This window comes from Phacochoerus africanus, chromosome 5 (genome assembly GCF_016906955.1).
Source record: "Phacochoerus africanus isolate WHEZ1 chromosome 5, ROS_Pafr_v1, whole genome shotgun sequence".
Taxonomy (NCBI): Eukaryota; Metazoa; Chordata; class Mammalia; order Artiodactyla; family Suidae; genus Phacochoerus; species Phacochoerus africanus.
This window is the reverse complement of record NC_062548.1, coordinates 35,322,388-36,473,384: the sequence shown is the minus strand read 5'-3', so window position 1 is coordinate 36,473,384 and position 1,150,997 is coordinate 35,322,388. Positions and strand designations below refer to the sequence as shown.

General features: G+C 48.4%; 9 protein-coding genes, 5 long non-coding RNA genes and 2 pseudogenes across 26 annotated transcripts; 8 read left to right on the top strand and 8 right to left on the bottom strand.

Moving 5' to 3' along the window:
* Nucleotides 1–12,401: 12,401 nt before the first annotated feature.
* LOC125127465 (uncharacterized) lies at nt 12,402–50,519 on the bottom strand. 2 transcript variants are annotated; one of them, XR_007134940.1, is made up of 5 exons: nt 50,416–50,519; nt 41,906–42,163; nt 26,794–26,857; nt 23,801–24,270; nt 12,402–12,661 (listed from the first exon to the last, which is right to left on the bottom strand). It is a non-coding gene; the product is annotated as an uncharacterized LOC125127465 (long non-coding RNA). The 2 variants fall into 2 exon arrangements; XR_007134939.1 differs by lacking the exons at nt 12,402–12,661; nt 23,801–24,270; nt 26,794–26,857 and adding an exon at nt 40,554–41,194.
* Nucleotides 50,520–50,716: 197 nt separating this feature from the next.
* Nucleotides 50,717–60,527, top strand: SNN (stannin). The gene is made up of 2 exons (XM_047780490.1): nt 50,717–50,826; nt 57,410–60,527. Exon 2 carries the CDS (start codon nt 57,497–57,499, stop codon nt 57,758–57,760), a length of 264 nt encoding a protein of 87 aa, XP_047636446.1. The 5' UTR covers nt 50,717–50,826; nt 57,410–57,496; the 3' UTR covers nt 57,761–60,527.
* Nucleotides 60,450–129,838, bottom strand: TXNDC11 (thioredoxin domain containing 11). 2 transcript variants are annotated; one of them, XM_047780487.1, is made up of 12 exons: nt 129,456–129,838; nt 121,487–121,703; nt 117,485–117,582; nt 112,803–112,932; nt 100,449–100,542; nt 80,483–80,595; nt 78,190–78,390; nt 71,589–72,381; nt 69,187–69,329; nt 68,762–68,871; nt 65,121–65,201; nt 60,450–61,206 (listed from the first exon to the last, which is right to left on the bottom strand). In XM_047780487.1, exons 1-12 carry the CDS (start codon nt 129,698–129,700, stop codon nt 60,576–60,578), a joined length of 2,856 nt encoding a protein of 951 aa, XP_047636443.1. In that variant the 5' UTR covers nt 129,701–129,838; the 3' UTR covers nt 60,450–60,575. The 2 variants fall into 2 exon arrangements, with proteins under 2 accessions (XP_047636443.1, XP_047636444.1); XM_047780488.1 differs by lacking the exons at nt 112,803–112,932; nt 129,456–129,838 and having other exon boundaries at nt 121,487–121,624.
* A 3,725-nt stretch (nt 129,839–133,563) lies between these two features.
* Nucleotides 133,564–175,153, bottom strand: ZC3H7A (zinc finger CCCH-type containing 7A). 4 transcript variants are annotated; one of them, XM_047780483.1, is made up of 23 exons: nt 175,042–175,153; nt 163,499–163,600; nt 162,679–162,718; nt 160,388–160,585; nt 159,278–159,436; nt 158,936–159,040; nt 158,586–158,624; nt 157,899–157,932; nt 157,098–157,381; nt 154,444–154,648; nt 153,307–153,371; nt 152,290–152,476; nt 151,374–151,535; nt 149,832–150,028; nt 149,300–149,400; nt 146,155–146,336; nt 145,674–145,750; nt 143,998–144,131; nt 143,477–143,582; nt 140,828–140,936; nt 138,150–138,283; nt 136,235–136,398; nt 133,564–134,486 (listed from the first exon to the last, which is right to left on the bottom strand). In XM_047780483.1, exons 2-23 carry the CDS (start codon nt 163,564–163,566, stop codon nt 134,297–134,299), a joined length of 2,940 nt encoding a protein of 979 aa, XP_047636439.1. In that variant the 5' UTR covers nt 163,567–163,600; nt 175,042–175,153; the 3' UTR covers nt 133,564–134,296. The 4 variants fall into 4 exon arrangements, with proteins under 4 accessions (XP_047636439.1, XP_047636441.1, XP_047636440.1 ...); XM_047780485.1 differs by having other exon boundaries at nt 158,960–159,040; XM_047780484.1 differs by lacking the exon at nt 175,042–175,153 and adding an exon at nt 166,560–166,598.
* A 109-nt stretch (nt 175,154–175,262) lies between these two features.
* LOC125127462 (uncharacterized) lies at nt 175,263–182,561 on the top strand. Its single transcript, XR_007134938.1, has 3 exons — nt 175,263–175,537; nt 176,680–176,790; nt 181,547–182,561. It is a non-coding gene; the product is annotated as an uncharacterized LOC125127462 (long non-coding RNA).
* Nucleotides 182,562–211,075: 28,514 nt separating this feature from the next.
* Nucleotides 211,076–223,496, bottom strand: RSL1D1 (ribosomal L1 domain containing 1). Its single transcript, XM_047780482.1, has 9 exons — nt 223,322–223,496; nt 222,465–222,604; nt 220,162–220,300; nt 219,023–219,171; nt 218,834–218,935; nt 216,806–216,899; nt 216,597–216,722; nt 213,736–214,008; nt 211,076–211,667 (listed from the first exon to the last, which is right to left on the bottom strand). Exons 1-9 carry the CDS (start codon nt 223,421–223,423, stop codon nt 211,311–211,313), a joined length of 1,482 nt encoding a protein of 493 aa, XP_047636438.1. The 5' UTR covers nt 223,424–223,496; the 3' UTR covers nt 211,076–211,310.
* Nucleotides 223,497–228,160: 4,664 nt separating this feature from the next.
* Nucleotides 228,161–264,638, bottom strand: GSPT1 (G1 to S phase transition 1). Of its 2 annotated transcripts, none has more exons than XM_047780479.1 (15): nt 264,014–264,638; nt 252,615–252,659; nt 252,473–252,514; nt 250,717–250,944; nt 249,562–249,595; nt 248,003–248,080; nt 245,853–246,033; nt 245,109–245,263; nt 244,798–244,938; nt 242,834–242,927; nt 241,020–241,100; nt 236,119–236,292; nt 235,225–235,314; nt 234,901–235,069; nt 228,161–232,793 (listed from the first exon to the last, which is right to left on the bottom strand). In XM_047780479.1, the coding sequence occupies exons 1-15, from the start codon at nt 264,369–264,371 to the stop codon at nt 232,741–232,743; spliced, it is 1,923 nt and encodes a 640-aa protein (XP_047636435.1). In that variant the 5' UTR covers nt 264,372–264,638; the 3' UTR covers nt 228,161–232,740. The 2 variants fall into 2 exon arrangements, with proteins under 2 accessions (XP_047636435.1, XP_047636436.1); XM_047780480.1 differs by having other exon boundaries at nt 250,717–250,941; nt 264,014–264,602.
* LOC125127460 (uncharacterized) lies at nt 264,624–267,197 on the top strand. The gene is made up of 2 exons (XR_007134937.1): nt 264,624–265,064; nt 266,626–267,197. It is a non-coding gene; the product is annotated as an uncharacterized LOC125127460 (long non-coding RNA).
* A 1,715-nt stretch (nt 267,198–268,912) lies between these two features.
* Nucleotides 268,913–270,313, top strand: LOC125127457 (60S ribosomal protein L4-like). The gene is given in 2 exon segments (XM_047780478.1): nt 268,913–269,884; nt 269,886–270,313. Coding segments are annotated over 2 exon segments (1,272 nt in total). The 5' UTR covers nt 268,913–268,967; the 3' UTR covers nt 270,241–270,313.
* Nucleotides 270,314–352,305: 81,992 nt separating this feature from the next.
* Nucleotides 352,306–356,781, top strand: TNFRSF17 (TNF receptor superfamily member 17). Of its 3 annotated transcripts, XM_047780476.1 has the most exons (4): nt 352,306–352,427; nt 352,611–352,833; nt 353,808–353,939; nt 356,274–356,781. In XM_047780476.1, exons 2-4 carry the CDS (start codon nt 352,716–352,718, stop codon nt 356,558–356,560), a joined length of 537 nt encoding a protein of 178 aa, XP_047636432.1. In that variant the 5' UTR covers nt 352,306–352,427; nt 352,611–352,715; the 3' UTR covers nt 356,561–356,781. The 3 variants fall into 3 exon arrangements, with proteins under 3 accessions (XP_047636432.1, XP_047636433.1, XP_047636431.1); XM_047780477.1 differs by lacking the exon at nt 352,306–352,427 and having other exon boundaries at nt 352,458–352,833; nt 353,871–353,939; XM_047780475.1 differs by lacking the exon at nt 352,306–352,427 and having other exon boundaries at nt 352,459–352,833.
* Nucleotides 355,243–361,332, bottom strand: LOC125127456 (uncharacterized). Its single transcript, XR_007134936.1, has 2 exons — nt 360,912–361,332; nt 355,243–356,921 (listed from the first exon to the last, which is right to left on the bottom strand). It is a non-coding gene; the product is annotated as an uncharacterized LOC125127456 (long non-coding RNA).
* Nucleotides 361,333–361,402: 70 nt separating this feature from the next.
* On the top strand, nt 361,403–912,946 carry SNX29 (sorting nexin 29). Of its 5 annotated transcripts, none has more exons than XM_047780471.1 (21): nt 361,403–361,512; nt 383,555–383,619; nt 388,110–388,162; nt 412,466–412,590; nt 432,933–433,113; nt 436,164–436,234; nt 437,921–438,169; nt 440,552–440,930; nt 446,153–446,271; nt 452,321–452,396; nt 454,323–454,405; nt 496,339–496,402; nt 498,953–499,081; nt 567,048–567,130; nt 640,416–640,522; nt 705,711–705,827; nt 734,970–735,025; nt 738,778–738,859; nt 813,129–813,269; nt 857,327–857,466; nt 907,469–912,946. In XM_047780471.1, exons 1-21 carry the CDS (start codon nt 361,506–361,508, stop codon nt 907,596–907,598), a joined length of 2,457 nt encoding a protein of 818 aa, XP_047636427.1. In that variant the 5' UTR covers nt 361,403–361,505; the 3' UTR covers nt 907,599–912,946. The 5 variants fall into 5 exon arrangements, 4 of the variants coding, with proteins under 4 accessions (XP_047636427.1, XP_047636426.1, XP_047636428.1 ...); XM_047780470.1 differs by lacking the exon at nt 907,469–912,946 and adding an exon at nt 858,051–858,606; XM_047780472.1 differs by lacking the exons at nt 813,129–813,269; nt 857,327–857,466; nt 907,469–912,946 and adding an exon at nt 795,251–796,541.
* Nucleotides 769,536–780,645, bottom strand: LOC125127454 (uncharacterized). Its single transcript, XR_007134935.1, has 4 exons — nt 780,524–780,645; nt 772,341–772,475; nt 771,797–771,982; nt 769,536–770,156 (listed from the first exon to the last, which is right to left on the bottom strand). It is a non-coding gene; the product is annotated as an uncharacterized LOC125127454 (long non-coding RNA).
* A 45,186-nt stretch (nt 912,947–958,132) lies between the features above and the next one.
* LOC125128515 (uncharacterized) lies at nt 958,133–958,228 on the top strand (annotated as a pseudogene).
* Nucleotides 958,229–1,016,865: 58,637 nt separating this feature from the next.
* CPPED1 (calcineurin like phosphoesterase domain containing 1) lies at nt 1,016,866–1,138,838 on the bottom strand. Its single transcript, XM_047780469.1, has 4 exons — nt 1,138,645–1,138,838; nt 1,114,147–1,114,365; nt 1,056,894–1,057,316; nt 1,016,866–1,017,200 (listed from the first exon to the last, which is right to left on the bottom strand). The coding sequence occupies exons 1-4, from the start codon at nt 1,138,712–1,138,714 to the stop codon at nt 1,016,971–1,016,973; spliced, it is 942 nt and encodes a 313-aa protein (XP_047636425.1). The 5' UTR covers nt 1,138,715–1,138,838; the 3' UTR covers nt 1,016,866–1,016,970.
* A 4,134-nt stretch (nt 1,138,839–1,142,972) lies between these two features.
* LOC125128538 (uncharacterized) lies at nt 1,142,973–1,143,080 on the top strand (annotated as a pseudogene).
* The last annotated feature ends 7,917 nt before the right edge of the window (nt 1,143,081–1,150,997 follow it).

Genomic DNA, 1,150,997 nt, shown 5'->3' with positions numbered 1-1,150,997 from the left:
TCCAGCCAATGAGCAACTGAAACAACTCAGCCAATGAAAAAGCACTAGACATCAAACTCCCAGTTTCCTCCAATGGGCTCTTTGTTCATAACAGCCTCACCCAACTCTCTCTTCTCCTCTATAAAAGAAAGTTCTCCTTTGTTTCTCTGGACTTGCCCATGGTTTTTGCTGTAGCTTTCTTATCCTAAGTTGCCATTCTCTGCTTTTTCCCAGTAAATTCATAGCTCTTTATTTTTAGAGTCAACCACCTCTGTCCCCCAGCCCCTGGCTACCACTAATCTGCTTTCAGTCTCTCTGGATTTTCCTGTTCTAGACACCCCGCAGAGCCTTCCGCGGCTCCTTCATGCCATGGATGCCTGGCTTCCAGGACTTCTTAGACTGCTTCAACTTGGGGCTAGGCACAAAATCCCCAGAGCTGGAGTCCAGGCATTTTCTCCAGCACCCAGCTCAGCCCTGGCACAAAGTAGATGCTCAGTAAACATGTGGGGGAAGGAAGGAAGGAACAGGGATCCCAGAAAGGGAACCAGCTCTGAGAGTCCTATCTGCCCTGTGGTCTGAACGGCCTCGGCAGTGGAAAAGTGTGAGATGTGTGTGCTTGGGTGTGTGTGTGTGTGTGTGTGTGTGTGTGTGTGTGTGTGTGAGAGAGAGAGAGAGACAGATAATAAAATATATATATATATTTGGTCTTTGCCCCTCCCCCCTAACCCCACCGCCAAAATCCTTGGAATTTCCTGAATGATAAGAGTGTCCTTTGCATGCTAATGAGAACTCCAGGGGTGGAGGCTAGAAAGCGCCAGGATAGGAGCTGGTAGTCACAAAAAACAGGCAAAAGATTAGAGGGTGGGAACTTTCAGCCCACCCTGGGAAAAGTCTCCTGGGAAAATTCTCCTGGGAAGAGGATGGAGATTGAATGCTTTCAGCAATGGCCAATGATTTAATCACTCGTGCCTTCGTAATCAAGCCTCAATAAAAACCCTAAATAATGGGGTTCAAGGGGCTTCTGGGTTGGTAAACACATCCACGTGCCAGGAGGGTGGTACACCCCCAACTCCAAGAGGACAGAAGCCACTGTGCTCAGCACCCTTCAGACCTCACATCTGTCTTCATCTGGACGTTCCTCTGTCTCTCTCTCTGTTGTTCTTTGTTTTTTGCCTTTTTAGGGCGCACCCACGGAAGTTCCCAGGCTAGGGGTGGAATCAGGGCTGCAGCTGCCAGCCTACACCTCAGGCACAGCAACACCGGATCCAAGCCACATCTACAACCTACACCACACCTTGCAGCAACACAGGATCCTTAACCCCCTGAGCGAGGCCAGGGATCGAACCTACACCTTCATGGATACTAGTCAGGTTCTTAACCAGCTGAGCCACAACAGGAACACCTCATCCGTCTCTATAATAAACAGTAATAGTAAGGACAGCACTTTTCCTGTGATCTCTGAGTCCCAGCAAGTAATCAAACATAAACGAGGGTGTTGTGGGAACCCTCAAACCTACAGTCAGCGGGCAAAGGTGCAGGTAGCCCGGGGACCCCATCTGGGGCTGGTGTCTGAAGTGGGGGCCACCCTGAGTGACTGAGCCTTTAACCTGTGGGGTCTGCGCTCAACTCTAATTGGTGTCAGAATTGAACTGGACACCCAGCTGGAGTGAGAGAATCAGAGTGGAGGGGGGGGTTGCTCTGAGCTTCACTGTGTGGACGGGCTAAGAGCAAGATGACTTTCTTGCTGGTAATGGAAGCAGGTAAAGGCCTGGCTTCCTGCTGGATGGAGTGTTTCTGGGGGGTGGGGGTGGGGGCGCTGCCCAGGGCTGTCGTGAGGACAGGTGAGAGGCTGCGGGCCGAGAGCCAGCCACCACCCTGGGCTACCAGAGGAAAGCCAGTTCCCCGAGGGCCCGACACATCACGGGAACGATGGGCCCTGTTCTCTGTGGGCGAGAGGCTGCCAGTGCAGCTCCTTCAGGAGCCCAGCCAGCAAGGGAAATGGAAGAAATGAGCAGAGCGCCACTGTAGCCACGGGGCCCACTTCGCTAATATTTCTCTTTCCCACTTTTGAAGGTGATACAGGCAGAGGGACGTTTCTCCATCAGCAGCACAAGTATGAGGACCTAAGGACCAACCCTCAGCCTCCTGTCTGGGAGACAGACCCCCGGAGCGGAGGGACTGCGGCAAACTGGAGGGCGAGGCCTGAGGAGCGCAGCGGGTGTGGGCATCGATCAGCACGGAAGGGGCTTCTCCATCCAAAACTTTCTTTTTTTTTTCCTTTTCTTTTTAGGGCCACACCCGAGGCATATGGAAGTTCCCAGGCGAGGGGTCGAATCAGAGCTGCAGCTGCCGGCCTACCCCAGAGCCACAGCCTCCTGAGATCTGAGGTACATTTTTGATGTACGCCGCAGCTTGTGGCAACGCTGGCTCTGTAACCCACTGATCAAGGCCAGGGATCAAACCCGCATCCTCATGGATACTAGTCGGTATGGGACTTCAAGGTTTCTCCAAGAAGATAAAACTTTAAAAGCCTCTGGCTGAGATAAGACCTGCCAGACCCTTATCATCCTGCCTGTCTCACTGTAATTGCTACCCTGAGACCTAAGGATCTCCCCACCCCAGCCACCTGGCCTACTTACTCCTTCCTACACCGAACTAGGAAAGGTATGTAGCCCACTCCTTACCCCGCCCCCATAGGTGACATAGGCGCCCAACCAACCAGAAAGTGTACCCCTTCCTTCCCCAACAACCGGCAGGTCAACAGGTGACAGTAAGACCCTCTATCTCCTTTGTCTCTGGGCTATAAACACAGACATGTATCTGGGGTCGGGCTCTGCTCTCCCTGATTATCAGGAAGTCGGAACAGTGACTCTGGCCTCAATAAACTTGTCTTTTCTTCACCTTCCTTTGAATCTGGAAAATTCTTTTTCTACCCGCGTGCAGAGGCCACAAGAGTTGTGTTCTTAACCCCCTGAGCCACAACAGGAGCCCCTCCATCCCTGACTTTCTCCCTGAGGTTTTTCTCTTGGGCCAGCCTGCAGTGGCAGGGAGCCAACGCCCCAGGCACGGCCTCCACCAAGGACAGACAGGCAGGAAACCTCTGTTCCCTTGCCCTCGGGCAGCCCGACTCCTGGCCAGCTGTCTCCAGAGGGACTGAGCCCCGGCTGCCCACAGCCAGCATCTCTTCCCAGCCTCTCTCCCGGACTCCCCCCAGGGCTTCCTGGGACCCCCTCCCTACTGAATCCTTGCACTCACATCCCCCAGCCTCAGAGCCTGCTTCTGGGGCAACCAGAAATTAAGAGACCAAGGAAAGGACCCACCGTTGTTTGCTGCAGCCAATGTTTGCTGGATGGGAAGGCAGGCCCCGTATTGCCAGAACTTCCCTTTTTTTTTTTTTTTTTTCAGAGAAACCAGGATCCAGACTTGCCTGTGAAACCTTCCTTGCCAGCTCACATTAAACAATATAAAACAAAACGGAACAGAATGAAACAAGACATGTCTGTGGGCCAGCCCTGGCCCTCAACCTACCAGGTTAAAGCTGTTGGCAGCGGGCAGAGATGGGGGGCGGGGGGCACAGCTGTAAGCGAGGGGGGCTTGGGCAGAGGGGCTTTTTGGCAACCCATTCTGGCGGCCACCGTGGGGACAGGGGGAGGAGGCCTGTAGTGGGCCAGACAGCGTGGCCCGTTTACAGAACCCCAGCTGGAAGCATCTGGAGAGGGCCCTGCGTGGCCGCCCGTGGGCCGGCAGTAGACCCAGAATAAACAATCAGCCTAAATGCTTTTCTAAACACGCAGACCTTGAGCCGCCTGCAGCCTCCCCAGGCTCGCCAGGGTGGGGAGAAATCCCAGGACCCCTGGGCCCGCCTGACATCTCAGCTCAGGCCCAGGAAAAACAAGCTCCAGGCAGCTGGAGCGCCCCGAGGAGAAGGCAGTCAGCAGAGAGCCGCTTCTAGACCCCACGCCTGTGAACGTCTTTATAATTCTGTGCAGATGGAGAAGGCTGTCTTTACAGATTTCCGTCTCCCTACACTGCCCCCTTCTTTCCTCTTGCAGAGAAAACAAAATGGGTGTCTCTTGAGATTGTTTTTGCCCCATTTCACACGGTTATTTAAAGCCATCATTTCTCTGCTGTCTTCTCAGAATTTAAATGAAGAATACAGGGTGTCAGAGCTCCTGTTGGGGCTTGGCCGTAATGAACCCCGCTAGTCTCCATGAGGATACGGATTCAATCCCTGGCCTTGTTCACTGGGTTAAGGAACCAGCATGGTCATGAGCTGTGGTATAGTTTGCGGATGAGGCTTGGATCTGGCGTTGCTGTGGTTGTGGTGTCGGCCGGCACCTGTAGCTCCAATTAGACCCCTAGCCTGGGACCCTCCATATGCTGTGGGTGTGACCCTAGGAAAAAAATTAAGAATACAGGCTGTAAAGAGTACAGGCGGGTGAGAAAAAATTTTCGTCCTAGGTGTTTATTGTTCTACAACCAGCCAAATCCATCCATGCCTGTTCTAAATTGTTTAATATTTTAGTAGATTTTAAGTTGGAACTATATTCTCTTGTGGGAGGAGAAGAGAAATTCCTGAAAGTTGACCTTTAATGGGCCCCCACTGAGCCATCTAGTTCATATTTCATTAATTCATGTAATCTTCGTCATGATCCAAATAGCTATTTGATGTATAGCATTGTATCATTAAGATATTTTTAGGTTACAGGGAACAGAAAGTTACATCAAAGGGAATTTACATAATTGGAAAGTCCATGGTAAGGACTTCAGGCATGGCTAGATCCAAGAGCTCAAATGCTGTCATAGGACTCTCACTCTCCACCTCTTGGCTCAGCTCTCCTCTGTGACTCTTTCATTCTCTGTCAGGCCTTTCTATTAGGGTCACAAAGTTGGTCCCCAACAGTTCCAAGTTTCCAATCAGCCAAGCAACTCTAGTGGAAAGAGAATAGCTCTTTCCCAAGAGTTTCAGCAAAAGTCCCATGACTGAATCTCATTGGTCCAGCTTGGGTCACATGCCCATCCTGTGACCAATCACTATGATTATGGCGATAGAATTCCTGACCACAGTCCCATCCTGGGAGTTTGAGAGGGTCAGTCCCACTAAAATATAGGTAAGGATAGATAATTACTGCCCCCAGAAGGGGTGCTGGACACTGGACATTCGAAAATAACAGAAGCCAACAACAGTGAAGTGTGTGAGAGCAACAGGTGAATCCTGTGGCATCAGCAGGACTGTCGTTGACAGTAGCACAGATTGTGCATTGTACAGCTCTCAGGGGCTCCATTTATATTCGCTGCCAGCATACCTTTCTATACTTATCATAACAAATTTTCAACAATGGCAGTTAACTGTCTCATGAGTAGAACAATTGATTGAAAAGAAAAACAGGGCCACGGTATGCTGCAACTTTTACCTCCAAGAGGTGGGATCTGTGTTCTCACCCCTCAAGTCTGGGCTGGCCTTGTGACTTGCTTTGACCAATAGAGGGCAGCCAAAGTGACACAGTGAATTTTAGGCTTACGCCTAATACCCTCTTGGAAGGGGAGATCCTATGCAAGGATGAGGTCATGTGAGGGACAGCCAGCTCTGGACTGGAGGACTTCGGGAGGCAGGACAGACGGCTGGGGTGAACGGTGTGGTATCAACTCATTCAAGCTGGGAACTCAGTTTCCCAGAATCCCCTCACCATTCACTTCCGGGTTGGAGTTAGCCAACAGGGGAGCGCGGCAGAGAGCAGTGGATGAGCCCCTCTGAGGGTCACCATGGTCAGATGCAACGACAGGGTCTCCCGGGATGACTTAAAGAAATCACACCTCATTTTATTACCCTTTGCTTTATTGGGTGTCACAGATATGGTGATGTTTGGTTGTTTTTTTTTTTTTTTTTTCCTTTAACAAATTAAAGGTTTGCATCAAGCAAGTCTATTGGCATCATTTTATAACAGCATTGGCTCACTTCATGTCGGTGCCACATTTCTGTAATTCTCATAATATTTCATACATTTTCATTATGATTATATTTGTTGTGGTAACCTGCAGACAGTGACCTTCGATGTTATTCTTCGCTGAAGGCTCAGATGTTGGTCAGCATTTTCTAGCAATAAAGCCCTTTTTTTCTTTTCTTCTCTTTTTTTTTGTTTTTTTGTTTTTTTGTTTTTTTGTTTTTTGCTTTTTGGGGTCGTACCTGCTATGGAAGTTCCCAGGCTAGGGGTCGAATCACAGCTGCAGCTGCCGGCCTACACTATAGCCACAGCAACCTGGAATCTGAGCCACATCTGCAACCTACACCACAGCTTGTGGCAACACCAGATCCTTAACCCACTGAGCGAGGCCAGGGATCAAGCCCACATCCTCATGGATGCTAGTTGAGTCCTTAACTTGCTGAGCCACTTTTACATTAAGGTATGCATATATTTTTAAGACAAAATGCTATTGCACAGTATAGTGTAAACAGAACTTTCATATGTGCTGGGAAATTTTAAAATGTGTGACTCGCTTTATTGTGATATTTGCTTTGTTGTGATGGTCTGAAACTGAACCCACAATATCTCTGAGGGACATCTGTACTTGCAGCCAAATGCTCGATTCAGGAGTTCCCATCGTGGCTCAGTGGTTAATGAGCCAGACTAGTAACCATGAGGTTTTGGGTTCGATCCCTGGCCTCACTCAGTGGGTTAAGGATCCAGCGTTGCCGTAAGCTGTGGTGTAGGTCACCGACGCGGCTCTGATCCCGCATTGCTATGGCGCTGGCATAAGCCAGAGGCTACAGCTCAATTCAACCCCTAGCCTGGGAACCTCCATACACCTTGCCTTGGGGTGCGACCCTAAAAAGAAAAAAGAAAAAAAAATTTCGATTCAGAGTCTTCTGGAGAACCGAGTCTAAGGCTTCTTGGGAGACCCAAGTACCCCTGTGTTGTGGGCTGAACAAACCCAGTGACAGGGCTCCGAGCAGAGAGAGAAAACTTTCCTTTTAAACTTTCGTTCATTCATTCATTCAACAAACATACAACAGGCTCCTGCTATGTGCCACCACCAGAGGCAGTAAGAAGCCAGAACTTGGCGTCAGCTGAACTGCTGCAAACCGTAACTCCAAGACTAGCAGGTCACCCAACCTCTCAGAGCTTCATTTAATCCTCACGGTGGTTCTTTAAGGCAGGAAATGTCATGGTCCCCGTTTTTCAGATGAGGAAACAGAGAGGCTGAGTGACTTGCCTGAGGTCACACAGTCAGAAGCAGAGCCCGAGTTCAAGCCTAGGAGTCAACTCCAGATCCCATGTTCTTAGCCACTTCCTCAGGAGATCTGGAAACTGGGCTGCTTGAAGAAAGTTCCAGAATTTAGGACTCACTCCCCAAAATGGTATGAATTAGTTCCATAATACATGTTCCTTTTCTTTTTTTTTTTTTTTTTTTGCCTTTTCTAGGGCCACACCCACAGCATATGGAGGATCCCAGGCTAGGGGTCTAATCGAAACTGTAGCCGCTGGCCTACACCACAGCCACAGCGACGAGGTATCTGAGCCAAATCTGCGACCTACACCACAACTCATAGCAACGCCAGATCCTCAACCACTGAACAAAGCCAGGGATCGAACCCGCAACCTCATGGTTCCTGGTGGGATTCGTTAACCACTGCGCCACGACGGGAACTCCTAGTTCCATAATACTTGTGAGAAAAATCTCATTACTTTACTTTCCTAAATCTGATGAATTGGGACATGATCCCCCTTGCCAGGGGGGCTGGCCTTTGCCACTCAGAAGCTAGTTTCCCCAGAGAGTTCCCACAAGCCTCTCCCAGACAGCCCAGTTCCATTCCCCTAAGTGCCCAGGTGTAGACAGCATCTCTTACGTTGCTGCCAAACCTTCCCTTCTTCTTAGCCCCACCCCAGGCTCTGGAGCTGAGTTGTGTGCTTGGCCAAGGCTGGCCTTAGTGATGGCTTCGGTCATGGGCATGTGAGCCAGTGAAACTCAACACTTGCTGGGGCTATTCCACAAGAGGAAATCTCCACTAGGCTGAGGATATGGAAGCCTGGGGCTTTGAGGCACCATCTTGGCCAGCAGGTGGAGAGAGGCCAGCTAAGAATTAAGCCAACACAAAGCAAAGCAGAGCCAAGAGACAGAGACAGATCCCCAGTAACCTGTCTGAGTCCCCAGACCCAGCCACACCTGAAGCTGTCGCCCTCCTGATTTTTCCAGGGACACAAAACCACCTGTTTTGCTTTGGTATGAGCTCATTTCAGCAGGATTCTGTTATCTGCAGCTAGATGAGTCCTGACTCATGTACCAGACTTCAAAAAAAAAAAACAAACAAACAAAGACCCCAAGGCTTGTTGATTCTCCACAGGCCCAAGGCAAACACAGCCCTTCAGATCACAAAGACACAGTTGGTCTTCGAGGGGGAGGAGGGAGGGAAAATGTTTCTCATTCTTTTGTGATGTATCAGTAGCTAAAATGAGCTCTGGTTCATTTCTCAAGAAGGTTATTCTGCCCAACAGCCATTACTCATCCCAGCCCCAGCCTGCCCTGAGGTCGGTGTGGCCCCAGAGAACTTGTAACACACTGAGCCACCCTGGATTTTCCACGTTCATTCGTGTGAAGAGAATGTCCGTGTCATGGCACCTTTCTCCTCCAGCTCAGAGTCCTGGGAACTGGGTTTTCTAGAGCGCCAAGAAACCATGTCATAGGGTGTCCAGCCGAATCAACACCCAACATGTGCTCCCAGTAAACAGGAGGCCGCTGGAAACCTCGCCCCTCCAGAAAGTGCCCAAAGAATTTCCTGTCCCTCTTTTTTGTTTGGTTGGTTGGTTTTGTTTGTTGGTTTAGGGCCACACCCAAGGCCAAGGGTCGAATCAGAGCTACAGCTGCCCACAGCCACGCCAGACCTACACCACAGCTCACCGAAACACTGGATCCTTAACCCTCTAAGCGAGGCCAGGGATCGAACCTGCATCCTCATGGATCCTCGTCCGGTTTGTTACCGCTGAGCCACAAGCGGACCTGCTGTTCTTGCCCCTTCTTACTGCTGAGTGGTGGGCCAGCCCAGGGCTTCAGGAGCCAGGCGAGGGGTCAGCAGAGGCCTTATGAAGAACTTTTGATGAGACTCTTTCTAGAAGGACTGAGGAGAAAAGGGAAGATTCTAAGCTGGGGAATCAGACATGACCTCGTCTTAGGTCAGGAGTCTGAGATGGGGATTTGGGTGCTCGAGGCTTTTCGAGGGGGAGGCTCGGGGGGGGGGCGGTTGAGCATCCCTCTGGGCTGCCCAGCTGGGTACGGAGGTGGGGGAGATGGCAGTGAGTCACCGGCCGCCAACTCCCACAGCGGCTGGCACACGGCAGCCTGGCAAAGAGGACCTGGGCAGCCCCTCCCTTCCTCCTCAGGACCACACGCCGCCGCCTCTCAGGGAAGCCACTCACCGCCTGGTTGCAGCGGGGGGGCGGGCAGGGCAGGCGTGCACCCCTGACGGCATAGCTGCCCAGGGCTCTGGGGCTGGGCAGAGCTGGGTTCGAATCCTGGCTCCGGGATGCCTGGGCGCCCACCTGGAGCTGGAGGCGCACAGCCCCCAGGACAAGGGCGGATGAAACACAATCGTGTGTTAGGGGCCCGTCCATCCAGAGCCCAGCGTGTGGCAGGTGGCTTTGTACACATCCCTGAGTGCCCCAGGACTGAGTGCCCCAGGAGGGCCGTGCTGGAAGTTCATGTGTCTGTGTGTGTGTGTCTTCCTCTGCCTTCCCAACACCTGCAGGCACTGAATGACCTTCCATGTGTGCCCAAGATCCCTGGCCCTTGGGGTGTGCGAACCTTCAGTGTTGGGGAGTCCTGGCTCCCCACTGCCGCTCCCACTCTCAGTCCCTCTGGGGAAAAAAATACCCCATTAGCCTGAAAATCAGGTCTGTTACACGAAGCTGCAGGAAGGTGCAGGGTGGGCATGGGGGCGTGATCCCAACAGAGGAGAGACTGTAAGAGATGAAGCACATCTGGCCTTGGCCTTGAACCAGAATTGCTTCAAACCCTCCAGTGACCCCAAGGCCCTGAGGACAATTCCTATCCCTCGCAGGCCACACTCTGGGGGGGAGGCCGCTTGGGCCTCCTTGCTCATCATAACCCACCCCCTGCACCCTGGCTGCTCAAAATACCCCTGAATCCCTGTGGTTCCACATGCTCCTGCCCCTGGGCCTTTGCACATGCTGTTCTCGCTGCCTGAAACGCCTCCCCCTACCTTCTCGCAGCCCACTCGTCCTTCTGCTCTGGTCTCAGGCCTCCTCGGACCCCAGGAAGCCCTCCATGGCCCTGGCCCCTGTGGGTGGGCCCCTCTTTCCTGTCCCCCTCCACCACCTCCAACCCTGTGCCCCCTCTCTCCTTAATCATTTGCCTCCCCAGAGGGCAGCCCTTGGCCTTGACTGACTCGGTGTTGGCTGTACCAGAACACAGCGTAGCTGCTTGGGAAATGGGTGTGGCACGGATGAATGAACGCCAGTGAGGGGGGCGGGTGGCCCCCCTTGGCCAGTGACTAATCCGCTGCACCACAAATTATATTATATCCATTTCCGGTGCACCAAGCACCACCCTAACCAGTGACACGGTCCCTTAAGCTGATTTTGACCCTGGTTTGTGACAGCCAGACATTCCCAGGTACATTCATCTACAGGGCACACAGCCTCCCCACTGAACTCAAACTGGCCACTGCCTTGGCTACACGGATGACAGGAACCATCCCCCGAGTAGCAACAGCCGTGACCATTATGTGCCGTGACCCCTGCATGTCTGTGTCTCAGGTCACCCCTTCCTTTCTCTTACAGAAACACCGGCCACTGGATTTGGAGCCCCTCCTAAATCCAGGAGGATCTCATCTCAAGAGTCTTATTTTTTTATTATTATTAAAGTATAGTTGATTTACGGAGTTTCCGTTGTGGCTCTGCAGTTAACAAATCCGACTAGGAACCATGAGGTTGCAGGTTCGATCCCTGGCCTTGTTCAGTGGGTTAACGATCCGGCGTTGCCGTGAGCTGTGGTGTAGATTGCAGACGTAGCTTGGATCCCGAGTTGCTGTGGCTGTGGTGCAGGCCGGCAGCTACAGCTCCGATTCGACCCCTAGCTTGGGAACCTCCACGTGCCACGGGTGCGGCCCTAGAAAATACAAAAAAAAAGACAAAAAATAAATAAATAAAGTATTTATTTCTATTGCACAGCAAAGTGGCTTAGTTTTGCTCTGGTTTTCTCTGGCTGCTCCCTCGTTATGTGTAAGTTCCCAGGCCAGGGATTGACCCCATGCCACATAGCAACCTGAGTTCCTGCACTGGCAATAAGAGACCCCCAGCCCACAGCGCCACAGAACTCCACAAAGTGGCTTACCTTTTTAAAAATATTTCTTTCTTTTTTTTTTTGTCTTTTTGTCTTTTTTTATGGCTGCACCGCGGCATATAGAGGTTCTCAGGCTAGGGGTCAAATTGCAGCTGTAGCTACTGGCCTACACCACAGCCACAGCAACGCCAGATCCTTAACCCATTGAGCGAGGCCAGGGATTGAACCTGCATCCTCATGGATACGAGTCAGGTTTGTTAACTGCTGAGCCACACGGCAACTCCTAAAAATATTTCTTTTAAGGATCCGGCCGGCATTGCCATGAGCTGCAGTGTAGCTTGTAGACGTGGCTTGGATCCCATGTTGCTGTGGCTGTGAGGTAAGCCAGTAGCTATAGCTCCGATTCGATCCCTAGCCTGGAACCTTCATGTGCCGTGGGTGCAGCCCTAAAAAGACAAAAGGCAAAAAAAAATTTTTTTCTTTCAATTACGGTTTATCCCAGGAGATTGAACACAGTTCCCTGTGCTGCACAGCAGGACCTCACTGCTTCTCATTCTAAATATCACAGTTGGCAACTACTAACCCCAAACGCCCCGCCCATCCCACTCCCTCCGCCTCCCCCTTAGCAACCACAAGTCCATTCTCCTTGTCCATGGGCCTGTTTCTGTTCTGTAGGTAAGTTTATTTGTGTCATATTCTAGATTCCAAATAGGAGAGCTATCCTATGGTATTTGTCCTTCTCCTGCTGACTTAACATCACTTAGTATGAGAATCTCTATTTCATTCTTTTTATGGCTGAGTAGTATTCCATTGTGTATATGTACCACATCTTTTTTTTAATGATTTTTATTTTTTCCATTACAGCTGCTTCCCAGTGTTCTGTCCGTTTTCTACTGCACAGCAAAGTGACCCAGTCACACGTACATGTATCCATCCTTTTTCTCACGTTATCCTCCATCAGGCTCCATCATAAGTGACTGGATAGAGTCCCCAGCACTCTACAGCAGGGTCTCATTGCTGTATCATGTCTTCGTAATCCATTCATCTGTCGATAGACATTTAGGTGGTTTCTGTGTCTTGGCTATTGTGAATCGTGCTGCGATGAACACAGGGGTGCATGCATCTTTTTTAATTAGTTTTGTCCCGATATGCAGCCAGGGGTGAGATTGCGGCATCATATGGTCATTTTATATTTCGTTTTCTGAGGACTCTCCATACTGTTCTCCGTAGCGGTTGCAGTAACTTAGATTCCCCCACCAGTGCAGGAGGGTGCCCCTTTCTCTGCACTCTCTCCAGCATTTGTCATTTGTAGACTTTCTATGATGGCCAGTCTGACCCGTGTGAAGTGGTACCTCGAGATCCTTAATTTGATGACATCTGCAAAGATCTAAATAAGGTCACATCCACAGGTGCCTGGGTTAGGACTTGGACATATCTTTGGGGGGGGGTGTCTATCAACCCATTATAGGTGCAGTGAGAGAGCAGGAGTAAGCAACCAGCTGCCCCCCACCCGTGGGGCCGAGAAAGAAAGGAGGTGGCTGCTCCCGGGAGAGGAGAAGCCACAGAGGCACAGAGACCAGCGGGCTTGGAGAGGGCTACCCGGCTTCGCTCCCGCTGGAAACCCTGCTGACAGAGGAGGAGGAACCAGGGAGCCTGCGAGACCACGCAGGTCCCACTCCAAACAAACAGCTGCGTCTGCCTCCGTGAGCCCTGGAGCCTCTGGGGTCCCCGCCCGCCTCTCTGGACCTCTGGCCCAGCATTCTGGTGTGTAGAGTCCCTTGGGACAGCCTGGAGGAGGCCTCTCGGAGCCAGGCCAGGGCTGCTGGCCGGACTCCAGGTCCAAGGCAGGCGCCACCCAGGGCCTGCTTTTGGTTGGTTCTGCAAAGGCCACGAGTCCTGCTCCCTTGAGGCTTGAGTCCAGCGCCCCTACCCCGCGTGACCACCCTGTGCCCTCAGCCGCCACCAGCGGTCAGAGTTTTCCATGTGCCTCCCGCGCCCCTGAAAGGCTGAAAGCCGGGGATTCTGGAGGAATTCCTGCAGCGGCCGCCCCCTCTCCTCTGGGTCCCCAGTAAAGGCAACAAAGGCCCTCTGGGGCCTGGGGAGGGTGGGGAGAAGGCCCAGGACAGTCTCTGGGGCTGCCATTCCTGGCAATTTGCTCTTAGACAGGAAAGGATGGCCTGTCCTGGCGCCATGGGCCTTCTTGGAGCCTGAGGCAGGCCGTCGGCCCCCATCACACCTGTGCACACATTTGCGTATCTCCCCCCCCCCACGTGCACATGGGAACCAGACACACCCACACCCCTGCCCGACCACACAGGCGGGGTGCGGGCACCCTTCCCCGATGCTGGGATGGGACATAAGTGGACCCGCTCCCTGAGGGCACCTATCCATACAGACATGGCAAGCATGTGAGCAGGAGGCGGACTTCGAGCAAACCAGCCCAGGTTCAAATCCCACCAGGGCACCCTCGGGCAAGTTGCTCAACCCCTCTGTGTCTCAGTTTCCTCATCTGAAAATCGAGATCCTAAGAGCACCCACCTTGGTGAAAGGATTAGGCTCATGGAACCTCTGTGCACCCGGAAGCCTGGTGGACAGAAGGGCCATACAGGTGTTTGCTCTGATTACCACATAAACACACAGATATAATGAGACTATGTACCTACACACAGAGACAGGTGTAGACAGACAAGCATAACCCTGAATAAAAAAACTCACATGCCAGGAGTTCCCGTCATGGCTCAGTGGAAACGAATCTGACTTGCATCCATGAGGACGCAGGTTCGATCCCTGGCCTTGCTCAGTGGGTTAAGGATCGGGCATTGTTGAGCTGTGGTGGTTGCAGATGCAGCTCAGATCTGGTGTTGCTGTGGCTCTGGTGTAGCCCAGCAGCTACAGCTCCGATTTGACCCCTAGCCTGGGAACCTCCATATGCCATGGGAGCAGCTCTAGAAATGGCAAAAAGACAAAAAACGAAAACAAAAACAAAAAAACCCTCGAATGCAGGGAGACACATGGACATACAGCTAACTGTGTGAACACACACAGAGAAGCACTCCTAGACACACAGACACACACTCACAATATGAAACCGGATGCACATACACCACAGGCAGGTGTGCAGCCACAGTGACGGGCACACACACACCCACGTGTGGGCACACGGACACCAACCCATGCAGGGGAACCGGGTCCCAGCTTGCCCTGTGGCCGGTTCACTTCCTTCTCGGTGCTTCCCTCCCCCACGGGCCATTGCCCCGCTGTGTACAGCACATATCTGGGCATGACCAGTGTCCTTCCCTGTCCCTGGGGAGGCGCCTGTGTCACCTCTCAGGTTACAACACACCTTCGAGCGCCGTCTGGTTTCTGTCTGACCAGACACCCCACTGCTCCCTCCCCAGCCTGGGGTTTGGGATCAGGACTCCCAGCTACACAGCCTGGGACCCCTCTCCCCCATCTCCCCGCCTCTCCCCTGTCTGGGGGACTGAGCCCTAAACCTGTGGGATCTGAGACCTAAATCCAGGTTGTTAGCATCAGAATTAAATTATAGGACCCACAGCTGGTGTCTGGAGAATTGGAGAACTAGCTGGTGTGGGGGAAAAACCCACATATTTGGTGTCAGAAGCGTTGCGAGTAGGTAGTTTTCTTTTTCTTTTTTGGCCGCCCTGCAGCGTATGGAATTCCTGGGCCAGGGATCAGATCTGAGGCACAGTTGTGACCTATGCTGCAGCTGTGGCAACGCCGGATCATTTAACCCACTGTACCCAGTGGGGGATCGAACCTGTGTCCTGGCGCTGCAGAGATACGACTGATCCCTTTGTGCCACAGAGGGTATTCCGGGCAGTTTTCTTTTATCCTCCTGGAGACATTGTGAGGATTAAATGAGACAACGCAGATAACAAGCACGCAGGAAGAATTTGCCATTGGAAGTATTTGCCTTAACACGGTAACTGCATGATTCACTGGGATGTTATGAAATAAGAACAAAGATCCTCAAATTCAGAGAAACTGTAGATTTGGTTACATTTCTTTTCACGAGCCTGTAACTGCAACTTACTGTCTAACTTCAATTTCTGACGTAGCAACATTTATGGACCCGTGACGCTGTCACCAACAAGAATCACAAGGGTTGTTATATCCCATGACTGTCATACATATAGGACCCAGCTGGCTTCTTTTGTAACCTGTGTCAGATTTTTTTTTTTTTTTGCATTGGAAAAGATTATTCTGAATATTAAACTCTGGTTATTAGAATACATGCCAAAAATGCCAAAGTGTTTAAAGGGATGAATATTGATACCAAAAAATGGCTAGAGTTATAGATGGATGGAGAGACAGAGAGACAGAGAGAGGGATGGAAGAATGAATGGATGGATGGATGGATTTAACAAAGTGTTATCCAGGGGATTGGTATGGAGTGCTCATTGCACAAGTCTTTTGACTTTTCTTTATGTTTGAACATTTTCACAATAAAAGGTTGGGGCAAAGATTTTTAAGAGAGAAAAGAAACGGAGAAAGAAAAAGACATTCAAAGTCTGAGCAAAGAAAGAAGATGCATCATAAAGATCACTTTTATCAGGGAGTCCTTATCAAAGTTAGATTATACAAAGAAGAAGATGAACAGAAGTAGCACAAAATGCAGGTCTCAAGTAATTATAACCTTCGGAGGGAAAACAATCACGTTTTCCCTACCAGGAAAGTTCAGTGCCTAGGGCTGTAGTATCACAGGGATGCCCCCTGGCCCCCGAGCAGCTGACACACAGCTGGTCAGATCTGGGATGTGCCGCAAAACACATGCGGGCTTTGGAAGACTTGGTACCAAAAAGAGAATGGAAAATAGGTCCGGAGTATTTAAAAATACTGATCACACGCTGAAATGTTAATATTTTGGATGTATTAGATGAAATACAATTAATCGTTACAATTAATTTCCCTTGTTTCATTTTACTTTCTTAAAATGCAGCTGCAGGAAAATTCAAATGACCTTTCTGGCTCACATTAATTACATTTCTTCTGTGTAACACTGGCCCACAGGAAGTACCCACTGTGGAAATTCTGTTTACCAGGGTGCATGCATTTCTCTTATGCTTCTAGGATTATTCTTGGTTTTTCGGTGGCCCGCCAGAAATGGATGTGTCAGGAAGGACCTACGGTGTAGGCCGGAAGCTGCAGCTCCTAGTTGACCCCTAGCCTGGGAACTTCCATATGCTCCAGGTGCAGCCTTTAAAAAAAAGACAACAGGAGTTCTTGTCGTGGCGCAGTGGTTAACGAATCCGACTAGGAACCATGAGGTTGCAGGTTCGATCCCTGGCCTTGTTCAGTGGGTTAAGGATCTGGCGTTGCCATGAGCTGTGGTGTAGGTCGCAGATGCAGCTCGGATCCCGCATTGCTGTGGCTCTGGCGTAGGCCGGCGGCTACAGCTCCGATTAGACCCCTAGCCTGGGGACCTCCATAGGCCAAGGGAGTGGCCCTAGAAAAGGCAAAAAGACAAAAATAAATAAATAATTTAAAAAAGACAACAAAAAGACTAGCTATTTCTTCTAAAAATATTTTTATTATGTAAAGATTTTATCGTATTTCCAAACACTAGTTTGACGTTGTCTCTTCCGGGGGTATCGACCACAAGGAAAATGGGAAAAGCAAGTGTTTCTCCAAAGGTAAGCGGAGGGCAAACATTTTGCCCTTCCTGACACATCCATTTCTGGCGGGCCACCGAAAAACCAAGAATAATCCTAGAAGCATAAGAGAAATGCATGCACCCTGGTAAACAGAATTTCCACAGTGGGTACTTCCTGTGGGCCAGTGTTACACAGAAGAAATGTAATTAATGTGAGCCAGAAAGGTCATTTGAATTTTCCTGCAGCTGCATTTTAAGAAAGTAAAATGAAACAAGGGAAATTAATTGTAACGATTAATTGTATTTCATCTAATACATCCAAAATATTAACATTTCAGCGTGTGATCAGTATTTTTAAATACTCCGGACCTATTTTCCATTCTCTTTTTGGTACCAAGTCTTCCAAAGCCCGCATGTGTTTTGCGGCACATCCCAGATCTGACCAGCTGTGTGTCAGCTGCTCGGGGGCCAGGGGGCATCCCTGTGATACTACAGCCCTAGGCACTGAACTTTCCTGGTAGGGAAAACGTGATTGTTTTCCCTCCGAAGGTTATAATTACTTGAGACCTGCATTTTGTGCTACTTCTGTTCGTCTTCTTCTTTGTATAATCTAACTTTGATAAGGACTCCCTGATAAAAGTGATCTTTATGATGCATCTTCTTTCTTTGCTCAGACTTTTCTTTTTTTTTCTTTTTTTTTTTGTCTTTTTGCCTTTTCTAGGGCCACTCCCAGGGCATATGGAGGTTCCCAGGCTAGGGGTCCAATCGGAGCTGTAGCCGCCGGCCTACGCCAGAGCCACAGCAACTCGGGATCTGAGCCGCATCTTCGACCTACACCACAGTTCATGGCAACGCCGGATCCTTAACCCACTGAGCAAGGTCAGGGATCGAACCTGCAACCTCATGGTTCCTAGTCAGATTCGTTGACCACTGTGCCATGACGGGAACTCCCTTTGCTCAGACTTTGAATGTCTTTTTCTTTCTCAGTTTCATTCCAATGCAAGATCCTTAACCCACTGAGCGAGGCCAGGGATCAACCCCACATCCTCACAGATACTAGTCAGGTTCTTAACCCATGGAGTCACTATAGGAACTCCAAAATATCCAGTCTTAAATCAACAGATGTAAATCCAGATACATCTTTAAAATCAAAACATAATTTTGGGGGAGTTCCCGTTGTGGCTCAGCGGGTTAAGAATTCAACTAGTATCCATGAAGATGCAGGTTCAATCCCTGACCTCACTCAGTGGGTTAAGGATTCGGCATTGCCATGGGCTGTGGTGTAGACTGGCAGCTGCAGTTCTGGTTCAACCCCTAGCCTGGGAAGTTCCCCATGCCACAGGTGTGGCCCTAAAAAAATTTTTTTAAATAATTTTGGGGGGGCTGGGCTTTGCCAGGATGCCAGAGTAGTCCTCAGGAATCGGGGTTCCCCAGCCAGGTTCCCTGCCCTCCAGCCCTTTGAGGATCATGTGGTTTCTGACCGTGATTTTCCTGTTTTAAGATGACTCTGCCACAAAAAGCAGGTCATCACAGTAACAGGGGGCACCATGCGACAGTCGCCAGGCCCTTCTGCGTGGGCCATGGTCCCGGGCCGGAATGCGGCAGACACGAGGTTTGGTCCCTCTCCGTCCTGCTCCAGAGTTAAGAAGACCTTGGCAGGAATCTGGTCAAAGGGACCGTCACTCCATCCTCCTGCCAGAATGTGGCACGGAGCTAAGTCAGGGTCCGTGTGCCCTGGATATTAATCCAGAGGCAGCCTGGAAGCGGGGATACCTGCCGGGGAGGTGGGGCCAGGCCGGCCAGCTGTCACTATTTTATCAACTTCCAGCGAGGCATTTTCTGGACTGGGGCTCTTGCGCTGCTCACCTCTCCAGGCCTGAGGCTTTCCCTTCCTTATTAATGTGTTGTGAGTGCGTTCCAGGTCCTGGCACCAGACAAACATCATCTCCTTTCATTCCTACACATCCTTGTGGGAGGAGCTATCATCATATTTCCTATATCACTGATCAGGAAACTGGAGCACAGAGAGGTTAAGTGATTGGCCCAAAGTCACACAGCTCAGGATCCATATTCTTTTTCTTTTTTTTTTGGCCACGCCCCTGGCATGTGGAAGTTCCCTGGTCAGAGATGGAACCAACACCACAGCAGTGACAATGCCTGATCCCTAACTACTAGGCCACCAGGGAACTCTAGGACCTATGTTCTTTTTTTTCTGTTTGGGTTTTTTTGTGAGGGTTTTGTTGTTGTTGTTGTCTGCCTTTTTTAGGGCCAAACCCAAGGCGTGTGAAGTTCCCAGGCTAAGGGTCGAATCGGAGATGCAGCTGCCAGCCTACACAGCAACTCAGGATCTGAGCCGCGTCTGGGATGCTGGATCCTTAACCCACTGAGCGAGGCCAGTGATCTAACCAGCATCCTCATGGATACTAGAAAGGTTCATTTCTGCTGTGCCACAACAGAAATTCCAGGACCTATCTTGACAAGCACTCTGTGCTGTCTCTTTTTTTTTTCTTTTTAGGACCGCACCAGCGGCATAGGGAGGTACTAGGCTAGGTCTAATTGGAGCTGTAGCCGCCCGCCTACACCACAGCCACAGCAACGCCAGATCTGAGCCACGTCTGCGACCTACGTCACAGCTCACAGCAATGCCAGATCCTTAACCCACTGGGCGAGGCCAGGGATCAAACCCGCAACCTCATGGTTCCTAGTCAGATTCGTTTCTGCTGCGCCACGACGGGAACTCCTGTGCTGTCTCTTTGAGGAAGGGCCAGAAACCCACGTGCTCCATTCCAGTAAAAAAATTCCTAGCAGGGAGGATACCAGGCTGCTCACCAGCATCTCTACCCAGCTGAGCTCCTCCTCCCCCAGGTGCCCCAAATCCTCAGGGCATCACCACCCACCAGTCACCCAGCCAGACACTCAAGCCTGACAAGGCTTCCTCCGCACTCATAACGCCTTTCTCTCCAACCCCTCCCCTCACGACTGACTGTGTGATCTGGGACAAGTTCCTTGGCCTCTCTGTGCCTCAGTTTCCTCATCTGTAAAATGGGGATAATGACAGGCCTATCTCATAGAATCGTCATGGGGTCAAAATGAATTTTTAATCAAAATACACACACATTAACATATATATATATCAGGGTTTACCACGGCCGCTGACACAGAGTAAGAGTTCCGCACTATTTAATTGTCATAATTACCGCCTGCACCCAGAGCCCAGCACAGTGGATGGGACACCAGAGGCCCCACAGCAGATGTCTCAGAACCAGAGATGGTTTCCTGGGTAGATCCGATCACATCCCTCCCTAGCCGGGGTCCTGGGGAGGGGGGTGTTGTCCCAGGAGCTCCGAGTGTGACGCACGAACTTCTCAGGCTGTCTCGGGAACCCAGACGAGGTACCACCCCCTCCTGCCCCAGGGTTGCCTCGCCCCCCAGAGAGCCCCACCCCGCCTCAGGCTCTTTGCACGTGCGGCTCCCCAGGCCCCAGAGCCTTCTTCCCAGCCTGCTCCACACAGCGCCTCCTCCTGCTTCAGGGTTCAGCTCACATCAACGGCCCTCCACCCGGACTCCCTCCCCAGGTCCCAGAACATGGCTCTTCTCCTTCCTGGCCCCACAATTTGTCAATTTACTTTTTTTTGTCGGGGGGGGGAGTGGATGTATGTGTGGCCTATGGAGGTTCCCAGGCTAGGGGTCGAATCAGAGCTGCAGCTGTCAGCCTTAACCCACTGGGCAAGGCCAGGGATGGAACTCACATCGTCATGGTTACTAGGCGGGTTCGTTACTGCTGAGCCACAGTGGGAACTCCCAATTTGTCGATTTAGATCTATTTGTCTCCTGACTGCCCCCACACTGGAATGTCCCAGTTGTGAGGGTGGGGACCTCATCAGGAGCTCATGGTTGGGTCACAGCAGGTACACCAGCAGGTGTTCAACCCGGGTTTGTGGAATGACCGAACGCAGAGTCAGTGGAGGACAAATGAGCAAATGGGGAGGGGGAATCTCTTCCTGATGCTGTTTTGCCACCTGGGAAACCGAAGGGGAGATGAGGTGATGTCACGACTCACGTACACGGGGGCAGCCGTGCTGGACTGAGGTTATTGTTATGAAAGATTTCATAAGGACAAAGGGACACATGCCATGCAGACAGAACTCTGGATGACTCTTCCTCTTTGATGCGCCACCAGCCCCAGGGGCACAAGCAGCCGAAGGCGCCTCGAATCACAACGCTTCATCACGACCACATTCACCCCTGTTTGCCAGGCGAGGGATCGGCTGCGAGGTCTTTTCATCTGATGCTGGGATGGGGGGGTCGGGACGGCCCCTTTAGCTGGTCCCAAGGACACCCACCCGCGGGAAACTGCATCCTAATGGCAAGTCACGGCCAGGGGCTGGAACGGCATCGCTGTAACCATGACACCATGAGGTTTATTCCAAACTCACCCCGGCCCAGTTGTCCACGCAGCTCAGCTGGACTCAAGCCCCCCTCACAGGTAAGATACCGCGGGGAGGGAGGAGGCAAGGCCAGAGAGAGCCCGTTTGGAGGGGGGGCCGGTGTGGAGGGCGAGAGCCAGGTCACAAGGCCCCGAGCGGCCAGGCCCACCGGGTGCCTGTTGTGCCGAGTCCCGAGTCCCGCTTAATGCTCGCCTGCGCTCCTGTGAAACGGGCAGAACTGCTCTCTCCATTTCACAGATGTAGCTACAGGGCTCAGAGAGGTTGAGGGCTTTGCCCAGGGTCACACAGCCTGCCAGAATTACCTCGGGGCTGAACGCCAGAGCCTCACACGCAGCTGATCCCAATCCACACTCCAGCACAGGCCAAGTATTTCTAGAACACGTCACTGCCTTGGTTTTTTTTAACCACAAACTTACAAGCGACATGGTGCTGTTAGCCCCGCTTTACAGATGGGGGAGCTGAGGCTTGGGTAAGGGAGACCACATGCTTAGAGTCCGTAGTCGGGGGCTGGCAGAGGTGGGACTCAAACCCATGCATCTCCAGGGCCCAGGAACCTCCCTCTGCACCCAGCTGCCACCTCCATTATCTCAAATTGGTCTTGAGACTTTTTTTTTTTTTTTAGGGCCGCACTTGAGGCAGCATATGGAGATTCCCAAGCTAGGGGTCAAATCAGAGCTACAGTTACTGGCCTACACCACAGCCACAGCAACACCAGATCCGAGCCACATCTGCAACCTACACCACAGCTCATGGTAACACCAGATCCTTAACCCACTGAGCAAGGGCAGGGATCGAACCCGCAACCTCATGGTTCCTAGTCATTTCCGCTGGGCCACAACGGGAACTCTGGTCTCGAGACTCTTGGCTTCTGCACAATTGGTCAGGAGCAGGTGAGCAGACCTACCGTGTGACCTCCAGGTCAAGGGCACCAGGTTGCAGCCACCCTCCTGCCCCAGGTTCCCAGGCCTCTGACAATCCCAGCAGCTGTGTAGCTGGTCCCCGCATTAAAACCCTTCTATTCATGGTACAGCCTCTTGCTTGCCCTGATCCCCCACCCCCAGGAGGCCTTTTTTTTTTTTTTTTTTTTTTTGCTTTTTAGGGCCGCACCCATGGCATATGGAGGTTCCCAAGCTAGGAGTCGAATCAGAACTACAGCTGATGGTCTACACCACAGCCACAGCAACATGGGATCCAAGCCATGTCTGTGACTTACACAGCTTGCCTCAGGCAATGCTGGATTCTTAACCCACTGAGCGAGGCCAGGGATCAAATCCGCATCCTGATGGATACCAGTTAGGTTCTTAATCCACTGAGCCACAACGGACACTCCCCCCGGAGGCTCCTCGCAAGAGTAACCGCAGCCGGAGTGAAAGACTGATGCTAAGGGAATGGACGGCCTGGAGGAGGATGGGGACACAGCCGAGGCACCCTGGCAACTACAGTGATCACGTGATATCTTGGTGCCGGATGGGAGCCTGGCAGATGAAGGAATCTAGGTAACTGCAAGCAGCACAGAAGGAAAAATGTCGATGTCTCACCAGCCGAACACGGCCCCCTGGAGGCCAAACGTGTGGCTTTTAAGGAAATACCCTGAATACAACCTGGCTCAGCTAAGCACCTTGGAATCCACTTTTAATTTTTTTCTAACAGATGCATTGAGATATAATTCACACACCCTACAATCAACCCATTTAAAATGTACATTTCAATGATTTTTAGTACATTCAGAGCTGTGCAACCATCATACAGTCATTGGTAGTTGACTGACGTATGAGGCGGGGGCGGGAAACAGACAATACACCACATGCTAATAGCTCTATCCGGTCCCCCACGGCCAGCGGGTCCCTCCCAGCAGCTGATCCATGCACCCCTCCTGTGTCACTGAACACAGGACCCTGTCCCCTCCCCACAGAGGACAATACAGCAATGAGGCTGGCCAGGCGCCCCGTGACACATGCACACACTTAAGCCAGACAAACGTGCACACGTTGGGCCTGAAACAGGAACAAGGTCCCCACATGAGGCTTTGAGGCTGAGGGGCCTCTTTGCTTCCTGGTGAGGAAGTGTCCCAGGCCTGAGGTCCAGTCTATGGGGCCACGTCCGGGTTGAAAGCCTGGATGCTCCAGACCCCTCCCAGCACAAGGCAACACAGACCCAACCCAAACTTCCTCTACTGCGAGGGAAACGCAGAGATGAGCTTAATCCAGGGTTTCTTAATACAGGCTATGTGGACATTTGGGGCTGGACAATCCCCCGCTGTGCGTGGCTGTCCCGCACCCTGTCAGACGTTGGCAGCATCTCCGACGCCACCTGATGCCAGCAGCGCCCCTTGCCCCACAGCTGGAGGGTAAAATCACCCCCAACTGAGAACCACTGATCTAGATAAGCCCTGTCCAAACCCAGCTGGGGAAACGGAGGCCGAGAGGTGAGGAATCACAACAGCTGCCACTGACTGGGCACCTACCTGGAGCTGACCCCACGCCAAGGGCCCTAGACGTTTTCATTTCGAATCGTCACCGCCGTCCTGGGAGGTGAGCGTTACCACTTCTCCTTCACACATGCAGCATCTCTGGCTCAGAGAGGTCAAGTGACTGTCCTTGGGGGCTAGAGCAAGGGGCCACCTGAGCTAGGCATCCCTAACTTGGGGCCCCAGCGGCGGCGGCGGTGGTCACCATGAGCTGAAGGTGAACTTCACGGGGGGAGCGTTGGTAAACAGGCAGCAGGTGCCGGCAAATTCTTTAAGGACATCTGCTGATGGGTCTGTTGTCAATTGCAAACATCTGTGGGTTTCCGCTGGCGTCTGCTCGGCTCCTTCCGGTCCCTGTGGATGGTCGGGCATGTGCGGAATTACAGGTTTCTGAGCTGATGGGCCACCTTTGGCCTCTATTATCCCAGGTCTCTGTGGGCAGGTGGCTCTGGTGAAAACGTAACCATCTGTCAAAACAAAATCATAAGCTCTTGGCGCTGCATGCAGCCTCAGAATGTACCTGATTCAACACCTGCATCCTCCAGGTGGGAAATTGGGGGGGGGGCGGACCCCTGTGCTCAGGGCTGCCCAGGGAGCCGAGCTGGCGCAGGGCTGGAAAGAGGAGCAGCCAAGAGAGACATCACACACAATTCCCAGTGTACAATCCCACGGCTTTTTGTATATTTCTAGAACAGTGCAACCATCGCCACAATCCACTCTACAACACTGTCATCACCCTGCCTCAAAGCCCAGACCCCCTCGCAATGGCCCCCCACTGCTGTTTTCCCCCAATTCATCCCGGCCCCGGCAACCACGAACTAATGTCCCTCTTGATGAATTTGCCTGTTCTGAATGTTTCATGTAAATGGAATCGTACAATCTGCGGTCTCTGGCGACCAGCTTCTCTCACTCAGCGTGTTTTCAAGATTCATCTGTGTTGGAGTTCCCATCGTGGCGCAGTGGTTAACGAGTCCGACTAGGAACCATGGGGTTGCGGGTTCGATCCCTGCCCTTGCTCAGTGGGTTAAGGATCTGGCGTTGCCATGAGCTGTGGTGTAGGTTGCAGACGTGGCTCGGATCCCGAGTTGCTGTGGCTCTGATGTAGGCTGGTGGCTACAGCTCCGATTGGACCCCTAGCCTGGGAACCTCCATATGCCTCGGGAGCGGCCCAAGAAATGGCAAAAAGACAAAAAAAAAAAAAAAAGATTCATCTGTGTTGTAACACGTAGCCAGGCTGCATTCCTCTTTAAGGGTGAATGATACTCCACTGTAATAATAGACCACATGCTATGTCTATTCATTCATTGATGGACATATCCCTTGCTGCCACTTGAGTGTTTGCCTTTTTTTTCTGGCCATGCCTGCGACATGTGGAAGTTCCCAGGCCCTGGATCGAGCCCAGGCCACAGCAGCAACGCCTGATCCTTAACCACTGCTAGATCACCAGGGAACTCCAAGTTGGAGGTTTTCTTGCTGTTACAAACCTCTTTTCTTTTATGAAACAGTGGGGGGGGGGCAGTCCCTTGTGGGGCTTAAGGATCCAGCATTGTCACTGTAGCAGCTTGGGTCGCTGCCGTGGTGCAGGTTAGATCTCTGGCCCACCCAGGAACTTCCGCAGGCTTCAAGGTGTGGCCAAAAAAAAAACTTACAAAACATCAACGACAACAACAAAAGGAAAGACTGGGGCGGAGAGGTGGTTTTTAATGGCTTTACTAGTCAAAATAAGAGGTTAGCAATCTCTATGTCCACCCTCAAATTTTTTTAAAGAAGCTTTAAATTTTAGAATGGTTTTTGATTTAGAGAAAGATGGTGAACGTAGGGTTGAGAATTCCATGCGCTCGCATCCAGCTTCCTCTATTAGTAACAGTGAGACATTATTATTTACTAAAGTCTGGGCTTTATTCAGATTTCCCCAGGTTTTTGGTTTTTTTTTCCCCAAAAAAGTCTTTTTTTCTGTTCCAGGATCCCTTCCAGGACACCACATTACGCGGAATCCGACTGCAGGCTCCTCCGGGCTGTGACAGTTTCTCAGACTGTCCTGATTTTTATCACCTTGACACTTTTCGGGAAGAGCTGTCACATCCCTCAATTGGGATTTGTCCTGTGGTTTTCTCATGATTAGAATGGGGTGCTGTGTTTGGGGAGGAAGCCCACAGAGGTGAAAGGCATTTTTCATCAAAAACATATCAAGGGCACATGGCCTCAAGGTGACCTGTCACTGTCAGTGGTGACCTGTATGACCTGGCTGATTGAGGTGAATTATTTGGAATTCTTCTGTGTGGGAAATTCATCCCTCCCCCATATTAAAAGGCTATATGTATTTATTATATATATTTTATATATTTATTTTATTTTATTTATTTATTTGTCTTTTTGCCATTTCCTGGGCCGTTCCCGCGGCATATGGAGGTTCCCAGGCTAGGGGTCTAATCGGAGCTGTAGCTGCCGGCCTACGCCACAGCCACAGCCATGTGGGATCCGAGCCACGTCTGCGGCCTACACCACAGCTCACAGAAACACCAGATCCTTAGCCCTCTCAGTAAGGCCAGGGATTGAACCCACATCCTCATGGATACTAGTTGGGTTAGTTAACCACTGAGCCACGACAGGAACTCCTATTTTTTAAAAATTTCTATCAGCAATGCCTTAAATCCTGGCTGTCACCACTGCAGGCTCCTGTTGGTCAAATGGGATCTGCCACGGAGACAGAGAGAGAGACCCCCATTTGCGTGCCAGGCCCAGATGGGGCATTTCATTTCACACAAGAGGCCATTTTCTGGCAAAATGGGGCTAGGCCTCCCCAATTTACAGATGAGGCTCAGAGTGGCCAATGCAATCCCAGGTCACAAGGTGTGAGTGGCAGCTGCAGAACCTGAACCCACTGGCTTCTCACCTCCCTCCCCACCCACCCACCTGCTAAAGTTAACTGCTGGCGAGCAGGAAGAACCCAGGCCACGGGGGAGGAGTTGTAGGGGACGGATTATACCAACCTTGGGGCGCCAGCACTTGCAGGGAGACATCCCACTGCTCCGACCTTCAGCTGCTGTTGCTCCTCTAGTTAGAAAATGGAAAAGGTCAGGAGATGAACCGCGGGACGCCCCGGCCTGAAGGGCGCCACTTTGCATCACCGGACCCCCACATACACCACCCTTTATACTGGGCCTGATGGATGCCCACCCACTGGGAGAAGCCCGGCTGGTCCTTTCAAGGACTTTTGGCTCACTCCCTGGACCACATCTGGAAGCGCGCCTCCATCATCCTCCTGCCTCCTAGCAGGGCTGTGCTGGGCATCGCTGAAACCTCGGAGGCCGACTCCTATGGGACAATCCGTGGGGCGCGGGGGAGGGGGGCAGACCTGGACTCCACGCTTGACCTCTAGTGGCCCCCTCCCACCTGGGAAAGGCAACTCAGTTTCCTGGGCGGGAGCGCATGACTAGGGGAATCCTGAGATGCTGGTTCACCCTTGGAGAGAGCCCTTCCAGCTCTCTGGGCCTCAGGTCCTCCTCTGTAAAAACGGAGGTAAGAGCTGAGTCCCTGGGGGCGGCCCAGCCCCTCCCTCCAACCAAAACTCCGCTGTCCCAGCCGCCCCGTCGGCCGCCGCCTGTGACAGCAGCGCCCCCTTCTGATCGGGGTGCCTCTTGGCCTCCGTGGCGCGTCCCTTGCTCTCTGTCTCCCTCTGCAGGTCATTCTTGGAAGGGCAACTTCTTATTTATTTATTTATTTATCTATTCATCTTTTTATCTATTTATTGTCTTTTTGTCTTTTCTAGGGCCGCTTCCGGCGGCATATGGAGGTTCCCAGGCTAGGGGTCGAATCAGAGCTGTAGCTGCCAGCCTACACCAGAGCCACAGCAACGCGGGATCCGAGCTGCATCTGCAACCTACACCACAGCTCATGGCAACGCCAGATCCTTAACCCACTGAACAAGGCCAGGGATCGAACCTCCAACCTCATGGTTCCTAGTCGGATTTGTTAACCACTGTGCCACGACGGAAACTCCGAAGGGCAGCTTTTTAAAAAAGCCACTCAAAGGAGTTCCTGCTGTGGCTCAGCAGGTTAAGAACGGGACATAGTCCCCATGAGGATGAGGGTTCCATTCCTGGCCTCATTCAGTGGGTTAAGGATCTGGCATTGCCACAAGCTGAAGCCTCTGTCAAAGATATGGCTCAGATCCAGCATCCCTGTGACTGTGGCAAGCTGGCAGTTGCAGCTCCTGTTTGATCCCTAGCCTGGGAACGTCCATATGCCACAGGTGCAGCCCTAAAAGGGAAGAAAAGGAAAAAAGCACACCCAGGAGACCAGAACTAGGTTTCTAGACAAGCACTCCTGGGTGCCCATCTCGGCTCTACCATCTGCTAATGCACCCTAAGGATGCCAATGAACGCCCCAAAACCCAATGCTCTGTCATTTATAAAATGCATATAAAATTATACATATAAATATATATATAATTTTTTGGTTGAGCCATAAAAATCTTACCAAAAAAAAAAAAAGGCTTACATCTTAAGTGCACAGCTCAACAAATCCTCACAGAGAAACACTTGTGAATTAACCACATTATTAGCGTCCCAGAAAATCCCATACTGCTTACCCTCTAGTCACTGCTCCCTTCCTTGTCCCCATAGGCAGCCACTGGCCTAAATTCTAACACTGCAGGCCGGCTGGGTATAACACTGATGCCTTTCTCATAGGGTTGAGATGAGGACTGGATGGGGGCAGTGCAACAACTACTTCGCACCGAGGAAAGTGCTCCCGTCCTGGGCTCTGCCCTCTTCTCTCCCACTGTCCCCACTGTCCCACTGTCGGCAGTGGCAGGGTCTCCTCCCTCAGAGCTGTATGTGCAGCCCACAGCAAGCAGGGCAGAGCAACGGGCTAAATAAACAAGTAAGGTGGGCATCTTTGCCTCTGTGGTAACATCTGCCCAGGAAACGACTGCCTCCACCCTTGTCCACTCAGCATCCTCAATGCTGCCATGTCTGAGCCGCCATCCCTGCCCGCGCTGGGCCCTCAGCCTCTCCTGCATCATCACCTACCCCTTCAAGCAGCCTCCAGTTTTCACTTTCTTTTCTTTTCTTTTCTTTTTTTTGCAAGCAAGCAAGCAAAGTTTTTGTTAAAGGAGAGCAGATAGCTCCCAGGGTTCCTGGAAGTGGGGGAGAAGGGCCCCCTAGCCTCCAGGCTTCACTTTAATCCACCCTCCCAACTGCAGCCAGGATTCTCTTTCTAAAAACCACAGATCTCATGCATCACTCTCCAGCTTGCAATTCTCAGCGGTCCTCCATGGACCTCGGGAACCCTCCTACACTCTTGGTGGGAAGGTAAGTTGGCGCAGCCACTACAGAAAACAGCATGGAGGTCCCTCAAAAAATTAAAAAGAGAGCTACCAGACAATCCAGCAATCGCATGTTGGGTACTTATCCTAGGGAAGAAACCACTGCCTCAAAAAGATATCTGCAAAAACAAGAAAGAGAAGAAGCGATATCTGCACCCCCACGTTCACTGAAGCACTATTTACAATCACCAATACAGGGAAACAACCTAAATGTCCATCGACGGATGAATGGATAAAGACAGTGTAGTACACACACACACACACACACACACACACACACACGAATATTACTCAACCACTAAAAACGAATGAAATGCTACCATTTATAGAAACATGGGTGGATGGAGAGAATACCATACTAAAAAGACAACTAGGATATGATATCATTTATATATCCAAAAGATAATATGAATGAATCCATTTACAAAACAGAAACAGACTCAATGCCGGCCCCCCACCCAGTCCTCTGTGTCCATCAGGCTGCTTGTCCAGCTGAGCTCCAGGAAGGCTCTTTCAGGTTCTCCCTTTGCCCTCGGACCCTCTGGTCCTCCCTGCATCCCTGCATCTCTGGTCCCCTGTGACATCCATCAGTGTCTGGCCAACTGGCGTCCAGAGCCGCCACTTCCTCCACCAAGCAGCCCCCATCCATCACCGAGGCCCAGGGGACCTCAGCCCAGCTGCAGCCATTGGCCCCGGCAGCCCTTCTGGGGCTGGGGTTCCCGGCAGCCTCTCTGCTTAATCCCAGCTCTGGGAATTGACAGCAGCTGCCTGGGGGTGCATCTGGGGCAGTCAAAGAGCCAAGGAGACACCCCCCCAACCACCCCAGCTGTTCGAAGGTGACCCCTACCCACTAACCTATGGAAGGAGTGCTTTTGCAGCCAGCCAGTGGATTAGTAGCTATTTTCACAGCAGCAAGGCCTGCCCTCTACTGAGCACTTAGAATGTGTAGACCCTCTGCCAAGAGCATTCCCTGCCTCTGCTAATTGAGCTTTAAAAACAGAACAAAATAACCCAGAGGTTGGTCCTCTTATTATCCCATTTCCTAAGCAGGGAGACTGAGGTTCAGAGAGATGCTGTGATCTGCCCAAGGTCACACAGCAGGGAAGTACCACAGCTGGGACTCAAACCCAGACTGAATGACTCCGGAGTTTCCCTTGTGGCTTACAGGTTAAGGATCCCGCATTGTCACTTCAGCGGCTTGGGTTGCTGCTGTGGCACAGGTTCCATCCTTGGCCTGGGAGCTTCCACATGCTGGGGGCAAGGCCAAAGCCAAACAAAAACGGACTGAACAGACTCTGAAATCCACACTCCTCCTCCATGCAGATGCCAGAGTGGAAGCATGAGGAAGACGGAGGGAAATAAGGATGGGGGTGGAGGGCTAAGAGGAATTCCTGCTCAGAGGGGCATTCAGCAGGGGCTTTGCAAGACGGCCAAGAGGTTGGTGGATGGAGGCTGGATGGGGGCGTGTGCTTGGCAGGGGAGCAGCAGGAGCAAAGGCGCAGAGGTGGGAGCTTGAATCACCATCTGCAGGAGAGAGAGAGAGTCAAGGAGACACACACACACACACACACACACACACAGTGTGAGGCTCGTGCCTGTGACGTGGGTGGGTGTGAATGGCTGCCTTTGTCAGTGACCGTGACTCTGTGTGTGTGTCTGTGTGTGTAAAAATTATGAAAAGTTCTGAAATGGGCGAAAAGACGAGGCGGCGTCTTGCCTAGTGCAGCCTTCTGGGTTATTTTGGCCTTTCTTCGTCTTCAAGGGATTTTACACGGTGTAGAAAACTGATTGTAATGCAAATTTTTCTCCCCACAGAAATGCAAATAACTTGAGTTGGTAGAGATGCATTGACTACTGCCCTGTGCGCTGGGACCAGCTTGCACCTATTTGTAAATTCCTTTCAGCACTCCTAACTGCCTGCCTCTGTGTGTGTGTGTGTGTGTGTGTGTGTGTGTGTGTGTGTGTGTGTGTGTGGTTTAGATATTTAATCCACCTTTGAATTGGCTGTAACATCTTACTAGTTCCCTCATAAGTTCACGAGGCAAAGAAAATCTTTGACATATGTTCAAAGATTTAATATTTGTATGAGCGTCCTGACTTTGCCTTCTCAAAAAAGATGATCCTTGGAGTTCCTTGGTGGCCTAGTGGTTGAAGGATCCAGCGTTGTCCCTTCTAGGGGGTGGGTTCCTCCACTATCCGAGAGTGAGTGGGTCTTGGGGGGACCCCTGGCTCAAGCTGACATCCAGTAGCAAAGGGTCCAGTCTGCAGTTAGTGATTTTCCTGTCAACATGTGTGAAAGGGCACTTGGGGTCACCCTGGGTGGTGGCAAGTGCTCAGGGTGGGACTGATGGCAGAGGGACAGCAGTGGGTGACGGCTAGAAGCGAGATCTTAATTCTCTGCTCAGGAATTGAACCCAGGCCACCCGGGTGAAAACCAGGAATCCTGGCCATGAGACTAGCTAAAGGCTATGAGCCAAATCGCCCTGATTCTTGCCCCCTGTTGAAAGCAAGACTGTTTGTTAGCGTGAGTGCTGGGGAGAGAGAGAGAGACTTGACCAGAGCAGGGGCATCTCAAGCAAGGTTTAGGGACCCGCAGAGTGGCCAGGAGCCCTGAGCAAGGAGACTCAGAGCCCCCGCCGTTGGGAGAGAATCAGGTGTTATAGGTGGGGGGTCGCGTGCTGAGCGCTTCAGGGCCGGAGTGGCAGTTGAGATCATGGTATAAAAATGCAACTATTTCCTTGGGGCTGTCTTTGTCCTTGGGAGGCCACCTGCTTTTTGGGCTTGGTTGTGTTACCTGGGGAGCTCCAATAAAGTGGAGCCTGCAGGTCTGGGCCTGGGTGGGTCGATGATTCATTCGGACTTACTCTTTCTTAGGCCTTCCTTTTCATTTCCACCTAAGAGCTTCAAGGAGGCCAAGACTGTAAAAAACAGGCATACAGTTGACCGAGAGGTAGTCTGTTTGAGGAAGAAGCAGGGCAGCGATACACACCCAAAGGAGAGGCGAGGGTGCGGGCGCCCCCCCTGAATGAGGAGCGCTCGGGAGAGGTGACTTAAACCACTTACGCGGGGCAGTTCTTCTGGGTCTTTATGTCCTTTAGCCGATTATCTTGTTTGATCTTTCCCATCTGACCAGACCCAGGACCCTCCCCCGAGCTGCATCAGCATCTTGTAGCCAAGATGGATTCCAGAGCAAAGCATGGCGGGAAGCTTAGCTAGACTCATTACGGTCCTGCGCCCCCTCCCTTCCTGACCCAGAGGGGTCTCGCTGCACATGTGCCATTGGGGGTCTCCCTGACCCTGAAAATGGGGACTATGTGACTTCTTGGTCTTTTGTCCAAGCAGGGCTCAGCCCCTCTTCTGCTCCTGTCATCACCATTGTTTGACGAGTTCACAGAGGACAAGAGCCAGTTCTTTGCCTCCTGCCTGTTGTCATGTCTGTCTTGGAGTGTAGATCGGAGGCTGGTTGTGCATGTGTGTCCCCCATCTCCTGCCTCAGGGAGTGTAAACCAGAGGCTGGCTGTAATCGTCTCTCCTGGAGTCCACCTGCCTCAGGACCAGAGGGCGACCACCGCCTCTGCAGCCACCCTTCCCCTCCGACGTGACCCTGTGCCTCAGGTCAGGGCACCCAGCTGCTCCAGCTCAGGAAGGGACCCGGGCTTCCAACAGCTGAGTCCCGATTCTGCCATGGAGCCATGGGGCAGGGAGCACCTGCTCCGCGCCAGGTCCCGATCAGACACTTCGCGTGTATCCTCCCACAGTGTGCTCATCTCCACCGGACAGAGGACGAGACTGAGGCTCAGAGACATTAAGCCATTTGCTCAAGGTCATGGAGCGGAGCTGAGATTCGAACCTGGGTCTCCCAGATCGGGGCCAGGCTCGGGCTATCTTTCCCTGAACTTCAGGGGTGTCCCTTATGCCAGTCGGGGTTCAGAGGGGACTGCAGTCAGCAGTGGTGGAGACACTGGCCCCCTCCCCCACCTGCTTCCTGCCTGTGAGATGCTGGCTGTCCCTTCTGAAGGAGCTGGGGTGGAGAGTGTCGGGTGTGCCAGACCCAGCTTGCCCCCTTCTCCAGGAACAGACTGGAGCCACCCTGTGCTCCCCTTCGGTGGAAACTGGAGCACTGCTGCATCCTCCACCCCACCTCAACCTCCGTCCCCACACCCAAGTCCCGCTCCCCCCCCCAGGCACAAAGGCCAGCTTACTTGTCAAACCACATCACACAAGGGTAGAGAGAGCCTCTCAGTGCTTCCTGCCTCAGCAGGTGGCACCTCCACCCACGCAAGCGCACAGCTGTTTTGCACACCCAGAGCCTCGAGAACCCCTGGGTAATATCTATTTCAGTTACGACTAACAAAAAAAAAAATCCCACGAGCGCCTCTCAATGTTGCTGGGAACCTAAAACTGCTCTAAAAAACTAAAGTCTTAAGAGAAAGTTTTGTTTTTTTTTCTAGGGCTACGCCGAATCCTTAACCCACCAAGTGAGGCCAGGGATCAAACCCGCATCCTCACAGACACAATGTCAGGTTCTTAACCTGCTGAACCACAACGAGAACTCAAACTTCAAGAAAGTTTTTTTTTTTAATCCCATGAGAGTACTTAGGAATCTCCCCCCAAAATACACCGTCCAAAATACAAATTCACAAAGACACCAAGTTTGTTGTTGTTGCAGCACTAAGAGGAACAGCAGACTAAAAACAACACAAGCATCCACAAAGAGGAAACTGGCTGAATGCAGTGGACGGCACAGCCGGCTATGAAAAGGAATGACGACGCTCTCTCAACAGTGTACTGGCGTGATCTCCAGGTTATACGATCAAGTGAAAAAAACAAAGCCCAAATCCAAGGAGCAGCACTGTGTCTGCAAAGCAGCCCATCTTCTGAATATGTGTGGGGTATACATACATTCGCTTATATTTTCAAAAAGAATGGAAGGATAGGCGTTCCTGCTGTGGCTCAGTAGGTTAAGCACCTAACTAGTATCCACGAGGATGCAGGTTCAATCCCTGGCCTTGCTTAGTGGGTTGCGGATCCAGTGTTGCCACAAGCCGCAGCATAGGTTGCAGAAGTGGCTCGGGTCCTGAGTTGCTGAGGCTGTGGTGTACGCCTACAGGTGCAGCTCTGATTTGACCCCTAGCCTGGGAGCTTCCATATGCCGCAGGTGGGGCCCTAAAATAAAAAAGAAAGAAAGAATGGAAGCATAAAGCAGAAACTAACAAGGCAGTTACCTACGGGGAGCAAGGTAACTAGCAAAAAGGACAGAAGCAGAAGCTAGGCTTCTCTGGGTGTATCTGGTTTTAGAGTTTGTATTTTGTAAATGTAAAGAGTTTACAAAATTATAAAGTAAAGACAAAAAAAGCAATCCCTTCAAGTAAAAATACCCAACAGACGTGAAGAAACCTAACTGGAAGTCACCTCGGCAACCACACTAAGAAGGATTATTGGAAGTAAATTTAAAATAGCATTTTGGGAGTTCCCCAGTGGCTCAGCAGGTTAAGGATCTGGCATTGTCACTGCTGTGGCTTGGGTCACTGCTGTGGCTCAGGTCGGATCCTTGAACCAGAGATTTCGGCATGCTGCAGGCATGTCCCCCCAAAAAAGCAGCATTTTGGTTGAACATCCATAACGGGCTTTATCCTAAGGACCACAGCATCACAAAGAAACAAAAGCACAACAAAATCTTCAACTGCACTCAATCATTTTATAGGTAGTGATTATGTTGGGATTGCTAGGTTGAACCTGTTAGCTTTGTCATATAGGATAAAGAGGAGAAGAAATTGTCTTAATGTTGTCAGGAACCAAGATTTTCTGGGTGAAAATAAAAAAGATAGGTAAAACCGGAGTTCCCGTCATGGCTCAGGTGAAACAAACCTGACTAGCATCCATGAGGACGCAGGTGCAATCCCTGGCCTTGCTCCATGGGTTAAGGATCTGGTGTTGCCATGAGCTGTGGTGTAGGTCACAGATGCAGCTCGGACTCCACGTTGCTGTCACTCTGGTGTAGACTGGCATCTGCAGCTCCGATTGGACCCCTAGCCTGGGGACTTCCACATGCCGAGGGTGCCGCCTTAAAAAGACAGGGGGGGGGGGAAAGGATACGTAAAGCCAAAGAAGTTCAATGATAACCTTGTAATCTTTTTCCCCCTATTTATTTTTGTATCGATGACTTACAATGTTTTTGTTTTTGTTTGTCTTTTTTTTGCTATTTCTCGGGCCGCTCACGCAGCATATGGAGGTTCCCAGGCCAGGGGTCGAATCTCCTGCCGGCCTACGCCAAAGCCACAGCAACGCTGGATCCGAGCCGCGTCTGCAACCTACACCACAGCTCACGGCAACGCCGGATCGTTAACCCACTGAGCAAGGGCAGGGACTGAACCCGCAATTTCATGGTTCCTAGTCGGATTCGTTAACCACTGCACCACCACAGGAACTCCTGACTTACAATGTTTTGCCAGAAAAACCTTGTCATCCTCAATGTGAATGAAAGTGACCCATGATCCAGCTGTAAGCCTAGTTGCAATGATAACCTGGTAGCCATGAGCCCCCCGAATGTGCAGATGGTGGACTCTAAATCCCATATATCCCCAAAAGGAACAGGGCTCCTCCGAGAAATGGCTGATCCCAGGTAGAAAATGTCGAAGATGAAGCTAGGACCTCTCTGCTAGAAATTAGGAAAAGTGTCAAAAGGAAGCAGGACTCAGGAGAAGCAGGACAGTTTATTTACTTGTGCTGGGCATGTTTCTAGGCACTTTACAAATACCGACTCGCCCTTCGGAAAATTACTTAACCCCATTTAATCCTCCTAGAGAGCCTATTAAGAGGTTTGTACGGTTATGCTCATGTTATAGATGAGGAAACTTGAGTCCCAGAGGATGGAGTAAATTGCCTGAGGTCAGGCAGCAGGTAGGCAGCTGAGTGAGGTTGGAATCACACCCTTCGTCATCTTCTAGCTGCCTCTTCATTCAGGCAGGATGGTCAGCATCAAAGCGGAAGGGGAAAAAGAAAAGGGCATTTCCTTGTGGCTCAGCGAGGTCATTGTCACTGCTGTGGCTCAGGTCGCGGCTGTGGCATAGGTTCCATCCCTGGCCTGGGAACTTCCACATGGACCAAAAGGAGAGAAAGGAGTTTCCGTTGTGGCTCCATGGGTTAAGAGCCCGACACAGTGTCCATGAAGATGTGGGTCTGATCTCTGGCCTCGCTCATGGGATTAAGGATCTGGTGTTTTCTTTGGAAGGCTTGGGGTGCTGGCCGTCCATGCTGAACAGTGAGTTGCCCTCATTTTGGGGCGTGTCATCTCCCCTGGGAGGGGCGATCAGTGTACAGGAGCCCGAGGCTCGGTGAGAAAGGACACCTGGACGTCTTTCCCCCCTGGGTCATGTGGCCCCTGCACCCAACCAATTACCCCTCCAGAATACTCCTGGAACCTGTTCCCTCTTTGCCTAAAACCCAGGCCACTATCAGCTCTTTCCTGGACTGTGGGAGACGCCTGTCTACTGCAAGAAAGGGAAGGTTTCTTTCTGCACAGCAAAGGAAACCCTAAACAACACAAAAAGACAACCCACAGAATGGGAGAAAATCTTTGCAAGTGAATCAACTGACAAGGGATTAACCTCCAAAACTTATAAACACCTTCTGCAGCTCCATACCAAAAAAACAAACCACCCCATCAAAAAATGGCCAGAAGATCTAAACAGACAGTTCTCCAAAGAAGACATACAGATGGCCAAAAAACACATGAAAAGATGTTCAACATCACTCATCATTAGAGAAATGCAAATCAAAACCACGATGAGGTACCGCCTTACACCAGCCAGAATGGCCAGCATCAAAAAGCCTACAAATGATAAATGCTGGAGAGGGTGTGGAGAAAAAAGAACCCTAGTACAATGTTGGTGGGATTGTAAATTGGTGCAACCACTGTGGAAAGCAGTATGGAGATTCCTCAGAAAACTCAAAATAGAACTACCATTTGATCCAGCAATCCCACTCCTGGGCATCTAACCAGAGAAAACCACGACTCGCAAAGACACACGTACTCTAATGTTTATTGCAGCACTATTTACAATAGCCAAGACATGGAAACAACCTAAATATCCATCAACAGAGGAGTGGATCAAGAAGATGTGGTACATATACACAATGGAATATTACTCAGCCATTAAAAAGAACAAAATACTGGCATTTTTAGCAACATGGATGAACCTAGAAACTATCTTGCTAAGTGAAGTCAGCCATACAGTGAGACACCAACATCAAATGCTTCCACTGACATGCGGAATCTGAGAAAAGGATAGACTGAAATTTTTTGCAGAACAGATGCTGGCTCACAGGCTTTGAAAAACTTATGGTCTCCGGAGGAGACAGTTTGGGGGGTGGGGGGATGTGCCTGGGCTGTGGGATGGAAATCCTGTGAAATCAGATTGTTATGATCATTATACAACTACAGATGTGATAAATTCATTTGAGTAATAAAAAAAAAAAGGGAAGGTTTCAGAGATGGTTTTTTTTCTTTTCATCTTTTTTGTCTTTTTAGGACCGCACCTGCAACATGTGGAGGTTCCCAGGCTAGGGGTCGAATCAGAGCTACAGCTGCCGGCCACAGCCACAGCCACAGCAATGCCCAATCTGAGCCATGTCTGCCACTTACACCATAGCTCACAGCGTTGCCGGATCCTCAACCCACTGAGCGAGGCCAGGAATCAAACCTGCAATCTCATGGATTCCCAGTCGGATTTGTTTCTGCTGCGCCATGACGGGAACTCCCAGATATGCTTTGAAAGGTAGTATTGACAGCATTTGTGACAAAACGGACAAATGCATGTATTTAGCTGCTGCCAACATCAATGTGCGGCTCCTTTCCGCCAAGGCCCAGTTTTATCTCTTTCCAGATGACCAGCAAGGTGGAAATACCAGACTCTCCACCAGGCCCGGAGGCTGGGCCAGGCTCCCATCACCCGCTACCCCCTCCACCCACCACCCTTCCCGTTTTTGCTGGAGGGCGTTTAAGAGGCAGCAAATCAATGCCAAAGAGCCAGGATCTCACACTTTCTGCACGACTAAACGTCAAGGAAATAAAAAGAATCCTTCTAGCGTACAAGGGATTTAAGAGCTATCCCAGCCAAATGCAATGTATGGACATCGTCTCTTGATTTGGCCCAAGTTCTCATTAATACATTTCGGAAACAACGGGGGTGGGGGTCGACTTGGGAGGATGTTACTGAATCATTAACCTCTCGTGGGTATGAAAGTGGTAATTAAACGAAAATGTGATTGTGGAGAAGAGGTCTTATCACAGAGATGCATTCTGCAGAATTTATGAATGAAATGATAGGACAGTAAGATGTGCAATAGAAGAATCCAGCAGGGGTATGTGGGGAAGTGGGGGGGGGGGGGCAGGGGGGGGCAGAGGAAGGGGTAGAGCTGAAACAAGATGATTTAGAGGAAGTTGCATCTTTCTCAAAAGATATGCTTCACATGATTCCAGTTAAAAAAAAAAAAGGGGGGGGTGTTGTCTGAAACTAGACCAGCCTGTGGGTCACTGATGCTGATAGGAACATGGAGGAACCACTAGTGGGGACACTTGTTGATATTATATGGGTATCTTCCTTACCGCTGTCTCTGTCTGGGGTTGATGAGAGGGTACTGGAGCTAGACGGTGGGGCTGAAATCTTTTTTTTTCTTCTTTTTAGGGCCACACCCACAGCACATGGAGGTTCCCAGCCTAGGGATCTAATTGGAGCCACAGCTGCCAGCCTACACCACAGCCACAGCAACACGGGATCTGAGCTACGTCTGAAACCACCACCACAGCTCAGGGCAACGCCGGATCCGTAACCCACTGAGTGAGGCCAGGGATGGAACCTGCATCCTCACAGATACTATGTTGGGTTCTTAACCCGCTGAGCCACAACAGGAACTCCTGGGGCTTAAATCTTGCCCTGACATGTCTTTTCATGTGAACTTGGCAAGTCGTATTACCCACCGTGTGCCTCAGTTTCCCCATCTGTCAAGGGGGAACATAATAAGGTCTGCCTGACAGAGCTGGGGTGAGAGTCATAGCAGTTAACAGCATGTCACCAGCACTAAAGATGTGTTAGCCCAGAGAGTTCCCTGGCGGCACCGTGGGTTAAGGATCCAGCGTTGTCACCACTGTGGCTCTGGTTACTGCTGTAGCACAGGTTCTATCCCTGGCCTGGGAATTTCTGCATGCTGCTGGCACAGCCAAAAAAGAAAAAGAAATTGTTAGCTTTGATTGTCCCTATCAGGTAATATTTGAGTGTTGTCATGATTTTTTTCCCCACATTTCATTTGTCTGGCCTCCCTGGGGAAGACACAGGACACTTAGATTAAGGGTGTGTGTGGTTTTTTTTCTCCTGGGGGGCACACCCACAGCATGCAAAAGTTCAGGGCCAGAGATCAAACCCGCACCACGGCAGCAACCCATGCCTTAGCAGTGAGAACACCGGGTCCTTAACCATTAGGCCACCGGGGAACTGCGTTGTGTGTGTTTTCAAATAGATACATGGAGCTATAATTCACCCACTCTGCAATTCCCCCATTTAAAGAGTGTAAGTCAGTGGTTTCTGGTGCCTTCATGGGGTTACGCACCCATCACCACAGGCAGTTTTAGAACATGGCCTCCCCAGGAGGACACTGCTTCAAGGAAGGCAGGGTAGTGGCAGTGAGCCCCTCATGGCGTCTCTTATGGCTGAAGGGGTGGGCTGTGGGGGCCGCCACCTCCCTAGGCGGCTCTAGGGTGGGAGTAGCTGGCCCGCCCTGTGATATTCTATGAGGACACCAGGGACCGGCCAGCTGGCCTGGCCTCCAGCGCCCCCTTATCCACTGTAACCATGTGAGGTGCATCTTCAAAGAAAGGTGCCCACAGACCTCAGTGCGGCTTTCTCGAGATCGATGATAACTCGCCACAATTTAATTTCGTCCTTTTTTTCTCAAGAGGGAGGAAGAGGGAGAGGGGGTGCCTGCCGTGGTTCAGCAGGCTACGAACCCGACTAGTATCCATGAGGATGTGGGTTCCATCCCTGGCCTCGATCAGTGGGTTAAGAACCCGGTGTTGCTGTGGCTGCGGCGTAGGCTGGCAGCTGCAGCTTCAATGTGACCCCTAGCCTGGGAATTTCACTTCAATATGGTGCAGGTGCAGCCCTAAAAAGAAAAAAAAAAAAAAGAAGGGAGTTCCCAACGTGGCTCAACGGAAATGAATCTGACTAGCATCCATGAGGACACAGGTTTGATCCCTGGCCTCACTCAGTGGGTTAAGGATCTGGCATTGCCGTGAGCTGTGGTGTAGGTTACAGACACAGCTTGGATCTGGCATTGCTGTGGCTGTGGTGTAGCCCAGCAGCGACAACTCTGATTTGACCCTTAGCCTGGGAACCTCCATATGCTGCAGGTGCAGCCCTAAAAAAAAAAAGAGGAAAAAGAAGCCCTTTGTCTGGTCCCTCACAAGAGGCCCTATCTTCAAAAAAAAGGTGGCAGGGGGGCGGGGGGAGGAGATGGGAGAGAGAACCCCTAGCCAGATACACTGGGTAGCGAAGCTGCAACAAGGCCTATCAGAGTGGCACTTCAGGACTGGCCCCTGAAAGAGGGGGCAGCCAAGGAGAGGGGGCAGCTTGGTTCTGGAGCATCAGGCTCAGCAACCAGGGAGCTGGCGGCGACCTTTACCAAAGTGGGGGTGGGGGGAGTGAAGGGAGGCAAGTGGGAAAGAGGCAGAAGAATCTGGAACTCCCGCTTGTACAAAACTGTCCCCAGGCTCCAGTAGGATTTGACAAGCCTTTAGGATACGCCTGAGCTGGGTTCCAGTCTTGGCTCCTGCCTTTGGGCACATGGCCGTGAGCAAGTCACTCTGCATCCAGGTCTCGTGGCCTGCACAACGGGGCAGGAAAACCTGAAGGGTCCTAGTGAGGGGCTGAGGGGCCAGGTCACAGTGTCCAGCATGAGGCGGGGCACAGGGTCGGCGGTCCACGCACCGTGGCCTTGACAATGATGGTCACCAGTGTTCGTTCCCCTCCCAGACGGCAGATCTTGGGAAATTCCAGCCCAGGGAGTACCTGTAACGGGGGTGAGGGAGGCAGCTAGGCTGGAAAGGGCTGAAATAGGGAACTGGGGCTGAGGGGGTTTCCAGAATGAGCGAGAAGGGAGATTCTGGCAGGTCAGGGGGAATGGAGCCCATCACTCCTGCCTGAAACCCCCCAGGCCTCCCCAGGGTTAAGCTCCCCAGGGCCGTCCAGGCCTGTTCCACCCCCAGGGCCCCTCTCCCACCACGACTTCCCCTTCCAGCCCCCTGGTCTCTCGTCCAACCTCAAGACTTTGCCTTGACTGTTCCCCCCAGCTGCAATGCTTTTCCACTACCTCTTTGCATCCTCAGAGGTTGCATGACCCTGACCCCCGCCCCCTGCAGCCCCCAGCCCACCCTCCCCCTTGGTTCCATCGCATCACTCCTTGGAGCATTTATCCCTCTCTGAAATTCAACTTCATGATTTTTTTTGGGGGGGGGTCTTTTTTAGGGCCACATCCATGGCCCTAAAAAACCCATGGAGCCACAACGGGAGCTCCCTGGGTAGTTGTTCCTGCTCAGCTTTTAGATCAGGCCTCAAACACGGCTTCTTTCAGGAAACCTCAAACCCTGGTCAAGGTCACATCCCGCTCCACATACTGTCACTTATTTGCCTTCAGGAACTGTTCAGGGTGGTCATATATATTTGTTTAGCCTCTGCCTCCCCTTAGAAGGAAACGTGCTGGGAGGCGGAACCTTCTCTTACCTGCCTCTCCTAGCACCGCACCTGGCAGATGTAGTCTGCATGCAGGGGAGCCAGGTTCCAGCCCTCATGTCTTTGCTCTCAGGAAGCGTTTACTGAGAATCCACTGTCTCCGGGCTGCAAAGTCGGCACAGACCTGATCCTGAGCCTCAGGGGGCTCAGCCTGCTGGGGACCAGACGCTATGGTGAGACCTGGGCTGGGCAGTGGCCACAGAGCAGGGAGGGCTCCCCAGGGCAGGGTCTTGAACAGTGTGGAGAAGTCTGAAACGAGAGAGAAGGGAACAGCCATGGGAACAGCCTGTGCAAAGGAAGAAGGGAGAAGACAGGAGGTGTCAGGGAACCGCGGTGGCCGAATGTGGCTGCAGTGCAAGGAAGGAGGAAGGGGGCAGAGGATACAGGAGCAGGTGGAGATGCTCAGGACCCAGAGCTGCCTTCCTGCCTCGCTCCCCTCCCGTCTCCCCACCATGACAAGTCAGGACCTGCGGGAGACACCATCCAACCCTTTCCCCCAGGGGGGCCAGCGCAGTGGGGCTGGGGCTTGGCAGGGGGCCCAGGGCAGTGTGGGTGGTTTTTCCTTGGCGCATCAGGAACCAGGGAGCCCTAGCAGGCACCTTTGTAGGCGTCTCATCTACAGGCATGACTTGGGGAGGGACCCACTTCCAAGTTCACTTAGTACATGTTGGCAGCATTCAGTTCCTTGCCTCATGGGCCCCTCCAATGGAACAGCTCAACACAGCAACCTGTGTCATCAAAGTGAGTCTCAGACTCATGTGTGCACCAGACTTGCCTGGAGGAGCTGCTGAAACACAGCTCCACCTCCAGAGTTCCTGATCCAGCCCGCCTGGCCGGGGGCCCGAGGACGTGCATTTCCAACAAGCTCCCAGGCGATGCTGGAGACCACATGTTGACAACTGGAGAATTACAGGGATCCCGTCCCTAATTTTTTATTTCTTCATTGCATTGTATCTGTTAGAGGGTCACTCTTTTTTTTTTTCTTCTTTTTTTGGGCTGTACCCACAGCATATGGAGGTTCCAGGCTAGGGGCTGAATCGGAGCTACAACTGCCGGTCTACACCACAGTCACAACAACTCACGATCTGTGACCTACACCACAGTTCACAGCAACGCCGGATCCTTAACCCGATGAGTGAGGCCAGGGATGAGCCATAACCTCATGGCTCTTAGCTGGATTCCTTTCTGCTGCGCCACGACAGGAACTCCTAAAGAGTCACTCTTAAGAATTCCGAGGTGGAGTTCCTGCTGTGGCTCAGCAGGTTCAGAACCCAACATAGTGTCTGCAAGGACCTGGCTTGGATCGCTGGCCTCGCCCAGTGGGTTAAGGATCTGGCGTTGCCATGAGCTGTGATGTAGGTCAAAGCTTGGATCTGGTGTTGCTGTGGCTGTGACGCAGGCTGGCGGCTGTAGCTCTGATTGCACCCCTACCCTGGGAACCTCCATATGCTGCACCTGCGGCCCTAAAAAGAAAAAACACTTAAAAATTTTTAGTAGGAATTACAGGTAAACATAATACGATGAAACGATGCTCTACTAGGGACGTAAATGTCAAAAACAAAGCTTCAGAACATGTAGTAGAAAATATAGATGAAGGAGCGTTCCAGCTGTGGCACAGCAGGTTAAGGATCTGGCATTGCTGCAGCTGTTGCATAAACTGTAGATGCAGCTCGGATTTAATCCCTGGCCCAGGATTTTCCCTATGTCATGGGTACAGCTGAGAAAGGAAACAAAAATTTCAGCATGGAAATAAAAAAACTACCCCCAAATTTGTATGGAACCACAAAAGATCCTGTGTATTCAAAGCAACCTTGAGAAAGAACATAGTGTGGAAATCACACTTCCTGATTTCAAGCTACATTGCAAAGCTACAGTAAAACATGTTGGTATAAAAACAGGCCCAGAGATGAGTGAGAAAGAATAGAGAGCCTAGGCATAAACCCACACACACAGTCACCTGATTTTTGACAGGGTGACGAGACTGCACAATGGAGAAAGGACATTCTCGCCAATAAACAGAGCTGAGAACTGGACAACCACCTGCCCAATGGTGAAACTGGACCCCTGCCTTACACCACTCGCAAAAATTAACTCGAAATAGATCAAACCTGAAACCTAGAAGAAAACACAGGGATCACGCTCTTTGACATTAATCTTGGCAATGATTTCCTGGATAAAACACCAAAAGCAACAGAAGCTAGAATAAACAAGCGAAACTACATCAAACATCAAACGAAAGAGCTGCTGCTTAGCAAAGCGAACAACCCACAAAATGAGAAGGGCATTTACAAAATGGGAGAAAATACTTGCAAACCAGATATCTGATAAGGTGGGTTAGTACCCTAAAATATATAAAGAACTCACACAACTCAGTAGCAAAAAAGGAAAAAAGAATAAATAGGAGTTCCCTTGTGGCTCAGTGGGTTAAGGGTCTGGAGTTGTTACTGCAGTGGCTCTGGCTACTGCAGTGGCTCTGGCTACTGCAGTGGCACGGGTTTGATCCCTGAACCTGGAACTTACATATGCCGTGGATGCTGCCAACAACAACAAAGAAAAGGGCAAAGGACTTGAATAGACATTTTTCCAAAGAAGACATTCGAATGGCCAGCAGGTACCTGAAGAAGTACTCAACATTGCTAATCATCAGGGAAATGCAAATTAAAATCCCAGACACCACCTCACATCCATTAAGATGGATATCATCAAAAAGACGAGACAAGGGTTGGTGAGAACGTGGATAAAAGGGGATCCTTGTGTATTTCGGTGGGATGTACATTGGAGCAGCCACTATGAAAACAGGATGGAGGTTCCTCCAAGAATTAAAAATAGAACTAGCATTATGATCCAGAAATCTCACTCCTGGGTATATATGCAAAGGAAATGAAATCTTGACAAGATATTAGCATTCTCATGTTTCTGGCAGCATCACCCACGAGAGCCAAGATATGGAACGCCCTAAATAAATGATAAAGTAAATGTGGCAGAAATATAGAGAGATACCTAGAAATATCGATAGAAATATAATATAATGTTATTCCACTATATGTTAAGTGAAATAAGCCAGACAGAGGAAGACAAATTCTGTACACTTAACACTTTTATGGGGAAGAGAAAGAAATCAAGCTGATTTCATAGAAGGAGAAAAGAGAATGCTGGTGGCGGCGGGCGGGGGGGGGGAATGGGGAGACGTGGGTCAAAGGGTACAAACTTTCAGTTACAAGTTCTGAGGATCTAATGTACAGCATGGTGACTATTAATCATCTGTTATACACTTGAAAGTTTCTGAGAATATATCTTTAAAAAAATTTTTTTTTTCTGTCTTTGGCTGCCTCATGGCATATGGAATTCCCAGGCCAGGGATCAAATCCAGCCGCAGTTGCAACCTACACTGCAGTTGTGGCAATGCCAGATCCTTAACCCACGGTGCCAGGCCAGGGATTGCACCTGCGTCCTGGTGCTGTGGAGATGAAGCTGATCCTGTTGCACCACAGCGGGGACTCCTGAGACTACATCTTAAACAGGGATTAGGGTGAGGCACCTACAAGCCAAGGATGGCCAAGTATGGCTGGCACCCACCCAAAGCCAGGAGAGAACAGATCCTTCCCTCCAGCCTAGAGGGAACCTTGATTTTGAACTTGTAACCTCCAGAACTGCAAGAGAATACATTTCTATTGTTCTAAGCCACCCAATTTGTGGTCATTTCTTCCATCAGCCCTGGGAAGCTAATATATCCTTTTAATAACATCAGTTAGAAGAAACTACCGTAAAAAATATACTTCGAGGATGTCGGTATAATAAAAACCGTTCAAGAAGAAAAGCAGGGAGAAATGAAGACAGGATCCAAGATGATGGAGACCACGGTGGGGGTGCGAAGGGGAGACCTCACGACTGGATGCTGGACATTGTTCGGGTCCCAGCTGTTGATCGATGGGTTCGCTGGTGTGTATCACGTGGTTACAAGAACCATGGAAGATTTTAAGGCAAGCAAGTCATGCAAGGACCAAAGAAGAGACTACCCACGATCTGGGTTATGATCAGTCCACCATTCTCTGCACTGGAAGCTCCCTAACAAATTCTCTAACCATCGAAATAAAAGGGATCCCTGCACGACGCATCATCTCCCCACTTCCACGTTTGTGAGTTTGTCTGGGGCCAAGAAGAGGCTGCAAGCATCCCAGCTCAGGAAGCACCTTCCGCGAGCCCCCTACCCACACTCTCCTCTCACCTTACTCTCTGGCCGCTTTCCCACAGCACACAGAGCACCTGACAAGCCCTACGGTGTACGCATTTCTGTGTTTATCATCTGTCTTCCCCCCAGGAGAATGTAGAGCCCAGAAGGGCTGAGATAGCCCTGGCCGATCCATGGCTGTCTCCCCAGGGCACAGCACAGTGCTTGGCGCACAGCAGGTGCTCCATAAAGACGGGTGGAATGAAGGTAAAACTGAGTGAGTACAAGAACGATTCAGTGAGGGGGAAGGGGCTCCAGGGCTCAGGTGTATGTGTGTGTGTGTGTGTGTGTGTGTCGGGGGGGGGGGGGGGGTCAGGACTGCACGTGGAAAGGCAGGCAGCCTTCAGGCAGGGAGCGGCCCCGCGAGTCTGCCCTTCATCAGGCTTCTAACACAAATCCCAGGAATGAAGCCAGAGTCAGCCCAGGCTCCCTTCAACATGACAACTCAGGTGGACTTTTCTGGGGTTGTTTTTTTTTTTTTTGGTTTTGCTTTTGGGGGCCACACCCACAGTACATGGAACTTCTCAGGCTAGAGGGTCGAACAGGAGCTCCAGCTGCCAGCCCAGGCCACAGCCACAGCAACCCAGGAGCCAAGCTGCGTCTGTGACCTACACCGCAGCTCACGGCAACACCGGATGCTTAACCCACTGAGGGAGGCCAGGGATCCAACCCGAATCATCACGGATACTCGTTAGATTTGTTTCCGCTGGGCACGATGGGAACTCCAAATTGGACTTTTCTGATACCTAACACCTGACAACCCACCTGGACTTTCCCACTGGACACAGAAGCGCAGCGGATATCTCTGTCCCCGCAATCCAGGGCTCTGTTTGGCCCTGCAGTGAGAGGACTGGGCTGTGGGCTGCTGTCTGGTTCACCTCCGGCAGGTTCCCACTCATCTGCCACTGTCCTCGCTGCTCCAATTCCTCAGACCGTCTCTAGTTACTTCAGTTACACTTGTTTTTTTCTTTTTCGGCCATGGTAGAGTTCCCAGGCCAGGGATCAGATCTGAGCCGCACTTGCAACCTTGGCTGCAGCTGCAGCAATGCTGGATCCTTTAACCCACTGTGCCAGGACGGGGATAGCACCTATGTTCTTGGCGCTGCAGAGACACCGCCGAGCCCACTGCACCATAGCAGGGACTCCACTTCTGTTGCATTTTGCTTTTAAGTTAACTCACTAATGTTTTTGCCCCCCTAAATAGACTGATTTAAAAAGGAATGGGGAGTTCCCTGGTGGTCTAGTGGTTAAGGATCCAGCATCATCACTGCTCTGACGCAGGTTCAATCCCTGGCTCGGGACCTTCCACATGCCACAGATGAGGCGAAAAAAAAATGTTTAAACTTTTTTAAATTACAAAAATAAAAAATAAATAAAAAGGAATGGGTATGTCAGTATCATACATGGAAAAGCAGTATCTGTGCCAAAAATAGGAAGTAACATCAACTGCAGAAAAACAACATCATCTAAATGCCAGCTCGAGTGTGCACTGCCCAAGACCGTGGGCCGGAGGTCTGCTCCCTCCCAATCATAAGGGGGCCAAGCCAGTACGAGAGAGAGAGAGAGAGAGAGAGAGAGAGAGAGAGAGAGAGAGAGACAGAGACAGAGACAGAGACAGAGACAGAGAGACAGAGAGAGACAGAGACAGAGACAGAGACAGAGAGACAGAGAGAGACAGAGAGAGATGGTAAAGCCGCCTACCAGTAAGGCAGGATTTCTCCCTTTGACCAGGATTGCTGTGTGATTCAGAGCCCTCTCTGTGTCCCACCTAACCTCACCCCGGCAGAACTCACCAGTGGCTCACCTCTCACCTTTGGGGAACCTCCCTCTGGCCAAGCAGTTTTCATTTCATTTTTGGGCCTGGAACCCTAAGAGCCATGGGCTGGGCAGGGAGGCCCAGCTGGAGTCTCCCCAAGGATGGGTGAGGCCTCTCCACTCTCTAGTAGGCCCCTCCCTGTGCCAGCCCCCCCCCCCCCGGCGCCCCAAGGGAAGCAGGCACGGGGCCAGGCTGACACAGGGCAGGCCCAGCTGGGCCCTAGCAAGCCCCGGGGAGCCAGGGTGAGCTCATCCCTTGCCCTTAATTATCTTCTTGGCTAATGAGCATCTGAAAATCTTCATGTTGTGGACAAGGAGGACCCCTGGGACGCTGGGGGCAGGGAGGTTCTATGGGCCAGATGTCACCCATGGAGGGAGGTGGTAGGGGCCCCTAGAGAGGAAACGGGCTTGGGGAGGGGAGCTGCACTTCCTGCCTCTTTGCAGGGGAGAAAGTGGGGGCTGGGGCAGGCAGCCTGGGGAGAGCTTAAGTGCAGGGCTTGAACCCGGGTTTGGTGCTCACCACCTGTGATCTCTAGCAAATACCTTAGCCCCTTGCTGCTCAAAGTGTGGTCCCCAAACCATCAGTACCACCTGAGAGCTTGTGAGAAACGCAAAACCTCAGGCCCAGACCGGCAGAGTCAGAATCTACGTTTTAACAAGACCCTGCCCCCGCCTACCGCTACCACCACCACCATCTCCCCCAGGTGATTTCTGTGCACATGGGCCACTCGGTGCCTCAGTTTCCCCATCTGTAACATGGGGGTTAAAATGCATTTATGCACATATAGTGCCCAGAATGGGGTTTGTCGCTGTTACTCTTTATTCATTGCTATTGATGGTACCGAAGCAACTCTGGGCAAAGTGAATGGCTGGGCTCAGGTGACCTATTCCCAGCCCCCCAGAGGTGGGCTGTCCCTGTGAAAACCAGGAGCCCGAGGCTCACAGAAATACAGTCAGTTGCCCAAGATCCAAAGTCAGTTGTCTTTTTATAGATGACAAAACTGTGGGACAGAGAGGTTTGGCTGCTTTTCTAAAGCCAGCCAGTAGGAAAGGCCGCATGGAACCTGGCAGTCTGACTCTCGCCTTCTATGCTATGCTGCGTTCCCCCCTCACCATTTTTTCCTTCCAGAATCTTTTCCCCCAAAGTGTCCCTGCTTCTCCTGTCATCTCTTTGTCAGCTCTGGCTCTGGGGCTCCAAGCCTGCCCCTCCCATGTCCTCACCACTAATGAGGTCTTTGGCCACTTGAGGCTGAGACCACAGCGGCCACCGAAACTGGCTCTGTGGGAAGACCCTGCCACCTTTCACCCTGGGCTCCCAGGTGTGGCTGGCGGGGCAGGAGGCCTGGAGGCCCTGAGGGCAGCGCTGAGCAGACTCGGGAGCTGTTCTGTGCTGTTTGGCTCTGGCCTCTGGGGAGCCAGCCTGGAACCGGAGAGCCCTCTGCCTCTCTGTCCACTCTTAACCCTCAACTCATCTCCTGGTCCTGGCCACGTGGCTAGGGTGCAGTCTGCCCATTCATTCATTCATTCAATACCCACACATCACAGGCACTTGCAAGTGTACAATTCAAAGGGGACTGTGCTGGGTGGAGATGAGGGAGGGAACAGCACAGGCAAAGGCCCAGGGATGGGAAACAGCTTCGTGCCTTGGAAAGAGGATGGCGAAACCCGCGAAGCTAGAGCGGAGGGAGTAAGGTGAGCCTGGCCTCCAGGGCCTGGAGAGCTGGGCCCTCCACCTTCTCCCAGAAGGTTTTGCTTGAGGCTGGCGAAGACATTCCCACCCAAGACTCCCAGCTCCCAGGATGAGGGGCTCCACCTGCACACTCCTGCCTTCCAGGCAGCCTGGGCCACAGAGGCCTTGAAGGAACGCCCCCCCCCCCCGCCCCTCTTATGGGCCCCCATCGGGCCACCAGGGGGAGTGTCCTCCTGCTGGACTGGCTTCTTGAGTGAACAAGTGGACTAACCGTCTGTAATTGCCTGAATCCTGCCTTCACTACATGTGGGCTGGGGCACTTCAGCCCTTTGAAGCCTCAACTGCAAAACGAACAGCTCTTCCTTTCTCAGCTATCTCGTGGAAATGCGCTGGGAGGTCAGTACAGGGCGTGGCACTTGGTGAGGGTCCTACTCGCGGGGTTATTACGTTCATAGCCACGACTGTAAGAGGCCAAGGGGCTGCAAATTGCCCACAGCTTCAGCCTGCAGCAGAATGAGAGCTCCCTGAGGGCAGGCTCCTTGTCTGTCTCGTTCGTGGTCATTCCCGTGAGCACTGGGGCACGCAGCGCATGGTCAGTGTTTTATCAATGTTGAATGGATGGATGGATGATGAATTAAAAACTAAGAAGCGAGTGAATGACCCGCTCTCTCCCCAAGGAAGGACGTTTAACTCAGAGGTCCTCCTCTCTTTTGCTCCTGCCCAGGATTCTGCCGCTCCCTGCTTCCGGGCACCACGCCACACTCTTACCTGCTGAGCGCCCCGGTTTTCCCCTCTGTAAGCGGGCGGCAGTACGAGCAGCCTACGAGGGGACGGAAGGAGGGCTCCCGGCCCGGGGCCCCGCACCCACCCAATCCGCGCGCGCTGCGGCCGAACCCGCCCCCCGCCCCCAGTTATGCCAGCTGCGCTCAGCCCCCGCCCCGCGCGCACGTGACCCCATCCCGGCCCGGCCCGCCCAGCCGTCCCAGCGCGAGCTCCTATTGGCTTCGCCAGGAGGGCCACGCCCCCGTCCGGGGCGGAGCCGGAGACGCCCCGCCCGCCGCAGAGCGGGGCTTCTGCGTCCGGACCGTGAGAGGCGGCGGGACCTGGCTAGCTGGCGGGCGGAGCCGGGCCCGCCGGGCTGCTGCGGGGCGATCGGGCCGGGCTGCGGACGGCGCCATGGTGAGCGGGGCGCCGGGTGGACAGTGCGCTCAAGCTGGGCGGGAGGCTGTAGGAGGGGAAGGGAGAGCCCCGGATGGGGTGGGGGCGCGCGTGGGGCGGCTCGGCCGCGGGCGAGGGGTCTCTGAGGCGGGGGAGGGGCAGCTCGGGCGGGGGCGCGGCTTGGGGGGGAGGGTCTGTTCCGGGGGGCCGCGCCCGCGGGCGGGGGTTCTTTGTCCGCTGAGCTGCGGCGAGGTCGGGACAAAGGAGGCGTCGGGGGGCGGCGACGGCTTTGCGGGGGAGCGGGTGTCTTCCCCTGCACGATGCATGTCCCCCATCGCGGCCCACAGTTCCGCGCCCCAGACCGGCCTCAGGGCTCCCCGGTACACTTAGGGATTTTTAAAAATAACTGGAGGCGGGTTCCTGGCAGCCCCCGGGGTGGTCAGGAGGACTCCATGGGGTACGGGTGGGGGTCCTGGCAACGTCTGGCGCCCAATTCGCTGGTGGAGAAACTGAGGACGGGTTGCGGTGTTTGGTGCCCAGTTCCGTCGGCAGTGACTGCGCGGCGTGGGCATGACTGGGTCTCGTGGTGCCCCGTTCCCCCAACCCCCCCTCTCCAGTCGAGCATACTGGAGTTGCCTCTCCAGCTGTCTTTTCCCCTCCAGCTGTCGCCCCCTGGGCCAACCCCTTCCTCCCTCCAGCCTCGCTTAGCTCTTTGGTAGTGTCGAGGAGACGAGGAGACGACGGAAGCGCCTGGCCAGGTTAAATGAGACGTGCGTGGAGCGCGCCTGGCACCTTTCCTGCACGTCGCTCGCGCTTGGCACTCGGGAGCTGTGCGGGCGCTTGTCATCTCAGTGTCCCCAGCATAGAGTTCTGGGTCCCAGTCACCCAGCCTGCTCCAATGGAGGGGAACTGGGGTTCATCTGTCCCCCTTGACCCCTCAGGCACGGGAGTGAGAAGAGGGAGGGTTGTCAATAACATGAGGTTTTAGTATCCGTATTGAAGTCCGGGATTCTGGATCCAGGCTGCCTGGGTTTGAATCCCTGCGCAGTTACTTTTGAGCTGTGTGACCTTGGGCAATCGACTTAACTTGTCTGAGCCACAGATTCTTTATCTGCCGAGTGGCATAGTAATGACTCTAGGGTTGTTTTGAGCCTGAAAGAAGGTGATCTGTGAGAAGTGTTTAGTCCAGTGTCTGGCACATAGTAATCATTGCCAACTTTTGTCGGTCATCTGCGGATATTACCAAAGTTGTTGGGCAAATGAGCTGACCCTGGGGCATTCTGTGAGAACGACCCATGGCTGATTCACAGGGTGGGGGCACAGGAGACCCGGACTGACCTTGGGGCAGTCCCTGGGGTTTTGCCTGTGCCAGCTTCCTCTTTTGCACAGGGGAATCTAGGGGGTCACCATGCCGGTTTCCTCTTCAAGAGGACCGGGTGTAATGGGTGGGTGGTGGAGGGTCAGATGACAGTGGCTGCAGAGCTGGGCACAGCCCAGTCACTGTTGATCTCCCATCTGTGTCCCCACGTCTCTTGCCCTGGCTTTTGGAGAATGGGGCCTGTGTGATGTGTCCTTGGGTCCCAGGGCCTGCTCAGGCCTGGCACGGACAGATGCTCCACCTGCAGCCTTGTGCCCCACCCGCCCTACAATCGTAGGTTTCTAATCAGAAATCGGGCAGGAAGTGTTTCTGGTTAGTGAACTGGGGTCCCTCAAAGAGACTGAGCCTGGTTTGTTGGCATAACTGACAGATGGCTTTGTTGGTGGAAGGGGCATGGCTTAACCCTGAGGGGCAGCCCCTGCAGGGGTGGTTGGTCCCCTGTAAGAAGGACAGCCCCAGAAGGTAAAGGCAAGGGCAGGGTGAGGGTGGTAAGCAGGTGTCCAGCTGGGCAGGGCGACACTCGTGATGTGCCCAGTTAAGTGAGAAGAAGGTGGCAGCATGTTGCTGAGGAAGGGGCTGTTTGTGGCACTGGGCCTGGACCAGGCTCTGTACCCTCATGGGAGCAGGTCCTTGGCAGGGGATGAGGGGTGCCCCTAAGGGCTCACTGTCTGTCTTCTGTCCTCCCTCCCTGTGGCACCCAGGAAGGTAGATGCCTGATGACACACAAACCTGGTGGCCCCATAGCCCTTCTGTTTTCACATTTCTTATTGCTTCTCAGCTTCTCCACAGCCTGGCAAGACCTTGTCCCCGCTTTGCAGGCTGTGAAACTGAGGCCATTAAGGGCAGCTTGCTTGATGGAGTCGGAACCACTCATGACAGTGAGTGGAGGGATGGGGATGGGGCAAAGGAGGGGACCCTGCTCTGCTGCTGGCTGGGGCCCCGCTGGGCTTCCCAACCTTGCACTGGAGAAGACCTTACGCTGTGGCAGTGGGACAGTGGGAGATGCCTGCCCTCAGCTCACTGGTGGCTGAGGCAAGGACTGTCCTTTCGAACCCATTGATGGGCAGAGGGTGGGGAGCTCAGAGAGCTGGTGTCTGCAGACTGCGAGGCTGGGCTTTGGAGCTTGTTTCTCCAGGAGCACTGAGATCCAAGGGAGGCAGGAGGGCAGAGGGAGGGTGGAGGATGGGCACTCTATGTTTGAGGGGGTCCAAATGGCCTTGGGCTTCCAGTGCCAGCCTTTGTCCTCACTGAAGGAGCTGGCGAGGAGCTGCTACAGAGGTCAAGGGGAGTGTGGCCCATCACCGTCCACCCCCAGAGACCACAAGCGCTGCTGTGCTCCGCCCCCAGGCTGATCCGGCCCTCTGTGCTTGGAGATTCCCCCCCCCCCGCCCCAACTTTGTTCTGCTGGGTCCCACTTCCGGGGGCCCATCTTCCTTCCTTCCGTCTTGGACAGTCCATCATGCTTCCCCCACATCAGCTTCCCCATCTGTGAAACGCGGGTGGTGAGAGTGAGCAGCGCCAGCCTAGGCTCACCGGGAGGCAGAGGTGACAGTACGGGCTGTGTGTTAATGACCTTGATGATTGTCCTGAGGGGGCCCAGGTGACCCACCTGCCATCCTGGGTATCTTCCCAGCCCCAGCTGTGGTCCTCCCGGTCCTGCACAGTGGGCTTTCCTGAATCAGGATGCAGGGTCAGCCGACTGGCAGGAGACACCTTAGCTCTGAGGGGGAGAAGGGGGGCCCTGAAGAGATGAGGCAGGGGTGGGGTCAGCCCAGGCCAGGGGGGTTCTCAGCTTCGGCTTCCTCTGGGATCTGCATCTCAGTGGCCTCTTCCCTCCTCTCCCCTCCCCATGGCACATGTGGGGACAGCCGCCCCTTCACAGGCTGAGCCAGGCCCACCCAGGACCCACGTGCACACCCAGGCCTGTCCTCCCACACAGGCCTTCAGCTCCCTTGAGTGTTAGGGCGGGCATGGAGACTCGGGGTGGCTTCAGAATTTGGGGGCTGGCTCAGGGCTGCAGACTCCCCACTCGAGCAGGCTCTCCTCTGACTCACTGCTACCTCTCAGGGCTTGGAGCAGTTGGCGTTTATTGAGCACCTGCTGTGTGCCGGTGACAGGACTGGAGACCCAGCAGTGGGCAGCATGGCCAGTGCCCTCCTCTTCCCCAGGCTCAGACGGCCCTGCGGGAAGGGGACGCCAGCCAGGGAAACACCTTCCCGAACCCAAGAAAATTTCAAGGAGCTTCGAAGGAAGAGGACAAGGCCATGGCCAGTGCGGGGCGGGGGCCTCTGGAGCCTGGGGGTTCTGGGCAGGAGCCCCCCAAGAGGCACCATCCAGGAAAGCCCCAGATGACAGGAAGGAGCCTGTCACGGGACACTCAGGGAAGGACACTCAGGCAGAAGGAACAGAAAGTGCAGAGGCCTTGAGGCGGAGGCGGGGTTGGGGGGAGGTGAAGAAGCTGGCGAGGCAGGGAATTTGGATTCTCCCTGGTGCCGGTGCCAGGGCGCCTTCCGAGCAGGGGAGCAGGGGGCGATGGCATCAGGTTTTTAAAAGCTCCATTTGCAGAAAATACTTGCCGAGTGAATGAAGGAACAAATACACACATGGGGTGGAGGGGGCAGGGACCACAGGTGGCCTGGTCACCTGGCTCCACCCCTCCTCCTGGCCTGGGGTGGGGCGCAGACTCCTCGCAGAGGGTCCCTTGGAGCTGGGCTGCCTCCGCTTCAGCTTGCTCATTGGTCTGCTGGTTTCCCCCAGGACTCGGGGGCACTTCCTAGGCTCAGCTGGTTTGGCCCCTGGGGTCCCCCCTCCCCAGGTCATGCAGCTATTGTTTGCCTACTTCCTGTCCCCGACCCCCCTCCCCAAACAGACACACTTCCCCTTCCGAACTGATAGTGACTTGCCTTCCTGTCCTGGAGCCCAGCCGGAGGGCAGGCCCTGGATGGGGCGCCAGTGGAGAGGGGGAGGTGGGGAGGCACTTGGGCAGTTGGGCATGCTCCCTAGAGGGACAAGAGCCTGGGGTTCAGGACAGGTTCACCCAACTGCAGTCCTCAGGCTTTGGGTTGGGGGAGGTCACCTGTCCCATCTGGAGGCCCGAGAGGACAGGCTGAGCAGGGTTGTAGGAGCTGAGGGCAGCCCTGCCGGGTGGCAGGGGAGAAGCCAGGAGGATCGGTGCACACAGCCCAATCGGGAGGCAGGTTCCAGCCCGATGGCCCCAACACAAAAGCAGACTGATGCTGGTGCCCTGGAGGAGGGAGGGCGTGCAGTGCAGAAGGAAGAGGGCTTTCTGGAGCTCGGGGTCAGGAAGGCTCCCCCTGAGCTGGAGTTAGCTAGGGCAGGGTTCTCAGCCTCCACACTGTCGATGTTGGGAGCTGTCCTGTGCAGTGTGGGAGGTTCAGCAGTATCCCCTGGTCTCTATCCACTTTATACCAGTAGCACCTCCCCCCGACCAATTATTATAACCAAAAATGTCCCCAGAGTTGCCAGATGTCTGGGGGGGGGGGGTGGGGGGAGGCACAGTTGCTCCCACTTGAGAACCACTGAATGAGGAAGGTTAAGAGGAAAAGCGTGTTTGGGCAGGGGGACCTGGCTGGGCAGAGGCCTGGAGGGAGTGTGGGGTCAGTGGGAGAGGAGTGGGGGGTGGGGTCACTTCACATCAGGTCCTGTGGGTCAGCCGAAGCACTTGGGGCCTTTGCTCTGTGTGACAGGCCCTGGCTGCAGTGGGCCCTCACAGGTGGACCAGGGAGTCTGTTGAGAGCGACAGCAGCAGCTTGACCCTGGAGGTGGTCAGAAGGGGGCAGACTCCAGAGATGTCGCCCCCTCCTGCCTGGGACCCCCTCTGCAGGTGTAGGCATGGGTGGCGGGGCCATACTTGGGGGTCTGCAGGGTTCTCCCAGGGCCTGGTCCCCGGCCAGACTCAAGGGCGTTGACTTGGCTGCCTTTGACTTTCAGGCAAATCTGGCCTTGGGCTGGGGATGCGGGGGACTCCCTGGTGTGGATGAGAATCATTTGTAATTAAGGCTGTCCTTGCTCAAGGACAGCAGAGTCCATCCTGTTTGGAGGGAGATCTTCCCCTTCCAGCGCTGTCTACCTGCATCGATGTCAGTCTTCTCCCACAAAGGGGTTCAGACAGCTGAGCCCCACTCTGTGCCCGTCCTAGGCTCTCCTGCAGCCTCATACCCACCTGGTGTTAGTTACTATTATTCGCTCCGTTTATGGCGAGGCAGGAGAGATAAGGTGCAAAGTCTTGGGACCCAGCACCTCCAACCTCAGTGGGCTGTAGCTGTCAGCCTTGGGGCACGAACCCCCCTCCACACCCAGACGCAAACCAGCTCATCTCCAGCAGCAGCCACCAGCTGCTGCGCTTGACTCCTTGCACTTGCTAGCGGCCCTCTTGCCTTCAGAGCCCTAGCAGATGGTGTTCCTCTGCCAGACACGCTCTTCCTCAGGGGCTGGCCATTCCTCCCTGAGCATTGCCTGCCCCACCCCGTTCGGCATCATCCCCGCTGCTCCCAGCATCACATGTCAGCATTTGTAGCGACAGGTGTTTGGTGTGTTGACCCGTTTGTGGTCTGGCTCCTGTACCAGAAGCTGAGCCTGGGGAAGGCAGGGCCCGTCGGTCCCGCTCCTTGCTGCCCTCCTCAGAGCTCTCCCGTGCCGGGCCCGCTACAGCTCCTTTGTGGGCCAAGGCCGTCGTCGTCATCGTCGGCTGCACCCTCACAGGTGTTCCAGAAGACTGTACATGTCGCCTGTTCGAGAGGGGGGCTGATGTCATTTCCCTGCTTTGAGTCTCTCATCTCTGGCCATTGTGAAGCCCTGGCTCCTTTCAATCTGTGAACAGTTACTGAACACCGAGTGGTGCTGGGCTTCTAGAACACACACCGTAAACAGACCCTCTTTCAGCCTCCGCTGCAGCAGGGTCGCAGGTCTCAGGTGCCCTCTGGCGCCTCTCAGGTTCGTGGCTGAGCGCGGGTGACTGTCTCTTGGTGGCAGAGGCTCTGAGGGTATCGGAGGTAATAAAGGGAAGCGGCTGGGGTGAGCGGAGAGAACGCGGGTGGCATCATGACAAAGGCACAGCCAAGGCCGACCAACTTGTTTTTCACAGGGATGAGGGCAGGACGGTCAGGCTTAAGAGCTGATGAAAAAGTAGACCCTGTGGAAGAGCCACCCAGGGCCTGGGAGTGGTCCCGCTGCCCACGGTAGCTCTCATCTTGTCTTGCCTTTCAGGGCTCTGGTGTCCAGCCTGGGTTCCAGCCTCGCTGAGCCGCCCCCGCGTAACGCCTTCCTGCGAGGCGCGCTCGCCAGGCGCTGACCATGTCTATCATGGACCACAGCCCCACCACCGGGGTGGTCACGGTCATCGTCATCCTCATCGCCATCGCGGCCCTGGGGGCGCTCATCCTGGGCTGCTGGTGCTACCTGCGGCTGCAGCGCATCAGCCAGTCAGAGGACGAGGAGAGCATCGTCGGGGATGGCGAGACCAAGGAGCCCTTCCTGCTGGTGCAGTACTCGGCCAAGGGGCCGTGCGTGGAGAGGAAGGCCAAGCTGACCCCCACCGGCCCGGAAGTCCATGGCTGAGCCGCGACGTGGAGGCTCCCGGGCCCGTTCGCAGCCAACCGAGAGGCATGGAGGGGCGAGACCACAGACACGCTGCCGTCTGAGAGGAAGGGTTGACACTTGCTGGCATGGCCTTGCCGGGCTTCGTCATCGCATGCACTGACTCCCAGGGTCCCGGCTGTCCCGAGCCAGGGCTCGGTGGCCGTGGGCGACCCCTTGGCCTCCTGGCAGGGCTGCCCATTGCAGGCAGTGGGCAGGCCTGACCTTGCTGGGGCTCATGGCCCTGCAGCGCTTTTGTTACTTGAATGTTGAGCTGAGCCTGTTTTCGATGGAGCTACTACTGTATAACGCGTCAACTCACAAGCCTGTGAACTGTAAATAGGCCCCAGAAGCACGTGCTTAAGCCTCTTTTGCTGATTTTTAAAAATAGCGTATAGAGCACATGGGACTGGCCATACCGACGTTGAGCTGAGTCGGGGCTCTAGGGGAGGGTCTTAGACGTGTAAGGCCCACGTTGCACTTGGCCGGGGCCTCTAATATACGTGTGTGTGTGTGTGTGTGTGTGTGTGTAGCGGACGTGACATGTTGGTTTTAGGTCTCGCAGCTGACCCATTGGGGTGGTTGGTGAGCAGGGGATGGAGCAGCAGCACACCCCTCCCCCTTTTGGTAGGTTAGGTCGTTCAATGCCAGTTCCTGTTGCTCGTGGAGTCATTGCAAGGAAGCTACTGCAGCCGCTTGGGAGCCGGTGAAGGACGAGTCAGGGTACGAGTCCTGAGGCTGCCAGGTGTCCTGGTGGCAGAGCAGTTTCTGGCCCCCGCAGTCCTGAGCATGCTAAACACCCCACCCCCACCCACCGTCCCCAGCCAGTTTTCTGTGTACGTGGCGCGCAGGCTTCGCTAGAAAACACCAGACCCGCCATGGCTACCTGTCTGTATCCAAAACCCAGCTGGCCCAGCACAGAGAAAATTGTGGCTTTTGTTTGTTGTATTTAGTATTTTCTGCACTGGAGGGGAGTGGGGGGAGGGGGCTCGGTTCCTTCCCCCTGCCCTTTTCTCAGATTCTCCCCCACCTGCTGGGGACTGGGTTCAGTTTCCTCACCCAAGAGGGTCCCCTGACCCTGTTGTCAGAGCGCCAAGTGCGGGGGACAGTCATTTCTCATGTGCACGTGGACACAGGAAGCCCCCAGCAGCCAGTGGCACTGTGGGTGCCCAGAGGAGGGGGCTGCAGAGAGTTTCAGGTTGGCAAAGGCGAGGAATTGGGGGGCTCTCGGGCCAGTGACCCCGAGCCCGCATCTCTATCCTTGTGTCTGCTTGGGTGAACTCACTTAGTTCTTAATCCCACCACTGACAGCACATGCTACCCTATTGTGATTAAAATGTGGTTTGTGTCCACATCCCTGGGAGTCAGCTGGAGGCCAGCCCTGGCTGGGCCCGAAGGCTGACTCTGGCCTGCCAGGAGTGCGGGCAGGAAGCTCCCAGGTGGCCCGGGGCTGCCCCCCCAACCCTACCCCTTACCCTCACCCCCCAAGCTCTGGCCTTCTGGTCAGACTGAAGGCAGCTCGTCTGGCCTCATCCAAATCTCTAAAAAGATGTTGAACCAATCTACTTTCTAGAACCCCTAGGAGGGAGCTTAGAGAACACTTTAGCAGCATACCCCGAAATTAAGGGTTGACATTAAGTGATCGCTTGGGGGAAGGGGGAGCTAGTTAGGCAATCTGAGCTGAAGGCAGGCTTGAGGCCCAGGTGGGCTGCTAAGGCATCCGTGGGAGGCAGCCAGGTTTTAGTGCAGGGGAGGAAATGCCTCTGGTCCCCACCTGGGGGCCTCCGGGACCAGCAGAGGCCCAGTGGGCTGGGGTGCCCAGGACCAGGGTGTGGGTGGGAGGAGGGACAGGGGTTTTAAAGGTGCCAACTGGAAGGCAGAGAGAAAGGGTGCTTTCGAATGAAGGGCGCCCGGAAAACAGGGAAGATGTAGGCCGCCTGCTCCAGTGCCCTCGCGTTTCAGAACCTCAGGCGTTCTACCTCTCCTTTCTGCAGCTGGCAGCCTACACCTGAGGCTGGCTGTCCTTCACCCGAGGGACTGAGGAGCTCCCGGGACTGGCGTTTGCAGTCCCCGTGAGTGTGACTCTGAGTTGCCTGCCAGACCCGCCTTGAACTTCTGACCGTGCCAGGGCAGTTTCGGTTTTGAGAAGACGAAGCGTCACTTTCTCCTTAGTTTCACTCCTGGAGGGTCTTCATCCCACGCCACCTGTGCCACTTGCATCAGGCCCATCGACACAGCGGCAGTGCGGGCGAGGGTCATGGGCACGGTGGGGGTCTCTGGGGAAAAGAGAAAGTGCCTGCAGAACTGGTGAACCATACATAATAGCTCTCACTGTTCTTATTTCTCAATAGCTACTTTTTTTAGCTTAGACACCAGAGCCACACACTCCAATGGCTTAGTTAAGTTATGACCTCTCATGGAATTCTTTCTGAATAGCCCGACTGTTGCATCCCAGTTTTCTGACTCGTCAATCAAGTTAACCTTTCATCCTGCCTGTCACCGCAGAAGCAACAGGAGGGGGGTGGGGAGGGAACTCGACACTGAGCCACTAAAATACGGACTAATTTTTCAGACACATCTTCAAATGGACTGTGCTACTGTTTTTGCCTCAAAGCTACCAAGTTTGTGCAATAAGTGGAAGGGATGTCATCCCTGTTCAATAAAGGCTGAATGACATTCAAGGTGATTTTCTAGACCACTGAGAAAATCTTTATTTACAATAAATTTCAATAAAATTTGCATAAATATATTCCCAATGTACAGTTTTCGCCTCTGATTTCGTCATGTCATTTCAAAGTTAGTCTGTCCTGTTCTCCTGGCTCCTTTCGGAGGCCAGCGTGGCGCTGACGTTAGAAGGCGGAGGGGTGCCGGCGGGCAGTCGCGGGGTACCCGCGGGCTCAGGGTGGGCCGAGGGCGCGCGGTCCTGCGGCCGGTCCCGGCCCTCCAGCTTCCGCTCCATGGTGGCCACCAGGATCTTGAGCCACGTGTTCTCGGTGAGCAGGTTTTCCGAGGCGTCGGCCAGCTCCTGAAGCTTGCGGGCCACCTCCTCGAGCTCCCGGGTCTTGTGCTCGTACAGGCTCTGCAGCTGCTGGCTGTGCAGCCGGAGCAGCCCGTGCTGCCGCTCCAGCGCCTGCTGCTGCTGCCGCAGCCGGTGCTCGTCCCTGCGCGCACTCGCGAGCCGGGCCTCCACCTGCGCCTGGGCGCGCTGCAGGGTGCCGATCTCCGCCCGCAGCTTCTGGATCTCCCGCTCCAGGTGGGAGATGTGGCCCTGCTGCAGGACGGCCTCGCTCTGAAGACACTCTTTGGTAGGAGGGTGAGCCGGGTTCCGGGGCGCAGAGGAAGCAGGGTCCGAGTGATGCAGAATGAACCTCAGCAGGTTTGGAAGGGTGATGGGAAGGTCTTCGGGGTATTTCACGCTCAGATCCTTTCTGGAGAGAAAGGGAAAGGAGTCTAAGGTGAGAGTCACAGGGACATCCTTGGTCCAAAGCCAGACTGCCACCGAAGGTCAGGCTGCTCGTTTCCTGCCAAGAGAAAGGCAGCACAGAAAACAGCTTCTGACAAAAAATGCTCTACCAGGCTGAGGATGTCCCGTATGCTGGTTCTGCAGTGAAGGTGACTGATCTCAATCAAAGCTGTGTCTCTTCCCGAGGACAAAGCTTGGTTTCTGTTCACAACCTTCCAAGAAAGATAAGAGCTCCCGGCTGGCCGGGCCTAAAGCCAGGGATGCAGGGTGCTGGGAGTGCGGGCGGAGGGGCCTCCGTGTGCTCTTGAGGCCCAGGGGCTTGCCAGGAAGGGTGTCCTGGAGCAGGGCTGCCACCCGTCACTGCAGCGGCCATCCACCGTGCATGGGGAGATGGGAAAAACCTCACACACTCAGCCCGGTTCTTCAGCAAGCACTTCTGACAGGTTATCCAAGACAGGCGCTCTCAACTGGGGTGACTGCACCCCCTCCCCTCTGGGGACACTGAGCAACATCTGGAGACACATTTTATTGTCACAATGGGGAAGGTGTTACTGGAACCCCGAGCCTTGACAAACAGACCACCCAAGGGTCTCTGAGGAACTAAGGCTGCCTGGCCCTGAGAGCAGAGAGAAAGGAAGGAACAGGGGGTGGGGGTGGGGTTATTCCCTAAAGCTTTGCTGCAAATCCTCATGGAGAAAACTCCTTTTTGGCACTTGTCATTCATTCGATGACCAAAATGTCTACCGCAGATACATCCCCCTGCAAGCACACGCCACCAGCCGCAACAAATCAAAACCGCCAGCTTTGTGCGTGAGCGGGGCGACCGCGTCAAGCGTTAGAGTGGATCCGTGAAGGGCACGGGCTCTCGGGGCCTCCAGGGTCCTGCTCCGTCACAAGAACACCTGGACGCATGGCTCCTCTGTGGCCCTGCACTGCCTTGTCTGTAAAGGGCGTCATAAGAATCTCACCTACCTCACAGGACGCCTGCGAGGACTGCACCAGTTACCTGAGGGCTCAGTGACTGGAGCTTTAAAAAAATCACACTGTTCCTTAGAGAAACTAACCAGAAACCCCTCATGAAAAGCTTGCCCATGCTCTCCACACATACATCCAGTGACCAAATACCCAAGAAAAGACAAAAGGGGTACTAGCAAAGGGTAGCCCTTTCCCTATGGAAAAAAAAATCACAGGGAAAAAAATTAAAACCAGATATGCCCCATTTTATGTTTATGGAAACTTTCAGGTAAATGGAAAAACTTTTAAATTGTTGGGGTAACTGTATAATCACATCTTCCTTTAAAGCCTAGTTTTCTCAGCACGGAAGCCTTCAAGTGGGGCCTCCCAGCCATTCAATTGACAGCTAAGAACAGCGCGGCCCTTTGAAGAGCGGGCGAGGACAAACACGCAGAGGCCGGATCTGCCACCAAGCTCTGCGGCACAAACTGGTCGTCAAGGACAGTCGGTGGGAAGCATGGCCGCACAGAGCTGCCAAGACCCCTCAGTGTGTGGAGCCATTACTGGGCAGAAAAGGACCCTGGTGAGCATCATCTGCGAATCTCTGGAGCAGCCTCCATGAACCTACCCGACGGCTGTGCTAAAATGCCTCCCCACCTCTCAGGAGTGGCGAGGACATGGAGCATCGATAAACTGCTTCCAGAACAGTAAGCTTTTGGGAAGTGCAGGGGGTGCGAGGGCCCACTGTTGACTCTTCTCTAAATTCACCAGGGGCTTCCTTATGCACTCGAGCATGTAAAGGGCCAAATACAAGATGACAAAGAAGGAGACAAAAGGGACCTGCTCCAAAGAAGGGGCTGTAACACTGAGGGAGGAGTTAGGTCCTTCCCAGGGGACACATTGGGGTGATTCTCCCACCCCCTTTCTGATCTCCCGGCCAGGCTGGCCCAGGCACCTGCATTCTGCAGTATCACAGAGTGGTTCTCAGATGCACCTGCACAGGAAGGCCGGCCCTGCCAGGAGCAGGAGGCCCAGGCTGTGCACTGAGGCAGAAGACAAGTTCTTTCGGATAGTTTTTCTCTTTTATGATTATAAAATACCATGTGCTCTCCTCGGACAATGTGCAAAGGACATAAAAAACATACAAGAGGCACCCCCCTCACCGCCTGTAACCCTCACTCCTCCAACACCATTGTCAACATTTGGACACCTTCCCTCTGCACACATTTTAACCCAGTGTGTGTGTAAACTTATATTTTACCGAAACACATGTACACTTTTATATCTTTTCACTAAAAATAACATAAGCATGTGCGCTGTGAAAAATGCCTTGCTGCAAGTTATCAGTCTTTCCATTTCCTCTCCTACGAGCCGTCAGCTCACGTCCTTTGCCGCTTTCTTTACCTTCTGAGTGAACTGAGTGCTTGCTTTGGACCAGCTACAGAGGTGCTTACTCCACTTGTGACTGCCATTCATTTTTAGGAAATAAGAAAAATTCCTTTCCAAAGCAGTAAGGCTTTGGTCTACTAAGCTCTCTCCAAACAGAACTGGACAGTTTCCTATTCAGTATTTACATTCTCGACTTTTCTGATCAAGGGAAACAGGAAGGGGTGGCAGTGACCTTCCTGCAGGGTACAGAGAGTGAGCTCATCTCGGAGCTGACCGACCCCATCAGGCACACTGAGAATGAAAGGCACTCGACCCAAGCATGAAACAATTCTAGTTGCTGAGAACTTCATGCAAAAGCATGTGCGTGCGGGGTGTTGTGACTTCGACGCTTTTGCAAACTATGTTTGGAATTTGAAAATTATGCTGCATTCAAGTTCATGCCCCACCCCCGTCCACACAGATGCAACTGCTTGTGTTACTGTCCATGGTTCCTTGACTGTGTGGCACTTGAGACACTTCTTAGGAAAAAAAAAAAGGCTCATCATGGCACACTCAGTGGTGAAACTGGGTAAGCTCTGCTTTTGGTGCAGGGTTAGACAAAACCCTACTACCACTTAAATATTTCAGCCAAAATTCTTTGAGATAGAGAGGAAACGCCAAGGAAATGATTCAGTACACATAAAGGAAGCACCATCCCAGAGAAACACACGGCAGTGGCTGCAATAAGTGCTAACCGTGACCGCAGGAGGGACGTCACTGAAAACCATCCTGCCAATGCTCTTCCCCTGTAAAGATACTGCCGGAGCCACGTGACCAGGTCCCTGAGGACCCATCCCTTTAAAAACAAAAGGGAATCTGTACAAAGAGAACAGCTGGTTTGCCAGACTTTAAAAGGCCAATGGTTAATTTCCCTTCTACCAAAACATCCGGATCCGCATTTATTAGCCACCAGGTCAGCGTCCCCTTGCTAAGAGCCCGTCCCTGCTCACTGGGCTTTCACGGGAGTTGATGGGAGCACTGGCCTCAGACAGATGTGGGGAGGTCACAGAAGTCTGCACCCTAAGGAGAAGGCTCCCTGAGGCCCCACAATCCAGGTGCAGCCGGCAGGAGAGCCATCGGCAGAGCTCAATGAGAAAAGGCTCTCGGGAAAGGGGACAGGCCGGGCCCGACCCCCTGGGAGCTCAACGAATGAGCTGCTGTTCTGTCCCACGGGGCTCTCTGCTGCCAAGCCCAGCGTCCACTAGGCGCTCATGAGGCCAAGAGTGTGCCTGTGCCTGTGGCCACGTTCACATCCATGTAAAACCCACATTGCAGAAGGGGCCACACCTGACAGGGTGACACTGCACCCGACAGGGTGATGACACCAAAGCCCTTTTACTCTCGGTGCCTAATGGCACTTTTTTGGAATATTTTATTCAAAATAGTTTAGCAATGACTAATGATTTATATTTCACTTCCATAAAGTACTTTATAAACTCTTTTTTTTTTCAGCAAAAGAACCCCACCTGCCCAAATATTGAAAACATTCAGCATTACCTGTTACAGGGAAAAAATAAGACAGTAGGAAGACGGTCAACCATAAATTCCCAAGGAAGATCATTCTGCGACACATCGATCCTGGCAAAGGAAAAACGGGAAAAGTAAAGGATCAGCCCAAGACACTCCAGCACGAAAGGATCTTCTCCGACAGTGAAGAATGCAGCGTGCCCACTGTCTGTCCATGCGGCCCAGGCTACTGCCTTGCGGGAGCGTGCACTGGGGCAGCAGGCGCGGCGCCGGCCGGAAGCACCGGTACTTTCAGGCCTTGGGTTGGTCCCCCTAACTCACCCAGCGAGACGTCACATCCTGAGAGTAAACATGAAATTCCAAAAAAACCCCAAAAAACAAACAAACCCTCACTGACTCTTCAGGAGTCATCTACCCACCTGACAGGACCTGGGCAAGGACTGTAATCCCTGAATCCGCTCTGGAAAGAGGAAATCGTTGCGCAAGATCCATTAAGCTGGGAGTTCCTGCTGTGGCTCAGTGGTAATGAACCCAACTAGTATCCATGAGGACTCAGGATTGATCCCTGGCCTTGCTCAGTGGGTTAAGGATCTGGTGTTGCTGTGAGCTGTGGTGTAGGCTGGTGGCTACAGCTCTGATTCGACCCCTAGCCTGGGAACCTCCCCATGCCATGGGTGCAGCCCTAAAAAAGCAAAATAAAATAAAATAAAATAAAAATGATATAACCTGAGTTCCCACTGCGGTGCAACAGGATCAGAGGTGTCTTGGAAGTGCTGGGACACAGGTTCAATCCCTGACCCGGCACAGTGGGTTAAGGATCCAGCACTGCCACAGCTGTGGCTTAGGTGGCAACTGTGGCTTGGATCTGATCCTTGGCCTGGGAACTCCATGTGCCCCTGGAGGCCCAAAAAAGAAAAAAAAAATTTTAACTTAAAAAAAAAAATGACATAACCAAATCATAATGGTTTTAAATAGCTTTACTAACAAAAGAGCATTCCTGCCTCTGCCTCTGCCTGCGAAAGCCCACCTAAAACATCAGAGTCCTATTTTTTTTTTATTATTCTTTTTTTGCTTTTAAAAAATCAGCTTCATTGAGTTAGAGGTTATATGCATGACAATGTACCAATTTTAAATACACATTCCTCTGAGTTTCTGAAATTGTTATACAGCACGTGACCACTCTCAGTACAGACACAGCACTGTCATGGCCCCACATGTTCTCTTTTGCCCCTTCCAAGTCAACCCCCCCCCCACGAGGTGTATCATTAGAGCTCTATTTTTAAAACAAGTGGTATGGAACAGTTTATTCTACAGTCAAATGTGTTTTCCCTCCTGGTTTTTACTTCAAAGAAAAGACAAACTGTAAGAACTGAAAAATACATATATGTAAACATCCCCTCGGAATTCCACCGGGCTACCTGGGACCTTCTTTCTGGGCATCTCATTCAGCCCGTGGGGTACATGCCTACATCCTGTTAAGAAGAGCGACCATGTTTCCGTCATATTTCATCCTCTCTTCCTGTCAGTCAACTGCATGAAGAGCACTGTTCCAATGAAGGGGTAAATATCCCATCATACGCCCACCGACCCATAATTTACTGACTTGACCATTTCCCTACTGTGGGATATAAATAAGGCACAGTGATGGTCACGTGCTTCTCTGGAAGTCCCATTTCCTTAGTTCCCCAAAGTGAAATCAACTGGCTCAAAAATATATACCCATTTTTGTGACGTCTTGCAAATGCCGCTTTCCGCAAAGTTTATGCCCATTTATTTATCCTATTAGCTCTATCTGACTGTGCTGGTTTCATTTTATTTGATCAACACAAGATTCTGCCATGTAAGAGTACTGGTTAGTTTAATGAGTGTACATGACCCTGTTATTGTTTTAATTTTCGTTTACTGGTTATAATTTCCCCCAGGCTTTATTTACTGTCTCTTCTCACTCGACAGGCTGTTCCTGTCCTGTCTTCACATTGCAGTCCCTCTCAGCAGCTTGGCCCCACCTAATCTCCATGTAAAAAAATTGTGGTATAATATATATAAGATAAAATTCTCCATCTTAACCATTTCTTTCTTTCTTTTTTTTTTTTTTGGCTGAGCCCACAGCATGCAGAAGTTCCTGGGCCAGAGACTGAATCCAAACCACAGCAGTGACGATGCCAGATCTTTAACCGCCAGGGTACCAGGGAACGCCTATCATTTCCAAGTATATATGCATCCAGTGGTCTGAAGTACATTCACAATGCTGTGAAACCATCACCACCACCCGTTTCCAGAGCTCTTTCATCTTGCAAAACAGAAACTCTGTCCCCGTCAGAGAACAGCTCCCGACTCTCCCCTGTCCCCAGTCCCTGGCAACCAGCCCTCTGCGTTTGTCTCTGTGAATCTGACCGCGCCCGGGGCCTCATGTAAGCGGACCCATACAGCATCTCTGTCCTTCTGTGTCGCATTTCACTTGCAGGAACATCCTTGAGGGTCACTCATGTTGTAGCCTGTGTCAGGATTTTCTTCCTAAATGTTTAATTAAGGCTGAATAATATTCTGTTACATGTACAAACCACAATGTCTTCTCAGCAGTTTCTTAAACCACTTTCGTTTCTCAGGGTCTGGAGTATGAACACTTGATTCTGAATCCTGGTCCCTGTCTGGGCAAACTGCTTGATCTTTTTTTGGGCCGAAACAGTTTCTTCCTCAGTAGAAAGAGAGTGAGTCAGATAACACGTATATGTAAAAATCTCTCAGCATAGGAACTCGTCAAATTTGGCTTTAGTTATTACTCATGTTGTAATAGCTTACAACAGGTAAGCTATCTATGCTGTAAAGATATAGCTGTTGTTCTTTTCTGAGTCTATTTTCTTTATTTCATTGCACATTTTTCTAGGGGAATCTATTCGTCTTTTCCTTATTCTTTCAACTGTTTCGTTTTGGGAAGTTTCCATCTCTCAACGGAACTAGCAAATCCAATATTCTCTATTCTGCTATTTTTTCTATGATTTGATCTCATACTTAAGCATATCAATCTGAAGGGATTTCTTTGGAGGGGAAATGAAGATACAGCTTACTTCTAAATAATTTCCCCCTCAAACCGCCTACTACCTTATCCAAAAACTTGGAGCCTCGCAGATTTTTTTTTTTTTTTAAACAATGGCTTAAAAAAATTTTGTTCACTAAAGAGCCCACGGATGTACCACAGAATCACAAAACTGGAAGGCGTGGACATCAGCCAATCACTCCTCTTACTTTTAGGCGTGAGGAGGGAAATGAGGCCTGGTGGAGAGATTTGCTTTGGGTCCCAGGGCCAGGTGGCAGCACACCAGAGACTGGCCCCCTTCTGCTGCACTGAGGCCCTAGTGTCACATATGCCAGAAAGCTGACCACTTGGGGGGCCATCTGACCAACAGGTCGGCACTGCTCCCTCAGAACGACACCCGCCCTTCTAGGAACTCAATTGGGACTAAACATACTCAATACCATGGAAGGGACACTCAGGGTTCATCAGGAAAACTTTGGCTCCAATGAGGTTTGGCTCGGGGCTTTAAGCTGACAACCAACCAAGTCTTACCGAAGGTCAACAGTAAACAGGCAGACCCTTGCAAACTAGTGGCTATGCCATAAGGCGCGTGAAGACAGGCGCCCGGCCCGGCGTGCCGCAGCCCAGCTTTCCTTACCTGGCCACGGTGAATGTATCCGCGGGCAGGAGCCGGGCCAGCTGGATGAAGACGTGATTGAGGGATGGACAGAAGCCGCACCACTGCGCATAGTACAGCAGCAGCACATCCTGTGGGAAGAGGAAGACGCGGTTACTGGGCTCCTCAGGGCTTCGCCGTGCTTGAAACCCGGCAGGCGTGCAGCACATCCTGCTCGTGCGCGAACTGCAGTGAGAACGCGCTCCTTAGATATTTCCAATTGTGTGCTTGCTTAAGGACACTCTGCAATCACAAAACCACCATGTCATCCACGCATGCTCTGCAACAAGACTGCCGTGTGGTCCGTCTCTTGTACAGACCAACCACACCCCCCGACGGCGGCAGCTCTGGAGATAGTTTTCAGAGGGGCAGGTGGCGTGATTTCTGCCCTGCTCACCAATCCGTACCTGCTTTTGAAGTACCACTTCCCAAAAGGAGTCAGTCGTCACTTCGGTGATGAAACGCTGAGACGAGAACTGGGCAGAGTCACTTCCAATAAGATGCCTTTTCAAGGGACTGTAGAGAGCGCTGAAGTTCTGAATGAAGGACTCTACAAAGAAAGGGGACGGGAGATCAGCGCTTCCCTCCGCACACGCACACGGAGAGCAGTGGGCCTGCTTTAAACCCTCGCGTGAGGAATGGGGCTGGCTTCCCAGGCCCACATTTTCAGCATATTTCACCTCCAGGCAAAGCCTTGAACAAAGCCGTGCAGCGGGGCAGAGCCTGAGAGTTCAGATGACGATGCTCTACTAGGTGCGCGTGCGGGCTAGGAGTCCGCGCTCTGTTTCTCTAACAGCACGGGTCCCCGAAGAGACACCTGAGCCTGTCTAAGTCATGGACGTGCCACCACGGGGACTCCGCCGTCACCACAGCAAGACCTTTCAGCTTAACTACCGAGGCGGTAATCACACCAGCTGCTGAAAGGTGGAAGGTGTGTGACCACGCATTCATCTGAGGACAAGGAGCTGCGGTGTTGGTTTCCATTACTGGCGTTCTTCAAGTCCCTTTCTTAAAGGGTAAGACAAATAATTCATAATAAGTGGGAAAACACATAAGGAAAACCTGTAAATAATCCAAAACTCTAAGGTGAACCAACAAGCTCTACCCTCCCCACCAGCTCCACTGTCTTCAGATGCCTTTGTATCACCTGAAGCTACATGAATCAAGTTTCACTTCTTTTTCTTTCTTCTAACTCTCTCCATTTTGAGGACATGCTCCCCAGAGGGAGGAGGAGGGAATACTAGAGTCCTGTGACTCCTGAAGAGAACCCATCAGCAGCATCTGGATGTCACTTAGTTGGTGACCTTTTTGACACATGAAACCAAGAATTATTTCCTAATCTGAAGGAAGCCTAAATTCTGAAACTGCCTCAGAGACTAATGACTTAAGAGTCAACTCTCCAAACTAAAAATGACATGTGATAATGTTTGTTTTTTTTTTTTTACAAGGACCCTGACAAATGCTGACACCAACCACAGGACAAAAACATGGAGCTAGATGCTTCAGAGCAGATACAGAAGGGCTGAAAAGAAACATGAAGAAGGCTCCTCTCCAATTACCCGTCAATTCGGAGAGCACAGAGCACCAGCTCACGGCATGCTTGAGCCTTACTCAACAAAATGAAGGAAAATCCAATAAATACTTTAAAAATACAGGCTTGTTTCACTTTAAGAAAGCTTAGGACACCAAAATGTAACTTTAGGAAACATAGATTAGGAGCAATTTGCAATATCAACAGAGTGAGCACTTCATAAAGTGACTGGTCACAGGGTTCCTCGAAACACTCAGGAGGCTTCGTGCTTTTAACGTATAATTTGATGTAGGGAAAAAATATATAAGCCTCTTCAAACGTGTCTAATGTTAGAACAAGCTTCACCTGGACTTAAAAAGACCGCAGCTACAATGATCATTATTTAGGGGCTTTGGGTTTACTCTTGCTTTCAATACTCTCCAAACTTACAAATAAATAAAAGGCTTCCTTCCCCACCAAATTCTTCCTGTCTCCATGTGGCAAACACCGACTTTCCCCCATGCTTCCAACGAGGCTGCGCTAACATGGTCTGGAAACCTCGCTTCCCTGGGTGCACATCAAGGAAGCTGGCGAAGCCCTGGGAACAGGACAGTGTGGGTCAGAGCAGCGCTGCTGCCAAGCCCTAAGGGCAGGCTCTCGGGAGCGATCCTATGATGGGACCTTGCTCGCCCCTCGCCTCACAAAGTGGGTTTGGCTACTTTGCAACATGTCGCTTGTTGACTGCACTTGACCCTCCTTTGCGACAATCTAGGCACCCAAGGTCAGAGCGGCCTTCCTCAACTTGTCATAAAACAGCCGCAGGACAAACTGGGTCTGGCAGCCGCCTCAACACATCTACAGTTAAACCTGTGAGACAAAAAAGGGGGGACAGGAGGGCCTATCATTTCACTGCTTTCTGTTTAGGTTCTGTCAGAATGAAGCTGCTGTCAGGGCTCACATTCACGGGCCCCAGGGAAGTTACCACCAGAGGGGCTCTCCGCCCCCCTGTCCGTCTCAGTGGCCAGGTTCCCACCGCCTGGGGCTTGCGCCACCTCAGAGATGTGGCAGCCCTGACAATCTGGAACACTGGTCACTTAGCCCCCAGGGCTCAGGGACAAGCTCAGCCAAGAAGTGGACTGTGAAAGTTTCTGTTCCATTTAAGAGACAAATTAGCTTCTTGTAAAATTCTGACCAGCTACATTCGAAGGATTTCACAGGTGCTAAGAGCCAGTCATAATGAGATGCCCGCATAACAGCTACCTAGTTAAGTGAGGGAGAACCCTGTGCTGCCCACGGTACCTAGGGTGAACTTCATCAGAGCGAGTTTTGGATCCAAGATGTAGTGAGACTCTTCCTTCACATCAACGATGGTGGCGAATTCTTTCACCTGAGCGGTGCTTGGAGCACCCAGCCTCTCAGCATATAACCAAAATAAATTGGAATCCAAAAGGTACATGTTCAGGGTCTTGTTGGTTCTGCAGCTCAGGCCGGTGAAGCTTGTGCTAGTCACGTCCAGTTCGGGAAAAAGATACCTGTTCTCCTCAATGTGAGGAACAGAGCTGGGGGGATCGACCTCGCATTTCTTCTCGAGGGAAGAAAACGCAGTGGTCGGGGACTCAAAGGCGTCTTGTTCAGAATCAATGAGGCCTGTCCCGCCCCTGCTGATGGTCCTGCAACATGCAGAGTAGTAGCTGAAAGGGCTATAGAAACTTAGAAAATTGCTGCATTCTATGCTATCTGATGCCACATGATAAAAGGTCTGCTCCTTGAGGTAGAAGGAATCCAGAGCTGCTGCCATCTCGAAAAAGCTGCACTGGGGCACGCTGACCGAGCTCAGCCTGACGCTGCCGGCCGTCTGGTTGACACACAGTTCACAGACATTGTGGGTCCTGGAGATGGAGTGCCACTGGGGCAGCACCACGGTGTTGCAGCAGGGGGACGCCGACCCCAGTGGCGGGTCCAGCAGCCGGGCGGGGGGCTCAGGGGCCAGAGACTTGAACACAGGGGCGTCCACTCGCCGCAGGTGCTGAAGGAGCCGCTCCACCACCTGGTCCCCGTGACAGTTGTTGTACTCCAAGGCCACTTCGGTGATCTGAAACACAGGACGGAGCTGGTCAGAGGCATGGGGGGCGGTGGGGGGGGGCTGGCTGGGGGAGAGACCCCGGGGCGGTCAGGCCTGGAAAGAAGGAACCACGGCCGGGAAGCACAGCACCAAACAGGAAGCTGTCATGCCCAAAGCCGCTGCTGATAAAGAGGTCTGGGTTGTTTTTCAGACGGTGTCGGTGTCGACGAGCACTGAACCACCTGCTCGGGCACATGGGGCCTGAGAGGGAGCTGTCCTGGTCGACCACGTGACCGGGGAAGCAGCTCCCCCCACGACGCACGAGCAGGTCGTCGAAGAACCGGGAACAGAATTGAAATCTCAACTCCCAGTGGGGTGCGCTTTCCTCGACATCTTTCCAACTCCTCCAGATGAGGCCTTCTCTCTTCATCGCACCACGAGTGTAAAAACTTCCTAAGCACCCAACTAGTGGATCAAAATATTGCACAACACGTTTCCAAATAAATGTAAGCCTCACAGGAGGCGACGCGTTCAACCTGTTCCGACCCATACTCATCCATCCGGCGCCCCTCTCTGAGCCCCCCCCCCCCTCTCTGAGTGGCAACATCGACCTGGAAATTCAGCTGATCCTCCGTTTCCTCTGCATCTCCACAAGCCTCCCAGCCCGTCAGCTCTGACTTCAGCCTCCCCAGGCAGCCCCTCCTTTGCACCCTCTCAGCCACAGCCTCCGCTCGGGCCCTCGCTATCACAGATCTCCTCCATCTGCTCTCCCTGCTCTTAATGGAGCCTCTCTGCTACCACCACTTATTTTTAAAAATACAACTCGAAGCACAAGACTCTGCTACCAAATGACATTCGATGGCTCCCTATTACCTAGGGGGTCAAACCTACCACAATCTGACCTGCTGCTGCCTTTTTGGTGTCACGCCCCCATCTTTAGACCAGACCAGGCCCTCTCCCGATGCCATCCATGCCTAGCTGGTCAGATGGAGGAGGCCTGGCCAGGACCTTCTCCATCGCAAAAACCTCAACCCCTCTCCCCAAGACCAAGCACCAGGATGGCTGCTCCAGTAAAGCTAGCCCCACCCCCACCCGAGAAGAGGTAGGTTCTGCATCTTCAGGGTCCCAGAGGCCCTTCCCAGAGTCTCACGACTGTCTGTCGAGACACCCCTCTTCCCTACAGGCTCATGGATCCTCACAAGCAGGCACGTTTGATCTACCCTGTTCTCCCTGGAGTCTTACACAGAGCCAGGCACAGAACAAATGCTCAATAAACACCCGGTGAACGACGGGCACCTCTGGGTGACGGCCACTGCTCAGTGAGATGAACCGCTTTACTGTCAGAGCCGCGTTAGCCACTTAGATTCACATTTCATTCCAAGACGCTTCCAGTTCCAAACTGAGACTCTTTACCTTTCACCACCCAACACCCACACCAGTCTTCTGACAAAGACGAGCAAGTCATTATAATCCAAAGGCATGCATGCTCCCTAAAATAGAACTGTGTGCTGACTTAAATCAAATCCCGCAAGGTTAGCTAAAAGGTGTTAAATCGCTTAGAACTTTGTTCCATTAAAGAGAGTGTGTGTGTAGAAAACCATTTAATAGATGCTTTTGCAATTTAAAACTCAAACATATGAGTTTTAACATATGAGTTATAACATATGATACGAACAGAAAGTTAATTTACGACATTAAGGGTTACTTGAGATAATGATAAACCAGTATTTTGTGTTTTTCTCATTAATAGCCAGCTGCCCTTCTGCTCCATCTTGCTACTGTTTTATACTCAAAGATATAATAGATTACACTCCCTCCTGACCCCCCAAACCCACGAAAATCCAAGTACTATCGGCTTTCCAATATCTTGCATATCTGTAATTCAGTAACCATGGATTGAAAATATTTGGGGGGGGTGGGATTCCAGAAAGTTTCAGAAAACAAAACTTGAAACTGCTGCACAAGGGCAACTATTTATACAGCATCTACACTGCATTAGGTATTGTAAGAATCTTAGATACAATTTAAGTATATGGGCGGATGTGCACAGGTTAGCTGCAGACACCAGTCCATTTCATTTAGGAGACTGGAGCATGGTCCAGATTTTGGTATCTGTGAGGGTCCCAGAACTAATTCCCTGGGGAGGACTGTATTAACTGCAGGTTTTTATGAAAAGTCTAAGTAAAAGTACATTAAAGACAGCAAAATAACTTCAAAGGTCTTCTCCCCACATCTCTTTAATTGTCTTCTTAGGGCCATGGCATATGGAAGTTTCCAGGCTAGGGGTTGAATCAGAGCTGCAGCCACAGGCCTATGCCATAGCCACAGCCACGTGGGATCCGAGCAGCATCTGTGACCTACACCACAGCTCATGGCAAGGACAGATCCTTAACCCACTGAGCAGGGCCAGTGAACCGCATCCTCATGGAAACTAGTCAGGTTCTTAACCCGCTGAGCCACAATGGGAATTCCACCTTTCATTCTTAATCTCTCACAAACAAAACAGCCATCTAAAGGTTATTCCTAACTGAAGAAAATATTTTGTACAGTAATGCTGCTGAAGAGTGAGGAAGTCCTATTTTTCTCATATAAATTGAACCAGTTTTTACTTTTGTATTCCTTCTTCATAACAGGCAGTTTTTTGGTTTTCTTTTTGGGCTACACCCATGGCATGTGCGACTTTGAGGGCCAGGATCAAATCAGCACAGCTGCAGAGACAAGCTGGATTCTTTTTGTTGTTGTTGTTGCTATTTCCCGGGCCGCTCCCGCGGCATATGGAGGTTCCCAGGCTAGGGGTTGAATCGGAGCTGTAGCCACCGGCCCATGCCAGAGCCACAGCAACGCGGGATCCAAGCCGCGTCTGCAACCTACACCACAGCTCACGGCAACGCCGGATCGTTAACCCACTGAGCAAGGGCAGGGACTGAACCCGCAACCTCATGGTTCCTAGTCGGATTCGTCAACCACTGCGCCACGACGGGAACTCCGCAAGCTGGATTCTTAACCCACTGCGCCACAGCGGGACTGCTCAGGACGGAAAATGCACCCCAGTTACATCCATGTGTGAATCATTTGATGTCATATTTAATTTCATGTGAACTAATAAAGCAAATCTGGCAAATAACTTTGCACTATAAATGGTTCCTTCCATTTCTTTAATCAGAAAATCTGTAAGTCTGGACAAGATAACCACACCTCTGTCCACCAGACTCACACACAGGGAGCGCCCCGAGCAGCCCCGGGAAAGCTAAGAACTCAGGTGGACTCTTGGCTGGCTGCGCTGAGACTTCTCTTGATAAGCACACTGAGAGGTCTCACCATCTCTCGAGGACTCTCTAGGGACGCCGGGGGTCAGTGGCCTGAGGCCGTGCCTGCCTGCGGGGGGAGCGTGCACTTGTGGGAGAGCAGCTGCCAGTCTGGGACTGGGCCTCGTGACATGGCCCCCGACGTGGCCGTCCCTCACGGACGGATCGCCACCACGTTCCCCACCAGAGCTGCCCCAAACTCCCCCACCCTCACTCTACAATCACCCCTCTTTTCTCGACAACGCTGGCCTCAACTGCCTTCCCAAAGGTGGACCGAAAAGCATAATGGAAAAATAAGGCTTAAGACTTCAGCTCTTCCATAGTCAAAGAAGGCTTTGACTTTAGAATTCACCCCACATAAGTAAGGTGTTCACTCCTGCGACCCTGGCCAACCCGATGACTTGCTCACCACTCGTCACTGTGTCACCACTTCCCTGGTCACAAGCCCCACTTTCCATCCCGCCCCCCATCCAAGGTCAGGATCTTACTACTCTCACGGCTCCGGAACACGGCTACTAGGAAAACTTGAATAACGCTAACTCAGCTCTGCTGACATCTCTCCACCGTCAATGAGACTTCGAGGCAAGGATTAATCCTGAAGTCCTCCAAGCAGCACCCAAGGGCCTCTCCCTCAAAGGCTTTTCTCTGGACCTTCTCCCATCAGTCCTTTATGAGACCATACAACCTACAGCACTTCCTAATATCTAAACCAGCTGCACCTCCCCAACCCTGGGCCTCTGCTCAGGCCATTCCCCTCAGTAAGCTGCTTTCAAGCCATCACGAGCCTGGCCACCCCGAAGGTCTGTCTCCAGTACACGCCTCTCCCACAGCCTTGCCTGCCTCCCTCCTGCCCAGCCCCCCACCTCCCAGGACAGTGCCCATTCTCCTCCAGTCCCTCCAGGGGCAGACCTTCCTGTGCCTTGAATTATAAGGAGGCTCTTGCTCCCCTACTGGACGAGCCTCCTAGACCATGAGACCAAGGCTGAGCCTTCCCCGTCTTTCTCCCCCACAGCTCCCTGGCAGAGCGCTCAATAAGCAGTTGCTAAATGGACCTGAAACAAACAGGGGAATACACTGCACTTGGCTAAGTAATCCATACACTGCTAAGATGCCACCTGATTTTTAGCAGTCTTAAATAGAGGCTGAGGTTAGGGGAGTCTCTGAAGCTTGCAGGAATGCCATGAGCCCTGAGGAAAGAGCCTCTGGCAAAACCTTGATGAAAAAGAAGGCCTGGCCATAGATGACGGAGTTAGGGGCCATGGGGGAAGACGTCCATCCAGGAACAAAGGCGTGGAAACCAAGGGCCCCCTCGCCAGGTGCCTAAACCCAAGCCCAGCCCCCAGAACAGAGGAAATGGGAGTCCAGTCACCAAACACCACCCAGCCCAGGCCCCCCGACACGCTCAAGCCAGACAAGACGGAATTCTCCAGGAGGAAACTCGAGACGCTGAAGTAAAAATCTGCACACAGAGCTAACACCTTGGTTGAAAAGCCCATCTTCCCTACAAAGACCTTTAAGGGCTCTGATGCAGTAAAGAAGAGTGTCTTAGTTCATAAAAAAACTGTGTAGTGCAGATTTTCTAAAGAAATGAAGTCTTATTACTTCAGGTTCTCCCTAACCAGAGAAGAAACACAGCTATTTCATCTCTCTCCTTTGCTCCTCTAGGCCAGGGCAGCAGCATTCATTCAGAAGGCCCAGCAGGGACAATAACTTCAACAAAGAGCCTCCAGAGCAGCGAAGGGAGGGGCCTGGCCTGGCAAGAACCCTCAGGCTGGTATGGAGGCTCAAGAGCGGCAGCGTCTGGTTAGCCCGGCCTGGTACGCTGGCTGCCTGAAATTGGTTTTGGCCAATTAAGGGATCCTTGAGGGAAGGAAAAAACTAAAACCCCTAGTAAATCCAATTTAGCAATCCCAGGCGCTCTCTGCTGATTTTTACTGCTCTAAGTGCCTCCAAACGATCCATGTATAAAATAAACTCACATCCAGAGAGAGTGAACGCACCAGAGGAAGCAGAAAAGGCTGGAGGGAGGGCCTGGCTCCTGGTGGCTGTTTTCTCCAAAAACTGCTCGATGAGACAAGGAACGCTGAGAAAAGCACGAGATCCCGAGGTCACCACGGCCGCTGCTGGCTGCCGGGCTGAGGATGCCCAGGGCAACAGTCTGGCCAGACCCCCGTGACAACGGCATCCCCGAGGCCACACGAACCGCTGCCTGTGCTGCCCTTTGCCTGACATCAGTCGCCACAGGAGGAGGGCCCTCGCTCGGGGCCTTCTCTGCAGAGGCGTGGCGTGGCTTCCCTGCCCCCGACTCTCCGGGACCTGAGTGCTCGGCCCTAAGTGTGGCCAGAGAGGCTGGGGTGGGTGCTACCCGGGGCCCCTTTGGAGGGAAGGGAGTAAGGCCCCAGAAATGCAGCTGCGGCTCCTGGCGGCCGCTCAGCTACTGGGGGACACCGCTCTGAAGGTGCAATGGGAAACGTCCAAGTTCATGAGGTTCTCCCAGGCCTCACGAGACGCCTTCTATCAGGATGCCGCTTACCTCATCTATCAGGGGATGACTCTCGGCCAGGGGATTAAAAGGTATAAATAAAAAAAGCGCTGGTCCTTTCTTCAGCTCGTTTTGCAGCAGGAGACTCTTGCCGCCGTGTGGCCGCAGCCACCGAAGGAGCGTCTCTCGGTTTTCGAGGGCCCACTTGTAGACGTTCTCTGCCGTGTAGTTGATGACCTCCCTGGGAAAGACCTGGGAGGACAAAGGCACAGAGGATAAAAGGCAGGGCAGGACCAAGGTGCGGCGGCGCCCTCCACCCCCGGCCCGTCAAAGGGGAGGAGGCCGAGCGGCACCGTGGCCGCCCGTGCTCTGCTCAGCTAGACCCCGGCTCGGCGCCTCCCCACGGCGCTGCCTCGCGAGCAGCTGGAAAAAGCCAGAGCAGCTGCACGAGGTGCCTTTCACAGCGTGTGATTCATCTTCTCCCCTGCAGACACATGAGCCTGCCTGCCGGCCCGCCTGCCCGCCTGCCTGCCTGCGGCTGGCGACAATGACCCCGACCGCCCGCGTGCGCGAGGGGAGCGACCGAAGGTATGGGGTCTTTTAGGAGACGTTCAAGGAAGCTCGAAGGGAACAGAAATGCTGGAGTCAAGGATCATGTTGAGGTTGACCTTGGTCCCCCTGGACCCTCTTTCAGGGCACACGCTGTCTCTGCTATCTCACCTGTATCCCCAGTGACTAGACACCTGGCACAGAGCGGGACCTCAACAAATACCCGACTGAATCCACAGGTGACCTAGAACTTGTCCACGGCCATGGACCACACGTTGCGTGTACAGAATGGACAGATACACCTGGATTGTTTTTGCTTTGATCTTCTCTATCAAAGTTTGTCAAGCTAAAACTATTTTCTAAATTCCAATGATCGAAATCACCAGGTTTTAAACAAAATTCCCCCCAGTGCTTTGGAGAGGTCCATACAATGAGATTATTTTATGCTCCTCAAGACAGAGGTTTAAACTGGCTCATAACAAAGATGTCCACGGCTTTTTTTTTTTTTAAACAGTGGTACCCCAATAATATTTCATTTGATAAAAGGAACTCTGCTGCGACACCAACTGGCCCTAAAAAGGACGGAACTGAGGCAGGGAGCCCTGCATCTGTTTCAGCCTCGCTCTCACAGTCCTAACCTCCTTCCCCTCTATTTAAAATTTCTTCCTCAGTAAGCTTTACCATCCATACATGAACATGACACACGGTGGTGGCACAGCATGCTATAAAACAAAGGATGAAGGAAAATGAGAGACAGCAAAAGCGGATGAGGTCACAAGAAGCTCAGACAGAGGCACAAGGAGAGTGGGTGTGCGGCGGGAGAAACCATCGAGCAGTGAATCCCAAAGCGGGCTGGGGGAGCTGGGAGAAACATACTCAACCATCATAATAAACATGTCTATTTGGAAAACACAAAAACATATTTGATTTCTGGAATATAAACTGTGAGAAGGAAAGCCATCTGGGCCACAAGAGATATGTAAACGTTAGGGGGACCGGCAACCGAGCATTGCCTCTGCAGGCAGGAGGCCTGCATGCTGATCGGAGGGGCGCGTGGGTTTAGGGGGCCGGGCACACTGGGGACAGGGACACCGCTCTTCATTCAACCTGAAAGTAAGTCACTGACACTGCCAATGAAGTCAGAGGCCAAACAAACTCTCAGCGCTGGGACTGAGGAAGTAGCAATAAATAGAGCAGAAGCACAGGACTAGGCAGGATTGAGGCCGAAAGCTCAGAGACAGCTGAGTTGGGCTTGATTCACCAAAAAGCAAATAAAATCAAGGAACAAGGACAACAATGGAAAACCGAGCCTCTCTGGGGTGGGAAGCCATCAACTTCTCCCTGTGGCTTCACGAGAAACTTCAAAACCCACTGTGTCAGCAAAAGGAGAAGCATGTCCCATGACTCTTCTTGATAAATGGAACAAATGAACAAAGAACATCGCCCACTGGAAGCGTAACCCTGGAGAATGGGGGCCCAGACTAACACTTCCCCAGCAGAAGGATCCTGCAGTTTCATCCAAGAAGGAAAACTAACAAGGCTGTGCCAAAATCTAAGACTATAAATACAGACTTTCCCAGATGTTCAATTCTAGAGCCCACTAAGGCACGGGTTCTCAAGTGGGGGTGTGGGCTCCAGAGTGGGGTTGTAGGGACTCTCAGTTGGCATATAAAATCATTCGCATTCTTCTAGAGAGGGTGCCCCGAGAGATGTTATCCAATTCTCAGAGAAGGCCATGACCTAAGCAAGATTAAGAACCACTGCGCTAATATAAACGTGATTTCAAAATACTTACAAGAGATGTGTTGAAATGTCTATGTAAATACACACTTCCAGAGTGTGCTAAGGATACCAGTTTCGCAAGATGTTTATTTGTGATAACCCCAAATCGTACTGTTCCTAGGTAATCTGAAACAGAAAATTGTCCTTTATTAAAAAGAAAAGGCCTCTGCCTTCAAACAGCCACAAAACCCACTGACCAAATCGTGATGCACAAGTTCCCCGGAGCCAAGCTCTCTTTGGTCACCTGGCCTGGACACAAGAGGAGGAGCTGAAGAAACCAACTCCAGAAACAGACCTCACCTCGGCCCTGACGACCACCTGGGCTGTGCCCGTCCACGGCCCCCCACTCACCAGCCCCATCTCGGAGCCCAGGTACGTGCTGCCCTCTGTCTGGACACTTCCGCGGCCAGTTCCTTCTCATTCAGATCTAGGCTCCAACCCCACCGCCTCGGAGGGTCAGGGCCTTCCCTGACCACCTACCTGCCTTGGCATGGTCTGTAAGGGGAAAACGGGGCTCCCTCCCACTCAGGCCCTCTCTCCACAATCACTCTCTTTTCTTTTATAGCAATTATTAACATTTACACAGTCTTACTGATTTACTTCAATTTTCTTTGGTCCAACTTCCTCGTGAGTTCTGTGAAATTAGAAACCTGTTCACTGCTGTTACCCCAGCAAGGAAAGCAGGGCCTGGGTACATGCATATTCACCTCCCCATCGATACATTTTAGCTAAGTTTTAGTCTAGCATGTAGGAGGAACTCACATAAATTAGTAAGAAAAAGAAAGCAGTTACAAGTGGGCAAATCATAGAAAAGGAAATGCAAAAGCCTAATACCACACATGACCTACTTCAGAGGAAAGCAAACGACAATGTCACTTTTCACCTCAAAATGCCCAAAGCTTGAGACACAGGAAATATCAAATATTGATAAGCAGCAGAGAAATGGGTATCTGATGCAATGCTGGTGGAAAAGGCAAAGTGGCTGCTTCTCGGGAGAGCAATTTGTTACACCGACGACGACGGTGAAACAGATGCAGCCCGCAGCCCCCCGAGTCCACGTCTCAGGGTCCACACAAGTGCAAGGAGAGTCACACACATGAGGCCGGCCACCAAGAAATACCCTGCAGACGTTCAAGACAGTGAGGAGGGGCTATCTCTGAATCACGAACAGCTTTTCCACGACAGATGTGAGTGAAAAGCAAGCTGAACAAAGGTAAAGTACATCATTTGGGTGGAAGAGAACCTCATGCTCACAAAACATTTTTTTCCCTGCAGGCATGTATGTTTAGAAATGTATACACAACCTGAAAGGATCGTAAAAATGGTTTTACGTTCGGGGGAGGAAATCAAAGGGGGCTTTATCCTAATGTGCGAAGTTTTCTTCCTCCCCCCCGCCCCGCCAGGAATGTATTTACTGTAATATCTGTGTGATTAAAAACGGACTAAAATGTCTAGCATTAAAAAAGGGTGGATAGATAAGACAGTATAGGAAAAGGTACACTCTTTCCTATGCCCTTTCTGCTTTATTAGTAGACATTAAATACACTAAGAGTTAAACTGCAAATGTTACCAAGTGATATCTAAGCAGCTAAAATATTACGGTACTAAACTCACGAAGCTTCTTCTTTTTTTTTTTTTTTTGTCTTTTTGCCTTTACGTGAGCCACTCCCGCGGCATATGGAGGTTCCCAGGCTAGGGGTCAAATCGGAAGCTGTAGCTGCCAGCCTACGCCAGAGCCACAGCAACTCAGGATCCGAGCCGCGTCTGCAATCTACACCACAGTTCACGGCAACGCTGGATCGTTAACCCACTGAGCAAGGGCAGGGACTGAACCCGCCACCTCATGGTTCCTAGTCGGATTTGTTAACCACTGCGCCACGAAGGGCACTCCTAAACTCACGAAGCTTCTAGCGTGCTCACACAAGCCCCACCTTCCAGCAGGGGCGGCCTCTTCCTCTCAGAGGCGTGGCTGCTGAGGATGGGGTAGGGGTTACCGTGTCCTCCAAAGCCAGGCTGGACAATCTACCACCACCTGGATGAGTTTTAAATGGTACAAAACCAAAGAAACACAGGAAGAATAAGCCAGAAATGACAGCAATGGGTGACGAGGGGGGGGGCGCGGGGGGGCAGAGTGGGGGCAGGGAAGGAAGGGGAAGCAGAGAACAGGTGTGAAGCAGCCGCCCTTCTTTCTTCCAGGTATCAGAGGAGAGCCACAGCAAAGCTTCCCACACGCAGACCCTAAGATCACCAAACCCACCAACCTGCTCGGGGATCCGGTGTGGAATACATGCGCTAACAAATAACCCTGACTGTCCTGCGAAGGCATCACACCACCGTGAATGCGGGTGGCTGGTGGGGAGGAAGAACGGAACCAGAAAAGAACTGCAAGCAGTCTCCTGACTGGATACTGGAAGACCAAAGACGATGAGAGGCAGGCTTCTCAGGGCAGGAATAAGAAGAGGGGAACGCTAAAGAGACCTCTGCCGCATTCGACTGGGATCAGAGAGAATTAGTGTAAGCTCAAGACTTTTGATAGACACAGAGATAACAGGCATAGAACTACAAAGGCACACGTACGTGTGGGTAGAAACACATATACATCCTAGCTCCATCTGCTGAAAGGGCCTGAAGTCACCACACCCGAGACCAAAGAGCATAGCTTGGGCCCAGATATGGGTTTCTTTTTTTCTTCCTTTTTTTTTTTGCTTTTTAGGGTTGCACCTGTGGCATATGGAGATTTCCAGGCTAGAGGTCTAATTGGAGCTACAGCCCCGGCCCACACCATAGACACAGCAACGCTGGATCTGAGCCATGTCTGCGACCTACACCACAGCTCATGGCAACACGGATCCTTAACCCACTGAGCGAGGCCAGGGATTGAAGCCGCAACCTCATGGTTTCTAGTCGGGTTTGTTTCCACTGCACCACAACAGGAACTCCCAGACCTGGGTTTCTAAATGCCATTTTTCTTTTCTTTTTTTTTTTTTTTTGTCTTTTTGCCATTTCTTGGGCCGCTCCCGTGGCATATGGAGGTTCCCAGGCTAGGGGTCCAATCCGAGCTGTAGCCACCTGGCCTACACCAGAGCCACAGCAACGCAGGATCCAAGCCGTGTCTGCAACCTACACCACAGCTCACGGCCACACCGGATCGTCAGTCCACCGAGCAAGGCCAGGGACCAAACCCGCAACCTCATGGTTCCTAGTCGGATTCGTTAACCACTGAGCCACGACAGGAACTCCTAAACGCCATTTTTCAATGAAGGAAACCATGCGATCCCTGGCCAGGGACCTCTCACATGCCAGGGGTGCAGCCAGAAGAAATCACAGCTCCTTGGAGACGAGGCTAACCCCAGAGCTGGGGCACAAGGAAGCCCAAGATAAGCCTAAAACATCTTGTGTCAGAAGTAAAGAAGTCCTCATAAAAGCGAGGGGAGATTTGTTCAAAGGACACAGGCGCCTAATGGCCAAAGCCGGAACGATTTAAACAACAAAAGAAGCCACGACCAGTGCTTTTCGAAAGTGTCAATGTCTTGAAGACAAGGAAAGAGTGAGGGACTGTCATAGGAGGAGACTAAGGAGAGAAAAGCCATTAAATATGATGTGGGACCCCAAGCTGGATCCTGGAACAGAAAACAAACGTGAGCGCAAACCACTGGCAAGAGTCAAATAAGGCCTACAGCTTAGTTAATAACACTGTACCAATGCCAATTTCTTTGTTCTGACAAAAGCACCATAACAAATGGTGAAATAATACATTAACACCAGGCAAAGCTAGCTGAAGGTGGAGCTTAGGGAACCCTCGGTCCTATTTCTATAAGTTTCCTGCAAGTATATAAAGTTAGTTCAAAATTTAAATGTAGGGAGTTCCCGTCGTGGCGCAGTGGTTAACAAATCCGACTAGGAACCATGAGGTTGCGGGTTCGGTCCCTGCCCTTGCTCAGTGGGTTAGCAATCCGGCGTTGCCGTGAGCTGGGGTGTAGGTTGCAGACTCGGCTCGGATCCCAAGTTGCTGTGGCTCTGGCGTAGGCCGGTGGCTACAGCTCCGATTCAACCCCTAGCCTGGGAACCTCCATATGCCGCGGGAGCGGCCCAAGAAATAGCAACAACAACAACAACAACAATAACAACAACAAAGACAAAAAAAAAAAAAAAGAGAGAGAAGTGAAGGAAAACCAGCCAGTAGGAAGCTCGCTTGAGAGTCCGCCAAAGTGACCACCGTGATTTCCTGGAGGAGCGGAATAAGTAACGACGGCCTGACTCCGAGGGTGCAAGGGGCCACTCGAAAGCCTGCTGAACTGCTCTAATGAGAACAGGCAGCACGGCTGCACAGGACAGGGTCTCACACGCCCAAACATACTCCAGTTTCAAAACTTGATTTTTCACAAGGAGAAATTCACAGAAGTCCCACATTTTAAAAGTTCCTGCACATAACGGACACCCTGCGGGAAGAAGCAGTTAAATCCGCCGTGTCCTCTGTACAAGGAGTACTTGAATCAGCAGAGGAAGTTTATGGTGTAAGAGTGACACGAGAAAATAACACGTCTCATGTTCACATCTAGCACATTCTCCGTTAAGCAGGGCTCCAGGGCTTTCTACAATAGGGGTCTTTGTCATTTATAAAATGAATAACTCTGTCCTAAAATTAATGAAGCTTCGATATTTTAATTAAGGACTGTGAATGTGTTGAATGATTCAAACATAAATTCAGAATAATGATCTCCCCTCCCCCACCAATGGTCCAACAATGGCATGATTCTACTTAGTGAATAATAATGATGATGATGATGATTAAAAAACACAGTAAGGTCTGTTGGCCAGGCCACTGGCCAGTTTATAGTCTCTATTAACCATCCAGGGCAAGGTGTCAGGAAGACGGCTGCAAGATGAAACGAGACCTTGAAAGGACATCTGGGTGAAAGCAGGTGTTACGGAGCAGTTTCTGCAGCTTGTCACAGACACCAAGTAGGTCAAGGTGACCACAGCATGAAGATTGGCTTGTCTGCTGCCTGCTACAAAAGGTGCTGAGTCCTTGGCCCTGTGTCCCTCAGCTACAAGGCAACCCACGGCATACAGAGGCCCCACCCAGGCCCATGCATCACGCACCCTTCACCACACCCCCTCACGGCATGGGGTGAGCAGAAACCAACACTATCAGGCCCATGAGGTTTTGTCTGCTTGAGGAACAAACAGCCTTCTCTGCTCCATTGCATTTCTTTTTGCACTTATTGCAGATTGACCCCTGCAATAAGTCAACTATCTTGTACAAGGTTGGGGTTCTTTTCCATCACTAGAAGAATGCTCCACCCCAGCTCCCCACACCCCCACAGGCGGAACTTCCCTTGTCCTTCCCGTGCCTTCCACACACCACTGTCACCATTTATCTTGTGGCCGCCACCAAGGACACACTGGGAATGCAAAGAGATGAAATCCCATCTGGTTTCCATTCGGACTCATCTGGCTCACTTGTGATCTTTCGGGTTTGCACCAAGGTTTTTTGGTTTTGGCCTTTTGCATAATGTTTTAATATCAGACTACTTTATTTCGCTTTTAATCACTGTCTTAAATTCCACTTTTAACAGTAAAACCTCGGTTCAGTATTAAGGTAAAGCACATACATTCTAAGGTGGGACCTCAGTGGGACAAGATATTACAATCCTCAAACATTCCAGAAAGAATAATAAATAGTTTCTTTTGTTAGCAAAAGAGAACATTTTTTTTTTCTTTTTAACTGAAGTATAGTTGATTTACCGTACTGTTTTAGTTTCAGGTGTACAACAAAGTAATTCAGTTACATACATTTTTTTTCAGATTTTCCATTAATAGATTTTTTTAAATTGTGTTTTAAAATTAATAATGAAGGGTCTTGCCAGAAGCAAAGCCACACAATTCACACTCCCCAACTAAGAGCTACCAGGAGCACACTCTGAAGCATTAACTCAAGGATATGCCTGCAGGAGACTCGGTATCTTAGAAAATAATTGCTTTTTTTTGGATAATGAGGCCCAGGTCCCGAGCTGCACCATCTGATGTGGTAGCCACTGACAATATGTGAACACTCGAAATATGAACAATTGAGGGACTAAATTTTTAACTTTGATTTTAATTAATGTAAAAGTGATAACTCAGTTATTGGAAAACATTTAAGCATGTTTAAAACAACTTGGGTTTGTAACCTGAAAGTAATATAATACTGTAAGTCAATTATAGTACCATTAAAACAACATAAAACAATATTTGGTAGGTAAATCACTTTTTTCAACTGAAAATTTTATGAACTCTAAATACAAATCAAGTATTTCCAGTGAAAGTTCAGCATCTGAATTGAGATATGCTGTGAGATATAAAAGACTTGGTTCAATAAAAAATGTAAAATATCTCAAATTAGGAATTCCCATTGAGGCTCAGCAGTAATGAACCCAACTAGTAGCCAGGAGGCCACAGGTTCTATCCCTGGCTCAGTGGGTTATGGATCTGACATTGCTGTGGACTGTGTTTAAGTCGCAGACACGGCTCAGATCTGGTGTTGCTGTGGCTGTGGTGTAGGCCAGGGGCTACAGCTCCAATTGGACCCCTAGCCTGGGAACCTCCATAGGCCGTGGGTGTGACCCTAAAAAAAAAGGAAAAAAAATCTCAAATTCTCCTACTACTTCTTAAATTTTAATGCAGCCACCAGGAAATTTTAAAATACCTACATGGTTCCTGTGATAGTTCTACTGCACTGTGGCACTGAGGAAAAAGCAAGATTTATGTAACTCAGGAAGATTAGGCTAAAATAGTGAGTCTTAATACTGGACAAGTTATCAGGGAAGGATACAGAAGATGACATTTCTTCAGTTTTTTTCGTGAAAGTCCCCCAATAGCAGCGCGTGATTACTTTTAGGACTGTGTCCCACCCTCTCCTCGTGACTCTAGGGCTAAACTGCTGAGCTTCTGCAATCAATTCTCTTGGAGGCCTAAAGAGCACGGGGTGTTCCACAATAAGGTACCTGAGGCGACCCAAAGAACAAACAGAAATGCCAGAGCCGAACAACGTGGACACTTTTACATCGGGACTGGCCATCTGCTCTCTGGGCGGCTTCTGCGTGAGCTCATCTCTCAGGGACCACAGAACACAACAGAGCATCAGGTCAGGAAAAACACTGATAAATCTGGAGTTCCCGTTGTGGCTCAGTGGTTAACGAATCCGACTAGGAACCATGAGGTTGTGGGTTCGATCCCTGGCCTGGCTCAGTGGGTTGAGGATCCGGTATTGCCATGAGCCGTGGGGTAGGTCGAAGACGTGGTTCAGATCCCATGTTGCTGTGGGTGTGATGTAGGCCGGTGACTACAGCTCCAATCAGACCCCTAGCCTGGGAATCTCCATATGTGGCCTTAGAAAAAGACAAAAAAAAAGAAAAAGAAAAACACTGACAAAGATAACTGCTAACAAATATATCATGATACACTTCAAAACTAAATACCACTGGACTAAATCACATGGCTTTTTAATCAGCATAGCTAACAAGTTATTTACCCCCTGGGAAAGTTTCTCTCACTTCCTTACTCTGGGCAGTAGTGACATTCCAAAAGGCAAACCTGGGAGTTCCCTTCATGACTCAGCGGAAACGTATCTGACTGGCATCCATGAGGACACAGGTTCCATCCCTGGCCTCACACCCAGTGGGTTAAGGATCCTGAGTTGCTGTGGCTGTGGTATAGGCCAGCAGCTACAGCTCCGATTTGACCCCTAACCTGGGAACTTCCATGGGCCGCTGGTGCAGCCCTAAAAAGCAAAAAACAAAACAAAACAAAACAAACCCCAAAGGCAAACCTGTACCTTGGTACCTTCCATCCTAGAAACAAGTCTCATTTTACTCTATACTCTGCCATTTTTATTAACTTCTGCTTTCCCAGTCTTCTTCCCAAGGCTTTAGACAAGGAAGAAAAAAGAAAAAGGTAGGATTATATACACAGGGATAACAATAGCCCCTCCAGAGCTCCTCAGCACTGACAGTGATTCACAGTCATTCACTGGATGATGACGTCACACATTTCCAGTGCTGAATGCATTCATCAAAAGGAAAAACTCTTCCAAGAAATTCAATAGATTACAGAAATGTTTATTTTCAAAGTATGAACTGTAGCTGTTGCTTACATTTTTTCCCGGAATGTGACTCTGAGATTTGTGTATTTTCAAAATTCCTAATATAAAGCACAAAGCAATTATCTAGGAAAACATCTGGCATTTGGGCACCAAAGATACAATATGCAAATGCTGGTGCTTGCCAAAACACTGAAACTCTAAATAAACATGGAACTATCCTTAGCCATGATTTTTTTTTTTCTTTTTCGTGAGTTAGGGAGGAAGGGAAAAAAAAAATGTAGTTCCAAATACATTATTCTAGGGGAATATAAACTACAGAGCTAAATATGCACTGTCCTATATACTAACATGACAGTAAACTAAACACGCTCACACCAGTGGTCTCATTTAAACCAAAGCCTAATATGAAAACGATCAACTCAATACTTCTCTTGTGTGTATTTCAATTTAAATTTCTTTTCTTCTTTTTTTTAACAGCCTCAGGGAAGGAAAGACTTTACAAAAGAAACATATCTGCTTAGAAGGCCTTCCTCCATCCCCTTTTATGCTGTTCTCAGGGCCTAGCATAGGTGTCACATGTTCTCTCTTTTTTTTAAAACAACCCTTCACAAATACAAAAACAATTCTTAGCTCCCAGGCCTAAAAAACAGGCCAAGGGCCAACACATTTTCAAGCTGAAGCTTCCTTTGGAGGCAAGCAGGGCAAAGCTCCCTCACTTTGCAGAGGGGAAACCTGAAGGCCAGTGAGAAGAGGTGACTGGGTGAGCTTTGACCACACAGGACACCTGCCACTAACAGGACTGATTAGGAGAGTTGGTCCCTGCTGACTTCTTGTTAGGAAGATACCACAAACTCTAAGGGAAGCTTAGAAAACAATGGTAGCTGCTAAGTACACAGGCAACTAGTGTAACAGGAGTTCCAAGAAGGGAGCCTGAGGGTGGAAATCTCCATCCCATGTCTCCCTCTTGCTGGCTGGACCACAGTTATAAATCCCACAGGCCTTCAGCTGGGCCTTGAAAAAGCAGGAAGGCAGGTTTGTTTGTTTGTTTGTCTTTTTGTCTTTTTTAGGGCTGTACCCACGGAATATGGAGGTACCCAGGCTAGTGGTCGAATTGGAGCTGTTGCTGCCAGCCTATGCCAGAGCCACGGCAACACCAGATCCGAGCCACATCTGAGACCTACACCACAGCTCACGGCAATGCCAGATCCTTAACCCACTGAGCAAGGCCAGAGATCAAACCCACAAGCTCATGGTTCCTCATTGGATTCGTTTCCCCTGCACCACGACGGGAACTCCAGGAAGGCAGGTATTAACTAGGGCAAGGCACTGCATTTTAAGCAGTTATCGTGGGCAATCACGGCCCCAGGCCACCTGCCCCACATCCCAGGAGAGCAGAGGCAGCTAGAGTAACGGGGTCCTGGGTCCCTAGCTCACACTCCACTTACTGGAACCTGACTGTATCAGGTTGCTATTTCTGCTCTAACAAATTACCACAAAGTTAGTGGCTTAAAAAATAAATTTATCTTACTGTTCTAGATGCCGAAGTTCAGAATGGGCCTCAGTGAGCTAAAATCCAGGTGTCAGCAGGGAATGTTCCTTCTGGAGGCTCTTGGGGAGAATCTTTCCTTGCCTTCCCTGCCTTGGCTCGTGGCCCCCTCCATCCTCAAAGCCAGTGACGGCTGCACAAGTCCTTCTCACACCGTATCTCTCTGACAGTGCCCTTTGCCTCTCGATTCCACTTTTAACAATCATCCTGATTACACCAGGCTCGCTCAGATAATCCAGCATAATCTCACTTTCTCGATGCCAACAGACCAAGCAACTCAATTCCATGTGCAACCTCAATTTACTCTTGCCATGTAACGTGGCTTGTTCACAGGTCCAGGGGTTTAGAATGGGGGCCTCTCTAGGGAGCCACTGTTCTGCCTATCACAGTGACCTGGAGCCTTCCTCACCTGGGACAGTGACACTGAGATGATAACATTTTCTACTTCAAAGAGTGGTGGTGAGGACTGGATCATCCAGGCAAAGTGCTCCGTCCAGTATCAGCTTATCATGCTCAGTGTTACACAGAAAGCAGTCACGGGGAGACAGGAACTGGGTTTGTCTGCACTGAGTTTTTTGGTTTTTTTTCGTTTGTTTTTGTTTTTGTCTTTTCTGGGGCCTCTCCTGCAGCATATGGAGGTTCCCAGGCTAGGGGTCTAATCGGAGCTGTAGCCGCCGACCTATGCCACAGCCACAGCAACTCGCGTCTGTAACCTACACCACAGCTCACGGCAACGCCGGATTCTAAACCCACTGAGCAAGGCCAGGGATCGAACCTGACACCTCTTGGTTCCTAGTCGGATTCGTTAACCACTGAGCCACGACGGGCACTCCCTGCACTGAGTTGTTTTACTATCAACTTGCGACTGTACTACAGGTGATCCCTGAGAGGTTTTCAAGATCTAAATGTTTTTGGTTCTTGGTCTAGGAGTCTTCTTTCAGCTTCAAAAGACCCAAAACAAAACGAAACACCACCAAAAGAAACCTGACGACCCTGGCAAACGATAGAAAGATCAACACGCACATGTGCATATTCCTAAACGGGACACCTTTAAAAAGGCAGAAAATATCCCACAACAATCGGAAGTAAAGATGGAATCAAATAGCTACAAACGACCATTCAATGTGGTTCCAGCACACCTTCTGCCTTTCTCAACCCCGTCCACCCGCACACGCCTACCTGAAGGCCGACCCCGAATCCCCCCGGGAGACCCTCCCCACCTCCAGTCTTCCCTGACGTGACCTCAACACTCCCCCTCCTCCATGTTCCAGTGACGCCTGTCACAGACTTGCCACTGCATTCACACCGGGGGCAGGCCCACCTGTTGGCCACACTGGCTGGTGGCACGACTGCTGGTGAGGAACGAGTTTCCCTCATCTTTACAGAGTAGCACATGGTGGATCCCGACATGCTCACTGAATTGATAAAAAGCCACGCTCTGAATCTAACTCAAAGCACAGGGATGTCTGGTTTGGGCCTTAGTTCTCATCCAGCAGCACTTACAAGGTTTCAGAGATATCATAATGGTAATAAAAGCAGTTTCCTATGAAATATGATCACATCCTTGCTAAAAATAACATAATCGAAAAGATCAGTTTGGGAGTTCCTGTCATGGCGCAGCAGAAATGAATCCGAAAAGGAACCTCGAGGTTGCGGGTTCGATCCCTGGCCTCGCTCAATGGGTTAGGGATCCAGCGTCACCATGAGCTGTGGTGTAGGCTACAGATGTGGCTTGGATCTGGAGTAGCTGTGGCTATGGTGCAGGCCGGCAGCTGTAGCTCCAACTGGACCCTAGCCTGGGAACCTCCATAGGCCACGGGTGCAGCCCTAAAAAAAAAAAAAAAAAAAAGATCAGTTTTAGGTATGGAAACAAAAAGCATGGACTTTCTGAGGTGTTTAATGGATACTAATCAGTACTCAGAGGGCCTCAGAACACAGGCAATTAGTTAGAAAAAGATTTCCCTGAGAGAGAATAGTGACAACAAATCAGATTGTCTGAGAAAACCAAGTGATCCATAACCTGTTTCATTCACAGAGAACTGTTAAACCCAATGCCTGATCCAAACTCCCAAGAGTTAGACCAGGAACCTGAGAAAATAAAGCAATCTCAGAGCCAGCCTTGCCTACGAAGCCACCCCTTGTCTGTTCAACGCCTTTAAGAGTGTCACTTACACAGTAAGAAAATCCTCCTTCGGACTTCTTGATGTTGTATAAAATTTCACAGTCTAACAAAAAGTGCTCCCCAAGAGCTGTATTCATGAATGAGGATATGAAGAAGGGAGCTTTTTCTGGGCCTGACTCAATTCCACCAGCCAATCACAGCACCACCAGACGCCACCGGGTGGAGTGAAAGGACCCTCCAGTGGAATGACTTTTTCCTCTAATAAATTCCTATTTTAAAAACTCATTATAGGAGTTCCAGTTGTGGTGCAGCGGAAACAAATCTGACTGGTATCTATGAGGACACGGGTCTGATCCCTGGCCTCGCTCAGTGGGTCAAGGATCTGGCGCTGCCGTGAGCTGTGGTGTAGGTCGCAGATGCATGTCAATCTGGTGGTGCTGTGGCTGTGGTGTAGGCCAGCGGCTGTAGCTCCAACTGGAACCCTCTCCTGGGAACGTCCATATGCTGCGGGTATGGCCCTAAGGAACAAAAAGAAAAAAAAAAAAATCACTGAAACAGTATTTTCCAAAGGTGTTCCTTAGAAAACTAATGCTACAAGGTTCCTTTTCAACGATGTTTAAGAATTCCTAAGGGTGACAGAAGGGAGTGGAAATGGTAACTTCAGTTAACAGTTTAGTGTATTTTCACCCATAGGTCAGTTGAACCATTTTTTTGACTTCGAGATACTTACATCCTTAAAGTTACTCTGAAAGGGTAAAAAGAAAGGAAACAGTTAAGTGTATTTTCAAGATGACATTTAAGTTGTCATGGCAACGTGAGTTCTATTCAGCAGGATTCTAGTGGCAGGGGACGGTGAGAAGCCAAGAAGAAAGAGCCAGGAGAATGAACCAGGCAGGCCCACCGGCTCCTGCCGCGTGGTTCCCACACACTGACCTATGGAACCCGAAAGGCCAGGCCTGAGGGGACGTGGGGGGGGGGTTCAAAATGACTTGTCCTCCCACCACCAAAATCATTCCCTCTGGAGCAATTTCAAGGTAAAGTGTCCTTTACTAGTTACTCACACAAACTTTTAGCTAAACTGGCCAAGTAGGGAGTTAGAACTGTAGGATTAAGAAAACAAAACCCTGGAGTTCCTGTTGTGGTGCAGCGGAAACAAATCCGAGTATGAGCCATGAGGTTGCAGGTTCGATCCCTGGCCTCGCTCAGTGGGTTGAGGATTCGGCGTTGCCATGACCTGTGGTGTAGGTCGCAGACACGGCTTGGATCTGGCGTGGCTGTGGCTGTGGTGTAGGCTGGCGGCTACAGCTCCGATTTGACCCCTAGCCTGGGAACCTCCATATGCCGTGGGTGTGGCCCTAAAAAAGACAAAACCTTGGCCTCAAGACACTCAATAAATAGGATCTGAACAAACCAGCTCCAATTCTGGTGGGAAAGAAATGCAGTCAGGTCCACAGTGAGAACACCGTACAGCACAGCCATGCCTTGGTACCCAGAGGGAAGTGGTTCCAGAAGCCATTTCCCCAACCCCACCAAATACCAAAATCCATGGATGCTCAAGTCCCTTCTGTGAAACGGCACAATATTTGCATATAATCTACACACATCCTCTGGTGTACTTTAAATCATCTCTACATTACTTATAATATCTAACATAGGGAAAATGCTACGTAAACACTTGTAAATATAACATAATGCTGTGCAAGCAATTGCCAGGTGCTCAATAAATGCAATTTTGGCTTTCTGCAACTTTCAGGAATTTTTTTTCTTGATATTTTCAGTCCCAGGTTGGCTGAATCCACAGCTGCAGAACCTATGGATACGGCAGGCCAACTACCCAAAGAGAAGCAGGTAGGGAATGCTCCAGGGAAAGGGAAGAGGCAGGCCTGCATCTGCGCCGTCATTCAGGGGCCATGATACCTGGTGTAGACGCTGTTAGGAAACAGACACGGTTCTTCCTTCCGGAGCATCTGGCTAATGGCTTTCTCATTAAACTACCACAGGTTTTCAGAGTATGACTTTGCTCACACACAACAAACTTCACACATGACGTGGCCTTGAAAAGCATTTACCCCGACCTCTCCCCTCTCCATTTTACAAAGACAAACTCAAACACAGAAAAGTTAAATGTTGTATTCAAGTTTATACACCCTGCTAGGGGCAGACCAAGGTTAGCGACCAGACCCTGCCAGCTCCCAGGCCTCTGCTCTTCCCCGCAGGCGGCTTTGCACCCCTTTTGAAAGTTGAGTGAAAAACAGGATCAAAATTGGGTGCAAAGTTTCTCTTTTAAGAAAAGTCACTGCGTCACAGCAGAATATAACATTTTACCAGAACACATTTTCATAGCAAAGAGTGAAAGAGTCTGATTTTCTACAGGCAAAAGAAGAAAAAGCCTGTTTGCCAAGATCAAAAGGTGGCAATGCTCCAAGAAGACCAGGCTCTCGGCCTGGGCAGAGTGGAGAAGTACAAGAGACGGCTTCCGAGGGATTCCAAACCACACACAAGACCGCCGGCCCACAGTTAATCATTCAGCCCTTTGAAAGGATTAACCAAGAACGAGGGAGGTGCCTCATTATAAAAAGGCCTATTATAAAAACCGAAAGGAAGGTTTGAATAAATGAATAATCGTGCTGTGATCCAAGAAAGGGAAGCTACATTTTATGAATATGTCAATTACGCGAAGTCAAACCTAAACATTTGATAAAATTCCAACCAAAATTTAGCCAAATACATGAATGGATATAAAAGAATATTCCATAAAACACAAGAACTAGAGGAAGCGAAGCCCAGACTACACCAGGTAATTATTTATAAAGCAAGAAATGAAATATTTACTCATACAAAAAGAGGTATCTAGACCAAGAGAAAACACAGAAATAGACCCAATTACATGTAAGAAAATATTTTGTGATAAAGCAGCCATCATCAAATTGAGGGATAAAGGAAGCATTATCGGCTAACTGATTAGCCAATAAGAAGGGAGGGAAGTCAGCTGTGCTCTGTATTTAAGCCAAAGTAAATTGAGGTAGTATAAAGTGCCAATTAACTTGAAACTCAAAAAAAGAAAGGGTTTTCCAGGAGTTCCTGCTGTGACATAGCAGAAACAAATCTGATAAGGATCCATGAGGACGCAGGTTTGATCCCTGGCCTCACTCAATGAGTTAAGGATCCAGCATTTCTGTGAGCTGTGGTGTGGGTCACAGATGCAGCTTGGATCTGGTGTTGCTGTGGATGCGGTGTAGGCCGGTGGCTGCAGCCCTAATTCCAACCCCTAGCCTGGGAACCTCCACATGCTGCAAGCGTGGGCTTAAAAAAAACAAAACAAAAAAACAAACAAAAAAAGGGGTGTTCCCATGTGGCACAGCAGGTTAAGGATCCAGCGTTGTCACTGCTGTGGCTTAGGGTTGCTGCTGTGGGGCAGTTTCCACCCCTGGTCTGGGAACTTCTGCATGTTGTGGGTGTGGCCAAAAAAAAAAAAAAAGGTAAATTTATAAAGAAGAAAGTGAACTAATGAGTGATCAAAGTTTATAGAAAATGACAAATCAAGAAAAAGACCTACAGGAGTTCCCGTCGTGGCGCAGTGGTTAACGAATCCGACTAGGAACCATGAGGTTGCGGGTTCGGTCCCTGCCCTTGCTCAGTGGGTTAATGATCCGGTGTTGCCGTGAGCTGTGGTGTAGGTTGCAGACGCGGCTCAGATCCCGCGTTGCTGTGGCTCTGGCGTAGGCCGGTGGCTACAGCTCCGATTCAACCCCTAGCCTGGGAACCTCCATATACCGTGGGAGCGGCCCAAGAAATAGCAACAACAACAACAATAACAACAACAACAAAAGACAAAAAAAAAAAAAGAAAGAAAGAAAAAGACCTACAGATTTAATCACATAAAAACATAGAACTGATATATAAGAAATGACTAAAAGTGAGATGGTGTGGGAAAACAACCAAGGTCACCGCCCACGGTGCCTAACAGAGGGGGGTGAGAACTGATAATTAGCACCGGGCCTGGGATCAGTACAGGAGACAGGCCACAGAGAGGAAAGGAAACAGTTAAAGCAACTAAAGGAGGGATCCGCTAAATGTGAAGGTGGTAAATGAATTTTCGCTAAGTTCCTTTATTATAATGTGTAAACATATCAAACATTAGACACACAGCCTAAAGGGAGTGTCACAGCATCAGGGAACCAGATCCTACAGCTAAAGCCTCGAATGCTCGAGGGCAGCAGTGCACTCCCCTCTGTGCAGGCCCAGCGCCCTGCATGATGCTTCATATATGGTACATTTGCAAAATATTTGCAGGCTGATGGCCGGCTAGCTTCAAGAAACGGATGTCAGGAGCTCCTCTTGTGGCTCATCAGGTTAAGAACCCACCTAGAACTCATAAGGATGCGGGTTCAATCCCTGACCTTGCTCAGTGGGTTAAGGATCCGGTACTGCTGTGGCTGTGGTGTAGGCCTGCAGCTCCGACACGAACCCTAGCCTGGGAGCTTTTATATGTCGTAGGTGCGGCCCTAAAAAGAGGAAAAGAAAAAGAAAAGAAACCGCTATCAGAGAGTGTCCTGGCTATTTCTAAGGCAACCAAAATAGGGAGTTCCTGCTGTGGCTCGGTGGAAACGAATTCCACTGGATTATCCATGAGGATGTAGGTTCAATCCCTGTCCTCACTCAGTGGGTCGGGATCCAGCATTGCCGTGAGCTGTGGTGCAGGTGGCAGAGGTGGCTCCAATCTGGTGTTGCTGTGGCTGTGGTGTAGGCCAGCAGCTGCAGCAGCTCTGATTCAACCCCTAGCCTGGGAACCTCCATATGCCACAGGTGCAGCCCTAAAAAGCAAACAAAACAAAACAAAACAAAAACAAAAACAAACAAACCAAAAAAAACACACAATGGAAAGACTTTTTTTTTTTTTTTGGCTTTTTGCCTTTTCTAGGGCCGCTCCTGCAGCATATGGAGGTTCCCAGGCTAGGGGTCTAATCAGAGCTGTAGCCACCAGCCTACGCCACAGCCATAGCAACTCGGGATCCAAGCTGCATCTGCAACCTACACCACAGCTCACAGCAACGCGGGATCCTTAACCCACTAAGCAAGGCCAGGGATCAAACCCGCAACCTCATGCTTCCTAGTCGGATTCGTTAACCACTGCGCCATGATGGGAACTCCATCATGTTCATTTTATATATGCTTGGGGCTTGTTGAACCAGGACACCTGCTTTCTACAGTAGTCTAAACACTTCTTCAGTTAAGCTCTCTATAACCAAATGCCAAGTGTGTCAAACACTCCTCAGGCCCCAATTTGTGCACCCAGTCGAAACACAGCAATGACCTAGAATGTACATTTCACACTGTCCTATTAAAAAAAAGTGTGCACGTGTTTCTCTTACTGAACACTGGCTATTAATAAATAAAATACCATCTGACTGCAGGGGAGAAGAAAGCAAAGGGGAAAAAACCCAGATGCCGAAGGCGAGATTTATTTTAGGTCATCCTTCATAGCGCACATTTTATGGAAACGCATCCTTCCAAATTTGCCTTTTCTTCTAAAAGTGGTTCATTAGTGGGAGCTTACCCACAAAAGTAGGATAAAAAATTATTAATTAGAATGAACTCAGTTCTTGCGAAATTCATATGCATTAGAATCACTACAATCATAAGACAGGGAAGAAATGGAGAAAAGGGAAATTGAACTAGATTTAGTCCAAGAAGAAATTTCATATAATCATTTGTCAAAATTAGTAATCTGACCAGGAGATTTGTTTTGTACCTTCAAGTATTTTTTATCCATTTCTTACCTTCCTTGCTTAAAAAAAAAAGGGAAAAAAGAAAAAAACAGGAGTAAGTCAACCACACTTTAAAAAAAAAAAAGGCTACCATCTTGTACTTAAAAAAGTTTTTCCAGGAGTTCCCATCGTGGCTCAGTGGTTAATGAATCCGACTAGGAACCATGAGGTTGTGGGTTCAATCCCTGGCCTTGTTCAGTGGGTTAAGGATCCGGCGTTGCCGTGAGCTATAGCGTAGGTTGAAGATGCAGCTCGGATCCCGTGTTGCTGTGGCTCTGGTGTAGGCCGGTGGCTACAGCTCCAATGAGACCCCTAGCCTGGGAACCTCCATATGCCACGAGAGTGGCCCAAGAAATGGCAAAAAGATAAGAAAACAAAAAACAAACAAACAAAAAAGTTTTTCCAAAAAAAAGCAATATTTTGGAAACCTCTGAATGAAAAAATAATTTAAAATGAGCCATTAACACACAATATAAGTTGGTGGGAGTAACAACATCCTTCTAGGAGTTCCCTTGTGGCTCAGTGGGTTAAGGATCCAGCATTGTCACTACTGTGGCTCTGGTTACAGCTGTGGCAAGGGTTGAATCCCTGACTCAGGAACTTCCATATGACCTAAGGACGGCAAAAACAAAAACAGAAACAAAGCAGGAGTTCCCACTGTGGCACAATGGGATCAGGGGCGCCTCTGCAGCTCCAGGATGCAGGTTGGATCCCTGGCCTGGCAGTAGGTCGCAACTATGGCTTGGATTTGATCCCTGGCGGGGTAACTCCATATACCGCAAAAAGAAAAAGAAAAAAACAAAACAAGACATCCTTCCAAATCTTGAGACAGCTTCTTCAAGGACTTGAATACTACCATCATTTTCCTGAATGACTCTAGGTTACCCTTTTATACATAAACGTCAGTTGAGATCTTCGAAAGACTTTATTTAGTTTTCTAAGAAGATTTTTGAATGTCTACTGAAGGCTGTTTAAATTGGTGGTATTTTGTTTTCAAAACTCATCCTCTGACTCACTGAGCCTTCTTAGTCACCTGATGCTGTGAACTCAGTCTTTCAAGTGGACAGAAGGCACAGACACCTCCTGGACAGCCGTTTCTCCTCCCAATGTCTCCCATGTGAAAAACATGAATACAGTAGAGTCTCTACGCAGAAAATCTTAAGACAAAGTGTATACTACAATGGCCAGTCATATAACTGATGTATTAATCGTATACTCTGAAGCAATCTAATATCCAGTGACAGGAGGATGGTTATGTATTTTTGGTTGACCTACTGGGAGAAAGATCTGATCACTCGCTTGGCACATAGTGATGAGCCCTTGCCATATGCCAGATGCTGGAGAAAGAGCACTGAACTGCAGACACACAGTCCCCACCCTCAGAAAGCTCACAGTCCAGGAAAGACAGACAGTGAACAAATTGTCTCATAACTACACACAGAAATACAAACTATGCGAAGGGCTACGACAGAAAACAAGGAGTCTCTCCCCGAGGGGGGAAAGTGTGGAAGGACTACTTGAGCAGGAATCTCAAGGATGAAGAGGGGTTGGACCGATGGCGGGCTGAGGAGGTCGAAGGCGCAGTCCAGGCAGAAGGACCAGCATGTGCAAAGGCCCTGATGTGAGGAAGAAGGGGTGAGACTGGATACCAGTTAAGTGTCTACTGGTCTGGTCTAGGGGTGGAGAGGGGCTTGGACCAGAGGGGTGACAAGTGAGGGGAAGACAAGTGAGCAGATGAAAGTACCTGACAGAAAACTGAGGTCGTGGCTGATGTGCAGAAAGAACATGGAGCAATGAGAAAAAAACAGGCAGGATACAGTGTTTAATTTAACTAGGACTTCGGGAGCTCCCCTGTGGCACAGCGGGTTAAGGATCTGGCACTGGCACTGCAGCACCTTGGGTCACTGCTGTGGTGAGGGTCCAGTCCCTGGTCTGGGATCTTCCACATGCCAGGGGTGCAGCCCAAATTAATTTATTAATTACAATAAAATAAAATAAAAAATAGGACTTCAAATAATGTATGTGATTTAGCTAAGTAAAAAAATACATGAACTTGAGAATAGTGAACGTGGCAAAAGGCTTATGCTGTAATATGACATGACTTTCACACATAAAGAAATACTTCTTGAAGGAAATGTGTTCCTAAATTATGGTACAAACTTATCACTCCACACACAAAAAGAGAGTATAATACAGGACAATTTAAAGTGCAAAATACATCACTGCAGACACTGATCAAGCTACATTTTAAAAAATAATAGCCTCTAAACATTTAAGAGACTAGAAACAGCACAAAATTTTGCTTGCCAACAGGAGATAAAACAATGTAATTATCTCATACAGAGAAAAGGAACCAAGAAAATTAAAATATAATCATCAAGATAACATCTGCCAAAGAAGATACCAATATAATATACACTGCTGTTAAAGTACTAATGTCTTAATACGAATCATGTTTACCTTTCTTCAGCGAATGCAATGCTGATGTGAAGAAGGTCAAATAACCAGGAGGCTGGGGTGAACCATTGAACTCAAAGTACCCGAGGACTCCAGGCTGCAGAACAAGAGCAGAAGTTGGTGACTGGGGTATCAATGGTCACTGTGTAATAGGAAATATTTCAAAACAAGAAAGACAGGCCATCATAATTGAACAATTGCAATTGGCTGCATTTCACTTTTCACAAAGCTGAATTAACCACATGAAAAAAAAGTGCCGATTAGGGCTGACCTTTCCCTCTACTCAGACAAGAGTAAAGCATGGGGCTGCAGCAGCTTTTCCAGGGGCAATTCAGAGCTGAAACGTCCCACCCTCTCCCTAAGCAAGTCCTTCCACCCTCTGCAGACACTTCTCCTAGGGCTCTGGTTTGAAACCTCACCACCAAGTTCAAGTACTCACTTGCTTTTGTTCAGTAACTCCAGGCAAACGAGATTCTAACTTTTCTCCCATTTCCTCCTCATCCGCTTCTTCCCCTCACTCCAAACACCTTCACAGTTACTGGAACTCAGGTTACCTGACTGGCTCCACCAATGTCTTTGGAGGGGCTCCTTCCTCCCCCGACACCCAGAGCCCAGCATTCCACAATGCCAGCCCTCCCCTCTCGTCAGGGCAGTCTGCTGAGAGCCCTCTGGCTCCTCCACCCCAATTTCCACCTGCTCCTTCCTTTTCCCCAAGCTAAGCATAGAATGAGCCCACATTCTGCCAAACCCATCAACTGTCCCCTAGTGGACATACTCTGCCTTCCTGTTCAGAATAATTTCTTCTTTCTTAGAAGGCCCTGTGGCACTCCTTCTCTCTGGTTTTGATCTTTAAGTATGTCTTAAAAGCCAAACGGTGAGATCCTTGAGGAAAGAGTGCTGAGCTTAAGAGTCAGAAAACCTGAGCTCCAGTCCGACAGCTCAGTTCACACAGATCTTGAGTGAACCCTTCAACAGGAAGCCTGTTTCCTTATCTGGCAAATGAGGACCATTCATCTTGAGGTTACTGAAAAGAATGAGCTTGATGAACTATAAAGCATCAGGCAAATGTTAAAAAGTCCTTTCCAGCCCCTAGAGCATATGTATGAGGAAAAACACCATGTTCCCAAGACATATTTGTGGAGCTGATTTGATCATTGGTACAAAAGTCAGATCCAAATTACACAGAAATTTAACATGCTGGTAAAGTTTTAAATCAGTATGTTGTATAAAAGAGGAAATTGCTGATTGGTAGTGGATCATACTATCCTTCAAAAAGAAATCACTTGTTTATTCTAATAAGATTTTTTTTTCTTTTTCCTTTTTAGGGCCACACCCACAGCATATGGAAGTTTCCAGGCTATGGGGTCAAATCAGAGCTGCAGCTGCCAGCTTACACCACAGCCACAGCAACGCAGGATCCAAGCTGCACCTATGACATATGCCACAGCTTGTGGCAATGTCAGATCCTTAACTGTGTGAGGCCAGGGACCAAACCTGCATCCTCCTCATGGATCCTAGTCAGGTTTTAACCCACTTAGCTATAATGGGAACTCTAAGATTCTTTTTTTTTTTTTTTTTTCCTGTCCTTTTGTCTTTTCTAGGACCGTACCCACGGCATATGGAGGTTCCCAGGCTAGGGGTCCAACCAGAGCTGTGGCTGCTGGCCTACGCCAGAGCCACAGAAATGCGGGATCTAAGCCTCGTCTGAGACCTACACCATAGCTCACGGCCACGCCGGATCCTATACCCACTGAGCGAGGCCAAGGATCCAACCCGCAACCTCATGGTTCCTAGTCAGATTCGTTAACCACTGCGCCACGATGGCAACTCCCTAAGATTCCATTTTAAATAAATCAATTGGTTTTCATTCTGATGGAAACCGAGATGGTCTAAATGTTTAATCTTAATATCTGGAAAAAATCCAGCAAATAACTAATTTCTCAAACAACTAAGGAAATCAGAAAGTAAAGTTCCTGACAGAGGATTTTCTTTCGCTAAATTCCTTAAAATGTTTTTAACAAGCCAATTCAGAAATGGCTCAAAGTAGACTTACACAGTGTTTGGGTTCTTAAGGTTTCAAACCCAGCTATGATGGTGTAATAAGCCTTTCTACCACAAACAAAGGAAGACAAGATCTTTAGAAATTTTAATCACTTAGTACTGGATACAAGATAAAAACGAGAAGTAATGGAAAGAAAATAGACTCACTTAAGTTTGTTTCAATTCTGACCAATCTCCTGAACCAAAATTAAACGGATTAAATTTGTTCTAAACATTAAGAAATGTTTCATGGCTAAATATTAAATGAGGTGAATTTAAACTCTCTTCTCGGAGTTCCCGTCGTGGCGCAGTGGTTACTGAATCCAAGTAGGAACCATGAGGCTGCGGGTTCCACCCCTGGCCTTGCTCAGTGGGTTAAGGATCCAGCGTTGCCGTGAGCTGTGGTGTAGGTTGCAGACGTGGCTCGGATCCCGAGTTGCTGTGGCTCCGGCGTAGGCCAACGGCTACAGCTCCGATGAGACCCCTAGCCTGGGAACCTCCATATGCCATGAGTGCGGCCATAAAAAGGACAAAAAAAAAAACCTCCCTTCTCCCTTCATGTTGTCTCAGGTGGCCACATAAGCGACATGGCCCGTGAACATGTATCTACATGCATGTATGCAACTACATACGTGTTCATGTAACCACACATTAATGGAAGCGCAAACAAATGAATTACATGTCTTCCTAGGAAACCCAAATTAAACCTTTAAAAATGAATAAAGGTTAGACCACCTGCAGGGGTCCTTTGTGGACCTTTCTACAGAGCAAGGGTTTCTTCTTGTTGATGGTACCACTGTTTGAGCTTTCCAAGTGGCTATGTAGCTCAGGTGAAGAAGCCTGGCTCCTTAGAAGACCCAGTATTGAAATTTCCAAGTAGTCTGACAAAAGAAATTTCACAAATAATGCAAACAACCCCATAAGCAAAATTATTTTTACTTTTCATTGCCAAAGCAATGAAGACCATAAGATTCAGCAACTATATCAGAGAATTAAAGGTTGTTTATAAAATACTAGCTACCTAAAACACAAAAAAACAAAGTATATTTTAGGTACTATTTTTCAAATGTTCACAATACTGTGACAATCTACTCAATTTTAACAGTGGCATGTTTAAGAATATAACAAAATTAACATTTCAAAATAATAAAAAGAGGAAATAAAATGAAGTGATAGTTATTTCCATTGCAAATTATCATTTAGGAATACGAAACTGGCTCTGGTTATGCTTTAAGTAAAACAAATTTTGAAACCATTTCTCCAGAGTTTCACTGTCTCCCCAACCGAAGCTACATTTGAGAAATAATTATATACGCCACAGTTTCCTCCACAGTTCTTTCTTAAATCGGGAAGAAGGGAAGTGCAGGGAACAAAACGCATGCACATCCACACACACACACACACACACACGGACTGTTCTAGGTCTATACTCCTTGTTTGCTGGGCTGCCAATAAACGCCGGGGCTGGCTCAAAGCAGACACCTTGGCCCCTGACTCATTTCCTTCTGAGGCTCTTTTGGGTCTGCTGGCCGAGCACACGGGCCAGCAGGACACAGGGCTGGGGCTGGTGCTGGGCTGGGAGCCTGCTGGCACACGGGCTGTCTCTATTCACTCTGATGCTCACCAGCGTGTGGAGATGGTCCACCCATGGCTCCAGCCACAGAGCTTCCATCATCTCCTCCCAGATGCCTGCCAGGATGGCTGCCAGGTGAAGAGCCACAGGGACCCAGCTGCCAGGGTCCCTCTTCCCTGCACTCGCCCCGCTCATCAAAGGTTTAATCAGGACACACAACGGTCCCAAGACACCTCATCTCCACCGGCTCCCGCTCTGCTCCAGCCCCACCAGCCTGGTCCTCCCTCGGGATCTTTGCACTTAATGCTCTCGCCACCTGGCGCACTTTCCCCCCAGTTCCTCAGGGAAGGAGCACATCCCTGAGGGTCCACTTGGAGTTTCCTCAGAGAGGTCTGCTCGGTGTTCCAAAACAGTAACGCCCCCTCCCTGCCCTCACATCTCATCACCCGTCTTTCTCTTTGTAGCACTCATTACCTGAGATTACCTTGTATGTTAAGTTTCCTAGAACTGCCAAAACAAATGACCACCAACTTTGTGGCTTAAAAAAACAGAAATTCATTCTCACAGTTCTGGAAGCCAGAAGCCCAAATCCACTGTTAGTAGGACCACGCTCGCACTGGAGGATCCAGGAAAGAACACTTCCTTGCCTCTCCCCTAACTTTTGATGGCTCCAGGCGTCCCTTGGTTTGGGGCTGCATCACTCCAGGCCCGGCCTTCGTCTTCGCATGGCCCTCACCCTGTTCCCTCCTCTTGTAAAGACACCAGTCACCAGATTTAGGACCTACCCTAAATCCAGATTTCACCTTGAGATCCATAACTAATGACATCTGTAAAGACCCTATTCCCAAATGACGCCACATTCTAAGCTTCTGCGTGAACGCAAATTTGGAAATGAGATAGGGAGTTCCTATTGTGGTTCAGCAGTTAATGAACCCAACTAGCATCCATGAGGACTCAGGTTCCATCCCAGAACTTGCTCAGTGGGTTAAGGATTCGGCGCTGCCATGAGCTGTGGTGTAGGTTGCAGATGTGGCCCAGATCTGGTGCTGCTGTGGCTGTGGCCTAGGCCAGCAGCTGCAGCTCCGATTTGGACCCCTAGCCTGGGAATGTCCATGTGCTGCAGGTGCGACCCTAAAAAGACAAAAAAAAAAAAAGATAAAAGAGACAAAGCTCTTCCATCAAGTTGACAATTTAGTGAAGAACAAAACACACGGTAACTTGACCCAGCTTGTGTGTTTTCTTTTTTTTTTTTGTCTTCTTGTTGTTGTTGTTGTTATTGTTGTTTGTTTGTTGTTGTTGTTGTTGCTATTTCTTGGGCCACTCCTGCGGCATATGGAGGTTCCCGGGCTAGGGGTTGAATCGGAGCTGTAGCCACCGGCCTACGCCAGAGCCACAGCAATGCGGGATCCGAGCCGCGTCTGCGACCTACACCACAGCTCACGGCAACGCCAGATCGTTAACCCACTGAGCAAGGGCAGGGACCGAACCCGCAACCTCATGGTTCCTAGTCAGATTCGTTAACCACTGCGCCACGACGGGAACTCCCTTGTGTGTTTTCAATTCCACTGCATGATGTACAGTATATTCAACACCTGCTCTAAGGAGGAGGCTGGAAACAGGCCATTTATAGGAGGCTAGCACATCCTCATCAGCATAAAATATTTCTTTGCCAGCAGCATAAATGTCAACAGATGGTGTACACGCCCCCTAGTGGCCCTGAGAGTAGTTACCTCAGTGTGGTTTTTTTACTCAACAGCAATTGAACTATTTCTGCTCTAATGTTAACTCACATTTAAAAAATTTAAAACTACTTAGTTTACAGTCGCATAGAACTATGAATTGACAGAAACAGTATCTATTTATCTGCACAACATTCAGAGCAGACTTTTGCTAACAAACACAGGATAACAATAGGTACCAGGCATCCTACTAGATTTTTTTCCCCAAAGGGCTCAGGTTTCTGTCACCTGGCAATTTACCCCACCCCACGCCCTGCTTCTCCCTCCAAATGATTCCCAAGCCTTCTCTTACCCCACTTAAATTGAAAACGATTTGGTTTACCAAAAGTGCTAAGAACAAATGAATGGATGTGTGCTAAATCACTGCTCTTAAATGGATAGATTACAGAAATTCATGAAAAGATTTCAAAAATAACTGGGCCACAGATAACGAGAGTTCTAAATAATACTGCTGGTATTCGGTGGTAGATGGTAAGGAACAAATCAGATGATTCTGTCACATGCTTTAAAATATAAAAAGGAAAGGAAAGCACTGTTGATGTAGAAGCCACCGATACTGAAGACACATGTCTGAAAAATACCTACAAAGAGCCCTGAAACTAGTGACTGTGGAAGTGATATCACCATACTCAGTCCTGTTTCCTTTCCAATCGCCTCACAGTTCACTAAACTAAAAATGGCACTGGGTTATGTTTGACTATGTTATCCACAAGCAATAGATTAAATTGTCCTCTGTATCATCAATGGGCAGGAAGAGGAATCCCACAATTGGAGTAAATGAAGAAGGCAGACTTTCTTTACTTGGTTTGCCGCAGACGACTTAAAGCTCTTGATCTCCCTCTGCAGGGTCCATCAGTAGATTCACTAAGTTTTAGCTACAGTCGTTATTCGTAAGGCAGGTATGATTTTAGTGCATACCTGGGAAGAAAATTCTAGACTTTCCCCTGCCTAAATATTGTATGCCTTATCATACATAGAATATCCCAATTCTGTAGAACAAATGCTAATGACCCCATTAATAATAGGAAATGGTAAAACTCTGCTGCTTTAACAGTAAGTCAATAGCCATGGCCCATCCTTTATCGCTAACTATTCTTAGAACCATTCCTAAAAATGAAGGGAAAAAAGTTACAGTCAAATTAAGGGCCCAACTTTTAACCTTCTTCTTTCATGAAAAAGAAAGGTTTAAGATACTGACTCACAGACTTTGAAAAACTTATGGTTTCCAAATGAGACAGGTTGAGGGGTGGGGGGATGCACTGAGGGTTTGGGATGGAAATGCTATAAAATCTGGTTGTGATGGTTGTTGTACGACTACAAATGTAATAAAATGTACTGAGTAATTAAAAAACAATTTAAAAAAAGAATTCGGCATTGCCGTGAGCTATAGTGTAGGTCGCAGATGTAGCTTGGATCCAGCATTGCTGTGGCTCTGGCATAGGCCAGTAGCTGTAGCTCCGATTAGACCCCTAGTCTGGGAACCTTCATATGCCTCAGGTGCAGCCTTGAAAAGACAAAAGACATAAAAAAATAAATAAAATAATAAAATAAAATGGTTCAAAAATGACATAAAATAATTAAATATTCAAAGTTTTAACTCCTAGATACACAGTGAAGTTTCAACTCAGAGACCTTAAACATTCCTTTGTGTACAAGGAAGAATGTGGGGAGCTAGAAGACTAGGGCTATAGTCCAGGCTCCACTTAGGGTAAATCATACCCTCCCTACCTCATCTTTTTAATCTGTTGAAAGATCTACAATTTCCAGAGTTCCCATCATGACTCAGAGGAAACAAATCTAACTAGCATCCACAAGGACACAAGTTCAATCCCAGGCCTCGCTCAGTGGGTTAAGGATCCAGCATTGCTGTGGCTGTGGCGTAGGCCGGTAGCTGCAGCTCCAATTTGACCCTTAGCTTAGGAACTTCCATATACCATGGATGTGGCCCTAAAAAGCAAAAAAAAAACCCCAAAAAACAAAACAAAAACCACATCTAGAGATATAAGCAAAAACCACTGCCATCCTAACACACCTTAATAGTACCACAGAAACATTAAATCATTATTTTGACCCAATTTTGATACACCCAAATTTAAATATACTTGATATTGATATCTATATTTATAAAAAATATAAATAAGGAAGTTCCTGCTGTGGCACAACGGGATCAGTGGCATCTCTACATCACCAGGAGGTAGGTTAGATCCCCACCCAGCCCAGAACAGTGGGTTAAAGGATCAGGTGTTGCAGCAGCTGCATGTAGGTCGCAATTGCAGCTCAGGTCGGATACCTGGCCTGGGAACTCTATATGCTGCAGGGCATCCAAAAAAGCAAAAAAAAAATTTTTTAGGAGTTGCCGTTGCAGCACACACAGCAGAAATGAATCTGACTAATATCCATGAGGATGTGGGTTCAATCCCTGGCCTCACTCAGTAGGTTAAGGATCCCGCATCGCCGTGAGCTGTGTTGTAGGTCGAAGCCCCAGCTCGGATCTGGTGTTGCTGTGGCTGTTGCTGTAGCTGTGGCGTAGGCCAGTAGCGGTAGCTCCGATTGGACCCCTAGCCTGGGATTCGACCCTAGCACCTCCATATGCTGCAGGTGCAACCCCAAAAAAGCAAAAATAAATAAATAATTTTTTTTATATTAGGAGATAAGACTTTTGATCAAAACAATTATCTTTCATACTGAGACTTATTTTTATTTTTTTGGCCACACACATGGCATAGTGGACCCCCCCCCTCCACCCCCGCAAAAAGCATGCATCCTAAGGCCATGGACTGATCCTGTGCCAAGGCTGTAGCTGTGTCACAGTGCAGCAACACTGGATCCTGAACCAGCTACACCACAAGGGAATTTCCTAAGACTTCTTTAAATTATCAATATTTTTAACATATTTAGGATGCATGCTTTTGGGGGGGGTACAGATAAATATTTTGAGTAAAAAGTTGAGTATTGGGGTCAGCTCCATTGATGACAACGTAACTCTCTCCTGGCTCTGGTTCCCCATAGATAACACTCCAGAATTTTCTAGTTAAGGAACCACTTAATTTTCATCTTTTCTCCACTGCCACTGTTATAAGCAGATACACTTGCAACAATTAGACTATGGCACTTGGTGTTCTCCACGAAAAAACATGCGTTTGTACTGAAACCACTGAGGCACAGTTAAGGCTTTATTTGGGGAAATAATAATTTAGTGCAGTGGTTCTCAACTGGGGTGATTCTGCTCCCCCAAGGGACATTTGACAATGCCTGGATATGTTTGGTTGTCACATGTAAAGGGGAGAAGGTGCTCCACTGGTATCTGGTAGATGGAGGCCAAGGATGCTGCTACACATATGGCAACGCACAAGACAGCCCCCCGCAAGACAGAATTATCTGATTCCAAATGTCAACAATGCTGAGGCTGAAAAACTTTAATTTTAGAGGAATGCCTGAAACTACATTACTCTGTTCAGAGTGGGGCCTCCAAAAATAATCCCTTTGGGAGTTCCTGTCATGGCTCAGTGGTTAACGAATCTGACTAGGAACCATGAGGTTGCAGGTTTGATCCCTGGCCTTGCTCAGTGGGTTAAGGATCCGGCGTTGCCATGAGCTGTGGGGTAGGTCGCAGATGTGGCTTGGATCCCAAGTTGCTGTGGCTCTGGCGTAGGCTGGTGGCTACAGCTCCGATTTGACCCCTAACCTGGGAACCTCCATATGCCATGGAAATAGCCCCAAAAAATGGCAGAAAGACAAAAATAATAATAATAATAAAAATAATCCCTTTACCTTTCCTATTTATTCAACTGTCAAAACCATGACAGTGGTTTCATTTCTGGATCTGGAATTTTGTCATACAGAGAGTGAATGAAATTGCTATCACTTCTCTCTAGGCAGCATTTGGTAGGTTTCACAAGATAAACAGTTCCACACTTGAAACCCTGCTGAGCTTGACTCCCGGGTTCTTTCACAATTAACCAAATATTGTCTCTTGCCAACCTAACAACCTCAGTGAAGAGAAGCCCAGCCAAGAGATGACTCTAACACAATAAAAGCTACCTGTAGCTTTCCGGAGGCAGCCATGTGAAAGGCCGAGAGAAGCTACATAGGGTCCCATCTTGGCAGCCCTCTCTTGGGTCCATCTTCCAGGCAGTCTGATCACTGCTCTCCATCTTCTAATTAAGTGGGCTGCCAAAAGAAGCCTGAGTAATGCCACTGGCACCAGAGCCAGTGTGATGTGAATTCAGTGTCAGACCTGGAGCACCTCTGAAAGCGCTGCTGAAAAGCAGGCTCAAAGAAGGCAGAGGCTCAAGGTCAGGAGTCGTCCTTGCTGCTCAGTCATAACCATATGCGCACTTGTCTCTCTCCTGCAGATCCAAATAGAGGGACACTACAAACAGAAGAATCAGGAAGATCTCCAACATGCATGTTCAAAGGCTTTGACCTTTTCCAACCAAAAGCTGATGAACTTTCTCCTGCCTGCCTCTTTCCAACATCTAAACTTCCTCAAAGCCCAAACAGTCAGGAGAGATGATCTGAGCCAACTCTCCTTACTCCAGAGATAAGAAATCTGCAATTTCTTATCTCCAGAGATTCAGAAATCAGAGCCTTGCTCCTGTCAGAGCTAAAACCCAGGCCTCCAGAGCCCTAGCTGAGGCCTTCTTACTACACGACCTCGGCTCACAACTCTCTGAAGACAAATCTCTGATGGAGCTGGAAACAAGAAGAAAGCCGCTCTCTGTACTCTTTTTAGAGAGCTAAACAATCTCAGTTTTCCCCCTACTTTTGGGGGGAAGGGTAAGCGCATGAGAAGTGCTGTCTGGTGATGTTCCACAGCTCTTCTCCCATTTCCCCTCTTCACCTTCTAGAAGACACTGCGTGAAAATTTCAAGAAAGACAGAGGGTACCCATCCAGGCATGGTGTTCTACAAGAATCTCAACGAAGCCTAACAGCAGCAAGATCTCTCGGTCCCTACAGGACAATTGTTTTCACCTTAATTACAAAATAAACAAATAGTGTTTTTATATAGGCAGGGAATTCCAACAGGTGTTACGCACATTTTAAGTTCTCTGAATAGTGCGCAAATCCAGGATTTTTCCACAGCGTCATTTTTACCGATACATTTTCATTTATCAGGACTACATTCTAGTAGGCATTTTCTTTTTTTTTTTTTTTCTTCAATCTCATTTAATCTCTGTTGTACAGATGAGGAAATGGAGGATTAAAGAGATTAAGTACTAGCAGGAGGCCACACAGCTAATCAGTGATGGAGGTGAGTTTGAATTCAAGCCTGTCGGAATCCTGATTCTTTACCATTTTGCTGTACCAGCTCCAGGGACTCTGTCTGTCACTTACTGCAAATCTTCGTGAAAACACACATCACTCGGAGTTCCTGTCGTGGCTCAGTGGTAATGAACCTGACTAGTATCCATGAAGATGCAGGTTCCATCTCTGGCCCCGCTCAGTGGATTAAGGATCCGGTGTTGCCATGAGCTGTGGTATACAGGTCGCAGACGTGGCTTAGATCCAGCATAGCTGTGGCTGTGGAGGAGGCTGGCAGCTGCAGCTCTGATTCGACCCCTAGCCTGGGAATTTCCATATGACTCGGATGTGGCCTTAAAAATGACAGAAAAAAAAAAAATCAAAATTATTGCACCTAAAAGTTAAAAGGAGTCTCAAGAAAACCCTGTTTCGGGCCATGACACCTGGCAAGTGAGTGACCTGCCTCAAGTCACAGTCCCAGTTAGCTCTGCCAAAGGACTTGGCCCAGGATCCCTGCCTCTCACTGTATCTCCTGCCCACCAGCCTCCCAGACAAGATGAGAGGAAGCCCATGAGGGGCGCGGAAACCCACCCTTCATCCGCCTAAGAGTCAGGAAGCACTCGCTCTCACGCACATCTGAGAGCTACAGGCAGAGGAACTAGACGGGAACACTGCTGCTTGGGGGTCTGCTCATCGTTAACACATACACAGGGCTTCTAATACAAATGGAAAAAAAAAAAAAAAAGCTGTAACTGATGTTCTGGGGAAAGAAATTCACATCCCGCTTAGAAAGAGTAAATGAAGAGAAACTCAGTAGAAGAGTTTTACAGCCTATAGTTTTATAATTAGAGAACCAAAAATTTTTGTTGTTTTTAATGTAATTTAAATGGAAATCTTTTCAAAATATATTTAAATATACATAAAATATTCATATCCCATCTACATAAAATATATATATAATGCCAAAGGTACACTTCACCCAAACAACAATTACTAAATTTTCAGTTAGTGAGGTCTGGATTCATGCAGTTTTTACCTCTAGCTGGTACTTATGGTCTTGATTTGGTTGTAGCTAAGGACCACTTTCACTTGTGCCCCTAAGTGTGATTTTACACGGGATCGAATGAATCTTTTTGTGGAACTATTTTTATCATTTACTGAGATTATTTTAAGCTTTACACTGGCCTCTCAACAGGAAGCATGCCCAGAACATGCATTGAAGACTCCAGCAAAATAATTCATCAGGGGTTGAAGCTGGCAATGGGAACGCAGTACAGAAGCCACACCTGGAAACTCTGTTAATGACCTTGACACCGTTATGCACTCATAATAAAACAGAAAGGAACATATTCCTGTTTGTTTGGTTTTTTTAATCTAAACAACAACTGACAAGAAACACCAGATATCTCATAGTAAAATGCTGCAAAGCATCAAATAAAATTTTTAGAAATCGGTTGCTGCATATGAATTGTCAGTTAATTCTTACATATTCTAAGTTAATTGTGAGACCAACTTAGCTTGTTAAAAATTCCTGAATAAAAAAACAGACAGGGTTTTCTAAATATTCTGTTCTCTAAAAACTCACTTGGCCAAACCATCCCTATAATCAAGGATCTCAAAAAGCATTTAATTGGGGCTTCTCTCTAGTGTGAGCTTTTCATTGCTGCAAATCAGAAAGTATAAAAACTGTTCTAATACGAACGACCCAGTGCAACCCAGTGAAGCCTGGGGGAACAGGAGAAGATAGGAAAGATAGGTACCTCGTAGTTTGAGAGAAAATCTAGTAATTCTGATTGAGATGGGATGTAGAGAAGTGGTTTCATCACACGGCGGACAAACTTCTCAATGTAAACAGCACTCATGGGGCCTTTGTATTCGATTGGTCCAAAACTAGTGCCAAAAAAATAAAAATAAAAAAATAAAAATAATACACCATGCATTAAACCTGCAATATATAACTGAAATCATCAACACCATAAAATGAAAAATGTCTTGCTTTAAGATCTCAACGGATTCATAAGTAAGTAGCCTTCGTTGTCTCAGGAGGTGACTTGGGGGGGGCATTAAGAACAAGCATTTTATGTGAGGGGAGATACAAGTGCTTATTTTTATATGAGCTTAACTCTGCAAACTGAATTTCACAGCAAAGAACATTCATTCTAGCCTTCGAAAACAAAATTCCCACTATAATATTTCTTTTTTTATTTTATTTTTTATTACTCAATGAATTTATTACATTTATAGTTGTACAATGATCATTACAATTTTATAGGATTTCCTATAAATTAAAAAAAAAAGAAAAGAAAGGTAACCCTGGGAACTGGCCAAATGCAAAAGGATTCCAAGATCTTAATTATACAAGTCAATGTAGGGGGAAAGACTTTCCTTTTCAAGTCACTCTGAAATAAGGAACAAGTTGAGCAGTTGGTTCTTGGCTTACTAACAAGCAGTTATAAAATATTCTGAAAGGCACTTACACAAAGGCCCACTAAATGAACTCTAAACCTACTTAAAGCTTTACTACAAAAGAGAAAATTAGGCAGTTCCTGTTGTGGCTCAGTGGTTAACGAATCCGACTAGGAACCATGAGGTTGCGGGTTCAATCCCTGGCCTTGCTCAGTGGGTTAAGGATCCGGCGTTGCCGTGAGCTGTGGTGTAGGTTGCAGACGCGGCTCGGATCCTGCGTTGCTGTGGCCCTGGTGTAGGCCGGTGGCTACAGCTCCAATTTGACCACTAGCCTGGGAACCTCCATATGCTGCAGGAGCGGCCCTAGAAAAGGCAAAAAGCCAAAAAAAAAAAAAAGAGAGAGAGAGAGAGAGAGAAAGAAAATTATGTGAAGGTATGAAGTCAGGAAACTGAACACAGGATCTTCCTTATTTTCCCCTTCAATTGTGTGTGGGGACGTGCAGGAGTTTGATTTAGCATTGATCAGCAATATTTCCAACATTCAGTTACCCTCCTAAGCTAATCAGAAGCCTCACATTGCTTTCTTCAATCCCGCACAACAGAGACATTGCTCTAACACAAGTGGACGGTACATGGCAGGAGCAGGGGAGAACGGTCAAATCCTGCAACTCCACAACCACTGTTCTCTCTAAACAGAAACGGACATTAAGCTTACTGTTAAGAGCAACACAACAGAGCACAGTAAAGGAGTTAGGTAAGTGCTGTGACCACAACACTATGACATACGGTTACAGAAATTAACACACGACACATACAATATGATGAGATAAACACAATTCTTCAGTATGCACTGCAGAATACGATGCCAGACAGAGGACTATCAGCATGAAAAAAATAAAAACGGCATCCTACACACACAGCTGGGAGACTGGGTAAACAATTCTATCAATTCAAGACTTACTACAACTAAGCTGTTAACTAATTCAAGTTTAAAAATTACCACCATCACCAACCTCATCAACCAATTTTTAATTTAAAGGAAGAAATCAAAAAATCATCTGAGGAGTTCCCGTTGTGGTGCAGAGGAAACAAATCCGACTAGGAACCATGAGGTTGCGGGTTAGATCCCTGGCCTCGCTCAGTGGGCTGAGGATCAGTGGGCTGAGGATCTGGCATTGCTGTGAGCTGTGGTGTAGGTTGCAGACATGGCTCGGACCTGGTGTTGCTGTGGCCGTGGCGTAGGGCCAGCAGCTACAGCTCGGATTAGACCCCTAGCCTGGGAACCTCCACATGCCGCAGGTGCAGCCCTAAAAAGACAAAAGACAAAAGACAAAAAAAAAATTCTGATATCTTATTTTGTTCAGCAAAAAGGAGCTAACTGATCTGGAAACCTCATCCACCCAAGCAAACAGGCTCTGCTGAGGTTCTCTGATGCGAGGTTACAAGGGTCTTTGGGACCTGATGAGACAATCTCAAGATGCAGGATGTGCAGCATGTTTTACCAACACACTCCAGCCATCGCCTTAGGACAAGCTAACTTAGGGCAGGTGAACTTTGCAGAGAGTTTTGAGAACTACTTCCTGCTTCTGGATCCTTATGAACCTCCTTTGTAACTGGTATCACACAAGCCAAAAAAACACAAAAACAAAAACAAAAAAATGGAATCTACTCACAAAACAGAAAAGTTTATTAATTTCTATAAGCAGCTACTACTAGTGAAGCCATTATACAAGCAGCAGCCACAACACACACAAACACAGCAGTCTGCCCAGTGATGAGCCGTAAGAGCCACATTTGCAAGCACCGTTAACCAAGAGAACCTCAAGATCACCTATTGGTCACAGAGAGTTTAGCTACAGGAACACGCTCATTCACGTGTGTATGCATAAAACACAGGGCTTGATAAATTTTTTTGTTGCTCGCTTTTTAGAGCCACACCTGCAGCATATGGAGGTTCCCAGGCTAGGGGTCGAATCAGAGCTGCTGCTGGGAGCCTACACCACAGGTACAGCAACTCGGGATCCAAGCCATGTATACTACCTATACCTGCAGTTCATGGCAACGCTGGATCCATGAACAAGGCCAGGGATCGAACCCACATCCTCATGAATACTAGTCAGGTTCGTTACTGCTGAGCCACAACAGGAACTGAAAATTCTTAAAGAGAATATGAGCAGGCTACCTTTGGGGTATGTCTTGCCTGTTGTTGGTACCCTGGGAAGGGTAGCTGCTGAAGTATTACAGGGTCTAAACCTTAAGGGGCAAAGAGGAGGAGGCAAGCACTTCAAGGTAAGCACCAACCTCAAATGCCTCATCTCTAAAATGAGAGGGCTGGACTAGGTATTGCTCAAGTTCCTTTTGCATCCTTTCAATCTTTCTATAAAACTAAGAAAACAAATAGTATGAGACAATGTTGCAACCCATGTATCCCAAAATGACATCTGTACCCCAATTCAAGGAAACTCTTGTGACTTTATGACTTCATATCAAGTTAACCCTAGCTCTGGGCAGCTGACTTGGTTACATATACTGGTAAGGCCTACACTCCCTGCCAGCCTTCTGTGCCCTGTTTCCTCTTTCCAAAGAAAGGAAACACAGAGATCTCTCCAGGGCCAGCTCACCACCCATTACAGTGCACTGAGTTTTAGAACTTACAAGTGTAACACTTTACAGTTATCTTTGAATAAAAATTAAAAGGAGTTCCCGTTGTAGCGCAGTGGTTAACGAATCCGACTAGGAACCATGAGGTTGTGGGTTTGATCCCTGGCCTTGCTCAGTGGGTTAAGGATCCGGTGTTCCCGTGAGCTGTGGTGTAGGTCGGAGCCCACGTTGCTGTGGCTCTGGTGTAGGCGGGTAGCAACAGTTCCGATTGGATCCCTAGCCTGGGAACCTCCATATGCCTCGGGAGCAGCCCTAGAAAAGGCAAAAAGACTCAAAAAAAAAAAAATTTAAAAGGAATCAGCAAAAAGTTACTCTGAGAAACTGTCCTTATACCCAGAGGAAAATGTGAGGGTGGGTGGAGATGGGGCAGGAAAACGTGGTTTTGCCCAAATACCAGTTAATAGCTCCTGAGAATCAACACTCTGTGCAGCACAAACTGTATGAGAGAGATGGGGGTGGGGTAGGAGGTGACATAAAATCCACACCTCGGAGTTTGGTGATGTTTCCTATGGATCCCCACTGAGTCAGGCCCAGAAATTTTAAAGGGAGGAAATAATGCCTGAAAAGTAAAGCTCTTAGGGATCAACTCTTCTTAACCCACTGAACAAGCAACAAGCTTCAAGTCCATCTCAAAGAACAGAGTCCAAAATCCCCATCTCCCGTCTCCAAAGCCCGTCAGGCCAGATTTGGGCCACGACTCCTCACCCACAGCAAGGCACAGGCGGTGCTCCAAAACCAAACACCGGCACTCCTGCAGCAGGATGAGGACAGCCGCACCCGACGTGGTGGAAAGAGCACCGGCGGCCCCGAGGGACCTCAGGCCAGGTGAATACACCTGGGAACAATGTTTACGACAGTGCTCGGGGTGTGCAGAGCTCTGTGGATTTCAGAATGCTAGATCACAGGATGGCAGAGTTGCAGGCATTTTCTTCCCAACTGAAAAGACGTTAAGATACCCTCTTGACTATGTTATGCTGCCAGGTAACGGGATAAGGACTTCTGTGTATTTTTATACCATAAAATGCTTTTAGAATAGCTGAAGTGGACAGCCACACAATGGAGTCACTGGTACTATTAAAAACAATGCTATACATAAGGACATGAAAAAATGTTCACAAAAGAAAGAAGCAGCAGTTTAGGTGACAGTCTTATTACATGATCCCATTTTTTAATTTAAAAAAGGGGGGGGTGGATATGTAAAGTCAGAGGAGGGTATTAAAACACACAGTGATTACAAACGGCTGATAAAATCAAAGATGTGCTTGTCTGTATTTTCTCAATTTTCTACAGTGGATACTTTTTAACAGAAAAAAAAAAATCATGACGAAACTGACAATCTTACTTGAAATTAGAAACACAACTTAAAAGTTCTTACCTCCGATGATACAGATATATCACAGGAAAATAAAAGAAGTGTTTCTGTTTTCTGCATTTCCCCTGGTTCCACCAACAGTTAATGGCCACAAACAACACCTGCAAGCCAAAGAAGGTTTCACATGACTATAAATACCAACTGAAAAATTGCCAAGACTTAAAAGATAAAATTTATAGAAATGGAACTATGCCTCTCTGAAACAGAAAGTATGAAAAAAATTGTTTTGAGCGTTCACAGAAGGTCACCATTTACCACGACGATGACAAAGAAAGACTCAATATTTTGGAGTTTGGCCCAAGAGGAAAATCATCCACTTTGAGTTCTAAAGCGAATGAACACCACCAAACTCTTCCTAAGCATGAGAACACCAAAACAGAAGCATACATCTTTGCCCATCGAACTGAGCATCTGAGAATGAAAAACTCTTATCTACAAATGAAACAGCACAAATTTCAAAGGGCCATTTTTAATGACTATATTAAAAACTCAAAAAGATAATAGATGACTAAAGTTATGCTCTAAAATGTACTATTAGAATGTGTATGTGTGTGTATATGTATATATATATGTATAACTGGGCCACTTTGCTGTATAGCAGAAATTGGCACAATGTTGTAAATCAACTATAATTTAAAAAATACAAAAAAAGTACTACTAGATAGCAAAAATATGGATTAAATATACATTTATAGGTAGATGCTGAAATATTTAAGGGGAAGTGTTCCAATGTCTGCAATTTATTTTGAAAGGTGCCCAAAATAAGATAAATAGTTAGACTGCAGCAGAGTTTCTCAATTTTGGCACTCCCGACATTTGGGGCTTGAACTGTTACAGAGTCTTTGTTGTTCTTGTTTATTTTCATGGTAGGGGGGGGCTGTCCCACATGCCTGATGCAGGGATGCAATGTGCAAGATCCCTGGCCTCTGCACATTAGAAGTCAGTAGCAGCTGCCTCTCAAGAAGGATATCAAAAACATCCCCAGACAGCACCAAAGGGCCCAGGAGACTAAACTGCCTCTAGGTGAGAACCACTGACTACAGGGAGTGTAAGATGAATAAGTACATGGAAAACAAGCATAATAAAAGTTAATAGAATTTAAGTGGCAGGTTTATGTAAAATTCCTTCACCTCTGCTATATGTTTAAAATTTGCTATGATAAAATACTGAAGGGAGTTCCTGTTGTGACTCAGTGGTAACAAACCCAACTAGTATCCATGAGGATGCTGGTTTGATTTCTGGCCTCCCTCAGTGGGTTAAGGATCTGAGGTTGCCATGACCTGTGGTGCAGGTTGAAGATATAGCTCAGATCTGGTGTTGCTGTGGCTGTGGTGTAGGCTGGCAGCTACAGCTTTGATTTGACCCCCTAGCCTGGGAACCTCCATATGCCACAGGATCGGCCCAAGAAATGGCCAAAAGACAAACAAACAAACAAACAAAAAAAACTTAGTGGAAACTCTCAAGAGCTCCTTTTTTTTTTTTTTTTTTTTATGGCTGCACCTGTGGCATATGCAAGTTCCCTGGCCAAAGGCTGAATCTGAGCCACAGCTATGACCTACACTGCAGTTGCAGCAATGCCGGATCCTTTAAGCCACTGTGCCGGGCCAGGTATGGAACCCTCGTGGACCGGGGCCACTACAGTTGGATTCTTAACCCACTGTGCCATAGCAGGAACTCCCCAAGAGCTCCTTTTATGGTCTATTTAAGAGAAGAGAGCAACAGTATCTTTACTAAAGTTTACTCAAAAATAGAGCACAATCTATCATGTTTGCTAATTTTAGTTATTTTTGCCTGTTTCCAAAAACAAATCCACTCCTTTTCCCTACTGAGAACAAGAACAATAAGCTCTTAATTTAGAAGGAGCTGAGGAAAATGTTTGAAAAAAGCAGGGCCCATCAGTTGCGGATGGCACTGTAACCTCTTCCACCTGTCCTGTGACTTTTCACAAACTGCTTCGCCCTCTGAGCCCAAGGCCCAGCTTCGGGAGAAGAGGACTACCTGCAGCGACTTGCAGCCCATCCCCCGGCACACCGTCCAGACAGCCACCCTGAAAGATTCCTGTGCTTGAGGTAAGGAAACAAGTAACTGACACTTTGTCTAAAACACAAGGGATTCTCCCCTTGTTCCCCTCATGTTCTCTACTTCAGAAAACCTGGGGAATGATTGACATGGCAGTTCCTTTCACGCTTGCCTCCCCCCTGCAAGCATGGGCTTGGTTACTAACAGCCCTTTTTAAGGGAGTTGGGGGTGGGGGTAAAGGAAAGACAGGGTCAGAAGCTGGGACACAAAATTACAACCCCCTTGATAACAATGTTATAATGGAGAGCTCTATTTAAACAGGAGGGTACCACATTCAAGGGTATATTGAAAAGGCTTTGCTGTTCTTAAAAGAAAAAAGGCTTTGCTGGAGTTCCCTGATGGCCTAGGAGTTAAGGATCCAGCATTGTTGCCACTATGCCTCTGGGTTGATCCCTGGCCTGGGAACTTATGAATGCAGCAGGCATGGCCAAATAAATAAATAAGTTTTGCTACCAGTGGGCAGGAAGCCTAGCCACCATTTATAACACTGTGTCTAAGAAAAAAAACCACTTGGGAGTTCCAAAGGAAATTCCGGAACTCATCTGCCCTGGCAAGTTCCCTCAGATCAGGGGTTCTCAGCAGCCTCCTAGAAGCCTGAGATGCTTTTTTGCCAGCTGCAAGGAGAGGGGAAGCCATAGGACACGTGGTGAGCAGGGGCCGTGATGCTCAGAGCTGCTCTGCACAGGGAGCAGTCAACCCCATCATGCTGAGGGCTTTTCAATGTCCTGCCAAACACTGACGCTGGGGAGACCTGTCTGTTATCATTCAAGGTCAGAACCTAACTCCATTTAATATGTGAATCCAAAAGGAATGGCTTTTATGTTCACTGAATTTTTTTCTTTATTTTTTTACAGCCGCACCTGAGGCATATGGAGGTTCCCAGGATAGGGGTCGAATCAGAGCTACAGCTGCCGGCCTACACCACAGCCACAGCTCACGGCCATGCCGGATCTTTAACCCACTGAGCGAGGCCAGGGATTGAACCCGTATCCTCATGGACACCGGTTGGGTTCGTTACCGCTGAGCCACAATGGGAACTCCTGGCAACTTGTATTTAATTGAGGGCAGAAAGCTTTGTTTGGTTTGCTTCAGAATTTCACCAAGAGCTGTTCATCATTTAGAAAAATCAGATCACTGAGAGCAATCCCCCCCACGGCTCCTGAGCTGCCGCGACAACATACCTTTGCGGGCTTGCATTTGTGACTGTCCCATTCACAGCACACCTATATAAAGGTACAGGGACATAACTGGCCCAAGCACTTACATACTGAAGCACAGATGATTTAACTAGGTACCACTTTTGTTTTTCCTCCATCTCTCTGTTATGATTAGTGCATTAGATTGGTTATTTTGAAACTGTATGTACAGGGAAGCTTTATCATCTATGAATTTCCTTTGAGGATAGAAAAACGGACATCAAAAAATACTTGAGTTATAAAGGACAACTGGGATCCACTGGAGTGAAAAACCACTGCCAGACAGAAGGCCCATCTATATATTTAACTGCCTTAGATCCCTCTTATCTAGCACAGAGGTGGATTCATTAAACACCCCTTCAGCATAGTTCTGGTCCAGGTATTTAAGAGGTCTGTGACGTTGCAGTCGTGACACATAAATTACTCTTACGTAAAATAACTCAGCAGCAATTATCGAATATATACTCAAGAAGGATTTTCAGTTTTCCTGCCTCCGTCAAACAGCAGGGCAACCCAAGATGAGCACTGGCCCGAATCACCTCTCTGCCTCTCACCAACCATGACCACCTCGATCTCAAGGCCTGTTTCCTGGCTTTACAGTTTACCAAGTCAGTCTCCTGGCCCTCGCCCTGGCCACATCAGCCATCAGGGTATGGTGCCTGGATGGGGACAAGCAGCCCTGCCCATGGACCGACAGTCATTTGACTCATCAGCTGATTGTCGGCATTACCTGGTCTGAAAGCTGCCTCGCTGCTTGTTCAATTTCGGCCCTGGCGGCGATGGACTGTCCGCACCATGGCGCGTAGAAAAACAGCAGCACCACCTCCGAGTCCCTGCGGACATGCTCTGCGTAGTCCAGCTGCCCCTGGAAGAGGTCAAGAACCGGAGACCTCGAGGAGAAAAAGCTGACAGGCGGCTTTGCTGGTATTATCACATCTTTTGCTCGACTAAAAAAAGAGCAAACACAAATACGATTGCTTAGTTTATCTTCCTTTCACACCAGCTTTGTGTGGAAGGAGAATGAAACTTCGGTCTTCTTTGGAATAATGTTGTTACTATGAACACCATGCTGTGGTGTTGCCCCAACAGTGTCCTGGAGTAGAAAAGTCATCATCTGTGCTAGGTGAAGGCAACACGTGCTGAGAGAACCGCAAGGCATGAGTAACACGTTAAAAACTGTGTTAAGAACAACTCTCTACAATGTAGGAGTCCACTGATATAAAATGTCCCCAAATGGCACACGTACAAAGACAGAAACCAGATGAGTGTTCACTTAGGGCAGAAGTGGGAATGGACAGTGATTGTAAATGATTACATTTCTTTTCAGAATGATGGAAAATGTTTCTAAAATAAAATTGTAGCTCTGGTTGTAAAACTGTAAATATACTAAGAACCAATGAATTAAACATTAAAAAGTCAATTTTATGGTCTATGCAAAAACAAAACAAAACAATTCTCTAACCTTGTCTGCCCAGGTGTGGGCTGGGAGGCAGTGGAGAGCAGGAGAGAAGGGTGTCTTTGAATAATCCAGATTCGTGCCTTCCCCACTCAAAAGACTCCAACCTCGTCTCTGCAGCCTTACTCTCCACAGGAGCCCCTCCTCCTCTCCAGGGCTTCAGAGACATCAGTGAGCTCACTCAGCATTAAGGGGTGGGGAGGTCCCACTGCAGCACAGTGGGTTAAGAATCTGACTTCAAGAGTTCCCGTCATGGCTCAGTGGAAACAAATCTGATTAGTATCCATGAGGACACAGGTTCGATCCCTGGCCTCGCTCAGTGGGTTAAGCATCCAGCGTAGCTGTGAGCTGCGGCATAGCTCGCAGACTCAGCTTGGATCTGGTGGTGTTGTGGCTGTGGCATAGGCCAGGGGCTATAGCTCGGATTTGACCCCTAGCCTGGGAACCTCCATATGCCGCAGGTATGGCCCTAAAAAAAAAGAATCTGACTGCAGCTTCTCAGGTCGCTTCAGAGGTGCAGGTTTGATATGTGGACCGGCACAGTGGGTTAAAGGATCAGGTGTTGCCTCAGGTGCAGCTCAGATTCCTGACCCAAACATCCATAGCCGCAGGTGAGGCCATTAAAAAAGAAAAGAATTAAGGAGCGGGGGGCATATGTGGCACCAGGAAGCACAGGAAATAATTACAGTCAACTCACATTAAGGTTATTAGCTGGAGTTGGCCTGTACTTCTCTAGGGCAACTTAGGCAAAAGTAATAATGAAATAATCATGTAGATTTCTCCAGCTTTATCAAAGATGAGTAACATAGCAACACCCTATTTTAACTGGAAAACACGCTTCCTAAGTATGTGCTTGAGGTTCCCAGAAGGAAGCAGTCAGGAGGAGAAAGAAGACTAAACAAGCAGTCAGAAGTCACAGGGCCTGCCATTACTCCCCCATCAAGACAAAAAGGTCTTGGCTGAGGCTGCATCCTAGCAAGGTAAAGGGTCTTAATAAATACCTTGAGCTGTCCACCTATCTGCATTCACATGGTCTAAAACCATGTCAGCAGCTCAGCTAAGAAACCAACAAGGAAATAAAAACAGAACCCTAAAAAGTATTCAATCAACCCAAAAGAAAACAGACAAGGACCAAGAAAGGAACAAAAATGAGAAAGAATGGAAAATAAATAGCCAGAAGATAGATGTAAACCCAACCGTAACAATAATTACGCTAAATATAAAAAGACCTGGAGTTCCCTGGTGGCTCAGGGGGTTAAGGATGCAGTGTTATTACTGCTGTGGTATGGGTTCAATCCCTGGCCCAGGAATTTCTGCATGCAGCAAACGCCAACAACAACAAAAAGACTGGACTTCCTGTCGTGGCTCAGCGGATTTAGAATCCAACTAGTATCCACGAGGAGGCGGGTTCAATCCCTGGCCTCACTCAGTGAGTTAAGGATCTGGCGTTGCCATGAGCCATCGTGTAGGTCACAGACTTGGCTTGGACGTCTGTGGCTGCGGCAAAAGCCAGCAGCTGCAGCTCCGATTCAACCCCTACCCTGGGAACTTCATAGGCGGTGGGTGCGGCCCCTAAAAAGCAAAAAAAAACACAAAAAACAAAAACAAGACTAAACCACCTAATTAAGAGGAAGAGATTGCCAGGCTGGATAATGAAGCAAAACCCAACCATATGTTATCTAAAAGAGACACATTTTAAAAGTAAAGACAGGATGAAAGCATAAAGATGAGAAAAGATAAACCACATGTCATGGTAGGGTGCAGCCAAAAAAAAAAAAAAAAAAGCTAAGCATAAAAAAGTAGAGTAACTCATTAGATGAAAGGATAAATAAGCTAGTGTATTCTTACAATTAAATGTTACTCAGCAATTAAAAAAAAAAAACTGATACATACTATAACTGGATGAGTTTCAAAATAATCATACTGTGGAGTTCCCGCTGTGGCACAGTGGAAATGACTCCAACCAGGAACCATGAGGACTTGGGTTTGATCCCTGGCCCCGCTCGGTGGGTTAAGGATCCAGCGTTGCCGTCAGCTGTGGTGTAGGTCGAAGCCGCAGCTCTGATTCGACCCCTAGCCTGGGAACCTCCATATGCCGAAGGTGCGGCCCTGAAAAGACAAAAATAATAATAATTATATTGAAAGAAGCCAGACACTAAATAATACATATAATATGAACGCATTTATATGAAATTCCACAACAGGCAAAACTAACCTATACTACAACAAATCACACCCGTGGTTGTCCAGCGTTGGGAATGGGGTGGGAAGGCAGACTGCAGAGGGGTACTGAGGAAATTTTCTGGGGACAAGGAAACGTCCTATATCTTGATTGAGAGGATGGAGGTTGTCACCTTTGCCAAAAGTCACTGACCTATATACGTAAAATGTGTGAACACTACTGAATGCCAATTATACTATAAAGAAGCTGATGAGGGAAAAGCCTGGCTGATGTGTTACCTCCTCAGTGAGGACTCCTCCGGTGACACCATCTGCAGCAGGCAGACCTCGAACTTCTCTCACTCAGCTTCCTGTTAGTCGCCTTCACAGCCCTCACCATAATCTGTAATTACTTATTTTACCAGTTTATTATCTGTCGACTCTACCAGATCATTAACTCCTTGAGGCCAGGGACCTTGGTTCTCTTTTTCACTGTGAAATCCCCACTGTTTGGCAGTTCCTGGGAGTCTGCCTTACTAGGGATGATCCTAAGGACCAGCTACTTGGGTTCTATCTTTGTATGTGTCCAAATGAACTTGATAATCTGGTTTCTCAGCACACAGAGAAGTAGCAGGAAGGAATGTGCTGTCAGCTCTGAGATATGAAGGAGACATCAGATATTCAGAACCAAAAAAAAAAAAAAAAGGAATCATACAAATACCCAAGATCTAAGCTTCTCTAAGAGTCTTGGGTCTTTCAGTGTGAAGAAGAGTCCATACGCTTCTCTACTTCTAGAAGCTGTCAGGTTCCTGAATTAAGACAGTTTTAAATATACTTCCCCATTTTAATCAGAAATCATTAACACCATAAAATAATGCTGTTAAAAGTTGGAGCAGGAGTTCCCTGGTGGCTCGAAGGTTAAGGATCCAGTGTTATCACTGCGGTGGTTCGATACCTGGCCCAGGAACTTCTGTATGTCATGGGAATGGGGGAAAAAAAAGTGGAGCAAATCTCTTATTTATTCACTCAAATGAATATTTTAACCCTGCAATTAGGGAGCTTTGTCTAGAAAAAATATCATCATAAGGTGAAAAACTCAGTAGCTTAATAATTCCAAAAAAAAAAAAAAAGGCACTGAGCAAATGTCAGCGTGGGTCAGGCATGCTCTGAAGGCACCAAGGCCATAGGAGCCAGCGTGTGCTCTCAAGAGGCTTTACTTTCTCAGGGAGGAAGACAGGCAAACAACCAAGCCTATAAACAAACAAAACTATACAAAAGGATCACGCCCTGTGGAGAACTTAACAAGGTGATGTGACAGGGACCTGGAAGCTCCTGGATGGGTGGGGTCCAGGGGTTATTGTTTAAGCTGAGAGCTGAGTGACAAGGCAGGTGTGCAGAGGGAAGGGAGGCCCTGACAGATTTTCAACAGGTGCAAAATGCTGCTCTTTGGAGATCTTACTTTTCTACTATTCAAATGTTGTGTTAAGAGTTAAAGATTGCAGGAGTTCCCGTCGTGGCGCAGTGGTTAATGAATCCGACTAGGAACCATGAGGTTGCGGGTTCCATCCCTGCCCTTGCTCAGTGGGTTAAGGATCCAGTGTTGCCGTGAGCTGTGGTGTAGGTTGCAGACATGGCTCAGATGCTGAGTTGTTGTGGCTCTGGCGTAGGCTGGTGGCTGCAGCTCCAATTCAACCCCTAGCCTGGGAACCTCCATATGCTGTGGGAGCGGCCCAAGAAATGGCAAAAAGACAAAAAAAAAACCAAAGAGTTAAAGATTGCAATCAGAGGGAAAATGTAGGTCTGTGAGGAGTTCCCTTGGCCCAGCGGAAACGAATCCGACTAGGAACCATGAGGTTGTGGCCTGGCCTCACTCAGTGGGTTAAGGATCCTGCGTTGCCATGAGCTGTGGTGTAGGTCACAGATGCAACTTTGATCCAGCATTGCCGTGGCTGTGGTGTAGGCTGCCAGCAACAGCTCCAATTACACCACTAGCCTGGGAACCTCCATATGCTGTGGGCATGGCCCTAAAAAGACCAAAAAAAAAAATGTAGGTCTGTGAGAGCCAAAGGCTAACCATCAACTTAGGACTCTTGCTCTGCCCATTCAAAGCAGCTCCTCAAGTAAAACGAGCCAGATAAGCAAAAAGCAAACATTAACCAGGGAAGAGAAACACAGGCCTCAGCTCTGTAAGAAACATTCGCAAGTTTCCATTTAACTCCTAAATTTGCTATCATTTTTGAAAAAAATATACCTAGATCAAAGATTTCCTGCAGCTTTGAAGTGTGAGTCTCAGGTACCAAAAAAATCAAGCGTCAGCTGCAAACAAGGAAGGCCTAATTTTTTCCTTTTTTTTTTGCCATGCCCATGGCATGCCAAGTTCCCGATAGGGACAGAACCCAAGCCACAGCAGCTACCTGAACCATGCAGTGTCAACAACAGATCCCTATCCAGCTGTGCCACAAGGGGACTCCTGCAACTCCCAATTTTTGTACCAGAATCATACTCTCCAAATCCTTTTGTCTTGAGCTACAAAATGACATAGAGCAAAACGAACACATACACACACAGAGATAGATACACACACGCATGCAATTTTTTCCCCTCCTAATCAGGGTGAAAGGAAAGTGAGGATCATGGAGATTCAATGCATAGAAAAGCCAGGAGGACAGAGATTGAGAGCCCAGAAATGCAAAATTATTCATCAGATTTCAACTCCAAATCAACCTTTTCTTAATCGGATCTGATGTGAACTCAGCTAAGATACTAAAGAGGGCTGCCACTTATTTTAGGCCTGAAACTATTAATAAAAATTTAATTTAAAAGAATTCTACTCTCCTTGAAGCCTCTGTCCTCATTAACGCAAAGATCTTAGAAGTAAAATAGGGTGAGTCAAGAATGTTAGACTCAGTTGCAGAGCAATAAAATAGTACCATGACACCACTCAAAGGAGACTCTAAAAAAAAAAATCAATCTGAATCTATTAAAAGATTGCCAAATTTGGAGTTCCCTTCGTGGTTGAGCGGTTAACAAACCTGACTAGGATCCATGAGGATTCAGGTTCTATCCCAGGGCCTCCCTCAGTGGGTTAAGGATCTGGCGTTGCTATGAGCTGTGGTGCGGGTCGAAGACGCGGCTCAGATCCCGTGTAGCTGTGGTGTAGGCCAGTGGCTATAGGTCCGATTAGACCCCTAGCCTGGGAACCTCCATATGCTGAGGGTTCAGCGCTAAAAAGAAAAAAAAAAAAAAAAGATTGTCAAATTTGCCATCGGCACAGAAAGGATCTGGACAGACGAGCACCCTCATCACTGAATCACTCTCCTTGCCTGAAGCAGGTGGGAAACTTGCTTAGTCGGCTCTAGTAACTGGATTTACACTGAAATCTCAAAGGATTTTCATTATCTATCAAGTCGCAGTTCCCTCAGAACAAACCTTATTACCCTACTGATTCAAGTAAGCTCCCAACCCTTTAAAGGAGGAAACCTTACTTCCTAATTTGAACCCAAATCCCCCCCTTGCAATATTCTACCTTGAAAAATACTTGATCTAATTTCCTTGGGCAGGACATGATAAAGAACAAGGTGAAGAGTCTAGTTCCTGGCAAGAAAGGAGTCAAATTTCAGCGCAGCCGCTTAACAGGTGGATGTGATTTGGGGCTCGCTTTGCAAAAGGACCAAAGTTCCCCTCCTTCCTGAATAAGGAGCATCCAGACTTTGCTGAGGATTGAGATGTTAAGTGATCCACACTAGGCGCCCAGATTATGTGTTCAATGAAGAAATGCATTCATGTAATCCGTAGTTCCCAAACAGGTGATTCCATTTCCCAGGGGACATCTGGTATTGCCTGGAGACATTGTGGGCTGTCACATCTGGGGTGGGGGGGTGGGTGCTGGTAGTAGGTAGAGAACTGGCATCTAGTAGGTAGAAGCCAGGGATGCTGCTAAACATCCCACAATGTACCCAACAGCCCCCCACAACAAAGAACTATCTGACCCAAGGTAAGAAACCCAGCTGGTAGTACAGCACCTGGCATGTGGCGAATGCTCAGTGACAATTACTCTAATTTGTTCCCTTTCCACTAAAATCCCCAAGCCTCTGACATCTCTTTGACAACACGGGCCACATACTATGTTTTAACAGACTCAGTAAAAATGTTCCAAGTTGAAATCTTCCTCTCGGCTAATATGCCATAGATTTATACATTGGAGTCCCAGGAGATACACTGTGGACTGAAGAGGCCAAAAGCACTCCTGAAATTTAAAGTAAATTTTCTATTTGTGTACTTTCCCAAAGACAGACAGATTAACTTTCTTTTTTCCTGCTCATGAGGCTCCAGCCTCCTCAGGCCTTCCTACCAGCGCCAGGAAAAGAGCAGTCTTGTCCAGCCTCAGGACCTTTGCACCTGCTGTTCCTCAATCTCCCCCATGCTGGCTCCCTTTCCCTTCTTGGGTGAGTTTCCTAGGTAGCTCCTTTAGGAAGGCATCTCTGCCCCACCCTCATGGCTTCCATTCCCTGCACAGCACTTAGTGAAGTCCTTTAGAATTATATAGTTTACTTGTTTACTGCCTGTACCACCCCCAGGAATGGAGATCAGGGACTTTTACCGTCATTGTTCACCTGAATGAGCGCTCCGCACCTGGCAGGTGCGGATAAATAATCGTTAGACCGATGAGTGCATGAATTCTCAACGTCCGGGACGCTAAAGGGTGTCTGTGCCTACCAAAGGGAGATAAAACTGGCAACGAAAGAGGGTCCTAGAGCCAGGGCAGGAGTGACAGGTGCACCCCCAAGAAACCCCAACAGGTGACAAGCAGCTCAGAGCCTGGCCCACCTTCCTCGGTACTAAAATGGGGCGCCAGGCAGCAGCCCCACACCTCGCCAAAGCGCTGGCTGCCCGTGGAGAAGGGAAAGCGGCGGGCATGACCTCATGCTTCAGGAAGGTCAAGTCCATTCCTCCAGGCAAAGTCAGGCTCTACTTCCCCGGAGGCCGCTACGATCCACGACCCTGAGGCCCCAAGGCGGCCACGCGCCGTAGGACAGGCCGAGGGGGCGCCGGGCCGGGGACCGGGGGTTGTGAGCCGCCTTACCTGCAGGTAAACTTGAGAGCGAGGAGTAGCGCGCAGCCGAGTGCCACGGCCCCGCAGAGCAGCTCGGGCCGCCGGCGCGCCATGAGGGAGGCGCCGTGCAGCCCGCGACGGAGCCTGCCCTCCGAGGACGAAGCCGGGGCCGGGCTGAGGAAGCCGGAGCCCGCGGGGCCGCCGCCACCGCCACCCTCGTCCGCGGCGTCGTCGCTGCTGCTGCTGCCGCTGCCGCGGCCTCCGCATTCCGACATTACATGCTCCCCGTCGCCGGCTTTATACCGTCGCCACCAATGCCGCCTCGGGCCGGAGGACCCGGCCCGGCCCGTCGCTCCCCAATCCCGCAGCTCGCAGCGCCAGCTAACCCTGAACCTCCACGTCAGCCCCGTTGCCGCGGCGCTGCCCGCCCCAGCGCAGGCGGCTCCGCCCCCGCCCGCGGAGTCTGCGCGGCCATCACCCAAGCCCCGCCCCCGGAGAGCCACGCCCCTCGCTCACGGAGTCTGCGCCCATACCCTCCCACCCTCCCCCGCGGGCACCCTCGCCGACGTAAGCTCGTCCCATAGGCCCCGCCCCCGTCCCTGGAGTCTGCGAGGGCTCTCGGGTGTCGTGAGCTCAGGCCCTTTTTACCCCCACCCCTCCCCCCAGCCCCGGGCCACTGAGTCTGAGCCTAGCCTCGGGGCTGCTCCCACGCCAGGTCCAACCCTAATAAAAGCAGCCCAGCGCTCCCGGGGTCACCCGTTTGGCGCTGTGATTTTTAAGAGCCCTGATGGTGACAGCAGGCGTGCTTGTGGTGTCACTACAGGCACCAGAGGACGGAGGTGCCATTTATTCTCCCCGCTTAACGGAAGGAAAACGCGTTCAGGATGGAGAAGTGCCCTGGGATCCAGGAGTGAGGCTGGAGAGGTCGTGACCTCGGTTTACACATCTGTGAAATGGGTGATATCAGAACCGCCCGCACAGAGCTGCCTTGAGGGTTAAGTGAATTGATGGAAACTGCCAGGCCTATAGTGCGTGCTCAATAAATCTCAGTGCCTGTTGTCTCCCAGTGTCCATTTCCTGCACCAGAGAAGTGCCCTGCACCTGAGCACCATCTCCCCACACCACAGCTCTGGGAGCAGAAGCTCTGGGCACCTACTCACTTGACAGCTGGGAAAACCAAGGCTTGAAAGAGCCACTTGGCTGTGGCCACAAAGCTAGTAGGCCAGGAATTCAGACCCAACGGCAATTTGGTTAACAAACCCCTTCAGCGACCCACTGCTGTCCACAAATCCTCTAACTCTAAAAGTTCCTTTCTAAATAAGTTTTTGGAGTTCCCATTGTGGCCCAGCAGAAAGGAACCTGGCTAATATCCATGAGGATGTGGGTTCGATCCCTGGCCTTGCTCAGTGGGTTAAGGATCCAGCGTTGACATGAGCTGTGGTGTAGGTCAGAGGCAGCTTGGATCCCACTTTACTGTGGCTATAGTGTAGGCTGGTGGCTATAGCTCCAATTCCACCCCTATGCTGGAATTCCATATGCTGCACCTGCAGCCCTAAAAAGCAAATAAATGTTTTTGATTAAAAATGACAAGTCGGGGAAGGATGAATTAATTGTGATTTGAGAGTGACAGGAAGGGATTGCTTCCTTGAGTGAGACAGGTGTACCTGGAGCTAAGAGAATGTCCATAATTACCCAGTTGTTGGGGCCGCAGAGCTAGACTTCACTTCTGCTGTCAACAACTGCAAAACCGGCAAATAAAACTCAGATGCAACTAAGGCAATAAGAAGCAAAACAAAAAACCCCAAAACCCAGAAATTGAGATGGTGCAGCCAGCCATATGACCCCGATGCAAGGTTTCCAAGGGTTTAAAAGGCACTTTTTTTTTTTTTTTCCTTTTTCTGGCCACTTGAGGCATATGGCGTTCCCTGGCCAGGGATCAGATCCACACCTTAGTGGCGACCTAAGCCACAGCTACAGCACCACCGATCCTTAGCGCCTGTCAGGTTCCACTGCTCCACAGCAGGAACTACAAAATGCGCTTTTTGGGGGAGGGGGACCCCGCACCCACAGCATGTGGAAGTTCCCAGGCTAGGGGTTGAATCGGAGCTGTAGCCTCTGGCCTACACCACAGCCACAGCAACATCTGCAATCTACGCACAGATAACAGCAACACTGGATCCTTAATCCACTGAGTGAACACAGGCATCGAAAAACCTTCATCCTCATGGATGCTACTCAGATTCGTTTCCGATGAGCCCTGACGGGAACTCCCAAAATGCACTCTTAAAGGCCACCTTGCTAGTGGCCCACAGCATTCAGGGTGTTAACCACGGAGACCCAACATGGCAGTAGCTCACACTTGCCTACCGTTTTGCTATTTGGTTTCTGTATAGCTCACGTCATTTTTTTACTTCCTTCTTCTGTATTAAGTAAGTATTTTCTAAAAGGCTGTTGATTCCTTTCATGATTTAAAACTTTTTTTTTTGGCCATGCCCGCAGCATGCCTAAGTTCCCAGGCCAAGGATCCAACCCAAGCTGGTTATAGCTAGAGCCACAGCAGTGACAACTCAGGGTCTGTACCCCACTGAACCAGGAGGGGACTCAATAAAATCTTTTTTTGAGTTTATATTCTTAATGGCTGCTCTAGGGATACAATATACATTGTTTCCAAATCTACTTCAGATTTATAGTAACAATTCTAGCAAGATATAGAAACTGTTCCAATATAGCTCCTTTTTTTATGCTATGATTACTTTTTATAGTCTACTACAAACCCAATAACACAGTGTTATGTTATTGTTTTATTTATTTATTGTGTTTTTAGGGCTGCACCCGAGGCATACGGAAGTTCCCAGGCTCGGGGTCCAATCGGAGCTGCACCTGCTTGCATAAGCCATAGCCACAGCCACGTGGGATCCGAGCTTCGTCTGCGACCCACACCACAGCTCACTGCAATGCCGAGCCCTGTTATTTTATATACATTTCTAGTTCTCTTGACTTCTTTGTATTGATTTGAGTTACATGGTATGGTATTTACAAGAACGCTCCAAAGTCACTGCACATGGCTAGGACAGAACCCACCCTCCATGTCCACAGGACACGTTGTTTGCACAGGCCTTTATAAGGTTCAGAGTGCTTTTGCTGCCTCTGCGTTATCTCATGAGACCCAAAATATCTTATGGCAATGCAGGGTGGGGTCTTTCAGGCCAGGAAACCTCCCTGGATTAACAAAAGGACGGTTCCTTTACTCTTCCTGGACAACTGGCTGCTGCTCAGGCACCAGATGCTCTCCTGAAACAATGATAAATTCATTTCAGAATACATGAGATCATCTGGGTCAGGTGGCACTGCTCTTCAAGGCCAGGTTGGCTGTTCCTTGTCCACACTGACCACTTTTATGGCCACTTTTTCTACAATGACCAAGGTGGTGGCTTTTGAGTAGGGGCTGGGGGAACGATTAGATCTTTTTCTCTGAGATATTCTTTCTTAGAACCACAGAGAAATAATGCTTGTTAATTTTAATCTGAGGGGAGGGGGAAAAATCAGAGCTCTTCCTGTTTTTTATGAATAATCATTTCCCCCCACCCAACATTTTAAAATTCTTTTTAACTGTTTCATTACTATTGTTTCTAAGCCAAATCTGGTTTGGGTGTTTGTTTTGGTGGTTGTTTTTGTTGTTTTGGCTGCAACCATGGCATATGTAAATTCTCAAGCCCCAGGGACTGAACCCAAGCAGTAGCTATGACCTGTATCACATCTGCAGCAACATCGGAACTCCAGGTCTGTCTATTTTTTAGAGTTACTATGGTAAACCAGAAAGCAATGATACCCACCTGTTTCAAATATTTATTCTACTTAAACCCTTCACCAGTTTCCTTAAATCTGAGTCTCTGGTTTGGTATTTTGTGTTTCTTACACAAGAAAACCCATATTTAACATTCCGTAGTGTCAACTACAATTTTTTAAAATTGTAGTTGGTTTACAGTGTTGTATTAGTGTCAGGTGCACAGCATGATTTGGTTGTTCTGCAGATTGTATTTTCCATTACAATTTATTACAAGATACTAGGTATAATTCCCTGTGCTACAGAGTACCTGATATTAACAATTCTTTGTGGGGCAAGAACCACGTGAAAAAATGAAAGACATCTATATATAAAATCTTTATTACAGGCAATATTGGTCCATACACGACACAATACCAACAGTACAAGTTTAATCGTTCAAAATCATTATTTAAACAGCAAAAGACCAAGAAATAAAATTTGAGTCAACCTGATTATTTTTCAAAATATTCTCAATACGCATCATCTTCGGTTCCCTTATTATAGTGAAACATACAAATACAGAAAAATACCCCATTTAACATATACTAGTGTTAAATGGTTATTTGGCTTAAAATCTGAGTTAAGAAAATCCTTTTTAGCAACCTACGTACAGATTAAGTAGCAAACTTTATTATATTAGACAAATTTCCTTCGGCTTAAAACGTGTGAAGCATTTCATCCGCCACATGTTCTGATCCCAGCACAGTGTTTCTCTCTCACCATCACGGATCTGTCTTGAAGGACCAACTCGAGGAGTTGCCCTCAACATCACCGTATCCTCCTCCCCAACATAATTCATCCAAAAGTCTGTTCAAGAGATGGCAACCGGTAGCGGTCACTTGGCCATCTGATGCCACGGGTGCCGTGAGAGCCTGGCCAGACCCATCAGACAGCCCGTTTTCCTATCTACTGTGGGTTGCTGCTCAGGAGGGAAGAGAAACGCCAATAGAAGCAGAAAATCTGCAGCTCCTCTGCCACGTGCCGTAGAACCTGCAATTTCTCTGGTCAATGCTCTGATTAGGTAACATACATAAAAGCCAGCATGTTAGTTTAAATCTTTAAACAAAAAACTATATTTTCCAAAGTCATTATCGTTGGGGGCAATTAAGTGATCTTTTCGGGCTTTGTTGAGCTTCATCTTAAGGGCATCTCTTCTTTCTTCCCATTCTTGAAGTTCAGCGTTGCCGTGTGCGAACTTACAGCTGCTTCCTTCCGTGCAGGTGCCATTTATATACCTGTCAGGACAAGTCAGCTTAGTAAGCATCCGCAAGTTGTTTCTAAAAATCGTTAAAGGAGTTCCCGCTGTAGCCCAGTGGGTTAAGAATCTGACGGCAGTGGCTCGGGTAGCTGAGAGAGGGCAGGTTCATTCCCTAGCCCAGCACAGCGGGTTAAAGGATCTGGCATTTCTGTCACTTCAGCTCGGGTTCAGTCCCTGGCCTGGGAACTTCCATACGCCACAGGTGTAGCCATAAAAAATAATAAAAAATTTAAAAACTGAAAAAAAAACATTAAAATGTGCCCTTTATGATTTGCATGAAACTTTTTTTTTGTCTTTTTGTCTTTTTTGTTGTTGTTGTTGTTGTTGCTATTTCTTGGGCCGCTCCGGCGGCATATGGAGGTTCCCAGGCTAGGGGTTGAATTGGAGCTGTAGCCACCAGCCTACGCCAGAGCCACAGCAACGCGGGATCCGAGCCACGTCTGCAACCTACACCACAGCTCACGGCAACGCCGGATCGTTAACCCACTGAGCAAGGGCAGGGACCGAACCCGCAACCTCATGGTTCCTAGTCAGATTCGTTAACCACTGCGCCACGACGGGAACTCCTGCATGAAACTTTTAATTCAAAAATTTTAATCCTAGGAAGATCTAGCACCTTGACATCTACAACAGAGAAATTAGTACTTTAAACTGTTTAGGAGTTCCCGTCGTGACACATCGGAAATGAATCCAACTAGGAACCATGAGGCTGCAGGTTCGATCCCTGGCCTTGCTCAGTGGATTAAGGATGCGGCGTTGCCATGAGCTGTGGTGTACGTTGCAGACGCAGCTCAGATCTGGCACTGCTGTGGCTGTGGTGTAGGCCGGCAGCAACAGCTATGATCCGACCCCTAGCCTGGGAACCTCCTTATGCCACAGGTTCAGCCGTAAAAAAAAAAAGATACAAAGGAATTGTCTGTGTGAGAGGCTGGCAGAAAAAGACAAAAGACAAAAAAATAAAATAAAAATAAAAATAAATTGTTTAAATGCACTATTTAGTGGAAAAGTATTGATCGCTGGGGAAAAAAGACCACACTCCTTCCTGATGCAGTAGAAAGAAGTCAGAAATGGCAGCAAGAGGAGTTCCCTGGCGGCCTTGAGTGTTAAGGACGTGGCATTGTCACTCTGTGGCTCAAGTTATATCCCTGGCCCAGGAGCTTCTGCATAACATGGGCACAGCCACAAAAAAAAAAAAAAAAGTGTCAGGAAGTAAAAAAAGTCTTCAATAGTTCTTCGTATTACATGGATCTAAATTTGGAAATCACATATAAACAGGTAATAACAAAATGGGGGCAATTCAAAATTATCTAGTTTCTCACTGAACAGTTTTCTAACTAAACTTAAAGGAGTGATAGCCATATTTTCCTTTGACCTGAGAAAGTGCCAGATGTACAGGTGAACTAGAATTCAAAGGCGGTTTCAAAGCTGATCGGCCCCACCACGGGAAAGGTTGTGGCAAAGGGGCAGAGATAGAGGGGAATCTCGAATGAACTCGAATGAGAACTCAAGTCATCATAAGACGTCTCACGCCCGTCTAGGCAGACTGGCGAACCTTTTCACGTCACGCGGAAGAGTCGGGGAATGTTCAAGGAGCAACTAACACTTTCAGCCCAAATCCAAGCATCCCAGATCCGAAGACGTTATCACCCAGGTGCTCTGCCTACCGACACTACGACAGTGCAATCCACGCGAGATCATCTCGGGAGAGTAAAAAGGCCTGCGTACCTATCACAAATACTAAAATATCCTGTTGGGAAGCGGTGCTGCCAGCAGTACTGGTCACTTTCGGTGTAGAAAACCTTCTCCTTGTGCTTCTCGGAGGAGATGTGGCCCTGCCACTGCTTCTCGCTGTTACAGTTCTTCCTGCACATCCAACAGTGGAAGTCCACCTAAACGGCACAGAGACACACAGCCGTCAGCAGGTACTGTCTGCGTCCCCCATCCCCCGATGGTGCACATCTGTTCAGGGAGCCAGGGCGCCTAGAAGCGACTCCTCCCGAGACCCAGGCTCTACTCTCAGCGAGCCCCGTGCTGTGGAAGGGGAAGCTGGGGGAGAACACACAAGTCAGAGAGATGGTCCCGACAGTGGGAGGCAGGCCAGCTCCCCGGCATCAGAGAGCAGGGGCAACGGGCTGGGCCGGGGGTGCAGGCAGGCTCTGGCAAGGAGGGGGACAGACGGTGTGCAAACAGGGCTGACCCTGCTCTGGAAACCCAAGCAGCACTTCAGAAAAAGCAGTGAGAGGAGTTCCCGTCGTGGCGCAGTGGTTAATGAGTCTGATTAGGAACCATAAGGTTGCGGGTTTGATCCCTGGCCTTGCTCAGTGGGTTAAGGATCCGGCGCTGCTGTGAGCTGTGGTGTAGGTTGCAGACACAGCTCGGATCCTGCGTTGCTGTGGCTGTGGTATAGGCTGGTGGCTACAGCTCCAATTAGACCCCTAGGCTGGGAACCTCCGTATGCCACATGAAGCGGCCCTAGAAAAGCCAAAAAAGAAAAGAAAAAGCAGTGAGGGCATCAGTGCTGAGCCTTGGCACAAAGGGCAGAGTTCACAGGGCATGCTGTGGGCAGAGACAGTAGGCAAGGCCAGGTCATGTACCCGACCTGGACCTGAATGGCTTACTAGGGAGGGGCCACAAAAACAAAACAGGAAACAAGCAGCAGAATAACACATATGCCTGTGTTGGTTTAAAAAACACGCCAGGCAGAGTGAGAGATTAGGAAGGAAGAGTCAAAGGTGTGTAAAGCTGGCTTGGAAACACACACACTGGCTCTGGTTCCTCTGGCAAGGGGGACAACCGGGGTTCCAACTTCTACCTGTGAGATTTACTTTACAGAAGCAAATACAATCAACTGTTAACATAGGTTCACTTGGGATGGTGGGCTCAAGACTGCCATTAGATGAGCCCCTTCACTTTTTTTGAAAAACTTAACAGAAAGCCAAAACAGGAGCTTCCCCTTGTGGCTCAGCAGGTTAAGAACCTGACTAGCATCCTTGAGGATGTGCGTTCCACCCCTTTGTTCAGTGGGTTAAGAATCCAGCGTTGCCATCAACTGTAGTGTAGGCCGTGGTGTAGGCCGGCAGCTGCAGCTCGGATTTAACCCCTAGCCTGGGAACTTCCATATGCTACAGGTGTGGCAAGAAAGGAAGACAAAGATAGGAAGGGTGGAAAGAAGGAAGGAGGGAGGGAGGAAGGAAGGAGGGAGGAAGGAAGGAGGGAGGAAGTCGAAACAGGAAAAGACCACAGATGGCTCCATGCCTAGAACCCTGAGGCTGAGGCCACTGCAAGAGAGTGAGTGGAAACAAGAGGACTTGCGGGCGGAGGGCACGTTTCCTAAGCCCCGGGACAGACGTGCAGGCTTGGGACACTTCCCAACGCCACCACAACCGCCCCCGCTGAGTAAGCTGCCCAGGACACGGGCTCCGAAGGAGAGGAAGCAGGACTCAGACTCGCAATTCTGGCTCCAGAGTCGAGAAAGGATCTGGGAGAGGAGTCTGTGGGGCAGAGAGACTTACACTCACAGCAGTGCCCAGCGTGTAAGAAGCTGCCAGGCTAAGAGCGAGGGTGCCAGGCTGTGGGGAAGGTGGGAGAGGACAGAAAGGCCTTGGAAGCACAGGTGAGGCACCCCAGCCACGGTACTTACGGTGACTTCCGCGTAATCCGTAGGCATGTGAATCTGCTTCCCGTTGTCTTTGTTGGACTGACTGGCTACGTCGTCGCTTTTTTCATTTTTTTGGCTCTTTAGCCAGAGTTCATAAAACTGCTCCATATCTTGTACTAAAGAAAAATGAATTCCCTTCAGCAGCAAATATTTAAATACACCATTGAAATACTGCAAAAACATTTTTTTTTGCACTCTTTTCCCTTTTTTTGCACTCTATCAGTCGACATAATTTTCAAAAGAAACTCAAAAGGGCTGAGCGGAAGCTGATCGTGTGAGATGTGGGGCGGATGGTCCACTTCTAAGCAGTGGGGAAGCTCTCGGGGGTAAGAACCAAGTTCGGGGCTGTCAGGGCACAAGCATTAGTTTTCAAGTTTAATTCCTCCCTGTATCTGCAAGACACTTCGAGGTGTTGAAAATTCAGAAGCCAGGAGTTCCCGTCGTGGCGCAGTGGTTAACGAATCCGACTAGGAACTATGAGGTTGCAGGTTCGATCCCTGCCCTTGCTCAGTGGGTCAAGGTTCCGGCGTTGCCGTGAGCTGTGGTGTAGGTCGCAGACTCGGCTTGGATCCTGCGTTGCTGTGGCTCTGGCGTAGGCTGGCGGCTACAGCTCTGATTCGACCCCTAGCCTGGGAACCTCCATATGCTGCAGGAGCGGCCCTAGAAAAGGCAAAAAGACAAAAAAAAAAAAAAGAAAATTCAGAAGCCAGAAGTTCCCGTTGTGGCTCAGTGGTAATGAACCCAACTAGGATCCATGAGGACACGGTTTCAATCCCTGGCCTCGCTCAGTGGGTTGAGGATCCGGCGTTGCTGTGGCTGTGGTGGAGGCCAGCAGCTGTAGCTCCAATGCGACCCTTAGCCTGGGAACTTCCACATGCTCCAGGTCCGGCCCTAAAAAGAAAAAAAAAAAAATCCGAAGGCACTTTAAGGGCACTGCTGGAAAGGAAGGTCTCGGGGTGGGGGCTTCACACCACCCCATGTCACACACTATCACTGCCTTAACTACAGAGGCTGCTCACATGGCTCAGGGGACCTGAAGTTAACCCTATCCTGTTTACTGAGAAAAATGAGAAACATGCTACTGCTGGGGCTGAGACTCTGACCCTGAGGGGCATCCGTCAGTCCAGCTGCAGACTCCGAGGACCGACACACAGGAGTGCAATTTCTTATACCACGGCTGCGACCAGGTCCTGGGTAGGGGCGGCTAGCATCTTCCTATGGTTAGAACAAGTGTATTTGGCTTTCCAGTCAAGTTTCTCAGCCTCACAACCGTCACCGTCCCGGGCTGGTTAACTGTGCGCGGCTGGAGGCCATCCTGTGCCCTGGAGGATGGCGAACAACATCCCTGGACTCTACCCACGAGAGGCTGGTTGCACAGCCCCACAAGTCCTGACAATAAAAATGTGCAGGAGTTCCCTGGTGGCCTAGCAGTTAAGGATCTGGCATGGTCACTGCTGTGGCGCAGGTTTGATCCCTGGCCCCGGAACTTCTGCATGCTGCAAATGCAGCCAAAGTGGTTCCGGCATTGCCAGGCATCCCCAAGGGGAGAAGGCTGTGTGCACCAAAAGTTCATCCCCAGCTGAGAAAGAAAACCATCTGGCCATGAGGCTCTGGCCGAAACTCCGCTTTCCTGTCAGCACAGGTGTTTCTAACAACGTACCATCAGGCTAAGGTTTTAGAGAGAAATTAGAAAATTCTTCCTTCAGACAAGTGATAGCAGGAATCACTGCAGGAGCCCTGATATGCAGGTACCTCTTCAGAATGTCCCCACTCCAAGCCAGCCAGCCAGGAGTCCCATCCACACAAAGCATTGAATCTTTACATGGCTGAAGGGACATGCCTAAATCCAGCTGGTTCTTGCAATCCGAGAGCACGGATCTTCAGTAGTTTTCCCATCAGTTTACTTAGGAATTTAAACAATGACGGAGTTCCCGTTGTGGCTCAGGAGGTTAAGAACACAGCACGGTGTCAGGGAGGACACAGGTTCGATCCCTGGCCTCACTCAGAGGGTAAGGATCCAGTGTTGCCGTGAGCTGTGGTGTGGGTCGGAGACGGGGCTCAGGTCCTGCATTGCTGTGGCTGGGGCATAGGCCGGCAGCTGCAGCTCTGACTTGACCCCTAGCCTGAGAATTTCCATACGCCACAGGTGTGGCCGTTAAAAAAAGAAGAAGAAGAATGACGAACAATGACATTTGTAGAAAAACCTTTTCTCATCAAAAGTGAAAGGATGTCTGAGGCTCTATAACAATAAACCTCAAGTCTGACTGAGATAAAGAGTCTCTCCTTGGGCCTCTTCTCCAATAAGGGCTCCCTGAAGACACCTCCAATTCTAAGCTGATTACTCCCGGGCTGACTCTCGGCACGGGAGCAGATGCTCTGATTTAAGCGGTCGTGAAGGCCTGAGCTTGCCCAGGCCGTGGACTCAGGCACACGCCCAAGACATCACAGGGCGCTGCCTGCGTGCTCGCAGCCAAGTCTGGCCTGAGCACCCAGGATCAGGAGTCCGATTCTGCCTCCCTGACAAGACGGTGTAACTGCTGAGAAGGCGGGCTGCTTTCTGGGCGCGCGGGCGGGAAGGGGGCATGTTTACAGAGAGGAGAGAAACCCGCAGGGGAGCCGGATGGGCCCGATGTCCAGGCCGCGGTTAATCATCAACTTACTCCCATTCTCCTTCATGTACGTCCACACGTCTCGCTCCTCGGGACTGTGAGCGAAGGAACAGTTCCCAACATACTGACATTTTTTTCCAGAGGCAATATGATTGCACAGCTGTATAGAAAAAGAAATAGCATCTGCTTTAAGATAGAGCACGCTTCATAGAACTGCCTAATTTTTATACTTCAGCAAAATAAATATTATCATCCACACTAATGCTCAGTAATACAATTTTTCAACGAGATTAACTTGGTTCTATTCAAATCGACTCTAAGCCCCAAAGACATGAGATGCTACTCAGCCTTCTGCCTCAAAATTTTTCAAAAGAACATTTCCGAAAGACAGTACACATGGAACTCAAACATGAAACATTTTCTTACAAGATGTCACCAAACTCAGTTATTCAGAGTCTCCGCTTTGAACACAACAGAGCATTTTCATCTCCACAATACATGTCTCCGGCCCCCTCCGTCTGACGGCTCCTACTGTTCCCTCCCTGACCCCAGGAGGCCTCCTTGTCAGCACCCGGGCAGCAGTGGAGGAACTGCAGGATCTCAGACACTTCTTTACTTGCAGCCCATCCTGGCAGCTCAGCTCAGCGCTCACTCACTAGCTGTGCACTGTCCAAAGATAGCTATTCCACCAACCAGGCCAGCCAGTTACACAGCGTTCAAATGATACCTCTTCTGGTCATTTGCATGATTACTTTACCAAGTAGATACAATGAGAGTTGGTAAGAAAATAAAGTGACAGCACTCAGCAGAACTCGGACTCCCCTAAGACGCATGACCATTCAGAACTAGGAAAACCACGCTCACCGAGAGTCATTCTTAAACATCATCAATGTACCCGTCTTTGAAGAGCATCAATCCTAGGACAATTAATTGTTAGCTTATTCGTGTTCCAGCAGGAGCTGGCTCTACATAGTAGTTGACCGCACAGTACATGCTGAGCATTTGGCTTTTGCTAAAAATCAAAAGCAATCGACCCTTCGCCCTGCTTCTTCCCTCCCGTGGCCCTTGGTCAGGGACCCTGCCCTTGAAGTTGTCTGCGTGAGGTCAGTGATCAGTGAAACAGTCTTGTGATGGACTTTATCATATTCCCTCCCCAGTCAATCCCCAGGAAGTACTTGGGAATTATTACTTCGGAGACACTGACCATCATCTCACAAAGCTCACTGACAAGGAGCAGGGAGCAGAGACGAAAGGGGAGGCCGCTCTGCGCTGCGTTTTTACATGACACCATCTCAGGTCCTCCCTGGGGTGGGCTTATTCCCATTTACAGATGCGCAGACTGAGGCTGAGCAACTGGACCCTTCGGGCAGACTCTGAAGCCCATCGTCTTTCCACCTCCCCACACAAACACACACACACATTATTTCTTCTTTTAGAAAAAAGAATCCCTCAATAATACCTAGTATGGCAGAAAAAAAGGGGACGTAAGCTCCTGTGACACTGCAGATAGATCAGCATGTCTGAGATGAGAGAATAATCAGCAGCCCTAGGCAGCGGCCCCAGCTGTCTTTATTTCAGCAAAGTTTTGAGGAATATACCCATAATCTCTGCTATCTTTTAAAGCACAAGAGATCAGTGGTTCCAGCAAACCTCCCCTCCTACATAACCTACTGATCAAATCACCCAAATCTGAGTCTGAAACCACTGTGGAGAAACACAAACACACCACCGCCTTCAAAGACTGGCCTCGTGACCTGTGTCAGTTTCATCCAACGAAGGTGCCCTGGGTGGTGGAGATGAACCCATCAACTCCGGCGATTCAGAGAGGGAGTCTCATTCACGGGCTGGGGCGGGGGCACGGGGTGTGTGGAGGTGGGGGGTGTTGTGGGGGTGGGACAACACCCCGCAACCCCTCTGCACCGCTTCTCTGGGCAAAGGTACTCTCCCTACTTCCTCCATTGGGGCAGGTTTCTCAACTGCCACTGCTCTGAGGGTCCCTGTCTGTTAGGTCACACGGTCGAGTTGACTTCCTCGAGACCCTCTCTCTTTCAAAGAGGAAAGTCGGGCCAGCGCCAGGGCTTTGCCAGAACAATGGTCTTTAAGACCAGGCAAGGCCCTAGAGGGACCCATAGGAAACGTGCCCCTCATGAGTGAGATGCCACACAGTAAGGGGTCTGGTGTTTTCATTCTGAGGGCTTTTGAGAGACGTGTCCCTCTCACACGGACCATATTTCCTTTGGCTCACATCAAGAAAATGCTAGAAAGTTGGGTACTCCTTAGCGAGCGCCTACGGCTTTAGTGAAAGAAAGAGGCGCGCTAAGCACAACTCATCCACAGCATCCGTGGTAATGCCAGGCCTTGGGTTTGACACCCATGCTGAGGAATCAGATTAAATGAAATTCTCTCCTATCTGCTCCCAGAGTCATTCATCTGGAGAATAAGCTGAGTCGTAGCCATCACTGTCCTCAAGTCCACTGTCTACTGATTCATTCTAAGGAACTCATACAACTCCCATCCATCTAGAAACTGTCCCAGAACCACACATCTACAGAGGGAAGGAAAACGAGAGGACCCCTGCAATGTCATTATTCCGATGAGCATTACTTAAAGGGCTCCAATTTCCACCTGCATTACTACTAGTTTCTAATGATTTGAAACGCCTAATTAAAAAAAAAAGTGGCTTAAAAATTACGTATGTACATCAAACTGTAAAGGCATTTGTTTCTTTGTGGGGAGAGGACGGATGTTCATCCACTTCTTACGTTCAATAGACATCACTCTCATGGCCCGCCGATCTTTGGTCCACCTAAGAAAAATGGAGTTCAGAAAAAACAAAACACACTGGCAAAGACACGACATAAAGGGGCAGGTACGAGCTCTGTACCTAAAGGACCAGAGGTTTTTTTCTTTTTTTCTCAACCCTTCTAAAAGCAGTGCCTGATGATTGTTATTTCATCGCCTGTTGGGACTTATGAACAGACACTCTCTACCAATCCCAAACACAGAAATGCAAAATACAGGAAAGACACTACTGAATTCTGTCGAATTCTTAGCTATGAAATGCCTAAGAACCTCTTCCCTTTCGCTCTGCAATCACTCCTACATTGCTGACTTGCCTCCGCTCTCTTCAGTCTTAATCTTTCTTTCTCCTGAGTGAGACTTTACACCCATGAGACAGAGCATGATGAAAGAGGCACCACTTCCACACACCCGCTACTTACGAATGCCTTGCTTTTGCACTACAATATTTTCTGTTTTTGTCTGGTTCAATGACTTGACCATTTCTCAGACACTGAGCACATACAAATTTTATCTTCATATTAAGAGATCCAGGCATTATTTGATCGCCAAGTACCTTGAACAATGAAAAAGATTAGATTTAATTGAACAGTAAACTAGTCTTCTGAAAACACAATTGCTCAATCGCCTTTTTCCATAATAACATACAATTTATATTTTGGTCTAGTTTGATGATTTGACCGTTATACAATCGGATAACTAAATTTCCAATTCTCTATCTAAATGCATGAGAACATGACAAAAGCAGATTATAGACAGAAGCCAAACCTCAAGTTATGTAAACGGGCCGTGGAGTTAATGGCCAGGCTTTGGGGGGGTGGGTGGCAGAGAGGAAGGAGTGTTGGATAAAGCAGTTTTGTCGGATGGTAAGCAAAACTACAGACACAACCCACCCCCCTCACTCCAAGAATTCCCATAGCCCAAGACCCCCGACTGTTTTGCCAATTAAGCGGAATAAGAAAACTATATCCTACATTCTTGGTGGATGTTACGGATTTTTTTTTCCTTGTCTTTTGTCTTTTTAGGGCCGCACCCTAGGCATATGGAGGTTCCCAGGCTAGGGGTTGAAACGGAGCTGTAGCTGCCAGCCTACGACACAGCCACAGTAACACGGGATCCGAGCCGCCTCTGTGACTCACACCACAGCTCTCGGCAACGCCAGATCCTTAACCCACTGAGCAAGGCCAGGGATCAAATCCGCATCCTGATAGATACTGGTCGAGTTCGTTAATCCCTAAACCACGACGGGAACTCCAGGATTTCTGGGGTTTTTTTTATTTTAATGATGAACAATTAAAATGCAGAAAAAAAATTTTCACATTAAGAATTACTCAACACGGGAGTTTCCCATGATGCAGTGGAAACAAATCCAACTAGTATCCATGAGCATTCAGGTTCAATCCCTGGCCTCGCTCAGTGGGTTGGGGACCTGGTAGTGCTGTGAGCTGTGGTGTAGGTCGCAGACGCGGCTCAGATCCCACACTGCTGTGGCTGGGGGATAGGCCGTCAGCTGTAGCTCAGATTCAACGCCTTGCCTGGGAACTTCCATATGCCACGGGTGCAGCCCTAAAAAGAATTACTCAACTCAATAAACCATAAGAAAGTAACTGGGGGTAAGTTTCTGCTATACACAGTGGGTTAAGAATCTGACTGCAGTACTTCAGGTTGCTGCAGAGATCTGGGTTCCATCTCCAGCCTGGTGCAGTAGGTTAAAGGATCCGGCGTTGTTGCACCAGTGGCTCAGATTCAATCCCTGTCCCAGGAACTTTCATATGCCATGGGAGTGGCCATTTAAAAAAAAACAAAAAAAACCAAAAAAACAAAAAAACCAAGGTAACTGGAGGAGTTCCCTGGTGGTCTTGTGGTTAGAATCCGGCACTTGCACCACAGCGGCCTGGGTTCAATCCCTGATCTGGGAACTGAGATCCCACATCAAACTGTTGCCTGCCTCAGTCCTCCCCCCAAAAAAACAAGAAAGAAAGTCATTGGATTGTATGTAAGTGTAGTGTAAACTCTATCTGCCAACAACTCACATCCATTGGAACGTTTCAGAAAGGATACCAAATGCAGAAAGTACCCCCGGCCCCGCCAAAAATACCTGTGCTCCAGGTACATTTGCTTCCAAGTTTTGCCAATAGCGTTTAGATTCCTCGGCAATAGCGTCATGTGAGATTCCTGGGAAATGCAGAAGCCTGTTTTAGATTCGCTGCACAATAAATGTGCACCAATCCAGGCACAGTTGCAATCAACTCTTTAACCACCCCCACGCAGCATAATCTATTGCCAAGGATCAGTAGCACATTATTCTTTCAAAGTGGAAGATTTACAAATAAGACGCCTGGTGCCTGCTGAGGAATCTTTCTTCCTCACACACGCACATGACAGGCATAAACCTGCACAAGCAATGGCTTCCCTGAGAGCACCCTCAAAACAGGCCTGAAGATGAAGCCCCACACAGTCGAAAGCTCAGGAGGAAATCAACAGTGCTGCCACTGCAGGTGGATGGATAAAGGTCCCCCATTCTGCTGCATCAAACCCTGGCTGCTCTCGAGACGTTTCTCAAGCCCGCGCAAACCTACCTGTTTCACTCTGCAACATCCAGACTTTCAATTCCACGAGGCTATGTGCATAAAAGCACTCGTCTTCCCGCAGACAGCCATAGCGAACCTCGTGTCGGCATAGGTCAAGCTGACACTGGCCATGAAAAGAGCGGATTTTGGAGTATTTTACTGTTGTCTCTCGCAAAATGTGGACAAGGCACCTCAGAGGAAAACAGAGTGACATGTTACTAGTGTTCTGCCAAAGCGTCAAAAAATGTACACACACACATAAAGTGTAAAGTTCTAGACAGAAAGCATTTTATTTTGGGGGGGTCACACACATGGCACATGAAAGTTCCTGGGCCAGATTCAAACCTATGCCACAGCAGTGACAACACCAGATCCTTAACCCACTAGGTCACCAGGGAACTCGAGCATTTAAAATCTTTATTAGAAAAAATAAATCACTGTACATATATAATTGTTGGATTAATTGGAGAGGGAAGAGGATAATTTCATGTTAAGCAATAAAACACCTAAATCTACCTCGTGAGAAGCTATAAATCAGTATTCCTTTTCTATATTAAATACCAATTGAGTAAGTTATTTATTTTTTTAATGATTTTTATTTTTTCCATTGTAGCTGGTTTACAGTGTTCTGTCAATTTTCTACTGTACAGCAAGGTGACCCAGTTACACATACATGTATAGATTTTTTTTCTCACATTATCATGCTCCATCATAAGTGACTAGACATAATTCCCAGTGCTATTGAGCAGGATGAATAAGTCGTTTTTTAATTCCCAGCAAAAACCTATTAGTCATTTAAAAATCGTCATCTTTTTTTTTTTTTTCAATATGATCAGTGCCACCCTGAAATGGTCTCTATAAGAAAAACATGTGTTTTTAGAAATTATAAAGGAGAGTCCATGGTTGCTTTAGAAAAGTAGAATGAGTGTGTTTTCAATATAGAAGAAATGAGGAATGGAATTGGCATCTTATTAAGGCAAAAGAAAGATAGTCTGTCTTCAGCTGATTGCTTTACTTGGAAAATAAGGGACAGACTAATATGGATACAGAAAGTGATACAAGGTGTGTGACAAGTGGACATTGAGAAGAGAATTTTGAACATGGTGGGGACCGTTTAGAATACATTTGACTAAGTTAACTTTAAGGTGATGCCATAAATCATACTGTTCAAAAGGACATAAGGTAGCTTTTCATTGCATGCTGACCAAGGCATACAAATGTTTCATAACCAGCCAGAGAAATCAGAAGAATCATGAGTTACCTGTGCTATTATAAAATCTAAATGTTGTATTCCTGATTGTTCACAGAATGTGTCTAATTCCCTGCTAGATCATCATCAATAGATTCATGAGCTGTCAATTCAGCTCCAGTTTTTGGAGCTGCCCTGTGGAACCAGCTGACCTCCTCTTCCTGGTGAAAATATTTCTTTGAGGTATCCAAAGCAATGTATCAAAGCCCACTTGACCATTCCATGAGTGGAGACCTAACTGCTTTCCCTAATGACGCCCCTTTTCAGCAGGAAGAAGTTAGAGCGGTCGTCGCCCCTTTTCCCACAGTTAGAGTCTCCAACTCAAAGGGGGGGAATTAAGGTAGATTTTTAACTCAGGTAGTCAGTGTAGGGATATGGGCTTTGATACATTCTTTGTGGCTATTTATTAACATTTGTAAACTGAGGGTCGCATAGCAAGCCCAACTGCTATAAAGGTTGCGGGTATTGCCCCATGGATCCATCACATCAGAGTGAAGAGGTTGCATCCACTGCTGACATGGACACCGGGGAGGCTGTACAGCACCTCGAGAATCTTCATGGTCAAGTTTCAGAGACTCCTTTTGCTATCATCAGAGTGCTAAGCCCTGCTCTGGCCACCCCTGGAAGCTGGTCAGTCTATGCACAGCAGAAGCCTGAGGAGTTCCACGTGAGACTTAACTTGAACTCTGAGACTTAACTTGGACTGTGTTCTGTCTAAGCGAATAATTCAAGAAGAAATGAAAAAAGTTGCAAGACCTAGTTTTGTCTTCCCACAAAAACAAAAAGGGGGAGATGTTGCAAGACATGTTTCCTTGAAAACTCCATCTTGTCCTTCTTTACTTTATCCCATCTTCCTGCTTTGAAAAACAGTCACAGTGCTGGTAAATGACTTAAGTTTAAGAGCAAAGACCTAAAGGCATAAGTGACTTAAGCTTAAGAACTGTTATGTGCCTAGAGGTCAGAGTAAGAGCTTAACCCTTTACCACCTAAGTGGCTTTCTAAATAGTAAAAGAACTTATATAATAGTAAACAAACCCTGTATCATCCACCCATAGCCACTCCTCACTTGATCTCACAATAAAAGCAGTATGGTTTCTTGAGGCAGGGCGCTCTTGGTCCCTGAGACCTTGAGTCCCCCCGGCTCCCACCTTTACTTAAGATAAATGTCTCTGTCTTGTTTTATGTTAACTATTTTTCCTTAAGTTCCACAGCACCCGTTCTTCAGCCCCATCCTGCTGAGCTGGCCCCGGCAAGTCTTTTGTCTTTTTAGGGACACACAGGAGGCGGCGGCATATGGAGGTTGAATCAGGGCTACAGCTGCTGGCCTACACCATCGCCACAGCAATGGCAGATCTGAGCCACGTCTGCGACCTATACCACAGCACACAGCAACGCCAGATCCTTAACCCACTGAGTGAGGACAGGGATTGAACCGACAACCTCATGGTTCCTAGTCGGATTTGTTTCTGCAGCACCATGAAGGGAACTCCAGAATCATCATCATCTTTCAAAACAACAACAAAAGGAGAGGGAGAGTGTCTGGGTGAATAGGACTCTGATTTTATTTGGATCTAAAAAGAAGAACCTGGAGTTCCCCTTGTGGCTCAGTGGAAATGAACCCACTAGTATCCATGAGGATGTGGGTTCAATCCTTGGCATCGCTCAGTGGGTTAAGGATCTAGCATTGCTTGTGAGCTGTGGTGTAGGTCAAAGACTCGACTCAGACCTGGCATTGCTGTGGCTGTGGTGTAGGCCCATAGCTGGAGTTCTGATTCAAACCTCAGCCTGGGAACTTCCGTGTGCTCTACCTTCAGCCGTAAAAATAAATAAATAAATAAATAAATAAATAAATAGCAAAAAAATAATCTATTCTGGCACTATAAAAATTAGAAACTACCAACATACTTATTGTCTTCAAACTCGTGCTTTGTAACAGGATGAGAACAAGAAGTAGAATTATCTTTGTTTCTTTTACTTATCATTCTAGGCTTATGATCAAAACATTTCTGCAACAGAGAAAAAGAATTACCATTAAAACCATAGTACGATATAACTTTTGTGCCATACATACTTATACCTTACATCCTTAAACCAATTAACATTCAGAAGGAAGTCCTTTTGGCGGGGGGGGGGGGGGGGGGGCACCCCCACAGCATGCAGAATTTCCCTGGGCCAGGGACTGAACCTGTGCCACAGCAGTGACCAGAACCACAGTGTGACAATGCCAGATTCTTAACCACAAGGCGGCCAGGGGACTCCCAACATTCGGTATGAAGTCTTAACATTATTCTTCTGGACAGCAGTAGTAGCTTCCATTGCTGAGTGAATGTTTTTTTATCAGCCAGCAGGACCAGGGCTAAGTGCTTGATACTTCTGGCCTTATGGGCCAGAGATGACCACTTATTTTAGAGCAGAAAATAAGGTTTAGAGAAAGTACCTCACACAGGAATATAAATTCTCCAAGATGCTCTTGGAGAAGTTTGAATACGGTAAGGTGGATCTTTCCATTGCCGCCGAAGAAAGCCTCCCTACTAAACGCCCCCTTTCGCTCCAGGGTCCAGACGTCTATCTCTTCTTGGCAATAAGCAAATGTGCAGTGGCCTGAGTATCTACATTCCTCCTCGGCAGCAACATCTAGAAAAACAGGGGATTGACAGACGATTAAGAAGGAAGCCTTTGTTTTCCCAAAGCCAATAATCATTGAACACGCTTAGGGCATCATTTGAATTCTTTCCTTTCTTTGCTTTTTAGGGCTGCGCTTGCAGCATATGGAGGTTCCCAGGCTAGGGGTCCAATCAGAGCTACAGGTGCCAGCCCACACCAAAGCCACAGTAATGCCAGATTCGAGCCAGGTCTGCAACATACATCACAGCTCAGGGCAACACCAGATCCTTAACCCACTGAGTGAGGCCAGGGATTGAACCTGCATCCTCATGGATATTAGTCGGATTCGTTTCTGCTGAGCCACAATGGGAATTCCCTGTTTGAATTCTTTTAACAAGTTATGGGTAGCTTCATACCATGACACGCATATAACTATGCAGGAATAATATTAACTCTTAAAAAAAAATGGCACCAAAATTCTAAATTATTTTTCTTTCAGACAGGGGAAAAGCCTTGATACCCTGACAAAAATGAAAATACTAAGTTCTCCTGAAAACAACTTAAAAGAACATTTATTTTTCTTTTTTTAAATTTTATAGTGATTTTTATTTTTTCCATTATAGCTGGTTTACAGTGTTTTGTCAATTTTCTACTGTACAGCAAGGTGACCTAGTCACATATACAGGTAAAGCAACATTTTCAAACCTTAGTTCAGTGTCCTGATTCTGTTTAGACTAAATCAGAGAATCTAAAGTTTGAGAGTTTCCTATTTAAAATCTGGCCAAATCCCTATTTCCATAAGTATAAAACATCAACTAGACAGGAATTTAAAAACAAAAGTAAAAATAATATAAAAAATACTAATGTCTCCATCAAAGAACTTGCTATGAACTCCGTCGAAACATTTTCAGTAACATTAGTACTGGAAGCATAATGAATGCAGTAGAGCTCCTGCTGAGGTGCAGTGGGTTAAGGATCTGGCACTGCTGTAGCTGTGGCTGGGATTTGATCCCTGGCCCAGGAACTTCCACATGCTAAGGGTTGGGCCAAAACAGAAACAAAAACACAAATGTAGCAAATTTTTTTTGTCCTTTTAGGGCCGAACCTGTGACATACAGAAATTCCCAGGCTAGGGGTCGATTTGGAGCCGTAGCTGCCGGCCTACAACACGGGATCCCAGCCATGTCTGCGACCTACACCACAGCTCATGGCAACGCCGGATCCTTAACTCACTGAGTGAGGCCAGGGATCCTTCCTGCCAGCTCATGGATACTAGTTAGGTTCATTAACCAGGGAGCCACGACCAGAATGCCACGTAGCACATAAATTTTTCACTTATGTAAAAGGGCACTGATTAAGCAATTATAGCATATACCTTTACATATATAATAAGGTCCTTCATAATTTGTTTTTGTTGGTCTTGGACGTATTTTTTTCCATGATTTATCTTCAACATTCTTTATCCTACCAATTAAAATATCTTTCTTACATTTATGATCTATATTAGCAAGGTAAGTGAAATCCATTAACTTAGGGCCTGAAAAAGATATAAAAAGGACTGGTCATACATGCAAAAAGTACCATTTCATTTTACAGGCACAGTTAGAAGCAGATGGATAATGATTATTAAATTCCCATTAAAAAAAATCCCTTTTTCATACCCCCCCAAATGTAAACAAGCTACCGAAGTCACTGCTGCTGTTCGTCAGACAATACGAAGTTCACCCAACCCGTCCTCCCCAAACACAACCCTCAGTTAACTATTAGAATAAGAATCCTGATGGCTTCAAAAGGTAAAGAACACAGTTAAATAAACTAAGAAGAAAAATGAATGTGAGTCCACTTTAGAGTAAACTGTGTTCATATCACCTGACTTAGTGGTGAAGATATGAAACAATCCAACAGAATGGACGGTAATGTTTTCACAGCCATTACATCACATACTAGTCTTAAAATGCTTTCTTCTAGGTCTTGAACTTGAATGTGATCAAGTTCTTAAACATGTATTTGAAATACAAAGGATTTCACAGATAGTTCAAAAAGCTTTCAGAAGCAGGTAAACATTCTACTCCGTATGATTCTACACATAAAGGTATGTTAAATAAGAGCAGAGACTTATCCTATTAGACTCCAAAGGCCCTTAATCAATAACTGCTGCTTCTTTAGAAAGAACTCAAACAGAGATTGAAGAGTCACAACAGCTGGTGTTTTCCACATGTATTTACAAATTCCTAAGAACTCTCAGATTATGGACTAGTTTAACACTGTCTGCTCCTTTGTTTGGTCCTGACCTGATTTTACAAAACAGATCTGGCAAGCTTGTCTCAGTTCATGGGTTCCTTCGAGGGGATGTCTTGGGGTCACTGAAGAAGGTGGCTTAGGTACTGCACTTGCGAAAATGTTTCCAAACTCATTCCTGGCGGGAGTTGAAAGGCCCAGGAAACTCTCCGAAGCAAACAAACTGCTCGGTCCATTCATCTGCAAGAAGAATGAGAAAACAAAAAAACAAAACAAAAAAACAAAAAACAGCCAACAAATATTGCACTATCACTAAAGAAGGAAATGAATTCATCTCAAAAAATAAGACGTTCTGCACAGACTGAAGTTGGGACTGTTCTGCCCTTGCTGCTTTTCTATTTATTTATTTAGCTATGTTTGTCTTTTTAGGGCTGCACCCGCGGCAAATGGAGGTTCCCAGGCTAGGGGTCCAATCAGCGCTGTAGCTGCCGGCCTACACCAGAGCCACAGCAACGCAGGAGCCCAGCCCTGCCTGCAACCTACACCGCAGCTCCCAGCAACACTGGATCCTTAACCCACTGAACAAGGCCAGGGATCAAACCCGAGTCCTCATCGATACTAGTCGGGATCATTGCTGCTGAGCCACTGGGAACTCCCCAAATTTCTACTTAAAAACAGTTTCCTGCTATGGTTTTCTCTCTTCAGGTCTCTGAGCCCCTCCCCCACTCTTCCGGATGCACCAGGAGTTGTTTACAAGTGATGGGCAATTGTTCTGCTTCATCGGCCAACACGCTGTTCATGCCCTGATCTTGGATTCCCTTGTTGTTCACGCTGTGCTAAAGCCTCTTACACTGCCTGTGAACGTGATGAACTGACAGGACAGATCCAGCCTTTGAACAAAGAGCATTTATTCCTGGACGTTCCAGAAGGGTCTTATTTTAGCACCCTTTCCCACAGCACACACAAAACTTCAGGGAGCCGTCCCGTTCACTCAAATAATTCAGTTACTCAAGTAAAAGACCTATTTGCAATTTAAGCAACGTATTTACAAAAGAGGAAGTGGCACTTACAAGTAAAAGGGAAGAATTACTGCTGTTAAGCGATGTTCCCTCTCTAGAAGTTGAGGTGGACAGATCTAAAATAATAAAAACACTTCAACAGACCTTTTCACTCTAATCATGGAATAAGAACATCAGGGCTCAGTAGCGGACGGCGGCTTCCCACGCTATCTCCCCATCCCGATTCCTAGCACCTTTCTTGCTCATTCCTGACCCTCGAAGAGGGCGACGGGCGAGCTCCTCTCTTCCAAAAACCAAGGGCGTACATATCCCTTAGACCAACACATTTAAAGAAAAGGTGACTTTCAGAGATTCAAGCTAAGGCAGGGACTACCAAGGGGGATGGTTTGGAAAAAGACGAAGGAAATCACTCCTATGCAAAATGGGGAAAACACCCTCTCCTTCCGAAAATGTGAAGGAGGAACTCGCCGTAACATTCAGAAAATGAGCGCGGTTCCAGTGCTTTTCTTTTTCTTAGCCTAGCTACTCGATTCTTTTTCTCTCTGCCCTTCTGTCTCCCACAAATTTTACTTTCTTCAGTTGTCCATCTTTAAATCACTTATTTTCATTTTTGTCCTTTTAACCATAGCGATGCTTCAAAACACATGAAGATTTTTCTTGTTAGAGTTGGAGGTATACAGAATTACGGCAACAGGAGTAAGGCCAAAGCCTCAGCAATCCCTAAGAGCACCAGGCAGAGTCTGCTGAGCTCAATGGATGAAGCCTGAAATAGACGGATCTGTCATTCTAAAAACTGATCTTAAGTTAGTCTTAACTACGTGTTTGCCTAGTTCAGAATTTCAAAGGACCACCTCTCTTTAAGACCATTTAGGATGGGGTACCCCTTTTTGAGAAAATATCTTGAAAGCCATCTTGCCCTTCAAAACAAGAGGCACTCAGCTTAACAAACTATCCTATGAAAAAAACCCCAGTGCCACACACATTCCTGCTCTCACACCTGGCCTCCTGACCTCCACACAGGCCCAGTTAGGTCCAGATGAATTCTAAGCAGAAGGTTTCATTTTTACATCTTCAGATACAATGAAAAGAATTCAAGGACCAAACTACCTAGAGTAAGTGAAACACGTGTCAAACCAAACTGTCTGCTTTTAGAAAATTAACTGTTCACGTAAGTGGCTCGCTTCTTACCTCGTTTGGATTCGCTCATTGAAAACGACTTTAGAGAAGAACAGAAATCTTCCAAGGATGAAGCCAGAGGTGGGAAGAGCTCCGAGAAGGAGGGTGCAGGCGCGTATCTTGCACCAATGGGCAGGGTGCCCAGGAGAGACGCCGAGAAGGGGATGTTTGGGGTGACAGTGGCCGTTGACAGGGGGCCTCTGACTAAGGCTGATGGCTGCAGAGGAAACACCAGATTAAAATCCAGGAAACTCAGTTCCAAGGTGGCCAAGCCGCTTTTAACATCCGCATATAAAACAAATGACTCCACTGTGTGACTTTGTTCCGTAACAAGGTTGAAATCAAAATCAAGACTCGGTAGCAGAATCCAAGCTACAGAGCTTATTTCTTCTCAAGCCTACTTTTTAAGGAGACAGAGGTGTGATGCCTGGTATTGCTATAATCCACATGCAGCATTCACAGTTCCTTTTCAAAATAAGATTCCCTGTATTCCTTACCCATTGTAAGGATGTGTGAGGGGCTGGGGCAGAGGAAGGGTGCTCAAGGAGTTCCCTTAAGGATCTCTTCGTGTTAAGGAGCCAGCACTGTCACTGCAGCAGCTCGGGTCACTACTGTGGTGCAAGTTCAGTCCTTGGCCCGGGAACTTCCACATACAGCAGGCGCAGACAAAAAAAAAAAGAAGAAGAAGAAGAAGAAGAAGAATGCTCAGAAGCAAGCTGTGGGGTTCCTGCTATGGCTCAGTGGGTTAAGAATCTGACTACAGGAGATCCCACAGCGGATCAGAGGAAACGAATCTGACTAGCATCCATAAGGACACAGGTTTGATCCCCGGCCTCGCTCAGTGGGTTAAGGATCTGGTGTTGCCGTGAGCTGTGGTATAGGCCGAAGATGTGGCTTGGACCTGGCATGGCTGTTGCTGTGGTTTAGGCCAGCGGCTACAGCTACATTTGATCCCTAGCTTGGGAACTTCCACATGCCGGGGGAAGGCCCTAAAAAGACTAAAAAAAAAAAAAAAGAATCCGACGGCAGCAGCTTGGGTCACTGCAGAGGCGTGGGTTCAATCCCCAGCCTGGTGCAGTGAGTTAAAGAACTGAGCATTGCCACAGCTGCAGCTCAGATTCAATCCCTGGTGCAGAAACTTCCACATGACACAGGTGTGGCCATAAAAATTAAAAAAAAAAAAAGAGAGAGAGAGAGAGAAGGGAGCTGGAAGAGCCTGTACAAGTGGGGCCCATCTTCTGAAGATGTGATTGTACAGCCTCACGAGAACAAAGAGAACACCACCTACCCCCAGCCAAGCAACAATTTATCAAGAGCTTCCATGTACCTGACACTATGATAAATCATATGCCATCTACTTACCTCGCCTGACTCTGAGATGTAGGCTACTGTGAGCGCCATTATACGGATGCAGAAACCCAGGGACTGCAGGTGAAATACCCTGCCCAAGATCAGAGGGGCAGGAACCAAGCCCAGGCCTGCCTGCCCTCCGCTTCACCTCCCATCGGCTCCACAGGGACATCACCAAGGTCAACCGCCCTGGAAACCAGCTCTGAGTTTCTCCCCCATCATCACCCTACTCTTGGTGCTGCCACTATTTCAATATATTTTCCGGCTGGGGCCCGTGGACTTTCCACAAAGGGCTGGATGTTAATGAGGGAAGTGTGGGTAACATGGTCCCTGCTGCAACCACTCAACTCTTGCTGTAGTGTCGTAAGGTATTTATTTCCATGTGCCTTAAAATAGTATTCTTTTTTTTTTCTTCCAACCATGTAAAAATCTAGAAACCATTCTTAGTCTGCAGGCCATATACAGGCAGTGGGAGTTCCCACTGTGGCACAATGGGACGGCAGCATCTCTGCAGCACTGGGATGCAGGCTGGATCCCTGGCCCAGCACACTGGGTTAAGGATCGGAAGGTGTGGAACTGCGGCTCAGTTCAGATCTGATCCCTGGCCCAGTAAGTTCCATATGCCAGGGGGTGGCCCCACCAAAAAAAGAAAGACAAAAGGAAAAAAACCAAACCAAAAAATAGGCAGTGGCCAGACTGGGCCTGTGAGCCAAAATGTGCTGACACTTGCTTTATGGTTACAAGAGAATTATCCTTAGGGGATGAGAAATCCTTAATCCATAAACTAATTTTTCCTTAAATATCAAATGTCTTTTTTTTTTTTTTGTCTTTTTAGGGCTGCACCTGTAGCATATGGAAGTTTCCAGGCTGGGGAACCTACACCACAGCCAGAGCAACTTGGGACCCAAGCCGCCTCTGCAACTTACACCACAGCTCACGGCAATGCCAGATCCTTAACCCACTAAGCAAGGCCGGGGATCGAACCCGAGTCCTCGTGGATACTAGTTGGGTTCATAACCCACTGAGCCATGATGGGAACTCCTATTTTTGGTCAGAATGTTAACTGCTCTTCCCCATAATGTGATTCTTAGCATGTTCCTTTTTCTTTTAATTAACAAAAAGAACCAAATCAGCCAGTTACCAGAAGGAAATTTCAAGAAACCCAAAGTTTAGTCAATGGATAATTTTTAAAAATTAAAATTCAATTTTTAAATTCACTTCTAAAAATTAAATTAGAAAATGAGTTTAAATTACATCAATTACAATTTAAAAAATGAACCCTGCCTTCAGAAGAAAAGCGTCCCGCTGAAATTTACCATAACATTTTCATTAGTTTCAGGCGCAGAGTCAAGGAGCTCATCTATCTCATCTCCCAGGACCATGTCGCCATCATCTAAAAACGGTTCCGGCATAACGAAGGGGATCTTCCCTCCATTTGCCAACACGGTCGACGGCAGAGAACTCTCTTCCACCGGCAGCGGCAACACAGAAGCTATGGGCATAACAGGAACTGAGGCCAGCTCACTTCCAACTTGGTGAGAAAAACTGGAAGTAGGTATAGAGACAACAGGAACTGCTTCTTGCCTCGGAGTTAATAAATCTGTAACATGGACAGACATGTACTCACTCACTCGCCACGCGTTTATAAAATACTACTGTTTAGTAACAGCCAACAACAGAGAAAACCAAGAGCTAGGTGAAAACATGAAAGCAATTACAAAGCTAAATAGATACATCAATAAAAGCAATTCCAATAAAAGAGTTTATAACAGTAATTCTAAAAATGCTTTGTTCTGCCCAGGAATAGATATACTCAGTTGTGAGAAGTTCTCCTTCTTTCTCAAAATGCCTGGGCCCCTTCTGGGTGGAGCTCCCAGGGGTCGGGGGCGGGGGGGGGGGGGGGGGGCGGGGAAGACCACCTCGCGGGCATCGACTGCTCCCTGACATCTAGGATCATGAATCACGCACCGCACATCCAGAGGCACAAAGGTGGTTCTAAAACTCTTGCTTTACTACCAGTAATCACAGAAGAATCTTATTTGACAGCTTTCTAAGATGCATGACGTCTATAGCTGGCGTGTCTAAGATTAACATGTTACGTGTGTGTGAAAACATACCTGGCTCAATATCTTCCACAGAACAGTTCAAAGCCTAGAAATGAAACCAAATAATAGATAAAAATATTTCCAGGATTCTAAACTATAAAGCAAGCTTATAAAACTCACTCTGAGGGAACAATGCAGGCTCTCACACTTGACTTCCTTCCAGTTAAGATCCAGGAAACCAACAAAATATGTAAACCTTTGTGACGTGTGGAGTGTCCCGGGGCTGGCCTATCAGGGCTTGTTTCTTGCAGACCAATATTTCTCTCTAAGGGTATTCAGGAGCCTCCCAGTTGCAGAGGGTCTAGTCGAGACACCACTCCCTCCCCAGCTCATGGCAACATCCTAACAGCTTTAAGAAGACCTACCTGTAGAAAAACAACTCGTTCATTATGTTTAACCCAGCGGCTCCTAAAATTAGTACACGGTCCTCACCCACTTTTTCTAATAAAACCTAACATCTACCAACATCCTGTAAGATGCTTCACTGGACTTCAGGAAACGCTGATTGAGAATAAAAGATATTACTGAGTTGTTTATTTTCTTTTTGTAGGACAGGAAGCTCTGGCCACTTATGTATTTTAGGAATAAAAAGGTCTCAAAAATAGACACAAACCAAAAATATTAAAAGCAGAACTGCTAATGCCTCTCTCTTCTTTTTTTTTTCTTTTATTATGATTCTTACAGAAGTTATAACCTTACCTTGGCAGCCCCATCCCCAGGAACTGATTTTAGTGAGAGCTGAAAGAAAATTAAGATGCTAATTTAAAACCAGAACTTACGCTAAGTTAGAAAACAAACTGAGGAGTTCCCATTTGGCTCAGCGGAGTGAGCTGTTGTGTCCGTCAGAGATGCGGCTTCAATCTGGCGTGGCTGCAGCTGTGGTGTAGGCCGGCAGCTGTAGCTCCAATTCGACCCCTAGCCTGGGAACTTCCACGTGCTGCAGGTGTGGCCCTAAAAAGCAGAAAGAAAAGAAGGGAAGGATGAAAGGAAGAAAGAAAAAGAGGAAAAGAAGAAAGGAAGGAAGAAAAAGGGAAACAAAATGGAAATACCTTACAGAGAGAACTTCGGCTCACCTCGGCTCTGACATATGCTTTTCTTATTTTAAATCCCAATTTCTGAGCTAGTTCTTGTGTGAGTTTTATTACATGTTCATCCTGGAAAAAATGGAGGGTGTGGTTAATGGAGGGTTTTATTTACTAACTGGAAAGACAAAGAGGCAAAACAGTTCTAAGTTACACTCTGTCAGGACACTTGTTTTACGGTAAATGATTCCCAATGAAAGCAGGTGGACAGTTGGCTGGAAAACCTAACTCCTTGAGAGCCATTTCTCCACGTAGAAGCAGTAAAATGATTATGATGTGAACAAACGAACTAAAACAGAAATTCCATACCTGAGGCACTGCCAAGGAGCACTTCGCCACAGCGTCGTAAGCCTCTTTGTATCTTCCCAAATCGCTGAGAGCCTTAGATTTCCGATACAGAGCTTTGCAGTTACTGGCATTGAGACTGAGAACTGTCTCGCAGTCTTCTAAGACTTTATCATGGAAGCCCTAGCGGGTAAGACCAAATAAAGGTAACAATCAAACAATCTGTGCCTTAAAACACTATCTCCCTGTAAATGCAAACAAATTTAGACCCTCCCTTCATTTATTTATTTATTATTTTTTATGGCCACACACATGGCATATGGAAGTTCCTGGGCAGGGATGGAACCCAAGCCTCTGCAGAGAACCAAGCCACTGTGGTTGGATTTTTTTTTTAAGGCCACACCTGTGGGATACGGAAGTTCCCAGGCTGGGGGTTTAGTCAGAGCTGCAACTACCGGCCTCCACCACAGCCACGGTCATAGTGGATCCCACCCGCATCTGGACTTACATTGTAGCTTATGGCAATGCCAGACTCCTAACTCACTGAGTAAGGCCAAGGATCGAACCAGCACCCTCAGTTAGAAGAGAGGAATGTATATAGACGCATGACTGGATCACTTTGCTATACAGCAGAAATTGGCCCCACATTGTAACATAACTAGACTGTAATAAAAAAAATTTTTAAATCCCTAATCAGTTGTCCTACGCTGATTTTTCAAAGCTTCAGGACACTCTAAAAGCAGTCACTACATTTTTCTTATGAAGTAAAACTAGAAAATGGACTTCACTAATATATGGTCATTGAAAATCTTTTTTCTCTCTAGAAACATTGTTTTAACAATCACAACTCAGAGTGCCCATTGTGCCGCAATGGAAACAAATCTGACTAGTATCCGTGAGGTTGCAGGTTCAATCCCTGGCCTCGCTCAGTGGGTTAAGCATCCAGTGTTGCCATGAGCTGTGGTGTAGGTCACAGATGCAGCTGGGATTCCGGGAGTGGCTGTGGCTGTGGTGTAGGCCGGCAGCTGTAGCTCCGGTTAGACCCCTAGCCTGGGAACTTCCATATGCTGTGGGTATGGCCCTAAAACGCAAAAAAAAAATTTTAATAAAAAACAAATACAAATCACCACTCACCATAATAGAATAGCAAGCAATACGATTTATATGTAGTTTTTCAATGATTTCTTTAGGGATTAAAATTTCTTCAGACTTTGCATAATCAGCTATACTCAAAGCTTCTGAATACTGGCTTACGGAGCTGTTCCAGTCACGCTCCCGATAAACATCATTCCCTTCGTTAAAAAGATTTCTCACGAGAGCACCTAAATACACCTTAAAAGAGAAAAGAAAAGAAAGTTACTGCTTGAAACCCTTTAAGAAACAAGTCAGAGTGTAAGCAAATTTTGACTTTTGTACCCAAGGCTTCGGAAGATATAATTTGCCAGAGCAACATGCATTATTATAAGAAATCATGAAATCCAGGCCAAGTCACGGCTACCTCAGCTGGGGTTCCTTCCTCTTTGCATTTTCCAAGAGAAAATCCAAGGTATGATCAATAAAAATGCTGCTGGAGTTCCCACTGTGGATCAGTGGGTTAAGAACCCAACACGGCATCCATGAGGATGCGGGTCCAAGTGAGTTAAGAATCTGGCGTTGGAGTCCCCATTGTGGCTCAGCGGAAACAAATGTGGCTAGCATCCATGAGGACGCAAGTTGGATCCCTGGCCTCGCTCCATGGGTTAAGGATCCGGCGTTGCCGTGAGCTGGGGTGTAGGTCTCAGATGCAGCTCGGATCTGCTGTTGCTGTGCCTGTGGTGTGGGCCGTGAGCTACAACTCTGATCAACCCCTAGCCTGGGAACCTCCATACGCTGCTGAGGGCAAGCCCCTAAAAGACAAATTAATTAATTAATTAATTAAACTGCCTCCAAAAAATGCAGTAACAATGAATACTTAGAGTGGCCCGCTTCACAGCCACACCCAGCAACACAGGTACGTGCACACGTAACAGCTGCCAATTTCTGGGTGCAAATGGTACCCTGTTTTACCCGCGTATCGGATGACCAGGGAAGCTGAACTTCCGCACGTTTTTATGGACATTTGTATTTCTTCTGCAAACACTGGCTCAGGTCATTAACTGATGTAGGGGGAGGATCGTCAAACCTTTTTCTTACTGTGTAGGAACACACATTCTTTTCGGAGGGACAAAGGCTCTTAAGTCTCCTTCATGATTTCTACCGATGCTTTAAGATTTTAACAGTTCTCTCCCAGCAACGGATCCGATAAACTTTCAGCTCTGTTTTGTCTCATTTTACCCAGTCCCGTCTAAGCGGACGAAACTAATAAAGACAGCTGTCCAGGTCAACCGTGAGCAACTGAGGGGACCGGAGACAGGCCACTTCACCTCTCTGGACCCCAGATGCACGTCTGAAAAATAAAAGGGCTGTCCCAGGTGATTTTGAGCTCTCGTACTTTACGGTTCTACATCCGTGTGGAGAAAAGGCAGGCAGGCAGGCAGGGTGAAGCGACGGGGAAGGAGGGGGAGGCAGAGAGAAAGAAGTGACCTTTAGAAGCGCCAAAGCCCGCAGAGAAACCAACAGTCTGCAGAGATGAGGGCCTTTCGTGCAAGACCCCGCCGACTGGGCTCTGACTAGGCTCTCGCTGTTTCTAACTCACTAGAGTCTCCTCTAGCTCTTCCCTCTTATTACCCAGTCAGCCCTTTACCACCGGCAGAACTTCTACAGGAAAACAGAGGATGCTCTGCACCCTCCCTCTCAACATACTCTGTCCCACTCACTCTCGATGAAAGGCAAGGGACCCCAAAGAAATGAATGCAAAACCGCATGAAGAGGAGTTCCCGTCATGGCTCGGCAGGTTAAGAACCTGACCAGTATCCACGAGGACACAGGTTCAACCCCTGGCCTCACTCTGGGTTAAGGATCTGGCGCTGCCATGAGCTGCAGTGTAGGTCGCAGACACGGCTTGGATCTGGTGTTGCTGTGGCTGTGGTGTAGGCCAGCAGCTGTAGCTCAGATTTGACCCCTAGCCTGGGAACCGCCACATGCCGCAGGTGCAGCCCTAAAAAGAAAAAAACACCTGCACTTACAGAGAAAAAAAAATATGAGACAACAGTACAAGCAGGCTGAAAAAACAGTCTCATATATATATATGTATATGCGCAAACTTTTTCTAAAAGTGCCCAGAAAGTAAGTATTTCAGGCTTATGTGGGCCATATGGTCTCTGCCTCGACTACCACTTCCTGAAAGCAGCCACAGGTAACATATCGACAAACGGGCGTGGCTGTAAATAAAACTTGATTTACAAAACAGACAGGGGGCCGCATGCGGCTTTGCCTCTGGGGCGACACAGCATACTGTCCACAGGCTACGTGCAGAGCTTTCAGGCAGATCTTCCCAGAGTCCTTACCGCATATTGTTCCTGGGTTCCTGGATACGACAGCGGTGACCTAAGAACAAGAAATTCATTTTCACAATCAGGTTCTCAACAGGACTTGTTTAGCCAGGGGTCACCTTAAACCCGAGGTTCTGTGAGCTCCCCACTGGCTCAAAGCACATCTTAAAGACCTTCGCCTCCTCTTACCACCACCACCGCTCTCCTCTAACCAGACTCACGGGGGACAAAATCTAAAACTAGTCCTTTGCGTTTTCTTTAGTAAGTACAGCATTCTCCTTTCACGTCTACATCTATTAAAAGAGGGCCTGATTCTTCAAATGCCAAAGAAGCTTAAAAATAGTACAGAACCACTAGTCCTGCTGGGTCCAACTCACTGTAGCACCCAGGGGAAGAATGTGTCCCTCCCAGGAGGGACAAAGAGGCCTTTCTGCCTGAACACGTCCCCTCGAGCCGTGGTCCCGTCGGTGACCTGCTTCATGAAGCCAGCTAGAGACGGGCTTCCTGCCACGGAGCGGACCACAAAAGCCGTGTGTGCGGACGGACGCTGACCCCCACCCGCCGGAACTGTTCTCACGAGAGATGAGGTTCCCACTCCTTGGTCTGACATGCGGGGGGATACGAAAGGGCTTTAGCCCCCCAAAATCAGCGACAGCCAGATCCACTTCAGAGCACAGAGAAATCAAAGACAAGGGCAGCAAGTGCGGCTGGAACAAAAGTATCTAGTGTCCAACCCAAACGAAGGGGACTGCGGAAACAGGACTAACGGCTGCTTCATCTCTGCAAAACGCAGAGCCACACAAAGCCTTTACTGTGGGATGCACGAAGCCCTTACTGTATAAACTGCAGGCCTTCCTGAATGTTCTGCTGCCTTTTTCTTCTCTCCTCGGACACACTGGACATGTTACCCCACACATCCACTTTCTAAATGGGAAACCTGGAAAGAAACAGGCACAAAATTCCATAAGGCACGGGGCTCCTGGATCCCAGCTGCAACACCCACAACCTAGGTCTTGTCACACAATGAGCTGCAGCCACATCCATCCCCGACGACCTGACTAGGGTCCTCTACGCCAAGGACACCGTGTGAGGGATGTCCGTGGTCCCTACCGTCCGGGGCCCCGGGAGCAGAGGGCTTCCTCCTCCTCAAGCCTGCACAGCTGTGCAGGTTCCGCCCGCCCCTCCTAAGCCCCTCCTGAACCATCCCCCTGGAAAAGCCACTGCTCTCTCCCCTGTCGTCATCCTCGCCTCCTTCAGCCACGGGTGTTGGTTCTGGCCTGTCTCCGTGCACGCGCAAGCAGCCCCTCGAACAGCCCTGGCCTTGTGTTGCTTCTGGAAGCTCTCCAGAAGTGAAAAGGTTTCACATCCGCTTGCCTCCGAGGGATTTTGACTTCCTTGTGAGCAGAGCCTAACCCTTAATATGGATTTGGTTCCACCGGACTTTTGAAATCATCCTTGGTGATACAACTGATAACGAGTGAGGATGGAAATGAAGTCACTCGAATGGGAATTTTCTGGGAGGTAAGGGTTTGCCTTCAGTGTAACACTGGCAGATGCCGACACCGTTGGCACGCACCCCAGCTAGTCAATGTTCGTTAGGCAGTTCCCAGAAAGCAGCCGGGGACCCACAGAGAAGAGATCTGGGGTAAAACAAGATCTGCCAACGTCCTAAACCAGGGCTTCTCGACCTCGGCCATTCGGCCAGAGCCGTCTCCATGACGGACGGGGAGGGCTGGCCTGTGCCCTGCAGGAGGTTGGCAGTACTGCTGGCTCCACCCACTAGATGCCAGCAGCACCGAAGTGTCTCAGAAGCCCGTTAAATGCCTTCTGGCGGGCAGGGACGGGGGGGGGGGGCACAGAGCCCCCCCCGGATGAGAACTACAGAGCGCTAATCCCAGGAGGGCATCCTGTCACATCAAGCACGTATGTGGATCCACGTGACGTACGGGGACCGGCACCCCTGTTTCGGGTACACGGCTGCGATGTTTCCATCTCATTACTGCTTACCATCTGCAGGCAAGCTTTATTTTGAAGTCTACCTTTTTTCAAAAAAATAAAGTGCCGGTGGAAGGGAAGGCCCCAGAGGCTGATCACTACTAATTCTCACTGGTTTTTAAAGCCTGTCGTTGTAAATATTTTGACCTTGTATCTAAAAGTGGATTACTTTCCTGAATCTTTTTTTTTTTTTTTTTTGCTTTTTAGGGCTGAACCCGAGGCATATGGAGGTTCCCAGGCTAGGGGTTGAATCGGAGCTACAGCTGCCGGCCTACACCACAGCCACAGCCACAGCCACGCCAGATCTGAGCCGCATCTGCGACCTACACCACAGCTCAAGGTAATGCCGGATCCTTAACCCACTGAGCAAGGAGGCCAGAGATCGAACCCATAACCTCATGGTTCCTGGTCGGATTCGTTTCTGCTGTGCCACGACGGGAACGCCTCCTGAGTATTTATATGTGAAAGGACATGGGCTCTGGGATTTGCTTTAAACACTATGTTTGAAATTTTCCAAAATAAAAAGCTTAAAAAGCCCTTGACACTGGAGTAAAATGGCATTATTTCTGGAATTTGTTTAGAGATAATCGAGCTTAACGGGATGGGGGTGGCAAGCGGGCGTGAAACACGAGGAGCAAAAACATGGGAAACGCTCAGCTGAATGAGGAGGAGGAAGAGGTACGTGGGCCTCCTTCTGCTCGTGGACAAGTCTGGCCATTTCCATAATGAAAAAAGTTTAAATTCAGACTTCTAGTTACAAACTTCTTTAAGGAGGCACTATGTCTCAGAGAAAAAGAAGGGTAATTAACTCAATGCCTGTCAAAAAGGACATGGTTGAATAAACTGTGCTGGGGGCAGGAGATGAGTGTCTTTTCACTGTAAACCTTTAAAACTTTTTTTATTTTAACCCTGTAAATAAATGACCTCTGAGAAAAGAAAGTATTAAAAGAAGTCTGTGTACCTTTTGAGGCCTTCCTCAGAAAGGTGACTCATGGAGCCACCCAGCCTTTTTTCTCTTTGACTTAAAGTGGAGTCAGAACCTTAGAGGTCAAAGGTACCTGGAGCCACACTTGAGGGTCCAGGGCCATCAGGCCGGAGGGACTGGGACAAAAGAAAAGAAGCCAAAGGCAAGAAGCCTCTTCTCGCCGTCAGTATCTGGCAAGGTAGGGAATGAGTTTGAGGTTCACTCAAAAAACCCATCTGTTGGCTCAGAAGGGACACCTGAGTAATGATAACCCACCAAGTGAAGAGTCCTAGAGCTGCTTCCTCAGAAAGTGCTCAAAAACCTTGAACCTTGGCCCTTAAGGACAAAGGGCAGGAGGCAAAGAGCTGACAACTCGAGTAGGTGATTAAAAGAAAATAAGATGCAGGCCTTTTTTTTTTTTTTTTTTTTCCTGGCCATGCCCTGGCATGCGGAAGTTCCTGGGCCAGGGATTGAAACTGTGACTCAAGTCATAGCAGTAACAATGCTGGATCCTTAACCTGATGAGCCACCAGGGAACTCCAAGATGCAGATTCTTAAGGGCATAAAATACCATGCCTCCCTCACAAGTTAGAAGATTTGGGAACATAACCTCAGGTGATATTTAAATATAATGTGACAGTGTTTCAGAAGTTTCTGTTGTAGCTCAGCAGGTTAAGAACCCTATATAATGTCTGTGAGGATGTGGGTTTGACTCCTGGCCTCCTGCAGTGGGTTAAGGATCTGGCGTTGCTGTGGCTATGGCTGTGGCGTAGGCCGGCAGCTACAGCTCTGATTCAACCCCTAGCCTGGGAACTTCCACATACCGTGGGTGTGACCCCAAAAAAAAAAAAAAGATGGTCCCCACTTTTCTAGGATGTTCCAGTTCCCTTTTCTTTTTTTTATTTATTTTTAATTTTTTTATTTTTTATGGCCACACCTGTGCCACATGGAAGTTCCAGGCCGGGAAATGAATCCAAGCTGCAACTGTGGCAGTGCCCAATCCTTTAACTCACTGTGCCAGCCTGGGGATTGAACCCACGCCTTAAGGCTAGGCGGCCTTAAAAAGAAAAGAAAAAAACATAATGACAGTATTTCATGCTCTGTAGTTTTTCCCCTTAAATTTTATTAAAAAAATTTTACACACAGTAAATCTTCTTTTACAGTGAACACCATATACCTATAGAATATCTATATCCTACAGTTAATATTTTGCTCTAATTATTACATCTCCCCATCTTTATCCATCTATCAACCCAATTTTGGTAAACTGCAAAGTAAGTTGCAGACATCAACTTGGATCCACTAATAGACACTTCAGCATACATATGGTTCTGGGGTCTAACATTTGTTACCAGTTTTTTTAAGGTAAAATGCACACATTTTAAAGCAAACCTTGACAAATGATCTACTCAGAAAACCCAGACCCAGAAAGTTCCCTCAGCCCCCTTCTCCAGCCAGTGTGACTGCCCACCCAAGGAAATCACTGTTCTGATTTTTTTCTACCAGAGATTAGTTTTATCGGTGAAGTAAGTCTCCCGCCACCTTTCACTTTGAAAGAAAGAAAAAGTAATAAATGCTGGAGTTCCCATCATGGTTCAGCGGTTAACGAACCCGACTAGCATCCATGAGGACGCGGATTTGATCCCTGGCCTCGCTCAGTGGGTTAAGGATCCAGCTTGCTGTGAGCTGTGGTGTAGGTCACAGATGCGGCTTCCGATCCCCCACTGCTGTGGCTGTGGTGTAGGCCGCGACTACAGCTCCGATTAGACCCCTAGCCTGGGAACCTCCACATGCTGCAGGTACGGCCCTAAAGAGACAAATAGTAATAATAATAAATGCTTAATACACCATCTCTTTTTGGATCTAGTCAAAATCTGGCCTCAATTATTATTATTTTTTTACGGCCATTCCTGCGGCATACGGAAGCTCCCAGATGTGCACCACGGCTTGTGGCAATGCCGGATTCTTAACCCACTGAACAAGTCAAGGGATCAAACCCACATTCTTAGGGATACTAGTTGGGCTCTTAACCTGCAGAGCCACAATGCAAACTCGTGGTCTCAATTTTAAAGTAAGGAAGAATTTGATAATGTTAGTCCAACAGCTTTTCTTCTTCAAACTCAGCAGCATAGGACAGGAGTCAACTCCTTCCAGGAAATGGGGGCTTTGTCTCCAGTTGACTTCTAAGTGGGACCCCCCACTCCACAGCCACCTACACTTCTGGGACCTCTTGAGCTGCCCAGATGTTACCCTCGGATAAACCCCGGCTCCCCACGCCCACCCCCTCTACTTGAAGGTTCTCCCTGGATGTCGCAGACCCTGCACACTGTTGGGAAAGGAGGATTTTAATATTACGACTGCAAAAAGGAATGTCACCTTCCCAACCCTAACACTCAGCCCCCCTTCTGACCTTCTGAGGACAATCAATCCATCATTGTTACCCATCTGTTATGCATCCTGACAAAGACAGTCTGTGAACAATATTGCATCTTTTTTTTTTAAGGGCCGCACCTGCAGCACATGGAAGTTCCCAGGTTAAGGGTCCAATCAGAGCTGCAGCTGCCAGTCTACACCATAGCCACAGCAAGTACGCAACCTACACTGCAGGTGGCAGCCACACCGGATCCTTAACCCAACGAGCAGAGGCCAGGGACTGAACCCACATTCTCATGAATATCAGTCAGGTTCTTAACCCGCGGAGCCACAACAGGCACTCCAACAATACTGTATCTTGACTGTAGTAGTGGTTACATGACTCTATACATGGTATAAACGTGTATCCATACATATACACACACAAACAAATGAGTGTAAAACTGAGTCAGGTGCGAAGTTTGGGTCAACAGTATCCAGTATCATACGAATGCCTGTCTCCTGGCAGTGCCAGTGCACTAGTTAGTTAAGATGGCTCCACTAGGGAAGATGATGAGGGGTCATGGGATCCCACTTTCGCAATATCCTGTGAGTCTATAACTATTGCAAAATAAAAGTTAAAAATATCCTATGCATATGTTATTTTTTATACAGACCGGGGCTCCTAACACGTTCTGCACCTGACTTTTCTTCAGTCCACAGCTGCACACATCCAGCTGCTTTCCAGGTAACAGCCACGCAGCGTGTTCCACGACACGGCCGCAGCATCACCTCAGCAGGCCTCCAGGAGGGACATTTTGGTTGTTGCCAACCTTTAAGGGCATTTCATATACGCATGATGCCAAAGAACTTCCCGAGGATGAAGCGTACGTAGGTTTCTTAATTTTGCCAGCTCTTGCCAAGTCTCGCCAAGCGACCCTGCCCACCACCAGAGCACAAGGGTTCCTATTTCACCACTTGACCAAACATCGTCAAACGCTTCCATTGCTGGCAACCAGGGAGGTGAGAAACAACAACGTGACAACTGTGGTTGGGGTTTTATTTGTTTTAGTCTTTCTATCACCAACAAGGCTGAGCATCTCTTCAGATTACCAGCCCGCTGTACTTCCTTTTCTGTGAACTGTCGCCTCAGTTCCTGCACCCCCTTTCCCTTCCAGGCTGGGCCTTTCTGATGTATGGGAGCTCTTCATGAATCGAGGAAAGCAGTCCTCTGTGATGGCATGACTATTTCCCCCAAAGTGGTGTCAATCTTTTGACATCGGTTATGGCACTTTGGACAGCACAAGTTTGATTTTTAAGTAACTGAATTTATCAATACTTTCTCTTGTGGCTTCTGGATTTTGACATACTCAGAAGTGCCTGCACCACTCTGAGATCAGAAAATCACGCTCCATGTCTTCCCCTATGCTCGTGGTTTCATTAATTTTTTTTTCTTAACTGGATCCACCAGTTTACTGTAAGGAGTAATGTAAGGGTATGTACACACACACATACACACACACTCACACTCACACACTCTCACACATTTCCCTCCCAAAGAGCTACCCATTGCCCAAACACCATTTATAAAAGGGCTCTCGATTCTACACTGACATGTTTAAGCCCCATTCAAAATTCTGGGTCTGTTTGTGACTTTTTTTTTTTTTTTTTTGCTTTGTAAGGGCCGTACCCATGGCTTATGGAAGTTCCCAGGCTAGGGGTCGAATCAGGGCTGCAGCTGCTGGCCTACACCACAGCCACAGCAACACCAGATCCGAGCCGCGTCTGCAACCTACACCACAGCTCCCGGCAACACCGGATCCTTAACCCACTGAGCAGGGCCAGGGATTGAACCCGCATCCCTGTGGATACTAGTTGGGTTTGTAACCAGCTGAGCCACAACAGGAACTCCCTGTTTGTGACCTTTACTCAGCATTTCTTTCTTTTTTTTTTTTTTTGTCTTTTTGCTATTTCTTGGGCCACTCCCTCAGCATATGGAGGTTCCCAGGCTAGGGGTTGAATCGCAGCTGTAGCCGCCGGCCTATAACAGAGCCACAGCAATGCGGGATCCGAGCCGCGTCTGCAACCTACACCACAGCTCACGGCAACGCCGGATTGTTAACCCACTGAGCAAGGGCAGGGACCGAACCCGCAACCTCATGGTTCCTAGTCGGATTCGTTAACCACTGCACCACTACGGGAACTCCTACTCAGCATTTCTATCTGGAATGCCCCCCAATCTTTTACCCTCCTCCCAAGCCTAACCCTTTGACCAATACCTTTTCTGAATGAAATCACCTTCTGGCCATTTGCTCAAACCAGTCACCTTCTTTCTCTTAACCACATCCAACCAATCCACTGGCAAAGCCTCTACGGGTGATACTGTCAAAGGCATGCCGGGCACCCCAAGCCTGACAGCTCTAGAACCCCCTCTGCAGGAGTCGCACGTGGACGTCCCCAGAGCCTCCTCTCTGCTCTCCCCTTAGCTTCCATCCCTTCCCCCATCTGTTTCCCACACGGAACTGAAAGGAATGCTCTCTACAAACACAAATCGGTTTTCACAGCCCTGCTGAAAATCCTCCAAAGCTGGGGCGGCAACGAGTGCCACTGACCCCACCAGGGGAAAAGCAACTCAGACACACCCTCTAGGCCTTAAAGGAAAAGGAAATGGGCGGGGGGGGGGGGGTGCAGCTCTGAACAGTACTTTTTAAAGCAAGACACTCAGATCGGAATTTCATTCAGTTAACTACTCTTGCCGGCGGCGGGAACACACGTCACCTTTCTGGAATCAGCTGTTACTCACTGAAGTTTTACAGAAGGAAAGGTACGCAGAGCTCTGGTCTACACAATCCCTTAACTACTGGTTCAGCACCTGTTCGGCGAAACCCATTAGCGCCAAGTCTAGTCCGATGCTGAACCACGGAATGCAAAACCATGAAAGTTTGGCCTTTCATGGTAACTTGAGAATCCAGCTCCCATTAGCAGAGGACAACAAGGCAAAGAAATGTGACTACAACACACGGTAGGGACGGAAGGAACGGCAAACACGGCCAGCTCGGCCTGCACTCCAGACACTCTTCTAAGTGCTTTACGTGGGTCAAAGCATCTGATCCTCCCTAGGAGCCTAGGAGGTGGGTGTAGGAGGAAGCTGAAGCACAGAGGGGTGACGCAGTCACAGAGGTCACACAGCTTGGGAGTGGCCGAGCTGGCGCCCAGCCTGCCTTCTTATCCACGGAGCTATTTTGCCCTGCATGTGCCAGTGCTGCCTGGAGCGGGGCGAGCTCATCCGAGTTGGCCCTGGGCTGGGCTGGGCAAGACAAATACAGCTCTGGCAGACAGGTGGGCACTTGACAGCCACTCAGGAGGAACAGAATAAACACAGGCCTCCGCACACGCAGGCAGACACGATGACATGTGCAAGGGACGTAATTTAAGACAATCTGGACAAGTGGAAGGGACACGGGGAGTTAGGACAGCAGTCCAGGGATGATCTCCATGTGGAATCCACCCACGACGTCACGGGTGTAGACGTGAGGAATGAATATTCAACAGCCTTCGGGCCAAGACAGCCTCGCACAGGACCAGAGAGGAGGCCCCAGGGCATGGGGCCCAGGGCTTGTATTTTTCCCTAAGAAGCTAGTCCTAAATTTCAGGTGAGACATTATTATGAGTACCCACGTGTAGTAAATGTGGCCCTCAGCCTCCAGCCTCTCTTGGAAATGGCAGAAACAAACAAACAAACAAACGCGCTTGAAGTAACAGCTGGGTCCAGGCCAGCTTGCAACAGTGTGAGCTCATTGTGGGAACTCTTCCGGCAGCAGCAGGATACACTTCACCCCTCAGAGACCACACGCCCAGGGAGCGAACCCGCATTACCTGGTTCTCCCTACAACGTTCCACTGCCCTCTTGAAACTTGGACTCTCCCGCTGGATACTTGATGAGACACTTTTTCCCTTTGATGGAGAAAGAAGCCCTCCGGATGAAGGCTGTGCGAAACACCTTCAGGAAGCATGTTCCTACTTTCTGTCACCCCCCCTCCGCCCGCCCCCGGGGCTTTGCTCTTTGAACTTGCCCTCAGATGTGTGCAGGGTGCCTCTTAAGGAGCCCAGCCCCCTGAAGGCCCGGGAAAGAGCTCACCGCACACATGAACTCTGCTTGGGAGGGAGGATGAACAGGAAAGACGTGAAATTTTCCAGACCGTCCGCCCAGGGGCCCCAGACCCTGGGTAGGTGACTACAGAGGAGGTTCTGCAGTGCCAGATAAATATCCTGCTCCAGACTCCGGGAGTCTAATAACATGCAAAGGTTCCACTTTCTTATTTGTGAAACACAAAACTTTCAGCCTCTCTCTGACTGCCTCCATCACATGGTTCCTAAGGCTTCACAAGGTATGGGAAATTCATATGCACCGATGAACAAAACAACACATCGCTAAACTCCCAACGAAATTAAATCCCAAATTTCTTGTTGGGGCAAAACCTAATAAGGATGAGTAGCCTGGTTTCTTTACATCAGAGGAAATTTTCACCTCACTTAATATGCTTCTGTCGTGTGTGTGTGTGTGTGTGTGTGTGAATTAAAATAGATGTATTGTCACAAGCATACATTTTTTAACTTCTGGATCAATGTTTTACTATTTCTCCCAACTAAAACTACTATCTAAAGTTTTTCTCCCCCCCTAGAAATACTATCTAAAGTTTTGCCTTCTGAGATGTAAACACTTCACACTTTGGAGAAAACAAATTTAACTTCCGATCCTAAGATCCCAGAGAAAAAGCATTTTCATTAAAAAAAAAAAAAATTCGAGATATTATTTGGGAATCAAGTCTCCACACATCACACTTTCTCTAAAAAGCCCTTCTAGAACACCCCCGGCAACAGGATACAGACATTCATTGGAATGTTCATATCTTTCCAACAGTCACCCTCCCTAGAGTTGACATTCTATAGTAATTGATTCTCTCTCACTTAACATTGATTTCATCCTCCCAAACTGGCAGGATTTACAGTCAATCAAGAATTGGGGACAATATGGTGCCGACCACCATTTTTACTGGCAAAAAAACCTGACAGTTATCTAAGGGCTGGAAAGGGAAATGGGTGTAGGGACGTCAGGGCATGACAGGGGCCCCCAAGCAAAAGTCAGAGTAACTTGGAGAAAGGCTTTCAGATGGCAGAGGCCCTGAACATGAGCAGGCTCGCTGTATCACACACACACAAATATTGCAAACACGCAGCTTCAATAACTTATGATCCGACTGAGTCCAACCCTCTGCAACTATTTCCACCGTGTACTCCAGTGCACAGGAGATGACATTTTTTCACCAAAGAAAATTCTGTCCATGAACTTGAATTATACTGCAAATGAGGACAAAATCCTCCTTAAGCCATGGGCTCGACAGTTGAGCGGAGGGTGAGAAGGAAGAGTGTCTAGGAGAGAGGAGGCCACATGCCATCAGAGAAACAGGCAAAGAGAAAACAGATGGCAGAAGCTCCTACTACCCCTGCCCTCATTTCAATGCTCCAGCTGAACGCTGTCCAACAGAAATATGCCAGTCGTACATTTAATTTTCAATGTTCAAGTAACTGTGTTAAAAAGTAAAAAGAAACCAATGACAATAATATATTTGAGTCAACCCACTATGTTCAAAACAGTATCATCTCAACCGCTATTATTTAACTTGGAAAGAATTTTTTTTTTTTCCGATGTGGTTTTAAGTGACTTTTATTTTTTTATTTATTTATTTTTTATTTTATTTTATTTTATTTTTTGGTCTTTTTGCTATTTCTTGGTTTTGGGCCGCTCCCGCGGCACATGGAGGTTCCCAAGCCAGGGGTTGAATCGGAGCTGTAGCCACCGGCCTACACCAGAGCCACAGCAACGCGGGATCTGAGCCGCGTCTGCAACCTACACCACAGCTCACGGCAATGCCGGATCGTTAACCCACTGAGCAAGGGCAGGGACCGAACCCGAAACCTCATGGTTCCTAGTCGGATTCGTTAACCACTGCGCCACGACGGGAACTCCTAACTTGGAAAGAATTTTGAATGAGATATCTTTACTTTTTTTCCTTACTAAGCCTTCAAAACCAGGTGTGTCTTTTTCACTGGGAGCACATCTCAACTCGGTCTAGCCACATTCCAAGTGTTCAACAGCTCCTTGCGGCCAGTGGCCACCTTCCCGGGCAGGGCACCTCGAGTCTGGGCAGACCCTCGGTCCTTAAATACCAAACACGGCACCTCCTTTCAGGCCTACATTTCGGGGGACGGGGAAAATACTCAACTCCCGATAAATTCACCCGATCAGGGTGCAGACGCGACCTCTCGGGGACCAGCCGGAGCTTTCCAGCTGGACCACACCCCGGCAATGACCGTCCCCAACAGGAAATTCACGCTAATGGGAACTGACAGGTCCTCATTCTTTAAGGGTGGGGAAAGAAACCTAAAGCCTGGCAGTCTCCAGATCCACAAAAAAGATAGGAAACAATTCGCCGCGCGTCCTAGACGTGCACCCCGCGCAAAAACAGCCCGAAATAAACGAGCCAAGAGCACTGGGCTCATCCTTCCCGCCCCCAAATCTACGGTACTGAATTAGGGGTCCCCGATCACAGAAACAGAGAGAAACAATGAAAACAAAAAAATCCTTTTTTTTTTTTTTTTAGTTAAATAACCAGAGAGGAGGTATTTTGCCAACGGAAATGCACGCAAGCACGGGATGGAGGGAGCGGGAGCCCTCCACGCCCCGCTAGGGGGACACGCGCCCCCAGGGTGAGACCCCCGCCGCCCCCATCGGAGGGAGAGGACAAGGACCCGCCCGCCCGCGGGGCCCCGCGGCGGCGCGCGCTCGGACCGCCCCTCCGCAGGGGCCGCGCGCCCTTTGTGGCCGAGCCCTCCGCCCCCTCGGCTGCCGCGGGGCGGCCGTGCGCACCGCCCCTCCCCCGCCCGGCGTCCGTTACCGGCGCGCGCGAGCACGAGGCGGCGGCGGGGGCGCGCCGGGCGGGGGCGCCGGCGGGGGAGGGGCGGCGCGCGGGCCGGGAGGGCTGCGGGGCCCGGCGAGACCCACCTACCTGCGGGGACGGCCGCGCCGGGGGACGGACAGCGGCGCGCGGTGAGCGGGCGGCGGCGGCGGCGGCGGCGGCCTGGGCGCTCGCTCTCACCTTCCCTCCGCGACCGGCGGCGGCGGCGGCTCCGCTGCGCCCGCCCGGCGCCCTCTAGTGGCCGGAGGCCGCGCCCGCCGCCCGGGAGACGCGGCCATTGGCTGCGCCCGCGAGCGTCGGCGCCGGGGGAGGTGGCGGCGGCGGCGCCACGTCGGGCCGGGCTGCAGAGATCCTCCGCCGTGGGTTCCGGGGCCGCCTCCCGAGCGGGAGCGCGGTCCGCAGCGGGCTGGGACCGCGGGAGGGAGTGAGTAGGGCCAAGGGATGCTCGGACGCGCCGGTGCTGAGAACTGATTCTGGGTGGACGTGCAATTCACATGCGCCGTGGGTGTTTTTTCTGGGCAGCGGCCCTGGAGCCGAAGAGCAGGGAGTTAGAACAGCGTCTACCAGGGAGCTGACCTAGTTTCGGGTATGGGGAGGCCTCCCCGGAGAGACTTTATTTAGCAAATCCTAAGCCGGTGTTTCGTACTTTGCCAATTGTAACCCTTCGGAGCCTCAGAACAAGCATCGTTGTCCCCATTCCTACACCCCTACAGCAGAGGAAGGGGGGCAGAGCTCAGGAGCAGCTCTGGGTTGGACCCTGAGCGGGCCTGGCTCCCTGCCTTTCAGGTCTCCGCCCAAATGCCACCTCATCCACCTGTATTTTCAACAGCCCACTGTGCTCCAGGGCTCAGCAGTGGGCAAGGCAGGGTCTCTGTCCCATAGCGGGATGGGGAGTAGCGTGGGGACCCTCCGAGACGCGAAGGAGACCGACGGTGTAAACCGAGATTACAGCAGGGGAATGAGACTGTGATGGGCGGGCTTCACTTACGGTGGAGGGATGACTCTGGGAAGGTTCTGAGAAGGTGATGGCCAGGGAGATGGGGAATGTTCTCCAGGCAGAGGGAAGGGCGAGTGCAAAGGCCTTGAGACTGGAACTTGAACAGGAGAGTCCTATTTGGCTGGTGGCAGGGAGGGAGGGTGGGCGGGTGATGGGGGACTTTGGAGTTTATTCTGTGTGGCACTAATGGGTCTGATTTGGGAGTGAGAGGATGTGATTTGCGCCCGAGAAAAGCTCTCTGGCTACTGTGCAGAGACTGAGCCATAGGAGGGGTGAGAAAAAGGGAGAAACTAGCCGGGTGACTCTGACAGTGGTCTGAGTAGATTTACAAACCAGATGTATTCATTAGCTCAGGCTGCTGTAACAAAATATGGCAGGTTTGGAGGCTTTTTTTTTTTAATTGAATTATGGTAATGTGTTAATTTCTGCTGTACAGCTAAGTGACTCAGATATATCCACACAGGCACACCCACATCTACATAACACACATTCTTTTTCATATTCTTCTCCATTATGGTTTATCACAAGATACTGAATATAGTTCCTTCCCTGTATTATCCAGTAGAACCTTGTTATTCAGCTTGTACATACTAGCTTGGATCTGTTCAACCCAAACTCCCAGTCCTCCCTTCTCCCCGCCCCCCAAGGTTAAGTCCGTTTCACCTGCTTAAGTCTGTTTTCTATGCACAGACCTGGAGGCTTAAATTAGAATTCATTTTTTCATGTTCTAGAGGTTGGAAGTCCAAGATCAAGGTGTTGGCAGGGATGGTTTGTGAAGAGAACTCTCCCCTTGGCCTGCAGAGGGCAGCCTTCTTGCCGTGTCTTCACGGGGCCTTTGCCGGGTATGTAAGCATTTCTCTTCCTGTAAGGACACCTGTCATGTTGGCTTGCCCCCCCCACCTCATGACTTCACTTAATTACCTCCAGGGAAGCCCTATCTTCTTGTTAGGGGTTAGGGCTTCACCATGTGAGTTTCGATGGACCCAGTTCAGTCCATGACACAAGGTATGTGCTGTGACAGAAACATTCAAGTAGAACTGACAGGGGCTGGCTTTAGGGGAAGCCCCTCTGAGGAAGGGGTTCTTCTGGTCACTTCAGGTCTCAAACATCTTCTCTTGGAGAGGCCTTCCCTGTCTGCCACCTAATAAAATTGCTGGAGTTCCCATTGTGGCGCAGCAGAAACGAATCCAACCAGGAACCATGAGGTTGCGGGTTTGATCCCTGGCCTTGCTCAGTGGGTCGAGGATCCGGTGTTGCCATGAGCTGTGGTGTAGGTCGCAGACACGGCTCAGATCTGGTGTTGCTGTGGCTGTGGTATAGGCCGGTGGTCACAGCTCTGATTAGACCCCTAGCCTGGGAACCTCCGTATGCCGTGGGTGCGGCCCTAAAAGGACAAAAGACAAAAAAGTAAAATAATTGCTCATTATCCCTGCCCCCTCTTGGCTTCTTTAGAGCAGCCATCGCTGACTGGAATGACCTTGTTTAATCGTTTGGGTGCCTGTGTGGGGTCTGCCTTCCCCCCAACCCCCCCACCCAGGACAACAGAGACCCTTCCCGTTTTGTTCTCTATTCCAAGCCCCCAGAATTGTACCCCAGACACCATAAACACTTCTCAAACAGGTGCCCCGGGAACCTTGGAGCTAAGATCTGCCGATGAACGAGAGGTGCCAAGCGGCACGGGTGCATGGAGAGTTGGAACCATTTTAAGTCAGACGATGCTGAAAGGCCAGAGCGGCTGGACCACCAAGAGCTGGGTGGGGTCTCAGGGAGGTGAGGTAGGAGATGAGCCAAGGCCAGGCCCTAAAGGGTGTTACGAAGCTGCATGAAGGTGAACCTTATTCTGCACGGGGAGAACTTCATGGGATTCTGTGAGTTCCCTATGCAGCTGTAGCAGAGCACCGTGAACGTAGTGGCTTAGGACAACACATTATCTTACCGTCCTGGAGGTCTGAAGTCTGAACTTGACCTGGCTCAAGTCACAGTGTGGGCAGGGCTGGTTCCTTCGGGAGGCTCCAGAAAAGAATCTGTTCTCTCGCCTTTCCCAGCTTTTGGGGCTGCCTGCCTTCTCCAAAGGCAGCAATGGCTAGTCAAGCCTTTATATGCTGTGCCTCTCCCACCCTGCTTCTGATGGCACATCTGACCCTCCTGCTTTCTCATTTCCCTTATAAATAGCCTTGTGATGATACGGAGCCAATCCAGGTAATCCAGGATGCTCTCCATCTGTCCCTACAGAAGAGTTCTTAGGACCAGAACATTTGTATTCTAAAGATGAGAACGCAAACAAAGCCTTTATTTATTTTTTTGGCTGCCCCGCAGCACGTGGAGTTTCTGGGCCAGGGATCAGATCAGAGCCACAACGGCGACCTAAGCTGCAGCTGGGGCAACACCAGATCCCTAACCCACCGTGCAGGGCTGGGGATTGAACCTGTGTCCTGGTGCTCCCAAGACACCACTGATGCATTGTGCCACAGCGAGAACTCCAAGCCTGGTTTTTGGTTTTTTGTTTGTTTTTGTTTATCTTTATCAGGGCCGCACCCGCAGCATACAGAGGTTCCCAGGCTAGGGGGTCGGATCAGAGCTGTAGCCACTGGGCTACACCACAGTCACAGAACCACCAGGGCAACCTACACCACAGCTCACAGCAACAATGGATCCTTAACCCACTGAGCGAGGCCAGGGATCGAACGGGCGTCCTCATGGATACCAGTCAGATTTTGTTTCTGCTGAGCCACGAAGGGAACTCCCCAAGCCTGTTTTTTTTTTGTTGTTTTTTTTTGTTTTTTTTTTTGAGATAGATTTCGTTTTTCCCTAACAAGGTATGTTGTGTGTGAGCTTGTGATTCCCACCTTCTTACTGGTCTTGGATTCTCCACACCTCTGCACATCGTCCTGTCACTTCGCAAATGTGTAAGGACTCAGTGATTGGGTCTCTTTTTCGGTCGCCTTGGTTTTCTTTTTAGCTGGACACCAAACTAGGCATCTTAGTGAAAGAACCCCACCTCCTAGCACACACCTGGGAATTTGGAAGGGAGTTCTGGGGCCCTGGGCATCTCTGGACGGCGGCTCCTGCACCCAGGCAGAAACTGCAGTGGCAGTCCTGTTTCATGTATAAAGTTCTCCAAGATTCTCAGCCAACGTTGGCATGCACACATGACAAAAGTGGTTTTAGTCTTATGTATTCACATCCTAAGTCCTCTCCGAAGAAAAAGGTGTTCTAAGAGTTCCTGTTATGGCTCAGCGGTAACAAACCCCACCAGCATCCATGAGGACATGGGTTTGCTCCCTGGCCTTGCTCAGTGGGTTAAGGATCTGGTGTTGCCATGAGCTGCAGTGTAGGTCACAGATGTGGCTCCGATCTGGCGTTGCTGTGGCAGCAGCGTAGGCTGGCAGCTGCAGCTCTGATTCTCGACCCCTAGCCTGGGAACTTCCCTATGCTTTGGGTGTGGCCCTAAAAAGACAAGAAAAAAAAGAAAAAGGTGTTCTGTGTCCTTATAAACACCATACACTCTCACCTAAACTCCCCCGGATAAAGCAAAGGTTATGGAATGAATGTTTGTGTGCCCCCCACTAAAATTCATGTATTAGAAATCTTAGCTCCCAACGTGATAATACTAGAAGGTGGGGCCTTTGGGGGTGATTAGGTCATGAGGGTGGGGCCCTCACAAAGGGGATTAGTGCCCTTATGACAGAGGCCCAGGAAATGATTTCCCTCCCCGTTGGGTGAGGACACGATGAGAAGACAGCCATCTGCAGTCCTGGAAGAGGATCTCACTGGACACCATGATCTTGGACTTCCTCAGATCTGTGGGACATAAATGCCTGCTGTTTACACCCCCCGGTCTATGGTATTTTGTGAGAGCAGCAGGAACAGACTGAGACAGGGAACATCCAAGATGCAAGTCCGTAGGAGGCAGCACAGTGGTGGAAAGAGACAGACTGGGAAAAAGGGTTAAACCCCAACTCACTCCTTACCCATCTGGATAGCTCTGAACCAGCTTCTTACATCTCAGTCTTGCGCTCATCATCTTTAAATGTGGCGAAAACTCCCTCCGCCATGGGGAGGATTAAATAATGCTGATATAGGAGTTCCCACTGTGGCTCAGGGGGTTAAGAACCCAACGCATCTCCATGAGGATTCGGGTTTGATCCCTGGCCTCACGCGTGGGGTTAAGGACCCAGCTTTGCCACAAGCTGCAGCATAGGTCACAGGTGGGGCTTGGATCCCGAGTTGCGATGGCTGTGGTGTAAGCCGGCAACTACAGCTCCAATTCAGCCCCTAACCTGGAAACTTCCATATGCCAAGGGTGTGGGCCTAAAAAGAAAGAAAAAAAAATTTTTAAATAATGTGGCTGTGAGGCACCTGGCACAGAGGATGTTCAATGACTAGAAGTTACATTTCCCTGGAGGTGCTGACTACTGAATGGAGTAAGCTTTCCAGCCTAGCCTTGGGGGTAGGAAGGGACACCTGCACCCCACCGCACCCCCAGAAACTGTGAGGCATGCTCCCCAGTCCCCCTGGAGTTACTGCCTCTGGAGGAGCTGTTTCTGGGGTGGAAAAATACTTGAGAGTCACTGGCTTAAAAATGAAACCTTAGAGATAAACCCACCATCCTGAGGCCATTGTCACATCATCTACAGAAATGAATTGACCACAGAGCCAACCTCAATAAGAATGAAAATAAAAAATGAGCTGTTTGCAAACATGACATACCTGTTGCAGAAGAAGAAAACCCTCAATTTTAAAGCCACTCAGATCATGAAAGGCACGTGCTAAATGTTTGCCACATGACCCTATGAGATGCTGACGAGCCACACGCGCTGAATTTTGTTGGTGCTCATGTGGAAATCTGTGCCGGAATCCGAATCTGCAGCATATAAAGGGTTAATATTACCACATTCCTTCTTGAATAATCAAGTAAATTGAGTGATCACTGTGAATCACCTGGACTATACTTCCAAATTCTGCTTTGATGAAATTCTAAAGTAGAAGAAAGATACCCCAAATATTGACTGGATTCCTTTTTTTTTTTTTTTTTTTAATCTCTTTTTAGGGCCGAATATTCGGCATATGGAAGTTCCCAAGCTAGGGGTCAATTTGGAGCTGTAGCCGCCCGCCACAGCCACAGCCACAGCCACAGCCACACAGGATCCGAGCCATGTCTGCGACCTACAGCAGAGCTCATGGCAACGCCGGATCCTAAACCCACTGAGCAAGGCCAGGGATCGAACCTGCATCCTCATGGATGCTACTCAGATTCGTTTCTGCTGCGCCACGATGGGAACCCCTGACTGAAGTCCTTTATTTAGCTAGGAAAATATTGTATGGAAGAAACACTTGCTGCCTCTCCACTTTCTCTTGTATTTCTCTCTTGTTATTCAGCTTTGAAGATGGCTTGTTAAAAACTCTGCCCATGGGCTGCCTGCCTGGACATCAGCTTAAATGTGTAACTAATTGCAAGCGAGTTCCTAAACATTGCATGAGGCAAGAAAGCTCTAATTATCCCAGAGGGGGAAAAAAGGGAGCAGATACATAAATAACTGGCGGAATAATGAGACAGACTTTGTTTTACTTTATCAGCTTTTTTTTTTTTTTTCCCAGGAATTCTTTGGCGATGCTCCAAAGGATACTCTGCAGGGCGGTGGAAAACCAAATCTTCAATTCAATTCTGAAGTGCGGCTCCCTTGGTTTTCAGCCCGAGCTCGATATGAAGTTTAGCGCTGCAATGTATCACTTTGTTCCTTGCTTGTATTGGGGGAGACACGTTTAATATTTAGAAGAAGAATGAAGCCAATTGCAAGTAGCTTCTGGAAATGGAAGAATGGGAGAAATCAGGACTACTCCCTTCCCAAGCCCAGGTCCAAGTCTTTCCCCTACTTTTTTTTGGGGGGGGGGGAGTAGGGGGGATGCCCTTGGCATGAGGAAATGCCCAGGCCAGGGATCAAACTTGCATGACAGCAGTGACTTGAGCCACAGCACCGACAATGCCAGATCCTTAACCTGCTGAGCCACCAGGGAACTCGTCCCCTACTTCTTTCCGCCCCAAAGTTGGGATTACAAGAATCCCTTTTCCATGTGTTGTATATTCCACTCCATACCCATTCCCAGCTGATTTGCCTCTCCATCCTCTGATGAATCCTTGCCCATAATTTCTATTGTTTCCAGCCTCTGGAACACAAGCCACTTGGCACTGGTCCTTCTAGATGGGATCCAGGGAGCTCTATTCTTCCGTTCAACAAATATAAATGCCAATGACATTCTGGACAGTTTGCTGAATTCCAAAATCTACAGTCAGGGTTCCTATGCTCAAGATACCTATCATTCACCTTGGTGTTTGAGGATTCCCCAAGATGTGGGTTTGGGAAATAGACGAAAGAAGAGGCACACGATCCCTGCGATGGACCAAAACCAAAACCAAATTAATGAAACTTGATCTGTAGATGTGGGATCTTTGTCTTTTAATATGTGAGCCTGTCCAGACACTTGTAAATGAGAATTAACATGGAATCAGAAGAAAACTTGGGAGTTCTCTAATCGCCTAGTGGGTAAAGGCTCTTGCCTTTTCACTGCTGTGGCTCTGATTGCTCCTGTGGCACAGGTTTGAGCCCTGGCCCAGAAACCTCCACATGCTGTGGGTTCAGCAGAAGAGAAAAATAAATAAGAGCAAACCTGAACTTTGCAATTCTCATTTAAAAAAAAAAGAGAGAGAGAGAGGAAAAGTCACCATTGACACTGCAGTTTAAAAAATACTGCCTCAATTAAAGGAAACTGCTGTCAGCCTCCTTTAATCCAAGTAATCTACAATAGGGTGCTTGTTTTTCGTTCTTAAACATGCTCAAGGATCATAAATTTTACTGTCTTTTATAGCTTTGGCAAAGCTTATTAGGATCTTGCAGAAACCAGGGAGTTCCCATCGCGGCTCAGCAGTAACAAACCTGACTAGCGTCCATGAGGGTTTGATCCCTGGCCTTGCTCAGTGGGTTAAGGATCCGGTGTTGCCGTGAGCTGTGGTGTAGATGGCAGACACGGTTTGGATCCTGCGTTGCTGTGGCTGTGACGCAGGCTGGCAGCTACAGCTCCCATTCAACCCCTAGCCTGGGAACCTCCGTATGCCGCAGGTGTGGCCCTAAAAAAGCAAGAACAAAATTTTTAAAAATAATTAAGAAAAAAGGAAATTGCAGAAACCATAATATGAAAAGTGCATAAGTTCTCCCTTGAGTAACCACAGCAATGTTTTCAAAAACATGGCCAAAGCCATTTTTACCTTCTGTGAAGTTGTTATAAAATGTACTTAGCACAAACCTACATCTGCTGCTCTAGACTGATTTATAGCAAAAATGTAAATGAACGTATTGTAAAGACATTTGCAAAAAAGGAATAAATGTGAATAAATCCTAAATCTAAATCATGCTTGTCTGGTTGTGCTGTAAATTTTAAATATCAATTTAAAAAAAAAAAGCCCCGAACCAACTCTTCTCCCTAACATTCAGCATCCATCCTTCAAGCATGATCTTTAAGGCATGTGTCTTCATTAGAAGAGATGTTTCCAGAAGCACGCACTGGAGTTCCCGTTGTGGCACAGTGGAAGTGAATCAGACTAGTATCCATGAGGATGCAGGTTCGATTCCTGGCCTTGCTCAATGAATTAAGGATCCGGTTTTGCTGTGGCTGCGGTGTAGCTCCGATTTGACCCCTCGCCTGGGAACTTCCATGTGCCACGGGTGCGGCCCTAAAAAGCAAAAAAAAAGAAGGAAAAAGAAAAAAAGGCATGCACTGCTACAGGTGCATATACACAGAGAAACGAATGTGTGCGTGGCGTGTGTGTGCGTGTGTGTGTGTCTGTGTGTGTGTCTGTGTGTGTGTATTCACGTGCATTCAACCCCCAATGGCAACACCAGATCCTTGACCCACCCGAGCCACAGGAGAACGCCTGCTTGCATGTTATTTGATTCATGTTTTTCCCCCTCACTAGACTGCTGACTGCACGAGGGTGGAGACTATATTTTCTTTCCTCCACATTGAAACCCACAGAGACTGGAACACAGATATTTAATACATATATCATTGACCACAGTGCTATTTACTTAGCTTTTCGCAAAGAAATGTGTCCCGCTACTATATAAATACCCTTTTTTTTTTCCTTTGTCTTTTTACCTTTTCTAGGGCTGCACCCACAGCATATGGAGGTTCCCAGGCTAGGGGTCGAATCGGAGCTGTAGCCGCTGGCCTACACCAGAGCCACAGCCACACGGGATCTGAGCCATGTCTGTGACCTACAGCACAGCTCACGGCAACTGCCAGATCCTTAACCCACTGAGCAAGGCCAGGAATCGAACCTGCAACCTCATGGTTCCTAGTCAGATTCGTTAACCACTGACCCACGATGGGAACTCCTTTTCTCTTTTTTTTTTTTAAGGGCCAAACATGTGGCATATGGAAGTTTCCAGGCTAGGGGTCGAATCAGAGCTGTAGCTGCTGGCCTACTCCACAGCTCACAGCAACGCCGGATTCTTAACCTACAAATCAAGGTCAGGGATCAAAACTGCATCCTTCTGGATACTAGTCAGATTTGTTTCCGCTGAGCCACGATGGGAACTCCTCAAGGCATATCTGTTTATTCAATTCCACATTTTGTTTCCTCTAAAGTGTATATGGCATTAACATTTTTGTCTAAGGTTTTATGTAGAGTTTTTGTTACAATTAAGTCTATAACATTTCGCTAAATTTTCTAAACAATTAAAATTTTTTATTGAATGCAAAATTCTTTCAATTCTATCATGCTTTACGATTTCAGAAGTTTCACACCCATGATTTCATATAATCCCATAATAACCTTTTTTATCCCCCATCCCTATAATGCCCTTCCCCATCCCATCTCCCCACTGGTAACCGCTAGTTTGTTCTGTATATCTGAGTCTGCCTCTTTTTTGTTTTATTCACTACTCTGTTGTATTTTTTTAGATTCCACGAATAAGCGATATCATAAACTTTTTGTCCTTAGTCTGACTTGTTTCACTTCGTATAATGCCTTCCAAGTTCATCCGTGTTACCGTGAATGGCAAAATTTCATTCTTTTTTTATGGCTGAGTAATATTCCTCTGTGTGTGTGTGTGTGTGTGTGTGTGTGTGTGTGTGTGTGTGATCTTCTTTATCCATTCATCTCTTGATGGACACTTAGGTTGCTTCCATACCTGGGCAATAATGTTGCTATGAATATTGGTGTGCATGTACCTTTTCAAATTAGTATTTCGTAACATTTTATACTTAGTAACGAAAATCAAGCTATTATTAGATGACATCCTCTTGTGATTGAGTTATCCCTGTGATAGCAGTGATCCTCTCAGGAGGAAACAAAGCAGAGACTGATAAGATCAGAGAAAAGTTCAGGGAATGAAATGCAAAAAGACAAGGAAGGAAAAGTCAACAATAAGAGGTGACCAGTCAGGGAGCAAACTGTCCTCTAAGGAAGTCAATTCTGTGACAAAGGTCAACATGTTTACCAACAAAAGTAGCAGTAGTTTCTGGTGGTAAAATTCTGTGATGTGCTTTTCAACACTTTTTTTTTTTTTTTTAGTAGCAGCTCTGGAAATTATTTATCTCTTAAAACCAATTCAGTAAGTTCCTTTTTTTTTGTCTTTTTTTTTTGCTATTTCTTGGGCTGCTCCCTCGGCATATGGAGGTTCCCAGGCTAGGGATCTAATGGGAGCTGTAGCCACCAGCCTATGCCAGAGCCACAGCAACGCAGGATCCGAGCCGCGTCTGCAACCTACACCACAGCTCACGGCAACGCCGGATCGTTAACCCACTGAGCAAGGGCAGGGACTGAACCCGAAACCTCATGGTTCCTAGTCGGATTCATTAACCACTGCGCCACGACGGGAACTCCAGGTTCCTAAAAGGTTGTGAAGTAAGATAGCTTTAAAACAGTGAGAAACTGTATAACTGAATCATGTTGCTGTAGAGCAGAAATTAACACAATACTGCTAACCAACTAAACTTCAATAAAATAAAAAATTTCTTAAATGTCCTCTGCTGATGGGCACAGATGCGCCTGTGCACACACAGAGTGAGGAACTGTTAATTTTATAGACAAAAGCCATTCATACTAATCAATTTTTTTGGTCTTTTTAGGGCTGCACCCATGGCACATGGAGGTTCCCAGGCTAGGGGTCAAACTGGAGCTGTAGCTGCCAGCCTACATCACAGCCACAGCAATGTCAGATTCACGCCTCGTCTGCCATTTACACCACAGATCATGGCAATGCCGGATCCTTAACCCACTGAAGGAGGCCAGGGATCGCATCCACGTCCTCACAGATGCTAGTCAGGTTCGTTAACCGCTGAGCCAGTACGGGAAATCTGAATAAGGCAGAATAGTCCTTATTCTTTAAGATGGCCAAGTCCTTTCTTCCTGAATGACAACTCTTTAGAGAGGGAGAGAGGAAAAAAAAAAAAAAAAAAATCAAAGAGCTTTGGCAGACCACTATTGCCACCTTGTGGCCAATTCTTATAATTACAATAGAATTTTGGGGGTTCCTTTCCAATGTAAAATTGGAAAAATGGACAATGATTCTTATAAAACTCATAAAATTTTATAAAATTTTACAAAATTCTATGTTTTAATATCACTTAACTTTTTAATTGATTATTTTGAAATAATTATAGATTCCCAGGAGGTCGCTAAGAAATATATAGGAAAGTTCCATGTGCCCTTCCCCCAGCCTCTCCCAGAGTTGTGCCTATTATACTATCAAAACCAAGAAATTGTCATTGACTAGATTTCGCAGTTACACATGGGCTCCTTTGTGACAACAGCATATGTTGGAGCTTAAATAATATTAAGTTCATTGACGTACTGGAAATTCCATCCTAGTGTTGCGACAATGTCAAATAAAACTTGCCTTCTAAAACACAATTTTACTAAATTAAATATTACAAAAGGTGTGACATGGTGAAGTAAGCGCTGGGCTGAGAACTGGAAAGCTCAGGTTCAAGGCCTTAGTTTGATTCAAGTTTGGGCTTGTCTTTTGCTGAAGGACCTTGGGTAGATTGTGTGATCTCCCCGGGCCTTACTTTCTTCACCTGTAAAATGGGGGGATTGGGCCAGTTGATTTCTAAGATTTTTTTCAAAGCGAATGGATTAATATGTTCTTCTGTCTTTCATTCAACAACTATTTGAAGCCTTATTATAAGCTGAGTTATAAGCCATAAAAAAAAGGTAAACTCAAAATGGCTTAAAGACTTAAATATAACACGTGAAACACCAAAATACTCCTAGAAGAGAACATAGGCAAAACATTCTCTGACATCGACCATGCAAATGTTTTCTTAGGTCAGTCTCCCAAGGCAATAGAAATAAAAATGAAAATAAACAAATCAAACTTATCAGCTTTTGCACAGCAAAGGAAACCATAAAAAAACAAAAAAGGAAAGAAAGAAAGAAAGAAGGAGGAGTTTCCATCATGGCTCAGTGGAGGTGAATCTGACCAGAATCCATGAGGATGCAGGTTCGACCCCCGGCTTCACTCAGTGGGTTAAGGATCCAGCATTGCTGTGAGCTGTCGGCTTCACTCAGTGGGTTAAGGATCCCACTGTGAGCTGTGGTATAGGTTACAGACGAGGCTCAGATCTGGTGTTGCTGTGGCTGTGGTATAGGCCAGCAGCTATAGCTCCACTTCAATTCCTAGCCTGGGAACCTCCATATACCATGGGTGTGGTCTTTAAAAGGCAAAATAAGAAAAAAGAAAAGAAAGACAACCTGCAGAAGGGGAGAAAATAGTAGCAAATGATGCAACTGACAAGGGCTTAATCTCCAAAATATACAAATACCTCATACAACCCAACAACAACAACAAAAAACCAATCGAAAAATTGGAAGGGGAACTAAATAAGTTTAAAAATAAACACCTAAATAGACATTTCTCCAAAGAGGATATACAAATGGCTAGTAGGCACAAGAAAAGATGCTCGCCATCAGTAATTATTAAAGAAACGCAAATCACAACTACAATGAAGTACCACCCCAGAGTGGTCAGAATGGCCATCAGGAGTAAGTCTACAAATAAATGCTGGAGAAGTTGTGGAGAAAAGGCAACCCTCTTGGTGGGAATGTAAATTGGTACAACCACTATGGAAAACAGTACGGAGGTCCCTCAGAAAACTAAATATAGAACCACCATATGACCCAGCAATCCCATTCCTGGGCATATATCCCAACGAAATTATAATTCAAAAAGATACATGCACCCCTATGTTCATAGCAGCACTAGTCATTATAGCCAAGACATGGAAACAACCTAAATGTCCATTGGCAGATGAATGGATTAAGAAAATGTGGTACATAGATACAATGGAATACTACTCAGCCATAAAAAGAATGAAATGGAGCTCCTGTTATGGCTCAGCCATAATGAACCCGAATAATATCCATGAGAATGTGGGTTTGATCCTTGGCCTCACTCACTGTGGGTTAAGGATCTGGCATTGCCATGAGCTGTGGTGTAGGTCACTGATGTGGCTTGGATCTGGCATTGCTCTGGCCATGGCATAGGCCAGCAGCTATAGCTCCGATTTGACCCCTAGCCTGGGAACTTCCATATGCCCCAAGAGCAGCCATAAAAATCAAGAGGGAAAAAAAAGAAAGAAAGAAAGAATGCTATTTGTAGCAACATGGGTACAACTAGAGATTCTCATACTAGGTGAAGTCAGAAAGAGAAAGACAAATATCCTATGATATCATTTATATGTGGAATCTAAAATATGGCACAAATGAACCTCCAATCAAAACAGAAACAGACTCACAGACAAGGAGAAGAGACTTGTGGTTGCCAAGGGGGAGGTGGGAGGGAGTGGGATGGACGGGGTGTTTGGGGTTACTAGATGCAAACTATTCCATTTCGAATGGAGAAGCAATGAGGCCCTACTGTACAGCACAGGGAACTCTATCCAGTCTCCCAGGATAGACCATGATGGGAGATAATATAAGAAAGGGAGTGGATATACGTGTATGACTGCGTCACTTTGCTGTGCAGCAGAAATTGGCACAACATTGTAAACCAACTGTACTTTGCCTTTAGAAATAGCCTACCAAAACAAACAAAGAAAAAAAGCTGGGTGCTACGAATGCATTGATGAAGAGAAGTTTTCTTCAGGGAGCTTGCAGCCTCGCATGGGGAGAAAAAATACGTAAAAGAATACATCCAATATGCTCTGATGAGACTCAGAATTTGTGCTGTCCAGTGCATAAGCCACTGCCACATGTGACTATTTACATTTAAATTTGATTAAATCAAGACTTCTGCTTTGAGTTAGGATGGTATAATGGGGACCAGTAACACCCATCTGCATACAACATAACATAATGAGGAGAACAGATGAGGCGTTCCCCTGTGGCTCAACAGGTTAAGGACCCAGCAACATTGCGGCTGTGGCTCAGGTTCGATCCCTAGCCTGGGAACTTCTGCATGCAGCAGGCACAGCCCAAAACTGAAAAGAACAGATGAAATACAGGAAACACTGGCTTTGCTATTGGACATCTGATCATGTGGGACAGATCCTTGGGGGGACAGGAAGTGAATTAGCAAGAAGCACCTGCTATGGACTAAATGTGTCCCCTCTGAATGTCTATGTTGAAGCCTTAACCTCCCCAGTAGGATGACTCAGCAGGGAGCCTTTGGGAGGCAGGAGGTCATGAGGGTGGAGCCCACATGAAGGGGGTTAGTGCCCTTATCAAAGGTGCCTCCACTCTCACCCTCTCTCCGCCGTGCGAGGAGACAGAAGAGGTGAGCGGTCTGCAAAGACCCCACGGGCACCAGAGCATGTTGGCACCGTGACCGCAGGCTTCCATCATCCAGAGCTGCGAGAGAGAAACTTCTGCTGTTTCTGAGATCCTCGCTCTGCAGTGTTCTGGAAGAGCAGCCTCAACAGACCAGGACAGAGCCCTCCAGCCGTCCCCAGCTCACTGCCTGGAGAGTGTTTCAGGCTGCAGTGGCAGGGAAGAGGACCCCGACAGAGCCCAGCCGGCTCCCCAAATTGGAGAGACGGGACCAAGAAGGAGGGGAGGTCAGGCAAAGAGACTTCTCAGGGCAGAGGATCAGAGAAGAGGGGGCTGCAGAGAGAGAACCCTGAGACCTCTGCAGAGATCAGCACGGAAATGAACGGACCAAGGCAGTCACGAATGGATACAGAAAATGTCGTCTATCCATACACTGGAATATTATTTGGCAATAAAAAGGACTGCTCTCTGCCATACATGGATGACCCTAGAAACCTAAGTGAAAGAAGCCAGTTGCAGAAACCCATAGAGCATACAGTTCCGTGTACGCGGAATGCCCCAAACAGGCACATCTACAGAGAGAGAAAGCAGATTCCTAGTTGCCCATGTCTGGGTTTAAATAGGAATCAACTGCTAATGGTTATGATGTTTGGTGGGCGGAGGGTGGTTGGGCAAGGTCCTACAGTTGACTTGGTGCTGATGGCATAGTGGTGAATCTGCTCGAAAACATTGAACTGCACACTTTCAATGGATGGACTGAATGGTAGGTGAATGTGTCTCAACACAAGTCATGATAAAAAAATACCAACAAGAACTAAGCAGCTCCTGTACAAATGACCATCTCTTCATGGTAAAGTCACCAAGATTAAGAGATGTGAGGAGTTCCCACTGTGGCGCAACAGGCTCAGCGCCGTCTTGGGAGCCCTGCGACGCAGGTTCGATTCCAGGCCTGGCACAGTGGTTTAAAGATACACTGTTGCTGCAACTGTGGTGTATGTTACAACTGAGGCTCCAATCTGATCCCTGGCTTGGGAGCTCCTTGTGCCTCGGGGCAGCCAAAAAAGGAAAAAATAAGAGGCATAATAGGAGTCCATAATAAGACTGTGGGAATCAAGGAGATGGGACTCAAGGGACTCAAGGGGGCGAGGGCATGGTGGTGGCACAGGAACAAAGGACTCCTGAGAAAACAGCCCCAGGACGTGGATGGTGAGCGCTTAGAAGGGGGAGGGCTTCTGTAGGGAGAAAAAACTGGCTCAAAGTAAGACGGGGACCTTGAAAATTTCAGTGCAGTTTTCAGCCTTTTATTTCCAGTTTGAAAATGGTACATAAAACCACGTCGGAGCGCTAGAGATGTTCGGGTTAAATATGAGATTATAAGCAGGTACTGGCTGAGGGTTCAGGTCCTTGAGGTAGAACTTGACACCAGACAAGGTGAATGTTCTCGGCTGCTTCTTGGGCTCCCAAGGATCTCTGGAAGGAGGACTAGGTGATACCCGTGTTTCACCTCCAAAAATACTGAGAAGGACACCCAGGCAAACAAGCCTCATTCCAAGGAGGACAACCACGTTGTCAAAAGCTCTGACTGTGACCGCAATGCCGATCGACAAAGTCACGAATCCCAGGCCGGTGACGAGTGTGGGATCCCAGGAGCGAACCTAAGGAGGTGTTTGCCACGTGCTTTTCGGTAAGCTTGCCCTCCAGGTTCGAGGCTGTAGATCGTCACACATGGTGAGCCTTGCTGTGATGGTTGCAACTTAAAAAAATAAAAAATTAAAAAATAAAGTGGAGTTCCCGTTGTGGCCCAGCAATAACAAGCCGGACTAGGACCCATGAGGATATGGGTTCGATCCCTGGCCTCGCTCAGTGGGTTAAGGATCCAGCGTCGCCATGAGCTGTGGTGTAGGTCGCAGATGTGGCTCGGATCCAGAGCTGCTGCGGCTGTGGTGTAGGCCGGCAGCTGCAGCTCTGATTAGACTCAGAAACTTCCATATGCCTCAGGTGTGGCCCTAAAAAGACAGAAAATGAAAAAAAGTAATGGGATAGATATGCAAAAGCTTAGTACTCCTTTCCATTTGGAATAATATTTAGATATGATCCAAAATCTACTCTCTAAGAATATGACCGGATAGACCGTCAGTTTATTTAGTCTAATACGCGAAGATGGCAAAGTAAAGGCTAGGTTTTATTCAGGAGTTTTGTCCTCCATGAAGAATTTTCAAACGCTGCAGTCTGATACACCCTTTTACGTAACCTCAAGAAGCCGTCGGTCATAAACTTTTTTGCCTGAATCTGCAAAAAGTTAACACTAGTATGAAAGACAGTCTAGCTCTACTTACCCAGCAGCATGTAAACAAAAACAAGGAGCAGTTCCAAGAAAGCAGCTAGCAGGCTTTCCAGCCAAACGGCACAGCCATCAGAGCAGAGTTGAAGCCCTTTCTTTGTCTTCTGAGTGGGAGGGGAGCTTGATGAGATCATGACGATAAGGTGGGTTTTCCAGGGATGCTATTATCAAACCTCGGACGAAGGTTTTTTTCCTCCTCAGCACAGTGATCGGGGCTCCCCGCCAGGCCGTGAAGGACCTTCGAGAACAGGACTGGCAATGAGCACCCTCTTGATCATGTGGAAGCAGAGAGCATCCAAGTAGCTCTGCAGAAAATCAGGACAGCATGGATCTATCTTATGCCGATCATATCTTCCAGCCAGGAGCTAAAGCTGGTCCTTCGATTGTCGTTTCATCTTCTGCTATTTTCTTAACGACAAAGTTAGTGGTTTTCTGCCCTTGATACACATGTGAATCACCTTGGGAACTTTAAGAAAAACAAAAAGCCCACGGGCCTCATTTCAGCCAATAGGTCAGAATCCTTGAGGATGGGGTTTGGGCCTTGGGAGGCCCCCAGCTGACTCTAATGTGCAGCCAGGGCTGGGCTGCAGGGTGAGAAAGTGACACACTCTTTATAAGAATGGTCATCAGGGAGTTCCCAGTGTGGCTCATCGGAAACCAATCCAACTAGGCACCCTGGATTTGATCCCTGGCCTCGGTCAGTGGATTAAGGATCTGGCATTGCCATGAGCTGCGGCGTAGGCCGGCAGCTGCAGTTCCGATTCAACCCCTAGCCTGGGAACCTCCATATGTCGCAGGTATGGCCCTAAAAAGCAAAAAGTAAAAATAAAAAAATGGTCATCGGGGAGTTCCCATCAGATTAAGACCCCAACTAGTATCCGTATAAAAAAAAAAAAAAGAAAAACTGTAGAAAAACACAAAGGATAGCAAAACAAACAAAAACCAAACCCATATCTAGGAAAATGCAATGGTGGGTGAAACTGAAAAGACACCCCTGACCTCACTTAGAAATAAAAAAAAAAAAAGAACAGCTTTCATGACTTCCAAACACATCACTCCTTTTATATATAAATATGGCTTGTAGCATGCTTTAGCTGGTATTACATGCAGCTCCTGGAGTTCCCATAGTGGCTCAGCAGTAATGAACCCAACTGGGTATCCATGAGGATGCAGGTTCAATTCCTGGCCTCACTCAGTGGGTTAAGGATCCAGCGTTGCCATGAGCTGTGGTGTAGGTCGCAGACAGAACTCGGATCCAGAGGCTGTGTAGGCTGACAGCTGCTGCTCTGTTTCGACCCCTAGCCGGGGAAATTCTATGTGCTGCAGGTGCATTAAAAAAAAAAAAAAAAAAACTCCTTCACAACAGAAGCAGGCAAATATCCTTCTAGATGAAATGGTAAGCACAGCTCTTTGTTTCTTTTATCAGAGACAGGATCTCTTGGTTAGGTATTTGCAATAACATGGATTCACATGGAGACCCTTTTTCACCCATCGGCTTGTTTTCTCCCAGTTCATCCAATGGTATAAGATGCTGGGGAGCTGAGAAAGCTCCTTAAAGGAGGGACTGGTAACAAATACTCGTTATATGGTGGTTAAAGATCCTGTGCCATGGAGGAAACCTACGAAATTATCATTTGTTTTTCCCCTGGCTGTTAAGGGGGATCATTTCATTGGGCTTCACCTGATGATGGTTTGGTCAAGTTGAGGGAAGTTTCCTTCTCACTCACCACCCAGTTTGTACCAGTGTTTCCCAACCCCCCCTGGGCTGGACAAATCTTGGGGCTCTTGCTGAAACACAGTTCTCCAGAGCCAGGCTTCCGCAAGCATCTCTGGGGAATCTTCATCCTTTTGCCCAGCCAGGTCCTTTGGCCCAACACACAGCAAGCCGTGTGCTGAGACACAGGTTTGCCGCTGGGAAAGAAATGATCCACCAGGCTGGCAAGCAAAGAGACACAGGCAAATAAACCTCAGCTCTGCCTCCCCAGAGCCGAGGGGACTGGGATGCTTAAATGACAGGCAGGACAGTCTTAGGCAGGAGGAAAGGGGAGTGGAGGTTGGAGATGTGAGGTAATAGCTCTGCTCTGGCATGTCTGGGCTGCAGGCTTCTGCGTATCCAAAAAAGGAGGCACTTAGCAAGATCTGAGGGTGGAGTTTTCCTCTGACGTCACGCACCATTCATCAGACACCTGTGCGGGCCCAGTTTTAGCTTTTTTTTTTTTTTTAAGGGCCGCACCCTTGGCATATGGAAGTTGCCAGGCTAGGTGAGGGAATCAGAGCTACAGCTGCCGGCCTACACCCCAGCCACAGCAACGCAGGATCTGAGCCCCGTCTGCCACCTACACCCCAGCTCATGGCAATGCTGGACCTCAACACACTGAGCGAGGCCAGGCAGCAAACGTGCATCCTCATGGATCCTAGTCGGGTTCCTTACCCGCTGAGCCATGAAGGGAATTCCGGGGCCCAGGTTTAGGATCCGTGGTCCCAACCAGCCTTAGCTGGTTCGCACCAGATAAGAGCTAACTCCAAGTTCCTATGAAATAACCAGGCTCACAGTGTTGGGACGGTGTGCAGCTAAAGAGGAGGAAAAAGAAAGCAAGAAAAATTATAACTAAAGCGAGCATAACAAGTGAACAGAGTTTACAAGCAGAGAGGTTTTTATAAGCTGTTCTCCTATCTGTGGCTCTATAAGACAAACTCAAGAATTCCTATTAATCAGAAGTTCCCTAGTGGCTCAGCAGGTTAAGGACCTGGCATTGTCACTGCTGCCTCTCAGGTCACTGCTATGGTGAGTGTTCTATCCCTCACCCCCGGAACTTCCATATGCTGCAGGCAGAGCCAAAATAAATACAGTTAAATAAAATAGATTCTTCTGTGTCTGGCTTTTTTCATTGCACTCAGCATAAATATTCTGAATTCACCCATTTTTCTTTTTTCTCTTTTTCTGGCTGGTACCAGCTATGTTGGCTTGATTGATTGATTGATTCACTTTCTTTTTAGGGCCACACCTGTGGCATATGGAAGTTCCCAGGCCAGGGGTCCAATTGGAGCTGCAGCTGCCAGCCTAAACCACAGCCACAGCAATGTGGGATCCAAGCTGCCTCAGCGACCTGCACAGCAGCTCTCAGCAAATGCCAGATCCTTAACCCATTGAGCGGGGCCAGGGATTGAACCCATATCCTCATGGATACTAGTAGGGTTCCTTACCACTGAGCCACAGTGGGAACTCCAATGACCCATTTTCTTTTATGCATTACTAGTGAGTCCTCTTCCCCCTCTCCCCAGGTTTATTGAGGTATAATTGACACATCGAAATTGTATAAAATCCCTTTGTATCTGCCCTTTGTATCCATGGGGTCTCCACCCAGGGCTGCAACCAACCATGGATCCAAAATACTTGAAAAAGGAGTTCCCATTGTGGCTCAGTGGTTAACGAATCCGACTAGGAACCATGAGGTTTCAGGTTTGATCCCTGGCCTCGCTCAGTGGCTCAGTGGGTTAAGGATCTGGGGTTGCCATGTGCTGTGGTGTAGGTCGAAGACGCGGCTTGGATCCCGCATTGCTGTGGCCGGCACTCTGGGACAGCTCCGATTAGACCCCTAGCCTGGGAACCTCCACATGCCACGGGTGCAACCTTAGAAAAGACCAAAAAAAAAAAAAAAAAAGACAGGAAGGAATTGTTGGTGTGAGAGGCTGGCAGAATGGCTGGAACCCCAAATAGCCTTTTAGGTCCTTGCTGAGAATGGACAGAAGAAGTCTCTTTTTGGGAATGGATTTTCATTTCCTGTAACATTTCATCAAGTTACTGTCACAAGGCAAAATATAAAGGCAGGAGTTCCCGTCGTGGCGCAGTGGTTAACGAATCCGACTAGGAACCATGAGGTTGTGGGTTCGGTCCCTGCCCTTGCTCAGTGGGTTAACGATCCGGTGTTGCCGTGAGCTGTGGTGTAGGTTGCAAACGTGGCTCGGATCCAGCGTTGCTGTGGCTCTGGCGTAGGCCGGTGGCTACAGCTCCGATTCAACCCCTAGCCTGGGAACCTCCATATGCCACAGGAGCAGCCCAAGAAATAGCAAAAAAAAAAAATATATATATATATATATATATAAAGGCAACATATTTATTTTTTTCTTTTTTGGCTGCGCCCTCAGCAGATGGAAGTTCCCAGGGCCAGGGATTGAATCAAGCTCCAGCTGCACCTACATCCCAGCCACAGCAATGCTGGATTCTTAATCAGCTGTACCATACTGAGAACTCCTATGTATTTATTTTTTAAATTCAATATTTATTGAGAACCTCATGTGTTCCAGGCACTGTTTGATCTCCAGGGACACAGTAGTGAACAAAATTGTCCAAAAAAATCCCTGCCTTCCTGAATCTTCCAATCTAGTAGGATGGTATATATAACATCAAACATTAATAAGCCACCTCTTCCTGGGGACAAGGAATGACTCCTCTTTTGCCAATTCCCTTACAAAAGAATCTTCCATTCTCCAGTCAGAGTTGACTGCATGGCAGGACAGCAGGGGTAGGGGGTAGGGAGAGTGCATTTTGGGGTTAATGATCATGTTTTGTTTGTTTTTTTGTCTTTTTGTCTTTTTTAGGGCCACTTCTGTGGCTTATGGAGATTCCTAGGCTAGGGGTCTAGTCGGAGCTGTAGCCACCAGCCTACACCACAGCCACAGCAACGCGGGATCCGAGCCACGTCTGCAACCTACACCACAGCTTACGGCAACGCCGGATCCTTAACCCACTGAGCATGGCCAGGGATTGAACCCTCAACCTCATGGTTCCTAGTGGGATTCGTCAATCATTGAGCCATGATGGGAATTCCTATGATCATGGTTTTGAAGGCAGCCGGTCAACCTTTCTGCATGATTTCCTCTAAGACATGTGTCTCTCTGATCTCTTGTATCCAGGTGGTGGTTGAAATAAGTCCATATGTGACCATGCACGGAGAATTGTAACACAATGAGAAGTTATAGGAAGCAGGAACGTAACCAGAAGAAAGGCAGAAGAGGGATGCCAGAGAAACTGACCAAGAATGATAGAGGCTGTGTAGTGAGAGGATGGGCTGTCTAAAAAAGGATGTTCTAGGGGCTCGCAAAGGGCAGTGATGAAAGGACAGGACACCACCAAGGAAGTGGTAGCAGAGATGAGATGGGGACATCGCAAGGGAGGGTGGCCGAGAGCCGGGAACCCAGAGTCTTGGACGGGTCCCTGCTGTGCACGTTAAAATCTACAGGAGTTGATGCAACGGGCCAGAGAAAGAGGCAGATCATGGATGCTGGAAGGAAGAGAACAACAAGGTAGGTAGATGCAGAAACAGGGAGGAGAGATCTGGTACATCTGCCATATAATTGAGAGAAAAAGGCTTTTCCCAGGAAGCGATTTCACAGAGGCAATGGGGGATGAGAACATTCCAAAATCAGATAAGCTCTTTGGAGTTCCCGTCGTGGTGCAGTGGTTAATGAATCCGACTAGGAACCATGAGGTTGCGGGTTCGGTCCCTGCCCTTGCTCAGTGGGTTAACGATCCGGCGTTGCCGTGAGCTGTGGTGTAGGTTGCAGACTCGGCTCGGATCCCGCGTTGCTGTGGCTGTGGCTCTGGCGTAGGCCGGTGGCTACAGCTGCGATTCAACCCCTAGCCTGGGAACCTCCATATGCCGCGGGAGCAGCCCAGGAAATAGCAACAACAACAACAACAAAAAAGACAAAAGACAAAAAAAAAAAGATAAGCTCTTTAAAAGTCAATGTTTATTCCATTAAAAAATGCTCAAGAACCTTTAAAAAGGTCCAAAGACCTAAGGAGATCCAGGTTTCGGAGAAGATCAAAGAGGCAGCTGCTCACTCTTGGTAGGTCCATTGCTTCCGCCTAAACATCAACGTGTTCAATTCTGTACCCCCAAGATTCTTCCGCCCGGGGAGCAGCAGGTTCCTCCGGCTTCCCGCACACCTCATCAGAAACCACCACTCCCAGAGCGACGAGAAAAACAAGGGCAGTGGACACAATAGTCATTGCCAGGGTTAACAGTAGACGGTCCTGAGAGACAGCGGCCATCGCGATTCCAAAAGTCAGTACGAGTAATCCAGCAAAGAATAAAAAGAACACTTTGCAGAATCGATAGGAACACTTGACTTGGGTTATTCTTGGCAACCAGGTCAGTTGTCTGTCAACTCGAGGTGAAGAGATCATGACGAGTCTTTTCTGCAGGATTTTGAGGAAGAGAGAAGGTGAGAGAAATCAGCAGCTTGACTGGGAACCTATCTTCCCAGTTTGAAGTGACATCGCTTTTATTTTTCATCTTTAAATTATGGTAGAGTTGATTTACAATGTTGTCAGTTTCTACTCTATAGCAAAGTGACCCACTTATACATACATGTATATTCTTTTTCGCATATTTTCTATCATGTTCTATCACAAGTGACTGAATGTATTTCCCTGTGCCATACAGCAGGACCTCATTGCTTATCCATTCTATTTATTTTTATTTTTTAATTTAATTAATCAATTTTTTTCCCGCTTTTTAGGGCCACACCAGCGGCATATGGAGGTTCCCAGGCTAGGGGTCCAAAAGGAGCTATAGCTGCTGACCTACACCACAGCTCACCGCAATTCAGGATCCGAGCCGTGTCTGCGACCTACACCACAACTCATGGCGACGCTGGATCCTTAACCCACTGAACGAGGGCAGTGGGTTAACCTAGTGGGATTTGTTTCTGCTGCGCCACAATGGGAACTCCTGCTCATCCATTCTAAATTCTATCTTTTGCACCTACCAACCCCAAACTCCAGTCCACACCACTCCCTCCCACCTCCCCCCTTGGCAACCACAGGTCTTTTCTCCATGGGAGTGACATTGCTTTTAGATGTTTTGAATTCTATGAATTACTTGCTAACTTGAGTTAGCAAGTGTCCTGGTTGTGTAACAAAAAGGGCTAGTTATTAAGATAATCTGGGAGTTGCTAGAAAATCAGGGATGATTAGTATGTAATCCTAAATTACTTTAAATATTTTGATAATCTACACGAAGATATCTATTACAAACTTCTGGATCCTTTTCAGAGAGAGTTTTTTTTTTTGTGTGTGTGTGTGTGTGTTTTGTCTTTTTAGGGCCGCACCCACGGATATGGGAGTTCCCAGGCTAGGGGTCGAATCAGAACTACAGCTGCAGGCCACAGCCACAACAACGCAGGAGGGATCCGAGCCGCTTCTGCGACCTACACTACAGCTTTGGACAACCAAGTCCACTGAGTGAGGCTAGGGATCAAACCCGCCACCTCATGGTTCCTAGTCAGATGCATTTCTGCTGTGCCACAACGGGAACTCCAGAGAGACCGCTTCTGAATTGAGTACATCATGTAGCCCTGGGGTTTGCTAGGGGACAGGTCAAGACTCAGGACACGCATTGCATTTTGTGAGAATATCAGTATTACTTGGTGGTGTATGTAAGACTGACTCATTCAGATGTAGATGAAATGGAACACAAACAAGAGCCCCGTTATTTGATTGTGACACAGATGTCAGGGAATACATGCTAAAAGCAACATGCACTCCAGACACAACATAAGGGAACTCTGACCTGCAGCACAGGGACTTCTTTTTCCCCCCTGCTTTTCTTTATTAATATGACAGAGTTCATCAGTTTTCCTAATTTGGAGCTATCCTTGTCTTCCCAAAATATTCATATTGATCAAACTATACAAGAAGGAGTTCCATCGTGACTCACCAGGAACAAACCCGACTAGTATCCATGAGGACATGGGTTCAATCCACGGCCTTGCTCAGGGGGTTAAGGATCCGGCATTGCCATGAGCTGTGGTGTAGGTCAAAGACATGGCTCGGATCCTACATGGCTGTGGCTGTGGTGTAGACCAGCGGCTGCAGCTCTGATTCTACCCCAAGCCCGGAAACTTTCATATGCCACTTTGTACCAGGTACGGCCCTAAAAAGACACACACAAAAAAAATCTCTCGGATAACCTAAGACACCACAAAGTTATGGTAAGTGACCAATTAAGAGAATATGTTTTATATACATAGAAGATAGAGGGTTAATTAGCCTCGTGAACAAAGAATATTGACAAAAGAAAGGAAAACAAAAGGCATAGCAGGAAACGCACACATGAGGAATTTCAATGTTCAGGAAATCCAAAAATATGCGCCTGATCTCATCTAGTAATGATAAGAATGCCTGCAGTGGTTTCCAAAGGCACAACTACGATTATAGGGACAAAAAAGGAGATTTCTTTACCTCCTATTAAATGCAGCTCTTGAACAGCCAAAAGACTCAAACGCCTTTCAAGACGAAACACCCAGCACAGCTCTTTGTGTTTCTTTTATAAGAGCAGGATCTTGATTGGATAACTGCAGTAACATGCAGTCACAGGACAAGCCATTTCACCCATCTGCTTAGCTTGCTCCCAATTAATCCATTAGTAGAAGATGCTGGGGGTGCTGAGAAAGCTCCTTAAGGGAGATCCTGGTGATCAAACCCCTGCTATGCAGTGGCTAAGGAGCCTGCGCTTATGTGAAACACCAGAATATCATAGGTCTGCTGTCCCCTGGCTCTTGATGGTGGTGGTTTCATTTGGCTTCATCTGAGGATGCTTTGGTCAAGGTGGGGGAAGGCAGGCTGCTTCTCACCCAGTTTTATCAGGGTTTCTCAACTGCCCTGAGCCTGAGAATCCCCAAGGCTCTTACTGAAAACTCAGTTCACCTGGTGCTTCACGGAGGCCTGAGCAGAGGGACCAGGAGTGAGGGTTTTCCACAGCACCAGGGGATTCTTTTTTTTCCTGCTTTTTGGGCCGCACCTGCAGCATATGGGAACTCCAACTTTTTCCTTTCATTTGAAAAGTCTCACTAGGAAAAAGTTGAATATTACAGATAGAATGAAGAAGGAAAAAGAGGGATTTCCCCCTGCAGAACAGTGGGTTAAGAATCCAGCTCCATCGTGGCTCAGTGGTTAACAAATCCGACTAGGAACCATAAGGTTGCAGGTTCGATCCCTGGCCTCGCTCACTGGGTTAAGGATCTGGAGTTGCCATGAGCTGTGGTGTAGGTCGCAGACGCGGCTTGGATCCCGCGTTGCTGTGGCTCTGGTGTGGGTGGGTGGCTACAGCTCCGGTTAGACCCCTAGCCTGGGAAGCTCCATATGCCGTGGGAGCAGCCCTAGAAAAGGCAAAAAGACCAAAAAAAAAAAAAAAAAAGAATCCAACTGCAGTGGCTCCAGTCACTGCAGCGTTGGGGGTTTGATTCCTCTCCCAAAGCAGTGGGTTAAAGGGTCTGGTGTTGCCAGAGCTGTGGCTTGGGTCAAGGGATTCAATCTGGGCCCCAGAAACTTCCATATACTGCAGGCACAGCCATAGAAAGAAAAAAAAGGAAAAGGAACAGGAACACCCTATGCATATGGAGAAAAAGACTGTCAGAAAACACACCATCCTTATTTTTTGGAGGTGGGACTTAATATTAGTTTCTTACAGACTTTCAGTCTCAAAATTATAAGATACTTCAAAAATATCTAGGGGACAAATGCATACTTCAATGGTGGAAAAGTCAAGGCAAAAAATTACAGCTATTTGGAGTTCCCGTCATGGCGCAGTGGTTAACGAATCTGACTAGGAACCATGAGGTTTCGGGTTCGGTCCCTGCCCTTGCTCAGTGGGTTAACGATCCAGCATTGCTGTGAGCTGTGGTGTAGGTCGCAGACCCGGCTCGGATCCCGCATTGCTGTGGCTCTGGTGTGGGCCGGTGGCTAGAGCTCCGATTAGACCCCTAGCCTGGGAACCTCCTTATGCCGCAGGAGCAGCCCAAGAAATGGCAAAAAGACAAAAAAAAAAAAAAAAAGCAAGAGTTTATTTTCTTTTTCTTTTTTTCTTTTTTTGCTATTTCTTGGGCTGCTCCCATGGCATATGGAGGTTCCCAGGCTAGGGGTCGAATCGGAGCTGTAGCTGCCAGCCCACGCCAGAGCCACAGCAACGTGGGATCTGAGCCGTCTGTGACCTACACCACAGCTCACGACAACGCCGGATCGTTAACCCACTGAGCAAGGGCAGGGACCGAACCCGCAACCTCATGGTTCCTAGTCGGATTCGTTAACCACTGCGCCACGATGGGAACTCCAAGAGTTTATTTTCTACTTAAAACTGCTCAAACATCTTTTAAAAGATTTAACGTCCCAAAGATTTCCAGGCTTAGGATGCTATGACAGTAACGGTTGGTTTCTCCATTTCTAAAGCCTTGAAAGGATCCTGGGAAATTCCATTCCTTGAAAATTTTTCTTGCATGAACGCTAACACCTTTTTGCTTCTTGCAAGTACATCAATCCAGTGAGGCAGAAAAACACGAGGCTGCTAACGTTCATTGTCTTCACAAGGGAGAAAGAAGTGTGACCGGAGAACAAAGCTATCAAAACGCTGCCGAGAAACAATATTAAAATGGCAGCATAGAACAAATAGAAGCATATCCAGAATCTTCGTGAAAACGCCTCTTGCATTATTCTTTGAAACCATGTCCACTGATTATTGGCTTGAAAAGCCAGGATCATGATGAGTTTTAGCTGCAGGGGTTAGAGGAAGAAAAAAGATCAGATAAATCCAAAGGGAGAATGAGGAACCCGTCCTCCCACTTAATGTGGGGGTGCTTTTAAATGAATTTTTTTCTTTTCTCTTTTTGTTTTTTAGGGCCACACCCACCGCATATGGAGGTTCCCAAGCTAGGGGTTGAATGGGAGCTACAGCTGCTGGCCTACACCACAGCCACAGTAACTCAGGATCCAAGCTGCGTCTGCCGCCTACACCACAGCCACAGCAACTCAGGATCCAAGCTGCATCTGCCACCTACACCACAGCTCACGGCAACACCGGATCCTTAAACCACTGAGCGAGGCCAGGGATCGAACCTGCGTCCTCGTGGGTTCATAACCCCTGAGCCACAGTGGGAACTCCTCACATCTATACTTTTACATAAATATAAAAAAAATTGCAGCATGTTTTACCTGGCACTAAATGCAGCTCTTTCACAGTAAAACCCAGAAAATATCCATCAACGTGAAATGCTGAACACTGCTCTTCGTGTTTCTTTTATAAGAAAAGGGTCTTGATTGCGTAATTGCAGTAACGTGGAGTCCCAGGACGAGACCACCCATCAGCTTCGCTTTTTCCCAACGAATCCAATGATAGAAGATGCTGGGGGCAGAGAAACCTCCTTAAAGAAGAACCTGGTGACAAACCCCTGCCATGCGGTGGTTGAGGAACCTACACTCACGTGAAACACTAGGAAATCACAGATCTGTTGTCCCCTGGCTGTTGACGATGGTGGTTTCATTTGCTTCACCTGAGGATGCTTTTGTCTCGATGAGGGAGCTGCCTTCTTAGCTACTTTGTGCTGGGGTTTCCCAACTGCCCTGAGCCTGCGAGTCCCGGGACCCTTGCTGAAAGCACATCACCTGGTTCATGGGATTCATGGAGGACTCAGCAGCGGAACCAGGTGTGTGGACTTCACACAGCATGAGAGGCTTCTTAATATCGGCAAAGGGTGCCAAAACCCAGCTTAAACATATTCACTCTATGCTGCTCTATTCACAGCTTTACGGAGATACAAAGAAGCACACATTTAAAGCGTGCAGCTCAAGGAGTTCTTTTGTGGGGCAATGGGTTAAGGAGCAGTGATTTGACTCTTGTGGCACGGGTTTGATCCCTGGCCTGGGCACTTCTGCATGATGCTGACACAGCCCAAACATAAAAATAAGGTGTGCCATTCACTAGGTTTGGACAGAGATGTCTGTTGAGAAATGTATCAGCCCAGATAAGATCATAAACCTATCCATTGCCCCCAATGTTTCCTATGGCCCCTTGTAGCCCACGCCCCCCTCCTTCCTGTCCTCAGGCCCTCCCTGCTATGCCTTCTGGTACTAAAGATTTCTTTGCATGTTATGTAGATAGTATCAGGTATGTAATCTTTTCTATTTTGCTTCTTTCACTTAGGATAATTATTTTGCATTCATCCTGTTGTTTTGAGTCTCTCTAGTTTGTTCCTTTTTATTTCGAGTAACAAGTTGCTCAGTAAGGATCAATCACCTGTTGGTTTGGCCAATCCCTCATTTGCCAGCATTTAGATTCTTTCCAGTTTGGGACCATTCCTAATAGTACAGGAAGTTAAAGAGATAGAATAAAGGCCAAATTGCTTTTTTCTCCTTCCTTCCTTCCTTCCTTCCTTCCTTCCTTCCTCCCTCCCTCCCTCCCTCCCTCTTTCTCTCTTTCTCTCTCTCTCTCTCTGTCATTTTGTCTTTTTAGGGCCGCACCCACAGCATATGGAGGTTCCCAGGCTATGGGTCGAATTGGAGCTGTAGCTGCCAGCCTACGCCACAGCGACAGCAACCTCAGATCTGAGCCACGTCTGCAGTCTACACCACAGCTCACTGAGAGAGGCCAGGGATCGAACCTGCATCCTCTCTCTTTTTTTAGAGCATCGCCGGATCCTTAACCTACTGAGCAGGGCCCAGGATCAAACCCCCATCCTCATGGATACTAGTCAGGTTTGTTACTGCTAAGCCACAATGGGAACTCCCAGTTTACTATTTTTTGTTGAAAAGGAAATGTTATTGACAAAAACTTGAAAACATTTAGACGGGAAATACAGATTAAAAATTAAAAACCTGGAGTTTCCGTCATGGCGCAGCAGAAACAAATCCAACTAGGAACCATGAGGTTGCAGGTTCAATCCCTGGCCTCGCTCAGTAGGTTAAGGATCTGGTGTTGCCGTGAGCTGTGGTGTAGGTTGCAGATGCAGCTCAGAGCTAATGTTGCTGTGGTTGTGGTGTAGGCCAGTGGCTACGGCACTAACTGGACCCCTAGCCTGGGAACCCCCATATGCTGTGGGTGGGGCCCTAAAAAGACACACACACAACAGAAGAATAAGAAGCCCAAGTGGGATAAGAAAGTGAAGGCAACATGGGAATGTATGGAGACAGCAGCGTCCAAAGTTTGGAGAACTGCATCCCCGATCCAAGAACTGTCACATGAGGGACAGGAGAGAATGAGAGGTGACGATATCAAGGATCGGTGAGGAGTGGCTGTTGTGGCTCAGCGGGCCAAGAACCCAACTAGTGTCCATGGGGATGCAGGTTCGATCCCTGGCCTCACTCAGGAGATTAAGGATCTGGCGTACCTGTGGCTGTGGTGTAGGCTAGCAACTGCAGCTCTGATTCGACCCCTAGCCCAGAAACTTCCATATGCCGGGTGTGGTCCCAAAAAGAAAAGAAAGAAAGAAAAAAAAAAAAGGAATGACAGGTGAGAACGCCAAGCTGAAACAGAACACAACATGGGAGTTCCCATCGTGGCTCAGTGGTTAACCAAATCCAACTAGGAACCATGAGGTTCCCAGGCTAGGGGTCTAATGGGAGCTGTAGCCGCCAGCCTACACCAGAGCCACAGCAACGCCAGAATCCGAGCCACATCTGTGACCTACACCACAGCCACAGCAACGCTGGATCCTTAACCCACTCAGCAAGACCAGGGATCAAACCCGCAACCTCATGGTTCCTAGTCGTATTTGTTAACCACTGAGCTACAACGGGAACTCCCTCATTTATTCATTTACTTATTTATCTTTTTTGGCTTTTTAGGGCCGAACATGTGGCATATGGAAGTTCCCAGGCTAGGGGTCCAATCAGAGCTACAGCTGCCAGCCTACACCACAGCCACAGCAACATCAGATCCGAGCCACAACTTCAACCTACACCACAGATCACAGCAATGCCAGATCCTTAACCGACTGAGTGAGGCTAGGGATTGAACCTGCGTCCTCATGGATGCTAGTCAGATTCGTTTCCGCTGAGCCACCAGGGTAGCTCCAGGAACTCTCTAATTTATGTTTCTTTATTCACAGCTTCTTGGAAGTACAAAGGCGGTAAAAAAGGTCACATATTTAACGTGTGCAGTTCAAGAGTTTCCGTCATGGTGCAGCAGAAACGAATCCAACTAGGAACCATGAGGTTGCAGGTTTGATTCCTGGCCTCGCCCTCAGTGGGTGAAGGATCTGGTGGTTTGCCATGAGCTGTGGTGTAAGTCGCAGACATGGCTTGGATCCCTCGATGCTGTGGCTGTGGTCTAGGACAGCAGCTGTAGCTCCAGTTTGACCCCTAGCCTGGTAACCTCCATATGTTGTGGGTGTGGCCCTAAAATGCGGTGGGGGGGGAAGTGTGCATTTCAATAGGTTTTGACATATGTGTATAACAGTGAAAGCATCAGCACAAATAAGATCATAAGTACATCCACTGTCCCCCACAGTTTCATTGTGCCCCTTTGTAATCCACACCTGCCTCCTCCCACTCCCAGACAACCACCGATATGCTTGTTACTATGGATTACTTAGCGTTTTCTATATATAGTGTTTATTCTTGCTTTTTAGGGCTGCACCTGCAGCATATGGAAGTTCACAGGCTAGGGGTCAAATCGAAGCTACAGTTGCCAGCCTACACCACAGCCACAGCAACACACGATCCGAGCCACGTCTGTGACCTCCACCACAGCTCATGGCAACTCCAGATCCTTAACCCACTGAGCGAGGCCAGGGATCAAACCTGCAACCTCATGGTTCCTAGTCAGATTCGTTTCTGCTGCACCACGAGAGAAACTCCTAGAGCATTGTTACGTATTCTGTGCTTTTTTTTTTTTTCACTTAATTTTTTTTATATTCATCCATTTGCTTTGTTTATCAATAATCTCTTCCTCTTATGTAGTATTCCACTCTTGGGTAAAGTCTATCTCAGTGTATTCATTCCCCCACTGATGGATATTGAGGTTATTTTCAGTTTGGGGACTATTCCAAATAATTGTAGATAAAGAAGTACAATTAAGAAGAGGTAACTTTTTTTTTCATTGTAATAGAAATTTTATTAACAAAATACAAAAAAATATAAATGGTAAGAAGGAGTTCCTGTTGTGGCTCAGTGGTAATGAACCTGACTAGAATCCATGAGGACATGAGTTCGATTCCTGGCTTCGTTCCGTGGGTTAAGGATCGAGCGTTGCTGTGAGCTGTGGTATAGGTTGCAGACTTGGCTCGGATCCCAAGTTGCTGTGGCTGTGGTGTAGGAAAAAAAAGAAAGAAAGAAAAGGAAAAGAAAAAAGGTAAAAAAAGAAGGGAACTCCTGGAATACACGTTTAGAAATAACTGAAACTTTTTTTTTTCTTTTTAGGGCTGCACTTTCGGTGTCTGGAAGTTCCCAGGCTAGGGGTTGAATTGGAGAGAAAGAGACTGCTGGGCATTTTCTGAACACACCAGAACGCATGTGAGAAGGCCTGGCGTCTAATGAATGGGGTTATCAGCCAACACACAGATCAATCGTCTTTCTTATCATATACAAACAAAAGCCATTTACTGAGTGAAAATCTGAACACATCTTGCTGTGAAATCACCACTCTTCATCACTTCAGGAACGTTAAAAAAGACACTGTCCGAGACAAAATGATCAAATCCTAGGTTTTCCAGAATTTGTACAATGCCTGAAATATGGGTTTTTCTCCAAAAGAATAACCAAGAATTCCTACATTATAGCACAAGCTTCATTGCTTTCTTCCTTCCCTCTTTTTTTTTTTAAATGTCCACACCCACGGCATATGGAAGTTCCCAGGCTAGGGTTTGAATAGGAGCTACAGCTGCTGGCCTACACCACAGCCACAGCAACTCGGGATCTGAGCCACGTCTATGACCTATACCACAGCTTACAGCAACACTGGATCCTTCATTCACTTAGGAAAGCCAGGGATCAAACCTGCGTCCTCATGGATACTAGTTGGGTTCGTAAACCTCTGAGCCACAGTGGAACTCCCATGTTCCTTTTAATTTGAAAAACAACTATTACGATATTAAATTTCATGGCAATGCCGGATCCTTAACCCACTGGGCAAGGCCAGGGAATGAACCTGCAACCTCATGGTTCCTAGTTGGATTCGTTAACCAGAGTCACAACGGAACCCCGACACAGGAATTTTAAATTGAGGGCTTCCCAGAGTCCCTGCTGTGGTGTAATGGGATTGGCTGCGTCTTGGGAGTGCTGGGATGTAGGTTCAACCCCCAGCTGGGCACAGTGGGCTAAGGATCCGGGTCTGCTGTAGCTGAAGCTTAGGTTGCAACTGTGGCTCAGGTTGCAACGGTGGCTCGGATCTGATCCCTGGCCCAGGAAATTCATACGCTGTGAGTTAGTCAAAAAATAAAATAAAAAAATAATAAAAAAATTGAAGGGGTTCCTGCTGTCATGTGACAGGATCAACGTCTTTGGAGCAGGTTCAATCCCTAGCCCAGCACAGTGTAGGTTGCAGCTGTGGCTTGGATCTGATTCCTGGCCTGGGAGCTTCATATGCCTTTTTGTGGTACAGTGATAGGATCAAGTAGTCAATAAGAGAGTTAAGCATACATTAATATATATAAATAGAAATTATTTTATATACGTTACAGTAATGTGATTAACATAAAATCCTGGGGGAAAACAGAAAGGAAATAGTTAAGGAGAAAAAGTGTTGGGAGTTTCTGTTGTGGCTTACAAACTCGAATAGTATCCATGGAGGATGCAGGTTCAGTCTCCGGCCTCACTGAGTGGGTTAAGGATCTGGCATTGCCACGAGCTGTGGTGTAGGCCGCAGACGAGGCTTGGATCCCGTGTCACTGTGGCTGTGGTGTAGGCCGGCAGCTGCTGCTCTGATTCCACCCCTAGCCTGGGACCCTCCCTATGCCACAAGTGTGGCCCTAAAAATATTTCTTCAGAATAAAATTGTTGCAAATTTCTCCCACCAGTTCTGGTTTTGCTCATTAAATCTCTACGCATGATGAATCCAGAAAACCTAGCACTGACTTCCAATGAGACGTAAGCCATGTACTCGACCTCTTAACCCACAAGAGTGTACACTATTGCATAGGTGTGCAGTGTTACCCTTGGCCCCTGGGGGGGTCCATTATTGGCTCATAGCCCTTTGAGCCACCGGGTAAGGTGTCCTCCATACTTAAACCTTGGAAATTAGTGCCATGTTTTGCACGTTTTCATTGCAATTCAGAATTATCTCTAACTGCTCAACTGTGGCCTTCCATTGTCAAATTAGCACGCTGCTCAAGAAACTTAAATGAATCTGCTCTTTGCAATACACAGAACTATGACAATTTATTAGAGTGAAACTAGGTACATAATGGACCAGGAAGGAACATCTGCATATATAACAGGAACTCAACTACAGGCCAAATGACCACTTGGTGTAGCAAAACCTTTAGTTGGCTGGAGGATGGGATTAAAAACCATACGCCAGAGTTCCCATTGTGGCGCCTCGGAAACGAATCCGACTAGGAACCATGAGATTGTTGGTTTGATCCCTGGCCTTACTCAGTGGGTTAAGGATCTGATGTTGCCGGGAGCTGTGATGTAGGTCATCAGAGGCGGCTTGGATCCTGGAGTTGCTGTGACTGTGGCGTAGGCCAGTGGCTGTAGCTCCAATTAGACCCGTAGCCTGGGAACCTCCATATGCTGTGGGTGTGGCCCTGAAAAAAACAACCCAAAAAACCCCAAAAAAATGAATACAGCTATCCCCAGAAGATCCATGGAGATCACGTGGGAGAGTCCACCTCATGCAAGGCAGTGGACTTTATCTTCGAGTAAGTCTCTCTGACTACTTTTCTGGAGAACCTAGTTTCTACAAAGAACACATCAATCACGCTAACCCCTACTACACATTAGATGTAGCAGACGCGCTTTTAAAAACCTGACAGTGGAATTACAATCAAATGGTTTTATACTTCAGGGACTTCCATGATTTAAAAAGCTGCCTCTGAGTTCCTGTCGTGGCTCAGTGGTTAACGAATCCGACTAGGAACCACGAGGTTGCAGGTTCGATCTCTGGCCTTGCACAGTGGGTTAAGGATCCAGCGTTGCTGTGAGTTGTGGTGTAGGCTACAGATGTAGCTGGGACCCTGTGTTGCTGTGGCTCTGGCGTAGGCTGGTGGCTACAGCTCCAATTTGACCCCTAGCCTGGGAACCCCCATATGCCGCAGGAGCGGCCCAAGAAATGGCAAAAAGACAAAAAAAAAAGCTGCCTCGACTCACCTTGCTGGCGAACCATCTAAAGCTTGTATTCAGTCATTATGTACATGACTCACATGTACCTTTCCTAGGACCCTGATTCAAATCCAGTCAAAGGCCAGGTAACTGAAAAGTCATTTTCTGCCTCAGGACCTATTTGACAAGGACCCAGAGTTTAAAAGTCTACTCTCCCTAGCATCCTGCCCTAGAGCTGTCCCCTCTAAGTAACTCCATGTAAGATGAGGAGCGATCCGATCTGGAGGGAGATGGGAAAGGCTTAAGGACGATAAATACTTCTGGCCTCCAGCATGCAGAATTCAATTAGGTGTCTCTCTGAACAACTCCATGTTAACCCCCCAACAAATGTATGCGGATTCAGTGATCTGCAACCTTGGCTGATCACCACCAGGGCCCTGGAATCAATTATTTTAGTTGTGACTCAAAGGCCTTTTCCAAGACCCACCAAGATGGACCATTTCAGCATGAGGCCAAGAAACTGGAGCTGGTCATTAGTTCCACGGCTGATTCGAGGGTAGCGAGCCCACCAGTGACCTGCAGACAAGCTTTGGCTCGGTCTGCACAAATTACTATCGTGGAGCTGTAGTATGAACAAATGATTTAAAGCAGAGGAGGAAAGGCTCACACCACAGGCATTCAAGTAAAACCAAGAAGATATGGAATGCCAATAGTATACTGAGGAGCAAATGTCATACTTTAATAATAAAATCACAGGCCTTCCCTTCATGGCTCTGTGGTAACGAACCTGACTAATATCCATAATGATCGGGTTTGATCCCTGGCCTCGATCAGTGGGCTATGGATCTGGTGTTGCATGAGCTGTGCTGTAGGTTGAAGGTACGGTTCCAATTGGACCCCTAGCCTGGGAATTTCCATATGCTGCAGGTGTGGCCTTAAAAAGACAAAATTAAAAAAAAAAAAAACACAACCACGGAGAAGCACTGTGTTTTCCTTCTATTACATTAGTAAACACACAGAAAAGCAATGAACTCCATTTACTGCAAACTATTGGTTCTTACACCCATGAACATGTAGCACAATTAATTATGGAGGTTTTAAAAAACATTTAAGTCTAGGTCTCACTCAGAGGTTGCAACGGGGGTCAGGACCCAGGTATTTTTAAAAAGCTCTTTGGATAGCTCTGATGAGTTTCCTGCTGGTTAAGTCTCTGAGTTTATGTTGACTGGGGTACTTTGGGTTTTTTTGGCCACTGTTTGGGGGTACGGGGAGCTTTCTTCGCAGATTTACTGGCGGTAGTGAAGAACTTGGCCTCTGGCTTTTTGGGAGTCTGCCGTGGGTCTTTTTTCCCCAGCAAAGAGTTTCTTTCTTTCTCCACCTCTTCTTTGACTCTTGCCTTCTTTCCTGGGCCTTTAGCTGGGGTCTTGGGTTCTGCAGCTGCTGGGGTCTCTGAAGCTGCTGGGGTCTCTGAAGCTGGGGGGGCCTTTCTTTTCTTCCCACGAGATGTGTTGGGACCAGGACTCTGACTAGGTCTCTTTTTTGGAGACTTCTTTCTGGTGGCATCTTTGGGTATCTAACAAAAAGAAGAAAGTTAAGGAGTGACTGTCGTGGCCCGGTGGTTAACGAATCCTATTAGGAACCATGAGGTTGTGGGTTCGATCCCTGCCCTCGCTCAGTGGGTCAAGGATCCGGCATTGCCGTGAACTGTGGTGTTAGTCGCAGACACAGTTCGGATCCTGTGTTGCTGTGGCTGTGGTGTAGCCAGCAGCTACAACTCCGATTAGACCCCTAGCCTGAGAACTTCCATATGTCAAGGGTACGGCCCTAAAAAGACCCCCCCCCCCAAAAAAAGGCAAGTTAAGTCAGCGGTGGAGAGTAAAGTGGAACAGGAGACACAACTGACAGTGTAACTCTAAGAGTTACTGTTCTTCAAATTTAGGGAACCCCCAAAAAGGACACTGCAGCACAATGAATGAGGAATGGCTTTTCCCTTTTGCCTTGTAAACATTATTAACAATTATAAAAAGGACCCTGGTGTCTCCCTGGTCCCATCAGAGGAAAAGCGCCCCTCCTTGTGGCTGCAGCTGAGGGTTCTTGGAAGCACAGCGGTGAGGCGTGGGACCTAACCTGACTCTTCACCTACAGTTGAAAATTCCTTGCATTCACAGGCAATTCCCAAACAGTGCGTGGGGAAAACCAACTGAGACACCTGTTAGAAAAATCCACTGTCTTTTTGTCTTTTTAGGGCCACACCCGAAGCATACGGAAGTTCCCAGGCTAGGAGTTCAACTGGAGCTACAGCTGCCGGCCTACACCAGTCACAGCAACACAGGATCCGAGCCACACCTGCGACCTACCCCAGAGCACATGGCAACGTCAGATCCTTAACCCACTGAGCAAGGCCAGGCACTGAACATACATCCTCATGGATACCAGTCCAGTTAACCCTCTGGATCACAACGGGAAGTCCCCACTTCCACGATTTTTTTAAAATTTATTTTTGTCTTTTTAGGGCTGTACCTGGGCATATGGAGATTCCCAGGCCAGGGGTTGAATCGGAGCTGTAGCTGCCAGCCTACACCACAGCAACGCCCACTGAGCGGTGCCAGGGATCGAACCCACGTCCTCATGAATACTAGTCGCATTCGTTAACCACTGAGCCACTACAGGAACTCCCCATTTCCACACTCTTAAATGTCACCCAGGCAGGTATGCTTTTCACTTTTTTTTTGCCTTTTCTTGAGCTGCTCCTGCAGCATATGGAGAGTCTCAGGCTAGGGGTCTAATTGGACCTTAGCCACCGGCCTACGCCAGAGACACAGCAACATGGGATCCAAGCCATGTCTGCGATCCACACCACAGCTCACGGCAACGCCGGATCCTTAACCCACTGAGCAAGGCCAGGGACCAAACCCACAACCTCATGGTTCCTAGTCAGATTCGTTAGCCACTGTGCCATGATGGGAACTCCGCTTTCCACTCTTTAATTTCCAACATTTTACCCGCCAGTCTCATTTTAACAACAGCAGCTTATCTCTTCTAAAATCAATTATACCACCTACAGTCAATACAATAATACAGTCATTTACAATAATTTCAAGTATAGTAAAAAATGTAGTAGCGCTTTGGGGACACTCTAAAAGGAATCTTTTCACTGGTAGATGAAATGTATACCACCACTGAAGAGTTTAAGGATGACTGCTGGGGAAAAACACATGGCAGGTAACGTGCAGTGACAGCCCTGGCCTGACCTGTGCCCACAGGGGCTGCAAGTCTCTTGCACACAGTGAGGATGGCCCTCCAGCCCTCTTATTTTCAAGTGGTCTCCCCCAGTAACGATGGGGTTTTTGTTGTTGTTTTTTGTCTTTTTAGGGCCACTCCCGAAGCATATGGAAGTTCCCAGGCTAGGGGTCTATTCGGAGCTCTGTGGTGGCTCAGGAGGTTATGAACCCAACTGGTATGTATCCAGGAGGATGTGGGTTCGATCCCTGGCCTCACACCGTGGGTTAAGGATCTGGCACTGCTGCGAGCTGTGGTGTAGGTTGGTAGCTGCGGCTCCGAGTTGACCCCTAGCCCAGGAACTTCCAAGTGCTGCAGGTGTGGCCCGGAAAAGAAAAAAGGAAAAAAGGAAAAGAAAATACCTCCACGCTTCCTGCAGCTGGAGTTTCCTTCAGTGGGACCAGCAGCGGGATTTCCTCTTCGGATTCGTCTTGCGCTTTAGGTGGGGCGCTCACCCTACTGGCCTTCTTCTGGGGGCCAGGGCCTTTGGCTGGAGCACCGCCAGTTTTAGCAGCAGCATCATCTACACTTGGGGCTGATGCAGCCTTCCCAGCCTTTTTCCTCAGCTTTGTGGTTTCCTTTTTCTCCTGTTGTGTTTTAAGATGTTCTTTCTTCTTTTGGCTTTTCTTTCCTTCCTATATATAAAGAAACACCCAAGCATAATTTTAGTGGGGAAATTTTGTTGGTAAGTAAATGGCCGAGAGTTACTAGCACGTGAAGTCAGGTTGTTCCTATGTTCCGTGAAAGGGCCTTGACCTGTATGAGATCCAAGCAAACAAGGCCCACCGCCAGCACGTGAACTTCCAACTCCACTCTGCCTGAGTCACAGCTGAAGAGGTATCTTATGTGGCAAAGCATATTCAGATCCAGGATCTGAAGTGTGCAGTCATAGACCGTGTGGGAGCCAACCTCACTTACAGGCCAGGTGCGAGTGATCTGGAATTGCGCAGGATGTGATAAGTTAGGTGGTTTCCGCATCTGCAGGGTCCACCAACCCTGAATCAACAACATTCAGGGGGAAAAAAATTCCAAACAGTTCCAAAAACCAAAGCTTGGAGTTCCCGTCGTGGCGCAGTGGTTAACGAATCCGACTAGGAACCATGGGGTTGCGGGTTCGATTCCTGGCCTCGCTCAGTGGGTTAAGGATCCAGTGTTGCTGTGAGCTGTGGTGTAGGTTGCAGACGTGGCTCGGATCCCGCATTGCTGTGGCTCTGGCGTAGGCCAGCGGCTATAGCTCCGATTCGACTCCTAGCCTGGGAACCTCCATATGCTGTGGGAGCGGCCCAAGAAATAGCAAAAAAGAAAAAAAAAAAACAACAACAACAACAAAACCCCACAGAAAACAAAGCTTGAATGTGCTGCACTATGGCAACTATTTACATTGTACATACATTGCATTTGGTATTTTAAATAATCTGAAGAGACTTAAAGAACATGGAAGGATGTGTGTAGATGATATGCAAATTCCACACCACCTTCCAGAAGGGACTTTAGCACCTGCCAATTTTGGCAACTGTGGGGCCTGGAACTAATCCCACCATGGACAGAGACGGTCCGTTATCCTGACCACAGAGTACTGCTAAATAACATCTATAAGAGCATCCAAATTCCATCTTAACCAGCAATTCCAACACCTTCACAAAGGCCTCAAGTGAATCCGCTGAAAAAAGAGCAAAAAATTCAGACTTCCTGCTTCCAGTAACAGCGGTTTATGTTATTTTCAAATATCCTCCCAAAGAAAACAAGTTGAAAAAAAGAGAGGTAAAATTTAAACCATTTTTTTCCCCATAAAAGCATTGATGAGCTGATCACACAGTAAGAAATGTTTGCCCTGAGACTCTGCTGATCTCTCTCTTTTCTTTTGCTTTTTAGGGCTGCATCCTTGGCTTATGAAAGTTCCCAGGTTAGGGGTCAAATTGGAACTACAGCTGCTGGCCTACGCTGCAGCGACAGCAACACCAGATCCTTAACCCACTGAGCAAGCCAGGGATCGAACCCGCATCCTCATGGATACTAGCCGGGTTCATAACCCGCTAAGCCACAACAGCAACTCCCTGATCTCTTATTTTTAACAGCCACGAAGATTGGGGACAAGAGGGCAGGAGTGTCAGGTGGAGAGAGCAAATCCTTGCATCCACTCAGGCAAGGATTCGAAGAAGAAACCCCCATCTCAATAAACTGGGGCCCCAGTGAGTCAGACCCTCAGGACAGAGATGAAGAGGAGGCAGAGCCGGTGGGTCTGAGTCACTCAGGGGACCTCAAGCCCTGAACATGGTTCTAGGTGGTTCTGGGCTGAGAGTGTCCTCGAGGCGCCTGGCGGAGATGACCTAGATATCAATTCTCGGGGGAAAGATCTTCAGCCCAGCCTTCAAATGAGTTCTACAAATCATTTTCCAAACGGAACGAGCATCCACAGTCCACAATAACCAAGAACCAGCAGGTAGAGACAACCGGTTGCACTGCCGAGATGCCTGCTGTCCGAGTATCAGACAAAAGAACAACTGTGCTTAATGTGTTCCAAGAATTAAGACACACTGGGAGACTATTTATAGACAACGAAACCTAAAAAGAGAACGCCAAGCTGAAAAAGAACACAACATGGAACTTCTGGGGAAAAAAAAAATTAAAAGACCGCGTCTAGAAACTCATTGGGCACATGGGTTAACATGGCAGGAGAGGCTGAATAAACCAGACTGGTCCAACCAAAAGCAAAACGGTTCATTTCCTCCCCTGCGGCTCCTCATGCAACAGTGCTGGTAGCACTGAAAGCCTACAAACCAACACCAAGAGCTATGTGTCAGCCTCAAAAATCTGAAATTCTGCCCTTAAATATCAGGTACTCACTCAATAGCCTAAGGTTTGGTTTTCTTTTCTTTTTTTTTTTTAGGCTGCACCCATGGCGGCATACAAAGCTCTCAGGCTAGGGGACAAATTGGAACCACAGCGATGCCAGATCCAACCAAGTCTGAACTATACCACAGCTCGTGGAAGCACAGGATCCTTAACCCACTGAGTGAGGCCAGGGATCGAACCTGCATCCTCATGGATACTGGGTGGATTCCTGTCTGCTGAACTACAACGGGAACTCCTGGTTTTCCTCTTAATCCCGGCAGCTCTGGCCACTGCACAGGCTCCTTTGAGCCTCATCTGTGCTCTTGTTCCCTCTGCTTGGCTGCGCTCACATCCCTGATTAAGCCTCCCCAGGACCTGAACTTCGACTAACCTTTTTCTTCTGATTTGCGGCGCGCAGTTCCTTCGCTTCGCCCCGACTGCTGACAAACGACGAGAAGACAGGCAGGGAGACCGACCTCTCCGTCTTCACGTACAAGAGCTTCACGCTCTCCCACTTCTGCAACAAGAGGACAAGGACATCACCCGGACGTGTTCCGCCTCCTGCACAGCAACGACCGCGAGGCGCACACAAGACCGTACCTCTGGCAGGGCCTGGGAGAGCCTTTTTGCCACGGCAAGGACGTTCTCAACGATGTGCTGAACCTGCATCCCTGTGTGCCCGATGCGGATGGTGCTGAGAGGTCACGACACAAAGAGTTTAGAGGACGACTTGTGTTTCAAAACAAGCACAGGCAGGTATGTGAGAAATACAAACACACAATCCTCCCCCAACTATTAAAAGGCAGAAACATTCACATCCTTAGGGTCTCTATTTGAAAGACAGACATCATCTTCCACATTCTAGAAATGCCCTCCTCCTGCGATCTGCCCACCATCACGAAGTGACTGAGGAGCTGGCACCTAACCGTGTGAGGCTGGGAGGGTTAGCAGCAGGACCGCAGGGAGTTTCGCCTTCGTTCTAGGAAACGCAGGTCACCGAGTCAGTCCTCGAGCTTTTCAGAGGGCCATTACCCCCTGGAGAGGCTGTTCTGAGAGGAACTACCCCCAAAAGCAAAAGCATCTCCTCAGCCGCAGCCATCAGGGGCGGCCCGAGGTGCCCAATGTCCAGGCACTGGGGCTGCCAGTCCCTGCCAGCCCCCATCCTCTTCCCCACCAGAGTCGAAAGACCGGCTGGCTGTGGGCAGGGCATCGGCAGGAGGAGGATGAGAGGACCTGGTGCTCCTCCCTCCTTCCAGCCAGACGGGGCCCTGCCCACTGTGTCCCCGCTGCCCTGATCTGCAAGTACACCCTGAACCAGGCCTCTGACCTTCGAGTTAACCGCTTCCTATGAGCCACTACCATGACGTCAGCCTAAAAGCAAAGAGCGGAGTGGTCAGGTGTGACCATCGACTCTTCTCAGCCGATCAATTAGACCCAATTAGGGGGGTGCCCACCTGCAGGCGGAAGGCCACACCAGAGTCCACCAGTCTCCCTCAGCCATACCCTGCCCTACCCTACCTGAGGGCACTAAGGGCTGCCATCCCTGGTGAGCAGAGACAAGGTATCTTAGTGTCCTGGTTTTCTTTCAGCCGTGCCCGGGGGACGCAGAAGTTCCCAGGCCAGGGATGAAACCCAAACCACAGCAGGGACCTGAGCTAAATTCTTAACCCCTAGGTCACCAGGGAACTCCTTGCTGGTCCTATTTTGGGATCAATGTGACCACCGGGTACACAGGCGCTCCTAGGGTAGCCCAGGGAGGAAGGGCTGCACCCTACACCCCTGCCCACCCCCTCCCCACAGACGTCCCAGTCATCAGATTAATTATTTTATGACATGATTTTGAACATGTTTAAAACTCCCCTTCCTCCCCACCAACTTTACCCTCCCCTGGGCCCTCAAACTGAAACTGCTCCTCAGCCTAATAAGAAGGCTGAGCTGCCTTCTGTCCACCTGGCGGCCAGGAGGCGATCACTGCCCTAAAAAGTCTTTGCTGGTATCAAGGTCTGGGCGTGGGGAGTCCACCCACCCCAGCTTAGCAACCCCCTCCCACCCAGCGAGAGAAGAGGAGTGTGCCAACCACCACAAAGACACGAGGCGGGCTGGTCCAACAGGAGGGACACGAACTCTCTTCAAAAGCAGCTCGAGCAAGGCTGACGTGGACCTTTGCTTGGAAGGATAAACGGTGCTGGTCCACACGGAAGCCCAGAAAGAACCACTCAGGTCCCCTAAGCATCCGTTTCATTCTCCTGCTTCCCTCAAGTATTCCCAGAGGGGGCCTGTCCGATACGGCACATGACAGCACACGTGCCTTTTTTATAATTTAAATTAATCACAATCAAATAAAGTGAGAAAGTCAGTTCCTTGGTTGCAGCAGTGACATTTCAAGTGCCCTATGGGCCATGCGGCTCGTTCTCCTGTGGGACCACAGAGCCACAGACACTCTCCATCACTGTGGAACCTTCTAGGGGGCAGCGCCATTCCAGAAAACCGAATACTGCTAAAGGATGATTTTGAGTTTTAACAGAAGAATCTGGTTTCACTAACACTTCCTTGCAGTAAAAAAAAACTTTGTGCGGTCATCCTTACATACAAGAATAAAGAGAAGCACATCTTAGGGCCTGTACCTACCTGCAAGAACCACTTTTCGAGATGTTTAGGACAGTTCCCCCAACACAGTCACTGATCTCTCTGGACAAATTCTTGGCCTGAAGGTTCACAGATACCGGAACTCTACAACAACACACAGGCAGTCAGAGCAGCGCACAGACACCAATACACCCCATGCGGCTAGAGTCTGGTCACTGCTGAGAAACTTACTTCTTTCTGTTGTAGAAATGCCTCCCGAGGTGTGAGGGTAAGAGCCGCCTGATTCTGGAGTCCGTAATGAAGAAGTCGAAACTGCCCAAGAGGCGGAGCTTGGCTTCATAGGCTTTATATTCCTTTTTTAGAGTTCGGAAGGGGATAATCTAGGAAATGTAAGAAAACGTAAAAACATGCATCTATAAACCAAACAGAAAGACTCACAGACACAAAACAGACTTACAGTTACCAAAGCAGAGAGGGGAGGACAAATTAGGAGCGTGGGATCAGCAGATACAACCTATTATATGTTAAGCAGATAAGGAACAAGGATTTGCCATATAGCGCAGGAAATTATAACCAATATCCTGCAATAACCTATAAAGGAATATAATCTGTTAAAAAAACCCCAACACAAAACAAAAACCTGAATCAATGGAGCTCCTGTTGTGGCTCAGCAGTAACAAACCCAACTAGTATCCATGAGGACGAGGGTTTGATCCTTGGCCTCGCTCAGTGGGTCAAGGATCCAGCATTGCCATGAGCTGTGGTGTAGCACAGCAGTTACAACTCTGATTCGACCAAATGCCAAGGGTGCGGGTCCCTCCCACCCCCCAAAACGCTGAATCACTGTGCTGCACACCTCAACTTAAGAACTTGAACAAGAAGAAGAAGAAGAAACATTGGGGCAATTTGTATTCGGATTTTAAAATGCCCTGGAGTCACCGTTTAGCGCCTTGAAATGGCACAGGCACCAGGCTAAGTGCTGGGAACATAGAGGCAAATGAGCCAGGACCCTTAGCTAGACAAATGCACCAACACCTACAAAAAGGGTGAGAAATGTCAATTCAGAGGCAAATCCAGGATGCCCTGGAAGCAGAGAGAAGCAATACAATGGAGAAACCTTCAAGATATAAAAGCCACTGACAGAGTTCTTGTGAAGCTCGTTGGGTTACAGCTCCAGCGTTGTCACTGCAGCACTGCGGGTTGCTGCTGTGGCAAAGTTTTGATCTTCTGGCCCAGGAACTTCCGCATGCCAAGGGCACGGTCAAAAAAAATCCAAGGAGAGAAAGACATACTAGGTAATATAGGAATACATTACTTGTAACTTCAATTGAATCCAATCTTTTGTCTTGAAAATAATAACCTGCTCCTACCTGAGAAATGTTTTTAACCCCATGCTTGTTCAAAAGCTTCTTATAAAAACGTTCTGTCTGTTCAGGAGTTAAATTGGGTTCATCTTTGGTGAATAAACAGATATCTGTTAAATCTGATCGAATACCATGAGGCAAGGACCTGCAAAATACATGAGAAGGAACCAAGGAATAAAGCTTTATAACTGAGGACATGCACGTTTATATGCTACAAAACAAAATAAATTGACTGTCATTTCAATAAACCACATTCACACTTTTTTTGGGTCCTTCTAGGACAACACTTTTGGCCTATGGAGGTTCCCAGGCTAGGGGTTGAATCGGAGCTACAGCTGCGAGCCTATGCCACAGCCACAGCCACAGCAACGCAGGATCCAAGCCACGTCTGTGACCTACACTACAGCTTGTGGCAACACTGCATCCTTAACCCACTGATCCGACTGAGGCCAGGGATCGAACCCCCAGTGGGGTTCCTTGCTGCTGATCCAAAAAGGGAACTCCTTCATTCACACTTTTTAAGCAAATGTGCTACTGAGAGCATTTTAAAATATATCTAGTTTCCCGGAGTTCTCTGGTGGTCTAGTGGTTGAGACTTGATGCTCTCACACAGTTACAGCTGGGATTCAATCCCTGGTCTGGGAACTGAGATGACCACATCAAGCCAAAAAACAAAAAACCACTAGTTTTCAAAGGTACAAAGGAGAGTTTTAAGATTCAAAGACTAATTCCCATAAATAGCCAAAGGTCAAAATTTAATTTCAATTCATATTTGGGATACAGTTAAGAGTTATGTTGCTATATGTGCATATGCACTGTGATGTGCTTGACTAATCTAGTTTCCTCAGGACAGGTTTTTGTTTTTTGTGTTTTTTTAAAAAAATTTTACTTTAGGATAGCTCTGATTCAGAACTTGACCTTGCAGAAAGCCCTGGGCTCCATACACAACGTAACTCGTAGGAACTGAAACAGAAACCTGTACAAACCTACAGGTACCAGCAAACATGCATCATGCAGAGTCTCAAAAAGGAAAAAAGACTCAGAACATGTGAGCTAGGAAGTGAGCTGAGGTAACACTGCCTTAGTTTAAGAAGAGAGCATCATTTTGTTGTACAGGAGAAACCAGCAAAACATTGTAAATCAACCATACTTCAATAAGATTGTAAAGTATAGTAGCTGATTTATGCTACCATTAAAAAAAAAAAAAGGAAACAACCTAAATGTCCATCAACAGATGACTGGATTAAGAAGATGTGGTACATATACACAATGGAATGAATACTACTCAGCTATAAAAAAGAATAATGCCATTTGCAGCGACATCAATGGAACTAGAGACTCTCATACTAAGTGAAGCAAGATAGAAAAAGAAAGACAAATACCATATGATCTCACTTATATCTGGAATCTAATATATGGCACAAATGAACCTTTCCACAGAAAAGAAACTCATGGACTTGTGGTTGCCAAGGTGGAGGGGGAGGGAGTGGGATGGACTGGGAGTCTGAGGTTACTAGATGCAAACTATTGCCTCTGGAATGGAAAAGCAATGAGATCCTGCTGTATAGGATTGGGAACTATATCTAGTCACTTACGATGGAGCATGATAATGTGAGAAAAAAGACTGTATATATATATATATATATATATATATATATATGCCAGTGGCTACAGCTCCCATTTGACCCCCAGCCTGGACCTTCATATGCTGCCGGTGCAGCACGAGAAAGAGAAATACTACTACTAAAATAAAATTACATTTATGCTCCCAAAATTACATGTGTCCTACTTATACTAAAAAATTGCTTGTATTATCTGTTTGCTAAGTCTGGCAACTCTGCACAGAGAGCATCTCTGACCCAAGAGTCCAAGCAATAAGAATGTGTAATCGCCATGGGTTTCTTTCCCGCAAAGAGTTCACTGCCAAGTTTTTAATAGTCTCTGTATAAAGGAGGCTGGGACCTTGGGAATTTTAGCTTGGAACTAGCTTGACGTGGAAAGATGACAGAATCTTTGAAGATACAAAGCATGTTTCATTTGTTCCAACCTTTGTTCTCTAAACACTAACTTTTCAAATTCAACAGAACTGCTTAGGTCCAATTATCCTCCAAGCAGCCAGGAAACTGATGAACTCTCTAGAAAATAAAAGCACATCTGCACGTCTATGGTTTTTAAAGGCATAACTACTTCAACTCGGATATCTGAGTCTGCAAAGTTCCCACTAGAAATAAAGCTGCCAATCAACTGTTAAAAGTTCCACGGAATGGCCAAGTAGATAAAAACAGCAAAGGTAGAAAATCAAAACTTACAATCTGACCCTCAGTTCTTTACTTGGAATTTTCCATAATACCACCATTAAAAAGAAATTTTCATTCTCATTCAAAAGCAATCCATTCGCGTTCTTCCTGGATTTGGAATGTGCCAAGAGAGTTTCCACAGCCTTTTTAATCTGCAAAGTGGAGATACACAAAGGAGTTAAATCACAATCGAACTTGGCAGTCACCCCCTCCCCAGAATTTGCCTCTGCTCAAATTCTATTTTAGTAGGTAACCTCCACAACCATATCAATTAGGATCCTGCAACGTGTAATCAGAGGAATGTAGCCATTTAAGTATCCGCTAACAGCATCGTCTACAGAAAAGCGCCTCTCCTACATAAAACAGAGTCAGCTGGGAAACAGATTCCCCTGCACTCGATCAAGAAAGCAATAATTCCAGAAAAAGCGCAGTACACCTGCATCGAGCATTTCCTGAGCGATTATCATGTGCCAGACCCTTGGCTACGGTGCTTTACGTGGATCACCTCCTCTGACTCTGGAGAGAAGGGAGGAGGGCAGCAGAGCCTATTTTAAATACGAAGTAACCGAGGCTTGTAAAATCAGGCGACTTGGCCAAAGTCAAAAGGCGGGGAAGCAGAGCCGGGTGGGCCTCATCCCAGACCCTAAATTGTAACTGCAACCCACTCAAGAGAGCCAGCCGCTGGGCTGGGCGAGGCAGACGCCTACCAGCGTGTACAAAGGAGCCGGCAAGCCGAGGGCACAGCGACAGAGAGACCCTCCCAAAGACCCAGAGCCGTCCACCAAGGCGGGGAGCAAGCACTCGGCACCCCACGCCTCAAAGGCCACGGCCACTCTGCTTCGAAATCCCCCTCCCCAGGGAACGCTTACCTGCTCTTCATTCAGCTGCTCGAGTGAGGCGGGGGTCGCTACAGTCGAAGACGATGTTGCGGTTGAGGCAGCGGACGCCGGGGTAGAAGCCGAGCCCTCCATTGCGCCTTCACCTCGTGCGGTCTAGCGCGCGTTATCTCAGCAGCGGCTCCCCGTGCGCACGCGCGAATCCAAGCCCGTAGCCGGAAGCCGGGGGGCAGAGACGGGGTCATTGCGTCACTTCCGGGGGCGAGTGGGCCGTGCCCTCCGTCGTCGCAGCGTGAGGGTTTGGCGGGCGCCTGCAAATTGGCGAGGTCGCTCAGTCTGCGGTATGAGTTTTATTCTGAGGAGCTACCTCTCCTCACCTTGGCTCCCGGTTTTCGTGAGGTGCTGGGAGCAGCCTGGCGACACTTCGCTCTCGCTCTTCCGAGTGAGAAGTCGAGCGAGCGCCCGGAGGCGGGAGAGGAGGCCTGTCTACCCAGCCAGTGGAGACAACCGCTTTCCGTGGACCTCGACTTTGGGCAGGCGGCGTGGGGTATGGGGAGCGCGGGGAGTCTTGGCCCCACCACCCACCTGCTGCTGCCCAGCCAGCGTCCACTGCAAGAGTGGTGGGCACTTCCCCACCGGCTAGTGACGATTCCGTGGACTCGTGCACAGGAAACACCTGACGCACGGTTAAGCGGTGGAGGCCCAAACGATGGGCAGGAGCCAGTCTCTTGAGCTTTGGGGCTCCCAGAGGCGGGAGCTAAGAACATGTACATATAAAACTGCAGGCTGGAGAACTGGAGGTCTCCCTCCGTCCCCGCATCCCCAGAGGTAATCACTGTTACCTGTGTGTCCCGGAACCTTCCAGGGATGTTCCAGGTATGTTTAGGAAATACTTACATTTTTTTCTCTTTGCGAATGGCTGAGTTTCAATTTAATTTAATTTTTTTTTTTGTAAACATAAGTGGTAGCCTATATACCCATTGTTCTGTGCATTGCCCTTTCCTCTTTGTAAATCTTGGAAGTTGTTAAAGTCAGTACTTAATGCTCTGCCTCTTTTTTTTTAAGGGCTGTATGGCCGTTCACTACTAGATAAAAGTTTATTTAGGAGCTTTTTGATGGATGTCCAGGGTGGTTCTTTTTGCAAGTAGCTACGAATATCCCAGGTGAAAGACTGGAAGTAGGAGGCTTTCTGTGTCAGTTGCTTTCAAAGAAATGCTCCTGGAAGTTCCATTCGCATCTCAGAGGTAATGAACCTAGCTAGTATCCATGAGGATGCAGGTTCCATCCCAGGCCTCGCTCAGTGTGTTAAGGATCTGGTGTTGCCCTGAGCTGTGATGTAGGTCAGATGTGGCTTGGATCCCGGGTTGCTGTGGCACAGGCAGGTGGCTACAGTTCCAATTCGACCCCTAGCCTGGGAACTTCCATATGCCACCACAGGCTGCCCTAAAAAGACAAAAAAAAAAAAAAAAAAAAGCTCCTTCCATATTGCCAAAGCTGGAGGAAGGGGTGTTCTGCTGCTAATCTCTAATTACTGACTCTGTCTTTAACCAAAAACTTGTGGGAGAAATGTTCTTAAATCTTTGGCATCTACTCCCACTTGTCTTTTCTAGAATTTAGCGCAAGATGGAATTCCTTTCAGCACAATGCTGTGGATGGTTACATGAGCCTTCATGTAGCATGTTTCCTAGGATTCTGAAAAGAGCATCAGGGCTGTCAGATGTTGTGTCGCCTGAATTCAAATTTGAGAACCACACTTCCAGGGCAGGGGAATGGCATGGATTCAGGTGAAAGAAGATGGTGTTGTTTGGAAGTAGTAAGTGGCTGGGGTAGAGTTCTGCAGAGGGGAGAAGTGTGAGATGAAGCTAGAGTGGTAGGTTAAGAAATTGATTATCAAGCTGAAGGTTTATACTATGGAGAAATCATACAGACACAAGGTTTTTAAACTGGTAGAGAAGAAGAGTAGGCAGTTAGTGATGAATTATTCTTAGGAAAGTTAATCTGGCTGTGGTGTCATAGTAGTTAAAAAACAATGTCATTGCCCATAAATTCTTTTTTTTTTTTCCTTAGGGCCACACATGTTACATATGGAAGTTCCCAGGCTAGGGGTCGAATCGGAGCTGCAGCTACCAGCCCAAGCCACAGCAACTCAGGATCTGAGGCACATCTGCAACCTGCACTGCAGCTCCAGATCCTTAACCCACTGAGCAAGGTCAGAGATGAAACCTACATCCTCATGGATACTAGTTGGGTTCTTAACCTGCTGAGCCACAAGGGGAACTCCACCTTTGGTCATCTTTTATCATGGAAGACAAGCAGCTGACAACTTCTTGGAGGACTGTGTTTTTTAACCAGTACCAGTGTATAACTGGTGAATGTCATTGACAGTTCATGGATACTAGTCAGATTCGTTTCTGTTGAGCCATGATGGAAACTCCCATCATTGACAGTTCAAATTGCATCTTTACTCAAATTAGGAAGGTTTTTTTCTTTTTTCTTTCTTTTTTTTTTTTTTTTTTTTGCAGCCCTGAGGCACATGGAGCTCCCAGGCCAGGGATCAGATTCTAGCTGCAGCAATGCCGGATCCTTCAACCACTGTGCTGGGCCAGGGATTGAACTGGCGTCCCAGTGCTCCCGAGACACTATCAATCCCGTTGTGCAACAGTGAGAGCTCCTGGAAGGTTTTCAGTAGCCACTGTAAAGTATTATGCTGGATCATCAGTAAGGGATCAATAAAAGAACTTATTCATGCACGTAATTTAATAAATTTACCAATAAAGAAAACAAGGACTTAGCTGTGAGATTTAAAAGAGTTAATCAGTAGAGATACAAAGGTGAATTTGCCTCTAGTATCCTGAAAGTCAGGCCAATCCAGTTTTATAACTGACAGGGCACATCACAGGACCACAGTGAAGCAAGCACTCAGGACTAATAGGTTAGAAGGGAGCTTATGTTATTTTACCACCTTTGGGGAGACTAAATGGTCTGTTTCTTTGTAAAAGCAAGTAAAAGAGAAAAGAGGCAAAGCTTTTCTCTCTGCTTTATTTACTCATTTGCATTTCTAATGATAATGCAAAGAGGACTGTTTGTATTTGTAACCAACATGACAAAGAATCCTAATTGGAAAACAAGTCTCCCTTCAGGTAGTGATTAAAAAAAATTTTGTGGGATACTCATCAAATAAAATATTACTCAGCAGTAAAGAGAGTAATACTGATAGACACAGCATGGGTAAATCTCTCAAACATGATGGAATTCAGAAACAGGCAAAGCTAATCTATGGCAGAACTGTGATTGCATTGGCAGAGAGGGTGGATTGGAAAGGGTAGCAGAGAGGAACTTTTATTTATTTATTTTTAATTTTTAGGGCTGCTCCCTTGGCATATAGAAGTTCCCAGGCTAGGGGTCAAACCTGAGCTGCAGCTGCCGGCCTACACCATAGGCATAGCAACAGCAGATGCGAGCCACACCTTGCAACCTACACAACTCACGGCAACGCTGGATCCTTAACCCACTGAGTGAGGCCAGGGATCGAATGCGCAACCTCATGGTTCCCAGTCGGATTCGTTACCGCTGAGTCATGACAGGAACTCCCTCCCCGAGAGGAACTTTCTGTAGTGATGAGCATGTTTTATTATGTTGATGGGGGTGTTTACATAGTTGAATACACTTGACAAACTCATTGTAAACCTAAGGTCTGTGCGTTTTATTGTTTGCAAATTTTAAATTAATTTAAAAATGCTTCCCCTGTGTACAAGATCTGTCTGTTGGAACTTCTTTACAAATAATACTCTTTGGAATCTAATTATTTCACAATTTCTTTCTTATTCCCCAAACTTAAGTGTGTCTACCAGGTGGGAAATAGCAAAGATGATGCTGGAGATCTAAGATCTCCTTCTGTCTTAAGTAACTTGTGCAGCTCCTAAGCGCCTTAGGAGGATGGCACTACTGCTCAATTCAGAGGGGTGAAATCTCAGCCCAAATGATAATCACAATTAAGGGTGCAAAGCAGGTTCAATAATTTTTTCTTGTTATGCCTTCTCTAGCTAAATTATTTTGCCAGTAGACATATTATCAGTAGCCTCCTTTTTAACTAAACTCAAACCAAAAAATTCTGGCCTTTTACTGCTTATTCTTAATGTATTTGGGCATATTCATCATTTCCATTGAAGTGAGATGTTTAAGAGATCAAATACAGGCAATGGGATGAGTTAAAACATGCAACTAATATTTCCCCCAGTGCACACTGAGAGGGAAAATTTTTGCCTCATTTCTAACAGAAGGATCAAATCACAAATAATAGTAATTAAGTTATTAAAAGGACACTTGTCAACTATAGGATTTTTGGTTTTTTGTTTTAAGTAACCTTATTTCTAGTAGAAAACAGTAAAATATTTCATGCAAGTAATTTAATGAGATTTTAAAGGAAAGATATATTCACTGTAACAAAAGTTTCACTTTTAAGGCTAAAATGTTGAATTTAGAGGATAAAAAACCAAAAAAGATGCCATGACAGTACGTGACTTTTCAGACTGAGTTTTCGTTCTTTTAGATTTGGAGAACTTTTAAAGTTCATTTCATTGTAATTTGTCCTTTTATTCTAGGTTGGGAGATACAGTTCTTCAGGACAAAACTACAGCATCCAAGGTACTGATTTTCCTGCTTTAAGATGCACTCTTGGTAGAGAGAACTTGTTTATCTGAAACTGGTTCCATGTGCCGTGGAGTCTCAAATCCTCTATGGTTGGTTCTTCTACACACGGCAGTGCAGTGCCTGTGTAGTCTGATGCCCAGACTTGACACCGAGGACCAGAGAGAAAACAGACATACACTCAAGGACATGATGCCACACGGGTGATAATCAACAAACAAACCCTTCAAAAGGGAAGATGACAGTTTTTATTGTTATTACAAAAGCAAATTAACTTGTCATTTGAATAATTGCAAGAGCAAACTAAGGGCTTAATCCTCACACAGGCACCAAGTCAGGCACAGTAGGTAGCTACAAATCAGAAGAAAGGTTTCTTTCTCTTGGATTCCCGTAATTCCTACCTAGAGCATTCTGCCATGCTTTGCAATTAGGTTAAAAACCCAGCAAACCTAATCAGTTCCCTTTAATTCTGCTTAAAAAAAAAAAAAAAAGAGAGCTGGGTATTAACCTGCTGTCTAGAGAGAATCAGTCATTAAATCCTGGCCTGAGAGAGATCCACATTTCTTTTAGAAAAGAGAAGAAACTAGTTAACTATGGTGTGTCGACTTCTGAGCATCCCAGGTTAAGTCCTTAAAATTCAGACCCCTTGGGCTGAGACCTCAGTTTCACCTAATGCATGTGGATGATCACCTGAGGAGCACAGGAGCAACAGCTCCAGCACAAACACTTCCCAGGCAGCAGGAAAGGAGGTAGGTAGCAGGGACTTGGGCTGACATCAGAAGCGCTAAGCTAATGTGCCTGGCCGAGGGGAGCCTCAGGAAGCACAAAATGCCCTTCTACTGTTGTTCACCAACCTGAGATTGCCATTTTAAGTATTACAGGGCACAGTGGCATGTGGGACAGGGCAGAAAAGATAATACCCATTCGCTTAAGAAATCCTGCCTAATCAGACATGGTACCTGTTTACGTCTCCCTCATTTTGGAGAACACTGCCACACCTCCAGGCCCCTAACAACATTTCTTAGTAAACAACTCTGCACATTAGTGTTTCAAGGAAGCATAGGATTAGAGGTACGTGGAAGTGTATTTACTGAAGGGAAGACTTAGTTATGTTCTAGGATATTGAAAATCGAGGCTATCCTAGAGCCACAACCATCACAAGCTGAACCAAATCTAACCTACCTGAAATTTGGCAGTAAATTAGTTCAGATGGAATCCACTGAACTACAAGATCAAAACACTTCCTATTCCATTTACCATGAACTCTAATACAACCAACTGACTGCCAAATTTAAACCTACGAAGTCTTTGAGTTGTGCATGTGTAACTACATTTATTAAGTTGCTGCCATGGCAGATCTCTAGAGAAAAGGAACAAGAATCATAAATGTATTAGATGGCATTTGCTAGACTCAAAATGGCAATATCTGGAGGAAATATATGCCATATTATTTGGAGACGGAAAGTCATCTGCTAAATTCTGTTGATTGCGATCTACCTTACGTATGTCTGTGAGAGGATTAATGGCACAGTTTATTCTGGTGAGATAGGCCAACACTGAACATTTAATCATCCTACAATCAGAGATATAGTACTGTTACCAGGATTTTCACAAAGGATTTTTTAAAGTTAAAAGTTAAGTTGCCTGACGTTAAGAGCTGTACTAAAAACTGTCCCTTGACTATCTAAATCCCTACCCAAAGCAATGAAGCTGTCATCCATGAAGCAGCGGTCCATGAGGAAGTCCATGCCAGAGTGCTGTCATGTGGCACAGCCATCAAAGACCATAGAGTAATTGCAGTCATAACTAGTGTTTCAGAAGATTGCCAGGGAGATGAGTTGATTTTCAAAAGTTCATCATGAAAGCAGTTTTTGACCATAAGTTCACCTTTTTCTTGGGTTGCAAAATTGCAGCTGGTTGAAAATGAGTCAAAACATTGCAGCACTTCAGCTGAGGATGCCAGTCACTGATCAACTGCATTACGTTCAAAGTCCATCCCATATTGTAAAAGCAATTCTTGTAGTTTATGTAACTAGCAGACAAGTATGAATTACCCCCGTTGCAGTGAACAATCTATTCTTTTACAATTTACAGTTTTTACATTCAGTTATCACATATTTCAAGACTTTCAATTTGAAACAAATATACATGGGCTTAATTATTCAAGAATACTTTACTATTTGTCACAATTTCATGGCATTATATACTCAGTCCATCTCTTCTGGTTTGATTTTACCTAGATTTCCACTGAGTAAATTGTTTGCAGAGTAAAAACAACTAGATTATTTCCCCCTCCCACAGCAAGAAATTGGGGCTTAAAATGGCAATTACTTAGATGTTGATTTCAATATCGTTCTTAAATTCACTTCATTAATTTAAAAAGCTATAATTAAATAATCTAGCAGGAAAGCTGTATAATAAAGATCATTAATGTAAAAAGATGCAAAGAAAAATGTGATTCTAACTTATCTATGCTAAAAACAAAAGAATGTTTAGGTCTTTAATAGCCTATATCTGCAAGCCAATTTTACCCTATTTTTGCATTGTCAGTAATAGAGACATACTTGTACCTAACAGAAGACAAAATGACAACGTAGGAATCTGTACTGCTCTTTTTAAAGGTCCAACAACTCCACACACTGCCAGTTCACTTCAGACATTTCATTTCCCCAGACAAGTAAGTAGGCAGTGTGACGAGTTTAAAATGCATCAACTTTTAAGTGAGCTTTCTTCCCAAAGAACTTCAAAGCCCACCAAAAAATGTATTGTGTTGGCTAATTTAACAAGTTTCCTCTAAATAATCTTAGTTGCATAAATGTGCAAGAATCAATTGAAATTTTTATTTCATAAGTATATTTATTCTATTTTTGAGAGGTAGGCCCTTCACAGTTGATATCCCTGTTTTACTTGAGTCTTGGCAACATGCACATATTCTAAAAGTGTAAATATTTTAATAGCAAACATTAACTGGTTTTTAAAAATGTGTTCAATTTAAAAATGGAAATCTATCTCTGGAAATAACTTCAATGATTTTTGAGCTTTTAAAGACTCATTAAAATATAAGCAATTGCTAGTATTTTGCTTATTCATGTGGAAGTACAAAAAGAATTGTATGTACTAACTAAAGCTCCCACATATCCCAGAAAATTAAAAGCCCAGAGATTTGCAGACAGAATAAAATGTAAATTTCACGCAATTTTAATAGCTATGAGTATAGTTACAGGAAGCTGCAGGACAATAACTGTGGTTCTGTCCATAAGGTGTACCCTCATTCATGAAATGAATGGGAATTCTATAGTTAAGGTAACAGGATTAAACTAATTCTTGTTTTGTTATTAGAAATAAGTCTGACTAGGCTTTTCTTTTCTGAGGCAGAGGATTACAAGGAAGGGACATGTCATTTAGAGATACACTGATTCTTAAAAAAAGCCAAGTCTTTGAAAAATGGCAACACTCAAAACTGGGGGGGGGGGGGCTTTCCAATACACCCAGAAATTCTCCCTTCCATTTTTCATTTACTCTCATGAAAAATTTCAAAGTGAAGACAGTAATACCAGAAAGTTAGCCTTCAATCTAAAAACCACCACAATGCTGCATGGTGGTTCATCCAAATCATAATTTAGCAATTTCAGCCTTATATTTAAGAAAACAGTCAATTTCAAATAATTGAGAGAAACACACTGTGCTTGATTCTGCTTATCACTGTTAACTTTAGTCTGTGCAGATTCTGATGGTTCGAAATATGTGTTCATTTGGTTGCTGGATGAGGTTTAGCTTTAATCAGCAAGGATCATCCAACCTTTAAAAGTATGAATAGTAAATAAACTGTGTAATCTGTAAAACTGGCACTTGCAGTTGATATGGTTTTCATACTAGATGCATGCAGCTCTTATAAATACTAAAGGAGGCATTTTTGCCAGGTCTCAGCATGCTTTCTTTATTGTAAATTCCACTAATTTAACAAGTTAATGGAATTTTTTGTAGGGGTATGATTTCATTATGCTTTATACTTATAAAAACTATAGTATGCAGTTCATGTATTTTAAAAACACTTACTGTTTAAGAAATCATGTTAAAATATAAATTGGCAGGAAATAACTGGTAGACCTAGTAAAGCAGTGTCACAGTTGCATAAAGGTACTGTATGTATGCATTAACCATCAAAACAAGGGGTCAAACTAGTTCTTTCTTTTTATACAAACTTGAACATTGTAAATGCCTCATTTAAAGGAATGGATAGGGAGAGCTTAGAAAAGTCCAAGTAATAAAATGTATTCAATTACTTGGTAAAGTTAAAAAGCTAATGCAACAGTGTTCTATCCAGATAAAAAACATTATTCAAAAGCAATTCAAATACCGAAAAGGGTTTCAAATTGAATATTTTATTAACATGGTAGTTGTCTTTGTAACATGTGCACACACACTCGCACACTCAGAATGATCTGCCTAGGGGAAAAAAGAGACTAAGTATGCCTAAGGGGAAAGTGGAAAAATAAAAAAATTCCTAATAGGTTTTCATTATTGTAGGCAATTATGTCCACATCACTTACAAAGCTATTGCCAAATCTGTCCAAGGAAGCAGAGTTTGAAAGGGAAGAAAAAAATCTTGGGAAAAATTCAACAGTGGCATAGCAGAGCTCTCAATATGAGAAAGCTGACATAATGTGGACTTTTGCTGTGGATTTTGTCTTTGCAAAATACGGGGAGAGGTTTGTCAATGGGCAGAAAATAAGAGAAGGCGGTGTGAAGTAGGCTTTTGCAGTCAATTTTCCTCACAGTATTGTGCAGGGTCATCAAGACAATGCTTAGTCTTTCTCTGGAACCAGTTTCAGAACTTTCCCAATTGCAATGGTCTTACCTAGAAATAAAATTTTTAAAAAATCTTTTCAGTAGTTAACAGCAAGGCTATGACAGATATTAAAACTTATTAAAACTATTATTTTACAATATAAATTACCAATTAACTAGCTTTACCATCAAAGGCATGATTTCTGACTAGCAGAGGGGAACTGAAGATGATCTTTATAAAACTGTGCCTGGACAAGTAAAATGTAGATATCATACAACAGAATAGTATTTGACAATAAAAAGGAATGGATTACGTACAGTACATGCCACCACGTGGCTGAACCTCAAAAACATGCCGAGTAAAATAAACCAGACACTCAAGGCCACAAACTTTATGATTCTATTTATATGGCACAGCCTCGAAGGGCAAACAGAGAACAAGTAGATTTGTGGCTGCTTAGGGCTGGGGGTGGCAACAGGCAGCAGACTTTGTAAACAGGTAGGTGTGAGGGTTCCTTTTTTAGATGTACTAAATGTTATGAAAATTAGAATGTGATGACTGCACAACTCTGTAAACATACTAAAGGTCACTGAATTGTACACTTAAAAGGGGTCAATTTCATGGTATATAAATTATCTCAATACTGTTAAAAAGGGTTCACAAAGAGATATAGAACCTATTAAGTCTTGTGAAAAACCTAAAGGCCAAGCTACTATTTTTTAGTTAAAAACAAAACAAAACAAAGCAAAATAAAAAACACACAGTAACCCTGGGGTTAAAAATTTTGCTTCATTATTTTCCTTTGTCTGCCCAATTTTATCAGGTTCTAATTGGTAACTAAAATTCTCATTTTGTTATATTAACAGTAAAACTGGTTATTGGGTTTAATCTTATCACCAAGAAGAGTTTTAAAATAATGACTTTAAGTGGATACCATCTTTATATAGACTTCTCTGAAATAAGGCTCAAGGATCATACTCATCATATTCCCAGTGCTTTGCACAGCTCCTGCCATGCAGTAGATACAGTAAAGTTTTTGCTGAATGAAACTGGAACTAATAATGTGAACTGACCATTCTATATATTTTTTTTAATGGCCCCACCCACAGCATGTGGAAGTTCTGGGCCAGGGACTGAATCTGAACTGCAGCTGCAACAGTGGCAGTGCCAGAACCGCAACCCACTGCACCAAGTTGCCTTTTTATTTTTTATTCTTATTTTTTGCTTTTTAGGGCTGCACCTGTGGCATATGGAGGTTCCCAGGCTAAGGGTCTAATAGGAGCTGTAGCTGCCTGGTATATGCCACAGCCACAGCCACACGAGATCTGAGCCTCCTCTGCAACCTACACCACAGCTCATGGCAACGCCAGATCCTTAACCCATGGAGCAAGGCCAGGGATCGAACCCAAAACTTCAAGGTTCCTAGTCGGATTTCTTTCCCCTGCACCACAATGGGAAATCCTGAAGTAGGATTCTTAATCCACTGCATCACAGCAGGAACTCTTGACTATTCTACATTTATATTGAAAGTTTTCTATTGTCTTAAAAATAGTTATTTATGATAACAATCTATAGAGAAATGTTTAATAAAAGTGATTTTGTTTCCATGATACCACAGAGTTTCATGCCTGTGAGACAGGAAAATTATAGCTATTCCAGTTCACTCAGATTGGCAGAAATGGTGATATATACAAAACAACATGACTATTAAACCTTTGAAAACATGAGGGGTTAAGTACCCCTTTTATCCTTTTATCTCTCATTTCAGTGTGGTTAATGTTTATCAAATTTGATTTTAAAATAATAAAGATAAAATAACTACTTCAGAGGCTTGCTCAGCAAAAAATTGCTCTACAAGACATAAAGCCCTTCAAGATGAGCTTTAATCACACATATTACAAAGAATTTCATCACAAAAATGTCTCATTATATAAATAAAACAACTCTCAAAACCCAGTGCCTGCAAGATATCAAAATTAAGATCCTTCATCTAGAGCATTACTACTAAAATGAATTGTCAATTCTATCTGCTATTCAATTCATTCAACATTTATCATATGAATATATTACAGAACAAAGAATCAGGTTTTCTACAAACTTGTACTGTGCACTAAGATGAAGGTTACCAACACTCAGCCAATTAGATGCACTGCTAGACATCAATTTAAAGGCTTACCCTCATCTCTTAAGGTAAAACGGCCCATCTGAGGGAAGTCTTTAAAGGTCTCAAGGCAGATGGTTCCTGCTGTCCTTAAGCGAGCAATGCATACTTGATCTTGTTTCACAAAACGGGGTCGAGTCTTACTTTTTTCTCCTGATTTTTTGTCTACCAAGCAGATTAAGGCCTATACAAGAAAAAAGGAAGCAATCAGAACAATGCCAAATAAAAGACTGAAATAAAGACTAGGTGTGCAAATAAGAATACTGTCACTGAAATTATCCAGATGAAATGGTCTTAAACATGCAAACAAAAACCCTAATTACTTATTTTAAAACTTACTGTTATTTCGACTTCTTCAATACAGGTATGGATATGCAGCACCGCGTTATAGCCTGGGCAGATGATGGACTTGTGCTCTATAATCACTATCTGTCAAACAAAAATAGTCACGTCTTATCCCTAGGCCAAAAATAACTGAATGTGTAACCCCTAAACTCAGTAGGGCACCAACTTAATTTACACTCCACCTTCAAGCATGAACTCTGATATCCTTACACTACTCATCTTGGCAAGCGCCCAAACGTTAAAAACACAAGTAGACTTTTTCTTTTCCGGGAAGCTTTCCTCTACACACCCCACCAGGGAATTAAGTTAATCATAGCTGCTCACATGCCAGGTTTTTTTCTCCTAGATGTGAAATTAACAGTTTTATCCAGTTCCCAATATCCAAGGTCCAAAGCTAAAAATCTTTTATCTGATGTCAAATTCTAACTTGACTAGTCATCATATAACAGAACTCAAAAATTCTGTGAGCTATACCAATCACTTACTCTCTTCTCTTGGGGAGGTCATTTTGCTAATTAATAACATGGAGAAATTATGTGTATTTTCCTGTCTGGAAAGTTATTTGCTCCAAATGAGCAGAAAAACCATGATTTCCAAGGCAACTACACTCAACTACACTTTGAGCAAAATATTAATATATATTATCAACAGGAAATAAAAGGCAACTTAAAATATTATCTACCCAGTACTTGTCCCATGTTAAAGACTGTACATGATATACATCACAGCTATTTTGAGATATATATATGTATATATATAGTTCATTCAATTTCACTTCCCTTTCTGCCCCAAATGGCATGTCACCAACAATCAAGACAAAGGACATTTAATTTCTAGTTTCATTTAGACAGTTAAAGATCATCACAGTCACTAAAATAACTAGTTTACCTGGGCATCAAATGTGCGACCAGAATGACAAAGATTATTAGGATCACAAAGTATGAACCCTGGAAGAATCTCCTCCTCTTCAATTCCTTTCAGTCTGATTTTGAGGTTTTCACCTGGGGCTACAGAATCAGTTTCTACATCATCGGAAAGGATTCCAAGAACTTCCACATTGTGCTTAAAAAGAAACCAAGAATGGAGATTTTTCTGACACACACACTGCATTATAGAACAGAAAATGATGTTTGCTGAAGATTTCTGAGACAAGTCACATTTTTATGCGGTTGTTTGATTAGCCAAAATACTTCCCTAAATATAAAACTATTACATTTGCATGACATGAACTTAATGAAAATCATATCCTTGAAGTACAAACTGCCAATTAAGAGATTATCCTGTCAACTTTTTAATATCACATCCTAACAATTTTCCAAATAGAACAAGTATAAACATCTTTATCTTTTCAAAATTGAAACATTAAATCCAATATTTAGATTTTAAATTTGCAAAAATTTTTATTAAGTTCTAGCAGTTAACAGATACAGCTAACATTTCTTATCAATCCCCAAACATCCAAGGTGTACTTCTCTAAAGTTATTTGAACAACTGAGCTGTAAAAGCATACTGACTGGAGTTCCCATCATGGCTCAGTGGTTAACGACTAGGAACCACGAGGTTGCGGGTTTAATCCCTGGCCTTGCTCAGTGGGTTAAGGATCCAGCGGAGCTGTGGTGTAGGTTGAAGATGTGGTTCGGACCCCATGCTGCTGTGGCTCTGGCATAGGCTACAGCTCCAATTAATTAGACCCCTAGCCTGGGAACCTCCATATGCCACAGGAAAAGGCAAAAAAGACAAAAAAAGCATACTGATTGTTCAGCAGATACAGGGCTTCCTTTTGATGTGATGAAAATACCCTGGAGCTAGATAACAGTGATGGCTGCACAACACTGAAGTACTAAGTGTAACTAATGATAAAATTTGCCTGTCTTTTTTTACGATTTTAATTTTTTCTATTATAGTTGATTTACAAAAATGTACCTGTCTTTTTTGTTTTGTTTTGTCTTTTTACGTTTTCTAGGGCTGCTCTAGTGGCATATGGAGGTTCCCAGGCTAGAGGTCGAATTGGAGCTGTAGCCACCAGCCTATGCCAGAGCCACAGCAACGCGGGATCCGAGCCTTGTCTGCAACCTACACCACAGCTCACGGCAATGCCGGATCCTTAACCCACTGAGCAAGGCCAGGGATTGAACCCACAACCTCATGGTTCCTAGTCAGATTCCTTAACCACTGTGCTACGACGGGAACTCCAAAAAATGTACCTGTCTTTTAACCACAATAAATTTTTTTAAATAAAAGCATACAGATGGGGGGAAATGTTAAAAACAGTATGCATTAAGTATTCCTTTATCTTACTCCATTTCTTCCCTTAGAAATAATTCATATTTTTAAAACACATGCTAGAAAACAAAGTAACAGCTTTCTAGACAAAAACATACTTTCTCATGATGGTAGATAAGCAGTGGAGAATCCAGAATCACTATATTCCATACCAGAATTCTACCAATTGTCACTTGCTAAACTAGAAGCTCCCCACTGACTTCGACCTCCACCAAAAATGGCTTTCTTTCTCAAAAGGCAGCTTATACCTTAATGATGTCTATCTGTTGAAATTCATTCCAAGGACTGATAATACAGCCATATTTGTGAGCAAATTCTTTAAAGTAAATAATCTCTCCCCAGATATGGGCTTTTATAGCTAAACACAAAAGATCAAGTCTAATCTCTAATCCGTATTTTAAAACTACAATTAGTTTATAAAAAGTTATTAAGGATTTTGCCTACTCTGAGAACCTCATGTAAGTGGAGTCATACATGATTTATCTTTTTGTGATTGGCTTATTTCACTAGTATAATGTCTTCCAGGTTTACATAGCATTTTAGGATTTTCTGGAGTTCTCTTGTGGCTCAAGGATCCAGTGCTGTCACTGCAGTGGCTTGGGTTCGCTGGTACTTCATGTCATAGCTTGGCCAAAAACAAATGAGGATTTCCCTCCTTTTTGTCTTTTTGGAGCTGCGCCGTTGGCATATGGAGGTTCCCAGGCTAGGGATTGAATTTGAGCTTCAGCTGCTGGCCTAGACCACAAGCCACAGCAACACTGCATCTGGGCCACATCTGCAATCTACACACACCACCATTCACAGCAACACTGGATCCTTAACCCACTGAGCTAGGCCAGGGATAGAACCTAACCTCATGGATACTAGTCAATTTGTTTCTGCTGAGCCATGAAGAAACTCCGGATTTCCTTTTTAAGCTTAATAATATTCCATTTTATGTATGCACCACATTTTATTTGCCCATTCATCCATCTGTGGATACTATAGGTTGCTTCCATTTTTATTTTTTATTTTTTGGAGGAAATACCATTATGTTTTCCACAGCAGCTGCATAATTTTACTTTTCTGCCAACAGCGCACGGGGGTTCCAATTTCTCCACAGCCTCACCATCATTTGTTATTTTCTGAGGTTTTTTGGCTTGTTTTGTTTTTTAAGAGAGCCACACCTGCAGCATATTCAAGTTTCCAGGCTAGGGGGTTGAATTGGAGCTGCAACTACAGGTCTACACCATTGCCACAGCAAGGCCAGATCCGATCCGCATCTCTGACATACACCACAGCTCATGGCAACAACGCCAGATCCTTAACCCACTGATAGAGACGAAGGATCAAACCCACATCCTCATGGACACTAGTTGGGTTCGCTACCACTGAGCCACCACAAGAACGCCTGTTGTTTTGTTTTGTTTTGTTTTTAAGATAGTAGCCGTCGAGCTAGGTGTGAGGTATTATCTCATTGTGTTTGTTGGCCATTTATAGATCTTCTACTTAAGTCCTTTGTTTATTTTTTAGTCAGGTTGCTTCTTTTTGTTGTTGAGTTGTAGGACTCCTTGATATATTATGGGTAGCAACCCCTACCAGATTTATGATATATAATTATTTACCCCCATTCTGTAGATTGCCTACCTACTAATTTTTTAATGCAAAATTAGTTTGGCATCTATATCTTTTAAAATATTTAATTCTAGAGAGTTCCTGTCGTGGCTCCAGTGGTTAACGAATATGACTAGGAACCATGAGGTTGTGGGTTCGATCTTGGCCTTACTCAGTGGGTTAAGGATCCGGCGTTGCTGTGAGTTGTGGTGTAGGTTGCAGGTGTGGCTCGGATCCCGCATTGCTGTGGCTCTGGCGTAGGCCGGTGGCTACAGCTCCGATTCAACCCCTAGCCTGGGAACCTCCATATGCCGCAGGAAGCGGCCCTAGAAAAGGCAAAAAGACCAAAAAAAAAAAAAAAAAAATTCTATTCCACTAAAACTCAAGAGACTGAAGTGAACTGAGTTTTTAAGGCCTGATTAATAACTGTATGATATGCTACACTGACCTGCTTAGTTAGTAGTATAAATGACAGCTTCTCTAGAGCACTATTACACTGAGGCCCTTCACCAGTAGCCCAGCACTGAGTTCTCATGCCTATACTAAGCACTTTTCTTTCTATTGTGATAAAATACTCATAAAATTTACCTTTTTAAATCATTTTGCCTTGTACAATTCAGTGGCATCTAGGACATTCCCAGTGTTGTACAACCACCACCAATATCTGGTTCCAAAACGTCTTCATCACCCCCCAAAGAGCAGCTATTCCCCATTCATCCCCCCCCCCACCAGCCCCGTATAAGCACAAATGTGCCTTCCATCTCCACAAGCAAACTGGATTTCTGTGACCACTCTGCATACAAAATAGAGCAAGGATTCAAATTGCCCATAATTTTCATTTATTTGTCAGTGACTCGCAAGTTGCAGAGATAACTACCTCAGAAAAAAATATACTATGATAGGATACTCTGGTCTCCAAAGTATAAGGCATCAAGAAACCCCAAATTATAATTTGTAAGGTTCCAGTTATATCTGAATAGTACACTGACAATGAATACCCTTTGTAATTCACTCTGCATGGTAAAGAAATTCTCAGTTAAATCTAACAAAATCTGTTTGGAGGTTCTGATAGTTCAGGCTTATTTTCCTAAATAAACAACACCTTTGGATTATTAGCAAAGTCCTCTGGAAAACAGCTAACAGTTTCTTAAATAACGTCATCTGCAGGACTTCCTATTGTGGCTCAGGGGAAACAAATCTGACTAGCATCCATGAGGACACAGGTTTGAGCCCTGGCCTTGCTCAGTGGGTTAAGGATCCGGGGCTGCCGAGAGCTGTGGTGTAGGTCGGCTACAGCTCCAATTTGACCGCTAGCCTGGGAACCTCCATATTGCCAAGGGTGCGGCCCTAAAAAGACAAAACAACAACAACAAAAGTTCATGTCATCTGCAACTGAACAGTCAGAAATAACACAAAGGAATAGTTTATGGATATTTTTTGCCTATTACTGAAACACTCTCCAATAACAAAGAAATTACAATAAGGTAGAAAGAGAACCCTTTATGATAAAGGCAGGTCCTCTTTTCAAAACAAATTAGGAGCATAGCTTGGACACATTATTTTATAGTATCCAACATAACTATGTACAAAAACTAAGAAAGCTGATTATATCATGATTAAACCTGAGTTTTCATCCCGGCTCACTACTAATCCAGTGTGTTAACAAAAGTCAATCACTTGACCACTGTAACCATTTTACCTCCAACATGGTGCAAGCAGAGTCCCTTCTCCTTCCACATTAACAAACACCACATACTCTTGATGAAGTTTTGTATTAACATTAATGAATTGGAATCCTGCATTTAAAAAGTTGTTTCTTTTAATGAAATCCCTAAGATTTTGAGAAGTTCTGGCTCCTTGCTCAATATTTTCAAGAAAAAACCTAAATGAGAAAGAGCATTACCAATCCTTACCTTGTTTGGCATCATCACAAGCTGCTGGCCTTTACAAATAGATCCTGATTCCAGCTTTCCCAGGACCACAGTGCCCATATCCTGTTCAAATTTAAAATTAAAAAAAAAAAAATCAAGTCTCAGACTTCTATTACTACTCTACAGCTGTTCAACAACCCAAAGTGAAATCTTGCAGGGCTTACTCATCTTTAGCTCAAATAGTAGAATGCTTGGGATTAATCCTAAACACAGGTTAACAAATATTCTATAGTGTCGTAAGTATACATATAATTATAATACTAATTAATAAGCATGCCTAGGATTTTTAAAAAAACAATAGTGCAGGAAACAATGTAGGACTTTATGTATGAAGATAGGAATTTTTTGTTCAAATTCAGATTCTTCCAAAAAATTGAGACTTTCCTCTCTTGTATAAGACTGGAAAAAAAATACCTGTTCAAGAAATTTAGCTAATGAAAGAATGAAGTATTTGAGAAGAGCAAAACATTACATACTGATATTGCAGTACTTAAAAAATTAAGTTGAGGAGTTCCCCTTGTGGTGCAGTGGAAACGAATCTGACTAGGAACCATGAGGGCACAGGTTGGACCCCTGGCTTCACTCAGCGGGTTAAGGATCAAGCATTGCATTGAGCTGGGGTGTAGTTTGCAGACTTGGCTCAGATCCCGAGTTGCTGTGGCTGTGGTATATAGGTCAGCAGCTGTAGCTCCAAGGAGACCCCTAGCCTGAGAACTTCCATATGCTGCAGGTGCAACCTTTACAAAAAGCAAAAAAAAAAAAAAAAAAAAAAAGTTGAATATCTAGTTAAAACAATGAGTCATCCAATGTCCACATGCTGCAGGCATGGCCAAAAAAAAAAAAAAATATATATCACTTGCTCACTTGAAAACAGCAGAAATAAACTAAGCTTGTTGATTAAATTATGGTCTGTCTATCACTGAATACATAACCACTAAAAAGAGACATGCATGTTATACTGTTAATTAAAAGTTATTTCAGGAGTCCCTGCTGTGGCACATAGGGTTAAGAATTCCAACTGCAGCTCCAGTTGCTGTGGGGGCCTGGGTTTGATCCCCACCCCAGCGCAGTAGGTTAAAGGATCCGGGCATTGCCTGTGGTGTAGTTTGTAACTGTGACTCAGATTCAGTCCCTGGCCTGGGAGCTTCCAAGTGTCACGGATGCATCCATTAAAAAAAATTATTTCAGGAGTTCCCATCGTGGCGCAGTGGTTAACGAATCCGACTAGGGACCATGGGGTTGCGGGTTCAGTCCCTGCCCCTGCTCAGTGGGTTGACGATCCGGCGTTGCCGTGAGCTGTGTGGTGTGGGTTGCGGTCGTGGCTCGGATCCTGCGTTGCTGTGGCTCTGGCTCTGGCGTAGGCTGGTGGCTACAGCTCCGATTCGACCCCTGGCCTGGGAGCCTCCATGTGCCACGGGAGCGGCCCAAGAAATAGCTAAAAAGACAAGGAAAAAAAATTATTTCATAATTTAAACAAAATAATTCATCACCCCCCATAAACCCCAACTGAATAGGAGTTCCCATTGTGATGCAGTGAAAACAAATCCAACTAGGGACCATGAGGTTGTGGGTTTGATCCCTGGCCTCCCTCAGGGGGTTAAGGATCCAGTGTTGCCGAGAGCTATGGTGTAGGTCCCAGACGTGGCTCGGATCTGACATTGCTGTGGCTGTGGTGTAGGCCGGCAGCTACAGCTCTGATTAGACCCCAAGCCTGGGAACCTCCATATGCTGAGGGTGCGGCCCTATAAAGCAAAAAAACGAAACAAAACAAAACAAAACAAAAATATTCTAATTACCTTGTACTTGTCCACAATTGGCAGCCTGATTGGTCCATCAACTGATCTATTGAAGTTTGGCAAATTATCCAGATATGGAATAAATGGTAATCCACTGAGAACATAATGATATCCAAAGAGTCAACATAAATGTTAAAGTTTCAAATTATATGATTCTATACAAAAAATATGGTTATAACAATATTTTCATTCTACCCATATACTCCTCATTCAACAAATTCATCTCATTACACAGAAATTTCTAAAAAAAAACCCCAAAATAGCTCAATATAATGAAAAAGCTTCCTCATAAACTTAAAGCTTCCCCATAAACACAAAGATTCAGAAAAATTTTTATAGCAAATAGCCCACATTCTATAACAAAATGACTCTATTACTTAATTTTTATGGAGTTTTCAAGCTCTGAAATCAGGCTTCTATAAAATACCTTCCCCTTTAAAATTGCAGTATCTGGACTAGGATGGCAGTGGTTCCTCCAAAATGACCTATAGATTCAATGCAATCCCTATTCAAATCCCAGCTGCCTGGTGTTCCCGTTGTGGCCCAACGGAAACAAATTCAACTAGGAACCATGAGGTTGCGAGTCTGATCCCTGGCCTCACTCAGTGGGTTAAGGATCTGGTATTGCTGTGAGCTGTTGGTGTAGGCCGGCAGCTATAGCTCTGATTGGACCGCTAGCCTAGGAACCTCCACATACCGTGGGTGCAGCCCTAAAGAAACAAAAAAAATCCCAGCTGCCTTTTTGTGGAAATTGTCAAGCTGGTCTTAATGTTCATATGGAAATTCAAGTGACCCAGAATAGCAAAAATAATCTTGGGGACAAAATAACAAAATTCAAAAAGAATTTAAACACCCACAAAGCTACAGTCATCAAGACTTTTGTCTTAGGAGTTCCCGTCATGGCTCAGTGGTTAATGAATCCGATTGGGAAGCATGAGGTTGCAGGTTCGATCCCTGGCCTTGCTCAGTGGGTTAAGGATCGGGCATTGCTGTGATCTGTGGTGTAGGTTGCAGATGTGGCTCAGATCTGGTGTTGCTGTGGCTCTGGCGTAGGCTGGCGGCTGTAGCTCCGAATTGACCCCTATCCTGGGAAGCTCCATATGCTGAAGGAAACGGCTCTAGAAAAGACAAAAAAAAAAAAAAAAGACTTTTGTCTTAAAAATATATAATCCAAAATGAAACACCCATCTAAATCTAAGAGCTTCAGTAGGTGCAGAAGAAGAAAATAATAACATGGCGAACTCTTTATAACTGGATTAGGCAACATTTTCCCAGGCATGATACTAAAAGCTCAATTAAGAGAAAAAAAAAAATAGGAGTTCCCTGGTGGCTCAGTGGATTACTGGTCCAGTGTTATGGCTGTGGCCTGAGTGACTGCTATGGCACAGGTACAATTCCTGCTCTGGGAACCTCAGCATGCCGAAGAGGTGGGGGAAAAAAAAAAAAGAGAAGGAGAAATAAACTAGACTTCATCAGTATTAAGACACCATCAAGAGAGTTCCCATTGTGGCTCCCGACTAGTATCCATGAGGATGTAGGTTCCATCCCTGGCTTCACTTGGTGGGTTAAGTATCTGGCATTGTTGTAAGCTGTGGTGTAGGTCACAGACACAGTTTGGATCCTACATTGCTGTAGCTGTGGTATAGGCCAGCAGCTACCACTCTGATTTGACTCTAGCCTGGGAACCTCCATATGCCGCCGGAGTGGCCCTAGAAATGGCAAACTCCAAAAAAACAAACAAACAAACAAACAAAAAAAACAAACAAAAAAACAACGCGCACAGAATGGGAGACAATACTTGCAAACAGTGTATCTGATAAGGGACTTGTATCCAGTGCATAAAGAACTCTTAGCTCAGTAACAAAAAGACAACTCAATTAAAAGATGGCCAAAGTCACAGTCAGTATTTTCTTTAATTACTTCTTCAGACACATTTTTTTTAGAAGGAAGAAAAGGTTACTTACATGTACCAAGGACAGAAATCTGATTGCTCTTTAAGATTTGCTCCAGTGAGTCCTGAGCAGGGCATGAAGTGAATGTCCTTTTTGGGATTGAAGCCAACTTTTTTCAAAAATGGCACTAGTTTCTCTTTACATTCTTCATATCTATTAATATTTATAAATATAAATAACTGAATTTTAAGGTAAACCAACTGAAATGCCATCATTAAACAAAGGTTTAGCAAAACCCCAAGGCAAAAAAGCATAGAGTAACCATACCATCCTTCATCCCAGTAACATGTCTGTAAAAAAACACTCAAGGCATCCAAGCTTACCTCTCATTGCTCCAATTTACTGTTGGATCATCCATTTTATTAATAAGCACAATTAAGTGTTTTACGCCTGCTGTTTTTGCCAACATTGCATGTTCTCTTGTTTGTCCTCCTTTTTCAAATCCAGTTTCAAACTCTCCTTTCCTGGCAGAGATTACCTATTCCAAAAAATCAAATATTCATCCTTATACATTCTGGTACACTCTTCTAGCAATAAAATATCTTTTAGTTTATCAGACACTTCTTTCAAAAAAATAGAAGTAAATGCATAACAAATACTTTTGAATGTCACAATGTCTTAATGCTTTAAGATTTTGGTAAATCTTCAGATTCCCAATTTTCCAAAATCTAGGATGCCTTGGTATTTTATAATTCAAACATATATGTGATTTAGTGTGAATGTACCTACCCCTCCCACTCCAAATTGCAAAATGACTAAGGACCTTTAAACAGATATTTCTTATTCATTACTGTACCTACAGTACATTTATTGGGTACAAATTAGATTAGGCTTGGCATTCAGTGGACACTAATTTCCGACACAACAGTAAGTAATAGCAGTGATGGAGAAAAGCTAAAACGTTTTCATGACTAAATCAAATTATGAAGATTTCTTGGACAGATTAGTGAGAAAAAAGTGAAAATTATGACTCTATATATTACAGTTGCTTTTAGAAGGTAAAATATTTAAATTTTAAGTTGGGCTGCTAACAAATACACGGATGAATTGGAAATGTCTTTCCTTACCAGTACAGCCAAATCAGCTTGAGAAGCACCACCAATCATATTTGGGACAAAACTCTTGTGGCCAGGGGCATCAAGAATTGTAAAATGCTTCTTTTCTGTTTCAAAATAGGCACGACCCACTTCTACTGTTTTACCCTTGTCTCGTTCTTCCTGATTTGTGTCTAGGGCCCAAGACAGGTACCTGAAATAATTTTAAAATAAGAATTTTATTTCATGGTAAGAACATCCAAGTTTCAAAAATATTCTTCTACCATTAAAGGTTTAATTGATGACATCAGCTTTATGTCCAACATACAGCAGTTTCTTTTCTTTTTTCTTTAGGGCCACAGTGTGGCAAATGGAAGGGGCTAGAGGTCGAATCGGAGCTGCAGCTGCTGGCCTCTGCCACAGCCACAGCCACAGCAATGCCAGATCCGAGGCACATCTGTGATCTACACCACAACTCACAGCAATGCTGGATCTTTAAGCCATTGAGCGAGGCCAGGGATCAAACCACTTCATGGATACTAGACAAGTTCATTTTTGAGAGCCACGATGGGAATTCCCAGCTAAATCATGAACAGCACTGGGTAGAAATAAAAATTAAATGACTAAAACTTGTATTATTTTGATTTAAACACTTGAAGCTTTTACATATACCACTGTCAATTATATATTCTATAAGGAAACATTTTTTATGAGAACTGTAAACAGAGAAAAACTACTTAGTACCAATGCCAGGATCACTCTGAGTTATGTAACAAGTTCCTTTACATTTCATTGTTACAATCATCAAGCACAAAGTATAATACAAATAATGGCTGTCTAAGGGTATTTTTCAAAACTAAAGGCCACTAAGAATTCCCTTGTGGTGCAATGGGTGAAGGATCCAGTGTAGTTGCTGCTGTGGCTTGGGTTTGATACCTGGCCTGGGAACCATACATGCCATGGGTGCAGCCAAAAAAAACAAAATGAAACAAAACCAAAACCCTGGAGTTCCCGTCGAGGCGCAGTGGTTAACGAATCCGACTAGGAACCATGAGGTTGCGGGTTCGGTCCCTGCCCTTGCTCAGTGGGTTAACGATCCGGCGTTGCCGTGAGCTGTGGTGTAGGTTGCAGACGCGGCTCGGATCCTGCGTTGCTGTGGCTTTGGTGTAGGTCGGCGGCTACAGCTCCGATTCAACCCCTAGCCTGGGAATCTCCATATGCCGCGGGAGCGGCCCAAGAAATAGCAACAACAACAACAACAACAACAGACAAAAGACAAAAAGACCCCAAAACCCTTAGTAATTTAAATTACCTCATCCTCTGTATTTCATAGCAGGTAATCTATCTTTTAGTATTACACTGATTAGTATTTTTCCCCTTAATGCAAAATTTAAAAAACAACAACCAAAAAACCCATCAATGTCTTATTTATTTATTTATTTTGGGGTTTTTTTTTTTTTTTTTTGGTTATTTCTTGGGGCCGCTCCCGCAGCATATGGAAGTTCCCAGGCTAGGTAGGGGTCTAATCGAAGCTGTAGCCGCCGGCCTACACCAGAGCCACAGCAACGCAGGATCCGAGCCGAGTCTGTAACCTACACCACAGCTCACGGCAACGCCGGATCGTTAACCCACTGAGCAAGGGCAGGGACCGAACCCGCAACCTCATGGTTCCTAGTTGGATTCGTTAACCACTGTGCCACGACGGGAACTCCCCATCAATGTCTTATTTAGATAAAGCTTAGCTTAGAAAGAAGAAAAAGTTGGCCCTTTCTCTCACCATGCAAAGGCAACAACTGTCAATAATTCTTTTTTCTTTCAAATGTTTATCCACATAGTTAATGATCATATCCTAAAGTACTATTATGTTACCTGCTTTCACCCCCAAATTCCACTGTAACATCCATTCTTTTCCTGGTTACTATACTATAAATGAAATTTTATTGGCTAGGTAAAGACTCAATTAAATGGTATTTTATAATTTATTCCACAAGTCTCCTATTGTTATCCTGGATGTTTGGCTGTTTCCACATTTTCTCTGCTTTAAGTTATATAGTTATCAGGAACTGATCTACTGGGTAGTAATGAGGGGAATTGGAGACTTTTCCTGTTATTAATAAACCTTTAGACCTCATGAAGTAGGCAGAGTTTCCTTAAAAGTAATTTATAATGTCATAAAAGTTTACCAAGTTTCTCTGTTTTTTTCTTTAGCTTCTCTTTCGTATTTTTCAAGTGTCCTTTTGTCAACCATTCCAGTCAAATACCTGAAAATGTTTAAAGAAAAGAAAAATAAACATTTAATTACAAAATATTCAGTTGTGAAGTTAGGAAATCTTTAAAAGCTCTTGGAATTTCAAACTCCATAAAACAGCTACCTTAAAGTAAAGGTACCACTGGGGTAGATGCTGAAACGATCACAAGTTTCAACGGAAAAGATATTTATAGTATCAAATTATCTCCCCCCCAAAATGGGGAAAAATAATGACTTTACAGTGACCAATTCTGGCAGACAACACCTTAACCAGGTAATCATGACTATCACCAGAAGTGAACAAAACATACTGAATACTATTGCTATCATGTGCCCTGTAACAGGATACTCTGATAAGAGCACAACCTATCTTCTGATATTCCTGTCAAAATGTATAACCTCATATTGTTAATATCAGTCAAACCCAAATCGAAGAATATCCCATAAGTTAACTGAATAACAAACACTCTTCAAATTATGAAGATAATGAAAGACAAAACTGAGGTAGAGGGAATGTCATAAGGTGGAAAAGACCAAGGAGTCATAGCAACTAAATGCAATCTGTAGTGCATACTCTTAACCATTCTGAGTGTAGAATCTTAGTGAAATACCAAAGAAAATTCCCAAATATACACTCTCCTAAAACACAACATCCAACGGGCCTGTCACTTCCTTCCACAGAGCCTTAGTTAAGGATTCCCACGTAATAGCCCATTTTATTAGGGTTTGTTGTGGAAATTTTCAGAAGTAAATGACAAGATCAAGACTACTGAACAAGGCAAAACAATGAAGACAGGCCCTCTAGATCCTCTAATGATACAGCTTAAAGAAATGGGCCTAATTTAAGAGAGAATAAAAGGATGTTTGGAGTTCCCATTGTGGCTCAGTGGTTAACAAATCTGACTAGGAACCATGAGGTGGCAGGTTCGATCCCTGGCCTTGCTCAGTGGGTTAAGGAGCCAGCGTTGCCATGAGCTGTGGTGTAGGTTGCAGACGCAGCTCAGATCCCACATTGCTGTGGCTCTGTTGTAGGCTGGTGGCTACAGCTCTGATTGGACCCCTAGCCTGGGAACCTCCATATGCCGTGGGAGCGGCCCAAGAAATGGCAAAAAGACACTAAATAAATAAATAAAAGGATGTTTTAACTTAAAATATTTTTCCATTTTAGAACACACCACTAGAAGTCAACAATGGTATTTTCATACCTAGAAGCCTTCCAGATATGATAAAAAATTATTTAGCACTTTAGCCAGGCTACCTATCTTTGAATAAGTCCACAAACATTTAAGGAGTTGATGAAGAAAAAACCAGTTCCCCCAGATTCATTATTCCCTAGAAAATTATATTTAAGGCAAACTAAGATTTCTTATAATCTACGGTTCTACATTAGTTTTTATTAACAAATCTAAAAGATAACTTTTAGAAATACATTTAATTAATGTTCCATGAGAGACTTAGAGTGGTAACAAGACATTTACCCAAAAATATACTTACATTATTTGTCCTCCTATGGTTGACTTGCCAGCATCTAAAAGTAACAACATCATCAAAAATATGCACACCATAGGTGTGGAAAAACAAAACAAAACAACCAAAACACAATCACAAAACAACAAACACAACTAAAAGGTCCATTTAACATATGTAACTACAGCTTGCAAAAGCAACTGCAATGATAGGAATTTGGGTCATAAATTCTGGTCATGAGTTCCCTTTGAAGGTAAGACACCTTAAAACTACTTTAATGATAAATTAAGAATTCTTGAACAGATTGCTCCTTGGCTTTCTGGAGCAAAAGAATATAAATTACTCAAGGGGAGACTCAAAGAAGAGCAAAAGAGGTCAAAGACCTGTAAACTACATTTCAATAGTCTGCTTTCACTCTTAGCCAATGTAGGTACTCCTTTACAAATTTCAAAGGAGTTCTTGCTACTAAAAGAACAGTTCTCATGTGATGCAACATGTTAAGGATCCAGCAGAGGCCCAGATTCAATCCCTGGTGGGTTGGATCCCTGACCTGGGGAACTTCTGCACGCCATGGGTACAGTAAAAAAAAATAGCAAAAAAAAAAAAAGCAAAAGGATTTATCATCAAATCCAGGTGAAGGCAGAGAGAAGATAAAGAAAATGGGGCACATAATTCTCTATTCTCACAATTTTGGGCTTAAGTCAGATTGTCAGAAAATATCTTAAGTAAATTAGATATGGCTTTGTTTTGTGTGCTAAGCCAGCAATGTGATAACATCCAGAAATTACTCCAAATTATCAATTCCTTAAACATGGGAAACTAAAATACCTAGTCAAGTTAATACCAAAACTTAACTGAATTCAGGCAAAAAATACAGGCACATTTTCTATAATAATAGGTCCCGTAAGATGCTAAGTCATCAGCAGCAGCCTACAGACCAATTAAGCAATATATGCAAACGTTCTGAAGCTTTTTCTTCTAGCTTCCACGCTATCACAACCTTGAAGAACAAAGAGCTGGCAATCTGGGGCCAGCTAAAAAAACCTATTGAGTTAAAAAAATCAAGACATTTTAGATCAATTTAGTTCAGTTTTATTACATCTTCAAGTAGCTAAGATGTTCTACGTTTGCTGTACCTGACGACTTTGGTCCTTTCTTATCACTGCTATGAATAAAACTTACCTACGTGCCCAATGAACACGACATTTACATGTTCTTTCTTAGGAGCACCTGGCGGTGCAACCACAGACTTGGGTTTTGGTATTTCTTCTTCCTCCTCCATCATTTCCTGGGCACCTTCCTCTGTGGGCCTTCCATCTCCCAAGGGACCAACCCCTGTCTCTGCTTCACTTATTTCTTCTTTGTGCTCCCATGATTCTTCTGGGGACATTTCTGTCTCCCCATTTTCTACTGAAATAAGACACTTTTAGTATTCCAAAAGAAGTTTGTTATAAAACTTATTATAAAACAGATAGTTTCAAGAAGCAAATAGAACTTTATATATATATTCAGTTCTATTTCCTGACATCAAGAGACACAGAGGAGATCCTGTCGTGGTGCAGTGGTTAACGAATCCCATGAGGTTGCGGGTTCAGTCCCTGCCCTTGCTCAGTGGGTTAAAGGATCTGGCGTTGCCGTGAGCTGTGGTGTAGGTTGCAGACGCGGCTCGGATCCCACGTTGCTGTGAGTCTGGCGTAGGCTGGTGGCTACAGCTCCGATTAGACCCCTAGCCTGGGAATCTCCATATGCCGCAGGAGCGGCCCAAGAAATGGCAAAAAGACACACACACACAAAAAAAAAAAAAGAGAGAGAGAGACACACAGAAAATCTCTTTCATGACAGAAACAGGCAAGATGGCCTCACTGCTGACATCACAGCTCTGATTCAGAGATTATGAGAGATTGCTACTTTAATGAAGCTTCAGCTTCATAAGGAAAAATAAAGCAGGAACAGATCTAAGATTCCTAAGAGCCCAGTTACTCCAGTGTCAAGATGTCCTAAAAAAGGGGGGAGTGAGTTCCCATCGTGGCTCAGCAGTTAACAAACACGACTAGTATCTATGAGGACGTGGGTTTGATCCCTGGCCTAGCTTAGTGGGTTAAGGATCCAGCATTGCCGTGAGATGCGGCTCAGATCCTGAGTTGCTGTGGCTGTGGTGTAGGCTGGCAGTTATAGCTCTGATTCGACCTCTAGCCTGGGAACCTCCATGTGCCATGGGTGCAGCCCTAAAAAAAAAAAAACAAAAAACAAAGACGTAAAAGAGAGTTCAAAATCAGAAGACAGGAGTTCCCATCGTGGCACAGTGGTTAACGAATCCGACTAGGAACCATGAGGTTGCGGGTTCGGTCCCCGCCCTTGCTCAGTGGGTTAACGATCCGGCGTTGCCGTGAGCTGTGGTGTAGGTTGCAGACGCGGCTCAGATCCCGCATTGCTGTGGCTCTGGCGTAGGCCGGTGGCTACAGCTCCGATTCAACCCCTAGCCTGGGAACCTCCATATGCCGTGGGAGCGGCCCAAGAAATAGCAACAACAACAAAAAAGACAAAAGACAAAAAAAAAATCAGAAGACAAAAAAGTGTGAAAAGATTTAGGAGACCTTTTATTTTTCCTCTGCAAGTTATATAACTTTAGCATCAACCTTATTAATCACCTTGGGAATTATGGGGAAGAAAGAAAGAGGAAGGAAAATTTTCACAGAATGGCTCAAACTGACTTTAGCATTCTTCCACCTGGTTCTGTTCTTTTCTATTTGCCGTCATAGATTTATCATGGCAGCATTAATGCTCAACAGGTTCTGCTTTCTCAATCCTAACAGCAAATACTCCATGTCAGTTTTAAATAGAGGCATTGTAATAATCATAACACTTACATTTGCACCTTAAATCTTGAGAGTGAAAGAGTTTCATATTACTGTATTAATATGGTCAGAAATTTTCTTACCAACAGGTTCTGAAAGTTCCATGCTAACAGCTGAATTTGAACCTAGACAAGAAATTGAGATATAATATATATTTACAAAACAATATCTAGACAACTTAATGTTTTCCCAATTAGGTAGTCAAAGAGTCACATAGAAAATTACCTTCACACAACAATGACTGCTCCTCTTGAGAAGGTTCCACAGGTGCTGTTTAATAGAAATAAGTTTTATTAAAAATGAGACCTATACATCCATTTTATTTTTTTAAAATACAGTAAAAATAGAGTTCAATAACAAAACAAAAACCTTAATAATTCAGACCAATGGTAAATTCAAGCTTTCAAAGAGTCTCTTTAATATACCAAAAAAATCTACCTGGGTTCAATCCCTGGCTTGGGAACTTCCACATGCAGCAGGAATGTTTAAAAAACTACCAATTACAGCCAATTAAAATATTTTCAGTAACTGAAATGTATTCGGAAAGCATGCTTATTCTCTGAATTTGCTTCATAAACTTTTCCTTCACAGATACTGTAAAAGTAATCTGCAGCCGAGTACATTCACATCAAGTCAGTGAGACTTTGCTCAATAAATACACATTACTTCTCTCTTGGTAGGTCTAGCCCAAGAAGGCAACGATTGGGCCTTTTTAAGATTCTATAATCATACATGTTATCATCAAGATCCCTGAATAGTCTATTTGGTAACAATAAAATAAAAGGACATTCATACACAGTCTCTGAAATGCATGTAAGCCCTTACATCATCTCAGGAAAAGTGATTACAATGATGCCAATTTTGTCTTATATTAGAATCTAAGGTCGAAGTTCCCCTTGCGGCTCAGCAGTTAACGAACCCAACTAGCATCCATGAGGATGAGGGTTTGTTTGATCCCTGGCTTTGCTCAGTGGTTAAGGATCTGGCGTTGCTCTGAGCTGTGCTGCAGCACAGATGCAGCACAGATCCTGCGTGGCTGTGGCTGTGGCATAGGCCGGTAGTTGCTGTTCTGATTCAATCCCTAGGCTGGGAACCTCCATTTGCTGCAGGTGTGGCCGTAAAAAGCAAAAAAAAAAAAAAAAAAGGCACCTAGGGTCAAGCAACAATCGTTTCCACAACTGTCACACTGCACATCTTCCTATGACATCACTAGAAGAGATGTATGATATACTGATGCCCCAGAATATAAACTTATTTTCAGAGCTGATAAACTTAAATGATACTCTAATATCTAAGTACTCTTGCATTAAAGAATCTACAAGATGCAAAAAGGCATCAAAGAATCTGAAGTCACATGAATCCTGCACACCAAGTAATAAAGAACAGTGAATTCATAACCTGCAAAATTCCTATTTATTTATTTTTGTCTTTTTTTTTTGCTATTTCTTGGGCCGCTCCCACGGCATATGGAGGTTCCCAGGCTAGGGGTCTAATTGGAGCCGGATCCTTAACCCACTGAGCAAGGGCAGGGATCGAACCCGCAACCTCATGGTTCCTAGTCGGATTCGTTAACCACTGCGCCACGACGGGAACTCCCTATTTATTTTTTATTTATTTTTTTGGTTGTGCCCATGGCAAGTGGAAGTTCCTGGGCCAAAGACTGAACTTGCACCACAGCAGCGACAATGCTGGATCTTTATAACCAGCTGTGCCACAAGGGAACTTCCAAAACTCTTATTTAAAATCAGTACTCAGAAAGTATTAACACCAATAAGGCAACAAAAAATGTTGGGCCCAATCTTCAATAACACAAAATGCTGAAGAAAGTAATTCCTGTCTCTGAAGGGTAAAAGGCAACCAATTTTTTTGAGGAAAGATACGACATGTCAAGTGTCACTTAAGATCATTCTCTAGATGAACTAGAGAGGTAAGGATACTACAGGCAGAAAGACCAACATCACTACTTATTGATTAGATCTAAGATGATCTATGTGATTGACAGAAACTTGGGGTGGGGAGGAGTTCCCTTGTGGCACAGCAGGTTAAGGATCTGGTGTTGTCACTGCATCAGCCTGGGTTGCCGCTGTGGCACAGGTTCAATCCCTGGCCAGGAACATTCACATGCTGTGGGCATAGCCAAAGAAAAAGAAAAACTAGGGGAAAAAAATCTTTTGAACTCAGTTTGGAGGGTTAACAGGCATTATACTTGACATAATATAGATAAATGTTTTTTGTTTCCCTATTTCAAAGTTTATAGATAAGGCAAGGAAAAATCACTCAATTTTTAGAAAAAGCCAGGCAGTGCTAAATGAATTAAGTTCATGCCACACTAGGCATGGAGGAGGTGGCACAAGTGGCAAGAAGATAGAACTGAGCTGACTCGGGCTTTAAACCCTAGCTTGTCATCTACAAGTAACAAACCCAACCAGTATCCATGAGGATGCGGGGTCGATCCCTGGCCTCACTCAGTGGGTTAAGGATCTGGCATTGCTGTGGCTGTGGTGTAGGCTGGCAATTGCAGCTCCAATTCGACCCCTGGCCTGGGAACTTCCATAAGCCGCAGGTGTGGCCCTAAAAAGAAAAAATAATAGTGAAGTAAAATAGCCGTCCTAGGACTTCTTTGATGGCTCAGCGGGTTAAGGATCTGGTGGTGTCACTGCTGTGGCTCAAGGTGCTGCTGTGGTGTGGGTTTAACTCCTGGCCCAGAACTTTTGCATGCCATGGGCATGGCCAAATAAATAAATGAGTAAAATAGCTATCCTAACTAAAATACCTTACTCCTGTTAGCTAAATGGCATGTTCATTAAAGAAAAAAAAAATTAAAACTTCAGTGCTGTCACACAAGTCACAAGAGTACTACACTGAATGGAAGTGAGATACAGTGTGACAATTCTGCCTGATACAAGTTTCTGCAATGATGGAAATGTTCTATTACTGTGCTGTGATGACAGTCACTAGTCACTTGTGGCTATTAAGCACTTGAAAGGTAGCTACTGTGAACAAGGAATTGAACTGTAATTTTAAAATTAAATAGCCACATGTACCCAGTTCTAGTTCCTCTTAAGGATTCTCCTCAATTACGGTACAAACTTGTCTCATCTGATTTTCTACTTCCATCCCACTCCCCATCAACCCCACCCCCGAAGGGCTAAGGAGCTCTCTTCAACTCCTCTAAGATATGACCCTTCTTTCAGTTATAGATACCCACACATACACATAGCTTGTTCATGTTTCCTAGGAGATAATGCACTTCTAGAATGACTGGTTTTCCAAAACACGGAGACTTTTCTATATTCTTGTAACCTCCACAGGCTGCCACAGTATACTGCATAAACATATAGTTAGTCTTCACTGAAGTAACTTCCGCAGTTTTTATTTCTATTAGGGTTGAATAGAGTCAACACAATTTTATATGAGCCAATTTTCTAAGAAGGGGGTTAAAGAAGCAATATTCAAGAGACATTAAAGTATAACTTGAGTAAGGAACTACAAATTCCTTTTTTTTTTTTGTCTTTTTGCCTTTTCTAGGGCTGCTCCTGTGGCATATGGAGGTTCTAGGCTGGGTGTCTAATCAGAGCTGTAGCCACCGGCCTACGCCAGAGCCACAGCAGCACGGGATCCGAGCCGCATCTGTGACCCACACCACAGCTCACGGCAACGCCAGATCCTTAACCCACTGAGCAAGGGCAGGGATGGAACCCGCAACTGCATGCTTCCTAGTCGGATTCGTTAACCACTGCGCCATGATGGGAACTCCAGGAACTACAAATTCTTTAGCAAACAGGTGACCATACGAAGTCATCAAAATTGCAGACTGAGGTATTTTTCTCCCACAACCATCACTGGAAAATAGTAAAGGCGGACATCAGAAAGAAAAGGCCACAGAACATATACAGGTATCCATGGTTTTGCCTTAATTATCTAACACTCTAAAAATAAAAAGGCACAACGTTATAGAGAGTGGTGATCACAGCTGTTTAAAAAATATTACATCAGGAGTTCCCATTGTTGCACAGCAGAAATAAATTGGATTAGGAACCATGAGGTTGTGGGTTCAATCCCTGGCCTCACTCAGTGGGTTAAGGATCCGGCGTTGCAGCTCAGATCCCACATTGCTGTTGCTGTGGCGTAGGCTGGTGGCTACAGCTCTGATTAGACCCCGACCCTGGGATCCTCCATGTGCCTCGGGTTCGGCCCTAAAAGGACGAAAAGACAAAAAGAAAAAAAAATTGCTTCAAATTAGAGCACTGCCTACTTATGACAGTGTCACCCAGCTACTACTGAGTGAGAAAGGGCATGGAGATTGTGCCATAGTGCACAAACTCGTAAGCCAAATTTCTGAAAAGCAGCTCAGGGGAAAAAGATCTTTTACTATCCAATCACAAGGAAAGGACTAGTAGAGTTACTATTACTGGAATAAGCTCTGAAATCAGACCTAGATTCTAATCCTAACTCCTCCATTTTTTCACAGATGTCACCACATCTATTTGCTTAGCTTCTCTGAACCCTAATTTTTTTTTTTCTTTTTGGCTGTGCCCAAAGCATGGGAAAGTTTCCAGGCCAGGGACTGAACCCATGCCACAGCAGTGACCTGAGCCATCACAACACTGGATCCTCACCCCACTAAGCCACGAGGTATATTAATCATGCAGTAAGTGCTTAACAAACTTATTACAACAAGCAATTCAAAACCCCATAATTACAAAAACTCTTAAGAATGAAATATAAGAAAGGCAAATTCCAGGGCCACTCTCTCAGAAAATCCATGTTGGTTGTAGTAATTAGCTCTAGCCTTGCCTTTTTCCCCCCCCCACATTAAACAGCACGGTGTCGCAGAGGGAGCACTAAACTGGCAGCTGGCAAATTTGGAATTCTAAACTCGACTGTGTCCTTAAGTCTGTGAATGACCTTAGGCATTCACTCAGCATCTCTAGGCTTCAGTTTCTTCATCTGAAAATGAGGAGACTGTATTACTGCCAGGGTCATTTCTAGCCCTAACATTCTAAGAACCTATTTATTCACTCACAAAAGCAATGCCACGTATCAACCTGATTAGACTTTTCTGTAGTGTAACTAAAATTCCACTCTATTTTTCAAACAACCCTAAAAGTCTTATTTATGATTTATATCCTATCTACTGCAAAAACAATGAGGTATTTTAAAATACACAAACCAAAACAATTTCAGATATCACAATAAGGCACAAAGACAACAGAAAAACACCTCTGTGCAACCAAACTACACAAAGGAGATGGACAGACTGCTCAAGAGTATGGTAACCCACTGGAATTCTATAGAAATAGCTAACCAGGAAATTGCACCAGTGACATTCTACGGGACACTTTTTATTTTTAATTGAAGTATGTTTTTTTTGGTTAAATTGAAGTACAGTTGATGTACCCTGTTATGTAAGTTTCAGATGTACAACAGTGAGTCACAGTTTTTTAAGTTTATACTCCATTTATAGTTATTGTAAATTTTTGGCTGTATTCCCTGCAGCTGTAAATATATCCTTGGAGTTTATTTACTTTATACACAGGAATTTGCTAAGGTATGCACTTTTTCTGTCAAGTGAAGTGACATACAGTTACCTGCTCAGAATGTGGTCTGGAATTTGGTATGATCACTCTTAGGCTAGGCTAGTGAAAGAAACTCAAAAAAATCCTTGCTAAGTGTTTCCCTCACCTAGAAAGCAGAGTATGTTGGGGAACTCGTTTAACCTGGAGTACTTTATCAACTAGGTTTCTCTAGAACAAAGTCATTTATGAGAAAGACCAACTACATCCATAGCCCAGACAATGCTTTGTTAAAATCTACGGAAAAGGAGGACACAATTTTAAGAAGCTTTGGTATGAATCAGCAACTGACAGCTAAAAAAGGAGTCTGAGGACCTCAGAATAATCAAGAACCTTCGACTAGAAGTCAAATTCTTGCTTTACCCACATTTTTAAGAACTGTGACTAGAATAATGAAATTCTAAATTAATATGCCCAATAGCTAGAATCATAGTAATTGACTGCTATTTGATATGAAATAAGTAAGTCTCTATCTACAAGTAGAACAAAGATAACTGATGCAGGTTTCTAGCAAACTTAAAGTATAGAAGCACAAGAAGGGTGAATTTTACATGTTAATTATATTTTTTAAAAAAAGAAACAAACAGGAGTTCCCCTTGTGGTGCAGCAGAAACAAATCCGACTAGTAACCATGAGGTTGCGGGTTTGATCCCTGGCCTCGCTCGGTGGATTAAGAATCCGGAGTTGCTGTGGTATAGGTTGCAGACACAGCTTGGATCCTGCATTACTGTGGCTGTGGTGTAGACTGGCAGCTATAGCTCTGATTTGACCCATAGCCTGGGAATCCTCCATATGTCCTAAGTGTGGCCCTAGAAAGCAAGCAAACAAACCACCCCCAATCTTATGGTATTCACAAAGAACACTTGGTTGAAAATTGATCTTTAGTTTTATAATTAGGATGACATGACTGAAATTATTTATATAAGGGCACCTGTGAACAATTCTCAGCTTTGAAAGTCCTCTAGACCCTGTGTACAGCCCTCTTACTAAGTGTCTTCCCTTAAGAGTATATTGGGTATCTGATCCCTTTCTAGACTCTTTGAGAACCAGTTGTTCCTCTTGGTGGTGTCACTTCAAGTGTCTAGCACAGAAAATTCCTCATTCTGTAGGCAGGCATATGTCTATTCACTAATTGCAATATATCTATCTGAGCAAAACCAGAGATTAACATTCCATTCTAATACTGCTAACTCATTGCAAAAGGTTATCTAGTCTCTTTTTCATTCCTTTCTCTCTAATCAGAAAGACAACACTGGAGTTCCCATTGTGGTGCAGAAGAAACAAATCCAACTAGTATCCATGAGGATGCGGTTTTGATCCCTGGCCTCATTCAGTGGGGCTGCTGTAGCTGTGGTGTAGGTGGCAGCTGTAGCTCTGATTGAGCCCTAGCCTGGGATCTTCCTTATGCCACAGGTGAGGTCCTAAAAAGCAAAAAGAACCAGTCAAGAACCTTATCTATCATCTATCTAGACTTATTGGTCAGCTGGTATCTTTTCACATAACAATAAAATGTAGGAGCCCTTCAGGACCAAACAGCCATTACTTTGATTCGGGAATCTTCTCTGGTGGCCTGAGGAGGTCACCTTTGGGAAAATTCAGTGATTCACAAGCATTCAACAAGTGGGGATGGGGCATAATTTCGTGAATATACTAAAAAAACACTAAACTTTTCAGATGAACTTCTATGGCATGTGAATCATACCAATTACTAAAAAAAAGTCCCTCCCCCACCACAAGGAATATCAGCAAGACCCAAACACTACAAAACAGAACATTCTGGAGCTAATGCCCCTCGAAGGACTTACTGAGGGCTGGTAGTTTGTGGGGTTTGGGGTTTTTTTTGTTTGTTTTTTGTTTTTTTGCTTTTTAGGGTCACATCCATGGCATATGGAGGTTCCCATGCTAGGGGTCCAAAGAGAGCTATGCCATAGCCACAGCAACATAGGACCCTAGCCTCGTCCTGCATCTGCAACCTAACACCACAGCTTACAGCAACACTGGATACTTAACCCACTGAGCAAGGCCAGGGATCAAACCTGCAACCTCATGGTTCCTAGTCGGATTTGTTTCCGCTGCCATGATGGGAACTCCAGGGACTGGTAGTTTTTATTCTACATTCATTTTACAATGGCAGAGTTTTGAGAGGTGTTGAGATGGAGATAACAGAACTCTACACCATTACTTTATAAGCCGTGGCTGTGTCTACAAGTCCAAGGTCTATGGCCTCAAGGTTTTGTATTCCTCCCAAAATTCCTATGTAGAAGTGCTAATGCCCAAGGCAGTGGTATTAGGTGGGGCCTTTGGGAGGCCTTAGGTCCTGAGGACAGAGCCCTCCTGAATGGGATTAGTGCCTGATAAAGAGAGGTCCCAGGGAGCCCTGTCCTGGCTCAGTGGTTAAGGAATCTGACTAGGAACTATGAGATTGTGGATTTGATCTCTGATCTCGCTCAGTGGGTTAAGGATCTAGTGTTGCCATAAGCTGTGGTCCCAGACTTGGCTCAGATCCTGCGTTGCTGTGGCTCTGGCGTAGGCCGGCGGCTATAGCTCTGATTAGACCCCTAGCCTGGGAACCTCCATATGCCACAGGAATGGCCCTAAAAAGCAAAAAAAAAAAAAAAAAAAAGAGAGAGAGAGAGAGACACAGAGAGAGAGAGGCCCCAGAGACCTCCCTTGCCTCTGTAGCCCTGTGAGGACACAAGTCAGCAGACTGCTATCCAGAAGAAGAAAGAGACATCACCGGCCTAGCACCCTGATCTGACTTCAGGCTCCAGAACTGTGAGCAATAAATTTCTAAGCTACCAGGTAACCTTGAATAACACCGGTGAACCTGTTTCTCACTGAAGAATAAAAAAACTAAGTGGAACTAAAAAAGTATATTCTATCATAGAAAATGTTCTAGGAGTTCCCATTACAGCTCAGTGGGTTAAGCAGACACAGTATCCATGAAGCTGTGGGTTTGATCCCTGGCCTTGCTCAGTGGGTTAAGGATCCAATGTTGCCACAAGCTGTGGTGTAGGCTGAAGATGCAGCTTGGATCCTGTGTGGCTGTGGCATAGGATGGCAGCTGCAGCTCCAATCTGACCCCTACCCCGGGGCCTCCCATGGCACAGATGCAGCCCTAAAAAAGAAAGAAAAAGAGAAAGAGTGGAAGGAAAGAAGGGAGGGAGGAAGGAATGAAGGGAAGGAGAAAATGTATGTTCTAGTACATACAACGCCTGTCATCTACATTTGCATTCATTCTAGCTCCGCAGTCTCAAAGACCATCACTTGGCCAGTTTACTTGGCTCTGTAGAGGACTGCACCGAGGTCAACAATGAATCCCAGGTTCTGACTCGGGACAGCTGGAAACAGGCATTAACCAGCAGCCTGCCAGTGAGAGTGAATGACTCTTTGTGCAAATGCATCTTCCTCTACTGGTTGCTCAAAGCACCACTGAAATTATTTCAAAAGAAAGAGGGAAAGACAGAAAAAGATATGGAAGAATCAAAGAAAAAGATAAAACTATCCTTCTCTCAGGAATGAGAGATATTTATCCCAGACATTTTATTTTATTATTATTTTTTTCTTTTAGGGCTGCATCTGTGGCATATGGAAGTTCCCAGGCTAGGGGTGGAATCAGAGCTGCAGCTGCCAGCCACAGCAACACTCTGGGATCTGAACCTTGACTGCGACCTATACCACAGCTCACAGCAAAGCTGGGATCCATCCTTAGGCCAGGGATCAAACCCACATCCTCATGGATACTAGGGTTCTTAACCCTGAGCCACAATGGAAACTCCATTTCAGACATATTTTAAAAGTCATTCATTGCAGTGTTCTCTCTAGACTTTCTCAAGAGCTCTCCTGGTATCTGGTTCAACATACACCCACCATCAATTTCAGCTATGGTTTAACAACAACAAAACACCCTAGCCACTGACAGAACACTGTAAATCAACTACAAAAAAAAAAAAAAAAAGCTAGACTTACGTGTATTTCCTCACTGTAAAAACAAAAAACAAAAAAACCCCAAAAACTTGCAAACTTTATGGCTTTCCCTTGGTAAATCAACCTAATTGCTATTTCCAACTTTTTCCCTGCTTCTTCCAAGCATAGATCTCTCCTCTGATGGTGCTAATTTATGGACCTTTCAAGGGCTAGAACACGTAATCCAGCAGTGCCACATACCTCTGGACCTCAATTTAGAAAATCCGTATTTTCCCAAACAGGCATAGGTGGGTTTTGTGTTTTTGTTTTTGTTTTGCTTTTTTTTTTAACATTAACTGACATTTTGTAGAAGCAGCTGATAGTTATATCAAAATAGCCTTCTGATAAAAAAGAAAAGAAGACCATAAGGTAGGGACAACCACTTCCCTACAGATTTGTATCTCTCCAACTTCTAGTAGTGTCACAGAGGAAAGGATTAAAACTGCAAACTGACAAATATCAGGAAGAGAAAAGATAGTCCTCTGTAAAAGAGGCAATGTCTACTCAACAGTGACACCGTTCCAGACCACTTCTCTCAGGAGGTCTAAGGATGGCCGTCCCTGGATGACTGGCTGAGGGCTAAATAGGCTGGAAATGGAGTCCTAGGTCTAGTCCGAGTGGGACTGGTGATTCCTCCAGAGTTAGGAGGGAGGGCCAAAAAAGAAAATGGCTGGATGAAAGCAATCCACACGCTAAGGTTCAGGGAAAGAAGCACTTTTAGGAGTTAGTAAGTTTACGTGGCCCAAAGGACTTGATCTAAGCAAAGCTAAGCTTCCTTGTTCAAAGGGCAAACATCAGCTGCTACTCACACAATTAAAAATACCAGTCAATCAAACAACCAAATCCAAACCGTGTGTTCACATACATACTTCCCAAAAGCATTTCCCCAAACTCTCTTTTTGCCTCTAGAGAGGAAACTGTAGCCAAAGTTTCTGAAAAAAACAAAACTCCTAGAGCACTTTTAAGATGTCTTACTTGTATAAGAAATATTACAATATAGGACTTTAAAGAGAAATAAAATTCACTCAATTGACATTCCTACAAAATCCCTGCTTGAAAGCATGCTACCACTTAAGCAGCGCCTAAATACAGGAAGATTTTTGAAGACTTAACTGGAAACCACAGAAAGTCTACTAGCTATGGTCAAAACGGCACGCGACAGCTATGAAGTTCTAACAAATGCTCAGGTGTCTGAATAGACTAATTCCTGACACATGAACACGGAGAGCGAGTTATATATACCAAGTAACCTGAATAAGGTAAAAGATTTTAACGCAGTAAAAATGCTAAACCTATCACCAACTAAGGAGAAAAGTCAGTCCCACATGAGAAAAAGGGCACATGATCAACGTACACACTTTAATGTTAAGTGAGAAACGAACTCTGTGACATCTGTGAACTCCACAAGCTTACAAAATGCTAAGAGTGAAAAAAGATCTATTGATAGCCAACTGTTTCTGCCGGATCGCAAGACTGCAATGCATCCTGGGATTCCTTCAGGATGGTTCCGTGCCATAGATATTTAAAACGTAATTAGTTTCAATAATAGAAATCGCGGCGAGACGCTCTCTCGTCTAGACCGAGGAGAAGGGAAAACTCCAGCATTCGTCCTCCCCAAGCCCTCAGCGCTCTCGACAACCACCCGACCGACCCTAGGCTCCATCTGTCCTCACTTCTAGGCCTCGTGGCACTGTCCAGCGGCGGTCCCCCTCCGTCCCATACGGTCCCCACTTCCAGCGGGGAAGTGGGGCCCCAGGGAAAAAGAGGCCGGCCGCGGGTCTCGGGCCTTCGGCCCCAGTGGTGTGCCCCGCACGCTGCTCCCACCCTCCCGGCCCTCCACCGCCGCCACCCTGCGCAGGCCGCCACCCTGGCCCCGGGGCGCCCCACCCAGGACAGCCGGCGCCGCTGTCAGCGCCCCACGTGCCGCCTGGCCCCACGACCACGCGCCTCTGGCCTGGCGCACTCCCGACCCCACTCCGATCCCCATCCCAGGTGGGCTCAGGCTCCCAGGCCGGCTGCTCCTGTCCTCCCAGCCCGGCTTCCTCCCGCAACCCAGGAAAGAGAGGCGTCCCGGCCTTTTACCCGAAGGGCCTCCCGCGCCGCTGCCGGCTCCGTGGTTGTTGGCGGCGGCGCCAGCTGGGGGTGCTGACGGCTGGGCCGGGCCCCGCAGGAAGGACGGCACGAACTCCGCGGCGTGGACGTTGGGCACGAAGGGCTTGGCGTTGACGTTGAGTTGCCGGCTGAAGGCCGCGCTGAGGTGCTCACGCTGGGCCTCGGCCGCCGCCGCTGCCAAAGGGCCGCCGGCGCCGCCGCACGGTACCGGTCCGGGGGCTTCCATGTCCGCCTGGTCCCAGCAATCCGGTGCCGAGTCGCTGCTGCTGCTGCCGCTGCTGCTCCCACCTCCTCCGCCACCGCCGCCGCCACCACTGCCCGGATCCATGATCGGGGGGGCCGTGTGTGTGGTGAAGAGAGGGCGGGAAATGGAGGCGGGGGCGATGGGCCGGGGTGGAGCAGGCCGCGCTGAGCCCGGGAAGCTGCGAGGCAGAGAGGCTGGGGGAGCTAACTACACAATCTCCGGCGTCGTCGCGGCAGCACCTTTAGTCCCGGCTTCGCACTCCCAACGACGACCGCGGCGGCAGCAACGGCTCAACCCTCCTCGTGTGTGCTAGCAGACCTCCTCCCACCCAACCCCAACCACCTCCAACCACCTCCGACCGCCTCAGCGCCAACCCCACGCCTGGTGCGAATTGACCCTTCGCCGCCACCCGTACCTTCGCCTCGGTAGTTTTCGGCTCCGGCCGGCCCCGTTTCCGGCTACGAGTCGCGGCGAAGGCGGAACTACGAGTTCCGGCAGCACCCGCGCGACCCCGCTGCGGTTTTCCCGGGGGCCGACGGGAGTCGGAGTTCGGGGCCGGGAGCAACCGGAAGCGGCGCCGTCTCCCGGCAGGCAGCGCGAGAAGGCGGAGGTTTGGTCACCTCTCAGCGGCCCCACCTGTCACCGGGTGGGGGCCGGGGTAGGAGCGAGCCCTGGCGCGACTTCTCGCGGGGCCGCGGACTGCAGATCTCTCAGCCCAAGGGGGTGTCCGCTCTGTCCTTCCGCACTGGACGCGGGAAAACGGACAGCAGATCTAAGGTGGAAAGAAAAGATTTCAACTCCTGAAAATTCCTTCTCTTTTCACCAGCCCTCTGTGTTCCCTGCCTCATAGCCTCCCTACCTTGTTCTCTTTCTTTCCACCTTCCTCCTCCCCGCCCCCAGCCAGAATTTGCCCCACATTTCAAAGGCGACGCGGGGCGTCTTTCATTTTTTGTATTCACTTGGTGGACGAGACCATAAAACCGTGAGACATGACAACTTGAACTGCAGAGTGGCTTGTAAAGCGCTCGGGCCCAGGCTCTGCCTCGGCAGAGGGGATTATTAACTGGAAACTTACAATGACTCACTGCCTGTATGACTAGTCATAAAGCCTTCACCCAAACTTTTCCATCCCTTCCTCCTCCCTGCCAAGGGCTTTGCAAACCAAACAGAGGATTGCCGTATTCCATGATGTAGCCAACTAACAGGGTTATTTTTGTGCGTCCAACTTCGTTTGCACCCTTAGGTGAAGTGGTTTTCTTTTGAAGGGTAGGATTTGCTCAGGTTTTGCCTTAGTACTTTATTGACTGCGTCTCATGCGGCCAGGTCGCGGTTCGGTAAACCCGGGAAAAGAGAAAAAGTGAAAGATAAAAACCTAGACCCAACTGCTTGAAGTGGGAAAATAGCCTTGTTCTTAATACCTGTTAAGTTCTCCTGTAATTCACCGTTACGGAGCCCAAAACAGAGAAAAACATATTGTTGATATTTTCCTGCTAGAAGTCTAGACAGAGGGCCAGTCTAGCAGAGTGTCGTTTATCTGCTAGAAATTACAGAGTACAGTCTGTACAGAGTACAGAGAACACACAAAGATATTTCTTAAAAACCTTATGTTAAGCTCCAAAACCTAAATCTAGGTATTAATTTTAAACATCTATTTTAAAGATAAAAGAACTCAGCCTAATGAGACAAATCACAACAGAGCTGTCAGTTACCTTTGAAAACATAATCATATTCTAAAGTGGTTTGAAATTGGGTTTAATATTAAATTAATATTAAACTGGAGACATCCATTATAACAAGGCTGACTTTAAGTTTCTAGATGGGTCTGTGGTTCATTGCTCTGGAAATATTCTGGACATTGATTCCACCCCCCCCCACACACACAAAAGATGTATACCTCTCATTAATACAAAGTTCTGGTTACAGCCAATTAATAGGGTTCTCCAAAGACCTCGCTGCATCTTTAAGAATGTCCCACTTTAAAGTTAATATTGGAGTTTCCGAGGTGGCTCAGTGGTTAATGAATCCGAGTAGGAACCATGAGGTTGTGGGTTCTATCCCTGGCCCCGCTCAGTGGGTTTTGTGGTGTAGGTCACAGACGCAGGTTGCAGACACTGCTTGGATCCCGAGTTGCTGTGGCTCTGGCATGGGCCAGCAGCTACAGCTCCAATTAGACCTCTAGCCTGGGAACCTCCATGTGCTGTGGGTGTGGCCCTAAAAAAGACCAAAAAATAAATAAAAATAAGGGAAAAAAATAATGTTGATATTAAATGATTGTCCTCAAATTGAGAGAGAATATCCCAATGATTGATATAAAAATCAGACTTTTTTTCCTATACAGGAGAACTGCATTGCTATTGAATGAGATTCACAAGAAGCAAACACATGTCTGAAAGTGCTTCAAGTGCCTTCTCGCTCAAGATTTGCTCTCCCCAATCTGCTCCCAATAAAGTGCCAAGGCGAGCCGCTGACTCAAATAGCGAACCTTGCTGCCCTTTGTCATTGGATCCCCAACTTCAAGACTTTTCGCCTGGATGGAGGGCAATGGGTGATCACCCCGATAGGTTAGTTCTTCACATCTAATTAAATTAGTCGAGTTTCTTTGTGCCTGGTGCTTCTAGGGACAAAGAAACTGCTAAAACTGCAGCTTAGAAAAGTTGATGTCGTTAACTTCCCTGTCCCTGAATAGGATGGTTATGGATGTTCAGGAAAGCATCCACTCTATTGGTTTTTGAAAGCCTTGACCTGCCAGGGTTGAGACACAGCTGCAAGCAGGAAATAAGCTCTTCTTGTTAATTACTGTTGTGCTAAGTTTGAGCACTTGAGGTCAGAATCTTTTATTCATCTTTATATCCCCATTGCCTGGTATAATGCCTGGCAGAGAAACCATGCTTAATAAATTGTGAATGGGAATTCCCATCGTGTCTCAGTGGTTGACGAATCCAACTAGGAATCATGAGGTTGCGGGTTTGATCCCTGGCCTTGCTCAGTGGGTTAAGGATCTGGTGTTGCCCTGAGCTGTGGTGTAGGTCACTGACGCAGCTCGGATCTGGCATGGCTGTGGCTCTGGCATAGGCCGGCAGCTACAGCTCTGATTCGACCCCTAGCCTGGGAACCTCCATATGCCATGGGTGTGGCCCTAGAAAAGACAAAAACAAAAACTCTTGAATGAATGAATGAGTGAATCAGTAGGGAGTTTGGGACGATACTGCCCTTTTATACTCATTTGGGGTGGTTTAGATGCAGGACTATCAACGTTAAGAAATAGTTTTCCAAGGACATTGTGCTATTCTGTGTGATGGAAGCACAAGGTTAGCTTGACAACAGCTTTACTTTGCAAAGCTATTCTTGTTCAAGGTCTGAGCCACTTCACTGCAGATAATGTCTATCTTCCAAAGCAAATCCCCCTGCTGGCATTCCTTTTCTCTCTCTTTCTCTGTGGTCTTCCCACCCTTAATTATTCTGCCTTTAAATCAGTCTCAGCATTTGCACCTGTTGAACAAGTACACCGTCTTTGTTTTTTTAACCTCAGAGTTTATCTTTTAGGCTTCTGAACATGAGACTGATAGAATAACTCACAGCTGTTCCAGGCTTTTGGTGGGTGAAAATGTGTGGTCACGCGTGGACACTGATGCAACAGTCCCACTCCTCGAGTTGTTTTCTACAGAAATTTGAGCACAAGTGGGAAAAGCTCTTCTTTCCAGCTTTTTTTTGCAGCAGCTCCAAACTGGAAACAACCTAAATGTCCATCATCAGGGAAGTGGTTAAATAAGTGATGGTGTATCAATAATATGTGATAACATTAAAAAGAATGAAACAGACTAGATGCCAACATGGAAATACGTGCGTAATACATGGTAAAGGAGAAATACCTGGTGACTCAGTGTACCGAGTATAGTCTTATTTCTAGTAACTTGTTTTCCTCTCCCTTGGCTGCTCTTTCCCTAGATCTTCACCTCTCCAGCTTGTTGTTATTTAGTTCAGATGTTGTGTCTTCAGCTCAGAGACCTCTCCCAGCCACCTTGGCCCTCCACCAGCCCCCGTCACTCTCTACTGTTGTGTCTGCTTTTATTTCGCTCATGCTCCCTGCCCATCTCTTACTAGAAAATTAATTCCGTGCATCTCTCTTATTCACCATCGAGTTTCCCATCCCCTATAACACTGCTTGGCTGAGATGGATAAAGTACTAAGGAAAGATTCAGGAGAGAAGGAAACATATGTATCTCTCTGGATATTCTAAAGCTTTTAAAAATGTGGACAGTTACATATTAAACAGTCAGCCAAAGATGTATTTGTAGGGTGGAACTGGATGTGGAGAGAAGAGCAGATGGGAGAAGAAATCATAAGTTTTCGTATATATTATATATATATATATATATATTATATATATATATATATTTTATATATATATATATATATATATATATATATATTTTTTTTTTTTTTTTGGCTCTCGACCCACCTCATGTAGAAGTGGAAGTTCCCTGAGCCAGGGATGGAACCCATGCCACAGCAGTGACAATGTTGGATCCTTAACCCTACAACAAGGAAATTGCTTAAAAAAATTTTTTTTATTGAGATAAAACTCATATGACAAGAAATTAGTCATTTTAATGTGAACAATTCGCTTTTCCTGTGGGAGCCGCCGGGTTGAGAGGAGCATGGCCTTCTCCTCTCCCCACCATGGCGTGTGCTCTTCCACTGATATCAGTGTACTCCGAAAAAGGGGAGTCATCTGGCAAAAATGTCACTTTGCCTGCTGTGTTCAAGGCTCCCATTCAACCAGACATCGTGAACTTTGTTCACACCAACCTGCGCAAAAACAACAGACAGCCATATGCTGTCAGTGAATTAGCAGGTCATCAAACCAGTGCTGAGTCTTGGGGTACTGGCAGAGCTGTGGCTCGAATCCCCAGGGTTCGAGGTGGTGGGACTCACCGTTCTGGCCAGGGTGCTTTTGGAAATATGTGTCGTGGGGGCCGCATGTTTGCGCCAACCAAGACCTGGCGACGTTGGCATCGCAGAGTGAACACAACACAGAAGCGATATGCCATCTGCTCTGCACTGGCTGCCTCAGCCTTACCAGCGCTGGTCATGTCTAAAGGTCATCAGATTGAGGAAGTTCCTGAACTTCCTTTGGTGGTTGAAGATAAAGTTGAAAGCTACAAAAAGACCAAGGAGGCTGTTCTGCTTCTGAAGAAGCTTAAGGCCTGGAATGATATCAAGAAGGTTTATGCCTCTCAGAGAATGAGAGCTGGTAAAGGCAAAATGAGAAACCGTCGCCGTATCCAGCGCAGGGGACCCTGCATCATCTATAATGAGGACAATGGTATCATCAAGGCCTTCAGAAACATCCCTGGAATTACTCTGCTTAACGTAAGCAAACTGAACATTTTGAAACTTGCTCCTGGTGGGCATGTGGGACGTTTCTGCATTTGGACTGAAAGTGCTTTCCGCAAGTTAGATGAGCTCTATGGCACTTGGCGTAAAGCTGCTACCCTCAAGAGTAACTACAACCTTCCCATGCATAAGATGCTCAATACAGACCTTAGCAGAATCTTGAAAAGCCCAGAGATCCAAAGAGCCCTCCGCGCACCACGCAAGAAGAGTTCTGAAGAAGAATCCACTGAAAAACCTGAGAATCATGTTGAAGCTAAACCCGTATGCAAAGACAATGCGCCGAAACACCATTCTTCGCCAGGCCAGGAATCGCAAAATCCGGATGGATAAGGCAGCAGCAGCACTGAAAGCCAAATCAGGTGAGAAGGGGGTTCCAGACAAGAAGCCTGTGGTAGAGAAGAAAGGAAAGAAGGCTATTGGCAAGAAGGCTGTTGGCGTTAAAAAGCAGAAGAAGCCTTTGGTGGGGAAAAAGGCTGTAGTGACCAAGAAACCAGCAGCTGAAAAGAAGCCTGCAGAAAAGAAGCCCGCCACAGAAGAAAAGAAGGCTGTTGCATAAACTTAAATTTGTTTATTCCATAAAAGTCAAATCACTTGGACAGCTAATTTTGAATAAAGACCTGATCAAAGCAGCAGTGTGAAAAAAAAAATAAAGTGAACAATTCAGTGGTAGTTAGTGCCTTTATGATGTTGTGCAACCAGTACCTTTATCTATTTCCAAAACATTTTCATCAGGCCGTAAGGAAACACAGAACTTGTAGGAACGATTCCTGTTCCCATGGGAACATGCTCGCCCCCTCCTCTCCCCACTGCCCTGAAAACCCCAATCTCCTTTTCTATCTCTAAGAGTCACTTGGTCTGGTCCTTTCATGTAAATGGAGTCATACAACATATAACCTTTTGTGTCTGGCTTCTTTCACTTAGCAAAAGGTTTTCAAAGTTCATCCATGTTGTAGTATGTATTGGTACTTCATTCTTTTTTTTTTCCAGATAAAATATTATAGGTTTATTTAAAACTTAATTCTCACCTTGGTGCTTCATTCTTTTTATGATGGAGTACTAGTCCACTGTATGGATATACCACTTTTTGTTTATCCTTTAATTCCTTGATAAGCAAATTGCTTTTAGTCACCAAAAGACATCAAAAATAAAAGGAAGGAGCTCTCAGAGTTCCCACTGTGGTATAATGGGATCAGCAGCATCTTAGGAGCACTGGGACGCAGGTTCACCCTTACCCCTGGCCTGGGAACTCCACATGCCTTGGAGCAGCCAAAAAAACAAGGAGTTTTCTTGTGGTACAGCAGGTTAAGGATCTGGCATTGTCGCTGTAGTGGCTGGGGTCACTGCTGTGGGGTGGTTTCAGTCCCTGGCCCAGGAACCTCTACATGGCATAGGCATGGCCAAAAATAAATAAATATATAAAAAAAGAGAGAGAGGAGTTCCTATAATGGCGCAGCAGAAATGAACCTGACTAGTATCCATGAGGTTGTGGGTGGATTCCTGGCCTCGATCATTGAGTCAGGGATCCTGCGTTGCTGTGGCTGTGGTATAGGCCAAAAGGTGTAGCTCCAACTCAAGTTCCAACGTGGGAACTTCCATGTACCAAGGGGGCAACCCTAAAAAGCGAAAAGAAGTTAAATAGATAAATAAAAGCTATCTACACTGTGTCTTAAAAAATGATACTAATAAAATAGATTAAATAGGGAGTTCCCTGGTGGTCTAGTGGTTAGGACTTGGCACTTTCACTCAGACCAGGTTCAATCCCTGGTCTGAGATCCCACATCAAGCTGCTGCATGCCATGCCCCCCCCCCAAAAAATTTTTAAATTAAAAATATTATACAGGTGGAGTTCCAGTAAAGTGTAGTCTACTTAATTGTATCGTAGTCATCTCAGGGTCTTGATTCTGCTTAGTTATGTAAGATGTTAGCATTTTTGCAAATTCGTATGATCCTATGATTACTTCAAAATAAAAAATTAAAAGGTTAAAAACTCTCATACTAACAAAAAGCCATATTTCTGAACCCTTAGAGCCCACTTATAATTATACAGATATTAGTGTCAGCTGCCAAGTTTTTACCAAAAAAATTTTTTTCTACCTTCTTTAATTCAATTTGTTTGGGCCGGAGTTCCTGTTGTGGCGCAGTGGTTAACGAATCTGACTAGGAACCATGAGGTTGCGGTTCCATCCCTTGCCTTGCTCAGTGGGTTAAGGATTCGGTGTTGCCGTGAGCTGTGGTGTGAGTCACAGATGTGGCTCAGATCCCGCGTTGCTGTGGGTGTGGTGTAGGCCAGTGGCTACAGCTCCGATTGGACCCCTAGCCTGGGAAACTCCATATGCCGAGGCAGTGGCCCAAGAAATAGCAAAAAGACCAAAAACAAACAAACAAAAATTTCTTTGGGCCAAGGGTAGCATTGAGGAAGAGGGATTTTTTTTCCACCTTTGATGATTTTATAAACATAGAATTGTACCAAAAAATCACAAACACTCATATACCTACATAGAATCCCTGGATTGTCTGTTGTTAACATCTCAAAATTTTGTTTGCTGTTTTAAGATAAAAAATACAACAGTTCCAGTGTACATGCCACCTCTCTCTTTTACCCCCATCCCTGTCCCATTCTACCCTCTCAATAAAGGCAACCACTATTACATATTTAATGTGATCCATCTAATCTATTTAAAGACATATTTGTATACATATAACATATAAATCAAGAAAGATACACTGTATTGTTTTAAAATTTATATACAATATACAAAACCTGCTTTGACTTCTTGTGTTTGTGCTCTAGAGTACCTCCATCTATGGGGTTTTTTGTTTGTGTGTTTGTTTTGATGGAACCTGCTGCATGTGGGAGTTCCTGAGCCAGGGACTGAACCCGAACCACCCAGTACCCCAAGCCATGGCAGTGACAATGCTAGATCCTTAACCCACTGTGCCTCAGGAGAACTTCTCCTTCTATGTTTATATATCTTTTTTGTTTGTTTACCCATTTCCGTACTGATAGACTTTTAGGTTATTTCCAATTTTTTGTTGAGCCAACGGTACTTGTACAAATGTCAGGATCCTTTCAGCAGCGAGTTACAGAAATTCAATTCAAGCTAAACTTCACCATAATGTATTATCGTACGTAACTATAAACCATAGGATAGGACTGACTTCTTAGTCCATTGGTTTGGTGGCTGGATGACATCATCAATGACCTACATCTTTCTGCTTTTGTCTTTCTGCTTTTGTCTGCTGCGCTGGGTGTTGGCTTCATTCTCAGGCAGCATTCCAGATGAGAGAGAAGGTTCCAGATGCCATATCCAGAGAAACAAGACAGAGCATCTCATCCTGCATGCAGCTCCCTTCTAGGAATGAGGAACCCTTTTTTTTTTTTGGCTTTTTAGGGCCACACCCACGGTATATGGAGGTTCCCAGGTTAGGGGTCTAATGAGAGCTACAGCTGCCAGCCTATGCCACAGCCACAGCCACTGCAGTGCAGGATCCGAGCCGAATCTGCAACCTACCCCACAGCTCACAGCAACGCCAGATCCTTAACCCACTGAGGGAGGCCAGGGGATAGAATCCCCAACCTCATGGTTACTAGTCGGATTCATTGCCACTGCGCCACAATGGAAACTCCCTAGGAATGAGGAAGCTTTTCCCAGAAGCCTTGTATGAAGTATCTCCTCCCATGTCATTGGCCTGAATTGATTCACCTACCCATTCTTCAAAAGGAGAACTCTCTCTTTTTACCGTGGTGAAATTAATGTAACATAAGATTTACCACTTGAAGGAGTCCCCCTTGTGGCTCAGTAGTTAACAAACCTGACTAGGAACGATGAGGTTATGGGTTCCACCCCTGGCCTCGCCCAGTGGGTTAAGGATCCGGCAACGTGCCATGAACTGTGGTGTAGGGCACAGACACGGCTCGGATTCCGAGTTGCTATGGCTGTGGTGTAGGCCGGGACCTGCACCTGTAGCTCCAATTCTACCCCTAGCCTGGGAGATTCCATATGCCACAGGTGTGGTCCTAAAAAGAAAAAAAAAAAAATTAAAAACCCACAAACAGACAAAAGGTGCCACTTGAGCGTTTTTAAGCATGCAGTTCAGTTCCTTAAGTGTGTTCACGCTGTTGGGCAACCATCACCACCATCCGTCTTCACAACTATATCTTCCCTCCCTGAGACTCCGTACTCATCAAATACTAACTCCATTTCCTCCCTGTGAATCCCCCTCCTCCAGCCCTTGGCACCCACCCTTCTTTCTGTCTCTGTGGCTTTGACTATTCTTGGTGTCTCATAGACGTGGAATCCCATTGTGATAAATAATGTATTTAACTTGGCACACCGTCCTCCGGTTTCATGCATGTCGTAGTATATGTCAGAATTTCCTTCCTTTTTAAGGCTGAATAATATTTCATTGTCTACATAGGCTACACTTTATCTATTCATCAGTCAGCAGACACTGGGTGGCTCCCATCTTCTGGCTACTCTGAATAATACTGTGACAAATATGAGTGTACAAATATTCTGCTCAAGTCCCTGCTTTCAGTGGAATTGCAGAATCATATAGTAATTCTGTGTTTAATTTTTTTTTTTCTTTTTTGGTAGCCCCTTGGCATATGGAGTGCCTGCGCCAGGGATCAGATCTGAGACGCCATTGCAACCTAAGTCGCAGCCGTGGCAGTGCCGGATCCTTAACCGACTGTGCTGGGCTGGGAATGAAACCTGTGCTCCAGCGCTCCCCAGATGCTGCTGATCCCATGGCCACAGCAGGAACTCTTGTGTTTAATTTTTTGAGCAACCACCATACTTTTTCCCACATTCGCTCTACCATTTGACAGTTTCACTGCAGTGCACAATTTCTCCACATCCTTACCAGCTTGTAATTTTCTTTCTTCTTTCTTTTTTTAAATTTTTAAATAATAACCATAACCATTCTAATGGACGTGAAGTGATATTGTTGGCTGTAGGGGTAGAGTGCTGAACCCTAACCACTGGACCTCGAGGGCCAGCAGGCTTGCTATAGATGCCCAGTCCCAGTGCCTCTGGGGAAAAAAAAAACGGCAGAGACTGAGAGTAGTGAGGCAAATAAAGTGTGTATTAAGAGATAAGATATATGCAGAGAAAGCGCAGGCAGGCCTGGGTTGGGGAGGCAGGGATGAATGAGGGGAGGGAGAGAGAGAGAGAGCCACAGGCCTTGGGGGTGGTTTAAGTCGCTTGTATGGGGGCAGTCCTTCCAGGCCTCCTCTGGCTAATCATCTTGCTTTGTCTGGCCTTGAGTCCACATTTGGCCTGACTCAGGGCCCTCCCCTGTGTGCACAATCGTCTTTTAGCCAAGAGAGATTCTAGTGCAAGGGATTCTGGGATGTTGACAGAACCTGTGCTATGGTTTGTCGGCCCTCCCTTCTCTGATCCCTGAAGCACCTCTCCGCACATATGTAGTTTGGGGGGTCTCCTTGACCTCAAGGATGAGAAATATGTGATCTCTTTATCCTTTTGTGTGTGTGTGCAGACTTTTTTAGGGCTGCACCTGTGGCCCATGGAGGTTCTGAGGCTAGGGATTGAATCAGAACTGCAGCCACTAGCCTATACCACAGCCAGGGCCACACCAGATCGGAGCCTTGTCTGTCAACTACACCACAGCTCACGGCAACACCAGATCCTTAACCTGCTGAGCGAGGCCAGGGAGTGAACCTGCGTCCTCATAGATAATAGTCAGATTCATTTCTGCTGAGCCTTGAGGGGAACGCCCGATCTCTTTATCTTTTCTCCAAGTAATGCCCAGCTGCTCCTTGCTCTTGCCATCATCTTTATCTTGAAGTATCTGTCCACAGGGGACGAATTCCAGTTGCTCAGCCTGGGACCATCTATCTCCTGCTTCAGTATCTTATTGTGGAAATTAGATCTCTTAAACTAGTGGTTTGCCTTGTTGGTTGAACATTGAAATCACCTGGGGGGTGGGCTTTAAACCCAGCCCATCTCTAGATTCTCATTTATTTGGTCCTGGGTAGAACTGTGGGCATTGATGCATTTTAAATACATCCCACATGAGGCCTGTGAAGCCAAGCTTGAGAACCACTGGTCCAGATATAAATCATTTATCCAAAGCAAAAAAGTGGTTGTTGGGAAATCAATTACAGCGTTCAGTACTACTCAGTTGTGAAAGTACTGAGTCCTCAACAGGGTTTTTGTCCTTTAAAAAAGCTTTTTTAGGAGTTCCCGTCGTGGCGCAGTGGAAATGAATCTGACTAGCACCCATGAGGATGTGGGTTCAATCCCTGTGGGTTCAGATCCCGTGCTGCTATGGTGTAGGCCAGCAGCTGCAGCTCTGATTCCACCCTTAGCCTGGGAACCTCCATATGCCACAGGTGCCATCCTAAAAAGACAAAAAAAAAAAAAAAAGCTTTTTTATTGAAGGATAATTGAGTTACAATATTCTGTTTCAGATGTACAGCACAGTGATTCAGATGTATATCTACTTTTTCAGATTCTTTTCCCTTATAGGTTATTATAAAATATTGGGTATAGTTCCCTGTGCAACAAATAGGTCTTGTTGGTTACCTGTTTTATTTATGGTAGTGTGTCTGGGTTCACCTCAAACCCCCAATTTATCCCTTCTGAGGGTTTTGTTCTTGCTGAGCAGAGCTAACTCTGAATTATTCATAGGCTTGGGAACCCGAGGAGCACGCCAGCCCAGATAGTAATACAGAGAATACGCTGCTTGCTGCTTGATTTCCTCACCCAGCAAACATGTTGTCTGAATTGGAACCAACACTGTGGTGAACTGACTGGCTCTGCACTTTGGCTAGACTTTCTCGTTCAGGTGGTGTGTTTGTTTTTAACAGCTTGTTGAGATTTAATTCTCATGCCATACCCTTCACCCAGTTAACGTGTACAACTCAGTGGTTTTCAGTACATTCACAGTTGTGACCGAGTCACCAAATTTCATGGTGAAAGAGGAGGGAAGGGGGCGGGGCACAACCTTAAAGAATGACAGAGCTAGGAGTTCTCAGCGGTTAACGCATCCGACTAGGAACCATGAGGTTGCGGGTTCGATCCCTAGTCTTCCACAGTGGGTAAAGGATCCGGCATTGCCACGAGCTATGGTATAGGTCGCAGACATGGCTCGGATCTGGCGTGGCTGTGGCTGTGGTGCAGGCCAGTGGCTACAGCTCCAATTGGACCCCTAGCCTGGGAACCTCCATGTGCCGTGGGTGCGGCCCTGGAATAAGACAAAAAAAAAAAAAAAAAAAAGCTGCTGAAGATGCATCCAGAACTGGTTAGAACCAATTAGGCCCAAGACGGGGAAGGTTTGACTTCCAGTGGACCTTGAGCCTCATTGTACGCAGGGTATTACATCAGCATCTAAACAACACACCCACAGGCACCATGACCATAAAAGGCCAAAAAGTGGGTGGTGGCCCACTTCCTAGAAATCTCTGCCCCTTCATCCCCCCAACACTCACTAGCCTAGGAAATAACCCAGCCCTTAAAAACTCACCACCCCATATTTCAGAGCCCCTCGCCTTCTGGGAGTGTGTTTCTCCCAGGGCTGCTCTCTCGCCTTTTAAGATGGCCAGTATTCTGTCTCTGGAATGTGTATCTTCCAGGCCGCTCTCACCTTCTGAGATGGTCCACACCACCTCGCTCAATAAATCTACCTTTTTTTTTTTTTTTTTTTTTGTCTTTCTAGGGCTGCACCTGCAGCATATGGAGGTTCCCAGGCTTGGGGTCTAGTTAGAGCTGTAGCTTCTGGCCTACACCACAGCCACAGCAACGACAGATCTGAGCCGTGTCTGCAACCTACACCGCAGCTCATGGCAACGCAGCTCATGGCAATGCCAGATCCTCAACCCACTGAGCAAGGCCAGGGATTGAACCTGCAATCTCATGGTTCCTGGTGGGATTCGTCCCCGCTGCGCCACGACAGGAACTCCAATAAATCTACTTCTTACCTATCACTGAATTCTCTAGGTCTCGCTGAAGTCCTTCTATGCTGAGACCTAGAGAACCTGAACTTCAGTAAGTCATGAGACTCAGTGTGATTTTACTTAAAAGACAGTGGGTTCAAGTCCCAGTCGGGGTTTGGCTGGGTTCAAGTCCCAGCCCGTGGGTTCAAGTCCCAATCTGAGTTGTGCAGTTTTGAGGGTATTTGGTTTTTTTTGTTGTTGTTGTTTTTTTGTCTTTTGTTGTTGTTGTTGTTGTTGTTGTTGTTGCTATTTCTTGGGCCGCTCCCACGGTATATGGAGGTTCCCAGGCTAGGGGTTGAATCGGAGCTGTAGCCACCGGCCTACGCCAGAGCCACAGCAACGCAGGATCTGAGCCACGTCTGCAACCTACACCACAGCTCACGGCAACGCCGGATCGTTAACCCACTGAGCAAGGGCAGGGACCGAACCCGCAACCTCATGGTTCCTAGTCGGACTCGTTAACCACTGCGCCACGGGCAGGAACTCCTATTTGTTTGTTTTTTTAAAGTCTAGATTAACAGAAATTAAGTTTGGAATGAAATGACCTAAGAGCTGATATCGAGCAGAAAAGAAGCAGGGGAAAAGGTGTTGCAGTGAGTCAAAAAGAAGACGGAACAGTGGGAGATTTAAAAAGATAAGGAAAGGCTGCATTGATAGCAGCTGATGATGGTGACAACAATATTGTTGCGTGAAAAACAGGGTTCACCTCTGGGTGGGTGTTGAGCCAAAAGACACAACCAAGCCAAAGAGTGGGGAAGGAAGGATTTAATACTTGGAGCAAGTCAGGAGAATCCTGGGGAGTCTTCCCCAAAGCAGTGTCTCCCCAAACAGCAAAACTGGGGACGTTTTAAGCGAAGGGTACATGCATGGTCATGAAGGGGCTTGAGCACAGGAGAGTCAGTGTGGAATTGGGGCCAAGGTCGACAGGGTCCGAGCTTTACCTGATTGAAAGTAAAGGTGCTACTTCATTGTAGTTTTGATTTGCATTTCTGTAATAATTAGTGATGTTGACATTTTTTCCTGTGCCAGTTCTCTGGTGGTTCAGTGAGTTAAGGATCTGGCATTGTCCCTGCTCTGGCTCTGGTTACAGTGGTGGCACTGGTTCGATCCCTGGCCCAGGGATCCATTTCTTCTACAAGCCGTGGGTGGGGCCAAAAAAGAAGAAAAATGTTACCAAGGTCAACATCATCCTTCTGTCCTCCACCTGGGAGGGGCCTTATTTCTTGCAGAACTCAAAGGCTGTATCAGATTGTGATGTATATCCCTTGAGGTGGGTCCCAGGCTTCTGTTTTATCGAGGAACCACTGTTTCTTGACTGCTTTTCCTTTGTTCCTGCACTCCTTATTTCCTTTAAGATCATCACCTACTGAGCCCCGTTCAAGGGCAAGCCACATTTTGTGTTTAGATCACAAAATGGCCTCGGCAGAAACGGCCTCTCTCCTGTCAAGAAAGCCATGCCTGGGAACCCCCTACCCTATCTAATAATGTTGTTAAAGCTTGTTGATGCCATCGTGATCACAGCAACTTTCAGACTGAGACGTAGTGCTGAGATTGGCTTCCTCACCAGCTCCTGTGTGTTCACCACCTCCCCAGTGAGCTGTTAGGAAAGCCTGATGTTCTGGAGTCCTCAGGAGTCAGAGATGCTTCTGTGAGTGCATCTCTGACGTCACTGCCCCTTCATCTGAAGGAAATTCTTGTATCCAGAGCTCTTAGCCAGTATAATCCCGGATACCCTCGATACCCTCCCTCCGTGACCAAAATCCAGGCGGTTTAATGAGCGCTGACCCCTGGGGTTCCCTATAAATGGGTTTGTCTCCCTCAAGCGGAATGAAACTACCAGGACCACCCTCAGAGCCACCTGTTTCTTCAGCCAGCATGCCCCAACCCTCTTCCTGTGCCAGCAGAGCCTGGCCTTGAAAAGGTGTCTAAATAGCCGCCCTCCCAGGTTCAACCGGCTTATTGATTTACATTTGAAATAGCTGTCTCAGTGCTACGGATAATCTCATTACACCCCCTTTGTGAACATAAAAGACCCATAATGGAAAGCACAGAGTGGGTCTGATAGTCATCAGTCGACTCAGATAAAAAGCCGATTCTTTCTGCAGTCATCAGGGTTCATTATTCCTGCGGTATTAACGTAGTGCTTGCGGTGTTTTACACCTAAGAGCCTGGCACCTTTCCTTCCAGGGTCCCTGCAGGTTTCTACAGACCCCTTGGCTGGAAAAGGTGTGTTACAAGTGGGAAGAGAAGAAATTCCAACTAGCTTCAGTCCTTTTAATCTCTTCCATAATGTATGTATTATACGAATAAGTAATATTAGCAATTATAATGAACAAAATAACTATATTATCTGTAATTTTTTAATTTTCAAAAATTGTGGGAGTTCCCATTGTGGATCTGCAGAAATAACCTGACTAGTATCCATGAAGACTCAGGTTCAGTCCCTGGCACTGCTCGGTGGGTTAAGGATCCAGCATTGCCATGAGCTGTGGTGTAGGTCAAAGATGAAGAAACAGTCTGTGAGTCTGTTTGTTTTGCAGATAGGTTCATCTGTGCCATATTTTAGGTTCCAAACATATGATATCATATTGTTGGAAATTAAGATAACTCTGGCTTGGGTTGTCAGTGTGGGAAAGTGAGACACGTGGACAAGGAGAAGTCTCGACAAGGCTTTTTACTTCTGCAGAAGGGCGAGGGCACTCCACAAAGCGCATGCGCAGAACAAAGGACCCTCCCTATTTATCCCTAACGCAGATGATTTATGTGTCTCCTTCCCATTGGTCAGGTCAGGGTGCACATTCTTCCTGGTTGGCTAATTGAAACAAATTTTTGCTGGGAAAAGAGGTAAGGAGGAGCAGGGTCCCAGGGTTGATTCAGCTGAAACCGGACCAAAATGAAGTCACCAAGATTTCCTTTGATAGAAAAGACATTATGTTACTTTCCACAATATGATATTTGTCTTTCTCTTTCTGCCTAACTTCACTGATGAGAATCTCTTGTTGCATCCACGTTGCTGCTAATGGCATTATTGCATTCTTTTTTATGGCTGAGTAGTATTCCATTTTGTAAATGTACCACATCTTTGTTTTTTTGACTTTTTGTCTTTTTAGGGCCACACCCACAGCATATGGAGGTTCCCAGGGTAGGGGTCTAATGGGAGATGCGGTTGTCAGTCTACACCATAGCCACAGCAAGGCCAGACCCGAGATGTGTCTGCAGCCTACCCCACAGCTCACAGCAATGCCAGATCCTCAACCCACTGAGTGAGGCCAGGGTTCGCACCCACAACTTCATGGTTCTTAGTCGGATTCGTTTCCGCTTTGCCACAAGAGGAACTCTTACCACATCATCTTAATCCATTCATCTGTCGATGGACATTTAGGTTGTTTCCATGTCTTGGCTATTGTGAATAATGCTGCTATAAACATAGGGGTGCATGTATCTTTTCAAATTAGTTTTTCTGGATTTACACCCAGGAATGTGATTGCTAGATCATTTTGTAGGTTTATATTTCGTTTTCTGCAGTATCTCCTTACTGTTTTCCATGGTGGCTGTACCAATTTACATTCCCACCAACAGTGTAGGAGGGTTCCCTTTTCTCCACACCCTCTCCAGCATTTGTTATTCGTAGACTTATTAATGATGGCCATTCTGACTGCTGTGAGGTGGTACCTCAGAGTAGTTTTGATTTGCATTTGTCTTTTTTTTTTTGGTCTTTTTTTTGTCTTTTTACGGCCACATTTGTGGCATATGGAGGTTCCCAGGCTAGGGGTCCAATTGGAGCTGTAGCCGCTGGCCTACGCCAGAGCCACAGCAACGCCAGATCTGAACCATGTCTTCGACCTACACCACAGCTCATGGCAATGCCAGATTCTTAACCCACTGAGTGAGGCCAGGGATTGAACCTGCAACCTCATGGTTCCTTGTCGGATTCATTTCCACTGTGCCAAGATGAGTACTCCTGCATTTCTCTAATAATTAGTGATGTTGAGCATTTTTTTCATGTACCGGCTGGCCATCTGTATGTCTTCTTCTGAGAAATGTCTATTTAGGTCTTCTGCCCATTTTTCAATTTTTTTTTTGGTATGAATTATTTGCATATTTTGGAGATTAAGTTCTTGCTGGTTACATCATTTGCAACTATTTTCTCCCATTCCGTAGGTTGTCTTTTGTTGTTGTTGTTGTTGTTGTTTCTTTTGCTGGACAAAAGCTTGTAAGTTTGATTCGGTCGCATTTGTTTATTTCTGTTGCCTTGGGAGACTGACCTAAGAAAATACTCACACGGTTTCTGTCAAAGAATATTTTGCCTATGTTCTTTTCTAGGAGTTTTACGGTGTCATGTCTCATGAGGACACGAGTGATTTTAAAGACTATCCTCAGTTTTCCTCACTGTCATTATTCTTGCTTCATTGGTTCATCAACAGCCATCTAGTTCTCTTACACCTTTTGTAATGGGACTTCTTCCTCCAGGGAACGTCAGAATTGCTGATTGCCTTTCTGAGCTTGATTCCCAGCCTGCTTTTTTTTTCCCCCCTTGATTCTTTACTCTGGAAGAGGGAGGGAAAGAAATGGAGTGAGGACATGGCTTTAGCCATATATGTAACTAGTTAATTAGTTGTTATTTCAAAAAGAAGTCTGATGGAAATATTGGTTTTTTTTTTTTTTTTTTTAGGCAAGAAATTGATTTACTAGGATAGGACGCTTGGGAGAGGTGCAAGCAGGCAGGCAAGCAGGTTCTGCCAGGAAATGTTTTCATTTCACTGTCAATGATATGTGTGCAAAGGTTTTGCCCTGTAGCTCTTGGTGTTAGAAATACTTTATAATTTTTAAAAATATGATTTGTGGAACAATAGAGATCTATGCAAGGTGCTTTTTTAGCTGCTTAATTTTCTTTTTTTGAGCTTTACTAAGGTATAATTGACGAATAAAACTGTAATACATTTAAAACAATTTTTTGCATGGCCATGTCTGCAGCATATGGAAGTTCCTGGGCCAGGGGTTAAATCCAAGCTGCAGCTACAGCCTACACCACAGCTACAGCAATGCCAGATCCTTAACCCACTGCACCAGGCCAAGGATCAAACCTATGCCTCTGCAGCATCCTGAGTCAGATTCTTTTTTTATTTTTAGGGCTGTACCTGCAGCCTATGGAAGTTCCCAGGCTAGGGGTTGAATTGGGGCTACATATGCTGGCCACAGCCACAGCAACTTGGGATCCAAGGCTTGTCTGTGACCTACACCACAGCTCACAGCAACATCAAATCCTTAACCCACTGATGGAGGCCAGCGATCAAACCCACATCTTCATGGTTACTCGTCGGATTCATTTCTGCTGCACTACCATGGCAGTTCCCCACAAGTCGGATTCTTTAAAATCCACTGTGCCACAGTGGGAACTCTAAAACTGTAATACATTTAAAGTTCAGAATGACCCGATACACATACACATTTTGAAATGATTAGTACAGTTAACACATCAATTGCCTCTTATAGTTATTCTTTTTTTTTTGGATGAGAATGTTTTCTGCAAGGTTTAAGAGGAGGAGGGCAAAGCAGGGAACAGTTACTTTCATTAGGGAAATATCCAGCCGCCTTCTCTGAGGAGGTGACCCCTCCGCTGAGTTCCAAAAGATGGATAGGAGTTCACCCGAGGGAATGATCCTCACCGTAATTTCTGTATGATATGCATCCTTCAATTACTAGAGATCTTGGGGAAGAGTATGGCCCAATAATTCTATAACAGAATAAGTTTTTATTTATTTCAAATGTCCTAATTATTGAAGAGTAGCAGAATATGCCACCCTAACATATGCTTCTTTGGCACAAGGGCTATTTTCTTTCTTTCTTTTTTTTTTTATTAAAGTATAGTTGATTAGCAATGTTCTGTCAATTTCTGCTGTTCAGCAAAGTGACCCGGTCTCATGTATATACGTATGTATATATACATACACATTCAGGACTATTTTCAGTTGAAGACATTTGAGAAGAGTAAGATAGAGAAAAAGCTCTCTGGCCTCCCCCCAGTTGCCAATATGCAAATCGCAAATGTGTTCCCTGTCCCTCTGTCTACCTGAAGGACAGGTTAGGTACTCTCTGCCGAGAGGAATCTACACAACGGATCTGCCTAGTACTAGCCCTTCTCTACCTTAATTTCCCTTCCCACCACAATTTACTGCTCCTAGAAGCTCCAAGCCCTTTTCCTTTGTCTTGTCACTTCTCTCAGAATGCATTGTCCTTTGGTCGAGATGCTGCATAAACCCAAGTTGTAAGCAGCCCTTTGAGCTCCTCATCTCAGGGCTCCCGCCTGCAGCCCGAGGCAGGTGCTCATGCGCATGTGTGTTCTTCTCTTGTCCATCTGTCTTTGATCATTGACAGATCCTCAGCCAGAAACCTAAGATTTTTTCCTCCTTTATGTTATTAAACAGCAGTCAGTCAGAGGGTCTAGGATGATGTGAGTGGATGAAGGTGGAGATTGGAAGAAAACGAGAGAGTCATCCTGTGAATTACGAAGCAGCAGTCTCATCTTCTTAAATACGTAATTCCTCACTCTTGCAACCCTTGGGACAGAGTTCCCCTCTTTGGTACTCAAGGCCTCTGTTTGCAACATACCTAAGGACAGTGGTTCTCAGATTTTCACACCATCAGGTTTACCTGCAGGCTTGTCGGGAATTCAGATTCACCCAGATTCATGCTGGTGTGAGGCAGCTCATTCTAGGAACAGAAAGGATGTCAGGGAGTTCCCATCGTGGCTCAGTGGTTTATGTATCCGACTAGGAACCATGAGGTTGTGGGATCGATCCCTGGCCTCGCTCAGTGGGTTAAGGATCTGGCGTTGCCGTGAACTGTGGTATAGGTTGCAGACGAGGCTCATATCCCACATTGCTGTGGCTCTGGTGTAGGCTGGTGGCTACAGCTCCAATTCGTCTCCTAGCTTGGGAACCTCCACATGCCGTGGGAGTGGCTCTAGAAAAGACCAAAAAAAAAAAAAAAAAGAAAGAAAGAAAGAAAAAGAAAAAATGTCAGGAAGGGAGTGAGGCAGGAGAAGGAGAAGAATGGGGTGTGGAATACAAAGGCCTTCTATCGGAGCTGGCCACTCCTGCCTTGCCTCCATCGTCTGCTCTCTGCCCAGGAGCTGTCTTCATCCCCCATCGTTTTCCTGCTCAGAAGGCTCTGTGAGATGATCCTGCCTCTCATGATGAGTGTCTTCCTCAAGGCCCACAAGGCCCTGTCCTACCTGCCTTCCTACCACCTCTCTGATTACTCTGCTCAGCCTCCTGACCTTAAACCTGCTCAGAACACACCCACCTCAGGGCCTTTGTGCCTGATCTTTTCTCTGCTGGGAGGGCTGACATCCTCTCCTGCTGCAGATCTCAACCTAAGTGGTGACCCAGCATGGGCTTCTCCGTAGTATTTATTACTGCCTAAGATATGACTTTATAGGTTTATTTGTTCATTGTCTACTCCGATGGCAGGGACATTGTGGCCCAGTTGCGTATCATAATAGAGTACTTTCCTGAGAAAACAGGTTAGATAAGGAATTGCTTGCTTGCTTATTTATTTATTTATTTTCTTTGTAGGGCCACACCCACAGCATATGGAAGTTCCCGGGCTAGGGATCGAATTGAAGCTGCAGCTGCGGGCCTACGCCACAGCCACAGCAATGCCAGGTCGAAGCCGTGTCTGCAGCCTACACCATAGCTCATGGCAATGCTGGATTGTTAACCCACTGAGCAAGGCCAGGGACCGAACCCGCAACCTCATGCTTAACTCCCTGAGCAGAGCCGGGGATCCAACCCGCATGCTCATGGATACTAGTTGGATTTGTTACCCTTGAGCCACAATGGGAACTTCAGGAATTGCTTTTTTAAATGACACACATAGACTTAAACTCTGTAACTGTGCATTCATTTGCCAGTCTCTTGAGGTAGGACCAGATTTTTTCTTCTGTGACTGTTTTAGCGGTTGGACCACTTCTGCCTGACTTGTCAGGGGACATGTGCCGGAAGGCTCTGTGCTGGTTGCTGAGTTGAGAGCGGCCTGGAGACCTAGTTTGAGACTGGGAATGGTAGCGGGCCAAGACCCAGAAAATGCCAAGGACAGCCCCTCGCCACTAGCAAAGTCTGGTCAATGTATCACCTCTTTTCAAGACTCAGAATCCAAATGGACCAGGTTAGAAAAAAAAGACTCAGAATCCAGGCAGAGAGCTGCTGATTGGTCAAGGTCCTGTCCCATCCTTCCTCTGGGTGACGTGGATGTGGAAGGTACTCCTACGGGACTGCTTCCCAGAAGGAGAAAGATGACCCACCAAAGTATTTCCGAACCAGAAATCTATCTTTCATGGGAAAGAGGGAACAAATGTGGGGTGGCCAAAAACAGCAAACTGTGACAGGCACTCCTGACAGGGATATAGCATGAGCACCCTGTGCCCACACACCCTCTGTCACGGCACCCTGATGTATCCATCCTCATTATTTGCAGATTCACTATTTGCCAGTTTTGCCTACTCGCTAGAATTTATTTGTACCCTCCAAATCAATACTCAAAGCATTTTCCTGGATGGTTGTGGACGTGTACAGACAGAGCAGCAGAAAATGTCAGTCGTCTGACTTGCACCTGCCCCGCTGAGTTGGAGCAAGGCCATCTTCTGCCTTCCTGTTTCTGCTCTCATATTGCGAGCAAGTGCCCTTTATGGGAGGAGATTGGGCACAAACTACCTGAACCTGTTCCATGTCTGCGTGCGTCTGCAGTGGAGGTGCTCTGAGGGCTGTGGCGTCGGCTTACACATTCGGTGCTGTCTCTCCTGTGCCGAGCAGATGCTTAATAAGTATATGTGCCATTAATGAAGATGTGAATGAAAAGCTGTTGGCGCTCAGGAGGGAGGATGGAGAGCGGGGCGAGTCCACTGATGGATCACCCAGGAGCAGATGAAGGCAGAGAGCATCCAGTCATGTCAGGGTGGGACGCGTCCAGAAATAACGATGTTGCTTCTGCGGCCAGGGATGGACCCTTGCGGGGGCCTACTTCTCAGAATTTACCTGGCACCCTAAGTGTGGTCTGGAGGTAGTCAGGGCAGTAGTCATATCAATAGCATCCATTGCGGGGGCTGCTTTTTTTTTTTTTTTTTTGGTCTTTTTTAGGGCTGTACCTACGACATATGGAGGTTCCCAGGCTAGGGGTCTAATCGGAGCTACAGCTGCCGGCCTACGCCATAGCCACAGCAATGTGGGATCTGAGCCGCATCTGTGACCTACACCACAGCTCACGGCAATGCCGGCAACACCGGATCCTTCACCCACTGAGTGAGGCCAAGGATAGAACCCTCATCCTCATGGATACTAGTCATGTTCAAGCCACAACAGGAACTCCCATGTTTTTTCTTTAAATGGACAATTTTCTACCACCAAAATTATTTTAGAAGGAAAGTTTGTTTACTACAGCATGTAGAAAACAGGTGTCCCTTACCATGAAATAATTTTCATTTTTAGTTTTAAAAATACATACACATGAAACAAAATGTTATCATATTTTGGCTCAGTACTGCCACCTACTCGAGGCCCAGTCTTTGTTCGAAATGGAGGTTAGCCTTCTACACTGTTGGTGGAAATGTGACCTGGTGCAACCACTAGGGAGGTTCTTTAAAAAATTAAATGTGGAACTACCATATGCTCCAGCAATCCCACTGCTGGCCATATATCTGGAGAAAACTACACCTGGAAAAGATGCATACACCCCAGTGTTCACTGCAGCACTATTTGCAACAGCCAAGACATGGCAGCAACCTACATGTCCCTCAACGGAGGAGTGGAAAAAGATGTAGTACATATATACAAGGGAATATTACTCAACCATAAAAAGAATGAAATAATGCCATGTTCGGCAATGTGGATGGACCTAGAAATTATCATGTTAAGTGAAGTAAGTCAGACAGAGAAAGACAAACACATGAGATCACTAATATGTGGACTCTAATAAAAAATGATATAAAAGAACTTACAAAACAGAAATGGACTCAAAAGATTTTGAAATCAAACTTATGGTTACCAAAGGGGAAACGTTAGGATGAAGGAGGGATAAGTTAGGGGATTCAGACTGACATATACACCCAGCTGTATATACAAGAGATAGGTAGCCAGGACCTGCTGTGTAGCACAGGGAAATGTACTCAATACTCCGTGATGGCCTATATGGAAAAAAAAAAAAATCTAAGAAATGGTTAATATATGCATATGTATAACTGACTTATCTTGCTGTAACACCTGACACTAACACAACTTTATAAGTCGACTCTACTCCAATAAAATTTTTTTTGAAAAATGGAGGTTAGCAGGCCTTGGAAATGTGTTTAAAGACAGAGTAGAATTCATCTGGGACGGTCCTTTAGGACTAATCCATGGGTAATTGAATGGAGAATCATTGTCTCACCGTGTGACTCAGTGTTATTTCATGCCATGCCTCTTTACCATACACCATCTTCCTGTATTCCTCTTAAAATCATCTCACGTACTGCCCCAGGCTTTGGGAAACAGCTGCTGACCTGCGCAGCCTTAGCCCCTCACAAGCTTCACTCCCGAACAGCGTAAGGAGGCAGAGTTTATGGTATGGAAAGTTGCAGAGGGACTTGAAGGAGCGAGAAATGCAGCTCCGTGAGCTGACACCTGATCTCCTTCCAGAGAGTAGCCAAGGGCTCAGTCGCCCCAGACAAGGAGTGCTCCGCCTATGGCTTTGAGAAGGTCAATAAAGGTCATCAGAGGACATCAGAACTCATACTAAGGGCACAGTGGGGGACTGGTGATTGTGATGTGGCACAAGGTCCGTCTGTAATGGGGGGGAGCCAACCTGGACGGTCTACACAATATTTCTGTCTCCCTCTCTGAGTCCTCCTCTGCAGACCTGGAAAACAAGTTAATTACTTGATGAGCAAAGAGGAAGTGAAGGCACACCCCAGTGAACAAGAGCAGAGGGGAGGGAGCATCAAGAGAAGCTGGAGAGGCAATAGGATCCCTCTTGGAGTCTGAAGTTACAGAGCCTGATGCAAGTCGCACTATCAGAAGATTAAGAGGTGTTGTAATACATATGAGACGGCCTGGGCTTTAAATCAAGTGCCGTCTTGTGACGTCTCAGCACCGGCAGGTGGCTTGGATGGTGGAAGGAGAGGATGCTAGAACAGCTTTAGGGAGAGAAGAAGCGGTCTGCTTGTCTTCCACTTCCTTCCCTCTGTATACTTCACCCTTAGTTCTTTTAGAATGAGCATAACTTCAGTTAAATGATGAGATAAGGAGGTCCAAGGGCTTTCCATCTAGGTTCCATTAATTTAATTATTCAGCACATAATACTCATCCCTTGCCAGTCACTGTGCTGGACACCAGGCAGCCATAGATGGATGAGCCAAGTCCATGCTCCCAAGGGCTTCATGATCTTGGCAGAGATGTGCTAATCGTGACGAGTAGGAAGTTTCTGCTGTGGTGCAGTGGGTTAATGATCTGGCTTGTCTCTGTGGAGGCACTGGTTCGATCCCCGCCTGCCACAGTGGGTTAGGAAGCCGATATTGCTGCAGCTGTGGTGTAAGTCAAAGCTGTAGCTCAGATTCCATCCCTGACCTGGGAACTTCCATATGCCATGGGGGTGGCCAAAAAAGAAAAAGAAAAAAATAGTAACAAGTACACGAACCTACAATGTAATGTAATAATTAAGACAAAAATCCTTTTTTTTTTTGTCTTTTTGCTATTTCTAGGGCTGCTCCCGTGGCATATGGAGGTTCCCAGGCGAGGGGTCTCATCGGAGCTGTAGCCACCGGCCTACGCCAGAGCCACAGCAACGCGGGATCCGAGCTGTGTCTGCAACCCACACCACAGCTCATGGCAACACCGATCCTTAACCCACTGAGCAAGGCCATGGGTCGAACTCATATCTTCATGGGTCCTAGTTCGGTTCGTTAATCGCTGAGCCATGAAGGGAACTCCTGTAGTTGGATTCTTAACTCACTGCACGATGGCACGAACTCCTTGATATTTTAATCAACAGAGAAAGTGAAAGGTGAAGTAGCATTGAGGAGGGAATAATTAACTGTATGGGTAGCAGGGAGTCTTCCTGGAAGAGGTGGTGGTTTCCAAGGTGAGCTTTAAAGGATAGCTGAGAGTGCTACAGGGCAGACACACAGCAAGTGTGCAAATGCACATACCCTTATTAGGAGGCAGGGAGAGCACATAAAGCAGTGATGCAGAGGTATGAGGTAGGTTTTGCTTAAATTGGTTCACATAACCTGCTGTTTTTCATAATTACAGCTCTGTGGAAGCGTATAGTTTCTTCGGCTTTCCAGCACCCAGTTTTTAAGCTGTGTTTGCGAATGTCTGTCCATAAGAGAATCACTTAAGGAGTGAATGAAAACTGCAGTTTCCTGGGTTCCCATCCCAGAGATGCTGGCTCTGCATCCCTGGTGAGATGCCCAGGGTTCTGCTTTTCTAATAAAGGTCCATATGCCTGCCATGAGTGAGACCTAAAAGGAAAAAAAAAAAATAGTCACCCAAACTCTTCTCTTTTCCTAAATCCTGTTGGCAGTGGTCAACCCCTCACACTTTGAGGAACTCTATATAGGGTCCTGGCTCTCAATTTGAGTAATACTTGGAGTTCCCGTTGTGGCACAGTGGTTAACGAATCCGACTAGGAACCATGAGGTTGCGGGTTCGATCCCTGACCTTGCTCAGGGGGTTAAGGATCTGGCATTGCCGTGAGCTGTGGTGTAGGTTGCAGACACGGCTCAGATACCGAGTTGCTGTGGCTCTGGTGTAGGCCGGAGGCTACAGCTCCAATTTGACCCCTAGCCCAGGAACCTCCATATGCCGAGGGAAGCGGCCCTAAAAAAGGCAAAAAGAAAAAAAAAGAAAAAAGAAAAATACTCATCTGGATCTGTAAGGTTAGATAGAGATCACAGCCAAGTCCATGCGTGAGGAGAAAATGGAATAGAGTCCAAAGTGGTTTTGAGGAGTTCCCGTCTCAGCCCAGTAGTTAATGACTAGGATCCATGAGGACTCGGGTTCGATCCCTGGCCTGGCTCAGTGGGTTAAGGATCCAGTGTTGCCATGAGCTATGGTGTAGGTCACAGACGTGGCTTGGATCCCTCGATGCTGTGGCTGTGGTGTAGGCCAGCAGCTGTAGCTCCTATTTCACCCCTAGCCTGGGAACTTCCATATGCCTTGGGTGTGGCCCTAAAAAGCCAAAAAAAAAAAAAAAGTGGCTTTGTCATCTATTGAGGAGCACCCTTTGAGGACCTATATACCCGGCCTCTTAGCCCATTTTTCCTTCAATGTTGGAAGTGCTTGCTGTTTCTTTAGTTCTGTAACCTGGCTTATGTTAGGGGCCCATGATGTCCAAAAAAAAAATGCATATTTTGGAGTTTTGTTGTGGTACAGTGGGTTAAGTATCTGGTATGGTCACTGTAGTGGCTCAGGTTGCTGTTGTGATGTGGGTTTGATCCCTGGCCTGGGAACTTCTGCATGCCATGGGTGTCGCCAAAACAGATGCATATCTCTAAACCAGTGCAGTCCACCAGAACCTTCTGCAATGACGGGAATGTTCTGTACCTGTACCATGGCTGTCGAGTGCTTGAAATGTGGCCGGAGAAACCAAGTTACTGAAATTTTAGTTTAAATGAATTTAAATAGTTCCATTGTGGCTTCTGCACTGGACAGTTGGATTCTGAACACCAGAACTGTGCTGAGCACAGAGGAGGCTCCCTGTGTGACAGGCCTGGGGACTGAGACAGCCTCAGGGACCAGCAGGTGCATGTCCCTCCTCCCGGCTCACCCTGTGGGTTCTGTGCTTTTTGAAGAGGATGGAAGGCAGAAACACCTGCATTACTGCAGTGGCGATTCTCTTTCTTTCTCTTTCTCTCTCACATATTCAGTTGGATTTACCAGGTTGAACACATGTATAATATGACTGCACTGTTTAGTTTTTCAAAATATCTCCCTCATGCCTCATGATCTATTTTTTGTGACTTATTACAAAAATTTTTCTTGGAGTTCCTGCTATAGCACAACAGGATTGGTGGTGTCTTAGGAGAGCTGGGGCATAGGTTCAACCTGGCCCAGCACAGTGGGTTAAGGATCTGGTGTTGCTACAGCTGTGGCCTAGTTGGCAGCTGTGGCTCAGATCTGATCCCTGGCCCGGGAACTCCATGTGCCACAAGGAGGCCAAAAAAGAAAGAAAAATTGTGTGTGTCGGGGCATACCTTCAGCATGCAGAAGTTCCTGGGCCAGGGATCAAACCTGCATCACAGCAACAGCTTGAGCCACAGCAGTGACAACACAGATCCTTAACCCACTAGGCCACCAGGGAACTCATATAAAAAAACTAAAACCCCACAGAATGGGAGAAAAATATTAGCAAATCGTGTATCTGATAAGGGATTATATCCAGAATATATAAAGAATTCCTATAATTCAACAGCAGCAACAGCAAAAATGACCTGATCAAAAAATGGGCAAAGAAACTTGAATAGGTATTTTTTTCAAAGAAGATAAACCAATGGCCAGTATGCACTTGACATTTGCTCAACATCAGTACTCATTAGGGAAAAGGAAATCAAAATCACAGTGAGGAGTTCCTGTCGTGGCGCAGTGGTTAACGAATCCGACTAGGAACCATGAGGTTGCAGGTTCGGTCCCTGCCCTTGCTCAGTGGGTTAACGATCTGGCGTTGCCATGAGCTGTGGTGTAGGTTGCAGATGCGGCTCGGCTCCCATGTTGCTGTGGCTCTGGCATAGGCCGGTGGCTATAGCTCCAATTAGACCCCTAGCCTGGGAACCTCCATATGCCACCAGGAGCGGCCCAAGAAATAGCAAAAAGACAAAAAAAAAAAATCACAGTGAGAAACTACCTCACACAGTTGGTTACTGTCAAACAAACATGCAAAGCCAGAAAAATAACAAATGTTAGTGAGCAGGTGGGGGGATTAGAACCCTTGTGCATCGCTGGGGGGCATGTAAAGTGGCGTAGTGGAGAATCCCTCTAAGAATCCCTCCGACTTGATGTCCAGGCAGGTCACCTGTCCTAGATGCTGTCCATGGTGGACACTACTGAGTTTCCTCTTAGGCAGAGTGTATCACTGAAGTGGAAACTCCTTGGAAATAATATTGTTTAGAGTGGTTGCTGTTGATACAGTAAACTGCTTCTTGAAGTACAGTTCACAGTTACAATGTAATCACCTTGGAGTTCCCCTTGTGGCTCAGGGGTTAACGAATCCAACTAGCATTCATGAGGACTCAGGTTTGATCCCTGGCCTCACTCAGTGGCTTAAGGATCCAGCATTGCCGTGAGCTGTGGTGTAGGCCATTGGCTACAGCTCTGATTGGACCCCTAGCCTGGGAACCTCCATATGCTGCAGGTGCAGCCCTAAAAAGACAAAAAAAAAAGTAGCCACCTTATAAATACTTTGTAGTATCAGATCCCTCTTATGGCAGTAACCTCACGACCTTGTTATCATTCAGCTCCACAGTTAGCCTGAAACTTTGATCCATTTGCTGCATACACTTAGCTCCTATGCAGTGCCCCGGTTTTTCTAGATTTTTTTCTAAATCTGTCTTTACATATGCTTATAGTAACTGTAAAGAGTACATATGAAATACCCTACTTTCTACAAAAAGTTTATCGATATTTGTAAGAAAGAAAGACAGCTTGGACCGAGGAAGTAAAAATTGGCCTGGCTTTTCATCAGGCTGGTATAAGAGAGGTAGGGAAAAAAAAACCATTGCACGGAGTTCCCGTGGTGGCGCAGTGGTTAACAAATCCGACTAGGAACCATGAGGTTGCAGGTTCAATCCCTGGCCTCGCTCAGTGGGTTAAGGATCCCGCATTGCCGTGAACTGTGGCATAGGTCGCAGACACGGCTCAGATCCTGCGTTGCTGTGGCTCTGGCGTAGGCCAATGACTACAGCTCTGATTAAACCCCTAGCCTGGGAACCTCCATATGCCACAGGAGCGGCCCTAGAAAAGACCAAAAAAAAAAAAAAAAAAGAAAAAAGAAAAAAAAACCATTGCAAAGTGTTAATGACTACCTACTTCTTTGAGGAGGTATTGCCTTTTCACTCATTGAGAAAATTTTTTTTATAAAATCAGTGAAAATCAGAAACTTTGTTGTCTAAAGCTCTAGCGCCACTCTTTTTTTTTGGCTGCCCCATGGCATATGGAGTTCCTGGACTAGGGATCAGATCCAAGCTGCAGTTGGCAGCAACGCAGGATTTTTAACCCACTGTGTTGGCCTGGGGATGGAACCTGCGTCTCAGCACTCCAGAGGCACCAACAATCCCATTCTTCCACAGTGGAAACTCCAGGGCTTTTTGATTTTTTGATTTTTGTTTGTTTGTTTTTCAGGGCCACACCTCTGGCATATGGAGGTTCCCAGGCTAGGGCTCCAGTTGGAGCTATAGCCACGGGCCTACACCACAGCCACAGCAATGTGGGATCTGAGCCCCATCTGTGACCTACACCACAGCTCACAGCAACGCCCGATCCTTAACCCACTGAGTGAGGCCAGGGATGCTAGTCAGGTTCATTAACCGCTGAGCCATGACAGAAACTCCTTGATTTTTGTTTTTTTGGGGGTTTTTTGGCTTCGCCTGCAGCAACCTGGGCTGCTGCAGTGACCACACCAGATCCTTAACCCACTGCACCACAAGGGAACTCCAGAACATTCCACGCTTATGGCGAGGATCTAAGTAGCTTTGACACAGAGAAGTTGCTTCAATTTTCAGTTCAGGCAGAGCATCAATAAGAGGTTTCCGAATATAAGTCTACATCAATTATAATTGCGGTTTCGACGACAACAGGACCTGGGTCCCCTTTGACATCCAGACCCGACTTTGACCTCTTGACTTATAGCCTTGCTTTGCTCTGACCCTGTCCAAACCCTGTTTCAATTAAATTTCACTCAGAAGTTCCCGTTGTGGCTCAGGGAGTTAAGAACCTGACTAGTATCCGTGAGGATGCGGGTTCGATCTCTGACCCGGCTCAGTGGTTTAAGGACCTGGCACATTGCCGCAAGCTACAGTATAGGTCACAGATGTGGCTTGGATCCAGCATTGCTGTGGCTGTGGTGTAGGCTAGCTGTTAGACCCCTAGCCTGGGAACTTCCATATGCTGTGGGTGAGGCCCTAAAAAAAAAAAAAAAAAAATTCAACCCAACTCTTCTCTTTCCGTATATCCTCTTGGCAGTAGTCCACCCCTCACACTTTGAGAAACTCTCTGCATGCTTCCTCCAGGGTATGGTCTTCCTTGCTGTAAGCATTCAGTGATTCTGATATTATGAGATTACAGATTTGTTCCATATGACCCTGAGCTAATTGGGCTGAGATGATAAAAACCTCAGTTGAAAAAAAAAAAGAGGGAAGGGGAAACAAATTAGGAGCTTGGGTGAACATATATACACTACTGTATCTCAAATAAACAACAAGGACCAACTGTATGCACATGGAACTATATTCGGTATCTTGTAAGAACCTATAAGGGAAAATAATCTGAAAAAATATATGTGTATAATTGAATCACTTTGCTGTACACTTGAAACTAACACAATGTTGTAAATTAACTATATTTCAATTAAAAAAAGAAAAAATTAAGGTTAATTTTTATGTGCGTGTGACCACAGGTAGTTACTATACAGTTTCTTTAAGTTCCCTGCATTTTTCTTTCTTTGTTTTTCTTTTCTTTTTCTTTTCTTTTTTTTTTTTGTCTTTTTGTCATTTTAGGGCCACACCTTCGGCATATGGAGGTTCCCAGGCTAGAGGGTCTAATTGGAGCTGTAGCCACCGTCCTACACCACAGCCACAGCAACGTGGGATCCAAGCCGTGTGTGCAAGCTGCACCACAGCTCACGGCTACAGAGGATCCTTAACCCACTGAGTGAGGCCAGGGATCGAACCCCCGTCCTCATCGATGCTAGTCAGATTCACTAACTGTTGAGCCACGACGGGAACTTCTATTTTTCTTTCTTTATGATTGAAGGAGAGTTGACACACAATATTCTCTTAGTTTCAGGTGTAGTACACAGTGATTTGACATTTGCTTACACTGTGAAATGACCACCACAGTAAGTGTAGTAGCCATCTGTCCCCATACAGAGTTATTACCATATTACTGACCACATTCCCCGAGCTGTATGTTACATGTACTTATTACACCCTGTGGAAAGTAACATAATGTCTTTTCTATCAAAGGAAATCTTGGTGACTCCATTTTGCTCCTGTTCGCCTTCCTGCAACCCCCCCTCCTCTTTCCCTCTTCTCCTGGTAACAATTTGTTTCAAATTAGCCAACCAGGAAGAATGTGCTCCCTGACCTGACCAATGGGAAGGGGACATGTAGATCACCTGCGATAGGGGTAAATAGGGGAGGGTCCTTTGTTTTGCGCCTGTGCTTTTTAGAGTGCCTGTGCCCTTCTGCAGAAGTAAGGAGCCTTGTCGAGATCTCCCCGTGTTCATGTGTCTCGTTTTTCAACACTGACATCCGAGCCATGTCCCCAACAAACCCCTGGCTTATTTAGTTTATAGCTGGAGGTTTGTACCTCTTCATCCCCTTACATATTTCTCCCAACCACATACCCCCTATCTTTTAGGCAACCACCATAGATACAGAGTTCTTTCTCTGTATCTATGAGTCTGTTTCTGTTTTGTTTTGTTTTTGTGGGTTTTTTGCCTTTTTTTTTTTTTTTTTTTTTTTTTTTTTTACTGTGCCTGTGGCATGAGGAAGTTCCCAGACCAGTGATCAAACCTGTGCCACAGCAGTAGCCCAAGCCACAACAGTGACAACTCTGGATCCTCCATAACCCACTGAGCCACCAGGGAACTCCATGTTTTTTTGTTTTGTTTTGTTTTTTTGTCTTTTTGCCTTTTCTAGCGCCACTCCCGTGGCATATGGAGGTTCCGGGCTAGGGGTGGAATCGGAGCTGTAGCTTCCGGCCTACGCCACAGCCACAGCAACTCGGGATCCGAGCTGCGTCTGCAAACCTACACCACAGCTCATGGCAACGCCGGATTGTTAACCCACTGAGCAAGTTGGGTTGCTCCTGCTTCAGGATCGAACCTGCAACCTCATGATTCCTAGTCAGATTCGTTAACCACTGTGCCACAACGGGAACTCCTCCATGTTTTGTTTTTTAGATTCCATATGTAAATGAAATCATATGGTATTTGTCTTCGTCTGTCTTCATACATTTTAAATTACAGCTTTGGATTTACTTGCAGCATTTCAGCTCAGCATTATTTATGGACAAGCAAGAGACAGTGGTACTCGTGCTGAGACCTGTTTGCCTTTCTCATAACACAGTTTTTATTGAATTCCAGGGCGACCCCAGCAGACTGAGCCTCAAAGGGTAGCTGTGCTTCATGTGGTCCTAGGGGTCCAGGGTCTGGTGAGTTGGCTTTGTGTATTTTTGTCAAATCATTCAGAGGTTATCAGACTCAAAGACTGATTCATGATTATGAAAATCTCCAGAACCTACTATGGAAAGAAAAAAGGTCATTTATGTACCTAGACAAATGTTAAGATGACTAGAATCCTGTGCCAGCTTGGTCAACATATCTCTGCCACGCACGAAAGTGTACAATGGAGTCATAAAGTAGTTGCCTTTTCATGTGTGTGTGTTTGGCTTATTTCATTTAGCAAAATGTCCTCAAGGTTCATCCATGTCGCAGCATGGGTCAGAATGTCCTTCCTTTTTAAGGCTGAATAATGTTCCACTATAGATAGATAGATAGACAGGCAGATAGATGTAAATATATATAGATATACCACATTTTGCTTATCTGTTCATCCATCAACGGACATTTGTGTTGTTTCCACCTTTGGCTGTTATGAACGAACATTTGGCTTTTGCTCTTAGCATTGGTGTATAAATATCTGTTCCAGTCCCTGCTTGCTTTCGTTCCTTTTTTTTCCCTTTTTTTTTTTTTTTTTTTTTAGGGCTACACCTGTAGCATATGAAAGTTCCCAGGCTAGGGGTCAGACTGGAGCACAGCAGTGCAGGATCTGAGCCATGTCTGTGACCTACACTACAGCTCATGGCAACTCTGGATCCTTAACCCACTGAACAAGGCCAGGGATGGAACCCGCATTCTCATGGATACTAGTCAGGTTCATAACCTGCTGAGCTGCAATGGGAACTCCACCAGTCCCTGCTTTTGATTCTCTTGTGTATATACTCAGAAGTGGAACTGCTGAATCAGACAGTACTTATTAGTTTAATTTTTTGAGGAATCACCATATTGTTTTCCACAGTGGCTGCATTATTTTATATTCCCACCAGTAGTGAATAAAAGTTCTAATTTTTCCATATCCTCATCAACACTTGCTGTTTTCTAGTTGTTTTTTTTTTTTTTTGTCTTTTGTTGTTGTTGTTATTGTTGTTGTTGTTGTTGTTGCTATTTCTTGGGCCGCTCCTGCGGCATATGGAGGTTCCCAGGCTAGGGGTTGAATTGGAGCAGTAGCCACCGGCCTACGCCAGAGCCACAGCAACTCGGGATCCGAGCCGCGTCTGCAACCTACACCACAGCTCACGGAAATGCCGGATCGTTAACCCACTGAGCAAGGGCAGGGACTGAACCTGCAACCTCATGGTTCCTAGTCGGATTCGTTAACCACTGCGCCACGACGGGAACTCCCTGTTTTTTTTTTTAATAGTAGCCATCCTAATAGGTGTGAAGTGGTATGTCATTGCAGTTTTGATTTGCATTTCCCTAATGATCAGTGATGTTGAACATTTTTAAAGTGTTTCTTGGCCATTTGCATATCTTTGGAAAAAATGTCTCTTCCTTATGCATCACGGTAATTAGTCGGGTGGCATTTTTTCATAGCTGTGTACACAGTACTTCATTGTCTAGATACTCTATGGTTGATTAAATCAATTTGTCATGGTAGGGCTTTTTTTTTTTTTTTTCACTATTTTAAGCAATATGATGATGAGCATTCTTGTAACCAAATCTTTGAAGGCTTCCTTAATTCCATAAGTTAAATTCCTGAATGTGAATTTCCAGGTCCAAGAATAGGTACATTTTCAGAGCCTTTCACTCCCACATTCTGTAATGCCTCTTGGAGCAGAAGGGCTGCCTATACTACCCACCACATTCTAAGAGAGAGATGCATTGTAGTAGTTTAGTGTTCAGAAAGTACTTTAAGCCTTTATCTCTTGTAAAATGTAATTATGTCCTGTTTCTTTGGGGTTTCAATTGCCTTTGTCAGATTCCCCAGGCTGATGGGTCCTAATCCTCCTGGCTGTTACTAAACACTGTTAATGTCACTAAGCTAATAACAGAAGCAGCATTCGACTCAGCAAGCTTGTGTCTCCTTTCTAGCCAGGCAATTAGAGCCTGTCTATAATTGCTTGGGTGGAAAGACTGGCTGATTTCCAATTAGCAAACCAGACAAATAGTGTTCATTTGAAATGTTTGTTTTTTGTATAATAAACTGAGTGTTTCCATAATTCAATTTCTAATTAAACATTAAATCAGAGAATTATGCTTTGCCTGATATTTTCTGATACTTTGTGGATAAATATTTGCACCCTTCTTATTAAATATTTGTTTCTGAGGATGCATTTGGTTTTTCTCTCCACTTGCCCATAGTTTTTCAGCCTTGAAGTGTTAGATGTGGCAGGGACACAAAAGACTTGTGCTGATCTGGGCAAGGATATTCAAGTGAAAATGATTTTATCTTTGTCACAGTGAACCAGCTCTCACTGATCTCATGTCTACTTGACATTTATGCTGTTCTGTTGGCATCGCCTGTCATGAATTAATGGTCCAGTTTTAAGAAGATAACACAAAAATAGTGGTCCACAGGGTGTTCCCTGGAGGCAAGGTGGGTTAAGGACCTGGTGTTGTCACTGCTGTACCTTGGGTCACTCTTGTGTTGTGGCCTGGCAACTTTTGCATGCCGCAGGTGCAACCAAAAAGAAAAAGAAACTGTCCACAATCAATTCAGATTCTGATTGAATTTTGATGTTGAACCAAAACTTTAGTTTGTGCCTAATATATATTTATTATATAACATGTCCTATGGCACTAATATAATATGTACATTATGAAACATACACAAAAATTAAAAAATTAAAGCATAAGATAGAAAAAAAAATAGTGGTTTTAAAGCCCTAGACTCAGGGAGATTTCATTCCCCCATGTACCAGCTTGGATAAGTAGTCAAATTTCTCTGTGCATCAGGTTCATCTATAAAGAGGCATGATAATAGTAATAATAATTACCATAATCAGAGCCTCCTTTTTTTTAGTTTTTAAAAAATGGCTGAATATCATAATCAGAGCCTCTCTTTTTATTAGTTTTTTAAAAATGGCTGGAGTTCTGTGGCGCAGCAGAAACAAATCTAAGAACCATGAGGTGGCAGGTTCTATCCCTGGCCTCACTCAGTGGGTTAAGGATTTGGCATTGCCACGAGCTGTGGTGTAGGTTGCAGACATGGCTCAGATCTGGTGTTGCTGCAGCTGTGGTGCAGGCTGGAAGCTGTAGCTCCAATTGGACCCCTAGCCTGGAACCTCTGTGTGCCGCAGGTGTGGCCCTAAAAGGCAAATAAAATAAATAAATAAATAAAGTAAAGCTTTAAAATAAAATAAAATAGGAGTTCCTGTCGTGGCGCAGCAGAAACGAATCTGACTAGGAATCATGAGGCTGCTGGTTCGATCCCTGGCCTCGCTCAGTGGGTTAAGGATCCCGGGCTGTGATGCCAGCTCTGTGTGTGTGTGTGTGTGAGCGTGCACACGTGCATGCTCCCCCACTGGGTGGGGCTCCAAGGTGTGGGAGGAGGAACATAGAGGCCCAACCACAAAGGTGAGAGGAAGCCAGGTGAAATGCTTTCTGGTCATGAGCTACTCTTAGCTGTAAGGCCTCTGAAATCTTTATATCCATGATGGTTAATGTTATGTGTCCACTTGAGAGGGCCCAGGGTGCCCAGATATTTGGTTCAACATTGTTCCAAACGTGGGAGAGCATTTCTGTGTGAGACTCACATTCGAATCCATAGACTGAGTCAACTGGGTTACCCTTCGCCAGTGAGTGTGTGTGTGAAGAGGGGCTCATTCAATCCCTTGGAGAACTGAGTAGAACAAAACGGAGACGTACGGGAGAGTTGGTGCCGCCTGCCTGTGTTCAAGCCAGGACAGCTGTCCTGCTGCCCTGGGACTCCAGACTCCGCTGGAACTTACACCATCGGCTCTCCTGGGCCTCCAGCTCACAGCTGCACACATTGGGACTTCTCAGCCTCACAATCACATGAGCCAATAAACCTTTTTTTTTTGGGGGGGGGGTCTCTTTTTGGTTCTGTTTTTTTTCTGGAGAAGCTGATTGATGCAATCACTTTCCCATACTTGAGGCTTTTTTTCCTTTCTCCTTGTCACGATCCATAGAAAAATCTTCCAAATGAAATGAGTCTGTGGCTGGTTTGGTTTGGGGACTGGAGCTCATTCATTCATCCGTTTATTCGGCAGATCTGTATTGACGGAGGGCCTCCTGACACAGTTCCCCACTTCTTGGGGGATGGAGTGCAATTCACAGAAGATACAAAGTACACGGTGTCCCTGGAGTTGTACAGCGTGGCAGCCTCGTGCCATGTGCTGGGTTGGGGACACATCAGTGAGCAAAACTGACCACTTCCTGCCTTCCTGAGCTCACCTTGACCTGTTATAAAGTGCTGGAAACCAGACCAGTTTACCAGCCCCAGATGCTTCTGGATAAACATATGGAAAATTACTAGTTTTTTTTTTTTTAGGGCCACACCCAGGGCATATGGAAGTTCCCAAGGGTCGAATCAGAGCTACAGCTGCCGCCCTACGCCACAGACACAGCAACGCAGGATCCAAGCTTTGTCTATAGCCTACGCCACAGCTCACGGCAATGCTGGATCCAACCCACATCCTCATGGATACTGGTCAGATTCGTTTCCATTGCTCCACAGTGGGAACTTCTGAAAATTGCTAGTGTTGATTACAGGCAGAAGGCTTGCAATTTCAGGAGCTAGTAGGGAAATGCTTTCTGACCCTCTTTCTCCCCCTCGTCTGGGTTGAAAGCCCCTTCTCTTTGTTCCCATCTCTGTGTCTGATCACAGCACTTATCTTCTTGTTTGAATCTGGAAACAGAGACCAGTTACCAAAGCCCAGAGAAAGGAGCTATAGATGTAGCAGAGGGCTGCCTGGCCAGAGCTGTGGCCTCTGGTAGAGGAATGCAGCCAGCAGGCTGTGTCTTGGCAGGGAGGGAGCTGAGGATATTAATACCCCAGCCTCTTTCCTCCTCCTGGGCACTCTTGTCCTGCCAGTGTCTTCAATTGGCTGAACCCAGCTGTAAGCAAGAAGGCAAGGATTAACTACTCTTGATGTGGTCCACACCCATCAGCCTCCTGGAGCAGAAAGCAGGCTAGAGGAGGTAGAGGGTGGATTTGGATGGGTGAATGGAAAACATTCGCATAGGCAGCAACTCCAAATGTCCTTTGCAATAAGATTGAACTTTCCAAAAGTCCACTAGATGGAATGGGCCACCTGCTGGAAGAGAAGGGTGTCACAGACAACCTGGTGGGATCAGACATCAGCTGGGAGATTGAACTACATGTCAAAGTCCTGATCAAGGACTTTAAGAGATTAAATGATTTGGTGAAAGCTGTTGCCACCAGCTGCCCTTCCCCTTTATCCTTGGATGGGCCAATGGTAATAGCAAGTAACAACAACAACAGTAACAGTAACAGCTAACACGTAATTAGCACGTAATGGGTGCATCGTATGCCAGGCACTGTGCATGCATCACCATATTTATTCCTCATGACAAGCCTAAGAGGTAGCTATTTTTACTGATTCCCTTTATGGATGAGTAAACTGAAGCTTTAGAAGATCAGCAACTCTCTGGAGGCCACACAACTAGTAACTGTCAGAAGTGGGATTTGAACCCAGATTTCCACAATGGGTAGATATAGCATGAAAGCCAGAAAACAGTAGTGGTCAGCAAGAATGAGGAGGACGTAGGGAGTGCCTCTGAAAGGAATGAACCCCCAGGGGAGTTCCCATTGTGGCGCCTTGGAAACGAATCCAACTAGTATCCATGAAGATGCGGGTTCGATCCCTGGCCTGGCTCAGTGCGTTAAGGATCTGGTGTTGCCCTGGGCTGTGGTGTAGGTCACAGACTTGGCTTGGATCCCACGTTGCTGTGGCTGTGGTGTAGGCAGGCAGCTGTAGCTCTGATTCCACCTCTACCATGGGAACTTCCATGTGCTGTGGGTGCGGACCTAAAAAAGCAAAGAAGAAAAGAAAAGAAAAAAGAAAAGAAAAGAAAAGAATACCCCCCACCTCCACGGGATGAACCCCCAGGAATAGGCATCTCTAAGAGTGCGACCCAGAGTCTGCTGGGATCTCTCTTGCAGTGTGTGGATGCAGGGCCCTCACTGGCATCTAGAGCAGTTGAGGTCACCAGTTTCACTTCTTCCTGACAGTTCACTGGAGTTTCATCAGCCTTTCCATCTTGGCTGAGTCATCCATCAGCTAAGTACACAGAGCTCCCCCTCCAGCTGGGGAAAGGAGAGCTATAAATAATAAAGTTAGGATTCTGTCTGGAACCAGAGTCTCACGGGAGAGGACACTGGTGACGGCCATAGTCTATCAATCTTCCTCTTTGCTGACTTCCAAGCCCGGTTTCTGCTGATCCGTGTATCCTGGCGAACTGAATGGGAATGATGCCCTCCAGAGGCCTCCAACCCAGACCAGCAGACTCACTGTGCCTGGAGTTCCTGTTTGTCAGAGGGGAAGATAGTAGCTTCAGGGCCTCATGGCTCGTAGTGGGGAAGGATGCTTTCCAGTATGCATCTATAGAATGAAGGTTATCCTAAAACCTACTGCAAAGGCTGTAATGATGGCTAAAGGGTACATGTAAGAAGCACATCTAGCATAGTAGTCACTCAATAAAGTGTTTGTTGAATGCAAATTCCTCATAAAGCTAGAAGGGGCACTACTTTGTTATTTTGCCCACTCTGTATAATATTCTTGATTGAATGATTTTAAATGCTTTCTCCACATGAAGTGTGAAAACCATATGATTTATTCCCTTTAGACTATGGATGTGATAAGTGGCAATGATGGATTTTCTTTCCTTTTTTTTTTTTTTGGATTTTCTTATGTTGACTCATCCTTGCATTCTTGAGATATACCCTACCTGGTCGTGATATACTGCTTTCTTAATACACTGTTGGATTTGGTTGGCTAATTTTCTACATAGGATTTTTCTTTGTTTTTTTAAGAGCTTTGTTGAGATGTAATTGACAATTAGAAATATATAGGAGTTCCCATCATGGTGCAGTGGAAACAAATCTGACTAGGAGCCGTGAGGTTGTGGGTTTGATCCCTGGCCTTGCTCAGCAGGTTAAGGATCCGGTGTTGCCATGAGCTGTGGTGTAGGTTGCAGATGCGGCTCGGATCCCACATTGCAACGGCTCTAGGGCAGGCTGGTGGCTATAGCTCTGATTAGACCCCTAGCCTGAAAACCTCCATATGCTGCAGGTGCGGCCCTAAAAAGACAAAAGACAAAAAAAAAAAAAGTTTAGTAAATCCACTTATAAAGCTATCTGGACATAGAACTTTGGGGAGATGGACATCTTGGTGACTCTTCATTTTCTTTAATATTCAGTAGTTTATTTTTGCTCTCTATTCCTAGCTGGGGACCTTCCTGCCACAGTGGTGCAGGTGAAATATGAAGTTATATTTGAAACACCTTCCATCTGACACCCCTGGGCCTGTGGAAATTTAAAGCCCTCCCCTTGATTTCTGTTTCTCCCCAGGAGGTTTACATTTTCCTGGCATCCCTGCCTCTGGGGTTCTGGTTTGTTTATGTGCTCTTTCCCACACCATTTCAAACCCAAGGTGAGTTCAACTTGTTGAGTTTCCCCAACAGCCAATTAAGTGGAGCTTTTACGGCCAGTTGTTTCTTCCCTCTTCTTCCTATCTCTGTCCCCCACCCTCTCTCTCTAGGAGTTCCCCTGGGAGCCCAGCTTCTCTCTCCCTCTCTCTCTTTTTTTGGGGTGGTGGTGGTGGTGGTGGGTAGCTTTCACTTCCTTTGAAGCTTTTGTATCATATGACCCTAAGGCCTAAGAAAGAAGAGACTCACTTTTTTTTTTTTTTTTTGCCTTTCTAGAGCTGCTTCCTGCAGCATATGGAGGTTCCCAGGCTAGAGATCTAATCAGAGGTGTAGCCACCAGCCTGCGCTAGAGCCATAGCAACGTGGGATCTGAGCCGCGTCTGCAGCCTACACCACAGCTCACGGCAACGCCAGATCCTCAACCCACTGAGCAAGGACGGGGATCAAACCTGCAACCTTATGGTTCCTAGTCGGATTCGTTAACCACTGAGCCACGACAGAAACTCTGAGACTCACTTTCTAACCCAAGCACTTATCTAGTCTTTTTTTTTTTTGGCCACACCCATGGCATATGGAAGTTCTCAGGCCAGGGGTCGAATCTGAGCTGTAGCTTCTACCTATGCCACACCTGTGGCAATACCAGATCCTTAACCCACTGCACTTGGCCAGGTATCAAACCCTACTGCCACAGAGACAATGCCAGATACTTAACCTGCTGTGCCACAGCGGGAACTCCTATCTGGTTATCTTCACCAACCAAGAAAATTCCTTCATAGAAGGAAGAGAAATTATTTTGCTGTTAAAATCATATAACTTCCTCCATATTGTATCTATCCCAGTATTAGTTATTGTTATCTAATCTCTAGTATTTGGGCTATTGGGACTTTGTTAAAATGAGAAAAGGATTAACAGAAAATGACTGAACCCATACTCTATAATGAAAACTCTGTAACTTTAACAACTTAAATAGAAAGGTATGCAATGCATTATGCATTCTATACAATAGATTCATTCTGATATTAATTTCTTGTACTTTCTCATAAAGTAGCTATTATACATTTCTTATCTTGGGCTAAAATAATGTTCTGTGTTGTGTTTCAGTTTAGTGTTGTTGTTTTTTTTTTAAACTATGATCTGAGTCTTCATGAAAGTGGCTACTTTTTATTTATTTGTTTTTATTTATTTCATTTTTTATTTTTTGTCTTTTTAGGGCTGCACCCCCAGGATATGGAGGTTCCCAGGCTACAGGGCTAATAGCTATAGCTGCCAGTCTATGCTACAACCACAGCAATGCCAGATCTGAGCCGCGTCTGTAACCTACACCACAGCTCACAGCAATGCCAGATCCCTAACCCACGGAGCGAGACCAGGGATCGAACCCGCAACCTCATGGTTCCTAGTCGGATTCATTTCTGCTGCACCTTGATGGGAACGCCTAGTATTTTTTTTTTCCACTTCCCGATTTTACCTCATCCTTTTCTCTGAACCTTCCTTTGTTCTTATTCCTTGATGTCTCTGCCAGAGGCAGTTGCTTCTTTTGTACTGTTTGCATTGAGTCCTCACCTCACAAAGAGTCCTCACCTCAGTGAGGGTGCAAAGTTCATTCCAGATGCTTGATTTTTACCTCTGAATTGATAAGGAACCGTGCCTGCCTCTGCTCTACGGAGTGAAATACGAGCTGTGGAAAAGCCAACTCAAGCCGGCTTCTGCAACCGCAGAGGGACCGCAGCGGTCTGGAAGAAGGATGAGCTTTGAGTTCTGTTTCATCAGTTACCTGAAGCTGTTCCTACGCAGCTATCCGAGCTCCTCCCTCCTCTGAAGCACACGGTCCTAGAATAGCGGGAAGGTCGTGGACCTCACATCTGTTTGGAAGAAAGGAGATAGCTCTTTTTTCATGTCTTGCTCCTAAGAGGGAGGAAACCCTTCACGAAAAGATGCTAAACAACCGTCGTCATTAGGGAAATGCAAACTAAAACCACAAGGAGATACCACTCCATCTCTGCCAGGATGTGATCAAAAAGACAGCCTAACAAATAGTGAGGATGTGGCGAAACGGGACCCTCGTTTGTTTCTGGTAGGAATATAAAATGGTGCAGCCATTTTGGAAAGCAGTTTGGCAGTTATTAAAAGTGTAAATATAAATTTACCATATGATTCACCCACTCCTAGGTATTTATAATTGAGAGAAATGAAAATATATGTCCTTGTAAAGACTTGTGTGATAATGTTCACAGCAGCATTACACACATAGAAACTCTATAGGATCAATGACAGATGGACTAATTCTTCAAGAAATAAATTGGAGAGAGGAAAAAAACAGAGATGGAGAGAGGATCTGTAGATTAAAAGACACTTAAGAAACATATCAACCAGAGCTCCTGTTATAGCACAGCAGAAACGAATCCGACTAGGAACCAAGAGGTTGCAGGTTCGATCCCTGGCCTCGCTCAATGGGTTAAGGATCCAGCGTTGCTGTGAGCTGTGGTGTAGGTCGCACATTCAGCTCAGATCTGGTGTTGCTGGGACTGTGGCATAGCTCCGATTAGACCCCTAGCCTGGGAACCTCCGTATGTCACAGGTGCGGCCCTAAAAAAAAAAAAAAGAAACATATCAACCAACTGCAACAACTGGATCTTATTTAGATCCTGATTTGAGGGAACAGAGAGAGAAAGAGTCAGGAGTTAGACATATAGGACCTTTGATAACATTAAGAAATTATTGTGGTAGAACCACTATGGAAAACAGTATGGAGGTATCTCAGAAAACTAAATATAGAACCTCTAAATATAGAACTACTAAATATAGAACTACTATATGACCCAGCAGTCCACTCTTGGTCATATATCTGGACAAAACTTTCCTTGAAAGTTCATCGCAGCACTATTCACAATAGCCAAGACATGGAAACAACCTAAATGCCCACTGACAGACAAATGGATTGGGAAGATGTGGTACATATATACAATGGAATACTACTCAGCCATAAAAAAGAACTAAATAATGCCATTTGCAGCAACATGGATGGAACTAGAGACTCTCATACTAAGTGAAGTAAGTCAGAAAGAGAAAGACAAATACCATATGCTATCACTTATATCTGGAATCTAATGAATGGCACAAATAAACCTTTCCACAGAAAAGAAACTCATGGACTTGAACAATAGACTTCTGGCTTCCAAGGGGGGGGGAGGAGGAGGGAGTGGGATGGACTGGGAATCTGGGGTTAAGAGATGAAAACCATTGCCTCTGGAGTGGATAAGCAATGAGATCCTGCTGCAGAGCGCTGGGAACTATGTCTAGTCACTTGTGATGGAGCCTGATGGAGGATACTGTGAGAAAAAGAATGTGTATATGTATGTGTGACTGGGTCACTTTGCAGTAGAAAACTGACAGAAAACTGTAAACCAACTATAATGGAAAAAGTAAAAACCATTTAAAAAGAAAGAAATTAGGAGTTCCCGTCATGGTGCAGTGGTTAACGCATCCGACTAGGAACCATGGGGTTTCGGGTTTGATCCCTGGCCTTGCTCAGTGGGTTAAGGATCCGGCATTGCCGTGAGCTGTGCTGTAGGTTGCAGACACGGCTCGGATCCCGGAGTTGCTATGGCCCTGGCGCCAGCCGGTGGCTATGGCTCTGATTAGACCCCTAGCCTGGGAACCTCCACATGCCGCTGGAGCGGCCCTAGAAAAGGCAAAAAGACAAAAAAAAATAAAAAAATAAAAAATAATAAAAAATTAAAAAAAAGAAATTATTGGTATATGGAGTTCCCTTGTGGCACAGTGGGTTAAAGATCTGGCATTGTCATTGTTGTGGCTCTGGTTACATCTGTGGTGAGAGTGTGATCCCTGGCCCAGAACTTCTGCATGCTATAGGTGTGGCCAAAAAAACCCCCCCAAAAACACAACAGTAACAACCACATATATATATAGAAGAAACTATTGGTATATATAAAATAGATATCCTGCTGTATAATACCTAGTCACTTGTGATGGAACATGATGGAGGATAATGTGAGAGAAAGAATATATGTATGTATGACTGGGCCACTTTGCTGTGTAGTAGAAACTGACAGAACACTGTATATAATGTTATATAATATTATAAATATATATTATATATCATCATATATGTTATATAATAACTATAATGGAAAGTCTTCAAAACATAATAAAAAATATTAAAATTCAAAATAGAACAAAATAAAATAGATAAACAAGGATTTACTGTATAACACAGAGAACTATATTCAATATCTTGTAATAACTTATAATGGAAAAGAATTGGGAAAAAATATATAGGTATAACTGAGTCGCTTTGCTGTGTGCCTGAAACTAACACAATGTTATAAATCAACTGTACTTCGATAAAAAATTTATCGGTATAATGCTATATTGCAGTTAAGTTTTCAAAAAGAGTTCTTATCTTTTAGAGATATATACCGAGATACTTACAGTTGAAATGATATGTTGTCTGAATTTTGCTTCAGAATAACCCAGGAAGAAGTAGGTGGGGCTAGAAATAAAACCAGCTTGGGAGTTTCTGTCATGGCTCAGTGGTTAACGAATCCGACTAGGAACCACGAGGTTGCAGGTTCAATCCCTGGCCTCACTCAGTGGGTTAAGGATCTGGCGTTGCCGTGAGCTGTGGTGTAGGTGCAGATGTGGCTCGGATTCTGCGTTTCTGTGTCCAGTGGCTACAGCTCCGACGAGACCCCTAGCCTGGGAACTTCCATAGGCCTCAGGAGCAGACCTAGAAAAGGCAAAGAGACCAAAAAAAAAAAAAAAAGAAAGAAAGAAAGAAACGCCAGCTTGACCAGTAGTTGATAATTTTTGAAGCCAGGTAATGGCGTTTGAGGATTCTTTATTCTCTGTTACTTTTTGAACGATTGACATGTTTCTTCATGAGAACAATTAAAAGCAGCAGTATGGTGTTAGGCTGCCTGTGTAACCCACCCTGCTCTGGGGCAGCTTTGAGTTACAAGTAAGCCACGGTTTCACCAGAATTTAGACTTAATTTTAATGACTTGGGTGAAGGAAAAGTCAACGTTTCCTTTTCTAAATTAAATAAAGGAAAATCACACAAAACTTTGAAAACCCTTCCATCTGCTCTCAGCATCATTTTATAAATGGAAGAGCATGCAAACACCAATAACGTCATTTCAGTCCGGCCTTTCAACTGGGCACAGTTAGTCTTATGGACCAACTTGTGCCATGACCCCACTTTGTCAGTTCACCTTGAAGCTGGCTACACAAACACCCTGAAGAGAGGAAGAGAGCCTTCAGGGCTGGCTGCTCTCACTTCCCTTCTTGCTAAGGAGGGAGGAACTTTGATGCTACTCTCATTACAATGTGCCGAGCTCTAAACCATCAGCCTTTCCATGGGTGCAGGTGAGGGTCCCCTGAAACCGGATCCCCTGGAACTCACAGATGCATCTCTCTATCTCATCCTGCTGGTGTGTCTGTCGGGGAGATGGAGTTGCCAACTCTGGGAGGGCTTTCCTGCTGGATGAAATGCTTTGTAATTGAATGGAAAATAACAGCTGGGCCCAAGGCAGCAAGGGCCCTCCGTCTGTGCTCAGCTGGTGATGACAGCTCCTTTGAGACCTCAGGAGTGGAGCCAGTCTTGCGGTTGGCATCAGTTGGCTACAGGGCTATGCCCCCGAGAGGCTATGCCCCTGAGACTTACACTGTGACTGGCCCTTCTCTCCTTCTCTTCCTCCTCTTGCTGGCATCCCACCTATCAGGGGGTTTTGATTTTTTTTCTTGAGGCAATAAATTTCAGAATCAGATATGAGCTTCCTTTTCCTTGACACTCAGGCACTCGAAAGACAGATTGTTTAGGGTGATGTGATGTCCTGGAATTAAGTAAGAGTTGCACGATGTTGGGAGTTCCCTTTGTGGTGCAGCAGAAACAATCTGGAATCTGTGAGGGTGCGGGTTCGATCCCTGGCCTGGCTCAGTGGGTCAGGGATCTGGTGTTGCTGTGAGCTGTGGTGTAGGCCAGCAGCGGTAACTCTGAGTGACCCCTAGCCTGGGAACTTCCATGTGCCGTGGGTGTGGCCCTAAAAAAGCAAAAAAAAAAAAAATTGCACAATGTTAAAAATGTACAAGATGCCACTAATGGTAAATGACATGTGTATTTAACCACAACTAAAAAAATAAACGGGCTATGCCCCAGGTTCTCTTTGGGGTGGAGTCTTAAAGGAGGCCCAATATGAGAATATGAGAGATGGAAGAGATATTAGAGATCACCTAGTCCACCCCTCCTTTCGTAGATTAAAGGTCCTGAAGTCCATCAGGGGGAAATGATGTGCTCAAGACCACACCCCGAATCAGGCAGAGATGGGGCTGGACTCCACCTATTGAATTTCACCTTCCGCCATGAACTCCTGGTCCTGATGAGGGAGAGACATCGGTCTTGTATCTTTTCATAGTAATGGGCTCTTGGAGCCGGCCATCCTCGGATTATATGCAGTTACCAGACATGTTTTGTTTGGCTGCATTGTGTTTAATATTCTAAAATTAATTGCCAATGTTTAAAATCAGGCTCATTCGGAGTTCCTGTCATGGCTCAGTGGAAACGAATCTGACTAGCATACATGAGGACACAGGTGTGATCCCTGGCCTCACTCAGTGGGTTAAGGATCCGGTGCTGCCGTGAGCTGTGGTGTAGGTCACAGATGTAGCTTGGATCCCATGTTGCTGTGGCTGTGGCATAAGCCGGTGGCTCAGCTCCAATTGGACCCTAGCCTGAGAACCTCCATGTGCTGTGGGTGCGACCCTTTAAAAAAAAAAAGGTAAAACCAAGCAAATTCAACAAAAAAGGAATAAAATAGTCCCATTTGCAGCAGTATGGATGGACCTAGAGATTATCATACCAAGTGAAGTCAGTCAGACAGAGAGGGTTAAATATCATGTGGTATCACTTGTATGTGGGATCTAAAATATGACACAAATGAACCTACCTACGAAACAGACAGACGCACAGACATGGAGAACAGATTGCCAAGGGGGAGGGATGGTCTGGGAGTTTGGGATTAGCAGATGCAAACTATCAGTAGAGAATGGATAAACAACAAGGTCCTGCTGCATAGCACAGGGAACTGCATTCCCCTGTAATACCCTGTGATAAACCATAATGGAAAAGAATAGGAAAAAGGATATATAGATGTACACACACACACACATGATTAAATCACTCTGCTATACAGTAGAAATTCGCACAATGTTGTAAATCAACAATACTTCAATAAAATAAATTTAAAAAAATAAATAAAATAGGAGTTCCTGTCGTGGTGCAGCGGAAACAAACCCGACTAGGAACCATGAGGTTGCGGGTTCGATCCCTGGCCTCCCTCAGTGGGTTAAGGATCCGGCATTGCCGGGAGCTGTGGTGTAGGTCACAGACACAGCTCGGATCTGTTGTTGCTGTGGCTGTGGTGTCGGCCGGGGCTGTAGCTCTGATTTGACCCCTGGCCTGGGAGCCTCCATATGCCTCGGGTGCAGCCCTAAAAAGCAAATAAATAAATAAATAAAATTGGACAAATTCACATAAAAATCCAGATTTTCAGAATCTTTTAACACATAGCAAGCTCTGGCAGGGCTGGGCCCATCTTCCCACATGGCCCTGACGGGAGCTAATAGGCGCGTGTCCTCTCCAGTTGTCCACGGTCCCCGGTGCTCCTCCCTGCCTCCCATTTACCCTCAGGCCTGGGCTGTCTTTCTGATGCTCGGCCTGCTCTTATCCTTCCTTCTGCCTGCCCTGGGGAGCAGGAGGATTGGCAGCCCTGCTTTAGCCTGGACCTCAGGACTGCGGGTCTCTTAACATTTTTCTTGGGTATGTTTTGGCTGCTGGTTGGAGTACATTTGCCCCTTTTTATCCAATTTCCACATCTGTGGATTCAACCAACCATGGATCAAAGTTTTTTTGGGAAAAAAAAATCCAGAAATTTCCAAAAAGCAAAATTTGAATTTACCATCTGTTTTGGCAACTGCTTACATAGCATCCACATGGTAGTAGGTATTATAAGTGATCAAGAGATGATTTAAAGTGTATGGGAGGATGTCTGTAGGTCCATAAGGTCCTGAGCATCCATGGATTTTCGTATCTTCTGGGGTCCTGGAACCAATCCCCATGGATACTGCGGGATAACTGTACAGCTGGCACAGTACTCACACCTGGCACTCTGTGTATTTCATCCTTTTCTGCTCCACCTACACTGTGGCCCCAAGATTGTATGGACTGGCTTTGGCTGAAGAATTTGCTTCTCTGTGGTGCCTAGCCTTGAAGAAATATTCCCATTTTACAGATGGGCCTAGGGGTCGAATCAGAGCTACAATGGCAAGGCACAACCAAGCCACAGCCACACCGGATCTGAGCTGTGTCTGCAACTTACACCACAGCTCACAGCAACGCTGGATCCTCAACCCACTTAGTCAGGCCAGGGGTCGAACCCACAACCTCACAGTTACTAGTCCGATTTGTTTCCACTGCACCACAATGGGAACTCCAAGAGGACCAACATTTTTTTAATGTTCTATTGTCATCTAGGAAACCACTGAGGGGTGGGCGGTCTTTTCTTCCAATTCTTAGTAACGCCTACTCATTCCTGGCATATTGGCTCACCTGTCGCTCCCCTATCCTTTACAGGGCCTGGATTTTGCATTCACGGCACTTAGCGCAGTGGTGGTGTATTACCTCTCAGGGTGATGATTTGATTAATGCATCTTCTCATTTGGCTGTAAGCATCACAGTGCCATGAGAGCAGGAATTATGCTAGATTTTGGTTCAACATGCTACCTCTAGCCCTGAGCCCAGGGCCTGGTACACAGTAGGCTCTCAACACACATTTCGTGAATGAAAGACAAAAAATTTGTAAGGAGAGTGAGTGCCCTGGAGGTCAAAGTGTCACTAGGGAAGACACGTGTTCAGCGCCCGCCATGTTGCTAAGATGGTACTTCCTCCACAATTTATCCTGCTCAGGCTCAGTCTCCCTTTCTGGCTTGCCTTCGCCAGCATCTGTTTCTGCTGTTTCCAACAAAACCAAACCAAAAAACCCTTCCATTATGAAATCTTCCTGAGCCTCAGTTTCCTCATCTATAAAATAGGGGTAAGACTCGTACCTTCCATTTATCCATTTCAATGAGGATTTCATCAGAGAACTCAATCAACATTCGCCAAGATGCTCATGATGGTGTAGAGAGGGAAGAGGAGGAGGAAGATGGTGCCATGTAGATTTCCCATGGCTGCTGTAACAACTGGCCACAAACTAACTTTGGCTTAGAACAACCAAATTTATTCCCTTCCAGCTCTAAATCAGAAGTCCAAATTGGGTCAGCAGGGCAGCATGTCTTCTGGAGGCTCTAGAGGAGAATGTTTCCTTGCCTTTTCTAGCTTCTAGAGGTTGCCCACATTCCTTGGCTAGTGGCCCCACATCACCCCAACCTCTGCTCCAGTCGTCACCTCTCCTTCTCCCTGGATAATCCATGATAATCTCTCCACTTCAAGAGCCTTGACTCATCTGCACACTCCTCTGCCAAGGGCCTTATGCCAGGTAAGATCACACTCACGGGTTCTGGGGGAGGATGTAGGTTTCTATGGAGGACTGTTGTTCAGCCTGTCACCCCATGTGTCCAGAGTTTTGGTTTATAACTATTTATGTGGTTACGTGAAAGATTCCAAGAGAAAGACCTTATCTTCCCTGGCTTCTATGTTTATAATACTGGTGGGCAAACAGAATATATATGCAGTTCACAAAGCTGCAGGCAATGTGGTCGATGCTACTACAGGAGGTGAAGATGATGTTTGGAGAAGATGAAGATGAATACAGGGATCCTTTGTTTCCAGTGGGTGTCTTCTCTCCTCCGAGCTGTGGCGTCCCAGCCTTGTAGACTGTGCCCACTCCAAGCGGGGGGCCGCCTCCCCTTCGTCATCTCCTGGAGGAGGGTGACACAGAATTCCCACCTTCTCCCCACAGGAACAGGGAGGCTTTGGGAAAGGCAGAGTGGATCTCTTCACTAGATCTGCCGACGTCTTTGCTTTCTACTCTTGTAGATTCCTGCGGTCTGAAGATTTGTGTTCCTCCTGTATTCATAGGTTGAAATCTTAACCTCTAAATGTGACAGTATTAGGAGGAGGGGTGTTTGGAAGGTGCTTAAAACACAAGGACAGAGCCCTTAGAATGGGTTTAGTGTCCTTATAAAACGGGCGCCAGAGAGCACCTTTGCCCCTTCTGCCTTGTGAGGACACAGTGAGAAGTCTGCAGACTTGAACCCTCTCACTTGACCACACTGGCACCTTGATTTCTGGCTTCCAGCCTCCGGCACCCTGAGCAGTACATTTCTATTGTTTGTAAAGCACCCAGTCTAGGAGTTCCTGTTGTGGCTCGGCGGGTTAAGGACCTGACCAGTATCCATGAGGATGTGGGTTTGATTCCTGGCTTTGCTCAGTGTGATAAGGATCCAGTGGGGCCGTGAGCTGCAGCATAGGTCACAGTTGCACCTTGCATCCAGCATTGCTGTGGCTGTGGCATAGGCTGTAGCTGCAGCTCCAATTTGACCCCTAACCTAGGAACTTCCATATGCCACAGGTGCAGCCCTAAAAAGAAAAAAAATAAAAAGCACCCAGTGGGAGTGGGATAGGGTGGGGTTGATTTTTTGTTTGTTTGTTTTTTGAGGGGTTTTTTGGCTGCACCATCAGCATGCAGAAATTCCTGGGCCATGGATTGAACCTGAGCCACAGCCGTGATAATGCCAAATCCTTAACCTCTAAGCCACCAGGGAACTCCAGTGTGTGGTATTTTGTTATAGCAGCTCAACAGACTAAGACACAGATGATTTGGTAAGTTTTATTTGGACTCTAAGGAGAAGGTTTCTTGGCGTTCATTTTGGCTTAGGATCTGGCAGGTAAATTGATGAAAGAAGAGTGAGGAGTCAAGGAGAAGGCATGTCCCCCTCTTCTAACTCCCCAGAGCCCCAGAGAAATTGTAGCAGTTGGAAACAGGCCAGGCCAGGCCAGAGGACAAGAAATCAGCTACTAGATCACCCACCCACTGTGATACAGTGTGAGTTGTTCCTGAAAAGCAGTAACCATGCCCATCTTTCATCAGGATAGTAAAGCACCACTGCCAACAGCAACAGAGACAGTCGGTGAGCAATTTTATCGAGGGAGGACCTATCACTATGCATCCAGATGGGCTTTGCCCAGCCCCTGCAGCCCTCAGGTAACTGACTCTGGGTCTGGCCTGTGGCTAGAATGAGTTGGGTCCTTCAGTGGTGAGTTCTTAGTTTTTCAGCTGGTGTTTATCCTGGGACCTGGTCCATGAACTCTGCTTTCCCAGAGCAAAACTGTGCTGTGTATCTCAGTAAGGTTTGCTCGAAGTGTGAGCTGTGTGACAAACACAAAAGTCTTTTTTTTTTTTGGTCTTTTGTCTTTTTAGGGCCATACCTGCCACATATGGAGGTGCCCAGGCTAGGGGTCTAATCAGAGCTTCGGCTGCCAGCCTACGCCACAGTCACAGCAACTCGGGATCCAAGCCGCGCCTGTGAGCTACACCACAGCTCACAGCAGCCCTGGATCCTTAACCCACCGAGCCAGGCCAGGGATCGAACTTGCGTCCTTGTGGATACTAGTCAGGTTTGTTAACGACTAAGCCACGACAGGAACTCCTCTACATGTCTGTAACCTTTTGAGGAACTTCCAGTCTGTCTTCCGAGGTGGCTGTACCATGTGACATTCCCACCAGCATCGTATGAGGGTTCAGGTTTCTTCGCATCCTCACCAACACCTGTTATCTCCCATTTTTATTGTTGGTGTTATCTGTCTGCTTTTAAGGTCATTCTAGTGGATCTGACGTGGTGTCTCACTGTGGTTTTGATGTACAGTTTCCTGATGGCTCATGATGTTGGCTTGTTGGCTATTTGTATATCTTCCTTGGAGATGTTTCTGTCTGTTCAGGTTCTTGGCCCCTGTTATAACTGGAGTACATTCCATCTCCACTGGTCTCCTGAACAATGACACACAGGAGCCCCTATACAATGGGTGATCCCCCACGGGAGTTCTGAGGTCGAAGGCCTGGGCTTGAATCTCACTTGGCCACGTATTAGTACATGACCTTGACCATTGTCTCTGGAGGTTCGTTTTCCCCCATGAGGACAGAACTCTTAGCTACTTCATCGGGTTGCTGGGAGCATGTAAAAAGGCAGCACATGTCAAAGGCTTAATAAGGACTCAGTAAATGGTACCCATGATAGTAACAGCATCAGCACTTAGCAGCCTTTTCTGTTACATTATGTGCACATAGGACCTCTCGTTTAATCTACATGGCAGTCCTGCAAAATCGGTGTCATCATCTCCATTTTACAAGGGAGGAAACAAAATGAAGCTCAGGGAGACGAAGGAGCGGCTCTGAGGCTGCGCAGCTGGTCAGAGACAGACCCCAGGGTCCTCTTCAGTTGTTCATCTCAGGAAAGTTTTTAGGCTTCGGCTATTCAAATGCAACTGTAATTAAGCACATGCTACTGGAGAGAAATGAGAGAAGAACCCAGTAGTGAAATTGTCACCAGCTGATTCAGGCAGAGGCAAGCTATCGCCACCTCCCCCCCCCCCCCGCCCGCCCCCTGCCCCCTCCAGAGGATGTATTCTTTTTGCCTTTGGTGGGCTTTTGAGTTGGAGGATCTTTTCATAGAGCCCAGGCAAGCTCTCCCTGTTCTGCAAGGCCTCTCTGAGAACCTCACCGAGCTAACTGGAAACCGATGAAAGGCCGGGATTCAGGAAGGCTCCCTCTTCCGGAACCACTGTTTAGGATTTCTGTGTAGTTCCCCATAGCGACATTAGGTGTCACCTTTGAGTTGTCTGAAGCCAGTCTCCGAGAAATCGACAAAATGCATTGTTTTCCAAGCGACTTCGGCCCTCTAAGACCCAGTGTGGAGGTATTCATCCTGGCCCCAACTCAGCCTGGATAATCTGGTTCTCATTTGCAAAGCTAAGCTTTGTCCTGAAAGAAGGAGGCTCCCAGTAGCTGGATAAACTTTGAGTTTGAAAATGGGCTCCATGGCCATGACTTTTCACTTCTATTGAAGTGGCGGTGGGGTGGGGTGGATAACATAAGGCTGAGAGTTTCTGCATAGGCCCTACCAGCTCAGAGCCCTTTTCCCCCAGAATTTCTCTGCACAGTTCGGTCGCATCTGCTCACACCTGTGTCTGCAATAGGCTGTGAGTAACTGTGGGCAACGAGGGGACCAGGACTCTATCTTTCCCTCCCTCCCTCCCTCCCTCCCTCCCTCCTTCTCTCCCTCCCTTCCTCCTTCCTTCCCACACATATTTACTGAGTACATATTTGTGCCAGACACTGGAGCTATAACAGAGAACAAAATAGCAAAGTTTTCCTTTCTTCATGGAATTGACATTCTAATTCCTTATTTATCGCTTTATGTTCTCAACACCTAGCATCATGCATTAATGCTATTCCGCAACCCTTTCCCTTGACAAAATAGTGTGTTGTGGCCATCTTTCCACGTTAGAATATAAAATTTGTCTTCATGGTTGACATGTACCCAGATGCTTTTTGCAGTCACTGCCTCTTGGAGTCTAGAAAAGACTGGCTCGAACCCAATTCCATTCCCTGTGGATTCTCAGGGTCAGGTTAGAATTGGGAGCAGGCTGGAGTGCTCATGGTCTCATGGTCACGTCTGGTCCCTGGTCATACTTCTGTTTTTTTGATTTACACTGTTGTGTCAATTTCTGCTGTACAGCATAGTGACCCAGTCATACATATATAGATGCATTATTTTTCTCATACCATCTTCCGTCATGTTCTATCCCAAGAGATTGGACATGGCTCCCTGTGCTGTACAGTAGGACCTCATTGCTTATCCCTGCCAGATGTAATAGTTTGCATCTACCAACGCTAAACTTCCTGTCCATCCTACTTTCCTGATCATAATTCTGCTGAATTAATTTCATCCCAATTTATTTAACCAGTCTCCTATTTTTGGAACTTTAAGTTGTTGCTAGTCTTTTTTAAAAATCACTAACAGTGCTGTAGTGGAAAAGCTTGTTTATCTTTGTGTTTTATGCATATTGAATAAATTGCCAAAAGTGGTATTGCTGGGTTAATTTAGCAATAGATATTTCTGTAGTTACAGATATTGTAATATCTATGGGTACCACTTAATTTTCTCCTCAGAGGTTTTACTAATTTTCATTTCCAATAGGATGTGTTATCAAATTGTGATTTTTGCTTATCTGTGCAAATACACACATGCACACACATTTCTTTTTCATATTCTTTGCCCTTTTTTTTTGGTGAGTTGATGATCAGCAGGAGCTTTTTTATATGTTAGGGAAATTATCCCTTTGTAACTTAAAATACAATTTTTTTTCTTAGTTTATTTGTTTTCACATCTTTTTTTTTTTTTTTCTTTTCAGGGTCACACCTATGGCATATGTAAGTTCCCAGGCTAGGGCTTGAATTGGACCTACGGCCGCCAGCCTACACCACAGCCACAGCAACCCCAGATCTGAGCCACATCTGTGACCTATGCCATAGCTCACAGCAACGCTGGATCCTCCACCCACTGAGCGAGGCCAGGGATTGACTCAAGTCCTCATGGATACTAGTTGGGTTCGTTACCGCTGAGCCACGACGGGGACTCCCTCACATCGTTTGTTTAAAAAAAAAAAAAAACAGCTGTCTAGTATTCCATAAATAATTTTAAGCAGTCTCTTATTGTTAGACATTTTGATTGTTTTCAGTTTTTTGCTGTCATAAACTATACAGCTCTTTCCACTAATCTGCAGTGTATTTCATTATGCTAAATCTGTAAAAGTAGAATTGCTTGGTGAAAGGATATTGATTTTATTTTTGTATTTTTTAATGATTTTTATCTTTTTCCATTATAGCTGGTTTACAGTGTCCTGTGAGTCTTCTACTGTACAGCAAGGTGACCCAGTCACACATACACATATACATTCCTTTTTCTCCCATTGTCATGCTCCATCGCAAGTGACCAGATATAGTTCCCAGTGCTATACAGCAGGATCTCATTGCTTTTCCTGCAAAGGCAATAGTTTGCATTTATTAACCCCAAATTCCCAGTCCATCCCACTCCTTCCTCCTCCCCCTTGGCAACCACAAGTCTGTTCTCCATGTCCACGGTTTTCTTTTCTGTGGAAAGGTTCATTTGTGCCGTATATTAGGTTCCAGGTATAAGTGATATCATATGGTATTTGTCTTTCTCTTTCTGACTTATTTCACTCAGTATGAGAGTCTCTAGTTGCATCCATGTTGCTGCAAATGGCATTATTTGGTTCTTTTTTATGGCTGAGTAGTATTCCACTGTGTACATGTACCATATCTTCTTAAGCCATTCAGCTGTTGATGGACATTTAGGTTGTTTCCATGTCTTGGCTATTGTGAATTGTGCAGCAATGAACATACAGGTGTGTGTGTCTTTTTCAAGGAAAGTTTTGTCTGGATATATGCCCAAGAGTGGGATTGCTGGGTCATATTGGTTCTATGTTTAGTTTTCTGAGGAACCTCCATACTGTTTTCCATCGTGGTTGTACCAATTTACATTCCAAGCAACAGTGCAGGAGGGTTCCCTTTTCTCCACACCCCCTCCAGCATTTGGACTTACTAATGATGACCATCCTGACTGGTGTGAGGTGGTATCTTGTGGTAGTTTTGATTTGCATTTCTGTAATAATCAGTGATGTGGAGCATTTTTTCACATGCTTGTTGGCCATCTGTATATCTTCCTTGGAGAAATGTCTTTTCAGGTCTTTTGCCCATTTTTTCCATTGGGTTGTTGGCTTTTTTTCTGTTGAGTTGTATAATTGTTTGTATATTTTAGAGATTGAGCCCTTGTCAGTTGCATCATTTGAAACTATTTTCTCCCATTCTGTAAGTTGTCTTTTTGGGTTTTTTTTGTGGTTTCCTTTGCTGTGCAAAAGCTTGTCAGTTCGATTAGGTCCCATTGGTTTATTTTTGCTTTTATTTCTGATACTTTGGGAGACTGACCTGAGAAAACATTTGTAAGGTTGATGTCAGAGAATGTTTTGCCTATGTTCTCTTCTAGAAGTTTGATGGTGTCTTGTCTTATGTTTTAAGTCTTCAAGCCATTTTGAGTTTATTTTTGTGCATGGTATGAGGGCGTGTTCCAGTTTCATTGATTTACATGCAGCTGTCCACGTTTTCCAGCACCACTTGCTGAAAAGAAGGGATATTGATTTTAAAAAGCCTTTTTTTTTTTTTTGCTTTTTAGGGCCACACTTATGGTATATGGAGGTACCCAGGCTAGGGGTCCAATGGGATCTACGGCTGCCTGTCTACGCCACAGCCAGAGCTACATCAGATCCGAGCCGTCAGTGACCTACACCACAGCTCACAACAATGCCAGATCCTTAACCCACTGACCGAGGCCAGGGATCAAACCTGCAACCTCGTGGTTCCTAGTCAGATTTGTTTCCGCTGTGCCATGACAGGAACTCCTTAAAAAGCCTTTTGATACCTATTGGGTATTGGTTATTATATTTTAAAGACCTTTTAATTATTTAAAAACAGCAAACATTTAGTAGTTAAAAAAATTCCCATGTTGACATAGTCAACTAGTCTTTATTAAACAAGAAGTAGGTTGAAGAGCTAAGCCATTTAGCTTGGCTATCAGCTCTTTCTAGGATTTATCCTTTTCCTTGAATTAAAAAGACTATTAAACATACTTCTTCCTTCTGACTCAAATGTCAGTGTGTACTCACATTGCTAATTCATGTCATTTCTACGCTGCTATAAGCTTTTAGATTTTCTTTGCTAAGGAGACACTGGGCATTTCTTTGACTGTAGTAGCACCCATGCAACCGATCAAATCTATTAGAACCCCATCATATCATTTCTGTACTGACTTGTCACAGGTCAGAGTTCATTCAGTTTGATCAATTAGCTAAGCAAATTGATTAAATCACATGTGCGTGAATGAATAAAAGTAACTTCATTAAAAAAAAAATTCCCTACTTCCCACTTGCCCATCTACTCTGATTGACTAGTTTGATCTATATTTCCACCCTCTTCCACTTGCTCTGTATTTTTTTTCTTTTTTCTCTGCCCCAATGGCATATGGAGTTCCCAAGCCAGGGATCAGATCCGAGCTGCTATTGCAGCTTACACTTTAGCTGCGGCAAAACTGGATCCTTAACCCACTGTGCTGGGCTGGGGATCGAACCTGCGTCCCAGCACTCCAAAAGTGCTGCCAATCCCTTTATGCCACAGCAGGAACTCCTGTATTATTATTTTTTTATTTTTTATTTTTTGGCCACAACTGAGACATGTGGAATTTCCCGGACCAGGGATCAAACCTGTGCCACAGCAGTGACAGCTCTGAATCTTCAACTAGGCCATGAGGGAATTTGGCTCTGTATTATTTTGAAGCAAATCATTTCCTCCATAATGGTTTAAGGATTTAGGAGTTCCCGACATCATGGCTCAGCGGAAATGAATCTGCCTACTATCCATGAGGACGCAGGTTCAATGCCTGGCCTTGCTCTTTGGGTTGTGGTGTAGGCTGTCAGCTGTAGCTCCAATTAAGCCCCTAGCCTGGGAAGCTCCATATGCTGCCGGTACAGCCCTAAGGGAAAAAAAGGAAACAAACAAAAAACACCACAAAAAAAAAAAAAAAAGAGAGAGAGATTTAAGGATTTAGAGAGATGCTATCTTTGGATGAGAAATTCTCCACCTTTCTTCCCAGCTCTTCCCATTAGTGACGGTGGAAAGTTACCCAGTGATGCTGTTTAGAAGCCTTCCTCTTGGAGACTGTGGTGGGGGTGTGGTGGGGGGGAGGCAAGCATTTAATCACATTCATGTGCCCCAGTTTGCAGACAAGACAAAGCTCACCCACATGGATGACTCAGCCAGCCCCAGGCCTCTTTGGTCCACTGCAGAATCCCCATAGATCCAGTAGCTTTGCTTCCGCCATAAGTTTTCACTTATGTATTATTCATCCCAGAGGCAGGCAGGAAATTGCCATTGGTCCATGAATCATGCAAGAATCTTTCCTCTTCCCTTTCCTATTTAGATGGTGCTTCCTTGAACAATATCCAGTTGGATGGGCACCCCCCACCCCATGCTATCTTGTCCTGATGGCCACTAACATCTGGCTGGTGGGGGCCTCTATTTCATGGCTGAGCCCCTGACACTCTGGGTAGCAGAGCCAAGTCTCTCCCAGGGCCCTCCAGGCCATATTCTGAAAAGTCCTCAGGCTCCCTCCTTAGTTGGCTTCACCCCAGGAACTAAAGGGGGCAGGGTGGGCACTTCCAACCAAGCCCTGCCTCCTTATTTAGGCAGCACCAATTATTGCCAAGATGGCCCCTAGGGGCACAGCAATATCCAGAGCAGCTGCTGGCAGCCTAGCTCTCTATGCACGAATGACCTGAGTCTGGACCCTGACCCTGTGCCAGCCACTGTGGCACCAGGGCCTCACCCATCTAGCTCACGGAAGCCTCCAGTGCCCTGCAGATGGGCATTTAATTAATCTTATTTTACTCAAGGAATAGAAGGCTCTCAGAGAGACCAAGGGACTCCATGAAAGTTATGTAACTTGAGCAAGTCCTGTTACTGGGGTTTGGGGTTTTTTTGTTGTCATTTGTTTTGGCTGCACTAGTGGCAAGTGGAAGTTCCTGGGCGAGGGACTGAACCCATGTCACAGTAGCAATCTAAGCCGCTATACTGACAATGCCAGATCTTTAACCTGCCCCAACACAAGAAAACTCCTGTAATTGGGATTTTGAATCCAGGCCTCAAGCTGGAATTTTGACCCCCACGGACCTAGTTCTTACCTTTTGATTTGGTTTTTAGAACCAATAAATCAGATAGAGGTTAGAGCAGACCAGGCTGCCTGATAAAATCCCCTTCTGAGGCCCAACCTGGGGACTCCAAGGGCACTGAAGTCAGCTTGGGAGTGGTGCGAATATTGGCTGAAGACACTTCTCCAGGTATAAGTGGGTTTCAGGTGATGAAGGCTTCTAGTGGGGAAAGTGGTGTGTAAGTAATGGCTTCTGGCCTCTTTGAGTCCAAGCTCATACTGTTCACTGCACGGCAGGCCAGTAAATCGAGAGATGGTTCTTGGGGTGAGGAATAGTGACCTTATTCAAAAAGCCAGCAGACCAAGAAGATGGTGAGCTAGGGTCCCAAACAGCCATCTTTCCTGAGTTAGAATTTGGGCTCCTTGGAGTTCCCGTCGTGGCTCAATGGTTAATGAACCTGACTAGTATCCATGAGGACTCAGGTTCGATCCCTGGCCTTGCTGAGGGGGTTAAGGATCCGGCGTTGCCGTGAGCTGTGGTGTAGGCCATAGATGCGACTTGGATCCGGCGTTGCCGTGGCTCTGGTGCAGGCCAGTGGCTACAGCTCTGATTCGACCCCTAGCCTGGGAACCTCCACATGCCACGGGTGCAGCACTCAAAAAAACAAAAGACAAAAAAAAAAAAAAAAAGAATTTGGTCTTCTTTTACACTAGAAGGTGGAGGGGTAAAGTCCTAGTTCTGGTCAGACTCTGGACTTTCTTCCATCTGCAGCCATTCACAAGCGGGCCTGGTCAGGAGGTTTCCTATGAGCTAAATAGACATGTTTTAGCTGAGTTCTCATTACAAGGGAGGCAGGTTTCCTAGAGATGGGGCATTGTGTACATCTGAAGCTATAGCAATGTCCCTTCAGTGATTACCTTGTAGCCACAGCTACAAAGGTTAAAGTTAAAGAAATAGATGCAATATGGAGTCCGATTTGTTCTTCCCTGTTTCATCTAGAGATGAAAGGAGGATTTTCTAGCTCTGTGATGGGCAGTGTTGGGGGCTTTGGAGTGTTCTCCCATCACACCAAACGGACGGCCCTGTACATCCGTGCAGAGTCAGGTACATTGGCCAGGTGGCATTGGGGTCATTTTTGCCCCCCTCATCAGGACTCTGAGGCACGAGGGAAACTATGGAATGTCAGCGGTAGAAAGGAATTTGCCCTCCTGAGTGTTAAATGCTAGATAATGACCAGCAACAGGATTCCACTGTCCCCACTTAGCCCCATTAAATAAAGGCACCTAATGGGCAGATTTCCAAATGGGGACTGTCAGGGCTCAGTCATCATTTTGCACTAGAGCTCTCCTCCCCCAACCCCAGACTTTTCGGTGACATCACCCTTCTTCTGGGTTCTCAAATGACAAGCTCAGGGATTTCCCATTGTGGCTCAGCTGTAGGGAACCTGACTAGCATCCATGAGGACACAGGTTTGGTCCCTGACCTTGCTCAGATCAATGGAATAGAATAGAGAGCCCAGGAGTTCCCATCAAGGTGCAGCGGAAACGAATCTGCCTAGGAACGTTGAGGTTGCAGGTTGGATCCCTGGCCTCATTCAATGGGTTAATAAGGATCCGGCACAGCTGTGCTGTGGTGTAGGTCACAGACTCAGCGGAGATCTGGTGTTGCTGTGACTGTGGTGTAGGCTGGCAGCTGTAGCTCCCATTTGACCCTTAGCCTGGGAACTTCCATATGCTGTGGATGCGGCCCTAAAAAGCAAAAAAAAAAAAAAAAAAAAAAGGAATAGAGAGCCCAGAAATAAACCCATACACACATGGTCACTTAATCTATGACAAAGGAGGCAAGAATGTACAGTGGAGAAAAGCCCATCTCTTCAATAAGTGGCCCTTCTTGGAGTTCCTGTTGTGCAGTGGAAATGAATCTGACTAGTATCCACAAAGTGGGGGTTCAATCCCTGACCTGGCTCAGTGGGTCTGGGATCCAGTGTTACTGTGAACTTTGGTGTAGTTCACAGATACGGCTTGGATCCCATATTGCTGTGGCTGTGGTGCAGGCCAGCAGCTGTAGCTCCAGTTTGACCCCTCCCTAGCCTGGGAACTTGCAAATGCCGAGGATGTGGCCCTACAAAGACTAAATAAATAAACAAAAATAGGTCGAAATCCTAACCCCCAGTACCTGTGAACATGGCCTTAATTTGGATGTAGGATCTTTGCAGGTAAAATCAAGCTAAGGTGAGGTCATACTGGATCAGGGTGGACATTAATCCTGTGACTGGTGTTCTCCTAAGAGGGACATTTGCACATAGACATCCACTAGGGGGAATGCCTCCGAAGCTGAGAAAGGCCAAGGATTGCTGGCCGCCTCCAGGAACTGAAAGGAGTGAGGAAGGGTTCTCCCTAGAGCCTCCAGAAGAACCCACCCTGCTGGCGCCTGGATTTCAGACTTCTGGCCCCCAGAACTGTGGGAAGAGAAATTTCTGTTGTTTTAAGCCACCCAGTTGTGGTATACTGTTGTTCCCTGGTAAACAAATATCGTTGGTGGAGTTGGTAATTATTTTGCCTTTTTTTTTTTTTTTTTTTTTTTTTTTTTTTTTTTTTTTTAGGGCTGCACCTGAGGCACATGAAAGTTCCCAGGCTAGGGGTCCACTCAGAGCTACAGCTGCCGGCCTACACCACAGCCACAGCATCCTCATGGATACTAATCGGATTCGTTTCCACTGGGCTACAACGGAAACTCCCGGTAATTATTTCGTTTGCTTATTTGCTTATGGTTTTTTCTTCCATTTGACAAGACTTCCTTTCTCTTTTGTATTCCTTGTGCCCGGCTGTGTGTCCATCACACAGTAAGAACTCAGAATATTTTTGGATGAGTCAGTTCCCTCGTATCATCGGCTGTAACATCTTATCCCCTACAGCTTGTCTTGTGTTCATCCCTCTGTGTCGCGTCCATCACGCCCACATTCGGTCATCATCTCCCTCTGAATTTTTGCAAGAGCCTTTCATCTAATCTCCTCGCAGCTGAACTTTTTCTCCCCTTTTTTGGGGGGTGGGGGGGTGGGGTGCTGCACCCACAACATGTGAAAGTTCCCAGGCGAGGTGTGGAACCTGCAGCACAGCAGTAACCCAAGCTGCTGCAGGGATAATGCTGGATCCTTAACCCCCTATGCTACAAGGGAACTCTTCTCTTTTTCACACAAATCTGATCTTCTCACTTTTCCCCTGGAGACCCTCTATTCTTCCCCCATTGCCTTTACCAGCTGTTGGACTTTGGGCATGCTCCGTTAACTCTTAGCCTCAGTCTCCCCATGTGTGAAATGGGACTAATAATTGCACCTACCTCACCGGGTTCATGTGAGGATTCGCTGAGAATCAATGCAAAGCATGTAGCACATGGCCCAGTGCGTCCCAAGAACTGGTCACAAGAACTTTCACCATTCAGGTCAGTATTCGTATTGGATTCAGGCTAGAGACCCAAGGCTACATAAAACGAGTCCTTTGTTAAGATGGGGCAAATGTTTGAAAAATCCTGTATTCAAAGCTGGCTTTGAGTGATTAAAAAGCAGACTTTGCCTGGCCTTTTGGTCTGTTGAAGTTTGGAAAAGACACCTATTTTGAAAGTTGGTGTATCATTCAGCACACAATGAAAATATGTTAAATGAAAAATTTAAAGTAGGCTCACATATTAAAATTACTTCATTTGGGAGTTCCCCTTGTGGCTCAGCAGTAACAAACCTGAATAGTGTCCAGGGGTACACAGGTTCGATCCCTGGCCTGCTCAGTGGGCATTGCCATGAGCTGTGGCAAGTAGGCCGGTAGCTGTAGCTTCAATTCGACCCTTGCCTGGGAACTTCCACATTTAGAGGTGAAGCTCTAAATAAAATAAAATAAAATAAAATAGAATTACATTCTTTGCACCATAGACAAAATCTTAAATGTAGAAATAAAGGAATTCACTTTAATCGTGGCTCAGAATTGGGGCTCTCCATTTCTGAAACCCTATTAATAAGGAAATTTCCACCCCAAAATTGTTTAAAATACATGGTAACACATTTCAGAGCAATTCCAAAATTTAATGTGTGCAAATTATTCATATATTCATAATTGTATTATAGCACCGCAGCTTTGGGGAACCAAGCACAGGGTAAAGGGAATATCCATTAGCTGCTAAAAAAGGTCCATAAGTGAAATGAATTTAAATATTACAGACACCTTCCTATCGAGCCAGAGCTCTCGGTAATGCACCAGCTATTTAATAAAATTGGAAGTTCTCACTGATTTAAAAGGCTAATTTTGTGAGAAACTCTCTTTTGAAAAAAAGGTTTCTTGGAGTTCCTGTCGTGGCTCAGCGGTTAACGAAATCGACTGGGATCCATGAGGATGCAGGTGCCATCCTTGGCTTTGCTCAGTGGGTTATGGATCCGGTGTTGCCCTGAGCTGTGGTGTAAGTTGCAGACGGGGCTCGGATCTGGCGTGGCTGTGGCTGTGGTGTAGGCTGGTAGCTACAGCTCTGATTCTACCCTTAGCCTGGGAACCTCCATATGCTGCGGGTGTGGCTCTAAAAAGACCAAAAAAAAAAAAAAGGGAAAAAAAAAGAAAGAAAGAAGGAAAAAAGGTTTCTTTCATAGTCAGGCTTTCTGTAGAATTGAACAATGCTGTGATGTGGTCAGCTGCTTTTCTGAAGCTGCTTTGGTTTGATCAGCAAGTTTTAAAAATAGTGCCATCAGGGAAGGGAGTAAAAATGACTGAAAACAGAAATACAAGCATGCTTTGATAGTAGTTTATTTATCCTTTATTAAAATTAGAAATCCTCCTATCCGTTAATAGGAGAGAGAGAAGCTTTTGGCCAAAGTGCAGTGGCCTGGGAGGGTGGGACAAACGCCTTGGACAGCCACCTCTCAGAGCAGCCCGCTCTGCCCGTCCCTCCTTCCCTCCTGCGTGTGCCTCTGTGTTTCATGAACTTTCTGCCTAGTGATGTGTCTATTTCTGGACCCATCCCAGCAGTGGTTGTGGGTCCTTGGGTTCTGAGAGTCACTGACAGAAGACTGTTGAAAAGGAAGACTGGATATTTTATTGACTCTTGGGCATGTGCCGGGCAGACCATGAGAACTGAACCATGACTGGGCCACCCCTGGTAGGAGGACGCTCTCCATTGTCTTATTTTATTAAAAAGTAAAATCTTCTAGGAATTCCCATTGTGGCTCAGTGGGTTAAGATCCCAGTAGGAGTTCCCGTCCTAGCTCAGGGGTGGCAAACCCGACCAGTATCCATGAGGATGTGGGTTTGATCCCTTGGCTTTGCCCAGTGGGTTGAGGATCTAGCATTGCCTGAGCTGAGGTGTAGGTTACAGACGAGGCTCAGATCCCACGATGCTGTGGCTGTGGTGTAGGCCGGCAGCTGCAGCTCCAGTTCAGCCCCTTCCATATGCTGCGGGTACGGCCCTAAAAAGAAGAAAGAAAAAAAAGCAAAAGCTTCTAAAATGATCTTTGGCAGAAATTGACAGAACATTGTAAATCAGCTGTAATAGAAAAAATAAACATCTAAAAATTTAAAAAATAAAAATGAAATGGTCTTTGGCTGCACAAATATAAATTCACATTGTATATGATGAAGACAATACAGATAAAATGATAGTGTCTCTTGACCTTTCAACTCTCCCCTCTCCCTCTCCACCTGGCACCCTAGTTCTTCTCATTCCAAGGTCAACAGGCATACATGTTACCATTTCCATGCGTCTCCTTCCAGATATTTTCTATGCATTTGCAAACACACTTGTGGGTAGAGAAATGGGCAGTTTGTGCATGACTTTTCATTTACACTTTTAAAAATTCTAAGCTATGCATACTCCTAGTTTAAGAATCCAATCGCTGAACAAGTTATGCAGGAAGAACAGCAGGCCTAGCTTGCCTTGTTCCTACTGCCCTGTTTGTGCTGTTCTAAGGTAAGCACGATTTGTTCTTGAACCTTCTCTAACTCTCAGTAATGTGCTTAGACTTCTACAAATTATTTTCTGCTTCAGGCATTGTCTTTTGACCCCCCAGGATGGAAGATGAGGCTTTAGACCTCAGGGGTTTTTTTGTTTTGTTTTGTTTTGTTTTGTTTTGTTTTGTTTTAGGGCCGCACCCTAGGTAACGGAAGTTCCCAGGCTAGGGGCAAATCAGAGCTGTAGCCGCTGGCCTACGCCACAGCCACATCCAGCCACATCGGATCCAAACCGCATCTGCGACGTACACCACAGCTCAAGGCAACGCTGGATCTTTACCCCGCTGATCGAGGCCAGGGATCTAACCCATGTCCTCATGGATACTAGTTGGATTCGTTAACCACTGAGCCACCATAGGAACTCCTAGACTTCAGGGTGTTTTTTTTTTAAACTTCAGCTTTATGCACCCCCTTACTTCTGTCCTATCACTGGGGTACCAAAAATCTTGTGTAGATCAATATTTGCATCATTATAGATATGAATGTGCCTTTTACAGCTGAGCCATGTAGAATACCATGGAGTCTGGGGACCCATTTTTTGTTTACTTTCTTGACATTAGTAATTGTTACGTTTTCCTATGTATGTTGTTCTGTGTTCTTACTGCTGATTAAGCTGTAAGCTCTCTCTCCCAGCTGTCCCCACCTCCTCTCCCCACCGCCACATGCGTTCGGTTTTCCATCAGCCTCATCTTGGAGTGACTCTCTAAGAGCCTTTCGACTTTCTTCCTTTGGGACTGTCTTTTCTCTAAGCCCAGCACACAGATGCGCTCCTGGGAACTCTCTTCTCATCACCCCTGAGATTCTGGTCCCTTGCTCTTGAGTTGGGTTTTCTGCTGCCTGGATTCTATCTCTTCCTCTTTGTTGGTTTGTTTATATATTACCCTCTCCAGTAGATGACTTCGTCATCGTCTTTGTTCTTTTAAGGCCTCAGCTGTAGCATATGGAGGTTCCCAGGCTAGGGGTCAAATAGGAACTACAGCCGCCAGCCTACATCACAGCCGCAGCAACGCCAGATCTGAGCCACAGCTGTGACCTGTGCCACACCCGCAGCAACACCAGATCCTTTAACCCTCTGTGCCCCGCTAGGGATCGAATCCATGTCTCAGTAGTGACCCAAGCCACTGCAGTTGGATCCATAACCCACTGTGCAACGGGGGAACTCCATGTCCCTCTTATTTTAATTGCTGAGTAGATCATAGATGCCTTCTTAACTAATACAAGTGGCATTCTCACTTGGCTGCTTAATGGAAAATTAGAATCATAAGAAAGACATACTATGGCAATGAGTAGCTCAAGGCTCACCCATTCCACGTCCTCACAAGAAGACTGCAGGTCCCAGCTGCGGTTGCAGTTAGGTTGGGGCCAGGTACCAGGATTGAGCAAAGATATGTGAAATACATGGATGTGTGTATTAGGGTTCTCCAGAGGAACAGTACCAAAAGGATATATATATAGAGATTTATTATAAGGAATTGCTCATTCAGTTATGGAGGCTGAGAAGTCCCAAGATCTGTAGTCAGCAAGCTGGAGACCCAGGAAAATCAATGTCTTAGTTCTAGTCCAAGCCTGAAGCCTGATTTCCTAGCTCCGAGACAGACACAGAGGGCAAATTCTCCCTTACTCAGCCTTTTTGTTCCATTCAGGCCTTCGGTAGATTGGACGAGGCCAACCCACACCGGGGAGGGCAGTCTGCTTTACTCTGCCTGCCAACTCAAATGCTAATCTCATCCAGAAACACCCTCACAGGCACATTCAAAATAATGTTCAGCCAAACATCTGGGCACTCTGTGGCCCCATCAAGCTGACACATAAAATTTACCATCACAATGTGATATGTCACTTGCAGACCAAGCCCTAAAGCCCCTGTGTGCTTTTCTGTGTGTCTTCCCTCCATGATGCCTTTGGAGGCCACATGTTAGAAGTCAGGGAGTCAGAAGGGCCTGGGATCCCTGGTTCACCATTTATCCATAGTGATATTTCTTTTCATCCTTTTAAAGCTGCACCCATGGCATGTGGAGTTCCCAGGCTAGGGGTCGAGTTGGAACTGAAGCTGCCAGCCTACACCACGGCCACAGCGACGTGGGAACGGAGCCTCGTCTGTGACCTACAGCACAGCTCACAGCAATGCTGGATCCTTAACCCACTGATCGAGGCCAGGGATCGAACCCGAGTCCTCATGGATGCTAGTCGGGTTCGTTAACCACTGAGCCACGACGGGAACTCCAAAGTGATATTAAATAGATGAATGAATAGCTGGAGAAGAAGGGAAAGCTCTTCCTTCCAGAACAATGCCAACTTGTACATGTGCAAGAAAGGCTGGAATTAGAAAGTCACCATCTGGCAGCCACCACAGTGATGTTTCAGACAAAAATCTTCAATGGATGCTAAAATTAGGAGATGAAAGATTGCTGAGAAACTGGATATTTGCATAGTTTCAAAGTAAACTCTAGTAAGGTATTTATAAATCAGGAAGGTTGAAAAGTATTAGCTTGTTTTTAAAAGTTATGTTTATTGAAGTAGAATTTACATTCAGTAAAACTCACTCTGAAATTTGACAAATGCAATCACCACCTTCAAATACCCACCCCTCCCAAAGCTATGCAACAAACTCCTCCCTGACTCTTAGGAATCTATTGAACTGTTTTCTGTCAAAGGGGTCAGGGTTAATCCTTACAATTACCTATTATAGAAAAAATTGTAAGCACAAAAAACCCCCCCAAGTTTTTAAAAGGATACTTTGAAATATACAATCTGTAGTCAAAAGAATGGGATTTAAAAATAAACTTTGTGGCGTTCCCTTCGTGGCTCAGTGGTTAATGAGCCCCAATAGGATCCATGAGGATGCGCGTTCAATCCCTGGCCTCGCTCAGCGGGTTAAGGATCTGGCATTGCCGTGAGCTGTGGCGTGGGCTGGCAGCTGCAGTTCTACTTCGACCCCTGGCCTGGGAACCTCCATATGCTGCAGGTATGGCCCTAAAATGCAGAATAAGTAAATAAATAGAATAAAAAATAAAAACAACCTTTGTAAATTAAAGCACCTGACAAAGCTGTCTAAAGATAGTTGTAGATTAGCTAGTCTTGTTACTGTGTCAAGTTTCAGGCTGGGGCTAGTTGGTAGGAAAGGTATTTTAGGGCCACACCTAAAATTTGTCAGCATCCTGAACTGGACTGAGGCTTTGTTTCTTGCTAACATCAAAATTTAAAATGTTTCAAGCCCATGATCTCATCTGCTTCCTAAACTGGCCCCGTTGGGTTGTCAGAACTGATGGGCAGGTGGGGCCCCTCTGTGCACCAAGACCCGGACACTGTCCTGTGCTCTCCGCCTCTGCTCCGGGTCCGTTTCATTCTCAAAATGTATTTTTCATTGCAAAAGGAGCTTGATGCATCTGGGGTCATAGGCAAAGCTGAGGGCCTTGGTCCCAAGTCATGTGCTGCAGCCGAAAGGGAAAAATAATTTAGAGCGGAGAGACCTGGCTGAGACCATCTCAACCAATACTCCAAACTAACATCACCAGCAATGTGGCAAATATACACCCTGTGCCTTTGATATGATGCACTGAGCAGGGCCAGTGTGCATAAACTGAATCTAATCATGGGAAAAGCATCAAACTCCAACCAGGGGACATCCTAAAGCATAATGGGCTTCTGCTGTTTGAGAAATGCCCAGATCATGTGAGACAGATGGAGGAACAGTTCCAGATTCAAGAAGACCAGCAACTGCTTTGTTCCTAGATTGGATTCTGGACCAGGAAAACATGTTTTTCTTTTTCTATAGACAGTAATGGGAAATTAGTGAAATCTGAATAAGGCCTGATAATAGTATTAATTTTAATCATCTTCCGTAAAGCGCAGGGAACTATGCTATACTCAATATATAGTAATAACTTATAATGGAAAAGAATCTGAAAAAAGAATATATAGATATAACTGAATCACTTTGCTATATACCTGAACCTAACACATTGTAAATCAATGACACTTTAAGAAAAAATTTACCAAAGACAAAAATTTTTTAATAAAATAAATGATTTGTATTTTTCCCATTATACTTGTTTTACAGTTTTCTGTCAATTTTCTACTACACAGCAGAGTGACCCAGTCACACATACATGTATACATTCTTTTTCTCACATTATCCTCCATCAGGCTCCATCACAAGTGACTGGATATAGTTTCTAGTGCTATACAGCAGGATCTCATTGCTCATCCATTCCAAAGGCAATAGTCTGCATCTATTAACCCCAAGCTCCCAGTCCACCTCCCTCCCTCCTCCCCCTTGGCAACCACAAGTCTATTTTCCAAGTTCAGGAGTTTCTTCTCTCTGGAAAGTTTTATTTGTTCTGTATCTTAGATTCCAGATATAAGCAATATCACACAGTATTTGTCTTTCTCTTTCTGACTTACTTCACTCAGTTTGAGAGTCTGTAGTTCCATCCATGTTGTTGCAAATGGCATTATTTTGTTCTTTTTTAATGGCTGAGTGGTATTCCATTGTGTATATATACCACATCTTCTTAAACCATTCAGCTGTTGATGGACATTTGGTTTGTTTCCATGTCTTGGCTACTATGAATAGCGCTGCAGTGCACATGTGGATGCATGTGTCTTTTTAAAGGAACGTTTTGTCCGGATGCACGCCTAAGAGTGGAATTGCTGGATCATATGCTAGTTTTACATTTAGTTTTCTGAGGAACCTCCATACTGTTTTTCAAGTGGTTGTACCAGTTTACATTCCCACTGACAGTGCAGGAGGGTTCCTTTTCTCCACATCCCCTCCAGCATTTGTTATTTGTGGACTTATTAATGATGGTCATTCTGACTGGTGTGAGGTGGTAACTCATGGTAGTTTTGATTCCAAACACAAAAAAATTATTGTCAATATTAATTTCCTGATTTTTATAATCATACTGCACCTATGTAATAGAATGCCCTTGTTTTTAGGGGAAACACACTAAAGTATATAATGGTGAAGGAGTATCATGTCTGCAACTTGATTTCTAAATCATTCATAAAAACGACAATAATTATGTATAAAGAGAGAGCACACTCTAGCAAGAGGTAGAATTACAGAGCAACAGTAAAATATTGACATTTCTCTAAGCATGAAATTTTGTCAAAATATAAAGTTAAAAACAAAATGGAGAGTTCCTACTGTGGCATAGTGGGTTAAGAATCTGACTGCAGTGACTCGGGTTGCTGTGGAGGCGTGGGTTTGATCCCCGGCCTGGGGCAGTGGGTTAAAGGATCCAGTGTTGCCGAAGCTGGAGCTCAGATTCAATCCATGGCCCCAGGAACTTCCATATGCTGCAGGTATGGCCATTTAAAAAAAAAAAAAAAAGTGGAGTTCCTGTCATGGTTCAGTGGTTAGCGAACCTGACTAGCATCCCTGAGGACACGGGTTCCATCCCTGGCCTCACTCTGCGGGTTAAGGATCTGGCATTGCCGTGAGCTGTGGTGTAGGTTGCAGACACGGCTCGGCTCCCGCATCACTGTGCCTGATTTGACCCCTAGCCTGGGAACCACCATATGCTGCAGGTACAGCTCTAAGAAGACAAAATAAATAAAAAATAAAAAAAGAAAGGCATAGATAGGAAAACTTCTGCCTACCATCATAAATATCAATTCTGCTTTCAGGACAATGTGTTTTCTGAAATGTTAATTATTGGGTGACTTTTTGTCACATAATGAGAGTTATCATCATATTTTCATTATTCTTTGAAGGGATACAATAATTAAATATTTCTGCTAACATTAAATGTGTCAGAGAAAATATATAGCAAGTTGCTTTTTTATTTTATTTTATTTTATTAATTAATTAATTAATTAATTTTGCTTTTTGGGGCTGCACCCGAGACATGTGGAGGTTCCCAGGCTAGGGGTCTAATTGGAGCTGCAGCTGCCGCCGGCCTACACCACAGACACAGCAACTCGGGATCCGAGCCTCATCTGCGACCTACACCACGGCTCATGGCAGCGCTGGATCCTTTAACCCACTGAGTGAGGACAGGGATTGAACCCACGTCCTCATGGGTGCTAGTCAGGTTTTAACCCACTGAGCCACGATGGGAACTGAAGAGGTCCAGTACTTTTAGGGATTCCCGCTGTGGCACAGTGGGTTTAGATTCTGACTGCAGGGTTTGGGTGGCTGTGGAGGCGTGGGTTTGATCCCTTGTCTGGTGCAGTGGGTTAAAGGACCTTGCATTGCTATAGCTGTGTCGTAGGTTGCAGCTGCAGCTCAGACTAGATTCCTGGCCTGGCAACTTCCATATGCCGTGGATATGGCCATTAAAAAAATTTAGTACTTTCAGGCATTTTTGTGGGTATTTTGGATAGTATGCATATTTCCACTCAGCCTGAGAGGTTTGGGTTTATGGGTCTATAAAATATTCCATGACATTGGTAGAAACAAAGACAATTATGAAAATAGGAAAACTTAAGAATTGGTTTCTACAAAGAGAGAATATTTCCCTAAATAAAAATTGATGTGATTTTATCAAGTCTTTCCAAAGCATCCAACTTAGTTTTCATAACACACACTCTTTATTTTTCACATTTTCACTGGTTTAAGTGATATTTATGGAAACAGTTATAAGAACAAGTACAAACGTTGTAAATAAGTTTGGAAACACACACAATTGACTTTTTTTTTTTTTTGTCTTTTTAGAGCCTCACCCGAGGCATACAGATGTTCCCAGGCTAGGGTTGAATTAGAGCTGCAGCTCCTATCCTAGACCACAGCCACAGCAATGCCAGATCCAAGCCTTGTCTGTGACCTACACCACAGCTATCAGCAACACCAGATCCTGAACCCACTGAGCAAGGCCAGGGATTGAACCCACATCCTCAGGGGTACTAGTCGGGTTCATTACTGCTGAGCCACGACAGAAACTCCCACAATTGACTTTTGGAATAAGTATACAACTCAACTACTGGGAGAAATGTTCACTAAGTGTGGTGGGTCATTGTCTACTCCCATTCTTTTTTTTTATATATATAATGATTTTTTTTTCCATTGTAGCTGGTATACAGTGTTCTGTCAATTTTCTACTATACAGCAAGGTGACCCAGTTGCACATACACATATACATTCCTTTTTCTCACTTTATCATGCTCCATCATAAGGGACTAGTTATAGTATCCAGTGGTACACAGCAGGATCTTGTTGCTCATCCATTCCAAAGGCAATAGTCTGCATCTATTAACCCCAAACTCTCAATCCACCCCACTCCCTCCCCCTCCCCCTTGGCAACCACAAGTCTATTCTTCAAGTCCATGATTTTCCTTTCTGTGGAAAGGTTCATTTATGCCATTTATTAGATTCCAGATATAAGTGATATCATATGGTATTTGTCTTTCTCTTTCTGACTTACTTCACTCAGTTTGAGAGTCTCTAGTTCCATCCTTGTTGCTGCAAATGGCATTATTTGGTTCTTTTTTATGGCTGAGTAGTATTCCATTGTATATATATATATATATACACCACATCTTCCTAATCCAATCATCTGTCAATGGACATTTGGGTTGTTTCCATGTCCTGGCTATTGTGCATAGTGCTGCAGTGAACATGCGGGTGAATGTGTCTTTTTCAAGGAAAGTTTTGTCCAGATGTATGCCCAAGAGCAGGGTTGCTGGGTCATATTGGTTCTATGTTTAGTTTTCTGAGGAACCTCCATACTGTTTTCCATCGTGGCTGTACCAGTTTACATTCCAAGCAAGAGTGCAGGAGGGTTCCCTTTTCTCCACACCCCCTCCAGCATTTGGACTTACTAATGATGGCCATCCTGACTGGTGTCAGGTGGTAGTTTTGATTTGCATTTCTGTAATAATCAGTGATGTGGAGCGTTTTTTCACATGCTTGTTGGCCATCTGTATATCTTCCTTGGAGAAATGTCTATTCGGGTCTTTTGCCCATTTTTCCATTGGGTTGTTGGCTTTTTTTCTGTTGAGTTGTATAATTGTCTGTATATTTTAGAGATTGAGCCCTTGTCAGTTGCATCATTTGAAACTATTTTCTCCCATTCTGTAAGTTGTCTTTTTGGGTTTTTTTTGTGGTTTCCTTTGCTGTGCAAAAGCTTGTCAGTTCGATTAGGTCCCATTGGTTTATTTTTGCTTTTATTTCTGATACTTTGGGAGACTGACCTGAGAAAACATTTGTAAGGTTGATGTCAGAGAATGTTTTGCCTCTGTTTTCTTCCAGGAGTTTGATGGTGTCTTGTCTTACATTTAAGTCTTCAAGCCATTTTGAGTTTATTTTTGTGCATGGTGTGAGGGTGTGTTCTAGTTTCACTGATTGCATGTACAGCTGTCCAGGTTTCCCAGCAAGACTTGCTGAAAAGACTTTTTCCCCATTTTATGTTCTTGCCTCCTTTGTCAAAGATGAACTGACCGTAGGTGTCTGGGTTTCTTTCTGGGTTCTCTCTTCTGTGCCACTGGTCTGTATGTCTGTTTTGGTACCGGTACCACACTGTCTTGATGACTGTGGCTCTGTAATATTGCCCGAAGTCTGGGAGAGTTATGCCTCCTGCTTGGTTTTTGTTCCTCAGGATTGCTTTGGCAATTCTGGGTCTTTTGTGGTTCCCTATAAATTTTTGGATGGTTTGTTCTAGCTCTGTGAAAAATGTCATGGGTAATTTGATAGGGATTGCATTGAATCTGTAGATTGCTTTGGGTAATGTCTACTCCCATTCTTGCTGCGGGTATCAGACTATGGATCATGTGGACTGACGGGTGAGTGTTGGTTAATCCAGCTGGTTGGGTAATTGGAGATCGTTAAAGGAGATTCACATTTTATTAATTAGTATGTGCTTATTGTACTTTGCTTAACCGCTCCCTTACTGATGGGTGTCCCATCAAGATATTCTAGGCCCTGATAGTATAGTGTGTTCTGGTTATAATCAAACTCTATGGCAAACACACAACAGAAGGGGAAAGGGAAGCAGTTCCTGATGCTTCTTGGTCAGAGGTTTTCAACGCTCCCAGGCTGGCAACGTCACTCGTAAATCCAGCAGTGTTATGTAAGGAGCCTGTTGGTAACCTTTTCCCATTGATGAGACTGAGTGCCTATCAGAGAAAGCCAGTTGTAGCTCAGTTGTATTGGTCAGGACTCTTTAAGATGCATGAGATGGAAAAGAAACACATTTGTTGGAATTGGTTTGCATGTAAATCCGAAAAATCGCTTAGTTTCGGCACTGCCACCTGCAGGAGTTCAAATGGGTAAACACTTTTGTTGAACTTATCTCTTGCTCCCAATTTTTAAAAAAAATTATTTATTTTTATTTTATTTATTTATTATTTATTATTTTTTTATTTTTATTTTTGTCTTTTTGCTATTTCTTGGGCCACTCCCGCGGCATATGGAGGTTCCCATGCTAGGGGTCGAATCGGAGCTATAGCCACTGGCCTACGCCAGAGCCACAGCAACGCAGGATCCGAACCACGTCTGCGACCTACACCACAGCTCACAGTAACTCTGGATCCTTAACCCACTGAACAAGGCCAGGGATCGAACCGCAACCTCATGATTCCTAGTCGGATTTGTTAACCTCTGAGCCACAATGGGAACTCCAGGATACACATTTCTTTGTTCTGATGCTTTGACATATAGAGCCTTGCTGACCCTGGAGGGACTGCCCCTCCCAGGATTAGCCAAAACCTAGAGATCAGAAAAAACTCCCCTGAGAGCTGGTGCCCTCATCTCTAAATCCAAACCAACCTTCTCCCTTATGGGGCTCTCATACTCCAGGTCACCATCCACCTTCCCTGATGAGCCAAGGACCAGGTCCCAGACTCTCAGGGACAGCCTTTGCATTCCAGAACCTGTGCAAAGGTTTTTGACTGCTCCTTCTGCCTTGCATGGTCCTCACCCACAGTTCCTCCCTCTCCCTCAGCCCTTTGACTCACCCTGGTGCTTCTCCATTTGCAGCTCCCCCCATGGTGTGGCTTGTCCCCTCCTCCTGAGAACCATGAATAAGTAATCAACTATCTTTTCAATGACATTGATTGTCTCCTGATCTGTTGGCTTTACTTCAGATTTTTTTGTTAATTTATGTATATAATACACTGTGTATGGATATATGATACATCTATACACAGTGGTGTTACTATACGTGCAGTGTGTATATATATATACACACATACAGTGTATATTACACACACTATATATATATATTCTACATTTATATACACAGTCATATTAGTGTATAATATATATATATATATATATGCCATATAGTCTGAAGATCTTCCTTCTTCTCTGGCTCCCTCCCTGAATGTGTTTCACCCCCAAAACCTGTCACAGTCTCATCCCATCTTGGTGACTGCTTCTCAGGGGGGCCCCAGCTCACAGTGGCGTTTCCTTCCCCTGCACCCACCATCCGCACTCGTCTCTTTCTAGATTCTCAGAATCGTTCTTTTTCCTTAACAGCACTTTCACCATCGTAGGTCTTTTCTTTATTACTTTTTTTTTTCCTGTGTTCCCCGCCAGCCTCTAAACCCCACTAGCGCAGGAACCACATAAAATGAACTCACTGTTAGAGTTCCCGATACAGTGTGTTAAGGGTCTGGTTACACTGCAGCTGCAGCTTAGGTCGCAGCTGAGGCTTGGATCTGATCCCTGGCCCAGGAACCCAAAAGCTGTGGGGCAGCCAAAAATGAAAATAAAATAAGATAAAAAGAACTCACTGTTGCACCTTGGTGCCTGGCATGGTGCTTGGTAAGTTTGTAGTGGGCATGTGATGGATATTTAGGGAATGGGGGGATTTTTCTCTGCCTCTCCAATCATCTCCTGAGGCAGGCGCCGCTGTCAGCATGCTCTGTGTCTGGTGGTTGGTTGTTGGTGTTTACAGTGGAGACAAAAAGGGTCACGGGGAGAAGTCAGTGGTTTGAAAAACAAGAAATCAAACTTCCCTGATGTGATGCGTCTTACAGTTGCCAGCAATCAGAAAGCCCTGGAAATCACAGTGAAGCCACTTTGAAAAATTCTAAAGAGCCAACAGAAGGGTGGCATTTCTGATTGTGCTGAGGAAAGGCAGGGGTTCAGAGGAGCGGGTCTTCAAAGGGAATCTTCTCAGAAAACCAGCAGAGGGCCTTGACACTTGGCCCCACATCAAATTAGCCTTTTCCCGTCCACGAGCAAACAGGCTTCTGAGGGATGTGCAGAGATCTGAGTGCAAGGGCGGTTGGGAGGAAAAGCATCTTTGCATTGCCATTGGCTTCGCTGGATTCGCCCAGCAGGGATGCTGAGCGCCCCGTGCTTCATTAGAGCCTGGGTGCCAGCTGTTTCATCTCCTCTAGCACAAGCCCGGACTCCCGCAGGCACTGTTGCAAGTCGAAGAAGAAACCAAATCGTCTGTGGTTTATGGATACCCCAGAGGGCCAGTGTTCAGGCTTAGTGTTTGCTGTTCCTTTGTGTTCTTGTTTGTTTGGTGTGCTTTTGAGGTTTCTTTCATTTTGGACTGCAGCACACTTACAAGGGTTTGTTTGGAAATATTTCTTTCTCATAAAATATTAGGGATCGTGAGGAGGCAGTGCTGCACAAGGGTTAGTGCCATGGCTTTGGACTGTGTGTCAGTCAGGATAGGTGAGGTTGTGTTGCATAACAAACATCATTCTAGATGGTGTTCACGTGATGTGTCTGTCTCAGGCTGCTCAGATCGCTGTCGCAAAATATCATAGGCTGGGTGGATTAAACAACAGAAATTTATTTCTCACAGTTTCGGTGTCTGGGAAGTCTGAGACCAAGGTGTTGGTCGATTTGCTGTCTGGTGAGAGGTCCCTTCCTGGCTTATAGCTGGCTGCCTTCTCACTGTCCTTCTCACTGTCCTCCTGTGGCACGAGAGCGCTCAAGAAAGTTCTTTACTGTCTCTTCTTATAAGGGCAATAATTTCTTCATGAAGGCCTTACCCTTCATGCCCTCATCCAAACTTGATCACCTCCCAAAGGCCTCACCTCCAAATACCATCACAAGGGGAGCTAGGGCTTCAGCAAATGAATTTGGGGGGCACAGTTATTCAGCTCTTAACTGTGTCCCTCCTGGGTCAGCTGGGGCTGTGCCTCTATTGTCCTCCCATTGGAACTCAGGCCCTCAGAGCCGTCACCATCTGGGGCATCGCTAGGCAACATGGCAGAGGGAAAGAGCATGGGATGGAATTAAGCACTGGCCTCTGTCTTCAAGTGACATGTATCCCTTCTGCTTATCTTCAAAAGCAAGTTTCTCATCTATTTGTAACTTCCAACGGGCGTGTGAAAGGTACAATCCTGCCCTGTGCTCAGAAGGAGGGATCTGTAATGTTTGGAGTAGCTCCAGCGATCACCAGTCATACAGTCTAGATGTTGCTATGAAGATACTTTCTTTTTTGGGGGGGTGGGGCTGTGCAAGTTCCTGGACCAAGGATTGAACCCACACCACTGCAGTGACCTGAGCCATAACATGACGCCAGGTCCTTAACCCACTGAACCACCAGGGGACTCCTGAAGATATTTTCTAGATATAACTAACATTCAAATCGGTTGACTTTGGAGTTCCTGTTGTGGCTCAGTGGTAACGAACCCAACTAGTATCCATGAGGTTGCAAGTTCCATCCCTGGCCCCACTTAGTGTGGTTAAGGATCTGGCATTGCCATGAGCTGTCGTGTAGGTCACACGGGCTTGGATCCTGAGTTGCTGTGGCTGTGGTGTAGGCCAGCAGCTGTAGCTCCAATTCGACCCGTAGCCTGAGAACTTCCATATACCATGGGTGTGGCCCTAAAAAAGACCAAAAAAAAAAAAAATCATTTGACTTTCAGTAAAACAGATTTCCCTCCATAACGTGGACAGGCCTCATCCAATCAGTTGAAGGCCTTAAGAGCAAAGAAAAAACTGCCCCCTGCAAAAAAAAATTGGCCTCAAGCCTGCAACGTAGAAATTGAAGAATTCCCAGACTGCCTGGCTTTCTCTTTGGACTTTGGGCTCAACACATGACTGAAACTGAAACACCTCTGACTCTGAACCTAGCCTAAACCTAGATTGGGAATTGAATCCACGGGTTTTTAATTAGAATCACTTACCTGGTGTCTGGACTTACTGAGGCTCAGGTTCTTTGCGTCTCAGTGCAGAAGGTATTCAGCGAGAGACAAAGTGATAGGCAAGAAATAGATTAAGATAGGACGTTTATTGGAGTTCCCGTCGTGGCTCGGCAGAAACAAATCTGACTAGTATCCATGAGGACGCAGGTCTGATCCCTGGCCTTGCTCAGCGGGTTAAGGATCTGGTGTTGCTGTGAGCTGTGGGGTAGGTTGCAGACGTGGCTTGGATCCTGAGTTGCTGTGGCTGTGGTGTAGGCCGGCAGCTGTAGCTCTGATTCGACCCCTAGCCTGGGAACCTCCATATGCCGTGGATGCAGGCCTAAAAAGACGGAAAAAACAAAACAAAACAAAACAAAAAGATAGGAGGCGCGTGAGAAATACAAGTGGGCAGATGAGGAGGCTCTGCCCCGAGGACTAGGTGGGCTATATTTTTATAATCCAAGAAAAGTGGGGAGTGGGAGAAGACTGCTTTCTTCCTCATTCTTCAAGGAGACGTCAGACTTACATCACTAGCCCCTCCTTGGTATCAGGTAAGGGAGTATTTGACCCTATGAGGTCAAACTAGGACTCTCATGGTGTTTATTTCAGATCCGCAGAAGGGTGGTAACATATGCTAAAATGTTGAATCATTTCACTTTTCCGTATGATGAGGGCCTCCTGCTTCGTTTTTGTTTCTCATTGGTTTTTTTTTTTTTTCATTGTTTTTTCTTTTTAAGGCTGCACCTGTGGCATATGGAATTCCCAGGCTAGGGGTTGAATCGGAGCTGCAGCTGCCGGCCTATGCCACAGCCACAGCAATGCCAGATCCAAGCTGCATCTGCAGTCTACACTACAGCTCTCGGCAACACCAGATCCTTAACCCACTAAGTGAGCCCAGGGATCGAACCTGAATCCTCACAGACACTATGCCAGGTTCTTAATCCCCTGAGCCACAACAGGAGGTCCTCTCCTACTTTGGAATGTCACCTTTCTTTTAAATTCCTGTCCTTGGTCTTGGTCTTGATGATTGTCTGGCTGAACTTGACTGCAGGCCTCGTTTTATCTGTCATTTAAATGACGTTAATGTCATTAATGCCATTAATGACCTGAGGCATGCCTGATAAATGTATGTGGTGTAGGCTGTGTGGCCTAGGGTCACAGATGATGGCTTCTGTGGCCGTCATCTGTGATCCTAGATGTGGCTTGGATCCTACATTGCTGTGGCTATGGTATAGGCTGGTCGCTGCAGCTCTCATTCGACCTTGACCTGGGAACTTCCATATAGCACAGGTGTGGCCAGAAAAAAAGAAAAGCAAAAACAAAAACAAAAAAAAACTTGTTCCTTTATCATAATGTTGTGCCACTCTGAGGGCAGGAGCTGGACAGTTCTGAGTGAGTATTTAAATGGTAGGTTCAGAGTTCCCGTCGTGGTGCAGCAGAAATGAATATGACTAGGAACCATGAGGTTGTGGGCTCGATCCCTGGCCTTGCTCAGTGGGTAAAGGATCCTGTGTTGCCGTGACCTGTGGTGTAGGTTGCAGATGCGGCTCGGATCCTGCATTGCTGTGGCTCTGGCGTAGGCTGGTGGCTACAGCTCTGATTGGACCCCTAGCCTGGGAACCTCCATATGCCACAGGTGCGGCCCTAAAAATAAATAAATACATAAATAAATAAATAAATAAAATAAAAGTAAACGGTAGGTTCAAAACCGCAAGACAAAAGAGACCGATCAGTTAAGAGATGGTCAGGGGAGCTGAGCCCCCATGCGTGTTACTTTATAAGGGACATACTGTAGGAATCAGACCTTCCACAGTGGGGAGGAGCTGGGGAGGTGAAGACTGGAGGAGTCACCTGCCAGTTGATCTAAGAAGTCAGGAGCGTCCAGTTACTAACATGGAGCCGTGAGCAGGAGCTCGTCGAGTTGCCTAGGTTGCCTCTGTGTGGCCCCTGCCTCTGTGAATCAGCAGCTAAGCTGATGGCAAGATGGTGGGACTGGAGCCGCTGTTGGTCAGCAGGGCCAGCAGATGGGCGGAAGAGCTAGCTGTAGAGCAAAGGGGAATACGGAGATGCCTGAGAGCTCCCATTGTGGCTCAGCGGTCAACGAACCCAACTAGTATTCGTGAAGATGTGGGTTCGATCCCTGGCCTTGCTCAGTAGGTCAAGGATCCAGCGTTGCCGTGAGCTGTGGTGTAGGTCACAGATGTGGCTTGGGTCCCACATTGCGGTGGCTGTGGCGTAGGCCGGCAGCTATAGCTCCAATTCAACCCCTAGCCTGGGAATCTCCACATGCCGCAGGTGCGGCCCTAAAAAATCAAAGGATATGCCTGAGTGCATTAGGCATCTTTGTGACCGTCCATCAGTGCATGTGACTACGATGTCCTTCGAAACAGCGCTGCCGCTTCCCATCCACTGTCCATGTCTCATGCGTGTTCCTTGGTGGCCAGATGGGGATGGGCATTCTGGGAGACACAGCTCCCGGAGTAACCGGGTGGCACAGCGTGGCACAGAGGTTATTCAGGGAGGTCAACAGAAGGCAAAGGTTGGATGTGTAATCAAGGGCCTTGTGCTGGTTAATTTTATGTGTCAGTCTGATGGGGGAAGGGGTGCCCAGATACTTGATCAAATGTTATTTTGGGTGTCTGTGCGGGTGTTTCTGGATGTGGTTAACACTTGAAGAAATGTACTAAGTAAAGCAGATGGCCCTCATCCAGAGAGCTGAAGCTCTGCCTGGTTGTTGGGCTGGGACATCACTGTCTTCCTGCCTTTATTTATTTATTTTTTATTTTTTATTTTTTAAATTTTTTTGCTATTTCTTGGGCCGCTCCCACGGCATATGGAGGTTCCCAGGCTAGGGGTCCAATCGGAGCAGTAGCCACCGGCCTATGCCAGAGCCACAGCAACGCGGGATCCGAGCCGCGTCTGCAACCTACACCACGGCAACGCCGGATCGTTAACCCACTGAGCCAGGGCAGGGACCGAACCCGCAACCTCATGGTTCCTAGTCGGATTCGTTAACCACTGCGCCACGACGGGAACTCCTCTTCCTGCCTTTAAACTCAAACTGAAACATCAGCTCTTTTTGGATCTCGAGCCTGCTGGCTCTTGGACTGGAACCTCTACCATTGGCTCTTGAGCTGGAATTTCAGACTCAGAATGAAACTGCACCATCACTGTTGACTTCCCTGGGTTTCCAGGTTGCCAACTACAGATCTTAGGACTTCTTAGCCTCCGTAATTGTGGGAACCAATTTCTTATTAATAAACCTCTCTCTCTCTCTCTATACATCCTGTTGGTTCTGTTTCCCTGCAGAACCCTGACTAGTACAGGTCTGGATTTCCCTCTCCCAATGAAAAATCTACTCAACTTCTTGGAAGAACTTGTGTACTGTTGGTTTGGATTTAAGAGCTAAAGGTCAAAGTGTTCTGCTGTGAAAACTTGCTGGTACTTGAGTAATTTGGAAAAAGGATCTTTTAATTGGATGGAATTTTCCTTGCAGAACACGCTGCTGGCTTTGGAAGTTTGAGGCAGCGTCTCTTTACTTCTTTAGAGTGTTGAGTGAGTGCCGACGCTTGATGCTGACTTGAGGATTGGGTTTCCTCTCTGTTCTTTCTGTACAGAGCGAGCGTAGACCACCAGCACTCTTTTGGGGATGTTGTTACCTCCATAACTTTACCACGGAATTTTAAGGAAATCATTATTTTAAAACCATACTTCTGTTTTATTGTCATTCTACCAAGTCCCCAAATCACAGTCTTTGAGAACTGGAGCTGTAAAGATAATTTGGCCTGATTTTCTCCAAATTGTGTTCCACAGAACATATTGTTTAATGTTCATAGATAGTCCTTGAAAAAAGGAATTGAATGAAAGTAGGTTTGAAAAGGCAGCATATACTCTCTCCCTTTCGGAGACTCCAAATGCACTTTACTAATGTTTGAGGTAGCTCTCAGACTTGAAAGGAAATGTCAAGCATGCAGTTGGTAGATGGGTCTGGATTTCAGGATCAAGTTTGGAGTTGGATATATAGGTTGGAAAGTAACCCACTTTGGGTGTGTGTGTGTGCATGTGTCTTTTTAGGGCCGCACCTGCAGGATATGGAAGTTCCCAGGCTCGGAGTCAAATTGGAGCTGTAGATACTGGCCTACACCACAGCCACAGCAACGAGGGATCCGAGCCATATCTGCGACCTACACCACAGCTCACGACAACGCCAGATCTTTAACCCACTGAAAGAGGCCAGAGATTGAACCTACGTCCTCCTGGATAGCAGTTGGATTTGTTACCACTGAGCCACAACGGGAACTCTGGTAACATATTCAAAACCATGGGAACAGATGAGATGACTAGAGAGAGATTATAAGGAATGAGTGTGTGAGGTCTGGAGGTGCTGCAGCTCTCTTGTGATCATGAGGGAAAGACTTGGGTATGGAGCCAAGACCTAGAAAAAGCACCTGGACATAACTTGAGCCACTAAAGCTGATCCTACCATTGGACTTTTCAGTTGTGATGCTAGTAAATTCTTCTTGAATTTAAGTTTTTTTTGTTCGTTTGTTTTGGGGGGTTTTTGTGTTTTGTTTTGTTTTGCTTTTTAGGGCTGTAACATGGCATATGGGAGTTCCAGGCTAGGGGTCAAATCAGAGCTGCAGTTGCTGGCCTACATCTCTGCCACAGCAATGCCAGATCCAAGCGTATCTACATCACAACTCATGGTAATGAGGATCCTTAACCCACTGAGTGAGGCCATGGATGGAACCTGTATCTTCATGGATACTAGTCAGATTTGTAACCCACTGAGCCACACGGGAGCTCCAAACTTAAGTTTTTATGTCATTTGTAATAGAAAGAGCCCTGACTAGTATGACATCTCCCAAACCCTTTTCCATACTTACCTCTGTCTCCTCCTAGTCTCTGTTTCTCCATCTCCTTCCCTGTAATAGAGGAGAATCATCTGACCCTGAGATGCCAGAATTCACTAGTCACCCCATCCTAGGAGCAGAGGGGAGGGCATAGCTTCCCTTGATCTGTGTCTGTTGTCGACATTTCAGGCATGAGTGGAAGAACTAGTTAAGAATGGGATAATGTGGTTAAGGATTTTATTTTTATTTATAGGTTGATAGCAACCAACCCAAATTGACTCTGGCCGTGGTAAGCCCCAAAGGGCCCTTATTGGAAGGACCATGGTTTTCCCCACAGAATCAAAGAGAGAGCTGAACAAGCTGAAGAGCCATCCTGGGGAAGGGGAGGGACCAGAGGGACCAGAGTGCTCCTGGGGGGCCTCAGCAGGACTGTCATCACTGCCCGCTGATGTGGTGCAGCTCCAGGGGTCTGCACTCTCTGCTTCAAGCTTGAAACAACCAGGAGAGAGAAGATGATTGTGGAGAGTGAGCATGAGGCAAGATGAAGCCCCTGGGCCTGGTCCCTGGGAGCCTCTCCAGAACATCTGAGAGGCTTGGCAGCCAGGCTGGAGGCATCTGCCATGACCTCACTAAGGATGGAGCCATTCCTGGGCGTCTCCAAGATGCCAGAGGCCTACATGGGGTTAAGAACAACCTCTGCAGCCCTTCACTGCTCTTAAGGCCCATTGAGGGCCTGGGAAGGGCTTCTCTGGGTGCTGTGACTCACATGGTCCCAGCCTCTGCCCATTAGTGGTCCCTCCGACGTCTCTAATCTTTGTTCTTTTCCCCTAGCCTGTCCGCTTCAGCGCTGGAAAATGTTCCATTCACTCTCCTCTTTTCCTTCCTCCAAGATCCCAGCTGCTACAGACGGGATGTTTCTGTCCCCCACCCCCCGCCAAGTGCTTATGTTGAAACCTCATCCTCAGTGTGATGGCATTTGGAGGTGGGAGTCTTTGGGAGATGATTAGGTCCTGAGAATGGAGCCCTCATGAATGGAATTAGTGTCCTTAAGAGAGATGCCAGGAGTTTCCATCCTGGCTCAGTGGTTAACAAACCTGACGAGTATCTATGAGGTTGCGGGTTCGATCCCTGACTTCACTCAGTGGGTTAAGGATCTGACGTTGCTGTAAGCTGTGGTATAGGTCGCAGATGAGGCTTGGATCCTGTGTTGCTGTGGCTGTGGCGTAGGCCGGCAGCTGTAGCTCCGATTTGACCCCTAGCCTGGGAACCTCCATAGGCCGTGGGTGTGGCCCTAAAAAAAAAAAAAATCAAAACAAATGAAAGGTGGTGTCAGAGTTCCTTGTCATGCAACAGGTTAAGGATCTCACATTGTCACTCCCTGGCCTGGGAACTTCCACGTGTTGTGGGTGTCACCAAAAAAAAAAAAAAGAGGATTCTTATTTACAAATAATCATTATTATTAAAAAATAGTTATTTAAACAGGACCAAAGACTTTTCAATGAAAAGGTTTTTTTTGTTTGTTTGTTTTTTTCCCACTCTGAACTTCCTGTCACTTGCCAGAGGCAGTAATTCCTATCAGTCTCCTATCTTTCTAGACATAGCCCCCCCATTTATAACTGTCTATATAGAGCCCATGTATTTTATTTGTAAACACAGCAGAGGTTATAAACACGCTGTTCAGTGATTTGTGTTTTCCACTTGGCTTTGTGCTGGTCTCATTCTGTTGGATGGCTGGCTAAGTCTGCAGTGAGGTCCCCAGTGGACAGGCTCCTGTGAACACAAGTGATGTTGCAGTGAACCTCCGTGTGCGTGCCACCTCAGGCACCTGGGCGAGTACATCTGTCAGAAGCAGTAGTGCTTTCCTTTCCGAGAGTTCTCACAGCTCACTTCTTCCAGTTGCCATCAGACTTCCCTCGGTGGCCGCCTCCTCTTTCTCTCCACTCCTTAAATACCTGCAGTGTGGCCTCCAACCATGGACATTCTCAAAGGCCACCAGCGATCCTCTGCCTCAGTGCACCGGCCCTGACTTTTCTGCAGAATTTGACCGCACTTCCCATCCCTTCCAGAAACTCGCCTCACTTGGCTGATAGGAGAGCTAATCTTTGTCCTTGCCCTTCTCTAATCATGCTTTTCCTGTGTCCTTTCCTGTCTCCCAAAGGTCATCATTTGGAAGGAGCCTGAGGGCATGGCACCTGCTGGGACAGCTCTTTCAGCAACCGGTTGTCCCACCCAGGCTGCCACATCTGTTGACCCCACTGCCTGAAACCCTGGAGGAATGGGAGATTCTGATGGATCTAACTTCAAACTTTTCCCTGGGCTCAAGCCCTTCATTAAAAAAAACCAAAAAACAAAAAAAGAGTTCCCGTTGTGGTGCAGCGGAAACGAATCCCGACTAGTATCTTGAGGATGCAGGTAAGATCCCTGGCCAGACTTAGGAGGTTGGGATCCAGCATTGCTGTGGCTCGGATCCTGGGTTTCTGTGGCTGTGGTGTAGGCTGGCAGCTATAGCTGTGCATGGACCCCTAGTCTGGGAATTTCCATATGGTGCAGGTATGGCCCTAAAAAGACCCCCCCCCCAAAAAAATTGGTTTTTAATTCTTGCATTGTATTTTATTATCTTTGTTTTAGTATTTATTATGTACTTTTCAAAAAATATGAAGAAGTATAGATAGCAACAACAACAACCCCAAAAGAATAAGAGCAGGAAATTCTCTGGTGGCTCAGTGGGTGGAGGATCCAGCATCGTTAGTGCAGTGGCTCCAGGTCCTGCTGTGGCACAGGTTCGATCTCTGGCCTGGAAACTTCCTCCTGCCAGGGGGTGACTAAATAAATAAATAAAAAGCATAATTTAAAAAAAAAATAGAGGAACACAGTAAATGCCAGCGTATCCACCATTCAGCTTAATAAAATGCGAGCAATACAGGTGAAGCCTCTTTTCCGTCCCTTTCCACTCCAGAGGTAATCACTCTCCTGAATTTGAAGTTTGTCACTTGTTTACTATTTACTTGAGTCCTGCATTTCTTTCTTTTCTTTCTTTTTTTTTTTGTCTTTTTAGGGCCGCACCCGAGGCATATGGAAGTTCCCAGGCTAGGGGTCAAATTGGGCTGTAGCCGCAAGCCTACACCACAGCCACAGCAACACCAGATCTGAGCCACGTCTGTGACCTACACCTCAGCTCACAGCAACGCCGTGAGTGAGGCCAGGGATTGAACCTGCTCGTCGGGTTCATTAACCACTGAGCCATGACGGGAACTCCGAGTCCTGCATTTCTGCCTGACCTCTGTGGATATCTCTGTATGGGTATCTCTCAGTCAGGCAGAATATTAACTCGGGTGGTCCGTGTAAGAGCACAGGCTTCGGTGCCTTCTTTGATGTGGCTATTGATTAACATGTGTGGCTTAAGGGCTCCAGGGAGTAACATCCCCACAGGCCTTGTTTACTCTAGGGAGTGTACCTACACCCAGATGGACATTAATCTCTAACCCCTGTGACTCAGTTTACGGGAAGAGAAGGGCAAAGAAACCATGAGACTTACGGGACATTTCCACCCCTAAGACCCCTATTGGACAAGGACTGATAGAGGTAACTGGGCAAGGCCAGGGGGAGAAAACCACATCTTTTGGACCCCACGTTGGTACCCCCCATCTTTAAGGGATAAAAACCCCCATAGGACAATAGAGAAGGGGGCTCTTCCTCCTCCCAGCTGTCCTGGGAGCTGTTTGCTTTCCTCTAATAAAGACTTTGCTTGCTTGCTGCCTGTGTGTTCCTGAAGTTCATTCTCTGGCTTCATGAAGAACCCTGATCCTAGTAACTTCTTTCCGGCATCATCAGTATGGTTTAAACCAAACACCTGTGGTTCCATTTATGTGAAAAGGAAAATGCAGCGTTCCCGTCATGGCTCAGCGGAAATGAATCCCACTAGGAACCATGAGGTTGCCGTGAGCTGTGGTGTAGGTCGCAGACACGGCTTGGATTCTGTGTTGCTGTGGCTATGGTGGAGGCCGGCAGCTACAGCTCCGATTCAACCCCTAGCCTGGGAACCTCCATATACCTCGGGTATGGCCCTAAAAAGCAGAAAAAAAAAAAGGAAAGTGTACTACACCAACCAACCAATCTATCTATCCACCTACAGAAATCCTTCCAGAAAGATCAATATCAGAAGCTGGCCAACAAAACACGTTGGCAGGCCTATCGGCAAACTCTGTACTACATCAAAATATTAACTGATTATTTATGGATGCTACGACTATGCATAATTTTTCTATAGGCTCAACTGTTTTTTTTTCCTAAGTTTTCAACAATGAAACATAGCTATTAATAATATATTAAAATATATTAATTTTAACATATCATTATTGTTATTGTTATGTCCCAAACCTATCTTCTGCCCATTTAATTTTTACCCTAGAATTCCGTATGTGTTGGAATTCTGGGATTCTTCCTAGGTTTATTTATGTATTTATTTTTGTCTTTCTAGGGCCGCACCCACGGCATATGGAGGTTCCCAGGCTAGGGGTTGATCGGAACTGTAGCTGCCAGCCTACACTACAGCCACAGCAACACCAGATCCGAGCCGTGTCTACAATCTACACCACAGCTCACAGCAACATCAGATCCTTAACCCCCTAAGCGAGACCAGAGATCAAACCTGCCTCCTCTTGGATCCTAGTCAGATTCATTTCTGCTGAGCCCTGACGCGAACTCCAATCTTCCTAGGTTTAAAACCTGGCAAGCGTGCTTGCTATTCCTTTCCTCTCACATTCTGTCACTTCTTACTATATTCTTTTGTAGTTGAGTGAATTTCTACCTCCCCTATTTTTGATTTTACTGCTATAGTTGCTTTATAATGTTGTGCCCATTTCTGCAGTACAACAAAGTCACTGAGTTAAACATGTGTATCCAGGAGGTTGGATCTAGTTCCCTGGGCTATAGTAGGACTTTGTTGTTTATCCATTCTCAATATAATAGTTTGCATCTACTAACTCCAAACTCCTACTCCATCCCATTCCCCCCCCCCCCCCCCCCCGCCCCATCATCTTCCCTGTTAGATTTTAAGTTCTTAAAGGCACAGACCTTGTCTGGTCTCTCTCCCTGGGGCCCATCACACAGCATAGCTCACGAACAGATGCTCCGAAAATGGTTACTGAACCTTCTGCTTAATGTTTCAGGATTGTCTACATCCTGTGACTGTCACCTGGCTGAGAAATTTCCTCTATAAATAAGGAGTTTCTGTTTCAGGTATGGTTTGCTCTGGGTAGGTATACTCCATCTCTTACGATACCCAAGACTCAAACTTTGAAACTGGAAAGAAACTGGAAGTAGTGTTGGTATTCAAATCCTCAGCCACAGACCTGGGCATCAGCCCCCATAAGAACCAAGGCATCGACGCAACATTCTTTTTTTTCCCCCTTGACATTCTAGCTGCTGTCACTACATTTTTGTGGGGAATTCTCGACGAGATTTTACGGGTCCTTCCATGCTGTTCTTTCTGTGGTTTCCCTGTTTCTTTTTGCGACCAAGTTCCAGATGGCTCAGCAGTGCTACCAGAATGAATATTTTGACAGATTGCTGATTGCTTGCAAACCCTGTCGCCTTCGATGCTCTAATACCCCGCCTGTAACGTGTCAGCATTATTGTAATACAAGTAAGTAATACTGCTTGAACAATTGTTCATTGTGTTGCTGAAAACTCGGCCTCCGTCCACTGTTTCGGAATAGAAATGTGGAGACAGAACTTGGGGCGAAGGAGAAAAAGACAGCTTTATTGCTTTGCCAGGCAAAGGCGGCCACAGCAGGCTAATGCCTTAAAGACTGCCCACCTTGGAAGGGGGCTAGGAGGTGCTTTGATAGCTTGAGGAGTGGAAAATAGGGCCAAGATAAGGATCAGGATAGAGCCCAGCTTGCATTGTCTTTCAAAGCTAGTGGTCCTCCTTCTTCCCCGGAATGAAGACCGTTTCATCCAGTAGTGTTTCCATGTGTTGGGGGTTTTGGTTCTGCATGGAGGCTCAAAGACATTGTTATGGATATTCCTTAAGGAGGAATCAGGACCCCGCCCAAGGCTGCCCTGCTGTCTCTTGACGGCTCCTCCCTGGTCTCTGCATCCCCTTCCTTCCCTGATTAGCAGCTGCCCTTTGGAACTCAGGGAAGGTTAAGGAGGCTGGGGCTCATTTCCTAAAAACCAGAAACGGAGGACCCAGAAAGACTTGTGTGCCCAGGATGGAGGACCCAGAAAGACTTGTGTGCTCAGGAGCCCCACAGCCTCTGCTCGGTTACAATTGGTGTGAAGTATTCTCTCTCTACTGACTATTTATTTAGAGCAGTAACATTCCAGGAAGGTGGTGAGATTTTCTGCATCAAAAAGAGTAAGAAAATAAAGCAATTATTTAAATGCCGACAGGAGCAAAGTAATTATTCAGAACTGAACCCGATTTCATTCAGCACTCTTAACCACAGAGGTTTTTTTTTTTTTTTTTAAATCACCTCTCCTAATTAAGCATTATCTAGAATTTAAAAGTCAGTGCCAAGGCATTAGGGAGACTCGGAGAGAAAAAAACAACCTTTACTGGATGTGAATATGACGTTATTAGTTCATTCTCTCTCTGACATTTTTTTAATTCAGTGAAAGGAACAAATGTGATTCTCTGGACCTGTTTGGGCCTGAGCTTGATAGTTTCTTTGACAGTTTTCATCTTGATGTTCTTGCTAAGGAAGAGGAGCTCCGGACCACTGAGGGACGAACTTAGAAACCCAGGTTGGTTTGACTTTGATGGCCCATCTTTTGAAATCTGTTTCCAGGAGGTTGCGCTTGTGAGTTTCAGTTTGTTTTCATTTGTCCTGTTGAGCAACGGGTTTGGGGAGAGCCCTTTAGAGTGTGTCAGACGACAGTTATGTTAAAGGAAATTCTTGGAAGAAGGGAGCTTTCTCTCCGGTGTTTACACCCTCCTTTGCAGGTGTCAGCCTTCCCCACAGACATTCTTCCCTCGGTAATTACTCTTCCGAGGGACTGAGGCTTCCTTGGGGAACATCCTTCTCTCTGGCCGAAATTAGCACATGGATCAAATGTCATGCCCCCTGAAACAGCGAGCCAGGTCTGCTCCTATCAGGAAAAATATATTTGGCAAGATCTGTGTCCATATTCTAATACAAATGTAAGTGTTTGCTTGAGGGACCATTTTACTGCTGAAAAATGCTAGAAATGAAGACCAGTTGCTCCTGGATTATTTGAGCAAGCTTCTAAAAGATGATTATCTTTCTTAAGCAATAGAAAACCATCCCCAGAGAAATGACCATTCTACTTAAGGGCTTCTTAAGATAAATATATTTCTGGATTTCCCTTGTGATGCACTGGGTTGAAGATTCAGCTTTGTCACGGCAGCACGCCTTGGGTTCAACCCTGGGCCCAGGAACTTCTGTGTGCCTTGGGCATGGTCCCCCCCCCAAAATTTTTTTTTGGAGTTCCTGTTGTGGCTCAGTGATAACGGACCTGACTAGTATCCATGAGGATGCAGGGTTTGATCCTTGGCCCCTCTCAGTGGGTAAGGATCTGGCATTGCCTTGAGCCGTGGTGTAGGTTGCAGACTAAGCTTAGATAAGGCATTGCTGTGGCTGTGGCATATAGACAGTGGGAACACTTAGCCTGGGAACTTCCATGTGCTGTGAGTGCGGCCCTAAAAAAAAATTTTTTTTCTGTACCTTTGCCCATGATTTGTTTATCAAATACTTTGTAGCTCTGCTCCATTTCCTTTTTTTTTTGGCCCTATTTCTTTATGCATGTATTTTCCATGCATAATCTGAAAAGCATCCACCTCATTTTCGTTTCAGTATACAGTGAGAGGGAGGTGGCTGTTCCATGTCACTTACTCATTTGTCTTTTTTTACCTGGGGTTTGAGAGACAGGTAGGTGACTTTAAGTGTGATGTTTTGGAAGATGGAGTGACACGACACAGTGGAAGGTTGGGAAGACAGTAAAACGTGCCTTCAGGGGCAGCCAGTGGGGACTCCTGCCTCATGAGGTCATGAGAGCTGCATTAAAAAAAAAGGAATTGGCCACAAAATGCTCTGTAAGAAAGGCATCTTTATTTTGAATTCTTTTTGGGGTTTTTTTTGGTCTTTTTAGGGCCACACCTGAGGCATATTCTGTCCCCAGGTTAGGGACAGAATTGGAGCTATAGCTGCAGCCTACAGCTCGAGGCAGCGCTGGATGCTTAAGCCACTGAGCGAGGCCAGGGATCAAACCCACGTCCTCATGGTTTGTTACCACTGAGCCACAACGGGAATTCCCTATTTTGCACACTAGTGCATCACCTGAGACTGGCTTTGGTGTGCCTGCATATGGTAATTTGTCATTTCGTATGTGTTAAAGGGGTCAGTACCTTCATATGTCCAAGGGCCAAGGGGGTGAAAAACTAACATAGTGGGGCTTCTGGAGGCTTCTGCAGCAGGGGAGCCTGGGCTCTGCTTGGAGTAGACAGGTGCCGTTGACTCCCATTTGTTCCCATGTAGGAATGTCCACTCCAAGTGGCCGTGGAGTTCCCATTGTGGCTCAAAGGGTTAAGAATCCGACTAGCATCCATGAGGATGTGGGTTTGATTTCTGGTCTCCCTCAATGGGTTAAGGATCCAGCGCTGCCGCGAGCTGCAGCATAGGTCCAGACACGGCTCAGATCTAGAGTCTCTGTGGCTGTGGTGTAGGCTGCCAGATGCAGCTCTGATTTGACTCCCCAGCCTGGGAGTTTCCATATGCTATGGGTGCGGCTGTAAAAAGACCAAAAAAAAAGTGTGTGGGGGGGCTAGTTGTTTAGATTTGTAGATTTGTATGTATAATCTCTTGATTTTTTAAGTGAGGGTCACCATAAAACAGATGAGCAAACACTTAAAAAACCCTGCATTGCCCTAAACCACGCATGTCTTTGAAGCCAGTGTGGCCCATGGGCTGTCCGTTCACGCACGACTCTGGGGCCCTCTCATTCACTGAGTCATGAGAGATCTGCCTGGTGCTGCTCGGATCCCCCATGTGCGCTGCGAAGTCTGGCACGACCAGGCGCCCTGAAGAGTTCGGGTTAACGGTGCTGTTTCTGCGTCCTCAGGATCGGCTCCCCAGAAGGGTGCTGGCGCTGACCTGGGCGATGGCAGCGAGGGCCGGATGGGTGTGGAAACGCTGCTTTCGAGAGGCCCGGAATACACGGTAGAGGAATGTACGTGTGAAGACTGTGTCCAGAGCGAACCAAAGGTCAATTCCGACCATTTCTTTCCACTTCCAGCCATGGAGGAAGGCGCCACCATCCTTGTCACCACGAAAACAAACGGCTACTGCAGCAGCCTGCTAGCTGCCGAGAGTGCCCTGGCATTGGAGAAATCAATTTCTACCAGATGATTAACGCACCGTTTCGATGGCAGAGAGCTACTTGGAAAGTCTTTTGTTGGAAGGAAAGGATGATGTGTCATCTCTTTAGGACGCCTGACTCCTCGGTGGGTGGTATAGATCTTGGTCCTCTAATTCTGGAAAACCTTTATGTTTCCTTCCACCTTATTGATGGGAACTTAGCTGTGGAAACATCGTCGGTTTCATGATTAAATTGACCATTGGAAAAAAAAAAAGGCACCTCAATGCGTAGATCCCATCGTCACCCATTTCTATGCCGACATCACTTCTCTTCTACACACACACACGTTTCAGGAGAGACTGGCTTTCTCTCTTTAGTGGGAAAGGGAAGCGAGGTTATCCTCCGTGCTTTCTGTATGGAGGAGAACCTAGAGTCAGTCACACTAATTCCTTTTTTTTTTGTCTTTTTGTCTTTTGTTGTTGTAGTTGTTGTTGTTGTTGCTATTTCTTGGGCTGCTCCCGCGGCATATGGAGGTTCCCAGGCTAGGGAACCTCCATATGCCCAGGCTAATCGGAGCTGTAGCCGCCAGCCTACGCCAGAGCCACAGCAACTCGGGATCCGAGCCGCGTCTGCAACCTACACCACAGCTCACGGCAACGCCGGATCATCAACCCACTGAGCAAGGGCAGGGACGGAACCCGAAACCTCACGGTTCCTAGTCGGATTCGTTAACCACTGCGCCACGACGGGAACTCCTTTTTTTTTTTTCTTCTTCTTTTTCAGCCACCCTCATGGCAAATGGAAGTTCCCTGGCCAGGGATCGAATCTGAGCCACTGCTGTGGCAATGCCAGTTTGTTCACCCACTGCCCAGGGGCCGGGATGGAAGCGGAGCTTCCACAGAGATAAGCTGGATGGTTAACAGACTGCCTTATAGCAGGAAGTCGCCCGCTACACTCATTTTCTGTGTGCAGTGCATGGCCGGTTCCTGACCTTGTGAGCTTCCAGCTTAATGAAGGCATCAGGCATCATTATAATCAGTAGTACATGTATAGTTGCAAATTGTGATAAAGGTGTATTAAGTGTCATTATTATGACCTAATGCACTTATCTGGCTTCCTAACAGCCAGGGATTGTTCCAAATGCTTTATCTGTACGCAGTCATTTACCACATACAACAAACCACAAGTTAGGGGGGCGGTTATTAGCTCCGTGCTACAGATGATAACAGAACTGAGTCAGATCAAGGCCAGCGAATGGCAGAACCAGATTTAAACCCAGACATTCTGCTCTATTCCTTTTTTTCTTTTCACATCAATTTATTTCCATTTCTGAGTTTCCCATCTCTTTGGGCTCCAATTTTAGTCGTTACTGGGGGAGGGTTCCCTTCCTGGGGTTGTGCAAAAGTCCTGGGCTGTTATGGAAGGGCTGATAATTTGCTTTTTTTTTTTTTTTCTTTTGGTTTCCTTTCTTGACTGGTAATCTGCTTCCTCTGATCATAGGTAAGATGCCCACTGGCATCACAGCATAGACCTTCAAGGTCTTGGGGCTTTGTGGCTTTTGTGTCAGGTTAGGGATATGTGGAAACTTGGTGGGAACTTTGAACCCCAGGTGGGGTCCCTTCCAGGCCCTTGAGGGCCATAGGTGACAAGAGAGTATAGTGATTAAGGCACCGGCTCTTAGAGTTTGAATCCTGGGTCTGTTACTAGGAAGTCGTAGACATTGGGAAACTTGAGAAAGTTACTTAACCACCCAATGCCTGTTTCCCCATCTGTAAAATGGGCATAATAACAGTATCTACTTATAATATTGTTTTAAGGATTAAATGAAAACACACACACACACACACATTTATATAAATAGATATTTTCCCCATAAAAGTACTTTGTGTTAGTTACATTGCCATCACAATTTTTTTTTTTTTTGGTCTTTTTAGGGCCACACCCTCGGCATATGGAGGTTCCCAGATGAGGAGTCAAATCAGAGCTATAGTCGCTGGCCTATACCACAGCCACAGCAAGGCGAGATCCCAGCCACGTCTGTGACTTACACACAGCTCAGGGCAATGCTGGACCCTTAACCCACTTAGCGAGGCCAGGGATCGAACCTGCATCCTCCTGGATTCTAGTCAGATTCCTTTCCACTGAGTCATGGTGGGAAGAACACCATCACATTATTTATTAGTCCTTCCCTTTGAGGTCTACTCTCCGAGGATAGGTGCACCCTTTTTCTATGATATGGCCTAGGAATATTGCTCCTAGCTTCTCACAGGCCTTCTTCCTTCTCCCCTTAGACACTCAGTGAGTTTCTATTTTTCAAAAGCCCAGAATAGCTGCTGACATTAGGTTTCTGACCTGGTCCTCCAGTACCAGGCTCAATCTCAGGAAGAAGGAATTACAATACTTTTGAGTGGGTGGTAGAGAATGTAAGGCACATGCTACAGTCTCGGAACTCACTCGTCTCAAGTACCATGAAGAACCGGTACAGGGCACTACAAGAAGGTGTGACACAAACCATCATGACAATTCCATGAAGCAGGCGTGTGATGCCTCACCAAAGGTTACAGAGGCAGACAGACCCTAAACTAGGCTTTCTAGGGGGCAATCAGGGAGAGGGACGATTCAGAAACACTGACTCTTTTTTTTTTTTTTGTCTTTTTGCCATTTCTTGGGCTGCTCCTTTGGCATATGGAGGTTCCCAGGCTAGGGGTCTCATCAGAGCTGTAGCTGCCGGGCTACGCCAGAGCCATAGCAACGTGGGATCCGAGCTAAGTCTGCGACCTACACCACAGCTCATGGCAACGCCGGATCCTTAACCCACTGAGCAAGGCCAGGGATCGAACCCACAACCTCATGGTTCCTAGTCGGATTTGTTAACCACTGCACCACGACGGGAACTCCCAGAAACACTGACTCTTTAGATTAACAAATTAGCAACAATTGTAAAGGACAATTTTGAAAATGGGAAAAACAACCTCACCAACCACACAGTTGGTTTCATTTTTATATTCTCTCAGAGTCCCTACACATGGCTGTATTTTGACACAACTGTAATCGTGGTGTACAGACCATTTTGCATGGGGCCCTTTTTTTTTTTTTTTTTGCTTTTTAGGGCCGCACCTGTGGCATATGGAGGTACTCAGGCTAGGGGTCAAATTGGAGCTGCAGCTGCCGGCCTACACCACAGCTCACAGCAACACTGGATCCTTAACCCACTGAGCGAGGCCAGGGATGGAACCTGCAACCTCAGTGGTTACTAGTCAGATTCATTTACCACTGCGCCATGATGGGAACTCCACATGGGGCCTTTTTTACTTACTGTATTATCATTGGCCTTTCCATAATCTTTGTTTAAAGATTTATTTTATTGTAGTAGAGATGATTTACAATGTGTTAATTTCTTCTGCACAGCAGTGATTCAGCTGTATATATGTTTACATTTTTTTCATATTTTTCTATGGTTTATCACAGGATATTGGATATAGTTCTCTGTGCTACATAGTAGTCCATAATCTTTATAATCAGCCTTTCCAGCTACTGCAAGAGATTCTTTGTGAGGTGGGCCATGATTTGCTAAGCTATTCTTCTGTAACCAGGCTTTGGTACTTTCACTTTTTTTCTATCATAAATAATGCTGCAGAGCATCCTTTGCCAAAAATCTCTTGACCTCTGCTGAGTCCAAAAGGTAAATTCTCAGGAGGCAGAGATTACCAGTTGAGACACAATGTAGTAGGAAGACCATAAGGCTGTGAACTGGGCTGGAATTTGGCTTCATTTCCCAGTGGGGCCTCAAGTCAGTGTTTTGTGGATCAAGACTTAGAAGTGGATCCACTGTCTCTGTCAGCACTGTTAAAAAGAAAAATTGAAGAGACTACATTGCCTATAGAAATGTTAAAACATCTTAAGTGTGGGCATTTGTGTACTGGCTTGTGGTGTAAAATGCATTTTCTTTTACTCTGGGTTGTGTGCAAAACAAGTTGGAAAAACGCTCCTTTAACCTTTCTGAATCTTCTTTCCCTTATCTGTAAAATGGGGCAGGAACCTGGGTTTATTAAGACTATTGTGAACACGTGTTCAAACTCGATCCTTCCACCCATCCACGTTCACTCCACTGCCCCACCACCCCAGCCCCAGGCACTAGTATCTCTTGTAGGACAGCTGCAACGGCCCCTAAACACCTGCTCCTTCACCTAGACCCGCTACTATTCATTTTCAGCTCAGGAAGAGGAATCGTCTTAAAACCTAATTCAGCTTGTGTCACTCCTTTGCTTAAATTCTTGCAATGATTTCCCATTCCCCTATCACCTCAGAGTTAGGACAGAAAAGTTCAACCACTTCTCCATGGCCTGCAAGGCCCTTCACTCAACCTCTTGAATCTCTTCGCACGCCCCTTTTCTCACTCACCCTCTTAGTCCAGTCAACCTCCTGAGGCAGGAGGTTGCTTCTGGAACACGCTTCTTGCGGATCTTCCCAGGCCATCTCCTTCTTACCATCCAGGTCTCTCAAGTGGTCGCCATAGAGAGGTCCTCTAGGACTGCTCATCTCTCCGTCCCCACGCTTTGGCCCATCCCTTCTTTTTAATCTCCCTTTTCCGCTCCTAGCGCTCAGTGGAACTCTGTTGCCTCATTTCTCGTGGCCGTGTTCAATGTCTGGCTCCCCCACAGACAGTAAGCCCAGGATGGCGGAGAGGCGCCCGTCCGGTCCCTGCCGCACCCCGGATCGCGGGGCGTCCCTGCCTAGGTCTCCGATCTGCCCGGGAGAGCCCAGCCACCTCCACAGCCCTTACCGCCCAGACTCTGCCGCCGCGGGCTGGCGCCGGTGTTTACGTTCCGGGTCGCGGGGCGGGGCCGCGGCGGCCGCGCTCCACTTCCGGGGCGGGGCGGCGAATGGGGCGGGGCGCGCTGTCTCCTGGCCTGTCTGGAGCGCTGCGGCGGCAGTGGCGGCACTGGCGGCGGCACTTGCGGCGGCACCGCGGGCACCGGTCCGGGGAGCGGAACCATGAGTGGTGAGTGGCGGCCTGGCCGCTGTCACCCGCCCCGGCCGCCCCGGCTCCCGGCGCTCCAGCTGCACACTCCGACCCCCAAGTCCCCGCGTCCCGCTCGCTCGCGGACCCCGTCCCATCGCTCCCACTTTCCGGACCCCATGTACGCCCAGTTCCTGGCCCCTGGTCACCTGCACTTTTCTGGCGTCCCGGGCGGGTCCAGGCACTAGTCCCTTGACTCCTGCCCACCACGTACAGCCAGCTCCTGGACACCTGTCCCCCAAATCCCCAGTCCCTTCCAGTCCTCCCGGTCCTCCGACCCCCTTGCCCAGTTACCAGACCCCAGTTCTCAGACCTCCCTTGTCTCAGTCCCTCCTAACTCCTAGACCCATTGAGCCCCAGTTCCAGTGTCCAGTCTCCCTGCTCCCCAGTCATTGCCACTACCCAGGCCCCTGTCCCCAGTCGTTCTAGCCCCCACATAGCCAGAGAGTGGCCTCTCAGTCCTGGCTTGCTGCCCCCTGAACCCCCTGTCCCCCTAGCTCTCGGTTCCCAGGGGATTCGGAGTTCTCCTGCCTCTTTGTCTTCCTGTCCCTCGTGTTGCCTCTCCCCTTCTCCCCGCCGTGCTTTGCTGATCCAGTCACTCGTTTCCAGGTTCTCCTTTTCCCTCTCTGGTCCTTGCTTTTGTATTTTGGTTATTTTTTCATACTCCAGCTCCTTCCATTGCTTTTCCTGGCTCATTTGAGGTCTTCCTTGTCCCGCCCTGCAGCTCTTTCCCTCTTGGCCAATGCTGAGTCCATCTGGGGACCATTCTTCTGCTCCTCCCAGTCCAACCCTCTCCCTCCCACCAGGGACATAGGGGTGGTTTGGGTGGGAGCCTGGGAGGTACGTGTGGACCACCTGTCCCCAGGGTTTCTGAAGTTTAGTCCCTACACTTGGATGTGTGTTCTCAGCCCTTTCCACTCGTGAGATCTGTTGGTGTTTTGGTGCTAAGTCATTCCTGAGTGTTGTATGTGGAGATGGCAGTGACTCAGGGAAGCCTCCCAGCTGCCCTGACTGGGATCTGGATTTACTTAGGAGGACCCGCCTACCCTCCTTCTGCCTGTTTTCCCCTCACTGTGGAGTCGCCTTTAAAGAATCCCTGCAGGCAGCCTTGCTGCCCTGGACTTGCATCCAGGCATTTCTGGAGGTCAAGGCGGGGCAAGGCGAAGGCCATGTGTCTCTCTTTAATTTTTAAGTTATCTCTGTGGATCATTTCCCATGCGTTGGGTGCCTTTGGTTTTGCTGGTCAAGAGCTAGATTTGTGAAATTGATAGTCCTAATGAGGGAGCTGGGGAGGGGGATTTTTCCTGGGAGATAGTCCAGCGTCTGTTGTCAGCTGATTTTTGGCCTAATTAGAGTTTCTGCTCCTTTCGTTAGTGATACCACAGCAGAGATGTGATGAGCTGGTTTCAACCCAGGAGGTAATATGGCCTAGGATAGGTGCAGACCCTGGGGGCAGACAGCTTGGGTTCACATCCGCACTCTGCCACTTATAGCTGTGTGATTTAGAGCAAGTTACTCGACCATTCTGGAAGTCTCAACAAAATGGGGATAAATAATAGTACCTTTCTCTTAGGTGTGTTGAAATGACCAAGTAACATTACTCAGGCAAAGGGATTGGTTCTGTGCCTGTGACAAAGATGGGTAGTCAGGAGCTTGGAGCTGCTGTTGTTTCTGTAACGAGTGGGGTTGTTTTCTGGCCCAGCTCTGGGACAAGGGCTGTGGCTGGCCTAAGACCTCCTTTTAGAGAAGAACAACAAAAAGAAAATCTCTTCCTTTCAACGGCACCAAGGCCTCTGTGCCTCAAGCTCACAGTTGTGGAGGTTTTTCTCTGCAGCCTTCATGGCAGGAGTCCCTGAAATTGACAAGCCAAGGGAAACTGACAATGTATCCTTCAAGGAGCAAGCTAATATCAAAGATCAAAGCTAAGGAAGTTTTAATTTTTTTTTTTTTTGCTTTTTTAGGGCCACACAAGCTGCATATGGAAATCCCCAGGCTGGGGATCGAACTGGAGCTGCAGCGGCTGGCCTATGCCACAGCCACAGCAACTGGGGTTCTGAGTGACATCTGCAAACCATACCACAGCTCATGGCAGTGCTGGATTCTTAAGCCACTAAGTGAGGCCAGGGGTCAAACCTGAATCCTTGTGGATACTAGTTGGGTTTGTTACCACTGAGCCGTAATGGGAACTCTGGAAATTTTAAAATTTAATCAGGAGTTCTTGCTGTGGTGCTGTGCGGTGAGAATCTGGCTGCAGTGGCTTGGGTCTCTGCAGAGATGCGGGTTCAATCCCCATCCTGGTGCAGCGGGTTAAAGGTGCTGGCATCGCCACAGCTGCTATGTAGGTCACAGCTGCAACTTGGATTCAGTCCCTGGCCTGGGAACTTCCATATGCCATGGGTGTGGCCGTAAAATTGTTTTAAATTAAGAAAAGCTGTTAGGTCCAAGGTTGAATAAATTACAGACGGAAGCCAACAAATGGCTTTTTAAGGATATAACACTGAGTATCTTGGAAAGATGGTAACTGAGGGGAAAAGTGGTTGCTGAGGATGGAAGGGGAAGTCCAAGGTATTTTCACTCGTTCCTTGAGAATGCAGTTGAAATGGGGTTTTCCTCCTATAGGATTAATAATTGGCACATAAAATAACGTGACATGGAAATATTTCCCCTCTTCTGTTTTTTTTTTTAATACAGAACAGTCTAATGAACAATTAATTACCAACTCATGACCACTTCCCCCACATCTTCTTCCTACCTTTCTCCCCAGTTTATTTTGAAACAAATCCCAGACACTACATCATTTCATCTGTACAGTTTAAAAAATATATATCTTTAAAATATAGGGACACCTTTTTTAAAAACATAGCTCAATTCCATTATTGTACCTATAAAAGATTAGAAGTAGTTCACTAATAGCAGGTACTCACTGTTCAGATTTCCATGGTTGCTTTATAATTTTATAGTGTATTTTTTACAGCTCAGTGTCTAAGGTTGAAACAATGCAAATTGGTTAGTCCTTTAATTTTTTTTGTAGCCTCTCTTTTCAAGTTTAATTTTTATTTTTTAAACTGTTTTGCATATTTGCAGAATTGCGCCATCACCATAATACATTTTAGAATATTTTCATTACTCCAAAAAGAAGCCCCTGATCCATTAACAGCTGTTCTTCATTCCCTCAGCCCCAGGCAACCACTAATCTACTTTGTCTCTCTGTGGATCTGCCTCGTCTGGACCGATCACATAAGTCTAATCCTGCAATATGCGGCCCTTTGTGTCTGACTCTCTTCATGCAGTGTCATGTTTTTAAGATTCATCGTGTTGTCCATGTTTCTGTATTTCCCTCCTTTTGGCGACTGAATAATATTCCACCGTGTGGGTGTTCCACGTTTTGTTTATCCATTCAACATTGGATGGGCATTTGACTCCTTTCTGCTTTTTGGCTGTTAATGAGTAAGCTGCTGGAAACAGTCACGGACTAGCTTTTGTGGGGACACATGTTTTCATTTCCCTTGGGTCGTTATCTAAGAGGCGAGCTGCCGGGTGCGTTTGAGGAACTGTCAGACTGTTTTCCAAAGCAGCTGCACCATCTTCCATTCTCACCAGCACTGCATGAAGGTTCTAGTTTCTTCATGTCCTTGCCCATGGACCTTTTGATAGTAGCCCTTCTAGTGAGTGTGAGGTGGTGTCTTTTTGTGGTTTTGATTTGCATTTCCCTAATGTGTAATGACATTGAGCATCTTTTCACGTGCTTATGGCCATTTGTGTTTTTTCTCTGGAGAGATGGCTGTTTCAGGTTCTTTGTCCAATTAAAAAAATGTTTGGTTGTTTTTATTATTGAGCTGTAAGAATTCTATATAGCTTCTGGATACTAATCTTTTATCAGAGACCCTTACAATTTTTTTTTTCCCTCCCAGTCTGTGGGTGGTTTTTTTTACTTTCTGGATGGTATCCTTTGAAGCACAGAGTCTTTTTTTAAACTACAGGTTCCCCTTTCATCTCTCTCTCTTTTTCTGCCCCCCTGCAGTTTTTGTTGAAGGGAACAGTTTATCCAGTAAGGTTTCTTTGTGGGATTTTGCTGATGCCGTCCTTTTGCTGTGGTGTGCATGTTACTTAGTGTCTCGCATAGCCTGTAAATTGGCAGTTGGCGTCTGCTGTGTTTTGTAGCTGAAAACATTTTGAGTCAGAGGTCAGATGGGTAGAAGGCCGAACACATGATGCGCAGATAACCAGGAAGTGGAATGGTTAGGTAATGCATATACGAGATAACTGGGCATGATGGTGCCAGAAACAACTAAGGTGCCCATTAATAGGGGAGGGGACAGATATATGCGGGGTGGTCACATGATGCAAACCTCCAAGATGTGAAAAGGAATAAAATAGATTCACACACATCACTGGGGCTGTATCTCAACACTGATCTTCCCTAAAAAGCAGGGTGCAGAATTATACCCAAAATATATACCTTGACACACATTAAAACAAGCACATAAAACCATGCTTGTGGATTCATATATGTATGCAGAAGTAAACAAATTGCCAGGGGCATGGATACCTGTTGGATGTGGGTGGTTGTCTCAGGGTGATAGGGTGACGATTTACTTGTTTTTCTTTAAGGAATCCAGTGTAGGACCACTTGATTACTGGGCTCTGCTAGCTAAGGAATTCTGATTTTCTGATAATGCTTTTGCTCTTACTGGGAAAGTATAACCTGTAGAATCAGAAAGTCAGAGTTCCCGTCGTGGCTCAGCGGAAACAAATCTGACTCGTATCCATGAGGAGGCAGGTTCCATCCCTGGCCTTGCTCAGTGGATTAAGGACCTGGTGTTGCCATGAGATGTGGTGTAGGTCACAGACACAGCTCAGATCTGTCGTGGCTGTGGCTGTGGTGTAGCTCTGATTTTGACCCCTGGCCTGGGAACCTCCATATGCTGTGGGTGCGGCCCTAAAAAAAAAAAAAGAAAGAAAGAAAATCATTATGATTCTCAAACACTGTCTTCTGTAGGACTTTTCATTTGAAGGTCTTTTTCCCCAGTCCCCCCACCCCCGTGCCACAGCAGTGACAGCCACATCCTTTGACTGCTAGGCCACCAGGGAACCCCTGAAGGTCCTTGAATAATTATTCTGCCACGAATCCTTAAGTTAGAAAGACCCTGAAGTCCCCCTTTTAAGGGCTGGGGAAAGGCAGACCCAGAGAGGTCAAATAATTAGTGAAACAGACAAGCTCTAAGGGCCCGAAACACCAGAGTTGGGGGCTTAGTGGGTAATTTGCTGCTATTTCTTGCCTGATGTTTTGATATCTTTTGGCAACTTTCTCTTTTTTTTTCTAGAATGTTGAAAGTCACGGTTTTCTCTTTGGCATTGACTGGGCATCTCCAGCAGTGGTTTGTATTTGGAATAAAAGATCAGCTGATGGGGGGGATAAATTAGGAATTTGGGGTTAGCAGATTTGTAGTACAACATATAAAGCAGATAAATAAGGACTTACTGTGGAGCCCAGGGAACTATATTCAGTATCTTGTAGTAACTTAGAATGGAAGAGAATCTGAAAAAGAATATATACATATATATATATGTATATTCAGTGTATGTATAAATATATATACACACACATCCAGTATTTATATATATTCTGAATCACGTTGCTGTACACCTGAAGTACATCATTGTAAATTAACTGTACTTCAGTTAAAAAATAGACTCAGCTGAAATGAGTGAATGGAAAAAGAAGAGCTGTGGTTTTCATTCAAAGCAGAAAAAGTGACGAGAGCAGCGTCTCGCCCCTCACGAAGGCCCTGGGTGACCCGCTTGGCAGATGGCAAGAAGGATGTGTTCCCCTGTCAGCAGACATCGAGTGCCTCCTTTGCAGCCAGTGGCCCTGTGCTCAATCCCAGGGTCTCCACACTCCCGCTCCCTTGTCACGTGGCTGTGCCTGGGGGGGCCACTGGGAAGTCAGGTACTCAGAGGTGTAAAATATTGGAACTAAGTTCTCTAGATTCTGGCAGTGGGAATCCCAGGTAAAGCACCTTACATGCTGCTGCCTCCTTGGCTGTACATGGGCCTCGTGTTCTCAGCGGGGTAATATCACTCTCGTGGGGGCAAAATGCCTACTCTTAGGTCTATAGCAAAGATATGCATGATGTACGATTTATCTGTGGCATTAAAGTTTCACTGCAGGGTTGATTAAGAAAAACACATCTAGTTTCCTGGTGGCCTAGTGGTTAAGGATCCAGCGTTGTCACTGCTGTGGCTTGGGTTTGATCCCTGGCCTGAGCTTTTTTGTGGTGGGTGCAGCCAAAAAACAGAAAGGAAAGAAAGAAAAAATATGTAAAAAGGATCCTAGGAGGGAATGAAAAAAAGATTGAGAAGCACATATAGGCTGAAGTAGTTTTATCACTATCATAAATTTACATTTTGCTTTTACCCTTAACCTTTCTGGATAAAACTTTATCATATCGTTGCATGGCCTTCATATTGATCACTATATGGACAATAATTTTTTACATGTAGCATAATTTTTATTTTTCTTTTTTCTCTTTTATTGGCCGCCCCAAGACACGTGGAGCTCCTGGGCCCAGGATCAGATCCCAGCTGCAGTGGCGACCTATATTGCAGCTGAGGCAATGCCGGGCCTGTACCCTGCTGTGCTGGGCCGGGGATCGAAGCTGTGTCCCAGCGCTTCAGATATACCTCCAATCTCGTTGGGCCACAGTGGGAACCCCCATAATTTTTAAATTATTGACTTTATTGTGGAAACTTCTCTTCCTCCCCTTGCTTTTTTCTTGTTGTTCCTGTTATAAGTAATGATGCAGTGAACGTTTTCGATCAAGCTAGTTTTCCTTCCTTTAGGTGATGTCTTTAGGATGCTTTCCCTGGAGTGGCATTGACATGAAAGTGTTGGTGGCAGGTGGAAGTTCCCAGGCCAGGAATCCAACCCATACCACAGCACTGACATGCCCATTTAACCCCCTGAGCCACCAGGGACCTCCCAGGGCTCTTTTCAGTTACATGTGGCAGAAGCTGATTCCAGCAGCATGGGAGTTTAAAGCATCTTGTGATGAGAAGTTCTAGGGATCGCGCTGGCCTCAGGCTCAGCTGGCACTTGAAGTCATCAGGACCACTGTCTGTGCCGCTCGCAGCTCTGCTTTCTCTCTGGTGGCCTCACCCTCAGACAGCCTCCCCTGCATGGAGGCAGGGGGCCACTGGCAGCTCTTGGGTCACATCCTACCATGGAGCAACCCTGAGCAGAGCAGGCCTCTTTCCTGATGGCTCCGACAGAAGCCCTGCACTGACTCCCAGCGGTCCTGCCGGCCACCTGGCCATCCTGGAACCTGGCACCGTGGCCCAGGGTGCCCAGGTGTGGATCACGTGCCCAGCCCAGAGCCCAAGGGTGGCGTCTGTCCCACTTGTCGTCTGGATGGAGGGGGAACTGAAGGGGCCGGGGTCTTGGGATTTGGAATGGGGGTGGGCAAGGAAGGCCTCGCCAGGAAGGTGACATCTGAGCGAGGGGTGAGGCCCCTGAGGAGGTGGATGGGAAGGCTGTGGGGTGCAGCAGTGCTCAGCCTCCAGGGAGTGAGGCCCCGTCCCCAGCCCCGACCTCTGCCCACCCGGCAAGAAGCTGGGGGATCCTGGCCCATGGCATCTTGTTTCCCCTTGCCTGCCTCTGCCCATTTTGAAACCTGCTCTTTCTTCCTCCACCTTAAAAGAAAAAGAAAAGCCCCCAAACGACATTAAAGACTATTGTGAACACAGAATATGCCTGTAAATATACCTTTTCTCTGGCATATCAAGTATTTAGTGTTTTAGGTACTCCCCTTCAGTCCGTATTCAAGGCACATGCATTCTACCTAATTGCATGGAGTCTACCCTTGAATTAGTGTTTCCACTTATTATGGCATTTACCTGTGTTCCTTCTCTTCACAATTATTTAAAAATACTGCCCAACATTTCCACTAAACTGATGTGCCGCAATTATTTACCCTTTCTCCCGTGATAGGAAAAGAAAGTAAATTCCATTTGCGATGTTCTAAGATGGATTTGGCACATGCTTTCTGTAAAGGGCCAGACAGGCAGTGTTTTCTGCTCTGCGGGCCATCCGGTCTCCATCGCAGCGACTCGGCCCTGTGTGTAAAAGCAGCATAGGCACTGTGTGAATGAGAGGACATGGCTGTGTTCCAATAAAACTTTATTTAGGGGAACTGCAGGAGCTGGATTTGGTTTGGGGGCTGTAGTTCGTTGAACTTGTCGGGAACCGTGCACCCTGACCTGGCTGTGTTCCAATAAAACTTTACTTAGGGGAACTGCAGTAGCTGGATTTGATTTGGGGGCTGTTGTTCTAGAACGCTTCGGAAACCGTGCACCCTGACCTGGTGTTTAGTCAGGCGTCACGTTGCAGTGGAAAACACTGGGGCAGTCAGGCCGTCATGCATTTTACTCCCCCTTTGAAGAACTGAGCAAGTCGCTGAACTCTGATTTTTTAAAAAAATTTTTATTATAGTTGATTTATAGCATTGTGCCAATTTCTGCTGTACAGCAAAGCGACCCCCTCATACACATATATACATTACCTTTCTTTTTTTTTTCGTCTTTTTGATATTTCTAGGGCTGCTTCTGCAGCATGTGGAGGTTCCCAGGCTAGGGGTTGAATCAGAGCTATAGCCTCCGACCTACACCACAGCCACAGCAACTAGGGATCCGAGCCGTGTCTGCCACCTACACCACAGCTCACGGCACCGCCAGATCCTTAACCCACTGAGCGAGGCCAGGGATCGAACCCGCAACCTCATGGTTCCTAGTCGGATTTGTTAACCACTGAGCCACGATGGGAACTCCTACATTCCCTTTCTGATAGTCTCTTCCATCATGGTCTATCCCAGGAGACTGGATGCAGTTCCCTGTGCTGTAGAGTGGGATCTGGTTGCTTATCCGTTCTAAGTGTAATAGTTTGTATCTCCCAACCCCAAACCCCCAGACTTCCCTGACTCTTCATTCCCTCACCAGAAGACGGAAATGAAAGTGAGTTATGGCGGTTCAGTGCCATCCTCAGTACCTGGAGGACTGGGAGATGGGGGGACTGTTGAAATAGTTACCCCCCCACCCCCACCCCCACCCTCTGCCATTTCTGCCTCGCTTAGTTTCCCAGGGTTCGAGAAGGTGCTTTGAGATTCTTGGAGCTTCTGGTTCTCCCTGCACATTGCCTTCCAGGACACTCTACCAATACGCCCTGTACAATTACCAGTGGTGCATCTGTTTCCCAGAGCTTTGCCAGCAATGGGGGACTTCATCTTTTTAAAAAAAATTTAGGTATCATTGAGGAGTTCCCGTTGTGGAACAGTGGAAAGGAATCTGACTTAGGAACTGTGAGGTTGCAGGTTTGATCCCTGGCCTTGCTCAGTGGGTTAAGGATCTGGCGTTGCCGTGAGCTGTGGTGTAGGCCGGCAACCGTAGCTCTGATTCAACCCCTATCCTGGGAACCTCCGTATGCCGTGGGTGCGGCCCTAAAAAACAAACAAACAAAAAAAAATTAAGTATCGTTGATATACAATGTTGTGTTAGTTCCAGGTGTACAGCAAAGTGATTAGGTTGCACACACACACACACACACACACGTATGTATTCTTTTTCAGACTCTTTTCCATTTATTGGTTATTAGAAGGTATTGTGTATAGTTTCCATTGCTCTACAGTAGGTCCTTGGTGTTTATTCCTTTTATATGCAGTAGTGTGTACCTGCTAATCCCGAACTCCTCATGTATCCCAACCCCCTTCCCTTTGGTAACCACAAGTTGCTTGGTCTTCTGTGTCTGTGGGTGTCGTTCGTTCGTTCGTTTCTTTCTTTCTCTTTCTTTCTTCTTTCTTTTTTCTCTTCTTTCTTTCTTTCTTTCTTTCTTTCTCTCTCTCTCTCTGTTTTTTAATTTTTTTTTATGTTTTTAGGGCTGCAACCAAGGCGTAAGGAAGTTCCTGGGCTAGGGGTTAAATCAGAGCTTTAGCTGCCCACCTGTGCCACAGCCACAGAGTCCAAGCTGCATCTGCAAGCTATGCCTCAGCTCAGCAATGTTGGATCCTTAACCCACTGAGCAAAGCCAGGGGTTGGCCTAGCTTCCTTATGAATACCAGTCAGGTTTGTTACCATCAAGCCATGGCAGGAACTCCTATTTCTGTTTTTATTTATTTTTAGGGCCTTCTTAGGGCCACACCTGCAGCGTATGGACATTGCCAGACTAGGGGTTGAATCAGAGCTACAGCTACCGGCCTACATCTCAGCCACAGCAAAGCCAGATCTTAGCTGTGTCTGTAGCCTACATCACAGCTTATTGCAACACTGAATCTTTAACCCACTGAGCAAGGCCTGGGATTGAACCCACATCCTCATGGTTACTGGTCGGGTTTGTTTCTGCTGTGCCACAGCAGGAACTCCTATTTCTGTTTTTAAATAAGTTCATTTGTACCTTTTTTTTTTTTTTTTAAGATTCCACATTGGGAGTTCCCATTGTGGCACAGTGGAAATACATCCGACTAGTATCCATGAGGATGCAGGTTTGATTCCTGGCCTTGCTCAGTGGGTTGGGGATCCAATGTTGTGAGCTGTGGTATAGATCGCAGATTTGGCTTATATCCCATGTTGCCGTGGCTGTGGTGTGGGCTGTCAGCTCTAGCTCCAATTTGACCCCTAGCCTGGCCCTAAAAAGCAAAAAATAAAAAAAAATAAAAAAAAAATAAAAAAATAAAAGAGTCTACATATACGTGATATATGATATTTGTCTTTCTCTGACTTACCTCACTTAATATGATAATCTCTTTGTCCATCCAAGTTGCTGCAAATGCTGGTATGTCATTGTTTTTTATGGCTGCGTAATATCCCATTGTATATATGTATCTCATCTTTATCCATTCATCTCTCAAACATTTAGGTTGCTTCCATATCTTGGCTATTATAAATAGGGCTGCTGTGAACATTGGGGAGGTTGTTTCTTTTCGAATTAGAGTTTTGTCTTTTCCAGATGTGTACCCAGGAATGTGATTTTAGTTTTAGCTTTTAAGGAGTCTCCATACTGTTCTCATAGTGGCTGCACCAATTTAGATTTCCACCCACTGTGTAAGAGGGTTCCCTTTTCTCCAGACCTTCTCTGGCCTTTCTTACTTGTAGACTTTTTGATGATGGCTAGTCTGACAGTTGTGTTTCCTTGGAGCTTTGCCAGCAATGGGGAGTTTCATTTAAAATGTTTCTTGGTGAATTCAGTAGCTATATAATGGTAATGTGGGGGTTAATTTGTTAAGTTTAAAATTGTCATTTCTCCAGTCATGAGAGAAGATACACTATCTCTTCAGAGTGGATGCTGTTAATTTTCTTGTTTTTTTCTTTTTTTTTGTCTTTTGGCTTTTTTAGGGCCACACCCACGGCATATGGAGGTTCCCAGGCTAGGGGTCTAATCAGAGCTATTGCCGCAGGCCTACGCCACAGCCACAGCAACGCCTGAACTGAGCTGTGCCTGCGGTCCAATTGGAGTTGTAGCCACCAGCCTGCACCACAGCTCATGGCAGTACCGGATCCTTAACCCACTGAGGGAGGCCAGGGATCGAACCTGCAATCTCATGGTTCCCAGTGGGATTCGTTTCTGCTGTGCCACAGCGGGAACTTCTTTCATGTTTTTTCCTACAGCAAAGGTTGGCAAACTGGGCTGGCTACCTGTGTTGTAAATAAAACTTTATTGGAACCCAGCCACAGCCATTCTTGCTATTGTGTCTGGCCGTTTTCCCACGACGATGGCAGATTTGAGTAGCTGTGACAGGGACCCTATGGCTTGAAAAGCCTAACATATTTACCATTTTGTTTTTTATAGAAAATGTGTGCTGCCCCCTGCTCTAGAGTGAACTCTTTGTCCGAATATGAAAATTCTGTTGACCTCGTCTTCGTCCTTCGGCATATACAAGGCCACTTGGATGGCCCGAGCCCATCTGCCTCCAAGCAGAGCCTCCTCTTTCCATTGCGTGGTGGCGGACAGTCTGTCCTTTTGTCCTCACCCAGCTGTGCCACTTTACCCCACCATGTACTGGGAACCAGCGCCCTGACTTTGGGGACGAATGACTGTCCGTTTTTGCCGTTGCTGTGCTACTGCAGACAAAGCCAGCCCTTCACGCTGGGTATTGCGTGCATGAGGCGGCTGCTGTGTCCTGGCCCCGCCTGGTCCTCTCCATTTAAAGGAACCACAGAACCGAACCCTGGAGTCTTGTTTCAGCTGTTGTTGAGCGCCTTCTGTGAGGAAAGGCGTGTTAAAGCTCGTTCCATTCCTGAGAAGGCTCACTGCCCAGGGAGGGCTCAAGGTGCAGGCTCAGGGTCCCCCATGATCCTTTCTGCAATCGGGACTGTACCAGGGGTGCCGTGTGGCTGGAGGGCAAGGGAGCACAGTTCAGAGAGCGGTTTATTGGGTCCAGGCAGGATGGTTTTCAGAGAAGGGGATACTTGAGTCAGCCATCAGTGCCCGGTTTTCCTTTGGTGGCCTTTTGAAAGGGAGCCCTTTTTCTGCCTTCAAGTTGATCTGTCCAAGAGGTTATCTGGTCTTGTGGAGGTTGGAAGCCTGGGCTCTGGGGTAAAATGTTAGGTCTGTCTGCACTGGGCTGTTCCTTGGGCACGTGATCGTCTCCTGGCCTCAGTTCCTTTGTCTGTTATTGGCACTGCCAGCACCCACCCTACATGTGGAGGTAGAGGCCTAATGTGTATCTCCGGATGGAAAACTGGGAGCACATCTGGCCTCCAGGCACGTTATGTTTGGTTCATGCAGAGTTGGCTGAAACCCTGCTCTAAAAAGAGTATAACTCGGTGCCAACTAATGGATAGAAAAATGTGAATTTCTAGCTTCCCTTGAAAAACCAGGAGATGGGGCAATGCTGTGCTGGCATTTCCGTGCTGTCAGCCGGGGCTCAGTAGCAGCCACGTCTCTCTAGGGGCATCTGCCTTGGTTCCCACCGCCTCTGCTCCACCCTCTTTCTGCTTTCCTGCCCACTCCACGCCTTTCCACCCTCTGCTTGACCCTGGAAGCATCGGAGGGGTCTCATCTTGACCTTGAACATGACTCAGGCTGATGTGGGGCTGTGCTTTCTGCCCCCTCCTCCTTCTTATCTGCTTTCTTCCTGTTTCGTTATTGGAATGGTTGTGGATTTGGGGGTTAGGGTGGAAAGTCAACTACAAAAGCAGCAGCACCCAACTCCCCACTGGGCTGAGAGCACCAGGCATCCCAGATGCCTGCAGATGTGACTGAGTATGAATCTTCCCAGGGACCACAGGCTGATGAAGGGCTCGTCCCTTGTGAGGCTCTGCTGTGGAGCTGGCTCTAGAGTGAGGGTAGATGGGAACATGATTAAGATACGGGCCTGGTCTACAACCTGCTGGGGATCCCTAACATGTCACCATCTACTGCTTCCTGGGTGGCGATAAAATCTGGAAACAAAGACACTATAATTTTAACTTTTAAAATGCCAACGACCCTCTGGTTAATTCCGCGAGGGCAGTGGTCTGCAAACCATGGCCATGGCCTAGGTCCAGCCCAGGGTCTGTTTGTGTAAACAGCTGGCTTCATTCATTAGTGTTTTGTCTGGGCTCCTTTTGAGCCATAAGCAGAGTTAAGTAGTTATGACCAAAACCTAAAATATTTACTCTGGCTCTTTACAGAAAAAGTCTGCTGATTTCTGTTCCAGGGGATGTTGAAGGTGCAGGTTTTTTTCGGTGAAAACCAGAGAGACAAATCATTGGCGCCAACACCCCACATGCTTACAGGGCTCTGTAGAAATGCCACGTTAATTGCAGGTTTGCAGGGTACATTGAACGAATCACATAATATCATTGACTCTATCATGTGTTTGATATGTCAGTAAGTCATCTGTTACATGGTCATCTGCGCTTCCAGATGTTATGGCCCCTGTGTAGATAGATAATTCAGTGTAGGAAGAGAGGGGAGCAAAATAGTCCTTTGGCCAGAGCTGGGGACAGTCGTCTGGAAGGGGTGACCTTCACAGGGGGCCTGGCTGCACTTGTGCAGGAAGGGCAGTGCTGGGCAGGGCAGCAGAGAAATTGGGTCCCCTGTGGATCAAGACCGGGTTTTTATGAAACCGGGGGGAGATATTCCGGCATCCTCATGTGCTGTAGGGGTTGCGTAGATGGGAAGAAAAATTGACTCTGTGGGAAAAAGTCTGCAAGGGAATATGTCCCTGAGCAGGTGAGAGGAGATGGGGTTCAGAGCACAAGGCGAAGTTTAAGTTCTTTATAGCCTCTTGGAGCCTCAGTTTCATCATCTGTGAAATGGGATAATCGAACTTGCGCTAGGACAGACTTGCCCATTTGTGGCACTATTGACATTTGGGCTGGATCATTCCTTGTCGGTGGGGGGCCTGCCCTGTACGCTCTAGGACATGTAGCAGCATCCCTGGCCCCTACTCACCAGATGCCAGTAGCAGCTGCCTAGTTGTGCTAAAAATCAGCTGTGCCCAATGTCCTCTGGGGGAGGGGGCAGAGTCCTGGTTGAGAATCGCTTATCTACACCACTCCACTGTAGGGCCCCTTATAAGTGAACCTCCTTGAACTCCCGGTGTTTGAGTATCTGCTGTTTCCTGTTAAGAGGCTGACTGATGCAGAAGTTAAGGACTTACTGGCATCAGAAAGACTCTGTGCTCGGCATATTCAGAAACCTGGAGAAGTGAGCTTGGCTTTTCCACCGCGTGATTCAGCGTGGGGGCTGGATGCTATCTGGAGGCCTGTCCCACCCCAGGGGACTTCTAGGAATGTGACCTGGGCCACTTTTTACCTGTTACAGTCTTTGCTAAATTTTTTTTTTTAATCGAGTGAAATCCATATAATGTGAAACATGTATACTTTTTTTTTTCTTTGTCTTTTTGCCATTTCTTGGGCCACTTCCTGCGGCATATGGAGGTTCCCAGGCTAGGGGTCTAATTGGAGCTGTAGCCACCGGCCTAGGCCAGAGCCACAGCAACGTGGGATCCTTAACCCACTGAGCAAGGCCAGGGATCAAACCCGCAACCTCGTAGTTCCTAGTCGGATTCGTTAACCACTGTGCCGCAACGGGAACTCCGAAACATGTATACTTTTAATACAATTAAAACAATTTTTAATTGTTAAATTAGAAATTTGACAGTTGTCAAAGCAACTGTTTTAAAGTGACACTTCAGGAGTTCCTGTTGTGGTCAGCCGAGTTCATCTCAGAGGCCTGGATGGATTGCCTCGCCTGTGCTCTGGAGGGCAGGTAGCCGGGTGAAAGTACTTCTTAGAGCCATTGGTCTTTGGCCTCTGGGGTATAGGATTGCCCACAACCACAGCAGTAATGGTTAACAGGTGCGCAGTGCTTGGTGTGTACCGGGCACTGTTCTAGATGCATGATATGCATTCACTCATTTAATAGCTGTAGGAGGTGCAGAGAGGTTAAGTAACTTGGCCATGGTCACACAGCTGGTGATGTCGAACTGGAACCCGGCCTGTCCTGCTCTTAACTCCTGCTCCGTCTCCCCAGAAGGTCACTGAAGCCTGGAGATTTGTAGTAAAAATTAGTGTAGGATCTTAAGGATTCTTTTTTTTTTTATTGCTCAATGAATTTATTACATTTATAGTTGTACAATGATCATCACAATCCAATTTTATAGGATTTCCATCCCACAACCCCAGCACATCCCCCCACCCCCTGAACTGTCCCCTTTGGAAACCATAAGTTTTTCAAAGTCTGCGAGTCAGTATCTGTTCTGCAAAGAAGTTCCTTCTGTCCTTTTTTCAGATTCCACATGTCAGTGAAAGCATTTGATGGTGGTGTCTCATTGTCTGACTGACTTCACTTAGCATGATAATTTCTAGCTCCATCCATGTTGCTAAAAATGCCAGTATTTCGTTCCTTTTAAGGGCTGAGTCATATTCCATTGTGTGTATGTACCACATCTTCTTGATCCACTCCTCTGTCGATGGGCATTTAGGTTGTTTCCATGTCTTGGCTATTGTAAATAATGCTGCAATGAACACTGGAGTACATGTGTCTTTTCGAGTTGTGGTTTTCTCCGGATAGATGCCCAGGAGTGGGATTGCTGGGTCAAATGGTAGTTCTATTCTGAGTTTTCTAGGGGATCTCTATACTGCTTTCCACAATGGTTGTACCAATTTACAATCCCACCAACAGTGTCATAGGGTTCCTTTTTCTCCACACCCTCTCCAGCACTTTATCGTTTGTAGACTTTTTGATGCAAAACCTCATCGTGGTTTTGATTTGCATTTCTCTAATAATGAGTGATGTTGAACATCTTTTCAAGTGTGTTTTGGCCATCTGTATGTCTTCTTTGGAGAATTGTGTTTAGATCTTCTGCCCATTTTTTGAAGGGGTTGTTTGTTCTTTCGGTATTGAGCTGCAGAAGGTGTTTATAAATTTTGGAGATTAATCTAAGACAGCAGGTGTGCACCCAAACCTGGTGACTGATTTCTCAGTTCAAGCCCCATGGGGATGTTGGCATTTCTTTCAGGTTTGTGGACCCCTGAGGGTGTTCCCTGGGGCGCTTTTACATCTTCTCTTTTCATTTTCATGGTGATCTAACAAGAAATTAAAAAGAAGCCTGTTCTGTGAATCACTTTGCTATGTACCTGAAGCTAACACAATCTTGTATATCAACCACACTTAATTGAAAAAAAAAAAGAAAAGAAACAGCAGTCTATTTTGGTTCATTTGGTTGATCGTGTTGACTGAGGGTTGCTTTTGGAAAAGGAAGGAAGCAGAAAGGCTGGGGTTTCACAGAGAAATCATTCCTGAACAAGTGGTGGGTCTGTCACTGCGGGTTGCCAAGGGTTGAGAGGGAGCAGGATTTAGCGGATGGCCGAGCCAGTGGACTTGAAATTGAATCCCTCCTTGAGCACTTTCCCTGGGACTGGCCTTGGGTGAAGGTCTAGTCCTCTGCTGGATGGAGCCATCTTCCCTTCTTTGTCAAGGATTAGATGCCAGTCCCTTAATGGCTTAGTCCACAGTTGAGGCCCCGTAGGTGGACGCTGGCTCCCTGCCCTGCTTAGGTGGTTGCAGCGGTTGAGACCGGAGGATTCTTCTTGGTCCTGGGAGGATCCTGGGAGAAGTAAGAAGGAGACCAGCAGCACTGATTGCTCTCCTGTCAACACAGATTCCATGTTTGCAGTCTGCAGGGCCAGGAGGTGTGATCTCATGCAGAAATCAGTGCCCTAAGAAGGGAAGTGACTGTCCCTGTCACATGGCCAGCAAGTAGCCCAGCCAGGATGAGGACTCACGATGCCCTGTGACTTCCCACTAGCGTCCTCCCACCGTTCCTCATGGCCAAGGGCCTCCTGGGCACCTCCTGCGGTCAGTAAATGCCCCAAGGCCACCTGTACTCCCTCCGCCCCTGCGACTGCCTTCTCTTAATCCCTGTTGAGGGCTGGGATGGCCACAGGTGCCCCTTCTGGGATCAGGCCTGTCTCCCTCAGGTAGTCGCAGTCAGGGAGAGTGCTTGGTGGGCGGAGACGTGCACGGGCTTCCAGCGTCTTCTCTCCAGGGAGCAGACTTGCTTCCCCCCCTGGGAGAGGCTCTGCCAGGTGAGATGGAGGGGGCTGCAGATGACTCTAGAAAGGAGCTAGGGTCACTGTGCATGTCATTACGGGTAGGTGCCTAATCCTGGGTCAGGAAGCAGCAGCATCCACATCACCTGGCAGCTGGGGAGAAGCGCAGAAGCCCAGGCCCTGCCCAGCCCTTCTGCATTAGACCTGCCTTTTAGCAAGATGCCAGGAGAAGCGCATGCATGGGAAGGCTTGAGAATTACTGTGCCAACAGTGAACGGTGGCGAGATGATGCAGAGTTTTATTTTCTTTATACATTTTCCCTTGATTTATTATTACTGTATTTTTTTTCACATGGATTACTATTTATTTTGTCTCTTTTTTTTGTGGGGGGCCATGCCAGAGGCATAAGAAAGTTTCTAGGCTAGGGGTTGAATTGGAGCTGCAGCTGCTAGCCTATGCCACAGTCACAGCCACGCAGGATCCAAGCCACATCTGCGACCTATACCTCAGCTCACGGCAGTGCCAAATTGTCAACCCAATGAGCAGGACGGTGATCAAACCTGCGTCCTCGTGGATACTAGTCGGGTTTGTTACTGAGTCACAAATGGAACTCCTCATGTTAACCGTTTGTAAGCGTACAGTTTTGTGGTATCAAATACCTTCCCATTGCCTTGCCGCCATCACCACCATCCATCCCCATACTCTTTTTTTTGTTGTTGTTGTTGTTGTTGTTGTTGTTGTTGTTGTTGCTATTTCTTGGGCCGCTCCTGCAGCATATGGAGGTTCCCAGGCTAGGGGTCGAATCGGAGCTGCAGCCACCGGCCTACGCCAGAGCCACAGCAACGCAGGATCCGAGCCGCGTCTGCAACCTACACCACAGCTCACGGCAACGCCAGATTGTTAACCCACTGAGCAAGGGCAGGGACGGAACCCGCAATCTCATGGTTCCTAGTCGGATTCGTTAACCACTGCGCCACGACGGGAACTCCCCATACTCTTCATTTTGTGGCACTGCAGCTGTTTAGCTGTCAAGCCATAACCCCTCGTCTCTCCCCGCCTTTCCCCCGACACCCTGATTTATACTTGCTCTGCTTTCCATTACTCTAAGTACCTCCTGTAAGTGGAATCATACAGATTTATCTCTTCATGTCTAGTTTATTTCACTCGGCATAATTCCTCACGGCTCATCCATGTTGTGGCTGAGCTTGCTTCCTTTTTTGTGTGTGGGTGTGTGTCTTTTTGCCTTTTCTAGGGCCTCACCTGCAGCATATGGAGGTTCCCAGGCTAGGGGTCTCATCGGAGCTGTCGCTGCCAGCCGACACCACAGCCACAGCAACATGGGATCTGAGTTGCGTCTGCGACCTACACCACAGCTCACGGCAACGCTGGATCCTTAACCCACTGAGCGAGGCCAGGGATCGAACCTGCAATCTGGTGGTTCCTAGTCGGATTCGTTAACCCCTGAGCCACGACGGGAACTCCAAGGTTGCTTCCTTTTTAAGGCTGAGTAATATCCGTTGTAGGTTTATGCCACCTTTTGCTTCTCCGAATTTCCCGTCCATGGACGCTTAGGTTGCTTTCCCATCTTGGCTCCTGTGGATAGTGCAGCTGTGAACATAGCATGCGCATATCTCTTCAAGACCCTGCTTTCAGTTCTTTTGTGTACATACCCAGAAGTGTTGGGTTATATGGTAGTCCTATCCTATGAATTCCTTTTTTTTTGGTTTCATCGAGATACAGTTGACTGACAATGTGGTGATCATTTCTGCTGTTGAACAAAGTGATTCAGTGATGCATGTGCACACAGCCGGTCTTTCAGATTCTTTCCCTCGATAGCGTATCACACAATGTTAGGTAGTGTTCCCTGTGCTGTATGTAGAGGTCCCTAGAACTCCTGGCAAGAGCGCGCGTCAGAGGGAAAACCTTGTCAGGTTTCCAGCTGGCATTGCCTGAGAGCAGGTAGACTTGCTGGGTGCAGTACTTGGAAAAAGGAAGCAAGCAAGCTCGACTTCTCTGCTCAGACGTTAGAGAAGAGCAGAAACTAGGCCTCTGCTCAGCATGGAGCAGGATGTATTGATAGACACAGCGGTCAAGAGCACTGTGTGAGGGCCTTGGATGCGTGGGGCCTCTGATCATTCCGAACGATGCTTCAAGGTGGCCTGTTGTCTGGTGGGAACGATGCGTGGACTGTTCTTTCCCAAGACCTCTTCCAGAACAAATAACAGTGGCGGCTTTTGGGCAGTCAGTTGTATTCCTCTGTTGTACTCCTGTGTGTCCTTGGAGAGTGACGGAGCTTGTCTCCAGGCCCAGGGTGAGGGAGGAAGCGGGGGGTTCGTCCTGAGAGAGCCCTTGAGGGGCATGGTCCCCAGTTAGGGCCACAGTTGAACAATGAGTGTTCAAATTCGAACAAAGCCTAGGAACTGACATGGCTCAGTGGCAATGACCCCAGCTTCTGTCCATGAGGATGTGGGTTCAATCCCTGGCCTCACTCAGTGGGTTAAGGATCCAGCGTGGCTGTGGCGTAGGCCAGCAGCTACAGCTCTGATTTGACCCCTAGCCTGGGAACGTCCATATGCCATGAGTGCGGCCCTAATAAGACAAACACATAAACAAACAAAAAACAAAAAAAACCCCCCAAGCCTAAATGGTTATCATGGTCCAGGAGGCTTTGTGACTGGCCCCTGCTTGCCTCTCTGATCTCTGCTTCCCCTTTTCTGCTTTTTGCCCATGTCACAAGAGACTTCCTTCTGGTCCTAGAAGAGCAGAAGCCAAGCTGTCCTGGCCTCTGCACCCTGGCTGTTTGCTCTGCCCAGACCCCTGGTGTCTCGTGCTCCTCGTGCAAAGGGCTCAGCTCAGCTGTCCCGCGTGCGGAGAGGCGTCCATGGCCGCCCCGGCCGCCGTCGCCCTCTTGCTGCCTCTGTGTCTCATCATCATCCCGTAAAACCATATCAGGCTTTTCCCCCTGGTATGGCTCTCTAACCGCATCTCCTTTATTGGTTAACTTGGGAGCTCTTCATTTCTTCCTAGTGGAATTTTCCCTCTTTCCTACCATTTAACACCTGTGTCCCCAGCACTTAGAACTTCAATAACCACCTGGTCAGTGCACACAGTTGCTTGTCATCTCTGGGCTTCAATCTCCCGTCTGCGGGTGTGGATCCTCATACCTGGCTGGTAGGGTGGTCATGCAAATTACAGGGCGCAGGGCATTCAGAGAATGCAGCTTTGTGCCTGGCAGGCGGGAGGTGGGCCCCACGGGTGTGGCTGTTATTAGCTGGGTGGCCCTGGCCTGACTTGACTTGGATGAACTGATTGATCTTTGCCAGTACTCCCTGGTGAAGCCCATGCTCAGGTGCCCAGGAAAAGCAGCTTGGTGGCAGCTCAAGTCCTGTGGTATGGAGCAGCTGCTCTGGTAGCTCTAAACCTGAGCCTCCTTTGAAACTCCTGTATTCTGGGTCTGGTACAACATAGGGTGTAGGTGTGTCTGTTGACGGGGGTCGCATCAGATACAGCTCTGACAGTGGTCTGCCTGGTGCTTTAGAGTGTCCTTGCCCCACGTGCTCTTAATGGACGTTTGGCCATTGCCTTGTGCATTAGCTGGGAATGCTTTTGGCTGTAAGTAATGGCTGAATGTACCGTGTGCTTTGAGCATGTGGGATTACTTCTTGTGCGAGAGCTAGGAGGTCACTAGTATTGGTTGAGCAGCAAAAGGACCGAGGGCTGGTGTCTTTGTGATCCTCTCGGTCTTCCCTACAGGCTTGTTGCTTCACTGTGGCAGGGTTTGCTCTGGCTCCACCTGATCTGCTTATGGTTAAGGCACAAAGGATGGAAGAAAGGTTGAAGCCATTAGCATCTGTTCTTTCGTAAGGATGGGTACTTTCTCCAGAACCCTCCCAGTGCTCCTCTGCTTACATCTCATGAGCTAGAACTTCTCAAGGTCCACCTTACAAGAGAGGCTGTGAAAAGGAGTAATCAGTTTTTTTCATGGGAAAATGATGTGGGACATGATGGGGAGGTCAGCCAACGGGCAGTGCCTGTTGTGCTAGGGAACTTAGAGTTTCCCTTAGACTGTTGATGCTCAGCGGGGGACATTTGGTGTTACCCAGAGACATTTGCGTTGCCACAACCAGGGTGTGGTGTGTGTGCTCACGGTGCCTAGTGGGCAGAGGCCAGGGATGCTGCTAGACATCTTCACAGTTCCCAGGGCAGCCGCAGAAGTATCTGGTCCATTGTCAGTGACACCAGGGTCGAGAAACCCTGAGTCAAACCGTTCCAGCAGCATGATCCCGATTTGGGAAATACTGGTTCAGCTGCATTCCTGTGACAGGTCAGTGGACCGAGTTCATTGTAATGATGTAGATTAGTGATACCTGGTCTTTATCGTTGACTGTATCAGAGAGAAGGCTGATGCTGGTTGGGGCCGGCCACACCCTGGATGTCAGAGTCTCACTAGGAGGCGAATGTCCAACAGAACTAATTAAGCCTCCTTGTATTTTAGGATCACAGAACAATGACATGAAAAGACAGTTTCTGCTGGAGCGACTGCTGGATGCAGTGAAACAGGTAAGATGAAAGCTCCCGTTTGACTTTGAGGTCAGGTCATAGTGACAGGTAGCTAATGTAGAAGTCACTTCTGCCCTTCTGTCTACACAGACACTCCCACGTTGTAAGCGAGCCCCTCCAGGCTAATGGTTCTCCCTGGATCTGATAGCGATCAGAGGTAGGGACAAAGGAGCTCCCATGTCCTGACTTCATAAAGCCCTCTGGAGAACCTGTTGCCATCCTACAGTGCTGTCCCTTTGAGAAGGGCATTGATGTGGGTTTCAAAGCCTCATTTCCAGGCAGTTGTGTTTTAGGGCAACTTTTTTTTTTTTTGTCTTTTCTAGGGCCTCTCCCTTGGCATATGGAGGATCCCAGGCTAGAGGTCTAATCGGAGCTGTAGCCACCAGCCTACACCAGAGCCACAGCAATGCAGGATCTGAGCCACATCTGAGGCCTACACCGCAGCTCACGGCAACGCTGGATCCTTAACTCAGTGAACAAGGCCAGGGATCAAACCCACAACCTCATGGTTCCTAGTTAGATTCGTTAACCACTGCGCCACGATAGGAACGCCTTTTTTTTGTTTGTTTGTTTTAAGAGCCGTACCTGTGGCATATGAAAGTTCTCAGGCTAGTGGTCGAATACAGACCTGTCGTTGCTGGCCTATTCCACAGCCACAGCAACGCCAGATCTGAGCCACATCTGTGACCTACACCATAGCTTGGCAGCAACACCAGATCCTTAACCCACTGGGTGGGGCCGGGGATTGAACCCGAGTCCTCATGGATGCTAGTTGGGTTCATTACCACTGAGCCACACTGGGAACTCCCAGGGCAACTCCTAAGGGTGCCTCGGTAGTGGTTAGAGTTAGGAACTCATGAGCAAGAGAACAAAAATGAGGCCAGAGTTGACATCACATTGTAAATCAACTATACCTTAATTAAAAAAAAAAACAAAAACTGGGAGTTTCTGTCGTGGTGCAGCGGAAATGAATCTGACTAGGAACCATGAGGTTGCAGGTTTGATCCCCGGCTTTGCTCAGTGGGTTAAAGATCCGGCATTGCCGTGAACTGTGGTGTAGGTTGCAGACGTGGCTCGGATCTGGCATTGCTGTGGCTGTGGTGTAGGCCAGCAACTATAGCTCCGATGAGACCCCTAGCCTGGGAACCGCCATATGCCGCGGGTGCGGCCCTCAAGAGACAAAAGCCAAAAAAAAAAAAAGCAAAAAGCAATGAGGCCAGGCTCCAGATCGTCTGCCTCCTCCAGATGGACTCTGCTCTGGTTGGTTGATGCTATTTTTGATGCCTAGCTTTTTTGGCTGGGCGTGAATCAAGCTTTGACACGAGGCTGGCCTCAGTTTGCCTGCTTGCAGCTACCAGACAGGCACTGCTTCTTGCACATTCATCTTGGGCCTGGTTCTCCGCTAAGTGCTTTACGTCTAATCCTTCCCACCACCCTGTGAGATCGTGCTGGCATTTATATCCATTTTACAGATCAAGAAACTGAAGCTCAGCAGAGTCTGGTAACTTGCTGCAGGTGTCATAGTTAAGAAGCAGCAGAGTCAGGATCCAGCCCTTGGGAGTTGTAGGTAGCTCAGATTTTGGAAGGGAGAATGGTAATTATTTGTGTGTAATCATGATAGAGGGAGACAAGTATGTACGTGAAGGGCCAAGTGAGCTCAGAGAGTTGAGCAGCTGCCCCCCGGGGGTCCAGGTACGGTGGCAAGGACACAGGCTCAGGTGTAGCAGGGCTCGAATGCCGCCTTGTCCCTTCACAGCTGTGTGTGCTGGGGCACCTCTTCCAGCCTCTCTGAGCGTCCCTCTTCTCTGTAACCGGGTCACTGACCTCCATAGGGTTGTTGAGGGAACTGCACTTGTTAAAGTGAGGAAAGGGCCACAGCCAGTGCCTCGTGCACCGTAAATGCGGAGCCCGCACGATCAGTGTCTTTTTTCTTTGCGCTAGAAGTGGAAAATAAAATAAGAAGGTGAAGAGGCAGGTAGAACCATTTCACAGGTAGCAGGTAAACAGAGCTAAATTGGAACTTCTGCCCTGAGCTGCTATTATTAGCATTATTATTATTATTTGGGGGATGAAATTGTTATATATATATGCTTTTTAAAAACCAACTTTATTAAAGAATCATTTGCATGTAGTAAGATACACCAAGTTTTCTTTTCTTTTCTTTTCTTTTTGTTAGGGCTGCATCCGTGGCATATGGAAGTTCCCAGGCTAGGGGTCAAATCAGAGCAGAAGTGTCAGCCTACGCCAAAGCCATAGCAACTCCAGATCCGAGCCGCCTCTGCAACCTACACTGCAGCTCATGGCAATGCTGGATCCTTAACCCACTGAGTGAGGCCAGGGATTGGACACATGTCCTCGTGGATACTAGTTGGGTTTGTTACCATTGAGCCACAATGGGAACTCCAACACCTATTTTATTTTTTTTTGGCTGTGCCCATAGCATGTGGAAGTTCCCTCTCTAGGGATTGAATCTGAATCAGAGCAGCGACCTGAGCCACTGCAGTGACAACGCCAGAAATCCTTAACCTGCTGTAGCACAAGGAACTGTGGATACACCAGTTTTAAGTGTGCATTTCTGAGTTTTGACAAAAGTATTATTTAAATATATATATGATTTATCTTTAATTTTTTTAATTTTTAATTTTTTTTCCCCATCTGTAGCATATGGAAGTTCCTGGGCCAGGGATTGAATCCAAGCCATAGCTGCAACCTATGCCACAGTTGCAGCAATGCTAGATGCTTAACCCAGTATATTGGGCTGGAGATCAAACCCACTCCTCAGCAGCTACCTGAGCTGCTCCAGAAAGAATGCCAGATCCTTAACCCACTGCACCGTAGTGAGAAATTTTTTTTGAATTTAATTTCAATTAAATTAATTAATTTGTTTTTGTCTTTTGTCATTTTAGGGCTGCACCCGAGGCATATGAAAGTTCCCAGGCTAGAGGTATAGTCGGAGCTGTAGCTGCCAGCCTACGACACAGCCACAGCAATGCCAGATCTGGGTTGCGTCTGCCACCTACACCACAGCTCATGGTAACACCAGATCCTTAACCCACTGAGCGAGGCCAGGAATCGAACCCGCAATCTCATGTCTCCTAGTCAGATTCGTTTCCGCTTCGTCACGTTGGGAACTCTTAATTTTTATTTTGTAGTCGATTGACAATGTTGTGGGAGTTTTAGGTGTACAGCAAAGTGATTCAGTTATACATGTACATATATCCATTCTTTTAGAGATTGTTTTCCCATATAGGTTATCACAGAGTATTGAGTAGCGTTTCCTATATTATACAAAAGGTCCTTGTTGATTATCAAGTTTTATATATAGTAGTGTGTATTTGTTAATCCCAAACTCTGAATTTATCCTTATGCATATATTTTGGATAATAAATTCATGAATCTTGCAAACCTGTTACCCAGAGTGGAGATTCTATACCTTTAAAAGAGATAGTGGATATGGTGATAGTTGCACAGTATTGTGAATTGAATTGCTCAACTAAAAATTGTTAAATAGGAGTTCCCGTTGTGGCGCAGTGGTTAACGAATCCGACTAGGAACCATGAGGTTGTGGGTTCGATCCCTGGCCTCGCTCAGTGGGTTAAGGATCCGGCGTTGCCGTGAGCTGTGGTGTAGGTCACAGATGTGGCTCGGATCCCGCGTTGCTGTGGCTCTGGCATAGGCCGGAGGCTACAGCTCTGATTAGACCCCTAGCCTGGGAACCTCCATATGCCGCGGGAGCAGCCCAAGAAATGGCAAAAAGACAAAAATAAAATAAAATAAATAAATAAATAAAAATAAACAAAATAAAATGAAAATAGTTAAATAGTAATTTTTATGTTATCTGTATTTCAGCACAGTTTAAAAAAAAAAACAATAGTTTGCCTTTGCTTCTCCCTCCCTGGGTGAATTGTCATTCCGCACAACCGGATGACTTCTTTGAAGCTTGGTTTATGGGGTTATAACCTTTTTTTCCCTCGGCCATGCCCAAGGCATATGGAAATTGTTGGGGCAGGATCAGATTTGAGCTGCAACTGTGACCTACTCCACAGCTGCAGCAACACTGGATCCTTAACCCACTGGGCTGGGCTGGGAATTGAATCCATGCCACCCCAGAGACAATGCCAGGTCTGTAACCTACTGCACCACAGTGGGTACTCCTGTGCTTTTCTAACTTCATAGCCAGCCATAACAACTCTAGGCGCTTTCAGAAGGGACCCATCATTACAGATTTGTGGACATTTTAATTATTGCCTAAGAACTCTGTGTTATATAGATAGTCCGCTGCTGACAGAAGAAACTTCCTAGATAATCTGCAAAAGGCCTTGTGCTTTTCTTCTCAGTGTTGTTTTTGCACAAGGCTCACTTCCGAACACGTGGGAGATAAGGGCTTCCTTTACGTGGCGGCTGGAAGGCTGGGGTGTCCACCGCCTTATGTCTTGGGTTTGTGTGTCCCATCCCAACAGCTGATCTCAGCAGCTTCTTTTTCTTTGCAGTGCCAGATCCGCTTTGGAGGGAGAAAAGAGATCGCCTCGGATTCTGACAGCAGGTAAATAGGTAGCTTCTGCCCCCTCTTACCATCAAGACCAAAAAGGTGGCCGGAGATTGACCAGCTTCTGTGTTCTGCCGATTCCTTTTGGTTTACCTGTAATCGCTGCTTGTTTCAAGTGTGTCCAGCTTCCATGATTCTCCTTCTAGAAGTCTATCCTGCGGGGATTACTTGACATGCCTTTCCTCATAAAGTTATTTTCATGTGATGTATCATGATGAAAACTCAGACATGCTCAACGATTGGGAAGTGGTTAACACAGTATGAAGCCTCGGTAGGAAGGAACATGATCTAGCTGTTAAATTGGTGTCCGTACAAAATTTGTTTAAAGTAGAAAAATGTGTATATAGTAATTTAAAGATAATATGTTTAATAAAAATACAAAGAGCAGGGTACGCAATGAATACAGATGCAGAGTGGTCCTACCCGTGTGAAACAGCTCTGGCAGGAAACATACCAAAATGTGAATAGAGGCAATGCTGAGGTTAAGACTGTTGGAAATCTTTATACTTTCTGACTTTTTTCCCCATATTATATGCTGTGATTGTGTGTCCCTTCTATAATTAAAAAAAAAAAAGGTCCTAAAAATTACCATTGACCTTCATGATCTGGAAAGGCTGACATAATTGCATGTGCTTATGCCACTGCCTGGTCGGGGCAGCACGTGTTTTGGCAGAGCGGGGAGACGCAGGCGTTTGCTGGAGATGCCCAGTGAAGTCCCTGAGGCCGAAGCGTGCTTGGCAGCCTCAGAGGAACGTTCCCGCAAAGGAAGGGCAGGGAGAGGAACTGACGTGCTCAGCATTCGTCCTGTCCTGGAGACTGTCCCTGTTCCCCATCTTCTGACCCCAGCCCTTCTCGGTTCTGCTGTGGCCCTTCCACTCAGCCGTGAGCTGAGCATGTGGCACTATGTTTTAATCACCACGTCATGGGGACGACTTGAAACCACGTGGATTTAAAATTCTCTCCCTTCCCTGATGCTCTCTCTCTGCCTCTTCTGTTCTTTGTTTTTCTAAACTAATGGCTGTACATTAGCCTTTTGTATTTTGTTTCTTTCTGTCGCCCATACGATAACGCCAGCTCTGTTCGGGCAGGGATGTTTGGCTGTCTTGTTCACCATTGCAGCCCCAGTGCCTAGAAGCATCTAGAAGGTGCTCTGTGAGATTGAGATTTTTTTTTTTTTTTTCTGTGTGGCCTCACCCTCAGCATCTGGAAGGTCCTATGTCAGGGATGGGACCCCTGCCACAGCAGTGACAACACTGATCCCTTAACCCGCTGCACCCCAAGAGGACTCCAAGAGATTCTTTGGTTGAGCACACACGTGGCCTTCTACTTCAGCTGATCAGGTGTTTAAATATCTGTGCCACCACCAGTCTGTGCACTTTGAGGCCGGGCTTCTCTCTTGTTTTCCTTCTCAGGGTTCTGCAGACATTCTCTGCCCATCACATTCTAGGTTCTCTGTATGTTTGTGGCGTTAGGTCATTGAACTGATTTATCGCTTCAGCTCTTCCTGAGGGCCCATGTTGGGCCTGGCTGAGGTCGGCACAGGGTTCCTTATTTTGGGACCCAAGGTCCACCTGTGTCAGAATCATCTGGGAGGCTTATTACCTAATAATGTGATGCTGCACCCCATCCTGGATCTCCTGGACCAGAGGGTGTGCCTCTGCACGTGTGTGTGTTGTGTGTGTGTGTGGGGGGGTATGTAGTTAGGAGTTCTTTATTTATCACTTTTTTTCATAATTATGCTGTTTATTTCCTGAGAGAATCCACCTCTGAATGTTTGATTGACATGTTCTTAAATTAAAAAATTTATTATTATTATTTTTTGTCTTTTTAGGGCCACACCCATGGCATACGGAAGTTCCCAGGCTAGGGGTCTGACCAGAGCCACAGCAATGCCAGATCTGAGCTGCATCTGCAGCCTACACCACAGCTCATGGCAATGCCAGATCCTTAACCTGCTCAGCGAGGCCAGGGATCAAATCCACAACTTCATGGTTCCTAGTCGGATTTGTTAATCACTGAGCTGTGATGGGCACTCCAAAAAAATTTTTATTATTTTGGTTGATGTATAATGTTCTGTCAATTTCTGCTATTCAGCAAAGTGACCCAGCCACACACACACACACACACACACACACACACACACACACACACTCTTTTCTCATATTATCTTCCATCACGATCTGTCACAAGTGACTGGATATAGTTCCCTGTGCTGTGCAGTAGGACCTCATTGCTTATCCATCCTAAATGCAATAGTTTATACCTACCAACCCCAAACTCCCCGTCCATCCCACTCCCTCCCATTTCCCACTTGGCAACCACAAGATTGTGGTTCATGTCTGGGAGACGACATGTTCTTTTTTTTTTTTTTTTTTTTTGCTTTTCAGGGCAATGGAAGTTCCCAGGCCAGGGGTCGAATCTGGTAAGCATGGTGTTTCATTTCTGGGAGCCGCTCTGGCAGATTAACTGAGCCCAAGGAGGAGGCTTTTGGAACCTCCAAGACATATAGCTAGTCAGTCAGAAGCACAGGCGACAGCCCGGACCTGTGACCTGTGTCTGAAGGGTTGGTGGTGGGGGGAGGTGCTGTCTTGTGGGACTAAGCCCTTCACCTGCAGCATCTGATGCTGTCTCCAGGTAGACAGTGTCAGAAGCGAGTTGAATTGTAGGACACAACCAGCTGGTGTCAGAGGATCGCTTGATGCTCTTCAAAAACCCACATAGCGGGAAAGGTGACCAGAATCCCATCTGCTGTGCCGCTGGTGAAAATGAAGCAGATCCTGGGCCAGGATATGAAGGTGCCAGCCATGCGGGATTGTTAGTTGCATCTCTTATAAGGGAGTGCAGTCTGGCTGGGACTCTCATCACTCAGCTTGTGATACTGGCCCAGGCTGCCTGCCGAGGCAGGTGCTGGACCACAAATGGAAGGGCTGATGTGGGGTAGTGAGCCTTGTTGATGCTCTCTTTTACTCTCAGAGGAACAGTTGAAGGTAAGGGTTTCTTCCCATGTGATTCTGAACATTTGGAAAATGGGACTTCCTATATGTGTGTCTGCCCCCGTCAGTATCCTCCAGGAGTCTAGCAACTAAGAGATACTACTAATAGGAGTTCCCAAATGGCCCGTGGGTTAAGAACCCGACTAGTATCCGTGAGGATGCAGGTTCGATCCCTGGCCTCATCCACTTGGTTAAGGATCCAATGTTGCTGCGGGATGTGGCTTGGATGTGGCATTGCTGTGGCTGTGGTGTAGGCCGGCTGGTGCAGCTCCGATTTGACCCCTAGCCTGGGAACTTCCATATGCCACAGGTACAGTGGTAAAAGGACAAAAAGTTAAAAAAAAATACTACTAATGATAATACTAAGAGATGGAAAATTGGAAGAGATTTTTCTTTTTTTTGTCTTTTTAGGGCCACACTGTGGCATATGGAGGTTCCTAGGCTAGGGGTTGAATTGGAGCTGTATCTGCTGGTCTGCACCACAGCCACAGCATTGTGAGATCTGAGCCTCGTTTGTGACCTAAACCACAGCTCACGGCCCACTGAGTGAGGCCCAGGATCGAACCTGCATCCTCATGGATACTAGTCAGATTCGATTCCACTGAGCTATGACGGGAACTCTATCAAAGATACAGTTTTTTGTTTTGTTTTGTTTTGTTTTTGTCTTTTTAGGGCTGCACCCATGGCATATGGAAGTTCCCAGGCTAGGGGTCAAATCAGAGCTATAATTGCCCACTGAGTGAGGCCAGGGATCGAACCTGTGTCCTCAAGTGTTATCTTTGAACGCCATTTCGAATTTATTGTCTTGTAATAGAAAAAGTTGTAGGCAGGACTGTGAGCATTGTGCTTGTGGTTGCAGCTGAAGAGGCCAGCTGGTTGGATGCCTATCAGTAGGAACCGGGAAGTGAAATATTGCCGCTATGTCAGTAAACAAAGGGTGCTGCCGCCATCAAGCCACCACATTACAGCTGCCCCAGTGGTGCACCCTGAGGGAGCTCAGGCTAGAAACACGATGCCTGCCTCCAGCAGTCAGCTGCTGCAGTCACACGGAAGGGGCATGCTGAGGGGACTCGGGATGTGAAAGCACAGTATGCTGGCCTCTAGCGGCTGCGGGGCCTGTCAGAGGAAAGATTCCAGTGAGCCCAGTCTCTTACATCTTCCCATAGACAAGCTCTCAATTCCGTAATTTGAGATATCTGGTTTTCTTTTACTAACAGTAATCTTTAGATGTTCCAGCTCCTGGTTTTGTTGCAAAAAGTAAGTAACCTGCGCCCCCTTCCTGCCCCCCCTTCCTCTTTGAAACAGTTTCGCACTGTTAACTGAGATGCTGTGTCCTGGACTGGAAGTCCTTCGAATGTCTGCTGAAGAAAACATATCTCTCGGGTTGCACTTTTTTTTTTTGTTTACCTTTTTAGGGTCATACCTAGAAGTTCGCAGGCTAGGGGTTGATTCCGAGTTGCAGCTGCCGACCCACACCACAGCCACAGCATCGCAGGATTTGAGCTGCATCTGCACCCTCACCACAGGTCACAGTGACACCAGATCCTTAACCCACTGAGCAAGGCCAGGAATCGAACTAGTATCCTCATGGGTACTAGTCGGATTCATTACTGCTGAGCCACAATGGGAACTCTCCATTTTTTTTTTTAAAGTCAACAGAACCTTGGAAAGGCTGATGCACTGGTGTATGTGCCAGGGCCCTCTGGTAACAAGCGTAGAAATTTACTCCAGTTGAGGATATTGGGAGCTCGTGGAACTGGTGGCAGGTCAGATTTGGAAACAAGGAGTCAGAACAACTTTGGAAAGTCTCCTAAGTTGGAACCAGTGTCCACAAAATGGTTTCCTAGCAGGGACGGGCCCGTCCAGGCCCTGCTGCTGGAGTGAACGCCAGCTGTTTTTGACTCACTCTCATTCTGTTTAAGGTTGACTTTCCAGGAGTTCCCCTCATGGCTCAGTGGTTAACAAACCTGACTGAGAACCATGAGGTTGCGGGTTCGATCCCTGGCCTCACTCAGTGGGTTAAGGATCGGGTGTTGCCGTGAGCTGGGGTGTAGGTTGCAGACGTGGCTCGGATCCTGCATTTCTGTGGCTCTGGCGTAGGCCAGCAGCTACAGCTCGTATTAGACCCCTAGCCTGGGAACCTCCATCTGCTGCAGGTACGGCCCTAAAAAGACAAAAAACAAACAAACAAAAAGGTTGACTTTCCAGGGAGGAAGCACCTGATTGGTTAGTCTCAGGTCATGTGGCCTCCTGGCCACCCGAAGAAGGATTGGCTGAAGCAGCTTCCTGGGACCTCTTTGGCTATGTGGTGCGAAGGGTTCATTGTCATCCCACCAGCAGAGTCCCCAGTGAGGAAGATACAAACCTTCCAAATGAAATCTGGGTGCTGTTATGAAGGCAGAATGAATACAGGGTGCTAGATGCCCAATGTGTGTCCTTGTCACGGTCTTTTTATAGTGCTACTCCTTCTTGAGACAGCTCTGTGGGGTTCGAAGCTACTCGAGTCTGTGTTACAGGTCTCATTTGATCCTTGCAATGCCCTGAGGGTGTGGATGGGCAAGAGATGGATCACTTCCCTACGTTCACAGACGTAAAAGCTTGGAGGCTGGTCATTCGTAAGCATTTGTTTATTATCACCCGCTAAGGGTCCAAGCTGGGGGCCCCGACTTTGGGTAGTGAGCTATATGGTTTGCAGGCAGTGGCGGGGGGCTGGAGCGCAGACGGCACGGCCTCACTCTCTACCTCACCCCTTCTTGTTTTTCTCTCACCGAGTTTCCCCAACGAGAGATGTGTATCATGGCAGGTGCTCAACCATGATATTCAAGTGTTGAATATCATGGCATTAAATTCCTTACACTTGCCCAGTGGCTCAGTTATTCTCCTTTCAGTTCTTTCTTTTTCTTTTTTCTTTTTTTTCTCTTTGTCTTTTGAAACACACCTGCAGCATATGGAGGTTCCCAGGCTAGGGGTGTAATCGGAGCTGCAGCTGCTGGCCTGCACCACAGCCACAGCAACGCTGGATCCAAGTTGTGTCTGTGACCTACACCACAGCTCATGGCAACGCTGGATCCTTACCCCACTGAGGGAGGCCAGGGATTGAACCCATGTCCTCAGGGATGCTGGTCGGATTCGTTTCTGCTGTGCTGTGATGGGAGCTCCCAGAGACAGAATTTCGTACTTCATTTGGATGGCAGTTACTGTTTGGGATACTCTGTGGAGGAGCCACAGTGCTGACTTTCCATGTGCAATAGCAACAGGGTTTTTCCTTTTAAACGAAGTTTACATGAGCGGAAAAAGTGAGTCAAACTCAAGACAAGCAAATAATAGAAATATCCTCACCAAATGGCCGCAGGGTCTGTGAACGCCTGAAGTGAAGGAAGGAAAAGCAGGCTGTGCCCAAGCTGGGGTTGGGCCTCCGTGATGCCTAATTCTTCAGAAACCCCGCATGCATAGCATGCGTGTGTGAGGGCGCGCGCGAGCTTTGTTTGGTCTTGTGAGGTGACACGGCGAGGGGCACCGTCCTCCCGTCCAGTGGGAGACGGCGTTTGCACCAGGGGAAGTGACACGCTGGGCTTGTTTCTGCCCATCTGATTCTGTCCTCAGAAACCTGCCCGGGAGGAAGTGGTGGCCGCAGCGTGGAGCGTGGGCTCCATCCTGCACGTTTCTCCTTGTCGCCTTCTGTTCTTCTGCTCTGTGTTCTCTGAGGGATGAAGACTCAGTCTTGTGCTCATTAAAGTTATTCCCCTCGGAGTTCCTGTCATGGCTCAGTGGTTGACGAATCCGACTGGGAACCGCGGGGCTGCGGGTTCGATCTCTGGCCTCGCTTAGTGGGTTGACGATCGGGCATTGCTGTGAGCTGGGATGTGGGTCTCCGACTCGGCTTGGATCTGGCATGGCTGTGGCTGTGGTGTAGGCTGGGGGCTGCAGCTCCGATTGGGCCCCTGGCCTGGGAACCTCCGCGTGCTGTGGGTGCGGCCCTAAAAAGACAGAAAGACAAAAAAATAAAAAAATAAAATAATTCCCCAGTGCGTTAGTCAGGCTGGCCTGTAGGGAAGCAAACGTATCTTTTGAATAGTTTGCCTTGTAGAAATAATGGCTTAAGAACATGGAGTTCCTGTTGTTGCTCAGCTGTAAGGGACTCATTTAGCCTCCATGAGGTTGCGGGTTTGATCCCATGGCTCAGCAGTTAATGAACCTGACTAGCCTCCCTGGCCTCACTTAGTGGGTTAAGGATCCGGCGTAGCCGTGAGTTGTGGTGTAGGTTGCAGACGTGGCTCGGATCCGGCGTTGCTGTGGCTGTGGTGTAGGCTGGCAGCTGTAGCTCCGATTTGACCCCTCGCCTGGGGACCTCCGTATGCCACAGGTGCAGCCCTAAAAAGCAAACAAACAAACATACAAAGGAAGAGCCATCCAAACCAAGAGGCAGCAGAGCGGGTGTGGGATTCGGAGTTAGATCAGAGTTTGAATCCTGATGTTTCCAGTTCCTGCACGTGTTGGGCTGTGGGCCAGTTTCTGCCTTTCCTGTTGTGCCTCAGTGTCCTCCTCTGAAAATGGGGAGAGTATTAATAACAGTCACTTCATAGACTTGTTGTGAATTGGTTCATCAGCAGCCCTTAGAACAGTGCTTGGCAGCTAGTAAGTTCCTTGTAGTTACTAGCATTGTTGTTGTCGTTAGAATTTTGTGTCAAGCGTCTTGACACTGGGCAGGTATGCTCTGCATACTAGGTCTGTCCCATCATGAGTGCATTGAGTTGGCTTTGGGTATTTGTCTCATTCAGAAACTTTAAATTTCTCTGGCTTGTTCAGGTGACTGTGTCAGAGAAATCAGAGGGGAGCATTTCTTCTTCCAAAACATGCCAGGGCTGGAAAGATTAATACTGTAAAAATGGCCATACTACCCAAAGCAATCTACAGATTCAATGCAATCCCTATCAAATTACCCATGACATTTTTCACAGAGCTAGAACAAACCATCCAAAAATTTATAGGGAGGAGTTCCCGTTGTGGCGCAGTGGTTAACGAATCCGACTAGGAACCATGAGGTTGTGGGTTCGGTCCCTGCGCTTGCTCAGTGGGTTAAGGATCTGGCGTTGCCGTGAGCTGTGGTGTAGGTTGCAGACGTGGCTCGGATCCCGCGTTGCTGTGGCTTTGGCATAGGCCAGCGGCTACAGCTCCGATTCGATTCGACCCCTAGCCTGGGAACCTCCATATGCCGTGGGAGCGGCCCAAGAAATAGCAAAAAAAAAAAAAAAAAGAAAAAAGAAAAAGACAAAAATTTATAGGGAACCACAAAAGACCCAGAATTGCCAAAGCAATCCTGAGGAACAAAAACCAAGCAGGAGGCATAACTCTCCCAGACTTCGGGCAATATTACAGAGCCACAGTCATCAAGACAGTGTGGTACCGGTACCAAAACAGACATACAGACCAGTGGCACAGAAGAGAGAACCCAGAAAGAAACCCAGACACCTACGGTCAGTTCATCTTTGACAAAGGAGGCAAGAACATAAAATGGGGAAAAAGTCTTTTCAGCAAGTCTTGCTGGGAAACCTGGACAGCTGTACATGCAATCAGTGAAACTAGAACACACCCTCACACCATGCACAAAAATAAACTCAAAATGGCTTGAAGACTTAAATGTAAGACAAGACACCATCAAACTCCTGGAAGAAAACAGAGGCAAAACATTCTCTGACATCAACCTTACAAATGTTTTCTCAGGTCAGTCTCCCAAAGTATCAGAAATAAAAGCAAAAATAAACCAATGGGACCTAATCGAACTGACAAGCTTTTGCACAGCAAAGGAAACCACAAAAAAACCCCAAAAAGACAACTTACAAAATGGGAGAAAATAGTTTCAAATGATGCAACTGACAAGGGCTCAATCTCTAAAATATACAAACAGCTTACACAACAGAAAAAAGGTAACAGCCCAATGGAAAAATGGGCAAAAGACCTGAATAGACATTTCTCCAAGGAAGATATACAAATGGCCAACAAGTACATGAAAAAATGCTCCACATCACTGATTATTAGAGAAATGCAAATCAAAACTACTGTGAAGTACCACCTCACACCAGTCAGAATGGCCATCATGAATAAGTCCACAAATAAATGCTGGAGGGGGTGTGGAGAAAAGGGAACCCTCCTGCACTGTTGGTGGGAATGTAAGCTGGTACAACCACGATGGAGGTATGGAGGTACCTTAGAAATCTATACATAGAAGTACCATATGACCCAGCAATCCCACTCTTGGGCATGTATCTGGACACAACTTTCCTTGAAAAAGACACACGCACCTGCATGTTCACTGCATCACTATTCACAATAGCCAAGACATGGAAACAACCTAAATGTCCATTTTACAGATGATTGGATTAAGAAGATGCAGTGGAATACTACTCAGCTATAAAAAAGAACCAAATAATGCCATTTGCAGCAACAAGGATGGAACTGGAGACTCTCATACTAAGTGAAGTAAGTCAGAAAGAGAAAGACAAATATCATATCACTTATATCTAGAATCTAATATAGAGCCCAAATGAACCTTTCCACAGAAAAGAAAATCAATGGACATGGAGAACAGACTTGTGGTTGCCAAGAGGGAGGGAGAAGGAGTGGGATGGGCTAGGAACTTGGGGTTAATAGATGCAAAGTATAGCCTTTGGAATGGGTGAACAATGGGGTCCTGCTATGTCTGGTCACTTGTGATGGAGCATGATAATGTGAGAAAAAAAGAATGTATGTATGTATGTGTGACTGGGTCACCTTGCTGTGCAGCAGAAAGTTGACAGGAAACTGTAAATCAGCTATAATGGAAAAAATAGGAATCATTATAAAAAATAAATTAAAAAAAAGAAAATGCCAAAAAACAAAACAAAACAAAAAAACAACCACAGAACATGCCAGGAAAGAAGTGCTTTGTTTTGGTGATTTTTTTTTTTTTTTCCTCTACCTGTTAAGGAACTGAAAACATCTTTGCACTTTTTAGGAAGCTAAAATGCAAAACCAGCTGTCCTTTGCTGTGCTCTAATGTTATTTCTCAGCACGGTTGAAAACTGTCCTGTATATTCCTCCGGATACTTATGAAATCGAGTGGCTTTTTCAGACATTTCTTTTCCTCTTTTAAATGTCTCTGAATGTTCATCATGTGGTTTTTTAATCTTCATTTTGTCGTAAGTTTCTTACCAGCCTCTTAGTGGTTTGAGGTGTTGACTGGCTGTTCTAATTCTTCTCATCTTGGCAAAAAAAAAAAAAAAAACCCTGGGGTTCATTAGTTGGATTTCTTCCCTCCCCTGCCTTGAGCCCTTGATTTCCACTTTGAGGCTCCGTAGTGGATAGTTCCACTTGCTTATTCTTTTGTTTTACTATATTGATCAAGTGAATTGATTTCTTTTTGGAAAAAGATTGCTTTTGACAAATAGGGAGCCCTAGGGCATTTAGCTAATCTGAGCACATTTCTATCTGAATGTTAATAAATATCTATATTGTTTACATTGGTAGTTATTGGGAGCAGTGCTTGGTCCATAGGAAATCATTTGTAAGCATTATCATCACCACCATTCCAATGCAGAGCAAGGCCTTGAGCATGGAGTACGAGCTCTGGAGGCAGGCATGCCTATCTTCATGCTTAGCCTGCCCACACATGGCCAGTTACCAGCTGTATAATTTAGGACTTGCTCAGCTCCTCTAGGCCTCTCTTGCACCATCTGTAAAATTAGGTGATGATCGTGGTACCCCCTGCCTAGGGTTGAAGTGAGGATTAGATGTAATTGTATATTTATATATATATATATTTATATATTCCCCCCCCCCTGCACCTGGGGCAAATGGAAGTTCCCTGGCCAGGGATTGAATGAATCCAAGCTGCAGCTGCTACCTACGCCACAGCTGTAGCAGTGTGAGATCCTTAACCCACTGTGCCACAGGGAGAACACCTGTAATAATGTTTGCTTGGCACACCCAGTGAGAGCTCAGTAAACTCCATACATCTTTTTTCTGTGACGAGACATACCAGTGTTCTGGCTCATTTGGAAACTAAAGGCTAGAATGATTGCTCATTCGTTCCTTCAGTAGAGATCCCTGGGTTGACCTTGGGGCTGCAAACAGGATGAGATGGTTGCTGTGCTAAAGGAACTCAAAAATGAGCCTGCACAATGGGCCTGTGAATTGCAGACCGTCATGGTGGCCTCAGTCATGATTGCATCATGTGAGGAGCCAGTACAGGGTCTTTCGGGGTCACATGGGCAGGCTGGGAATCCTGGGCAGCAGGGGAAGCAGATGCGAAGGTGCAGGGCTGTGAGAAAGTAGTGGAAGCGTAGATGATGTGCTGTATGTGGTGGGGGATGGGCTGGCAAGTCAGTAGAGTCTTGGCTTCCTGTCATGGGAAAGTGTTTGAACTTTATCTACTAGGCAGTTATTTCTTAAACTCTTGCAATTTGCCAAGAGTTTTTTTTTTTTTTTTTTTTTTTAATACAATGTTTGCCATTTCTGTATACCATCTGAGCTAGAGATTGGCTTGAGGTGGAATTTCAAGGCCCCTCTCTCTCTTGGACTTGGCATAAGTAATACCGTCTGTGAAATCAAAGACTGATGGCTGGTTATATTTTTTTGTTGACAAATGATTCACCTAAAAATATTCATTTCTGTTCCCCCTTTAATCGTGTCACGTACCGTGTACCCATAGCCACGTGGGATGAGAAGGATGAAGGAACTGCATTTCAGGAGGAGAGCAGCTGTTCAGCCTGCCGGGGGATGGCAGTTGGGATGGGGTCTGGGATTTCAGGGAGCGGGGCTCTGCCCAGTGGACAGGAAGCTGAGCGGAGGTGGTGGTGGGAGAAGAGACGTGAGGCTTAGGACCGAGGCTTGATAAGATTTACCAGATGTGGAGTTCCAGTCATGGCGCAGCAGAAACGAATCCAACTGTGAACCATGATGTTGCGGGTTCGATCCCTGCTCTTGCTCAGTGGGTTAAGGATCTGGCATTACTGTGAGCTGTGGTGTAGGTCACGGCTCAGATCCTGTGTTGCTGTCTGTGGCTGTGGTGTAGGCCAGCAGCTGCAGCTCCGATTCGACCCCTAGCCTGGAAACCTGCATACACCTCAGGTGTAGCCATTTAAAAGCAAAAAAAAAAAAAAAGAAAAAAAAATCAAGCTTTTGGTGTGGAATATTTTTTTTCCTCAGGCTATGAACTTTGACCAAACTCGAAGATTCCATTGGCCACTGACTTAATGTGGCTTCTCCTGTTTCCTCATTTCCCATTTATTCACACCTGCATCTAGGGGCTCTGATATTTCTCCATTCTCTTTTTCCTTTTTGATTTACCAACTCCTTCAGCTGATTTCTTCTCAGCTGCCACTTCCTCTTCTTGACTTTTTTTGTTTGTTTGTTTGCACCTGAGGCATGTGGAAGTTCCTGGGACAGGGATCAAGCCCTTGCCACAGTAGCAACCAGAGCCACAGCAGTGACAGTGCCAGGTCCTTAACCTGCTAAGCCACCAGGGAACTCCACCTCTTCCTGATTTTAAAGCTCTTCATCTGCCAGAAGAATGCCAAGTAGTGTTTGCTCTAGACCGAAGTTGGAGGTCTGTCTACCCCAGGGAAGAGAGTTACTGTTTTCATATTATAACTTTTTTTTTGGCTGTGCCTACATTATGTGGAAGTTCCTGGGCCAGGGGTTAAACCCATACCCAGCAGTAACCAGAGCCACAGCAGTGACAATGCTAGATCCCTAACCCTCTGAGCCACACGGAAATTCTAGTATTAGAACTTTTGAAAATGGTCAGAAATGACGATTCAACCTATTTATTCATTCATTCATTCATTCTTTTTAGGGCCGTACCTTTTGCATATAGAAGTTCCTGGGCTAGGGGTTGAATGGAGCTGCCAACTGCTGGCCTCCACCACAGCCACAGCAGTGCCCGATCCTTAACCCACTGTGCGGGGCCAGGGATCGAACCTGCATCCTCACGGACACCACGTCGGGTTCTTGACCTGCTGAGTCACAACAGGAACTCTGATTTAACCCATTTGAAACTTTTTTTTTTTTTTTTCTGTTTCTGGTTCCTCTAGTAGGACATTCGTTTGATTTATTTTTACATCTCTGTGTGCCATCCTCAAACCTTCACACCTCTAGTATCTGGAAAACCACGGCCTTGTGAGTTTTCACTGTTAGCAAGCTTGCATTTTTTTTCTGGTTCTTTGTCAACTGTTATCCCCCCCACCCATTTTTTTTTTCTCTACCATATCCTTTTCTCCCTCCCTTTGGGTAACCTATGTTCAAGATCAAGGATCATTTATTCTGTGTTTTTACCTGCATTCATTTGACCTTTTACAAATACAATACGCCTGTGCACATTCAGAGGTGTTAGTGCCGTTGCTTTACAAAAATGGCATTAGATGTAATGTTTTTACATCTGTATTTTCTCTCTTGGCATTGCCTTTTCAAAGTCTTTCCAAGTTAGAGTCCTAAAAATTCTTCATAAAAGGCTGCGTTGTATTGCGTGAGGCAGATGTGCCAGCAGTTGCCTGTGAAGTAGCACTGACTTTGCGTCCAAGTTTTACTACTTTGGGAGGTGACGCCGTAGCCATTCTTCAGCCTCTTTTCTTATCTACTCAGGATTTAATTTCTTTGACAAAGAGTTCTAGGAGTTGGGTTGCTGGGCCAAAGAGAATATGTGTTTATTTTTAATAGTTGTGGTCAGTTATGTTTCTAAAAATTGCTGCCGGCAGTGCACGAAACCACCCTTTTCTTTCTTGCTAATAATAATAGTCTTGAGCGTTGCTTTGAAGTTTCATCAGTCTGATGGGTGAAAAGTGGTGGCTCACAGTCATTTTAATTTGCATTTCTTGATTGCTAGTGAATTTCAGTTTTTTTTTTTTTAAATGTTTGTTGGCTATTTGGCTTTGCTCTTTTGTGCAGAGCTGCTTCCTATTATTTGCCTAATTTCTTGTTGGATTATTTCTCCCCTTGTCAACTTGCGAATGTTCTTTGTATGTCACCTTACACCTGTTTTCTGCATTGCAAATATCAAAAAAAACCTGTCCATTATCTTTGTAAGCACAGGTAATAGTATCTATTACTACATTTAAAATTATTTACCGGGAGTTCCTGTTGTGGTGCAGCGGAAACGAATCTGACTAGGAACCATGAGGTTGCGGGTTCGATGCTTGGCCTCGATCAGTGGGTTAAGGATCTGGTGTTGCCATGAGCTGTGGTGTAGGTTGCAGATGTGGCTCAGATCCTGAGTTTCTGTGGCTGTGGTGTGTGTAGGTCACCGATTTTGACCCCTAGGGTGGGAGCCTCCATATACTGTTGGTGTGGCCCTAAAAAGAGAAAATAAATAAATAAAAATCAAAAAAATAAAAATAAATAATTTTTTTACATAGCTAAGTGTCTTTTTACTGATCCGTGTACCAGCTGAGCAGTTTCTGGGTTTTCAGTGTTCTCGGACCCTTCCTCAGTGTTAGCTAGAATGTTGTCTTTTACATTTTCTTGGAAGATTTTTATTGTTGACAGTTAAGCCTTTGATCCTTCTGGAATTTATCTTTGTTTGATTTCTGAGATAAAACTGAAACGATTTTAGTTTCCTCTAGGTGGATGCCATCTTCCTCAGAAATCTTTTTGGCTGTTTATGTCTGGGCTGCAGTTTCCTTTCAATCCTTTTACCTCGTGCAGAGGGAGGAGGCTCTAGGCTGAAGCTCGGCAGACGAATTGAGAGCATCATTCTCATTTGACCCCCTGGTCCTGGGACCCCGGCCCAGCCAGGGGTGGGAGAGAGCCTCGCACGCTGGGGCTGTCATGCCGAGATGGTGCCCAGCCTCAGCCCTCATTATCCGAGCTCTAGGCGAGTTTGCCTGGCTTTTCAAGGATGCTGACGTCCACCTGGGTGGTCGATGGTGCACAGAGCGGAGAGGACATTTTCATCGAAGTCCCTCCCCTTCCTCTTTCCCTCCTTCCTCCTTCAGATGGGACTCCTACCAGTTATGTGCCTCCACAGCTTGCTCTTTGAATAAAAGGAAGCTGGACCACACAATATGGACATTGTTCTGGTCAGTAGGTAACATAATGGGGAGCTCACCATCATGGCTTCTTCATGTATAATTAAGAAAGAAAAGTCAGTGCCCGTTTTAATTGTATAAGTTCATCAATTATGAGGCACTCCTGGATTTCACAGACATTAACATGTGGGAAAAGTGCTTTCTAGGTGGATCAGATTTTCTAGCTCATTCTTTTAAACTTTCTGTGTAGCATTTTATATTGTGGAGGTGCTATAACTTAGGTACTATTTTCCTGTTTATGGACGTTTAAGTTGTTTCTAGCTTTGTCCTTGGTTTTTGCTATTGCTTTCTTTCTCTTTTTTTTTTTTTTGGCCGTGCTTGAGGCATGCGGAAGTTCCTGGGCCAGGGATTGAACCCGAGCCCCAGCGCTGACAAGGCTGCATCCTTTTTTTTTTTTTTTTTTTTGTCTTTTTGCTATTTCTTTGGGCCACTCCCGTGGCATATGGAGGTTCCCAGGCCAGGGGTTGAATCGGAGCTGTAGCCACCGGCCTACACCAGAGCCACAGCAATGCAGGATCCGAGCCACGTCTGCAACCTACACCACAGCTCACTGCAACGCCGGATTCTTAACCCACTGAGGAAGGCCAGGGATCGAACCTGCAACCTCATGGTTCCTAGTCGGATTCATTAACCACTGCGCCACAACGGGAACTCCATGAAGGCTGCATCCTTAACCTGCTGTGCTACAGGGTAATGTCCTTGTTCACCTTCTTTACGTTTTTTATTTTTTGAATTGCCTGTCTTTCTGTTGTCCATTTGTAGAAGCTCTTCATATACTATGCCTCTTATTTTTTTCAGTTATATATGATGTAAATATTTTCTCCAGTCTATCATTTATTATTTTACCACATTTATTATATCTTTTGCCTTGTTGAAAGTGAATAATTTTATATGGTTAATTCTGTGAACTTTTAAAGCTGTGCTTTGAGGAAGTTCCCATCATGGCTCAGACGAAACAAATCTGACTAGTATCCACGGGGATTTGGATTCGATCCCCAGCCTTGATCAGTGGGTTGAGGATCCGGCGTTGCTGTGAGCTGTGGTGTAGGTTGCAGACACGGCTTGGATCTGGTGTTGATGTGGCTTTGGTGTAGGCCCATGGCTATGGTTCTGATTTGGCACCTGGCCTGGGAACCTCCATGTGCTGTGGGTATGGCCTTTAAAAGACAAAATAAGAATAGTAATAATAAATAAATAAATAAATAAAATTGTGCTTTGAGAGTATCCTGTCCTGAGATTCTAATGTATTTTTCTTTATTATTTTTACAGTTTTATTTTTTTATACATATATTTTTCTGGATCTTAACCCATCTGGAATTTCTGTGGTGGTTTGAGACAAGTTTATTCTTTTCTTTCAGCCCTGTAGCCCCTTGTGTCAATGCCACTGTTTAAATAGCCCACTCTTGCCCATCTGAATTGAAGTGCCACCATTATTATATATTAAATGTTTCTGTATTTATTTGGATTTTTGGGGTGAGAGGCTTCTCTCTGCTGCTCCATTGTTTGTTTATCCCTCTACCCAAAACCACATTGGGTTAGGTCCTTCCAGTGATCTTTATTGGAATTGTATTAAAGTATACATTAATTTGGGAAGAATTGATGTTTTAAATTTATTAAAAAAAATTTTTTTTTAGCTGCTCCTGCAGCATGTCGAAGTTTCCAGGCTAGGGATCTCAAACCCTGGCTGCAGTTGTGACCTGCACCACAGCTGTGGCAATACCAGATCCTTAACCTGCTGCGCCACATAGGAACTCTAAACTTTTAAAAAAATATTTCAAGTTCTGTGTAAGCATTTTAATAGTTGGATGACTTTTTTCTCACCATAACTTTGTTGCCGCATTTCTTCATTCTTTGTAAGTCAAGGTAGCAGTATTTCTGGTTCTTGAGATATAAATACTTTTTAAGCGCTTGTCTTAGAAAAAAGCTAAGTCAGAAAAGGATAGAGGCAAGAAAGATGTCACTAGTCATTTTTTTTTTTTTGGCTGATCTCTTAACACATGGATGTAGCTGGGCACGGATGGAATCTGACCCGCAGCTGTGATCTGTACCACAGCTACAGCAATGCTGGATCCTTAACGCACTGTGCTGGGCTGGGGATTGAACCTTTGCTGCCACAGAGACAAATGCCACATACTTAGTTCACTTCACCACAGAAGAAACTCCAGCAGTAATTATTTTACCAGTGGCTCTTAATTCTTTACGTAATTCCCTTCAGTTTTTTTTTTTTTTTCTCCTTTTCTCCTTTTTAGGGCCGCACTTGTGGCATATGAAAGTTCTCAGGCTGGGGGTCGAATCAGAGCTGCAGCTGCCAGCCGACACCACAGCCACAGCAACTCAGGATCCAAGCCTCGTCTGAAACCTACACCACAGCTCATGGCAACGTCAGATCCTTAACCCACTGAGCAAGGCCAGGGATCGAACCTGCATCCTTATGGATACTAATTGGGTTCGTTTCAGCTGAGCCATGATAGGAACTCCCAGATTTTTTTTTTTATTCTGTTTTCTTAGCATAGGTAAAAACATACTTAATATGCAGTTTCATACCCTGCTTATTTTTCATTTTGTGTTATAAGCCTTTTGACTTATTAGAAGCTTGGTAATATTTTTAAGGGCTCAAGAGCCTTTGATTATGTACTGTATTATCACTTAATTCCCTAAGTGTCAAATCTTTATGTGTTTTTAAATTTCCACACTTGTGAATAGTGTTGTTTTGAATATTTTCATTCTTAAATCTTCACCTGACTTGTAAATTAGAGCCAAGGGTTGATTTTTTGCCAGTAAAATTCAGTGGTTAAAGGATGTGAGTCTTTAACACCTAAATGCAGGGCATGGCCCATTTCAAATGATTGTCATGTGATGGGCTTGCTGTGGCCAGGCTAGCTGATGATTGCACTGTCTAAAATATGAGGAATGGGGAGTTCCCATTGTGGCGCATCAGAAATGAACCTGACTGGTATCCATGAGGATGCAGGTTCTGTCCCTGGCCTCGCTCAGTGGGCTGAAGATCTGGCATTGCCGTGAGCTGTGGTGTAGTCCACAGACACGGCTTGGATCTAGCATTGCTGTGGCTGTGGTGTAGGCCCGCAGCTGTAGCTCTGATTCGACCCCTAGCCTGGGAACCTCCACATGCCCCGGATGCAGCCCTAAAACCAATCAATCAATCAATCAATCAATCCGAGGAACGGCTAATGCTCGTAATGACTGGTTCCTGTGGGTACAGTCCACTCCGTTCCAGGTGACCGGCGGGCTTTCCGCATGAGAATAATCCAGTCCATTTTCATGACCGTACTTGATTTTCACCAAAAGCTTCCCGTAAAGCTGTAACGTAGTGAAAGGATCAATTTCAATTCATGCCCTCTGTCACCAGGTTAATTTGACGCGGTTCTTAAAATGCAGCGTTTATTGCCGATCCTGTCTGTCTAACATTTACCATAAATGTCTAACATCTGCAATAGAAAATTACAGGATTCTTAGGATTCTTCTTTTAGATTAATGTGCCAGGTTAAGCAGTCTTGAAATCTGGGACACGACTCAGGAAAACTGGTGTTTGCAGAATTTTCGTAAACCAGTTAGGCTCGTGCGGTGCCTGGCTGTGCTTGTGGCGGTGGACACTTTTAAATTAGGCAGGAGGAGGTTATTTCATTTTCCATTTACTAATTCCTTCCCTCCTTCATCAAGCTTTTTCCAAGCACTTTGAGGACATTTTTTTAAAAAAATAGCTTAATTGAAGTCTAACATACCGTAAGGCTTCTCCTTGTAAGTGTGCAATGCAGTGGGGTTTTTAATTTTTATTTTATTTATTTATTTTTGCTTTTTAGGGCCGAACCTGGGGCACATGGAGGTTCCCAGGCTAGGGGTTGAATCGGAATTACAGCTGCCGGCCTACACCACAGCTATAGCAACTCCAGATCTGAGCCAGGTCTGCCACCTACACCACAGCTCACTGCAACGCCGGATCCTTAACCCACTGAGGAAGGCCAGGGATCGAACCCACAATCTCATGGTTCCTAGTCGGATTCGTTAACCACTGAGCCATGACGGGAACTCTGGGAACTCCTTTATTTATATATTTATTTTAATTTATTTTATTTTATTCTTTTTAGGGCTGCACTTGTGGCATATGGAAGTTCCCAAGCTAGGGGTTGAATTGGAGCTGCACCAGCTGGCCTATACCACAGCCGTAGCAATGCGGGATCCAAGCTGCCTCTGCAAACTGCAGCACAGCTCATGGCAACACCAGATCCTTAACCCACTGAGCTGGGCCGGGGATTGAACCCTTATCCTCATGGATACTAGTCAGATTTGTAACCACTGAGACACAATGGGAACTCCGTGCAGTGTTGGTTTGTTTTTTTATTTATTTGTTTTTTTGTGTGTGTCTTTTTAGGGCCACACCCGCAGCACATGGAAGTTCCCAGGCTAGGGGTCAAATCAGAGCTGAACCTGCCAGCCTACAGCACAACCACAGCAAGGCAGGATCTGAGCCTCGTCTGTGACCTATACCAACAGCTCATGGTAATGCTGAATTCTTAAGCCGCTGAGCTAGGGCCAGAGATCAAACCTGCGTCCTCATGGATACTAGTCAGTTTTGTGACCAAGGAGCCACAGCGGGAACGCCCCTGCAGTGGTTTTTTAAAAAGTAAATTTATGGGGTGGTGCAGCCATCACCACAGTCCAGTTTTGTTTGCTTTTTTTTCCCCTTTTTAGCGCTCCACTTGTGGCACATGGAAGTTCCCAGGCTAGGGGTCAAATAGGAGCTACAGCTGCTGGCCTGCCCCACAGCCAAAGCCACAGCAACGCCAGATCCTTGGCTCACTGAGCGAGGCCAGGGATGGAACCCGCAACCTCATGGTTCCTAGTCGGGTTTGTTTCCCCTGCACCCCGACGAGAACTCCCTCAGAACAATTTTATTACCCCAAAGAGTTTCCTTGTGCCAGTTTACAGTTAATCGCTGATTCTGCCCTTCGTCAAGCACCAGTAAACTTTTAGCTTCTATATATTTACCTTTTCTACACATTTCACGGAGTCATACAACATGTGGCTCTGGGTCTGACTATTTTCTTTTGGCATATTTTCAAAGCTCATCCTTGTAACGTGTCATCAGTACTTCAGTCCTTTTTACTGCTGAATAGTGTTCCATTGCACCAATATGGGACCTGCACCACATAGGTTTTATCCTTTCATCTGGTAAGCAGCTGTGTGCATAAAAACCTGATGTGATTTACTTGGCTGGTGCATTTTTATTACTTATTTATTTGTGTTTTTGTCTTTTTAGGGCCACACCCACGACATATGGAAGTTCCCAGGCTAGGGGTCTAATTGGAGCTACAGCTGCCGGCCTACACCACAGCCACAGCAACGCAGGATCCGAGCCTTATTCCTAGTTGGATTCGTTTCCGCTGGGCCAGGATGGGAACTCCGGCTGGTATGTTTTTAAAAAATTAAAACTTTTGGAGTTCCTGTTGTGGCTCAGCAGAAATGAATCTGACTAATACACATGAAGATGCGGGTTCCACCCCTGGCCTCCCTCAGTGGGTTAAGGCTCTGATGTTGCCGTGAGCTGTGGTAGGTCACAGATGTGGCTCAGATCCTGCGTTGCTATGCCTGTGGTGTAGGCCGGTGGCTGTAGCGCTGATTTGACCCCTAGCCTAGTAACTTCCATATGTCCCAGGTCTGGTCCTAAAAAAGCAAGAAAAAAAAAATTAAAACTTTCACTGTTAAGTGTCCCACTTAGTTAAAAACATAACCAGTTCACTAACTTAGAGTATAAGTTAGACGTGAGCAAATGCCATGGAGGCAGCCAGTCTCACCCACCCCCGCCCCCGTGATGCCAGAGAGCACTCAGCAGAGAGCATTCTGGGAGACAGGAGAGCCCGAGAAAATAAAGAGCTCCGGGAAAGCAGGTGCCCCTTTCATCTTGCATGAGTTATCATACATCTGCATCGAGAAGTGGAGTGATTGTATGTCAGTGCCCATAGTGTGCCCAGCACAAGCCCCAGGGTATAGAGTCACCCGGTTGGACAGGCATGTTCTTGGCTCCCGAACTTGGATTTGGATTCCAAATGGTATAGGATCTCCTGTGATGCATCTCCTTCCAAGTATACATCAGGTCCATGTTCTGAGTTCTTCGAGGGGAGAGACCATTTCAGCGACACCACAGAAGCCAGGCATCGCGCTTGGTGCTGGTGCAACCAAGAGGAATGCGATGGGACCCTTGCCCGTCAGGCCGCTCGGGTTCGCAAGAGGAGACGGTTGTGGAAAGCAGATGGTTAAGACAGATCGATCAGGTGCTGCAGCAGAAAGAAGCTCAGCACGAGGAAACTCGGGAAGGCTTCCTGGAGGAGGGGACCCTTGAGCGAGGTCTTGAGGTATAAGCTCAGGTCAAGTGGGGAGCTGAACAGAGGCCATGGGGAGCATGTGAAGTCGAAGGGCCTTGAGCAAGGCAGGCCTCATGATGAACTCCTCGTAGGACTACCACCAGCTGCATTTTCCGCTGTGTTGGGCCGATTGTGACCAGTCTGGAAGGTGATAGCGCTGATGTAACCCAAACCTTGGGGATGGGTTTGTGTTGTGCACCTGTATCCCATCCCCCGAGGGGCCAGGTGCTATTAGATACCTGGCAGGGACGTCACTGACAGGAGCCTTGGGGCCAAACAAGCTGACGGGGATTGTTGAGTTAATCATTGTATTTGCAGGTGACTCGTTTAAAGGTGCAGCCTGTGGTTTATTATGGAGAACTCTAAACACAGCCCAAGGTATTTGTTTTTTCCCCTCCGAGACAGGACCCTGGTCAGGTTCCATTGTGCTATGCCTCTGTTTTGGTTCCTGTGGGATTTAGGTAGTTTTTTTGGGGGGAGGAGCTTCCCAGCTTTCAGGAAGCTCCAGACGTGTGCCTGCCTGGATGTGCAGAGAAACTAGGGTACGGACGGCTAAGAGTGACATTTAAGAGTTACATCTGGAGTTCCCTTTGTGGCTCAGTGGGTGAAGAACCTGATTAGTAACCATGAGGATGCAGGTTCAATCGCTGGCCTCGCTCAGTGGGCTAAGGATCTGGCGTTGCCGTGAGTGTGATGTAGGTTAGAGATACGGCTTGGATATGGCGTGGCTTTGGCATTGGCCAGCAGCTGTGGTTCCCTCAAAAGACAATTAAAAAAAAAAAAAAGAGTGACATCTACCCAGCAGAAAGGGTTGTTTCAATGTGGGAGAGTATTCTGGGACCCAGGGTTCAAGCTTAATCACCCCTTTACCTACCCACTGCAAAAGCATTTACGAGGCCCACGCTGAGTACCAGGCACCGCGTGAGCTGAGTGCGGGGAGCCGGGAAGTCGGGGGAGGAGTTGGAAACTACATGGTGGAGTTGAGGACAGCGTTAGGCCTGGGATGCAGGTGGCCTTCCTTTCTGGGGAGAGCCAGCTTTGACCATTGGCAGTGGTGGCCTCGAGTGCTGGATGGATTAGTCAGGTCTGTCATGGGCACAGACTCGAGAGTAAGTGTACACATGCTGTGTTTGTTGATGCTGTGTTAGGATTTTCTGGTGTAGGCAGAAGACGAGTAGACTGGCATGTGGTGGGGGGTCGTATAGGGAACGGTGGAAACGACCTTGGAACAGCGTGGGGGCTGGGTAGGGCTGGAGTACAGAGGTGCCTCTAATTATGTACCTATTATGTACTGTCTCTTAAATGTCTTTAAGCCTCAGTTACTTTATTTTTCTTTCTTTTTTTTTCCATCTTTTTAGGGCCACACCTGAGGCTTATGGAAATTCCTAGGCTAGGAGTTGAATGGGAGCTGCAGCTGCCAGCCTACACCACAGCCACAGCAACACCAGATCTGAGCTGCATCTGTGACCTACACCGCAGCTTGTGGCAACGCCGGATCCTTAATCCACTGAGTGGATTCCTCACGGTCACTAGTCGGGTTTGTTACAGCTGAGCCACAACGGCAAGTCCAAGCCTCAGTTTCTTGATGTGTAAAGTGGAGATAATGATACCCGCCTCAGCCACATCAAAATGTTGATGGGAGGAGCTAGTGAAATCTTGGATGTGAGAGTGTTTTACCCCCACAGAGTGATAAACACTTGGAGTATTATTACCTCAGGTGTCGGGGTGGGTGGAGCAGGAAACACCTGTAGGTGGGCAGGGATGAGCCGGATGGTGGTGGCCTCGGGGTCTGGGCCTGGGCCCCTCTGGCCTGCCTGCCGCCTCTTGTCACATCCAGGCCATAACTCTGAGATTACCTCCATTCAGGTCACAGAATCTACGTCTGTTCCTGCCCTTTGACCATCTCATCCTATTTCTGTTTTCTTCCAAGTTCTCAGCAACTGAAATGGTCTGGTTAGCTTGTTTGTTTGTGTACGTGCCCCTTCTAGAACTGCGGAAACTGGGAGGCCGAGACCTCGTCTGTCTCATTCCCACCTTCCTGCCCTCAGAGGCTGGAACAGTGCTTGGTTCATAGAAGTTCAGGATTTCTGAACGTTTGTGAATGGAAATGAATGGAGGTACCTCCAAAGCCAACACCCCCAAGGGGGCCAGGGGTCCCGGGGGCCTTGGGAGCATAGTCAAGAATCCAGCATGGTCGCTGTGACCTCATCTCCCTGTGAACGTGTTCCTGCATCTCCTCCCATTTCTTTGGCTGTTGAGAAGTCAATTCAATTATATGCACAGTCATTGTAACTTAATTGAAAATTCCATCAACCCTGGATCTGCCTTCACAGTGTAATCTCTTACAACAAAAGAAAGAACAAGAGTCAGAATTCACATTATTTTTTTAGGGTATGTAACAGGCCATGAAATTACACAGTGTTTCCAATTTGGCAGGCTGGTGAATTCAATCTCTTAAAAGATAATCTTGTTTCATAACCTACATGATATGAATTAGAGTGGAACCTTGTGAATTGAATACAATTAACACCCAACCCTCTCTACACTGAACTGATTTGTTTTTAAATTGGCTTTTTTTTTTTTTCCCCTCCCCTGGTGGCTGGCACCAATTCTATTTCCCCTTGTTTCTTGTGAATTGTTACTTTCAGGTCTGATGAACTTGGCTAGACTTTGTAGGGCTTCCCCAAGTTATGTGAAATGAGCATAAAGGCAGACAGTGGTGGAGTCAGTTACATGTCAGTTACCTGCCTATAATTCCAGGTGTCTGGTGTGTACCCTCCTTCTCTCCCTGGCTCCCTGGAGATGCTCAGGTCACCCACTTGTTTCTCCGTCCTCACAGGGTGGATTGATGCATCATTGGTTCTCTCGCAGGGTGACCTGTCTGTGTGCCCAGTTTGAGGCCGTCCTGCAGCATGGCCTGAAGAGGAGTCGAGGATTAGCCCTCACAGCAGCCGCGATCAAACAGGCAGCCGGCTTTGCCAGCAAAACCGAAACAGGTACTGCTTGGCCTGATGCCTCCCATCCTTTCTCTTGCTCTCTGAATTTTTATTTGTTTTTTAATAGCAGGCAAGGCAGTCATTGTGCAGGACCAGTGGGGGCTGGTGGCGCATGGTGGCGGGGAAATCCAGGGTGAGGCTGTCTTACTCGAGGTAACCGGTATTGGCTGGCATCTTAATTTAAATGAGGTCACCCTTGGCGCAGAATTCTCAGAGCCACACATTGTGGTCTCCAAGGGGCTTGGGGGGCCCACCGCCAAGGTGTTTATTTCACCAATGTAGGGCGGCAGTTGCTGAGAAATGAATAATCTGTTCTAATTTTATGCGTGAAGCTAGCATGGCATTTTATAATTAAATCTATCTTCAGTAACAGCAACAGATACCACTCAGGTCTGTGAGCTTATAATGCTGTTCCCGTCCATTTTCAAGTTGTCAAAGTATTTCCCTTGTCCCGTGTTCCTGGGTCTCCGAATGACAGGGGTAATAGTAATAACTCCTAACATTCATGGGTACTCAGTGCAAGCACTTAGCGTTCGTCTTTTCTGTAAATTAAATCAGTTCACATGCCAGCCCTGGGAGTGGTTGGACCTCCGTCTTCTCCACGGGGCAAATGTGATTTGTTCACCATGAGTTGCTTGGATCTGAACTTTGAAGCATGTATCGTGTCATATAAAAAACATCCTGGGAGTTTCCATACGGCTCAGTGGGTTAAGAACCTGACTAGTATCCATGAGGATGCAGGCTGGACCCCTGGCCTCACTTGAGGTGAGAATCTGGCATTCCCATGAGCTGTGGTGTAGATGACAGATGCAGCTTGGATCTGGCGGTGCTATGGCTGTGGTGTCAGCCGGCAGCTGCAGCTCTCATTCCACCCCCAGCCTGGGACCTTCCATATGCTGCAGGTGAGGCCCAAGAAAGAAAGGAGGGAGGGAAGGAAGAAAGAAAGAATCCTGTGTCCTTCTTCTCTCTCCAGATTTAAAGAACAGGTTTTTTTCAGACCCTGCTTGTGGCTGCTGCCCTGAATTCCCAAGTCTTTCCTGGTACTGTGATGGCAGTGTCACTGCTGAGTGGAATGTGTCACCTTTTGCTAGTTCACCTCCTTGCGCAGAGAAACGTCAGCGCCTGCCGTGCCTGGTAGAGGCGTCTGGGAGATTCTCTGCCGACCGAGCCGAGCCCCATGCCCTTCTCTTTCATTCATGCTGGCGTCTCACCCTTCTTCTCTCAGCCCTTCAGTGAATCTTTGATTCCTGTTTGTCTCACCAGTTGCTCATTTTCAGAAATGGATGTGGTTCCCGTTGGGGTCAGGCGACAGTTGTAAGAGGGATTCCTGTCACTGTTGATTTTTCTTCTGTGTTCCTCGTCTCCTCCTTACGAGGCAGTGATGAAGGGGGCAGGTTCAGAGAAGAGCCAGCATCCAGGGCCTCAGTCCTCAGAGAACACGCGGCCAGCTGCCCGCCCATCTCAGATGTCGGCCTTAGGTGGCACAGGGGCAGATTAAGGGCAGGTGCTTCCCTGAGCCTCTGCATGGGGATGGCTTAGGGCTGGTTGGCCAGGTTTTGAGAAGGTGGCTTTTCCGAGAACCCTCCTCGGCCTGCTGGGTGGGCCCTCATGTGTCTTCTCGTTTCCTTCTTACCTGTCTGGGGTGGGGGTGGGGAGGCCACTTGAGAGACGCTGGTGTGGAGTCTCTAGTGCCGGGGCTCTGGGCTCCTCTGTCTGGGGCAGGGCAGCTCCTGGGCGTGACCGAGGCAGCCTTGGCTTTGGAGTCAGGCTCTGAGGGTCAGTCTGGCATGACCCTGGGAATGCGCCCTGCTGCGCCACAGTCACTGTTCTCACCCGTAGAGGCAGATGGTCTGGTCAGCCTGGAGGGTGGTCGGAAGAACCTCATGTCAAGGCCCTGCTTCAGACCCCACAGACCCCACCCCTGCATCAGTGTTTAACCCGCTACCCTCTTCTCCCAAACACGCTTTACACTTTAAGCAGCTTTTTCCATCTCATCCCCTCCTAAAGCTCTGACCCTCAGACCATGGCGAATGGCTCTTTCTATTCCCATCCTGACTAGAATTCTTGTCTTTTTGTTACTCAGCCCCTCATAATCACAGTAGCACCCACATGTGTGCACAGCGCCGCCAGCTTTGTTACTCTTGCTGTTTTCCTGCACCTCGCCATGATTCCTCTACTTGTACCCCAAAGAGGTGGACGGACCAGCAGCCTCTGGCTTTGTTTCTGCAGAGGAGGTTGTGCTAGGCTTAGCCCCAAAGTGGCTTACCCTGGGCGTGGCTGCCAAGGGCTCGTGTCATCCTTGTCAGCAGTGTTAATTAACCATTCACGGGTGCAGGATGGTCCTTGGCTGATGAAAACCTCTTTCCTGCCATTGAACATTTGATTAAAAACCTCATGCGAGAGGGTGCAGGTGTTTTGTTTTGTTTTGTTTTCTCCTGCTGCTCAGAGTTGGGAAAGATCAGATCAATGGCTTCCTGGCGTTCTTAAAGCCATTGCAATGACCTTACCCAGCAGAATGAAGGAGATGAAATCTGAAGCGAAGGCCTGGCTGGGAACGAGCATTGCTCTGCTCCCTGCTGGCTGCTGGGCTGGGCCGTCTGTGTAGCGGAGTGATTGGATGGTGAGGATTTGTCAGTGACTTGTCGCCCATGAGCTCTCTGGGACGTCTTGTTCTCGGAGCATCTTGTTTCCTCCTGTGTGAACTAAGAGTGATGCCAGGCCCGCCTTGCAGGGCTGCGGTGGGGCGCAAGGCCTTGGTGCTGGGCCGGCCGAGCTTGTGTGTGATGATGACATGCCAGTAACTTCCCAGCGCAGGCGGTGATGTCCGAACGTTTCAGATGATGACGCTGAGACTCACACAGGTTAACAAGTGACTCTCGTTCCCACAGCTGGTCAGTGTAGAGCTGAGGATTCCAGCCCAGATCAGAGCAGTGTCAGACTCCTGGCTCTTCCCTAACCCCCTTCCTCCCCCCATCTTCTGGCAGCGGCCTGGTACCTGTTACTGTCCCTCTGCGGATCACTCTAGCTCAGCTGAACTGAAAGTGACAGGAGAGAATGAATAACAGTGCATTCATCCACAAAGCGATTGCACAAGCTCTGTTTCTAGATGAAGAGAGAAAAGCTGAACTTGTGCGCAATGACCGAACTAAAGGACATTGCTGAAAATCGCTAATGCTGAGAGTCTGCTGGGGTGCGACTGCATTTGGTCATCTGGGGCTGGGGTGCATGTAGGACTGAGTTTGAAAACTGACATAAGTTGTTTTAAGTTGCCAGTGTTTAAAAGTTTTGCGATTTTACAGTGAAATACAGCTTTCTAGCTTTTCTTAAACTTGAGGATCTGTGACTCTGGGCTTGCCTTGTGTGTGTGTGTGTGTGCATCTGTGGCACGTGGAAGTTCCTGCGCCAGGGATCGAACCACTGCAGTGACAACACCAGAGCCTTAACCTTCTGTGCCACAGGGGAACTACTCTGGGCTCACACTTACTGTTGACTTTGGAGCCCGATACCCCTGCTTCCTGTAGATGGGACGGAAGCGCTCCAGTTCGCCATGGGCCCCCACCCCTCCCTCTTGCCCCTGACACTTGAGCTGGAACGTTGGTTGCCATTTGTTGTTGCTCGGTTGTTATTGTTCCTACTGTTCTGATCTGAGATTCAGCAGTTTTTGAGCGGAAGCACCTCTCAGAGGGGAAACCGTCAAGGCTGGTGTCTAGCGGGCTGAAACAGTTGTTCTTGTCAGTTTTGTTCAGTTTTGTAGTTGTTTTTTGAAGGAGAGGGCTTATTAACCTTCTCATTCGGCTGTAGCAGAGGTCCTCTGTTTTTTGTTTTCATCTTGATTCTGAACACATCCTTGTCTTCGCACAAGAGTTGGGTGCCTGGTGCTGCGTATGAAGAATTGTAGAGAGAACTTGAAGCTCAGGGTGATGTTCTGTTTCTTCAGTCAGGATTTTTTTTTTTTTCACTTTTTGTCTTTTTAGGGCTTAACCCACAGCATGCTTCCCAGGCGAGGGGTGGAATCAGAGCTGTAGCCGCCAGCCGACACCACAGCCACAGCCACGCCAGATCCGAGCCGTGTCTACGGCCTACACCGCAGCTCACGGCAATGCCAGATCCTTGACCTGCTGAGCGAGGCCAGGGATGGACCCTGCAACCTCACGGTTCCTAGTCGGATTCGTTTCCGCGGCACCAGGACGGGACCTCCTTCAGACAGGATTTATTGCTTCTCAGGCAGCGAGGGGAGACGCAGATGAGTTTAGTCCAGTCAAGGGTGGCATCTGTTTACACCTCGACTCGAGCGTGTTCCTGAGGGCTGGGGGAGTTCTGCTTCTGTCCTGTTTCGGCATGTAGTTCTGTGGGGTTTCCCGCTTACGTCCGCTTCCCGGGGCTACAAGAGCCAGTTCCCACGCCCTGGGGCGGCCTCACGTGATGGGGAGAAGTCGACTTTGTCCCGGTTGTGGGGACCAGCAGGCCTGGTGCCTCCTGGAGGCCCTGAGGGAGGAGGTGTTCCTCACTCCTGGTGCTCGTTGGCACTCTTTGTCCTTCGGTGGCTTGCCGCTTTGTCACCCCCGTCGTGTCCTCCTGGGGCCTTCTCTCCCCTGTGACCCCGTCTTTCTGGGTCCCCTCCTCGCCATAGGTGATCGCCAGTCCTTTTCGGGGTAGGTCCACCTTCTCCAGTGTGACCTCACATGAGCACGTCCCGGCCGTCCGCAGCCTTTCCCCCGATAAAGGCACTTGCCGCGGCTCCAGGGAGACAAAATGTCCTGGAGTTCCTGTTGTGGCGCAGTGGTTAACGAATCCGACTAGGAACCATGAGGTTGCAGGTTCGGTCCCTGCCCTTGCTCAGTGGGTTAAGGATCCAGCGTTGCCATGAGCTGTGGTGTAGGTCGCAGACGCGGCTCGGATCCCGCGTTGCTGTGGCTGTGGTGTAGGCGGGTGGCTACAGCTCTGAATCGACCCCTAGCCTGGGAACCTCCATATGCCGCGGGAGCGGCCCAAAGAAATAGCAAAAAGACAAAAAAAAAAAAAAAAAAAAAGTCCTGGGGGCGGCACTGTTCCGTCCGGCCCAGAGCGGCATCCCTGGGGTGTTGACCAGCGCCCTTCCTCCTCGGCAGGCCCTGAACTCTGGTTTTTTTTAAGACCCTGTGGGAATTCTGAAAGCTCCCAAAACTTCTCATCACAGAGGCTCTGGAGCTGGAAAAAGCCTGAAGGGCAAACGGAGGCACCATGTGTGGGTCACATGTGTGGACCTCCCTTCGCTTTGGGATCCGAGTTTCTCATGTCTGTCCTGCCTTTGCTGAGCTCTTAGGCCTCTCGTTTTGTCGTAATTAAAAAAGAAAGTCTGGGGGGAGTTCACGTTGTGGTGCAGTGGTTAACAAATCCGACTAGGAACCATGAGGTTGCGGGTTCCGTCCCTGCCCTTGCTCAGTGGGTTAACGATCCGGCGTTGCCGTGAGCTGTGGTGTAGGTTGCAGACGCGGACTTGGATCCCGCGTTGCTGTGGCTCTGGCGTGGGCCAGTGGCTACAGCTCCGATTAGACCCCTAGCCTGGGAGCTTGCATATGCCATGGGTGCAGCCCTAAAAAGACAGAAAGAAAGAAAGCCTGGCTTTTTCAACTGCTGTTTTTTGTGGGGAGCAGGCCTGATTCAAGCTGATTATCCATCGCTGACCGTGGTCCCTGGGGGTGAGGCTTGCAGCCTGGGCCTTTCCTGGGGGCCAGCTGTGCCCCTGTGTGCACGACCCTCTTCAGTTGCTTTACTGCAGAGCAGGTACCAGGTTTTCCTCCAGAGAGAAACTGTCGCCTGGAAAAGGGCGTTTGCAGGCAGTTTTCCATCCCTTTTATGAGGATTTTGATCAGTGCCCGCGGCCACCTCCCATTCCGCTGTGTGCTGTCAGGTGGTTTGGTTTTGTTTTTGACTTCAGCCTAGCATTCAGGTTTCTTTTCTTTATTTTCTTTTCCTTTTTTTTTTTGACCTGGGGAGTTTTTACCCAGACACCCGTGACCTATGAAATGCTGGTAAGTCACGCTGCCAGCTCAGCTGTGTCTTGGTGAGCCTGTGAAGCAGTCTTCTTCCCAAACTGTGGTCCCTTTGAATGGATGGGCCAAGTACTTGGGTTATGCAAGACCCAGAGAAGCTTGGAGTAAGGTCACCCAGTGTGTCTCCTTTAGAATTCAGACCCCAGCGAGAGCCTGCTGGGCCCAGCAGAGCCATTTTCTCTCTCTCTCTCTCTCTTTTGGCCATGCCCATGGTATGTAGAAATCCCCAGGCCAGGGGTCGAACCCTCGCCACAGCAGTGACAATGCTGGATGCTTAACCTGCTGAGCCACTAGGGAATCCAGAGTCATTTGCTCTGATGTTTGACAAGTGACTGGATTGATGTACACAGACAGTTGACTTGGTGGTGTTGGTGAGAGCCTGCATTTTCAAAGCCTGGTCCTGAGGTTTGTTTAAACTTCCCACTCCAGTTATGCAAGTTAGTGTGAATAATTACAGCAGACACTGGTTATTCCCCACCCAGCAGACCCATCCCTTCTTTCTTGCTAACAGAACTTTGGTTTTGTTCTGATGCTGAGTGGTCACAAGCTTTAGGCCTGAGGCTAGCTGCTGGAGGAAGGAATCTGGATCAGATCGGGCCAGCCACAAACATTTCTAGCTTGCCAGTGGTTGGCTTAGGGCAGGAGATAATTCTGACCCCAGGGAAGAAAGGAGAGGTCTGCTGAGAGGTTTCTGAGAAAGCTCCTTGCTGTTTAAATGGAGACACAAGAAGGCTTCTTTTATGCCCCTGGGTTGTTGTGTGAGACCCTGATGTTTGGAGCTGTGGCAGTGATCTTGTGACCATGAGGAAGGGACAAGTCTGGAAAGCCAGTACATGCAGGATGGGAGCTCAGAAAGATGCAGAGTACCTAGATCCTTGGTTATGTCACTGAGTTACTGAATTAACCACCTCTGGAACTGCCCTTCCTATCTTTGGACATAATATGTGAGATACTTAATTCCCTAATGTTTTAAGACATTTTGAGTTGAATCTTTCGCTCTCTCTTTGCCTGAAGCATGCAGCGGTTCCTTGGCCAAGGATTAAGAGCTAGCTCTCTTTCTTTCTTGTGTCTTTTTAGGGCCACACTCGTGGCATATGGAGGTTCCCAGGCTTGGGGTCTAATTGGAGCTGTAGCTTCTGGCTTATACCACAGCTACAGCTGTGGGATCTGAGCCACACCTGCAACCTACACCATAGCTCATGGCAATGCTGGATCCTTAGCCCACTGAGTGGGGCCAGGGATCGAACCCATGTCCTCATGGATACTTGTCCGGTTCTTTACCATGGACCCACAATGGGAACTTTTACTCGTCTCCCAAATCACCCAAACTTAAAGAAAAGGAAAAGCAAGACAACTCAGAAAGGTCCAGATGCCTGTGCTGCGGAGATGGGAGAGAAGCTAAGATGAGCACATTCAACTCGGAAGAGACCCCTGGATGTCTTCTGCTCTTTTTGATGAACCGCAGGTCTGGCCTCCTTGGTGTTGCTGGTGTTGCTTGTTGAGCATCCCCGTGACCCAGGGGCGTCGTTGGACCCTCCACGCTCATTGTTCCGTTTTGTTGCTGAAACGACTGTGCCTAGGGAGTGACAGGGTCTTCATTTCACAGATGAAGACAATAGGGCTAAGGGAAATGACACCACTGCCTTAGTGTTCTGAAAGCTGAAAGGTGGGGAGTTCCCGTTGCGGCTCAGAGGGTTAAGAAATCGATTAGCATCCATGAGGATGTGGGTTCCATCCCTGGCCTCGCTCAGTGAGTTAAGGATCCTGAGTTGCCACCAGCTGCGCTGTAGGTCATAGATGCGGCTTGAATCCCACATTGCTGTGACTGTAGCTCCAATTCGACCCCTGGCCTGGGAGCTTCTGTATGCCACAAGTGTAGCCCTAAAAAGAGAAAATAAAAATAAAATTAAAAGCTGAAAGGTGGCAGAGCTGGGATTTCCGCTTAAACCTACATGAATGTGATTCAAAAGTTCCTACTTTTAATCATAATGGCATCTTGCTTCTAGAAAGAGGGCTCTCTGGAAGGTCATGATCCCCCCCTCCCCCAATTTGAATCCATGAGCAAATTAAGCAGCAAGGATTAAGTTAGGGTCACCAAGAGCAGAGGTCAGCAAACTAGGTCCCACCACCTGTTTTTGTGAATAAAGTTTTATTGGAACACAGCCACAAACACTCATCTGCTTATTGTCTCAGGCTGCTTGTAGGCAGGGTTTTGACTGAGACCATCTGGCCCATAAAATCTTAAGTATTTACTATTCGGCCCTTTGCTGAACAAGTTTGCCAGCCTCTGTTCTAGAGAACAAAGGTCAGAGGATGCCACTGTATGCCACTGTCACATTGTATTCAGCTGTCTGTTGTCTGCATACCCTGCTAGAGGGTCAGCTCCGGGCACTCAGGGCGCTGGGTCTGTGTTCCTTTCTCCTAGTGTCTGGAAGTATGTGGGTTCTTCCATAAAAACATGTTGTTAACACCTTTGGGTTGGAAGGAAGGCCATCATTCAATGTGCTCCGTACCGTTTCATGATTCCTGAGCTTCCTTAACCAGGAGCACCCCAGAGGGCCCGCTGCCTTACCCTCGCTCACAGCCTGTGCCTTCTCGCTGTCCTCACACGGTGGAAGGAGCAGGGGGCCCCCTGGAGCCTTTTTTTTTTTTTTTTGTCTTTTTGCTATTTCTTTGGGCCGCTCCCGTGGCATATGGAGGTTCCCAGGCTAGGGGTCAATTCAGAGCTGTAGCCGCCCGCCTACACCAGAGCCACAGCAACGTGGGATCCGAGCCGCGTCTGCGACCTGCACCTCAGCTCACGGCAATGCCAGATCCTTAACCCACTGAGCAAGGGCAGGGACCGAACCTGCAACCTCATGGTTCCTAGTCGGATTCGTTAACCACTGCGCCACGACGGGAACTCCCCCTGGAGCCTCTTTTATGAGGGCACGAATCCCATTCAAGAGGGCTCCACCCTCGTGACTAGGGAGGGCTCCAGCCAAAGACCCCATGTCCTAACGCCATCATCTTCAGTGGTTAGAATTTCGGGAGCTGAATCTTGAGGGGGTACATCCTGATTTATAGTAGTGACATTTCAGTGGCACACCCTTGGAGTTTGATGTGCTTGTTAATCTCTAGTGTGTCATCGTCAGACTCTGTGGCCGCAGTCTGTCACAGGGGCAGAGGCCCACCGGTCATTATCCAGGTGCCTGGCTTGTAGAATTTACGTTAAATCTTCCTTATCGGTTCAGCAGCCTTTGGCACCTCTGACCTTGAAACCTTGTCCTCCCCTCTCTTCTGTAATGCCACAACCTCCTGGTGTTCCTTCTGCTTCTTTGCAGATCCTTCCTGGCTTATCACTTCTGCACCCTCAAACGTTAAATATTATGTATCCTCGGATTCTGTGGTTGACTCTCATTGCTACACATCCTGTCTGAATTCCTGGGGGAGCATTGCTGTCTCTGCGTGGATGACTCGAAGTTAGACCTCCCACAGATCACGCCCTGCCTTTCTCTTGGGTCTCTTCGTGTGGGTGTACTGCAAGCTCATCAAAGTCTCCAAGACTGAACCCCCTACCCTCAGCCCATGTTCGTCCTGTGTTCCTTGCTCAGTGAGTGGTTCTGCCAGGTTTCTGGCCAGCCCTTGGGCTTCCTCCCAGCCTCCTCTTCCACTTTCCCTCACAACTGCTCAGAATTCTATTTTTCTCTTCCTGTCTTTTTAAAATTGTCATAAAATATATGTAATATAAACATGACTCTCTTAACCATTTCTGAGTGTACATTTCAAAGGCATTAAGTACATTCTCATTGTACAACCATCACCACCACCCACATCCAGAACGTTTTTTCTTTTTTTGTCTTTTTGCCTTTTCTTGAGCTGCTCCCGTGGCACATGGAGGTTCCCAGACTAGGGGTCTCATCGGAGCTGTAGCTGCCAGCCTACGCCAGAGCCACAGCAACGGGGGATCCAAGCCGCATCTGCAGCTTCCACCACATCTCACGGCAATGCCGGATCCTTAACCCACTGAGCAAGGCCAGGGATGGAACCTGCAACCTCATGGTTCCTAGTCGGATTTGTTAACCACTGCGACATGACGGGAACTCCCAGAACCTTTTTTCATCTTCCCAAGCAGAGAGCCCGTCTCCGTCAAGTGGTAACTTTCTGTGTGGCCCTCCCGCTGGCCCCTGGCGAGCACTGTTCTGCTTACGTCTCTGTGAATTTGACTGCTCCAGGTGCTTTGTATAAGTAGACTCATACAGTATTTGTCCTGCTGTGTTTGGCTTATTTCGTTTGGCGTGATGTCTTTAAGCTTTGCGCATTTGTAGCACGTGTCAGAATTCCCTTCCTTTTAAAGACTGAACAGTTTCCATTGATGGATAGCCCATGCTTTGTTTATTCACTCCTCTGTCGATGGACACCTGGCCTGCTTCTGCTCGCTGGCTGTTGGGAGGAATGTGGCCATGGACATGAGGGTACAGATAACTGTTTGAGTCCCTGCTTTCAGTTCTTTAGGGTAAATACTTGTAGGTGAAATTGCAGGATCTGAGGGTAATTCTGTGTTTAATTTTTTTTTTTTTTTTGGGGTTCACCCTTAGCATGAGGAAGTTCCTTGGCCAGGGATCGAACATGAACCACAGCAGTGATAACACCGAGTCCTTAACCTGCTAGGCCAGCAGGGAACTCGTTCTATGTTTAATTTTTTGAAGAGCCACCGTACTGTTTTCTGTACTGGCTGCTCCGTTTTCATGTCCCATGAGCAATGCCCAAGAGTTCCAGCTTCTCCTCATTCTCCTCAGCCCTTGTTATTTTTCTGAGTTTTTGATAATGGCCAGTCGCATGGATGTGAAGTGGCCTCTGCTTATGGCTTTGATCTCATCTGTCTGGAAGTTTCACATTTCTCCCCAAAAGTCATTCGCGTGCCCCCCACCAGTTTAGCTAGACGGCCCCCCTCCGAGAGGTCACTCTGCCCCGCCCCCATCGTCCTGAGTCCTCTCACCAAACCTCCATGGGGCACCCCCTGGAGTCTGGGCTCCCTGTCCCGGGGGTCAGGGGCCGGGTCCATTGCTCACCTTTGTAGCTCCAGTGTATTGCAAAGAGCCTGGCCACTCGCAGACCAAGCACATTTAGAAGAATGCCTGGAGCACCCAGACCTCAGGATGTGCTGCTTATTCTCGTGGGAGGCCAGACCCGCCTCCTTCCGTCTGGATGCTTCACGGTTGAGAGCAGGTGGTATTAATACTTGCCCAGCTGTGCGATTAGAGAACCCGCTTCCTTGATCCTCGGTGGGGATTTTTGAATGTGGTTGGTGGCATTTAACTCAAATCAGAAGTTATATTTTGCTTCACCGGGTCAACCTGGGTAACAGTTTCATCTCTGAAGAAAATTAATTGCGGAGGAAGCTGCATGTGCCAGGAGAGCCCAGGCCCGTCCTTCTGTTGGTGAGGGGAAGTCCACTCCCCGCCGGCCCGTCCCTGTCCTGTTTCAGTTCCCTCTGTGGAACTCATGCACTTGCAAATCAGCTCGTTCTGGGGAAAAGTCGTTGGTGGGATGTCTGCGGAAGGGGCCGAGAAAATGGCCAGGACTGGTGGTCAACAGCTGGTGGGCAAATGCTGGCCTTGCGGAGGGAGCCAGAACCGCAGTGCTGGCCCCCGCAGGTGAGGGGTTGACCGGAGGTGCTGGATTTGGGCCATGTCCACAGGGTCCCGGCGAGGGTCCTTGACAGGTGGGGAGGCAGAGAGCCCCGGGCCAGTGGCCTTTTACCAAGGGGCACATTAGGATCTGATGTAGCTGGACCGATGCCCCTTGGCCAAAGGGGACCGCTGGCTGTTTCAAAGGTGTTTAGTCTTGACATCCTGTGAGTTAAGACTCGGATCTGGCCTCAGAGGTGTCAGTTTTGAGTTATTATCCAGCCTGTTGGTTCCACGGGTCCTTTGCTCTGCTTCTGTCAGCACGAAAGTGGCTCTTCCGTGGAGGATGGCTTACATCCCTAAAAGGAGACAGGACGCAGTGTTAGGGCTGCTGGAGCAGGGTCCCCTTTGCTGATAAAGGCAGTGCCCTAGACCTGGATGTCACTTGGGTGAAGGTCAGGTGTGCTGTGCTGAGGGGTTGGAGTTCAGAACTCAGGCTCAGATGCTCACGGGGCCAGACAGCTGACAGAAATGAATGCATTGGGCCGGCTAGGGGTGCCAGGGAGTCATGGCACCTCTGGGTCCCCGGGCCCCTGCCAAGCAGACCGGGATGTGTAATCTGGCTGCGGGTTCAGGTAGAGGAGAGGATGAGTTTGGATGAGCAGCTAGCAGTTACCATGGTGGAGTTTTCCTCTTCTGTCTGGAGTGGTCAGAGGCACCTCTTTTTTTCCCTTTTTTTGGGGGGGGGCTGTGCCCACAGCATGTGAAAGTTCCCAAGTCAGGAATGGAACCCTCACCATGGCAGTGACCTGAGCTGCTGTGTTGACAATGCCAGATCCTTAAACTGCTGTCCCACAAGGGAACTCCCAGAGATACCTCTCTATAGGGATGTTTGATTGGAGCCCTAAGGAACGGAGGGAGTGAGCCAGGCTGTTATTGGGAAGGAATTCTGAATGGTTCAGCAGGTTCAGATGTGTGTGACAGTTTTTTGTTTGCTGTCACGTTGGTTTCCTGCCTGTTCCCTGCATACTGTATTCGCCGGGTTCCCTGGTCCATCCCAGGTGTCAGTGGTGATGAGTTTAGAAGGTGAGGGAGGAGGGAAGCTGGGATATTCTTCCTCAGAGTCCTGCCTCAGGGGCATCTCTGGCAGTGGCCGTGCTTCCTCTGTCGTCCGGGGAGGTCCCACGTGGCTCCTGGTCAGGCCTTCGTCTTGTCCTCCCACATTGCTCCTGGCTGCTTCTGCCCTGGTCCAGCTGCTGCTCTGTTACCACCTTTGCCTTGTGTCACCGTGGTTCCCTGGGATAACTGGTGTCAGAAAGCCCAGCTGTCATCCCCAGGTGGCCTCATTATCTCCTCTTTCTGGCTCTTCCTGCGTCTCTGTAGCATATGTCCTGCGTGAAGTGCCTCCAGTGGCCTAGCTGGTCTGGCTTCTGTTTTCCTGGCCCGACAGGCCCTGAGGGGAACAGGCTTGGCCTGTTGGGGGAACAGCCTGGAGAAGCAAGGCTGTCTTGAGGGGCGTGACAGGAGCCAGGACCCAGGTGAGGCAGAGAGGTGGTGAGAAGCCTGGTCCTGTGTGGCAGTAAGTGGCAGTTTATCCTCTGCTTCTTGATGTATTTTCGTGACCTCCTTTCACCCCCACCAAGATAACTGGTGCTTGTTGTGTAGTCAGTAGGGATGTTGACATTTAAATCTGCGGAAGTCTTCAGAAGCCATCCGGCATCTCATCAAGTTCTGAGTTATACACGTTAAAGTGGTGAATTTTACATTAAGTGAATTATACTACAATTAAAAAAACGCTCTGGAAGTGGCTAAATGACTTTTAATAGGCATATTTAAGTTTTTTTTTTCCTAACTTGAAAGAGAATTTCATAGCAGAGTTAATTTTAGTTGCAGAGGAATAAAGACAATTCTGTCTTCTTCACTCAAGAAAAAAAAAAAAGTATCCATGTAAAACAATGCAGCTCCTATGGAAAATAGTTTGATGGTTCCTCAAAAAGTTAAATATAGGATTACCAAACTATCCAGCAGTCCTACTTCTAGATGCATACCTAAAAAAACTGCGAGCAGGGACTCAGATACTTGTACACAGATGTTTGTAGCAGCATTTTTCACAGGAGCCAAAAGGTGGGAAGAACCCAAGTGTCCACGGACCGATGAATGGATAGCGAGGTGTGGTCCATACTGTGTATGAAGCTCTGCCATTCAGCCATAGCGGTACCTGAAGTACTAACGCAGACGGGAACGGGGTGAACCTTAAAAACATGCCAGGGGAAAGTAGCCAAACACGAAAAGCCACGTAGTGTATGTTTCCCCTTCTGTGTAGTATCTGGGATAGCCAAATTCGGATGTAGACTAGCGGTTGCCAGAGCTGGGGGCGGGGAGACGGGCTGGGGTGGGGGGGAGTTAGTGTTTACGTTTCTGTTTGGGGATGAAGAAAAAGTTCTGGAAATGGAGAGTGGTTGATGGTTGTACGATGCTGTGGATGTATTTCACGTCACTGCATTACACGCTTGAAAACAGTTAAAGTGGTATGGGAGTTCCCATTGTGGCTCAGCAGTAACGAACCCAGCTAGTATCCCTGAGGACGCAGGTTTGCTCCCTGGCCTCGCTCAGTGAGTTAAGGATCCGGCGTTGCTGCGAGGATGCAGCTCAGTGCCTGCATTGCTGTGGCTGTGGTGTAGGCCGGCCGCTGCAGCTCTGATTCAGCCCCTAGCCTGGGAACTTCCATGTGCTGCACATGTGGCCCTAAAAAGCAAAAAAAAAAAAAAAAAAAAGTCAACTGCGGTAGATTTTATTATGTGTATTTTACAGTTTAAGAAAGCAAAAAGTAAAACGTTCCAAGTTTACATACTTTGTACAAGATTTGTTTTTAAAAAAGCTTTATTAGTATAGTTGATTCAGCAGGGAGTGATAATCGCTGCTGTACCACAAAGTGATTCAGTTACACGTGTGCACACACGCATTCTTGTACAAGTCTTCATTCACGCTTTCTTCATGTTGAAAGCGCAGTCCCTGTGTTCTCCTTCTAGGCGGCAGTCTGGCCCCTGGCTGTGCAGTGGCCAAGTGACAGAGCCACAGCCCTGCTGGAAGCGCGGCATTGCCAGTCCTCTTGTGTCTAGTAGTCGGGCCCGTCCAGACTGGGAACAGACTGGGACTTGGCAGGGCTGGAATATGGAAGCCCTCGGCCTGCCCTTGGTTGCTGCGGCGGTTGGTACCATGTTTGGCTGATTCTGTTCGTTTCCTACCTAAAGTCCACTCCTCTTTTCTTCTTTGGCTTAACAGAATCCTGCTTTTGCTTGGGGCTGTGGGACGTCCTTCTCTAGGTCATGGCTCTTGAGTGCCTCAGCCAGTCCTGACATGTTTTCCACTCCCTTGTGGTTTTCTGGGATTACTGTCCTTGCCTGAAAAAAAGGGGTGATCAAGCTGGCTTTATCTCAGCCGCTTTCTTCTGCTCCAGTTGTGGATATGAGGATAGGGAGGTGACGGTCAGGTTGGAGATTCTGTCCGTGGCAGGACCTTGGAACCAGCTGTCTACCTCCAGACTAAGTATGGGAGAAAAATAAGCCTTTCTTTGTTTCCAAGGAGCCTTGCTCCTTGTAGTTGAGTTTTCTGGTTCTTGTTGAGCATCTTCTTTGTTGCTTTTTAAGGAATGCCTTCCCTGCTTCAGTACATGTGGGCATCGCTCAGGGCTGCTGAGTTGTCAGTCCCCAGGATGACTGTCAGATAGTTAAGAACAGGCCCTAGGTCACTGCATTGCGCTGCTGCTGCTGCTTCCTCTTCTTCTTCTTCTTCTTTTTAAGGGCTGCACCTGCAGCATGTGGAAGTTCCCAGGCTAGGGGTCGAATCGGAGCTATAGCTGCCAGCCTTTGCCACAGCCACAGCCACTCGGGATCCTAGCCACGTCTGCGACCTACACCACAGCTCACAGCAACGCCCGATCCTTAACCCATTGAGCAAGGTCAGGGATTGAACCAGAGTCCTCATGGATACTAGCTGGGTTCGTTACCACTGAGCCACCATAGGAACTCCTTTTTTCGTCTTTTTTTTTTTTTTGCATTGGTCTTCTTCTGGTCACAAGTGACAGTGAGCCAGCCACTTAGACTGAAGCAGAAAAGGGCATTTATGGATTCAAATAACTAAGAAAACTAGGGGTTGAGCTGGAACTGGGGGCTCAGTACCCCCACACTTGTCTCTTAGTCACTTAGCTCCTCTTCTCTCTGCATTGGCATCTTTCCCAGGTGGGTCCCTTCACATGATCAGGAAAAATGGCTCCAGGTTGCTCCAGATTTACACGGCTGTTGGAGCTCCTGCTTCTAGAATGGTGGTTGGCAAGCTTCTTCCTTAAGGGATCAGATAGTAAGTACTTTAGTCTTTGTGGGCCACAGGTCTCTGAAGCCACTTCTTAGCTCTGCCTTTGTAGTAGGAAAGCAGCTGTCGATGATTTGTCAACAGATGGACATGACTGTGTTCCAATAAAACTTAATTTACAAAAGCAAGGCTGGGGATGCTGAATTTGCCCCTCAGGCCATTGTTTGCTGACTTTAGTTCTGGAAGGAGACCACGCCTCTCTTCTAGTAGTTCAAGTAGAAGTTGTGGGGAGGGCCCAGTGGTCCAGGGTTGGGACTAGGGGGAGGCCAGAAAGCTCTTACTTCAGCTGCAGAATTTAAGGGAACACCAGACAAATCAGCAGTCAAGATAAGTAACATGTGGTGTTCTCGCTGTGGCTCAGCCGTAATGAACCTGACTAGTATCCCTGAGGACGTGGGTTCAATCCCTGGCCCTGCTCAGTGGGTTAAGGATTGGCGTTGTCATGAGCTGTGGTGTAGGTCTCAGATACAGCTCAGATCTGGAGTTGCTGTGCCTGTGGTGTAGGCCAGCAGCTGCACCTCTGATTCAACCCCTAGCCTGGGAGCTTGCATATGCCATGGGTGCGGCCCTAAAAAGCCAAAAAATATATATAATATGTTCTTGCAATATTCAAAACCACCAAAATCAGTACAGAAAAAAATTCATTACACTAAGGTCATGTGTGACGTTTGGGACAAGGCCCAATGAGGGTGGGCTGAGTGAGGTGAGTTGAGGTGCCTTCCCTGCTGTCACCTAGGCTGGGTTCCCCTCCCTCTTCCCCCCCCTGTGGGAGGGAGAGGTTGGTAGTGCTAAAGGCAGCTTCCCAGGGAACAAGATGGAACCCTTAAGAAAGAGGGGTGCAGCTACCAGAAGGAAGGGGAGGGGTACGGTGTGCCTGCCCCTGTGCCTTGGTGTCAGGTACCTTATTTTCTCATTTTTTCCCTCATAGCAAACCTCAGAGGCAGGTACTGTGACTCCCATTTTCCAGATGAGGAAAATGAAGGACGTCACATATTGCCAAAGGTCACACAACACCTGAACTATTATTTGAGCCAGGGTCTCTCCCCTCCAGAGTATGCATTCTCGAATTCTTGGCATCAAGGAAAGTTGAGGCCTGATAGAAACTTCGCCAGGCCCTGTGCGTTCAGTCGTCTTCTGTTGGCAGATAATGCCCAGGTAGCTAATAACCTCACCCCTTCCTGGCTCCTGTTCTGGTTGGCAGATGTCTCTCAGACGTTTGCAGAACCAGAAGCCCTCACCCCTTTAAACCCTCCAGTTTAGAGCAATCAGAGGTCAATATATCTTCCCAAATTAAATTATGGGCACTGCAGATGTTAAGAGGCAGGTGAGCTGCACTTGAATAGACCACATTAATTCTGGCAGAGGAAGTGGAGCCCTGCTAGGGTGATAATTAGCATCAGCAGCATCACTCTCGCAAGCTTTAGAAGGATTCCGTAGCAGTAAGCAGGTCTCGAAATCACAAGATGAAAACATACCTTAAAATATTTCATGTGTGTTCAAGGTCGGAGGGAGGTGACTGCAGTTTTCGAGAAAGACAGGATACAGGTGTGAATCACTTGATTGGAATCATGATGGATCCACAGACGGTTGTCTGGCCGGCTGGTTGGCCCAGAATCTGGCTTTCGCCAGATTCCCTATTCTGTGTTCTGAGAGAGGCCTCAAGTAGGAAGAGGGCTGGTACCCAGCTGTGTGATTTGGGCTGATCCAATGGGTTTCGGAAGGGGATTAGTTTGGCTTTCAGGGCTTGAGACAGAAGGTGTTCTGAGTGAACTGCCCCGATTGTGGTTTTACCAGTTGTTCCTAAGATGTTTATTCAAAGTGACCTCAGAGGCTGGCCGGATCCACAGTGTGGGCACACGCTCATGTGTCCATATGCTCATGTGTGCACATGCTCATACGTGCACACACGATTAGGTGGTGTTCACAGAAAAGGGAAAAGACAAAACAGCACGCAGGCATGAATGCTGGATAATAAGAAGGTAATTATTTGGCAAACGGCGGTTGGTCACTGTCGGCTGGGTGTCTTGTTCGGTGTTTCACCTCCCTTTCCTCCAGTTACCCCAGCAAGCCTGGGAGATTCTGCACTTTGGGGCTTATCTCAAGGGGAGAAGAGACTGAAGCTTACTGAGCAGGGTCGAGGGACTCGGCCAGGGTCCTTCCACTGAAGCTCTCTTCACCCCTTGTCCTGCTCACTAGACCGGAAGCTTGTTAGGGACGAGTCTTTCTTGTCTGCCTGGTGGCACAGCTCCCGGCTCCCAGGAAGAATGAAGTCCCTGCTAGCTGAGCTGAACTGAAGTAGGAGAGCGAGCTCAGTAAGCCGGGGTCCAGTTTGTGGAGATGTGTGTCTGCATCCTTCTGGAGGGAAGCTTCGGAGATGTCGTCACATTCTCGGAGGGGTCCCTGAGTCAGCTCAGCTCCTGCAATCCCCATCTGGGAGCAGAGAGTTAGCACTTCCTGCCTCTGGATCTTAAGCAGCTCTGAACGTGACTGCTTTGGAGGCAGAGCCCACCTCACTTGGCCAGGCCCTGTGAGAGAGTGGTCTGCAGCCAGGCTGCTCTAGGACCCTTTCTGCTGTACCGCGCATTACCGTGTGTCACTGGGCGTTTCTCAGCCTTGTCTTTGACTTGGACATGGCCTTGGTGGTTGTGAGGCCCGAGGTTAAAAGTCACGTGTTTAGTGCGATGGCTGCGACGCCGTTAATGCTCAGGAAGTAAGTGGCAGCAGCTGTTGCTGTTGTCGCTGTTATTCTTATCGGCAGCACGATGTGTTGATGAGCCATCGCTAAGTAAAGGAGACTGATCACACAATTAGGTCTACACTAGAATTACACCTGTGAAAAAGTCTGTGCCTGTGTGAATGGGAAAGGCAGGATATGAGGAGACAGGATGACGACTTTATGGATAAAAACATACTTAGCTTTCCCCTAAATCCTCACACCTGTCCCTATTCTCAGACCTTTGGAAATCTCTCCTAAGGAGCTAGAAATGAGGACAGTTAGTTATGTACAGGGGTGTGCAAAGAAGGACAGTTAGTTATGTACAGTTAGTTATGCAGAGAAGATTGGCTTAATAAGATTGACGTAATATGTTCCCAGCAGTGGTGAAGTAGTTGTGTTTGGGAAGTCATCAAAAATCATATTTTCAAAGACTTTTTTTTCCTTTTTCTTTTTGTCTTTCTAGGGCCTCATGTGCAGCATTTGGAAGTTCCCAGGCTAGGGGTCTAATAGGACCTGCAGCTGCTGGCCTACACCACAGCCACAGCCACGCCAGATCCCAGCTGTGTCTGTGACCTACACCACAGCTCACATCGATGCCAGATCAAGGTCAGGGATCAAACCCATGTCTTCATGGATGCTAGTCAGGTTCGTTACCCCTGAGCCACAATGGGAACTCCCATATTTTCAAAGATGTTTAAATATTACAGGAAAATGTTCATGATCTAGACAAGAAAAGAAACAAGCCCAGATACAAAGTGGCGTTTGTGCGTATTTATATGTTACATGCATGTGTGCACATACACATATACAGCACATACTAAGAGAGCGTATTAGTTTCTTATGGCAGCTTGAACAAATTACCACAAACTGTTGCGGCTCAGAACACCACAAGTGGATTTTCCTGGAGTTGTGGCGAGCAGAGGAAGCCCAAAGTCACTTTCACTGGGCTACAGTCAAGGTGATGGCAGGGCCGGGTCCACGCATCACTGCTTCCGGCCCCTGTGTGCTCCTCACTCCAGTCTCTGCTTCCCTGGTCACGCTGCCTTCTCTTCTGCATCTCATCTCCCTCGGCCCCCCTCTTTTGAAGACACCTGCGATTATGTCGGGCCCACAGAGATACCCAGGATCAGATCCCCAAGTTACTCACATAGTCCCTTTGGCCATATAAGGAACCCTCGCAGGTTCCAGGGGTTAGGATATGTTAACCTTTGGGGGTCATAATTCAGCCATCACAGAAGTCAGTTTTGAATAAAAAAGCAAAGTGCAGGGAAAAAAACGGTCTTGAAAATGTCATGCATGGGTCACCTCTGGTGGATGGTGGGGGTTCATTTAAAAAAATTTTTTTTTTGGCCGCAGCCCTGGCATGTGGAAGTTCCCAGGTCAGGGATGGAACCCACGCCACAGCAGGGACAGTGCCGGATCCTTAACCCACTGAGCCACCAGGGAACTCCGGTGGGGGGGGGGATCATTTGTAGTTTCGGTATCCTCTTGGGTATCTTCCCTTCCTGCGCTAAGAAGCCGCTCCCTCACCCTTCACCCTGCTCGGGGACCGTCACTCTGCGGGGCGGACGTGAGTCCTGGGCCCAGGGTCACGCTGCACTCCCGCTGTCTCCGCAGAGCCCGTGTTCTGGTTCTATGTGAAGGAGGTCCTCAGCAGGCATGAGCTGCAGCGCTTCTACGCCCTGCGCCACATCGCCTCGGACGCCGGCCGCGGCCGCGCCTGGCTCCGCTGCGCCCTCAACGAGCACTCGCTGGAGCGCTACCTGCACTCGCTCCTGGCCGACCGCGCCAGGCTCAGGTACCCAGGCGGGGCCCCGGGGGTGGGGGGCGCCCATCTGTCTGTTTGCTGCGGGGCCCGTTGGCCAGAGAATAGATGCAAAGGCCTGTAAAGGGCCCTGCGTGGCAGCTGCCTGTGCTCAGCACGCAGGCGATGCTTGTTGTTGCCAAGGCCTGGGCTGCAGAGAGGGCTGCCCTCTTAGGATGGAGCCTGCACCTCACCAGGGGGACTCTTCATCTGAGTTTCTTTCAGACTCAGGGTTTCTCTCTAGGTGCTGGGCATTCAGCTCCCAGTTTCGTGTCGTGTCTCTCCTGTGTGCCAGCTGCTGTGCAGCTCCTTCTGGCTTTTTTGAGGTTAATCAATCCCCAGCTGACTGGAAGAAATAGGGAAGTTTGAAGCTGGGGAGAGAAGTCATGTTGTTAAAAAAACAATATCCCATTTTATTATGTTTTTCTTTTTTTTGTCTTTTTAGGGCCACACCCGTGGCATATGGAGGTTCCCAGGCTAGGGGTTGAATCAGAGCTGCAGCTGCTGGTCTACACCACAGCCATAGCAATGCAGGATCTGAGCCACTCTGCGACCTACACCGCAGCTCAGGGCAACATCGGATCCTTAACCCACTGAGCGAGGCCAGGGATCGAACCCTCATCCTCATGGATACTAGTAGGGTTCATTACTGCTGAGCCACGATGGGAACTCCTGTTTTCTTTTTTTCTTGATCATAAAATTCATCCTGTGAGTTAGCAGAGGCCAGGTTATGCTGCCATAACAAACACTGTATAGACCTCATGAGACAGCCAAGTTTATTTCTTCCCCTGCAGCATGTCTGTCATGGGTGGTGGCGATGGGGGTCGGGAGGTCATCTCAGGGACCCAGGCTGAGGGAGGCTCCATCTCTACATATGCTTTGTAGCTGAGGCAGGACGAAGGGCTCTGGCTGAGTGATGCACCGGCTCTTAAAGCCTCTGCCCGCCCTGATGCTTCACTTCTGCTCCTATGTCATTGTCCATCAAGTCTCTCGGCCACAGGCAAGCTCAGCGGGGAGGGGGAGGTACGGTTATCCAGAGCGATGGGGAGGGGGCTCTGAATACGCTGTCAGAAGCCAGCCTCCTGCCTTTCAAAAACATTTCACGGTGCTGGGGAGCCTGCTGGGGACAGAACTTAAACCGCTCATCACTCACAAGCCCTCCCTCTGCTAGCACGGTGTTTGTTGGTGTCATTTTGCCTGTGCGCTGACGTTTATGACCTCTGTCCGTCTGTCTCTCTCCCTCCGGGTCAGGTGGACTAGACCTGATGTTTTGTGTTACCTGATGATACAAAGGGACAACGATCATTTCTGCCCCGGTCCCTCGAGTACCTTCCGCATCTGCAGTGCCCAGATCCTCAGCAGTGGAATTTCATTTAATTCAATAAGCTGGCGTTTCATCGGTGCCGTGACGCCCTGCTGGCAGGTCTTCCCTTGCCGTGTGTTCCCAGGCGCAGGTCTCCCTTTCTGTTGCTTCTGCTGCTTGCGGTCAACCCTGTAACCAGTAGTTTGTTAGGTGGTCTGGGATTGTGCGCTAAGGCTTGAGAATACTCCTGAAGTTCTCCTGTTCACGCTGAGTGTGATGCCTTGTCCAGTTGTATGTTCAGACTCCGTGGGTCCCAAATGGGAGGGCTGGGGGCCAGGACGACGGTGCCAGCTGTACCTGTGTGCTGCTTAGGGTCCCAGTCGGGCTGCAGTGTCTGCATGTACCTCTGAGCGTTAATCAGTTTTCGTTAAGGAGCACAGCCTCAGGTTTCTTCAAATAGTTTTCTTTTGTGAAGCTCTTTCTAGCCGTTCATTTTGGCCGAGGATTGAGTGCCATGATTAAGATCCATAGTTAGTTGATTGTGGAGGCAGACTCTGCAGATAGGGCGGGCCAGCCACGCTGCCTTACCTCATACAAGCATCTGCAGATTTTTGTATCCAGGGCGGGTCCTGGAACCAATCCCATGGATTCCAAGGGATTGCGGGAGTTCAGAGTCGTACTCTGAAAATCAAGGTTGAATAGAGCAGTGAGCAATTGAAGTGAATCAGCTGTTAAGAATCTCAGTTGAACTTACCTGAATCACTAGCCACTCTCAGTCTATGGGGGAAAAGCCAAGTTCATTTACATGCTGAAGACTGGCTCCAACTTGTAAAGAATCACAGTTTGGGAAATCAGAGGTCTAGTTGCAGTGCCCCTTGAACATGTGGTGTGTGCGTCCGCTGACATTTTTGCTGGTTTAAGTACGTGGAAAATGTTGCGTCTGTTTAACGTACCTGGTTGTTTCTGAACCACAGGTCACCCTTCACTGACTGCGCTTCAGTGACTCTGAGGGTTGCTTCTCTTAGTTCACAGTCCTCTGACCTGGTGGGGAGGTCAAGTGGGTGAGGATCTCTGCTTATTGCTAAGCAGGGGGTCGGATAGGAGCTGGGGCAGGGGAGTGGGAGACCCGCTTGTGAGCCCAGGCTGTACTAGTTGTTGCCGAATGACCTTGGACAGTGGAATGGCCTGGAAGCCTCTCTGCCCCCGGTGCTGTTCAGATTTGAGGGCCTGTGTAGTTTCCCAGCCCTCTCCAGGGATCCCTTGTACTTTGGGGCTGCAGCCCAAGCAGGTATTACATAGAAATGCCCTGGTTGATGGAGCCAGAGTGCTCTGTAATTTCTTTCTGGAATTGTCTCTTCTTGTATTAACCCAATCAGGGGGCGCTGTAGGCCAGCTTGGATTTCCTGTCTCTCTCTTGGAGATACTGCTTAAGTGGACGTCACCTGTCTGTTTGTCCCCTTCTTTTCTGCTTCATGAAAACCACATCGACATCTCGTGCCTATTTTAGTACCCTCGAGCTCAGGGGCTCTGAAGATCTCAGGGGACCGATGAGGAAGTCGTGGGATACATGCGTTCAAACCTTTGTTTGTACCCAGAAGCCTCCGCCCAGTAGAGGCCTCAGATGTGCACTGTGGGAGGACCAGGCACGGCTTTTCCGGGGAGCCTGTGTGATGGAATTGTCCGGCTAGCGGGTGGAGAGAACCACTGTTCAGAGCCTTCTCCTCTCTCTCTCAATTTGCAGCACTTTTTATGAAGATTGGGCCTTTGTGATGGATGAAGAAAGGTCTAGCATGCTTCCTACCATGGCAGCTGGTGAGTCGGGCCTGGGCTGGCTGGCGGGTCCTGTGCAGCCTGGTGAGCAGAGGAGGTGGCCTGGGAGTAAATGTGTAACTCCACGGGCTGCTGAGATTTTCTCCATCCCTCCTGCCTTAATGAGTCCCTTGCCACTGTCCTTCCTTTAGTGGCAGTGAGCGTGAGTCCATTTCTCTAGAATTTGATACCCTGGCTGGGAAAGCATACGACTGAGGGATTTTGGCCGCAGCTTTCCAAGTATAATAGAAAGATCCAGGGAGCTGGGGACAGGAGATCTGCCTTTGAGCAGGTGGCCTGGGCAGACCCTATGAGCATTTGTTACCCTATTCTGCGAGGTTGGCAGTCCTGATAGCACGGCAGTCACCTTTATAGGGCTGCCAGGGGATCACATGTGATCGGGAATCAAGTATATGACTTGCCAACCTGAAAGCCTGGATTGATGCTAATTGGTAAATTGTTAAATTGTTTCACATTTGACTCTCACTCAAAGGGTGAACCCAACAGAACTGGTAACTTGCTTCTTTCTCCCATATCTTTTGCTGCCTCTTTTTCTCTTTCCTGAAAGTTTACGCTCAGTCCCGCTGCTGAGAGTCATGGTAGGTGTGTCCACCCTGAAGACAAGTCAGGTGACCACGATGTCCTCTGGGCTGTAGGAGGCTTGTGCGAGTTTTTGCCTAAAGTGATAATGGGAATGATATGGGTGGATATTAGTTTTTGTTTTTGTTTTTCACTTGGTGCTGTACTTGCGGCATATGGAGGTTCCCAGGTGAGGGGTCGAATCGGAGCTACAGCTGCCGGCCTACACCACAGCCATAGCCACGCCAGATCTGACCTGCACCTGCGACCTACACCACAGCTTATGGCAACACCACATCCCCGACCCACTGAGCGAAGCCAGGGATTGAACCTGTATCCTCATGGATACTAGTTGAATTTGCTTCCGCTGTGCCACAATGGGAACTCCTGTGGGGACATTTGTTGACTGCTTCTTGAGCTGTTTTTGGTGGGCGATGGTCTTTAGTACTTTGTGGGAGAGATACTGTCATCCTCGTTTTACAGATAAGGAAACTAAAGCTCCGAGAGGTTATTAATGGCTTGACCAAGGTCTCAGGGCATGTACGTGGCAGTGCTGGGACTCAGCCCAGCCCGTCCGACTCCAGAACTTACGACCTAACCTCCCCATGGTTTTATGTGCAGCTGTCTTCCTGATGGGTAGGGAGAGAAATTGGAAAGACTCCACTCCAGTGACGGCAGGTGTCTCCAGCCCCCAGCTTTATGAGTGGTTTTTTGCTTTGTCTTTTTGTCTTTTTTAGGGCCGCTCCCTCGGCATATGGAGGTTCCCAGGCTAGGGGTCAAATTGGAGCTGTAGCCACCGGCCTACACCACAGACACAGCAACAGCCACGCAGGGTCCGAGCCTCGTCCGTGACCTTTACCACAGCTCACGGCAACGCTGGATCCTTAACCCGCTGAGCGAGGCCAGGGGTCGAACCCGCAACCTCATGGTTCCTAGTCGGATTCTTCAACCACTGCGCCACGACGGGAACGCCCCGTGGGTGGTTTTGATCAGCGTTTCAGATGAGTGTGGACCCGCGTGTGTTCTGTAAGGTCTGCACCTTTTCATCGTGGTCGAGGTGTGACTGTTGAACAGCAGACACTCTAGATGTTTCCCTCCGGGGGGGGGCAGGTCTGAACTCCATCCTCTTCGCCATCAACATCGACAACACCGATTTAAACGGGCAGAGTAAGTTCGCTCCCACCGTCTCGGACCTTTTGAAGGAGTCCACGCAGAACGTGACCTCGTTGCTGAAGGAGTCCACCCAGGGCATGAGCAGCCTCTTCAGGGAGATCACGGCCTCTTCCGCCGTCTCCATCCTCATCAAGCCGGAGCAGGAGAGCGACCCCCTGCCCGTTGTGTCCACGCACGTTAGTGCGGGTGAGCGGGAACGGGCTGGACCAGAGGCCTGGGCCGCAGCTTGACAGGTCGTGGCACCTGAAGGCGCCGAGGGGAGTGGGATCCGATGGGCCGGCATTTTCAGGTGTATCTGTCTTACCCTTATGCACTGGGAAAGGGGTCCGTGAGCCTTGCTGAGATGTGAAGACGGTCGGGCAGCCAAGCTGACAGCATGGTCAGAGCAGACGGGGTGGGGGTGATGGTCTTGCGAGGCGGGGGAGGCTGAGCTTCCTTCCTTTAGTCCCTCTCCCATTCATTTGTTTAATCGTCCCTCTGATCGGGGGGTGGGGGGGGTGAAAGCGCAGCCTAGGGTGCCGTGGAGAGGGTTGGGGGATGACATTTCAGTGGCAGCTTGGGGAGGGGAGGGTTGGTCATCTTTGACTCTAGGCTTTGAGGAGGCGAGAGAACGTTGATTTGGTTCTGATTAATTTGGTGAGATGCTTATAATACCTCTTAAGCCTTCTAGGGCTTCCAGAATGTTGACATAGCAAACTTGGAGATTGGGGGGTAAGGCCTCAGCCCTGGGGTTCTCAAATGCCTAAACGGGGCAATAATCGTGGGCATCCCTTGGGAATTATTAGTGCTGGTGAAAGCTCAGAACCCTGTGGAGTGTTGGGTCCACACTGGCTTTCCCTGTCCCGCCCTCCCCTTCTTGAGTAGAGACCCCATGCAAATGACAGAGAAACAGACCTGTTGATATTCTGTGGAACAGATATGCTGGGATTTGTACACCCAAAGGGGTATCTCTTCCATCCATTTTGGGAACCCTGCTTTTGACATTGTCTCAGAGTTGTGACACTGGTGAAACGTCACTACGTTCCACCTAGGTTGAGATGGATTGCATATTTTTGGAATCAGTTCAGAATGTCTCACACCCAAGCTTGATGATTAAGATGGATGAACAAAGTGGCTCATCGAAGCAGGGGTCCCCAAGGCAGTCTTGACTTCTGTTTCAGTTAGCCTTTGCTGTGTAACAAACAGCTCCAAAATGTAGTGTCTAAAAACAACCACAATTGGTCATTTTTGAAAAATGATTCTATGGGTGGGCGGGATGGTTCTTCAGCTGGTTTCCCCTGGGCTCCCTCGTGGGGCTGCATCCAGCTGGTGACTGAGCTGGGAGATCTCAGATGCCCTACTCGTGCATCTGAAATTAGTGCTAACCTTTGGCTGGGGCATCTCAGCTTCCTTCCACATGGCCTCTTCATCCTCCAGTAAGCTGTTCTGGCCTTGTCTGTGTTAGGTTCAGGGCTGTTACAAGAGGGTAAGGCTTAGCATTCACACTGTTATTTCTGCCACATTCTGTTCTTAAAAGTGGAGCACTAAGCCAGTCTAGATTCAGGAGGGTCGAGAAAGAGATGCCACCCCTGATGGGAGGGGCAGCAAAGTCTCTTTGTAAAGAACCAGCAAAGTCCCTTTGTAAAGGGGTGTCGGGGCAGGCCTGGGACGAATTGTGGCCATTAGATAACTGACTACAACCCCACCCTGATTTTCTTTCTTTTCTTTTTCTTTTTCATCTTCTTAGGGCTGCACCTGTGGCGTATGGAGGTTCCCAGGCTAGAGATGGAATCAGAGCTGTAACCACCAGCCTATACCACAGCCATAGCATCGCCAGATCCGAGTTGTGTCCGAGACCTACACTGCAGCTCATGGCAACACCGGATCGTTAATCCACTGAGCGAGGCCAGGGATTGAACCTGCATCCTCATGGATGCTAGTCAGATTTGTTTCTGCTGAGCCACAACGGGAACTCCCACCCTGGTTTTCTTGGTCTCATCTCCCAGCCACAAGAGTATTTTCCAAAGTGAAACAGTAAAAATCTTTTCAGTCGTGATTCAGCCTTTGAATTAAAGTGCTTAGAAGGACTGCTGAGAAGGAATGGTTTTTTGTTTTTTTTTCTTTTCTCTTTTGGCTGTTCTGTGGCCCATGGGGTTCCTGGGCCAGGGATCAGATTTGAGTCACAGTTTCGAGCCACACTGCAGCTGTGGCAAACGCCGGATCCCTAACCCACTGTGCCGGGTCGGGGATCAAACCTGCGTCCCAGTGCTCCAGAGACATCGCCGATCCTGTTGCGCCCCAGTGGGAACTCCAGAAGGAATGATCATAACGGATGCTCTGTGGCATATATGTGTAGATCAGAAGTAGGGTCTCACATCAGTTTTATAAAGTCTCTCATAAAACAGATAAAAACAGTCTCTCATAAAACAGATTCCCTCCCCCCAAATATTTAAAAACATGAATTTATCTCAAATTGATATTTTAGTGGAATAGTAGAGGATCTTCCCCAATCTAGAAGCAAGATGGCTCGATCCTCACTTTATCTTGCCTCCTTTTTCTAATCTCCTGTTTTTTTTTTTTTTTTGCCAGACACTACGTGTAAAAAGGAGCGGAAGAAGAAAAAGAAGGTGACCAACATCATCTCCTTTGATGATGAGGACGATGAGCAGATCTCGGGCGACGTGTTTGTCAGGAAGATCCCCGGGGCCGGGGAGAGCTCGGAGGAGAATTCTGACCGCTCCTCCATCAATATCATGTCGGCCTTTGAAAGCCCCTTTGGGCCAAATTCCAATGGAAGTCAGAGCAGCAACTCATGGAAAATCGATTCCCTGTCTTTGAACGGGGAGCTTGGGTACCAGAAGCTGGATGTGAAAAGCATCGATGACGAGGACGTGGATGAAAATGAGGATGATGCATATGGGAACACGCCGGGAAGGAAGCGCCCCAGCCACTCAGAGTCGCCCGAGAAGTAAGCTCCGAGCTGGGTAGAATTAGGCTGCAAGTTTCTACGTGTTAAGGGCATTATTCATTCCTCAGATGTGGATTTAGGAGGAAGGGACATTGGCTTGCTGGCTTTATTCCTGTGAGCTAAGGGGGAGGGAGCACATATACCATGTGAAGGTACTTAATGCAGAGTTGGTGTCAGGATGTATGCCTTGGGAGTCTTGCTTTCTTTCCTTGTTTTTTTTTTTTTTTTTTTTTTTTTTCCTAAGGCCACATGTGCGGCATATGGAGGTTCCCAGGCTTGGGGTCTAATCAGAGCTGTAGCCGCTGGCCTACGCCATAGCCACAGCAACACGGGATCCGAGCTGCGTCTGCAGCCTACACCACAGCTCATAGCAACGCCGGATCCTTAGCCCACTGAGCGAGGCCAGGGATCGAACCTGAAACCTCATGGTTCCCAGTTGGATTCGTTAACCACTGAGCCACGATGGGAACTCCCTTTTTTTTTTTTTTAAAAAAAGGCTGCACCTGTGGCATGTGGACGTTCCCAGGCTAGGGGTCGAATTGGAGCTGCAGCTGCCAGCCCACATCACAGCCACAGCCATGCCAGATGCGAGCCTCGTCTGTGACCTACACCACAGCTCATGGCAACGCTGGATCCTTAACCCACTAGGCCAGGCCAGGGATAGAACCCATGCCCTCATGGGTACTAGTCAGGTTCTTAACCTGCTGAGCCACAATGGGAACTGCCTGGCTTTCTTTCTATGTCTTTCATTTTTGTTGCTTGGATTTTGCTTGCATCTCTGACTTGCCACCAGTGCGGGGAGCTTAGGAGAGGGGCAGGGTATTCTAGGGCACAGTGACAGGCTGGTGATTTCTGTGTTCGTCTGCAGGGGTGTGAACGGCAGTAATTGGCCTCCATTCGCCACCTTCCCTCTGGAGCAGCAGTCCATTTATCCCTGCGGGAGGGGCTCTGTGCATGCGAAGGCAGGAAGCAGAAAAGCATCGTTAGGAGCTTGGATCTTGGAATCCAGACAGTCTGGCTTCTCATTTACTAGCTACATGGGGTCTAGGTTGGATTAGGTGGGCTGAGTTCCTTCACCTCCCAGAGCCTCCCCTAAGACCTGGGAGAAAACCAGCACTGCCTTGTAGAGTGATTGTCTGGTCAATGGGACCCTGCGTGTGTGGCCCTGGGCACAGGTGCTGGCACGTTGGGACAACACAACTGCTATCATACTGTGACTCCAGTAATAATTCCTGGGCTTGGTCTTACTCCTTGTGCCAAATAAACGAGTTCGCTCTCTACCCGCATTGTCTAGCAGGCAGTGCCATCCCACCCACGGCTGACCCCCAGCCCAGCCTGAGAAGCTGAGAAATGAAGAGGCCGAGACCCTGTGGTGTCATTGATGACGGGGTGCCGCGTGCCTGCAGCCCTGTGCTCTGCATTTTCACGTGTTGCATCACTGTTTTCTTTTCTCACGAGATTGTTCCTGTTTTTGTTTTTGAGTTTTAGTCTCGCCCTCCTTCACATGGATGCCTACGTTAGTAGCATTACTTCATTAGTAGTATTTTTTAGCCACCTCCATAGCATAGGTAAGTTCCTGGGCTAGGGATCGAACCTGTGCCACAGGTGTAACCAGAGCCACAGCAGTGACAAGGCCAGATCCTTAACCTACTGCTCCAACCAGGAACTCCAGTGTTAACTCACTGATCATTTGGGATATGTGGGAGGCAGCAAGCTGTGGATACCCCTTATCCACATACCTAGAGCTGCCCTGGGGGGAGGGGGGGCCGGGGGGAGTGGGCCTCACTCCCACCTGACAGATGAAAGACCAGATTCCTCAGCAAGTTAAGATTTGTCAAAGCAACGGGCAGAACTGGGGTTAAGGTCAGGTTGTGCTGCCAAGCTTATACGTACTGGCAGGTATATTCCACATTTCTGCGTGGGCTGTAGGTTGCCATTTGGTCAGATCAGTATGTCACGATTTGCTGTTCCCCTGTTGTTTGAGTATTTAGCTTGTTGGCATTGTTTTTGTTTTTTGTTTTCTTTTATCAGCCATTCTGAAGTGACCATTTTCATGCATGAGGCTTTTTTCTCCTCCTGAGGCGCACGCCAGGCTGGCTTCACTGCACTGTGGCTCATGCTTCTGGATGTGAATGTTTTGTCTGGTGACGTGCTGTGGGGGTCAGGGTTCTCCAGAGAAACGGAGCCAATAGAGAGAGAGAAAGCGTGAGTGTGTGTGCGCACGCGTGTAGATGTACGTATTTATCCAGAGAGAGTTATTTTAAGGAATTGTTTTATGTGATAGTGGAACCTGACAAGTCCAAAATCTGCAGGGTAGGAGTTCCCGTCGTGGCTCAGTGGAAAGGAAACTGACGCAGGTTTGAACCCTGGCCTTGCTCAGTGGGTTAAGGATCCAGCATTGCTGTGAGCTGTGGTGTAGATGCGACAGATGCGGCTTGGATCTGGCATTGCTGTGGCTGTGGTATAGGCTGGTGACTACAGCTCCGATTTGACCCCTAGCCTGGGAACCTCCATATGCTGTAAGCGCAGCCCTTAAAAAAAAAAAAAAAAAGACGAAATTTGCAGGGTAGGCCGGAAGTTTGGAAACCCAGGGAAGCATTGCACTTTGAGCCTAAAGGCAGTCTGCTGGCAGAATTTGTTCTTTGAGTCTTTTTCTATTAAGCCCTTCACCTGATTGGATGAGGCCCACCCAAATTCTAGAAGGCGATCTGCTTTACTAGACATCTCCTGACCTAACTTTTAATCTCATCTAAAAAAATGTCTTCGTGGAAACACCAAGAATAATGTCTGATCACAGATCTGGGTACTGGGGCTTCACCCTGTTGACACGTAGAGTTAACCATCACACCTCTTCTTTCTGGCCCCTCTGGGAGATGCCCTTTGCGGTCTCTGTCTCTGTGGGTGGATGCATCTCTGAGCTGCCTCACTCCGTGAATCAGTTCTTTGGCCACAAACATAGTCCCCCCTCTTCCTACTAGACTGGCGCCACTGAGGGGAGGCTGGAGGGGGAGACTAGCTTTGTGAGCCTGGGGGGCTGCCAGCATTGTGATGTGTGAGACACACAACAGTGCAGGGTGACCTGGACAGGGCCAGGCCCTTGGAGACCATGAGGCCTCCTGTAGATTATGAACAGCCAGCTCCCTGGCATCAAGGGGAAGTCCTAAGTGAACATTCTGCAGAGCATCTCAGGGAAGGAGCAGAGGAGCCATGAGATGGCCTACTGAGTAATCTTTTCACTCTGATCCTAAGCTGATATTCACAAGAAAGGTTTAGGAGCCTGGCGGGGCCAGAACTTCAGCATTGTAACAGCTCTGCCAGGTTTGGGCGGGAAAGTGTCCAGACCAGGAGAAGCACGTGGTCTTTGGCAAAGTCAAACGCTCCAGTGGCCTTTAAGATGCTCTGTTGGCCAAAAATTGGGTTTATACCGCTACTTGCTGACAATTAAACCACTTCTTTGATGACTAAGGAAAACTCTCTGTTGTCTAAGGAAGCGTCTCATCGTTCCTGATTTACAAGTGTTGGCTTTGCTTCTTGTCCTTTTCTTCCCGTTCTTTCTTTTTGCCTTTTAGGGCTGCACTGCGGCATATGGAAGTTCCCAGGCTAGGGGTCGAAATGGAGCTGCAACTGCTGGCCTACACCACAGCCACAGCAACACGGGATCTGAGCCACATCTGAGACCTACACCACAGCTCAGGCAACAATGGATCCTTGACCCACTGAGCGAGGACAGGGATCGAACCCTCATCCTCGTGGATACTAACTGGGTTTGTTACCATTGAGTCACAATGGGAACTCCTCTTATCCTTTACTTAAAAGAGAAGAATCTATTTTAGAAAGGGGTTTTCCTGTCACTTTATCTGTGCCCTGTGACACCAACAGTGCCGCGGCTGGGAGAAGCTATGGTTTTGCCGCCTTGTCCTGAGAGGTGCCCCTTGGTCCCCAGCTGCTAGAGGGGAGCCCCAGGACGGCGGTTCTTTTGAGATTGTGGAGGCAGAGCCAAGTTCGCCCTGGGGGGGGTGGCTCTTCCTCTTCTGGCCTCGTGGGGGTGTCACCTGCAGGACCGCAAGACCCGTGCCGCTGACTTCTGTTAGCATTATTCCTCCTGTGTCCTTTTCAGAAAAATTGCGTTAATCCCTGCTCTAAATGGAGAAAGAACTGTATACATCATATAACTGGCGGGCAGTGGCCAGGACAGCCATTGTAATTGGCTCTGGAAGACCAGGGCTGGATTCTCCAAGCCTTGGTTCTGTCCAAGGGATGAGCTTCGACAGGTCGCATCATCTTTTTGACTTGTTTCCTCCCTCCCCCCCATCTCCCCTCCCCTCCCTCTCCCTTTCCCTCTTCCTCCCCCTCCGCTCTGCTTCCCTCCCTCCCTCTATGATTATCAGCTATTTTGGTCTCCTTTACACCTGAGTTACGGCATGAGTTTATAAACTGTAAAACACCTCACAAATGCATCCTGGCATTTATCAGGGTTGCCTAGTTCCCCAGTGGCAAATGCTGCCGTGGGCAAAAACTTGAACTGGCTCAGATTTAACTGAGCCAGCCTGGCGTTGCAAAGATCATACCTTTTAGTTTTGTCCTTGGTGGATAGGCGGACAGTGTTAGCAGAGCACATGAGCCTGGTTAATATTTGAGCTGACCTCCCGTCTTGGAAGGGACCCAGACGTCATCTGGTCTGGCCCTGTCCTTTCCCTCACGAAGCTCTGAGAACCAGCCGGGTGAAGGGACGCTAGTCCAGGGTCACGTGGCTGCATCATTTTAGACCCTGTGCCCACTGTGCCACCTCCCGCTCCAGCCGGTGGCCCCCCCGCCCTCCTCTACACCCAGGTAGCTGGTGCTTCCTCAAACTTCGCTTCTTGCATGACCGTCCCGACCAGCTCAACAAACCTGAGCCGCTGTTTCACACCTTCTTTTATACGCTTCACACACATTTCACGCCCGCATCCCTACCAGACTGTAAGCCTCACGTGGGCAGGGTAGACACACCGGTGGTAGGTTCTTTGCGCAAAGAGGGTGTGTGAGCGCCCTGCTGGCAGGTCGGAGGTGCTCAGTCCACATGGGCTGAAGGGGCGAGTGTGGGAGGGCTAGCTCCTGACTCTACCCAGGCCTCCGGCTCTCAGCGCTCTGGGTGCTCCCAGGAGGGGGCAGGTGGAGGCCCAGCTGGTGCTTGCGGTGCCCAGAGCCCTCGGCCCTGACGCGTCTGTGTTCTCTTGCCCCAGGCCGCTGGACGGCAGCGCCTGCCTCTCCCAGATGCACGCTTGGGCCCCGCTGCAGGTGCTGCATGGCGATGCCGACGTCCTCTTCCCGGTCAGCGGAGTGGGCTCCTACGGCCCCGCAGGTACGTGTCTCCTGGTTACGCCCCGGCCCCCAGAACCAGCGGGAGCGTCTGTGGTGGGAGTGAGCAAGGAGGCATGGGCTCGGGGCCGGAGGGGGCCTGCTGAGCTCAGAAGCGACGGTGGGTAGCTTCTCTCTGTGCTGAACCGGGTATGTTGAGGTGCTGGGCCTGGTTTTCTTCTTGCCAGTAATTTGTTGAACTTGGTCATGTGTATACAAGCTGCTCACAAATGGTGGCCATTATTTTTGCCTCTTAGAAGAAGGGATGGTCACAGAAACCCTTAGCTCTGAAGACCCTCGTACCCCTTACAGCCGAGCAATGGGGCCCATGGAGTAGCTTGTTTATAACGTGCCTTTGGAGTGGGTAAGCACGTCTGACCTGTTCTGTGTGGTTGAGCAGGCTTGTGTGTGTGCTTTGTTATTATTTTCTTTAGCTAGACCAGGTCTTGATGGGGGAGAGGGCGGGTGGCATGGGTGAGCCCGACTTTCCTGGTGGGGTGGGTGTGTGCAGTGCCTGGCACAGGGAAGTGCTCATCACTGTCACTGCCCCAGAGCACCACCAGGTCAGCGAGGCCTTGGCTTCCCATGTAGGTGCCCTTTCCTACTCCTGGGCCCAGCTTTAGGAAATTGTGGATGGGGGCCCACCGACTGCCCAGAAAGTTGTGGATGTTCTGAACACGATGATAGGCTGTTGTTTGTGTCCCTGTGTGAGGAGCAGAAACCCACTCAGACTGGCTGGGGCACAGCCTGGCAGGCACAGTGGCAGCTGTCTGGGGACTCAGCCCTGGCCCAGCTCTCAAAGCCGCTGAGGGGGCAGGGCACTGCTCGGTCAGCACCAGCACCTGGTGACTGGTGTCCGCCAGGCCGGTCTCCCCTCCAGGAAAGTGGGGCTGGTGGTGAGGACAGCCAGCATGCATCACAAGACCTTGAAGTGCGTCTGGGCTGTATGGTGACCGATCTGGATTAACTCATCCACTCTTGACTGCAGCCCATGAGGAAGGGGTTCCATCTCAGGCTTGCGGTGGAGATTCCCTGAGTTATCTGGGAAAGGGTGCCGGGGACCCTGGGACGAAGGGACCCCGGCCTGGCAAGGTCCTGCCGGCTTCCTTGTGGGGACCTGCCCCCATCTCTCCCTCCTGGTCTGTCCGTGTGCCCTTGTCATTCTCTTCCACGTTGGCCTGCACTTGGCTGAGGTGCCAACACCACCGCCTCGGCCGTGCTGCCTTGCACACCAGCCAGAGCAAGCTCAGGGATGGACGGGCTGGTGGGCCAAGCTCTGGGCTTCTGGCCAGGCCAGCCCCTGCCGTTTCTGCCGGGCGGGTGACCAGCCTGGGTCTGAGCCACCACTGTCTGGGGCCCCTTGCCCATAAGCGGCATTGCGGCCACGGGTGGGATGCCCGTGGAGGGCTGAGGGCCGGCCGGGAAGAGACGGTCCTCACGTGTGTCTGGGCTCCCTGGGGGGCTCCCAGTGCCTGCGTATTGCACCCACTCACTTTCTCTCCCCCCCTGCTGATGGGCCCGTGCATTGGTCATGGATGTGCTGGGCCGTCACGTCCAGTACATGCACCAGGCTGTGTCCCAGCAGCTCCTGCGTTCCTTAGCTGGGCTCCCTGACCGTCGCACCCTGGGGTGGTGGTCGGTGGCGCCCGGGGCATGGCTCTTTGTCATTTACGCTGGGGTTTCACAGAACCCAGCGCTCTGGCCACCCGCCCTCCAGGATCCTCGCAAGGAGGCCTCCCCTCCCCCCTTCCCCACCCCGGTGGTATTCCCACCTCCGACTGTCAGCCTCGCAGGAGCCGAGGTTCCACCTTGTCACTGCTGATGGGACCCCGAGCTCCAGCTGATCTTGGTAGTCCTTGTCCGAGATGCTGGAGTGAACCAGTCTGCCACATTTTTATTTCCTGCAGTAAGAGCCCTGTGAGGGGTCTGGGGAGCTCGCGGTGGCCGAGGGGCAGACCAGGGGTGGGCGCCGTGCATGGGGGAAGGGCGCTGTCTAGAGCTGCACGACGAAGGGGCTAGAATCAGGGCTGCAGGAGCTGTTACCTGGTTGGAAGGCCAAGTCGTATCCAGTCCCTCCTGGCCGGAAGCTGGTCTCAGTGCAGGCGCGGGCCGGGCGCCGAGGCTGGCCTGGCTGTGCCCTGCCAGTTTCTCCCAAGACTCCTTTTTTTCACTCTAACTAGGGTCCCTTGTGATGGACATCCACCTACTTTAGTGACAGTCAGATCTCCCTCCTCCTGGACTGGGAGCCATTTCGTGTCTTTTACTTGCAAGTATTTAGAGAAAGTGGGGGGTGGGGGAAAAAATCAGGGAGAGAGGCCTGTGGCGGGAAGGATGGATGATTTGGTAGCCAAGTCTGGGGAGGGAGAAGGCCGCAGAGAAGGGACCCTGAACCCAGGATTATCATCCTTCCGAACCTTGCAAGAGGCACCCCTGTGGTTTAGGGGCGGCTGCTCCTCGGGCTGCCCTTCTGGGGTTAGGGAGGGGCTCAGAGAAGGGAGACCCAGCCAGGTCACCTGACAAGCAGGTGGAGGATTCCAGCCCCGCCCCGGGTGTGTCATTACCCACAACCAAGCAAAACACTTTCAGTACCATCTGCTTGAAGCTGCTGGGGAGAGAAGCCCCCGAGGGTTCTTTCACCTGAGAGCCATAAACTGAGGGGACAGAACACCCTTTCTGCTCAGCGTGTGCATGCGAACGTTCCTGCTCCTCACTGATGGCCTGGGGTTTAGAGGAGGAGCAACGAAGAGTCCGAGTGTCCTGAGTGTGTCCACTGCCCTCTTCTAACTCTTATTTCCTGCTAGGCTGTTGCAGAACAGCCTCTCAGGGAGTTCCCGTCGTGGCTCAGTGGTTAACAAGTCCCACTAGGGACCATGAGGTTGCGGGTTCGATCCCTGGCCTTGCTCAGTGGGTTGAGGATCTGGCGTTGCCGTGAGCTGGGGTGTAGGTCGCAGATGCGGCTAAGATCCCGCGTTGCTGTGGCTCTGGTGTAGGCTGGTGGCTACAGCTCCGATTAGACCCCCAGCCTGGGAACCTCCATATGCTGTGGGAGCGGCCCTAGAAAAGACCAAAAAAAAAAAAAAAAAAGAATAGCCTCTCAGGACCTCTCTTTGCCTGTCCCCCACCCCGTCCATCCGTCCGACCTTTGAGCAGCCAGAGTGATTCGTTAGAATGTAAATCAGAACACATCAGTCGCCTGCTCCAGACCCTTCCACTGAACTCAGGGTAAAACCCTGAGTCTTCACTGTGCCCACCTGGCCTCCCACTCATCCTGCAGCTCCGGCGGTGTCCACTTCCTTCTCCCCTCAGGCTCCTCCTGCCTTTAAGCTGAAGCCCAAGGGCCAACTTAGGGACTGTCCCAGGCCAGGCCTCGGCTTCACACGGCCTGAAGCCTAGGTGTCTCCATTGTTCCAGGCCGGTTTGTAATCTGCATTAGTGTCCTCACCTGGTGACACCTGCCTCCTGCTGGTCTTTGAGGTCCATGAGGGCAGGGCCATGGCTGTCTGGGTTTTTTTTTTTGGTCTTTTTAGGACCGTACCCACGGTACATAGAGGTTTCCAGGTTAGGGGTCGAATCAGAGCTGCAGCTGCCAGCCTGCGCCACAGCCACAGCAATGCCAGATCCAAGCCATGTCTCCAACCTACATCACAGCTCAGGGCAACATCGGATCCCTAACCCACTGAGCGAGGCGCAGGGATTGAACCTGCATCCTCATGGATACTAGTCAGATTTGTTTCCGCTGAGCCATGACGGGAACTCCAGGGCCATGTCTGTTTTGTTCTCACTGTGACCCTGATAGACCCTGGCCAGAGCCAGGCCCTCATGTGGGGTTCAAGTGAGTGCATGGATGCAGGGGTGGGGACATGCTGATGGGAGTGGATGTCTGGTGATTGGAAGAATGACATCCTGTTGGGGACAGAGGAGAAGGGGGTCTCGAGGGTGAGTGAGATAGTCTGTCTCTGCTCTGTGGCCCCAGTGCGTCAGGCCAGGGGTCAAGGTTGTGTATCACGTGTATTAGGAGGGAAAGTCCTCCTGGGCCGAGTGGGCATGGCATCTGGCCCACTGGCGGGTGCCGTTGGCCTTCACTGCAGCCGTGGGTTTCCTTTGTGTGTTGGAGTCCCATCTTGGCTTCAGGGAGTAGAATCAGTGTTAGATGAGAGGCCGAAACAGAGCTGAGGGGACCTGCTGCTGGAGACCCTGGGAAGCTACTGACCCAGGAACTGGGACAGCCGTGGAAGCTGCTGGGAGCAGGGAGTGGGAGCGGATAGTGTAGGACGGCCGGGTCTGGGCCCCGACTAGTTCTGGGACAGCAGGGCGGGGTACCCCGGTCTTCTGAGCTTACAACCCAGTGGGAGCAGTTTGGAAGGTCATGAGCTGTTGGGAGGCCCAGTAGGTGTCCCAGTAGAGCTTTCTGGCAGGCAGTTGGAGATGTGGGGCCAGGATTCAGAGGCAAGGGCCTGAGAGCTGGAGCCAGGACCTCTCTGGGTCAGAGGCCATGGAGCTGTGATGCAGAGATAGCTCCACGCAGGCCCTGGAGACCAAGACAGTGATGGTGGAGGAGGCCCCTCCTGTTATGAAGGCTGAGAGCGGAGAGCTCCTAGGAGGCGCTGGGGACCGGGACGGAGGGAAGGGAGCCTTGGGGGCCTGACTAGCTACCAGGCTCCGTCACCGAGTGAGCCGATGCCGGCCACCACTCCCCGTCGCCCTCAGTCAAGTATGTGCATCAAAACATGAAATTTCATTATATGGTGAGCAGTATTAAAATGTGTGGTAGGCACCCGTGTCAGCCCATTTCAGAGATGAGGAAACCAAGTCCCAAGGAAGCTGGGTAACTTGCTGAATTAAAACTGGGGAGCAGGAACTCGAACCCAGGCAGGTGGGCGGAGCTTGTACCCTGACTCTCGGTGACCCTAGGGAGCGAGGAACCCGAGAGGAGAGGCGGATGCTTTCTGCTTCCCCTTCCACCTTCTTAAAAGAGGTCGGAGCTCATGACCAGCTTGGCGGGGGCGGCGTCGTCGAAGAGGAGGCGAGGAAACGTTTTTCCCCTTAGGACTCCCTTAGTTCCAGCCCTTAAGAGCTGGGAATCTTGAGTAAATGGAGCGGGTCACACGACAGATGGCTTAGGACCACCAGATGTGTGCCCTGTCCTCTGTCCTGGTCCAGGCCTGGTTGGGGGCATTGGCATATCAGAAGTTTGTCCAACATACAGGAGTCCTCCTGGGTGACATTGGCCTCGATGTCACCGTCCAGCCCCAGGGGCATGGATTTGCTCTATTTCCTGGAACGAGACTTTGACAGCAGCTAATATGCTTATGAAAGCCTTTAGTGCCCCTTGCCTGTGGTTTCCAGAGGTGATTTATGGCCTCACTTCTTCCCAGTGCCTTTCTCACTTGGGGCCAGGCAAGCGGCTCTTTAGAAAGCAGCAGCGCTTGGCATTGACGGAGCAGATGATGTTGGCGATTGGGCCGTGCTGCCCTCTTGTGTCTGTCTGTAGCCACTGTAGGCAGGAGCCGTTTCTGTCCTGCAGCTGATTTATTATTTTATCCCTTGGTTCTGAGGGGGGCTCTGGATATGGACTTCTTGCGTAATTCCAGGTGGCTCAAGATCAGAAAGTTTCATAAATTAGTCGGCGGGTGTATCGTACAGCACAGAGAATATAGTCAATAATGTTGTCGTTATGGTGCGACAGGATTGGCATATTGAGTTGTGACAGATGGATGCTGGATTTATTGAGGTGATCAATTGGTAACGTATGTAAATGTCGATCCACTGGGCTGCACATCTGAGATTGATGCAGTCTTACATGTCAGCTGTACTTCAGTGAAAAAAAAAAAAAAAGGTTAAGTGGGAGTATAGGGCCTCCAGTCAGTGACTGATGCCAAATCTGAGATTACGGCCAAAGTGAACGGGGTGGCAGATTAGAATCCAGGGTGCAGTGGGGAACGTGTGTGAGCTAACCGATGTAGCAGGCCAGCCAGTGTCTGCACAGCGTCCTTGTCTCACCGAGTAAATGGATGAGAGGAGAATGCTGACTTTGTGTCATTCTGTCTGCACAGACGCCCCGCTCGGGAGCCTGGAGAACGGGACTGGGCCCGAGGACCACGTGCTCCCGGAGCCTGGACCTCGGTACAGGTGAGCACCAGAACCCCACTGTCCTCTTCTTGGCTCTGCCTTCCCTTCTTCTTAAAGGGACAGGCAGGCGCCGGCTGGGATCGCAGGGCCAGGCCTCACTTCTCATGCACTTAGCGGAGGTCTGGTCTCACAATCCCAGAGTGCAGAGTGGCCAGTGGCCGCAGGCCTGGACGTGGTGTTTGTCCAATGCCGTTTTCGTATCACCTGTCCTTTTCCCACATCGGCGGCCGTGCCTGGGTGCCACCTCTGTCGTAATGCGCTCGATCTTAATATTTGATGATAAACAATTGAACAATTCCTGCATTACATTTTACCATTTTAATAGTGCACAGTATTCAAGCCCCTTTGACACCTGCGGTGTGGGAAGGGCTTAGCCTGGCATTCAGTAGCAAATCACCACATTGGTTTTCTTTTTATCAAATGAAAGCATTTCCAGGGAAAGCTAAGCTGTGCAGAGTCACTGGATATGTGTTGACAGAGCAGAGTGGACACTGAGGACCTCTCGATGACCCTGTGGTCCTTGCTGCTGTCACAGCTTTCTCCTTCCCCCTCGCCCTGGTGTTCACCTGGTGGCTCAGGGATGTGGCACCTGCCATTTCGACCTTGGCTCCAGGGCGCGGTCACTGATCCCCACCAGCCATGCCGGGTGTTCCAGCCACACCGGGAGTAGACAGGGCCCTGCTCTCTGAGAATTTCACTCCTTGTGGGAGGCTCGGACCAACTAGTACGATGCCAGGAAGGGTCGGTGTCACCTGCTCCATCTAGGACGCTGAATCCTTTTTGCTGTTTATCTTAGAAAATTTGGAAAATGCAGCAGTACATGAAAAAAAAAAGTCACTCTTAACACCAGCTCCGTTTCCCTTTGGTCCTTTTGCTCCCAGTGGCACGGCTGCAGGGGTGCTAACCAGATCCTGGTCCTGCTGTTTTCATGAAAGATGCGACATGTTTTTTTTCCATGTTGCAGATTCTTTGTAAACACAGCCGGGCCTCATTCGTGGCCATCATGTTCTGTAAAGTCCCCGTGAGGACGGAACCATTGCCCTCGGGTTCCTGGGAGTGTGTCTGGTCATGTTGTTGTCAATAGATCAGTGCTTACCTTTGTCTGAGGTCTGTTCTGTTGAAAGACTCTCTCTGTAACGTATGCTGTTGATTCACTGATGTTGAACTCACGGCCACCAGCTCAAAATCAGGCCCGAACCAACCAGATTTGTCCATTTTCGACCCAGGGAGACCAGACAGCACTCCAGTGCTACGGCGAGGGCCATTTTAGGTGCAGCATCTCCAACAAAAAGTGCAAGAATGTGAAAAATGTGGCCCTGAATAACCCGCCAAAAGGACAGAGTGACGGTTGGAAGAAGGCAGGGCTCGCAGCCTATTTGGCGTGAGCTGGGAGCACTCAGAATTGCGGCCACTCTGTGCGTGTTCCCGGGTGACCAGCTTGGCACCAAAGTGTTGAGTTTTTTGGGTTCCAGGTAAACGTTAGGCAGTAGGTGAATTTGCAGATACGGAACCCACAGATAAGGAGGATGGACAGTCATCAAAGGGCTGCCTCCTCTTCCTGCCAGTAGTAATGCTGAGTGAGCCAAGCACCTGCTGGAATTTTTTTTTTTTTCCTTTTTACAGCCGCACCTGCAGTATATGGAGGTTCCCAGGCTAGGGGTCACATTGGCGCTGAAGCTGCTGGCCACAGCCACCGCCACAGCCGCACCGCATCCGAGCCGCATCTGTGACCTGTACGCAGCTTATGGCGATGCCAGATCCTTTTAACCCTTTGAGCCAGGCCAGGGATTGAACCCGCACCTCACAGAGACAATGTCGGGTCCGTAACCCACTGAGCCACAATGAGAACTCCACACGCTGGAATTTGAATAGCGAGCTTGTGTTTTCAGTGGCCGAGCATAACTTCCCTCTGTCTCCCTCTCTCAGTGTGGAAGCCAGTCCTCCTGGCCAAGGAAGTCCTCTGAGCGGCCTGTTACCTCCCACCTCTGTCCCGGAGTCGATGACAGTGAGTAAGTACGTCCTGAGCAGCTTCTGCCGACCGCAGGGCAGAACCTCGTGTCAGCGCCTGTGTGCTCACTCTCGCGTGGCCGCGGACCATGCGGAGTGTGGGATGAAGTCACAGGTGTGCTCCCTGGGCCCAGGCTCCCCGGGCTGTGGTTAGACTCGATGCTTGGGTGCATGCGCACCCTAAGGACATGCTTCAGAGATGGAGTGGCATCCGGGCGGAGGGAATCTTCTATTGTTCAGGGTTTGCTTCCTGCAAGGTTGTCAGCTACGGAGGACCTCTCTAGTTGGCTTTCCTTTGTAGCTCTGGAAGCATCACTTTTGTAAGGAAGGAAAGGTGTGTCTCTTGAAGGTAAATGAAAGTTGCAGATCATCAGGTCCACACTGCAGCCTCCGCACGCAGAGAAAGTATTGGCGGCGTAGCGATTAAGATTAGGTCAGAGGAGGGAGTTCCCGTCGTGGCGCAGTGGTTAATGAATCCGACTAGGAACCATGAGGTTGCGGGTTCGGTCCCTGCCCTTGCTCAGTGGGTTAACGATCCGGCGTTGCCGTGAGCTGTGGTGTAGGTTGCAGACGCGGCTCGGATCCCGCGTTGCTGTGGCTCTGGCGTAGGCCGGTGGCTACAGCTCCGATTCGACCCCTAGCCTGGGAACCTCCATATGCCGCGGGAGCGGCCCAAGAAATAGCAAAAAGCCAAAAAAAAAAAAAAAAAGATTAGGTCAGAGGAGCTTCCGCTGTGGTGCTATGGGATCAGTGGTGTCTTGGGAGCACTGGGACGCGGGTTCAATCCCTGGCCCAGCACAGTGGGCTAAGGATCTGGTGTTACAGCAGCTGTGGCTTAGGTTGAGACTGCAGCTCGGATCTGATCCCTTGGCCCGGAGGCTTCACATGCTGTGGGGTGGCCAAAAATGAAAAAAAAAAAAAGATTAGGTGGTTAGAGTGAGCTTCATGTGATAAAGAATAAACCAACCAACTGGAGCTTAATGGGATAGAAATTCATCTCTCTGTCCAGAGGTAGGTAGGCTGGGCTGGCATATAGCTTCATGGTCATCATGAGAGTTCCCGTTGTGGCAGAGCGAAAACGAATCCGACCAGTATCCATGAGGATGTGGGTTTGATCTCTGGCCGCCCTCAGTGGGTCGGGGATCCTGCATTGCTGTGAGCTGTGGTGTAGGTGGCAGATGTGGCTCGGATCCCACGTTGCTGTGGCCGTGGCGTAGGCCAGCAGCTATAGCTCCGATGCGACCCCTAGCCTGGGAACCTCCATATCCCCTGGGTGGGGCCCTTTGTATAAAGTTGTACTTTATACAAAGTTATTATAATATATTGGCTCTGTTCTCCGTGCTGCACAATGCATACTTGTAGTTGGTTTATTTTCTACAAGTTTGCACCTCTTACCTCCCACTCTGTCTTACCACTCCCCGCTCCTTCTCCCCACTGGTAACCACTAGTTCATTCTCTGTATCTGTTTCAGTTTTGTTATATTCGTTTGTTTGTTTTATTTCTAAGAATCCACATGTAAGTGATAATATACAGTATTTGTCTTTCTCGTTCTGACTGATTTCACTAAGCATAATACCCTCCAGGTCCATCTGTGTTGCCTCAAGTGGCAAAATTTCATTCTTTTTTATGACTGAATAGTACTCCATTGTATGTATGTACTACATCTTTATCCATTCATCTGTTGATGGACGCTTAGGGTGTATTTCCTTTAATTATGAAAGTAGCAGCAAACCATAGGAACCTTAGTGGTTTAGCAAAGTGGGTGACTTGTCACTGCTAAGTCACAGGCACCTGTAACAACAGTGATGTGAAAAAATCTCATGGTATCACTTCTGCTTGAAAATGCTGTCATTTTTTTAATGTGATAATAAAGAATCCTGTATACTGCTCTGTTACTTTTCTTTTTTACTTTTTGATAATTCTGTTTTGAAATAGTCAGTTTCCTTTGTGAATTTGGGTATTTTATGTATTTTATTTTTTTATTAAAAGATTTTTTTTTTTTTGGCCATACCCATAGTGTATCGAAGTTCCTTGGTCAGGGATTGAATCCCAGCCACAACTGTGACGGACCACACAGCTGCGGCAACGCTGGAACCTTAACCCATTGTACTGGGCTGAGGATTGAGCCTGAGCTACTGCAGAGACATCACAGGATCTGTAATTCACTGCACCACAGCGGGAACTCCTTATTTTATATATTTTAAACTTTTTTCCCCCAGAGTTCCCTTGTGGTCTGGTGGATAAGGATCTGGCATTGTCACTGCTGTAGCTCAAGTAGGTCACTGTTGTGGGTTCCATCCCTGGCTGGGAACTTCCTCATGCTGTGGGTGTGGCTAAAAAAAAAGAAAACAAACAAAAACATTTTTTTTTGGTCTTTTCTGGGGCCGCTCCCTTGGCATATGGAAGTTCCCAGGCTAGGGGTCTAATCAGAGGTGTAGCCGCCAGCCTATGCCACAGCCACAGCAACTCGGGATCCGAGCCGCGTCTGCAACCTACACCACAGCTCATGGCAACGCCGGATCCCTGACCCACTGAGCGAGGCCAGGGATCGAACCCTCAACCTCGTGGTTCCTAGTCGGGATCCTTAACCACTGCGCCATGACGGGAACTCCAACAAAAACATTTTTCTGAGAAGAACCCCGTAGACTTCACCAGACTATAGGATGGGTCTGTGACACACATAAGTTGAACCCCGCCCCTCCCCCAGGCAGGAAGGCCTCTTCCTAGAAGGTGCACCCAGCTTCCTTCCTTGGTTGGTCCCTACAGCCAACATCAGTCCCAAGGCCCCCCCTGGCTGCTAAGGAGGCAGGCAGTGTGTGCTCCGCCCCCCAACCCCTGCCAAAAAATAGGATTTTCATGGCTGAAGAAGGACTAGTGGAGTTTGGGGGGCAGCCAGTGTTCTGATTCAAGGGTGAGGAAGACGTGAGTGGCCCCGTGAGGCTGGGTAATTGAAAGCAGCCTCCCCGACTTGGTCATCCCTGAAATGGTGAGGGGTTTTGTCCGGACTTTGGGGAGTATATTCTTGTCGTTATGTGCTGCCCAGGAGAAGATGTGTGATCAGTCCTGCCTTAGGCTCTCTTTCCACTGGCCCTTTGGCACTTAAGAAAACCCCAAGGCCTAGTGTGAAAAATTAGCTACTGAGGGGGAGTAGTAAAGACAGTTTCGAGCAAAGCAGAAGACCCCCGGTCCTGCCTCTGCAGTCTGTACTGCCTCAGCAGGTGCACCTGCAGCCCCGCACTTGGGACATGCGGGGTCCAGCTGGGTGGGAACTGTGGCCCACCTGGAGCCCTTTCTGAAACCAGGTCGCCTGGGTTCAAGTTCGCAAACTTCCCGGGGCCCTGATTGTTTGTCTGCGTGGAAGGATGTGATGAACACTCGTCTCCTGTGGTCGTCGTGCGGATTAACTGTGGTAGGCTTGGAAAAGTACTTGGAGCAGAGTTAAGAGTCATGAATATTAGCTCTTATGGATGTGTGTTTTTTTTTTTTTTTATACGCAGCTTCTTTTGTGTTCTGCTCTCTTAACATTGTATCAACAGTTGTCCTTTTCTTCCTCACCTGTCTGTGTCGTCGGAAGGAAAATGCACAATCGTCGGAAGGAAAATGCGCAACCAAAAGTTGTGCGTTAAGGGCGTTCCTGTTGTGGCTCAGCTAACCTTCCCACGGAGTCACAGTGGGAACTCCCCTGTCATTGCTTTTTTCAATAGAGCAAAGGGTTCCCAGGCGCGGATGCTACTGGGTCTGTAGGATGAGCAAACCCAAGCGGTTTATTTTCAGGGACACTTTTTGCTCTGAGTGCTGCACTCTGCATATTTGTGACCTCCTATCCCCCCATTTATATTTTGAAATCCTCATGCCCAGTGTGATGGCATTAGAGGGTGGGACCCTTGAGATGTGACTGGGCCCTGAGGGCAGCGCCCTTGTGAATGAGATTAGCGCCTTTACAAAAGAGGCGCCCAAGAGCTCCCCTTGTCCCCTTGTGAGGACACAGTGAGACGTCTGCAGCCTGGCAGGGGGCCCTCGTCTGGTCTCTTGCCCCCTGATCTCGGCCTCCAGAACTGTGAACAATTCATTCCTGTGGTTTATAGGTCACCTGGTCTGCTGTGTTTGGTTTCGGCGGCCTGATGGACCGAGACACAGAGTGTGCTGGGGCCATGGCTCTGGGCTGCTGACCTCTCATCAAGTGCCACCTCTCTGCCTCCCTCCCAATTCCCACTTCCTTCCCTCCTCCCACCCCCAAACCTTCCACTCCCCGCCACCCAGCTATTAACCTAGGAGGTTAATATGCCACCTAGTGGCTGGTACAGGAACTAGCCCTGTCGCTTCTCTTCTCCATCACCACCTTCCCCTCCTCAGGCCGCGAGACCTTTGCAACTCTTGGGGCGTTTCTTCATTGTAGATGGTTTAGGGGGTTTTGCCGGAGGTTATCGTTGTCACATCTGCTTGAAATAATAGCGATGAGTATTATTTATTATTTATTTATTTATTTTTTAATTTTTTAATTTTCCCACTGTACAGCAAGGGGGTCAGGTTATCCTTACATGTATACATTTCCCCCCCCCCACCCTTTGTTCTGTTGCAACATGAGTATCTAGACAAAGTTCTCAATGCTACTCAGCAGGATCTCCTTGTAAATCTATTCTAAGTTGTGTCTGATAAGCCCAAGCTCCCGATCCCTCCCACTCCCTCCCCCTCCCATCAGGCAGCCACAAGTCTTTTCTCCAAGTCCATGATTTTCTTTTCTGAGGAGATGTTCATTTGTGCTGGATATTAGATTCCAGTTATAAGTGATATCATATGGTATTTGTCTTTGTCTTTCTGGCTCATTTCACTCAGTATGAGAGTCTCTAGTTCCATCCATGTTGCTGCAAATGGCATTATGTCATTCTTTTTTATGGCTGAGTAGTATTCCATTGTGTATATATACCACATATTCCGAATCCAATCATCTGTCGATGGACATTTGGGTTGTTTCCATGTCCTGGCTATTGTGAATAGTGCTGCAATGAACATGCGGGTGCACGTGTCTCTTTTAAGTAGAGTTTTGTCCGGATAGATGCCCAAGAGTGGGATTGCAGGGTCATATGGAAGTTCTATGTATAGATTTCTAAGGTATCTCCAAACTGTTCTCCATAGTGGCTGTACCAGTTTACATTCCCACCAACAGTGCAGGAGGGTTCCCTTTTCTCCACAGCCCCTCCAGCACTTGTTATTTGTGGATTTATTAATGATGGCCATTCTGACTGGTGTGAGGTGGTATCTCATGGTAGTTTTGATTTGCATTTCTCTTATAATCAGCGATGTTGAGCGTTTTTTCATGTGTTTGTTGGCCATCTGTATATCTTCTTTGGAGAAATGTCTATTCGGGTCTTTTGCCCATTTTTCCATTGATTGATTGGCTTTTTTGCTGTTGGGTTGTATAAGTTGTTTATATATTCTAGAGATTAAGCCCTTGTCAGTTGCATCATTTGAAACTATTTTCTCCCATTCTGAAAGTTGTCTTTTTGTTTTCTTTTTGGTTTCCTTTGCTGTGCAAAAGCTTTTCAGTTTGATGAGGTCCCATGGGTTTATTTTTGCTCTAATTTCGATTGCTTTGGGAGACTGACCTGAGAAAATATTCATGATGTTGATGTCAGAGAGTGTTTTGCCTATGTTTTCTTCTAGGAGTTTGATGGTGTCCTGTCTGTCGTATATTTAAGTCTTTCAGCCATTTTGAGTTTATTTTTGTGCATGGTGTGAGGGTGTGTTCTAGTTTCATTGCTTTGCATGCAGCTGTCCAGGTTTCCCAGCAATGCTTGCTGAATAGACTTTCTTTTTCCCATTTGATGTTCTTGCCTCCCTTGTCAAAGATTAATTGACCATAGGTGTCAGGGTTTATTTCCGGGTTCTCTATTCTGTTCCATTGGTCTGTCTGTCTGTTTTGATACCAGTACCACACTGTTTTGATGACTGTGGCTTTGTAGTATTTCTTGAAGCCTGCCTCCTGCTTGGTTTTTGTTTCTCAGGATTGCTTTGGCGATTCTGGGTCTTTTGTTGTTCCATATAAATGTTTGGATTGTTCTAGTTCTGTGAAAAATGTCATGGGTCATTTGATAGGGATTGCATTGAATCTGTAGATTGCTTTGGGTAGTATGGCCATTTTTACAATATTGATTTTCCCAATCCAGGAACATGGAATATCTTTCCATTTCTTTACATCTTCTTTGATTTCTTTGATTAAAGTTTTATAGTTCTCGGCATATAGGTCCTTTACCTCCTTGGTCAGGTGTATTCCGAGGTATTTGATTTTGTGAGGTGCAATTTTAAAAGGTATTATATCTTTGTATTCCTTTTCTAATATTTCATTGCTGGTATACAGAAATGCAACTGACTTATGAATGTTAATCTTATATCCTGCTACTTTGCTGAATTTGTTGATCAGTTCAAGTAGTTTTGGGGTTTTCTATGTATAGTATCATGTCATCTGCATACAGTGACAGTTTTATCTCTTCTCTTCCTATATGGATGCCTTTTATTTCTTTTGTTTGTCTAATTGCTGTGGCTAGGACTTCCAAAACTATGTTGAAGAGCAGTGGTGAGAGTGGGCATCCCTGTCTTGTTCCAGTGATGAGAATTATTTACATCCTTTTAACTCCCTTTCCTTTTCTCCACTTTTATCTCAAAAATCTTTGCTTCTCTTTTATGGGATCAAAACATGACCTTCTTTTTAATGAGTACATAGAAAAGGAATTTATGTATACTGGAATTGAGGCAAAAGAAAGGCATATGTTTTTGAAACGAAATTAGACATGAGAAATCATAATGCCTTTATGATTTTTTTTTTCTTTTTATGGCTGCACCTGCAGCATATGGAAATTCCCAGGCTAAGGGTTGAATTAGAGCTGCAGCTGCCAGTCTTTACCCATGGCTCATAGCAATGCTGGATCCTTAACCCACTGAGCGAGGCCAGGGATCAAACCTGCATCCTTGTAGATACTAGTCGGGTTCTTAACCCACTGAGCCACAACGGGAACTCCTCTAATGTCTTCAAAAATACCCAGCAGACCTTCTCATTCCATATTGGAACTGGTGCAGAATGGCTTTCCACCTTGTCATCATTTGCTGGTTAAGTTGGCTTATTCCAAACACCAAATTATATGATGAATAAAATTCCATGTTTTATTTTGCAGTTCCATCTAACTGTTAGTTAGCATCTTTATAAACATAATTTGTGGAAACCATGTTTCAATCAAGTTGTGGATTAAATAGTCCTGTGTGTCCAGTCTGGGGGCCGGGAGGGTGCAGATGGGGGCTGTGGGCAAGAGCGAAGCCCCATGAGCCATCACGATGCAGGTTGACTCGGACCCAGAGTCTTTTGGGGACAGCTGGTGTCTCTGCTTTTGGCCGACTGCTTTACTCTGTGTGACCAACAGGCTGTCATCACAGGCAGGGTAGCAACTACTGAGGTCTCACGGGCAGACGTGGTTCATGGGCTCTTGTTTCGTGGGGGCTCTTGTTCTGTAATAATTATGATAGTGATTAGTGCTCAATAAATGGTAAGGCAGCGGGTGTTATCTGGGCTGCCTCCCTGACGTCATCCCTGGCTTCTCCCCTACCCATGAGGTGCAGGCGCCAAGGCCCACTGTACAGAGGGGGAGCTCCTCGAGGCACAGGCCCGGGACGGGGCTCAGGGTCATGCAGCCAGGCTTCCAGGGCTGTGTTCTGCCCACCTTCCAATCCAGCCCTGCCCCCGGTCCCCTGTCTCTCTTCTTCCTGGTGCAGATGGGGTTGGGAGCGGTGGTCTCTGCCTTTGTCATGCTGCTTTAACTACCTGACTGCTGCCTTTGCAACCCGCTGGCAGAGGTGGAACTGGTGGGCAGCTGGGTTCTGATCCCTCCAGGGAGGTCAGTTCTTCCTGGAGTCATTTCTTTCTTTCTTTGTAGCCATGCCCATGGCACATGGAGGTTCTGGGGCCAGGGATCAAATCTGAGCCTCAGCAGTGACAAGGCTGGATCCTTAACCCACTGAGCCACCAGGGAACTCCATGAAATCATTTCTGGATATTTTCTTTGGGGATCAGTTTCTAACTCGTTCAGTAGCCCCAAGGGTCCATGCTATAAGCCCTAGTCAGAGCCAAACCCCCTAGAATTCTAGAGCCTGGTCTCACGTTCCCAGGTGGGTTCTTTCCAGACGACCTCTGCCCATCTTCAGATACCATACCCATCCGTAAGTTCGTACTTACTTCTGGAGCAATTCCAGATCTTCTTAAAAGGAGTGCCTGGAAAAGATTAATAATACGGATCTCTTCTCATTTTTTTTCCTACTGCGAACCGGGCTTTATCTGTTTATCACTTAATTTCATAGCATCTCTGCAGAGTGGGAGTGTTGGCCTCATTTTGTCGTTGGAGAAACGGAGGCCGAGAGAGGCTGCGGTGAAGGTCCCACCACGAGGATGTGGGGGGGCCAGTTCAGGTCCTTCCCCACGCTGTTCTGGAAACCACCGCTTCTGGAATGCATTCAGGTCTATTGAAACAACGCTGTTTGAGACGCTTTCCTTCCCTGGCACTCCCTGCCCCCGAAGGAGCCTGCTTGCATTACCCTCGTCTCATCACCCACTTTGTGATGCCGTGGCCTGGGTGTGCTGTTTATATCAGTTTCCTCCTGGAAGGTGAGCTCTTTGATGTCAGGCCCCTTGCCTGCTTGCTCACCACCAGTCCCTGGTGCCTGAAATCCTGGCTCCCGTGGACTTGCAGCTCCAGACACATTAGTTGAAAGAGTGAATGAATGTTTATTCTAGTTCTAACACCCATGAGAAACTTACAGAGGCTTTGGTAGGAATGCATTGAAAGTGAGTTTCCTGAGGGCGGGAGCCTGTCTTTGCATCACCGCTGCATCTCTAGCTTGATCCCCGCCAAAAACCTGGGAGTGGGAGCTGTCCCCGCCTGCGGAGTGAAGGAGTGCGTGCATTTCCCCCTTTCTCCCCGTTGCATCAGGGAGGCGGCAGCTGGGCAGAGGGAGCAGCAGCCTAGGAATCGGGAGCATTTGCTTCTGATTCCAGCCCTGATGGTGGGGGGGGGTGTCCCTGGAGCTCTCTGGGCCTCAGTTTCCCCAGCTCTAAAGTGGGGATGCTGCCCTCGAGAGTGCCTTGTGCTTCTACCCATCCGTCCTGGGAGAAGAGTCAGGAAACCCACATCCTCTTATGCAGCCACTGCAGAGCCGGGCTGTCGAAGTCTGGATGTTTCTCGCATCACTCCTGGCTTTGTTAGCTGGCCTGATGTCATCGCGGGCAGCTTCGTTTTCCCCTTGCTGACTCTCTCCTTGGCCAAAGTGTTGACTGTTGAGTTGACTTTGAATGACCTTTGGCTGGGGGAGCTGGGATCCATGAGCATCCTGGCTCTGACATTTGGCCACAACTTTTTCTCCACTGGGCCAGGTGTTGGTCGAGGTCGGAAGCATGTCAGGCTGGAGAGCGGCAGGCGGGTGTGGGTGTGCGTGCCCAGACTCCTGGGGGGAGCTTTGAAAAGACGTTGTCTTCCAGCACGTGCAAAGGAGAATCAGCCTTCTTTGTGAAAGGAGCATGTCACCTTCAGATTTTAACTCCCAGTGGCCAGCAGCCCTTACGCCGTCACTGCCAAGTTGCCTTCCTCAGGGCTGCTAGATTAGACCTGTAAATCCTGTGCTTTCTGCCGCCTTTGTTTTTTTGTAGTGCCCTGGTGTGGGCAGTCATGGATGAATTAAACTGTGAAGGCAGCTTCCGGGGTGGAAGGAACATTGGAGTCAGGCAGGCCACAGTGCTGCTGTTCAAGAGCTGTGCGACGTTGGGCAAATGCCTTAACTTCTCTGAACTCAGTTTCCCAGTCCAAGAAATGGAGGTCGTATTACCTGCTTGCAGGATCCCTGTGAAGTCTGTGGGATGTTAGCATAGAGCCGGGGATGTTGTCTGCTTGCTTCTTTGGGGCCCATAGGTAGTTTCAGTGACCTCAGAAGCCTCTCGCAGTTGTGTGCAAAATCATGAATGTGTATCTGTGCTTATATGTGGGTTTTCCTCAGGAGAAGTTCCCCTGCTTTCATCACTCTACATCAAAGGATTCCAGATCTTAGAAAAGAGTAAGAAACACTTTAGGTACCGAGTATGTGATAATTGCAGCCAGTGTCTGTTGACACCCTAGTGATTGCGGTGTGATTCGCAGTGCTGCCATTCTGCTCTCTGACGGTCCTTCCACCTAGGCTGGCTGCAGAGGGCTGTTCTTTAACCTGCCGTGTCTCAGGGCTCTCCTCTGTGTGAAATGAGCCTGCTGGTGATACACATCTGATAGGGCCCTGAGGATTAGATGAATTAATACATGAAAAATCCTCAAGGCAGTTGATGTCAATTGCACCCTGCTAAGAAAAATGGGAAAAGCAACATCGGCAGAGTGCCCGGCACATTCAGTGCTCAGGTGCTGTTTTATTTGAACAGCCTTGGGGTGGGGGTGGGGTGCATTGTGGGCGGGTCGTGCTGAAAACGGTCGCTGAGCCCCGCTGTTGACCTGCAGGTGGACAGAGAGCCAAGTCCCTGTTTCCCGACATCATCCCCCCACAGCCCCCTCAGTCTTCCCCCTGCTTCAGAGAAGAGTCTGTTCACTCTTTCTGTGGGGCTGGCGGCCTTGTGAATGGAGGTGTGATCAGATGGGACAGTGGTTCTCAGCCAGGGGCCATCTCAGCCCCCAGGGGACACTTAGCAAGGCCTGGGGACATTTTCGATGTGTTTGTGGGAGAAGGTGAGCCCCGCATCTTACTCCTCCGCCATCTTGATCCCTTCTCCCCCGGGGATGTTTTTGGTTGTCGCAGCTGGGGTGGGGCATCCCTACTGGCATCTAGTGGGTGACCCCAGTGATGCTGCCAGACACCCTCCAGTGCTCGGGACGGGCTCCCTGGTGAGGATGATCCAGCCCCGGACCTCAGTGCCCGGGACTAGAAACCCTGGACAGGAGGAGGAGACAGCGGGGCTATTTTCCAGGAACCATATTTTTTTGCAATTTAATTTTATTTATTTATTTTTGGCCATGCCTGCGGCATATGGAAGTTCCCGGGCCGGGGATCGAACCTGAGCCACAGCAGTGACAATGCCGAATCCTTAAACACTAGGCCACCAGAGAACTTCTTCCCCCCACCCCCCATATTTTATTTCAGACTCTTTTTTGAAAACTACCTGCCTTCTGCATGGTTCAGGGAATGAAACTTAGGATAAAAAACAAACCTGAACGAAATGACAGATCCGAGAAAGTGTTTGTTCTTCCGTGTGCATCTGGGAGCCGTTTAGTTCCATCATGCCTGTGCTGAAGGTGATTTAGGGGGGCTGTAGGGTGCATAAGGACAAACACCTATTGAAGGTACCAGGGTAAGTGATCCCAGCCTCCGAGCTGCAGACAGTCACGCCCCGCATGCTCGACTCATTGGTGTTGTTTTCCTGGAACTTACCGAAAGTTATTTCAGTTGATATTTATTGGTGTTCATGTCAGCTTGCATTCTTTTACTTTCTCTTTATAAAATGAGTTTCTACTATCGAATTAATTTCTTTGAATATACGATTATTTGGGAGCTGGAAGTTGCAAGAAAGTGGCTTCAGCCTTTCTGCTGCAGGAAGAGCAGCACCAGAGCCACCAGGGGGCGCTCTGGCCATTTCTCTGCCTCCCTCTTCCCTGCTCTCCTTCTGCAGTTGGGGGTTTGCTGCTGGCTCAATTTTTGATGTCCAGCGCTGGTGCCCTATTTTAGGGGTGAGGGGGTGGTGGGAGTGATGGTCTTGTCTAGTTAAAAGCATCGCACATACACAGAACATCCTATATGCCATTAGCACCACTGTGGCCATGTACTACCTTCAGTGACTTTCTGAAGGGGAGGTTTAGGTGTCTGGTCTTGCTTTGAAATGGAATATCCAGCCTATCAGAAAACAGTCCTCCTTTGTCATTGCTTTTTGTGAGGTATAACTGATTATCCAGGGCTCTTTGGATCTTAATCACTGTGCGGTGGCAGCAGTGGGTCATGGTGGAGAGCGTTAAGCCCAGATGATCAACCTGATTGTATCCTCTTGATTCGTCCCCGCTTTTGATCTTGAGCCGGGGCAGAGAGGTCAAGAAAAACATCCTTGGTTGTCAATAGGCCTTGTTGAGCCGGGCCTTTTCCCTCCCAGCTATTGTTGGAAGGGCTTCTCAGTATGAGCGAGGAGGCCGGGCTTGTCGCCTGGCAACGCAGTGGCAAACACCGGGCAGCTGGAAGAGTGTGTGGTGCCGATTCGGGCGGATGGCAAGGCCGAGGGTTTGCCGACGCAGTTTTAGCAGGAGCTGCTGGGGCAGCAGCCATCACATTGCTTGTGCTCCAAGCTCTCTGAGCCTGAACCACAGGAGCGGGTCGGGTGGATGCAGCCAACACAAAGCCTCATGCCGAGCAAGTTTCTTACAAGAGGAAACTTCCCACTGAATTTTATCTACTAGACCTTCAGTGACAGACTTGGTAATTAGAATGTTCCAGATGGAATTTAGACATGTCCTGATTCTTTATTGAACTGTTATTCAGTCCACAAACATTTACAGAACACCTCTCACATCCCAGGCACTGTTCTGGGTGCCAAGAGCCAGCCCTGCCACCAAGAGGCTCTGTGCCTGAGTTTCAGCGTCACTCAGATGCCAGTTATGGAGTCTCCTGGTGGTGCAGTGGGTTAAGGATCTGGCTTCGTTGCTGGAAACTCCGGTTAGATCCCTGGCCTCAGAACTTTTGCATGCCGAGGGCGTTGCCAAAAAACTAAAGCTAAAACAAAACAAACAGATGCCGGTTATAGAGAAGCAGCTTGTTGTGGGGACTGGAGGAGCTAATACAGATCAGGGGCTTCGGCCAGTTCGCCCAGTGCCTGGTAGATGTGAGCTCTTAGTGTGCAGACTCTGCCTGCAGGGGCTTTAGAGCCTGGGGGAGAGGGCAGGGGTGCTAAAGGTACAGCAACGAGGAGCCGTCAGATGGGGGAAAAGGAAGGCAGTTGAGTCCCTCGGAAGTGATGGATTCTTTGTCAGGGGCACTGAGTGGCCTCCACGGTGACACTACCCCCCACCCACTGCCCAGTGCGTTTCCCCTAAAGCGGGAAATCCTAATCCGAGTTTCACATCAGTAGTGCAGGTTCAGCACCTTAGCTGGAACCGCAGGGGTCTCGGACCCACTACTGGGGCTGATAGTTTCTTGGCCCCCCACCCCCTAAGCTGGGAGGGGAAACCAGTGAGAGTCAGGAGGGGAGGGTAGCAAGGCTGAGGCTCGAGGAGGAGAGGGTGCCTGAGTTAAGGGAGCCTCACCAGGGGGACTGGGGGTACTACACGGGGAGGGGCCGCCTTGCACAGGGGCCCGTGAAAGAGTAACTGCAGGACCCCCAGGCCGTCTGGAGGGGCTTTCCTGCCATCAAGAAGCGAAGGGGAGCTGCTGCCTGGTCCCTGTGGGGCCACTCGCCCTCCACAGTGATCCCGTGAGGGGTGCTGGTCCCCACGTTGCCAAGAGGGGCGGGGCTGGTCCAGGAAGGCTGTGCAGCCTCGCCCGAAGCCCCTGCCCAGCCTGCTCCCCGGGGCATTTCCACCAGCCACTCATGCAGGGCGACTGCCGGCTCTGGGGGTGTCACTGTCACTGCCATCACAAAGCTCTCCCCCGACTGTAGTTGGGCAGGGCGGCCGCGAGCTCCCCGGGTCTCAGCCTCGTGTCTGTGCTCTGGGTTCTTTTTTGAGCCAAACGAGATTTTTAATTTTTTCCCTTTGAATTTCATTCTTCCAGGTAAGGTCTTTTGCCTTCCTGCTGATCCCTCAGACTCCTGATTTGTTGACACACATTGGAGCGGGGGTGCTCATGACTCTGGAGCTAGGATGACTTTGGACTTGAGTTTCCAGTTCTGTCTCTCAGCTGGGCCTGGAAGCTGCTTATGTAAGCTGGATGCAGTGCAGAGACGATCCAGAACTGGCTTCTTGCTCAGGGGAATGAGGCACCCGTCGCACTTGTTTGAAGTATCAGCTCTCTTTGAAATGTGCCACCAGAAGAGCTGGGCAGTTGGCTTTATAGAGTTGCAAGAGGGGGGCAGTCACGGGGCTTGAGTCGGGTGTTGGGGGGGCCCTGGCTGGGCGTCAGTGGAACTGGGTGGGTCACCCTGTGTTGGGTCCTGAAAGGGGAGGAGCCTTGCTATCTGCTCTGCTCCTGTGTTCCCCTCCCTGGACCCCCTTTCTCCTTATTTCTAGAAGGTGGTAATGACAGGCACCTGTGAAGTGCTGTACCCCCAGGCACCGAGGGGGCGCTTATGTGCCGCTCATGGCCCAGTTCTTCCCCCCTCCTCTCCCGCCCTTCAACTCCTCCTCCTCCCCCACCTTTTAAATAGTAGCTCTCAAAGTTACTATTAACATTTTTGTTTTGGAGTTCCCCTTGGGGCTCGGCAGGTTAAGAACCTGGCAGTAGTGTCTGTGAGGACTTGGGTTTGATCCCTGGCTTCACTCAGTGGATTAGTGACCCAGCGTTGCCGTGAGCTGTGGTAAAGCTTGCAGGTGCAGCTCAGATCCAGCGCTGCTGTGGCTTTGGTGTAGGCCGGTGGCTACAGCTCCGATTTGACCCCTAGCTGCTGTGGGTGCAGCCCTAGAAAGACAGAAAAAAATTTTTTGTTGTTGTTTTATATACTAATACATATCAGTGGGGAAAAGCCCTCACCAGACACGGCCGGACTTGGTGGGGAGCTTCCCTTCCTCTCTGCGTCTCAGCCCCAGCCCCTCTGCGGGGCCTCGTTGGCCTTTGCAGCTCAGCAGCTGGGAGAGCATAGCTGGCGGATTGGATAGGGGGTCGGAGGGACAGGCCTGGCCCTTGCCTTTGACCGTCCCCACACCTGTTGCCAAGGTGCCACAGTCTCAGCAGCTCCAGGCTGCTCCAGGGGTCTGCACACATTGTTGGGGTCCTGGGCCCCTGACACCATCCGTGCGGGTCTGTCTGCCTGGGGCCCCCTTCCCCACCCCCTTTCTGGCCTGGGTAACGCTTCTTTATCCTTTAAGACTCAGCTTAGATGGCACCTCTTCTCGACAGACAGAAGGATGCAGGTCACAGTGGTAGATTTGTTATCACTTAGGCTGCCTGCAAAGCGGAGCCTGTGGGCAGGCAGGCATGCACCAATGCCACCCCTGAGGTCACTCATCAGGGGGTGGGAAGCAGGGGACAGAGCAGGTGCGCCTGTGTCTGTGTGGCTTTCCCCAGCCTCTGGGTTTCCTCCACAGCATTCTGCTGGCCCTGGCTCTCAGTGTGGGGGCAGGGCTGGGTTTGGGGGGGCGTCCTGCTAGCCTAGAAGCAGCAGCTCTGCCTAGGCCATGGCCCTCTTTTTTTTTTTTTTTTTTTTTCCAGATATTTATTCCTTAAGCCATTCAAGGTTGGGCTTTGGGTCACATTTAAATCTGAATTCAAGTGTGGAGTCTTTGTTTTTCTTTTCCCCACCTATCTGAAGTTTCTGTTACCAAGGACTGGGCACTAAATCAGGCCTCCCCCAGAGCAATGGAGCTGTTTTTTTCTTTTTTCTTTTTTTATTACTTAATGAATTTTATTACATTTATAGGTGTACAACAATCATCACAACCAAATTTTATAGCATGTCCATCCCAAACCCTCAGTGCATCCCCCTACCCCCCAACCTGTCTCATTTGGAAACCATAAGTTTTTTCAAGTCTGTGAGTCAGTATCTGTTCTGCAAAGAAGTTCATTCTGTCCTTTTTTAGATTCCACATGTCAGTGATAGCGTGTGATGTTGGTGTCTCACTGTCTGACTGACTTCACTTAGCATGATAATTTCTAGGTCCATCCATGTTGCTGCAAATGCCGTTATTTCTTTCCTTTAAATGGCTGAGTAATATTCCACTGTGTATATGTGCCACATCTTCTTGATCCACTCCTCTGTTGATGGGCATTTAGGTTGTTTCCATGTCCTTGGCTATCGCAATTAGTGCTGCAATGAACATCGGAATACATGTGTCTTTTTGAGACATGGTTTTCTCTGGATGGATGCCCAGGAGTCGGATTGCTGCATCAAACGGTAGTTCTGTTTTTAGTTTTCTGAGGAATCACCATACAATTTTCCACAGTGGTTGCACCAATTTACAATCCCACCAACAGTGTAATAGGGTTCTTTTTTCTCCACACCCTCTCCAGCATTTACTGTTTGTAGACTTTTGGATGCTGGCCATTCTGGCTGGTGTAAGGTGGTACCTCATCGTGGTTTTGACTTGCATTTCTCTAATAATGAGTGATGTTGAACATCTTTTCATGTGTTTTTTGGCCATCTGTATGTCTTCCTTGGAGAATTGTCTGTTTAGATCTTCTGCCCATTTTTTGGATGGGGTTGTTGGTATTGAGCTATAGGAGGTGTATATAAATGTTGGAGATTAATCCCTTGTCAGTTGATTCATTTGCAGATATTTTCCCCCATTCTGTGGGTTGTCTTTTTGTTTTGTTTAGGGTTTCCTTTGTTGTGCAGAAACTTTTAAGTTTCATTAAGTCCTATTTGCTTATTTTTGTTTTTACTGTCATTACTCGAAGAGGTGGATCTGAGAAGACGTTGCTGTCGTTTATGTCGGAGAGTGTTTGGCCTATGTTTTCCTCTACGAGTGTTATAGTCTCTGGTCTTATATCTAGGTCTTTAATCCATTTTGGGTTTATTTTTGTGTATGGTGTTAGGAAGTGTTGGAATTTCATTCTTTCACATGCGGCTGTCCAGTGTTCCCAGCACCACTTAGTGAACAGGCCATCTTTTCTCCGTAGGCCATGGCCCTCTTGTCCAGGCTGCATCACCGCTTTGGGAAAAGCTGCAGCAGCTTTCTAGGCACTTTTGGTTGAGGGGATGCTCCTCACTTGGGCCCTTCTGGGGAAGAAAGCAGAGTGCCCAGTTGTGCCCAGTCTCCCAGGAAGCCGCCCCCACTCCATGACTTGACATCCTGGCCCCTGGCCAGTTCAGATGCAGGCTTCGACCAGAGGTCCCTGGACACACACTGGTGCCTCCGGGTGGCCCTGTGAAGTGAGCGCCAGGCGTGCATGGCGAGTAGGTACCTACTGTGTGCTGTGGGCCGGTCGCCCTCCTAGGCCCATTCTCTTCCCCCATCTGGTCTTCACAACAGCTCCACGAGGCGGGTCTGTTTTATCCCTGACTTTCTGACGAGGAGAAGCTGCAGTCTGGCGATGAAGGGCCTTGCTGGACGTCAAACAGGGAGTCCTTGACAGGGGCACATGTGTCCTCACTGCCTCGCTCCCCAAGCCTGGCGCCTGCCGCCTCCGCTCGTCGGTGTTCATGCAGGCATCTGGCCAGCAGGTACTTAGGACCTACTATGTGCCCGGCACCACGTGGGCCCTAGAACAGGAGTCTTGGCCTCAGCACCGTTGCCCTTGGGTTGGGTTATTCTCTGCTGGGGGCCATCCTGTGCCTTGCAGGATGTTTCCCAGCATCCCTGGGCAATTCCCACCGGAAATGTCTGCGGCATTGCCACCTGTTCCCCTGGGGTCAGACCCCACTCAAGTGAAAACCTGTTCCAGCAGGAAGCATGGTGCTCACTTACATTCCGGGAGGGAGCATGGAGAGCATAGCATCAAGGCGTATACCAAGCGCGGGTCTGTCTGAGGTGGAATGAAGCAGAGCAAGAGCATAGACAGAGAGCAGCCAGAGTGTCCTGCAGTCTGATGGCCCATTTGGTCAGGCAGCTTTTGAGTAGAGGCCTGGATGGAGTGAGGAAGGGTGCTCCCAGGAGAGGGAACAGCCAGTGCAAAGGCCCTGGGGTAGGAGGCCGCTGGTGTGGCTTAAGCACGGTAAGCCTTGGATGGTGGGGGAGGGCAGTGGGGTGGCTTTAGCTTTCACTCTGAATGAGACAGGAAAGCATCAGGGACTCTAGAGCCCAGGAAGGTCTCAGCCTGAACCGTGTCCACTGGGTGGAGAGTTGATTCTGGGGTGGGGCAGCAGGGCTGGCCTCATGGAGGAGGGTCTGGGACTCCCCGTATAGGAGGACAGCCTGAGGGGCTTTTTCCAAATGAGATGATGGCTGTGATACATGTCCATGGTTAAGAGACCTGGCCCTGGTCTCCTCTCAACCCCAGCCCTGTTCCTTCCAGGACTGAAATTGTGTCTCTTTATCTTTTAGTTGATACTTCAGCTCAGCACTCTTCTTTCCGCCCCTGCCCCTTGGTCTTCTTAGGGCCACCGCTGGGGTATATGGACACTCTGGGCTAGGGGTCAAATCGAAGCTTCAGCTGCTGGCCTGCACCACAGCCACAGCAACGCCAGATCCGTGTAGCATCCACGACCTACACCAACAGTGACAGCAACACCGGATCTGGGACCAACTGAGTGAGGCCAGGAATCAAACCTGCGTCCTCATGGATACTAGTCAGGTTCTGAACCCACTGAGCCACAGTGGGAACTCCTCAACACTTCTTGAACCACCATTTGTTGAATGAGTGCTTTTTAGAAATGATCAATTAGCTTCTTGCTAGAAGGCAGAGGGATGCCTCCTGATTCAAGCCCTTTCTGGGCTGAAGGAGGGAGCCTGTTTTGTTTTCCTTGCTCAAGGCTCTGTTGTTTTTTTTCTCTCTCTTTTTTGGGTCGAATTGGAGCTGTAGCTGCCGGCCGACTCCACAGCTCACAGCCACGCCAGATCCTTAACCCACTGAGCGAGGCCAGGGATTCAACCTGCGTCCTTATGGATACTAGTCAGGTTCGTTAACCACTGAGCCACGACGGGAACTCCTGTTTTTTTCTCATCTCAATTGAGATGTCCTAGGGTCACTTTTTGCCTGATTTTGCCTTTCAGAACCTTTAGTTCCTCTGTCATTGTGTTCTTCCTCTAACGAACAGTTGACCCCTAATTAATTTTAATCATTTTTATATCGGCAACTTCGGTTCGTCACAGCTGTCCTTTGATGTCTTTTTAATGCATTCTTGTTTCCATTTATCATCTCTCCACGGTGTTCTTGTAATCATTAATTTATTCATTCATTCCTAGAGGCCTCACTGTGTGATCAGGGCCCTTCTAACATTTACTGGTAAAAAGGAGACAAACTAGACTTGAAAAAATGACCTCTGCTGACTGCAGTTTCCTGGAATCGGCCCTGACTGAGGCCCTCGCTCCAGAGCAGACCGATCCAAACCAGGATTCACTTCCCTGACATCAGTGGCCGCTCCTTGGTCTCAGACTCTCTGACAATCACGTGCCTTGGTTGAAAGTCTCGGTGTTGTTTGGTACTTAGACGCCAGGAGAGTCTTCTCAAGGGACAGCAGACACAAACACCCACAGGTCTTTGAGGCCAGCCCTTTGGGGGCAGGTCCTGTCCTCAAGGTGCCTGGCCGCGTGGCTTCACCCAGGATGGCTCCGGATTCGCTGTGGGCTCAGGCGTTATTTATCACACGCCATATTCGGGAGTGTTCCCTGTCGCCTATGGAATCGGTGATGCTCTGAACGCTGTGGAAATCTGTTCCTTCTCCTGTGCAAATCTTTGTTAAAACCAGCTGTGACCCTTGGCTTTTTTGTCGTATATTTTAGTCAGGGCCTTCTTTGCCTTCCAGAGATAGGGCCCAAAGACAGATTCTGCCCAGGAAAAGGACCCCTGGAAACAATGCCCAAGGTTTGCCCTGTGCTGCTGTGTCTGCCTGCCGGGCCTGTGGGCTTGGTCTCACTTCCAATGGCGTGTCTGGTTGGCTCCAATCTCAGACCTGCTTGCATTTTGTTGGCACTGCTTTTTCCTCTTCCCTGGCCAGTTATTCCAGGGAAGAGAAGGAGGCTTACACTGAGTTTCTGGGATGTCAGTCTCCATCCTCAGAGTATGAGAAATAGAATGTTTTCTTCACAGAACCACAATTAACTCAAATATGAAACCAGACTACAAAGAATACAATTTTATTTTATTTTTTTGTCTTTTTGCCTTTTCTGGGGCCACTCCTGTGGCATATGGAGATTCCCAGGCTAGGGGTCCAATTGTAGCCGTAGCCACCATTCTACGCCAGAGCCACAGCAACGCAGGATCCGAGCCGAGTCTACGACCTACACCACAGCTCATGGCAACGCCGGATCCTTAACCCACTGAGCAAGGCCAGGGATTGAATCCAAACCCTCATGGTTCCTAGTTGGATTTGTTAACCACTGTGCCACGACGGGAACTCCAAGAATACAATTTTAAAAGAGTATTTTTGGAGTTCCTATTGTGGCACAGTGGGTTAAGAGTTTGATTGCAGTGGTTCAGGTCTCTGCAGAGGTGTGGGTTTGATTCCTGGCCTGGTACAGTGGATTAAAGGATCTGGCATTCCCACAATTGTGGCAGAGATCAGAGCTGTGGCTCTGATTCAGTCCCTGGCTTGAGAACTCCCCTGTGCCACAGGTGCAGCCATAGAAAATAATAAAATAAAAAAGAGAAGTTCCCGACATGGCTCAGTGGTTAACAAATCTGACTAGGAACCATGAGGTTGTGGGTTCGATCCCTGGCCTTGTTCAGTGGGTTAAGGATCCGGCGTTGCTGTGAGCTGTGGTGTAGGTTGCAGATGTGGCTCAGATCTGGTGTTGCCGTGGCTGTGGTATAGGCCTGCGGCCACAGCTCCAATTAGACCCCTAGCCTGGGAACCTCTCTATGCCGCAGGAGCAACCCTAGAAAAGACAAAAAAAAAATTTTTTTTTTGAAAAAAAATCCGATGAATATTGAATGAGGTTTGACCCTTTCATCTAAATTAGATTTTTTCCCCCTCTTCTGAGTAGCACTGATGACTTAAAGCAGATCTTTTTTTAGGTAGTAAATTAGCAGTAGAAAACTCACAAAATAGTACCAAGTGCTGTCTGTGTTTCTGGGGATTCCTGTTCCGACCCCTCCACCCTCCTCTTCCCTCCCCTCCTGGATTCATCCCTGGGTCCTGTCACATTCCCCGAAGTGGAGATCACTCTGGCGAGGGAGTTGAGCTGAGTTCTCTTGATGTTAAGTTCAGGCAATTGAGCTGAGAAGTTGGGAATGAGGGACCACATTTAATGCTGTTTGGTCTGCGTGGGAGGAGGCAGAGTGGCTGCTTTACAGAGGGGACTGTCCATCACCCGTCTGCACTGGGGTGGCCCCTCCACAGGACAGAGCGACACCTCCATCTAAATCACATGGGCGAGGTCATCACGGCTTCATCCCGGAGGCTCCCACCAAGGACCCAGGAAGCTCGGCTTCTGTAAATGTCCTCCGCTCATCCTGGCTCGCGTGGGCCCCGGGAACGGGACTGGAAAGCCACCTCGCTAACGCCTTGGTGGCTTTGTCAGGAAATGCATCTAGGGGCCTGTCTGGCAGGAAGCTGCTCTGTAACAAAGATCCAGAGTAACACAGGCGTAAACGAGATAGGATTATTCTCTCTTCCCACAGAGCAGCTTGGGACCTGGTGCCCTTTGCACCGCTGCCCTGTCGCTTCTCCGACGTTGCCCTTGTCCACGTTCCTACCAGGGAGGAGGCGGGGCCCTTTCTCTTAAGAGCACCAACCCCAGGCTTCCAGCCTCGCTTCCACTCACCTCGCTTTGCCTGCAAGAAGGTAGAGGGTCACTAGTAGCTGCAAGAGAAGGTACGAGTGGCCAGTTATGGGGGAGGGGGAGGATGGCACGGGGTCCAGATGAGGTCAGCACCGTCAGTCTGACCGGCACGGTTTCTGGATGTGTGTGTGTATGTGTGTATATGTACATAAAATGTGTATGTGTACATGTTCTCTGTGTAATATATACTACACACATTAAAACCTCTTTCTGTGCAAGACTTGAAGCCTCACAAGAAGTTGTAAGACTCCGTAGAGAATTTCTCGTGCGCTTTCCAAGCTCCCCCCGTAGAGAACATCTTGCGGAACCACAGCGTGTGGTTAAGACCTGGAAGCCAACGCCGCTCCAGACCTCTCGGGATCCCAGCCCTCGCTCGTGAGCTGTTGTGCGTGTGTGTGGGAGTGAGAAACGTTAGCGCTCATGTCGATTCACGTGGCCGGCCCTGGACACATCCTTTCAGAGGTTGCGCCTCCTCCAGAAGCAAGTCCGAGACCTTCCGCGAGTGGCCCCTGCCTCATCTATTTCATCCTTGGGAGATTTTCATGTTAAAAACAGCATTGAAAATACAGTCAACCTCAGAACCTCTGCAGCCCCTGGGCATATGTGCACAGTGGCGCCCCCTGCAGTGGTGCCCACGGCAGGTCCTTCTTCCTACTGTGGAAGGTGGGTACCAGCTCCTCCCCACCTCACTGGGCTCCCTCCACCCTGCAGTTGACATAAGTGGTTGTCTCTGTTACGCGGGCCTTCCCAGTTTGGGGGTAACCACTGCTCATCCTCCAAGCCTCTGCACAAGCACTTTTCCTCTGAGGAAGCGTTTCTTGAGCCTTCCCTCCCACAAGCTTTGGTGATGCCTCCTGTTTTTGGTCTGCATCACCCATCACCCCATTCTGAGCAGGTTTTTGAGGGCAGGAGGCTGGCTCAGGGGTCACCTCTCTCCTCTTCCGCATCCACTGTGTGTTGGCACCGTCATGCCTGGTGCCTGGCCCCCTGTGAGTGGTTCATCAAGGCGATTGACAGGCGATTCCTAGGTGTCCGTGTATGGCAGGACTCTGCCTCGAGCACTGTCCTCAGCCATCACCACTCCCCCCACTGTGCAGGAAGGCGTTCTTTTGTTCGTCTCATGTATGAAAAACTAGAGCCTGGAGAGAAGGCAGAGCTTGTTTTCAGTGATAGGAAGAGGGCCTGGGGAAGCTCTGAAATGACTTGGGCATCTTTTTAAGGCCAAGGATTGATTGACAGCCCCAGAATGAGACGTAGAAATGTATCAGGAATTGCTGGAAAAGCATGGGACAAAGGGAAGGGTCAGTGTTGAGCCACAGAGATTTCCCGTGGATGCATCAGTTGCCCTTTGCTGCCCCAAGGAGGATAATTATGCCGCTGCAGCTGAGAGGGCAGACGGGCTTGGCTTTGGAGGGTAGGCCCTTCCTGAACAGTCCTCAGGGCATGAGCAGCCCTCCTGGTGGCAGAGGAAGCTGACTTTCCTAACCTCCCGTGACACTCTGGGAAACCCTGATGGAAATGAGGAAAGGGTTGGGCTGAGGCTGAGGGAGGTGCTGCCTCCCTCAGGCTGTTGGGGCTGGGATGCCAGTCCTGGTACCTTCTGAAGGGAAGTGCTCTGCCAGGCCTGGGGACACGTGGTTGGGGACCTCCATCAGGCAGGACCATTGGCCATGGAGACCAGGGCATCAGGTGGGCTGGGAGCACCTGGATGCTGGTTCTGGCTCCACCCCTTAACCCTTTGGGTCTTGGATACGTGTCATCTCTTCTCATAGGGGAGGGTTGGAGGCATCCAGGCTTGTAGGGCACCTACTGGCATCATGCTGGCAGGCATGTTTATAGCCTGTAACTCACTGAATTCCCCCAGCAACGCTGTGAGTTGGTACTTGTATCCCTCTGTCCAGATGCCACAGGTGGGGACCAGGGAGGTCCGTTCGCTCCTCAGTTACACAGCTGCTGATTGCTGGAACAGGGACTTAAGCCCGACTCAGCCCTGAAGCCTCCGCTCTGTTCACCAAGCCAAGTGGCAGCCTAACGACTGCATTGGTCCTCCCTCTCTCTGTGCAGAGCCCTGTGCATCACCATGGAGCACAGAGAGGACACGGGGAGTGGGAAGCTATCCACCTGAGAAGCCCAGCGCCAGACTCTAGAAAGTTCTCACGAGGAAGACATGAACATCCTTCAGGCCCCAGGGTTAACCACTTTAGCTTCCAGTTTCCTCATCTTTCAGATGGAGTGAGCTCACCTGCCTGCTTTCCTCACAGGGCAGAGTGAGTGCGGAATTTGCAGGTGCTTTAAAGTGAGGAGGGGTGGAAAAAAAAATCATTAAAAAAGTGGATGGGGCTGTGCGTGGTGGCTGGAGTTAGCCTCTGGCTCCGAGATGTTGGGGGGGAGCTTCTCAGCTGCAGAAGGTCGCACGTGACTCTCTTGCCATGTCCCTGCTCGGGCGCATCCCCCCACCCCCCTTTTCTCAAGGCAGGAAAGAAGTGGAAATATTATCTGTTTACTGCTGCTCAGCCAGTCCCGGCCCTCATGGGGTTCGGCAGCCCTCCCTCCCCAGTTTAATATCTCTTGCTGCTCCCCATGGTGCCTGTGCATTCGTCTGCTTAAAGACTACTTTTCTAGCTCTCAAGGCGGAGCTTGGCACCGGTTTTCTTCTTCTGTCCAGAGGAGCAGGTTTTCCACAGATGCCTCAGCCCGTCGACTGCGAGGATCCCAGAAGCCGGCCTCCAGGGCGGCCTCCCTCCCGCTGAGCCCAGTGCGAGGACAAAGGACCAGAGGCACCTCGCTGCGAGGAGCCACTGTGAGGCCGTGGCTGCTTAACCCCCTACTTTGCAGAAGCCTTAGGTGCTGGGCTTCTGGCAGGACTAAGGTCTAGGCTTTGGAAAACACGCCACCCCGTCCATCACCGTCCCTTCCCACCAGGCGCTGGGTCTCCAGTGGCCTCTGTATCCAGCCACTTGCCCACCCTGGGGTCTGCAGGCTCGGGCCCTGGAAGGCAGGCTGGCTCCTGGGAGAGCAAGCCTGCTGATTGACAGAAACGGTACTTCTCCAGGGCCCAGGGTTTAGATAAATAGCATGCGCACAGGGACGCCTAGAAAGGAGCGGAGGACACGTGCCCACGCGGGTCGGCGCTTTCCCCGGGCAGATGGGACGCGGGCCTGTCAGCCCCTCCGTCTCGCCTCCCCACCTCCCCTCCTCGGATCCCCGCAGGGCCTTTTTCTGCACTTGGGGCAAAATCCACATTTCTGCTGCGGCTTTTGAGATCTGTCTGCCCTCTTTCTTGCCCGTCCGCGCGCTTGTCCCTCAGTCCAGCCACACTGGCCTTGGGGACTTGAATTAGGCCCTTCCTTCCTCCTGGAACGTTCTCCCCCCCACCCCCACCTGAAGGACTTCCCACCACTTAGCGTCCGCACCTGCACCGGCCACGCCCCCTGGCGGGCTTGTCTCTTCAGGGTCTGGCTATTTCCAACTCGGGCTGTGGTAGCGTTTTCCTCCGTGTGTCTAAGGTCTGCCTCCCTCGCTGGTCGGAAGCTCTGAGAGGGACCCTGAGTCCCAGCAGCAGGGACTTCTCCCCGCCCCGCCCCTCCGGGTTCTCTGGGTGGCCTCGCTGTGTGACCCGGGGGGCCCAGGTGCCGTGCAGGCGGGGTCTGGGGTGCCCGCCTCGTGCCGGCTGTCCCGCCCTCGCGTGTTCCCAGCTGGAGGCCCCCCAACCCCCGGCCATCAGCCCGCGGCCTCACCTGGCCCCCTCCTCCCTCCCTCGGGTTTCCCTGGGGGTTCGGAGTCTCATGTGAGGAGTCCATGGGGCCCAGGAGCCCTAACTCTCCACCCCGAGGGCACCCAGACCGCAGGTGTGCAGGGAGAGGGAGGTCTGCTGCCTGGGGTGGGGGTGGTTCCGTTTCTGGCGCTGAGGAGCCAGGCGATGGAGGCCACCTTCCTCGCGCCCCGAGGCCCCAGGCCCCAGGCCGGATGGCCGTCCCCTGCGGCCTTTTAAGCGCTGGAGATGGGGGCTCGGCCTGGAGAAGGAGCGCGTTCTCTCCGCGGCTCGCAGCCAGCCGCATCCAGGGTGCCCATTTCTGCCAGGAGGAGGCTTCCAGTCTGTTTCTTTGGGGCAGTGCTTTTCCTCCCCGACCTTGCCCGTGTTGGGCAAAGGGCGCTGCACACACGTGGCCGCACTAAGGTGAGCTGGTGTCTCCTCCGCTTCCTTTGGGAGGTGTACTGTTGTTACCAAACCCAACTTGGGTCTGCTTGCCCGGGCGCAGTAAAGCCAACTTGCTGCCTTGGGTAGAGGTGCAGGGAAGAGCAGCGTTTACTGCAGGCAGCGTGTGCTCAGAAAGCCCCAGCCCCCCCGATGGCTCTCCAGGAGAGGCTTTAAGGACAGGCGAGGGAGGGGCTGTGGGGGTGTGATGGGCTCCTGGACGATTGCTTGTTCGGTGGTGGAGTAACAGGGGGCGGTGGTTGCGCCAGTGCTGCTTCCAGCTGGCCTGGGCTCTGGGAGCGTGTGGGCAGCATGCAGGTTAACTTCCTCCACCTGGCGGGAGTCTCGGGGCTGCAGAACGGCTCAAAGGACGCGGGCTCAGAAGGTGATCGCCCCTGAGGAGCAACGAAAGGGCCTTGACTTTGCTGAATGGCTGAACTGTGGTTATCTTGTCTTGCTTGACTGTTTTCCTCTAATTTTCTCTGTTCTCTGATGTCGTTTGCTCTGTGGAACTGAGGGAAGGCCTAGGAGCCTCAAGTTTCTCTGTGGGCAAGGGACATGGCGGCGGGGGGGGGGGGGGGGGGAGTCTGTCGGGGAAGACCCCCAGGTCCTGCTCAGTTATACTGTGGGGGTGGGTGATTCTGCCTGGGGGTGGGGGTAGGAGGGAGGGAGGGGCCCGCCTTCCTGCTCCTCCTGGGGCTTCTCCCTCGTTCTGGAGTCGCCACTGCGGTGAAGGAGGTGGATTTGATCTCCTTGTTTGACAGGTGAGGACACGGGTTCAGAGAGGCTAACTCATCTGCCTGAGGTAGAACAGCTGGTTCCTGATGGGGCCAGGTGCCTCAAACCCAGGCCCACCTGCCCACCGAGCAGAGTGGTTTCTGGCCGTGCTGCCTCCAGGGAAGTGTGAATATTGAGGGCCTGCTCTGTGGGGGGGACAGTCACTCTGTCACCTACCTGATCGCCTTCACTTCCCAGGCCAACCCGCGGTGTAGGTAGTGTGATCCCCTCGTAACAGAAGGGGGACATTGAGGCTCGGGGGCGGGTAGCTCTGCTCCAAGTGGGACCTGGGCTCGTGGTGGGGCTGGTCCCGGCGAGGGCTTTAGAGGCAGAGAGGGTTGGTGTCATTGTCCAGTTCAGGCGAGCCCAGTAGGGGTGCCGTGTGGAGGGCGCGAGTCCCTGAGGAAGGCTTTCGGCTGCAAGCATTGAACACCCGCTGACGGAGTTCCTGTTGTGGCACAGCGGAAGCTCATCCAACTAGGAACCATGAGGTTGCAGATTCCATCCCTGGCCTCGCTCAGTGGGTTAGGAATCTGGCGTTGCTTGAATCTGGCATTGCTGTGTCTGTGATGTAGGCTGGGGGCTGTAGCTCCGATTCAAGCCCTAGCCTGGGACCCTCTATATGCCGCGGGTGCGGCCTTAATAAGACCGAAAGAAAAAAAAAAAAAGAAAGAAAACCCACTGACAATGGCTGAGGCAAGAGTTCATTGTTCTCTTAGCGTGGGGTCGGGGGTTGCCGGCCTGGTTCAGCAGCTCAGTGCGGCCAACGATTCAGGTTCTCTCTGCCCCAATCTCTGAGGTGTTGGTTTTCATCCTAATGTTTTTTGCCTCTTGTTTGCAAGATGGTTGCTGCTGTTCTGGTGACCATAGCCATTTTCGAGCGGGAGGAAGGGAAAAGGGGGCGCCCTGTCGTCAGCTTCCTTGATTTGGGAAGAGAGCAGCCTTGACCCTGGCCCACCCAGCGGACCTCTCATCTCCCTGAGCAGAACTGAGGTTCCCACGTGCAGGAGCTGTCAGGCAAAGTGCCAGGCCCGGCCTGGAGGGAAAATCAGAGGTGACAGGCTGGCTCCTGCTCACACAGAGCTGCCTCCGAGCAGGGAGGTTGTGACTAAACGGTGACACTGATCCTCTTGGCCTGAGGCCGCCCTAGGGAGAAGCACAGGCTTCCTCCAGCGGAGTCCAGGACGGCCGAGCTGGGTTTTAAAGGCGCCGTGGGAACAAAGGTGTTACATCGGTGACTGTCAAAGCCCTCTGCTGGTCAGGTCCAGTGACATTCTTCCACCAGCTGGGTGGTCCTGAGCACCCACCTCTTCTGGGCCAGGGGTCCCCGTTACCCACCCTGAGGGCAGCATGGCATGTGAGCCCCATATCCTGCCTGGCGTTAGAGGTGGCTCTGTTCTTGAATCGTTGGCATCACAGGGTGTGTGCATGGCGTTGGCAGCAGGGCAGGGCAGCGCCGCCCGGGATGGCGTCAGGAGGGCCCAGGACCCCGTGGTTTCTCGGGCCCTTGTGTCCTGGGTGCGTCTTGGTTGTCTCTCCACCTTCCCGGGTCTCACCTGCTGGACTCTTAAGAGTCAGGAGCATGGTTCTGCTTCTGCTCGCTGCCGGCCACGACCAGGGAGGGGCTGGAGGGGTGACGGCTGAACCAGATGGGAGCTCACCTTTCGCTGATGAGCTCCTTGTGACCCTTCCTTCTGTGACCTGGGAGGTGTGTGGAGGGTGCCATCATACCCGTTTCACAGGGGGGGGGGCCACCGAGTCAGAGGGCAAGTGACACACCTACAGCTGCACTGGAGGGAGATGGCAGAGCCAGGACTGGAACCCAGGCATCTTGGTGACAGGGAGCTCACACGCTGCACAGCAGACATCGGGGCGTCAGGTGTGGAAGAGGGTGACTTGGTATGACTCAGACTGGCTTGAGGGCTGCCTGTGCCCTCTCAGGAGCTGTGTGCTTGTAATTAATTGTAGATTATGTGTCTGGGTTTGTTCGAGAGTTGCCTGTGCACATGACAGCCCACAGCTTGAGGGCGGACAGAAGCCGTGCAGCTGATGTCCTAATTATTTGTGGGTGTTGTGCACGCACTCAGTCTTCCTGCTGTCCGCTAACCCCACCACCCGGCTGTGCGGGAGGCCGGTCTCAGCAGGTGTTGGTGTTTCTGCCCCCTGGGCAGACGCGGGGCTTTGGACAGGCTGAGGTCATATTTCTGCTCGTTGCAGTTGGCAGTGCAGCCAAGGGCAGCTGTCCAACGGGTGGAGCAGATGTTGGGGGTGCCTAGTGCTCCCTGTTTGCTGGCAGCAGCCAGAGCTCCGAAGGCTTATCTGAGCTAACGGATGCTTATAGCCTCTCAGAGCCAGGAGGGTTCCAGAGGGTCAGCTTGTCCAACCTCATCTTACAGATTGAACATCTGAGACCTAGAGTGGGTGTGACACGCCTGACGCACCTTGCCAGCTAGTAGCTGGGCCGACCATGGATCTGGTGTCTTTGTTTGTTCCTTGTCACATCACACACCTTTGCTTATCATGCTGTTTTCTCATCCTCTGCATCTCCCAGCTTGCTGGCCACCCCAGCTCCAGTGCCAGCTCTTGTAGGTCCCAAGGTGCAGTATCTGAGGTACGATTCGGTCAAGGTGACAGCAGTCGGCTCGAGCCAGGTTAAGTAAGAGCATGGGACCACTCTCAGACCTCCAGCATCCGGCGGGAGGCCTCGGATGCTCTTGAGGTCTCTGTTGGTGGAGGAACTATGAGGAGACACTGGGAAAGCATGTTGACCACCTCTGGCAGCGCTGACTCTGCCCAGAACTTGCTGAGGTTTGGTTCTTTAATGAAAATCTTGAGAATGTTGACTTTTGTGGTCAAATATCTGGCATAGAACCCTGGCTGCCTCTATTCTGAGACCCCACTGGAGTTAGGGGGACAGTAATGGTTTTGGGACCCATGGGTAGACGGCCCTTGTGCTGATCTCTGTGTCTCAGCTTCCTTGTTTATAAAGGGGTTTGATTCTAGCATGTGCTTTGCGGGGCTGATTGGAGGGCTTAATAATGAGGCAATTTATGCATGGAGTTTCACCTGCTGTCTGGCACGTGGCATGTGCCCTGTTAGGTGCTGTCATTAGGAATTTAAGTCCTTGGTTTTCCACCTGTAAAATGGGGCTGACACCACCAGGGCCGTGAAATAAGGAATCTGGTTCCTTTGAAACAGCCAAGCCCAGACGTATCCTTGAAGGGTGATAGTGGGTGAAAAATTGCGACCTGCAGAGGGGCAGCTAGACCCTGAGGCCCCATCTCTTCTCTCATTGACTTTTCCCTTCTGGGTGCTCCCTGGTCACGCTAACACCCCACACCTCCTTGCGGGAGGTCCTGTGTTCCCTTTAACGCTCTTGTGGTGCCATGGACAGCGGCTGGGCTGCAAGAGTTAGTAGAGCTTGTCGGAAAGTTGGGGTACAGGTATCAGCCGCCTTTCTCCCAAGGGGGAAACACCTGCATACTTTCCCAGAGAAGCCACTGTGACCATTCAGGACCGCGGACAGAGGCCTCCACAGCCGGCTGGCCGGCAGCCTATTGGTGGGGAGCAGCTAGGCCTCCAGCCCCCCTGGCTTCCCAGCTGTGTGACTCAGAGCAGGTTATTTCACCTCTCTGAGCCTTGGTTTGGGCATCTGAAAAATAAGACCAGTAGGTACCTTGGGGCTCTGTGGATGGCGCCTGGCCCGCAGTAGGAGGTTTTGAATGTCAGTGGCTGCCCCTGCTGCCGTGCTGAGCCATCTTCAGCTTGGGGTCTCCTGCCGCCCTGTTTCCCCACCTGGGCTGCACGCTGGGGTCAGCGAGGAGCTTCACACAAAGACCCTGAGGCCTGGGCCCCATCCCCATTCTGGATTAGCTGGTCTGTGGTGCCGGCTGAGGGGTGGTTTTCGGTGGTTTTTGTTGTGCGTTAGCTTCCTAGGTGGTTCCGACGTGCAGCCCAGCATATCTGGAGACCCCTCCTCCTCCTGTCCGCCATCATCGCTTGGTCCCCACGTGGCTGAGGCCACCTTCCCCCACCACGTGGGCGCCCCCTTATCCTCTCCAGGCCCTGCCGAGTCCAGACCGTGGAGAGTGAGATTTGGGGCAGACAGGCTTTGTTTTTCCCAGAGGCTCTTTCGGCGGAGACTTCATTCTCTGTCCACACCCGGCATCCAGCCCCCAGACCACGCTCCTGCACCCACGAGAGGACTGCCTTGGGAAGAAAGGGGCAGGGGGTTGTCTTGTCTCGTGATGAGGTGGGATGTGAACGTCGGGGACGCTGACGGATCCCGTCAGCCTCGAGAGACCGTCCTGTAGGGGGTCTACGTCTGATTAATACACGCCTAGGCTGTGGGGCCAGCGCTTCAAACGAGTGGGAGGAGCAGTGCTACCACCACCTGTTTTCCTCCTGGTTGGGAACTCCGTCCCTTGGTAGGAATGGGCATCTCCTCCACACCCTGGGGGAAGAGGGTGGGTCCTTGGCTTACCAGGGCTTAGACATCTGTCTGGCCTCAGGAGCCGGCCAGTCAAACCGCAGGCAGGGGTGGGGCCCAGCGGGTAGGACATGCTCTGTCCAAAGAGATGAGTTTTGCCTAGCACAGGTCATGTGTGTGCATGGGTGTGAGTGTTTCTCGCTTTTCAGGGCAGCACCTGAAAAGGAGCGTCCCAGGCTAGGGGTTGAATTGGAGCTGTAGCCACCGGCCTACACCACAGCCACAGCAACTCAGGATCTGAGCTGAGTCTGTGAGTCTGCAACCTACATTCGTGTCGTGAGTGTAACAGGCTTCGCTTCTCAGGAATGTTGTGAGATCCAGTGAGATTGAGGTACTTTTGGCCTTGCTAGGTGGACAGAAAACAGTGCACAGCAGCCACCTGAATGCTGGGAACGTGGCTCAGGGCATTGTAACGTTTTCATCATAACAAATTGCGATGTAGCAACTCTGGGTGGGCAGCGGGCCTTTCAGGCGAGGCAGGAAAGAGGAACAGAACAGGAAACCAGAATGGGGCCCAGATCGATTTAAAAAGTTATGTTTTGGAGCTCAATATAGTCCATCCTTTCTTTCAGGGATAAAAGGAAAGGGAGTGGGAAGGCAGAAAAAGATATAAAAAGCAGTCCCCATTTGGGAAGCGGCGTCGTAGGTGAAGTAAGTGTGCGCAGAAGAGCCCTGTTTATTTCCGCGTGTGCACCCTCGCGAGTCCTCTCTTTAAATATAACTGAGTCTGGGCCCGCGGGGAGTGTTTGTAAAGGCTCTTTGAGGTCTTTGGAGAAAGAGGCGATAGAAAGCCAAAGAAGTATTACACAGATCTGTGTATACGTGAGAGCCTGCGCCCGCCCAGACGGCTACTGACCATCGTCGTTTTCTCCCTTTAATCTTGGAAAGGGAGTGGAAGGCAAGTTGATCTCAAGATAATTGCCCTCCTGGAGGGCTTGCCGAGGCTCTGCCCACCCCGATGTCACTGTTTCAGGACTTTTTATAGCAGCCTTGATGCCCATACTCAATATGTGAACGGAGCCGTGTCGCTCGGGGTGCGTCTGCGTTTCTGTTTGGGTCCTCGGCCGATGGAGGCTGGGCCCTGCTCTGCTGACCTGACTGTGTGGTCAGATTCATGTACTAGGGGGTTGGAACCGGGGATGGTTTTGCAGGCTCGCCTGGTTGGAGGTCATGGTTGTGAGATAGAAGAACTCGTCCCTTCCCTTCCCTCTGTATCCATTCCTGAGACATATATTGGAAAAAGTGCAATTTGAGCCTGACTCCCTGTCACTGGGGCAGGAAATTACAGCTGTGAACCAGTAGTTAGCTCCTCTGGTGAGGCCTGAACTTATGATTAAAGGCGCTTGATGTCTCTGCCTGGCCCATCTCAGGCTCAGTTCCTGGAGATGAGGGGCAGATGCTAGCGGTGGGTGTGCGTCAGTCATTCACTCGTTTATTAATCCACGTATTCACTTGGCCCTCGACTCGCCGTACAGGTCTCGTAGGCACCTGCTCTCCAGGGGCTCATAAGCTTGGGGTGGGGCTTGGGCGGTCACACCTGGCCAAGAGCCATCCCACCTTAACGGACAGAGCTTCCCTCGAGGTGAAAATATGCAGGTGTGGTGGGGCTTAGGGAAGAGACGCCCCCCGAACCCTCCCTGGCCTGTTTGGCTGCAACACGGAACTGCTCCGGTTAGAACCCCAGGGTTGAGGATGAGGGGGCTCACAGGGGCCTGGGTGCTGGGTGGCCACTGCTATGTGCCTGCCCCACTCCCAGGACTGCTCGGTCTCTGCAGCTTGTCTCAGGGAGGCGTCCTGGCCATCTTAGCAAGAGACCGCACTGGCCAGTGGCCAGTTTACTACATCGGTAGGGACTCTTTTCAGAGTCTGGGCGCCCCCGTGCTTTTGCCTCGTTGTCAGGGTGCAGTGCTCTGTGGCTCATGTGCAACAATTCACATGTCAGCCGCTCGGCCAAACTCGGCCAGCCGTACCGGGTGACAGAAGGGGCCCAGTGGACTGTCCTCGGCTCAGCTTTCGACAGAGGGATCTTGGTGGACCGACTTAGAAGTTTGCTCTTGGGCCAGACGCATTGCTCCCATTCTTCATCCCGAGTCACAGGCTGTGGCCCATCCTAAACTTCTGGGAGCCTCTGTCAGTGGAGTCAGCCTGCTGCCCTAGGTCTCACCAGCCACACTGGAAACTGGAGGCCTACTGGGCCTTCTAGGATTGCCTGTGTCAAGACTCAGAGGCTCAAGAGAGGAGAGTGGGTTTGATGTGGGGGAGACAGTGCATGGATGGGCCAAGTGTGAGCCAGCCGAGCGCCTGCGCTGCACGTGGGCTGGAGCTCCGGGCGTCTGGTCTGCGCGGTGGAGGCAGTGGTCCAGTCCTGGGTGTGGATGCTGCTGCCTCTGGGGAACTAGTGAGCACAGGGAGGAGGCCCAGCAGGGACAGCCTGAGGGGCCAGAGCACAGTGTCGGAGGCAGCAGCTGTTAAAGCCAGGCCCACGGTCCCTGATCCAGCAAAACTTATGCCAAGCCCTGCCCTGTGCTGTGAGGTCGGAGTGTTAATTCCGTACTTCCAGCTGAGGGACGAGGAGGTTGTCATTGGCCTGGGGGCCTAGAGCTGAGATGTCTGCGATCTGGGATTTGATTAGAAAACCTGTGTTCTTTCTTTCTTCTTTTTTTTTTTTTGTTTTTTGTTTTTTGTCTTTTGAGGGCCACACCTGCGGCACATGCAGGTTCCCAGGCTAGGGGTCTAATCGGAGCTGAGCTGTAGCTGCCGCCCTACACCACAGCCACAGCAACTCGGGATCCGAGCTCATGGCAATGCTGGATCCTTAACCCACTGAGTGAGGCCAGGGATCGAACCCGTGTCCTCATGGATACTAGTCGGATTCGTTAACCAGTGAGCCACGACGGGAACACCAACCTGTGTTCTTTCTACTCTGCCTGTAAACTTCCTGGAAGAGCTTAGTTTCCACTGTGGACCAGTTTTTTAAATTTTTTTGTTAGATTGGCCCTCCACGTGCAAAAGTTTTTTTTTTCTTTTTTTTTTTTAAAGCAAAGCTATCATTCTGTAAAGGACTTGTTGTTTGCTTTCATGTTAAGGTGGGCCTCCGCTGCTGCAAGACGGCACAAACGTTCGTGCCTGTGTTTATATGGTTTTCATTGCTGCATTTCACATATTTAAAGTGTTCTGTCTGAAATTTATTTCGACACGTAGCAGCAACAGAGATTTAAGTCTTGTTTCTTGCTCCCAAGACGGTCCCTTGCCCTGGCAACATTTATGGACAAACCCATCCTTTCCGAAGTGACTCGAAATGCTCTTTATCCCAGATCGATTTCCTGCGCTAACGTTCTCCTGTCTTCTTGGCCAGATCTGCTGTTCAGTTCTCTGAAGCGGAGCTGACCTCTCCATGGGTCATTCTTTGCCTTTCCGCCTCAGGAGAGGGAGACCCTGACTCAGCCGGGCCCTGCAGAAGCCGCTGAGCAGAAAGGCTGCGCTGCTGTCTCGAGATGTGTGCTGTGGCGGGCAGTAAAGAGAGAAATCACAGTGAGGGAGATTAAACACATAACGGGATGCGTGGCGCTGGGGAGAGGAGAGATGATGACGAGTTAGAGGGAGCGCCTTCGCGGTGCGTGTCACTGGAGCTCAGAGAAGCAGAATGTTTACGTGAAGTATGGAAATCAACCCCAACATGACTCACCCGAGAAAAGTCCCCGTAGCAAATGCGTTTCAAGTTAAGGCCTGTCGAAAGAGCACTTTTTTTTTTTTGTCGGGGGCAGCAGAGTGGTGGGGGGAGGGGGTGGGGGAGGGGCGGGGGGGTTTGATACCAGCTCTCAGGCCTTTTTTTTTTTTTTTTTTTTTTTGCCATTTCTTGGGCCGCTCCTGGGGCATAGGGAGGTTCCCAGGCTAGGGGTCAAATCGGATCTGTAGCCACTAGCCTACGCCAGAGCTACAGCAACGCAGGATCCGAGCTGCGTCTGCAATCTATACCACAGCTCACGGCAACGCCAGATCCTTAACCCACTGAGCAAGGCCAGGGATCGAACCTGCAACCTCATGGTTCCTAGTCAGATTTGTTAACCACTGCGTCACGACGGGAACTCCTCTCAGGCTGTTTTTCTCTTCAGCGTTAGCCATGAATGTTCTGTGGATGGCGACATGGGGACGGTGGAGGGGACAATCTGACAGTGATGGATTTTTTTTGTTTTTTTTTTCCCGAGACTGGCAGCATCAGAGTCCTGCTTTACCTGTCTTTGTATCTTTGTGTCCTCCGTCCTTTTGATGTTGCTGCAGATGCAGGCCGTGGTCCCGGAGGCCGGAGGTGCCCAGCGTGTGGGACAGGCGAGGCCGGGGTGTAACAGGATGGTGGTGTGGATCGCCAGTGATGGCCACCGCCCTCCCCCCACTTCTGTGGCCTCTGTGCCGTGTGATTGGGGTCCCTTCAAGGTGGACTTGCGGCCAAGATGTCCCATTACAGCGACTCATGGCTGTTCTCTGCCAAGAGAGCATTTGTGTGTTTCCTGGGCTCTCCTGGGAAACGCTTGCCCCTCCTGGTTTTCTTCTCCCCGGGGACTCCCCACCTTTCAGCTCCAAAAGTCTGGGTGGCAGTGTTTGGGATCCCCGCCTGCTGTGCCTACAAGCCCAGAATCCTGACACTTTGATCATCTCCTCCAGGTGACACCTCACGGTCTGGGTCTGATCTCTGACGTGCTGAGCTGGTGATGAACCTGTGCTGAGCTGGTTTGACAGTTCATAAAATTTTATTATCTAATCTGCTGTTCTAAGGCATAGACCACTTTAAAAAATATTCCTTTTTATTTCCCAAGGTTGCGGTACACAGGAGCTCGGTAAACCCTGTAAAAGTGTGCCCAGTGGACCCTGCCTTTGCCTGGGTGGTCACTGCTGCCTTGTCCCCATGTGTCCATCCCAGCCACTGAGGGAGGGGAAAGGCACTGCCTGTGGTGATGAGTAGCATCTGTTGAATACCTTCAATGTGCTGGGCACTGAATCCTTCCAAGGCTTCTGTGAGATAGCGACTGTTAAGATACCATTTATTGATGAGGTATATTTGGTTCAGAGAGGGTGGGTAACTTGCCCAAGGTTCCCCAGCTGTGGAGGCAAGATTTGAACCCAGCTCCTGACTCTCGAAATCTGGCATCTTGAACCACGTCCCTACGTGGGCTGCAGTGCGGGCACCGCCTGGGGAATTTGGTTTTCTCTTTCAGCATCCAGCAGGAAGTGTGTCCTTAGTCCATGTTGTGCTTTGTGAGGGGACACCTGCTTGAAGTTATCAGGCAGTATGTGACTGAGCTGGGCTTGAACTCAGATCTCCACAGCCCTGGGGCCTGTTGGTAGCAACCTTCTCTGGGTCCTGCTCCTGCCGTTGGGACGGAAACTACCAGAATCCCCTCCTGACCTTCTTGCCGCTGCAGGTGCCCGTGAAGCACTTTATTTCTCTCTAGCTCTTGGACCTGCCTGGACAGTTTGCACACTTTTCAGTCTTAGGGTACGGAAGGTGTCTTGGGGCCCTGCAGACAGCTCGGTCTGTCCCAGGGTGGATTCCTGCTCTGTGTTTTTGAGCGTCCTCAGCGGGTGGTTGTGAGGACTGAAATGAGGCTTGTCAGGTGTGATGTGCTACTAGACACAGGAGTGCCCTCCATGTGACAGCTGTTAGCTTTGCTCTGTGTTGGTCGTGTTGCACTTACACAGGAGCCGTCCCTCTGCATCATGTATTTCCCATAAACCTTGACTAAGTGCCTGGCGTGTGGGAGCTCTGGGCACCCCAGGTATGCTATGCAGCTTGCTGAGGGGTAGGGGAATCACGGAGGGCTTCCCAGGGGAGTTGCCTTTTCATTGGGGCCTGAATAGATGGGTTTCATCAGATTGGGATGGGGAATGCTTGAACATGTGAATACATTTGTGAAACAATCTACTGGAATATTATTCAGCCTTAACAAGGAAGAAATTCCTGCCACATGTGACAACACGGATGACCCCCGAAGGCATTAAGTTAAGTAAAATAACCTGGACCCAGAAGGACAAAGCCCACACGATTGCTCTTAAGTGAGGAATTTGAGTCCAACTGAGATGCAGAGAGCAGAAGGGTGGTTGCCAGGGGCTGGGCCAGGAAGAAGTGAGGCGTTGCTCTTCACCAGCTGTGAAGCTTCAGGGAAGCCAGCGAAAGCTTTAGGCCACTGTGCCCGTGTGTGGCCCTCGACATCTGTGAACAGGGGAGATGGCCTGTGAGGTGTTCTTACTGCAATGAGAACGCCTCGTTGGGCTTGCGCTTATTCAAGGAGAGGCGTCCACCTCTGTGGGGAAGGACAGCACAGCGCAGTGTCACGGCCTGGGAGAGGCTCAGCAAGGCTGGATGCGCGGCTGGGTCTGAGGCTGCTCCGGCAGATGCACGTCTCCGCAGCTGAGGCCAGACGAAGACGTTGGCGACACCGTTGGGGACACTAGCATCCCAGCACAAGGATTGTGTGTGTGGGTGGTGCGCGGCTTCCCAGGCCAGGCTCTGCCCAGCGGGAGCTGAGGGCCCCGGGGCTTGCCCCTGTCCTGCGGGGTGCAGACCCCCGGCCCGGCGCCTCTGCAGTGGGTGTGCCCGTTCTGGGCGCATGCGCTGTGTGGTGCTCTCAGCCTGCTCCCAGCCAGTGCACGCAGCTTGTTAGTGTAAGTCGGGCCGCAGCGTGACGTGCGGCTGCAGAACCGAAGGCTGGCGTGACCCCTTTGAGTATGAGGAGGTTTCATCGGGGCTTAGGGGGGAGGGAGGATGAGCAGGCAGAGCACAGAGGGTTTTTAGGGCAGTGAAACTCTACTGTCTGATACCGTAATGGTGCATAGGTGTTCTTATACTGTTTTCCAAAGTCATGGCACACGCAGCACCAAGAGTGAACACTGGTGTAACTGTGCTCACGTGATGGCCATGCGTCAGCGTCAGCGTCACTTGTAGCAGACATGACGCTTTGGTGGGGGATATTGACAGTGGGGGAGGCTATGCCTGTGTGTGGGGGGGGGGTGTGCTGGAAAAATCTGTACCTTCCTTCTGACATTGCTGGGAACCTAAAATTGCTTTAAAAGATAGGGTTTTTTTGTTTGTTTTAAGGGAGATAGCACTTTTTCTAGCCTCACGTTGGAATGATGACTATCCAGTCCTTTGCTCTGTGAGAAGTTTGGACCAGTTGAGAACTGCACCCCAAGCAGTGCCTTGAGAAAATGAGATATCAGACAGGCCTTGGAGTGAAGGAGCAATCTCCTGAGTCTGCGCCTGCAGTACACAGCTGCTCTGGGTTTCTAAGAGGAGCCAAAGAGACATTACCCTGCTTGTCTTCAGTTATACACTAAATCTTGATTCTCCCTTCCCCCAATCCCCGTGGCTCTGGCATCTTGGGAATAAATCACTGGCTTGTTTTTTTTTTTTTTTTTACGGGTTTATCAGAGTTTTTAGTTTAAAAAAATGTTAAATCTTGGCATTCCCATCCCCTTTCTGCACAGCAGAAATGAATCTGACTAGGAACCACAAGGTTTCGGATTTGATTCCCTGGCCTCACTCAGTGGGTGAAGGGTCTGGTGTTGCTGTGGCTGTGGTGTAGGCTGGCTGCTGTAGCTCTGATTTGACCCCTGGCCTGGGAACCTCCCTATGCTGCCGGTGCAGCCCTAAAAAGCAAAAAAAAAAAAAAAAGAGTTAAATTTAGCACTACATTGAGTTCTTCTAGATTGTTCCTACACCCCTTTTGCAGTCTGTAAGAGGGAGTGCCTTTTCATAGCATCGTCTTATCAAATCTCTCCTCAGAACCTTCTAGCACCCCAGGGAGGTGAGAAAGTGGGTGCTCTTCTCACTCCTTGTGTCTGAGACCCTGGTTCGAGGCTGAGAACCAGGGCCTTAGGTACCTGGCCATGTTGGATGCAAAGTCAGACAGACCCATTGTAGGCATGTGTGATTGTCCTCCATTAAGAAATCCTCTGGAGTTCCCCTTGCGGCTCAGCGGTAATGAACCCAAATACTCCCTATGAGTTTGTGGGTTCAATCCCTGACCTCGCTTAGTGGGTTAAGGATCTGGCATAACTGTGAGCTGAGGGGTACGTCTGAGCAGACGCGACTCAGATTCCATGTTGCTGTGGCTTAGGTCAGCAGCAATAGCTCTGATTCGACCCCTAACCTGGGAACTTCCGTATGCTGCGTGTCCAGCCCGAAAAAGAAAAAAGAAAAAGAAATGCTCTGCTGAGAGAGCCTGCAGTGGCAAAATGGGATTGGTGGCATTTTGGGAGTACTGGGATGCATGTTGAGTCCCCGGCCTGGCACAGTGGGTTAGGGATCTGGCATTGCCGCACCTGCAGCTTAGGTCAAGACTGTGACTTGGATCTGATCCCTGGCTCTGAAACTCCATTTGCTGTGGAGTGGCAAAAAAAAAAAAAAAAAAAAAATCCTCTGTTGGAGTTCCCTAGTGGCCTAGTGATTAAGACCCTGGCATTGTCACTGCTGTGGCTTGAATCTTTGCTGCAGCTCAGATTTGATTGCTGGCCCAGGAACTTCGTCTGCCATGGGATCAGCCCCAAGAAGAAAAAAAAAAAAAAAAAATCCCGTGAGGTACACTTCCCTCTGGCTGGGAGCCTGGCTGTCTCCGCGGGAAGGTGCCCTGTAGCCAGTAGACAGGCGCTCAGGGGATGGTTACTGACAACGAGGGTGTGAGCTCCCAGCCTTCCCGCGGGGCTGCGGGGCAGCAGTGTGGCCTCTTTCCTGTCTCTCCAGGCTGTCTAACTCTGCCTCGGGCCTTGCCCTCCTTCCCTCTTTTCTTCTCGGTCCTGCTCTCTCCTTGCTCTTTCTGTCTTTCCGTAGTATCTTTTCTGGAAATGCCTTTCGTGCCCACTGTTTCCATTATGAAAATGTTTGAACCTTGCGAAAAGTAGAAGGCATTGCGTGCGCCTGGAGCCGAGCCCCTTGGGTTCCGGTTTGTGGCCTTGTTACCTGGACCAGGCTATGCGGCGCCCTCGGTTCTGGATGCTCAACACGCATCCCACATGCCTGCCCCCCAGCCTGGCGAAGGCCGGGTTTCCGTCTTGGCTCTGATGGGTCAATGTGTGTGCTTGCTCAGCTTATTTAATTGCCTCTCAGATTGGTTCTTCCAGCCCGATGTCGCTGTCAGGCGTCGATGAACGAGTAGCCCTGCTGTACCCCACGAAGGGCACCCTGCCCATCCCTGGCTTCCTCCTGCACATCTGGTCACCCTGGCTGTTCCGCGCTGGCATGTTTGACCGTCTGCCCTCCTGAGGGGAGGCCTGCCCACTGCAGGCAGAGACTTTGGTCCCCTCAGTGCCAAGAGCGGTGCTCTGTGCTCAGACCTCGCAGGTGCTCCGTGAGTTCACGTGGACACAAGGAACTTGGACCCTTCCTTGGTGACTTGTTGGTGACAGCAGGAGAGGGACACGTCACCGGCACCTTAGAAGGCCTGGGCTCTCGCTGTGTGACCCAGAGTCACAAGTGCCACGGGGAAGCCAGGGCCTAGACCTTGTCATGTCCTGTGACGCCGATGTGGCTGCTCTGGGTTAAAGAAGGCAGGCGAGGGTCTGTTCCTGGTCTCATCTCATCCGAGCAGAAGGGCTTCTAGTGTTTGCTCTAGGCTGGGGAGGAGGGTCCCTCGTTCCCTTTCCTCCCCTGAGACCCGGGCCAAGGGCTTCTGTCTCCTCTGATGCAGCCAGAGGACAGCAGGGTCCCGGGAGCCATGTCTTGCCTCAGGGTCTTTGGTGGCCTCTTTATGCCTGGGCATCATGAATATGAGGGGACAGAGGGACCCGCCTGTTTATCTCTGTCATCTTCCTCCCCCCATTTCCTCCTCCTTTCCAATTTATTTGTGCCCCAAAAGTGAGGGGTAGGGTTTCTTAGGTGTATGTACAGGGTTGAACGAGGTAGCGCCAGCCCTGTCTGGGCTTTGAACAGAGCTTGGCAAGTAGAAGGATTTGGATTTTAGCTACAAGGAAGAAACCAGCAAATTATGCCTCTTTCCCACAGCTCAGATCTGATCCCTGGCCTGGCAGCTCCATATGCCGTGGGACGGCTGAAAAGAAAAAAAATAGAGCAAGGCAGGTCACAGTAGATTGGCACTGGGTAGAAATACAGGTCAGAGACCAGAGGGAGGATTTGGGCCCATCATGGTGACCACAAGCCCACGTGTGCCCACTGAATGTGCAGTTTGGGCCATGAGCTTCCCTGCAGCCAGTCCCAAGAGGGAAAAAAAAGTTCACAGTGTCCATTAGAAAAAAAAATAAAACAAGTCCGTCTCTCCAGGAGAAATTCGTAAGTTCCTGGTCTTGAGGTTGGCGTTTGGATGTAAACAGTTCCCTGTGGGTGAACAGGGACAGCTGTTACGTTTGATGTAGATGGGAACTTGGGGGCTTCTTTAATTGATTTTCTGTCGGTGGAGGCTTTCCTGCGTGGAAGACAACAGGGGAGTAGCTCCTAGAAGGAATCCTGGACTGCGTGGTGGAGAACCCCCCCCCTCCGCCGCTCCCCAGAGTCAGTGGGAGTCAGTGCAGCAAACCACATCTCAGGAAACTTGAGCATCTCTGCGTCCGCGTGGAGTTGCTTGTCCTGTGATCAGCTGTCTGTTCTGCGGCTGATAAACAGCTGTGACTGGGACCACACATCGCTGTTCAAAACAGATGCTGTCCCATGGCAGGGCCTTGGAAGAGCACTTAGACACCGCAAGCCTGGTTCTGCTGGAGCAGCTGAGATTATTCACTCAGGAAACGCCTCCACATTGAGTCTCATCCTGCCCTGCCCTTGGGTTTTGTGTGGCTAATAAGAGAGATTGACTGAGCCCACTGGATCGCTTAGACTGTATAGGAATTATTTTTGAAAGGGAAAAGGGAACTTGTCTAGACAAGTCGCCCTAAATAGCACATAATGCAGACCTTGAGGGGCGGTGTGGCGGGCGGGATCTGCCGGTTAATTTGGACTCTGCTTTCTCCCTCTAGGTGAGCTGCGACAAGCCATCGTGGCCATGATGAACAGGAAAGATGAGCTGGAGGAAGAGAACAGGTATTGAGCTCTTCGAGCTGGAGGAACAGTCTGCTCCGTGGCCAGGCTGCTCCTGGGACACAGAGAATATCGCCGTGTGAAGGACGCTTGGCTTTAATGGCAGAATTGTGACCAGTGGTGTCTTATTTTTTGGTTTTGGATGTACCACTTTAGCATAGAGACTCTACCCTGAGCGTTAGCAAGGCATGAGAACCTTACGATCATGGTACTGTCTTAGAATAAGCCGAGAATTTGTAAGGCAGTCTCTTTTATTTTTAATTTTTACAATTATTATTTATTTATTTATTTTTCTTTTCACAGCCGCACCTGCAGCTCAGCGAAGTTCCCAGGCTAGGGGCTGAATCGGAACTGCATCTGCCGCAGCTGGTGGCGATGCCAGATCCTTAACCCACTGAGTGAGGCCAGGGATGGATTGAACCTGTGTCCTCAGAGACACTGTGTTGTGTTCTTAACCGCCTGAGCCACAACAGGAACTCCTATTTAAAATTTTTTTTTTTTTTAAACAGCCTTTGAGCTTTAATCCACACATCCCATATTTCATCTATTTAAAGTATTTGATGGCTTTTGGTACATTCACAGGTGGGTGCAGCCATCACCATAGTCAATTTTAGACCATTTTCACCACCAGCCGTCCCCGTCCGACCCCCCGAAGCACTGGGTAACCTTTAATCGAGGGTCTGTCCGCCGCGTTCCAAGTGCTAGAATCCTTAAACCTTCGTCAAATCAGCAAGGGCACGGTGGTATTCGCATTCTTTGGCTTCCCCAAAAGCCCAGCCGCAGACACTGAGGGGCCCAAGGGCTTCATTCACTTTGATTCCCTGAGGAAGCCCGTGCTGGACACCAGGCGCTCATCAGGCCTGTTGCTCCCGTCTGTCTGGTGTCAGGCCTTGTCTTGGCTGCAGGGAGCTCAGCCGCGGGCTTTGCCGGCACTTGTCCATTGAGCCGCGCGGAGCAGGGCTAGGCTGCCCCCTGGGGGCGGGGTGTGTGTGAGTGTGTGTGTACACGCACATGTTGCCCTCTTATTCCTTTACTCAGAGCAGGAATTGTGTCCTGGGGGTGTGTGTGTGTGTGTGTGTGTGTGTGTGTGTGTGTGTGTGTGTGTGTGTGTGTGTGTGTGTGTGTGTGTGTGTGTGTGTGTGTGTGTGTGTGTGTGTGTGTGTGTGTGTGTGTGTGTGTGTGTGTGTGTGTGTGTGTGTGTGTGTGTGCGCGCGCGCGCGCGCGCGCGCACATGTCTCTCTTCCTCCTTCCTCGCGTAGAAATTGTGTCCCAGGTAACGAAGTCATGGGTCTCCTCTCACAGCCTTGTCTGGGGCCTGCTTGACAAGCCTCTCCCACCTCCTTTATGAAACAGAGATGAGCACACAAGCATACCGTGGAAAACAAGAGGTTTTTAAGAAAGGAGTCTTCAGACAGTGCAATTTCCCAGCTAAAATAAACTTCCAGCAGGGGGCGGTAGACGTGGCAGGATGCTTTCTTCCTTGCTCCTGCTGGAGCCCTTCTCCTGGGAAAAGCTGTAGGTTTTGTCTTCCTTTGCGAGGAACAGTGGTCACTTCTGGTAATTTCTTCTCCTCAGAGAAAGAAAAATAATCACACAGTGTTTGCATTGGGTGGTTCCAGGCCCAAGAGGGGGCATTTCCACAAAACTTTGAGGGAACCCAGGCCTGGCGGGGTTCAGGGAGCAGGGGGGTGGGAGGCACAGGCCCTTGGGCTTGTATTCTGATGTCACGTGGTATTGAGGATGCAGCCGCATCAAAGCTCGCACATGTTTTCTGGAAATAGACGTTTGGGGCCCAGCGAGGTGGGTGGTCAGAAGAACCCCGCTTGGCTCCTTTCTAGGTGGTAATGTGTGTTTATTTTTGGAAGAGCTGCTGTCCTCTCTGCTGTTTAAGACCAAGGCTGGCAGATAGGCAGGTGTGTGTGTTTGGGAGAGTTAACACAGTCCAGATATCATGCCCATTCTAGGCGAGGTCCAATCACGTAGCTCCAGAAAACACTGTATCTGCCCGCTGAAGCTGGAGGGGCAGTGGAGCAGGGCTACAGGGCGCTTGCGAAGGAGGAGTGAGATGGAGCGCTCGGCTGTGCTCCGGCAAGAGGTCGGCCCCTGGAAGAGGAGCCTGCTCTCTGTCGGGTAAACGGAGCCCGCCTTCTGTTTCCATGGCTCAAATTGTTCCTTGGCCTGTCCTGGCGTCCCTTCCTTGGTGAAATCTCATGCACTGTGGCTGTGACAGAGTGCCTCGGTTTTGCGTGGGGCGTCTTGAAGGGGGCTCGCCCTGAGTTTGCTCGACTTCTTCCCCCACCCCGATTCAAGCTGCCCTCAGGGCTGCAGAGCCCCAAGCGGATGGTTCCCCAGGGGTCATGCTAATTATGGATCAAAGGCTCTGGAGCAGGTCCGGGGTCTCTGCACATCAGTTTGTAGGAGAGCGACTTGAACTGTGATTTATGCAGAGCCTGGTGGAAAACAGATGAGTTAGAAGTTGACTTAGGTAAATACTTGTGTTCTGGGTGGCTCTGGGTTGACAGCATCTGAGCAGATGGGGTCCCCTCTTCCCAGGTCCCTGCGGAACCTGCTTGACGGTGAGATGGAGCACTCGGCTGCGCTCCGGCAAGAGGTCGACACCTTCAAGAGGAGGGTGGCCGAGCAGGAGGAACGGCACATCACGAAGGTGCAGGCGTTGACAAGGTAGGGGGCGCAGAGCCACTGGGCTGGGTGGGGGAGGCTTTGGTAAAATCCAAGCACACCCTCCAGCAGCACTTTGGTTTTTTGGCTGTCCCCATGGCATGTGCAGGTTCCTGGGCCAGGGATGGAACCTGCGGCGCCACAGCTATAGCAATGCTGGATCCTTAATCCGCTGCACCACAGGAGAACTTCCCATCAGCACTTTTTAATGAAAAAACTGACAGCAACCCATGGAAATAAAATTTATGCATCTGAAATGTAACTTATTTTAGTAAATATTGAATAAATAATGAATAGTATGTATGCACATGGCTCAAAATACAAAAAGGTCCAAATGATTGGATTCTGTGGTCCGCAGACAATATCGGATGCGTTCAGGGTGGTGTGGCTGTACGCTAGATTCTGGGGTCCCCAGCCGTGTGGCTTGCCCCTGGAGTGGGCAGGGTTGCTGATCCAGAGATGCTCCATGTACTCATGCAGGCTTGTACATTTGGATGCATGAATGTTTTTCTTCTTTTCATCTCCGTCTATCCTCCTTTTCTTCCTTGATGCAAAAGGTACCGTATTCTGCACACCATTCCCTTCGCAACGCAGAGGCTGTTGTCTGCTGGTGGGTAGATAGGGCTGCCATCTTTTAACGCCTCCCAATCCCTCATCGTCTGACTGCCCCAGAACGTAGCCTTTTGATCCTTCTCGTCATGGCACATCGAATAACCTTTGCATCTGTCATTTTCTTCTCATCAGACTCTCTTTGCTGGAAAAATCCCGGGAGTAGAATTGCTGGGTCAAAGCACAGTGCTTTTCTGAGTTGGGTAGTGGTCGTCAACCTGCCTTCTGTGGAGGCTGGGCCCCAGGGCACATCCGACTTTGGGATCTTGGGTAAAATCACAGGTGAAAACACAGGCAGAGTTCTTTTCATTTGCATTCCCCTAATTCAGAGTGTGGTTGAACTTTTTTTTTTGTCTTTTTGCCATTTCTTGGGCTGCTCCTGTGGCATATGGAGGTTCCCAGGCTAGGGGTCGATTCAGAGCTGTAGCTGCCGGCCTATACCACAGCCACAGCAACGTGGGATCCGAGCCGCGTCTGCAACCTACACCACAGCTCATGTCAATGCCGGATCCTTAACCCACTGAGCAAGGCCAGGGATCGAACCCGCAACCTCATGGTTCCTAGTTGGATTTGTTAACCACTGTGCTGTGATGGGAACTCCGAACCTCTTTTTATTTGAGCCATCTTCTTTCCTTTTCTGTGACTTTGTTTATGTCTCATTAAAGAGAACTGTAAAGCAACCCCCCAAGCCCCACCTCCCTTAAAAACATGCGTTTTTACTTTAAAAAAAAATTTTTTTTTAAAGGGTGTACTTGTGGCATATGGAAGTTCCCAGGCTAGGGGCTGGATCGGAGCTTCAGCTGCCGGCCTGTGCCACAGCCACAGCAATGCAGGATCCGAGCCGCATCTGTGACCTGCACTGTAGCTTGTGGCAACACCAGATCCTTAATCCACTGAGCAAGGCCAGGGATCGAACCCACATCCTCAACGGACACTACGTCGGGTTCTTAACCCACTGAGCCACAACCGGGGCTCCAAAACATGCATTTTTACTGAATTTGTTCACATGCAAATATCTTTTTGTGTACTAAAAGTCCACAGCCTGTCGTTTCTTAGGCTGCCCCCTTCCACCACTGAAGCTTCATGTTCCCCGTTTTTGTACGCCTGGTTATGATGGCATTTCATTGAGTTAATGCACCATATTTAACCATTTCTGAGTGCTGGATGTTTGTGTGTCATTCCAGTGTTTTCCCCCTTTTAGGTAAGATGAGCCATTTATCAGGTTGTTCTTTAAAACCGCTTTAGAAGACCAGGAGATAACGTGTCCTGCGGCCGTGCAGGGAGCCGGGGTTATGTAAGCCGACAGCAGCAGCGCTTCGCGTCCGCGTGCCGTTAGCTGGTGTGAGTGGGACCGACGCGACTGTTATGTACGTGTGACTGAAAGTTGGCACCGTGATCCCACATTGAATTTTAATTTGAGCTTCTCTCCTTTGTTCATGTTTCAAAGTGACATCTCAGGAGCATCAGAGACAGTTAAGTGACTCTGATGAATAAGCCCCAGGTGCCTAATTTGGCATTGTCTCAGCTGGGCCACCCTTTACCTGGCCGTGCAAGGGCTCTGTGGTGTCCTTGTGTTGTATGTTCTCAATAAAGACTGAAGTCTGTGGCGACTCGGGTTCTGAGTCATTGAGGACAGACAGACTCCTGTTCCCTGTCATTTTTTCTTGTGTTAGAAGTCCGCTCGGCCTTGAGTCCCTGCTCCTTGGCTTGTGCATTGTGTGTTTGGAGTAAACGGCTTTACTTCTGCAAGCCTGCGTTTCCTCGTTGCTGAGACGGAGAGGCTGGTCTCATTCGCCTGCAGAGACCCGGTGAGGGGAATGCGTGTGCCGGCATGTAAGGTGCCGGGCAGCAGCCATTGCAAGTGTATTTTATGGTAAATGTATTTTAGTGTATGATCTAATTGGGGGGAAATTTCATTTAGCCCCTGAATGGAAGAGAAGAAAGGAATTTCTTAACTGAGCCACTTTATCATCTGAAGCCTCCCCGTTTCAACAGTGGGGAGCTGAGAGTTGAAGGTGCCTGAAAGTTGGCAGTTTGCATGTAGAAGCAGCATGTATCAAACAGGCAAATACTCCAGAAGGAGAAGTCAAGACAAAAGCAAACAGCAGTGGGATGTCGAAGTGATTCAGAGTTCCACTGCTGACGTATTCCGGCCGGACTTGACCTCTGTCAACCGTCGCAGCTTTCGCCTGGCTTCTGGCCCCAGAAGGAGCAGCTGTCAGTGTTGTCAGATGGCGACCCTGTGTGGCCAGTTGTTGCTGGGGGCCGGGGGCTGTCCCCGATGGGACACAGGCAGGGTATGGCTGCAAAGGGTCACAGGCTGCAGGCAAAGCCCACATGCCTGCTCCAGGGCGGCCCTGCTCCAGGTCCCTGTGTGTCCAGGTGGCAGGTTTCATAATGCAGGTGGTTCAGCCTAGTGATTGGCGGCCCAGATTCTGGCATTGGACCCGGGGGTCTGATCACGGCTCTGTAGCTTATTAGCTCTGCGACCTCGAGCAAGTCACTTCATTTCTCTGCCTCTGTTTCCTTGGCTGTCAAATAGGATGTGAGAGTGCTCTGCTTCCCAGAGGGGTTGAATAGTAAAATGAGAGACCATGTGTTGGCTCAATGCATGCGCTTCATAAATGCTCAGAAATGTTAACTCTCACCATCATTTTTCTCTAATATAATAATTACATTACTAAGAGACCTTGCCTAATCACAAGTTCTGTTTTTATGGCAGTGATGCAGAAAGAATTAAGAACTAGGCTTGTTCAGCCTCTAGAATGCGAGATTTTTTTTTTTTTTTTTTTTTTTGCTGTGAATATTCTAATGCTGAGAATTGTGTTTGGGGCTGTGTGTGTCTTCTTGGCCCTGCATGCAGCGTTAGAAAGCTGAAACATCCCTGAGCAAACTCGGTGTTTTATTCGTTACATGTTCATTTTGCTCAAAATTAACAGCTTTTCATGCTCTTGTAGCTCAACAAAGAGCAAGGTCTGTAACCAGCCCAGTGCCTTGGCACCACGCAGCTGCTCCTTCCTGGTCGCAGGCATTGCAATCAGAGGTTCAGGGTCGCTAAGTCTCATTTTCCTGAATAATTGATTGCCTTATTTCCTGTGGAATTAAGAAAACTCAAGCAATGAGACAGGTGTTAGCAGAAAGAAAACACAGTTTACGTGAACAAAAGTCCCCTTTGAGGGAAGCCAAGGGACAAGGTTGTGGGATTACTGCCAGACGCTTTCTGTTTCTGCTCCTTGTATCAGTCACCTCTGGCTGTGTAACAAAGTTTCTCTAAACTTGAAAGCTTAACCCAGTGAAGGCTGATGATCCCCCAGTTTCTGTGCATGAGGAATGTGAGAAGGGTGAAGTTTCCCCTCAGGTTGCGGTCAAGCCGTTGGGCCAGGGCTGCGGTCATCAGAAGGCTTGGCTGGGGCTGAGGGGTCCACCTTCAGGCTCGCTCATGTGGCTGTTGGCAGGAGGCCTCAGTTCCCTGCCACGTGGGCCTCTCTGTAGGGCTGCCCACGACCTAGCAGCTGGCTTCTCGGAGTGAGTAACCTGAGAGCAAGGGAAGACGCTCCCCATGGAAGCCACTGTGTCTTTTGTCACCTAACCTCAGAAATGACACGTGATCACATTTGCCTTATTCTGTTGTCACAGAGCTCGGCCCTGGTCCAGCATGGGGGCGGGGGGTCCACACGTGGATGTGAAGACCAAGAAGCAGGGGTCACTGGGGGCTGCCTAGGAGGCGCCTGCCGCCACCTGCCACCAGGCTCTGTTTCCCTCTGGGGTAGACATACCCCATCTTCCTTGGGCGGCTCTTTCTCCTCCCTATTCTGTCCCTGTGGTTTGGTGGGACTGACCCTACCACTGCCCTCCCTGGGCTCCAGAGCAGGGCAGATGATGCCGGCCTGGACAGCCAGCTTGTTCCATGGCGGCTTGGCCGCCATGATGGGGTCACAGAAGGGCATGTGGACAAGTTGATTGGGTAAGAGCCACTTCTGGCATTGTCGGGAAGATATGCTGGAAGACAGGAGTTGTTGGCAGCTGTCCTTGCTGTTGCAGGGGAAGATCCTGACCCCACATGGTGATAACACAGTGGAGAAATGGGGAGAGAGAGAAATCAACAGGTCCTAATGAGACCGTTTGCGCTCCTGGGTCCATCTCTCCCTGAAGCTATTTTTTTTTACTCTGGATGTTTCAGTTAACGTGAGCTGATAATTTCCTTCTGTTACTTGAGGCAGGTTGTGAGTGGTCTTCTCTCTGTTGCAGTCCTGAGTCCTGACTAACCAGGCTGCCTTGTGTGGCTCCTAGGGAGTCGGGGCAAGTTGTGTCTTCGCTGTGTGAGTAAAATGCAACCTCAGCCATCAGCCTGCCGGGTCTGTGGAGCAGACTCCTAGTCGTCGTTACCGATAGGGGGAAGCCAGTGTGTCTTGAGGAGAACCCACTGGATCGTTCCACAGAGCGCTGCTCAGGGCCTTCCGGCCTGTGTGTCATATTGGGACCAGCCTCCCAAGCAGTCTTGCATCATGACTTTCCGTCCTGAGGCGTAGTGGTGTGCTAAGAAGAACTCGGTACCAGTTGTGTGACGGGGACGGTTCCCTTCCCCCTTCTGAACCTCTGGTTCTTGGTCTTTAAAGGTATAAAAGGCGGCGTTGGGGCCTGCCTGCCCCTCTTGTGCGGTGGTGTTGGGCAGGATGCCGTGGATGTGGCCTGGTGGGGAAGGGCTGTGTCTCCTTCTCTGCTGGGGAAGCAGCACCGTCTCTGGTCCTGGCTGTGCTACGCAGTAACTGCTCACGTCTCAGGTTCCCTGTCTGTAAACTGGGGCATAATATTCTTAACTCGTATCTATATACTTTTGGTGGCAGAAACCCAATCCAGGTTAGCTTCAGTCCACAGGGGAATTTTGGGTCACTGGGCCTGGGTGCTCCCGTGAGGTCAGTGCTCTCTCTCCCAGCTCTTGGCTCTGTGTCCTCCATGTGTGAATGTCGCTGTTAGGTAGGGGTCTCTGAGGGCACAGGTCCCCTGCAAGATCCAAAGAGAAGAGACTTTTTTTTTTTTTGGTCTTTTTGGGCTGCATGTGGAAGTTCCTAGACTAGGGGTTGAATCCGAGCTACAGCTGCTGGCCTACGCCACAGCCACAGCAATGCAGAATCCAAGCCGTGTCTGCCACCTACACCACAGCTCACGGCAACGCCAGATCCTTAACCCACTGAGTGAGGCCAGGGGTTGAACCCACATCCTCACAGACACTAGTTGGGTTCCTTACTGCCGAGCCACGACAACGCGAACTCCGAGACTCTCTTTTCCCGATGCTCACAGGTAATGTCTTAGGAAGACTCTTCTTGGGCATGTGGTGACCAGGAGCGAGCAGAGGCCATGCCTGGCAGCCTGGCCAGGTCCCCAGGGCAAGCAGCGTGCAGGGCAATCGTGTCTGTTATGTTTCCTGACAGAATTATGGGGAAGATACATGAGCTCAGGCCCCAGAAGGGCTCAGTGCAGCTCGAGGCCCATCGTAAAGGTGTCCTGGTCTTGCTGGCTGGTGCTTTGGCCACGCGTGCTGACCAGGGCTCAGCCAGGCCAGAATCTTGTGGCTCCTGTGCTCAACCCAGCTTCCCCTGCAATGAGCATCTTGGAGCTTTTGGCCACTGGCCTTCATTTGACCTTCAGCCCCTCCTGGTGTTATTTTTCCAGCCTCGCCTGCCTGGCATATGTCCCTTTGTTTATTTGTTCCCGTTGGGCTGCCGAGCAGTGATCTGCTGTGACTGCGTCCTGCCTGTGAGACAGGACTGGTTGGCGCCGTCTGTAAGGGAGGCCTCGGGAGCCCTGCTCACACCATGCCACTGCCCCCGGGAGACCCTTACTGACTTTCTCTGAGGGCTTTAAGCTGTTCTGCCCTAAGGCTCAGTCTCTGACTTTTTTTGATTTTAAATTATTGGAAAAAGATGAAGCCGTGCCTTTTGTGAGAAGGAACAGTGCATGTCTCGTGTCCATCTAAAGGCATTGATTACATTTTTAATCTCAAGAGGCACGTAGTCAAAGTTGAGAATGTCAAACCCGGCAGATACTGGCTTGAATTTTGAGCCTGTCCTGGGTTAGGGATGACGTTTGGAGCCCAGAGTCTGTTCCTTTTCATCACCAACCCCCAGTGGGAATACATACTCTGACAGGGAGAGCCAGTAGATTTCATCCTGTTGCCACCTCGGGGAGCGTGACTGCCTGGGGTTCTGGGTTGAGGAGAGGATTCTGAGGTCCCGTCTGGGCTCAGCAGGTAAGAGTGCTGTTAGCGATTGGTGATGTCTGCCATGGACAAGAGTTTGCCATCCCTCTGTGGGGGCCGGGGGAGCGGTGGGAACCGCTTGAGATAAAGTCCCAGAGCCAGGTCGGCAGAGTCATGCATGAGACTGAGAAGGGGAGGATTTGTCATTCTCATATGAAGTCCCCTTGCTTAGTTCTGTCTCATGAAAGAAACATGCTCTGGGGACTGTTTCAAACTCATTATGTAAAACAAAGCAAGACGTTGCTGTCAGGGTGAGTAGAGACCAGAAATAAGGTGCGGTAGGTCTTTCATCAAATGAGCACTTGCTTTGATGTCCGGTCGTGAGCCGAGAGCTGGGGAGGAAGAGAGGGGTTCTTTGACTGGAGGAAGCTCTGGCGGCCGTTGTGTTTCCTGACAAGCCCTGCTATGTTTCTGCCACACTGGAGCATCAGCCCCAACCTGATTTTTTTTTTTTTAACTTTTTTTCTCCTTGGTTGGTGATGGGGGGGTTGAACTCTCTCCCAAGCACCAAGGGTCATCCCTGATTTGTCTGATCTGGTCAAGATAATTCCATCTCTTTTCCAGAATGATTAGCTCAGGTAAGGTGGCTTGATCCAACTAGGTGTGGCCGCTGAACTTGGTGCAGGAAATGGGGCCAGGATCTAATTCTGCCCATGGGGATGTGGTTGAGCTTTGCCAGGACTTTGAAAGAGGCTGGTCCCCTGGTGCATGGCCGAGGTGGCTCCCTTTGGAACATGTGCTGCGAGCGTGTAGAGGCTGGAACTTCTGTAGCCACTTTACCACAGGAGGGAGACAGTCCGAGGGGGAAGCTTCTGCTACAGCTTAGCGGCGCAGAGAGGAGGGGCGAGGGAACTGGGCCTTTCTTACGACATCTGTGGGCTGTGCAAATTGCTTTCCCCAGAAGCCAGGCTTCCCCCTTGTGTTGGCTGGTAAATCCCCTTTGCTTGTTAAACCATTTGAGTTTGGGTTTTCTGTTTCTTGTTTTATCTCAGGAACACTCACAGATGCAGAAAGCTTGGCCCACCATCTCCTGCCCAGCCACAGGCTAGGTCCGCTTCCTCTGAGCCATCCTTCCAGGGGAACCAGGATCCCGCTGTAGCTGCCCTGCCGTCGCTGTCTGTCTCTGTTGTCTGGGCGTGCAGGCTGTGAGCCCCATGAGCAGGGACTGTGCCTTTGTGCTTCGCCTTGCTTTCCTTGCCCCTAGCACCAGGCTTGGCCCCAGCAGGTGCTCTGTAATATCAGTTAGATGAGGGAGTGCAGGGACCACAGGGCCAGTGGCAGCACCACCTGGTCTGAGGTTTACTGAGGACCGTCCGGTCTTGGCACCCCCGACAGCACCATCTCTCAGCACAGAGGAGTCACACGGAGCTCAGCTTCAGACCTGCTCATGTTGTCAAGTGCCCTAAGATGATATTCTGGTTGCATTTGGGGACTGAGGGCTCTCTGGAAATCCCTCAACCATCAATTTTCATCTTATGGATTATGGGTAGGTAGCGAGAGCTCTTCGTAAGCGGCAGAAACCTCCCTGAGACTGGCTTATGAAAAGGTGCTGTGGACTGGGTCACATGACTGAAAAGTTTGGGAGAAAAGCTGGCTCTCTGCCCAGCTGGACCCAGCAGCTCAGGGGTGTCTTTTGGGACCTGCGTCCTTCTGCGTGTCCCCTCGCAGCTTTGTTCCCAGGCCTGGTCTTCTCTTGTGGTGACAAGATGGCCCCCCAGGCAGCACTCAGTTTCAGACTCATCATCCCTTAAAACAAACAAACAAGCAAAAAATCTGACCTCTTTATTCTCTTGAAATGAAATTGAAATTTGTAGCCAACTTACCCTACCTGTACAAATAATTGTGTCATTATTACACCCTACCTCTAATATGAAGGAGAAATAAAAGGAAAGCAATTTATGGTACAAAGTAGGTTATAACATGCATTGTTTAGGCATGACTTTTCTAGAAAAACACGATGCAGTTAAGTGTGCACGTCTACTTATAATGCCTGAGTTTGGATTTTAAGGTGATGAGATCAGAAGTCATGCTTGAGAAGTCCAGGAAATTGAAAGTGCAGAGCATGTGTGGCCCCCAGGGTGAAAACTGGCCTATTCAGCATGTGCTTGATGAATCTGAGGACAGGCTCAGATCACAAAGAAGCTTTTCACCCACCTCTGGAGCCGTCAGGGCGGTTGAGGACATGGCGGGCTGTCATTGGCTCTTGGCTCTACGGGGGCTGTCTTGGTCTTTGAGGACAGTTTGGAGCCTGGGCCCCACTCTCTCCTGCTGCTAGCAGCTGTCAGCAGGGCGGTGACCAAAAGCATCTCCACACTTGGGTCTTGCTTAGGCTCTGCTGTGCATTCCAGTCACCCAGGGAGCTTGAAGACTGTCCACCCCTCTCGAGGGCAGTGCTGTCCCCAGGGAGGATCGCTGCTCTAGCCTCTTCCACGGGGTTCTTGTTCAAGACCGTTGGCACATGTGCCTGTGTTCAGGCGCCTTCTGGTCCTGTTCACTTGGCCAGGACCGAAGAACCCTGACCGCACGGCATTGTCTGTTGAGCCCCTGGTGCCCTGGCCCCTCCCAACCCTCCCACCCTTCACTTCTCCTTGGGCTCGAAGCTGGTTCCCCAAGGTTGCTGGCTCCTTCGCTCGGCTGAGTCTCATTAGCTGAGTGAGCTGTGCTCTTCGTCATTCTTTAGCATGTCCTTGTCAGCAGCTGACAGGTCTTTAGTGACTTAGACTGGAACAGCCAAGGAGAGCTGAGTGCATGGGGTGGGACTGGCGTGTGGGGACAGGGACGCACACAAGATGTGCCTGTCAGGGCAGGAGACCGGATGACGTAGGAGGAGCTGTTTTACGGAAGTTCAGTGCTGCTGGGATCCAGTCAAGGGTGGTTGGTTATTTAATACTCTTGCTCATTTGTTGATTCACTCGTCAAACATCTCTTCTGTGTTCAGCTGGGTCAGTCAGAGAGAAACGAGATACAGCAGTGAACCTCTAGGTGCTGAAAATCGGGGAAGGACTGTATAAACACAGACTTTAACCAACAATTGCCTGTGTTCCAGTTAAGTTGGTTGTTCTTGGAAGGAAGTGTGGGGCCAACATGGACTTGAGTCCAGCTTTTAAGGTCAGGACCAGGGGAAGCGGAGCGAGGCCCTAAGGTGCATAATTTAAGGCGGCTTGCTCTGAGGGCCCCGCACGTGCTTGTTTAGCATGTAGGTGCATGATCTTAGCTGTCATTTCACCCCAGTGCCTCTTTTGTTTTTTTTTTAATAGTTGATTTACAGTGTTCTGTCAATTTCTGCAGTACAGCAAGGTGACCCAGTTATACACACATTCTTTATTGCACATCATTCTCCATCATGTTCCATCGCAAGTGATCAGATATAGTTTCTTGGGCTCTCCAGCAGGACCTCATTGCTTATCCGTTTCACCCCAGTGCTTCTTGTCTAGAAAACTTCAACAGTAGTAGTCTCTCCCATCTTTTTTTTTTTTTTTTTGGCTACACCCACAGCATGGGGAAGTTCCTGGGCCAGGGATTGAACCTGTGCCACAGCTGTAAGCTGAGCCACAGAAGTGACAACACTGGAGCCTTAACCTGCTGAGCCACCAGGGAACTCCACCTCCCTTCTAGATCCTATGCAGAAGATGATGCATGAGCAGCGCTGGCTAAGTACTAAGTAGAAGGCATCTGTGATGTTATTATTGGTTTTGTGCGAGTAAATTATTCCTCCATTCAAGGCTGCAAAGAGTCATTTTCTGGAGTTAATCTAGCCTGCTGTTGCTCACATGTAACTAACTATCTAATAAAGAATTCTCTGTGCTGAGGCGCTAACTGCCTTGCTTAGACATGTCATATATACACTGCCGTCACCAGGGGAGCTTTTAAAACTGCTACAGCCAGGCCGCCCTCCAGACCAATTACATCCGAATCTCTGGAGGCAAGACCCAGACTGCTCAGGCGATTCCCATGTGCCGCTGAGCAGCATGTCTCAAACTGTAATGTGCCTGCCAGGCGCCTGGGGGTCATGGTGGACCTCACGCTCTGATCCAGCAGGTCTGGGAGGACCTGGTGGACAGTATTTCTAACGAGTGGTTTCTATGTGCATTAGTTTTTTTTTTTTTTTTGTCTTTTGTCTTTTTAGGGCCGTACCTGTGGCATATGGAGATTCCCAGGCTAGGGGTTGAATTGGAGCTGCAGCTGTGGGCCTATGCCACAGCCACAGCAGCGTGGGATCTGAGCTGCATCTGTGATCTACGGCACAGTTCACGGCAATGCCGGATCCTTAACCCACTGAGTGAGGCCAGGGATCAAATCCACGTCCTCATGGATACTAGTTAGGTTCATGACCACTGAGCCCACAATGGGAACTCCCACATGGGTTCGTTTTGAGGCTGCATCTCGTTTCCTAAGCTTGGAGGTAAAGGCTCAGATGACATCCCCTTGTCTGTAGCTTGTTCAGCCTCTGTCTGCTGCTTTCCTCAGTCTGTATGCCGGAAGCGAGGTCACGGGGCAAAGCATAGGAAGGCTTTAATGGCCCAGGTTATATGGTGTTCTGATTCCAGGGCCGGCCAGGAAGACCCACCCACCAGCTTGAGCTGGTTCGGTCTTCCTTCATCAGCACTTGGCTTCTGCTTTTGTGACTGTGCAAGGTGGCAGTGTCCTTGACATGAGTGATTTCCCTGCTGGTTTTTTCCTTTGGGGAGCAGAGACCTGGGGATGTATTAGCATCTCAGCTTAGAATTTTGGAAGCACCATCGCAAACACCATGAACAGCAGAGAGCCGTATGTATTCCTTCATGACCCTTTCAGACGTTTGCGGCCAGTGTCAATTTTTGTAGATATTTTTCCAACTGAAGCTGACGGCCGGGAACAGATGGAGCAACAGGAGCATCATAGCATCTGTCACAGCCGTCGCTGTACACCCGGGAGAAAGCCACGTGCCTGTTTATTTTCTCGAATGCTTCTGAAATCCAGTCAAAGACTCAGGTTTTGTTGATGAACTAGAATTTTTAGGGATTAAGCAGCAAGGTATATTTGCCCGAACATCTGCATTTTGAGACACGTGCCCTTGTGGAATGGTGACGTGTCAGAACCATTAGGAGCTGGCGCCAGATGTTCCCCACGAAATGTGCATCGAACACGGGCTTGGGCGGTTCATCAAGAGGCGGAAAATGCGCAGCTGTTAAGGGAAAAGGGAGACGATTGTGTCTGAAATGTTGCTTCAGCCCATCACATTTCCCCATCAAAGCACAGAAGCAGGAGAAGCTAAAAAAAAAAATTACCCAAGCCAATACATATGTTAGAACGCCCATTAGAAGGTTACGATACTGATCTGCTAGGGAGGGAAATGCATTTACCATATTCATTAACGCTCCGTTTGCCGTCTTTTCTAATCAGAAGTGGATGGAAAAGTCAAGAGGAATAAATAAAAATAACAGAATGACTTTGAGGGATTTAGCAGAAGAGCCCGGGAAAGGCCAACAGTTGGGGCGGAGAGAAGCCGGGCCTAAGTGCGTGTCAACGTTTGTGTCACTTGAGAGGATAATGGTTGGAATTAAACAGCTGGATGTTGCGGATCCCGGGAGCTGGAGTCCTTTGCCCTGGTGGGCGCCCTGGCTTTTTCCTCTTTGCCTGGGGAGAGGCAGAGTGGGTGACCTGGTTCTTTGCAGAGAATAATGTTCCAAACCTTGCCTTTCCGGTACGGTTCACAAGGTGGCAATTTCCATGTCACCGAACATGAAGCCTGGGTCTTAAATATAGCCGGCAAGTGGTGACAGCGGCAGTGACGTCACTGCCAAGCAACTTCTTGTTATTTTGGCGCCAGGGAGGGGAGCGGCAGGAAGCTCTGCAGAGGGGAGATATTTTTGGCAGCAGCAGTAACGCGGTTTAAGGAGAGACAACTGTCAAGGCTGGTGATTCTGGAAGTTTGCAAAGTTTATTGGTTCCACGAGCAAACAAAAGTTCACCGAGTTCACCCCAGGTGCCAACTACAGACAGAGCACAGACGTGTGAGAAGTTTACCCCCCGACACTTAGCTCCTCCTGCCAAACAACTATCTCAAGAACATTTTGTTTTGAGCAGAAGAGCTGTCTCTTCAAATGCGAGCTGTCTCTTCAAATGCAAGCTTTCTTGGAAGCTCGAGATGAAACCTTACTGAGACCTGAGCTGCCCGGGTTGAAGCAGAGGGCGGGGGTCTTGGAACACCCACTACCTTCTGAGCTGTACCCTCCCCCCCACCTGCCCTGGTGACCCACACCCAGAGGGATCGGCTAGTATGGAACAGGTTTTCCTTTGAGTCTGAGTCTCCGTTTCTGGAAACATGGAATAAGGGGTCCTTAGGGCCGAACTAACCCCCCAGATGCTTCCCACAGCTCTTCGCCTACTTGTGAGGCTGTTTCCTTTTCCAAGACGCCTGCACTGGGAGCAGGGTTCACTGTATCTTATGAGAGCGCGTTTCCCTCCTCATTCAGTCACTGGCTGGTCAGATCTCACAGCGCAATCTCTTCCCTTCCCTTCATCCTCGGTCCCTCTTACTTTATTCTTTTTCCTTTTTTCCATAGCATTTGTCATCTCCTAATATGTTACTGATTACAATCAGTGTGAACTGCCTTTTTCTCTTCTGCAGTGAGCCTCGGGGGGGGGGGTGGGGGGAAGGAGGGAAGGGAAGCTTTGTCTTATCTTTTCACAATGCCTAGCACATAACAGAACTCAGAAATTTGTCAGATGAACAGTTGAGCACTTGTCAACGACTTCTACATTGTTGCTCTGCTGTGTTTCTGGCTTAAGTTCCTAAGGTCCTTCATGGTCTAAGATGGCTGCTAGAGCCCCAGCCATTGCATTTGTTTCCTAGGCAGCAGGAAGGGTGACGCAGGGGAAGGGAGAAAAGTGTGTGTGCCAACTTCTTTTAAGGAGGTTTCCTGTAAGTCACTCAAAATAGTGTCTCTCCTATGTCAGTGGCCTGTTAGGGATGCTGACGAATATGTTTTTTTCAGTAGGACATATTGTTACCCTAAATGAAACAGATAAAGGAAAGAACAGGTATTTTGAAAGGTAACTAACTAGCGGTCTGTGCTCAGTGCCTTGAACATAGTAAACTCTAGTTGGAAAAATCCAATTCTGTTGTTACTCGGAGTGATGTGGTATCTTAAGTTCTGTTCTGTGGTCGTCAGTGTATCTGATTGGCCCGTGGTGATTAACAAAATAAAATGGGTTTTGGGGATCCTGGGTCCAATCCCTGTATTAAGCTCTGTGACTATGGGCAAGTTACTTTAGCTCTCTGAGCCTCAATTTTAAAAAATCTGTAAAATGGAGATAACATAGTATCACCTGGAAGGCGATGGCGGGGATGAAGTGAGACAGTGCAGGTAAAGAAACGCAGCCCATTGTCTGAAGTTAATAAATGGAGGTCACGTCGGATCATCCCAGGATCTTTACCACCACCTTCAGTCAAGGATGTTTTCTAGATGTCATCCACGGATGATGACGACCTGACCTCTGTGTTCCAGAAGCTCCCAGAAGGGCATTCCAGGAAGAGAGAACAGTGTGCAAAGGGAGAGAGGCATGAAACAGGATGACATGTTAAGGGAGCTGTAGAGGCTCCACTGCAGAGTCCTATGTTATGTTTGGGAAATGACTAGGGAAGGTTCTAGAAAGGCAGTCTGGAGACAGAATTCAGCGGCCCCAGTGAGGTGTTTGGAAAGTGGGAACTGGGGAAGGCCTTTCAGAAGAGGGTAGTGCATCAGATCTGTTCTGTGGAGGGTTCCCCCTCGGGCCCCAAGGAGAACAGGATGCAAGAAAGCCAGCCGTGGGTGGCGGAGGTGGTCTGGTCCCGAGGGGCTTTGAGCCATTCGGGCAGGAGACAGTGCTGGTCAGAGCTAAGCAAGGCCAGCGAGTTCAGAGAGCCGGTAGGGTGGGCAAGACAGCGAGCAGCATCCACACGGACCAGTGCGATGCTAGTTGTCCATTCTTGGGTTAGCGCGTCTTCCCAGCAGGCTCCGCTGGGCGCGGGCGAGGGGAGGATGGACAGGATGTAAGCGAAGTACTTCCCACGCCCAGCACAGCTTCCTGGGTGGAAGGCCAGACCCAGCCCAGTCCCTGCCGGCACCGGTTTTGTCACCACAGACCTTCACTTCATTCCTCAGCCTGTGTGTCCTTTGTTAACGCAAAGCCATTACGTGGCAGAGTGAGAAGCACTGCAACTTAAAAATCTGCACCCAGGGCCCAGCAATGACAGCTAATGAGCAAATTATTGCCCATCAGTCACATCTTGAGATGGTGTGTGCGAACCTGTATCCCTTTGTAATTACCGTGGTCACAGTGTCAGCTGGTCCCACACTTACGAGGAGGAGGTTGTCCCGGGGTTACCAGTAGGGACGCAGCCTATGATTTTAGTTCATTTGTGCAGATTGGGGTAATTTGTTTTGGCTCCTTTATCTGAAATAGAAATTGCTCGGCTAAGGCAAGAGGCAGGGTTATTTAAGTAGCAGACGTACCGGGATGGGGAGCATGAGGCGGGATTCGACCTGGGTTTTCCTCCAGGTTTATTGCTAATAGAGATGTGACCTTGGCTTTCACAGGAACTTAGCCAGGCCAAGATGCCTTTCCCCCCTCTGCCACATGGCCATAGAGCGAACCTTTGAATAACTGGTTGCTTATTTAACTTTTTAAAAAAGGCATCTTTCACATGCATATTCAAATAGAAGAGTAGAACAGACCCTATGCACCCATCCCCCAGCCTTAGCAGTCGTCCGCATTTTATCACTCTTCTTTCACTGTCAGCGTCAGCTTTGTTTTGCTGGAGTACTTCAGAGCCAATCCTAGATACTGTGTCACCTATAAACGCTTCATTACATTTCAATCTCTAACAGATAAGAATAGGAAAAATAGAACCATGTAGAATGTGATTATCATACTTAAAATTAGCACCAAACCCTTGGTATCCTCAAGTTTCTAAGTTGGTTGAACTTGATTGAACAGGTTGGTCCTTGGTTGCCTCACATTTTTACAGAAGCTTTGTTTGAATCAGTTCTGACTTCACTTTTAAAGTGTGCATCAGTTCAGGTCACTCTCATGCTTTGAACCCTCTGTGGCACCCAGAAAAAACCCCAGAAGACCCACGCCCTTTCCCTGGTGCAAGCCCTGCCCCATGTGACCTGCGTCCTCCTCCTGCCAAGGGTCTCTGCCCACGCCTTCTGGAGCATCTCGCTCCCGGGTCATTGCCGGCCATTCCCGTGCCTCGTCTCTGAAGGGAGCTGCCCCCCAGCCTCCCCCGGTCCTCGTCTCTCACCCTGTTTGGGTTTTCAGCTTGCTCATGCCCCCTGTTCTTGTCCGTTTCTCTGTGTTTGTGTGTGGTGTAGACCTTCCCTCGTGGTGGCCGGGCCTGCTTGGCCATGGCGGTGCCCCCGTCCAGCTGACAGTAGCTGCCCACTGTTAAGTGAGTGGACGATTGCCCGGTACAGCCCCTTCTGGAAGCCTGAAGCACTCACTCTCTGGGTGAAATCTCCTTTCCTATCCCCCTTCTTTTTCTCCTCTTTTCTGATCACAGTGTTGACATGGGCGCTTTGGGCTCTCTGAGGAGCCGTGGTGATTTGCATAAATACTCTCTCCCTAGCGCATCGCATTGTAGAATCCTTGGTTTCCATCATTCCTTCCTGTTAAGAGGAGTCCTGAACCCGCCTTTGAATGGTCACCCCCACACCTGGGCTTACAGGCTGGGGGGGCCAGGGCACCGCACGCCTGACATTTGGAGGTTCTGCCTCAGGGAGCATCTGGAGGGGGGCTGTGGCTTGGTGGACAGCGCCCTGGGTTTCAGAGGACTCTCCTTTCAAAAGCCCGCCCCTTCCTTGCTGCCTGACCCCGAACATGTCCTCAAGTTGCTCACCCGTGAGTGGGCTGAGCCGATGTCCCCAGAAGGGTGGGCAGCCGGGCCTTCCTACACACAGAGACCCATTTGTATTCATTGGTGTCGGCTGAGAGACGACGCAGCGCACGCCCCTTGGGATGTGATGCCCCCCATTACTTATGGGAAAGATGTATTTTAAAAGAATTTGTATAATTTTAAGGATGACTTTCCATTTATTGTTATGACAAAATATTGGCTCTGTTATTCCCCACGCTGGACAATCCATCCTTGAGCCTGTCTTACGCACAGGAGTTTGTCCCTTCCAGCCTCCCCCCCTTGGCCCCCACTGGTAACCACTAGTCCTCTGTATCTGAGTCTGCTTCTCTTAAGGCAGAATGTATTGTAATCACTATCCTTGATGTGTCTTCTGTGCACAGGGCTTGTTCTGTCTCAGGTACGTCCACTCAGGCCACCCGCACAGCGGTCAGCGAGCTGGTTCCTGGGATTTTCTCCACTTCCAGGGGGGTGACAGATGCAGCCGCTTGCCTGAGGTCACGTGCACAGTGCAGGGCTGGGGTTTGAACCTCCGTCTGCCTCAGGATCCTGTGGTCAGGCCCCCTTGACATCCGTCTCTTCCCAGTCATCAGATGGTTTTTTTGTCCTGTGCGATTGTCAGTGGGGACAAACATCTGTTGTCATGCCTGTTACTCCAGGGGTTTTTTGGTCCCAGCCCTGGCTGCTTTCAGCTGAGGATGGTGATGGTTTAAAAAGGGGCCACATCCCTCATTTTCAGCAGCACAGAGGGACATTTCCTCTTCCAGAACTGTCATCAGCACGGAACCTTCTGTGTTGTTCTCCCTGTAAACTTCTTGGCCAGCCTCCTGCCACGTTACAGAGCAGTCCAGTAGCTTCCCCACGGCTTGCCTTTCCCTGAATCTTTATGGCGAAAGCAGCTTCTTCAGAAAGTTTTATGTAGCAAGACATTGTGGCAGGAAGACAAATTGTTGAGCTTTAAATTGAAGAACAACAGAAGGCCATTGGTCAGGCGCGTGCTAGTTCTGTTCCTCTGCCTTCTTGGAGTTTGCATTATGGAGATGATTTCCTTTCCCTTTGGAGGTTCAGCCGGTGGGAGGTGGTTTCTCGGGGGTATGTTCTATTAAAGCATTGTGAACAATTAGAGGTAAAATCCTTTTTTTTTGTACAGATTTTGACATGTAAGTAATGGGAGGTTTGGCTCTCTTTTGCCCTTAAAAGAATTCTAGAAGCACTGGAACGCAATGTCTTTTCAGGGGCATTGGGCAGCCGGCTTACTGTAGTTGCCTGGAGAGAGAAAATAGCTGTTTCCTTTTGGGGGTTGATGCGGATGCCCTCGGCCTGAGTGGTCTTGATGGGCAGGCTCTCCGCTCCCCCAGGAGGCCCCTGAGATGGAGCAGCTGTCTTTTCCTCCGGGCACTCCCGCTCGTTTATAGCTCGTGTTTGGGCGCTTCTCCAGTTAGAGTCTGTCTCCTCGACTGGACTCGGAGGGAGGGGTTCCTGGCTCTGCCTCTCATCTCTGGCTCCCCATCCTCGGGCCTGAACCCGGCACACAGAGGATGATTGGTGTCTTTGGAACTGGAGGAATGAAAGAGTGCAGCTTAAACAAAGGTTTCCCTCTTTTTAAAAAAAAAATTTTTTTATTGGTATAGTTGGTTTACAATGTTGTGCCAATTTCTGCTGCACAGCAAAGTGACCCAGTCATACATGTATATCCATTCCCTTTCTTATATTATCTTCCATCATGTTCTGTCCCAAGAGACTGAATGTAGTTCCCCGTGCTCCTAGTGGGGCCTCATTGCTTCTTCATTCGAAATATGATAGTTCGCATCTACCACCTCCAAGCTCCCCGTCCATCCCACTTCCCCCCTCCCCCCTGGAACCACAAGTCTGTTTTCTATGTCTGGGAGTCTATTTGTGTTTCGTAGGTTGGTTCATGTGTAAGATTTTCCCTCTTACTCCCCAGTGGTTCTTCCTGCTGGGAGCCCTGCTCTGGGCTTTTGCTGGTCCGGGCCCGTGGCTGCTGTCAGGCCTCCCTGCCCCACCACAGCTGCTTGCATGCTGGTTCACCTGGCACTGGTCAGGAGACTCCCTGGCGGAGGAGATGGCTTGGGTTAAGAGGTTGGTGGCGGTGTGATTGTGTAGCTCTGTGCGCTTGGAAGTAGTCTCCGTATGACGGTGGTAGAAAAACATTGTGTTAAGTCAGGGAATTCAGAAGAACATGGAGTTTATCCAGCCTCTGGGAGGAACAGCTAATGTTAAGAGATGCTGAATGTTGGGAGTTCCCTGCTAGCTCAGTAGGTTAAGGGTCTGGCATTGTCACTTCTGTGGCTCTGGTTGCGGCTGTTGTGCAGGTTCGATCCCTGACCCCGGAACTTACGCACCGCATGAGTGCAGCCAAAAAAAATGAGGGAAGACTCTTTCCCCGCCTCCCCCCGCCAAACAAAAAGAGATGCTGACTGTGTATCTTCATGAGAGCCCAAGGATGGGGCGAGCCGGGGATACCGTCGCTAACAAGTAGAGGGAAGGGTCTGGCTCGGGTGGCAGGACCCCAGGCCCCTTGGTGGCCTGGTACAGGCCTGTCTCCAAGGAAAGGCAGCCCTGCTTGAGTCGGAGTCGAGGTCGGTGCCGTGTAAAGGGTAGGCTGGGCTGGCCATCTCAGAGCTCCGTGGGCCCAGAATTTTCTCTAGTTCATCCTGCACCCATGGCCACACCAGCCTGAAGACACTAAGTGATGGCGAGCTCTGTGGCCTCCCCCGTTCTGCCGGCGACACTGAGGGGCCCATGCCGACAGGCGGGATGCCACACACCCTTGACAAGTCCGGCTGACCCGGGTGGAGTCCTGATCCGTCACTTCCTGCTGCGTGACCCTGGGCACCTTGGAGCCTGTTTCTTGGTGTGGAAAATGGGGGTGCGAGGAGGGGGGAGGAAATGGAGCCGGGAGCCCTGTGATCAGAACCTGCTTATTGGCCGTTAAATGAAGACCCTGTCCCACCTTCCCCAGTTTGTGCCCAGCTGTCAACTTCATCCCAACTCAAAGCCCAGTCTTCTTGTTCTGTGGGGTTAAGTCGTTTCTCTAATCATGGTGGGGGAGTTGGATTGAGTTTGGCATTTGCAACACACCTGCTGCTGGTTTTTGTTCTGTCTCCCTGTGAGGAAAACTCTGGAAGTGACAGTGGGTGTTGGTAGAGAGCACATCTCGTGCATTATCTTAGCAGTTAGCCCGCTTAGCCCTGACCCCCGCCGAGGACACCAGTCCAGCGAAGGGCTTCTTGGCTCCCAGCAGTGGCTGGCTCCTCTCCAGGGCCATTAATCCGGATTCTGCCTAACCCCCATTTGCAGGTGGGGCTGCCCAGTGTTACAGGGAGTTGGCCGCCTTCCCCACCCTCTGTTCTTTCAGAGCTGCTGGCTCTTGGCTGCGTCTCTGAACCAAGTCAGGAAGCAAAGAGCCCAGCACGGAGCAGGCGGGAGGGCCGGGGCCGCTCTCATGGCAGTGGCTCCCCTTTGGTTTCAGGTGTCTTGGGCTGAACTTCTCTCTTCAAAGTGATGACATTTCACCAAATGTGTTGATGAGACTCAAGGCCACCTGGACCACATCTCTTTGGAGACAGGGCGGTGTGTTAACTAGACGCGTTTATCTCACCAGCAGGAGAATAGAAGTCGTCTCTGACTGGGAGACCTCACACGTTGTGGTGCGGGACTCCCTGCCGTGAACATGGAAAGGAGACGTGGAACTGCAGGGTCATTTGCTGCTGCTCCTCCTGCATCCCGGGCTCATGGCAGATGCCGCTGATCAGTCACTGCTGTCTGCTGTAGCCCCAGAATCTGGGACCCTGGCCTCTAGGTACCCCAGTATCTAGCTCATCACTTCTGGTCAGAGTTGGTTCTTCAGTGAAAATCTATTCTTTCTCTGTGAACCCTAAGGAAGGCCCTTTCTGGAAAGGGCAGGCTAGGTAAACGTCTCATGCAAATGGTTCCAAGACCACATGAGGATGGCGAGCTTCCCCATAGCCAGGAGGAGCATGGAGACCGTGGGGGGGAGCAGGGGTGGTAATGATGCTGGCGAGGCTGGATGTCGCCAGTCCGTCCCCCTCCCGGGTCTGCTGGCCCCCCAAGAACTGCCTCCGTGGCGCTTCCTTTCCGCGTTTGCACCGCAGGCGGCCATCGCGGGAATCGATGGTAAATGATAACGTGAAGCAGCTCTTGTCCGGGTGGAGGATGCTTGGCTTCCATTTGACGTCGATCGCTTAGGCCGGCCTCCTGGGTTACGTGGCAGAAGGACTGCCTGTCCTGCTGACCAGCCCACCAGCTTTGAAAGGACACAGCCAGAAAAGTGATGTGAACAGAGCAGTTCAGCATCACGTGGTGTTATTGCCTGCTTGCACGCGCAGGTGATGCCCAGGACAGGCAGATTTTCTGGGATGGAGAGGAGATGACTGGTCGTTGGCAGCTGGGGGTCGGGGTGCGGTGGCTGCGAGTCACTGCTGGTCGATTCTGGTTTCTATTTGGGGCGATGCAAGGGCTGTGGAGTCAGTGGTGTGTGTGGTTGTAGCACCTTGTGAATATACTACAGATGACTGAACTGTGTATTTTATTTTATTTACTTTTGGCCATACCCCTGGCATATGGAAGTTCCCAGGCCAGGGATGGAACCCGAGCTGCAGCTGTGACCTACACCACAGCTGCAGCAGTGATGGATCCTTACCACTGCACCGTAGTGGGAACTCCAGAATTGTTCATTTTAAAGGAGAGAAATGTCAATTATGTATATCTTGGTAAAAAAGGTAGGAAAATGTCCACAAGGACTCTAAGCTAAACAGAATCTGATGTTCATCACAGTGACCATTTGTTGAACGCTTTAAAAAATAACTTGGCACAAGCGTTAACGCCATTTCCTGTTTCTTTCTTTCTTTTTTTTTTTTTTTGTCTTTTTGCTATTTCTTGGGCTGCTCCCGCAGCATATGGAGGTTCCCAGGCTAGGGGTCAAATCAGAGCTGTAGCCACCAGCCTACGCCAGAGCCACAGCAACGCGGGGTCCGAGCTGCGTCTGCAACCTACACCACAGCTCATGGCAACACCGGATCGTTAATCCACTGAGCAAGGGCAGGGATCGAACCTGCAACCTCATGGTTCCTAGTCGGATTCGTTAACCACTGCACCACGATGGGAACTCCCATCCTGTTTCTTGATGACCTGAGAACATCAATGTGGGGACAATGGTGACTTTCTGTCTTGGGTCTGACGCAGTAGAGACCTGACGGTCTCCCTTGCTGGCCCTGCGCTGGGAACAGTTACTGCCATGGGATTGTGAGATTCACAGTCACCCTTTCCTCTCTCTCTCTCTCTTTTTTTGTCTTTTTGCCATTTCTAGGGCCACTCCTACGGCATGTGGAGGTTCCCAGGCTAGGGGTCTAATCGGAGCTGTAGCCATCAGCCTACGCCACAGCAACGCGGGATCCAAGCCGCGTCTGCAACCTACACCACAGCTCACAGCCACACCAGATCCTTAACCCACTGAGTGAGGCCAGGGATCGAACTGGCAACCTCATGGTTCCTAGTCAGTGTCGTTAACCACTGCGCCACGATGGGAATTCCACCCTTTTCTCTCCTAATTCCGCTCAGGAATGCTGACATATTACAACTGGTCAGAGCACACCCCAATTAACGTTTTTGATAGAGATGCAGTAATACCAGTTTCATCTTTCATTTGCGTCAGGCATTTCCCACTAAAGAGTGCATTTCTCAGGGACTTTCACAGCCGTCCCAATCCCACTGACAGCCCTCGAAGTGACACTGACCTCTGTTTTGACCTTCAGATGTACAAGGGGCGCTGCAGAGACTGTTTCCCCTCCCAGTTTACCACCAGGCTTCTCTGCTTTGCCCCCAGGAAGTGCTCCCTGCTGGGCGTGGTCCCTGGGCTCCCCTGTCCCCAGTTTCCTGTGGGGCTTGGGCACTTTTGGTCCAGCAGGAGGCACTGGCAGGAGGAGGGCAAGGTTGGGGCATTTGTTCCTCCAGCTCCCTGCCTGTGAGGCCCTGGGTCAAGTTCTTCTCTCCAGAGGCCACAGCTCTTCCTGCATCCTGCTGGGTTCTGGAAACCACTCCCTCCCTCCCCCATCAGGCCTGGAGGAGTGTGTGGGGGGGTGGATTTTCCAGCATTGCCAGCCTCCAAGTTTGTCACCATCCTGTGTTAATTTCCCTTCACCTTACCCCTCAGTAAAGAATCTCTTCGTTGACCCCCCAGTCCCCCTCTTGGGGCCATCTGTTTTCTGCTGGGCTGTGCCTGAAACACCAGCTTGATCTAGCTCCCTGGTCTTGTGCTCAATGGTTTCCCCCCAGGAATGTGCTCCCCCCGGGTCTTGGCATAGTTGGGTCCCTCTCAGGCATCCAGGCTCAGCACGGCTGTCACCGCCTCGAGGCACCTTGTCTGTCTGCCCTCCTGGTCACTCTGTCCTCGTCTCAGGACTTTTTTTCCCGCACTTTGACCTTGAAATCATCTTTGACCTGGTTGGCTGGTTGGCCTCGTCCAGGGAGTCTTCCTAAGTTGACCAGGGTCAGTAAATACTTTCTGTAAAGGGCAAGAGAGTATATGTTTTTGGCTTCATAGGCCATTCGGTCTCCGTTTTAGCCACTAAAGTCTGCCTGTGTTATAGTTAGAAAACATTCAGATAAGACATGAAGGAATGGGTGTGTCTCTGTTCCAGTAAAACTATTTATAAAAATAGGCAGAGCTGAAATTTGTGGTGGTTACATTGTATCTCAATAAAGCTGTTAAAGAAAAACAACAAAATAGGCAGCCAATGGATTTGGCCTCTGGGCCATAGTTTGCGAACTCTGAATGAGACCTTCCTGTCCTCCTCAGTTTGGGCCTGATCTTTGAATGGGGCCTCTTCCATATCAGGTGTGTCATGAATGGGCCCTGAATGCACACACTTACTGAGTGCCTCCTGTAGGTCATTGTGCTGCACCGTGTCAGCAATGAAAAAAATAGGACAGGGAGTTCCCGTTGTGGCTGGCTCAGCTGAATAAGAACCCAACTATTATCCACGAAGATGCAGCAGGTTCGATCCCTGGCCTCGCTCAGTGGGGTAAGGAACTGGCATTGCTGTGAGCTGTGGTGTAGGTTGCAGACACAGCTTGGATCTGGTGTTGCTGTGGCTGTGGTGTAGGCCAGCAGCTGCAGCTCCAGTTCCACCCCTAGCCCAGGAATTTCCATATCCTGCAAGTGTGCCCCCTCCACCCCCCAAAAAAGAAAAGGCAAAACTAACCCTGCAGCCCTGGAAGACACCCAAGCATACAATTATTGCACAGCTCATCTGCTGCTTCTGATGACAGAGGGAAGGGCAGTATGGGAGCTCCCGGGTGGATCAGCTCACCTGCCAAGAAGAGGGGGGTCTGGCCTGCAAAGGGAGGAACCCTTGAGCTGCATTTTGAAGGATGATCAGGGGTTTGGCAGGGTGGCCAAAGAGGGGATGGCAGGGAGGAAGGCTTTTCAAAAGGGTGGGAGGGTGTGGTATGTTTGAGGACCTAGACTCTTGCAACCCAGGGTGACAGAGTGACCGACTGGACAGAGGCCAGATGGTGAGGAGCCCTGTGTACCTGGTGTTTCAGGGTTTGGTGGTCGTTGCCCTGGAGACAGTGGAGGACACGGAGGGAGGTGGAATTGAAGAATGCCCATGACTAGACGTGCATGGCATTGCGAGTAGGATGGAGGGTGTGTTGGGAGGCTGGTAGCAGACTGTCCAGAAGCTTCTTGCCCAAGAATGGGTCTCGGTCTGGGGTGGGGTCTCGGGAGGATGTCTGTTCCTTAAGGCTGAGTTTTACGTTCAGCCGGGACCAGGTGGAACTGGGCGTGGGAGACGATGGATGGTAGCGGCATAGACTCCGTCTCTGCCTTGACGGATGACAGGACTGTTGGTGCAGGGGGATGAGCAGATGTGGGCCGGTCTGGCCATTCTGATGGGGGTGGGCTGGGGAGAGAGTGGCAGCAGCAGAGGCCCTGGAACAGCACGGGTTGGCACCGCCCGGTCAGCTTATGTGAGGTATTTTTCAGTAGTGAGTACAGCGCCCCAGGGGCTGCGGCTGGTGGACTCCCAGACGCAGAGGAACCGTGAGTGCGGGGGGCCGACTCTGAATTATATGTGGATTAACCCCTGCGTTGTTCAGGGGTCCACTGTAACTGAAAAATTTCAGGTAGCGTGAGTACTGGGGAGACCGTAGAAGACTGCTGATGCGAAGCTGGTGGGGACACGTGGGGGCAGCTGCTTTCTTGCTTAGGGACAGCCTTTTGGTCGGGGGTGGGACAGGCACAGAGGAGCTGGCATTGGGAGGAGGGGAAGGAGCCAGCCCTCCCAAGGTTAGGGGCCGACTGTTCCAGGTAGAGGAAGGGCACGGGCACAGGCCCTGAGGTGAGAAGGAGTGCGGGAAGTGTGAGGAATGTCAAGATGGTTGGTGTAGCCAGAGCAGCAGCCCTGAAGGGGAGTGAGGTGTAAAGTTAGGCCGGTGACACTCCAGGAGCCCCATCGTGGAGGCTGCTATAAGTCCGGGAATCAGAATCTCCAGGTACTCGCGATTTCTAGGGAATAGGATGCTAGTCACACCCATTTAAGAAAACTGGTACAACAGTGACTTGTCAAGTAACAGGGATTTTGACGACATACGTGCAAAGCCTGGATGGTGTAGGTTTGCAGCTTTCAGAAGTTGAGCCGCTGCATCATTCCTCCAGCCTGGTGCTGAAGCTTTGAGCCGGTTCAGGCCTGTTGACAAGTGTGTCCCTTTTCGGGGGTTAATATTTCTTTAAACGTCTCACTTTGAAGTGGGCTGGCATTTGAAAGCTGGGTGAGCAGTCTGAGCATTTGACTTGTTTGGAATCCTGGAATTTTCTTATTTTGGGCATGGAGTGTGTTTACTCATGTTTTTTTGACTCACTTCTCCCACGGCAGCTCTCAAATTTGCATTGCCACCGAATGAATGAATCAAGAGTTGGTCAGGTGCAGACTTTTGAGGAACAGATAAGGAGCACTTATCGGAACTTTTGAAGAGGCATTAACTTCTTATTAGGTAGAAAAGACACAGCTTCCCGTGAGTCTAAATAGAGGAAGCCCATGTTTTTGCTTTGGAGTCATTATCACGCAGTCTGCCTTGCAAAACATGCTTTTTCTGGGTAATTGTCCCGAAGCAAAGAGTAGCTTGAGTGACACCCCATCTGCAAGTACCCTTTTCCGTATCGCACCGTGCTTTCTAGTTATTAGGTGGCACAATATGTGGCTTGTCAAGCTGTTCAGCCTTTTGGTGGCATGAAAAGATAACTTGCTGTCATTTTTTGTCTCAGGTCAACTGACTTATGCCTAAGGACAGGGCAAGAATGATCTATGCAGTCAGAATCGTTGATCCTTTAGTTTCTGAAATGCTTATTCAGCTGAATGCTTTTTGTAAGCCCACTTTTATAGGTTTATTTTTATCATGCAGTTATTAGAAATAAACTTTGCTTCCCTGAGCACTTCTGGAGGGCCTGTGTATCCTCTTGATGGTAAGTGTCAGAAACTCCAATGCAAGTTGACAGAAGCAGAAAGGGGATTCATAGGCTCTCAAGACCCAGTTAAATTTTGGCTTCAGGCATGGCTGGATCCAGTGTCCACTTCTGTTCTCTGTGTCTGAGCCTCTTTGCTAGAGTTTCCACTTTCTGTGTCTTCCAGGCATGAGATGGCCACAGCAGCTCCAGCCCTCTGGTCTTGTCCAGTGGGCAAGGCAGAGCTTCTAGGCTCTGAGTCGTCAAACAAAAGTTTCAGGTTTGACTCTCATTGGCTCACGTGGGGCCAGAATGCCTGCCTATCCCTGAGTTAGTTCCTGTTGCTGGGGAGAGTGAAGACCCAATTAGCCAGCTCCAAATGATAACCCAGCCCTGGAGGCGAGGTGGGTGGGGAGGTCAGCTCCCAGGTGAGCATCCTGGGGAGAACAGGTATGCAGGTAATGTTCATGCTGAGAGCAGAAGCTAGAGCTGCCCCAAGATATATCCTGTTCATGTGTGTGTCCCTCCTTGCTCACCCCAGCCCTGCAGTGCTTCGCCTGTACTGTCCTCAGAATCCCATGACTAGGTCCTCCGGAAGCTGCAGGTGAGGCTGCACACCAGCTGGCCAGCGGGGAGCGCTGTGGTGCTGGGCTGTGTTCCCAAATTGGTGAACTCGTGTTGGTTTCTCTTGCAGTACAGATGAATATGTTTTACTTTCATATTTACTTGACTAAGTTTTAGAAAATAGAACATAACCCATCAAATCTGTGACTTTTCAGATTTCCATGGCTTAGGACAGGTAATGTAAAAAAAATGGGTCAATTAGACAAAGTAAGGAAACCTTAGGATAGGTTCCACGGGATACAGTGAAAAGCTTGAGAGTGACTGGTGTGTGCGAGGCCTGGCCCCGTGCCGGGTAAGGAGGAAGTCTTGAGCCTGAGTGCCCAGCGTCCCCCAGCTCCACGCACAGGGGCTCTGTGACCTTGGGCTCCTTGCTTGGCCTCCCTGGGCTGTTCCTCCGCTGAAGTGGAGCTGCCTTGGAGGATGGTTTGGAGAATTGTAGGAAAAGTGTGTGATGTGTTCAAGGTAGCAGTGTGTGTTTCGTCAGTATTAGCTGTAGGTACTGCTAAGTACTTGTAGCAGTAGCAGTACTCGTGGTATTCGTGGTACTCGTAGAACTTGCAGTAATAGTATAAACGTGGCTGAAGGTTGGCCTTGGAGGGTCAGTGAGGTGGATCCCTTCGTTCATTAATACCAGTGCCAATCAGGCCTCTGCCGTGTGCCGGGCACTGAGCAGGCCGGGCTCACGGGAGAGGTGAACTCAGAGGCCGCGCCAGTGCACCCTGGAGGGTGTGGAGAGGTGGGGTCAGGGGGGAGGCAGCAGGGGAGGAAGCCTCCCTGGGGGTGAGGGTCCGAGAAGGCTTCTTAGCTGAGCCTCGACACCGGGGGAGGCAGTCGGGTGACAGCGGGGGAAGGGCTGCCACCCACAGGAGCCAGCCTGCGCAAAGGCCCCGGGGCGCCCACTGCTGAACCTCCCTGCGTGTGGGCGGGACGTGAGTGCCGGGGGCCCAGCACTCGGGTGCTCACTTTGGTTGGAGCGGATCGTGTCATGTGGGTCATTTCATCGTCCCATACTTTCCCCACCTCCTTCCCAGGTGACCGCCCTGCCCTCTTGGGGGAACAGGATGGGGGCAAATTGCGGATCCATAACTCACTTAAAGTGCGACAATCCTGTGTGTCTTTCGTCCCTCTGAGGCTCTTTATTATTTGTTTGCAAGCTGCCACCAGTAGCTTCAGAGTGTGATGTGTGTGTGTGTGTGTGTGTGTGTGTGTGTGTGTGTGTGTGTAAGAGCAGGAGGACCTGATATACTGTCATTTAATGATTCTAGAGAATCCCTGAGCACTGTGAATTCAATAGCTGTGACTAATTAAGTGTTGCTCTGTTTGTTTATTTTGCAAGACAGAATTAACTTGGGACTGCTGCCTGGACCTCACCTTGGGGGAGGGGTCAGCCAGAGCTCAGGGATGTTGGTCACCCAGGGCCATTCTGTTAGGACTCCCCACGTGGCTCATGAGCTCCATGCCTGTCTGCTTTGCATCCACAGGAATGCCCGACTTCGTGGGGGACCGACCCTGTACTGAAGTCTTAGCTTTGCTGGCTGAACCAGGAAAACTAACCTCCTGGCCAGCTCTCAGCAGGAGAGGTCCTTGTCCCTTGGAAATGGAGGTGCCATGTCATTTGGCCTGGTCTCCCTGCCTCTTGAGAAACCTGACTTCAGTGGACAGCCCGAGAGCTGGAGCCACAATGGTCCCTGTCTGAGCTCTGCCAGAGAAGCAAATGGATCAGTTGGGAGAGGTGACTGGCGGGCCACCTGTCTGGCCATCCAGACTGGCATGTGTCAGATGTCGTAGAGCCTCTGTGCACCCGCGAAGAGTTGTTGAGCTTTCCGTTTCCTTCCTGGGCCTCCACTGGTTGCCTTTCTCCTCGTCAGGGCTGGCTTCATCCTCCTCAGCCTCAGCATTAATAAGGTCACCACCATGGCAGCCACCATGTGCTAAGTGCCTCGGGTTGGGAGGTGTGGTCCCTGATTCTCTCATCAGCACCATCATTGATGATGACTTTAGTGATGAGGACAACGCACATTGAGTGCTTACTGTGTTCTGGCCACTGTTTAATCCCCCCACAGCCCAGTCTGATGTGACAGATGGGCTAGCTCATCTGACCTCTGAACTACTAAGAGGTCAAGTCCATTGCTGGGGAGCTAGGATTTGAATTCACATACTGTGAATTCACATGCTGTGACTCTAGAGCAGAAGTTGTCAAACAGTGGCCTGTGGGGCCACCATCTGTTTCTGTAAATAAAGCGTTTACTGTAACTCAGCCACACTCACCCATTTACAAATCGTCTCTGGTGGCTTTTGCGTTGTAGCAGCAGAGTTGAGTGGTTGTGACAGAGACCTCTGACCCTTTAAAAGTGTTTGCCAACTGCTGTTCTGAACCCAAGTTCTCAGCTACCATGCCACACTGACCTTCAGTGAAAAATAAAAGCACTGAGTCTCTCCAGCATGCCCAGCGCTGTGCCAGGCACTAGGAGACGGGGATGAACGAGCAGGCACGTGTCTCACTGGAAGAGTGGCAGGCACTCATTTTAGTAAACGTATGATCTTAAACAGAAGTGCTCGGAAGGGAATGTGTAGGCTGTGGGGAAGAGAGGCGGGAAGGACTCCTAGTGCGGGAGCATACGTGATGGAGGCTGGGGGTGAGAAGATTCTCTCATGGAAGTGATGCTTGAGCAGATTAGGTTTGAGGAGGAACCCTCAGGGAGAAGCAGTAGGATGTGCAAAGGCCCTGGGGTGAGCAGCAGGGGATAGGAGAGTTCAGCTCTCCTTCTAGATGAGAGAGCCAAGGCTCAGAAGCTGCAGAAACCCCTGTCCCAGGTCACAGGGCAAGGTAAAAGGTCACACAGAGAACTGAACCCAACTTTGATTCTCTACCCGAGATTGCACCTCCTGTCCTGTTCTTCTGCTTGCACTTGTCCATCTCCTTACTTGCGGTGTCCAGTTGGAAGCATCTTCTCACGATGGGACAGAGTGGTGGGGCCCCAGTGCCCCGGGGATGCAGCTGGGACCCTGGGCGGGCAGTCGCATGGGTGAACCGGGGCCTTGAAAACCTGTTGTGCCTCTGGGAGCCTGACCTACTTTGTGTCCTGGTTTCCTCCTCGAGAACAACTTTTGGGGCTTCTTTTCATCCCTCGTCACAGGGAGGCAATTCGAGCACGTTCCTGAGTTCACCTCTGCTGCCAGAATGTTTTACTGATAACATCTTGAGTTATTGTTAGATGGTTACATAAAGTCCTGCCTGTGCACTTTGATAGCCTGTCCTCTGAAGAGACCCTGGAGGATAACAGGAGTCCCTGCAACGACGGGCCTGAGTTAAAGTTGTAGCTGCCGCTTTCCTGCTGCCTTGAATCTTGTCCGGAGAGGGCTGCGTGTTGGCCTGGGGCTGGGTGGGGAGGGGGCTGTCTCACTTCTGAGCGTTACCTGTTGGGCAGAACCATCACAGAAAGAGTTTCCCCTCCCGAAGATCATCGCCGTGATGGAAGGACGACTTGGGAGGTGAGCTCAGAACCAGCTCGCTGCTAGGAGCTGCTGGCTTCAGAGGGGTCAGATGTTCTGAAATTAATCGTGGTGCTGTTTGCATTAAAAACTAGGAGTTCCCTGGTGGCTCAGGAGGTTAAGGAGCCAGTACTGTCCCTGCTGTGGCTCAGGTTACTGCTGTGGTGCGGGTTCGATCTCTGGCCCAGGGACGTCCCCATTCCACAGGTGCGGCCAAAAATTATCATGACGTGGTCCTTTCATTGTACACTTGAAGTGGATGAATCATATGGATGTGAATGTATCTTCATTAAAGTGTTATTATAAAAACAGACAGGAGAAGAGGGGACACCAGTTCAGTTTCCTTCAGGCTTGATAGACAGGAGAGAGTGTGGGGACAAGCGCTGATTTGTCAGCATTTGAGTTCCCTGGATGCCGGGGTGTGTAGTTGCCATCAGGCCCAGTTGTAGACAGGCCCCTTGATGCCCTTTGGCAGGAGGGTCGTGCCTGTGGGTGCAAAGTGCGAGCCAGGCCACCTGCGACAGAGCCGTGCTCTGACATCCAGTGAGCCGGAACGCCTCCATCTGTGCCTGGGAATTCTCCCCAGCAACCATCCCATGAGGCTCTGTGGGGCTTGTCCAGGGGCCAGGTTGGAGGGTCTGGGCTTGGCTGAGGTCTGGCCTCTGCCGCCTTTCCCCTGAGGGACCTTGTTCTCGTGGCTGCACCTTTGGGTAGGACTCACATGGATGTGCTTTGTGGAGAGGAAAGCACGGTGGGCCTTTAGAGGAATTTGTTCATTTTAAAAATATACAAGTGAGGAGTTCCCGTCGTGGCGCAGTGGTTAACGAATCCAACTAGGAACCATGAGATTGTGGGTTCGATCCCTGGCCTTGCTCAGTGGGTTAAGGATCTGGCGTTGCCATGAGCTGTGGTGTAGGTCGCAGACACGGCTTGGATCCTGCGTTGTTGTGGCTCTGGTGCAGGCCGGGGGCTACAGCTCTGATGAGACCCCTCGCCTGGGAACCTCCATGTGCCACAGGAGCGGCCCTAGGAAAGGCAAAAAGACAAAAAGAAAAAAAAAAAAAAGAAAAAAATATATGAGTGAGAGTTCCTATTGTGGCTCAGCAGTAATAAACCTGACTAGTATCCATGAAGAGGTGGGTTTGGTTCCTGGCCTCACTCAGTGGCTTAAGGATCCGGCATTGCCATGAGCTGTGCTGTAGGTTGCAGGATGCAGCTTGGATCCCACGTTGCTGTGGCTGTGGTGTAGGCTGACAGCTACAGCTCCAATTTGACCCCTAGTCTGGGAACTTCCACATGCCTCAGGGACGGCCCTTCCTAGAAGAAACAGGAAAGTAAGCTGATGGGCTCACTCTCTGGGGCTTATGGTCTAGAGGGGGTTTCCCAGCCTCAGCCCTCCTGACGTCTGGGCCTCTGATTCTCTTTTGGGGGTGTCCTGTGCCCTGTAGGAGTTTGCCAGCCTCTCTGGCTTCCACCCACTCGATGCCAGTAGGCTCCACCCTCTGCCCCCCACAGTCACAACCATCAAAAAAAAAAAAAGGCCCCTGGGCTTGAAATCGGCCTGCCTGAGCTCCAGGCTCCTGGTGGTGGAGCAGCTTGTGCCACATCCCTGTTGGAGGAGCCCTGGTGAGCACGTGGGTCTGAGAGGGACCATGAGGGTGACAGCATGGGGGCCAAGGGGACCCGGGACAGGGCTTGGGCGAGCCCCAGCGGGAAGCACTTGTCCTCATGACACCATGGAGGTCACTTTTCTCTCTGGAACTTGGTCTCCTCAGTGGCAGCCTAGGGGTAGGAAGGGGTGCCAGACTGTGTGGGGTGACAGGGTGGGTACTGAGGGTGACATGCGGTAGTGACTGCCACTACTGAGCACTCCCCGCACGTCTGCACTGTGGCTGCTGAGAGGGGTGTGAGGGGAGCTCCTGCTGTGCCCGGGGCTTGGGGAGGTCTCAGGAGGATGTGACATCTGATTGATCAGAACTTTGGGGGGTGACAGGAGTCATGGGGAGAAGCTGAGGGATGGGAGGGCATGGTGTGTACTCTGTACAGGTGTGTGCTTGTGTGTGAGTGTGTGCAAGTGTGCGGTTGTGTGCTTGTGTGCGGGCGCATGCTTGTGTGAGTGTGTGCTTGTGTGCAGGTGTGTGAATGTGGCTCGTGCAGCCGCTGCTTCTGGTTCATTCCCAGCACGTGTGAGGCAGGCTTGGTCCTTGGGGAGGGCCGCTCTGCTGTGTGGGAGAAAGGGCTGAAGTGGCCCCTGATGGGGGCAGGCAGCCAGGAGGTCAAATGGGCTCCCTGGGGAGCATTGGGGGTGGAGGAGGGCACCCTGAGAGAAGCTTGGGAGGTGGGCTCCTGGAGGCGGGTTGGTTATGAAGAGGGATCAGTGGAGGGTGATGGCTGACCTCTGTAGAAGGTGTGTGTGCACTTGGGGTATGCATGCTTGTGCGTGTGTGTGTTGATGGCGATGCCAGCCAGGGACTGAACTGCTTGCAGTGCCCGTGAGACATGCAGGAGGCACTGGCTGCCAGGTGGACAGTGGTAGGATTTACTTAGGACCCAGGAGCCCAGGAGAAAAATAATGGCTGATGCTTTTAGGGGTCTTGGAGAAGTAATGTGATTTTTATTATTTTTATTTTTTTGCTTTTTAGGGTCACACCTGTGGCATATGGAGGTTCCCAGGCTAAGGGTCAAATCAGAGCTATAGCTGCCAGCCTACACCATGGCCACAGCAATGCAGGATCTGAGGTACTGCAGCGACCTACACCGCAGCTCACGGCAACACCAGATCCTTAACCCACTGAGCAAGGCCAGGGATCAAACCTGCGTCCATGGATACTAGTTGGAATCGTTACTGCTGAGCCACGTGGGGACTCCCAATGTGATTTGTAGGTCTTAGATTGCTCTGGCAGATTGGAGGAGAGCTGGGGACACCTTTCACCGGGGCCAGGGTGCTCTTCTCCAGCTCCTCATGGACCCACGGGAGGGCTCTGACCCTCCTCCCTGGTTCGCAGAGGCTCTTGGACAAGCTGTGGGGTTCCTGCAGGATTGTATTACAACCGCGGTTAGGTGGGGGGTTTCAAAAGCTGCCCCATCATCTTCACGTGATAACTAAGGGCACCAGGTTGAACCCAGCTCTGGGGTCCGCTGTTGCATAAGCCTTTCTGAAAAGCCGACGTTTACAAGCAAGGAGGGGAGAATCCCTCCCAGTTATTTCCGTCTTGTGATCGTCCCCAGACAGATGGCAGTCAAGATCAGACCTGGACGTGCATTCTCGGGGCGTGGGTTGGTTGGACTGTCTTCAGAGCGCGGGTTGGTTAGGCGGTGGTGGTGGCCTGAGCTGTGGCAGGGAGACTGCTGCCCGAGGGCGGGAGCCAGCTCTGGCTGGGGCATGTTCCAGGGTCCACGTGGTTGTCCGTCTCTGCGGAGGGGAGTGTCATTGTGGCCTGTGGGTGTCGTCTCTAGGAACGGCGACTGTAGGGGAAGCCACATGTGTGAAGACTCTTTGGGTCACAGATTAAGCAATCCCAACTCAAATTCATTTATATAAAACAAACAAAACGCAAACCCAAGGAACAAGCCAGGTTGGCGTAACTGGGAATATCCGAAGGGATGGTATTGGCTTCCCGTAGATCTGGCTCCAGAACGGAGCTGATGTCACTGGCCTCAGTCCTTCCCCGGCACCGTCTTTCTGGGAGGAAGTCATGCTCCGGTGGCCTTTCTCCAGAGGTGGCAGACATGGCCAGGCTTCCATTCCTCTTGCAGGTCAGAGTCTCAGCAACCTGGGCACCCCTGTCCCTCTGCAAGGACCCCAGCTGGCCCTGCATGGGCCACAGGACCTCCCAGCTCAGGCACTGATTCCAGAGGGGCGGGTGGGCCAGCCAGTGTCAGATGCCCACCCCGGTAGGGAAGGTGGGGCTGTGTGATTGACAGGCTCCCGAGACTCTCTTGAAGTCACTTTCCAGAAGGAAGAGAAGAGGGAAGACCCAAGAGTAGAAGCGTTCCCTTCACTGGTGGCACCTTGGCAGATTTTGGAAGCAAAAAACAGAGGAATTTCTCCTGGCTGAAAGGGCGGGGAGCCTTGCTTTTAGGCATCATACAGCATTTGGGTCACATTCCTGTTTCTCTAATGATTGTTGTCAGTGCACTTTTGAGGTGGCCTCTAATTCTCCTGGATCCACGGTTCAGGGACGGCGGGGGAAGGGCGACTATTCTCTTTTTTTTTTTTTTTTAAATATTTTTATTTTTTCCATTATAGTTGATTTACAGTGTTCTGTCACTTTTCTACTGTACAGCAAGGTGACCCAGTCACACATACATGTATATATTCCTTTTTCTCACTTTATCATGCTCCATCATAAGTGACTAGACATAGTTCCCAGTGCTACACAGCAGGATCTCATTGCTTATCCATTCCAAAGGCAATAGTTTGCATCTATTAACCCAAAATTCTCAGTCCATCCCACTCCCTCCCCCTCTGCATCCACAAGTCTGTTCTCCAAGTCCATGAGTTTCTTTTCTGTGGAAAGGTTCATTTGTGTTGTATATTAGATTCCACATATAAGTGATATCATATGGTATTTGTCTTTCTCTTTCTGACTTACTTCGCTTAGTATGAGAGTCTCCGGTTCTGTCCATGTTGCTGCAAGTGGCATTATTTTGTTCTTTTTTATGGCTGAGTAGTATTCCATTGTGTATATATACCACATCTTCTTAATCCACTCATCTGTCCGTGGACATTTAAGTTGTTTCAGGACTTAGTTTTAATTCTCAGCTCTGCGCCTTGCCAACTGTGTGCCTTCAGGCAAGTCTCTTGACCTCCTTGGGCCGGTTTCCAGCACACACCAATTGTGCCTACCTCTCACAGTGCTTTTGTGAGGGTGGCAGGAGAACCCTGACTTGGTAAACCGCACAGTTCCCAGCGGACATTCCTGCTGCTGCTGATCGGTGCCCTAGTTCTGGGACACACGTTTCTTTCAGAACTGCACCAAAAATATTTCATCTGGGAAGGGTTACTCCTCCTGTTTAGAGGTGTTTTTGTTTTCTTACCTGCTTAACACCTCGCAGTGTTGCATAAGAATGAAATGCAAATCTGGACCAGAAGTGCCTCTCACATCGCTAGGCTTGGCTCACCAGCTAGAAGTGGGCTGTGTCTGTTTGTGAAAATAAACCGAAGATGGTGAACACCTCTTGGCGATTTAAATGGGGACGGAGCAGAAGGAAGGAGAGGGCAGGGCTGAGGGAAAGCGTGGAGATAGGCCCGTGTGGGGCTGAGATGTGTCCTTTCCCTGCTCTGGTGGTTGACACCCCCAGCACCCATGTCCCCAGGGCCTGAAAGAGAAGAGGGTGGCAGATGGATTGGGGTTGGGGTTGATCCCCGGCTCCACTGTTCACTAGAGGTGTGTCATCTTGGTCCACCCCCTTCACTTCTCTGAGCCTCCGTGTCCTCAGCTAGAGAGCGGATTCGTAATAGCACCTCCCGCCAGCGCTGCTGGAAGGAGTAAAGAAAATCTTCCAGGCGAGGTGCTCAGAATCTTGTCTGGCACATACTGAAGGCTCAGAGGCTTGTCATCGTCATGAGTATGAATGTTTCAAGGAATGACTGTGATTTTTTAACCCCTGGAGACACGAAGGACAGACAGATCATCACGCAGGTCTCATTTGGAGGATGACGGTCACAGATTCGAATATGTACAGTAACTTACACGAGATCTCACGCAGCGCACGGGTCCATAGGCTTTGTCCGTAAAGGCCCAGATTGTGAATGTTTTCCAGTTTGTGTGCCATCTGGTCTCTGCTGCTGCAACTCAACTCGGCAGCCGCAGGTGACACATCAACTAACGGCTGTGACTCCGTACCAGGGAGTCTTTAAGGCCAGGAACGGGCGGGTCCGGATTTGCTCTGTGGGCCGCAGTTTGCTGACCCCTGACAGAGCTGCTGAGTGGCCAAGTCCTGAGTTAAGTCTTGAGTCTGGGTCTTCTGCTTTGGGATTCTACCCTGTCCCCCCTGACACCCACGGCTTTCTCCACATGTGGCTCCGGAGAAGCCTGTCCGCCAGCCAGGCGCCAGACATCTGCTTCTGGAGCCTGGTAGAGCCTTTGGGAGAAGGGAGGCCTTCCTCCCTGGCCTCCTATCTTTGTATTTCACTTCAGGGTGGGTCCCTCAGTGCTGCCCTCTGCTGCTGGTTGACGGTTTAGCTGAAGCGAACCTGGGGAGCTCAAAGTTTTGACCTGGACGGGCAGGCCCATCTCATACTGGAGAGCGGCATCTCCCCGGAGCTGGCTGGGCACTTCTCTGGGCTCCTGGGGTAACCACAGGGGAGGGGTGGTGCAGTGAAGCTCCTCAGGAGAGCCGGCACCCCCCTCCCCGACCACTGAAAGTACAGGCGGGGCAAGCGGTGTCACGGCAGGTTTTCAGCCTTGACCTCTGCTCAAAGGAACAGGCGATCTCATCTGGTTGTTGCTGCCAGTGTCCGCCCCGGGCAGATGGGAGGCAGAGCGATTTAGCATTGGGTTTCCGCCACCCACGTGGCAGCCTCAGCGCCGGCCAACCCGACCTGGGCTGGAAGAGGACTTGACCGTGACAGACAGACCTGCTCGCGTGGCAGTCACGAGCTTTCAAGGCAGCCTTCGAACTAGCACACGAGAATTCTCAAAGCTCCTTTAAAAGCTGGAGGAATAGGTTTATTTCGCAGGTGAGAGTGCTGTTGGTGCTTAATGAATAAGGACTAATAAAGAGATAAGGAGGTTTCCGAAGAACGTGCAAACGGCCCCTGTGCCGGGCGGCTCGCTTGAACGTGGCTGTGTTCTCCCCCCTCCCTAACAAGCAGCACGTTGACGGAGGTTTGTCTTTGGTGGTTCTCCTTTTTGGATTTTGGGGGGAAAAAATGGTTCTGTGCATGGAAAGTGTCGTTAAAATTTCAAAACTCTGAATCCTTTTGTCCCTGAGGTAGGAGGGTTAGTACATGGCTTAGTCTCCGCTCCTGAGAAGCCTAACAAAAAGCGTTAATTATACTTCATTCACTGCTTAGGTAGTTTCTAAAGGGAGATTGGCTTGGGAGTAATTATTTGGGGATTATTCTGTTTTTAGGGTTGGTGTTCCAGGGTTTCCTCAGTTGTTACTCATCTGTGTCCAGGCATTTTACTCACTGCCGCGGGTATACGTTTGCAGCGGGCTGTGGTCCCCCCTCGGAAGTAGGGGCCAAACTATTTGTTAGAGACTGTGTGACGGCCTTCCGGATGCTGGAGCCCTTACCCCCTGGTGGCCCTGCGTGGAGTTAGGGCCTTTACGGAGGTAATTAAAGCTAGACGAGGTCACGGGGGCGGGCTCTGCTCCCCAGAGGCAGATGCTGGAAGCCGAGGGACGCCAGGAAGGTGCACTCACAGGAACAGCCCCGGGAGGACCTTGAGCGAAGGCGGCTGCCTACAAGCCCAGGGGACAGGCCTCGGGAGAAATCATACCTCCTCCACCTTGGCCTTGGGCTTCTGGCCTCCAGAACTTGGAGAAGTCAGTTTCTGTTGTCAGGCCACCTAGTCTGTGGCCCTTGGTCATGGCAGCCCCAGCAGACAAGCACACTCTCAGTGGGTGTCTCTTCTCCCCTCTTTTGACTGGTAGCAGGTTCAAATCCTGGGTCCACTGCTTACTGTCTGGGAGCACTTGGGACAAGCTGATCAATCTTTGTGAGCCTCAGTTTTGGTTCATGTTGTTCTTTCACGTCTTGTACCATTTCCGCGTCGGCTTTTAGCCTGGATTGAAATAGAAGGCTGCGGTTACGGGGGGTTTCTGGCACATCTTCTTTGTCTGGAGAAACGTTCCACTTTTTCCTCTCTTCTTACAACTTCTGATTTTTTTTTTTTTGGCTACTTCTTATGTTGCTTTTCTTTTTGTGTCGTCAAGAAAGGAAACTTTTAGAGGAGGGTGGGGTCGAGGGCAGCCCTTCCTCCCTTTGCACATCATCCTTCCTCTTGTGTTCACGGAGCCACCAGGTGTGCGGCAGCCTGTTTTCTGAGACCTCCTGGTTCTGTCCGTCTGTCCTCCCTCTCTCCCCACACCTACAGCATATGGACATTCCCAGGCCAGGGATCGAATCTGAGCTGCAGCTGCAACCGATGCCACAGCTGCAGCAATACTCCATCCTTAACCCACTGCACCAGGCTGGGGACCGATTCTGTACCACCTCAGAGACAGCGCTGGGTCCTTAACCTGTTGCACCACACAGCAGGAACTCTTTTTTTCTTGGCCATGCCTGGAGCACGCGGAAGTTCCCAGCCAGGGATTGAGCTCACACCACAGCAGTGACCCAAAGCCATAGAAATGATGCTGGATCCTTAACCACTAGGCCACCAGGGAACCCCCTCCCTGACTTTTTTTTTCCCCCTGGTTTACAGTGTTCTGTCAATTTTCTGCTATACAGCAAGGTGACCCAGTTACACATACATGTATACATTCTTTTTTCTCCCATTATCATGCTCCATCATAAGGGACCAGATGTAGTTGCCAGTGCTACACGGCAGGATCTCATTGTTCATCCACTCCAGAGGCAAAAGACTGCATCTCTTAACCCCAAGCTCCCAGTCCCTCCCGCTCCCTCCCCCTTGACACCCACAAGTCTGTTCTGCAAGCCCCTCCGTGACTTGTATCTAGCTCTTCTCTTCCCTTCGCCTCTCGTGTCTCCATACAGCTCAATCACGATTCTGCTTGAGTCATTTTTTTTGTTTTCCTTCCTGTGTGGTCCTGTCCGGGAAGGGCGTCTGAGGGGCCGGTTTGGAGGGTGCGTGGAGGCCAGCCCCAGGTATCCCCTTGGAGTTCACCTGCGTCCCTGGCACTTGTCTGCTGTTGGGGGAGCATCTCCCAGGTTTATTCTGCTTCCCAACCCAGCCCAGCATGCTCTGCTTTCAGGGACTACTGGGTGGCCTGGGCATCCTTCTTCCAGGGTATCTCACCAGACACCCTGCTGTTGCCTCCCTCTTCCTCCTCCTCCACAGATGCTGATGCCGGGCAGACCTCAGGGCTGTCAGTTTTTCCTTAACCTGCTTCTATTTGGGGGTTCCTGGGCTTCCTTGTCCCCTAGCTTTTTGGGTTATCCACAGGCTTGGTTTTGCTCTATATATTTAGAGAGATCCGGAATATATGCCGCCATCACTCCTCAGGTCCCAGAATCCTCTTCTATAAATAGACATTAAAACAGTACTAATAAATGCCCCCTTAATAATGATCCCACCAGATAGAGCACAAAAGGAGGATGCTGCCAGTGAGGGTGACAGTGAAGGGGAACAGTTAGCTTGGTTGCAGTGGATCAGAATTCATTTTACTTCACAAAAGTGGTTACTCTGCTGGCTCCTAACACGCCATGTTCATTCAGAGCAGGGCTGCCCAGCCAGGGGCCCAGCAGTGGTGCCTTCAGCCCTGGGTGGTGTCAGAGGGACCTGGGCAGCAGGACCTCCTTCCAGCTGCCTGCAGCCCGAGCAGCTGCACCGTTCACCCTCAGTGGGACACAGAAATGTAATTCTGAGCCTTGCTTATGGCTGTATTTATTCATTAAGCACTTCTTATTTTTAAAAAAGTCCCTTAACTTTTTTTTTCTTTTCTTCTTTTTAGGGCTGCACCCACGGCATATGGAAGTTCCCAGGCTAGGGGTCATTCAGAGTTACAGCTCCTGGCCTACACCACAGCCACAGCAACGCCAGATCCGAGCTACATCTGCAGCCTACACCACAGCTCATGGCAACCCCAGATCCTTAACCCGTTTAGTGAGGCCAGGGATCAAACCTGCATCCTCATGATTACTAGTTGGGTTTGTGTCTGCTGCACCACAACGGGAACTCCAAAAAGTCCCTTAACTTTTAATTTAAAAAAATTTCTAACCAATAGAAAAGGTGCAAGACTAGTGCAATGACCTGGGGTCTAAACTTCATCTTTACCTAGATCCACCAGTTGTTAATAGTTTGCACATTTGTCTTTATTTTCACTGTTTTTCTTAATACATAGACAAATGAATAAACATTTGTGTGTATATAAATATGTATTTTTTGTGGGGGGGGGGATCTTTTTAGGGCTGCATCCGAGGCGTATGGAGGTTCCCAGGCTAGGGAGAGGTCTAACGGAGCTGCAGCTGCCGGCCTACACCACAGCCACAGCAGCACAGGATCCAGGCTGTGTCTGCCACCTACACCACAGATCAACCCTTTGAGCGAGGCCAGGGATCGAACCCACATCCTCATGGATACCAGTCAGGTTCATTACTGCTGAGCCACAATGGGAACTCCTGTGTATATATATATATATATATATATGTATTTTTATCTCTACAGTTAAAAGTTCTTTCAGCCATTGTGATTCTTTTTTTTTTTTTTTTTTGGCTTTTTGCCATTTCTTGGGCCTCTCTCGTGGCATGTGGAGGTTCCCAGGCTAAGGGTTAAATTGGAGCTATTGTCACCGGCCTATGCCAGAGCCACTACAACTCCGGATCCAAGCCATGACTGCAACCTACACCACAGCTCACGGCAACACCGGGTCCTTAACCCACTGAGCAAGGGCAGGGATCGAACCCTCGACCTCATGGTTCCTAGTCAGATTCATTAACCACTGAGCCACAACGGGAACTCCTGACAGACACTGTGATTCTTTACTTCTAAATCCTTCTATATTTCTCTCCCGAGAACAAGGATACTCTGCTTCATTACCACAGTGTTATCTACTTGCGAAAATTGATAATAATTCCCTTATGAAGAAAAAATTCCAGTCACAATCCTGAATTGTTCCTGAAGTGTCTTTTTTAGCCATTTCCTCCCTGGATACAGTGCAGAAGTGTTTTGCGGTTACGTCATCAGTCCGAATTCTGTGCCGTGCGCTGTCCTGGATGCTGGGGAGTCAGGGGTTGGTTTGGCCCCAGCTCCTGCTTTCAGATCTCCTGGTCCAGAGGCAGCCTTGTTCATGGAAGAGCAGTTCCGACCTGGGCCTCCTAGAGTCTTCCTGCGGCTGGCTGTCTTCCTGAGAGTTTCAGATCACCTTGTAACCATGGCATCCGGTTCCCTCCTGGTCTTCACGGCCAGCGTCCTGGAATCCATGCGCGTCCATTCATGTTCGGGCACCGGCGTGGGTAAAGCCATCTTAAGAATCTTACAGGTCCACCGTCTTGACCCCCAGGAGTATTCTGCCCGGAGCCTGGGTGCCAGAGATGAGACACTCCTTACATTTCCTAGGGTCTTCTGTAGCTTTTCAATGATTTGTCCCCACGGGGTGCTGTGGAATTGACCACATTAAGATGTTTAATCAAGTGGAGACAAGCAGCAGTGACAGACAGCTTGACGGAGCTGCCTGTGCTTTTTCTTTGGCAACTCGCCGTCATTAGCTGTTGAGAGGGAAATAGTTGTTTGCGGAGAAATGCGTTTGAGTTGGCTAGGTCTTTTGGGACTGATTTCGCATCAGGGCAAAAGGGCCTGTTGGCGCAGACTGAAGGCAGTTTGGCTGTAGTCACGGAACCACGAGCCGCCACATGGGGAGGTCTCTTTGGGTGAACCTGGGCTTCCAATTCGGGGGTGACCTAACTTCCGTATCATGTTCATGTGTTGACCCTGAAATCCCCATCCCACAGCTGCCCCTGGAGTTTGGTGGGGTGCCAGTGGTGATGCACAGTGAGGGGGTCTCACACAGGAGCTCGCGCCAGGGCCAGCAGGGTGACGGAGTGGACGAAGCAGGCTGGGGGGCAGAGGGAGGGTGTGGACACCTGGAGAGCACCTGTCCCGTCTGCAGGAGCAGCAGCCTGTGTGGACACTTGGATTTTTGAGAAAAGTTGGAAGCCTAGATCTTTAAGGGAACTCTCTTGATTTTTAATTACTTGCATCTAATTAAAAAAAATACACCCGACACACACATACTCCCTCCCCCATCCCCCACCCCATCCGCACATGGCTCTGAGGGTCACCAAAGCGTGTCTGCAAGCCGGAGGGTCCTTGGGGCTGGGATGCGCGGTGATCTCTCTCGGCTTACGTCACCTTTGTCTCTCGTTCTCTCTCTGATGCTTGGCCTCCATTGTTGCATTTTGTTGTTACTTTTTTTCTTTTGCTTCATTCACAATCCATGTTTCCTGCCTGTGGTCTCAAGAGGCCGGGATTTGATGAGACTATTGAGGCTTGTTCAAGAGCCAAATTGAGTTTTCAACTTGGTATTCGGATGCAGGATGGCTCTCTCTCCAAGCGCTGTGTCGGGAACAGCTTCTCCATGGCTGACGAGAATCCCTAGACGCGACGCTGCCCGGCAAGAAAGAGACCCCTTTCCGGCCTCTCCCCTGTCTCCTTCTGTGCGCGTTGTGCGATAATAACGGTGATTGAGCTCCCTCTGTTCCTAGGCGCTGCGGTGTTTTGTAGGATCTCGGTGGTCCCCCTGGTGTTGCCGTAAAAGAGGTGGGCAGATTTCATGAACTGCACCCCCTGAACCAAGAGGGTTTATCAAAGTAATAAGAGTGGCTGGGCTGTGTTGTTCCCAGATACTATTTAATATTTAATGTGCTGTATTTATATTTACCAAGTAAGTTTTCTTGGCTTTTCAGTGCCAATTATGAGCTGTTCAGTTAAGCTGTGCCACCCTACTGTGTGGGCTGTTTTGATAAGCCCGTATTTTTGCCGTTGGGAGTCTTTGATTCTACAGAGTGAAGGGAAAAAACCCATTATTTAAACCTTAAATTTGCTGAAGAAATAGAAGAATTGTAAAAGAATTCCCATGTACCCTTTACCTAGAGTAGCTAGTTGTTGATATTTTGCCTTATTTGAGATAGATTTGTCTTTCTTCTCTAGCTGCATTTACCCATATGACTTTTTTCCTGACCCATTTATTTGTTAGTTGCAGACGTTATGACCCTTTGCCCTCAAGTCCTTCCGTTTCCTTAGAACAAGGGCACTTTCTTACGTCGCTGTGCTGTGATGATCAAATTCAGGAAATTGCACAGTGGTGCCGTGTTCGTATGTAAAGAGCAGGTCATGTTCATTTGTCTCCATTTAGGCCAATTAAGCCTTTTATGGCCTTTTTTTTTTTTTATTAGCTGATCTAGGGTCTGGTCCAGAAGCAGCCATTGCATCGAACTGCCCCTTCTCTTTCTTCTCTTTAATCTGGAACAGTTCCGCAGTTTCTTTGTTTTTCACGATCTTGACGTTGCCTTTCTCTCCTGGCCACTTGCTGTGTTGGACAGCCCTCATTGTGGCTTGGTCACCTCTTTCCTCATGATCAGATTCAGCTTAGGCCTTTTTGACAGGATCGCAGGGTATTAAAGCCTTTTCCTCTTGGCCTAATAAAGGGGCACGAGCTAGGAGTAGACTTTGGGTCTTACAGATTCTAAACCTTGATACCGATGGGTGAGAGTCCAGAGCAGAGGCAGCGTTTGGTGGCCCCAGATGGACTTCAGCTCACAGATGTGTTTTCTTTGGTATGTGAGATATATGTTTTTTAAAATTGTGAATCCGTGTTTTAAGACCTACATGTTGCAGAGAAATCCAGATTTCCAGCTGCTCTTGAAGAGTTTGCCTGTCTGGGGACACTGGGGCCACACTCGCGTGCTTCCAGTGCTGAGCGGTGGCTGCCCCCTGCACGCGGGCGTGTGTTCTCTCCTTTCCTGTGACCCCGCCCCTTACACAATGCCCGGCTGGCGTTTCTCCCAGCGGCTTCCCTCCCTTACGTTACTCGCGGGCTCCTGGAGGTTCATGACTTGGAACCTCTGGGCTAGTCACATGCTCTCTGGATTCTGCTCCTGGATACCATAAATGTTCTTCTTGAGGTTCATCAGGAAACAGTTTGCCGTTTCCTACCTACCCCACTCGCCTAGTCTTCCCTCATTTGGGGAGTTTGGTGTATTTGAATATCCATTCTTAGGCAGTGACACTGTTTGCGTTCACTCTTTCCCAAGGTAAGATGGTCATATGGTTGACCTTAGCATGCTCCATACTGGCCCTCCTGGAAGCCCGATTCATTGCGACTTAGTGTGGGAAATGCAGGGACCTACACCTGCCTGGGGAAAGCAGACAAATATTTTCCGAGGGCCGAGGTTGAATTGATGACGCATTGAGTTCACGAGGGGACAGGCTCGGGGACGAGGACCCAATATTGACCCCTGACCTGGAGATCCTTTCAGGGACAATTTGAGCATCACTCCAAGTCTTCCGTAGCCTTTGGCTTCCATGAAGAAAACAGACCTCTTTGGGTTAGAATACAATGATACGGGAACCCTGGTTTATAATTTATGATGAATGAGAATGGTAATAATAAAAAATAACACCCGACATTTATTTAGAACTTACTGGGCACCAGACACCTCTGTCAACTTTAATAATAGCCAGTTATTTTATTGGCAGAGGGAGTTTATTTGGGAGTAGCCAGAGAAATGGAGCTCAGGGTATGTGAATTATGGTCGACCACAGGAAAATCTGAAGAACTTGCTTTTATGAGGAAAAGGGGAGAGTTGGGAGGGGCTCTAATAATCAGAGAGTCCAGTGGAGGAATCTGGGAGTTGAGAGTACGAGGCTTCTTGTTGGTTGGGCTACTGCAGTCTGGCTCTCATGGGGTGAGAGAAGTCTTCTTGCCACTGGATGGTAAAGGAGGCATCACCTGTTTGGAGTGATTGATGATGCATCATGGGGTGTGAGTGCTTCCTCCATGGCTTGTCCTGACTCTAATTTTAGCAGAGGTTTCTTTAACTAACTCCACATTTCCCTCTTTTGATCAAGATCTTTTTTCAAAAGCATTGCAAATCAAGAATCAGGATCTTTGCATGTGGTGGTCTGACCCTTGGTGCCAGGAGGGACCTTCTTTGGTTGTCCTGTCTCACTCTTGGAGGTGTTTCATCTTTGGAGTTGGCTTCATCAGTGTCATAAGCACTAGAAATTATCCTGCAGGCCTGAGCTAGCAACAAGCAGTATGTAGAGAACTTAACAATAACTATATGCAGCAGAATGTAAAGCAACATTCCAAACCTAGTTTTTTGCAAGATGGTTCTAAGCCAGGCGCCCGGATCTGAAGGTAGCCAGCTGCATAAATCAAGACAGCGGACTGTGAGGTGAAATTTGCTCTGACCAATGTGCTCCTTCTTTAATTTTATGCAACTGAGTCTCTCCTTCCCCAAAGGCGTTTATCCGCACCTAAGAGGTGTTTGCTGTTGCACAGACACTTCCTTGCTCAGCAAGTGGGTAATCAAGTGTTCTGCCGTTACCAGGGAGTTAGGTGACCTTTACTGAATTGCAGCTGTGGTGGCTGTGGCGTCCACTACCTCTTCTAATGCCAGGGAAGAGATTTCCGATTGTCCCTTGGCGCTTTCTTCAATTTGTGGGAGAAAAGCTCTCCCTGCGAAGGCAAAAGCCAGAGTCGTGCGTGCCTCGCGAAAGTTCTTGCTTAAGATGGTTCTAGAGGTTTGATGGCGGGGAGGGGGGGACCATCCTGAGGCTTCTGTTTGGTTATATAGGGAGAAGAGCACAGTGACCACAGCAAGGGCGCCCTGTCCTTGTACTGTCGCCCTGTCAAGGCAGCGAGTTGCCCAGGCACAAAGGCCATTTCCCAATCTTCCATACGTGAAGGTGTGACCAGTGGGCATACATGAGGCCTGTGCATAAGTGCTGGTTTCTTGTGGATTCATTCACTGGGGCGGGGGTTGCAGATCCAGTTGGGGTGCAGTGTTTTCTTTAGGTGTGAGACACAGATCTAGGATGGTGTGTGCTCCCTGGAGTTTGGCGGCCCAGGGGTTAGTCAGCAGGACCTTGAACCCTATCAGCTCAAGGTAGGGACCTTCTAGCGAGGCTGGCCAGGACATCCTTTTGGAGGCGGCTTTTGCCCCAAATTCTTAGGTTGTGGAGTGTGATGTTTGGGGTCCCTGTCTCCTGGAAATGAGCTGCAAAAAGAGTTCTCTGCCAGAGCATGGATATTTATTTATTCATTTATTTATTTATTTTTGTCTTTTTAGGGCCACACCCACGGCATATGGAGATTCTCAGGCTAGGGATTGAATCGGAGCTGTAGCTGCTGGCCTATGCCACAGCCACAGCAAGGCCAGATTCTTAACCCACTGAGCAAGGCCAGGGATCGAACCCAAGTCCTCATCGATGCTAGGCGGGTGCATTAACCACTGAGCCACGATGGGAACTCCTATTTATTTATTTTTGGCTGCATTCAAGGCATGTGGAAGTTCCTGGGCCAGGGATTGAACCCATGTCACAGCAGCAAGACACTGCAGTGACAATGCAGGATCCTTATCTCGCTGCACCACAAGGGAGCTCTAGAGCATGGCTCTTTTTAATAGAAGCAGTGAGGCCTTTCCGCTGTAGTAATACATGCTTTCTTTTATCAGTCATGGATCACAGGAAGCAGGAGCTAAGCGCATTGGGCATCTTGTGATTATTTCAAAGGATGAGAGTTCATGATTCCTGAAGGGCCGTAGGGCCAAGAGTCAGAAGGACTAGGCGCAGTGGTTTTGGCTGGGGGACCTGGAGAGTTTCTGTCACCTTCGCTTTAGTCTTAGTGATGCCATTAGTGTGTCTGCCTAGCGCAGAGGCGGGAGGATGCTAAGCACAGTGAAAGGAGTGGCGCGCTAGCCAGACAGCGCAGACCTGCCCTGGCATTTACTCGCCAGTAAAGTGAGCTCACTGAGTACCGAAGTGCAGAAGGGATTCCCCAGGTGAGAATGATCCTTTCTAGCAGGATGTCAGCCACAGCAAAGGCAGACGCTTGTCTAGAAGGGAAGGCTCAGTCCAGTGAGTAAATATGACAAACCACAGCTGGAACATATTTATATCCATAAGATAAGGGCTGGATAAAAGCCAATTCACCCACCCTTGCATGGTCCATTGGGCAGGTTAACATGTCCAGGAACAGGATGCACAGGTTTCCCGGAGTGTCTTTCGGGCAGGTGTGTTAGAAAGCACTCAGCGAGGGAAGTGCTTTCTGCAGCTTCTTGGTTTGTCATTTCCCCACCAGTATTGATGCATAAAAGTTACCCTTTCTTGGTGGACCAGTGATTTCGGGGCATGTATAGTGGTTAGAAATGGGAACTTTTAAAAGTCAATGGTAGGAGCAGGTGATTATTTGGTCCAAACCAGAGCTGTTTTGTTGGTGGTTTGTTTGTTTTGGTCAAACCAGCAGTTGTTGAATTTTCAATCTTGTTTTTTTTTGTTTTTTTTGTTTTTTTCACTTTCTGAAGCAAATTCTTTGCTTCTGTAGTCAGTTTTTCTAAGCTTTCATTTGGGGAAACCTCCCTTTGGAACAGGACAGAGGTTTGGGGGCTGTTGGCTCCTTTTTTTGCTGAATCGTCAGCAGAGTGGTTTCCCTCAGTCTCCAAGGAGTCAAATTTAGAAGGTCCTGGAACCTTAATAATAGCCAAAGCAGCAGGCAAGCTTATGAAATCCACTAGTTCCTGAACATAAAGGCTGTTCGTTTCACCGGAGGCGAGGAAAGCACTTTGCTTCCAGAGCATCTCAGAGGCATGGGCTACTCTGAAAGCAAACCTGCTCCCGGTGTAGAGGCTGGCAGCCTGGCCCTGCAGCTAAAGTACGGGCTCAGGTAAGCGTGTGTAATTGGCCTCTTGGGCCAAAGTGGCCAAAGGCAAGGTCGCCACTTGGGTTGCATCAAAAGGTGTCACTGCATATCCAGTGCAGTATTTGCCATTGTCACATTTTAAATAAGATCCGGCCGTAAACCAAGAGATGTCAGCGTTACTCAGACAAGTTTCTTGTAGGTGGTGGTGTGGAGTATGGTGTTCCGAGGGTGAGTCATCTGTGTTAAAACAGGGGGTGAGCATATCAGGGTTCAGGTTATTACAGCGGAGTTACCGGAGGAGTGGTTAGTAAGAGAATTCCCTCAGAGGCCAGATGGCTGGCATCTCTGTGATGCTGTGTGGTGAGAATTTACAAGGCCTTCCCCGCGTTTACAAGGTTCATACCTGCGTGAGTATGAACATGGTCAAAGGAGATCCTTCAACTGTTTCTTCAGTGGTTGTAACCAGAAGGGCAGTGTCAGGGTTGGGGGAGCGGGTGGCATCGGGCTGCAGGGCGTGGTCGTCGGTTGTAGTACCCTCTGGGCCAGTGGTGATCCCTGTGCTTTTGAGGGGGTCCCCAGGTGCATTCCCTTCTCTCTCACCCAGAGGAACAGTGGGACTTGATGACTGGGATGCCCCAGGGCAGGCGTGTTCATTCAACTTTCTTGTAAGGCTTTAAAGCCTCTGTCATCCTCTGCTCCCCCATAGAGTCGGTTGGGATGGTTATTTTTTAGTAAGACATTCAGGGATGAGGCCGTAAGAGAAGCATTTGGAGTCCAGTTTCCATAGCAGCCAGCCAGCCTAAGAAAAATCTCTTGGCTTTTTTGTTTTGTTTTGTTTTTGTTTGTTTTTTTGTTTTTTTTTTTTGCTTTTTTTAGGGCCACACCCATGGCATATAGAGATTCTCAAGCTCAGGGTTGAATCAGAGCTGCAGCTGCCAGCCTACATCACAGCCACAGCAACACCAGATCCGAGCTGTGTCTGCCACCTACACCACAGCTCACGGCAATGCCGGATCCTTAACCCACTGAGCAGGGCCAGGGATCGAACCCTCAACCTCATGGGTTCTAGTGGATTCATTTCCGCTGCACCACGACAGGACCTCCTGAGAACAGTCTCTTAGCTGTCACTTAGTTTTGGTTTTGAGAGGCGCCGGAGCCACGAACCTGGTCTGGGTCCAGTGGCAGCCCTTGTTCTGATATCAAGTGACCCAAGTACTGAACCGAGGTTTGGACAAACTGCGGTTTGTCTTGGCCACTTTCTGTCCTTTAGGGCTAAAGAGCCTTGGTAAATGGATGCTGTCTTCCAGGGAGGTGGCCTGGGAGGGAAAACAAAGACGTAAGTCACCTACGTCCTGCAACAATGTAGAACTGTGCAACCTACATCCTCCAGATCCGCCTTCCGACTCCCGGAAAGTAGGGACTTGGAGTAAAGCCCTGAGGCATTGCTATCCAGGTAAATTGCTTTTCCTCCCAAGTGAAAGCAAAAAGAAACTGGCTGGCCCAGTCACTAGAATACAGAAGGAGGCACTCTGTCAATCAGCCACGGTAAAGGATGTGCTTCCTGGCCTCACCCAGTGGGTCGGGTATCCAGCATTGCCATGAGCTGTGGTGTAGGTCGCCCAGGAGGCTCAGATCCTGCATTGCTATGGCTGTGGTGGAGGCTGGCAGCTGTAGCTCTGATTCAACCCCTATCCTGGGAACTTCCCTATGCCGTGGGTGTGGTCTTTAAAAAAAAAAAAAAAGGATTTGCTTCAAGCTGGGGTGGATACCAGTAACATCTGAGGGCTTGGTATAACTCGCTACCTAGGCCGGATGTGGTAGTTACCACTCGGAGGTCCCGGCTGGATCTCCATTTGCAGCCATCGGATTTCTTTACAGGTAACAGGGATGTTACAGAGACAAGTGCAACAGACAGCAAGGCTGGGGCCCTCTGGTCCTCCGTTATGGGTTCCGTGCCCTAGTGGGCCTCTTTTTTTATAGGGCCCGGGCTAATTTGGGGAAGAGGCTTTCAGGGATCTCTTTGGATTTTGCCAGGACGTGTGTTGTGGAGTCTGCCTGTATTTGTTGCAGACTTTGCCCACAGGGAGGGTGGCGACCAATCTACAGGGATGAGTGACGGTGTTCGAGTTACTTTTGCTCACAGAACAGATAAAGAGGTTGTCGGGGAACTCAGCTGACCCAGGTGACTATTTTGGTTGTTGCTGTCACTCCTTTTATCAGAATCTGGAACCATTTCCCCCTTTTGGGAGTAAGAAAGGCCAGCATGGTATTTTTTCTAGGAAATCTCGGCCCCACCAATGAACAGGAGCAGAGGGACTGGAAGAGAAGGGCGGACATCCCCTCAGCAGCCCAGACACAGAGGAGTGGGTGCAGAGACAAGGCTTGTGGCGACTCTGCTGCCTGAGCTGCTGTGTGCGCCCAGGCAGGGTGTCGATGGCCGTGGTGTTGAGCCCCGAGGGCCTGGCGCTGGGGTCTCCATGGACAAGTGCAGAGTCTGCAGTGCGTTCCCAACCTGGAGAAGGGGTTTCCCCCAGCTGACTAAGGGGAAGGACTGGGACAAACCCCTGTGGTTCCCAAGAGCCTTGTCGTGGGGGATTTTGGTTAGTGAGAAGACTGAAAGGCATCCGGAGCGCCTAAGCTTGTAATAGTCCTTTTTCCAGTGTCCTGGCCTCGTGCAGTAATGGCAGAGACCAGGAGGATTTTGCTTTTGTTTAGGGGGGTCCCCATTTGTTGTAGTTGAAAATTTATGTCTATTTCCATTTGCACACACACTTATTTTCATTCTCCCTATGGTTTCTGAAGTAAGTACTTTGATTATCCTGTTTTGCAGCTGCTGACACCAGGATCAGAGAGGTCAAGTGACTTGCCCAAGGTCACACAGAGGCAGACCCAGCATTCACCATTAGGCCCGTCTGACCTCAAAGCATTTTTTTTTTTTTTTAATAGCTCCACCTGTGGCATATGGAAGTTTCCAGGCTAGGAGTTGAATCGGAGCTGCAACTGCCAGCCTATGCCACAGCCACAGCGACGCCAGATCTGAGCTGCATCTGAGCAAGGCCAGGAATCTACCATATCCTCACAGAGACAGTGTCAGGTCCTTGAACTGCTGAGCCACAACAGGAACTCAAAGCAAACATTTTTAATGGCACAAGGAACTGAAGTGAACAGTGCACTGCCTGCTCGATATCTAAATGCACCGAGAAGTAACTTTGAAAGAGTTTTGAGTGAGTGAAATGACAGTCAAGTATGATTCCGGCTATTAAGTGTGGAACCCTGTGATTTTCCCCTTGTACTCAGGATATTTTGGGCGTGTGTCATCTGCAATTAATTACCTTCCTGAGTTGCTGGAGCTTTTTGGGCTGTTTCCCTGGCTCTGGATATGAAGTGTGGGGGCCAGTGTGCCGTTCTGGGGGAATTTACCAGGTGGCTAATGAGATGGGGTTGATAAAAGAAATGGGGACATGATGGGAGCAGGGGAGTGAGCACTAAAAATCAAACAAGCTTTTTACGGCTCCCCCACTCCCTCCAGCTGGCAGACGAGATGCCGCACAGCCCAAGGCGGAGAACAGTTGAAGAGAAATGCAGACTTCCTGGAACTTGCATTCTCTGGCAGCCCTGGCCCTGCGTTTTTAGTGAATTTGGCTGGAAAGAAAGGAGAAGTAGTCAGATATCTTGTGCCGAAGAGACCCCTGTTTTCGGAACGACCTTAGAGAAGGCTCATTGCTCTTGTCCGGGTCCTCGTTCTGATCAGGATCTGGCAGGAGAGCACAGGGCAGTGCATGGTTCTTGGGCTCGAGTATGGCCCAGAAGTGTCCTGGAGGCTGGTTATTATAATGCCCATGCCGGGCCCACCCCAGGGTGTGTAGCTGCTGAGCTCTGCAGCAGGGCCTGGGCATCTGCTTTCTACTTTCAGCTCTCTCTCTCTCTCTTTTTTTTTTTGCTTTTTAGGGCCATACCCACGGCATATGGAAGTCCCTAAGCTAGGGGTCAAATGGGAGCTGTAGCCACTGGCCTACACCACAGCAACGTCCTATCTGAGCTGCATCTGTGACCTACACCACAGCTCATGGCAGTGCTGGACCCTTAACTCACTGAGTGAGGCCAGGAATCAAACCTGCGTCCTCATGGATGCTAGTCAGATTCCATTGAGCCATGACAGGAACTCCCCCCCCCACCCCCGCCTTTTTTTTAAACCATAGAATGTTAGTGTGTGTTTCCTACAAACAAAACCTTTTCCTTCGTAATTGCGACACCCATCGATATCAGAAAACCCACAGCCACCGTTTCTACCATGGAGTCCTCACCTCCCGTGAGTTCTCTCTGGTTGTCCCAGTAGCACCCATTCTGGCAAAACAGTTGGGCCCAGACGGACCCGTGGCATGTCCTCGTTAGAGTTCTTCCTTCTAGAAAGGTTTCTCTCTTTCCTTGCCTTTCGTGACCTTGACATCTCGGAAGGTTACAGGCCAGCTTATTTAGCAGACGGTTCCTCAGTTTGCTGTGTTTGCTATTTGCTCAGGATGCGAGTCAGTCTCTGCGTCTGGGCTATTAATATCACGGAGGTGTTGCGTGTTCTCGGAGCGCGCTGGCAGGTGGTGCCCGGCCTCGCTTTGTTCCTGCGCTCACGTTAACGTTGATCCCCTGATTGAGGTCATGCTCCCCATCCCCCCTCAGTGTGAAGCTGCTCTTGATCCCTTTGTCATCAGGAAGAATTTGCAGGACGGTAGTTGGAGCCTGTGTCAACATCTCATTGTATGTTAAACTTACTGTTTATTCACTTTGGGATTCCTGGGTTCCTCTTCCATTCATAACCCATTCCCATCACTGTCTTGATGTTCACATGGCCTCAGATTTATCCTCCACAAACCCTTCTGAAGTAGCTTCCAGGTCCTTCTGAAATGTGACCCTGTGGGTTTATACCCACCCCTTGCATTCCAGTCCGTCCGCACCGTGCTGAGTTCTGGCTTTCTCACTCGACGTCTTTTTGCTGCCTTCTCTGACAGCAGGAAGCTGGGCTCCATGGAGTTCCTGTTGTGGCTCACTGGGTTAAGAACCCAACTGGTATCCTTGGGGCTGTGGGTTCGATCCCTGGCTTCCCTCACTGGGTCAAGGATTGAGTGTAGGTCACAGACGTGGCTCGGATCCGGTGTTGCCGTGGCTGTGGTGTAGGCTGGCGGCAGCAGCTCAGATTTGACTCCTAGCCTGGGAATTTCCCTCTGCTGAGAGTGTGGCCCTAAAAAAAAAGACCAAAGGAAAAAAAAGAAGAAGAAGAATCTGGGCTCTTGATGTCCGTGGTGTATCAAAGTATTTGACCACACTTCCTGTTTCTAACTGGTCTCCAGTGACCTTCACTCAACAGTTGAAAAAGGGAAGAGTGGAAGAGACCTGCTCTCCGAATAAGCTCTTCCAGCTGATTCCACTGTAGGGGAACCTCCATCCTCTGACCACATTGCAAGAAACCTGGTCTAGGGCTCGAGGGAGTGGACTTTGGAGTTGCTCAGATGCCAGTCCCAACTCCCTCCTGGGTGATCTTGGCCAGTCACCAGCCCTGCTGAGCCTCTATTTCCTGTTTGGTCAAGTGCACACTTCATGGTTACGAGGCCGAAACGAGGTAAAAGTGATCTGGCTGCTCTCCTCGAGGTCTTGTCCTCCAGCTGGGGGGGATGAGCACAGGCTGAGGTTTTAAAGTGTTAGACTCGAGAGCGGATCTTGTCCGCTACGGTGGGGGCAGAGAGGGTGTGGTCCCAAACCCTGAGTGCTGGAGGCCGGCTAGGGGAGAGAAGAGGCCTCGAGGAGACGCTTTGCAACATTTGTGGATGTTACCAGGAGCTGACGCAGCCAGGAGAGTTAGGTGAGCCGTAGCAGGTGCTCGGCTGGTGTGGGTGCCAAGGAGGAGCTGATGGCCAGAGTGGGGGTGAGTTCTGGGTTAGCCCACCACCGGAACTACAGAGCTGCTTTGGTGAGCCTGGGCAGCTGCAGGAGGAGGGGGAGGGTGTTTGGGAGGGGCCAGTCGCCTGTGTGGAAGCTGGGGCAGGCTCCCCACCATGGCCTGGGGGCGGCGCTCCGAACAGCATCCTTCACCTCTTAGTTCTGCTCTGATCCCTCACTGCCTGGATGCTGGCGGGGGTGCCTGGGTTTTATTGCTCCAAACCCCGCCCCCCCCTTTTTTTTTTGGCTGTGCCCACACTGAAGTTCCAGGGCTAGGGATTGAACCCATTGCCATGGTAGTGACAGTGCCCAGATCTAGAACCTGCTGAGCCACCTGAGGACTCCAGCTGCAAACTTCTTTTAACTGGTACTTGTTTCACCCAGGCAGTATAGAGGAGCGGCCAGGTTCTGGAGTCTGCCTGCCTGGCTCTGCCCTTGACTGCTGGGAGAATTACTGAGTCTCCCTGTAGGTATCTGTGTAGGTGGCTGAACACCTGCCTGACCCCCCCCCCCGCCCCTCCTCCCACTCAGTGCTGAGCAGGTATTAGCTTCTCATCTTTGTCATGGTGGCGACTGCAGAGGACATGAAGGCAGAAGTGTCCTGTGGAAGGCAGTGCCCAGATGCTCATGCTCACTTTAACTGTGGCCATGAGAAGAATAAGCCCTGAAAAAGTTGGGGGGTGGCTGGAGTTGGGGGGTCTGAGGACACTCACAGGAATGCACAGTTTTGGGAACACGGCTTTTCTGCTTTGTGTGTTAATTTTTTTTTCTTTTTTTTTCATGTTTGTGTCTTTATTGTGGTTGTATGTTTGCAATACGAGGAAAAAAATCAGAGAGAAAAACATGAGGTTCTGTTTTATGACAAAGCAAATTCCATGCCGCTAATCAAACTACTCTGGACTTTAACAGAGGAAGGACTTTGTCGCAGTCTCTAAATGATATATTAATTTCTGATGCTACTTGCCAGTCTACAAAGGGGATCTATCTTGTTAGGTTTCTAATTTTATATAAACACACATATCATGACCAACAAAACGAAACAAAAACCAGTACTACAAATTCAAATATTTCATCTCAGTCTTGTTTTGTTTTTGTCTTTTTAGGCCTGCACCCACAGCACATGGAGGTTCCCAGTGCTTTGTGTGTTATTTTGCAGGGAGCTTGAGGGAGGCCATAAACCCCACAGAGCTGGGGCATTTATGCCTCTTCTTCCTGACTTGTTGGCGCAGCTTGGGACCGTCATTTTGGGGATACCTTGCTCTCTTAGCCACATTCTTCTAGTGATCACATGTCGTTATGGTTAGTGCCTACTTGTTACCCACCAGACCACTGTCTGAGGTACCCTCATGCCAGGGTCTGGCTGGGGAAGGCAGAATTCCCGTGGGAGCAGGAGCGGCAGAGCGAGCGGTTTGCTGTGTTGTGTGGATGCTTGCGAATCACCAGATGCACTTAACAGGTTCATCGGTTTTGTTTTGAGTAATTAGCCTTCGAGTGGGGCTGGCTGGGGCTGCCAGTTGTGTATTCTGACATTGGGGCAGGCATGATTGCTTCGACTTATAGACACTAATTACCGCAGTCACTGGAGCGGTGAGAGAGGTACTTGCCACCTCCTTGATGATTTGTTTCCTGATGCTTCTAAAGAAGACTGCAGGGTGGCCCACAGACGCATTCGGGGTGGGGCTGAGAGCTGGCAAGGCTTGTTAGAATCCTGCAGACCAGATCTGAGTACATCTCTCTGTCTCCACTGTCACCACCCAGTGTTCCGGGTCCTGGCCACCGTCGTCATTTCTTGCCTGATGGGTGATCAGGGCAGCTTCCTTCTTTCTGGTCTGACGCTTGTCCTGTTTCCACCCCACTCTTTGTTTTTTCCGCATAGTCTGCTTAACACCTTTTATTGGCTGCCCTTTGGGCTTAGAATATAATTTACACATTGGGGGTCCCTCAGGGTTCGGCCTCCTTGGCATTTCTGAGTTCCAGGAGCAGGCGAGGCACTGGCCTCAGGGCTCTTCCCTGCCTTGTTCCTCTGCCCAGAACCTCCCTCCTCCAGGCTCCAAGGTGGTCCAGGGTCTGGGAACATCGGCATCCTCAGGGGGCTTGGTGGGAGTGCCATCTCCGGCTCCACTCAGACATGCTGAGTCAGAACCAGCGTTTTTGCATGGTCTCCAGGTGCCTCCCTGCCTTGGGAGGTCCTCTTCCTTTAGGTTTTGCCTCTGTCACCTGTCAAAAGGCCTTCTCAGATGACCCTACCTAAAATAATCCCTACTCAACATCCTTTTCCCCTGCTTTATTTATTTACTTTAAATTTAATAGGCTTTTGGGGAGTAGTTTTAGATTTATAGAATCATGAGCACAAAGTCCAGAGAGTTCCCACATACATCACTGCCCTCCTCCCCAGTTTCCCGTCATTACCATCTTGTGTTGGTGGTGCTACGTTTGCTACAGTGGATGAGCAAGAAGATCCATTATTATTAACCACAGTCCTGTTAACCTCAGGGTTCCCTCTTGGGGGCGCACAGTCCATGGATTTGGACAGATGGGTGTCCTGTGTCCCTTATTATAGTATCTCACAGACTAAATTCACTAAGTCTTCTGTGCTCTGCCTGCTAAACCCTTCTCCTAACCCCTGGCAGCCACTGATCTCCTTACTGTCTCCATAGTTTTGCCTTTCACAGAGTATCAAGTAGGTGGAATCACGGTTGGTCTCCCTTTCACATTGGCCTCTTTCACTTAGCAGTGTGCATTCCAGTTTCCTCTGTGTCTTTTCATAACTTGGCAGCTCATTTCTTTTCATCACTGAATAATATTCCATTGTCTGGATGGACCACAGTGTGTTTATCCTTTCACCTGTCAGAGGACGTCTTGATTGCTTCCAGGTTTTGACAGTTAATGAATAAAACTGCTCAATAGCAGGTGCAAGGATTTGTGAGGATATATGTTCTCAGCTCCTTTTGGTAAATACCCAGGAGCATGATTTCTGGATCATATGGTAAGAGTCTTCCAAAGCAGCTGTACCTTTTTTTTTTTTTTTCTATCCTTTTCTTTTTTCTTTTTTTTTTTTTGGCTGTACCCACAGCATATAGAAATCGAAAGGCCAGGGATCGAACCCGTGCTGCAGCAGCACCCCAAGCCACTGCAGGGACAGTTCAAGATCCTTAATCTGCTGCACCACGTGGGAATTCCGTGGCTGTACTATTTTGCATCCCCACTAACAATGAGCGTTCCTGTTGCTCCATGGCCTCGCCAGCCTTTAGAGCTGTCGGTCTTTTGGGTTTTACCTGATGAACAGGCCTGGGGTTAGCTTTTAGAGTCCTCCCTGTTAACGGAAGGTTTGACCACCTTCCCTTTGTGAATGCCACTTCCATGGGTGTAGAAATCCTTGTTTCCCTTCCCATTGCTGTTGTCTGAATAATACCTGGTACATCATAGGTTCGGGTACTGAATAAATTAAATGCTTTCTGCCACAGTCCTGTGAGGTCTTCAGAATTCTTCCCTTGCTTCGGTGAGTAGATGGAGCTGTGGAGAGGGTTTGGCCTGTACACTTTTGGCTGGAATGAAAATTGTCACCGAACCTGTCTTTGTGCCTGATGCCCAGGGAGGCCAAACAGTACTGAAATGTCAGCGTTGGGAGCAGAGAAAGGTTTATTGCAGGGCCATGCAAGGAGCCGGGCGGTGCGTGCGCCCAAAGCCCCCAGCTCCCTGAAGGCTTTTCAGCAAAGCCCTTTAAAGGTCGGCCGAGGGAGGGGTGTGGTTAGGTGTCACCGATTTCTTGGTGTGGATCCTTTGTTCTTGTAGCTGTCCACTTAGGTCAGGTCACACAAGTCACAATGTTGCTGTACATTTCTAACAAAACAGATGTTACTCTCTATTCTGCAACTTTTTATTTAAAAATTTAATACTCTCAAGAGGCTTAAGAAGAGGCTAGCCTGTCTATTTCAGGCGATAGGCAGCATCCTTTTGCAAAAGGTGCAGAGGACAAAGGTTAAAGTTAAAGGAAAGGAGCAGATCTCATGCAGAGTCAGACTTTCCTCCCCTGTTGCAGAATCACTCAGATGGCGGGACTGTCACGTTGACAGAGGAGGGACTCCATGGTCAGAGAACCCAGGTGCCTTCGGCCGGTTCTTTGTCCTCTTTGCCCTTCTTCCCTCTCTTTGCCTTGGCTTGAAATTGAAGATCGGGGTACCTCAGAGAATAGCTGTAAGGATTAAAAGAATTAATGTGTGTCAAGGCGTGTTAGTTCTCCGCTCTGTAACAGATGAGCCCCGCATTTAGCAGATTAAAACAATACATTTACTATCTCATCGTTTTTGTGGGTCTAGAGTCTGGACACGACCAGCTGGTGCCTCTGGTTCAAGGTCTTTCCTGAGGTCGTAGTCAGGACGTTGGGTAGAGCTGTGGTTATTTCAAGGCTCTGCTGGACCTGGAAGATCTAAGTTCACTCAGTTGGCCTCATCTCCCACCATGTACGTGGCCCTCTTGCATCCAGACCGGGTGTCCTCAAGGCAGGGCAGCTGGTGATCAGGGAGAGGGAGGGAGGGAGGGAGAACGGGGAGAGCGAGCGAGCATTGTGCAGCCCTGAAATGACCCCCCAAAGGTAAAAAAAAGATAATAAAGTAGATGACTCTAGAATGGAACATAAGCTGGCCTTGGATTCCGAAGTTAAGTCAGCATCTTGGGAAGGAAGCTTGAGGCTTGCATTGACTCTGTCAGTTTATCACTGCACGGAGCTCGCACCGCAGTGCAGCAGCCTGCAGACCTCTGCGGGGGAGGCCGGAGCAAGCCAGGCTTGTCTGGCCTCGTTGTGTGCCGGTGTCCTGACATGATGCTTGGTTACTTCTCACTGAGTCTTTGGAGGCTCCTGTCAAGCCCGTTTTGAATTGCCATCTCCTTTGCTCAAAGCTGCGTTCGAAGCTGTACCGCAGCTGACAGTAACATTTCCTGAATCATCTTTTCATCATTCTTGAGGATATTAATCATGGAGACAGAAAGTAGAATGGTGGTTGCTGAGGGCTCGGGGTGGGAAGGGAGGGTGATTGCTTAATGGGAACAGAGTTTGTTTGGCAAGATGAGACAAGTTCTAGAGATGGATGGTGGTGACGGTTGCACCTGAAGGTACTTAACTGTGTACTTAAAAGTGGTTAAGATGGTAAATTTTGTTACTTTATCAGAATTAAAAAAAAAAAAAAAAAGCGAGCAAGGAGGGGGGAAGAAAGTCTGCCCTGTCAAGTGGTAACTGTGTTGGTGTCGTTGTTTCCCCCAGCCAACCCCCAGCTGGCATATGCCCATGGCTGTATGGTGTCTTCTCCAGGTGCCTATGTTATGAACACTGGTAAGCAGGAGGTGCCTCCCCGACTGTCTGCTAGGCAGGCACGGTGATGAATGTGGCCCACCTTCTCCCCTCTCACTTACTCTTTTTTATTAACTAAAAAATTTATTTTGGCTGTGACGTGGCATGTTCCCAGGCCAGGTATCGAACCCACGCCATAGTGGTAACCAGAGTCAGAGCAGTGACCATGCCAGATCTTTAACTGCTAGGCTAGCTGGGAACTCCTATTAACTCATTTTTTTTTGGTTTTAATGTCCATACAGTAAAATTCACTTTTTAAAGATGTACAGTTGCATGATTTTAAGACAGGCATAGATTAATCCCACTACCAAAGTCAGGGTAAGGAACAGTTGTATTACCTCCAAAAAGTCTCTCCTGCCTCCTCTTTGTGGCCAGACTCTTTGCCCGGACTCTCCCATTCCCTGGGGTCTCTCTCTTGTCTACCAGTGATCTGTCCTCCTCTCCTGCAGTTTTGCCTTTTCTAGAATGTCATATACATGAAATCATACAGTGTCTGGCCTTTGGGGACTGGTTTCTCTCGTTTAGAATGATGCTTTTTTGAGATTCATCCAAGTGGGTGCATCCGTCAATACTATGTTACGTTTTATGTATGAACAGTATCCCTTTTAATGGGTGGACCATGGTTCAAGCATTTACTCACTGGAAGGGCATTTGAGTTGTTTCCAGTTTTTTAGTGATTATGAGCAATGCTGCTGTAAACACTCACGTAGAGATTTTTGCCTGAATGTTCATTCTCTAAGAAAAATCATCTGAAGTGGGTTTCTGGGTCCTATGACCAGTGTCTGTTCAACTTTGTAAAAAGCTGCTCTGCTGTTTTCCGGAGTCACCAGCAGTGTTAGGGTTCCAGTCGCTCCAGATTCCCTCTGGCACTTAATATTGTCATTAAACAATTTTAAAGCTGTTTTAATAGGCTTGTGTGCCATTTCGCTGATTGTGATTTGTATTTCTCTGACTGATGATGACCAGCATCTTTTCATGTGCGTATTTACTGTCTGGCCATCTTCTTTAATGAATTATCTGTTCACATCTTTGGCTCTTTGCCCTTTTATATTGGTTAGGTTTGTCTTTGGCTTTGTTTTGAGAGTTCTTTATTTATTTGGAGTACATATCCTGTTAACTGATTTGAAAGTGTTTTCTCCCAGCCTCTAGCTTGTCTTCTCTGTTCTTCACACTGTCTTTCACAGAGGAAACCCAGTTAAACATCTTTTTTTTTTTTTTTTTTAATGGCTCATGCTTTTGGTGTTAAATCTAAGAATTCCTTGCTTAACCCCAGGTTAGGCATAAAGACATTCTCAAGCTTTAAAATTTCATGCTTTACACTGCTCTCTCATGCAGTTGGAGTTAATATTTCCATAAGGTGCAAAGTATTAGTTGAAGTTGGTTTTTTTTTTTTTTGCATATGGGTGTCAAGCCTTCCGTTGAAAAGGCCATCCTTTTCCCTGAATTGCCTTTGGACTTTGGTCAAAAATTAGTTGTTTATATTTGTGTGAGTTTATTTCTGGACCTTTTATTGGCCTGTGCCTGTCATTTGCCGACACTGTATTCCTTGATTGCCATTTCTTCATAGAAAGTCTTGAAATTGAGTAGTGTGAGTCCTTCAAATTTTACTTCTATTTCAAAAGATTTTGGCTCCTATAGTTTCTTTGCCTTTCCTATGAATTTCAGAATCAGCTAGTGTGTATGTGTAAAATACTCTACCGGGATTTTTATTGGACTTGTGTTCAATCTATAGATCAGTTTGTTAATTGACTTCTTAACTGTTTGGAGTCTTACAGTCTGTGAACCTGATACATTAATGTAGTTGTGTTTTCACTTCTTGTCAGTCTTTTTAGTTTTTCCACATCCTGATCATGCATGTGTTTTGCTGGATTTACATCTGTGTATTGCATCTTTTGGAACTATAATGAATGATTTTTTTAATAATATTGTATTCTAATTGTTGATTGCTAACATATAGAAACTTAATTCATTTCTATATTTGACATTGAAAAAGTCACTTATCCTAGGAGTTTTTGTAGATTCTTTAGATTTTGTAGGTGGAAAAGCATGTCATCTGCCAGTGGGGACCGTTCTAGTTATTCTTTTCCAATCTGCATACCTTTAAAAAAAACACAAAACATTTGTGCTGTATAGAACATAAGCGATATCGACGGAAAAGAAACAAAACTCATAGTCATGGAGAACAGACGTGTGGTCGCTAAGGGGGAGGGGAGGGAGTGCCTTGGACGGGGAGTTTGGGGTTCGTAGATGCAAACTATTCCATCTGGAGTGGATGAGCAGTGAGATCCTGCTCTGCAGCACAGGGAACTATGTATAATCACTTGTGATGACACATGATGGAGGATAATGTGAAAAAAAGAATGTATATAAATATATAACTGGGTCACTTTGCTGTACAGCAGAAATTGATAGAACATTATAAATCAACTATAATAAAAAAATTTAACACTCCCCCCACCCATTTCACCTCCAGTACTGCACTAAATAGGATGGTGAGAGACTTCCTAGCTTGTTCTTGGTCCTGTGGGGAAACCATGCCGTCTTTCACCACCGAGTGTGTTGTTAGCAGTAGGCTTGCTCTTGTTTGTAGGGCTGACCTCACCCTTCCTACATTGTTTTTTCGAGTGTGCTTGTAAAGTGTGTTGATGGCATATTAAATTTTTTTTCTCCTAATTTCATCATTCAAAAGGAAGCCCTGTTGACACCATGGTGTATGTATTACTAATGCAAATATATGCCAGTAAATATACGTGAGGGATTATGGTAAATATACTTCCTTTGTATTCTGCCGCATTCGCATCATGATGTATTACAAATGTTTATCCACAGTAATAAACATGCATATTCATCACAACTTCGACAGCTTCCCAGGGTCCTGTTACAGGTGGATAAACCACAGTTGATGCATTACCCCCGTGTCAGGTAATTTGCAGTCAGTTTCTTTCTGATAACATTCTCAGTGTCCTCCTGTGAATGTTTCGAAACTTCTGCCCTTTCTTCTTTCCTGAGCATCGTATCTTAGAAGTGGAGTTGTTGGGTCAGAAGGCCGTACAGTGTTTGATGCTGTCGATTTGTATCTGGGAAAAGCTGACCTCGGACCAGCCGCTGACCGTTGTGAGATGTCTGTCGCTGGGCAGCAGGGGCTTGAGCGTGTCCCACGAGGGCACGTCCTCAACCTCAGACCAGAGCTGGCAGCCTAGGAGGATCCCCTGCATGAACCCGCACAGCAGTCGCACTGCCCAGGAGCCTCTGCAGGCCCAGGCTCGTCAGTCCTCATTTCCCAGGGGCCTCTTTCAAGGCTTTGGTTTCAGCTTTGTTCATTTAATTCCTGAAATTGATAAGAACCAGTGGGAGTCTTTGGTGGTAAAGGACATGGGTTTGAATCCCAGGTCTGTGAATGGTGTTTGTCTGGGCCTCGGCTTTCCCATCAAAATGGGCACAGTAAACTCATGTCGGGGGGCATTGTTAGGATCCCCTGAGACCACATGAGGTGGCAGAGAGACGTGTTTGAGAGTGAATCGTGCCCCCTCATCTCTGTGAATTTTTTGTTGCGAGCCCAGTTCCTTCATCTGTACTGTGAGAGTAATAAAAGGTGGAAACAGTAACCCCTCTCGCAGAGTCACTGTGCAGATGGAACAAGACACCGTGGACTCTCAGAGCCCCACCCAGAGGCACCTACTCTTGTGTGCTGGGTAGAACCACTTCGTTCCTATGACACGTGTCCACGTGTCGGGAGCTTTTGAACGAGGTGCAGGGTTTACCTGGAGGAGGTCTTGGCACTGGGCTCCTTCTTACTTCTTCCCTCGTGCGGAGGGCGTTCGAGGAGCTCTGAACACCTCAGATGCCCAGCTCTGCCTCAGTCCCGGGGGCAGCACTTTGCTTTTCCACTCGAGTCTGCTCCCCACTCCGAGCGGGCCCCGCTCAGTGTGAAAACGCAGCACGTCGCAGGCTGTCCGATGGGACAGGTAATCGGCGGTCCGTGTGTACACACCAAAGGCTCCAGGGAGCCCTGGGGAGGAGGAGAAGGGAGGAACCCTGCCTCAGGTTGTTCAGCTCCATCTTCTCCTAAACATTTAACTCTAACTATCCCCACACACACCCGGAGCCCGTATCATCCCCAGGAATGCAGTTTGGGAAGGACACTTCAAGAAAATGTCTTCTCCTCCTGTCCTGATTTGGCCAAGTCTGTGCTGAGCCCCACTTCATGGCCTTTGCCGCGTCTCTGCATCACTCCTGTTAATTGTTCCTTAATGTTTGTCTTCTGATGTACCCACTTCCGAAAGCCTTTACATTTCTTTCCAGAGGATTCTTTACATCACTGCCATCAATAGAAAATCAGTTTTTAGCAAACATACCAGAAGAAACGCCCAGGTGTTAACACGAAAAGGTTAGCGAGCGCCTCACATGATCTCAGGGCTGTACCACCCTTGGGAGGTTCTGCTGTAGTTCCCTCTCTGGGTTTTTTCTCCCTTCGTTGAACCTGCAAGGAAGTCGGATCCCACCATCCTTCAGCGTGGAAGGAAGTGGGTGGTTGCTAAACACGTGGTGGGGAGGGGGGTCTCTGCAAGTCTGTCTCCCTCTCAGGGTTGGGTTCCCACTGCGGTTGCTCAAGGCTGTCTGACTGAAGCCCTCCCCTGCTGCTCCTCGCCCTTGTAGGGTGACCGCTGAAGGCGCCCCCACCCCAACTACCTCCTCATTTGAGGCAGATGTAAAAGTTGCAGTTGAAAGACTTAATCCTTGGGGGGAAGACCAGCTCTTGACAGGCCACCAGCTGGTTCTGAGGGTGAGCTGCATGCCAGCTGCAGTTTGTGCTGGCTTGAGGCCCCTGTTGGGATGGGCCTCAGCCGTCATCTCCACCTCTTCCACACACTCGGAGGGTTTCAGAGGTCTTTCATAGTTAGAATGCACTCAGTTAATGGATCCATCCATTGTCTCATGAGATGGGAAATAAAATGACGTTCTTACTTGCTAATCGGGAATGATCCATTCTTTATGGCTCCTCTTCCTACAAATTAAAGTTCTGTTGGCTGGTTGTAAGTTAGTTGTTCAGAGCCTGGGAATTATTTTCTTGGGCCATCGACGTGTTAGGCTTTTAAGAAATACCTTTTGGTGGGGCACGAACCCTCCAGCTGGCCACATCTCCCGCCCCAGGCCCTCTTGGCTTGTGCCTGCTTTGCGTTATTCATGGGCCCGGTCTGTCTGACTGCTGTGGTCATTTGAGTTGGTATCCTTTCTTCAGGATGTTATGAGCAGCAGTTAAACACTGGGCAGATGGAAGTTCCGCTGGAGTTCTGGATTTGCATGGGACTGCGGCGATGGAAGTGTAACTGTTGGGGAGGCCAGGCCGAGGGTGTATAAGACCTCTCAGTCATGTCTCTGCAGCTTTCTGGATCTGCAGTTACTTCACAATTAGAAATGAAAACAAAAAGTGCCTCCTCCTGCCTGGGGTCAGGAGCCAGGTGCCTCTCTGGAGTGGTCCGCGTGCCCTCCATGTGTTTGAGTTTCGTGCAGGAGCAGTTTGGCTGAACTGAAAGTACTCCTTTCCCAGCAAAGGCAAACACACTCATCAGCGTCACATTGGCCGGGTGACCTGATGGTTCCCAAAGCTGTCTAGTGTGGTGTGGTCGCCACGCTCTTTCATCATTTGTATCAGAAGTTTTGGTCTTTATCTATTAGGTCTGATGCTTAGTCTTAAGATGCTGTTAAACTGGAAGAAAAGAAGCCTCTTGAACACTTAGCTCTGGCTGCGAGTTGAAGATGAACGAGGCTGCCAAGGCTGGGCCTGGACAGTGTTAGCAAAGGAGCTGAGACCTAGCAGCCAGACGCCGGCCAGACTCACCTGTCGGTCCGCCTGGATGAACCCGTCTCTTCCGCCTCCTGGTTGGCGTCCTGCACAGACTCTTATTCAATTCGGCCACATAGAAATGCTCGTCTCTCGCCTCCTCCCCTTGTTTTAAGCTGACGTGCCTGGGATTCAGGTGTGGGGATCCGGGGTGGGCTCTGATGAATGACACGATCCAGCTGTGGGAATCCAAGACCCCGCCCGCCCCCGCCCCCCCGCTGTATGAGTGTGTCCACTGGGGAGAAGTTTCCCTTCCACAAACCTTTTCAAGACGTGTTAGTCACTTCGCTTCAGACCAGCTCTTGACAGGCCACCAGTGTGTCCCCCAGTGCCGCTGCCTATAGAAACATGCGTGACAGGCTGAATAGGAGGAGGGCGACGATTAAGGGGCTCCTTCCTGTTTTCCTCTCACAGAGGCGAAGGTGGACGTCTCCGGCGACACCTAAGTTTATGGGAGCGTCTGCCCATGGGACTGGTGCTCTTTCTGCCAAACCACAGCACCGAAAAGCAAAATGCAGACAAAGTGCTGTCTCCGGGGGCTGAGGTCTAGTCTGACATGTTGCAAACAGACAGGTGGAGTCAGTGGTGGGCAGTCCGCAGTTTTTCCACTGAGCAAACACGTGGCATATTCGTACCACGAAATGGCACTTCCACCCATAAATGGATGGAGCCAGAAGCTTACTGTGGTGCATTGTGACATGAGACAAGCCAGCTGCAGAAAATAGGATATAATAGGATCTGGTTTCATAAAGCAGACTCTGTGCGAGGGTATCGGGCTGGTGGGGACCGTATGAGCATGGAGGGGGCGTGACACGTACACACTGGGGTTTTAACGTTGGTTCCCATGGGGTAGGGCTGAGGGGACAGTAAGCAAAGGAAAAAGGCTGCAAACAAAACAGGTTAAAGGAATGTGAAGGGTGTTTCGCCAGTGAATAATTGTATTTAGGTGTGTGCGTGCACGTGCCTGGAGGGTGATAAGAGGATGGATACAAAATGTGAGTGGGGTTTACTTCAAGGTGTTGAGTTTTCAGTGGGTTTCTTATTTTCTTTTTAACTCAAAGAATTTTTAGACATTTATAGTTGTACAACAATCCTCACAACCCAATTTTATAACATTTCCAGCCCAAACTCCCAGCCCATTCCCCCCACCCGCCAGCCAGTTTCCCTTGGAAACCATAAGTTTTTCGAAGTCTGTGAGTCAGTATCTGTTCTGCAAAGAAGTTCATTGTGTCCTCTTTTTAGATTCTGCATGTTAGTGATAGCATATGCCGTTGGTGTCACTGACTAACCACACTTAGCCTGATAATTTTGTCTTTTTTTTTTTTTTTTTTTTGCCATTTCTTGGGCCACTCCCGTGGCATATGGAGTTTCCCAGGCTAGGGGTCTAATCAGAGCTCTAGCCACTGGCCTACACCAGAGCCACAGCAATGCGGTATCTGAGCTGTGTCTGCGACCTCAGCCCACGGCAACGCCAGATCCTTAACCCACTGAGCGAAGCCAGGAATCGAACCCGCAACCTCATGGTTCCTAGTAGGATTCGTTAACCACTGAGCCATGACGGGAACTCCAGCATGATAATTTTGAAGTCCATTCATGTTGCTGCAAATGCCATTATTTCTTTCCTTTTAATGGCTGAATAGTCCATTGTGTGTATGTGCCACATCTTCTTTATCCAGTCCTCTGTCGACGGGCATTTAGGTTGCTTCCATGTCTTGGCTGTTGTATACAGTGATGCAGTGAACATTGGGGTACATGGATCTTTTTGAGTCCTGGTTTTCTCTGGATGCATGCCCAGGAGTGGGTTACATTCCTTCTTAAATGTGTTCTGATTGAGTATTTTGTAATGAGTATTTTATTTTTTATAATCATAAAAGACACCTTTTTTCCTTTTGTCTTTGGAGGCCACCCCCATGGCATATGGAAGTTCCCAGGCCAGGGTCAAATTGGAGTTGCAGCTGCCGGCTTACACCACAGCCACAGCAACAGGGGATCAGAGCCATGTCTGTGACCCTGATATGTCACATAATATGTTCCTGACATATTATTAATAAACGTGTTTCCCAGGATGAAGAAGGGACGGATGAATGCACACGTGCTTGAGTCAGTGAGGTCACGTGGATACAGTCTGAGCTGCGTGATAAATACTTAAGAGGTGATGCGGAAAAACATGGTTCTACTGTACAGCGCAGGAAGTTATGTTCAGATTCCTAGATTAACTGTAATAAAAAGAATATAAAAAATCATGTATGCGTGTATATAACCGAGTCACTTTGCTGTATAGAAGAAATTGACACAGCGTTGTCAATCAACTAAACAATTTAAAAAAAAATCTGTCAAATGTAGGCCATGCAGGGTGGAAAAAGAAGACGGAGGTTTTCTCTCCTGATCCTCTTCCTCAGTGTGTGTGCCCGGGGAGTGAATTTACCGGTTCCGTATTACCTGCTGTCTTCCATGGGGGTGGGTATGGACCTGGTCAGCAGCTTCACCTCTTTATGCCTCTGTTTCCTCATCTGTAAAACAGCTGTGGTGGTAATATGGATCTTGGAAGGATTCAATGAGATACATAACGGCTTTCCGTGATGCCTGGCAATAATCGGTGAATGTTCCGCATGTGTAGTGGGTAATAATAAGAGCATGGAGAATTCCCCCAGTCAGCAGTGCTTCGTATGTGCTTCTCTAAATGGAGAGGATGATACAGAGCACCTGATGCAGAACTGGCACCTGACAGATTGTTAGATTCAGATAACCTGAGGACAACTCATGTCGTTGGCATCCTAAATTTGCGGGCTCTGGAACCAGTTAGCGTGTATTTCCGTCATGAATGAACAGTTCTCTGGAGCCTTTGCAAACGTGCCCTTGCTAACACGGTCTTTTCCCATGATGGTCTGTAAAACAGAGAACATAGTAACATTTATGGGATGCACATTGTGTATTTTTCTTTACACAGATGGTCCTCCTGCCTTGGGTCTGAACCGCCCATTTTAAAATACATGTTTCTAACATTCTTGTACCTACAGAGAAAACGAAGTGCTCAAAGTCCAGCTGAAGAAGTATGTCGGAGCTGTCCAGATGCTGAAAAGAGAAGGTCACGCGGCGGAAGGTAGGAGCCGCCTGAGCCGGTGGGGAGGGGGCCGAGCTCCGGCGTCTTCATCGCCTCCTTGGCCAGGCAGCAGACACGCCGCGCGCGATGAGTGCGCGGGCTGACGAATTAGAAAAGCAGTGCTGGGTAGGGTTCCAGAAAAGGAATCAGATGGAAAACCCTTCTGCGTATTCTTGCTAAATGCCTAACATTGTAAGACTTACTGCCTGTGGCTTACTAGATTATTAGCAATAGTCGTTGTCCATTTGTTAGGGAAACGTGTTAGTTGTATCCATTACTTAGGAAATTTTGCCTCTAGAGTCTTGAGGCTTTTCAAGGTAGTGAACCTGCAGCATGACAAAGTCATGTCAGGCCAGGGGTGAAAGCCACAGAATAATAACGTGGCGGAGAATCAGACCAGCACCAACCCCAGCTCTGGTTAAATTGCTTCATCGCTCTGTACCTCCATCATCACATCTGTAACATGGGGTTCATTGGCAGTGTCTACCTCACAGGCCAGTCCACGTTGGCATCTCAGCCCAGTGCCTGCCATAGAGTACTGGGTACATTTTAGCCATTATTAATGTTCTTAATCAGAACACAAGGAGATAGAAGAGTGACCACTGACCGACATCTCGCTCAGTGAGGTGGTGCCCTGTGCTTCCTCCCTGGGCAGTCGGGCTGCTCTTGAACTGTCATGACGCCACTGACATGTTTCTCAATCAGCCTGAAGAGGGGCTATTTAACTTGGGCTGAAATGTCCCGCAGCCTTCAGCTGACTGACCATTATAAGATTTATTGAAAAAAAACAAGCTCTCAGGGAGTGGACATCTTAGCAAAGAGGCAGATGCTCCACGCTCACAGGTCTTGGGAGTCAGCCAGACCCGGATTTGAATTCGGGCGCAACATCTGTAACGTGACCTCTTGGAGTCATTTGACCCTATGGAAGAGGAAGTCACAGCAGCGTCACAAGGTTGTTGTGGGGCTTTACTGAATCCATGTGTAGCCTCTAGCGTGGCGCCCGGTGCCCAGTGTGTGCTCGGTAAATGGTAGTTATTTTTCCGTGTCCTGGAGGGAGGCGAGATTGGCGTCACGATGTGGCTTGCCGAGTGATGTCATCAAGGCTTGAGTTTTCTTTGGAGCTTTTGTGTTTACCACAGTCTCCACTTGACCAGGCTCAGCATGTGCATTTTCTTTTCACCTTTTTCTCTTTTGGATAATGTATCTCACTGCACTCACAGCTGGTCTGTCAGGGTTCCCAGCCTGGGGGTTCGCATTGCAGAATGAATCCTGGCTTCCTCTCTGGGCTCGCCAGCCACCTCTCGTAGATGCTGCTCCTATGGCCCGGGATCCACCTTGTCGTGTGGGCTCACGTCTTCCGTGGCCTCCCCGTTGTCTCCGCAGCTGTGGCTTTCCTAGTCTTTCGTTCTGTTCACTGCATGTTTTGGATGAACATTCTTTGTTCAGCCCTTTACCCTTTTGGAGCAAGTTCACATCTGTTCGACTGAGTTCCCCTCTGATGAGTAGGTATTTTCCCTGTTTGAAAGACTTCATTCCCGGAGGCTCAGGAAAGCTTAAGGGGCTCGTCCGCGTATCTGGGGTGGAGATGAGTGCAGGTCGTTCTCCTGCACATCCCCGGTTCTTCGCCTTAGGAGGTCCTTCCTGAGCGCGCAGAGCCTTCGCTGGGGGACCTGTTAAATGTGCCTCTGTTGGGCAGAGAGTGCCTCCCCTCAGCTGCTGTGTCTGTGGATCTGGGCTGAGGCTCTAGATTTGTGTGTATAGATATGTGACTGTCATGCAGGTGACCCGTGGGCCACGCCACCGCCTTGTGAGAAATCTACACTCTCCCCACCCTGGCCTTTGCTTTGGTGCCATAAGAAAATTGAATGTGGGATGAGGGGAGGGGAAGCACCACTGGGCTTGCATTTGATTGAAAAACTGCAACCCTGTGAAATAACGTTTCTGAGTAGGAGCATTTTTGGAGTGACTCCCCCCATAATGGGTCCACGGAACCTACAACGTGCAGACCGATTTCTCACAGGGGCTCAAGTCCCTTTTCCGAATCCCCAGCCTGAGTGCTCTGGGCCAGTGCTGGCCTGTGCCAGCCCCTCAGCAGCACAGAGCAGGGAAAACACAGCAGGTTCTGCTGCCCCGTGCGGCCCCTGCCTCTCCGTTTCTCACCAGGCGGGCCTTTGGGACCTTCTCTGCCTGGTGTCCTCTGTTGCAATTTAAGTCCTGCAGTCTCTCTGCTCCACGTACCTAGTGCTCGGAAGCACCAGCTACTGGCCAGACGCCAGCAAGCAGCCTCATTAAAAGGCGCACTTTCAAAAATGGCACTCTGGCCGTTCCAGAACTTTTATTTCATCTTTAAGTGATCTCATCTATTACTCAAAGAAATCAGGACCCACTCCTCAACCCCAGCCCCTTGCTGGCTCCAGTTGTTGGAAACTATGGAGTATGTGCCCTGGCCAGGTCAGGGTGCCATGGGGTGCCCTTGGCAGTTGGTAGTTTGGGCTGTCTTGGGCAGGCTTGGGTGCCTTGGGGTTTCTGGGGAGTTGGAGGAGTGGGGGCAGGGTGAGGTTGGGAAGGGAGAATCCTTTTGATCACAATTCCTTGGCTCCTGATGTTAACGTGAGCACGGGGAGGTGTGCTAGCTTCCCAAACTCTAGGTGGGAATTCCACATGCATTTTCCACAATACAAGCTTTTTAGTTTGAAGGAAGATTTTTGCATCTTTTGGACAACAAATTGTATATGAAACTGAGCCCATCAGTAGGGAAAGTGGCTTCAGCCCCATGTGCCTTCAGGGTTGAAGAGTTTGTTGGGGCTCTGTTGGGATCCTCACTTCATTGCTGTGGGATATACCTTCAGGATTAGGAAAAAAAATCCACTTCAGTGGACTTTTATGATAGATGGTTGACAAGTTTTAATTTTATAGATATTAGATTTTAGAGTCCCACCCTCTTGCTTTAAAAGGGGGAGATAAGTGCCTCTAAGAGAATAATGATTTTACCAGCAGATGCAGAGTAGACTTTTGGGTGGACCTATTAAGTAATTGAAAGAATTTTGTTTCTTCCTCCCTCCCTTCTTTCTTTCTTTCTTCACCTGTGCTGTGCTGTGCCGTGGAGGTTCCCAGGCTAGAGCTCGAATTGGAGCTATAGCCCCCAGCCTACACCACAGCACAGCAACGTGGGATCCGAGCCACATCTGCCATCTACACCACAGCTCATGGAGACGCTGCATCCTTAACCCACCGAGCGAGGCCAGGGATCAAACCTGAGTCCTCTTGGATATTAGCTGGGTTTGTTAACCACGGAGCCACGATGGGAACTCCAAGAATTTCTTTCCTTATCGTGGTCCAGAAGTGAGGTCAGGTTATTCACCACCCAAGTGCTGGTTTTCCTTGATAATTTCCGAAGACTTCCCAAAGCGTATGTTTTCATTGGTGGTTCTGGATTTCTCATCCTGGAGCGTGTTGTGTGCTCCCTTCAGCTGAGAGCTGCGGTGTCAGGGCCGTCATGTCCATGAAGAAGTGGCTTGACAGTAAAACTTCGGTGTGACTCTTACTGGACATTTGACCAGTTCTGTTGTTAGGGAGCTTGGACATTCTTTCTGCTGCCCCGGGAGCCCGCAGGGCAGTTTCACTTGACGGCCGGGGGTGGGGTGGGGTGGGGTGGGGGGGGGAAGAGTGGGAAATCATTTGCCAAACTCAGGTTTTCATCTCAGGCTTATTGGTAAAGTTTGAAACTAGATGCATGTCAAGCTCAAGCTGGCTTCTTGCCTGGAGAGGCATCTGGCAGCTCAGCAAGGGGCCAAGGGGCAGGTGGACCCCTTAGCCTCAGATACTTCTCAGGCGGTCACGCGGTTAGCAGGTAATTTTGTTACTACTCAGAGTTTATAGTAAATCCTGGCTCTTCTTTCCCCTCAAGTTCCCTAGAAGATGTAGATGCGGGGCTTAGACAAATAGTGATCAAAATAACTTTTTTTTTTTTTCTGTCATTTTAGGGCCCATGGCATATGGAGGTTCCCGGGCCAGGGGTTGAATGGGAGCTACAGCTGCCGGCCTACACCACAGCTCATGGCAATGCCAGATCCTTAACCCACTGAGCAAGGCCAGGGATCAAACCTGTGTCCTTGTGGATACTAGTTGGGTTCGTTTCCACAGAGCTGCAATGGGAACTCCCAGAATAACATTTTTACTACTGATAGTTAATTGGACCCTCCATCTGGAGCTGTAGCCAGGGTGACACTCCCAGTATACTGCTTCCCAGGGGTAGAGCTAGAGATCCCCCCCCATGGGGCTTTGCTGGATCTGCAGAATTACGCTCACCTAGTGGGGACAGAGAGGGAGGACAGTCTGTGGGAGTGTGTCCCTTCTCAGGATGTCACCTCTACCCGAGTGGGAATCTCACCTTTCAGGTGGGAGGTGGGGAGCAAGGCCAAGAGTATGTGATGGTGGAAGTCTCCCCATGGGAACCTGGCCCAGGGTGGGGGTCCCTCGCTGGGAGCTGTGATGACTGTGGATGCTGGGTGCCCCCCGAGGGAGATGCCAGGGCAGCGGGGCTGGGTCAGGAGGAGGTCAGTGACTGGGCACCTCCTCCATCACACTGGACCATCTGGAGAAGGGCTGGGTCAGCGGAAGGAACGTTTGTTTCACTTGCTGCCGTGAGCTCAGGTGCCCTAGCTACACCTGCCCCCCCCGCCCCCCATCCTCCCTGCCGCGTCTTGGCTTCATTTTCAGGCAGGTGTTTTTAACACTGGCAGAAGGCTGCCAGCAATTCTCAGTTTAATCTTCCCAGCAAACCAACTGAAGAGAGCTGTTCCCCACTCTTTTCCTTGTAACCCATGCTCCCATCTTCCCCCCAAGACTGGAGCAGTGCTTCTTCTCCATTCTGAGTCACCTGGGGAGTTAAAAAAAAAAAAAAAAAAATCCTGGCACCTGATCACTTGGAACCACTGCCTTAGAGGAAATCACTTTCAAATTAATGAAGTTCAAGATGAGCCAATATGCTACAAATGTGCCAGCCGTCCTTGGTGCTTGGCCAGTGGTAGAGACTTCGAATCCGGTTGACGCGAGCCATTGATGAGGATGGACATTCACCTCCAAAGGGGCCAAAACACCCACCCGGGTGTAAGCTGAGTCTCTGGCCCATCCCCTATGTCCCTGAGTTGATTCTACCAGAATGCTCTAGGTGATAAGATACACTCTCACTCTGGGCCCGCAGAGGTGGTGTCTGACAGGTGACCCAGAGGCGCTGGTCTGTAGGGGGCAGCCTCTGCCTGGGGCTGGGTGGCCCGATTGCTTAGAATCTCCCCCTTTATCCCGGAAAGATGAGCTCTTCCCCTCTCCTCCCTGGATGCCCAGAACCCAGTCGTGGACCGTCAGCCACATGGGGAGCCGGCTCGAAGCAGGAAGGGCTCAGAGCTGGATGGAGCTGGGGAGAAACAGAAGCGCTGGCTCCCCGCTTCTCAGTAGCAGAGGCGTGTGTGGGCCGGGTGTGCTCTGGGCATTTCTTCCTTTTTCCCTGAGGGCTCCTCCTTCCAGGGTAACGAGAAGCCTTTGCCTCGAGAAGGTGGGTGGAAAAACTATAGAACATTGAGGCAAAGGGCAAGTACATATTTTCCAGTTTGTGGGGATCGGAGTTGAATCTCAAGCCTATCATTTTAACAGCTCCAAATCCCCCCCTCCTTTTTTTTTGCTTTTTAGGGCCGCATTTGCGGCACATGGAGGTTCCCAGGCTAGCAGTCAATTGGAGCTGCAGCTGCCGGCCTACACCACAGCCACAGCAACGCGGGATCTGAGCCTCATCTGCAACCTACACCACAGCTCATGGCAATGCTGGATCCTTCACCCACTGAGCAAGGCCAGGGGTTGAACCCATGTCCTCATGGATACTAGTTGGGTTCATTACCACAACAGGGACTCCGGAGTTCTTGGAATAAATTTTAATCCTCGAGCTTCAGTGTTTTTATTTGATGAGAGATAACAGTGTTGACTTCTGGCCTTATTTGAAGTTCCAAAGCGATGACATACGTAAAGTTCTAGGCAATTGTGGACATTATTTTGGACCAGCGATGCGTTCTGAAGGGCACCCAGGCTGTGGAGGGTCAGGGCACATTAGCAGAACACCTGTACATTAATTTCTGAAAGTGGGTGACTAATTGTGATAATTGTAGGGTAAACCTCCCTGAAAGCTTTGCAGTCCATTACCCTGATAAAACAATATTTGTGTGATTAGCCGGTTTCCTGACCTTTAAATAAAAATCCAGACAGGTAGCCCCCCTGGAACCTGGCCCCTGATAAGCATTCAGTGCTGCCAGCACCAGGAAGATACCCTGGGGACAGTGGACCACCTAGATATAACAGATACATTTTCATATTGATTTCAGGTTAATAAAAAGACAAGTTGCAGATGCACTCGAGGGTGTCCTTACTGGCTTCATGCACAGATGTTTCCAGATTGATTCTAACTGGCCCAGCTTGGGTGGCCCATCTCACTTAAACGAATCCTGGTGACCGGGTGTGTGTGATGGAGGAGTTAGAACTTTGACGGGCCTAGCCAAGGTCACAGGCCCATTCCTGGAGGCGGGTAAGGGGGCAACAGCGCCAACCAGACATTCTGATTGCGAATGGGAGAGTGCATTTGGCTAAGAGAGGATGTTGAGGGAAAACACAGTGACCGGGGGAGCAGTGTAATGCCTGGATTTTTATGTAGGAGGGGGTCGGTGGTTTTGCTGTATTTGGAGGCATCGTCTTGAGACTGTATCTGCGTGATTAGTCTCATGATTAGATTCGATAGCATGAGCTCTTTTTATTGAATTTGTATGTTTATCTGGGATAGTGTATCAGAACTAGACTTGGCAGCATAAAAAAGAAACCCTAGACAACACTTCCGTGAGGTTTTCCTCTTATCGCACATAAGTTTAGAAGTAAATAGTCCATGGCTAGTGTAATAATTTCAAAATTGTTGGGAACTTAGGCTGCTGTGTTCTTTTTCACTACCATCCTCAGTACGTGGCTTTTTTAGCATCATGATTGCCTCATGGTACCTATATTATGGCTGGTGCTCCAGCCATCACATCTGTATTTTAGGCGTGTAGAAAGAGAAGTGGGGAAGGGCAGAGTGTGCATATCACAGGTGAATTCTATAAAGATTTAAAACTTTAAGGATAATAAGCTTTCTTTAAGCCGTCCCCCCCCACCCCAGTGAATTCTACTTAAAGCTATTGGGCTTGCCCTAATTTCAGGGAAAGTTGGGGAAAGTGGCTGCTTAATTGGCACAGAAGGAAGGTGGGACAATGGATTGTGGGTAGGCAGCCAGAGTCCCTGCCCCAGGTGGCTTTGAGGAAGGTGAGGCTCATGAAAATTATTCTGGGGTAGGTGGAAGGGGGGTGCTGAAGCCCCCACAAGCCCCCCGCTCCCCATGGCCGCCCCTGCCTCAGTGCCATCACTGCTCATCAAAGATGCAGGGTCATAACTGCAAGATGAGCCATCCTCTGGTTCTAGAAGCAGCTCATGTGTCTCTTGAGACCTCCATGAGAGACAGTGTGTGATTTGCTCACCCCGATTTTATCCCCTGCTGGATGCTTTCCTCTCCTAAATTAGTGCAGAAGCAATTGCCTGGAAATACCGAGTATCGACTTGTGATTTTTGTTCATTTCCTTTTTATTGTTTGGTAGGAAACAAAAGCCCAGAAACAGAACAGGAACAGCGCTTGGAGCGCTTCAACCCCCTCCTTAGGGGTGCAGGCCAGACACTCTGTCATTGTCCTCCTCGTGCTTTGTGATTCTCCTCGTGCAGTTTGTCAGCCAGTGGCTCCTTTGGTGCTCAGCTCCTCCTCCTCCTGGAAGCTGACAGGTGGCTTGTTTTGTTAAATGCCACTTTAGTTCTGACAACTGCTCTGTTTTAACTTTCTAATTACCGTTTTCATCGGCCAACTGGTCGTTTTGCTTTTCTTGAGTGGGTAATGATGTCTCCTACCTCTGCCGAGAGTGACTTGTCTAAATGTTTTCGTTTTTCTTGCACCGAATAGAAAAATAGACATCCTATAAAGAGAGAAAGCCCATCTCTTGGTCTGGGGTTATTTCCGAGGCTTATGGCTTCCATTTCATTGTTTGCATTTCGGAAGAAACACACTCCCTTCTCACCCCTCTCTGGGGAAGGCCTTCTCTCCCTCATACCTTCTGCTTGTTCCAGAATCTTCCGTCTGCCTAGTATACCTCCTGTTCACAGTCAGATGTCGTTGCTCCAGGAAACCCTCATGACCGCCCTGCCATCTTTCCCCTACTCGGTCACCTCCAGACCTAGAGTATTGCTGCCTCTTTTGTGCTTTAAAATTTTAATTTCTTCCTTTCTTTAGTAGAATAATATTGGCATATTCAGTAAACATTGACCAGGGACACAAGTTCCCTGAAAGTGGAGACGGACTTGGTTTTGATACCATTGTGCCCTCAGCTTCTAAAACAGATGCCTGACACCTGGTAGGTGATCAGTAGATGTTTGATAAGTGACTGACCGACTGAATTTATAAGAATCGCTAACATGGGGTTAAGTACCATAGGCCCAGCCCTGTGCTGACTGCTTATTAGGCCTCCTTCCTGTGAGATGGGTACTCTTATCATCCCCACTTTACAGGAAACTGAGGCCGAGAGAGGTCAGAGAGAGTGTTTGGGGAGCCAGGCTGTCGACATTGAAGTCCCTCCCGTGTCCTGTGCGTTAGATACTGTCATGGTCAACGTCGTGGTCAAGTGCTTTGCCCGAGCCACATAGCTGGTGAGTGGCGGGTTGGTTCATTGATGCCCTGACACAGAATCTACCCCTCTGGAGCTCACAGACCGGGGTGCCTGGGAGGGTACAGTAACCTGGGCTTCAGGAGAGGGGGTGCCTGGTCTTCCTGGTCCCAGTTTTCTCCCAGGAAGCCAAGCTAGCAGGCAGAACAGGTGAGGATGTGGACGGCGAGCCATGTGATGTGCTGCCTGGGTGTCCTTGACCCACGTTCCCGGGAGGCATTCTGGGTACATGCTGTACCCCAAATTGCTTGCCTTGCCACACCCCCCCCCCAGTCACCTTTCCATTTGTCTCTGACCTAAAGTCTGTTTTGGAGGCTCAGAACCTAAAAAAAAAAAAAAAAAAAAAAAATTCTCCTTGCCCCAGGTGGAGCCAATTAGGCCAAGCTCAGCTCTACCTTTAATTACTTTTGCCCTCATTTGCATCTGGCTTGTCTCATTATAATGCCATTAGCAGGGGTGCAGCCAGGAACAGCATGCACAGTTTTGAGATCTTGCTTCTGTGGTCTTGGCTTCCTTCTGAGTGCAATGAAGGGTTTGGAACAGACACAAGCTCACATATACCCCTGGGCTAGACGCAGCCTACTGGACTCACCACTGCTTGCCTGAAAATTGTCTTTCAGCAGTTTTCTTATAGAACAGCAGTTGGGTTTGCTTCTCTTGTTAAGAAATGAAGCCATATTCTTTACAGAGAATTTAGAAAGAGACAAGTAAAAAAGGACAAAATAATAATCGCAGACCCTGAGGCATTATTAATATTTTGAAATATATCCTTCCAGGTAGGTATAGTTCTTGGTCTGTGAACACTCTTGGGATAAACACATCCTTCCTAAAAAGCTCGGGGATCCCTTCCCCCCCACCTGACACATGAACTTTATGGGCTAAGAAGAAAACTGATGGCATTAAAAAAAAATAGCAAATAATTGGTAGGGATTTTAATAGGAAAATCAGGCAGAGGTATAGTATGACTATAGAATATGCCAAGTGCCTGGGAGCTGCCAGTCCCACATGTGCCAGGGTGATAGGAAGTGGGATTTGATGGGCATGCAAGCTGGCTGCTGCTGTCTTGCTTCCTTCCTTACCTCTTTTACAGAGGAGAACAGGACAGCATCCAGGAAGGCTGCCCATACAGGGAAGTGTCAGAGCCTGAATGTGTAGACCATGGTTTTGGCTCAGAAGGTTCTAGCCAGTGGTGTGACCTTGGGCAGATAAGCTGGCCTCTTTTGTGTGTTTTATTTTTTTTGCTTTCTATATGTTTCTATGTGGATAGTCTCTGTTGCTGAATCTTCAAGTTCACTAGTCTTTCTTGCTCATGCCACTTTGCAGTGGCCACACTTGGCTGCAAGGGGTGCTAGGAAACATGGCCTCTTTGTTTTCTGCCTAGATGTCCATGTGCTGAGAAAAAAATAATGGGTTTTTCTTACTACAGAAGAGAGTGGCTGTTAGCAAATATTAGCCACTTTTGCCACAGATTTGAATTAATTGCTATGCTGGTTTTGATGAGCAGGTGGGAGCAAAGTGCTGACTTTGTTGGCAGTGGCAGTAATGGGGTCCGTTCCAGTGGAGAAATGGGGAGAAGTAAAATGTGAAAAATGCTCAGCACTTTGAAACTCTCCCCCCGTTTGGGTGAAGCAGGCCTCATCTTCCTCTTTGTATTTTTTAACAAGGAAGGTAGCTGATTGCTTTGTGTCCCATGCTCGTTTCCCTTGTGAATTTTGGGTGCTTTCATAGCATGAAGGATTAGACTTATCATGGGCATATTGTGCTAGTGATCAGCTAGGTCGGTGCCAAGAGAATTTGATTAAACCGAAATTTAGACATAGGTCTGAATCTTGGTTTAGTGCTCAACTACCATGTCATTTTTGGCAGGCATAAACTCACCTGTGCCATCTGTAAGGCGTGGATGGTAACTACCAGACTCAGTTAACTGTGGATCCCAGGTCTCTGAGGTCAAGTTTTAAACTACTCTCACTCTGTCGTTTGGTCTCCCATTGGGAGAAGAAAATAAACTTTATGGTATTTTCTTGGTTTCCCATGAGTTGTTATCATACGTTCTCCCTTTGTTGGATAATTTGTATCTGGAGAGTATGAGAGTTGGCATTTAATTGAATATGAATTAGAAACAGACTCTCAGTTATTTGCAATGATAAAAAATATTGATTTAATGTATTAGAGTTGATTTCAGTAAAAGCAGTCACGGCATGGCTTGTTTTTGATATGTTGTTTTCTATAATTGAGTATTTTATTGGAGTTTTACAAAGGAGTTATGTATATACCCTTCATAACAAGGCCAACCATACCAAGACATATAAAGAAGTTAATCTCCCTCGATGCTGCCCACTTGAGACAACCAGAGTTAATTGATGTATGTAAACTTAGGCAAATCGATACTCCACAAACATAGGCATACCTGTTCTACCTATTCCATTTTTTTCCCCCCTCAAAAATGGGGTTACAGTCTCTCACAGGGTGTATGGTGGGTGTGGTGCCATCTGTTTTTGTAAATAAAGTAGTTTTATTAGAACACAGCCAAGCCCATTCGTTACGTATTGTCTGTGTACCTTCTTGATACGATGGACGAGAGAGTGGTTGGAACAGAGACGTGGCCTGAAAAACTGAAAAACCATCTAATCCCTTACAGAAGGTCTCCTGATCCCAGATCTGATCTACTTGGCCTTTCTCAGGAACAGTCAGGAATCTTCCTCCATGTCAGTAGATGCAGATCAAAGTTATTCTTTTTATTTATTTTTAAAATTGAAATTTTTATTTTTCGTCTTTTTTTTTTGTTAGGGCCTCACTCATGGCATATGGAAGTTGGCAGGCTAGGGGTCAAATCGGAGCTACAGCCACTGGCCTACACCACAGCCACAGCCACAGCCACAGCCACACCAGATCCAAGCTGCATCTGCGACCTACACCACAGCTCATGGCAATGCTGGATCCTTAACCCACTGAGCGAGGCCAGGGATTGAACCACTGATGCTCGTCAGATTCATTTCCACTGAGCCATGACGGGAACTCGTGAAGTCATTCTTTTTAATGTCTGCGTATCAGTGCTCATCACGAAGCTCTTGCTCTGACTTTGAAAATCGTTCCGCCATAGGTGGCACTTAGCTTGATTCCAGGGTTTTGCCATCACAAACAGTATTTCATCAACTCCCTATATGTCTGTTGTGTCTGGGGGTTTCATTGGCACGGGAAAGTGTTACGGAAGTGCAGCTGCTTTGGGGAAGCAGGGCTTCCGTGCATTCAGTTGCCTTTTGGTTTGACACTGACATGTCATGTCATCAGATGTGCTCTCTGATCTGACATCTTTTTTTTGGAATCTAATGTTTTTTTCCTGAAAGTAATTATCAATCCCTTGTGACTCTACCTCTCAGTAAGAAACATGCTTTTGAGGCACACACATTTGAGACTGTATGTGAGACACAGCCTTCCTAGAATAACTTTTAAACTTGACTATGTGTAAAACGTTCTTACATTGTGTATCCTCTTCTCTTCCATCTTAACAAACATTAGTCATGAGTCCCTGAATTATTTTTATCATTCCAATAAAGGTCCACAACCTATAGCTGAGAAACATCATTTTCTAGAAAATCTAGTTAAGTTTGATGTTTCATTTATGGTCAAGGCCATGCCTCCTCCTTCCCTTCCTTATATAAGGTATAAACATTATTTTTCTAAGTAAAAATTCATGCATATTTTAATACATAATATCTTTACAGTTGCAAAGTGAGACCCAGACCACTTACCTTTGGAAATGAGAGCCGTTTTTTGTGTTTTGCCGAAGAGAGTGACTGTGGAGGCTTGGCTCCTGTGCTGTGTGGACACACCTGTTAGCCAAGCCACCTCATGAGTAATTTGTCCTCTCTCAGATGTAGCCCACTCGGTCATAATTGATCGTGACCTCCACATTCACATACATTGCCACCCCCTGCTCAGCCTTGACTCCCATTCTGTCCTCTGCTCAGTGTTCTGCGGGCTTTGGCCAAGACCAGCCATGCAAACTGTGATTATGCTATTCCCTCTGGGTCTCTTGAGGCCTGCCGCCTTATTTTCGTAATAGAACCCCCCCCCCCCCCCCGCTTGGTAAACAGTGAAGCCAACTGAAGCTAATGAGACAGTGTATTATCTCATAGAACTTTCTCAGGTGCAGGTCTAGCTGGATCCAGGTGCACAAGCAATTTACCAGGAAGATCTGTCTCTCTGCTCCTTGGTCCTGCCTCAGGTTCTGGGAGGTTTGTTTCATGTCCAGGTAGTTTATCTTTCCCGGAGGGTGGAAGTGGTAAGATTGGAGCTGGAGAGATAGGCTGGGGTCCGAGCGAGGATCACTCCATGTGACCTGCAGAGAGGCTTAGGTTTTATCCTCAGGCTGGGGAACCTGGTGGAAAACTTGAAGCGGGAAGTGACACGAGTCAGTTTGCATGTTTTCTCCCCTCACAGGAAGATCTTCCTCACGTGTTGTGTTGTTCTGTGCGTGTCAGAAACTGGATGCTGCCTGATAGTTACTTTCAGACACCTAAAATATTTTTCTTTTTTTTTAAAAAAATTTCTGACATTGTTTGAATTTAATGATTCATATTACGAATTATTCATGAAAATGATCTTTTAAGCCTCTTATAATAGCTGAAATTATCCTTCATTAGATACTGACAGTTCCTGTGATGGGTGTAATTATAAAAAAAAATATTCTTAGGCTAGCTATATTCTGCAGTGTTAAAATTACGCAAATGAGCAAGGGATAAGAATAGAAGCTGAGTAGGATGGTCAGATTTTATGGGGGGGTGGCAGCATTGCCAATTTTCTAAAAATGAATAAATATGTGCTGTACACATTAAGTACGTTTTTATTACAGTCTGCCTTGATGCCCACCCTCTCCTCATTGGCAGGGGAGCAAATTAATTTTAGTGCCCTGAATTGTTTGTAGCTTCTGCCCATGTATGAATCGCATAAAAGAGAACTTTTTTTTTTCTTTCTTCCTTCCTTCCACTCAGCATTTTCTGCCAGGCAGGCTGTAGTAATCTCTGATCATTGTGAAAAATGGCAAGCTTGTTGCTAATACAGAGCTGCTGAGCTGGGAGGGGAGGGGAGGGGTTGGAGGGTGGGGGCAGCAGACCCTGGCCAGCAGCAGGGGTGTGGCGAGAAATCAGGACCGCATCTCATTCGCGTCCCGGGGATGGCCAAGTGGGATATTCATGGCTTATGGGGACCAACCTACCTCTTGGGATTAATTTTGACAACCTCGTGGGAAGGCCCTGGGTCTGGAAGAATTGAGGAGCCCCGTAAATCGTGCCAGCCAGGGCCTGGCATGACATGCCCCTGCCTGCTTCTCCAAGGTCTTTGCTAAAAACGCCCCTTTCTGGGCATTCCTGTTGTGGCTCAGCTGGTTCAGAACCTGACGCGTATGCATGAGGATGTGGGTTCCATCTCTGGCTGTGCTCAGTAGGCTAAGGATCTGGCATTGACACAAGCTGCAGTATAGGTCGCAGATGAAGCTCTGAAACCATTTCGTAGGCTGGTAGCTGCAGCTCCGATTTGACCCCTAGCCCAAGAACTTCCATATGCTGCAGACGTGGCCCTAAAAAAAAAAAAAAAAAAATGCCCCTTTCTGCCTCTTCCTCACATAGTCCTATCCCTTCTTGGGGGCTCTGTGGACCCCTGAGAGAGCGATGGGTTAATAGGGCACCATCACTGTCCAGTCTCAGGTCAAACTCACAATTAAAGCAGGTGGTGTGAACTCTCCTATCTCCCTGTCTTTGCATGGACTGTTCAGCAAAATGTGAGAGGGTGACTTTTTTTTTTTTTTTTTTAAATAGGGCTACCATTTTATTAGTGCTTACTCCACTTGAGGAACTGTCCACTTAATCCTCATGTCAGTCCTAGATGCTGCTACGATCTTCACTCTGCGAGTGAGGAAACAGAGTGCTTTAGTCACTTGCCCAAGATCACACAGTGAATGAGGAAGATGAAGCAGTGCTGGTAAATTTCCATTAATGACTGATGAGTGGGGGTGAGGGACCTGATCTGTCCACCCAGGAGGTTCGCAAACAAGCTTGGATTTCTTCCCGCAGATGCAGATGTGTCTTCAGAGCTCTCCTTTTGCTCTTTCCTCCTGGGACCTCAACTGTCAGGCTCTGGGTCCCTGCTTTGCTGGCTGCTTCTGTGCCCAAGTGTGGCGTGTACCGCCCTGCTTGTGTACAGGGCCCCTGCAGTGTGCGGACGGCGTGGTGTCTTTCTTCCTGGCGCCTGAGCAGCCCTCCTTCCTGGTGTTTGTTTTCATTCCAAAACGTGGACAAAATTCTTGATGCCTTCAAATGACAGGACACGGATAGTAACTTTCCATAATCTCCTAGAGACTGGAGGTGGGCACAGGTTTTTTGCAAAGGCCCAGAGATAAGTATCTTGGGCATCGGAGCGGGTCTCTCTCCTGGTCGTCTTCCCTTTCTGCTCTTTCTTTCTTTTTCTCCCTGTCCTACTCTTCCTCCTCCTCCTCCTAAAAGGTATGGTTTTTACAATAAAATAGACACAGGCTGGCTTTCCCCTGGGGTGTCGTTTGCCAGCCCCCGTGGCAGACATTTGTTGGAGTTAAACTGCTTCTCTCCAAACACTGAACTGCCCTTGCTCTGGCGGGTCTGATTTTTGACTCATGTGGTTTTTCTCTCGCGTATTGTGCCTGCTTGTCTCTGCAGTGCCCTGGACCCACGTCGATACCGTCTTCTCTTCCCCATTGATCTCACACCGCTCGTGCCCGTTCTGGTTTTGCTCCGGCCATGCTGGTGTTCTGGAAGTTTCTCAGTGATGCACAGCTAGTGGGGTTAAAGGTGATGATTTATTTGCTTCTTCAGACTTTTCTTTCCATAGTTTCCACAGGAAAAAGTCCACTTGATACAAGGTAACAACCAGCCTGTGCATTTGTACCCTGCATTCCTCCGGGCGGCTTCTCCTGAGTTTGTGACTGCAGGGCGAGGAGTGGGAGGCTGTCTGCTTGGCACTTGGTTGCCCTCATGTCCACCTCTGGCCAGCCTCCTGAGGTCACTAGGGTAGATAGCCTTCTTCTCACTTTCTTGTTTCTTGACACCTGGGGTGGGTGTGTGGAAGTTCCCAGGCCAGGGATCAAACCCACACCACAGCAGTGACATCACCCAGTCCTTAACCCCTGGGCCACCAGGGCACTCCCTCTTTTCACTTTGTAGGAGAGAAAACTGAGGCTCAGCACAGGGTTCTGTACCCAGCTCATGGCAGACCTGGGGAGTGAAGTCAGGTCTTTGAATTCCAAATCTAGAACTCTGGCTATGCCTCCTTGGACTTGAGGGATTCCGGAATGCTTTTCCTCCATGTGCTCATGGTTGAGAGCAGGGTGTCTGGAGTCAGATCATGTGGGGGTGAGCCCCACTCTGCCTTCAGCAGCTCTCTGACATTGGGTAAGTTCCGTACCCTCTCCGAACCCCTGCTTTCTTATGTGTAAAATTGAGGTAATGGTACCACCCCTGTGGGATGTCAGGACCATCGAGTGAAACCAGTGACATCATGCTCAGGAGATGTTAACTGATGATTGTTTTTGTTTTTCAACTTTTTTCTTTTTTTAACTTTTATTTTTAACTGTGGTGAAATACACATAACAAAATTTGCCACCTTAACCATTTGTCGTGTGCACGTGGGGAGGTGCATTCACAGTGGGGTGCAGACCACCCCCCGAAGGCTTGTGGCCTTGCAGAGCCGGCTTCGCCTTCTGAGCATGCGGGGGGTGGGGCGGGGAGCGGCATGCCCGCGGGGGACGTGGCAGCGGCTCTGCCCTGTGGCTGCCCGGCCTGCGGGCCCGGTGAGGCGTTTAGACCTGGGGGGCTGCCTCCCTCCCGGCTGCGGTGCCCGCTTCCTCCTTGCGCCTCGGGCCTCCACGCCATGGTCATTTCCAGCATGTTCCCATCATTCCCCTCTTCTAGATAAAGAAGAAACTGAGTCTCCGGGAGGCTCACAGCATGTGTGGGGCCACATGGCTCCAAAGGGGCAGAGTGACGTGGAGGCTGGAGCTCATACCCTCACCCAGGGCCTGGCTCTGCCCTGGCAGCCTCGCGCCCTGCCCGCTTCCATGTTCTTGGAGGTGGGTTTTCCTCAGCATGTGAAACACTCGTCCGCTTGGGTGGTGGGTTGTTGGAGGCACCTGCTTCTGACTTCAGGAATGAAATTTTCAATGTGGCAAATTTTACATTCTTTCCCCCTCCCCCCTCCTCCACCCCCACTCCCTTCTTTCCCCTCGTTCCCGCCCCTCTTCCCTTCCTTTCCCTCTCCCTCCCCCCCCTTCCTTCCCCACGCTCCCCGGCTCCCTCCCTGTCTCTGACACATCACTATAGAGGGCCTGTCGTGGACCAGGCCCACTGCCCATGTCTGGGTGCAGACACGAGACAAAGTCATTGATCTCCGAGCTCGTGGATGATAAGGGCAGATGGACAAGTAGGGAGAAGCTACAAGACAGCGTGATTCACCCCCTAACATGGCACTGAGGAGAGTCCAGGTGTGGCAGGAGTGTAGCAGGAGTCCCGCCTGGTCTAGGTCTGGGGAAAGCATCGGTTCTTAGAGTAGGTGCCATCTGATGGGCGGGTTGGGAGCTGAGAAGGAAGTTCCCCAGGTCAAAAGATGGAGGAGGAGACAGGCTCAGCTTTCTGAGGAACTCTACAGAAACTGTCTGTGCAAAAGCAGGGCGGGTCATAGAATTTGATCTTTCTCTAGTCAGAAGTTTTTTGTTTTAAATAGCAAGCAGACACAAAACCAGATAATCCACTGAGACAAGCTTGCTGAAGTCCCAGCTCCTGGTGCTTTTGTATGTTCCCACAGCACCTCATGAAAGAGTCAGGGCAGATGTGACAGCATTCTAGGGCAGGATCCATTAGCGTGCGCCAGAGATTTGCTGGCTGCACACAAGGCCAGGTTCGGATCAGGCTTGGGCCCCTCCCAGAGGGGGAGGCCGGTTGGGATCTCGGAGAGACAGCAGTGAGCAATGGCTTGGAGCGAGAGCTTATTCTCTGCTCAGGAACTGAACCTGGGCAGCCTGGGTGAAAACCAGGAATCCTGGCCGCTAGGTTAGCGAGAGGCTACAAGTAGAATTGCCCTGATTCTTGCCCCCTGTTGAAAGCAAGAATGTTTCAGGGAGGCCAAGACTGTAAAATCAGGTAGAAAGTTTATTGTTAGAGTCACAGGGTAATAACATGTGACTACACAGAGCAGAGAAGTAATTTATTTAAGTCAGAAGCAAAGATGTAATACACCGTTGAAGCGGAGTGTGGGTAGGGGCGTCCCTGAGTGAGGAGAGCTCCGGAGAGGCGATTTAAATCGCTTATGTAGGACAGTTCTTCCGCATCTTTGTCTGTAGCCAGTTATCTTTTTTAATTCTCACACCTGACAGGACACAGGACCTCCCCAACATGCGTGCGCATCTTTTGTCAGAGATGGATTCCAGAGCAGAGGGTGCCGGGACCCTATCAGGACTTATGATGACCTTGCGCCCCCTCCCTTTCTGCCGCCTTGGAGTCTTTCTGCGCATGTGTACCTGGGGAGCTCTCCTTGACCTCAGGAGTGATGGATGCTGTCATCTTCTCTTTTACTCCAGCAGAGCTCAGCTCCGGCCGTGACCTTTCTCCTCGACGTGTCAGAGAGAAGCCAGGCCCAGTTTCCTCAGCCCAGGGGCCCCTCTGCCTCCCCCCGCAGTTGGGCTTCCTGGATGCTCTCCTCTGTCCTGGCAGGACAGAGAATGTGTTTGGCATCTCTGGCTGACCTGTAAACCTCGACCTCCCTTCACTTCAACAAAAAATGGTTTCTAACACCCATTATTCTGCTGGGCCACGCCTGTGGTGGAGGTCAGAGATTACAGATGGCTGAAGTCTCATTATAGCTCTCTTCTAAAAGCATCTTACCTGCTCAGCCCTGGGTGTGTTGGAAAGTTTTCATTGGGCATCTGGCTTAGCCAAGGTCCAGGGTGCAGGGTCGAAGCAGCAAGGAAAGTGCCAGATCCTTTCCTGGATTGTTTGAAGAGTTGAGGGGCTGGGTAGGGGTTATGACCAGAGCTCAGCCAAGCCCCAACAAGCTGTAGCTGTCAACGCAGCAAGCCTTCCTCTATAGGTAGGTATGTAGATTGCTAAAAAAAAATACATGGACTTGGAGTTTCCACTGTGGCGCAGTGGGTGAAGGAACAGGCATTGTCTCTGCAGCCATGTGGGTTCGCTCCCGAGCCTGGTGCAGTGGGTTAAGGATCCAGCACCGCCATGGCTATGGCCTAGGTCGCAGCTGTGTCTCGGATTCAGTCCCTGGCTGAGGAACTTCCATATGTCACAGGGGTGGCCAAAAAAAAAATGTTGATTTTTGCAGGCTCAGCCCCATGCTTACGTAGCCATCCCCATGGTGGTATTGCAGGGGCCCTGCTGCTTTTCAGCCCCCCACCCCCCACCCCAGCCGCCCCCAGTTAGACAGATGAAGCCGGTGAGTTCTGTGTTTTTTCACACTTGGAAACCAGCCTGCATGCAGCTCTCGTGCTCCAGCATTCCTAGCAAGAGGCGAATTCATCCAAGGGACGAAAATCCCTCACGTACAAGTGACTCCTTTGCTGTCCCACTCCTTCCCAGCAATTAATCCTGGGCATGATTAATCTTCTGGCTCTTACCTTCTCTAAAGAACAGTCTTGTTCAACATTCTGGAGACCCGAAGAGCGCTGTGTGTGTAATGTTAATACGCAGCCACCCAGAAAGATAGAGAATAAATTGAATTAATATCGTCTGGGAATTTGGGGTGTCTTAACCAGCAGAGGCCCAAAGCGAGGCGCGTGCTGGTGGAAAGCATGAATCACCTCCCAAAACAGGAGAATGTTCTCATGATTTTTTAATGGCTCCCTGAAAATGAATGTGCGCCGTTAAGGTAAACTCTTTAAAAATTCAGACTTGTATAATTTGGTGAGTTTAAAAGGGAGAGAGAGAGAGAAAAGAACCTGTAAACTCTGATTCATGGGAGGCAGCGCCTGGGGCTGACTGGGCCACGCGGAGCTGCAGAGTCTCTGTTCATGTTAGAAGGGAGGCTTTGGTTTCTGGGGCAGCTGAGTGCCGGGAGCCAGGCCTTCAGGTTTGGGGGATGTTTGCTTAACACCGTGTCCACCGGCCAGATGATGCCATCTGCACTCCGCAGGGTCTGGCTGCAGTTGTTGAGGCAGAGCTGACTTGGGTCTGACTTTGGGAGAGAAATCTGCCCATTCTCGAATTAGCTGGGATTCTGGACCAGGAGAGTGCTGAGGTCCAGACACGAGTGCAGGCTCCCTTTGGCAGCTTTCCTAAGAGCCAGCCTTGCTGTCATAATGCAGCACAGCGGGGGGCCAGCAGGGGGCGCGGTGGTGCTCCTCTGGGGACATGGCTGCCCCTCTTTTCTTTCCTTCGTGGATTTCCCCGGTCATCGTACAGAGCTTAGAGTTCAGGTGATAACCCCATGGTTAGAACCAGCCCTCGCCAGCAGATTTCTAGCCTCTGCATTTTCATCACATCCCTTTTTATTTTGGATCCCTTACCCTTGCCCAGGTGCTCGTCAGGGTCGTGAGGATGGGAGCATGTGTCATACGATGTGTGGCATTGTTGGTAACATTCCAGGGTGGTGCTTTTGGTGGCCAGCTCCCCGGAAGTCTTCAGAGCTCTCTTGATTTCAGCCGAGGGCTGGAAGTCCTACATGCACCCCCCCCAAACCCTTACTTTCATCAGCATTTGTTGAGGGTCCTTCCCTGGGAGCTGGTGTTCCTCCTGTGTCTGCCTGCGGGGCAAAAACGAGTCCGTGCTCCAGGTCCTTGCTGTTCAGAGGGATGTCTCTAGACAGACCGTGTTGGCATCACCATGCTGGAACATGATTCAAATGCGGAATCTCAGGCCCCTCCCCAGCCCCCCTGTTTCAGAATCTGTCCTTTAACTGAAGACCCCTAGGTGAGTTGTACACACTATAGTGTGAGTAGCACTGCTGGAAGTTTCTACAGACAGAGGACAGATAGCGACATCTGTTGCTATATTACTTCCTTTTCTGTGCTTGTGGCAGGCATCCCTAATCCAGCCGGATGCTTCCTTCCCAGTAAACCCTGCCTGAGCTTCATAATCCTTCCACAGGGTGGTCCGGGTGGCCACTTGCAGTTGTTCAGAGCAGGTCCCCAAGATCAAGTTCAGGAGTTCCTGTTGTGGCGCAGCAGAAACGAATCCAGCTGGTCACCATAAGGGTGCGGGTTTGATCCCTGGCCTCGCTCAGTGGGTTAAGGATCCGTGAGCTGTGGTGTAGGTTGCAGACATGGCTCGGATCTGGCATTGCTGTGGCTGAGGCTGGCAGCTGTAGCTCTGACTTGACTCATAGCCTGGGAACTTTCATATGCCGCGGGTGTGGCCCTAAAAAAAAAAAAAAAAAAAAGATCAGTCTCTGTACCCCACCTCCATCAAGTCCGTGGCTGATTATTTCTTACTGGGGCATTAGTGACGTCCTGGCATCTGCTTCCTCTCTTGCCCCCCCCCCCCCTTTTCCTTGCTCCATACTTGAAACTTTTTTGTGGCTTTCTGTTGAAATTTAAACAAATCTGAATTCCTTACCATGATTTGCAAGCCCCCACCTGTTTCTCCTGCCCTTTCTTGTGACCCCTGCACCCCCCTTCTCTGTTCCCCCCCACCCACCCACCTGCGGTTGTCTGCCCCTCCAGCCTTGTACCAGTTCCTGGAGCCTGCCACACACCTCATGTCTGGGGCACACCTAAGTCACCATCTTCCCGTTGTCCCTATGAAAAAGCTGGAGAGCAGGGAGGTTCAATCTGCCTGAGACCATGTGGCCACTTGGCACTGGAGTGAAGCCTGAGATGCCGATGCCGTAACTCCTCCCCACCCCACCGCCTCCGACCAGGTGGACACACCTGGGAGCCTCCCACCAGTGCCCTGTGCCGTCCTGTCCTCCTGCATCTAGAATGCGCCTCTCTCCCTCTCAGTCCTCAGCACCCTACCCGGCGTCATCGCCAGCCCCTTCCTCGCCTCTCAGGCTGGCCTTGGCCTGTCACCTCCTCAGAGAGGCCTCCTCGGCTCTTCTCCCCAAGCAGCCCCCACCCCCGCCTCTGTCTCAGTGCTCCAGAGAACTTGGCATCAGTTGCAGCTAGTTTCATTTACTTGTTGATTGGCTGATTTTCAGTCTCTGTAGAAATTGATAACCTCCATGGTGACAGGATTCCGGTTTGTGTCATTGGCCCCACACCCAAAGCACCAGCAGTATGCCTGGCGCATAGTAGGTGTTCAGTAAATACAATCTGAATATACGCATGAGCGAGTGATAAAGTGGAAGACATTCCTCAAATTTTTGACTTGGTTTGGCCCCAAGAGCACATTTCAGGCAGTCTCTACTTTGCACTTAGGGTGACACCCAGAAACTGAGAGGTTTGACCTCCTTGAGGCCAAACAGATCCAGAGGGGTTTTGTTCAAATGCATGGATGCTTTTTTAAAGTTACTGCATCAGCCAGTCCCCAATAAATATTCTTTATAACATTTTTATTTTCTTTTGTTTCCTTTGAAGAATGGTATATTAAAAAAAATTTTTTTCCTTGGCATATGGAAGTTCCTGGGGCAGGGATCAAATCTGACCTATGCTACAGCTGTGGCAACCCTCGATCCTTAACCCACTGAACCACATTGGGAACTCTTTAGACTGTCAAATGACCTTTTCCTCAGTCAAATAAAATACTTTCTGCAAGAGATCATCTGTCAACAGGATCTACCTAACATTTGAAGCGGGGGGAGTTGCTTTTCCTGGGTCTTCATGGGTTGTGTCCATGAGCTGTGCTGGCTGGGAGCTCCTTCTACAGTCCTGAGTGTCTTGTACCAAGGTCTCTACAGGTAACTCAGCTCCATACCTGTCCTGTTGGACACGTGAGGTGACTCAGATGAATTGCCTTCAACTTTTCTAGGGCAGAGGTCTGCAAACTTTTTACTTTTTCTTTTTTCTTTTTTTTTATGTTTTCTTAGTTTTATATCTTTTATTTTTAAAATTTTATTTAAAAAATTTTTAATTTGATTTACAATGTTCTATCAGTTTCTGCTGTACAGAAAAGTGACCCAGTCATTCACACATATACACACACATACATATATACATTCTTTTTTTCACATTATCCTCCATGATGTTCCATCACAAGTGACTAGACATAGTTCCCTGTGCTCTATAGCAGGGTCTCATTGCTTATCCAGTCCAAATGGAATCGTTTGCATCTACGAACCCCAAACTCCCCGTCCACCCCATTCCCTCCCCCTTCCCTTGGCAATCGCAAGTCTTGTCTCCAAGTCCCTGCGTCTGTTTCTTTTCTGTAGAAAGTTTGGGCTGTATGTTAGACTCCAGATATAAGTGATGTCATCTGGTATTTGTCTTTCTCTTTCTGACTCACTTCACTTAGGATGGTAGTCTCAAGTTCCATCCAGCAAACTTTTTCCATTAAGGGCCAGATAGTAAATATTCCTGGCTTCGCTGGCCAGAGGAGTCCTTGTCCCGGCTACTCAGCTCTGCTCTTGTAGTGCAGAAACAGCCCCAGGCGCAGAGGCGGGGCTGAGTGCCAGTCAAACTATTTACAAAAACCGATGTTAGGCCTGATTTGACCTGAGGGCCCCAGTTGAAAGCCCTTGTTCTAAGAGGTCCAAATTAAAAACCCAAACCCCCAAACTGCACAAGTTAGAGAGCTTTCATTTGTTGTCAAATTTGTTTGCAAAGCGCTTCGGCAGACAGCTTTGAAGCTGTTCTTGGGACTCAGGAGCAGGTTCTTAACCTTGAGACACATCGTTGTTTTTGACTTCTCGTTTGGGCAAAGAGTCAAGCAGTAATTTATCCGTTGCCAAAAAATACTTTTTATTTTTCCAATAAATAACACATTCTCTTCATTAGTAACCCAGCTGCTGGGCTCGCTGCAGTCCTGAGATAAGTTCTCTTAGTCAGTACAGGACTGCGTAATCCACACTCACCCTGTCTCTTTGTGAGAGCCCTTTTGTGGCAGTGGGACCGTTCTGCACGTGGGTCCGTCACCCGCACCCAGATGCTGGGAGGGCCCCTTCAGCATCAGTGGAAACATCGCTAGAATTCAAGCTGCATCACACAAAATTACATGAGGACAAGTTTCAGCATTTATTTTTTGGCCAAAGAGCAGTTGATGGCCTCCATGTGTCAAATGTCTTTGAGTTAGGTTGGAAAAAAATTCAAAACCACATCCAAAGTGAGAGTTAAATGCTGCTTGATCACCTAGAAATGATTCGGGCTGCAAGTAACGGTTGTGGCTTTTAAGAAAAAGGCTTTGGAAGAAGTCACTTAAAAGTCAAGCTGGCTGATGTGGAAGGGCTCTGGCTGGTTAAGCAGGGAGCACTGTTTACTCTCCTGGGGCCAGAGCTGGTCTCTCAGCACCCTGGGCCTGTCTGAGAGAGAATATTAGGAAGGCAGGATTTCCCTCCACAGACACTTGGGAGCTTGTGCATCTTGCTTCTCTCCCTTCATCACTTGTCTCTAGGCTTTTTCTCTCATTATATAACTGTATAACTGCAGTCTGTAATAGCAGCAAGATAGCCGTCTAGAACATGGCCAGAGTTTATTTAATCCATTTCCTATTGTTGGGTTTTTTTTTTTTTTTTTAAATCTATTATTTTACTGAACAATGCCGTGGGGAGTGTCTTTTGTATCCAAAAATTCCCCATGTTTCCAGTTAATTTGGGGGATGTGGTACAATAAACAGAATTGCAGGGTGAAGTGCTTTGTTTTTTTTTTCCTGATGTTGATTACAGATTTCCATGTTGCTTCTGAAGGACTGTGTCCACTTGAACGTGTCACCAGAGAGCAGGACACGGCCTCTTGGCCATCCTCTCCAGCATTAACGGATGCTTGCCATTGAAATTCCAGTAGGCACAAATATAGCTGATTGTCTTTAAACTTCCTGAGTTGCTATGGAGATGGAATACTTTTCCCTGTTATTTATAAATTGAATTTCCTCTTGGTGAATTATCAGCTCATTTCCTTGGCGTATGTGTCTTAAGAATGTTTCCTTTGGGTTGTATGAGGGCTTGGCATTGATAAAGATGCTGACTCTTTGCTCTCATGGGTTCAGAGCTGTAATGTCTAGATATAGGCATCAGTTGTGCCCCCCTTTGGAGTGTCCCCCAGTTGAGATTTTCAGTGATTGGCTTGGTTAAGGCACGTTGACCGTCCATGTTTTGAGAATGAAATCTTCAAGCCTTTGTTTGAAGGCACTTATAAGGGCTGATGGTCATGAAGGGGGAGGAAGCTTCAGGAAGCCCGGTTGAAACCCCGCTACCGGCTTCCCATGGTTGAGGCACTGCGGCAGTGGATGTGTTTAAAAGCTTGGATCCTGGGCTGGCTTCTCCTTGGTAAACAAAAGAGCAGCTCTGGTTTTTAATCTTCCTACCAGCCTCACAGTGAAGTAGCTGAACCTTGAGGCCATCTGGCTACTCCCGGGTGTAATTCTCCCCAGAGCTTGCAGCACGTCAATTCCCAGTACAGCCTGCAGCCCAGCCCGTTACTGTCAAAACGAAGCAGGGTCATGGCGACAGCCAGTGTCCAGGGGGTGCCGACGGCTGCCTGCAGAAGGGCCCTGGCCCCCGGCCCCGTGCTGGGCCCTAGAGTCGGTCAGAAAGAGGCTGGCTGCAGGGTGGGTCCTGGGCACACTCTTTCTTTGGGCTGGTGCTTCTTTATGATCCCTGTCTGCCCAGTGGGCGTGTTCCCAGGTCCCCAACCACTGTCCGGAGATGGAGCCAGTCCTGGTGCAGGAGGGGCTCTGATGAACAGTTTTCTCCCTTGTTCTCCATCTGACAGGGATGCTCAGAGCTTATGTTGGGTTTCCATATCTATCACCTCTATTTTAATCTTGAAAATTACTTCATGGGTCCTCGTCTTTTGAACGTGCAGATTGACTCAGACCGTCGTGTTGTTGCTTAAAACCCTTCCTTGGTCCTTCATTGCTCCTGGAGGTCAGCGCTTATCTGCATTTCCTGGCCTCAGGTCCTCCGAGCCTCATCCCCTTGTCCCCAGTCCCCTGCTCTGCAGACGTGCCCTTTCCTCCCTCCCTGTCTGCTCTGGTGCTGTGGGTCTCTCTCATCGTCCAGGTCCAGGAGCCGTGTCCTTCACTGCCGCCTTTGCTTGAAACCCCCTCCAGGGGAAAAAAAAAAAAAAGCCGGCTCCCTCCCTTTTCTGAATGGCCAACACCTGCATCTTTCAGGCCTCAGCCAAGGGTACGAGACCTAAGGGGTTCCGGGGCAGGTCAGGCAGAAGGTGCGGGGGCTCTAACACTGGAGCTGCTCACCCGTCCCCTTCGCCCACGTGTACCTGTGGCATCATTGATGTAATTCTCCGCCCGGTTCTGGCTTCCCCACTGGACGCAGCCGCTCCCTACCCACCTCCCTCCAGCCCCTGCCACTGCCAGTAGACCATTCATCTGCTCTGTCTCTAGAGATTTGTCTGTTCTGGACATTTCAGGTAGAGACAGGGGTGTGATATGTGCCCGCGTTGTCGAGCTGCTTCCATTCAGCGTGATGTTTTCTAGATCTGTCCACGCGGCAGCATGTATCTGTTCTTCATTCCGTCTCATGGCTCCGTCTCTGTGTAGATGTGGCACGTCTTCTTTATCCTCTCTTCAGCCAAGGGACAGTCGGGCCGTTTCCACTTTGTGGCTCTTGTGAGTAATGTTTCTCTGATTGTTCGTGTACAGGCTGCTGTGTGGACATGTTTTGTTCATTTTACCCAGTGTTTCGCTTGGGTACATGCTCAGGCGTGGCCTTGTTAGGTCAGATGGCAACTCTGTGTTTAACTTTTGGAGGGACTGCCACAGTGTCCCCCAAAGTGACTGCACCCCCGCAGCATGAATGCAGGTTCCAGCGGTTCCACAGCCTGGCCGTGCTTGTTACCCCCGTCTGGTGATCACAGGCGTGCCAGGAGGTGTGACGCAGCTCATTGTGGTTTGGGTTTGCGTTTCCCTGATGACTAGTGATGCTGACCCTTTTCCTCTCTTTCTCCTGGCCACCTGCCCATCTTGAGAAAGGTGCCTCTCCAGATCCTTTGCCATTGTTTGATTCAGTTGTCTTTTTTTATTACTGAGTTGCGAATGTCGTTCGTATATTCTGAACACAAGACCCTTATCAGATATGTGCTGGAACAAATGTTTTCTCCCATTTTGTGGGCTGTCGTTTCAGTTTCTTTCTTTTTTTTAAGTTTATATGATTTTTATTTTTTCCATTATAGTTGATTAACAGTGATTACAGTTGATTTACAGTGTTCTGTCAATTTCTACTGTACGGCAAAGAGCCCCAGTCATACAGGTGTATGCATTGTTGATCTCGCATTATCCCCCATCATGCTCCATCCCAAGTGACTAGACATAATTCCGTGTGCTCTACAGCAGGAGCTCGTTGCTTATCCAGTCCAAATGCAATAGTTTTCATCTGTTAACCCCAAACTCCCAGTCCATCCCTCTCCCTTCTCCTCCCCTTTGGCAACCACAAGTCTGTTCTCCAAGTCTGTTTTTTCACTTTCTTTGCTTTTTTTTTTTTTGCCTTTTTTAGGGCTGCACCTGCAGCACATGGAAGTTCCCAGGCTAGGGATAGAATTAGAGTGACAGCTATTGGCCTACACCACAGCCACAGCAACTCAGCATCCGAGCCGTGTCTGTGATCTGCACCACAGTCCACAGCAACACCAGATCCTTAACCCATGGAGCGAGGCCAGGGATCAAATCCTCATCCTCATGCATCCTAGTCCGGCTTGTTAACCACTGCGCCCCGACGGGAACTGCCCGTCTTTTCACTTTCTTGATGGTGTCCTTGAGGCACCGTCACCTTCTGATAATTTTGATGACGTTCAATTCATCTATCATTTTCTTGCTAATTGGACTTTTTTATGTCATACCTAATTTGGGTTTGTTTTTAAGTCAGTGTTTCTGCCAGTTTTATGTCTCAATTTTATGATGTGCTGTTTGGAGGATACTAACTACCCTCTGTTTCTGGTCCAGCTGGGGGTCTCCAGGTTGGAGCCTTGTTCGTTTCCTCCTTGGACTCACGTCGCGCTGCACGCACACACCTCTGTTACTGTCATCGGGCCCCCAGGGCTGACGTGATTGGGAGTGTAGCTGTCTCCCTCCTGAGCGAACGTCCGGGAGCTCAGGAAACACCTGCTCAGTGACGCTGGGGCATCGGACTTTGTGTTGAGGTGTGTGCTTCTCCTTCTCTCTGTTGCTCTTCTCCTCCCTGTTTTTCCTCTCTCCCCCCCCTCCTCCCCGTCAGCAGTCCCTGTCCTCCCCCACCTCCTCCTCTCCCTCTGTCTCTCACTCTCCCTGTCCCTGTCTTTAGGTCCCTCTGGCTTGGTCTCTGTTTCTCTGAGAATCTCTCTCTCCTGGCCTTTCTTTTTTCATTCTTCTTTCACGTTTTCTTCGAAGCACTTTACTCCATCCATCAGATGATTTTTGCAGGTGATTGGACGCGGACCTGCTCCCTCCCCCTCTGATTATCTTTGGCGTTTAATGAGTTTGGGGATGGGCTGCAGAAACTGTTGCTTCCTCTTTGCTGATCAGCCCCGGGTTTGGGGAGCTGGGAACCACTCACCCCAGAGGGCTTGGGCTGAGGTGCTGTCTGCGAGTCTACCCCCCCACCCCTTATCCCGGGGTGCTGGGGGGCCCTGCGGCACACAGTACCCATTTGAGAAGCCACAGGGATGCATTTGCTCGTAGTGAGGTCCATTTTTTGGCATGTTGGATAGGAGCAGGGCAGGCAGATTTTTCCCGTGTGCTGTGCTGGCGTGCGTCAGGCGCTTTATTACGGAAATCACCATTTCTGCCTTTGCATTTTCCCCACTCGCTCTCCTGTGTTGATGTATTTTTACCTGCACAGTGTCGGGCCATTCTTCAGGGTTCTTACTTTCCGATTCAGGAGCAACACTCAAAATAACACAGAGAAAAGAAATGGGAAAAAAAAAGAGCTCTGGGTGAAAAAAGATTTGCACTCCACACTTCTCTTATTGAAAGGAAAATTAATCAATGTTTTGAACAGAAAACATAAATGCAATAAATGGTGGATGAAAACATAGGTTGTAAATTTGATCTGTGTGTCTGTGTCTGTGTTTGGCGTGCGGAGTCTGATTTATAGTCATTGTTCTTTTGGGAGCGTATAGAAACCTGAGGGGATGGACTAGTAACAGGTAAGGATTCAGAAATAAATAACAATTTGGGGGTTATTGGAATGGTACAATATTCTGTTTCTGTAGGACTTGTTTCTGCCTTGGGTGTGGAGCATGTGTGACTTCAAACCTGATTTCTCTTTCTAATATATGCTGCCTCTGGTTGCACGTCTAACCCAGAACTGCTTTACATATTTATTTCCCAGGACTCTAGGTTTGGATTTTATGTCTCTGGTTTCTTCATGTCAATCTGATGCAGATCTCATTAAATAAATGTCCATCACCTGGGCTCCAACAGGTCCCACATCCTGTTGAACCAAAAGACTGGCTTGGAGAAAGAAAGGCAGTCACTTTCGGTCTTTTGAGTTTTTACTTTATTATTATTATTATTATTTTTTGTCTTTTTTGGGCCCCACCCCGGCATATGGAGGCTCCCAGGCTAGGGATCGAACACCAGAGCCAGAGCAATGCCAGATCCAAGCCACATCTTTGACCTACACCACAGCTCACCACAACGCTGGATCCTCACCTCTCCGAGAGAGGCCAGGGATCGAACCCACATCCTTATGGATCCTAGTTGGATTTTTTTTTCCAGCGCACCACAGCTGGAACTCCTTGCGTATGTACTTTTTTGGTCTGTTTGTTTTTTGCCTTTCAGGGCTGCTCCCACGGCATATGGAAGTTCCCAGGCTAGGGGTCTAATTGGAGCTACAGCTGCCAGCCTACACCAGAGCCACAGCAACACAGGATCCGAGCCGCTTCTGCGACCTATACCACAGCTCACGGCAACACCAAATCCTTAATCCACTGAGTGAGGCCAGGGATCGAACCCCTAAGCTCATGGTTCCTAGTTGGATTTTTTTCTACTGCACCACGACGGGAACTCCCATATTTACTTTTTTTTTTCCATTTTTTTAATTACGCAAATGAATTTATCACATCTGTAGTTGTATAATGATCATGACAATCTGATTTCACAGGATTTCCATGCCACAGCCCAAGCACATCCGCCCACCCCCTAAAGTGTCTCCTCCGGAGACCATAAGTTTTTCAATGTCTGTGAGTCAGCAGCTGTTCTGCAAAGAAGTTCCGTCTGTCCTTTTTTCAGATTCTACATGTCAGTGATAGCATTTGATGTTGGTGTCTCATTGTATGGCTGACTTCACTTAGCATAATAGTTTCTAGGTCCATCCATGTTGCTAAAAATGCTGGTATTTCGTTCTTTTTAATGGCTGAGTCATATTCCATTGTGTATATGTACCACATCTTCTGGATCCACTCCTCTGTCGATGGACATTTAGGTTGTTTCCATGTCTTGGCTATTGTAAATAGTGCTGCAATGAACGTTGGAGTACATGTGTCTTTGGGAGTCATGGTTTTCTCTGGATAGATGCCCAGGAGTGGGATTGCTGGGTCAAATGGGAGTTCTGTGTTTAGGTTTCTGAGGAATCTCCATACTGTTTTCCACAGTGGTTGTACCAATTGACAATCCCACCAACAGTGTCATAGGGTTCCTTTTTCTCCACCCCCTCTCCAGCACTTACTGTTTGTAGACTTTTGGATGCTGGCCATTCTGGCTGGTGTAAGGTGGTACCTCATCGTGGTTTTGATTTGCATCTCTCTAATCAAGAGTGATGTTGAACATCTTTTCATGTGTTTTTTGGCCATCTGTATGTCTTCTTTGGAGAATTGTCTGTTTAGATCTTCTGCCCATTTTTGGATGGGGTTGTTTGTTTTTTGGGTATGGAGCTGCAGAAGTTGTTTATAGATTTTGGAGATTAATCCCTTGTCAGTTGATTCATTTGCAAAGATTTTCTCCCATTCTGTGGGTTGTCTTTTCATTTTGTTTAGGGTTTCCTTTGCTGTGCAGAAACTTGAAGTTTAAGTAGGTCCCATTTGTTTATTTTTCTTTTTATTGTTAACAATGTGAGAGGTGGATCTGAGAAGATGTTGCTGTCATTTATGTCAGTGTTTGGCCTATGTTTTCCTCTAAGAGTTTTATAGTCTCTGGTCTTATATCTAGGTGTTGAATCCATTTGGAGTTTTATTTTTGTGTATGGTGTTAGGGAGTGTTCTAATTTCATTCTTTTCCATGTGGCTGTCTAGTTTTCCCAGCACCACTTATTGAACAAGCTGTCCTTTCTCCATTGTATAGTCTTGCTCCCTTTGTCATAGATGAGTTGGCTGTAAGTGCATGGGTTTAATTCTGGGATTTCTATCCTGTTCCTCTGATCTATATGTCTGTCTTTGTGCCAGTACCATGCAGTTTTGATAACTGTTGCTTTGTAGTATAGTCTGAAGTCCGGGAGCCTGATTCCTCCAGCTCCATTTTTCTTTTTCAGGATGTCTTTGGCTATTCTGGGTCTTTTGTACTTCCAAACAAACTTTAAAATATTTTGTTCGAGTTCTGTGAAAAATGTCCTTGGTAATTGGATAGGGATTGCATTGAATCTGTAGATTGCCTTGGGTAGTATAGTCATTTTGATAATATTAACTCTTCCAATCCATGAGCATGGTATATCTTTCCATCTCTTTGTGTCGTCTTTGATTTCTTTCATCAGTGGCTTGTAGTTTTCAGAGTACAGGTCTTTTGTTTCTTTAGGTAGGTTTAATCCTAGGTATTTTATTCTTTTGGATGTGATGGTAAACGGGATTGCTTCCCTAATTTCCTTTTCTGCTCTTTCATTGTTAATGTATAGAAATGCCGTCGATTTCTGTGTATTGATTTTGTATCCTGCAACTTTGCCAAATTCGTGGATGAGCTCCAACAGTTTTCTGGTAGAGTCTTTAGGATTCTCTAGGTATAGTATCATGTTATCTGCAAATAGGGATAGTTTTACTTCTTCCTTTCCAATTTGGATTCCTTTTATTTCTTTTACTTTTCTGATTGCTGTGGCTAGGACTTCCAAAACTATGTTGAAGAGTAGTGGCGAGAGCGGACATCCTTGTCTTATTCCTGCTCTCAGCGGGAATTCTTTCATCTTTTCACCATTGAGAATGATGTTCACTGTGGGTTTGTCATATATGGTCTTTATCATGTTGAGGTAGGTTCCCGTTATGTCCACTTTCTGAAGGGTTTTTTATCAGAAATGGGTATTGGATTTTGTCAAAGGCTTTTTCCGCATCTATTGAGAGGATCATATGGTTTCTATTCTTCAGTTTGTTAATGTGGTGTATCACACTGATGGATTTGCAGATATTGAAGAACCCTTGCATCCCTGGGATAAATCCCACTTGATCATGATGTACAATCCTTTTAATGTATTGTTGGATGCGGTTTGCTAGTATTTTGTTGAGGATTTTTGCATCGATGTTCATCAGTGAAATGGGCCTGTAGTTTTCTTTTTTTGTGGAATCTTTGTCTGGTTTTGGTACCAGGGTGATGGTGGCCTCATAGAATGAGTTTGGGAATATCCCTTCTTCTGCAATTTTTTGAAATAGTTTCAGAAGGAGAGGTGTTAGCTCTTCTCTAAATGTTTGATAGAATTCGCCTGTGAAGCCATCTGGTCCTGGGCTTTTGTTTGTTGGAAGTTTTTTTTATCACAGTTTCCATTTCAGTTCTTGTGATGGGTCCATTCATCTTTTCTATTTCCTCTTGGTTTCGTCTTGGAAGATTGTGCTTTTCTAATAATTTGTCCATTTCATCTAGGTTTTCCATTTTATTGGCGTATAGATACATATAGTAGTCCGTTATGATCCTTTGTATTTCTGTGATGTCTGTTGTTACTTCTCCTTTTTCATTTCTAATTTTATTGATTTGAGTCCTCTCTCTCTTTTTTGCTTGATAAGTCTGGCTAGGGGTTTATCAATTTTGTTGATCTTTTTAAAGAACCAGCTTTTCGTTTCATTGATCTTTTCTATGGTTTTTGTTGTTTCTATTTCATTGATTTCTTCTCTGATCTTTATGCTTTCTTTCCTTCTAAACTTTAGGTCTTGTCTGTTCTTCTCTCTCGAGCTGCTTTAGATGTAAAGTTAGCTTGTTTCTTTGAGCTTTTTCTTGTTTCCTGAGGTGGGCTTGTATTGCTCTAAACTTTCCTCTTAGAATGGCTTTTGCTGCATCCCATAGGTTTTGGAGTGTCCTATCTTCGTTGTCATTTGCTGCCAGGTATTTTTTAATTTCCTCTTTGATTTCTTCAGTGATCCATTGGTTGTTTAGTAGCATGTTGTTGAGTCTCCACGTGTTTGTGTTTTTTGCAGTTTTTTTCTTGTTGTTGATTTCCAGTCATATAGCATTGTGGTTGGAAAAGATGCTTGATATGATTTCAATTTTCTTAAAGTTACTGAGGTTGGATTTGTAGCCCAGGATATGGTCAATCATAGAGAATGTTCCATGTGCACTTGAGAAGAATGTGTATTCTGTTGCTTTTGGATGAAATGTCCTATAAATATCTATTAAGTCCATCTTGTTTAATGCTTCATTCAGGGCCTGTGTTTCCTTATTGATTTTCTCTCTGGTTGATCTGTCCATTGCTGTAAGTGGGGTGTTAAAGTCCCCCACTACGATTGTGTTATTGTCGATTTCTCCTTTTAAGGTTGTTAGCAGTTGCCTTATATATTGTGGTGAACCTGTTTTGGGTGCGTAGATATTGAAAATTGTTATAACATCTTCTTGGATTGATCCTTTGATCATTATGTAATGTCCTTCTTTGTCCCTTAAAATATTCTTCATTTTAAAGTCTATTTTGTCTGATATGAGTATTGCTACTCCAGCTTTCTTTTGATCCCCATTTGCATGAAATATTTTCTTCCATCCTCTCACTTTCAATTTGTATGTGTCCCTAGAAGTGCAGTGGGTCTCTTGAAGAGAGCATATGTATGGTTCTTGTTTTTGTATCCATTCAGCCAGTCTATGTCTTTTGGTTGGGGTGTTTAGTCCATTCGCATTTAAGGTAATTATTGATATGTATGTTCTTATTGCCATTTTATTAATCACTTTGGATTTGTTTTTGCTGCTCTTTTTCCTTTCCTTCTTCTCTTGTTCTTTTCTGCCTATAGAAGTTCCTTTAGTATTTATTGTAAGGCTGGTTTAGTGCTGCTGAATTCTCTCAACTTTTGCTTATCTGAGAAGGTTTTGATTTCTCGTTCAGATTACTTTAACCTTGCTGGGTAAAGTAATCTTGGTTGGAGGTTTTTTTCCTTTCATCACGTGAAGTATATCAGGCCACTCCCTTCTGGCCTGCAGAGGTTCTGCTGAAAAATCTGCCGATAACCTTATTGGGGTTCCCTTGTATGTTACTTGTTTCTTTTCCCTGGCTGCTTTCAAGATTTTCTCTTTGTCTTTCATTTTGGTCAGTTTGATTAATATGTGTCTCGGGGTGTTCCTCCTTGGGTTTATTTTATATGGTACTCGTTGTGCTTCCTGGATTTGAGTGAGTGATTCCTTCCCCATGTGAAGGAAGTTTTCGGCTATTACCTCTTGGAATATTTTTTCTGTCCCCTCCTCTCTCTCTTCTCCTCCTGGCACCCCTATAATACGGATGCTGTTGCGTTTAACGTTGTCCCAGAGTTCTCTGAGACTCTCTTCATTCCTTTTCAGTCTTTTTTCTCTCTTCTGTTCCGCATCCGTAATTTCCACTAATCTGTCCTCCACCTCACTTATTTGTTCTTCTGCCTCCTGTATTCTGCTGTTAGCTGCTTCTAGTGAGTTTTTTATGTCAGTGATTGTATTTTGCATCTCTTCTAGTTTAAGTTTTATATCTTGTATCTCTTTGGTCAGTGTTTCCTGTAAGTTATCCATCTTTGCCTCCAGTTTATTTCCAATGTCTTGCATCATCTTCAGCATCAACAGTCTAAAGTCTTTTTCCTGGAGGCTAAGAATCTCTTCATGGCTTAGCTGCCTTTTTTTTTTTTTTTTTTCCCTGGGGTTTCTCAGTGGCTGGCTGACAGGTGGGGCCAGATTTTCCCCAAATGGCCACCTCCAGAGAAAGGCAGCTGCTGAATATTCCCGAGAGCTTTGCTCTTGATGTCCTTCCCTCACAGCAAGCCACATTCAGCCCTGTTTTCCCAGGATGTCCACCAAGAACTACGGTCAGGTTTGACCCAGATTCCTATGGAGACTTTGCTTTGCCCTGGGACTCAGTGCACATGAAAGTCTGTGTGCGCCTTTTAAGAATGGGGTCTCCATTTCCCCCAGTCTGGTGGAGCTTTTGCGCACAAGCCCCACTGGCCTTCAATGCCAGATGCTCCGGGGCTCTTTCTCCCTGTGCCAGATCCCCACATGTGAGGGTTTGATGTGGGGCTCAGGGCTCTCACTCCTGCAGGTGAGTCTCTGTGAACCAGTTAGTTTTCAGCCTGTGGAGCTTCCCACCCGGGAGGTATGGGGTTGTTTATATCATGAAATCGCCCCTCCTACCTCTTGATGTGGCCTCCTGTTTTTCTTCTGGAGTAGGGTATCTTTTTTAAACTTTCTGGTCCATTTAGGTGGAGATAGCTCAGTCTTCAGTTGTGAATTTTGTTGTTTTTAGGAGAGAAGTTGAGCTCCAGTCCTTGTATTCCGCTGTCTTAATTCCGTCCAACTTGTCTCCCATATTTACTTTTAAAGCCGTCACATGAACGCATGTGTGCGGGAGAAAGCAGAAGATGAGAAGGGCCTAGGGCTGCCTGCCACCTGTCCTTGGGTGAAGGAACTTGTGGGAACATCCCATCTAACGAGTTCCTCGTACACCTCACCAGCCGGACATAGTGGCAGCACTCGGAGGGCAGGGAGGTGTGACATGTGGTCCTCTGGCTTGGTTAGTGCACGGCTTCCTGAGTAAAGCCAGGCTTCTTCCCAGAAGGCAGGAGGAGGGAGGCCTGCGGGCAGGTCGTGGAGGTCATGCGGGCAGTGTGGAGTGACTCCTGCATTCCAGGATGGAAGCTGAGAACCTGACGCGTGTTAGAGCTGGTGTGTGGGTAGCCAGGTGGCCCTGACACCTGCCTTAGCATCTAGCATTTGGTTGCCAAGGAGATTTTTAAATGGTTCAGCACCATTTCCTGGGTTGTATCTCGCACACCTGGGTGTAGACTCCTTGAGGACAGGGAGGACTTGCTTTTGCCCCCCAGAGTTCCTAGTTCAGGGCTGCGTCCCTGAGGAATGCCTGCCACGTCTTAACTTACTAAATAAACCAAGGCTTTTACTACCAAAATGTGTGTGTGTGTGTGTTTGATTATAAGGAGCTGTACACATATTAGGATTTTTTAAAAAATTCTTTTAGGGCAACACCTGCGGCATATGGAGGTTCCCAGGCTAGGGGTCAAATTGGAGCCATAGCCCCCGGCCTATGCCACAGCCACAGCAACGTGGGATCTGAACCACATCTGCGATCTGTACCACAGCTCACAACGCTGGATCCTTAACCCAAGCCAGGCCAGGGATCGAACCTGAGTCCTCATGGATCCTAGTCAGGTTCCTTACTGCTGAGCCACAAGGGGAACTCCCTAGAGAGAATTTTTTTTTTTGTCTTTTCTAGGGCCACTCCCATGGCATATGGGGGTTCCCAGGCTAGGGGTCCAATCAGAGCTGTTGCTGCCGGCCTACACCACAGCCACAGCAGCACGGGATCCGAGCCACGTCTGCGACCGACACCACAGCTCATGGCAACGCCAGATCCTTCACCCACTGAGCAAGGCCAGGGATCGAACCCACAACCTCATGGTTCCTAGTCGGATTTGGTAACCACTGTGCCACAACAGGAACTCCCACTAGAGAGAATTTTAAAAACAGGGCCTAGGACAAAGAAAGGAAAAAGAAATCACTTTTAGTCTCATTACTCAGAAAGAAGTAGCCACCATTAAGATTTTTCAGGAACATGTTTTTGATCTTTTTTTCTTTGTGTTTACTAGAGTCTGTGTAAAACAAAACGGGATCATTCTATGTGCAGCATTTTGTATTCTCTCATTTCATTTGGGATTGTATCATGAGCATCTTTACACGTCGTTAGCTATTTTTTCTTAACAATCTTAATGGCCAAAAAATGTCTCATGACTCCCTTTGGCTGGGCATTGATATTTTTTATTGTTCTTATTGCTGTTGTGACTGTTTTTATGCACGCGTTTTAGTTTATGATTCCGATGGTTTCTCCAGGATCAGGTCCTACAAAGAGAATCACTAGTTCATTTAAGGCTCTGGGCAAAGACTGCTGAGGGTGTGCTTTCCAGGAAGAGGATGTTGGTGCTGGCTGTTTGTGTATGTGTGTGTATGATTCCTTCTTGCTGGTGTGGTTAGTATTTTAACTCTTTGCTATTTGGATAGTGAATTTTGTTTTATGTTTATGTTTCTATAGTGGTTGGGTTTTTCCAAGTGTGTTGACCACTGGTTGTTCTGTTTGGTTTTATGCTGTGAAAACTGTCAGTCTTTTGGTTTTTTTTCTTCTTCATTTTTACGTTTTCTATTTCGATTTGGGCAGCCTCCTTGCTTACTTACATAAATAGCAGTATGTGGCCTTGTCTGTTGCAAATACTTGTTTTCCTTTCATTTTTTTCTGCATGTTGTTTTTTGACATATGACGGTTTTAATTTTCACTAAATGAAATCTGGTGACTTTTCTTTTTGATTTCTTCAGTTGATTTAGAAATTTCTTATAGATACTAAGAACTAGTGTTTTCTTATCGACCCGCTTTAGACTTGCAAATCTCTTTTTAATACATCCGGAATTTATTTATTTAGGGCGTGAGGCGAAGGGTCCGACTTGTCCCAGTTCCTGCCCTCATCCTGCACACATGCACTAATCAGATAGTTATTTTATCCTACCTCCTCTAGTAACGACTCTTCTCCCTCAGTAACTTGTGATGCTGCCTTTCTGTCTTTTTAATAACATACCAGTTAAAAAAGGAACATTCTAGGATCTGTACCTGTTTATCTTTTGCGTTGCCTCAGATCTGTTGGTGACGCTTGTATGGTATCATTTATTATCACTGTAGTACGTCTAAGTGTTGGACAGGTCTCAGCTTAATGTTTTGGAAAAAAGGTAACTGTTGCTTTGATCATTTCCTAGATGAACTTTAGACTTTGGTCCCATTAAAAAAAAAAAATGCCTTAGGTGGCTTTTAAGAGGACTAATGATTATTGGGCAAAACTCTTCTGGTCTGGCTTGGTCCGTTAGGCGTTATTGGTGTAAACAGAAGGAGACCACTGCCGTAGTGTTGAGGCAAGGCACGCTGAAAGTTAATCTGGTTTTCTGTTACAAGGGAGTTTATTGATTTATGTCACCGATGTTTTCTGGCTTCAGGTAATGCCTGACCGGGGTCTTGGCGCTACCAGGACCTGGCCTGTCTCTAGGCCTGTCTCTGCTGGTGTGTGATTGTCCATGGGTTAGTATCTCTCTTAGTCTCTTTTTCCTTGTCTGTCTGCCTCTCAGTTTTGCTCTCACCTGTGTTGGCTCCATCATCAGACTGGTCTGTCCGCCCCATGGCTCTGGGGTGATTGCAGCAGCTCCAGGACCTGGACTCTTCGGTCGACAGGAGGGTCTTTGGGTCACTCACAAGAGACGCACCTTGGGAGAGCGAGGGGCAGGGAGGGGGCTGTTGGAGGAAACTGCCTGTGCCCTGACTTTTTCAGGAGAGGGAGGCCCTCACACTCAGTCCAGACCTCGAATCCTGTGCTTGTGGACGTTTCCAGCCTTCTTCTCTCCTGTCCTGACAGCGGCCGGCTGTCCAGGAGCACTAGGCTGCTGAATCTCAGGGGGAAGAGCGTGGACCCCAGGAGTTCAGTTCTGTCCGCTGTGGCTGGCTTGCCTGATTCCCAGAGACTAATCAGTCTCATGGCGCCCACTAGAAAAGACACTCTTGCCAGTTTTTTACCTCTTCAGGGGCTGCTTTCTCAAAGGATGAAGCAGAGCAGACATTGATCATGTGCATGTTGCTCCCCAGCAGGATGGGGGTAGGGGTTCAGCCGGACGTCACACGGGGGCCTTTTAGGTCAGGCGTGGACGCTGGAGGAGGAAGATGGGTACTTTGAAGAAGGCTGTAAGTTCAGGTTCAAGCAGTAGGGTTAATGAAAATAAGTCCCATTCCTGAAAAGCACAGTAAAACTTCAGGTTTCTTCTTGTCTCTGTTTCTCTGACACATTGTTCTGTGGCCTTGGGTGGTGTTTTGTGTTCCTGTGAGAGGTCCTGCCGAGCTTTGAATGAATGGCCTTTTGCTCGAGGTGTTGGTGGCCTCAAGAGATGCCTCTGGTCTGTCTGGGAGTGCTGATAACTGACCTGGCCTTCTTCCTGGCCCTGACACTGGTGGGGCATTTAATTGGGTGGAGGAGGCGTTTCGTTGGGTTTAAGGTCCATCCATCCACCTAGAAGACTCCAAAGGCTTTGATTGCAGGCTTGGTTCTGCCCTCATGAGGTCTTGGTGAGCTTGTCCGTATCCCTGCTGATAGGTCCTTCCTCTGTGCAGACAGAAGCGCTGCTGGTCGCATCTGCCTCAGGCAGATGTGGATTACGTAGGATAAATATCTGTTAAGACTTTCTGTCATTGTCATTGTCCTTTTAGCACACCAGTGTCCACTACTTAACGGCACTACTTTGTGTCTTTGTAGAGGTTTGATTCTCACTGGCACGGATGGTGACAATCACAACAGTTAGAGTCACGCTCGAGAATCCCTTGGGAAGGTACCGTTTTGGGGATGCTCCTCCCACAGCAACGGGACAGGTTGTTGTTTCTGAATTGGACCCACCCGATGAAGTGACTGATTGTGCATAAGGCTATTTGAGAGGTAGGTTGTTTTGTAGATATGCACACACACGCATACGCTCTTTGTTAAACTTTACAACCTCTCACTTCAGCAGGAGCCTTGTACTGAAGCTCCTGGCTGCCAACTCCTGGGGAGTGGCTGTTGCCACCCTTGTCCTGAGTGTGCCCAGGCACACCGGCTGGAGGGGTGGAACCACGGAGCTTCACATAGCTTGACTTGCTCTGCCTTCCCTCTCTCTGTATATATCTCAGTGTGGGTCTGGCTTCTCTCTCATGTCCACACTGATCCACGCGCACCGTTGACTATGAATAAACTAAATATCCGTTTGCTGGGATGTGCTGGACACGGCGAGGCTTTCACTCACTGCATGTGACCAAGCCCTGGTCCTGAGGCTGGGCTGTCGGGCAGCTTGTTAGGTGAATACTGGGGCAGGTTTCTTTTTTTTTTTTTTTTTTAATTTTCCCACTGTACAGCAAGGGGGTCAGGTTATCCTTACATGTATACATTACAATTACATTTTCCCCCCAGCCTTTCTTCTGTTGCAACGTGAGTATCTAGACAAAGTTCTCAATGCTATTCAGCAGGATCTCCTTGTAAATCTATTCTAAGTTGTGTCTGATAAGCCCAAGCTCCCAATCCCTCCCACTCCCTCCCCCTCCCATCAGGCAGCCACAAGTCTCTTCTCCAAGTCCATGATTTTCTTTTCTAAGGAGATGTTCATTTGTGCTGGATATTTGATTCCAGTTATAAGTGATATGGTATTTGTCTTTGTCTTTCTGGCTCATTTCACTCAGGATGAGATTCTCTAGTTCCATCCATGTTGCTGCAAATGGCATGATGTCATTCTTTTTTATGGCTGAGTAGTATTCCATTGTGTATATATACCACATCTTCCGAATCCAATCATCTGTCGATGGACATTTGGGTTGTTTCCATGTCCTGGCTATTGTGAATAGTGCTGCAATGAACATGCGGGTGCACGTGTCTCTTTTAAGTAGAGTTTTGTCCGGATAGATGCCCAAGAGTGGGAGTGCAGGGTCATATGGAAGTTCTATGTATAGATTTCTAAGGTATCTCCAAACTGTTCTCCATAGTGGCTGTACCAGTTGACATTCCCACCAACAGTGCAGGAGGGTTCCCTTTTCTCCACAGCCCCTCCAGCACTTGTTATTTGTGGATTTATTAATGATGGCCATTCTGACTGGTGTGAGGTGATATCTCATGGTAGTTTTGATTTGCATTTCTCTTATAATCAGCAATGTTGAGCATTTTTTCATGTGTTTGTTGGCCATCTGTATATCTTCTTTGGAGAAATGTCTGTTCAGGTCTTTTGCCCATTTTTCCACTGATTGATTGGTTTTTTTGCTGTTGGGTTGTATAAGTTGTTTATATATTCTAGAGATTAAGCCCTTGTCAGTTGCATCATTTGAAACTATTTTCTCCCATTTTGTAAGTTGTCTTTTTGTTTTCTTTGGGGCAGGTTTCTTAGTGGCCTTCTCCTAGCTCTGAGCGTCTCCCTCCCTGCCACCCTACTGTTTGTCTTTCTTAAATGCCTGGTGTCTCCCTTCACAGTTGGTAACACCATCTGATGCCTCGTGATGAGTTTATCGATGGTTAAGTAATAACGCATCAAGGAGTTCCCTGTAGGTTAAGGATCCAGTGCTGTAGCACTGGTTCATTCCCCGGCTCTGGAACCTCTGTATGCCACGGGCGTGGCCAAACGCACATGCGGGCGCGCGCACACACACACAGTGGTCTGAGGTTGTCCTGGGATGGGAGGCTGGTGGCTGACTTTTAACTGGAACCTGGTTGGTCCTCCGGCCCCTCGAAATGTTAAGGGGAGGTCGAATTCTGAGAGGGGAAGACCCGACTGTTTTCTCCCTTCGTGTAACCGAGTAAAGGACATGTGCTGAGTGGAGGGCTTCTCGAGCTTCCTGGAAGCACAGTGTCTTCTCAGTACTGACCCGGGCCCTGCGTGACCTGAATGCAAGGGGTTTCCATCCTGGAGAAGCCGAGGCTGGAGGGGGGTCGGGGGCGGCTCAGGCCTGGGGCGGGGGGGTGGGGGGCGGCGCTCGACGCTGTTCAGACACAGAGGCGCCTCTTCCCGGATTCACACTCCTCACCACTTGTTACTGTTACTTAACTTGAAAGGACCATTTTGTGTTCTCAAAAGAACAGTCACGTGTCTCCTTCCAGATTTGTTGTGGCAGCATATTAGCGGATCTAATTATAATGTTTGTTCGATGAGGCTTCAGGTAGGACCCACCTGAGCGGTAACAGCACTGCTTGAAAAATAAGTCTGAAAGGGCATATTTTCCTTATAGTAAGAGAGAAAATTGATTCTTTTTTTCTCCCTCCAAAAATTCCTCCTTACTGGTCCCTTAACTGGAGGAATGATGTCTCCTTTTCTGTTGGATCCATGCTGTGCTGGCCGGGAGCCCAGCTCTGGAGTTGGTCGGTCTCAGGGTGCCATCCTGGCATTGCTCCTTATTGGCTGTGTGACGGTGGCCCTGTTGTGGAATGTGACCCGGGCCCAGTTTCACCTCCAAAAAATTGTGTCAATGTCTTAAGGCCATCCCATCGTGAGGTTGCTGGGTGACGTAAGGCCTGTGAAGTGCTGTCACCGTGTGTCACGCGTGCAGCAACGGGGCTCTCCCACCCTCGAAATGGCCCAGGACCTGCAACTGCTATTATGATTGCTTTGTTTTAACCTCCCCCCCCTTTCTTTTTTCAAGGGCTGTGGCATATGAGGTTCTCAGGCTAGGAGTTGAATCAGAGCTGTAGCTGCCGGCCTACACCACAGCCACAGCAATGCGGAATCCCAGCCTCGTCTGCCACCTACACCACAGCTCCGGCCATGCCAGATCCTTAACCCACTGAGTGAGGCCAGGGATCAAACTTGCATCCTCATGGATGCTAGTCAGGTTCAGTTAACCACTGAACCATCATGGGAGCTTGTTTCAATTCCTATGACCTGTGTAGGTTTTGAATTATTGTGACAACTTCTTATGTTTCCTCTGGCATGCAAAATGCTGATTCTTCTTAGTTGTATTGAAGGGAAGAGTTCTCTTAAACATGTTTAAAAGTATAGTGCTTGAAGACATGTACTTTTGTTCCTTTTTTTCCTTTATTTTTGACCAAACTAAAACCTGTGCTCGACACTGTTTCCATCCCAGGCCCCCCTCCCCTGGACTCACGGGCCTGGGTCTGTGGATTCTGAAACAGAAGTCATCTGCTGTAGAAGCATCATCTTTTTCTTTGGCTGGAAACACACGTGTGTTGGCTGCTCTGGGTTAGGCTGGTTTGGGGGTTGTTGATGGTGTGTTCTGGAGTGGTGAGTCAGACGGGGAGAGGCAGTTTCTGCGAGGCAGTTGTGTCTTGATTGACACTGGAAGGGTTACGTGTTTGGACTTAGCACCTCTTCGACTTTGGGGTAGTCATTTCCTTAAGCCTCATTTTTCTCATTTGTGAAATAGGGATGTTAACACTGTTACTTTGTAGAGTGTTTGTCTAGGTTAAGGGTCACAAAGGGTAACTAACACAGTGCCTGGCATGTAGTAAGCAGGCCATAAATGTTGGCGTTTGTGTTTTTATTTCTGCTGTTACTTTCCTTGTAAAGCACTAAGGGTGACCGAGAGGGTGTCTCCCCTCTTGGTCTTGTCATCCCTTTGCTTGGAGTTTGTAATTTGGGCTGCTGTATATTAATACTGAAATAAGGTACGTGGCGAGATAAGGGACACCCTTATTTCAGAGATGGCTACATCTCCTGATGGCTTTAAGAACATCTGGCTTGAAGAAGTTTTAACATAGGACTTTGGGTGGTTTGGGGACGGAGAGGATGCTGGCGGGAGGCACAACTAATAGTAATTGGTTGGAGCTAATAATCCTTTTTGATGGGGTCACAGCTGGATGAATCTTCCGGGCAGAAATGGGTGCTGATCATTTTGATCATTCTGGAGTCACCGAGGAGCCTTTATGTATGAGCAGCCCAGGAGGGACAGTTTGTGGGGCGCTGAGACCCCAGCCCACAGCGGTCACTGGCCAAAGCAGCAGCTTCCGAGGATGTGCTCGGGTCTGGCGTGTAGGTGTGGGCTGGGGACGGCTTCTCTGAGGAGGAGGTGGTGGAGCTCCGATCGGAAGGGAGGAAGGCATCTGCCGCTCCTCACCAGGCCTGAGGCCCGAGGAAGGCGGAGAACACAGGGTTACTGAGGAGCCGCTGGGTCCTTGGAGCTCAGAGCTCAAGGGGAATGATGTGGGGCCCAGAGCACCCAGGGCCTCATGGGCCCCAGGAAAGGGTTTGATCTTTATTCTGAGGAAAGTGCAAAGTCTTTGAATAAATACAAGTTTGACAGGGTCAGGCCTGCGTTTTAAATTTCTCACGTTCCCCACGTGGCGGAGGGAGACTTGACACAGCAGAGGCCTCGGCGGGGTGACCGGTTGGGCCCGCAGCCTTCATCCAGTCGGGTGGGCGTGGTGATTGGCCCTTAGGGTGGAGGTGATGACAGTTAAAAGTTCAGAAAAGATGTGCGGAATAAAATGGGCAGGACCTGGCGTCCGCGTCCCGCCCGTTCTGGTGGAACTCCTCCTTGTCGGACAGGTTCTTTCTTTAGGCTTCCCGCCCTCACTTTCCGTGGCCGCATAGCCTGTTTCCTGTGGTTTCTCCCTGAAAATGATTCTCTGGGTAAAAATAAATATCTTCCAACATAGAGCAGCGCCTCTTCCCCGTGAAGCAAGTAAATGCGTGCCTGAAACAAACAGCGAACCCTGCTTTGTCACGAGGCCGGAGCCGGCGGGCCTGTGAGTGACATGGGTGCAGCGTTTCCTCCCGGAGAGCCGTCGGGTCCCAGTTGCAGTTACAAAACACACAGCAGGGCCCGCATCTGGTAGTGGCGTTACCCAGCGGAGCCCTACAATACTGTGTAGTTTATTTTCAGCCTCAGTTCAGGTTGAGAAGTCCCACTTCCAAGCGGCCCCCAGACTAGGGCCACTTTTCTTTCCAGTGGGCTCCCGACGCAGACGCTCAGGAGGGGCTGTTGGAAGGAGTCTGGAAAGAGAAAAGCAGCTGCATGGCAGCTGCCTGTGTTTCCTGTTCCATCCCTGAAGTTGTACAAGAGTGGCGATCAGTCTCATTTTTATCCCAGAGAGAGGCAGGTCAGCCACTGTGCGTTGTTGACTAGTGTGGGGTTACCATGGGAACAGGGAGACGCCCAGCCTCTCCCAGCTCTCCCGGGTCATTGTCACTGTGTGCAGTCTCCCTGCTCCCTGCTTCCCCTCTGGCCTCACCTGCCCTGCTTATATGTCTTTCCTGCCACCAGGGTGATCCTTCCAGAAGGAAAGTCAAGTCTCTCGTTCCTCAGCCTCTCTCTCTCTCAGGCTTCTCTTCATTCTGAGGACGTGGTCAGGCCCTGAGCGTGGCCCTCTGACCCCATACAGTCTGGTGCTGCCCTCCTTTCCCTCTTTGGCGCCCCCCACCGTCCTGCTCCAGACACCCCGTCCTTCCTCTCTGGTGGGGCTCAGCTCAGAGCCCAGACCCTCGCCGGCCCTGAGGCCTGCAATGTCCCTCCCGATCGTTTATGGCTTCCGCCTGCCTTCAGGTCTCTGCTGAGACAGCACGGGATCAAGAGGCCGTCCTCTCTAGAACAGCACCCCTGACATGGCTTTGACTTCCTGTGGTGCTCTTGGCCCTGCTTGATGTAAAAACTCATTTCTCCGTGCGCCTGTCTGACAGCCCAGGGGAATGCAGGCTCTTGGAGGGCAGGGCTCGGTCTCTTCTGGTCTCTGCCGCGTCCGGGGCTCCGACAGTGATGAGCCGCCAGCGCACACTGGGGGTGTTTGCCGAGGGGATGAGTGCGTTGCTGAGGAGGTCCCCGCCGTGTCGGCCTGCTCCTGCCCATGGAAGAGAGGCAAGGCTTCCATCACCTCTTTTTGCTTGTTAAAACCACTGCCATAGCATTTGCTCGCATTTCTGTGAGGCCGGATTTCAGCCAGGAGGCAGCTGGGATGGCTCCTCGCTGCTCCCTGTCGCCCGAGGCCTCAGCTTGCCTGGCTCAGAGGCCTGCGGGCTGTCCCTGCTCAGCCAAGGCCCTGGGTCCGGGGAGGGGGGCGGCGTCCCCCGGCGCTCCTGCCCACGATGTCTGCACAAGCCCCGTTCATGCCCGGGGGTCTGGGAGTTCTGAGGCCCGCATTCCTACCAGCCCCTGCTTGTCACTCACGGGCCATTGTCCTGGTGGCCGGAGCAGGGTTCTGGGTCAAGTCAGGCCCCGTGGGAAGTGACTGCACCAGGGTGGAGGTAGCAGGAGGGGTTGTTCCTTGGGGCCACTGGTCTGTCAGCTCCCCGGCAGCGGGGCGTGTGGCCGAAGCTCCAGGCAGAGGCAGCAGCCCCATGCCCTCCCTCTGAGCTGTTCCCCCCACCACCCGCCCCCCGGCGGCACTAGGAGTTTAGAAGCACCCTGCTGGCTTCAAGTTTTTACTCAGCCACGCTCCAGGGGGATGACTCGAGGTACGTTGCCGGATTTTTCTGCGCCTCTGTTTTTTCTCATCTCTGGAGTGGGACAGAGGCCACTTCATAGGGTCGTTACCAAGTCTGGTGAGTCATGTGTGGAAGTTCTTAGACGGCCTCCTGGTGCGTCGTGAACGCGTTTAAGCTGTTGCGTGACCCGCACCCATCTGCGTGCCGAGCTGCTCTGTCATTCAGTGCTCTGCTCATCGTTCATTCATTTTGTTTATCGCGTAGTTATTGAACGCCTACTGGGCAGCAGTCCTGCCCGGCTCTGTGATCCTGGTGGATCCCCCACGGAGCTCGCAGCTGGGGTGGGGAAGGCAGGCCCGGCGGTCAGGGCTCGGTCTCCATGGAGCGAGGCGAGCCGGGTTGGGAGTTCCAGCGGGAGCCCCTCACTCAGAGCTGTGGCCGGGCCAGGCCGGGAAGGCTTCCTGTGGGACCAGTGGTCCTGGAAGGATAAGCTGGATTCAACTGGGCCAGAGACTTATGGTCAGTGGATTAGCCTGTGCAAAGGCCCAGAGACCAGAGCAAGCGGGGTGGACGGAGGAGCTGGAAGAATGAACAACGGGAAGGCCCACGCTGCCCTCCACGGAGAGACAGACTAGTGGTTTGCTGCTTCTCGGTCCGGGGAGGTGAGGTGCTAAGGAAGAGATGGGAGAGCCCCAGGCGGCAGGTGGCCCGTGGGTCCTGGAGCTGGAAGGGCCGGGCAGAGAGGAGGGTTTCCAGACGGAGTGAACGTAGATGTTGGCTGGCCAAGTGCAGCTGGATCGGGTGGGGCGGGGGCCACCCATCCTGCAGGCTGGTTGTGTCTCCTGGTTGTGCCTCATATGCCCTGGCTGCCCATTTGTCCCGGGGTGCAGACTCTTAAAGGAACAGCTCAAGGCCTGACACACCTCCTGGGGTTGTGTTTGGGGAAGACACTCTTGCTCGTGTCTGTTCTGTGGAAGTGCTCCCTGTCTGCCAGAGCTGGGCAGCAGTGGCTCTGTGCCCAGACATGAAGCACTGGGTGGTAGCTGACCCAGCTGCAGCTCGTGGGCCGTGGGGAAGACAGAGGGGTGAGCCATCGGGGTGGCTCAGGGCGGGCTTCCTGGGGGAGGTGACTTCTGAGCTCAGTGCAGAAAGACAGGTTTTCTGAAAGGGCCCTGTGTGCACCCAGCAATCCTGCAGTGGTCTGCGTCTCTTTGGGGGGCGTCGGGGGTAGTGTTAGTTCCTGCCTCCTAGAGCTTTTCTCAGGTTTAAAAGAGATCAGGTGCGGCAAGAACGGAGAACAGGGGTAAGAACTCAGTAGATACAGTGTTATTATAGCCATTACAACGATTATTCCTCAGTGGGTGCTGTTTTGGGTTTTTAATGACCTAAACTTTATGGTACAGAAGTCATTGATTTGAAAGAAAATTTCACCCCAGGCCCGGCTCATCATGACACACGATCTCAACTCCTGCCCTTTCAAGGTTTCCCCCCAAACCCACGAGGACTTCGGGAGTACAAGGAAATGACCAGATTGTTTACAAGCCACCTCTTCAACCCCCAAAGTGACAGATTTAGAGGAAACTATCCCCCCACCTCCCGCCCCATGAAAAGCAAGCAAACCCCTTCCCTGACTTATTGCTGGGGACCCAGAAGCTGCCGGGAGGGTCTGGCCCGGGCTCTCCCTGGCCACCTCCCCCTTCACCTTGGGAACTCTGAGCTGTAGCCCCTCTCCACCCGCTGACTTCTTGGTCTCTCGGGGGTTCGTTCTGTGCCTCCAGAACGGGGGCTCCGCGTACTTGACAGGATGGATGAGGGAGTTGAGTGAGGGCACGTGCAGTGCCCAGGTCCCAGCCTGTGCGCAGCAGGTGCCAGCTAAAACCACGGGGTCCACCCATCGGCCTGTTACTTCTCATCACTAACTCTGCGGGCGGTGCCGCCTTCCTGGTCCTTTGTGTCTCACCCCTGCCGCGAGGGGTGCCTCCCGACACCTGCCTTAGAAACACCTCCTCCTGCTGCGGGCAGCGCTGCTGCAGGGAGGCTCCACCCCTGAGCTAACACCCCAGAGAGGCGGCCGTCCAGGGCCTCTGGGCGCCCAGCCATGCGGAGCCTCGGCGGCCACCAGCTGCCTCTCCAAGTGGCGCGGTGCCCACAGTGAGGGAGCAGCCGCCTCTTCCAGCTGTCTAATTGCTCATCAGATCTGCTTGAGCACCAGCCTAACAAATTGTCCTCTTCGTCCCAAGCCGTCTTTCCCATGATCTGGCCTGCCAGCCCCGGGTTGGGGCGGCGGGGCAGGGGTCTCGGGTTGGGCTGTAGAAATGTTCAGGCCCCAGTGGAGAAGTGGGCGGTGCTTGGGTCTCTGGGGCCCCAGTGATCCCAGAGGAATGGTCATTCCTGGTCCCTCAGCAGGTGTCCTCTGACCCCTGCCTGTGCTGGGCAGGTCTGGAGATGAGAGAGAAAAAGATGGCAGCGCACCGCCATTGGGGCGGGACCCGACTGGGAACGGAGCATCCTCCTCCAGGTGGTCTTTCCTTAGTTCTTCTGTTCATTTTAATAAATACTCAGTACGTCCCTATCACGGGCCGGACCCTCTTCTGGGCATCTGGGCGAACAGAGCAGACAGAGGTTCCTGCCCTCGTGGCGTTAGGTTCTAGCGGGGGAGGGAGACCCCCATCACCACCTCAGTGCGTCCCGTGTAGCCCGTTGGACAGTGATGGTTTCTGTGGAGGAAGAGGGAGAATGGAGGGAGCCGAGGGGTTCTGGAGTGCGGGCAGAGGTGACCTGAGGGGAGAGCCCATGAGCTTCATGGGGGAGGTGGGGTCTGAGCAGAGCCTGGAAGGAGGGGAGGCGTGGTACCAGCCTGCGGTGGCAGAGAGGTGGGCAGGCGAGGTCACAGAAAGTTGGACCCTGCAGGGCCCTGTGAGCCGCTGCGAGCAGGTTCTGTTTTTTCCTGTGGGAAACACGGAGCCCCTGGAGTTAGAAGGGCTATCATCGGACTTAAGTTTTCAGGCATTGCGTTGCCTGCCCTGTAGAGACCAGAGGGTGGGGGGTGTGGGGTGGAAGGTGTTGACCAGGCTGGGTTCGGCTTTGAGCAGAGCAGGAGTCCGGGTGTAGACATGCTGTGTCTGAGCCGCGTGGACACCTAGAAGGAGGCGGGCCGGAGGCATGTGCATCCAGAGTTGAGAGGAGATGCCTGGACTACTGGAGACTTGGAAGGTGTGGACTCAGTGGTATTTGGAACCCCGAGACTGGAAGAGATCCCCAAGGGAGCAAGTGTAGACGGACCGGGTCCGAGCCCCAGGGTCCCCCACGGGAAGGGGCTGCAGGAGGAGGCCCCAGCAAAGGAGGTGGAGAAGGGGTGCCCAGGCAGGAAGGGGGGCCTAAGAGAGTGTGGGATGGAGAACATGTCCAGAGGAGAGGTGAGAGCTGTGTCCGGGGGTCAGACGAGACCGGGGCAGCTAACCTTGGGGACAACCCAGTGGTGACCATCTGGTGTGACGGTGACAAGAGCGGGTCAGTGGACCAGGGGCAGGTGTGTACGAAAGCCTAACTGGAGAGCATGGACCAGAGACTAGGAGAGGGATTGGGAACAGCCAGTGTAGACAGCTCTTTCAGGAGGATGGCTGCAAAAGCGAGCCAGCACTCCTGGCAGTGAGTGGCTGGGGTGTGGGTGAGACATTCTTTTAAAGAGGCTGTCGGCATTCACTCGACAGGTGTTCCTGCAGCGCCTGCTGTGTGCCGGCTGCTGCGCCGCCGTCGGGAGGACGTCGTTCCTTTGTACGGGGACACTGGTCCGCCGGGGATCGTGGCAGGGGAGGTGGGTGTGACCATCGCCCCCCACCCCCCAGCTCCAGATGCGCGGGGTCACCGGCCTCCGTGCCTGCTCTGCTGGGATTAATGAGCAGGGAAACAGAAACTCGCTCTTCTGCCAGACCCTCCATGTCTCCGCAGGCTTCTCAGGTGCCAGTTCACTCCAGCGGCAATAGCCAGTGATCAGAACCATATGGTTTGTTTGTCCCCCACCCCCCGCTTTTTTTTTAAGGGCTGCACCTGCAGCATATGGAGGTTCCCAGGCTAGGGGTCGAATCGGAGCTGCAGCTGCCAACCTATGCCCCAGCCACAGCAACGCTGGGTCTGAGCTCTCTGCAACCTCCACCACAGCTCACGGGCAATGCTGGATCCTTAACCCACTGAGTGAGGCCAGGGATCCAACCCGCATTCTCCTGGATGCTAGTTGGATTCGTTAACCACTGAACCACAACGGGAACTCCAGAACTGTAGTGGTTTAAAACCACAAACCGCCTTACCGTTCTGGAGGCTGTGGGTCTCTCTGGGTGGAAATGTAGGGGAGAATCCGGTTTCCTGTTCATTCAGGTGCTAAAAAATTCAGTTCCACGTGATCCTAGAACCAGGGTTCCCTTTCCTTTGCCGGCTCTCAGTAGAGGCTGCCCTTGGCTCCCACAAGCCGCTGTCTGCAAGGCCTACATCTGAACCAGCCTCAGCACCCGGAGGCCCCGCAGGCTTGGGGCTTGTCTTCCCTTCTGCTGCATGTCTTCCTTCTTCCTCTTCTGCGCCCCACTTCTGCTTCGAGCCCAAGTTCTCTTCATCTAAGGGCGTATGTCTTTGGACTGCTGGTCCTCAGGCCTCCAAAATAACCTCCCACCCAAGGCCCGGATCTCGTCTCCGAGTCGTCTTTTCTGCCTAAGGTAGCATTTCCGCAGCTCCTAGGGGTGGGGCCCTGCATGTTTTGGGGAGGGAACCGTTCTGCTTCCCCACTCATCTCGGTAAGGCCACCACGTGATGCCCAAACCGGACATCCCAGCTTCATCGCGGTTATCTGGATACTTCGACCCTCATTCCCCAACCATCAGGAGGTCCTCTCAGGGCCAAGATCCTTCCCAGAGGTGACGGCCGGTTCCTGACCACCTCACGGCCAGCAGCCTGAGTCAGGCCGCCCCCGTCTCTTGCATGGAACCTTCTAGGAACCCTTGTCTCCTCTCTTCCGTTCTTGCTCCTTTGCTGCCCCTTTCTTCACAGAAGCCGGAGTGCTTTCAAAATAAGCAAACAGCTCACATCACATGACTTTCCTGCCTGAAATGCCCCATCGGGTTTGCCTGCACATGAGAATAAGATGGAACACTCTCCCCATGGCCTGTGAGGTCCTGTGACCCGGCTGCCCCCCCAGCCCCCGTTCTTGTCTGTCACCACTGTCCTTGTTTCTCACGCTCCATGAAGACGTGCCCTCGATCCCACTTCAGAGCCACTCCTTTGCCAGAACCTTCTCCCCTGTGCTATTCCTGTGACCCATCTCCTGGTCTCCTCAGAGAAGCCTCATTGTCCTTTGCCTCCAGCAGCGCTGCCAGAGTGTGTCGTGCAAAGCAGTGGTCGCCTTCAGAAACCATCCTCCGTTTATTTGCTCATTTGCCCCAAACCCCGTGGAAGCGCTCAGAAGGCAGCAGCCTCGCCGGACCTGCTGCCCGTGGGGTCCAGAGCTTCCGACCCGTCGCAGCCACTCACCGTTCGCGTGCTGGGTGGAAAATGAGACGGCGGCTTCCAGGCGCTAGAGCCTTTTGAGTGTGTTTGTACTTGACTCTACCTGCAATGCTTCCAACGCCCAATGTGTGACGATTGATTCTCTAGCTCTCTTGACACTAGCCAGGTTCCTAGGATTCAATTCTTCTCCGTCTTTTTTTTTTTTTTGGCCACACCTGTGGCACATGCAATTTTCCAGACTACAATGGAACCTGAGCCACAGCAGTTACAAGGCCGGATCCTTAACCTGAGCCAGTAGGAAACCCCCTCAATTCATTTCTGATCTTAACTGGAGTCAATGCAACCCCCACAGCTCAAGGGCCCCGTCCCACAGACCGGCCCCCACTTAGACGCCCGTCGCAGGTCCTCTGTACCACCCGTACCCCTCCCCCGCCAGCTATAAATCAGGGTGTTCCCATCACCCCCTGCTCAGCTTTGCTCATTTGCCAGAATGGCTCACAGAACTCAGGAGAAGGTTTATGTGTACCAGTTTATTACAAAGACTATTGCAAAGGATACAGATAAACGGCCAGATGAAGAGCCACCTAGGGCGAGGTCTGGAAGGGTCCCCAACACAGGAGCTTCTATCTCTGTGGGGTTGGGGTGCACTGCCCCCCCCACCCCCTGTGCACATGCACATGTTTGCCATCCTGTTTAGGGAGTTTTGTGGCGCCTTCATTAAATAGACACGATGGATTCAGTTAATACTCAGTGTCCAGCCCCTCCTCCTCCATAGTTCCGCATTCTGATCACGGCTGGTCTTTGGGTGACCAGCCCCTTCTAGGAGCACACCAAGGGTCACCTCATTAGAACAAAGGACACTTCACTCATCCTGGAAACTCCAAGGGATGCAGGAACTCTGTATCCGGAACTGAGGTCAGTGACCAGATATTAGAACGGAAGATGCTTCTAGCATCCTCTCAGTCAGGAGATTCCCAGGGTTTTAGGAGCTCTGTGTCAGGCCCTACCTGTATTTCTTACACTTTTACAATGTCTCTGTCTTATTGGCTTCAAGGAAGAAATACTTCCATCTGCCCGTGTCTCGTGGGACTTGTAAAGATTCGGGTGTTGGTTACCGAATTTGATGTCTCCCTAGTCAGAGGTGCCACATGTGGAAAGAGTGGTTATTTTTTTATCTAATATACAGTCAGATACCCTCGAGGACTTCCAGCCTCCTTTGGGAAATTTGCTTGCATCTCAGTAGGAGGAGGACTTCTGTCCCATGTCACCATCTGACTGTAACAGTCAAGTACAGAGAGATGAGAGACATGCCATGAGCTCAGAGGCAGAGAGGTGGATTCAGCCCTTGGGCTGGGAATGTTCCAGTTCCTTCCCCAGATCTTCCTTGCTTTGTTTTCCTAGATGTAATTAAGGTTTTCTGGGAAGTTAGAGCTGCAGGACATCTGTGTGGGCTTTTGAAATGGCCTCTGGTTTGTCATTGTATTATCATGGTGTTCCAAATATGTCAAGGTCTCTTGCTCGCGAAAGAAAGAAACACTTACGCAGCGTCCAGGTTGGTCAGAACCAGAAGAGGTGGCGGTGTGGGCAGGGTTGGCTTGGTGGGGTTGCTGGCTGGGTGGCGCCCTGTTCTTTCTGCTCCGCTGCAGCTCTCACAACCCCAAGTGTGCGGGTGTGGGGAGGGCCTGGGGTCTGCCTTGACCCACCGCCCCACCCTGCAGGGGAGCAGGAGCAGCGGGATCAGGGACCAGCTGGAAGAGACACCTTGGATGTGGTCGTTTCCCACGTTCTAGTCTCTGTAAGACGTTTTCTCATCACTCAACGCTCTGGTTCGCAGGCCTAGCATGTGCACTGAGATCAGACTCTTGGCCCTTCCCTCAGACCCACTGAATTTCTGGGAATGTGATGAGGGCCCCAGGAACCTCCATTTTAGCAACTTCCTACTCCACCCAGCCCCTTTCCCGGCGATTCTGACGGGGATGGCCGAGAGTCCACCCTTCGCGCCTCACCGACCCTATGGACCTCGCTGCCAGGGTCACCACTGTGCCCTGGAGCCCCCACCCCGCACGCCCTGTCAGCACCCTCGCCGCCGCCCGCTGGACCCCTGCTCCTCCCCACTAACCTCCGCTTTCCCTGTTTGCTCCTATGTCCCCTTCGGATGCTGCTGCCACGTTGAGGCTTCTGCGATGCTTCTCGGTGGCCCCTTTTCTCTTTGCGTTGGGACCTGACCCCTGGGCATTCTTCAGAATTCAGCAGATGTGAGCTTTCAACATGATTTCTTTTCTAAAGCAATCTTTTCTCGCCCCTGAGACATTAGATGTCCCTGTGACCTTGAGTCTCAGGGATGATGAATTTTCTCTTCCTGCCTCTGTTCTGGGTGCCCCTGTTTCAGCCTTGACACTGCTGTCCTGTGGGTCCCTGGAGCAAGGACAGACTTTGAATTTTTGTTATCGAGCTTTTTTTAAAAACAACAACAACAACAACTCCTGCTCTTGAGAAAATCTGCCTCTTCTCCTTCTCCAGCATGGCTTTCCTTGACTGTCTCTGTCCATCAGGCTTCTGGTGTGGTTGGCCTCCTTGAGGTACTTGCTGGTGTCCCTGGGGGCTGGTTGAACCCCTCGGAGCCTGGGCCCATGTCCCTCACGGCGGGAGGGGGACTCCCTCCCTGCAGGCTGCCCGGCCCCAGGACACCAGGGGTCTGCCGTGCTCTTCGGCTTCCTGGCACCTGTCTCCCTGCCTTGGCGTGGCCCAGCCGGCCGCCCCGGGGCCCTGAGCTCAGGTCTGCATGTGTACTCCGGCTCCACGCCAGTCTTGGTCCTGCTTCACCTGGGTCATAGGGTTTAAAAATGATTGTTTGAAGCGCTGTTGATGAGAAAGCTTCCTGCTTCTTTCTATCACTGAAGCTGCTGAGACCCGTAGACATGGGGAGGCTGGTCACAGAGCTCTCTGTGGGGACCTGGGGATGGGGAACAATCCTTAGCTCTCAACGTTTAAGCCTTGACCCAGGGAGTTCCCGTCGTGGCTCAGTGGAAACAAGTCTGACTAGTATCCATGAGGATGCAGGTTCGATCCTTGGCTTTGCTCAGTGGTTAAGGATCCGGCATTGCCATGAGCTGTGGTGTAGGCTGAAGACGTGGCTCAGATCTGGCATTGCTGTGTCTGTGGCGTAGGCCGGCGGCTATAGCTCCAATTTGATCCCTAGCCTGGGAACCGCCATATGCCACGGGTGCGGCCCTAAAAAAAAAAAATCCCTTGATCCAGCAGCGCCCCTTCGAGGAACCCATAGGAAAGAGAGCTCTACATATGTGCACGTGCCTCCAAGGCTGTGGAGGGGCTTATTTGAGTAGGGATCAAGCAAAGGTGGATAGAATAGGTGGTACACCCGTCTGTGCTGTGGGGCGCGGTTGCCAGCGCTGGTGGCGGGAGGGAAGGTAGCTGTATCGCATGTGCCACTTCTAGCTTAGGAAGATCCACGCCTGTGCAGTGCGTCCCTAAGTCTGTGTCTGTACAGCGTGATACCCGGGCAGTGTGTGCCTGGGAGAACCGTCCTGTGATGTTTCTAAGGTTCATCTATGTTGTGGTATCTGTCAGTATTTCATTTGTTTAAAAAAAAAAAAATCTTAAAAAATTAAAAGAAATTTATGTTATAGCTGATTTACAGTGTTCTGTCAATTTCTGCTGTACAGCAGAGTGACCCGGTTATATGTACGTATATGTTCTTTTTCTCACATCATCTTCCATCATGTGCCATGACAAATGATTGGATATGGTTCCTTGTGCTGTACAACAGGGACAGGGTCAATTTTTTTTTTTTTTTTTTTTTTTTAGGGACACACCTGTGGCATATGGAGGTTCCCAGGCTAGGGGTCAAATCGGAGCTGTAGCGGCTGGCCTACAGCACAGCCACAGCCACAGCCACACCAGATCTGAGCTGCATCTGCAACCTACACCACAGCTCATGGCAACGCTGGATTCTTAACCCACTGGGCAAGGCCAGGGATCGAACCTGCATCCTCATGGATGCCAGTCGGATTTGTTACCTCTGAGCCATGATGGGAACCCCCCCGCCATTTTAAAAATTATAGTAAAATACATATAACATGTAATTGACCATCCTCGCTGTTTCGAAATGAACAGTGGGGTAGTTTTCAGTACAGCCCTACTGTTGTGTAACCTCACCCCTGCCCACCTGCAGAGCTCTTTCCATCCTGCAAAACGGAAACGCTGTGCCATTAGACAGTAGCCCCCGCTTCTGCCTCCCCCGAGCCCTGGCCACCGCCCTGCTGCTTTCTGTCTCTACGGAGTCGGAGTCATCTGGGTTCTTCATAGAAGTGCAATCGCGCGGCGTCTGTCCTCATGTGACTCGCGAGCGTCTGCAGGTTCACCCACGCGTGGCGCGGGTCAGAGTTCCTTCCTTTGTGAAGCCAGCGACTGTTTGTTGTGTGCCTGGACCACGTTGTGTCTGTCCATTCGCTCAGCCCTGGACGCTTGGGTTGCTTCCACCTTTTGAAGGTTTGGATACAAGTTTGGGTCTATCTTCAGTTTTCTTGGGCTGAATTTTCTTAAACTACAAACTTGTGCTCATGTATTTCTTTCGAATTTGGAATGAAACAGGGACAAGAAAATAAGAGGTCACATCTTCGCTGTCAAGGGTTCCTGACTCTTGGTGTTTTCTCGGGGGACGCGGTCCTGTGGGGCGGGGCCAGACCCATCTCCTGGAGAGGAGCAAACCCGGTGGCCGACGCTCGCTCAGGCTCTCGCTCTGGAAGACCCCTGTCTGTCTGCCAGGCCAGTCAGATGTGGTCGAAGGCGAGGTGGGAGCTGCTGGGAGAGACGTGGCTTCGTGGTTCAGGTCGAAGCCTCAGAACGCAGAGGGGGTGCCACGTGTGGGCACACGTGAAGGGCTGACCGTCGTGTCAGTGTGTCGTGAGCGTCAAGTAGATGTTGCCACTCGTGTCTTCTCTTGTTGGCCAGCTGCCCAGTCCCTGAATCGTCATAGGAGCCAAGTGAGAGTGTGTGTACCCACCTTGGAGAGACCACCAACCGTCTAGAAATATAAGAGATCGCCACATGACTTGTTGGCTGGCCTGGGCTTTATACCCTGTTAATGTCCCCGCTTTCAGTGGCGCAGTGTGTGTACAACAGGGGCATGAGAGTGTTAAAACGGATGATTTTTCCTGCAGTGAACATGTGATTTGAGAAAGTAACCTTGATACAGAAACAAAGAGGCCTGAGGCCGCACTCAATGTGCCTGGTCAGCTCAATGGCGTCTCCAGGAAGAGTGGCAGACTTTCTTTTTCTTTTCCCTTCTTTTTTTTCTGTGTGTGTGTTTTGTCCTTTTCTTTTAGGGCTGCAGCTGCGGCACATGGAGATTCCCAGGCTAGGGGTCTAATTGGGGCTATAGCTGCCGGCCTACACCACAGCCACAGCAACGCCGGATCCAAGCCGTGTCTGTGACCTACACCACAGCTCATGGCAACACTGGATCCTCACCCCACTGATCAAGGCCAGGGATCGAACCCGCAACCTTGTGGTTCCTAGTCAGATTCATTTCCGCTGTGCCACGACGGGAACTCCAAGAGTGGCAGATTTTCTTGGTCACTTGGTACATTCAGACTCAAAGAGGCATTGGTTAGTGTGCCAGGAGGTACTGAAAATCTAAATTGTGCCTCCTGGGAATCCAGACGTTTCGTGGGTTCCGTGAAACACCATGGAGCCTCCAGCTTTTAGGAGGCTCCGGTCTAGGTCACTGTCACCATCTGAAGTTCTGTTAATTACCCTGACAGCGAGCACCACCATCACCATGCCCACAGAGGGTTGTCTGCACCAGGCCTTGCTAGTTGCTTTGTCTCTTTTCTCTCTGAATCCTCCAGTGTTGCCCTGCAGGTGCCTGTCCCCTCCCTCCCATGCAGCAGACCAGGCTCAGGGCAGCTGAGGAGCCCACAGAAAGTGGCCAGCTGGCGTCTGAACCCAGGTCCATCGCCTCCAGCTCCTGTGCCTGTTGAACTGTTGTGTTCTTATTCTGTTGACATTTCCTCTTAATTTTTTGTAGTTGGTTGTTGTTGTCTTTTTAGGACTGCCTGTGTGGCATATGGAAATTCCCAGGCTTGGGGTCAAATCGGAGCTTCAGCCACTGGTCTACACCACAGCTACAGCAACACGGGATCCGAGCTGTGTCTTCAACCTACACCACAGCTCACAGCAACGCCAGATCCTTAACCCACTGAGCGAGGCCAGGGATAGAACCTGCGTCCTCATGGATACTAGTCAGATTCATTTCCAATGAGCCATGATGGGAACTCGGGCACATTTCCTCGTTTAAAGCTGCACCACATCTGCCTGTGCAGTGGCCCAGAATCCTAGCACCTTGGCAGTTTTTCCACGCAGGCTTTTGAAATTCCACAAACCTTTTCCTAAGGGCAGGTTGTATAGTGATTTCCCAAGGAAGGTTTGAAGCCCATAAATGCAGGGCTTATGCATGAACAGGTCCTGCTTCCTATAAGCATGGCTCTGCTGCTTCAGGAGGAATTGCAGAAGTCACACATGCTTGTTCTGAATAAAATGATTCAGAGGCTTAGAATGAAGGCACTGATTGTTATCCGCGGCTCTCCACGTCCAGGTGGCCAAGGTGAACAGCTTGGGTTTGCCCTGTGTCCTTGCTCAGACAACCAGACACACGTCTCAATCGTGCTCCTTCTGCCTCTTCCCTCCCACCAAGGAGGACCCACAGCACACACATATTTCTACTGCGAGTGGAATTCTTCTTTTTAGGGCTGTACCTGTGGCATCTGAATTTCCCAGATTAGGGGTCGAAAGGGAGCTGCAGCTGCCAGCCTCCACCACAACCACAGCAGCACCAGATCTGAGCCACATCTGTGACCTATGCCACAGCTTGCGGCAACACCAGATCCTTAACCTACGCAGCCAGGCCAGGGATCGAACCCTCATCCTCATGGATACCGTCAGGTTCTTAACCTGCTGAGCCGCAACAGGACTCCCTATGAGTGGAATTCTTGCACTTAGACATTTCTATGTTTGGGGATGAACAGTTTTACACACTGTATCTGGAGCTGTCCCTGCTGTCCTGTCCCATTGTGGACAAGCTGATGCTCCGGGGTCTGTCGTGTGGTCAAGTCCGGAGCCAATGCTTTAGCTCCACTTGGATCCTGGGGAGAAATCCCTCTGCCGGGCATGCCTGGCTGTGTGTTTATTCCAGCCACAGAAGTGGTTTTCACTGTCAAACTGCTTTTCCCTTAGAGGGGAAAACACTGCCCTCAAGTTTCCCTCAGAGCCTCTGCTCGGCTACGTCACATGAGCAGGTGAAAATGTGCTTGGCGAGGGGTGTGATGACAGTTCTGGTTTTAGGCAGCAGTTGTTCCCAGCTGTCCCCATGCATGTGTTACATAGTTAGATGATCTCTTGGAAGAGAGGCTCAGCTTCTAAACAGGTGAGCAGATGTCTCTAGAAAGACCTGTAAGAGATGGAAACTTCTCTCTTTGTTTTTGGCTGTGCTCATGGCATGCAGAAGATCTCAGGCCGGGGGTCAGACCCAAGCCCCAGCAGTGATAACATCAGATCTTAACCTGCTGAGCCACCAGGGAACTCCAGGAGATGGAACCTTCTAATGAAAAGACTTTCTTTTTCTTTTTTTCATTTTTTTAAAATTTTATTGAAGTATAGTTGATTTCCAAGTTGTGATAATTTCTCCTGCACAACAAAGTGATTGTACATACACCCATTCTCTTTCAGATTCTTTTCCCACATAGATAACGGCAGAATATTGGGTCGAGTTCCCTATGCTATACAGCAGGTCCCTAATTTGAAAAAGAAGGCAGGCTCTCACTTTATATTTGCCTTAAAAAAATTATCTTTCATGCCTGGTGCGAGAATATAAAAGTAGCTTCTATCCTTTTGTTTAATCCTCACAAGAGGTATTGTTATCCCCCTTTACAGATGGGAAAACTGAGGCTCTGAGACATGAAGTGGCATGCTTCCCATCTCACTCTCCTTAGTGAAAGAGCCAAGGTTTGAACCCAGGGTGCTCTGTGTGTCTGCCTGCACTTCTGATCACATGTAATTCTTCATCTGCTCTGAAACAGTATCCCTCTGGAGTTCCCATCATGGCCCATGGAAAATGAATCCAACCAGTACCCATGAGGTTGCGGGTTCGATTCCTGGCCTCGCTCAGTGGGTTAAGGATCTGACGTTGCCATGAGCCGTGGTGCAGGCCAGCAGCTGTAGCTCCGATTCCACCCTTAGCCTGGGCCTGGCCCTAAAAAGCAAAATAAATAAATAAAAATAAAATGAGAAAGTATCCCTGTCCATCCTCTCTGTCCTATGGTCCCTGGTGCTGCTCCCTCCTCCCCCTGCCACCCGATAGATTTTGTTGCTGTGGATGTCATGTGTTAGGACCTTGTTTGGGTGACATTTTCTTAGCTTGGCTGTCACGTGTCCCTTGGTTTTTTTGTTTTGTTTTTGTTTTTCATTTTCAAAAATTTTAGTGAAGTATAGTTGATTTCCAGTGTTTTGATAGTTGTGTAATTGTCTATTTTAGAATCACAGCAGAGTGACCCGGATACAGATGTGCCTACATGCACTCTTTCAGATTCTTTGCCTACATCGAAGATGACCTGCGCCCTGTTTTTAACCACAGAATCAGTGCTCTGTGACGTGGCTGGGTGTAGATCAAGTTTTTGGAGAATTAAGTTTCAACTTTCTGGAGAGTTTGCAATGTGTATTTACCCATGAGCAGGCAACCAGAAATGTTATGTAAGAGTGTGTGTGTGTGTGTGTGTGTGTGTGTGTGTGTGTGTGTGTGTGTGTGTGTGATATGCATGTAGGGAAGTAGGCTTCCTCTGGGGTTTCAGCACGTGGCCAGGGAGGTCTGTGGCAGCCCCCAGAGGAGTGGGGCTGTGTGGTGAGTTGGGAAGAGGGTAGGAGTTTGAAACGGGTCGACTGGGGCGTGTGCTGCCGCGTCCACCGCTGACGGTGTTGGCAGAGAAGCCCCATCTGTCTTTCCTCGTGTCTGCGGTGGGAAGCTCCCCAGTGATCGCTGGAGCCGCAGGAGAGAGGCTGTCCGTCCGTCGTCGGTGGGCTCTGCTCGGGGGGCTGCAGAGCAGCAGCTCTGCGCCTCTGTGGCTCCCGTAGCCCGTCTGTGCTGTCCCGCTCCAGCTGGGAGCCGCCGTGCCCCTCCAGCGTCCCGACCTCTCATCTGTCCCCACCGTCTTTCCCCAGCCCTGTGGCCTGGCTTCTCACAGGAAAGTAAGGTGAATTAAGATTTCTCCATTTGGGAGTTCCCTTCATGGCTCAGTAGTTAATGAACCTGACGGGGATCCGGGTTCAATCCCTGGCCTTGCTCAGTGGGTTAAGGATCCTGCATTGCCTTGGCTGTGGTGTAGGCTGGCAGCTGCAGCTCCAGTTTCAACCCCTAGCCTGGGAACCTCCATGTGCCATGGGTGCGGCTCTAAAAAGCACACACAAAAAGACTTCTCAGTTTGAGAGAGTCCCTTCCCCAAGGTCGAAATTAGCTGTCCAGCAGCCAAGGTCGCCCCACCCTGCAAAAGCCCAAACTTGTTCAGTGGTGACTCAGAAGATCCCCCCGTAGAAACCCTCCTGAGAGAGGTCAGGCCCTTGCTGCTCTGGTGACACCTGGTTGTGTGGGGCTAGTGACAGTGTGGGGTCTCCTCTGTCTGTGCTGTGACCAGGAGCAGGGCAGGGAGAGAGAAGCCCCGGCCTCTCCTTAGCTTTTGGCCTCATGACTGCCTGCGGGACAAGGGTCTGAGCCAGAGAGGGAGCGCGCTCGCTCACGCAGCTCCCGACCGGCCTGGGGCCGTGTGTTGCGGGGAAGGACCACGGGCTTGAATTTAAGTCCGGATTCAGCCCTTGGGTGGCTATCTGATCTTGGGCCAATCCCTTAACCCCTTGGAAACACATTTTCCTGGGCTTAATAATAACACTGGGCGTATTTGTTGGGAGAGCAGTATGTAACCTAGCGACGTGCTCAGCTGTGCGCCTGGAGAGGCAGAATCACGGTTGAAGCGTGGCCCCAGCGGGGACAACATCTGTCCTGGCTACGCGACACTGAGTGCTCTGCCTGCATTGTGCTGTTGCATCCTGCGGTGCTTGGGGGTTGGGGCTGTTATTATCCCAACTTATTATTTGGCAGCTGGAGGAAATCCAGCTTTCAAAGTTCGGGTCGTCTCCTCTAGTTTTGTGGTTCTTAGCATCTTCATGTTCTCATCTCCTAATTTTGTCCCTCCAACCCTGATTCCTCCCCCAAACTCCAGACTCAGATGCTCCTGCCTTTGTGATAGTTCTTTGCAGATGGCTCATGGTCGTATCAAACGTCGCTTATCAGAGAACCAAGGCCCTGGTCCCTCGCCCCTTCCCTGCACACCTGCCCCTTCCCCCAACTTCGTCAGCCCAGTGAAATGATGATTCCATTCCTCCAGGCTCCTGAGGCCCAAAATTCCCCCAACCCCCGCCCCCTGCGTCAAATCTCTCAGCAATTCTTACTGACTTCCTGCTCGCCTTCTTCCGCTCTTTGTCACGACACCTGTTGCTGTCGCCATAGTCCAGCATCCTCACCTCTTGCCTGGCCCACTGCCTTGGCATCGCAGCCAGCTCTGTGCCCTGGACTCTCGAGGAAGAAGATGCTGCGACAAAGGCATGTGGGAGGAGTCCTGGGGGTGATGCCTCTGAGATAAAGGGGGCAGTGGCGGGCAGGGAAAGCCTCAGACTTGGATGCAGATCTAATAAGGTCTTGCCCGCCCAGCCCAGTGGGAGCTCTGTGCCAAGAGGTCTTTTTAGAGGGGTCCCACGTTGCCTAGAGATAGCCCTCCGTGCGCAGTCGCTGGCCAGGGCTAACCCGCAGGTGCACACCCGGAAGGTGCTGTCTCTAGAGGTCGTCAGCCGACCGCACCCTTGCTGCCTGTGCACTGGCGAGTTCGCCCTCCAAGGGAGACCTGAGCTGTGTACCCGCCCCCTACCCCACCCACTCTGCCTCCCCTCCCAGCCTCCACACGAACCCCTTCATATGCCATGTAGAGCCATCTTAAAAAAAAAAGACGTCTGATCATTCCGCCTGCTGTTCAGAATCTTCCAGAGGCTTCCCGTTTTGCTCAGAGTGCAGTACCACAGCCTGCAGGCCCCGCCGTCTCCCCTGCACCCCTTCCTCACGTGTTCTCCCTCAGCTGCACTGGCCGCCCTGCTGCTCCTGGAACACCTAAGGCCTCTGCCTGCCTCGGGGCCTTTGCTCTTGCCGTCGTCCCCAGGCCTGCTGTCCCCAGGGCTTTGCATGGCTCCATCCCCCCTTGTTCTGGTTTCTGCTCAGATGGTAGCTCTGTGGCCAGGCCTGTCCTTGTGCTTGGTTTGATTAGCATTCCTCGGCCATCGTGTTAACCCTCCCGTCCCGCTTCCTACAGCCTCACATATTAAAGAGTTTTTTACTCTGAGTCTCCCGCTTAAGTGTAAGCTTCATCCTGGCATTGCCTACTCTCCCCAACCCCGTAGTAAGCATCCAGCGTCTCGTGCCTGGCATGTCATAAATCTCAAGCAGCTAGTTGTTGAGTGAATGATGGAAAGACGTTTCCAGGGTCCCTTACCTGCAAGTGCTGGAGCCACACTTTGCACCTGGTATCTGTTCAATGGCAGAGCTCACACGGGCTCGTTGGCCATGCTCACTTCTTGTTGCGGTGAATACTTAGTGGTGGATGCTGTGACTAAGCAACTGTTTCCTTTGCTGGCACAAGCGTGGGTGCCGGCTGTCTGGTAAGGATCATTGTCGCCTGCCCAGGAGGAACTGTTCTTCTCTGCCAGCTTGAAGTGGCCCCAGTGCCCATCCCACCCAACCCAGCCTGCTCTTACACACCTGGCCCACCTCCTTTTATTCCTCGAATGTTCAAGGGGTGCCTGTAAAAATGGTTCTTTATCCTCTTTCACCACCGGCATCTCATCCTGTTTGCCTCTGGGGTCACGCTAAGCTTGTTAAATTGAAAGCAAAGCAGTAACCTTCTCATACCGTCGGCCACACTGCTCTCTATGGTATTTGAAGTTTTGCTTAAAATAACTCAGGCAGCGCCCCCCCTGCCCCCCACCCCCCGATGTGTTCTCTGGTGCCTTGCCTGCCAGTGAGACCAGCACAGAGCCTGCTCATCGTGGGTGACTTGCCGCAGACACGGCGCCAGGCTGCCCGGGGCTGAAATGCCTGCAGGTTGTCTGAGTTTCAATGACCTGCCAGCGCTGCTAGCAGACCCGCGGCCTTTCTGGAACCTGAGACAAAGTTCTGAGCTCAAGTAAGTAAGTGTCGTTGTGCTTCTGCCAAACACAGTTTCAGTGTCTCTTTGGATTTAAAGAGAGATGGCTTATTGTTTTGGGCAGGTTTTTCTATTTGGATCCTAGCTTCTGGGGTGACCTTGTCCTGGGCATGCCAACGAGAACTGCTGGCTACTCAGAAGACGGGCAAGTAAAAGACAGGTAGACTTTGCTCATAACGACGTGGGTGTTAACTAGGTTGCCTGGGTTTGGGACACTGTGTACTAGACACACATAAACGTTTTCACCTTTGGCGCAAAGCTACTGCGGCCAGACTGAGCTCAGTAGGGAGGTTCTGATGAGCTGGGCTCTGAAGATTCTGGGTAACACCAAAGAGCTGAGTAAGGGGAAGCAATATCTTTTTTTTTTTTTTTCTTGGTCTTTTTAGGCCTCCTGTGGCATATGGAGGTTCCAAGGCTAGGGGTCTAATCAGAGCTGCAGGTGCCAGCCTACACCACAGCGATAGCAGCTCAGGATCTGAGCTGTGTGTGCGGCCTACACCACAGCTCACGGCAACGCTGGACCCTTAACTCACCGAGCGAGGCCAGGATCGAGCCCACATCCTCATGGATCTTTGTCAGGTTCATTGACTGCTGAGCCATGATGGGAACGCCCAGGTGAAGCAGTATCCCTGTTTCATTTTTCTGAGAACCCCTTGTGTGTGGAGGTAGCTTTCAGATGTTTAGCGAATGAAACACAGCCCTCACTTCTTCATGCTTTTGGACCCATATTTATGTCTTGGCCTCAGTACGGTAGTTGCCCCCCAGTCTGCTGGGCACACATTCAAAGACCGCCCCCCACCCCAGCCCCACTGCAGGGATGCCTGCAATGGTGGAGCATACTAAATCCTGTTTGTTTGTTTTTTGTTTTCCTGGACTGACAGACAGGTAGTGTGTACAGCTCGGATACTCTGAGCAGAGATGAATCCATGGCTACCCAAGGTCCACCCCTAGTCTTGAAGGTTAAAAAGCTTGTTTATGCGTCTGCTTCCTCCAGGGCAGGAGATGGTTGATTTCTCTTAAATATCCCCACAGAGGATCTGGTGCCAGAGGACAGACGGCCAGGGGCTGACATCTCACAGGCCGTGCAGAGATCAAGCAGGTGGGGTGGCCATGCCTTCCTAATTGGCAGGGCCTCCCTCTCAGGAAAGCAGCCAGCATCAGGCCACCATCAGGAGGGTATTTGGAGAGCACAGAATCCGATGCTGTCACATGCCTGTCACACCTTCGACGGGTGCTAGCGCCAGGCCCTGCTAACCAGCTCCATCCAGCTCCCTGATGGGGGCTCCTGCCCTGCTCTGACGGGCGCAGATGCTGTCTCATCTCCCTTTGCCAATTGCAGCCTCCTTTCGAATTCTGCTTTTTATTTTTATTTTTAAATTTTTTAAATTTTTTGTCTTTTTGCCTTTTCTAGGGCTGGTCCCACGGCAAATGGAGGTTCCCAGAGCCACAGCAACACGGGATCCGAGCCACATCTGCAACTTACACCACAGCTCATGACAACGCCAGACCTTAACCCACTGAGCAAGGCCAGGGATCAAACCCGCAACCTCATGGCTCCTAGTTGGATTCGTTAACCACTGAGCCACGACAGGAACTCCTAAATTCTGCTTTTTACAGAAAATATTTAAGTGTTAGAAATTGAAGTGTAGTTGATTTACAATATTATAGACAGCATAGTGGCTCAAAATTTTTCTAGCTTATACTCCATTTGAAGTTACTATAAAATACTGGCTCTATTCTCTGTGCTATACAATATATCCTTGTAACTTACTTTATCTGTAATAGTTTGTACGTCTTAATTCCCCACCCCTTTCTGGCCTCTCCCCTCTTCCCTCTCCCCGCTGGTACCCATGGGTTTGTTCTCTGTGTCTGTAGTTCTGTTTCTGTTGTGTTCAAATGATTTGTTTTGTCTTTAGATTCTACAAGTAAGCAGTGACATACAGTATTTGTCTTTGTCTGACTGATTTCTCTAAGGTTAATACCCTCCAGGTCGGTTCATGTGACAAAATTTCAGACTTTTTATGGCTCAATAGTGTTTGTGTTGTGTCTCTTGTTGTCTGTTTTGTCCCTTCTGCTGGTCACAAGGAGGTGTGCCAGGTCTGTAACAGCGTCTTCTTTAGCCATCCATCTGCTGATGGACACGTAGGTTGCTTCCATATCTTGACTATTGTAAATAATGTTGCTGTGAACATGGGGCTGCGTGTATCCTTTGGAATTCGTGTTCTTGCTTTCTTCAGATATAGTCCCAGGAATGCAATTGCTGGGTCATGTCGCGGTTCTCTTTTCAGTGTTTTTGAGGAGCCGCCATACTGTTTTCCACAGAGGCTGCACTAATTTACATCTGGACAACATTTATTTGTGGTCTTTTTGATGATGGCCAGTGCGAGGTGAAACCTCATTTGTGGTTTTGATTTGCATTTTTCTGATGATTAGTGATATTGAACAGCTTTTCATGTGTTGACCATCTGAATATCTTTGGGAAAATGTCTATTCAGGTCTTCCAACCATTTTTTAATTAAGTTTGTGTTTTTTTTTAAATGTTGTATTTGGATATTTACCCCTAATCGGTCATGTCATTCGCAAATGTTTTCTCCCATTCACTAGGCTGTATTTCTGTTTTGTCAGTGCTTTCCTTTGCTGTGCAAAAGCTTTTAAATTTAATCAGGCCCCATGTGTTTGTTTTTGCTTTTGTTTCCTTTGCTCTAAGAGACACATCCAAAAAAAGTATTGCTAACGGTTATGTCAGATGGGGTTCTGCCTGTGCGCTCTTCTCTGAAGATCATGGTATCTGCCTTATGTTTAGGTGTCAAGGTCATGTTAAGGTTATTTTCGTGTGTGGTGTGAGAAGATGCTCTGATTTCATTTCTCTCCAGGTGGCTGTCCAGTTTGCCCAGAACCATTGACTGTAGAGGCAACGCCGAGTCGTTAGCCGAGTCGTTACGTTGTGAGCCACACGGGAAGTCCCAGAACCCCGTCCAGAAAAGACTGTCTTTCCCCCATTGCACCTTTTGTCTTCCTTTGTTGGAGATTAATTGACCGATGGGGTTTATCTCTTGTCTCTCTGTCCCGTTCCACTGATCTCCGTGCTGTAGGTCGGTACCGCTGGGGCCACTGCAGCAGTGTAGTGGCGCCTGAAGTTGGGGAGGGTCAGACCTCCAGCTCTGTTCTTCTTTATTCAGGTTTCTTTGCTATTCAGGGTCTTTTGGGTTTCCGTACATGTTATTCTAGTACTGTGAAAAATACCGCCCCCCCCTTTATTTTGCCGTTTAGGGCCACACCTGCCGCATATGGAAGTTCCCAGGCTAGGGGTCGAATTGGAGCTGTAGCCGCCGGCCTACACCACAGCCACAGCAGTGCCAGACCCGAGCCACGTCTGCAACTTACACCACGGCTCACGGCAATGCCGGATCCCTAACCCACTGAGCGAGGCCGGAGATCAAACCCATGTTCTCATGGATACTAGTCGGTTTTGTTACCTCTGAGCCACAATGGGAACTCCCAAGTTTTTTTTTGTTTTTTTTTTTTTAAGTTTTGTACATAGCCTTATGATAAAAGACCTGATACTTCTTTTGTTTTTATTTTTGTTTTTTTGTTTTTTGCTTTTTAGGGCCACACCCATGGCATATGGAAATTCCCAGGCTAGGGGTCGAATTGGAGCTACGACCTGTCGGCCTACACCACAGCCACAGGAATATGGGATCTCCACCACAGGTCATGGCCATGCCAGATCCCCGACCCACTGGGCAAGACCAGGGATCGAACCCACAGCGTCATGTATACTAGTTGGATTTGTTTCTGCTGAGCCATAAAGGGAACTCCCAAGGCCTGATCAGCAGCTGCTTCACACTTTTTTTTTATCTTTTTTTGTCTTTTTTTTTTTTTTTTTTTTTTTTTGCCATTTCTAGGGCTGCTACTGTGGCATATGGAGGTTCCCAGGCTAGGGGTCTAATCGGAGCTGTAGCCGCTGGCCTACGCCAGAGCCACAGCAACACGGGATTCGAGCCTCGTCTGCAACCTACACCACAGCTCACGGCAACGCTGGATCGTTAACCCACTGAGCAAGGGCAGGGATCGAACCCGCAACCTCATGGTTCCTAATCGGATTCGTTAACCACTGCGCCACAACGGGAACTCCTGCTTCACACTTTTTAACTGATTCTTTTGGTAGTTACTTTGATGTCTCTGAATAATATGTATTTATTGCCACTCGTTGGTTTTTGTAGGTGTTGTTTATTGGTTTCTCACTGTGGAAGATGAAGGGTAGCATTCTCTGATCCTCTGTGGCCTTGAAGTACACACACACACACACACTCCAGCTGTGATTGAATCTAACACCGTCGTTATCATTTTGGTCCTATCAATGAGCCCCAGTTACATTCGTACAACTCCGAAAACACTCTCCACAGCTGAGCCATGAGATGCAAGCTCATTATTTTTGCACAACTTTTTCGGTTTCTTGAATTGATACTTAACCTGTTTTCATTTTTAGATTTTGCTGGTGTTCTGCACCCTTATCACTGATTCACCTCCAAATGCTCCCTCAGTTACGTAAATCTCCTCAGTCTGTTCAGGTTTGGAGGAGTTAGTGTCATCCTCAGGTCATCTCTCCTGGAGCCCTTTTGACTTGTAGCTGGAAGAAGCCTGACTCCTCTGGGTGCTGTGCTCTCTCACTCACTCCTGCTCCTCTTTTATCGAGATATAATTCACACAGTCTAAAATGCATCCATTTAAAGTGCGCCCCTCCGTGGCTTCGGCATATTCACAAGGTTGTACCACCGTCATTCTTCCCTTTTTTCTTTTTTGAAATTGAAGTATCCTTGGTTTACAGTGTTGTATTGTGTCAGGTGTACAGAGAGGTGATTCAGTTACATGAGTATGTTCTTTTTCATACTTTTCCACTGTTGTTTATTCCAGGACGTTGGCTATTGTTCCCTGTGCTCTACAGTGGGCCCTTGGTGTTTCTCCATCCTGTGTATAATGGTTGGCATCTGCTCACCCCAAACTCTCAGTCCATCCCTCCACCCCCGCGCCTCCCCCTTGGCAGCCACAGGTCTGTTCTATGCGTCTGTGAGTCTGCTTCTCTTTTGTAGTTAAGTTCACTTGTGTCATGTTTTAGATTCCACATATAAGTGACAGGGTATTTTTCTTTCTCTGTCTGGCATACGTCATTTGGGATAATAATCTCTAGGCCCATCCCTGTTGCTGCAAATGGCATTATTTTATTTTTTATGGCTGAATAGTTTTCTGGTGTGGATATATATACCGCATCATCTTTATCCTTTCATCTGTCTGTGGACACCTACAATCATCATTATTTCCTATTTCCATAACTATCACCTGAACCATCCTATTTCAGATGATAGCATTTTTATCACCCAAAGGAATTCTTCGCTCGTTGGAATCACTCCCCACTTCTCTTTCCTTCCAGCCTCTGGAGACCAGTTCTTGCTCTGGACAGTTCGTGGACTCACGCACCATGAGGCCTTTTGTGTCTGGCTTTGTTCACTGCACGTCGTGTTTTCAGGGTTCATCCGAGTTGCAGCGCATGTCAGTGCTTCACTCCCTTTTTCTTCCGGCCCCACGCATGCTGGGCTCGATGCGGGGTCTCCGTTCCCAGGCCAGGGATGGGACCCAGGCTGCGGTGGTGAGCAAGAGGGCTGAGTGCCAACACTAGACCGCCAGGGACCTCCCCATACTTTATTTCTTCTTAGTTCTTTCTTTCTTTTTTATTTTATTTTTTGTCATTTCTTACTAAAGCTGAGTAATAGTCCCTCTAAGGCTGTACTGCATGTTGCTCATCTACCTATTCAGGATGGCCGTTCGGGTTTTCTCCACGCTGGTTACCCTGAGGAGTTTTCTCAGGGAGTTGGCTCCCCTGTGTCTTGGCACCGTGCTTTGCCTCTTCCCAGATGTCTCCCCTTCTCTGCGTGGGAGGCGATCGTCTTGGGAGCCTGCCTGCCTCTGATCGCCTTCACCCGCTCCTCAAGGCTTGGGCTTTGTGTGTCATTCTGGGCTGGAAGTCATTCCTCTCGGTCTGTGGACGATGTCACTTCGTGTGTCCCAGCTTACGTCCTTTGTGGGTGCTGCCCTCCACTCGTGGGCGTGAGCCCTCCTGCTCTGCGCCGTGTCCACGGCTCTCACTCATCGCGCTCTTCACCCTCACCTGTCGGGTCTGCGGCTTCTGGGACGTTTCTCCACTTGTATCTTTGGTTTCCTCCTCTCCGTGATTTTTTCTATCTTGAGCTCTTCTGATGTGGTGATTCTCAATTTCCTTTTTGTGTTGTCTGTTTTGTCATCCCGTGGCTCTGTTCTCTAGGAATTCCTTGGCCTTTTCCCTTGTACGTGGTGTTCCATTTATGCTGTCAAAAGTTTGCCTTTCCAAAGGTCCCCCCCTTCTCTGTGTTCTTTTTGAATCTCCCCCTCTTCCTGTTTCTCAGTCACACCTTGTCCTCTCTCCCTAGAAGTGTGGCTGGCAGTTTGCTTTTGAAGTGCTCTTCTCGCTCAGTTTTTCTTTCCTACAAGTTGATTTCTCTGTGTGTTTATTCTGGTCCCTTTTGTCTTAGGCGTTTATCTCAAATGTGGGGTGACTTCTAGCTGTCTTTTCAGAGGTAGGAATGAGGTACTCAAACACTGATTTAAAAACTATGACCACTTCTTGTTGGGGTGACTGGGCTGTGCCACTTCCCCGGAAAGCCCCCTTCGTTGGGCTCTTTAGGTCTTTGCTTTGGGGCTGGTCGAGTCCCAGGAAAGGGCTTTCTGCTCCTTTGCTTAGAGGTGTGTGCTGGGAGAGGGGGCGGGAAGAAGCAGGAGAGGACTTCAGAAGTTCGGTGGGTGTTATTTTTACCTCTGTTTTCAATAAAAATACCTCCACCTTCAACTCAGGCGTGACTACTTTTTTTTTTTTTTCCTATCTTTTCTAGAAAATAAACCCATAGTCTTCTGCTCGTTGCTTCTTAAAATAGACTTTTTTCTCTTCTTTTTTTCAATTTTAATAAAATTTTTAAAAATGATTATTTTTTTCATTATAGCTGCTTTACAGTGTTCTGTCCATTTTCTACTGAACAGCAAAGTGACCCAGTCACACATACATGTATCCATTCTTTTTCTCACATTATCCTCCAGCGCAAGTGACTAGACATAGTTCCCTTTGCTACACAGCAGGGTCTCATTGCTTATCTCTCCAAAGGCAATAGTTTGCATCTACAAACCCCAGACTCCCAGCCCATCCCACTCCCTCCCCCTCTGCCTTGGCAACCACAAGTCTGCTCTCCATGTCCACGAATTTGTGCCATATATTAGATTCCAGATATAAGTGATATCATATAGCATTTGACTTTTTAATCCCTCCTTTTGACTGTTAGCCAGGATCCACTTCCACTTCTAGAAGTGTCTTATGTTAACAGTTTGTGTGAGCTGTTCGTTTTAAGCAAGTAGCTTTCAGAGTTGCCCACTTGCCGCTAAGAATGACCTTTTCTCAGGCCTGTCAGGTCTCGCACCGGGTACCTGTCTGCTTCTCAGCTTCTAAAACTTTGCTGTATTGTTTTCTTTCTCATTCTTGTTTTTCTTTAAGGGTGGTCCCTTGAGAAAGAATTATTTTTAATTGGTCTTTTAATGAGGTTTGGAGCAGATGTGCCTGTAAATTAACGTGTCCTGTCTGTCAGCTTTAACAGGTTGTACCCAGGTCACTCCCCACAGTAGTGGCTGGACCTGGCCACTCCTGGAATGGAGACACCTGGAGGTTTTATTCCTGCATGTTCTGTACTGTTCAGCCAGGGCCTTGCTGTCTCCGCGGCCCTGACCAGCCTGCGGGGACTTGGTGTGGGGCTGTGGGCAGAGCTGCAGCTCAGTTCAGGTGCAGCGACTCCCATTTTTGCTCAGCCTTTCTCCAGGTTGACCTTCTCCCTCAGTGCCTGTCCTCGTCCCTCAAATCCCAGTAGCTGGAAGTCTGGCCTTGGCTTCCTCTTTTCCCTTGTTGCTGTCTCATCACACTTAATTGGGGCACCCAGGTGTCTGGTCTCAGGACACACAGGTGTCTGCATTGCTGATGCTTCTTGACTTCAGAATTGGGGCAGATTGGTACTTTGTCTTAAGGGCCTTACCCGCAGCATATGGAGGTTCCTAGGCTTGGGGTCAAATTGGAGCTACAGCTGCTGGCCTACGCCACAGCCACAGCAACGGAGGATGCAAACTGCATCTGCAACCTGCATCATAGCTCATGGCAATGCCAGATCCTTAACCTACTGAGTGAGGCCAAGGATCAAATCTGCATCCTCATGGATACTAGTTGGTTTCATTTCTGCTGAGCCACAATGGGAGCTCCAAATCTGTAGTCTTTTTTTTTTAATTAATTAATTAATTTATTTTGTTTTTTGCCTTTTCTTGAGCCGCTCCTGTGGCATGTGGAGGTTCCCAGGCTAGGGGTCCAATTGGAGCTGTAGCCACCAGCCTACGCCAGAGCCACAGCAACAAGGGATCCGAGCTGTGTCTGCCACCCACACCACAGCTCACGGCAACACTGGATCCTTAACCCACTGAGCAAGGGCAGGGATCAAACCCACAACCTTATGGTTCCTAGTCGGATTCGTTAACCACTGCGCCACAATGGGAACTCCCAGATCTGTAGTCTTGAATCACAGCAGGGGGTCTTTTCCTTAGCTGCTCCTCAGGAGCTCTTCCCTGCTTTTGTTGTCCTACTTCTCTTGGAATTCTCTGGCTCCTCCCCGGTTTCTGTCTGTGTACTCTTCTCCACAAAGCAGGCGTTTATGGATGGATGTCTGGTAGCAGAAACAATGCCCCTGGCACCTACCGAGCTAATTCTTGCGCTGACCCAGGGGCCGGTCTCTCTTGCAGATGTCTTTGCATTGTCCTTGTGCATCGGTTTCAGAGTTTTTCCAGAAGCTTTCTTACTTTCGATACACGTACAGTTTATAGATGCCAGTTCTTGTTGGTTCTAAATGTAATCCGAGCCCCACCACCGTTTCACTGCGGGCTCTAGGCAGGCACTACCTCCTGGGAAACTTTTCTGTTGGGGAAAGGAAATGTGACCAGCATAAAAGATGCAGGTGTAGGCTCTCTTCCGTGTGCCAGAGCCTTATCTGTTTTCCCCTGAAGTGGAAAGTGGTGTCAAGGTCATTCCACAGACTCCTGTGCGTCTGTCTCTAGGAGAGTAATGCTGTTTTTAAATACAGTGTCATATTCACTTTCTTGAACGTGTGTGAAAATGATGCAGTGTTGAAGCAATTCATGATATTTTACCCCTCCTGGAACAAGAGCCTTCTTGAAGAAGCCATTTGGAAAAGGAGAATTTTTTTTTCTCCTTCCTTCCTTCCTTCCTTCTTTTTTTTTTTAACTGAGAGAATTGTTTTTGATTACTGTTAAAATACTCACGGACTGTCTTTCTTGCTTAAAGGTGTACCAAATCTTTGGAATGTTGATGGAGAAGTGGCAGTCACTGAGCAGAAGCCGGGAGAAGTGGCCGAGGAACTAGCGAGCTCCTACGAGAGAAAGCTTATTGAGGTAAGTCCGCCAGGGTCTGCGTTTATTCCCGAAAGGCGGCTTCGGGGACTTTGCAGCCCCAGCCCCAGCCTGTTAAACAGATGTTCAAGAAACAGCCAGTGGAACACTCCGCTCTGCCCCAACGAACAGAACACAACATGGTGAAACCAGTGTAGTTAATAGAAGTAAGAGGTGGTTCTTGGAAAAATATCATTTAATTAGAAAGCTGTGGCAAGGAGATAAGAGGAAAAACACCAACATTTAATGTTAAAAATAAGAAAACAGGAGTTCCAGTCATAGCTCAGCGGAAATGCCTCCAAAGAGTATGCATGAGGATGTGGGTTCGATCCCTGGCCTCACTCAGTGTCTCAAGGACCTGGCGTTGCCGTGAGCCGTGTTGGAGGTCACAGATGCGGCTTGGATCCCGAGTTGCTGGGGCTCTGGTGCAGGCCGGTAGCTGTATCTCTGACTCGACCCCTAGCCTGGGAACCTCCATGTGCTGCGGGTGCAGCCCTAAAATGCAAAAAAAGAGAAGAAAAGAAAACAGTTGTGCCCTTGGATTTGGAGACGATATATTCAAAACAGAAGAGAATTATCCCCTCCAACTTTGTGCTGAGAAATGGGAAAACGTGGATGAGATGAGCTATTTTCTTGCATCCCTTTCAGGAGCCAGAGTCATGGGCGGGGAGGCATGTGACCTGGGGGATTCAAAAGAATCTGCGGAATAACATTGTCAAAGTTACAAAAAGAACTGCCTCCCGGAAGGGAGCAAGCCTCGCTGGTTTTGTGCTGATTCCTAGGGAACCCTGCAAGGTGTACATAAAAAGCCCTGCGCTGGTTATGTTGCCATAGAGGTTTTTCTTTCTTTCTTTTTTTTTTCTGAATCTGTACCTTGGTTCAAGTGTGTATCCCTCCAGTGTAAAAAAATCTAACCAAGATAGAAACAAGAACACTGTGTAGACGAGTAGCATTAGTGTGTGCGAGTAACCGTTCAAGAAAGAGATTGTTGGAGTTCCCATTGTGTCTCAGTGGTTAACGACTCTGACTAGGAACCATGAGGACACAGGTTCGATCCTTGGCCTTGCTCAGTGGGTTAAGGACCCGGCGTGGCCATGAGCTGTGGTGTAGGTTGCAGATGCAGCTCAGATCTGGTGTTGCTGTGGCTCTGGTGTGGGCTGGTGGCTATAACTCCGATTTGACGCCTAGCCTGGGTAACCTCCACATGCTATGGGAAGCGGCCCTAGAAGAGGCAAAAAGACAAAAAAAAAACCACACACAAAAAAAAAATCTCTGGGTCACATTCCGTCGTGTTGTTAAAGGAGCACCACTCGTGGTAAAGCTGGGAGACTAGGTTTTTTATTCGGTAACTGATGCATAAATTATGTACAGGTGTGCGTGTGGCGGTCCCGTGGCGGTGGTGTTTGTCCGTGGGTGTGCACATACGTGTATAACTATATTCAGTTCTTCTAGTTTTTGAGTCAGGAAAAAAACACCCACGTTGCCGTGGAGATCCCCCCCCCCCCCGACCTGGGGTGGGCCTCAGAGGCAGGGCCTTTGCTGGGGAGCCCCCGAGCCCTGCCCTGGTTCAGGCTGCCACCCCTGCGGCTGTTTCATGGGTTTCTACATGGCCTCTACGGAAGGGAGCGGACTTTAGAAGCAACTTGACTTCTGAGCGAGCTCAAGGGGAGGCAGACCCGGGTCTTGGCAAAAACAGGCAGCCGGGGAGGAGTCAGACCAGGAGGGGAGGGCCTGGGCCCTGAGGGGACTGTCCCCACAACATCTGACCGCGGGTCCTTATTCGGGGTCAGGAGACCAGAGCTGGCTGGTGGCAGAAAGCCCAGGTGGGGAGGAGAGCGGCCCTCGGGATCGTGACAGTCCTGGCGTCCCCACCTCCGGCTGGCAGAGGCAGTCCTTTTCATCTCTGTGCCCGTCTGTTGACAAGCGGTGAATGCTGGACCACCCTTGAATGAAGGCAGATGAAGGTCTCTGGGGACAGGGGTGTCTCTGGTTTGCCGAGTGAGGGCTGCTGAGCTAGGAAGGGTGAAGCGTTCTGACCAGGGTGAAAGGCCTTGGAGCTTCTGTCCCTTTCGGGGGAACCAGGGTGAGGCGCCCACATATAAAATCATCGTCAGACCCGCGCAGCTTAGAGGCCAGTGCTCGAGTCCCTTGACCCCTTTGGGCGCCGGGCAGAAACGGGCTCAGAGGGCTGGGGAACCGGCTGCTCGACGCATCGAGGAAGCACTATAGTTGAACAAGGGCCGGCTGCTTCGTTGGTTGCTTGGTGGGTTCAGGGTTCAGTGGCTGCCCTGTCACCCTCCGCTTTGACCCCACGGATGTCTCCCCATGTCAGTGCCCTCCTGCCCCCTGCCATGTGCAGGAAGGTGGAGGCGCGATGGGAGGTTACTGTTCCCTTGCGCCACTGCTGCTGTTCCTGTCATCTGCAAGGGAGGTCAGTGTTGAACTGCCACGTCCGAGGGAGCGGTGCTCAGGGTGACAGACCTCTCCCGCCAGCCCGGAGCCGCCTTTCACCTCTGCTGTGGTTCTCTTACCTCGGAGCAGTGGAGCCGATGGCTGTGGTCCACGAGCTGGGGGAGAGCTGAGCTGGACAGAGCTGGGCCTCCAGCGGCATCCGCTGCCCCGCGCAGGTCTCTCCTGTCGCTGGTTGCAGAGCGAGCTGCTGTCAGTCTCTGATGTGGGAGCAGCATTAGCATCTCCTTACGCCACGACCCTCACCCTCAGCGCAGCCTCTATGCTGGCATTCATCCAGCCCATTCTCCGTGATGCCATCTTACTGAGAAAGAAATTAGCAAGGAAGAGTCGGAAACACGCATTGCAGTGGCTCCTTGAAAGCGATGAAAGCGTGAGGGGGAGCGTCCTGCACCCCTCTTTCCATTTCAAAAGGGCAAAGGAAGAAAAACCACTTCATTTAAAAGAATAGGACTATTTAAAATCCCCAACACTTGAATGACTCTTCTGTGATTCATCCCAACCAAGAGGGAGGTCCTGAGCCTTCTTTCTCTAGCTTCTTTCAGAGCATTAAATCCATTCCACCCACCTGCACATCCACACTGCACGCTGCATAGACAGCTCAGGCCCCGTAGTCAGCACCACAGGGAGGAGCTGGTGCGGATGGGGGGCCCAAGACGGGAGGGGCAGAGGTTGTCCCAGACTCCCTGCAGTGGTCAGCTTTTGAAAACAAGAAGGAAAAGAGAATCCTGGCACATGTAGGCTACCCTGGCCGGGAAAGAACAGGATATCCAAACACCGATTGTAGTCGAGCCTCTGGAATATCAGCCGCTAGCTGGCAGGTGCATGCTTTTAATTCTGGTGACTGTGCTTTACGCCGATGAATGCCTGTCATCCTCAGCAGAGTTCCCTGAGGGAGATACTGTTCACAGACACAGTTTCGAGAAGTTAAGTAGCTTGGCCAAGGTTTCTTGGCTGGTAAGGAGCAGAGCTGGCTTTGCCTCACCCAGGTGGCCTCGTACTAGAGGCCAAAGCCATAATCCTGCTCTGCTCTGGGAGGCCGGGTGCAGGGGAAGAAAAGAGACTGTGAAGAGAAGGGCCAGCCACCAGGAGCGTCTGAGAGATGCAGGAGGAGGGCGCCAGCAGCCGCTGACAGAAACGCTGCTCCTGGGCCTTTTGCAGTCGTGCTGGGGGGTGGGGTGGGGTGGGGGGCCTGGTCCCATACCCTTCGCGACTGCAGCAGGGCGCATGTCCCACCTGTGCTCGGTTGTAACCGGCTTCTGAAGCCACGTGCAGCAGCATGCCAGGCTGGGGGCTCCTTGAGGGAGCTGGGGACATCACTTTGCTGCCTAAATGGGCTCCAGCACGTAGTCAGAGCTCTGTAACTATCGAGCAGATGCTGGTCCGTCTCGCGGCTGTTCAGGGTCATGTTTAAAGAGAGATGGCGGGACTTCTCTGCACTCTCATGGGGGGAGTGGGTTGTCCACGGCCCCTCTGTGGTTCGGCATGTCCCAGTGGAAGGATTCGATGTCTAAGAAGAAGAAAGTTTAGATAAGGCACACTTCTTTCTGGCAGAGTCAGTTTTGGGGGCAATGGCAGCGTGGAGAGACTGAAGGGGCCTTTGAGTGACAGACGCCTGGTTCAACTCATGTAGCACCTGTTCATCAAGTGTCTCCTAAGCCTTCTTCCTTCACCTTCAGTGGCTCTCCCAACCCCGGGAGCAGTAGAGGTGATGCTTCTAGGAGATGAGCCGCCAGAGGTGGGAGCCTGAAGGCCAGATATCCCTCCGATGGCATGCGATTCCTAGACAGAGATTTCCTTCTTTGTTGGATTGCCCGGTTGTTGGTGTTTCATCTGTGGGTAGCGTCTGTGTGACCAGGGCTGGCTGTGGGTGACAAAGATGAACAGGACACAGAGCCTGTCTCTAGGGCACTCTGGCCTAAGGGGTGAGGCAGACACATCTGTTACGATCATTAGGAGGCGGGGCTGAAATGCCCGAGGGCAGATGTAGAGTTACCGCAGCCTCATGGGGTCCCAGAGCTATGTGTTTAACAGCAGTTTTGCAATATTGGGGCACCTCACTGGAATTTCTAGAATATTCCTTTCCTTTTCTTTGGGACTGTTAGGGATGAGGCTCAGAAACTTTGGTGTACTTCCCAACCCTCTTGAAGATCTAGGTCTCAGAGAAAATGGATTTGTTCCCACCAAGGGTTTGGAGGATAAATGACTTGTCCAAGATCCATTTGCTCTAGGATTCTTCTCCACCGCTTTCAAGGACAGTGCTCTTCATTCAGACTTGTCCTCAGAGATCTCCCCACTCTCTTTCAGCAGGTGCTGTCAAGAGCAGTGTAGAATGTCGGTGGCATCTGGGCTTCAGTCCTGCACCACCTTCTTCAGCCTGGTGGCTTGGTGAGCACAGGTGTCCCACGTCAGACTGAGCTCACGCTGGTCCCTCACGGCCATGCCTTCCTGGGCAGGCCACCCGACCTCCCTAAGCCTCAGTTTCTCTGTCAGTGAAATTGGGCCAATAACACCTCCTGGAGGGTTGCTTTGAGCATGAGATATGAATGGCCAGGTTCAGTGTCTGCAGTGGACAGGAGGTCCCTTTGTGCTTTCTTTTCTCCCTCTGTCCTGATGCCCTTTGGAGGAATGACTACCCCCACTCTCGCCTGCTGTGGCAGCAGGGAGTCCATCTGGGTCCTTAGCCCTCCTTTGGGCTGGGGGGAGGTGGGACTGTGACACCTGGGGCTTTCACACCTGGATTAAACAAGAGTGGCCAGAGTGCCTGAGAAGCCATTAATTCAGCAGCAGAGTCTTGGGGACTCTCTCTTTGCCCCTGTGTGAACTGGCCAGAGCTGTTCTGGTTCCAGTTCCTTCTCTGGGCAGAGTGCTCCTGATTTCCTGAATGTTAACAGTGATTCCTTTTTAGCCGAGGGTAGAATCTGTCTCCAGGATTCCTTCCTGCTTCCTAGGAAGCTTTGGAAATGTCTGTGAGCCTCCGCTCTCTGGGGCTCCTTTACGCAACGGCAGTGGCCTTCTTCACCCTGTCCCGAGGCTGCGTCACAGCCCTGCCTGCACAGTGCTGCCAGTCCGGCCTCTGCAGACAGAACTTGACTTCCTCCCACATTTCAGGTCTCAGCTAGCAGTTGATTGATCTTTCCAATTATAGGCTTCTTATCATCTACTTATGAATGAGGTGAATATTTGCTCATGGGTGAAATAAATGTGTTATTAGCAGCACTTATTCTCATTATAGTGGCAGAGTTACTATTAATGGAAAAGTAAGCGTAAGCATCAAGCTGGTAAAAAATACATTCATAATCCCATGCTGTGGATAACTGTGAGTGGGAGCATCATTTTAATACCACGTCCAAGTTCCTGAAGCAGCCAGGACCCTGGGGGCAATTACACCACCAGCAGTGGCTTCACAAATTAGCGCCAGTGGGTTCCAACACTCTTGATGTTAGCTGGGAGTCATTTTTATCGAGAAGCAAAACAGGCTTTGAAGTAACAGGCTGGATTCCGTGTAAGGACTCAGGATGCAGACCTCTCAGCTGAGTTCTCCCTCAAACTGTTGCCCAAAATGAAGAGAATGATGGGAGTTTGTTTTTTTTAATATCACACGATGCTAAGCAGGTTGAGACCATGCTCTCACCTCCTAAGGGGAAAACAGTTTGCTCCCCATGCACCTGGGTGTTTGCGTTTGTGAGGCAGGAGTGAAAATGGGTAAGGAGTGCTCCTTTCCAGAGGGGGAGGCATAGTTCCCACTAAAGCATAAATGACTAGCCAGACCAAACCTTCAAGGAGTTCTTAAAATCTCTTTATTATGGAAAAGATCCACAAATGGAAGAATTCAGTCAGCCTCCGAATACCCATCCTTTGGCTTCAGCAGTTAGTGACTCCTGACCCCACCCTACCCCCCAATCTCTCCTGGTATTTTGAAGCAAACCCGAGTTGGCCATTCCTAAGTATTTCAGGATGTACCTGTAAAAGATTAGAGCTCTTAAAAACGAACAAATGAACAAAACAAACTGCAATACCCTTAAAAAAACCCCTCATCCTGAGGCCCATGCCAATCCCAGGGAATCTCAGCTTGGGATATCAGAGATAGACTTTTTTCCCCCAATGTTTTTTTTTTGTTTGTTTTTTTAATTAAAGTGTAGTTGATTTGCAGTGTTGTGCCACTTTCTACTGAACAGCGAAGTGACTCAGTTATTCATTTATATACATTCTTTGTCTCATACTATCTTCCATCATGTTCTATCCCAAGAGACTGGATAGAGGTCCCTCCCTTGCCCTTCCATTGTAAACGTGGTAGTTTGCACCTGCGAACCCCGAGCTCCCGCTCCTCCTCCTCCTCCCCGTCCCTGGTGGCAGATAGAGGTCTGTTCTCTATGTCCGTGAGTCTGTTTCTGTTCTGTAGATAGGTTCATTTGTGCCCTATTTTAGATTCCACATCGAAGTTGGTATCATACGGAATGTCTTTCTCTTTCTGACTGACTTCACCTCGCAAGAGAATCACTGGTTGCATCTGTGTTGCTGCAGATGGCATTGTTTTGTTCTTTTTTATGGGGAGAGACTTCTTATAACAGAGCTTCTTTTAGGGGGCCTGCAAAAGGGTTCCTGGACCCAATTCACGTGTGTGTGTGTGTGTGTGTGTGTGTGTGTGTGTGTGTGTGTGTGCAGGCTTTCCCATACCAGCAGAGTGTCTGAGAATTCAACTGAATTCTGACACTCTGTAGAGTTAGAATTGGATTCCACAGGGGGCAGGCCAGTCCCACGAGAGCGCCCTGCACTTCAGACGCCAGGTGCCAGCCCAGACTGTTACCTGTGCTTCCAGTGGACTGGCTAGAACCCCAAGACCCCCTCCTGGGTTTGATTAATTTGCTAGAGCAGCTCCCAGAGCTCGGAACTATGTCACTCCCTCGAGGACTGGTTTACTGTAAAAGGGTGTGAGTCAGGAACAGCCGGGTGGAAGAGCTGCCCAGGGCAAGGAGTCGGGGAAGGACCGCGATGCATCCACGGCCCTGCAGCCACACCACTCTCCCCGGATCCCCACCGTTCGCCAGCCTGGGGCCTCCCGAACCCTGCCCTAGCCGTGAAAATAGGGGCTTCATCCCAGGACTGGTCAAGTCACTGACCCCTGGTGATGGACGCACCCTCCAGCCCCTCTCCTGTCCCTGGAGGCCAGCGGGTAGGACAGAATGTTCCAACCCTCCGAGCGCAGGGCTGGTTCTTCTGCAGCCAGCCCCCATCCCTCAAGTCGCCTCGTTAGCATAAAAGACATCTTTATCATTGTCAACACTTAAGAAATCCCAGGAGTCTGGGGAGCTGTGAGGCGAGAACAGCAGCCCAGGACCAAATATCCAAATACCTGTTTCTTAAACACACCCACATGGCAGGGCCCCTTGCTTCCTGCTCCCCTCCTTTAATTCCTACGAAGGAGTCTTTTGCACCTAATTCACACGACATGGCCTTGCCCTGGTCTTCCTCCCTCTTTGCTTGTCTCCTGCCTTAATTACAGCTAATGTCAACCACCACTGTGTCACCAGCAGAGTTGTGTCAGCCCTTGGAACTGGAGCAGGTTGGATCGGGGCTCCCAGGATTTCTGGGCCTCTGCTGTGCCCTTGGGAATGAACTAGCGCCCCGGTGAAGATCCCGGGCAGCTCCAGCACCTTTTTCAAAATGCGTTTTTACCATGGATACTTTGAATGTAGAACAGACAGAAGAGCAATGACCTTGCGTGCGCCCGCCACCCCCGGCCGTGGCGGCCAGCACGGGGCCAGTCTCGCTTTGTCTGCACATCTCCTGCCCGCCAGCGCCTCGTAGTGCATCGAGGCAGATCCAGAGCACAGCCCTGCCTCCGCCCCAAGGCACTTTGGAAGATGTCTCTAGTGAAGCATAAGGACCCCTCTATTGTTGAAAAGAGTAAAATCTTGTAATATCACACCTAAAAATGAGCAGTAATTTCTTAACATTATCAAATGCCTGGTGAGGGTTCAGGTTTTCAATTCAGACACATGTTTGAATGAGGTTGCACATGGTGTCCATCCACGAGCTGTGCTCTGTTCATGGACCCCTGACCTCTCTTTTCATCTGCAGGTTTCCCATCCCTTTTCCCTCCCCTCCCTTCCTTCTTTACCTGGAACTTGTTCATTGAAGAAACCGGGTGGTTAGAGAGTTCCCCTCATGGCTCAGCAGGTTAAGAACCTGATGTAGTGTCCATGAGGATGCAGGTCGGATCCTGCGTCGCCGTGGCTGTGGTGTCGGCCGGCGGCTGCACCTCCGATTCAACCCCTCGCCTGGGAACTTGCATATGCTGCAGGTGTGGCCCTAAAAAGCCAGAAGAGAAAAGAAACGCAGTGTTTGGTACCCCTTCCAATGTGTTTTGAGGGTCTTTGATGTGCTTGGTGCGCTGAGGGCTTAGGCTTTTGTGACATCTGCTCAAACATTGATGATTCGACAGTCATAGCAGTTGGCGTAAGTTGAGGACTTCCTCTGTTTGTAGGCCCTGTGCTAATTGCGTCGCGTTGGACTGTCTAACGTTTGCTGCATCCTTGCAGATAGAGACCCTGAGGCTCGGCAGTGATGACTCACCTGTCCAAGGTCTCAGAGCTTCCCCGCGTGGAGCCAGGACCTGATCCTGGCTGACTCCAGAGTTCGTGGCCCTTCCAGCTTGCTTAGCTAGAAGCAGGAACCAGGCCTTGCTGGCTGGCTGGCTTTCATGTTTAACTCTAAGGGGAGCTGGGTGATGAGAGCAGAGACAGGCATGCTGGCTCTTAGCTTGTCAAACCTGAGGGAATTATTGAAGGGATAAGGACGGATAAGAGAAATAGATTCTGGCTGACAGACCCCGTGGTGCTTGTAAGCCTCACCGATGTGCACGGCCTGAGTGCTTGCTCCGAGGGCAGCCTGCTCCCCTGCCTCATGAGCTCATCTGCTGTCCCCAGCCTGCTTCTGTGAGCTCAGCCCCCTGCCCCCTGATAGCAGAGGCAAAGGCCCCCCTTTGCACAGCGCCCCCTTCTGGCCGGGCAGGCCTTCCCCCACACCAGCCCTTTTTTCCCCATTGCACCCGGCGGGGGTCAGGTTGTGCTCCAGGTGACCCTCAGGCTCCTGGGTCCCCACACCCACACTCTAGACTGGCCACTCGCATCCCTGAGCGTCTCCTGATTTCTCTTGTCCATCTCAGGGCATCTCTTTGCCCGTCTCATGGTGGGGTCACTGCCCACCTTGACGGTGATTCCACTGGCCTGGCTCTTTGCACGGTGTCCCCACCCTTGTCTCTTCTTCGGCTCCCACGCCTGTTACATGGAACCTGCAGCCTCATTTCCGGCCGCATCTCTGGAGTCAGGAGCACCTGAGATGGAGCAGATGAGCTTCCTTGGAGAGACGCTTGGAAAATGATCCGCTGCTCCTTTTTGGGCGATGGATAAAAATACTTGTAATTATGGTGGCTGGTTTTCAGCTTTTCAGACCCACACTATTTTGGGCCTGTTTTATATTTGCTCTCCATCTCGAGACGGGAAGTTACTTCTTGAAGCTGCTTCTTGGGCCCCGAGAAGGAGTTGTTTGGATCACGGAAGGGAAGGAGTGACAGGGCACCATGCTGTCGAGCTTGGGCTCTGTGTTCAGGATGTGCCAGGAGAAGGGACAGGGGGCCCAGCCCACCAGTGACATCTAGGGATTGTTCCCAACAATGTGGAGCCGTGGGAACTGGGGGTGCAGGGGGGCAGATTGCTGAAACAGGGAGGGATGAGGCAGTGATTTTAATGCATGTTGATGGAATAATGAAAAGCCACCCCAGGCCCAGTCAGCTTGGGCCATTTTCTTCCTTAAAACTTGGAGTCATGGAGTTCCCGTCGTGGCACAGCAGAAGCGAATCTGACTAGGATCCATGAGGATGCGGGTTCGATCCCTGGCCTCGCTCAGGGGGTTAAGGAGCCCACAGGGCTGCCGTGAGCTGTGGTGTAGGTCACAGACGTGGCTTGGATCTGGCTTTGCTGCGGCTGTGGCGCAGGTCAGCAGCTACAGCCTCGATTGGACCCCTAGACTGGGAACCTCCATATGCCTCGGGTGCGGCCCTAAAAAGACAAACAAACGAAAACATTACTTGGACTCTTGTGACCCTACCCCTTTATAAGTAAGCCCGTGTGCACCGCGCTCTGGCCTTCTTCATTGGCTTTGTTTTTTGCCGCACCTTGTGCTGGTGTCGGTCCCCAGATGTGCGTGTCCTCACCCAGCTTTAGACCTTTCTCCAGGCTGGTTTCTTACCTCGAACCCTGTTCTTTCTCCATGGCCGCTCCCTTCCCCATTTTCCAGGCTGACTGTTTCTGAGCTTTCACGTCTCATCCTAGAAACCTTCCCCACGCCCCTCTGCGCTCCAAAGGCTGGGTTCACTTACCCCGGGCGTCCTGCGACGTTCCCACCCCTCGTCCCAGCTGCGCGGTGTTGCACAGGTCTTTGCTTCTCTTGTCTGTTCTTGTTTCCCTTGTTCTTTGCCCGTCGCTCCCTGCACTGTGGCTTCTGCAGTGGCCGCTCTCGCGTTGTCCTGTTCACTGGTGTGGTCCCTGCAGCTCCCCTGATCCCTGGCCCCCAGTTGGTGCTTCTGTCCTTGCAGGGTCTTTTGGTTGCAGAGACAGAAAACATGGCTGATGCTGGTGTGGCAGAGACCGTGCTGTGTGGTCATCTAGCCTGTCTCATTTCTCTCTCCCTGCACAAGCAGACCTGGTGCACTTTCCCGTCTCCCTTAGGTGAGGCTGGGACCGTGTGGCTTGTCCTGGCCAATGGGCTGTAAGTAGAAATGATGAGCCTCCTCCTGGGCTGAAGCCTGAAGAGTTGCTGTGAATTTTCTGTTCTCGTTTTCCTCGCGATGACGACCCCGGAAGCTCTGCGTTCCATGTGGCAGAGCTCTAGGATGATGCCAGCCTGGAGCCCTGAGGCACCACTTGGAAGGGTAAGACTTTGTGAGGGCAAGTACAGACCTAATCCATTGGGCCACTGAGCTGTCGGGGCGGGCTTGTCATTGCAGCAGAGCACAGCCTACCCTCATCATGCCTGCAAAGCATTTCTGACCGAAGGCGAAGTTTGCCTTTGGGTGTGGCTGCATCTTGGGATGTGGGCTCTGTTAGCAGGCGCCTGTCTGTCTCGCTCTCACCCTCTCTCTCTTTGGCCCTTGCCTTGACCATTTCTGGGTTGATGTCATTTTGGTGGGTTTCTCCCCCTAGTCACAAATGGCTGTGATAACCCCTGGGCACATCATTTTTCTTCCAGGCTTGCATTCAGGGGAAGGAAGAAGCAAGAGCCTTTCTCCGTTCCTCGGAAGAGCCTCTGATAGAGCAGCTCAGGTTCCCTCTCCCTTTCACCCAGGTTGCAGGATCCCTCTTGTGCTAAGGCCGAGGCAGGGACCCCATTCATACTTAGAGGATGAAGGCTGGTAAGGGGGTGGGTCCCCAGATGAAAAAGGAAACTGTTGCTGGATGGGAAACAGAGAAGCCATCAGTGAATGAGTGCAGGTGTGCGTGAGTGAATGAATGAATGGCTGAAGGCCAGGTTCTTAACGCGTTGATGAATCAACTTCTCTCTTGCCTCAAGGGCTCACAGCCTGATGGGTGAGTTGGCCTCATAAAGCCATAGTCTAAGTGATCTAAGTAATCCGTGACCTGCAAGCTTCTCAGGGAAGAGAGGAATTAACTCAGACCTGGGGTGGACGGTGGGGTTGAGTATCCCAGTAGATGGCATAGAACTTTTTATTTCCAAGTTGGGTGTTGAAGGTAGAATAGGAATTTGCCAGAGAGACAAGGAAGGAAAGGGCCATCCGGGTTGCGGGAACAGCACAGGCAAAGGTTTGACCAAGTTCTCAGGAGGCAGCGGCCTGATGTAACAGCGTGCCACAGAGGCAGGCGTCTTCAGATAGGTTTTTTACTAGCACTGAGTTATCATTGCTTTCAGAGTCTCTTCCGTTGTGGGGCCTCTGGTTAATGTTTATTTCTCTGCAAGCTGTGCAGTTGGAAAGCTTTCTGTTTCCTTTGCCTCTTGTGCCTGATTGTCCTTGACCCTGGCGCCCATGGACTGCCACCCCCCTCTCCACTCTCGGCCTTTTGATAGACATGCCCTTCTAACACCCAGCCAGCATTTCTGACCTGTTCAGCAAGGTGTCGTTTTGGGGATCAAGCCATGGGGCCGAAAGACTTCTTCTGTTCCTTAAAAGGCTCTGTGGTTTGGTCCTCAGGGACGGCATCTGAGGGCTTCCAGCTTGAAGATTGATAGCAGTTCTGCTTGGGTGTGGCGGGGAAACATCTCCTGAAACGCGTGCCCGCGTGGCCTTTCATCAGACTTGGGACTTTGGCTCCAGTGGCTTGATATTCTCGTTGGTTTTATTTAAAGGCTCTAACCTTCCATCACCTGCCTGTTCTCTGGCACTGAGATACTGACCAAAGCCCCATGGCTCCGGTGATAGGTTTGCAAAAGCCAAGATGGGACTCACTCTGTCCATACTTGTAGGACTTGCTGCTATCATCTATCTGAACAAATTTCTTATGTGAAATAAGTAGAGAATTTCCATAAAGTGGCTCGCTCACCTGGAAATGAATGAACAAATGAATCGTCAAGTACAAACTAATACAATTGATACCATTTAATAAGTGCCTGCTCTGCGTCGAAAACTAGATGGGGGTATCACCTTCCTCCTCTCATTCAGTTCTCACACTGAAAGGTCAGGAAACTGAAGATCAGAAAGGGTGCGTAGAATATCCTGAGTCACACAGCAGAGAGGTGATAGAACTGGTTTCGTTTTTTTAAATTGAAGTAGAGTTGGTTTGTAACATTGGGTTAGTTTCAGGTATACAGCAGAGAGACTCCGTTAAGCATGTGGTCCTTTTCAGATTCTTTTCCATTATAGGTTGTGACAGGATACTGAGTAGACCTTGCTGTGCTAGACAGTAGGCCCTTTTTGTTTACATATTTTATACATAGTAGTGTGTACCTGTTAACCCCAAATCCCTAATTCCCACCCCACCAGCCCCCGGGAAACTTTTATTTTGAGCCGGTTCTGATGGCAGTAGGGGCTGAGACCCTGCTACCACGCCACTCAGACGGTGCGTCTGTTTGCAGAGGCGTCTCTGTGAGACGTGACGGCCCTCGCTGGAGGTTAATCACACTGTTTCTAGTTGCTGACACATTTTATGACTGTCTTCCAGAGCAATACTCTTCCAGCGCTGGAAATAGACTCGAAATTGCAGTTGAAGCGACTCAGGGGTTTTGTCGCTTCTCCTGGCTCATTGAGGTGAAGCTTAATCAAATGAATTATGTAGCCCAGCTAATAACTTGCCTGGATCTAATAGCTCTGTGGAAAGAATCAGTTGCACATTTTTATTTAATCCACTTTGGAGCCCTGTTTGAGTGGATTTAAAAAATAAAAAGCACAAGGAATCCCTTTCATCAGTTAATTTTAAGCCATTCTGTCCTTTTCGGCAGATGTCTTAGTGGTGGTTTAACTCCTTGGCACTGCCTGGCTTACATCTGTTCAGCTTATACTGTGCCGGTGTTTTCCCCAAGCGCTTGATCTCACTTGATCCTTAGAATCACTCCGTGAGATGGTATTACTCTTATCTCCATTCTGTGGGGGAGGAAACAGGTGTGGTTCAGATGATGGATGTCTAAGCTTTACACGATAACTCCCGGCCGAGCTGGGAGTGCAGTTCCAGGGCTGTAGCTCATCATTGCTCTCTGCTGAGAAAAACCTTTTTAACCTATTTTTTTTTTTGGGGGGGGGGTGGCTATACCCATGGTATATGAATGTTCCCAAGCTAGGGGTCGAATCAGAGCTATAGCCGTTGGCCCATGCCACAGCCAGAGCAATACCAGATCCGAGCTGCATCTGCGACCTACACCACAGCTCACAGCAACTCTGGATCCTTAACCCACTGAGTGAGGCCAGGGGTTGAACCTGCATCCTTATGGATACTAGTCGGGTTCTTTATTGCTGAGCCACCATAGGAATTCCCAGGAGAACCTTGAATCTGATCTCCAGGAGCTGGTGGGAGTGGTTTGGCCAGTGTGTGAGAGTCCCAGTCATGGCCTTAGGTGGGGCCCTGTTCCCCAGCCTCAGTCATCCTCATCGGTAGCCTGGGCGCAAGGATTTCTGATGTGTAGTGTTTATAGAGTATTCGAGATTTGTCTGCACTGCTTCCTGCCACCTGTCTTCTCCTTGGGCGGCTTGTGTGTGATGGAGAAGGACTTTCTGGTCTTATCTACTGGGGACAGACAGGGACACTCCTGAGTTGAATGACCCCTGAGCCCCACCAGTCACAGAGCAGCCGTGCATGAGTTCTCACTTGGGCCTCCCTCTCCTGATGGGCAGAGGATGGACTGGTGAGCATGCTCAGGGACGGCGAGTCAGCCCTGGGTTCTGAGGACACGTCCCCTCCACTCACGGTCAGGTTTGGCCAGGGTCCTCACCCCTCTGGCCTCTGGGCAGGAACCTGGGCAGCTTTGGGCAGATGCCACCACCATGACAGCAGAAAGCATCGTTTCTGTTCCCTGCTAGCTGGTCCTGGCTGGCTGCTGTGGTTCTCTTTTTAAGAGGTGAGCACCCACTTCCAGTCTGGGTCCATTCAGGCCCTTCCACACCCTGGCTCCCCACCTCCCTCTGGCTGTGGTCACGTGGCTGGAACTGCTCTGGGCCACTCTGGGTCTAGACCACTGTTCCCAGTGTAATCGGAGCCCCAGGGAGATGTCTGTCCACCCCCAGCTCCTTGGTTCTCTGCTCTGCCCGTCCCGTGATTGACTTGATCAGGATGAGGAATAGTGGGGTCACCGGTTCTCTGGAGGGAGGCCCCCCCCACCTGACCCCCTCCCCCCACCCGCCTCCCTCGGAATCCACTGTCACTGCTTCTGCGTGCCTTCACCAGGCCTGTTCCCAGGGGCTGCCAGGCTCCCCAGCCTCTTAGCTGCCACTTGCCAAGGTGCCCACGGCTCTTTCAGTTTTATTTCTCAGTAAACAGCTGTCTCATAGCATCCTTCGTGGCTCCTTTCCCCCCATCAGCATCCTGCTTTTCCCGCCGCTTCTGTTGACGAAGGGAAGCGTTTATTTCCTCTGTACCTGGTGAGGCAGAGCCTTGAAAACACTCTGCCTCCTCGTGTGACTCACAGGTCCCATTTCAGGACCGAAAACTCCGCTGTGCCAGGGCAGGCTGTCAGCCTCTTTTCTCCAGTGACAGGTACTTCTTAAAAGTTTCTTTTCCCTTCACAGAACATTTAAAATATCCCGTTTCACTTCTCCGGGTCATGCAGGTAACTCAGTGGCCAGCTTTGGGCAAAGAATGGTACTGCTTTTTCAACAAAGGAGATTGAAATTAGGTTCTCTTGATCCCCCCCCCCCCAGGTGGGTTTTTAAAAAATTCATTTTTAATAATGTAAGGATTGAGAAGGGAGACCAGTGTTACAAAAACTTGGAAACTTTGCTTCTATAAAGGCCAACTTCTGGGCCCCAGGCCTTTCATTTCCAGGTGCCTGAGATGAATGCTTCTGAAAATGAGTCTTTTCAGGTCCCATCTTCTCGAAATGGAATGCGTTCTGGGTAACAACCCAGTCCTACTATGTAGAAATTATTTTCTCTTTGTGAAGAAAACTGGATTTAAATGTAAAAATACTACCTTTTGGTCTTCTTGAAAAAAAAAAAAACTTCTCTGCTTTGGTAGTAAAAGCTTTTAAAATTAATGGAAAACCTCCCATCCCTTTGCTGGAGCTGAGGAGGAGAGAAAGATCCTGCTTTCTTGGTCAATAACATAACCACTACCTTCCTGGTGTTTGAGGTTGAGCTGCTTTGATGGCGTAGGTTTTAAAGCAAAGTGATTGATCACTTTGGATGAAAAGTGATAAAATTGAGTGGATTAAGTTGGCTGTCAGTGGTTAAAATGCCATTTTGCATCAGAAACTTTGTACCAATAGCTTTTACATACATAGGGAAAGAAAAGCAAATTTCCTTCAATTTTTTTTCTTGATGCATCAGAATTATAGCATTTTTCCTCCCCGTATAGCACTTCACAGTGTCTGGAACATAGGTCAGCAAACCTTTTTTTTTTTTCTATCAAGTAATAAATATATTAGGCATTGCAGTCCACACAGTCTCCACTGCGGCTACACACCCCTGGTGTTTTAGCGCCGGAGCAGCCTCAGACAGTTCCTAACCAAATGGGTGTGGTTGTGTGCCAATAAAACTTTATTGTCAGTCGGGTTGTGGGCTGGGTTTGGCCAGCAGGTGGCAGTGTGCCAGCCCCCCTTCTAGGTGGTGACGGGCATCCTCAGGCTGTCACTGTCAGCTGCTGTGCCTGTCTCGGGCCGGGCAGAATGCACCTGTAATGCTCCTAACACTTGAATGAAGGCTCAGTGGGGTTGTGGCCGCTGTGCAGAGGAAGGCAGTGAGGCTCAGCTGTGTTCCAGTAGCACTGTGTTTCTGACGACTTTCTTTCCAAAAAGGGAAAGTCAACTCCTCCATTTAAAAGGTGCCTATATATTTTTAACTCCTCCAGTTACAATTATATACTTCTCTATAGTTTAAAAAATTTTTTTATTGAAGTATAGGTGATTTCACAGTGTTGTTAATTTCTTCTGTACAGAAATTTATAGATACACACACACACATTCTTTTTTGTATTCTTTTCCACGATGGTTTATCACAGGATATTGAGTATAGGTCCCTGTGCTCTACAAGAGGACCTTATGGTTTAACTGGTTTTTTTTTTTTTTGCACTGACACTGTAATGATGTTTATTGTTGTCACTTATGTTATCTGCTCTTTTGTCATTTTGACAACTTTCTTTTTAAGTAGTTCCTTTCATAGCGCACAGTAGACAATCTTGGAGCCAGATTTCAGGGTGAATACATTTTGAAAAGAAGTATTACCATTTTCACAAAGCTTTTCTAATTCAAGAGGATCCATTCTGGGTAATTTAGGACAGCAGCACATCAAGGTAATTCGATTACTCACATTCTCATGTCTCTCTGGGAATGAAAGTAATATATGATTGTGGAAAAAACCACGGCTAAGAGTTCCTGTCGTGGCTCAGTGGTTAACGAACCTGACTAGTATCCAGGAGGACACGGGTTTGATCCCTGGCCTCGCTCAGTGGGTTAAGGATCCGGCATCGCCTTGAGCTGTGGTGTAGGTCACAGAGGCAGCTCGGATCCTGTGTTGCTGTGGCTGTGGTGCAGGCCGGTGGCCACAGCTCCGACTCAACCCCTAGCCTGGGATCCTCTATATGCTGTGAATGCAGCCCTAAAAAGACAAAAGACAAAACCAAACGAACAAAAAACTACAGATAAATTTAAAAGTTTAAAAATTTATTAAAATTTCCACTTGCAGTTCATCTCAGGGATAGTCATTATTGACACTTCAGGGTCTGTTGTGTGTTGTGACAACATTTTGTTCCCATAATTATCACATAAGTATAGCTATTACCTGTCACATTCTATGTATTGACTTTTTTCTGGAATGTATTGAAGTTTTCACACTTGCCGTCATACTCTCGGCAGAGTTTTGTATTGAAGTCTGATTCCCACTCTGGAGGCGTTGTGCGTAGTAGGTGGTTCAGAAGCATCATTTCTAGTGCACAGTGTGACCTCCTGATGGGCGGTCAGATTTCCCACCCAACAGCCTTTGAAAGGATGGGGACTGTCCCTTAGTCAGTGGCAGTGTCTTCCCTCTGTGTTTGTGCTGGTGAGTATAAGGTCGCACTTGGTATCATCCAGGAGTCTCCGAAAGCTCATTTTTAGAAATGATCTTCATAAACACCTGCCTGAAGGTCAGATGATCCGTCCTCCTGAGACCCTTTTATCCTTTAATTAAGCCCGTCCATGGGCTGAAGTACATGCTGCGGAAATTCCCATCTTACTTCTTAGAGCGTTATTCTTTTGCGATTTACTATGAAGCTATCATCCTCTGTTGAAGGCTGCAGACCAGCAGCCAGGAGACAATATCTAGCCCACAGGTGTGTTTTGTTTTTTTTTTTAATATATATAATTTTATTTTATTTTTACAGAATAAAATGCATATGTTTAAACACAATTACATTCAGACAGATTATTATATCATGGATCTTAAGAAACAGATTAAGTGACCCCCTCTGGAGAAGTGGAATGGAAAATATGCTGAAACAAATAGGAAATTTATTCTATACTTTATCCCTTTTTGTGTGGCTTTCATCTTTACTATTTAGTATTATCTATTACATTTCAATTTTTCTTTAAAAATTAGCATTATATTAAAATTGTGTATATTATGCAACTAAAATTTATAAAGAAGAAAGCCTTATATACCATTAAATATTTTATATAGCATAATAAAAAGAATAACTTGGAGTTCCCGTCGTGGCGCAGTGGTTAACGAATCCGACTAGGAACCATGAGGTTGCGGGTTCGGTCCTTGCCCTTGCTCAGTGGGTTAAGGGTCCGGCGTTGCCGTGAGCTGTGGTGTAGGTTGCAGACGCAGCTCGGATCTTGCGTTGCTGTGGCTCTGGCACAGGCTGGCGGCCACAGCTCCGATTCGACCCCTAGCCTGGAAACCTCCATATGCCGTGGGAGCGGCCCAAGAAATAGCAAAACAACAACAACAACAAAAAAAGAATAACTTAACTGGTAAGAATAACAAAAATAATACACCCTCTGAAAAGAAGTACAATATAAAATGCATAAATTGGTTAAAAACAGTGTAACTAAATATGTCCTCACAATTTGTTACATCTTATTGATTCTTCAATATAGGCATTACACCATTCTAGGTGATGTGATAAACAAGACATTATAGAGTACATTGTACCATGGAGAGAAATGGTTATTAATAATACAATCGTAGAACTGTATTATTTAATTGCACAGTTGCATTATTTCATTATACTTATCATAAATTCTTTGATGGAGAGGAAATCAGAATCAGATCTAAAAAGACTTCAGCATTCCAAGAATGATGTCAAATGACCCCCTTCATGGTGGATTATGCACTTATTTACTAAGAGATGTATTTCCTCTCCAGAGATTCCTTGTTTGTATATCAATTGTAGATTTTCGGTTTGCAGTTATTCTGAAGTTTTGATATAAGAGTCTATATGTATATGAGATTGTTTTAAGTTGTTGGTCTCTTAATTGCAAGTTCATCTCCAGTATCCTGCATTTGTACCCACCTCTTCTCCTGATTTCTGATTTTGGTGGCAAAATTGTGCATGGATGATTTCATATCTTTACTGTATATATACCTTTACTGGTGAGCCTTGTCATTTGTGGAATTTCTGTTTCCTGTAGCTGTGTTTTCTTTTCTGCCTAGAGACGTTCCTTTAGTATTTGTTGTAAGGCTGGTTTAGTGTTGCTGAATTCTCTCAGCTTTTGCTTATGTGCGAAGGTTTTGATTTCTCCTTCAAATCTGAATGAGAGCCTTGCTGGGTAAAGTAATCTTGGTTGGAGGTTTTTTTCCTTTCATCACGTGAAGTATATGGTGCCACTCCCTTCTGGCCTGCAGAGGTTCTGCTGAAAAATCTGCCGATAACCTTATTGGGGTTCCCTTGTATGTTACTTGTTTCTTTTCCCTGGCTGCTTTCAAGATTTCCTCTTTGTCTTTCATTTCGGTCAGTTTGATTAATATGTGTCTCGGGGTGTTCCTCCTTGGGTTTATTTTATATGGTACTCGTTGTGCTTCCTGGATTTGAGTGAGTGATTCCTTCCCCATGTGAGGGAAGTGTTCGGCTATTACCTCTTGGAATATTTTTTCTGTCCCCTCCTCTCTCTCTTCTCCTCCTGGCACCCCTATAATACGGATGCTGTTGCGTTTAACGTTGTCCCAGAGTTCTCTGAGACTCTCTTCATTCCTTTTCAGTCTTTTTCTCTCTTCTGTTCCGCATCTGTAATTTCCACTAATCTGTCCTCCACCTCACTTATTTGTTCTTCTGCCTCCTGTATTCTGCTGTTAGCTGCTTCTAGTGAGTTTTTTATGTCAGTGATTGTATTTTGCATCTCTTCTAGTTTAAGTTTTATATCTTGTATCTCTTTGGTCAGTGTTTCCTGTAAGTTATCCATCTTTGCCTCCAGTTTATTTCCAATGTCTTGCATCTTCTTCAGCATCAACAGTCTAAAGTCTTTTTCCTGGAGGCTGAGAATCTCCTCATGGCTTAGCTGTTTTTCTGGGGTTTTTCCTTTCTCCCTCATCTGAGTTATAGTCCTCTGCCTTTTCATTTTTATAGGTTTTTGGTATGGTGACCTTTTTACAGATAATAGAGTTGTAGCCTCTCTCACTTCTGGTGTCTGCCCCCCTTGTGGCTGAAGTCAGTATGGGGGGCTTGGTGTAGGCTTCCTGATGGGAGGGGCTGATGCCTGCCCCCTGGTTGGTGGGGCTGATTCTCATGCCTCTGGTGGGTGGGGCTTAGTCTCTGGCTGGGACTAGAGGCAGCTGTGTGCCTGAGGGGTCTTTAGGCAGCCTGTTTACTGAGGGGCGGGGCTATGATCCCACCTGGGTTGTTGTTTGCCCCGGGGCTTCTCAGCATCTGACTAATGGGAGGGGCCAGGTTTTCCCAAAATGGCCCCCTCCAGAGAAAGGCACTGCTGCTGAATATTCCCGAGAGCTTTGCCTTCAATGTCCCTCCCTCACAAAAGCCACTTTCACCCCTCTTTTCCCAGGATTACTTCCAGGAACTGGGATCAGGTTTGACCCAGATTCCTATGGAGACTTTGCTTTGCCCTGGGACCCAGTGCACGTGAAAGTCTATGTGTGCCTTTTAAGAATGGGGTCTCCGTTTCCCCTGGTCCCGTGGAGCTCCTGTGCACAAGCCCCACTGGCCTTCAATGCCAGATGCCCTGGGGGCTCTTTCTCCCAGTGCCGGATCACCACACGTGAGGGTTTGATGTGGGGCTCAGGGCTCTCACTCCTGTAGGTGAGTCTCTGTGAACCAGTTAGTTTTCAGTCTGTGGAGCTTCCCACCTGGGAGGTGTGGGGTTGTTTATATGGTGAAATCACCCCTCCTACCTCTTGATGTGGCCTCGTGTTTTTCTTCTGGAGTAGGGTATCTTTTTTAAGGTTTCCGGTCCATTCGGGTGAAGAGTGCTCAGTCTTTTGTTGTTTTTAGGAGAGAAGTTGACCTCCAGTCCTTCTATTCCCCATCTTAATCCTGTCTCAGGTGTGGTTTTTTGGCATGTGAACAGTTGAGCCATTTTTTTTTTAATGGCCACACCCACAGCATGTGGAAGTTCCCAGGCAAGTGATTGAATTCAAGCTCCATCTGTGACTTAGACTGTAGCCGCAGCGACACTGGATCCTTGAACCCACGTGCCAGGCCAAGGATTGAACCTGCACCTTTGCAGTGACCCAAGCTGCTGCAGTTGGATTCTTAACCCACTGTGCCACAGCAGAAGCTCCAATCCAGGTGTTCTTTTTTAATTGAAATTAATTTGACCAATATCATATCTAGATTTTTTTTTTTTTTTTTTAAGGGCTGCACCCATGACATGTGGAAGTTCCCAGGCTAGGGGTCTCATCGAAGCTACAGCTGCCGGCCTACACCACAGCCACAGCTGCAGCCAGAGCAATGTCAGATCCGAGCTGCGTCTGCGACCTACACCGCAGCTCACAGCAGTTCTGGATCCTTCTCACACTGAGTGAGCCCAGGGGTTGAAACCTCATCCTCATGGATACTAATCAGGTTCATTACCGCTGAGCCACAACAGGACCTCGTAAATCTAGACTTGAGCCCCACCCTAGAGAAATACTTGCCCACATGCAGTAGGAAAGACACAGACAGTCATGGCTGTAGGATTGCTCATTAATGAAGAACATTCAGTTCAACTCAGATATCCATCAGTGAGAGTTTTTTTTATGATTTTTATTTTTTTCCATTATAGTTGGTTTACAGTGTTCTGTCCATTTTCTGTTGTGCAGTAAAGTGACCCAGTCACACATACATATATATATATATATCCTTTTTCTCACATTATCCTCCACCATGCTCCATCACACGTGACTAGATAGAGTTCCCAGTGCTACACAGCAGGATCTCATTGCTTATCCATTCCCAAGGCAATAGTTTGCATCTAGAGGGAGAGTTTTAAAAGCATGACATGGCATGATGATCAGCACAGCAGTGAGAATGAGTGGACCTCAGCTGTGCACAGCCACGTGGGTTGATCTCAGGAATATTATGTGAGAGGTTGCAGAACACACATATATAAAGATGAGAAAATAGAGACTGGACAGGAGGTAGGGTAGGGATTCTCTCACGTGGTCAACCATACGGAAAGCCAAAGTGATGACAAATACAAAAATTAGGTTAGTGCTCACAGAGGACTGAGGGTCTCAGAAGTACTGGAAGATTCTGTATCTTAAGTGACAGACAGCGGGTGCACAGGTATTTGTTTTATTACTGTTATTTATTCCTGGCATGTATGTATGGTGTTTCTTCTTTTGCATGCTTGACATGTTTCGTAATTTAAAAAATTGGACTGTCTGGAAACATCGGACCCATATATCTACATAGCAGCAGCTGGGTGGAGCTGAATTCCAGTTGTCTATGCAAATTTTCCAGCTTGTTACAGTCCTTAGCTACCTACTGTCCCCTACTGTTCCCCAGGCCCAGCCTGCGTCATGTGTTTTTAGTAGCATTTAGGTTTTTGGCCTCTATCCTTGGGGTGTTAGGAGATACAGCCTGCTGAAAATCATCATTGTATTCACTGCAAGCATTTTGTGATTACTCACATCTTATGTAATATAAGTAATTTCTACGTGAGATAAATTTCTCATAGTTATAAGTCCCAGGAATGATTCTCTTGACTAAGTGTTCAAGTCTTTTGGATGCTGTGAATGTGGTCACTGATCATGTTTTCTTCTTTGCCTTGGTTGCTAGGAAGCTCAGAGACAAATGTAGGCTCATTGTGAGCTAAGTGGAGACATTGTAGCATGTGTGTTCTTATCTAACCTTGCTATTGGCTTCCTCTGTTCTCCCGCCTCTCCTCCCTCCTTTATATCCTCACTTGGTTTAAAAATATTATTCCATAATACATTCGTTTGTAATTGATGTTTTTTTTGAAAAAGAGGATATAAATTATCAGTTCTTATTTACCTAGAATGATGGCAGAGTAAGGTTTATAAGAACATTCTAGAAATCTGAGCTTTACCCAGAATGTTTTATTCACAGAGCCGTCTTGATCATCTATTTCAGCCACGTGGGTTACTAATTTTCCAAGAATGAGAATATAATTAAAATACACTTAACGCTAAAATGCAACTGAACATAATTTGATCTTCGATAATTTAGAAGGCAGTTAAGGAGCTTGCCTTGCCTCAAGGCCGTAATTACAAGCATCAGTTATAGTTTGACACTATAAAAAAAAATGTGGTTATTTCAGCTTTCTGATGATTTGAAATCTGTAGGAAGTGGAATTTAGAGTCGAGTGTGCAGTGTCTATAACGGTCTTTAGAGCCCCCTCGCCCACATGTGAATAGTTCATATGTGGTTTCATAGCTGATGAGTGGCAGAAAAGGGCAGGCCTGTGGATCACGGTAGAAAGAGTTCAGTTCTCCAGACATTTGCCGGGTCCTGCCTACTGTGTCCTGAGCACTGGAAAGGCCTTTGCTTTTGGGTTTAATGCAAAACACAGGAGTAGAAGTAGATTTCTTTTTAAAGTGTCGAGTGCCACGGCAGCACAGACTGGGCCCTTACTTGAGCATGAAGGGAGTAGTGGAGGAGTTACTGGGCCAGGAAGTAGCCTGTCCCTTGGGAAGCAGAGTGTGGGAGGATCGAGCCATAAGAAAATCTAAGAAGGCCCACAGGAGCCTGGTTTGTTTAAGGGGCTTATCTCTTTTTTCATCCTTATCTTCATGGTGATAGGAAAGGAGAAAAGAAGAAAATGGTAGTGGTGGTGATAGGAAATCAGGATGCTGTTGGGTATTGTTGGAAGAGGAGATGGTGGTGGTGGTGGAGGTGGCGGTGTTAGGGATGGAGGAGGTGGTGGTGGCGGCGGAGGTGTTAGGGATGGAGGAGGTGATGGTGGCGGCGGTGTTAGGGATGGAGGAGGTGATGGTGGCGGCGGTGTTAGGGATGGAGGAGGTGATGGTGGTGGAGGTGTTAGGGATGGAGGAGGTGATGGTAGAGGTGTTAGGGATGGAGGAGGTGGTGGTGGTGGGGTGTTAGGGATGGAGGAGGTGATAGTGTGGAGGTTTAACAGTAGAGGTGGAGGAGGTGGTGGTATTGATGGTGGAGGTATTCTTTGTGGAGGTGAAGGTGGTAGTGTGGGAAATGAGGATGCTGGTTTCAGCACTGATTGAGCATTTCTGTGCCAGGCACTATCCTACACACTGTATGCCTACTATCTCTCATTCAGCCCTCACAGCAGCCCTCTGAGTGTAGGTATTTTTTTGAATTTTCCATTTTATAGCTGAGGAAGCGGAAATTAAAGACATTCCTCAAGAGATGGGAGTGAGAAGAGGTGGCCCAGGCCTTGATATGGACTCAATCCCTCACCTCCATCACGTCTCTTTTCAGATACCCACTTCTTTTTTTAAAAAAAATTTAATCGAAATAGAGTTTATTTACAGTGTTTCAGGTATACAACAAAGTGATTCAGTTATGTATATGTTCTTTTTCAGATTCTTTTCCCTTATAGGTTATTACAAAATACTGAGTATAGTTCCCTGTGCTATACAGTAGATCCTTGTTGGTTATCTATTTTATATATAGTAGTGTCTTCCCAAACTCCTAATTTATCCCTCCTCTGTCCTTCCCCCTTTGGTAATCGTAAGTTTGCTATGTTTGTGCATATATTTCAGTTTGTAAATAGGTTCATTTGTATCATATTCTAGTTTCCACACATAAGTGATATCATATGTTATTTGTCTTTCTCTATCTGACTTTTCTTTGGTGCAACTAGGGATAATCTTACTGTATTGCTGCAAATGCCATTATTTCATTTTTTATGGCTGAGTAGTATTCCATTGTATGTATGTACCAGATCTGCTTTATCCATTCATCTGTCCATGGACGTTTAGGTTGCTTCCACGTCTTGGCTATTGTGAATAGTGCTTCTATGAACATTAGAATGTGTGTATCCAATACCCACTTCTTAGAGGGCCTCCCTCTACCATCCTATTTTTTCCCAGATTTATTGAGACATTATGGGCAACATAAGCTTTGTAAGCTTAAGAAATGTACAATATGATGATTTAATACAGAATATATTGTGAAATGATTACCACAGTAAGGTCAGTTAACACCTCCATCCCTTCACAAAATTACCATTTGTGTGTGTGTGTGTGTGTGTGCGCGCGCGCACATTGGGAATATTTAAGATCTACTTTCTTGACAGCGTCCAGTGTACAGTACAGTAGTATTATTTACACCCCCCACACCCCACACTGGATCCTCAGCGCTTACTCGTAACTGCAGGGCTGTGCTCTTTGGCCAGCATCTCCTTTCCCCCGCCCCAGACCCCGGCACCCACCACTCCACTCTCTGCTCCTGTGAGTTCAGCTCTTTTTGATTCCGCATGTAAGGGGACCACGCGGTGTTTGTCGTCCTCTCTGCCGCCTTTCACGGAGCATGATGCCCTCGGGATCCATCCCTGTCGTCACACATGGCAGATTTCCTTCGTCTTCCGATGAACCCTTTTAAAACTTCTCCTCTCTTCCCCATGGGCAACTGTTTGGATCTCCTCTCTCAGCTTTGCTTTTTCCATCTTCGTTATCTCCCGATTTACTCTATTTCACCTCCTCTGTACATCACATGTCCCATCTGAATGTTAACTCCTTGAGATCCCTTTTGTCCACTGCTGCGTCCTCAGGACCTGAAACAGCGCCCAGCACGCGGTGTGGCTGAGGCTGAACAGAGGGCTGGCGCTGCTTCCACCGCTCGTGGGCAAGTGGGCCCAGTGGTATTGAAACATTTCTTTGTTGGGACAAGCCACATGTGTACATTTTTGGTGAAATCTCAACATCCAAATGCGGCTGATTTTCATCATATACACCCAGGGAGTCCAACAAAACACACTGCTTGTGAATTCGCCTTGCTGGCTGCCCTCCCTCCCCTCCATTGACGTGGGAGAAGCAGCGCTGAGCACGGTAAGAATCACCGGGTCTCAGTGATATCCAGACTGGAGTGGGGCGGGGAGGACCGTGCAGTGACCTCCTGAGAAGTGGCAGGGATCCCGAGAGCGCAGAGCAGAGGGCTTTGACACCTGGACATTTTAGTTCCCAGTGACAGTGTGACAGTGGCAAGTCCCTTTGCTTTTCCAGGCTGTGTCTCCCCATCTTCAGAAAGGGCAGCCGTGCAGAGCCCAGCCTCATCGCAGCCTGAGGCTAAAGGAAAAACCAGTCCTGCTCATCTCTATGTAAAATGTTGCTGTTTTCATTCACTATAGATTGTTGGCATTAATTTTGATTTTGCAAAACTTATCATGATGGCTTTTTTTTTTTTTTTTTTTTGGTGCCTTCTTAAATTTTGGACCTGGCCCCTCGTCCCCCCCAATACCACCCTGGAAAGCACATTGCTCTTAGACATTGGGGCCCATCCGGGCTCTGGAAGCCTCTGACACTGCGATTACAGTTTCCTAATTACGCTTCTCTGGGCTTTGAATAGGAAAAAGCAGTGTTCCCCCTTAGAATTTGGTCAAATCACTTGCCTTTTTTTATGTGGCAAGGCCAAGTGCCGACAAGCCGTATAACCTGTCCAGATTTGTAGCAGGCCTTTAAGTACATCTTGCGTTTTGTTGAAATAGCAGTATCTTGGGCTGGAGAATTAGAATGTTACAGGGCTTTTGACATCTTCGCCCTGTTCCGGCCAAGGCTAGCACGTACATGTCTTTGAACGCATTATTTCGCTGCCATTACACCTGGACTCCCCCCAGCAGGAATTGAAGGGAACTTGCGTGTTCAGTGACAATGGCTCGAGCAAGCCCACTGCTGATGGTGGAGCTCCCGCTGCAGCAGCCTGGCCTTCAGGGCCAATGGCAAGATGTTTGATTCTGCTTCCCCAGCTCTTTGGAAATCCTTCAAAAAATATTATTAGGGATCTGAGAGCAAAGGACAGACTTCTCAGCTGAGCTGTCTTGTTGAGCTCCCCAGGAGCGCCAGTGGCCAGAGGAGGTGGAGTGTTGGTCTTGGTGGTGGATTAGGGAGAACCTCTTCCCCTCAGAGCTTTGTCTTAAGAGCGAGAGTTTCGGGGATCATGAAAACGTGCCCCTCTGAGCACCTGCGCCCCTCTGTACCTCAGTTCCCTTGTCTTTACATTCTTTTTTTTTAATTATTATTATTTTTATTTTTTTTGTCTTTTTTGTTGTTGTTGTTGTTGTTGCTATTTCTTGGGCCGCACCCGCGGCATAGGGAGGTTCCCAGGCTAGGGGTCTAATCGGAGCTGTAGCCACCGGCCTACGCCAGAGCCACAGCAGCGCGGGATCCGAGCCGCGTCTGCAACCTACACCACAGCTCACGGCAACGCCGGATCGTTAACCCACTGAGCAAGGGCAGGGACCGAACCCGCAACCTCATGGTTCCTAGTCGGATTTGTTAACCACTGCGCCACAACGGGAACTCCATGTCTTTACATTCTTGATGAGAAGTGGGTTTCAGGAGAGCGCTCTGGAAACTGATGGCTTTGGTGACAGATTCAGGTTCAGGTTCAAGGTACTCTGAGCTGCCTCAAGTCTCAGTTTTGCCCTCCATCGTGTGGGGGTGCGATGTGCCCTGCATGCAGCCGTGAGGGGGAGTGACTGTACACCCAGGTGCCTGGCAAGCCAGGGCTCTGGGGGAAGCAGATGTGGTCTTCTTAAGGGGATGGAGGGAACCCTCTGCTGTGGCACGTGGTGAGGAGGCGTCCTGTTCCTGAGGGAGGTGCTGTGCCGTCGGAGAGGCCAGGAGCAGTGTCGGTGCACGTGGAGCTGTCACCATGCAAGTGTCCCATGAATGGGGGAGCCGGTGGGTGGTCACGGGGTCTGTGGTCCTCACCGTTTTATCCCACGTGTCCGGCACAGTGTCATGTTGCTTAGGGCCTGCAAAAGCTTGCTGGGCGCACATCTAGGCCAAGAAGAGGCAGGAGCTGTCAGTGTGGACTCTGGAACCACTTGGGCTCCGGAGCCATCTGGCCCGTGTCACAGCCCGAGTGGCTCTGGGGATCCCGGAGGCCTGTCTGCACAGAGTGCAGTGCCAGGCTGCCTTCTGTCAGGCTCTTAGCTGTTGGTTTAGTATTGACGTGTCCAGGCTGGTCGTTCACATGGTCACATATGCCCCTGCCCGTTGACCGAGTGCTGCCACCAAGTCCCTGTGTGTCCTTCACCTCCCTAGTGACCTTGAGGGTGACGTATCCATGGCTCGTCCACCTCAATTTACCAGGTCACAGTAACTCTGAGAAGGGCCTCTCTGTGACCCACCAGAATAAACTGGGACCCCTCGCACTGTACATCCTGTAGCATCCTGTCCTTGTTCCTTGCAGCATTGTCTCTGGTCCCGATCTTTGGTTATTTGTGAGCACTTGTTCTGTCTATTTCACCACTTGACTGTAAGCCCCATGCGGGTGGGCAGGGTGCTGTCAGTTTTGGTCACCACTGTATCCCCTGCACCTTACCTAGTGCCTGGTGTGGAGTAACGGCCCCGCTGCTGTTGGCTGAGAATGTTTCCATAAGGAGTAGACACTCTGTAGATTGAATCCTGCACCAGGGGCTTCCCATAAGGGACAGAATTTTTATGAGCTTAGCTCGGTGGCGTCTGAGCTTATCATGCTTTTGTTTAGACCTTGCTGCTATGTTCTCAAAATAACTGGTGGAAGACTGACCTGCAAACGTGACCTGTCCACATGGCTCACACCTGAGAGAGAAGAAATGCAGAGGGATGGTTGGGGGCAGGTTCTGGAGCCAGACGGCCTGGGTGGGACTCCGGCCCCTGGACCTCATAGCTGCGTGAACTTGGCTGAGTCAAGTGTTTCTGAGTCTCTGTTTCCTCATGTGTACAGTGAGGGCCATAACAGTGCCTCCATCCCTGTCATCAGTTTGTTGTGAGGACCTAATGAGTTAATGGAGACAAAAGGTTTAGAGCGGTGCCTGGGCCATGGGAAGAAGCACTAGTGAAGATTTGTTTTTTCTTTTTTTAAAAAAAGAGAATTGGGGAGTTGCCATTGTGGCTCAGTGGGTTATGAACCTGACTAATAGCCAGAAGGATGCGGTTTGATCCCTGGCCTTACTCAGTGGGTTAAGGATCCAGCGTTGCTGTGAGCTGTGGTATAGGTTGCAGACATGGCTTGAATCTGGCATTACTGTGGCTGTGGTGTGGGCTGGTGGCTGCAGGTCCAATTAGACCCCCTCGCCTGGGAACTTAAATATGCTGCACCTGTGGCCCTAAAAAAAAAAGAATTGATTGGGTCTTCAGCATCTTCTTCCCTGTGAGCTTTTGAAACTGAGGATGTTGGGTTTTTTGTTGTTTTTGTTTTGTTTTGTTTTGTTTTGTTTGGACTCTAGTCGAAATTGTGATTGAACAGAAAGGGAAAGAAGCCACAGGAGGAATAGAAGCCAGTCATGTCTGGGGCCCTTGGTAGCTCTGGGTGGAGAAAAAGTGACACCTAGGACACCACAGTGTCTCACGCCAGGAGGCCTGAAGCACCACCCACTCCCTGACCTCAGACCCGTCCTCGAGCAGCCGCTGACTTACAGCAGAGGAGCTGTTGGCAGACACACACCTGCCGGAGTGCCGTGCGGCTGGTGTGCGGCGGGAACTTCTCTTCCCTCTTTTCCTGGACGGGTCTGAATGATGACGCTGTGGGCTCGGGCTTGTGATCTCCGGTTTCAGATTCCATAGTCCTCAGTGGCTGACCCGGGGCCGGGGGCGGCAAAACTGCTGGGGACTGTGTTGCAAAAGAAAGTTCCCTGGTGCTTTGCCCTGGGCTTCCCGGGGGTCTTGTCATCCCGAGTCACGGGGAAATGAGGTGGTTGTGAGGGGGTCAGCGAGGCGGGAGCCTTGCTCGGCCGGCAGTCAGCCGGCTCGTGTGAGGGGCTAGACGGCAGGCTTCCCGTGCTGTGCGGGTCTGCTGCTCGGGAGGCAGCAGAGAGCAAGTCTGCAGTGAGCGGGGCTGGGTTCTGTCATGTGCTGAACTGTGCCCCCGCTCCTACCGCAGATTCCTCTGCGGAAGCCTCAACCTCTCCAGTGTGACTGTAGTGACACGGGGGTGCCTGTACGGAGGGAACGAAGGTTAAGTGAAGTTGTAAGGGTGACAAGCCACCAGTAGGATGGATACCCTTGTAAGAAGAGGAAATTCAGACACACGAACGCACCCAGGGCTGTGCGTTCAGAGGAAAGGCCACATGTGCTCCCAGCAAACAGGTGGCCACCTGCAGGCGGGTGAGAGACTCCCCAAGGGACCCCAGCCTGCTGACCCCTGGGTCTTGGACTTGCCGCCTCCAGAGCGGAGAGTGCTGAGCGTCTGTCGCTTGAGTTGCCTGGTGTGCAGGGCGCCGTCCCGGCTGCTCTGGGAGATGGGCCAGTAAAACCGCGCTTAGAAAACCAGACCACGAGCAGCAGCCTCTGGGCAGACTGGGCATCTGCCGAGGTTCCCTGGACGTTGTTTCTGCTTCCCTTCTCTGGGTGACAGGAGGCCCAGGGCGCTGTTTTGCGTCGTGGGCTTCAAGTGTGTGGGAACAGCAGGTAGAGAGGGAGGCTTTCCGCCTCCAGCAGGGCTGCCTCGGCTGCACGTGCTGCACGGAGCTGGGAGAGCTGTTTCTGGGGCGGAGAGAGGACGGAGTGGGGAGGGCAGGGCCAGGCAGCTTCCTTGGCATTGTTGCCTCGCATGGGACCAGCAGTTGGAACCTCCCTTCTAAGCATGTGTAGCCGTCACGCAGGTTTAAAAATGCCAGCTCGCACCCCACCCCTTCAGGGGGACCCTCGGAGGAGTGACAGCATTTCAGCTGCCATTGGGGCAGTGCCGCTGCCCCACGAGTGCAAGTGACCGTTTATCTGCGTGGCTGTGTTCCCTGGTCCCGGCCCGGGCAGGCGAGGTCGCGCTCCTGAGGCCCCATCTCGCCCAGGAGGAGAGCACGTAACAGCGGCAGCAGCCACAGGAGGCGTTGGCCCGGCTCCGCGCAGATCCCTGCGCCCGCCCTGGGAGGGAGTGGACTGTGGAGACCTTTAATCAAGAAGCTCGAATAGGCTTGCGTTCTGACGTTTCCAGGCGAGCAAGCACCACTTGGGAGTCTTCCTTAACGTCCCGAGCAGGAGGGGACCAGCGTGTGGCATTACAGGCCCTCCTGCCCGTCCCTCCGGGCGCGGCTGCCTTTCAGTAACCAAGCCCAGCCCACTGGACGCAGCTGCGGTCCAGCAGTGACGAAAATCAGGGGCTCCAGGCTGACTCGGTGGTGGTAAAACCATTCTTGGATTTGGAAAACTATTGGTAGGTTGCTTAGTGAATGCTTATTCTGCTCCGATGAGGCAGACGCACAGGACAAGCGTTTGTCCCACGGTTCCCAGCAGAGGACCTGACGTGGGACCCGTAGGCCTAGCCGTGCTGGCGGTGGCAGTGGTGGGGGGAGGGGGCTCTTCGACTGGCTCACCTCATCCCGTGTCCCACCCTGGAGCTGGGGAGAGGCCTCTGGCCCAGAACCACAAGGGGTTCCAAGAGGAAATCAGGCCACCGCAAGGAAGGGCAGAGAACAGACGCTGGGAGGAGACCAGGCGATCTGTGCGGATCTCTCGGGAATCTGCCCCGTGGGAAAGTGCAAGGAGTCTGTGGTGGGGTGGACGAGCTTCTTTGACCAAATATCTCAGTTGATAAAAAAGAATCTGCAGCGTACTCTTTGTCTGCAGGCTGCACGGTTAGATGATCTAGTACACACCAAGCGAAACCCAGAAGCCTTTGAAGGTGACAGGTGAAAACAGATCTCACCTGGCCTTTCAACATTTCCTTCCTTTCCTTCGCTTGAGGCAGTCACCTGAGGTGGGGTCACGCCCAGGCCCTGCGCCCCCACACCCTTACCTGACGCTGACTCATTCCCTTCCTCCGTCATGGTTTTGGCCATCGTCTGCCCACCAGTACTGATTTAATATTTTCTTTAAATTGGCTTTCCTCTCTCTCTTTTTTTTTTTTTTTTTTGCCAAAAGTAAGTTTATTTATAAAGAAAACCAGTATCATTTGCCATCTGGAGAAAATAACTGCAGATGTACTGTGATGAGTACAAAACAACTGTGAAGTTTCTGGCCAGAACCGGTTGCCTGCCCGGAGGGGAAATGAGAGCTTAGCACCGAACTGAATCTCCAGGGAGACTGCACATGTATTAAGAGAAGAGCTGTGTCTTTGGAACTTGGCCTGGGTCCCTCTGGTGTCCTCAGAAAACCATCCTGGGTTCCGAGGTCCCTGCCTGGGGAAACCCTGGGTTGTAGGGGGTGGGGGTAGTAAGAGCTCGGATGCTCAAGCGTTATGGACGTGAGTTCCGGCTTTATCACTTCACGCCTCAGTTTTTCCATCTGTAGTGTGGGCTCCCTCACAGGGTTGTCAGGGTTCGATGGAGGGCGTTTTCAGATCTCTTCACTCAACATGCAGGTGTAAGATGCAAAGTTTTCTTACTAGTGCTGGGTTATTTGAGCTGTCCCAGATGTTTTCCATGACTCAGTCCCCTTCCATGGGCTCTTGGGGGGGCCCTTTCTTTTCCATGGAGGACCGTATCCTCGGAGCCTCAGAAAACAGCAGCTGATCACCACCTGGTCCCTGATGTTATGAAGGCAGGCCTCGCCCACGCAGATGCCAGCGAGGCCCAGGCTGAGGGTGCTGATGAAGGACGGAGGCCACTGGAGAGCTGTGAGGGAGACAGGAGGGTCCAAAGGGGAGGGCCCTCAGTCAGAGCCAGCGGATTCTTGCCCTGGGGTGGGGGTGGGGTGCCTCTGGCATTTAAATGGCGCCTGGCTAATCTTTTCCTTCTGTAAGTTACACTGGGTGAGCAAAACTGATTTTGTTATGCTTGGCTGGAGCCCATCTGTTTGCTAACTGACCCCACCCACCACTTTTTTTTTTTTTTTTTTTTGCTTTTTAGGGCCATACTCAAGGCATATGGAAGTTCCCAGGCTAGGGGTCAAATCGGAGCTACAACTGCCAGTCTGCACCACAGCAATACCAGATCAGAGCCATGTCTGTGACCTACACCACAGCTCACGGCAATGCTGGATCCTTTAACGCACTGAGCGAGGCCAGGGATCGAACCTGCATCCTCATGGATACTAGTCGGGTTCGTTTCTGCCGAGCCACAGTGGGAACGCCCCCAATCACCGCTTTTGTCCCTGTATAGTTGACCTTGAAGCTTAAGTCTTGGTTTTTTGCTCATCTCCTGGCTCCTTTGATGGCAGTTAGTGCCACGAACACAGCCCAGAGCTGACATGTGGTCTTCCTGACCCAGGACTTTACCTTCTTGGGAAATTCCTGAAACCTCCCAAGCTCCCCAGACATCCCGTTTTTAAAGCCGAATAACTCCCAATGGGTGATGAAAGCTATCAAGGGAAATTACTGCAGCACAGGAGACAACAGCAAAGTTTCAAACAGGACGCAAGCTCTGAGTGACTTTACCCAGAGCTGCTCTCTCTCCCCCCAGCCCCTTATGTAATTGTCCGTAAGGGTGGGTAAGCTGCAGCGATATTGCTGAGTGACGGCCTCGTGAAAGGCGTAGGCACCACGGGACCATGCTGAAGCTTTGCAAAATTTTGCCCTTGCTGGCACTTCACCCCATTTCTGCGATTCTAATGGGAACAGCATTTCTGCCCCTTTCTAATGGGAGAAGAGTATCAAAGTCTAAAATGCCTCCAATTTGACTGTCACCATTCCAGCTGGCCCCTCGGAAAGGCATTTGTAAGAGTGGCAGCGTTGTTAGAATGTCACAGGCATTTATTTGCATAGGATCAGGACAGATTTTATTGTGACGAGGACATCGGCCGATGGAGGACTGGAAAGCCAGCACGAGGTGACGTGGAAAAGGTTTGCTTTGTACAAATTAGTTAAATGCATTCTGGCAGCTCTTCTTTGAAGGTTAATTGTGATACTGACTGTTAGGAAAAACCTAATTAATAATAGCAGGGGAAAAAAAGCTACGTTTAAGTAATACCAAGGTTGTGACAAGCACTTTACAAAGCCGAGAATTCCACGTTAAAGTTTAGACTTGATCTTCCAACCTGTGGCCCATTGTTCCCAGGTGGCGAAGCAGATAAAATGCATTAATTAAATATTTGAGAAGCCCTCTGCTGCTGCTTCTTATTTATTATCTTGTGTGAGGTTGACATCTTGGCAATTCCTGAGAACAAAAGGATCTGTGGAGCTTTCGGTTTGCTCTTTATTTTATCAGGGGGATTAGATTTAAGTACAGTTTTTCCCTCTCTCTCTTTTTTTGTTCTTCTTTTCTTCTGTCAGGTGTGAGGGACGCTCAGGCTTGGGCAGCGTCTGGAAGGGGGCGGGCGTGGTGCGAGGTCAGGCGTCTACAGCAAGGCTGGCCAACTTGCTCTGAAGGACCCACTCAAGATGAGCTTCATATCCGCGTGGTCACTGCAGCATCTCCTTAGCTGTGTGGACCACACAGAAACAAATGAGTGAGGCATTAAGACTTGTGCAAAAACAGGCAGCAGGGCTGGATTTGGCCTGCGGGCTGTAGTTGGCCAACCCCAGCTGGCATCTGGAGTCCGGAGGCCTGGGTTTGAATCTAGGTCATTCCTGAGTCTGCAGCCCTGAACAGGTGCTTCAGGTTTCTTGGGGTAAAATGGGGGTGATAATAGTACCGAGTATCGCAGTGGGACAGCGAAGGGGCCACAGGCGCAGAAGCAGTGGGGGTGCATGTGTGTGCAGTCATTGGGCCTGGTGGCCAGGGCCCATGGGGCGGCCCATTGGGCGGAAGCGGGGTGCGTTTATTCCTGGGGTCACCGTCAGAGACATTTGGGAGTGGCTGGGGGGAGTGCCAGCAGAAACCCTTGAGGCTTCCAGCTGGGCTGCCAGCGCTCTGGGCTGCTCTGTGAGAAAACTGGAGGGCGACGCAAGGTTCAGGATTCCACGTCGTCCGGGTGGGTCACCTGGGTCTCTTGGTTGGGGTTGGGCCTGGGAGAGCCCCAGCTTTATTAGTAGGTGATTGGGGTCTTGCTGATCCTGTGGCCTTTGCAGCCAGTAGAGCGCTCATCTAATGTGAGGAAACTGGCTGGAATATTAGTTGGCTCCGGCCGTCATGGCCAAAGAGCACAGGCTGGCTGGTTTAAATGATAGGAGCTTATTTTCTGCCGAGTGTGGAGGCTGGGAGGTCTGAGACCCGGGGGTCAGCAGAGCCGGTGTCCTCCGAGGCCCCTCTCCTTGGCTTGCAGACAGCCGCCTTCCCCACGAGGTCTTCCTCGGAGCGTGTCTGTGTCCTGACCTCCTCTCCTGAGGACACCAGTCATAGTGCCCTCGGGCCTACCCCAGTGACCTCATCGTACCTTCATCGAGGCTTTCAAGACCCCGTTTCCAGATACAGCCACATTCCGAAGCACTGGGTGGGATCTCAGCATGTGAACTCGGTGGGAACACAGTTGAGTCCGTAGCAGGTGGCACCTCTGGCCCATGAGAACAGTGGGTGTGCACGAGGGGAGGTGTGCGGGACGCAGGGAATGCAGGCGCAGGTGTGTGCAGGGAGGACAGGGAGGGCGCACAACTGGGCCGTGTGCTGGGCTTGCTCCAGTGAGGTGGCCTTTTGGGGTGAGGTCCCAGCACCACGCTGCCGAGTGCCAGGCGGGCAGGGCCCTTCGTACCACTCATCCGGGTCGATTTCCGTGGGATCTTCCGTGGAGCTCAGCCCCACTCGGGGGGCACGTGCAGACACTGTCACATCCAGACAGTGTCACAGTGGAAGAGCAGCATTGTGGGGTCAAACCAGCCCGGCTTTGTAGAGCTGTCTTGGCTGCTGCCCCATCTGCCCCTGGGCAGATCCCGACTTTCTGGAGCCTGTCTCCCCACCTGTAAAATGGAGATACACACACCTGTCCTGGAGTCTTGGCAGATGTTGTGAGAACCCACGTGGAAAGCCTTTAGCTTAAGCCTCCCCGCAGTGACCTCCGTGAACGATGGCTAGTCTCTTGTCAGAGCCACAGTCAGACCTCACTGATCACGCCGCGCCGATGCTGCGTTTGCGCACACGAAGGTGGTGTCCACCCCGCGTCAGGCCAGTCTGTCGGCGCCGTTTTCCAACAGCGTTGGCTCCCTTCCCAGCGCTAGTCACACTTTGGTAATTCTCACAGTATTTCAGACTTTCCCTCCGTTACTGTATCTGTCATGGCCATCAGTGAACTCTGATGTCGTTGTTGCTAAAAGACTGCGACGCGCTTCCCTGAAGGCTCAGACGATGGTTTGTAATTTTTAGCAAGAAAGTATTTTTAAAAAATTTTTATTAGAGTATAGTTGGTTTACAGTGTTGTGCCAATTTCTACTGTACAGCAAAGTGACCCAGTCTCGTGTGTGTGTGTGTACATACACACACACACACACATATACACACACACATATGTATATGTATTGTGTATGCACACACACACACACAAATTCCCTTTCTTATATTATCTTCCATATGGTCTGTCCCAAGAGGTTAGATATAGTTCCCTGTGCTGCACAGTAGGACCTCATTGCATCTCCATTCTAAATGCAGTCATGTGCATCTGCTAACCCCAAGCTCCCAGTCCATCCTTCTCCCCTCTGCCTTTTGGCAACCACACGTCTGTTCTCTATATCTGTGAGTCTGTTCTTGTTCTGTAGATAGGTTCATTTGTGCCATATTTTATTTATTTATCATCTTTTTGTCTTTTGGTCCTTTTAGGGCCGTACCCATGGCATACGGAGTTTCCCAGGCTAGAGGTCTAATCGGAGCTACAGCTGCTGGCCTACACCACAGCCACAGCAACACCAGATCTGAGCCGCATCTGCGACCAACACCACAGCTCATGGCAACGCCGGATCCTTAACCCACTGAGTGAGGCCAGGGATCAAACCCGTAACCTCATGGTTCCTAGTCAGGTTCGTTTCCACTGTGCCACAACGGGAACTTCTTGTGCTATATTTTAGATTCCACATCTAAGTGATATCATATGTTATTTCTCTTTCTGACTTCACTCCGTGTGATAATTTCTCGTTGCCTCCGCCTATTTTTTAATTAAGGGATGCACATTGTTGTTGTTTTTTTAAGACACAGTGCTGTTGTGCACCTAACAGACGACAGCACAGCGTGAACGTAACTTTCATCTGCATTGGGAAACCAAGAACCTCGTGTGACTTCTTTGACTGTGATACTCGCTCTCTTGGGGTGATCTGGACCCCAACCCATGACATCTCTGAGCCTGTGTTGCTTTTGTGGTTCTACTGCTACAGTTGTTAATACCCTTCACCAAATTCATTTCTAGCTTATCGGTATCCCCCGGTCTTTCTTATTGGTATCTCTTGTTTATTGTAGTAGCTAATACTAAAAGAGACTGGATGGTTTCAAGTATCTTAGAGCTAAACATAGAGAAAATTCATCCACAAGCTCAGGAGCAAGGCTTGCTGGTTGTTGTCGTCTCAGCCCCCTGCAGAGTGCATGGCAAATGAACCCCAGGCAGTGGTCCAGGCCTCTGTGTGAAGGTGATCTGGGTCCTCGCTGGGACCTGGCTCTGCCGGCGGCGTTTGGGGTCGTGTCTCTGAGCAGCATAACCGGCCCGAGCTGACTGGCGGCCTGTGCGTCCCCTGTGCGCTCAACAGGGACCTCTGTTATTTCCGGGTCAGCCCGTGGCTCGTGCAGAGCCCACCGCGCGGACAGGCGTTGGCTGTCTGGGTTCATACGTCACCCCCCCCCCCCCTTAGTCCTGCTTTGTCCCTTTTCTGAGGGTGGATGGGGACGTCTGTACGCATGCGAAGTGGCCCTTCCCTGTTCAGCCAACGTTGAATGACTTAGCGGGGCTTTCCAGCCCATTCCGACGACCAGCACAGCTGCCTCTCTTGCTCTTTGACAGAAGGGCTGAAGGGCTCTTTTCCTGAAGGGATTCAGGCGTTTGCAGTCGGGTGTGCCCGTGTGCGCCACTGGGCGCGTTTCAGGCCGGGTCGTGTGGCAGGGCGCCCTGGCTGGGGTCTGCAGTCAGCCTCCAGCAGGGCCTCTCCTGCCTGTGTGGAGGTGGTTCAGTCCCCTCCCTCTTCTGACCTGAGTGGATTTCACTGAGTAGCACTGCTCTGTCCCCTAATTAAGAGGGATAAAAATGCCACCAGCGAGTGCCTCTGGTGGCCCTGGGTTCTTGTCCTCAGGTGCCATCTTGCTAATGCCTCAGAACCACCCTCTGCCACCCAGGAGGGGCCCCAGGGCAGGAGTGCACTGCTCTCATGTGCCACGTCACCCCAAATCCTACCACAGGCCCCAGGGAGGCTCCACAAGGGGCACGCGTCCTCCCCCTGGGGCAGTAGAGTGATGTCCCAACACACTTTAGTTGTCACAGCTTGTAGGGGTTGCTGCTGGCTGCACGGTTAGAGGCCGGGCACGCTGCTCAATACCCTGCAGCTCAGGACAGTGCCCCTCCCCCACCACTGGCCAAGAATGATCCGGCCCCGAAAGTCAGTCGTGCCGAGCTTGGGGACCCAGGCTCGTCTTAACCCAGTGGCTCATGTGAAGAAGCCGAGGGCAGACGGTTACCAGGTCTCTGCGGGTCACACAGTGGGGGAGTCAGGACCCCGGCTGGACCAAGGCTGGCCTGGTGGCCAAGTTTGAGGTCTTCTCGCCATCACGCATGGAGCGTGGTCTTCCAGCCCTTCCTCGTCATGGGCCGAACTGGAGTTTAGCCTTTGCGGCCCTGCCGCCTGTCACTGTAATGCAGCAGCAGCGTCAACAGGGTATAAACACGTGGAGGTGGCTGTATTCCACTAAAACTTGGTTTAGAAAACAGGCCATGAGCCGGATTTGGTCTGTGAGCTGCAGTTTGCTCACCGCTGTTCTAAGTGGTTTTATGTGGCATTGCGCTTTTGTGGGTTGTCTGATAGCACGTGATAGAGTTGGAAGAATGTGGATTGTGTTTTTTCGAAGACCCACCTGTGAACTTTGGTCTCGTGGTTTACTGTCTCGTGGCTGGGCCCTGGTCAGCGGCGCTGACCTCATGGTGCTGTTGTGAGACTGGGAGCGGGGCGGGGGGGGGGGGCACAGATGGCTCCCCTCTTGGCCTGGAGCCAGTGAGGTGACTGCCCTGAGCCTTGGGCACCGCCCCTCCGAGACGGGCTTGATGGCTCTAGATGGTAGCTGACACTCACGAGGGTGTCCTTGAGCCAGGATTTCTGCAAGAACGGAACCGCTTTGGACATTCTGGTCACCATTTTCCAGAATGCGGACTCTGAATCCTGGAGATTTAATAGTAGCCCGAGGTGCCAGGCCAGCAGGTCGTGGAGCTGGTGGCCGGGTTCTTGGCAGGGTGCGAGGCCTGGGTCTCAGGGCCTGTGCTGTGAAGCTGCTGTCCATGCCGCCGTTGCCTGCTTGTTTATGGCCAGAGGGTCCCCCCGCCCTGGGAACAGCTCAGCTCTCCTTGCCTCACGGGCTGCGTCTGTGTTGGGCAGGGGCTGTGGCTTCACCCCGTAGGCTCCTGCCACGGACCTGGGCTCGTGTGAGCTGGTGGGGGAGGGTCGCAGATCCCCAGGCCTGCCTGGCCCTTCTCCACAAAGAGTATCTTGGCCTTGGCTGCTCTGGCCCAACTTCAGGCTGGGGGACTTGGTCGTGCTTCACCCCCAGGGGAAGTTCTGGTTGCAGGACACAGAAAGGACCGATGCCTTCTCTGTGTGCTCTTGACGGGTCCCCTCGGGCACGAATCGCTGGGGCCCAGTTGTGCCAAAAAACGAATGTAGACGCTGCCCCAAACTTGATTTTTTTCTTTATTTATACCCTGTCTGGTTCCAAAAAGCATTTCAGGCAGCGTTTGTCCCATACCGGGTCTGGGAGCATGGACTGTGGCACCTGTACACTGTGTCATCATGGGCATGTCCTTAACCTCTCGGAGCCTCAGTTTCCCCATCCGCGAAATGGGGATACCATCAAACCATGTGGCTCTGAGAATTAAATAATTTACAGCATAAGCATCAGTTGCTTGTGGCGCTGTTGCTGCTGTTGTTAACGTCATCACTGTGAAGCTCACTTTAGGGAGAAAGGCAGCCGGGGAAGATGGGCTTTGACTGCAGCGCGGAAGCAGGGGAGCGTGCGCACATGGACTGGCGCACCTGTGTCCGTGTGCACACGTCCGGACCTCGTTGCCTAACGACCGCATCTCATTGTCCTCCACAAGCACCATCATTTTCCACGGATTCTGAGCTAATTAACATTTGCTCCTTGCCGAGCTTGCTCATTAGTGTCATGCCTGTTAGGAACGTCTCATTAAAGCGGTTTTATTGGTGGTGGTTTATAAATGGGTCGCTCTCCGTGTATCCCTTTTGCCTGTTGGAATGATGCTCTCAAACCTTTCCTGGTCCTGATCATACTTAAGGCCATGATCAAAGAGCATGAGGAAGACCTGGGGCCTGGTGGGATGGCCGTGGGCTGCCCCTGGGGCCCTTTTTGGTAGATGCTTCTGGCTCGAGAGAACCCCATCTTTAGGTCCACCTGCTGGCTTCACCTGCATCTCCGGCTCCTGGATGGACACTGGTCTCTGCTACCCTCCCAGCCCCATCTCCTCCACTCCCCTGCTCCCACCCTGCCCTCTGCAGGCTCTGGTCTCCTCCTCCATCCTCGCAGCCCTGTCTGCTTTTCTGCTGTTTCCTCTGGGCCTCATCCGCCTCCTTTCTCCTCAGGACCTTTGCCAGGGTCCTTCAAGCCTCAACCCCAGGGCAGCTCCTCCCTGGGGCAGTTTTGAGGCCCCCATGTCGGCTCATGTGGGTGTGCGCTTACCCGAGGCAGGAGGAGGGGTGCGTGGAGCGTGAGTACTGACGCCCTCTGGCTGGGCGCTGTGTTTTACAGCCATTGGACAGTGGTGATCGTTTTCCTGTTTGAGAGATCAGAAACCTGAAGGTCAAAGAGATGAATTTGACCAATGCCTTTGTGATGGGGAAGTGTTGAATTCAGAGTTTGTTGATCGACTCCTTCATTCAGCAGCTTTTCATCCAGTGCCTGTGATGGGGCTGGTGCCTTTGCAGATGCTGGGCTGGTAGCTGTGAACAAGCATTCCTTGCCTTTTGGGGTCCAGAGTCCAGGCTCAAATCCAGTTCTGACTCCAGGGTCTCTACTCTGCTCGTGGCAGCACATCGTCTATAAGGTTTTTTTCCCCAGCAGGTGATAAGGCCCTACCTGGACCATCATCTCCATCCCCCGTGGGGTCTGCACTTGGGGGGCTGGGTGGGAGGGCTGCTCGCGTCAGGTTGAGTAACTGCTTTGGAAAAGAGTAGGTTTAGCCAAGTCCAGGCTGGTTGTCCCCTGAGGCCCCACTGAGAGTGACAGGAGCAGCTACCGACCCTGATGTGTCCAGCCCCCCTGTGTCCCGTGTTTGTGTCTGTGATTTCACCATGCTGAGTGCAGCCTGGAGGGAACACCTCTTGTTTGCTGATGGGTCCATGTGTTCATATCTGTGTGGCTTCCCTTTTGGACGGTCCCTGGGAAGCGAAAGAAGATGGATCATCCCTTTCAGCTAAAACGAAACAAGGAGAAAATCACACTTCAGAAGCAGGGTCCCCTCTGAAGCCACCCTCTCCAGATTTTCTGGTTTGGACTGAGGACAAGTGCAGCAAAATGGTAAATGTTGATTTAACTCTGTAAGCAGTCCAGAGGGCCTTTAGACGGGGTGTTTTATTTTATTTTATTTTTTGACTTGAAAACTCTACGTTTAATATCATAATTTTCCAAGTATTAGGCACATTTAGAAACATAAATACTCACTTATTTAAATATTGTTTGTTGAATGCCAGTTTAATATTGGGTAATTGCTAGCTAATAGAGAAGCAAAAAGGAGCAAGGTATGGTTGTGGAGCTAATCACAATCTTACATGAGAAGTTCTGTGGAGACATCAGCAGTGTTTCTAGAAAGTCTGTGCTTACTCTAACAGAGCCCATTTCTGTTTGCCAGGAAAAACAAGGCAACTTCAACAGCTCACTCTGTAAATGCACGTTCATTGTATACGCGCCCGTTCATTCCTCTAACCATCCTAAATGAGGGAGCTTCATCACATGCTCCTTTGAGATCTGTGTCCATTCAACCAAAGAACCACTGGAAAAGTCATGCTGTGCAGAGGGAGGCCAGTTTAGGAGAACAGAGCTCTAGGGAAAATCATCCAGCTTCCCTTTAATGCCCTTCATTCATTTTACACCTTCTGCCGATTCATTGCACTCAGTCAACTTCTTGTCTCACTCTAAGCAATTGAACTAATCTTGGCCCATTCCTCCCCCCCCCAGTCATTTCCAATTGTCAATATGAATCTTTATAATCACATTTCAACTGTTTCACTTATTCTTCATTCAGACAAAATGAATCCCAATAATATACTCTTAAAACATCCTGCTCTTTTTCTTTGTAACACAAGTGGAAATGTTGTGGGTTTTTTTTTTTTTTTTTCATTTAAAAAAAATTTATTGTAGTATAGTTGATTTACAAGATTGTGATAATTTCTGCTGTACAACAAAGAGATTCAGTTTTACATGTACGCACATCCATTCCCTTTCACATTCTTTTCCCACATAGATTATCACAGAATATTTTTTGTTACAGAATAAAATACATATATTTAAACGCAGTTACATTCACACAGATTATTATATCATGGATCTTAAGAAACAGATTAAGTGTCTCCTGCTGGAGAAGTGGAATGGAAAATATGCTGAGACAAATAGGAAATTTATTCTATGCTTTATCCCATTTTGTATGGCTTTCATCTTTACTATTTAGTACTATCTATTACATTTCAACTTTTCTTTAAAAATTAGCATTATATTAAAATTGTGTATATTATGCAACTAAAATTTATAAAGAAGAAAGCCTTATATACCATTAAATATTTTATATAGCATAATAAAAAGAATAGCTTAACTGGTAAGAATAACAAAAATAATACACCCTCTGAAAATAAGTACAATATAAAATGCATAAATTGGTTAAAAACAGTGTAACTATATAAATATGTCCTCACAATTTGTTACATCTTATTGATTCTTCAATATAGGCATTACACCATTCTAGGTGATGTGATAAATAAGACATTATAGAGTACATTGTACCATGGAGAGAAATGGTTATTAATAATACAATTGTAGAACTGTATTATTTAATTGTACAGTTGCATTATTTCATTATACTTATCATAAATTCTTTGATGGAGAGGAAATCAGAATCAGATCTAAAAAGACTTCAGCATTCCAAGAATGATGCCAAATGACCCCCTTCATGGTGGATTATGCACTTATTTACTAAGAGATGTATTTCTTCTCCAGAGATTCCTTGTTTGTATATCAATTGTAGATTTTTGGTTTGGTGTAAGAGTCTATATGTATATGAGATTGTTTTAAGTTGTTGGTCTCTTAATTGCAAGTTCATCTCCAGTATCCTGCATTTGTACCCACCTCTTCTCCTGATTTCTGATTTTGGTGGCAAAATTGTGCATGGATGATTTCATATCTTTACTGTATATATACCTTTACTGGTGAGCCTTGTCATTTGTGGAATTTCTGTTTCCTGTAGCTGTGTTTTCTTTTCTGCCTAGAGACGTTCCTTTAGTATTTGTTGTAAGGCTGGTTTAGTGTTGCTGAATTCTCTCAGCTTTTGCTTATGTGCGAAGGTTTTGATTTCTCCTTCAAATCTGAATGAGAGCCTTGCTGGGTAAAGTAATCTTGGTTGGAGGTTTTTTTCCTTTCATCACGTGAAGTATATGGTGCCACTCCCTTCTGGCCTGCAGAGGTTCTGCTGAAAAATCTGCCGATAACCTTATTGGGGTTCCCTTGTATGTTACTTGTTTCTTTTCCCTGGCTGCTTTCAAGATTTCCTCTTTGTCTTTCATTTCGGTCAGTTTGATTAATATGTGTCTCGGGGTGTTCCTCCTTGGGTTTATTTTATATGGTACTCGTTGTGCTTCCTGGATTTGAGTGAGTGATTCCTTCCCCATGTGAGGGAAGTGTTCGGCTATTACCTCTTGGAATATTTTTTCTGTCCCCTCCTCTCTCTCTTCTCCTCCTGGCACCCCTATAATACGGATGCTGTTGCGTTTAACGTTGTCCCAGAGTTCTCTGAGACTCTCTTCATTCCTTTTCAGTCTTTTTTCTCTCTTCTGTTCCGCATCCGTAATTTCCACTAATCTGTCCTCCACCTCACTTATTTGTTCTTCTGCCTCCTGTATTCTGCTGTTAGCTGCTTCTAGTGAGTTTTTTATGTCAGTGATTGTATTTTGCATCTCTTCTAGTTTAAGTTTTATATCTTGTATCTCTTTGGTCAGTGTTTCCTGTAAGTTATCCATCTTTGCCTCCAGTTTATTTCCAATGTCTTGCATCTTCTTCAGCATCAACAGTCTAAAGTCTTTTTCCTGGAGGCTGAGAATCTCCTCATGGCTTAGCTGTTTTTCTGGGGTTTTTCCTTTCTCCCTCATCTGAGTTATAGTCCTCTGCCTTTTCATTTTTATAGGTTTTTGGTATGGTGACCTTTTTACAGATAATAGAGTTGTAGCCTCTCTCACTTCTGGTGTCTGCCCCCCTTGTGGCTGAAGTCAGTATGGGGGGCTTGGTGTAGGCTTCCTGATGGGAGGGGCTGATGCCTGCCCCCTGGTTGGTGGGGCTGATTCTCATGCCTCTGGTGGGTGGGGCTTAGTCTCTGGCTGGGACTAGAGGCAGCTGTGTGCCTGAGGGGTCTTTAGGCAGCCTGTTTACTGAGGGGCGGGGCTATGATCCCAACTGGGTTGTTGTTTGCCCTGGGGCTTCTCAGCATCTGACTAATGGGAGGGGCCAGGTTTTCCCAAAATGGCCCCCTCCAGAGAAAGGCACTGCTGCTGAATATTCCCGAGAGCTTTGCCTTCAATGTCCCTCCCTCACAAAAGCCACTTTCACCCCTCTTTTCCCAGGATTACTTCCAGGAACTGGGATCAGGTTTGACCCAGATTCCTATGGAGACTTTGCTTTGCCCTGGGACCCAGTGCACGTGAAAGTCTATGTGTGCCTTTTAAGAATGGGGTCTCCGTTTCCCCTGGTCCCGTGGAGCTCCTGTGCACAAGCCCCACTGGCCTTCAATGCCAGATGCCCTGGGGGCTCTTTCTCCCAGTGCCGGATCACCACACGTGAGGGTTTGATGTGGGGCTCAGGGCTCTCACTCCTGTAGGTGAGTCTCTGTGAACCAGTTAGTTTTCAGTCTGTGGAGCTTCCCACCTGGGAGGTGTGGGGTTGTTTATATGGTGAAATCACCCCTCCTACCTCTTGATGTGGCCTCGTGTTTTTCTTCTGGAGTAGGGTATCTTTTTTAAGCTTTCTGGTCCATTTAGGTGGAGATAGCTCAGTCTTCAGTTGTGAATTTTGTTGTTTTTAGGAGAGAAGTTGACCTCCAGTCCTTAGATTCCGCCATCTTAATCCTCTGTCCTAGACGGGGTGTTTAAAATAAAACACAACATGCTTCACTCAGGCATTTTGATGGAGAAACTCTGGGGGCTGAGGTTGGGGCTTGGCTTTTGTGAGGCCCCATCTTCCTCTGTAGAAGGTCCCACTTCAGGGGAAGATGCTGCCCAGCTTCCCTTGAACGTTACCCTGGGCCGGGCTTCAAGAAACACACTTGTCGTGGATAATGTCATTTAACCCTGATTTGTGAAGCCGGCAGCGAAGTCGGACCTTGTTCTGATGACAGGGAGAACTTACCCTGAAACATGAATTCATTTGCCAGGACTCCTTTAAACCAGAGATTGGGATCTGGCAAACAGGTCCACGTCAGGCCCAAAGATCTGTCTCATTTGGCCAATGCCATTTTTTTCATTGGAATCTATCGTCAATATTGAGCAACTGGGTGTTGAATTTTCCATAAACTCTTGAATTGGAGCTGCAGCTGCCGGCCTGCACCACAGCCACAGCAATGTGGGAATCAAGCCGTATCTGAGAGCTACATCACAGCTTGCCACAACACTGGATCCTTAACCCACTGAGGGAGGTCAGGGATCAAACCCGTGTCCTCACGGATACCAGTTAGATTCGTTTCAGCTGAGCCACACGGGGAACTCCCTCCATAAAGTCTTTGATGTCTGATTTCTCTTGAAGTTCTGGAGGGATCCTGCAGCCATGGGTCTGTGCTCACCCAGGACTGAGCACTGGCTGCCCTGTGTCTAAGAGATGGTCCCGGCATGTCCCCAGCCACCCTGCCTGTTTGTCTCACCGATTTTACCTGCCTGATCCCTCTGGCCATGTGCCTTGGTCCCCTCTGCTTTAAATTATCAGCCTTCCCAGTCTTTTTAAAGGAACACTTTCTCAAATTTGATTTCATATACAAACTTTCAGACATGTCATTCATTCAGCACATCTGTGGCAGAAAATGACATCTGCCAAGATGCCTAAGAGGTCGGTTGACTGTCGCTTCTTGATTTTTTTTGTGGAAAGTGACTTGAACCGCAATAGGGGGAGGCAGCCGACCTGTCAGCAGCGCTTCCCGCGGTGGTGCCCCGGAGACCAGGGCTTCTTTGGAGATCCGTGTGGTCAGTCATGACTTAGGTGGACAAAGTATAGATCCTGAGAGTGTGCATGGGGGGTGGGGCGGGGTTCTTGCCAGTGTGGGAGAGAATCATTTATTTTTACCCAAAACTCTGGCTGCTTGGAGTATAAGAATTCACGCCATCCTTCAAAAAAGCCTCTAAGTAGTGCTGCCCAAGAGTAGTTCTCATTGCATGCTGGGCAGTATGCTTGGTGTCCCACCCACATTGTTTCAGTTATTTCTTTTTGATTTTATTGGGGGGGGGGCGCTGCCTCAAGGCATGCGGCATTCCTGGGCCAGGGATCAGATCCAAGCCACAATTGCGACCTATGCCGCAGCCGCGACATGTGCCACAGTTGAGGCAGTACCGGATCCTTAGCCCACTGTGCCAGGCTGGGGATCGAACATACATCCCAGTGTTCTAGAGATGCCACTGATCCTCTGTTCCACAGCGGGGACTCCTAGTAATTTCTCCTTTTTTTGGTCATGCCTGCTGCATGTGAAAGTTCCCGGGTCAGGGACTGAACCTGCACCACAGCAGCGACAATGCCGCATGTTTAACCCATTGAGCCACGGGGGAGCTCCATATTTCAGTTCTTTCTTGTTTTTTTTTTTTTTTTTTTTTTTTAGGGCCATACCCATGGCATATGAAAGTTCCCAGCCTAGTGATCGAATCAGAGCTGCACCTGCTGGCCTACCCCACAGCCACAGCAACACCAGATCCAAGCAGCATATATGACCTACGCCACAGCTGGCAGCAATGCCGGGTCTTTTAACCCACTGAGCAAGGCCAGGGATCTAACCTCTATTCTCATGGCTACTATCAGGTTCTTAACCACTGAGCCACAATGGGAACTCCTCAGTTATTTCTTATAACAGTCCCGTGAGATAGGCACCTTGATCATCGCCTTTTACTGATGAAGATGTGAAGGCTCATCCAGGGTTAGGACATGTTCAAGGTCACACAGCTGGCGGCCAGCAGGATCAGGATTGAGCCCGGGCTGTGGGACGCCCCCCTGCCACTGCCTCCTGCAGGTCAAGACACAGCCTTGGAGACCTTCAGTCTAGGTCTGCATGTGTAACAGTGGCCAGGGCACTTTCTGTCTTTGTTCACCCATTATCATATCTGAAGAAGAATCGGGCTGGCATTGAGGGAGGTAGATAAACATAATGTTTACATTTTAAATCAAATCAAATTAGACCATCGCCGGAGACCCAGAGGCATTGATTGTTCCTAGAGTGTCTCACAGAAAGTTGAAATGACTGAGTAGCATAGTCTCTCAGCTTTTAGGGAGAAAGTTTGGGTTTGGAACTCGGAGTAGCACAGGTAGACCCAAGATGATCACATTAGAGCCTCGGCTCAGCGTCTCGTGACAGCCTGGGAGCCATAAATAAATCTGACTACAGAGCAATTCTTGGCAGGGATTAAAAAAAAAAATCTTGTGCAGGTGGCACTGTGACATGACATGAAACTCTGCTCGCACTGCCCTATATGCATCACGACGCAGTTTCAGTTGGCCTGGATGTGCTGGCACGTTCTGCCGACTGCTCTCTTTGTGTTGTGGTGACGGTCATGCCTTAAAGTTCCATCCCTTTATGGAAGAGGCATTGGGATCCTGTCTTTATCCAAGGTTTGCTTTTAAGCTGGTGACATTCGTCCTGCTTTGTGTATTTTGAAAGGGGTGGTGAGTGACACATCATGCGTTCTCCCATTTTCGAGGTGGACCATTGCGGTACAGGGGAGCTGTGTCTCCCTGTAGCCGTCCCCTGAGGCTGGCTCTGGAGGAGGCCACAGAGGGCCAAGGGGCCGCCCGTTCACTGTGTACCAGTGTTGGTCAGGCCCTGGAGAATCTCTTCTCGATTTTATCTTCTTCACCAGCCTAGGCAGCAGGTAGCAGAAGACCCTTTGACAAAGATGCTAGAGTACGGGACACCAAGCATGTTACCTGTTCAAGGTCACCCAGATAGAGGGTGATGGAGCTGGAATGCAAATCTGGGTTGTCTTCTCTCTGAAAGCCCATTCTTGTCCCAAGGCCACAGTGCTCCCAAAGCTGTTAGGTATAGATCTTTTAAAACATCCACTGAGGCTTTACTTTCCCCAAGGCACCAATTTGACTATGGGCCTTGATCCTGGAGCTGCCTTTTCAGAATGTCCTGATAATGCAGCTGCAGGTGAAGCATGCTCCAGCAGTGCAGAAGTGGTCACAAAGGATGAGAGTCCTCCCCGTGTCCCCCTTGCTTCTGGTATGCACCCCTGTCTAGTATGCCACACACCTCCTGAGCCCCCAACCTATGGTCACAGCACCCAGAGGAGCCAGCCAACTTCTTTTTCCAGAATCTTCCACAAATGTCTCCTCCCTCCTCATAGACTCGTGATGGGGCCACCCCTGACCCAGTCCCTTAGGACGGGGGTGAGATTGATCCCATTGAATGAAGAATGGAGAGGGGACCTTCCACTTCGTAGTTTTTAAGAGCCCTTTGTCATTGGTGTCTTAGAATTATTTCCCTTAGCTCTGTCATTTGTCTATTGCAGGACTAGCTACATAGTTTGCAGAGCTCAGTATAAAATGAAAATTCTGGTCTTTGTTCAGATATTAGGATGAAACGTCCTCCTTCTGTAGTCTCTCTCTTGACCTGTCAGGGTGTTTTTGTTTGTTTGTTTGTTTTTTAATGTATTTGCTATGTAACGTTACACTCCCTTGGATATGGGGACACTTGCAGGGCAAGGGCTGACCCTCCCAGGCACCTGGGGCCCTGCCTGCGACCTGACACATGGGGCCTCGTGTCCACACCAGGCCCCGGGTTGGGATGGGGTGCAGCGTTGCAGCACTTGATGTGGGGCTGCGGGTGGGGGGGAGGCAGCTTACCAAGAACCTGCATGTCTGCTCACACCCTCGCTCCATCGCCCCATCAGACTGCATGCACAAACACTGACTCAGGGGTCCGATGACTGAGGACTGCAAGAGCCTTGAGCCCTGGGCTTCCCGGAATGTCCACTGCAGGGGGAAAGGCCAGTTCCGAAGCCAGCAAATGCCCGGGGGCCTTGCCAGCAGAGACAGCCATGGCTTTCCGCGCAGGAGCTCGTCTGTGAGCCATCCCCCACCCTTGAAAAATCTCCCCCCACCCCAGCCCCCAGCCAGGGCCGCCCCCCTTGCCCTCGGCACAATGGCCTCTGTGTTCCCCTCCCCCCTCAGGCCTGTGTCCCGCTTGCCATGTTCTCGGCTCTGTTCCTGGAGCTCTGTGTACATGGTTTATCAGATTGATTCTTCACACACACACACACACACACACACACACACCCTGTGAGGTGGGCACCATCACCCCACTTTATGTGGGAGCCGAGGCCCCCTCTCCCAGCAGGGACAAGGCCACAGGTCTCCCTGAGGCCCCCTCGCCTCTGGAGATCGTCCCTTTCCAGCACCCACACACCTTCTTGCCAGGTCCTTTTCAAACGCCTTGGGTCCGAGCATCACTGGTGTGTGTTTATACATCTTCCGACGAAGTTACCAGAAACCTCGGGGGCGGGAGTTGAGAGGGGCCTTCTTTTGTGGGGAAGAACCTCCTTGAGGCAGCGGAGTGTGTTTCTGTCACTTCTTGGTGTCAGACCCTCTGGGCTGCCTGCGGCGACCGATGCACCGTTTGTTGGTGGGTTTCGAGCGTGCACGGTGTGCCAGGCGCCGCGTTTTGTCCCAGAGACAGAGCAGTGAATGAAACTGCATTCTTGCCTAAATCGCCCCACGTCCAGTCCAGTGGGCAACAACAGTGTGCAGAGAGAGTCTAAGTAGATGGCCAGGCGCTGCGCTCAGGAAGGGACGGGAGGCCACCTTCTGCTCTGCTGCTGGTGAATCGGTGACCTGAGCTGGGCTGACGTTTTGTGAGCGGGACTCCGGAGTTGCAGCACGTGAGCCGGGCCAGTGGGAGTCTGGTCATCAAGAGACCCTGTGACCTTTGGGGATGCACGGCCAGGCCTGCAACCTTGGCTGAGGCTTGTGGTCCCCACCCCCCCCAGCTCCTCCTCCATCACCTTCTTCTTTCCTAGGGCAGAGGAGAGCCCCTGAGTAAGGCGTCTCCGTCCGTTGGGGCTGTCTTGACACAATGCCACAGGCTGGGTGCCTTCGAAACAACAGGCACTGACTTCTCCCGGCTCCGGAGGGTGGCCGTGGCAGAGCCGGTTTTCGGGAAGGGCCAGCCTCTCATGTCCTCACGCGGCGGCAGCGGCGGCAGGAGAGGTCAGGCTTTCTCGTCTCGTCTCGGGGGTACTGCCGTGGTCTGAATGTTTGTGGTCTCCCTGTTTTAGTTCGTATGATGAAACCCTGATGTCCAAGGTGACGGGATGAGGAGGCGGGCCCCTGGGAGGTGCTGAGGTCTCGAGGCCCGAGGCCCCAGAGGCCCTTGCCCTACCCGCCGTGCTGGCGCCCTGATCCTGGCCTTGAGCCCCGGAACCGGGAGACGTAGGCGCTGTCTCTCCCCAGCCCATGGCGTTTTGTCTTAGCAGCCAGGACGGACTGAGCCCCTTCACGGGGCCTCCACCCTCGTGACCGCCTCCACCTCCCAGAGGTCTCCCTCCTAAGGCCGTCACCCGGGGGCTGCGACTCCCGCTCCCGCGCGGGAATCCTGGTCAGGGGCGCACAGCGCATGTTCATTCCGGAGCACTGACTGCATCGTGGGCAGAGATCGTTCGCTGTGGATGCGCGCCCTGCGGTCCTGATGTGGGTAAATGTTTTTTCGCTTGGAAAGGACACTCACGGGCAATTTCTCTCCCTCTTTGCCCCTGTACCACACCCATTTATTGATCGCTGACTGTGTGTCGGGCACTGGGGTACAGCAGTAAACACACGGAAGGACATTGCTGCCCTTCCACCCTCCTTTGCTTGTGTGAGGATCACGTGAGTTTGAGTAGTCACGTGGGAGGGAGGGCTGCACAAAAGTCAGAACCAGGGCGGGGAGCCATGGGCTGGGAGGACCGGTTTATACGGGGTAGATTGGAAAGCCCTGCTGGTCAGATGACCTTGGGGTAAAGGCCCAAAAGTCGAGGGAGAGAAGGAGCCCATTGGTTAGTTACCCGGGAGAGGACAGGCCTCAGCAGAGGCAACCGCAGGTGCAAAGGCCCTGGTGTTCCGGGAACAGAAATGTGGCTGGCAAGGCGGTGAAGATGACAGGGGCAGCAGGGCCCGAGGTCAGACATGTAAGTCCTGGACGGGTCCAGCCTCCCAGGCCGTTGCATGGACTTGGCTTTGACCTGAGTGACATGCGGAGCCACCAGGGAGTTTCTGAGCAGAGTGACAGTGCACCGGCTGCTCTAGTTGAAAGCAGATGGATGGTGGCCATGGGTTTTTGCAGGAGCCCAGGTGAGAAGCCTAGGGCCTGGGCTCGGTGTGCTGACAGAGGGAACGTGGAGAAGGTAGCTGGAGTCTAGATCTGCTTTGCAAGGAGAGCCAGCTGCATTCACTGTGGCCCTCGTGTGGGCCACGCAGCAAGGAGAGTCCACGGTGGTCCTAGAGTTTCTGACCTGAGCAGATGGAAGTTTGGGAATTGTCCTGTGGAGGAGGCTCGGGATGCCGATTAAACACCCGAGTGGGGCTCTGGATTGACCAGATCCCAGTGGGAGATGTGTATGTAGCAGTCACTGGTGTGCAGATGGTATTTAAAACCATGAGACTGGCTGAGGTCATCAAAGGGGGTTTTAAAAACCAGGCTTTGAAGGAGGAAGTGGGGGAACCCCTCCCTGCTGGCCTGGGGGTTCCATGGAGGGGTGAGCTGCAGGTGGTTTGCCCAGCAGCTCAGGCGCAGTGACCTCCCAGAGGAACCTGGGAGCCACTCACAGCCTCTGCCCTCCTCATCCAGGTCTGGAACAATCCATCTTGGGCCCTAAGTGTGCAGACCCCCAAGGACGCATATCCATCTTGCCACGGAAGTTTCTGGGGCCGAGTAACCATGGAGCTCCACTTCTCGGGCCCTCCCTCGGCTGCTTCACCCTGACGTGCTGCATCCTTGAGCCAAAGTCCTGTTCTGTGTGCAGCCGTTTGTAGAGGTGCCTCCAGTTGCAGGTGGAGCATACGCAGTGCATCTTGGGATCGGGTGTATGACGGATTTTCTTTCTCGGCATGAGTGGATTTCTACCTAAATGTCTCATCGGTGTTTTCAGGGCTGAGTCATTAGAGAGTGGGAGGCTGATCCATTTTTTTAGGCCAGGCATCACCCATTTAACTGGTTGACGGCAGAGCCTCTGTTTCTCTGACAAGTGTTGGGAAGTTTCACATCCTTAGCCGTGTGCGGGGCTCCAAGTTCATCATCCAGCAGCCGCCCACTCTGCCCACGCATACGTGAGCAGCACTGACCTCTGCCCAGGTGTCCACAGGTCACTGCTGGCTGTGGATGACCGTGACCTTTGCCCTGGAGAAGCAGGGCAGTCGTTACCTGAAGGGGGCGCCTCTCAGCCGTAGGCCAGCGCTGTTTGGTTTGGGAAGGAGGCTATCCAGGGAGAAAAGCAGTTTCTGATGCTCATAAAATGGAATGTTTTTCATTTACTGTCTTTCTCTTGAAACTCGGGCCTGATCTATTGAGCTGTGTTTGAAACATTCAGGAGAGCCCTGTGTGTTCCTTCTGAAGGAATCTGATTAAAAATGCACCAGCCTCCCCTGAATCCTGGGAGACATTAGACTATGACAAAGAGCCACATAACTTCAGAATTTACATCTTTATATGAAATTCTGCGCTTGCCAGCAACCCGCACAATAAAAGTAAAAGCAACACTTCTGGGTGAAATATTTTCTGAAGAAACCTCTGAATTAGAGAGCAGGTATTAGTTTCTTGATACTCTCTAACTTCCAGCGTCTGGCATCAGGTCTCATGAATGAGAATAAACTGTCCTGTGCCAGTGGGAGTCACAAGGTCACAGAGTCAGCTCTTGTCCCATCTGGGTCTCCCCCGAGCCCTGCCAGCTCAGCGTGGCAGCTCCTCCACATTGTAGCGCAGGAACTGGGGGGTAGATGAGTCCTGGGGCTCAGGCAGGGCCGGGCCTGGGTTTGAGCTGGTCCTCCTGCCCCCGGCTGGCACACCTCCCACCCTGCAAGCCTCACCTTGTGGACCACCTTCTGGACCCCTCCTCCACCCCCCAGGCCAGGCTTCTTCCTGTCAGGCTCCCAGGACTGCGGTGTGTTCTGGCTGTGCCACTGCCCCACTGTAGGGGGACTGTGAGCATCTGAGTCTCCGGGAGAGAAGGAACTTCCTGCGGGTCACCACTCATGCCCAGCGCCTGCTCCTCCCGCCCCGCAGGCTGGAGAAGGGTTTCTGTGCTGGGCAGGCACACGAGGCCAGCACTGAGCTGCCTCCCAAGCCCGGGATTCTTGACGATCCATGGTGAGCAAGCCTGTACCAGCAGTGCTTTTGAAAGGAGAGGCCAGCAGCGCCTTTGAGCGTAATTCTTGACCCATTTTCACAAGCCCAGCCAAGCAGTGTTTTGTACTTGGAGTGGGTTTTAAGCACAAGCATCGTCGAATGCCAGCTCAACAGCATTATCTGCTGTGTTAGCCGAAGGGAGCCTCCGCCCTCTTCTCCTCTGTTGCCCCCTACTCTTCATTGTTCCGGCAGAAACGAGCCCCGGAAATGTCTGGCTCTGTCGGTGGCTTTGGCCGTTATCCTGAGATGTGCGGAGTTGGGTGGGATCCGTGCTCCGTGACAGCCTGGGAGGTTCTTGGGGGCAGTGCTGGGTGGCTTACCTCCTTGTGTGGGAACCTTGTGTGCCAAAAGGACCGTGGGTCCGGGCGTCCCCTAGTGCCCTCATCTCTGTGTGACACGGGTGAATGATCTAGCCGCTTTGGGCCTCAGTCTCCTCCCCTGTGGAAAGGGAGGAACAGCAGCACGTAGCAAAATGTGCAAAGCCGCTGAGCGTCACTGTGCATGCTGTACACTGCACGAGGGTGTGGGGGTCTGAGGTCCAGGGGGAGCTCTGTCCGGCCTGTGCTCCACTCACCCCGTGGGGCTGTGGCCCCTCACAGGCACATCTTTTTCTTACAACAGAGCCTTTATCTGTGGCCCTGAAAGTGCTGGGCCTGTAGCGAGTGCTGAGGACACAGTAACTGCTCTGATGCTGTTGAGGCATCGTTCATGGAGAGGGCGGGTGAACGCAGCAGAGGGCCTGGGCAGCTGCAGGAGCTGAGACTTGCGTTGGTCTTTGAAGGGTGGGTGGGATTCTGGGAGGCGTGCTCAGAGGGAGGTGGGGGCAGGTGTACTCTCATTTGGTCCCTGTCAGCGTTTCCCTTGAAGTATTTCTTCCTCCGCCCTTCCCACCTTGCTCCTCTGCCCATCGCTTAGAAACCATGCCAGGGAGATTCGCAGGAAGCCACTGAAAGATCTTCTTAAACTGCAGTATGGAAACATTTTTTTTTTTTTTTTGGTCTTTTTAGGGCCACACCTGCAGCATATGTAGGTTCCCAGGCTAGGGGTTGAATCAGAGCTGTAGCCTTCAGCCCCTACACCACAGACGCAGCAACGCAGGATCCAAACTGTGTCTTCAACCTACTCCACAGCTCATGGCAATGCTGGATCCTTAACCTGCTGAGGGAGGCTGGGGATCAAACCCTTATCCTCATGGATGTTGGTCGGGTTCATTAACCACTGAGCCACTATGGGAACTCCAAGACATTTTTTTAAACTATGATTTTTTATTTTTTGGCTGCACCTGCGACATGCAGTAGTTCTTAGGCCAGGGCTCAGACCCACGCCACAGCAGTGACTTGAGCCACAGCAATGGCAGCGCCAGATCCTTGACTAGTAGGCCACCAGGGAACTCCTAGAAAAGTTGTAACGTAGGCCACGTAGTGTCATATGCCTCCCGTACCTGCTACAGTCTTATCTGGCTCCAGCCCCAGCCCCGACCCTGCACTGCCACCGTCTTCGTATTATTTGAAACCAACTGCAGACCTCTTGCCGTTTTGTCCACATCAGTGAAAGGTTTTTAAGCAGAGGATGGATGCGATAAGGTTTGGGTTTTAGGGAGGCCGTTTGAGTGTCAGCTTGGGGGAGGGGGAGGAGGGCAACATGCTGGCAGCGGGCACACTGTCGTGTTGGGCAGGGCGGGAGAGGGGGTGCTTCTCCACCAAGACCTGGGTGACCGACATGGAAGAGAGGGGACAGATCTGCAGGTGGTTAAGGCTGTAGGTTCTGCGGATCCAGTGACACCGGATGGTTTTCTTGGTATCTGTTTAATGGCATGATAATGGCCCGTAGTTATGGGGCCTGGAGTGCCTGCCGGGCTCCTATAGCTAAGGCCTCTGTGCCTCTGTTTAACTCTCGCAGAAGCCCCGTGAAATGCACTGTTCACATCATTTTATGGATGAGAAGCTGAGGTTGGTCCAAGAAACTATTTGCAGTTAGAAAGCGGGGAAGGTGGGTTTTAATCCCCAGTCACTGGGCTTTGGAGTTTGCACCTTAAACCCCCTGCCCCACGGCTGCTCCGATAACGCAGGACAGGGGACGGTGGACGGAACTTGTTCATGAACTTGCACGGCTGCGTGAGGTCTTCTGCGTTAGTCTCCCTACGGGAATTCGTCTTGCTGCCGCGGGCGGGGACTCAGGGTTTGTTTTTGCTTTTTCTCCCCTGTCATTGCTCATTTGTCTCAGACAGCAGCCGGGACGGTGTTGGCTGCTATTTTATCATCACCCTTCCTGTCTGTTCCACCTTTGCTCTTTAAGGGCCATTAAGGGAAGGCAGCAAAGACGAGGTGTTGCGGGGCGGGTGGCCGCCGCTGCTGTGTGTTCCCTTTTTCCGAGGCTCTGCCTGGCGACCCTCTGAAAGGTCAGGCGTCAGGAGCAACGAGGGCCTGCACCGGGGACTGGGACCCAGCTGCTCGGCGACGGGGCTCCAGCAGTCACATAGCATCTGTTTCTCCGAGGCGTCATAATTGATGTGTTCTGGGTGTTTCCTTCCCCTGCCATGAAACCATGATCCCGGCCAAATGTTTTTAGGCATCAGTTCTCTCTAGCTCAGTGTTCTGAGCACAGAGGGGCTTGGTACACAGGAAATTAAGGGAAGGCATCCACTTCGGTGTCACCTCGGCACATGGCCCTCCTCTCAGGCCTCTGCTTACAGCAGCTCTGTGGCATTTGAGGGTGGAGCTGCCTCCTGCGCTTCTATGAGCCTGTCTTGGGCTGGAAGGCAGGAAACTGCAGAGACTCTGGAGAAAGAAGACACAGAACCCTGAGCCCTGTGGTCAGCTGACCCCGTCTTGCAGGCTGTGTGACATTGGGCCATCACTTTACCTTGCTGAGCCTAAATTTCTGCATCTGTAAAATGGGCTTTTAAGCGCTTCCTCCCAGGCTGGCACATGTGCTCCTGTGTAAAGCACCAAGATTTAAAGCCAGACTGGGCCTCGGGGGGTCTGCAGGGCCGTGGGAGCAGCTGGAGGCTGTGTCTTTTCCCGGGTGAGTATGTGTGTGGGGGGGTGTCCCTACTCAGTGATGCTCTCTGCGAATGTGCTCAGTACTTCCTCATCCTCTCCAGGTCCTCTGGTGTCTTGAGATGCCAGCTCAGCATCCTGCTCGGAGGATGTGTAGAAAGGCAGAGTTGAGAGTCCAGAACACGAACTCAGAAGTTGGAAAACCAGTTCTGCGGCTTGCTTCCTGGGTGGCCCTGGGCAAGGTGCTCACCTTCTCTGTGCCTCCGTTGCCTCATCAGTAAAATCAGGCAGGGTGCAAGCACTTCCCTCCTAGGGAGCCTGTGAGGTACTTCACGGGAGAGAAGGTGCAGAGCGAGTGCTCTGAGCCTCCACCCGCCCCCACTGCCACCATACAAACCACGCCCCCATTTCTCTTCTTCTTGGAGAGTCACGTCGTCCCGTGGAGAGGCAGATTGTATTTTAAAACAGAAGACCTGGTCTTCCCAGCCTGGCTCTGTTAGGGCATAAGCTGTGTGGCCTTGGACAGGTCACTTACCCTCTCTGAGCCTAGGTTTCCTCCACCCCCAAACAGGTGCAGCATTTCTCTTCTTGGGTTATGGGGCCGATTCCAGAGGGTTGCATGGTGGAAAGCACATGGGCCCTGGAGCCGTGAGAACCGAGGTGCAGGTCTCCGCTGGCACTGCTGAGCTCTGTGACCTGGGATGGTTGGCTCCTCAGGCCCTTAGCCTCACCTTCTTCCTCTGGGAAATGGGCGCAGTCAAGCGACTGTGCAAAAGGCTCACCATCCTTTACGGCGATGAGATGGCGACTCACTTTTTGAGGATGTCCATGCCCTGTGTCCTGGGCTAGGTCTGGACATGTTCTCTGTCAGTTAACATTTCAAGGAATCTTCCTGCCTAAATTGAAACTGTTCATGGAAACAGGGTATGTGCATCTAAAAGAGCAACCAATTTGATAACATTGGTGCTTATTTTTCTTCCCAACTCTTTACAAGTTTATGTAAAAAATGGCTGTATTCTGGTTCTTTTTCAATATTGTTAGTCATTGTTTTAATAATTGTTAATGCAAGATAATTGTTTTAAGTATAACATGTGTTGTTGGTAGGTACCTTTTGTACTCTCTGAGCTGAAGAACCAGGTTTTTTGGTTTTTGTTTTAATTTCCAGTTCATTGCAAACTGGTGATTTCATAAAAAAAATAAAATAAATAAAATAAAAAAATAAAATAAAATAGAAAAACTGTAGAATTCCTGGGCTTCGTACTAGTATGAAATTGCTTCAGTTGTTTTAAAATACTTATTGTGAACTTGTGTGCTCACCCCGGACGGGCCGCGAGCCATCCACATCCCTGCCCCAGCTCACAGCCTCGTGCAGGCTGCACCTTTGCAGGCGATTTTCGTCCTTTGCAGGGGTAGCAGTGCAGCATGTGGCGGTGGCTGTCATCTGGTGTTGGTGGCAGGCTCCATGTTGTTTTTCCCTGGTTGTGACTTTGTTCACCTCTGTGAGACTCTGGAAGCTGAGAGCTGACAAGTGGACATGACATCCCGATTTTACGAACAGGACCTGACAAACCAGGTTTCTAAAACGAGGGAGTGGCCCTGCCTCAGTTCACACCTAAGTGTGTGACGTTCTCCCCCTTGGTCTCTGCCGGTGGTTCCCAGGTCTGACTGATCATCGTGGTTCCTGGGCCTTTGAAAAGCACTGCTCTAGACTCCTTGCATGGACTCAGCATTTCTGAGGGTGAAGCCCAGAAATCTGCGTTTCTCAGAAGCTCTCCAAGCGGCTGATGATCCGCTTACTTTGGGAGCTGCAGGTCCCCGCTGTGCCCTTTCCCTCTGCTCTCAGGACTGACTCGTCCCCTTCACCCCGAAGGGCTCAGCTTTCTCCTGTGCCCCAAAGTGGAGGTCATGGCACACAGGCAGGGGCTCTGACTCTGTTAACCTTCAGAGCGTAGCCTGACCCATCTGAGCCTCGAGGCCCTGTCTCTAGGAAGCCCTGCTCACCATGCAGAGGGCGGCGAGGGTCACGTGAGCTGATGGGTAGAATGGTGGATAGTGGGTATTTGAAAGTGTGTTAAGGCACCTGGGCACTGGTGAGGGCTTTGTCTTCACGGGGTGGGTGCAGGTCGTCACTGCAGAGGGAGGTTCCAGAACCCGCCCCACAGCCAGTGTCAGTGGGACCCACAAACAGCCTGTGCACTTTGTAAAACTTAGGTAGATTCTGAGGCATCAAGTGATTGTCTTCAGAGAGCTTGGGTATGTGACTAAAAGAACCGCCACTGCTGTTAAAATTTGGGAATGCCTTGGTCGCATTGATCAGGAAGTATCTAATTAGGCAGCCAAAGGCGGGGTGAAGCCAGATGTACCCGAATGTGATCAGGTAGAACATTCTGAGATGAAAGGGAATGCCGGAGGCATTTTTTTTTTAATTAATAATTTTTTTGGTATGATTTGGCAGGTGATTATGATCATTCCTGAAATTTTTACAGACTTAAAAGCTTTTTCAAAGACACATTGCTTTTGGAGATCATACTCCTGATGCTCCAGCTGGAAGGGATTGCTCAGTCTCCAGAAGCTCCAAAGGCATCATCTTACAAAGCCCAACTCAAATGTCACCTTCTTGATGACGCCTCTCCCCATCCCTTATGCCAGGGATCCTAAATAGGTGTCATCATGCAGGCCAACACGTGGATTGATTGGTTAGGGCTGCCTGGATGGCTTCTTGAGGAAGGGAGCAATGATTGACTAGTGATGTCTGCTAGGCAGCAGGCAGTGGTAGAAAGTAGTGGAACCTGATAGATTTCACCAGGCCCCTGGGCTTGGGCATTTAGGTGGGTTCCAGCCATTGGAGCTAAACTTCTGCTTGAACACATGTGCAAGTCGAGGTGCTGCGTGACTCGCCAGCAAGGGTTTAAGCCACAGATGACTGATTTAAAAAGTTGGGTCTGGGGAGTTCCCATCGTGGCGCAGTGGTTAACGAATCTGACTAGGAACCATGGGGTTGCAGGTTCGATCCTTGGCCTTGCTTAGTGGGTTAAGGATCTGGTGTTACTGTGAGCTGTGGTGTAGGTTGCAGAGGCGGCTGAGATCCTGCATTGCTGTGGCTCTGGCGTAGGCCAGTGGCTGCAGCTCTGATTAGACCCCTAGCCTGGGAACCTCCATATGCCGCGGGACACAGCCCTCAAAAAGGCAAAAAGACATAAATACATACATACATAAAAAGTTGGATCTTTCTACCATCTCTCCAGCCTAAAAGATAAAACCCAAATGCTGACTGATAAGCATTTGCACCTTATTTAGCTCACGAGTTGTGCATTTTCCAGACACAACTTAGGAACCATGTCTGCTACTGTCCAGGGGTTCTCCTGAGGCCTTCCAGAGACTCAGGGCTCAGTTCCAGCCCTTTGGTCCCTGCCAGGCTCTGCGTGAGGCTGCATCAGCTCCAGCCAGTGAACCTCCGCCTGGCCCTTGCCTCTGACTTGCCGCTGTCATTAGTATCGTCAAATGGCACCCTTCCTTAACTGTCTTCAGATTACTTTTCAAGGAAATAAATTGCTGGGTGTGGTAAGAAACCCACAGACTTTTAAAGTGGCCCTGAGCAGTGCTGGTGCCAGAGCGCAGTGATTGGCAGGGATCCAAGGCCCAGATGGGCCCTAGGAGGCTGCCTGGCATGTCAGAACCGATGAGAGAAGTTACTTCTGAGTGTTATCGTTGGGGGAAGCCCTTCCCTGATACCCTATCTTCTCTCTAGTCTGATTTGTCTCACCTCCAGGATGTGAACCCCATGAACTTGCTGTACCCCAGCACCCAGATCCGTGCCTGGCAGAAGGTTCGCAATTCTCTTGGTGACATTGCTGCTTTGGGGCACAGCAAGTCTCTCCACAGCCATCGGAGCTGCTTGCTACGGCATGTGCGCCCTTTTCCACCTGGCTTCTGGAGCCCTGCCTGTCTGCCGCCGCCTTTTTTGTGTCCTTTTTATGCGGTCGCCTGCCACGCAAAACCAGCTCTCATTCACTGAGCATTTGCAACGCCTGGGCGCTGTACGGAGCCTGCTAAGCGTGGCAGCCCTTTTCATCCACACAGCGGCCCTGTGGCGTGAGTATGGTCTTTAATCCCTGTTTTGTAGGTGACAGGCCTCAGGCTCATAGAAACCACACTGTCAGTTAGGTGATCCAGCCGAGGCCTGCCTTGCACCAGAGTTGGATCCCTTAATCACCTGTCTGCAAGCCTCCGGGCCTTTGCACCTGCTGTTTTTGCTGCAAAGGGGTGACCTCCTAGAGCTCTGCATGTTTATGGAACACAGAAGGCCCATGGGACTGAGTGACATTAGGGAGAGAGGCCAGTGCCAGCTGTGGAAGGTGGTTGGATTTTTATCTTTAGGGCAGTGGGAGGCATTGAAGGTTTTAAACAGCAGGTAACAGTATCAGATGTTGCTTTGGGAAGACCACCCTTGCTGCTTGGTGGCAAATGGACTGGAAGGCCCGCTCCCTCCCCCCCTCCCCCACCTCCCCTGTTCCCTGAGCTATTGAAAAAAAGGAAGGAGGGTCAGCTGGAACCTGTCAGTGCCCTCAGAGCCTCATAGAAATTCTGGTAGGCAGTGGTTGTGCAGCCTGCTTTTATTTTGATGATAATGGGAGCAATTTGTGAGCTCACATTTCCCTTCCGAGGCTCGCTCTGAATCTTCAATTCGTTTCTAGTTATGCTGGAGTCTGGAAAGAGTTATTCAAGGGTTGGGAAGCTCAGGATGGTTTATGTAAGATGAAAGCTGTTTCTATCAATGACTGTATGTAGGGATATGTCATGGAGAAATTCATTGCCGTTTTAATGACTGCTGGAAATTATCCATTCCATTTTGTCTGCTGGGTTCCATAGGATTTCTCCCCCATTCCCTGGTGAAATGAAAGCTCTGTCTGATGTGGTCAAGTTACTCTCTGGCTGCAAAAGAGAACTAGGGCTTTGACAGTCAGGATAAACACCCTTTGAAGCTGGGATGTTTCAATGTTTTATGCATTTATGGAAAATTGTTTCAACACTCCGGCTTCCACTGCCAAAGAAAACAAAAACAGAGCAAAACCCTACGTTGCTTTGGAAATGACAGTGGCATTTATTTAAAGCTTGCATTTAGAGGGGGCACATTAGCAGGTATTTAGCAGCGATATTGGCAGTTGTGTGTGTTTCCTGCTTCCTGTGTGGTAAATGGATTCTCAGCCCTGAGAAAACTCCTGGAGGGTTTATGTGATTTCTGTGTGGGGAGTTGAACAGGTATTGTTAGTGATATTGTGTTTGTTTGTGAAAGGCCAAAAGATCCTCTTAAGCTTTTTTTTATACACGGCATATGTCACGTGCATAAGGCAACCGACGAATATTAATTTTAGGTCTGTATGACCAAACAAAAACAAAAACCCACTGGTTAAAAGGCTCAGTGACGTATTCTCTCCATTTGTTAATTGTATGGTTCTTGCAGTGTCTTTTGTGCCATTTTCACCTGGCATTTCACACTGGTTTGGAAAAGGTGGGCACCCTGAGGGTCAGAGGGGTTGCCCTTTGAGTGAAGAGTCACAGAGCAAGTTAGTGGAATCATCAGAATTGCAATTGGGAGCCTGATTAAGTTCATGTTAATTGCACCTGGCTCCCCTGAGTTTTACATGAAGAATTTTAGTTCTTTTAAAGCGTCTAAGTGGGGAGTTCCTGTCCTGGCACAGCGGAAATGGAGCCAGCTAATTTACCGTGAGGTTGCCGGTTCGATCCCTGGCCTCACTCAGCAGGTTAAGGATCTGGCGTTGCTGTGAGCTGTGGCGTAGGTCACAGACATGGCTTGGATCTGATGTGGCTGTGGCTGGGGTGTAGGCCGGCAGCTGTAGCTCTGATTAGACCCCTAGCCTGGGAACCTCCATATGCCACAAATGCTGACCGAAAAAAAAAAAAAAAAAAACAAGAGTCTAAGTGGTTATTCTGAGAAGTGAAAGCGTGCTCATTTATGAAACTGAAGAGTAAGGAAAAGCAGAAAGATGGCAAGGGAAAAACACCCCTTGACTAATGTTAATATCTTCATGTCGTTCCTCCTGTTTGCCTTTTACCCCATGGAGCATTTCCCCCGAGATTAGAGGAGAGCTTCCTTGTATCCCTCCTGAAGCGTCCACTCAAGTTAATGATCCCCCTTCAAAAAAGCTTCTCCTTATGCCTTGTCTTTATTCTGAGAGTCTCTTTTTTATTTCATGTACAAATGGTCTGATATTATTCATGCATCGTATAGAATGTAGGGAGTGAATCCCTGGCTGAAGTCTGGGGTGTAAGAGGAATGATCTCTTGGGAAGAGCTGGGGTGGGGTCTGCTTGACCTCTGCATTCTAGGGGGACTTCCCTTTAAGATGCTCGCTAGATTCTTCTTTCAGAGTTCCTGTCAAGCATGGCAAAATGACATCTTGCGTTTCTCTAAAATATTAATTAATTAATTAATGCCACTTGTGCAGCAAGTTGGAAGTTCCCAGGCCAGGGACTGAACCCATGCCACAGCAGCCAGCCAAGCGGCTACACTGACAACACCGGATCCTTAACCCGCTGCGCCCCAAGGGAGCTCCTGCTCTAAAATATCTAAATAAATTACACTTGAATTTGACTTTAAGCCCCAATAAGGTGGCTCTTACAGTCAGCGAAATTGCTGGATGTTTTGACCCTATGAGATATCTTTGTTCTATTTGTTAGGACAGCTGGAAAATCCTGTTGTTGATTCTCCGCATCAAACATAGGCTCTCCATAACAACCTCCGTTTTTATTTGTTTGGGACCAGCCGGGAGTATTGAAATGTGGAAAAATCCGCAGGCTCATAGCCTGGGTTGCACAACAGCGTGACAGGGTTGTGGCCTGTGCCCAGGGGTCCAGAGCCTGGGTCTGGAGGCAGCCCTTTATGAGCCGTCTAACCTTGAGCCAGCTGCTCAGACACCTCTGATACTGATCCCCTCTCCGGGAGCAGGACTACTTCCTGGCGTAGAGTGAGCGGTGAGCATAGCGCAGCCGTGGGGCTGCAGTTGTGGGTCACCCTCATCTTCTTCAGCAAGGCTCTGGTTCTGTTTTCTTGGTTTTCAGAACCAAGGTCCTGGTGAACAGGGATGGGTTGGTCCTTCTCCTTGTGCTGTAGGCTGCCTGGGAAATTCTCGACTGTCACACCTACGCTGAGAAAGCACACCTTTGCCAGAAAAGTGTTCATTTCTTAGGAACAAAAGCCCAAGATCCAAAAAACACCTGCTATAGTCATATTCTTTTTTTTTTGTCTTTTTGCTATTTCTTGGGCCGCTTCCATGGCATATGGAGGTTCCCAGGCTAGGGGTCGAATCGTAGCTGTAGCCACCGGCCTACGCCAGACCCACAGCAACGCGGGATCCGAGCCGCGTCTGCGACCTACACCACAGCTCACGGCGACGCCGGATCGTTAACCCACTGAGCAAGGGCAGGGACCGAACCCACAACCTCATGGTTCCTAGTCGGACTCGTTAACCACTGCGCCACGACAGGAGCTCCTATGGTCATATTCTGACCACAAACTGGGGACCATTGATTCCACAGTGTACAAATCCACCACGTCAAAAATGTGTTTCACTTATGGGTGGGTTTGCGTAGCTCGTAAGCAAGCAGTGTTACTGCTTCCAGCCCAGCACCTTCCCTGTGCCCTGCTGACGGGTGACGGGCTTGCGGAAGGTGGGACACGTCCCGGGAGAGGGTCTGCCCTCCCAGCCTCACTCTTTGGTGTTTGTGTGTTGCAGGTGGCGGAGATGCACGGGGAGCTGATTGAGTTCAACGAGCGCCTGCACCGGGCCCTGGTGGCCAAGGAAGCCCTCGTGTCCCAGATGAGGCAGGAGCTCATCGACCTCCGGGGACCCGTGAGTGTTGTCCCCTGCGCCCCCACCAGGCCCACGCTGTCTGTCTGCCCCCCCCCCCCCACAGCCCTGCTCTTCTGTTTGTTCAGTGTCCAGGGGACAGAAAAGTGCAGAAACTAAATGAGGCCGTGTCTGGGTAGGCACCATCCAGATGGTGCCTGTTTGCTTTCCATTAGTTGGGGGGGGGCAGATGTTAAAAAGATAAATTGCTGCAAAAGACATTAAAGCCCCTTTGGCAACGTCACCCCTCCATAGCTGATATTCTGAAATTGGCACATAGTTTTTCCCTCCGTATGTTTATGTTACTACTGAGATGTATTTCCATAGCAGTAACTAGCCTCAATTTTGTGTAACTTTTACCTACACGGTATCACTCGTACATATCTATTTGCCGTGTGTGTGTGTGTGTGAGTGACTGTCTGTCAGGTCCTTGCTTCAGTCACACTCATTTCCTTCCCATCCCAACTCCCATTCCTTGGGTGCATGTCCACGCTGCACTGTTACTTGATTCGTAAATACTTAGGAATTTCTTACCAAGAGACGTGTGCAGCACCATCCTCCTGCCATCAAGTTAACAGCAGTTCCTTGCTGTCATCGAATGTCCAGTCAGCGTTGACTTTTCTCCAGTTACTGCAAAACCTTTTTCCTCTTTTTTGCTCTAATCGGGATCTCCGTGAAGTCCACACGGCGCAGCTGGGCACTGGGTCTCTGGCATCTCCTTGAGTCCCTGTTCCTCTGCTGTGTCTCTTTCTCGCCTCGGTGCTGTCACTGAGCTGCACCATGGCCCTGTGAACTGCAGGTCTTCCTAGTTGGGACGTGGTTCATTGCAGCCCTAGTGACCCTCACCGTGGTCCTCTGTCCCTTGCCTGTCCTTTGAATGGGTCATTGGTCTCGGTTCTGTAAGTCTCCAGTTTGCTTTCTTGGACGCAATGCCTTGCGGGTGGTGGTGTGCGTTTCCGTCAGGAGGCTGGTGGCCGGGGCTCTGGGTAGGCAGCCTGGGCAGCGCCAATGGACCCTGAACCCCTTTGCTTACGTGAGTCCCGCCTGTGACTGTACCCTCCTCAGCATGGCCCTGCTCGCAGGGGCTCCCCTAATCCTGACAGGTCCAGGAGTGTGTACGAGTCTCCGTGCCTTTATTTAACGAGGGAACCGCATTTGGAAAGCACCTACTGTGCACTAAGAGCCCTTGGAGGCAGTGCTTTCTCTCTGTCTAATAGGCTGACGGAGGCTCGGAGAGGCCCCAGGTCTTTCAGTGAGTGTCTTGTGTGGCTGGATACAAACTCAGATTTGGTCACGAAGTCCGTTTTCCTCCTCCATGCTGTCCCAGCTCTAGGAATTACAGGGAGCAGGTATGGGGGTGGCCCCTGGGGTCACCCGCTGCCCTTCTGGACCATGTTCCAAGGGCCCCTCTGCAGCGGTCCTCCCAGCTGTGCTGCACGTCAAGGCCATGGGCAGCATCTAAGGCGGCTCCTCCTCTCACGATGTCCGTAGCCCTGTAGCTGCGAAGGACGGGGTGGGGGATGGGGAGGTCCCAGTGCTCACCTCTTTCTCCCAGGATGAGCCGAGCCTCTCTGAGGCGCAGGCACATCTCTCTCCCATCCCCGCCCAGTTCCAGGGGTCCTTGCCTGCTCCGCAGCCCACTGCGCTGCAGGGGGAACTGAAGGGCCGGCAGGGACCAACAGGTGGGTTCTGTTCCTTAGGAGGGATTCAGCCCCTACCTCGTGGAAGAGCATGTGTCCCCTCTGCTGAAGGAAACATGGGCCATTTCCTTCTGCCGACGCATTTCCAGAGCATCTTCAGTGCATTACAAATCCTCCTCGTGGATGAGAAAACAATAAACTAGTACAAATCAGTAACTCCAGGTTGCCATTGCTGCTGTGGTGCTGCGAGATCGGCGGCGTCTTGGGAGCGCTGGGTCACAGGTTCAATCCCCGCGCAGTGGGTTAGGGATCCGGCATTACCGCAGCTGTGGTTTAAGTGTGGCTGCGGCTCAGGTCTGATTTTTCAGCCTGGGAACTCCAGGTGCCATGGGCCAGCCAAAAATGAATTAAAAAAAAAAAAAGTCACTCCAGGTTTAATAGCTAATATTTATTGAGTAATTGATGTCTGCCAAAGTTTTAACTAAATGCTTTCAAAGTAATGGTATTTCCTTTAGTCCTCAGCAACCCTGGCAGTAATTACTGTTGTGATCCTCATTTTGCAGAGGAAACTGAGGCTTGGAGATGAGGTCATAACTCAGCCAATGACTGTAACATGATGAGAAGTGACAGATCTGGGTCTGTCTGCTGTCAGAGTCTGGATTTTTTTTTTTTTTTGGGTCTTTTTGTCTTTTTAGGGCCATACCCACAGCATATGGAGGTTCCCAGGCTAGGGGTCTAATCAGCGCTGTAGCCACTGGCATACACCACAGCCACTGCCATGCCGGATCGCTGACCTGCTGAGCAAGGCCAGGGATTGAACCCGCAACCTCACAGTCCCTAGTTGGATTCGTTTCTGCTGCTCCATGATGGGAACTCCTGGATTTTTTTTTTTTTACTTCAGTTGAAAATGATGAAAATTTGGGAGTTCCCGTCGTGGCGCAGTGGTTAACGAATCTGACTAGGAACCATGAGGTTGCAGGTTCGATCCTTGCCCTTGCTCAGTGGGTTAACGATCCGGCATTGCTGTGAGCTGTGGTGTAGGTCACAGACGCGGCTCGGATCCTGCGCTGCTGTGGCTCTGGTATAGGCCAGTGGCTACAGCTCTGATTAGACCCCTAGCCTGGGAACCTCCATATGCCACAGGAGTGGCCCAAGAAATGGCAAAAAGACCAAGAAAAAAAAAAAAAAAGAATGCTAAAATGATTCAGTGTTAAAAAAAAAAAAAAAGAAAATGATGAAAATTTGGACTCTTGACCCACCTTGTTACACCCATGCGAAACAGCCAGGTCATCTGAAAGGGCACATTCAGTGAAAAATCCATCTCCTCCCTATCCCTGGCCCCTTGATTTTCTTGCCCAGGGGCCGTGCCAGTGATCAGTCTTGGGTTTGTCTTTCCAGAGCCAAGCGGTGCTTGAGTGAGTCGCGTGCACACACGGACTCATGTAGTGACTAGGAGCTGCCCTGTTCACTCTGCTTACGTTCCTCCCACTTCGCTACACGCTTTAGAGGTCTAAGCGATCATTTTATCAGAGGGTCTTTATTTCGCACGGAAACTGCATCGTGCTCTTAGAGAGCCGCATCGTGTTCCTTTGAGCCAGCCTGGCCGTGGCCTGTTTAACCAGGCCCTTATTGACGGATGGCCAGTTGTTTCCCATTTTTATTTTTACAGTGGAGTTGGCGCACCATCCCTGTGAGACCCCAGGCTTAGAGTAGAAGCCTGTCTGGCAGCTCCTGGGGCTCCCCTCGGCTGGGGGTAGACCTAGAGATCTCGTCTTGCGGAATCTGGGGCACTGGGCTGGGGACAGGGATACCACCTTCTTCTGCCCTCCTCCACCCCTCGAAGGAACCCCTTCCTGAGCGCCAGCAGAGCTCTGGGTCACCACGTTGTGACAGTGTGTCAGGCAGACATGGGTCTTCAACTTCCTCCTCTCCTTCCGTGTTGAGGCCAAACCTGGCAGTCCAGTGGGCTCAGCATCCTGTTCCATAAACATGGCAGCTGAGATGCAGGAGGTGCAGGCCCTGCGGGCTTCTCACTGCGCTCCAGCACCTGCTCAGCTCCCAGGCAGCCTCTTGCTTCCTCTGTCTGCGGGGCCTTTGCTCCTGCTGTCCCCTCTGCCTGGAATAGGGCTCTGGCCCAGGGCACCCACCTCTCTGTGTTAGCTCTTCTCTCCTGAGACTCAACGGGCAGATTTTTCCGTGTGGAGCGTGATGTTTACATGTACCCCCGCCTTCTTCCCTTACTGCAATTTCATTTCTCTCTCGCTGCTCCATATCTCCCGGTGCCCCTCCTTGAGGGCAAGTTCCCTGTGTCTTTCTGCTCCGTTTGAATCCCGGGGACTCACACACAGCAGGTGCTCAGTACATGCGAGTGGACTCGTCGCGTGACCGGATGCCCGTCACAGGCAGTATGTGGTGGAGTCCCGGTTTCCGCTGTGCCTTCCTCTCTCCTCCTGCCCCGCTGCTCTTCACTTCAAGTCTGAATGCCCTTTAGGACGGTGACATCCCTTCACCCCGAGGCAGCTGGAATTGTCATCAGATCCTCTCCTGCGGGCAGGTGGGAATGGCTAGAGGGAGAAAGGCATAAGGCGGCCCTAAGGGAAGGCCATTGGGATGAGCTGGCCATGTGGGCATGGGCCCCTTGACCTTGTCATTATTGCCTCGGGCCCAGAGCCAGACAGCCTGGGACTAGGGGAAGGAGGCAGCCACAAGCCAAGCCGGGGTTCAGTTCTGGGGGCTGCTCTTCCTTTCCGTCCAGGGGCACCTGCTGTGGGAGGCTACCCCGCCCCCTTCACCTCTGCTCCTCTCTTCCAAGCCCATGTTGGGGGTCCTCCCAGGCCGCCAGCATATTTGAGCACCTCAAGGGCAGGACCGGGGCTGCTTTATTTGGAAACCTTCTAGCAGGTGGTGAGGGACACAGCACCAGGCTCAGCGTGGCTCCACGAGGTGCTGCCAGTCACACCGCCCGGTGCTGGGCACGTGGTGAGGGCCCTGTTCTTGTCTCCGAGTCCCCGGGGCCCAGCACCATGCCCAGCACATGGTAGGTGCCCAGTAAATGTTTGTTGCGTGAGAACTGCATTTTCGTAGAGGAGAGGAGGACTCCATGGACCAATAAATTTTTTCTTTAAGATAGGTGCAGGCGTATAGCACAGGGAACTTTATCCCATCTCTTGTGATAGACCATGATGGAAGCTAAGGTGAGAAAAAGACTGCATGTGTGTGTATGAGTAGGTCACTCTGCTGTGCAGCAGAGATGGACACAACGCGGAACACCAGCTGTACTTCAATTAAAAACCAGGCACAGAGACAGTTTCCTCTCAGTGGCATCTTTTTATGATGTTATAGACTTTTAAGCTAAATCACTTATTTTAATGAGAAGGAGTTTAGAATTAAGGGTTGATTCCCCCCCCCCCCCCTTTTTGGAATGTAAGTATTTTTAGGGCTCTCTCATTATTTCCCCTCCCCTCTGGTGTAAGATGTGAATGAATGCTGGCATGGGTTTTTTTTGCCTTTTTTTTTTTAAACCTTTTAGCAGGATTTGATTACAGACAGCCCTGAAAGCTCTCTGGGAGAACAGCTCCTATTTTAAATAATAAATGGAGACAGGGAACTAGAACCTTGTGAGATGGCAGGACGCAGAGGTCAATTAAAGTCGCAGCACAGGGGAAGCTGCAGGCAAAACAGCTCATTAAGCACAGGTTGGTTCCCACAGGGAGGCAAACTTGGTTTCACTTTATATAATTGAACTTGGATTCCTCCTCCCTTTCCTGCCCCTTCTATGGACCTCTGTTTCTCTGTTCCCAGTACCATGCAAATGGATGACCTGCGCTTAGGCAGAAAGGACAGTGCAGCCTGGTTTGGCTCAGGGTCTGTAGAATCACTTCCCTGAGTCAAAGCATCGGCCCTGGCGTTCCCATCATGGCTCCGTGACTGTATCCACGTGGGTTCCATCCCTGGCCTTGCTCAGTGAATCGGGGATCTGGTGTTGCTGTGAGCTGCAGACATGGCTTGGATCCCAAGTGGCTGTGGCTGTGGTGTAGGCCGGCAGCTGTAGCTCCAATTCGACCCCTGGCCTGGGAACCTCTGTATGCCGCCAGGTGCAGCCCTAAAAAGCAAATTTAAAGAAAGGCATTGGCCCTGGTCGTTGGTCGTCCTGTCACCGCTCTCACCTGTCCCCTCCCTGGTCTGTGTGGCGAGGGCCATTTCCTGGGTGCCTGGTCTTGGCATGCACGGGTGTCCTCCCTCCCGAGGACAACGCATGTTGATCAGGCGTATTTTCCAGCTGAGCAAACCCAGGCGCAGAGAGCGTGAGGTCTCACCCCGAGGCGCACAGCTTCGTGCTTGCTCACACGGCACATCCAGCACTGTCTCATCCAGCACCTTGCTGCTCCCTCTTCTCTTTTTCCTCCTTCCTCACAAGCAAAGTCCAGTGTCTCTTGGGCTCCAGACACCACCCTCCTGGGGTTTTAAAGACTCAGATCCCTCAGAGGGGAAGCTCTCAAATATTTCACTCCCTGCTCACAAGCTGCATTTCCCCCTTTCCTGTCTTGCTTTGTACGTCAAAGTAGCATTTTTGTTGTTTTAGCCCACTGATCACTTCCTCTGGGTATCATACAGGCTCTTTGGAAATCTGGAATCTGGAGAAGGCAGAGTTTCATGAGGGGACTAGTGATTCAGAGGGTGCGTGGGTATGGTCAGTTGCACATGACAAGGAGGGGTGCGCGATAGAAGCTGGGGCAAGGGTCTTCCGAGAGCGGCTTTGCTGCAGCGGTTTCCACGAAGGCACCTCCCGGGTGTCCAGAAAGGGGGATCCGGCATGCTGTGAATGTGTTATTTCTTCAAATTCTGTCCCCAAGGAGCCTCTTCTCTGATATGTTTCCCAAGGAATGCGTTTGGGAAGTTTGGGCCAAGTTCCGTAACCCACACGCTGGCTGCAGGGGCAGCCTGGCAGCCTAGCAGCCTGGTTTCTGCCATGAGCCCGCCCGCGGCCTGGGATCCCAGAGGGAGGGGGCACTGTGAGGCCTTGGGGTGAGTGGCAGGCCGGGCGTTCAGTCTTGGGTCTGACTGGCCTTGTACCGACTCCTCAGTCCGCCCAGGTCACCCACCTGAACCACACTGTGCCCCCAGGTACGTGGGGCGTCATCCACGCAGGCTCCTGGAGCACAGACCGTGCGGGTCTCTCGGACGTCCTGTGCTCCCTGTTGCTCCCTCTGTCTTTTAGTCTCTGTTTTTCTTCTGTCTTTTGGATCTCTTTTTCCCTGCTCCTCCTTTTTTCTCTCTCTGTTCCTTTCTTTCTTGGTCCGCCTTTGCCTCTGCCTGTTTTTCCCTCCCCCTCCTCCCCGTCCGTGTGTGCTGGTCTCTCTGCCGCTGTCCGTCTGTCCGTCCCCCACGCTGACTCTGAGAGCCGAGTCATGCTCTGTCCGTCCCCTCCCCCTCCCTTCCCATCGTCTCTAGTTTCGTGAACAGTCACACCATTCCAGCGCCTGCGGGTGACGCACTTCCTCGCAGGCGTCTTGAAAAACGGCACGTCCTTCCTGTTTCCTCTTTATCGTCCAAGACGTTCTGCTTTCAGGGTCCTGTGAGGTGGCTTGCGGTAGAACCACCTTCCGCAAGAGCCTTCGCAGACTCTCCCCTCTTGCCCCCACGCCTCCCGAGCCCTTGGCTGGCCCCCTCATCCGTTTCGGTGGCACTTAGGCTCCAGCACCTGTCACTCTGCGTTCCCATGTTGTGTTGCATTTTCTTTCTCTCGTCTGCGGACAGATCGCTGCCCTGTGACATTTTCCTCTTCTCGGAGGCTGGCACACACAGCAGATGTCCTATGAGTCTGACCACGCACCTGGGGTATCTATGGAAACCCTCTATTAGCCCCAATATTTGATTATCCAGAAAGGTGCCTTCCTGGAGCCTGCTGGATGGCAGACTGGCTGCTGTCGGATCCTCGCTATAAGCCGCTGAGTGTTTTCATGGGCCTCTCCCCTCCCTCGGTGAAATGACTGAGCTGGTGATAAAGATGAGAAGTTTAAAATTCGGGAGTGAGATAGATGAGAAAAGCTCATCCCAAGTTTTGTAATAAGGTTTACTCTGAAAGAAAATGCTTCCTGGGACTTTCTCAGTATCTTTAAAACCTTCAGAGGGAGTGATCTCATTTGAGGGCTGATGCTATTTAAGTACAGAAGCTTAATAAGAAATATATTTTTCAGCCGGATGGCACTTGCCGAATATCTAATGATCAAGTACCAAATTTTCTGCGGTCCCCCAGCAGCTCTAAACAGCGCATTCCAAATTATACGACGCTTTTTAATTTGGCACTTGGACATCCGTGCTCTAATCGCCTACCCGTCTTGATGGAGATTATTTTTAAAAGTGCCATTTAAGAGAGGCTACTAAAAATAGGTCTCCCAGAAAAGCTTAGCTTAGAAATATTAGTTTTTGACACAAAATCATCCAGAAAGATGCTTGCAGAACCCACTTGAAACAGCTCAGTGCCAGCAAATACAAGGCCCTCTTTGAGTCCGGTCATCTTTTTTTCTGTCACCAGACAAACACCCCATGGGATCACATGCTCCTTGACATCCGTGCTGGAGTCACAGGCCCATCTGCCCACCTGTGCCCAGGTTTATGCCCAGTTCACTCGTTGCCGTGGGTATTTGGGTTCCACTGGGGAGCCCAGAGGGGTTAGGGTTTGGGTAGGCAGAGCCCGGCCACCCAAGGTTTCTGGGAACTCAGAAATTCCGTTCCCGTCACAGGCAGAACTTTGTGTTGATTGGCAAATGCAACGGGTGCAAGCTTTGCCTCAAGGCTGCTCCCTTCTTGATGCAAATAGGAGGCAGAGTAGAAAGCAATCAAGGTGTGTACCCTTCGCTCCCTCAGGACTTCAGCCGTGACTTCCGGGGGGTCGGGGTTTGCCACCCTGGCTCGTGCTGTGTGCGGCCATCTTTCCAGAGGGTGGGGCGCGCTGCAGGCCTGGGGCAGACGCAGGCCCTCCCCCAGGAAGGTAAAGAGCAGGGTGCTGACTCTCGTCTGACTCGCGTCTCTGGTTTGCCCTTATCGTCACTTGGCCTGCAGACAGAGGAGCAGGTGACTCTGAGACCTTTCCCACTGCTGGTTCGGAAGAGATAGGAGCCAAGATCACAGGGCAGCCTCTGTGCCCCCGTTTTGCATACCCGCTGTTCTCCCATGTGGCTGTGTGATCTCTTCTCTTGAGTTCACTGCTCCCCGCCCGCCCCACCCCCGCCAGCAGGAGAAATGCTGGCATTTCATCTGACCCAGGAGCTTGAAATTGGGTAAACCGAAATCTTGAGCTCATGGCACACACCCACTATTGCTGCCAGCAGAGACTGCTCTCCTTTGTTTTACGTTAGCCCTCATCTCACTCCTGCCTTCCACCGACGCTGCTCCCAGATGCCACCTCCACCCCCACTGCGGGAAGACCCTCAAGACCTGGGGTTGCTTGGCTGCTGACTCTCGTGTATTTTATTGGCACGTGGGTCTCTCAGTCTAATGTTGCTAGCATGCAAAAGTGGTTCTTGTGGCTCGGGCAGTGATGTGAGACCCCGGTGTAGACGGACCTGGGCTTGGATCTCTGTCCCGTGCTGTCGCGCTGGGGCACTGTCCTTGACTCATGTCATTTTTGTCATCAAGACGTGGACTCTCCCAGCTTCTTCCATTCTGGTTCCACCCTATGCCTTCCTTGTCAGTCCTGCTGACTGAGATGTATCCACCTAGATCCTACCTTGATACTTCTGCTAAATTAACACACGTTGTATTTCTAAGAATATGTAATAACTACATTGATTATACTTGTATAAACCCTCTAAATATATTATAGGTACTTATTTCTTAATTTAATAAACAGCTTTCTCCACAAGAACAGCATTCTCTTCTGCTTAGTCCTGTCTTCCCTACCAACTGCACGTCTTACTTTTTTTTTTTTCTTCAGGATTTCTACCTGTTTTTTAAGTATTTAAAAAAAAAAAAAAAGGCACATTTCTTCTTTCTCCTCCTGACCCATCATTAGCTTGGGCGTGCTGAGTTGGGAAGTAAGCAGGGGCTCACTTTGCATTGAGTGGCATCAGAGGTTCTGGAAATGTTTCCCATCTCCTCGGAGCGGAATTACAGACTCCTCCAGGGGAAAGAGATGCTGCTTTTGTGTGTGTGTCATGGAGATTGATTCCCTGGCCAGTTGTGGAATTCAGAGCAGACGGTGCCTCGATCTCTTGTTGTCTGTCTGTTCGCCAGGAGACCAAGCCACAGCATTGGCCGCCTTGACCTGTTCTTTGAAAAATGACCTCTTCTTGGGGGATGGGCTCCATCTCTCAGGTGCCTGTGGGAATCCTGAGCCTTCTTGCCCATTGGGTCTGCAGCGCTTGCTGCTCTTGTTTCTGAGGAAAACGATTTTGCTAACAAATAAGACAGCGATGTAGAATCAGGCGGGTTAATTAACTGCTGGCTTGTCAGAGAAGCCTCCAAAGAGGAGATATCTGAGGTGGGTTTTGAAGGCTGAGTGGAACTTTGTCAGAAGATGGGCCTGTTGGGCAGGGGGCACTGGTGGTAGATACTTGTGCTGGTACCCACACTGCGCGTGGGATTGTATATAGGTGGGGTGACATACATGTGGGGTCATATACACATAGGGTGACATACACACGGGGTGACGTATACAAGGGGTGGCATACACGTGGGGTGACATACATGTGCGGTGACACACGTGGGGTGACATACATGTGGGGTAATTACACATGGGGTGACATACACGTGCAATGACGTACACATGGGGTGGCATCCACGTGGGGTGGCATCCACGTGGGGTGGCATATGCCAGCAATATGGTCTGTTCATGGATATTATCATCCTCTGGTTTCATGGCTGAGCCTCGTGGCTTCTCTCTGAGATAATGAAGTCCTTGGAAGTGGGAGTGGCATTTACACTCCTGCCTTCAACAGGTAACATTTTTTGAGCACTTCTTCCGTAGCAAATCCTTTCCCAAGTGTCTCACATGTAATACAGCAAGACAAAACGTGAGGTGGGTGTTCCTGATCCCATTTTGGAGATGAGGAAACAGGCACAAGTAAGGTAGCTGATGTCCCCAGGTCCTCAGGACGGGTGGTGAGGAGCTGATACGTCTTTCTTTTTCAGCCTTCACGTCCTCATCTTCCCCATCATTTTCTCCTTCTATGTCTGTTAGTGTTTAGTTTTGTATTTGGGGGCCTCTATTGTATTAGGTGCCTAGAGGTTGATGAGTGTCATAGTCTCTTCTTGTTTTGATCCTTTGGTCATTATATGGTGTCCTTCTTTAACTTTCTTTATGGCTTTTTTAAAAAAGTCTGTTTTGTGTGGTATGAGTATTGTGACCCCCACTTTTTTGTCATTTCCGTTTGGGTGAAATAATCTTTTTCCATCTCCTTTCCTGTCCCCATTTTTTTTTTTTTTGGTCTTTTTAGGGCCACACCTGTGACACATGGAAGTTTTCAGGCTACGGGTCTAATCAGAGCTGCAGTTGGCGGCCTACACGACAGCCATAGCCACACTGGATCCGAGCCATGTCTGTGGCCTTTACACCACAGCTCAGGGCACCAATGGATCCTTGACCTGCTGAGTGAGGCCAGGGGTTGAACCCGTGTCCTCGTGTTTGTCACCACTGAGCCACAACAGGGACTCCTCCTGTCCCCATCTTTAAGTGGAATTGGAGATGCCCACACAAGAGAGAGTTGTATGAGGTTTGAATTAAATGAGATAATGCCTCCAAATCATCCAGAGTTGGGGCCAAATATCAGCTTATAATTCTGAGTCAGTTAGCACCTCACCCTTTGTTATTTTTCTTCATAGCACTTATCACTTCCTGGCATAGAGTTATTTGTTTGCTGTCTCCTCTTTTGTCCATTTTCTACTTGACTGTGTCCCCAGTACCTGGTGGAGAGTATTAAATATTTGTTGAATGAATGAACAAATAGTTATTAGTTCTCACTTCCCACCGCAGCCTCCTACGAGTGCTTAGGAAATACTTGGTGGGTTTAACCGAAGCGAAACCTTCTATGCCAGTTCCATACACCGACAGAGGACCGTGAATTTATATGTTACAAGTTGCTCACTATTGCCCTTTTCATTGTTTTTATTTGCTGTCTTTTGGAGGGAGCTCTCCCATGTCTCCCACCCCTGATTTTCATGATGTCTCAATTGAAGCGTTTCCAATTGGGGTATGAAATGGTCCATCAGTCACAGAGAGAATTTGTGCTTTCCTTGGTGGCTTGGGAACAAGCCAGAGCTTAACTGGAGAAACTGTTGATGGAAGAATGAGGGTCGGCTGCAGAAAGCTTGCCCCCTGAGCCCCACACTCCCATCTGGAGTCCCGCTTCGCCCCCAAATGCTGATTGGGTCCTGCCCAACCCCAAGGTCCAGTGTGGGTGACACCGCGTGTATTTAGTCACTGGATGTATGTTAGCATCTTCCGTGCGTCCAGCGCTGAGCTGCAGGGAACAGGCCTCCCCTTGCTGCAGCAGTGTGGTGCAAGAGGCACCCTTGTGAGCCGAGCTGGGACGACGGCATCCAGGCCCTCCCAGAGCCCACAAGCTACGAGTGTCTTTTCAGGGGTATCTACAAGGGATATCTCAGAAGCCAGGGCTCAACCCCAGATAAGCAGAAGGAGAATCTCTGAATGGGGCCAGGCACCTCTCTTATCGCCCCAGGTGATTCTAAGGCAGGTGACATCGGAGTTCCCATCATGGCTTGAACCCCACTAGTGTCCACGAGGATGAAGGTTCGATCCCTGGTCTCGCTCAGTGGGTTAAGGATCTGGCATTGCCCTGAGCTGTGGAGCAGGTCGGAGATGCAGCTTGGACCCTGTGTTGCTGTGGCTGTGATGTAGGATGGCAGCTGCAGCTGCTATTTGACCTCTAGCCCACGAACTTCCGTATGCCATTGGTGTGGCCCTAAAAAAAGAACAACAAAAAATCTTCTAAGGCAGGTGGTGTTGAGAAATACTGACACTTAGAATTTAACAAAGTTTTGCTTTCATCGATTCAGTTTGCTTTCTCTCTATAGCAAATGAAATTGGTTTTCTAGTTGCTAGAGTGATTTCCTTTTGAATAAATTTTATAAGTAAAAAAGGTGAGTTGAGGAGTTCCCTGGTGGCTCAGTGGGTTAAGGATTCTGGTGTGGTCACTGTCAGCTGTGGCTTGGGTTCAGTCCCTGGCCCAAGAATTTTGTATGCCAGAGGCGCAGCCAAATAAAAAAAAGAAAAAGAGTTAATTTAAAAAATAGCATTAGTGGAGTTCCTGTCGTGGCTCAGTGGTTAACGAACCCAACTAGTATCCATGAGGATTCAGGTTGCATCCCTGGCCTTGCTCAGTGGGTTAAGGATCCGGCATTGCCGTGAGCTGTGGTATAGGTCGAAGATGCAGCTCAGATCTGGCGTTGCTGTGGCTGTGGCGTAGGCTGGCAGCTGTAGCTCTGATTCGACCCCTAGCCTGGGAACTTCCATGTGCATCAGGTGCGGCCCTAAAAAGCAAACATAAAGTAAGATGAAATAACATTAGTAAACAGTAGCGCGAGTAGTATGTGAATATGACAGTGCCTCATGGTGGGCTGAGATGTGGGAAGTACTCCTGTTTTATTACAGGATCAAAGTTTTGGGCCCCTTATTTTGGCTCACATAGAATCATTGCGACGGACTGGGCAACACGCCAGTGATTCATTAAGGGATAGCACAGAAGCAGTGAGCAAAACTCACTATTGTACTTATTTAGGGCCAAAACGAAATAGTTGTCTATTTCTGCGTAGCAAATTGTCCCAAAACCTAGAGGCAGAAACAACCATTTGAAATAACAGCATGCACGATCTTACGGTTTCTGTGGGTCAGGAATCTGTGCGGTTTAGTTGGAGCTGCCTCTGGGTGTGGACCATCTCCAGGTCTGGGCTGTGGACATCGCAGGCCTGACCGAGGACCGGTGTGTTTCCACACTCACCCGTGTGCTTGTTGGCAGGACTCAGTTTCTCAGGGGCTCTTGGATTGAGGGCCTTCATTTTTCCCAGGCTGTTGGCTGGAGCCCGTTTCTTGCCACCCTGGTTCATCCCAGCCATTTGCTTCATGGCTAGGGGTCTAATCGGAGCTGTAGCTGCCCAGCCTACACCACAGCCACAAGCAACACAGGATCAGAGCTGCGTCTACTACCTAAACCACAGCTCACGGCCATGCCGGATCCTTAACCCACTGAGCAAGGCCAAGGATCAAACCTGAATCCTCATGGATGCTAGCTGGATTCATTTCCACTGCACCACAATGGGAACTCCCAAGTTAGGGTCTTTTATAACCTAACCTGGAGGTGGCTTCCCATCACTGCCACCTCCATCTGTTGGTTAGAAGTGCATCAGTAGGGCTCACCTACACTCAGGGCGGTGCATGGGGGGAGGAATGACACAGGGCACAAGTGCCAGGGCACAGGCCACTGTGATGTATGTTAGAAGGCTGCCCAGCCCCAGCTATGCTGAACACACCCACTAATTCACATCCCTGTCACCTTCAGAAGCACCCTTGGGAGAGTGTTCTCACAGGTCCCAACACCAGGAGAAGCTGTGCTTCCGCTCAGCAGTCACTAGTTATCTTATGGACACAGTGATTCTTAGAACTGGTCTTGTTTCACTCTTTGTTCATGAGGCATTTGGGTCCTAATTATTGCTTCCTTTTGATTATGGAGAGAAATAATTGTGTTGAAATTTATAATAGAGAAATTCTATGGCAGGACTTTCTGGGTACTGATTCCCTCTGCTCTGGTCTTCAATAATGTTTCTGTTTTACTTCTTTCCTCTCTTTCCTTCATTCTTTTTATATTATTACACTGAATTTTATGTATTCTTACACGCCTGTACTTCACCTGTCTTAGGGATCGGGAAAGTTGATATTTGTAGGTTTTGCTATTTTAGGGTGGACTCTTGGTTTCTGAGGTACAGAGGGACCAACACCTCTGTTTTCCTAGTACCTGAGGTTTCTAACCAGGAGCATATGGGCAAGGCTGGCAGTGAAGACCTTAGGTCAGCTGGGGGTGTGTGTGTGGTGTGTGTGTGTGTGTGTGTGTGTGTGTGTGTGTGTGTGTGAATCACAGACCCTCGGGGACAGGGTAACAGTGACCAAGACTCTCTCTGTTCTCCATGGCTCTCTGCTTCAGTAATGGCATGGTTTGGGAGCAGACCCTTTACCTCTGTGGTTTTCCCGTCTGTCCAGGGAGGTGTGGTGTAATAGTCAGGGTAGGTTAGGATGTGCTGCGGTAACAAAAACTCCAGCATGCCATTGCAGAAGACACACAGGTTTCTGACTTGTTCATGTTGGATGGCCTTCACAGGTTTGGCTGGGCCTCTTCTGCATCTTGTCATCATCCTCACACCCAGACTCAGGCTGTGGTAGGGGGACAAGACGGCCTGGCTGAGCACACACGCTCTCTTCTACCCAGATATGAGACATCACCTCGCTTATTTCATTGGCAAAGCATGTCCCCTGGATGCAGGTCTCTGCAGGTGGGTGGGGAAGGGCAGTCTTACCAGGCACCCAGAAAGAGCAGTTACTTGTGGGTGACCCTCATGACTTCAGAGGTGGCAGCTTACTTGCCTCCCAAGGTGGTGATGAGGCTTCAGTGAGATGGTCCTTGAAGAGCTTCTAGTGCCCAGCAGCTAGGAAGCACTCACTAAACAGTGAGGATGGTGATGGCTGTGGGGGCGATGCTGCTGAGAGAAGAAGAGCTTACCTAGGGTCCCATGGTTTCCAGACCTCCCGTCTTACTGATCTGTTCATTCAGCCCACGTGGGTCCAGTTTCTTGGGTTCCATGCAGGGTGCTTCTCACTGAAGATCAAAGATAAGACCGACGTGGTCTGTGTCCTCGAGTAGCTCAGAGTCTCTCTAAGGCGGTGGGGATTGAGGGATTTCCTCTGGCTATTGTTTCGAGGGCTCGGCCTTCCTAGGAAAACACACTCGATAAAACAAAACAGAACAAAAGATGCTCGAGCTGGTGGGTTCATTGTCCCTGAGGTAGGATACTTTCAGTAAAAGGATCAGGGGGCTCAAGCCAAGTAGAGTCAGCAAAGCAAGGAATTTGTTTCATTAGGTAACAGAAGGGCTCAGAGCTGGGGGGAGCAGTGGTCCCATCTATCTTCTCAGTCATCCTCAAGAGAAAGAATGAGACCATCAAATGAGATCTGCCAGCAAAACACCAGGCTTCACTCTGATAGGACCAGCTTATTAGTCCATCGGCCAATCCTGAACCAGTCACCATGACCACAAGGACAGGCTGTGCTGACCGAGGTCATTTGGTACCCTGCCTCAGTTCAAGGCAGGGTTTGTTCATCACCCATCTCTTGGTAGGGTGACCTCCCAGGGGAAAGGGGATACCAGGCAGCCACCCGCCACCATCCACCCACTTTTCCTGCCCTTACCTTTCCCAGAGGAGGAGATGGAAACTCAGAGCAGGGAATGACTTGCGTGCTGCCCCTCAGCGTGTGGGAAACAAAGCCGGGGCAGGCTGTGCGGCTGGCACCGTGCGTTCTTGCTGCCCTGCCTCGGTCCCCAAAACAGCTGCTCAGAAAGTCATACGTTTCAATGGAGTTGGGGAAACACAGCCCTTTGGGACATGTGATCATAAAACAGATGTTAAATCGCACAGTCCCCAGCATCTTTAGTTAGCAAGACCTCAGTAGTTATTGCTTATTGATAAAAGGTTGAAAATGACGCCAGTCTCTCCCTGGCAGGACTACTGCTTGTGTCCGAGCTCTGTGGGGACTGATTTGGGGCACTGTTGGAGGGTTTTGGTGGTCGGCTTCCTAAGTCACAGATGCCAGCCCGTGGGGGCTGCCCAGTGGTGGTGAGGCCATCGATAAGCTGGTTGTGGGAGACACGGGGGTATGCATATGGGCAGGGTGTTATGTTTGACATGTGGGTATTTCTGGAAGGTACTGTTTTTGGGTTACTGCTGGTATTCGTTGATGACCACCACACAGCAAGTTGTCTGGGGGCCGCTTCCGGAATGGGCTTTTTTAGTGACTGAGGACAGGAGCCCAGCTTTAAGAAGTCCTTGTCCTATTCTGCCATCCATGCCATCATCTTTCACTGCTGGCTGACAACTGCCCGAGCTGTTCGTGGAATTCATCGACCCATCCTCCTCCCACCCATCTGGGGGTTCCAGGAGCTGCTAGCTGGGGATCGGGTGGCCGAGTGAATTTAGGAAGTGGTTCGCACCTGTAGGCATCCTGTTCCTCACATCTTCCAGGCATTTCCTACCCCAGCCTTCAGACGTGACCGTCCCTACCAGTGAGTGACACCCTGGCCCGGCCTCGTGCATGCCTTGGTGGGATGCTTGCTGAGCGCCTCCGTGCCCGGCGCTGGCATGCAATCCCCCAGAGCCTGTATTTTCATTCATTCTTAATCCAGAACCAGCCTCCTCGGGAAGTAGTCCTGAGGAGGCGGCGAGGCGCGGTGGGGGGCCCTTGTTGGGGTGCAGAGTCAGCGCGCAGCCTCGCCCTGTCGGATCCCAAAGCCCGTGCTCCTTCACGACGTGTTACAGCCCAGTGTGGACTCAGGACCGCACGCTTGAGTCCACTCACAGCTCTGCCCCATACAGCCCTGTGCCCCGGAGCAGGTCAGCTCTCTGAGTGTCTATCTCCGAATCTGTAGAATGAGGATGGTAACGGCATCAACCCCTTAGGCATATGACGCATTTGAAATGTACAGCACAGGGCCTGGCACCGAGCGAGAGATCGAGAAGTGTAATCCCTCACCACCAGCTTGGTAACAAAGGGAAAAGCCCCGCGCTTTGGACAACTGCTGTGGGGACAAATGGCAGATAATAGGTCTGGAAGGACCGGAAAGACCAGAGGAGATGCCTCAGGGTGACTTCTCAAAGTCGCCTTTCCAGGGTTTTTGCATGTAAAAGACACAGAGGAAATCCACTGTGCTGGGAAGCGCAGCAGCCAGATGGGCAGTGACTCCCGGACGGACGGGAGGATGCAGCTGCCTGGACCCAGGCCTCGCCAGTCCCCGGGCACCTGAGAGTGTGACACGTCTGAGGGCTCAAACCTCCGGAAGCCTCGGCTCTTCTCCATACCTGGCCCCATGCGCTTGGCCTTGCGGGGGTTCCTGCTGGGCCTTCGTGTGCCAGCTTGGCTCTGGGTGACGTGGCCATGCAGCCCCGCGCCAGACTCTCTCCTCCACACTTTACATGAATCGTCTCCCTTGTTGTCCGGGACCAGGCTGCTGGGGAGGCGGAGGGTCTGTAGTTACCCTACAGGTGAGGAAGCAAAGGCACAGGGGGCTCAGCCACTTTCGGACACTCACACCACTCGAGAGGGGGCACCTGGCACCCAGCCCTGGATCTGCACCCCTCACTGCCACTGCCCTGCCGTCTAACGCATTCCCCTGGCCCACGGCCACCAGGATGCTGACCCCCAGAGCAGTCAGGCGCTGCCACTAACACTGGACCTCTTGGCAGAATGTCATTCAAGAAGAGTGGTTTGCTTAAAAAAAATTTCAGAAGCTTGAGAGTATGGTGACGGGAAAATCCACAAGCCCGTTTTCAGCCCTGGCTGCATCATTTGCAGACAGGCAGCAAAGGCAGTGCCAGCTCAGGGCTAATAAGGAAGGAGTTGAAGGATAAGAAATAAAACAAGAAGTTTTCTGTTTGAGCAGAGAAGACAAATCACACAGAAGAGCTGCGTCTAGATTTCCGTGGCCGAGGTGCAGGAACAAAGTTGGCCACTCGGTTTTCGGTCCCTTAGCACCAACTGGGAGGAAAACGGCTGCTTCCCTGCCCTCTTTCCTGGTGGCACAGCTGGATGGGGCTGCAAATATGGGGCCTCAGAGAACGCTGACGGTTCGCTCTGCCCCTTCCTCCCTGCCTGGCCGGTGTTGCTCTGCCCGGAGGCAGCAGCTGGTGAGTGGCCTCGGGAGAGATGATGGACTCTCAGTCATGGAAAATGGGCTCTGATTTTTAAAAAACTAGCGGAAGGCAAGACCACTGAAGTTGGGAGCTGGCCCGAGTGCCCCTTCCCGTTGTCTTTTTCCTGCTGCGGGGTGAAGGGGAAGCTGAGAAGTGGCAGCAGAGGGCCATGTCTCATAATCACACAGGCGGCACGCTGGGCAGTTTATAAACAGGATGCTGCAGAGCTTGGGCTGCGCGAGTCCTGCCCCTGTTTTATGTAAGAGCAAAGCGGGGCAGAGATTTCATGGTTAGTAAGTGGCGACTTCCGGTCTGCCTGACCCTGAGACATGAGACCCTACGTCTTTTCCCGAGGCCCAGGGCAGCCAAAGCGAAGCACCAAAGGACTTGGGAAGAACCACCCCTTCCACCCCACCGCACACGGTGGAAGCAGCCTCCAGGATGTGGCTTTCTTATTTGAAGGGGTGGAAATTCAGTCCCTGGAAAGAATGCTAGGAAGAAACATTCCGGAGTCGCATGGTTGTTACCTGCAGGTTTGCGGTGTAATCACTGCACTCGTCACAGTAGAAACAGTCCCCACGTGTCGTCAGCCGCCGAGGGCCCAGGCCTGCACATGCTCCGATTGCCGGAGTCTCTTTCCTTTCCCTTCTCAGGGAGTGGGTTCAGCGATTGGCCTGGATTCTTCTTTTGCGCCAGTGTGTCTTTGGGGTGGGGGAGGGGCAGGCAGCAGGTGCAGTAGAAAGAGCAGAGCTCGGGATTCAGCCAAACTTGGCTTTGAATTCCTGCTGCGTCCATGGCCTCTTTGAGCCTCTTGTAGAATACAGGACCCGAGGTGCCACTCATGTTAAAATGTTGGCTGTGAGAATGACCTAAGTGCATGTGAATAAGGAGCTGGACCCGTAAATGTCATTCCTTGTCCCTCCCCCTCTGTCAAGCTCTGGGCCTCTCTTTACTCTCAAGCCGCTGAGAGCATTTCATGACGCTGGAGCCCAAACTTGTGTTCCTCCGCTGAGAAGAGTGACGTGTTGCCCTGAACTTTCTGATCACTTTGCTGCTGCTGTTCAGGCATCAGTGCCAGCAGAAGTTGGGAAACGTTTCCCCTAAAAGCCCAGAGAGTCAATATTTTAGGTGTTGTGGGTCACACTGTCGCTGTCACAGTGACTGAACAGCAGCCACTGGGCACGCCACCGTCCCAGTGAAAGTGTATTTACAAAAGCCAGATGGATTTGGCCCGTGGGCCGTAGTTTGCCAACCCCTTGCTTTGATTCTGGAGAGGTGAGGGCATCGGAAGTGTACAAATGAACAAACCCCTCTGTCTGCCCTGGCGGGTTTCCCCTAGTGGCACGCCTGTCTTTGCACGCTCATGAGGGGTATTGTATTTGCAGGAAGACAGCATTTGGGGTACCAGGCCTGGTGGAGGTGGGAACCTTCTGTTGTCCTCATAGCCTGGTGTTTGCAGCACATCAACCCAGAGAGACCCAGACCCAGCTCCACGTGGGTCGGTAGTAGTGAGCGCCTCAGACCTGCTGCTTAAACCTAATGGATACATTGTTTTTCTTTTACGGCTGCACCTGCAGTGTATGAAAGTTCTCAGTCAAACTGGAGCTACAGCTGAGACCTGCACCACAGCCACAGCAGCACAGGCTCTGAGCTGCATCTGTAACCTCCACCACAGCTCGCAGCAATGCTGGATCCCTAACCAACGGAGCGAGGCCACCGATTCACCCTGCATCCTCATGGACACTAAGTCAGGTTCTTAATCTGCTGAGCCACATTGGGAACTCCTCCTTGATGCATTTTAATGCTATTAAGTACTGCTTGGTGGTCCCTGGCTAATTTCTAAGTGACAGTTTCAGTTGGGTTCACTCTCCTGGTGCAGCACAGTCCTAGAGAGAGTGGGCTGGGATCCTAGAGTTGGCACAAGTCCGAGTTTCCTTGACATCTTCTGGTTGCTGCGAGTCTCTGTTCCTGTGGCTGTTCAGTATGTGTTAACGGTGCATTGAGGCAGGTTATTCAGCGTTCCCTAACCTTTTTTTTTTTTTTTTTTTAATCTTTTTAGGGCTGTACCTGAGGCCTATGGAGGTTCCCAGGCTAGGAGTCTAATCAGAGCTACAGCTGCCGGCCTATACTATAGCCACAGCAACACCAGATCCGAGCCACATCTGCGACCTACACCACAGCTCACGGCAACGCCAGATCCTTAATCCACTGAGCAAGGCCAGGGATCAAACCCGCAACCTCAAGATTCCTAGTTGGATTCGTTTCCAGTGCACCGGGACAGGAGCTCCAAACTTTATTCTTTTTAAGTAAATCTTGCTGGTATAACCTTTTCTTCAAAAGTACCTCTGCCTCAGAACCTTGATGTGGGAAATGAGTCAAAGTAGAAGCTGCTCTTGCTGAGAAGGGCACTGAGGGGGATTTCTGGCCACCAAACCCTTGGGGCAGCTACTGAGAGCTTTGGGGACCTGTCTGGAGCAGGAAGGACCCCCTGATGTGGCACAAGGCTATAGGAGCCTGCAGCTGGGAGACACAGCCACACCTCAGCCATGGCTGCCCCCTCTGTAGCTGGAGCCAGTTTGGATGTGTCGAATGCTTCCAGCTCTTTCTTCAGAGGCCCACATCTTTCCCTAGAGATTGGTTGAAAATTCATAACCAAAGAATGGCTTTCTATTAGTAAACCTAGAGAAACTATAGACATTGGTGGATTTTTAGTTTTCTTACAGGTGAGCCTTAAAAGAACAAATCTGTTGATGAAAAGGGGATGGATGGGCAGACAGGTTGGCAATTGACCTGGTGTGCACAGTTAAGACTGTGTGTGTGTGTGTGTTCCCCTTGCCTGCTGCCCAATCTCTCCTGTACAGCCAGAGTGACTTGTGGTCCTTGCCCAGTCCCTCCCTTGCTTAACTCCCCTTGGTGGCGTCCCTCTGTCTGAGCAAACACCAGAGGCATGCTGGCTCCTTCGGACCCCAGGCCCAGCCACACATCCCCCAAACCTCTTTCCCTTGTCCCCTTCCGATGCCTTCGTCATCCCGGTTCTTCTCTCAGGACTTTTCACACAGTCACAGTGTCATCCGTGTTTAAGGACTGTCTCCCTGGATGGATGATAGGCTTCGTGAGCCCCAGGCCTTCATCCCTCCTGTCTCTGCAGCCTCCCTGGGACCCAGAGCATCCGGCCCCTGAGAGGAGCCCAGCACATCTGAATCACCAGGGGCCATGCCTCTCTGGTGGAGCCGCTGGCCTGTCACACATGGACGGGCCCTGCTAGGCTCCAAACCTCCTGTCTCTTCCATCCCACAGCCTTGAACTTCATAAAGAATGAGAGTCACTGCCGCTTAGCAAGCAGTGTTCTCCACCAGGCCGGGGCAGGGCTGGCTCTCGCAGGGCGCTGTTGAAGCCTCACGGCAACCTTCAGGGCAGCTTCTGTCGCCCCATTTCACAGGAGGAAGTCGAGGCCAGACGCATGGTGGCCAATTCCAGGCCATAGCTAAGTCAGCGCTCAGTCCCAGGGACCAATCCCAATCCAAGTCCTTTTTCAGAAATAAAACATTTATTTAGAACGAGGAAAGAAATGACAGCACGTTACCATTTTTAAAGAGCAGATAAATACCACCATATCCCAGAATCCAGAAAACACAGCAGTTTTATTAATCAACCATTAACTACCCACCTAGCACCCTGCATTACTACTTTTCCTCCTGCATTTGAAGCCATGGACTGAAGGTCTCTTTCTAAGACAGTGGTTTTATAATACCCCTTGCTATGCAAGGACCAGAAAGATAAGTTGTTCTGGTACATGGTCGACCAGAACTTTTTTTTTTCTCCCCAACAGTCTATTTGAAAATTTTAAGACCGTTATAGGAAAGAATTTCATAGTCAACACCTGTGATTGTACCATTAACATTTTACTATATTTGCTTTATCATCCATCCATCACTCTGTCCATCTGTCTGTCCATCCCTCCCTCCCTCCTTCCTTCTCTCTCTCCATCCCATCAATTCATCTGTTTTCTTTTTCTTTTGGGGGAGATGGATTTCAAAGTAAATTCCACATACAAGTACATATTTCTTCTAAAATTCTTCAGCCTGCGTATTATTGATTGTGCCTATCCTTGTTTGTTTACAGTTTTTAAGGAAAAATAGCAGTGCCACACGACAGTGAGATGCATGCATCTTAATTGTGTGCTCACTGAGTTTGGACAAGTGCATACAACTGTGTATCCCATGTGCCTTTGCAGATACAGAACCTCACTCTCATCCCAAGGGGTCCCCATGCCCCTCTCTCAGAGGCAGTCCCTGTTAGGCTTTTTTCCCCGTTACAGACATAGTACTGTTTTCTCTCACTGTACAATTTCGAGGTGGTCACGTTTAGTTTTTAGGAGGGCAACAACTCATATGCATGGTAAAGAAATTTACAAGTGGTGACGTTTTCCCATAGAAGTGTATATTTTCTTGCCACTGACCCTTGCTTCTCAGAGCTCGTCCCTCAAAGCCATCCACTGGGGGCAGTTTCTTGGGTGTCTTTCTAGAAATAGTCAATTCAGATCCAAGCACATGGGCACGTCTGTCTCCCAACTTCTTCAGGGAAGTAGTAGCTCACTGGCTGGCCGTGTTGTTCGGCCTCTTGCTCTTGTCGTTACGCATTGTAGCTGATCATTCCCTGTCAGCAGAGGGGATCTATGCTCCTCTCTTAGTGATAGCACAGCCTGGTTCCAAATGTCCTGCTGTTTTATATAACTTGTTTCCAGGCTTTAATTGCTCCTAAATGGTGCTGCAGTGACTGTCTTTGAATGACAGGTCTTTGTATATGTTGTCCATGCGTCTTCATTGCTTGGAAAGAAACTTGATGTCCGTTCTTAGTACATTAGGTAATTTTCTCACGTCTCCCACCCCCCCAATCCCTGCCCTCCTCCAACCACCTGTTCACCCGTCTGTCCATTGGCTCGTCTGTACATCTGTCCATCCAGTGAGAATGTTCTCCCAGCAATTAGTACATGCCTGATAGCACTTGGGGCTCTGAGAATTTTGCCCTCAAGACCTGAGTCTCTTGGACAAAACAGACACGGCAAAAAGGAATTCACAGCAGGGTGCTTAGCCTGCGCTTGTGCCAGCCTCCAGGATTAATCAGTGGAGAGAATTAAAAACTCTTTAAAGCTCTATCTGACAGTTTTTTACTCCAGTGGAGAAGCGTCTTTGGCCTCAGCTGAGGCCTCTAATTGTATTTGTAAAACAAAAGAACCAAACCAACAGATAAACACAGAGCCTTGAAAGTGGTCCAGACCCAGCAGCTGCCTCCCGGAGCCCAGGGAAGCCCAGGCCTGCTTTGGTTCAGCGCAGCAGGCCTGGGCCTGTCTGTTCTCAGGCCCCGCCACCAGGCTGGAAGACAGAGCTGTGCATTTCACGTGTTGCTCCTTCTTATAAAATGAGATGCGAAAGCAGCGTGTTGGTGGGATGGGGAGTCGTCGTCATTTTTGGCAGTGCAGAGTGAGAGCTGATTGCTTAGGGGAAGGTTATCGGAAAAGAGGGATGTGTGAGAAAGTGACGGGAAAACATACATTATGGGTGTCATTTCAGGATGGGGACAAAGTCTTGCTGTCCTGTATTGTCCTGCCTTTTTTGCCTCGTCTTTTGAGCCATGAATCCGAGAGCCCTGTAATTAGAAGACAAAGAATATGATTCTCTTCCTTCGGATCCTCTTATCCCCAAACCAGCTTATCCTCCTCAGGCACGTCGATTTCAGATCTGCTCCAGAGCAGTCTGAAGCCTGATGGACGCTTCCGTGGAAACGGAGCTTACACCGTCATTCACACCTTTCCTCCTTCACAGTCAGTGCCCACAACGTGCCAGGCCCGTGTGGACAAGAGCACGTGGAAGTGGCTGTCCAGGGAGGGGCCAACACACAGCCTGGGACAGCTGTGCCTGAGCCCTGGGAACGCCAGTGGGTGACAGTGGGGAATCTGCTTAGTTCCGGTGGCCAGGGAGGGTATCTCATAGGAAGTCATATTCTTTTTTTTTTTTTTTCTTTTTCCTGCTTTTTAGGGTCTCATCTGCGGCACATGGACGTTCCCAGGCTGGGGGTCACATCGGAGCTGCAGCTGCCAGCCTACACCACAGTCACAGCAATGCGGGAGCCGAGGCTCCTCTGTGACCTACACTGCAGCTCACAGATTCTTAACCCAGTGAGTGAGGCCAGGGATTGAAGCCACATCCTCACGGACACTAGTCGGGTTCATTTCTGCTGTGCTGCAAGGGGAACTCCAGGAAGTCATATTTTAGCTCAGTCTTAGAAGATGTGAAAAGAGCCAGCCATACAGAGCGGTTGGGAGAAGCAAGTAGGAGAGCATGACTTGCAATAACACTTGCTTTGCAGTGGACATTTGAGGACTAAATGTGCGAACACTTGGGTGCACAGTAGGTGGTCAGCGTGCACTGGCCCCTCTGCCCACCGTCCCGCTTGCTTTCTAGCAGGGCCATCAGAGGCAGCTTGTCATGGGATTGGCGAGGAAGAAACCCACGTTTGCCGAGCCATGTGACTTTTCTAACGATCGGGGGAGGCCGATTTGTGTACGCAGAGATGGAAAAGGACCTGGGGCCTCCTGGGGAGAAAGCCCACCACCTTGGACCAGGCCAGATCTGTGCCTTAGCTTCTAGGCCTGGCACCACAAATCACCCCGCGGCGACAAAGAAAACAGGCTTGAAGAAAGCCCTCGGGTTTTAGACTCAGTTTGTACACCTGCACACGCCTCCTCTTGAGCAGGCGCGTCCTTGCAGACTTTCCTTCCCCATCAGAGGCGTCCACCCCAGCCGAGGCTCTTCGCTATGAGTCTGGGCTACTTCACCCGTGAGGCTTGCCGGCGGACAGACGCGCACGCAGAGGACGGGGCGTGTGCAGGCGAGGCTGTGCAGCTCAGAGCTCTCCGTCAGCCCCAGCAAAGCGCAGACTCTGGACGCAGGCCTCCTGCATTGGACTCCCCCCTCTGTCCCTTCGGAGCTGAATTCTGCCTTGTCCACTGCTGTGAGTCAAACCACCCCCACACTTGATGGCTTAAAAAAACACGACCATTTCCTTATCTCACGTCATCCTGTGGCTTGACTGGGCTCCGTTTTCCTACTTTACGTGGAGTCTGAGCCTGGACCGAGCCAGACATTCAGGAGGGCGCCCTCTTCCATCTGGCCGTGGGCGCCGGCTGTCCACCCAGGCCTCAGATGGGATTGTGGAGCTGCTCCATCCAGAGAAGGTTGAGCTCCTGACGTCACTGAGGCTGAGGGAGAGGCTGCTGAGGGACCGTGCCTGGGCAGTTGGCTTGCGCGCCTGGCAGCCCCGCTTCCTCTCTGTTACGCACGCCGAGGCCCCTGCCCTCGCTTGTGAGATGGAGGCGATGCCCCTGCCCACGGAGCTCCTGGAGGATGAGGCCGGAAGGGTTGTTACAGGAAAGCGATGCTGCCTCGTGGTGCTGTTGCTGTGTTGGCATGCCCCTCGGGACTGGAAGTGAGGGCAGCTCCCAGAAGGGGGCTGTCCCCTGTCCACCTCTGCCACCCTGTCTGGACCTGGGGCTGCCAGGGGGACGGGGCGTAGTGTTCCCTGGGCCTCGGGCAAGGTGGCTCTTGTTCTCTTTTTCCTCCCTCTTCCCTCCCTCTCTTCTTTCTTTCCCTCTCTCTTCCTTTTTTACTGCCTAATTTTCTTGGCCAGGCCTCGGGCAGGCAGAAGTTCCTGGGCCAGAGATGAGACCTGCCTCACAGCAGTGACGGTGCTGGATCCTTAGCCGCTAGGCCACCAGGGAACTCCTCATTTACATTTTTAATTCATAATAGAGTATTTCAAAACTCAGAAGATGTAAAGGAGTGTTGAATGAATAGTCTCACTCCCACTGCCCGCCCCCACCCCCACCCCCCCGGCATCCACAGGCTGGCGCCCCTTCCAGCAGTGCGTGAACTTCACTTCTGTAGCTTCCTGAGGCAACAGCAAATACAGTTTGATAGTCTTCATTCTCCGTTTTTGCAGCCGGGGTAGTGTATCAGACCTCGCTTTCGCGTGATGGTCTATGGTGGAGATGTTTTCATAACTGCACGTGGATTGCTGTCTCATTCTTCAGAAGCACATTGAAATTCTTTTAAAGCAATTCACTCAAAAGACAGGGTTTTTTTTTTTAATCATACAGAAAGATAGCAAATGAAAAATCAGCTGCATTTTTTCTTCCTAATCCCACGCCCGATCTATCCGTGGCGACAGCCGCTGTTACTATTTCCTCATGTGCTTTTCCAGAATTATTTTTGTGCATGTACGTGTGTGTGTGTGTAACTCATTTTTTAAAACCAGACATCTCCTGTGGACATGGCATAATTTGTCGACTCATTTCTCTGTAGTTGGACCTTTAGATTCTTTTTTCTTTCCTTTCACTTGTCCAAGCCCAGAAAGAGGAATGATCTTTGACGGAAATCTTGGTCGGCGTCTTTGATCGTTTTCTCTGGATAAGTCCTGGGCGTGTGGTTTCTGGGTCAGAGGATGTGGCTGTTTTCAGTGATCTTGGCATATGCAGCCTCGAGGCTTCTTCCCCTGACAGGCTGTAGCATCCCAGCAGGCTCCCCGACCCCCAGCCCAGGGAGATCCTGGTCCTTTGAAGCTGACATTCTCTCAAGCGACTTGGCAGGTTTCTTCCTGTTGGGTGTGAATCTCTCAGCCACAGCTCCTTAGCAAAGCCTGCTGCCCAGAACCCCGTTGAGCTTGGCTGCAGGAATCTGGCAAGGGCTCAGCTTGGGCCATGCTCCCCCCGGGCTGCCTTGGATGGGTTGAGCCACCCCTAGTGTTGACGGGGCAGATCTGCCTCTGCTGTCAAGGATAAAAGAATATACTGGTTTTCCTTCTCAATAGTTGTATTTTTTTTCTTTTAATGGATACACCTACAGCATGTGGAAGTTCCCAGGATAGGGTTTGAATCAGAGCTGCAGCTGCTGGCCTGCACCACAGCCACAGCAACATGGGATCTGAGCCCCATCTGCAACCTGTGCCCACTGAGGGAGGCCAGGGGTTGAATCCACTTCCTCATGGGGGCTGTGTCAGGTCCTAACACACTGAGCCACAATGGGAACTCCGCTAGTTGTATTTTTATCATCGTGCCCGAGTCAGCCTCGGAGAACCCCCTACATGCAGGCACTGCTGCACACACGCTGTAGGTGTGAACTCCTCTTGTCCTTAGAACAACCCATCTGACAGCTGTGGACAGAATGACGCAAAGAAGGCAAGTGACTTGCTCATGGCCACACAGTCAGTAAACGGTCGACTTGGGATTTGATCCTGAGCCGCGCGGCCCAGAGCCTAGACTCCACAACACTGCCTTCTCCTGCCTCCAGAAGCTGTTTCTTTAAGGACCACCTCCTATTGCCTTCAGATCCTCTCTAGGGGCAAGACTTGGTCAGCTTTCCTCTCCTCTTCCCTTGTAGCTGGCTTTTCCTGTTGGCTAATGTTTGTTGCAGAGAAACCTTTGACGTTGGACAGGCCTGGATTTGTATCTCCTTCCTACACGTGCAGCCTTGCACAAGTTCTGTGGCCTCCGTACGCCTCTGTTTCCACATCTGGGGCCGGGGGACAATACCCATCCCGCTCCCTCCTCTGCTCCACATGGTTCCCCTTACTTCCTCTTAGTTTTGATCCACATTCTTTTTTTTTTTTTGCCTTTTTTAGGGCCACACCCACAGCATATGGAGGTTCCCAGGCTAGGGGTCGAATTGGAGCTGCAGCCGCCGGCGTACGCCACAGCCACAGCCACACCAAATCCAGACCGTGTCTGTGACCTATACCACAGCTCATGGCAATGCTGGATCCTTAACCCACTGAGCAAGGCCAGGGTTCAAACCTCAGGGATGCTGGTCAGATTCGTTTCCACTGAGCCACAATGGGAACTCCTTGATCCACGTTCTTCAAGTCTCTCCAGCTCAGACTTGGTCCTGTCACAGAAGGAAGCTCCTTCCCGGGGTCTGGTAACATCATGAGCTGTTGAGCATCTCGAAGTGCTGGCCATTCGCTGTCTGCTGTGCACGATAATTGCCATCCTGCCAGGAGGCTCAGTTTCGTTCCCCCGGTCCTGTTCTAATGGGGCCCTTCCGCGTCTAAAGAGGAAGCCGTGCTCGGCTGCTTAAATTGCATGTGCGTGTGAGGGGAAAGGCTAGAGCCATTTTGGGGACGGACGTTGGCCTTTGTGTCTGCACATCAGGTGTGTCTGTGTGTGTGATGTCCATCGTGGTGACAGTGGTATTTTTGCCATTGCGTGTTTGGCATCTGGCCTCTCAGCTCCTAATTAGGCCTTGATAACTTTTTGAAATCACATGCCTTTCCATGCCTGCAGTGATGTCTGTAGGATTAACGGTCCTTTTTCTGTAAAGATAATAGAGGTTTCTCATGGAGGCCTATTTTTATGACTGTAGCTCCTTCTCTAACCATCCTTCCTAAAAAACCTCTTATTGGCTTTCAGCAGTGACTTTTCCACCTCACGCTGAACAGGAAATGCTCAGAGATGACTGAGAGGTGGGGGGTCTCCCGTGATTAGTCAAACCGTGGAAACTTGACCTGTCTTCTCTCTCTCCCCTTCCCCCTCTCCTCACGGCAGGTGCCTGGAGATTTGAGCCAAACATCTGAAGACCAGAGTTTGTCAGATTTTGAAATGTAAGTCCACGGCATCTGCTCACGAGGGGCCCTTTAGACACAGGGCTCTGTTGCTTGGCTTGCATCCCAGGAGACAGGGGGAAGCTGCAGTCCCTGTTTAAATCAGCACGGCTGACTCGGTTATTATAGAGGTGGGGCGTTGCTCACCTGAGTCTGACCTTCAGATGTGTTTTATGTCCCTCCTTAGGTATTAAAAAACATTTGTCTTTTTTTTCTGGTACTGGCATCTAAGAGTTGGAAGGTATCACATGAAAAGTTAAATTTCTCTATTTAAAGAAGAAATCCCCATGAGGCCACCATCAGCTAGAGCTGAGCAGCAGCTGCCTCTCCCACACAGGACAGTGCTGGCTGGCTCACCGCTGTCCCCACCTCTCCCTATTGCCTGGCTCTGGCCCACTCCACTCATTCCATTGTATGCATGTCTCCTGTTCGAAGTTGGAGTTTGCAACCCTGGGGTTATTGGAAACAACAATAGTTCAGTACATTGCTCTGACTTTTTGATTGGACTTAATTCACCCTGGCACCTCTGCTGATAACCTGGTAACCTCCCAAGGAATTTAGTTGGTCTTCAGACTGACTCTTTCTGATCAAGTCGCCTTGGTCTTGGACCAGTAGTCCCCTTGGGCTGGTAAAGAGCGTGGGGGGAGTCCTGGGCCAGGCAGAGCCTCCCTCCTCTCTCTGTCAGCTGTACTCAGTGGGGGAAGATTCAGCCTCCCCATTTGAAGGTGTTTCGGGAAAGCCAGCTTTCCGATGAGCGTTTTGTCAGAGCTAGGCCGAGCCAAGTTGGAATCTCAGCTGCAGAACTCATGCTGTGTGACCTTGGGCAAGCTACTAAACCTCCTTGGGCCTGACATTCCTCATTCATAAGGCATAGATCAAAACTGGCCTTGTGGGGCCATGGTGGTGGTGAGAGTGGGGTTAGGAAAAGCGCAGGGTGTGTCAGGAGGCCCCTGGAGCTGGGGCAGCTTCAGGGGAGGTGAAGGGGCTGTTAGGTTGGTAGATGCAGGGGTGTTGGAGGTTAAGAGGTGAAGGATGAAAAGCAAGGTGAGTTTGCCTCCTCTGGGCCTGGGGAGGGGTGGTTGGTGCAGTGTGGAGAAGATCGTGGGGATGGCGGCCTGGTGGAGGCCCAGGGGGGACCAGGTAACAGCCACATAGGGGAGCCCAGAGATGAGCTGCTTGTGGCACAAAAGGGACTCTTTTTTTTTTTTTTTTGGCTTTTAGGGCTGCACCTGCGGCATATGAACGTTCCCAGGCTAGGGGTCAAATTGGAGCTGTAGCCACCAGCCACAGTCACAGCAACGCAGGATTCTTAACCTATTGAGTGAGGCCAGGAATCGAACCTGCTTCCTTGTGAATACTAGTCAGATTCGTTACTGCTGAGCCGCGACGTGAACTCTGTAGAAGGGACTCATTATTAAAGCAAGAATTTAGCACGCACCTGCCGCAGGGAGGCGCAACCAGGTCCTCAGCAGGGGGATGAATCAGCCACAGCTCCCGCCCTCAGGCAGCACCTGCCTGGTCCAGCCACATCCTCTCACCTCCCCCAGGCTGCTCATCTCCGCTAAAGCCAGAGGGAAGCTCATCCTTCCTGTACTTGCTGGGAAGGCCCTTGCTGACCTCGGCTCCCTGGCAGGCCCCCCCCACCCCCTGGCCCTGCCCTCACCCCAGGGGGGCACACCTGCCCCTGCCACCGTGGCCCATTTGGCTCCTCCAGCTCCCTTGGTCTCCAGACTCAGGATCGCTATTTTATTCCTGTAACTCACACTTATATATCTTGGAGCGAGCTGGTCCTGCAGTCAGTTCTAATACCATGCGGTACATGTTCTGATAGGGACAGGTGCTTCACCGGCCTGGGTGACCTCAGCGGAACCCTGGGGGTTGTCCAGACCTCACCCATCTGGGAAAATTAATGAAAACCATAGTGGGAGTTCCCATTGTGGCTCGGTGGGTTAAGAACTTGACATAGTGTCCGTGAGGTTGTGGTTTTGATCCCTGGCCTTGCTCAGTGCGTTAAGGATTGGGCATTGTCACAAGCTGCGGTGTAGGTCACAGATGCAGCTCTCACCTGATGTGCTAGTGGCTGTGGCGTAGGCTGGCAGCTGCAGCTCCGATTCGACCCCTAGCCTGGGAACCTCCATATGCCACAGGTGTGGTTCTATAAAGAGAGAAAAAAAAGAAAACCAGGGTGTTAGTTACACTTCTGCACCCCTCCCCCTCCCGACAGACATGAAAGGGGAACACTCTAGCCACTAGCACAATTTGGGGGACCTTTCCAGGAGGAGTGTCTTTACATATACAGACCAATTTGGTGGCTCAGAATTGCACTTTGTACTCAGAGCCCCCAGGGGGATTATCAGTGGGGTTCATTTTGCCCCACAGAGGTCAGCACCTCAGCTCAGAGCTGAGAAGAAAGTCTGCTTCGGAGAGGACCAGGGCTTTGTGAAGACCCTTCGCCCTGGAGTTGTGAGACCATTGAGTCATGGCCTCTTCAACCACCCGTGTCTCACACTGAGTTCCAAGCACAGGAGTCTGCTGCATTTTTGTGAGCTGCTCTTCGGAGAGAAGGAGAGCTGGAGAAAACGCTCTTAGCTCCACAGCAGCTCTAAGTAGAAGCAAAAGCCAGCCCTTCCCAAATTGGCATGGAACGGTTTTGAGAACTGTTGTGGTTGATCCTGAGGTTTCAGTGACAGTGAACCTAGCAGCTCCGCCTGGTTGGGATCCAGCCCAGTGGCAGCGTGGTGGTGGGTGGGTACCCAGTAACTCAGAGGTCGGTTCACGTCACCTTGTGAGGCAGAACTGTCACATAACCGAAATAACCCTTGCAGTTCCCCCAAGTAGCCTGTGAGGATCAGTCGAGATAATACAGGTGAAGGCGAGGCGCTGTACCTTGTCCATCCTCAGTACATGATTTTGCATTTGAATATCAACCTTGCTTTATGACAGCCACACACAGTGTTTTGGGGAAAGTTGCAGAAGGAGTTCTTTGAGCCTGGCTTCCTGGAATCCCCTCTCCCTCCTCCAGATAGCTGGGGCTCTCATCACCATGAATGGTGGTCTCCCAAGCTCTTGCATGGAGTTTGATCTTAGAACGGGGGTCAGGGTCTAACGTGGGCTCAGTAAAGAGGCAGCATGACTCCTCTGAAGGCATTAGAAGTCCTGTGGGTGTTAGTGCCCGGGTCCCTCTGAGGCATCATGGAGGCTTCCTGTTGTCATCCCCCTCTTCAGAGGAGCAAACTGAGGTTCAGATAAATTAGGGGCCACCGACACTCAGTAGGACCCGAAGGGCAGCTTGCTCTCATTCCAGAATACACACCATTGTATACGTACACACACACATAGTAAACTAAGTCCTTTAAAAATAACCTTGGGGGAGTTCCTATTGTGACTCAGAGGGTTACCAACCCAACTAGCATGCATGAGAATGTGTGTTTGATCCCTGGCCTCACTCAGTGGGTTAAGGATCTGGCGTTGCCGTGAGCTGTGGTCTAGGTTCCAGACGCGGCTCAGATCCCGCATTGCTGTGGCTGTGCTATAGGCCAGCAGCTGCAGCTCCAATTCGACCCCTAGCTTGGGACCTTCCGTATGCTGTGGTGCCATCCTAAAATGAGACTTAAACTGATCCTTTAGCCTCCTCTTAAGTGTAATAGAGGTTGTTATAAATTGTGCCTAATGCTCTTAGAGGAGGAAATAGTCACCTCCCTTCTTTTGGGTAAATTGAACTGACCAATTTTGATCTGGTTTTTTTTGTTCAGATCCAACCGGGCGCTCATCAATGTCTGGATCCCATCAGTGTTTCTCCGGGGCAAAGCTGCCAACGCGTTCCACGTGTATCAGGTAGTTACCAGCAGTTTCCAGTTGGATGTCACCCCTGGGGTGGAATCCAGGCTTGTTTGTTACTTGCTAGTGCTTTTGCCTCTCGGCCGTGGAGCTCTGGACTTAGAAGGCCACGGCCTCCAAAGCCCAGCCTCTACCTGCTCAGCCTCCCCAGGGAAATGGTTCTCTTGTCAGACAGGAGGAGGCAGGGTGGTACGTCCCTGTGCAGCTCAGGCTTCCTGGCGTGGCCCTGACCACTCAACTCAGGCCAATTGAGCAGAAGTGGGAGTCGTTGGCTTGCACAGCAGCTGAAAAGTTGAGGCGTGGGTCTGGCCTCAGGCCTGCTGGCCCCATGGTCAGAATCCGCTGTCATTTTCTCCTGTTTCCTCTCCTTGGCTGTTCTTTTCAGGCTGGTGCTTTCTGTGGGTTGACCAGGCAGCTCAGCAGCACCAGACTCTCAGCCTACCTGGGTATCTCTGGAGGGTCTGTCTCGGATCACGAGCCCATCCCTAAACCTCATGGGTGGGCGATGGCCTCGCCTGATGGGCAATGGCCTCGCGTGATGGGTGATGGGCGATGGACTTGTGTGATAGGCCAGGTCTCCACAGACAAAAGCCAGGCTTCTCTTTTCCAAAGAAGGAGCGACAGATGCTTGACAGGTGAAAACTGCAGATGTGCCCTCTGCCTCCTTGGGGTAGAGCTGGGCCCCTCCTCCCCCCCATCATCTATGGGAGGATTGAGGATCTGGGACCATGGGATCTTTGCTTTGAAGGTGATTGTGCCCCAGCAATTGGAACCCTAGTTTTCCAACTTTTCTCTGGTTTTCTGATGCCTCTTCCAGCCCTGCCTACTTATGCTTTCTCTTTTATCTTTCTCTTTCTCTTACGTGCTCTCCAGCCCTCTGTGTTCCCTTGTCCTGGACTGTTCTGCCGTGACTCTTAGCCGCTTCCGGTCCTGCTCTCTCTCGGCGTGTATCACCACATTTTCATTAGGTTTTGTTCCTATTTCCCATGAGCTTTGTGAAAAGCCTTGAGCTTTGTTGCCATTTTTCTTTGTGGAGAATTGACCCCTGAAGAATTGGTCTCAGCTATTAAGATACCTTCCCCAGGGACTGGGGTGGTGCAAAAAGGACACGGAACATGACAGTAGAAGCCCTGGTTTCAATTTTGTGACCTTACATAAATCTTGGCTTCCTTGTCTGTGAAATGGAAATGATAACAAGGCTTAGAAACAAGGGTTAGAAATAGGCGGCATCCAGGAGGCACTTGGGCCTCGTCCCTCATCTTCCAAAATGATTACCGAGTTTGGCCTTTGGTGGCGGGACAGATGGTGGTCGTGTGTCTATAGGAACGAGCATGAGCGTGATACGTGCTTCTTGCCTGCAATCTTAGGGACAAATGAGCTAGAGTTTGGCAAAGAAGCTTACACAAACATTTTTGTTTTCTTGTTCGGCTCAGCAACAGTAGCACTTTGGTAAGTGTTACCGAATCTCTGTGTTTGTGATGCTCTCAGCTCCGGCTTGAAAAGAGAATTCAGTATGACATATTTTCGAATATTCTCTCTTATACCAAAAAAAAAAAAAGCTCTTACTTGAGTGCCCTTCAGTTCTGCTTTGCGGTCATCAGAAGGCTGGGAGGTGATGGCTGGAGGATGAAAGTAGTGAAGCAGACAGCTTTATTTTCGAGCCAAATTAAAATGCGAGATCACTTGAGAGGTTTCCTTGACCTTTCATTTTTGACTCCTGCCCACCCCTCACCCCAGGAAGCAGCTGGGCAGGTTTTAGCTGCGGAAAGTCAGTTATGGACTGAGACACACACAGCAAATGTGCCGTTGCCTGGGAGATGGTTTCCACGGTGGTCATGGTGGCATCCGAGCCACACTCTCCCCATCCTTGACCGTTTCCAGAGCTTTCCTGGGAGCCACAGGCCGGGCAGCCCCCACCTCACCCAGAGCGACTTCATCCCACACGGGGGGGCTCTGCCGTCTCTCCTGACCCTGGCGTGTGTGAAGAAGCACCTCTGTTTTTCTCCTTTTAGCTGGCAGTGCTTCTGGTTGGTACCTCAGAGCAAAATCTGAGCCTGTGCTTGGAAGCATCTCAGAAATTCTTTGTTACAATGAGGTTTTTTTTTTGGTCTTTGTTTAAATGATGGGAGAGAGGGCCACTCGTTTAAATACTGGCACCATGGGACATTATTTTTCTTAGTTAACAATTGCATTTTATATAATTCCACAAAACATTTGAGATAATTTCTAGAGAAACTCAGAAAAGAATGATAAAATGGAAGTAAGAGATAAAATATTAGAGTCATAGAAAATGTAAACTAAGAGCGTTTCCATTAAGGGAAGAGTGGAAATCATATATATATATAATCCTGCATGGTTTTCTTATTGATTGGTAAATTTCCTTTGAGCTTCCTGACAGCCGATGTGAAAATGGAAATGTGGCAATTTTAGATAGTTCCATTGCTAATGAGAAGAAAATATGTCAGTTCCCTAAAGGAACTCTAAAACAAATTTCCATGCAGAGCTTGGATGAAGCAGTAATAACGGATATGGTAGACAATGCCCATTTCATCCCTATGGCAAATCACCGTTAATTTCCCTATGCGCTCCCGCCAAGGAAGCCAAGGGCATAACCTCAAAACGAACCCTAAGTTCATTGGAAGAGCCAAGACAAGAGGGTCAGCACGTGTAGTTTTCTCAGTAGATCTGTGCCTTCCAATACGACAGCTGCGAGCCACGTGGGGCCATTTCAGTTTAACTTAAATAAAATGGAAAGACTTGTTAAAGTCAAGTTCCTCAGGCCCTCCTGCGACCTGTTAGGTGCCTTGTACCCACATGGGGCTGGTGGCTGGCACAGTGGACGACACACGTGTGGACTGTTGGCATCATCACGGGAGCGTCTGTTGGGTGGCGATGATCTCGAACAGTCCCTCCCGGAGTGGCGGACAGCAGGATGATCTCCTGGGGCTTGGCGGGCTTGGGGGACAGAGGCTGGACGGTCAGAAACACGTTCCTCAGGGAGAGAGGTGCACCCCCCTTTCAGCTCTCTGCTCGCTGGCGGAGCACGTCTCGGGGCGGCCACTGTGCCTCTAACGCCGCTCATCTTTCTTCTGAGCAAAGGCAGAGGCGGGCCCAGGCGGAGCGCCTTGGCCGGCACAGACTTCCGCTCAGTCAACTCTCTTGTTTTGTTTCACAGTATCTGTTTTTTCGTCTGTCTTCTCCTTACAGCGCAGGCTTCTGTTTTTCCATTTACCACAGTGATGGCCAGTGTTCTAGTAACATAAATTTAACAGAAAGTGAGTCGGCTTGAAGAAAAATGGTAGGTAAACGACAGTGAAAACAGCAGGCCGTTCAGGACGGTGCTCATGTGAATGACTAATACCGGGGAGACGCCACCGCCCCCTGGCCCGTGTGTGTGACGTGAGAACCTCATTCGCTCCTCACCCCAGGCCAGTGAGGGAACAAACGCTGATCAGCCCCGTTTTATAGATGAGAAAACAAAGGCACAGAGAAGCAGCTCATTCAGTAACATGATTTTTAGTATAAAAAGCATCTTCTGACGGGGTACCAGTTTGCACAGATCCTGTGAATGAGGTGGAGTCCAGCTCTTTAAAAATCCAAGAGCACATGGGCCAGTTGTCTTCATAGTGAAAGGAAGGGCCCAGCCTGACCAAGCCCTTACCTGTGTGGACGGCCACCTGCACCCCTGAGACCCTGGGCCCAGGGCCCCCCTGCCACCAGCCAGGGGATTCTGTGCGCCTGCTCCGGGCCCACCACAGTGTACCGCAAAGCCCGGGAGGACGGTTAAAGCAGGGCCTGTCGCCGCGACGGCTCTGGCCACAGAAAGGTTTCGGGGAAGCTCCCTCAAAACTTGGTTTGAGCAGTGTCAGGGTCCCCAGAGCCTGCCCGGAGGCTTGGAAGGTTAGGTCCTTCTGACCATAGGGGAGCTAAGCCGGGTCTCCTGCTGCCCATACAGGTCTAGACAACACTTGGCATGGAAGATTCTGGACAGAAGTTCTGTCCCTTGACATCATTGAATGCAAGTTATTACAAAAGATTTGTCTGTGGTTTCCACACTGTGCTCCCATGTCTCAGGGTGGGGGTTGAGGTGTTTTCTGGCAGAAAAGTAAGAAATGCGGGGAGTTCCCATTGTGGCTCAGCAGATTAAGAACCCACCTAGTGTCCATGAGGATGCGGGCTGGATCCCTGGCCTCGCTCCGTGGGTTAAGGATCCGGCATTGCTGTGAGCTGTGGCATAGGTCACAGATGCAGCTCAGATCCCGAGTTGCTGTGGCTGTGGCGTAGGCCTCTGCTGCAGCTCTGACTGGACCCCTAGCTTAGGAACATACATAAGCCACAGGTGTGGTCATAAAATAGAGAAAAAACAAAAGTAAGAAATGCAGCATTTGACCAGTTTTCAGAACAAAGGTAAAATGGATGTCTAGAACCTTTCCCAATTTTTCTTCCACAAGTATTTCTTACTTCTGGCGCCTACGAATGCTTGGCTACCTGCAGATACTAGCCAGAGACAAAATGATGAAACAGCAACAAGCAGCATGGAAGAAAAGAAAAGCAAAGCCCTATTTACTAATGGTCTTGCTTAGCTTCTCTTTCTTTCTCTCTCTGTTAACACAGGTTGTGTGTGAGGCTTGACTTTCTGTCCCCTGCACATAACACAGTTACGTTTGTTGTTCATCAATTACTTCCTAGTTTATACCTTGGCAAAGGTTTGGTCTTATTCCTCAAACACCCCGACTTCCAAACAAGATCGAGGTCCACCGTCTTAATAGCCTACCATAGTGTTTATAAGGGCATGTTATAGCAATCCACTAATTTTTTTTTTTTCCTTAAGCAAACATTACAGCCACTAAATTGGAGTGAAATAATGCAGCAGTACACGTAGCCGCTGAATCCTTAGGTCTTTCTCTTTGAAAATCACCGTTTGTTTACGTACAGCTGGAATCAGTCCTCTACATGAGATTAACCTCAGCCTCTGAACATAGGCACCAGAAAAGACCAGCTGCGCTGCGGTGTTCCATTTGCAAAGCGCAGCTGATTGCGTCTCCTTTGTAAAGAAGGTTGCTTTGTTTCAGCAAAGCTTTCTCCTTCCAGGATGAGTCCCCTTTCCTCGGGGCCACAGGGGGCTGTCCTGACTTAGAGAAAAGGTGGTCCCCAGGAAGACTCATCCCACCTCTGAGACCCCTCACCCCCCGTCCCCCCCAAAGGAAACCGTGTGCTCTGGGCAGGTGCTTTCAGGGTTCAGTCTAGCAGGGCGTGTTTATATATGCGGTGCAGGGAAAATCCATTATTTTTCGTGTTAATAATAGATCACAGGGGCTGGTGGGCTGCATGGAGCTGCAGGTGGTTGGGAGGACGGTGATGTTTTTGCGCTTTCAGGCTTCCCGTCTCTCAGCCCTTTTCATCTTGGTCCTGAGACGGCTCGCCCCTCGGGCCCTCTGGTTGGCTTTATCCTACGGCTCTGCCTTTATGCTTGCCTGGTGTGCAGCTAAGCGGAGAGGGAGGAATTCATTAAGCAGAAAAGGATGAGATGGTTGAGCCAAGCACAGAAATGGGAATAGCAGCTGCAGGCATGTGGGCTGATGAGAAGCCTCCGCCCTCGCAAGTACCCCTGCAGGTGCCAGGGGTCCGGCCCAGGTCTGAGGCCGGAGGGAATCTCTTATTCCCGTCAGTCCTCCCCCCCGCCCCCGGTGGGAACCAGGCAGCTGTGGCTTCCTGGCCTTCTGAGTTTCCTTCCAGCCAGGTTGCCTCATGTGCTGCACGATAAGCAACATTGTGGGAACCTCTGCCTTTGTTCTTGCTCCCTCCTTCCCCGAGAACTTTCCAGCCCTCCAAGTCAAGCACCTGTGCCCCTCTGAGGATTTCGGCGTATTAACCTCCAGCTGTTCTTGGGCTGCCCAGGGCTTCTGGGAAAGCCTGATACAGGCAAAAGCAAAAAAAGTCCGTTTTCCTCCCCTTGGATGTACGTGTCAGTATTATTCCCCACAACGGCTTTTATCTTCTCAAACAGGAGGGACTTTTTTCCCCCTTTCGAGTACGATTCCTTTATATATCCCAACGCTGTGTGCTGAGGATGGACTAGGTGCCAGGCATGTGCTCAAGGCTGCTGAGCCCCTGGCGAGCAAGGCTTGACGTTGCACTTACCCTCCCAACCTCCAGTCTCGGGGGCCAGGTGCTCTCGAGGAACCACAGCAGCCTCATGAGATAAGGGCTGCAGAGAGAGGTGGGGGTAGGAGGGACAGAAGGCCACTTGCTGTGTTAAGTGACACTGGAGGACGACGGGTAAGGAGGTTAGCACAGTGCCTGGCACACAGCTACTGTGTAGATGCTACCCTCAGTGGCCTAAGAACTGCCTGACCTGTGATAAGCAGTTACCTCTGGAAGTGAACATAGAAGAATTTCTCCCTGCCGAGTGGAATGTCTCTGGGCACGTTTTGTGCTCCCACAGGCCTTTAGTTAGCTTCCACTTGATCAAAGGCTCCGCAGCGGCTGCCTCAGGGGCTGCAAGGAACGAGACCCTCTGTCCTCAAAGTGTCTGGGTCTGGCGGGGAGGTGGGAGCCGCATTCAAGCAGCTGAAATGCAGAGGCCGTGTCCAGCAGCCCCACGCAGCTCAGCAGAGAGGTGAGCTCTGCTGGAGGCAGAGTCTGGGGCTCAGAGACGAAACCGAGTATCATAGTTCGTTTTCCCCGTGCAGCTCCCTGAGGCCTGAAAGCACTGATGCCCAAGCCCTAGTCGAATGGAGTTTTGCCAGCCCCAAGCTGCCCTGTTGGTGCCAGGTTTCGTCTTGTTTTGAATTGAAGTATGACTATTACTTACTGAGTAGTGGATTGCACCAGTGATATTGTCCACACGTCTCCAGGGTGCCTGCACGTGACCCCAGGGCATCGCCGCCCTGTTGGCCTTCCCCAGGGAGATTTTCCAAGATGGTACCCTCGTTTGATGCCACCTCTTGGGAGTCACGGCATGGCTGGCGTGTAAGTCTGGATTAACTAAACACACGTATGTGCTCAGTGTGTGTTGCTGGAATACATTTGGGGTGGCCTCAAGGGGGTACCATCCCCAGTTCTGCGTTACCCCTGGCCGTCTTCACATTGTGTGGCCACTGGTGTTTGGTTATGGCTGACACTTATCAAGGAGCCCTTCTCTTTGAGATGCACTCGGTACAGTGTCTTCTCTCTGCTCCTTAAGGCGGTCTCTGACTGTGAATGGGCCACAGTTCTCATATCGGATCCTTCACCCACTGAGCGAAGCCAGGGATCGAACCTACATCCTCATGGATACTAGTCAGATTCGTTTCTGTTGCACCACAAGAGGAACTCCCAAACAACCCCAGTTTTATCGAGAGCTGCTCAGGGTATTTATCGGGTGATTTGGAGGGTTAGTCGTGGCGCTGTTAACTTTCTCGTCGTGCAGCTCTGCAGCGTTCATTTTTTCTCTGTTCTGCAGTCACCATCATCACTTACTGGATACAGGCTTCCCCCTCTCTCCGAAAGCAGGGTGTTCCTTTGAAACCTTCCATAAGCCAGGATGGCATTAAGCGCAGGAGCAATTACCTTTCTGTGTAAAAGCGAAAGTCCACGTCGGATTTCGCTCAGTTAGCTAAGATAGGGGCTGCTGTAGGTCTTCTGTGAACGCAAAGTGGCATGAAGCGAACTTTGGAAAAGCGAGGGACCATGGTGTCTGGCTTCCGCTGGGAAGGGAGGGTGGGGCTGCTTGTACATCTGAGACGGAAGCAGCCCAGCCCTGGCGGAGAAGGCGGATGTTAGTAGTTAGATGAGTGCAGAATGTTTCAAACGGGGATCTGCAAAGGCGAGGAAGGCTGTGGCCACGCCACTCCCGCTGACGGGGCAGTGGGGCTGTCTCCTGATTACTGCTTGGGGGTGTCCACCCAAACGGTGACAGATGTCCTCCGCAGAAAGTCCGGGGCAGGGGTGGGGTTAAGGAAGGGCTGGTGTCCAGGGGCCCTGGGAGTGGAGGGCAGAGGGCGGTGATCTCTGCAGGGACACCTGAGGCCGGGAAGGGGGCGTCAGGTGGAGAGGGAGGCCGGACGTGAAGGCACAGAGCGGCTCTGTAGACGGGGCGGGGCCTTCCAGGGAAGGGAGGAAGGAGGGCCCAGCCCAGCCAAGGTCAGGCGACAGATCCAGGGTTTCGGGTGTCCCCTGAATGTTTAGCCTCCTGGCCTCAGGCAGGCATGTGGCCCAGGGGGTCTGGAGCCCAGGCTTCCAGGCCTGCCAGCCTGTGTGTTTTGGCCAGACCACTCCCTACCCCACCGCCGGGTCTCCTCTGGTCCTAAAAGATGGTCTCTGGGGGAGTTCCCATGGTGGCTCCATGGAAGCGAACCCAAATAGTATCCATGAGGATGCAGGTTCCATCCCTGGCCCCACTCAGTGGGTTAAGGATCCCTTGTTGCTGTGCTTGTGTCCTAGGCTGGCAGCTGTAGCTCTGATTGGACCCCTAGCCTGGGAACTTCCATATGCTGCACCTGGGGCCCTTAAAAAAGGGGGGTCATTGGGCCTCTGAGCTTCAGCTGGAGCAGACACTCCCCAGGAAGCCTGCCCAGGCTGCTGTCCCGTCTTCCAGCTCCTCCTCTAATGCCGGAACGGGAGGAAGGGACAGCGGTGCCTCTGAGGCGAAGGGGCTGTTCACGTCTCCTCTTCAAGGCCACATGCCCCCGCCCCCAGGCACGGGTGAGGGGGGCAGCACGTGTGAGCGGCACAGACGTGGACGGACCTTGTTCCCCACCCCAGGGCTGGCCTCCTACAGAGGCCAGGACACTGAGAGCTGCCTGGCCCAGAGTCACCCCTTCCCTTGCTGTTTGTAGATAGCAGTGTCACTTTTTCTAAGCCCACCTTAAATAAAGCTTTTTTCCAAATGAGGCAGAGTGTGAATCCCCACATAAAAAGGGCAGGGGGCTGTGGGGAAGTCCTCCTCTCCTGCAGGGCATCGGGCAAAGCTGACGGGCCCTTGTCACCCTGGCCACCACTCCTGCCCTTCACCTCCACTGCCAGGGAGCCAGAACCTGAGAAAGAAGAATTCCCTGGCTGAGATGTGATCTGTTCTCCTACTCGAAGTCTCTTTTCCAGCGCCCCCATCACAGGCAGCTAGTCCTTATCCTTCCCTTGTCTAAAGAGAGATTCTGATGAAAATGGAAGTCCCAGCAAAGATGCTTCTTGCCTGGCTATTGTTTTTCGCAAGTGTGAAGTTTGTTTCTTTTCCTTTGTTTTTTTTTTCTTTTTTTTTTGTCTTTTTAGGGCCACAGCCTTGGCATATAGACGTTCCCAGGCTGGGGGTCAAATCAGAGCTGCAGCTGCCAGCCTACACCGCAGTCACAGCAACGCCCTCTCCAAGCCATGTCTGCGACCCACACCACAGCTCATGCCAAGGCTGGATCCTTAACCCACTGAGCGAGGCCAGAGATTAAACCTACATCCTCATGGATACCAGTTGGGTTCGTTACTGCTGAGCCATAACAGAAACCCCTGGAGTTTGTTTCTTTGTAAGAGAGGTTCCTTGGCATTTTTGTTGGCAGCCTGAGGAGATAGCTTGAGGGGTCTGGGGGAAGGAGCTTGGAAGGCGAGGCCTCCAAGCTAGAGTGGGGTCCCAGCCTGGGCAAAAGTTGTCCCCTGTGTGTGGTGCAGGAGCAGAAAACCAAGACCTTGCAGGCTGGCAGCAAACATGCTAGTGCCCGCAGGTTAGAGGTCCCTCCGCTGGGCTGGGCACCACACAAGTGTCCATGTTTCTGTAGCTGAGAGATGGGGATAGGACCTTCCCACCAACTCAGCAGGACCGCCTGGGGTAGGGTGGGGATTGAAATGCAATCAGCAGTTACTTCCAGAAACCTTGATTTTTCCAACCCACCCCAAGCACCATGTGCTGTGTTTGCATGAAGTCTTGTCGTTACACAGGAAGAAAAGTTGTCTCTTCTCCCTCCCCAGCCCCCTGGCCTGAGCAAAAGGTAAAAACATAAGAATCCCAAGATGAGTTAATTCCTCCCTGGAGCTCTCCTGGCAGGAGGGCTGCGATCCTGTCTCAGGACGCTGTGCAGCCCGGGACCTGGCTCCTGCCTCCTTCAAACCTTCTATCCACCCAATGATGGGGCTGGTCTGTCGTCATTTACAGCAGGAGGAGTGAGGTGTCCCCTCCCAGGACCTGACCTCACTCATCCAGGGCGTCCAGTGAGGCCGGCAGGGTGGCCCTGGGCTGGGCTGATAGGTGAGTGTTCTCTCACCCAGGCCCTGGACGTCCACCCTTCCCTATAATACACCCAGAAGGATTTGGGTTTGTCACGAGGTGGTGAAAAGCAATGGCCTTTAAATTCACCTCTGTCCTGGGAAGGAGCTCTGGGGCCAGAGGACGCACAGAAAACCTTCCCAGTAAAGCCGTGGAGCCCGGGAGGCGGGATGGGCAGCCTCTCCCCAGAGTGTGACTGGAGGCCGCCCCCCCCGCATCCCGTCCCATCCCATCCTGTCTCTGCAGGTGAGCTCAGGGACAGGGATGATGTGGTCCCCTCCTCAGCCTGCTGAGCCTGAAGCAGCCAGGTCACGTTCGCCGCGGAAGGGGAGAAAACCAGAAAGGCCGCTGATGGTCCCCCCCCCCCAAAAGCTGAGTCCCCTTCAGCTCCTCTTGGATGTGCCCCTCCTGTCCCTCAGCCCCGGGGCTGTGGCCGGGGGCCTCATCTGGCCTCCTCCCCTCGGTGAGCGGCCGTGGGTGCTGCTCGTGCCCCTCCACGTCCCTCCAACGTGTGTCGTCAAGGCAGTTTTGTGTTTCTCCAGCTCACCCTCGGCAAAGAGGCTCCCCGTTTTGGGTGTTTAACCCAGGTTCCTTTGCCCCACGGCACACGCCTTGTGTTCAGATGCTGGAGGGCCTGGGTTCCAGAAGGAGCTTCCACACGGAAGCCGCCTCTTTGGACCTGCCTCTCTGGGGCTCTTTGGCTCCCCTGTGCCCTTGTGTCTGTCCTGAGGGCCAAGGGGTTGGCCACCTCCCTGCGGGACTTGGTGCAAAGCAGGGCCAGTGTGTCAGCATGGCAGCGGCTTGACGGCTTGGCGTTTCCCTCCCCTCTCCCCTTGGCCACTCTGTCTCTCTCCAGTTCTCCCCCCTCTTTCTCTGCTTTGCTGCTCTCTGCCACCCTCCTTCCTCTGCTCCTCCTCCCACTCTCCCTGCCTCCACCTCCTCCTCTCCTCTCCCTCCTCCCTCCCTCCCTCTCTCTCTCTCCCCGCCTCCCTCCCCCACTCCCCCACTTCCAAGCCTCCCTGCTTCTCTGCTTCTCTTCTCTCTCTTTGCCCGTTCTTAGCTCTTGACTTAGGAAATTCCTAACTCCCTGGATCCACCCATCTTCCTTGTACCCGGGGAAGAAAAGGTCTGCCCGCCGCAGGTGGGTGTTTTCAGCCTTCCGTCATCGTCATCGGATGGATGGGGTCTTGGTCCCCGTTGTCTCCATGTGGCTGCAGACTTTGTCCTCTGGGCTCTGGGAGAAGTGCGGGTGGCAAGCAGGATCAAGTGAGGAGGGCTCTGGACTCTCCCGGAAGCCCGAATCACCCACACATGGGACAGCCCCAAGCTGCCTGCCTACGGCAGTTGTTTGGAACTAGAGGATCCCTGCATGTCGGGAAAGTGTTTTCTGGCAGGAGCTCCCTGGTGGTCTAGGGGTTAGGATTTGGTGCTTTCACTGCTGTAGCCTGGCTTCAACCCTTGTCTGGGACCTGAGATCCCGTATCAAGCTGCGGCATGCTGCAGAATAACAACAACAAGATTGTTTTCTGGCACGATCACTTAGTCACGCCTGATAATATTCATCTGCAGCTTTTTAATACCAATGATTGTTCTGTTACAGAGTTCAAATGGTGCAGAATTAATTGGTTGGTGATACTTTTATTCTTAGAAAATTTACTGCTTTTCATCAATATCTGTAAAACCATATGCCAGTGTCCCCTACGTTAACCTGATCAGGAAAGAACATCTCTCCATTCACAAGTCACGCACACAGCATCCATTCACTGCGGAGCATCCTGCAACTCACAGCCCCGCTGGGACAGTGATCCTACCCAGAGCATCCAGAGTGTCACCCCTAGAAGCCCCTGTGCTTTAGTTTCAGAGTTTCCATTTTCTGGTCCCTGCGCTCGTTCCCGCGTGGGCAGCCTTAGGTGGGGAGCTGTGTCTTGGCACGAGGGCTGGCGGTGGAGGGTGAGGCTGAGCCGTCCCGGATACCCGGATGACAGGGCTTCTCCTCGGCCCCACGCAGCCTGATCCCGCGGTGTGCTCCCCGTTCACATCCAGGCCAGGGCTCCTCAAGTTGGGGCAACGTGGGCAACTAGCTGCCCACTCGATTGTTGAGGACACGGACTCTCCATCTTCACGTGTGCTCTCTTCCTTGGAGGAGAAGGAAACCCCGCTCCATCCAGAATGAGAAACAGAGGCTGTTCATGGGTTGTTGCCTGGAAAAGGCCAAGGGTGTACAGAGCTTGAACTTGAGGGGCTCAGGGGCATGGGCACCCCATCTCCAGTCTTTGCAGAGGGTTGTTTTGCTCTATTCACGGCCAGATGGCGGGATGTCTGTGGCCACCAGGCTTGTATCCCCTCGGCTCAGCTGCCCCACTGGAAAGGCCTCTGCTTCTCCCTGTGCTGACAGGGGTCCTGGATCCGAGCCTCTCTGCCTCTCAGTGGAGGGGCCATGCCCCTGGTCCACAGTCTCTGTGTCCGCAAGGGCGCCAGGCTCACATTCCTTCTCTTGAGCCTGCGCCAGTGGGAGCGCACTGCTTCCCTAAAGGACAGTGACGCTGCTCCTGCCAGTGGAAGAGGGAGGGGCTGAAAGAGAGCACATGCCCCCACGTCTGCAGGCTGCTCATAGCCTGGGGTTGGTCAGGAGCCAGTTGTGTCTCTACACCAGGGTTTTTGAGTGGTAGCAGAGTTGACATTTGGGGCCAGATAATTCTTCGTTGTGTGAGGTGGGGTGTTGAGCTGCAGCATCCCAGGCCTCTGCCTGGTGCCACCTCTCCCCTCTTCGCAGTCATGACAACCCAAGATGTCTCCAAACGTTGCCAGCGGTCCTTGGGACATAGGACTTTCCCCACGTGGATCCACTGGATGCTGTTGCAGTTTTATTGGACATTTATTGGCCATCTTGGACATAAATGGGATGATATGATACATGTATCCTCCCCAGTCAGTAGACCTCTTGTCTCCTCACTCTTTTTAAGCTTCTGCAGAGTGTTTCCTAGCATGAAGGAGCCATTATTTGTGTAACTATTCTGAAGATGGACACAGAAGGCTCAGCCTCCGTTCCCATTTGCTCAACCAGACAGGTGCGGGCCACCTGGGCACAGATGCGTGTCTGTGGACCGGAAGATGGGTGTGCCAGGGTTTTTTTTTTTTTTTTTTTGCTTTTTAAGGCCACATCTGCAGCAAACGGAAGTTCTCAGGTTAGGGGTCACCGCCAGCCTCCGCCAGAGCCACAGCAACACAGGATCCGAACCCAATCTGCGACCTGCACCACAGCTCATGGCAATACCAGATCTTTAACCCACTGAGCGAGGCCAGGGATCAAACCCATGTCCTCATGGATACTAGCCGGGTTCATTAACCACCGAGCCACAACGGGAACTTGATACACACATATCTGCACTCGTAGGCACAGCGGCAGCCCCCAGGCTTAGAACTGGCTTCCTCTCCAGCAGGGGGCCCGGAACCCAGGTTAGCCCATCCTTCATTCCAGCTCATCAGATGTTTGGGCCCAAGCGTCTGCCCGTCTCCCCTTCACTGTGGGGTTAAGTCGTGGCTAGAAGCTGGGACCACCACCTGGAGCTTCCGGGCTGAGCTGAGCTGCAGTTTCCTCACCTGAAGACGCCGCTCCACCTGACACTCAGCCAAGGTGGAGAGAGGCAGACCTAGAAACAGTTTGTCAGCCACCAGGCAGCTTTTCGAACGCCAGCTCTCAGGGTTTATGCTTATGTGATGGATGTTTCCTGAGGCCAGCAGCACAGGAATAATGACTTAAAAAACAAAAAGTTAACCCTGAGTATTAGTGAGCAGATGCCTCCCCGAGCTTGGTGAGTCCTCAAATGATCTTTAGAACCTGAATCGTGTTGGCACGAGGGGAGGTCTTGCATCGCCTTAGTGAGTGCTCATCTGAACCGGATGCACTTGCACCATTCAAGCTGTTGTGGTTTGGGCTTTTTTCCCTCCCTGGACTGAGCTTTGAGAAGCCTCTGTCTCCTAATGAAGTCAGTTGGGGGAGGGCGGCTGCCACTTTAAGTCTAGGATCTTTTTTCCTACCCCTTCCAGATCCAGAAAAGCACTGTGAGTCCAACCTTTAAAGGTTATCTCCTTGTGCCGCCGGCAGGCGCTCCCCGAGAAACTGCGACTTGCAGCTCCGTGCCAGACTTCCCCACGGAGGGAACGTCTGCCAGACTGCTCGGGCTGTCTCGAGCTGGAGGCAGCAGCTCAAGTTGGCGGCCACGTGGAGGTTGCTTTTTTTCAGGGGCCGACAGAGAGGAGGATGCGGACTGGGGTCTCAGGGAGTCCCAAGGGACAGTGTGGTGACCGTCACACAGGGTGGCAGAGATGGAGAGGTCTCCCCCCTGGGGTGATGGACGTCTGGTCTGCCCCCCCCCCCCCCCCCCCCCCCCCCGCCCAGACAACAACAAGAGGCTGCCGGGCGGCAGGGAGCCAGGAAGACGTAAACGTTAGGATAGTTCAGTTACTAGAAGATGCGGAAAGGAAACCACACTGCATTTTGCAGCACGTGATTTAGAGGAAGCATCGCGCTGGACTTTGGAGTCATGTTACCAAGCCTGCCCTGATCCTGTCCATTTTTATGAAAAAAGGACATGGGAAGGAGATACACAAAGCTGCTGGTAATAGCAGGCACTTATACTTACGGAGCCTTTCATATGCATGATTCTGATTCCTTGCCGCCACCCCATGAGGGCAAGTATTTTCCTCTCTATTTACAGATGAATAAGCTCAGGTCAGAGAGTGTAGTAACCCGCCCAAGATAACACACCTGGTGAGCAGCAGGGATGAGCTGCAAACCTAGGTCTAGATGACCTTCCAGCTGTGTGTTCTTTAAGAGGAAAACACGACCTCTGTCTTTGCCAAGTTTCCCTAAGAAAGACAGATGGGCAATAAAGAGGGGGAGGAGGAGATGGTGGATGACAATGATGGGGGGCTAAGGATGGTGACGGTGATGATGATGGGATGAAAATGACGAGTGATGGTGAAAGGAGAATAGTGATAGTTGATGGAGGGGATTGAGGAGGAGCGTGAGGAGGGGGATGGTTGATGAGGACGAGGGTGAAGGTCCGTGAGGAGGAGGGTGTGGCCCGTGATGCTGGCGATGCTCGTGAGGATGAAGATGACGAGGAAGAGGGCTGGTGACGGGAACTGAGGGGTATAGCTAGGGTCGATGACGGCAGCAGCTGTGTTTCCCAAGCACTTCCCACCTACCAGCCCTTGTGCTCATGTTCTCTCCATGTTTTATCTCCTTAAACTCACACATCCCTCCATTGGGAACGTTGTCATTACAGCTACAGGAATAGGAAGAGGCCTCTGTTTCCTTTACATGCCCCATCATCTCAAGAAAGATCCAGGACTCTCTTCTTCGGTCAAGGGCACGGCCGAGCCTGGGGCATGGAAAGTCCTATTTAGTCCCCGTACGTGCCCTGGGACCCTCGCATGCGCTCTCTCCCTGACTAGGTCTTCGCCCAGACTTGCTGGAAGCATGTGTGAGTAGCTTCTTTTCATCACCCCCTTAGGGCACCAGTCTTGGCTTTTAGTGCCCATCGTTTTGATCCTCTACCTCTTTTCAGGAAAAATAAAGTTGCGGCTGCCCTGGTTTCTGCCACTTGTTTTTGCTTTTTTGTTAGTTAGTTTGTTTATTTTGTTTTAACATCTTGGGCTTGAGATCAGGATGCAAAGCCTACCTCTATATTTACCAGCCGTGTCTCTCAACCGTAAAACGTGACTGCGAGCCACCTCCTGTGGCGAGTTGGTGTGAGAACTAGGTGAGGATGTCTAAGAAGAGTGCCAAGCACAGTACCCGGCCCTTGGTAGGTGCTTAATAGCCCCAGTCCCCTCTGCGCTCCTGTCTTGCTGTCCCAGGGCAGCGCTCATCTTTCACTTATTTATGTGTTTGCGTATTGTCTGTCTCTCACACTTTCTCCACAAGCGCTCTTATTTTTCTGCTCTATCCTCCTGCCTAGACAAGTGCCTGCTGATAAATATTTATTAAATGAATGAACAGGCCAGCATAGACACACAGGCAATGGGAAACAGGAATGTGCATGATGAGTCAAGGCATGTGGGCAGAAGATGAAGCTGTTGAGCTGGGCAAGGACCTTGTGTCCAGGCCGGTCACTATTTTTGTCACAGAACACAGGCTGCACAGAGTGCACTTAGAGTCTTCTGAGTTGGTGCAGGAGGGAAGCAGGGCCACGCGGCTTCCCCTGTGCCTGTGTCTCAGAGCATGGCAGGTGGGGTCGGAAAGACTCTGTTTTAAGAGGACGATGTGTTCTCTACAAATTCCAGGAGCCAATTTCTATTCCTGCGTGGCCTGCAGGGACTTGAGCTTGTCAGCGTCCCTCACAGGGAAAGGAAGAGCCCTTTCAGAGTGGACCGTGAGGTCCCTCTAGGGTGTGGCCGCTGCCTCAAGCATGAGTCCCCAGCCGGGAGGCCCCCTTGACACTCTCTGCTCCCCATGGCAGGCAGGAGGTTGGTGGGTATTATTTGCTTGCTCCCCCTCCCCACTGGTGCCTCTTTTACAAAGAAAGTTGAGAAGGCGGTTGAACTGTGAATAGTTTTCTCTCTTGACCGTCTGGTAACATGACGATGATAATGTTCCATCTTAGGGCCCCTCCCCAGGCAACTAGAATTTTGGTCAGCAGCCTTTTTGGGGAGCCAGAGACTTGGGGCACCTGCACGTTTTTACTAATAACATCTAAGTGTCTTTATTGGCAGTAAAGAAGCAGGAATCCTTTAAGAGCCTAGGGGCTTAGTGTCAGGTAATATGCAAGGAAAAAAGGAGCTCAAGGAGGCAGGAACTGGGAAGTTGTTTAACATGACTATTGAAACAGACCTTGTACTGGGAGGCAGGGTCCTATTTTGGGTGCACTGGGAACCCCATGTTCCTTCCTGTCTGCTAGCCGCCCCCACCCCCACCCCCCTCCCTCCCTCCCTTCCTTTCTTCTTCTCCTGTTATGGATCAGGCACTGTGTTAAGGATTGGATTACGGGAGTTCCTGTTAGGGCGCAGCCGAAACGAATCTGACTAGTTTCCATCCCCGGCCTCGCTCAGTGGGTTAAGGATCCGGCGTTGCACCTACATCTCCGATTCAACCCCTGGCTTGGAAGCTTCCACATGCCGCAAGTGCAGCCCTAAAGAAAAGGTGGGGGGGATTGGACTACTGTGATAAGAAAGTAGTCATCGTAGAGTTAGAGTCTAATGAGGGGAAACATATTGATCAATTAGCTAAGTAAGTGCAAAACCACACTGAGACGTGCCCAACCACAGAAGATGGATAAATAATCAGAGGCACATTCACCCATGAGAGCACTGGACAGCAAGGAGAAGACCTGCAGCCAACAATATGGATGAATCTCACCATGTCGAGTGAAAAGTAGGTTAAAAAAATACTCACCAGGTGATTGCGCTTCTCTAAATACAAAAGCAGGCCATGTGGTTGGAGGTGCCCGTTGTGGTTGACAGGAGAAGCAGGGTGACCGTCATGCCATCACCAGGTTCCCTCTGATGGCTCCATCAGCCTTGAGGAAGCTGGAAATACCAACACACTTGGCTCCACCTTGGAGGTCAAGGCCAACCAGCACCAGGTCAAGCAGGCTGAGAAGAAGCTCTGGGACCTGAACATGGCCCAGCTTCCTTCCCTGATCAGGCCTGAAGGAGAGAAGAAACTGGTTTCTGGTTCGACTGGTTCAACTGGTTTCTGTCTCTGGTGCCTTGGTGTTGGCAGCAAATTTAGGATCATCTAAACTTGAGTCTAACCACTTTATTCTAAATATAAGTTTTTTCACCATAAACACCCCCCCTCCCCGCCCCCAACCAGGCCTTCTGAGTGCCTGATGGTGAGGTGTGGGTGATGTGGGCTGGCCTAGGTGAGCGGGCCTCAGGTAACAGTGGAGGGAGCAGGAGAGAGGAGAAAGCTGGGCCCCCAGCATGTGTCGAGAAACCAGGATCAAAACCCGGGCATGGCTGACCCCAGGGAGATTAAACAGAGTGAAACTGTTGATAATCATTAGCTCAACAAGTGTCATAAGGTCCCCCTCAAGGACTCCATCTTCTAGATCACCACCTGTACATTGATTATTTAGTCAAGGAGGCAGCGGATCATTTTGGCTCTTCAGCGACAGGGCCCGTGGTGGAGGAGAAGGACCAGGAGCCTTGGTTGCACAGGAAACCCCGATGCAGTTTCAGTTCAGTGAAGTCCACTCTGTTTCATCAACCGGAGTAGTTTAGAAAGAGAATGGAAGAGGGATATATACACAGTGGAGAGAGAGAGAAAGAGAGATGGAAGGACAGGCCCTGAGCCCCGCTGTGTCCGGGGAGGCCTGGCCAGTTCTCACTCAGAGAGCACGTGTCTGCAGGGCACACGAGCCACACGGGTGTTGGGATCTGCTCCTCCCTTGGTCACTCTTCATTTCTAAGTTCTCTTCGTGTTATGAGCATCTTGCTGCTTGAAGCTACCTGGTTTTTGTTCTGCTTTCTTCTACCCTTGGATGCCACTGACAAGAGTAACCATCTGTGTCTCGGCCATAAAAGTTAGTGGGTTTCGTGCAGGGCCCATGTGGACCCCTCTGACCCAGACTGAGCATGTGCATGGAGCCACTGCCCTAGCCAATCTGCCAAGACCAGCAGAGCCAGGCTTGGGCACTGGACAGCAGTCTTTTAAAGTGGTTTTATTTAGCTTTTCAGTTACTTTTATTTTTATAAAGTTTTAACACTTTGGTCTTATCAATCAGCTGAGGCTATATTATGCTGTTGTAACAAACATTCCTCAAATCTGGGTCATTGGCAGGGCAGCATTAAGGTTACTGCATGTCAATTCCCCTTTCGTTGCTCCAGCTGTGATTATGGGCCACATAGTCCGCCTGCCAGAATCCAAAACAAAGCAGCATCCCTGAGCTGGGGCATTCTGCTCTCGTGTCAAGCCAGATGGTAATGGGCCAGGAAGAATGAGCCTCTTACAGGGAGCACTGCAGGGGAGCCCTGCAGAGAGGGGAACTGGAGTGTCTGGTGGAGTAGTAATATGATATTAAAAAAGAAAAAAATGGGAGTTCCCGTCGTGGCTCGGTGGTTAATGAACCCAACTAAGACCATGGGGATGCAGGTTCGGTCCCTGGCCTTGCTAAGTGGGTTAAGGATCCAGAGTTGCTCTGAGCTGTGCTGTGGGTTGCAGATGTGGCTTGGATTCCATGTTTGCTGTGGCTGTGGTATAGACCAGCAGCTACAGCTCCGAGTTGACCCCTAGCCTGGGAACTTTCATATGCCGCAGGTATGGACCTAAAAAGCAAAAAAAAAACAAAACAACAAAAAAAAACGTAGTATGGTAGACCTCAAAAAGTAATGCTTACTCATGGAAAAACTAGCCAAGATAGATAAGTGTTATATAGCCCTTAAAAATGATGATGTGTCCTGCAGTACTGTTTACAACAGCCAAAGCAGGGAAGCAGCCTAAATGTCCATGACAGAGGAATGGATAAAGAAGATACACAGTGGAATACTACTCAGTCATAAAAAAGAATGAAATCATGCCATTTGTAGCAACATGGATGAACCTAAAGATGATCATTCTAAGTGAAGTGAGTCAGACAGAGAAAGACAAATACCCCATGCTATCACTAATATGTGGAGTCTAAAGTAGGACACACATGGGCTTATCTATGAAACAGACTCACAGACATAGAGAACAGACTAGTGGTTGCCAAGAGGGAGGAGGAGTGGAAAAGGGATGGATCAGGAGTTTGGGATTAGTGGATGCAAACTAATTTGTGTGCAATGGATAAACAACAAGTTCCTACTGTGTAGCACAGGGAACTGTGTTCAATATCCTGTAATAAACCGCACTGAAAAAAATTAAAGAAAACTTAAAAAGATACTATTAGAAATATGCAAAAAACAAAAAGGTGATAATAGCTCTTATATGTCAGCTTGGGAGGTTATTTCTTAGATATGACATAACAGGGGAAAAGAGGTAACTAAACAGGATAATTTTTTAGTCCCATTTAAAGGATGACCTAAACATTTTTAAATGTGTATGTTAGCCTAAGGAAAATAAAATGCAAAGTTCTACCAGCTGAGCCAACCTGGATGTCCACAGAGCCCAGGTGAGACAGGACTCAGTTCACTACATCTCAGTGCCAGCCAGTTGTCACCATGCAGGAACTTGGGCTCTGTGTCGCCCATCTTCCAGGCTTTTTTTTTTTTTTTTTAATAGAAATTTGGATTTAAACATTAAAAACTCTTATTTTAAGATGTTGGCATGTAGTTCAGATTTCGACCCTTCGTGGATTGCCAGGTTTGTAGTCTCTGCTGTCACCCCAGAATGATTTTCTCTGGCCAGTGCGATTTTGGATGTTTTCTTCCTTTTTCCTTTTTTCTACCTTGACCTCAACATTGCGGATTTCTTTGTGACGAAATCATGGGGAAAGCAAACAAGGACATCCATCATGACAGGAAAAGCGTGTTTTAGCTGCAGGACTTGCTCTCTGTTCACTAGACCACTGATGCTTAATCCAGAAAGTGGTGACCCTGAAGAACAGGCCATATTTGGAGCTGTTTGATGTTTAAAAAAAAAAAAAAAAATTGCTGTAGGAGTTCCCGTTGTGGCTCAGTGGTTAACGAATCCGACTAGGAACCATGAGGTTGCGGGTTCAATCCCTGGCCTTGCTCAGTGGGTTAAGGATCCGGTGTTGCCGTGAGCTGTGGTGCAGGTTGCAGTTGTGGCTCAGATCCCGCGTTGCTGTGGCTCTGGCCTAGGCCGGTGGCTACAGCTCCAATTGGACCCCTAGCCTGGGAACCTCCATATGCTGAGGCAGTGGCCCAAGAAATGGCAAAAAGACAAAAAAAAAAGTGCCGTAGACCCCCAGATTGTGATCAGAAAAGGCCAGAACCCCAGGGGCGGTCCCAGGGAAGAGGGCCCAGGGGTCCTCCTCAGTGTCTTGTAGACCACGAGCATCAGGGTTCCCTTGTGCTGAAAATGATGTGGAGATTGAAGTAGCCAGCTCTCTTGGAGGCAGAAAGGAGACCCATTCTGAGGGCAAGCTCCCAGGCTGTTTGCTTAAAGAAAATAAGGTGAGTTCCCTGGTAGCACAGCGGGTTAAGGACCTGGCTCAGGTCACTGCTGTGTGGGTTCGATTCCTGGCCCAGGAACTTCCACGTGCTGTTGGTTCAGCCAAAGAGAAAAAAGGATAGCAAACTCGATGAAACGCATGGACCCCAGCTTTATTCACCAAGTGTGCCTTTTGCCTTTGAGGGATGCAGGAGATTCCACGGAGGGGAAAGGAAATGTGTTGGGTGTGACTGTGAATGCAGGAGAAGGCCCTGCATTCAGGATGTGCTGTTGAATATTCAGGAGTTTTCTTTTCCCCCCATTTCTTTTTACCCCCACTGTAATTCCCTGCCTCATCACCCATCATGCAAATGTGATTCTTACCCATTTTCTGATGTTACTCGTTCGCTAAACAAGCAATCAAAACAGGGTTTTGAGCTGTATTGGAGCTGCAAATAAGTTTAGTATAAAATGCAATTATTCGCCTCCCAAAATCAACAGAGACAATTTGGACATTTCAAAGGCTTGAATTACCCTTAATCAGAACTCAGAATGGCGTCCATTCTAAGGATTAAAATAAGCTCGGACTCAGCTCTCATTCATAATAGCCACTTGCTTTAAGGAAAAGAAAAAAAAAAAAACCAACTTCAAAAAATGCTAAAAGTAGTACATGTTCATTATAGAAAATTTGGAAAATAAAGGAAAGTTAGAACGAAGGAAAACAAATGACTCAGTCCCACTGCATAGATACAGTTGCAGTTAACACCGCCTTCTAGCCTTTTCTCTATGCATTTTTTTCCTCTAGGTGGAATCATCCCATGAGTGCACTTGTATCTTGCTTTTAATTTAATTTTGCCAATGTCACTCTGCACTTTGTCAAAACCATCTTTCATAGCTGCATGATGGTCTACCCTAGGGATTTAATGTCTTTGACCATTCCGATAAAGAATCAACTGCGTCATGTTAAAAATTTTGGGAGTTTGGCAGTTCTCGTTGTGGCTCAGTGGGTTAAGAACCCCACTAGGATCCATGAGGATGCTGGTTCAATCCCTGGCCTCCCTCGGTGGGTTAAGGATCCAGGGTTGCCACAAGCTGTGGATTAGGTCGCAGATGCAGGTCAGATCCCACGTTGCTGTGGCTGTGTTGTAGACCGGCAGATATAGATAGCTCCAGTTCAACCCCTAGCCTGGGAACCTCCATGTGACACAGGTGCGGCCCTAAAAAGCAAATAAGTAAATACATAAATGAAATGAGATCACACGTACAGCCCTTCAGATGTCGTCCGGGCTGCATATAGTTTGTACTTGGCATGTGGCTGTTACTCCCTGACTCCTGCCATCCTCGTTGTCAGCTCCATAAGGAGCGCTATAGAAGCTGCTACGGGGGAATAAGGAGAGACCCTCACTCTCTTTGCCAGTGGGGGTGGGCGGTCATGGAAGGTTCCAGGAGGAAGGGATGCCTGAAGCAATCTCTAATGCTGTACTGGGACGAGCCGGGCGAGGCAGAGAGGCAGAGGGTCCTGCTGGCTCCTGGGCCCAGAGAGGAGAGCAACCTGGGAGCTGGGGAGGTGGTGGGGAGAAGGGGTTGTCGGGGGAGTGGCCAGGCCCCCCAGGCAGTGCCACATCCATGCAGAGCCAGACAGCATCACCCCAGCCACTAAGCCGAGGGGCGCTGGGAGGAGGAGGGAGCATGCAATCCTTCTCTCTCTTTCCTCCTCGGGGTCGGGCCTTCCTTTCGTTCTCACATTTCTCTTACGGATCCGCAGCGCGAACAACGCTGCTGTCCAGCTCCATGTGGAATGAAGAAGCCAGCTTTGGCGGAGCGCATCGGAAAGCGAAATACTCCTTCCCTCTGGGCGGGAAAAAAATTCTGACCTTTTGCAAAAAGTTTCAGAAAACGAGCCCATCTGTGTTACGTAAAATGTTCTTTCATTTTTCTCCGATTCAATCAACATCAAGAAATGACAAAGTAAACATTTTCTGCTTCAAAATGTTAAGAATTCAGGGAGGATGCTCTGGTGGCCCCTGTCTTCTGAGCTGTCACCTGAGCCCTTTGCTGGCACCGGGAGGTGAGGTAAGGCTCGCAGTGCAGGCTGGATGGCTCACGGGCTTCTTTCTGGAAGTTCGCTCATTCATTCTTTCAGCCAACCAAGGAACCCACCAACAAATATTTACTGGACACCTTCTGTGCCAGCCTTTTTTCTGTGCCCTGGGGTTGTACTAAAGAGCTGAAACAGATGCGATCCCTGTTCCCACAGGGTGTACATTCTACTGCAGAGGCGCCATGGGCAGATAAGCACGTACTGTGGTTTTATTCTGCACTTACTTAGTGCTGGGAAGCAAATAAGACGGATGCTGTGGTGCTGGCGACTGGGGCGTGTTCAGCCAGAGCTGCCTTGATGGGTCACCCAGGAAGGCCTTTCCTTGTCATTGGCGTGGGTGCGAGTCCCGAGCTTCTTGGCAACCCTGGCTGCGTGAATCCATCCTCCCCATTCACTGATCCAACACATGGGTGCTGGTACTTGGAGTGCTTCCTAGGTCTTTATGTTCTAAGCCAGGACCCTTGTCCCCAGGGAACCTTAGGGTCTGGTGGAGGAAGCAGATGCATTTGGGGGGTAAACGCCGTCAATGTCGCGCCCTGTGCGGTCCAGGGTGTGGGCACTTCGCTCAGGCCCGGGTAGGCAAGAGTTCAGCAAAGACCCCTTCTGGAGAAGAGATGCTTGGGCTGCTGGGAGGGTGATGAGACGAAGGTCACCCTGACCTTGGGATGGCATCCACAGTGGAGGGCAGGGCCCAAATAGGAGCCATGAGACAGCACATTGTGTCCAGCGGCATGGCAGTGCTCACAGCTGCAGCTCACGAGGTATAACCCAGAGTCAGACCCTCCATCTGACCTATCAAGTCCAAGTACAGGGCAGTCTGGGTCTGGATCCTTCACAGGCTGATGGCAGGAGCTTGGTTAGTTTAAATGTTTAAAAAAAAAAAAAAAAGGTGGATGAGAGCCATTAGCTCACACAGTCAGAAGAACACCATGGAAACTCACAGAAGCCAGGGTGGCAGCAGGAGTGCCATCCTTGAGGCCAGGAAGCCGGCCCCTTTGCTGTGTATCTCCTCCTGCTGCGTGCATGGTCTTCGTTCTTCCAGGGGACCAAGGCCGGTGGGCAGAGAGCTCTCTGCAGTGCTGTGACTGTGTGTTACTCGTAGGGAAGGCTCCTTGGGTGACCTTGACCAACCCAGGAACACGGGGCACTGGATAGTGGGATTGGCTGGGCCTGGGGCCGCTTCTCAGGGTCAGGTGTGGGTCAAGGTGGGTCTTTGGCAGGGCCTCCAGCACGGATGGGGCTGAGGTGGTTCCCAGAGGAGGGACCACCATGCAGCCGTGCTGCTCTGAGAAGCGGGTTTGTCCACTCCTCTAGGGCCTTGGCAGGGCTCTGCTTCCCCGGCCCCCCACCCGCCTGGGTAATCACAGTCGTCATAGCATGCTTAGCCACCGTCCAGGCAGCTTTGGTCGGTTACAAGACACGTGAGAGGGAGGGGAGTGTTGAGGGGAAGGAGTCGTCTGCGTAGCCAGCCCCCTTCCTCGGCTTTAATGTCCACTAATTGGAGTGCTCTCTTTAGTCGGTCTTCTAACTGGAAAATAATGAGATTTGTAGAGATCAAAGGCCCCGCTCAGCTTTCTGGTGTTTGCATGAAAGCGCTACCAGATCCCAGAACGTATGTTACAGAAGCGGAAATTCACCAACTCCCGTCCACCACCTGCTTTAAAACCCCTCATTCCAGCCAGAGCTGTCTGCATTTCTGATGTTCCTCTCCTGCGCTTGCCTTGTGTGCCGGAGGGTGTGTCATCTGCCCCCTATTTTGAGGCCCTCAAGGTCTGCATGCTTTTTAACACCTCCGGGACTCCCTCCCTGGTCCGGGGTAATGGGTGAGTTTCCCAGGCGCCTTTGGTTTCATGGCCCTTAAGATGCTGGGGCAGCGAGGGTGTGGGTTCTAGGGTCAGACACCACCCCCCTGGCCTCAGTGCGGCCTTGGGCAGCTTGTTTGGGCTCCCCAGGCCTCTGTTTCCTTGTCTATAAAGTGGGGCTGGTATCAGGAACACCTTCGGAGGCTGACGTGAAGCATTAAGCAGAGCTTCTGCAGTGTAGTCAGTGCTCAGTAACTGTGTTCATTTCTCTGTTTACCCCACATAGGGAGTGTCTGGTCAGGGAGCCCCAAGGTCAGAGATCTGGCCCTGAGGTGGGGGGCAGGTGTTTGGTGGCTGGAAAGGGGGGCTGCTGTTGCCCTGTGTTCGTCCCTCCCCTGTGCCGATTCTCAGAGTGACAGCAGTGTACCCGGAAGTGCCCCCAGCCCCCCAGGGCCTGTGGTGACCCTCGGAGTGCTCCGGGTCGTCTTGGGCTCCGCCTCGTGACAGTGCCGCCTGCATCTGCATCCTTGGACCTGCCGCCCTGGACCCCGAGAGGCCATGATGCTGTTTGCTCCTGAGAGAACCTTCAAGTTCACCTGTAAGGAGGGGCCAGAGCAGCATGCTCTCCAGGGGACACTTCCATTGTGCCAGGGCCATGCCTTCCAGCTGCCACTTTGTGATTCTCTGTCAGGGAATAGAGTCAGCTCCTTGTGGTTCCAGGAGAAGGGAGCCCTCCCTGGGGGCCCCTGCTGTCAATTATGTTGGGTATAAAAAGCAGCGGAGGAGGGGCAAGTCTTTGGGGGTTGGGGAGGCTAGGCTGGGCTGGTCTGGGCTGCACCCGAGGAGCCTGACCTCAAGCCAGTCAGCCCTCCCTCTGGCCCAGGGGAGGGTCGAGGATCCCAGAGCCGTACGCGGACCATGCGAGGTTCTGCAAAGAGCATGTGGCTTCTCTGCCTTGAGACCAGCTTGACTGACACCTGCGGTGACTCCCTGGCCTTGGCCCATGTGGAGAATGAAGGGCCTTTGCAAGGAGCTCGTTGCCCCTTACATTTGTCTCTTAAAATTCTGAGCTGTCCTCTCTCCAGCTTGGAAAACAGTGGCATTTATTACATTGAAGAGGGGCAGGGAGGTGGCTGGGGATTGACTTGCTCATCTAAAGCCGGACCCACCCTTCTCTGTGCCCGTCTTGGGGACTGCGCTCCTGCGGGGGCTCTGACAACCTGCCAGAGAGATGTTGAGCGAGGCTTTGCTTCCTTCCATTTGTATGCATTCCTGTGGGCATCTGCCACACGGGCACAGTTGAGCAAACCCTAATTTCAATCCCTATTCCCCCTTTGTTAAAATGATTGTCCCCAGTAGCTGCATCCAGGAGTGCATCCAGGAGTGGAGTGGATCCACGAGTGGGTCCCCAGCACAGATTTATTTTACTTTGCTCCCTGGAGGCTCGGCCGGGGCAGTGGAGGGTGCATCCCCTGGTTCTGCCAGGAGCCGGTGCCATGTGGGGAGGACATGCTTAGTCAAGGGCCTCCTGTTGGTCTCTGGGCCTCAGATCTGCTTTGTTCCTAGGGCAGTTGCTAGGATGGGACAAGAGGGGGGGCGCCCAGGCCTCGATCAGGACCACACCGGACCCCAGAGCTTTATATCGAGATGCAGCATCTGTGACGTTGCTTTCCCGGAGGAGAAAGCTGTTTTCCAGGGATGCCCTACAGCACTGGGTGCTCTGCTCGGGCCCCACAGTGGCACGGGCACAGGGCAGCGACAGGAGGCAGCGGGAGAAGGGCTCACAGACAGACAGTTCTGTGTGGAGAGAGGGAAGGAGCCAAGGCAGCTGGAGCACGGCACCGTTTTTAGCCCAAGGAGACATGATAGCTCGGCCTCAGCGCGAGGTGAGGCGTGACACCTCCGGGTAAGGTGTGTGCTGCTGGTGGAGTGGGAGCGGCCCCTGGCTGCTTGCCTCCTGCCAGATGCCCGTCCAGGAAGCCGCCTGGGTGGCTGAGACAGGCGTTTGCGCCCCAACTGCTCAGACGCCGGCGGGGCTCCAGATGCGGGGTGGCTGGGCGGCTTCTCCGAGCCCCTGTTGTACCCGGAAGGGCGATGCTGGCCTCCAGGGCCCCGGTCTGTGGTGACGTGGCCATCACCCCAGGGTGCTTTGTGCCAGGGCCGCGACCTTGGCTGTGCCCTTTAACATCTGGAGCCGTATTTCCCTCGTCTGCAAACTTGAGAGTTCCAGTTAGGCCTGGGCGATGTCTCTGGGTGAAAGGAGGGCATCAGGCCTGCGATTCTGAAAGACTGCGTTCCAGCCGAGGGTGAGACGCAGGCACACAGCTCGACCCCAAAGACCAGTTTGTTGTAAAATGGGACTGCAGTCTTCTGCTGCTTCACCACAGCCACAGCCAGTATGACGGACGGCCTTCTCCTTTCCTCTCGTCCTGCGCCTGCCTGCCGGCCACCTGCCTGCTCGCTCGCTCTCTCTCCCCTCCCTCCCTCTCTTCCTTCCTTCCTTCCTTCTCTTTTTCTCTTCTGTTCTTCCTTTCCTATTCTCTCTTCATTTACTCGCTCCCTCATTCATTCATTCTCTCTAACCTCTGCACACTAGCAGGGCCGAACTGAGCTCAGTGCCAGGGATGGAGCCGCGGGGACCCGGCCCTGCTGCTCTGTGTCCCCGTCTCGCAGGGGAAAGCACTACGTGTTCAGGCCGCCGCAGTGCCGTGGATTGGGTGCGGAGAGAGAGGGGTCCCGGGGTGTGGTGGATGCGTAGAGAGGCCGTCTTGGAGGGCACATGTCACCTGAGCCAAGTCTTGGATCACACGTCTGAAAGAGATGGGCACAGATAGTGAGACAAAGGGGGGGGCTCGCAGCTAGGGTGCCCCCTCTTCCTACACTTAACCCCTAGAAACCAGCCATTTGCTCTCTCTCTCTGCGGGTTTCTCTAGGTTTGCCTTTTCATGACATTTCGTGTAAATGGAGTCATTCAGACCTTACAACATGTGGCTTTTTGTGTCTGGCTTCTCTTTCTCTTAGCATAACACGCTCAAGGTTCAACCGTCTCATGACGCGTATCTGTGCTTGATTCATTTTTACGGCCGAGTAATAGCCCCTTGGACGGATGGACCATATGCTGTGTGTCGCTTCATCCGTTGAAGACATTTGGGTTGTTTCTCCTTTGGGGCTGCTAGGAATCGAGTAGAGGTTTTGTGGGGGCATTTGCTTTCAGTTCTCCAGGGGTGGGGGGTACGCCTGAGGGTGGACTTGCTGGGTCCTGCCTCCGTTCTCCCCGTCGCGGTCATCTGGAGCCATGAAGCAGCATCTCATTGTGGTTTTACTTGTCTTTCCCCCGGTGGCTAGTGATGCCTGCCGCACCTCTTCTCATGTACTTGTTGGCTTTTTGTGTGTATCTTCTTTGAGGAAGGTCTGTTCACATCCTCAGCCTGTTTTTACATCGGGTTGTTATTTTATCTTTCAGTTCTGAGAGTTCTATTTTCTGGGCACAAGACCCTTATCAGATACATGATTTGCAAATATCTTCTCCCACCCTGAGTTCGTCGTTTCCTTTTGGTGACGGTGTCCTTCAGTGTGAGAGCGTTTTTAATTTTGAAGACGTGTGGTTTATCTGTTTCTTTGGTTTCTCATGCTTTTGGTGTGATGTCTAAGAATCTTTTCCCTAACCCAAGGACACAAAGATTTAAGACCCTTCCTCTGAGAGTGTTATCGTTTTAGCTCTTCACTTAGGCCTTGGTCCATTTTGACATAGTTTTTGTACATGGTGTAAAGATGGGATCAGACTCCATTGTTTTGCCCACGGAGCCACTTGTCCTGGCATCATGTGTTTTAAAAGACACTCCTTTCCCTCCGCATTGAATGGTCTTGGCACTCTTATCAAGAGGCAACGTGACGGAGTTCCCGTCGTGGTACAGCAGAAACAAATCCACCTAGTATCCATGAGCTTTCAGGCTCGATCCCTGGCCTCACTCAGTGGGTTAAGGATCCGGTATTGCCGTGAGCTGTGGTGTAGGTCACAGACTCGGCTTGAATCCTGCATTGCTGTGGTTGTGGTGTGCACTGGGAGAGCTGTGGCTCTGATTCAACCCCTAGCCTGGGAACTTACATATGTCACAGGTATGGCCCTAAAAAGAAAAAAAGAAAAAAAAAATCAGCATGACGTACACAAATGGATTTATTTTCAGCCTCTCCGTTCTATTCTGTAGATGTCTATGCCTGTGCTTAGGATGGTGTGACACTGTCTTCATGCCTGTGGCTTTTAGTAAGTTTTGAAACCGGGGAGTGTTCCTCTCCTCCTCCCATCTCTTGTCCTTTTCTCTCTTCCTTTCTCTTTTATCTTTTGTGCATCCTTTAGAGCAGGTGCTCACAGCTGTTTTCAGTAAAGGGCCAGACTGTAAATATTCCAGGCTTTGCAGGCCACATGGTCTCTGTCTCAAGGACTCAGCTCTGTTTTGTAGTCAAGGGCTCAGAGCACTCATAGGCTGTCCGTCATGAATGGACGTGGCTGGCTTCCAATAAAAGGTAGTTTTGTTTTCTATGAAATTTGAATCGCACATACTTTTCACATGGCAAGAAATGTAAGTCTTCTTTTGACTTTTCTCCACCCATTAAAAAACATCAAAAACCATCCTTAGTTTGTGGGTCATACAAAAATAAGCAGCAGAGCAGACTCAGTCTGCAGGTCAAGGTTGCCAACCCCTGTTTGAGGGGCCTGAGGGAGGTTTCAGGGAAGGCGGAGTTTCCCCTTGATCACGTGTGCGCCCAGGCCAGCGCGGGTCTTCTCTGCCAGCCCTCCTCCCCGCAGAACCCACTCTTTCCTGTGGAAGCTGCTCAGGAGATCCTGTGGGGACAATGGCAGTTCCGATCTTCCTCAATTGATGATGGGGTTGCAGCCCAGTAAACCTTTTGTAAGTTGCAAATGTCCTAAGTCGAAATGCATGTGGTAGATATAACCCACTGGACACCATAGCGCAGCCTGGCCTACGTCAGCGCTTTGCCAGACTGCAGCCGGGCACAGTCAATGCAAAGCCTCTTTTATTATAACGTGTTGAAGATCTCCTGTAATTCATCAGATAGTGTACTGAAAATAAAAAACAAAGGGTGGTCTGGGTACAGAATGGTTGGCCGTGTGCTGGTTGTCTACCCTTTGGATGGCTTGGCTGATGAGGAGCTGTGGTCGCTGCCACCACCCGGCATCAGGAGAGGATCGCATGCATATCACTATAGGAAATGATGAAGAAATGATCAAAATTCAAAATAGGAAAAATGATTTCTACTAAACATGTATCACTTTGGCACCATCATATAGTCGCCTTCCTACGTTAGACCTTCTAAAGTCAGGGGCCAATGTCAGGGCCCTGTGTCCCGGGCGACCAGTGGGAGCGGCGCCGCCGTGTGGCTCTATGAGGAAGGAAAGGAATTTCCTTCTACCCTCCCCAGCTCATCTGGCCCGTCTCAGGATTAAATTGACACGACAGGATTAACAGGAGGAAAACAAACAGAAGTTTAATAACGTGTACATAGGAGAGACCCAGGAAAACAGAGTCAGTCGCCAAAATGGCCCAAGCTGTCATCTTAAATGCCCTCTTCAGCTAAAGACAAAAGAGGATGTTGGGGGTAGGGTTTTGGGACTTCAAAGGGAAGACGTGCATTTGACATGTAGACGGAAAAGCAGATGTTGGGTGAACAGCAGTCTGCTGGGCTGGGCAGACACGGAGGGACACAGAGTGGACTGACCTCAGGCCCTGCCCAGCCCCCACTTGCCTCACCCACATCTCTGCAGGCCTCTCTGGTGAGATCCTCATCTTCTTGGACCAGGCTCTTTATCTAAATTCTTTAGGCAGCTAAAGAAGAGATAAAAAGAAAACTTGCTGAATCTTCTGTTTCTTAAAATCAGTCCGCCTAAAAGAATCCTCATGCCAAAGAGACACGTTCGGGGATGACAGATTTTGTTTCCCGATAGTTTCAGCTTTGAAATATTTCCAGAGAAGTTTCACGGTCCGGAAGTTGAGTTTGTAGAGTGTTCCATCTCGTTGAACCAGTCTCTTAGCCCTGACAGTAGGTCAGTCTAGTTAAAATCATCTCAGGAGGTGGTGGTGCAGATGAGCTCCCAGTTAGGCCTGTGGGACAAGGAACCAGGTGTTTAATAAGAGGCACTTCTGTGGAAGCAAAAGAAAGACAATGGTTAATGATTGGAGAAAATCCTAAACCCAGCTTCTGAGTTTGGAAGGCAACCCGCCGAGAAGGTTTTCACTTGTCCTGCTTGAAGCATCTTTGGACGGAGCAAGGACAGCTAGAGACAGACTGACAGATCTTCCTATTTTGCAGTTTGAATGCCCTCTGGTGATCTTTTCTGAGTGGCCCAATGTGCAATGGGCCGAAAATTATCTACATGTGAGTTGTGATTTTTGTGAAATTTATATCAAGTTGTCTAGCTTCAATTTATAGGGCTTCAGGGGGAAAAAAAAAAAGGCAGTTTTAATTCTTTAATGATTCCAAGTCAAAAGGATGGGAGAAATCGAAAATACCAGTTTGAAAAGTTCTAGCCCGATATGAGAAAACTATAAGAATTCAGGATCTAGTGTAGTTTATAGGTAGTTAATAAACCCCAAAGATAAAGCATAGTATTAGAATCTAATAACCACAAAGACATATTCCTGAAATATTTTTTTCCTCTCTAAAATCACCCTTATTTCTCCCAAAGATAGCTAACCAAAGACTGATTTGTTTACAAAATAAGTTTAGTTTCATTAAACTTGGCCCAATTATATCCATATGTACAGCAAAAATAGTGATTGGTTATATAGGTTCTTTTAAATATGCTTTGTTGCAGCAACATGGATGGAACTAGAGAGTCTCATACTCAGTGAAGGAAGTCAGAGAAAAACAAATACCATATGATATCACTTATATGTGGAATTTAAAATATGGCACAGATGAACCTATCTACAGAACAAAAACAAGCTCATGAACCTGGAGAACAGACTTGTGGTTGCCAAGGGTGGGGGGAGAGAGTGGGGTGGGTGAGGAGTTTAGGGTTGGTAGATGCAAACTGTTCCATTTAGAATGGATAAGCAATGAGGCCCTACTGTAGAACACAGGGAACTGTATCCAATCACTTGTGATAGAATATGATAGAAGGTAGTGTGGGAAAAAGAATGTATATATATTATGGCTGGGACACTTTGCTGTACAGCTGAAAATGATAGAACATTATAAATCAGTTTATAATAACAATTTTTTTTTTTGCCTTCTCTAGGGCCGCTCCCATGGCATATGGAGGTTCCCAGGCTAGGGGTCGAATTGGAGCTGTAGCCACCGGCCTACACCAGAGCCACAGCAACATGGGATCCGAGATGCATCTGAGACCTACACCACAGTTCATGGCAACGCTGGATCCTTAACCCAGTGAACAAGGCCAGGGATCGAACCCACAACCTCATGGTTCCTAGTTGGATTCGTTAACCACTGTGCCACGACAGGAACTCCTATAATAACAATTTTTAATAAATAAATAAATATGCTTTACTAGAATTTTTCATAAGGAATCTCCAGACTGAACTTTTAAATTTCTCTCAAAGCCTGGAAGCTAAGCCAAATACTTGCTTACAGACTGACTTGTGATACCTATAGATTTGGGTGAATTCTTCTCTTCCTGAGGGGAGATATATATATATATATATATATAGGCGGGGGGAATATATCCCCCCAAATATCCTGAGGTCCCTGCACCTGCCGGGAAATGACCTTCCTCACTCACCTGATGAAGCTGCTGGGAACTCTGTGAGTAAGGTTCCAGCCTTTTTCTCCCTAAAAGGCTTTATTGGCTCCATAAAGTCAACGTAGTTCCTTGAAGCTGTCTGGTTGTATCTGAATCTGTGCGTATTTCTCTCCACTGTGGCGTTGCACCCAAGCCTTGGTAACATAACCAGTTTCCAGTTGTGTTCTGTTATGAGCAGAACAGATTCTTACTGGACTTATGTAGATATAATGATAGTGCCATGAGAAAATGGGTATTGGCTATGAGTTTCCAAATTCTAAAGGGATCAGGCAGTGAGAAAAAGGTAAATGTTTCAACTCTGTTTCATTATGAAAGTATAATTTACCAAACTGCTTTAGTCATAGCATAAGAGAAAGGATTTCTTTACATCTGGAAATGATTTTAAAGGCCAGTAATATTTCAGGCAAAAAGCCATAGACGTTATAACAAGATTCACTAGTTCATTCAGTCCTGTATCACTAATTCTTTTGTTAGTTTTATGAGGCCACTGGTTTTTTAACATTAAAGTTCTGTCATTTCTTACCCAGTTCAGCGGTCTGATTTGAAAATTATCAGAAACTTGTATTTTAGAGTACTTGTTAGATTCCTTTCCATAAATTTTTCTGAAGACGAAACACATTTGCAGGAAGCCTTTGTAAAAGCGTCTGAGTAGAACTGTCTGTAAATGAGAGGAAAAAAGAAAAAAGACTTAAAAACGGCCGTTCCGTTGTTAGAGTTCATTTGATAAAGAAGTGTGGTTATTTTTGTGATTCACAGTGTTTTAAGGTAACAATTGAAAATTTGATGACAGCATTATATCAGCACATGTCAGATTTTTAGGGATTTCATATGATTTCTGGAACATTTATAATAGATACCTGTACAGACACAGTATAAAAAAGGCTTAGTATTATTTCTTATTTAACAATGCTTTCCATGTAATTTAACATGTCAAATAAATCTAATTAGTTTAGTGTCTCCCTTTTATAAAGACAGAGAAAAAAAAAAATCCTTTTAAATGTTCCAGGGGCCCTCTGGAAACTTCCATATTAGTTTGAAGTTTAAAAAAAAAATGACTTCACTTAAAATTTGATTTGGGGGAAGTTTGTCAAAAATATCAAAAGCCTTTAAACACTTGATTAAACGGGATGATAGGTCACTGTGAAATCATACTTAGTTGTTCGTTTAACCATGGCGACAGAGACTGTGCAGGCAAATACAGAAACTTAAATAGTTGCCAAAAAGTCTGAGCTCTTTTAATACTGAAAAGACTCAGTTTTTTCTTTTCTTTTACATAATTGGAGGTCTGATAAAGACAAAACATAGAATCCTTGTTTTTCTATACAAATTACATTAAAGGTAAAGAAAAATTTTTCTTTACAATTTTTCATGAAGAGCTGGCCAAAAATGTAAGAAAACTTTGTCTATTTAACAGAAAAACCAAATTCTAATTTTGTACCATTGTACCTTTGATATTGGAATTCATTCACTCCATTGCACTTATGCTTCTGTTACCCAACTTGATCACAGGTAAAATTCATTTCCCAGGATTCCTTTTTTGCAAAACTCATACAGCTCTTTGTGTCCCTTTTCATTTGTTCCTTGTTCTGTTTCCCATTTAGAAATCATCAGCTCTGGGACATAAAAATACATTTCCACACTGCATGCCTTTTCTTACCCCCCGATACATCTCACTGTACTTGCATGCAGGATTGTTTTCCTTATTATGTCTTGTAGCCTGAATCACATGTATTATTTAGAGACCTTAGTTTCTAGTGAAGATAAAGAAGTGAATAATTATGAACTATTATTAGCACTTTTTGGCTTGGCAAATTTATAAACACCTTTTTTAATGTAATGAAACATGCCCTTCTAAAATTTTTTTTAATTTATTTTATTTTTTCTTGGCGGGGGGGGGGGGTAGCATACCTGCAGCATATGGAAGTTCCCAGCCTAGGGCTCAAATGAGAGCTGTAGCTGGTAGCCTACACCATAGCCAGAGCCAGAGCAGCACTAGATCTGAGCAGCATCTGCAATCTATGCCGAAGCTCATGGCAACTCCAGATCCTTTAACCCATTGAGTGGAGCCAGGGATCAAACCCACATCCTCATGGATACTAGTCGGGTTCGTTACCACTGAGCCACAATGGGAACTGCAGGAAACATGTGCCCCTTTAAATAGTGTAATCTTTCTTTTTATTTTGCTTTAATTTTATGGCTGGACCCGCCTCATATGGAAGTTCCCGGGCCAGGGATTGAATGAAAGCCACAGCTGCAGCAATGCTAGATCCTTTACCCCACTGGACTGGGCTAGGGATCGAACCCGCACCTCCGCAGTGACCCAAGCCTCTGCAGTCGGATTCTTAACCCACTGCACCATGGCAGGAGCTCCTAAGTAGTGTAATCTTTACATGGCATAAGGTAGGGTTATGGATAGATTCTAACTTTCCTTTCCTTTCTCTCCGGTAGGAAGCCAGTAGATAGCCCCATGTTCAGTAACTAGTGCTTTATTTTGTCTTCTTTGGGAATGATCTAGATATTCAGTGAATTTAACCTAACTCATCATTTCACCCAGCTTAGCAAAACTGTAAAAGATTTTGGAAGCTATTTTTAAGTATACGTATACCATAACACATAATTCTTGTTAAAATGTCCACCTAAAAACTTTTTATCCTGCTTATTACATCTATTTAATTTTACTCATTATTAATAAATATACTTAGATTACTTCTGAAAACTTTCATGAGTTATTAAAGTCAACCGTCATCCCAAGCTATATTTTTTTTTCCTGAAAAATTTTGTAACAGATTACATGAACTGATTTGGTGAATAACCCAGGTAGAATAAAAGCTGCATTATACCCAATGCTGATAACATACTTATTTTAATGAAATCAACAAACTTAAATCAGCTTTTGTTTACCAAAGATTATTTTATATCACGTTAACTTGAAAAAAACTGGGGTTAGTTTCTCTTATATTTTTGAGAATTTTATATAAGCACTTGTTTGTCTAAGCTGATTAAGTAGAGCTCTTTTACAAATGAATTTTGGCAACGCCATCCCGAGGCAGGAGGGAGAATCACATGTCTGCGCACATATACACAGGCACGAGCATCCAGACAGACGCAAACAAAGAGCCTAAAGCTTTTGCTTTAAGAAGATTTTAGTCGTCAGAGGGGTATAGTAGTCCAAAACTTACTGGTTTGCAAAAGAACAGTTGGACCCAGATTTTGTTCTGGCAGTCTGAAAAAGTTAACTTGATCTGTTCAGAAGGGTAAAGCCTTTTAAGATTTGTATTTGACAGAGTTCCTGTCGTGGTTCAGCCATAATGAACCTGACTAGTATCCATGAGGATGTTAGTTTGATCCCTGGCCTCACTCAGTGGGTTAATAAGGATCCGGTGGTGTTGCCGTGAGCTATGCTGTAGGTCACAGACGAGGCTCCTGTATGGCTGTGGCTCTGGCTGTGGTGTAGGCTTCCAGCTGCAGCTCCAATTCGACCCCTAGCCTGGGAACTTCCATATACCACAGGTGCAGCCCGCCCCCCAGCCCCCCCAAAAAATTGTATTTGACAAGTAATCTTTTTTTAAAAAAAATTTTATTAGCATAGAGTTGACTTAAAGTGTTGTGTTAGTTTCAGATACAGCAAAGCACGTCAGTTATATATGTACACATCTATGCGTTTCTTTTCAGATTCTTTCCCATGTAGGTTGTCACACAGCATCGAGTACGTTTCCCTGTGCTCCAAAGCAGGTCCTTGTCACTTCTCTGTTGTGTGCAGAGCAGTGTGTGTGTGCTAATCCCAACCGCCTCATTTATCCCGCCTCCACTGTTTCCCCCGTGGTAACCCTCCCTCAGTTTGGTTTTGAAATTTCTGAGTCTGTTGCTGTTTTGTGAATATGTTCTTTTGTATCATCTTTAAAGTTAAATTCCTCATGTTAGTGATCTCGTGTATTATTTGACCAGTCATCTTAAGGAGGCCGTGGTCGAGAGCTTGAGCCAAAGAACTTTTCTTACAGCTGTTGTTGTGGGTTTTTTTGGTTTGTTTGGTTTTTTAGGGCTGGAGGTGCGGCATATAAACGTTCCCAGGCTAGGGGTCAGATCGGAGCTTCAGCTGCTGACCTGTGCCACAGCCACAGCAGCGTAGGATCTGAGCCACATCTGCAGCCTCCACCACAGCTCACCACAGCGCCAGATCCTTAACCCATTGATGAGGACCAGGGGTCTAACCCACATCTTCATGGATACTAGTCACCTTTGTTACCACTGAACCACACCAGGAACTCCTAGTTTGTATTTTTTAAAAAGGCTTCTTTCCCACTCCCCCTGCCCACTCTGGTTTCAGGTTCTGTTGTTTGAATGAACCCAGCTCAGTCTGAGGAGATTATGGGCTGCATTTACCTTCTGATTGGTAGAGATTTGCAAGTTGGCCCTTGGACGTGGGTCTCCTGCCTGCAATTCAGGCAGCCCTACTGGCTCCCTCAAGGGCGTTCAGTTAACATTGTCCAAGATTTACAGGCCAGGCAGGGAAAACACAGTGTCCATCCCCACAGTACAGTCAGGCAAAAGCTGTATTTTTTTTTTCTGAGAAATTTTGTAACAGATAACATGAACTGATTTGATGAATAACCCAGGTAGAATAAAAGCTGCATTATACCCAATGCTGATAACATACTTATTTTAATGAAATCAACAAACTTAAATCAGCTTTTGTTTACCAAAGATTATTTTACATCATCATTTAACCATTCTGTATAAAGCCAACCAGTTTTCCTACAAACTGTCACCACAGTTCCATTAACTCTTTTTTTAAAAAACTGATATATCATTGATTTACACCGTTGTGTTATTTTCTGATGTACAGCAAAGTGATTCCTCAAAGAATGGATAAAGAAAACGGGTGTGTGTGTAATGGAATATCCCACAAACAATGGAATATTACTCAGCCATAAAAAAGAGTGAAAGTGTGTCATTTGTGCAACATGGGTAGACCTTGAGGTTATCACACTAAGTGAAGTAAGTCATAGAAAGACAAATGTCACGATATCACTTATATGTGGAATCTAAAAAATGATACCAATGAGCTTATATACAAAACAGAAACAGACCCACACAGAGAACGGATTTATGGTTTCCAGTACCTCTTATACCTCCAAACGGATGCCTTTCCCTAGGACCCCGTCATCAGTTCTCCACCTTACAGTTTGGGGTTAAGGAAGCGTTCCTGGCCAGACTCAACATCCCCTCCTATAAAGCACTCAAGGCAGTGTCAACAGGGCCTCCTGGCCTTATATCCACTCACACATCCCAACTTTCATAATCAACCCTTGCATTTTTACGTTTTCCTCAGTATAATTGTAGCCCCAGGTGGGGCCCCCACAATGGGTTTTGGTGTCACAGCTCATAAGGCTCCCGCATCAAGGAGTCCTGGAAACTTCTCTCCATCGCTGGCCGTTTTACCCTTTCTTGTCCGGAAGACCTTGGCTCCCAAGCGAGGGGTCGGCTGCCGGTCCCAGGTCCTCCTGTCAGTCCTTGGCTTGATTAATGAGCCTAACTGTTGCCCCGAAAGGTTGCCGGTCTGATTTCTCTGTGTAATTTTTGCTTCTGGCCTTTTACATTTCTCCAAACTGGGATAAGTAGAGTGGACTTGTTAGGGGCCTTTTAATGTTGGGGGGAGGGATAGAAGTCCCTTTGGCCAACCTTACCTTAGGTGGTGCAGATTTAAAACCTTTGTTTTAACCTCATCGATGTCCATTTTATTTGCCCAATTTCTTATGACTCAAAGATGATAACTAACTTAATCACTAAAGATTTCCATCCTCCAACTCCTCTCTTTCTGCTTCCTCTTTGTTTTCCCTCTTTCAATATGTGCTTCATTTACCTTCTTACTTAATAACCATCCAAAAGTGTCCACCTTGTTGGGAAGGGTTCCTGGATTCTCCCCTTTTCCCATTTTTTTGTCAGTTAACCTGATGTTTCTTTGTTTGATTTTTCTGTTTAAATTTCAATTATTTAAATTTTTATTGAGGTATATGTTTTTTGTTTGTTTGTTTTCAGGGCCACGCCTGCATCATTCGAAAGTTCCCAGGCTAGAGGTCAAATCGAAGCTACAGCTGCCGGCCTACACCACAGCCACAGCAATGCCAGATCCAAGCCGCATCTGCGACCTGTTCCTCAGTTTTCGGCAAAGCCAGATCCTTAACCCACTGAGCAAGGCCAGGGATCAAATTTGCATCCTCATGGATACTAGTCGGGTTCTTAACCCGCTGAGCCACAAGAGGAACTCTTATCGAGGTGTAGTTGATTTATAATATTACATGAGTTTCAGGTGTACAAAATAGTGATAAAAATATTTTATATAATGATTTTTATTTTTTCCATATAATGATTTTTATTTTTTTCCATTATAGCTGGTTTACAGTGGTCTGTCAATTTTCTACTGTAGTGATGAATAATTTTTAAAGATTATATGCTCCATTTATAGTTTTTTAAAGATGCTGGCTGTATTCCTTATGCTGTACAATGTGTCCTTGTAGCTTATTTATTTTATACACATAGTTGCCCCTCACTCTCCCCTCTCTCCTCTGGTAACCAGTCATTTTTTTCTCTGTGAGTCTTTTTTCTATTTGTTGTTGTTGTTGTTATATTCACTAGTGTGTTTTATATTTTAGATTCTACATTTAAGTGATAACCCAAAGTATTTATCTTTCTCTGTCTGACGTCTTTCACTAAGCGTAATACCCTCCAAGTCCATCCATGCAGTTGCACATGGCAATAATTCATTCTTTTTTATGACGGCGTCGTATTGCCGCGTGCATGTGTGTGTGTGTGTGTGTGTACACTGTATACCACATCTTCACTGTCTGTTCACCTGTGGATGGACACTTAGGTTGCTTCTGTATCTTGGTTCATACAAATAGTGCTGCTCTGAACCTTGGGGTGCATGGACCTTTTTGAATTAGTGTTTTCGTTTTCTTTGGATGTATCCTCAGAAATGGAAATGGTGGATCCTCTCAAAACTAAATGGACTTTGCGTTTTTTGAGAAACCTCCATACCGTTTTCCGCAGTGGCTGCACCAATTTACACTCCTATCAGCCATGCAGAGGTTCCCTTTTCTCCACATCCTCGCCACCGTTTGTTCTTTGTGTTCTTTTTGACGACAGCCGTCCTGACAGGTGTGAGGTGAGAGCTCATGGTTTTGATCTGCATTTCCCTGAGGCTTAGTGCTGTGGAGTGTCTTTGCGTGTGCCTGTTGGCCATCTGTAGGTCCTCTTTGGAAAAGTGTCTGTTCAGGTCTTCTGCCCATTTTTAGATTGAATTACTTGCTGTTTTGTATTGAGTCATATTAACCTACTGTTTTGTTAGCACCGTAAAACCCATGAGGGGAAGCTAAGGCTGCAAATTGGCAAATTTGATAAGCCTTCTCCGACTTGAACGTTTTTTTTTAACTTTGTTTTAATTTAGGGTGTTCTTAAGGCTAGCCATTATATTTCTTTGTATACATTTTTTAATTTGATATTTCCATAAGTACCGAAAAAACGGGTGTTTACGATGAGAGTTCTCTAAAAATTTACCAGTTTAGAAGTTTTTCTGATTCAAAGGGTCCATCATCTGGCCATCGATGGGGAGGGTCTTAGTAGGGACTCAAACCAGTAAGTCTCTTTATGGCTTAACTGTGGACACAGGGGGTGTCCCCAGAGGAGCATTCAGAAAGATGCAGTTCTTATAATTCCATAAAAGTTCACTCCTCAAAATCATCTAAGAAAGCAGAGCCCTTGGTTGCACAGGTGTTAAGGCTGGTTAAGGGTGTTAAGGGCCCGCACTAGGAAAGCAGTGAAGGTTGGGAACAAGGGCCCTTAGGGACCAAGACCCCTGATGACAGACTGCCCCTAGAGCTGGCTCGGCTGGGCCAAGAGATGTCACCAGGGCTTCTGACCCACAGGCTATAGCTGCTGAGACTCCCGGTCTGTTTAACTACCAGCTGGATGCATACCAGTACTTGTGCCTCCTGGGTGGCAGAGTCCAGGGAGGGTATCCTCACAGGTTCTAAGGCCAAGGCCTCCGGACAGAGCCTGAGACCGAAGGAAGCAGCCCATCTGGCTTCTCTTAGGCACACATTACCAGCTTTGGCTAATAAGCCTTGGGTCTCTTGGAGCCAGACTGATCCCCAGGAGGGGGATGTGCCTCGGGGTTGGGGATTGGGTGTCACTTCACAGGGTACCTTGTTGGCTGGAGATTTTCTTGAGGTGAACAGGTGACCAAGGGCTGGTCTAACCCATTCCGTGACCAACTTATCCTATCACGGGTGCCTTCCTGAGGTGGCGAGCACCCGGACAGCTCCTACATACTCAGCGTCTGCCCTCCAGTTTTTGCAGCTTTGGTTTCTGAGATTTCCCTGAGTAAAAGCTTTTACCTCATATATGTATTAACAGCAAAATGTGTCAACACAGATGCCATTCTGGCGAGTCCCACTAAGTCACCCGTCTACAGGGCTAGTCTGGACTGCAGGCTGATAGGACCTAGGCCTGTGTCCTGTGCTATGGAATCGCCTTCTCTTGACAACACAACAGCCAACGTCAAAGAAACACAGTGACTCTCTCTCTCCCGGAGGAAACGAAGCCTAGCGTGCTCTGCCAAGTTTCCCAGATCGCTGAACCCACAGAACCAGTTCCACAAATATTTTCTCCCGCTAATCCAAATTTAGAAAAGCGGAAAAGGGCTCTTACCACTCTGGCTTGCGGTAGACCCTGCAGCAGAGATCGGGAGGAGTGACTCTCTTGTCACAAGGCTGGCGTCTCCCAGCTTCCGCAGCCTCGGAGCCAGTGGGGGTCCCCCCCGGGAAGGCTTATCCCGCCGACTGCTGACTGGGGGCACAAAGCTTTCCTCCCGCCTTTAGGTTCTTCTGGCTGGTCTCAGGATTAAATGGACACGAGACAGGATTAACGAGAGAAAAACACAGTTTAATAAGACCGTTTACCTGGGAGAGACCCAGGAGAACCACGTTACTTGGCACCACGGCCCAAGCCGTCACCTTAAACACACCCTCAGTGAAAGGCCAAAGAGGATGCGGGTGGGGGGAGGGGGGGTTGGGACTTGAAAGGGGAGGGAGGCTGTTCACATGAAGATGGAAAAGCAAATGCTCGCTGGGCTGGGCGGAGGCCGCGGGAGAGGAGTGGATGCTGCTCTCACGCCCTGCTCAGCCCCGACTCCCCGCCCGCTGGTGTTTTGGTGTCTTTGCCGGCGGCGTCTCTGGTCATCATCTTCCCGCATCAGGCCCTGCATCCGCATTCTTTAGGCAGCTAAGGAAGAGGTGAAAAGAAAGACTTCCTGAGTCTTCTCTTTCTTAAGGATGCTCAGCCTGAAAGAATCCTCACGCCAGAGAGAAACACCTAGGGGTGGCTCCCCTCCTCCTGAAGCCCCCGCCTCCTGACTTCTTCCCGAAGCTCCAGCCCAGGGAAGCAGGGCCCTCCCTGCAGATACTCCAGTAAACCAAACGCTAACATCTACTGGTGCCAGATTGTCCCTTTGCTTCTGGAAAAACCCCAATGCTCATTGCGCCCTAATCGATCAGCTCTCAGTCTTGCTCAGTTTTAGAGCCAGTCCAGACTCAGCTGGAGGCCATCCTGTGTGATTTTGGTTGGGTTGGTGAGCCTGTGGGAGCCTCAGATCCTCTCTTGTAAAAAGGGGCTGATGATGGGGCTCCCCCTGTGGCACAATGGGATCGGCGGTGTCTCTGGAGCACCAGAACGCAGGTTCCGTCCCCAGCCTGGCACAGTGGGTTAAAGGATCCGGTGTTACTGCAGATGGGGCAAAGGTAGCAACTGTCTCTTAGATCTGATCCCTGGCCTGGGAACTCCCTATGCCATGACGCAGCCAAAAAAGATAAAATAAATAAAAAGGAGCTGGGATATACCTTCCTCCCTAGGAAGTTGTGAGCATTCGGTTCCTAGTACACAGCAAGCACTTAATAAAGCTAGGTGGCCCTTTGTTGCTGTCTGTTTCCGCTCCATCCCCCCTTGCAGTGGATGCAAGGTGGGTGAAGGTGGCCGAGTCCAGCACGTGGCAGTTCCCCGAGCCCATTTCCTCATCTGTGACACATGAATAGAGCAGATATTAAGCACTGGCCCCAGAGCCTGGGGTGGAGCAGGTGCTGGCTTCTCCTCTTTGGCCCGAGCTGGATCAGCTGGTCCAGGGGAACCAGCGTTACTATTAAAGGCCCACCCTGGCCCAGGTGCGGGAAGGGTTTTCCCGGACCCTCTCCCCTGCCTCCCAGCCCGACCTCCCAGGCCACAGGCCCCTCTTCTCTCTGCCTCTTCCTGGCAGCCCTGGCTCCACAGTGCAGGTCTTGCCCATCGTATCTGAGCTACTGTGGATCAGGGGCCAGCAAACTATGGCCCATGACCACTTTGGCCCCCTGACAGTTTTTTGCAAATAAAGTTTTATTGGAATATGGTCCTATCTTTTCAATCACATATCATCTAGGGCTGCTTCTATGCTACAGTGGCTGAGTTGAGTCTTTGTATCAGAGCCCACATGGCCTAAAAGCCTTCCTCTCTGGCCCTTTACAGAAAGCCTTTGCGGCCCCTGATCTAGGCGTCCCCCTCAGGGCTCTCAGACACAAAGGCATGGCATCCTCTGTTGGCAGTGTTGGTCTGTGCAGGGATGTTCTGTGCCTGTGATTGTCTCTGCATCAGATGGGAGCACCCTGAGGACAGTGGCTCTTTCCCCAGGCCTCTGTCGTTCCCACAGGACAGACACACCGTAGGTGCTCAGCACCCATGAGGTGGATAGAAGACTGGCTGAATGAGTGAAACAGGGGAAATAGTTGGCTCAGATGTGGTCTGTCTTGGGTGAACTTAAGCTGAGCTTGTTCACCTGCAGAAATGTGGCCTCCGTGGAGTGTTGGTCCAGAATTTCTGTCTGCAGTCCTTCACCTCCCTCCCAGCCCTCACAGTGAGGGGCTGTCCCTAAGAATGTGGCCCATATTGGAGAACAGACTTGTGGTTGCCAAGGGGGGAGGGGAAGGGGAGGGGGAGGGATGGACGGGGAGTTTGGGATTAGTAGGGGCAAACTATTGAGTCTGAAGTGGATAAGCACTGAGATCCTGCTGTCCAGCACAGGGAACTATGTCCAGTCATTTGTGATGAAACATGATGGTTGGGTTTATAATGGAAATTGATAGAAGATTGTAAATCAACTGTAATTTTTAAAAAATTTTTAAAAAGAATGTGGACAGTATTCACCATGGCACCTGCTGTGCTCCAGCATCTGGCATCAGGTGCTTTAGGGACAGTAGCCAGTTCCAGCCTCAGGATGACTGTGGAAAGGAAGTACTGGGTTTTTTTGTTTCTTTTGTCTTTCGTCTTTTTAGGGTCACACTTGTGGCATATGGAGGTTCCCAGGCTAGGGGTTGAATCAGAGCTGTAGCTGCCGGCCTACACCAGAGCCACAGCAACTTGGGACCCGAGCCGTGTCTGTGACCTACATCACAGCTCACGGCAATGCCGGATCCTTAACCCACTGAACAAGGCCAGGGATCAAACCCACAACCTCATGGTTCCTAGTTGAATTTGTTTCTACTGCGCCATGATGGGAACTCCTCAGGAAGTACTCTTACTACTTCCTACTTCCATCCTACAAATGAGGCAGTCAGATACTGGAGAGGCCCAGTGGCTTCCCCCAACAGATATGCAGCTGGTAAACGTGCGTGCATGCGTGTGTGTGTGTGGATGGTGGGGGCAGTGCGTTTACACCTTTGTAGCGGAGCTCCTAGCTTGCCGCCTTCCCCACCGCAGTCCCAGGAGCTACGCTTGCAACAGTAGCTTCTCATTCCATTTGCTTTAAGACAAGGGAGCTCCTTCTAACTTCTCTGCTTCAAATCTTAAAAGCACCGCACAGTCAGTAATTGTGCTTTATCATCTGGTGGCGTATTTAATGCATTAACATCCTTTAATTGGGTAATTCAGGATCGATCTGGCCCTCCAAGAGGCACCCGATGAGTGGAGGAGAGAGTCGAAAGAGCTGGTCAAGAACGTGTCTCCAAACAGGAGGCAGCAGTGAACATTCTTGTTCGGAACAGCTGGCCCCCGGAGGGGATACCTCACCAGGCTTCATGGCGGTGGAGCCCTCAAAGCTTCTCACAGAGCCCGTTGCCCCTCTGGAGGCTTCATGTCAAGTGGAGGGTAGGACCCTTATAGCAAAGGTAGGAAGCTGTGACCTTAAGAACAGGGCGTGAACATAATGGGACAAAAAATAATGAAGCAGGTAAGAAGAACAGCTCTTGCTGTTACTGGCACAGGTTCATCTAGAAGGTGCTCTAGAAAGTGGTAATAAGATTTGTATCTGGTGCTTTTACTGGGAAGTAACAGAAAAATGAACCTAAACAAGCCTAAACAAAAAAGTAATGTATTTACTCCTTGTAACTGACTAATCCTAGCGTAGGTCTGGCTTCAGGCACAGGTTGATCATGGGCCTAGATTAGGTCCACAGCTCCCAACTCTGTTCTCTGTGGGCACATTCTCAGGCAGGCTTTCTTCTCATAGGCCAAGTCAACTGTGGCAGCTCTAAATATGATCAACTGTAAGTCAGTGGGAGAAGAGTAAGAATCACTTTCCCATTAATTCCAGCAAAAGCCTCACCAAATCTCCTGTGCCCATTCTTGAATCAATGTCTGTGCTTAAGGGAATGAGCTGATTGGCTTCGGCCTGGGTCATAGATGCCATCCAGGGCAGACCCCAGAAAACAGAGGGCACCATTTTACCAGGTGACCCAAAGCAGCCCACATCCAGGACCGGGTGGCGAAACAGGCTTTTTCTGCTGTGCCCGGGAGTTTGGGCATTGCCCAGAATGCAATGAGGAGCCTACAGAATGTTTCCAAGAGGGCAGTGACACCTGTGAGGGGTGATTTTGGCCAGTCATTGTGGCAGTGGGACAGGTAAGGTTGATTGGGGACCACTTGGGGGTCCTGGCAAGAGCTGATGGAGGATTGAGCTCAGGAGTGAAGAAGGGGGAACAAACCCAGGACCCACGGGGAGAGGGACTCAGCTTTGACGCGTTCCTTTGCCTGGTGAGACATGTGATTTGCACTGTCCTGAGCGGTCAAGTTGGAGACCAAGTCCTGGAGCATAATAGGGCTTTTACATGCGCTTTTATTTTATTTTTTCCATTTTTAAAAGTTTTATTGACGCATAGCTGATTTACAACTGCTGTAGAAATTTCTGCTGCACAACAAAGTGATTCAGTTGTACATGTACACACATGCATTCTCTTTCAGGTTCTTTTCCCACATAGATCATCACGGAATCCTGAGTAGAGTTCCCTGTGCTCTACAGCAGGTCCCCAGTGGCCAGTCATTCCACATACGTCAGGGTGCATATGCCAGCCCCAAACCCCAGTCCAGCCATCCTTCCCCTACCTGTCCTCTTTGGCAACCATACATTTTTCAAAGTTTGTGAGTCTGTTTCTGTTCTTCAAATAAGTTTATTTGTATCCTTTTTTTAGATTCCACATATAAGTGATATCATATGATATTTATCTTTCACTGACTGACTTCACTTAGTATGAAAGAAGATGTAGTACCATGTATACAATAGAATATTACTCAGCTGTAAAAAAGAATGAAATAATGCCATTAGCAGCAACAAGGAAGGGCCTAGTATTTACCCATGGCTTTAAACTGAATGCATACTTTCCACCAGCAAAGGAGAAAGTCCATTTATTATGTAAACAGTAGCCACTTCTTTCCTAGAATAGAAGAGCTCTAGGAGTTCCCATTATGGCTCAGGGGTTAATGAACTTTACTAGCATCCATGAGGAGAAGGGTTCAATCCCTGGTCCTGCTCAGTGGGTTAAGGATTTGGCGTTGCTGTGAGCTGTGATGTAGTTCACAGACACGGCTTGGATCTGGCATTGCTGTGGCTGTGGTGTAGGCCGGCAGCTGTAGCTCTGATTCGACCCCTAGCCTGAGAACCTCCATATGCTGCAGGTGCAGCCCTAAAAAGCAAAAAAAAAAAAAAAAAAAAACAAGAAGAAGAAGAAGAGCTACCTAATGCTATTTTAATTTACTCAACAACCACTACTCAGTGGCCCCCAAATTCTTGAGAAGTATGACCTCATTACTCATCACATCTCCGCGAACTGCATGTTAGGGTCAGAAACCCAGTTGGGGGCTGTGAGAACGTGGAGACGCACTGGGGTAGAAGATGAGTCTCCCTGCCAGCTGCCCTGGGCTCAGGTGTCATTTCCTTTGATGGCGATGTTCTTGGTGGGGACAGAGGGGGGCCATCGGGTTGGGTGTCCTGGTGACTAGCCCCCGAGTAGCAGCCGCCTGCTGTAGCCCGTCATGCCACAGTCTGGTGGTGGCCCTGTGTACAGGGTGACCCAGGACCCCTCTGTTTTCCTTCCCAACAAAACATACCCCACGTAGCAGCCTCTGGGCACTAAAATAAATAGGAAAGGGCACCAGGCCGGGGTTTCATTGCTTTGAGAAATAGATGGTTTAAAACCACCCGGCCTTGCTGGGCACCTCCCGTCGTCCTGCCCCAGAATGAGGGGGTGCCCATGCGCCAGCAGCGTCAGCCATACAGGCCTTCTGGACTCAGTTCTAGAAAAGGTCGGCTCCCAGCCATTTGACTTTGGGAAAGTGGTTGAGCCTCTCTGAACCTCTGTTTCGTCACCTGGAGGGTAGGCGTAGCTGTTCCCACTTCATAGGACTGTCGTGGGGCTGAGAGGAGGCGTGGGCAGAGCTGGGAGATGCTTTGCACGAGTACAGTCGTGTGGCACTGGACAAGCTGCCGGGCCTCTCAGAGATGGGGTCCTTCAATGCAGAGCAGCCGGGAGTGGTTGTGTCCCTCAGGGGACCTTTGGCAGTGCCTAGGGGCACTTTGGGGTGTCAGATCTGGGGGAGGGGAGCTGCTACCAGCATCTAGTACGTAGAGACCACGCAGGCTGCCGAACGTCCTGCAGTGCACAGGGCAGCCCCCTGACAATGGAGCATCATCTGGTCCAGGATGTCAGTGGGGCTGAGGCTGAAGAGCGCAGCTGCATAGTGTATGTTTAGCAGGACGCTTGGCTCCGAGTGTGGTCTCAGTGGAGGGTAGCCATCAAATGGCCAGTGCTGTGCTCCAGGGACCAGACTCTGTTCAGGGCCAGGTGTCAAGATAGATAGGCCCTGGGGGGTGGTGATAACAGTACCGGAGCCCGGCAGGGAGGAGTTGACCCCTCCTGGGAGGCAGGATGGTCCCTTTTTGGACGATGAGGCACCTAAGCTGAGTTTGGCCCGGTTGATGTATGTGTGTGGCAGGGGCACCAGCCCTGGTGACTTGGGTGTGGAGATGAGGTGGCCTGCCCATGTGACTCCTGAACCTTCCCCCCCGCATCTGGGATCCGTCACACGAGCCTCTGGGGGTGAGAGGAGGAGGCAGGGACAGTGTTGGCAGGGACAGTGCTTTAGGACAGAAGCAGTCACCTTTGCTCTAGCCCATGACTGTGGTTCTGTCCTTTTAAAGTGGAGTTTTAAAATAAAATTACACCTTGCTTTGACCGTAGCCATCATTTTTTTGTTGCCTTTGAGGCTGTTAGTAAGAGAGATAATTTGGGGTTTGGAAGTTGTCGTCGTCTTGGAAACTCGCTAAGTTCTCACTTTCTGAAAGCATGGGAACCAGAAGGGTTTCTTGGCCATTTCACCTAATGGCAGCGTGTGCCTCCCCGCCCACCCTTTGTGCAGATGTAGATGTCAGACTGCAAATGTGTTACTCCCATGGACAAACAGAGCCTGAGAAGTCTTGAAAGCAGGACTATGAAATACACGGCATCCCTCCCCATCACTATGCCCATGCAGACATAGCTAATCAATCACCGTCTTTCTCTGGAGTTCCCGTCGTGGTGCAGTGGTTGACGAATCCGACTAGGAACCATGAGGTTGCGGGTTTGATCCCTGCCCTTGCTCAGTGGGTTAATGATCCGGTGTTGCTGTGAGCTGTGGTGTAGGTTGCAGACGCGGCTTGGATTTTGCGTTGCTGTGGCTCTGGCACAGGCTGGCAGCCACAGCTCCGATTCAACCCCTAGCCTGGGAACCTCCATATGCCGCAGGAGCGGCCCAAGAAATAGCAAAAAGACAAAAAAAAAACAACAAAAAAACAAATAAAACAAAAAAACACTGTCTTTCTCAATGAGCACAGAATCCTCCTTCACATATAGCCACTACCTTCCCCAAACAGCCCCCACTCATGGACTAGAGCAGGCAGGCAACTCTGGCCTTGGCAGATCTTCCATTCTTGCTCCAAGTTCTCCCTGGCTGTGTGGCCACAAGCACATCTAACATAACCCTTCCAAATTTCTTTCTTCTGCAAAATGGGGATAATAAGACCTCCTTCAAATGGTTGTTATGGACATGAAGAGGTGAAAATACATAAAGTGACTAGCATAGCACTCAGGATATAGTAAGTGCTCGATAATGAACTGCCTTCTTATTTGTGTAAAAGTTAACCCTTCCAAGATTGCACCATGACTTGTGGTCCACTGTATTCCTGCCTGATTTTTGTCATTTATCTTTTCAGCTGCATTAATCTTAGTCTTCAGTCAGGTTAGAGAGTGGGGGTCATCTTTGGCTGCTTTTTATCTGCTGGCCTCCATCAGTATGTAGTAGTTGGGCATATAGGAATATGGCAGAATCTGCAAGTTGCTTATCCAAAATATCCATTTTTTTTTCACTTCTCTTTTAGTAACAGAGCAATGTGCCCAAGGGGAAATCACTAAATTTCTCAGCTTCCCTTGCACCTATATATGGCCATGTGATGAATCTGGCCAATGCGGTTGAGATGGACATGTTGGGTGTGGCCTCCCAGGAGTACTGCTTAAAGGGAGATACTTCATCTGGGTGGTACATGCTTTGCCTTTCTCCTTTTTCTCCTTCCTGTTGTCTAGAATTCAGACACAATAGCTGGAGCTCCAGCAGCCATCTTGGCCCTTGAGGATGGCAGCCAAAGAGTAAGGATGGCAGAACAGAAAGATGGACAGCACTTCGTCCCTGACAGCTTTGTGGGGTAGTTGTACTAAGCCTGGACTGCCTCCCTCCAGATTGCTCATCTGGGAGAAGATAAATCTGAAATGATTAGGTCTCTGCTATTTTGGAGCCAATTGCAGTTCCTAACTGCTGCAGAATTCTTTGAAGAAAGTTAAGAGAATTGCTTTCCCGGAACGCTAGAGGTGATACAGCACATAGCGTTTAAGGATCTTGGGGTTCAGTTCATTTTCTTTTCCGTAGCTGTTTATGAGTTGCCACACAAGTCAGGTGCTGCTAGGCAATACAGCTCATTGCCGAGTTCTTAAATAGCCAGAAAAGAATCTGAGGAGAGAGATGGGCAAGGGGAGAGCCCCAGGTCTTACTTGGGTGGCCAATCAGACCTTGGTATATGTCTGGCATTTTGTAAAGTACCCACAGCTCTTGGCGTTCTGGGCTGTGCCTTCCAGACTCTTGGTCCGCTTCTATCAAAAGCCCTTTCATTGAGAACCCCATCTATTTCTGGTCAGCCACATGCCAAGCAAACAAACAATGGAAGTTTGGCCAACATCTGCTGTGTCTGTAACTGACCTCTAGGTGGCGGTGGCTGCCCACTGCCGCTCTGGCGCCATGGCAACTGGAAGGCAGCCTTTCCTCCGCTTGAGCCAGTGTTCCTTGTCCCTTTCCTCCCTGAACTGAATTTTGGACTCAGACACCTTACCTCTTTCTCTCTCTTTTATGCTACCTCAAGATTTCACTGCTGTGGATGTTGCTGGTCCTTTGCAAAATCTTTGCACAGGGGATTTGACGGGGCATCACGGAAGTCCGCGTGTCTTTGTCCAACTTGTCAAGGACATCAGTCCATTGCTTGCTGTTAGGTGGTCACTGAGTCACTCGTTCGTGGGGGTAGAATTGGGTAGGGGAACTGGCATTGAGTGAGCTGAGTCTTGGGAAATGGGTGGGTTTTTGCCTAGCAGACTGAAGGAGGAAAAGCCTTGCAGGCACAGGGTCTGGCACAGACAGAGACCACATGGGTCAGAGCCCCCGGGTCAGGGAGGGAGAATTCGGGGGTCTCCGAACGGCTCAGCATGCGAGTGGCCCGGGCCAATGGTGAGAGGGATGGGGCTGCTGAGACAGGCAGGGAGGAGGTGGGGAGGGGCTGCAGGAGCAAAGCAAGGAGTGTGGACTTGAACTTCCAGTCGGCGGGTCTTCAGATTGGGGATTGTGGTGACCTAGCTCTCCACCGAGGTGCCTCGGGTCCAGCCTTGGCCATCAGGAGACAGGTGGGGCCCTCATGTCCTTGCTTTCACCAGAGCTGCTCTGCCATTATCTCCTATATCAGTCAGGTGGACACCTAGGATTTGGTGTGAAAGTGGGGTCCGGTTGCTAAAAGAGATGCATGAAGACTGAGAGTGGGAGTGGGGAGAGATGTTTTGCTGAGTGTAGTTATTAGCCATCTGGGCATTTATTCTCAGATCTGGTGCTCGGAGCCTCAGTTTATTTGTCCATAAAATAGGTGAAACTGTATCACCCGCCTCCTGGAGTTTTTATGAGGAGTAAATATGAGTAGGATGCTCAGCACCAGTGCCCATTGCGCAGCTGCTGTTCAGTAAGTGGTGGTGGTTTGTTACTATTATACTTAGTATTAGCTCTTATGTCTTTTGTTTTTCCTACCTCTTCTCCATTGCTTAGCATAGTTGTGGAGACAGAGAAAGCATTCATAAAATTAAACTTAGTTGTCATTTCTTCTCCTTCCAGCCCAGATCCCATGGTAATAGAGCTTGTCCCCTGGTTCCTCTTTCACAACCAGCACAACAGAGGCTGAAGGAAAGACAGTGTAACACAGTAGATAAAAAGCTCAGGCTCCGAAGGTCAGACAGGCCGAGTTCGTATCTTGGCTCTGCAACTTTCTACTGTGTAAGTTTGAGCAAGCCATGTAATCCTTCTGAGCCTTTGTTTCCCAGTCTGTAAAATGCTTGGGATGATTAAATGAGACATGTGGGAAGCACTTAGGACAGTGAAAAACAGTGATCGGACCATAGGTGCTCAGCAGAGTAGCTTCACATGCATTCAACTTATCCAGGTTCACCTAGTCTAGCCAAGTGTATCAGTCAGCTACTGCCATGGTAGTGTGATGTAACAGATTCAACAGATTAGAACAGTTTATTCTTGTTCACATCTGTGGATTATTTGTGAGTTGACTGGTGTAGCTGGGCTTGGCTACAAGCAGTTGGTCTACTCTCCACATGTCTCATTTTTCTTGGACCCACAGACTGACTGGGAAGTGCCCTCCTGGTGGAAGCAGAGGTGCATAAGACCAGCCAAACCATGTACATGCATCTGAAGCCTCTGCCTGAGTTACATGTGCTGATTTTCCATTGGCCAAAGCAAGTCACACAGCCAAACCCAAAGTCAAAGAAAATACAATCTGTCTCCAGTAGAAGGAACCTCAATGTCACATAAAAAATGACATGGAGTATATTAGGGCAGGGGGTGTTGAAGGACTGGGCCAGAAATTCAGTGTCCCACTGGAGGCAAAGGCAAAAGGGAGAAAAGATGAAATAGTTGTAAACAGCCTTCTTTCCTGTCATTAAGTATGCATGGAGAAGCATAACACAGGCCACAGTCTGCTGGCCCTTTTCTTGGTCTTTGATGCAAAGTTGCTCCCAGAGTATAATGCTTCAAGTTCTGCCTCTTTATATAATTAAAAATCCTATCAAATTAGATTTTGTGTATAGCCTTTATATATCATACAATACTGTGTACATTACACATTTATATACCCAAATTACCTCTCAGGGTTATATACCAAGCCAAGTTCACTGTACTTTATGCAATTTAAGAGATCTCCAGATGGTAATTTTGGCCAAGCTCGCCTTTTGCCTCTGGGCTGATTTTAAAACATAAAGTTGAACTTCATTTCAAAGGACTCTCCTATTAAAGGTCCATAAAAGGTCCTTTTCTAATAAAGGTCCCATTACTCCAAACTCTTGAGGTCAACACAATTCAAGATAACATGGTTTCATATGTCTTTGCTTTTCGGATTTTAGAAAGGCATAAGGTCATGACGAGGACGAAGGCCCCGGGGCAGCGGGGGATCGAGCCCTTCAGTATTTCGGCAGTGGGTCAGGAGCATTCTTGCTCAGTGTGTTGAGCTGAGTTGACAAGCACCTTCATTTCGGTTCCGTCAAATTTTTCTACCAAAGGAGTTTGCACCAAACAAGAGCCTTTTGGTTTTCAGAGCTTTGGGGATTTGGGGATTGTGGGTGGGGGGTTGTGGCGGGGGGGGATGGTGCGTATTAACATTGCTGTTGCTGATGCATCCACCCACCCAAGTGACACACAGGCCAGTTGGTCCTGGGCCCAGGGCCCCTAGAGGACATGTTTTTGCCCACATCCGTCGACTTGGGTCAGCAGATACAAGATCTCTGGTTGTCATAGCTCCTTCCTGCAGAGAAAGCTGGCCTGTCAGCTGCTGTGGGCCCAGGGTTAGGGGACGGGCCTTGGTTCCCCGCCACCCCCAATCTGTGCATCTTGTCAGCCGCACAAGGGGAGGACATGGGAGGGTATCCAGGATCTGGAGTGTGAGGATTTCCCAGAGTCGGGGCTGTAGGTGTCCTCAGGCAGCTGTACCGTCAGTCTTTGAAGCCAGAAAAGCCCACTCCCCTCTCAGAGGTCGTGTGTGCCCCTCTCTAATGTAAAACCGTGACCCTGGCCCAAGAGTTGCTTGCAAGGAGTGAGGGTGAACTGTCAAGTGTGAGCTGGCCCGCAGGGGGGCGCCGCAGCAGCAGAGTGGGTGATACTTAGGCATTCTAGTGCATAGACCTGACCGGTTTCAACTTCCTCACTATGGTAGCTGCATGGGCCCCGAGACCTTCTGGAATGCTCTGCAATGATTTGTAAAAGTTCATGTCGCTGATGGGGCTCTGTGTGTGTGTACCTGGTGGGGCACACGTGTGTGTGCCTGCACCCTAGTGGAATGTGTGTGTGTGATTGTCTTTTTTCAGGAAAAAGTCTCCAGGCTTTATGAGTTATTTCAGGGCGTCTGTGACCCAGGAAGGGGAGAAGGAGTCCCAATCCTGGCCTGGGGAGATCAGAGCTGCTCAGGGCTCCCTGCACATGAACTCCTAGAAGGCAGGGGACCGTCGCCATCTTTCCACCGAAAACCTCTAGAGAAAGTGCTTCATGCATCTTGGTGCTGAAGGAACGTTTGAATCAAATTGCCAGAGGTGATCGTGACGTCGCCTTTGCCCTCTTGGCATCCTGCTGAGTGGGCAGGAAGCTGAGCCATCATCCTACTGAGTGGGCGGGAAGCTGAGCCATCATCCTACTGAGTGGCAGGAAGCTGAGCCATCAGGCAAAGTCTTTTCCCTCCTTTCTTCCTCTTACCACGTAGGGGCACATCCCAGCGCCATCTTAAAACAAAACAAACAAACAAACACATGCTATCTTGTTGGCGTCATTATAAGGAAGAAAACAAACAAAACAAGCAAACAAAAACATGCTATCGTATTGGCACCATATGAGTCCATGGACCAAATTAACTGTATTACAGTGTTTGTGGTGTGCATGCAGGCAGAATTTGGTTGGACGGGGGCTAAAAGAGGGTTCTTGCTAATGACTCATCTGTCTCTTGAACATTAGAGAGAGGTACACAAAGTCCTCATCCGAAATGTTTCTCTATTGTTCTGTTTGTTTTTCATTACTCTGAAATGATTACTGCAAAAATTCTTAAATTGGATGCTTTTCAGAGAGGAAGATTAAGGCCCATAAGCACAAGCTCGCAGCTGTGTAAAAAAGAGCATGCATCTGGGGTGCCTCGGGATGCTCCGGGGAGGGAGCTTCAGCAGCTTCACCTTGGGCTCTCGAGAGCACGAGAGGAAACTTCCAGGCCTCTTGGGGGTACATCTGCCATGCTCCCTCTGTGAGTTCTGCATGGAACTGAGTGGGCAGCTGGTAGCATTTCTGCCCAAGCTCAATGCCATCTCGTTGACATTATTTAGCTAAAGCCCCTCAACGAGTTTCAGTTGGGGATGCATTTCCGTAACGCCGAGACAAGCACGCAGAGGCAGTCTGTAGAAATGCAGAGACCTTGAGCAAATGCACAGGAGGAAGGGAAACCCAGTCTTGACGTGCTCACCAGAATTCTCTGCCATCTTGTCTCAGCGACTGCCTGGGCGGTTGTTTGAGAAAGGGTCAGTTCTCATTGGAGAGTCCTATATTTGTTATCCACATGTTGTGGTTAGACAGTCACCACTTGTCCTGTTTCTAGACCGAGGGGGGGAAGTATTTGTGCTGTCTGCTCAGCTCCAAGGTCATCCCAGCCCACAGCTGCCAGGGTCACCACAGAGGGCACCAGAAGCAGCTTTACGTTGTATGAGTAAGCTGAGGTTCCCCAAGGAGGAGGGATCTTCCTCTACTTCTCTGGGAGTAGCCCCCCTCCTCCCATATACACACTGCACAGATACACAGAGGCAGGCCCTTGCCAGAGCTAACTGGCCCAGAGTGGAACCGACCCAGGAAAAAGCCATCCAGATACCGGCCTAATCACATTCTCTTTTGGTTCATGTTTTCTTGATTGCAAGTGGCAAAACTGTTATCATAAACAAAACAGAATTTATTGGCTTACGTGACTAAGGAGTTCAGGTGTGGCTTGATCCAGGGGCTAAGTCACCCCCCTACTCTGTTTTCCATCCTCCTGCTTTCCTTCCCCTTCCTCCCTTCCCTCTCTCTTTTGACTTTATTCTCTGGTGGGTTTCTCTCCTTGTCATGTCTCCAGCAGCTCTGAGCTTACATCCTCACAGGCCACATAGAACTAAAAAAACCCCTCACCTTTTTTCCAAACAAGCTCCCAATTGGCCTGGCTTGGGTGACATGTCTTTACTGTGGTGCCCGCAGGGCTTTGGTTGGCCAGACTTTGATCTCATGCATGCCTCTGCGGTCAGAGCCGGGAAGCACAGGGACTGAGGTTGGGTAGAGAGTGGGTCCCTTGAGGAGGACTGAGGTGCTACTGCCGGAAGGAGGGAGCATGGGTGCCCAGCAGAAAGGAACACCAGTGTTCACTGTGAGGCTCTCTCCTGGAGCCCTGGCGATCCAGCAAGCACTGACTGGGTCACTCTGAACCTACCTGGGGCTGGGTTTGAGGGGTGTCGTGTTTGGACCATGAGCTCGCAAGTGTAGAGAAAGCAAGCGCTGAGAGAGCAGGCTGAGCGTGGGATGCGCAGCATCCTGCCTGGTCCTGGACGGCTTTCTGGCCCCCGGTCCAGCCTCTCAGAGGGCCCAGCAGTGCTTCTAGCCTGTGGTTGTCTGAGACACCCTTGCACCCTGCCAGTAAGTAAGTGCCTACTTCCCCGAAGCTGTCGTGAATTTTTTACCCCCTGGCAATCAAAGGGTCCATGACTGGGAAGAGAAGGGCAAGAACAGCATTAGACTAGCTCACGGGGTTTCCCTCCAGGAGCGGGCTCGATTGATGTGCTGGGAGCAGAAGCACCTTGCAGCGGAGCGATGGCCTGGTGTGAACTGAATCCTGCACATCCGAGAGCAGCTCCCAGTTTCTTAAAGGACAGTTAGCAGCAGGAGGCGGAGGAGGGTTACTTAATCCCATTAGGAAGCGACACCATCCTTGCTGAATGACTGCCTCCCAGCCCATCCTTTTACACAAGAGCCGCTTGCCTGAAGGATGCTCCATCACACAGCCTGGGTCTTTGGAGGTAGAACGTAATCACACAGTCCTCCTCTGTCCGAGACTCTTCATCCAGAAGGGAAAGCCCTAAAACCTTCTTTCAGGGGTTGCTATTCCTTTGGTATCTTCAGAGTTGAACGTACTGCTTGTTCTAATACCAGATACTTTTATAAAAATTTCATTTTTACTATTTCTCTGTTCTCATTTGATTTGGAAAAGTCTCTGTGTCATGAAGCAAAGGAGAAAACTCCCTCTCCTCTCCTGCCCCTTACCCTTCAAGGCTTTGCATAGACATCACCTCCTCCAGGAAGCCTTCCTTGATGACCTCTACACTGCTTTCCATGCTGCTTCTCCTGGTCTCCCGGCCTCCTGTGCTTCCATCTATCATAGCCTTACCTCGAGACTATAGTTTTTGTCCTTTGTCTGTCTGCCTCACTGATGTGTGACCTTCTTTAGAGCAGACCATAGCTTTGGCTAATAACAGCTAACTTCTGTTAAGAACTTATATGCCAAGCGAAGTAGTTGGTCTTAAACACAGTCCTAGAAGGGAAGGGAGATGCTAAACTTGTCCTCCTTTTCCAGTAAGAAATGAAGGCACCTGGAGAGCTTTAGTAAATACTAAAGTTCACTGCTCATAAAGAAGGTGAAATCAGGATTCAAACCCAGGTAGCTCTGGTCCCCAGATGGCTCCTAATCTCTGCTCCAGACTCTTGGGCCCCCCCTGCCTACCTCCTTGCAGTTAGCACTTAGGACGTGCTCAGTAAACACTGGGTGCCCTGAAGTAGATAGAGACAATGGCTATGCGCGGGCAGCCCCGCTTAGGACAGTGTCAGAAGTTCCCTGGTGGCCTAGCGGTGAAGGACCTGGCGTTGTCACTGCTGTGGCTCAAGGTCAGTCCCTGGCCCAGGAATGTCCACATGTTATCACAGGTGGCTTTGCTTCTCGCATGGCTGTGATGAGCGGTAGAGGCAGGGTTGGTATCCCACTCAGGCAGAGTTTACAGCCAAGAGAGCACGTTCTCAATAGGACTGTTCCTTCCAAGGCAGAGACACCTACTCTGTTTTGTTTTGTTTTGGTTTGGTTTTTAGGGCTGCACCTGTGGCATGTGGAAGTTCCCAGGGTATGGATTGAATCGAAGCCTGCACCACTGCCACAGCAACGCCAGATCTGAGCTACATCTGCAATCTACACCACAGCTCATGGCAATGCCAGGTCCTTAACCCACTGAGGGAGGCCAGGGATCAAACCTTCATCCTCATGGTCACTAGTCGGATTCTTAACCCGCTGAGCCACAGTGGGAACTCCATAGACCTACTCTATTTTTAAACACTCATTTCCCACACCAGCAGCCTTCTCAGAGGCTTTAGCTGCGGGAATATAGGGTGCAAAGTAACTTCACAGCAATCTCACAGCCGTTTGGGGCTGAGAAACAATTTGGAGCCTCAGATCTTCCAAGCGCATTTCAGTTGCATCATTTTGAAAGAATTCAGGCATGTGTGGAGCTCAGCATCTCCAACATCTTGGACCCCAGTTCTCGTCCACACACACGCCCCGCCTGACCAGGAGCAGGGCTGCCCGGGCCCCTGGGCCCCAGGCCCCAGCGAGCACTCACGCCCTGGTCCTAGAGCCCAGCCTGGGGCCTGCTTCCCCACCCTGCTCACTCTGGAGGTTTCCTCCTAATCCACAGAGGTAATTGTTTGGTTCTTGGATGTGGCCATGCATTTCCAAATGACTGTATTTGAATACTTATCTAATTGCTTTTGGAGAGGAGAGGGAGCGTGAGCTATGCTTTGTCTTCACGGAGCCACGCCCCCAAGTCTCACTTGCTTGAAATAGGTCATTTAATTTTTCTATCATCACAGTCAGTATTCAGTCAAAGGAAGAAATTCGGGAAACCCTAACGATAGTAAAAAAAGGTACCAACATGCCAAAAATAACCACTGTTAGTGTTTCAGGTTGAATCCTTCTGGTTGTTTTCAGGGATGTAATCTCACACATACGTGCATGTGACTGGAGTCATACTTACCATGCGTGGTCCCTAAATTAAATTATTTCGGAGCAAACAGATGTCCAGCTTCTGCTTTCCCTTCCCCTCACCCCAGAAGACTTGGCCGGTATTAGTATCTGTGAAGAGAAATGCAGGAGACTTTGTTATCTTTTCAGTGAGTCTAAAACTCTGTTCGGGAGTCCCCTGGTGGCTCAGCAGGTTGTCATTCATTGCTGTGGCTCCCGTTTGATTCCTGGCCTGGGAACTTGCGCATGCTGCAGGTGCAGCCAGAAAAAAAAAAAGAAAAGAAAAGAAAAGAAACCAACTTTGTAACTTCAGTGCTACAAATGTGACTCAGGTACCCCGACTGCATGCAGCCTGTAACCACAGGATGAAGTCATATTTCCTTTTAAAATCCTCCAAACATGATCATGGGAGCCCCTGGCAGTTTGATTGCTGGAAATTAGCTGCCATCACGGTGGCGCCCGCCGTTCCTGAGCTCCCGGGCAACCGTCTCGCCCACTCAAGTCTCTGCCCCTCGGGGTTTGCTCCGTGGCCCCTGACGTTGCTGCCCACGCTGAAGGTGATCCTCCTTTGATGGCTGGGCACCTGGGCACAGTTGCCTTCCTGTTGTCACCTTCGCTTTGACTTGGGGTCAGGGAGGGGGGGACAGTGCCTTCTCTCACTTTGCTGTTCAAACCCCAGTATGACAGCCGGGCCTGTCCCATGTGTCCCCTGTGTCCCCCCAGCACAACTGAGGCCAGGGCAGACTTTAATAAGACTCAGCCAATGGTGTAGGGATCAGGGCAGAGACTACAGCCTGGGGGGAACTTGCAGTTGCTCAGATGTGGCTGCCCTCAAGTCCAGGGGTCTTGGAGGGGTGACTCTGCTGTCCTTCTGGCCTCCACCTCCCTTGAAAGGGCAGGCGACTGCCCCAGCAGGGGAGGGTTCCTTCTGGAGTGCAGCTCAGAGCTGAGAATCCCAGAGCACAGGAAGTCCCACCCTCCCTTCCTCGGTCCTCTGGCCTTTTTGGGGGCTGCGGTAGGTGGAGCTGGGGTCCTCAATGGGCCTGAGGGGGTTGGAAGCAGGTATGAGAGGATGCGGAGACCGTCCCCCTGAGTCCTCTGTGGGTCCATCTGCAACTGACCTGCACCCGAAGTGGTCCTGCCCGTGACTTGTCTAGTCAGAGACTTGATTTGTCTTTTTAGGGCTGCACCTGCGGCATATGGAGGTTCTCAGGCTAGGGGTCCAATCGGAGCTGTAGCCACCGGCCTACACCAGAGCCACAGCAACACCAGATCCAAGCCACGTCTGCAACCTACACCACAGCTCACGGCAACACCCGATTCCCAACCCAGTGAGCAAGGCCGGGGATTGAACCCGCATTGTAAGGGATACCAGTTGGGTTCGTTACTGCTGAGTCACAAGGGGAGCTTCCCAGAGACTTGATTTTAGGGCAAAGGTCTCCAGGGTCAGGAACTCGGCGAGCAAAGGGACCAGAGTCCCCATTTTTGTCTCCAGCTTAGTGGGTGATGATGGGAAGCTGTGGGCCCTGGAGTCGGGTGGACCTGGGCTCTGGTGTCTGCTCCCCTCTCACGAGCTGCGTGTCGCCCCAGTAGCTCAGTCTCCGTAAGGCAGAAGGGCCACTGAAAGTACAGAGAAACAGGCAACCACGGTTCGTGGACACTCGTATTTTCTTTTTCTTTTTTTTAATTTCCTCTCCTTTTGGAGGCCTGCGTCTGTGCTCCTGTGTCCTCCGTGTCTTCCACCATCTGGACTGAGTGAAAGAGCCCTCACTCTCATGTAAATAGCCCTGTTCACTGCAGTGGAGATCCGTGCCCTCCAGATCCGCTAGATCTGGGTGACCATCTGGTGCTCTGAGCCGCTCCTGCTTCGTGTATCGGACGCAGATCCATTGAGCCCCCACACAGCCACAGGAGGTGACAGACAGCCCACCCTGTGGGACCGAGCTCGGCAATGCTCTGACATCTGAACACAGCCCCTGTGTCCGCCCAGACCTGTCCTTCCAGCCACTCAACCATGCCTTCCTTTTAAAAACTGTGTTTATGTCAGTGAGCGTGTATTCAGGGCCTGCTTTGTCCTGGGGCAGGGAAAACAACGGTGGACAAGATCAGCCAGGTCCCCACCCTCCGGGAGCTTCTCCTCTGGCTCTGAGAGCCAAACAGTAAACAGACAAAGAGGCGAATATCTAGTGTGCCCGTGCTGGTCAGTGCTGGGGAGCAGCAAGGGACTGTGGGTGCCCAAGCCAGAGGGAGTGAGGGATACACATTCCAGGTAGAGGGAACAGCAAAGCCCCAAGGCTCCACCCACTTTGCTACCCTGTGACACCTGAAACCCGGCTCTCCCCACCTCATCTTCACCTTGGTCTCCTTTCATTTCTCTCCTGTTCCGTGTCGGCCTCTGAACCTGCCCTGCCTTTGCCCCAGCCCTGTTTCCCTTCCACGACTGGTCCATCTGACCCCTTGCTTTGTGCCTCAGATCGAAACCTCCCTACCTGGCGAACCTAACCCCATCCCCAGACCTAGCATAGCTGTAAGAACCATGTCCCTTTCCTTACAGCTCTTTATTCGCGTGAAATTTGTTCCTATGTACAATTATTTGCATAAGGGCAGCAGCCTTCCCTTATGCAAATAGGGAATATGCAAATAAGGCCGACCATGGGCCCCAGGAGGGCAGGGTTATGCCTGGCTTTTTTTCTCCCTGTGGCCCAGCCCTGAGCTTGGTACCGTAAGAGGCACCAAGTGGTTACTCCGAGGAGGGAACACTGGTTTCGACTGGGGACCAGAGGGGATGGAGGAAAGAAGACAACTGCCCAGTGTCTAGCTCTTGTCACCTACAAAACCAGTCAGGTGCCGTCTGCTGTGACAGATGGTCTTTGGGTCCTGTTGGCCATGCATGAAATTGGGGTCAAGTGTCCAGAAATAGTAGTGCTTGGGCTGGAGTGTGGCAAGGGCACCGTGGTCCATTCCCCGAAATGGACAGTCTGTCTGTCAGCTGGCATCAGCAGTTACCGTGGTGTCGCCGTTCCAGGTGGCACAGACCCTGGGCTGGTCCCATTCCACTTCTAAACTGTTCTGCCTCCTTCCTGAAAAGGCACGAGGGGTGGGGCTGCTGGCAGTTCCTGGTACACAATGCATTTCCTCCTTTCCAAGTCTGCCTCATTTACATAACCCAGTGAACCAAAAAGTCGGTTTTCTCCAGCGAAGTCATTCATCTTATTCTCGGCATTTGGCGGCCATAATGCTCCTCCATCAGCGTGGTCATGTGGTAATGTGGGCATTTTGTTCCAGCAACAAGGACACTTATAGTTAATAACTCATGAAGCCATGTCATTAAGAGGAAAGTTTTGTTAGGATCCATTAACACGGGCTGCCAACCAACACACAAATCATTTCATTCCTTGGATATTAAGGAAGCAAAGTGAATTGGGACCCTAAAACCGTTTTAAAAGAACCTTTCAGGAGTTCTCGTTGTGGCGCAGCAGAAACGAATCCGACTAGAAACCATGAGGCTGTGTGTTTGATCCTTGGCCTCGCTCAGTGGGTTAAGGATCCAGCGTCCTTGTGAGCTGTGGTGTAGGTCGCAGACGTGGTTCAGAGCTCATGTTTCTGTGGCTGTGATGTAGGCCGGCATCTATAGCTCCCATTAGACCCCTAGCCCCTAGCCTGGGAACCTCCATATGCTGAGGGTGCAACCCTAAAAAGACCAAAAAAAAAAAAAAAAAGACTCTTATCCTGATGTCCGTGTGCATTTAGCAGTTGTCCTGCAGGGCCTCGGAGGTGAGCGTTCAGAGCACTTGCTTTTCTCCGGGACTCTGAGCGTAGCATCCATTTAAAGCCCATTTCCGGTTGTTCGCCTCACTCCTTGGGTCGTATTGGGCACGTTGCTTCATTGCTCCAAGGCTCTGTTTTTAGGCATGTAAATGGCAAAGCTTTGGTGAAAATTGTCGGTAAAATGTCTGGTGCAGGATAGGCGCTGGTCCACGACGCATCATCTTCTCCAAGTCTGAGGACGTTCACGTTGCTTAGCCATCGCTCCTGAATAGAACAATTCGCAAAAGAAAAGCCTTTGGTTCTGAGACGGAGGAGTCTGGATAAGAAGTCGCCTACAACTGGAAGTGGGGAGGCAGGCATTTGATCCACGCGGAAGGAAGGGGGGGCAGCCCGGCATATTGTTTCCAAACAAGCAGCCTGTGAATGCACATGGACCTGGAGCTCTTGCTGCCTTTGTATCAGCAGCTTTCTCTGCAGGGTCCAGTCCTGGCAGAGGTTAAGAGCATCCATCCAGTATCTCCTGTGAGGTTCCTGTCCTGAAATAGCACCCGTGTCCGGAAACCTTGTGTGACGAGGGCTGTGGTCCCTGCCTGGGTACCGAGCTTCTTTCTGAGCCAGACACCCCAGCAGCCTCTCCCCGGTTTTGTTTGCCTACTTGAAAACCCGCCGGCAAAAAGCATCTAGTGAACTCCGCCGTTTCTGTTGACAGTTTTGGGGAAGCAGAGAGGATGCTTAACTGCCCACCCTACAGACTGTGTGTTCTGTTTGTGTTTCCTCGCCTGCCTAGCGTTTGACAATTAATTAGGCATGGTAATTACCTGCTGTAATTTCATGATTGCACAGCCTATAATCATCCCTAATTCTGTAATAGGGAAGTCCCTGTACACAGGCAGATGACGGCGAAGGTGATGGGGTTACCCTATTAACAGCTCCACGGCGTCCGGCCTGCCGGGCACGGCAGCTCACAGCCACCCGACAGGATTGGTCTTGTCTGCACTGGACAGACTGAGACGCTGAGTCTTGAGCTGGAGAATCTGAACCCAGGCCTCAGACGAGCCTAAGATCCAAGCACCGCCCCTGATCCTTCAAGCAGGTCTGGGACTTGAGCCCACCGCAAACAAGCTCTTAAATCTTCGGTCTTTCTCTCCCCTTGGTTCGTCTCCACCTGTTTCCTCTCTTCTTCATCTGTGAATGTGAACGTCGAGGCTTGAAGCAGTGAGTTGACTCACCCGGGATCTCTGGGCTACAAGAGGTGATGCTGAAATTTGAACCCAGGTCTCCCTGAGGCCAGAGTCCTGTCCTGAACTCCCTCTCAGCACTGACATCTGAGTGTCAGGCCCACATGGACACTCACAGTCTAGGTGAACTGTCCTCTGACCATCAATTAGGAAAGGCTCCCTCCCTGGAGGATAGGTAGGCTTGGCTTTCTTGGACTTTTCCTTTTAAATCAAGGTTTAATATAAATATCATCAGATGTGTAGGTCTTAAGTTTATAGCTGTACTAATTTTTACCTCTGTGTCTATCTGTGTGACCACTGCCCAGAGATACAGGACGTTTCCAGCACCCAGAAGCTTATCGTGCCCTTCTGTGCTCTGGGCAAGCATCCCTGCCTACCCTCCAGGCCATGCAGCTGTCCTTGTAAGTTTTCGCCCAGTAGGTTTCAGCATTTACCTTGCGCATTTAGATCTATGATCCCAAAGGGAATGAGAGCGAAAGCCAAGTGCGTGATTCCCCACAGCCGCCTTTCCCGTAACGGGCGGAAGCAACCCACGTGCCCATCCCAGGGGTGGAGTGTCCGTACCTCAGACCCACCACGTAGCAGTGAGCGAGGACGCACGGGTGCCACACACGTCCCGTGGACACATCCCGCAGACACATTACGGAGCCAAGGGGTGCACCCTGTGTGAGTCCATTTAGGTGAAGTTCAAAAGCAGGTGCAAGAAGCTGGGGGAGAGCCCTCAGCAGAGCGGCGGAGTGATGCCGGCGGGCAAGGGGCACCAGAGCTGCTGGGAGGGCCCTGGCAGACGGGCCTCATCTCCCAAACGAGAGTGGCCTGTCTGTACGAGTCCTGTCTACACAAGACTTTGCTCTGTCTTCGGTTCATCCAGACTGATGTTTTGGCCTCCTCTGCACAAAATCTCACCCCCCTCCCCACCCCCGGTGTTACTATAGGCGTTCCTGGGCTTGTTCTTCCCAGTGGAAAAGAAACCTCAAGATTCGCGTTTCCTCTTGAAATAGAGAAGAGAGGGTTCTCCCCAATTCCTCATTACAGATAATAACCTCCTATTCTATTTTTCTTTTGCTGAGTCAAGGAGATTGGACTTAAAGTGTCTTTTTAGTGCTTATTTCTAAAGTGGACATGGTTTTGCTGGAAGAGGTCAACTGTTTTTATTCCTCCAAGGAGTTATTATCATTATGCCTGGAGCATAAGGACTTGGTCTTATTAAACTTAATTTGGAGGTGGGAGCCCTTTCAAACTAAAAAAAAATAAGAACACAAACCTAATAATTTTAGACCTAAGCCTGTTCCGTTCTTTGGTGAAATAAGTATATAATTTGGTTCAGTATCCTTCAAGGACAACTGAATTTGCAAAGAAAGTTTCCCAACGTCAGATGCTAAAAGCTTTGCTTTTGAGGGAGGAATGTTCAGGTAATTCTGGGTGATTGTAATGGTGTTAGATTCCTGAAGGCAGAGGGGCAGTGAAGCATCTGTAGCCAGGACGTGTCGTCTGCCCAGGAGAAGGGCATTGGGTCTCAGAGCTACTGAGCAGGAACTCGGCTTGCTCGCTGCCAGCCTTGCTGACTTGGGGTTCCTGGGGACCTTGGGAGCCTCGGGTTCTGCAGCAGTGCACTGTGATAGAAAGTGCCAGGCCTGGAGTTCCCGTCGTGGTGCAGTGGTTAACGAATCCAACTAGGAACCATGAGGTTGCGGGTTTGGTCCCTGCCCTTGCTCAGTGGGTTAACGATCCGGCATTGCTGTGAGCTGTGGTGTAGGTTGCAGACGCGGCTCGGATCCCGCATTGCTGTGGCTCTGGTGTAGGCCGGTGGCTACAGCTCCGATTGGACCCCTAGCCTGGGAACCTCCATATGCCGCGGGAGCGGCCCAAGAAATAGCAAAAAGACCAAAAAAAAAAAAAAAAAAGATATGTCATCAGAAAGTAAAAAAAAAAAAGAAAGTGCCAGGCCTGAGACGTCAGGCAGACTCGGGTTCGATCCTCTATCTCCCCACCTCCCCTGGGCAGGTGGCACCCCCGCCCCTGAGCCCACGTCCTCATCAGGAGAAGGGGTGACCTTGTACCGTCTGCCTTGCGGCTTCACATGCAGGTGAGAGGCGAGGCATGCAGAGGGCCCAGCACACAGAGGGTACTTCACATGTGGCAAGTGTTAGCGTTGAAGGTATTTCTGTTTTGTTGGAATTCTGGAAAGTACCATTTTACTCTCGGGTCTGGCAGCGGGTAACTCCACTCTTGCCAGATTCTCATCGAGCTTCATAACTGTTAATGGAAGAGACCAGGATTTGAGCGACGTCCAGACAACAGCAGAAGCTGAGAACAGAGGTGCTTGACCTGAAGTGTGTTGCTGGTCTCTGCGGACCCCGCCACTAACTCCACTCCCCTCCCCTCGTTATCAAATGGCCTCCAGGCAGAACAGAAGCCAGGGCCAGAAATGCCCACTGGCCACTCTTTACCTTCGAGGCCCTCAGGCTAATGATGCTGGCAGAGGCAGGACAGCCGCTGAACAGGATGGAAACATCTAGAACCTTCTCTGCCCCTGGCTTCCCCCTTAGGCATCACTTCTCACCGCCCAGTGTTCCCCAGAGGCTGGTCCCTCGCTCAGAGAGAAGCTGAGCTTTGAAGAAAGAGGCTTCAGGGATAGTTCTGCTCTTGCCTTTCTCCCTGAGTATGAGATCCTCCTAAATCAAGCTCAAGGTCAGACCTCCTGATTCTGTGAACACCTTGGGCTCCACAGCAAAGTGGGGGTAGAAGAGGCCCAGAAGTCCTTGCAGTTTATGAATCGCCTGAGGACACAGGAGACCAGAGCCGGGGAGGCTGCACAGGAACCTAGAGAGCATCCAGTTCACCCCCCCTGCATTTTACGCATGCGGACTTGGGGCCTGGAAGAAGCTGGGCTGGTCCCAGGACGCACACGCGGTGGCTGGAGGGGCCACACCATCCGTTCTCGGGAAGAGCTGCTTTCATGTACCCCTGAGAAATAACATGTTTGGGGATTCGTGTCAGTGGAGCCTTTTAAGGGAAGGACATAATAAGTTGTGTTTTTATTTTATTTATTTATTTTTTTGGCTTTCTGTCGTTTTTTTAGAGCCACATCCATGGCACATGGAGGTTCCTAGGCTAGGGTCCAATCAGAGCTACAGCTGCTGGCCTACGCCACAGCCACAGCCACAGGAATGCCAGATCTCAGCTGCGTCTGCAACCTACACCACCACTCCCGGCAATGCTGGATCCTTAATCCACTGAGGGAGGCCAGGGTTCAAACCCGCAACCTCCCAGTTCCTAGTCAGATTCATTTCCACTGAGCCACGATGGGAATTCAGTGTGTTTTTGTTTAAAAATGTGAACGACCTGCAGTACAATCTGTGCTGAGCTCTGGGTCTAAGGCTCAGCCATGATCTGCATACCTGTTCTTTCCTAAGCCAAGATCTTATGGTGGAGCCCATAGAGCTGTAACAGGTGTGTCTTCAGTGGCAGTGCTTCTTCACCTTTGCAGAATTTCGTGATGATGATGGGGATAACAACAACAATAGTAATAATAGCAGCGACACTTAGGACAGGTTTTTTGGGCCATGCTCACAGCGTGTAGAAGTTCCCAGGCCAGAGATTGAACCTGTGCCACAGGTAGTGACCTGAGCTGCTGCAGGGACAACGCCGGATCCTTAACCCACTGCTCCAGCAGGGAACTCCAACACTTACGACATTTTTATAAATGCTTTCAGGCATGGTTTTTTTTGCGAGGAGGGGGTTATACCCATTTCTCAGATGAGTAAACTGAACTCTGAAAGAAGCAATTTGTCTAACATCACAGAACGTGGTAGGTGGTGGAGGCGCTGAGCTTCTGGGATCCCCTGTAGTTTGTGAGCCCGCTGTGACCGTCTTGATGTCTCAGCAGAGCCCAGTCCCCATCAGTCAAACCACTGGAGGGGTTTAATGTTAAAGCTGATCAAGATCAGAGACTCAGGAAGTCCACACCTTTGTCAGTTCCCAGTGGCAGCCTAACCAGTAGATTACACTTTTTTTTTTTCTTTTTACAGCTGTACCTGTAGCATGTGGGAGTTCCCAGCTCCGGAAGTTCCCAGAGCTGCAGCTGAGGCCTACACCACAGCCACGGCAATGCCAGATCCGAGCCACATCTGCAGCATGGGTCACAGCTTGTGTCAACACCAAATCCTTAACCCACTGAGCAAGGTCAGAGATCGAACCCACATCCTCATGGAGACTTACATCAGGTTCTTAACCCACTGAGCCACAGTGGGAGCTCATTCGGTTACATTTTTAATTGTTCGTTTAATTGAACACTCACATGGTATCTTCTATGGACTGGGCCCCATTCTAAGCCCATGGCATGTGGGAACTCATTTAATCCCCCCAAGACCCAGTGAGAGGTAATATTATCATCCTCATTTCTCAAAGGAGGGAGCGGAGGCACAGAGAAGTGTAGTAACTTTCTCAGGGCGCCCAGCAGTGCACAGCAGAACCGAGATTTGAATTGGGGGAGTTTGGCCGCAGAGCATGTGCTCTTAGCTCCCATGCTTTGTGTCTCCTTGCTGATCACTCAGTCACGATGTCACATCCCCTCCCCTCCCCCACAAGGAGCTTGCTCCCCTCCCTGCCCTGGTCATCACGCCCGTGACATTGCCCTGGCATGTTTATTCATATCTTCAATCTAGGTGGCCTTCCCCAAGCCCTTGGTCCCCTGGAGCCAGACATCAAGGTGGATGTGGGACGAGGAGGGGACAGTAGTCTCAGCAGTCCTGTGACTTATAAAAGGAAGGGTTGGACTCATGGACCCTGGCCTTTCGAAGCTCTGAGTTCTTGAATGCCTGCTGTCCCCCTTAGCAGGGGGTGCCACTAGGAGACAGTTGGAAGACCAGGGGATGAAGCTATTTCTAGAACAGGGTATTTGATCTGAACAGTTTTAAGACTGTTTTAAAGAATGCAAGCACGTTGGCACCATCCTCGTTGTAAGGAAATTTGTGAGCTTAAGAAATTTAAGGCTTTTTTAATTTTAAGAATTTTGAAGGATTAAAGAAATTTAAAGAAAATGCAGGCAAGTTGGCACCGCCCTGGTTTGCCAAAGCAGGAGATGGAGCCTAAAGTAAGATGATTGCGCTGACACAGGAGCTTCCCGGGGCCAGAGCAGCTGCCCACTCCACCGGCCCCAGAACCCAGTCTCTGGCATGAGCCTCCTCCACGGAAAGTTGTTGAAGGAGTTTGAACAGGGGAGGCGAAAATGAATGGAATGGGGGGAAAGTGGGAGGGGCCAGAAGAGCCACCGAGAGCCTGCCCTAGCAGTCCAGGCAGGGGCAGGGCTGACTCTGGAGGTGGGCTCGGCAGGCCCCCCGTCCAGTACTTGGATGTGAGAGCAAAGAACATCCCTGGTCAGCGCTGATGCCCAGATTTCTGGCTCAGGCAGCTGAGCGGTCCATCCATGGCGAGAGCAAGGTGCAGGAGGAGGAGAGGCTTTGCAGTGCAGACCCTGCGTGTGGATGTAGACACAGATTTTATCAGGTCTTGAGTCCGGAGTTCCCATCAGAGGTCCAGACTAGAGACGAAGATTTGGAAGTCATTGATCGAAACATCAACTGTGCCCCCTCGAGAGTGGACCCTCATGAGGGGAAGGGGGGGCCCGGGGAAAGTCTCCACCTTTAATGAACGGGCCGCAGAGGAGGTCCCCCCGTGGAAGGCCAAGAAGGGCCGTCAGAGAAGCAGGAGGGACTCGAGGCTTTCACAGAGTGAAGCATTTGACTCTTCAATGTGTTAGGAAAAATGTAGAATCAGAATGTATAACTCACATTAGAGCTGCCAATTTTTATCGTTGTGGGAGAAGTTTTTAAGTTGCATATTGACATTCACTGATTGCAGGTTATAACAGCTACTTATCCCTGGAGGCTTTACTTTCTGGGCTGTTCTTAGTCATGGAATTTTAAAAAATGCATCGATCTCTCTCCCGCTCTTTTGCCTTGCGACACAGTTCCTATGTGTCCCTGGAAGGTTTGAGGGCCTGTAAAAGGTGATGCAACAGCCTTTGTATTTTTCATGCCCCTAAAGGGTTCTCGTGATTCAGATGAAGCAGTTTTATGCTCCAGTTGCGCTTCTCCCATCTGGACGGGACTTTCCATCCAGTTGGGCCGATGTCACTATTCCGGCCTCTCCCTCCTTCCCCACGTCTCTCTCCACCTCCTCCACGTGGTGGTGTATGTGATGCCAGCCATAGCTGGCTGCGTGGCTGATATACCCGAAGACTCTCCAGCCCACCTCGTGAGCACGTGCTTTTATCCACCTCCGTTGTGTAGACGAGGAAACCCATAGAGAGAAGGAGGCATCATCTGTGCTTTACATCGGGGCTCCCCAGATTGCCCTTTGTCTTAGTCCACTTGCTGTAACAAAGGGCTGTAGACTCGGTGCCTTAAACAAGGAACATCTATTCTCCGCAGCCCTGGAAGCTGGCAAGTCCAAGATCAGGGCACCAGCAGATGTCTGGTGAGAACCCACTTCCTGGTTCACAACCGCTGTCTTCTCCCCATCTTCACATGGTAGAAGGGGCGAAGGATCTCCCTGGGCATCTTTTATAAGGGTGCTGGTCTCATTCATGATGTGTACGTGATGCCAGCCATAGCTGCATGGCTTATATGCCCGGAGACTCTCCAGCACCACCCTCATGACCTACTCACCTCCTAGGGCCACCACCTCAGGGGTTAGGATTTCAACATAACACATCATTGGGGTTGGAGATGCAGACATTCAGACTGTAACACCCACTCATCAGCATCACCAGAAAAGCTTTGCAATGTTATGTATGAACCCCTGAGTCCCAGAGGTCAACGTGGCCCTGAGGGCTGGAAACATTTGGAAAGCATTGCCCCATTCACACTAGATTTGGATATATTGCTAGCAAAATAGCAATAATGAGGACTTTCTGAATCTCTAGATCGGTGATCAGAAAAGGTTTTTTTGTTGTTGTTGTTGGTTTTTTTTTTTTTTTTGTAAAGGAACAGGAAATAAATATTTTTCAGCTTTGCAGGCCACATGGTCTTTGTTGTGACCACTCAGCTCTGCCATTGCATTGTGAGAACAGCTATAAATAATAGGTAAACAGACACAGCGATTTGACCCACTGGCTCATAGTTTATCTCCCTTGATCTAGATAATAAGTCGTGCTCATGATGTTCAGACGAGCAGTTGAACTTGCCATTCTCCAGGGGATGTTTGGACTTGGGTAAGAATATACTGCAAGCAGGTAACAGTCCACTCAAGATGTATCGGGGCAAGATTGCATTCAGCTACTGGTATGAAGACCTCTAAAACAATAGCTTGAGCAAATTAGAGGTGACTATTTCTCTTTTGTTCAAAAGAAAAGTTTTGACTAGATACTGTAGTATTTGTTGTGGTTGGCCCCATGATGTCATCAGACACCCACAGTCCTATCTTTCTACTTCCATTTTCAGGATTGCCTCATGATCATGAAATGATTGCTAGAGCACCAGTCATCACATCTGTGTTTGAGAAAGAAAAAGACAGGTAGAAGAGTAAAAAGGCACTCGTCACCTGAGTTAGAACTCTCCTAAGAACTGTCCTTAGAAGCCCCAAATGGTGATTTTTGCTTATATCTCAGTAGCTGCTCTTACCTGCAAGGACACAGGAAAAGATAGTTAGAAAATTTTTCATCCTGAATACATTGCTACCCCCAGAAATACTGGGGGAAACTGATACTGAACAAGGAACTTGCACTTGCTGTGACTTGCGAGGACGCAAAATGCCCCAGATGTGCTGCGGGACAGTCTCGTGAGCTCTGCTGGGTTTATTTGCTAATGATGCATCATGTCTCAGTCCGGGGAGACTGAACGCCTGACATCCCTATTCTCCACAACTAGCCAGGCCTCTCCAGATGCCTCTGGGCTCTAATGTATCCTTGACTGTTATAAATCAAATTATTGCATGATTGTGCTCACAATCCTGGCAGTTGGCACACCACTGCTGGGACACCTGCTGCCACAAAACCTTTTGAGACAAACTCCTTTCCTCTCTGGGCAGCTTTGGCTGCTCTAAAGGTCCTTCCTAAATAAAGTCTGTCTTTCTCTAGTTTCTCTCTGCTGGAAGTTTTCCTCCTGGAATCATCAGAGAGGCGTCTGTCTTCTTCTTTCCAGGCTTCCCAGGAGTTCAGAGAGCTCTACCTCCTGCACCCGAGGCTCAGGTTATCATCCTCCAATATCTCCCGTCTTCCTTCCGATAATTTGATTGCAGATCAGCGCCTAGGGCTTCTGAACTCGAAAGTGTGTATGAACCTCGTGCAGTCCTGGTTAAAGTGCAGATTCTGAGTCAGTAACCTGGGGTGGAGGCCGAGGTGTTGCATTTCTGCCATCTTAGCACGTGATGCCAATGCTGCTGGTCCATGGACTGCACTTTACTGAGTAGCAAGTAGTCTGGGCCTTTCTGAACATATTTCAGCTCATCTTTCAATAGGCAGCAGCCAAAAGCTAAGTTGGTTTGGTCAATTTAGAACAGAATAAGGGAGTCCCCATTGTGGCTCAGCAAAAACAAATCTCACTAGTATCCATGAAGACACAGGTTCGATCCCTGGCCTTGCTCAGTGGGTTGGGGATCCGGTGTTGCCGAGAGCTGAGGTGTAGGTTGCAAACGTGGCTCGGATCCCTTGTTGCCGTGACTGTGGCATAGGCCAGCAGCTGTAGCTCCAGTTACACCCCTAGCCTGGGAACCTCTGTATGCCACAGGTACGGCCCTAAACAGCAAAAAAAAAAAAAAAAAAAAGAATAGAGTAAGACTTCAATTTCAACTCCTTTATTCTAGAAGATCTCATATACCTTTCTATAAGGTCGAAAGAGTACATGGGCTGGCGTTCCTGCTGTGGTACAACGGGATTGGCAACTTCTCTCTGGCACCAGGATGCAGGTTCGATCCCCGGCCTGGCACAGTGGACTAAAGGATCTGGCACTGCCACAGCTGCAGCATAGGTCACAACTGTGCCTGGGATCTGATCTCTGGCCCGGAAACTGCACATGCTGCAGGGAGACCAAAAAAGAAAAAGGAAAAAATAGAGGACGTGGTCTTTTTTGGTGGCCCTTTCACATTTACTCAGCTCATTTAGTCTTTGTCCCACAGGCCATCGCTGTGCCGTGTCTCAACGCACAGGGTCAGGTTTTCGGATCTTATCATAAAACCTGACACTGGTCTTTTGGAATTTCACCATGTTGCATTAGACTCACCCCTCCGGCCACTTGAGACCCCTTGATATCTATCATCCACTGTAGTTACCGGCTCTCTGAGCTTGGGGGTTCCTAACAGACCCGGTAGACCTGTGTCTCCATCTCATTCCACTGGAAACGTCCTTCCGTTGATTGAAATTCTTTGGTTTAAATTCCCCTCTTCATCTTCCTCACACGGCTGTCGTGCGAGGCCGTGATGGTCACCTTACTGGAGTTCAGCTGTGTAATGTTACACTGTCTGGATTGGGGGTCACGGGTGGTTTTCCGTAAGGCAGCATTGATCATTCACACAAGTGATGCCGCCTTCTGTGGTTAAAGAGTTTTTAAGATGCGTATTGACATTCACTGATTGCAGATTATAACAGCTATTTATCATTGGAGACTTGACTCTCTGGGCTGTTCTTAACTCCGTGATTTTTTTTTTTAAATGGATCGATCTCCCGCTTCTCTGTGTTGCCTTGAGATGCAGTTGCTGTGTGTCCCTGGAAGGTGTGAGGACCTGTACAAAGCTAGTGAAACAGCCCTTGCATTTCATACCCTCACTGTGTTCTCTTGAGAGTCACCTCTTGATGACAGTAAGGAAGTTTTATGGCCCAGATGTGTTTGTCCCACCTTGATGTGACCTTCCATCCACTTGGGCCGATCTCAACTCCGGCCCCTCCCTCCGGGTACGTGTCTGCGTGATTCCTAGGCCCAGCTGCCTGGCCTGCATGGCTACGTGTTCTCCAGGGCACCTTGGAGGAGGTGCTGTTAGCTCTGCGTCACAGATGAGGAAATGCATAGCCAGCAAGATGAATAACCTCTCACCTGCAGTCTGTTACGCCACAATGTGCATGTGACAAATGTATGAAAAATGTGTCTCTGAGATGAATGGGGCTGTCGATCTCTGCTGATACCGGGAGGGTGAAGTACAGCGTGTTGTGCCTGCATCCTGCCGGGCAGGTCCATTCCCTCCTGTGTCCATTTGTTCACTCAGCATCCCTGAGTCCCTGCTCTGGTACTGGGCCTCCAGTGGAATGAGAGGTGGACATACACCGTGTGTTCCCAATGAAGAAGGGGGAGCGTCTCCAGAATCCCAGCCCTTTGTAATAAGAGGTTTTGTTTTTGTTTTCTGTTTTTGCTTTTTAGGGCTGCACCTGCGGCATATGGAGGTTCCCAGGCTAGGGGTCAAATCAGAGCTACAGCTGCTGGCCTACACCACAGCCACAGTAACGCCAGATCCAAGCCACGTCTGTGACTGACACCACAGCTCATGGCAATGCCAGGTCCCTGACCCACTGAGCAAGGCCAGGGATCGAACCTGCCTCCTCATGGATACTAGTCAGGTTCATTTCAGCTGCACCACAGTGGGAACTCCCTGTACTAAGAGTATTAAGAGACGTTTACATTTTCTCTTTCCCTTCTTGAAAGGTCTACATCCGGATAAAAGACGATGAATGGAACATCTATCGGCGGTACACAGAGTTTAGGAGTTTGCACCACAAGTTACAGAACAAATACCCCCAAGTGAGGGCCTACAACTTCCCACCCAAAAAGGCCATTGGGAACAAGGTAGGTGCTGTCACTGCGTCGGGTGGCGGGGGGGTGGCGCAGGCGACGCTCCAGCTGGTGTCCTTCAGTTTGTGATTTAAACATGCATACTCCTGTAAGGACCTCACTCAGACTTGGCTAATAAAAGAAAAAATAGGAAGAGAACAGTCGCCCACCCGTTCCAGCGTTATGTTTCCCATGCATCCTTGTCTCCCTACAGCAGGGACTTGACAGACCTGTTCAACGGGACCACAGAGTAAATATCTGGGGCTCTGGGGACCCCACCATTTCAGCTGAAAGTACCCAGCTCTGCCATTGTGGTAGCAGCTGCAGACACGACGGATGCACACGGGCATGTCCCTGTGCCAATAAAACTTTATTTATATGAAGAGGGGGCAGCTGGACTTGGCCCATGGGCCATCGTTGGCCGATGTCTGTTCTGGACCCCCCAGAAATGGCTTCTCGTTTTCATCCATAGTTGTGCTGATATGTGTTTGGACTTGAGAATGTGGGGTTTCTCTCCAGGGAGTGCTTTCCTCGAGCAGCTCCCTTTTTTACAGGGTTACGGCCTCAGAAAGGTTAGTCATTGATAATGACCTGGTCTGTTTCTGCGTGTTCATCCAAATACCCTAAAGAAAGGAGGCACTGGCTGGTCCATCGGCCCGCATTTGTTCATTCATCACGCATTTCCTGAGCACCCGTTACGTGTCGCAGGGCAGTGGGTACTGAAGCCTGGCCTGGGGCCCTGTCACCTTGTCTGACACCTGCAGCCAGTTGGTGTCTTTTCATCCTCCACTATGTGTGAAGCCTGGCCCCCAATCTGTAGCATCGGCCTCACCTGGAGCTGGGTAGAAATGCAGATTCTCAGGCACCCCCCCACCCCTTGTTACTGAAATACAGGCTCCGGGGCTGGGCCCAGGATGGAGGTCCTCGCACGCCCTCTGCGTGGTGCCCACCAAAGTGTGGGAACCACAGCGCTCTCATGTGGACAAAGCCCTGGCAGATTTCATTGGCGGTGAAGTTCCTCCTATTAATGAACCCGGCTAGTATCTGTGAGGATGTGGGTTCGATCCCTGGCCTCGCTCGGTGGCTTAAGGATCCAGTGTTGCTGTGAGCTGCGGTGTAGGTCACAGACATGGCTCAGATCTGGCGTGGCTATGGCTGTGGTGTAGGCTGGTGGCTGCAGCTCTGATTGGATCCCTAGCCTGGGAACCTCCATATGCCGCAGGTGCGGCCCTAAAAAGTGGAAAAAAAAAAAACCAAAAAAACCCAGAAAACTTAGAAATTCTATACTTTTTCATAGCAAGAAATACAACAGTTCTTACGGGGGTGGGGATGATATACTGATTTAATCTTGACCCACAGGCCTGTACAAATCGCAGGGCTCATTCAGAATGTCATAAAACAAGATTCCGCTTAACCAGCGTCCTCATTTGGAGAAACATTAGGCTGAGGCAGCCCTTCCAGGACACCTGCAGGGCACGTGGTCTGCCTGCATCTCACCAAGGGGATGAGCACAAGACCCGGCATGTGCCTGTCTTTGACCGGCTTTCCACCCCCTGTGGCTGCTGTCACAAGTTACCACGCGTTTAGGGGCTGAAAACGATTCAGGTTTATCATTGTACAGTTCTGGGGGCAGAAGTCCACTGCCCGTCTCCCCGGGCTAGTTTAAAGGGTGGGCAGAGCTGTTCCTTCCGGGGGCTCCAGAGGAGAATCTGTTCCCTGCCTTTTGCACCTTCTACCCCACCCCCATTCCTTGGCTTGTGGCCCCTTTTGTCTTCAGAGCCCAAGTCACATCACTCTGGCCCCTGCCTCTCTCAGCACAGTCATGTCTCTGACGCCTCTTCCTCCTCTCAGGGCCCTTGTGATCACTGTGCCCCCCGCGACCCCCAGATAATCCGTGATTATCTCCCATCTCAAGGTCCGAAAGGCCCCTTTCTCCGTTGAAAGTAAGATGCTCTCAGGCCCCAGGATCAGGACGTGGACTCCTTTGGGACGCACCCTTGCTGAGTGCTTTCCCTGCAGCCTGATGCGACCCCCCCTTCACCTCATCTCCCCTCCGACCGTGGGTTACACGGTTCAGAGCTCCAAGAACAACACCTGTCCTCGGTACCTCAGTGGCATGTGAGGCTCAGATGGAGGGAGGTGACACTCAGGCCTGAGAAATAGGCGGGGCTTTCTGGAGCTCCTGGGCTTAGAAAGAGCGTGAAGCAGTCCTGTCTCTCCTGTGCAGGGACCAGGAATGAGGGGTCCCCTTGGAGGTGGGTCACCCGCAGCCCTGCTCCCAGGCCTTCCGTCCCTGTCAGTGCAGCACTGACCGTGAAGTCTGTCCCAGCAGGCCACCCATTGCAGCCCCACGTGCAGATAAATGAGCTTGGGAATTAAAGGTCCCGTCCTGGTGGCCCTGGCCCGAGGCTGCCTGGCTTAAACACATGCACTTGGCCAGTTCTGAACCGGAGCTTTCGTCCTGCTCCCCACCCCAGGGCTGGGCCACACAGTCCCCTCTGTTGCTCAGGCATCTGAGAGCTGGGAGCCGTCATGGAACCTCAGCCTCTCCGCCAGCTACAGCCTGCTTTAGCTTTTAATTGCCTGGCAGGTTCCCCCTGTAGTTCGATCCCTGAGCCCCTCCCTGTCACCTCTGGTGACTAAGAGAAAAGACGCATCTGCTTCCCTTAACTACATGCTGGCTGCTGCCCAGGACAGATCTGCTGGTCCGTCTGATTTTCAAGGACAGGACGAGTCAGGATTCAGGACTTGAGTGCCCCAAAGAGGCTACACTGATGAGCTCTGCTAGAGACCAATCTTGTGTGCCTCACTGCCGCTGTGCCTAAGTGCTCAGGATACCTGCTTTGATTCCCTGAGGGCACGTTTTCTAGAGAGCCTGGGTTCTAAATTGGCCTAGAAAAATGGACCACATCAGAATCTTGTCTTTGGTTGGATCCCTTCAAGATGATAGGCTTGGACCATGAGTGTGTCTAGACACGACGTTCTCGAGTGGATTGAGTTTCGTGCAACATGTCTGGACCCATGAAATGATTTGCTCCAGAATCCAGACCTGGATGGTATTCAAGGACGTATTAAGCTGAGCCTTGACACAGTTAACAGGTGAGTGTCGGTCCAGCCTGAACGTCTAGCTGTTTGCTCAGCTTTAGAAGTAAAATGCGATCTTCACCCCAGTTTGAACTTGTAAAAAAACTGATAAAGGAAGCATGTTATGTAGTTTCTACATGCAGGATTTGTCTTCAGCAAAGCATCTCTTCTGCCTCATGTGCCATATGTGTGTTGAGTTGTAAGGGTGCAGGGTGCCCAGAGCGCTTGCCAGAGGCCTCCGCACCGTCCTGGCCCCCACTCTGCCCATCGCCCACCTCACACTAAAATAGCTTCCTGAGCATGTCTCCCATCCTGTGAAGTATATTCTGGTGAAGCTGAGTCAAGCCACAACAGGTGTGTATTAAAGTTACTCATTAACTTTTTAAAAAGATTTTTATTATGGTTGATTTACAATGTTCTGTCCATTTCTGCTGTAAAGTAACCCCCTTATATATACATACATACATACATACATATATATATTCTCTTTCTCACGTTATCCTCCATCAGGCTCCATCACAAGTAATTAGATATAATTCCCTGTGCCACACAGCAGGATCTCACTGCTTATCCATTCTAAATGCAGTTGTTTGCGTCGACCAACCCCAAACTCCCAGTCCCTCTACTCCCTCCCCCTTGGCAAGCACAAGTCTGTTCTCCATGTCCATGAGTTTGTTTCTTTTCTGTGGAAAGGTTTATTTGCACCGTATATTAGATTCCAGGTATAAGTGATATCGTATGGTATTTGTCTTCCTCTTTCTGACGTCCTTCACGAGTATGAGAGTCTCTAGCTCCATCCATGTTGCTGCAGATGGCATTACTTTCTTCTTCTTTATGACTGAGTAGTATTCCAGTGTACATATGTACCACATCTTTAATCCATTCATCTGTCAGCGGACATTTAGGTTGTTTTCATGTCTTGACTGTTGTGAATAGTGCTGCAGTAAACACAGGGGTGCTTGTATCCTTTTCAGTGAAAGTTTTGTCCAGATACATGTCCGGGAGTGGGATTGCTGGGTCGTGTGGTAGTTCTATAGTTAGTTTCCTGAGGTACCTCCATGCCGTTTTCCATAGTGGTTGTACCAATTTCCATTCCCACCAACAGTGCAGAAGGGTTCCCTTTCATTAACTTTTCATTAACTTTTAAACATCACAGGCGTGGGGCCTGTATCTGTCAGGATAGGCTTGGTTAGGCTGAGGTAACAGCACTGTGATCTGGGCAGCCTAAGCCAGTTAAGGTGTATTTTCAGCTCACGTTCAGTGTCCATCGCAGGTCAGTTAGGAGCTCTGCTGCTCAGCCTCAGGGCCCAGGCTGCCCCAGCCTCCTCTGTGTGTTGCGTGATGGTTACCAGCGAGACCCATGGCCTGAGTGAAGGAATCAAAGAACAGAAATTAAATGTTCACTTAAAAGCTTCCCTTTTGTTTCCTTCTCTACTTCACTGAGTCTTGGCAGAAATTTAAAAATATATATATCTATATCTGAAGTGAGTAGAATAACTTTGAGTATCTTTGAATATTGTTCTTTGGGCTGAATATTTTTTTGCAGATCAGGCAAGAAACAGCAGGCCTTTGCAGACAGGGAAGCCGGCTGCCTCACCGACTGAGGGGGTGGCCCGTGAGCTCCCCGTCCAGACGGACTTTGCTGGCACAAGGGCTCAGGTGGAAGATGCCTTCTTGGTAATGCTCCTGAAAGTCTCCGTTATTGCTCAAGGAGCAAATGAGAATGGAGGGACTGTCGCTTCTTCTCAGGATAATGGAGTCAGTCTCAGAAAGTTCATTTGGCTTTAAGACAAGGCAGATCGCTTTCCCCCAAGCCAAAGATAATTCAACTTGTTGGAGAAATTATGCATTAAAAACACATACACTAGCGTGCTGTGGAGGAGCCGTCTGGTGCTCACTAAGCCATGGAAAGTACTTGCAGCTCCCTGAGAGGTGCAGCCCCAGGACTGAGGACCCCGGCAGAGGGTGGAGAACAAGCAGGTGTTGGGGTACTGCACGCAGGCTGGCAAATTCTTCCATTTGGCAAACCCGTTCCAGGTGAGGGGTGTCCTGCTGGGTGTAGGGAGTTAGAGGATTTAGAGTACAGGCTCTGCCTTTGCCAAGTTCACGGTCTTGGAGTTCCCATTGTGGCACAGCTGAAACGAATCTGACTACATCTGAGGATGCAGGTTTGATCCCTGGCCTCCCTCAGTGGGTCAGGGATCTGGCATTGCCATGAGCTGTGGTGTAGGTTACAGACACGGCTTGGATCTGGTGTTGCTATGGCTGTGGTGTAGGCTGGCAGCTTCAGCTCCCATTTGACCCCTAGCCCCTAGCCTGGGAACTTCCAGATGCTGCGGGTGGGGCCCTAAAAAGCAAAAGCAAAAGCAAAAAAAAGGTCTTGGTCTTGTAGGGAGAAGGGCTGGTCAGTCAGTTCTCCCAGAGGCGTCCCATGAGCCCAAGAGGGTCCCTGAGCCTGGAGAGGAGTGAGGAGCAGGAAGCAGAGCTGCTTTCTGCAGGAGGGAAAATGCTCGAAGGGGCAGCGGGAATCCTACATGAGGGAGCCAGCGGGAGAGCAAGTCGCTCAGGGCACCTCCTTTCCTTTCACACTGTTGCCCCCATGCACCTGTGGCTGTGTCTTCAAGCGCCACAGACCTCGTGGCTCCAAACCACACACACCTACCATCTCACCATTCAGTCAATCAGGGCTCCGGCCCTGGTCTCACTGGGCTCAAGTCTAGGTGCTGGCGAGGCTGGTTCCTTCTGGAGGCGCCAGGGAAGAGCCCGTGCCCTGGACTTTGCCGGCTTCCCGAGGCTTCCTGCGTTGTGTGGCTCACGGCCCCTTCCTCTCCTCCAACCCTCCGTCCACGCTCGCGTCAGCGCACACGGCGGAGACCCCGCAGGGTGCAGGTCTCCGCTTTTGAGATTCGCTGCGGCCCAGCAGGGTGCCGTCCCCACCTCAAGGTCCCTAATCACCTCGGCAAAGTCCCTCTTGCCAGGGGCTGTGGTCTCAGGCCGCTCTCCCCTCGCGTGGGGCAGAAAACCTTTACTCTTGGCTCATTTTGCAGATGAAGAAATGGAAGCCCAGGGAGGTGACGTGCCTTGTCCAAGGTCCTCTCACATGGCAGTGTCCCAGCTGCTCGCAGGCCAGACAGATGGTTCGCAGAGCCCTCTCACCCCAGACATGCCACAGGGGACCCACAGAGGAGTGGAGAGTCTTTCGCTTCTGCCCCATTGGTGGGCATTTATACTGATTCCAGAAGTCTGTTCCTTAACCTCGTGGGTGCGAAGCCTGCCCTGCTTGCATCCCCCTTCTCAGCCCCCCACCCCTCACACTCCCGGAGTCCGCTGACCGGCGCTTTTTAGAGCCAGGAGCTGCCGCCTTCGTAGTGACCCACAGACGTAAACCTTTGCCTAGTAAACCTCAGCGTGTGGAGTCAGTCAGTCATGCGTTGGTTCACTCAGCAGGACTTTGCCAACCCTGAGAGTAAAAAGGAAAAAAGTTCTTACGGGTTCACTAGCTGTGCGGCCTTAAGCAAGTTACTTGACCTCTCTGTGCCACAGGTTCCCTTCTGTGTACAGGGACAGTGGTGTTGTTGAGTGAGTGTGAGGGGGTGACGTTTGCAAAGTGCTTACCAGGATGCCTGTGCCTGCGTTGGGGCTCATGACAGGGGCATGGGGGAGGGGCACATTCTTGCCGTGGAGGGTGCTGGGACTCTGAGCCTGTGCAGTGGACAAGCCTGACATAAGTGGTCCCTCTAGAACCCCCACAATCTGTGTTTCTGTGTATGGTAACACCACCAGCCTGTGCCCAGCCTGTCACATACACCGGAAGCTCTGTACTCATTTTCCTTTTTTTTTTTTTTTAGAGAGAATGAGAGTTTAATCACTGTTTACTTTTTTTTATTTTTATTTTTTTGCTTTTTAGGGCCGCACCCACAGCATATGGAGGTTCCCAGTCTAGGGGTCAAATCGGAGCTGTAGCCACCAGCCTACATCACAGCCACAGCAACAGCAACACAGCATCCAAGCCGCGTCTGCAACCTACACCACAGATCACGGCAAGGCCAGATCCTTAACTTACTGGGCGAGACCAGGGATCGAACCTTCTTCCTCATGGATGCTAGTCAGATTCGTTAACTGCTGAGCCACAACAGGAACTCCCTTCGTATTCATTTTCTATCATGCAATTCTTGTCGAGCCCCGTAGAAAACATCTTGCAGATGAAGAAACCAAAGGCTGGGGAGTTCCCGTTGTGGCTCAGTGGTTAACAAATCCAACTAGGAACCATGAGGTTGCAGGTTTGATCCCTGGCCTCGATCAGTAGGTTAAGGATCTGGCGTTGCCGTGAGCTATGGTGTAGGTTGCAGACTCGGCTTGGATCCCGTGTTGCTGTGGCTGTGGTGTAGGCCGGCGGCTATAGCTCCGATTTGACCCCTAGCCTGGGAACCTCCATATGCCATGGGAGCAGCCCTAGAAAAGGCAAAAAGGCAAAAAGACAAAAAAAAGAAAAAAGAAAAAAAGAAACCAAAGGCTGTAAGCATCTCACCCAAGATCCTGGGGCTTCTATCAGGAATTGAGTCAAACTTGTGCAAATGCACTGTGCCTCCTAGTCGAGAAGCCCTGTAAACCCACAGCCACATCTGGGAGCTGATGCTACAGAAAGTCAGGCCTCCCACAGGTTTCTCTATAGAGATGCAGAATCTCAGAGGCCTCTGCCAGCAACACCCTCGTGTGGAAGAGCTTCCAGAAACCTGTGCGGATACCACCACCCAATTGGAACAGAGACACAGAGAGCGCCAGCACCATCCCCTGGTTTTCCAGAGAGAAATTTGGGAGAGAAAAGATGCTCCAGCTGAATGAAGCCATAAACTCAAGCTTGTTTCTCATTTGACACTCTGCCAACCGCTGTGTAAATAGTCCCGGTACTTAATGTATTAAACAGGCTCATTATATATCACACATTTGTGTTTCTCTTTAATACAGTCAAAGCCTCTTAAGATATTCTCCAGGAGAGCAGTTGCTGACGTCATCTTGCCAGAAGAATTGTCTCAGGAGAGAGACAGTGCTAAGACACAGACCTGGACTATGTATGTGATGCGTCTGCAGATAGGCGTATGGATTTCATAAGTGAGGGAGGACTTTTCTATAACAATGAATTAAAATCCAATTTAAAAATCAAGGTGGGAATTCCCGTCGTGGCTCAGCAGAAACGAATCTGACTAGTATCCATGAGGATGCAGGTTTGATCCCCAGCCTTGCTCAGTGGGTCAAGGATCTGGCGTTGTCCTGAGCTGTGGTGTAGGTCACAGACACAGCTCGGATCTGGTGTGGCTCTGGCTGTGGCATAGGCCAGGCCAGCAGCTACAACTCCGATTGGACCCCTAGCCTGGGAACCTCCATATGCCATGGGTGTGGCCCTAAAAAAAGACAAAAAACTAAAACTAAAAATCAAGGTCATTTGATAAACACATAATCCAGAGCCAGCTACTAGAAGTGTACTTGCTGCCCTGTTTCCATCCCATGAAGCACGTAGAGAGTTAGAGTCCAGGAGTATTGTCTTAGAGGTCGCGGGTCACAGACCTTGAAAGTCCCACCTCCTCCAGGAAGCCTTCCCTGAGCTCCAAGTGTTAGCCATCCTTCATCTGGGTTTCTTTCTCAGGCTCCCTCTGTGCTGCCTGATGCATGGTCCTCTCTCTCTCCCATTCTCCCATGGAATTAGAGAGCAGAACAAGGCCTGCTAAGTCTTTGTCTTCTCGGCATCTCACCCAGTGCCCGGTGCAAAGCATGAGCTGAGTTAAATATGTTCAATGAACAAATGAATTCAAGCTGCATGGAGATCGGTGTGTGACACCAGTGTTGTACAGCTTCCAATTCCTTTTCTCTTCAGTTCCCTGCACCACCTTAGCTCTTTGCTAACTGCTCACAGAAAGATTCTCAGGCCTCACTTGCTTGCTGGATATAGACCCAACACTGGGAATATTTGCAGGAGGATTTGCAAAGACTTTGCCTTACTGTTTACAACAGCCAAGACATGAAATCAACGTAAATGTCCATTGACAGAGGAATGGATAAAGAAGATATGGTACATATATACAATGGAATACTACTCAGCCATAAAAAAGAATGAAATCATGCCAATTGCAGCAACATGGATGGACCTAGGGATTTTCATACCAAGTGAAGTAAGACAAAGACAAATATCATATATCATTTATAGGTGGAATCTTAAAAAATGGTAAAACTGATCTTATTTACAAAGCAAACCCATAGACATAGAAAGCAAACTTATGGTTTCTGAGAGGGGAAAGAGTGGGAAGGGGTAAATGAGGAGTTTGGGATTAACAGATACACACTACTGGATGTAAAATAAACCACAGGGACCTACTGTGTAACACAGGGAACTATACTTAATCTTTTGTAATAACCTATAAAGGAAAAGAATCTGAGAAAGAATATATGTACACACATACATACATACACACACCCACATCATAGTCATATATGTATGTTCAGTTATATATATTCAGTTATATATATGCATATAAAACTGAATCACTTTGCCCTGTACCTGAAACCAACAACACTGAAAATCAACTATACTGTAATTTAAAAAAATTTTTAAGAAGACTGCATTAGCCACTTCTGGGGTGTCACCCTCCTAGTTCACCATCCAGATGGGAGTACCCCTCTTCTCTCCTCTGGGGTTGAGGCCTCTGGGGCAGCAGTGCTGAACCCACTGGTTTGGAAATTGACATGAGTTATCAACCCTCGGAGTCTCTACTGGGCATCAGGTGTTGCCGTAAATGTTTCTGGGGCTGTGAAGAGACTGGCACGTCATTATTTAATCTCTCCTTCTAGCTCTGGAGGCCTTCTAAATATACCTCACGCAGGCTGTAGCTGCTTTTTCCCCTGCACCTTTTTAGACAAGTGATTAAAATCACAACCTGGAAGAGTGCTTCTCAGCGTTTACTCACTTCTTCCATAAGTGAGAGTAATTGCTACCTTCCCCTTCAGTACTCCCATTAACTTTGGACAACTGTGTATTGCAGTCTTGGTTAGTCTTCAGCAAGCTAGAAAAAAATATTTTCAGTGTGTCAAGTTGCCGCCAGTTTCTTTTTCTTTTCTTTTCTTTTCTTTTTTTTTTTTTGTTCTTTTAGGGCCTCACCCACAGCCTGTGAAAGTTCCCAGGCTAGGGGTCGAATTGAAGCCACAGCTGCCAGCCTGCACCACAGCCACAGCAACGCAAGATCCAGGCCGAGTCTGTGACCTACACCAAAGCTCACAGCCATGCCGGATCTTTAACCTGCTGAGCGGGCCCAGGGATCAAACTCACGTCTTCATGGATACTAGCCGGGTTGTTTCCGCTGCCCCACAACGGGAACTCGCTCGCTGCCATTTTAATTCTTTCCCCGCTCCTCATGGCTGAGGGAAGCTATCTGCTTCCACTTGACTTTCCCTGCAGCGCCACGAGCCTCGAGCATTTTCAGAAGCCAGGTGGTCTGGCTTCTAAATTGCCAGAGGCCGAGAGGATAAGCGTGTGGGCTGTGGCGTCTCATTGGCCACAACTCAGACCCCATCTCTGGCACACACACTGGCTGTGTGACCTCAGGCAAGTCTGTGACTTGGGTGTCTCCGCTGTCATGTGGGTGGAGGGCGCTTGCATCAAGGGCTCTTGTGATGATCCAGGGAGATGCTGCACGTGACCTGCCGCCCAACCCCAAATGCAAGCAAGTCTGCAGAGAAGCCTCAGTGACCTGGTTGCCATCAGTTGTAATTTGTGCCCGCTCAGACATGCATGCTGGCTTCTTTCTAATCTTCTCTCCCCTTCCTCTCTCTCTTCATGTCTCTCATGGTGGTGGCGGGGGGCTTTTTGGGTGTTATCACAGTTGTTGTTTTTTACATTGAGATATGACATACCTTCCGTCTTAACTGTGTTGCCTGATGGATTTTCACAAAATGAACACACCTGTGCCAACAGCACAGAGACCAAGAAACAGACCACGAGCAGAAGCCCAAGACCCCTCATGTCACCCATGCCCCACAGGGGCGGGCACTCCTAGTTTCCTTACCACAGATTCCTTTTGCCTGGCTTAGGACTTGACATTAGTGGGATCCTAGATCTGTCCTTTTTGTTTCTGGTGTCTTTCTCTCAGCATCACATCTCTGAGATTCATGCATGTTCGTGCAAGGTGCAGTCATTTGTTTTTTCATTGCTGTGTAGTATTCAGTTGTATGAATCCCATTGAGAAGAGTCCATTGTGTGGATGTTATCACATTTTTTTATCTTTGACTGTTGGTGGATGTTTGCGTGCCTCCCAGTCTGGCACAGTTTTACATAGTGCTGTAATTAAGAATCTTGTACGGGAGTTCCAGTCGTGGCTCAGCGGAAACGAATCCGACTAGCATCCGTGAGGACACAGGTTTGATCCCTGGCCTCGACCATTGGGTTAAGGATCCGGCATTGCCGTGAGCTGTGGTGTAGGTCACAGATGCAGCTCAGGTCCTGCATTGCTGTGGCTGTGGCGTAGGCTGGCAGCTGCAGCTCCAATTTGACCCCTAGCCTGGGAACCTCCATGTGTCATGGGTATGGCCCTAAAAGATTAAAAGAAAAGGGAATCTTGTACAGAGATGTCTTCTGGTGCATCTCAGCCCTGATTTCTTTTTTGTTTCATTTTTAAAAATTTTATTCAAGTATAGTTGATTTACAGTGTTGTGTTAATTTCTACCTACAGCAAAGTGATTCGGTTATACATATGCGCATATCCTCTTTTTCAGATTCTTTTCCCATATAGAGTATCACAGAAGATCGAGTAGCGTTCCCTGTGCTATATGGCAGGTCCCCATTGGCCCTCCATTCCATGTACAATAGTGTGCATGTGCCAGCCCCAAACCCCTAGGTCCACCACCCCCTGCTGCCTCTCCCCTTTAGTAATGCTAAGTTTGGGGAGTTCCCGTGGTGGCGCAGTGGTTAACGAATCCGACTAGGAACCATGAGGTTGCGGGTTCGGTCCCTGGCCTTGCTCAGTGGGTTAACGATCTGGCGTTGCCGTGAGCTGTGGTGTAGGTTGCAGACGCGGCTCGGATCCCGCATTGCTGTGGCTCTGGCGTAGGCCGGTGGCTGCAGCTCCGATTCAACCCCTAGCCTGGGAACCTCCATATGCCGCAGGAGCGGCCCAAGAAATAGCAACAACAACAACAACAAAAAAAAGACAAAAATAATACTAAGTTTGTTTTTGAAGACTGTGAGTCAGTTTCTGCTTTGTAAATAAGTTCAAAACTGTCTGACTTATTTCATTTGGTATGATAACCTCTAGGTCCATCCGTGCTGCTGCAAATGTCTGGTTTCATTCTTTTTATGGCTGAGTAATATTCCATTGTATATGTATGTATCACATCTTCTATATCCATTCATCTGTTAATGGACATATAGGTTGCTCCCATGTCTTGGCTATTGTAAATAGTGCTGCAGTGAACATTGGGGTGCATGTATCTTTTCAAATTATGCTTTTCTCTGGTTATATGCCCAGGAGTGGGATTGCTAGTTCATATGGTAATTCTGTTTCTGGTTTTTTGAGGAACCTCCGTGCTATTTTCTGCAGTGGTTGCACCAACTTACGTTTACAGTGTAGAAGGATTCCCTTTTATCTGCACCTCTCCAGCATTTATCGTTTATAGACTTTTTGATGATGGCTTTTCTGACTGTGTGAGGTGCTACCCAATTGCAGTTTTGATTTGCATTTCTCTAGCCATTAGTGATGTTGAGTATCTTTTCATGTGCTTCTTGGTCATCTGTATGTCTTCTTTGAAGAAAAGTCTATTTAGATTTTCTGTCCATTTTTTTTTTAATTGTGTAGTGTTTTGTTTTTTTTTTAATTGAGCTGCATGAATTGCGTGTATGTTTCTATGGGTGTGCGGTATGGAATTGCAGGCTGTAGGAAGGGCGATTGTTCCACTTTAGTAGATACCACCAGAGTTTCCCAGTGTGGGTACACAGGGAGGTTTTCTTCCTCCCCTCCCTCCCTGCCTCTCTTTTTAACCCTCACAGTAAAACAAGACCACTGTGTACAGGTCTTTGGCTGCTCTTACCTGCCTGAAAGCTTGGCTCCTGGATTTCCTTCCCAGGTTTTACACTGGAATCTAATTGTTACAGTGATGGTTTCTTAAAGGAAGGAAGAAAAATATATTAGATACCAAGCACTCCTATTTCCACCACCTAGAATTAAAAGCTGTTCACATTTTGTCATATTTGCTTCTAAGCTTTTAAAAACTTATTAGAAAATATTTTAAATGTGCCCCAGAATACAGAGAAAAATGTAATGAACATGCATGTATCACTATCCAGATTTAATAAACATTGATGTTTAGAATTAAATTAACCATTTCAGATACAGCTAAGTCCTCTTTGTACCTTCCCTCCAGAGGGGACCATTCTGTGGAGTTGTGTATCTTTCCTGTCTGTGGTTTTATTTTTATTATATTTTATTTTATTTCTTGTCTTTTTGTCTTTTCTAGGGCTGCACCCGTGGCATATGGAGGTTCCCTAGGCTAGGGGTCGAATCAGAGCTGTAGCTGCCGGCTTACGCCAGAGCCACAGCAACGCGGGATCCGAGCCGCGTCTGCAACCTACACCACAGCTCACGACAACGCCAGATCCTTAACCCACTGAGCAAGGCCAGGGATCGAACCCGCAACCTCATGGTTGCTGGTCGGATTTGTTAACCACTGAACCACAACGGGAATTTCTTGTCTGTGGTTTTATACTTCTATTACATATACTTAGGAGTGCGTTTTCTTTTATTACTTCACATAAATGATATTGGTCATTTTCTCTCTTTTCACGCCTTGTATTTTCATCAGTATTACCTTTCTGAGATTAATACATTTGGATGCATGTCCTTCTCATTTATTAACTGCTATACCTACTGAGACTCTATTGTATGACTGTTCAATGTTGTGTGTATTTATTTACTCTCCCGTTAATGGGTCTTTAGGTTGTCGACAGTATTCCTTATTCAGTGTTGCAGTGAGCATCCCCACCTGTCTCCTGGCACACGTGTTTTTAGACTCATGGCTGGTGTAGCCGGGAGGGATACTGCGGGCTCACAGGGCATGCTTGTCTTCAGCCTCTGTAGCTGCTACTGAATTGCTGTCCATGGAGATGGCACCAAGTGGATGAGGATTCCCATTGTTCTCAACAACGTTTGACGTCGTTAGGAGTTCCCGTCGTGGCTCGGCGGTAACGAATCTGACTCGCATCCATGAGGACTACTCAGGTTTGATCCCTGGCGTCGCTCAGTGGGCTAAGGATCTGGTGTTGCCTTGATCTGCGGTGTAGGTCGCCGTGAGCTGTGGTGTAGGTCGCAGGTGCAGTTCAGCTCTGGTGTGGCCGTGGCTGTGGTGTAGGCCGGCAGCTACAGCTCTGATTCGACCCCTAGCCTGGGAACTTCCATGTGGGTGTGGCCCTAAAAAAAATAAAAGAGACAAAAACGATCATTTGACATCATTAGACTTATAATTTATTTCTCTTTTGCCAACATGCTGGAAACGAAATGGTATGTCTGTGTGGTTTTCATGTGTTTGCCTGGTGACTCCTGAGGTTGGGGGTTTGGTAGTTTCTGGCCCTTTGTGAGAGTCTCCTCTTCCCTTTCTTGCCTGTTTATATCCTTTGGTCATTTTTCCACTGGGGTTCTTGTGTTTCTTCTTGGTTTCTCTGATCTTTTTCTGTTTTCTGGATATCATCCTTTGTGCCTTCCATTAAAAAGAAGTAACTCTTGTCTCCTCCTCCAAGAAACCCTCTCACCCCCTCACCATAGAGCCCACCACCTCCGCTTCGTCCCTGTGCCTCTCATGTACTTGAGGTCTGTTTCCTTCACAGCCCCCGGGATGCTTCAGTGCATACACTTGTTGTTTTTCTTCATCGCTCAATATAATATTGTGAGATGCATTATGTTATGTCCAAAAGATGATGTGATTACCATGCTACAGATTGTTCAGCTCTTGTAGGGCAGTTGGTGGTTCCAGTTCAGGTGTTTTAATCAACAGACGTTTGGTTAATACATCTACCGTTGTACATTTTGTTGATTGTTGATTATTAATTGTTGCATATATCAGTGTTTCGCAGAATAGCTGTAAACCACATGTCAACCCAAATAGAAAATAATGAAATTGACTGTTTTCCACAATATTTGTAAATTGTACATCTGGGATGGATGAGCAATGAGATCCTGCTGTTTAGCCCTGGGAACTATGTCTAGTCACTTGGGATAGAGCATGATGGAGGATAATATGAGAAAAAGAATGTATGTGTGTGTGTGTGTGTGTGAGAGAGAGAGAGAGAGAGAGAGAGAGAGACTGTGTGTGCGTGACTGGGTCACTTTGCTGTACAGTAGAAATTGACAGAACATGGTAAACCAACTATAATGGAAAAAATACAAATCACTAAAAATAAAAAAGTTCAAAACATCAAAAAAAAAAAGAAAAAAGCCATCTCTGAGACCAGTTTCCTGATAATTCTAATCATCTTAGACCTAGACCTGTCTGATGAGCTGGGAATCAGTTTCACTTTGGAAACACACATATAAAATTATACTATATATGATAAAGCATTTAAAAATAATTTGCAGGAGTTCCCGTCATGGCGCAGTGGTTAACGAATCCGACTAGGAACCATGAGGTTGCGGGTTCGATCCCTGGCCTTGCTCAGTGGGTTAAGGATCTGGCGTTGTCGTGAGCTGCGGTGTAGGTTGCAGACGCGGCTCGGATCCCGCATTGCTGTGGGTCTGGCGTAGGCTGGCAGCTACAGCTCCAATTGGACCTCTAGCCTGGGAACCTCCATATGCCGTGGGAGTGGCCCAAGAAATGGCAAAAAAAAAGACAAAAAAAATAATAATAATTTACAAACATTGTAGAAAACGTACACTTGTCTACATGCCCTCGCTTTCCAGAGGAGCAATGACGTCTCCTCAGGCTCTTCGTGTCAAGACACTGGCATGAAGTCCGGTATCTGTAGAGGTTATTTGCGTGAAGAAACACGAAGCCCAGGTGATGTTCTTTCGTGAGCACCCAGAGTCAGCCCCTCCTTGGCTCCTCATGCCACCATGGGTCCTGAAGCCTTGAGTGTCCGAGAAGTGTTGGGCACAATTTCCTTTGCGTCTTCGCGGAGTCCTTCTCCTCTACACCAAACGTCGCCACCTCCTTGCAACTTTCTCATCATTGCTTTCTCGGCTCTTCTGCCTTCCGAGGGGAGGCGAAGTTCTTTGGGTGATAAGTTTAGAAGCTTTTTTGAGTTAAGTGCCTGATCCTCATAAGCCCGGGAAAATGGAACTACTTTGTATCATGCAGGAGGCTTTGGTGCTGGCTTTTAGCTTCCGCCCCCGGCGCCCTGTGAGCTGGGCAGCCTTATTCCTAGCAGCAGGAGATCAACAAGCCATGCTTGCTATAAGCAGTGCCATCTTACTAAGAATAGCAGCTGTTCATTGAGCGCTAACTACATCCAGGCATGGGGCCAAGCCTGCCCACACACTCTCATAGAATCCCCTCAGCGTCCCGGTGGCCAAGGAACTGTCATCCCTGCCCCACCTCACGCCATTGTGCATGTGCCCCTTAGATCTTGAATCCTCAAGCCCTTTCGTGCCTCAGGGCCTTTGCACATACAGCTCCTTCTAGCACATTCCATCCTTCACCCTTCCTCTGACTGTGACTGGTCTTCCTCATCTGTCAGGTCTCCTCATGGAACCCTTCCCCAACCACCCAGAATAAATGATCTCTCTCCATTAAGGGCCCTTCCTTCCTTCCTCCCTCCCTCCGTTCCTTCCCTTTTTTTTTTTTTTTTTTTTTTAGGGCAGCACCTGAGGCATATGGAAGTACCCAGGCTAGGGGTCAAATTGAAGCTGCAGCTGCCAGCCTATGCCACAGCCACAGCAACACGGGATCCAAGCCATGTGTGTGACCTCCACCACAGCTCACAGAAATGCTGGATCCTTAACCCACTGAGCAGGGCAAGGGATTGAACCCATGTCCTCATGGATACTAGTCAGGTTCATTACTACTGAGCCACAACAGGAACTGCCATTAGGGGCCATTTTTAGCCCCATGTTTTTTCCCGTTTGTAGCATTAGCATATTTTGTAACTATAGTTATTTGTTTAAACATGGTATATGTGTGTGTAGGGGGGGTGACTGTCTGTCTATCTCTCTGTCAGGGGAGGCAGCCACATAAGGATTTTAAGCAGAGGAATTAGATGATTTCATCTTTATTGTGGAGACATTGCTGCCATGTGGATGAGGGCACAGCAGGGTGGCACATGCCAGTACATAGGCAGAATGTCTGCTCCCGGTGCTGGTGAGGTTTGGGTTAGTACAGACCCAAGGAGGGCTGAGCCAATCTGGTGATGCAGGGTCCAACCTGCCGAGATGGGGCTGTGAAGGAAAGACGGGTGTGTAGAGGTGAGGGTACTCCGTGGGGCGATGGTCCCATACCACGTCCTGGACGAAGCCCCAGCCCAGAAGTGGTCGGCCGGTGACCACATTCCGCCTGAGACAAAGTAGTTGATGGTGATGGTGGTGATGAGGCTGAGAGTGACAACAGTAATAGTACACCCATGTCTGCATGTCAAAGTACTCAGGCTCCTCAGCACAGGAGGCTGGTCTTTCTGGAGTTGTCTTGTGGCTGGCAGCAGTTGGCAGGAGCTGAATGGAGGCTTCCTGGGTCCCTAGCCTACCCTGCGTCTCTCACTTACCGACCCCGAAGACTTTTGAATTTTTCATTCCTGAGAGTTCAGGGCAGACTCCTTGGAGGGGATGATTTTTCATCTAAGCTTTGGAGAATTAAGTAGAGAAGAAAGGGAAGGGCCCTCAGTCAGGGGAAAGCATCAGCCAAGGTGCAGAAGCAGGAACCATTAATGGGTTCAGGCTTGTTTTGGGTTCCTTATGTCCTGGTGCTCCAGCAGCTCACCTGGACAGCATAGGGGCCCAGCAATGACTCTGGCCTTGGATGAAGTCCAGGTGAGCAGCAAGCACAGTGATAATAGGACCCTGGACCATGAGCTTTCTCAACACCTTGGATCTGCCCCTTCCTATTAGCTCTGGAATCTCTGACTTTGGAGAACTGAAAAACCAGCACTTGGGAGAATAGAGCCGACTAGAAACAGCCAAAGTCCTAAGAAGTCTAAGAGTTCTTATCAGAAAGGCCCTCAAAGGAAAACAGGACAAATGGAAAGCATCACTAATTCCCAGATAAACACTCCTTCACTACATAGATCTCTATTATGCACCTATGGTACACCAAGTCTTAGGGGAATGAGATATGTTTCTTGCCCTCAGGGAGTTCACAATTTCATAGGGTGATTGGTAGATCACCCCCCTTCCCCAGTAAATGCTGTGGGGAGGTGAAATCTGGGTTTTGTGGGCACAAAGGGGAGAGTGTTTCATCTAGGATGATTTTTGCTGCAAGGGACAAAAACCAAAATCAAATTATTTTTAATTTAAAAAGCAGGTTTTATTGGCTTGTGTTCCTGAGAACTTGAGACATGACTTCAGGAATGGCTGGATCCAGGAGCTCAGTGACATCTTCAGAGGTCATTATTTTGGCCAGTCATTTTCTGTTTTGATCACACACTCTTTTGTTTCTCATCTGTCTGCTTCTCTCTTTCTCTCTCCTTCTTCTTTTTTTCTGATTTTGCTGCATTTGCAAGGGGCACTCCCCTCTCATGGCAAAGATGGTCACATACCCCTAGGCTGTCTCCATCTCACCTTAGCAGCTCAGGCAGAAAGAGTGAATCTCTTTTCAGGGTTCTAATCTCAGCACTGATACTCATTGGCCCAGTTTGGATCCTTTGCCTTTTCCAGGGTCAGTAAATAATGATTGTATTGGCCAGTTCATGTGCTCAGCCTTGAATCAAGGGGAATCAGTTTCATACCCCACACCCCATGATCTGAAAGTGGAAAAGGGTTGATTTCCCAGGGGAAGATTATAGCACCGTCACCCGGAGAAAAGGGCATGAGTAGTGTGTAGGCAAAACATCAAGGGGGACCAGCCTGGAGGAGAAGGGAGAGAGACCCGAGAAGCATCAGAAGAGATGTGAGACCTGAATTGAGCCTTGAAGGATGAGTAGGATCCAGCTGTTGAGGGAGGTGGGGAATTCCAGGCAAAGGAGACAGCGCTTTGGAAGCCAGAGTTAGCGGAGCAGCTCTGCTCCTTAGGTTTCTTGGGCAGCAGTGTGGAGGATGAACAGAGGAAGAGACTGGCCCAGAAAAATGCCCAGAGGTCTACAGACTTCTAAGAGGAGCATTGTGCATTCACTCCTTCATTCAACACTCTTTCTTGAGCACCTACTATGCGCCAGCCACTGACGCTAAATGGATAAGGGCCTTTCTTGCATAGGGCTTACAATTTAAGGGCAGAAATGGGTGAGGAAGGAAGGCAGATGATGTACCCTAAAATAAACACGTAGATAATTTCTGATGATCTCTGAATAACATACTAGGTAAGAGAGATTTCATGCTAGAACTGTCCTGGGACGTTTACCCAAGTCGTAGGAAGAATTAAGTTATGAACTGAACAGTATGGAATTTCTTTGACTTGAAAACTGAAAATATAAAATAATTTTATTTTTGCCCATTGCTGCCAGCCAAAGTAAAATTGCCTAGTTCCCTTTGAAAGACAAGGGTAAAAATAGAGAGTAGGTTTTTGACTAGCAATGGACTATCATTTGGGCTTGACCTTCTGCTTGATGTTCGAAGCCACTTCATGTGCTGGGTAATGGATCCGTAGTTCGTTTTGGACAGGTGCATAAATCTTAGAAAAATGAGCCAGCCAGGCAGCCCTGGCATTCTGCTTAATCCTCGTTTCCGTCTCTCATCCTCTCTCCACGCCCTCTGCTCATTCCTCTCTAATAGTGGGGAATCCCTGCAAAAGGCGCAGACTGGAGTTTCTTCAAACTAGAGCAACACATAAGGAGTGGTTTTGCCATCTGGGACCTTTTCCTCAGTAACGCCATCAGTGTTCGGGCAGGTCTGGAGAGCTGTAAGTCATGTCTTTCACCATCGCTTTGGGGACTGTGGCAGATGCCGCAAAGGCATTGATTTTAGAAATAATTGGGCATAACTGTTTTCCCTTTTCTGGTGGGTTGGCGTCACTGCTGTGCGCCAGAGGATCGGTGGGTGTGCCAATAATGCCAGCAACCAAGCAGGGTAAAAAGATAGCTGCATCTTTTCAGATTCTCAAAGTGGTGAATTATCCCCTCCCAGGAGGGCCCCTCTAAGGATGTGTTTAGGGCATATTGCACGCCACGGGTCAGCACCACGGACAGTTCCACCTCGCTAGTCCTTCTTTCAGTGGTTTCCCCACTAGGGTTGTGTATCTGAATCACTGGGCGATGCTCAGACCACACCCCAGACCTACCAAGTTAGAATCTCTAAGGGTGAAGCCCTAGAATCTGTATCTTTAAAAAATCCTTGGAAAATGCTGACACACCTGTTTGGCAAATCAGTGATGGGGGACCACTGATGCAAAGCCCAGGAAAGAAAAAGAACTTACTGGAGGAAAGATGGTGAGGTACTCAGAGAGCCAGGACGGGAACTTCTGATGAGTCCACTTTTCCTTTGTGGCCTCGGCAGGCTCGCACACTCTCAGACTTAGGCTTCTGCGCCAGGGTTTCCAGCCAAGTTCTCGCTTGAGATTAACAATATCAAAGAGGACCTCAAAGGACAGTGTCAAATTCTAACTTGCCGCTTGAAGTGTGCTGTTCTGCACCGTCACCTGAGAGCCTGTTAGAAATACGGAAACTCAGCCCCTTGTCCCCAGTCTGCTTGAATCAGAATCTGCATGTTTAATAGGCTTCCTAGGTGAGTTTGGACGCACAAAAGTTCAAGAAGCAGCGTTCCAGGGTTTTTGTGGTTCACTCTCTGACCTGGATCCTTCCAGCAGGGCTCTTCCCTACTTCCTGTTCCCATCCAGGGGGGTGTTGTCAGGTGGTCAGGCTCTGAGCCAGAGCTGGCGGTGGGCAGAGTCACCATGGGTCAAGTTGGTACACCAAGAGGTGCCTGTGTCTGGTGTCGACCTCCCAGCTTGAAACAGGAAGCACCATCAAAGCAAGCTGGCTCAGTCCCTCGCTGCTTTTTCTTCCTCCTATGTGATATGCATTCATATTCATTAAGCAGTTGGGTTTAAGTTGGCTGGGAAAGACAGCCATGGTCCCTGCCCTCCTGGACCATTTATTTTAGCAGAAACAGACATTGAACAAAGAAACCTATAAATAAAGATACTTTCAAATGAGGTTTTGCATAGTAGCAGTTCAAGGAGCAGTAATGGAAGGGGTCTGATTTAGTCCAGGGGTCCAGGCGGGGACATTTACACCAAGATAGAGAGGCTGTGTAGCCGTTAGCCAGGACCCAACCCAGAATATACGTTCCAGGCAGAGGCAGCGGCAAGTAGAGGCCTGCAGGCAGCCCTGCACTGGGTGCTGGGTCAGAGGCTCTTCTTGGCTCTTGCGGCTTTTCCTCTCTTTTGGGATGGAAAGATTCTAGGTCTTGGTGAAAAGCTGGGGTCCGTGTGGTCTCCAGACTCAGGACAGCCTCTGATCAGGGTTGACAGCACATTCCATGCAGATACACGAGGTTTGGAACCGAGGCCGCCAGCTCAAAGTCAAGTCTGCCTCAGCTTTTCTTGGCCTCTTCTGGGCATTTATCTCTGCTGGGCCCCCGGGGAGGTGGGATTAGGAGGCAGTGGAGGGAGAGTGTGGGTCTCGGGTCTCCTGGCTTTGAACTCGAGTATGAACCCTGAGAGCAGTGTATACCAGCAGGTCACCTCACTGTGCCGTGGTGTCCTCAAGTATTGGCCCCTTCCTCTTGAGGTTGCTGCAAAGATTAAGTGAGGTCATAGGAACGGGGCTTAGAACACGCCTGGCTACAGTGTGAGCTCAGAAGTCACTGGTGGTGGTTGGCACTAGGCTGTCTTCTGGCCACATGGCCCTCTTAACTCCATCCCCCGCCTCCCCACTCGCATCCCCTCCCCACAGTGGGCACGCACCTTTCCTAGCCCCATTTTATTGATTTTTTAAAAATTATTTTTAGGGCTGCACTTGCGGCACATGGAAGTTCCCACGCTGGGGGTCAAACCAGAGCTGCATCTGTAAGCCTGCGCCGCAGCCACAGCCACAGCAACTGTGGATCTTTAACCCACTGAGCGAGGCCAGGGATCAGTTCCATGTCCTCATGGGCACTCTGTCAGGTTCTTAACCCGCTGACCACAGCGGGAGCTTAGCTCCCTTTTACAGACAGGGAAACTAGCTCAGAGTAGCCTGCTCTGAGTTCTTATTTTATGGGATCTGAGGATAGATTCCAGGTGCTCAGTGAACAAGGATCACGTTTTTATTTTCACTAAAATCTGATGGACACCTGCTCTTGGGCCACAAACCATAGCTCTGGTTGTGGTGTCTATATAGACTCTGTCCCCAGTAGAAATCAGTCAGGAGGCTTTTCCTGTCACGTGACCGTTGTTGCAGATGGCGCACGTGTCCTCAAGCTCGTCACCACTCTGAAATCACAGTAGTGATTAGACCTGCCACCAGATCTTGTTATTGATGCCCTAGCAAAGAAACACTTGCCCTGCTTTATCAGGAGTGTGATAGCTGTGCTTAAAATACAAGTGCTTTTCTGTCTAATCCTATGTCTCTTGTTTCATGAATTTAAAAACACAGTTCTGGCGGAGGATGAGGGGCCTCCGTGGAGCCTCACACAGAGCACTGCCAGGGCCCCTCCCCGCATCCCCAGGGCCTCGCTCTCTCCATCACACCCCATCGCCCCGGCCCTGGCAGAGGGCCGCCACCCACCTCTGCTGGTTTCAGCCGCCTTGCTCCTTGCTGGCTCCTCTTCCTGTTCCTTCCCCACCAGGCTCCATTTTTGTGAAGCAGGTGTCGGGTAAATAATTAATAGGGTGGGAAAACTTGTTGGAAATAGCACCCCTCATGTTTATTTTTAAGCAGCTGAGTTACAGAGCCCCGCTCCAGGTGCCGCCCAGGTGCGCAAAGCATCTTTGGCTAAAAAGAGGGGCTAGGAGGTTAATGGGAGCCAATGCGAGTGGGAGGCAGAGTTGTGGATGTGCCTGGGCACTGGGAGAGTTGGGGGGTGGGGGACAGGGTGGGAGGCCCAGTGAAGCGGGGAGGGGGCGGGGGTCTGTGGTCTGCATGGCGATTAGAGGATGCTGAGGGGGAACCACCGTTTCAGTGAGGAACTGAGCAGAAATCCTCCTGGATTAGCACAGGCATGAGAGGAAGTTGATTAATGTGACCGAAAATGGATTTTCAGCGAATGGGTTGCAGCTTTAGACATAGCTGGTCCAGGGCTCGTGAGATCCCATCCGAACCTGGTTTCCTCTCCCCCGTCCGTCCTTCTTTCTCTCCTTTGCTGTCTCTGTGCCGGCTTTGTTCTCAGACAGGCTTTCTCCAAGCTGGAGCCTCCAGTAGTAGTTCCAGGCTTATGTCATCCTGACGGCAAGCCCAGAAGAAAGAGCTTCTTTGCCTAGTAGTTCCAGCAAAAATTCTGGAATTAGCTTTCATTAGTCTCTTTGGGTGATGTGCTCATTCTTTTTTTTTTTTTTTAATGGCTTTAATCTACTTTTTTTAAAAAGTCTATAGATTTGTCTGTTCTGGAAATTTTGTGTGAATGGAATCCTGTGCTTTGAAGTCTTCTGCGACGTCGCAAACGCTTATGTTCAGGGTTCACCTGTGCTGCAATATATCTATCAGCACTTTATTCCTCTTTATGGCCAAGCACTGTTGCATTGTATAGACATACCACGCAGTGCTCATCCAGGTATCGACCGATCAATGTTCGGCTTTCCACTTTGGGGCTGACATGAATACTTCTGCTGTGGACATTTATGTCCAAGTGTTGTTATGGGCATATGTTTTCCTTTTGCTTTCATTTCGTTCTTTTGTTTCATTTTATTCCACCTGGGAGTGGAATTGCGGGGTCATATGGTGACTCTATGTTTCACATTTTGAAGAACTGTCTGTTTTCCAGAGTGGCTACACCATGTCATGTTCCCATCAGCAATGTATGAGAGTTCTAATTTCCCCACATTCTTCCCAACACTTATCAGCTACTCTTTTCTTACAGCCACCTGGCGGGCATGAAGTGGTATTACATGTGGTTTCAGTTTGTGTTTCCCTAATGACTAATGACATTGAGCCTCATTTCGGGTTTTACTTTCTTTCAGGTCCTTATCTTCTTTGGCTCTCTTCTTGGGAGGAATATGTATTCAGGTCCTCTGCATTTTAAATTTGGCTTATGTGCCTTTTTACTGTTGAGTTGCAGTAGTTCTTTATGTGTTTTCGATACAAGTCCCTTATCAGATACATGATTTGCAAATGTTTTCTTTCGTGCTGAGTTGTCTTTTCACAGAATGTCCTTAATATTGTAGAACAAACGTTCTTAATATTGATGAAATCCAATGTACTTATTTTTTCTTTTATTCCTTATGCATTTTACTGTCACATATAAGAAAATTATGCCTAACCTCACAAAGCTTTATTCCTGGTTTCTTCTTTACAGTTTGAGTACTAACATGTAGTTTTGTGATTTGTTTGGAGGTTGTTTGTATGTATGGTATAAAGAAAAGGTCCAACTTCATTCTTTGGCATGTAGATATTCAGTTGTCCCAGCACCATTTGTTGAGAAGGCAATTCTTTCCCCATTGAATTGTTTTGGCATCCTTGGGGGATATCAATGGACTATAAATGGGAGAGCTTATTTCTAGATTTTCAGTTATTTCCCATAGCCCTAACTATCTATCCTTATGTCAGTATCATACTTTTTTTTTTTTTGGACTTTTTGTCTTTTTAGGGCTGCACCCATGGCATATGGAGGTTCCCAGGTTAGGGGTCCAGTCGGAGCTGTGGCCGCCAGCCTATGCCAGAGCCACAGCAGTGTGGGATCCGAGCTGCGTCTGCGACCTATACCCCAGCTCACAGCAACACCGGATCCTTAACCCACCAAGCGAGGCAAGAGATCAAACCCAGGTCCTCATGGATGCTAGTCGGGTTTGTTAACCACTGAACCACAATAGGAACTCCAATATCATACTGTCTTAATCACTGTGGCTTTTTGTAGTAAGTTTTGGAATTGGGAAGCGAGTCCTCCGGCTTTGTTGTTCTTTTTCAGGATAGTTTGGCTTTTCTGGTCTCCTTAAATGTCCATGTGAATTTTAGGAAAAGCTTGTCAATTCTGTGGAAAAGACAACTGGGCTTTTCATAGGGGATCACATCGAATCTGTAGATCAGTTTGAGGCCTCTCGTCATCTTTACACTATTGACTCTTCCCCTCTCTGAGCATGGGGTGTGCTTTATTTATCTAGATCTTCTTTGATACCTTACAGCGTTTTGTAGTCTGGGGAGTACGTGTCCCAGGCTTCTTGTGTTTCCGTTTTCATTCTCGAATCAACCTCTGTGGCCCCAGGGAACATTCCAATAGCTGGACCAGACTCCTGTGCCTGCTTCTGCAGCTGGAGGCAGGAGGGCAGGCTTTCCACCCCCACCCCACCCGCACCCTCCCCACCCCAACTACTGAATTGAAAATGAGGAACAGGAGATCTTTGAGAGGGTTCTTTAGAGTCCTCTTAACAGAGATAGAGGGGATGGGTACTGGGCAGACAAAAGTAAGAAAGAAGAAACGTTGCCCATTACACTTTCTTACAATCACAGCTTCAGTAAAGGCACCTAAAGGGATGTAGAGGGGCTGGAGCCGGGATTTCAAAGGCCATTGTCCACTCGATTGTCCCGTAAAAGACAGATGAAAAGAAGCCACTGAGATCGCCAGCATCTTAGGGCACAGAGGGGCCTCTGTGTTCAGCCCAGACCCAAGTCATCAAGGCTTCACCAAGGGCTTAAGACCAGTTTAAGCACCTCCACTCTGGTCAGCAAACGGTAGTCATGACAGGTTAATTTCCTGCCTGGAAAGCTTACACACCTCCCCGCAACGAACCCACCAAATCCAGCTGAAACCTGCTCATTCCTCGGTCCCTTTCCTAGGGCTTGTCAACACAACACACGATCCCCCTCCTAATCCTCACTCAGTTTCCCTATATTTGTCTGATGAGACCTGGAAACCATGTCTGGAGAGCTGATCGGCCAGTGAGGAAAATTATTATGACCGAACCCCTAGGCTATTACGGGAATCAAATGGCCCAACAAAGAAGGTATGATGGTCATAGCTAACAGAGTGCTTGCTTTGTGCCAGGCACCGCAGCCACTATTAGTATCCCTCTTTTAGAGATTATAAAACTGAAGTAACCATTCCAAGGGCACAGATAGAGGAAGTGGTAGGGCTGGGCTTCAAACCCAGATGGCCTACACCCCTCCCCAACCCCCGCCACCAGCTTAAGTTCCTCACCACCAATTTGCAGCATTGGCACAGGGCCTGGCACAGAGCAGGCCCCCGCTACGTGCCGGCTGCTGTGTGGCCAGAGCCGGAGAATCTTGACTGTCGTGCAGAGTTGCTGATGTTCGTGTGCTGGCCCCGGGGCGCCCAGACTGCACCATCAGTGACCAGTGTAGAGTCGACCTCTCTCCCTCCTCCCTTTCTCCCCATGTACTCGTTGGGGTAGAGCCAGCTGCTGCCACAAACTTGAGTCCCAAACTCCCAGCTTGAGTTGTTGATGTTATTGTCAGGTGTTTGTGATCAGAAGCGCCTGCCATCCAGGATGTAAGGATTGAATAAGGTAATACATGGGGAGGTCCCGTCGTGGTTTAGTGGTTAGCGAATCTGACTAGGAACCATGAGGTTGGGGGTTCAATCCCTGGCCTCGCTCATTGGGTTAAGGCTCCCACCTTACCATGAGCCGTGGTGTAGGTCACAGGTGCAGCTCAGGTCTGCATTGCTGTGGCTCTGGCGTAGGCCAGCAGCTGCAGTTTCAGTGCAGCTCTTAACCTGGGAACTTCCATATGCTGCTGGTGCAACCTTAAAAAGCAAAAACAAACAAACAAAAAACAAGATAATATATGAAAACCACTTACCTTTGAGCTTGGCACCGAGTGACCAGTTAGTACAGGGCAGCTATTGTTAGCAGCAGCATCACCATCTATGAAACTTGAAAGAGGCAGAAGGGGAAGCTGCTTGTGGCATCAGAGCCTCCCCTTATCTCCCAGATGCAGCCCCCACCCAGGACATTTCTGGGGAACCCTGCAGGAGCCTCCTTTGAAGACTCCTGAACTCCATGAGATCAGAAGGCCCTTTGGTTCTCAGGACTCTGGGTCCAGGAGCCTGGATTAAATTCTTGGCTGTGCTTCAGTGACCCTCTGTGCAGTGGGGTTGGCACGAGCTCTTCTGCCATTGGCAGGTCCTCTGAGCCTGGAGGGGTTGAAGGGTGGCACACATTTTGAAGGAGCTGTTGAGGAGAAACTGGAGGAGGGGAAAGTAATGGCTCCCAGGTGAACTGCAGCGCCCCCTGCAGACAGATGGGGGAGACACACAGGCCCTGACTGGCCCACCCCGAACTGGTAGGGACCGCTTCTGTTCACCACCTCACTGCAGAGGTTACTGAGAAATGGAGCAGAGCATGTAGATACTTCATGGCACTAACTTCTGTGCTATTGTCTGAGTCACACTGGAGCCCAGCCCCTGGCACAGTGCCTGGCACGCCATGTTGGTTGAATAAATGCATGTGACAACACCCACTCCCATTTTACAGATGAAGAAGCCAGAACCCTGAGTTGGGACATGTTTTGACTATAGCTGGAGTGGTTACTTATTCGATGCTGACTTTATTTTCACCTTGCTTCTGAGAGGAGAACTCCAGAGACCTTGTCCAGGGTAAATGAAGTTCCCAAGTGAAACCATAAAAGAATCTCTTTATCCTCCCGACTTTGTCTCCATTTGGTTTTATGATATTGTGATATAGTCAGAAGTAACATAATTGCTCTTCATCCCTGGTTCCTGGCAGAGAGCTTGTGAAACGCTCGTAATCTCCAGAGCGATGGGGGTAATCGGAGCATCTTTGGTTAAAATATTTGCTCTGACCCAAGCAAGAGCTTCTAACCGTTAGAAATTCTGGCATGATAAGAGTGGGCTTTTTGATTCATTAGTCATGCTAATGAAATGACGAGGGTGGCCAGAGCCCCTAGGTAGCTTCAGGAGGGGGACTGGTCCCCAGAAAGACCAAGGCGTGATTAGAAGGGCGGAACCTTTAGCCCCATCCCTGACCTCCGGGAAGGGAGAAGGGCCAGAGATGGAGTTAGCCCCAGTGGCCCGTCTCTGAACCAATCACTGCTGTGTAATGGAATTGCCATAAAAATCCTAAACTGCGCAGTTGGGAGAGCTTCTGAGTTGGTGGACACTTGGAGGAGCCGGGAGACTCCATGCCCTCCCCCCAGTACCGTGCCCTGGGCACCTCTGCCGTCTGCCTGTTTGAGTTGTATCCTTTATAATAAATGGGCAGTGGTAAGTCCACTGTTTTCCTGAGTTCTGTGAGCCTTTCTCGCACTCTTGAACCTGACCAGAGGGGTCATGGGACCCACAGATTGATGGCCAGATGGTCAGATGTACAGGTGGCTCAGGCTGGCACTTGGTCTCTGACGCAGGTGAGCCATTAGCCTGTGCGGTCCAATGCTAAGTTCAGACAGTGTCAGAACCGAATTGAATTGCTGGACACCCATTTGGTGTCGAGAAAGTTTAAGAATTGGTTGGGGTTTGTTTTTTGTTTTTTGTTTTTGTCTTTTTGCCATTTCTTGGGCTGCTCCCATGGCATATGGAGGTCCCCAGGCTAGGGGTCAAATCGGAGCTATAGCCACTGGCCTACCCCAGAGCCACAGCAACGCGGGATCCGAGACGTGTCTGCAACCCACACCACAGCTCACGGCCACGCCGGATCATTAACCCACTGAGCAAGGCCAGGGATCTAACCCGCAACCTCATGGTTCTTAGTCGGAATCGTTAACCACTGCACCACGACGGAAACTCTAAGAATTAGTTGTTGATGTGGAAAAAAATACATTTGTGTCACGAGTCTTATAGATTAAAAAAAAACAATTCAGGTTTGCGTTAAACTCAGACCGCCTAAGAGGTAAGGCCCCTGTCCTCCACCTCCTTGTCCCTCTGTTGTCCAGTGTGGCACCGGGTACATGGTAGAGGCCCAGCCAAAGGTTTTGCATGGAGCGGATTTTTTGGTAAACTCACCCGGCGTGAACAAAGGACCAGTGTGGAAGAGCAGCGTAGCTGAACCTGGAAGTTGGCTGGACCTGGGTTCCAGTCTCAGCTCTGACCCTTCCCTGACCATCGACAGGTTAATCCATCCTGAGTCTCAGTGCCCGTACCTGTAAAATGGAGACACCACCAGCTCCCTGAGTAGTGTGGTTCTTTGGTTTGGGTTTGGGCTGGGTTTTTCTAGTCTTTTTAAGGTCACACGCATGGCACATGGAGGTTCCCAGGCTAGGGGTCGACTTGGAGCTGTAGCTGCTGGCCTATACCACAGATCCAAGCCCCATCTGTGACCTACACCACAGCTCATAGCAACACCGGATCCTTAACCCACTGAGCGAGGCCAGGGATCAAACCTGCATCCTCATGGTTACTAGTCAGATTCGTTTCTGCTGAGTCACGATGGGAACTCCCTGAGGCGTGTGTGCCAAGCGGGGCTGCCGAGTGTCGTCTCCAGCGGTACCATCACAGAGTCCAGAGAAGTGGGCTGTAGGCCATGGCCCCAGCCCTGCTCTGGAGGCTGAGTGGGCTGCACCCCTCCCAGGGTGTCTAGCTTGTTTCCTTAGAAAGGCACTTGGCCCCCAGAAGCAGGGGACCAGCCTCCCCCCCCCCCCCGCCCCCCAGTAGCACTGGCTGGTTCTGGGGGGAGCCAGCCACAGAGATGTGTCCCATGGCCTCTTGGTTCCCCCTCTGGCCTCTAGATGGCCTGTAGACGTTTGCTTGTTGGGTCTGCGCCGTGCTTCTCAAGCATGCAAGTCAGTTGCCAACTGATCCGACAACTGGGAAAGTTCACCTGACAGCCCAGGCTTGCACTTCCCCTCCCAGGCAGAGGAGCTGGCCCTGCAGGCCCCAGCTCCCCCGTCACAGTGGTCTCACCTCCTGCTTGGCCGGCATGGCCGCCACGCTCCATGTCACACGTGTCACGTCGGGTCCTGGGGGGGCCTGGCCTCGGCCGCTGTGGTGTGGGTGTGGCCCGGGGTGCTGGCAAAGATCCGCCCGCCCTCGGGAGGGAGGCAGCTGCCGCACTGCCTTCTCTTCCTTGGCCTTGAACCTGCTTGTTCCCCCAATCGTGTCCCCTCTGAAGGGAACACCCCGGGGGTGGGGGTGATGGCTGTGCAGAGCAGGCGGAAGATGGGCCCTGGAGTTGGCTCCTATCCTAGCCCTGCGGCTGCTCACCTGTGTGATCCTGGCCTCGGTACTTACCTGCTTTGAGCCTCACCTATGAAATGGTGTTGGGGTCGGAAATAATATTCATAACCGCATCCCCTCAGGTCCTGGCGTGTGACACACACTGCCTGGTGTTAGTATTTTCCCTCTGTTATGCCTGTCTTTGCCCAAAGAGCCGTTTCTGTAGCACCAGCAGTTAAGGATCTATTGTAGAGGCTACAGTTAAGACTCTTAGAGTCAGTCCCACCGTCTCTAAGAGGCAGACATAATGCTGCTATCACTGCTGTTAAAACCTTCTCTCAACCAGACCCCATATGACCATCACACTTTGTTTTTTTAGGGCCACACCCTCAGCATATAGAAGTTCCCAGGCCAGGGTTTGAATTGGAGCTATAGCCACTGGCCTACAGCACAGCCACAGCAACGTGGGATCCAAGCCGCATCTGTGCCCTACACCACAGCTCACAGCAATGCTGCATCCTTAACCCACTGAGAGAGGCCAGGGATCGAACCCACATCTTCATGGATACTAGTCGGGTTCTTAACCTGCTGAGCCACAACGAGAACACTTGACACTTTTTACTGACGGAAAGGGTCCAGGGCATTGAGGCAGGGCTTGCTTGTCGATAGGGAGTGGCAGTGTGGGTGCTGTCTGTCTGCCCAGCGAGCGCCGTGCTGGTCCGGGGCTCGCCTGGGCATAGCAGGCGCATCGAGGAGTGGGGAGAGGAGGAGAAGGGGGCCCACGGAGCCCCGCAGGGAAGACTGGAACACAAGCTGCGGGAGAGCTCTCTGCATGTCTGCTTGGGCTTGTCCAGCTCAGTCTCAGCCCCAGGAATCGACGGACATGGAGCTTTTCAGGGCAGGACTCATGTGTATCCACAATCCCTTTGGGTCTTGAGGTCCAGTGGAGGGGGGTCCCGGCCATGAGCAGGTGCAGACGAGGAAACGCTGCAGCTCTTCTTTTGGAGGTTCCGCTTTGGACCTCAGATATAGAACAGCCGGTTCAGGCTGTTGCCTGGCCCCTGGTACAACAGTCTCTCTGTCCACTTGGAAGGCTCAAGCCCGCTGTTCCTCATCCCTGATCCCGGCGGCCTCCTGCTTTTCTCCCTTCCCCCGAGGTGGTGCTCCAGGGTGTTTGGCTCACGGCTGCAAATTTGTATGTTTCCTTCTTGTGTGTGTTGCATTGTTGCATGTCATGGCGCCATGCTAGAGTCTTCATTGTTTTGCTCTGCTTCTGTCACTGTTCATTATATTTTGAGGGGTGTGTGCCTACCGCATTTCACTTACCCTGTCCCCCAGAGATGCCGCCAAAGGGCGCCTGACTCCTCCCTACTTGAAAAGAGCACAGCACTCCGTTTCCTTGTACGTGATCCTTGTGGTCTAGGATGATAATTCCTCTGGGAGAGACAGATGCTCAAGGTGGAATTACTGGGTCGTGCAGTGTCCTATATTTAACTTGACCAGGTACTGCCGGACTAAAGAGTATGGTAGTTTGGAGTTCTCACTGTGGCGTAGTGGAAACAAATCTGACTAGTATCCATGAGGAGGCAGCTTCAATCCCTGGCCTCGCTCAGAGCGTGGGGGAATCCAGCGTTGCCGTGAGCTGCGGTGTAGGTCACAGACGCAGCTCGGATCCCACATTGCTGTGGCTGTAATATAGGCTGGCAGCTTCAGCTGCAATTTGACCTTTAGCCCTGGAACTTCCAAATGCCATAGGTGTGGCCCTAAAAAGCCAAAAAAAAAAAAAGTGTTATTAAAAAAAAAGAATATTATGGCAGTTTCAAAGGCAAAAGGATCTTGAATTGTGCCCACTTCTAAAAAGGACATCACTATGTATCAGGTGCCTTCTGTGTGCTGAGAACAGCTCCAGCTTTTGTTGTACACACATTATCTCATTTAATCTCACAGTGATGCTCCGAGACAGGCACACCTGACATCTGTGCTGCACAGATGGGGACACTGAGGTCCAGAGAGGTGGCGCGACTTGCTCGGGTTACCCGGCTCAGCAGTAGCTGGAGCGGATCCTGGCTCCGAGTGACTCTTGGGGACACATCATGCTGCTCTCCTAAAGAACCCCCGGCCCGGAGTTCCCGTCGTGGCTCAGTGGTTAACGAATCCGACCAGGAACCATGAGGTTGCGGGTTAGATCCCTGGCCTCATTCAGTGGGTTAAGGATCCAGTGTTGCCATGAGCTGTGGTGTAGGTTGCAGACACAGCTCGGATCCCGCATTGCTGTGGCTGTCGCAGGCCGGTGGCCATAACTCCGATTCGATCCCTAGCCTGGGAACCTCCATATGCCACGGGAGCGGCCCAAGAAATGGCAAAAAGACAAAAAAAAAAAAAAGAACCCCCGGCCCGGCTCCTGGAAACTTGCAGACAGCGTTTTAAGGAGCATCTGAGGTGATCAGACATCTGCACTTGGTGGCTTTGTGTGGCCTGCACTCTGTTTGTTTGATCAAGTTAGTCTTTATTTTTTTTTTATTTTTTTTTATAATTTTCAACATTTTAACTTCTGGGATTTCACAAGAAAAATCTAGGCAATCTGGGAGTTCCCATCATGGCTCAGTGGAAATGAATCCAACTTGTATCCTTGAGGATGCGGGTTCCAGCCCTGGCCTCACTCAGTGGGTTGAGGATCTGACGTTGCTGTGAGCTGTGGTATAGGCTGGCACCTGTAGCTCCGATTCAGCCCCTCGTCTGGGAACTTCCATATGCGATGGGTGCAGCCCTAAAAAGCAAAAAAAAAAAAAAAAAAAAAAAAAAAAACAAAAAAAACCTAGGCAGTCTGGCAACAGTGAGCCTCCTTTCCCACGAGGCAACCGTTGCTGGGATCCCAGTCGTGGCCGCCCCCTTCTAGCTGCCCCTGTGCCCTCGGTCCCCCTTGGTTTACCATGTTGTCCACTGGCCCCTCCGGTCTCTGGAACTGGCAGCTCTGGGAAGGCTTTTTGCCCATGGACGGTGCCTTGTTTTCCCCTCTTGGGTTCTTCCCAGTGAGCGCATGAACCAGCCTTTCCCCCATCCTCCCTCAGCCGTTGGGCCTGCACTTTCCATTGGCTGCAGCAGCGATAACAGAGCAAAGTAGCCTTTAGCTGCCACAGAGCCTGCTGCTCCCCTGCCAGGCTCACCCTCTCAGGGGCCCAGCCTCAGCCTGGCACCAGGGAGGGTGGAAGAGAGGCCACAGCATCCCGTCTGGAGCAAAACAGGCTGCTCTGAAGCCTGTACCTAATCCACCACCCCCCCCGCCCCCAGCAGATGGGGATTCTGTTAATACAAAGTTAAGACCTCATCCAGCCATAAATACTTCTCGCTGTGCCAAGAGAAAGTTTTTCAAGTGTGGTATTGGATCACCCCGTGTGCACTGCAGGACTCCTTTGTGTTTTTATTTCGGGTTTTAGCAAAGCTATAGCGCTCCTACCCTACCATTGTGAATACATTGACTCAGAGCGAGGGCAGCATCTTGATTATAAACTGAACTCAGACCGGTTGTGGCTCTAAATCCCAGCTCTGTTCCCCTCTCACTGGGTTGGAAGGTACATAATCTCCCAGAACCTCAGTTTCTTCATCTACAAATGGGCAGCATTAGTTTCTACTCCATAAAGCTGTTGCAGAGGCATGTTGAGATAGTGCAGGTAAACTTTTTTTTTTTTTTTTCATCTTTTTAGGGCTGAAACTGTGGCATATAGAGGTTCCCAGGCTAGGGGTCAAATTGGAGCTGTAGCTGCTGGCCCACACCACAGCCGCAGCCACACCAGATCCGAGTCATGTCTGCCACCTACACCACAGCTCACAGCAATGCCGGATCCTTAACCCACAGAGCGAGGCCAGGGATCGAACCTGCATCCTCACGGATACCGGTCATATTTGTTTCCGCTGAGCCACAGTGGGAACTCGATAATGCAGATAAATGTCCCATAGTGCTCAGCACGAAGTAAGCTCACAATGAAAGGTATTATAATTAGTATTGTCGTTGTCATTATGAGAAGCACGTGGACACAAGTGTAAATGTACCCTGAGCCTTGGAGGCAAGGTACCTTTTCTGAAACAGAGACTTGCTGGCTTTCCTTCGTTCACAGTCCAGGTGTGGGGTGGGGATGCCTTCGTGGCAGGTGAGGGTCAGGACCCGTCTTCCGTCCTTCCATTCAGTGTAAGTCACTGCAGATCAGCGTCTCCAGGCTCTCCTTGAGCTGCCCCGCCTGCGCGGCTGATCTGTTCTCCGCTCTCCCATAGTGGGTATTGCGAGCAGGGGCGGGCGGGGGGGCGGTGGGCTTGTCCACAGCCTCACATGGGGCTGTTGGAGCAGGAGGAAGGTCTCTTGGATCAACGGGAAGAGCAGGCTTGGATTCAGTGTGCACCCTGAGCCTCCTGGGAGGGGACCTTTGGGTCTGCAGTGTCCTCCTGAGTCGGCCCTTTCCCTTCCCGTCACAGGCAGTGTCTCACCCAGAGGCCAAGAACCAGCAGCGTCCTAGCCCTTCCCGTGTGTCCTATGGAAAGTTCTGTTTCACACATGACAGGGGAGGCAGCCCCTTGCCCTTCCTGATGGCGCATCAGTAGGTGCCCTTGAGACGTGGCTTCGTATTCCAGTTCCAGAACCTTCCAGACCTCTGGGCCAGGGCAAGGTTCTTCCTTTCCCTACACCTGATTCCTCATCTGTGCGATGGGGTGAAGGTATAACCTGCCCTGGAGGGTCGTCGGGAGGGTCGTTTGGAGGAGGAAACCAGGCAGTAGATGCCAAGGACGCAGCACTCACATGCCGACTGCTGCGGTTGTTCCTGTCATTCTGTCTGTCATTCTTTATGCATCTGTTGTGAGGATGTTTTTAGCTTCTCAGGCAAGGCTCATGGTTTTCTTTGCCTCCCCCGCCCCCACCCCCCATTGTTCAGGAACTAGGTGGTGGCGGTTTACAGCAGTTTAGCAGTTTGCTGCACAAACAGGAGTAGGGTTTGTCCTCAGTCTGGCTTCTGGCCCTGCCCCCTTTCGTGCGGCCCTGGGAAGGGTGAGCCGCCCCTCGCAGCCTCTGTCACCCCTCCCCTGCCCTCCCCGTGCGGCAGGGCTGAGCCTGCCCAGCTTGCTCAGCGTTTGAGGGGGCTCCAGGTGCTCCCAGCTGGGAATGTGCGTCTGGACTCTAAAAAGGTCACTCCCTGTAAGCAATGGTATCTTCCATCTCCTTCAGGTAAATCCTGTTGGAAACACTGCCAGGTGAGTAGGAGCCAGGGCGCTGGCGTGAGCTGCCCTGGGCTCACTTCTCAGCCCCATCTCATTCTCCTTGATGGCTTTGGGCGTGGGCGGCCTGTGACGTCTCTGAGCCTCCATCTCCCCGGCTGTGAAATGGGGCAATAATTCCAGCCTCACAGGAAGCCACAGGAGTAGGCAGAGTACTCCATGGGGTGGTGTGTGTTCCATGATAACATCAAATCGTCCACCCCTTCCTCTTCCGACCTGCACGCCCAGGTGTGGGCCCCGCCTCACCCTCTCAGCTGACTTCCTGCCTTACCACTGGCCTCTCTGCAAAGCCTCAGTCCGTAACCCCCCGCCCCCACCTGAGACGATCTCACCCCCACTCCCTGGGCCTGGGCTCCCCTCCCTTCCCTCGGGCCCCGTCTGATGGCCTTTTCTCCATCACTGTCGACTACACCCCCCTACCCCGAGTCCAGACCGAGGCCAGAAGCGCCTCCTGATGCCCAGCTGCCCAGCTGAGAGCGCCACCCTCCACCCTAGAAGCTCTGCTCCTGTTCTGCCAGTTTTGTCAGGGGTCTTTCTGCCTGTGGACCACCTCCAGCCCGTGAGCCAATCCCGGGACTTGCCCTCTCATCTCAGCACTGGGTCTGGCACATCAGGGTGGAAGAAGGAAGGGGTTCTCAACGGCACCCTCCGTGAGGGCCGCCCTTCTGCTCACCTCCCCCAGCACCTTCTCCTTACGGGCCCTGGCACAGTGTGGGCGTCCAGGACAGGTACAGACGAGCGAGAGGTACCCTTCAACTCCAGCGCCTGGTGGAAGCTTTGAATGTATGAATGATTGAACAGCCATTTGTGCCTTTAGGGCAAGAACTGGGTGTTTTTCATCCCAGATAACCAGGTCTGGCAGAGGAGGGGTCAAGAAATGTTTGCTTAGATGGGTAACTGCGTAGCATCCCAGGGACTCACTAAACGTTCTGAGAGGGGGATGCTGACCTCCCGGGACCAGGCCTGTTTCCTGCCTTCCTCGGTCCATCCTGGCCCATCACCAAGCTACTTGCTTGGTTAATGGTGGCCAAGCTGAGCCCGCTGCATCAAGTAATTCTGTTACAGGTCTTTGCTTCCCTGTCCCTGCAGGAGGGGCAGTGGCCCTGGCCTCTCAATGAGTGGGTGCCTATCAAGGCTCATGGCCTGCAATTCTCACCAAGAGCGCCTTAGAAACTCGTCGACCTTCCCCTCCGCTCTCCTGTCCTCCCCCAAACGCGCCAAATCCAGCCCTCCTCCTTCCCTCTCGTTCACGCCTGGTGCCTTCCAGCTGGCGACTGTCTGGAAAATAAACGTGTTCAATAAAACTCGTTTAAACCAGCCAGGTCGCTCCCCTACCTGTGTGGCCCAGACGAGAACATCGGGCCCTCTGTCCTGACCCCGCACAGCCCACTCTCCAGGTGAGCATCAGGAGGAGAGCTTCCTTCTAGCTTTAGGATGTGGTTGTTTCCCTGAGTTAAGCAAGTGAAGATGCTTTGTACAGTTTCGATTAAAAAACAAACAAAACAAAACACACCCAATGAGCTGCTTATCCAGGGGGCTCAGGGATCTCGGGGAGCTGCTGGGGGTCTGTCATGCCCAGCTACTCGTTGCTCTCAGTGTCTCAAGTGGTCATAACGGGCACGTACTCTCCTCAGTTTTCCCTTGGAAAGTGCATAAGGATCTTTCCCGAAAGAGCCCTCAGGCATCCATGTTGGGAGACCGGCCACCATCCTTGTAAGGAAGCCGAGTTTTCGGGCTGCAGTGTTTGCGGATGCACCCCACGTGTGGCTTGTTCCCCAGGACCCAGGATGATGGGGTCGGGTTCAGATTAGCTGCTTCTCCGCTTCTGGCCGACCCACCCTTGAAAGAGGACAGGCGGTACTCCAGGGACCGAAGAGAGTGGCCAGGACAGAAAAGAGCTTTTTAAAACTGAACCGTCTTCTATTCATTCTAGTGGGAGGGAGAGCTGATTGTCACTCTCTTGCTTAAAATCCCATTGCCCTGGGGTTCCCATCGTGGCTCAGCAGAAATGAATCTGACTAGCATTCGTGAGGACGCAGGTTCAACCCCTGGCCTGGCTCGGTGGGTTAAGGATTCGGCATTGGCGTGAGCTGTGGTGTAGGTGACAGACGCAGCTCGGATCTGGCATTGCTGTGGCTGTGGTGTAGGCCAGCGGCTGTAGCTCTGATTCAACCCCTAGCCTGGGACCTTCCATATGCTGGACCTGCAGCCCTTAAAAAAATAAATAAATCCCATTGCCCCAAGGGTAGAGGTGAGGTTCTCTAAAGCAACTTCCCAGGTCTGCTCCTGCCCCTCCTCTCAGCGCCCTTCTGATCCCCACTCCTGGGCTTCCCCCCACTGTGGGCTTTGGAATCCTTGGCTGTTCTCTGACTGGCTCATCCTTCTCTGCCTTCGAGCTGAGGGGGTCCAGGCACCGGCTGGGAGACAGGCTTCGCGGGCCCAAGCCCTGTCTCTGTCCCTCAGGAGTCCTGGGTCTGGGCGCCCGAGCCCACTCTCCTCTGAGTCTCAGCATCTCTCTCTGACACGGGAATCCTACAAAGCGCCTGGCTGGGTGGGCCTTCGAGGGTTCGATGAGGGAGTGCGCCAGTGCGAGTTTGGTAGATTGAAAAGAGTTTCGGTCAACACGAACAGTAGCGCCTCTCCTCCTGCCCTGCTGTTGCTTCTGGCTCTTGCGTTCCCGCTATTAGGATAATTACTACATCCCTCCATCCTCAGGGAGGACCCACGTGTCCCCGTGCAGATCCTTCACCTGTGTGTTCGTCACTATTTGGGAGTGATCCGTGTTGGCTTTCCATGGAGTGTGGGCTCTGGGAAGGCAGGCTCCCAAGTCCTGTTTATCCCTTCCTCACAGTGCCTGGCTCCCAGCAGCACCCCCCCCCCCCAACCCACTAACCCACCCCCCGGCGTACCTGCTGATGAATGAGTGAACGAATAGGTGGCCGGGTCATTGAATAACCGAATGAATGACTCCAGCCCATTGATGCATGTCACCTGGGCTGTTGGCTCTAAAATAGCACTTGAAGTCATTTGTTGATGCCGGGTCCCTAGGAAAAGTGGTTAACATTCCAAATTCTCTAGCCGGTGAGAATGGATGGACCTTCGTTGGATGTCCAGTGAATGGATGGAGAATCGATGGACAGGACCCTCTCTGTTGATTTTACACAAGACCATGATATTCTTTGGGGAAAATAAAAAGGGACTTGGGAAGTGCAGAGCCGGGGAGACGGTCCCCTGGGAGAGGGGGAGGTAGCCGAGAAGGTGCTGTTGTTGGGAATGACCCGGGAAAGGAAATGCCCCAAAGTGCAGGGGGTGGGGGTCCTGAGCACCTGCTCCAGGAACCGCAGTCCATCGCAGTTATTCTTCATTTGATGGTGTCTTGATCTTCTTGAAGCTCAAAGTAAAATTAACCTTTTCTGGAGGGAAAGTAAATACGCTCATCAAGCTAGCCCCTCCCGAGTGTTCTCTCAGGAGGCGAGGACTGACTCCCAGTGCTATTATTAGTCCTAAGCCATAATTGACAATAGCATTATGATAGGAAAGCCGCAGCAAATGACAGCAGGGCCACAGGCAGCAAGGACTCATTAGCGGCTACCAGAGGAGTCTGGCAGATTCCACGAGCTAGGCTTCTGTCCAGCCCCGTAGCTTCTAATGCTGCAGTTTGGCTGCAGCCCCAAGAATGCAACCAGAAAACTCACAAAGGCTCCCTGGCCCTTTAAGTGCCAGCCCCTACCCAGTGGGACAGGCCCTGTGTGGACGCTGACCTCCTTTTGGGGTCCCCAGTGACAAACGGGGTCTCTGAAGGACCAGCTCCCTGTCCTGGCTCCTCATCACTCTTTCTGTCCTTTACTCCCCGCGCAGGGGGAGCAGGTTCTCGGCCACTTCTTGCCATCCTCCTCCCCCAGCGGAGAGGGGGCTTTGTCATCTCCTCTCCAGACCTGTTCCCCCAGGAGGCCTGCCTTGCCTCCCCTAAGCCACCTCCCACATTTAGATGTCCTATAGCAAGTGTTCACGGGATGCAGTGATCTTCAGGACATGGGACGTGTTGATGGGGTGCGGGGGGCGGGGGGAGCCTCTGCCTAAGGCTGCTCACGGCCGTTCCCCCCATAGCCATCTTTGCAAATGCACCTCCCGAGTTCCGTCCCACCACCACAGGCTTCTCTCCGGGTCCATCCACAAGGCTGTGTGCATCCACAAGGCTGTGTGCACCCTGACATGCCCTTCCCCCATGGAGGGCCCCCACCTAGACTCCTCGCAGGCGTCTGTCCCCCAAAATATGCTACAGCAGCGTCTTCAAGAGTCGCCTCTGAGGGAGACCCTCCCCGTTCCTCATGCAGACTCCTGGTGTGCTTCCTGATCCCCTGCGGGTGGTGGCGTCCAGTGCTTGTCCCTCCTAGACATCTACCGTCTAGCTGCCTGTCCCCCCCGCCCGCCGGCCCATACACATAGACACGCCTTGAGGAAAGGCATCCTGGCTGAACCCTGAGAACCACCAGCATCTGTCACCTGATCCTGATCTGTCATCAGCAACCGTGAGCCTAGCAGGCGATGCTGGCTACCAGGCGCCTCCCCCGAGTGGGCAGCACCCTTATCCCATTTCACAGCTGAGAAACCCCAGCTCCGAGTGGTTTAGCCGCCCGACGGTAGTGGCAGTGCAGGTGGTCCTGCTGCCTGAGGGACGTTGTCTGGAACGTGACGGCCTCGCAGGGTGGGCTCTTGGGTGGTTTTGTACGGCCGCCTGCTATCCAAGTGGTACGAATTAGGGGCCCCGGGGAGGCCAGGCAGGGGGTGGGGCCAAGGGGAGGAGGCTGGGCAAGATGGTAGCCCTGTGCTTCCCAGGGCTGGATTTGAGGATGCCGACCCCTACACCCTGATTTTAATGGCATTAAGCCATGTAAACCAGCAGCAGCTTGTGGTGGCAAAGGCACACCATCTTCACCAAAATGTCAGAAGACACCTGATCCCCAAGGGGGAGTCTGTTCTGAACAGAGTCGCATTCAACCTGCTGGAAAATAGCCAGCTTCATGCTGGGATGGGCTACACCCCCTATTTAAAAAATTCCAGAAGCATTAGGCACCTTTGGAAACTCAAATGTTTGAATATGGACTAGGTATGCAGTAACACCAACAATTTATCATTCATTTTGTTCAGGATGACCGTGGCGTTGTGGTTCAGTCGAAAGATGTTCTTGGTATTTTGGAAATAACACCCTTGAAGTGTTGAGGGGTGACGTGTCATGATGACTACATGTTAAAACATCGTAGCTAAACGGTAAAAATGCTGAAATACGGAGGAGGTTGAGACTTTATCAGATAAAGGGTTATGGGGGTTCACTATTCCATTCACTCTGCTCTTGGCTGTATTTTGAAACTTTCGTAGTAAAAGGTGAAATGACCATCGTGGGAAGGAACACAGTTGCCCTTAAGTTCTGGGATCTTCCTGGCCCCGCTGGGTCCTGCCAGGTCCTGTGTGGTCACCCAAGGTGTCTGTCCCTCCAGGATCAGATTGAGACCCAGGCAGAGGCTGGTAGTCAGGTCCCGCCGTGACCAGCTTCCCTCTCGTCACGCAGTCAGCGGCTTCATGTGTCCACCGGCAGGTGCGGGTTCCATGACCTGCATCCTGGTTTGGAGAAGCCCCCATTTTGGAGGACCCGTAGATTTTCCTCTTGTACATTGAAGAGTGTCTTCTGGATGGAGGGCAGCTCTCAATGCTCACCGGCTGATGACCTGGGGTCCTGCTCGGCTGCCCCCAGGTTCTGAGGCCTCAGGCAGCTTCCTTACCCTTCCTGAGCCTTAGCAGCATTGGAAGGATGCCATGCTAGGACGGCTCTGCGCATAGACCGTGAATGAAGACTCCACAAACACGGATGCTCATTTTGAACAGCTCGGGTAGAAATTGCTCGGCTGTCAGCCTCCACTTATGGCCATGGCGGGTCTCCTCGGGAGGTGGCTGAGGTTTCCAGGCGAGCTCGAGAAGGAATGTTGGGTTCCTCCAGGGTGATCACCTTCCTGCCAAGTCACTGTTAGCCCTGGGACCTGGGCGGGAAGAGGCCCAGGTGGAAATGGGCAGATGTGACTCCTGGGCAGCATCCTCTGACCTTGGCTTTGGTGGCGCTCACCTTCCCAGGCCCCTGTCGCCCAGCCCTCCGAGCAGCATGGGCAGCCCTCCCCATTCCCTTCCTGGTGCTTGTGGTATTTTGAGCATCCTCCCTCCGAAAAAGGAGGCTTCTCCATGAGTTCTTCCAGGCCTGATTAGCTGCTTTCTTTTTTCTTTTCTTTTCTTTCTTTTTTTTTTTTTTTCTTTTTAGGGCCACACCCGCAACATATGGAGGTTCCCAGGCTAGGGGTCCAATTGGAGCTGCAGCCACAGCCACACCAATGCCAGATCCAAGCTGTGTCTGCAGCCTTTACCATGGCTCATGGCAACGCCGGATCCCCAACCCATTGGGCGAGGCCAGGGATTGAACCCACATCCTCCTGAAGACCAGTCAGATTCGTTTCGGCTGTACCACAACAGGAACTCCCTGATTAGCTCTTTTCTTGCCTGCCTGCAGCAAAGCCTCTCATGCTGTCCTTGAGGGTTTCTTATGGAGGTGAAAACCCAGGCCTGATGAGCTCCATTAGGCACTAACCTGGCACATTAACCACTTTCCCAAGGAAGAGCGTCTGATTGCTTAATGGGCGGTTGAAACTTGGAGACTGCGGAGCAGACCCTGACATCAGACCGCTGAGCGGCGCCCGAGTGGCTGAGCGCAGGCCCAGGACCCTCAGCTGTCCTTGGCCTGAGGCCCTGGCTCTTCCCACTCACTGCCCCTCCCGCCAGCCTTCAGTCCCAGCCTGGGACGGCGCTGGCGGTCAAGTTGGAGCGGCCAGCTGCAGTGCTGCGCGCTGTCACCCTCTGGAGGAAGGTACAGCTGAGGCCGCGCATCAGGGGAGGAGACCTTGCCGTGACCTTCAAGTGGCCCTGGGGGAGCAGTAGAGGTTCCGGGTTCCTCCGGACACTGGAGGAGGGTTGCCAGATGAAATACAGGACACCCAGTGAAATGTGAATTTCAGATAAACAGTGACTAATGTTTTAGTATAAGTGTGTCCAAAATAGTACATTTTATTGCATAGGACATACTTGAATACTGAAAAATTATTAAGTTATGAATTATTGAATATGGAGTTATGAATACTGAAAAATTCATTGTCTATCTGAAATTCAGATTTCACTGGGCATCCTTTGTATTTGCTAAATCTGACACCACCTAAGAAAGACTCTCTGTGCTGTGCTCAGGTCCTTGGCACAGTCTTGTGGGGCCTGGCCGTGTCCTCAGGTGTCCCTGAGCATGTGGGTTCCTTCAGCAGACCGTTCCTGAGCCCCCAGCTGGCAGGGAGAGGGGCAGCATCCCACTCCGCCTGTAGAGCCTTGGGTGTGAGCAACCCAGCCGCGCCCTGGCCTGCAGTTTCCTCTTTGTCCTGTGAGACTCAGCAGAGCACACTTCTCGTGTCCCTGCGAGGGTGAATGACCTGTTGCTTCTGCGGCCCTCTTTCTGCTGCCCCCTCTTCACTCCCGCCCGGGCCTTCAGTCTGAAAGGAGCATCACTTCCTGTGCCCACCCACCCCAGTTTCCTTGTTCTAAGCCACTCCTACCTTGCAGGTGCACGTGAGTGGGCTCCAGAACTTGGGAAGCCCAGGGCAGCAGGCAGAGGCGGCCCCCTCCTACCAGGGTTATCAAGAATTTCAACCTGGGGACAGCAGGTCCCAGTTCTGACCCCGAGGGAGTGTGCAGACAGAGCACGCACCTGGGAGCTGGCCCTGCCTCTGAGGGCCAGGCAGACACGGGGGGTGGGGGTTGGGGGTGAGCCAGGAGGGTCGTGAGTGCTGAACCAGGGCCCTGTGCCTGCCTCGGGGCCACACCGAGCAGCTTCCACTACCTCTTCTAGTGTTTCAAAGAAGGTAGAATGTGTTTATTAAGAGAATCTTCCTTAAGTGGCAATTGATTCATATTTGAGGAAACTGCCAGGGAGGCAAAAGTAAGCACCCTCTCTGGAGGGTGGCATTGAGTGTCAGGAACAATTATACGCTGACCCATGTGGTCACTGGATTTGTGAGCGTGTCCTCCACTGGCCCGTGACCTCCACCGGGGCCTCAGCAGTGACCGTTTGTGTTCATGGTCCGTCCCCGCATCCAGCACCACACTCGGCCCATCACCGGTGCTAGGACTTCATTCACTCCCGGGAACACGCAGGAAGTTTCGCGGGCCTGCGCTCCCCTGACCAACAGTAATAGCATCTCAAGCATTGCCCGTGAGTCACGCTATCACACGGGTAACGCCTTCAGCACCAGGTGGCACGCGGCACTCCTGGCTGCTCCTGATTGGTTGTCGCGTGTTCTCGGGGTCGCCGTCTCCACGTACCTGAGCGCACCTGTCTGTTGTCTGTTTTCCCAGGACGCCAAGTTTGTGGAGGAACGCAGGAAGCAGCTCCAGACCTACCTGCGCAACGTCATGAACAAGGTCATCCAGGTGGTCCCCGAGTTCGCCGCCAGCCCCCAGAAGGAAACCCTGGTCCAGCTGATGCCCTTCTTCCTGTGAGTAGCCAGCCCGGCCGCGGCTCCGCGTGGGCCCATCCTTCCTTCTCTCTTCGGCGGTTGGGCTGCAGTGCGTGTCTGTGTCCTGGACACTCGGGACGGGCTGTGCTCCCTGAGCCCAGAAGGCGCTGATGTAGCGATTCGGCCGAGGCTTTGGGGAGTGAAAGGGCTCGCAAGAGAGCGAGTCCATGAGCATTGTTGATATGAGGCCAGGAAAAAATTGCAGGATAGGATCGGCTTTATTCTTTGGTGCCTTTTGATCCAAGGAAAAGAATGCAGTTCAGGTGTTTTGGAGCTAGAGTGGCCCCTGTCGGGCTTTCTTCAGCACGTGGGCAGTGAACTCAAGGAACCTTCTCGCAGGCTCCCGCTGGTACCGACATACATTACTTTCATGCTAATATGACTGAAGCATGAGCCAAGTTAATACCAGATATACCATCTTTGTTCTTCTGTGTCTCATAAAAGTTAAAAAAAGATTAAGGACTTTTACATGGCAAGCACTTACCAAATCATTCCTAGTCAGAATCATCAGTTAACACAGCGGACGGATGCTGCTTTTTCTGAAACCACCCCTTTGCCCACAGTCGGGTTCGGTGGCTTCTCCCAACGTACCACGTGCCACCTACCGCACCGCCGGGAATCTGCATGCTGACCCCACCCACCCACTGCTCTCCTTGGGTCACGTTGCTGGGAAAGGTTCGAGCAGCACCTTGGGGCCAGTGGGCCTCACTGGGGTCATTACCTTCTCACTGATGGTCCCTCTCTGTTCTAATAAAGCTCTCCTTACACAGAGACATTTGCACGTCTACATTCAGCGACCCCGAATGATGGCGCAGTTCTTAGTTTTTATAGAGTCTTCAGATGCTAGAGAATATAAGGACACTTGACCCTTGGACTATACAAGGCTTTAGAGGCGCCAACCCCCCGTGCATTGAAAAATCTGTGGATACCTTTTGACTCCCCTCCCCCAAGCTTAACTCCTAATAGCCCACTGTTGGCCTTCGTGATAACAATTAACACGTATTTTGTATGTTATTTTTATATCCATGTATATTTTATGCATTCATGCTTAGCTTTTTCTTCTTCGCTATTTCTAGGCTATGCAGTTTATCTGCGAGTTTTTTCCAAATTGTTGCAAATTGCCAAAAACGTTTCCAGTGCATTTATTGAAAAAATCCCTGTGTACATGGACCTGTGCAGTTCAAACCCACATTATTCAAGGGTCAACTGCATATTATTGCTAAAATAATATCATCATAGTGGAGGAGTTCCCGTCGTGGCGCAGTGGTTAACGAATCCGACTAGGAACCATGAGGTTGCGGGTTCGGTCCCTGCCCTTGCTCAGTGGGTTAAGGATCCGGCGTTGCCGTGAGCTGTGGTGTAGGTTGCAGACGCGGCTCGGATCCTGTGTTGCTGTGGCTCTGGCGTAGGCCGGTGGCTACAGCTCCGATTCAACCCCTAGCCTGGGAACCTCCATATGCCACAAGAGCGGCCCAAGAAAACAGCAACAACAACAACAACAACAAAAAAGACAAAAGACAAAAATAATAATAATAATAATATCATCATAGTGGAGACAAAAGATATAAAAGCCCCGTCTAGCAAAGCTGTGTGTCTCTGAAAGTGGGATCAGGCCTTGGCATCTGAGAAACACTGATTTGCTCAGATGAAACAAAAGTTTCCTTTCACCATAGCTCTTTAAAAGGGTGCGCTGCAGGTGTGGGGGTGTCTTATTCTAACAGTGATGCTGAGACTCAAAAAGGGGCTCATTTTTACTCTGTCTGGGGAGGGGAGTGCCTTAGGCATCACACTTTCTAGAATTTCCAAGCTGAACTTCCAACCAGGCAGACAGAGGCAGGGCTATCCCTCTTACCTGCTTAAGGCTTTGAAACTGCAGCCAAGCTGCTTTCCTCTGTGTGTCTGATTGTTTCAGGACCTTTGTGAGAAGCTATAATTGTACGGCGCTCTCTGTGATAAAAAGATGCCCTTCCTCCCTCCCTCCACCATGTGGAAAACTCTATCTGTGACACCAGGGCCTTGACCTCGCCATTTTGAAAATGCCACAGTAGTTCACAAGAGAGAGGTCCCCATTTTCTTTTAAAGGCCACCCCCCAGCCTGTGATGCATGTTGGAAGTCACCTGCTCACTGAGTCGGGTGCATTTGGGCCCAATTTCCTAATGAAAATTGAGTCCCAGAGGTGGTCCTAAGATGCAGATGCGAAGAAAGGTGGCCCCCGTGAGCAAGCTGGTGTCCCTCCTGCGGGGCGGGTGGTCCAGGCAGCAGCCTGCGGAATCGTGACATTTGTACGTTAAGGCCAGTGTCTCGGGTGCTGTGCGCTCCCAGCTGCTCTGGTTGCCCATGATCAGAGCCAAGAGAGAAACTTTTGTGCCTAATTAGCCCAGAGAACCTGGGGTTCAGTGTCACGGGCTTGACAAAGCACAAAGCATTTCGGTAGGTGATTGCAGCAAATGACAGTATTGACCCGAGACGCCTGACAACGTTGGTCTCAACCCCAGTTGAAATGAAACAGCTTTCCTCCTAGTTTCCCAGCAGGCTGCCCGCTCCTGCTTTGTCTGTTGTGAGCAAGATGGGATCACAGGTGGGAACCTGCAGACTCTTTCGTTTGTGGGTGATGGAAGGTGAGACCCGCCCAAGTTGTGGATGCTGACCAGCCTCCACAGGACAGCTTCTGTCTGTGCAACCCCCAGAAATAGTGGGCCTGCTGTCTCAGCTCAGAAGCTCGCTCACCCTGAGAGATTTCTCATTTTAAAAAGCATCTCTCTCAACTAAGGAGATAACCCTGAAAAAGTGTGATTATTATAGTCTTGACTCATTTTCTCAGGTTGTTCACATGCTGGTTCAGGGCCCTAAAGGTCCCTTTCAGCTCCCCAACATGATTGGACTCATTGGCTAAGGGTGGCCTCGCCTGCTTCCACCCCTTGTTAGCTGAGCTTTACTGTGGGCACTGGCTCAAGGTTTGCCTGCTTGGCGCACCCAGTCTTCCTGACAGCCTATTAATTAGGTGGGCTCCAAGTCTCCATTTGCTAGGTGGAGGCTTACAGAATTGTCATGTGAGTTCCCACTGTGGCTCAGTGGTAACGAACCCAACTAGTATCTATGAGGATGTGGGTTCGATCCCTGGCCTTGCTCAGTGGGTTAAAGATCCGTTGTTGCCATGAGCTGTGCTGCCATGGCTTGGATCTGGTGTTGCTGTGGCTGTGGTGTAGGCTGGCAGCTACAGCTCAGATGCAGCCCCTAGCCTGGGAACTTCCGTATGCCACAAGTGTGGCCTAAAAAGCAAAAAAAAAAAAAAGAGAGAAAGAAAGAAAGAATAATTTCAAAAGGCTCCACCTAATAAGACAAGAATAGTGAGGCCAGAGAGGTTACCTGGTGACCCCATGGTTACCCACCAGCACCTGGGGGGCCTGGCCCGTTTGGTGCCATGGCCCATAATGTGAAGGCCTGGGTGACAAACCCACAGCCTGGGAATGGAGCCTGACCCTCCAGCCTGTTTTATTTGATCTCTAGTGAGGTTTTATTTGTTTTTCTTTCTTTTTTTTTAAATCTATGTTATAAATAGTAGTGTCTATCTGTTAATCCCAGACTCCTAATTTATTCCTCCCCCCCGCCCTTTGGTAACCATCCGTAAGTTTGTTTCCTGTGTCTGTGAGTCTGTTTCTGTTTTGTGAATAAGTTCATTTGTATCAATTTTTTTTTTTTAGATTCCATGATATCATACGATGTTTGTCTTTCTCTGTCTGAATTACTTCACTTAGTATGGTAATTCTTAGGTCCATGTTATTTGTTTTTCCTAACTGAAGTGTTGCCAACACCAAAAAATTACACGATGACAGGTTTTTTAAAAAATCATGTATCAGGGAGTTCCCATTGTGGCTCAGCGGTAACACACCTGGCTAGTATCCATGAGGATGCAAGTTTGATCCCTGGCCTCACTCAGTGGGTCAAGAACCTGGCATTGCCATGAGCTGTGGTATAGGTCACAGACATGGCTCGAGTCCTGAGCTGCTATGGCTGTGGCGTAGGCTCCGATTCGACCCCTAGCCTGGTACCCTCCGTGTGCCAAGGGTGCAAGCCTAAAGTGACCAAAAAAAAAAAAAAGCCCAACTAAACAAACAAACAAAAAATCATGAATCAGGCTTCTCTTGAAAAATCAGAATTGGGGGGGTTCCCATTGTGGCTCAGCAGTAATGAACCTGACTAGCATCCATGAGGACTCAGGTCTGATCCCTGGCCTTGCTCAGTGGGGTAAGGATCCGGCGTTGCCGTGAGCTGTGCTGTAGGTCACAGACATGCTTGGATCCCCTGTGGCTGTGGCTGTGGTGTAGGCCGGCTGCTGAAGCTTGGATTTGACCCCTGGCCTGGGAACTTCCATGGGCTGTAGGTACAACCCCAAAAAGAAAAAAAAAAAAAAGAAAGAAAAATCAGAATTGATCACACCTCGTTACAGACTGTGCCCCCCCAAATTCATATGTTGGAGCCCTAATTCTCACTGTTAATGGTATTTGGAAGTGGGGCCTTTAGAAGGTGATTAGGATCAGATGAGGTTATGGGGGGGGTTCCAATGATGAGATTAGTGTCCTTAGAAGAAGAGGAGGTGACACCAAGGTGCTCTGTGGGCTCACAGTGAAGAGGCAGCCGCCTGCAAGCCAGGAGGAGAGCTTTCACCCAGAACCAAATCTGCCAGCACCTTGATCGTGGACTTGCCAGCCTCCAGAACCGTGAGAGAGAAATGTCTCCCACTGAAGCCGCCCAGCCCGTGGCATTTTGTCATGGCAGCCAGAAGGATACATCCCCACCCGCATTCCACCCAGCCACACTTGGCAGCAGTTGAACAGCGCAGCCCCGCTGAGCGCACGTGCACCCCCGCCGCCCTCTCCTGAACCCCGAGCCCAGCCTTCCCTGCCGTTTGCTCTCAGGGTTTGGCTCCTCCGCATCACCTGCTGGGCCCCAGGAGATGCTGGCTCTTACTCGGTGCTTAGCCACGGAGGCCTTGCATGTGAGGTACGCGGGAGGCACGGCTCACACCGTGTGCTCCAAAGTGTGTCCCAGGACCTCGTCCACCGCGGAGCCTCGGTGCACGTGGTCCCTTCCCCACAGGTGGGCGGGGGATTGAGCCCAGGGGGTAGATTTGCTCGTTTTTCATCACAGATGGCCTTGAAACTTTCAGGTGTGTGCAGCCTGGAATCCAGGATTCCAAGGCACCTGCTTTTTACACACACTTTTCCATTTCACCTTTTCCTGTTTAATGTGTCAGTGTTTCACTGTGTTCTGCACGGGGCAGCGTGACTTCCAAGGATTCTGCCATCTGCACACATGGGAGAGTTGAGGAATCAGCAGGTTGAGTTTTTCTCTCCAGATCGCTCTGCCTCCCGTTGCCTTCCTTGCTAATGCCAGCGGCGGGCTGAATTAGAAAGTAGGGCAGGAAGAAGTGGGGTGTTTCTTTTCCATTTCGAACTCTGTGTTTGGCCCACATGGGGACCAGAGCCTGCCCCCTAAAATGGTGAGCAGACAACACCCCTAAGAGCCTCGTCCTTTGGGGGCCCCTGTTGTTTGTATCCTCCTGGCATTTTGGAAGGAAAAGCAGCCGTCGAGACGTGACCTGTGGCAGATGGGGACATCAGGTGCTTCTCTGAAGGCACGATAATGAAGGGAGGCCAGGATTCCAGGAATTCGCTGTGCAGAGCTGGACTGCACATCGGTGGAGACGTAGTGATTTGCTGTGCTGTTGGGTAGCACGTTATTAAAATGTTTTTCTGCAGAGTGATCCATCCTTGGGAGACACACCGTGTCCTGCTGTTCCGGGAGGGGAGAGGAGGAGTTCTGGGGGTGGAAGCCAGAGTAATGTAGGTCACAGCACAAATTCCCAACCGGATTCTCAGCAGAAAACACGGGCGATGTTTTCCCCACTCCCCGCCCGCATCTGCTGCCACATTTACTCTCAAAGCTGTTAAGTATATTTTCTGCTGAAATAGGGGCTGTCGCGTTCTCCCCATGAGCGAGGGTCCAGCTTGGGGTTGCAGGGCTCCAACCGGTGTACCAGGATCACCTGGACCCCAGCTGACGCTCTGCTTTGCCAGCAGCCACTCACGGAGTCACATAGCTCCTTCCTAGGACCCCTGGACACGCACGGCTTTTGAGGACAGGCCCAAACCTGCCAGGCTCCAGAGTCATCCGCAGTGCCCAGCGGCCAGAAAGTGTGTCCAGGAGAGTCTCAATCATGCAGCCAGACTGGCAGACTAGTTCGGTGTGGGCCGTGTTTTAAAATAAAGTGTCAACGTGAATGACTTTGGATGGGGTGAGGGTGCCCCAGGCTGGTTCCCTGCCCCACTGCTCTCTCTTGCATTGCCCTGGCCTGCTTCACTGATGTACATCAGCTCCCGGTCCTCGAAGGCAGAGGAGTTTGAGACCCATGGTATCCAGGTGGAAAATCTGGGCATTTGGGAGTTAGTGCTGTTGCCCCACCAGCTCCACCATGAAGGAGGAGGGTGATCTCAGGCACCATCCCTCCCTCCCTCCCTCCATCTGTCCATCCCTCCATCCCTCCCTCCCTCCCTCCCTCCCTCCCTCCATCTGTCCATCCCTTCACCTCCATTTCTCCATCACCCCGTCCATCCATGCCCACAAGTGAAAAGTTGGAATCCCAGGAATTTAAGTGATTTGCCTAATATAAGTCATTATGAGAGAAAGTCACAGGCCAGGGCAAGAGTCCACTATGCTGCCCTGAGATCCAGGGACTCTGGGCATTCAGCACATAGTAGGTGCTAACTCAGAACATGAATTTTTCCAAAAGGCAACCTTTCGCTCCCTCCTTCCCCCACAGAATTATCTCAGTCTGGAGGCAGTGATGCAGCGTCTGCCCCCGGTGAAACTGGATGCAGCAGCTGGGCTCTGGCTTTTCCGGGGGCCCGAGAGCTCGGCCAGGCCCAGATGGCAGCACACCCTCTAGGGGCCAGGCCTCTCCCATGGGAGAACGCCCACACCTCAGAAGCTCCTTGCCCAGAGGCCCCTCCCTGGGGGACCTAGCGCCCATTTGCCTGGAGAGATGACATGTAAAATGCCACTTCATCACTTCCATCTGCTGGCCTGGCTATTTCAGGGGCTGCATTATGGGCTGCAGAGAAAGTGCAGTCCCCAGGGTACCAGCACGCTTCGTCCACAGGGCTCCTTCCCGTGGAGATCAGAATGAATCCCTCGTTCTGAAAGTGATGAGGGCAACAGTGACTCTTCTGTACTATCCAGATGGCCTCCTGTCCCATGGGCACCCCCAGTCCCCTTAGTTATGTCCCACTCCTGCCGTCTCTTTCTGTCGGGTGGTGATGGAGAGAGATCAGCTCCACAAAGAGGAGAACGGGCAGCTTTTACAAGCCCCTGGAAGAGTGGGGGAGCCTGGAACTCCTCCGGGGCAGAAGCCCTGCTGAGCCGATACGTGGAAAACCATCAAAGGGGCTTGTGTTCGGCAAACTCCTCCTTCATCCGGTCACCATTCACTGAGCACCTGCCAGGGGCTCAGCAAGCACGGGGCTATAATCAAGAACAAAACAGAAAAAAGAGAAGTGGGGGAAATGGAAAACAGATGAATAAACAGTAACACACTGCCAAACGAGGTGTCTGAAGACAAGGGATGCAGAGTCAGAGGCGAGAGTCACAGAGTTGCCTGGATGGTGTTTGCCACCAAAGGGTCTGGAAAGGCCTCTCTGGGGGATGACCTTGTGAATTTCTGGGGGAAGGGTGTTCAGACAAAGGGAACAGTATATGCAAAGGCCCTGAGGCAGGAGCAAGCTTGGTGTGTCCGATGAGGCCGGTGCATCCAGAACAGAGAGACCAGGAGAGAGAAACTGGAGGGATCACCAGGGCTGGATTATGTGGGCTATGGAGGCTGTGACAAGGCCTTGGGGGGTTTACTTCAAACTGAGGGGTGTGACATGACCTGGTTTATATTTTTAAAACCTCACTCCAGGAGTTCCCCTGTGGCCCAGCGGGTTAAGGATCCAGTGTTGTCACTGAAGCAGCAGCTCAGGTCGCAACTGTGATGCAGGTTAGATCGCCAGCAAGAGAACTTCCACATGCTGCAGGTGCAGCAAACAAAGCGACCCTCCCTCTGGATGTGGTGTGGAGAACGGAAGCTGAACAGGCCGGGGCGGGGGGAACCCTTGTAGGGTCGGGGCAGGAGGAGGTGGCGGCTGGGCCAGAGGAGAAGGGCAGGGTGAAGGGTGCTTGGAGCCCGGAGAGATTTGAGGATTGGCTGTGTCAATGGTGAGAGAAGGGACTTCTGGGCCGGACCTGGCGGCCGTGGAGACGCACGCTGTGGGTCCACACACACCCTCCGCATTCATGTGAACCAACGCCTGTTGGGCCTCTGGGCGAGGTCTTATTCCACAGATCTGCAGGTGCGCAGGTCCTGCTCTTCTTCCACGGCAGCCTCCTTTCCTTCCTTCCCGGGCGCAGGCACTGGGTGTTCTCGGGGAGCCTAGGGGCAAGTCACGCCGCGCAGTGTGGAGCGGGCTCTGCTGCGGACGCGCTGCGGGGCCTGGAGCCACGCGCCTGAGCTCCCCGGGCCTCTCGTCGCCCTCCATGCAGTGGACACGTGCGCAGCCTCCCCACGGGGGGCTGCCCGGAGGGTTCCATGATCGCGGGTGTGTCAGGCCCTTAGAGCAGCGCCTCGCACACAGTAAGCCCTGCATGTGTGTAACTATTTTTTACCAGCAGAAAGGGAGCACGGGAAGAGAAGCGTCTGGGGAGCAGACGTTTTGGAGGAAGTGATAAAATCATGGTATTAAAAAAAAAAAAAAAGCCGAAACACTACAGAAAGATAGAAGTAAACTTCACAGCCGACGCACCCTGCATCTGTACCCCGCCCGCCGTGATCGCTGCCGGGTTGCTTATGTAACTGCGCGCATCGTCAACACTTATGTAAGCCAGAGCTGGGCTCCACTCGGCACGCTGTAGTTTGCCTTTTTAATGTAATAAAGCTGGCTCGTCCCTTTCAAAAGCTCCAGCGACAGAGTACTCACCGCCATGGCTGTTTCATAATTTATTTCACCACTGCTCCCTTTGAACACTCAAGAGCTTTTCCAGATTTTTCTCCCTCCAACAGTACTGTACCTTTTGGCAGGTGGATCTCTAGGATGGGTTTTTAGAAGGGATTCTGGCTCAGCCAGCAGGTCTGTGTTTCAGTTTTGAGAGCAATCGCCAACCCCTGCCCTCTCAGATGAACTTGATGTGCCCCATTTGGTGAGGCGTGAGAGGGGAGGTGTTTTGTCCCGATATGCAGAACAGCTGCAAAGCGCAGGGAGCACCCCCCCACACACACCATCCCCACCCCCTACTGTGGCGGAGAAGAGGGCACTTGCCCCTGTGATCAGGATGCTTTGGAAAGCAGGGCTGGGAGCTGGCGGGGAGGAAGGTCCATCTTGGTCTCTGAGGAGGGAGCTCAGGTCTGTGCTTTGGGAAGATCCCGCTGGCAGAGCTGGGAAGTGGGTCCTGGGGAGCTGGGCAGGGTGCTCCCATCGGAGCCCAGAGGATGCAAAGGCCCAAACCAAATGATGCCAATGGGTTTCTTTCTTTCTTTTTCTTTCTTTTCTTCTTCTTTCCTTCCTTCCTTCCTCCCTTCCTCCATTCCTCCTTCCCTTCTTTCCTTCCTTTCTTTTTGAGGCTGAATATCTAGGCAGATAATGGTCAGGGGGACAGAGGGGAGGCTGGTCTGGGGACAGGCAAGGTGAGCCTGAGGCGCTGGGTGTAGCAGGTGTCTGTGGGTCCTGAGGCGGGAGAGAGACGGGACATCCTCCTGGGCTCTGCAGCCTCTGGGCTTTGGGCATCAGGTGGGAACTCCTGCCTGAGTTTCCCTGCACACGTATGATTTTCCAGATCTCAAGAAAAATCAGTTCAGGAAATCAGGAAAAAAGTACCGTAATCCTCCTGTGAAAATTAAAGTGTTAATCAGCATCCCGGGTTTGAAGGAATCCATGCTGCCGAGGCCAAAGCCAGAGCAGAAGTGCCACGCGTGGGGCTAGAGGCAAAGGTCGGAGGTTCCAGAACCCAGGACAGGAGCTTGTAGGCGAGAAACAGTCACGATCTGATTAGTCAGTCTTACTCGTAGCTGATGCCATGTCATAAGTGTGTGTGTGTTCAGGGCTCTGACTGCTGCAAACAATGAGTCATTCTTGCAAATAAAATAAATGCTCATAAGAGCATGTGCATGGTTATACTCCATGTGATTGGCATTCCAAGAAATAAGTTTTGGAAGCACGAAAAGCCCTTAAATTGGCGATTTCGATGCAGGACTCTCATAGGAGAGTCACACATGGCGTTATTATCCATCCGAACAGGGCCCAGCAGTGGCCGCTAGTGTTCCCCAGCATTTGGATACTTGCTCTAGGCTATGATTCTTCATAAAATATCACTGAACTTAATATCTCTTATGTGTTAAGCAAATCATTTTAGAGTTTCACAATAAGGAATAAATAGCATGAAGAATGTTGGGACGGTTTTAAGAGTAACTTATGATTTGTGGAATTTCCGAGAACGCCCAGGAATTCTGACTTCTCAAATCCCCAGGACTCATTTCTTGAAGGATTTTGGAAGCACTCCTTGAGGGAGAGTTTCCCCTGATATGAACTCAGGAACAGGTGTCACGGAGGTGGGGAGGGTGAGCAAGAGGAGGCGACAGCCAAGGGTGGAAGCTGGGGACAGAGCAGAGGGAGGGAGGTGGGAACTTGGAGAAAGCCCGGGGCAGGAGGGGAGAGAGCCTTTCCCAAGAAGGAGGAAGCCTTCCAAATCAAGCTGCCAAATCAACACCTAGTCCCAGAGCAGTAAGAATAGCAAGCTGTCCCCCTTCCTTGCCGCCAAGTTGGCTGAGCAGCAGGGAGCAGGTGGCGCACACAACTGTGGCGGTGTCTCTGCCACCCTCGTCGAGGGAGGGCTTGCGAACAAGTCAGGGGGCGCGGCAGGGGGAGGTGCCTGTGGAGTCCCAGCCGCTTCGGGAGGGGACAGGCCAGCTCCAGGGCTCTGCTTAGAAATGCAGGCCTCTCTGCAGGAACTGGATTTGGGGCCTGGCAGCTGCCCCTGGCCCTAGAGGACCCCTGGCCTCCGTCTCAGAGGGTGAGGCAGTTTATTCTGATGGGGAGCACTGTGCACGGTTCAAAGCTTCCCCCTGGGGAGTCAGCACGGGTGGCTGGGGGGCCCTGTACCTGCCCCCGTTTCAGGACCGGTGGGGGACCTGGAATAACTCAGCTGGAGGCCACCAGGCTCACAGAATCTTTGACGGCTTTTCTGGTGTGTCGGTGCTCCATTTGGATTCGGTGGGGGCAGAGCACCTCCAGACTCCGAGGGGATCCCGAACAGTTGTAAAAACGACACAGGCTTTTTTCCCATTGCCGTCTCGGTCATCGTCTCTCAGCTTCCATCTCTGACCTCCGTCATCATCAATCAGGTGGACCTCTGGGGGACGAGGCAGCTCGCCACCAGGCCCAGCACCCTATTGGGACAGACACGCCCCGGGGGCCCCCTCTCGACTCATTTCTGGGATCTCTCAGCATCTTTCTCGTGATGTTTGACACCTTCCCAGCATCCGGGATCAACAGAGCAGCCACCCCCAGTGTATCCCCATGGGCCGGGGATACAGGTACCTCCAGGGTCCAGGCAGGTGGCGTAGGTGAACAAAGCCAGTGCATTGTGACAGCAGGGAAGGCTGTGGAGTGGAGCTCACGCGGTCCGGCTAAGAGAGTCGGCCACTGCTCCCCCTACTTCGTTGTTGTTATGTGCAAGTTGCCCATCCGTGAATTTTCCAAGAGATGGCAGAACCCCCTATCTTTTTTTTTTTTTTTTTGCCATTTCTAGGGCCTCCCCCGTGGCACATGGAGGTTCCCAGGCTAGGGGTCGAATCAGAGCTGTAGCCGCCAGCCTACATCAGAGCCATAGCAACGCCAGATCCAAGGCATGTCTGCGACCTACACCACAACTCACGGCAACGCCGGATCCTTAACCCACTGAGCAAGGCCAGGGATCGAACCCACAACTTCATGGTTCCTAGTCGGATTCGTTAACCAGAACCCCCATCTTGATATAAAATCTGATTTTTAAATTAGTTGGCAACTCATTTGTCTGTGGGCCAAACACAGCATCTGGGGGCCGCATGTGGCCCACTGTATATCAGATGCCTTCTGGAACCAAAAGGTGCTTTAGATGAATCTGTGTCCCACTGGAGAGATGCTGGGCAGAAGCAGGCCATGACCCACGCAGTCCCAGAGGACAGGGATGACAAGGTATCGGCCAGGGTAGCTTTGACCCCAGGCGCTCAGGACAGAGAGACCCCTGGGTCCTGACTGAGGCCTGATGTGTGACAGGTCCACAGGAACAGGCCACAGACAGCATCCAAGCACAGCCCATCAGCTGCGCCCACGGCCTCCAGGCTGAAGGTACCATATTCCACGAGCGAGACTCCTTGATCAGCCAGATGCTCACCTCCTTGGGGCACAGTGCCTGCCTGAGTCCCCCACGTCTTCTCCAGGGCCGTTCTTTTGTTTCTTGTCATCTTTGTGTGACTAGTAGGCAGTGCCCATTTACCTGTAAGAAAGAACGCAGCCCGTAATTACGTGGGTTTCTTCTTAATGGCTCACCAAGAAATATGGGTTCTTGGAGCACGGTGGTGTCTGTGCAAGGAAATTGGTCACAGGTTTTTAGGGTGGAAAAAGAAGTCTGGGGAGTTCCTGTGGTGGCTCAGCAGAAATGAATCTGTCTGGTATCCATGAGGATGCAGTTTCCATCCCTGGCCCCCACTTAGTGGGTTAAGGATCTGGCATTGCTGTGAGCTGTAGTGTAGGTCACAGACGCAGCTCAGATCTGGCGTTGCTGCAGCTATGGTGTAGGCTGGCAGCTGCAGCTCCAATCAGACCCCTAGCCTGGGACTCTCCGTATGCCATGGGTATGGCCCTAGGAAGACCAAAAAAAAAAAAAAAAAAAAAGAAAGAAAGAAAAGAAAAGGAAGTTTTGTTATCTCACTGTTAAGTCCAGGAAACAAATTCCATCCATGGGTACAGTTTACCTGAAGGGGTTTCATGCAGAGCAGCTGTTGTAGGACTTTTTATTATGATTTTGTTCGTGTTGCTCTTTTTTTCTCACTCCCTTTCCCTGCCCTACTAACCCCCACTGGGACTCCTGGTGCCTCTAACTCCATGGTTCTCAACTAGAGGCAACACTGCCTTCCTCCCCAGGGACCGCTAGCAGTGAAGGGGGACACAGATGGTTATCACAACCCTAGGAGCAGAGGGACCAGAATCTAGTGGGTGGAGCCCAGGGCTGCTGCTCAAAATCCTGCAGGACACAGGACAGCCCCCCCACAGCTGAGAAGCACCTGACCCGAATCCCAGTCGTGCCAAGGTTGAGAAACCCTGATCTAGCCCAAGAAGCTGGTCTGTCATCGGATCTTATAGCACCAGCTGCAAACCCCTGCAGTTCCACAGCCAAGAAAGAGCTAAGGAGGAAGCACCAGGAAATAGGCCAGGAGCTGTTCTTTCATTAAGTCTGAGGTTGGTGTTATCATTGGCTTTTTTTCGGAGGAGGAAACTGAGCCTGTGACAGTGATGCGCCCTGCTGTAGTCTCGCAGCTGGAGCTGGCAGATGGAGGAGTGTAACCCGAGTTGACGTGGGTTGGCAGCCTCTACTCTGTGTCACCATGACGTCAAAATGAAGCACCTGATGGAGCATGCCTAAGTATCTTCTAATTGGCTGTTTCCAAGTTGGGGATTCTAATTGTGGGTCCTCCATGCCCCTAGGCAAGGGAGCGTGGCTTTGTCACTCTTGTCTCTAGCCACCTGCCTCTCTGCTGGAGGGTCTCTGGTATGGGCCACGGCAACTGGTGTCAAAGCATTTCTCGCCGTGGCCTCTGGTGCACATTTGTTATGGGGCGATTGCTTGGTGCTGCCCAAGGTCCTGCCCATCTCCCTCCCTGCCCGCCTCCAGCCCCTCCACCCTCCTCCAGCCCCCTCCACCTCCCAAAGTAAATATTGCAGAAAAGAATGGAGGACGGGGCTGAGGCGGGTTCCGGAACTCAGGGGGGCTTTGACTGGGTGGAGGAAAGCGGTCTCAGACGCCTGCTTCTCAGGCACTTTCCACCCTCCCCTTCCAAACGGGTTTACTCACCAGCCTCAGCCCCTTCTTGTTCTTTGTTAACCTGATGCACCCGGGATGTCTTAACTGGACCAGAAGGGAGAACCGAAGTCCTGCCTGGGCCCTGGGAACACTCTCCTTTGCACGCGCCATCCTCTGGCAAAGCATCTCTCAGAAGACGTCAAGCAGGTGCTGCTGACTCAGAACAGATCCCATGTTTTTCTTTTTCTTTTTTCACACACGAGAACTTGCTGTGACAGAGTTGTGGATGTTTTTCTCACCAGCTTGTTCTGGGAAGGCAGGTTGAGAAATTACTAATGCGACAGGAAATAAGCCATTCTGTCAGGGTTCGGGAGGCGGCATTTTACCACTTTTACATTCAAGGTACAAGCTGACAGCATCCAGAGAAAGAGCTGCAGCCACGCAGGCCCAGGTTGCACTCGAGGCCATGCTGTTTACTAGCTCAGTGATCTTGGCCCAGACCCTTTAAGGACCTTGTGCCTTGACTTCCCCATCTGGAAAATGGGACTGAGAATAGGCCCTACCTCCAGAGGCCGATTCAGAGCTCTGACGAGACAGTGCTGAGGCACTTACATCAGGCACATAGTCAGCACCTACGGGGTTAGCTGTGGCTGCAGGAATAAAACGCTTGCTTCTTTTGTGAGCAGGAGGATACATGGCCTGTCCTTAGGCTCCTTAGGATCAGAGCAGACCGTGGAACTATGGCATTTTCAAGGCACAGCAGCCAGAGAAACACACAGCAAGCACACTCATTGAGGGTGTGTGGGCGACGGTACAGATTCCTCTGTGACTCTCCCAGACACAGCCACTCCTTTTCTTCCCAAATGTCAGTCCAGTTGATCTGGGAGGCTGAGGCTCTGTGATCATGTCAGCAGAAAGATGGAAGTCCCTTGGCCAAGCCCTAGATCCCTAAGCCCAGTGATAAGCCAGCAAAGTGCACGTTCCCCTAAAATAGGAGACCTTCTGTTTATCCTGAGGACAGGCCGTGTAGCCTCCTGCTAACAAAGGAAGCAGTCATTTTATTCCTGCAGCCACAGCTAACCCTGTACATGCTGACTACGTGTGATGGGCAGATTTCATGGGAGCAGATAAGCCAAAGCTCTGTTATTATTTTCTCACAGGGTTTGAGCAGCAGCTTGGTATCAAACCAAAAGAGCAAGACTTGGAATCAGACAGACCTGGGTTCAATATCAGCCGCACTACCTAGTGGCTTGTGACCTTGGCTTCTGTATGCCTCAGTGTCCCCATCTGTAAAACGGGGCCAGTAGCTCAGACCTTGCCGGCTCACCAGAAGGACTACGTGAAATGTCACCTAGTGGGAGCTTCTCCAAGGGGAGCTGTTTTAGCTGCAGTCACATTTTATTTTCTCTGTTCAGACACTCACCTCAGCCTCAGAATGACTTGAGCTGGCAGCCTTGAGAGTATTACAATTGCTTGCTCTACTTCGTGTCTTTTATTTTTACACGTTGGAGCATCTGAAAATTCAGTTTGGAGCAAGGGAAGCAGATTAAGTTATTTTGGGCACAATAACCTCCATCCGGTTTTGGGGTTGGTAAAAAAAAAAAATAATCCTGCTAAGACTTCTCCAGGAGACTTCTCTAGGAGGTTGAGACCACAACACAAGAAGTTGACTGCTCTTTGCAGACCGAATCCGTCTGTCCCTCTCAAGTATAATCGATCTCGGTGACGGCCCTCTTTGCAGTGGGTCAAACAATCTCCCAGCTCCCTGCATGTCCCCTTGCACATGTCAAATGATGTCTCCAGCTAGTGACTGAGAATGGTTGCCTGAATGGGTGAGGTATCAGTTATCTTCTGCCGCATTAATGCTGTGTAATAAACAATCTTGACCCTTTGGGGGCATATGGTAATAATAACACATTGCTCATGTACTAGCTAGGAGGTTCAGGTGATCTTGGCTACGTTTGCTTCCATGTCGGGGGGAGTGGGGGAGGGGGGGGCGGGGGGGATTGTCCACTGGCTGCCTTCTGGTCCAGGATGGCATTGACTGGGAATAACGGGGCAGCTGGGACCAGCAGGCCAGCCTGGGCATGTATGGCAGAGAGCGAGAACAGGGCAAGCCCAATCACCGCAGCGCCTTCCAAGCTCTGACTGTGTCACGTCTGCTAACATCCCCGTTGGGCCAAAGCATGTCCCACAGCGGACACCAGGGTCACACCGGGGGGGCTCTGCAGAGTCATGGGCGAAGGACAGGACACAGAGAGGGTGGATCATCCGTGCCATTTGTGTAGCTACCGCAGATTAATAGCTTGTTCTAGGTAGAAGGTTAGAGGGTGCAGGGGAGGCACCGCTGTGAGGTTCCATGATAGACACTGTTTCAGCCAGTGAGACGGAAGGGAGCCCAGTGATTAGAGCCCAGGGTGCCCGTAAATCAAAAGCAGGGCTCAGACAGGGCTCCTCCCACTGCATTCTGGGAGAGTGTGCACCTTTCATATATTGACCAGAGTCCTGCTCACCTGGATTTTTTTAAATATCTTTTTAAAATTAGCTTATAGTAAAATTGACTTTTTTTTTAATGGTGTTCAGTTCACCTGTAGAGATTTGCATAACCCCTGTCACAATCAGGATACAGGACAGTCCCATCAGCTCCCAGTCTGTCTCGTACTGTCCTTTTCTGGTCACACATTCCCCCATCCCTAAGCCCTGGCCACCACCGCTCTCTTCTCATCCCTGCAGTTTTATCTTCCCAAGAACATCATCTGCATGGAGTCACTAAATCTCTTAAGACTGGATTCTCTCACATAGCACAGCTCCCTTGAGGTTCACCCTGGTCAGCAGATGTATCAGCAGTCTGTTCCTTTTTATTGCTGAGTAGTAGTCTGTCCTACGACTATTCCACAGTTGGCCATTCATGAATGATGTTTGTGTTGTTTCCAGTTGCTGACAACTTGAAATAGAGCTATTACAAACATTTGTGTGCAGCTTTTTGTGTGAACTAAAGCTTTCATTTCTCTAGGGTCCATGCCTAAAATTGGGGTGGCTGGGTCATGTGATAAGTGTAAAAACTGCCCATTGGTGTCTCCGAGGGGCTGTGCTGTGTCAGATGCTCTGTACCCTCGTCCACACTTGGTATTGTCACAGCTTTTATTTTAGCCATTTGAAAGGATGCATCATAGTATCTCATCATGGTCTTAATTGGCATTCCACTAGAGGCCAATGACATGGAGCATCTTTTCATGTGCTCTGTGTGTTCATTTTTCTTTGCTCTGTCCCCATTTGAGGAATTATCTCTTCGAGCCTTATGCCCATTTTTTAAAACTGAGTTGTTTGTTTTTAAAGTATAGTTGATTTTTATGCTATAGTGTTTTTATTAGTTTCAAGGGTACAACGCAGTGATTTGTTCTCTTTGTAGATTATACTTCATTTAAAGTTTTTACAGGAGTTCCCATCATGGCTCAGTGGAAATGAATCCGACCAGTAACCATGAGGATGCAGGTTCGATCCCTGGCCTCATGCAGTGCGTTAAGGATCCAATGTTACCGTGAGATGTGGTGTAGGTTCCAGACGCACTCTGACTGGAGTTGCTGTGGCTGTGGTTTAGGCCAAAAACAAAGCTCTGATTTGACTCCTAGCCTAGGAACCTCCATATGCCATGGGTGTGGCCCTAAAAAGACCTAAAAACATACAGTTATTATAAAATATTGGTTCTGTCCCCTGCACTGTACATTACATCCCTATATCTTATTCATTTTATACCTAATAGTTGGTTCCTCTTAATCCACTCCCCCTACCTGGCCCCTCTCCATGCATCTCTCCACCAGTAACCGCTAGTTTGTCCTCTATACCTGTGAGTCTGTTTCTGTTTTGTTATATTTGTTTGTTTTCTTTTTTAGATTCCACATATAAGTGAAACATACAGTATTTGTCTTTGTTCGATTTATTTCAGTAATAAGCACAATACCTTCTAGGCCATCCTTGTGTGGCAAAGGCAAAATTTTCATCTTTTTTTATGGCTGAGCAGTATTCCATTTCATATATGTACCACATCTTCTTTATCCATTCACCCGTTGATGGACAGGTAGGTTGCTTTTGTATCTTGGCCATTGTAAATAACGCTGCTGTGAACACTAAGGTACGTGTATCTTTTCAAATTACTGTTTTTGTTTTCTCGGATATATACCCAGGAGTAGAATTGCTGGATCATATGGTGGATTTATTTTTAATTTTTTGAGGAGCCTCCATATTGTCGTCCATGGTGGCTGCGTCAATTTACAGTCCCACCCATAGTGAATTGGGGTTCTCTTTTCTCCTTTTGTCACCTTTTTTGACAAAAGCCATTCTGACAGGGTTGAAGTGATAGCTCACTGTAGTTTTGATTTATGTTTTTCTAATAATTAGTGATGCTGAGCATCTTGTCATGTGCTTGGTGGCCATCTGTATGTCTCCTTTGGAAAAAATGTCTATTCCAGTCCTCTGCTCATTTTTTACCAAGTTATTTTTTGAGCTTTTTGTACATTTTGGATATGTTGAGCTCTTTATGTATTTTGGATATGTTGAGTTTGATGATTCTTTCTATATTCTGTATACAAGTCCTTTGTCAGATACACAATTTGCAAAACATTTTCTCCCAGCCTGTAGCTTGTCTTTTCATTTTCATAACAGTGTTTGTGGCTTTACAAAACTTTATAAATTTGATGAAATTCAGTATCTTATTTTTTTCCCTTATGAGTTATGCTTCTAGTGTCCTGAGAACTCATTGCCTAAACCAAGGTCACAGAGATTTTCCCCTAGGCTTTCTTCTGTAAGTTTTAATAATCTTCTGTTTAGATGTGATATTCATTTTGTTTTTATTTTATTTTATTTATTTATTTATTGATTGATTGATTTTTGCTTTTTAGGCCCGTACCTGCGGTATATAGAGATTCCCAGGCTAGGGGCTGAATTGGAGCTGCAGCTGCCGGCCTACACCACAGCCACAGCAATACCAGATCTGAGCCGTGCCTACAACCAACACCACAGCTCACAATAGTGCCGGATCCTTAACCCACTGAGCGAGGCCAGGGATCAAACCCGCAACCTCATGGTTCCTAGTCGGGTTCATTTCTGCTGCGCCATAATGGGAATTCCTGAGATTCATTTGAGTTAACTTTTGTATGAGATGTGAAGATTGGGCTAAGGTCACCATGCTTCCTATGACTATATCCACATCCAGGCCACACAGAGGAGGACAGAGCTATAAAGCACCGAGGGTCTGGGTTTGTCCTGCCCTCATGGGAATATTTCCCCTGGGTTTGTTTCCTGTGGCCACTGTAACAAACCTGTCACAAACTTAGTGACTTCAGACAACAAGAGTTTATTGTCTTCCTGTTTCTAGAGGTCAGAAGTCCAGAATAAGACTCTCTGGACTAAAGTTAAGATGTCAGCAAGGGTGGTGTCTTCTAGAGGCCCCCCGGGCAAAATTTGTTGGCTGGCATTTTCCAGCTTCTGGAAACTGCCCATGTCATGGCCCTTTCCTTGCAGCCCTCCAGCCTCTGCTGCCATCAGCTGCTCTGTGCCTCTGGCCCCCAGCCTCCCCCGGGCCACTCAGATAATCCAGGATAATCTCCCCCTTGCAAGGCCTTAATTTCATCACATCTGCAAAATCCCTTTTGTGTAAGGAGAGGGTTTAGGACAGGAGTTCTCTAGGGAGCTGTGGTTCATCTCACCACACCCTCCCTCGGAGTTTTAGATGCTTCAGGACCAGACCGAGGGGAGGAGAGGAGAGGAAAGAGAGAAAAGAAACACAGGTGTCCCTCCCACTCTTTACGACCATTGAGCCCCTCCTTTCCTATCCCTTGGGTAGAACCAGAGGGCTCTCCCGGAGCCCTCTCGGTCCACACTCTGCCCACTCTTGGTGCCAGGCTGCCTCGAGTCCAGGCTAAAGGATTTCAGAGGGTGGAAGTGGTGAACTCAGTCCAGGTTTAATGGTTCATCAAATCCGGGCCCTTTTCTGCAACCCACCTGCTCGTATTGACTTCTCAGCGTCCTCGAACAGCTGCCCTGAGCATCCTCTTCAGGATCTGTAGCTGCTCTCGTGGGAGGCACAGGGGCAGTGAGCCTACCCGTCTTCTCCAGCTCCGGATGCCGCCTTCTGCATTTTCTGCGCTAAGGTATCATGGAACAGTTGTGCATGCAAAGAGGGAATATGCTGTGTAGACGTGTATTACGTCAGGGAGTGAAGTGAATGCTCAGTGACCCAGGGGTATGACTGGTAATCAGGACAGTAAGCACTCAAGGGCACTTGCCGTCACCCAGAGTGACCTCTATCTGCTAGAATGATCTTACTTAATTTTTGTAATACTCGCCGTGAGGGCAGTTACCGTGTTTAGCCCCCCCCCCTTTTTTTCTTCTTTAGAAAAGAATTTTCTCTTTTTTTTTCATTTTTAAAGTTTCACTGAAGTATAGTTGATTTATGTTACTGTAATTTCCACTGTACAACAGTGATTCTGTTATACGTGTCCGCACCTCCATTCCTTTCCAGATTCTCATCCCATATAGGTCATCACAGAATGTGGGGCAGAGTTCCCTGTGCCCTACAGCTGGTCCTCATCAGCCAGTCATGCCATATACCTCAGTGTGCATATGCCAGTGCCAAACCTCCAATACCCCTGCAGCCTGTCCCCTTTGGTAACCCTAAGTTTGTTTTCAAAGTCTGTGTGTCTGTTTCTGTTCTGTTAGGCCCATTTTACAGCTGAAGAAACTGACGCTCAGAGAGACTAATGAACTTGTGAGTGATGGGGACAGGATCTCGCACCCAGATGTGTGTGACTCCAGAGTCCTAGGTCTCAAGCACCCCGTCAGGCAATTTTTTGTTTGTTTGCGGGGTTTTTTGTTTTTTGGCCAAGGCTGCAGCATACAGAAGTTCCTGGGTCAGGTATCCAACCTGCGCCACAGCAGTGACCCAAACCAGATCCTTAACTGCAAGGCCACCGGGGAACTCCCTGTCACTCCACCCCACCCCCTCCCAGTCAAAGACTTGAGAGGAACCACTCTCCATGGCCCAGCCTCTCCCGAGTTCAGACCTCGGCCACGTCTCCACTTGGGCCCATCAAGTCTCCCTTGAGCTGTCCTGACACCCTGTGACCACCACCATCCGGTGGGAGTCGGGGCCCTTCTCCCGATTCCCTCCATCCAGGCAGTCAGCGCCTTGCGCAGACCTGCCGTGTGGACTCAGCTCTGGCCCCCTCCAGTGTAAACATCCGGGGGGCAGCAGCCCTCCCCACCTTTATGTCTGTGGAGCACAGCGCTGGGCAATGGCAGAGGCTCCCTGAGTGTTTATCGTAATGAACCAAAAGCTACTTTCCTCGATTCCCCAAGTTAGGGACCTTCCCAGACGGGATGCATGAGCCCCTTCGGGAGACTTACCTGATAGATCCAGATGGGCTCCTGTTTGGCATCACCTGTCTCTCTTTTCTTTTTTCTTTTCTTTTCTTTTTTTTTTTTTTTTTTTTGCTTTTTAGGGCCACACCCGTGGCATATGGAGGTTCCCAGGCTAGGGGTCAAATCAGAGCTATAGCTGCCGGCCTACACCACAGCCACAACAACGCCAAATCCAACACCACAGGTCATGGCAACGCCAGATCCTCAACCCACTGAGCGAGGCCGGGGATTAAGCCTGCGTCCTCATGGATCCTAGTCAGATGCATTTCCACTGAGCTACGAAGGGAACACCGTGTTCTCTTTTTTTCCTTTCTTTTTTAAAATTTCTGTAAATTAGTGTAGCAGGGATAGACCTAATCAGCAGTTAGCTCACATCCTACAGTATTGTCTCGCCTGGACCGTCCCTGAAAGGAGTCACCATCCCAGGTTCAGCCATGTCACGGGTGCCCGTGTGTGTGTCAGGCCTGGGGTTACACATTCTACAGGCAGGCTCTCACTTCACCTGCAGTTCTAGGAGAGGTGGGGTCTGCCGTTATTCCCACTTTGTAGATGAGGAAGTTGAGGCCTAGAGCGATGGAGGAACACGCTCGAGATCACACAGCTGGCAAGCTTCAGAGCTGGCATTGAACTTGGGTCTCACTCCTCGGCTTGTGCTGTTTGAAGGCAAGGCCCTGGGAGCAGGGACGCCGGCCCCAGGCAGGTTTTGATCCCTGGTCTCTGACTCTAAGGCCATCTGCATGTGGAAGCACAGTACCCTCATAGCTTTTTACAAAAATAAATTTTTAGCTAAGTGGGAAAATGAGATAAAGATATCTCGTAAGCTCTCTGGACCCACAAGAGGCGCTGAAAATGCTAAATGTCTGAGTCTTCGAAGGTCCCAGAAGCATGGAATATGTCACAGGGGGACTCTGGTTTGTAAAACGTCAGAATCCCACTTTGACTTAGTTTAAGCTGGAAAGAAGTCGTCCTTAGCCCACGTAACTGTAAAGCCCAGAGAGAGTGGTGGCTTCAGTGGCTGGATCTGCAGGACTCAGTGGTGGCTTCAGTGGCTGGATCTGCAGGACTCAGTGTTGGCTTCGTTTTTAAGCATATTTTCTCTCTCTGGCGAAAAGATAGCCCCTGGCAGCTACAGGCCCTTCCAGACCCTGTAGCTGCAAGTCCTGAAGACGGAGCATTCTTTTCAGTGGCTCCGGCCAGTGTCCTGGGGAAGATTCTGATTGGCTGAGCTTGGGGTTGTAGGCTTATCTCCAAGCCAATGCCTGTGGCCCAGGGCATGAAGGTCCTTGAGTAGCCAAATCTGGGCCAAAGGGGAGGGGCCTTCGTTATAGAAGGAAGGGGGCGGTTCCCTGAAAGAGGCGAAGGGGCGGAGACAAACATAAGTCCCTTGTAAAGTCACCACCAGCTGCCGTGTGGTGAGTTTTTGTGCAAGAAGCCTGTGACGCCTCTGGGCCAGCCTTCCACGCACACTGAGCCCCAACATCACGTTTCCGCGCAGGAATCTTCTGCCCAGTCCCCGCCGGCTCCCCCTCGAGGAGTGGGAAGTGTGCCTTACTGCCCCCGCAGGCATCATCTATGTTTAGAAGCACTTCCAGGCATATGATAGAGCCCTCTGATTGTAACACGCTCACCAGGATGGCCTCGTGAATTTGGGGGTGGCGTGGTTTATTGGGGTTGTAGAGCAGATTTGCTGGGTAGTTTCCTCCCAGCAAGTGGGGTGGAGATGTGAGGGACTCTCTTATATTTGGAAGAGACCCGTCCAGGCAGGGAGGACTCACCACGTCCCAGGAACGCTCCTGTCCCATCACAAAGGTGGAATCTGGCGCCCTCTTGTAATGGATGAGGAACAGGTCCCGTGAAGGAGGTGGGGGATGGGAGGGAAGTGGCTCAGCCAAGGTCACAGCACGACTCAACTGCAGAGGCCCCGGACTCCAGGCCCAACTCTGACTTGTCACATCCCACAGCCACAGGAATTCCTGCTGCTCCCATCAGCAGGGGCCAAGGTCCTTCAGCAGGCTCGGTGGCTGATGGTTGCTGGGGAAAAGAAGTCCACCGGCCTGGGTTTTAAAATAAGGTTTCGTTGTTTAGAAGAACACACAGCGGGGGGGGGGGCGGGGGGGGCGTGTGTGTCCACTAGGACCCAAGGCACCCCAGTTCCTTAACACCCAGGGCGCAGGTCCCTGTCACATGCAAACGCAGCCTTAGACAGTCCCGGAGAACTGCCTCAGGGACCCCAGGGACGGGTGTCCCCTGACACTCAGGCAGGGTCGGGGAAGGCAGACCCCGAGTCACGAGGCAGCAAAGGTCAAGAGTGTTGGAAAGGGGAGCTGGTGCTGGAAGGTTCCTGGGGCTTGTCTACTGAAGCATCAAGGCTCTGCCGTCCATGAAGGCTGAACTTCCCTTCTGTCTGTGTCTTCTTCTGGAGAGGCGCTTCCCTTTTGGAGCCTCAAAGCAACATGTGTAACATGCCGACTTCATGGCACAGGGATGTTCTTCCAGATGGTCCATTCAGGGACCTATCTGTCCAGCAAGCATTGATTCATCTGTCTCCGTCCCTTGTTCTCTGTCAGACCCTGGGGTCGGTGGGTTTGTGGGCGGTCCCGTTTATTTCTTCTACCGGCCCTTGAGAGAGCTCTACTACTCAGAGTGTGTTCACTTCGCAGCCTTTCCTCAGGGGCAGGAAGATTCAGCCCAGAGAGGTGAAGTAACTGGCTGTGAGTCACACAGCCGGTGAACAGCAGAGCCGAGAGCCCAAAGCTCAAGCCTTTAACCCTGGCAGCGCCTCATGCCAAGGAATTCAGCAAGAGCCCTTTGGTGGGATGCCCATTGCTTCCAAGGAAGGGGTGATAATTCTGCTTGAAGAATTCCAGAGCCCCAGGAACCAGGGAGGGTCCCCACAGCTAGTGCCTCAGAGAAGAACTCTGAAGTGCCAAGGAAGATGCCACCCCACCCACGCATGGACTGGCAGTCAGCAGCGGTTCGATGTCATCATCCCCATTCTCGGTGCATATTATTTACGGATGAGGAAACTGAGGCTCAGAGAAGTTAAGCAACTTGCCCAAGCCCACCCAGCCAGGAGGCAGCACCTGTGAGACTCCATGGCCTAGGCATGCCCTTCCCGCTCCACGGGCACAGTTACTAGCGCAGACGCTCTGCTAGCCCCTAGTGAAATTGAAGCCATGAGAGAAAGGCCCGGCTCTCACATAGCTCCTCAGAGTTCTCGTGAGTAACTGCCTTGCCACGTGGACCTTTTAAACACATAGGACCTACAGCCGCCAAGGAGGGGGCGACATCGACTCCAGGGCACGTGGAGGGCCGGCAGCTCGCAGTCGCCTCACCGCCGGCCCTCAGCTGTCTCCACCCCCGGACTCCGCCTGCCCCGCTCACAGGCCCACAGGCCGATGTAGTTCCGCCTCTCAGTTCTAAGCCTGCAGTGCTTGGCACTTTGCCCTCCTGTAGACACAGACGGCGCATCCTGAGAGAAGGTGATGTGGGCCTCTGCCAGCAGGGGCTCTTTGGAAAGAGCTGGTTTGAAACGGACTAGCCAGTGTTCTCTGGATCCAGGCACACAGAACGCAAAGGTCATCCTGTTGTCCTCTGTTCTCTGAGCCCAGACTGTGGCCTTCACCTGGCCTGTAGCCTCCAAATAAAGGAGACCTGATGATTCAGAATTGGCCCCACTCTTGCCTAAGCGAGGGGCCCACAGATCCGACTTGCTGCTTGTTTTCATACGTAACGTTTTATTGGAACACAGCCATGCCCATCTGTCGTGTGCTGTCTGAGGCTGCTTCCACGCGGCCGTGGCAGAGTTGCAGAGACTCTGTGACTCTTACAGCCTAAAATGTTTACTCTCCGCCTCTTCACAGAAGCTTGCCGCCTCTGCGCTGCACAGTTCCCAGCAGGGATCCCGGGTGAGGCTGACCCTGGGAAGGACGACTTGATAATGCAGACTGTAAGTTAGAGAGGGAGGTTGGGTCCCACCTCAGCAGACAGTGTAAGACAGAGACCCAGACCATGCGTCTGGGAGCCCCTCTGGGTTCCAGCCTGAACGCTGCTCCTGCTCCCAGCAAGCCATCAGACCGTGAACAAGGTACTTCAGCTCTCCCGGTCTTCGATTCCTTGTCTGTTAAATGGAGTGAATAGGGGCACACGGCTTGCTGGGCATTAGTAAGGACTGTGCCCAGGACAGTGCCTGGCCCACGGTAACTGTGACACATCTTCCTGCCATCTCTGCTACTGCTGCGATTGTTCTTACCAGGAGCATAGTCCTGATGTCAAAGCAGGGCCCAAGTCTGCTGTCATTTAATAGCTTTGAGAATCTGGACGAGTCACTTAACCTCCCTGGGCCTCAGTTACCTCCTTTATAAAATGGACACGATGGAGTTCCCGTCGTGGCTCAGTGGTTAACGAATCCGACTAGGAACCATGAGGTTGTGGGCTTGATCCCTGGCCTTGTTCACTGAGTTAAGGATCCAGCGTTGCCGTGAGCTGTGGTGTAGGTCGCAGATGTGGCTCAGATCTGGCATTGCTGTGGCTGTGGTGTAGGCCGGCGGCTACAGCTCCAATGAGACCCCTCGCCTGGGAACCTCCATATGCCTCGGGAGCAGCCCTAGAAAAAGGCAAAAAGACTAAATAAATAAATAAATAAATAAATAAAATGGACACGATTATAGGTCCTCCCTCTTGGGGTTGCTAAGAGGACTGAGTGACACTAATGCAGTTAAAGTTCTTACTAACCAACAGGGACCTACTGCAGAGCACAGGGAACTATACTCAATATTCTGTGATAACCTATGAGAAAAGGAGCTGAAAAAGAATATACATGTAACTGAATCGCTGTGCTCTACACCGGAAACTAGCACAACCCTGCACATCACCTATACTTCAATAAAATCCATGTATCATAAGTAACAGTACCATAGAAATATTTTAAAAATTAAGTCCTTGCTGCACAGTCAGGCCCATGGTTGTACTCTGAAAGGCAAGGGTGCAAGAGTATTTGTATTGTGAAAGAGAGTTGAGTTTTGTCAAATAGTTTATCTGTCTTACTTGAGATGGTCTTTTTCTTTTCCCCTTCATTCTGTTATTGTAATGTAGTACATCAATCAATTTTTATATATTGAGCCATCCTTGCATTTCAGGAATAAATTGTTTTTGGTCATGGCATATAATCCTTTTAATATGCTGCTAAATTTGGTTGCTAGTGTTTTGTTGAGGATTTTGGCATCAGTATTCTGCAGGGATTTGCATATAGTTTTTATTTTGTTTCTGCAGTGTCTTGGGTCTGGCTTTGCATCAGGACAATGCCAGCCTCATAGGATGAGCTCCCGCCTCTTCCAGTTTTTGGAAAAGTTTGGGAAGGGTTGGTATTAGTTTTTTTAAATGTTTGGCAGAATCCACCAGTGAGGCTCTCAGGTCCAGGCGTTCCCTTTGTCAAGGAATTTTTGATGACCGATTCATTCTCCTTACTAGTTATATATCTGTTTGGATTTTCTATTTCTTTCATGCATCAGTCTTGGTAAGTTTTTGTTTTTAAGAGTTTGTTCATTTCATCTGGGCTCTCCAGTTGGTTGGCATGCAGTTGTGCATAGCACTGTTAAAATCCTTTTTATTTCTTAAAATCCATAATAATGTCCATATTTTCATCTCTGATTTTAGTGATTTGAGTCTTTTTTTTTCTTAGTCCATCCAGCTAAAGGCTTGTCAATTTTGTTGATCTTTACAAAGAACCAACTTCTGATTTCATTCATTTTCTCTCTTGCTTTTCTATTCTCTACTTTGTTTCTCTCTGCTCTCATCCTTATTTTCTTCCTCCTGCTACCTTTGGGTTTCATTTGCTCTGTTTCTAGTTCCTGAAGTCATGAAATTAGAGTTCTGATTTTATGTCTTTCTACTTTTTGGATATAAACATTTATAGCCATAAATTTTCCCTCAGCACTGCTTTCACTGCATCCCATGGGTCTGGGTATGTTGCGATGTTGTTTTCCTTCCTCTTAAAGTATTTTCTCATTTCCCGGGTATGGCTTCTTTGATCCAATTGTTGTTTAAGAATGTGTTTCATTTCCACATCAGTTTGTGAACTTGCCCGTTTTTCTTCTGTTTCTTACTTCATCCTGAGACTTGTTTGTGGCCTAACGTGGTCTGTCCTGGGCCGTGTCCCTTCCGGCCTTGAGAAGTGTGTTGTGCCGTGGCTGGTGAGTGTCTTGTGTGGGTCGGTTATCTCTAGTTGCTTCATCGTGTTCTGTCCTCTGTTCCCTCCCTTATCTTCCATCCGGTGGGTCTGTCCACTATAGAGAGTGAGGTACTGTCTCCATTTATAGTTGTATAATGGTCTATTTCTCCCTTTGAGTCGGTCAGTTTTTGCTTTATATATTTCGACGGTCTGTTATTAGCTGAGTGAATGTGTATAATTGCTATTTCTTCCTGCTGTACTGAATCTTCTGTTACTCTGCACCATCTTGCTGTCTTTGTAAGCTTCTCTCATGTAAAGTCGATTTTGTCAGAGAGCAGTGCAGCCGTAGCAAGGGTGCAGGCGTGGAAAGAAGACGTGCAGTTCCCTCTGCATTGAGATGCATTTTCCTTTATTTTAAAATAAGTGTTGACTTACATGTGAAATCTAAAACATGACACCAATGAACCTATCTATGAAACAGAAATGAACTCATGAAGAACAGACTTGTGGTTGCCAAGGGGGGTGGGGGAGGGATGGAGTGAGAGGCTGGGATTCACAGAGGCAAACGCTTATGTACAGGATGGATGTACAAGGTCCTACTGTCGAGCACAGGGAACTCTGTTCAGTAACCTGCCATGAACCATCATGGAGAAGAATATGGGAGTTCCCATCGTAGCTCAGCAGAAACGCATCTGCCTAGCCTCCATGGGGACGCAGGTTCGATCCCTGGCCTTGCTCGGTGGGTTAAGGATCCAGTGTTGCTGTGAGCTGTGGTTTAGGCCAGATCTGGTATTGCTGTGGCTGTGGTCTAGGCCAGCAGCTACAGTTCCAATTCAACCCCTAGCCTGGGAACTTTCATATGCCACGGGTGTGGCCCTAAAAAGACCAAAAAAAAAAAAAAAAAAAAAAACGAAAAAGGATATGAAAAATATATATGTATATGTATAACTGAATCACTTTGGTATAACAGCAGAAATTAACACAATATTGTAAATCACCTATACTTCACTAAGATAACTTTTTTAAAAATCAGATAAAAACCACCTGTACCCAGACTTGGAAGTTCCGAATCTGGAGAGACGAAACTTGTTGAGCCTCCTTGGCCCCTCCGAGGCTCCAGGGCTGGGCTCTGTGAAGACAAAGCCACCAGTCTGTCCCCGGGGAGCTTCAGGTCAGCCTGGAGGCTGGGTTGGGGTCTGGAGGCACAGTCTGTGGGAGGGTCTGTCTGACTCATGCTTTACACCCCTGGGGAGAGGGGTGTCATGGGGGTGACTCGGCCTTGACACCATTAAAGAGAGTGCATCATGACCCCCTTACCCAGGGAAGGGCTTCCCTCATGCCTGTAGCTGCCATGCAGGACCCACGCAAGGTGCCCTAAGACATGACAGGCCCTGGACAGTCTGGGGTCAGGGAGGTGTTTGCTGAATGAGGAGGATGGCAGTCCTCAGGTCCCTTCGGTCTGTCACTTAGCTGCGTCACCTTGCGTCATTTCTCTTTTCTGCATCTCACATTTCTTTTCGAAAAAGATTATTGAAGTACAGTTGATTTATAAGGCCGCATTAATTTCTGCTGTACAGCAAAAGAATTCAGTTTTTTATATATATATATATATATATATATATATATATACCTTCTCTTTCATATTGTTTTCCATTATGGTTTATCACAGGATATTGAATCGAGTTCCCTCTGCTATCCGGCAGGACCTTGCTGTATGTAATGGTTTGCATATATTTCTTCACCCGTAAAATGGAGCTGGTGGCCCAGACCTCATGGCCTGGCAGGGGAGGGAGGGTACCGATGCAGCGAATATGAAGCAGCCAGCACATAGCGATGCTCCACACCCCAAAGAAAAACGTGACTTTCCTTCTCCATCCTTCCTTCAGCCCAAGAAGGATGATACCAGTGGGGTATAAATACTAACTCAATCGACAATTAAAACAATTATACAGAGCAAGGCAGGGCAGATCTTTACTTCGTAATACATATAAAACCATCGTGATTAAGGCTGCTGTTTTGACTGGAAAACTAAGACAGCATGATGAGAAAATTACAGAGACACTTTAGCGGTTACCTTCTGTGCGGGGACATTTATTACGGGAGATTTTAAATATAAATGATTAGGAATGCTTTCAAAATACATAAAAATAAAGGGATTAAAATTAGTCCAAACACTGCAAGGTGTGCTCGGGCTGGCTTGACGCTCCCCAGGGCCTGTCAGTGAGCATCCCAGATTCCAGGGAGAAGCACAGCTGCCTCAGCCTCAGCTGGACCAGGAGAGAGTGGTGGGATTGGGACAGGGGTGATGGGGAGGGAAAGTCCTCAGTCTGTCCATCTCTCCATCCGTCCATGTGTCCGTCCATCCATCCCACCCTGCAGATACTTACTGTGTACCTACTATGTGCTTGGCACCATTTCAGATACTGATCATTCCACAGCAAACAAAGCAAAGTCCTTGCCCTTCTTGTGGGGGAGACAGGCCTTAAATGAACACATACATGTAGGTATGTCAGGCGGTACTTACCATGGAGAAAAATGAAACCAGAAAGGGCCACCTGGAGGTGTGTAGGGAAAGGGCTGCTGGGGCTGCATCTCGTGTGGTTGGGGGAGGACACAAGGACAGTCTGACGCAGCACAGGACTGAGGGACTGAGTCAGGCAGCGGAAACAGCAGGTGCAAAGGTCCTGAGGCAGAGGGTGCTCAGCCTGCTTGAGAGACAGCAGGGGGAGCCAGTGTCACGGGAGCAGAGAGGGTGAGGAGGAGAGCAGGGGAGGTGAGGCCAGGGAGGCGATGCGGACAGTCACAACACAAAGGGCCCTCAAAGCAAGGGAGCACTCTGGCTGCCACTTGGAGTGACATGGGAGCCATCAGAGGGAAGGACCTCTGGTGTGAATGACACCATGGGACCAGGAAAGAAGTAGGGAGGCCAGTCTGGGGACGCCGTGGTCCCCGAGGCCAGAGGAGATGGAGCCTGGGTCCAGCTGGGAGCAGCAGTCAGATCCTGGATGTGCCCTGAACGTAGAACAGACAGGACTGCGGACGGGTGGGTGTGGGTGTGAGGGAAGGAGAGGAGCTGGGCTGGCCCCAGGGTTGCTGGCGTGAGAGCTGTGGCGGTGGCCGAGGGTGGCAGCGGAACCCAGAGGCGGCCTTGGACCTGTTGTGTTGGCTGTGCTCATCAGATGTCCAGGTGGAGACGAGGGGGCCCCGAGGCCAAGGGCCTGGGGTTCGGGTGGAGGGCTGGGCTGGGAGTGGGATCGAGACCTCATCACACACAGGCGGCACCTGATGCCATGAGCCTGCGGAGCAGGGGCGGAGTGCTGCCCGCCCACCTTGTGGAGGCTGGGACCTGAGAGGGGCCAGCCGAGAGGACAGGAAGAGCAGTGGCCTGGGGATTCTGAGGAGGAGCCGCTGGAGACCAAGGGAGAAGGAGCATCGGGTGGGAGGGCGGACCCAGCGAGGGCTGCACGCTCCCCACTGGAGGTCCTCTGACCTCTCCCCTCGAGGCTGTGATGTGTGGGAAGCGCTGCCTCTGGGGGGTCAGGCAGCCCCGAGATGCAGTCACACCCTTGTCCCCCGTGGGGTCCGGGGCGGCAACCCTCTGAGAGCCCCGTCTGTAACAGGACAGCGACGTCCATCTCCCTCTTAATTCCCTGATCCTCTGGGTCCACACCGCAGAGCTGCCGTTCCTCGTTACACCATGTAGGTGCCTGGTCTTTGACCCTCGAGAGGTACCAGCAGCCCCCAGAAGATGCTCACAGGGCATTTGGAGAGAAGTGTGTATGACGCATGAGGCTGGCAAAGCCCCGGGACGAGTGGGGCAAGGCTGGGTCACCTGTGCAGGGAGCTTCTCCTTCCTCCGCCTGGGGTCTGCCCATCCTCCTCCTTCTGTTCCAGATGGTTCCCTTGACTCGTGAACAAAGCAGCCATATCAGCAAGGCTGCACTCCCCTGGGACCATGTTCCGCCCTGCAGCTCCCCAGCTAGTAGAGGTCCTGAACCTTCCTACATCAGGGCCCAGCACGGTGGCCAGGGCAGGTGATGGGAGCTGAGGAGCCCAGGCAGGGCCAGGAAGAAGGTCTCCTGGGAGAAGGAGGGGACTTGTCTCTAAAGAGCTGGAGGGAAGTCTTTGATGCCTCACGTCCCCTCTCTGAGCCTCAGTGGCTCGCCTCTCAAATGGGTGTCTCACGCCAAGGACCTCTAAAGACCCTCCCCAGTGCCCTCGCTGGAGCAGGTGTAGGGTTTTGCAGTGAGTGAGAGTGAATCAGAGGAAACAGCCGTGTAGGGGCTGATTTACCAGCCTGGCAGGCTGCTTGGAGGAGGTGGCATCAGCCCCCAAGTGGCTTTATGTCAGCCCTGTTGAGTCAGCACCCGGAAAACTCATCCATTTGGGCTCAAGTCTGGACCACTGTCACAAGCGCCCAGCTGTGTGCCATCCCAGGCTGACACCACTGGTGATGCACAGCCTCTCTCGGCTGAGCCCGCAGGTGGCATCAGCACACTTGTCCAGACCATGATCTGGGCAGCCAGGACAGTGGAACAGGGCTGGGTCTGGAGATGAAACTGATCGGTGGCTTTGGTAAAACAGTAACAATAATCCTAACAAGGGTAGCTGTCATTCTTGGAGACGGCAGGAGACACTTTCTATGCTTTTCTGTCCTCACCCGCAGCCCTGTCACGTAGCTACTGTTGTGGCCCTGTTATAGGTGAGCAAGCTAAGACTCCAGAGATTAAGCAGCTTGCCTGAGATTCCAGAGCAGACCCTGCCGGATCCAGAGTCCAGGCCTCCCCACACGCTGCTGCAGCCCCCCTTCACGGGGGCACCCCCAAAAGCACGCAGGGGCTGTCATGTTGCATCGTGGCTAAAAGTAGCACTGGGGCTGCAGCCTGTTTTTCCTACTCTATATATAGGAAGAGGGTGGCAGAGAAATCCTCCCGGAAAGCAATCGCTCCTTTTTTGCCTGACCTAGAAAGCCCACCGCTGTTAGGGCTCCAGCACAGAGGGTGTGGGAGGGCACCTTGGTTTGCTTCTTTCCAGGGCAGAGTGGCCGTCCGCTGCTAAGGGGCACTTAGCCCGGTCCTGGGCCGGCTGCTTTCCTTCCTCTGTCTCAGTTCTGCCTCACAGAACATGCACTTCTTCTCGCTGGGGGTCTTCTCTGACCTCAGTGTCTGCATATATGAGATGGGCTTGTTATCACCCTCCCTCAGGGTAGTAGTGCTAGCAGCTCATTTTAACTCACCCGCGTCAGAGCTGCACCCAGCCCCTCACATGTATCCACTCACTCGACCCTCTTGGCTTCAGGGACAGCGCAGCAAGGGGAAGAACATCCCCCGGGCCCCCTGAGCATCGACGGGAGAGGGCTGAGATATGAACCCAGGCTGTTTGCCTCCGATGTTCTCACGCGCTCCATGAAACATGCTGATCTAAGAGCCAGGCCTGTTGCTAGGCAGACAGTAGGTGCTCAATGTGCTGTTTGTATGGTAGCTTTCTTCTCTTTAGTAAGTGCTCTGAAGAAACTCCTAGAGGTGCCCACGGGAGGCCCGGGAGGCCTGTCCGCTGCCCAGGTTGGTCTTGAGGAGGCATTTGTTCCCACAGCCCTTCTGCCCCCCTCAGTCTGTCCAGGGCTTCCCCACGGCCTTGGGCCAGGCCAGCCGGGCTGAAAGCCCCATGGGGCCAGTGCGTGAGGCCTGCATCCTCTGCAGAACTGTCTTTCCACGGCTTCCTCCCTAACAGCCTCAGCCCAGCATTCTGCACCCCACGGGGCTCGGCAGGGGCAGCTTCTGGGCCAGTGGGTCCAGGTGCTGGCGGGCTACCCACAGGCTTGGGGTCTCTCCTGCAGCTCCCGTTGCCTGGCAAAGGGGACTGACACACGCACCCCATTGGTGGAGGCCCACCTTGCACTGTGTTGGGCTCATGTCTGCAGGTGTCTGAGACATGAGCACTTTCGGTTCCGAGCGGGCTGAGCCCTTCCTCCTCGCAGAGGAGCAAGGCTGCTTAGGGCAGGATCCCAGGCAGGATGTCATCAAGCTTGAAGCCCGTCCCTGAGCTGGCGGCTCTCGGCCTCTGCCCACCAAAGCCCCTTCTCCCTTGGAGGAGAAAGTTCTGGCCTTTACTGTCCCTATTCCTAGCACCTCTGGGAGGATGGGCTCCCCCCAAAGGAGGGGAGGTGTGGGTGAATGGTGTGCAGAGAGCTCCCCTTTGACACCCTCTGGGTTGGGGGGAACAGGACATCAAGGACCTGCCTGGAAACTGGGGCACTCGTGTTCTAACCCTGACTCTGTAGGCCTCATGAGTTCAATGGCTGGACTTAGAGCAGACCTGACCTGTCAAGGAGCCACCTCATGCAGTGGCCAGTGAGCCCCTTCCGAGCCAGAGACAGAGCAGTAAGGCAGGTACCCTCTGTCCCCACTCCCAGAACTCACAGTAAGTGCGGTGAAAGGGTGGGGTGTCGGGGTCCAGAGACCACCCCAGGCCCAGTGATTCACCAGGAGAGCTCAAGGACCCAGAATAGAGTTGCCCTCATGGCTCTGATTTATTCTGGTGAACACATTCAGAGCAAGATGAGTGCACAGGAAAGGCCCAGGGGCTCGAGTGCAAGGGGGACAGGTGCAAGCTGCCGAGGTCCTCACCCAGTGGGGTCCCGCTGGATGCACTTGGTTCCCCCAGCATCAGAGTGTGACAACACAGGTGAAATGCAGCCAACCAGGGAAGCTCATCAGAGACGCAGCAACTAGGGGGCTGGTCATGTGGGCTGACCTGCTGGGCAGCCCCAGAGGTGGTTTAGGCCAGAGGTGGAGAGCAGAGACTTTGTGGTCAAATTTGCCTTTCGTCCACTCATAGCATCACCAGATACTGACTCTGGGACCAGCACGAGGCTTTAGGCTAAGCCTTTGCGGACTCATCCATAAAATGGAGATAATGTTATCTGCCTCACAGGACCATTGGGGGGATTAAATATGGGACTGTGGATAAAGGGTCAGACACGTAGTAGGTGCTGAATGAGTGATGGTTACTGTTAAACTGGATTACCCACCTGTGGTGGGTGGATAACATCCCCCTACCGGTGCCCTGGTCTTAATCCCCAGAGCCCATGAATACCTTACATGGTAAAGGAGAGTCAGGGTTGCTAGTCAGCTGAACTTAAAATAGAGAGATGATCCTGGGCTTCCTGGGTCATCCCAGCATAATCAACACAGGTCCTGAAAGTAGGAGAGGGAGGCAGAAGAGCAGGCAGTGTCAGAGTGAGGCAATGCGACAGGACTTGTCCTGCCCCTTGTGGCTTTGGAAATGGAAGAGGCCACAAGCCAGGGAATATAAGTGGCCCTTAGAAGCTAGAAAAGGCAAGAAAAGAGATTCTCCCCCAGAACTTCCAGAAGGAACGCAGCCTTGCCAACACTGTTAAAGAGCCTGGACTTGGGTCCGCACACCTGTGTGCATAAAGGCAATCTGCAAACACGAGGTTGTGCTGAAGGAAAGCACAGCGTTTATTGCAGGTGCCAAGCAAGGAGAACAGGCAGGCAGCTGGTACCCAGAAGACCTGAACACCCTGGTGGCTTTCAAGAAAGGATTTTTTTTTTCCTTTTTCTTTTTGTTTCTTTTTAGAGCTGCAAAAAGTTCCAGGCCAGGGGTCGAACTGGAACTGCAGCTGCCAGTCTACACCACAGCAACATGGGATCCAAGCTGTATCTGTGACCTATACCACAGCTCACATCAATGCTGGATCCTTAACCCACTGAGTGAGGCCAGGGATTGAATCCACATCCTCACTGATACTCCACCAGGTCCTGAACTTGCTGAGCCACAATGGGTACTCCTCAGGGAAAGATTTTGAAAAGGCAGTGTGAGGGAGAGGGCTGCAGGGCGTGTGCTCAGCTTGTGCACAATTCTCAGATTGATCAGTGACGTTTTGAGCATCACCAGTCTTCTGGTTTCACCTGGTCTGGGGTCTGTGTGCTTGTGCTCAGCAGTTTTCATCTGGCAGGGGTCTGCTTCCTGCAAAAACAACTGAAGCATGTGTGTCAGGCTTCATCTCCATCTCAGGGGAACTGTGCTGGGGACTCCGTGCCAATGGTTTATGGTTTAAATTGTTACAAGTTTCCTGGCCCAACAGCTATTCTTTGCTTCTCCATCTTCGTGTTTCCTCATCGTTAACTCCCGGGCCAACCTTCAAGACTCAGGGCAGGCCTGGGAGACAAAAGTAAACGCCTTTGACGTGGGGGCAAGTGGATGATGGTTTCCCTCCCCCTTTTCTTTGCTCTGCCTCCGTAGGATTGGGTCAGGAGAGGGAATCCAATTTTGGATTTAAGAGAGGTCACTCATAAGCTTGGCAGAGGATCTCAGTATCAACACCTTGGTTTTAGCCCAGTGAGACCCATCTGGAACGCTGAACCTCCAGAATCCTAAGGGAGTACATCTGTGTTGTCCTGAGACAGCACGTGTTTGGTGTTAAAGCAGCCGTCAGACCCTAGGACCCCACTGTTTCCCCTCTGCCCTAGAGCATGCTTCCTGCCCTGCCTGATCTCTTAGCTGTCCCCTACCCCCCATGGCCCAGCTCAGATGTCACCTTGTGACCAGCCACACCTGCCCTTCCTGGGGCATCTCCGTGTTAAGCGAGGCATGTTTCTCCAACAGCATTGTCATCATCTGGCTCGTATGGGGACGTAGAGACAGTTGGTGACCGTTTGTGTCTCCTCTGACCCATGCACCTTGTAGGTGAGGCCCACTGGGAATTCCCTCTGTCTGAGCCCTCTGTCAGCTCTTCGTAAAGTTGGCTTCAATCACAGTCCCCGCTGTGGCACAACAGGATTGGCGGTGTCTGCAGCGCCAGGAGGCAGGTTTGATCCCTGGCCTGGCATGGGTGCATTAAAGGATCTGGTGTTGCTGCAACTGTGGCATCGGTCGCAACTGTGGCGTTGGTCACAACTGCAGCTCAGATGTGATCCCTGCCCCGGGAACTCCATGTGCCACAAAGGGGTCAAACAAGAAAGAAAAAACAGTTGGCTTGAATCAGTCTCTTCCTCTTAAGCCACATGAAGCCACCAGGCCTGTGTCCTCTGCCCGGGCCCCCATTGGTCCCAGCTCAGCAAGGTGTCCTGCCTGTGTGCTGGGTGGCAGGTCCTGGCCTCCCGACACTGTGTGAGCCCTGCTCTCCAGCTAGACCTGTGGGGGCCTCAGATCGGCTCTCTCTCAGTTCCTTGGGTCTCCAGGGAGGGTCCTGGGTGTGTGTCCTACAGATGCTGCCATCCATTCGGGCAGCTGGTGTTCTGCAAGGGGCAAAGTGACTGGGGAAATGGCAGAAAATATGGTCGCTGAGCCCCTGCTCTCCTGATGGTTTTGGTCTGCCGGGGGCAGCCCAGAAAATTGAATGTGTGATCCTCACTGCAGGCAGGGAGTCCAGGCAGAGTTCTCTGAAGGGACAGTTGGTTGCGTCAGGACATCTGGGCAGGCGTCCCAGCATGGATCCGAGCAGGGGGTGGGCTGAACAGATCATAGAACATCCTAGAACTTACAGCCACGTTTGCAGCTGGCTATGCATTGTGCCCTTTGGGTTTATGTTACATGATGAGTTTCTTGGGGACACAGCAGACGGAAAGTCCAGGGGTTAAATTTTGACCTTTTTATTGAACAACTTTTATTCTCGTCTTCATACTGCTATTGTCTACAGGCCCCTTTGAGATGCTTTGCATAAGTGTCTTTTTTTTTTTCTTTTCTTTTTAGGGCCACACCTGCAGCATATGGAAGTGCCCCAGGCTAGGGGGTCAAATCAGAGCTGCAGCTGCCAGCCACAGGCACAGCCACAGGCACAGCCACAGCAATGTGGGATCTGAGCCGAGTCTGCGACCTACATCGCAGCAACACTGTTCCATAACCCACTGAGCAAGGCCAGGCATCAAACCCGCATCCTCATGCATACTAACAGGGTTCATTTCCACCCAGCCACAACGAGGACTCCTGTGTGTCCTTTTTGATTTCTCCCACATGGCTGGGAAGGTTTGGAGCGGGGTTCAGGCCTTGCCCTGGACCCAGTCCTATGCCCAGGCCTCTCTCTACTACTCCAGGCCTTCTGCAGCCTCAACTCTCGACCTCTGCATGCTTCTCTGAAAAGAAAACAAAGCTGCTGAAAGCAGCTTGAAGCAGTCCCAGTGCCTGGCATTTGGGCGTCCTGGATGCTGTTCAGTGGGCCACTGGAGTCGCCAAGCAAAATCTGTCCCAGCATTTAGCGCAAAATGTGTTGGGTGATAAACAGATGGTTGGTTTCTGTTTGCAGTCAAGTGTTCATAAAGGAGAATGGCCATCCCTGGTCCCTGCGCTTGGGGCCAGCAGGCCCTGCCTCCTTGCTCTCGTGCAGCCATTGACAGATGGACACCTGTGATCAGACAGCCACAGAGAGTTTAGAACAGGGGGCAGTAAACGGTGGCCCACCAGCCAAGTCCCACCCACTGCCTGTTTTTGTACATAAAGATTTATTGAAACACAGTCACTCCCATTTCTTTACATATTGTCTGTGGTGCTTTCATGCTCCAACGGCAGAGCTGAGGCCTTGGAACAGAGACCGAAGGGCCCGAAAAGCCTCATGGGTTTACGATCAACCCCTGGACAAGAATATTAGGGCTGGGAGTTCCCATCGTGGCTCAGTGGTAACGAACTTGACTAGTATCCATGAGGATGTGGGTTCAATCCCTGGCTCTGCTCATTGGGTTAATAATCCCATGTTGCTGTGGCTGTGGCGTAGGCTGGCAGCTGCAGCTCTAATTCGACCTCTAGCTTCGGAACCTCTATATGCTGTAGGTGTGGCCCTAAAAAAAAAAAATTGAGGCTGATGTTACTATGTTGTGTGATATGAAGAATCCCCAGGACACATCGTTAAGTGGAAAAAGCAAGATGTAGCACAGGGCACACATTTCCATTTTTGGAAACAGCAACAAGGAATATATGTATATGTAGTGTGCACGTGTTTATACATACACGTACACACTCGCACACCTGGTCTCTATGCAGTGGATAGCTCTAGAAAGCTACATGTAAAAGTCACCACGGCTGCCTGGAGGGTGGGGGTGGGGAGACATTTCCTCTGCATGCTCTTTCATTTTGTGCCACTTTCTGTGTTCCTTATTCAAAAAATAATGAAATAATTTTGTTCGAAAAATATATTGAAGCCAAAGAGTTAAGATAAGGAGGGTGAAAGCCTTAGGGACTATCTTTGGCTTTATTTTCCTTAACTTTTTCAGGAAGATGGAGCTACTATCTTTTTTTTTTTTTTTTGAATGGGAGATTTTTACATTTGAATGGTATTTTCATAACAGACTCTGGGAGGAAGCCTGTGAGAGAAACTCAGAATTGCCAGTTATATTTAAATGGAAATCAACCTCCAGTTGACCCACAGAGGTAAAAAGACTTGGGGTGCCCTGGAAAGTGATCCGTTTCTGCACCTCGGACCAAGAGATCTGTGCTCCTACACTGGTGCATGTGTCTGGGTGGGGGTGGGGAGCGGAGCGCCTTCCTCTTCAGGTGACAAGGCCTGACCTGGTCTGGAATGATGAAACCGGGGCCCCCAGCTGCTGGGAAAATACTGGAAAACCCTCAGTACTGTTCATGAGCCTCTCCCCAGGATGGTTCAGGTGGTTCCTCCAGGAAATTCCAACACTGTCGGATGTTCAACCAGTTTGCCAACCCACCAAAAACCACCTTTGACCTCGGAGATAAACGGATTTGCTTTCTTCTTAGCCGGACTTTCCCTTCGCGGCTCAGCCCCGGCCTGCACAGCGGTTCTCCTGGCACCTGCGTGGCGCTGGGCGGCCCTGGTGGAGGGGGCGTGGCCTTGGCAGCAAGTGGGGAGGGGCGTGGAGGTGCGGGCGTGGCCTTGGCAGCAGGTTGGGAAGGGCAGGTTTACTCAGCAGTGGGCAGCCTCTGAACGGCCGTCATTGGGGGGTGTGCTGTGATCAGTCTTCTAAGAACCTGTAAACCTAACCTGAGGATATCTTTCTAACGCCATTGGCCCTCTCTCATCAGAACCACTAGTGCGGGCTGAACCTGGGGGTGCAGGCTGGGGCAGGCACAGACATCTGCCTCCCAGCTCTGGGACCTTTCTGGAGTTTTTCGAGTCTTTAGTTCATAGCCTTAGTGCACAGCTGAGTTTTTCTTAGGGGTGCCCCTGGAGGATAGGGACTCGAGAGTATGGAGAGATGCTTCAAGACCCCTGGTGCTTAGGGCTACCAGGCAGGCAGTGCAGGAAATCGAGAGTGTGGGCAGACGTGGATGGAAATGCAGCAGGGCTGGGGACTCAGTGATGAAGAAGGCAGCAAAGACGATTCAGTCTCTCCAGGGCCTGCTCGGGAAGGCAGTAAGTTGAACTGGTTACAAGTAGGTCTGGTTGCTGTAAAGCAACGTGAGCGCTCCTGCTTGGGGAGCCTCCCCAGAGGCTCAGGCTCTGGGCGGCTTGGGCCAGCCAGGCACAGCCGGTGGTGCTCGCCTCCCTGGCACAGAAGAAAGGAACCTGGTGAAACTGGGGACCTCCAGGCAGTGGCTCAGGCTCTTCCGTGCGATGTTTTGTTCTGAGTTTATTAAATGAGTGATGTGTTCTAGTTGAAAAGTTTAAACAGTGCCAATCTATAGAACAAACACATGGCCCTTCTTCCGTCCTTCTAGTCTCTGTCTTTAGATACGTTTATGTGCACGTGCATTTGAGGTTTCTTTCTTTTTTTTTTTTTTTTGCTATTTCTTTGGGCCGCTCCCGCAGCATATGGAGGTTCCCAGGCTAGGGGTCCAATCAGAGCTGGAGCCACCGGCCTACGCCAGAGCCACAGCAACGCGGGATCCGAGCCGCGTCTGCAACCTACACCACAGCTCACGGCAACGCCGGATCGTTAACCCACTGAGCAAGGGCAGGGACTGAACCCGCAACCTCATGGTTCCTAGTCGGATTTGTTAACCACTGCGCCACGACGGGAACTCCCTGAGGTTTCATTTTTAATAAAAATAGGATCTGGGCGTTCCTGTTGTGGCTCAGCAGGTTAAGCTGACATCGTATTCGTGAGGACACAGGTTTGATCCCTGGCCTCACTCAGCAGGTTAAGGATCTGGCGTTGCCTGGAGCTGCCTGGTAGGTCACAGATATGGCTCAGATCCCAAGTGGCTGTGGTACAGGCTGGCAATTGCAGCTCTGATTCGACCCCTATGCCACAGGTGTGGCCTGAAAAAGGAAAAAGGCGGGGGGGAAGGATCCTACACTGTCTTTTCTGTAATTTCACGTGTTTTCACGTAATCCTCTCTTGAAGGTGTTTCACCATCTGTGATGTTGGTGTGTTGCATCCTCTGTGACAGCAGACGGCTGTAAATGGACTTGCCATTGTGCATTTAATGAGTCTTCTGCCTACAGGCAGGCATGTTGTTTCCCCGCTTCCTCACTGGAAACCACACTGTCGTGAACATCCTTGCACAGTTCGTGCTTTTGCAACTGTGTGACCGCCCTCTTCTCAACATCCTCACCAAAGCTTGGCTACGGCTGCCTTTCAACTTTTGCCACCGTGCACTCCTGATGACTCGTAAGGCTGACTCTCTCGGGATGTGTTGGGTGGCCCTGTAGGACTCACTCATTCCACACATCCTCAGAGGGCACCACTGTGTCATTATCTCTACATGCTGGGTTACAGCTGAGAACCAGACCCCATCAACATAACGCACCGAATGATGGATGGGAGGTTGGGGGGAGGGGGAGGTGGCAGCAAAGGCGGCTCTGAGCACACCCCAGAAAGACCTGGAAGAGGTCAGGGAGAGAACCAGGCAGAAAGCGCTCCTTTCTTTGGGGGATGGGTGAGCGGGGAAGAGCCAGTAGCTGCGAAGGGCCCAGGGCAGGCATGTGCCCAGCGCCCACGGAGGAGCCCCGAAGTCCAGGGGTGGGGAGGAAATGAGAAGGGGACATGCCAACCAGGGAGGGCCTGGAGAGTTCTGTAAGCATTTCACATGGCAGAAGGTGGAAGCTTGGAACATTTGGAGCAAAAGAGTGCCACAATCCAACGTGTTCCGCCACCAGATCACTGGGCACCAGATGAGAGCAGCCGCAGGCTGGACACGGAGGGCAGGTGGGGGGATTTGGGCAAGAGGAGCTGGAGTTCCCATTGTGGCTCAGTGGTTAACGAATCCGACTAGGAACCATGAGGTTGTGGGTTCGATCCCTGGCCTCTGGATTGGGGATCCGGTGTTTCCATGAGCTGTGGTGTAGGTCACAGATGCGGCTCTGATCTGGCGTGGCTGTGGCTTAGGCTGGTGGCTACAGCTCCAATTGGACCCCTAGCCTGGGAACCTCCACGTGCTATGGGTGCGGCCCTAGAAAGTACAGAAAGACCAAAAAAAAAAAAAAAAAAAGAGGAGCTTGCGCCTGGGGCCACCTGTGTGAGAGCAGGGGTTCTGCTTTGGGTCACGTGGTAAGGCTTCACAAAGAGAATTACTGAAAAACCTTCTGTGCATTACTCACTGCATTCTTTCCCCCAGTGCCCGTGGGCTGTAGGAGCTGCATGCACCCTGGATGGCCCAGTACCCGCCTCCCCCAATCCACCTGTTGCTTAAGGGAGTCACGTCTCTGTCCCCTCTTTATGTATTTCTGCACATGGCATTAGTCTGCTCCCTCCACCCCAAACTTTATACCCTCTAATACCCTCTCTGTGCCCCCACTGTTATAAGCACTGTAGCTTTTGTCTCATGGAACAAACCTTGGAAGTAGTTATTTTTCCTACTATCAATCTCCTAAAAGTAGTATTTCCTCTCTAAGGGAATATGAACTCTTACTTTCTTCACATTGAACCACAGAGGCATCAATGGCTTTCTCACCATCACACGGCTTGTAGGTTGTAGAGTCAGGAATGGACCGGGGGCTTTCTGATTATGAGACCCATGTTCTGGTAAAAACACCACCACCTCGAAGGCAGGTAAAGACAAGGCACTGTCCAGCCAAGAGGACAAGGTCCAGTGGGGATAGGTTGGCATCTACAGGCCCCTTGGAAATCACTCAAAAAGTTAAGTGGACCAGGCACTACTCTAGGCCCTTGAGGAGAGGGTGGGAAGGACATTTCAGGGAGTGACAGGTGCTAATAAACAGGCTGACACGATGGCGTATGACTAGTGGTGACTTAAGTGAGGCTTGGAGGACTTCAGAGCAATTCAAGGAGTCCCAGTACAGCTCCAGAAGGTGGGGAGAGCTGTGACCCCAGAAAGGATTTGATGGAGTGCAAGAGGGGAGCCTTGCAGGTGGGGAAATGCCAGGATAACTTGGATGAGGTGCAGAGGAATGAGGTGGAAGCAGGGAGAGCTCATGAGAGTCCAGGCAAGAGGTGACAGTGACTGGACCAAGAACAGTCACCATGGAGAGAGCTGGAGAATTGAGCCTTTGTGTCCAGGCAGAACCCAGGGGCACCTGGATGGACTAGATCTGGAACAGGAGGGAAAGGGAGAAGCCAGGGTGCTGTGCTGGGTTTTGGTTTGAGCCATGGGGTGGGGGGTTGCACCATTGATTAAAATGGAGACGACCGGAGGAGGAGCCTAAGTTTGATGGGCAAAATCAGAATGTCCACGTTGGGCGGGATGCCTGTCAAATATCCAAGTGGAAATGCCACGACACCCACTGGGGCCGTTGACGGTGGAGCTCGAGGGCAACTGGGGGTGAAATGTATCTGTGGGCATCTTTGGCGCTGGGATGCAAGGGGTGCTGCTGGTCAGGATGAGGTCACACCTCAGGGCTGCAGTCACATGAGGTGAGAACCCTACCGGGACCTTCCCCCATTGAGGGACCAAGCGGCAGAGTCGGAAGGAGCATCAGAAGAGGGTGGTGGGGGAGTTCCCTCCGTGGTGCAGCGAGTTCATGATCCAGCTTGTTTCTGCGGTGGTGCAGGTTCAATCCCTGGCCCAGTGCAGTGGATTAAAGGATGTGGTTGCAGCTTGGATTCAATCCCTGGCCTGGGGACTTACATCTGCTGCAGGTGTGGCCATGAAAAAAGTAAGAGGGTGGCATTGCTGCTGAGTGGTGGGGGTGCCCACTGGTTTTGACAACGTGGAGGCAGCTCCCAGAACTCAGTGACGTGTGAAGGAGCAGCGCAGGAGGGGATAGGGCCGAGCCAAGTCCTTGAGAAAGTCCCAAGGGAACCGCCCCGGGCCTCACGGAAGGGCTGGCCTCAGGTAGGAACAGGGACACATGCCTGTGTCAGGAGGAGGAGAGGGGCTCCTTGCTCCTTAGCCGGGAACTGCCCGGCGGGGTGGGAGGCGAGGAAAGGAACAGAATAGTCGCTCCTGAGTGGGGGCGGGGCAGGGCAGGGGTCAGGACCATGGGGGGCCGTCGGGTTAGCCCTGAACTGCAAATACAGCCAGCCAGCCCATCACACGCCTTTTTCCTGCTGGGTCTGCTGCCCAGCTTAACTAGGGCTGCGTTTGGGTGGGGCGGGAGTCGATGACCGCGGAGATGCCATGAGGGCTGACGGGTCCGCCGCGGGAGCGAGCCCAAGTCCAGCCCCTTTTCAGAGGAGCCTTTCGGGTGAAGCCCCCCAGCTTAGGACATGATGGGTGGACCTCCTGAAATACCAGGCGCATTAGACCAGGAACGCCGGAACCCCCACTTTGTGTAACAAGGGGCTATAACTGAAGAGGCTCCCAGCCAGGCATTCGAGCAGAGACCAGAATCTCAGCCGTCGTGTTTGTAGCCGCGGAGTCGGCTTTAGAAACCTGTCCGCTCAGAGCAGCAGGTACATGGAAAGCGCGCGCCAAGAGTGGAGAAACTGCCGCTGCATTTGGGGAAGGGGGGTTCCCGGCACTTCCCGGCCCCCCGGATTGTTCCGCTCCCAGTCCTTCCGCCCTTCCCGCCGCCGGCCTCCCGCGCAGCCCGCGGGCTTGAGGCCCTCTTATTTCTGTGATTGAAACCCGCGCCGCGTCACGTGCTGAATACCCCCAGGTCCCGAGAGCGGTCGGTCTGTCTGTCGCCGTCTGGAGGAGCACCAGCGCCCCTGGCCTGCCTGCCACGTTTCCCCTGTCATCCAGTTGTGGGCTCCGGGGTCAAACTGCGCCTCCAAAACCAGCGTCTGCTTCTTTCTGGCTGCAGGCGACTTGTTTTCACAGCTGTGACGCGCATAGCAGTGCCCTCCCCCCCGCCACACACCCCCCACCCACCCACACACACTGTTGGAGGACCTATTACATGAGAAGCCGGGTTGTTTTTGGCTCAAAGACTTGATAAGCAGAGGTCTCTTTTAACTGAAGAAGAGCTCACCCACGGAGTTTTCTGGGATCGGGAACCGTCATGACCCAGAGAAGAATCAGACCACATCCTGCCTTTGGGGATCCCTCCGCCCTGCTGGAGCCATTTCTGGGGCACGTCTGGATGGTGATGCTCTCAAACCCAGGTCAAACCAAGGGGCAGGACCCAGAGAGGAAACGCCACGGAGACCCCCTTCCCCAAGTCCACAAGTTGCAGTTCCCAGAGAAATCTTCACGGATGTTAGCGGAGTGACACGGGTGGGGAGGGGTGGATCCCCACCACGTGGTCCTGAGCCTGAAGACTGTGCCTACAGGCCAAGTCCAAGGCGGCCTGGCCCGGTGCACCTTGACCGAGGTGTCTGCTGCAGCCTCTCCACTGCCTAGAGCCGCAGGGAGGGCAGCCCTGCCCCAGGGTTTGCAGAGCCTGGAGGCAGAGCTCTGTTCTCCGGACTCCTGCACACACAGACCTCGTCAGGGAACCGGGTACCCGAGGACAGCAGCCACATCCTCTGCAGGACACTGCTGTGTTCGGGAGTCCAGCCCAGCAGCAGGCGTGGCCTATGCGAAGCTTCCTCCAAGCTCCATAAGGCAGCTCCCAGCAAATGGAGTATTGACCAGCCCTCGAAAGCCACTTGATGAGTGAAATGAAAAGCTCATCTCTCCCCTTGGCCATTTCCCTGCTGAGTGGTCAAGACTGTCGGGTCAATTTCACTTGTGTGCTGGGGACAGGGATGTAGACACCACGGCAGTGTGCCCCAGAGGCTTATTAAAAGGAACCGTCCCCCCTGGGATCCTGGCACCTCGGTGCTGGCCAGCAGTGGGGAGGGGGAGGAGAACAGCAAGTTTTTGAAATGAAACCCGAGAGAGACCTGATGGAAGCACGCAGGGCCGGGGCGGGGGGGGGGGGGGGGGGGGGGGGGGGGGGGGGGGGGGAGGCTCGCTGCCTCCAAACCCCCATCCCCGCAGGAGCTGGAGGATGGGGAGGCCCGCGGGGGCTGTTTGCGCTCTCTCCAGGGCAGCCCCTCAGGAGGCTGTGTCCACTGCCTTCTGGCGGAGCTGAGTGCCAGGTGCAAAGTGTCAGCCCTGGAGAAGACACGTCCCCAGAGAGGCCCCCATCTCAGTGATGAGTCCTTGTGGCTCAGGACAGTCCGCATCTTAGGGGTTTGGGGAAGGAAGCCTCTGCCTCTTTTTGTCCCTGGTTTCCTGCCTGCTCGTTTGAACTGGGCCTCCAGGACGACCCCTTCATGGGCCAGAAATGGCTCCAACAGCCCCAGCCCCCAGAGGTGGGACTCAGTTATGACCTGGGGAGTTTTCTCAGAGGGACAGTGAGCCTCGCTGGAGGTTGGCCAAAGATCAGAAGCATGGGATGGGAGGGGGGCATTTACTAGGCACCCCCTCTGCCACCAGGCTCTGTCCTAGCATTGAATGCCATCCTTCAGCCATCACGCAGAGCTGCCATCACGCAGAGCATATCCTGTGATGCTGTTTTTTTAACGTGCCAATTTTTAAGACAGCCTCGAGATGTAGTTTCTGTCCCATACAGTTCATCCAGAGAACACGAATCAGTAGGTTTTTTTTTTTTTAAAGTATAGTTGGTTTGCAGTGTTTCCGATGTAGCACAGAGTGATCAGTTCTATGCATTTGTGTGTATGTAGTCTCGGATTCTTTTCCATGATGATTACAAGATACTGAGTATAGTTCTCTGTGCTGCACAGCAGGTCCTGTTACCTCTTTTATACACAGTAGTGTCTCTCTGTTAAGGCCCAAACTCCTAATTTATCCCCCCCCTTCAGTAACCAAGTGTTTTCTATGTGAGTCTGTTCTGTAAATAAGTTCACTTGCATCATTTTTTAGATTCCACCTGTAAGTGATGTATATTTGTCTTTCTCTTTCTGGCTTAGTATGAGAATCTCTGGGTCCATCCATGTTGCTGCCAAGGTCATTTCATTCATTATGACTAATATTCCATTATCTGTGTGTCCCACTTCTTTCTTCAGTCGTCAGTGGACAGATAGATAGGTTACTTCCACGTCTTGGCTGTTGTTGTAAATGGCACCGCACTGAACATGGAGGTGCATGGCCATCTTCAAATGGGACTTTTCTCCAGCTGGATGCCCAGGCGTGGGATGGCAGGATACCAAGGCTCGTTCTGTATTTGGTGTTTTGGGAATCCTCCACCCTGTTCTCCAGAGTGGCTGTACCAATTTATACGCCCACCAGTAGTGGAGGTGGCTGTCCTCTGCTCCACACCTTCTCGAACATTTGTTATTGGTAGACTTTTTAATGATGGCCATTCTGACCATGCGAGGGGATACCTCGTTGTAGTTTCGTATTTCTCTAGTAATTAGTAGTGTTGAGCATCTTTTCCTGTGCCTGTTGGCCATCTGTATGTCTTTGCAGAAATGTTTTAGAGCTTCTGACCATTTTTAGATCAATAGCTGTTAGTATGTTTACAGATACTTGGAGCCATTAGCAGTTGATTTTACTACATTTTCATCGCTTGGAGAAGAAAGTCCCCCCACCCCACCCCACGCTCACACGTTTCTCTCTGGATTGCTCTGCTCTAGACGTTCCCATGAATAGAATCACAACCCACGGACTTCTGCGTGTGGCATCGTCCACCCGGCACAGCGTTTGCAAGGTGCATCTGCGTTGCAGCACGTGGCGGGGGCAGCATTTTCTCTCTCCCCTCTCAGAGTTTTTCATTTGGGCCTGAATCAAACTGACAGAGGAAACAGGGGAGCAAACACACCCAGACTCCCAACACTGTCATATGACACGGGAGCCCTCGTCAGGAAGTGAAGACCCAACACAATGGCCTGGCCACACCTCCCTGCTGTTTCTGCCCTGATTTCATACAAAGTGGAGCAGAGTCCATGGTGGAAAAGTCAGCCGTGTGAGGCCAAAGGAAGACAGTGATTCTCACAAGACCTGTCTGTACAGACTTCTCTCCACCTCGGCTTCTCGTCCCCTGATAAGAATATCACTTTCCTTCTCGTAGAGAGAGAACATCTCTCATGTGGGAACGTCAGCTCCTGCTTGAAGGGGAAAAAGCAGCATGCGGAGCGGTGTTTTGGGCTGGGGGTGGGGGGGCGGGTGGCATCTGCCATCGGGCCTCAGAGCTGCTGCCTCTCCCAGCTGCCTGACATCCCTCTGTAGGGATGAGCCGCGCTGTGTCCATGCCCCTGGACACACCGAATTATCTATGCTCTGGGGCTGTTAAGGATGGTGCCTGCACCATCCACGTCCTCGTTTCTGTGCGGGCATTTTCCTGTCTCCTGGGTATGTACCAAACAGCAGAGTGCCCTGGTCCCATGATCATTCTGTGTTTAATCATCTGAGGAATTGCTGGGCTCTTCCCCAAGCTCTCATTCCCCCACATCCTCACCAGTACTCATTCTCGTCTTGTTGATAGTGGCCACCCTCGCGGGCGAGAGGTGGTACCTTGCTGTGGCTTCAGTCCACACTTCCTGATAATGAGGCTGACCGTCTTTTCACGGGCTTCGTAGTTGCTTGTGTATCGTCTTTGGCAAAATGGCTATTCAGCTTCTTTGCCCACGTGGCTTTCCGATGTGGTCCCCTCTCACAAGGGGGGAATCTCAGTCTCAGGGAACGTCAGTGTCCTGTCCGGGAAGTTAGCTGGTAAATGACAGAGTCAGGGCTTCTGCCCCCAGGACCCCTGTCCTTTCCCACAAGGGAAGGGGACGAGGTCATTGACTCCTGGGAGACCCAGATGGAGGAGAGGTTCTCCTGGCTGCTGAAAAAGCAGAGATTTTTAAGAAAAGAGCCTGGGAGTTCCCATTGGGGCACAGCACAAAACAACCCAACTAGTATCCATGAGGATGCGGGTTCGATCCCTGGCCTCACTCCGTGGATTAAGGATCTAGCATTGCTGTGAGCTGTGGTGTAGATTGCATGGCTCGCATCCCACGTTGCTGTGGCACAGGCTGGCAGCTATAGCTCCAATTTGACCCCTAGCCTAGGAAGCTCCATCTGCCTTGGGTGCAACCCTAAAAAAAGAACAGCCTTTCTCAGCCAAGCTTACTGAGACTGAAGTAAAACTTTTTTATATGGTAAAATTTGCCCCTGTGTATTTCTGTGAGTTTTGACAAATGGACGGGGTCATGTCACCACCAGCAAGATACAGAACAGCCCATTCAGTGCCCCCAAGTTCCCTAGGACCCCTCTGTGATCAGCCCCTCCCCACCACTGCTGGGTCTTCTGCCCCTGGAGTTTTGCTTTTTCCAGAATGTCCTGTGAAGGGAATCAGATGGGGTGTAGCCTCTGAGCTGTAGCCATATCACCAACACCATACATCTCTAAGATGACACTCACCCAATATTTGGGGTGGATGAACCAGTGTCAATTTTTTTTTAACATGAATATGCACAAAACCCATGTTTATGGGGTTTTTGTGTAGGCCAAAGTAACTGAAAAATGAAGGTGAGAAAAGCCCTGGGTATTAAATAGGAGACAGGCAGCTACGGGGGGGAATGTGGGAAGCAGAGAAGAGAAGGTAGAATCTGAGGAACATGGCTGCACGTTCTAATCACAGCTCTGGGCAGGGGGACCCTGAGCCTCAATAATGGTTACTCTCCCTGATAAAGATGCCCTGATTCGAAGAGTCATACGACCTACACCACAGCTCACAGCAACGCCAGATCCTGACCCACTGAGTGGGGCCAGGGATCGAATCCACGTCCTCAGGGATACTGGTCAGATTGGTTTCTGCTGCGCCACAATGGGAACTCTGCTTTTATCACTTTCCATGCAGTGTTCTCCAAAGCATTTTTTTTTTCCTTTGAAATGTGCCTTTGCTGGACGATCAATGAAAACTATGAGACGAAAGCCAAGGCTAGTAGCTTCTCTCATTGCCTTAAAAGAGGGTCCAGAACTGTGGCCCCATGTTGTGCTGGGTGCTGTTGACAGACTAGAACAGCATGGATACCCCGTTGGTCCATGTCGCTCTCGCCACCCGGCCAGGCAGCAGCCGCGCCCCGGGAGGCCACTCCCTCTGCCCCCTCCCTGTAGACTTTTGCCTCCGGAACCCCGTCCTAACCCAGTTCTCCTCGCTCTTTCAGTGACATCGCCGCTCCTGGAGAACGACTGACCAAGAACAGCCGGCCCAAAGTGGCTTCCCGCTTCCCGAAGCTGTCCCGAGGTCACCCCAGGGAGACGCGCAATGTGGAGCCCCAGAGCGGTGACCTCTGACCTCGCCAGAACCCCAGACTCGGGCCCTGTGTGCTGCGCCAGCTGCCTCCAGCCTGGCCACGGCAGCTGGCCCCTTCCACCTCGAAGTGACCACCCTGTCCCCACCCCAGAGAGCACACTTTCCACACCGGTCACGTGACACTGATTAAACTGGTCACTCAGAGCGGGGTGGCTCCTCGCTGGACAGACGCGGACACGTGGGCCCTGTGGGGACATCCATTCCCCTCCTGCCAAGCCCAGAGGGGGGCCCCGGGTCAGGCTCAGAGCCCCCTGGTTGAGATGCACAAGTCTGACGGCTCTTTTGGGCGGAAGGATCGTTCAGGAAACTCCTCCAGACTCTCGCCCCCACAGGAATCCGAGTGACTGTTACCCTTTGTTTGTGTTTCATGGCATCGCCTGCTCCGGCCTGTGGACATGAAGGGTTTTGGGGGGAGGGGCTCACTCCTTCCCACGCACTCCCCCAAGTGGTCGGTACACACCCTAGTTCTTGCCACCAGGCTCCAGCGTGACAGTCCCGTGGCCTTCGCGCGAAGGGACCGTCAGGGATGAGGAACTGTGGTTCTGGGAGAACCCTACCTCCTTATGGCTGGTCCGGGAAGGACTGGCCGCTGTAGGAAACCTGAGGGCACCTGGGCCCATGGGCCCTTTGGCCTGCCCGCAGGAACCTGGGGACGCATGTTGGAGCACCCCGGGCTCTCTAGGAAACGGGGGCCTTGGCCTCCAAAGCCCAGAGGACAGGCCTTGAGACTGGGACTCAGCTCTTGGACTCGCTACAGAGGTTCCGTGGGCCTCAGGCCATCAGACCTGGCTCCAGGGCCCCGGCAGGCTCGGCCTGGCTCTCTGCGAACTTGGGTACAATGTCCACTCTGCACAGATCACGGTCACGCCCTAAAGACATGGGCGTGTGACACGGCCTCTGTCACCCAGCATGCTCTCGGTGTCCCTCTGCTCCGGCGTCTCCAAACAGGGGGGCCCCCCACCCTGACAGCAGGTCAGAGCAGGACAAGGAGCAGCAGTGTGGCGGCCACCCTGGGCCCCTCCCACGTCACATTTCCTCTGGTACCAGAGCCATTCGACCAGTTTCGCCATCGAGAATCATGGAATACTCTCCCACCCTGGGGCGAAAGCCACCCTCAGCTGCTGATCATTACAAAGGGGCATTTTCTGGGGACAGCAGACGACGTGGACATGTGAGAAGGACGGTCAGCAGAAGCCTGGCCACATGCTCCGCTGGGCACCGTCTCAACCCCCCAGCTTCCAGCTGGACACGTGACCAGGAGGAGCATGGAGCACTTCCTCCGTGGAGGAAAGCTCTGGAAGGTTTGTGCTGCGTGCTCCTCTGTCAGCCACAGCCCTCAGAGGAGGCCCAAGGAGCTTCTCAGGAAACATTCTGCCAGGTGCGCAAAGCAAGCAGGCTGTGCTCCATGGATGGACGCTGGCACCGTGGTCAGCCCATGGGGATCAGCGGACCTGAGCGAGGCTGCATCCCTGACACATGTGCTTTCTTGGAACCCCAGTCCCCCTGTGCTGAACCGGCCACTGCCCTGACCACACAGCCCTCGTCGACCAAGTCCCCTGGCACATTCTGGAAGCTCCCACTGCCCCAGAGCCTGGGTCCCTCCACGTGGTCACTCCGACGCCAGCTGTCGGGCTGGCCCAGCACTGCCTGCACAGCCGACCCTTCACCCAAGGGTCCCTTCTGGTTACCAGACCCTGAACAGGACCACCGCCCCGGCAGCCCCAGGGCTTCCAATCAGCCAGCCTTTTCCAGCTCCTGACCCGACACACGTCTGAGTGAGCGTGGGCCTGGCCTCGCCTTCGCCATCCGCCCCACCGGGAACCTGCTTCAGCCTCCTGTACAGGGAGTTAACGACGACAGTGACAAAAAAGGCACCCGAGACTACGGAGGATAGGTGCTGATCGGGGGGAGACGTGCGCGCTCTCAAGGCTGTACTTAAAAAGGAGGAACTCCGCCTCCCTCTTTTTAAAAGCTTAGTAATTCACGGAAAGCTTGCCCTCCTCTTCCAAGATGCGGACTGTGAATGCATGTTTCCGGGGCCTCACAGGGACCCTTCCAGGCTGCTTGCTGTCTGTAGAGCCGTCTTTGTGATCCTGTGGGAGCCCTGGACTCATCTTCAGCACACAGACCAGCCCACATCTCAGCTCAGACACGCAGGGGACACACACATTACCGTGTTCCCTTTGGAATCACATGGAATATCCTGCAGGGATTTAGTCCATCCAGCTGCTCAAAAGCCTTCTGCCCTGGGGGGATGGACTTAGAAGGGGCGGATGCCCAGCTCCTGGAGGAAGACAAAATGCTGAGGTCCAGGCCGAGATCTGGGGCACAAAAGGCCACCCCGTGACGGTGTGTTAGCGGCTGCCGGTCACCCCGGATCCAATTCAGAGGGCAGCTGTCCTCCACCCCCTCGACCCATGAGAGGGAAAGAGCCCCCCACAAAGGACCTGCTGACATCACTTCTCTCTCCTCGACCTAACTAGAACACTCTTTGGTACCTCAGATGTTAACATCTGAGAGAGGCAGCCTTCCCCACGCAGAGCAGCCAGGGAGCCCGCTTCTCTCTAGGCCCTGACCCTCTAGTGCCACCCTCCGGGGAGGAGGAGTCCCCTCAGCAGAGCCAGGATGTCCGCTCGGGGGCCGCTTTAGCACAAAAGGGAGGGAACCTCACTGGGCAGGGACAACTCCGCCCCCACCTCATTTGTCCCCACCTTTTCCCCAAATGACAGAAGCCGGGGAAAAGCCAGCTGGGCATGACGGCTCTCCCTAAAAGGGAAAACCCATCTCCCGGCAGGGCATCCGAGGCTGGTGGCCGTTCAGCCCAGAGGGGGCCTTTCCCAGCCCTGCTGTAGCTCTGACACCCTGGCTTGGCTCCTTAGACCCGTTCACGGGCACACGCCGCTCCGTCACCAGCAGGGACTCACGGAGAGCGGAGCTGTGGCTCAAATGGCCCAGCATCTCTCCAGTTGGACTGGCAGCGGGCACGGAGGAGGTGGCTTCACGACAGAGGCCGTTCCGTCCCACGGTGTCTCCTCCAGCATCACAACCAGGCCCATCCAAGGGCTTCCAGGTCACAAAGGGAGGACCTGATGGAGCCGTAGCCCTGACACCATCCTGAGACCCAGCACGAGGCAGGGACTCGGGCCAGCGTGTGGGGGCAAGGGCTTGTCACCCCGCATGGCGCTCTGCTGCTCGGCTCAGGCCCTATTAAGACACGTTCTTTGATTACCGCTGGGTGTCACAGCAGTGGCGGGCTGTGTTGTGCCTTTAGAAAGGAGGCCATCAAAGGTGTTTACATCCGCGGGCTTGCTGACCCAGCTGGAGTTAACACAGCAGGACGACTCGCACCGGAGATCCAAGATTTAATCCCCAGGTTTGGGGCCCAGAGTCAGGAAATAGGAAGCCAGCCCTGTGGGTCAGAAGCAGTACCGCTTATCTCCTAATACTTGGAACCAGGGCTCTGCGGCCCAGGGCACACAGTGGCCTCGCCTTTCCTTTTTCTCTTGGGTCCTCACAGACAGTTTGCCCAACTGCTCAGCTTCACATGCAGTGCAGCCCACAGCCACCAGCTGGCCCCTCACCTGGAGGCCAGGCCCTGTCCCCAAGGCTCCCGGCAGACCTCTCCTAACCCATCACCTGCTGCATCCTGCCTCCATCCCTAGCCTGGCAGCCTGGGCCCAGCGTTGGTGCCCGTTCGTGGGAGGACCTCACCTGCGCATGTAACGGACGGCAAAGAACAGGCTGGATTCTCAGCCCGGAGCCGGGATGGGCCTCCCCCGGGACCTGCCAGGGAGGACCCTGCCCGGAGCATCATCTGGCTAAGAGGCGTCTGGAAGGACGAGCCATGGTCAAGTTCAACTCCAAAGGCAATACCCATCCTGACCCTGCCTCAGTATCTCACTTGGAATGTGCCACCCACGCTGAACCTTACCCCTGCCCCCGGCCTGCGACTCGGGGGACAGAGGGCACTTCCGACGGGCAGGCATGTGCTCCTGAGCAAGGCCTTTTGCAACGATTATCTTTCCAAATATTGTACGTTGTTTCATTAAAGCTAACATGAGATGTCTGCTGTTCAGATCGGCTTCTGTGCTAATTTTGCACAATTGTAGCACTGTATATTTTATCTAACATTCCTGCGCCAAAAAGTTCATTTGTCATGTCTCCGTAACACATGGTCTTAATCATGTTTCTAAAAGAAAACTTGAGCTACTGGATCAACGGAAGGGAGGGTGGAACATACCCATCTCCCGCTCTGAGCAGAGCGGCTGTCCCAAAATGCCGTGCTCTGTTCATTGCCAGGATGTCTCCGTTCCCTTCCGCCCTGCCCATTGCCAGGGATGGGCCTGATTTTGGTGGGAGCCAAAATGCTCCTGCCAAGGAGCCCTCACCACCACACTGAATGGGTTTCCTGACCTCCCTGATTGGTGTGGGGTCAGGGGCTGTTTCTTTCAAAGTCTAGAGCAAGCATGCGCCCATTGGGAGAACATGCTGGATCCATCTGCGTTTCGAGTCCAGGAGTTCGGTTCTGAATGGGCGTGGGAATGGTTTTTATCGTCATTGAAAACCACTGGCCAACCTGCCCAGGCTCCCCCTCCCGCTTGAACTGGATCAAGTCAGCCTCCTGCCTTCACCACCTGCAAAGGGAAAAGCCATGCACCTCTGAGAGTCCTTTTCCGCCATCACTCGAGGCCACACAGGGAGCCCCCCAGCAGAAAAACGGGGACCAAGGACAGCAAAGGACGAAATGGGGGAATCACACGTTTGCAGCCAGAGTTGTTGACCCTCCAGAGATGAGCTGCAGAACAGGCGGTGGTGGAGCTAATTGGGATTTTTTTTTTTTTTTCTTGTCTAGGATTCATTCCAGAAAGAATGTCTTTACCTCTGCAGCCTTAGCATCCCCATCCCTGGTGTAGCCATCTGGTAGGACACTAACTCATCAGATGCTGACTTCTTGGTGGCGGGACTGTCTTGACCGCAGGCACCATGGTGACCCCCCAGGTGGAGGCCCTCGGCCCGGCCTGAGTCACCCACGATGGGGGCCCAGGGAGCCGTCTGTCAGGTGTAACACGGCGACGTATCCAGAGCCTAGTCTACTTGTCTGGATGTGCGCGAGGCCTCGAAGTCCACAGATTTGCTATGAAACATGTAGTGTTATCTTCTGTTGAGGTTTACACAATAGAATTTTTAAACAAATGTGTTTAATTTTCTAAAATCTCTTGTATTAAAATTTTCTTTTGGAATAAGCTGTGGTAATTTTGTTACAATCCGGTTGATACACACACCTTTACAACGACGACGAAATAAACACAGTGACGTTTTATAAATCGGATGTTCCCCTTACGGTGTCTGTGTCTCTGTGTCCATTCTTTTTCAGCAGTTGGGGACTAGGTGAGCTCTCACAGTACATGTTATTAAAAATTCCAGAAAGGCCCTTCATCATTTTCACCTGTTACCCTGAACAACCGGATTTGCGTGGACGAACATCGGTGTTACTTGAGGTGGAATAAAATCCTATTTTGAGTTATTAGGCAGATCCATACTCACTGGAGATGGAGAATCAAAATTCTATATAGAGGCGTTCCCATCGGCACTCGGCAGAAACGAATCTGACTAGCATCCGTGAGGATGCAGGTTCGATCCCTGGCCTCGCTTAGTGGGTGAAGGATCCGGTATTGCCGTGAGCTGTGGTGTAGGTCGCAGACACGGCTCAGATCTGGCGTGGCTGTGGCATAGGCCAGTGGCTACAGCTCCAGTTTGACTCCTGGGAACTTCCATATGCCACGGGCGCAGCCCTAGAAAACTATATATATATGTGTGTATATATATATATTCTATATGGGGGGGGGAAGACCCTCGCTACAAGTTCCTGTTCATTCACTCAGAAACATAGTTACTGGGCACCTACTGTATACCATCAGGCACAGGCCATACGACAGAGGCCAAGACCGAAAAGACCCCTGCCACCACGGGCTGACTTGCCCAGCAAAGCAGATGGGCAATGTATGCCACATATTTATATCTACACACTTTTTAAAAAAGTCACCCATCTAGATAAATACAGACCACAGTAAACGCCGTGAAGGAAGAAGCAGGGCTTGGAGAAACGGGCTCTCTCAACAGTCCAGGCCAGGCTGTCTCACCCTCAGCACTGCTGACATCTGGGGCTGGATGTTCTGTGTCGTGGGGACTGTCTTGTCGCTGTAGGGTGGTCGGCAGCCCCAGCCTCCACCCAGGAGAACCCTTTGAGTTATGCCAACCAGAAACGTCTCCAGAGTGACCACGAGTCCCTGGACTGAGGGACCACTGGGAACCCTTAGGCTCCGCCAAGAGAACCCCCGGCAGAAGGGCCATTTAAGCTGTGACCTGAGGATGAGGAAGGGCTGTGACACTATCCACACCCCCCAAAATTACACTGGATTGAAAAAGTCATACCTGGAATTCCCGTTGTGGCTCAGCAGTTAACAAACCTGACTAGTATCCATGAGGCCTCGCTCAGTAGGTTAAGGATCCGGGTTGCCACGAGCTGTGGTGTAGGTCGCAGACGTGGCTCCGATCTGGCGTTGCTGTGCTGTGGTGCAGGCCCGCAGCTGTAGCTCTGATTCAGCCCCTAGCCTGGGAACCTCCATGTGCTGCAGGTGCAGCCCTAAAAAGACAAAAAAAAAAAAAAAAGTCATATTCTATAGCCAAGTACTTAACCTTTTTAACCTAGTGATGGCTACCGAGGAGGAAAACATTCTCAGGGTGCTAAGAGCTCAGGCCTAAGGTCAGTGTGTGTAAAAGTCAGACCATCAAATCTTGGGACGTTTTCTCCCCCAGGGCCTGGCAAAGGGTGCACTGCAGACCCGAGCCCGGTGCTGTGGGCAGGGCACTTGTGGGCTAATGAAATGGAAAGAGGGGTACAAATGACGCTGGGTTTTGGGAGGCATGTGCATGGACAGCACTGCGCCCTCACTCTGCAGCTTCCAGGTTGCTCAACCCCTGTGCCCACCCAGGGTAGCCAGTATTCGAACAGACGAGAAGCCTAAGCACAGGTTGAGTGCTGACTCCAGGCCCCCCAGCCTCAAGGTGAAGGAGAAACTGGGGGAACTGTTTCCATCATGGCCACAGGCTGGGTCATCTGGGCCGCGCTCTAATTGGTCCCACCACCACCCCCCTCGTTTCCAAGTTAGCATTGAACTAGCTCCCCAATAACCTCAGCCTCAACTTCTCTGACTTCCCAGCCACCTCTGGCGCGGCTGCCTCCCAAGTACAGTATTCGCTTGAGCTCTTCCCAAATAGAGGCTTTTACTTTTTTATTCTCCCTCAACCCATATACCTAATTCTCACTTTCCCTGCTTCCAGCCACTCTGCCTCCTTAAAAGCATCAATCCCTTGGAAGCTTGTGCCATCCACCTGTAACACCCTCTGAGCCCAAGCTCGGTCTCATCTATGGCCCTCCAAGCAGAATCTCACTCACTGATGATTGATGCCTCGCTCAGGGGCCCCCCCATCCCCTCCCCACGTCTCCCTTCTCTGAGCTTCTGCGTCCCTCTCCAGAGGCCATTCCTCTGCGCCACTTGCAGCCCTTCTAGACCAGCACAGCAGCCAGCAGCACACACCTCTGGAGTCCTCTGCTCTGATCCACCCTGTCCCCCCAGCACATCACTCTAGTGGCCGCACAGCAATGACTCATCTTCAGGCCTGCAGTCTGACACTTTTAAAACCCCGTCCTCCTCACATATTCTTGCCAAACCCCTGCCTTTCCCAGCAGTGGTTCTATGGGCCATGACGTCAGCACTCCCTTCCAGACATCCTTGAGGCCCCTGCCTTTCTTTCATACTTGCTGGCAAAAAACCCAGCCCTAGTCAAGCTCAACTGACAAGATAGTCTCAAAGCCAGTATTGGAGTTCCCTGGTGGGTCAGTGGATTAAGGACCTGGCATTGTCATTGATGTGGCATGGGTTCAGTCCCTGGCCTGGAAACTTCTGCATACTGTGGGCATGGCCAAAAAATAAACAAATAAAAGCCAGTATCGTTTGTGACCGGTAACTATACACTTTGTTTTCTACATAATTTAAGAGACTGATGCATTTTGAAGAATTATTTTTAAAAGAGGTACTTGAAGGTTCACTGGTGTATTTCTCTTAGGAGTTCCTGTTTGTGGCGTAGTAGCAACAAAGCCAACTAGTAACCAAGAAGTTACAGGTTTGATCCCCTGCCTCGCTCTGTGGGTTAAGGATCTGGTGTTGCCGTGAGCTATGGCGTGGGTTGAAGGTGCAGCTCAGATCTGGCATTGATGTGGCTGTGCTGTAGGCCGGCAGCTGTAGCTCCCATTCAACCCCTAGCCTTGGAATCTCCATATGCTGCAAGTGTGACCCTAAAAGCAAAAAAAAAAAATTATTATAGTTTATATTTGGGGGTCCCATGATGTATAAAGGGTGGGGCTGGAGCTGTAAAGGAACAGAGTTTTTTTTTTTTTTAATGTTATTAAAGTTAAGCTGATATAAATTCAAATAATCCTTAAAAGTAACTGTAGGTTGTTAAGTGTAACCATCATGATAATTACAAAGGAAATAGCTACAGAAAATATACACAAGAAAACGGGAAAGTAACACTTCATGACCAAAAAAAAAAAAAAAAAAACCCCAACAAAACAACACTAAACCCAAAACACAGGAATGCATAGAATGAGGGACCAAAAAAGCTATAAGGCATATGGAAAACAAATAGCAACGACAAAATAAGTCCCTCTTGTTCAGTAATTACTTTAGATATAAATGGATTAAGCTCTGCAAGTAAAAGATTGGCGGAATGAATAAAAACACATGACTCAACTGTATTTTTTCTGCAAGAGATTCACTTTAGATCCTCAACCACAAATACATTGAAAGTGAAAAGATGGGAAGATATTCCATGTAAACAATCACCAAAAGAGAGCAGGAGTGGCATCTGTACTAATATCAGACAAGATGCATTTTAATGATAAGTTCAATACAGGAAGAAGATATAACAATTATAAACATTTACACACGTATAGTAAGTTATCCAAAGAGAGAAAGCAAAAACAGAGACTTGAAAGAGGAAATAGAGGGCTCTACGATATCCGGTGACTTCAGTACTCCACTCTCACTAATGGAGAGAGACCAACAAGACAGAAGGATTTAATGCAACAAGCCAACTACATCTGACAGACACACACAGAGCATTCTCCCCAACAGCAGCACACACACGTGCTTCTGAGGTGCACACGGGACACTTTCCAGGGTAGACCACATGTCAGGCCACACGTTAAGTCTCAACAGATTTGAAACAACTTCATACAAAGTATTTTCTCTAACCATGATTGCTCTAATAGCAATCCATAACAGAAGGAAAATGGGAAATTCACAAAATTGTGGAAAACGAAACACTCAACCAACCAATGGATAAAAGAAATCACAGGGGGAAAGAAAAAACACTTCAATACAAATGAAAACACAACATACAAAAACCTACGGGATGCAGAAAAAGCAGTGCCAAGGGGGGAAATTGATAGCTATGAATGCTTTTATTAAAAACCTAGAAAGACCAAAATGTCAGCTTTTTTTTTTTTTTGGCCTGGGGATTATTTATTAATTCAATGTAGATTAATGCATAAAATCAGCATTCTCATCTTACAACTTCAGAAACTAGAAAAGCAACGAAACTCAAAATTAGCAGGACACAACATTGTAATAAATCAACTAGACTTTAATAAATTAGCAGAAAGAAGGAACTAAAAATTAGAGCAGAAATAAAATAGAGACTAGAAAAGCAATAGGTAAGATTTAATGCAAGTTTTTGGAAGGAATCAACAAAACTGACAAATCTTTTAGCTAATAGGTTAAGGGGAAAAGGACAAGCCTCAATTTACTAAAGTCAGAAATGAAAATGTGGCCATTACTACTGATTCTACAGAAATAAAAAGGATTAGAAGTACAAGGAACCATTTTATGCCAACAAATTGAATAACCTAGATGAAATGGACACAGTTCTAGAAATGCAAAACTTGACCAAGACGGAATCAAAGAAATAGAAAATCTGAAGAAACTTGTACATAACTAGTAAGAAGATTTCATTCATCACCATAAAATCTCCCAAGCAAGCCAAGACCTGGACCTGATGGCTTCACTGTTGAATTCCGCCCAACCTTTAAAGAGGTAATGCCAGTCCTCAAACTTTTCACAAAAAAAAATGGAAGAGAAACAGATCTCACTCGTTGAGGCCAGCATTACCCTGGGACAAAGGCAAACAAAACACTCCGAGAGAAGAACGAGGGGCAAGACGGCAGAGGACCAGCACAGGCGGCGCTTTCTCCAGCCGATGCATCAGACACCCACCTGTGGAAGGAGCCTCCCAGAGCATGTGCTGAAGCCCGTCAGGAGATCTCAGACTCCAAAGGGGCAAGAAAACCTCCACGTAGCTGGGTGGGACACAAGAGGAAAAAGAAAAAGGGAGAAAGGAATCAGGAGGGGACCAGTGCCCCGGGAGGGAGCTCTCGGAGAGCAAAGGTTCCCGCACACCAGGAAGGCCCCCCACTGGCAGAGACCAGAGGAGGAGCTTCCCCGGCTTGGCAGAGGCTGCAGCAGCTGGTTTGTGGAGAGCACACTGAGGCCAGACCTCCAAGTCCGTTGGTGCTGCTGCCCACCGCACCCCCGCCGCCAAAGACACTCCGCCGGTGAGGTCAGGCTTAGGCGGTCAGAGCAAGGGAGAGGACTGGGGTTGCCTGTGAGCAGACAACCTGAGGGAGCCGGGGTGGAGGGACGCGTCATCAAGGGAGACCAGGAAGAAGCCCTAGCCTGACAGAAGGGCAAGGCGCCGTTGCTGGAGGGCATGGCGTGAGGTGGGCACCACCAGAGGGGCTTCTTTCTCTGCGTGCAGGCTTCCAGGCTGCAAGGCACCATGTGCATGAGCTTCTCAGGGTGGGTGCTGGTCACCACGGTCCTCTGAGCTCCAGAGGTGGGAGCAGACCACTGCCTCCACGGAGGGTCTCATGAGCAGGTGACAGCCATGGCGCCTTCCCTTCTTGGGAACACATGAGGCCCGTCGCTGCCATTACCCCCAGAGGGCTTGTGACTGCAAACAGGCACAGATCCCTTCTGGGCCCCTTCCAAGGAGCATGCACAGCTCACTGCCACGATTCCAGGGGAAGAGGCGGGAGCTGAGACAGGGTACCGCCCACAGCCCCTGATTCCCTGAGAGCTGGTGCAGCTCACTGCAGCTATCCCTAGGGGGTCTGAGACTGGGCACTGACCACTGCCCCCAGACTCCCTGGGAGCTTGCATGGTCTGCTGCTGCCACTGAGGGTTCTGCAAGCAGGTGCTGACCTCTGCACTTGCTTCCTTGGGAATGTGCATGGCTCACAGCCACCACCAAAGGGTGTGCAACCAGGTGTCCACAGCTGGCCACCACTGGTCTCCAGGAGGAATCACATAAGATGCTGCCACCTCCCTTCTGGACTATATCCACAGTCACAGCCCAGCTCTGGGTGTGCTCGAGAGCTGCTACCACTACCAGGAACTTTAGGATCAGGCTGCCACACCTGCACACAAATGCTAAAGGAACTTCTCTAGGTTGAAGAGAAAAAAGACCACAATCAGCAACAGGACAATTATAAATGGGAAAATCAGTAAAGGCGAACATAAAACTAGGAAATCATCCACGGACAAAACCATCAATAGTGAGAAGAGGAAAGGATGAATTCAGAATACTGAAAAATCATTTGAAATTAAAAGATAAGCAACTTAGAATGCACTATCGAAAAAACTACCATTAGCACACTCATAAACAAGAAAAAGTAATTCAAATACAACCCTAAAGATAGTCATCAGATCATAAGAGAACAAAAGAGGAAGGGAAGAAAAAAGCCCAACAATAACAAATCCAAAACAATTAAGAAAATGGCAATAAGTACATACATATCATTAATTACTTTGAATGTAAATGGAACTCAATGCTCCAACCAAAATCAGAGACTGGCTGAATAGAAACCAAAAAAAAAAAAAAAAAGACCTGTATATATGCTGTCTACAAGAGACCCACGTAAGACCTAGGGACATATAAAGACAAAGTGAGGGGAGAGAAGAAAAAATATTCCTTGAAAAGAGAAATCATAAGCAAGCTGGAGTAGCAATACTCAGACAAAATATACTTCAAAATAAAGAATATGACAAGAGACAAGGACACTACCTAATGATCAAGGGATCTTTGCAAGATTTAACAACTGTAAATATATGTGCATCCAACATAGGGGCACCTCCATATATAAGGCAACTGCTGACAGCCATGAAGGAGAAATTTACAATAAAATGATCATAGTTGAGGACTTTAACCCCCCACTTTCAGCAATGGACAGAACATCCAGACCAAAAAAAAAAAAAAAACCAAACAACAACAAAAAAACAATCAATAAAGAAACACAAGCTTTAAATGACACAATAGACCAGACAGACTTATTATTTATAGAACAATTCATCCAAAAGCAGAATACACTTTCTTTTGAAGTGCACATACAACATTCTCTAGGACAGATCACATCTTGGGCCACAAATCAAGCCTCAGTAAATCTGAGAAAAATGAAATCACATCAAGTATTTTTTCTCACTACAATGCTTTACGACTAGAAATCGACCACAAAGGGAAAAAAAAAAACCCAAAAACTCAAGAACAGAAACATGTGGAGACTAAATATGTTACCAAACAACCAATGAATCACTGAATAAATCAAAGAGAAAATAACAAAATAGAGACAAATGACAAAAAAGACACGATGGTCAAAAAAAGCCTATGGGATGCAGCAAAAAGCAGTTCTCAGAGGGAAGTTTACATGTAGCAATACCATCTCACCTCAAGAAGAAAAACCCCAAACAACCTAACCTGATAACTAAGGCAATTGGAAAAAGAACAACAACAAAAAAAATTAGAAGAAATCATAAAGATCAGAGCAGCGTCATTGATAGAGATGAGTAAAACAAAGAAAGGATCAATGAAACCAAAAGCTGGTTCATTGTACAGATTAACAAAATGGATAAACCTTTAGTCAGACTCATAAAAAAAAAAAGGGCTCCAATCAGTAAAATTAGAAATGAAAAAGGAGAAATTACAGTTGACAGCACAGGAAATACAAAGGACCATAAGAGACTACTACAAGCAACTCTATGCCAATAATATGGACAACCTAGAAAAAATTCTCAGAAAGGTAGAATCTTCCAAGACTGAACCAGGAAGAAATAGAAAATATGAATAAACCAGTCACAAGTTCTGAAATTGAAACTCCTATTTAAAAACTTCCAAAAAATCTAAGTCCAGGATCAGACAGGTTCACAGGTGAATTCTATCAAACATTTAGTGAAGAGTTAACCCCTATCCTTCTGAAACTTGTCCAAAAATTGCAGAAGGAAGAAATACTCCTAAGAACATTCTATGAGGCCGCTATCACCCTGACACCAAAACCAGACAAAGACACAAAAGGAAAATTACAGGCCAATATCACTGATGAACATAGATGCCAAAATTATCAAAGTATTATCCAACCAAATCCAACAATACATTAGAAGGATCATACAACATAATCAAGTGGGATTTATCCCAGGGATGCAAGGATTCTTCAAATATACACAAATCAATGTGATACACATCAACAGACTGAAGAATAAAAAACGTACCATCTTAATAGATGCAGGAAAAGCTTTTGGCCAAATTCAACATCCATTTTTGATTTAAAAACAAACAAAACAAAACAACAACAAAAAAAAAAAACAGCTCCAGAAAGTAGGGATACAGGGAACCTACTCCAACATAATAAACACCATATATGACAAACCCACAGCTAACATCATTCCCGATGATTAAAAGCTGAAAGCTTTCCCACTAAGGTCAGGAAAAAGACAAGGATGTCCACTCCACCACTTCGATTCAATGTAGTTTTTGTAAGTCCTGGCCACAGCAATCAGAAGAGATAAAAAGAATCCAAATTGGAAAAGAAGTAAAACTGTCATTATTTGCATACAACATGAAAAATACATAGAAAATCCCAAAGATACCACCAGAAAACTATTAGAGTTCATCAGTGAATTTGGTCAAGTTACAGTGTATGAAATTAATACACAGAAATCTCTTGCATTCCTGTGCACAAACAATGAAAGATCAGAAGAGAAATTAAGGCGACAATCCCAATTGCCATCACATCAACAAGGATAAAATACCTGGGAGTAAACCTACCTCAAGAGACAAAAGAAAATTGACTGAACACGTAAACCAGCTATAATGGAAAAAATAAAAATTAAAAAATAAAAGATAAAATTAAAGAGACAAAAGGCATGTACTCTGAAAACTAGAGAACACAGATGAAAGAAAAGATGACACAAAGAGACAGAAAGAAATATTATGTTCTAGGACTGTTAGAAATCAACACTGTCAAAATGACTATATTACCCAAGGTAATCTCTAGATTCAGTGCAATCTCTATCAAACTACCAATGGCATTTTTCACAGAACCTGAACAAAAAATATTTAAATTTGTATGAAAACACAAAAGACCCTGAATAGCCAAAGTAATCTTGAGAAAGAAAATCAGAGTTGAAGGAATCTGGATCCCTGACTTCAGACTTTACCACAAAGCTACAGTTGTCAAAACAGTATGGTAATGGCACAGAAACAAATGTACATCAGTGGAACAGGATAGAAAGCCCATAAATAAACCCACACCCCTATGGTCAATTAATCCATGACAAAGGAGGAAGGACTTCACAGTGGGGAAAAGAAAGTCTCTTCAGTAAGTGGTGCTGCAACAACTGGACAGCTCCATGTCAAAGAAGGAAATTAGAACACTCTCTAATACCATGCACAAAAATAAACTCAAAATGGATTAAAGACCTAAACATAAGATTAGATACTATGAAACTTAGAGGAAAACACAGGCAGCACACTCTTTGACATAAATTGCAGCAATATCTTTCTTGATCCACCTCCTAGAATAAAACAAAAATAAACGAGCAGGACCTAATTAATCTTAAAAGCTTTTGCACAGCAAAGAAAACCATAAATAAATGAAAAGACAACCCACAGAATGGGAGAAAATATTTTTAAACAGATGACCGACAAGGGATGAATCTCCAAAATATATCAACAAGTCATGCAGCTTAATATCAATAAACCAAACAAGCAAAAAATGGGCAGGAGATATAGACATTTCTTCAAAGAAGACAGATGGCCAAAAAACACAAGAACAGATGCTTAACATTGCTAATTATTAGATAAATGCAAATAAAACTATAATGAGGTTATCACCTCACACCAGTCAGAATGGCCATCATCAAAAAGTCCACCAACAATAAATGCTGGAGAGGGTGTGGAGAAAGGGAGCTCTCCTACACTGGTGGTGGGAATATAAGCTGGTGCAACCACTATGGAGAACAGTATGGAGTTTCCTTCAAAATCTAAATATAGAACTACCATGTGATACAGGAATCACACTCTTGGGCATATTCTGGAGAAAACCACAACTTGAAAAGATACATGCACCCCAATGTTCACTGCAGAACTATTTACAATAGCCAAGACATGGAAACAACCTAAATGACCATCGACAAATGAATAAGATGTGGTATATATACACAATGAAATACTACTCAGTCATAAAAAAGGACAAAACAATGCCATTTGCATCAATATGGATGGAACTAGAGACTCTCATACTAAGTGAAATAAGTCAGAGAATTTGGAGTTAATAGATGCAAACTATTGCCTTTGGAATGGATAAGCAATGAGATTCTGCTGTGTAGCACTGGGAATTATGTCTGGTCACTTGTGATAGCGCATAATAATGTGCGAAAATAGAATGTGTACATGTATGTGTAACTGGGTCACCTTGCTGTACAGTAGGAAATTGACAGAACACTGTAAACCAGCTATAATGGGGGAAAAAAAATTACGAAACAGGAGTTCCTGTCATGGCTCAGTGGAAACAAATCTGACTAGGAACCATGGGGTTGCAGGTTTGATCCCTGGCCTTGCTCAGTGGGTTAAGGATCCAGTGTTGCTATGAGCTGTGGTCGCAGAGGAGGCTCGGATACAGTGTTGCTGTGCTTCTGGCACAGGCTGCGGCTACAGCTCCAATTCAATCCCAGCCTGGGAACTTCTATATGCCTTGGGTGTGGCCCTAAAAAGACAAAAAAAAAGCACAAAACAAACAAACACCAAAAAAGACCCCAGAAAATAGCAAGTGTCAGTGAGGATGTGGAGGAACTGGGAAGCTTGTGCATGGTTGGTGGGAATGAAAAATGGTACAGCTGCTGAGAAAAACTGTATGGTGGTTCCTCCAAAAATTAATCATATGATACTTGATCCAACAGTTTCACTTCTAAATCTATATCCAAAAGAATTCAAAGCAGGGTCATGAAGGGGTGTTTGTACACCCCTGTTCATAGCAGCATTACGCACAGCAGCTAAAAGGTAGAGGCCATCCAAGCATCCACTGACAGGTGAACGGTTGAGCAAACTGTAGCATGTACACTTAATAAAGAGTCCTCGGACTTCAAAGGGAAGGAAATTCTGACATCCTACCACATGGATGAACCATCAGGTCATCATGCTACGTAAAATAAGCCAGACACAAGAGGAGAACCACGTGTAATTCCACTTACCAGAGGTATCTAGTGCAGTCGAACTCAAATACAGGGGCGGGGATGAGGAGTTGAGGAGTTATTGTTAAATGGGTACAGTGATTCGGTTTTGCAGGATGGAGATGTTCTGGAAACAGATGGGATGATGGTTGCACAACACCGTGAATGTTCTTAATGCCACCAAACTGGGCACTGAAGAATGGTTACGAGGGTAAGTGTTACACTTTTTCACAATTAAGATGATTATCCTGATTTCATAGATTACTGAAGCCCAGAGGAGTGAAGTCGCTTGCCCAAGTGCATACGGCTTTTGTGTGTCATGGCTGGGGAGTCAAACCCGAGTTTGCCTGCACCCAGATGGTAGTTTTTTTTTGTTTGTTTGTTTGTCTTTTTGCCTTTTCTAGGGCTGCAACCGTGGCATATGGAGGTTCCCAGGCCAGGGGTCGAATCGGAGCTGTAGCCACCGGCCTACACCACAGCCACAGCAACTCGGGATCCGAGCCGTGTCTGCAACCTACACCACAGCTCACGGCCACGCTGGATCCTTAACCCACTGAGCGAGGGCAGGGATAGAACCCGCAACCTCATGGTTCTTAGTCGGATTCATTAACCACTGAGCCACGACAGGAACTCCCAGATGGTAGCTCTTTTCACTAAGAGGCGTGAGAAGAATAAACAAAGAATCAAAGTTCACTCATGTGTGTGTCTTTCTGTCACTAATCTGGACTTCAAAGTTTGAAGATTTAGTCAATAATGGAAAAATTTCTAAGAGAAGCAGTTATAACGGGCTGTGTAGACTCCTTGAAAGAGGAAGCCCTTGTGATCAAACAGGAGTGAGTGGTTCTCTATCAAGGAGGCTGTTGGGGAATTGCTACTCAAGTGGGGTTGGACCGAGTGGCTTTTTTTTCTTTTTTGGCTCCTCTGAGGCTTGTGGAGTTAGCTCCAGGCCAGGGATCAGATCCAAGCTGCATCTGCAGCATTGCTGGGTCTTTAACCCACTGTGCCAGACCTGGGATTGAAACTGGGGCGCTGGCTGCAGAGATGCCAGGGATCCCGTCCTGTTGCACCACAGGGGGAACTACTGGACAGGAGGACTTCTAAAATCCAGGCACACGTTGCTTTAGGGTCCATCATAGACACATTTTTTTTTTAACAAAAAGGTTTGCAGCAACCTGCATTGTCGGATGACAGCTCTTTTTTTGCAATAAAGTATTTTTTAATTAAGGGATGTACACCGGTTTTTAGAAAAGGCTGTTGCACACTTAATAGGCTACAGCTAGTGTACAGATGAGTTTTATATGTACTTGGAAATCAAAATACTTGCATGACACTTTACTGCTATGTTGGCTTTATTGGGGAGGCCTGCCTCTACTCTAACAGCCCATGGAGAAGACAAGACAGGCTGGGGAGCCCTGAGGGAGGAGAGGCACGGGGCAGCTCCTCTGAGAAGCTGGCCTGCCGTGAAGGACCCCCAGGATCTCCCTCTTTGATGACATGGTCAGCACTTACTGGCTGTCACGTTTGCTCACAAACGTGATGCTCAAATCCAGAAACACTAGGTCAGGGAAGAAAGGACCCCTCGAGCAGCCCTGATGAAAAGACACTGACTGCTGCCAAGCAATGACCTGCATGCCGACTCCAGTACTTCCTGTGTGACTGCAGGCATCTCCCTTGTCCTCTCTGGGCTTCAGGGTGCCCATCTGTACAGTGAGGATACAGCACCTCTTCCTCATGGGCCATCGTATTAAGGGAGTAAAATGTGAGGAAAATACATAAAGCCCTCAGGGCACTGGCCCGATGCAGGCATCTCAAGTGCCCCCGCATCTGCCAACACAGATGCGGTGCAGCATCTCGCGTTCATTTATCGCTCCTTGTTTATTGTGTGTCTTCCCGCAGGCCGCCCACTCCAGGTGTACACTGGTTTCTCCCCTTCTGCGCTCTGATCCCAGGGTCAGCAAGACACCCCCAGCGCATACCAGGAGCAAGACCCTTCTGTAAAGTGAAGCACTGGCTGGCAAGGCTCCCGTGGCCACCTTCATTAAAATCCTCACGGTTCCCTGAGGCAGGCCTAACAATTGCCCCCGTCCCAGGGCCGGGGGAGGGAAAGCACCTTGCAAGCCCAAAGGCTCTGAAGCAGCTCAATGAAGATTCTGGAAGAACAGCAATTGAGACGGAGGCCTACACCCCGCAGCCTCTGGCTACCTGGCAGGTGGGAACAACATGACACATCACAGGGTGGATGGGAGAGCCGAGCAGAGTTACAGAGCCTGAGCCACAGCAGGTGCTCAACAGACAGTTCTTGCAGATCCATTACGGTGTCTTGGGGGAGAAACAGGCCCAGAGGGGTGTAGCGACCTGCCCAAGGCCACACAGCCCTGAAGACCAGCTTAAATGGAAGCACCACATGCCAAGGGCAGGAAGGGCTGCTGTGTCCAAGTGTCACCTTTAAGACTCCCTCCCCCAGGACTGTGGGTGCGTGGAAATAAACAGATCAACCTCAAGATGTCTTTTCCAGAAAAGACAATTTCCTCTCTTTTCAAATCGTTACTCTATTAATGTTCTGGCCTCTGCATTATCTTTCCACCCGCTGCATCCCCTGTTCTGTTCTCTCGTTGTTTCCTAAACACAGTATTTATCACCTCGTGTTCTTTGTCTTTATGTCATCAGTGTCCTGGGAAAGAGCTAAGGGACGAACACTGTGGACCTCCTAGGGTGGGGGGCCCAACAAGCTGTCAACCAGGACACTACTAGCTGGGGCTGGGGTTCAGAGAGGCCACCTTCCGCCACAAGGACATTCATCTTGTCCCCGTCGCTGCAGGGGACGGAGCACTGTTTGTGGTGAGCACAGGACCATTCAAGGCTGGCAGCCCTGGGGCACCCTAGGCAGTGGTTTTGTGGAGTCTCATGCCTTCAGTGATGCCAGCACCTGGCCCTCAGCTCCTGGTCCCCTGTGAGTGATGCTCAGAAACCCACCCCCCATCTCAGGGCCCCAAGGGGCCTCACATTTGACCTTTAATTGATCCACCCCTGGAACTTCTATGCTGGAGGGCTGGGTGAGGCCTGAGAATGTGCATTTCTTTTTTTTTTTTTTGTCTTTTTGCTATTTCTTGGGCCACTCCCGCGGCATATGGAGGTTCCCAGGCTAGGGGTTGAATCGGAGCTGTAGCCACTGGCCTACGCCAGAGCCACAGCAATGCAGGATCCGAGCCACGTCTGCAACCTACACCACAGCTCACGGCAACGCCAGATCATTAACCCACTGAGCAAGGGCAGGGACCGAACCCGCAACCTCATGGTTCCCAGTCAGATTCGTTAACCACTGCGCCACGACGGGAACTCCCAGAATGTGCATTTCTAATGAGCACCCAGGTGATTGCCTCCCCGTAGTCTGGAGAAGCTGAGCAGCAGAGGTCACAGCAGTGGTGATGGGAGAAGTATTAGACACAAAGAGCCACCAAACGCCTGCAAGTTTCTGGGCTCTGAACAGAGTCGCTCCTCACCCCAACCCTGTAAGGCAGGCGCTGTTACTACCCCCATCTCACAGATGAGCAAACTGAGGCCCAGGGAGATGCAATGGCCTTGCTGCCCAATCTAGAAAGACTTGTACCAAGGATTTCAGAGCCTTCCCAGAGCAGTGCAGAGGCCTCTGGGTGGAAGGGCTCCTCCTGCAAGGGTAAAAGTCCCAGAACAGGAGGCCGCAGGTCACTCAGCTGGTCAGAGTCAAGGCCGGGGCTGAAAGCCAGGCCTGCAGTAGCTGCAGGCTGTGTTTGCATGCTAGAGATGTCCAGGTGGTTCCATCCCACAATTCCTCTCTGATGCCCACCCCCACCTCCTCTCACCCCATCTGCTCCTCTCCACCTGGGACTTCCTGATCTCCCCAGGACTCCAGCCTGCCAAGCCCTCACCTCCCCGAGTCCCTTTGTACATGCTGGTCCCCCCACCTGTGTTGTTCTTCCTGCCTTCTCTGTCTGGCTCCAACATCAACGTCACTTCCTTAAACAAGACTTTCCTGACCCCTGGTCTACCATCATTTCCTCTCCGTCGGTCGCTCATAAACCCTGTATCAATACTTAAATTCTTTTCTCTTTATGGCCTGGAAGTTCCCAGGCGAGGGGTCGGATCAGAGCTGCAGCTGACGCCTATGCCACAGCTATAGCAATGCCAGATCCTAGCTGCATCTTCGACTTACACCACAGCTTGTGGCAATGACAGGTCCTTAACCCATTGAATGAGGCCATGGATTGAACCCACATCCTCATGGACACTGTGTCAGGTTCTTAACCCGCTCAGCCACAACAGGAACTGCAATACTTATTTGCAAGTTTGCTTACTTATGACAGCAACTGCCAACTACCCTAGAGGGAATGGGCCACACTGGTCTTATGCACCAAGGCACCCCCAGTGCTAGAGCATAGGAGACACTCAGGTATTTGTTAAGTGAATGAGTGAGTAAATGAATGAATGATCCCTCACTTTTATGACTCTTCTCTGCATCTCCTGGTTAAAGGCACATTTACCTTCATCTATGAGACTTCTCTGAAAAATCTGGCCAAGATGCTGACTGGTCCTTGTCCCTAAATTGCAGTTGCCCGGAGAGTAAAGGCTCAGACTTATGCCTTACTGATCACTGCGTCCCAGCTCATGCCTTCCCACCCCCCGAAAACAGGTACTCTGTGAATGGGGGTGATGCGTTGGTCTTCTCAGGCTCACCCATCTTTAAACAACCCACACCCAGGTGACGACAAGCCCTGAGCTGGGAATGGGGTGCACACGGGCCCCAAACACATCACAGGGACCATGTGACCTCAGTTCACCCTCATCTTGAGGGGTGCTCCAGACAGTTTCCCAGGAAGGGGGCTCCTGTGTCTGCTGCAGAGCAGGTCTCTCAAAAACTTCCTTTTGTGGCTCCCCAACCCTGGCTGGGAAGAGGAAGGTAACACCCGGACCAACCAGAGGCTGACATTTTTCTGATGAACCTTGTAAGAGCTTGTTCAATTCCTTGAAGAACGGAAGTGCTCCACCGGTCCACTGGAGATGAATTAGGTGAATTCGAGTGGGTTGCTTGGTCAAATTACGTGGACATGTGGAAAAGAATTCAGATTCATCTCTGCGGTACAATGGCAATGTCTTAAAACAGACCTCGTTATAAAACTGTTGCCGCTGAAGTGTGCATTTCTGCTTCTCTGTGTTTGAAGATTCACAGAAGCTGCTGGTAGTTCCATCTCTTCACTGGGAAACCTCTCAGCATTGGAGATTCAAGAACCAGCACTGGCCTGTTTTCTGTCTATGCTCTCCCCAAAGGATCCTACCACCTGCTTTGAACACCATCTACACACTCACGATAACACGGTTCATTCATGCAATCTCCCTGAACAGGAACCTCTGACGGGCATCTCAAACTACATGTGCCCCAAATGGAACCCCCAAGGCTTCGCCCAGACTTGCCCCTCCCCATCATCTCCCCTGTCAAGGTCAAGGGCACCTCCCCCCAGCATTGTTCAAGCCAAAACGTCAGAGTCACAATTGACTCATCTTCCATCACCCTCTAACCACTATACTCAATCCATCGGCAAGTCCCTTCTGCTCTGCCTTCAAAATCCATTCGTACCCATTGCTGCGTGTCCCCCCAAAATTCATGTCTACCCAGATCTCAGAATGTGGCCTTGTTTGGAAATAGGCTTTTTGCAGGTGGAATTAGTTACTAAGATTAGGTCATATTTGATTAGGATGTCCTAAATCCACGGGCAGCTGCCTTAGAAGAAGAGGAAGACGACATCCAGATACATAGGCTGTGTGAAGACAGAGGAAGAGGCTGGAGTGCTGTGGTCCCTGCCAGAGAGCACCAGGGATGGATGACCACTCTCAGAAGCCAGAGGAGTTAAGAAAGGACTCTTCCCTAGAGCTGTCAGATGGAGCCTAGCCCTGCTAACACCTTGATTTGAGCCTTGTAGCCTCTAAAATTGTTGAAAAGTAAGTTTTGGTTTTTTGTTTTTTGTTGTTTTTATTTAAGGCCATACCCATGGCATATGAAAGTTTCCAGATTAGAGGTTGAAACAGAGCTGCAGCTGCTGGCCTACACCACAGCCACAACAATGCCAGATCCATGCCTCATGTGCGACCTACACCACAGCTCACAGCAGTGCTGGATCCTTAACCCACTCAGCGAGGCCACAATCAAACCCATATGCTCATTGATATTAGTTGGGTTGTTACAGCTGAGGCACAATGGGAACTCCCTATATTCCCAGTAGGCATGGGACTTGGTCTGTGAAATCTGAAAGGCCGTGATAAATGTCTGCTCCAGGTAGAAGCTTGCATGGCTGGTGCACGTTTCCCTTCTCCCTTGCCATGGTAATTGTGCAAGTGTGTTGAGAGAGACCCTCTACTGGCCTGGGCAATAGAGTAGCTCCAATGATCAGCACCCTCTTGCTGGCCTCTCTTGAACACACACCAATGAGAAATAAACTTCTTGTGTAAAGACAATGACGTTGGGGGATGTTTGTTACTGCAGCATAACCCATTCTTATCCTGACTTGCACAGCTTTCTCCTCCTGTAGTTCTCCACATTCCTCTCTCTTGAGCCCTTCTGATCTGGCATTCCCCAGCTACTAACCTCAAACTACTTTGTGAGGATCACCAATGACCTCCATATGGTAAAACCTAATGGTCAAATCTTGGTCCTCATGTGACTTGACCATTAGCAGCATCATGAGGCTTCTCACCATCTCCTTCTTGTAACTTTTCTTCACTTGGGTGATGGATGCCACACTTGCTGGCTTCCGTCCTGTCCTTGTATGGTCTTGCTTGCTAGGTCTTCCTCTTCCCCTGACCTCTTCCTGAGGAGCACCCAGAGCTTGGCCCCAGATCTCTCCTCTCCATTTCTCTCCATGCAATCTGAGGGACTGCATCTGTCTCCTGGCTGCCACACGCTGATAACCCCCAGATGTGTGTCTGTCGTCTATGCCACTCCCTCAATTCCCAGCTTATCTTTTCATCTGCTCACCTAACAGCTCCATGTGGCATCTCAGCATCTCAAACTTCATACACCACATTAACAAACTGAAGAATAAAAACCTTATGGTCACCTCAATAGATGCAGAAAAAGCTTTGGACAAAATTCAATAGCCATGTTTGATAAAAACTCTCCAGAAAGTAGAGAGGAAACCTACCTCAACATAATAAAGGCTATATATGACAAACCCACAGCTAACATCATTCTCAGTGGTGAAAAGCTCAAAGAAAACTTCCTCTAGGAACAAAAGGAACAATGTCCATTCTCGCCACCTTTTTTTTTCTTTTTTCTTTTTTTTTTTTGCCTCACCCAAGGCATGTACAAGTTCCTAGGCCAGGAATCAAACCCACACCACAGCAGTAACCAGAGCCACAGAAGTGACAACACAGAGATAACAAGGAATTCCCCATCTTACCACTTTTTTTGCCCTTTTTTAAAAATTTTTTTAAGGGCTGCACCATGTGGAAGTTCCCAGGTTAGGGGTCAAATCAGAGTTGCAGCTGCCAGCTTATGGCACAGCCACAGCAATGTGGAATCCAAGCCCCGTCTGTGACCTACACCACAGGTCACAGCAAAGCTTGATCCTTAACCAACTGAGCAAGGCCAGGTATCTAACCCATATCCCTCATGGATACTAGTGAGGTTCTTAACCTGCTGAGCCACAACAGGAACTCCCCCAAACTTACCACTTTTATTCAACATAATTTTGGAAGTCCTAGCCATGGCAATCAAGGGAGAAAAAGAAATGAAAGGAATCCAAATTGGAAAAGAACTGTCATTGTGTGCAGACGATAGTGATAGTATACACAGAAAATCCTAAAGATGCTACCAGAAAACTACTAGAGCTCAATGAACTCAGTAAAATTGCAGTGTATAAAATACTCAGAAATCTCTTCATTACTATACACTAAAAATGGTAGATCATTTACCATTGCCATCAAAGAGAATAAAATACCTAGGAGTAAACCTACCTAAAGAGGCCAAAGACCTATACTCTGAAAACTATAGGACAATGATGAAGGAAACTGAAGACGACACAAACAGATGAAAAGAAATACCATGCTCTTGGATTGGAAGAATCACCACTGTCAAAATGACAATCCTACTCAAGCCACTCTACAGATTCAGTGCAATCCCTATCAAATTGTCAATGGCATTTTTTCACAGAACTAGTACAGAAATTTTTTAAAATCTGTATGGAAACATAAAAGACCCTGAATAGACAAAGCAATCCTGAGAAAGACAAACAGAGCTGAAGGAAGCAGGTTCCCTGACATCAGACTATACTGCAAAGCCAGTCATCAAAACAGTATGGTACTGACACAAAAACAGAGCTATAGATCAGTGGAACACAATAGAAAGCCCAGAAATAACCCCATGCACCTATGGTAAATTAATCTATGACAAAGGAGGAAAGAATGTACAATGGAGTAAAGACAGCATCTTCAAAAGAATTGCTGGGACATCTGGACAGCTACATGTGAAAGAATGAAATTAGAACACTCTCAAACACCATGTACAAAAATAAACTCAAAATGGATTAAAAACCTAAGCATAAGACCAATATTTATTATAAAACTCTTAGAAGAAAATATACGCAGAAGCCTCTTTGAAATAAATCTCAGCAATATCTTTTTGGATACACCTCCCAGAGTAACGAAAATAAAAACAAAAACAAACAAATGGAACCTAATTAAATTTTTTCACAGAAAGGAAAAAAACCAACAAAGACAACCTACCAACTGGTTCTCCCATTTGCACATGAAGCAACTGACAAGGGGTTAATCTCCAAAACATACAAGTAGTTCATACAGCTTTATATTAAAAAAAAAAAACCAAAACACCAATCAAACAATGGGCAGAAGATCTAAATAGACACTTCTCCAAAGGCGGCAGCCAACAGGCACATGAAAACATATCGAACATCACTCATTATTAAAGAAATGCAAATTGAAACTACAATGAGGTATCACCTCACAACAGTCAGAATGGCCATCAAGCAAAAAGCATACAAACAACAAATGCTGGAGAGGGTGTGGAGCAAAGGGAACCCTCCTACACTTTAGGGGATTTAAGTTGGTGCAACCACTATGGAGAACAGTATCAAAGTTCCTTAGAAAGTAAATATAGGGAGTTCCTGTTGTGGTTCAGTGGGTTATGAACTCAACTAGTATCCATGAGGATGCAGGTTCAATCTCCAGCCTCACTCAGTGGGCTGAGGATCCCGTTTTGCTGTGAACTGTGGTGTAGATCACAGACACGGCTTGGATCTGGCATTGCCGCCACTGTGGTATAGGCCAGCAGCTGGAGCTCTGATTTGATCCAGAGCCTGGGACCTTCCATATGCCTCAAGTGCAGCCCAAAAGAGCAAAAAAAAAAAAAAAAGAATATAGTATTACCATATGATCAATTAATCCCACTATCCCACTCCTGGGGATATATCTGGAGAAAACCACCATTCAAGACACATGCACCAGAGAAGTTCATTGCAGCAATATCCATTTATGATAACCAAGACATGAAGTCAACCTAAATGTCCATCGACAGATGAATGGATAAAGATGTGGTCACATATATAACAGAATATTACTCGAGCATAGAAAAGAATGAAATAACGCCATCTCCAGCAACATGGACGGAGCTAGAGATTATCATTCTCAGTGAAGTCAGACAGAAGATGATGAACATCATATGAGGTCACTGATATGCGGAATCTAATAAAAAAAGATACAAAGGAACTTATATAAAAAATATAAACAGGAGTTCCCATTGTGGCTCAGTGGAAACAAATCTGACTGGCATCCGTGAGGATGCAGGTTTGATCCCTCACCTCAATCAGTAGTTAAGGATCCAGTGTTGCCCTGAGCTGTGGTGCAGGTCACAGATGTGGCTTGGATCTGGCATTGCTGGAGTTCCAGCTATAGCATAATGGGATTGGCAGCCTCTTGGGAGTGCTGGGACACAGGTTTGATCCCTGGCTCAGCACAGTGGGTTAGGGATCAGGCATTCTGCACCTGCAGCACAGGTCGCAACTGCAGCTTTAATCTGATCCCTGACCTGGGAACTCCAGATGCTGTGGGGTGGCCAAAAAAGGAAAAAAAAACAAAAACAAAAGCCGATAAAAAAAAAAAAACCCGAAAACCTAACAGATCTAAATGGAGCTCCTAATCATTCCCCCTAAACCTGCTCCATCCCTAATTGTCCCCCACTTCCAGGGTCCCTGAGTAACTAGGATGAGCCGGCCAGGAGCTCTGAAGTAATCTTTTTCACAACTCACACAGCCTACTTATCAGCCATCCCTATCAAACACACCCCAGGATCCCACCTCTTCTCCCCAGCTCCTTGGCAGCCTTTCACCAGGGTGGTGAAATACTAAGGGTTGGCCAGGATGCAGTACAGCTGGAATTGCACCTCTACCTAGATTATTGCACAAGCCTCATAACTGCCCCCATTCTTCTCCTTGCCCCTATAATCATGATTTTCTACCCAACAGCCTAGAAAAACCATCATAAAATGTCACTTTCTTAAATCCTTCCAGTTGCTTCCATTTCTCTTGCAATAAAACCCAGTGTTGAACAATAGCCTATAAGATACTAAACAAGCAGCCCCAAGACCCTCCTCCCCACCCCCACCACGGCTCCCAAGAGCCTGCCTCAGTTCCTCCAGCCACACTGACCTCCTGGGGTGTCATGTTCCCACTTTAGGGCCTTGCAGTTGCTGTATCTTCTCCTCAGGACACAGTGCCACTAAGTCTTTGCTCAAATGTCACCTTCTCTGTCAGGCCCACCCAGACCAGTCTGTTTAAATATTTGGTAGGCAGAATGTTAAGTCCCCAGTGACCACCTAGAGGGGGTGGAACCTTTGAAACATTATGCTGTCAGTCCAGTAACTGTATTACATACATGGGGACAGACACAGTTTTGCAGATGTAACTAAGCTTACTCATCAGTTGGCTTTGGGTTCATTGAAAGGGTGGGCCTAGCCTAATCACATGGGCCCTTTTAAAATAGGGTTGAGACATGGGAGGCCAGAAATGCAAAGCATGAGAAAAATCTGGCATCTGTTGCTGGCTTTGCAGATGGAGAGGGTCATGAGGGAGCAGCTCCCAGCTGACCACCAGTGAGGACATGGGGACCTCGGTCCTACAGACACAAGAGACTGAATTCTCCAATAAGGAGGAGTTTAGCAGCAGATTTTCCCCATAGCTTCCAAAGGAGAACTCCACCTGATACCTTGATATAGCTTGCGACGCCCTGAGCAGAGAGCCTAGCCAAACTCTGCTGGGCTTCCAATCTACAGGCATGAGCAGATACACATGAGCTGCGTATCAGCAGCTATGCTTATGGCGATTTTTATGCAGCAATAGAAAACCGAAACAAATAACCTTCAAATTGCTAGAGTGGGAGAATATATTCATAACCCACCTATCCCACAAACAACTTAGATCCAGAAGATAACTCCTACCAAACAATAACAAAAAGACAAGGAGCCCAGTAGAAAAATGTGTAAGACACCTGCATAAACACTTTGCAAAAGACACCCAAGGGGCCGATAAACACATGAAAAAGGGTTCAGTGTCTCAGTCGTCAAGGAAATGCAAATTAAAATCCTTGTGACACAATAGGTAAAGGACCTGGCATTATCACTGCAGCAGCTGGGTCACTGTTGTGGTGCAGGTTTGATCCCTGGCCTAGGAACTTCTACATGCTATGGGCACAGCCAAAAAACCCAAACCAAACCAAACCTGGTAGCATGCCACACCTATTGAAAATCCTACAAGGAAAATGGACAGGAAATACCAAGGGTTGGCCAGGATGCGGTACAGCTGGAATTCTTAGATCCTGCTGGTGGGAGAAACACTTTGGAAGCCTGACATCAACGGAGGTTGAACATGTGTGTCCCCTCTAATTCAGCGATTCCACTCCTGGGTATGTACCCAACAAAAACTAGTACCTGTGTCCGAGTGAGGCATAAGAATATGCACACATGCATTATGCACAGGGACTTACAAAGGCCTGGCTCTCCAAGACCTCTGACCTCACAGCCTCGCTCACTCTGCTCCACCCTCACTGGCTTCCTTGCTGTTTCTAGAACAAGGCAGGAACTCTCCTCCCCTGGGGTCTGTGCACATGCTGTTCCCTCTGTGTGGGAATCTCCTGTCTTAGAGAGGTAGCACTCAACTGGGGTGTGATTTTGGACCCCAGAGGACATGTGGGACTATTTGGAGATGGCGTTGATGACCATACCTGGGGGGTGGGTGCTACTGATACCTGGTGGGTCGAGGCCAGGGATGCTGCTAAATATTCTACAGTGCACACAACAGCCTCAGCAATGAGCTCCCCAGTTCAGAGTGCCCAAGGTGCTGAGGGTGAGAAAGTCCAGCCTACAGGTCACCATGGCATGGTCTGGTCGCTGACTTTGAGTCTTTGCTGGAATGAATGTCACTCTCCCAGGGAGGGCTTCCCAAACCACTTTGCTAAAAATTCTAAGTGAGCCTTTAACAGGACTCGCCTCCCATACAGCCCTGCCTTTGTTTCCCTGTAATAGTTCTCATCTGACACGCCATGTATTCTGCATATGAATTTGTTACTGTCTTTCTCCACTCATCAGACATACATGTTTCCAAGGCAGTGCTTCTGGTTTGCTCTCTGCATTCCCAGCCCCTAAAAAAGTGCTCAATAAACATTTCTTGGAAAGATATGGCTAAGCAAGAGGGAAAATAACCAAAGTTTACTACTGTGCCCAGCAGTTTTTTTTTGTTTTGTTTTTTGTTTTTTGTCTTTTTGCCTTTTCTAGGGCTGCTCCCGTGGCATATGGAGGTTCCCAGGCTAGGGGGCGAATCAGAGTTACAGCTGCTGGCCTACACCACAGCCACAGCAACGAAGGATCCGAGCTGTGTCTGCAACCTACACCATGGCTCACAGCAACATCGGATCATTAACCCACCGAGCAAGGCCAGGGATTGAACCCGCAACCTCGTGGTTCCTAGTCGCATTCGTTAACTACTGAGCCATGACGGGAGCCCAGCAGTTTTACTTACTCTCCCACACTGACTGCAAACTGCATTGAAAGGTAGGCAACTGTGGGTGAGAAAGCACCAACTCCTACAGGCAACTGTTGGAAAGGAAGGCTTCTCTTCTACCCTTGTTTTACTTGCTACAGTTTACTTTCAAGGTCTCATGTTTTGCTATTGAAGTAAGACTTTGTTTTTATTCAAGGCAGCCAGCCATGGTCATCAATACAACAAACGTGGGGGGAAAAGGGGAGGCAAAGACCTCACATGTTCAGAAAGCAGATTGTGACACTCTCATGTCACAAGATGGGATATGAAACCCATGAAGGTCAGGAAACTTGTGCTGGATGGTGTGATGAGACTGGACAAATGTTTTCCTTTCTAACGCCATTCATCTCGTCATCTCCAATTCAACCCCGACCCAGGAATTCCCATGATGCACCAGGTGAGGCCGTGTAAAAAAAAAAAAAAAAAGGGTTCTACAGACTTGTGGTTGCCTAGGGTTGGGGGGGGGTTAGTAGTTACAAACTATTACATTTAAAATGGATAAGCAGAGAGATGGGATTAAGATGGCAGAATAGAAGGACTGGAGCTCAACTTCTCTCCTAAAAACAACAAAATTCACAACTAAAGACTGAGCACTCTTCACCCAATGGGCTGGAAACCTTAAAAAAGATACCCTACTCCAGAAGAAAAACAGGAGGCCACATCAAGAGGTAGGAGGGGTGATTTCACCATATAAACAACCCCATACCTCCCGGGTGGGAAGCTCCACAGACTAGAAATTAACTGGTTCACAGAGACTCACCTACAGGAGTGAGAGTTCTGAGCCACACATCAAACCCTCACGTGTGGGGATCCGGCACTGGGAGAAAGAGCCCCGGAGCATCTAGCATTGAAGGCCAGTGGGGCTTGTGTGCAGGAGCTCTACAGAACTGGGTGAAACAGAGACCCCATTCTTAAAAGGTGCACACAGACCTTCATGTGCACTGGGTCCCAGGGCAAAGCAAAGTCTCCATGGGAAACTGGGTCAAACCTGACTGCAGTTCTTGGAGGACATCCTGGGAAAACAGGGGTGAATGTGGCTTGTTGTGAGGGAGGGACATTGAAGGCAAAGCTCTTGGGAATATTCAGCAGCAGTGCCTTTCTCTGGAGGGGGCCATTTTGGGAAAATCTGGCCCCACCCATTAGTCAGATGCTGAGAAGCCCCAGGGCAAACAACAACCCAGGCAGGATCACAGCCCCACCTCTCAGTAAACAGGCTGCCTAAAGACCCCTCAGGCACACAGCTGCCTCTAGTCCCAGCCAGAGACTAAGCCCCACCCACCAGAGGCATGAGAATCAGCCCCACCAACCAGGGGGCAGGCATCAGCCCCTCCCATCAGGAAGCCTACACCAAGCCTCCATACTGACTTCAGCCACAGGGGGGCAGACACCAGAAGTAAGAGAGGCTACAACTCTATTATCTATAAGAAGGTCACCATACCAAAAACCTATAGAAATGAAAAGACAGAGGACTATAACTCAGATGAGGGAGAAAGGAAAAACCCCAGAAAAACAGCTAAGCCATGAGGAGATTCTTAGCCTCCAGGAAAAAGACTTTAGACTGTTGATGCTGAAGATGATGCAAGACATCGGAAATAAACTGGAGGCAAAGATGGATAACTTACAGGAAACACTGACCAAAGAGATACAAGATACAAAACTAAACAAGAAGAGATGCAAAATACAATAACCGAAATAAAAAACTCACTAGAAGCAGCTAACAGCAGAATATAGGAGGCAGAAGAATGAATAAGCGAGGTGGAGGACAGATTAGTGGAAATTACGGATGCAGAACTGAAAAGAGAAAAAAGCTTGAAAAAAATGGAGAGAGTCTCAGAGAACTCTGGGACAAAGTGAAACGGACCAACATCCATATTATAGGGGTGCCAGAAGAAAAAGAGAGAGGGAAGGAGACAGAAAAAATACTCCAAGAGATAATAGCTGAAAACTTCCCTCACATGGGGGAGGAACCACTCACTCAAATCCAGGAAGCACAAAGAGTACCATATAAAATAAAGCCAAGGAGGAACACCCCAAGACACATATTAATCAAACTGACCAAAATTAAAGACAAAGAGGAAATCTTTTTTTTTTTTGTCTTTTTGCTATTCCTTTGGGCCGCTCCCGTGGCATATGGAGATTCCCAGGCTAGGGGTCTAATTGGAGCTGTAGCCCCCGGCCTATGCCAGAGCCACAGCAACACAGGATCCAAGCCGTGTCTGCAACCTACACCACAGCTCACAGCAACGCCGGATCGTTAACCCACTGAGCAAGGGCAGGGACCGAACCCGCAACCTCATGGTTCCTAGTCGGATTCGTTAACCACTGCGCCACAACAGGAACTCCAAAAGAGGAAATCTTGAAAGCAGCTAGGGAAAAGAAACAAGTAACATACAAGGGAACCCCAATAAGGTTATTGGCAGATTTTTCAACAGAAACTGTGCAGGCCAGAATGGAGTGGCATGATATACTTAATGTGATGAAAGGAAAAAACCTCCAACGAAGATTATTCTACCCAGCACGTCTCTCATTCAGATTTGAAGGAGAAATCAAAACCTTCACACATAAGCAAAAGCTGAGAGAATTCAGCAACACTAAACCAACCTTACAACAAATACTAAAGGAACTTCTATAGGCAGAAAAGAACAAGAGAAGAAGGAAAGAAAAAAGAGCAGCAAAAATAAATCCAAAGTAATAAACTGGCAATAAGAACATACATATCAATAATTACCTTAAATGTGAATGGACTAAACACCCCAGCCAAAAGACATAGACTTGCTGAATGGATACAAAAACAAGAACCATATATATGCTGTCTTCAAGAGACCCACTTCATTTCTAGGGACACATACAAATTGAAAGTGAGAGGATGGAAGAAAATATTTCATGCAAACGGGGATCAAAAGAAAGCTGGAGTAGCAGTACTCATATCAGACAAAATAGACTTTAAAATGAAGAATATTTTAAGGGACAAAGAAGGACATTACATAATGATCAAAGGATCAATCCAAGAAGATGTTATAACAATTTTCAATATCTACGCACCCAAAACAGGTTCACCACAATATATAACTGCTAACAACTTAAAAGGAGAAATTGATGATGACACAATAATAGTGGGGAATTTTAACACCCCACTTACAGCAATGGACAGATCATCCAGACAGAAAATCAACGAGGAAACACAGACCCTGAATGAAGCATTAAACCAGATGGACTTAATAGATATTTATAGGACATTTCATCCAAAAGCAACAGAATACACATTCTTCTCAAGTGCACATGGAACATTCTCTATGATTGACCGTATCCTGGGCTACAAATCCAACCTCAGTAACTTTAAGAAAATTGAAATCAGGAGTTCCCGTCGTGGCGCAGTGGTTACAAATCCGACTAGGAACCATGAGGTTGCGGGTTCGGTCCCTGCCCTTGCTCAGTGGGTTAACGATCCGGCGTTGCCGTGAGCTGTGGTGTAGGTTGCAGACGCGGCTTGGATCCCACATTGCTGTGGCTCTGGCGTAGGCCGGTGGCTACAGCTCCGATTGGACCCCTAGCCTGGGAACCTCCATATGCCGCGGGAGCAGCCCAAGAAATAGCAACAACAACAACAAGAAAAAAAGACAAAAGACAAAAAAAAAGAAAATTGAAATCATATCAAGCATCTTTTCCAACCACAATGCTATATGACTGGAAATCAACAAGAAAAAAACTGCAAAAAACACAAACACGTGGAGACTCAACAAAATGCTGCTAAACAACCAATGGATCACTGAAGAAATCAAAGAGGAAATTAAAAAATACCTGGCAGCAAATGACAATGAAGATACGACACTCCAAAACCTATGGGATGCAGCAAAAGCCGTTCTAAGAGGAACGTTTATAGCAATACAAGCCCACCTCAGGAAACAAGAAAAAACTCAAAGAAACAAGCTAACTTTACATCTAAAGCAGCTCGAGAGAGAAGAGCAGACAAGACCTAAAGTTAGTAGAAGGAAAGAAAGCATAAAGATCAGGGCAGAAATCAGTGAAATAGAAACAAGGAAAACCATAGAAAAGATCAATGAAATGAAAAGCTGGTTCTTTGAAAAGATCAACAAAATTGATAAGCCCCTAGCCAGACTTATCAAGCAAAAAAGAGAGAGAGGACTCAAATCAATAAAATTAGAAATGAAAAAGGAGAAGTAACAGACATCATAGAAATACAAAGGATCATAAGAGACTACTATATGCAACTATATGCCAATAAAATGGAAAACCTAGAAGAAATGGACAAATTCTTAGAAAAGTACAATCTTCCAAGACTAAACCAAGATGAAATGGAAAAGATGAATGGACCCATCACAAGAACTGAAATGGAAACTGTGATTAAAAAACTTTCAACAAATAAAAGTCCAGGACCAGATGGCTTCACAGGTGAATTCTATCAAACATTTAGAGAAAAGCTAACAACTCTCTTTCTGAAACTATTTCAAAAAATTACAGAGGAAGGAATACTCCCAAACTCATTCTATGAGGCCACCATCACCCTGGTATCAAAACCAGACAAAGATTCCACAAAAAAAGAAAACTACAGGCCAGTTTCACTAATGAACATCGATGCAAAATCCTCAACAAAATACTAGCAAACCACATCCAAAAATACATTAAAAGGATTGTACATCATGATCAAGTGGGATTTATCTCAGGGTTGCAAGTGTTCTTCAACATCCACAAATCCATCAGTGTGATATACCACACTAACAAACTGAAGAAAAACCATATGATCCTCTCAATAGACATGGAAAAAGCCTTTGACAAAATCCAACACCCATTTCTGATAAAAACCCTTCAAAAAGTGGATGTAACGGGAACCTACCTCAACATGATAAAGACCATATACAACAAACCCACAGTGAACATCATTCTCAATGGTGAAAAGCTGAAAGAATTCCCGCTGAGATCAGGAACAAGACAAGGATGTCCGCTCTCACCACTACTCTTCAACATAGTTCTGGAAGTCCTAGCCACAGCAATCAGAAAAGTAAAAGAAATAAAAGGAATCCAAATTGGAAAGGAAGAAGTAAAACTATCCCTATTTGCAGATGACATGATACTATACCTAGAGAATCCTAAAGACTCTACCAGAAAACTGTTGGAGCTCATCCACGAATTTGGCAAAGTTGCAGGATACAAAATCAATACACAGAAATCGACGGCATTTCTATACATTAACAATGAAAGAGCAGAAAAGGAAATTAGGGAAGCAATCCCGTTTACCACTGCATCCAAAAGAATAAAATACCTAGGAATAAACCTACCTAAAGAAACAAAAGACCTGTACTATGAAAACTATAAGCCACTGATGAAAGAAATCAAAGATGACACAAATAGATGGAAAGACATACCATGCTCTTGCATTGGAAGAGTTAATACTATCAAAATGACTATACTACCTAAGGCAATCTACAGATTCAATGCAATCCCTATCCAATTACCAAGGACATTTTTCACAGAACTCGAACAAAATATTTTAAAGTTTGTTTGGAAGCACAAAAGACCCAGGATAGCCAAAGATATCCTGAAAAAGAAAAATGGAAATGGAGGAATCAGGATCCTGGACTTCAGACAATACTACAAAACAACAGTCATCAAAACCACATGGTACTGGCACAAAGACAGAAATATAGATCAGTCAAACAAGATAGAAAGCCCAGAATTAAACCCACACACCTACAGCCACCTCATCTATGACAAAGGAGGCAAGAATATACAATGAAGAAAGGACAGCTTGTTCAATAAGTGGTGCTGGGAAAACTGGACAACCACATGGAAAAGAACGAAATTAGAACACTCCCTAACACCATACACAAAAATAAACTCCAAATGGATTAAAGACCTAGATATAAGACCAGACACTATCAAACTCCTAGAGGAAAACATAGGCCAAACACTGACATAAACGACAGCAACATCTTCTCAGATCCACCTCTCAGAGTATTGACAATAAAAAAAATGAACAAATGGGACCTAATCAAACTTCAAAGTTTCTGCACAGCAAAGGAAACCCTAAACAACACGAAAAGAAAACCCACAGAATGGGAGAAAATCTTTGCAAGTCAATCAACTGACAAAGGATTAATCTCCAAAATTTATAAACACCTTCTGCATCTCCATACTAAAAAAACAAACAACCCCATCCAAAAATGGGCAGAAGATCTAAACAGACAATTCTCCAAAGAAGACATACAGATGGCCAAGAAACACATGAACAGATGTTCAACATCACTCATTATTAGAGAGATGCAAATCAAAACCACGATGAGGTACCACCTTACACCAGCCAGAATGGCCACCATCCAAAAGTCTACAAACAAAAAGTGCTGGAGAGGGTGTGGAGAAAAAGGAACCCTAGTACACTGTTGGTGGGATATTCAATTGGTGCAACCACTGTGGAAAACAGTATGGAGATTCCTCAGAAACCTAAACATAGAACTACCATTTGACCCAGCAATCCTACTCCTGGGCATCTATCCAGAGAAAACCATGACTTGCAAAGACACATGTACTCCGATGTTCATTGCAACACTATTTACAACAGCCAAGACATGGAAACAACCTAAATGTCCATCAACAGAGGAGTGAATCAAGAAGATGTGGTACATACACACAATGGAATATTACTCAGCCATTAAAGAGAACGAAATACCAGAATTTTTTTGCAACATGGATGGATCTAGAAACTATTATGCTAAGTGAAGTCAGCCATACAATGAGACACCAACATCAAATGCTTTCATTGACATGTGGAATCTGAAAAAAGGACAGACAGAACTTCCTTGCAGAGCAGATGCTGACTCACAGACATTGAAAAACTTATGGTCTCCAGAGGTGACAGTTTGGGGAGTGGGGGGATGTGCTTGGGTTGTGGGATGAAAATCTTGTGAAATCAGATTTTTATGATCATTGTACAACTACAGATGTGATCAATTCATTTGAGTAATAAAAAAAATAAAAATAAAATGGATAAGCAGGAGTTCCTGTAGTAGCTCAGTGGAAATGAATCTAACATCCATGAGGACACAGGTTCCATTCCTGGCCCTGCTCAGTGGGTTAAGGATCTGGTGTTGCCATGAGCTGTGGTGAAGGTCACAGTCACAGCTCAGATCTGGGGTGGCTATGGAGTAGGCCAGCAGCTGCAGCTCTGATTTGACCTCTAGCCCTGGGGGCCTCCATTTGAAAAACAGGACACACAGATGGACACTGAAACGGATTCAGAGGAGAAAACAACAACAAAAATAAACACATAAAATGGATAAGCAATGAGATCTTGCTGTACAGCACATGGAACTCTATCCAGTCTCTTGGGATAGACCGTGATGGAAGATCAGGTAAGAAAGGGAATGTATACATATATGTATGACTGGGTCACTTTACTGTACAGTAGAAATTGGCACAACATTGTCAATCAACTCTAATAAAAAAAATATACTATTGTAAACACATACCCTAAAAGAAATGTCTTTAAAGACTGAGATGTTTCAAAAGTAGAACTTTTATTTAGGTTTGTATTTCTTCCCAATGAATGTCTTAATGTCCTCGGGGCACCCAGGCTGCATCTTGGCAGCAGCTGCATCAAATCAAGTTTCTAAGATTCTTCTCAATGGGCTCCAGTAGGATAATCACCGCAAAAGGATGGGAGGCTCAGCCCACAAAATTTTGTCCCAAGAAGGCCCTTAACCTCACACGTGTCCCCAGCCACATTCATCGTGATGAGGGCCTTTGGAACAAAGGACAAGAGAACAGGGCTAAAGGCGTCTGAGAGCGCTGCCCAGCCTTCCTTTCTTCTACATGGCCTTGACCTTTTCTTCCATCTCCTTCATGAGCGTTCTGTGTCCGACTACCGAGTTTAGCTGAGCCATGCAGATGGGCTGAGGAAACATACTGGGCCACCTGTACACGGAGGTCAAAGGAACCCTTCCCAGGCTGGCCAGCTCTATCATGACAAAACTTGCAACTTTCTTTCCTTTTTTTAAGCTGCACCTGCAGCATATGGAAGTTCCTGGGTCAGAGGTCTAATTAGAGCTGTGGCTGAGGACTATGCCACAGCCACAGCAGATCTGAGCAGCACCTTTGACCTGCGCTGAAGCTTTCAGCAACATTGGACCCTTAACCCACTGAGCAAGGCTAGGGGTCCAATCCACATCCTCAGGGAGACAGCATCAGGTCCCTAAACCCACTGAGCCACAACAGGAATTCCACAGCACATGCAACTTCATGGGACACCTCCCCACCTAGGATACAGACTGCATTTCTCAGATTGAGTGGGACCATGCGCCTAAGTTCTGGCCAAGAGCATGGAAACAGAAGCAAAGCTTATAGTGTCTTGAAAAAGAAAGATACTTGTCCTCCCCTCTTGTCCCTCCTGCTGGCTAAGATGTGGCCATGAGGGGGCGCCATCTTGGGCCACGTGGACAAGGGCAATGCCTTAGGGATGGCAAAGCAGCAAGACAGAAGTCTGAGCCCTTGATGATTTTGCAGAGCAGAATCTGTATTATTTAAGCTGCTGCTCTTCTGAGTCTTTTGTTTACATCTGGAATGACATCAGTAACACAGATATTGACCAACTAAAGTAAATGCAGGAAAGAGTCACCAGATGTGGAGTCTGGGTCTTGGGTTTTAAAAATCAACATTTAAAGTCCTAAAATTTGTTTAGCCCAAGAACGGAAGGTTAAAACCACACACTTAAAAGGCTGTCCCTGGGTACAGAAAAGGGTAGTCTTTCTCTCTCCAGCTCCCGAATATTTGTTGAATTGGTTATTAATGATTGAGATTTGATAAATGGATGTTTCAGGAGGGCATATTTTGGTTCCAATAGAAAAATCTCTTTAAAAAAATTGTGATTAATAGAGAAGGGAAGAAAAGTAACGCTTGAGGACCTGCTGTAACCTAGTCAAGGTGTTATATGCTCAGCATTTTTTTTAATGCACCTATGGCATGCAGAAATTCTAGGGCCAGGGATTGAACCCGCATCACAGCAGCAACCTGAGCCACAGCAGTGACAACACCAGATTCTTAACTGAGTCACCAGGGAACTTCTCAGCTTACTTCTTATGATATCATCACATTCTAATCTACTCTCTACTCTCAATTTCCAGGGCACAAAGTCATTCACAATGTACACTTTAACTCAACTTCCCTCTCCATTTCTCCAAAGCTGACAAATGGCCAATAACCACATGAAAAATATTCAATATCATTAATAACTAGGGAAAGGTAAACCAAAACCACAGTGAGATACCACTCCATACTTAGTAGGATGGTTATAATTAAAAAGACAGACAATAACAAGTGTTGGCAAGGATTTGGGGAACTAGGAACACTCATGCATTGCTGGTGCACTGCTTGAAAAACAGTCTGGCAGTTCCTCAGAAGATTAAACATAGTTACTATATAACCCGGTAATTCTCCTCAGTATATACCAGAGAGAACTGAAATATGTTCTCAAACAAATTTGTACACAAATGAACATTAGTAGCATAATTCATTTTAGCCAAAAAGTAGAAACAACCTAACTGTCCATCAGATAATTAGTGCATGAATGTGGAATAATAGTTGGCTATAAGAAGGAATAAAGTCCCAGGGTTCCCGCTGTGGTGCAGCAGAAACCAACCCATGAGGACATGGGTTCGATCCCTGGCCTCACTCTGGGGGTTAAGGATCCAGCATTGCCATGAGCTGTGATATAGGTCACAGCACGGCTTGGATCCCATGTTGCTGTGACTGTTTTGTAGGCTGGCAGCTACAGCTCCAACAGGACCCCTACCCTGGGAATTTCCATATACCATGGGTTCAACCCTAAAAAGACCAAAAAAAAAAAAAAGAAGAAGAAGAAGAAGGAATAAAGTCCCAATATCCATTTCAACATGGATGAGCCTTGGAAACATCATGTGAAAGAAGTCAGACCCAAAAACAAATTCGTGCTCGTGTTGATATGGAATGTCGGTAATAGGCAGATTCGGAGAGACAGAAGATAGACCAGTGGTCACCATGGGGATGGGAGGAGGAAGGGGATGGGGAGTGATGGTCTCGATGGCTATCAGGTTTGTTGGGGGGTGATGAAAAGATTCTAAAATTCGATAGTGGTAACAGTTGTACCATCACTGTGAATATTCTAAGAATGGCTGAACCTCTTTAAATGGGTGAACTGCATGTTATGTGAGTTATTACTCGGTAACGCCATTTTTAAAAAGTCTTTTGACAGCTATTGCCTTATACTATATTCATGTGCAGCATTATTAATATTTGCCTTTAAAGCCACTCAAGTTTTTTACTGGACATTTATTTTAAAAGAACGTGGAGTTCACGCCATGGCTCAGTGGAAACAAATCTGACTAGGAACCATGAGGTTGCGAGTTCAATCCCTGGCGTTGCTCAGTGAGTTAAGGATCCAGCGTTGCCGTGAGCTGTGGTGTAGCTCAGATTCCAAGTTGCTGTGGCTGTGGTGTAGGCCAGCGGCTATCACTCCAATTCAACCCCTAGCCTGGGAACCTCCATATGCCTTGGGTGTGGCCCTAGGAAAGACAAAAAGACCAAAAAAAAAAGAACATTATTATACTCTTAAATAAGCTAATATCACTGGAGAGAAATAAAGCAACTATTGACAAGCTACAATTGCTCTGGTCAGCGTCCACAACACCCCAGTTATTAACAAATAAATAAAACCCATGACTAATTTCTGTTACACCATGTTAACCCATGACTAGGATTTGTTGTCTGCAGCCTGTTCTTAATTTATCAGACAAAAAAAGTGGGTGGCAGGGGGTGGGGATTAGGGCTAGATGTTAAAGGCAGATCAGCGCCCGTGTGAGAGGTCCTCCCTGGTGTGGTCGGGTTAGAAAGAGGGAGGAAAAGGAATAGCTTCCCTTTTATGTGATTTGATAATTTCATGTGGCCACCATGACATCTACCAGGAAGATATATCAACCCTTCTGGAGACACTGACCTTGATGAGAAAGACCAGCTTCCAGCCCTAAATACATTTAAAGTCCCTCACCTGGGAGTAGTGACAATGCCTCATTCATTCCTAGATGCCCCTGGGCCCCAGTTCCTTGAGGGGACACACTTAGGACTAAACATCTGCTAATTGTTGCCATCGATCTTCCCAGGGCTCAGAACAAAATAATGTCATTTGCAGCAGCATTTGATGCAACTAGAGATTCTCCTACAAATACCATGTGATACCACTTACATGTGGAATCTAAAATATGGTGCAAATGAACCTATTGCCTAACAGAAACAGACCCACAGTCATAGAGAACAGACTTGTGGGATGGACGGGGAGTTTGGGGTTAGTAGATGCAAACTATTACATTTAGGATGGATAAGCAATGAGGTCCTGCTGTACAGCACAGGGAACTGTATCCAATCTCTTGTGACAGAACGTGAGGGAAGATAATGAGAAAATATACATATTTGAATGACTGGGTTGCTTTGGTGTACAGCAGAAATTGATGGAACATTGTAAATCAACTATCCTTTAAAAATTTTTAAATCCTCCCAGGGATCATCTACAGGTTTGTGTTGCTCTGAAGACTGTGGTTTCAAATGTATGGTTACAAAAGGGGGTTGCAGGGTGGGAGACAGGGGAAATAAACAAGGAGTTTGGGATTAACATATACCCACTACTGTACATAAAAATTAGGTAAACAACAAGGACCTACTGTACAGCACAGGGAACTGCACTCAACATCGTGTAATAACCTATAAGGGAAATGAATCTGAAAAAGAAAATATATATATATATAACGGAATCACTTTGCTATACACGTGCAACTAACAACATTGTAAATTAACTATACCTCAGTTTTTTAGAAAAGTTCTTGAAAAACAAAGGCTATGGTTTCACAACCTAATTGTCCATCGACAGATGAATGGATTAAGAAGATACTGGATATATACACAATGGAATACTACTCAGCCACAAAAAAGAACCAAATAATGCCATTTGCAGCAACATGGATGGAACTAGACTCATACTAAGTGAAGGAAGTCCGAAAGAGAAAGCCAAATACCATATGTTATCACTTATATTTAGAATCTAATATCGACACAGATGAACCTTTCCACAGAAAAGAACTCGTGAACTTGGAGAACAGACTTGTGGCTACCAAGGGGGAGGGGGAAGGAGTGGGATGGACTGGGAGTCGGGGGGGTTAACAGATGCAAACTATTGCATTTGGAGAGGATGGGCAATGAGACCCTGTATAGCATACGGAACCATATCCAGTCCCTTGTGGTGGAGGATCATGTGAGAAAAAGAATGTATACATGTGTGTCTGACTGGGTCACTTTGCTGTACAGTAGAAATTTACAGAACACTGTTAATCAACTATAATGGAAAAAAATAAAAATAAATTTTAAAAGGCTGTGGTTTCTCAAAATAAGGACTGAATTTTCCATCAACAAACCCTTTTCATGGAGAGGTTAGATGTCATTAGCCCGGAACATGCAACAGACTCCTTGTCACCTGGGACAAGCCCAGGACTCTGCCAGCTTTAAGCAAAGAATGACTATGCATGAAATCATCCAGGTCTGCCTTCTGCCAGGCAGCTCACTGCAGCAGAGCGTGCACAGCCTTGGCAGTCAGGGAGCTGTGCTGTTAGCTTGGCCGTCTCCCCCAGACTCAGTTGTTCCATCTGCAAAAGGGGGACACCATGCCTAGCTTTTGGGGCTGTCTTAAGAATTAGCTACATAATTGAAAGGTGGAGAATCTAGGGAGGTGAGGATAATATGAAGGCTCTCCGCAGCAGCCAAGCCAGTTTCTAAGCACTGCCCTTGTCCTGAGGACAAGAAGGAAAAGCAGCAAAAGTGGACCCAGGAGCCTAGTGCAAGGTGTTCCCGTCTCCTCACTGTGGTTCTTCAGGGCAGAAGGGAGCTAAGGTTCTGGCTCCATCTTCGCTTATCAGCAAGCCCTTCATTCAGCTCAGCAGTTTGTTCAGAAGCGGAAACACTGCCTTCTCTTCCACCTCCAGGCATGATGGGCAAACTGGTACCCAAACAACCCTCCTGCTAAATGACTGTAATACTGGTAAAACATACAAAAAGTAACTGTGCCCTGATTTTCTGCAGCTGACTGTGCAGGATTAGGAACAAGGAAGCACCCAACTTTCTGACTGGAGATCCCTTCTGGACACAGCAAAGGCAGGAACAAGTCCCAACAGAGAGAGAGGGAGGGAGACTGGAATTTGGAGGGACTTAACTGACTTGAGTCTGTGGGCGAGTGTCCTGGAGAGAAGGGAGCTGGTTAGAGAAGGGGATACAGAAACCAGCATCTTTGATTTGTTGGCAGACATGAGGCTGTGAGTGCAAAGGTCCATCCTTCACCGCCCTGGCCATGAGCACCTGCTGGGGAAGGAACTGCCCAGGAAAGACTAGGAAGCTGTGAGCGGAACTAACAGCTGAGCTCACAGGACTGGAAAGCATTGGAGTTCCAACTATCCAGAGTGGAGAGGCCCCACTGAACACATGGAACTTTTAGGAGGGATGCCAGGGAGGCAGCACTTAGGACTAGGGCTAAGCTAAGCCAAGGCGACTCCAGATGCACCCTGACAAGTGTCTAAACCATCGAGCAAATTCACAAATAAGTAACTACCCACTGAAACAACATTCTTTATGCCGCGGGTACAGCCCTAAAGAAGAAAGAAAAAGAAAATGTAACCATAACCCAAAGGATCATCCCTCAATAGAAACACATTAAAAGTGAGACAGGATGGGAGTTCCTGTCATGGTTCAGTGGTTAGCGAATCCGACTGGGAACCATGAGGTTGTGGGTTCAATCCCTGGCCTTGCTCAGTGGGTTAAGGATCCAACGTTGCCATGAGCTGTGGTGTAGGTTGCAGACACAGCTCGGATTCCATGTTGCTGTGGCTGTGGTGTAGGTTGGTGGCTACAGTTCTGATTCAACCTCTAGCCTGGGAACCTCCATATGCCGCAGGAGCAGCCCTGGAAAGGGCAAAAAGACAAAAAAAAAAAAAAGAGAGACAGGATGGAATTATCAAACAAAGACTTTATTTTTTTGTCTTTTTAGGGCCACACTTGTGGCATGTGGAGGTTCCCAGGCTAGGGGTCAGATCAGAGTTACAGCTGCCAGCCTACACCACAGCCATAGCAATGCAGGATCCAAGCTGCATCTGTGACCTACGCTATAGCTCATGGCAACGCCGGATCTTTAACCCACTGAGTGAGGCCAGGGATCGAACCCGCATCCTCATCCATACTAGTCAGATTCATTATGGATACTAGTCAGGTTCATTAACTGCAGTTCATGACGGGAACTCCAGACAAGGACTTCAGAACATCAATGACCAATATATGCCAGGATTTAAAGGAAAATAAGGGCAGGATGAGGGAACACATAGGGAATCTCAACAGAGCAATACAAATATTACAAACAATAAATGCTGGAGAGGGTGTAGAGAAAAGGGAACCCTCCTATACTATTGGTGGGAATGTAAGTTGGTGCAGCCACTGTGAAGAACAGGGTGGAGTTTCCTTCAAAAACTAAAAATGGAACTACCATATGATCCAGCAGTCCCACTCCTGGGCCTTATATCCAGATAAAACCGCAATTCGAAAAGATACATGCGCCCAGATGTTCACTGCAGCACTATTCACAATAGCCAAGGCATGGAAGCCACCTCAATGTCCATCGACAGAGGACTGGATAAAGAAGTGAGGTACATACATACAATGGAATATTACTCAGCCATAAAAAAAGAATGAAAATGGCATTGGCAGCAACATGTTCGTACCTAGAGATTATCATATGAACTGAAATCAGAGAAAGACAAATATACCATACAATATCATCAATATGTGGAATCTAAGCATGACACAAATGAACTTATTTACACAACAGAAAGAGACTCACAGACAAAAATTTATGGTTACCAGGGGAGATAGTGGGGGTGGAGGATAAATTAGGGGTTTAAGATTATATATTATTTATGTATAATACTATATATAAAATAAACAAGGACCTACTGTATAGCACAAGGAATTATTTTTTTTAATTGGACTTAATAAAAATTACTTTTAATAATTTTTTTTTATTTTCCCACTGTACAGCAAGGGGGTCAAGTTATCCTTACATGTATACATTACATTTTCCCCCAGCCTTTCTTCTGTTGCAACATGAGTATCTAGACAAAGTTCTCAATGCTATTCAGCAGGATCTCCTTGTAAATCTATTCTAAGTTGTGTCTGATAAGCCCAAGCTCCCCATCCCTCCCACTCCCTCCCCCTCCCATCAGGCAGCCACAAGTCTCTTCTCCAAGTCCATGATTTTCTTTTCTGAGGAGATGTTCATTTGTGCTGGATATTAGATTCCAGTTATAAGTGATATCATATGGTATTTGTCTTTGTCTTTCTGGCTCATTTCACTCAGGATGAGAGTCTCTAGTTCCATCCAGGTTGCTGCAAATGGCATGATGTCATTCTTTTTTATGGCTGAGTAGTATTCCATTGTGTATATATACCACATCTTCTGAATCCAATCATCTGTCGATGGACATTTGGGTTGTTTCCATGTCCTGGCTATTGTGAATAGTGCTGCAATGAACATGCGGGTGCATGTGTCTCTTTTAAGTAGAGTTTTGTCCGGATAGATACCCAAGAGTGGGACTGCTGGGTCATATGGAAGTTCTATGTATAGATTTCTCAGGTATCTCCAAACTGTTCTCCATAGTGGCTGTACCAGTTGACATTCCCACCAACAGTGCAGGAGGGTTCCCTTTTCTCCACAGCCCCTCCAGCACTTGTTATTTGTGGATTTATTAATGATGGCCATTCTGACTGGTATCTCATGGTAGTTTTGATTTGCATTTCTCTTATGATCAGCCATGTTGAGCATTTTTTCATGTGTTTGCTGGCCGTCTGTATATCTTCTTTGGAGAAATGTCTATTCAGGTCTTTTTGCCCATTTTTCCATTGATTGATTGGCTTTTTTGCTGTTAGGTTGTATAAGTTGTTTATATATTCTAGAGATTAAGCCCTTGTCGGTTGCATCATTTGAAACTCTTTTCTCCCATTCTGTAAGTTGTCTTTTTGTTTTCCTTTGGGTTTCCTTTGCTGTGCAAAAGCTTTTCAGTTTGATGAGGTCCCATGGGTTTATTTTTGCTCTAATTTCTATTGCTTTGGGAGACTGACCTGAGAAAATATTCATGATGTTGATGTCAGAGAGTGTTTTGCCTGTGTTTTCTTCTAGGAGCTTGATGGTGTCCTGTCGTATATTTAAGTCTTTCAGCCATTTGGAGTTTATTTTTGTGCACGGTGTGAGGGTGTGTTCTAGTTTCACTGCTTTGCATGCAGCTGTCCAGGTTTCCCAGCAATGCTTGCTGAATAGACTTTCTTTTTCCCATTTTATGTTCCTGCCTCCCTTGTCAAAGATTAATTGACCATAGGTGTCAGGGTTTATTTCCGGGTTCTCTATTCTGTTCCATTGGTCTGTGTGTCTGTTTTGATACCAGTACCACACTGTTTTGATGACTGTGGCTTTGTAGTATTTCTTGAAGTCTGGGAGAGTTATGCCTCCTGCTTGGTTTTTGTTTCTCAGGATTGCTTTGGCGATTCTGGGTCTTTTGTTGTTCCATATAAATGTTTGGATTGTTTGTTCTAGTTCTGTGAAAAATGTCATGGGTAATCTGATAGGGATTGCATTGAATCTGTAGATTGCTTTGGGTAGTATGGCCATTTTTACAATATTGATTTTCCCAATCCAGGAACATGGAATATCTTTCCATTTCTTTACATCTTCTTTGATTTCTTTGATTAAAGTTTTATAGTTCTTGGTATATAGGTCCTTTACCTCCTTGGTCAGGTGTATTCTGAGGTATTTGATTTAGCACAAGGAATTATGATAAATGTCTTAAAATAACCTGTAATGGAAAAGAATCTGAAAAAGAATACATGTTACATATGTATGTGTATATATATTATATATATTTAACTGAATAACTTTGCTGCATATCTGAAGCTAAGACACTGTAAATTAACTATACTTCAATTAAAAATGATTAAAAAAGGAGTTCTCATCATGGCTCAGTGGTTAACAAACCTGACTAGGAACCATGAAGTTGTGGGTTTGATCCCTGGCCTCGCTCAGTGGGTTAAGGATCCAGTGTTGCCGTGGGCTGAGGTGTAGGTCGCAGACACGGCTCGGATCCCACATTGCTGTGGCTGTGGTGTAGGTTGGCGCCTACAGCTCCGATTAGACCCCTAGCCTGGGAACCTCCATATGCTGCAGATGCAACCCTAGAAAAGACCAAAATAAATATAAATAAAAATGGTTAAAAAATAAAACATTTTAAATCTGAAAATTTAGAACTAAAAACTGGACATCTTCGAACTGAAAACTACAATATCTAAAGTGGAGTTTTTCACTGGATGAAAAACTTGCTTTTAAGTGGAATTAAAAAAATCCAGACACTGCATACAAAAAGAGAAAGATTAATGAGCTTGAAAAGAGAGCAACAGAAATCATCCCAACAGAAGCAGAGGAGGGAATAAAAGAGGAAAACAGAGTCTCAGGTACGTGGGGAGACTATGAGGCAGTCTTATGTGTGGTAGGTGGAGGGTCAGGAGAAGTAAGATTGGGGTGGGGGCTTTGATTTTTTCAGCAGTGCTTCTATGGATGGGCGCAGCTCTAAAAGGAGAGATCTGTGCAATCAATGAGTCAGGTCTCTAAAGAAGTTAGAAAAGGAAGAGTAAATTAAACCCAAAACTAGCAGAAGGAGGCAAACAATAAAAAGTGAGAATCAATGAAACAGAAAACAGAGAATAGAGAAAATCAATTAAAAAAAAGTTGGCGTGATATCTCATTGTGGTTTTGATTTACAGTTCCTTGATGGTGAGTGATGTCAACCACCTCTTTTCATAAGTTACACGGATATAACGTACCGCACAGAGAATAGAGTCCATCTTTTATAATAACTTTGAATGGAGCGTAATCTATAAAAATATCAAATTACTATTCATACCCCTAAAACTAATATGGTAGGTCAACTGTGCTTGGAAAAAAAAAAGCAAAAAGAAAGTTGATTCTTGGAAAAGCTTGATAACACTGATAGGCCACTAGTCTAGACTGGCTAAGATATAATGGGAATGAAATAAATTATCAACATTAGGAACAAAAGAAAGGACATCGCTATCATCTTAGAGACGTTAAAAGAGCAAAAGAATTTTGTGAACAATTATTTCAATAAATTTGACAACTTCAATGAAAAACAATTCCTTGAATGACACAAATTACCAAAACTGACCAGGGAGAAAATCTAAGTAATTCTGTATCTACTAAAATATCCAAATTCACAATTAAAAACATCCCACAAAGAAAACTCCAGGCCCAGAGATAAATGTTATCAAAGGTTTAAGGAACTGAGTCAAACAATCCAAATGCTACACAGACCTCTATCTCCTATAAGTATATATACAAATATCCTTAACAAAATATTGAAAAGTCAAATCCAACAGTCAGATGAAATTTGATTCTGGAATGCAGTACTGATTTAACAGTTGAAAAATCAATACAGTTCACTATACTAAGAGTAAAGGAGGAGTTCCCATTGTGGCTCATCAGGTTAAGAACCTGACGTAGCCTCCAAGAGCATGCGGGTTCGATCCCTGGTCTTGCTCCATGGGTTAAGGATCCGGCATTGCTGGAAGCTGGGGAGTAGGTTGCAGATGAAGCCGGGATGAAGCCTGGCTGTGGCGTAGGCTGGCAGCTACAGCTCTCATTCGACCCCTAGCCTGGGAACTTCTGCATGCTGTAGATGTAGCCCTAATAAGAAAAATAGGGAGAAAAAAAAAAAAAAAGAGGAAAGGAGAATATATAACTGAATCACTTTACTGCACACCCGAAACTGCAACATTGTAAAAATCAGCTATTTCAATACTTTCTTTAAAAAAATAAAATTAAAGAGGAAAATAAACTAAATGATCTCAACAGATGCTGAAAAACCTTCAGGAGAAAGGCCAACTTGTATTTATGACACAAAGTGCCCAGAAAACTAGATAAAGTGTATCCACACAATACAAATCAAACCTACAGCTAACATCATACTAATGAAAAATAGCTTCCCTCTAAGACTGGAAATTCTGTTGAACATTTTATGGAAAGTCCTAGAAATCACTAAAGAGGAGTTCCCGTCGTGGCGCAGTGGTTAACGAATCCGACTAGGAACCATGAGGTTGCAGGTTCGGTCCCTGCCCTTGCTCAGTGGGTTAACGATCCGGCGTTGCCGTGAGCTGTGGTGTAGGTTGCAGACGCGGCTCGGATCCCGAGTTGCTGTGGCTCTGGCGTAGGCCGGTGGCTATAGCTCCGATTCAACCCCTAGCCTGGGAACCTCCATATGCCGCGGGAGTGGCCCAAGAAATAGCAACAACAACAACAAAAGACAAAAGACAAAAAGACAAAAAAAAAATCACTAAAGAGAAAGGCTATAAAAATTAGAGTTAAAAATTATTTTTATTTACACAATACTTAACTGTAGATGCAGAAAATTCTAAGAAATCTACAAAAAACAAAACCACCCCCACCAAAGAAATCCCACTAGACGGAGTTCCTGCTGTGACACAGTGGAAACAAAACCCACTAGTTTCCACGAGGATGCAGGTTTGATGCCTGGACTCACTCATGGGTTAAGGATCAGGCATGGCCTTGAGCTGTGGTGTAGGTCGCAGACACGGCTTGGGTCTGATGTGGCTGTGGCATAGGCCGGCAGATGTAGCTCTGATTAGAACCCTAGCCTGAGAACTTCCACATGCCATGGGTGTGGCCCTAAAAAGCAAAACACCGCACTAGAGCCAACAAGCAAATTTAGCAATATTGCAGGATATGAAGTGAACCAAAAAATGATCCTATTATAACCAGCAATAATCGGAAAATAAAATTTTACGATGGCATCAAAAACAAAACAGAGATGAATTTCAACAGATATATAAAACCTCACTTAAAATTACAAATGTAAAGTTCATATGGGAATGCAAAGGACATAAAACAACCAAGACAATTTTAGAAAAGAAGTTATGACTTTGACATAAGATACACAAAACAATCAAACAGCAAAAGAGACTTGTACACCTATGAAATCACATTTTTGTTTTGTTTTTTCCAGGGCGCACCCATGGCATATGGAATTTCCCAGGCTAGGGCTCTAATCGGAGCTGTAGCCACCTGCCTACGCCAGAGCCACAGCGATGCCAGATCCCAGCCGCGTCTGCGACCTACACCACAGTTCACAGCAACACCGGATCCTTAACCCACTGAGCAAGGCCAGGGATTGAACCCGCAACCTCATGGTTCCTAGTCGGATTTGCTAACCACTGAGCCACGACGGGAACTCCCTGAAATCACGTTTCTTTAAAAGGTGCCAAAACACTTTAACAGAAAGAGAAAATCTCTTTCCATTAAAGGGTGCTGGGACAACTATGTATCCATAGAGAAAAAAGTAAACTCTGACCTATGTATCATTTCATAGACAAAAATCAGAATGAGATGGATGACACCCTAGTGTTACTACTGAAACTCGAAAGATCCTCAAAAACATGCGAGTTTATCTTAATGATCTTGGGATTGGTAAAGATGTCTTAGAGAAGACTCCGGAATGACTAAAAAACTTTCCAAATATTAAAATGTACTTCATCAAAAAATTCTGTACATCAACAGACATCACTAAAAGAAAAAGCTGGTTAGGAGAAAAGTAATAAAAGGTGTATCTGACAAAGAACTTGTATCCAAAATACATAAATGAGTCTTCTATCTCAGTAATAAAAAGTCGGCAAAATAAAAGTGGGCAGTGCTCGTATAAAATCAGAATGAAACAGAGAAGGTTAGCATGGCCCCTGCGCAAGGATGACATGCAGATCCATGAAGCATTCCGTATTTTTATGCACTGGGAGCTTGGGGTTAGGAGATGCAAACTAGTCCCTTTAGAATGGAGTAGAAATGAGGTCCTGCTTCGAGCACAGGGAACAATAACCGATTTCTGAGGATAGACCACGATGGAAGGTAACATGGGAAAAAGAATGTGTCTGTATATATACGTATGCCTGAGTCACTTTGCTGTACAGTAGAAATGAGCACAGCTTTGTAAACCAACTATAACTTTAAAAAAAAGGAAAAAATGGGCAAAAGACTTGGAGAACCCTTTATGAAGGTATATGAACGTCCAGTAAGTATATGAAAAAGCGCTCGATATCATTCATTGCAAGGAAATGCAAGGTAAACATTAGCAAGATACCACTGCAGGCCCATCATGCCAATTTTCCCCAATGGCAAAAACTGGAGATTTTGGCAAGTGTGTGGAAACCACCCAACTCCAACACATGGTTGAGGTGTGTAAAATGGCACAACCAGAATGACCTTTCCTCATAACATCAAATATAAACCTTCGCTATGGCCCAGAGATTCCATTCATGAAATATGTGAAAATACATATCCAAAAAAAGCCTTGTATAAGAAAGGTCACAGCAACTTTATCCACTGTGGCCAAACCCCCACAACTACGCAAATGCTCAATAACAGGTGACTAGATCAATGATGCTGTGTTCATACAGGGGGACGCTGTTCAGCAAGAGGAGAATTACCCACCTGCTCCTAAGTCTCTCAGAGAAGGACCTCGAAAACAGGCTGCATGAGACAGCCTGGAGTCCTAAAAGAGGTAAAACGAATCTACAGGGAAGGAAATCAGAACAGTGGTAACCACTCAGCTGGGGTTGGCAGTTGCCTAAGGACATGAGCCATCTTTCTAGGGACCAAAGTGTCTGTATCTTGGTAAGGGCATGGGTCACACAGATGTCCCCATCTGTGATTGGACTGGATGCCTAAGATCTGTGCATTTTCCTGTGTGCTAACTATCTCAATTTTAAAAAGCCTTAAACACTGGAAAAAACCAAACACTGCTGCCAATCCAGAAGTTTCTGGTTGCCTTGAGGCAAGGATCCCCTGCAGAGAAAGCCAGATCCTAGGTGAGACTTTCCATCCCCATCATGGAAACCTCGTTCATTGAGCACCTACTACGGACTGGGGCCCCTTGGAAATGCTTTACGTGGTATTCCCAATATTGAGATGGTCTCTGTGGTATTTATCATTTTCACTTTACAGAGGGGAAAGCAGAACCACACATTCACGCCGGCAGCTTCACTTGGGAGACCCATCCAAACGGACTGCAGTTCATAAGGATGGTGGCACCACTGCCTGGGGTGGCAAGACTTTGCCCCAGGCAAGGTGATGTTACCTTTTGCATTTAATTCAATCAAGTTCATGGGTGAAGGTTCCAGATCTGAGAAACAAAGTCTGTCCAGACAGGACTGAAAGACAGGTCTTTTGGAGCCCAGGATGTACTGGTCCCTGAGGAAAGGGACTTGCTGAGACAGGCTACCTTCCTGCCTGGGGACCCCGGGTGGCGGGGGGGGGGGGTGTTTGATCATGCTGGCTCCTCCCATGCAATCTTCTCACCTCCTGCATCCCTAAAGGCCAAGGCCAAGACTACAGGCCATCATGCCAAGAGTTTAGAAGAACCCTCAAGTCCCATGTGGTCCATGTGTAAAATTACCATTTTCCTTGGGAACCCGCCGAGTTATAAATGGCATCAGCTTTATGTACATCAGTATCTATGTGTTCATTGCTACATGTGGCCAGAACCTAAGAACCACAGTGCTTTCGGGTCCCTGCTGGCTTCCTAGGCTTCCATTGGACACTGGGGGCCACCCTTGCCCCTCACTACCCCAAATGCACTCAGTTTTGGCTGCCTGAAACGCACATTGTGCAAGTGAGAAAACAGCATTTCTCCCCCTGGGCAGATACAGCCCCACCTTCATGTACACAAACTTGGCACGTGGGACATAGTCTGGGCTTCCTCTCCTACTTGCCCCATCAAGCAGCAGCCTAAGGAGTTCCTGCTGTGGTGCAGTAGGTTAAGGATCTGATTGCAGCAGCTTAGGTCTCTGTGGGGGTTCGATCCCCTGCCCATCACAGTGGGTTAAGGATCCAGCATTGCTGCATCTATGGCTAGGATTAGATCCCTAGCCTGATGACTCTTTTTTTGTTCTGCTATTTTAGGGTTGCAGCCGTGACATATGGAAGTTCCCAGACTAGGGGTCAAATTGGAGCTACAGCTGCTGGCCTCCACCATAGCCACACTGGATCTGAGCCATGTCTGTGACCTCTACCACAGCTCACAGCAATGCCAGATCCTTAACACACTGAGCCAAGGCCAGGGATCAAACATGCAACCTCATGGATCTGAGTCGGGTTCGTTAACGGCTGAGCCACAAAGGGAACTCTCCTTTTTAAATTTAAGTTATAGTTGATTTACAAGGGTATGGGTTCGATCCCTGGCTTTGCTCAAGGGTTTAAGGATCTGGCATTGCCACGAGCTGCTGAGGAGCTTGCAGATGCAGCTTGGATCTGGCATTGCTGTGACTGTGGTGTAGGCCAGCAGCTGCAGCTCCAATTCAACCCCTAGCCTGAGGACCTCTATATGCCTCGGATGCAACCCTAAAAAGAAAGTATAGCTGATTTAAAGTGTTGTGCCAATTTCTGCTGTACAGCAGAGTGCAGTAGGCATACGTATACATACCTTTGCTTTCTTATATTATCACCCATCATGGTCTATGCAGGAGACTGGCTATAGTTCCAGGAACTTCCATATATTGCAGGTGCAGCCTCCCCCCCCCCCCCCCCCCCCCCCCCCCCCCCCCGCCAAAAAAAAGCAGCATCCCGACATTATATATGACCTGTCCCGTCCCAGCAGCGCTTGCAGAGGTCAATGATGTCTACTCACAGGGACGTAGTAAAAACAGAACCCCCATCAGGGGCCACCTCTCTTGCCCACAGAGCTTGGCTACGTAAGCGAACCTTTTTGTACCACACCTCCAGAGACCCATAGACCACGAAGAACCCACTATTGGCTAACGGCTATGTGGATAATGACAAGGGTTACACGTCAGTCCCCCCAGGGCCCAAAACTTCATCCTTTCACAGTGACAAGAACCAAGGCAATACCAGAGAGCCAGGCTGGCTGGGGTTTCCTTGGGTTCCCAGATCCTGGATTCCACAGCTCAGGGACCCTCCCTTTTTGCCATCGTTCTAACCTATCAGATCCCAACTTGCTCCTGTTCATCTCCCCTGGTTTAAATAAAAGTCATCGGGCTTTGTTTTATTTTCATTTGAGAAATGAGACCAGAGACTAACAGTGGCTCTGCCATCACATAGCTCATCACGAGTCAGAGCCAAGCCCGTTTAACTCCAAATTCAGGGCTCTTCCCACATGTTGATCTCATGTGGTGTCCAAACCAGAAAGACAACCCCACATGTCAGTATGAATGACACTCAAGAGAACAGTATTGATGCCTCTAAGCCCAAAATATCACTAATGAATCCACATTAAACTCATTAATGATGCATTGTCTCCCACATGCCAAGCTAGCAACAATTAAAGCCCAATAACGAATTGCGGCAGGCAGAAAAATGGCCCTGGGGCTGTCCACGTCCCAATTCCTAGAACACGAGTATGTCCTGCTCCAGGGCAGGGCGAATTGAGAGGGCAGATAGAATTAAGGATGCTGGTCAGTTGCTCTGAGATGCGGGGATTTATCCAGGTTGGTCCTGTATCATCAGAGGGGCCTTCAGAATGGAAGATGGAGACAGAAAAAGGCAGAAAGACCGGCTATGAGGAGGGATCCATCTGCTGGTACTGGCTTTAGAGGAGGAGGAAGGGCTGCAAGCCAAGAGCTGTAGGAGGCTTCTAGAGGCAGGAAAGGGTTTCTCCCAGAGTCTCCAGAAGGAATGTGGCCCTGCCGACATCTGGATTTTGAGGCCACTGAGACCCATTTCAGACTTCCATACCATACAACCATACAATGCCAAATTTGTGCCATTAAACCCCTAAGGTAAATAGTTTGTTACAGAGCAACAGGACCACAAACACCCCGCACTTTTCCTCGATACGTAGCAGATGCTACAGAAACACAAGAGATTCTTATACTAAGGGAAGTTAGACAGTGAAAGACAAACATCATATGCTATCACTTATATGTGGGATCTAAAAAAAAAAAAAAAAAGGATACAGGAGTTCCTCTTGTGGCTCAGTGAGTTAAGAACCCAACTAGTATCCATGAGGATGTGGGTTCAGATCCCCAGCCTTGCCCAGTGGGTTAAGGGTCAGCATTGCGGCAAGCTGCGGTGTAGGTCACTGACACAGCTCAGACCCTGTGTTGCTGTGGCTGTGGTGTAGGCCGGAAGCTGCAGCTCTGATTCAACCCCTCGCCTGGGAACTTCCATATGCCCAGGTACAGTTACAGAAAGAAAAAATAAATTTAAAGAAAATTTAAAAAGGATAGAAGGAGTTCCCGTCATGGTGCAGCAGAAAGGAATCCAACTAGGAACCATGAGGTTGCAGGTTTGATCCCTGGTCTCACTTGGTGGGTTAAAGATCCAGCGTTGCCATGAGCCGTGGTGTAGGTTACAGTCACACCTTGGATCTGGCATGGCTGTTGTATAGGCCACTGGCTACAGCTCTGATTGGACCCCTAGTCTGGGAACCTCCATATGCCGTAGATGTAGCCCTTAAAAGCAAAAAGAACTTATTTGCAGAATAGAAACAGTCACAGACTTTGAAAAACTTATGGTTACCAAAGGGGACAGGTGGGGTGGCGGAGAGGGATGGCCTGGGGGTTTAGGACTGGCACACGCACACTGAAGTATATGGAAGGACTGGCCAGTGGGGACCTGCTGTAGAGCACAGGGAAGTCTACCCAGTATTCTGTGACAATCTATGTGGGCAAAGAATCTGGAAGAGAACCGATGTGTGTGTATGTGTAACTGAATCACTTTGTGACACAAGCAGAAGTTATCACAACATTGTCAATTAACTATACTTCAATAAAACTTTAAAAAATAAATTTTTAAATGACCAAATCTAGTACTGGGGGAGAGGAAGGGGTAGAAAATCAAGGAGAATATCTAGAAGAGGCAGTATCTGAGCTGAAGCTTGAGATTCAAGCCACAGAAGGAAGGGGCTGTGGTTTTGCCAGAGACCTCCTGGAAAGGCGGGCTAGAAGGTGGTACCCAGGGAACTCCAAGTGGTTGGTTCTTTGCGTGAGAGGAGGGAGCAGGCACTGAACATGGATGCAGGTGGCGGCCACGTCAAGGCAGCGGGGCACCTGCAGGGAATTTTAGTTGGGTGGTAACCAGCCTCATTAAACTGGCCTCTTGCAGAACCCGCCCTGGCTTAGGGTGGCGAGGGGGGAAGGGGGTACTGGAGGCAGGCAGACCACCTGAGAGGCTACTGCAGCCCCCAAGCAGAAGGCAATGGAGGCCTGGACCAGGCGCTGGAGGAGGAGACGGTCACAGGGTCACAGCAGTGGCTCACCTGGACCCGCGGTGGATAGAGGAGGTACACCGTGTCCAGTCTGAGGTTCTGGGCACATCCCTTCTACCACATTCCTGCGACCATGTCCTACCAGAGTCTCTAAAAGCTGTCCTGTGCTCCCTGAGGGCACCACATGCTCCTCCCCCGCCTGCAGAGAAACATTCATCATGGAACGAGGGCTGTCATTTGCCATCTGCTGAGAGGGGTCCCCGCGGAGGAAGAGGCACCTTCATTAGGAGGGAGGCCGACGAGGGTGGCAGAAAACGAGCACCATCTGCTCTGGTGCTTTGCGGGGAGGGGCGGGACTAGGATGGGGAGACGGAATGGGTGACCCCAATTTAGTTCAGCATGGAGCAGGGTCAAGGTCTGAGCTAGAGGGACCCAGACGTCCTTGGCTGTGCCCTTGGCAGACAGATGCAATGTCTGGGGTCCCTGCCTAGGAAGTGGTACTGGGCCTTCTCCCACAGAGCAGGGCCACCTGGTGGGGTCTGTCCACACGAGGGGTCTGAAGGAGGGCACCCGGGCAGGGACCATGACCGGGCACAGGTGTGGTGGCCGTGGGGGTGGGACACATGGCTTCAGTGTAAGGCAGGGGGAGGGGCTCACGTCATTCTAAGAAGGACGGACACCACTTTCCAGGCAAAGTTGGGAATGAGGATAAGAGACATCAACATATACCCCAAACACTCTGTAAATCACAACTTTTAAAAAATATCTCATTGAGGAAGAGTTCCTGTGGTGGCGCAGTGGAAACGAATCCGACTAGGAACCATGAGCTTGTGGGTTCGATCCCTGACCTCACTCAGTGAGTGAGGGATCCGGTGTTGCTGTTGGCTGTGGTGTCAGTCGCAGATGCGGCTCAGATCCTGAGCGGCTGTGGCTGTGGTGTAGGCCAGCAGCTGTAGCTCCGATTGGACCCCTAGCCTGGGAAGCTCCATATGCTGCGGGTGTTGCCCTAAAAAGCAACAAAACAAAACAAAACAAACAGCAAAAAAAACCCAAAAAAACCCACAACACCTCATTGAGTCATTACAACAGTTATACAGAGGTAAGGGCTGAGTCCTATTAGGGCCATTTGATAAATGGGCAAACTGAGGCCCAAACAGATTAAAAGTTCAAACCTAGTCAGTACACAAGACCAAAGTTATGGGATGCATCTCACTCTTGCTTTGTTTCAGTCTGTCTTCTTTTTGGCCACCCCATGGCACATGGAGTTCCCAGGCCAGGGATTAGATTTGAGCTGCTGTTGTGACCCATACTGCAGCTGTGGCAGTGCTGGTCCTTTAACCCACTGTGCCAGCCTGGGGGATTGAACCTATGTCCCAGTGCTGCAGAGATGCTACCCACCCCTGTTAGCCACAGTGGGAACTCCACCTTCACTTTATCCACTCGAGTGGCATGCAAGCTTTTTGAGAGCAGGGCATTGAGGGTTGGGCCTGTGACCACTCACCCACACCCTCCCTCCCAGCCCTGAGCCCACAGCCATGAGACCTTTCTGGCTGGTTTAGGTCCATTGAATTAACTTGGCCAGCTCTGATCACACCGGCTGGCAGGAGTGTAAATCCCAGCTCGGGAAGAAATCGTTGCTCTAAGCCAGGGGTGGGCAAATGCCTTCCTTCAAGGGCAAGGTGTTAGACCTTCATTTCAACTACTCAGCTCGGACGCCTGGGCACGGCTGTGTTGAAAGCAAACTCTATAAAACGGGAGGACTGGCTGGATTTGGCCAGTTGACCAAAGTTCGCTGAGCCCCACACACCATAGGCAATTTACTAGAAAGCCAGCGATAGGGACGGGGGTGGATATCTGATCTCAAAGAATGAGGCTCATGTTCTTTCCTCCGCCTTTCTGTACGAAAATGAACAAAATCTGCACTGAGGACGGGAAAATGATACTTACCCGTAATTTGGTGTTGACTGTCTATCTGGGGCCTTATATTCACATTCATGGTTAACCTCAAGATAATTCTGAGGAAGCGTTTGGCCCCATTTTCCAGATAAATGAAGACACTCAGAGAAGTTAAGGCAGTTACCAAAGATCACACAGCCAGGAAGGGGCAGAGTCAAGCTTTGAACACAAACACCTCTTCTCTTCCCACTACACCATGCTGGCTCTCCTCCGGTCCTGGCCTCAGGCCCTTTGCACATGATGTGGTTTGATGACAGCCACTGAGATGACCCTGCAAGGTCACTGCTGGGCATTCAGGGCCCAGCAGACACTAAAGCACTGTGGTTCTTTACTTTTTGACCTCATGTAGCTTGTGCGTCTCTTGGGTCCTGAATACCCAGCAGTGATCTTGCAGGGTTGTCTCAGTGGCTATTGTGAAACCAACTGACATACTTGGAAACCAAGGCCAGCCGATACCAGCCCAGGATGGCCCAAGGCAGCCAAGGCTGTGTGCTGACTACTTCAACCCAGATAAGAACTTGGCAGAAGCATCACATTAGAGATGAGGTCGTGATAAGAACCGTAAGAAACCTCTACAGATTTGGGAAATTTTTTGGTCTTTTTAGGGCTGCACCTGCGGCATATGGATGTTCCCAGGCTAGGGGTCGAATTGGAGCAGTAGCCGCCAGCCTACACCACAGCAACGCCAGATCCGAGCCATGTCTGCATCCTGTACCACAGCTCACAGCAACACCGGATCCTTGACCCACTGAGCAAGGCCAGGGATCGAACCTGAGTCCTCATGGATGCCAGTCAGGTTTATGAACTGCTGAGCCACGATGGGAACTCTGAGACTTTGGAAAATTTTTAAGGGTACTTTCAACTTCCCCAAACGCCATGGAATAAGGGTTTGAATCAGTCTTACCTGCCCCTGCACAGCTGACTTTGGGGCTTCACACCAAAGTACATGTAAAATCGATAAAAGGAGCTTGTCAATTTGGTTGAAATGAGAGGTAACAGACCCAACCTGCAGGACACATTTCCTCCTCCTCCCCCAAAATCACTGGACTAGAGGATGCTTGAGATTAGAGTCCTCCTGGTTTGACATCTGATAATTGTAATAAAAACTAACACAGTAGATGGAAACCACACTCCAGCCAGTGGGTGTGGATAAGGAGGAGACACACATGTCCCGGTCATGCTCCCAGGGACAAGTGCACAGACCATGACACGATGATCATGTGTCAGACTGTGAACCCTAAGTACCTCTGCCCTTGAACTCAAGGACTGACAGATTCTTGCTCCTTTCCACACGCTGCACCATCCTGTCAGTTCACGAGAAATGGCCAAGCTGCCTGGGGTAAACTATCTACGAAGAGATTTTTTTAAAAAGTGCTGCAGGATCAAAGCTGCCATTGTGCATATTTGCTTTTCTTTGGGGGCCAACAGGCTAGTTTATGAGGTTTTGCAACCTCAATTTCTCACCTGAAATCACTGAGAATCCCTGACTTTGAAATGTTTAACTGCACGTACTCATCTGTTTAATTTTTTTAATTTATTTTTTGGAAATGCCTGTGGCATGTGGAAGTTTCCAAGCCAGGGATTGAACCTGTGCCGTAGTTGTGACCTGTGCCACAGCTGCAGCAATGCTGGATCCTTAACCCACTGAGCCACATGGAAACGTCCTGTAAGTACTCAGCTCTTGATTTCACACGGATGTAGTTTACATTTCACAGCCGGCCAGCTCTGTTGACTTCAGGGCAAAAAAAAGCCTATAAATGACTGTGGTGTCTGTCTTGAACAACGTCTAGATTAGCTAAGAAAACAGGAGTCACTTTACACTTGGATGTGGGATGCGACTCAACAGGAGACAATGAGATGAAGCCAGGAGTTGGCCAAAGAGGGACAGAGTCTCAAAGTAATTTGTCTGCTTTCACCCTAAGAGATTACGCAATGAGGATAATAGCTATGATAATAACAGCTGGAAGAAGCCAAGACGTATGGCGTGCTCACAGGGTGCTAGGGAATGTGATTATTGAAATGTTTGGTGAGGCTGAGACAGACTGGGACCTGGGATCCTTTGCTGCAACGGCTACAGTGCTTATATCTACGTAAACATTTCCCCACCCAAGCAACACAGTACAAAGAAATCATAAGAGACTAAAAATACTGCATACATGCCCAGTTGGGGCAAATTATGGGCAATAAGATACAAAAAAAAAAAAGACGACCAGCTGCCACTTTTGCAGCGCTGAAGGCAAAAGCGGGGCACACCGCAAGCCCCCTGCACGCACCACCACCAAAGGGGTGGGCAGACCACCTAGACCACCCCGCTTTTTCTATGTGAAGACAGCTCACGGGTGCTTACGTGGGATGTGTCTTGTCCGTAAAAAGGCACGAGAAATAGAAACATTTTGTTAAGGGGAAAAAGAGATGATTTTATCCTAAAGCTGGCGGTTTGGAAATGAGAAAAAGAAACAGGGACAAAACAATATGGCCGCAGAAAGGTGTACAGAAAGCAATCAGTGCGAAAATAAGATTTGTATGTGGTCAGGATTTTCTTCGGTTGGATTCGATGTAGTTAGGTAAATAGATTTTATCAAGCATAAGCTGAGGCCAGACTGGATTTGGTCTCTCATAGGAGAACAAAGTGTTCCTGGAATGCTGCTTTTGGTGACAGATGAGGTGTTTTTGTGCCTTTATGTACTGTGTCTTCACTATTGGAATCTTGTCACCTCAGCTCAAGGAATAAGTGTTGTTTCACAGTGACTTACCATTCTATCTGACCAAGTATTTCAAACTTTTTTTTTTTTTTTTTTTAAACAGTCACACCCTTGGCATAAGAAAGTTCCTGGGCTAGGGGCTGAATCCTATCTACAGCTGCAAGCCTAAGCCATGGCAGCACTGGATCTGAGCCGCATCTGCGACCTATGCCACAGCTTATGGCTGTACCAGATCCTTAACATACATGAGCAAGGCCAGGGATCCAACCAGCATCCTCATGGATACTGGTTTGGTTCTTAACCTGCTGAGGCACAACAGGAACTCTGCTTTTTGTTATTTTTGACAGACTTCCCAAACATCAATTTTTTTTTTTTTTGTATTTTTAGGGCCACACCCATAGCATATGGAGGGTCCCAGGCTAGGGGTCGAAACAGAGCTGTAGCCACTGGCCTATGCCACAGCCATATCCAAGCCACGTCTTCAGCCTGTACCACATCTCACAGCAACACCGGATCCTTAACCCACTGAGGGAGGCCAGGGATCGAACCTGAGTCCTCTCGGATACTAGTCAGATTTGTTTCCGCTGGGCCTCAATCAGAACTCCCAAACATCAAATTCTAATTGAAATTCTTTCGACTTCCGGCTAACTTTGGAAAGCTTCAAAGGCACCCAAGGAGCATCTCAAGGAGAGCTCCTCAACTAAGTGGGATTCTTTGGTATGATAAATGACATGAGAAGCATAGTTAAATGAGTACTAAATCTTTTTAGGTTGTATCATGAGTAAATGTTATTAACGTAACTATTGTAGAAAATATATGCAATTCCTAAAAGTCTGGTATGTCCTGACAAAATGTTATCAGTCATAATTCTGTTATTATAACCAAGTTTGTCAGCTGCGTCATGACAGATGTTTAACAATCACTTTGGGGGGGGGGGGCTTTTTAGGGCCACACCTGCAGCATGTGGAGGTTCCCAGGCTAGGGATCAAATTGGAGCTACAGCTTCTGGCCTACACCACAGCCATGGCAACCCAGGATCCAAGCCCCATCTTCGACCCACAACACAGCTCACGGCAACACCGGATCCGTGACTCATTGAGCGAGGCCAGGGATTGAACCCACAACCTCATGGATACTAGTTGGATTGGTTTCCTCTGTGCCACCACAGGCACTCCAACAATGACCTTTTAAGTCTCCTGTCTTTCGTAGACAATTGATGAATCATTTTTATAAAGCATTAGCTCTTCAGGAAGAATCACAGAAGGAGCTTTTGACAAATACGGGCTTCTGAGAACTTTCATATCATACCACTAAACTTGGGTAAACCTGATGGCCTTTATAAAACTGCTAACTACATGGGATTGGGTAAGTTGATGGATATGGCTATAATTTATCAGTTTTATCTGACCTGCTCCTGGCTTCTATTCTGTGTTTTCTAGATATAAAGAAAACCCTTCCCCTCAAACTATAATTTATAGCCGTTTGGTAAATTACCCCTCTAAGTAAAATTAAAACATTTATTTTTTTCCTCTACCTGATCCCTCCAGCAATTGGAAACTCAAAGGTTCCCAATAAAAAAGGCCACCTCCTAACAGGTGCCAGAATCCCAAGGTATTGTGAGGCTAAATCTTTAAGACAAAATCTATGATAAGCTCTCATCACTTACCTGACTGAGTGGCCATTTAAAAGTTTACTCTGAGATGCCTTATGAAAATTTCCAACACAGTCAAGTAAAAATTATGTTCCACATAAAAACTACTCAATAAATGGAAAAAAAAGAAAAAATATACGAATTCGGCAAAGTAGCAGGATGCAAGATTAATAACACTCAGAAATTGGTTGCATTTCTGTATATTAACAACGTAATATTAGAAAATGAATGTAAAAAAATACCTTTTGAAATCACCCCAAAAAGTTGCTTTTCAGCAATGACAGAACATTGTAAATCAATAAATAAATGAATACCTCATACCATGCACAAAAATAAACTCAAAATGGCTTAAAGACTTAAACGTAAGACAAAACACCATTAAACTCCTAGAAGAGAACATAAGCAGAACATTCTCTGACATCAACCTTACAAATGTTTTCTTAGGTCAGTCTCCCAAGGCAACAGAAATTAAAGCAAAAATAAACCAATAGGGATTGGGAGCTTGGGGTTAATAGATGCAGACTATTGCCTTTGGAGTGGATGAGCAATGAGATCCTGCAGTGTAGCCCTGGGAACTATGTCTAGTCACTTATGAAGGAGCGTGATAATGTGAGAAAATAGAATGTGTACATGTATGTGTAACTAGGTCACCTTCCTGTACAGTAGAAAACGGACAGAATACTGTAAACCAGCTATAATAGAAAATAAAAATTATATAAATTAAAAAAAAAAAAAGCCCAATGGGACCTCAAACTGACAAGTTTTGCACAGCAAAGGAAACCATTAATAAAAAAAAAAAAAACATAAAGGACAACCTACAGAATGAGAAAAAATAGTTCCAAATGATTCCCATTCCACTGACAAGGGCTTAACCTCTAAAATATATGAACAATTTATACAACTCAACAGCAAAAACACCAACAACTCAATTGAAAAATCAGCAAAAGACCTAAATAGACATTCCTCCTAAGATATACAGATGGCCCACAAGCACATGGAAAAATGCTCAACATCCCTCATTATTAGAGAAAAGCAAATCAAAACTACCATGAGATACCACCTCACACCAGTCAGAATGGCCATCATTAGTAAGTCTCCAAATAACAAATGCTGGAGAGGGTGAAGAGAAAAGGGAACCCTCCTGAACTGTTAATGGGAATGTAAATTGGTAAAATTACTATGCAAAACAGTATGGAGGTACATTAGAAAACTATATTTACAACTACCACATGACCCACCAATCCCACTCTTAGGCATATATCCAGACAAAGCTTTCCCTGAAAAAGACATATCACTCACATGTTCATTGCAGCACTATTCACAATAGCCTAGATATGGAGACAACCTAAATGTCCATGGATAGATGAATGGATTAAGATGTAGTGTATATACACAATGGAATACTACTCACCTGTAAAAAAGAACAGAATAATGCCATTTGCAGCAACATGGATGGAACTATAGACTCTCACACTAAGTGAAGAAAGTCAGAAAGCGAAAGACAGGAGTTCTCATCGTGGTGCAGCAGAAACAAATCTGACTAGGAACCATGAGGTTGCAGGTTCAATCCCTGGCCTCGATCAGTGGCTTAAGGATCTGACATTGCCACGAGCTGTGGTGTAGGTTGCAGATGCAGCTCCGATCTGGTGTTGCTGTGGCATAGGCCAGCGACCACAGCTCTGATTAGAACCCTGGCCTCGGAACCTCCATGTGCCGCAGGTGCAGCCCTCAAAAGACAAAAAATAAAATTGTAAAAAAAAAAAAAAAAAAGAGAGAGAGAGAGAAAGACAAATACCATACAATATCACTTATATCTGGAATCTAATATACAGCACAAATAAACCTTTCCACAGAAAAGAAACTCATGGACTTGGAGAACAGACTTGTGGTTATCAAGGGGGAGGAGAGGGGTGGACTGTGAATCTAGGGGTAATAGATGCAAAGTATTGCCTTTGGAGTGGATAAGCAATGGAATCCCGCTGTGTAGCACTGGGAACTGTATCTAGTCATTCATTTATGATGGAGCATGATGGAGGACAATATGAGAAAAAGAATGTATACATTTATGTGTGACTGGGTCACTTTGCTGTACAATAAAAAATTGACAGGACACTGTAAACCAAGTATAATGGAAAAAATAAAAATCACTTAAATAAAATCACCCCCCCTCGAATTAAATACCTAGGAATAAATCTGACCCAGGAGGTGAAAGACTTAAATGCTGAGAACTATTAAATGCTGAGAACTATAAAACATTTATCAAGGAAATTAAAGAGGATGCAAAGAAATGGAAAAAAGAGTTCCTATTGTAGCTTGGTGGTTAACAAGCCTCACTAGTAACCATGAGGATGCAGGTCTGATCCCTGGCCTTGCTCAGTGGGTTAAGGATCCAGCATTGTCATGAGCTGTGGTGTAGGTCAGAGATGCAGTTCAGATTCCTGTTGTTATGGCAGCCATCAGCTACAACTCTGATTCAATTCCTAGCCTGGCAACTTCCATATGCTGTGGGTACAGCCCTAAAAAGCCAAAAAAAAAAAAAAAAAAGAAAGAAAAGGAAAGGTATCCTATGCTCCTGGATTGGAAGAATTAATACCGTTAAAAAGGCTGTACTACTCAAAGCAATCTACAGATTCAGTGCAATCCCTATCAAATAATGCATGCCATTTTTCACAGAACTAGAACAAGTAATTTGAAAACTTATATGGAACCACAAAAAACACAGAATTGCCAAAGAACTCCGGGGGGTGGGGAAAGGTAGCATAACTCTCCCAGACCTCAGACAAATATTACAAAGCTATAGTAATCAAAACAGTGTGGTATTGGTACAAAAACAGGCAATAGGAAAGAGCTGAGAAATAGACCCTAGCACCTATGGTAAATTCATCTTCAACAAAGGAGGCAAGACTATGAAATGGGAAAAAGTCTCTTCAGCAAGTGGTGCTAGGAAAACTGGACAGCTGCATGTAAATCAATGAAACTAGAACACATCCTCATGCACAAACTTGAGGCTTAAAATGGCTTAAAAACTTGAAGACAAGACACCATCAAACTCCTACAAGAAAACATAGGCAAAACATTCTGACCTCAAACTTACGAATGTTTTTTTTAGGTCTCCCAAGGTAACAGAAATAAATACAAAGAAAAACCAATGGGACCTAATCAAATTACAAGCTTTTAATGTGAGAAAAAGAATGTATATATGTGTGTGACTGGGTCACTTTGCTGTACAGTAGAAATTGACAGAACACTATAAACCAACTATAATGGAAATAAAAATCTTAAAAAAAAACTGGTATTTTGTTTCAGTTGTATCCTTAGATACAATTAGGGAGTTCCCTGAGTATTCTAATCTTTGAATGTGGTACAGTTGTTTTTTTTTTTTTTTAATTTTTTTCTGTATTATTTTGTCCTTCTATTATACAGGTCTACACGTATTAATTTTCTCCCAATGTTTTTAATGCTATTTTAAATAATATGGATTTTATTTAATTCTCCATGATTCTTGACATATAGAAGTACATGTTGGCTTTTGTTTGTGTATTGATGTTTTGTTCTACATTATTTTTAAACTCATCTATTAGTTCTAGCAGCATTTTTTTGAGATTGCATTAAATATTATACAGTAATGACTTGTAATAATTAAAGGTTTTATTTGTTTCTAATCTAAAAAAAAAAAAGGCAACCTACAGAATGGGAGAAAATAATTGCAAATGATGCAATCTACAAGGGCTTTATCTCCATAACATACATATAGCTCATACAACTCAACAACAACAAAAAACACAATTGAAAAATGAGCAGAAGACCTAAATAGACATTTATACAAAGAAGACATATGGATGACAAGAAACACATGAAAAGATACTCAACACCACTAATTATTAGAGAAAAGCAAATGAAAACTACACTGAGGTACCACTTTACACCAGCCAGAGTGGCCATTGTTGCAAGACATGTTTCCTTGAAAACTCCATCTTGTCCTTCTTTACTTTATCCCATCTTCTTGACTTACTTTATCCCATCTTCCTGCTTTGAAAAACAGTCACAGTGCTGGTAAATGACTTAAGCTTAAGAACAAAGACCTAAAGGCATAAGTGACTTAAGCTTAAGAACTGTTATGTGCCTAGAGGTCAGAGTAAGAGCTTAACCCTTTACCACCTAAGTGGCTTTCTAAATAGTAAAAGAACTTATATAATAGCAAACAAACCCTGTATCATCCACCCATAGCCACTCCTCACTTGATCTCATCTAAAGAGCACAATAAAAGCAGTGTGGATTCTTGAGGGCGCTCTTGGTCCCTGAGACCTTGAGTTCCCTGGCTCCCACCTCGACTTAAGATAAATGTCTCTGTGTCTTGTTTTGTGTTAACTATTTTTCCTTAAGTTCCACAGCACCCGTTCTTCAGCCCCATCCTGCTGAGTTGGCCCCGGCAGGCCATCATTAATAAGTCTACAAATAACAAATGCTGGAGAGGTTATGCCGAGAAGGGAACCCTCCTACACGGTTTGTGGGAGTGTAAATGGGCACAACTACTGTGGAAAACATGGAGGTTGCTCAGAAGACTAAAAAATACAACTGTTATATATGATACAGCAATCTCACTCCCAGGCATATATCTAGACAAAACTGTAATTCAAAAAGATATATGCACCTCTAAGTTCATTGCAGCATTATTCACAATAGCCATGACATGGGAGCAACCTGAACCTTCATAGACAGATGAATGTATTTAAGAAAGTTCACTCCACGTACATAATGGACTACTACTCAGCCATTAAAAAAAAAAAAAAAACCCCAAAATAAGTGCCATTTGCAGCAACATGGATGCAACTAGAGATTATCATACTAAGTGAAGTCAGACAAAGACAAGTACCATATATCACTTAAATGAGGAAATCTAAAACATGGCACAAATGAACCTATCCACACAACAGAAACAGACTCGCAGACAGAGAACACACTTGTGGTTGCCGAGGAGGGAGGGGGATGGATAGGGAGTTTGGGGTTGGTAGATGCAAACTATTACATTTAAAATGGATAAGCAGGAGCTCTGTGGAAATGAATCTGACTAGAACCCATGAGGAGGCAGGTTCCTTAATCCACTGGCCCCACTCAGTGGATTAAGGATCCGGTGTTGCCATGAGCTGTGGTTATAGATCACAGACATGGCTCCGATCTGGTGTTGCTATGGAGTAAGCCAGCAACCACAGCTCTGATTCGACCCCTGGCCCTGGGGACCTCCATTCTCCTTGAATACGGCCCTAAAAAGACCAAACAAAAACAAAAACAAAAAAAACACACAGATGGGCACTGGAACAGATTTGGAGGAGAAAACAACGATAAAAATAAACAAAAAGAATAAGCAATGAGGTCTTGCTGTACAGCACAAGGAACTATATCCAGTCTCTTGAGATAGACCATGATGGAAAATCATGTAAGAAAAAGAATGTATGTATGTATGACTGGGTCACTTTGCTGTACAGCAGAATTGGCACAACATTGTAAATCAACTATACTTTAGTAAAAGCAAAGACTTGACAACAAGAACCTGGCTTCAGCAAACAATTATCCACCAGTCCTCGCTCTTAAGTACAGGCAGGGAAATTGAGAACTGACTCTCTGGTTAGTCGTCTTGGACCCCACAAGCTATACAAAACTTTCCAGCAGGAGATATTCATTTTCTCATAACCCTTCTCATCTCTATCATACGGATTTATATGTTGTCTAGTGCTCCCCTGTCTTCCCCACTATTACAAGTCTGTGACTAAGACTTTGCTGTCCCAGAAGGAGACCCAGGTCCAAGCCTTCCATTCTAGAAGCAGAGAAACATGGGGAGTTCCCACTGTGGCTCAGCATTAAAGAACCCAACTAGTATCCATGAGGAACTACTCAGTGGGTTAAGGATCCTGCGTTGCTGTGGCATAGGCTGGCAGCAGCGGCTCCAATTTGTCCCCTAGCCTGGGAACCTCCATATGCCATAGGTGTGGCCCTAAAAAGCAAAAAAAAAGAGAGAGAGAGAAACATATAACTTTAACCTTGAGATTAAAAAGCAAAACAGCTTCTTGGCAAGGGAGACGCTGGTTCCTTTGTCTGGTCCACAGTTAAGGAAGCCCTCCCAAAGTTAACCTCATTCCTTCCTATTCTAGGCCCTTTAATGGCAACTGTTTTCCTTTGGGGTCTTTATTTAACCTCTTAAGGTTTTGTCTTCTAGGCTTCAACGGCTTGAAGTAAGGCTCATGATGGCTCAAGGAATTCCACCCATTCCAATAGAGAGCAGCCCAGGTCCCTTCAGGTCCCTGGAACAGGCAATGAGGGATTTCTACCCCCATAGGGTAGGCTAGGGTCTGCAGCCCTGTCCAGCAGCAACAAGTTTCAGAGGAAGAGATCTTGGCCCCTTATTCCTTCAGAATAAGGACATAGAATCTCTTGGGGTGATCGGACAGCCTGGCACCTGGGACCCTTTGCTGCAGTGCTTGCATCTGGACAAACATCTCAAGTAACAAAATACAGAAACTAGATGCGACTAAAAATAACTATATGCATGGCAGCTGGGGCAAGTCCTGGGCAAGATAATCCAAAGAAATGACACACACACACTCACACACACACAAAGGCCAACTGCCATTTCTGAAGATCTGAGAGCAAAAGCACGGTACTACACATGTCCCCTGCACACGGTGGCATCAAAGGGGTGGGCAGACCACCTAAGTCACCCCTCTGGCCAGACCCCTGGGCCTGTCCCTACCCTCACCCCATAGAGAGAACCAGCTCGTCTATCCCCCTCAGCGAGGGACCTTGTTGATTTCACCGCCGCTGCTGCAGCAGGAGCCGCAATAAAACCTTGCCTGAATTTCTTGCCTGGCCCTTTATCAATTTCTGCTGATGAAGGCAGGCCAAGAACCCAGGCCAGTATCAGGGCCACCATCACCAAGTACCACAGGTGGGGCAGCTTAACAGACGTTTTCTTTCACAGTCCTGAAGGCTTCAAAGTCCAAGGTCACGGTGTCCACGGGGTTGTTTTCTTCCAAGGCCTCTTGGCTTGGAGAAGGGCTCCCCCTCCCTATGTTCTCACATGGCTCTTCCCTTGTGAGCACATGATTTTGGTGTCTCCTCTTCTTTTAAGGACACAAGTTCTATTAGTCAAGTTCCACTCTTATGACCTCATTTAACCTGATTACCTCCTTAAACGGCCCCTCTCTAACCAGTCATTTTGGTGGTTAGGGCTTCTGTATATGAACTTGGGGGGAGGTGGAGAGGGACACAACTTGACCCATAACGCATGGATCATCTTAATTACCACCACCATCCCATAGCGAGTGCTATTGGGATCCGTTTTTACATTTCACAGCTATGGTAACTGAGGCTCAGGACACACAGTGGGCTGTCTGAGATTTAAACCCTGCACTGAGTCCAGAGCCTATACTCTTGGCCACTGGGCGGCCCTGCCTTTCACAGGCCCTAGTGTACACTTCCTGTAAGCAGACTGGAGGAACTGTTTCCCAATAGGAATACTTTTAGGAAGGTACCTGGGCAATTTAATCATCAGCCAATTTGAGGACCAGGAGTTAAGAAACACAGGCTCTGCCTGCCCCAAAGGGTTGAAACATGGTGAGTAGCTACAGAACGGCCTCAGTTCATGTCATCTGCACATCCAAGGTACAGATCCCTCCAACACATGACCATGGCAATCAAGTCAGATGATGTCTATCAGCTCTCAAGAGTCCATTCTTTTGTTTTGTTTTGTTTTTTGTTGTTGTTGTTGCTATTTCTTGGGCCGCTCCTGCGGCATATGGAGGTTCCCAGGCTAGGGGTCGAATCGGAGCTGCAGCCACCGGCCTACGCCAGAGCCACAGCAACGCGGGATCCGAGCCGCGTCTGCCACCTACACCACAGCTCACGGCAACGCCGGATCCTTAACCCACTGAGCAAGGGCAGGGACTGAACCCGCAACCTCATGGTTCCTCGTCGGATTCGTTAACCACTGCGCCACGACGGGAACTCCAAGAGTCCATTCTTATCCTCAATCTTAGTGTTTAAGCGCTTTTACCTCTAAGACCTTAAGCAGCTGTATCCATACAGAGCCCTGCCCCGAAGAGTTCCTTGATACAAAAGTGAAGCTGAGCCAGACTTAAAAGCAGTGGAGGTAATGAGCAGAACTGACCCATCAGACAATGCACTCGTCCCACAACACAGAAGAAAGGGCCAAAGGCCAGAAAGCAAAGGAGATGATGACAATTGGCGAGGAGAAGAAAGACAAGTGAATCTTACAACTGCTGGTTTTCCCAAGAAATTAAAGGAAGGAACAAAAAAAGACATAGTTGAGCAAATTATTTGGCCCTGAAGAGCATTCTTAAGGTCCTTCTTATGAGGATAAAATGTTGTGAGCCACACGCCAAGTCCCTTCTTATGGGGATAAAATGTATTCTGAAAATATCCAGAAAGATAAAGGTTGACCCACAACAGGCCATAAGTTTTTCTGGGGGGGGGGGGGGGGAGGAAATCTGACTACAATAGAACAAGATCTAAGAGATTTTGAGAGGAAAAGCCATGATATAGCAGTTTGATGCCAAACCAAGGCGTTGTTCACGCTCAAAGCTGAGAAAAAGACATTATTAGAAGAAAAGGCAATATTAAAGAAAAATAATAGTAATTGGTGGCAACTCAGCCATTTATTAAAATAATATAAAGCTGCCACGAATAGAGCAATGTTAGCCTGGGGGAACATTCATATGCCACAGGTGCAGCCCTGAAAAGAAAAAAAGTTAAAAGCCATAAAATACTGATAAATTTGACTGTATTAAAATGTTGAGGTTCTGCATAACAAAATATAAACAAACTTCAAAGGCAAACATTGAAGACATCTGTACCATATAACAGCAATCATTACCTAGAGAAAAATGTAAATTTGGAGGAAAAAAATCCATTTATACTGGTTGAAAGGAAAATTTTGAGCAGTGGTTATGAAGGACAAATTTGCAGAAAACAGTCACATGAAAAGACCTTCAACCTTATTGGCAATCAGAGAAGTACAAATGTAAACAACGAAATACCATTTCCATCTATTAAATCACTAAACTTAAATGATCATTACTTTTATATGTCGCTGATGGCAACTCACTATGACTATTTGAGACTATTTTGTCAGTAAAATAAGTGCATATCCTAGAATGGAGCTGCCACCACCTCCCCCTAGATAACATTTGCCCATGCCAACAAGAAAGCCTCAACAAGTGTGTCCATAGCATGGCGTTTAATAGCAAAACAGGAAGACCACCCAAATGTCCACCACTGGATGAATTGGATAGACTCTGATATAACTGAACCATAATGCATTGCACAGCAGTTTGAAAGCACGAAATCTAAGCATACTGATACTGCTCTGAGATTTAAGTGGTGAGAGAAGCAAATTAAAAGAATGATACACACATCATGCATACATACTGCTGACACCCAACGAGAACAATAGATTCTAAGGGTACGGATACTAACATATAGGAAAATGTCCGGAGAGCCACACTCTAAACCAAGGACCGAGACCACAACAGAGGAAGGCAGAGAGGGGAAGGCTGGCATCACGGCTAGGGGTCCACGATGACTTTGGTCCTATATGCCACCCTTTTAAAGCATCCAGGTTGTGAAGAATGTAGTTCTTTGAAAGAATTGAGAATAACTCACATGGTCCATGTGTTTAAAATCTTGAAAAGGATCTTAAGAGACATCTGCTTGAATCCTAATAGGCAATGGATGTGCGAGGAGTCAGGCTCAGACCTACGAGGTGGGGTCCACTTACCTCGAGGAACCCATTTCAGGAGTAAAATGTTCTATTCATTCGAGTTCCTGGAGGATCCGCTTAACGACCTAAGAAAGTAGTATTCTGGTCCCCAGTGACACAGCACGTGTCCAGCTTCAAAAGTCAAAATGCCCATATTGAAGCTCCAACCCCATCAGTCCTAAACTGGCCCCCTTAGGGTAAGCATATGATTTCTTACGTGTGATAACGTGCCCCATCTACCTGCCTGGGTTATTTTGAGTCTTACATGAGGTAACGCAAACCAAAGTGCTATGAGAACTGTCAGAACTATAAAGACAAAATATGACACTGCCCTCCCCTCAAACCCCAACACACTAGAATGAAGTACACACATACTCACTGAGTAATTCTAACTCATTTAAAAATAGCCATTTTTCCTCCAGAATTTCTCATCAGTTCCTTATTTCACACATTAAAAAGGCCCATATCTAATAGCAAAAATCAAACCATAAAAACCTCAATATGGTTCTTGAACATAAAAGAAATGTTAGACTATATAAAAACCTTAAACTCCTTTACATCAAAGGACATAAGCAAGAATTCAAAGGCAGACAACAAATATCAAACGTGATACCACATCTAACACAGAAAACTCACCCAGGAACCCATTTGAAAAACCAATTCTCTAATAGCGAAATGGATATAGACGGGTTCCAGAATCACAAGCTAATAAACCAAAGAAAACATCTCACCTCAGGAAAGAAAAATTGAAAATTACTATTTTTGGGGGGGCTACCACATTGTTCAAAGTTAAAAATACTAGTAATATTTAACATTGCCAAAAATAAAGTGAAATAAACCCTCTACAGCAGTGCTGTCCAAAAATATATGCAAACCATATGCATCAATTAATACTTTACAGGATTCATGTTATAAAGCAGGTGGAAAATTTTAATATATTTATTCGACCCAACATATCTAACTTGCTATAAAATTAATAAGACATTTACATTATTTTTTGGAAAGGTACTAATTTCTTTGATAGTATCTCTTACGTTTCCAGCATCTTAATTCAGGTGCTAAATTTTTACTGGAAATATTTATAAATTCCATAACATTCTCAGTTGAAAAAGATTTATGTAACCAAGTTGCTCCAAACATAGTTAACAATTCTCCAGTCACTGAATATCAGTTTTTCGAATGTGTTCTCTATAAAATTAAACCTCAGTTTCTCAGTCCCACCAGACACATTTCACAGGCTGAAAGCCCCATGCAGCTGGTGGCTACCATCCTGGACAGCGCAGTTCAAGAATAAATCTACGCTTTGTAGACCCGAGTTTCGGCTGCAAGGAGGGGCAGCCCTTGTCCCGGCTTCCTGGAGCCTGTCACCTCGGCTGTCCATATTTATGAGTATTTTGAGACTTACACTCCTCCTTGATGGATCCGTCTCAGCATCCTTTTCCATTCCTGCTGTGACTCTTCACACGAGGCTCACAGTCCAGGCCCTCAGTGGTACACCTTGAGTTCTTGCATTCTAGATCGTAAATAAAAATAAGACTGTAATAAGAGTTCCCGTTGTGGCTCAGTAGTGAACGAATCCGACTAGGAACCATGAAGTTGCGGGTTCGATCCCTGGCCTTGCTCAGGATCCGGCGTTGCCGTGAGCTGTGGTGTAGGTTGCAGACGTGGCTTGGATCTGGAGTTGCTGTGGCATAGACTGGCGGCTACAGCTCCAATTAGACCCCTAACCTGGGAACCTCCATATGCCACGGGTGCAACCCTAGAAGAACAAAAAACAAAAACAAAAAACTATAATAAGCTATGCGAGAAAAGAATCTGAAAAAGAATGGATAAGTATGATGACTGGTTCAGTTCATACCTGAAACTACCACAACTTTGTCTACCCACTCTATCTCAGTAAAATTTTAAAAACTAAAATTTAATGGGAATAATAAAGCACAGTGGGTTCTATCTGTTGAGCAGACCATGGTGTCAAGTGCTTTCCATCCTTTATCACGAACCCATACCCCTCCCATTTACAGACAGAACCGAGGCTTAGAAAAATCACGTTAGGGTCACGTGATCCATCATGGCCGAGTGACCGACTGCTGGGACCAGCACCGACTGGCCCTGAGCCCTGGTGCTCTCCCCTTCTGCACGTTGTTCTGGTCTGTGTGGTTGAAGGTCCCTTCTCTGAGCACCCACAGGCGCTCCTGACCCTCCTTGCAGCATTGGGGCATCGGGGTCCCATCTGTGGCATTGCTTCGTTTCAGTGTATCTTTAGGCCACGTTGAAGCAGGAGGGAACAGCTGTGCACACCTACCAGGTGGCAGGCCCTTGGCATCAGGCCCTGTCACTCCCACTTTAGAGGGGGCAACCGACTTGCCCAAGAGTAAACAGCTAGGAAGGGGGGGCGCTGGGATTTCATTGGTGAATGAATCTGTGTTCCACATGATGGGTGATGCACAGGCCACATCACAAGGCTGAGTGTCCTCCCCTCAACCCCAACACCCACCTCGAGTTGATCGAATCCCTATCTCGGCCTCTGTGCCCTGTTTTATTATAGTTGATTCACAATGCAACGTCAATTTCTGCCATACAGCAAAGTGACTCAGGATCATCACCGAGTATTATTACCTGGAATGTATCAGGCAAAGGTATTCTTATCATTGCTGTATGTCTGTGTACCATGAACCATCATTTTTTGGGGGGTGGGTATCTTTTTAGGACCATACCCACGGCATATGGAGGTCCCCATGCTAGGGGGAACTGTAGTTGCAGGCCTCTACCACAGCAATGCCAGATCTGAGCCAAGTCTTCAACCTACACCATAACTCCCGGCAATGCGGGATCCTTAACCCACTGAGCAAGGCCAGGGATCGAACCCACGTCCCAGTGAATACTTGTCAGGTTCGTTAACTGCTAAGCCACAAAGGGAACTCCAGATGAACTATTTCAAAGATGATGGTGGGGCGATGGAAATCACTGAGCACCTACTGTGTGCTAGCACCACACTAAGTACACACTTCTTCACACCCAAGCCTCCTAACAGCCCTGAGGGGTAGGTTGCTATCAACTGCATCTCACAGATTAGAGAACCGAGGCTACAAAAGCTGGGGTGCATCTAAGATCACCAAGTATGTAAGTGGCAGGATTGGGATACAAAACCACTTACTGAAGTATGTGTTCTGAGGGTGTATTCCTGCAGGGCAGCACCACCTTGGGTCAGGCTCTCACTAGGCATCCCGGATACAGAAGTGATCCCAAGTCAAGGACTCAGTCCCCGGCAGGTGGCTGGGCAGACAATAGGACAACATGTGCAGATGCTGGTCTCCTGGTGCTGCCTCCCTCACCCACCAGGTTCCAGCCCCTGCAGTTGGGTAGGTGGGGCCCTGAGGTTGGGTGCAGCCTAGAAGCTCTCAGGGGCGGTGAGGTGAGGCTGTCAGCTCCAAGCTGAATCCCTTAGGGGTTGAAACACGATCCTAAGCTCTCCTTGCAGGGCACGTACTGAGTGGGTGGAGGCTGTCTGGACCTTGAGTCACCACGTGGAGCACAGCTGCAGCATAACCACAAGACCTCGTTTGAAGGCAATGAGATGAGCCGTTTGCTTGTTAGGGCCGCAGAGCCTAACATTCTGATTCACACAGCGAGGCGTACCGTCAGGGAGTTCACTAATCATTTTAACTTGGAGAAGGGCACACAGATTTTTACAGGCAGACTAATCTTGTCTTGCAGGGAAGGCAAAGGTTGTGTGTGAAGTGGAGGATGGAGCCTTGCAGGTAACAATGACGGCAGGTGACATTCACTGAATGTGTGTGCCAGGAACTAAGCGCTTTACAAACATCGAAGCAAAAAAAGCCATTCCCAGGAGTCTAAAGCCTGGGGGGCGTGCAAGTCAACCCACAGGGTGTGGTTTCCCTCCCTCTTTATCCAACAGGCACTGAGTACCTACTATGTGCCCGGCAAAGCAGAGCCTCAGCTATCACACTCTCATCCCCTGGAGGGTGGGAAGGGCGGTAACGAGGACGACGGATGCCACGTCAGGAGGTGTGAAGTGCTGTGGGGGAAGAGAACAAGGTACGGGGCAGGCGGTGACTACGGCGAGTTGAGATGCAAGGTCTAGGAAAGCCTCTCTGCAGAGGTGACAATGGAAGGCAGATCATGAGTCCTGTGCATGGGGACATTGGGAGAAGGACATTCTCAAGGGAACTGTAGGTGCCAAGGGGGTACCTGGTGGGTTTGAGAACAAAGGAGGGCAATGGTGGCTGCAAGAGTTAAAGGAGGGGGTCCGGGGGAGACGAGGGCACACCCAGTGCTCTGGGTGCTATTCCAAGCAGAGGGCGCTGCAGGGATCTCCACAGACAAGCAACATCATGTGCTTCATGCTTCGATTCTCCAGACACGGTCCTCTGGTTGAGAGTTGCAGCGGTTCTCAACCAGAGCACCGTGTCTGGAGACTTGTCACAACACAGGGGTCACTACCAGCCTCTAGTGGATCCCATCTACATAAGCTGCACAGAGTTTCTCCCGTGGGGCAAAGCCACAGACCAAGATGGGGAAGGGCGTGCGTCAAAGGGTCCAGGGCTTTCTGCCCTCTGCTGACACCGAGACCGCTCTGTCCAGAGGCAAACACAAAGCTAATGACCCTTTAGCCTCTCTCACTTCCAACGGCCCCTTCCAAGACCCAGCAGCTAATGTTACATCAAGGATTCCGTAATTCCTCTTTATAGCTACACCTGCAGCACACGGAGGTTCCCAGGCTAGGGGTCTAATCAGAGCTGCAGCCGCCGGCCTACACCACAGACACATCGGATTCGAGACCCATCTTCAACCTACACCACAGCTCATGGCAATGCCGGATCCTTAACCCACGGATTGAGGCCAGGGATTGAACTTGCATCCTTGTGGATACTATGTTGGCTTCTTAACCTGTTGAACTGCCATGGGAACTCCTTCAGGTTTTTTTCCTTAACGAGACCCACTAAGTCATGCAAGATTCAGGCCCCGGAGCACCCAGACCAACCCCCTCCACCCCACAGCCCCACGGGGCCTAGCCAGGCATGTGTGACAGAGCAGTGACATTTGCTTTGCTCAAGAACCATATGACAATTCTTCTCGAATGTCCCCGTGCCTCAGCATCATCTGGAAAATTGGTTAAAATCCAGATCTCTGGGCCCTCGCCCTCCCCCCACCTCGTTTGTCAGGAGGTCTGAGTGGAGTCTGAGAAAGTGCGTTTCTAGGAGTTCGCTGGTGCCTAGTGGGTTAAGGATCTGGCCTTACCACAGTTGTGGCACGGGTTCAATCCCTGGCCTGGGAACTTCCGCATGCCATAGACACAGCCAAAAAAACCCAAAACAAGACCTTTTTTAAAAAAAGGAACGTGCATCTCGAACCATCTCCCAGGTGGTGCTGCTCCTGCCGACACGGGGACCACTCTTTTGAGAGCCACCAGCTCTAGAGGATTTTTCCCATCTCTACCTGGGCCTCATTGCCCCAGGTCATAGAGCTCAAGCCGCTCCCTCGGCCAGCAAACACCCTTGATTTCTGCCTCCAAGGAGCCAGCCCCAGCTTGTCGGGCTCCTCCAGGAAGCCCTCCCTGACCTTCCAGGCTGGGCTGGCCCTCCTTTTAGGCAACTCTATACTTTAATTCCTTTCAAACTACAGTGTGGTGCTCAGGTGCTTATCAGTTGCCCCCACCAGACCGTGAACACTTGTCTTTTATCCAGATTCTCTGTGCCCACCTCCCGCCTGCTGAGAGACAGGAAGGCCACCCTCCTCCCCTTTGACGTAGGAGACCAGCCTCCTGCCCGGCAGCCCCCCTCCCTCTAGGCTCCTGCATGAAGACTCACGTTCCTCCCTGGAGAGCCTCCCCATCGAGGTGACTTTCCAAAGATTCGCTGGAGAGGACAACGCGTGTTTGCGACGGGAAGCAGGTAGAAACCCAGGGGCTGCAGAAGCTGCAGACATAAAGATTTGTGTCTCCAGGGTTGAGTTATTACCTGGGAGGTGGTGGCTGCTCCCAGCACAACAGTCCCAGGAGCAGCTTCCTAGTTAGGTCACAGCCAGCGAGGAGGACAAAAGGACAGGGCTGCAGTCCTCCTTTCTAGGCCTCCACCCCGCAGCAGTGCCTGCAGTGGGGAGCTTGCAATTTAAAAAGCCTTCATCCAGCACGTGGCCTGCTCTCCCTCCTCTTCCTGCCCTTACAGGGTCACAGGGACCAGGGGGGGGTCTCTCCCTGCTGGTCCCTGACACAAGCCAGCCTTCATCCCCTCAGCCTCTGCCCCTTCCCACTGCACTTGGCTTCCCTAAACCCCCTCCTCCCTCCCTGCCAGTGGTCAGAACCCAAAGTTGAGGAAAACCTCAGAGACCTGGCCCCAGGCTGGGTCATCAGGGTCATGGACACACGTCTGAGGCCCCCGGGGCTGCGCCAGCCCTACTCACATCCTTCCGCATGGACAGAGGGGAGCAACTCACCTCTCTGGCTTCCCGGGACATCCTGCTGGTCTGCTGGAGATCTGAAAAAGCCTAGCTTTCCAGGGGCCGGGGCTCGTGGGCTTTAACCCAGGCGGGAGAATATGGGCAACACCTGGTGGGGCCTCGGGCCCCAGGCAGCGCCTCGATCTCCATCACCTGGGTCAGGTTCGCACCCTGGGAGGTTTGAGGAGCACTGCTCCGGGCTCCCCATCATGCCGGGTCTGTTTTCAGGCTCTTTGTTACCAGGTGATGTGGGAGATGTTGGCTTCCTTCTTCAGCTTGTATTCACTTGCATCCCCTTACTGAGCAAAGACGGAGAAGGGCGGCCACTCTTACCAGGAGCCGATGCTTCCCAAACAAGGAGATGAAGCTTTCCTATTACAAACCACCCCACTGGAAAATGGGAGTTCCCTCTGCTTATTCACATGCATGTCCATTACAAGGAATTTGGAAACTAGAGCAAATTATTTTTTAAAAATGATCATCTTACTAGCTGTAGACACCGACAATGGTCATTCTGATGGATTTCCATCCAGTATTTTTCCTATGCCTGTGTGTTAACATAATTGAGAGCTTACCAAATAGTTTTTTTTTTAAAAGAAGCTTGATCAAGATATAACTGACACACAATAAACTGCTCATATTTAATGTGTATAATTTAAAATGTTTTGACAGGTGTATAGGCTCATGAAACCACCACCACAAATCAGATAATAAACAGATCCATCACTGCTAAGTCAATTTTTTAAATGGAGTTATTAGTTAGGAATAATTTCAGACATATAGGAAAGTTACTAAGAGTATAGCAAGTTCTGGCATAGCTTAGACCCAGTTCCCCCTAACATTAATATCCTACATACTGTAACCAAGCAGGCCCCTGTGGGGCTCCTGGGCACAAAAGTCTTTCTGTGTCCCCCATTACTTGTTCTCAGGAAATGGGCCTCATTCCAGCTCCATGACCGTCCCTGAGTTCCAAGGGGCAGGTGCAGACAGTTGCCTGATGAGGGAGCGGAGGGGATGCAGAGACAAGGGAGGAACCGTCCAGAAACAACAGTAGAGCCTCGGGGCAGGATCCTGGTTCCTTCTCAAGGGACCCACATAATGACACAAGCATCTTATACCCCTAAGAGCAAAATTAGACTCCTTATTCTTCTTTTAGAAATGAACACTTTAACACTGAACAGCTTAGAGCCCTGCCTTGTCCTTCTCCCTGGCTTAACATAATCACCTGTAAACTAAGTATGAGGCACCCTGAGCATAAGTGCCTGTGGGTTAAAGATTATTAGCACATGAGGTTTTTCAGGAACTTTCCTAGTTCGGTCTAATCTCTAGTCCATATGCCCTGTTATTCTAGGCAAGAACCCAGAAGACCACCATCAGGCTCATACCGAGATCTCCTGACTCCAGCTTTGAAGCCTAAGATCCCCCCAAAGAAAGAAGACTGCTTGTTTGCACCAATCTGATTCCTATCCGAAAACCTGTTTTTCTCCTTTTAATTACAAAACGCCTCACAATTCTTTCCAATGGGGGCTGGGGGCGGGGGAACAGTCTTTGAGGCATGAGCCTGCTGCGAGCCTCCTTCGTCTGCTTTACCCAAAACCCTGTTCTCTGTGTTTCAATTCAGCGCCGGCAGACAGAGACCAACCTCCGGCAACGATACCATGATGTATTTATTAAAACCAATCATTCATTATTGGTACTTTGCTGTTAACTCGACGCTTGTTTGAATTTCACCACTTTTCCACCGACATCTTTTTCCCCGTCTAGGAGCCAAGTCAGGATACTAAAGGGCATGTAGTCGAATGCCGTTTGATACCTTATCTTTTATTACTTAGCATTTGATGGTAAAACATCTCTTCAGAAAGCTGCTTTAAAGGACGGCCTCATATTTCTTGACATCAATTTACTGTAGTGTGCTTGACTTTCCAAGTTATGCTATTATGAATAATGTCATGAAAAAGCTTTGTACCCAAATCTTTGCTCACATCTCAGACTGCTTCCTGGGGATATTTCCCCTGCCCCCCCCCCCCCAGCTTTATTGAAACATAATTGACACATTAACATGATTTCTCTTGAAATCCAACTCGTAGGTCAAGGTCCTTTGATACATTCTTGCTTTTAACGCTCTCCAAGAAAGCTGTAAGATTCGGCAAGCATCGTAATCCTTGTTTCAGTGGAGAATCACCAGTGGAAGCTAAAATTAAAGAGTGGAAGTGTGATGAGAAACGGGATTGTCACCTTGTCTCAAAATAACTCTCCACAGATCCCTGGTTGATTACCAAGGAAGGAGTAGCCACTTACCGGTGGAGAAAACTGTCAGGCACCACCTGAACTGAATAATCAAAATTGATCAGAATGAGGCCAAACCACACCAAGAGCCTCCTCATCTGATGTGCAAAGAAAACCACAAGATCAGGGCTCGTTTGGGTAATGCCAAAGATGCCTTACCTGAAACTAATAAAGAGCAAACGTCTGGCAGACCCAAATCAAGGAACAGTCTACACAGTAACTGGCTTGCACTCTGCAAAAATGTCAAGGTCATGAAAAGCAAATAAAGGCTGAGGGACATTCTAGAGGAAAGGAGACTGAAGAGACATGACCACCAAATGCAGTATATAATCCTGGACTGGATCCTGAAGGAGAAAATATAATTTAAAAGCAATTTTATGTAAAAGCTATTACTGGGAAAATTGATCCATGGATTAGATAATAGTACCACATCAATGTTCATTTCCTGACTTTGATCAATAGTTTTTATGGCAGAAAGGGCATGGACTTCCATCTATAAGATATTCCAGAAAGACACACTATTAGACTCTTTTTTAAGTTCTGAGAGGCATATGACGATGCTTTGGAATTCAAGCAACAGAAGAGCCTTATTATCTCACCAAGATGATGGTAAGATGCTTCCATCACGTCTTGGAGTTTTCAACTTACATAAAAATGGCATAATTGTAACAGAAACTCCCATACGCCTCTCATCCAGGGACTTTATTCAAGTCGTGATGATTGCTCAAATGATGCTCTTTGGGGCAGGCACATCCAGTTCAGGATCAGGTGTTATAACCAAGCTTCACGCCTCTCTAGTCTCCTTCAATCTGGGCTGAATCTGGAAGGAAGGAGTGGAGGGAGGACGGAAGGGTGGGTATAGATTTTTAGAACATCCTTTTTTTTCCCTGAACATCCAAGTTTCTGAGTTGGAAAACTTGGAAAACACAGCAAAGCCCTGAGAAGAAACCAACCTCAGACTCGCTCTGTAACCAAGCAGGACCCTATGGAGCCTCCCCGGGCCCTTCCCCCACATCCTCTGCGTTCGCTCCTCTCTGAAGTACCTAGTTAATAGGATCTGATGCACGTTTCCTGAGTTGTTTTACAAAGGCTAAAACCACCACCAAAAGGAAGAAATTAACTGCTTAACTCTGAGCACACAGCCCCCAGACCTACTGGCGCCTAAGGATTGATCCAGTGAACCCACCCCTGCCCTCACCAACAACCAATCAGAGAATTGTGCACAAGTTCCTGACATACCACCACCCCCAACCTTGGCTTTTTTTTTTTTTTTCCATTTTTAAAAATTTTATTGAAGAAGAGTTGATTGACAACATTGTAATCATTTCTGCTGCACAACAAAGGGATTCAGTGATATATGTACACCCATCCATTCTCTTGCAGATTCTTTTCTCACTTGGCTTTTAAAAGGCTTTACAATGTAGGGTTCTGGGAGGTCGGGGTGTTTGGGGGGCACGAGCCACCTGTGTCCTTGCATGGCCCTGCAAAAAACCTTCCTCTGCTCCAAAATCTCACAGGTTTGGCCTCCCTGTGCATTGGGCACGTGGACTTGCACTAACAATGTGGGGAGCCAGCCTAGGAGTCTGTGCCCCTGGCGGGTGGAACCCAGCCGGGGGTGGGGGCAGCCCCTCCCCTGATCCCTAGGCAGCCACCAGAGCCCATTTCACTCTGGAGATCTTGGGAGGGACTGTCCTTGACAGGTGCTGACCACCCATAGTATAAGGCTGTTTGGACCTGAGAAACGTCCACAGCTCGTTCCACATTCAGTGGTGGGGGTTAGGTTGCTCCCACTTGAACAGGCTGATTCCCTTGCGGGAAGGGAGCCGCTTTGGGCCTGTTCTCTTTTGAGAGCTGGGACAATCCGGCGGCTTCCTCCACTTGGGAATGGAAGTGGAATTTCATTTTATTTTATTTTATTTTTTTATTTTGTCTCTTTAGGGCCAGACCTGTGGCATATGGAAGTTCCTAGGCTAGGGGTGGAATCAGAGCCACAGCCACTGGCCCACACCACAGGCACAGCAATGCCGGCTCCTTAACCCACTGAGCGAGGCCAGAGATCGAACCTGCATCCTCATGGATACTATGTCAGGTTCTCAACCTGCTGAGCCACAACAGGAATTCCTGGAAGTGGAATTTTAGCCTACGCCTGAAACCAAGCAGGGCCCTGTGGGATCCTGGACACACAAGGCTTTCTGTGTCCCCCATTTCTTGTTTTTAGGGAATAAACTTCAGCCTCCAAGAACTTCCGAAAGTACAGGTTCAAACAGTTGTTAATCAGGGAAGGGAGGGGATGCCGAGACCAGAGAGGAGCAGTCAAGAAACAATAGCGCAGCCTTGGGGCGGGATCCTGGTCACTCCTCAAGGAATATACATAAAAATATCTTTGTTCTTCTGCAGAACTAAACCCCCCAACAAACGGATGCTGTTAATGCAGTCTTTATTCCTGAAAGACCTCCAGTCCACCGAAGTCCAGCTTTGAAAACAATGCAAGCTGGCCTCTATCCTGATCCTTATCTGTGGCCCTATTTTTCCCTCCCCAAACTTTAAAACCACCCCCATCTCTCCTATGGGGCACAGAGTCTTTGAGGCATTAGCCTGCTGTGACCCTCCTTTGCCTGGCAAAACAATAAAGCTATATTTTCTCCTTTGCCCAAGACTGTCTCCGCGTTTGTATTCGGCACCAGTGATCAGGGGCCAAGTTCTGGCAACACACTTCTTCTGATCTTCCATCTGTAGCTTATTTGCTGTTTGTGTTTCTGCGTGTATCATTTGGGGGTGAGCCACTCATGGTCCATTCTCTTTTGGCAGCCAGGCCTCTCTGGAGGCCTCTGCTGGGAATGGAAGTGGAATTTCCAGGATACACCTCCTCTGGTCCTTGGTTTGTATGTGTGTTGGTACTTGTGCTAAGACTGGAGTAGGCGCAGGTGGGTGTGGAAGTCCCTTTGAGGGCCAATAGATAGAGAGGGAAACCTGGGGGACTTTGGGAGACCACTGTCCATCAAGAGGGCCATCAGAAGGAGGCAGGCTTGCAAGACTGGTGGAGGCGTAAGAATTGCCTCAGGTCATTGGGGTTGGGAGGTGGGGGGTGGGGTGCATTCAGATTCAGACCAAGGACAGGAGTTTGAGGACCAACATTCTGCTGATTTGAATAAGCACCTTGACCGGGTACCAAGGAGGAGCCACTCCTGGAAGAGGAAAAAGCTGTCTTTTCCCACCCCCACCCCTCTGGGATGATGCAGCTGTAGCCCCTCTCATCCTAGGGCAGAGCCTCCTTGCCTGCCCGCTTGCCTCAATCACGCGCATCCTATCTGGATAAATCTATTTCCTGCCTATCACTTTCTCTCTGGCTGAATTCTTTCTGTGCAGAGGCACAAAGAACCTGAACCTCAGTACGTCCAGACACGGGGGGTGGGGTGGGGGGGAGTGATTCTAATTTAAAACTGTGGGTGTATAGGAGAAAATGTCCCAATAAAAAGGTAGAAAGGAGAGACCCTGGCCATGATGACTAAGTGAAGTCCAGCCAACGGCCCCAACCACCCCTCCCCACGCATCTGCTTCTGTCAATTTGTTTCCGCATCCACTACCTTGCCTGATGTCACTCCGGTCCAACTAGCCAAGCATGGCCCCGTAAGACATAGCCCATAAAAGCCTTGAGAAACCCTTCTTCCGGGCTCGGACCCTGGAGAGCCCTCTCCTCTGAGCCTGCCGCTGTCATAAACCTGAGTTCTCCACCTCTCCGAGTGCTCGCTTGGCGTCTCGCCGGGTAAAAGAGCTGATCCACTGCAGCCACACAACTGCTGGAGCTGGTACGCGACAGCCACGGGGCTGTCGCCAGAGCTGATACGCTGCAGCGCAGGGCTGCTGGGTAGCTGCCGTAAAGGTTCAAGTCCCAGTCTGGGTGTAGACTGGGTGCAGGCCATCAGTGCTGTCAGTTTGACTTGCGTGATTCAGTTGAGTCATTGTTGGCCACGGGGCTTGCGTGTGACAACACCGGGTATCCTTCCTGTTTGCGGCTGGATTTCCACCTTTGGCTGAGCGTTGGTTGGGATTTTCCCTCTGTGATGGATGGGAATCTCGATTTTTGGTTCCAGGGAGCTGTCATCCCGGGAGACCGTGTTGCATTGCATTTGTTTGCTTGATGTTTGATAACATCTGCCGTGAATAATTAAGTGAGGGCAATCAGAGCTCTGTTCCCTCTTACAGCTTCCCCCTAGGGTGTGTTTTGCAAAACTGGGAGGTCTTTACTATGCTCCTAGAAAGAGAGGAAAATTTTTCTATATTCTTTAAGACTCTGGAGAAAATTGTTAAGATGAAACTCTTTTGAAATTCCAAAATTGGTTCTTTTCGCATAGGCAGAGAAAGCTGACCTCGTGAAATGCTTTTCTTTTTTTCTTTTTTCTTTTTTTTTCAGAATTCTGGAAGTTCCCATTACGGCACAGCAGAAATGAATCCGACTAGGAACCAAGAGGTTTTGGGTTTGATACACGGTCTTGCTCAGTGTGTAAAGGATCCGGTGTTGCCATGAGCTGCAGTGTAGGTTGCAGACGCGGTTTGGATCCTGTGTGGCTGTGGCTGTGGTGCAGGCCAGTAGCTGTAGCTCTGATTCAACCCCGAGCCTCGGAACCACCATATGCTGAGAATACGGCCCTAAAAAGCAAAATAAATACATATTAATAAATATAAATAAATTAAAAAAGAAATGACCCCGTTCTCAAAAAAAAAAAAAAAAAAAAGAATTCTGACCCTGAGAAGAAAAAGAAGAAAGAGAAAGAAAAAGTCCTAGGAAAAAGCTTGACTTTAACTAAGTAAATTTAACTTCAACTGTTATTTTTGGTTTTGCATTTGCCAGGTGAATTGCCACAACATGCCTGGTCAGGATTCACCATCTCTCCATTTGCATGTTGTTTGTTATTAAAAAGATCCTTGTTTGAAAGCATTGAGGACATTGTTGGATTTCACCCTTTTGTTTTTGCTCTGCAGGAATTAGATTTTGTTCTTTGTATGTTTGCATGTGACATGTGCAGCCCTAAAAAGCAAAAAAGAAGAAGAAAACTAAAATATATTAAACCATCAGGACTAATTCCTATCCATTCCAGCACAGATTTGGTCAGTGATTCAGCGACACCAAAGATCCAATTCTTGCTGTATTTGCCTCTTCCCTTTTTTTTTTTTTTTTTGCTTTTTTAGGGCTGCAAGAATTGGCATATGGAGGTTCCCAGGCTAGGGGTTGAATCGGAGCTACAACTGCAGGCCTACACCACAGCCACAGCAATGTAGGATCCTTAACCCACGGAGCAAGGCCAGGGATGGAACCTGCATCCTCATGATCACTAGTTGGATTCGTTTCTGCTGTGCCACATTGGGAACTCCATTGTCTCCGCCTTCCTCGGCATTCCAGTTGTGTCCTCAGATTTGTTCCCTCAGGACCTCAGGAGAGCAACCCTGGCACCACTCCGCATCCAACAAGGACCAGATTAAGGAACGTATGAACCGTTTGTCGCTTTCACCTATATCAGATCAAAACACTGCCAAGGAGATAAGGAGCTACACCAGGACTGCCCTGACCTAATCCTCATTCACCCACAGGGGCCAAGGAGGACAGATAAAAATCGTGGGTCTAAGAACTGACCAGTATTGGAAGTAGGAGGGGAACTGCCTGAGATGTTACTGGCTTTGGGTCTGTGTTTTTTTACCGGATGTGGGGAAATCTTTCTCCTTGGACTGATTGTAACTTGTAGGGGCTTGACGGATTATGCCTTTGTGGGCAGAGTTGAAGCCTTTGTCCTTTCTCTCTATCCAACCCTTCCAGAAATCGGAAACACTTTGTTTTTGTGTTCTTTGGGGTTTTTTGTTTTGTTTTGTTTGTTTTGTTTTTGTCTTTTTGCCTTTTCTAGGGCCATTTCCATGGCATGTGGAGGTTCCCAGGTTAGGGGTCTAATGGGAGCTGTAGCCTACACCACAGCCACAGCAACGAGGGATCCAAGCCACATCTGCGACCTACACCACAGCTCACGGCAACTGCCAGATCCTTAACCCACTGAGCAAGGTCAGGGATCGAACCCGCAACCTCATGGTTCCTAGTTGGATTGGTTAACCACTGCGCCATGACGGGAACTCCGAAACACTTAGTTTTCCAACAGCCTTTTCAGATCAATTAGGAAGGCCACTTTTTTTTTCTTTCTTTTTTTTTTCTTTTTGCCTTTTTGCCTTTTCTAAGGCCGCTCCCAAGGCATATGGAGGTTCCTAGGCTAGGGATCTAATCAGAGCTGTAGCCACTGGCCTATGCCAGAGACACAGCAACACGGGATCTGAACCGCGTCTGCAACCTACACCACAGCTCATGGCAACACCAGATCCTTAACCCACTGAACAAGGCCTGGGATCGAACCCGAAACCTCATGGTTCCTAGTTGGATTCGTTAACCACTGAGCCATGACGGGAACTCCAAGGCTACCTTCTAATAGGTACAAAAACCTCAAGGTATTTTGTGGACCTCAAAAAGGGAGGAATTCACCCAAACCTGTGAAGTGAAGTCTGACAGTTCCTTGGCGTTGTTTTCCCGGCCCTGAGAGCCCTTTGAAAATTTCAATCAGAGACTCCATATGAAAACAAGAAAAATTCCAACACAACTAATTTAAAAAAGCCAACATGATCCATTAACCAGACTCATTTCAAAAGCAAACTAATCTTAATTTGGCTGTATTTGATTTTAAAATGAGGCTGTTTTAAGAGAGAGGCTATGTTTCAATGGATATCAAATCATGATTCTGTTAATTGAGGTCTGCATTTACTGTCTCAAGGCTCATCTCAGACCAAAAAAAAAAAAAAAAAAGCACTTTTTGTGGTGTAGGCTGGCGGCAACAGCTCCAATTTGACCCCTAGCCTGGGAACCTCCATATATCATGGGAGCGGCCCTAGAAAAGGCAAAAAGACAAAAAGACAAAAAAAAAAAAAAAGCTCACCTCCTAGATAGTTCCTTCATTATATCTGGAGAAGGGTGACTCATCTTACTCATTTAATCTTGTTCAACAGAACAGGATGGGAATCTAGTATGGTTATGACACAATTAATAGGTAGGAACCAAAAGCCTACAAACTGGACAACAACAGGGCTAAGAGATTTCATCAGGCTCAAATAATTGTCGGTAAAGAAGGAAAGGGAATTGTGCTATTTACTAAAGATTCTGTGGAGAAAGGGGGACCCTTCTTTGCTGTTGGTGGGAATGCAAACTGGTATAACCACTATGGAAAACAGTATGGAGATTCCTCAGAAAACTAAATATAGAACTACCATAGCATCCAGAGGTCCCACTCCTGGGCATTTATCCAGACAAAACTACAAAAAGATAACATGTGCCCTATGTTCATTGCAGCACAGCCACATTGGATCCAAGCTGCAGTGGCCACCTAAACCACAGCTTGTGATAATGCCGGATCCTTAACCCAGTGAGTGAGACCAGGGAGTGAACCTGCATCCTCATCGTGACAACATTGGATCCTTAACCTGTTGAGTCACAAGGGGAACTCAATGTGTGTTTTAAAAATTAGAGATAATAGCACTTGCATATCTGTGTGTGCATAAGATATTTCCAGAAGGACAGATAAGAGATTGTTAAAATAACCATGGCTTAGAAGGAGGTGGCCTCAGAGATCTGATGTGAAAAACAGCTGCATTTTGTTGTATATCTTCTTGTGCTGTTTGACAATTTTACCACACAGTATATTATCTGCTTAATTAAAAAAAAAAAACTACAGGAGTTCCCGTCGTGGCGCAGTGGTTAACGAATCCGATTAGGAACCATGAGGTTGCGGGTTCAATCCCTGCCCTTGCTCAGTGGGTTAATGATCCAGTGTTGCCGTGAGCTGTGGTGTAGGTTGCAGACGTGGCTCGGATCCTGCGTTGCTGTGGCTCTGGCGTAGGCTGGCAACCACAGCTCTGATTAGACCCCTAGCCTGGGAACCTCCATATGCCGTGGGAGCGGCCCAAGAAAAGGCAAAAAAAAAAAGACCAAAAAAAAAAAACCCAAAAAACTACAGGGTGTTTCCTGGTGGCTCAGTGGGTTAAAGATGCAACATTGTCACTGTAGCAACTTGGGTCACTGATATGGTGCAGGTTCAATCCCTGGCCCCAGAACTTCTGCCTGCCACAGGTACAGCCAAAAAAAACACCCAAAACCAAAACCCTCAAAATAACAAAACTACCGGGAACTATATTCAATATCTTATAACAACTTATAATGGAAAATAACCTGAAAATATATATATATATATATTTGTATGTATGTATAACTGAATCACTTTGCTATACATCTGAAAATCAACTATACCTCAATAAAGAAATAGAAATGATTAATACTTTCCAAAAAATACTATAATAAATGAATCAATAAGTGAGCGAATGAATATAATGAAGCCTTAGCTGGGGTGGGAAGGCAGCAATCTGGAGTGAGAGCAGGTGCTGGTCCCAGCATGGAATTCCCAGGTGATCCTAATGGGTCTTGACACCTCCTCTAATTAAATCGGGTGAGCAAGGGGCATCTGCTGGGTCTCGATGCATCTGTCACCAGCCCCACTGCAGGAGGAGGTCTGCATGCTGAGCATGAAGAATGCAGAGCCCCTGCCCTGCTAGCTTAGAAAGTCAGGTCCAATCCAGAAGTTTCCAGATCATCTCCCAGATATTTTGGCTTCTTCCCACTGCCTCTGTGTAGCCTAATTGTCCTTTCAAACTGTCGACTCTTCCTCCTGGGTTTATGAAGTAGCTCCTGTGCCTGGAAGCCCACCACCTGGCCATTCTAATGTGATTATAGGTGTCAGCACAGAGGGCAGAAACAGCGGAGTTCAAGGCCTGGTTCTACCATTTACTGTGTGACCTTGGGAAAAAGAACCAACTTTTCTGAGCCTTCCTCTCATTTGTTAAGACAGTATTAATACTCACCTATATTAAGGGGCTATAAGAATTAAATGAGATAATCCATAAGAAGAACTCACCAAATATCAGCTCTTTATTTCATTAATGAACATTTTTCAAGCACCCTAGCCTGTGCCAAATCCTCTGCTGGGAACTGGGGATAAAAATTTTTTTTTAGAAGTTCCCGTCATGTCACGGTGGAAACGAATCCGATTAGGAACCATGAGGTTGCTGGTTTGATCCCTGGCCTTGCTCAGTGGGTTAAGAATCGGCGTGGCCATGAGCTGTGGTGTAGGTTGCAGATGTGGCTCGGATCCCAAGTTGCTGTGGCTGTGGTGTAGACTGGCAGCTGTAGTTTCGAGTAGACCCCTAGCCTGGGAACCTCCATGTGCCGCAGGTGCAGCCTTGAAAAAAAGCAAAAAAAAAAAAAATTTTTTTTAAAGGTGCAGTGGCCTCTACCCTTAAGTCATTCACAGTTTAATAGGAACAGGGTCATACATAATACATAATATATTTTTTCCTTTCTCATCCACACCCACAGCATATGAACGTTCCCAGGCCTGGGACTGAATTCGAGCTGCAGCTGTGACCTAAGCTATAGCCGAAGCAATGCCAGATCCTTAACGCCCTGTGCTGAGCCGGGGGATTGAACCTGTACTGCCACAGAGACAATGCTGAATCCATAATCCACTGCACCACACTGGGAACTCCTATATAATACTCAGTCATTTTCTTCAAAATGCTTCCATATTTCTTATATTCATAATGAATAATAGGTAGCTATGATTATTCACATTTTATATATGAGGAAATGACGAGAGCAGTGGGCTGGGCTGAAAAGGAGGCTTCTGGGAGAAACAGCCCTGTATTTCTCCTCTACTCCCTCACTGCCACCATACTTCGCTTCTGACCCCAGACGTGTGGGGTTTTCACCCATCAAGCAATTCCCTGTAACACTGGCGAGGTACCCTACAATCCACTTCTGATACTACTCAGAGTTAGTGCAGACCCCACAGACTAAAGGCCCCATCCCACGGGACTGCCCCCGCCCCGGCCCCCACTTCAGACATCAGTCACGAGATTAGGTCTCTAAGTTACCCGCCACGACTGTCCAACTTGGCTGTGAGTGGGAGGTTCCCATGACTCCTTCCTTGGGTTCCATCATTTGCTGGAACAGTTCACAGAACTCAAGAAATGGGTGAGGGGTGGCATCAGAGAAACAGCCCGTCTGCAGGCTGAGAGATCCCAGCACGGTGGAGGGGGATACATGAGACCCTGTGATCCCCTCAAAGCCTCCTCTCTCCCTGGACCAAAGTCTGGGTCATGGGCTTTTCTGAACAGGAGAGTAGCTGAGGGCCCTGGCTTGGCAGTCAGTCACCCCAGCAGACTTCGTTTCCGCCTGGCCAATCCTCTAATTCTCTCCTGAAAAAGTGGTGCCACAGTTTTGGGCTACAAGTAACAGAATGCCAGGTTAAAATCTCCTCCCAGACAAGGACATTGATTCGGTCCTTGAGTGTGCAGCCTGGGGGAGGGTGTTTCAAAGTTGCTTCATTCCGCCCTTGATGGACTCTGGGACTGTTTCTCTCCACTTTGGTTTGATCTTCCTCCGAGGTTTGCACAAACGCCACAACCTCAGGATGCCCACAAGTGGGCCAGGAGGGAGGAATTCCTGGGAACACATCCTTCTCCTAACCAGGTTGGAAAGTCTTTCCCCAGAGCCCCAGCAGAATGCCCCCAACATCTCCCTGGCCAGAACTGCGTCACCTGCCCCGTGTCTGTTTTTTTTTTTTACTGTGAATTTCTTTGCCTCAAGCATCTTGGCCACAGACGTTTTTGCCACATAACTAATTGGCCAGAAGGCAATTTTGCCGTGAAAGCCAAAACAACTGGTTGACAATGTGTTTTGACAGGTTAGTTTTCAACGGGTTGAAATTTGTTAGCACATCTTCCAGTCGGTGACGTTATTGATGGCTTTCCCAGCTGACAGATGACGAGGATTTGCCCAAGACTTGGTTTCTTATTTTGAAACACACTACATCAGAGGACAAGGAGACTGAGGGCCTTAAAGGCACAGTGCGGAACCCACATGTCCCATAGGACTTTGGAATGTCTATCTGTGGCTGTGCGACAATGTGCCAAGAATACAGCGTAGGATGTTTCGATGATGTGTTACAAAGCTGCTACAAATATGCATCCTAGGGTTCAGATACATCTCCGTGAAGGAAGACATTTTAGCAGAAAAGTGCCATGCTGAGCAAGGAAACAAATCAACAAGCATGTACATACCTACACACAGGAATTGCACTGCAGCTCAGAGGATTAAGGACCTGACATAGTCTCTGTGACGGTACGGGTTCAATCCCTGACCTTGCTCAGTGGGTTAAGGATCTGGCATTGCAACAAACTGTGGCATAGGTTGCAGATGCAGCTCTGATTCCACCCCTAGCGTGGGAATATCCATATACTGTGCGGCTATAAAAAGAGAAAAAAATATATATATATACAATATTACAAACAAAAGACTCGGAAAGACAAGTGCTTTGGTATAACCCATAACATAAAATCAATTATTTGCACAGTATTGTCATGAATCTACACTTATTTTAAAAACACTCAAATATGTTGTAGCTCACAATACCTTTTTAATTTTGTTAATCATTTCTCATGTTTCATTATGTCCTCTTTAATGTCTCTCTTTTATTTTTCATTCTTTATCCTTTATGGCAAAATTACCTTATTATTCACTGAAAATGTTCGCAGAAAAATGGTTCGAAACAAAGTTATCTATGGGAAAGATGCTTAGAGCAAAAGTACCCAGAACCCATATGTCCATGCCTGGACCAATCACTGGGTGCTGCCAGCCTCACTGAATGCCAGTGTCCCCACAGTGGCTCCTTTTGGTTCCTCGGATGACATGGTTCCCTCCTGCTATAGGACCTTAATACATAACAGTCCCTATGTCTGGAGTGGTCTCTCTGTTAGTACCAATGCACCTTTCATATCTCGGTTAAGTTTTTCAAGGAATTCACTGAACCTTTCTATGCCTCACTTTCCTGCTTTGTAAAATGCCTTTTTTTTTTTTCTTTTAGGGCTACACCCGCAGCATATGGAGGTTCCCAGGGTAGGGGTCAAATCAGAGCTACAGCTGCTGGCCTACACCACAGCCACAGCAACATGGGATCCAAGCCGCATCTTCAACCTACACAACAGCTCATGGCAATGCTGGATCCCTAACCCACCAAGCAAGGGGCCAGGGATTGAACCTGCGTCCTCATGGTTACTAGTCCGGTTTGTTACCACTAAGCCACAACAGGAACTCCTGTATTCGTATTATTTACTGATTATTTATCTTCCGCAGCTCTGGGGGGAGGCTGTGCTCAGCTGGGCGGCTCTTCAGCTGACTTCACTTGGTCTTGTGGGGTTGCTGTCGGATGGTGGCTACAGCAGTTGTGACAAACTGGCTTCACGCATGTCTCTGTTGCCCGGGAGGGGACAGCTTGTGGTGGGGGGCTGGCACTTTTTTCTCTTCATGAGATCTTTTCATCTGACTTGAGCTTCTTTGCATGATGGCTGGATCCCCACAAGCACAAAAATACCAGGTTTTCTGGAGGCTTGGCTTCAAAACTGGCGTGCTGTTACTTCTGTCATATTTCACGTGGTTAAAAAGAGCCACGGGACCATTCCCACCAGGAGTAAATGTCTGGCATGGGTGTGAGAGGAGCGGCGATGGCGAGAGTGCCTCTTATTAAGCTGTTGCTAGACTGGATTTTCTCACAGGGTCTTTCTAGCTCTGGCAGTCCAGAATCATACATTCTTCCCTAAACCTTCAGGAGGACTCAGGACCCACTTGATGATCTAACCCAGGACATAGAGGAAATACTGTCTCCGGTTTCTGTGTGCTTTTTTTTTTCTCCCTTTTCCTTCTATGGCTGCACGCACAGCATATGGAAGTTCCTGGGCCAGGGATCGACTCCAAGCCACAGCTGTGAGCTACACCACAGCTGCGGCAACAAAGGATCCTTAACCCAAGGCACTGGGCCAGGAATCGAAAGGGTGCCTCCACAGAGAGGAGCCGGATCATTAACCCACTGCGCCACAGTGGGAACGCCCTGTGTCGCTTTTCAAACCTTACACCATCTGCTTCTTTCCTGACATATGTAGGCTCTTGACTACAGGGATTAACTTTAAAGTATCTACCTCTGTCTACATGCGTCTGTCCCCAAACTAATGATCTCAGGCTTGTGAGATGTGAGTCACCTTCTCTTTCTCTCCAGAAAGACACTGAAAAGCCACCTCTTTAGAGGCAGGGGGTCATTACTAACGGGAAAGGGAAGTGCCCCTTCTGTTATATGTGTGGATAAAAGTGGGGTGCTGGAAATAGCCTTTGAGCCTGTGACTGCAGGGGTGGGACTGGCTGTCAGAGGCGCTGGCTGTCTTGCAGAGGAAGCCACAGGTTCTGCTGTGGGGCAGGGAGGCAGGGCACGGAGCAGTACCCTCCCCGGCGGGTCAGGAAGGCTGACAGCTCTCCCCCAGCCCCCACCCCACGTCCCTGCTGGGAACAGAGGGATGGGTCAGGGGGCTGACCCTGGCTGCCCTTTCTGACAGCTTCATAATTACACCATTTATTTGTCAAATTACCGGCAACCTTTCCATCTTCTCACTGGGGAGCTTGTGTGTTTTAGACATGGCTTTTGTCTTAGCCTGATGGTCTAATCACCATTTTTTTTTCTTCTCTGCTCTTCTTTATCCCTTAGAAGCACAACTTTGGATTCTCAAGGCGGGTTTGGCTTCTCTTTCCTTCTGCTTCTTCCTATTACTCTATTATCTTGAATAAGCCCCATCACTTTTCTTTCTTTTTTTTTTGTCTTTTGTCTTTGTTGTTGTTGTTGTTGTTGCTATTTCTTGGGCCGCTCCCGCGGCATATGGAGGTTCCCAGGCTAGGGGTTGAATCGGACCTGTAGCCACCGGCCTACGCCAGAGCCACAGCAATGCGGGATCCAAGCCGCGTCTGCAACCTACACCACAGCTCACGGCAACGCTGGATCGTTAACCCACTGAGCAAGGGCAGGGACCGAACCCGCAACCTCATGGTTCCTAGTCGGATTCGTTAACCACTGCGCCACGACGGGAACTCCCCCATCACTTTTCTGATGCCAGTTTCTCATGAGAGAAAATGATTTTTTTTTTTGTCTTTTTAGGGCCACACCCATGGTATAGAGAGGTTCCCAGGCTATGGGTCTAATCAGAGCTACAGCTGCTGGCCACATCCACAGCCACAGCCACACCAGATCTGAGCCACACCTGCAACCTACACCACAGCTCATGGCAACGCAAGGCCAGGGATGGAACCTGCAACCTCATGGTTCCTAGTCAGATTCATTTCTGTTGTGCCACCATGGGAACTCCAAAAATGAAATATTTTGATTGGACCATAAGAATGGGTGACATTGAACTCCTGACTCAGTGCACCATGTCTCTGTCCGAGTCCTCATCCTCTGTCAGAAGTGGGACCCTGGTCCCTGCATCCCCAGTGGCACCCCATGGGCATTTAAGCTCCCCCTGCCCCCACCCCCACCAGTCTAGTTTCCACCTGAGCCAGAGTGAGTTTTTCAAACTGTGCACTGGACAATTTTACCCTCCCCACCGTCCTCACACCTTCCAAGACCAACCTCCCTAACGTGTTCTCCAAGACCCCCACGTGGTCCAGCGTCTGCCCACCTCTCACCCTATTGCACGTCGCTTCCTCTTTGTCCTCCAGCTGTTCCATCCTTTCAGCTCCTCAAGCACGCCATCCTCCTTCTGGTCCCAGGACATTTGCACAGATTGGTTCTCTAGCCTAGAACAGGGGTTCTCAAATCTGGCTGCACATTAGAATCACTTTGGTAATTAAAAAAAAAAAATCCTGATGCCCAGACTTTACCCCAGGCCTTTTAGAGTCTTTGGAGGTAGAGTCTAGGCATCCGTATTTTTTTAAATCTCCCCCAATGACTTCAATGAGCAGCCAAAGTGGAGAACCAATGGTCTGGTTTGCCTTCCTCCATCTCTGTCACTCCTCCTCTCCTGCCATCCCAGAGGCCACATCAAAGTGCCATCCCTGATCCCCGCCCTGGTCTGAGTGCCACCTTTGGTTATTCCTTTCGCAGAAACTTGGTCTGTGCTTTCAGAGCACATACCTGAATTTGCAGCTGTATGTTCATGAGTGTGGTGTTTGGTCTTCGTCCCCTGCTGTGGTGGCCAACCTCCAGGATGGTGCCCTGTGCCCTCCACTTCCTCATATTCATACCCCGTGTGACCTCTTTCCACACTGTACCTGGATTGGTCTCTGTGACCAACAGCATATGGCAGAAGGGATGACAGGCCACAATCATAATTAGGTTTTAAAAGACTCAGCTTTCTGATGTACACATGGCCAAGAAGCACATAAAAGATACTCAACGTTGCTAATTATTAAAGAAAAGCAAATCTAAACAACAGTGAGGTATCACCCCACACCACTCAGAATGGCCATCATCAAAAAGCCTATAATCAGCAGACACTAGAGAGGATGCAGAGAAAAGGGAACCCTCCTTACACTGTTGGTGGGAATGTACATTAGTACAACCACCATGGAAAACCATACGGAGGTTCCTCAAAAAACTAAAAATACAACTACCATATGATCCAGCAATCCCACCCCTGGGCATCTATCCAGAGAAAACCATAATTCAAAAACATACATGCACCCCAATGTTCACTGCAGCACTATTTGTAACAGCCAACACACGGAAGCAACCTAAATGTCCATGGACAGATGAATGCATATGGAAGATGTGGTACATACAGACAATGGAATATTATTCAGCCACAAAAAAGAACAAAACAATGCCATCTGCAGCAACATGGATGGACCTAGAAGTCAATCAGAAAAAGACACACACCACATGATATCACTTATGTGTGGAATCAAAAAAAAAAAGATATAAATGAACTTATTTACAAAACAGAAAGAGAATCACAGATTTTGAAAACAAAATTTTGGTTACCAAAGGGGAAGGGGAGAGGATGGATTGATGGCTTGGGACTGGCAAATGCACACTTTTGTACATGGAACGGATGATCAACGGGGACCCGCTGTACAGCACAGGGAACTCTACACATATGGGGATGGATATGCGTATACGTATAACTGAATCTCTTTACTGTACAGCAGAAATCAACACAACATTGTAAATCAACTATACTTCAAGAAATTTTCTTTTTCGTCATTTTAGGGCCACACCGGCATCACATGGAGCTTCCCAGGCCAGGGGTCGAATTGGAGCTGCAGCTGCCGGCTTACACCACGGCCACAGCAACACAGGATCCAAGCCACATCTTCAACCTACACCACAGCTCACAGCAATGCCAGACCACTAGCCCACTGAGCGAGGTTGGGGATGGAACCTGTGGTCTCTTGGATGCTAGTCAGATTTGTTTCTGCTGAGCCATGATGGGAACTCCTACACTCCAATACAATTTTAATAAATCAAGAAAATAAATTTACTCCAATGTAGAAGTCAAAAATTAGTTTAAAAAAAAAGACTAAGCCTTCAGTCTTGGGACTCTCTTTCTCTTGGGTCACTTATTTTGGGGGAAGCCAGCCATCGTGTCACAAGGACACTGCAGGCAGCCTATGGATAGACTTGCGTGTTGAGGACATGGGCCTCTGACCAACAGCCAGCAGAGCGGAGACCTGCCGAGAGCCACGTGAGAGCATGAATGAGGGTCTGCAGCTTGCAGATCGTTGCATCCCAGCCCCAGCTTGACAACCACCTCATAACAGACTGAGACAGAACCACCCAGCTGAGCAGCTCCTCTATCCCCAGGCTTCAGAAAATGGAAGATACTAAATGTTTATTTCTTTGGACTGTTAAGTTTGGGGTGATTTGTTACACAGCAGTAAGTCACTTTTGGTCAGACATATAAGCCAGAGGACCTCATGGAGCCCATGTCCCATGTCCACTGCTATATCCCTGCACCTGGAAGAGGGCCTGGAGAGTAGTAGATGCTCAATAAATATTTGTAGAACTAATTGAGAGTCATGAATGTGCATCTAGGAGGCACTGGCTCACTCCCCCAAAAAATATAGTCCTGACTTTCTGGTATCTTTTCTATGAGTTGGCTCCTGATCAGTCAGGGTGTATCACTCCCTTGCCATGCCCATAATCCCCTTGGGCTCTAGCTTAAGCTGCAGAAGTAAAATGCAGAAGAGAATGGGAGTTGAGATCGACATGTGAAGTGGTATAATCATCAGGAAAATTGTTGGCTTTTTTTTTTGGGGGGTCTTTTTAGGGCCACATCCTAGGCATATGGAAGTTCCTAAGCTCGGGGTTAAATTGGAGCTGTGGCCATCAGCCTACGCCACAGCTCACAGTAATGCCACAGCTCAGTGCCAGATCTGCGCTGCATCTGCAACCTACACCATAGGTCACAGCAACACTGGATCCTTAACCCACTGAGGGAGGCCAGGGATCAAACCGGCATCCTCACGGATACTAGTCAGTTACCTCTGAGTCACATCAGAACTCCTGTTGGCTCATTTAATTGAATAATGAGGCACTGGCTGGCTTCAAGCATGGCTGGATCCAGGGGTTCACTTTAGTTCTTACCTCTTTTTGGTTCTCTCCCCTCCTTCCCCATGTCTCTGCTCTAGTTTTTCATGACGCTTCATCCCAGGTAGGTTTTCCCCCTTGGTGGCATCCCCAGAAGAAAGACAGCCTTTCTTTCAATGTTTATAGCAATAATCCTGGGATTTTACCTCCTTGGTATAAGCTTGTGGGTAACATGGCCCTCTCTGGCACCAGAATGTGGCACTCTGATATATCACAGGCACTTCTGTTCCTACCATGGCAAAGCCTGGGAATGGGACCAACCCCACCAAAACAACTAATGTTGAGCGGGGGAGCCCCCAAAGTAAAATCAGGAGCAATGGATGCAGCAGAGGCATAAAGCAAGCCATGTTAGTGCTATGCAGGTGGCTCAGATGGTCACTAAGTCACTGGATGAAGGTTAGATCTGTTATGGACAATGAGCTCCCAAAGCCTCCCATAAAAGAGGGACAGGTTGCCAGGAGCTGGGCAGATGATGTCAGTGAGAATGAGCCATGAGGTGCAGTCACAGCACTGAGCTGGGGGCCAAGAATTTGGGGAATGGAGACACAAATGCGTGAAAGGCAGTGCAGGGGGCAGGGGGGGCATGGTTTGGAACTCGCATTGACTGGAAGCACAAAGGCCTCACTGATGGTAATGGCTTTGCTTGGAATCGGGGCAGAGGCCGGGGGTGGAGGGGAACAGCTTACACTCAGAAGGAGCCACAGGCAAAGCCAGGCTCCGGCCTGGTCAGCCGGAGTCAGACGGGGCAGGGGCCGTCAGAGCTCAGAGAAAATACAGGGGGGGCTTGAGGACTGACTCACATTCAAGGGTCAAGAAGGCAATGTAAAACTTGGAATAAAGCTTGACCTTCTGGCACTCGGCAGATTTCCTGGGTCTGAAAGAGGCAGGACAAGCAGACAGCACAGTTTCCAGACAGTAATTAACTTTGTTGAAAGTCTTTACCTCATCAAAGCTCCACGGAACCCAGCCACTGAGGAATCCAAATGAGTCCCCTGCTCTTTTTCCTTTTTAAACAAAAGCACATTGTGACATTTATCAGTATCAATTAATTTTTGTATCTGTAGGTATTGAATGGTTTTTCTTTCTGCCGGGTTCAATTTCATGACAATAAATGGTACCCCTGGGTCCCATCACTGCATTGGTGTTTCGATTTGAATTTCCCATGCTTGGCAAAACGCATCCCACAGCAAACAATCGCCTTTAGGGCCCTCGAAGGACCCAACCCGAGCCAAGATTGGCGAGGTGTCCCAGACGGAAAAGCAGAGATGAATTCCTGATTTCCAGTTCTCCAGGGTCTGGTGTTAGCACCCTCAGAAAAACCCATCACCCACCAAGAGGGTGTTCCAATTATCAGCCTTGCTGGGGAGATGTTGCTGAACTGTCTATACAACATCAAAAAGCGTTTTTTCTGAAATGATAATTAGAGCATCTCTACGGGAAAGCTAGTTCATGGACATTCTCTATGACATTGCTCCATGCACACAAACAAGCCAGACGGACCCGGGACCAGGAGGGCAGAGGCCACCACTCATTAGACATAACATCAGCATTTATACTCCCCCAGCCTATTATGTCAGGCGAAGTAAATAAAGCCGATAAAACTTTCCATCTGTGCTGGGAGCTGCGGTGTCTCTGTAGGTGAGCAGGGATGGCCCAGAACCCCCTCTGCTGGAGATCTTTGGGGAAATGTGGGACCTCGTTGCTAGAATTCATTGGTGAAAGAAAAAAATACTTAACTGGATTGAATAATTAAATGGATAAACTTGGTTCCATGTGTCAGAGGAAACATCTTTTTAGGATGGAAAGTATTTGCTTTCTGGGCTATGACTCCGGGACACTCCTCCCTGCGTAGCTGAAGGGGATATGGGCATTGTTCCACCCTTTTTCTGGCAGGAGGCTGGAGGCTTGCACCCCTGCCAGCCCCCAGAGGACCACTGGGAAGCTTGGTTCAGTGTTGGGGTCATGGGTTCCAGAACCCCATTGCTGGGTTTTGGTTCCCAGCTCTGCCACTTTTGAGCTGTGTGGTCTTAAGCAAGTTCCTTAACGTCTCTGTGGCTCCATTTCCTTATCTGTAAAATGGAGCTAATAAAAGCACTTACCTTCACAGGGTTGTTTTCAGCATGCAGTAAGTTCATACATAGGAATCGATCAGAAGTGTGATGGGCTGTTTAGCTGACTGCCCCCTGCTTTGGCTTCCTGTCTCTGACTGACTAGAGGGCAGTTTCCTTCTTCTTTTTTGAGGCTGAATTATAAACATGTGGCTGTTGCTCTGCTAACCGTTGCACCTGCCTCCCCACTTTCCTGCTCCCCCGCCACGGCCATTCTTACCGCCTTTTGTAATGATCACGGAGGATGTTATCCTAGGAATTCAGGAATATAAATCTATGTTTAAGGAGCCAATCTAGGAGTCTCTACACAAGGGGGTGGGGACACTGTGGGCCCTTTGTGACCTGGCTCTGCGCTGGGACAGGGGTGAGGAAACAAACGTGCCAAGTTCGAAGATGATTAGGGACATTATTATCTATCGCATGCATATTCTGCGTCTAAATGCTAGTGCATTAAAATAAACTCATTTTGGAATTCCCGTCGTGGCTCAGCAGAAATGAATCTGACTAGTATCCATGAGGATGTAGGTTCGATCCCTGGCCTCACTCAGTGGGTCAAGGATCCGGTGCTGCAGTGAACTGTGGTAAAGGTTGTGGATGTGGCTTGTATCTGGCATTGCTGTGGTGTAGGCTGGCAGCTGTAGCTCCGATGTGACTCCTAGCCCAAGAACCTCCATATCCTACAGGGGCGGCCCCCAAAAAGACCAATTAAAAAAAAAAAGATCATTTAAACTTTATGGGGAAGGTACTATATTGTACCCATTTTAGAGAGAAAGAAACTGAGTCCCACAAACAGGATCTTACCTGCCCAAGGCCACAGAAGTACTGAATGGTTGGCAGAGCCAGGACTTAAACCCCAGTGGGCTTTAAGTTTTTCTCTCAGGCCTAGAAAGACATAGCAGAGGCAGGAACATGGGTTGGGAGGGCGCAGCAATAGCTCAGTGACCTTGATGGAAGCCGTGGCTCTGAGGATGCTGAGTGCCTGCGGTGTGCCTGGTTAAGAGCGCGACACGTACCGTTTCACTTAATCCTCAGCCAGATACCATTATTATGCTCGTTCTACAGAAGAGGACCTGACGGTTTGCAGAGGCTAAAAATACCGCAAATCAGACAACCATTAATGGCCCAAATGGGATTTGGGTTCAACCTGCCTTAGGACCCCCCCAACCATCGTGCTGAGGATCTTGGGGGTGCCTTGGGGTGTTAGGAGTCAGGAGAGACTGGACAGGGGGCAGAAGCAGAGGGAGAAGCCAGGTTTCTGACATAAGGCAAATGGTGGTGGTGGGGGGGGTGTTGGCACTTGTCAAGACAGAGAATGACATTGTTCCTTTAGGTTTTATCTAAAGAAAAAAAGCCAATTTGTATATATTTGTGTGTGTGTGTGTCTGGTGTGTGTGTGTAGTCACTAATGTCTACAACAATAATGGAAATAAAACCCACTGAAGGAAAAAGAAAATTGTCAAAACGTTTTCTGGAGGATGCTAGAAGTCATTTATTATTCCAATGAAAAAACCCATCCATTCTGTTTATATATAAATATACCTAAGAGCTCTCCAATGGCATAAGACAGTACTTTATGAAGTTATAAAAAAAATCAATAATACCTGTCAAGTACTATCTCTTGCGTGTGCAACCCAAAGCTGCTAAGGTTATCTGAACAAGCAATCCCCGATGTCTATTACAGGGAGCTTTTAATAGAACTTGCCTTGACAATTTACTCCCAAATCTTTTTCCCCTTAGCTCAATATAATATTGTTACTTAATTTCATGACTGCACAAAGCTGTTTTAGGCACTGCTTGGGGAATAAGTATTAAGAGTTCAAGTGAATGCAAATGATGTTTTTGCTACCTTTTCTCAAAAGATTTCACATTAGAAGACAGACTATAACATTAAACTGCATTTTGTATATCCAGATTCTATGGTTATACAGACCTCAGGATCTTTTGCAGGTACATAAGGTAAATGGTTCTAGTGTTATTATTCAGGCTTAAAATTAATGTGGGTCTCAAAACCCTCTATCAGGGATTGACAATCTTGCAATGTGGAAAATCAAGATATTATGAAATGCTGTTTGTTGGTTCCATGAAGTTTAATTTATCCCCCTGTTCTCCAATCTGAGGGGAAACATGACTAAAGATTTGAGATAAACTTATTTATTCTCACAAGCAAATGCAGTTAGATGATCGTCTCCCCACCGCCGTCCACTTTTATTTACATGTTTATTATAGTTGATTTACAGTTCTGTTTCTGCTGTACAGCAAAGTGACTCGGTCATACATATACACACACACACACACACACACACAAATATGTACATTCTTTTGCTCATATTATCTTCCATCATGTTCTATCACAAGTGATTGGATATAGTTCCCTGTGCTGTACAGCAGGACCTCATTGCTTATCCATCCTAAATGTAACAGTTTGCATCTACTAACCCCAAACTCCCAGTCTATCCCACTCCCTTCCCCTCGGCAACCACAAGTCTGTTCTCCATGACTGACTCTTGACAGTTCAATTATTATTATTATTATTATTATTTTCTTTTTGGCTGCCACAAGACATATGGAGTTCTCAGGCCAGGGATCAGATCGGGGCTGTAGCTGCAACCTAAGCCACAGCTGCGGCAACACCAGATCCTCAACCCACTGTGCTGGCCGGGGATGGAACCTGCGTCCCAATGCTCCCAAGACACCACCAATCTGGCTGAGCCACATTGGGAACTCTTTGACAGTCCACTTTTAGATCACTTTTTTAAAATTCATTTTTAATTTTTTATTAGTTGATTTACAATGTTTTGTCAATTTCTGCTGTACAGCCAAGTGACCCAGTTAAACATTTACCATTTATATACATGCTTTTTCCACATTATCCTCCATCATGTTCCACCACAAGTGACTAGACATAGCTCCCTGTGCTCTACAGCAGGATCTCATTGCTTATCCATTCCAAATGCAACAGCTTGTATCTACTAACCCCAGACTCCCAGTCCATCCATCCCACTCCCTCTCCCTCCCCCTCGGCAACCACAAGTCTGTTCTTCACACCCATGAACACGTTTCTTTTCTGTAGACAGGTTCACTTATGCCCAGGAGTGGGATTGCTGGGTCATATGGCAGTTCTATATTAAGTTTTCCGAGGTATCTCCATATGGTTTTCCATAGTGGTTGTACCAATTTACATTCCCACCAACCATGGAGGAGGGTTCCCTCTTCTCCACACCCTCTCCAGCATGTGTCATTTGCTGGCTTGTTAGTGATGGCCATTCTGACTAGTGTGAGATGGTACCTCAGAGTGGTTTTGAACTGCACTTCTCTAATAATCAGTGATGTTGAGCACTTTTTTATGTGCTTGTCGGGCATCCACATGTCTTCTCTGGAGAAATGTCTATTCAGGTCCTCTGTCCATTTTTCAATTGGATTGTTTGTTTTTTTTTGCTGTTGAGTTGTATGACTTGTTTGTATATTTTGAAGATTAAGCCCTTGTCACTGCATCATTTGAAACTATTTTCTCTCATTCCATAAGTGTCTTTTTGTTTTTGTTTTTTTATGGTTTCCTTCGCTGCACAAAAGCTTTTAAATTTGATTATGTGTCACTGGATTATTTTTGTTTTCATTTCTACTGCTTTGGGAGGCTGACCTAAGAAAACATTTGTACAACTAATGTCAGAAAATGTTTTGCCTATGCTCTCTTCTAGGAGTTTTATGGTGTTTTGTCTTATATTTAAGTCTTTAAGGCATTTGAGTTTATTTTTGTGCATGGTGTGAGGGTGTGTTTTGGTTTCACTGATTTACATGCAGCTGTCAAGTTTTCCCAGCACCACTTCTTGAAGAGACTGTCTTTTTCCCATTTTATATTCTTGCCTCCTTTGTGGAAGATTAATTGACTGTAGGTGTCTGAGTTTGTTTCTGGATTCTCTATTCTGTTCCATTGGTCTGTATATCTGTTTTTGTACCAGTACCAAGGTGTTTTGATGACTATAGCTTTGTAATATTGTCTGAAGTCTGAGAGAGCTATGCCTCCTGCTTGGTTTTTGTTTCAGGACTGCTTTGGCAATTCTGGATCTTTTATGATTTCCATATAAATTTTTGGATTGTTTATTCTAGTTTTGTGAAAAATGTCATGGGTAATTTGATAGGTATCACATTATGAAGCCACCATCACCCTAATACCAAAACCAGACAAAGATACTACCAAAAAAGAAAATTATAGGCCAGTATCTTTGATGAATACAGACACGAAAATTCTCAACAAAACTTTAGCCAATTGCTTCTGACAATATATAAAAAAGATCATACACCATGACCAAGTGGGATTCATCCCAAGTTCACAAGGATGGTTCAATATACGCAAAAAAAAAAAAAAATCAATGTCATACACCACATTAACAAAAGAAAAGCCCAAAACCTTATGATCATCTAGATAGATGCAGAAAAAGCATTTGACAAAATCCAACATCCATTCAAGCTAAAAAGTCTTACCAAAGGGGGTATAGAGGGAACATACCTTAACATAATAAAAACTATTTATGACAAACCCACAGTCAATTTAATACTTAATGGATAGAAGCCAAAAGCCTTCCTGCTAAAATCTGGAACAAGACAAGGATGCCCACTCTCACCAATTTTATTCACCAGAGTGTTGGAAGTCCTAGGCACAGCAATCAGACAAACAAAAGAAATACAAGGTAAAATTGTACTGGAAGAGAAGAGGTAAAATTGTTACTCTGTGCAGATGACATGACACTATATACAAAAAACCCTAAGAACGCCACACAAAAACTACTCGAACTGATCAATGAATTCAGCAAAGTAGCGGGATACAAGATTAATAGTCAGGAATCGGTGGCACTTCTATATATTAACAAAGGAATATAAAAATACCCTTTAAATTCATACCCCCAAAAATGAAGTACCTAGGAATAAACCTGACCAAGGAGGTGAAAGACCTATATGCTGAGAACTAGAAAACATTAATCAAGGAAATGAAAGAGAATTCAAAGACTTGGAAAGATAGTCCATGCTCCTGGATTGGAAGAATTAATATCGTTAAAATGGCCATACTTCCCGAAGTATATATAGATAACTTTAAATAACCTTCCTCCTTTAGCATCCCCCCCTTCCCTGCCCCCCAAGTAAAATGATTAATCGGAACAGGGAGCTTTAAAGGGCACTCCTTGCCCTGAGAGAGCTGCAGGTTTCCCACCCCTCAGGGTGAAAACTATGAACAGGAAGGAAGAGATGTCTGATGACCCACTTGCTGTTGTGTCCAGAGTTGGGTTTTTTTTTTTTTTTTTTGTCTTTTTGCTATTTCTTTGGGCCGCTCCCGTGGCATATGGAGGTTCCCAGGCTAGGGGTCTAATCGGAGCTGTAGCCACTGGCCTACGCCAGAGCCACAGCAACAAGGGATCCGAGCCGCATCTGCAACCTACACCACAGCTCACAGCAACGCCGGATCCCTAACCCACTGAGCAAGGGCAGGGATCGAACCTGCAACCTCATGGTTCCTAGTCGGATTGGTTAACCACTGCGCCACGACGGGAACTCCCAGAGTTGGGTTCTGCAGCCCGCCTGTTGTTTCCGTTCAGTTTTTCAATCTCCTCCAGCGAAAATTCTCTGTCTGGCACGACCTATTCCTTGGACAGGCTTTGCTACCTTGACTGCCTGACAGAGAAGGGGCTTCAGAGCCGTCCTCAGCTTTGCAAACCCTGGGATGAAGTTCCAGTGCCTCCCGCTAAGATGAGGTGCTGAACATCGGACTGTGGCCAAAAACAGGTATAAACGTGGAAAATGTTTTCCAGGGAAGAGGAGAGTGTTAGGAAGCATAGGCTCAACAGCTGGACTGCTTGTAACTCAGTCCTTCCTTCCCCAATGATGAGCTGTGTGACCTTGGCCAAGTGGCCCTACCTCTCTGAGCCAAAGGACTTGAAACAGTACTTAGCACATAACAAACATTCCAAACCACAGCACTTACGATCATGGTGTGTTATATTGTTTATCACACTGTAAGACACTTTTTAAAAAATATATCTTTTTTGGAGTACTCCTCGTGGTGCTGTGCATTAAAGGCTCTGGCATTGTCACTGCAGTGGCTCGGGTTGCTGCTGTGGTGGGAGTTTGATCCCTGGCCCAGGAACTTCCACATACTGCAAAAGAAACCATAAGCCAATGCATTGGTAATTATTGATTATCAGGATGATATACACTCATTTCCAAACCCCTTTCTGAACCTACCACTGCTGGGGAATACAGCTGTTTGGCTGCTTTAAAAATGGTGAGAATTTCATGATTCTCTATTAACATATTCCGGCTGAGTTCTGAATTAATTATCTTACTAGGTTTCTGGTGCCTCGGTCTATTTTTAATTTTATTATTATTATTACTATTATTTTTTTTTGTCTTTTGTCTTTTTTGTTGTTGTTGTTGTTGTTGTTGCTATTTCTTGGGCCGCTCCCGTGGCATATGGAGGTTCCCAGGCTAGGGGTTGAATCTGAGCTGTAGCCACCGGCCTACGCCAGAGCCACAGCAACGAGGGATCCGAGCCGCGTCTGCAACCTACACCACAGCTCACGGCAACGCCGGATCGTTAACCCACTGAGCAAGGGCAGGGACCGAACCCGCAACCTCATGGTTCCTAGTCGAATTCGTTAACCACTGCGCCACAACGGGAACTCCAATTTTATTATTTTATTTTTTGCTTTTTTTTTTAAGGGCTGCACCTGCGGCACATGGAAGTTCCCAGGCCTAGGCCAGAGCCACAGCATCGCAGCATCTGAGCCTTGTCTGTGACCTACACCACAGCTCATGGCAACACCGGATCCTTAACCCACTGAGCAAGGTCAGGGATTGAACCCGAAACCTCATGGTTCCTAGTCGGATTCATTTCCGCTGCGCCCCGACGGGAACTCCAACGGCTGCATCTATGATCCTGGTTGATGTTCCTGATGTCCTTGTCTGAAGGCCTCAGAGGCTTAGCTCACTGGTTATGCATCTTACTAAATTTCTCCTCTTCACCTTTCATATCCATACCTGCTATAAAGAAAAGCAACTATGAAGCATGAATGCAGCCAACCTCTACAACAAGAGCATTCTCATTTTGAAAATTTTCAATTTTCTTGCCACATAACAATGAGCTATGGTGTGTCACCAATCCACAGTATAATTAACTTCTTGTCTTTGGGTCCTTATGCATTTACATATCCAATTATCTTTCTATTTAATTTCTCATGGTTTTGCTACATTGACTAAAACTTTTAAATAAGAAAATCTTCTGAATGTAATGGACTTTGCGGTTCACTCGTAACCAGTTTTTTTTTTTGTTTGTTTCTTTGTTCGTTTTTTTAGGATGACTGAATGCTACTGCATAATGCTGTGAAGTTTCCCTGGCAGGGTGGAGAGCACCCAGATTCCTGGTCCACCAGGATGACTGCTGAAAAGAGACGACGTGGATGAAATTACGCAGAAGCCAGGAGCTGTGGAGAGGCAGCAGCAACAGAGGTGACACAGAGGCAGGGCTGATTTGTACTCATGCACACTCCTTGGTCCAGGGGATACTGCACCGGTGCATTTAATCATGTCAGTGCCAATGTAGATAACCTGGCCAAAAGCAGTTTTTGCCCCATAGGAATTTCTGTTTGTTTGCTTTTTAATTTTTTTTTTTATTAAAGCATAGGTGACTTACAATGGTGTGTCAATTTCTGCTGTACAGCAAAGTGACTCAGTCATACATCTGTATACATTCTTTTTCTCATATTATTTTTCATCACATTCTACCCCAAGAGACTGGATATAATGCCCCACGCTGTACAGCAGGACCTCACTGCTTATCCCTTCTAAAGGTCATAGTTTGCATCTTCCGCCTGGCTTCTTGAGAACTCTGCGGATCTATTCTAAATGTAATCGTTTGCATCTTCTGCCTGGCTTCTTGAGAACTCTGCGGATCTATTCTAAATGTAATCGTTTGTATCTTCTGCCTGGCTTCTTGAGAACTCTGTAGCCATTCCCATGCTTTCTGTCAGAGCAGACGGAACTAAGAGCTTCATCAATGGAGCATCACTGTGATCACGCGGGAACATCCATGTGCGGACAGAGCCTCTGCACATCAGATGCGAGTGTGAATGAGCTCAGACACACGGCCTGTGGCTGCAGAGGTTGACCTTCAGGGCTTCGGTTCTAATCTCTGGGATGAGGTTTTGAAATATGGACAATGTATGTGCACAGGTGACTTTTCTCACCATCAAGAAGGTGAACTCAAGCTTTGACCTGTATCATCTGCGTCATCAGCAGTAACGTAAGACTTTGACAGCAAATGCTGGCTACTTAGCTCCTTGTTAAGATGAGTCTCTGGCTCTAGGAATGGGACACAATTAATTTTGTTAGGAAGGAAAGGAGATAACCTTCGTTTTTGTCTCCCACTTTGGGAGTTGTGGCCACAACTTACTATATAATCAGATGCAGTTTGCTCAAGGAATCCTCATCAGAGATGGCTCTTGTATAGCAAGTCGTGCTGGAAGCTGACACGGAGAGGTTTGCTACATGGGACCAGAAAGCCATCTAATTCAGAGCAGACTTGAGAAACACATCATTAGGAGAACATGTCCAATCACCCATGCAGAGACAGTCTACTAATATCATTTATTCTTTCTGGCCATGCCGCTTTTTAAAAGGGAGGGTAGTTTTATTTCGAGTATCATTTAGGATAGGTCCCAGCCCTCTGATTTAAGCCAAAGGACATCAATTCACAAATTTTCCTGGTAGACTTTATTTCAATAAGGGGTTGTGTGCAGCTGCTGTATCTGAAATGAACAGCAGAAGGGAAACGTGAGCAAGTCATAATCGGCAATCACTTCTCCTTCATCAAATCCAGCAGATCGTCATCTATTCCCTTCTCACTCAGCTCATCTAAACTGTAGTATCGGTGGACGATGTCCTCGGCAGTGACCACCACGACGCGGAGCCCGTGGCTATCTCTGCCCAGTTGGCATCCGATGGCTGATGATACCACCATGTCGAGGTTCTGGTAAGTGCCCCCAGCATTCCTATGGTAGTGGCCTGAGAACACGGCTTTGACCCCTGCAGGGAAGGGAGAAGAACATTAGGGTGTCAAGATTTCCATTTAGGTCACTTGGGGCTCCCAGGGTTTCTTCAGAGAACAACAGCCTATTATTATAGAAAACGCATAATATTATTCAGTATGTAACAAATAAGGCAGCCTATCCAAAATCATTTCAAGGATAACTCATGATGCTTGATTAACCTGTTTGTCATAACCGGTACAGGGAACAAGGAGAAAGAGGGTGATAAGGTGAATGACTTTGAGAGAGATGAAGGAAATATTTTGAAGCCAATATAAACCATTATAGGAGGGAGCTCCCTGGTGGTCTACGGGTTAGGATTTGGCACTTTTCACCACTGTGGCCTGGGTTCAATCCCTGGTCTGGATACTGAGATCCCACATCAAGCCACAGTATGCTGTGGCCAAAACAAAACAAAAACAAACAAAAAAACCAAAAACAACAACAATCATAGCAGAGAGGGCGTTCGTCTACGAAAAATGCTTATGGAGTTCTAATCAAGATAGCACAGCATGTTCAACATTTAATGCATCCCCCTCTCTGTAAACTTAGACATGATGGATAAGATACAAACAAGAAAACCAAACGACAGAAGTAGCTACAAAACCAAAGCCAAGAGCTCTACCGACAAGAAACAAAAAACAAAACAAAAAAGCAGGAATGCAGAGCAATGAGTGGGGTTACAATGTTCCTGGAGTTGAGCTCTTATAACTGAGACTGAAAGCACTTTCTCTGAGACGAGGAAATAAAGCCCAGCTCCTGGGTTGAAACAGGAGTGGCGCTGAGACCTGCGTTTATGGGAGGAGCTTGAAGGAAACTACTGTTGCCCGCTGCCCTGGAGCAGGGTGGTGGGCTGGGGTGGTTAACAAGCACCTCAGGAAAAAAAAAACAAAACCAAACCTGATTTGTAATGTTTATAGTCCATGGCATAAACACTCTCAGGGTGGCTGATTTCAAATGACCAGTGCAATGTCACTGAAGCAGAAGTGGAAGCACCCCGACATGCGGTGTTTCCACCACACAGATACGAGAGCAACCACAGAGCAAGGGCGAGAGTGATACGGAGCAAGATAATGAGAAACTGCTAAGGGCTGAGTATGAGTCTTTGTTACCGTTGCTTCTGAATATAATTTATTTAATGGTGAGTCTGTATAACTAAACTGTAATAATGTCTCTTTATCAACGTAATTCCTTAATGCTTCATCATTGGTTTTCATGTGCTGGTAGGATCTGTCTCCTGGGTGAAGGCATATAGCCACCCATGGGTCTAGGAAGGAAGGATGCACACAGGCTCAAGTCTAAAACCTGTAACAGGAGTTCCCGTCATGGTGCAGCGGAAATGAATCTGACTAGGAACGATGAGGTTGTGGGTTCAATCCCTGGCCTCGCTCAGTGGGTTAAGGATCTGGCGTTGCCATGAGCTACGGTGTAGGTCACAGATGCAGCTTGGATTTGGCATTGTTGTGGCTCTGGCATAGGCCAGGAGCAACAGCTCCGATTAGACCCCTAGCCTGAGAACCTCCGTATGCCATGAGTGTGGCCCTAAAAAAAAAAAAAAAAAAGACAATACATAAATAAAACCTGTAACATCTTTTCCCAGGATGACTATGGGGCCAGGACTCTAAAGCACTATTATAAGGCCTGGCCCCAGATGGGGGCCATCTGGAAGTGACCAAAACCTCTAGACAGGGAGAAGTGCATCAAGAGAGAAAGTGAGGGAGGAGTTCCTATGGGGACTCAGCAGGTTAAGAATCTGACTAGTATCCGTGTGAATGCGGGTTTGATCCCTGGCTTCGCTCAGTGGGTTAAAGATCCAGCATTGCTGTGAGCTGTGGTGTAGGCTGCAGATATGGCTAGGATCCTGCATTGCCGTGGCTCTCATGGAGGCTGGCAGCTGTAGCTCCAACTAGAGTCCTAGCCTGGGAATTTCCATGTGCCGCAGGTGTGGCCCTAAAAAGAAAAAGAAGAAAAAAAGAAAGAAAAAAGTGAGGGAAAAACGAAATTCAAAAAAATAACCTCTTATTCAAATTAAACCTGAAATAAAAAATTCTACCACCTGTGAAAACCTCATGCTATTAAGCAAGACAGTCTACAAACTCAGTAACGTGAATTCACTTCAGGTGAAATAAGCGATATAAAACTGTCTGAAAAATTTTTAAAATAAATGTTGAGGATATCAAATATCCCCAATAAAGAACTAATATCCATAAAAAAGAATAAAACATTATGAAACAAAACAGGCATGAATGAAACAACAATAGTTGGTAATGAAAATTTAGAAATGGTGGACATAGAAGATGTAACAACAGTTAAAGTTTCAAAACAAACAAAAACCAAGCAGGAGGCATAACTCTCCCAGACTTCAAGAAATACTACAAAGTCACAGTCATCAAAACAGTGTGGTACTGGGATCAAAACAGACAGACAGACCAATGGAACAGAATAGAGAACCCGGAAATAAACCCTGACACCTATGGTCAATTAATCTTTGACAAGGGAGGCAAGAACATCAAATGGGAAAAAGAAAGTCTATTCAGCAAGCATTGCTGGGAAACCTGGACAGCTGCATGCAAAGCAATGAAACTAGAACACACCCTCACACCATGCACAAAAACAAACTCCAAATGGCTGAAAGACTTCAATATACGACAGGACACCATCAAACTCCTAGAAGAAAACATAGGCAAAACACTCTCTGACATCAGCATCATGAATATTTTCTCAGGTCAGTCTCCCAAAGCAATAGAAATTAGAGGAAAAAATAGGAGTTCCCGTCGTGGCGCAGTGGTTAACGAATCCGACTAGGAACCATGAGGTTGCGGGTTCGGTCCCTGCCCTTGCTCAGTGGGTTAACGATCCGGCGTTGCCGTGAGCTGTGGTGTAGGTTGCAGACGCGGCTCGGATCCCGCGTTGCTGTGACTCTGGCGTAGGCCGGTGGCTACAGGTCCGATTCAACCCCTAGCCTGGGAACCTCCATATGCCGCGGGAGCGGCCCAAGAAATAGCAACAACAACAACAACAACAACAACAAAGACAAAAAAGATAAAAAAAAAAAAAGAAATTAGAGCAAAAATAAACCCATGGGACCTCATCAAACTGAAAAGCTTTTGCACAGCAAAGGAAACCCAAAAGAAAACAAAAAGACAACTTACAGAATGGGAGAAAAGAGTTTCAAATGATGCAACCGACAAGGGCTTAATCTCTAGAATATATAAACAACTTATACAACACAACAGCAAAAAAGCCAATCAAGCAATGGAAAAATGGGCAAAAAGACCTGAATAGACATTTCTCCAAAGAAGATACACAGATGGCCAGCAAACACATGAAAAAATGCTCAACATGGCTGATCATAAGAGAAATGCAAATCAAAACTACCATGAGATACCACCTCACACCAGTCAGAATGGCCATCATTAATAAATCCACAAATAACAAGTGCTGGAGGGGCTGTGGAGAAAAGGGAACCCTCCTGCACTGTTGGTGGGAATGTCAACTGGTACAGCCACTATGGAGAACAGTCTGGAGATACCTTAGAAATCTATACATAGAACTTCCATATGACCCAGCAATCCCACTCTTGGGCATCTATCCGGACAAAACTCTACTTAAAAGAGACACATGCACCCGCATGTTCATTGCAGCACTATTCACAATAGCCAGGACATGGAAACAACCCAAATGTCCATCGACAGATGATTGGATTTGGAAGATGTGGTATATATATACACAATGGAATACTACTCAGCCATAAAAAAGAATGACATCATGCCATTTGTAGCAACATGGATGGAACTAGAGAATCTCATCCTGAGTGAAATGAGCCAGAAAGACAAAGACAAATACCATATGATATCACTTATAACTGGAATGTAATATCCAGCACAAATGAACATCTTCTCAGAAAAGAAAATCATGGACTTGGAGAAGAGACTTGTGGCTGCCTGATGGGAGGGGGAGGGAGTGGGAGGGATCGGGAGCTTGGGCTTATCAGACACAACTTAGAATAGATTTACAAGGAGATCCTGCTGAATAGCATTGAGAACTTTGTCTAGATACTCATGTTGCAACAGAAGAAAGGGTGGGGGAAAAAAAATGTAAATGTAATGTATACATGTAAGGATAACTTGATCCCTTTGCTGTACAGTGGGAAAAAAAAAAGTTTCAAAACAAAATTCTCAATAAATAGGATAAACCCTCAACTAGACACTCATCACACAGGGAGTTCATAGACATAAAAGGTAGAATTGAGGTGCTGAATCAGAAAACATCACAGAGACCCAGACATAATTATGCAAAACGAATAAGCATTTCAAAGAACCCAAAGAATGGGTTAAGAGATATCAATGGATGCTTAGGAGGAGACAGAAGAGAAGAAAGGAGGCAATAATAGTAAGAATAACTTGAAGAAATAATAGCTGGGAATTTTCCAAAAAAGAGGAACATATGGGTTTTCAAATGAAAAGTACTAAGTAAATAAATAAAAGTCCATTCATAATGCCATATATCATGGTAAAATTATGGAGTACCGAAAAGAAAAATCTCAAAAAGATATCATGGCAAAAATATGAAGGAATGACAGTTAGACAGGTAGCAAGCATGTCAGCAATAAAAGAATCAAAGGCAATATCTTCAAAATGCTGAGGGCAAGTAACTATGAACCTTAAATTTTATCTTTTATTTTTTTTTAGGGCTGCACCCATGGCATATGGAAGTCCCCAGGCTAGGAGTCAAATTGGAGCTGCAGCTGCTGGCCTACTCCATAGCTGCAGCATTGTAAGATCTGAGCTGCATCTGTGAGCTGCATCCACAGCAATGCTGGATCCTTAACCCACTGAGTGAGGTGAGGGATCAAACTTGTTTCCTAATCCTCATGGATACTAGTTGGGTTTGTTACCACTAAACTACAACAAGAACTCTGAACCTTAAATTTTTTTGTTGTTGTTGTTTGTTTGATTTTCAGGGCTGTATCCATGGCATATGGAGGTTCCCAGGCTAGGGCTCTAATCAGAGCTATAGCTGCCGGCCACAGCCACAGTCACAGCAATGCCAGATCCAAGCCATATCTGTGACCTACACCACAACTCACAGTAATGCCAGATCCTTAACCCACTGAGCCAAGGCCAGGAATCAAACCCGCAACCTCATGGTTCCTAGTCAGATTTGTTTCTGCTGAGCCACAACAGGAATTACTGAACCTTAAATTTTATATTTAGCTAAACTATCATTCAAGTTTCAGGGTGAAAATAATAGATTTCTGGACAAATAAAGGCTAGGAGTTTACCACTTCTAAAAACATTATACTAAACATTATGCTAATAAGTTAAAAAAGATGCAAAAGGCCACATATTATATGACTCCATTTATAAGAAATGTCCAGAATGGGCAGATCCATAGGGAAAGGAAGTATGTTAGTGGTTGCTGGAGGAGGAGTAGAAAGAGGGAGTGGGGAGTGACTGCTAGTGAGCACAGGATTCTTGGTGGAATGGTAAAAATGGTCCGGATATAGACAGTGGCAATGGTTGCACAACATTGTGAATGTATGAAGACCACTGAATTTTGGAGTAAATTGTATGGAATGTGAATTTTTTTAATGTAACCCCCCCCTCACCAAAAAAAAAAACCTGTATGGGAAAGGGAGGAGGCTAGAATGATCCATGTGGTAATGGATTAGATGTGGAGACATCAGGTTGAACTCGTGTCCAGCCTAATATTGAAACCCTCCTGACATCTGAAAACATTTATAGATATGTATGTACACAGGCTAGTAGACAGACACATGCTTCCTAGCTCTGCCAGGTTTTCCTAAGAGCTTGGACACACATGAGCAGTGAGCACACCCAGCATCCACATCTTGGTTTCTAATTCTATTCTCCAACAAAAGGAACTACAGATCCTTGGAGAAATGGCTACTGTAACACTGAGGGCAGGAAACGTATTTTTAAAAAATCCATGGTTCCAGAATTCCCATCGTGGCTCAGTGGTTAATGAATCCGACTAGGAACCATGAGGTTGTGGGTTCGGTCCCTGCCCTTGCTCAGTGGGTTAAGGATCTGGCGTGGCCGTGAGCTGTGGTGTACGTCATAGACGTGGCTCGGATCCTGCATTGCTGTGGCTCTGGCATAGGCTGGTGGCTATAGCTCTGATTAGACCCCTAGCCTGGGAACTTCCATATGCCACGGGAGTGGCTCTAGAAAAGGCAAAAAGACCAAAAAAAAAAAAAATTCCATGGTTCCTTACTAATACAAATAAATGACTGAATAAATACATAAATGTGGGGGAGAGAGAAAAACACCCCATACAGAGTAACAAATAATTTATGGAGATATGCCTCCTTCAAGGAGGTGGAGTGTAATTCCTCACCCCTTAGGTATGGGCTGTGCACGGTGACTTCCTTCCAAAGAGTAAAGTATAAAGAGGGGTTTAAAAAAAAAAAAACTTTACCGTGGAGAAACAGTGATGAGAGGTTGATATGATTGTGAATCAAGTGGCATTGGAGAGTTCCCTTGTGGCTCAGTGGGTTAAGGACCCCATGCCGTCACTGCTGTGGCTCTGTTACTGTAGTGGTGCAAGTTCAATCCTTGACCTGGGAATTTTTGGATGCTGTGGACACAGGACCCTACCATCACCCAGCAAAAGACCCAACTGACCTGTGTAGTCTTTCAAGCCCACAATTCCTTCATGAGAAAAACATAAGACAGATCCCAAGAGATAGTCTATAAAATACCAGACCAATACTTCTCAAAACTGTCAATGTTATCGAAAACATGGCAAGTCTGAAAATGGTCACAACCAAGAGGGGTCTTAGGAGATAGGGTAACTACATGTAATACGGTATACTAGATGAGAACCTGGAGCAGAAAAAGGACATTAGGTAAAAGGTAAGAGAATCTAATTACGGACTTTAGTTAATAAAAATGTATCAGCATTGCTTCATTAATTGTAGCAAATGTACCGTACTAGCTGGCGTAAGATAATGTTGGGAAGCTGGGTACCAGGCATAGGGAATTCTCTGTATTATCTTGTTATTATTATTTTTTGTCTTTTTAGAGCATATGGAGGTTCCCAGGTTAGGCATTAAATTGGAGCTGTAGTTGCTGGCCTACACCACAGCGACAGCAATGATGGATCCAAGGCGCATCTGTGACCTACAGCTTAGCTCACAGAAATGCCAGATCCTTAACCCACTGAGCAAGGCTAGGGATCGAACCTGCGCCCTCATGGATGCTAGTCAGATTGGTTTCCGCTGAGCCACAATGGGAACTCCTGTATTATCTTTAATTTTTTTTTTTTCTTTTTAGGGCCGCACCTGTGGCATATGGAGTCAAGTTGGAGCTACAGCTGTCAGCCTACACCACAGTCACAGCAACGCTGGATCCGAGCCTCGTCTGCAACCTACACCACAGCTCATGGCAACACTGGATCCCGAACCACTGAGTGGGGCCAAGGGTTCAAAGCCGCATCCTCATGAATACTATTTGGATTCGTTTCTGTGGCACCACAACAGGACCTCCTATCTTTGTAATTTTTATGTAAATCTAAAATTGTTCTGAAACTTAAGCCTTTCCCAAAAAATATGGATAATTTCCAAAAGAACTGAAATGTAATATATAGATTTCAATCAGCAAAGAGGGAAAAAAAATCACAACTAGAACAAATTCTCAATGTTTCTAACACCAAATGTTGGTGCAGAGGAACTGGATGGTTCCTATGGTGCTGATGGGAATGTAAAGTCAGATGGCATTTAGAAAAAGAGTCTGGCAGTTGCTTACACAACTGATCATGCACTTACCAGAGGACCTAGGAATGGAACTCTTGGATATGTATCCAGAGGAATGAAAATTTATATTCACTCTAAACTCTGTATGCAGAGTTCACAGCAGCTTTGTTTTGTGACTGTCAGAAACTGGACACAACCTTAACATCCTTCAGTGGGTGAATGACTAAACTCTGATATATCCACACCATGGAATACTATTCACCAATAACAAGGCATCAATTAGTGATTCACGCAACATGCAATGCCTTGAATGGCTAACAGGGACATTATGCTAGTTAAAAAAAAAAAAAGCCAACTCAGAGGGTTCCACACTCTATGATTCTCTTGACATAACATTCTTCTGTTTTTTTGGGTTTTTTTGCTTTTTTTAATGGCTGCACCCACAGCATATGGAAGTTCCCAGGCTAGGGGTCAAATCAGAGCTACAGCTGCCAGTCTACACCACAGCCACAGAAATGTGGGATCCAAGCCTTGTCTGAGACCTACACCACAGCTCAAGGCCAGGGATCGAACCTGCAACCTCATGGTTCCTAATCGGATTCACTAACCACTGAGCCACGACGGGAACTCCTCCCATAACATTCTGAAGTGACAAAATTAGAGACAGGGTTGCTAGCAGATAGGGACAGGCACGAGGGGGGCTGGGACTGGGTGTGGCCACAGAGGGCAGCAGGAGGGATCCCCGTGGTGGAGGAACTGTTCTGCATTTGACAATGATTCCAAAAGCTGTGGAAGAAATATGCTCCAAGTGTTTACAGCAGCAGGGTTCCAGGAGACTTTGAACAGAGTTCTGGAGCTACAGCCACTCTCGTGTGGCAGGACCTGAGACCCACTTGTGGGCAGATGTGGCTGTCAGCCAGCTGAGGTGCACAGGTAGGGGTGGGAAGGAAGTGACCAGGGCCTCCCTACCTCAAACAGCCAAGGGTGGGGAGAAACAGCTATTTCCATTTCCTGTTGCGAGGATGCAAACACACAACTCATTTCAGAGGGTAATCAGGTGTTACTAGGTTCTCGCATTTTACTGTGTGTTGACCCAACACCAATCAACATTTTCATATAAACTTATCCTTCAGAAACACCCAGAGAAGAGTCCGCAGACGTAGGTGTGTTGTGTCTGTGGGCATAAATATACAGTGTTCACTGAGGCATGATCTGCAATGTTCATTTACAGGAGACTGGATAGATCAGAGTACACGTATTTTTAAAAGAGAGAGGTTTTCATGTACTGCCATTGAAAGGCACCAAATATGAAGTATGAATAGCAAGATGTCAAAACAGTGTTGTGTGATCCTGTTTTTGTAAAATAAAGATAAATAATGTCTGAATAAAGATGGTGTGTGTGTTTGTGTTTTTATCCTTAACTGAATAGGAGAGAAACAGACACGAACTAGACACCAGTGATTTCAGGGCCTTGGTGGTGGTGGGGGATTATGGGGAAGGGGGGGGAGGGAGGGCATTGGCTTTCTCTGTCCTGCCAGCCTACACCACAGCCACAGCAACTAAGGATCCCAGCTGCATCTGCGACCTACACCACTGCTCATGCCAATGCTGGATCCTTAACCCACTGAGGGGGGCCAGGGATTGAACCTGCGTCCTCATGGATAATGGTCGGGTTCGTTACTGCTGAGCCACAATGGGGAACTCCTTTACGTTTTTATTACTGTCATGTCTGCAGTGATAATGAGTTGATTTTGTGATTATAAACATCAAGGTGACATGGACCAGGAAAGCATGACAGGAGGGACAAAGGCTGCCACACCAAGGTGTAAAGCTGCAGCTGCAACCACTGGTTTGGGTGTCTTGCTGTAAATTGGCGGGGGGGGGGCGGGCACGGAAATGACTGCTTCCTCCACCACCTTCCAGGTTTCACAGCCCTGTGGCCCGTGCCGTCGGAGGCCCAAACGGGAGCATGTTAGACCCACCTCGGGGAGCTTCTAACAGCCAGTCGGAAAGCACTTAGTATTATTTTATTATTTTGTTGCATGCTAAATTATGTTTATGAGATTTGGCTCTTTATGGCTAATTCATAGCTGCAAACTGTATTCTTCTGGAAGGAATGCTGGGCAATTGTGAAAGTTGCTCGCATTAGCCGTAATTAGCTGTAAAACCGCATTTACGTTTAAATTTCACGCCATATAATGTATATTCTCTTGAAACTTGACCATCCTGTAGAATGGTGCATAGTATCTCTGAAGATATTATCAGCACTTTGCCCCAATGTATTCTCTTCTCAACCGTGGCAACTTCCTAGAGTTTTTCTCGTAAATTAAAACGTACTTTTGCAAAATAAAAACAAATAAAATAAAAAATAAATTTCACCCCATATTTACTGATATTAGCAGAGACGGGCACTGAAGGGGACCCTTCAAGTGACTGGCAGACCTTTCAGAGCAGGTCTTGGTGGCACAGCGGGGCTTCTTGGCAAATCAGTGTGTCCCATTCATTTCTGGTTCTGAGCCCCCTAGGGCTCACTGTTTACTGCTAATGTCCCAAGTCACAGGGAATGTGACTGAATGAGGATTTTTAAATGAGCAAAGATCCCTAGAGAGGACTAGAAATAAGTGTGAAAGAAAGAGGCTATCAGGGAGCAGAGACGCTGTGTTCAGAACCTTGCTGCTTCTGGTAAGAGAGATCCCTGCTCCCTCCTCATTGCAATGAGTCCCAAGCAGGAAACCACATAATGACCACGTGATGATGGTCACACAGGAGGCTACAGTCTGTCTCCAAGTGGGGACATATGAATGACTGTCCATTCTCCTGGGTGCTGTGCAGAGTTCAAGGCTCTGGGATATTCCTGGTTGGCCTTGGAACCACAGCCAGAAGCCTGGTATTTGATAGTGGGAATCTGAGTCTATTTCCCACCTCCTAGGAAGTCTAGGAGTTCTGGGCCCTGACAATGTCTCCTGGTCTTGTCCCAGGTAAGGGCAAACCCTAAGGCAGAGTGGGTCCCAGGGTGGCTCGGAAGGAGGTCTCTTCATTCATCATCTCGCTCATTCCTCCTGTTGGCCTTTGTCCAAGGTACATGCCCATTTCACAGATGAAAAAACTGAGGTGCAGAGAAGTTAAGAAACTAAGGCACCAAAAAAAACAAACAACCCCATCAAAAAATGGGCAGAAGATCTAAAGAGACAATTCTCCAAAGAAGACATACAAATGGCCAAAAAACACATGAAAAGATGTTCAACATCACTCATTATTAGAGAAATGCAAATCAAAACCATGATGAGGTACCACCTTACACCAGCCAGAATGGCCAGCATCCAAAAGTCTACAAACAGTAGACTGGAGAGGGTGTGGAGAAAAAAGGAACCCTATTACACTGTTGGTGGGATTGTAAATTGGTGCAACCACTGTGGAAAACTGTATGGCGATTCCTCAGAAAACTCAAAACAGAACTACCACTGGATCCAGCAATCCCCACTCCTGGGCATCTATCCAGAGAAAACCATGACTCGAAAAGACACATGTACTCCAATGTTCATTGCAGCACTATTTGCAATAGCCAAGACATGGAAACAACCTAAATGTCCACTGACAGAGGAGTGGATCAAGAAGATGTGGTACATATACATAATGGAATATTACTCAGCCCTTAAAAGGAACGAAATACTGGCATTTTTAGCAACATGGATGGACGTAGAAATTATCATGATAAGTGAAGTTAGTCAATGAGACACCAACATCAAATGTTATCACTGACATGTGCAATCTAAAAAAAAGGACACAATGAACTTCTCTGGGCAGAACAGATACTGACTCACAGACTTTGAAAAACTTATGGTTTCCAAATGAGATGGGTTGGAGGGCGGGGGGATGCGCTGGGGGTTTGGGATGGAAAAGCTATAAAATTGGGTTGTGATGATCACTGTACAACTATAAATGCAATAAAATTCATTGAGTGATTAAAAAAAAAAAAAGAAAGAAACTAAGGCAAAGTCACTCAAAAACAGGGTGGCCCAGATGAGAACTCAGGCACTTGGAGGTCAGGGCCCAAGCTTGCAGGCTCGGGTTCTGTCCCTCGGGACCTTGGGCAGGTCACTGACCTTTGTACGTCTCAACTTTCTCACCTGTATGACAGGTAATAACACCTGTCTCTCAGGTGGCAGAACGGTTTGCAGGAGAGGGCGGATGCCGGCAACGTGCACCCAGGAAACAGGAGGTGCTCATCCCCCACCCCACCCCCGCTGCAGGGGACCCTTCCAGGGCAAGGCCAGCGGCTCTCTGCTGGGGGTGACACAGACGCGGCCAGCTGCCCCTACAACGTGTGGGCCCTTGCCTGAGTTACAATCCTGCCACAAGGACTGGCAAGAAATTTTACCCGTCTCGGCTTTCTATTAGCTTTTGATGGGGACCCATTGATTCACAACTCAATGGAGGTAAGGGATGTATTAATAAATCATGGGTTGCCTGACGGGGGATTGATTTTAGCAGTGTTTTCCAGAGTTGTGCAGGGTTTCCATTCGGGAGGCTCATCAGTCATCTGTGGCTGACATGCCTCTACGGGTCCTTAATTGAGTATTACATATAGATTGTTTCTGCATTATGAACTGCTGTAAGGAAACGACAAGCATCTTCTTAAATTACCACCAGAAAAAGAATTCCCAGCAAAGACGGCCCCTGCATCAACACAGGAAGTCTCCCATGGCATTAGCTTCCTATTTATTCCTCCATGATATCAAGTCATTAAGACGCTATAAAAGCTATTTTTAAGCTGTCCTGATTCAAATTCATTTCAAATCAATCAGAGCACAGGAATGCAATCTCCATATAATTTAATATTCTAATATCAGAGACGCGCCTCAAATCAGCCAGAAACTGGGAGGCGCCCTGGTACAATTTTGGTATTAAATACTAGCTTCCTTAATGCCGTGGTGTTCCTTAGGCTTGAAAGTGTAAACAGATTCTAATTGGACAGTTTTGACTTTTATCCCCTTGAATATACATTTATGAACATGCTTTGTGTCTTTGCCAGCGGTAAGACTGAAAACTGTGTCACAAATCATTAATCACTCTCAGTTTATTCTGTCTCAGTGCTGAGGAAAAAATGAAACTTGTAAAAAAAAAAAGGAGAAAAAAAAAAAAGGAAGGTTGTGCTGTGAACATACAGAAGGCAGGTGTAAACAATCCTTCCTGCAGGTAAGGAATTTCCAGCAGGCCACCAAGATGCAGGCCTGGAGACCACGGTCCCTGCCAGTGGCCCCGGAGGGCTATGAGGCCAAGGGGAAAAGCCCATGCTTCCTAGGGCTGGGTGCTCAGCTGGTGATCCAGTGTCGGGGTGAAGGCCCACCTGACTCATTCAGAACGACATTCTTCATTATCAAGTTACGGCTTTGAGCTGCCCATGGGGGAGTTCCAGATTCCAGTATAATTGCATTCAGGATTTCACTGGCAGGGATCTTTCCAGATGCCTAAGTGCCCGTGGCCCAGGGCTGCCAGGGAACGTGGGGAAAGGAAACGGCTCTCGGGCGAGGGAGGATGCCGTTTCTTCAGCCAATTTGAAGCAATAAACATTTGCAGAGCTCCCTCTTGATGCCAGGTGTTGGTGGAGCCCCCTGCGGCACCAGACCCACCATGCCTAGCAATCGAGAGCTGAAAGTCTACAGCTGGGTAGTCCTGTAAAGCACCTTCCTAATAAAATGCAGAAAGTGAAAATAACACGTTTTGCAGTGTTTTTATTTACTGAACTCTCAGCCTGAGCTGAGCGCTTTAGCCTGTGCGTTGTCTCAGTTAAGCCTCATAAGGACCCCTGTGAGGAAGCTATCATTCCCTTTTACAGATGATGGGGGAGGCACAGAGGCCAAGTGCCTCGCTGAGGGGCACAGAGCTAGGACATGTATCTAGATCAGACTGACTCAGAAGCAGATGCTCTTCTGTCTACCACCCTAGAGGTATGAAGTGCCATGGACCATGGATGGCGCTGGGGCTCCGGAAGAAGGCTTCCTGGAGGGGGTGGCTTTGACCAAACACACCCTCGACTTCTAGTTCTTTGCCGGTGCATGACCTGGGACTTGAAAGAGGGGTATGGTTATGGTGGTGAAAATAATAAGCATCATTAATGAGTTCTCACTATCTGCCAGACGCGCTTCTGAGCCCTTTCCATGTTTTGAACTCACCGAATCCTCATGATTTCCCTATTGAAAAAAAAAAAAAAAAAAGTGCAGGTATTACCCTGGCTTTGCAGATGGGAAAACTGAGACGGAGAGAGACATTAGGGAGTTTGTCTGCTCAGTGGTTTTAAGGACAACACTTGGCAAGTGGAGCTTAAGGGCACGTCAGGGAGGGGTGACCACGAGCAAAGGACGGGAGGTGGGGGCCCATCGGGAGAAGCTGGAGCTAAACAACAACAGAAACTTCTGCAGACAGGCCCCCTCCAGGCACTGGATTTCCTCTCCAGGCTCTGGAATCCTCTCCAGACATCCAACATGGAAGAACTCACTTCCCTGGGCAGCACCGGGAGTTCCAGATTCTGGCTTAGCTGGAGGGCCCGGCAGCTGCGGCCTGAGGCTGGACCGAGTCTGGCTGAAATGGAAATAAATGGTCTCCTGACAGGAGCCAGTTGGGCTGGGGGCTGGCTTTCTCTCGGGGTGCTCAAAGCCTCCCCTCCCTTCCGGTTTCAGTCTTTCACTGACCCAAACCCTCCCATCCCCCAAACTCCCATTAACTTTCCTTTTTTTGAGTATTGCTGGTTTATTGCACCAAATTACTCCCTTGTTATCTTTCTCATATTCAGAGACATCTCAATTATAGGAGGCATGGCTTTCTTTCTATACACTATTTAAAAATTTTTAGTAAAATATAGTTGATTTACAATGTTCCTTCAATTCCTGTTGTACAGCAAAGTGACCTGGTCATACATATACGTACAGTCTTTTTTTTTTCCATTCCCATTAACATTTCATGGATATTTTCATGGACCTTCTTTTGAGGATCACCTGCAACTTAATTGACCTGAGGTCTGCAAACCTTTCCACAAAGGGCTAGACAGTAAATATTGTAAGCTATTCAGCTGCCATCGTAACTACTCAACTGCCTTCCTCTGTGACACAGAAGCAGCTACACCAAGTGTGTCAACACCTGGGCATGGCTGTGATCCAATAAAACTTTGGTTACAAAAATGAGAGGAGGGCAACTCCCAGCAATGAGGGAAAAGCATACCATCTAAAAAAGTACATTTGAGCAGTTCCCATCGTGGCTTGGCAGAAACGAAACTGACTAGTATCCATGAGGACGCAGGTTCGATCCCTGGCCTTGCTCAGTGGGCTAAGGATCTGGTGTTGCTGTGAGCTGTGGTGTAGGTTGCAGGTGCAGCTCAGATCTGGTGTTGCTGTGGCGTAGGCCAGCAGCTAAAAGCTCTGATTAGACCCCTAGCCTGGGAACCTCCATATGCCGCAGGTGCGGCCCTAGAAAAGACAAAAAAAAAAAAAGTAAAACATAGGAGTTCCTGCTGTGGCACAGTGGGTTGATGATCTGGCTTGTCTCTGTGGTGCTTCTGGTTTGGGCAGTGGGTTAGGATCTGGCATTGCCGCAGCTCCCTTTCCCTGGGAACGTCCCTATGCCACAGGTGCAACTGAAAAGGGAAAAAAATAACAGGTGAAATTAATTTTAGTTATATATTTTAACTCAGTGTGCCTGAAACATTACAATTTCAACACCTACATACAAAATATTACTATTTTATATTACTATTTTCGTAATAAGGTCTTGAAAATTCAGTGTGGGTTTTGTTTTGTCTTTTTGGGCCACACCCGTGGCATACGGAAGTTCCCAGGCTAGGGGTCAAGTCAGAGCTACAGCTGCTGGCCTACAACACATCCAAAGTATGCCAGATTTGAGCCACATCTGCCATCTGCGACCTACACCACAGCTCACAGCAATGCTGGATCCTTAACCTGCTGAGCGAGGCCAGGGATCAAACCCGAGTCCTCATGGATACTGCTCAGGTTACTGCTGAGCAACAATGGAACCTCACTCAGTGTGTATTTTATACATAGAGCCCACCTGGATTCGAACTGGCCACATGTGACTAGTGGCCACTTGTATTGAACAGTGCAGATCTGGGGTGGAGCAGAAGTGGAAATCAAATTCCAGCCCTGATATTTCTTGACAGAATGGACTTAGTTTCATCACCTATAAAATGAGGATGATAACAGCTCCCTTGCAAAGCTGCTGTTGTGAGAAACTGCTCAACTGTGCCTGGCACAAAGGAGGCACCAAATGAACAAAAGCCATTATCATACTAGTTAATTCAAGCAAGGACTGTTTCCTTAGCAGAAGTTCTTAATTATTAACACCATGCCAAATACAACAAGGCACGTTTGCAGAGTAAAAATGTTAACTACACCACATATACAAATACATTAAAAAAAAAAAATGCTGGCTCCAGGGTGATCAGTTTCCAAATTTTGCAAGGAAGTGGAACCGCTGGGTCAAAGCACACTCCCACTGTGCGTACAGCTTAAGGTGTAGCTGAAGAACCATAAACTGCAATGGTTTTAACACGTGTGCACTCCTGGAAACACCACCACCCAGAACAAGGTCACAGACCCATCCATCACTCGCCATTTCCTTTGTGGTCCTCTGCCGTCCCTCCCCCCATTTCCACCCCAGGCAACCACTGACTTGCTTTTCTGTTCCTAGAGATTAATCTGGATTTTATATAAATAGAATCACACAACGTCCATTTTTTTTTCCTGGGGGGGGGCGGGGGGAAGGTTTCTGGTTTCTTTCATCCAGCATAATTTTGAAAGACTTTTGGAAAGATTTCAGGGAAGAATCAAGAACGCGTAATTTTAAAAGACTTGTCCATGCGTCAATCGTTCCTGTTATCATTGCTGAGAAACATTCCATGGTACAGATATGCCATAATGTGTGTATCCGCTCCTCTGCTGATGGACACTGGAGCTGCTTCCAGAACTGCCTCCACGCTTGATGAGAACGGACGGACCATATGCGTTTGGGTCTATTTCTGAACTACGGATCTATTTGTTTATCTCTTAAAAACAAATACCAGTCCGGGAGTTCCTGTCGTGGCTCAGTGGTTAACGAATCCGACTAGGAACCATGAGGTTGCAGGTTCGATCCCTGACCTTGCTCAGTGGGTTAAGGATCCGTTGTTGCCCTGAGCTGTGGTGTAGGTTGCAGACGCGGCTCGGATCCAACGTTGCTGTGGCTCTGGCGTAGGCCGGTGGCTACAGCTCCGATCCGACCCCCAGCCTGGGAACCTCCATATGCTGCAGGAGTGGCCCAAGAAATTGCAAAAAGACAAAAAAACAAAACAAAACAAAAAAAACAAATACCAGTCCGGATCACTGTAGGCTTACAGTTAGTCTTAAAAGCAGGTTGGAACAGTCTTTTAATTTTAATTTTGTTCCTTTGAAAAGGAAAAGTGTTTTGCTCTTATAGGTACTTTGCATCTCCACAGAAATTTTATAATCGGCTTGTGGTTTCCTAGCCAAAATATAACTGCAGTTGTTTTGATTGGTATCATGCCGAGTCTGTCGTTCAGTTTGGGGAAATGCCATATTAACAAGTCTTCCAGTCCAGGAATGTGGTCTACCTTTCCATTCACCTAGGTATTAATTACTCTCTGTAATGTTTTGTAATTTTTAGGTAGAAGTCTTAGATATCCCTTGTTCTTCCTTGGCATTTTATGGGTTTGGGTGCTATTCTAAATTGTTTTTACAGTGTCACTTGACAATTATTTACAGCTGGTATTTAAGAATTAACTTTTTTCTACTAGTCCGGAGATTTTGTTAAATTCATTTTTTAGGTCTAGTGACTATTCTGTAGATTCCTGTGATTTTCTTTTATTTTTTTTTAATTTTATTTTTTGTCTTTTTGTCTTTTCTAGGGCCGTACCTGGGGCATACAGAGGCACCAAGCTAGGGGTCCAATTGGAGCTATAGGCACCGGCCTACGCCACAGCCACAGCAACACGGGATCCAAGCCACGTCTGCAACACACACCACAGCTCTCGGCAATGTTGGATCCTTAACCCACTGAGGCCAGGGATTGAACCCGCAACCCCATGGTACCTAGTTGGATTTGCTAACTACTGAGCCACGATGGGAACTCCAGATTCCTTTGATTTTCTAAGTAAACAATCATATCATCTGCAAACAGGGACAGCTTCACTCTTCTTTTGAGCCTTTATGCTTTTTCTTGTTTTTTATAATGGCTGGAACTTCCAATTAGATGTGAAACAGACATCCTGATTTCAGGGGAATCATTTAGTCTTTCACAGTCCCACAGTAAACTGTTTAGGCTTTTGATATGACTGTTAAATGATCCTTCAGAAAATGAACCAATTTAAATTCCCACCAAGGGTGTGACAGTTCGGTCACTGAAATTTCTTTCCCTGCTGGTCTTTCAAGGAGGAGGCTTGTAGGGACTGAAAGGGAATGGCCCAGAACAATGTCTAATATGTTTCTGTTTATCCAGAACTTCTGCATCACTGCTGTTGTTCTCTTATTATGCTGGATAATCCCTTTCATTTCACTTTTTTTTTAAGGGCTGCACATGCAGCAGATGAAAGTTCCCAGGCCAGGGGTTGAACAGCTGCAGCTGCCAGCCTACACCACAGCTCACAGCAACATCAGAGCCTTAACCCACTGATCAGGGCCAGAGACCGAACCTGTGTCCTCATGAATACTAGTCAGGTTCATTACTGCTGAGCCACAAAGGGAACTCCCCTTTCATTTCACTTTTTTTTTTGTCTTTTTGCCTTTTCTAGGGCCACTTCCGTGGCCTATGGAGGTTCCCAGGCTAGGGGTCGAGTCGGAGCTGTAGCCGCCAGCCTACACCAGAGCCATAGCAACGCCAGATCCGAGGCGTGTCTGCGACCTTCAACACAGCTCATGGCAACGCCGGATCCTTAACCCACTGAGCGAGGCCAGGGATCGAACCCGCAACCTCATGGTTCCTAGTCGGATTGGTTAAAATCTGAGCCACGATGGGAACGCCCTCATTTCCCTCTTAAGGAGCCTTTCACACCATTTCCTCTGTTGGACTTTGATGGTGTCCCCGCTGGGCCCCTTTACAGGCTGGTGGGTCCATCCTCCAGATGCAGGGCAGCTCGGCTGCTAATAGCTCACAGCTGTCCTTCTCTGGAGACCTCAATGACTGAACTGAAGCCACAGCGCTCAGGAGGGTAACTGGGTAGCAGGGGGCAGGGGCATCGGCCATGACCCAAGGGCCCCATGGGGCAAAAGGTCAGCCCCCCAAACCATACATCATATGATTCCATTTATATGCAATGTCCACAGCAGTAACATCTACAGAGACAGAAAGTAGGTTTCTAGGGCAGGGAGGGAGGGAGGGGGTGGGGAGAAAGTTGGGGGGGGATGGTTGAAGGGAGCATTTATAGGGCTGTGAAAATGTTCTAAAAGTGACTGTGTCACGGATGCACAACTCTGTGAATATACTAAAACCTCGGAATCATACATTTTAAATGAGTGAATTGTATGCAAATGGTATGGTATGTCAATAAAGTTGTTATGAAAAAAGAAAAGGAAAAAAGGGAATAACCGTCAGGATAGTAAAAGCTCTCATTCGTTGAAGATTTAGCCTCATCCATGAATTGATCTGAACTCTTCAACATTCTCAAAATGTAGCATTGTATATGGGGGGGCGAGTTCCGAGCCCCCTGCCTTAAGGTGGGACCACTTCTGTGGAGCCATTCGTGCTCTGGGGCACCCGCTGGATCAGGGGGAAGCCCGACTACAGCTAAGCACACACCCTTCTCAGCTGTCACCTGCCTGCCCAGTCTGTCCTTTCCTCCCCGCTCCCTCAGACGTCCTGCAACCCTCTCACAGGCTCTGCTTCCAGAGACCCTGACCTAAGATGGTCCCTTTGGGTGGCTTCTCTGTCACCTGTATTTTTGAGCCACAGGGATGCTCACCAGCCACCTGACACCTCCCACAGCCCCGCCCACTTTAAAAACAACAAAGACGTTCTGTTAGAGCCTCAGCTTGCTCTTTTCAGGGGTTTTAAATTTTCCATTCCATTATTTATCTCTGCTTTTCTGCCTTCAAAAGCAAGGCATGCCTTAGGAGAACCGCTGAGTAAACGATCGTACACACGTAGCTGGTAAACAAACAAACAAAAAAAACGGAGGGCGATCTCCGTGACCCGATAGGGGATGACTGCAAAGAAAAATGTGAATAATGTGCAGAAAAGCATACTAATAACCATGTGCAAAGGAGCCTTTTTGTGTAAAGAAAAGAAAACACTATGATGCGTGCAATTTACTCTCAAATAGATCGGAACAACTGTATCTGCAATATCTCTTGCAAATAATAAGAGAGTAAGGCAACTGGGGTAAAATGCCGATACATTTGGGTAAAGGGAACACAGGGTTCCTTTGACTTGCAGCTCTTTCGTAAGCTTGAAGACATTTCTTCTTCTTCTTCTTATTTTTTTTTTTTTGTCTTTTTGCTATTTCTTTGGGCCGCTCCCTCGGCATATGGAGGTTCCCAGGCTAGGGGTCGAATCGGAGCTATAGCCACCGGCCTACGCCAGAGCCACAGCAACGCAGGATCCGAGCCGTGTCTGCGACCTACACCGCAGCTCACGGCAACGCCAGATCGTTAACCCACTGAGCAAGGGCAGGGACCGAACCCGCAACCTCATGGTTCCTAGTCGGATTGGTTAACCACTGCGCCACGACGGGAACTCCCTTGAAGACATTTCTGAATAAAAAAATTTTTTTTGTTGTTTTCTAAAAAACAATGCATGCTGCTAAAAATAAAATCAAATACTGTAAAAATACAAGGCATTTTGTTTTAAAGGAGGAGAGAAATGTGTTGAAATCTCTTTTCCTTTTTAGGAGTTCAGTGTGTACTGTTCAGATAATTTAAATGTCTATAGTAATATATCAGATGTTAGATACAGGTCTATAGAAACACAGGTACACAAATACATGTGATTTCACAAAAAATGGGATATCTACGGATTTACAGCTTGCTTTTATTCCCTCAACAATCTGTCTTTTAATTGTCCCCCTCAGGACGTGCAGCTCGATCTCAGAGCTACCTGAAAACTGTATTTGCCGTGTGTGAAATCTAGGCAGTCAGATGATCATTCTACGCTTTAAGCTGTGAGTCTGGTGCCTCCAGAGGCTTCCAGCCCTCCAGCGACTGCCCAGGTACTTGGGGACACTCAGTGTAGCTCCTCAGAGAGCCTTGGGGGGCCCAGGGGCCGCCACCCACCGGGGAGGAAGGCACCACCATGCCCAGCCCCCACAGCCAGCTCTCCGGGGACGGCCTGTCTGGGCCTGTTTGCTGCAGGGTCATCAGCACAGGAAGGACTCCCTCAGCTTGGAAAGCTCCCAAGCCAAGCAGCCCTGCCTCTGTGACTCCGACCAGGTGGGGGTGGGGAAAGGCATTATCTGCTACAATAATGGGACCCCAATCTTCTGAAGGGAACCCCAAGGCTGGCGAAGACTTCACTACCAGGAGAAGCAGTGGGCTGGGCCACCGCTGGAAACCTGGGGATCGTGCCTCCCTTTTGTGGATGTGGCACAAGGGGCAGACACCTGGTCCCCTTGGGCATCTGCTCAGATGTGCGGTCCGCAAGCTGCGAGGCATCTGGCTTGTCTTGAGGATTCACAGCCTCCTCTCTGGACTCTCTCTTCTCTGTTTTGCTTGGGGAGGAAGTAATGGACCAATTATTGAAATGACCTTTACCCAAGGTCAAGAGATTTCTTTTCTCTATAGAGGATGAGCTAGAGTTGGGCAAGGAGATTTCTCTAGTTTGAAATTTCCCAGCCAGTTTTGTCCCCTAAAAAAATAGCCTTGTAGGCGTTCCCTGTGGCACAGCAGGTTCAGGATCCCGCTTTATCACAGCTGTGGCTCTGGTTGAAGCTGTGCCACAGGTTCGATCCCTGGCCTAGGAACATGCCGCAGGTGTGCCCCCCACCCCCCACAAAGCCGTAAATGCCACTTTTGCTTTCCCTAAATAATCACCAACAAAAATGATATTCCTCCCTTCCCAAGGCTCCTCCTGGCTGAATATACAAGAAGGTGGGAGGAAGGGGCATGAAACTACCATTCCCAGGGGCAGAGAAGGGGCTGGGGCGCTGTGCTCAATCTGAATGGAAGTGGAATTTCAAAGAAGAGTGGGTGGAGACAGGTGCACCACACCCTCACCTGGAGGCAGTGGAGACCCAGCTCCTGTCTGGAACATCACCTCCCCCTCCACCCACTGCACCCCACTCTAGCCGTCACCCCGCCTTTGGAGCACATGTGTGCACAGCCCTGGGTCCAGAGCGGAGCTGCTGGGAGACGATTCTTCTCCTGTCTGAAGCCCCCAAGGATGACTGCAGGGCAGCACTGCTTCCCCACCCGGACCTGAGGATCAAGTATGCTCCCACAGTTCCCTGGTGGCCTAGTGGTTAAATGATCTGGTGTTGTCACTGCTATGGCTCAGGTTTGATCCCTGGCCTAGGAACTACGGCGTGGGTGCAGCCAAAAATATATATATATAAAACGCTCCTACAACCTTCAGATTCACTTCCCTTGATTTTTTTTCTACATGGGAGGTTCAACTTTTCAATTTAATTTTCCTTTCTTTCTTTCTTTCTTTTTTTTTTTTTTAATGGCCGCCTGCAGCACATGGGAGTTCCCAGGCCAGGGACTGATTCAGAGCCAAGCTGGATCCTTTAACCCACTGTGCTGGGCCAGGGATTAGACCTGCACCTCTGCAGTGACTCGAGCCGCTGCAGTTGGATTCTTAACTCCCTGCGCCACTGCAGGAACGCCTAATTTTTCCCTTTCCTGGTGACATGGAAATTTAAAACCTGTGTGGAATATGCAAGAAGATGGCTGTATTTATTAATACTCATATTTGGTTGCCAGAAAAGTCGCGGCAGCTTGGGGTACAGGATCAGGGGATGAAGGCTTGAATCTCAGCCTGCAACTGCCAGGCTGTGTGAGTGTGGCATGTCCACCAACCTCTCTGAGCCTCAGTTTTCCCCTTTTGGAAGGTAGGACTAACATCAACCACCCCCAGGTTCAGAGCCCTGCCCAAGGTCACCCGGCAGGAAGCTGCACGTGACGTTCTCAGGCGATGTTCAATAATTATACCTTCCTCTCATGCTTCTCTAAGTATCTGATCAGAAGATCTTTTTTCCATTTGCACAAATTACATCTTTTTCGCTATTCATAATTTCCTCTTTATTTTTAAAAGAAGACACCAGGCTTGCGTGTGAGATGGAGCGTGGGGCACACATGAAGGTTCCAATCCAGAGTGAACAATTTTCTAGATTTCCATCACCCGGTTTCCATGGCCTATCTTAAACACAGCTGTCAGGACAAGAGGCTCATTAAAAAGACTGTTTTGACTGACGGCATGCTCATGTATCAAATTGGAAATCCGTCCAAAAATACTCAGGGAGGTAGACAGAGGTGGCGGCAAGCCACGGAAGGGAGATGTTATGGGGTGCTGCAGATGAAATGTACTGGGGAAGAAGTGCTCTGGCTCTGACCGGGTGGGTCCGGAAGAGGAGCATTGTGGCCGTGGGAACGTAAGGACCTTGGAAAGGCAGGTTTCTGGTTTAGTAACTGGGGAAAGAAAGAGTCCCATCAGGCAGAGATGCACCTGCTCATGAGTGTGCTTTTCCACAAGCCCTTTAGATGGCAGTTTTTCTGGGCTGTCCACACCCTTCTCTGCTCCCCAGATGACCACAGCCTGTGAGGACCTCAGCCACCCCACCTGCTGATGATCCCCGAGTCATTTCCCAGCCCAGACTTAGTTCTCCTACTGTGCAGAGGACCCTTCTTCCTGATGTGCTTGCAAGTACTGCCAACCCCCTCCTTCCAGCCCCAGTGCCTGCTCCTCCACGTGCGCCTCCCTGGGCCAGCACACAGCCACCTGCTTCAGGGATGCAGGCCATGCATCCCATTCATTTCTCCATCTAAACCACAGCCCTTTCTGCTCTTTATCCTAGGGTGGTCTTTGTGGCCACCTGGTCTGCTCGCCTTTCGGCCCCTAGATGTGTCAGGATGACATTCAGGCTGTCAGAGCTTACACAAGCAAAGGGTAAGCTGTCCATCCCATATAAAGAAAGGAGGCGGAGCAGTCAGGGCAGGTGCAGCTGTTCAAGAATTTTGTTAAGAATCCAGGCTTCTTTGGTTCTGTTCTACCATCCTCAGCTTGTGGCTTGTCCTCAAGACTGCAAGACGGCTGCAGGGCTTCCAGGCATTAGGTCCAAGTTCCAAGCACAAGGAAGAGGGAAGGGCCAATGAAAACCTTTCCAGGAAACCCCACTTGCTAAATCCCAGGCCTGGAACATGTGGCCACACTAGGTGTAAGGGGGTGTGGAGAGGAGTGTTTCCAGCCTGTCATACTTATGTTCTGAATAAAATCAGGAAAGGGAGAAGAAGAAAAATGAACCCTGGACAGACTGGGCAAGGGCATCTTTCTAGAATGCAAACCCTGATTGTGTCATTTCATGTAAAATCTTCCATGCTTCTCCATCACCTTGGGGCTGGATCTGGCTCCTGTTCCTGGTCATCCAACACCTGAGCCCCAGTCTAGTCACCGAGCAGCTCTGGTGCAGAGCCCAACACGTGCCCGGCTGCTTTAAGGCTCTGGCCTCAGCCCACACCGCAGGGAAAATCTTCCTGGCCAAGCTGGACTGAGTTGATTCTCCTTCCTCCTGGCACATCCCTCAACTTCTGTCCTGCAATTTCTTACTTCTACCCTGGGGTCCCCTACTGGCCCATGAGGACAGTGAACCAAGTCTATTTAACTAAATATCCACCCCTGGAATGAATATAGCAGAGCTGCTGCTTTATAAATCATCTGGAGGATGGATGGTCAGGCAGTGAATGCATATGTGAATTTGTGGCAACTCAGAAGTCGTATTTTAGTGGGTGTCCTGGAGGAGAAACTTAAATCTCCCCTCTGCCAATACTGTCTAAGGAGGAATGGAGTGCCCGTGTTTTCTGATATTACGAAAAGAACTGCCATGTTCCTGATAAAAGGAGGCCTGATCTTATTACTAACAAGAGAGTAGAACGAGCACTGACTTTGGATCTCATCTGTCACTTAAACGCCACAGGATAAGCTACGTCACCTCCCTGAACAGACTCGATTTTAAAAGGGGGAGGGCAATAGCTCCCTTATGGAGCTGTGCATTGCAGAGATGATGTGTTTAGTCCCCAAAGGGGGCTCACTAAGTTGCATTGGGGATGCGATACTTTTCGGTCCTGGTTTTTTTTTTTTTTTTTTGTCTTTTGTTGTTGCTATTTCTTGGGCCGCTCCCGCGGCATATGGAGGTTCCCAGGCTAGGGGTTGAATTGGAGCTGTAGTCACCGGCCTACGCCAGAGCCACAGCAACGCGGGATCCGAGCCGCGTCTGCAACCTACACCACAGCTCACGGCAACGCCGGATCGTTAACCCACTGAGCAAGGGCAGGGACCGAACCCGCAACCTCATGGTTCCTAGTCGGATTCGTTAACCACTGCGCCACGACGGGAACTCCTCGGTCCTGTTTTTGAAGTCAAGTGTGAACGTGGGTTCTTTCTTCCTGGCCATGGGAAATACTGCTGGTTGCCTCTCCATATCTGGGCCCGTCTCTTTGCTAAAGGGATCCTGCTTTTGCTCGGCACGTAATGGGCTGCATGCCTGGAGCCAGCAATGATGCAGTTCTCTTCCCATGGCCACCCACGCGGCTGGGAGAGGATCTATGGCCCAGGTTTGGGTACAGAGCTGCGGGGAGATGGCTGCTGGGGGTCCCAGGGAAGGTTTTGATTCCTTGCCAATATCCCTTTTGCTGCCTTTTGGGATCATCAGGTCTGAACACGATGCCCAGAGCCACAGCAGCCACCTGAGATGGTCCAAACTAAAGAAAGGACCACATGGGGCAGGGGAGCAGCAGAATCAGAGCAAGATCCTGGTCCCCAGCTTAGCCTGAGAGCCGAACACCCCCCCCCTTCCCCACCCCCTGCCAGCCTTCTACAGGAGATAATAAGCTTCCTTATTCTCTGAGCTGGGCCAGTTGGAGTTTCCTGTTAAATACAGCCAAAAGGAAGGGAAACTACCCCATCCTTTTTTTTTTTTTTTGCTTTTTAGGGCTGCATCTGCGGCTTATGAAGGTTCCCACGCTAGGGGGTCCAATTGGAGTTGCAGCTGCCGGCCTATGCCACAACCATAGCAACACTGGATCTGAGCTGCGTCTGCGACCTACACAGCAGCTCACAACAACACCGGATCCTTAACCCACTGAGTGAGGCCAGGGATCAAACCTGCGTCCTCATGGATATTAGTTGGGTTTGTTACCGCTGAGCCACAACAGGAACTCCCTACCCCATTCTTTTTAGCACAGTAACTCTTCTGCGGTGACCGGTAACCTGCATTTCAATTCGACATAAGTTGGCCTTTGGAAGCTCTTACAAGACACTGCAAGAGGTAGCAGGGCGTTCCCGGGATGGGGTGGTCAGTGGGACTCCCGCAGATCTTGTGTGGTCAGCAATGTCTGACATCCTTTTGACGGCTTGGGAAACTGCTTTCTCCGGCATCAAGCATTCAAAGGACTGAAGCCCTAGCCTAAGGCTGTGCCTGGCACAGAGGGGAGGGTGGTGCAGGGAGCTGGGTAACCTTAAGCCATGTCTGTAGACAACTCCAGGCAATTTGGAAGTGAGAAACAAACAACACACACCAGAGGCAGAGGATGCTATTAGCAGATGCAAACTGAGAACAAAGAAAGAAAATCTCCTCCACCCCTAGATTTTCCGTCTCTCACTTGTGGGTAGAAGAGATTAGGTGTGGAAAATGCTAAGTGGCATAATCTTCTGAAAGTAATTGATGGCTCTGTAACCAGTAGCCTTAAATACAGGTGTCCATGGAGACTGAGCTTAAGTACCTGGATCAGGGGCTGGGAAACCACAGCTTTTAAGGTATGTGAACTAAGCATGCGTCTTACATTTTTTAAACAGCTACATTTAGGTCTATGGAAGCATCTATGTACTGTCTTCAATTTTGCCTCTTGTCCCAGAAAGCCTAGACTATTTATGACCTGGCCCTTTACAGAAACAATCTGCACCATCAGACAACTACAGATGTGATACATTCATTTGAGTAATTAAAAAAAAAAAAAAATCTGCCAACCCCTGACCTCGACTTCCTTCTAGGGACTTTTCTTCTTATTCCTTTTTCATTTTTTTGAGAATCTTAGAAGATTCAGATGGGTTAAAAAAAAAAATACGTGTATATAAAACATTTATATTTTTATCACCCACAGATAATATTAACATCTTATAAGATCTCCTTTCACAGTTTTTAAGAAAGAAAATATTATATAATTTTTATACCTTTTTGGCCTACATCCCCTTTGACCACCTCCTGCTGTCCCAAAATCACTTGGCGTCACTTCTAAGGAACGGGCACCTCTGGCCAGAGGGTCAGAGGCCTCAACAAAGTTAAGAACTTTGATCAGAAGACAGGAAATATGTGCAGCACGGGGAACTATATCCAATCTCTTGTGATGGAACATGATGGAAGATGAGAAAAAATGTTTACGTATATGGATGACTGGGTCACTCTGCCACACAGCAGACACTGGCACCACACTGTAAATAAATCAACTCTAATAATAATAAAAAAAGAAGACAGGGACACTGGATCAATCACACAGGAAGATTTCTTTCCCTTTCCCATGAAAGCAGTCTTTGCCATGATAAGTGGGCTCAGCAGAGAGGAGGCAAACCCCAATCTACTGGATTAACTGAATGGGTACCCGTCTGATGGAGAGAATTGCATGAAGCCATAGTCATGAAGTAAAGGCAACTCACCTTCTACCGGAAACCATGCCCCCATCGAACAGTTAACAAGCAAAGTACTTATCTATCTTCAAATGTGATTTAAGGACAGAGGAATTCAAATATTAAAAACAAATCTAGGCGTTCCCGCTGTGGCACAACGGGGATCTTCGATGTCTCTGCAGTGCTGGGATGCAGGTTTGATGCCTGGCCCAGCACAGTGGGTTAAAGGATCCAATGTTGCTAAAGCTGTGGCCGTGTAAGTTGCAGGCCCGGGAACTCCACATGCCATGGGGTGGCAAAAAAAGAAAAGAAAAAAAAAATCTATGATGTGTCAGGAAGTCTCTGCTCCAAAACTCCCACATCGGCTGTAATTCAAAACATGACTCCAGGCCAGGCCCAGCCTTGCCCACACCAATTTCAGGCATTTGCTTCATAAATAAAACCACGTAAGCATTTTTATTTTAAGATTTGGGCCTGTCTGTGCACAAAGAACCTCATAACAGTAGTATTTATCACAAAGAAAGAGCAGGAAGAGTTAAGTGTGTAATAATGGCAAAAGAGTGCAAGGAACATGGTGTATCCACGTGGCAGAAAACATCTGCGGTCTGAGGAACGTTTTTATTTTTTATTTTAGTTTTTTAAATTTTTTTTTTGTCTTTTTGCTATTTTTTGGGCCGCTCCCGCGGCATATGGAGGTTCCCAGGCTAGGGGTTGAATCGGAGCTGCAGCCACCAGCCTACGCCAGAGCCACAGCAACGTGGGATCCGAGCTGCGTCTGCAACCTACACCACAGCTTATGGCAACGCCGGATCGTTAACCCACTGAGCAAGGCAGGGATCGAACCCTCAACCTCATGGTTCCCAGTCGGATTCGTTAACCACTGCGCCACGACGGGAACTCCTGGGGAACGTTTTTAATGCCATGAGATAATGCTTTGTTATCGCATCACCTTATGCTTCTAAAACTCTATGGTACCATCTGAGCTATGTGCAAAGAGAATAACAAGAAAACATTAATGAATGGATTACTTATAAACTCAGCTCCTACTAAAAACCCCTCCCTCTGGCCTGTGCACCCAGGCAGACACACCTTTGCGTTAAATCCCAAATCAGGCGAAAGACACAGGACTTTGTGTAAAGCTGAAGAAAGTCACACCAAGGAACTTCTGAATCATGGGGCAGTCATCAACAAACAAGGCTCTGGCAGAATAAACACACACACACACACAGAAGAGCAATAATCGGATTACTGACAGATTCAGAAAAAGATCCTTGAGAAAACTGATGAAATCTGCAAATACTTTTTTCTCTTACAATAATGACCCTCAATTATGCTGCTGCCAACGTCAAATGCAGGATGCTGTCAAACAACTCTTTTAGAAAATTTAAGCCAAGAAAACCAAGTCAATACTTGGTTCTTTCTTCACCTTAAGAGTTGGTGCATATGTACAGCAACAACCAATGTTTAATCAAATTCAAATTGAAATAAACTGATTGCCATAATGTGATCCTTTGCTCAAGATAATGTCTCAAACCAACCTTTCTTTTTTAATCACTATTTTCTACCAGCTGTAGTCACTTTTTTTTTTTTTCTTTTTTCCGGGCTGCAGGTGTGGTATATGGAAGTTCTCAGGCTAGGGGCAGAATCGGAGCTACAGCTGCTGGCCTACACCACAGCCACAGCAACACTGGATCTGAGCCGTATCTATGACCTACACCACAGCTCAATGGCAATGCTAGATCCTTAACTCACTGAGCAAGATCAAATCCGAATCTCATGGATACTAGTCAGGTTTGTTTCTGCTGAGCCATGATGGGAACTCCCAGTCCCCATTTTTTCAGTGAGTTTTTTCTGGTGCCCTGATCCTCAGCTCAAAGCTCACCTGGACTTGTATGCCAGAGGTGGGGGGAGCAGAGTCTGCAGGGGTGGTACAGGTTCCTCCCTGTTCCAAGCGGCATCTTTATCTGCAGCAAGCACAGTCCACCCACTGAAGATGAAAGGAAAGGCTGAGGGGCTTACCCTGAAAAAAAAGACTGCTGCTTGCTGAGGCCGGAGGGAACTCCAGACCCTGAGTAGACTCCCTGGGCCCGCACCCAGCAGGACCCCCACCCAGCAGAGCCCCTTCCGACAGGGCTGGCTGGACCGGCTCCTCCCCCAGGGGCAGCCCTGAGGAAGCGCAGGTGCAGCGTGGAGTGGGAGGTGACCCGGTGGCAACCACCCCAACACACAAAGGTCCGGCCCCTATTATTCTGCCCAACTCGTGTGATTAAGGGGCCAGGGCCAGAGCCTTGGGACTGGAGCCCAGTTCAGCTTCTTCCTCATTACGTGAGGCTGAGTAAGCTGCCGCATCTCTCTGAGCCTCAGTTTCCTCATCTGTACACGCAGAAGAGCACCTACAGTATAGTAGTCAACATGTGGGAATTATTTCATGTGAAAGTGATATTAATGGTGTTTCAAATGGCTTCTGCGGTAAAACTGGTATTTGGGGACGCTGGTTACCCTGTGGTCTTTAGCACCCACTGGTGGCATAGGGTGGGGCCATCTGGGGGACATGGGACCCGGGTGTGACAATAGAGGGGTAGCAGAAAGAACAGGGTCTGGAAAGCCTTGAGTTCCTACACTCCAGCCACTCGGCAGTGGATGAGAGGTGCGAACTTGTGCAAAGGAGAAGCTTTGCTCCTCATACATCAATTTCTCTGACACTGAGTCCCTTAAAAATATCTGCCTGAAAATAATGAACACGATGACAGCACGCTGGATAATACTAATAGCGCTATCATTATTGAGCACTTCCCAGGAACCTGATGCTGTGCCAAGGTACTGGGTTATCTTATCCGATCCCCACAAAAACCTGAGCTATTATATCCCCGCTTCCCAGCTCTGTGACCTGAACAAGTGATTCTGCCTCCGGGTCTTTGCCTGTGGGGAAAAGGGTGAGCACGCCGATACCTTGAGGGCTGTTGGGGAGGCTCTCGTGACAATCATGGGAACAAGGAAGAACTGAACATGAGCCATGGCTCTAAGAAACTTGTTCATCTTCTGCCTTTTTCAGGAGAAAACCTGCTTTTAGCTGCCTTCGGTAGCATCATGGAGGAATAGAGGTTAAGCCCTTGGAGGGAGACAGACCATAGGGCCCCACCCAGGGAGGTGGTCCAGCAGGAGGCTCGTGGCTCAGGCAGCAGGACACCTGCCCTGGACTCAGCCCCTCCCCTCTGGGCAGCATTGCAGCAGGGACCCCTCACCTGGATTTTCCAAGGTGCTTAGGGGAGTGCCTTGTGCAAAGGAGACACTTAGGAGTTCTTTTCCTTCCTCCTGTGTGTCTATAATTTAAATCTGAAACGGACTCAGGTTCCTTACTGCTGTCAGCATGGGTTCTTCACTGTGTATTGCGGATATGATCACCGTTACCCAGGCTGTGATGATGGGGGACATTGGGGGCTTTACCCAAATGGGCACTGCTCTTTTACTTCCCAATGAATCATCAATATACAAACATTTCTGTTCTGTAAAATTATACAACAAAACAAAAGCCATTTCCAGCTCATTTTATGTAGCAATATTCTAAATATTCATCTATAGTGTTAGTCACAGTGGGGATAAATGCCTTTTTTGTTGTTTTTTTTTTTTCATTTCAGGGCCACACTGGTGGCATAGGGAAGTTCCTGGGCTAGGGATCAAATCGGAGCTGCAGCTGCCGGCCTACACCACAGTCAAAGAACTCGGGATCTGAGCCACGTCTGCCACCTATGGTGCACTTTGCAGCTACACTGGATTCTGAACTCACTGAGCGAGGCCAGGGATCAAACCTGCATCCTCACCGATACCATGTTGGGTTCTCAAGCCCCTGAGCCACAATGGGAACTCTGACAAGTACCTTTTAAATGAAAGCAAGTCCAGTAAATCGAAAACAAAAACAAAACTCAAACTAGTATAGGAGATAAGTATTTAGCTAAGCAAGGGATTTTTCAATTTTACAAAGGAATCCTACCGCTCATTTGAAAATGACATTGCTATTTTAAAAACGTGACCTAAAAAGAAAAGACAGACATTTTGACTTCATAAACTTAAACAGACACTGCTGTTTCCAATGCACTTGTGGCTCCTTTTTGAAACGTCGCAATGGGATTTTTCAACGAGATTTGGAATTTTTCGTTGGAGGGGGGGTCCTATAGCACTCCGTTTTGTGACTTCCCATCCTGGGCGCCCAACATGGTCCCCGTGCTCTTTCTTGAATGGATAAATGCTGACTTAACTTTGGGAACCAGCCGCACACACTTACACATGCCAGATTCTCAATTTATAAATATTTACCATCAGGACTTGATTTTAACTTTAATTAGCCCAACTGTTAAGGATACCTCCAAAGTGAGCAGTGTAATCCATCACTTCACACCAGATGTAGCTTCCGCAGTTGGTCTTTTATCTTGGTTTGTAGTGAATGAAACACAGACATCAGATGACTAAAGCATGATGTTTTATGGTGAATTGATAGAAACATAAAACAGATCAAACCTTGAAGATGAATTAAAGACAATACGTACACTAAAGAGGGTAAAGTTTCCTCCAGCTGATAGGCCCCCAGAAACCCTGCATATTACAGATGCTTTAAAAAAGCCCAGGAAGACAGTTTTTGCGTGTGTGCATTTTAAACAGAGGGCTTCATCGGACGATGGCCACTGACCTGTGGACCCATTTGCTGGATTCAGAAAAATCTGACTATGGAGTTCCTGTTGTGGCGCAGTGGTTAACAAATCTGACTAGGAACCATGAGGTTGCAGGTTTGATCCCTGGCCTTGCTCCGTGGGTTAAGGATCCAGCGTTGCCGTGAGCTGTGGTGTGGGTTGCAGACTCGGCTAGGATCCCTTGTTGCTGTGGCTCTGGCGTAGGTCGGCGGCTACAGCTCTGATTAGACCCCTAGCCTGGAAACTTCCATATGCCATTGGAAGCAGCCCTAGAAAAGGCAAAAAGACAAAAAAAAAATCTGACTATGAAATTATGCATTCCAAGGTGTGTTGACTAACACATTAATGCGTGAGGTGGGTGCTTTCCAAAAACAAATGCAGAGTCAAATGTCTCACTAAATTCCACAGGCATTTTCCATCTAGTCTAGTGCTTCCCAACTTTTTAAATTAATATCCCCTTTTGATAAAACTGAAAAGACCCTGCACTCCTCATTCACCCTGAAGCTTTTCAGACTCCGTGAGACACAGCCTACCTTCCTGCAGAGCCCACAGGCCAAGAGTTTTTTTTTTTTTTTTTTGTCTACACTTCCTGTAGTTTGTAAATGAACTGAAAAGAATTGGAGTTCCCTTGTGGCTCAGAGGTAATGAACCACAGTATCCATGAGGACATGGGTTCAATCCCTGGCCTTCCTCAGTGGGTTGAGGATCCAGTGCTACTGTGAGCTGTGCTGTAGGTCACAGATGCCGCTTGGATCTGGAGTGGCTGTGGTGTAGGCCAGCAGCTGTAGCTCCCATTCAATCCTTAGCCCTAGAAACTTCCGTATGCTGTTGGATGTGGCCCTAAAAAGATAAATTAAAAAAAAAAAAGAATTGAAAAGAATTGCTAATTGCTCCTTTTTCAATATATAAAGTTACATTAGCAAACTGCAAGCAGGTTCCCAAACTCCATGTGCCCCTCCCTGCCTTACACCCTCACAGACCTGCCCCCTCCTGCCAGCACCCAGGGGTGGGGAGTTTGGCTCTAAGGGAAGGAGGAAGCCCGGTTAAGCTCATTCGCCTCTGTGGGCTCACACTGTGGTCCAGGGTCAGATAACAACAAACCACCCTTTGTCAGGCACAGGCCCCGTCCCAGGCCCCGGTGCTAAGCTCCCTCCCTTCACAGGCGTCTCACACCAACCCTATGAAGTGGAGACCCCCACTTGACAAATGAGTGAACTAAGGCAGAAAGACATCCAGCAGATTATGTGAGGCCACAGTGCTGGGGAGGGGCACCAAAGGAACTGAATCCAGGTCTGTCTGAAGCCAAAGCCTGTCCACTGACCTGAGATGTTCTATGGCCTGACCCGCCCTGCCCTCGTGAACATGTCCCCCCAGGTACCACATCACAAGCTCTGCTTCGCCTGCACACCACCTGTGCTATTTGTCACTTACCACTTCTCTTTCACTTTTTGTTTTTTTCTTTTTAGGGCCACACCTGAGGCATATGGAAGTTTCCAGGCTAAGGGCTGAATCGGAGCTGCAGCTGTCGGCCTCCCTGACGGCTCACAGCAGTGCAGAATTCAAGCCACACCCGCGACCTATGCTGCAGCTTGTGGCAATGCCGGATCCTTAACCCACTGAGCCAGGCCAGGGATCGAACCTACTTCCTCACAGATACCATGCCGGGTTCTTAACTCGCTGAGCCACAACGGGAATGCCCCACTTTTCCTTCACTTGATGAACTAGTTATAGTTTTTTTCTAACACACATTAAAATAAACACCCACACATTTGATTTTAAGTGCCCCCCGGAACCCTCCCACCATGTTGTGGGCCTCCTGCGCGATGAGCCTCAGCCAGGAGTGCCCTCCACTGAGGAACCTGGGGTTCCTTCCAGGCAGAGTCGTGACAGTGGGGTCACCATAGGCATGCTGGAGTTAGACAAGGTCTTATGGAAGAGAAAGCGCGTCACACTGTATCAGGGACATTTCTTGAAGCCAAGGAAGGGAAAACTATGGCCTGCAGGTGCACCACCTGAATTGTATAAATAAAGTTTTTCTGAAACACAGTCGTGCCCAGTTTAGCATCTGTTTTCATGCTACGGAGACCAACGCAAACAGAATGTTTACTGTCCCACCCACTGCAGGGAAGGTTTGCGGACCCCTCTTGAGGCGGTGCATCCTCCAGAGGGGTCAGCAAGCCCATCCAAAAGTCAGCTGCTAAATACAAACCCAGAGGTATGAAGGATACTGCCTGTGATGCTGCTAAGCAGATGTGAATCAAGTTAATTCAATTCCACAGTCATTTACTGAGGGGCTACTATGTGAGAGTCCTGGCTAGAGGCTGAGCTTACAGGGGTGAACACAGCTGGGACTCCACTTCTGGGAAGAAACAGGTAATTTTACCACAAATCAGAATTCAATGTCAGAGGAGGAGTGGATACCTCATCTTCCCTGTTAAGCAGACCTTGGAAACCAGGCTCTTTTGTTCTTTAAAACTTTGAAACTCGGAGTTCCCGTCATGGCGCAGTGGTTAACGAATCCGACTAGGAACCATGAGGTTGCGGGTTCGGTCCCTGGCCTTGCTCAGTGGGTTAAGGATCCGGCGTTGCCGTGAGCTGTGGTGTAGGTTGCAGACGCGGCTCAGATCCCGCGTTGCTATGGCTCTGGCGTAGGCTGGTGGCTACAGCTCTGATTCGACCCCTAGCCTGGGAACCTACACATGCCTTGGGAGTGGCCCAAGAAATGGCAAAAAGACAAAAAAAAAAAAAAGACACTTTGAAACTCTAAACCTATAAGGTTACCGGGGCTAACATCTCTTGCACGCCTTTTTTTTTTTTTTTTTAAGCATAAACACAGATGAAACTATAACTCTGTGAAATTACTCATTAGCTTTTACAGGAAAGATCAACTTATTGGAATTTTTCATAATTGCCAAACTCACTCTGGGCTTTCGACCACACAGTTCTAATCTCTACGTTGAGGATGGAAAAAAGAAAAGCTATCAGGACATCAAGGGAAACAGGGTCAGTTAAAGAGCCAGACTTTTGTGTTTTAAGATTGAGCTTTTAAATTGGAATCGTATTAACTGGGTCACGTATTAACCTGCTGCTGAAAAAGGCATGAGGGACAGAGACAATGGCCAGGTTCGACCAACATTTCATTACCTACTGTCTTTGCAACTCCAATGGGGTATCAGGTGAATTAGGGAGAAAACCAATTTCTACCTCCCGTGGATGTGATGAAATTGATTATCCTCGGGCAGGGCCAAAGAAGATAGAAAATAACCGTGCCGCTTCGGATCTGTGCATCTGTCCCATCCCGATAACTGTTTATTTGTACTGGCTATTGACAGCGTTTCTGTATCCTACAAAGGAGGTAGGCTTTTTTTTTTTTTTTTTTTTTAAATTGAGCCTCAAAAGTAGACATCGAATGCCTCCGTTTCTAAGGAAACCTGAGCTCGCTGAAGCTGGAGGCTTTGCCTCACAGAATGCATCCCCACACACGGTGGCCTGTTGTATGGTAACATCCCTCCTCCTCGTTTACCTCATCCCATTTAAAAAATTAATGCAACAATGTGAGATGATTGTTGATGCTCGTTATTAAATCATTTATTCATCCCACACAATGATTCAGAATTATTCATTCAGCTCGCTGGGAGGAAGCAGGGTGTTACCTCCACGGCGGTTTGAGGAGGGATGTGCTCTTTAAAAGGATATTTTATAACAACACAATTATCATAATTAAAAGCTACCCTGATATCCTGATGAGCTTTTGACATATTTCTGAGTACTGGCATTTTAGCACAAGGAGATAAATGAGACCGAAATAGTATTAGGGAATAATATTGCTGTGGGGGAAAAAAAAAAAAAAAAAGCTGGAGGCAGTATTAAATACCATCTGTCATCATTACCCCCAATTTGATCATGGTCTTTAAGTTAATGACTTTAACGAAATGTCACTTGAACTTCTGGCTTTCCCAAATGAGTTCAAGAATCACGTGGCTATGACCTGAGCAATCTCCAGCACCCCTGAGTTGTGGGGGCCTGCATTCCCCCTGAGAGCACACCTCCCTGTGCTTCCAAACCTAGCAGGTCACGTAGGCTCCTGTGACCACGTCTGACCCCCATCTTTTCCCAACGCTGCCCATGGTTTGTTCGGAGTTTGAAAGGTATTAAGCAAAGGGCATCGGTTTGGTCAGCCACTCAAAGTGACAGGAGGCTGCAGGAAGGGCACCGCTCTCATTGCTTCTATCTGCTCAGCAGGGCTAGGTGAAGAGCCCAAGGCCAGCGGCTGAGAAGAGCAGGCCCGCTCACAGGTGAGGTGGTGTCTGGTGGGGACAGTGGGGGCCATGTGGGGAGAGAGCAATCGGCTGCTGCGGGAACCTGGAAAGCTGGCATGTGATCAGAGAGGAGCAGCCTCACCCAAAACGGAAGGACCAGGAGGTCACATGATGTGTGCCTGACACTCGGGACGCACCACAGAGCAGGGCCGCTAATTAGAGGAACGAGCTAGGCCGGTCAGCCACCCAGAGAGGGAGGGAGCAAGAGTCAGAGGGTCAATCCTTCACTCATTCCACAAACGCGGAGGAAGTGTTTATCATGAACAAAGGCCTGAGCGAGGCCTCCCCTGTGCTCTGGGGGCTCAGAGTCTAGGGGGGCTTTGGACAAGTCAACACCTACAAATGTGCTGGGATGGGGGAGGGGAGCTGAGGAAGAATGTGGGTGGCAGGGGGGCTACGGGCACCTCATAGGGAAAGATGAGAGGCCACACGGGCCAGTGAAGAGGCAGAGACAATGGTGAAGGGTAAGGAGCCAGCCTTACCTAGGCTGGAGGGGGTCTCAGAAGGGTGGATGCTGTGAGGCTTCATGCCCTCTGGCTATAGGTGGAGAACGGACCAGAAAGGAGCAAGAGGGGGAACCAACTGAGAGCTGCTATGACCCAGATGAAAGGGGAGGGTGACCCAAAGAAATGGACAGGCTAAGGGGATAGGAAAGAGGCAGCATTAAAAGGACATGAAACATCCATCTTCCTGGGAAATGAGGAGATGAGACAAATGCCATTAAGAGCTGGTAAGATTATTTACAGTTGCCAAGACAAGGAAGCAACCCAGATGCCCATCAACAGACAGCTGGACACACATAGTGGAGTATTACTCAGCCATAAAAAAGAATAAAATAATGCCATTTGTATTATTTGTAACATGGATGGACCTAGGGAATATTATGCTCAGTGAAATAAGACAGAGAAAGACATATAATATATGGTATCACTTATATGTGGAATCTAGAAAATTACACAAATGAATGGATATGCCAAATAGGAATAGACTTATAGACACAGAAAACAAATTTGTAGTTACCAAATGGGAGATGGAAGTGGGGAAGGATGGATTAGGGGTACTGGGATTAACAGATGCAAACCACTATATATAGAATAGATAAGCAACAAGGATATACTATAAAGCACAGGGGATTGCACTCAATATAATATAATGGAGTATAATCCGCAGAAATACTGAATCACTATGCCATACACCTGAAACAAACACAAGACTATAAATCCACAATACTTCAATTAAAAAAAAAAAAGGAGCAAAAAGAAAACTCGGGGCTAGGTGCCCTGCTCTGTCTCAGGCTCAGCAACCTCCTATTGTAATTCGGCCTCCCTTCCAGGTGGCTCTGCCTCCGGGAAAAGACTGCACTGCTGGGGTTTAGGAGAGGGTTTCAATCTTGCTCTAAATTAATCAAACGACATTCCGGTGGCAGATATCGGTATCTGTGAGCTGGGTCCATAGGAGCCCAAGTCCAGGACACAGCCCAGCACCAGGCGTGCCAACAATTTCTTCCTGAGCTCGTGAGGCTGCAGGCTTAAGAGGGGACGTGGCTGGTGCCACCCAGATGGAATGCCACCTTCTGGGGTTCCTGATGGGTGGGTAGGCATCCCCTGTCCCACCCCACCCCCACCAGAGTCCCTCTTAGAGTTGAGGGCTCTCTCTTTATAAATGTCCCCAGGTCTCAATATTCAGGGGTGCTCATGGCAGCACGCACTCCGTCCTACAACAGGAAGCCCAGAACCACCCGCCACTCCAGGACGTGGTTGACAAGAACAGAAAACAAAGAGCAGCCACAGGGACGGCATGTGCACCGTTTAACATCTGCTATGAAAGGAATCATTTCAGGGGCATTAAATGTTCTCTCCAGCATTATTCTCTGTTACAAAATAGTCTCTGCGGTGGTGCTGATGCCATCTTGACTCTTCATTTCCCTGTCATCCAAAACGGGTTTTCTGCATCAACTCAAGCATGGCATATGATTTCAAAGGCCTTAATAGAAGTTTTCCAACTTCATCTCCATGGAACAGTTGGAAAATGTCTCCAATTATGCAAGCTCTTTGTAAAATGCCTCCAAAATACAGAAGGGCTTATTGTACTTCTCACAAGTAAATGTGAACACATTTAATGCTCAAGATGAAAAGAGTGTCAGGATTTTTTTTTTTTTTTAATGAATGCTTGCTACTTACTGGGTCAGGCCACCTCCTTCTCCCTGGCCCTAACAGAGAATATATTTAAATTTTTGAAGAGTTTGATGAAGGACACTCTGGAAAGATCTTGAAAGGAGGCATTGGGACCAAGACCAGACACAGGATTTGTCAAAACTGGAATCCTGCCAAGTCACGAGGGATGGAGACAATCAGCTCAGAACACACATTTCTCCTGAGAGGGAGTCGACAGGTGCCAGGAGGGGAAATAAGGCAGGTGGCAGGTATTGCACATGACACCATCGAGAGTGGAGATCTCTACAAAGGGAGTGTCTTCTTTGTGTGTGTGTGCACGTGCAAATACGTGCGTGTGCATGTGTCACATGCATAATCAGCTTAAAATTCACAGCAGGGTAAGATCAAACGACATAGACCTCACCTCCTGATTCTGGAGGAGAACTCACTAAAGGAACACTGAGGAGGCACCTGCCCATGACAGCCACCCGCCAGGATTTCTCAGGTTACGTCCCAAACTGGTAGAAGTTTGGCTCTTAAGTATCACCTGCCCTTGGGCAAATTCCTGCTTCCCAGAGGTGAGAAAAGATATCCCTGGCATCTTCCTCCACCTGGGGCGCAAACAGCCACACTCAGACCCTGCCCCGCTCCCCCACAACCTCCTGGGTGCAGGGTCTCATCCTCAGTGGTGAGCAGCTACAACTTCAGGGCTCAGCCAGGGCCTGTTCTAACGCTTTCCAGGCCACTGCTCACTGGATCCCCAGAGAAGATGCTCGAATCCTTCCCACGAGCATCCTCTGTGTATTCCTCCCTTAGATGAGGACTCTCAGGCCACACAGCCAGGGAGTGGCAGAGCTGGGACTGGAACCCAGTTCTGCCCGAAGTCCCATCCTCGCTCCCCTTTGCCAGGCTGCAGAGGGGCAGGGGAAGGATCTGGCCACCTCTTCTCCAGAACCACCCTTCCACCTAGACACCCAGGGGTCCCGGCGCTACCTGCTGTGGCGAACTTGTCTGCCATCTCCTTCCGCACGGACGTGGTGAGGTTGAAGTAGTCGTCCTCCTCGTCGATGCTCTGCAGGAAGAGCGGGATGTGCTGGAAGACGATGGCGTGCCGGCACGCGCGCCGGCGGGCGACGCTCAGCTGCTGGTCCAGCCACTGGTCCTGGGCCTGCTTCAAGGCGGGGCACCTGGAGGCGTCGAACAGGAACTGGGAGTTGAGCACGAGGAACAGGACGCCCCCCACCCAGAAGCTGAAATAGTCGTCCCCCCACGTCTGCTGGAACTCCGCGATGGTCTCGGGGGTGGGGATGTTGCCCACGTCATGGTTGCCACTGACGAAGACCAGCGGGATCTCGCCGTCCACCGCCTTGAGCACGCGCTGCAGGTCCTCCGTCTGCTCCTTCCGCCAGGGTGTTCCTGGAAGAGTGAGAGTCATGTCCCTAAAATGACCGAGTCTGTTTATGCCCTCTTTAGCATCAAATAACACAGAATAACCTACAAATCCACTCAACATTGGAAACGGCAGAAAGTAGTCCTGCGTGAAAAGCAAATCAGGAGGTCCCCTTGGGACTCAGTGGGTTAAGAACACGTTGTTTTCTCCGTGGGGATGCAGGTTCAATCCCTGGCCTCACCCAGTGGGTGAAGGATCCTGGGTTGCTGTAGCTGTGGTGTAGGCTGGCAGCTGCAGCTCCGATTTAACCCTGGTCTGGGAACTTCCATATGCTGCAGCAGTGGCTGAAAAAGGAGGGGCGGGAAGAAAACAAATCAAGTGGGGTGGGAACCTCTCTCCCGCTTCCTGTGGAAATTCCATGTGGAAGCAGCCATCTGACACAATGCTTTGGATTGAATGATGGTGGAGGCTCATTCCAACTGAATATTAGTGAAGCTCAATTTCCTTCAGTTGAAAAACTTACGGTTCCCAAATGAGACAGGTTGGGGGGTGCGGGGATGTACTGAGGGTTTGGAATGGACATGCTGTAAAATTTGGTTGTAATGATTGTGGTACACCTATAAATGTAATAAAATTCATTAAGTAATAAAAAAACAGAAAGCTTTAAAAAAAAAGTCCTTTCATAATTGGCATTTCTTACAGTTGTGCTACTTGAGTTCTTTCCCTATTTTTGTCATGGGCTTAAAAGATGTGAATGCATTTTTATCCATTGATGTGAACTGGGCAGGAAGAGTGGGAAAAAATAAAAATAGCTCTGGAAATAGAACCTCTTTTGTGGTTTTGAGCTTTGTGATAAAAGTTAAAAAAAAAAAGAAAAGAAAATGAGTATAAATAGCTGTGACTTTCCTGCCCCGTGTCAAGGGGTCATCAAGGGCACACCTGAGGTGTGTGGACAGAGCTCTGAATGCTAGTCTCTGATGACAGCTATTTAAGTGATTCTTAGCATACACATGACCCTGAAGACTGTGTGACCACCTTTACCAGAAAACATCTTAGAATCTGAGCAGCTACATCCACTGGGCACGAGCATCCTGCCAAACCCTGCCGATATGGGCAAGAGGCATGTTATGCCCCACTGACAGCATGTAAGTGTGCAGGGCCCAGTGTCTGCGTGGGAAGCACACTGCCCCCTGCACTCAGAGTCCATATGGAGATGATCACTCGGACAAAGAGCTGTGAACCATATGGGTTCCCTTCTCCTTCAGGTTCCTGGCCTCCATTTGTAATTTGGATACTTCCTGGAATAATGTATTAAAACTTTAATAAATGAGTTTTGAAATGATTAATTCTTTTTTTGGGGGGGGGTGTGCTAATTTACTCAACAAACATTTACAGAGGACCGGCTATGGATAAGGTACTGATTTCGTTACTGGGGTGAACTGTGAGCCAGAGAGACTCAAATCCATCCTTTCAAAGTGTTGAGTCAGATAATTTGTCAAGTAAATGACAGAAGCACACCCATCTGTATCAGATGTTATTAACATGGTTGAGAAAGGCAAAGCAGGGGAAGGACGTAATTCCTGTTAGCTTGGAGGAACACGCTGCAATCCTGCAAAGACAGCCTTAGGAAAATGACGAAGGAGTGCAGCCCAACTTGGCAGGGGGTGATAAAAACGCTCCTGAAAAATCCTGCCAGAAGCAGATGAAAAATATACCCAGCATTCCATCTTTGTCATGAATTAAAAGGACAGCGGGAAAGTCTTCATGAAGCAGTTGCAGCTAAGAAAGGAGACCATCAAGCAGAAATCGAGGAATTTGGTTTCCATAGTCAGAAAATAGGCAGATGTGAAAGAGGAACTGAATCCCTACAACTCAGGAGAAGGTGAAAAAGACAAAGCCGTGTCAGAAATTACAACCCCAAGGAGACAGCAGTAGTGAGATTTCCTTTACAGCCAAGTATATGCCTGTGTTTCCAAACGTCCCATGCGAGCATAGAAAGAACCTGTATTCTCTCACTTGTGGATGCAGAGTCCCTCATATTTCCACTCCACTCAGACTTGTTCAAGGGATGATCCAAGGCTCCTACATCCTTATTCTTTGCTTTTGGCCTATTGATCTGTACCAGTTTCTGAGACTGGGTCAGGTGTCACTGTAATTATGGATCGATCCACGTCTCCCTGGCATTCGGCCAAGCGTGGGGCTCCCTTACTCTCTTAGCTATGTTATTAGACAGATAAGAGTTCAGAAGTCCCATATCTCACGGAAATGTTTTTATATTTAATGCTAACAAGATACATACATAAAATGAAAAGAAAGAAGTAGGTCTATGCGGATGTTCTGGAAAAGTCTATGCATTACATTAAAAAGGTAAGACAAGGAGGAATAAAAATCACACATAAATTTTTAAAAGGCTCACACATGCTCGTGTATTATGGAAAGAGCGTCTTGAAAAATACAAAGGAAAAAGCTAACTCTGGTTAAATCTGGGAAACAGAAATGGGGAGTGAAGGAGACTTTCACATTTGGTTAAAACCCTTTATACTACATTTTATTTTATTTTATTTTATTTTATTTTTTTGTCTTTTTGCTGTTTCCCTATGCCGCTTCCACGGCATATGGAGGTTCCCAGGCTAGGGGTCTAATCGGAGCTATAGCCACCAGCCTACGCCAGAGCCACAGCAACGCGGGATCCAAGCCACGTCTGCAACCTACACCACAGCTCACAGCAACGCCGGATCGTCAACCCACTGAGCAAGGCCAGGGATCGAACACACAACCTCATGGTTCCTAGTCGGATTCGTTAACCACTGCGCCACGACGGGAACTCCTATACTACATTTTAAAGATTCCTTCCTTCCTTTCTTACTCATATTTTCCAAGCTTATGTATCATTTTCACTTAGAAAATGAATTTTTTTTATGGCCACACCCACGGCATATGGACATTCCCAGGCTAGGGGTTGAATCAGAACTGTAGCTGCCAGCCTACACCATAGCCATAGCCTTCATTTGGGATCCAAGCCACATCTGTGACCTACGTACGCTGCGGCTTGTGGAGATGCCAGACCCTTAATCCAATGAATGGGACCAAAGATCGAACCAGCATCCTCATGGATATTAGTTGGGTTCTTAATCTGCTGAGCTACAATGTGAACTCCAAGAATTAAATTTTTACAAAAGGGAATTAAATTTTTTAAAGCTTGTGTATTATTTTCATTAAAAAAAAAAAGAAAGAAAAAAGAAAAAAATCCTTAGCTCCAGGATCCTAAAGTCTAGAGAAGGTTCAGGGGATCCTGATCCCTTGGGTGGGTGCTGGGGAAAGACTGGCTGACCCACAGGAGGAGCTCAGGTGAGAGGAGAAGCAGGTCCTGCCTGGCACTGGGGAATAGGAAGCCTCCCCTCAGGGGTGCTGGGGATTTGGCTACAGCCCCCATCTGCCTCCTCACTGGTCCTGGTCTGAAGAGGCCATTAATCTAATGTTGCTTCCTGAGCAGACCTTGGACTGTGGGTATTTGTACTGACTCACGCAATCCCCTCTAAGACCCTACTGGTCAGTTCTTTTCCCATGTGAAGAGGCTGCCAGTAAGGATGGATCCTTTATGGCCTTGAACATGATAAACCATCTCAAAGGGACTCCATGAACCAAGGCTGATTCATCACTACTTTCCTTAGCCAGTTTTCTAAAAGACCCCATGGATGTCTTCTTTCCTTCCATTCATGTTGACTTGGGGGGGGGGGGGCGGTTTCTGAGAGGCACTGTTCTAAGAACTGTATGTGTACTAGCTCAGTTGACGACCAGTGGGGAACTTGAACTTGGTGCTCCAGCTTAGAGAGCTGCCTCTCATTACAGTGTCCTGGTCACAGTGTATTATAAAGTCCTGATCCACAGGACGAGGGCTTTATAATACACTGGGGTGAAGAGTGTCTTCCACTGTTTTGCCAAAGATTCATCGCAATGCTTCACATACTGACTGAGGCAGACACAAAAAATGGTTCAAGGAGCTAATGACCATGCACTGAAAAGTGAAAAATGGGCACTTCAAAAGAAAGACTTATTCAGGAATTCCCATCATGGCTCAACTGTTAACGAATCTTGACTAGGAACCATGAGGTTGCGGGTTCGATCCCTGGCCTTGCTCAGTGGGTTAGGGATCTGGCATTGCTGTGAGCTGTGGTGTAGGCTGAAGACACTGCTTGGACCCCACATTGCTATGGCTCTGGTGTAGGCTGGCAGCTACAGCTGCAATTAGACCCCTAGCCTGGGAACCTCCATATGCCGCAGGAGCGGCCCCAAGAAATGGCAAAAAGACAAAAAAAAGAAAGACTTATTCAGAAGTTGGAAAGGAGACCTTGTCTACAAAGCAATCTATAGTGAGGAGCTGAGAATTATACATAATAACAGGATGTTTGAGAGTTCCCATTGTAGCTCAGCAGGTTAAGAACCCGACTAGTATCCATGAGGATGCGGGTTCAATCCCTGGCCTCTCTCAGTGGGTTAAGGTTCTAGTGTTGCTGTGAGCTGTGATTGTAGGTCGCAGATACTGCTCAGATCCCGTGTTTTGCTGTGGCTGTGGTGTAGGCTGACAGCTGTAGCTCTGATGTGATCCCTAGCCTGGGAACTTGCATATGCCATAGGTGTGGCCCTAAACAAACAAAAAAAGCAAAAAGAAAAATAATAGGATTTCCCCCCCCAACTTTAGAGGATGCTGATGTTGGGGAAATCACAAATATTTCCCCAGTAACCTGTTAAAAAACATGACGTCTTGGGATTGGTAGATGTTCAAACTATTACATTTAGAATGGTTAAACAATGAGTTCTACTGCACAGCAGAGGGAATATATCCAGTCTCTTGGGACAGAACATGATGGAAGATAATATGAGAAAAAGAATGTATATATATATATATATATATACACACACACATATGTATGGCTGGGTCACTTTGCTGTACAGAAGAAATTGTCACAACATTATAAACAGACTATACTTGAATAATAATTTAAAAAATGAAGTCTATCTTCCCTGGATCCCCTTAATCAAAGATAAACCTCTCTTGTGCAGCTTTCCCAGAACTTTCTATACCATCTTGGAGGCAAGATGTGGATGTGAGTTCTGTGACACCTGGGTTTGTACCTTGGCTCTTACCCCTTATAAGCTGTGTGGCTTGAGCAAGTCACTTGCATCCTCTGAGCTTTGGTCGCAAGGTGTGTGAAGAGGGAATAATTCCCCACCCCTCAGAATAAGGCAGCTGTAAGGAGTCACACCAAGATGATTTCCAGAGTTTTGTACAAACAGGTATGCAAAATGTGAATTGTCTTCCCTCCACCCCACACCGAAATACATCAATCCCTCACTCTTTATCAGTGACCCAACCATGTACACAGAGCAATCAATATATGACTTTTGAAGGAACAAAAGCATTCTCCAGGGATATAAATAATTTTTAGGTATGAGTTTCAAAGTGAAGGAGTACATTCGAGATGATAAGGAGTCAAGTTTAACAAAAACATTTGTATCATGTTCAACACACTCATTTGTGTATATCAGAATTTCCTTAGGGTCAGAATATCAGGAACCCTTTAGAATCAACAAGCTGATAGCATATCTCAGCACAGCTTCCTTAAAAAGTCTAATATTGTAGCAAAGCTCAAAGCCAAACCTCACTAGCACCAGGAGCAGAAAAAAAAATGGAAACCTGGCCAAGGATACAGAGCTCCCATGAGTTTATTATTAAGCAAGGCTCTGTGCTTCACAGAAAAGATAGGGAGGCGAGCAGGAAATTAAGACCTGGCTACATTAAAAAAAAATGCAAGAAATGACTCAGAAGAGAAGGAAAAGGATTATTTTGGAAAGATCTTCAAACTGGATGAGAGGCATCTGCTGAGAAGTGGGTGCCGAGAGACCAAGGACCCCAAGGTCAGCACACACCTACCTGCTCATGCTGAGGACAACTCTGGATGGGACTGGTGGGGCAGGTTGGAAAGCTATGGGTTTTTTTTTGTTTTTTTTTTTAGTTTTAATGCAATGAATTACAATTAAACAAGTAGGTAAATAACACTGTAAAGATAGTAACAACATACTTATTTATACCGTTCACTGACCTCAAACTTTTAACATGATGTGGAACCATGAAATGTGTAACTGATTACTGTCAATATTCATTAAGGCAGAGATTATCATCTTATTGTTTTCAGAACAGCCTTAAAATACACTGGTAAAACCTCTTAGCAAACGTGGAAGAGAAATAAACATCCTTCACTTGATAAAAGACATCAACAAAAAACCTGTAGCTAATACAGACTTAATGGTGAAAGACTGAATGCTTTCCCCCTATGACTAGAAACAAGGCAAGAATGTCTGCTCTCACCACTTCTATTCAACATTACACTGGAAGTGCTAGCCCATGTAATAATGCAAGAAAAAAAGAAATGAAAGGATAGAGATTAGAAAGAAGAAATAAAACCTCCTATTCTCAGAAGACATGACTGTCTCCATGGAAAACTCCAAAACATCTACAAAGTAAAAGAACTCCTAGAACTAATAAGGGGAATTAGCTTGGTTATTGGATAAAAGGTCAATATATTAAAATCAACCATACTTCCATATACTGACAATGAAGAACAGGAGGTATAAATAGAAGGATCTGAGAGATATTTAGGAGATAGAAAGAAGAAATATTTTTTTGGTATTGATTACAAGAATAAGAAAGACTCAAAAATAATTCCCAGACATCTGAATAATTGGAAAGTTAGTCATGGCATTTACTGACATTTAAAAGACTGGGGAAGAAACAGATTACAGATAAAACCCAAAAGTTCCTTTTCAACATAAAGCTTGGTGTACTGGTACAGATGACATAAGAAAAAATAGACAAATGGACTTTATGACAAAAAAAACTTTTATGCAACAAAAGACATTATCAGCAGAGTAAAAAGGCAATCTACAGAATGGGATAAAATACTTCCAAATCATTTATCAGATAAGGCATTGATATCCAGAATATATTGATAACTTCCAAAACTCAACAACAAACAACCTGACACAAGTGTACACAAAGGACTGAAGTGACTCTTCTCCAAAGAGGATAAAATAAGGATTGATAAACCCATGAAAAGATGCTCAACATTGCTAGTCACTAGGGAAATGGGAAATTAACTCACACCCATTAAGATGGCTACAATAAAAACAAACAAAAAAACAGAAAATAACAGGTGTTGGTGAGAATGTAGAGAAACTGCAAATCTTGTTCATTGTTATTAGAAATATAAAGTGTACACCTGCTAGGGGAAACAGTATGGTGGTTCCTCAAGAAATTAAAAATAGAATTACTATACAATCCAGCAATTCCACTTCTGGGTATATGCCCAAAATAACTGAAAGCAGAGTGTTAAAGAGGTTTCTGTGCAGCATTATTCACAATAGCTAAAATGTGGAAACCCAAGTGTCCATCTACTCTTGCACATGAGTATCCAGTTGTACCAGCACTGATTGTTGCAAAGACTATCCTCTCCCCCAGTGAATTATCGTGGCAACCTTGTCTGAAATCAACTGACCCTAATGTGAGGGCTTATGTCTGGAGTCTCAAGTCTATTTCATTGATCTATAGGTCTATCTTTATGCCAGTGTCATGCTGTTTTGATTACTGTAGCTTTCTACTAAGTTTTAAATTAGGAAGTGTGAGTCTTCTGATATTTTTCTTCTTTTACAAGGCCATTCTGGCTATTCTGGGTCCCCTGAGTTTCCACGTGAATTTCAGGATCAGCCTGTGAAATTAAGGAGAGCTGAGATCAAGGTCTACCACTTGAGAAATGCAGAGCTTTAAGGAGGGCTTGTGTTTGCATTTCTGTCACTGCAGACACCCACAGCCCTGCTGGATGTTCTGGGATGGAATCGCAGGTTGGCCCATGCCTGAGATCGAAGGTGATGTGTGCTTCTGAAAATAATGCCCCAACCATCCATGCACCTGCCCTACACAGGTGAGGAAGGCAGTGAGGGAGTGGGGTGCTGGCATGTTCTGAAAAGGGTGCACATGAGGAGGACTGTGTCCTCAAGCAGATCCATCTGCCAAAGGCAGGCAGGATGGCTTAGAGGGAGGTGAATGGAGAAAGAGGGGCTGACAGTGAGGTGATTTTATGTTTCTCAGCAAGAGATAATAAAGGCTGGAACAGGGCTGTGATACCAGCAGTGGGGAGAAAGACCACTGAAATAACTATTGTAAGTTCCACTGTATTTGAATAAGAAAACAGAGAGGAGAAAAGCATGTAATTGTTCTGCCAATATCTGAACTTGGTGCTGCTGGCCAAGGTCTTCCATAAGTTATCTTTCCCTCCAAAGTGATCCTCTATCCGGTATTTGTCATCATCTTCTTCTTCTTCTTTTTTTTTTTTTTTTTTTCCTCCTTTTCTGGATAAATGCCCAGGAGTGGGATTACTGGATCATATGGCAACTCTATTTGTAGTTTTTTAAGGACCCTATATACTGTTCTCCATAGTCATTGCACCTATTTACATTCCCACCAACGATGGAGGAGGGTTCCCTTTTCTCCATGTTCTCTCCAGCATTTATCATTTGTAAACTTTTTTCCCCCTTTAAATGTCTGTATCTCTGGCATACGGAAATTCTACGGTCAGGGATTGCGTCTGAGCCAGAGCTGTGACCTATGCCACAGCTTGTGGCAATGCTGGATCCTTTAACGAGCTGTGCTGGCCTGGGGATTGAACCTGTGCCTCCAAAGCAACCTGAGGAGTCATATGCTTAACCCACTGTTCCATGGTGGGAACCTCTAGTTTTTGTCCTCTTTAGAGCCAATCTTAGTGCTACTGTAAGGTGTGTACATACATAATGATAAGACTTTCAATTTAACAAAATGCTACTGGACACTTGGTACATGCAAGACATGGCTGAAGCCTGATGCTATGAAAAGACAATGCCATGTCCAGACACAGAGAAGCTCCAGGGGCTCAGATTCACCTCTGGCACTCGCCTGTCCCCTTGGAAGAAGGCATGAGAACAATTCATTTCTGTTTGCAGCTCCTGGGGTGTCAGATGCATGAAAAGGTCTTATTCAGAATGAGTGCCTCTTTTTACTTTAAGATTCCATTTTATAATCTGAACTTCGGCGCTGGCAGCTATGCCCCTCAATCTTTGGTTTCATTTGGGATTTTAAATACACAACCTAATGAAAAGTTAATAGGCAATTCACAGTTGAACTCCAAACATGGTCACTGCTCTTACAAAGCCAGGGGCAAAAAATCTAAAAAGCCCCAGTCATCGCAGGGATAGAAGAAGAGAATTTATTTGTCTTCAGCTAGGCATCTGTGCAGGGCACACCTGCTGTCCTACTGTGTACCAGATCATGGCCACACCAGAATAAGGAGAAGGTCATCTTTATTCTCCTGGAGATCAAGTCTGGAGGGGGCCTAACATGGAAACAGATAATGGCCATGCAGTATCGTGTTGAGTTGTCAAGCTATGTGCTGGGAGCACTGGGCCCTCCAGAAGCACAGAGTGGGGGACACTGATTAGTTGAGAGGTATTCAAGAGCATCCCCAGAGGAAGCAACATTCCAACCAAATATCAAAAGGCTTAGGAAGAATTAGTGCCTACTGAGGGCATTGGTGGGGGGAGGGTGCAGTGCTTTCCTAGGCAAAAGAATAGCGGGGTGAAGGCAGAGAGGTCAGAAAGAGAGCCTGGTGCCTTTTTGGAAGTCAGGAAGTGAAGACTGAACAAGCCAGAGTAGTAAAGAAAGCTTAGATTTTTAAAAGTGCCTACTATGTGCTCAGCGCTGAGCTGAGTGCTTTACACAGATGCTCCTAGGAGAACCCCACAGGGTAGAATTAATGGTATAAACGAGGAAGTGGAGGCACAGGTGAGGAGGCCATTCAAGGGCACAGAGTTCATAGGTGGCATAGCTGGACAGTAAGCCAGGCAGGAGTGCCTGAGAAAATACAGGGTGCCCAGTCACATGTGAATTTCACACGGATGATTTTTTCAGTGTACAACTATGTCCCATGCAGTAGTTGTATTCTGTATTTTCACTTGCTAAATCTGGCAGCCCTAAACTTAGGTCCCATTTGGGTTAACCCAGCCTGACTCCAGTGCTCGTGTTCTGGGCTCGGAGTGGAGGAGGGTGTGTACACGGCCTCCGGGGCAGTGCCAAGAGCGGATGCAGAGGAATACTGTCAGGGAAGGGAGAGGAGGGAGTTAGCCCCGTGCATTTCTCTGTTGAGATGCAAGGCTCTGATGGAAGGTCCAATCCCTTAAATAATTAGCTCAACCACATTTTTCTCAGTGTGTTATCCATCCAACTGGCAACAATCAAAAAGTGTTAGTAATACAATTTGTGGTAAGGGCATGGGAAACAGGGCCTCTCTTACAGTGCTGGCTGCAGTGTAAATGATTTTCTTTATTCAAATTTGAAAATCCACATACATTTTGACCCCAACATTTGAACACCTGGTATTTCCCAATAATATGTGCCAAAAAAAAAAAAAAGATAGAGAGAGACACAAACAGAATTTTCACTGCGGCTTGTTTGTAAGAACAGAGCAAGACTGGGAATAAGATGAAGAGATGGCAAAATTTAAGGAGGCGCTCACTCTCGCGTTTGTGCAAGTGCTGGACCTGCATTTGCACAACTCTGAGAGCAAGTGCCTCCTTAAATTTTGTTCCCTAGGAACAGAAAATTTGAACCCCCAGACCTCCAGCATATTATCATTGACAACCTAAGGGAACACAGATAGGAGACTGGGGAAATAAAATATACAGTCTATCCATACAATGAACTACTGTGCAGACAAAAAAAATGAGGTAGGGTGCCTACAATATGGGAATAAAACAAGATCAAGATATTGTGCATAATTTGCTACCCTTTTTATATAAAAAAAAAAAAAGAGAGAGAACTATATACACATATGTGTATATGCTACCTCTGGAAAGATGTCCTAAAAACTGGTACTAAGTGTTGCCTCTAGAGAGGGACAGTAGATTAGTAGGGAGTATTTTATACTTTTTCTTTCTTTTTTTTTTTTTGGTCTCTTTCTAGGGCCACATCTGCGGCATATGAAGGTTCCTAGGCTAGGAGTCCAATCAGAGCTGCAGCCACCGACCTGCACCACAGCCACAGCAATGCCAGATCCGAGCCGTGTCTGTGACCTATACCACAGTTCACGGCAACGCCGGATCCTTAACCCACTGAGCAAGGCCAGGGATCAAACCCACAACCTCATGGTTCTTAGTTGGACTTGTTAACCACTGCGCCACAACGGGAACTCTGCCCCGCCCCTTTTTTCTGCTTTTTAGGGCCGAACCTGCAGCATATGTAAGTTCCCAGGCTAGGGGTCAAATCACAGCTATAGCTGCCAGCCTATGCCACAGCCACAGCAACTCAAGATCGGAGCCGCATCTGTGATCTACGCCACAGCTCATGGCACTTAACCCACTGAGCAAGGCCAGGGATCAAACCTGCACCCTCATGAGTACTAGTTGGATTCATTTTTGCTGCGTGACAACAGGAACTCCAAGAATATTTTACACATTCTTTTTTTTTTTTTTTTGGTCTTTTTGCCATTTCTTGGGCTGCTCCCGCGGCATATGGAGGTTCCCAGGCTAGGGGTCGAATCGGAGCCGTAGCCACTGGCCTACGCCAGAGCCACAGCAACTCGGATCCGAGCCGTGTCTGCAACCTACACTACAGCTCACAGCAACGCCGGATTGTTAACCCACTGAGCAAGGGCAGGGACCGAACCTGAAACCTCATGGTTCCTAGTCGGATTTGTTAACCACTGCGCCACGACGGGAACTCCTATACATTCTTTTGTAACTTTTTTGTTTGTTTGGTCTTTTTAGGGCCATATCTGAAGCATATGGAAGCTCCCAAGCTAGGGGTCAAATCGGAGCTGTAGCTTCCAGCCTAAACCACAGGCACAGCAATGCCAGATCTGAGCTGTGTCTGCAACCTACACAACAGCTCACAGCAACACTGGATCCTTCACCCACTGAGCAAGGCCAGGGTTCAAACCCGAGTCCTCACGGATACCAGTCGGGTTCTTAACCTGATGAGCCACAATAGGAACTTCCCATTCTTTTATAACTTTTGAATATTGGTCCAAATAAGTAGATTCTCTATTCAAAATATAAAATTATGAAAGTAAACCGTAAATGCAAATACACTTAGAAATATATCTGGAAAAGATACACAAGAAATTGATAAGTGGAGTTGCCTCATGGCACAGCAGTTTAAGGATCTGGCGTTGTCACTGCTGTGCCTCTGCTTACAGCAGTGGTGCAGGTTTGATCCCTGGCCTAGGAATGTTCACATGCCACAGGTATGGCCAAAAAATAGAAATTAAAAAAAATAATTAAAAAAGAAACTGACAGTGGTCTCCGAGAGCAAAACTGACATCTGGAGGGAGGGGAACAACCGATTTACTGCTGTTTACCGACAGACAGCATTTGCCTTTTTTTCCCATACGCACATATTACCTTAAAATGCAAACACTTATAATTAACTGCATGTACGTTAGTTACACATACATCACACTGCATGTGTGCACACACACGTTATGTTCTAATCAGAATGTCATCAGAACAGAACAAAGCTGGATGACCTTATAGAGATGCTGCACAAGCCCAGAGCAGAGCCCAGACGTCTTCGCACAGCTCATCATCTTCAGGGAAACTGCTGTAGGTGTGCTAAGTACCTGGCATCATTCTTCTCCCCAGGGCTCCCCACAGACAGAGACAGATCAGAGCAATGTGGGACCATGCTTTTTTCATCTGTGGCTCTGTCCACGGTGGAGAAGGAAACCCCTGCCCTAAAACACAAGAATGTCTGATTTGTTTCCATATTCTTAGCTGTCCCTGAAATGGGACACCTGTTTGTGGCTTGGCTTCAGTGGCTAGCAAGCCTTTCTCAAAGAGGTGTCCTGTGTCCATATGCTCAGGGCTCTCTCCCACGGATCTGTATTTCAGGTAAAGAAACTTCCTCTTTGCTGAACCTTTGACCTCTACTTGTGTTTACATTTTTTTTTTTTTTTTGGCAGGGGGCAGGGGGCGCACCTGCAGCAAATGGAAGTTCCCAGGCTAGGGGTTGAATTGGAGCTGTAGCTGCCGTCCCACCCCACAGCTACAGCAACGCCAAATCCGGGCTGCATCTGTGACCTATACCACAGCTCACGGCAGTGCCATATCCTTAACCCACTGAGCGAGGCCAGGGATCGAACCTGTGTCCTCATGGATACTAGTCAGGTTCATTACTGCTGAGCCACAATAGGAACTCTGTGTTTTCAGTTTTATACAAGTCTGTCAAAGCTTAGTTTACAGATCTACATGATAAACAAAATTCTATGTTGTTATTAGGTCAAAAATCCCATGCCTGGTTCCTTTAATCCCACAGTTAAACTCTTCGGGGTGTGGCAGATTAAAAGTAAACTTCAGACTGTACCTACAGGATGGCCAGGCATGGGATAGTGCCCTAACATTTCAGAAGCAGTGGTAAAACTTGTAGAAGGACGGGAAGAAGTCTTGGCCTTGAAGTGTCTTAGGATATTAATGCATTACAATTTATTGTTTACTGAGAACCCAGGTGGTTACTTCATTTCCAAGAACACAGGGGTCCCCGTGATTGCCATCTCCCCCCGGACTAGGGCTCCATCTCCTGACGGGAAAATCACCACTAAGCATCACGTAAACTCTATCTCAACCCGACGTGCAAGCAGATACTGCAGAAATGTTTGGGCTGACCTGCCAAGCACAAGACAGCACGATAAGACACGTTTGTTTTCCCCTTTGGGGGAAAAGGAAAACAGAAGCTGCTGCAAAGCACAGGAGACGAGGAGCAAGAAACGAACATCGAACCCCGTGTGTGTCCGCTTTCCTTGAACCACGCAGCCCAGCCAGCGACACACACGAACGCAAAATCCCACGGTAGGGTCCTGATAAGAACCATCCACCTCTGACGCCTTCCAAACTCTTTCTCTCCTCTGTGGAGCTGGTCTGAATAAGAGACACGGCAAAACAACCTCAACAGAGTTTATGAATCTATTTACTCTAAGAAGTTTTTCTTTTTTTTTTTTCAACGAGAATGAGCAAACCAATGTTCTCTGTGGCAAAGCAACAAGAAAGGATGTTGCTTAGGTAATGAAACTCAGACCTCTAGTCCCCAGTCCCCGTCACGCAAGAACTCAAAGGAGAGATGATGCAGCTACACCCAACCACTGCCGGGAAAACTCAAATTAAATCTCGCAACAGCCGCAGTCGGTAGGGAAAGCCAGGTGACACAGCGGGCTACTCATTCAAGGGGATCTAGAGAGGACTTCCTGGTTCAATACCAGGTAGCAGCAGAAAGAACAAAATCAATGTGGCCCTTGACGAGGCCCCTTCTGAGCAGTTTCTTGCAAAGCAAATGATTTCTCCAGTGGAGGCCGGTGCAGTGGAGGGGAAGGATTTCCTGCCCAACGACCTCTGCTGCGCTCTGTCAAATCCTTCCTCACCTGCCTGCCTGCCCCAGCTACTAGGGGCTCCCTTCCACCGGGGACGACACAGACCCTGGCTCCCTCCACCCCTGTGGCCCTCCCAGGCTGGGCTGTGCAGTGACGAGCGGTCTCCAGCAGTGTTTTCTCTGCACAGGGAAGATGCCTGGTGATATGTATGGATTTGGTCTGACTTGGGACCAGCTGAGCACAGAAATGAATAGGAAGATACCAGCTCATGCACCGAAGGCCCCTCTCTCGTCCCTCCTCTTCCTAATTTCGGCAGCAGGTTATCAGCTGAGCAGCCTCAGAACTGTTCTTCCTCAATCCAGGCTTTCAGACAAGAACAGAAGCCCAGCAGCTTTTCTATCTGGCTCCAAACCAACCTCTACACATGTTCCTCTGTCTTCTAGAGTCCCTTTTCCTAATAGAGCTGTGGCCAATTTTCAGGCAGCTCAAGGCATAGCATGGCTTCCTGCAACCTGGGAAGCTGTAAAAGGTGCTAGCAGAGTTCTGGTTGTGGTGCAGTGAGATTGAATCTGACTAGTATTCATAAGGATGTGGGTTTGATCCCTGGCCTCGCTCAGTGGGTCAAGGATCTGGTATTGTCGTGAGCTGCAATGTTGGTCTCAGATGTGGCTTGAATCCCAAGTTGCTGTGGCTGAGGTGAGGGTTGGCAGCTGCAGCTCTGCTTGGACCCCTAGCCTGGGAACTTCCATATACAACAGACACAGCCCCAAAAAGCAAGCCAAAAAAAAAAAAAGGTACTAGCATCTGGCCCTTAGGGATTGAACTATTTCCCTCCCAAACCTGTATATTGACGTCCTAACCCCCTGCAACGGTACACGGTAACGGTACACACATGCAGGCCCTTTTCCAGGAGAGCTGACCCTCTGTCCTCTACTTAAACACCTCCTGAGCCATCCTTCCTGCATCACAGAACCGGCAAGGCCATGCTACTCCTCACCTGCCTACAGGGTGAGTTTTTTTCAGCCAGGCCACCAGCCTGTCAAATGGCTCACCTCTCCCAGCCCCCACTATACAAAGTTTCACAGACTTGGTCTCATCTTCTGAGACTTTATCCCACTGGACCCTCACATCATCCTTCTGATGGTGCAGTGGACGGCCTTGTGGCATCTTATGCAAGAGACGTCTTCTGAAAACCTTGCTCAATTCAAAACATGCCTATTTCTGGACCGCTCTTGAAACCGAATGGTACGGCTCACCAGCCCACGTGTCCCTGCCACTTTGCAAAGGCATGAAGAGTTGGACATTTACTCATCAATAGCATCACCAGCCCTAAAATGACAGGATTCTTGATAAAGGTTTCATTTGAAGGGATTTGAATTACTTCAAAGCTAAAGCATAAAGAGAGGCTTTTTTTTTTTTTTTTTTGGTATCACACTATTTTGGATTCACATAGCAACAATCTCATTGTTCTGTGACCACTGTTTACAAATGAGCAAATGAAGCCTCACTGCAGTCACAGGGGGAGGAACTGAGCTGCACAGATGGAGCCCAGGGCTCAGCCATGGAGGACTAGCCTGGGTACCGGCTCATCGGTGGGCACTGGGGGAGTGGGGAGACCTGGTGTTCTAAATCTCACTCTGTGACCCACTAGCTGTGCCCTTTTGGCAACAGTCAATCATAAACATGGCCCTCACTGTCATTAGGGAGGGTTTCTATCTGCCAGGGCACCAAGGAAAGCACTTGACACATGACATTGTATCATGACAACAGTCCTGTCACATGACACTGCTTCTTACTTAACTGTGTGCTGCCCTCATATCTTTGGATATAAAGTAGCCATAGGAAACTGGGTGTACCTATTTTTTAAAAATTTTTTAAACTTATAGTTGATTTACACTATTGTGTCAATTTCTGCTGTACAGCCAAGTGACCCAGTCATAAATATACACATTCTTTTTCTCATATTATCTTCTATCATGTCCTGTCCCAAGAGACTGGGTATAGCTTCCTGGGCTGTACAGAAGGAGCTCATTGTTTATCATTCTAAATGTAATAGTTCTCATCTATGGCCATGCCACCCTGAATGTGCCCAATCTCGTCTAAATGGAACAGTTCTTGATACAGGGAAAAGATGAAAGCCATGACCCAAGGGTGCATGCAGCTAGGTGCCCAGGACAGTGTGAGGAATGGGAAGAGTGCATCCCTGTGCCGTGAAGCTCAGCGTGTGCACAGGGCTGTGCCAGAGCTGTCAGGAGGTCAGTCACTTCTTCCATTCGATGCTGAGGACCATTCTTGTAGCATCCGTCAAGGAAGCATCGATTCAGTTAACGATAAAGAACAAAGAGCCCTCACGGGCTTTTGAAAATAAATGACGTGACTCCTGGGTTTACGAAGTATGGTTAGTCTATCAAAATGCATGTTGAATATCAGGGAATTCTAGACATTCTTGAAATATATCCAGTTTGGTCATTTCAGATAGGCTCTCCAGGAAGTGGTAATGGGGACGAGAGAGAGCACGGCAAATCCTTTGACCAAATCGTCAACTCTGCCAAAGGGAGGTGACTGGAATCACAGGGGAGATTCTGAATATCAAAGCCTATTTTGTAAGCATTCCATTCTGGTGGAAATGCCAATTCTCCCCATGAAGATGAGGTTCTATAGTTTCTGAATTCATCATAATTCTGCACTTGTGGGCACTATAATATCGATTTACTAACTTGCAAAGTCTGTAAATTTATTCCCCTTGTAGCATTCAGCTGTATTGAAAGAAAAGGGAAAAGGCACTAGAACTTAAAACTTTTTTAACCTCTTAGAGTCATCTTCATTCTAAAAAAAAATCTATTGTAATTGACAGAACACTGTAAACCAACCAACCATGTTGGGGAAAAAAATCATTTAAAAATTTAAAAAGATGTATTGGGCACAAAAGTTCATTCACCAACCGACTGTTTGGAATGTGACCAGGGTGTGTTGCAGAAGTAACAATGTAATTGGTGATTAGATCACAGGCCAGCTCACAAAAGCCTTTTTTTTCCTTCCATCACAACACAGATGAATGTACTAATTCAACTACATAAGAGTTACAATCAAGCTTTTCTCCCCAGTCACACTGTTCACTTTCCAGCAGGACACTGGAGATTTCTGTTTACTGTTGCCAGATTTTGTGACTTTGCTTCCTTTCAGAAATTCTCTCACCAGCTAGCAGAGGAACCTAACCACTGTTTATAGCCACAGGTAACAAGGATCATAAGGAAATTTAATACACCAAAGGAGAGAAATGTATTTTGTAAAGTAGTAAGTATACTAAATGCACCTGATTAGAGGATCAGAAAAGGTAGAATTATGTGGTCAGTTATACTGAGAAATATTATTTGTTACATCAATAGAAGTAAACTATATGAAATCAGTGGTCTGGGGATAACACATCTCTGATAGATGAAGAAGCAGGGAAGACAGAGATGAAGAAGAGTATTCAAGAGTATTCTTGAGACTCCAAAGAGTCAGGTGAGTCAAGGTCACAGTTCTGAGTTTGATCAAGTAAAGCCTGTAACTCTCCTGGTTAATCAGAAACCGTGTCTGTGCGAAGAAATAACAAACACATTATCAGCTGTCATTCATGGAACTCTTACCATGTGCCTAGCACTGGCATGACTGCATCCTGGCAAGCCTGTTACTACACTGCAACATGCTACCTGTCTGGTTGGCCAGCTGACTGGGTCCCCTCCTCATGCTAAGCCTATTCTAATGAGTAAAACCACATCAGATGCAGTGATACAACCAGGGGAGGAGAGACAAGGTCTCGCCAGTTCTGTGATGCAGGCAAGATGGATGGATAAAGAGGAGTTTAAGTCAAGGACAAAGGGTTCGCTCTCTGGAGGAAGAGCCTGGCTGGCAAATGGATGCGGACATCCAGAACCTAGGAGCTTGGGAGCATCTTGGACACCGAGGGTGTCTTTCATCCTCTCTGCCACAGGGTCACCAACACTGTGAGTAAAGATGTCTTGGGCTCCTCGCTGCCATCTTTCCCTAACTGTCGCCAACTCTACACAGGAAGAAGGCCACAGAGGAGTCAGTGGGAGTCAACATACACCACTGGTTCTTTGGGGAAACACAATCTGACTCCTAATTCATGGCTCTAGGAGTTTCACTGTGCCTCCTAGTCCTGGAGTACAAACCAAAATGATGAAGATGTTCCAGGAGTGATGGGAACACCTGGGACAAATGCTTGGGATGCTACAAGGTCAAATGTTGGGATATTACAGGTTAAATGTTGGGATGCTACAAAGTTGAATGTTGGGATTGGACAAAGTTAAATGCTTGGAATGCTACAAGGTTACACGCTGGGATGCTACAAGGTTGAATGTTGGGATGCGACAAAGTTAAATGCTTGGAATGCTACAAGGTTGAAAGTTGGGATGCTACAAGGTTGAATGTGGGGCTATTACAAGGCTGAATGTGGGGCTATTACAAGGCTGAATGTTGGGATGCTATATGGTTAAATGCTGGGATGTTACAAGGTTAAATGTTGGGATATTATAAAGTATGGTATTCAAATTTGCCTAGACCTAGACATTATTTGATCAGCTTAAAAATCCTAAATAGTATACTCAGGGTTTTGCAAACTGAAGGAAAAAAATAAGGGAATTAATCTGAACAAACTGTACCTTCTGTCTGTGTTGTTAATTAACCATTATATCTGATAAAGACATAGAACCAAAATTATCTTATCACTGTGTTGGCAATGCAGAACAAAGAAAACAATGTTTGGAGTAACTTGCGAAAGGCTGAGAGCCATAAAACCTTGTTTTTATAAAACCATTAAGCAGAAATGACTCAGAAAACACAGGGATAATTATGTTTGGTGAGACCGAGAGAGCTAAAAGCCATCTTAAAATCTTAACAGAAGCTTCCAGTTAAAGATGGACTAAAAACACACACTTAGCTCTGTTCCTTCCACAAACGCAACTGCAGAGACAGTAAATTCCCCAGGACAAAGATAACAGAGGAGGAGAAAAGAGCCACAGATATTTGGAAACCAGAAAGCAGATGTACAAGTGGCAATGGGCTTAACCAATTTAGAAAGTTAAATATTCAGCCGGCAGTGGGAAAAGTCAAGAAGCAAGTGGCTTGGTACAACTACTTTGGAAAACTCTTTGGTGGTATTTATCAGAGTTAAACCTACATCTTCCCAATGGCCCAGCAAATCCACTCCCAAGAATACACTCAAAGAAATGAATGCACAGGTCTATTAAATGACATGAACAAGAATGTACCTAGTAGCTTTATAGTAGTCCCCAAAGAGAAATGACCCAGATAGCCATCAACAGTGGAATGAGTAAATAAGCTATATAAATAATATAAGCTATATATATATATATATAAAAGCTATAATATAATATAATATAATAATAATAATATAATAATATAATATAATAATAATAATATAATATAAGCTATATATATATATATATATAAGCTATATATATATATAAATAAAATAAGCTATATAAATAATATAATCCCTAGATGGATACTACGCAGAAACAACAAATGGATGCTATGTGCAAAAAATATGGATGAATCTCAGACATTATGTACAGTAGAAGCCAAAAGAGTACACACTGTACCGTACAGTTCCATTTTTATGAAATTAAAGAATAGGAAAAAATGGGAATTTCCATTGTGGCTCAGTGGTAATGAACCTGACGAGTATCCACGAGGACACAGATTCGATCCCTGGCCCCGATCAGTGGATAAAGGTCCATCGTTGCTGTGAGCTGCAGTCAGTTGCAGATAAGGCTCAGATCCCGTGTTGCTGTGGCTGTGGTGCAGGCCGGCAGCTGCAGCTCCGATTTGACCCCTAGCCTGGGAACTATTATGTGCCACACATGCAGTCCTAAAAAGAAAAAAAAAAAAAAAGACAGAGTAGGCATAACCAACTGGTACTGAGAAAGGTTATTGATAGAAAAGAGACAGGAGGGAGGCTTCTGACCTGTGGCAAATGTTCTCCATTTCTATTTGCATGACAGTTAAGGGTGGATACACATTTTCAAACTCTTCACTTTATGTATTTACTTGGCCACACTCAGGGCATGCAGAAGTTCCTGGGCCAGGGATCAAACTGGTGCGACAGCAGTGACAAGCCTGGATCCTTAACCCACCGTGTCACCAGGGAACTCCTGAAGCTCTTCCCTTTAGATGAACTGCATTTCACTTTATTTATATTATCTCTAAATTTTTTTTAAAAAGTGGAGAAAATGAATGAAAGGAAAAAATTTTGCTTTGTATTACAGATACCAGGAATTTGTGGTTCACAGGTATCTTTGGAAATGGGAATGAAAGAGCAAAACAAAGAATGATGGCTTGAAATTCCCTAAAGCTGGACTGCTGTCCTTCACTCCTGGGCAGATGGAGACTTTAGTTTTTGTAAAGAGTAACCAGGGGGATTCTGAGAGCCAGCAGGTACTGTTGGGGGTGGAGGCACCAGAGTGAGGACAGAAAGACTAATAAGAAGCAAAGTTTCACCCTGACTTTGTGAACCCAGCTTTCTTCCTCCCTTTGCCTTCAGAAGGGAGGGGCCAGGTGGAGCTTCCAGCAGGAGGTGGGAAGAGTCCACTCTGGGGCATCGAGAGTCAAAAAGAAGAGACGTAAAGGCACTGGTACTGGGGATGGGGAGCTTCACTGTGGTGACCATGGAACCCAAGACCTCCCACAAAAAGGGTCCAATCAGCCTTCTTTCTTTCTTTCTTTCTTTTTTTTTTAGGGCTGCCCTCACAGCATATGGAAGCACCCAGGCAAGGGGTCAAATTACAGCAGCATCTGTGACCTACACCACAGCTCATGGCAACACCAGATCCTTGACCCACTGAGCAAGGCCAGGGATCGAACCTGCATCCTTATGGATACTAGATGGGTTTGCTACTGCTGAGCCACCACAGGAACTCCCGCCAATTAGCTTTCTAGGGCTGCTTGGTTTTGTGTGTGTGCTGGACTCTTCATCGGGGGCAGGCAGCCAGATCAAAGGACACCTGAGCAAAGTGTGCCCATGAAAGACACAGCAAAGAGAATCAGAACAGGAGGAAACAGACTATTTGGAGAAAAAAATAAAAACTACTGTTAATATGCTCAGAGAGGGAAAAGAAGATATTGCTGCTCTTAAACAATGGTGGGATGCTATTTTTAAAAGGAGGGATGACCAAAAAACTCTTGGAAAGAAAAGCTGTGCTGGCAGAAATGAAAATCTCAGTAGTAGGCTTAAAAGATAAAGTTGAGGAAAGGTCTCAGAACACAGAATAAGCAAGGAAATGGGAAAAAAAGGAGATAATATTTGAGCGCCAAAAGAGGAAGTGCAACATCTGAAGCATTCAAGTATTGGAGAGCACAGAAAAAAGTCACAGAAGGAAAATCATCAATGAAATAATTCAAGGAGATTTTAGAACCAAAGGCATGACCTTAAGCAGATGAAGCAGATTCACGCAAGGTACATCATGGCGTTTTTTCAGAACCCTAGATACAAAGAGAAGCTTTTACATGTTGCCATTTCCATATAAAGGGTCAAGAAGCAGAATGGAATCAAACCCCTTGCTATCCACAATGAACGAGCAAAGGCAGAGAAGTGAAGCTTTCAAAATTCTGAAAGACAACTCCTTACCCAACATTCTATACCCAAACTACCCATGAAGTGTGAGGGTAGACTGAAGATATTTTCAGACATAAATTCTTCTCTAGAAGCTACAAGACGATATTGATATTGATATTGATTGATACTGAACCATCTATAAAGGATCCAACATGATAGAGGGGTAATCAGACCCCAGAACAGGGAAGGAAATCCTGGGGTGACAGGTATTAGGCTTATTATTTTTTTCTTCTTTTAGGGCCACACCTGCAGCTTAGAGAAGTTCCCAGGCTAGTGGTGGAATTGGAGCTGCAGCTGCAGCTGCAGGCCACAGCAATGTGGGATCCAAGCTGCATTCGACACCTACACCACAGCTTGTGTGGCAACGCTGGATCCTTAAACTACTGAGTGAGGCCAGGGATTGAATCCGCATGCTCATGGATACTAATCGGGTTCTTAACCTGCTGAGCCACAATGGGAACTCCAGACTTAGAGAGTAATCACTCAGGAAATAGAGGACTCTAGGAGGAATTTCTTCAAGAAGCAGACACTGATAAAACGTCTAATATTCTTTAACACATATACTTTCCAAAGGTATATGCACTTGAACCTTTTGCAGAAGAGATTGAAACTGAACTAGTACACTTTTGAAAATTAAGAAGCTTTATTTCAAAAACACAAATAAAAGCAGTTCCCTTGTGGTGGAGCAGGTTAAGGATCCAATTTGTCATTACAGCATCCTGGGTCGATGCTGTGGTGTGGGTTTGATCCCTGGCCCAGGAACTTCAACATGCCTCAGGAGCAGCCAAACAAACAAATAAATAAAAAACAGAACAAAACAAAACAAAAAAACCCCCACAAAACCAAAAGGTAAAAACAATATTTGCAAGAGAAATAATCACAGCATACTTCAATGCTCAATGGGGAGTAGTATTTAAAATACTGTTTGTATAGATGAACTATTAGAATTACTGAATACCAGTATAACCAAAATTAAGATTTAATGAAGATGCAAATTCAATAGATAAGAAGAAGAAGACCTGGAAACAGTAGTATAGGCATGTTATTTAGAACCATGGAAGGGCTTATGAACAAAATTTGCTAAAATCATGGGTGGTGGTGGCCTCTGGGAAGTAACCTATGGGCAGCGGCTGAGTCGTGACCTGCTGCTTCTCATAACATTCTGTGTAGAATCTGGCTCATTAATCTGTGTCCATGTATAACATGGACAAAGATGAAAAACTAAATCAAAAAAGCAAAACTTGGGAGCTCCCGTCATAGCACAGTGGTTAACGAATCCGACTAGAAACCATGAGGTTGCAGGTTCGATCCCTGGCCTTGCTCAGTGGGATAAAGGATCCAGTGTTGCCATGAGCTGTGGTGTAGGTTGCAGACGTGGCTTGGATCTTGCATTGCTGTGCCTGTGGTGTATGCCGGTGGCTACAGCTCTGATTCGACCCCTAGCCTGGGAACCTCCACATGCTGAGGGAGTGGCCCAAGAAATGGCAAAAAGACCAAAAAAAAAGCAAAACTTTTTGGGAACTCCCTGGTGGTTTAGTGGCTAGGACTTGGTACTGTCACAGCTGTGGCCTGGGTTTGATCCTTGTCTGGTCTGGGAACTAAAGTCCCACATCAAGCCACTGCATGCCAAGGCAAAAACAAACAAACAAACAAAAAACCGGCAGTGAAACTTTTGATCAGAATTCTGTTTTCTATAAAGTACCAAGTCCACAATCTATGTAAACCACTACAAAATAATTTATTCTTCTTTTGGTCTTTTTAGGGGTGCACCTATGACATATGGAAATTCCCAGGCTAGGAGTCAATTTGGAGCTGTAGGCACCAGCCTACACCACAGCCACAGCAACACAGGATCTGAGCTGTTTAATTTTTAGAATTAAACAAAAAGTCACTTTCCCATCCCCGAAGGTATTTACATGTCTGGCTCCAGAAGGCAGTTCGTTCCCCCAGAGAGTCTGTTGGGTTCCCATGGCCCCTCATCAGAGCAGATGAGGAAAGTGGTGGAATCCGGAAACAGGGTCACAAGTCGCGGTGCACACACCCACGGAGTCCACCAGGCCAGCGAGCCTCCGGGCCAGCAGAGACCAGCCAGGGCCAGAGCTTGAAGGACTGCTCTGTCTTCCCCTGTGCTCCACGCCTCTCCCTCACCTGGCACCAGACTTCAGAGATGAGTCAAATGCAGGACAGGAATTGGGGTGAACCCTGTCGACAGGAGCCCTGACTGAAGGGTCAGCTGGAGAAACTTAAGCCACTGCTGTCAAAGTACACAGATGCTCGAGAGACCCCTGTCTGTGAGCCTGAAAATCTGCCCTTCAGACCCACTCCACAGAACGATAATTATTTTTCCCTTTTCGTCTCTTGGGGAACCAAACGGGATGAGCAGCCTGTGACTATGAAGCAATTTGCACCGAGATCCGGGCGTCCCTTCCCCAAAGATCAATTATACAGTGTCACGATATGTATAACTGGGAGTTCCTGTTGAGGCCCAGAGGAAATGAACCGACTAACATCCAGGAGGATAAGAGGTGGATCCCTGGCCTCGCTCAGTGGGTTAAGGATCCAGCGTTGCCATGAGCTGTGGTGTAGGTCACAGATGAGGCGCAGATCCCAAGTTGCTGTGGCTGTGGTGCAGGCTGGCAGCAGTAGCTCTGATTCCACCCCTAGCCTGGGAATTTCCACATGCCTCGGCTGCAGCCCGAAAAAGAAAAAAACAAAAAAACCACAGTATGTATAATTGAACTGCCTGCTTTACAGAATTGTCAGGAAGATGAAGTGAGTTTATCTTTGCAAAACACTGAGAAAATGCCTGGCCCACGGCAAGCTGTAACAAATGTTAGTTACATAAACAAGACAGAACGCGGGGAGAGAATGCGGTGTGTTGGGGGTGCTGTGAGAAGTCCGAGAGAGGTGCTCAGGTGCTGATGAAGTGTTTCTCTAAGAGATCAAAAGGGGGCCGTCCCCTCTGTGCCCCAGTGAGGAGAGAAAGTGGTTTCTGGACCAAACCAAATGGTGGAAGAGAGGAAAGTCTGGACATGCTTCGGGGCCAGCGCTTCAGCCCCAGGGGAGGGGTAAGTACTTCAGACCACCCCCCATCTTGGAAACTAGAGCTCCCAGGCCCCTGGAGCTTGACTGAGCTCACCCCCCAGACTTGTGGGTTCTGACGGGGTTGCAGTGAGCTGGACGTGGGGGGTGCAGGTGTGGTCCCTACATCTAGGGCAGCTTCGATCTTCAGAGAACCATCTCCCTAGGCAGTGCGAATCCCAATACTGCTCAGTGCTGTCCACAGGGAGGGAGAGGTTTAAATATCTTTGGGTCTGGCTCTGGTCTAGAACATCCAGCTACTATGGAAAAAGGAAAGGAAATCCCCAGAGAGAAGAGTACAAAGAGAAGGAGGAGGGACCTAGGCTTAGTCATCGAATCTAAAATCTAATCCGCTTGACAAATGTTTACCGAACAACCACTCTGGACCCAGCACTAGGCTAGGCACAAAGAACACAGAGGAAGACGGAACAAAGAAAAAGTCTGGCCCTCTTGGAGCTGACATACTGCTGGACAGAGACAGACCACAAGGACAGTACATAAGTAAAATACATAGGCTGTTAGATGGTACTAAGTTGTTACGGAGAAAAATAAAGTAGGGTCGGTGTTAAGGAGGGCTGGTGGGGATGAGAACTGCTATTCTAAAATTGGAGACGGGAGTTCCTACTGCAGTTCAGCAGGGTAAGAACCCAACATAGTGTCTGTGAGGAGGCAGGTTTGACCCCCGGCCCCGCCCAGTGGGTTAGGGATTCGGCGTTGCCAGGAGCTGTGGTGTAGGCTGGCGGCTGCAGCTCTGATTTGACCTCTAGCCTGGGAACCTCCATATGCCAGCGGGTGGGGCCCTTGAAAAGGCAAAACGACAAAATAATAATAATAATAATACAATAAAATCAGAGACGATCTCAATGAATAGGTGACATGTAAGACAACAAGTACCTGGAGGAGGAGCAGGAGCTCAGGCACAGGGAGGAGGGAGAGGAGAGAGACGGAGCAGTTTCCAGGAAGTGAGAACAGTATGTGTGAGAACAGAATGTCAAAGGGACGCAGCCCGCTGAGGAAGCAGAGCGCAACTGGCATGGCTGGAGGCCTGAGCGCTTGGACGAGAGTGACAGGAGATGCAGCAGGCAGGACCAGGTCGGACAGAGCCCTGCAGGCCACCACAGGGACCTGTATGGACTCCAAGAGCACCGGGAAGCCTCTGAAGGGTCAGAGGGTGGTCAGATGTGGAACAGAGGAAGGGAAGGGCTGGAGAGAACACACATGTGAGTAATCCCCTCTCTGTCTTCTTGGGATTCATCCTCCTGGTATCAGGGGACATCTGGCTGCAAGACTAAAGGATCTGATTGTTTTTTAAAATATAAAAATGGCCAGCATCTTGCTCTACCAAGGAAAAGTCATCATGGCATAAGGATGCCTGACGCTCCTCCGTGATAAACTGTTAGCATGGCATTTGATGCAGCTGAGGGCCTGCTGACAGGTGTGTTAGGATGTGGGTTATTCTTTCTTTAGAAAAGGTTGTCTATTCAAGGCTCACACCATCACATCCATGAGATAACCCAAACATCCAACATTAAAGAAGGATGGTTTTTTTCCCTTTTTTTTTTTTTTTTGGAGGTGGGACAGAGGGGGTTCCCTAAGCCATGGACATGGAACGGCACCCTTCCATTATAAATATTTTTCTATAAAAAGCCAGGTGTGGAGCTAAAGGCAGGAATAAAGGCATGCACAATTCAGAGGCTATGCTCACTTTGGGTATGGATGGCCTCAGACCACCCTATGCTCACCATCGAGCCATCCTCTGCAGCAACCACACCTGCAAACCCACAATCCTGTCCACACCATGAGTGAGGAATGTACGGCTGGTTGGTGGTCGCATGAAGACTAGCCTCTTGGAAAAGCCCAGGTGTGCCCACACCACAAGCCTCACTGGAGCCAAGCAGGAGGGGTCTTGAAGTTCTTGTCAATGCTTGGTTAGGAACAGGCCCAGGAACTAGCCCCCAGGCACCCGGCCGCTCTAAGACTGGCAGGCCTTCTGTTAATGAACACGCCCGTTATCTGCAGAGAAATCATCAGGCTGAAGTCTCTATAAGGTAGCAATTATTTCTGTGTTGGGAATAACCACTTGCAAACTTGCATGTTAGGCTATTTGATGACCGGCTCCTACAGACACAGAGAAAACAAGAGGTCATAGGCAAGAGCTCGCAACTGGAAGAAAAAGACAAGGCACCAGTTCTTAATTCTTCATAACACAGAGTTGGGATATGCTCTGCAGATGTGTTGCTAAAAAATCACTCAAGTGACACACTCAGAGTAGGAGGAAACTGTCTTTTGAAGGAAATATATGAATTAAAAAAAAAAAATCTAGGGGGAGGAAGTGGGGAGTGGAATGGACTGGGAGTGTGGGGTTAGGAGATGCAAACTAGTTAGAATGGATAAGCACAGAGGTCCCACTTTACAGCACAGAGAACAATATCCAGTCTCCTGGAATAGAACATGACGGAAAATAATATAAGAAATGGAATGTGTATATATATGTATGACTGGGTCACTTTGCTGTACAGCAGAAATTGGCACAACATTGTCAATCAACTATACTTTAATTAAAAATATGTAAAAATTTCTCATCTGGCAGATTCTTGTATTTGTAGCATCTATCATATCACAGAGTAGAATTTGTAGCATCTATCATATGACAGAGGACTCTTTCAGTCCTTGAGCTGCAAAACCAAAACCAAACATAACCAAAAATATTTTCTCCCTAGTAACTTTAGTGCAGTCAGCCCCGGCCACGGGAATTATAGTAATCCCCACCCAAACACGAGTTGCGGTTACTCAGAATTCGAGTAGCTGTCAGCTGGGTACTCTGCACCCTTGAGGGCCCTGGTCCAGCTGTTTGTGAGTCACTCTACTGGGAGGCAATGTGAACGCAAAGGCTGGGAAGAGGAAGGGAGGGGTGAGGATGCTCAGACAGAGGATGCACTGTCCACCACTGTGATCTGGATAAACATGGACTTGAGGTCAGCGTTCCGGTGCCTGCTGGGCAGGAGGAAATCAAGACACAGACAATGGGCCAGGGAGATAGGAAGCAATCACGGGGAACCGTAAAAGGAGGAAGACACCAAACATTTAGAAAGAGAACAAATGCTGCTAGAGTAAAGGGGAGATCGGCAAAGAGGCATACACTTAGGGATACGCCACCCCAGAACACAAGCATCAAATCTTTTTTGCGTTTTAGGGCCATACTCGTGGCATAAGGAAGTTCCCAGGCTAGGGGTCCAATTGGAGCTGCAGCTGCCAGCCTACACCACAGCCACAGCAACGCAGGATCTAAGCTGCTCCTGTGACCTACACCCACAGCTCACAGGAAGGCCGGATCCCCAACTCACTGAGTGAGGCCAGGGATCGAACCTGCATCCTCATGGATGCTAGTCGGATTCATTTCTGCTGCACCACAATGGGAACTCCCACATTCATCAGATCTTAAAAGAAGAGGGAGATCCTGGCATATATCTATCAAAAAATGTTTTGGGAGTTCCTGCTGTGGCTCAGTGGGTTAAGGACCAAACGCTGTCTCTGTGAGGATGTGGGTTCGATCCTTGGCCTCGCTCAGTGGGTTAAGGATCTGGCATTACCTCAAACTACAGCACACGTCACCCATGTGGCTTGGATCTGGTTTTGCTGTGGCTGTGGCACAGGCTGGCAGTTGTAGCTCCGATTCCACCCCTGGCCCGGAAACTTCCGTGTATTCTGCAGGTGCGCCATAAAAAAACAAGAAAAAAAAAAGAAAATGTTTCTATCTTTAAGTATATAAAATAATATTGAAAATGTTTTTGGAGTTCCCTGGTGGCTCAGCACATTTAAGCTGTGGCTTGGGTTGCTGCTGTGGTGCAGGTTCAACCCCGTGGCCTCGGCAAAAAAAAAAAAAAAAACAAAGAAAAAGGAAAAATTTTTGCTTAAGGTGCTCTATCATTGTTTTATTTCAGTGAGCATTTAAACATTATGGAGGATGGTGTGTTCTTAAAGAAGGGACATTATGCAGCCGTTCACAATGATGCTTGTATCAAGGAGGCTTGTTTATGTGACATGAAAAATCACAGAGCACAAAATTGCAAATAATATGTGAGATCAACTATGCAAAAATAATTTCAGAAAGATGAGGAAGGACATATGCCAAAAAATGTTAATAGCTATTGCCTCTGGGTGGTATAGAATTATGAGTGATTTTTCTTATTCATCGTCTTCGCAAATTTCCTTCAGTTGAGCATCTATTACTTTTATAATCACAAAAACCACGTGCGTTAAAAAACATTGCAGGAATGAAATGTCTTAAAATATTTTAGTTCACAAGTACAGAAGTGTAGGCTGTGGACATCAATACAGACAATGATCAGGTTTCACTGGTTCTGAAATAAGAATGCTGGAATTTTCAGGAATAATAAAGGGCAAGGTGCCTTATGTGCTTAGAAAAAGATTATGCAAATTATTTAGTCTTAAGAGTATCGACCAACCATGGGGTAAATGCTCATTAACTAACCTGCCATCCAAGGCCTTGTACTAAAAACTAATGTCACCTCACTAGACCCCAAATATAAAAACCAACCCAAACCACAGTTGCAATATTATTAGCAAACCATTTTTTCCAAAACATTTTTAATGTAGAAGCTAAGCTCTGTCAGGCTAATAATCACCACGTTCTAGTAGAAAAAAATCAAATGCAGAGGTTTTCACAAAATCAGTAGTAATCATTCTGGAAGGTGAGACCTGGAGGTGGGGGAGCGGAGGTGGGAGAGGTGAGGGTGAGGGGTTGGTTCTGCTCCTTACAGAGCTGCATAACCTTAGGCACATCATTTCTTCTTACCAAGATTCCATTTCTTTTTTTTTTCGAGCCGCACTTATGGTATACAGAAGTTCCCAGACCAGGGGTCAAATCCAGAGCTACAGCTGCTGGCCTGCACCACACCCACAGCAAAGCAGGATCCAAGCCACGTCTGAGACCTACACCACAGCTCATGGCAACGCCAGATCTCTGACCCACTGAGCAAGGCCCACTGCAAGCTCATGGATACTAGTTGGATTGGTTTCTACTGAGCCCCAATGTGAACTCCCCCCAGATTCCCCATTTCTAATTGTAAAGTAAGTATAACAACATCTACGTTACAAGAAACTGTCATGAGAATAAGAAAAATGTTATCTGTTAAGTGACTAATGCCTGGCTCACATGAACAAGTGGATGAATGAATGAACAAATAACCAAAGCAGGTGGGTTTTTTTCCTATCCATCCTAATACCAAAGTACTTATTCTGGTAAATACTAGGGTAACAGGGGTGGGACAGACCACTCCTGGTTGGGCTAGCCTAAGTCCCATTTCTTTCCCTTTTACTCCCTTGATCACTTCCAGGATAGAGGCTAAAAAGGCTACACAATGGTTTCCAGACTCCTTTCCTGCTAGAAGTGGCCAAGTGACAAAGTGATATAAGCAGAAATTGGCTGGAGGGATTCTGGGAAACTTTCACTTGCTTTCCTGCTTTCTTTCTTCCTTCCTTTTTTTTTTTTTTTTTTTGCTTTTTAGGGCCACATATGTAAGTTCCCAGGCTAGGTAGGGGTGGAATAGGAGCTGCACCTGCTGGCCTACTCCACAGCCACAGTAACACCAGATCCAAGCTGCATCTGTGACCTTTGCTGCAGCTTGTGGCAACACTGGATCCTTAACCCACTGAGCAAGGCCAGGGATCAAACCCTTGTCCTCATGAATACCAGCCGGCTTCCTTTCTACTGAGCCACAATGGGAACGCCAACTTTTGCTTTCTAAATGAAAAGGTCAGGTGTCAATGGTACCTTCCTTCTTCTCTATCTCTCTCTTTTTTTTTTTTGTCTTTTTGCCATTTCTTGGGCTGCTCCCTCAGCATATGGAAGTTCCCAGGCTAGGGGTCGAATTGAAGCTGTAGCCACTGGACTACGCCACAGCCACAGCAACACGGGATCCGAGCCCATGTCTGCAACCTACACCAGAGCTCACAGCAACGCTGGATCCTTAACCCACTGAGCAAGGCCAGGGATCGAACCCACAACCTCATGGTTCCTAGTTGGATTTGTTAACCACTGAGCCACGATGGGAACTCTTCTTCCTTCTCTTAAATGTGGAGGAGGTGGTTGGGCTACAGCAGCCATATTGCAACCATGAGGAGGGTAACAAGAACATGGCAGAGATACTGCTCCTGACAGTATTAAGCAACTTAATCATTGTCAGGCGCTGCCAACACTTAGATTTGTTACTATGTAAGAAAAATAAGCCCTGCTGTATTTAAGCTACGTTTTCCCCCCTTTTTAACCTGCAGTGGAAGCATTCTTAAAGAACACAAATCATGAGTATAATGAGGTCTGGTGCTGCCCTCATGGAGCATATTGTCTACTGAGGATAAGGACCAAAAAAAAAGGGCTCACAAATAAATGTACAATTAGAATGTACAGTCAGCCTTCCAAATCCACAGGTTCTGTATCTGTGGATTCAATCAACTGCAGATGGAAAATATGTGGGAAAAAAAAATTCTAGAATGTTCCAAAAATCAAAACTTGACTTAGCAGTTATTTACATAGCTTTTACATTATATTTACAACTATTTTCCTAGCATTTACATATTAGGTATTATCAGTAACCTAGAGATGACCCATATGGAGGACATTTGCAGGTTACACACAAATACGAAGCCATTTTACATAAGGAACTTGAGAACCCACAGGTTTTAGTATAGGGAGTAGGTAGTGGGGAGGGTTCCTGGAACTAATCCCCTGTGGATAACGAGGGATGCCTATATTATCAGGGTTTGAAAAACGGGGTGCTTGGAATGCTCTCCTTCATAGAGGAGGAGGGCCTTTGAACCAGCTGAGGAGGTCAGGAGCAGCTTCCCTGACTGGGTCATGAGGACGCTGAGGAAAGTGGAGGTAAAGGAGAGAATCCTTAGGGGAGTGAATAGCAGGTGCCTGTGGCAGGAAGGCGGGTACAAAGGATGAGAATCTTAAAACGAACTGTGGGCTGGTGCACAGAGAGCACGGGGATATACAGTCCAAGACCAGACTATGGAGGGGAGGCAGGGTCAGACTGCTTTGAACCTTGAATTTTTCAGTATTTAGTGTTTGGGCTTTTTTGGGGTTTTTTTTTTGGGGGGGTGGTATTTTTTTGTATTTTGTTTCCCCCTAAGAGCAAGGAAGCTATGTAAGTGAGCCTGGCAAAGGGGTGATGCAGATTTGACTCTGCAGTTACATGCCATCTTCTGTGGGTGTACTGTGCTGTATGAGAGGAGAGAGACGGAAACTACATCTCTGTGGCCAACTACCACCTGTGTGCCCAGTATCCATCATCCTTTCTCTCTTGCCAGCAGAAACCCAATTTTGTTGAGGGCAACTATGTGCTGTGCCCAGCTGAAGAGCGCTGACGGGTCCACACCAAGAGGAATAATCCTCTTCCGGTTTTCCCAGGCTCCCTAGGGTCTGTGAATGGCCACATGACTCAGATCTGGCTGATGGGACCTCAGCAGGTCTCCTGAGCACTGGGAGTCGGAGTGAGGGTAGAAGAGGGTGCAAAGGGCATTTGCTTTCCTGATAAAGGGGGACCATATGTGGGGAACACACCCACCTCGAGACCACAAGGCAACAAGCAGGACAACAGGAGCCAGCATGCTAAGGACAATGGTGCTTCAAGCTAGAAATATTCTGGGGCCCTAAGGATTTGTTTAGGATGCTGTTAACTGCAGCCAAACACTTTCCTTAGTGATGTACCGACTTTAGGCTAAGGGGTCACGCTTATTCAACATGCTTGGGAAGTAATTCGCTTACTAGCGCTCCGGAGCCAGCACTGCACTCGGGTAACATTCCCATTTCTAAACCCGGAAAACTGCCTGACACAGCAATCCAACGAGATCCAATTATGACAAAACACAACAATGACTTCAGGCCAACGAGCTGGGTGATAATTATAATACAGGGGGCAGGACAGCAAAGTAAAGCATCAGAAAGAGCTATTCTGCCTCCCAACTGGTGCCCAAGGTGCTCTGAATGGTGTTTCTATCAGACGTTTAAAAATCGGGCAGAAAAAATAAATGCTCCTTGGGATGCTGTTCTGTAGACTGAGTGATTTGAGACAGACCTGTTTATAGAGAGCTGCAGAGAATCACATGCGATCAGAGAGGGCAGTCGCTCCGGGTGATTAAAAGGACCTCAGCTCACTGTGGCTGTGAGTTGAGGCATGAAGTTCAATTCAGAGCAGTCTCTGAAATGGGTGTAATTATTCGCATCTCCTCATTAGGGGAAGAAATTCGTTGGACACTACTGATCTTTGCATAAAGCCACTGGGGAGAATCACAATCAAAAAGCAGGTTGGGCATGTGAATTTCTATGAGACAAAACACTCTGAATGGACAAACAAGACATCTCTTAGAATAACTCCCCCCCCCCCCAGGGGCCGCAATCGCAGTGTAGGAAGTCCCCAGGCTAGGGGTCGAATCAGAGGTGCAGCCATCAGCCTACACCACAGCCACAGCAAGGAGGGATTTGAGCTGTATCTGTGACCTACACTGCAGCTTGCAGCCAACACTGGACCCTTAACCGACGGAGTGGGGCTAGGGATCGAACCCATATCCCCATGGAAACTAGTCATGTTTGTTATTGCTAAGCCACAATAGGAACTCCTGGCATCTCTTTGGATTTTATAAGACAGTTCATTTAACCGTGCTGCAACTTACTAGTATATAATGCCAATCACTGTATGGGGGCTTACATCTTATTGATGGTCAAGGTTGACAGAACTTAAAACATGACAAGATAGAGACATTCTTATAGACACATGAAGAGAGCAATACATAGAAAGGACCATAATACTCATAGAAAATACATTTTAAATAACTGTGGACCTGTCTTTCAAAATATTTTCATAAAATCGCTTACCTAGTAATGAACTCCTACCTGAAGAAACAGTCTATGAATAAAAGCAACTGTGTGGATGAGCTTGCTCGGCTGGAAATCACAGAGGGACAGATCTAAGTTTGGCTGCTAAACAAACACCACAGATGGGGTGACTCATAAACAGAAATTTGGAGGTCTCTGGTGACCTAGCAGTTAAGGATTTGGCGTTGTCACTGCTGTGGTGTGCGTTCGATTCCTGGCCTGGGAACTTCTGCATTGCTGAAGGTGTGGCCAAAAAAGTTTTTTTTTTTTCCTTCAAAAGAACTAACTAAATAAACAAACAACAGACATCTCTCTTGGTTCTGGAAGCCATCATGGTCGGGTTCCAGGCTACCAAATCCTGGCAACATCCTCACGTGACAGAAAGAGAAATAAGAGCTCTCTGAGGTCTTTCAGAGGAAGGCCGATCCCAGTCATGAGGGGTCCACACCAGTGACCTAATCACCCTCCAAAGGCCCATCTCCTAATACCATCACAAGGTGGGGGGAGGCTAGGATTTCAACATCAGGGTTTGAGGGGGATGCAAACATTCAGTCTGTAGTAGGACACAAAGGCAGAAATGTGAAGCTTGTTAAATAAGACAGTTTTAAATTCTATGTCAAGATCAGGAAGGTAGAAAATTCCTAATTTAGGGAAATTGAAGGAACTATACATGTTGAGACGACTTTATTTTATTTTATTTATTTTTGTCTTTTTAGGGCTGTACTCGTGGCGTATGGAGGTTCCCAGGCTAGGGGTTGAATTGGAGCTGTAGCTGCTGGCCTACACCATAGCCACAGCAATGCCAGATCCGAGCCACATCTGTGACCTACACTGCAGCTCACAGAAACACCGAATCCTTAACCCACTGAGCGAGGCCAGTGATCGAACCTGTGTCCTCATGGATACTAGTCAGATTTGTTTTCGCTGAGCTATGATGGGAACTCCTAGAGATGATTTTTTAAAGTATGATTGCTAACTTTAAGTAGACATGGGAAAATTTATTCCAGTAATTGCAAAAATGTAAAACAGGCCCACCTGAAAGAATTACAGCTAAATATTTAGACTTGCTCCAAACCACCCCAGCACTTTATCCTTTCTTATAGTTATTATCATTTATTGAGGGACACAGCATATGCACCAGGCATTGTCTAAAAGGCCAGAAAGGGAGGGGGGCTTAGATGAAGAAACTGATGATTATGAATAGTTCAGAACAATATCTACCTCTCAGGATCATGTTAACATCAATCAGCAGGGAAAGGACAGCTCTGATTGGACCCCTCGCCTGGGAACCTCCATATGTCGCAGGTGTGGCCCTAAAAAAAAGCAATAAATAAATAAATAAATAAATAATAAAGAAAGAAAAAGAAAAAACAGGCTGAGATGAACAGGCTATCCAGAAGGAGGAAATCCATGTGGTCAGGACACAGGGGAAAAGATGCTTAAGCTCTACAGTAATTACAAAAAAGGAAATTAAAACCACAATGAGGACGCACCGCTGTTTCCAGCCAAAGAGGAGGAGTGCATGTTGGACTGACCCTCCTGCCTGGAACAACTGAAACACTGGAAAAACTGTATGAACGGATGGCCCTCGAGACGGTGAACTGGGCCATGGCCGTCAGGGACCATAAGAGACAGGGCCAGGAACAATTCCTAATCCCACCAGTCAGAGAGGAAAACCTTACAATGCTTGGGCAATGGGTAGAAGCCTCTAAGAGGTTTGCTTTAGCAGTGGGGAAAAATGTGTCCCAAACGAGACTCTGCTCTGGTCATGCAGAATATTTAAAAGCGAGACTGAAAGGATTAGCTGTTTCTAAATGACTGCGTCCTGGAAGGCCTCAAAAAATATTTATAGGGAGATAAAAATACCTAGCATCCCACCCAGGTAAAATTCACTGTGTCTGCAATCCAACTAAAAATTACCAGAATTGCCAAGAAGTAGGAAAACAAGGGAGTTCCTGTCGTGGCGCAGTGGTTAACGAATCCGACTAGGAACCATGAGGTTGCGGGTTCGGTCCCTGGCCTCGCTCAGCGGATTAAGGATCCTTCGTTGCCCTGAGCTGTGCTGTAGGTCACAGATGCGGCTTGGATCCCGTGTTGCTGTGGCTGTGGTGTAGGATGGAGGCTACAGCTCCAATTCGACCCCTAGCCTGGGAACCTTCATATGCCGTGGATGTGGCCCTAAAGACAAAAAAAAAAAAGAAGTAGGAAAACAACACCCATCACGAGGAAAAACATAAGTCAATTAAGTGATTAATGGAACTGAAGAGAATAAATACAGTAGCAAAAAACAGAAAACATCTTACATGTCCAGTATAAGGGATAACGGTAAATGATGGTACAGTCATATAATGGGATACTTAACAACTGTAAAAAATAAATGAACTAGAATGATTCATATGAATGTGGACGAAAGAAAGCAAGTCGTGGAAGAACACATACAGGATACACCACTATTTACAGGAAGTTTAAAAACACGCAAAATAAGCCTATATATTTCTGAGGGGTATACACATATAGAATAAAAATATAAAGAAACATAATTTTTAAAAAACCTCAACTTAGGGAGTTCCTGTCAAGGCTCAGTGGTTAACAAATCCGACTGGGAACCATGAGGTTGCGGGTTCAATCCCTGGCCTTGCTCAGTGGGTTAAGGATCCGGCGTTACTGCGAGCTGTGGTATAAGGTCACAGAGGTAACTCGGATCCTGAGTTGCTGTGGCTGTGGTGTAGGGTGGTGGCCACAGCTCCGATTAGACCTCTAGCCTGGGAACCTCCATATGCCAAGGGAGCGGCCCTGGAAATGGCAATAAATAAATAAATAAAATAAAAAATAAAAACCTCAACTTAGGATAGCATTTACCTCTCAAGGAGAAGGTGCCAGCTGCCTAATAGGCCTGTTCTTCCTAGCACAACCCTCATTTTGATGGCAGCAAAAACAGTCTCTGCTGATAATCATATTTTCTAGTACAATTCTGGTCTCTGGGATGGGCCTTCCTGAAAAACTCTTTTGCCATTGGTGTTTCCTCCTGCATGGATCTCAGATGTGATGGCCGTGGCTCTAGCAGCCATTCTGTAAGCACAAAAACAAGGGCCACACCATAAAGATGAAAGAGCACCAAGCTGGAACAGCCTGGGTCCCTGGAACACCTACCTCCAAATTTCTCATTACCTGAGAGGAAAATATATTTGCCAATGTTATTTGGATTTTCTGTCACATGCCCTTAATCCCTAACTGAAACTGGCACACGGGGCAGCTTCAACAGTGTCGTTAATATTTTATTTCGTTAAGCTGGCTGGTAGAAAAGATACATGTGTATTCATTATACTAATCTTTAGACTATTTTTGGTGTTCTTTATGCTTTTTAGTTTTTCAGGTTTTTTTTTTTTTTTTAATGCTGAAACACTTAAAACTCTTAGCCCAATACTTAATCCTCAGTAAGATTTTGAAGACTCAATGATAAAATATATGAGAAATACTTACAGTTGGCAACTCAATAAATAAACTGAATTGGAAATAGAAAGAAAGCTTCCTAGCGTCACCAAACTGGCAGACAGGAATGCTAAAACACAAACCCAGTTTGGTCTGACCTCCAGCTCCAGGCATGTCCCAATACACCCCTGAATTAATGAGTAGATAAACACGCTTTGCCTTGAAGATAAAAGTTTCTCGTAATAAACGAGCTCTGGTTTATAAAATCAAACACAACAGGAATAGAGCAGAGGTTAAAGCGCTATTTTAAAATGAAAAGGCTCGTTCTTTCTTTAAGAAAATCTATTAAAAGAACATCACAGGCTGTAACTGGGTTTTGGTGAAAAACATCCTTTGGATCTTAAAAAGCCTCCTTGATGTTAGTTTATAACATGCATTTGCACCTGAATAGCTGTTTGGGTTTTAATGAGTTGCCACGCTGGATTCGAAACTCTCCTGTTATCCATTAGGCTACCACACAAATAGGGAAGCTCTGTTTAATCTCGACAGCTCCCTCTTAATTCTCCCTAACTGCCTTCTGTTCCAGCACAGTTGTCTTCAGATTGGTGGGGATAAATCAATTTGTGTCAGTTTGAGTAGATCAAATGTATTAAACTCTGAAAATTGGATACTTGGGGACTATCCCGGCATGTAAACAAATGAATAAACAGAGAGAGACTGTAGGTAAGGGTATGAAAAATTATCTGTTTATTTTATTCTGCCTGAGTGGCAATACCAACTCCAAACTCTCTCACCTTTCAGATTTATAAGCTGAAGATCGACAGCAAAATGAGGTTTTCTGAGCAAATTCAACCTAGTCTGAACCATCAGAAAGTCAGTACAGTGTGAATTTATCTTTAATTAAAAAAAAAATTATTCCATTGGAGTTCCCATTGTGGATCAGTGGAAACGAATCTGACTAGCATCCATGAGGATGCAGGTTCAACCCCTGGCCGCACTCAGTGGGTTAAAGATCTGGTGTTGCTGTGGCCATGGTGTAGGCTGCCAGCTACAGCTCTGATTTGACCCCCTAGACTGGGAACCTCCATGTGCTGAGAGTGTGGCCCCAAAAGGACCAAAAAAAACCAAAAAACAAAAAAAAATTATCCCATTACTTTATCAACCACCAAAAATACTCCTCTGAAAAACTACTCGATTTCTTAACATGACGTAATAGACTGAATGTTTGTGTCTCCCACCAAATTCCTGTGCAGAAACCCTAATCTTCAATGTGAGGAACTGGGTGGGTGGGGGGGCCCTTGGGAGGTAATGCAATCAGAAGGGTGGAAGTTTCATTAATGGGATCAATGCTTTTGTAAGAGCAGACCCAAGAGAGCGTACTTTCTGTTCTCCACCGTGTGGGATACAGTGAGAAGGTGGCCGTCTGCAAACCAGGAGGAGGAGGGTTCTCATCAGACCCCAGATCAGAAAACTGCAGAAGTAGCACCTGAACAGCAATACCAGGAAAGACCTTCCATGAAGCTCTACCTCCCAACTCCCCAGAGCAACTTGCTTCCTTCTGCTTTCTTTCACTTGCCTGTTTTTTAGTTTTTCCTTCAATCTTGTGAACTTTTTTTTTTTTTTGCTTTTTAGGGCCATATCTGTGGCATGTGGAGGTTCCCAGGCTAGGGGTTGAATCGGAGCTATAGCTGCCAGCCTACACCACAGCCACATTCAGATCTGAGCCGTGTCTGCGACCTACACCACAGCTCATGGCAACACCAGATCCTTAACCCACTGAGCAAGGCCAGGGATCGAACCTGCAACCTCATGGTTCCTATTCGGATTCATTAACCACTGAGCCACGATGGGAACTCCCTGATAAGTGAAATTTTAAACATCGTTGAATACCGCTGCCCTGGTCTCTTAAACAAAGAGAAGCGAGTCCCATGCCAGTCTCATCCTATTCACCTAGACCTGATCAGGCCGATGTGGCCCAGGGTGGGCAGGCGGCCTAGAGGCCACCCAACAGCACCTGCTGCTTCCATTTACAGAAACATGGCTTCACCCTTACGGTATACGCTGCATCTAGAATACAGGGACAGGACAGATTGGGTTTTGTAGGTATAGCTCCAAAAGGACGGCCAGAGCTGGCTGTCATCAAATTCGAGTCAGGAAAACTCGTTCCCCCCCCACCCCCCAGCCCTGGTGTGGGGAAAATGGAGTAACTCAGGCTCCTTCCACCTACAGCGCCTCGTTGGTCTGACGAGGAATGACGCAGCAGCTATTACATGATAGTGACACATGTGCATGCACAGGAGAGAAAGATGACAGCCACCCCTTACGTAACGTTTTGGCAAATTGCCGGCTTTGTTCTATATCATCATAAAAGGTAGGCGGGACTTTCCAAGGCCAATAAAGGAATGTCTGACCTACCCACGGCGCCTCAGCTGTTCTTCAGGTTGCCCAAATCCATATGGAACCTGCCTGGTCTCGAGAGACTGCAGAACACCTGGCCTGTCTTGGGGGCAGCTGATAAAGGAGTCACCTTAAGATGCTGTAACTCCAGGAGTCCAGACTCTGAGATACTGAGCAGGGCTTGGCCCAGCATCTCGTCCCCAGCAGGTGGTGCTGGGCAAGTCGTCTGACCTGACAGGTGGCTCATCTGGAAAAAGGGATAAATGGGAGCCTTTCATCCTAAGACCTTGCTGGCTCTGCACTACACTTTAGAGGAACCAGCTCTTCCCACCTTGTGAGTTGACCTAATGATGAGGAAGGAACCAGGGGAGACTAAGATTACTTAAGAAATATCTGGTATTGCTGTGGCACTGGAGCTCTGATTGGACCCCTAGCCTGGGAACTTCCATATGCCTCAGGTGTGGCCCCAAAAAGACAAACAACAACAAAACAAAACAAAATAAAACCAAAAACAGGGCTCTCTCTCAGAGTTCCCTTGTGGCTCAGCAGGTTAAGGATCTGGTATTGTCACTGCTATGGCTTTGGTTACTGCAGGGCATGGGTTTGATCCCTGGCCCAAGGAACTTCCACACGCTGTGGTGCAGCCAAAAAAGCAAACAAACAAGCAAATAAAACCCCAAAACCATGAGAACAAGCTTTCAGCTATTTGAGATGGCAAACTCAAAGTCTGCCTGAAGGAAGGGAGACGGCCCCCTCCTCACGCCCTCCCTTCTACTTAGGACCCTGGGGCTCTAATTCCCACCCTAAAAATACCCTCTCTTTTATTTATACCCTTTCTGGGGGTTGGGGGATACAAAAAATATAGTAAATTTGATCTCTTGGACCACTAGGGATATTATTTAGTGATGGAGTAAAAAGACTCAAATGTACTAGTTGTACCATCTATTAGGACAAAGGCCTCATTTCTACTTTCCATTAACATTTGGTTCAATAATCTATTTCTAAGAATTTACCTCACAGAATAATAACAAAATGTAAAAGCAGGTAAAGAAAATGTGGTCTATCCATACAATGGCGTATTGTTCAGACATAAAAGAGAATGAAGTACTGACCCCTGCAAAATACAGATGAACCCTGCTAACATCATGCTCAGCAAAAGAAGCCAGTCACAGAGGATCACATATGACATGATTCCATGTACACAAAATGTCCAGAACAAGCAAATCCGCAAAGACACAAAGTAGCTTGGTGGTTGCCTCGGACACAGGATGAGGACCAGGGTGGAGGGAGATGGAGAAGGGCCTAGAAGTCAGAATGCAATGAGGCTTCTTTGAGGGGTTGAGGAAATGTTTTAAAACGGATGGTGATGGGAGTTCCCGTCGTGGCGCAGCAGAAACAAATCAGACTAGGAACCAGGAGGTTGCAGGTTCGATCCCTGGCCTCGCTCAGTAGGTCGCAGACACAGCTTGGATCCAGTGCTGCTGTAGCTGTGGTGGAGGCTGGCAGCTGTAGCTCTGATTAGACCCCTAGCCTGGGAACCTCATATGGCGAGGGTGCGGCCCTGAAAAAAAAACAAAAAACAAACAAACAAAAAAACAACAAAAAACCTAAAATGGATGGTGATGCTGTTTGCACATCTCTCAATATATGAAAAGTCACAGCACTGTACATTTTAAATGGGTAAATTACAATGATATGGGAATGAGAGCTCGATAAAGCTTTTATTTTAAAAAAAGCACGTGGAAGTAACTGTATTTATTCGATGGTATTTAATGCCAGACTGTGCTCTGAGCACTTTAAGTTTTATGAGAAGCCTACCACGTAGGACCATTATTAGCTGCATTTTACAGATAAGAAACTCAGCTCCAGGGAGATAAGGTAAATGGTCCAAGGTTACCCGGCTCATAAACAGGGCATCCGGGATCTGAATTTGAGCAATCCGACTTCACAGCCGTTGTCCTTAACAACTGTACTTGCACACAGAGGCGCAGGCTCAGGCTGGGCCTCCGAGGAACTGGTCACCACAGAACACAGGCCACTATGTAAACATCCCCCCACCCTCACCCCAGGCGGGACAATCCAAACACACGCCCAGGTCTCAGCCATTGAAAAGAGGGATCCAGCGCTGTACATCCTGCTCTGGAAAGACAAGAGAAATGATGCAAATAAGAGCTGTCTTTTTTCCTTTCACTTGTTCTTTTTATAAAACGCTCTACATGCAAGTAGATAATTTTCTAGCATTTTCCATGAAAAATTAATAATCATGGGTTTCTCTGAGGAGAAGTAGGGCAGTGGGGGCAGGAACATTGACTTTTTAAAAATTTCCCCTCTTTTGGCTGCCTCGTGGCATACAGAGTTCCCAGGCCAGGGATCAGATCTGAGCTGCAGTTGCAACCTACGCCACAGCTGTGACAACGCTGGATCCTTAACCCACTGTGCCAGACCAGGGGTTGAACCTGTGTTCCAGCACTGCGGAGATGCCGAGCCTGTTTCACCACAGTGGGAACTCTGACTTAGTCTTTTTAATGCCTTTTGGAAGTGTTTGATGTGATGTTTTGTACCAGGAGTGTGGCAGGGGCGACCCAATACTACTCTGGTTTCAAGGCAGCCTTCTCTGATCCGCCCAGTCAGGCTGGACCCTGCATCGGCTCACAGCACCAGGCACCACGCCTGGCAGCACTCAGGCGGCCGCCTTATTTCAGTTGTATGGCTTTTCCCTTCCCTCCTCGCTCCCTGGCAGTAAGCGTGCTGAGGACAGGGCTGGGCTTGATTCTTGCTAAGCCGGCCCTCCACACATAGTTGCTATTATTAATCAGACAAGCACATGAGAAAATGAATTGAGGTTGAATGATCTGATCTGAACCGCCCGAAGTCAAGGGCACAAGCAGTGAACAGGAGGACACTCGGCTGGAAGACACTAGGATTAGGGACACATGGCCCCAGCGGCCTTGAGTGGAACTTAAGAAAAGGATTTACTCCTTCAATTAAAAACATTTACTTTCATCTCGTCCCAGAGAATTTATGGAGCCATAATCCTTTCCATCTCAAATCCTTTCCATTATCTTTTCCTAATTAATTGAGGTATGTAAATTCATTGATCTAAATCTTTGCAAGCATAAACATTAGTCATGTGGTGATTTAGCACCACAGGGCTAGCAGATCAAGTTTAATCAGGTTCTACTGGTTTTTAAATTATACATGATATTACACAAGATTCATTTAATTTTGCACCTAACAGCTACAACTCATTACACTGGTTCCCAGACATTTATAGCCAATCTCTGCTGAATCTGTACTATGAACCAACTTAGGAGATAATTAATCAAATAAACTGGCATAATAGGAGACTTTGGTGGGATATAAAATATACTTTACGGTGCTTCTGAAAAAAAACAAAAAGAGATTAAGGAAAATGTATTATCCAAGTGAAATTTCTAAAGTTGCTACCTTACAGATCAATACAGAATCTCTTCACAAGAATATTTATGGATTATGTCAGCAGTATTTCACCCAAATAATACATAAAGAAAAAGAGCAGTAAATTTTGTGTATGACGCAAATAATATAGATTGAAAAGAACCTACCATGGTTTTCAAATAAACTAGGAACTGGAAAGAGCAATACAGAATCCCAAACATGCGGGTGAGTTTCTAATGTCTGCGGGTTACCAAATAGGTGTCCGCAGCAGCTGTGGCACTGAAATCTGCTCCCTTTTCCAACCTCTCATTACGGTTTTCATTTCATGATATGATCATTTGACCAATTACCTGGTAATTGAACGCCTTTGGGATCATGCTTTTTAGTATTTCATTTAGTTGCAGATAATAGGCCCATTAAAGAGGTGAAATGCCTCAATTTCAGAAAATGAGTATTTAGGGCAAAAACAATAAAAGGAAAAATGTATGTATTCCCATCAGCTAAGCATGAGCTAGAAATACACTGGTTGTGTCTACAGTGTGTCAGTTCACCAGGGACCCTGCAAGCTTCTGTGGTGTTCGTCTACCACTTCCAGGAAACCCCCGGGATGGCCAGAGGGGGCAGGTGGGGTCTGAAGTTGTTCTCGGAGGGCTGGCCTGGTATCTCCAAGCAGACCCTCTGAGCAGACTGCCGTGGGTTCTTTGCCTAATGGCTTCGACAGTCCCACTCTGCTATAAGAGAGAGAATCAGAGCTCCAACATGAGAGAGAGGCAGTCAGACCCAGGACCAGGGATGGAAATCCCAAGACGACAGCTGTTAGGCTCAGAGAGGAACCACCAGGAAAGAGAGGGCTCTAGGAGAAATTTCTTCAGGAAGCTGACACTGAGAGAGTGCCTAATATGTTTAAATGCATTGACAGGAAATGAATGCACTTCTGCCTCTGGAAGAAGAGTCTGAAGTTGAACTAGTACATTAAAAAAATGAGGAGGGAGTTCTTGCTGTGGCTCAGCTGGTCAAGAACCTGACTAGTATCTATGAGTTTGTGGGTTTGATCCTTGGCCTTGTTCAGGGGGTTAAGGATCCAGCATTGCCAGCTGCAGCTCCAAATCAGTCCCTAGTCTGGGAACTTCCATATGCCATGGGTACGGCCCTTAAAATTAAAAAAAAAAAAATGAAGATAAAGTGTCCATAGATGGGAATTGACAACAAGAGTACTTAGATCATAAATGCCTTTTGTCCCCTGGTTCCTTATCCTCCTACTGAGCCACAGAACCCGCGAGGAAGGGGCTGTGCAGATCTTCTCCCCACCCCACTCCCTGAAGCATCTGTGCAAATCACTGGATTCGGCCCAGGCAGGTGGGGATCATGGGCCAGATGAAGCCTATTCTTGGACCCTACACCCAGGTTAAGCATCCTACCTCCAGGTGTCCTGTTGGACATCATTCGACTCAGTGCTATAGAAGGGAACCTCAAAAGTTTCTTTTCAATCTTTTTTCCTTCCTTCCTTCCTTTTTTGCCTTTTTAGGGCCGCACCTGCGACATATGGAGGTTCCCAGGCTAGGGGTCTAATTGGAGCTACAGCTGCTGGCCTATACCACAGCCACAGCAACGCTAGATTCGGGCCACATCTGTGACCTACACCACAGCTGGCGTCAACACCAGATCCTTAACCCACTGAGCGAGGCCAGAGATAGAACCTGCTTCCTCATGGGTGTTAGATTCATTTCCGCTGAGCCACGATGGGAACTCCTCAATCTAAGATTTTCTAAGAAGCGCTGTTCCCCTTAGATGTGGCTGTGACTTTATTTCCTGGACAACACTCTCCTTTCTCTCTGGCCAACCCTCCACCTTACCAACCACAACAGCCCTCGAGACCTGCCTCTTTGTTTCTATTGCTCGCCCTCTGGTCCTAACTTCCCATATGGACTTATATTTCCTTTGGTCCTGATTGGTTATTTCTTCTATTTTCCCATTGTCCGTTTCTGTCCATTTTAAGCCTTCTCAAATGCTTCCCTGGAACAAACAAATGAGACAAGGCGCTCTCAACTGTCAGTTTTTGAGCCAAACACTGGACAGCAGAGAGAAACAGTTTGGGAAAGAAAAATTTTTTTTCTTCCCTTAATTAAAAGGTGATTGTTAACTAGCTCCTGTTTGTTATTGAGCTCATTTCTTTTTCAGGGAATAATCAAATGTCCACCTTTCCCCAGCTACAAGTAAGAAGCCTTTTTAGCCTTTAATTAAAGGAAGAGTTTCTGCCATTGAGTGTGTACTTTGGTCAATTATATTGTCCACACACTGACTAAATAGACAGTTCCAACCAGTCAAACAAGAATATGTCCACATGTGCGCACACACAGCAGGGCTCTTAAACTGGGGTCCCTGGGGATCTGCGAACCTAGATGGGAAAAAACTATATTTTTGCTGACTTCTGATACTTAGCATTTCCTTCTACTATGACGTTAGGCAGAAAACCACAAAGTTATTCATGCTCCTGTGACTTTGTCACCACCAAGAAACCACAGGGCTTTTTCATACCCAGTTAGCACTGTTGCCAAAACCTGCAACAGTATTGCTCAAGCTGAGCTCTGCTTTGAAACTGTGGTAGTTATGAGCCTTGCTGTAGACTGTGTTATATAACAGATTCACAAGAGAGGTATGTATTTTACTCTATCATATTTTAAAATATTTTGATAACTCCACTTCAATATAATTGGTTTTCTGTGAAATCCTAAGCAGTTTATTTAATGCATTTGAAAACATTCTGCTGAGAGGTGGTCTGAAGGCTTCACCAAGCTGCCAAAGGGGTCGGGGCACAGGACCGGCTGAGATGTCCTGACCATGGACGGCACTGAGCACAGTCCCTCGGCCATGAGGCCATGGTGGTGGATGCTGGTGGATGCTGGTGGGGGAGGGGGATGACCTCTGCCCCCAGCAACGCTGCTTCAGATGGCACGCAGCATCAGAAACAACTTTGCAAGCAATGCTCTGAGTATGCTCATTAGCAACTTTAGGTAGATTAGTTCAAACCACTTTCCATCAGCCCCTGCAAAAGGGAGGTGCTGCTGCTGATTGTCTGGTTGCCTCGGCAGTGCTTATAATGCTGTGAAGGAGCTGGGGAGCCCTGGGCTGGCTGATTGTTCTCGGCCACCACTTCTCAGCATCCAGCCTGCACACAGCCTACAAGAACAGCCAAGGTCCGCAGGCCGGTCCACTCCAGGGCCTGGTGACATTTCACCCGAGGAGCGATCACTTTGTTGCATCCATGGAACACCCCCCCCTCCATGTTTCTGTAGGTGAAGCTGTGTGGTAAAGTGTCTTTAAATTGTCACATTTCTTGGAGCCTGGAACAGGCACTGAAAAATAACAACTCAAGACTATACCAAGGAATTGAACATGAGTTTACTGAGCTTCTTTTAAAAACAATAGGAACAAATTCTGCTGTAGTAGGGACCAAAGGGTTTCCATTCAACGAATCTTCCAAGTCCCTAGGGCGTGGTGGGCAGTGCAGGTGGCTGTGTACCACAGGGGCTGAGATGCTGTTGCACGGAAGAGGTGATACCAGTGTGGCCAGTCCCCAAGAGAGGTCCTCCTGGAAACTACAGCGTGAAGCGCCTAGTATTCACTCTGGGCCAGCACTAGAGCAGGTCCACAACGGTCAACCCGCCTGACTTCAAGCCCAGAGAAAAGCTGACCTTGTACACAAGGAGCAGCCCTGGTGGCAGCACTGTTCGGGTCATCGTTCCCAGTGATGGCCAGGAGAGAGGACGGAGCAATTAGGAGACTTCAACCCACAGAAAGCAATGCAGTTACCAAAAGCCTGACATCAGCCTCTATGCAGCAGCACAAAAGGATTCTCCAGATAGATTCGAGGGGGGAAAAGCAAGGCACAGAACGATGTACACAGAATGATGACATTTCTATAAGACCAGGGTGCTTATAAACACATGCCCTTCTAACTATGGTGACCCGCAGGGAAGGACCTGGGTAGGGGTGACACAGTTTATTCCAGATACAGATTTTAAAGCTGTACAAAGAGAAGGTGTTCACCTATTACCTGTATAATTTTTGAAAAATCTAATAGTAAAATGGATCCATAGCTACCAAGTTTGAATCCTACAAAAGATGCAAATGACAAAAAACAAATAATTTCATGTTTCCATGGGTCCACAGTTGTCCTTTCTAGGTCAAGCACGGATTTCTGTCTGTATTAATCACTGACGTGGCACAAGCATCTGAAACCACACCTGGCACAAAGTAAGCACCCAGCAGAGATGTGTTAAATAACTGACTTGGTTGCTCACCTAATCCAGAAATTTGTACTGGGTACCTACCCTGGGCCAGCTACTTGCTAAGGGCCATGGGAAACATACAGTGATTTATTTGACCTGCATTCAATCCTACCACAGACACACATACTCGCTGCCCTTGAGGAACTCAGTACTAAGCCCGGAGAAGGTGAACTCAACAAAGGTTGCAGGAGGGAGATAAAGTCCCCCCCCCACACACACACAATACCAACAGCCTTAATCCTGGCCTTGGTTTTCAAAATTATGCCTCTGAGGCTTTGCTTATCATAGTCTCTCTTGTACCGGAATTACATTTCACTTCCATGTTTGCGGTCCGTGCAGCTGGGGGAAAATGAATACCACCAGCCTTCCTGGATTATGTGAATCACAGAAGGACAAATGGCTTGTTCTTTGCCTGAAGTCCAGCACACCAAAGTGTCTTGCTTTATTCCCCACTTCTACCCATTCATCACAGAATGAGAAATCTCCAGGCAGGGAAGGAGTCTTGTCAGTCATGGCCACAGCTCCTCTTAGGTGGACCTTGACCCTGTCCTTCACGTCTAATTTAAGGTGAGGCGCTATCAAGCCAGATGAAATAGAACTTTTCAGGTCTCACTTGGGTCCTGTGGGAAACCGCACTTCCACATATCAGCAGGTCTTCACGGTCCCCCAGTGTCTCCATTCCTGAGCGCGCCCCCGCAGGTCCCTTTACACTCCAGCCTTGGGCAGTCATGTCTGCAGAAGCCCAGTCCTGCTCTACCTGGAATTCAGCCTTTTCCACCTAAGTGGATTATTGGGTGCTATCTATAGCCAACAGCACCTTTGGACACATACCCTCTCTTTCAATTTGTCAGAATCATTTCTGAATTCAATTCCATTCTCAAATTCAGTCATGTTGGTCCCAACGGGAATGGGCCCCAAAATTCAAATATAAGATGCCTGGGAACACGTGAACGTTAAAATTAAAATGTGGTTACTGTGATACAGTGGGTGAGCAGAAGTGAACTCAGGGAAATGACAGTAAATGGGGGGGGGGAGGGAAGAACCTTCTACTTCAGGTGATGAAAAGTTTCTTCATGTATAGATTGCAAGGTATCAATATGGCAGATCCAACATGTTTTTATTCAAAATGCTTTGGGCCAGATCTGGTTGAAAGTCTGGAGTTTTTCAAACTTTAAAATAGCAATACTGGACAGAGGGTGCCTACTAAACTATGCCTTGAGTTGGGTCTTGGGCAGCAGCCCACCCCGGAAGACAGTAATGTTTCACCAGCACAACGTGTAAATGTTCTCACTAAGTAGGATAAAGAGACGCTACAAATAGCCTCATGTCAGTTCAGGTAAGTGTGGCTGCTGTAAACTGAAGTCTGGCACTTGCTATCAACCTCTTCAGAGTAAAACGTGAGCCACTGCAGCTGCCAATGCCGACCCGCAGCAGCCCCTGAGTGGAGCTCAGGGTGGAGACCACGTGCGAGGCGCCCTGTGCTCTGGGAAAGCTGGAAGAACAGGTCTTCAGACAATTAGCTATTTTTAGGAGAAGATTCTATGAGCCTAAGATTCTATGAGATTTCTTGCATCTCCTCATAGCTAGAAAAACACTAAGATCCTTCACGATGACTCAATGTCTGTGACCAGTAGTAACCTTCACGTGACCAGTTGACCAGCAGCAGCTTCTATAAAATGTGCACATTGCTGCAGGCACCTCCCCCTTCACCTTCAGGACTTAGATCTTGATATTTCCCCCTTTCCTCTTTGGGGCAGTAAATTAGAGCTATCTGAAATACTGCCTCCTGGGCTGTGATTCAGAGCTATCTAAAATATTGCCTCCTGGGCTGTGGTTCAGGGGACAACACAAAAGACATCACAGGTCATCTGTGAGAACAGCCAGTCCCACGGGTGGGCCAATAAGCCCGCCCCGAGGGAACTCCAGAAAGAAACAAAGACTGGCCCATAGTGGAGGTGTGTCTCAAAGGAGTGATTCTTCTCACAGAAACTGGTTTTCTGTAAATCTTTTTCTGTAAATCTGGTTATCTGTAAACCTTTTGTTCCTACTACCTTCCCTGTGTTCCAAAACCTCACCTATCCTGGCTTCCCCCACGGCCTGCTTGGGGTGGTTTCTCAGGGCTACCTGAGATGCTGTTTCCTGGGCTTCGTCCTCATTTCACCCAAAATGAAATTTAACTTTCAACTTTTCAGGCTGTGCATATTTTTAGTGGACACGGCCAACTGAGTTAGTTTCAACCTTAAACGAAAGATGCTTAGTGTGGAGCCCTCGCTGAACTCTGGAATGGCACACAAGGGATGAAGCACAGGGGCACGACCCAAATCAAAGACACAGCGCTAAAGGAATCCACACTCACGGGTGTGGTTGTTTTCCTGAACATTTTGGTCAGGTTCCATCTGGGAAGCCCTGCACAGCAGAGGTCACTCCGCTCTAGTTATTCTAACTGGAGTTCAGAAAGGAAAACGAAACCCACACACTTAAAGCACTTCCCCTTGAAGAGGTAAGCTGACCAGGGGTAAGTCTAGGTAATTACTGCTCTCTCTCTCTCTCTCTTTTTTTTTTTTTTTTGGTTTTTTTAGGGCTGCACCCATGGCATATGGAGGTTCCCAGGCTAGGGGTCGAATAGGAGTTGCAGCTGCCAGCCTACACCACAGCCACAGCAATGCGGGATCTGAGCTGTGTCTACAACCTACACCACAGCTCATGGCAACGCCAGATCCTTAGCCCACTGAGCAAGGCCAGGGATCGAACCTGCGTCCTCATGGATACTAGTCAGGTTCGTTAACGATGGAGCCATGACGGAAACTCCCAATCACTGGTCTCTTGCCCAACACTCTTATCTTGAAGAGCTGAAGGGAATTTTCACAAATCACTTGTGTATACACAAAACTTGTGTAGCACATGATACACTGAAAAGAAAAACCCCGAGGGCACTATGTTTCAGCCTGGTAAGTGCTTTTCAGACCTGACTGTCCATTAAGAGTCACCTGGGGGGATTTTGTTAAAACGCTGACTCTGCCTCATTAGGTCTGAGCAGGACAGAAAAGACTACATTTCAAACAAGCTCCTGGCTGCTGCTCTGAGTCTCAGGTAACAAGGCTGCAGTAGAAGTGCGTACAAGTGCCTCGACAGACAGACTTGAGTGAGGTCCTGACTCCGAGGCAGAATAATAACTCAGGTAGTCAGTGTAGGAGCATGGGCTTTGCTGCAGTCTTTGATGTGGCGACTGGTTAACATTTTGGGCTTAAGGGCTCCAGGGAGTAACAACCCCACAGGCCTTGTTTACTGCCTTGTTTACTACAGGGGGTATACCCACGTCCAGAAGGACTTTAATCTCTAACCCCTGAGACTCAATTTATGGGAAGAGAAGGGCAAAGAAACCATGAGACTTACGGGACATTTCCACCCCTAAGACCCCTATTGGACAAGGACTGATAGAGGTAACTGGGCAAGGCCAGTGGGAAAAAACCACATCTTCCTGGACCCCATGTTGGTACCCCCATCTTTAAGGGATAAAAACCCCTATAGGACAATAGAGTGGGGGACTCTTCTTCTCCTTCCCAGCTGTCCTGGGAGCTATCTGCTTTCCTGTAATAAAGACTTTGCTTGTTGGGAGTTCCCATGGTTAACGAATCCGACTAGGAACCATGAGGTCGCGGGTTCGATTCCTGGCCTTGCTCAGTGGGTTGGGGATCCGGTGTTGCCGTGAGCTGTGGCGTAGGTCACAGACAAGGCTCAGATCTTGTGTTGCTGTGGCTCTGGTGTCGGCCAGCGGCTATAGCTCCGACTGGACCCCTAGCCTGGGAACTTCCATATGCTGCGGGAAGCAGCCCTGGAAAAGGCAAAAAAAAAAAAAAAAAAGACTTTGCTTGCTTGCTGCCTGCATGTTCTTGAAGTTCATTCTTTGGCTCCATGAACAAGAACCTGGATTCCGGTAACATCTTTCTGGCATCAACTCTACCACTTACAGACTTAGGGACCCTGGGAAAAGTACTTAACTGCACTGAGCCAGTTTCCACCATCGGTCACAACAGAAAGAACAATGACACCTTTGTAGGACCTTAATGAGTGAGTAAGCATAGCTCTAGACAGATAACAGACCCTGAATTCATCCTATGCCAATCTGTGGTTGGCTGCAAAGTGGTCCCCCAAAGCTGTCCACACCCTCATCCCTGGAATCTATGACTATGTTACTTTATATGGCAAATGTGATCGAGGTAAAGAACTGAGGTGAAGAGACTCCCCTGGGCTACCTGAGTGGACCAGTGTGATCCCAAGGATGTCATAAGAGGGAAACAGAGGGCATGAGTAACAGAATATGAGAGGATGAATCAAAGGTCAGTGAGGAGAGAAGATGCTACATTGCTGGCTTTGAAGTTGTAGGAAGGGACCTTGACCCAAGAAACGTGGGCAACCTCTAGAAGCGGGGGCCTCCAGAAGGAGTATGGCCCAGTTTACACATCCGTCCTCCAGAACTGTAAAAGAATAAATTTGTGGGGTTTTTTTTTGTTTTTGTTTTTTTTTGTCTTTTTAGGGCCCCACCCATGGCATATGGAGGATCCCAGGCTAGGGATCTAATTGGAGCTATGGCTACCGGCCTACACCACAGCCACAGCAACATGGGATCCCTAACCCACTGAGTGAGGCCAGGGATCAAACCCACAACCTCATGGTTCCTAGTCAAATTCGTTTCCACTGTGCCAAGATGGGAACTCCTAAATTTGTGTTTTTTTAAGCCACTAAATTTACATAATTTTTTTTTTGTCTTTTGTTGTTGTTGTTGTTGTTGTTGTTGTTGCTATTTCTTGGGCCGCTCCCGTGGCATATGGAGGTTCCCAGGCTAGGGGTTGAATCGGAGCTGTAGCCACCGGCCTACGCCAGAGCCACAGCAACGCGGGATCCGAGCCGCGTCTGCAACCTCCACCACAGCTCACAGCAACGCCGGATCGTTAACCCACTGAGCAAGGGCGGGGACCGAACCCGCAACCTCATGGTTCCTAGTCGGATTCGTTAACCACTGCGCCACGACGGGAACTCCTACATAATTTTTTTAATAGCTGCCATAGGAAACTAATACACCATCAATTGAAATAATGCTATCTACAATGGAATACTACTCAGCCATAAAAAAAGAATGAAATAAGGCCATCTGCAGCAACACGGATGGACCTTGAAATTACTATACTAAGTGAAGTCAGGCAGAGAAAGACAAATATCATACGGTATCACTTATATGTTGAATCCTATAAACAAAAGATACAAGCAGAAATAGAATCAGACACTGAAAGAAACCTATGGTTTCCAAAGAGGAAAGGGAGAGGGAGGGATAAATTAGGAGTTTGGGATTAACATACACACACTACTATATATAAAATAGATAGATAAGCTACTGTATAGCACAAGGAACATTATTCAAGCTTTTGTAATAACCTATAAGGTAAAAGAATCTAAAAAAATGAGTGTACACGTGTACACACACATTATATACACATATGTATGTATATATATTCATTATATACATACATATGTGTGTATATATACACATAACTGTTCTGTATGTATATATTCATCATATACATACATATATATACATCATATACATACATATATATATGTGTATGTATACACATAACTGAATCAATTTGCTGTACACCTGAAACCAACACAACATTGTAAATCAACTATACTTCAATTAATAATTAATTAAGAATGCTAACACGGGCTTGCCTCACGTTACACACAACAGAGGACTTCCTGAGGCTGAACTGACAGAAACAACATCATGTAACAGTTGCCCACGTGGAGGTCAGTAAACAAAGAACCCTTCAAGGAGACTTTGCATCAAGGGAAGAATTGTCCCACTTTATCCGTTTTGTGCGGTTACAGCCCTTGTGACCAAACAGGGTGAGACGCAAGCAAATAACAAACTGTGGCAAAGGCTGAAGGGAAGCTCCTGCACTGCCCTCTACCTGTATCACCACATTCCCATCCTCGGCCTCTCATATCATCCGTGAAACCTCACGAGGCTGCTGGGGACGGCACCCGTGGGTCGATGACAGAAGCAAGCAACCCTGGGCTTAAGGGTGAAGGACTGAAAAGCAATGGTCTCAATATCTGTGCAAGTCTTCATCTGCTACGTATCATAGAGAAGCTTGATGGAAGAAGAAAATACCAAGACAACCCAAAAGACGCCTGCGGAATGCAAACATATGTTTCAAAACTAAACAGGCTTGGCGCTGCATTTCTTAGGCGTTTTCCTGCAGGCCTTGGAGCTAACGGCGCTGCTTAAGCATCCTCGCTTGGGCATGTCCCTCACCAGACTCGAAGCTCCACGGAAGGACTGGGCTCTTGTTTCCATTGTATCCACAGCATCGAGGGCTCCAATCAGCGCTTAGTTTGTACACAATAGGTGTTTGTAGATGAACGAAGATTATGATAGATACTTACCTTGGAAAAGCACATTATGACTGTCATTAGAAAAGGCATTATTTATGAAGCTCTTTGTATTCGATTGGAACCTGGAACTGCTTGGCCCATATTATTTATGGTAGACTTAAAAGTATGCTCTCTGATTTCGTTTGCCTATTAATATATGCATTTGATAATTAACAATGCGCTAAGAAGTCAAAGCAAATAATTACTTTTCTAGTATCTGCCCCTGCGTATGAACTAAATGAGGGGGAAGCCACTAATTGCATATTAAAAAATGCAATTAAATGCAAAAAAAATGGTAACTCATTTCAAAAATATTCCGTTTAAATCTCAGACCATGATATTCAAAACAGTTACAGTCCTTTCCCTGGCTCAGTTACAATGCCACAAAGCAGACCAGATCTTCAGAACAGAGAGGAATTTTGCTCAGGTCACAATGAATATAAAACAAGTATTCAAAATCTGCCAGTTCATGTTTTCAAGGTCTTCTGACCAACTGGTAGGGTTGATCCTAAAAACTCTATCTTTTAATTTACTTACGTTCAGTACACGTTTATTTAAGAAGCAATATAATCACAAGGAATGCTTTTTATTTTAAAAACCTTATTTTGAAATATGACTGAATACATTAACATAATTCAGAACAAGTCAGTAAACATCTACAAGAACATGTTATGTAATTATAGTGAGTCTCATAATATTCTATTTTCAAAGGGGGGAAAAAAACACTGGACAGAAAAGCAGTAAATTTGGAATCTGCTTCAAGTGTCCAGTAAAAGCAGACGTTTGCTCACTGTGTGGTCCAGAGGGAGGGCGCTGGCTGATGCTATGGTGCATATGGGGCCAAAGGACTCCAAAGAAACCAGCTAACTGCAAACTAGACTGCTTGGAAGTAGCGTTAATCTGTTACATCAACTAAGGCATCACCTTGGTTTACCCGATCAACCAAAACTCAGGAGCCCTGCTGTGACTCCTGATGCCTTTAGAAACTAGGGTACTCTGTGGTCCCTTTAGCGCTGCACAATCTTAGCACTCGGGAGCCCTCTGCCAAGAATCGCCAAGGACGGCCAAGGTCACAGGCAGCTAAGATTTTGCCTCTCCACAAAATCAAACTCAGCACCATCCTGGGACTGCGTTTCTCTACCAAGCTGCTGAGATGCTCACCACCTGCACAGAGGGAGAGCACATCTGCCCTGTACTGCGTCACCCCAGACTGTGGAGGCTTCACATTCTCACTGTATCAAGGGGCTCCTGGCTCAGAAACTGAGGCTCTAAGAAGGTAAGGGAGCTGGCCAAGTGCACCCAGTGCATCCGTGGTGGTTGTGGAGCTGGCATCGCAGCCACCTGGGCCCTAGCTCCTGTCCACTGCCTTGTTTTCCCTCGTCCCCATGCTGCCACCTTGGAACAGGTCCAAGAGCAGGACAGCCTGCTTCTCCAGGGATGACATCACAGAGTTCTACCCAGGGGGAGTCAATGACGTGAGCATGTTCGCCTTTGCAACTCTGTGTAAAACATGAGTGGATGGAGAACGAGGCAAAGTCTGGGGGTTCTGCCTCTTGGTCACTGCCTGGACTTCAGGGAGAGCAATTCTGGGCAGCCCCTTCCCCATCCTCACACATTCACTCTGGGAGCGTCCTCGAGAGAGAGGCTACCCGCCAAGCAAGCCCTTGTAGGAGGAATGAGTGCAGCCAGGCTTCCTGCAGGGTGCCTCGGCTTCTAAAGGCATCAGAAATCACAGCAGGACTAAAGAGTCTTGGTTTACAAGGTAACATTAGCCAAAACTAAACATCCACAGCAATGCAGTGTTTTCTGCAATGGCCTTTGGGTCATCTCAGTTCCACTCAGCAGAAACCAGGACACAGGCAGAGTGGCCCTGGGCATCGGCTCTGCCTCCCTGATGGACATGGGTGGTTTCCACTTGCTCATACCTGCTCACTGGGCTTTATCCTTGCCTGGGAGAGAAGAATATCATTGTAGGAAAGGGAGGGGAAAAAAAGAAGTGAGTTCTAGAAGGCATCTGTTATTTTTACATTCCCATTACCTCACCTTTCTTTAGGGGAACCATTCTGTTCTTCTGACCACTCGGCTGCAATGGAACTGACCCCACACTCTAGCTTCATGGGACGTGTGAGCAGGAAGGATATTGGTCTGGAACTTTGACTGGGACACCAAGAATAAGGCATTTCTTTCTGTTGTAGTTTCAATAAGAAGGACATAAACCTAGAGCTCCCAGGAGTCATTACCTAGAGAGAGCCTGCATGAGCATGAATTCAACTCAGAGGAAAGCCAGGCTGAGCAATGAAGAGACCAAGTACTAATAACAACCTCTGAATACCTGGATCCAGCCATACCTAAAGCCCAGATCTGCCCCTGGACTTTACAGTCTCATAAGGTAAATGCAAACTTTTGAAAAAAAAAATCATTAATCCAGCTCACAATAGACTATCAGTGGAAACTGAAAAGGCACTAACAAATACAGGAGAAATCAAAGTATGATAAGAAGGGAAATGAAAGATTACATTTATGGATCTGAAAGCAGTTCAAGTTTGTCCCCGGGAAATGAAGAAAGGTGACACGCAGGGACCTGTTCCATTTTTCATAGTAAGCTCAGATCATCAGAACTGTAGCTCTGCCTAATTACTGCGATTAATCTTGCCAAACTCTAAATGTAAAGCGAGTGTGGACTGTCTGATGTTTGATACTACAACAGCAGTGAAGAGAAGGGGTAAGCCATTATAGAATAGAGACGTCTTTTAAAAGAAATCTTTTTTTTTCCTTTTTTCCCCATGGGGGTGGAGAAGAAGAAGAGGTTCACAGAGACAACCTGAGTCTTACCTGGCATGGCATGGATGAGGTCCCCACACAGAACAAAGAATTTGGGCTTGGGGTTCAGTTTGTTGATGGCCTGCACGGCTTGCTCAGTAAGGCGGATCTCCTGTCCCCACTCATCACCACCATTGTCACAGTCCCCGGTGGACCAGGCCTTCATCAGTCCAAACTGTGGATCTGCACCTTGGATGAAGTAGAATGGGCCCTTCCATTCCCTTTCCTTTTCTTAAAAAAAAAAAAGAGAGAGAGAGAGAGCATGAGGGAGAAGAAATATTCTAACATCTGTCAAGGAAAGCATCCAGGTTAGTGGATACAATATTTTTCTTAAATTAAGTAGGTCATTTTAATAAGCTGCTGTTCAAACATACTATTTTCCTGTCATAGTCTAGAGGATTTTGATTTGTACTAATTATGCCTGGGACCTGGTGATTCCCCAAAGCCAGGCGAAACCACGTGGGCCGTAACAGCCGCGCAACCAAGCTGTTTGTTTAAAAGCTGGATGGCCAAGATGGAGCGCAGAGGCACCCCGGCCAGCCGTACATAGGATATTAATGTTCAATAGTTTTTTAATTAGAATTAAAAAAAAAACCCAAATTGAAAGCTGCCAGAAGTATTATGTTTAAATGACGAGGTGAAGTGCTTTCAAATCTTTTACGCCAGGCTTAATGGCACGATTTGCACTGTTTCAGGGGATGTGACAGAATTTTAATTATAAAACTTGGAGCTCGGAAGCTCCGGTTATCTGGTGGGAAAGACAGTGCCAGAAATGAAATCTTAGTCAACGTGGGAAACAAACAAACAGAAAATGATGCTAACATCTCCAAAGCAGTACGATGTGGGTGCAGGTGAGGTGTGAGGTTGCAGGATGGGGTTAGGGGGACGTGACTGTTTATATTCTTGGAAAGCACTTAGGTCACCGGAACATGAATTATCCGGCTGCCCTTCCTAGTGGTTCTGCTGGCCCCAAGTGTCACCGGCCACGGATCTCCACCCCAACCTGTCAAAAGAACTGCAAACAGAGCTGCTATGGCCGAGCTGGAATGCCCATCAGTGGGCATGGAGGCCCACTGACTTTCAATCTTCTTTTGGGCCACAGAATCCTTTCTTCAGACAAAACCCTATGAGGCCGATCCATGCTGAAAATCAGGAGCCTCCTTTGTCTGAGTGGGCTCTGGGGACTCGCCCACCAGTCCCCGGAGTTTATCCTCAGCCTACAGAGGTGACATGACTTGCCTCACGGCAGCCCACAATCAATGTCGGGGGCAAGACTACCCCACAACCTTGAGACTGCTTTTTTTCTTTTTAACAAATGAATGTATTCTGAGGGTGAGCTGAATAAATGGCATGTCCTTTGGAAGTCATCAAGATCTTAGAATTTCCAAAAAGTTCCTTGGAATCATTTCATGTGTTTGAGTCATTCATTTTTTTAGCATTTACTGAGAGCCTGCTGTCTGCCAGGCCCTCTGTGAGGTGCTGATGACACACAGGTACCAAAGCAGGTAGGCCAAGACAGGTGAGGTCCCTGCTCTCCTGGGCTTGGTTCTCATGCGGGGCAGCAAACAAGGAAATACACAGAGAACAGCCCAGAGGTTGCTAAAGACTCTACAGAGGATTAAGAGGGAAGCCACAGCTAATTTAAATTGGATGCACAGGGAAGGCCTCTCTGAGGCGGTGTCATTGAAGCTGAGATCTATAAGCTTTTAAAATTCCATGGCCACCCTCCATGCCTAGCTTACTATCATCTTAGAGTCGATCTCAGGCTTTAGGCCTCCTTCCTTAGTTCCTTTTCCAGAACTTCAGACACGCATGTAAACAAATAAACCTACCTGTACCTACTTTCCAGACTAATTGTACAGGGGAGTGAATCCACCAGTTCCTGACCTACAGCTCAGAATGCCAGCTGTTCTGTCAAATCACAACTGACCTGAAGGGATCTGAATAAGGACTGCACTAAACCCTGTAGTGGGCATCTCACTGCCAAGGAGGTTCCCAAGCTAGGGGCTGAATTGGAGCTACAGCTGCTTCAATTGTCCAGCACCACAACAGATTCAGCTCGTCTTCACTGAGCCCTTACTGTGTGTGGCAGAAAGACTCCAAGGTGCCCCCAAAAGTCCCTGGGTCGTGACATTCATATCCTTGTGCAATCCCCTCCCCTTGAGTGTGGGCTAGACCTGGTGACATGCGTCTGCTAAGCGGAACAAAGGGACAGGATGTGGCTTCAGAGACTGGCTAGACCAAGATGTGTGTTCCTCAGTGGACGAATGGATAAAGAAAATGTGGTGTACACATACCATGGAATACTATTCGGCCTGAAAAAAAAAAAAAGGAAATCCCACCATTTGGGACAATCTGGATGGGATGTTCTTATCTCTCTCACACACACACACATGCAAAATAACAACAACAATAAAGGAGTTTGCAGGAAGAAACCTCAGGAGGAGGTGGCTGTTTACAGCCTTGATGGCAGTGATGGTCTCTCAGGTGTACACTTATCTCCAAACTCAGCGAACTATACACCTTAAATATCTACAGCATTTTACACACCATCATATTTCAATACAGTGGTTTTAAAAAAGAGAGAGATTAGGCTTAAAAAAAAGCCTGTCTCATTATGCTCACTCTCTCCAAGCCTGTCCTAGAGGAAAAAGGCTGCCCTGATGAGCAGCCCTCTAGAGGGGAGGCCAGCGTGGCAAGGAACTGAGGGAAGCCTCCAGCCAACAGCCTGTGAAGAGCAGAGGCCTTCCAGGCAGCAACCTGACAGGTACCAAACCCTGCCAACAAGCACGTGAGTGAACGTGGAAGAGGGTCCTCCCTGGGCAAGCTTTCTGATGAGACCACATCCCAGCTGAGACCTTGATGGAACCCTGGTGAGACCTTGCAGCAGAACTCAGCTAGGCTGCGCCCAGAATCCTGATGGAAACTTAGAAGTAATGCCAGTGAGTTGTCTCAAGTGGCCAAGCTTCCAGGTAATTTGTGATACGGTACTAGATATGCAGGGATCAGGCGTTAAAGATAAAGGGTCAGGAAGGAGTCAGCAAAACTTCTTCAAGAGCTCAAGGTTGGTGTCACGAAAAAAAAACTGAGATTCTGATTTGTGTTTTAAAGTTAATTGTTGGCACTATTTATTTATTTTACCCGAAGAATAACCTCTGTGCACTTCTGAAAGCTTTCAGCTATGTTTCTGTTTCTGAGGCAGTTTGCAGAGCTGTTTAAATGGGATAAATTCATCAGAGAGATGACTGTCACCCCAAGGTTGACGCATAAATCAATCTGCTACAACAAACAGAATTTATAAATAGTTTCCTAGAGCGAATGTTCTAATGAACACAGTTTCCTACGTCCAACTCTCGTCATATAGCAAAGTCAATCATCTTTGGAGGTATTAAAATAAATCTTTCATTATTACTCCTTTATTTAGTAAATTTTAGAAAGAATCTCAATCTTATGACCATAAGGCACCAAATAAACAGATTTGACCTAAAATGAGTGACAGCTCATATGTCACTATCCATCTACCTTACCTATCTGATAAAAGCAATTGAATGACTCAGGGTTCTGCATTCTCAGAAGCAGCGGGATCCTCTTAAAGTTCTTGCTACAGAAGTTTGTGGTCTTTGGTCTCATCCTAATTTTATTTATTTATTTATTTATTTGTCTTTTTGCTATTTCTTTGGGCCGCTCCCGAGGCATATGAAGATTCCCAGGCTAGGGGTCAAATCGGAGCTGTAGCCCTCAGCCTACGCCAGAGCCACAGCAACGCAGGATCTGAGCCTCGTCTGCAACCTACACCACAGCTCACGGCAACGCCAGATCGTTAACCCACTGAGCAAGGGCAGGGATCGAACATGAAACCCCATGGTTCCTAGTCGGATTAGTTAACCACTACACCACGACAGGAACTCCCATCTTAATTTTAATCAAGGCTGAATTCAAGATATTTGAGGCTTGCAAGGCTTAGTACTAGATGGAAGAATCTTCTGTAAACATGTACTTCGCCACCCCTCAGAATGGCAGATTTTTATATTAGGAAAGTGAATTCTTTTTTTTTTTTTTTTTTTTGCTTTTTAGGGCTGCACCCAAGGCATATGGAGGTTCCCGGGCTAGAGGTCTAATTGAAGCTACAGCTGCTGGCCTACACCACAGCCACAACAACACAGGATTCAAGCCTCCACCTACACCACAGCTCATGGCAACGCCGGATCCTTAACCCACTGAGCAAGGCCAGGGATTGAACCTGCATCCTCATGGATGCTAGTAAGATTCGTTAACCACGGAGCCATGAGGGGAACTCCAGGAAAGTGAATTTTTATAAAGATTTGCACTAAGTTATTTCACCAAAGCCCAGAGTTACCCCCAGGGCAGGGCACAGGTATTAGCTGACCGACATCTACAAGAGCCTGGGAGAGTGTGCGATGCCACCCTTTCCGGGAAGAGCCGGGTCTGCCCCCAGCACAGACCAGCTTCCCTCTTTAGACACCCTGAAAGCCAAGTTGCAGCAGCCCGAACCACGGAAGTCTGGAAATACACAATCAGGGCGCTTTAAAAAAACACTTAGGGATCCAGTGATTTTTTGTTTGTTGGGCTGCTTTGGTTTTAATTTCCATAGTCAAAGAACCTGGTGAGACAGGCTGGTAAACGCCTGACAACGCAAATGAAGAAGCCTAAGAAGCCGAAGTCCCTGGAAACAGCAGCTGAGGAAGAAGGTGAAGATGATGACAGTGTGGCAATGACACGGGCTGCAGACAGCCACGGAGTGGGGGTAGGGGGCAGGGCTGAGCCCCCACCTCAGCCCTCAAGGTGCAGCCCATGAGCGAGCAACAACGCCATCACCTGGGAACTTGCTGCACCAGCAGAGCCTCAAGCCCACCCCAGGCCTCCTGAGGCAGAGTCTGCACCTGAACCAATCCCCAGGTGATTTTATGCAAATCCAAGCTTGAGAAGCACTGGCTTGCAACTAATCAAGGAGCTGCTTAGACGTGTTTTTATAATAGCAATAGTTTCCCTAAATTGAAATAATGTCTGGGGGAGGGGGTGGTTTATTGTTAGTGGTTGTGGTTGTTTTGCAAATTTTCGTATTCATTCTAATGCCCTGCCTGGGTCTAAATCAGGTGATTTGGTCCTAAACATTTCTTGGTATTACCCATTACTATCTAATCATGTCCCTTTAAATTGCCTTCCCAAACCAATTGAACATTCTTGGTAAAACTTCGAAGATTCAAAGTAAGAACTTAATCAGGAAATACATGACTAATTAGTGAGTTCTAACACTGCAGATTTTGACATGATATCACGGCATATGAGAGCACCCATTAGCAAGTGTGTGTGTGCAGCATACACAAAAGTGTGTTCTCAGGAGTTCCCATCGTGGCACAGTTCCCATCGTGGCACAGCCGTTAACGAATCTGACTAGGAACCATGAGATTGCGGGTTCAATCCCTGGCCCTGCTCATTGGGTTAAGGATCCAGTGTTGCCATGAGCTGTGGTGTAGGTTGCAGACGCAGCTCAGATCCCGAGTTGCTGTGGCTGTGGTGTAGGCCGGTGGCTACAGCTCCTATTACACCCCTAGCCTGGGAACCTCTATATGCCGAGGGAGTGGGCCTAGAAAAGGCAAAAAGACTAAAAAAAAAAAAAAAAAAGGTGTGTTTTCAAATGAACAAGAGAAGCATTCTTTTGTCCCAAGTTCGATAAAAGAATGCAGTCAGGGACTCTAATTGGCAACTGTGATAAAGCTAAGGTCAAATTCTGAGATAAACTAAGCACTTTAGAATGAATGAATTAAAGAATAAAATGAGTTGATTAAGATCTATTTCTAATCCTGATGGTCCCAAAAAAAGATTGTAATCTTTTGAAACATTTGACCCAAACCTCTGGATAATGGTTCTTTGTGTTAAGACACAGTAAAGCACACATTCATTTAACTAAAAACACCTCAATCTGCTATGCGTAAGAATGTCTACAGTGAATTCAAATTTTTCAATGTTAATTTTTTTTGATTTGGTCTTTTACAGGGCCGTTTCCGAGACATATGGAGGTTCCCAGGCTAGAGGTCTAATCAGAGCGGTAGCAGCCAGCCTACCCTACAGCCACAGCAACTTGGGATCCGAGCCACATCTGCGACCTACACCATAGCTGACAGCAATGCCAGATCTTTAACCCACTGAGCGAGGCCAGGGATCAAACCTGTAACCTCATGGTTTCTAGTCGGGTTTGTTAACCACTGAGCCACGATGGAAACTCTTCGATGTTAACTTTTTGTCTTTGTCCTTTTTTTTTTTAAGGGCCATGCTTGCGGCATATGGAAATTCCCAGGCTAGGGGTCAAATCGGAGCTGCAGCTGCCAGCTACACCACTGCCAAAGCAACGCAGGATCTGAGCGCATCTGTGACCTACACCACAGCTCATGGCAACGCTGGATCCTTAAGCCACTGAGTGAGGCCAGGGATCAAACTCATGTCCTCATAGATGCTAGTTGGATTTGTTACTGCTAAGCCACTATGGGAATTCCCAATGTTAATTTTTTAAACAAATTCAGAAATGGTGTATTAGCTATCTACCTATGTAACAAATTACCAGGAATGCGGGACCCCAAAACAAGACACACAGTTCATCTCACAGTTTCTGTAGTTCGAGAATCCCCGCACTGCTAAGCTGGTTAAGCTGGTAGTCTCGCTCAGCATCTCACAAACTGCAATCCAATCCAAGTGTCTGCCAAGGCTGGGGTCTCATCTAAAGACACAGGTCAGGCAGCACATGCTTCCCAGCTCACCATGGTGGTTGTGGGCTGGGGACTGAGGGCACCTGTTCTTGCAGGCTGTCAATCAGAGGCCACGGGCAGTGCCTTGCCACATGGGCCTCTCCAATGCGGCAGTTCCTAACACAGAAATTTGTTCATCAAAGCCAGCAGGAGAGAGGGTTTGCTAGCAAACAAGTTATGACCTTATGTAAGGACGATGATGGCACTGACCGCTCCTCACTTTTAACACGTTCAATTCATTATAATCCAGTCCTGGGCCAGCCCATGCTCAAAAGCAGGGGCTCACACAGGGATCACCAGGAGGCAGGGACTGTCTGCCACAGATGATAATACTCACTAACATGCTTCATTAACTCATCTCAGGGAACTACAAGTTTACACCTGACCTTCCTGGACCGAGCTGAGTGAACTCATTTATTGCAGCCCATCCTATGAAGGCTGAAGCCTTGCCTCATAAGAGCCCACCTCTTGTCCCTAGAGACCTGTCTGAGGGAGTCACCTTAACCAACCCTCATTTAACCAATGCAGGTATAGTGATGATCCCAGAAAGATGGTACCGGAATCCGAGTTCTTGTTCACAGTAGTCGAAGAATGAACTCCGTGAACACACAGGCAGCAAGCAAGTCTTTATTTAAGAAAAGCAGGAGTTCCCATCGTGGGGCAGTGGAAACGAATCCGACTAGGAACCATGAGGTTGTGGGTTTGATCCCTGGCCTCGCTCAATGGGTTGAGGATCCGGCATTGTGTGGTGTAGGTTGCAGATGCAGCTTGGATCCTGTGTTGCTGTGGTTCTGGCATATGCTGGCAGCAACAGCTCCAATTAGACCCCTAGCCTGGGAACCTCCATATGCTGCGGGAAGCGGCCCTAGAAAAGGCAAAAAGACCAAAAAATTACGCACCGAGCCCTGATTTTAGTGCAGGTGACTGCACAGGTGGGATCATAGAGGAGGTACATCCAGCTAGGAGGGCCAAGGTCTGCTCAAATGACCAGCCAGGGGAAAAAAAAAAAAAACAAGCTCCAAGCTACCGAAATAAACTGCCCTAATTTGGTATGTTACCGTCAACAATACCGTCAACAATACCCTACATCAAATTTTAAAATTAATTTTTAAATACATTTTAAAGGAAAAATTGGCCTCAGGAAGAAGTCTGATTCATCTGTCATAGTCAGAGTAACAAGATTTGGCCACTTGCAATGTTCAGCTAATGGATAGAGACTGCCACAGAAACAGTCCTTCAAAACTGAGGGATAAAAAGGACAGTGGATTTGGGGTGGAATTATGCCAGGGTCAAGTAAGCCCTGGGAGTCTCCTTGAAGCGTCACTGGGTACGAAGCAACTGGATACAAAGAGTCTCTAAAACCTTTAAAAATTCACACAATTCCTTCCCGTTAATCCTTCCTGTGAGATTCTGTTTATGTGCCAATATCCGGCCTGAAAGACAGATACTCAAACTGCAATCGCTCTTTACAGCGTGCACGTTCAATATCACGATCCAAACATTTTCTTGGATTTGTCTCTGCCAATATATTTCCTCTCACTCATTGTTATTATACCTTTTGGGATATCTGTCAATTCTTAATGAAAGGTGACTTTTCAATATGTACCAAGAATTAGAAAGTTCATTGATCCTTTCACTACTACCAGCTAATCAATGACTAACTGTTATAAATTCATCCCCAAAAGCCAGTGAATCACGCCTTCCATCGCCCAACCTGGAAAAGGCCTACAGGAGCCAGCCATGCCACTAATTAATACCTACTCCTCGAATCATTTATAGTCTCATGATGGGTGAAACCTCTTCCTTTATAGGCAACCTCAAATAAGGTGGGAGGGGATACAATGATAAATAGCTTTCTTAATTAAATTTTCGTAAATAAAAGTCTCATTTTCTCAATCTGGTTTGACTTTTGGAAGACAGAGGTAATATCACAGGATACTGGGTTAGGAAGTCTGATGGCGGGTAGTCTGATTCAAGAGGTTCCTGTCATTACGATGTCAGATTTATAGAGTAATAATTATATAATTAAAATAATAGTAAATTATAAAATAATTTATAGAAATACATCCTATTTAAAAATTTAAAGTTTTGACTCCTGTTAACGTCTCTCCCTCAAAATGATAGAGGAGTTGGGACCTCAGAGGCCCTGTTTCTCCACTGGACTAGAAAGTTACAGAATTAACTTGGCATCATCACTCACACCTGAACACTTGGGTCAGGTGTTCATCACTGCCCCCCTGGGGCATCACGACAGCTCCACGCAGCACTCCTGCTCCGGTTCACCCCGGACCATCACCGCCACCATGACTCTCCCTGAAGCACTTACTCTGGTCATCAAGCCCCCTTGCTAAAGGGCCACTGACTTCTCTCCATGAGGCAAGGCCCACGTTTGCTCTCCCTTTCCGTGCATCCCTTGGTCCCCAGCAAGCGGGAGGCATTCAGGAAACATTTGGAGAGGGGCTACATGAAGACGTCCATGGGTCTACGCTCATTCCAGCACTTGGCGCTAGAATGTGGCCCAAAACCTTCCCAGCTGTACTGACTACTGTTCCCACGAGACCAGGAGGGTCTAAGCTGGGCATGATTTTCATCCCCACAGGACATCTGATGTCTGGAGGTCCTATTTCTGGATGTCACAGTGGGAGAGGCATGGTACTTCTGGCACCCAGGGGAGAGAGGCCAGAGATGGTGCTAAAGATCCCATATTAGATATGGCAGCCACACACAAAGAAGGATCCAGTCCATGTCAAGGCCAAGTTGAGGAACCCTGCACAAGACACACCACAGAATCCTTCCAAATAGACCTCCAACACCCCCCATGCTTTCCCACCTCTCCTCCAGAAGAGGCTCTCCATGCCACCAACCTGCAGAGATTCTATCCCTCCCTTCCAGGCCAGCTCGACTGTCACCTCCCCGACAAAGTCTCTCTCCCTCTGCTGTCATTTGATGCACCTCTGCCTCCTTCCCTCCTTCTCAAGTGTGTTTTTTTTTAAATTTATTCATTTATTTATTTTTTATTTTTATTACTCAAATGAATTTATCACATCTGTAGCTGTACAATGATCATCACAATCCAATTTCAGAGGATTTTCATCCCACAACCCAAGCACATCCCCCCACCCTCAAGTGTGCTCTGAGGACAGGCACCCTGTCGTCACCAGACAGTTGACAGGGGGCAAGGCCACAGGTCCCATTCCTTAAGACCCTCCAGAATGGTGGTGAGAAGGACAATGGACAGGTCAATAGCTAAGCTCATTACACACCTGCTCCTTGGTCCCACAGACGTGGTACAGAGAGGGAGACCACAGACGGAGCAACAGGTGGATGGGAGAGCAGTGAGGTAACACTGAGATGAGGTCTGAGGACGAGAAAGAGCCAGGCATGGGGGGGTGGGGGAGAGGCCCGTGGGGACACACCCCAAGCAGAGGGCACAGCAAGGGCCAGACCCTGAGACCAGGGACAAATATGAATACAGGGCAGGAACAAACACATCATACCTAGACACGGGTTTGGGGAAAGGCTTCAAGCCCTTGGACCACTTTGAGCCTCCATTTCCCAAAGCCCTAACTTGGTCCTGGTACAGTGCAAAGCCTGAGGCTCAGATGCCAGGCTCAAACCCCATTTCCACCCTTTACCAACTTAGCTTTTTTGTTTTTTGTTTTTAAAATATTAGATTTTTTTTTTTTTTTTTTTAGGGCCGCACTCACAGCAAATGGAGGTTCCCAGGCTAGGGGTCTAAGTGGAGCTACAGCTGCCAGCCTACGCCACAGCCTACGCCACGCCAGATCTGAGCCACGTCTGCGACCTACACCACAGCTCACGGCAATGCCGGATCCTTAACCCACTGAGTGAGGCTAGGGATCAACCTCATGCTTCCTAGTTGGATTTGTTTCTGCCACACCAGGACAGGAACTCCATTTAAAAAAAAAAAAGAGAGAGAGAGAATTTTTTTTCTTTACCAACTTTGTGACATAATGCAATTTCCTTAACCTCTCTGGACCTCGGTGTCCTTATCTGCAAAGTTAAGAATAACCTCACCCACCTCAAAAGGGCTGTTGTGAACAATCACTGAGTTAATACATGTAAAGCATTTGGACTTGGCACACAGGAAGCAGTCAAGTGTGAGCTCCTATCGACGTGACTGTTTCTCATGGTTAACTCCTGCCCTGTCTTAGACAGAGCTTTCAAAATCTTAATCAGTTCTTTGTTTCCCATAGCACATAATGGGCCTCACAAAACATGTGATGTGTGTGGATGTGTGTACACAACACACACACAGATGCTTTGGGCTTAACGCCTTCTCCTTCACATCGAGTGGATATTGCTTTGGTTATCAAATGGCAAAGATGGGTACCTTTACAGCTGCCTGGAGGCTTTCTGGCTAAAGAGCAAATGCCAACGAAATGCAATTTTTGCAGTTTCTCGCAGTAGCCATCTGCACAGTGAATCACAATCTAAATGTCTTTAGCAATACCTCTCATTTTCTCTGGGGATGAATCTTATTTTTAGTGGCTTAAAACCCCCCCTCAAAACACAACAGTAGCAAACAATCGTCACCATTTGGGGACTCTTTCTGGTTTAACAATCCAAATGTTCCAACGGGTAAGGCTGCCAGAACTTAATGCAGCAGAGCTAACAGCGTCTTTCATTAGAGGCTGCCTAGAGCTGGTGGCGGGGAGGACAGGGGGTGGCAGCTGTGGGGTTTTTTTGGGGGGGTGGGTGAAAACGTTCTAAAATTGACTGTGGTGATGTGGTACATCTCTGCGAATAGACTAAAAGCCACTGAACTGTTCCCATTAAAAGGGTGAAGCATGTGGTACGAGAAACTGTTTAAAAAAAAAGTGTCTTTCAGGACCCTTTCCTCCCCCAAAATAATTAAGTGGGACAGCAAAATCCTCAGAGTCTCCAAATTACATTTCTAAGTACAAAGTGAATTTACCCAACCTCTCTTCTTGGCCTACACACATCCATAAGGTAGCTTCTGAGACACACAAAAGCTTCTGAGTCACAGCTTGGCTGCCACACTTGCCATTTGGGGATGAAGGACCTGCCAGCATCTTTATCTGCAACCCTTCAGAGATGGAAGGAGGCAGATGGGCCAGGACTACTTGGCCAAGCAGGCTCTCAGCATCGCTGGCTTTGGCCGATGCAGTTCTAGACAATGTCTGCAGCGGGGTGGGGAGGCATTTTCCAAACCTCTCTCACTTTTCTTTCTTTCTTTTTTTTTCTTTCTTGTCTTTTTAGGGCTACACCTTCAGCATATGGAGGTTCCCAGGCTAGGGGGGTCTAATCGGAGCTGTAGCCACTGGCCTACACCATAGCCACAGCAATGTGGGATCTGAGCTGCATCTGCAACCTACACCACACCTCACGGCAAAGCTGGATCCTTAACCCACTGAGCGAGGCCAGGTATCAAACCCACATCCTCACAGATGCTAGTCAGGTTTGCTAACCGCTGAGCCACAGGGGGAACTCCCACCTCTCTCACTTTTCAAAAGCAGAACTCCATGTGGGGTCTGTGGGATCTGTTTGCTGATTTGTTTTTGGCCACCCCTGAGGCATGCAGAAGTTCCCAGGCCAGGGATGGAACCTGCGCAGCTGTAACCAGAGCCACAGCAGTGTCAACACCAGACCCTTAACCCACTGCACCACCAGGGAACTTCAGGTTTGAGCATTTTGGGTGGGTTTGCTATGACCTTTTTGTGCCCTTCCCTGTGTTCCGCCACTAAGAGACCAGGTGGCTGCTGGCCCAGGTGGTGCTTCAGGGAGAAATGGAAGAAGGTGCTCCCTCTAGGCAAAGGCAGCGCTGCAGGCACAGGCTGAGCAAACAGGCCCCGGAGGCAAAAAAAAAAAAAAAGGGAACCTTTCCTGAGGCAGATGCACAACACTCCAGGAGGGCACCTGCCTAGGAACAAGCACTGGCCCCAACAGATGCCAATAGTAACGCACCAACTGCACAGCCACGGGGTGGTTTGCCAGGGCCCTGCTGATTGGTTCAATATCTGGGTTTCTGTTGGTTTTGTCCAGCAAAAACATGGTGGTTAGGCAGATACACACACGTGATCAGGGGGTGTTGTATTCATTTTTCACTCATTTATTCACATAACAAAAGGCCACTGAAGGTCTGCTGCCACCAGACACAGCCCTAGGCCCCAGGGTTCCTGCCCCCTAGGAACTTATCATCTACAGGCAGGAAAAGACATCAAAGTCACAGGAATAAAGCCACAACTCTAAGGTGTAAAGAGTATCATAAAAGATCGGGTGAAGGCCAATGGCAGGGACCTCATTTAGATGGGAAATCAGCACCTTTTAAACCACGGCCTGGAGAAAGAGGAAGGGGCGGAGAGCAGAGGAGGGGGCAGAGAAAAGCCACAGCGAGGGCTGACAGACCGTTTTTGTTTCAAGGAAGTGATTCTAGACGCTGTCCGGGGAATGGACTGGAGGGACAAGAGGGGACACAGAGGCTGTTGGGATTGTCCGGGTGAGAGGCGGGGGTGGCCTGGGAAGCAGAGGTGGACAAAACCAAGGTGTGCTCTGGGGGCGACTGGACAGGACCGTGGAGGCTGGGATACGGGGAGGAGGGGGAGGTCATGAAAGACTTCCAAGCTGCTGGTGAAGAGACGAACTGGGGGGGCCTGGGGAGAAGATGAGGTGCTCTGTCTGATTCCAGTGTGTTCTGGGGGCAAGGACAGAGGGGCCAGGAGCCAAGACCTGAGTTCTCCTCTGAACCCTCTACTAGTTTGGGACCTAAAATCACCAAAGTGTCACAGTGTCCTCATGGAGATGACAGCAACACACCCACCATCCTGGCTAACCCTTAGACAGACCCAGCCAGCACCCTGCCTCTGTCTTAGAAATGAAGACCTCCGGAGTTCCCCCTGTGGTTCAGCGGGATGAGAACTTGCCATGCTGTCTTTGAGGATGTGGATTCGCTCCCTGGCCTGCGATAGGTTGCAGATGTGGCTTGGATCTGGCGTTGCTGTGGCTGGGATGGAGGCTGGCAGCTGCAGCTCCAGTTCAACCCTTAGCCTGGAAACTTCCATATGTGGCAGGTGTGGCTGTAAAAAGAAAAAAGAAATAAGGACCTGCAGTATTAGGTAAACAAGGATTTTTCACCTTTTGGTTTAAATGAGGCTGCATGGGGAGTCTGGATATTCTTTCACTCAATACATATTTCCTGGGTGTCAGACCCCACGTCAGACTTGGTCTTGAGAGTGGCTGGCAGCAGTTCCAGGGCTCCTGGAGGCCTTGGGTCACTGCCCCTTCCTTGTCTGGCAAAATTAAAAATCACACACTACCCAAATATAAAAATCTGTCAGTCTTCTCTGTGAAGACGACATTCTCTTAACAGCTGTCCACTGGACCAACAAGCAGGGTCATCAATACTCCCCACGCCCTGTATGGAGGTACGGACCTCCGCCCGGGGGCAAGCTGATGGCCCTCCCGGGCTCTATACAGAGGTACCTACGCCCCTACCCCTCAAGGAGGGCCCATGGGGACATTGCCAGATCTATTCATGCCACCCCTCCCCCGTTTTTTATTTTTTATTTTTATTTTTTTGCTTTTTAGGGCCACCCCTGAAGCATATGGAGATTCCCAGGCTAGGGGTCGAATGGGAGCTGCAGCTGCCAGCCTACACCACAGCCAAAGCAATGCCAGATCCAAGCTGTGTCTGTAACCTACAGCACAGCTCATGGCAACGCTGGATCTTTAACCTTCTGAGTCAGGCCAGGGATCAAACTTGTGTCCTCATGGATACTAGTCAGATTTGTTTCTGCTGAGCCATGACGGGAACTCCTGTAATTTTCAAATAATCCCTCTCTTTAGTTAATTTTTTTCTCTTCATTGACCAACTATCAGGCTTCTACTATAATAAAAAAAAAAATTTCTAATTAGACTCCACCCACACCATACAGAAAAATTTACTCAGTATGGACCCAGACCTAAATGGAAGAGCTTAAATTATAATACTCTTTAAAAGAAAAGCTTCACAATTTTGGTTTAGGTAAAGATTTCCTAGATATGGCATCAGAAGTATAAGTAATAAAAGAAAAAGTTGATAATTGGAACTTTGGAATTAAAATCTTTGGTGCTGCAAATGATATGATCAAGAAAGTGAAAAGACAATCCAGAGAATGTGCAAATCATATATTTGACAAGAGACTTGTATCCAGATTGTACAAAGAACTCTCACAACTCAGTAATAGAAAGAGAAACAACCTTATTAAAAACAAGACAAATGGAGTTCCTGTAGTGGCACAGCAAAATCGAATCTGACTAGCATCCATGAGGACGCAGGTTCAATCCCCAGCCTCGCTCAGTGGGTTAAGGATCCGGTGTTGCCACGAGCTGTGGCATAGGTCGCAAATGCAGCTTGGATCTGGCATTGCTATGGCTGTGGTGTAGGCCAGCAGCTACGGCTCCAATTTGACCCTGAGCCTGGGAACCTCCATATGCCACAGGGGCAGCCCTAAAAAGCCAAAAAAATAAAATAAAATAAAAAATAAAAAGTAAAAAAAATAAAAACAAGGCAAAGGATCTGAACAGACATTTCTTCAAGGATTCTTCAAACAGCCAATAAGCACATGAAAAGATGTTCAACATTATGAGGCATTAGGAAAATGCAAGTCAAAACCACGATGAGGTTCGACTTCACACCCATCTGCTTGGTTACAGTCAAAGATGGACAATAACGAGTGTGGATGAGGACATGGAGAAATGGGAACCCCTGTGTACTGCGGCTAGGAATGTAAATGGTGCAGCTGCTTTGGAGAACAGTTTGGTGGGTCCTCAAAATGTAAGACCCAGTTACATGCCTAACCTAGCAGCTCCAACCCTAGGTATCTACCCAAGAGAAACGACACGTACGTCCAACAAAGACCTCTATGTGGATGTTCATAAGAGCTTTATTCACGAGAGCCAGTGTCCAAATGGGGGAGCGTCTGCCAAGGTCCAAAAAGGGTCCAAATGTCCACCAACGGGTGAATGGATAAACAGTGTGGTTGGGTGCACACCGGAACGCCGTTCAGTAAAAAAGGAACAAAGCGCCGACACAGGCTGCCACATGGGTGAACCCCGAGAAGATTATGCTGAGGGAAAGAAGCTAGTCACAAGAGACCACAGATTACACGATTCCATTTATATGAAGTGCACAGGAAAGGCAAGGCTACCGACGTAAATCAGTAGCTGACTGTGCTGGGATTAGAAACATTAAAGTGACTGCAAATGGGCACAGAGTTTCCTTTTTGGGAGGGAGACTGAGATATTCGGAAATTCAGATGGTGCACCACTCTGCAGACTGCTTAAAAACCAAGGAAACTTAACATGAATGAATGTTACGGTAGCTCAATAAAGCTATTTTACTTTATTCTTATTTATTTATTTATTTAGTCTTTTCTAGGGCCCCACCCATGGCACATGGAGGCTTCCAGGCCAGGGGTCCAATCAGAGCTGCAGCTGCTGGTCCACGCCACAGCCACAGTCACGCCAGATCCAAGTCACGTCCGAGACCCACACCACAGCTCACAGCAACGCTGGATCCTTAACCCACTGAGTGAGGCCAGGGACCAAACTCACAACCCCATGGCTCCCAGTCGGAGTCGTTAACCATGGCGCCATGACGGGAACTCCCTCAATAAAGCTATTTTTAAAAAAAAGAATGAAAAAAAAGGCATTCAAAACTTAAAGTTCATTTGTCTCTTGGGCATGTTATAATAATGGGAAATTTTTGCACATTAATTTTTATGGATGATGATAATGAGGAGGGGATAAATAATCGAAATTACGATTTTAGTCACAGGAACTCTTCTCAAATGGGTAACTGTCTAGCCCACATAATTCAAAAATTCACTTCCTTTCTTCATTGATTATTTTTGTTAGAACTAAGGTTGATACGTTAGTATTTTTTTAAAAGATTTATTTCACTTTTATCTTTGGCCACACTCACAGCATGTAGAAGTTCCCAGGCCAAGGACTGAACCTGTGCCACAGCAGTGACAATGCCAAATCCTTAACCACTAGGCCGCCAGGGAACTCTGATATGTTAGAATTTTTTACACCACAATATTTTCAACCCTGTTTAGACCTGAACCAACATTTCTAGGTCTGCTGTTTCTAGCAAAGTTCTTAGGTAAGACCTGGAAGGGATGGAGCAAGTTATTTCTCAGAGATTTCATCTATTCTTGGTTTCCAGACGGGACCAAGCAATACTCAGGAGCAGTGAATACAGTTGGCTCCTCTGAAACAGCTGCAGAAGTTTAAAATGTCCAGGGAAATCATCCTTTTACGTAAAACCACCGAAGAGCCATGTCTCAAAGGGGGAAACTATTCCAGTGGCAAAAGGAACTGGAAAAACTGATTAGGACCTGAAAATAATTAAATATAGGTAATTCTGAAAACACAGTTTATCTTGCTATTCCTCCCTTTGAGAATTTCTTCAAAACAGACGTCCTAAACTTTTCAGAGAGACAATCACTTGCTGGGAGAAAGTAGTCTTAATTAGGATACGTGTCAAGGAAATATAATTATCAATTTGCCTAATTAAAATGAATATTTGAACATGCCTGAGGATTGTGAGCCTTCTCAGGTGAAACATGTACAATTCACTTCCTATAAACATCTGTGGCAGAGCCTAGCAGATTGTGTTAACATGGAATGGATGACTGAAGCCAGGCTTCGCATTCAACGCTCTTCGAAGAAGTGCATGGAATACGGTTACTCGACAATTGCCAGGGGGGCAATGGCCTTAAAGAGCTTGCTGTGGACAATGTCTGGTCCCTCCAAAATTCTTACGGTGAAACCTCACCCCACTCTGATGATATTTGGAGGTGGGGTCCTTGGGAGGTTAGTCAGTCCTGAGGGCTTAGTACTGGGACTACTGCCCTTATAAAAGAGCCCCTACAGCACTCACTTTGCTTTCTCCACGTGAGGACATAAAAAAAGACAGTCATCTATGAACCACCAGACAGCAAATCTGCAGGTTCCTTGACCTTGGCCTGCCAGCCTCCAGAACTGGGAGCAGCAAATGTCTGTTGTTTATCAGGCATTCAGCCTATGGTGTGTGCCTATGGCAGCCCAAGCTGGCTAAGGCGGGGCTCTTTCATTTACTCGACAAGCTTCACTTGATAAACAAATGGTTTCATTCTGGAGGGGGCTTCCGGTAGTGAGTGTGAGGGTTATCGGGGCTGTGATTTTAAGCACAGTTGCTTTAGTTCACACTCCTTGACAGGCAGCGTGTATTTTGGCAAGAGACAGAAAAGCCCAGTTCCTTTCCTTTCTCTTCCGATCCCGCCCTCGGGGCAGCTCTTACCAGCTCACCAGCTGGAGGCTTTACCTGCCCACAGAGCGGGGACTGGCAATGCGCCCTTCAAGAGCACTGCTCATACAGCCACTATGGAGAACAGTTTGGAGATACCTGAGAAATCTATACATAGAACTTCCATATGACCCCGCAATCCCACTCTTGGGCATCTATCCGGACAAAACTCTACTTAAAAGAGACACGTGCACCCGCATGTTCATTGCAGCACTATTCACAATAGCCAGGACATGGAAACAACCCAAATGTCCATCGACAGATGATTGGATTCGGAAGAGGTGGTATATATATATATATATATACACACACACACACACAATGGAATACTACTCAGCCATAAAAAAGAATGACATCATGCCATTTGCAGCAACATGGATGGAACTAGAGACTCTCATCCTGAGTGAAATGAGCCAGAAAGACAAAGACAAATACCATATGATATCACTTATAACTGGAATCTAATATCCAGCACAAATGAACATCTCCTCAGAAAAGAAAATCATGGACTTGGAGAAGAGACTTGTGGCTGCCTGATGGGAGGGGGAGGGAGTGGGAGGGATGGGGAGCTTGGGCTTATCAGACACAACTTAGAAATAGATTTACAAGGAGATCCTGCTGAGTAGCATTGAGAACTTTGTCTAGATACTCATGTTGCAACAGAAGAAAGGGTGGGGGAAAAATGTAAATGTAGTGTATACATGTAAAGATAACCTGACCCCCTTGCTGTACAGTGGGAAAATAAAAAAAAAAAAAAAAAAAGAGAGAGCAACTGCTCAAAGTCACCAGCAATGCTAATGGGGGACTGGGATCCAGGGAAAAGTCAGAGACAGCGGTAGAGGCAGTCTGGGGGTAGACAAGGTGCTCAACATCCAAAGAAGTGAGCCCACAAGACTAGGGGGTTCTCTTGGGGGTGGGGGTGGGGGGGCATGCCTGCAGAATGCAGAAGTTCCCAGGCCAGGAATCAAACCTGCACCACAGCTGCGACCAGAACCCCAGCAGTGACAAAGCCAGATCCTTAACCCACGGCACCACTGGGAAACTCCAAGAGGGGGGGATTCTAAGCCTAATCCTCCACAGCCAGGCTTCTAAAAACCCTGCACTAGATGACCCCCACTGAGCATGGCCACTGGGGAGGAGAGGACCAGGTGCAGGCCCCACATCTAGAGAAGAACAGGGTCGTTTCCCCTCGCCCAGTCTCACCAGTTTGCCTTCTAAGTCTCTCGGCATCACCACTATTCTTTGCCAGGTGAGTGCCTCTCTTGTGCTCTGGTCCCAAGGCAACCCTGGGGCAGTTCCAACGGGCTAGGAAGCTTCACACCTCAGTACCCCAATCTCCAGCGGAAGCCCCCACCTCTACCACATGTACCTCCAGCTCCCAGAAAATCAACAGATTCAAAGTTACAATGTGTGCCTTGCAAATGTTGCTCCCAGACCAATGGCTGAGCTCCAGCTGCCAATCAGACTGCACCGCAAGTTCCTTGCAGGCAGAAACTCTGCTGTTATGCTGCAGCCAGACCATCCTTTTCCAAAATGGAAATTGGATCGCCTGTCCCTGTGTCCTCACATATGCAGCTGAAAACTCTTAGTGCCTTTAGGTAAAGACAAAACTCCTCCATGACCCCCTTCCCCACTCTCTGGCCTCATCCCACAACACCCTGATCCATACAAAGGGTCCCTTTCACCCCTCACCTTTCCCCTGCCTGTCCACCAAGCCAGACCCCCACATTGCTCTGTCTCCACTCCACCATGGCCCTCCCCCTTCACACCTGGGTACCTCCTACTCAGCCTTCAGCAATCAGGTGACGGCCCCCTTCCTCAGGGAAGCACCTCCTGCAGGTTCTTAGTAAAATGCCCCTCACCTCCTGACCAGTGGCATTCCTCCCTTCCCTGACTTTTGCCATAGCTGTGGTTTATGCCGGTTTGTGAACACTGACTGGCAGGTTAAGGCCGTGCTCTCCAAGGAGCTGCGGGCCAGAGCTGAGGAATCAGAGCTGGTTTCCACTGGTCACTGCACGCCAGCATCTACTCAATGCCTGGGACAAGGACGCCGCCAAGTACATTTGATGAGTGGGCAAGTGGATCAACCAACAGACAGATGGACAGATGAAATGATGGACACATGATGGACAGACTGGTGGACTGATGGACAGAAAAACAGAAGGAGAGAGAGATAGTCAAAGAGGCCATTTGTTTCCCAGGCCAACCCCTCTTCTGAGCCCTCAATCCCATCTTTTCCCCTCTCCTCGGATATTGCTCTCCCAATAATTATTCTGCCTTTTGCATTTTTCAACCCCAGACCCAGTGCAAACCAATCGCATGAGCTTGGGCAAGTTGCCCAGCCTTTCTCAGATTCCTCCCCCAACTATAAAAAGATAAGACTATCATGAAGACTACATGAGCTAATCCCCATACAGCATAGAGTACAGTGCCCGGCATGCCAAAAACCCCGGCTAAATGTTAGGTGCTCCTGTTGATCGTGTCATCATTATTACTACTGCGAACCCTCCAGCGCTGCTCCTCCATCAAGCTGCTATTAATCCTCTGTCTACCCTGCACCACCAAACGGCTCCAAACAGAACCCTACCTTTGCTGATTTCACATCCTCTCTACCACTCCTCAGACCTCCAACATTCCAGGCATGAGGCTCCCGCTAAACTCTACTGAAACTGTCCTCCCGTGGGTGACATAAGATCAAACCCACCACCCTCTACTGAGCTAACAGGCACCTACATGTCTGCAGCGTCTGACCTTATGGACCACCTGCCAGTACCCTCCTCCCCAACCATGGTACCAAGGCCAGCTCCTGGTTTTCTCTTCCAAAATTTCTCGTTGTTTACTGCTCTGAGACCTTCAGGGTCTTTTCTTCCTTCCTACCCCCTAAACGTTGGCAGATCCTAAGATTTTACACACACACACAGACACACAGCCCTCCATGACTATACACTTTCCTCCTTAGCAATGCCACTGACTCCCGCAGCAACGCTGGCTACCACCCTCTCTGTGGGTGGCATCCACACCTCCATCTCCAGCTGCCCGCGGGACCCTACACGCTGCCTCAGATTTTCTGACAGCATTTCAAAGCCACCACTGCCCAGATCAATCCCATCAAACCCAGCCCTACTCCTTACTCCCTGATTTCACTTAACAGTCTCCCCATCACCCAGGACCAATACTTAAAACTCCAATTCCCACTGCAGTGGCCTACAGAGCCCACCAGTTGCCAAGAATTATTTTTTGTGCCATAGCCCTGTGCCTAGATAATGAGCCTCTGAGGGTGTGCAGCTTGCCTTCCCCTCTCTTTTTCCGACCCCCTCCCCCCGCCCAGATGCTCAAGAATACAGTAGGAACACAATCATCAATACTTCCTGAACTGAAAAGAGCTACTGCAGAGTAACGAGGTACTTTCTTCTTTCCCTGCCAGTGGGAGTCTAGGTTGGTACAAGCACTCTGGGAGGCAGTTTGAAAGACCACACCTAAACCCAGAGCTCTGCTCTCCTGGGCGCATGCCCTGGAGAAATGTACCCATGTACCCAGGAGATGTGTAAAAGAATGTTCACAATAGCCTTGTTACCAGGAGTGAAAAACAGAAATAATATGATGGATCCTGGCCATATCAGGATCCCAGCAGGAAATAGCTGGCATACTCAAATTAGGAGAATTAAAAAAGTTTAAAAGAGGATTATTTGGGATGAATTGAGTGCCAAGAAACTGTCAAAGGACAGTTTAGTAGTCCAACACTGAAAAGCACGACAACAGGAGTTCCCTTGCGGTGCAGCGGGATAAGGAACCAGCCTTGTCCCTGCTGGAGCGTGCGTCCATGCTGTGGGCGCAGGTTGGATCCCTGGCCCAGGGAACTTCCACATGCTGCAGGTGCGGCCAAAAAAAGAAAAGAAAAGCAGAACTATGTCTGAAAGGAAGAAGAAAGGGGTTCCGAATCTGAAAAGAGAGTTTCAGGAGAAAGCCTATCTTGAAATGAGCAGGGAATTTCAGGTAAGGAATACAGTCAGCCTGAGGCAACCCCCCAGGAAATAAACCAGGGGAATAAACAGCCTGACTTTTGCTTCCCCCTCCCTCTGATCTCCAGTCAGGACTCCCCATGGACTGAACCCAACAGGAAGCCAGGGGGCAAGGAGCCCACTGATGAAGCCCACAGAGGTGGGCCTCCTGGAGCATGGTGGGGGGAGGGAGAGAGTGCTTTGGGAGAGGAAAAGGGAAGATCTTCAGAATATCCAGTAACGGAATCTATCATCAAGTATAGGCTTATACCATGGAATACTGCCCAGCAGGAAAATGAGCGAACTAGAGCTACTTATCTCAATATGGATAAATCTCAAAAACCTCACATTGCAACAAAACCGCGCCAGACACTGTGGGCCCTCCAGAACACAAAAGCCTTTTCAAGTTCCCTATTTTTTTCTTTCCTTTCTTTCTTTTTTTTTTTTTAAGGCTGCACCCACTAGCCATAGCCACAACAATATGGGATGTGAGCTGCATCTGCGACCTACACCACAGCTCAAGGCAACACCAGATCCTTAACCCACTGAGCAAGGCCAGGGATCAAACCTGCGCCCTCATGGACACTAGTCAGGTTTGTTCCTGCTGAGCCACGACAGGAACTCCGAAGTTGCCTATTTCTTGTCCCAAGAAAAAGGTTTTAGTCTCCTAGACCTTCCTGGAGTCCCAAAGAGTAGATTCAAGGAGTTACTAATTAGGGAAGTGAGGAATGTAGAAACAAAGGAAAAGCAGTCAAGAAACAATAAGTCAGAGATAAAACAGAGTCCTGGTTCTTCCTCAAGGGATATACACAACAATCTGATACGGTGTGATTTCTGCAGGAAAGAAGGCCCTCACTCAGGTGGAGGATGGTAACTACATGCTGAGACCCCAGAAAGATCAGAGCCTGAAGGCTGAGGACGGAGATTCCTGGAACACCAGCCTGTCACCTCAGGAGCAACGAAACAGAAGTCATGCACCCTGCAGCTGTCACCATAAATGCTGCCCTTAAAAACCCTTCCCTGGAAACCACTGGGAGCTGGGGTCTTTCGAGAATGAGTTAACATTCTCCAAGCCTGGGGCATGAAATGAAACTTTCTCTGCTCCACACTCTGATATTTCCGTTTGTTCGGCCTCAGTGTACGTTGGGCACACAAACTTGGGTTCGACAATAGGGTGAAAAGGGCCTATTAAAATATTTGGGGAATGGGCACACAGACTGTACTTTCTAAAACTACCTCAGCTAGATTTCTAGCCCAACGTGCTCTTCCAAAACCTTGCTGCCCCCCACCCCCCAACACACACCAACAGCTGCAAAGAAAGAAAAGAAAAAGGCTTTAGGACACAGAATTATAAGAGACACCTACTTTAGTAAAGACAGCCAGGGAAAATCTGAGAAAGTGACTGAATAAGGTGTTAAGGATGAGAAAGAGCCAGGCCCAGCAGTCCAGCTATTAGCTAGTCCAGCAGAGACTAGCTGGCCCTTAAGGATATAAATGGAGTTCAAGAAAACCAGTGAGGCAGGAGAACTGGGCAAGGGGAAGAGCAGAGAGCATACAGCAAAAAAGGTGAGTACAAGCTAGATCATACAGGGCAGCTGGGGTGACTTCCTTGGGGTCACAAAAACTGGTGAGTTCAAGGGAGGGACTCTGACTCCATGCTGGGAGGACCAAGGAACCAGGAACAAGCCTCGCTCTTGACTTACAGCTCTAGGGCTAACATTAACATTCACTTAGCACCTAGCACTGGGACACAGAAACCCTTTCCACCTATGAGTGGAACTCTCCCCTATGAGTTAAGTATTAACAAACCCACTTTTACAGTGAGGTGGGTTATCTAAATCCAAAGTGCAAGCACTTAACTCCAACACGACTTTTGACTGCCTCCCCTCGCTTCCATTCTGACGGGCATTGCTCATATTCTGGTGGATAACTCATATTACAGTGAGGAACCACGATCATAGAATACAAACTACATCATGGCCAAAGACCATAATAAAAATAACCGCATCTAACCGTCCAACCAGCGCTTATCCAGTGCCACACATAACCTCGCAGTTATTACACCCGTTTTACAGATGAAGAAACTGAGGCCAAGACGCGCTGAACAACGTGTCCAAGGCAGGGCTTGGAAACCAAGTCTAACTGCAAAGCCCACGCTATTAACTATGCTCCGCAGCTTCACTCTATCTTCTCTCAGGGAACTTCGGTCAAGGCCAGCGAGGCTCCGAGACCCCTACCCCTCGCCCAGGCACTCCTCTCAACAGCGCCCCTGAAAGCCCAACTTGCCCACGGTGCGGCCGCTATTGCGGTCCCCCGCCCCAAGGGTGCAGTCTCCGCTGGGGTCCGGCTGGAGGTGCGTATCCCCACCGAACGTTCCCCGGCTGAAGGTTCCGCAGCCCCGAAACCATTCCCTCCCAGGGCGAAGGGCGGGCAGTACCTGAGGAAAACGCGTCCAGAGTTCTGCCACGGGCTCTATGGAAAACATCCCCCGCCTCCTCAGCGGACATGGCGAGCGAGTTTCTGGCCTTCACTGAGTGCACTGCGTGGGAGGGAGCAGCGTAACGCCTCACACTTCAACCGCCGGGTGGGGCCTGCCCGGCTGGGGGCTGCGCCCTCTGCTCGGGGGCGGGGCGGGGCCGGCGGGCGCGCAGGGCTCGGTCACTCGGGGCGCCACTAGTGCTGCCTGGGCGGGGCGGAAGCATGAGCGGCCCCTCTGGGATAGACTGGGGCTCCTGGCAAGTAGAGACTTCTTGCTTGGGGCTTGTTGCAGAGTGAGGGCCTTTGGACTCAGGCTTAGGGCGCAGTCCTTCCCTAAAGGTGGGGTTTCCAGGTTTAACAAATAAGAATACAGGATGCCCATACACTGAGGTTTCAGTTAAGCCACGAATGGTAAGTATGTCCTATGCAAATTGGGAGCTGCTTGTGCTAAAATTTTTGTTGTTTATCTGAAATAACAATTTAACTGGGGACCTTATGTTACCTGGGAATCCTGCCTTAGAGTCATAAAGACCCTGAAAGACCCCAGAAGGTTCCCAAGCCACCCGTTGTGATCGCTGACACTGAATTCCCAGGCATCTTCACCTTCCCAGTCGTCAGCATCATCACTGCATTAGAAACCAAACCCCCCTAAAACTTCGTTCCATTGTGGAGTTTATAATAAATTTATGCAAAACGTTATTCTCTTTCTTGTCCTGCCCCTGTTCGCCTCAAGACTGAGGGGTATCAAAAGGGATTAAAACCAAGCAAGCCTTTGTAGGGCCTTCCTGGGTGCAAAAACCCTGCCATGACTCCCATTTCTTGTTTGTTAAAAAAAAAAAAGAAGAAGAAAAAAGGAAAAGAAAGAAAAAAGACTCTAGCCTCCAAGGCCTTCCCTGAATTCCTAAGAGCAAGCTCAAGAAGTTAATGATTAGGACAACAGAGCCATGGGTTCCTCCAGAAGGGATGTAGATAACAATCCGATGCATATCAAAACCCCCACCCAGGTGGAGGGTGGTAACAAGTCAGAAATTATCACAACATTGTAAATATGTCAGTTAAAAAAAAAATGTTTTGGGAGTTCCCGTCGTGGGACAGCAGAAACAAATCTGACTAGAAACCATGAGGTTGCCAGTTCAATCCCTGGCCTCGATCAGTGGGTTAAGGATCCAGCATTGCTGCGAGCTGTGGTGTAAGGTCGCAGATGCGACTTGGATCTGGTGTTGCTGTGGCTCTGGCATAGGCTGGCGGCAACAGCTCAGATTAGACCCCTAGCCTGGGAACTTCCATATGCTGCGGGTACAGCCCTAAAAAAGACCAAAAAAAGACAAAAATTAAAAAAAAAATGTATTGGAACTTCCCTTTGTGGCTCAGCATTAACAAGCCTGATTAGTATCCATGGGGATGTAGCCTTGCTTAGTGGGTTAAAGGATCTGGCATTACCATGAGCTGTAATGTAGGTCACAGACAGGCTTGGATCCAGTGTTGCTGTGGCTGAGGCATAGGCCAGCAGTTGCAGCTCTGATTTGAAACCCCTTGCCAGGGAACTTCCACATGCCACAGGGTCAGCCCTAAAAAAGCAAAAAAAAAAAAAAAAAAGAAAAGAAAAGAAAAAAAAAAATTTAAATCCTTGCCTGGGAGTTCCCTGGTGGCTCAGTGGGTTAAGGATCTGGTGTTGTTACAGCTGGGCTCTGGTTACTGCTGCAGGGTAGGTTGGATCCCTAGCTTGGGAAATTCCACATGCCACAGGTAAAGCTGAAAAAAAAATCCTTGTTTGCCCTTGCTTGTAACATGTTGTTGTCATCATTTCTCAGTAAGCATCAGGCATTGATCTAAGCACTTTACAGGAAGCACATTTAATCTGCATGATAGCCCTAGGAGATGGTACTATTATTAGCTGCACTTATCAGAAAGGAGAACTGATGCCCAGGTGAAATGGTATGCACAAGGTGACACATTCTGGAAAGTAGTGACCAGCCACCCAAACTAGGAAATGTTCAGCAAAAAGCCATTGAACCGAACTACTAAGCCAGCATTTATCAAACTTAGAAATACAAATTCCAGGGTGGACCGAAATCTCTAGAAGAAAGGTCCGTTTCTTACTTCACCAGGAGTTCTTATGATCTGCCATGTTTGGGAAATTCTCTTAACTAGCTGCCTACATCTAAAGCATTGTTTAGGTGGCTAAAATGACCAGGACAACTGTCCTCTAATCTTAGACAAAAGGCAATAAACCAAAGCAATTAAGAATAAGAATGCTCCCACGCACCTACAGCCAACTAATCTATGACAAAGGAGGCAAGAATATACAATAGAGAAAAGATAGCCTGTTCAATTAGTGGTGCTGGGAAAACTGGACAGCCACATGGAAAAGAATGAAATTAGAACACTTCCTAGCACCATACACAAAAATAAACTCAAAATGGATTAAAGACCTAGATATAAGACCAGACACTGTAAAACTCTTAGAGCAAAACATTGGCCAAACACTCTCTGACATAAACCACAGCAACATCTTCTCAGATCCACCTCTTAGAATAAAGACAGTAAAAACAAAAATAAACAAATGGGACCTAATCATACTTAAAACTTTCTGCACAACAAAGGAAACCCTAAACAAAACCAAAAGACAACCCATAGAATGGGAGAAAATCTTTGCAAATGAATTGACTGACAAGGGATTAATCTCCAAAATTTATAAACACCTTCTGCAGCTCCATACCCAAAAAACAAACAACCCCATCAACAAATGGGCAGGAGATCTAAACAGACAATTTTCCGAGAAAGACATATAGATGGCAAAAAAACACATGAAAAGATGTTCAACATCACTCATTATTAGAGAGATGCAAATCAAAACCTCTCTGAGGTACCACCTTACACCAGCCAGAATGGCCATCATCAAAAAATCTACAAACAATAAGTGCTGGAGAGGGTGTGGAGAAAAAGGAACCCTAGTACACTGTTGGTGGGAATGTAAATTGGTGCAACCACTTTGGAAAACAGTATGGAGATTCCTCAGAAAACTAAAAACAGAACTACCATTTGATCTAGCAATCCAACTCCTGGGCATCTATCCAGAGAAAACCACGACTCAAAAAGACACATGTACTCCAGTGTTCATTGCAGCACTATATACAATAGCCAAGACATGGAAACAACCTAAATGCCCATCGACAGAGGAGTGGATCAAGAAGATGTGGCACATATACACAGTGGAATATTACTCTGCCATTAAAAGGAAAGAAATACTGGCATTTGCAGCAACATGGATGGACGTAGAAATTATTGTGCTAAGTGAAGTCAGTCAGACAATGAGACACCAACATCAAATGCTTTCACTGACATGTGGAATCTGAAAAAGGACACAATGAACTTCTTTGCACAACAGATACTGACTCACAGACTTTGAAAAACTTATGGTCTCCAAAGGAGACAGTTCAGGGGGTAGGGGGATATGCTGGGGGTGTATAAAATTGGATTGTGATGATCATTGTACAACTATAAATGTAATAAATTCATTGAGTAATAAAAAAATAGGGAAAAAAAGAATAAGAATGCCGGAGCTCCTGCTGTGAAACAACATGATCAGTGGCATCTCTGGAACAGTGGGATGTGAGTTCGATCCCCGGCCCAGCACAGTGGGTTAAGGATCTGGTGGCAGGTCGCAACATCAGTTCAGATCTGATTCCTGGCCCAGGAACTCCATATGCTGTGGGACGCCCCCAACCCCACCCCCACAAAAAAAGGATAAGAATGCCCAGAAGTTACCACTTGCTGGTTGTATGATTGTGAAAATTAGTTTCTCCACGTTGCAGTTTTCCCACCTGTCAAATGAGAACAATTGTAGTATCTTGGTCATAGAGTTGCTGGGATGTTTAAATGAATTAGTGCATCAAGGGTTTAAAAAGCAAATGGTAAGTATTCAATGAGTATTGGCCATTATTAATCGCTATATCCCAATTCACTACATATGGCCTAGTTCAGAGAAAATTCTCAGGAAATGGTCAAGGAAGGAATGCATAAATGAGAATCAAAAGTTCTAATGGTAGCGTCAAGGCACTGCAAGATCTAGCCCTTGCCCACTTCCCACCGACTAACTTCGAAGCCACAGTCCTCTTTCAGTTCCTTAAACATGCCAATGAATTTCCCTCTGTGCATGTGTGGTTCTTTTGGTTTGCAATGCATCTGCTCATTTGAATCCCAAGGCTTCTGCTTACATCACACTTCCAAGCAGAGGCCTTACCCTCCACACCTGCACAGTCTTGAGATCTAAACTAGATCTGCCACCTGCAGCCAAATAAGCCCTGTGTGCAGTGGCTGTGAACAGCAGCCTCCTAGGTGGTGTCTGCAGCCTGTAACCAGTACAGGTTGCCTTAAGGGACCGTGGAGACAGCCCTCTCCAGTGGACATTCATGACTGGCATGCTGTGCCCAATCTAGGCTCCAGACAGGTATGCCTGGTGCCTTCGGGAAGCCCCAGGGCACAGGGGTCAGGGTCCACGCTAGCCACGTCATAATGTCCATCTGCACCAAACTGCAGAACAAAGAGCATGTGATTGAAGCCTTACACAGGGCCAAGTTCAAGATCCCTGGCCGCCAGAAGATCCACATCTTTTTTTTTTAACTCAATGAATTTTATTATATTGATAGTTATACAACTCAGTTTTAAAAGATTTCCATCCCAAACCCACAGACCATCCTACCCCTCAACCTGTCTCCTTTAATAACCATAAGTTCTTCAAAGTCTGTCGGTTTCTGTTCTGCAAAGAAGTTCTTTGTATCCTCTTTTTATTTTTATTTATTTATTTATTTATTTATTTATTTATTTATTTGCTTTGTTTTGCTTTTTAGGACCACACCGGTAGCATATGGAGGTTCCCAGGCTAGGGGTCCAATCAGAGCTGTAGCTGCCAGCCTACGCCAGAGCCACAGCAACGCAGGATCCGAGCCGCGTCTTCGACCTACACCACAGCTCACCGCAATGCCAGATCCTTAACCCACTGAGCAAGGCCAGGGTTTAAACCTGCGTCCTCATGGCTGCTAGTCAGATTTGTTAACTGCTGAGCCACCACAGGAACTCCTGTATCCTCTTTTTAGATTCCACATATAAGTGACAGCATGACAGCACATGATGTCTGCGTCTCATTGTCTGACTAACTTCACTCAGCATGACAATCTCTAGATCCATCCATGCTGCTGCAAATGCCATCATTTCATTCCTTTTTATGACTGGGTAATATTCCACTGTGTATATGCACCACGTCTTCTTTATCCACTCCTCTGTCGATGGACATTTAGGTTGCTTCCATTCTTGGCTATTGCACATAGCGCTGCAAAGAACACTGGAGCACATGCATCTTTTCAAGTCATGGTTTTCTCTGGAGATATGCCCAAGAGTGGGATTGCTAGATCAAATGGTAGTTCTATTTTTAGTTCTTGAAGGAATCTCCATACTGTTTTTCATAGTGGTTGCACCAATTAACATTCCCACAAACAGCATAAGAGAGTTCCCTTTTCTCCACACCCTCTCCAGCATTTATTGTTTGTAGACTTTTTTTTCCCTTGCTTTTTAGGGCCACACTCACAGTACATGGAAATTCCCAGGCTAGGGGTCAAATCGGAGCAAGAGCTGCCAGCCTACACCACAGCCACAGCAGCACAGGATCTGAGCCACATTTGTGACCTACACCATAGCCCATGGCAACACCAGATCCCTGACTCACTGACTGAGGCCAGGGACTGAACCCATGTCCTAATGGGTACTAGTCAGATTCATTTCAGCTACACCACAGGGGGAACTCCTATAGACTTTTTGATGCTGGCCATTCTGGCTGGTGTAAGGTGGTACCTAATAGTGGTTTTGATTTGCATTTCTCTAATAATGAGTGATGTTGAAGATCTTTTCATGTATTTTTGGCCATCTGTATGAAGATGCACATTTTAAGAAAGTGGGATTTACTAAGTTGAATGCAGATGAATTTGAAAACACGGTAGCAGAAAAGTGGCTCCTCCCAGATGGCTGTGGGGTTAAACACATTCCTAATCAGGGCCCCCTAGATAAATGGTGGGCCCTGCACTCACGAGAGCCTTGGTGATGTCCCCTCCTTACTCATGCCCACATAAATCCTACTTTCCTGTCAAACAAACAAAAAAATAATAAAAATAAAATAAGATAAACCAAAAATAATAAAATAAAATAATAAAATAAAATAAAATAAACCACGTCTCCCTCATTCTATGATATTATTCATATTGTTGCTGGAATACACTTCATCTGATCTTTCTCTAGTCAAAATTCTCCTCTTTCAAGATTCTGTTCAAGTGTCACCTCTTACATCGGCCAGGTCTCATTTCATTGCAAATAACTAAAAATCATTTCCAGTTGGTTTGATCAAAAAAGGAATTCACTTGGCATGCAAAAATTTAAAACTCTGGATGAATGGCCAAGACAGCAGAGTAGGAAGACCCTGAGCTTGCCTCCTCCTGCACGGACACCTAAGTTACAACTGTTTACAGAGCAACTATTTACAAGACCAGAAGATATGAAGAAAAACATCTTCTACAACTAAAGGTATAAAGAAGAAGCAGGGAGTTCCCGTCATGGCTCAGCGGTAACAAACTTGACTAGTGTCCATGAGGACGAGGGTTCGATCCCTGGCCTCACTCAGTGGGATAAGGATCCAGTGTTGCTGTGAGCTATGGTGTAGGTCACAGACGCAGCTCTGATTTGACTCCTAGCCTGGAGACTTCCATATGCCTCGGGTGGGGCCTTAAAATAAAATAAAAGTAAAGAAGGAACAGCAATGAGATGGGGAGGAGGGGCAGAGATGTGACATGGTGCAGACCTTCCACCCTTGGGAAGGCAACCCACCAGTGGGGGGATAACTATAATTGCAGAGATTTCCCCAAGGAGTGAGGGGTCTCAGCCCCACATCAGGCTCCCCAGTCTGGGGGCCCTTCCCTGGGAAAAAGAGCATCTGGCTTTAAAGGTCATGCCTGGGAACCTCCATATGCCATGGGAGCGGCCCTAGAAAAGGCAAAAAGACAAAAAATAAAGAAAGAAATAAAGGCCAGTGGGGTTTTGCATACAGGAAATCTAGACGGCTGTAGGAAATGGAGACTCTGCTCTTAGCGGGTGCACACAAAATCTCACACGCTCTGAGTCCCAGCCCAGACAGTAATTTGGAAGGAGATCCACTTGCTGATCTTAGAGAGCCTCCCAGACAGGCAGGAGGCAAAGGGGACACCCCCTGGGGACACAGATACTAGTGACAGCCAGTTTGGGGAGCTCATTCTACCATAAGGACAGTGGTGTTGGCTAGAGCCATTTTAGAATCCTCCTGACTCCTAGCCTATTAGTGACAGGGACTGACCTGCCCATCAGTGGGCCAGCATTAGTCCCAGAACACCATGGGTCCCACAACCAAGCTGGAACCCCGCCACTTCCACTGGCAGGCTAACACTACCCCTGGACCCCCCAGACCACACAGCCAGCACCCCTGGACCTGGCCTCTCTCACTGCCAAGCTGGCACCAGCCCCAGGACTCTCTGGGCTGTGCAGCTGGTCATGCCAGAGCTCAGTCCTGCCCACTAGTAGGCTGGCAGCCTCCACACAAGGCAGGGCCAGGGCCCAGCCCTGCCTGTCAGCATCCCCACAGTAGATGGCCCTGCCATAACAGAAGGGTCTATACAGCCCATATAGAAGACAGCCATAGATCATACGCTGGTGACCAGAGGGGAGGGTGATGCTGGGCCCCTCAGGAGGTTTTTGACATAAAGCCACGTCTCCAAGACTGGGAAATGTAACCAACTTACCTAATACACAGAAACAACAACAGAGAATCATGCAAAATGAGACAATAGAGAAATATGTTCCAAATGAAGGAACAAGATAAAGCCACAGAAAAAGAACTAAGCAAAGTGAAGATAAGCAATATACCCAGGAAAGAGTTCAAGGTAAGGCTCATACAGATGCTCAATGAACCTAAGAGATGACTGGATGGGGAGTTCCTGTTGTGGTGCAGAGGAAAAGAATCCAACTAGGAACCATGAAGTTGCAGTTTTGATCCCTGGCCTCACTGAGTGGGTTAAGGATCTGGTGTTTCCATTCGCTGTGGTGCAGGTTGCAGACACAGCTTGGATCCTGCGTCGCTGTGGCTATGGTGTAGGCCAGCAGCTGTAGCTCTGATTTGACCCCTAGCCTGGGAACCTCCATATGCCACAGGTGTGTCCCTAAAAAGAAAAAAAAACCCACCTCTCAACAGAGTATAAAGGGGACATACCTCAATGTAAAAAAAAAAAGCCCACGGCCGACATCATACTCAACAGTGAAAAGCTGAAAGTATTTCCTCTAAGATCAGTAACAAGACAAGGATGACCACTCTCACCACTTTTATTCAACACAGTATTGGAAGTCCTAGCCACAGCAATCAGACAAGAAAAAGAAATAAACAGAATCCAAATAGGAAAGAAAGCAGTAAAACTGTCAATTTGTGCAGATGACATGGTACTGCATATAGAAAATCCTACAGATAACACTAAAAAAACTCTTAGAACTAATAAATAGATTCAGTTATGCTGGATACAAAATTAATATACAGAAGTCTGTTATGTTTCTATACAGTAACAACAAACCAGCAGGAAAAAAAATTAAGAAAAGAATCCTACTTGCAATGGCATCAAAAAGAATAAAACCCCTCAGAATAAATCTAAAAAATGAGGCAGAAGACCCATACTTAGGAAGCTATAAGACATTGATGAAAGAAATATACCATGCTTATGGATTGGAAGAATTAATATTGTTAATATGACCATACTGCCAAAGACAATCTACAGATTTAATGCAATCCCTATCAAAATAACAATGGCATTTTTCACCTCTAGAACAAATGATTCTAAAATTTCCATGGAAACACAAAAAAACCCTATATAGCCAAAACAACACTGAGAAAGAAGAACAAAGCTGGCAATATCACTCTCCCTAATCTCAAACTGTACTACAAAGCTATAGTAATCAAAACAGCATGGTACTGGCACAGAAACAGACATACAGCTGTGCAGAATAGAATACAGAGTCTAGAAATAAACCCATGCAATGTGGTCAATTAATCTACAACAAAGGAGGCAAGAATACGCAATGTGGAAAAGAATAGTCTCTTCAATAAATGCCTTTGGCAAAAAAAAAAAAAAAAAAAAGGAGTTCCCGTCGTGGCTCAGTGGTTAACGAATCCGACTAGGAACCATGAGGTTGCGGGTTCGGTCCCTGCCCTTGCTCAGTGGGTTAACGATCCAGCGTTGCCGTGAGCTGTGGTGTAGGTTGCAGACGCGGCTCGGATCCTGCGTTGCTGTGGCTCTGGCGTAGGCCGGTGGCTACAGCTCAGATTCAACCCCTAGCCTGGGAACCTCCATATGCCGCGGGAGCGGCCCAAGAAATAGCAACAACAACAACAACAATAACAACAAAAGACAAAAATAAATAAATAAATAAAATAAATGGCTTTGGGAAAACTGGACAGCTAAATGCAAAAGAATCAAACTGGCTACTTTATCACATCATGCACAAAAATAAACTCAAAATGTATTAAAGACTTTTCAAGATGTTACAGAAATTTCTGAAATGTTCCAGGTATTTCTATGCTTTCCAACATTAAGGTTAAAGCACATCCTTGAGACCTTTTAGACATCGCTGCAACTCTCTTAAGTGAGTTATACAGCTTAGACACTTTTGTTTTCATTATTAGAAATAAAATATTATTCATGTTATCATATATAATTAATCTTTTGAGTATCTACAAGACATTTCAAACACATTCTCTCCTTTTATCCCCTAAGCAAAATGAAGATCCATCTCATGTTAAAAACAAGATCATAGAGTCTCACGGAAGCTAAGTAACTTGTCTGGAGTCAGTCCATCATTTACCAAAAGTGGTAAAGCCAGGGTTCCTCTTTCACCCTCTCTGTGCCTCTTGTGGTTAATTTCCATACTGGGGACACTTTAGAGCTACATAAAGCCTCCTTGTTGGCTACCATTCGAGTTTCTTCTTTTTTGGAGGGGGGTCTTTTTGCCTTTTCTGGGGCTGTTCCCACAGCATATGGAGGTTCCCAGGCTAGGGGTCTAATCAGAGCTGTAGCCACTGGCCCACGCCAGAGGCACAGCAACGTGGGATCCGAGCCACGTCTGCAACCCACACCACAGCTCAGGGCAACGCTGGATCCCTAACCCACTGAGCAAGGCCAGGGAATGAACCCATGACCTCATGGTTCCTAGTCGGATTTGTTAACCACTGAGCCACGACGGGAATTCCGGGGAACTCCTCGATTTTAAGCGTTTCTTAAGCCTTAACTTTGAAAATTTGTGTCCTAAGGAAGTACTCATTTAGGGGGTAAGTCAGTCACATGACCTGAATTTAAATTTGCTTTTTTTTTTTTTTTTTGGTCTTTTTGTCTCTTTAGGGCTTCACCAGAGGCATATGGAGGTTCCCAGGCTAGGGGTCTAATCAGAGCGGCAGCTGCCGACCTATGCAACAGATACAGCAACGCCAGATCCGAGCCGCATCTGTGACCTACACCACAGCTCACAGCAATGCCAGATGCTTAACCTGCTGATCAAGGCCAGGGATGAAACCCACAACCCCATGGTTCCTAGTCGGTTTCGTTTCCTCTGTGCCACGACGGGAACTCCTAAATTTGCTTACTCTACTTACTAGCTCACATTCACCTACAGAGGCTTTGCAGATTCAGGAATATGGATTATTTGAAGTGTGTATCTGAGTTCTCATTGTGGCACAGAAGAAATGAAACTGACTAGTATCCATGAGGATGTGGGTTTGATCCTTCAGTGGGTTGGGGATCCGGCATTGCTATGAGCTGCGGTGTAGGTCGCAGATGCGGCTTGGATCCCACGTTGCTGTGGCTGTAGTGCAGGCCAGCAGCTGTAGCTCTGATTCAAAACCCTAGTCTGAGAACTTCCATTTGCCATGGTTGCAGGCTCAAAAACAAAGAAAGTGTGTATCATTACACCTACCACTGCTCAATGAATTACTTATTATCATCATTGTTATTATTTCAGATGAGCAGCTGAAGACCTCCTGGCAGGACAGCACACGTGGGCTTCTTGAATACCAGGGCAGGGCTTCCTGGCATTCAGAATCTGCAATGGAGAACTGGAATTCATAAACCATCCCTAGAAAAAGGAACCCTCCTCCAAAGTTGGTGGGAATGTACATGGGTGTAGCCTCTATGAAAAAACAGTATTGAGGTTCCTTAAAAAACTCAAAATAGAGTTACCATTTAAGCCAGCAATCCCACTCCAGGGCATGTATGTGGAAAAAATGAAAAATTTCAAAAAGATACATGTATTCGTATGTTCACAGCAGCACTATTTACAACAGCCAAGACAAGGAAGCAACCTAAATGTCCATTGACAGATGACTGGATAGAGAAGACATGGTATGTACACACACACACACACACACACACACACACACACACACACAAAATGGAATATTACTCAGCCATAAAAAGAATGAAAGAATGCCATTTGCAGCAACATGGATGAACCTCTAGATTATCATACTGAGTGAAGTAAGTCAGACTGAGAAAGACAGATATACAATAACACGTATCTAAAATTTGATACGAATGAACTAATTTGCAAAATAGAAACAGACACAGAGATACAGAAAACCAACTGATGGTTATCAGTTACCAGAGGGGAAAGGGGGTAGGGGAGAGATATATTAGGAATTTGGGATTAGCAGATACACACTATTACATATAAAAGAGATAAACAATAAGAGTCTACTACAATGTCAGGGAACTACACTCAATATCTTGTAATAACCTATAATGGAAATGAATCCAAAAAAGAATATATATATATAATATATGCGTATTATATACATATACTTTGTATATCACTTTGAATCACTTTGCTGTATACCAGAAACTAACACAGGAATTCTCTTGTGGCATAGTAGGTTTAGGATTTGGTGTTGGGGAGTTCCCGTCGTGGCGCAGTGGTTAAGGAATCCGACTGGGAACCATGAGGTTGCGGGTTCGGTCCCTGCCCTTGCTCAGTGGGTTAACAATCCGGTGTTGCCGTGAGCTGTGGTGTAGGCCACAGACATGGCTCGGATCAGGCGTTGCTGTGGCTCTGGCGTAGGCTGGCAGCTACAGCTCTGATTGGACCCCTAGCCTGGGAACCTCCATATGCCACTGGAGGGGCCCAAGAAATGGCAAAAAGACAAAAAAAAAAAAAAAAAACCAAAACATTCCCTAATAAAGTCTCACGCTGGCAGTGTTTTCATTTATC

Bases quoted from the DNA above. Each gene is read 5' to 3' on its own strand.
- SNX29 (XM_047780470.1), top strand. The intron at 496,403-498,952 runs GTATTGAGCTCT...CCCTCTTCCCAG, and splicing joins GAGCTGGAGGAAGAGAACAG to GTCCCTGCGGAACCTGCTTG. The intron at 738,860-813,128 runs GTAGTTACCAGC...CCTTCTTGAAAG, and splicing joins ACGCGTTCCACGTGTATCAG to GTCTACATCCGGATAAAAGA.
- SNN (XM_047780490.1), top strand. From the start codon at position 57,497: ATGTCTATCATGGACCACAGCCCCACCACCGGGGTGGTCACGGTCATC.
- CPPED1 (XM_047780469.1), bottom strand. From the start codon at position 1,138,714: ATGTCCGCTGAGGAGGCGGGGGATGTTTTCCATAGAGCCCGTGGCAGA. The intron at 1,114,366-1,138,644 runs GTACTGCCCGCC...TTTTTTTTTAAG, and splicing joins TCTGGACGCGTTTTCCTCAG to AAAAGGAAAGGGAATGGAAG. The intron at 1,017,201-1,056,893 runs GTAGCGCCGGGA...CCTTCCCTGCAG, and splicing joins AGACAAGTTCGCCACAGCAG to GGGTCAAAGCCGTGTTCTCA.
- GSPT1 (XM_047780479.1), bottom strand. From the start codon at position 264,371: ATGGATCCGGGCAGTGGTGGCGGCGGCGGTGGCGGAGGAGGTGGGAGC. The intron at 252,515-252,614 runs GTAATTTTCTAT...TTTCTTGTCTAG, and splicing joins GCAGTCATTGTTGTGTGAAG to GTTCAAATTCAGCTGTTAGC. The intron at 235,070-235,224 runs GTAAGTTTTAAA...TTTCTTGTATAG, and splicing joins TTGAAGAAGTCGAAATAACA to GCCTTAATCTGCTTGGTAGA.
- ZC3H7A (XM_047780483.1), bottom strand. From the start codon at position 163,566: ATGTCCAGTGTGTCCGAGGAGAGAAGAAAAAGGCAGCAGAACATTCAG. The intron at 159,041-159,277 runs GTATGGAATTTC...CATTTTTTCCAG, and splicing joins GCTCCTTGGCAGTGCCTCAG to GATGAACATGTAATAAAACT. The intron at 154,649-157,097 runs GTAAATTTCAGC...TTTCCTCTGCAG, and splicing joins AAACTAATGAAAATGTTATG to CCATCAGCCTTAGTCAGAGG.
- TXNDC11 (XM_047780487.1), bottom strand. From the start codon at position 129,700: ATGTCGGAATGCGGAGGCCGCGGCAGCGGCAGCAGCAGCAGCGACGAC. The intron at 80,596-100,448 runs GTAAACATGATT...TTTCTGTTTCAG, and splicing joins ATTGCATTCGCTGAAGAAAG to ATTACCTAGGAACAGTACGA. The intron at 68,872-69,186 runs GTACGGATTGGT...CTCTTCCCACAG, and splicing joins AAGTGGTACTTCAAAAGCAG to GATGTGCTGCTGCTGTACTA.
- RSL1D1 (XM_047780482.1), bottom strand. From the start codon at position 223,423: ATGGAGGGCTCGGCTTCTACCCCGGCGTCCGCTGCCTCAACCGCAACA. The intron at 218,936-219,022 runs GTAAGTTTCTCA...GTGTTGTTGTAG, and splicing joins CATTTCTACAACAGAAAGAA to AGTTCCGGTATCTGTGAACC. The intron at 211,668-213,735 runs GTATTTTCTTTT...TCTTTTTGTTAG, and splicing joins CAGCTGCAGGAAGCGTGGAG to ATACCCAAAGATGCCACCAG.
- TNFRSF17 (XM_047780476.1), top strand. From the start codon at position 352,716: ATGGCTCAGCAGTGCTACCAGAATGAATATTTTGACAGATTGCTGATT. The intron at 352,834-353,807 runs GTAAGTAATACT...TTTTTAATTCAG, and splicing joins TCAGCATTATTGTAATACAA to TGAAAGGAACAAATGTGATT. The intron at 353,940-356,273 runs GTTGGTTTGACT...CTGCGTCCTCAG, and splicing joins GGACGAACTTAGAAACCCAG to GATCGGCTCCCCAGAAGGGT.